This window comes from Kogia breviceps, chromosome 3 (assembly GCF_026419965.1).
Source record: "Kogia breviceps isolate mKogBre1 chromosome 3, mKogBre1 haplotype 1, whole genome shotgun sequence".
NCBI classification, from domain to species: domain Eukaryota; kingdom Metazoa; phylum Chordata; class Mammalia; order Artiodactyla; family Physeteridae; genus Kogia; species Kogia breviceps.
This window is the reverse complement of record NC_081312.1, coordinates 77,227,415-78,380,847: the sequence shown is the minus strand read 5'-3', so window position 1 is coordinate 78,380,847 and position 1,153,433 is coordinate 77,227,415. Positions and strand designations below refer to the sequence as shown.

General features: G+C 41.1%; 8 protein-coding genes, 1 long non-coding RNA gene and 1 pseudogene across 26 annotated transcripts in view; 4 read left to right on the top strand and 6 right to left on the bottom strand.

Moving 5' to 3' along the window:
* The window catches only part of FMN1 (formin 1), a 447,127-nt gene extending 294,843 nt beyond the window's left edge, over nt 1-152,284 (bottom strand). For 2 of the 5 annotated variants that reach the window (XM_059056125.2, XM_067028908.1), the window contains exons 1-6: nt 152,184-152,284; nt 151,574-151,702; nt 136,628-136,692; nt 113,218-115,206; nt 33,683-33,861; nt 7,007-7,124 (exon numbers count right to left, since the gene is read on the bottom strand). In XM_059056125.2, coding sequence (XP_058912108.1) covers nt 7,007-7,124; nt 33,683-33,861; nt 113,218-115,075 — 2,155 coding nt within the window. In that variant the 5' untranslated portion in view covers nt 115,076-115,206; nt 136,628-136,692; nt 151,574-151,702; nt 152,184-152,284. Of the gene's footprint in view, nt 1-7,006; nt 7,125-8,500; nt 10,273-33,682; nt 33,862-113,217; nt 115,207-134,037; nt 134,061-136,627; nt 136,693-151,573; nt 151,703-152,183 lie in introns of those variants that run through there. The other 3 variants (XM_067028906.1, XM_067028907.1, XM_059056126.2) reach the window with 3 other exon arrangements.
* Nucleotides 152,285-184,599: 32,315 nt separating this feature from the next.
* Nucleotides 184,600-198,818, bottom strand: LOC131752845 (transmembrane and coiled-coil domain-containing protein 5B-like). Its single transcript, XM_067030693.1, has 11 exons — nt 198,784-198,818; nt 197,944-198,093; nt 197,510-197,627; nt 197,145-197,195; nt 196,511-196,579; nt 194,975-195,031; nt 194,212-194,271; nt 193,566-193,630; nt 185,826-185,901; nt 185,517-185,563; nt 184,600-184,996 (listed from the first exon to the last, which is right to left on the bottom strand). Exons 1-11 carry the CDS (start codon nt 198,816-198,818, stop codon nt 184,798-184,800), a joined length of 927 nt encoding a protein of 308 aa, XP_066886794.1. The 3' UTR covers nt 184,600-184,797.
* Nucleotides 198,819-266,828: 68,010 nt separating this feature from the next.
* RYR3 (ryanodine receptor 3) lies at nt 266,829-816,913 on the top strand. Of its 10 annotated transcripts, none has more exons than XM_067028901.1 (103): nt 266,829-266,967; nt 451,126-451,245; nt 487,047-487,154; nt 513,863-513,937; nt 516,491-516,569; nt 522,721-522,833; nt 523,751-523,850; nt 526,946-527,039; nt 532,344-532,418; nt 534,862-535,018; nt 552,240-552,413; nt 556,101-556,222; nt 563,738-563,906; nt 565,253-565,388; nt 567,742-567,837; nt 569,314-569,432; nt 574,000-574,133; nt 576,136-576,377; nt 583,577-583,769; nt 598,210-598,426; nt 602,947-603,051; nt 604,706-604,809; nt 606,164-606,247; nt 607,887-608,046; nt 609,779-609,926; nt 610,791-610,996; nt 611,583-611,757; nt 620,227-620,435; nt 622,111-622,286; nt 623,218-623,254; nt 625,154-625,314; nt 627,523-627,688; nt 633,679-633,765; nt 634,210-634,436; nt 635,910-636,705; nt 639,339-639,539; nt 654,203-654,305; nt 655,123-655,260; nt 674,191-674,464; nt 676,514-676,628; nt 678,119-678,248; nt 679,414-679,517; nt 683,381-683,516; nt 693,042-693,222; nt 694,665-694,773; nt 697,258-697,378; nt 703,439-703,608; nt 706,177-706,397; nt 709,766-709,856; nt 711,553-711,693; nt 713,039-713,202; nt 715,407-715,485; nt 718,994-719,083; nt 720,163-720,309; nt 720,519-720,581; nt 721,762-721,837; nt 721,953-722,076; nt 724,820-724,935; nt 725,487-725,554; nt 726,527-726,648; nt 730,067-730,116; nt 730,510-730,570; nt 732,484-732,722; nt 734,100-734,181; nt 742,205-742,335; nt 748,556-748,876; nt 751,135-751,375; nt 758,128-758,215; nt 758,312-758,404; nt 766,349-766,519; nt 767,224-767,283; nt 768,785-768,916; nt 769,372-769,484; nt 772,252-772,348; nt 773,951-774,057; nt 774,466-774,517; nt 775,622-775,678; nt 776,589-776,688; nt 776,841-776,920; nt 778,403-778,479; nt 781,068-781,141; nt 781,640-781,657; nt 782,068-782,148; nt 782,581-782,669; nt 783,654-783,782; nt 786,668-786,772; nt 788,525-788,606; nt 789,261-790,591; nt 792,805-792,863; nt 794,046-794,217; nt 795,291-795,377; nt 796,968-797,168; nt 800,508-800,638; nt 804,222-804,264; nt 804,746-804,873; nt 805,304-805,364; nt 805,634-805,780; nt 810,522-810,656; nt 812,003-812,159; nt 813,245-813,309; nt 813,747-813,847; nt 814,897-814,948; nt 815,926-816,913. In XM_067028901.1, exons 1-103 carry the CDS (start codon nt 266,917-266,919, stop codon nt 816,019-816,021), a joined length of 14,595 nt encoding a protein of 4,864 aa, XP_066885002.1. In that variant the 5' UTR covers nt 266,829-266,916; the 3' UTR covers nt 816,022-816,913. The 10 variants fall into 10 exon arrangements, with proteins under 10 accessions (XP_066885002.1, XP_058914588.1, XP_058914587.1 ...); XM_059058605.2 differs by having other exon boundaries at nt 694,662-694,773; XM_059058604.2 differs by having other exon boundaries at nt 625,151-625,314.
* Nucleotides 650,157-651,188, top strand: LOC131753393 (signal recognition particle receptor subunit beta). Its single transcript, XM_059058628.2, has 2 exons — nt 650,157-650,674; nt 650,881-651,188. Exons 1-2 carry the CDS (start codon nt 650,158-650,160, stop codon nt 651,186-651,188), a joined length of 825 nt encoding a protein of 274 aa, XP_058914611.1. The 5' UTR covers nt 650,157.
* On the bottom strand, nt 809,735-816,211 carry LOC136793811 (uncharacterized). 4 transcript variants are annotated; one of them, XR_010839637.1, is made up of 5 exons: nt 815,885-816,211; nt 814,960-815,017; nt 811,772-812,267; nt 810,688-811,154; nt 809,735-810,598 (listed from the first exon to the last, which is right to left on the bottom strand). It is a non-coding gene; the product is annotated as an uncharacterized lncRNA (long non-coding RNA). The 4 variants fall into 4 exon arrangements; XR_010839635.1 differs by lacking the exon at nt 814,960-815,017 and having other exon boundaries at nt 810,688-810,786; nt 810,904-811,154; XR_010839634.1 differs by lacking the exon at nt 814,960-815,017.
* A 130-nt stretch (nt 816,914-817,043) lies between the features above and the next one.
* On the bottom strand, nt 817,044-1,014,660 carry AVEN (apoptosis and caspase activation inhibitor). Its single transcript, XM_059058619.2, has 6 exons — nt 1,014,290-1,014,660; nt 972,087-972,264; nt 827,149-827,219; nt 821,739-821,834; nt 818,358-818,718; nt 817,044-817,549 (listed from the first exon to the last, which is right to left on the bottom strand). The coding sequence occupies exons 1-6, from the start codon at nt 1,014,533-1,014,535 to the stop codon at nt 817,434-817,436; spliced, it is 1,068 nt and encodes a 355-aa protein (XP_058914602.1). The 5' UTR covers nt 1,014,536-1,014,660; the 3' UTR covers nt 817,044-817,433.
* Nucleotides 961,270-962,090, top strand: LOC131753385 (lupus La protein homolog pseudogene; annotated as a pseudogene).
* A 14,952-nt stretch (nt 1,014,661-1,029,612) lies between the features above and the next one.
* CHRM5 (cholinergic receptor muscarinic 5) lies at nt 1,029,613-1,031,202 on the top strand. Its single transcript, XM_059058618.1, has one exon. The coding sequence runs from the start codon at nt 1,029,613-1,029,615 to the stop codon at nt 1,031,200-1,031,202; it is 1,590 nt and encodes a 529-aa protein (XP_058914601.1).
* Nucleotides 1,031,203-1,044,277: 13,075 nt separating this feature from the next.
* EMC7 (ER membrane protein complex subunit 7) lies at nt 1,044,278-1,059,122 on the bottom strand. 2 transcript variants are annotated; one of them, XM_059058625.2, is made up of 5 exons: nt 1,058,800-1,059,119; nt 1,055,139-1,055,258; nt 1,050,942-1,051,080; nt 1,049,563-1,049,643; nt 1,044,278-1,047,142 (listed from the first exon to the last, which is right to left on the bottom strand). In XM_059058625.2, exons 1-5 carry the CDS (start codon nt 1,059,030-1,059,032, stop codon nt 1,046,990-1,046,992), a joined length of 726 nt encoding a protein of 241 aa, XP_058914608.1. In that variant the 5' UTR covers nt 1,059,033-1,059,119; the 3' UTR covers nt 1,044,278-1,046,989. The 2 variants fall into 2 exon arrangements, with proteins under 2 accessions (XP_058914608.1, XP_066885006.1); XM_067028905.1 differs by lacking the exon at nt 1,055,139-1,055,258 and having other exon boundaries at nt 1,058,800-1,059,122.
* Nucleotides 1,059,123-1,089,056: 29,934 nt separating this feature from the next.
* On the bottom strand, nt 1,089,057-1,143,138 carry KATNBL1 (katanin regulatory subunit B1 like 1). Its single transcript, XM_059058620.2, has 10 exons — nt 1,142,944-1,143,138; nt 1,103,673-1,103,803; nt 1,102,689-1,102,729; nt 1,100,930-1,101,209; nt 1,096,895-1,097,013; nt 1,096,154-1,096,204; nt 1,095,970-1,096,059; nt 1,095,537-1,095,626; nt 1,094,630-1,094,723; nt 1,089,057-1,092,623 (listed from the first exon to the last, which is right to left on the bottom strand). The coding sequence occupies exons 2-10, from the start codon at nt 1,103,787-1,103,789 to the stop codon at nt 1,092,591-1,092,593; spliced, it is 915 nt and encodes a 304-aa protein (XP_058914603.1). The 5' UTR covers nt 1,103,790-1,103,803; nt 1,142,944-1,143,138; the 3' UTR covers nt 1,089,057-1,092,590.
* Nucleotides 1,143,139-1,153,433: the final 10,295 nt, after the last annotated feature.

Sequence of the window (1,153,433 nt, the reverse complement as noted above, 5' to 3'; positions counted from 1 at the left end):
TGTTAGCTATGAATGAATATATTTTTTAAAGGTACTGTAGGCCAATAAAATACGCCAAGATATTTATAGTTCTCCCTGGCTGGTGAGGCAAGAATGTCTGACTCACCAGGGAGGGTGGCACACAGCTCTATTACTTTATAACCAAGGGAACCTAAATTAGACACAAACCAGAAAGTAGGCGGATCTTTATTAAGTTGAGGGATGGGTTACCTAAAATACTCTAACTAGGGATGTCCCTGAGCTACTCCAAGTTTCTAGGCGGTGTGAGTTATCCCCAAGAGATGCCACACACAGTGACAGCTTGCCTGCTCACAGTAACCATGATGCCTGAATCTAGGTTCTCTTTACTACAAAAGCCGCAGTGCTCGCCCTGAGTAGGGTGGCCCATGTGCCAGCCCCCAGCCCAGCTCTGAGGTGCTGCCAGTGGTGAGTAGGGCTTTTCCAGATGCATGCTTAAAGTTCATTTTGTTTTGGAAAACATGAGAGCTTTCCTTCTTTGTCCTTTTTTTCTCCTTTTTATTTTTTCCCCCATGGGTAATTAAGTCACTGCCAGTTTCCCAAATGGTGCCATTTTAATCTCACAAACATTAGCTTCATCTCCTCTCAGGATGCTGAGGCACAAATCATGATGGTATATTTTTTAAATATCCTAATAAATAAGGAGATGTTTCAGGCCATTTGTCATAACACAAAGTAGGAGATGAAGAGGAAAGGAAGTCCAGCTCTAGGTTGAGCTTTTGCAGCAAAGGTTCTTCATCTACACCCCCTGGGGAGGTGGCAGGAGATGGGGGGATGTGTCCACAAAAGGTTATGGGGTGGGGGAAGGATCTGAAATACTGTAGATGCAAAATTAACTGCAGGGTCTTCTTCCACAGCTTTCTATCATCATTAGGTTTTTTAAGGAGCCCGAGAACACTAAGAATCACTAACCAGAGTAAAACTGAGAGACAGACCCCTGAGATCAGTTGGTCCAGATGTGCCCTTCACTCAGTCTAGCCCTGACCTCAGGAGGGAAATCTACAGAGCATCTAGCATGCATGAGTCACTAGATTCTAAGGAATGCATTTGACTTTTAGGAAAAATAAATCACAAGATACAATTTCATATCATGTATTTTTTTTAAAAAATATGCCTGGGAATATATTTAGAAACAAATACAAGATATATATCTATATCTACCCATCTATGTATCTCGTTTATTAAGTCAGAAAAGAAAACTTGAATAGTTTTATAAGATATATTCCTGTGTAGAAATACTAAGCATTTTAAAGATCTCAATTCTCATTTCCACCTTCACATTAATTTCTAAATTAATGCAATTCCAATAAAAGTCCCAAAGCAATCCTTCTGAAACTTGACCAAAGTAGGCTAAGGCTTTCTGGAAGAATAAATAAGAGGAAAGCTAAATATTTTTAAAAGTATGCTTGAGAACTTCAACAGATTCTGAGATGTATTATAATGCTGTAATAATTAAGATACTGGTACAAAATACAAAAAGAGAACAGAAAGCCCAAGACAGTCCTAAACTTATCATGGAGAGGAATAATTACTCCAGAAGCCTGCTGTACAATAAGCTACTTAGAAAAACAGAAGCTGTCTTAGCTCTCTACCTCGGGCTAGGCACCGAAGTAAGTTTTCAACATGAAATGGAAAACAAGACGACAAGGAAGGAAGAGGTAGAAAGAAATCACTTAAGAAATTTAAACATAGAGCTGTTCTTTAAGTAGGAGAGGTCCTCTTAAGCCAAAAGAAAAGTTATACAATAAAATGAGGGTAGATTTGACTATATAAATATTTAAAACTTCTATACCAGAAAATACAAGTAAAATAAAAAGCAAATGATAAAGGGAAAAGCATTTTCAGTGTTTTAAGAGTACTGATTTCATACTGAATAATTTTAGATAAAAAATTAAGTTTGGCAATTAATATGCACCAAAAACCTGAAAAAGGTATATACACTTATATATAGCAATTCCACAAGGAATGTGTTCTAATTAAAGGAAAACACCTATAAACAAAAATATTTATAGCACTGATATTTTCATTATTATACATAATAACTTGAAAAAGAAATCTCTATATTGTTCAAATGTAGTAAAAATCAAAGGCAGTCACATTTTCAAGTGTAAAAAGCAGTCTGTACAGTGTGATAAAAGTTTTAAGTATGGGACTTCCCTGGTGACAAACTGGTTAAGAATCTGCCTGCCAATGCAGGGGACACGGGTTCGAGTCCTGGTCCTGGAAGATCCCACATGCCACGGAGCAACTAAGCCTGTGTGCTACAACTACTGAGCCTGTGCTCTAGAGCCCATGAGCCACAACTACTGAAGCCCACAGGCCTAGAGCCTGTGCTCCGCAACGAGAGGAGTCACCGCCAATGAGAAGCCCACACACCCAATGAAGAGTAGCCCCCACTCTCTGCAACTAGAGAAAGCCCACGCCCAGCAACGAAGACCCAACGCAGCCCAAAATAAATTTTGGTTTTAATTTTAAGTATTAAATTCACATAGGCCTATCATAATTCAAAATGGTGGCAATGATGTTTCTATGAAACACATTATAGAGAGTTTGTTTTGCTCCGTGCTCTTTTTGGATACTTCCAAATTTATTTTATTTTGTAATATTGGGAAACGTTGAAAGCATATGGAAGATTTTCTGAGATCAGTAAACAAAGCCTTTACACTAAGGTGAAGTAGGAGTAGGTGTGCAAAGAGCAAGGCTCTCCATGATAGCCATTATATTTTCTATGAACTGACTGCAGTAGAAAACATAACCCTCTCATGGGATACAAAGCAGTTTTTTTTTGTGCCCTTGTATCAGACCCCTGTGTGGTCAGGTGCCAATTCTTCGCACAGACTGATGGGCTTTAGAACCTTCTTACACTACCAAGTGACTCCAGGTGAAACTGTGCTGAGTATCTTCTATTTGCCTCTTAGATCCACTCTCCCCCTTTCTGTGCCCTTTTCTGGGCTCTGTTGTCTGGCCTAAAGTGGATCCTGGTCCTCTGACTTCTCTTTGGATTTGGTGAAGGGCAGAGATGGCAGGAGACCAGAGAGCAGGAGAAGGAAGTCAGGGCATTTATGCCCACAATTCCCTCCGGCCACCAGGTCACCGTGGATTGGATGCACCCCTCCACTGAAGGCCATCGCTCCTGTCCAGTAGCCCTCTCCACACCACTCGGCCTTCCTCTGACATTCTGGGTTTTCCAGTAGCTTCTCCTGGCCCTGCCCCTTCAGGTCTAGGGCCGTAAACACCTCCCATGATTACTAGCCCCAGAGAGCTGCTTCATCTCTCATTGCTTTTCCCAAACTCTGTCCACACCTTTGTGGACAAACTCTCAATCAAATCATCACCTGATCCCTGACAGGACCCTGGCTGATATGGTAATAGTATAATTATCCAAAGAAAAAATAAATATGGCTAAGTGCATTTATTCTTCATAAAGCAAAAAGAAAAAAGTGACCTAATATGGTTTAGAAAATTCTTTTATTCAAGTTTGAGATAAAAGTTTAACCCCATGTTACCTCTATGATTATTCTATGATACCTAGATCTTTATAATTTCCAGTCCTTTTTTTTTTTTTTTTTTTTTTTAAAGACTTTGGGCATGTTACTAACCCTTATATAACCTCACCATGTATGTACAAGACAGCATATTGGAGGATGAACAGATCACTGGTTCTGTTTCTCATGAGACAAACTGCTTTTGCAGCATTAAATTTAAAGGTAGACATCTGCATTTGTCTTTTAGATTCCCTTGTATTGTTTCATAGCACACCTTTTCACTTGGCTGTGACTGGGTTTTACTAAGCCCCGGGCTTCACAAGGTAATCAAGTTTACTCCCTCCAGATGTTTCTGTTCTGCAGCACAAGAAAGTGGTAGGGACTCAGCTGAGTTGATTAACCATTTAAGGATGCAAGGAGCCCACTAAAAGATTCTTCCTAGAAAAGCAAGACTATCCCCCAAGCTTGTTTCGAGAGCAAGCTCCTGTACCTAGAGGAGGAAAGACAATTCTGAGATCAAGGAGTCTGTCACTCAGACTGTCCCCGGCCCAATTCCAAGGAATAGAGGGAAATGCTCTTTTCACTCCTAATAGCTGTGAGGCATCCCAAACACAAAGCAGAATTGCATTGATAATAATGCATGAAAGCACAGCACAGGACTTGGGAGAAAGTAATTCTTTCTCATTTGAGAGAGCAATTCAAGCACAGTGTGAATGAACACAGGGGACCCTCCCTGCCTGGTAGAAGTCAACTCCAGCACCTGTGCAAGTCCCTTGAGTGACAGCTCTAGTGAGCCCTAGTGCCTCTCAACCGGCACATCACCAAGGCTCCAAGAGCTCACAGAATGGCAGTGCAAGTGCCCTTAATGGTGGACACACTGTCATTAGAATGGCATCAGAGGCTCTAGTGGAAGCCGAAGGCTTTAGCCGCCAAGGGAGTTCGCTGCAGCCTCAGCAGCTATAGATGATGCTGATGACTTTGGCAGTGGCAGGAAGGTGCATCCTAGACAGTGGGCACCAGCACCAGTGGTCAGCTACCCCCTCACACGGCAAAGAGGACTCCAGAAGCCATAGTTTAAAGGGACAGCTTCCCTTAGGTCAGCTCTTTCTTTGTTATCCTGGAACAAAAGTGAGTTTACAGTATTAGGTGATCTCCTAGGCCCTCAGAAAAAGATCATCGAACGATAAACTCTGAACAGAGGGAAACACAAGCAGTGGCACATGCAAAGCAGCCGAGGGCAACACAGGACAGTGAGAGACTCATGATGAAAATCACCATCTCTTTGCCAGCCCTGCCAAGGACTGGGCTTCGATGTCAACAGCACAGAACTCCAATAGCACACTTGAAATATAAATAGTCATGCTCTCCCCTTTCACTAATTTAATGAATTATACATGCCAGGAAAAATTAAGAGCACTGACGATGTAAAAGCCTAAGACTTCAAACACCTTGAAATATTTTGGAACAAATTTTTCTGTCTCTGTGCGCCCTAGAGTGGCAATTTTAATCTACTTCCCTAAGGGCGGGGAAACCAATGGAAATACCACAAAATGTTAAGTTACAAACCAAATGCTTATAAGACTCCAGATTTCTCAACAACAGAGCTCAAGAAAATCACAAGGAAAATGTTAACTTCCTAAAGATTAGCAGTAAACAGCAAGACAAGCATATGTTGGCTGAGTAATGGGGTAAAAAGAAGTTTCCTACAGGCATGGAGTATCTTCTTTGATAACCTCCAGAGTGTATCAGCAGAGCAATTAGCGGTACAAGACTCTCAAGAAAATGAGCACCAGACCTGGCTGGGAGCACGGTAAGTAAGACACAGTACTGCCACCCATGGGAACTGGCTGGGGACCTAGGTGCCTTCTCCAGACAACAGCCAGCCTTCTCTCTGTTGCAAGCTGTCATTGTGCCATCAGAACGAACCCAAGAGAACTGTCATTATTCATCAATTCCTCCCTCCTTTTTCCCCCATCTCATCCGAGACCTTAGACAGCTTGGAGAACACGCATTTCATTACACAAAAAAAGAGAGATTGGGAGAGCAACTGACTTTGAGTGTAATTACACCGCAAGGTAATGATAGCACGCCTCTGAGCTTCTGGAAACGGAAGAGGACAGAAGCAAAGACTAAGGAATCTCTGTAGAGTATAAATGCCCCCAAATATGACTTGAAGTAGATTGAAAAGCTGTTTATGCCACTTTCTTCTCTACTCAGCAAATGCTCATCGTCACAAAGAAGACGGCCACCCCATTTACACTAGGAATAAGAACTTATAGGATTCTGGTTTTTCATTAAAGCGAACTTCAGGACTTTTCACTGTTCAAACTGTGCCAGATCATAGGAAAGACAACTTGGTAGGTGGTACAATATGCAGTCATAAACAATCCAATTTTGGAAAAATCAAATGTAGACAAGAAGAATGCAACAGCTACATACATTTTCACCAAGGCTATAATAGCTTTCTTTCTGTAATTCAAGCAGGTCAGAAAAAAATGTCATGAAGTAGCTGATGTCTTGGGGTAGTCAGAAGTTTGCAATCGTGTAAATGGAGGCTAAAGCAATCAGGCTGTAGAACTGAAATTCAACTGTGTTCTCAATCACTGATTGTGATTTTATCATCTTACAAAAAAACCTGTGTATTACTAAACCACCCAAACTTTGATCCACTTATGTCATCAACCAATAGGAACTGAAAGAAGTATTTCTGTATAACCATACAGACTGGTAATATACACACACACCTAAGACAACCAGCAAAATATAAGTCTGTGTTAAGTAATCTTCAAATATCAGGAAGAAGACAAAGAGGTTTCATCAGAGATACATACAGACACACATATATACAATTAAGGTATATCCTCCTCTCATTCTTTCTTTTTTTAAAAAAATTTCACATGAACCCTTCACTTAAAGAGTAAAAATATCTAGATTCGCATTCTACTTAAATATAGTCAAGCAAAGCTCCTGGGAAGGTTTCCAGGGAGTTAGATTGCTTTGAAATTGGCCATGCATTAAATAAAGCTTTGTCTAACGAAAGTGAATGAGTAACTGATATGGTATCTGTACGTTCACTCCGCACAAGGTTCCTGTGGCTCAAAAGCATTACTCAAAGACAAAGAACAAATCAGATTACAGCTCTGGAGTCTCGTACTCTACCTCTGCCAGCAACCCTGCCAGCTTACACGACATTCTGTGAGGGCCAACCACCTGCTTCCTGAGGAATCTGTAATCTACCTTCTCCATTAGTTCCCCCGAGGTTCTCCTCCTTTACACATGTGCCCCCCTTCACTCATTCCACGGCGTTCACCTTTCATCTCTAAGAGATTCATTAATGATAAGTGTGCAAGGGTTCACTTTAACAGCAAAACCAAAAAGAAAAGCCTTCAGCATTACATTTTATAATGAAACAAAAACTTAAATTCTGTGAGTCTCCTGAGCTGGAACTAAAAGCCCTTGAAGCAAGAGATTCATTTCTGGTACCTGGCTTCTTTTCCCATTACCTGCTTCAGTGTACTTCAATCCCACTTTCTCTTCTGTGTCTTTTGTCTTTGGGGGTGGCCAGACAGCTTGGAGTCTGCCAGGAGTCCTATCGTCCTGCTCAGTGGGGCTGTGGTCAGGCTGTTGGAAAAGTGGGCAAACAAAAGAGTAAGTTAAATGAAATGTGGCCAGAGCCAATTAATCCCTGAGAACATCTGTGGTAACTCTGAAATTAATTTTAATGGCACATTGCTCTCATTCACTGTAACTGAAACATCTCACCCCAACACGATCCTTTTCTAGAAATGTAAAGTGATCAGCTGGGGTGGAAAGAGAATTAACTCAAGGCCAAGTATTACACAACCTTCAATAGATGATTTTTAGCATATAACTTTTTTTTTTTTAAATCACAAGTACACGTTGATCTGAAGATACAAATATACTATAGGCAGGTACATTTATAGGGATGTTTAGAAATGTATCCCAAACTCCAGGGTTATTTATAATATAAAAACTAGTTTTGCATTTTCTATGAACTTTACCTGTAGGCCAAGATACACTTCTCTAAGATGTCCACATTGCTCATTTCTTTTTTTTCTTTCCCACAAACACAAAAAATGAATGAGTTGGCTTTCACATTCAAGCTATTTTTACAGGGGTTGATTTTTACAACTAGGAGAATGGTATGTTGTATTTAGTTTTTAACTGCAACCTAAGATAGTTTTTCCAAAGACCTTTAAATTTAATGTTTTAACTGATGTATGAGGGAATGATAATTGTATGCCAAATTGCTACTAGGCATGAAATTCTATTTGTTGTCCTTATGAATTTTAAGATCCACTGGACAAGTGCTTGCTAGTCCTTACAAATTACCTGAATAATTTTTTTAAATAATAGCAACAGCTTTCACTAATTACATGGTTACTATGTGCTAACTTCATTTAATCTTTGCAACAACCAAATAAAGATAAAGGTTATTTTCTTCATTTTGCTGATCAAGGTCACCCAGCCAGTAACTGGCAGTCAGAATGAAAACCCAAGTCTCACACTAACCCAGTGCTCAATCAAGATGCCTTGTAACCAACACAGAACGTTTCAATCACATCACAAACAGGTATTTCACCAAGTGGCAGACTTTCAAAGGAAAAATACAGTTTTCGCAGAGGTATAATTAAGTGGGGAGGAAATCTGGGCTATAGTTCTAGATTGCATTGATTCCTCATGCTGCTTGGTTTTCAGAAGCACATTTCCTATTAATGTTTAAGCTCAGAGTGAAAGTTTCGCTTTCTGACCTGCACATCTTTACTTATACCTCTCTTACAACAACCGAGAAAAATATAAGGAAGAAAGAAAACGCTTCTGTCCAACTCCGTACTCCTTACAAGGACAACTTGACTATAATCATCTTTCACCTAGAAGAGGGTCACTAAGATCGGTACATGAGATTCTCTTTGATAGGAAACCTGAAAAGAAATACAGCAGCATCACATTTTATGACAAAACCCAACGCTACATACGCTTTTGGAATCCGAGGGGCCATCTGCTGGCCTTGACCGCGACCGCTCAAACACAGCTCTTAGGGACTCCTTCTCATGCCTCATCTTGCGCTTGAGAGCTTCCAGCTCAGAGGTGTCAGCTGTGGTCCCCTTTTTGGGGGGACGGATGAATAAGGCTTTAAAGGCCTCCAAGGCAGTCTCTGGTGGCTTTGGCTTGACCTCTCCTCCCTGGGTCTGGGCTTCTCCGGGGCCACTCTGGCTCTCCTGAGAAGTACTGCCACTCATCTCTTCCCCCCTGGGCTGTTCAGGGTCTTCTGCCTTCGATTCGGCTTTGGGGACGTCAATGTTGAGCAGCTGAGAGAGCTGCTCCAGGAGAGTGGGAGAGGCCTTTGGATCATTTGTTTTCTCTCCCATCCTCACTGTCTGAGGCCCTGCCTGTGCTAGGGACCTCTGGACAGGCTGGGTCAACTTAAGCAAAGCCAGGTCCCCGTCCTTCGGTTTAATTTCAGTGATGGTCTCCCCGACCTCGGCTGGGGCTCCCTTCTTCAGCACACGAAGCCCACTAAAAAAAGCTGGAAGCTGGAAGGACTTCTCTCCAGGGACTTCTTTTTTAGAAGAGGTGTTCTCAGTGACACCAACACTTGAGTTCTGGTCTGTTACCACAGGTAGAACTTTGGAACCTTCTTCTCCAGCTTGTCGCTGGCCGGGGCTGTGCTCTGTCTGCAGGCCACCATCGTCGGGTTCCAATTTGCAGTTTATCTCCTGCAAAGGCCTTTGAGGACCTTCTCCACTGGGCTCTGCAACACCCCTATCTCCAGTGGCAGTATTTTCCCTCCCATCTCCTGGCTTTTCTTGGGGCTGCTCAGGTGGCTCAGATAAAACACGACGAGGGGACTTGGGGCCATTGGTGTTGCTTCCCTCTTCTGGCTCCCGGCCTGCATCATCAGAGTCAGAATCACTGGTGGTGTTCACCAGGGTCCCGCGAACCAGAATGACATTGTCTCTGCACACACTCAAAGCAGCCGGTGGAAGCAGCTCTTGACCAGGCAGAGAAATCCCTGCCTCTGCTTCTCCCCGGCTTCCCTCCAAGCCCGTCTCTGTCTCCACCCTCGTAGTCTTCCCATCATTTCCGAGGTCAGGTGGAACCTGAGCCTCTGCCTTCGGCGGCTCCAAGCCACTGCTGGGCTCCTCCAGTTGAGGCACGGGATCCACCACCAAACTGCGGAAGGCTTTCAGCACCGCATCTTCCTCTTCAGGCTGCACGGATTCCAATTTACTCGTAAACCCAAACAGGGATTTCATAGAGAACTTGGTCAGGAGCGCCTGGGCCACGTCAAGTCCGGCTTCGGGTTGTCCTGGTTCCGAGCCATCACTGCCATTCGGAGCGTTACCCACGTCCTCCATGTCCCAGCCGTACCCTGGGCGGCAGATTCTGACTTCTGGGACCTTCCCCTGCTCTCTCTCAGTTTCTCCACTCCACCGGCTCTTAACTTCCAGGACAGCGGGCAGCAGGGCCCGCCGGTGGGACTCAGCCGCGGGGCGAGCACACTTGGCCGGACTCTGGTCTCTCCCGAGCCCTCCTTCCGGTTTGCGCGGTGATGGGGCGTCCGGGGCAACTGTAAAAAGTCCGCAGAGCTTTATGCCCAGAGGCAGCCGAGGCCGCGCACCTTACTACACACGGACTGGGGAGGCTGCTCCTCTGGGACTTCCGTATTTATTCCCGGGGACAAAAGGCTTTTTGTCGTAGGGAAAGTCAGACTGCCCCCACTCATCCCAGCCCAGGACTTCGCCACGAGCTCCGCCCCAGTGCCGGCCGTTCTCCTGGTCGCTTTCAACTTCCTCATTGGTGAGCAAGTGAGGCTCCAGAAAGTGCTGAGCCGGCAAGCTGACCCAGACAACCTTCAACCCCACCCCGGAGCAGCCGAAGAAATTTAAAAGTGAATCAGCAGCAAATGACTGTAATTCTTCTAACGGGCTCTCTTTTGCAATCTAAATCACGGTCAGAAGCTTGTGCCATCCAGGCCAAAAGAAAAAAGCCAAAAAACAAAACACTAGCAGTGCCCACAGACCAACAGCCACTTACAAAGCCCAAAGCAAAGAAAGAAAAGTAAAGAAAGGAACAGATCATCTCAGGATGCCCAAGACTCTCAAAAGCAGTTAATTTACTGCCCTTGAAGCTTTCTTTTCTATTTTGTTTTTAAAGTGCTTTCTTCCGCTTCCCCGCAGGTTTCATCTGGAATGCAGATTTTAGCTGCCCCAGCCGGAGAAGGAAAACCAACTCGACTGGTTTCAGATTACTGCTGTTTTAGCTCTGCCCTGGTGTCTCAGTGTTCTACAAACAGGTACCTAGGCAAGCGCACCCAACACGCCCACTGTCCACCAGCCTTAGGGTGGCAGAGTAAACAGCCCCAGCCAGCCTGGCAGGAATGATTACCCTCCACACTCTGTGTGCCAAGCTTGGGCTTCTGTTCAGCAGCTCTGACTTCCTAGCTTCCTTATGAATCCTGCTGGCCAAAGCCTCTGTGCTTCAGCCATCCAACCAACAAATTGAAACCTGGCATGATACAAAGTAACACACAACCTGCCTTGTTAGGTAAAGCAATTCACTAAAGGTCCCCAAGGAGCCCCATTCCCCTAAAGGGAAAAACACCTGAAAGGTCCCTATCAGGTCTCTGTCACAGATCCAATTTGCCTAAAACAAAAACAGGAAAGACAAAACCACCACCAAACATCAGCTCAATGTAGTTTCCAACGGTGATGATATGCTGAGAACCTGGCAGTGAAGAACATGGAAAAATTGCAGCTCTGTTTCCCAGCAGCATACCTGCTGCCTCTTGGGGCAGCTTCCTGTCCTACCTGAAGGTCTCAGTGTTTTTCAAATCCCATCCAGTCAGCAGGCATTTAGTAAGCACCTGGGATGGATAAGGTACTGTGCTGGATCAGAAGAACCAAACTGGCTTAATAGTCATCATGGTTTAATAATAATCACCGGCTCTCTGAACAAAGCTGCGAGAAGATTGAGCCCAAGTGTTAAACGCAAACAAATTCTGCGAAACGTTAGCTGTAGCCACAAGCAAAACAACTGTCTTGCTTTATCTGCAGCAGGGAATGGTTGTGGCTTTCACACTGCTAACTTGAATTGTGTTCCCCACTAAGAATTAATACTAAGAAATTCTGATCACAATGATAAGTTTCTAGCATGATGTGTTCAAAAGAAACCCTCACACAAAAAGGATACATATGCTTATAACCCAGCAACTCCTATAGGAAAGTTAAGACAGTACTTCCTAATCCCTGATTTGACCTTGTATCCAAACGGATACTTTCTTGTTTTCTCCTGATCCCAGTATATTTGGGGATTATTGACTAGGGCACAGTTAATCAAAAGGCCACCACACACGCAGGAAAATTCATTGGTGACATGTATGTCTCAGAACAAGCTTCCTGTCTCAAGGAAGTGCCCGTTGATAAAATCATACTTCTGCTTCTTTAAGACAGAAGAAAAAGGAATCATCACATCAGATCATAAGATCAGTCTGCTGAAGAACTATGTAGACCAGCCAATATACAGGTGAGGGGAGGAGACATGGCACATATTTGGTGTTCTTCAACTGAGAAAGCTCCATTTTCTCAGACATAATTATTGATTTCCAGATTTCCAGAATAAGTTTCTAAGCACTTTCAGCAGATTTGGGCAAAATGGGACATAAACTGGAAGGGGCTGATGGCTCTTCTACAGTACAGCATGGAGCAGAACTACAAAGTTTTAGCACCCTCTCAATACCCACAGACACCAATACAATGTCATGGAAAGTGCGGGAAGTCTTGGGTCCCAGGGAGATTATTTGATCCCAGTCCCTTGAATCGAGGTAGGTAAGGTATTATTAGGTTTGTTTTAAAAGTGAAGCAACCATGGTCAAGAGAACACAACCAAGCCAAGGTGCACAGCTAGTAAGTGGAGGATACTAATAATACCTAACATTTATTGGGTGTTTATAAGCACTGTTCTAGGTGTTCCATGTGTATTAACTGATTGGTACATCTAGCTATGAGGCTGGCTTTTTCATGTTTAGAAACTGAGGAGCAGAAAGATTATGTAGCTTGCCTGTGTTCACAGGTGGAACCGGAACTTGAATCCAGGCAATCAGGCCCCAGTATCCACAATCACTCTTCCAACACCCTGAGCTCTGCATCCTGCTGTAACAGGACTCCACACATGCCTGCATCTTGAAATGTGCAAGAGTGTCAGCCCGGTTAGTTGGTGGTCTCTCACTAGGACATGTATTGTACTTTACCCTTTGAGATGATACAGAAGGTTGACTTCATAAAAAGAAAAAACAATATGAGAATGACCATTCTTTTCTCTCATTGTAATTTAGGGGGGAAATCTAGAGGGGGTGCTTAGAAAAATCAAGCAAAAATTCCTAGCTGGCTTGTCTACTGGTCACAGACAAGACACACAATCCTTGGGACTCAAACCTATCAAGAGGCTTTCCAGCTTACCCATACAATTCTCCTTCATTTAGGAAGCTTAACTATCACAAAGATGCATTCATCCAACAATCATTGTTAAGCACCGACTCTGTACGAGGCTCCGGGGATATAAAGATGAAGCAACTCCAGCCTTCCACCTTCATGAAACATGAAGTTTAATACAGGAAATCAGCCAAGGAGGAGGTGATTCCTGTTCATAGACTGTAACTGAGTACTTTATACCCCAGACTCGGTCTAAACAGCAATAGGTGGACATAAGATAATTTTGAATGAAAGAAGCAGTGACCATAAAAATATGAAGATGAGTAAGAAAGAGAAGCATGGTAGTTTACAGAGATCTTTGAATATTGACTCTTTCAGGCCACTGGTTCTTATGGCCATGAGAAATGTTACAACATCTGGTCATTTAAGGAATGGAAAAATGTTTCAGACCATAGTGTTCAAATAAGCAGCCTACAAATTTGATCTTAGTTGGGTGGTCTTGAAAAATGAATCTATTTAATGTTTTAACATTCTTGGGGGGGGGAGAGTAACTTCTCTTGCACGTTATTTCTCTCTGTCTTGTCCTGTGAGACAGACAGGATAAGTAGGTACTTATTAAGTACCTATTACACAAAACCAGTGACAGCCAAGACTTGCTCCTTTTCAACCTCACCTGACTCTCTTTTGTTCTAACCTCAAAACACTTAAGCTCTCTAACAGCTACACCTGTGCAAAAGGCAGATTAAAAATGATCTGCCTTGGACAACTAGTTGAAACAGGCATGATGAATATTAGGTAGGATTTAACCCATGTGTTACTTTTTGTAACTACTTGTTAAAAAAAATCACTACCCAGCTACTTGAAAACGCAACACTGTTAGTGTGCAGAATTTACTACCAATGAATTCTCTGTGTTCCTCCCATCTCATCATCTTCTCAGATTGAGGCTGGAGCTGATTTTACCTCATGGCAATGGGAACATCAGACCAACAAACAATACCTAGTGAGCTAAGCCTAAAAGGATGGTTGCAAAAACAACAACAAAAAAGGCATGTCATCTCCTGGAAGCAGTAGAACCTAGCTTCTTGATTCTAATAACAACTAGAGGAATGAGCATTAAAATTTTTTAAGTCAATTTGCAGAAATTGGACACTGCCTAAAAGAACAACTTCCTAGAGCCCCCCACCTCACACACTTACTCTTTGCAGCCCTCTGCCATGTCACTCAGCTTAGAGAATGCCTTCCCACATTCTCATAAAATCCCAGAAAGGCAAGGGAAAAGTAAAGCAAGTGAGATTAATTTCAAGGTGTTGGGCTAAATGATTCTCATGTTTCTCCTTATCCAGTATACTTCAAGTTCCTGGCCTGCATTTAATGACTGCTTCTAGCTTCTAGGGGTTCAACTAGGTCCATGTGACGATTGCTTGAGAAAAATAGAAAACAGTTAAAATTAATAAGAGTAAGAAAGATTGTAGAAACTATTTCTGTGGAAGGAAAGAGTTTAGAGCAATGGGCTGGGAAAAGTAAGTAAACTATGAAGATATAAGTGGGGTAATGGGCAGAGATGGGTTCTTTGGGTTCAGGAAGTGTGTTTTAACTAAGTGAAGTCTGATATAAATGGTGAGAACTGAGGACATGATGACCACACAAGTACTCAAAAAGACATTTGTTAAATGAATGAGGTGTCAGATGAAAGGAGTGTAAGATTATGGAAGAAGCTGGGTAGAATCAAATTGTTGGGAGGCTGAAGAGGTCTTTAGAAGGACTAGAACTCAACCAGCCCAACATTCTTCTTCTAAAGATGGAGACATTTGAAGTCAAGAGAAGCTAAGTAACTGGTACCAGCTCACGCAGCTCAAGTGCAGCCATTAAGGTGGGAAAAGAGGCGTCCCAACTCCTGTCCACCCTGTGTCACATCCCCCTACTGCCTTGGCACGTGATCTTACCTTCTTCCTGATCAGCATCTTCTTTAAGCTCATTTTCCACATCTTCAAAATGGAGTTATGAGGCCAAATGAAAGACAGGGCCGGAGACCTCCCTAGGCTTCTCCTTCCATTTCAGGCAGCGCTTTCCCTGCCTTCGCGGCGTGGATTTCCCCTGCCAACTACTGCAACCCTCAAAACAGCCCCTCTGGCTCAGCCTCGGAGAAGCCAGCAGCTGTTTTTACTGATTGATTCAAAAGAAAACAGGCTGCACCTGCCAATGGCAAGGACAGGGCTCAGTGATTAAGGCCTTTTTCCATCGAGCAGACTTAGTGCAAAATGTTTCTAAGACTGGTTTCGCTGAGCTGTATTCAAAACTTCTGTGGAAGTGGGCTGAATGTCGGTAACAAACTAGAAGACTCTGAAAGGGAAGAGGGGAGGCCGAGGCATACTCGTGAAGCTGAAGAAGAGAAGAGAGCAGTGGGTACGTCATCTTGCAATGATCAAGGAATGAGGGCAGGGCGCACAGTTAAGAACCTGGCCCTGGGTCCTGGGCTAACACCCTACTCTGCTCCTGCAAGAAACTTGACTTTGGACAAGTTATATAAGCAACCTGTGTCTCAGCTTCCTCATCTAGAAACTTGGAATAAGAAAAGTACCGGGCTTCCCTGGTGGTGCAGTGGTTGAGAATCTGCCTGCCGATGCAGGGGACATGGGTTCGTACCCCTGTCTGGGAAGATCCCACATGCTGCGGAGCGGCTGGGCCCGTGAGCCATGGCCACGGAGCCTGCGCGTCCGGAGCCTGTGCTCCGCAATGGGAGAGGCCACAACAGCGAGAGGCCCGTGTACCACAAAAAAAAAAAAAAAAAAAGAAAGAAAGAAAGAAAAGTACCTACTTCGTGGGTTATTAGAAGCATTAAATAAACTAATATATGTTTCACACTCTCATCAATGCCTGGCACGTAGTACGTACCATATGGATATGACATGTTTTCACAGCAAAGGAATAACTTTCTTAGGGACATCAACCAGCAACCAACAGAATTTTTTTTAACCTTGTCAATATGAAGCAAGTATTTACCGATGAAATGATGGCCCAAGCAGGAAGCTGCCCCTCCCAGTTCCCTCACATATGCTCTTGGACAGCAGAGCCATTTGGTCTGAACAGGATTGTTCCTTATAGATAGGCCTACTAAATACAAAGGCTCCCCATGCTACATCTGTGCCACGAGTGAATTGAGTTCGAAAGAAAATTCTTTCAAGGGGTCCCTTTGGGTGTTTCAGGGCCAGTGCTCTCTGGACTATTGTTTTCCATCTGTATCACCTGAAGAGAGCAATTAGCTTAAAGAGTTGGCTACTGTTGATGGTGACAGAGTTCACCTGTACTTTATTACTTTCCTGCGTTCCAAGATGATTTTTAAACCAACTCAATCATTTCAGAAAAAAAAAAAAAAATCCATGAATTTGGATTTTCTCCAGAAAATCCTTTTCTCAAGAGTCTCTTGACACATGCTGATGATGTGTGGTCCCTTAGCACTGAGACTTCCCCCCACTTTGGGGAAGGGTGTTCCCAGATAATGACTGGCCTGGGAGAGAGCCCAGGGTGTTAACAGCAGAGCAAGGACCATTTTTTGTTGTTGTTTTTAGGCCAACTCATTATACTTCAAAGGTGTATGCACTTCATTTAAAATGTCCTTACTCTTACAAATAGGAAAAAGAAGCTTGAAATAGTTATTACATTACTGCTTAGGGTCTTACTGTCAGATATTTCTAAGACTGATTCCACCAAGCAGTATCAAAGAGTCCTTGGAAATGGATTCAATGTCCGTGACAAAATAAAATATTGTAAGAGGAAAAAGGAAAGGTTTTGACTTACTTGTGAAGCTGAAGAGGAGGGAGAATAGGAGCATTCTTTAAGGTACAGAATTTCCTGGGACATGTTTTTGAAGAGTTTTGAGCTTTTCCCAAATGAGTAATAGTGATGTCCCAGAGAAATAACCACTACAGAAGGCACGGAGTCCATGGAGAAAGCATTTCATTGTGGCTAAAGCTGCTCATGATGAAAGTTGTAGATGAAGATCTGGAATCTAAGAAACTGTATATATCTCTTGCTGTCTATACTCTTGTTCTTCCTGAGTGGTGAAACTAGACAGCCACTGGCTCTGCTGTAACTGGATATCTTTTTTTGTCCTTCGTTAATTTTTTTTTAAGTAAAAGTTATCTTGAGAATATTAGTTCCAACACCAAAGATCTAGTTATCATTTTTAAATACTTTTAAATTTAAAGGAGGCAAAAGGGGCTTCCCTGGTGGCGCAGTGGTTGAGAGTCTGCCTGCCGATGCAGGGGACACGGGTTCGTGCCCCGGTGCGGGAGGATCCCACATGCCGCGGAGCGGCTGAGCCCGTGAGCCATGGCCGCCGAGCCTGCGCGTCCGGAGCCTGTGCTCCGCAATGGGAGAGGCCGCGTACCGCAAAAAAAAAAAAAAAAGGAGGCAAAAGAAAAATTAGGGAAGATGAGGATTTACCTAAAACAAAATGAACGTGGATGATAAGAACATGCATGAGAGGACAGAAGGGGGAGATCTAGCATTTTTTTAGGGTGTCATTGTTGTCCCAAGTAGGTACCACGCTAGGTTCTTTATGCAAGTTTTCCAATACCTTAATCCTCCTCATAACTCCATGAGAAAGGTGTCATTGACCCCGTTTTATTAGTGCTGTTCAGTGCAAGTTTCTGTAATGGTGGAAATGTATCTGTGTCATGCAATGCAGTACCACAGGTGGCCTCTGAGCACTTAAAATGTGTCTAATGTAACTGAGGAATTAAATTTTAAATTTTATTTAGTCTTAATTAATAGCCATAGGTGGCTAGCGACTACTGTTTGGCCACTGCTTTAGATGTTAATACTGAGGTTCAGAGAAATTAGGGCAATTCAAAGATTACACAACCAATGAGTGGCATAGCCAGGATCTGTACTGGATCAACCTGATTCTAAATGTACCTTCTTTTCATTATAATAAATCAAAGAGCTATAGAATTTTGTAACAGTTCTCTTTCACATTGAAACATCAGTATGGGGGCAAAATAGATGATCACCTGGATACCGGAACAAAATGGCCACTGCAGTTAGAAGGAATTGGCAGAGAGCAGAAAGGACACAAATTATGAGCCCTGATTTGATCAGTAATGATTCCTTGAAGTTAATACTCACATCATTTAGTCACGTTAAAAGAAAAATACGGAAACCAGTGTAAAGGCATTAAAATTACAAAGTAGAAAGTAAGCTAGGCATTGTCACAATTATGGTCCTATTCTTTTTTTTTTTTTTTTTTAAATATTTATTTATTTACTTATTTGGCTGCGCCAGGTCTTAGCTGAGGCACACTGGATCCTCGCTGCCGCATGCGGGATCTTCGTTGCGGCATGCGGGCTCTTAGTTCCCTGACCGGGGTCCAACCCGGGCCCCCTGCATTGGGGGTGTAGAGTCTCAACCACTGGACCACCAGGGAGGTCCCTATGATCCTATTCTTAAGCACAGTTAAAGAGAGGGCAAAGATAAAGAGGAGAGGCCAGAGCTATGGCTTTGAAGTGAGATGTATTTGGGTTCACTATGGGATATTACTTACTAGTTACATGCTAGATGTGTCACTTAGGCAAGTTCCTTAACTTCTATGAACCGGTATTTACATGTATAAAATAGGGAAAATAATAACTCATAGGATTGTTCTAAGAATTAAGTGTGCTAATATTCCTAACCCGGTGCTTGCTTGATTCTCAACAGACACCCAATAAATAGTAAGCATACTTTATGAAGCATGTATAGTTACAGGCATCAATGAAGTGGGAGAGAGGAATCACGTTTCCATAATTTTGAAATATATTCACTATTGCCTCCATTTTGTATATCATTTTACTTTGAGATTTAAACAAAACAAGTATATATAACGCTACTGTCATTTTCAACACTTTAAAAAGTATTATGAAATATTCTGTAGAAATGTTATAATAGTTCCTAGAATCACAGTCACTTATTTTCTATAGCTGGAAAGGGACATTTATAATGTTCATACACAGGACATTTATGTAGCAGCTGTAGTTCTTAATGCAATTCAGAAGGAATAATAATCATAAATCAAGATGGCTTAATTAAACCATGTAAAAATCAAAAGGCAAGAGAAAAATAACTGGGCAATAAAAACTGGAGCCTTATTTTATCATAGGTGTGCTCTCAAACATTCCCTAGGCAGGGGCTTCCCTGGTGGCACAGTGGTTGAGAGTCCGCCTGCCGATGCAGGGGACACGGGTTCGTGCCCCCGTGCGGGAAGATCCCACATGCCGCGGAGTGGCTGGGCCTGTGAGCCATGGCCGCTGGGCCTGCGCCTCCGGAGCCTGTGCTCCGCAACGGGAGAGGCCACGACAGTGAGAGGCCCGCATACCGCAAAAAAAAAAACATTCCCTAGGCAAAGGCTGCTTCATTTCAAATCTTAAATGGGTCATGTGGGATATGATTTTAACCACAAATTCCCATTTCTATCCTGGAGAGAAAAGAAAGAAAATACTTTTCTGAATATACACATGGAACATAAATGGTATATGTAGAAAGAGATCAGCATTTAAAGAACTAATGTGAAGCTCACAGTCTAAGCAATGGACACAGAACAGCAGTTTTTGAGACAGAAAAGGGAGGCTTAAAAAAATGAAACTCATTCAAAGGGAGCAAAAAAGCAAACAGTTGAATTTTAGAGAAGCCAAATAAAATATTTCAGTGCAATATTCTAATTCATTTAAATAAAATTCATAGACAAACCTATTTTATAAAAGTCAGTTCTAATCTGTGGTTTCTCAGACTCTGAAAGCATAATATAAAGTTTTCTCTATGTAGATGCTTCAAGAGCCAAATTTTACATGAACAGCTATTCTGTTTCATGTCAGAACAGACAGAGGAAATGAGGACAGTAAGTGTTATCAAGATCAAAGAAAAGTGAATTTCACAGTTCCATTAACCATTAAGGTGTTCAATGGTTAAGACAAGCTTATTCTTTTTGTTTTATAAAGAAATCTGGGATGTTACTAGATTTGTCATGATCTTGCAGTTTACAGAGAGGACAAGTACATGTCAAGGGAAGTGTGAGAAATGGCCTAAGAACTGAGCTTTATGACTGGCATAAATCTGGGTTTCTATTTACATGTGATAACAAGCTTCCACACCAACTGCAAAATTGGAACTAATTTGAGAGAGATAACTGGTTAAATTTCATGGGCTTTAGGAATAAAACCAGATTACTTTTTTTCAACTGCTTTATCATGACTTAAAATGGTGAGGAGTTTGTGAGGAAAAAAAAGGCGATTTTCCAGTTCCATCAATAATTCATCCCTCCCCACTGTCCTTTTTACCTGAATCATTTCTTGATCATTTATCATACAGCCAACAGACACACAATCTCTGTCTCTTTCTCTCTCTTTCACACGCTCACATATACGTACTCATATATACAGATAAACACATGCCTTCAGAAAACAAGCTAGCTTGATATTTCTAAATTCACTTCACTTGCAAATACAAGCCCCATTGTCATGAATATGCTAATGATGTGGGGAAGTCCACCTGCGGCCTTTAGCTTTAAGCTCTCATTGGCTTCCATGAAAACAAAACAAGGATGTGGCCCTTTCCATGTACTGCATAGGCACTGTATCAGAGAGCCCTGTGCATCCATTCTTTGCTGTCAAAGTCAGTTGATGCCACAGAGTTTGCCTTTTAGGAGTGAAGGAACGTGAGGGCCTGAAATCTGCTCCTGTTCCCATCAGTGTTTCCCCATCAACTGTAAAGACCCAAGGTCTGAGGCATCCAGTGTCCCAGGTGAGCAGTTGCAGAATCTTCACTGGATTGACTTCTGTGGGGTGATTTTGGTTGTGGTTCTAGCTTTCTAATTCTGAGTCTGGCTCTCAATCCTTCTCACTGATTATGAGAGCTAACTCATATCCATGAAATGAATTTGGTTCTTCAATTAAAAGCAAAACAAGGGGCTTCCCTGGTGGCGCAGTCGTTGAGAATCCGCCTGCCGATGCAGGAGACACGGGTTCGTGCCCTGGTCCGGGAAGATCCCACATGCCGCGGAGCAACTAAGCCCGTGAGCCTTGGCTGCTGGGCCTGCGCGTCCGGAGCCTGCGCGTCCGGAGCCTGTGCTCCACAACGGGAGAGGCCACAGCAGTGAGAGGCCCGCATACCACAAAAAATAAAAATAAAAATAAAAAGCAAAACAAAAGAAAACAAACAAATCAGAAAAGCATCCAAACTAGTGGAGAGGTAGAGGGGCTTAACATTTAAGCACCTAGGTCCAGACTCGGACAGACCTGGGTTCAGATCCTTGCACCTGACTTTACTGAACCTCACTCCTTATTTGTATCAATACAATAGGTATAATAATACTTCAAAGAATGGTGCCTGGCATTGAGGAAGTGATCAATTCATGGCAGTTTTGTTCCTGGTTTAGACACTTAAGGTTTGGTGTGGACTTGGTAATCATATCTTTCCGTTCATAAGATGCAATTACTTGGAACCCGATGCTGTGTCCTACGCAGCCAATTAAGCTAATTCAACAAGGAGCATCCCAGGACCCACGGGTGGGGTGATGGAGATGATCCTTGGAAACCAGCATCACCAAGAAGAGTTCAAGGCTTGTGTTTTCAAAGCTGCATGCAAAATCCTACTTTCAGAATTCATGCAACCAATATAGAATTCTGATGACTGCTTACCTTTTCTGCTTTGCATATCTTTTGTCCATTTCAGGCCACACCTCTTTTAGTGCCTTTTTTCTATCCTGCCCACATCCCTTATTTACAGACATTTTACAAACTATCCTCCATGGTGAATAGTCATCTCAAATGGAATCTTTAAGAAACTGCACTTGTTATAAGAAGTTAGGCCCCATTTGCTCTCTGGTCTGTCCAGATTCAGTTGCCTTGACATTTCTGGCTCAAAGTACACTGGTAATGGAGGCGCATGGCTAATGACAGTTTCTTATAGTGAAATATAAGAAACTGCCCTTTAAGGCTAACTGTGTAACGTTCATGCTCTAAATGGGCACTCTAGGGTGACTGAGGGTTTATCACATATAGACGCTACCCCAAGGCAATTCACACATTTGGTGCATTTGGATGTTGCCTCCAAACTGACACCTAGGATTGCTAGATTTATAAAATAGAATTCAGGACAACCAGTTAAATTAGAATTTCAGACAAACAACAAATTATTTTTCACTGAATATGTCCTATTTAGCAACCTCATGACCTAAAAGTGGAACTGACTGAGCATTGGGTTCTTTCAAGAACTTTCTAGGTCACCCAGAATGGTCTACGGGATTTGCTAGAGCAGGATGATCACCTCTCTACATAGCAGTCTGGCTGACATTCAGCCAAAGGGCACTAAGACAGCAGCACTGGCTGCTTAAACACTGAAATATATACTGGTTGGTAAACAGATGCTGCTCGGAGCCTCCCTGGTGTCTACCTTCCACCAGCTCCACCTCCTGCCATTCCTCCAAGGAACCCTTGGACCTTCTCACAGTTCAGTAACTAAAAGATGAATGTAACATGCAACAACATGGATGGACCGTAAGGGTATTATGCTAAGTAGAATAAGTCAGACAGAGAAAGATTAATACTGTTATGTTCTCACTTATAAGTGGAATCTAAAAAAACCAAATTCATAGAAACAGAAAAGAGACTGGTGGTTGCCAGATGCGGGGAGATGAAGACAGAGGAAAATGGGTGAAAGGTAGTCAGAAGGTACAGACTTCCAGCTGTAAGACTGATAAGTCCTGGGGATGTAATGTACAGGATGGTGGCTACAGTTAACAATGCTGTATTGCACATTTCAAAGTTGCTAAGAGAGTAGACCTTGAAAGTTCTCATGGCAAGAAAAAAAACCTTGTAACTATGTGAGGTGATGGATATGAAATGAATTTATTGTGGTAATCACTTCACAGTATATACATGTACCAAATCATTAAGTTGTACACTTGAAACTTAAACAATATTGTATGTTAATTATACCTCAATAAAACCAGGGAAGAAAAAAAGGATTGCACTGGAGAAACAGAAAGAAATGATATGAGCCTTCAAATAGAGTTAGGAGACGATAAATTTTGGTCTCACTATCAGAGTTATGACATTGTTCCTCGTATTAAAACAAAGATTCATGTTGAGAATATTAAGATGTATTTGTTTTTCTTTTAAATAATTTCCATCTCTTTCTTTGAATTTCTTGTATTTCTTTGTATTTCTTTTAAGTAATTTTCATTCCCCACACACCACACTGCTTGGGTTGACTTATGCTCCTTTAATAGAATCAGGAAATGTAATATTATAGCTAAAAGGAACACTGTTTCATCTGTTTGTATTCCTCCCATCCTGTCAGCACACACGTGTTAAAGAAACTGAGGCCCACCGAAGTTAACCAGTGCCTAGAGTTCCACAGCTAGCTAGTGGTTGAGCCAGCAGTGGAAGTGAAGTGAAGGAGACCTCCACCTCTTGTTCTAGACCAGAGTGGGCCAGATCTGACCCACTGCCTATTTTTGAATGACTCCTTTAAGAATGATCTTTACATTTCTTAATGGTGGGAAAAAAATCAAAGATGAATAATATTTTTGATAGGTGAAAATAATATGAAATTCAAATTTCAGTGTCTATAGACTTTTATGGGAACACAGGCACACTTATTCATGTATGTATTCTCTATAGCTGTTTTCGTTAACAGGGTTCAGTGGTTACAACAGAGACTGTATGGTCCCAAAGCCTAAAATATTTCCTCTCTGGCTCTTGTCAAAAATAAATAACTAAATAAAAATTAATGCACAGCTAAATAAGGGGCCTTAATAGCACCCTCAGCCCTAATGCCTGGGGCCATTCCAATTTGTGGATGCCAAATTCCCACCAATTATTAAATGTTTTAGCTATCACCCCTACATACTAATGAAATGCTGCATGTCCACAGAAAAAGACTTATTAAAGTAACTTCTTGGGAGGACCTTCAAGATGGTGGAGAAGTAAGATGTGGAGATCACCTTTCTCCCCACAAATACATCAAAAATACATCTACATGTGGAACAACTCCTACAGAACACCTACTAAACGTTGGCAGAAGACCTCAGACTTCCCGAAAGGCAAGAAACTCTCCCATGTACCTGGGGAGGGCAAAAGAAAAAGCAGAGGCAAAAGAATAGGGACGGGACCTGTACATCTGGGAGGGAGGTGTGAAGGAGGAAAGGTTTCCACACACTAGGAAGCCCCTTCACTGGCGGAGATGGGGGAAGATTGGGGGGAAGCTTAGGAGTCATGGGGGAGAAGACAGCAATAGGGGTGCAGAGAGCAAAGCAGAGAGATTTCCGTACAGAGGATTGGTGCAGACCTGCACTCACCAGCCCGAGAGGCTTGTCTGCTCACCCACTGGGGCAGGTGGGGGCTGGGAGCTGAGGCTCGGGCTTCAGAGGTCAGACCCCAGGGAGAGGACTGGGGTTGGCTGCGTGAACACAGCCTGAAGGGGGCTAGTGTGCCACAGCTAGCCGGGAGGGAGTCCGGGAAAAAGCCTGGAACTGCCTAAGAGGCAAGAGACCATTGTTTCGGGGTGCACAAGGAGAGGGGATTCAGAGCACCACCTAAACAAGCTTCAGAGACGGGTGTGAGCTGTGGCTATCAGCTCAGACACCAGAAACGGGCATGAAACGCTAATGCTGCTGCAGCTACCAAGAAAACTTTGTGCAACTGCAGGTCACTATCCACACACCCTCAGGAGCCTGTGCAGCCCGCCACTGCCAGGGTCCCGTGATCCAGCGACAACTCCCCCAGGACAACACTTGGCGCACCTCAGGCAGTCGCAAAGTCATGCTGGCCTCTGCCGCCGCAGGCTCGTCACACATTCCAATTATAACTACCGTACCCCTCCCTCCCCCAGGCCTGAGTAAGCCAGAGCCCCCTAACCACCTGCTGCTTTAAACCCGTCCTGTCTGGCTGGGAACAGAAGCCTGAGGGCAACCTACACGCAGAAGTGGGGCCACAACCAAAGCTGAACCCCAGGAGCTGTGCAAACAAAGAAGAAAAAGTGAAATTTCTCAGTGCAGCCTCAGAAGCAGCGGATTAAATCCCCACAATCAACTTGAGGTACCCAGCATCTGTGGAATACCTGAATAGACAATGAATCAACCCAAAATTGAGGTGGTGGACTTTGGGAGCAACTGTAGACTTGGGGTTTGCTGCCTGTGGCTGACTTGTTTCTGATTTTTATGTTTATCTTAGTATAGTTTTTAGTGATTGTTATCACTGGTGTATTTGTTTATTGGTTTGGTTGCTCTCTTTTGTTTACTTTTTTATTTTAATAATTTTTAAATTTTTAATTAATTAATTATTTATTTATTTTTATTATTTCCTTTCTTTTTTTCTCCCTCTTCTTCTGAGCCATGTGGCTGACAGGGTCTTGGTGCTCCGGGCTGGTGTCAGACCTGAGCCTCTGAGGTGGGACAGCCGAGTCCAGGACACTGGACCACCAGAGACCTCCCGGCCCCATATAACATCAATCAGCAAGAGCTCTCCCAGAAAACTCCATCTCAACACTAAGACCCAGCTCCACTCAATGGCCAGGAAGCTCCAGTGGTGGACACCCCATGCCAAACAATTAGCAAGACAGAAACACAACCCCACCCATTAGCAGAGAGGGTGCCTAAAATCATACAAGTTCACAGACAGCCCTAAACACACCATCAGACACAGCCCTGCCCACCAGAAAGACAAGATCCAGCCCCATGCACCAGAACACAGGCACCAGTCCCCTCTACCAGGAAGCCTACACAACCCACTGAACCCACCTTACCGACTGAGGGCAGACACCAGAAACAACAGAAACTACAAACCTGAAGCCTGCGAAAAGGAGATCCCAAACACAGTAAGTTAAGCAAAATAGGAAGACAGAGAAATATGCAGCAGATGAAGGAGCAAGGTAAAAACGCACCAGGCCAAACGTATGAAGAGGAAATAGGCAGTCTACGTGAAAAAGAATTCAGAGTAACGATAGTAAAGATGATCCAAAATCTTGGAAATAGAATGGAGAAAATACAAGAAATGTTTAACAAGGACACAGAAGAACTAAAGAGCAAACAAACAATGATGAACAACACAATAAATGAAATTAAAAATTATCTAGAAGGAATCAATAGCAAATTAACTGAGGCAGAAGAACGGATAAGTAACCGGGAAGATAAAATAGTGGAAATAGCTACCACAGAGCTAAATAAAGAAAAAAGAATGAAAAGAATTGGGGACAGTCTCAGAGACCTCTGGGACAACATTAAATGCACCAACATTCGAATTATAGGGGTCCCAGAAGAAGAAGAGAAAAAGAAAGGGTCTGAGAAAATATTTGAAGAGATTATAGTTGAAAATTTCCCTAACATGGGAAAAGAAATAATCAAGTCCAGGAAGGGCAGAGAGTCCCATAAAGGATAAATCCAAGGAGAAACACTCCAAGACACATATTAATCAAACTATCAAAAGTTAAATACAAAGAGAAAATATTAAAAGCAGCAAGGGAAAAGCAACAAATAACATACAAGGGAATCCCCTTAAGGTTAACACCTGATCTTTCAGCACAAACTGCAAGCCAGAAGGGAGTGGCAGGACATATTTAAAGTCATGAAAGGGAAAAAGGTACAACCAAGATTACTCTACCTAGCAAGGATCTCATTCAGATTCGATGGAGAAATTAAAACCTTTACAGACAAGCAAAAGTTAGGAGAATTCAGCACCACCAAACCAGCTTTACAACAAATGCTAAAGGAACTTCTCTAGGCAGGAAACACAAGAGAAAGAAAAGACCTACAAAAACAAACCCAAAACAATAAAGAAAATGGTAATAGGAACATACATATCAATAATTACCTTAAATGTAAATGGATTAAATGCTCCAACCAAAAGATATAGACTGGCTGAATGGATACAAAAACAAGACATGTATATATGCTGTCTACAAGAGACCCACTTCAGACCTAGGGACACATACAGACTGAAAGTGAGGGGATGGAAAAAGACATTCCATGCAAATGGAAATCAAAAGAAAGCTGGAGTAGCAATTCTCATATAAGATAAAATAGACTTTAAAATAAAGACTACTAAAAGAGACAAAGAAGGACACTACATAATGATCAAGGGATCAATGCAAGAAGAAGATATAACAATTGTAAATATTTATGCACCCAACAAGGAGCACCTCAATACATAAGGCAAATGCTAACAGCCATAAAAGGGGAAAGCGACAGTTACACAATCATAGTAGGAGACTTAAACACCCCACTTTCATCAATGGACAGAGCATCCAGAATGAAAATAAATAAGGAAACACATGCGTTAAATGACACATTAGACAAGATGGACTTAACTGTTATTTATAGGACATTCCATCCAAAACAACAGAATACACTTTCTTCTCAAGTGCTCACATGAGGAACATTCTCTAGGATAGATCATATCTTGGGTCACAAATCAAGCCTTGGTAAATTTAAGAAAATTGAAATCATATCAAGTATCTTTTCCGACCACAACACTATGAGACTAGATATCAATTACAGGAAAAAAACTGTAAAAAATACAAACAGGTGGAGGCTAAACAATACACTGCTTAATAACCAAGAGATCACTGAAGAAATCAAAGAGGAAATTAAAAAATACCTAGAAACAAATGACAATGAAAACACGATGACCCAAACCTATAGGATGCAGCAAAAGCAGCTCTAAGAGGGAAGTTTATAGCAATAAAATCCTACCTCAAGAAACAAGAAACATCTCAAATAAACAACCTAAATTTACACCTAAAGCAATTAGAGAAAGAACAACAACAAAAAACCCCCCAATGTTAGCAGAAGGAAAGACATCATAAAGATCAGATCAGAAATTTTAAAAAAAGAAATAAAGGAAATGATAGCAAAGAGCAATAAAACTAAAAGCTGGTTCTTTGAGAAGATAAACAAAATTGATAAACCATTAGCCAGACTCATCAGGAAAAAAAGTGATAAGACTCAAATCAAAAGAATTAGAAATGGAAAAGAAGTAACAACTGATACTGCAGAAATACAAAGGATCATGAGAGATTACTACAAGCAACCATATGCCAAAAAAAATGGACAACCTAGAAGAAATGGACAAATTCTTAGAAAAGCACAACCTTCTGAGACTGAACCAGGAATAAATAGAAAATATAAACAGATCAGTCACAAGCACCGAAATTGAAACTGTGATTAAAAATCTGCAACAAACAAAAGCCCAGGACCAGATGGCTTCACAGGCGAATTCTATGAAACATTTACAGAAGAGCTAACACCTATCCTTCTCAAACTCTTCCAAATTATAGGAGAGGGAGAACACTCCCAAACTCATTCTACAAGGCCACCATCACCCTGATACCAAAAGCAGACAAAGATGTCACACAAAAAGAAAACTACAGGTCAATATCACTGATGAACATAGATGCAAAAATTCTCAACAAAATACTAGCAAACAGAATCCAACAGCACATTAAATGGATCATACACCATAAAAAAGTGGGGTTTATCCTAGGAATGCAAGTATTCTTCAATATATGTAAATCAATCAGTGTGATACACCATATTAACAAACTGAAGGAGAAAAACCATATGATCATCTCAATAGATGCAGAAAAAGCTTTTGAAAAAACTCAACACCCATTTATGATAAAAACTCTCCAGAAAGTAGGCATACAGGGAATTTACCTCAAAATAATAAAGGCCATATATGACAAACCCACAGCCAACATCGTTCTCTATGGTGAAAAACTGAAGCCATTTCCACTAAGATCAGGAACAAGACAAGGTTGCCCACTCTCACCATTATTATTCAATATAGTTTTGGAAGTTTTAGCCACAGCAATCAGAGAAGAAAAAGAAATAAAAGGAATCTAATTGGAAAAGAAGAAGTAAAACTGTCACTGTTTGCAGATGACATGATATTATACGTAAAGAATCCTAAAGATGTTACCAGAAAACTATTAGAGCTAATCAATGAATTCGTAAAGCAGCTGGATACAAAATTAATGCACAGAAATCTCTTGCATTCCTATACACTAATGATGAAAAATCTGAAAGAGAAATTAAGGAAATACTCCCATTTACCATTGCAACAAAAATAATAAAATACCTAGGAAAAAACCTACCTAAGGAGTAAAAACACCTGTATGCAGAAAACTATAAGACACTGATGAAAGAAATTAAAGGTGATACCAACAGTCGGAGAGATATACCATGTTCTTGGATTGGAAGAATCAACATTGTGAAAATGACTATACTACCCAAAGCAATCTACAGATTCAATGCAATCCCTGTCAAACTACCAATGGCATTTTTCAGAGAACTAGAAGAAAAAATTTAACACTTGGTATGGAAACACAAAGGACCCTGAATAGCCAAAGCAACCTTGAGAAAGAAAAACAGAGCTGTAGGAATCAGGATCCCTGACTTCAGACTATACTACAAAGCTACAGCAATCAAGACAGCATGGTACTGGCACAAAAACACAAATATAGATCAATGGAACAGGATAGAAAGCCCAGATATAAACCTATGCACATATGGTCACCTTCTGTTTGATAAGGAGGCAAGAGTATACAATGGAGAAAAGACAGCCTCTTCAATAAGTGGTGCTGGGAAAACTGGGACAGCTAAATGTAAAGAATGAAATTAGAGAACTCCCTAACATCATACACAAAAATCAACTCAAAATGGATTAAAGACCTAAAAGTAAGACCAGACACTATAAAACTCTTAGAGTAAAGCATAGGCAGAACACTCTATGACACAAATCACAGCAAGATCCTTTTTGACCCATCTCCTAAGGAAATGGAAATCAAAACAAAAGTAAAGAAATGGGACCTAATGAAAATTGAAAGCTTTTGCACAGCAAAGAAAAACATAAATAAGATGAAAAGACAACCCTCAGAATGGGAGAAAATATTTACAAATGAAGCAACTGACAAAGGATAAATCTCCAAAATTTAGAAGGAGCTCATGCAGCTCAATATCAAAAAAACAGACAACCCAATACAAAAATGGGCAGAAGACCTAAACAGACATTCCTCCAAAAAAGACATACAGATGGCCAACAAATGCATGAAAAGATGCTCACCATCACTAATCATTGGAGAAGTGCAAATCAAAACTACAATGAGGTATCACCTCACACCAGTCAGAATGGCCATCATCAAAAAAATCTACAAACAATAAATGCTGGAGAGGGTGTGGAGAAAAGGGAATCCTCTTGCACTGTTGGTAGGAATGTAAATTGATACAGCCACTATGGAGAACAGTATGGAGGTTCCTTAAAAAACTAAAAATAGGGCTTCCCTGGTGGCGCAGTGGTTGAGAGTCCGCCTGCCGATGCAGGAGACACGGGTTCGTGCCCTGGTCCGGGAAGATCCCACATGCCGCGGAGCAATTAAGCCCGTGAGCCATGGCCGCTGAGCCTGCGCGTCCGGAGCCTGTGCTCCGCAATGGGAGAGGCCACAACAGTGAGAGGCCCGCATACCGCCAAAAAAAAAAAAAAACAAAAACAAAAAAAAACTAAAAATAGAACTACCATATGACCCAGCAATCCCACTACTGGGCATATACCATGAGAAAACCATAATTCAAAAAGAGTCATGTACCACAATGTTCATTGCAGATCTATTTACAACAGCCAGGACATGGAAGCAACCTAAGTGTCCACTGACAGATGAATCGATAAAGAAGATGTGGCACATATATACAGTGGAATATTACTCAGCCATAAAAAGAAACGAAACTGAGTTATTTGTAGTGAGGTGGATGGACCTAGAGTCTGTCACACAGAGTGAAGTAAGTCAGAAAGAGAAAAAGAAATACCATATGCTAACACATATATATGGAACCAAAAAAAAAAAAAAAAAAAAAGAAGTTCTGAGCAGGACAAGAATAAAGACGCAGATGTAGAGAATGGACTTGAGGACACGGGGAGGGGGAAGGGTAAGCTGGGACAAAGTGAGAGAGTGGCATGGACATATATACACTACCAAATGTAAAATAGATAGCTAGTGGGAAGCAGCCACATAGCACAGGGAGATCAGTTTGGTGCTTTGTGACCACCTAGAGGGGTGGGATAGGGAGGGTGGTAGGGAAACGCAAGAGGGAGGAGATATGGGGATATATGTTTATGTACAGCTGATTCACTTTGTTACACAGTAGAAACTAACACACCATTGTAAAGCAATTATACTCCAATAAAGATGTTAAAAAAGAAAAGTAACTTCTTAATGATGACCCTGCAAATCAGGTTCAAAACTGAAAATGAGCAGTCCTCTCCAACATTTAAGGCTGATCAATGTATCATACAGAAATACACGTCTCCCTGAGCTTAGCGTTCACAGCCCCCCAGAGGAAAGAAGTCCTTGCGAGCTGGTGTGGTGGTCAGTAACAGGATGCAAACTTTTACTAAATCAGTAGAACCCTCCCAAGCAGACATCTTAGAATAACAATATTCAGAACACAGGAGGCAAATTGTAGCTTCTGAAGAGGGGGTAGGGCTTGCAGGTGAGAAGTCTTAGGGACCAAGCTATAAAACCATTGATGTAGAAAATAATCTAAAGAAACTACCCCAGCTTTTAAAAATTATAATTAATGGAAAACTAAGAAACATGTAAATATTTATATATATTTTATTATATATTTATGTAAATTATATATAAACATATATTATTTATACATCATATATAATATATGTAATATATAAATATTATATTTGGTATACATATATTGTATATAATATATATAATTATATATACGTGTGTATAAACAAACACACACCATTAAAGCCTGGTTCAGGAAATAGACCTCGTTTATGTGGTATGTTTCAAAAGCCTAAAAATACTTATATTTATAGACAATAAACCAAAGTTTATCCTAAATGTTGGGGGGGAGGGGTATAAGAAAAATTATATATGTGGTAGTGCTTTGATTTCCAAATTGTAGTACTATCCCAAAACAAAAAACAACTTTAGGGAATTTCCTGGCAGTCCAGTGATTAGGATTCTGCACTTCCACTGCAGGGGGCACAGGTTCGATAGCTGGTCAGGGAACTAAGATCCTGCATGCCGTGCCCTTGGCCAAAAAAAAAAATTTTTTTAACATCCAATAACAGAGAAATGATTAAATAAATTTTGAGATACAGTGTAGAGGAACATTATTCATTCACTGAAAATATATCCAGGAGGAATTTGTAGCAACATGGACAAGCAATGTAAAAGTAATAGGTAAAGAAAAAAAAAAGAAAGTAATAAGGATATAAAATCTATGCTTATAATTAAAAAAAAAAAAAGTTCCTCACTGAAAATCCATCATACACAGTGAAAAATACAAAGAAAATTTATCAAAATTTTACAGTTCTTGTCTGTGGTTGCTGAGATTATGAGTTATTACTTTTCTTTCAATTTAACTACATATTTCAAATTTTGCAAAAGGATTATATATGATTTCTATAATTGAAATAAAGTAAAATTAGGAAATAATTTAATTCACCGAGGAAAAGGAAAACCAGAAATACACAGTTTAGCCAATGTGTTAAAAAACACATAAACCCAGCATTTTTTTAAAATACAGAAGAAAAAGAAAGTGGTCTTTCAAAATCCATTTCAGCACTGTGACACGCCAGGCCTCCTGCTGCGGCAAACTCAACTTAATCTGGCCAGTAGATGTCGCTGTTACACTTCTTACTTTGAGCACATCTCAAGATGCAGTTTGCTTTATCGGGAGAGGCATGTAAACAAAAACTACACATTTCCATTTCATCTCATGAAGGGCTGTAGGTTTTACATCTTACAGATTCACTCCAAACCTCCTTTTACAATAACTGAGATGTCGAATGTTTTTCTAAAATGACATAACAATGACTATGGTTTTTTGATTACGGAAAGTGCAATTGCTACCCATATGAACCTTAAAGGCCACACGCATCAAAAACATACTTCCAGGCTTGAAAATAACAAATTGGAAGTCATTCAAAGAAATCTGGGACACAAGACTATCAACAGGCATTAAAGTTAATAGAGAAAAAAAAAAAAAAAGAAGAAAAGTGCCTGTTAGATTCCTAATGCTCACGCCCATCTCTGATGGGAAATGGGGAGGTGAGGAAGGGCGGTGACAATTGTGACAGTCTGGTCAATCCTATCAGGCCACCTATGGTGTGGAAGTAGCTAAAACCCAGCCCACTGATTTGTACAGATCAGTCAAGGTCTCTGTGTCAATGAATCCATGAATGAATGGGAAAGAGAAGGCTGTTTTTCTAATGGGTCATCCTCTATTCCGCAGATTTCCTGCCAAATTGTTCACCTGTTATTTGAGCAGCTGCAGAGAAAGAAAGGTTTAGGAATGTGGAAGACAGGCTATTTGAATTTCACTGGAGGATCCAGATCCTATCAGTCAGCTAACACATGTTCTCGAATTTTTAGAAAAAATGATATTAAGAGCAGCAAATGGGTTCTCCCACAATAAGGTTTAGGCAGCAAACTGATGTAAGCAGAGTACTCTGTAAATGCTCAGATAAACTGTAAACACAGTCACTTTCTAGTGCACAAATTTCAGCTCACCGATATATAACTGTTTTCTGCAACTGATTGATTTTTAGACGACACTCACACAAAATGTAGCTTCAGCAGCTTTACAAACACACTTTACACTAAATGCATATTAAGTGAGCCTCTGTCAATTGCAAAGAATCACAGCACAAACACAAAGATTTCTACTTACATGGAGATCCAAGTACAATTTGCTTCTGTTGGGCTTCTCTTTTTCTTCATGGAGCAGAAATGGACAGGCTGGTCCTGCTCTGTAGGCCAGGACCCATGCACCTCCATCCCTGCTGGGAAGGTCTTTAGCTGCTGTCTGCTCACTGAAGCAGTCCCGGGGGAAGCCCTCAGAAGGGATGCCTAGACCAAACAGAGCAGACCATTAGTGACACAGTGGTGACCAATACATCAAGCCAGCCATATCTGGGACTCCTACGTGGGCCACTTCATAGCACCCATTACTTCCCTTTCTAGTTAATATTTCTAGAGTTTGCTTTTCTCCAAAAGTGTTTCTCTTCATTACTTTTTCTGGTTCACACTAACAATGAATTCAAATATATGCCCTCATATCCAATCAAAAAAATAAGTCTACTGGCTATACTCCATGCTTCCTCTTCTTGCTTACCAATCGGGCTCTACAGATCATTCCCTTTCAGAACAGAATCAGAGGATGAGCTGCAGGATGGAAGTCAGGAGTCCTGACTTGGACTTTACTACTGTAAGTTAGCTGTTGGCTTTACTACCAAAAGGCCTCACCTGAGCCAAGTCACTAGCGTGTGTTCTTCCAGGGCAGGAACTGCCCCAAGTTCATCTTCATTTCTGGGGATAGAATTGCCATGCTCGATGCATGCAAGTGCATATTGGCGCTTGGTCAGTGTGTCGAATGAGTGACACTGCATGAGTACACTACTACTTGGAACTCACTTTCTCATCTCCAGAATTGAGGGCATCAGGCTAGTCCTTATCTGAACTATGTTAGGAGGATAATAGTCAAGTATGTGCCAGGCACTGTTCTTAGCCCCGTTCTTCGGTTTTAAAAAGAACTCTATAGGTAGGTATCATTAGCGTCCCCATTTTAGTTGGGGAAACTGAAGTCCAAAGAAGTGAAGCAAATTGCTCAAGATCATAAGATCAGTAAATGGTAAAGCCAGGAATTGAACCCAGGCAGTTAAACACTAGAGGGCGTGCTCTTAATGACTAGATTCCATGGCCTCTGCCTGGCATTCTCGAGATGGCGGTACCTGTTCTACAATAAAAGGACTTCGTGGTCAAGTGAGTGTGAGAAAAGCTACATGTTGTATCCCCAGAGCCACGATTCATGTTAGCATATTAAAGACCTTGAGATGTCCTTTACTAAAGAAACTTAGCTCTGTATAAGAGTGTTTTCCAAACTTACATGACCACAGAATCTATTTAAAGGGACACCCGTTAAACACGTCGCAAGCCACCAGCGTTCCACTTGAATATAGTTTGGAAACAACGAGATGACCTCTAAAGTCCCATAGAGCTCTCAGGTTCCTAGACCTTTTCTAATTCCTGGTAAGCAACCTTGGCAAAATATTAAGCAACCAGGCAGAAGTTAAGGGTTAGGCTCAGTGCACTTCTGCAACAGAGATGACTGTTGGATATATGATAGGGTGTTTATTACACCTAATCCTTGTAATAGTGTCTCTTTGGCAGGGACCCAAAACCAGCCAATGACTTCCGCCACGTTGAACACCTGACTTACAAGTAACTTGAGCTGAGAGTAAGTCTGCTAACAAAAGGACTGTGGGATAACACGCTTCTCCTTGATATTAGAGTAGCATTTCAGAAGAAAGAAAATTTGAAAACAGCCAAGGTTTTGCTTTTTGTTTGCCTGTTCCGTGGGTTGCTTTCTAATCACACTTTAAAGTTGAAAGGTGATGCAGGTCACAGTGTCTCTACAGTTGCCCTCTGGCAGGCTGTCCACAAAACACTCTGCTGTGATCACCGAGAAAATGAAGGTCCAGGGCCTTGGGCATCAACTCTGCAGACATGGGCCTCCAGAAGGTTATAACCAGGCTCTTTCTTCACCTGAGCAAGATGTCTTAGAATGAGGGTCTTTTTAGGAACTTGGCCTCATTTTTTCCGTATGCCTCTTTCTAACTACTCTCTCCAGACAGACTTTCTTCTGGGCTTTTGTTTGGGGCCTCATGTGCTACAGAGTGCTCTCACTCCTGCTCAGAAGACATAGAAAAGGACTAATGCCTAAAGAACCTTGGAGAGGAGGGAGCCTGCTAAGCTCCTCTACTGTGACTTCATGGTGACCCCAAGAGGAGGGCAGTGCTGGCCATGCTTTAAGAGATGAAGAGATTAAAGCTCGGACCCCTCTTAACTTCCATTTATAAATCTTATTGCCCTCTTAGAATATTTCTGTTCAGATAACCTCCATTTATATAGCTCATCCCCTCTCCTAGACCATTTGTTTATCTTTGGCAAGAAAAGAGGAAATAAGCCTTTTAAAATTTATGGTGTACTCTCACCAGGCTACCTCATCTTCGGAAATGTATTAATTACTAATCACATCCCTCGTTTTAAATCCCTTTTCACTTTTATTTCGGAATAGCTGCTGGCTTTGGGTACAGTTTACACAGATTGATAAAACAACATAAAACATGCTACATACATCACATAGAACATGCTGTATAACACCTAAGGTAAGATATCTAGATCATCAAAGGCACATTGTCTGGTGAGTAGAAGTTCATCATTTAGGTATAAGAGAGCGGTGAAGCCCCACAATTAGATAAAATACAGACACACATGCAAACATACCCACACAACTGCCGTGGCTGTCCACCACTGCATGAACAGGTGTGGGATGCAATCCAGCTCACTTTATGCAGAGGAAAGACAATGTGAAGTTTAGGCAGAAATGATGAAAAGTAACTTCAGTTTAGAAGTAGTCTTAATTTTCAAGAATCAGTTTCTAATAATTAATTTTTTTTTTTTTTAATGTTTTTGCAGTACGTGGGCCTCTCACTGTTGTGGCCTCTTCCGTTGCGGAGCACAGGCTCCGGACCTGCAGGTTCAGCGGCCATGGCTCACGGGCCCAGCCGCTCCGCGGCATGTGGGATCTTCCCGGACCGGGGCACGAACCCGTGTCCCTTGCCTTGGCAGGCGGACTCTCAACCACTGCTCCACCAGGGAAGCCCTCTAATACCTAATTTGAACCAGACAATATCCCTATGAAGCAAACATGCAAGGTAAAGCCATGATGCGTAGTAATTTGGGGAAGGATCGTTAGGACAGGAAAGACCAAGGGCAGAAATAAGTAACAAAACTGTTCTCAAAAGTCTGACAAAGCAGGTGAAGACACTGGACAAATTCACCATTACAAAGGACATAAACTCATAAAGTAAGTCTTTTTTAAATAATTTTTTTATTGAAGTATAGTTGATTTACAATGTGTTAATTTCTGCTGTACAGCAAAGCGAACATGTATATATATGTACATATATACATTTTTTTAATATTCTTTTGCATTATGGTTTATCATAGGATATTGAATATAGTTCTCTGTGCTATACAGTAGGACCTTGTTGTATATCCATTCTATATATAAAGGAGTGGAAAGTTGGGGTTAGCAGATGTAAACTATAATGTATAGAATGGATATACAAGGTCCTACTGTATAGCACAGAGAACTATATTCATTCAATATCCTATGATAAGCCATAATACAAAAGAATATAAAAAAGAATATATATATTCTTTTGTATTCTTACTATATATATATATATATATATATAGTAATAGTAAGTCTTTGAATGGAGAGTTTTAATAATACCAACTCAAGTTTTTTGAACAGTCAAAAATAAAGCATATGTCTATGTCTATTAAAATAGGTAGTGGCCATACTGCTCTCTTCAACTGAATACATTTAATAAAGAGAGATAAAAATTACCTGAAGTTACGTAAGTATATTCTGTCAGAACAGTCAAATGTCATTTAATTTTCTGATGCAAATAGATTTTGAGGTGTTAGATTTTCATTGAACATTTTATGGAAAGCTTAAAACAGTCTTATCAACTTAATCATGTCTTCCCCTTTCATGTGCATATACTATAAATCTAATTTTTCTTGAATATTTATTAGTTATTTTATTTCTCAAAAACATTTCAACAGCTTGATGGACCACACATACACACACAGGTTAATTCCACAGCTGACCACCTGTTAATACAACATACAGCACAGTCACAGTACAGGAAGGGCAACTTACCTCAAGACCACTTTGAAAGTCTGTGCTTTTCCCAGATGAGCTGCACTTCCTGATGCTAACCTACAACATTAGACTAGGATTTTGCTGTCAATTATCAATACAAAGGAAGCAGACAGAAAGGAAAGGTGATGTGCCATTTAAAACTGGAGGCAGTCTCCATAGCTCATTTTCCCCCAATGGAATAAGTCTCCCTACCTGAGGCACATTGGTTTATCATTCCCATGTCTTCACTTCCTTCCTACATTGTGATTATGCACCAAAGGCCTTTTCCAGTTGCCTTTGTAGCTCCCCCCACTGGCACAGATGTTGTTTATTTCCCCGGATCCATGGACATTGGGTCCATGGATGTTGGATCTGGCCCTGTGACTGGCTTTGGCCAATTGAATGTGGACAGTGTGACAGTGTGACAGTTCTGAGCCAAGACCTTAAGAGGTATTGTGTGTCTTTACACCCTGCCTTGTGTTTCTACCATCACCACAAGACAAGCACGTCCTAGGGAGCTTGGACTTAAGACACATAGAGCAGACCCAAACCTAGTCCTGCGGCCTGGAGCCAGACACAGCTGAGCCCAGATCAGATCAAGTGAACCTTGCCAACTCTTAGACCAATGAATGAAAACAATAAATATTTGCTATGAGCCATCAAGATTTGGGTTTTATTTGTTGAAATAGCTGCCTTACACACTCCATCGTCTGCCCCCACCAGAAACACTATACCTATAAAAACTTTAAACCATTTCACCTGAAAGGACTTAAAGGCTACAATAGTTTTATTTTATAATTTTTACTAAAAACAGTTATTCACTATATTAGGTTTTGAAAAAAATCAGGTGAAAATTCACAGCATACCCATTTCCTCATTCATACCACAATCCACACACAAACTACATTTCATTAAAAATAATAACCTTATTTACCAGACACTGGCTTTAATTATCACACTCACACACACACACACACACACACACACACACACACACACACACACACACACACACACACACACAAACCCCAACTTCCAAAGAGAAGTTTGCAAACATACTATATAATCAGATTTGGACAAAAGTCCCTAAGGAACAAAATTACAGTGGCTTTCAGCCTTTCTCCTCTAATTTTCCCATCATACTGAGCCCTCACTTGACAGCAGTGATGGAGTGTTATGCCTCCAAAAGAAGAAGAGGGGAAAAAAAAAAACCCCTCAGCCTGAAACTCTCATGAGTTTTTGTTCCTATGCTGTAGCTCTCAAGGCCATCCATCATACTTGACTTAAATCCAAAGAGGTGAAGTTTTCTCAACTGTGAATATCAGAACTGATATGTAAAGGGAGACAGGTTGTCTTCCATTATGTTATTCAAACATGTACTTACAGGCAAGAGAGACAGCAATCTAGATGTGTAGCTAATGGAAAGTGACATTGTTAAGTACTTGTAAAGAGGGTGTGTGCTTGTGTGTAATTATTCATGTCGATATCTAGGAAGACAGAGCTTTGGCAAAAGTAAATTCTCATGGCTGCTATCTGTCAGTTAGAGATCAACCCTTAGCAATCCTACTGACCCCATTTTCATTCCTTGTGATGTTTAATGATATAATGTACCAAATCAGCTAGGTAGCTATAACTCTGAGAAAACATCTTATCTATCCATCCCAGCCTCTAACTCTCCTCCTGAGAAGTATGTAGACAGAGAAATTATGAGCAAGGACAGACAGGTGGAAGGTGTACAGAGGTATGGAGGGCTGTGGGTAGATCCAGAAATAGGACAGACAGGGGGGAGTAGTCATGTCAATTTCAGAGCCTATGAAGAAAGCATTCAATTCCATCAAACAAATGCAGTGTTATTTGGATTTCTAAAATTATGGGCAAATTCAAATAAAATACAATAGAATTTAGAGTTAGAAGGATCTTATGTATCTCCCCACCTCCTGCTCATTTCATAGTTGAGGGAACAGAAATCCAGGAAGGTTGAGATAGTTCCAACATACCCAGCTAGTGGCAAAGGCAGAACTAAAATCCAGGTTCCAGGGAAATCTTTCATGCTATTTAGAGAAGGACATTACTGCCAATTCCCAGATGGGAATATTGAGGTCTGAGGAAGTAGGAGATGTGAACCATCTGACAGGTGGGATCGATTCCCAACTGTGACCTTTACTAATTGTTTGACCTTAGTGGAATTACTAAACTTCCTTGAATCATTTCCTCATTAATAAAATGAACATAATAAGAATATGCCCGATATTTAGCTGTGCTCAAAACTGTTCTCCTCTAGAAAACTTTTCCTGGAGTGAGTGTGATGAATTGACGGGGGTATGTTAAAAAAAAGAGAAAGTTGTTTACAGTGAGGGCATATTACACACCACATAATCATGTTAAGGACTATTTTCTTGTCAAAGAAGATACAGAGAAGAAAAATTAAGCTCATAAGAATTCACAGCAGCACTCCAGTGCAGCAGATCCCAAATCTGTTCAAGTCCTAAAAATAGAATTCACATCATCAAATGCAATAGCTCCCAGTAAGTGGCTGATCATCTCCAAAAAGTACAGTTCCTCAGGGAACTTCATAGACACCCTATGACACATCTTCCCCAAAGGTCAAACACAGGAGCCTGGAGCATGAATGAAACTATTTATAGGCATAGCTGTAAATGAAATTGCCTTTTAAAGACGTACATCAATATCTATTTTTATGATTATTACATTAACCTCTTTCCATGATCTTTTCCTATAAAGAATACAAATGTTAGATGAGAGGCAAATAGTACTCAAGCCAGGAAACTGAACTGTGGCTATAGTTATACTAGATATTTTAACATCTGAAAACAGAGGCATGTACGTAAAGTAGCACAAATGCTGCTGAGTCACTCTGGCTTAGAAAGGATACAAGGTAGGAGCAGGTGCACCTAAGTAAGGTTTGATGCAGAAAAGATCAAGAAAGGATCAGATCTGGAAGGTTGTAATGTTCACTGAGACATTAAGAACCTCTGTCCATTCACAGATAGTAAATGCTGAAGAAATTGATATTGGTACTTCAAATGCCTAGGTTATCAACACATTTTGGTATGTTTGGTCATGAGGAATATACTTGCTTATTAACAAAAAATATTGAAGAACAAGAATGAAAACATTTCTTATAGTATTCATTATAAATAAATTTGAATAGCCTTTTTTTCTTTTTATGTCACATTGTTTCAGTTATTATGGGGATAGTTGCACCAATGGGGAACCCAACTCTTGAAGAGATGACATAATTACCAATTATATTAATAGCTAAGGCAGTACAAAATACTAAGCCTTGAATAATAAAATATATAATAAACAGTTTTATAAAAATCTCTTTCCAAAAAGAAATGATCTTAAGAAATTCACCAAAAAATGAATATACATAACAAGACTGATACAAAGAAAAAAAGAAGGCACATATACCAATGTTAAGGGTAAACATTTAAGAGATTAAGAACAAAATATGGTTTTGAGTGTCCTTATAAAGCAAGAATGAAAAAGCATTTAGTTATTTCACCCCTATTATCAGAAGGAAGAAACACTGATCCTACGGGCTGACAAAGGTTTTTCTAATATTAAATTCTGAGAGAAATTGCTATATTACAGAGTTAGTTCCTACCTGAGCCTTAGCCCCATCCCAGCTGTTTGACCAACAATTGACTTCACAGAGCCAATGGGGTTGGTCTAGTTGTCTATCGGTGACCTTTGTCCTTCTAACCAAAAAAGTTTGGAGATTATCTTGACCACTCAGTGATTTGGAACTGAAGTGATGAGTTCTTCAGCAGAGCAGCTAAGTAGTGGCATCCTAGAAACAGCAAGTTTTTTAAATGAACCCTTCTGCCAAGGTGTCTTAGGCAACAGAGTTTTTCTATCTCCCTTCTTCCCCCAGGCATTAGTACTGAAGAGGAGCCTGGAACTTTATCCCAACAACCTTAGCTGAGGCCTGATTATCACTTTCTCTCTCCACAAATTCATTTTCTTAAAGGTAAGTAACATCCTACAAATGGGACGTTTACTATGCATCATACACTTTATATATGTTACACATTACTAAGAATCTTCACAATAATCCTGCAAGTTAGGTGTAAAGTATTAAAGATGAGAAAACTAATGAAATAGAGACATTAACTTTGCCCAGGGTCAGACTGTAAGTAGGAGAATTAGGTTCTAAACCCAGAGCCTGGAATTAACCTCTTGCCATAAACAACTGAAAACTGAACAAAATATAGGAAACAACTATTTTTAGATATTTGATAGCAAACAACGCAGTATTATAATCCTGGAAAGAGGTACAACAAATGAAGTGAGCCTCATAAATTGCCTTGGTTTCCAGCTAAGAGGTGATTTCTGGACTGAAAATAATTAATAGGGCCCCAGTGGCCTATGGGGCATTGTCAAGCAGTCTAATATATGTAAAATTAGAAGCAGGGGTCTAAGAGAGACAGAAAAATATTTAAAGAAAAACTGGATGAAAATTTCCAAATTTGATAAAAATTACAAGCCCCTAGATCAAAGAAGCTCTATGAACCTAAAGGGAGATAAACACAAAAGAAAACCATAATAAGTAAAATTGCTAAAAACCAGTGATGAAAAATATTGTAAAAAAGAAAAAAATTATGTTTAGAAAACCAAAGAAAAAAATAATTACAGACTTCTTGTCAAAACATGCAAGCATTAAGAAAATGAAATGACAACTTTAAAGTGAAGAAAGGTAAAAAGTGCTGAATGATAAGATATTTTTAAAAAGTCAACCTAGAATTTTATATCCAATGAAAATATCTTCCAAGATGAAGGAAAAATAAAGTGTTTTTCAGACAATTAAAAGCTAGACAATTTATCTCTAGCTGACTTAGACCACAGGAAATGTTAACAAATTTTTTCAGGCAAAGGGAAAAAAAATCAGAAGAAAATTTGGAAAACACCAAAAATGATAAACATGTGAGTAAATACACAAGATGTTTTTCTCATTATTGAAGTTATTTAAAGATATAATTAACTGAAGCAAAATAATGTATTCTGGGGTTTCTAACATATGTAGATATAAAATGTTGACAATAGCACAATATCCAAGAGAGAGAAATGGAAATATTCTGTTTTAAGGGTTATACATTTTATGAAGTGGTATAATATTTAAAATAGACTGTGATAAATTAAAGTTACATATTATGAACTCTACAGCAACCAGTTTTTTAAAATGGTATCTCCAACAGTGGACATGGACACAAAGTGCAATCCTAGAAGTACTTGATCCAAAAGAAGACAGAAAGTTATGTAAAAGGGAACCAAAAAAATGGAAGGTAGACTAAAACTCAACCACACTGATAGTTACGTTAAATATAAATCACTTAAACTCTCCAATTTAATGCCAGAGTTTATCAAACTGGATAAAAAAAGCAAGACTCAACTATATGCTATCTGTAAGAAACTCATTTTAAATGTAAAATTATAAATAGGTTAACAATAGAAGGATGGGAAAAACTATATCATGCAAACATTAATCATAGAAAGCTTGAGTAGTTATATTAATATCAGACAAAAATAAACTTCAAAGTAAGATATATTACCAGAGATAAAGAGAAATTTTATAATGATAAAGGAGACAGTTCATCAAAAAGATATTAACAGTCCTAAATTTCTTTGTAGCTAGCCATAGAACTTCAAAATACATAAAGCAAAACTATCAGAACTGAACTGAGAAATATATATATATTCACAGTTAAATTTGGAGATTTCAACACTCCTCTCTTAGTAATTAACAGGACAGGTTGACAGGAAATTGACAGGAATATAGAAGAATTAAACAACATTGCCACTGATTTTACTTAACTGATATTTATAAGATACTCCATCCTATAACTACAGTATACATTTTCTTTTCAAGTGCATATGTAATTTACCAAAACAGTCCACATACTGGGCCATAAAATAAGGCAATACATTTAAAAGAATCAAAATATATATTCACTGATCACAGTGGAATTAAATTAGATTAGATACTAATAACAGAAAGCTATCTGGAAAATCCCAACTATTTGGAAATTAGACACCATACTTCAAAATAACTTCATAGGTCAAAGAAGAATCACAAAGGAAATTAGAAAATATTGGGGATGCAGCCAAAGCAGTGATCAGAAGGCAATTTATAGCCTTACTTACCAACAAGTGACTGCCCCTCTCCCACTTTGGTCAACATCTTAACATTTATTCTCTGGACTGGGGGATATCAGGCAGAATTGATGTATGGTTAACTCATAGAAAACAGAGAACTCCGTAACCATCTGCTTCTTAAATGCTAAATGCTAAGGTTTTAGCTTTTTTCATCCCACTAGGCTTGAAGAAAACTGTTAGTTTCTAGGGCTAGGCAGATACTGGAATATTATTCTAGGAGAAACATGACTAGCTTAAGAGAAAGAACATGGAGATAGTAATATTGGAGGATCCTTGATAAACAGCTATCCCATATCATCCTAGAGTGAAGCTCAAATCCAATATCCTTTCATGGGCACTCAGAGCTCTAAAAAGCTTTTTGATCTCCAGACCTTAAGCATGTACACAACCAATGACTATGAGACAGCTGAGAAGAACATCTCACATGAAAAGCAAGAAAGTGGACAGCAAAAGGAGAAAGAGGTTGTGTCACTTCAGACCTGCTGGATCAAGATTTTTAAAGGTGGTTTCTTTTTTAGCAACCATATCTTTGCCACCTGGCCCTGTTCCATACCTCCAGTTCTTGCCAGCTTCCTGTAATACTATCTCTGCCTTTTCCCCCTTCAGGCCTAGGGCTGGTAATGACTTTTTGCTGCTGCTAGTTTCTGGGAACCTCACAAACTCACACTGGTTTTCTTAATTGGTCTGGACATAATCTCTTCATTAAGTTATTTTCAGTTTAAACCCTTTTGAATATAACACCTGTTTTCTGCCAGGACTCTGACTGATAGAGTAATTGGAATCAGGAATGGGGTTTATTTCATACCTTTTAGCATGCTTTTGTATTATTAAGGCATTTGGGGTACTTGCTATCTGATGCTTCCCATACCCAGTTAGCATAATGTAACAGGCCAATATAATATTTTAAGAGCTATCAAAATGATCAAACTCCTTTCGATTTTATGATAGAGAAAAAGTAAACTGTCATACCTTAAAGTAAGCCAGTGACAAGTATACTGCCGTCCCTTCCAGGTGAAGATGAATTGATTGGTATGAAAATAAAGCATTTCTGTATCAATAAATGCATATCAGCTCTCAGGGGCTGTACTGATATACTCAGGAAGTATATGATATCTGAAACAGCACTTGCAAGTTGCATCCCCATGTAATTAAGCTTAGAATAATACAGACATTCTCTGACAGCCATCTGCTTTCTCACTAGCCAAAAGAGAATTTAAATGGGAGTATGGTATGAATCACCATCCCTGCATCTTTCAAATCTTTGATGGTGACACAAATCTCTGCAATTACCCCAAAGAAATAGTATATGCTTTCAACTAGAAGGAAAAATTTGGTGCTCATTCTCCCAGAATATACAGGTCTGGGGACCAAAAGTAGAAGTGAGAGAGGCACCCTCACACTATTACACCTAATTAATCACTTGCATAATTTTTACTTCCTATCCTTGCAACCTTCGGCTTGGTGGGTTCAGAGATTTTAGTGTCCAGAGGAGGGAGGCTTCCACTAGGGAACTTAGCCATGGTTCGTGAGACAGGAAGCTGAGAGTGCTTTCTGACCATTTTAAGTTCTCACACATTAGAAGTGGATTTATTTGATTTCAGTGCCTCACCAAATGAATGTCTTTAGTGGAATATTTTGAACTGGACCTAGAGTATTAAACTCCCACGATCGAAGAAACAGTAATAAATGTTAAAACTACACATTTTGAAAAATAATCTAGAATGAATGTCCTCATATAAATATTAAAACAATACAAGGAAACTACTGTGAAATAAATACTCTCAAAGATTACTGGTGAGAGACTAAGTTGGTATACATCCTTGAAAAGCTATTTGGCAATATATATCTGAAACACGGGTTGACAACTCTGGCCCAGCAGCCAGATACAGCACACAGCCTGTTTTTGTACAGTCTGTGAGCTAAGAATGGTTCTTGCACTTTTTCCATTTTTGAAGGAGGGGGAAAAAGGAGAAACAGGTGGCGGGGGGGTGGGGATCAGGAGGGGAATAGGGAAGGGCAGGCAGAGGGGGAGAAGGAAGAAGCCACAGAGACCCTATGGCCTACAAAGTCAAAAATATTTACTCTTTGGCTCTTCACAGAAAATGTTTGCTGACACCTATTCTAAAATGTTAAATATGTTCTTACCCTTTAACCAATAAAAATTGACTTGTGTGACTCTATCCTAGAAGAATAATCATTTTGTTATTCAAGATCTAGTATAAAGATATATTACAAGATGCCCATCAAAGTATAATTTATAGTTTAAAAAGTGGGAAACTAAATACTATAAACACTATATACACCCTTGCTGTTAGAGTTATTACTCTTTATTCGGTGCTGAATTAGATACTGTGGAAGGCAAAAAGAAACTTCATTTCTCCAAAGGGTTCACTTTCAAGTTCAAATTAACAGTTCAGTAATATGTTCTCATATTCTGTTTGATTCACTTTGAAATATTTCAGTTGTTTCTCATTCTCCCTTCAGCAAGTATATCTCCAAAGGAAAAAAAATTTTTTTAAAGAAAAAAGAAAACAAAACCTAAGCCACCAAAAACAATTTCATGCTTTCCTGCCGTAAAGTATTAGAGGATGCAGCGTCTTTTCAGAATGTTTTGTTCAGCTAAGTTATCATTGTTTCTTCTCCTTTATACTTTGAATCCATTTAGTCAAACATAAAATTAACCCTAATCATCTTCAATTTAATAACTTGTTTTTACATTTTATCACTATCTGAAAATTGCCTTTTTTTCTCCCCCATGAAGGGACTGCTATAATCTCAAATGTGATTTTACTGTCTTGGGGCTACTGTCTACCAGAAAACACAGCTCCAATTTAAAATGCATGTCAGTAGAAACATCAATTTACTAGAAGGAAATTAACTTCATAGGCAAATCTTTCAGGAAAGCAATCGATCCATAAAGTGAGCTAAATCTATACTAAGTATAGAATTGAGTTCATCAGATATTTTTAAGCCCAGAAGAACTTATAAATACACTCAAGTTCATGATAAATATTCCCTGGAATGATTCCACCAAACAAATAATAGAATTGCTGAGAAATTATAAATAAGCACAAGACTGTCAATAATGGCTTCACAAGAACGAAGAGGATTAGACTGACTTGTATTGTGCTGACAAGTATTTCAGGTGTAAGGTTTTTACTGTGGGCCTACATATGATTTACGTACATAGATGTGGACCTGCTTGACAAATGTTCACAATTTATCATTTAAAATATTAGCCTGAGGCACTGCAGTGACTCGTTGCTAAGAAGGGATGCACCAAATAATTTATTTTCTCTTCCTTTATTTGAAATGACAGCCATGTCTATCAATGACAGCAAGGCAGAAAATTCCTAAGGAGAGCCACGACTACCCTGGTATGAGGTTAGAGGAAATGATATATTAGAGAATGCAGCACAATTAAAACATGAGATGTACCCAAGATGGTTCTACTGAGAATGAGAGGAAATGAAAACACCATTACTTGGGAAGCTGGTAATATGCAGCAGCATATTACCATTACCATTACCACTCCTGCAGCAATGTCTTCCAGCTAATTGTATTCTAAAATAGTTCTAAAATTTGCCATGGAATCAAGGATAGTGTGAATTAACTGAAAGGAGGAAACAGTAAAGGAAAAGTTGGATAATCTGATGTAGATTAATAAAGGTGTTACTTTGCTGAAGGGATTTGAGGCCGTTTTCTTTGCAGAAATTTAAAAAATAATTTCTAGTTTTAAACCAATGCTATTTTGAATCTTAATATTTGCTCCACTAAAAGAAAAAACAACAAGAGTGTTGAACTCTCACTGTGATGGCTTCCGTGTTAAGCAGAGTTAGACTGACCCTCTCGGAGGATTCTCAGAGACAGTGGAAGTGCCCTGTGAGCCAGCACTTTGTAAGCTGGGGAGCTCTCCAAAACAGGAAGTCCACGTTCTATTCTGGTGATCAATAAATGATGCTATCTGTCTCACTGCCTGTACAGCGGACTAGAAACTGAGGGGTTAATAGTAAATGAGTCTAGGACCAGTGGTCTGGGTGCTCGGGATGTTTCATTGCCAAATGCACTGGGCAGGGGTCCGGGGCAGGAGTCATCTCTTAGAATTAGAGACAGATTTCCTCTCGGCTAGTTTGAGCTCCTCCCACCAGGAAAAGAACAGGCAAAAAAAGGGGGGGGGGGCTTCCCTGGTGGCGCAGTGGTTGAGAGTCCGCCTGCCGATGCAGGGGACACGGGTTTGTGCCCCGGTCCGGGAAGATCCCACATGCCGCAGAGCGGCTGGGCCCGTGAGCCATGGCCGCTGAGCCTGTGCGTCCGGAGCCTGTGCTCCCCAACGGGAGAGGCCACAGCAGTGAGAGGCCCGTGTACCACAAAAAAAAAAAAAAAAAAAAAAAAAAAAAAGGGGGGGGGGGCAGGGGTTTTGATTAATATCTAGCATGATTTATCCTATCAGAGGGAAATAAGATTGTTGGGGATTCTGTGGGTATGAGAGGAATCTGGAGGACAGGTTAGCAGGAGACTCTCATAATGTTATCTAGGCTGGATTGGTGAAGGCTGAGACACCCTCAGAAATAAAGGTTCAGACCCCAGAGGAATTCAGACCCACTGAAATGCTGGCTAAAGGCAAGAACAACTTGAAATGGGTAATGAATGGGGAAAGACTCAGTGTAGTTTATAACCTTGCGATTAGGTAAACAGGGAATCTTAACTAAACCTGTATTTTCTCACATACTCTTGGGATATCTAGAGATTGATGAATTCTTCCTCTTTATTCTTTCAATTAATACTATTAACTTTTTCTCTTTCTGCCCCCTCCTTGTTTGGGGGGGTCTCACTAACATATAGGGTATATTAATTGCAATAAAAATATTCATTTGATTTACAAGTTGCAAAATATTTAAATGGATCATGATGGGACAAGAGGAGAAATGAACACTATTCAGTGACTGTGAACTCAAAGACAGGGTCCCCATGATATCACTTCTGGATCCAGTAACTGTACAAGTGTGTTACCTCCTGTAAACTGTTCTCGCTTTTCTGGGAACTACTTCGAGAACCTAAGGCAGCAGGGCAGGTGGGGGGAGCTCTGAGCAGCAAATGTGATCTGGACTTTTCAAAAGGGATGGGTTGGGCTTCCTAGGCGGTGCAGTGGTAAAAAATCCGCCTGCCAATGCAAGAGACACAGGTTCGAGCCCTGGTCCAGGAAGATCCCACATGCCGCAGAGCAACTAAGCCCGTGCGCCACAGCTACTGAGCCTGTGCTTTAGAGCCTGTGAGCCACAACTACTGAGACCGTGCATCTAGAGCCCGTGCTCCGCAAAAAGAGAAGCCACCGCGATGAGAAGCCCGGACTGCAATGAAGAGTAGCCCCCGCTCGCCACAACTAGAGAAAAGCCTGCGCGCAGCAACGAAGACCCAATGCTGCCAAAAATAAATAAATTTTAATTAATTAATTAATTAAAAGGGTATCATAAAAAAAAAAGAAGGGACTGGTCATAAAATAGCTATCTGACCCACGTTAATGCTAATGTATTTTTTTGCATAAATAATAAATAAAACAGGAAAAAGAGAGTGAGAGTCAATTGTATCCAGGTCATGTAAATGATAGAAAAGGTCCATGAAATCTTGCTTATGAGCAGAGATTTATGGTTGCCACCCGGCCCAACACTCAATCAATTCTTCCTTAACTTCATAAAAATACCATAGTATTTTACAAATAAATTCCTGTTTTGATTAAGCTAACCAGAGTCAGTTAGTTGAAATCAGTACCTCACAAAGGCTAAACAATAAAAATATCAAAAATTTCATTTGGTATTGCCTCTGTGGCTGAAAAAAAAAAGTGGGGGTCAGCTTTCTTTAACAAGTACTTGATTTTAGGAAAATGTATAAATCTCATCATTTGACTGTATTAGCCTTCAAAGGAATCCTGAATCCTACGGATGCATCCCCAAATCCTCTATCTTACTGAATCCAGTGATCAATTCTCAGTCTTCATCTCATGCAACTTCTCAGTAGCATCAGGCAGAGGTGAACACACATTTTTTTCAGTTTTGAAATTCCTTTCTAGAAATCCCATCCTTAGCACTCTTCCAATTTTCATCCTGGTTCACTACTCACTCTTGCTGGCTCCTTGTCCTCCCTACTTCTACATCAGGGTTCTTAACCTTAGTACCATCGACATTTGAGGTCAGATCATTCTACATTATGTGATGATGATCTGTGCATTGTAGGATATTTAGTAGCATCTCTGGCCTCTAATCACTAGTTACCAGTAGCGCCCCGCCCTCCTCCCCCCATCAATTGTAACAACTAAGAATGTCTCCAGACATTGCTAGATGTTACCCAGTTGAAAGCCACAGCTTTCAACGTTTCAACACCCCAAAGGTCTGTACTGCACCCTCTTCTCCATCTTCATCTACTCCCTTGGTCATCTCATTCAGCCCCCAGATTTTAAATACCACCTAAATTCTAATGGCTCCCAAATTAATGTATCCAGCCAGACCTCTCCCTCTCCTGTCTCACACAGGCACTGACAATTCACTACATGACTAATACGGATCCCAAACTCGTGATTCTCCTCCAAACCTTGCTCCTTCCTCAGTCTTTCCCACTTCACCAAATGGCATCAATATTCACTCAGTTTCTAAGATTAAGAACCTGCTTCATCCCTGGGACTTCCCTGGTGGTCCGGTGGTTAGGACTCGGTGCCTTCACTGCTGTGACCCTGGGTTCAATCCCTGGTCAGGGAACTAAGATCCTGCAAGCTGCACACCACCATCACCCCGCCCCCAAAAGAATCTGCTTCATCCTTGAGTCCTCTCTTTCTCTCACATTCCACACTAATGTTAAGAACAAGACCTATTTGATGAAACACCAAATGGTATCCTGCATCTGACCACTTCATATATCATTACCACCCAGTCTAAGCCACTATCTATTCTCATCTGGGCAAATGAAATAACCTCCCAGCTCATCTTACTTTTTCACTCCTGCCCCCCTAATATTATCCCAAAGCATCCAAGGGATCTTTTAAAATGTCACACAATTCCTCAAATCAAAATCCTCCAATAGCTTCCCATAAAAGTTAAAAAAAAAAAAAAAAAAGGCAAACTCCTGGCCTTAAAGGACCTCACCTGACCTGACCCATCTACCTCTTTCTCCCCATCTCCCTTACTCACTTCATTCATTCTGCCACCTCAACCTTCTTGTCGTTCTGTAAGCTAATCTCACTTGGTGAGATTTATACTTGGTGTTTTTTCTGCTGGAATTCTGTCCCCCAGATCATCATGTAACTGATTTCCTCACATCATTCAGGTTTCTGCTCAAATATCCTTCCAGCAGAGAAGCCTCTTGTCACTGCCCCTCTGCCAACATTTTCTCTCTGAAATATTTTATCCATAACACTTATCATTACCTGAAACATATAACTAAGTCTCAGACAAAGTTGGCTATAGCAATACCAGTTATCAAATCAGATTTTCTTCTCTACAGATGGCATTATGGTAGTCCCTCTTTTAAGAGAAAGAAAAGAAAAATGCTAGTATATTACAGATATTACTTCTCAATTATAGTTGACTCTTAAAGCCCCAGAGGTATGTTTGTATATATTACATTAAGAAAATAAAATAGGTTTCAGCTTGGATGCCCTGATACTGGAGGGAATGGCCATAATGCAACATTGGCAAGAATTCTGAGGCCATGTTCAGGCTCAGTAAGAGTCCTGTAATTGATTAGCACTGTTTTCCCTGACACAGGAGGGAAGAGTAGTGGTATGTGTGCCATGTTTTGGCCCATCCTTTGACTAAGCCCTCTGATTCTTCTTTTGTTGGCTCACTTTTTGGCAGTTTTTACTCACTGGCATCCTTGTCAACTTAACGAAACAGGAAACATACGAAACCCAACCTCTGGTAAAAGATTTGATGGCGGGGGGCGGGGGACACACAAGGCTAAAAGACATGCTGAAATTATCAGTAGGTGTGAATTATCTCTATATCTTTTAACTCCTGTTAAGTAGAGAAAGTAGATAATAACATACAAGAGAAAAGGAAATGAATTCAAAGATCTTTTCATAAGAGAATGGGATTATTTTACTTTCCTAGCTGTTCAAGAAAAGATAGATTCAAGGATGAAATTATGAGATACAATGCTGAATAATTAAGCAAGGACAGGCCTAAAGAAACTAAAGATAAGGAGAAAAGGGGAAAAAAGTGAAAGGATAAAAAATGTCACTCTACAACAAAAACTTCCCAATTATCCAAACTCCTCTCCCCATGCTTAAGAAAGGTCAACTGATAGCCCTTGGCTCATGACATGTAACTGTATCCCATTCCTCTTTTGATCTTCTCACCAAGAGGGATTTAACTGCCCTTTCCTTGATTCATTAGATGGTCACTTCAAAGAGACCCCAAAGAGGCATCATTTGCCCAAACAACTCCCCTGTCTTAGTAAATCCAGACAAAAACCCAAAAGCAATTTATCCTAAATTTCACACATTATTGTCTTTGGCCCCTGTCAGTGACCTCAGCCTACAATATTGATTACCACTCTGCCTTCCAATATGAATCCTTCAGATGATCAATCAGTTCCCAGAACAGGGAAAGAGTTATCCAGTCTAATACTGAAGATGTCCTAAGATCCACAATTAGTCCAAGAAGAAACCAAATAACCTAGTAAACTCACCATAACTTTAATGCCATTTACACCTCCAAAGTCAAGAAGGGGTCATTCAAGGAGTACTAATACTCTGTCTAAAGAGGACTTTAAGCCTCTGTTCAAGATGGGTACTCAGTTTAGCAGCAAAAGTACTAAAACATTTTATTGCACTAAGAAATGTCTCAGGCTTCCCTGGTGGCACAGTGGTTAAGAATCTGCCTGCCAATGCCGGAGACACGGGTTCAAGTCCTGGTCCGGGAAGATCCCACATGCCGCAGAGCAACTAAGCCCGTGCGCCACAATTACGGAGCCTGCGCTCTAGAGCTCGCGAGCCACAACTACTGATCCTGCGTGCCACAACTACTGAAGCCCACACACCTAGAGCCTGTGCTCCACAACAAGAGAAGCCACAGCAATGAGAAGCCCGCGCACCACAACAAAGAGTAGCTCCTGCTCACCGCAACTTGAGAAAGTCCACGTGCACCAACGAAGACCCAACACAGCCATAAATAAATAAATAAATAAACAAATAAATAAACGAATACAAAAAAACCCCACCAAATGTCTCTAATCACTCTAACATGTAAATAAGATTTGTGAGGTCCCTGTGAAAAGACAACATGCAAATCCATGAGTTTCCATGTACTTTTTTAAAGACTTTAATGGATAAATGGGCAAAGGGCAAATACGATAAATGACCACTGAATACGGAGAAATGTTCAACATCATTAGTAATGAAAGAAATGCAAGTTAAAAGAGCAATAAAATATAACATTCCCACATCAAGTCAGAAAGATAAAACTTTGAAAATATGCAATGCTGGTAACAGAGCAGTAAAACTGGCACTCCTCTCTTAAAAAAACAGCATAGCGCCTAACGTATTCAATAAGTCAGCCCCAGCAGTTCACATGGTGCCTGGACATAGCAAGTTTCCATTAAATATTTGTTGAATAAATAAATGAAATAAGTCCATAGTTACTCTGCTGGTGGGAGCATACTGAACAAAATTTGGAGGAATAATTTGATAATTAATATTAAAATGCAGATAACAGTCATCCTTTTGACACTGTAATTCTCATAGGAATCCACTATAAAGAAATTCTTTAAAAATGCAAACATCCTGGGCTTCCCTGGTGGCGCAGTGGTTGAGAATCCGCCTGCCAATGCAGGGAACACGGGTTTGTGCCCCGGTCCGGGAAGATCCCACATGCCGCGGAGCGGCTGGGCCCGTGAGCCATGGCCGCTGAGCCTGCGCGTCCTGAGCCTGTGCTCCGCAACGGGAGAGGCCACAACAGTGAAAGGCCCGCGTACCACAAAAAAAAAAAAAAAAAAAAGCAAACAACCTATGCAAAAATGTTTGTCACATTATTAAAACATTGAAAGATTATAAACAAGCCAAGCATCCAAAATTAGGTAAATGATAGTAAATGGATGGCCCAATTCTCTACACAGAATAGTTCACAGTAATTGAAACAATATTTATGAAATGTTAGAAAACATGGGAAAAGGTTCAAAACATGTTAAGCCAAAAAAATTATGTATCAAGTATAGGAATTTTATTTAAGTATAACAGAAAAATTGAACAGAAATGTAAATTTTAACAGTAATTTTTCTATGGGTTATGATGATGGAAGGTTTTCTTCTATCCTTATAAATCTTTCAATATTTTTCAATAATGATTATAGAATATTTTTATAATTTAAAAAAATGAAAATTCTGTATTAACAGAATAGGAAGATCACTGATCACTGTTTTCTGAGGAGGGTTATCCTGTCACACAGCTCACATGACATCTATAGGACAGGTACCCAAAGACCTTCACATTGCTTCTCTTGTCATCTCTTTTTCATTTTAATGTTTGACTATATTCAGAATAGATTTTTTTTTTTTTTTTTTTTTGTGGTACGCAGGCCTCTCACTGTTGTGGCCTCTCCCGTTGCGGACCACAGGCTCCGGACACACAGGCTCAGCGGCCATGGCTCACGGGCCTAGCCGCTCCATGGCATGTGGGATCTTCCCAGACCAGGGCACGAACCCATGTCCCCTGCATCAGCAGGCGGACTCTCAACCACTGCACCACCAGGGAAGCCCCAGGATAGATTTTTATAAGTGCACATCAATAAGGCATTTTGATGATTAACAAATCGTTTATTTTAAAATTTATTAAATCTCAATCAAAATCCTTCTGTTACTCATTTAGCCATTTTCTATTTGACATTAATGAATATAGTGACAACCTGTCAGTACTTTCAGTCAATTAAAATTGTCTACATTAAAATAATTATTGGGCTTCCCTGGTGGCGCAGTGGTTGAGAATCCGCCTGCCGATGCAGGAGACACGGGTTCGGGCCCTGGTCCGGGAAGATCCCACATGCCGCGGAGCAACTAGGCCCGTGAGCCATGGCCGCTAGGCCTGCGCGTCCGGAGCCTGTGCTCCGCAATGGGAGAGGACACAACAGTGAGAGGCCCGCATACCGCAAAAAAAAAAAAAAAAAATTATTAATGTCTTGGTATAAAGTATATTTTTATTAACCTTAATGAAGTTCTAGAAACAATTCCTTTATATTTTCTTAAAGTTGTCTTCGTATAGCACCTAAAATAATAGTTATTCAGAGTAGATGAGATAATATGTGTGAATAAGTGCTATCTAATTATAAACTATTAAAATGATAGTTTTAAATTTCTTATGGCATGACATTTCTTACCTTATATGTATATTTTTTTAGGGAAGATAGATGCTTTTTATTTTATTTTGTTTTTCATACATCTTTATCGGAGTGTAATTGCTTTACAATGTTGTGTTAGTTTCTGCTGTAGAACAAAGTGAATCAGCTATATGTATACATATATTCCCATATCCCCTCCCTCTAGGTGTTCACAAAGCACCGAGCTGATCTCCCTGTGCTATGCAGCCGCTTCCCACTAGCTATCTATTTTACATTTGGTAGTGTATATATGTCAGTGCCACTATCTCACTTTGTCCCAGCTTACCCTTCTCCCTCCCTGTGTCCTCAAGTCCATTCTCTACATCTGTGTCTTTATTCCTGCCCTGCCACTAGGTCCATCAGTACCATTTTTCTAGACTCCATATATATGTGTCGGCATATGGTATTTCTTTTTCTCTTTCTGACTTACTTCACTCTGTATGACAGACTCCAGGTCCATCCACCTCACTACAAATAACTCAATTTCCTTTCTTTTTATGGCTGAGTAATATTCCATTGTATATATGTGCCACATCTTCTTTATCCATTCCTCTGTTGATGGACACTTAGGTTTATTCCATGTCCTGGCTATTGTAAATAGTGTTGCAGTGAACATTGGGGTACATGTATCTGTTTGAATTATGGTTTTCTCAGGGTATATGCCCAGTAGTGGGATTGCTGGGTCATATGGTAGCTCTCTTTTTAGTTTTCTAAGGAATCTCCATACTGTTCTCCACAGTGGCTATATCAATTTACATTCCCACTTCCCTTTTCTCCATACCCTCTCCTGCATTTACTGTTTCTAGATTTTTTGATGATTGCCATTCTGACAGCTGTGAGGTGATACCTCATTGTGGTTTTGATTTGCATTTCTGTGATGATTAGTGATGGTGAGCATCTTTTCAAGTGTTTGTTGGCAATCTGTGTCTCTTTGTTGGAGAAATGTCTATCTAGGTCTTCTGCCCATTTTTGGATTAGGTTGTTTATTTTTTTGATATTGAGCTGCATGAGCTGCTTGTATATTTTGGAGATTAATCCCTTGTCAGTTGCTTTGTTTGCAAATATTTTCTCCCATTCTGGGGGATGTCTTTTCATCTTGTTTATGGTTTCCATTGCTGTGCAAAAGCTTTCAATTTTCATTAGGTCCCATTTGTTTATTTTTGTTTCCATTACGCTAGGAGGTGGGTCAGAAAGGATCTTGCTGTTATTCATGTTATAGGGTGTTCTGCCTATGTTTTCCTCTAAGAGTTTTATAGTGTCTCAGCTTACATTTGTCTTTAATCCATTTTGGGTTTATTTTTGTGTATGGTGTTAGGGAGTGTTCTAACTTCATTCTTTTACATGTAGCTGTCCAGTTTTCCCAGCACCACTATTGAAGAGGCTGTCTTTTCTCCATTTATATTATTGTCTCCTTTATCAAAAATAAGGTGACCATATGTGCATGGGTGTACCTCTGTGCTTTCTATCCTGTTCCACTGATCTATATTTGTTTTTGTGCCAGTACCATACTGTCTTGATTACTGTAGCTCTGTAATATAGTCTAAAGTCAGGGAGCCTGATTCCTCCAGCTCTGTTTTTCTTTCTCAAGATTGCTTTGGCTATTCCAGGTCTTTTGTGTTTCCATACAAAGTGTAAAATTTTTTGTTCTAGTTCTGTGAAAAATGCCATTGGTAATTTGATAGGGATTGCATTGAATTTGTAGATTGCTTTGGGTAGTAGAGTCATTTTCACAATGTTGATTCTTCCAATCCAAAAACATGGTATATCTCTCCATTTGTTTGTATCATCTTTAATTTCTTTCATCAGTGTCTTATCATTTTCTGCATACAGATCTTTTGTCTCCTTAGGTAGGTTTATTCCTAGGTATTTTATTATTTTTGTTGCAATGGTAAATGGGAGTGTTTCCTTAATTTCTCTTTCTGATTTTTTGTTGTTAGTGTATAGGAATGCAAGAGATTTTTGTGCATTAATTTTGTATCCTGCTACTTTACCAAATTCACTGATTAGCTCTAGTAGTTTTCTGGTGGTATCTTTAGGATTTTCTATGTATAGTATCATGTCATCTGCAAACAGTGACAGTTTTATTTCTTTTCCAGTTTGGCTTCCTTTTGTTTCTTTCTCTTCTGTGATTGCCATGGCTAAAACTTCCAAAACTATGTTGAATAATAGTGGTGAGAGTGGGCACCCTTGTCATTTTCCTGATCTTAGAGGAAATGCTTTCAGTTTTATGTATTTCTGATGGGATATTTCCCTCACAATCTATGAGCTGTTTCCTTTATGTAAGTTTTCCATGGTGTCTGCATGGTGTATGCCCTCTACAAATTATATTGATTTTTTTTTTTTTTTTTAGTATATGTTTTAAAATGCTTTAAACACTACACAGGTAATTTAAAATACCAAAAAATGTTAACGGGTCCTGTGAAATGCAAACCAAAACCACAGTGAAATTTCATTTTCACATCCACTTGAGTAGCTACAATAAGAAAGGCAGATAATAACAAGTGATGACAATGATGTGAAAAAATTGAGACTCATACATTGCTGGTGGGAATGTAAAATGGTGCATCAGCCTGATATTTCCTCAAAAGGTGAAATAAAGAATTACAATATGACCCAGCAATTCCACTCCTATATACCCAAGAGAAATAAAAACATATGACCACACAAAAACTTGTACAAAATGTACTAGTTATGTACAAAATGTTCATAACAGCATTATTAATAATAGCTAAAAGGTAGAAAACAACCCAAACGTCCCCTACTTATGAATAGATAAACAAAACGTGTTACATTTATACAATGACTATTATTTGGCAATCAAAAGGGTAAATCTTGGAAACATTATGCTAAGTGAAAGAGGCCAGCTACAAAGACCACATGTTGAATGATCTCATTTATATAAAATTTCCAGGCAGGAAAATCTACACAGGCAGAAAGTAAATTAGTGGTAACCTAGGGCTGAAGGGAATTGTGGGGAGACTGACTGGTAATGAGTATTGGGTTTTGGGGGAATGATGAAATGCTCTGAAATTGATTGTGGTGATAGTTGCACATCTCTGTGAATATACTAAAAACTGTTGAATTGTAAACTTTAAATAGGGGCATCGTATGGCATGTTATTACCTCTCAATAAAGCTGTTTTTTAAAAAAAGACCCTGTGAGTTACCATTTTCTATGAATTGGTAGCATATGTTAGTGTAATTCTGGGAAAAGAACTGTGGCAGTAACAAGATATTCATATATTTTTACTAATACTTCCATGAATTTACATTAAAGAAAGCATTTAATGGAAGTGAAAAGCTATGTGAAGAAAGATGTTAACCACAATATTTTCTATTTGTTTCAACTTGGAAACAATTTAAATATCTAACAAGGGATTTGGTATTATGGTTTATCTACATGATAAAATATTATCATCCATTAAAATTATAAAGCTATAATTAATAATACTATATATAAATATTAAAAGTTCAAAATAATTTTAGGGAGATATGGAAGTATACAAAATATTAAATAAATAAACTTGGTCATTTAAAAAGACCTATCTCTATGGAAAGAGTTGAGGTGGTTGGATTATGGAAGATTTTTATCAGTTTCTTTGTTTACTGTAGTAGTTTATTTATTTATTTATTTATTTTATACAGCAGGTTCTTATTAGTTATCTATTTTATACATATTAGTGTATATATGTCAATCCCAATCTCCCAGTTCATCCCACCACCACCACCCCCCTGTAGTAGTTTTCTTATATAATCCTTTTAATTTAAAAATAATCAAAATTGTCATTGCTCCATTAAACCAGTGGTAAGCATAGCAACCCAATAAAATTAAAAGGTTCCCTGGAGATGCCTAATGAAAGACCACTGGGTATGTGTGGGGGAGAATTTCAGGCACCAGTGTTTAATTTAAACTCTGTCAGAAAAAGCAATCCAGTGATATTAGAGGCAACCAGGTGATTACAAAAACTCCAGTTCATTAAGTGACTGGCACATATTGTAGCTGTACACCTGCTATCTTTTTTCCAGTATTTATCTGGACTGTTTCCAGTACATGGTAACAGTCATCACTCCTTAATCACTAGAAGCTTAAGATGTCATCCTTGGGCTTCCCTGGTGGCGCAGTGGTTGGGAGTCCGCCTGCCGATGCAGGAGACACGGGTTCGTGCCCTGGTCCGGGAAGATCCCACATGCCGCGGAGCAACTAAGCCCGTGAGCCATGGCCGCTGGGCCTGCGTGTCCGGAGCCTGTGCTCCGCAACGGGAGAGGCCACAGCAGTGAGAGGCCCGCATACCGCAAAAAAAAAAAAAAAAAAAAAAAACAAAAACAAAGATGTCATCCTTGTTCTCCTAGAGCGCACACCTGAAAGTTAAGTAATAGCATAAAACTTAATAAGTAATACAAGTGTGCACACAGGTGCCATGAATGTGGTTTGCCAGGAAGTGGTAGGAAATGAAGGGCACTCAGAGCAGAGGTACACCAACCTCAAAGGCTACTGCGACTGTGTTTACCCTGTCAGAAAGGTTTAGCTTCCTCATCACAGCTGCCCTCAGCAGGTGTATGGCAGGGTGTACAAGGAATCAGCTGAAGGCAGAGCTACACTAATGGAACCTTTGCTTTTTCGGCACGTTGACAACAGAGATATAAGTATTCACAGTGCCTCAGAGCGTGCAAGGCATAAGGGAACAAAATTCTTTTGGGTAAAGTACAATCAAAATGTTTAGCACCCCCAAGGCACATGTACCTCTAAATATGCTATGTTTCTAATGCCTACATTCACTAGTGTACGTGCCTCAGTCCCAAAGCTTGTCCTGTATCCTGTGCAATCATTTGTTAATGGATTATTTACTTTCTGACATAATCTGCCCCAAAGGACAGGTGGCTCCTTGACAGGGATTCAATCAACTTCCTCATATGAATTGAACAAAACGAGTATTCCCATGGTTTGTGACTTAGGTCCACTACAAACTTTGAATCGTCTATTGTTTTGAACTACCCAAGCGTCTTATCCTTTCAATTAGTAGTTAATAAAAATGAAGCAAAACTGTGAAGCCAGTCAAATTTAAGATCCCTCCCAACTACCCTTTTCAAAATGTACTGTTTTATTCTTCATTATCAAGGTAGAATTTCCTTATATTGAAGATTTAGAAAATATCTATGAGTAGAAGGAAAAACAGGTGGTCACAAGTCACCCTATTCAGAGATGACTATCACACTATCTCAGTGGATTTTCTTCCAGTCTTTCTTTCTATGCATAATTTCTGTTGGTATCCTGTTTCTCTAGGCAACTTGGCTAGGAACATAGGGATACACACTTATGAAGCCTAGGAACATAGGGATACACACTTATGAAGCCTCCTGTCTCCAACAACACCCCTCATTGAAAACTGCTTCTACTGTCTGCTTATTTATTCTCATTACGCTTTGACCAACAAGTGTGAGAAATCAGATAAATAGCCACCCTCCTGCTCCTGAGCTCAGGAATTGCTCCAGGTTTGGCCCTGTGAGGACCAAGTCCAGCTCCTCCCTGAATGCTCCGCGTGAATGGTCTCCTCAACTGGTTTCCAACTTTCCTTGTCTTCTTGCAGTTCTGTTTTAGAATGTCAACCTGGTTTCACTCTGTACCTGGAGGTCCTGCGGGACCTCACTGCTGGTGCCTGCCCTTCGGCTCGATGCTCTGCCAGTGTGGACAGGAGGCTCCACACCCCCTGCCCAGGGCAGGCCTGTGGAGTATTACTTCTCTGAGTCCCTGCTTGTCCGAGGAGGAGGAATCAAGCAGCCCAGGATGTTAAGTAAAGCACCGTAAGAGCCTGACATCAGGGCAATGACATAAGAAGGAATAACTGCTCTCTTGCTTCCTGAACATTTGAACCTCAACATAAATATACAGAAATCACAAAAATCTGAATATTTTCCAAGAACTGTTCAGAAAAGAGTTGAACACGTGATGTGTGGTCCTTGATCCCCAGACACCTGTCTCTGTCACATCTGTGCCTTTTCTGGAACAAGTCATTGTTGGTTGAACCTTTCGAATCATCCGACTGCTTGTTTGTGTGCACCCCAAGGACACCACGCAAACGTTGAGTCCCTCCTTGTCTCATGATGAAAGCACTTAGGGTTCCCTTCCCTGACACATGACCAACAATGCTCCCTTTCTTGGACGCAGCTAGTAAATTAAGAGTAATGGCTGCTGCAGTGTCTCACCTACACTACCAAGTCTATGTTTCTCATCACCTGACTTGAACGCACATCCCAAATACCTGTTAAGCACCACAATTAAAAGAATGAAAATGATCCTACTTTAGCTGATAAAGGGAAGATCTTTCACTTCTGCAAATTATCCTTTTTGTCTCTCCCTTAATTTGCTATCCGTGTTTGATTAAAAAGATGCAAATCTCTACAGCTACCATTCAACCAGCCACTGAAGTTTAGAGATCTGGTGGCTGAACATACCTTGGAAGGTAAGTGACTCACACTCATCTTTAATTCAATGTAGGATCAGTGTATCGATTTCACAAGTAATGTGTATACCGTCATCGAAACAATAACCCATTCAGTCAAAATACTGATTAAATACCTATGGAATCTTGTGATACAAAGATAACTAAGACAAGTCCTTGCCTTCAAGGAGTCCAATATCCCATAGGAAAAATGAAGAAGTAAATAAATCCTTGGAATGTGTAAGCGTTAAAAGGAGGGTACTAAGGGAATTAAGGTGGTCCTAAAGGGCTGTGGAGGGCGGGGGCAGTCCTCAGGGATGGGCTACTTTTCAGGAGAAATAATATTTGATACTTGAGGAATGAATAAGATTTAACCTAACAAACCAGAAGGCACAGCATACATAAAATAACATACGTGCTCAGTAGATGGCACGTTTCAATGGGACTAGAAGATGTGCCGCTTGTGGAAGAGACAGGCAAGGACCAGGTGGAAAAGGCCCTTGTGCAGAGCCTTGCTCAGGAGATTGACTTTCATTCGCAAGTCATGAAAATAAGTTGATCAGGGAGAAACTTGTCTGGCCAGCCCTCCTCACCACCTCACCTCTGCCTTTTATTTGCAAAATGGTTCTCCCACAAGCCACAATGCACTGAGCACCTGACATCCAGCTATGGACAGTACCTGCATCAGGTAATTGTCTGGAACTGCTTACCTGTTTCCTCCAGACCTGTTGTTCTTCCTCACCCTTCCTTGCCTGTTAGATCCCCAAAATATTCTCAGCTCCCACTTTGCTTCTTCTGGCCATGCTTTTTTAGGTACCAATTAGGAGCTCCCTTTCTGCATGACCACTTTACTCTTTTCTTAACTGAACTATGGTTGATTTACAACATTCTGTCAGTTCAGGTGTACAACATAGTGATTCAGTATTTTTGCAGAATATATTCTATTATAGATTATTACACGGTAGTGGGTATAATTCCCTGTACTATATAATATATCATTATTGCTTATCTATTTTATAAATAGTAGTTTGTATCTGTTAATCCCATACCCCTTATTTGTCCCTCCCTCCTTCCTTCACCCCTTTGGTAACCACATGTGTGTATGGAGGCTCCTTAAAAAACTAAATATAGAACCACCAGATGATACAGCAATACCACTTCTGAGTATATATCCAGAAAAAATGAAAACACTAATTCTAAAAGATACATGCACCCCAATGTTTATAGGCAGCACTATTTTTTTTGAATTAATTTATTTTATTTACTCTTTTTTATTTTTGGCTGTGTTGGGTCTTTGTTGCTGCGCACAGGCTTTCTCTAGTTGCAGTGAGCAGGGGCTACTCTTCGTTGCGGTGTGCGGGCTTCTCACTGTGGTGGCTTTTCTTGTTGTGGAGCTCGGGCTCTAGGAGCATGGGCTTCAGTAGTTGTGGCACTCGGGCTCAGTAGTTGTAGTTCACAGGCTCTAGAGTGCAGACTCAGTAGTTGTGGCACACGGGCTTAGTTGCTCCGCAGCATGTAGGATCTTCCCAGACCAGGGCTTGAACCCATATCCACTGCATTAGCAGGCGGGTTCTTAACCACTGCACCACCAGGGAAGCCTAGCAGCACTGTTTATAATAGCCAAGATGTGGAAGCAACCCAAGTGCCCATTAACAGACAATTAGACTAAGAAGATGTATTATACACACAAGAGAATATTGCTCAGCCATAAAAAATAATGAAATATTGCCATCTGCAGCAATGTGGATGGACTTAGAGAATACTATGCTTAGTGAAACAAGTCAGGCAGAAAAAGACAAATATTATATGGTATCACTTATGCATGGAATCTAAAAAATAATACAAATGAATGTACATACAAAACAGAAACAGACTCACAGATATAGAAAACAAACTTGTGGTTGCTCTTAGCTCATTGTGTGCAGGTGATTTTATCCACCCTAGCTTCAGGGTACAGGCATCCCCACCACCTTAACCTGGGGCCCTCAACCAGCAGATCCATCTTCATTGTTATTCATTTCAACTGAATTTTCTCACACACTGCTTGCAATGATAATATCAATAAGCTTCTTAGGTGGCTTTGGGGTGTGTTAAAGAGCTTTCTTGGGGTGAATGGGGATTACAGTCTCATGTTAAAGGTATATTCAGGAAGACTAGAGATCTAACCATAAAAATAGGGATCCCAAATTTTAGCTATGTCCCTGGTGTCTAGTTAGCGCTATGATCTCCCTTAGCCGTATTAGTAGTCATTTCAATCCCCATTTTATAGAGGAAAAAAATGGAGAGCTAGAACAACTTTCTCACTGGAGTTCAACCTATAGACTAGGAAGCCTAATTTTCTACTTTTCTTTACATCTGGTTGGGAAAACCCTCTAGCTATACTAAAGTATCCTTGGCTCACACCAATTCTTGCTTCACCCACGGACACATCTTGGAAAAACCTAGATATGCATTCAGTCTCCCAGGATTAAATTATTTCTGCTCATTATTTGGCACTGCATTCCAACCTCTCCCAGCAAAACTGCCTGTGATAAAGCAGTTATAGATGGAGAATTCATACTGAAGACTAAACAGGATTATAAGCTGCAAAGACAAATAATACCAGGTATGATTTTTTTCTTACATAGAATAAGGAGAAAAGTACAGACCTTGGACTCAGAAAGGTTACTATCCATCCATTTGGGTAAGTCCTTCATCTGCAAAATGGAGATAACAGAGATTCCCCAAGAGTTTTGTGAGGATTAAACAAGATGAAATATTTAACGTATTTTATAGAGCCCTCAATAAATGGTTGTTAATACTTTTATTACCATCAATACTACTACTATTACTTTTACTACCACAACAAAATATGGCACTAAAGTCAATGACCCAACTATAAGATGAGCTAATGGATGGTACCACAGGGACTGAGAAATAATCTATTTGAAATTAAAGATGGTCTCAGATCCAGGTATATCACTTATACCTGGAGGAGTAAGTACAGTCTAAGGAGAAAATAAAAGATCTAATTTGGGGACCATTCCAGCACTCAAAGGGGACAGGTCTTAGTAGAGTTTCTGGATGGCTAATACATGAAAAATGTTTTAACTATTGAATGCTGGCAAAGAACTTACTACCCTCCACCAGCTCTCACCAGCCCCCACCCCACATTCCCAAAGAGAGACAAAGAAAACAAACCCAGGTGCCACTGCTGGAAGCTATAGGCCCTCAGATTCTGGCAGTAACAACAAAAGCTTTTGTAATTTCCTGCCATAAAGGAGACAATGCAGAATCCTCCATCTACTTTAGAGAAGTTTAAAATCTGGAGGTTATAGAAATCACAGCTGCATTTTGATTACTGGCATTCTGAGAAATACAGGGGCTGTGAGAATTACAAGGTGCATTCAATTCTTGGAGTACTCTTATTTAACTAGGATATGCTATTGAACATCTTTTCTCCAAACAAAGTATTTAACCTTGACAATTGCTGTTGGAAAATCTCAACTACAGATTTAGCTGAGTGTTTGCTCCTTGTACCTCGGGAAATTTATGAAGTCCCCTTCAGAGACTGAAATTTATAGATACATAGAAAAAGAAATTAATCAATGTTTTGCAAGTGATTCCAATAAGTAAACAACCTTAATTTCTGATGTGTGTTTCATCTACATCTACTAGAGATAGTCATCACACTGTAAACAGCATTCTTGCATCATTTTGATGAGATAGGACACACTTTATGTCCTTAAAGAAGAACCACTAAAGCAAACAATGGTTATAAAGCATACTCAGGGCCATATAGCAAATTACTGTTTGAATTAGAAATAAAATTTGGATTTACCCTGCATTCCAATGTCTATCCTTCTTCTATTCTAGATTATTGGTGCTGAGATGGTTGTAGGCAAGGGGAATGAACAATAATACTCTCCTTCCTGTTCCTAAAACGAAAATCTTTGTTGTCTTAAATCAAAATAATGATATAACACGTTGTGAATTTGGACAGACTTTTTCTAAAACTGATTCTGATTTTGTCGTAAGATGAAATCATACGAATTCTGAGTAAATGGGAATACATGTGTATGTATCTCTTTAAGAAACGCTTAGCTCACAAAACATAGCTTGCAAATTTAAATTATTTGACTCATTTATCCTGTATGGGAAACTTTAGCTTTTTCTGTTGTAATTATCAGTCCGCACTAAGCAATGACTAAAGAATTTTCTCATTTGCTTTATTAACAACTTTCCTCATAGTTTAGTACCAACTCCATTTGGAATGACTGGTGATCCCCAATCTAAACACAGAGATTCTCAAGGGCAAACTAAGGAGTCCATCTAAAAGATTAGAACAAACCAGAAAAACTGGGATTATGACATCAACTAAGCACCAGCAGATAGAAAGAAACAGAAGAGCAAAAAAATGTCAGTATCTCCCTTAAGGCTGAAATTATTTTACATAATTTATCTTTCTTAGGTAATTTCTCTAATTTGAATATAAAATTAGGAAGTATTTACCTCATTACCACAAAACTTGTTTGACAGGAAACAGGGCCAGTTCTTGTAAGAATGAAGAAATCCAAAACCTCTCACATCTTAATGTCCATATTCGATATTAAATGCAAAGGGTATTATTTAAACAATGTCCACATTAAGGATTAGATACAAAGTGTTTTCACCTACCTTGGCTAAATAATACAGATTAAATTTTTCTTGATATTGATACAGCAGTTTATTACAGCAACCTATCTTTAAAGAACTGTATAAAATCTTCATATTTCCAAAATACAAATTGTCACATTTATACTCCAAAGTGCTTATGATAAAAATAACCTATCTAGAGGAAGACTTTTTTTTTTTTTTTTTTTTGCGGTACGAGGACCTCTCACTGTTGTGGCCTCTCGCGCTGCGGAGCACAGGCTCCGGACGAGCAGGCTCAGCGGCCATGGCTCACGGGCCCAGCCGCTCCGCGGCATGTGGGATCTTCCCGGAAAGGGGCACAAACCGATGTCCCCTGAATCGGCAGGCGGACTCTCAACCACTGCACCACCAGGGAAGCCCCAAGAGGAAGACTATTTTTAAACCTTCCTTTACTAAATAAATTTTAAAATAAACAAAAAGAGGTTCTAGTCCTTAGTTTTGTTCAACATAATTAAATCAAGATATTCAGATTTTATATATATATATAAAATTCAGATGGTATGATTTAAAAAATTTGAGATCAGCTGCTCTGTAGGTTAGCAAGGTTGGAAGATACCTGAACCAACTTGTCATGTGCCAAACCATGACCTTTCATCAAAAATTCTTCTTTCTGGGGCTTCCCTGGTGGCGCAGTGGTTGAGAGTCCGCCTGCCAATGCAGGGGACACGGGTTCGTGCCCCGGTCCGGGAAGATCCCACATGCCGTGGAGTGGCTGGGCCTGTGAGCCATGGCCGCTGGACCTGCGCGTCCGGAGCCTGTGCTCCGCAACGGGAGAGGCCACAACAGTGCGAGGCCCACGTACCACCAAAAAAATTCTTCTTTCATAGTTCAGCCCGTAAAAAAATGAGCAAATTAAAAGCACCTATTAAGTAAAGAGAAATTTCAATTCTGATCATCTAAATAGATTTCTCTCTTTCCCCACCTGCAACCAAACACGTGGACTCTTGCTTTCAAGCTTACCTTCCTCTGGGATTACTGACTTCCAGTGTCGGCACTTCCAAATCTTGGGGACTGAAATTGACTGCCCATGTCTTGGGCTATAGTGGTAGAAGGCAACCATGGTGCCAAAGGGTGGAGAACCTTCGGCAAACATGATGGGTTCTCAGGAGAGCTAAAGAAGAAGGACCAGGTAGGTAGAGGGTGTACTTCCCCTGCTCCATCGTAGGAGCAACTGGTACAGAGCCGCGGGAAGAAACTCTGCCCAGCATAAATAAGTCAACCTTCCCTGCACACAGTGGGCCAGACAGGTGTCACCACTTTACAGTCCTATGAATGATACAACTGTTTTACAAAACCAGCAATATTCTTGAAGAGTTTCCTTTTATTTTCTTCTTTCAGGGGATAGGAGAAGTGATCCTTTTGCTTTTCAAAAGATGGTTCCAGTTAAACATAGAAACAACAATTTTATTTTATTTTTTTTACTTTCAAGTTTTTGATTCAAAAGAAAGCCCTCCTCTTCTAAGAACTAGTGATTCTACTGTATCTGTCTTCAGCATGTGTTAGGGATTTTGTTTTCAGATTTTGAAAGCTAATCTCCTTCCCGGCCCCCATAAAATGACCTTCATCACTACATTTAGCCTTGGATGTAAACCTGAACTATGAAAAAATTGCTGTATAATTATCTTAATGAGACTTTGTGTTTATATTGCTTCTTTTATCTAAAGAGCTCAAAGCATTTTGCTAACATGATCTTACTAAGCTTCACAACACCCTACTCAAGAATGTGACAGTAAAGATTAATACTATCAAATTTAACAGGTGGGGAAACTGAGAGATTACCAATTAAATGACACAATTTGAGGTCACAATGCTAGCTGAAGGCAGAGTTTGATTCAAGACTCTGACTTCGCTTTCCAAGGACATATCGGACTAACAGAGAGCTTCATGGTGAAATGAAAATTCAATTTCACTTCTCAGAAAGAATCTGTTCTTTTGTTCTAAGGCTTTACAGAACATAAAAATAAGGCAAGTAAATTTTATTTTATCTTTGCCAATTTTGTGACAGGTGTGAAAAACAGCAGATGTGCTAACTCCAGTCACTTTATTCCCCTCCTTACCCTTTCCAAGGGCCACTACCATCTTCCCCATCAATGGACTAGGCCACACACTGGTGCTCATATAGAATGTTTATTTAGCCAGTGCACTTTTTTCCATGCACTGGGGGAAAGAAGTTTTCAACGTTGGCCATCCTATGCATGTTCACCGTGACATAGTCAAACAGTATGGAATTGTACAATGTGAAAGTAAAAAAATCTCATATTGGTACTCCCAGAGGTTACCATTGTTGTATGTGGGGATATATGAATATACACATGTAGTGATAACCAGACATAATTGTTCTATAGCTTGTCTGTCGTTTTTTTTTTCTATTTCCTTTTACTATTTTTTAACATCTTTATTGGTGTATAATTGCTTTAGAATGGTGTGTTAGTTTCTGCGTTATAACAAAGTGAATCAGCTATACATATACATATATCCCCATATCTCCTCCCTCTTGCGTCTCCCTCCCACCCTCCTTATCCGCCCCTCTAGGTGGTCAATTTCCCAATATTCCTCGGTCATCGCTCTTTGTCAGTTTGTGTATATTTACACCATTCTTTTAAGTGGCTACATATCCATTTTTATGGATATATGTACAAGAATACACAACAATTCATTTTACTCAATCCCCTTTTACTGGACATTTGGGTATTTCCTTTGCTTTTCCTTTGCTTTTGTTGTTTTATAAACTGCAATAAATATCCCTGTGTGTTTAACTTCATGTGTTTGTTAAATATTTCTTTTGGATCTACTACCTACTTTTCACCTGATCCAGAACTCTTGCTTATGAAAATATACCTGTCACTCTATACGCTGAGCTGCTGATTGAATTGTGAGCCTGCAGCCTTGAATGGAAAACTCAGTTCCCCTCTTTCTTCCCATCACTGCTTGGCAGAGGTTTTGGCTTTATCTGCAGGATACTGCCCTGCCTTTACCCATATGACCCAGAAAAGTGAACTGGAAAACATTCCACATGGGACAGATGGAAGGAGAGCCATTACAATGACCCATCTCTGATTTCTGCAAGGCCTTACTTAGTTCAACAGAAATTTAAATCCTGGCTTTTGACCAACAGACAAGAGTGTTAGGTCCTATGTTTTGGAACAAAAAGTATGTATTTTATGAATAAGACTTAGATCATATGCCTAAGTCTGAGTTTGAGTGGTCACATGACTGAATACATCGTGCCTCTGTTCCCTCAGACCACATGGGAAACTCAATGTCACATTCAATTCAATACTGATATCATTTCAATGTTTTGGACTGTCTGTAAAGTAAGAGCCCAAAGGGAGTGCTTTATTCCTTCATTTCTAGTGGAGTTTACACTAGTATCACATATATTTTCCACATGGATATCCTGTGTCTATTATCTTACTTCCCAATAAAGCACACAGTTGACAAGCATTAATTTTCTATTTTAAAAACAGAAAAAGGAAAAGAAACCAATGGACTTAGAGCCACAGAGCCACAATAAGACAAATCTAGAATATAACTAGATCACCATCATTGTTTTTCCTATGAATTCATTTATATGTTCACTTACTGACTATGTATTGCAAACAAACAATGTGAATAAGACACAATCCCTGCTTTCGAGGAGTTGACAGTATAGTCAGGGCCACAGACTAAAGAAAATAGGCAAAAAAAAGAGTAATATTCTGGAAGTTCAGGAAAGGATTCCTGGAAACTTTTATAGCTAACTACACAAAGAAACAAACAACAAAAACAAAAAAAAAAACTGCCTTCCCAACAGAATGAAATGCAATGTTCTTGGTCATATGAATCCTAAAAGATTCTGAAAGCCCTTAGCTCTCCTCCCCAAAAAAGTGGATAAGCTGAGAAGTCTTATTTATTCTTGTCATATTCCAATTCTATTTGTTTCCATCCCTTCTTAAAATATTGTTGTGTTCTCTACGTTCAAGTAACCAAGTAACTGTGCTCTTCAAGAAGAAAAAAAATAATTTTAATTCAGTTATTTATTAACAATTTTCTTCCCCAAAGGCACATACAATAGTAGGAAGGTAAGGTAGTTCAGAATAGGTTTTATAAAATTAATACGGGCTTTAGACTATGCACACACATTACGCTCACTCTTTAAATGCTTATTCCACAGTAAATTTCATGCATGCCTTCTGGGCACCCTGAGTTTATAAAACACAACAGGATAAAAAAACAGGCCAAAGTCCTGATACCACCTAAATAGTTCCACTTGATAATCCAGCAATATTCGAATCGAAGGGCTACTAGCAACATAAACAATGTGTGAGAGAGAAACCTTAACGTCTGTGTGAAATCCATGAATGCTGAATTGACCCCTGCTGTCCTGGCCTGCAAGTATGCTCCTCCAAAGGGCTGAGAATCAGGGTCTTGGTTTCAATTGCTGCCATGATTTTGCTACATAATCTAAAAGAAGAGGGAACCACTTATATTTCTTACATGTAGGGGTGGTAAAAGATTGGTATAGTACAAGCTCTCCAATCTTAATAAAGGAAACTAACATTTATTTAGCATGTACTACGTACCAGACACTGAGCTAAATGCTTTACAGATGTTGCTCAAAACTCAAGATCCAGGAGATCAGCCTCATCCTTACCACATAAAGTGAGAAAGTAAGAGGTGGGTCTGCAAAGGAAAAGTGGGTACTATTACCAGACACAGGGGAAACGGATGCCATGTGGGAAAACACACTGAAGCCCTCTGTAAAAGTTCTCATGCACAGATATGAGACAGAGGTACTCAGCTTCTTGCTTTGCTATTACAGCTTCTCTGTGCCACTCATGGCTTTTGACCAATGAGGGGGCCCCTCGGCACATTTCACCCACCCCTGTCAGTTTGCTTCTTCATCAGCAATGCTTTCTTTCCATGGCCCTACCACTGGGCAGGAGGAGGCAGCTGTGGTGGCCTTTTGACACATCACCTGAGACTGGGCATTGAGATCTCTTTAAAGCTTCCAAGGGATCCTAATGTGTAGCCAGGGTTGAGAATCACTGGAGTAGAAAAGCCCGTGGTCTTCACCATGGACACATACAAATATTACTTAACTCTTATAGTATCTGTTTTGTCTAGTCTGATAATCTGTGTTCTGGAAGACAGATCTGAGACGCTTGCTTTCATTTTTAGAAACTGACCCACAAAGTTTGGAGGGAGAGGGAGTAATATCCATAAATCAGACACTAGACTCAACAGCACTCTTTCACCTCCCTCATTATGTTCTTTGCACAAGATCAGTTCAGTACTAGATGGGGAGAGAAGGGCAAAAGTGGGCTTAATTTTTATTTCTCAGATTTTGGGGGGTGGGGGGGTGGGGAGGAGAAACAAATAATGGAGACTTGCTTGCCAAGAGGGAAAATGTTAAAGTTCCTACATGCCACTCCCATCTGCCGAGGCTCTGCCTTCCTTGAAATCTGAAGTGATGCAATGAGGTTAAATCTCTGGAATATACCAAATGCCTTCTCAAGCCCACTTCTACCCTGTCATGGAATTCTGAGATAATTTAAAGGGACCATCGAGTTTCTCTGTATCACCCATCTTTCTAAAATAGCATGACAGCATGATGTCATACAATAAGATTACATCCAGGGAGGCCACATGATATGGTGGAATGCAGAGTCTGAATCCCTGATCCAATGCTTACTAGCTGTGGGTACCCAGCTTAAGAAAGTTAACCTAAATCCAATTTTTATCATGCATAAAACAGAGGCAATAAATAACCTTTCTCAAAGACTCCTGAAGGGGTTAGAAATAATCCATAGAAAGCATCTGACACATAATAAGCTGTCAATAATTGTTAGCTATTATCATTTGGGAAAGAAATTTTGTTTTACAATCCAATCTTGAAGATTAGTTCTAAATGAAGTCAAATTCTTCCTGGATTACAAAGACAAAGACACTAGGACAATACATGTAAATGATTACTCAAAGGAAATATTAAATGAGGTTTACAAATTAGTAATGTTTGCTAGTCAAAAAAAATACTTCTCGAATTTAAATATCTAAATTAGAGTTAATTGAGTATAAGATAGGCTCAAGGATGTATTATAACAGTACAACGTGGGGAATACAGCCAATATTTTGTATAACTGTAAATGGAAAGTAACCTTTAAAAATTATATAAAAATAAAATTTTTTTAAAAATTAAAGCTGTTAACTGTTAGAGGCAAATTGACAATCATAAAAAGCACAGAGGATTCTTAGGGCAGAGAAATTATTCTGTATGATACTATAATGGTGGATATGATGGTGTCATTATACATGTGTCCAAACACACAACATGTACACCACCAAGGATGAACTAATGTAATCTGTGGATTCTGGGTGATCATGATGTGTCAGTGTAGGTTCGTCAATTGTAGCAAATGTCCCCCTCCAGCGGGGGATGCTGACAGGTGGGGAGGAGGCTGTACATGTGGGAGGGCAGGGGGTTAAAGAGAAATCTCTGTATATTCCCCTTGATTTTAATGTGAACCTAAAACTGCTCTTAAAAAGTCTGGAAAAAAAATTCAGTACTAAAAGCTGTTACATGTTAGAGGCAAATATGCAATAAATAAATAAATAAATAAGAGTTTAAAAAAATACGAACAGGGTTCATATTAAATGGCCAACTTTGTAGGTGAAATTTTCATAAAAGCTCCCACAGTTTTAGTGACTGAAGCTTTCTTATCTTCACGTGAGTTTATCAAGAAAGTGTTTCATTATGATTAAATGTCTATATGTTTAACTACTTAAGTGTGATTGATTGGTTATTTATAACCCATTGAAAAATGCAAAATTTCTTGCTAAAAAACATCTTTTTTATTTTTAATATTTTAAGTGTTGATTTTCACTTCTTTTTTTTTTTTTTGGCTGCACCATGCAGCATGCAGGATCTTAGTTCCCCAACCAGGGATCAAACCCGTGCCCCCTACAGTGGAAGCATGGATTCTTAACCACTGGACCACCACCAAACCATCTCATTTTAATAAGTCATGGTTAAAGGCTCTCCTTCGTAATAAATCACTAAGCTGGGACAGTGGCTTCTAAAGATCTTCATACAAGATAATAATAATCATCATAATAATACCAACATCACAGTGCAATTCTGAAAACCAGAGGACATAACATAGATGAGAGGGCTTTACAAATGCTAAAGCACTGTGTAAATGTTATGTTTTTGCAGCTGCGGCTGCCACAGCTGCTGACTAAACGGAGTTCATCCCTGGTCATAAGGAGATCCGTCCTCATTGGAGACACTGGGTGTGATTAAGCCCAAGAAGAAATACAAAGAGTTCTAGATTCAGAGGAGGACGAGAAGGCAGAGTGATCAAGGAGGTAACACCTTGAAGGAGACAGGATGGGGGTTCCACCTCACCAATGGGCAAGAGTTGGATGGAGAAGAAGCAGACACATACCATGGGCAGGAGGTCTGACAAGCAGCACGGAGTATTCAGAAACAGATCGCCTTGAGGCACAGAGTCTGTGCAGGGGAGCCGAGTGTGAGATAAAGCTAGAAAGGATGGTGGGTGCAGATGGTGAAGAGTCGATGCCTAAAATGTCCAGAAGTTTTTCAAGACAAACCAACCCTACATCTACTCTTATTATTCGCTGAGTATGTATATTACTTATATTTAATGTTATTATAGATCAACCTCCAAAACTCATTAAAAAGGCCCATGGAGGGCTTCCCTGGTGGCGCAGTGGTTGAGAGTCCGCCTGCCGATTCAGGGGATGCGGGTTCGTGCCCCGGTCCGGGAAGATCCCACATGCCGCTGGGCCCGTGAGCCATGGCCGGGGAGCCTGCGCGTCTGGAGCCTGTGCTCCACAACGGGAGAGGCCACAACAGTGAGAGGCCCGTGTACCACAAAAAAAAAAAAAAAGCATTCTGCGGCAGGCCAAAGAGAGAAAGGGAAGAGAGCCGCAGACCCTGGCAGCACGCCGGAGTGGAGACGGTTCAGCAGACAGGAAAGAGAGGAGCCACGTAGGCTGCAAGCAGGTTGGAGCAGAAACCAGGGAAAGGAAGGAAGACAAATGTGGCATAAACACCAATTTGCAGGGCCATGAAACCTGAACTCTCCTGGATCCGCCTTCCTGGAGAGTCCTCTGGCTCCGGAACTTTGGGAAGGAAAACTGATACCCATAAATAACTGGCTGTGTAACTGCAGAGTGGGATAGATGCTTCATCTTGATTAAAGGCAAAGTGGTTTTTCTGACAAAGAAAAACTGTGGCTGGTTGATTCTGCACAGAGGTAACCTGCACGGTTACATGTGGTAGTTTGAGACAATCGCAAGATGCATGTTGCCAAAAGATACATGCAGCGTTAGGAGCTGGGTGGGGAGAGGTAAACAAGATGGAGTGCTGTCAGCAAGGAGCAAGGAGGAGATTTCACATCTTATGGTCCCTCAAACAGACAGGAGGTCAGGCTGGACCTGCTTTCCTTTGGGACTACCGTCTCAAAATAAATCAGATTGTTGGCTGGATCATCATTACCCAACCACAGATATCCACTGTTTTCAGTAATGCCATGGTTAATGCTCATCTGGGTCCAAGCCGGACCCTAAGACCTTCTAACAACTCGATTCTGTCCTCACATGGACCAACCACTTAACCACAGTCTCAAAGGATAGAACAGAACAACTAAAAAGTTGAATTAATAAGTGAATCCAGATCTGTCAACAAAACAATAAAAATAAATCAGATTGCTTACTAAATGAAATCCAGTGTAACTGTCTCTATAAATGGAATAGAGACTTTTTAAGTACTCGTGAACATTTTAAAACAGAAGTCAAAGCTGCAAGCGTCCTAAAGCTACTCGACCAGGATAAAAGTTGAAGTAAAAATGTTTTCAAATCAAACCCAGCTCCATTCCAACCAAAGCTCCCTTCTCATTCATTTGATCAAGCTTCTTATTGGGGCTATGAAGCTTCCTCCTCAGGTCTAGGCTCTGCCGAGCCCAGGAGATGATTTCAGGAAGGTTTTATTGTAGTGATGCTTACAAGGCTGCTGCTGCTATGTCCACTAGCAGTCTCTGTGGAGAAGGAGGTGCCACAAATCCAAGACCCTCTCCCAGGTCTCCCTGAAGGCTAATAAGAATGTGCCGCTGAGGGATCTCACACCTCTGCTCATTCTAGAGGAGGATTTGGAGGGAGAAGGGGAAGAGGTATCAATAGGACAGGAGAGAGAGAGAAAAAAAGAGAGGGAGAGAGAGAGAGAATGACAGAGAAGAGATCATGGCAGAATGTCCAGACACGGGGGCAGGTCAGGAGACAGAAGAAAGGAAATAGAAGGAAAAGAGTGATGAAGATCCCAGCTCGAAAAAAAAAAAAGACCCAAGATGGAGGCCGCAGGCTTCTTGAACAGAATCCAGGAATGAGGCAGGAGGAAGAAGGAAAAGGAGGACACGGTGATGGGACCAGGAGGGGAGCATAACTGAAGTAGGATGGAGCAACAAAGAAAGCAAACAACTTGCCCTGGAAAAAGAGAGTAAAGGGCAGATTAATGAACAACCAAAGACCATCGTTTCTAACATCCTCAGGGACCGGCGATGAGATGCAGATCAAGTGAAAATTTACTTCATGACTGTTGCTCAGACAAGACCAGCAATGAGGGCTCTGACTCCAGGCCACAGGTTCTTGAAGGGTCCTAAAGATTCACCAGCCTCTGTCCGTGCTCTCATAGTCTGCCCTTTGTGCATCAGTGAAAATGCTCTTTCTGCCTCCTAAACGGAGAATTCATATTCCTACGACATTTCAAGGTCCATTTATAAAACATCTCACTGAAGTTATCGTGGTCATTACATGGAGGCATCATGATATTTTATGTAAGGACATATTTTAAAGCTCGAGTAACACAACTCTCACTGCAAACAGCAATTAGGCAACACCACAGTGCGATCAGCTACTAGAATTTTGGAGCAAGAATTGAAATTACTTAGTGAAACCTGGAAGCTGTTGGTTATAAATAATTGCTTTACACATAAATAATGTCATTTCTTTTTCAAATGAAAAAATATTAGTAAACCACTCATCTTAACTGAGCTGAAATAAATCTGAGGCTGGAGTAGCAGTGTGTATGAATAACCATGGTGAGATCACCGAAACCCTGTTTAAAACTCAGTAACTTCCAGAGTTTTGTCAGTATCTGTGCCCTCCCTCACACCTAAACTGAAATATTTCTTATTTCTAACATACCTTTCAACTGACAGGTCGAACCAGCATTTTCCGATGTCTACTTCATGGCATGTATTATTCGAGACACAACCACATGTATGATCTCATCTAGTCTCACAACTGTCTACTGCAGTAGGTGTTATTATCCCAATTTTCCAGATGAGGAGACTGACGCTGGGGGTGGTTAAGGTCACACAGCTGAGAACTGCCAGAGCCAGGATGTGGACCTGGGGCTCTGACCCCAAGTCTGGCACCTCCTGTAATATACAAGACTGCCTCCGTTCCTATCTCTGGCCAGAAAGGAGTTGACTAGCACCCAGAAGGTAGGATGCCAGAATATAAATGTTATCTTCTTATTCATCTACAAACATGTCAAGTATTTCACAATAAAACATATGTATGGAGTAATGTAATGGACTGAATTCATATGTTGAAGCCCTAACCCCCGCCCCCAGTACCCTCAGAATGGGATTGTATTTAGAGATGCGACCTTTAGGGACTTCCCCGGCGGCCCAGTGGTTAAGACTCCACGCTTCCACTGCAGGGGGTGCGGGTTGGGTCCCTGGTTGGGGAACTAAGATCCCACATGCTGCGTGGTGCAGCCAAAAAGTAAAAAAAAAAAAAAAAAAAAAAAAAAAGAGAGAGATGGGACCTTTAAGAGGTGATTAAGTTTAAATGAGGACATTAGGGTGGGCCCTAATGCAATCTGATTAGTGTTCTTATAAGAAGAGATTAGGACACACCAGGGGCACACAGGAGCACAGAGGGATGACCATGTAAAGATGGAAGTCACCTGTAAACCGAGGAGAGAGCCCTGAATACCCTCCCTGCCAGTCCCTTGATCTTGGCTTCCAGCCTCCAGAACTGTGAGAAAATAAATGTCTGTTGTTTAAGCCACACAGCCCGTGGCATTTTGTTACGGCAGCTGAAGCAGACTATTACAAGTTCCTATGATTGCCACACACTGCGCTGAGTGTAAGAATGTTACAGTAAGTAAGACAGGGTCCCCACTCTCAAGAGCTTGCAGCCTTGTAGGGGCTTCTCAGAAGCAAGCAGGCAATTAGAATGAACACGCACGGTAAGTGCTACAAATGGGCAGGTGCTGAGTGCTGGGGAGCACGTGAGAAGCTCATGTAATCTGATATATGGTATGTATATGGGAGAGGATGTCTGGCAAAACTTTAAAGAGGGTGATGTCTCTGCTGAGATCTAAAAAGATTTCTCCCTTACACCTGGAAGAGCCTCCAATTTCCACTGACCAAATATCTCTCTATTCTTACTCCAATTCCCCCAAATTCAGAAAACATTCCTCTTATGCCAGTCAGCTACTGCTCTGCTAGCATTTTGTTTCTACTTCAAAAACTAAACATATATACGCTTTTTTAAGTGCTTAGGTCTAGGAACTGGTTTCATGAAAGCATTTAGAAATGTAAACAAAATTTTAGATGAAAAGTTGTGTGCTGCGCTAGCCTCTGATAACAAAGGTTGACATAACCTAAGAATGTAAGAATAGAATAGTTTAAAAAATTATGGTGAATTTATTCGGTGGAATATATGTGAATATTAAAATTTATTTTAAGAATATTTAATGGCATGGGAAAATGCTGTCATATAATGTAAAGCCATTATAATTTTTGTTAATATAGATATGCAGTTTTAAAAGTTCAAAATATTAAGTGGCTATTTCAGGCTTACAGAATTGGACAGTTTCTATGTATTAGTTTTTAAAATAATTTCTATGTTTCCAAAGTATTCTAGAATTATAAATATAATTACTATAATTATATATATATATATATAAATACACACACATACTTTTACTGAGAGAAAAGAAATGTTTTTTTTCTAGAAGGCTTGGGAAATTATCTGATTCTTTCAACCATACTGTAGTTCTTCTAGTTTTTAGAACCAAACTACCTGCATTAGCTTTATCATATATCAATAAGCTGTTATGAATTTAAAAAATTATACTTGTACTAAGAAAACCTACACCTGAGTTTTAGTTCCACCTCTTTTTTTTTTTTTTTTTTTTGTGTGTGGTATGCAGGCCTCTCACTGTTGTGGCCTCTCCCGTTGCGGAGCATAGGCTCAGCGGCCATGGCTCACGGGCCCAGCCGCTCCACGGCATGTGGGATCCTCCCGGACCGGGGCACGAACTCACGTCCCTTGCATCGGCAGGCGGACTCTCAACCACTGTGCCACCAGGTAAGCCCTGGTTCCACCTCTTACTAGCTGTATTTCTCAAGTGGAAGTTAAATTCTGGGCCTGAATTTCTTCTTCTTTAAAGCAAACAATAATTGCAATGACCATCATAGGGCAGGTGAGAGGGTCAAATCAGATGTCTGGGAGAGTGCACTCTGCAAACTATAAAGAGCTATAGTAAAATGAGGATGAGGATGGTTATTATTTTTACTGACTTATATGGTGCTCTTTTGAACAAGTCAATGTCAGTTGAAGATGAAAATAGGTTTTGAAAAACCTCTAATCATAACCGGTTATCAATATAAATATTTGTTCGTTCTGTGTCAGTGTGGCCCAGACCATGTTAGGTAGGCTCCTATGGGGCAGGGATCACATATATTCGAGATGATTTCTCATAGATTGTGAATGGAATGCCCAATGCCAAGTGCTTAACCTCAGAAAATATCCTTCATAGACACGACCAACGTGAGCTTTATACAGGCAGCTGATAAGTCATTGTAGGCCACCTCCTCAAAGCAACTGCCTGAGTGGCCAGGAGGCCAGGCTATCAGGAAATCCATGAGGGTGGCAGGTCAGAACATGGAAAAGTGGGGAAAATGCAGTCAACACTTACTAGGTAAAAGCCCCCTGGCAGTGATCCAGACTCAAGTGACAGAAACACCTCTACCTTGACACTAAGTGTTATTTAAATAGATGTGAGAAAAGTTCTTTCAGATCCTGGGAGAAAGATACTGATCCAATCACATGCAGCATGTTATCCAGATTTTCCCATGCCTGCCTAGATCCTCTCCACAAGAAACAAAGGATGAAGGTAAGGACACTCGCAGGTCCTCGGAAGTACCTGAGATGACTTCTGCCCCCCAGGGCAATCGTTCAGACCAGGTAGGCAGGGACCTGAAATCGTATTTTCCACAGCTGGGTCAGAAGAAAGAGGTCTAGAATTTTCTTTTTCTTCTTTTCTCCCCACCGACCCCACTACCTCTCTAACTCCCAAACTTGTCCCTCCTTCCTTTTCTTCCCCTCCCCATCTCCTTCTTTCCTGGCTGAAAATGTTTGTCTCAATTCTGATAGTCCAAAATATGGAGCAGCTGAGTATTTTCAATAAAACAGCATTTCTCCAAAATTGTTCTACACCTTCAGCTTCTTGAGCTCAGAGTATAACATCTTTTTCTTCCTGCTCTTCCATACTTTGTTTAGGAGAGGTGGGTATTTCATTTTTTTCTTGAGACTCTACCTTAATCCACAGCAGTCTACCATCTCAAGTAAAGAGGAAAGAATCAGCGGGTCTTTCTATCTCTTCCTAAGGCGGCCGCATTGTGTCATTTGTAAAAGGAACCATACACACCAGGACTGGCATGATATGCACACATTACACCCAGGGTACTCACCACACTTAAGAGCAGGGGATAACATGGCAACAGGACCACCCAAACTTGCAGCTTTTCGGTCTATCATTCTTCTTGGTGTGGCCTTAACCTAAAAAGAATTTCTGGGGCCCTGGCAATCTATTTTCGAGGGCAAGCTTTAATTTCCTTAGCTAATTCCAAGCAGCACAGCCACCTGAACTCCTCCACCACTGTCTTCCGCTCCTCCCACGTGGTGCCTTGCCCAGATCTGCATCTCTTTCACGACACCCTAGAGGTGTCTTCACAATAACTCAACCTGGAGGAGCCCAGGGGGCTGTTTGGTCTGTGAGCACACACTCCCCTCTACTGGACAAAACACAAAGACATGTACACAGCTGGGAAGGGACCACAGAATTCCCCAACAGGAACATCTAATTCACTGTCCTCACTTTGTACAAGAGAAAGACACGCCATAAATCAACAGATTCACAGAAGGAATTGGAGGCAGAAGTTCTAGCTCTGCCCTTCATGGTAAGCGCCATCATTACTCTGCGTAATAGCTTGACTCACAAGAAGAGAGGACTATATGACTGAGTTCATGGGGGGGTGGGTCTCTAGGTTCTGAGTTAAAACACTCTCCAAGGTGCAGCCATCGATGAGGAAGCAAGGTGTTGGTTGAAAGAGCCCTGGCCTGGGAGTCAGAGGACATGGTCTCTAGTCCCAGTTCTAGCACCGACGACCTCTGCGGTTCTGGGCAAGACACATAAAAATCTCTGGGCCTCCCTGTCCTCATGTGTGAAGTGAAAGAGTTAGAGGAGATGAGCCTCTAAGGGAGCTTCTCACAATATGAACCCATGAGGTCTATGACTGTACATGAGCAGATGAAAGAGAGCAAAAAGGAAAAGGAAAAGAAAGCACATTAACTGGAATGCTGGAGACCCCAGCCTAATCCTGGCTCTGGAAGCAACTAGCTACTTGACCTTAGGAAAGTCACTTCATCTCTCTGGAACTCTGTCTTCTGCAAAGGGATGAATGAAGCTAGATGATCTTGGGAAGAAGATTATAGCTTCTCAACCCCTAAGTTTCTACAATTATGAGTCATAACTGTGGGCACTGATGCTGTCTTCAAAGGATCCTGAAGCCACAGGGGCATGTTTATACATCTTTGGGCAAAGTAGGGAGCCATTAACCTTCCTACTTGTTTTATAATAAGTATAACTAAGAATAAATACATCAGACTACTTGCTTAAGAGTTCATAAGAGCTCAAGCAGATGTGCTTCCTTCCAACCTGTGTGACGGACAAGACATTAGTCCAAAGCACTACCATCAAACCACAAAGCTGATGTAAGCCATGCTACAAAATAGCCAGGAAGCCACTGCTTTCTGTGAATTAATAAGTAGACCTAATAAATTACTAAACTAGATCACTAATTCTACTCATTTTAAATGGGGTTGTAGGAATTGACACGAAGTTTAAAAGAAGAGTTGAAACCAAACAATGGCAATGTTTGTTGCCAACGTTGGGTGGCCTACGTATGGCTCTGGAAGCAGTGGGAAAGGGTGGCGCTGAGCTAACAGTTCCAGCCCACCTCACCCCAAACTAGATTTTTTATTTAGATTATGCAATCAATAATCTAAATAAAAAGAGTGCGCCTGCCATGCAAAGGCAGTTTCAAAACAAGTTTTCTAGCTGCACCAGCATCCCACTTTATACCTGGCTCCTCTTATCCAGGCTTTCGGGATCCACTGCAGACATTAGGGGAAACAGCAGTGGGTGGGGAGAGCTTTGTGACCAATGGCTGGACTGTCAGCCACAAGGTCAAGTGAAAGGGCACTGAAAGGAAAAAAGAAAACTGTGACCCTGAAAGAATTGCTTAACCCCTCCGACTTTAAGCTATCCTGCCTTTCCTTAAAAAAACTTAGCAAGTAAATACATTGGAGTCACAATGTTTTGCACTAAAATAAAGACAGCCTATGCATTTGAAATACCCTGTTTACTGAGTTTCTCCCTTCAAATTATCTTCTGATGCACCTCCCCTCCTCTATTTGATCCTCTGAGGAATTTTAAATATTAAAATCCAAAGGATGTGCTGGTTGACCTGCACACACCAAGCCCAATAAGCACTTTAGATGTGAAAGAGACAACTGTTTGAGGACCTTATCCCAGAACTTTCTCAACATAATTTTTACTTTAAAAGGCCAGTGTCACGTTTTGAGAATCTTCAGAACTGCACCCCTACCCTTAAGTCCTCTCTTATAGGGCTGTGTCCTTGAAAATCAGAATATTGATTTTAAATCGTGGTACAAACCGAACACCAATGGAAAGATCTCACGAGAAGATAAGCAGAGCACAGAATAACCCAGTTAGAGAGGAGAATGTGTGCTCTGTCCGTCGGCCTTCCCTGGTGCTGCTTCTCGCTGGCATCAAGTAGGAAAGATTCCTTTCTCACCTGACACAAGTATGCACTGTCCTTCTGAAATATGAGAAAGCAATCCCCTGAGGAACAAGGAGGCCTCTTGGCAGTGGTGGGTGAAGCTGAGAAACCGAAAAGCTTAGCTGGTAAGGCCGGCCGTAAGAAGTGAGTCTCTGTGGAATGCTATTGCAATCGGCTAGTTTACCTTCCCAGGGTGATGCAATATTCCAAAATATATTACTTAAAACCGGATAGAATTATCATTGTGCATTACGTACCAATACTAAGTTCCTCTTCTATGGGCCATAAAACCACAGAACAGACTTAGGCACTACCTGTTCCTGAACTGCCTTGTTTTTGTCCTTCACACATATGCCCTGCAAACATAGTATAGAACCTACTGATGACTTTATATTTTGGTCCTCATCTCTCTAGGATGGATGTGAGTTCTATGAGGACAGGGAGTAGCCTTTAGTTTTGGTCTGTTTTGTCTATCGCTGTGTCCACTCTACCTAGAATGGTGATGAATCCATCACAGGTATTCAATCAACATTGTTAAATGAAGAAATGATTTTTGTGTGCCTCACAGATATAAATACAAATAATCACAGTGACAGAGCTGTGTTCACTGTTAACAGTTCAGAGAAGATGGGTCCATGGCCACAGGTGATTCAACATCAGTCTTGCACAATTTCAAACAGGAATGGAAAGTTAAGTGCCCACTTCTCAGTCTCTGGGAATAGTTCTTAAACTGCTGCTTCCTAATTGCATACCGTGATAGTTCAGGAAGGACACGTCTAAGCAAGTGATTTCCTTGACAAACAATGTTATAGTTATTTCCTTCTGAAAACAGAGCAAGGGTCATGTTAAGGGCTCCACAGTGTTTTGCATCCCAAATTGGGGAAGGTCAATACAACCCTATCAAAAGAATATGCTTTCTCTCTAATTCTCAGCACCTATGTTAAATGCACTTTATCCGCTAAACTGAATGCAAGTCCCTTATATCCTTCCTGGAGGAAGCTAGGAAACAGACAATTAAATAAATAAGTGATATAAAAAAAACAGGTAGAAATATACCCACCCATCTCATGGGGGCTTTTACGAGGCTCTGATGATAACGCATGCAGATATTCTGTGTAAGCAATCACATGTACCCACAGACGTGACTTCAGTTGGTGATTCCTGTCCATGGTTTTCTTTAGCTGACGCCACCGTCGCCTTGCCCGCACCCTGCTGCAGGGAGACCCTTCACTGTCGCCACCACCCTGCACCTAAGCCGCTCCCGCACGTTTGCCTCTCCTGGTTGAGAGGCAGAGACAGGCAGGGTAGGAGTTTCAGGAGCATTCTGGAATTCTACCTTCTTTCTCTCTGCCCATTTTGAATGAGAGGGGTAGCTCTATATTTCAAAGACGAAAAAAGAAACCTACGTGATTCTGAACTGATGTCGTTCCCAAGGCGTATGACGCTGATCAGAAAAGTCCTCCATTCATGAGCCAGTGTTTACTGATATTACCAAGGACGTGTCCTGGCATCCACATTTCTTCCCAGGGAGGCTTCTGGTGTTTGGTCATAGTTCACTCAATAAATTAATGTTCCTACCAAAAGCGGACAATGTATTTCCTTCCCAGGTACCATGTGAGATGCTCGCACATTTCTTTATACTGAGGAATGGCTTCTCTATGTGATCACGGGTCTTAGGGAAACTAGGGGAGCCCCAGGTCCTGCAGCCTCTTAAAGGGCCCCCACCACGGGGCCCACTCAACAGGTTACCCTACTGCTCTGATTCCAGTTTTCCAGTCCCTTCCCTGCCACCAATGACAGAAGGGCCAGGGATGAGGGAGGGTGATCAGGGACAACATTTGCAGCTGGTCAGACCTGGGTTTGAGTCTGGGCTCTGCCACTGGCTTCCCTTCCCTGACTTTCTGTCCCTCATCTGTAAAATGCGGATAACAGCTATTGCAGAGACTGTGGTTTTAATTAAATGTAATATTTATCAAGTATCCAATTCAGTGGCTGATGCATAAGAGTTCAACAAACAGCCGTTGTTGCAGTTACTATTGTTTTTAGCCAGTGTCCACGCTCTCTTTGCTACGGCCCAGGAAGGGCCAAGATCACTAGAGGAAAATGAAAGGAATGAAGGAACATGAGAAGAGAAAATAAGCAAGTGCCAACACTCAGAAAAGGCCTCCAGGAATGGCTCAGGCGGTGGGAACACTATCATTGATCAACCGCACTGCGGAATTGGGTTTCTATCAGGCAGTCAATCTAAAAAGGAGGAGATAGAGGATGCATCACCGCTTGCTGGCGGCTGGACTCTGCAGCTGTTGCTTCTTCTCCTCACGAGCTGCCTCCTGTTTCATTCTTCTTCCCTCTTGCCAATGCAACGTGCAGCCTATGCACACATTATGCTCCTATATCCCCATCACTTCCTCCTTTGCCATCCTCTCCTCAAGACGAACACGTGTGCCCCACCCCACCCCAAAGCCTTGACCAGGGCCATACTGCCTTCCTCTTGTCTCACCCCTCCATGTGGACACACAGAGCTTGAATTAGCCTGGAAATTCTGCATTTTCATGGTTTACTAGCATGACTCCTCCTAGCAGTGAGGATACCATTGCTGTCTGTCAAACTGGATACATGGTTTTGATGATTCTAATCAACAAGAGTTCTTGAAGTATGAGAGCTATGAATTAGGGCTCCCGAACCCACTCAGAATTTACCCCACTATGGCTAGGTCCCTCCCTGTATGAGGAGGTCATGGGCATAGCAGTGAGGGAGACAAGAGAAAGGCCTCAGGAGCAACGCCAGGAGCACAGGTCCCAAACTCTGCTGGGGGCGTTCGCCATCTCTCACCTAACTTTAAAGGCACCTGTCATCGCAAGTCCCCAGACATCTTCTTCAGGAAATGTCACACCCTACTCTACTCTGTTGGAGGGTAAGGTGCTTGGGCTTCAGTCATCCCGGAGAATGTCGCTGTCCTCTGAGGTGGCAAATGGATGGAAGCTGGAGAGAAAGGGCCAGAGGGGGGCGCGGGGGGCAGGAAGAGAGAGCTTACCGCGAGAGCACGCTCCAGACTCGAGAAATGCTGCTGAGAGCCTGACCACTCACCTGAATGCTCAGAGCATCAAGAACAGCAGGCCTGAGAGCCTTTAGAGCAGACCACATACTGAACCTCCTCATCTAACAGACAAGAGCGATGAGGTTCCTGGGAAACTGACTTATCGAGACCACCCAGCAAAGTGGTCAGTGGCCAGGTCAACACTAAAACCCAGTTTGCTCTGGGCAAACTGGAAGCGTCTATAAAATTCAAAATCAAGTTTTTGGGGCTTCCCTGGTGGCACAGTGGTTGAGAGTCCGCCTGCCGATGCAGGGGACCCGGGTTCGTGCCCCGGTCCGGGAGGATCCCACATGCCGCAAAGCGGCTGGGCCCGTGAGCCATGGCCGCTGAGCCTGCGCGTCCGGAGCCTGTGCTCCGCAACGGGAGAGGCCACAACAGTGAGAGGCCCGCGTATCACACACACACACACAAAATCAAGTTTTTGTTCGTTTGTTTTCTCTGAGACAGAGTCCTCCTTTTGTGTGTGTGTGTGGGGGGAGGTAAGGTCTTCAAATGTTTTTCTAATGAATATCTCCAGATATACACAAAAATAGAGAGGACTGTATAATATAGCCACACAAACAAAACCTTCATCAGGATTTTGCCACACCTGCTTCATAAAATCCTTATCTTATTTTAACTTAAGCATTGTAAAACCATTCCCAGAATCATTTCACCCAGCACACCCCAGTATGTATCTCTTTAAAAATATGGATATTTTCTTACATCAGTGATTCTCATAGTTTTGCTGGTCCCCACCCCCCAGAGTTTCTTATTTAGTCGGTTGTGGGTGGGGCTGAGGATTTTCATTTCTAAGGTATTCCTGGGTGATGCTGGTGACACTAGTCCAAAGCCACGCCATGAGAACCACTGTCTTATACACTCACAATGCCATTATCATACCCAACAGGTTTAACAGTACACCTCAGTATTATCAAATATCTATCTATATTCAATTTTCCTGCCTGCCTCAGAAAGATCATTTTACAGATGGCTTATTTTAATCATTTTTCGAAGTCCATACATTACATTTGGTTGCTATGTCTCTTAAGTTTCTTATATATATTTGCAGACCAATCAGTCTGCCCTCCCCTTCTTAACCTGTCTCTTTTGTTTACTGCCTTATAAACTTATCCAAGTTGCTAAGAGACTAGATCTTAATTGTTCTCACCACAAAAAAGAAACAATAATTATATGATGTGATAGAGGTGTTAGCTAATACAGTGCTGGTAATCATACTGCAGTATATAAATGTATCAAATCAACATGCTGTACACCTTAAACGTACACAGTTTTCTATGTCAATTATATTTTAATTAAAAAAAAAAGAACCCAGTACAGTCCCACCTTCATACGGACTTAGCTGTTTGCTCGCTCATGGTGTTGCTTCATTTATCCCTCTAGTTTCGATATGTCCTGTGAACTGGAAAGTAGCCCTGAATGTCTGATTACCTATAGATTCAGCTCTTTGGCAAGAACACTCCATAGCTCCACAGACAGGGCTGTGTGTGGTAAAATCAAGGTTTAAATCTTAAACTCAGATTTGAAACATACATTTCTATGTTTGGAAGATACATTTTAAAATCCCACTTTAACTATTTTTAAACCACTTTAAAATAATTCATGCTCTTTATACTAAAGCAGATCTTCCTCCCTTGAAACTTTATGGATCCCTCTTTTTTCCAAAAGAAAGAAAGAATTTCTCAGATTCCTCAGTAAGCCACACACCTGGGACCCAGTTCTTGATCACACTGGTTTAAACATTCAGTCCAAGTATAATAAAACCCTACCTAAGTTAACATTTATTCCATGAAATGCCTGCAATCTGACGAGGAAAATCATTTCGTTTCTAAACAACCAAGGCTGCTATTTGTAGCTACTACTGTCTTGAAACCCACCTCTAAGCTATTCAGATGCCACCAGAAGTGTCCTCTGGCACACACCAAACGCAAGGAGCCTGCCTCTCAAACCAACAGGCGGCATTCTGGTGAGCAGAGGAAAAAACAAAACAGGCTGTTTGGGGATGAAATGGGATCCGATGGATAAAACTGACAAGAATGAGCCAGCAAGTAGAATTCTTCTTGAGAATAAATGCCAATTCCTAACATCTAACAAGCATGGATGGCATTCTAAGGCATTTAGGCAGATTAGACTTTTATCAAAATGGTTTATATTGACAAAATGACCTTCTCGGTCATGAAAGAACACTTACCTAATTGAGCAATTTTTTAAAAATTCAAAGGATAAATACGCAGAAGACATACTGTACTGTCCTGGAGCTGTATCTTCACCTATTCCCATTTCTTTTCACACATAGGTGTGAAACGGTGGGAAAAGCACAGACTCCTAAGGGTTAAATGAAATTCCATGTAATGAGCCTAGCACAGCTGGGGATGCTGTAATTAATGTTAACTCCTCATGTCTCATTCACTCTATTTTATGAACCTCATTGTTGGATTTTCTAGAATTCTATGCCTAGGGAAGCGAGTAAAGAAGAACTGGGTTCTGGCAGTCAATTGATTATTGAAGAATAGATTCTTCTCATCTCTTCTCCTGTTGAAATGGAGGAATAAGAAAGGTGAGAGGACGCATCAGTCAATGTAAATAGAGATACAATAAACAGTGTGCACTGGAGAAAGTTTTGCAGTCATTTAAAAAAATAACTTTAAGTTATAATAATCAACTCTGAGCAGTAGTGGGGCATTGATCAAAAACTTCATTTTAAATAAGAATTTTCATGGGCAGGAATGAAATGCTTCAGTAAGGCAAGGTTGTATTTGTTGAACCAGTAAACAGTACTGCTGGAGAAAAAAATATTTTGTTATCAGCATTTTTTTAACATTCTTATATTCATTAAAAAATACTTTGGTACTGATGATGTATGCACAACACACTTGGCTGGAAATAATCCTTATTAAAGCAGCATTCTGTAAGAACTACTGCTTATTCTGGTTTCACTTGTCCTAGGCATCAAAATATTATTTACAATAATTAGGTAAGGTCTCAATCTGTTATAACATTGCCCAGGGCAGGGACTATTCTTTAAGCTATGACTTCATAGTGATAATAAAATAATTAATTGAAAATGAAGAACTATATACAATTCAGTTGCATAAATATATGCAACACATTATAAATGATAAATGATACAGTGGGTTTTGATGGAAAGTTCTAAATCCTCTTTATAAAAAACCAATTGAAAACCCATTGCCAGGGCTTCCCTGGTGGCACAGTGGTTGAGGGTCCGCCTGCCGATGCAGGGGACGTGGGTTCGTGCCCCGGTCTGGGAGGATCCCACGTGCCGCGGAGCGGCTGGGCCCATGAGCCATGGCCGCTGAGCCTGCGCGTCCGGAGCCTGTGCTCCGCAACGGGAAAGGTCACGACAGTGAGAGGTCTGCGTACCGCCAAAAAGAAAAAAAAAAAAAAAAGAAAACCCATTGCCAGTGTGTCTATGAGAACAGTCTCAGTTAAGGTCAAAGCTAGTGGAGAATCTACGTTATCCATTGCTCAGGTACTGTGACCATCCCTTGCTGTGGTCCCATGCCAGCCTTTACTGGTTTTAGTTGCTCCTTTGTACAAGAAACGTTATAAATATGGGCAGAAAATGATCAGTTTCTGCTTTTGAAATTGATTAAAGTTCCTGTTAAGTACCAGATCTTTACCAGAATTTGGAAGGAGGTTTGCTCCTTTCCATATGTTCTATAAAATGCTCACTCACTACCAAATTTATTCACTACTGGATTTATTCATGCTGGTTGGGTACTGGGAATGCAAACATGAAAAAGACAGAGCCTGTACTAAAGAAATTCACAGTCTACTGATTCCAGCTTCTAGAGAATCTGCCCATTTTGCTATGCTGTTTCTATAAAGAAAAGTACTGGGTAAAAAAAGGCAGAAGAATTTGTTGTGGAAATGAGAAACATACTCTCCTATCTTCACTGGCACATCAAATTATGACCAATTGTTTTGAATATACAATCAAAAAGTAAGTTTTTTAAAGCACATACTGCAGGACAGTAACAGCAAGGTACTTAAAGCTTCAATTAGATCAATAGGACACATAGGTGTCAGCACCAAAAAGAAAAATTTTATTAGCTGTCACAGTTTCTTTTTGTATACCCCAGTGACATGATGGCTTACAGTGTGCCTGACTGTGCCTGGCATCTTATTTATTCTTCATAAGAACCCTATGAGGTACATTTTGTTATTATTCACAATGCAGAGCAGAGAAAACTGAGACTAAGAGAGGTTGTATAACTTGCATTAGATCAATAGCAGCAGAGTTCAGGCTCAAGCATAGATGTGACTACCCATGTTCTTCCACGATGTCTCCTTCAAACTGTGCATCCATTCAATCAATTAGCACATGGTTTGAACAACTATAATTTATTTAGTTTCTATAAATCATAGTCTTACCAAGTACGTGAAGGAGAGAGAACACATATGCAGATTAATGAATGAGATTCCTAGGAACCTTTCAGAAAGACAAGACAGCATTTTAGTCACAGATCACTTTTCAAAAAAAAAAAAAAATGAAGAAAACCTTCTTTGTTAAGCAATACTTCAAGCATCAGTTAACTTTGCAAGACAAGCAAAGTCTGGGTGAATTCTCAGAGAATCAAAATATTTAGAGGTAAAAGATCCTCAAAGATTTATTGTCCTCAGAGATTTATTCTAAGTTATTCATTTTTACCAATGAGCAAATGGAACTCCTGGGATACTACTAATTATAATTCAATTATCATATAAGATTATTACATGTAACAAATTCTTTATTATAAGTTACTTAATTAGCAAGTAAAGTTTTAATTTATTTTTCAAACTTTTACCTCTTACTCCATATTGACCATAAGCCTAAATAATTATAGTGCTCTGGAATTGAGTTGCTTTATACCTTTGAGTCTAGGTGCTAATGAAAGTTAATTATTGATGGAACAAAGGCCACCAGGCAATTGCTTATTGGGGAAATTTCAAGGGCTCCAAAGTAAATATCTAAATAGCGATTGTAACAGAAATTCCCTGAAAATCCAAATAAGTTTCTTGTTACCTTCAAACTGGCGGTGGGGACAATATAGGGAGAGAAGGAAAGAACCAAAATCGAAGTTAGAAGATCTGGACTATTCTATCACTAAACAGTTACAACTCTTCAGATGGAACCTCACTTTCCTTACCTGTACTGTGAAGGCACTAGGCCAAAGGATCCTTCCCAACTTTAATATTTTATAATCACTGTTTAGAGGCGACAAATACCAACTAAGTCATATACTCCCTTGTGGAGTTTGTAGAACTGCTCCTGGTTTTTAAAAAAGAAATAAATTTTTCAAATGCCTTGAGGACATATGATTCCAAAGACTTAAATTTCCTAAGGGAGATATTTTACTTTTTAAAATATGTCAACATATTTTATCTTTCTAGGCAAAGTATACTTCTTTCATTTTTTCAGGATTAAAAATAAATCCTGGGGCTTCCCTGGTGGCGCAGTGGTCAAGAATCCACCTGCTAATACAGGAGACACAGGTTTGAGCCCTGGTCCGGAAGATCCCACATGCTGCGGAGCAACTAAGCCCGTGTGCCACAACTACTGAGCCTGCACTCTAGAGCCCACGAGCCACAACTATGGAGCCTGCATGCCACAACTACTGAAGCCTGTGTGCCCTAGAGCCCATGCTCTGCAACAAGAGAAGCCACCACAATGAGAGGCCTATGCACTGCAACAAAGAGTAGCCCCCACTCTCCACAGCTAGAGAAAGCCCGCGCACAGCAACAAAGACCTGACACAGCCAAAAATAAATAAATTAATTAATTTTTAAAATAAATAAATAAATCCTGATAATACCACTAAAGCAGCAATATGCTGGGAAGAAAAGCAATAAGAAACAAAGGAAAATAACACTTAGTTCGTCCCTATGCAACTTTCTACCTATGGTAAAAAGAACCAGCTTATCTGCTATCCTCTTTCATTAAATTGAGGGTGAGGACCACATTTAACCATATGCTCCACTGCAGGTAAGGAGAAATGAAAAACTCTTTTCAAAAGTAGAGTTTATCTGGAATGCATTTTAGTGGACACATCAAAAAGAAAGCAAAGCAACTATTGCAGAGCATTTGACTTTTCAGCCCTCATTTTGAGGGGGTCTGATCTTCAGAAAAAGCCACTGGAGAAAGGAACTTGTTCAATTGTCTATCTAATACATATTTACTAGTCAAGTGCCGGACACTACAATAAATGCCAGAGGCACGCAGGGAAACATTCTATGACTCCTGCCATCCAGGGGCTCATAATCTAGTTAGTGCCAGAGACTCACATGCAAATAAATAATTATGACAATGCTAAGTGCTTTGAAATGAAAGAAGCACAGAGTACTATATGGAATATAAAAGAGGAAATGCTTAACTCTAATTAGAAAGGTTAGGAGAGCTTCTTGGAAAACATGGCATTTGTGCTAGGTCTTAATGGGTAGGTAGGTAGTTTCTCACGGAAACAGCACGTGCAAAGGCATAGAAGCAAAGAAAGGAAGGGAGGAAGGAAAAGTATCATAAAATAAATTTAAAATAGTTTTTTCCAATCGGACGTGTCTGAAATAGGATCTTACTTTCATTGTCATTTTCCTAATCGCTTGTGAGGCTAAGCATATCTTCACTCATTCATAAACTCACTCATCATTCAGATTTTCTCTTAAGTGAATTGACTATTTTCTTCTCCTGGGTAGTTTGCCTTTTATTTACTAATTTATATGAATTCTTTATATAGTCTCTTTGTTAGCCATAAGTGCTACAAATATCTTCTCCCAGCTTTCCTTATTACTCTTTAAAAATGGTATCATTTGTCATAGTCAAATGATTTTAAATTTCAGATTACTTTAATACAGACAAATTGACCAATAATCTTCCTTATGGTTTGTGCTCTTAAGCAACCCTTTCCTAATCCTTGCATATTTTCTACTAAAAGCTGTCAAGTTTTGCTTTTCACATCTCAGTTCTAAATCCACCTGAAATAGATTTGGTGCATGGAGGTTTATTTTTTTCTTTCCATATGGCTAACCAATTGGCCCAGCATCGTTTATTGAATAATTTCTCCTTTCGCAGCCTTTGTAACGTCAGCTGTTGCAGGCAGGAATCCCGGGGAAATGAACTGAGAGGAGATTTCCACGCAGAAGGTTTGGCGGAGGGTGCTCTTGGGCACACACCTATTAGAGAGTGAGGGATGGAAGGCTGGGTAGGAGGAGATGCAGCCACAACAGAGGCCTCAGCTGATCACACAGGGAGCACTGAAGCTGAGATGGCTCTTCAGAGATGTTTCCTGCCCAAGTTAAGGACTGGGCTTTGGTACCCTCACACATAGACTGGTCATTGGATAGGGCTGCCCCTGAGAAGTGGGTGGAATCTCTGGTGAGGCAGCTCCCTAAGGCAGAGGGCATGGCCTGGGGAGGGACTCAGCTGTCAGCCACCAGCCAGCAAGACAGCTAGGTAGCTGAGGGAACTAGGGCTTCGATCTTGACAGGGGGATCTGGGTGTCACACACAGCATTCACTACACTGCCTTTGTCAGGTACCCCCTTTCCAATTTTACTGTCTCACTATCTTTTTTTTTTTTTTTTGTGGTACGCTGGCCTCTCACTGTTGTGGCCTCTCCCGTTGCGGAGCACAGGCTCCGGACGCGCAGGCTCAGCGGCCATGGCTCACGGGCCCAACCGCTCCGCGGCACGCGGGATCCTCCCGGACCGGGGCACGAACCCGCGTCCCCTGCATCGGCAGGCAGACTCTCAACCACTGCACCACCAGGGAAGCCCCCTGTCTCACTATTCTTTTGGATTCTTTTTCCTATGAAAAAATTTCCAGATAGGTCTCCATCCCGGTCGCCTGCATGTAATCCAATGTGTCAACAGCCCCCTTCAAATGCGTACCTCTAATTACACCAAAACCTCCAGGTTTGTCAGACTATATAGAGTACAGTAGCACATTTTCTCCCTTGATATGAATATCTATCACTAATGTAGCCTGGCTTTTTATTTTAAACAGCCCCCTTACCCAACTGGCTCAAAATCAATATGTTGTGACAGCTAAGGCTGAAACCAAATTCTCCTATGTCCTTTACTTGTAAGTGGATATTTTAAACTAAATGCAGGATGTTTCCAGTATCCTCTTGACTTGAATCTTGTTCCATTGAGCTTAGGAAGAATTTAGCATGCCTTGTTCTGTCACCGAACACCTCTCTCGACCTCAGTTTTTCTCCAAAGTTGATTAAGAATGCCAGCAAGACATTGAAGAGAAAAGATCTGGACAGGACAGGGGGCGGTGATGAGTCTGTGACATGCCAGTGCCAGTGATTCTCTTCTACATTTTGACACAGGTCCATTCATCAGCACTCTGTGACTGGCCGCAGACCCAGCATGTTTCAACAGAGAGTTGTCTTCCAAGTCACTTGGGGCAGGAACCTGCCAGTGACCCTTGACTCTGTTTTCTCCTTCAACTGCACATCCAATCAAATTTGTCTAGTTTTGAGTCCACAGTATTTTGGAATATACCCCTTGTTGCCATGGGCACCAAGACCATCACAGAGCTGTTTGACTCTTAGCTCTGTTTTCAGCTGATCACGTTCTCACTACTGCCAAACCTATTTGCCTTGAAATACAAAGCTCAGAAAGTTATGATCTTTTACTGGTTCCCCACCTGGAAGAGATGACAGTAAACAGTGTCCCTGGGGGATGAGAAAATAAATGCAGCTTCTCAGGATGTCGTCTGCAGAGAACGTCCATTCTTTGGGTAACTTTGGGCCTCTTTGGCATAGAGACTATTAGGCTCGGTAAGAATAACTGAAAAGTGATTTCTCTTTTCAAGGCTGCTATCTGTAATCATAAAAGGAATTCCTTATATTTGTAAAGCACTCTGATGTATGCTTTCTCATTTAATTCTCACAGCAACACTGAAGGAGTGATGTTATTAATCCATCGTTAAGTATGAGATTTGATGAGGTGGTATCTTACAGTCACATTGCTAGTAATTGACAGAGGCAGGATTTGAACTTGGGTTTCCTGATTTCAAGGCAGGGTCTCCTTCCCCCACCCAGCTCAAATGAACAGTTGTGTGAATGATGGTCTATTTAGCCTGAGAAGGAAAAAAGGTATCTAAAGGCAGGTGAGTTCTGAAAGGGCAGCCTCCAAATCTCTAAAAGAAAACTACTGCCCAAAGGACAGAAGGAAGTGATTTTCCTCCAGTAACACAGAGGCTAAGATTTAACAGCTTCTGCAGCAAAGAGGCAAATGATTTCCTGATTCAGGCTCTTTGTGAGATTAGGCATACATTATCATATGATTTTCTAAGATATTTGCTCTTAAAGGAATTAGAAAGATGGCAACAAAATAGTAGCACTGCTCTTTAGAATAAAGCTGCAGATGTGTGACTGTAATATCTTAATTACTTAGTAGATGAAATCCTATAACTCCACCAATATTTGCTGATAACATAAAACTGGTAACAAAAGCTATATACTGAAAGCCTAATGGATGCTTAAATACAATTTGGAGAAGTGACATCTTAGACCACATGACAGCAGCTGGCACTTGGCAGGCATCAATAGTTATTTGAAGACATCTGTATCGAGGCAAGAATGGTTAATATTATGATTAACAGAAAAAAAGTTGTAATCACAGCAACAAATGTCAGACAGGGAAATATTCAAGAATAGCATTCTACCTTCCTATATGAAATCAATGTGCAAGTATTGGTTGGAAGAACGCTAATAAAAAAAAATTAAGAAACTTTTCCATGTTTATAGATCCCTATATCTGGTAAATTCTATAATAATTATTCAAAATCATCATAGAGGGCTTCCCTGGTGGCGCAGTGGTTTAGAATCCGCCTGCCGATGCAGGGGACACGGGTTTGTGCCCCAGTCCGGGAAGATCCCATATGCCGTGGAGCGGCTGGGCCCGTGAGCCATGGCCGCTGAGCCTGTGCGTCCGGAGCCTGTGCTCCGCAACGGGAGAGGCCACAACAGTGAGAGGCCCGCCTAGCGCGCACACACACACACACACACACACACACACACACACACGCACACACACAAAATCATCATAGAAATGGCTAAGTGGGAATTCAATTATTTCTCAAGGATAACTCATCTATATCATTTCCCTCTAATAAGTATTTACACCTAAAAGTTTCTGAATTCATCTAATGTAGCTAAACATCAGTATAACAATTTATGTTTTTAATCTTGGTCTTCACTAAAGTGGTTAAGCACAGATAGCTTGGCCTCCAACCTAGGAATTTCTGATTCAGTAGGTCTGGGGGATGGGGCCCAAGAAACAGCATTTTAACAAGTTTCCAGTTGTGGCTAATAATGCTGCTTGCTCAGGTACCACACTTTGATAACCACTGTTTCTACACCACACTGACTCTCCCGTAAGCTACTATCATCACACCTAATTTTGCCATTGAATTTCTTGTGTACAATAAACAAAAATTCATTCAAGAATTAGTTGTTGAGCCAGCATTTATGTAGTATGTACTGTAAGTGATACCAGATGTGATGCCATATATTAGAGATACAAAGATGAAGAAAGCTGAATCTTTGCGTCCATGGAGTTTATATTCTAGAAAGACACATAAACAAATAATATGATAAAATGTGATAAACATCATGTGTAAAGTTCTATGAGAGTAGAATGAAAGTATTCATTCTACAATGAGAGGATTCAGAAGGCTTTATAATGGAGATAACATTTAGGACTTTAAAAAAACTTTTTAGTTTCCAATAATTTTAGACTTACAGAAAAATTAAAAAATAGAGTTCCCTATACTATTCATTTAGTTTCCTAGCATTATGCAAACTTTGACATTTTGCATAACCAAGGTTAGGATGAATTTTGAAGGATGCATGGGAACTTATCAGGGTATCCCATGTATAGAAATAATATATGAATAAAACCACTGAGACAGGATATACTAAAAATTATATCTAAACATTTTTGGAGAATTATATGCTAGACACTCTGCCAAGCCCTTTAAATGTTTTATTTCACTTAATTCTTAACAACCCATATCTACTATGTGGATACCATTATCACTCCCTCTATAAATGACGTAACTGACGCCATTGCCAACCTTCTAGTAGGTAACAAAACTGGGATTTAACACTAAAATGTTGAACTTTAGCACACACACTCTTAAGCAATATACTATGATTATTATGATCTGGAAATGAGAACAGTCTATTATGGATTAGGTTCCATTAGGGAAAGTTGTAGGGACAGGGTTCTGATAGTGGAAGCAGAAGACAAGATCAGAAAGTGAATGGAAACTCCTAGATAACGGAAGGATACTGTGGTAGGCAGAATTCTACAATAGTCTCCTTGATTTCCATCTCCTGGAGGAACGCGCCCAGAATAATCCCCTCTCCTTGAATGAGGGCAGAACCTATGAATATGATGGTGTATCATCATATCCATGACTCAGTTAAGTTATATAGCAAAGGCAAAGGAATTTGCTGATGTAATTAAGGTCTCTGGTGTTCTCACACTGCCCACTGGTTCAGGGCCTCAAAGTCTCATGCCATAACCTAGACTTGCCCAGTCCTTTCCTGGCCTTGAATTCTGTGTCCACTCTTGGAACCCTGTTCCATAACTCATTCTTTAAGGGTCCTGCTCTGCTACATAATAACAAGAGCTTTATGGGTAAATTAATATGACTTGAGATTTGTGCACAGATTTTGGAAATCAATCACCTGGCCTCAATTTATATGTGTATTATACACAACTATTCCAACAACAATGCTTTCACTATTTGAGGCTTGAAGGCAAACTTCAATGGTGGGCATCAGGCACCGAGCAGGTGAGCCTTTTAGGACCCCCTGAATCACAGCCTAGAAGAGTTAAATGTTACCTGCCCAGCCTTCTAGTTCACCAGTGTGTTGGGTCATAAAGTGTATCTTGGTGCAAATGTGCTGGTCTTTGATCATGCACCACGAAACATGGTTAATCTGTGACCAGCAAAACACACCAAACAGTAAGCTGCCTCCGGCTTCCATTTCAAGTTTGATCACTTGACCACCCCTCAATGACTGGCTTTGACAAAAGTTAAGCCTCATTTAAGATTAAAAAAAAAAAAAAGGTCTGTTCTGGTAAAATTGATAATGTTGTAAAGTTATTTCAATGAAAAGAACAGTCTATTTGTTCACAAAAACACTTGGCTTTGAGGACCCAGGTTTCACTTAATATCATTCCCATTCTCTGGGTACATTCAGATTCCTAAACCTATGCAGAGATTAATAGTTTTAAGGTTACTTTTTAAAAAAATAAAGTAACCTTAAATAAATAAAAATTTTCTACCCAAAACATGACAGTAAACACAAAATAGGGCATGAAACCAGTTTTATTCTGTTTAACTTGGGAAAAAATTGCCCCTGTTACCAGTTTGCAGACCAAGTTTTCTCATCTTTCATCCATCCATTTATTCACTCATTCAATAAAAACATTCACTGAATACACGCCATATGTCATTTACTAAACCTGATTCCAGGGAAATAATGATGAATGTGACACCATTCCTGAATCTGAGAGGCCTTTTTAAAAAATAAAAATAAGGAAATGTCTATTTTAATTCTGACATGTTCTATCATCAGCAGAAACAGGTTCCAAATGCAGATGAGACACCAAGAGAATGGCAGGGACAAACCCACTCCACTCTGCTGTATGATATGGCACACGAGCTTAAGGAATTTCCCACCATTCTAACTCGTCTTAGGGCAATTTGTCACTAATAGTCACCGCCTTGTCACTTGTACATTGAAGGCTGTTTTTTTGGTTTGTTTTGTGTTGTTTTTTTTTTTTTTGTGGTACACGGGCCTCTCACTGTTGTGGCCTCTCCCGTTGCGGAGCACAGGCTCCGGACGCGCAGGCTCAGCAGCCATGGCTCACGGGCCCAGCCGCTCTGCGGCATGTGGGATCTTCCCGGACCGGGGCACGAACCCGTGTGCCCTGCATCGGCAGGCGGACTCTCAACCACTGCGCCACCAGGGAAGCCCTGAGGGCTGTTTTTAATTAAAGTCAACAACCATAAAAATCTACCTAAACCAATACATATTGACTACCTGGTGGCATGCTATTTAAGGAACTGCAAATCTTCCAACCAGAATGTAAGACAGGAAAAATCTTGAAGGGAACTCAAGATCAACAGGCAGAACAATGAAAGAATATTATGGAAAATATGTACTAACATAATAAGATGCAAATAATTGAGGTTCAAGACCCATCGTCTTGACAAAAATACGATATAGAAATCAGGAGAGAAATTGACAAAGCTTTGTAGAGAGAAGCTATGACTTCAGGTGGTTCAGAAATAATTTGTAGAAAGAAAGGGGACCTTTATTTTTCTTTTATTTTGCTATATCATTCTGTTATTTTAATTCACCAATTCTGACAACTCTTTTTTTTTTTAAGATTTTTGTTTTATTTATTTATTTTTTGGCTGTGTTGGGTCTTTGTTGTGATGCGCGGGCCTTCTCTAGTTGAGGTGAGCGGGGGCTACTCTTCACTGCGGTGCATGGGTTTCTCATTGCAGTGGCTTCTCTTGTTGTGGAACATGGGCTCTAGGCAAGTGGGCTTCAGTAGCTGTGGCACACAGGTTCAGTAGTTGTGGCCCACGGGATCTAGAGTGCAGGCTCAGTAGTTGTCACGCATGGGCTTAGCTGCTCTGCGGCATGTGGGATCTTCCTGGACCAGGGCTTCAACGCATGTCCCCTGCACTGGCAGGAGGACTCTTCACCACTGTGCCACCAGGGAAGCCTGCTATATCATTCTTTAATTTACAGTTTCATATTGGAATGACATTAGTACTGGAAATGCAATTCCAATTTCTTTTTAATTACTTTAATTAAAAAAAAAAACTCCCCTGATTCAAAAGCTACTGAGTGGACTAGTTTTAAGCTATATTCTGGAGAGTGCATCAGAGGTATCATATATGATCACCACCTTCAACTTTTTTACAAATTAGGTGGAAAATCCAAAATTAACCTACATAAAAAAAAAAGAGACTGGAGAAGTGGTCAAGATGGCAGAGTTGGAAAACCCTGAGCTCACCTCCTCCCATGGGCACACCAAACTTATAACTATTTATTTACAGAGCAACTGTTGATGAGAAAGGCCAGAATCCTACCACTAAAGATAAAAAGAAGGAACCACGATGAGATGGGCAGGAGGCGTGAAGATTTGGTATAGTCAAGACCTGTACCCCCAGGTGGGTGACACACAAATGGGAGGATAATTACAACTGCAGAGATTCTCTCCAAGGAATGAGGAGTCTAAGCCCCACATTGGGCTCCCCATCCTGAGAGTCCTGCACCAGGAAGATGAATCCCTAGAATATTTGGTTTGAAGGCCAGTGGGGCTTGCTTTTGGGAGATAGAGGGCTGTAAGAAATAGAGACTTTACTCTTTTTTTTTTTTTTTTTTTTTGCTATATGCGGGCCTCTCACTGCTGTGGCCTCTCCCGTTGCGGAGCACAGGCTCCGGACGCGCAGGCCCAGCGGCCATGGCTCACAGGCTTAGTTGCTCCGCGGCATGTGGGATCTTCCCGGACCAGGGCACGAACCCGTGACCCCTGCATCGGCAGGCGGATTCTCAACCACTGCGCCACCAGGGAAGCCCGAGACTTTACTCTTAAAGGGCACACACAAAATCCACATGCTCTGAGACCCAGGGAAGAAGCAGTAATTTGAAAGGAGCCTGGGTCAGACCCACCTGCTGATCTTTGAGTCTCCTGGAGAGGCAGAAGGCACCTGGAGCTTACCCTGAGGACACAGACACTGGTGGCAGCCATTTGGGGGAGCTTGTTCTACCATGTGGACACTGGTGCTGACAAGTGCCATTGTGGAGTCCTCCCTCTAGCTTGTTAGCTCTGAGACCTGACCCTGCCCACCAGCCTGTTGGCACCAACACTGGGACATCTCAGGCCAAGCAACTAGCCAGGGAGAGACAGAGCCCCACCTACCAGCAGGCCTGTTATCTTAAGACTCTCTGAGCCCACAGAAACCCCTGGATCCAGCCCTGTCCACCAGAGGACCCAGGATCTGACCCCACACACCAGTGTGCTGGCACCAGCCCTGGGCTCCTCTGGACTCTGGCCCCACCCACCAGCAGGCCAATGCAAGCCTTGGGACCCTCAGAGTCCCTGTTGCAGAGACCAGAGAACCCAGTTCCACCCATCAGTGAGCAGGCACTAACCCTGGAACCTCCCCCAGCTCCACACACACACACACACACACACACACACACACACACACACACACACACACACACACACACACACACCCTGGCCCCATACATCAGCAGCTGACAGTAGATCCAGGAACACCAGCCCCACAACCACCTACCCCAGAACCTGATTCTGCCCACCAGTGGGCCAGCACTAGTCCTGGGATCCCCCCAGGGCTCAGCAGTTAGCTGCCTCATGACCCAGCCCTGCCACCACCAGCAGCCTCCATACAAGGCAGGGCCTGGCAACCAACCAAACCAGGGGTCCAGAGAGGCCTACCAGATGACCCACAGTAGTCAGTCCACCACATCAGAAGGACCCACATAGGGGGCACCCCTGGATCATACAGCTCTGGAGACCAGAGGGGAGTGTGCTGCTGGGCCCCATAGGACATCTACAAAAGATCACTTCTCCAAGGTCAGGAAACATAATCAACCTACCAAATACACAGAAATAAAAATAGCAAATCAGGCAAAATTAGGCGAGAGGAATATGTTCCAAATAAAGGAGCAAGATAAAACCTCAAAAGAACTAAGTGACGTGGAGGTAGGCAATCTACCTGATAAAGAGTTGAAGACAATGATTGTAAAGATGTTCAAAGAACTCTCAGGAGAAGACTGAATGAACAGAGCCAGAAGTTTTCAACAAAGAATTAGGAAATACAAAGAAGAACCAAACAGAGACAAAGAATACAGTCAATGGGGCTTCCCTGGTGGCGCAGTGGTTGAGAGTCCGCCTGCCGATGCAGGGGACATGGGTTCATGCCCCGGTCCAGGAAGATCCCACATGCCACGGAGCGGCTGGGCCCGTGAGCCATGGCTGCTGGGCCTGTGCGTCCGGAGCCTGTGCTCTGCAATGGGAGAGGCCACAACAGTGAGAGGCCTGCATACCGCAAAAAAGAAAAAAAAAAAAAAGAATACAATCAATGAAATGAAAAATACACTAGAAGGAATCAACAGTAAATTAGATGATACAAAGGAATGGATCAGTGAGCTGGAAGACAGAGTAGTGGAAATCACTGAAGCTAAACAGAAAAAAGAATAAAAAGAAATGAGGACAGCTTAAGAGACCTCTGGGATAACATCAAGTGTACTAACGCCACATTATAGGATTCCCAGAGGGAGAAGACAGAGAGAAAGGGGTAGAGAACATATCTGAAGACATAGTAACTGAAAATTTCCCTAACCTGGGAAAGAAAGCAGACATCCAAGCACAGGAAGCACAGAGAGTCCCAAGCAGGATCAACCCAAAAAGGACCACAAGACATATTCTAATTAAAATGGCAAAAATCAAAGATAAAGAGAGAATATTAAAAGCAGCAAGGGAAAAGCAACAAGTTACATACAAGGGAACTCCCATAAGACTATCAGCTGACTTTTCAGCAGAAACTGCAGGCCAGAAGGGAGTGGCAAAATATATTTAAAGTGATGAAAATGGAAAACCTACAACCAAGAATAATCTACCTGGCAAGGCTTTCATTCAGATTTGATGAAGAAAGCAAAAGCTTTACAGATAAGCAAAAGCTAAAAGAGTTCAGCATCACCAAACCAGCTTTACAAAAAATGTTAAAAGAATTACTCTAAGTGAAAAAGAAAAGGCCACAACTAGAAATATGAAAAAAAATCAAAGGAAAAATCTTACCGGTAAAGGCAAATATACAGTAAATGTAGTAAATCAACCAACTACAAAGCTAGTAGGAAGGTCAAAAGACAAATGTAATAAAATCGTGTATATTCACAATAAGTAGTTAAGGGATACACAAAACAATTAGATGTAAAATATATTGTCAGAAACAGTAAACGTGCTGTGAGGGAAGTAAAAATGCAGGAAGTAAAAATTCATCATATAGGTAGATAGATAATGTAGATCAACAGATAGCTATATATAAACCTCATGATAACCGCACACCAAAAATCTGTAATAGACACACAAAAAAGAGAAAGGAATCCAACAAACAAAACAAAATAGAAACAGAGTTATAGATACAGAGAACAAACAAGTGGTTATCAAGGGGAGGGGGATGTGGGAGGAAATAAATAGGTGAGGGAGATTACAGATACAAAATAATGAGTCCAGCAGTATGAAGTGCACAGTGTGGGGAATGTAGTTAATAACTATGTAACATCTTTGCATGGTGATAGACTGCAACTCATGCTGAGCAGTTTGAAGTGTATAGATATATTGAACTGCTATGCTGTGTAACAGGAAACAACATAGTGTTGTAGGTCAATTATACTTCAAAAATAAACAAACAAACTCAGAGTAAGGGGCATGGAGGAATTGGATAAAGGCAGTCAAAAAGTCAAAACTTCCAGTTATAAGATAAATAAGTACTAGGGATATTATGTACAACACGATAAATATAATTAACACTGCTGTATGTTATATATGAAAATTGTTACGAGAATAAATCCTGAGCTCTTGTCACAGGAAAAAAATTATTTTTTCTATTTCTTTAACATTGCATAGGTGTTCACTAAATTCACTGTGATAATTTCATGATTTATGTAAATCAAATCATTATGCTGCACACCTTAAACTTATACAGTGCTGTATGTCAATTATATCTCAGTGAACCTGGAAGGAAAAAAAAACCAATAAGAGACCAATGTCACTTCAAAAATAGCAAGTGACTTAACGGAAGCAAATGCAGAAGCTTTGAGAGGAAATCAAGAAATTCACAATAACCAGTTGTGGCCTATTATTTGTAGCATCATTTAATCACTGGAAAACACAAAAGGAGTAGATTATTAAAATCCTTTCTGGGGGGCTTCCCTGGTGGTGCAGTGGTTGAGAGTCCGCCTGCTGATGCGGGGGACACGGGTTTGTGCCCCGGTCCGGGAGGATCCCACATGCCGCGGAGCAGCTGGGCCTGTGGGCCATGGCCGCTGAGCCTGCGCGTCTGGAGCCTGTGCTCCACAGCAGGAGAGGCCACAACAGTGAGAGGCCCACATACCGCAAAAAATAAAAATAAAGATAAATAAATAAAATAAAATCCTTTCTGGGGACTTCCCTGGTGGTCCAGTGGTTAAGAATCCGTCTGCCAATGCAGGGGAGGGAGGTTCGATCCCTGGTCGGGGAACTAGGATCCCACAGGCCACGGGGCGACTAAGCCCGCGCGCTGCAACTAAGACCTGATGCAGCCAAAAATAAATAAATAAATATAAAAAAAGAATCCTTTCTGACCCAGTGAGCCAATAATGATCTGTAATTATAATAAAGCTAACACTTTCTAATGTGTTAGGAAGCATTTTCGTTGACATTATTTCATCTGATACTCAAAACAACCCTGTGAATTTGATCCTCCTAGCAAATGCAGTCAGGGAAGTAATAACATGGTGCAAAATCAGAATTTCTCTGGCTCTACCAATTTGGGGGCTTCCCTCCCCCTACACCCCAATTTCTCCAGATCATTCCAGGAAGCATGTGAATGCATGGATCCAGTCCTCCTCATCCCTCATCAACACTGCTGTCCTCACTTACCTGGCTGCTGAAGGTGTCTCTGGATGCTGCTAGAATTGTCACCGGGTTGCTGCAGCTAAGGTACCAGGTGCGTTGCTTAGGCACTACTGCCTACCTTCCCCACCTCCCCTCTCCTCTCTGGGATGAGGTCAAATCCGGTTCCCTCCACCGTGTGCCCTGTCGAATCTTGCCCCAGCAGCACCTGGAGCAGGACCCCTTCACCCACAAGTTTGTTACACTCTACTATGCAGACCCCGCCTTCACTATCTTCAGGACATTTTAGTCAAATTACTCTTTAAATTTTCACACTGCTTTCCTACTGCTCTCCTCTCTTCCTACCATCCAGACACGAGTCAGCAGAAAATCAGGAGGACACAACTTATGCTATTTTCAGTGTCCTCCCTCCCACCCCGACCCCAAAGGTCTGGTATCTCCTGTGCCACCAAATCCTTCTTTCCTCTGGAGGGGCTCTGCCCGGTGACCATTTTCTGGGCACTCGAGCAAAAGACTCATGATAGGTCTAACCATCTAATTAATCGGATATGCCCAGACCTGTCTGAATCCTGGCGAGACCGTGCTGAGGCTCAAGCCTTAAGTAGTGTTTATTCTCTACGCAATTTATATGGGCTAAACAGGAAACCAACAGCTTTCATCAGCCACAGAATTATTTGGGGGTTCTCCCTCCAAATGCAGAACTAAACCTTAAAACTTTAACCTAGGTTTCAAACAAACAAAAAACCCATATCAGAATATTTTAGGAAAAATACGTGAGAGCTTCCCTGGTGGCGCAGTGGTTGAGAGTCCGCCTGCCGATGCAGGGGACGCGGGTTCGTGCCCCGGTCCGGGAGGATCCCACATGCCGCGGAGCGGCTGGGCCCGTGAGCCATGGCCGCTGAGCCTGCGCGTCCGGAGCCTGTGCTCCGCAACGGGAGAGGCCACTGCAGCGAGAGGCCCACGTACCACAAAAAAAAAAAAAAAAAAAAAAAGAAAGAAAAATACGTGAAACCTGGATGATCCAACTTACTGCCTCAGAGTGAGTAAAACTGTGTCCCACGCTGCACGAAAATCTGTACCTCAATGTCTGAAGCCCACCCTCACTTGCTTGGCATGAAGTCCAGTCTTTTCCCAGGCTCTTCCTCCCCAGTTATGCCTCCAGGGGTCCCTCAAGGTTTCTGCGCTCGGGGGCCTGCTTATTTCTGTTACCCTTGAACAGAAGCTCTTCCACACTGCAAAACTGTTGGGCTTCTGATGACAAAGTTCTTCCTTCCCTTCATGCTAAAGCCCCTTCTCCTTAGACGGTAAGGGCCCTCTTAGGAGGACGAGAAAATGTCTGTGCACAGACTTTTGGCCCAGGCTTGCTCTCTCGTGATACTTCTCCTTCCATTGTCCACTATGCCTCCCTAAGGTTCAATAGCCTTCAAGGTCCCCACAGGTCCCTCTGCCTCCTATACATATCTGAATCCCAATTCTAGTTCAAGTTCTGTCCTGTAAGGCTCTGGGCCAGATAGAAAGCATCTGGTTCAATGTAGTAGGACAATCCATGACTGGGAAAACCTGCTAGGTCCTTCTGTGAGAGGGAAGGAACTCCAGAACTTGCTATGGCAGGAGGCTGAGATGCCAGGGCACACAGAGGAACTCTAGGGGGATGGTATGGTCTAATATCACAGCCCAGAGGCCAAAAAAATGTACTAAATATGGCTTTTTGCCCATTTAAGAACTATCTAACAGAAGCTACTTTCTGGTAAGTGATCGGAAAGAGGATGAAGTAAGATAAGCAGTAACAGTCATTTACCTGATACTGTAAAAGCCAGCAAGAGGGAAGGAGGGGCCCCAGGGTGGAGTTTACTGTTTTCAAAATGCACCCTCTTCCAGGAGAACCCAGGAGGAATGAAATAAAACACACAATCTCAATATTCAGTACTTTGCTCTATCAATTTGATAAAATGCTTCTAATCCAATTACAACTAAAAGTTTGAGTCTTTTTTTTAATACCCCAACTAATGATGCTATGAGCCAGAATGGTTGAGTTACGTAAGTAAATAAAGTATGAGATAAATTTTTCTTCAAAATTTAATACCTGTTTATAAAATGTTTTTCTCTTTTAAGATTTTTCAGTAGCTATAACTTTTTACGTGGGCCTCTCACTGTTGTGGCCTCTCCCGTTGCAGAGCACAGGCTCCGGACGCGCAGGCTCAGCGGCCATGGCTCACGGGCCCAGCCGCTCCACGGCATGTGGGATCTTCCCGGACCGGGGCACGAACCCGTGTCTCCTGCATCAGCAGGCAGACTCTCAACCACTGCGCCACCAGGGAAGCCCAGTAGCTATAACTTTTAATCGCAGTGTTAATTCTGCCGTTTCTATGTCTTTGGAATTACTTTAGATTGATGGATATGGCCTAGGGCCATAGACTGCCACCCGTGCTTTAAATCTTGTGCTCTGACTCCAAGAATAGAAAAGAAACAAGGAAAAACCATTTCCAAGAAGGTGCTATCCTCAAAGCACAATTGGACATTAATTTGGGAAAAAATTCACATATGTAGAACTGACTTGGAGTTTTAAAACATCAGATCGTGGTCATGGTCCTGGCCTTTGAAACATATTCCCTTTTAAAAAACAAAATGTGAATGAGAGAAACACTCACCACACTCACCATTTATTTTATATGGAAACTGACCTCAAAATACAAATTGTTCATTAGTAGAAAATCTATTTCATATGCTAATTAGTTATTCTTAATTTGAGATAATTGTGGAAGATATTTTAAAATTCTTTTTGTGCTTTTCACAAAAAGCAATCGAGTACAATGTGCTATCAATCACTGTTAAATATAAGAGCTTTGTTCTTACAAACTAGATAATTTTTTCTGAATCCACAGGCTGAAAACTGTATCACAAGATCTCCCAATTATTTCTTTTACTTCCTCAAGTTTGTACTTTTAGAAATAAAAGAGACAGTCAACCAAATTAAATTTAGAGGTAGAACGGTCATACGACAAAGAAATGAAACACTGCAATAATCATTTATCATCAAGATAACCACGTTCAGTATCAACACACACTGCACATACACATTCTTTTTTACCCTGTAGCTCTTTTAAAATTCCACTCTTTCTACATTTCTTGTTCTTCATGGCTCAGCCTATCTGCATCATCTTATACCTCCAAATCTACTCTAACCCTTCTCCATCCTTCCCTGGGCCCTGGAAGGCTGAGCTTGCAGACATCTACCCACTCCCTTTTACTCTGCTTTTTGGCTGGTTCAGTTCGAGAAAGTTTTGAGGCAGAAGACCAAAAGAGAGTGAAGCCAGGGTATTTATTCCCACAGCTTCCTCTCTGATAAGGGCCTCTACCACTGGCCACCGTTCCTGCCCTGTGGTCCTCTCCTTTAAGTTCCCCTGTTTGGGTTCCACTGACCCCTGCTTCCCTTGCTCCTTCAGGCCTGGGTGTTTGTTCCCTGTCTGGACACTGTCTAACTCAGGAGCCTTTCTTTTCTTTTAATTTCTTTTATCTATTTTAACAACATTGTGTTAATTTCTGCTGTACAGCCAAGTGATTCAGTTATACATATGTATACATTCTTTTTCATATACATATATATATGTTCTTTTCCATTATGGTTTATTACAAGATATTGAACATAGTCCCCTGTGCTATACAGTAGGACCTTGTTGTTTATCCATTCTCTATATAATAGTTTGCATCGGCTAATTCCAAACTCTCAGTCCCTCCCTCTCTCACCCCACCTCCCCCTTGGCAACCACAAGTCTGTTGTCTACATCTCTGAGTCTGTTTCTGTTTTGCAGATAAGTTCATTTGTGTCATATTTTAGATTTCAAATGTAAGTGATAACATATGGTATTTGTCTTTCTCTTTCTGGTTTACTTCACTTAATATGATAATCTCTAGGTCCATCTATGCTGCTGCAAATGGCATTATTTCATTCTTTTTTATGGCTGAGTAATATTCCATTGTATATATATACCACATCTTCTTTATCCATTCATCTGTCGATGGACATTTAGGTTGCTAGCCATGTCTTGACTATTCTAAATAGTGCTGCTATGAACATAGGGGTGCATGTATCTTTTCAAATTATAGTTTTATCTGGATATATGCCCAGGAGTGGGATTGCTGGATCATATGGCAACTCTAGTTTATTTTTTTGAGGAATCTCCATACTGTTTTCCATAGTGGCTATACCAATTTACATTCGTGCCAACAGTGCAGGAGGGTCAGAAGCCTTTCTTAACTGCCTTCTTCTCTTGGTCTCTGGATACTGCTCCCTGCTTATATAATCCTGCTTCCCTGACTTGTCCTTCTTGGGTGCTGCGTTTATAGCTCTCTAGCAACCTACATATCCCTTTGTAATAATGCTCTAGTCCCAATACTGAGCTTCTTGCTTCATTAAAGGACATGGGGAAGACACAGAAAATTGTGGTTCAGCTATAATCCTACACCCCCCAACACACATACACACACACAACCCCTCTAGGTGGGGTATTTATTTTTTTCTTTAAAATGTAGTTCAGTAACTCTTTAAAAATCATAAAAGTGATACATTTACCACAACCAGTGAAACTATGTAAAAATGTGTAAAGAAAAGAAGTTAATGCTCTTCCCCAGTGCTTTTGTTTTTTTGTTTGTTTGTTTTGGTTTTTTTTGTTGTTGTTGTTTTTTGGATCCTTCCCCTTCACCTTATTCCCCACCTTCACCCTGTCTCGCCCTAGATAAAGCATGTGAACAGCCTGGCCTGTCTTTCTTTACACCTGTCTCCATGATATTCAAACTTTCAAACCCATACCAAACATATATACTCATATATAGAGAGGGGTGAAACTTGTCTTTACAAAACCAGAGCATATTCTACATTATTTTGCAAACTTCTAGATAGAGATCTAGTTCCATACTTTAAATAGCCTCATAATATTACAGAGACTAAATATACTCTAATTTAGGTAGCCATTTCTCTACTGATTGACACTCCATTTTTTTTTCCAGCTGCTTTGACCACTATATACAATGCTGCAGTAAACAACCTTATGCATATATTCTTACTAGTGCATCTATTTATGCGACCTAAACTCCTAAAATAGGGTTGCTAGGTCAAAGTTACATATAGTTTCAATGACAATCCCCTTACTTTCTCAAAAGTGTGTAGCAATGTATTTCCTGTCAATTTAAGTCCTATATATGTTTTATATGGATATACTATGGTACATGCAATTTTAAATCTTTCTTTCTTAACATGAATTACAGATAATTGTCTACGCACTATATACTTTCTGTAGTAATCTTAAATGGCTGGGCATAGCCATTAAACTTGTGGAGCTCCTTTAAAATTTGGGGGGGATTGTATCAAACCTCAGTATTAATATAGGGAGAATTTATATCTACTCCCCATAATACATGCCCAAAGACAAATCAAAGCTTTGACAGCAGCATTCCATAATAATAAAATCTGTTACAAATATGCCTTTCAACCCTTAATCAGTTGACATTAACTACATCTTCTGATGGGCAAGAGCACTGATAACATGATTCACAATATCAAGAGGAACTATGCCTGGGGCATACGCCTCCATCACCACCTCAGTGACTTCAAAGGGGAAAGATCATGGGATTGCTGAGGAGCACAGTGAAGCACTGGGGATCTTCCTGCGTATGGTGAGCCCAGTTACATGTGATTCTTCTGGCATTAAAAGGGTCTACTTCAGGGCTTCCCTGGTGGCGCAGTGGTTGAGAGTCCGCCTGCCGATGCGGGGGACGCGGGTTCGTGCCCCGGTCCGGGAAGATCCCACGTGCCGCGGAGCGGCTGGGCCCGTGAGCCATGGCCGCTGAGCCTGCGCATCCGGAGCCTGTGCTCCGCAACGGGAGAGGCCACAGCAGTGAGAGGCCCGCGTACCGCCAAAAAAAAAAAAAAAAAAGGGTCTACTTCAGATCAAAGGTAAAAGAAGGCCAGAAAAACAGAAGGGAATCCCAGACCCAAGGACACTGCTATTCAGGTTAGCACAACTAGAGTCCTTCAGGCTTGAGAAAATACCACATTCCACAAAGGCTTGGGAACATTCTAAAGCTGTTTCCATAAAACCAAGGTGGTAGTCAGGGTGGGGATGGGGAAGGGGGGAGAGGAGGACCATGAGAAGACAAATCTGGCCACCATTCATTGTTAGCATATTCTCTGTTTGATCACATCACCACCAGACAAGACATTCCTGGGCATAGACCTTGGAATGAAGAGTTAGGAAAGTTACAAAGCCAACAGGAGGTAGACCAATAGCCTTCATGCTGTTTCCTGTGTGGATGGCAATGTTGGCTTTCACTGCTTGGTCCTGTGAGAAGGAAAAGCGGGTTTTACTCTTTCCTGGGAATAACTACTTGCCCATGACACTAAAGAGCCTTCCAACTGGAAATGGATCTGATTACTTTTGCCAGACTTAATCTCTTACTTGAGCAGTTAATGAGTGCTTTCAATAATCTTAATCACATCACTTCAGTAAAATACCTAGACGTTATTTCCACAGGAAATAAATGTCCATAGACCATAAACTCAACCTGGTTAATGGCTAACGTGGGAGAAAGGTGGGAATTGGACTCAGATAAAGGGCTACTGTTGGGTGATGGTAAATGAATGATCCACCCTTCGTCTGGGACTGTCTGCGGCCAGTGGATGCGGGATGTGGAGGGAGGAGAAATGAAGTGAAAGACAAAGGCAGCTGGAAGTAGCAAAATTCTCCCTGTGTGGACCCACCAGCTGCAGGAAGTCACTGAAGGATCCAGAATATGATGAGGACTCCTGGCCGCAGAGAGGGAGATTAAAGGAAAACCAGGAGACAGGAACACAAGATACAGATCAAAGATACTATCTGGAGAACTCCCTCCCTTCATGCTTTTCAAAGAGGGATGATGATAAGAGATAACGTTTGGACGTTCCTGGAGGAAGGTCCCAGCAAAAGAGAACTTATCCATGACAGAAAAAAAGGCTTCTCCTGCTCCTATTTTCCCCCTTTCCAATGCATTCTTTTGTAACGTTAGAAGCACAGGCAGTCTCCCTACCAAGGAATCCATGTGATTCTAATGACTGGCTCCTAAAGTGCTACGAAGATCCCAATGGAAGGCCGGGACCAAAGTAAAGGGAATGGTTCTGCGCAACAGTATGGAGAGGTCACAGGCAAAAGGGTGACCATCTGTTGAACGTGCCCCTCAGTGAGCTTGAGGTCAGTCATCAGAGAAACTGAATGTCCTCTGTGTGCCTACCTTGAGCCAGATACAATGGAGCTTTTATAATATTGTTTTTGGGGTTTTTTTTAAATACAAAAAGGACAATAAAATAAAAAGATAATTCTAAATCGGGGCGGTGGGGGGAGAAAAGATTTACTGAAGCTCAATGTATTATTTAATGCACAGTTTCTGGAGGAGTGGCACACCAAGTCGTAGGATTTAGTGTGACTTCTAAAAAGAGCTTTCGGAATTGAGGCAGCTCGTGCATGCCCATCTCTCCAGAAGTCTCTATCTGATCGTTGCAGAGAGCTTCCTTTCGAAGTATTTTGAAGGCTCCAGCATTCACAGGGAGAAAGGATTTTCATCACTAGGATTCTATGATACATGATATAAAATCTACAATTCTATGACTTTCCTGATGAAGCAGTTTGGTTATATTAGGAAGTAGCAAGTCTCATCAAACTAAGAGCAATACATTACAAACACAAAATGAAGAGCATTTACCACATTTTAAAAGAAACACACCCTGGATCAATGATATAGAGAAATTTATAAAATGGCAAGAGTTCAAAATGAACAGAAGCTTTTGAAATTCCTCTTTCCTAGACAGATATTTTTATCTTAAAAATGGCACATGATGTTTCCTCTAAACTTTAAGAGACTATAGATCATATTACGAGCCTAGACAAAGCATTGACCATATGCTGTGAAAGGACCACTGAAAAAGAACCTATTATCTACACAATGGCATACACAACCCTAAACATCTGGCCGCGCTGGCCTGGAAAATGTAGTGAATACAGGAGTAGCAGTTTTATACACTGTCTTTTTTAGTCTTATTGATCCTACTTATAGAACCACAAAAATTATTTTCATATAAAATTTTAAATCACATGAAACATACGAGCCAAACTGGCTCTTTAGTACCTTTTGCATAAGACATGATGTTATACCAGTAACAGTAGAAACCCATTCATAAAACATAACTTCAGAATAAACATTACTTCGTGTTTGTTTGGGAAATAAAAAACTGTTAAAAAAAAAAAGAAAATCTGAACCAAGTTTCTTCAAGTTAGAAGGAATTCATCCCTCTTCTAGTATTAAAAAAAAAGTTTTTGTCATAAAATAAGGGTGCTTATAAAAGTGATTAATAAAAAAAAAGAAAAAAAACCCCACAAAAACCCCAAACCTCTGACAACAGACAGATGAGCAAAGACACAGCATACGCTTCTGCTCTTCTGCTTACAGAATCCCAACAAATCCAAGCCACCCCTGCAGCATGAACAGCAGAATTTAGGTCAAGGGGCCAATTAGCATCAAAGGCAGCGACAAGTTTCTACTTCTCTCTGCCCAGTCCTGTTTCCTTTGAGAGTCCTGTATTAAGCAACCATGGAGGCAGCTTTAGAGCATTCCAAAACAAAAAATTTAAAAAGACATTTACAAAGTATTGCTTCTGGAAGCAACTACAGCCCTGACCCCATAAGTCAACACCATCCTCACCATCTCCACACTCTTGTATACGACTCCCAGCTGTCCTGTTACAAGGTGAATTAACTAACAGGCCGAGGAATTTTGATTCATCATTAATTAGCCGGTGTCTGAATAGCACCAGCAGACTGACAGTTTGGGGTCGCCCAGGTACACATGTAAAGCATTTTAAACCGGGACTAACCTGGAGGTGACCGGTGCTGGGGCTGAGCTGCGGTCCTCCCAGGCCCCAAGCTCTTTTCCAAAGGTTCCCCAGGCACCAACCGAGGTTGGCCCGCTCTGAGGGAGGTCGCGTTGGCTCCTTTGGTCTCCGTGACCTTTGCAGAGAGTGGTGGCTCCAAGGTGTCAGCAGAGGGTGACCCAGAGAAAGCACAGCTCTTTCTACCAAGAGAGTCATCAAGAGCGGCTTCCCTCTCAGCAGGCAGTGAAGGGGGCCGGAGGATCCTGTGATGCTGCTGAGGGCTGGGAAGCCTTGGAGAGAGAGGCAAGCGAACAGGTGACATCCATTTGTGTGTGCTGGATGGAAAGGATGAATTATTAAATACCGTGCTGAGAGCTGCCAGTGCTGGGGGTGGTGGCCTCTTCTCATCACCTCCAGGGTCCACACCGCGGGGCAGATCCAGAAACAAGGTTTTGTGGCCACTCAGAAGCAACCCAGCTCCCCTCTTGCTCCCGGTTCCTGGGAGGGTATGGGTGGCGGTCGTCCCAAAGGAGAATCCCAGCCGTTTCCCCTCGGTGGCTTCATCTAATTTCTCGCTCTCTATCACCTTCAGGAGGACCTTGTTCACTGCTCCCCCAGTGCTGGCTAGGGGACACTCCTCAGCTGATGGCTGCCATGACCTGTCCCCTCTCTGCTCCTTGCCCCAGCAGCTGGCACCCCAAGCCCCAGCCTCAGCTTCCGGGAGGGTGAGCAAGTCTGCACTGGGTATGAACTCAGCTTGGGCTGCTGGGCAAACGGCAACCCTTTCCTCACCCTCAGGATGCGTTTTAACTACTCGTTGCACCTGAGAAGACAGATCCTGGACTTTGGCCACCACTTTGGAAATAGGCGTCTTCCTGCAAGTCCATTCAGCAGCCTTCTCTGTCCGGCCCCCCTCTGCCTCTGGATGTTTCTCGGGCTCCTTGTGACTTTCGGTCGAACCTGTCTGCAGATGCGCCGGCCTGCTAGGGCCCCTCCTTGGTCCCCCGGCACCATCATCTCCTGGCTCTGTGGAGCTGCATTCAGGGGGCAGCCTGCCTCCTCCATGCCCCACAACCTCAGAAGCCTTCTTGAAGCTCCCCAAGGCAGAGTCAGCATCCAGTGTCCTGGGGATCTCTGGGGTGCAGCTCCCTCTCCTCTGTAGGGAAGACGTAAGTGCTCCATTCGGGAGCAAGTTGCCTCTCTCCTCTAGGAGCCAAAGATGAGGCCCTGTTTGAGAAAGAGGAAGGGCGTTGCTGGAACAGATCTGGTCCTTCCCCACCAGAGGAGGCAATTTCTGGCCCCCATGCCCCTTTCGTCTTGTCCTCTTCTGCAGGGAGTTTTGAGAGAGCCCCTCAAAGCTCTCTCTCCTTCCACCAAATCTCCGGGCCTTTTTGTTCCCGTGGGAGCTCCTCTTATTGAGACAGCCTACGGTGGGCTCCCCTAGCCAGTGGCCAGCACTTTGGAAACGGTCATCCTCGGAGGCCAGGCTCACAGAGAGCTCCGGCAGCTTCCCCTCCTGGTTCCCCATCGTAATGCCCAGGATGTGGTCTGAGCTCAGCAGATTGGCTAGCAGTCTCTCCCTCTCGGCCGTGAGTTTGTACAGCTCAGTCAGAATGTCTTTCGTGGGAGTTGGCTTGAAAAATATGTCGCCTGGATGTTCGTTCGGCTGCCGGCTGAGGCTGTTGATGTCGGACCCCTCCCTGACTTGGTAGCAGTTATGAAACCCTTTACTGGATCTGTCTAGAGTTATGGTGCCCTTGTATGAAAATCCTCTGACTTCCCCCCTCGGAAGATAGAAGCTGATGTAGCAGAGTTCGGTAATGGGCTTACGCAATTGGAGGGTGCAGTGAGTGCCTTCCATTATGCCTACCTAATTATTCATGCCTCAGAGATGCTGGTCTGTGGTCAGGCTTCCCAGGCTCCGGTGGTGGGCCATGTGATGGTGGCTATGCAGGGAAAGCATCTGACAGTCATCACCAGCAACGAGACGGCCTGTTAGAGGAACAGGGGAAGAAAGCAGCTAGTCTGACGGAGTGCATGAATCACACAGTGACATAAATCAAAGAATAACCTGGACTTATCCTTCCTCTCTGGCTGACCTCAAGCAACTCAAGGCAACAGCCAGGAGGCTGATTGCAACCTCCTCCCCACTCCCAGCTCACCCTTGACTAGCAAAGCTTTGATACAGCTGAGAATGGGAGAGTGCTCTAATTTTAGCCCCAAGACAAAAGTCCCTTCTCCCCACATGGGAACTTGATGTATACCCTAAGCAGGGTCTCTTGACTTCTCAAGGCTTCAGTTTAGGTTCTTCCATAAAACAGAGCTGACATACCTCCCAGAAATCCTGAGGAAAGGGGACTTTGAGATCCTTAGAAAACATTACTCTCCAAGAAGTACCTTCCTATAGTTGAGATTAATTATCTATTTAACTTAAAGCAATGGGGGAGGGGGAAAGATATTAGGTCACAAATTTTGAGTCTCTTCTGGACACAATTCATATACTTTGCCAAAAGAGTGAAAAGTGAAAATTTTAAATTTTGAAATTTAAAGAAGTAACCCAGAAGGCTTAATTAAGTTTTTTTGTTTGTTTTCCTACTTCTTGCCTATCTGAAGCCAAATGCAATGGCAGAGAAAAAGGAAAAATCTGTAAGCCACTGCTGGTCCTGTATAGATTTCCAATGTCTTCACCATCAAAGTGGCTGAAGTGTCACATGGGCAGTGAAGGTGTCTGTTCCCTTGTATGATGTGAGGTATCCCAGGGGTGTCTCTGTGGCTAACATCCCTCCACACAATCATGAGCTTAGAATGCTATATTATGATACTTCATTTCTTAAATGAAGGCACTGCTCAGTCTTTAATATTTCCAAGCTTAAAAGAAATTCCCTGGGAAGGGTAACACAATAACAATTTATTAACCATTGATTTGTTTAGTGATATCTCAGGTCTTTCCTAAATGGGTCTAAATAGTAAAAAGCTAATAAAAGAACATTTTGAGTGAAGGAAGAGAGAAAGGAGGAAGCTTTTTAATAGCAACTTCTTAACGAAGACAGATGAAGATAAAAGTAATAGAAGGTAAAAAGAAAAACATGCAAAAATCTGGTCTATCCAGAAGTTCCAGGAGGACTCAGGGTACTCACAGAAAGGGTTAGAAGGGCATGAAGAGAGGAAGCACACACGAGATGGGAGGCCAGCAGAGGACTTGCCTCTTTCACAACTGTCTGTGGGATTGTTCTCATTCAACTAGCCTATCTCTAAAACTTTTCTAAAATGCTCATTCCTTGCCTTTCCTAAAGACACACGTGTATATAGATACCTAATACTTATTGGTACCAACTCTCTGAATATATCCAAGAACTCACTTTGGAGGTGGTTTTTTATTGGGGGTGGTTTTATAACAACCAGTTATAAAAGCAATTGCACAGCTGCCAGTATCCACTGTTCATGACGCCAAGAATCACCAGTTCAATTTAGGGATTGTCAAAAAAGCTGAAGTGAAGCTGCAGAAGTGCTATTTTAAGTTGCAGAAAAATGGGAGAGGCCACAAAATAGTTTTGCCTTCAAGCATCATTCTCCTCTAGTTTTTCTTATCTTCTCAATTTCCCTGGATTAGGAGAAGTGCGTGATGTGGGAGAAGGGGAAGAGTTAAAGTTTTTTATAATCTGTCCAAAGTAGCAGCACGAAGTTGATGCCATGATTTCAGCTGAAAATCTGATTGCTTATTCTAAAAGCTTATTCCCTAAGAGAGGGAATTTTTAATGTATTGAACATATACATGTGCACATTAATTTTGTTATCGCATTTAATAAACACATCTCCCTTTTACAGATGAAGAGATCTAAATTCAGAGACATCAAGGATCTGGTCTAAGGTCATATGGCTCAGAAGAAGCAAGGATAAAAACCCAGGTCTGTCTCATTTCATGGCTTTGCAGGTAAAGTGGCTCCTCATCTACTGCCTTCTACTGATGAACTAGTTTTCCAAGAAATCTGAATAGAAGAGCTCTTTTATTTTGCTAGCTTGGTGTTACTCACATTGTTTCTTCAAATATGTCTCATATCTTGCTACTTTTACCTCTCATTGGTTAGTTTCGGCACCTCTGATCAGACAAAATTCTGTTCTCTAAGGCTGTCCCTTAAACAACATAATCTAGGGTCAGGGCACCAGAAATTCATTACATCTGTACCTGTCAAGCAGAACTCAATGAAAATTCTAATACAGAAAATAAAGAGAAGGAGACTCATGAAGGCTATATCTTTTGTGAAGATTATAGACATATAGTGCTCTACTATAGGGTTAACTACATTTTTCTCCTTGTCTTTATAAATCTTGATTATATACATGGAGAAAATGCCATGGTTAATATTAGGTATGTTAGTCATGGTTGGGAAACTAAAGCCAAAGTTTAGAAAATTATGAGATTGGATTTTACAGCAATAAAGCCACAATTCAAGGCATGAAACTACTAGTAAGAAAAAACCACTTCACTTTATTATGTCTTCCACACAAAAACTTTCATACAAAATGCTCTTTCTGGTGCCATGTTAGGGATCAGGGAGGGGCAGAAGTGAGAGAGAGAGAAAAAAAGGAACAGGGGTTTGCCCCATGCTGTTAGGACTAAATTTTCTCTGATCAGGGAACCAGGGACCAGAAGTTTGGTAACAGACTATACTGAACACAGGCTAAGGAGCTTGAACATCCCAGGAGCCATGGGGAATCACTGAAGAATCCCAGGCAAGGCATGCTGTTTATTTCGATTTGTATTATAGAAAGATCACTCCAGAAGCAATGTAGAGACTAGACCAATAGGGGATAAGACTAGGTTATAGGTAACTAAAAGATCCTTTCAGTATTTCAGAAAGAATTTTTGATAGTCAGAACCAGGGCAGTGGTAATGTGGATGGAGAAGAGAAAATCAATTAAAGAAGATAGAATTGATAGGACCTAGTGATTAATTGGATATATGTAGTAGAAAAGAGTTTATTTCCATGATTTTAGATAGGTGATTGGGTAGAAATATGGTGCCATTCACAAAAATGAGAAATGCAAGAAGGCTTTGGGGGAAGATGATTAATTCAGTTTTGGAAATTTTGAATTTTAACATTCAAGCACACGTGCACGAAACTGCTAGATGCAACATGGTGGGGCTTAGGAAGGAGATATAGACTAGAGTTACACAGTTAGGAGTAACCATGTAATATATAAAGAGTTCCAGTTCTAAGTAAGATAAAGTAAACACACTCCATCCTGTCTCAGTCACTGAATACAGCTTAAAAACCTGTACAGAATGCATGGAGAAGTTATTTGAGTACTCTGAAAAGTAAATAGTAGCAAGCCAATTGGAAAAGAGGACCAAACTTGTAAGTGTCACCTAACAGTAAAGCAGTTAAATTTGCCCATTTTCTCTCCAGTAGTCCCCTAGCCTGGACTCAAATCATCCTGAAAGACGGAAGTGAGTATCAGCACAAACAGAGAAAGTTCTAGGGGAAACCTTCTAGTTCAGAATCAGAAGTGGAAAAGACATCTCCTGCCAGTGACAGCAGCAGAAGCAGGAGCCTGTTGGCAACTAAAACTCTAAGAGATAAGAATGTTCCTCTTTGATTAGAGGAACTGTAGTCCCAATACAGTGGGGCAAACCCTGTTCTTTTTTTTCTCTCTTTGTTCTGCCCCTCCTTGGCCCCAGATGTCAGCACAGTTGCAGGAAGTTTGAAGCAGAGGTGGATAAATAAAGTCTCAGATTTATGGCTAGAGGACTGAAGAGCCCCAGAGAGCCCCCAAATATGCGAAGCTTAGTAAGTGATCCAATCAGTTGTTTATAAACTCCTGAATTCACCCACAAGCTGTGTATGTGTGGACCTGATCCTAAGCAGCATTCAAAAGACTTTGAAAAAAAACTAACAGATGGACCTTAGGACTAAGAGATAGACCTCCTACAGTGGCAAATGGGTGGCACATGAATGCGACAGCTCCAAAGAACCCAGCAAAAGCTTTGAAAATGGAACTGATATTAAAACCACAACAAACAGAAGGCTCATCGGAACTTTCAGCCTGAACTAAACCAAGTTGGCTGCCTGAAAAAAGGGAAAACGAGACTCAGTTTATAATACTAAAAATGTTCAGAATACAACCCAAAACTACTCAGCAACACAAAGAACCAGGAAAATCTCAACTCCCATGGGAAAATTAATCAACAGATGCCACTCTGAGATGACACAGATGTTGAATTATCTGACAAAGACTTAGAGCAGCTGTAACAGAAGTGCTCCAGCAAGTAAGAGTTAACACTCTTGAAATGAGTGGAAAGAGAGAAATTCTCAGCAAAGAAACTGAAGATATAAAAGAGAATCAAATGGAAATTTTAGAACTTAAATATACAGTAATGAAATGAAAAAACTTATTAGATAGGCTCAATAGCAGAATAGAGATGTAGAGGAAAGAGTCAGTGAACCTGAATATAAATCAATAGAAATTACCCAATCTGAACAACAGGGAGAGAGAAGACTGAAAAAGTGAATAATCAGAGCCTCAAGGACCCATGCTATAAAAAAAATGACTACCATTTATCTCACCAGAGTCCTAGAAGGAGAAGAGAAAGAGCCTAGTACAGAAAATATATTTGAAAAAATAATCATTGAAAACTTCCCAAATTTGATGAAACACATAAACCTACAGATTTAAGAAGCTCAGTGAGCCCCAAGCAGAATATACCCAAATCAGTTTATACCCAGACCCAACATTCAAACTGCTGGAACCTAAAGACAAAGAAAAAAAAATCTTGAAACAGCCAGAGAAAAATGATGCATTGCTTATAGAGAAATGACTTAAGTGACTGCAGATTTCTCATCAGAAACCATCAGGGCCAAAAGGAAGTGGAACGTTTTTAAAGTGCTGAGGAAAAAGAGACCTCTCAACCCAGAATTTTATACCCAGTGAAAATATTCTTCAAGAATGAAGATGAAATAAAGATGAAGGAGAAGTAAGATAATTAGCTGGCGACAGACCTGCTCTAAAAGAATTGCTAAAGGAAGCTCTTCAGACAGAAGAAAAATGTTACCAGAAAGAAATCTGTAACATCAAGAATGAAGAAAGAGTAATAGAAATGGTAAACATCTGTGTAAATATAATATTGTTCTTCTCTTGAGTTCTTTAAAAGATGTTTGACAGTTGAAAGCAAAAATATATGATATCGTTCAGTGGGGTTGCAATGTATGTACATATAATATACAAGACAACTACAACATAAAAGAGTGGGTGACAGGACCTCCATGGTATGAAGTAAAATAGTATTTTAATTCTAAGTACACTGTAAAGAGTTCAGCATGTATATTGTAATCCCTAGAGAAAACATTTTTAAAAATATACAAAGATATATAAAAAATACAACAGGTATATTAAAACAGAATAATATTAAATGTTCAAATAACTAAAAATAAAATGAGAAAAAGGAAATGAAAGAGAGGAACAAAAAAAGGCAACAAACAAAAGTAAAAACAAATGGAAAAAATTGGTAAACCTAAATCTAAACATTTCAACAATTACCTTAAATGTAGATGGTCTAAACACAACATTAAAAGACAAAGATTATCAGAATGCAAACAATATGGAGTTAAAGTCACTGAGTTGGATGAAGTTACTCAAGAAGAGTATGCAGCCTGAGGAAAGCAAAGGTTACAGAGTACAGTACTGGACATTCAAGGATACAGTATAGATATTCAAGGAATAAATGGAGGAAAGAGAGACTTCAAAAGAAGCTGAGAAAGAAAAAGGTAGTAAGATAATTCCCCATATTTTGTATCTAAAGAAATTAAGGTTAAATAGTTTAATTTCTTATGTTTTTATTATAAGTCTGTAAACCCTAGATCTAAAATCTTTCAGTGTAGTCAAACTGAGGCCATGGTTCAGCAGTTCATGTTAGATTAAACCATAGGTCTTCCATAATACTAGCAAGCCTTTCTTCCTCCCTCCCCTGAGAGTAACAGGAGTCACATACCCAGTTATATCCTTAAAGTCTTAGCTTCAGCCTTATCCATCAACCCTTCTTAAAGACCTGTTACATTTTCCTTCTATAATTTTCTTTGCTACATTTTCTTTGGCAGAGAAATACTGAAAAAATAGTGAAAGTCACAACCATGGTATCATACCATGATGAAGACCATGTCAACTAGGGATCAAACCATAGGGTATAAAAGATGAAAAGTGTGACTTTGGGGTCATAGATTTCAACATCGGCCATGTGGTTTGTGGCAGGATACTTGGCAAAAATAAGTCTCCATGAATTGTAAAAGAAAAGTGTTCCATTCTTAGAATCCTGAAAAAAAATTTTAAATGTCACAGAGGTTTCTCTGCTTCCAAGATTAAATACTATTCTACCAGATTCTGGGGGTCCAAATCCAGATGCAAATGTTCATGCCATGTGTTCATAATTTCTGAGTTTCCAATGATCATATAAAAAAATAAAGAAGGTACTCCTAGTACCTCTTTCACTGGGCCTTACCATTTAACAAAAAATTTCAAGCAAAAACATTATCTGCAGTCGAAGGTAGGAATTGAGAATTGTAGTTTAATTATAAGGTAGTGTCAGTTGAAAAGAACAAGTTTCTCCTTTGAATGCACAAGAATACAGGTTTTGATACACGAGTGACCCAAAGACAATCCAACTGGCTCAAATTTGGCAACCACAGTGCATCTTAGAGGAAACTTATGGAAAAGATAATTTCATGTTTTCTGGTCCTAGGATGAGTCTTAGAATCATTTGACCAACAAATTTAAGACAGATTACTGCAAAGAAATACAAACATTTTCAAACTTATTTCCCCATTCTCTTCCACAGTTTGAAATTATTTTTATCAGAGTAACTCATTGTGTACATCCTCCACTATCATCAATGAATAATTATAGCACTGACTCTGGAGCATGGAATAACTATCCATGGTTCTTCCCAAATCTCCCTCTCTCAACAAAAGACAGATTGTACGAATTCAGCCATCCATCTAGCATCCCGGCCAGTGTCTGTATCTGGATAAACATACCTCATGTACTTTCGGCCTTCAAATTTCAGCTCCTTTATGACATGAGAAATTTAATCTCTACGTTTCCAATCCACTAACTCAAAATACTACTTGTTGATACGTACTAGATGACCAAGAAACTATAAAACTCCTCCTCTTTGAAGAAGTCTGCCCTGAGCAAATGAACTTCAACCTCAGCATTCCAGTGTGCTCCACATCAAAAGAAGGCTTCAGAGAAGGGCAAACACTTCTCCGTGACAATCCACTAACAAATCAGAGTGTGGTACAGTGCTGAATCATTGCACATATTTTCCATCTAAGAAACCAGAGGAAAAAGAACTGTAAGTCTTAGGAGGAAAAAAAAAAAAGCAAAATAACAAGGAAAGCACTATGGAGTGGGGTTAAATATAATTATATGCTGAGTTCACAGGACTATTTCAAGCAACACTGCCTCACTCTGCTTTGACTAAAATGCAGCAGCTCTGCAGGTGCCACATACTAAATTATACATCTTAATTTGGTCTACCAAGTGACCTTCTCTGGTTGTGCTCAGTGTCAAAGCACTTTGCTTCCTGGGAAGTCTTCAGGTCTTTCATTTCCTCTTGCAAACTCCAGACAGACATTCTCTCCAAGACAACACTTCTGGGGTGATTTCTTCTCTGACTCTTTTTCCAATAAGCAAGCACATGATTTTACTCTATCCGAAATAGAAAGATCTGTTGTGTCTCAACATAATAGGAAATTATTGCCTTTAGCAGATGCTATTCAATGCTCATAACATATTTCACCAATGCCTAAAATAAGATCCAAGAATTAGCTGCAGTCATTCTATCTGCTTACTATAGATTTCCTAATTGATTCTGGACCTAAAAGGCCAATGCAAAGCTTTTTTTACTCAGCCATTGGCATGGCCATGCCTTGTGACTCCATCTGAGCCCCAATACTGCTAAGATAGATTATCTATAACTTCCATTATTTAACAGGAAATTGTCCATCTGTCCATTCAGATTCACACTCTACCCTTCTGCACATCACTAAGCACTAGGAGACTGACTTTTTTGGACTCAGTCAAGATCAACAAGCTCCCCTGCACTCTGGCTTCTACTGGGTTTAGCCACTGGAAAACAGTAGCAGCAGATCAGAAGGTAGAATAGGAAAAGGGTCAGGATATTTACTCCCTGGCTCCCTCCCTCCTAGGCTATGGTTTTGCAATAGGTGTGTCCTCTACTAATGAAGACCACAGCTCCTCTTGGGGAGCCCTCCTCCAGCTACAGTTACTTCTTCTGGGTACCAGTTACTGCTCCCTCCCATTGCTCATTCAGGCCTAGGTAGCTTTGAATTCTGCCTCTTACGTGTGATTTTGGACACATTAGTGCCAGCCTGTCTTCCTCCCACCCACCCTAGGATAGAGTGCAGTGTTACTGTTCTTCAGATAGAAGATATAAACACAAACATAGGTCTGCAATAGCTTTCTAGCTCTTCTCCCTCTGAAGAATTTTTTCCCCAAAGAATCTAAACACTGAAGGAGTAGGAGTACAGGAGTAATAACTAAATTACTACAATACAAAGCAGAAAGAGACCCATTCAGTAGACATAAACAAAAAATCAGAGAAGGTCAAAGAAAGGAGAGAGTACATCATATTTGTAGGATCAGGAAATCCTTCAGGAAAAGCATTTGAAATTGCCCCTCACTAAAGGGTAAGATTTCAACAGGTAGCAATTAAGAAAAGGGAATTCCAAGAGGAGCATTATACAAGACTGGGAAATTTGCTAAGGGAAATTTGCTAAATTTATACAAAGGAAAAAATTATGCTTCATCTGTTTTTTAGACACGTGTCAGAAGAAATAAGATAAAGTGATGTCACGTTGTAAAAAAAATTTGAATCCAGGTTGGTGGGAAATTCATGCTTACTTCATAGAAAAATGGGAAACCATTGATGGGTTTTGATCAGGAAAGTAATATGTTCACAACTAAACTTAAGGAAGATGAATTTAGCAGTAATATCAGAACAGAATGGAGTAGAAAGAGATCAGAAAGAGCATCAATAAGGAACTCAGGAAAACAGCAAATTCTGCAAAGAGATTGAAAAAGAAACAAATTAGAAGGGGAGATTAGAGGAACAGTTTTAGATAGGAATTTTAGCAAAGTAATAGAACACCAAAATATATTGCAAAGAGCAGGAGAAAAGGCAGACAGTTAAGAGAAGGTAATGAGTAATAACTTATACTGGTATCAAGACTTTGACTTTGCTATTAATTTTGTCTTGTTTTTCAAGACAAAGGAAACTTAAGCATGTTTTTATGCTGAGAAGAAGTAGTGAAGAGGGAGATATTGATGATACAAGTGAAAGATGGGATAAAATATGGGACAACAGATAAAGGAAGGCCCCAAACAATGAAGATATGGGCTCAAGATCAAATATGGAGGGTCAGCCTTGACAAGGAGAGTTGTTGCATGGTCAAAGACTAGGGTTAGATAAAGAGAAGACAATTATAAGCAGAAAGTAGTGAAACTGAGACAGTTTACATATTACCACAATGATTTTTGTTTTCTTCATAAAGACTATTATTTTATGATTTTCTTTGTATTCCTACAATGTCACAAGAAGGAAGCAAAATACTGCAGAAGCAAAATTTCTGCCTTTAAAACTCTGATTTGGGGGGCTTCCCTGGTGGCGCAGTGGTTGAGAGTCCGCCTGCCGATGCGGGGGACGCGGGTTCGTGCCCTGGTCCGGGAAGATCCCACATGCCGCGGAGCGACTAAGCCCGTGAGCCATGGCCGCTGGGCCTGCGCGTCCGGAGCCTGTGCTCCGCAACGGGAGAGGCCACAACAGTGAGAGGCCCGCATACCGCAAAAAAAAAAAAAAAACTCTGATTTGACTATGAGTCAAAAGCACTCCAAGCTGGGCCTTATTATAACATACTGGCGAATCGCTAAAATAATTAAATAGAAGCCAAAGTTTGGTCAAGAGAATTATTTTGGTCAATAAATTTCTAGCCAAAGTCACAGCTGGTTATCAAAGAATAAGAAAAATGGCTCCTTTTTGCATTTGTTTTTTTTTTTTTTTACCCCTAAACCAACCCACTCATATACCCAGATATGCTACAAGGTATGAGCATTGAAGATTCCCCCAAAGACTTCAGAGAATCCTTTCTTCACCTCTCCCTTACCTCTTCCAAACTTCACTACATAAAGATAAACAAATATTAGCTTACCACATGATGTCCATGACAATATAAGATGTTGAGATCCTCAATGCATCTCTGGGCTCATGTCACTATCTGGTTTACATCATAATCTATGGGAGATATAGGAGTATACAGAGGGAATAAACCCCTTCCTCATGATTATAAAAAAGAATCTGTACATATGAGATTGTTACTCATTGAATGCTTAAGGTTCAAAGGTCAGTGTTTGATTGCACAGCATCCCTCAAAGGTGGGCTTGGTACATTCTTGGTAAGACAGATAGCTTCCTTTTCAAAAATTAGGAGTGTCTTTTTAAATATGTGAACCCAATTTGTGGAGTTTCCTTTTATGAGAACTTTAAATCAGGAACAATCATTGCATATGTTAAGTTGAATCTGCATTTCCAAATTAAGGACTCTGCTCTTGAACAATGACTTTCCAATTATACAGAATAAAGGATTTAAATAGGCTTTTACATTTTATAGAGGAGTAAGGACCCAGGCAGGGTGCTTTGAGGGCACTCTCTTGTTTAAAGATCCATCACAGAGCACAGCCCTCATGAAAGAAGGGAGAGAAGCATGGTGACTCTCAGAGATGAAGCTACTCTGCTGTCTCTCCCTTTCCCCTATAGTCCCTCTGTTGGGAAAAACAAAACAAAACACGTAACTGTCTCACATTATGTGTTCTAATTTTATAAAATGCCCCAAATACTTTCATACATCACCATAATACGAGATTTGTATAAAACTTCCGCAAGAGAAGTTGTGTGGTTCCAACTTCCTTTTGAGACATACAAACACTCTCTAAGGCCAGTATGACAGACGTTGTCATTGTCACTTACATACAGAGAGGCTAAAGGAGACCAGAAAGTTCCAAGTGGCTTGTCCCTGGTCACACAGCTAGTGGTCAACAGCAGTGGGACTCAAATCCAGGTTTCTGGATTCCCAGTTTGGTGCTCTTTCTACTACCCTACTACAGTGGAAAACCATTAAAAAAAAAAAAAAGACTAAAGAAACAAAATGCCATAAAAAATTTATTGTTGGATAGAATTTTAAATGCACTGTAGTACTACATAGAATGAAGCAAGTGGGCTCAAAGACACTCTTTGGTAAGGGTTTCTCATGTAAATATGATCTTTAGAAGAATTCTATGTCTGATTAAATATTTAGGATCCTACAGAGGAGTGTAATTTATAGGCAATGGTTTTATAAGATGCATCTGCTTCCTTTCTGTGTTGTTGCTTTTGTTGAGGAAGACATATTGGTATCAAAGTTTCACAAATCCTAACGCTTACCATGGGAATCAAGAAGGCCCTTATTCATCTTAATCTAGTGTCATTTCATAAAATCTGCTATATGAGTTAGTTATTTTGAGATGACTTTTGCATCATACCAGTAATTCTCTATGCAGCAATGTTTAAACAAAAGGCTCTCCCAAGAAAGGGACAGGGTAACCCAGCACTGCATTCCAACCCAGTGTTTATGTCTGTTTCAGCAAAGACAGCTGGCATCATCACTGCTGTCTGACAAGCTCTTTTCCTTAGTTGTCTAATGAAGAGGCAGGAAGATAACACTTTGTGGACAAGCAGTAAGAATCCACAAAAATTAAAAATAGAGGTGTGGTAATAAGATAGGTAGATTCATCCTCAGTTGAGAAGGAGGAAGAAAAGTAAGGGGAGGAGGAGGAAGATGAGATAAGCCAACATTTCATGAGTTCTTACCCAGTGCTAGGTCCTAGTTAAGTGCTTCTATGCCTCATTCATTTAATTCTCACAGATCTATGAGATCTACAGATCTATGAGAGTACTAATAATACTCCCTGTATACCCATGAGAACCACGTAAGCTTAAGTAACTTACCCAAAGTCTCAAGAATTGAAAATCGAATCCAAGCCTGAATGTCGTAAAGGTTTGCATGTAGAAGTTACAAAATATTGCATTTTCCAAAACTTCATGGAGAGATGATGAATCTGTTATGGGACACTCGCAGAAGACCTCTAACACCTCTACATAAGGATTATTTCTCTTCTCTTTGTTAAAAGATGGTTAAGAGATTATGGCGATCATGCAAGTTAACGCCATGCCCCTCAGTCAGAATGTTAATTATCCATCTGGCAGAAAGGAAAAAGAGCGTGTAAAGTTTGCAAAATTCCTACTGAGAATTCTTCTTTGTCCTAAACGTATGCTAGTGTTCATGGTCTAAAGTTTCTATTAGGGCCTAGAGAAAGACTTATCCCACAATGCCCCAGAGAAGGTGAGGAAGGTTAAAATTGGACATCACCATTAAATTTGCCTCAGGTGAAGTTAAGAGAATTATGATTGAATGTCAGTAAGTTCTGACTGCAGGAGGTGTAATAAAAATGTCAGAGCACCCCCAGATTTTGAAGCAGTCCTCCTCGTGATTAGGAGCTTAGCTGTGGGTATAGACACTTGGAACTATGTCTGCTCGAACATTTAAACCAATCCCACCTTTGGCAGAAGGCTTGAAACTTCTAATGGGAATATTTAAACAATATCTAACTAGTCCCTATCTTCTGACTCCTGAATTTAAAAGCATTAAAGTGCCATCCCTAATTTCAACAGGTCCTAAGACAGAGATTTTCCACATCACAGCAGCTACAGTTGGACCCAAAGGTTTGGCAACGGGAAAAGTACCATCTTGGGCTCAAAACATATCTTCCTTTAATAAACTGTGTCGCTCTGAGAATTCCCCATTTGCTTGCCACTCTGAATTTCACTACTTTATGCAAAAACCTCATGGCCACAGTTCCTACAGCTGGATGTCACACAGGGGTCTAACAGTTTTCACACCATTTGCATATAATTGTAAAAGCATTTCAGGATGATTCCACAAGTTCATTCTCAACAATCTGTCAACTGACCTCAACTGAAAGGCAGAAACATAAAAAGCATATTACTGTATCAGTAGTCAAAGACTGCACCTATCCAAATGGCAGGCTTAGAGAGAATAAAGGTGAAGATCAGTATATACTTATGAAACTGATGGAAAGCTAAAGTTTTTAGGTATAGATGGTTGCCCCAAATAACTTGTTACAGCAATCTCATGCTGCTTCTAGAAATCTCCTGTGTTCCTGGAATTCAAATAACATCCAAAAAAAAAATCCTTTGAAAAACATAAAACAACTTAATAAGACCATTTCTGAATTTGAGATGGCTAAAACGTCAAGGCTGAACAAATAAATGTATGCCATAAAAAAATAGAAATTGAATGTTGGGACAAATGGCTAGTGTTCTGATGGGAGTGTTTATGGTTTCATAGTCAAATAAGAGTTTTAAAGGCAGAAATTTTGCTTCTGCAGTGTAGACTAGCTTAGTGCCTTCCTTCCAACATTGTGACATTGTAGGAATACATAGAAAATCATAAAATTATAGTCTTCATGAAGAAAACAAGAGATCTCTCAATTTCACTACTTTCTATCTAACAGAAAGAGTGATAGATCCCTCCGCCTTACCAGCACACAAGGGAACCCCTGGGAACTGAAGGACTCTGAACACAGTTCTGATGTCAGGAAGAGTTTACGTTGTCTGTGACAAGTTTCAAAAACAATTTGAAATAAAAGCAAATATATAATAAGCACAGCAAGTAGGTCTGTGATGGTAATAAGAATGTAGAATCAGAAGGACACAAAGGCCTGGAGTTCCATAATTTTTTTTGTGTAGCCTTTTATAAAAAGTTGCAATTAGCCCAAATTTCTATCTCACAAATTGCAGAGTAAATCTGTGAATCAGATGAGGCCACCAGGGAGCACACTATTAAATACTCTTTTGTCATCAGATTAAGTAAAAATGTTCTCTAAAGTGGGCATGTACTTGCATGATAAATCAATTTCCCAGTTGGGGGAATTCTGTATGGATAAGAATATCAGCATTTACCAAGAAAATCCTTCTTGGGTTTGACATCATCATGAGAAATATCCGCTGGCTGCACTGGGGGCCTATTTGAGACAAATGGATTTACAGCATTAGAGTTATTCTTCTAAAAAGCATGTTTTGGAACATGAAATCCCAACATTTTACAATATAAATAACTTCTGGGCATGTAAATTTAATTCCACCAATGGGTCTTGGAATCTAATTATTAATGAAGGGAAAATGAACTACAGGATTTTCTTAAATCTTGATGTTGGGAGACAGGACGCAACATTTCCCCATTCCTTTTCTTCAGTTGCAACTGCATTCCAAAGACCCAAAATGTCACTCTTATAACCATAACTACAGTTAGTTCTTCTTCAATTCTAAGGTGTTTCAGTAAAATCTGTACAAGGAACACATTCACAAATGCGGTTAGAAAGGTGGTCATTTATACAACTGTGTGTGCATGGATATGTATAGTGTGCAAAACACAATGATTCAAATGGGAGACACGTATGATGTATCTAAGGTGCTCACAGATTTTACAGTATCAGTGAAAATCTGACACCACTACTAAGGTACAAAGAGGTGGAACATATGGATTTATGACTAAATGATCAGCGCACGTACTAACTCGAGGTTCCATGGCGAACTTGATGCAGAGGCTACTTAGTAGCCTGGAAGCAGGATGGCAAGATGAGGAAAGCACACCACATATCGCAGGAGTGTTATGAGGATTAGCATGTAGTGATGGACCACAGCCAGTGTACAACAAAATGCAACTGGTCACCGAGCGATGGGAAGGAAAAGGGAAGGAGAGGAGACTGACTGACACTGGTTATGTGGTTTGACACTGAGTTAGAAAGTCTGCCTTTGTTACCTCATTTAACTCTGGCAATTATCTTCTGCCTCATAAGGTTGTTATTTTCATTTTATACATCAGAATAAATGAAGTTCATAGAAGGAGGTGGTAGAATTGGGCTTCAACACAAGGTCAGTGTAACCCCAAAGTCCACAGTCCTTTCAGTACAGAAAATTCGAGTAGGAGGGGCTTGAAGACCGGCTCTCAATACTCTAGCTTATTAGAAAGGATTTTAAACGTTGGGAAATGGAAAAGAGAAAGCAAATCATTTCAATAAAGCTGGAGGAAAACATAAAGGATGGAGAATGAAAGAATGTGACTTCGAGGGGGAAGAGAATAGGGTGGGTGCGGGGAGCCATATCACTGAAATAATGCAGTTAGTACAAGGATGACCTTCCCAGAGATCTTCCAATAAAAGAGCAACACCACACATCCCACAGGAAAATGATGGAGCAGCTGAAGAACATCAGTCTAAAGCTGTCGTGTAGCAGCGTGACCAACCTGCAGCTGGCCTGGGACATCCAGTCCACCTTTTAATGAAATGACGGACCAGGAATCTCTCATGAGTTTATTATATGAGTGGATATACAGAAGAAGTTTGGGGGCTCAGAGGGACAAGAGGAATGAAGGGGACATATTTAGTTATAGGAATCTGGAGAGAGAGGGGAAATTGTAGGTAAGGGACAGGAGGAGAGGGAGAGAAAGATGAGGACAACAGACAGAAAGGGACAATATCTGACCCACAGAGGAAAGGAGGTAGGAAAATCCTTTGTGTTCATAAAAGACTTTGTAAGACTATGAAACCAAGCAGTGCTGCTTCAGGGCCCAGGTGAGAGAGCATGGCCAGGGCTGGAAAAGGAGCCATTCTTTCCCATGCACCATCTCCTTCGGTGCCCTGAGAACTCCAGAAGGCCATCACAGAAGCCTGTTTTGCTCAGCAGGGTGTCGTTTTAACAGAGGGGACCAGCAGAAGAGGCCAGGACAAGGTGCAGCAAGGACAAGGCTGTGGGACAGTATGACTAGTCTGATGGCTGAGCACATACGAGGCTCCAGGAAATAACTGGGGATGTTTTAAGAGCTGGAAGAAGTCCTATGTAAACAGGAAAAACTACGATTCATCATATTAAGGTGTTATTATTGTGGCCTCACTTCAACCCATAAACAAGTGATTGCTGGGTTATTAAGTCCACATAGGCGAAGAAGAAGCAAATGATACAGAAAAGGATAAGGAAGAGAAGAAACTCAATGATAAATATGGCTCCGATCCAAAAGAAGGGAAAATCAAAGTCATCCAAATGGAGTGGGTTTCTTTGGAAGGCTTGCTATAATTGGACGTTTTTAAGTGCATGTTGATGCCGATTTGCTAGAGATTCTGAGGAAGTTAAACCATTATAAATCCAGTACCACAGACCTATTAGTCTTCCTTAATTATGAACCCTTCTCAGAGTTCAATCCATTACCTGGTCTTCTTGGTTTTACCTCCATGACGACTGGGTACTTGGATGAGTTGGACTTCAGAATACTCCCATCCTGAGCTAGTAATATTTTTTTGTGTATGTACCATAAGAATATTATGGTACATATTCTTCTTGGAAAGGCAAAGAGTTTTTGCTCTTTTAAGCTATATTCCATAATATTCCACATCATAAAATTTTCATTTCCAACAGAAATAGTAGATCCCAATAATCATTAAAATGTTCTTGGTTCAGTTAATTAGACCACTGAATTCCATAAAACCCAGAATTTGATCTACTGGTATTTGAGGGATCAATCTAGTATATCTAGATTCCTGTGAGGCATGAGATCAAATGAGCAAATATCATGTAGTTTTGCATGTTCCCAACTCTCATACTATATGAACGTTACCAATGGCAACATCCCTGTGTATGGCTAACTGACCCATATTTGGACTTACAGAATGGTTGGGCAATCAGAAACATTTCCACATTCCACACAGCAGTGCTTCAAAAAGCAAACTGTGGGCTTCCCTGGTGGCGCAGTGGTTGAGGGTCCGCCTGCCAATGCAGGGGATGCAGGTTCGTGCCCCGGTCCGGGAAGATCCCACATGCCGCGGAGCTGCTGGGCCTGTGAGCCATGGCCGCTGAGCCTGCGCGTCCGGAGCCTGTGCTCCGCAACGGGAGAGGCCACAACAGTGAGAGGCCCGCGTACCACACACACACAAAAAAAACCAAAAAGCAAACTGTAACAGTTCTATTGTGTCATGATTTCTGTTTCAAAATCTGGGAATGAACCCATGGGGCTAGATCAGGAGCCTGTGAAACTGAGCAGATCTTTCAGATGGAGAGAAGTTTTCCTACCACATACTTGCTTTAACTAATAAAACTAGATTCCTTTCAGAGGAAAGAACTATTTTTTAAGAACTAGAGTCTCAATCATAGAGATTGTCTAGGTTATTTCTAGGGAGGGAATTGACATTATAGAAGAAAATTCCTCAATCTTCTAAGTGCTTTATATTTCCTTCTTTTATTACTTCTTTTCATAAGAAATTCAAGAAGGCAGGTAGCCCTTATTTTTCCACATCTTCTCCTCTTTCCTTTGTTTTTAAATGAAGAAATGAGTCCTCAAAAGCTACGCTTAGAACACTTCACATAGTGCTTGCTATATATCTGCTGGCCTGGGAACTAGAAACCAAAAGATAAGTATGGCCCCAGTGAGGTCAAAATTTAGTTCACATCAAAGCAGAGAGGCCCTGGAAATACCTACCTGCCTACCCCCCACACACACACATACTTAGCCATATTCTCCCATAGATGGCAAAAGCATCAAGAAATTCTTACCCATATAGCATCCCCCTCAAATGAGAGGTCCTGCCCCAGTTGGAATGTTTATTTATTACTGTCAGAATTGAGCTGAGGCTACAGTGCCTTAAAATCCCACAGCGCCTTATACTTTTTCAAAGAATCTCACATGTATAATCTTATTTAAATAAGCAATTTATCTGATCAGATGTGAGAGATAAGTGGACTTCACTGAGGGAGGTTTGAAAGAACTACCTGGCTGGAGGGTCCCCAAAACAAATGGCACATTTTCCATTTAAAAAATCATTCCTTGGAGGCCGGCTATATGTCAGACATTTTCCTCTACACTATTCTGGATAGAGAATTTGTCTTTGGCACCTCTAACCAGCCTACTTCTGCTTCCTTTCCCCTCATTCATAATATATTTTCTTTTCTGTCCCTAAGAAAAGTCACTTTCAAAATATGACCAGATAGAAATCATTCAGCTTTTGACTACATGAGTTAGCCAACACAGTATTTTTATTTGCAGGCTTGCCCTGTCAAAGGTAATGACAGGCTGTAGAGCCAATTTAGGGAATTCAGCTTCACTTAAATAGAAGCAGTATTGATTCGGTCAGAGGTCTTCCCAGCACTGACAAAATCCTAATGCTTCTGCCTGCAGCTAAGACACAACTTAGGAGTACCAAGAGTGTTTGTAAGCTTTGGTTCTCAAGCAAAAGCTTTAGGTACCTAAGGTAAATAGCTTTAGCTCTTTCAATAGCTAATTACTATTAAATAGCTAATTAAATAGGTAATTACTTGTTTAGTGATCACTCACCATGTGCTGGGCACTCTTCTTAGGGCTTTATCTGTTTTAACACATTTATTTTCACACAGGTGAAAAACTCTATGAGGTAGGTACTATTATTTATCCCTGTTCTTGTAATGAAGAAACTGAGGCACAGAGAGGGTAGGTAATTTGCTTAAGGTCTCACAGCTGGTAAGTGGCTGAGCTGCGATTTGAACCCAGATGGTTTGCCCCAGAGCCCCAGCTCTGAAAATCCCTTACAGGACTGACCAGGGACACCAAGCCTCATTCAGAAGACCACTCATTCACTAATTCCTCTTTCTTTCAGTCATAGAATATGGAGCACTCACCCCATGGTACAACTGGTCCAGGACTGATCAATCGTCATGTGAGAGAGTTTCCACCCGGGCAGCGCAGACCGAAGAAAAAACAATGAATTCACAGTCAGAAGGCTTGGGCTCAAATCCAGCTTTGCCAGTTGCTAACAGAATGATCTTCTGTAAGTCACTTAAACCTCTCTTCACCTCAGGGTCTTCATCTGTAAAATAGCGTTTTATTCTCCCTATTTTCAATGCAATTTCATAATACCCCTGCAGAGAAATGGAGCCCACTCTCCAAATTACTTTCCTAGGTAGAATAAATTCAGGGCACATGTGGAATCAGAACCTAGACTTCTGGAGACAAAAGATACCACAGGACGGTAAGGCGTGGAAGTAGGCAAAGGAAATAGCATAAGAAATTTACAAGTAGGGGGAAAAAACCAAACTCCCCTCAGTCATGCAAGAACCAGAAGGAAAGCAAGGGAAGTGTGGGAAACAAGCAGGACTGGATGTACAATTAACATGGGTGAAAAATAGAGGAATTAATCAAGGCTTATTATTTCCACCTCTAATATAAAAGAAAATTCATTATTAGCTTGAGTGAGACCAAGGACACAGTGATATCTCCACCCAGCACTTATAAAGCCTTTTCTCCTTTGATCCAAACCCTTTATTCGGCATTTAACATGTACCAGCTCAAGAGGTCCCCGCCCATGCACAAAGGCAAAAATCTTCAACTTGAGGCCCTTCTCGGGCTCTTACAAGACTAGGACGTATCCATGTCCTGCATTGGGGCTCAAATCTGTTTGGCGTTCTCTGTTAGAATGTTTGGCTTAATCACAATGGTGCCCATGAACTCAGACTTCAGACGTCCTTAGGTTCCTTGCCTCATAGCTCTAAGTTTCAAGGCATCCCTCCCTTAGCACAGCTTTAGAACTGATACTGCCTTGGTTCAAATCTCAGCTCTTCCACTCAGCATGGTAACCTTAACTATGTAATCTCTACGTGCTTCAATTTCTCATCCTTAAAGTACAGGTAATAATGACACCTGGTAGACCTACTGGCATTGAGAACCTAATGTCTGATACTTGGTAGACACTATATAAGTAATTGTTATTATTATTTTGTGATTCAGACCCACGTTATCCAGGAATAGACTCCCAACTCACCCTGCCTCTAATGGCCAATTAACCTTCTGTGACTTATTTTTCCTGTTTGATCAAAAGCTCTCTAAGGGAAGGGACTGTCATCATCACCATCTTTGTATTCCCTACAACACATGCCTTAAAGATGGCAGATATTCAGTAAATAGTGGAATAAAGTATCATTATCTGAAGACATAGGTCCAACCTGTGTCTCTGCCTGGAAATTCAAGCACATTTTTATTTGTAGCCAGATAATGATCAATGATGGCTTGAGCTTTGCTTTCCAAAAACACAATTAAAGTGGACAAAAAAATCATTATCAGGAACAAACCTGGCTTTCCATCATTAAAATGTGTATCAAGGAGAGAAAAATATGAAAAATACAAAAAGTCAGATTACAGAGTAAAAGACTAGATTAATACCAAAATTAAAGATCAAAGTGACAGTTGGAAATATAAAAAGTGAAGAAAAGAGATTTTGTTTTTGATGCTCCAAGATTTTAAACAAAGGGGGAAATGAATTTATGAAACCTTGACTAGTGCCTGAGAGAAGAATGAAAGGTATGATTTCAGGATTCCACCATAAACTCTGTGTGTGTGTGTGTGTGTGTGTGTGTGTATTTATATATATATATATATATATATATATATATATATATATATATATATATATATAGTTGTTCCTTTTGCCTGAAATTTTCCAGAATCTTTATGACTCAGTCTCTGGCTGCCTTCGGGTGTCTGCTCAAATGACAACTCATGAAAAGGCTTCCTAGGTGACTCGACACAAAAAAGTGCCCACGGCCAATGTCACTCTCCAGCCCTCACCCAGATGCGTCTCTCCCATGGAACTTACCATCTGCCACATTACACATCCATCAATTACTCAGTCTCTCCCCACATACTGTAGAACATAACCACCATGAAAGAGGAGTTTGTTCCCGGCTTTGTCCTATCCTTGAGCGATTAACTACAAAATCATGGGTATTCAGTAAAGGTCTGTCCAATGAGTGATCCATTTATTAATACAAATATTAATAACTACATATATAAAGTGTTTAAAAACAGTGCCTGGCACATAGTGGGCCCAGTTAGCTATTTATAGTGGGAGTAGGAGTAGCAACATCCCTCCCTCAATTCTTTTGGATGGTTTAGTAACAAACACCTTCTGCCTCCAGGGGCTAGAAGAAAGTGGGAAGGGTGAGATAAGGGGGTGGGAGGAGCAGCTCTGAAATCTAAGCATGGAGCTCTTTGCTTTCTTTAGGGGGCAACTGGGGACCACAAAAGTGCTCTGCAGTACAGCATGGTCAGAGAGCAAGCTTTAGTGGGGTTGGGGGGCTAACAGCGTGCATGGGAAAGCGAGGCTACAACCAGGAAGCTGGGGGTGAAGAGACGGTGTAGAAGCCCAGGGCAAGGGCACAGCTTGACAGTAAGCAGAGGTTCAGGGTGCGGCAATGACTGAGCTCCACTTCTTACCTAGACTGACCTTCTCTTGGGCAGGCTCCAGGCTTTGAGATGTCAAAAACGTGATGCCACTCAGCCTGTATAGGAGAAATAATCGAGGCTTACCTAAAGCAATTTGCACATTAGGGGTGTGTGTGTGTGTGTGTGTGTGTGTGTGTGTGTGTGTGTGTGTGTATTGCTGTGTTGCCTGTATATTTGGGGAGGCCAATTCTAAGGGGCTTTCAGAAATAGGGATTCATGGTGCTGACCTTTTCTCTTCTGATGTGAGTCTAGGGAAGAGATGATCCTGCATCTTTCATGAGACACCCGTTATCCCTCACCTGAACAACTAACTGCCCAGCACTGGGTGACCAGCCGGGTGGGCTTGCCCATGAATGGGGGAGTTTCTTGGATACAAGCCTTTCAGTGCTAAACCCAGCCAGGTACCCAGGAAAACCAGCACCAGTTGGCCACCCTCCCACTGCAGTGCCTCACAAATAGTCTACGCTCACACTGCAACCAGAGCAATCTTTTGAAAACAAAATCTGACCTTGTCTCCTCCTCAACTAGGCACACGGTCAAAACCCTTCAGTGGCAATCTTGCTCTTAAGACAGACTGCAGCCCTTAACATGGCTGGACAGGCCCAGTGTGAAGAGGACCCCACCTGTTTCTGCAGCATCATTTCCTATCCTGCTGCAGCCACAGTTCCCTTCCAGTGGCTCACGTGCCGCCCACTCCCTCCCGTGGCCTCTGCACATGCTGTTCCCTCTGTTCAGACCATGAATGCCATCCCTCTTTCACCCAGTTAATGCATAATCATCTCTCATATCGTGGTTCCATCACTGTCACTTGTTCAGAGAAGTCTTTCCTGACTTTGATGAGCACACAAATCCCCTTCTCTGTGCCCTCCAGCGTGGTAGCCACTGCTGTTCCTGCTCGCCCATATCCTCACGCACACCCTCTCAGCGGTCATCCCCACACCCTGAGAGCTCCTTGCTGCAAAACCCCGTGACCTTCTGCCTGTTGGCTTCTGTCTGTCCGTGAGCATCCTCCCCCACACTCGGAGACTGGAGTGCGAGGCTGGAACAGATCAGGTAGACTTTGGGGGCCGTGATATAGAGTCCATATTTTATTCTTAGTCCAATGGGAAGGTATGTGAGAATTTTAAGCAGAGGACAGACGTGATCTGATTACATTTTTAAAAGGTCACCCGAGCTGCTATATGGAAAATTGACTGTGAAAGGGCACGCGAGGAAGTAGAGAGAGAGACACGTTGGGAAGCTGGTGCCATAGGGATCGCTGCGGAAGTACAACTGAAAGCATAATGAAAAATACAGCAGTTAGAGCCTTCAAGTTCAGGGTCAGCTCCAGACCAGCAGCTTACCTGAGAAGGCCCTCTGAAGTCTGTTTCACACAAGTGGGTTCTTGGGGAGAGGGTCAAAACTCTCACTCTTTTTATGTATGAAGTAGGGATGAACACATACTAATATATAACCAGATATGCAGTTATCTGTGCTATTAACATGTCATGGCAGGGGTGGAGAGAGCAATTAGAGAAAAGTCTAAAGGAGAAGGACAATGAAAACAAGGCGGAGAAACACTGTTCTGGAATATCAGACAGGTGGCAGGCTTCTTCTGAGGACCAACAGGTGCTCTTAAGTTGGCCTGGAATGGCCCCTGGCCTCCTGGACCAATAGCCCTAAAACTTCCCTGTCACCTCACATTTCCTCAGAGCTGTACAGACACTGACTAATTCACCTTCTCAATGGGAAGATGGTCCAGTAAGATACAATGGACTATTTGTAAGTCAGCCTTTCTAAACACAGATACTCCTATTTGGACACTCCTGAGATGTACAAGTGAAGGGAGGAAGTTTCAGGAATTGAATAAGGTAATGCAAATACTCGGCAGGATCTCCAGTCCTATGTTTAATGTTTCTCTTTCTTCCAAGACTCCGTCTACCCCCAATGAATTCCTATGCTGCCAGCACACCCAAGCACAAGTGTCGCCTCCCCTGAAAATCCAGGGGAAAAAAAAAATGATTCATTCCTTTGAGCTTCCAGAGCACTTTGTAAACATAATATGAAAGGCTACTCTTTCTCAAGCACTTGTAGCAAGTATTACACTATACATTTTACCTGAATCATTTTATTTAATATTCCCACTCTTAATCCCATTTTACAGATAGGAAACAGAGGCTTAGAGAAGGGAAGGAGCTTGCTCAATGTCATATAGCAAACAGATGGTAGAGTGGAGATTCACCACCAAGCAGCCTCTTAACCTCTGGACTGTATATACACTATTATATTACTCATCCCACTGTATTATAATCAGTAGTTCATATGCCTCTTTCCTCTATGATTTCCAACATAAATGACCAGGTGTCATGAAAAAAGAATGAGTTTTACAATTAAATCCTGTTGTATAACTTTGGGGTATTACTGACTGTGACTCAGCTTCCTCATCTATAAAATGGAGACAATAAATTCCTACCTACTAGATTTGTTGTCAAGACAATATTAGATATAACTTTTAACTCACCACAGTTTCTGGCACATAAAGGCCCATTTAACTGAACAAGTATCAACTGCGGGCCTATGGAATACCAGGCCATAGGATGGGCTCTGAGGTTAAAGAAGTAATAGAAGCACTTTCAAGGAGCCAACACACTAGGACTTTAAAATACTTTGGTTGCTCTCAATTCTTGAGGGCAGGGAATATGGGCTCTTGAACCCTGAATTTTCAGCATTCAGCAATGCCTACCACAAATGATACTCAACAACTTTTTGGTGATGAGTGATAATGGTTTACACAGCTTTGGAGACCCTAAGTACTGGGGATAATGAATGATTGTGTCCAGTTAGTGGGTGTCGTTTATCAGACAGTAGATAAAATAACTAAAAGTAAAGCACAAAGATATCACTCCCAGGACTTCCCTGGTGGCACAGTGGTTAAGAATCCGCCTGCCAATGCAGGGGACACGGGTTTGATCCGTGGTCCAGGAAGATCCCACATGCCGCGGAGCAACTAAGCCCGTGTGCCACAACTACTAGAGCTCATGCTCTGCTACAAGAGAAGCCACCGCAATGAGAAGCCCATGTACCACAATGAGGAGTAGCCCCCGCTCGCCACAACTAGAGAAGGCCTGCATGCAGCAATGAAGACCCAAAGCAACCAAAAAATAAATAAATAAATTTTAAAAAGAAAAAAAGAAAGATATCACTCTCAGAGGCTGTATGCATTCAATCATTTAAGCACAAAACAACTCTCAAAATACATTCCCATAGCAAAATGGAATATATAACCTGAACAATATAGATATAATAATAACATCTAATAACACTCTGGAGGTGAGGAAGGGAGGAACTTTCAGAAGTGTTAACCTTTCAAAAAAGGAAGTCAATTGATACTGTCTGAGGAAGAAAGCACATATAAACAGTAATATAATTAATAACAAGGACTCCAATTTCTGAATAGTTTTCATGATACTTTAGCCATAGAGAAATTTTTTTAAAGAAATAATGTATTTTGAAAAGGGGTAAACTTATTTGAAGCTTGACCATTCTTTAGTTTCAACTGTTTCTTTTAATTGCTTGAAAAAATTTTTAAATTAATCATTTTGCTATAAATAGCATCTCTATTCATCTTTATAAAAGTATTTTACCTAAATAGATAGATAGGTCAATAGATAGATAGATGTCTGAAATGATATTCACTAAGGTTAATGATGGGAATTATAATATTGGAGATGAGTTTTTAAAACTGTCATCTTTGTAACTTTCTGCCTTATTTGAAATCTTAATAATCAACATATATATTTTTTAGTGTGTTTCCTAAAACAGGGGGAGAGAATATACTGAGTGTAGTTAATTCTTCCTGGTGGGAATATGGATCATTGTTATCTTCTTCTTGGTACCTTTTGTATTTTTTACATTTCCAAAAATGAGTTTTAAAAGATTTGTACATCAGAGTCTGTGTTCATGATTATGTTTCTTTCCTTTTAAGTTAGACTCTAAAATAGGTAGAAAGCATGTTCTTCACTTATTTTGGAAATGGTGTCTTTAAAATGACTTGAGAATCCAATTTGCAAAGCGAAAAGACTGGATTCTTTTGAATGCTCTTTATAAATGTAATCCACTTAAATAAACAGAGTAGAGAGCTAATGAATGGTTATATATGTGTTTACATCTTCAAAGGTTTTTACATGAAGAGTAAGAGATTATGAAAGAGATTATGAAAAGCTTCATGATGTCAGACTATGTCTGATGGAGTCTTTAAGACCAGGATTTCAAACTAAGTAGCTTTCCTTGTCCCTTCTTGTTTAAGACATGATTACTGAATGTCAACATCTGCTGGCTATGGTAAATGATAAACTAGAATAACCCAGTTCTTACCCTCTAGTTAAGAATAATAATCTAAAATACACAAAGGGTCACAGAGTTGTGAAAGGGACTAGATTATATGAGTGTTGTGGAGCGTGGTGGATAAAATATCTGAGCTGTTTAGGTTTAACAGAATGTGCTATGGTAACATTTTTTTCATTTCTAAAGGCTTGCGGGGGAAGAGTTGGGATTCTGGTTTATTCCCTAAAATAACTCAAGGAATCTACTCAGTTTCTTATAGCTTAGAAATTTAGAGACAGTGCAATTCAGTATTCCCTGGGTTTTGTATGATTATGTTAATATCAAAGAGCATTTTTTCAATTCAGTGAAGCACCTGGTTGTGAAACCGTTAATCACTGTCAATTCCAATTTAGAGAAAAGAAAATACATTTTTGTTTCGCTTACTTTTTGGAAATGTCTTCCTTAAATGACAGCTTGTAGCCTATAGGGTTTTTTCTTTAATAAAGGAAGGAAGAAATTTTTCATAAAAACTATATTTGCAAAGTGCTTTAAATCCTATTGCATTCTGTCAAAATGTGGGTTGGCATTTTTCAAGCCGAGGAGTTATGGAAAAATGATGGAATCTTGGATTTAAAGGAAATTTAGAAGTTATCCGTTCCATCCCAATTCTGGTTTCTCTCTTTCATCGTAACCTTTGTGAATAGCCATCCAATCTCAACTTGAACTCTTCTATGGCAAATTGTTCTCTACCCTACAAGGAAATCTCATAGCATGCCAGACAGCTCCAAATGTTAAAAAAAAAAAAAAAAAAATCCCCTTACTCTGAGTTAAAATCCATTTCCATTAATATCCTTCTGTGGATACTTGTTCTTACTTCCAGAGCTGAAATGAGTAAATTCAACTTCTATTCCAATAGTCCTTTAAGCACTTGAAAGCCAGTTCTGTTTCCTGAGACATCTCACCCTGAGTAAACCACCCTAGTCTTTTCAAGAAGCCCTCAAATGGAAACACTTTCATCCTTGAAAACCTTGCATACCATCTGACTGTTCTTTAGTGTGCCAAAGGTTCCACTACAAAGCCGTGCACGCAGTTAAAAACGGCTCCTCAAAAAATGCCGCAAGTTGTTCTGGGATTACAAATGTAACTCTTGCAACGGTCACTTTAAATCATTAGATGAACACATCTTAAATACCTAGATTCTATCTTACTATCTCTTTGTCTATCTTGAGTTTCAGTTTCCCCTTCACCATGTTTCTCTGCCTCTGCAATTTTGAAGAGCACTCTTAAATTACTCCTGGTTGCAAGCAACTGAAACTGATTTTGGCTACCTTAACAAGAAGAGAAGCATATCCAATTTCATGAAATTCATGGGCAATTTCGTGAAATCAGAGAAAGAGGAGAAAAGCCAAGGGCAGGAAGAACAGGAAGCAGAGCCTTCCAACATCCACTGGGACAGCGCTCTGAGGGCCATCCTTGGAGCACTTCTCTGTGACTTAAATCCACTCACTCCTAGTCAGTGCCACCCTTCAATCCTAAACTCTAATTCTTGGGGAAGAGACTCCAACTGGGCCAGCTTGGATCAGATTTCTATCCCTGATTTAAGCAGTCCTGACCAGGGACATGGTCTTGTGTATATGGAGCCCATGCTTGTATATTCATTGGGGTCATTTTCAGAGAAAGGAAAATGAATGAGAACAAGACAGATACCCCAAATTACAGTCCTTCTAAAGGAAAGTAATATTCAGAGATATTAATCTATGTTCCTTTTTCTTTTCTCCTTATATTTTCCCCTTTTGCTTGACCTCCCCCAGTAAGGCAGGTATCAGAATTGGTGTTCATTGCATCAGGAGAGACACATGGCAAGGAGAACAAGAGAAACAGCCTTAGAATACTTCTGGATTTTGTTTTCCACAATCCCAAACACTTAGAAGAACATAGGGAATTGCTTGAAGGAGGTAAAAAGGAATGAGGTTTATGGACATGGAGATTCTGGGAGAAACATGGAGGATTAGCCCTGATGGCTGTTGGCAAAGGAGAGAGGTAGGCTTATGCATCCTGAAGGAGGAGGGATCCAGGCCCTGCTTCCTGGCAGTGTCCCCAGGGAGGGCACAAGCCCCTGAGCTGTGTGTGGTACACCAAGGCAGAAGGAACCATAGGATTGTCACCAAAATAATTCTGCGGACTAAAGATGACCTGGGCAACAGCAACTGAGAGAACCCCGTGAGCAGAAACACTGGGTGCTACAGTGTAACCTGTGTGGTCAGATGTCTCAGCGACCAGAGGGTCCCCTCTCCCCATGCTGCCCCACTGTGTCAGCTCCCGGGAGCCTTGACACAACTCTGGGAATATGTGTCTAGGACCCTAAGAAGGACTGAGAATAAGTCTTTCACCTTCCCAGAAGGAAGAGGCTTGAAACAGACAGGAATATGGTTTGTAAAAAAAAATAAAGAGATGAGATATTTTTTATACCTGTTCTTTGTAGATGGAGATTCTCATCCGCTACACTTGAATGGAAAAGACAGGAGCAACATGAGAATTGAGTAGCTCTGTTTCCTCCTTCTCTGTGAAATCTGACCTCATCTTATTCAAGCAGCAGGATCTACACATCATACACTGATTGCAGTGTTAAAAACCTTCTCTCCTAAAAACTGCCTTGGCAATTTTTTTCAATCCTTGTGTTCATGACCTTGGTTTTCCTGATGCTGTTCTCCTGGGTTCATGCCATACCTCTATAAGTGTTGTCTTAGACAGCATATCCCTTCTCCCCTCTTCTGTATATTTCTTCCTTCTCAGATGTTGTTTGAGCACAAGCTCCCTAGCAACCACTTTGGAATCTTCAGCTACCTCCCCTTTTGCTTTGTCACTTGCCCAATTTGTGACTATGATACCAGAACTTTATCTTTTTACAATATTATCTTTATTTTGATAAGAACACAACATGAGATCTACCCTCTTAAATTGTTAAGTGTACAATACAGTTCTATTGACCACAGATACAGAATTTTGTTTTTCTTAACTAATTCTGCCTTAGTTAAGATCCTAAATCTTGCTAACGGTGCTGCAATTTAGCAGTTATTGATGTATGTTTTAACCCAAAATAATATTTTAAAAAAGACCGAGCCCCCAAAACTGAGTCCTAGAGTTGACTATCCTTTCATTTTTGAGGTGGGCAGGGCTATTTCTTCCTGAAGAGAGGTTGACTGATGTAATGAACAAAGCCCAGGGAGTCAGGTGACCTGGATCTGTTCTTGGCTGTGTGACTGACCATAAGTGACCTTGGCCAAGTCACTTTTTATCTCCCTGTCTCAGCTTTCTCCACTGTACAACTAGAAAAATATCTTGTCACCTACCTAGAGAACAACTTGGGTACAAGATTTGTAGAGTAAGAAAGAAGAGAATGCTTCTTGAGGAAACAGTAAGTTTATTTTTTTAATCTGTCAATTTCCTTAACGACACTAGGGTATCATGGAGTTTTGGTTCTTCAAATCATCGTGAAAATTAAAATTAACCTATGTTTTCAGAGCTTAAAAGAAATCAGGACCAGCTTAAGACAAATCAGAAAGTGACCTTAACACAAGGACAATGCCCCTTATTACATGTGATGTACTCTATTCATATTTATTTGGGGGTTGGGTGGGTAGGAAAGGGTGGATTCATAAGCCTGGTTGATCTCCTGTAGTAGAAGTAGAAGATGCTACCTCAGAAACAGAGATAAAAGGAGATGAGGACATTGGCAAATGGGGACAGCATGGATGCCAATTCTGCAGATGAATTCTGTTTTCTGCAGACCTGTGGGCTTTTAAAAATGTATGTGCAAAGCTTTCCAAATATGAACTAGGCTTAGAAAATTTTCTAAAGTGGCTGCCTTTAACTAAAAAGAGAAAGGATAATCATTTTAATGCCTAAAAACAGTAACGCTCGCTTTTTACTAAATCCATACCCAGAATACTGCACTATACTTATGGTTTATTCTGCTTTGAAAGTTTGAAAAATTCTAAAGCCAGGAATGTTCTTTGTGGCTTATGAGGGCACAGACAGAAGGTGGAATGCAAGTCCAGCAGGTAGAGTAAATAGTACCCAGGTTCCATTTATAGCCTTACCCTTAAGCAAGCATGGTAACCTCTCCTAGCCCTGATTCACTCATCTAGCGAAGAGGCATAGTACCACTTACCTACTGCACAGAGGTAACCAAGGGAAGGAGCTTAAATCCCCTGTATTAAGCACAGGATGGACACAGAGGAGCACATTCGTATCCACTGCCTGCTCTTTGAACAGAGTTTAAGAACAGTTTTCTCAGAATAGAGCATCAACCAGTTATATGGCTCCATGGGGTAATGGTGAGACATTGACTTCATTAGTACTCACGGGGCTCAGACCATAGGGATGAGCTTTCAGTCAGTCAGCAGATCAGAGCTGCAATGTACCCGTTGAAAACACTGACAAATCAAGATTTTAGTTACCGCATCCCAGGGACTGAATACATTCAACATAACTACATTTGCCCTGCTGTAATTCTCACAGAAGCAAAAGATCATTCAACGTCAAGACAGCAACTGCCATTCCAAAATACTTTCCCCAACCTAGCTCAGCAATCTTTACAATGCTGAAGAGCAAAAAAGCAGCTCTGTAATACTCAGAGAAACCGGAACACCAGAAAGAGCTCTCAGAAAGCATGAGACGGCACCGTGATCATCTATGTGCTGCTCAGAAGGGTTTTCTCTTGTCCACAGGTGATGTCGTTCTTTCAGAGAATTTCACTGGAACTTCTTTTGTGCAAATGTCAAAGCTTGGGGAACTTGATGGTTGACCAAAATTACCATGCTGAGTGGATCACTGGGGTGAGCTTCTACCCATAAATAGACAGTTTCTCCCTCTCTCTGAAACATCCACCTTTTTCCTTCTGTGTTTCTCATAGGAAGTCACTGAAGAAAGCATCTGAGCCTGGATGAGTGTGGACAGACACTCCTGTGGGCAAAAACAAGGCGACTGCAGCAAAAGAAGAGCAGCCACGCCCTGCTCTGTTGTTTGGATTGCTAAATACTGCTCTGCAGGTGTTCTCTGTGCTTCTTTCACAAAAACACGCACTACAGCGCTCCTACTGGGATGTTGGTATTAATACCTTGACAGTAGCAACATAATGGTGTCTCCTGCCCTACATTTACAGACTTATCTACACCCCTGCCCCTCAGTCAGCCTTCTGACTGCATCTGCTACTTATCCTTTAATGCCTACACTCTGAGGACCCACATGAATATTAAAAAGCCCTGCCTACGCAACTTTCATTCCAGTTGCTGGATAGGGTACTCAGAATGTTCATTGGAAACCCCAATGCCATCACCAGAGACACTGAAACTGTAAACTAGGAAATTCATCAAATTGCCACTACCTGTCCTCAGTCCACCATCAAGGAGGCTTTGAGCGCAGCATCTAGAAATCTTCTTGACCAACTGCCCGCTGGACTCAAAAACGGGGTCTGTAGTTTGTTCTCACCATTAAGCTTTTGTTTTCTTTCTGTTCCCAGTGAAAGCCCATTACGAAGTGCCTCATTTCTCACACCACAGGGAGGCCTAACTTAGGGGGGCACCTTATTCCCATCTATACCACCAACCCCTGAAATGAGACACAGCTGCTTAACTGGACTGACCTGTTTCAAGACTGAGAGGCTGATTCAATGAGCTAGGGCAATGGCTGAAATCTGTCCTTTGTTGCTTTCTCGTAGATTGTCCCAATCTATGGTGTTGTTTGTGCTTTCTCTCTCCCTTTGTAGATGTCTTATCCTACAAACCCTAACCAGAATCTCTCTACAGCTATCAGCTCGACGTTGAGATATAAAACTTCCTGGAAAAAGGGAAGTTTCACAGGAGAGGCCACGGTAGTGAGAGGCCCGTGCACCACGATGAAGAGTGGCCCCACTTGCCGCAACTAGAGAAAGCCCTCGCACAGAAACGAAGGCCCAACACAGCCAAAAATAAATAAATAAATAGATTTTTTTAAAAGGACAGAAAACCAATTTTTTTTATTTATTTATTTATTTTAACATCTTTATTGGAGTCTAACTGTTTTACAATAGTGTGTTAGTTTTTCCTTTACAACAAAGTGAATCAGTTATACATATACATATGTTCCCATATCTCTTCCCTCTTGCGTCACCCTCCCTCCCACCCTCCCTATCCCACCCCTCTAGGTGGTCACAAAGCACCGAGCTGATCTCCCTGTGCCATGCGGCTGCTTCCCACTAGCTATCCACCCTACGTTTGGTAGTGTATATATGTCCATGCCACTCTCTTACTTCGTCACAGCTTACCCTTCCCCCTCCCCATATCCTCAAGTCCATGCTCTAGTAGGTCTGTGTTTTATTCCCATCCTACCACTAATCTCTTCATGACATTTTATTTTCTTAGCGTCCATATATATGTGTTAGCATATGGTATTTGTTTTTCTCCTGACTTACTTCACTCTGTATGACAGACTCCAGGTCTATCCATCTCATTACAAATAACTCAGTTTCATTTCTTTTTATGGCTGAGTAATATTCCATTGGTTTTTTTTTTTTTTTAAAGGGAAGTTTCAACGGGCAGAATGAGGGATACCAGAATATGCTACTGCAAAATATGCCTCTTTGGCGTATGGATTATTTTGAGTTAAATACCACTGAGTAGCAGCAGATGCAGGAAGAGCTCTAAAAACAGAAGCAGCCGCATAGCACAGGGAGATCAGCTTAGTGCTCTGTGACCACCTAGAGGGGTGGGATAGGGAGCGGGGAGGGAGACGCAAGAGGGAGGAGATATGGGAACATATGTATAACTGATTCACTTTGTTATACAGCAGAAACTAACACACCATTGTAAAGCAATTATACTCCAAGAAAGATGTTAAATAAATAAATAAATAAATAAAATAAGTCTCATGAAACAAATCAATATCCAATAAATAAATAAATAAAAACAGTGCACAAGTTTTCCTTTTGTAAAGGGAATTTACATTTATAAAAGAGATTTCTATTTGTAAAAGCCATCTCCTTCTCCCATGCCCTGAAGAGAACTCTTAACTCTTATCAATGGAGAAGTCACAGACTGAAATCCACATAACAAACCTTACTAAACAACCGTTGTTTACCATACCTTTCCAGATCACTTTCCCATAACTTGCCTCCCGCACCCAGAAGCCCCAAACTCCTCTTCCTTTAGCCTAAAACGATTTTAAGCCCAGTTTCTAACCACCACTTGGAGCTACTCATGTCTGGGGTGCTCCCACATGTAAGCTCCACGCACATGCTAATAAACTTCTGTTTGTTTTTCTCTTGTTAAAAAAAAAAAGTTCTGTCTACCTCCAAAATATTTCCCCCAATAGCCTGTGACTCAGGTAAAAAGTGCTTAATTTGAAAGATGTTGGTCTTTAACAATGATCTATGACACTTGAGAAAGGAGAAATAGATACAGCCCTAACAAGATGGAATACAATACAGGTCAGTTTTAATTAAGGTAAGGGAATAGATGAATTGGTTTAAAAAAAAAAAAAAAAAAGCAACAACAGAAAACCTAGCCAGTTGCCCCCTTCTTGCAGCAGTGAATTACAGAGGGCATTTCAGGAAAGTGGTGAGTTGAAGCAGCCTAAAGAGAGACCAACCCTTGCCCCTCCCCAACCCCCACAGGTAACTATGGTATTAGATATTCAAAGCCTAAAGAAATACAGAAATTCAGATTATTCAGGGACTCATTATACATCTAGCCAGACATCTTGAGAAACCTAAGTGGGAGGGAATGGTCCATTTCCCAGAGGCTTGATTTCATATGTTGACAAGGTAAGGTGGTTCATAGCCTCCTTCCCATCTTCCCACTTTAGTAATTATATTACAGGGCATACAAATGACTGCTTTGTCAGCGCTTCTGTGCAGACACTAAACACAGGGATGTTTCAATTCCCTCCCAAGGCCAGCCTGTTGGTGCAAGCTCATATTTGCTCCATATGAGGATACAATTCCCATGGTTTAGCATCTCTACAAGATCAAGCAAATCAGATTAGTGCCTATAACTTTAAGAACCCACAGGCTGGAACCTGCTGAGAATAAAGCTGATTTTTAACACAGTGACTCTAAAAATAATAGCTCCTGTTAAACAAAGTCCCAATGAGAGGTTATGAGTAATCCCCAAACACGATTTAACAACAGTGGAATCACTGCATATTATTAAATATCCCTGATAAATTTTCACAATCATACATGTAAGGTTTGAATAGGAAAACCATTAAAGCAAGATCATCTAAAATACCACTGCCTGGGATGACATGTATGAGTCCAAAGCTTTAACATAAAATGACTGAAGCACCGTATGTGAGGTAGGAGAGGAGTGTTTCTGAATCTTCTGTCAAGGATGTTTACCATGATCACATCAAGTTTCAGTCTGCTCTCATTCCACCCATATCCCTCCTTTGGAGACAGCTCTACCAATTTTATGTCTAAAGAGGAAGGAAGGCTAGGATAGGAGGTCCACCCTCAGACAACCATAGGACCCAAGGGACCCCATCCCCTTAGCCAAAACCTTCATTCTAAACAGAGTTAATCAAGTCTATGACCGAGGACTGATGGATCACAGTTCTTCCCTGGGATTCACTTTGGAACTAGAGGAGAAGGGGGTTATCCTTAGGTTACAGAGCTAGATGGATGAGAATCTAGAGCTTATGAAGGCACTGAGAGGACAAGGTCTGTGATGGGAAGGAATAAGGCTAAGACAGTGAAAGAAGAGCAGAAATAAAAGAATCGAAAGAGATAGAGACAAAGAGACAGAAAACAAGCTAGCAACCAGAAAAGCATCTGAATCTCAGGAGCTGAGGCAGACCAGCTTCCTCACTAAGACTTTAGAGTCTGGTTGTGGCTCCGTTATACTACCCAAAAATGCTCATTTTTGCTTAGAATTCTTTCTGCTGGGTTTCCATCCTGCACAACAAAAAATACCATGGCTAATATAATTGAGAATACACTAAATTTCAAAGTATCCCCAAAGAGCAGATAAGACTGTTAACCTCTCCTTCTATATAAGAAAATTGAACCACACTGATGTTCAGTGACTGCTTGCTGTTTTCTACATGGGCAAAGAAAAACATATTATTCTTAGAGAATAAAAATATTGTAAAACACAAATTCTTCCATGCTGGCAAGCTAGAGTTTCTTCAATTACCAGGGGCATTTTTGATGTAGTTTCGCTTCTTCTGGGCAGAAGCCAATGCATTCACTAGTGATTCTGTAAAAAGCACAATTTACCAAGTCAGTGCACTGAACACCCACGGAGAAAGGAGCAGCCTAGGACAGGCCCGGAAGTCCAGAAACCTTCTCTAAAGCTACATCTTTAACGTATTTTAATAGAGCTTGCTAAGCATTTGCTCAAGCTGGTGAGAGAAATATCTGTCCAAACACATGCCACCTCTCTAAGATAGAGTCTTAGGAGGGCCCCCAAGACTACCATCACCCACTGGGATCATCTTTGAGACTTAAAAAAGGAGGGAGAAAGACAATGGGGTAAAAATGTACATTTTAAGGACAGAACACTGGCCTTTATTACCCTTGTTGGCAAGTGTTACTAATAAGAGTTACCATTCATTCTCCACTTACTATGTGCCAGGAACTACTAAGCATTTCAGCAACAATTTCCTCTATAAGGCACATAATATTATCCCCAATTTATAAACAAGAAGTTAAAATTCAAAAGGGTAAGTGATTTGCCAAAACCCACTCAACTAGTAAGTGGCTGATCCAGGACTTGAACCCATGTGACAGGTTTATGAGTTTAACCATTATGATACATTGCCCTCTGACTCTTATCCATTGTTTCCCTCCAGTGAAGCCACTGCTCCTTTGTTCCTGCAGATATCAAAAGGCATTTAATTCATGGGTCCTACTGCACTATAAACACAACTGAGAAAAAGGAGACTAATGGTTAGATATCATTGACCAAGAAGACCTGGGACTTTTATATACTTTTAAGGTACTTCCTTCCATAATGACAGTTAATCTGATATGCAACTCTCAGCCTTACTGTTTTCCCTCCTGAATAAGGGTTAATAAGCCTGTGATCCAAATGATCTTGTAGTAAGCCCTAAGAACAGCTGAGCAACGGCTGTTGAATACCAATGGTGTGCCCATAAGATGCTACTTGCTGTAGACAACACAACCTAACTCTCTCTCCAGGAACTTAGATTCCCTCAAGAAGGCACACAGCACATGATGGCACATACCCCATATGCAAACATGGATCACGCTTTAGTACAACTAGAGCCACTGTGGAATAAAGTCAGATATTAAACTACTTGACCTGGTCCTCTTAAAGGCTTGGGTCTGGACATTCACCTCTCCATAACTGAAGCACCCATACTGCACAGGGCTGTACCACTGGTCCTGGACTCTGCATTCTGCCCTTCCGGAGTGTATGAATGCCAGTGTCAAACTCTTCAGGAGTCAGCTAGCAGCAGTGTGAATGATTAAAACAAAGGGTTTTCTGTGGCAATCTCAACAGCAAAGGGGGATAAGGAAACTCCTCCCATTCACACCCTGCTCCCAGCTACCTGTGCTTGAGTTAAAGGAGGACTTGGCTCTGACCTCAGGGGGGCAAGGTCATTGCTTATTATTTGGGGGTCAGCACTTACATGCCTGAACAGAGACTGCTTTTGCAGAACTTGGAGAGCTCTGATGGAGGAAGAGAAATGTTGATGGTGATGGTCGTGGTGTTGTTGATGATGATGGTGAAAGAAGAAAACAGTGATGGTGAATGCCACCTATAAATTATAAGCACAAAGCAGCAATAGATATCCTTTTGGTCACTGCCAGTCATAACCATGAAGCAGCTTCCGTTCCCAAACCAAGCCCACTGAAGTATTCCCCCTCAGAACTAAACACATCCAGCTTCAAAATAAAGCGCTGCATCCCTCCCTCCCCCACTCGCCCTTCCACCCGCCCTGTGCCAAGCTGCGACTGAGACTGCCCTGGCGGGTCAAGAGGGCTGGGAGTTAACAGTTCTGCAGTGAGGAGCGTTAGGAAGACCCGGCTGGAGGGACCAACAACGCACTTCAGAACCTCTTAGTTGTGGAGCTGGAGAAACGGACGCGGAAGGGGAGGAAGATAAGGTAGCCGGGCAAAACAGATTCGACGCCTCTTTCCGAGAGCCCTGAAGCCCCAGGAGGCGAAGCAGGCAACCTTTGGTCGGGAAGGAGAAGAGGAGGGGCACACCGCCAGCAGGACAGACAAGGTTCTCTTTACCTGACCAAGTGCAGCAGTGGTAGTGGGTGCAGCGAGGATGCTGCGCTCGAGTCCAGAGCCAGAGCCTGAAGCCGCCGCCGCGCCGGCCTTCCTCGAGGCCCCGCCCCAACCCCACCCACAAGCACGAGGCCCCGCCTCCCTAGCACTCGCCGGCCAGACCGGCTGTTTAGGGGAGGCAAGCTGTGGACTGATCGGCAGGGCTGACGACCAATGGGAACGCACAGCGGCTCCTGGGCGGGCGGATGGCAAAGTGGGGTGGGAGGTGACCGCGCTCTATCAGCAGAGCGGCTGAGCCTGGCTAGGGCGGGGTGAGGTTATCGGGCAACGCAAATCCAGGCGGCCGGCTAGGAGGTGGTGGTCGCAAGGCTACGTCTAAGGTAGACAGCCAAGGCAACAACCAATCCGCGGCCCCAGGCCCCGAGCTTGCCTGCTCCTGGGAGCCTCTCAGAGCACATGCCCTGGACTGCTTCGAAGCGATGGGGGGAAAAGGAGCAGGTCCGTGGTTCCCACCGCTCCTGAGATTCCCACGCCTCGTAGACCCCGCAAGGTTGTTCCACTCCCGTGGTCAGGTCAGCGGCGTCTACCCTTGCACCCCCAGCCTAGCTATTTTCGATCGTAAGTGCTAAAAGGAGCCAAGGAGGAAAACTCAGGAAACAGAATCCACACGTAAACACAAACTCTTATGTTAGTCTCCCTCACACTCCCAATTCCTCCCCACATAGCTCTTTAGCCAGAACCTGTGGCACGTAAATTACTTTGACTACTTGCAGTTAGAGCTAAACAGATTTGAGCGAAAGTGTGAGCTAGGGCCTTGGTGAACCAAGAAAAGAGGTTTGAGTCCAGATGTCAAGAGGCCTGGGCCTCACAATGGAAGCTACCTGCTTGCTGGAAAACCTTAGCGTTCAAGATCTGGTTGCCACCGTTTCTGTGCAGTTAACCGGTGTACAGTTTGATGCCAAGGTGAACTGTTTTTCCTCTAAGTAAGTGTGTAATCGTTACTGGAATGAACCACCTTCAAACGTTTTATAAGAGGATTTGAGGCCTTAATGATACAGTGACTTGGTCTGTGATTTGGGTAGCATTTCTGTCTGTTCCAAGTAGGTAGGCAAGAAAGGGCATTGTCTTCAATCTACTTCCTGATAAATGCAAAATTTCTGGCATGTAGAAGAGAAATCTATCCTGAACAGATTCTATACAAGTAATATTCTGTTCAAATCATAAATAAATGTGAAAAAAAATAGGTAGATATTTTAAAGTGAGCTTTTTCCTCAATTTTTTTTTCTAGACAATAGTTTATGGACACTTTGATATATTCTCACTCATATTAGCCAAACACTAATAGGCAGTTTATATATAGTTGTCTCCTTTAATCCACACATCTATCTCATGTAAATTCCACCTTTTAGATGAGAACACTGAGGCTCAGAGAGGGCAAATAATTGTTCCAGGTTCATATAATTAGTTAGGAATAGAGTCAATACTAGATCAATATTTCTGTTTAAAACCCGTTATTATCAATTAGAAGAAGAACAAAGAGCATTAAGACAACTCATTACTTTGAAGCTTTTGTTTTGTTTTGTTTTTTTCACCTGAAAAACTATACTTGAGGGACCCAATTCTCACACTTCTTGAAACTGCGATTTCAGAAGAACTTCCAAGAGTGAAGCATCGCCTCTGAAATGTGTTAGGAGCAATTGCAAGTCAGCTTTGCTCATAGAAAAGAGATGTGATTTGATATTGATGGGAGGAAGTAAATTTTTCCAGGGCTTGAGTCTAACTAGATTTTAACAGAAGTGGGAATCTTTTAAAATAAACCAATAAAATAACATCATGGCCATAAGAGCTTAGTCCTAGAAAGAAAAATGAGGATATAACTCAAAGTCTTATTTTAGCATTGTTTCTAAAGCTTTCTGAAGAGATCCATAATCTTCTTCTAACCTTCTAATCAAACCTGGAAATATGTAATCGCTGTAAGTTTCGGAGGGAGGTGTGTGTAGGAAGTGGCTTAAAGAGAAAGAGAAGAAAAATATTTTTCCAAAAAGGTTATTTATAAAGACAAAATATAAGTAAGTTAAAGGTCATAGGTAATAGATAGGTATATACTAATTAACAGGTTAGTGGTATAGACATTTAGAGTTGTACATGCTCACCTGGTTTAATAAACAATTACTAAGTGCGTTAGTGGCTGTACTAGACTCTGGGGATATCCATTTCAATAAAACCCATTTCATGACCTCGATGAAACACAGCTTAGTTGAGGACACACAATTTGGATCAGGCTTGAAGAGATCACTTTGTAAGTATCATCACTAGTCTTCACAGCCACCCAGCAGGGTAGGTATTATCCTCATTCCAAAGATGAGAAACTGAGATTAGAGAGAATGATAACTCACTTGAGGTTACATAATTGAGAAAGACTTAATCGCAAATTCTTCTGACTCAGAGGCCCACATTTTTACAGTACACCATTCTGCCTTCCTAAGGGAAGAAACTATCTCTATTAATCCCCATAGAATGCACCCCTCTCTGAAAAATATGGTATGAATTTTTAAATACTGAATTTGGTCAATTTGTTTATCAAAGCACTCTACTTTCTAAATGGAACCAAGAAAATATAAAAGACGATTCCTGCCTACTTGGGCTTCATGTAATGTTTACCTATCCTCTTTTTAAGCCCTTAGTGGTACGTAGAAGATTTTCATGTAACTCCCCATCTATTCCCCAACTCTCTTCATTACCTCTTAGTTCACTTCTAGTGAAATGAGATAGTGACATTCACTCCAATATGTGGTCAGTAGACCAACAGGATCAACCTCACCTCAAAGCTTATTGAAAATACAGACTCTCAGGATCACCCCAGACTTACTGAATTAAAATCTGCACTGTAATAAAATATCCCAGGTGATTCCTGGGCACTCAAGTATTGTTTAGCTTGTGTGAAATGCATTTAATAACTCCATCAGCTTACTACTTGAAGAAGACTGCTCCTGACCTTGGACTGGGGAGGGGAACATCTGCAATGCACACGTTCACTTATGCTTCTACCATGACCTCTAACAGCAAGAAACATTACTAGTACTCACAGATCATTAACTCTCAACTCCTCTCAAAAGTTTAAACCATCCCTTTCCTACAAGAAAGGGAGAAAGAGAAACTTAAGCCAGGCTCTAGACTTAGATGGATCCTCCATATACCTGCAGCTTCTCAGTCCTACTGCTGTGACCTTCTACAGCCAATGAAAATCACAAATATGGGTTCAACCACTAAGTGCTTCCTTTCAAAGAATGAAATAAACAGGTCCTTCCTCCATTAAGCTCCAGCTCACAAGCCACTTCCTCCCTGAAGCCTTCCCTCCTCCCCTGTCAGAGTTCATTTCCAGCTTTGCGCTTCTGTAGCATGTTGTTTGTACTTCTTTTATCCCCTTGTCCCTCGTAAAGGGCTGCAGACATATTTGTTGCCTCCTTTGGATTCAAAGCGACTTGAGGGAGAGGATTGGCTGTGGTTTGCCACTTTATGCCCATAATACCTTGTATAAAATAAGTGATCTGCTGTGTTTAATTGCATCTCTGCCCTTCTCTGAAGTAGGTGATTTCAATGTCAAAGAAAAAGCAGAAGAGGTGTTTCAAAAAGAAGCAAAGAAGCCAGACACAGAGAAAAGGACACAGACATTTTGGTGGTTCCCTTTGGAAGGACTCCAATCCAGGCAGGGAACAAAGAGATGAGATGTAGTAGGTGGCATCATCTGTGGCCTCAAGAGTCCCACCTTCCCATTATGTGACCAGAGAGGAGCAAGGAGTTTCTTCTACCCAAGAGCTGATGTCAGGGAACGGACATCTGTAGAACCCATGTATGGATATGCCAAGGGGAGACCAGCTGGAGCGAACATGGGAACTAGACACTACAAGTGAATTCTGGGAGCTGTGATGGGAACATGGATAGGAAGAGCCCCCCAGTGAGCACTCCCAGGGGGTGGACTTGCCCTCCCACAGAGAAGGACCATGCTCTGGCAAGATACGACAGCATAACAGATAATTCTAGTAAGGTTCCAATATTTCCTTACACTGTGTGGCCCAAATCACCTTAACCAATCTGGACCTCATTGTCACGGACAGGGGATGACAGAGTGCCTGCCATAGGACCACTAATTTTAATGTTGTTCTTTGTCCTGACTGAGCTAAATTTCTACATGCAACGTTCTCCAGGATAGATTTTGTGTTTATTTCAACCCCGGGAAAAGCTGTCCACAGGAAATGTTAAACCAATGATCGCATCCCTCTGAAATGTAGGACACAGAGAGCAAACCTAATCTCCAAGATGTTTCCACCTCATTTGCCCTGGGCTGTGTAATCAGCTTTTCATCTCAACACCGGATAAATGCATTTTGCCCGCTGCCACATTCATCCTAATATAGATGCTATTTTGTCAATCAGTAACTACTCATCACCCCCAAATTTCCTGAAAATACTTAGTGCTGCTAAGATGCCAGTCTCCCTAGCATATCCAGGGATCTAAGACACAGAAAAACAAGGCTTTGTGCTGCAACTTTGTTACTTATATGGATTCACAGTCTGAGAAAAGATTAATCAGACCATGGGAAAGCCCAGAACTCAAATAACAATTGAATGTTACTTAGACGCAGGTTCCGACCACCAGAATAATAGCTATTTAGATTGAGTGGGCTCTATCCCTTCTGATGCATCACCCATATTTATTTATTCTCCAACTCATTCCGAAAAGGATTTGAAATGACAAATTATCCTTGGAATGTTGCAATGTGTAGGTGAGCATTGTGGAGGCTGGTAAAATGTTTGCAAACTGGCAAGATTTTTTTAACTTGCCTATAGAAATATTAAAAATATCTCAAATGCCACCTGAAGTGCCATATGGAGAAATTACTCTCACTAAGATACAACCATTATTGCATTTATGCTGTCAGCTGGTAGGAAGAAAGTAAGAACTTGAGTCTCAAGCTGAAACCATTAAATCTCTTGTATTAATTCCATGGAAAAGCTCAGGCTTGACTCAACAGGAAAAGTCATAATGACTATAGTTCTTCTGAATAAAGGGGAGTGGATGGAGTAATGTGTGATTGTTTCATGCCAAGAGATACAGCCTCAGACACTATAGCAGAATTTGCACTCAGTAAAATCCCACTGTCTCATCGTTACGTGGCAAAACAGGCTTACTACACTGCTTTGTCCAAGAGTCATCTGCTGAGTCATGGAAGCCACCAAGCTGTACTTCTGAGGGCAGGAGAGAGATAACAGCAGGAATCCAAATCCACTGCTTTGTGCCCAGTAACCCAAAGGTGATGGGCTGGGAAGACTGTCCCGAGCTGGGGCAGAATTTCCGACACTGTAGCATAATCCTGTTCCATTGCTCAGGCTAGCCTAGAACAGGAGCAGTCAGAGGAATCAATGCCAAAGGCAGCAGGCTCTGCAGAGAACAGCTGTAGCCTCAAAGCAAAGGAAAATCTTTTTAAAAGTGACTTTCTTTTTATTATAAAAGTGTCACATGATTGTTGAAATTTGAAAAATACAAGAAAGCACAAAGGAGAAAAGTTAAATGGATTATAATCTCATCATTCATTTATTTAATTCAGCGAGTATTTATTCATGTATTTAATCCACAAGTATTTCTTGAGCCCCTTCTAAATACCAGGTCCTTTTCTAGGCACTGGGAATGGAAAGGTGAACACAAACCTGCTCTCTTTTGAGTGTATAGTTCATCAAGGGAGACAGATGAATAATATAACCACACAAAGGAAACTATCAGGAGTTACTAGGCTAAGTAGCACAAGGAAAGGAATATAGTCCTTAAAAGCAGATTATAAGAGAGTCTGTCTAGACTTTGGGGGATTGGGGGAGAGGAGTGGTGGTCTGAGAAGGCTTCCTGGGGAGGTGACTCTTAAACTGAGGTGCGCAGGATGGCAGGAAATGATTAGTGAAAAGAAGGATGAAGAACCACGCAGGCAGAAAGAATAACAAGTGGGAAGGAACATGAGGTGTGTTGCAGAACTGAGAGAAGCCAGTGTGGATAGACTCAGAGCTGGAAGGAGAGGGGGGCATGAGACTGGAGAGGCAGGCAGGGTCAGACCCCACAGGGCACTGTTGACCTTCAACTAAGTTCTTCAAATAGTTTATTTATGCTTATATATGTATATATGTGTACACATATACATGTGTATGCATGTATGTGTATGTATATACACATATGTGTGTACGTATAGATACATATACACAACATCTGTGTATATGTGTGTGCACATGCGTGTGTGTGTGGTTTAATCATCACCATCAAACTGCCAAACTTCCTGCCAGAACGTATGTACCAGTTTATTCTCTTGCACTGGATATGAGTGTCAATTTCACTTCATCTTCAGCAATATTCACTATCTTTTTTTTAATCTTCCAACATTTGATAAGCAAAAAGTATATCATTGAAGTTTTCCCTTTAACAGTGAACAAATATTTATTGCCTGCTGTTTTTTTCACTTGCTTCACAGAGAGCAAGACTTTCAGTGAAATAAGTATGCTATTGTCAATGTCAGTCAAAGACAGCAGGAATAGCCCCTCTGTTGGAGACATCTCTTGCAAAGGTTCAGCCTGGGTACCTAATGGACCCTCATCAGTCATCCTTGAGCTAAGGAATTAAAATGTGAAAGCAATCCATCAAATTAGTGTTTCCCATTAGTCTTAGAGCAGATGAAGGCATGAGGTTAATTTCCTCCTGGCCAATCACATAGGACAGCCCTGAGGGAAAAAGGGAAGTCAGTTAAGACCTGTTGAGAGGAGAGAAGAGTCAGGTCTGGGCTTGATGGGGAATGAGCCAATCTGAAGGAGGGAAAGGAATAGTGGGAATAAAGGGCCCCGTGAGGAGGCTGCGTGCCAAGGAGAAAAGGATGGCCAGTAGGAGAGTGGGGCAGCAGAGAGAAGCGATTTGAACACAAGTCTGACAGCTTTGCCGTTCTGCCTAGGGATCGTTGCATTCATTAGCATGCATCACATGCAAAGACCCACTGGCCTCCCTTCTATCCCTAAGTCCCTTCTGCACAAACAGGTCTTGATCTGGGAAGATCAAGACTGTGATTGAGGGTGTGTGAGGGCTGCAGGGGCTTATACATAAATCAGATGTAACATATGTGGCATCTTCTGGAACTGAACTCACACAGTATGGCTGGCAAAAACCATAGCTGTGGGAGAGGACCAGGGAGGTATAGGGGGGAGGCAGAGAAGTTTACTTATTTTCACCCCCTGGGACACCAGAATCTTGATAGCCATTGGTCAGGAGGGACTCAATCCAGAGGACCCACTACAGCAACACTGGAATAGTTGTTTAACTTAAGAACTTTATGAAACAATAGAAGAGAAATTGAATTTTTTTGTAAGTGAAGTTGCCTTTATTTATTTATTTATTTGCGGTACGCGGGCCTCTCACTGTCGTGGCCTCTCCCGTTGCGGAGCACAGGCGCCAGACGCGCAGGCTCAGCAGCCATGGCTCACGGGCCCAGCCGCTCTGCGGCATGTGGGATCTTCCCGGACCAGGTCACGAACTTGTGTCCCCTGCATCGGCAGGCGGACTCTCAACCACTGCGCCACCAGGGAAGCCCTATTTTAGTTTTTAATATTTTTGGCTGCGCCGCCTGGCTTGCTGAACAGGTGAGCTCTTGGTGGGCTCGGATTCTGTCTGATGCCATGTCAGAGGGGTTTTACTTGTTTTTGAGTGTGTGTCTGCGGTGGTAGAGAGGTAAATAATCCTGCCTCTCTCCTTCTGAGCTCCGAACTGATAGAGGAAATAAGCAAAGGTGCCAGCCAGGCTCCTGGGGGGCACCAGTGGGGCTGGGGATGAGGCAGTGTAAGAGTGGGAGCCCTGGCACATCTGGTCCTTCCTGGCAGGTCCCCTCCTCTCACCTTCTCACTCTGGCCTGTTGCTCCAGGTGCAACAAGCATCTGAATGTCATGCTTCCCCCCAAGATTGGCTTGTGCCACAGCAGCGCAGCGGCATTACTGGTTAAGTATTTCATACCCCAAATGTGTAAGCTCAGACACAGAAGCTTTATTTAAAACACACACATGGGCATGTGCATACTCACACACACCTACACATACAAACACACATACAGAGAATTAAATAAAACTAGATCAAAATAGGGACCAAAAATGAGCAACCAGAAGTGTTTCAGTGGGAGAGTACCAAAATGTATAAAAATTAAGATGGATGGATGGATGGGTAGACATGCCATAAAGCAAAAAAGCCAAAAGTTTCCTGTAGAAACTGGGTGATGAGTGTATGAGTATTCACTGCATAATTCTTTCTTCTTTTCTGTACATTAAAAAATTAAAATAGGGGCTTCCCTGGTGGCGCAGTGGTTGAGAATCCGCCTGCCGATGCAGGGGATACGGGTTCGTGCCCCGGTCCGGGAAGATCCCACATGCCGCGGAGCGGCTGGGCCCGTGAGCCATGGCCGCTGAGCCTGTGCGTCCGGAGCCTGCGCTCCGCAACGGGAGAGGCCACAACAGTGAGAGGCCCGCGTACCACAAAAAAAAAAAAAAAAATTAAAATAAAATGTTGTCAAGGGGAGTGTAACTTGTCATATTTTGTTTGCATGCATAGTCTGTTGAAAATCAGGGGATGTAGTAAAATCCAGATTTTTATCTTTCTGTAAAAAAAATCTAAATTCTGGTAATACTGAACCTACTTGCCAAGTGGTGGGCTGAGGATCATCTGTCTTTTCCAGGGGTGTGAGCTCACCAGGTCTCCACATCCTTAGCATTTCCATTGCCTTATGTCCTCCGTGAGTCACTCAGTTAGGTTTTCTGCCCGACCTTCAGAGGTAGCTGAGTAGCAATCCCTGTCACAAATATACACATCAGGGGATTGATTATGTAAGGACTATTCACTTCATAAAAGTGTTCTTCCCACAATTCCTCGAGATTTTTGACATGAAGACTTTAAGGGTCTCCTAGAAGTACCTATAAATTTCCTGAACTTATATGTGTCTGAAAAATAGTGTGCCTATATCCTTGTATTCATTTTTCTGGAGAGATTGTTCATAGCTTTTTATTAGGTCCCCAAAGAGATTCATGACTCAAACATAATTAAGAATTTACAAAGGCGTTCTACTAGTATATTTTAAATGATTCAAATTAAAAAATGCCTTCTACACAGAACCAATCAGATACACTGTTTCCTTGGGACCCCTGTTATCCTGGATAATAAAGTACCTGTGTACGCCTTCCTGAACCAGAATGGGTCAGGGATCTGTGTGTATGGGTGTGAGTGGGTGAGTGAGTGAGGAGTGTCTAGAGGTAAGGTGAGATTTATTGAAGAGGAAGGACAGCATATAAAGAGTCCCCAAATACTGTGATCCCAGCATTTGAAGTCTACTTCATGTGCATTCTTAAGGGCTGGTGATCTCCAGGAAGTTCTGCATCTTATGTGTACATAGTTCCAGTAGAACAAATTAATCTGGTGAATCGTTTCTTGGATATTAACAATTTTAAAACTCTCTCCTTCTCTTCTTCAAGTCCTTTCTCTTAAGAACAGCCAACAGTACCTTGCTTCCCCTCCAAAACTTGACACCAGGATTTCTTGGATGTGTATAGACAGTGATAGTTTATTATTCTAAGTCATTGCTCGCTCACTCATCTCTCCTTCCCCGCAAGAATGTGAGAAGAGACAGTTGCAAAAAAAGTTCCTTTTTACACTCAATGATTCTTCCATCAACTTGCCTGATCTTTCCATAATTCTGATAGAACACAAACCACAAACACAAGTTAGAAATGGATTTCATCCAAAAAAACATGTGTTGTGGGCCTACCATATTTCTTGTAATGTGTTAGTCTCTAGCACTAAGAGCAAATACGACTCAGTCCCTACATTCAAGGAACATTTGCTATGAACACTATTGCCTTGTTTTTTGTATAAGTTACAAGACATAAAAGTCCTTAAGACTATATATCTATTTGATATATAGCTTCTTGCTGAGAGTTCTTATATGGATTATCAAAATTTGGTTTTACTATACTGAGGTTTTGCCTTTCATAACTCTCCCTAGTCCCTTTTTCTTCAGGATTGGTCACTCTGAACTTGATCTCACGAACATCCTTCCCAGCCAAGGGGGGATGTTCAGGCAGCTGTGACTGTCTCCTGGATCCTAGGCTTGGTGACTGTGGGTACCGGGGAAGGCAAGGCACAAGTGATACGGCCAGGGCAAAGAAAACATTGGAGCCAAGTAGAGGTCTAGTAGGGGCATCAGTCAATGGTCCTGAGTGGAGAAGTAGAAAGGGGTTAGGAATCAATAGCAGGATGTAAAGTAGAGGTACCTGGATGGGGACCATAAATGGAAATCTAGAGAAATTCTTATAGGTATTGTACTTGAGAAGCTTCTCATAGGGAAAGGGATTGGTGACACATTTACACTTAGATCTCTTATATAAACAATTCTCTAGGCCTTTGGGTACCCCTCAATCAATCATTAATATTTGTCTTCTCTCCATTTCTACTTTTTTTGTATATTAAGCTCCTCAATTCTGTCACTGACAATCTTCTGAATAATTCCATCTCATGGATTCAAACCTCATTGCATCTGAGCACATCTATAAGAGTCAGAGAGAGTCTGGAATCACATGTAGATGAGTTCCCAAAAAAGGATATTGACTTTTCCAAAATGTTTCCAGTGACAGAACCAAGATAAGAACTTACATCATAAATTTAAACATAACTTTTTAACTTTTTATTTTATATTGGAGTATAGTTGATTATCAATGTCGTGATGGTTTCAGGTGTACAGCAAAGTGATTCAGTTATACATATACATGTATCTATTCTTTTTCAAAATCTTTTCCCATTTAGGTTGTTACATAATATTAAGCAGAGTTCCCACTGCTATACAGTAGGTCCTTGTTGGGACTGACATGCACACACTGCTATATTTTAAATGGAGAACCAACATAACTTCTTTTTTTTTTTTTTTTTTTTTTTTTTTGCGGTACGCGGGCCTCTCACTGTTGTGGCCTCTCCCGTTGTGGAGCACAGGCTCCGGACGCGCAGGCTCAGTGGCCATGGCTCACGGGCCCAGCTGCACCGCGGCATGTGGGATCTTCCCAGACCGGGTCACGAACCCGTGTCTCCTGCATCTGCAGGCAGACTCTCAACCACTGCGCCACCAGGGAAGCCCTGCTTCTGCTTTTAAGAAAGTTGTAAATCCCCAAATTTAACTTAGTGGTAAATCCTGCAACTTAACCCATTGTGTGTGCGAGCGTCTATCATAGGCCTTGAGTTGCCCCGATGGGACTTGGGGGACATAGAGAACCAGTCCAGATGAGCAGGAAGCTCTGGCTACTATGAGTAATAAAGTTCTTTGTTTTTGAGTTAGGAGTTTTGTGTCTTCTGCCAGCATCCTGCAGCACGCTGACTTGGTAGCTTATAAGTAGGGTAAAATTATAGACCCTGCCTGCACAGTTGCCGACAAAGTTTTGTATGTTATCAAATTTAACTCTCATGAAGCCCCTATGAGACTCTTTTCTCCCACTTTCCTGAAGTTATTCTTGACAAAAAAATTAATCAATAGTCAATCTAAGAAAGAAATGGAAAATTTTATTTGCGCCAACCTGAGGATTATAACCCGGGAGACAGTCTTTCAGAAAGCTCTGAGGACCATTCTGAAGAAGTAAGGTGAGGAGGGCAGTATAGATGAGATTTTGGTGAAGGGGTGCTTGCAATCAAGCTCACATCTTGGTAGAAGGTTACTGCTATTTGTGAGGAACAGATATGTTAGTTAATGGTTTTACTGCTTTTCTGTGTATGGGAAGATGCAAGAAACTGGGCTCATAAAATGTTCTCCCGAAAATAGCTAACCATCTGAGGGCTGGTTCTACCAGTTTTCCCAGAGCACAAAGTGCCTCATCCTGAACTTTGCCCTGCATTCCTTTCAGGGTTTACTTATTATAGGTCAGCGACTTCAATGACTTGATAGAACTGGATGGTGAGCAACATTCTTTATTTCACGATCCCCTCCTTTTTGTTCTTAATTTCAACCAAGGTTTGGGAGGCATGTAGGGGCCAATTTGTCCCATGGCACTAAAGTATTTAAGCTAAGAACTTTCATTAGGTGCAGCCCAGTATCTCCCCAGATGGTCTGACCCAATAGGTTCCATACCAATTGCTATCTTTAAGGGAATTTGTATATCGGCATTGTACATAAAAAGTTCACAAAGACATTTGCACATACAAGGTGAGTGGTTGGGCATCATGACCTCTTACAGGATTGAGAAAGGAGTATCATCTTCTAAGCCATTACACTGCTGGCGCCAGAAGAAGAAAAATTGATCTTTAAGGTTGAACAGGTATGTCTGTCATTGGGGTGGTCTGGTTAACATATAATGCAGATGCACAATGCATGCTAGAGGGAAGGGAAGAGGCCCAAATGAGCAGAGAAAAAATTCTGTTTGGATTTTTCTTATCTGGCCTTGAAATATGCATTTTATTTCATCACTATCAACACTACTGATCACATTTTCCTTCATCACTAAGTCTAGAGTCCATTGTCATTTTCTTGTCAGCACCCTCAACTCCATATACTTCACCTGCAACCACAAGGTAAAACCCACAGAGCTGTTCAATCCCAGGTAAACTTCTCTACACCTGTGCTGTTAAGAGCAGTCCTTTCATCTGCAGACAGGGAGATTCACCACATCCAGTCTCAGCTGAGTCATCTCTGACTTCTCTTTGCTTGTCTAAGGAGTGTTTCTGCCTTGCATTCTCCTCAGATGCTAAAACTTCACTCTTTCCTGAAATCTCTTCCTCTAATCCCTTAACTTCAGTGTCGTATTTCACAGAAGGCATAGATATTCCTGGGAAATAATTTCATCAACGCCCATACACAAAGACCATTAAAGGTGTGTTTGTGAACATGGTCCCCACTGCTTCCGTTCTTAAAAACTCAAGCTTTTCAAGTCAAATGCTTCCCTCTAGCCCATGCCTTTGATCTAGTCTCTGCTCACCCATTGAAACAGCACATGAAACATTGACAAGCTTAAACTGGTTTTGCCTCCTTAAATAGGTTGTTGATTAATCAAACCATGAGTTATTTTACAGAGACAGTACTGCACATGTGCAAGATGGGAATCCTTGTCTCCAGGATGACCCAGAACCAAGAATCTTCAGTCTATGGAACTCAAAGAATAGAAATGTTAGCACCAAAGCCTTTTGCAAAACAAATCTGTTGATGGGCATTTAGGTTGCTTCCATGACCTGGCTATTGTGAATAGTGCTGCAATGAATATTGGGGTACATGTGTCTTTTTGAATTATGGTTTTCTCTGGGTATATGCCCAGGAGTGGGATTGACGGGTCATATGGTAATTCTATTTTTAGTTTTTTAAGCAACCTCCATACTGTTCTCCATAGTGGCTGTATCAATTTACATTCCCACCAACAGTGCAAGAGGGTTTCCTTTTCTCCACACCCTCTCCAGCACTTGTTTGTAGATTTTCTGATCATGCCCATTCTAGCACCACTTAAATTTCTAATGTGGGTTCAAACCATGTGACTGCAATGTTATTCTTAAATAACCATAAGATGCCAAGTGTTAACTATGGTAAGAGTTGACATTTGAAGAGGCTGGTGAACTAATAGGTAATGTATAACAAATGACCTGCAAATAGGTTATGTCAGATCACTTGCTACATAGAGAAGAGCAAAATATTTTTTTCAATTTGAGGTTAACTTATTTGCATCATTTTTGACTATTTTCATTGTGTGCTCGTCGTGTATCCTGGGGGAGTATGTATCATAGCCACCACTGCTGTTTAATTTCTTTAGAAACTTAGATATTTAGCTTAAATTGCAAGAGTCAGATGTTCCTTGGCCCCATGACATCCCTTGGCTGTACTCTGTATTTAATCATTTGGCAACACCTTCCCCTGTGATGTCTGCCAAGCACAGACGTCAAATGTATGAGTGGAAAGGACCTTGAAGATTACTGAGTTCGACACCAAAATTTTACCATTGAAACTAAGATCCAGGGATGCCACAGGAATTACCCAAGGCCAAGCAGCAGTTATTAGGAGAGATTAAACTGGAATTCAGTTTCTTTAAAGACTTAACAATAAGTCTGCTCTTATTCCTACTACCCTGGCTTTGCATGGGGCCACTCAAAATGTGGAGCAAATCTTCTCTTAACTGCTGTTCCATTGCCTAGTGCCTCCTTCAGCTGGAAGCAGCGTGGACAGGTGCCCACTGCATAGTGCTGAGCATTTGGGCACTGTTGTCAGAACCTGACTTTGACCTAACAGCATATGTGCCCTTGGGAAAAACCCTTCCCTATTGGGCCAAATTTCTCCTTCAGAAAAAAAAGGAAGTAGGGGAGTTAGAACAAAAGACTCCTAAGAGCTCATTCAAATCTCGCTCTGTACAAACGCATAAAGTAAAACTTGAGTTACGGCTGTGAAAATTTGTTTTTTGAAAATAGAGATGTGGGTGTACTATATTCTCAAGGCATTTAAAATCTCTCTACAGATATTCAAGGAGATTTCTAAGAATTACAATTTATCATTTAAGTGGATTATATTCTTATTTCTAAAAACAGGACACTCATTGAACTTTAATAACATCAGATTAGAATCACCAAAATTACTATATATCCACTTCCGAAATGCATTTTCACCCAAGATTTTAGTGACCCCTGAGGACTAAGGACTAAGAGAGAAGGAACTGGCTCTGACTTAATTAGGACTATTTCCATCATTTGAAATATTTGAAGAAAAAAATGGTAGAAAGGATTGTGTGTCCAGGTCCTCCAAGCAGCAAACACTATCATGTGATTAAACAGGCAAAGGTGTTATTAGGTGACATGCCTATGAGAGAAAATGGGGAGGGAGCCAGAAAAGGGTGGGAGAACAATCAGACTATGACACCAGTTTGACCACAACTAAAGGAAAGGAGGGAGGAAGTTTGGGTGGAAGCATCCTGGACTCTTAGACAGTCCCAGGAAGGTTCTGCAAGGCCATCAGGGGTCCTTGAACCAACGCTGGCCATCAGTAGAGTTCTATTTTTAGGAACAGACTTGCCTCAGTGTCCCTCCTGTGTTCAGGGAAGGGGGATAGAGTATGGGAATCCATTCAGAGTTGGGGTCCTTGGTTGATTAAGTTCCCTTAATTAAGGTCTTTGAAGCCCATGCTCAAGGCTTCCACAGATTTATATTCCTTTGACTTTTTAATATCTTAGAAAGCTTTGTTCCAGGTACCAGTTATCATTTTACTGGCTTCCTCCTATAGGTAATCCATAAAAAGAATATGAATTCTAATTCCATAATTTCCACTTAATCCCTCTGTAATTCTTTTTCCATACATAATGTTGGCTTTCCTTATCGATCTATCTTTTAAAAAATTACTCTGAAACATGATTGAAAGCAACTTGCAGAAATTTGTAAGAATGCTTTGGGCTACAGAAATTGTCACAAATATATTCTCACTTATTTAGTAGGTTAGAAGGGAGTGGAGTATTAAGATAATATTTTCCTTCAGGTCTTAAGAGCTGGACCTGGCCTGATCTTTGCTCACAGTCCCAAATTCTAGGAAGCACAGAAGATGGAGAAGATTCATGAGAAGGATCAAAAAGGATGCATCTTTACATACCCACACTTAGCCCTCCCACATGTCGATCCTACTTGTATGGGAAACCTTACCTAAAGGGTGTTAGAGCCTCTTACTTAGATATGTACTGTTCTTTTGCCACACCACTCCTGTTCTGGGATAGAGTTTCCCTTATATTGGAGAATTTATTGCTAATTGCAGGAAATGTGTATGCTCTCAGGCCATCAGTCATGGGTCAGATTTTAAACCTAGAATTCTCACCTGTATTGAGAGTACATTGCTTTCCTCCAATTGCTCTCTTTTAAATGCCTGCTGCCAGTTTTTTGTCAAATGGGAATGTGTTGCAAATGGATGTAAGCCAAATTGGTCGTGCAAGCTCTCTTAGGTTCTTTTTTAACAAAACAACAACAACACAAACCGAAAACGTAATCACTGAAAAGTGTGAGGTGGCTGAGCTTAAGCAATCCTCAGTGGCTGGAAACAACCAATTTGGAATCAAGCTTGTGGTTCCATACACAAGGTATAGGCTACATGCCACACTGGATTCTTATAGTCTCTGTTCATGCATGAATAGGGAGTGATTTAAAATATTTCGGCCAGATTTTCTTTCATTAAAAATAAGGGGGTGGGGACCAGACGGCAGGCAGCAGAAGCAAGAACTACAATCCTGCAGCCTGTGGAACAAAAACCACATTCACAGAAAGATAGACAAGACGAAAAGGCAGGAGGCTATGTACCAGATGAAGGAACAAGATAAAACCCCAGAAAAACAATTAAATGAAGTGGAGATAGGCAACCTTCCAGAAAAAGAATTCAAAATAATAATAGTGAAGATGATCCATTCTCAGAAAAAGAATGGAGGCAAAGATCAAGAAGATGCAACAATGTTTAACAAAGACCTAGAAGAATTAAACAACAAACAAACAGAGATGAACAATACAATAACTGAAATGAAAACTACACTAGAAGGAATCAATAGCAGAATAACTGAGGCAGAAGAATGGATAAATGACCCAGAAGACAGAATGGTGGAATTCACTGCTGCAGAACAGAATAAAGAAAAAAGAATGAAAAGAAATGAAGACAGCCTAAGAGACCTCTGGGACAACATTAAATACAACAACATTCACATTATAGGGGTCCCAGAAGGAGAAGAGAGAGAAAGGACTAGAGAAAATACTTCAAGAGATTATAGTCGAAAACTCCCCTAACGTGGGAAAGGAAAGAGCCACCGAAGTCCAGGAAGTGCAGCGAGTCCCATACAGGATAAACCCAAGGAGAAACACGCCAAGACACATAGTAATCAAACTGGCAAAAATTAAAGACAAAGAAAAATTATTGAAAGCAGCAAGGGAAAAATGACACATAACATACAAGGGAACGCCCATAAGGTTAACAGCTGATTTCTCAACAGAAACTCTACAAGTCAGAAGGGACTGGCAGGACATATTTAAACTGATGAAAGGGAAGAACCTACAAGCAAGATTACTCTACCTGGTAAGGATCTCATTCAGATTCAGTGGAGAAATCAAAAGCCTTACAGACAAGCAAAAGCTAAAAGAATTCAGCACCACCAAACCAGCTCTACAACAAATGCTAAAGGAACTTCTTTAAGTGGGAAACACAAGAGAAGAAAAGGACCTACAAAAACAAACCCATAATGATTAAGAAAATGGTAACAGGAACATACATATCAATACTTACCTTAAACGTGAATGGATTAAATGCTCCAACCGAAAGACATACACTGGCTGAATGGATACAAAAACAAGACATGTATATATGCTGTCTACAAGAGACCCACTTCAGACCTAGGGACACATACAGACTGAAAGTGAGGGGATGGAAAAAGATATTCCATGCAAATGGAAATCAAAAGAAAGCTGGAGTAGCAATACTCATATTAGATAAAATAGACTTTAAAATAAAGAATGTTACAAGAGACAAGGAAGGACACTACATAATGATCAAGGGATCAATCCAAGAAGAGGATAAGCAATTATAAATATATATGCACCCAACATAGGAGCACCTCAATACATAAGGCAACTGCTAACAGCTATAAAAGAGGAAATCAACAGTAACACAATAATAGTGGGGGACTTTAACACCTCACATACACCAATGGACAGATCATCCAAACAGAAAATTAATAAGGAAACACAAGCTTTAAATAACACAACAGACCAGATAGATTTAACTGATATTTATAGGACATTCCATCCAAAAACAGCAGATTACACTTTCTTCTCAAGTGTGCATGGAACATTCTCCAGGATAGATCACATCCTGGGTCACAAATCAAGCCTCAGTAAATTTAAGAAAATTGAGGGGCTTCCCTGGTGGCGCAGTGGTTGAGAGTCCGCCTGCCGATGCAGGGGACACGGGTTTGTGCCCCGGTCTGGGAAGATCCCACATGCCGCAGAGCGGCTGGGCCTGTGAGCCATGGCCGCTGAGCCTGCGCATCCAGAGCCTGTGCTCCGCAATGAGAGAGGCCACAGCAGTGAGAGGCCTGCGTACTGCAAAAAAAAAAAGAAAGAAAATTGAAATCATATCAAGCATCTTTTCTGACCACAATGCTATGAGATTAGAAATCAATTTTTTGCAATTACCATTGCAACAAAAAGAATAAAATACCTAGGAATAAACCTACCTAGAGAGACAAAAGACCTGTATGCAGAAAGCTATAAGATACTGATGAAAGAAATTAAAGATGATACAAACAGATGGAGAGATACACCATGTTCTCAGATTGGAAGAATCAACATTGTGAAAATGACTATACTACCCAGAGCAATGCAATCCCTATCAAACTACCAATGGCATTTTTCACAGAACTAGAACAAAAAATTTCACAGTTTGTATGGAAACACAAAAGACCCTGAGTAGCCAAAGCAATATTGAGAAAGAAAAATGGAGCTGGAGGAATCAGGCTCCCTGACTTCAGACTATACTACAAAGCTACAGTAATCAAGACAATATGGTACTGGCACAAAAACAAAAATATAGATCAATGGAACAAGATAGAAAGCCCAGAGATAAACCCACACACCTATGGTCAACTAATCTATGATAAAGGAGGCAAGGATATACACTGGAGAAAAGACAGTCTCTTCAATAAATGGTGCTGGGAAAACTGGACAACTACATGTAAAAGAATGAAATTAGAACACTCCCTAACACCATACACAAAATTAAACATGAAATGGATTAGTGACCTAAATGTAAGACTGGAGACTATAAAACTCTTAGAGGAAAACATAGGAAGAACACTCTTATTTTTTATTTATTTATTTTTTTTGCAGTATGCGGGCATCTCACTGTTGTGGCCTCTCTCCCGTTGCGGAGCACAGGCTCCAGACACGCAGGCTCAGAGGCCATGGCTCACAGGCCCAGCTGCTCCGTGGCATTTGGGATCTTTCCAGACCAGGGCACGAACCCGTGTCCCCTGCATTGGCAGGTGGATTCTCAACCACTGCGCCACCAGGGAAGCCTGGAAGAATACTCTATGACATAAATCACAGCAAGATATTTTTTGATCCACCTCCTAGAGTAATGGAAATAAAAACAAAAATAAGCAAATGGGACTTAATGAAACTTAAAAGCTTTTGCACAGCAAAGGAAACCATAAACAAGATGAAAAGACAATACTCAGAATGGGAAAAAATATTTGTAAACAAATCAATGGACAAAGGATTAATCTCCAAAATATATAAACAGCTCATGCAGCTCAATATTTAAAAGATAAACAACCCAATCAAAAAATGGGCAGAAGACCTAAATAGACATTTCTCCAAAGAAGATATACAGATGGTCAGGAAGCACATGAAAACCTGCTCAACATCACTAATCATTAGAGAAATGCAAATCAAAACTACAATGAGGTATCACCTCACACCAGTTAGAATGGGCATCATCAGAAAATCTCCACCAACAAGTGCTGGAGAGGGTGTGGAGAAAAGGGAACACTCTTGCACTGTTGGTGGGAAGGTAAATTGTTCCAGCCAGTATGGAGAACAGTATGGAGGTTCCTGAGAAAACTAAAAATGGAATTACCATATTATCCACCAATCCCACTACTGGGCATATACCCAGAGAAAGACATAATTCAAAAAGACACATGCACCCCAGTGTTCATTGCAGCACTATTTACAATAGCCAGGTCATGGAAGCAACCTAAATGCCCATCAAGAGACGAATGGATAAAGAAGATGTGGTACATATATACAATGGAATATTACTCAGCCATAAAAAGGAATGAAATTGAGTCATTTGTTGAGACGTGGATGGATCTAAAGACTGTCATACAGAGTGAAGTAAGTCAGAAAGAGAAAAACAAATATCGTATATTAACGCATATATGTGGAACCTAGAAAGATGGTACAGATGAACTGGTTTGCAGGGCAGAAATAGAGACACAGATGTAGAGAACAAACGTATGGACACCAAGGGTGGAAAGCAGAGGGGGGTGGTAGGGGTGGTGTGATGAATTGGGCATTTGGGATTGACATGTATACACTGATGTGTATAAAATTGAAGACTAATAAGAACCTGCTGTATAAAAAAATAAATAAAATTTAAAAATTTTTTTAAAAATAGTGTTTATTGATACTTTAAAAAGGGGGGTGATAATGAAGGGGTGAAATTGAGAAAATACAGTTTTATTTTATAATTTTTAATATTTCCAGATGATATTTCATCTTGCTTTGCATGTCCCACTTTTATAAATGCATTGTACAGAATAGATATGGTTTCAGTCACCTTTGTAAAAATATTATTATGCATTATATTGCCCTTTGGACTTCAGAAATCATTTGGAAATCTAAAAAAAAAAAATTTGGCCAGTCACAAAACTGCATACCCTTAATTTCAACAGTAAAAGCCAAATTTCTAATATTTAAACTATTAACTAGTCATTAATTTTATAGATAGACTCATTTTTGAAATTTATTTCATTACCCAAGCTTCTGGTGTTGATTGGGTAATGGATAAGAGAAGCGCATGGAGTTGTTGCCTTTAGAATGTAGGCCTTCTCATTAGATGCTTGCTGACCCTCAAGGCCAGCTGCATTCATGACTGGAACAGCAGCTAAAGCTGGGCTGTAGCTTAATCTAATCTGATACAGACACATCACACCATCCATGCTGAAGTAATCAGATGATTTCTTTCTCTTTATGGAACCCTAAGGCTCTTCTTTCTATTATACTTCTGTCTGCTGCAGGGATATGAGCTGGCCTTAGTGTATTCCCACTGTTGATAAGAAATGCTTTCCCTTCCTTCCCACCTCATCTCCCTCCCATCTCTTCTTTTTTTTTTTTTTTTTTTTTTTTTTTTTTTTTTTTTTTTTGCGGTATGCGGGCCTCTCACTGTTGTGGCCTCTCCCGTTGCGGAGCACAGGCTCCGGACGCGCAGGCCTGGCGGCCATGGCTCACGGGCTTAGTTGCTCCGCGGCATGTGGGATCTTCCCGGACCAGGGCACGAACCCGTGTCTCCTGCATCGGCAGGCGGATTCTCAACCACTGCGCCACCAGGGAAGCCCTCCCTCCCATCTCTTCTTTCCTCCAAGCTCCACTCTGAGTAAAGCCAGTTGTTTCCTGCCTCAAGGCCTTTGCCCTTGCTCTTCTTTCTTCTTAGAGTGCTTTTCCCTTGGCTTTCAATTGCCTAGCTCTTGCTCTTCCTTTAATTCTGAATTTGAATGTCAGAGAATTAAAGGTAGAGGACCTTTCCCGTGTACTCCATCCAATTCAGCTGGCCCTTTTCCCCAGTTACTTTTTATAACATCAGCCACAGTGTTTTCTGCATATATCATCTTTCTCATCTGTTTCAATTTGCTTGTTATTTATAGTCTTGTTAATAGTCTGTTGTTTTAATTGTTTCTTATTCATTGTCTTATTTTAAGGGCCAAGAGGTTGGGTACCATGTCTACCTTGTTTACCACTGTCTCCTTGGTAACTAGAGGAATAATTTCCCCAAGTAGGTGTTCATTAAATATTTGCTGAAAGAACATATATGGTCTCACCCACTGGGCAGGAGAGACGGACCACTAAACACTTTTGCTCATAGCAGCCAGGGTTTTCCTGTTAATTCATTTCAGGTTACCAAGGGCATTTTGGGGTCTTCAAAAAACAAATATTCTTTTACATATCACTAGAGCTTTCTTCCTTCACGCACGCCCAACAAACTCCCTTCACTCTCTGTCTGTGAGACTAGGATTGCTCAGTTTATCACTCTATGGCTTGTATAGGTGTTTTCCCACCACTCATCTAAGTTTTTGTGCCAGTTAAAGATTATTGACTCTGAGCTCCAAATTCATCCTTTTTGCTTGCTCTGTGAAAATAGATCTTGGCTTCTCCAACACTGTTCCTTTATCAACTGACCAAGTGTCAACTTGTCAAGAGAGGACACCAGAGAAACATTGCAGGAGGAAAAGGTTTTGCTTCCTGGTTCCTGGTTTGCTAGGCACAGATTCAGCAGAGCCTAGTAACCCTGTAGAATGTCTGTTTCCCAAGGTTATAGACAGGAGGCACTGAATAAATATAGTAGAATAATACTGGGTTCCTCATCTTAAGTTCTAGCATGAGAATTCAGCATCTCAACAGATCTGTCTTTCTGCATGGCCTGGTGCCAAATCATTTGTTAACAAAGTTTCTTCTAACTTAATGAAATCTATTGACAGTGCGGCAGAGAATATGTACTCCTGGTTCCTCCAAAAAGTGCCAATTTGTAAAGAGCTCTGAAAAGCGCAAATCATTAAAACCAATCTATTAAGAGGTGCTATGCCATAAGGTGTCCAATAGACACTACAAAAGAATATGAGATAAATCACAGCTAAAGCCCTTCATCAGGGCTTCCCTGGTGGCGCAGTGGTTGAGAGCCCGCCTGCCGATGCAGGGGACGCTGGTTCGTGCCCCGGTCCGGGAAGATCCCACGTGCCGTGGAGCGGCTGGGCCCGTGAGCCATGGCCACTGGGCCTGCGTGACCGGAGCCTGTGCTCCACAATGGGAGAGGCCACAACAGTGAGAGGTCTACGTACTGGAAAAAAAAAAAAAAAAAAAAAAAAAGCCCTTCATCAAAAGTGGAACAACTATAAGTAATACAGCAAGTGCAAAGTGACATACTGCATCCATGAACAGATGAATGGATAAACAAAATGTGGCATATACACAAATGGAACCTTGAGGACATTATACTAAGTGAAATAAGCCAGATACAAGAGGACATAATAGTATAATTCTAATTATATGAGATATAAAATCAAATTCATAAAGACAAAAAGTAGAATGATGGTTGCCAGAGGCTGGGAGGAGAGAAAATGGGGAGTTATTGTTTAATGGGTATAGAGTTTCAGTTCAGGAGGATAAAAAAGTTCTGTAGATGGATAGTGTTGATGGTTGCACAATATTGTGAATATACTTAGTGCCACTGAATTGTACACTTACAGATGGTTAAAATAGTAAATTTTATGTTGCATACATCTTCATGAAATAAAAAAAATTTTAAGTGAATTCCAAAATGAAAACCTAAAAGGGCATCTTGACCTGATACCTTCTACTTCCAACAACACACACACACACTCACTTCACCCTGATTTTGTGAATATCATACTTTTTCCTCTGGAAAAAGGCACAAAATAGCTCCATAACATCAGTATTGCGCTGTTTTACCCAATAGGTGAATTACTCACGTGCTTTAAGGCAGTGCTATCTAACAGCAATAGAATGCAAGGCACATGTGAAAAATTTAATACTTTAGAGGCCACATTAAAAGGTAAAAACAGGGGCTTCGCTTCCCTTCCCTTCCCTGGTGGCACAGTGGTTGAGAGTCTGCCTGCCGATGCAGGGGACACGGGTTCGTGCCCCGGTCCGGGAGGATCCCACATGCCGCGGAGCGGCTGGGCCCGTGAGCCATGGCCGTTGAGCCTGCGCGTCCGGAGCCTGTGCTCCGCAACGGGAGAGGCCACAGCAGAGAGAGGCCCGCGTAATGAAAAAAAAAAAAAAAAAAAAAAGGTGAAAACAAACAGGTAAAATTAATTTCAGTGTTATATATTATCTAATCCAATAAATCCAAAATATTATATCACTGCCGTGTGTAATCAATACAGAAAATTACTACTGAGATATTTAATTTTTTTTTCTTTTTTAACCATTCTAAGCCCTTGAAATCTGATTTATTTTACACCTCCCTCACATCTCATTTTGGACTAGGCATATGTGGCTAGTGGCTACCATGCTGAACAGTGCAGATGTAAGGGCTCCAAAAAGAAACTTTTAAAAGTAAAGCACGTTTTAAAGAATTTGATATTTGATTTTTCTACAATGCAATGTAAAAGTTACCACATGGAAAAATCGTATCTCATATTTTGTGATTTTTGAATTAGAACTGAAAATGATGTGTGTTGATGATGTCATAGTTTAATTAGCCGTATCTTTTTTTTTTTTCCTAGTGGCACATGATATAATGGTGCTTCTTCTAATTCGTGACATTTCAGATTTTAAGAAATACAAATCTCAACCCTCACAGTCTCTGGCTTTTCCTCCATAAAACAGGGCAACAAGAGGACCTATGGAATAGGGTTGTTATGAGGGTTAAATAAGATAATGTGTGTAAAATATTTAGCAGCTTCTAGGTGCTGCCTCTGTTTCTTGGCTCATGGCCCCTCCCATATTCAAAGCCTTTGCTCTGACCTCTGCTTCTGTCATCATATCTCCTCCAACTATGACTCTCCTTTCCTCTTTCACTTGAAACAATCCTTGTGATTACATCAGGCCCACTTGGAAAATAGAGGATAATCTCCCCATCTCAAGATCCTCAGATATGATCCATTATTCATATCTGCAAAGTCTCATGTGAATCACACATTTATAGGTTCCAGTGAACAGGATGTGGATATCTTGGGGGACATCATTCTGGCTCCCACATTTGGAAAGGGGTAAGGTTTTGCTTTACCCTGATCTCTATGCTGTCTCTATGCAGTAGAAAAAAACTCACTATGCTAAAGAAACTATTCTTATCAATTCAAGGTAGGTGGCAGCAAATGTAGACCCAGCTAGAAGATGCCAAAGCAGCTGTAAATATGAAGAGAGAATGATCAGATGGGTGGCTGTATATTGAGGAGAACCCTGTCTTCCCACATAGAGATGTCCCTGTTTCTTCTCATTTACTTTCGCAATTTGGAAATAGCTGTCCCCACCTTTCTCTTTGCATAAAGAGCCTGGAGGTTACTCTAAATGCTTTTAGAGCAGTGGTTCTCAGCCTTGGCTGTATATTGGAATCACCTGGGATGAGGCTGTAGGGCTTTTCAAAACTACCAATGACCTTAAGTGAAATCAAGATATCTGAGGTTGGGGCCCAGGCCCTACTATTTTTAAAATATCCCCAGATGATTCTAATATATTACTCTCTAATGGTCTCCAATGGGAGTCTCTGGTGTAAAGGAAGTAACTGAATTGCTCTTCCACAGAATCACAGAATGTTCTTTCCCTTTTTCCTCTCTTTACTAAATAATGTTTCACTTTGGTCTGAGTATCTCTAGAATCACTGGCCTTGAAGGTTTAAGAATTTAAGTGTTGGATGAGATCATTGAAACCAGGTGACTACTGATTGACCCATGAGCTGGACCTGGGGAATCAGAGGCTCCTCACCCCTCCCCTGTCCTTGGAATGTATATTTCATCTGCTCCCCCGCCTCCCACTCCAAAACTAGAAGATGCCTCAAGGACATAATCTTGAAAATGCAAGGTGCTGTTGAGACCATCTGGATGGTATACACGACTGAACCCCCGCTAAAGCCGCTACATAAACTTTAAGATTCTGGAGGGCAGGTGCGGAGATCTACTCACCTCGTGACCACCTAAGACAAGCCTCATATGTAAATTTCTTGCTTATTAAACTGCCATTTACCAATCCGGAGTGATTCGCCTCTTCGGTCTCTCCTTGACCTTCGCGTACGGGGACGCGCAGGATTATCAGAGAAATTCTCCCTCCAATCTTGTCAATATCTAATCCATTGAAGACAAATGTTTATTGAATCCGCTTTGGAACTCTTCCCTGCAAACCAAATGTAAGTGAATAATTAATAACATTTCTTAAACAATTAGTAATCAAGTAAGCTGCTGTTAAGATTTTCTCTCCTGGGAGAATTTTCTTGCCATGTTCAAAGGATTAGTGGCGCTCTACCCTCTCCCTGGGCAGTTTAGATCCGTTTATTTAAAAGCCTGGGGAGTATTGGAATCACCATTTCTCATCTTCCCTCAGAAAGCCCTTCCTCCTCTATCTCTGAGGGTAGAAATCCTATCTCTCTGTCAAAGCTTATATCAAATGACACCTCCCCATCCTTCCTTCCTGCTCTGGATGTAACTATCTCCTTTGAGCCTCCTTGACACTCTGTATCCTCTTAATGGTACTCGCCTCACTTTGCTTTGCCTTACAATTACTAAGTACTTTTTATTAGTTGCTAGTAGATTATAAACTCTTTCAAGGTAGAAATTATATAATCAAATACACAATTCTGCCGTGCCTGTTTTTCCTAGCACAGTAGTGTAGCTAGGAAGGACATGAAAATTTGTTGACTTGACATTTTTTCTTGTATGATTGGTCAGTGATCATCTTCCCAACAGGGCAAAACGCTGGGGAGAGGGTAGGTTTCTCATTACATAGGAAGTCTCGGGTACACTGGGCTCCCGGCTTTTGTTGACTTGTCCATTTCCTAGACCAGAGACGCTCAGACCATGCCTGGAGAAGCAGGTGGATCTTTTAGCACATTATCTCAAGTTTACCTCTTATTTCCAGACTGAAGCACTGACTGTGAACTGTACAGAGTTTAAAGTGTCATGTGGTTTTGTTTAAAGTTGACTGCAAATGTAGTTCCAGGTTAAACTGGCCTGGAAGGTAGAGAATCTCCCAACCACCTACATTTGCAGCAGGAAAATTCTAGCAAAATGACGGGATCAATAGACGGGAAATCCATTCCCCTTTTCATTAGACCCTCTTGGACGTTTCTCTCTGCCAAGCTGCCCCAGCCTTCACCTCCATCCCAGCTCACCGCCCCCTGAATTGTAACTCTTTTAGTAGCTGCTGAGAGTCACTGCCTTTGCTCATTTCACTCCTCTGCGAATTAGTGCAGTGGGGCTGAGAAAAGCCTCGGGCTAGATCCAGGCTTCACCGACCTGCCAACAAATGTCCCAGAAGAAAAGTAAATTCTGAGCTCCAAGCCGGGGTCAGTCTCCCACAGACTGATGGCAAACAGTAGACAACTGCACGTTAGGGCAGCTTTCCTAGCTGAGCCTTTAGGACAGCAGCAGGGAAGTCTTCTACCTGCCCGAGCAAGTGGAGGGAGCAGGACCCGACCGTTCGTGGTTCCTGCAACAGAGCTGGTGGCTCGTGAGCTCAGGGACTGTAGAGCCCTCAGTTTCAAACTCACTGAACTCCCAGAGGAAGCCACTAACGTTGTGCTTTCAAGTTGGCACCCCCACACGGGGGGCAAGTGACAATGGTGTAAAGGCAAAGATTTCAAAATATCTGATGCAGTTCTAACTGGTGAGTATATATGGAGGGTGGGAGAAAGACCCACCAGGAACAATTCAACTGGGCTTTGCAAGAGAGCAATCTGCAGGGGACAATGGCACCCCTGGACAGGGCTGGGTTCCCTCCAGGTCCAATTATTTTATACTAAAATGTGTAACCTGAGAGTGGTGTGGCTATGTGTGAGAACTAAAGCTTTCACTTGGGCTCCCCAAGGGGTATTTCAGGCAAAGCTGCTCTTGGTAGAGTCATTATCCTAATGATTACTTAGAATAATGACTAATAATGACTAAGGAACAGCTTCCCTGTTCCTCCCTCATACAACACCCTCACCCACCTTCAGGTGACAACAGCCTTAATATTTCTTTCAGCTCCTCCCCTCCCCCTGTAAAACTCAGTTCTTCCACTTTATATTTATGCTAAGGTATGAATGGCCCTCAATGCCTTGATAAAGCATTTTTCCAAGGCATTTTTTTATTTTAATGGGAATCATTAAACTAGAGGGATAATTCAGCTTCAAAGGAAAATTTAAGACCATGAAAGGAATGATAGTGGATCTCTATAGTAACTTTAAACAGACTATAGAGGAGAGAGGAAAATAAGTAATGGAAAAGTAACTGATTACACTTACTGATTCAACAGTTCTAGTACTTGGCAGATTAATATTATATTTGAAGATGACTTCAAGGATCTTGATCACTCTTTCTTTCTTGCCTTTCGTGTTTCCTGGGGGAATCCAGAGGTGGCCTGTGAGCCCTGGCTCTACCATTTACTATCTGGATAATCTCAGGCAGTTCACCAAACTGTGAAATGGAGACCATAGGAAATATCTAATGCAGTATCTGCAGTACAGTTGATGATTAATAACTGTGGTTATTGATAGTTCTGAGCCCCCATTAAGTCAGCATTTATAGTTCAGAAAACTTCAGAGTTACATCCAAACTTGATGTTGATCGGCCACACAGTTGAATCTTTGCGAGCATGATTTATTGCTTATTTCTTCAACTGTTCCCACTTCCTTCTCCACATCCCAGCACACTGATTGTGCAGTGCCTGGCACATAGTAGGAACTCAGTAAATGTTTGTTGAACTAGAACTTTAAACCAAAGTTCTTTTTTTAAATTAATTTTTACTGGAGTATACTTGCTTTACAATGTTGTGTTAGTTTCTGCTGTACAGCAAAGTGAATCAGCTATACATGTATCCCCTCATTTTTGGATTTCCTTCCCATTTAGGCCACCACGGAGCACTGATTAGAGTTCCCTGTGCTATACAGTAGCTTCTCATTAGTTACCTATTTTATACATAGCAGTGTATACATATATATGTATATATATATATCAATCCCAATCTAAACCGAACTTCTTAACTCATTCTTAGAGTTAATAGAAACACTGTTTATTCTCAAGAAGAATTATAGAAGCACCACCCTCTGAAAACTCCTGATGATGAAAGGTGATGGAAGCAATTTGAGGCTTCCAGAGGGATTCCCTGGGGAAGAAGAAAGGCCAGGAAAGGGTTAAGATCACTGGGAGAGCTGAAGCCTGACAGGCTTGCAGAAGGTTAGGAAGAGGGTTGTTTCTCACTCATGCAAAGCCCTGAATGGACTAGTTCCTAAAACCAAAGAATATCAGCACAGTGGTCGCGGAAGGCACTCAGAAATCAGGTCCAGAGAGGATATGGTGACTTGTAGAAAATCAGCTACATAACAAAAAGGCTGCAACTAGGTTCCAAGGCTTGCTTCCTTATTCAGTGCTTCTTTCAAGACAACACTGGGGTTTGCAAAAAGATATTATAAAGTGCGTTTTTTTTTTAAAAAAAAGACATTTTAAATGTTATGTTTGGAACAGGAGAGACAAAAGGGGTAGGCTACTCCTTAGGGCATGGGGTGTAATGTTAGAAAGTAAGAATCCTATTCCACATCAGCCTTCTCTAGCAAGGAAATTGATATTTAGCATGCTAAAAAAAGATAGTCCAAAATAGTTAACAGGTAATCAGATTTTAAGATAGGTGAGAAGATATAAGGAAAGTGCTTAAAGCCTTCAGACCCAAAGACATTCCATTGTCTTTGGAATGGAAAAAAAAAAAAAACTTGGCAGCTGCTGTAACAGTTTCCTGGGGGAGAGTATAATTAGCCACTTTAAAGCAAGGGTTAACTAGCTGCCTGGGGTCAACAATTACTACAAAGCCAAAGGAGATTTCACACTCAAGCCTCTCTCCATCCAAAGTTTAGCAGTTTCTCTTCTACCAGGTGTCTCTGGTCATTAAATGGGCCAGTTAATTCCTCCATAAAATCAGGGTTTTGAATGATTGCAACAGACTGAAAGGAAGCATCCAAACCAACAAATGAAAATTTAATAGGGCAAGTGGTTAAGTCCTACGTGGTTTTTAATATGGTTTTATCAGTATTTTTTTTAATCTGTACAAATACAAAACAGAGAAGATATAGGATAAAAATAATTCATGTCCCCAAAGGTTAAGAATCTCAGTTGACTCCAAGCTCATATCTTTGTGTGATACAGTTGCCAAAATGGCTAATGAAATCTTAGGCAGCATTAATAAAGTCATACTGTTTAAACTAAAAGAATAGGGCTGCTGTACTGTGCCAGTTAGACCTCGTCTGTAGTATTCTGTTCAGCTCGGTAGGTGCCAGGGAAGGGTAAATAAGAATACAAGATCTAGAAGCCGTGTCATGTGACAGCTTAGAGGACTTGGGGATGTTCATTTGGAGAACAGAAGGCTGTTCGTTTCAGTGACTAAAATAGAAAGGAGGCGGTCAATTTGCTGTGTTGCTATATAAGATTAACTGCTAGATGAAGGCAAACTTTAATATAAGAAAGGAAACTCGCGCTGTTGAATGCTCTTGCATGTGCCCTTTGTTGTGCTAGGTGAGTTAATTATTTTGTTAAAATCTTTCAGAAACTGATGGACATGTGGGGTTTGGGTGTGATAAGCTCCCAGTTGATATAAGTGGTATGTCTGGCTTAGCGCGGCTCATTTAAAGCAGCAGTAACCTCTCTTCTGCTCCCCAGACTTTTGAGTGCCATCCGGGCCCTTCTGGAGCCAGCTTCCTATTTGGAGGCAGGCTCTCCGGGTGGCAGAAAAGGCCACTGTGCTTCTGTAACATGGATTTCCAATACAACTTTAAGGTTTCAAATCCCCAGTGAAACGCTGACTGCAAGTGAGGGGCTACCTGGTCGCAATTTTCCTAAGCCGGTATTTCCTAGCCAGTCGTGAATGTTGGGAAGGGCCCACATCTGTCTAGAACATGTTGGTGGGAAGGGCTGGGTAGTGGAGGAGAGCCTAGACCTTCCATTTGCCTCTGAGGGACTGTGACCAGAGATGGGAATGACCCGGGAAGTAATACTCTGTGGCTACATCTCTTGGCCAGGTGCAGGCGTTTTCTTCACATACACCTTTAGTTTAGAAACACCCAAATGCTGAAATCCTCCAGCCTAAGGCATGCCTCTGACAGTGAACAGTGGATCAGCCAGGGTCTTGGCAGGAACCAGGACTCAGCTCGGAGGATTCCAATGAAGAGAGTTGAATGAAGGGACCATTACAGAGGCGAGAGCAGGGAATCAGCAAAGGAACCTCAAACGCACCAAGGGGCACACTCCACGTTCAAGGCCACATACTTGCTGTCTCCCTATTGGCCGTACTACGCCCCTGGTATCCATATGCGCCTTCATCGCCTTCAGGTCTTGGTTATAACACTACCTTCTCAAGGGAGCATTGTAACTGCCGTTCATCATCAGTCCCGTCCTCCTCCCCCATCTAATTTTTTACTATATCCTAATATCATCTGGTATATATATATATAATTTTTTTTTTTTTTTTTTTTTTTTTTTTTTTTTTTTTTTTTTTTTTTTTTTGCGGTACGCGGGCCTCTCACTGTTGTGGCCTCTCCCGTTGCGGAGCACAGGCTCCAGACGCGCAGGCTCAGCGGCCATGAATCACGGGCCCAGCCGCTCCGCGGCATGTGGGATCTTCCCAGACCGGGGCACGAACCCGCGTCCCCTGCATCGGCAGGCGGACTCTCAACCACTGCGCCACCAGGGAAGCCCTGATATTTCTATATTTTAATTATTTATTATCTGTATCTACCCACTACAATGTGAGCAGAGATTTTTGTCTGTTCCATTCATTGCTATAATCCCAGCGCCTGGAATACTGCCTGGCCCAAGGAAGAGGTTCAATGAATCTTTGTGGAATGAATGAATGAATACTAATTGTACTTATTAGAGCTCAGAGAATTGTCCAAGATCCATCTTTCTGCTTCAAATTGCTGACCACACTCCTGCCCTTTGGAGGGAAGCCTCTGAAACGCAATAGAGCTTGTGTTTGGCCACGAGAGGGCGGTGTTGATCAGCTTTTCATTTTTTTAGGCGCCTTCTGAGAACATTCATCCTCTCCTCCTTAGACCCCCCAAAAGAAAACGTGGGATAGTGTTATGTCGGCAGCCAAAGCAAACATACAGTATGTCCCTTCCACCCTGACATTGCTGTGCAAGTGAAATTCAGTTAAAACCTTTGTCAGGAATGGTCTTGGAAGGAGAAAAGTCAGCAGAAAGCGAGAACCTCAGGAATGCACAGGAGGAAAGGAGCTGCCAAACGAAGGTATCTCCACCACTGAGCTCCGGTACCCAGTAGACACCACCAGCTGGTCACACAACCTCGTGTTTTGTGTCACATCCTTCTACCTCCCTTCCCTTTCTTTTTTTCCCCTTCCCTTTCTACTGCCAATGCCCGGTTGGCTGTACCAGCAAAAGAAAGAGCTCTCATGATACAGGTCTAGGACCATGGTTCCGGTTGTTACCCTCCAGATGCCACAGAAGGGAATTACAAATTCTTAAGGAATCTTTGTAAAGACACTGTTCTTGGGGCCATGAGGGATGATACAGAATCAAGGGGTCAGAAGCCCTGCCGTCAAGACACACAGTAACAATACTACAAGGCACAAGTGGGCAGGGCAGTAAGGGAAGCCCAGAGAATGCCAGCAGCATTCAGAAGGTGGTAAGTGGGGCTGTGTTGGGTTGGGAGGGGTCAGAGGAGGCATTAGGGGAGGGATGGCATTTGAATTACGATTGGAATTTATTACAGCCCTTGAATTTTCGGGTACTTTCTTCTCAATTGAGAATGAGTAACCATCCGAGGACATGTAAAAGGTCAGCTTTTCAGGCTATCTCACTCCTAGAAGGCATAGCATAATATAAAATAAAAGAGCTTTATGGAAGATAATGTGTTGTTATCTTCCCTAAAGGACTCACAGACCAAATTCACAGACCAACACAGTGAATTCTGATCAAACATATTTATTATTTGAAAGAGAGATACTCGAGCAAAAGCGAGGGAAGAGAATGAAATGAAGAGGTCAGATGTCAAAGCAGCAGCTCTGAGTCAAAGCTCCACTTCCTTCCTGGCCCATGCCCCAGTTGGGGGCCACAGCCATGCCCCCCTCTCCACTTGGGTGCAGTGTGAAGCCCCCAGGTCACTCCAGACTAATGTGGTAGAACTTCTTCTACCTCTAGAGTGAGGAAGGGAAATAAGATGTCCCTCAGCCTCTTCAAAGTGTCTCTGCTCATTACCATGGGCAGAACATCCACAAGAAGGTCTGGGTTTATGTATTGCAGGTAGAAAATCACATTACCCAGCAGCGTCATGAAGATCATGACCATGAAGACAAGATACCTGAAATGCCTGCAAGGAGATATTCATCGTTAGCATGGGGGAAAAAGGTAGCCCAGGATCCAGCTGCAGGAAGTGAACTTCACACTTATAAATGACTGATGAATTGCTTTCTTCAGGCCAACCTGATGGGGAAGTGGGGAATGGAGACACAAAGGGTGAGGGTAGGGGATAGGTGATAACAGAAAAAGATTGGTGGTAAGGAATTGCATACAGCCCTCCTGACATTGAAGCCCTCCAACAGAATAGATGTCCACATAGATGAGTTGAAGGTGCAGAAGAATAAGACCTTCCAGGTACTGTATATGCAGGCCTTTGTGGAGGTTGTCAGAAAAGGTGCAGGACTGTCACACTTGTGAGTCTCATGATCAGTGGCCCTCTTCAGGCCCACTATAGAAAGCAGTTCTAGAACTTGAAATAAGTCTGGGCCACCTCACTCCATATGCTCTTACCAAGTTACTTACTTCTACGGAGTGAAGATGACCTAGACCAGGAAAAAAAAAAAAGAAACCAACAAGATTCTGCCACTTACCTGCTGTACCAAAAGATTCTCTTCTGTTTCTTAATGATGGTCTTCTCCTGTGAGAAGAAATAAAAGCCACAGATGTGCCTGTTCATGTGCTCACAGAGAGGCAGTATAACAGGGTGGCTAGAGAGCTTGACCCAGAAGTCACTGGCTCTGCCACGTCCTAGCTGCCATGGTGTGAAGCAAGGTACTGAGCCTCATTATTTCCTAACTCTATGGTTATTGAAAAGAAGGGGAGGGGGCAGGGGGCAGGAAGAGCGAAGCCAGCAGAGGAAGAGATAGAGGAAACTCCAGTTTGGGACAAGGAAGACTTACTATGTTGCTTTGGATGGTCTCCACCAGAATTGACCCTGGTTTCACTATTTGGGAGGAGTTGTTCTGGGCTTTGAACCTGGGTGAGAAGGATCAGATCCAAGAATTAAGTAACATAATCTGTGGGACTGATGAAAGGTGATTTTCTAAGTCATGCAACATCTCTTATTTATTTCCTAGATTCTTAATAACATTCACAATGTACAATGTTCAAAATTTATAATTGGTCAATGTACAAAGAAAAAAGAACTTGTGGTCCATTCTCAAGAGAAAAGACAATCAATGAAAAGTAACATGACACAACCCTGATGTTGGATTCACACTGCAAAATGTCTGTCTTCTGGTGGCCGTTCAAACCTCAGTTCGAGTCTGATATCCTCAGCTGGGCTGGTCACAGAATGCCCTGGGCATGCGTGGTTTTGGAGGTCAGCCTGTGATTTGGGCCGAGTTTAGACAAAATTTGAGGCTCTCCATCTCTGGCTTTCTGTTTTTTATCCATCAGTTTGACTACCCCAAACTCTGTCCTCTATTTTCTAGCCCAGAAAGACTAAGTTTTCTCAAGGTATTTTAGTTGACCCTCACACACCAAGTTTAGCTTGCCCTCAGGCTAAAAGTGATAAAATGGGAAAATCACCTCCTGCCTTTCCCTTCTTCCAAGTGTCAACCACCCTCCAGAATCTGCTTGGTTTTATTTACTCTTCAGTGCCTTCCAATTGTCCATTCATTTCTCTTGCTTTGTTGTTCAGAGTTTGGAGCTGTTTCCTGCCGGAGGGTCAGATCCAGTAAAGACTTACTAGGCTTTACAGGGGAATCTTTTTGTAATCATCAAATAGAGAAGAAAGGGGAGAAGTGACACAGACTCCACGTTCTGGCCATGATGGAATAGCTTGTATCAGGCTAGTCTAACTCTACAAGCAACTATTAAAAACTGGACAAAATACATTAAAAAAGCCATTTGAATGCATTGAAGAATGCAGTCAGAAGACGAGGGAATACAAACCTTGAGCAAAGTAAAGCTTACTGAGGTAAGCTCCTTATGCGTTCAAGGCTTTTCCCCAAGGGCACTTGCCAATTTGTGGTACAGGGAATAGAGTCCAAGGAGCAAGTGGCAGCATCAATTGGCTGAGGAGACAGGGATTGGAGTTTAAGACCATAAGGGGAAAAAATCCAAGGAAGGGTTGGAGTCCTGAGTCTATCTGTTCAAACTGTTTCAGCTTCCTGCCCTTGGGTGAGTCATTCATCAATTCCTTTGTTTTTGAGGGATAGTAGTACATGAATTTGCAACTGTGCAAAGGATTTGTGCCTCTAGCCCCCATGTTGTTCAAGGGTCAACTGAATCTATAAACCAATTGTATTTCTATATACTATCAGTAAAACGTTAGAAAATCAAATTAACAAATATCTTATTTACAATAAAATCAAAAATATCAAATACCTAAGAATAAATCTGATGAAAGATGATAAAAGATGCAGAAGCACACTACAGAAAACTATAAAACATATTTATGAAAAATTAACAAAGATCTAAATACATAGAGGGATAATAATGTTCATGGCTTGGAAAACTCCATGTTGTTTAGATATTAATTAGCCTCCAAATAAATCTGTAGATTCCATGTAATTTCAATCAAGATCTCAGCAAGTTTTTTTTTTGGAAGAAATCGAAAAACTAATTTTAAAATTTATATGGAAATTCAAAGGGCCAAAAAATAGGAACTTCCTTGGTGGCGCAGTGGTTAAGAATCTGCCGCCAATTCAAGGGACAGAGGTTGGATCCCTGGTCCAGGAAGATTCCACATACCATGGAGCAACTAAGCCTGTGCGCCACAACTACTGACCCTGTGCTCTAGAGCTTGCAAGCCACAATTGCTGAGCCCACATGCTACAACTACTGAAGCCCAAGTGCCCACGTGCCCTAGAGCTTGTGCTCTGCAACAAGAGATGCCACCACAATGAGAAGCCCACGCGCTGCAATGAAGAATAGCCCCTGCTTGCCAAAACTAGAGAAAGCCCGCATGCAGCAACAAAGACCCAACACAGCCTAAATAAATAAATAAATAAAGTAAACATTTAAAAAAAAACAACAAAGGGCCAAAAATAGCCAAGATAAGCATTCTGTCTGTCCGGGTTTTTTTTTTTGTATAGTTTTTAGGGCTTGTCATCATTCGTGGATTTGTTTTTTTGGTTTGGTTGCTCTTTCTTTCTTTCTCTTTTTATTACTTAAACAATTTTTTAATTTTTAATAATTATTATTTATTTTAATAACTTTATTTTATTTTACATTTTTTTCTTTTCCTTTCTTTCTTTTTTTCTCCCTTTTCTTCTGAGTCATGTGGTGGACAGGGTCTTGCTGCTCCAGCCAGATATCAGGCCTGTGCCTCTGAGGTGGGATAGCTGAATTCAGGACATTGGTCCACCAGAGACATCCCAGCTCCATGTAATATTAAACCACGAGAGCTCTCCCAGAGATCTCCATCTCAATGCAAAGACAGAGCTCCACTCAATGACCAGCAAGCTACAGTGCTGGACACCCCATGGCAAACAACTAGTAAGACAGGAACACAACCCCGTCCATTAGCAAAGATTTTAGGCAGTAGAGACTGCCAAAAATCATAATAAGGTAACAGACACCCCAAAACACACCACCAGACATGGTCCGGCCCACCAGAAAGACAAGATACAGCCTCATCCTCCAGAACACAGGCACCACTCCCCTCCACCAGGAAGCCACCACAACCCACTGAACCAACCTTACCCACTGGGGGCAGACACCAAAAACAACAGGAACGACGAACGTGCAGCCTGTGAAAAGGAGACCCCAAACACAGTAAGTTAAGCAAAATGAGAGGACAGAGAAATCCACAGCAGATGAAGGAGCAAAGTAAAAACCCACCAGACCAAACAAATGAAGAGGAAATAGGCAGTCTACCTGAAAAAGAATTCAGAGTAATGATAGTAAAGATGATCCAAAATCTTGGAAATAGAATGGAGAAAAGACAAGAAACATTTAACAAGGACCTAGAAGAACTAAAGAGCAAACAAACAGTGATGCACAACACAATAAATGAAATTAAAATTCTCTAGAAGGAATCAATAGCAGAATAACTGAGGGAGAACAACAGATAAGTGACCTGGAAGATAAAATAGTGAAAATAACTACTGCAGAGCAGAATAAAGAAAAAAGAATGAAAAGAATTGAGGACAGTCTCAGAGAACTCTGGGACAACATTAAATGCACCAACATTCAAATTATAGGGGTCCAGAAGAAGAAGAGAAAAAGAAAGGGACTGAGAAAATATTTGAAGAGATTATAGTTGAAAACTTCCCTAATATGGGAAAGGAAATAATCAAGTCCAAGAAGGGCAGAGAGTCCCATACAGGATAAATCCAAGGAGAAACATGCCAAGACACATATTAATCAAACTATCAAAAATTAAATACAAAGAAAAAATATTAAAAGCAGCAAGGGAAAAGCAACAAATAACATACAATGGAATCCCCATGAGGTTAACAGCTGATCTTTCAGCACAAACTCTGCAAGCCAGAAGGGAGTGGCAGGACATATATAAAGTGATGAAAGGGAAAACCTAAAACTAAGATTACTCTACCCAGCAAGGATCTCATTCAGATTCAACAGAGAAATTAAAACCTTTACAGACAAGCAAAAGCTAAGAGATTTCAGCACCACCAAAACAGCTTTACAACAAATGCTAAAGGAACTTCTCTAGGCAAGAAACACAAGAGAAGGAAAAGACCTACAATAACAAACCAAAAACAATGAAGAAAATGATAATAGGAACATACATATCGATAAGTACCTTAAATGTAAATGGATTAAATGCTCCAACCAAAAGGCATACACTGGCTGAATGGATACAAAAACAAGACCCATATATATGCTGTCTACAAGAGACCCACTTCAGACCTAGGGACACATACAGACTGAAAGTGAGGGGATGGAAAAAGATATTCCATGCAAATGGAAATCAAAAGAAAGCTGGAGTAGCAATACTCATATCTGATAAAATAGACTTTAAAATAAAGAATGTTACAAGAGATAAGGAAGGACACTCCATGACTTCAGACTATACTATAAAGCTACATTAATCAAGACACTATGGTACTGGTACAAAAACAGAAATATAGATCAATGGAACAGGATAGATAGCCCAGAGATAAACCCATGCACATATGGTCACCTTATTTTTGATAAAGGAGGCAAGAATACACAATGGAGAAAAGATAGTCTCCTCAATAAGTGGTGCTGGGAAAACTGGACAGCTACATGTAAAAGAATGAAATTAGAATACTCCCTAACACCATACACAAAAATAAACTCAAAATGGACTAAAGACCTAAATGTAAGGCCAGACACTATAAAACTCTTAGAGGAAAACATAGGCAGAACACTCTATGACAGAAATCACAGCAAGATCCTTTTTGACCCACCTCCTAGAGAAATGGAAATAAAAACTAAACAAATGGGACCTAATGAAACTTAAAAGCTTTTGCATAATGAAGGAAACCATAAACAAGATGAAAAGACAACCCTCAGAATTGGAGAAAATATTTTCCAATGAAGCAACTGACAAAGGATTAATCTTCAAAACTTACAAGCAACTCATGCAGTTCAATAAAAAAAAAAAAAAAAAAACTCAATCCAAAAATGGGCAGAAGACCTAAATAGACATTTCTCCAAAGAAGATATACAGATTGCCAACAAACACATGAAAGAATTCTCAACATCACTAATCATTAGAAAAATGCAAATCAAAACTACAATGAGGTATCACCTCACACCAGTCAGAATGGCCATCATCAAAAAATCTACACACAATAAATGCTGGAGAGGGTGTGGAGAAAAGGGAACCCTCTTGCACTGTTGGTGGGAATGTAAATTGATACAGCCACTATGGAGAACAGTATGGAGGTTCCTTAAAAAACTATGAAGAGAACTACCATATGACCCAGAATCCCACTGCTGGTCATATACCCTGAGAAAACCATAATTCAAAAAGAGTCATGTACCACAATGTTCATTGCAGCACTATTTACAATAGTCAGGACATGGAAGCAACCTAAGTGTCCACGGACAGATTAATGGATAAAGAAGATGTGGTACATATATACAATGGAATATTACTCAGCCATAAAAAGAAACAAAATTGAGTTACTTGTAGTGAGGTAGATGGACCTAGAGTCTCATACAGAATGAAGTAAGTCGGAAAGAGAAAAACAAATACTGTATGCTAACACATATGTATGAAATCTAAAAAAAAGAAAAAAAAAAGGGTTCTGAAGAACCTAGGGGCAGGATAGGAATAAAGACACAGATGTAGAGAATGGACTTGGGGACATGGGGAGGGGGAAGGGTAAGCTTGGATGAAGTGAGAGAGTGGCATGGACTAATATATACTACCAAATATAAAATAGACAGCTAGTGGGAAGCAGCCGCATAGCACAGGGAGATCAGCTCAGTGCTTTGTGACCACCTAGAGGGGTGGGATAGGGAGGGTGGGAGGAGACACAAGAGGGAGGAGATATGGGGATATAGGTATATGTATAGCTGATTCACTTTGTTATACAGCAGAAACTAACACACCATTGTAAAGCAATTATATTCCAATAAAGATGTTAAAAAAAAGAAAAATAAATAAAATAAATATTAAAAAGAATAGCCAAGATAGTGTTGAAGAACAACAAACCATTGTAGGACTTAAGCTATGATAAATCAAGACTAATTATAAAGCTATAGGAATTAAAACAGTGTAGTACTGGCACAAGAATAGAGGCTTAGACTAACGGTACAGAATAAAGTATCCAGAAAGAGACTCACACATATATGTCACCTAACATAAAACAAGGCACCACTGAAAATGCATGCTCTTTTAAATAAATAGTGCTGGGCCAACTGGCTATGCACACACACAAAAGAATGAATCTTGATCTCTATCTCACACCATAGGAAAAAACAAATTCCAGATGAATGTAAACCTAAGAGTCAAAGGTAAAACAAACAAAAATATTCTAGGGGAAAGCATAAGAGAATAGTTTTAAAACCTAAATAAAGCACTGCACAAAAAAAGAAAAAAATTGATGGATTAGATTTCCTTAAAATTAAGAAAGTGTGGGCTTCCCTGGTGATGCAGTGGTTGAGAATCTGCCTGCTGTTGCAGGGGACACGGGTTCGAGCCCTGGTCTGGGAAGATCACACATGCCACAGAGCAACTAGGCCCGTGAGTCACAACTACTGAGCCTGCACGTCTGGAGCCTGTGCTCCTCAACAAGAGAGGCCACGACAGTGAGAGGCCTGCACACTGCGATGAAGAGTGGCCCCCGCTTGCCACAACTGGAGAGAGACCTCGCACAGAAACAAAGACCCAACACAGCCAAAAACAAATAAATAAACAAACCAATGAACCGACATTTTAAAAAAAATTAAGAAAGTGTTTGTCAAAAAATTAAGAGAGTAAAACAGAAACACCATAGAAATGACTGCAATAGCTATATCTGACAAAGGACCATATTAAAAAAAAATAAGGAACTCCTACAAAGCAATAAGAGAAAGACTGACCATCTCTCAAATATAGGCAAAAGATGTGTTATAAAAGAGGATATACAAACTTCCAGTAAGCATTTGAAAAGATATACAACACCATTAATAATCAGTAATGAAATGCATCATTAAAATCAAAATTAGATATCACTACACTACTGCCAGAGTGGCTAAAATTAAAAAGACTGTAAATACCAAGTGTACATGAGGAAGTAGAATAACTAGAACTAGTATAGATTCTTGTGGAAGGAGATGTTGGTACATCCACTTTGGAAAACTGCTAGGTTTTGTCTAGTAATGCTGAAGATATGTATACTCTATGACCCAGCAATTCCACTCCTTGGTATAAAACCAAAAGATATGAGTGCATGTGTCGACCAAAAGACATGCACAAGAATGTTTATAGCAGCTTTAGTTGAATAGCCCCAAACTGGAAATAACCAAAATGTTAATAAATGGCAAAATAGATAAACTGGGCCATATTCCTACAATGCAATACTATACAGCTATGAAAAGGGAAAACCACAGGGGCATGTAGCAATGTGGATGAATCTCAGTGAAAGCCAGAGATGAGAACATATTGAATTTACATAATTTTCAAGATCATATAAAACCTATAAAAATGATAGAAATCAGAATTGTGGTTGCCTTTGCAAGGAATATTGACTGAGAAAGAGGGCACAAGGGAGACTTCTGGGATACTTGAAATGTTCTGTATCTTGATCTGAGTGATATTTACCACACCACTTAAGATTTGTGCACTCTATGTATATTACATTATATAATACATAACACGATTAAAAAGTATAAGCAAACAAAGGAAAGTGTGGCCAGTCCTAAACCATACAAGTCTATGGATACAGATTGTACGTAAATGAGTATCACTGGGGCCCCCAGTCAGTGTGGTGGGTTCACCATGTACTGGGAAAGGGGTCAACACAATCAATGTTCAAGAATAACACTCAACTGTGGACACATGAAAAGAACATAAAAAAAGAGATCAGTTGCTGAGAAAGGCAAGTGAGAAGGCTGAATGCTGATGATTTTTCAGTACAGAACATGGAGCAGAAGTTGACAAGGGTAACTTGGTGGTGGCTATTGATAGTGACACAAACTGGTTTGAGAAGTACTCTGCCCTTCAAAGACCGCCCAGGGACTGTAACTTCAGCCCATTTTCCCAAACTTACACTTCTTTTTCAAGAAGCAGCACCTCCTTTTCCTTTTCCATCTGCCTCAGAATTTCCTGGTATTTCTTCCCATGGAAATAAAAAAAAATATATTGATCATAATCAAGAATTTCTGTATATTTCATTTCAATGTCACTGATAAAAAGTTTCTCCCAAGACTAACTTCTAATATTCCAAATGGTCCATGCATGAATGTGCACACATAACTAGGAAGATGTTCTAATAAAAATTAGGAGATATTAGTCACTGGATGGATACACATGGAAAAAAAGAAGAACGAATTCTCTCTTTGGAGCCTGCTTGGATTCAAATCTCAGATCTCACACTTACTAGCTATGTTTTCAGAGCACATTATTAAACTCCTCTGAACCTGTGTCCTCTTGATCATAACGATTATCATCCCCAAAGAATTACTAGAAAAACGGATTGAAAAAGTATACTGTATGTTGATTGCTTAAAAATACTGTATGTGCCAGTGCCCAGCACAAGATGAATCCTTAACATGCGTCTGTTTTGTTGTTGTTGCTACTGCTGTATAAATGGCATTTTCACTAGTGGCAGATTTTAGCCTTAATGAGAAACCGAGGTATCCACGGCATTGGAAAAGTTCTGCCTCTACTCTGACTTTTCCTCAGAGGCAGTGTACCTTTATGTAGTGGGCCTGGTCCTCACAGAGCTGATACACAGATTGGTAGTCACTCTCTATCTAGAAAGAAAAGAGAATTAAAAAATTGCATGGATTAAATCGCAACCAAGCCTTGGCTACTCCCAACTAGAGCACTGGATATTTGGCTGGTTATCTAGCAACTTCTTACTAGGGAAAGCAACCACATCACAAAGTGATGATCTCATCGTTCATGGGCAGGGTCTAATTTTGAGCAAAGGAAGTTGTTTGCCTAGGTTCTCATATGCCTCTCAGGTGAGACATCAGGAGATGTTTCAGGGCACTTTGGGCTTCAACAATAGTATTTAGTATTTGAGGCAGAGGGGTGTTTAAGAAATGGTAAGACCAGTATTTTTTTTTTTTTTTTTTTTGCGGTATGCGGACCTCTCACTGTTGCGGCCCCTCCCGTTGCGGAGCACAGGCTCCGGACGCGCAGGCCTAGCAGCCAAGGCTCACGGGCTCAGTTGCTCCGCGGCATGTGGGATCTTCCCGGACCAGGGCACGAACCCGTGTCTCCTGCATCGGCAGGCGGATTCTCAACCACTGCGCCACCAGGGAAGCCCAGACCAGTATTTTTAATATAAACTTTCTTTCCCTTCACCTGCAGGTGAATCAGAAATTCATCTGCCAGATGCTCTTGCTCCCTCCCCTCCTGTGCCTCAAGCTGTTCTGTTTCTGAGACCTTTAGGGTTCTCTCCCATTTGTATCCTGAACAGATCCTCAATGGAGGAGACTCTGCCTCTACCTTGACCAGTTCCTTCTCTTGATTTGCACAGGATTCTGTTGACTTTTGTAGTCTCACCTATGGAAGACAGAGGGTGACAGCAAAAAGTTGATAGAATTCTTAATGGAAGGCAAATGGGTAATATTCATCCTCCCTCCAGTCTGGCAACGAGCATGATAATAATGACTATTATATAGTGAGGACAGACTATGACAATCTAGAGTGGGCACTATTATTGGCCCCATTTTACAGGTGAGAAGACAATGGCAAGGAGAAGTTAACTACATAACTTGTTTAAAAGTCACACAGTGGGGGCTTCCCCGGTGGTGCAGTGGTTAAGAATCCGCCTGCCAATGCAAGGGACACAGGTTTGAGCCCTGGTCTGGGAAGATCCCACATGCTGCGGAGCAACTAAGCCCGTGCACCACAACTACTGAGCCTGCGCTCTAGAGCCTGTGAGCCACAACTACTGAAGCCCACGTGCCACAAGTACTGAAGCCCACACGCCTAGAGCCCGTGCTCCGCAACAACAGAAGACACCGCAGTGAGAAGCCTGTGCACCGCAATGAAGAGTAGGCCCCGCTCACTGCAACTAGAGAAACCCTGCGTGCAGCAACGAAGACCCAATGCAGCCAAAAATAAAATAAATAAATTTATTTTTTTAAAAATTCACAGTGGCAGATGTTTAAGCCTTGGTCATCTGACTGACCAGTCTGTGGACCTAATCACCCTCCTTCCTCCAGTCTTACTGACCAAAGTACCAGCCCTTTTCTCCATCTTGTACTCCACAGGGTGCACTAACATGTCACCTGAATCACAAAGCAAAAGAGAAAACTGCCTCTTTTTCAGAGAAAAAGAGGACAGTAGGGCTCTGGCATGGTGGGCTCAGCCAAATTGCCATATTTGCCACATAAAGCTGCAGAGAGCTTTTCAGTAGGATTTCTGCCCTCTTTGGGGCATCCAATTCATTCATTCATCCAACAAATATTTACTGGGCTACTACCATGTTCCAGACACTATTCTAGGCACTGGGGAAATAGGAGTGAACAACACAGACAAAAATTCATGCCTTCATTGTGTTTACATTCTGGTAGAAGAAAAAGATCAAATAAATTTTTAAAAATTCCTTGGCCTATAAGCCATGGGTTGGAAAATCAGGTACACTACTTGACCTATCCCTGTGTAATTGTGGAAGTTAGTATTCTCTTCTTATTTGACTATCTGTATTTGTGTGTCATTTAGATCACAAATTTCTTGAGGGCAGGTCCTGATGGACATTCAGAGTGCGTGTTCTACTGACTAATAGATGATGAGGTCTCTGGAGCGATTCCCTTCTCTTTGGTGCCGTTGCAGTCATCTCTGCCACGAGTGTGACTGATAAAGTTATGAATGTCGCCCAGGTCAGGGGGTAAAGCAGAGGGAACAAAGGACATTGGCCCACCTCTGTGAGCGCACAGACAGACTTAGCCGGGGGGAGTCCTTGGAAGCCATTCCTCCCCAAACTTAGAACTGACACAACATCTCCCAGAAAATCTGTAGCTTTGCTTTTCTACTCACCTTCGATTCTGCCAGCATCTGCTTTAGGGCTTCTTTATCAAGGCCAACTTTCTTAAATCTCTTTGAAATCTGAAATACCAACCCACAAATTGTAAACTGAGTAAGGCATCCAGACATGAAAATGTGGGATAGAGTCAGATTTGAAGGTCGCAGAACTGCAGAATTGTGATTAATTATTTCAGATCCCAGATGGAAGCTCGATAGAAAAGTAACTCCTTCTCCCTCTGGAAGCTGCCTGACTCCATGCCAGCTGGACAGACCTTTCTGTTCCCATAGCCCATGAAAAGTACAGCACAAAGGATGTGAGGCAGGTGGGGAGAGAGGGAAGAGAAACTGGGGTAGGGTAGTTGGGGGAGGGAGGGACAGTTCTCTCCCTCCACAGTCCTTTAGCCTTCCCACCCCAGATCTGTAATTCCCAGAGGACAAAGGGTGGTATCAATTAACCAGAGTTTGTTCTAAGAGATTTGGAAGGCGGAGTCGGGAGCAAGCATACACTTTTGGGTGGTTGCCCCTCCTCCTGTCTTTCTGACTGGAGAGTTCAAGAAGATGATGACTCTTGGGATTCCTAAGAAATGAGCCTCCTTTCAAGGGTGGACTTATCCTGGGACCCCCCAAAACCCAGGGCCCACCTTACCTTCTTCTGCAGCTCTACCACGTTCCTGCTTAGAACCTCCTTATTTTTTTCCTGGGGAAAGAAAGAGGTAAAGGGAACAAACCCCACTCTGCTTTCATACCCTCCCACTCACCGGTCACTGAAATCCCATCTGGGCGATGAGGGTACCAAGTGGGAAAATTGCACTCTGGCGCCATACAGGGAATCTGGGAACAGAGCCCAGGCCTCACCCCTGTGCCGAGTGCATCATTCCCAAAGTACTCTGTTAAACAGCTGTGATATCCACAGACACAGCAGGGATGGGCGATGATGGTGCCCTGGGAAAGAGAGAGCAGCGGACTGCCAGCAAAGAACATCTGACAGTCCTTTTCTAGACGCCTCCTTACCAGCTTTGCTGTTTCTAATTCCAGATCCCGCAGGGCTTCCTCCTTTTCAGATATGATGTGGTTCAGCTCCTCCCTCTCTCTGGTTTGTCCTCCTGACAGGGTAATCTCTCTTTCCAGACTGAAAAACAGTGTCACCCAGGTGGGGCTCAGTCCTAAGGAGGCTGCCAGGACCCCAGCTTGGGAAGCTACAGCCAAAGTCTCGGGGAGCCAAAGGGATTACCCAATGCGGTAGCAGTAAAATGTCAACTTGATGTGGAAATTTAGTGCAAAAATCTGTATATAAAACCTTTTGAGGGCACCACTGTTTAGTTTCAGAATTTGCATAACATGCCAAGATCCATGGACAAAGAAGTAAACCTTCCTCCCACCCCCTCTTGATCCCAAAGGGCATTCAGATGAGGAGAAGCCCTTCCCCCACCAACTGCAAAGCCTGCCTTTGAATGGTTTCTTCTTTCTCTTGAATTTTTGTGAGAAGAACCTGATTTGCCTCATCCAGTCTCTGCAGGTCCTTTTCAAGGCCTGAGTTCAGGTAGTTGAGGTTCTGTTTTACGACTTCTAGTTTCCGTATTTCCATCATCTCCTGCCTGCAGGAGAATCATCTTCATTACCAAACTCAGGACAGGAAAACATATGAGCTGTCGTCTCATTTACTCCCCCCGCTTCTGTTGTTACTGTGCCTCACCAGCCCTACATTATCATTTCCCATGATAAATTGATTTCCGAGGTGTTTTGCATAAAGTAAATTCCTGGAGTCAAATCACATTTTAATTTTAGACATTATAAATGGAACCTATTAAAACACAAACCTTTTGTGAAGCAAAAGAAATATTTTTTCATTTGAATAATTATATTCTAACTTATTTGTTTTCCAAAAAATGTATACAGAGTATAGGGAATCCAAGCCACACCTATAAAGCATTTAAATATCTGCAAGGGAGAGGAATGTTTTCAGCCTCCTTTTGTTAGAGTCTCCTAAGGAGTTTGTTACATTGAATACCTTCTACCTTAGTCAGGTAGGCACATGGGCTGGGTAGGGGGCAGGGAACAAGGGTGGATCTTTTCCCCAAATAAGACTGATTTGCTTTTGGAGACATTAGCTCTCTCTGAAAACACCACTTCTAGTATGGTGAAGTCCAAAGAACTGAAACCGAAGTCTTTCCTCCCTAGGAAGGCTTCCAGGCTTGAGGAGGTAATGTCCTGCGCAGTTGAGGTTTCCTGCCTTATTGGATTGTGGTAGACGCTTTCCATACTAGCTCTTCATTCTCATTACTTACACATCATCCAATGGGTCCTGTCCAGCTTCTTCCATTGTAGGTCTCCTAAATTGTTAATACAAACATGTGTTATGGAAACAAAGCCCCTAGTGTCCACCATAGTCATTGGCCCAGGAAGGTTCAGGCAAAAGGTTTGACCAGGCAAGACAGAGCCAAGAAGAAACCCATGCCTCCTAGACCCTCTCGTATTTCGAAATCAGTTAGTAATACTTTGCTAAATTACAGTAAGCCAGCTCATATCTCTTAAATGAATATCATAAATGAATCCCACTGGAGTACAGAAATCTTTCTGTTGTCACAATTTTCACACTTTGCCTACCTTTCCCCTCTCTTGCCTGCATTGGCTCAGTCACAGGTAAAGTGCTAGGAGAACTCAAGCTGGTGTCTATTGGCAAACACACTGAGAGTTTATTTCTAACCCTGACCTTCAGGGAGACTTAGTCAAAAGGAATAATAGAAGAGTCAGAGGGTACCAAAAATTTGGCTGGCTGATTTCTGTTGGTCTATAGCCATCCTACTTTTTAACGAACTCTAGATATTATGACTGGGTTGATCCTGAAATGGGAGCTGAAACAGTACCATGGACAACAGGATATAACTACTGAAAGGAAACAAACAAATGTTGGGCTCTCGGGGATGGTATCTGCTCCACTGCACCAAAATTAAAGTTCAGGGCTGAACCCAATCTAAGAGAAGTAGAACACCAAATCTCCTTTCACATTCCATCTTCTCTTCCTTTCTCTTTTCTTTGAAGCTTTTTTGTTTTAATTCCTTCTTCTACCTTCTCCTTTTATAGCCCTCCCTGCATTTTCCTTTTCCATCTACTCTCTTGTGTGTACGCAAGGCAACCCAGCCTACGATGATGCCCTCTGAGCTCACCCTTCTCTTCCCAACAAAGATTTCTTCTGCTTCCCACCGAGATTTCCAACTGAATGTCAGAACTTTCAGAAAAGCTATCTCCTTAATGACTGAATTCTCCACATACAGCTGGTCATGACATCTGTAGTCGGGTGGGGCAGCATGTCATAGTGGGTAGCAGTGGGTGGGGTGGCAGTGGCCTCTTGTCATCCCTGTAGGCAGAGTTCAAAACTTTAGGACACTTTAATTCTCTGACTGAAGTGCAATAAGATCTATGCAACAAATTTCTGGACACAGTTTAAACTTCTTCTGAAACGGCAATCAGCTCTATGGGACACATTTCTTCATTTCCTCAAATCCATAGACCTAGTCGACGTTGATATCATGCTCATTTCCTTCACAATCTCTGTGTGGTATATGTGCAGATTGCTGCACTCAAATCCAAACCATGCAAGAGGTGGGGGTAGGAACATCTGAGAGCAGGCTAGGAAGAACCTGAGAGATGTCTTATCTATGAGCCAAGCAAGCCCTCATTCTCCTCAAGTTGGATTCTTGGAGCTGCAAAACAAATTCCTTTATTTTCCCTGAAGAGGCACTGCCAAGTCATTGGGAAGGAAAGTCTGATGTTTCAAAGGTGGAGAGTATGTGGATGTTGAGCAGGAAGGAGGAAAAGAGGAGTGTTAGGTCCACAGACCCAACTCTACTTACTGCCCACTCCCTCAGAATTCTCTCCTCATTTTTTTTTTTTTTTTTTTTTTTCGGTACGCGGGTCTCTCACTGCCGTGGCCTCTCCCGTTGTGGAGCACAGGCTCCGGACGCGCAGGCTCAGCGGCCATGGCTCACGGGCCCAGCCGCTCCGCGGCATGTGGGATCTTCCCGGACCGGGGCATGAACCCGTGTCCCCTGCATCGGCAGCCGGACTCTCAACCACTGCGGCACCAGGGACGCCCTCTCCTCATTTTTTGAGGTCTTAAATTATTGGAACAGTAAATGGGATTTTACATATCAGTGTCACTCTACTAACCAGTTCTGGATTCCTCTCTGTGTTGATGGAGAAGATGAGGCGGGATACAGAATTGGTGAGATGTCAATACAGGTGTGTGCTTGGACTTCACATCTTCCATTTCTGTCCCTTACACTCGGTTCACTTCTCCATGATATAAGTCTAACCTTTCCCAGCTGAATTATACTAATCTCGAGTCCCTGGAAAGGCCTTACAGAACATACCACTGTCTCTCCAGGAAACTGTCTCTCCTACATAATTATCTGTGATAATCTTATCCATCCTTCTCAGTTCAGCTTAAACACTGCTTCTTCTACACTTTCCCAGATACCACACCCCAAATCCTGGCAGAATTAATCCCTCAAACCTCTGTTCTCCTCTTTTGTTATTTTACGTTGTTTTTAGGAATGTGCACACACTGGTCTCCATTCCACAATTAGCCTATAAACCTCTTGAAAGAGTGTGCTTTAATCAAAGCCATTTTGATTTCCCTCCCCAGTTGTGCTCTGGGCACTACTTGCAGAATTCAATGGGAATGGTGGCCCTGGAGTTGTTCAAGAAGGGGACGACCCTGAAAACGGAGAGTGGAAGTGGGCTGGGGTTAGATACAGAAAGCACCTGAGTTTCATTCTATCCTGGCACTTTGTAGTTGTGGTACCTTGGGCAAGCTACTTAATCTCTCTGAGCTCAAGTCTCCTGATCTGTGAGAGGGACATTACTCCTGCTTCACAAAGTTATGGTAGAGATTAAATGAACTAATACATGTAAAGCTCCTAACACAATGTGTGGCAGGCATAAGTACTCAATTCTCATCCATTCTCCAACACAGTACATGTTTCATTTTCCTATCTCATATTACCTTTGCACATGCTACATGCTGAACGTTTTTAGAATAAATGAATGCATGAATGACTCATCCCATTCCCTTTATTTAGAACAGGAAAAAAAAAAAAGAAAAAGAACAGGAGTTATCCTCCCTTTCCTTTCAACCCACCTGGGAGATGCTCACCCGGACACTCCCATTAGTACACTCTCGCGGGCAGCACAGTGCCCCATGGCAGAACTCTCAACAGAGGGCCACATCCACAGGAGGCTGATCACGGGGGGATGCAGTTTGAAAGCCTCTGTTAAACATCCCAGAGCAGTAGCCACCTCGGATTGAGAATCAGTGACAAAGACCATATTCTCTCCACAAAACTGCATCCCTCCTTTCTTTAATGACACCGCACAAATTCACCTGCTCCATGAAACCTTCCAAAAATGAACCCTTCTTAGCTTATTGCCCCAAGTAGAAACTTTGAAAGTAACCATGTTTCCCTTTTCACTTTGGTACTAAGAAGCAAAAATGCCACATTTGAAACCCGCATTTTTTGTGATTGCACTGGACGTGGTGGTCTGTGTATCTTTCCATTGGCCTTGTTCTCCTATTCATATTTCACATGGTAGTGACTTTTAACTTATTTTCCACTCTTCTGGATTAAATATAGATATAGTAGTTCCAGGTGATGAAGATATAGGTAAACATAGACATGGACATAGTTATAGATTTAAATACTATCAAATACATAGAGATCTGAGAGGGGTAGTGGGTTTAAGTGTAGTGGATAAGAACATTAGTTTTGGAATCAGAACAAAGTGACTTTGAACACCTGCTCCACTTTCCAGATATGAGGTCTTGGATAAGTTATTCAACCCCTTGGGCTTCAGTTTCCTAATTTAAAAATGGAGATAATGCATACCTATTTCATAAAATTATTGTGAGCTTAAAAAATGGACTTACAATGCCTGAAACAAAATAAATGTTCAGTAAATGGTAACTGTGATTATTTAATCATTATTACAAGCATCTCAGCCGGCTTGGCACCATTGCCAGCTTCTTTCCATCCATGGCCTCAGGGAGGCTCCATCTCCAACAACCATACTGAGTCTTTGCTCTGCTTGGATGGTTCCCCATTCCTTGCTTTGCCACATCTTTCTTTGGTTTCTACTTCTCTGTCCAGCCCTCTTAGCATTACATTTTTGCTGCCGAAGTGACCTTTGATATTCTGGCTTCCCCCGGACACTGTCCTTGGCTCTTCCTTAGTTGAGCTTTCTGTCACCCGTAAACCACCTTCCCCCGACTCTGTACCTAGTTCATCCCCTGGAACAGTAAGTTCCCATCTGTTTATACAGGCCATGAGGGCCACCAAATGCTTCAGATCTTCTGTGGTGAATAAAGGAAATGTGATGGCCACAAAAGTACTTAATAAATTTACTTGCCAGAGAATGAGACCTAGACCAGTAAAAAAATGGCATTTGTTTCAGTAAGAATTGGCTGGAGGAGAAAAACTCAGGGTGGGGGGTTGCTAGAAACCTAAGTTTGAGTGGGTTATACTAATTAACAATTGAAAGTTTGCACACTGGAGAGGGAGAAATGAATTCCTATATTTGCATCAGGTGGGTTAAAACAAATGTCATGTCCATTGGTCAGGAAAGAGTTTCAATTATGCTAGCAAGGAGCTAGCATACTAGGATTTCTTGAAGTTCTCAGTTATTTGTCACCTTCATCTGGTGAGTTGCTCCAAGAAGATAGTCCTTTTCCTTAACTCCCTATTTTTAAGCAATTATAGAAAGTTGCAAAAATAGTACTGATAGGTTCCATGTACCCTTCACATAGTTTTCCCCAAACACCATAAATGACTATAGTACAATATTAAAACCAGGAAATTGACATTAGTACAATGTGTGGAAATTTCTATGACATTTTACTGAAAGTGTATATTTGTATAACCAGTACCACAATGAGGATTCAGAACTATTCCATCTCCACAAACAACTCCCTCATACTATCCCATTATAGGTGTACCCACTTCCATTCCCTCCACCATCCTTAACTCCTGGAAACCACTAATCTGTTTTTATCTCATTTTACCACTTTGACAATGTTATGTAAATGGAATCACACAGTATGTGATCTTTTTGAGAGGTACTTTTTTTTCTTCACTTTTTAAAAATCCTTGAGATCCACCCAAGTAACTTCATGTATAATAGTTCATTCATGGTATGGTTGTACCAGTTGGTTTAAACCATTCGCCTATTGACATTTTGGTCGTTACCAGGTTTGGCTGTTACATATAAAGCTGCTGGGAACATTTGTAGGCAAGTTTTTGTGTGGATGTCAGTTTTCATTTCTCTGGGATAAATGCCCAGGAGTGCAATTACTGAATTGTAAATATTATAAATATGTGTTTACTTTTTAAAGAAATTATCAAGCTACCTACCAGACTAGCTGTACCATCTTACATTCCCACCAGCAATGTATAACAGATTCAGTTTCTCTTCATCTTTTCTAAGATTTGGTATTGTTATTATTTTATTTTTAGTTTTAGTTTTTTAAGTTCTTTTCTTGCCCTTCCAGTTTTATTGAGATATAATTGACATAACAACACTGAAAAGTTTAAGGTGCACAGCATAATTATTTAACCTACATACATCATGACGTGATTACCACAGTAAATTTAATGAACAGCCATCATCTCACATAGATACATTTTTAAAATAGAAAAAAATTTTTTTCCTTGTGATGAGAACACTCAGGATTTACTCTCTTAACAATTTTCATATATAACATATAGCAGTGTTAATTATACTGATCATGTAGTACATTACATCACTAGTAATTATTTAACTTATAACTGGAAGTTTATACATTTGACTACCTTCATCCAGTTCCCCCTCTTTCCATACCCTGCTTCTGGGAACCACAGATCTGATCTCTTTTTCTTTGTTTGTTTGTTCCTTTATTTTCAAAGTATAATTGACCTACAACACTACGTTAGTTCTTGTTACACAAAATAGTGATGTGATATTTCTATACATTTCAAAATGATCATCACAAGTCTAGTTACCATCTGTCACCATAAAAGATATTACATAATTATTGGCTATATTCCCCACACTGCATTTCATAACTGTAACTCATTTATTTTGTGATTGGAAGTTTGTACCTTTTCATCTTCCTCACCTTTTTCTCTTGTCTCCTCACCAACCTCCCCTCTGGCAACCATCTGTTTGTTCTTTATATCTATGACTCTGTTTCCATTTGGTTATGTTTGTTTATTTGTTCTGTTTCTTAGGTTCTGTGTATAAGTGAAATCATACAGTTTCTCTGTCTGTCTTATTTCACTTAGCATAATACCCTCCAGGTCCATTCATGTTGTTGCAAATGGCAAGATTTCATTTTTTATGGCTGAATAATATTCCATTTTATGTATCATCTTTTTTATCCATTCATCAATCAGTGAGCAATTAGGTTGTTTCCATACCTTGGATGTTGTAAATAATGCTGTAGTGAACACAGAGCTGCATATATCTTTTCAAATTAGTGTTTTTGTGCTCTTTGGAAAAATACCCAGGAGTGGAACTACTGAATTGTAAGGTAGTCCTATTTTTAATTTTTTGAGGAATCTTCATAATGTTTTCCATACTGGCTGCACCTATTTACATTCCCACCAATAGTACACGAGGGTTCCTTTTTTTCTACATCCTTGCCAACACTTGTTATTTGTTGTCTTTTTGATAATAGTCTTTATGACAGGTATGAGGTGATATATCATTGTGGCTTTAATTTGCATTTCTCTGATGATTAGTGATGTTGAACATCTTTTCCTCTGCCTGGTGGCCATCTGTATGTCTTCTTTGTAAAAGAAGTTTCTCTGCCCATTTTTTAATCAGGATGGGCAATTTTTCTGCCCATTTTCTGATCAGTAAGTTTGGTTTTTTGATATTGAGTTGCATGAGTTCTTTGTATATTTTGAACATTAACCCTTTGTTGACTATATCGCTTGCAAATATCTTCTCTCATTCAGTAGATGGCCTTTACATTTTGTTGATAGTTTCCTTCACTGTGCAAAAGCTTTTTCGTTTGATGTGGTCCCATATGTTTATTTTTGCTTCTGTTCCCCTTTGCCTGAGGAGACACATCCCAACAAAATTGCTAAGACTGATGTCGAAGAGTTTACTACCTATGTTTTCTTCTAGAAGTTTTAAGTTTCAGGTCTTACATTTAAATCTTTAATTCATATTGAGTTTATCCTTATATATTGTGTGAGAAGGTAGTCCAGTTTGGTGCTTTTGCATGTATCTGTCTAGTTTTCCCAACACCATTTATTGAAGAAGCTGTCTTTTCCCCATTGTATATTCTTGCCTCCTTTGTTGTAAATTAATTGCCCATATAAGTGTGGATTCATTTCTGGGCACTCTATTCTATTCCACTGATCTATGGGTCTGTTCTTGTGCCAGTACCATACTGCTTTGGTGACTGTAGCTTTGTAGTGTAGTTGGAAATCAGGAAGTGTGATACCTCCAGATTTGTTTTTCTTTTTCAAGATTATTTTGCCTATTTGGTGTTTTTTTTGTTTCTACACAAATTTTAGAATTATTTGTTCTGGTTCTGGGAAAAATGCCTTTGATATTTTTATAGAAACTGCATTGAATCTTAGATTGCCTTAAATAGTATGGTTATTTTAACAATACTGATTCTGCCAATCCATGAGCACAGTGTATCTTTCCATCTGTTTGTGTTGTCCTTTTTCCTTGATGAGTCTGGCTAATGGTTTATCAATTTTGTTTATCTTCTCATGGAACCAGCTTTTAGTTTTGTTGATATTTGCTATTGTTCCTTCATTTCCTTTTCATTTATTTCTGATCTGATCTTTATGATTTCTTTCCTTCTGCTAACTTTTGGCAGTTTTGTTATTCTTTCTCTCATTGCTTTAGGTGTAAGGTTAGGTTGTTTATTTGAGATGTTTCTTGTTTCTTGTGGTAGGATTATATTGCTATAAATTTCCCTCTTAGAACTGCTTTTGCTGCATCCCATAGGTTTTGGGTTGTCGTGTTTTCATTTTCATTTGTTTCTAGGTATTTTTAAATTTCCTCTTTGATTTCTTCAGTGATTTCTTGGTTATTAAGTAGTGTATTGTTTAGCCTCCATGTGTTTGTAGTTTTTACAGATTTTTTCCTGTAATTGATATCTAGTCTCATAGCGTTGTGGTCAGAAAGATACTTGATACGATTTCAAATTTCTTAAATTTACCAAGGCTTGATTTGTGACCCAAGATATGATTTATCTTGGAATATGTTCCATGAGCACTTGAGAAGAAAGTATATTCTGTTGTTTGGGGATGGAATGTCCTATAAATATCAATTAAGTCCACCTTATTTAATGTGTTATTTAAAGCTTGTGTTTCCTTATTTATTTTCATTTTGGATGATTTTTCCATTGATGAAAGTGGGGTATTAAAATCCCCTACTCTGATTGTGTTACTGTTGATTTCCCCTTTTATGGCTGTTAGCATTTGCCTTATGTATTGAGGTGCTCCTATGTTGGGTGCATATATATTTATAATTGTTATATCTTCTTCTTGGATTGATCCCTTGATCATTATGTAGTGTCCTTCTATATCTCTCATAATAGTCTTTATTTTAAAGCCTATTTTGTCTGATAGAAAAATTGCCACTCCAGCTTTCTTTTGATTTCTATTTGCATGGAATATCTTTTTCCATACCCTCACTTTCAGTCTGTATGTTTCCCTAGGTCTGAAGTGGGTCTCTTGTAGACAGCATATATACATGTCTTGTTTTTGTATCCATTCAGCCAGTCTATGTCTTTTGGTTGGAGCATTTAATCCATTTACATTTAGGGTAATTATCAATATATATGTTACTATTACCATTTTCTTAATTGTTTTGGTTTTGTTTTTGTAGGCGTTTTCCTTCTCTTGTGTTTCCTGCCAAGAGAAGTTCCTTTGGCATTTGTTGTAAAGCTGGTTTGGTGGTGCTGAATTCTGTTAGCTTTTGCTTGTCTCTAATGATTTTAATTTCTCCATCAAATCTGAATGAGACCCTTGCTGGGTAGCATAATCTTGGTTGTAGGTTTTTCCCTTTCATCACTTTAAATATGTCCTTCCACACCCTCTGGCTTGCAGAGTCTCTGCTGAAAAATCAGCTGTTAACCTTATGGGGATTCCCTTATATGGTATTTGTTGCTTTTCCCTAGCTGCTTTTAATAATTTTTCTTGTATTTAATTTTTGCTAGTTTGCTTAATATATGTTTGGTGTGTTTCTCTTTGGGTTTTCCTGTATGGTACTCTCTGTACTTCCTGGAATTGGCTGACTATTTCCTTTCCTATGTTAGGTTAGTTTTTGACTATAATCTCTGCAAATATTTTCTCAGACCCTTTCTTTTGCTCTTCCTCTTCTGGAATCCTTATAATTTGAATGTTGGTGCTTTTAATGTTGTCCTAGAGGTCTCTGAGACTGTCCTCAATTCTTTTCATTCTTTTTTCTTTATTCTGCTCCCTGCCAGTTTTAGCCACCATTTTATCTTCCAGCTGACTTATCCATTCTTCTGCCTCAGTTACTCTGTTATCGATTCCTTCTAGAGTATTTTTAATTTCAGGAATTGTGCTGTTCATCACTGTTTGTTTGCTCTTTAGTTCTTCTAGATCTTGTTAAATGTTGTATTTTCTCCATTCTGTTTCCAAAATTTTGGATCATACTTTACTATCAGTACTCCAAATTCTCTTTCAGGTAGGTTGCCTATTTTTTCTTCATTTATTTGGTCTGGTACATTTTTACCTTGCTCCTTTGTCTGTAACATATTTTGTTGTCCTTTCTTTTTTTTTTTGATGGGTGGTGCCGTATTCCCGTCTTACTTGTTGTCTGTCCTGATACGTCCAGCACAGGAGTTTGCAGGTAGTTGGATAGAGCTGGGTCTTGGTCCTGAGATGAGGACCTCCAGGAGACCTCATTCCGATTGATATTCCCTGGGGTCTGAGGTTCTCTGTTAGTCCAGCAGCTTGGACTCGGAGCTCCCACCACAGGAGCTCAGGCCTGACCTGCGGCCTGGGAACCAAATCCCACAAGCCGGTCTAGTGGTGATCCTCCCATCCCGTTAGGTGTCCATGATCCCCCAGTGGTGCCTGGTAGGTGCCCTAGTTGTGAGGAGATGCGAATTCAGCATACCCTTAGTATGCCATCTTGACTCCACCTCCCATTTTCAGTTAATTTTTGAGTGAGGTGTATGTTGAGGTTCATTTTTTTTTTCTATGAATGTCCAATTCCTCCAGCACAATTTGTTGAAAAGACTAAACTTTCTTCATTGAATTGTTTTTGCACCTTTGTCAAAAACCTATTGACCAGACCATGGTCTTTCAATAGGTTCTGCTGGTTAGATCCAGTTGTGGTGATACAACATTTAGCTCCTAGGCAAATGCTGTTGTAATTGAATATTTTCTCTTTTTCAGTGGCAGGGTAGAAATATACAGTTAAATCTATTTTTTTCTGGGCTTTTCAAGTAACTCTATTAGCCCTTAGTGAGCACATATGTATGACTAATTAGTAAAGTGTATTTGGATCTTTCTATTGCATATGACATAGCTTGAAGTTGTGGGTCCCCATAGATATAAACTTTTACAAGTATGGCCCATACTTTTTCCTGGCACAGTGTATAATCCATGAATGTGAACCATTTGCTGTTGAATAAATACTCAAATTCATGCCTTCTTGATATAATTCCATTCATGTGATCCTAGCAAATAGAAAGAATGATATATGTATCAAGATGACAAAGACCTTTTTAACACTTCAATTTTTAAAAAATGAAACTAAAAATGATCAGCCCTTTGACTTCCTATGGCCCTCCCTACACCTAGCAATACATTTGTAATGATGTGGTGCATCAGCTCCCTAGTGGGAGCTCTAAGCTTCAGCGGCTTAGGGAAACAAAGAATTGATGGCTCCTATTTAGTGTTTTGACTTCTGACTTTTTATTCTCAACAGCTTAGTTTTACTGAGAACTGCTCCTGTTTTGTTCCAGTACCTGAGGCTATAGAGGAGTTCTATGTTAATTTGCATGGCTGCAGAATGCAGTTTTAACCTTTTTCTTAGAAATGCCACAAGTCAGTAGGATTTGTGTTGTCATGCTATTTTAGTTCTGTACAACTACCACAACATGGCAAGACAAATTGTTGCAGTGTCAGGAATTAACTTTGTTTTCTGATTAAGGAATATTCATTTTCAGTCATTGGATTGTATGCCTGGAAGATCAGATATGTAGATTTAATACATTTTAAAGATCTTGCATTCTTCACTTTATATGCAGATATGTGAAAATGAAATCTTTTGAGATTTAGAACAGATCCACTTAATTTGCATTTTGTATAACTTTTCATAACACTAAGATTAAGTTGTCAGTCAAAACTAATAGAATAAAATAAAAATTTCCTGCATCATTAATATAGTTGTTCACAAGGTAATGGCGGATTTGCACAATTTGTAATCAAAATTTATGATACCAGGATGAAAATATAATAAATGACTTGGTCACCAAAAAAAAAGTGTGTGTGTGTGAGTGTGTGTGTGTGTGTGTGTGTGTGTGTGTGTGTGTATCCCTTCCAGTCCATCATGATAAAAACCTTTTTTCATGATATTCTTAATATTTGGGAGTGATCTATTCTCTAAGAATCCCTGGGGGATTTTTAGGACAGTGGGATCATTTTAGATCAAAATAATGACAATAACGGATTCTCGAAAACTCCAAGATCTGTTTTCCCCTAAGGCGAACCTATAATAAAGTGTGTTGTTGAAAACTTTGCTGGTGTCTTGCCTTTAATATTAGCTGGATTCACAGAAAAAATGAAGATCTCAGTTAGACAATGTTACTTACGGCCTAATAATTTATGTGCAGCAACAAGAATCTTATACACTGCCAGTGGGATGTAAATTGGCACAAAACCATGGAAAACAATTTGGAGAAAACCACCTCTTCAGCAAAACCACTTTTGGAAAACCGCAAATGGCAAAACAGAACATTCACTCATCCTACAAGCCAGTAATCTCACTATATAACATATCCCCCAAATTTCTTGTGCATATACTCTAGGAGAGAATGTACAATAATTTTTACACAGCATTGCTAATAATAGCAAAACACTGGAAGCAACCCAATGTCCATCAACAGTATAATGGAGAAATAAAGTTGTGATATACAGCAGAAGAAATAATTTATGATTATACTCAATAACATGGATGAATCCCCTAAATATGTTGACAAGAAGAGACAGATCGCAGAAGAATGTATGCATTCTAATTTGAGATAGACAAAGTTCAAAGTTGATTAAACTAGACAATATATTTTAGAGTACATATGTAGGTAATAAATATATTAAAAGAAACAAGGGGATAGTTATCACTAAAACTAAATAACCTAACTATATAACCACTAAAATTCATAATAGTGGTTAATATTCTGGAGGAGAGAGGGGCTGAGATCAGGATAAGGTAGAGGAAAGTTCTGGAGTATATTTTGTTGTCTGGCCTGGGTACATGAGTGTTGACTCCTAACCATTCCTTAGACATTACACATGTGTTTGTACACTACATTTATTCTCTACTTCAATAAAACATGTAGAGGAAAGGTACTTTAGTTTCATGTTTTTAGTGTCTGAGTTCCCTATATGCCCAGGAGGTGTAGGGGTTGGAGGATGGAGAGTTCACAGGTAACAGCTGAAGGGAACAGAAATGGCCCTTTCACAAAAGGCAACCCCCAAACAGACTTTCCTTTCATCCAAGTCTAGTCTAGGCCTGTTTGAAACAGTCACTCTGGATCTGCCGAGATGGGAAAGTAATGGCAGGCATGGATTTAAACAAAAGTAGGAAACACCTCTTTCCAAAATGGTGGACTTGGTTCTGGGGCTCAGAGTTTGCAAACTGCCAGTGGTGGAGAGGGGCTCATATGGGCCATGGACATGTGTTTATGATTTTTAAGCTAGTTGGTAGCAACTTCAAAACAGGAGATTTCACATGAAAATCTTAAATTTCAGTTCCTCTTGAAAGATCAAACCTGATAGCATTGGGTGCCCATTTAGATGGAATATTCACTCTTCAGTTCAGCACGGTCCTCATCAGTCCCTATTGGCTGACACCGAACTTGCTCATTTACGTGAGTGGGCTGACCTCTGAAGGTATGACCAGAACCTGGTTTGTGGGTTCTTTGACCACAAAAATGTGGCCCTTTTGCTTCTAGTACTCCAGAAACAAGCCTGGGTATGACAGAGGCCATAGGAATGCCCATGGAGGCTGGATGCTATGTGATGTGGTCTCTGAAGCAGCAGTGATGAGGGCCCCTGCATGGATCTGGCATGGAAGGATGGGGTTCAGCGGATATGGCTCCGGCCTCACAGCAGCTGGATGGGCAGAATGCCAGCAGGGATCATGATGGATGGCTAACTCTTCTCTCCCATTTTCCTGGATGATGAAAGCAGAGGATCCTGGTATAACACAAGGAAGGGTGGGTGGCGAGGGGAGGAAGCAAAAGAAACATATTGATATTGGCCAGATCGTTGATCTTGAAAAGGTAGGCTGAGAAACGGATTTGACTTGAAGAAAAAAAAGAAATGTGACCCTTTTTGCACCTTGATTACTGTGGGAACATTCATTCATGCCTTTTATGGGGTGTTTTTTATTTTGTTTTTGTTTTTGTGGTACGCGGGCCTCTCACTGTTGTGGCCTCTCCCGTTGCGGAGCACAGGCTCCGGACGCGCAGGCTCAGCGGCCATGGCTCACGGGCCCAGCCGCTCGGCGGCATGTGGGATCTTCCCGGACCGGGGCACGAACCCGTGTCCCCTGCATCGGCAGGCGGACTCTCAACCACTGCGCCACCAGGGAAGCCCCTTTTATGTGGTGTTTTGCGATGACCTATTTTGATGGGAGTTAAAAACAATATTAACGTCTAAATGTTTCCAGTCCCTCTCTCTCCTCCCATTTAGAAAAGATAATGTTGTGTTTGCTAGTTTATCTTCTCTCTCTTCCTCGCCCTCTGTTTATCAGTCCCAGGACAGTTCCTATACTTGCAAACGCCAGAGCAGAATCAGAAATGGGTGAGGAAAAAGCCCAGAGGACAGGAGGAGAGGGGAAATGAAGGAAAGAAGCCAAATTGAGTTCATAATAAAGCGCGGGAGAGAGGGGAGGGGGTGAAAAGTGGACTGGGTGGAAAGAGGCTGGGAGGCGGCTTGACAGCTGAATCAGCCTGAGGACCAGGTGGAGGACAGGAAGGTAAAGACCAGCATGCTTCCATCGTGAAATAAGTAAGACCCCCTCCTTAACGTTAAAATTTATTTGATATTTATGACAGACACAATTTAAAGATTGGAATCGCTATTTGGCAGTAGGTGGGGACTGGGAGACTGAATTCTTATTTGAACCTGATGCCGTTACTTACAGGAACAGGGCAGTGAGGATCCAGGACTCGTAAGGGTTACCCCATAGCATGGAATCCCACAGACCCAGACTCCGTAGAGGGACGGTAGGGACTTTGAATTAAGAGGAGGGACCTGTCCAATTTTAGAACTGGGAGGGCAAATGAGCAGATCCCAGCAGAACAGGCAAGATGTGGGCAAAGTCCTGAATCCAAAGGGAGTCAGTAAGGCTGGCGCAAACAGGGATGCGATCAATCAGAGCTACAGCAGAAGCTGAGCGCTCTCTCCATTTCTCTACTGCCTGTAGGGGCAGGAGGCTCTCGTGGTTGGGAAGAAGGTCAGATGAATCAGGGAAATGCTGAGCTGAGCTGCTGCTGGGTCACTAAAAGGTCCTAAAAGGGAGAATATTTGGTTAAACGTTTTCCACTTATTTGCCTCACCTGACCATGCCTCACTGTTGATTGATGGGTGTTTATTTATTTGGAATATAAACAAGTGTTGATTTTTATGATAGCTATCATGTCAGTCATGCCACTGTAAGTATTGGAATTCAAATATATTCCAATTAAACTCATTTAAATTCTATGCATATTTGCATAATGCCTATTGTTTATATAGTATTTGAATTTTGCCAATTGTGCCAATAGTGTTCTTTACAGCATTTTTCCTATATCCAGGATTGCATCCAGGATCACACATTGCATTTAGTTGTCACGTCTCTTTAGTCCCCCTTTTTATGGAACAGCTCTGCCTTCTTTTGTCTTTCATGACCCTGCTATTTTGAAGGGTATAAGACAGTTGTTGCAGAGAACGTTCCTCATAGTACATAATAATCTTCTTAATACTAAGAAAGATACAGAGAGAGAGAATCTTAGTGCTGAAGGAAACTGTGAAATTATTCCACATTGCTTAATTTTACAGATGAGAAATCTAGTGTATAAGCTAATTTAAAATTAATTTTAAAAGAATAATCCAGACATCATAATCTCATTAGGCAGCCGGCACATAAAAAAGGTTTGATGAGGGCTGTAGTATATTCAGGAGACTCCGTGAAGGAATCAGGAGCCTGAAGGCTGGTGGGACTTGGATAGAGAGAACACAGAGCATCAGGTGCCTCATGAACAGGACTGCTCTCAGTGAAAGGGACCACTTTGTTACATTTTCCAAAGACGGCCATAATAATAGGTCTTTCTAGGACTTGGCCACTTCCTTATCAAGTGAGGAGTCCAAGTCCCTTCCTCCTCAAATTTGGCCAATCTTGTGATTGTTTTCATAAATAGAATGCAGTGGAAGCTAGGTTAGAAAAGCCCATGCAACTTTTGCCTGATTCCCCTGGAATTCAGCCACCATGCTTTGAGGAAGCCCAAGCAGCTCACAGAAAGGCTCAAAGTATTAGGCTCACAGACCTGGTTGAGCTGCTTGGCAACAGCCAGTGCCAACTTTCTAGCCATGTGAGTGAGAAATCTTGAAGGCAGTTCCTCCAGACCCCAGTCAAACAGCCCCACCTAACACCACAGAGAAGAGAATAGCTGTTCCCATGGGCACTTGCCCAAGTTGTAGATTTGTAAGGACAAAGGAAAATATTGTTGACATGTACTCACTGCTGTATTTAAAATGGATAACCAACAAGGACCTACTGTATAGCACAGGGAACTCTGCTCAATATTATGTAACAACCTAAATGGGAAAAGAATTTGAAAAAGAATAGATATATGTATATGTATAACTGAATCACTTTGCTGTACATCTGAAACTAATGCAACATTGTTAAGTAACTTTATTCCAATATAAAATAAAAAGTTTCAAAAAATAAATAAATAAGAACAATTTTAAAAAGGAAAATATTGTAACTGTTTTAAGCATCTAAGCTGTGTTTGTGGTTTTTTGCTACACAGCTGTAGATAAACAAAATGCTGGCTAACCTTCGGGTGTCCCATGAGGAGGAGGCAAGAAACCAGGAGTGAGGTGTTTAGAATCCTTCAGACATGCGGGCTTCCCTGGTGGTGCAGTGGTTAAGAATCTGCCTGCCAATTCAGGGGACACGGATTCGAGCCCTGGTCTGGGAAGATCCCACATGCCATGGAGCAACTAAGCCCATGTGCCACAGCTGCTGAGCCTGTACTCTAGAGCCCGCAAGCCACAACTACTGAGCCCGTGTGCCACAACTACTGAAGCCCAAGCACCTAGAGCCCGTGCTCCTCAACAAGAGAAGCCACCACAATGAGAAGCCGCGCACCGCGACAAAGAGTAGCCCGTGCTCGCCGCAACTAAAGAAAGGCTGCACACAGCAACGAAAACCAAACACAGCCAAAAAATAAACAAATAAATAAAAATTTTTAAAAAAAGAATCCTTCAGACACAAAACCAAATATAGGGTTCCAGTTCAAGCATACTGCAACTGCAGGGACCCGACCAAAAGAATTTAAAGAAAGGGCTCTTTGCATCTCCTGGACCTCATAAGCAAGACACAGAAGCCACCCCTGAAAGGCTGCAGCTGAGAAACTCTGAGTGTCATCCCAGGCTCCCTGCATGGCCCCAAGGAGCTTTGCGGGATTAACCGTTCAGCCTCCTGCACTCCATCCTCATCCTTCACACTGAACACCACATCTCATCTTTGTCCTGCTTCTCCAGTTTATAGTGATTCTCTTTCATCCACTCTCTGCCTCACCCTGAGTGGTTAACTCCAGGTTTTTGAAATTGGGACACTTGAAAATGTGAATGGTGACCAGGCCCAGAGTCTGCAAAGGCAGTCAGAGCCATTGTGCCTAAGACCAACCCACTGCCACAAGAGCCATTGCACCAAGAACCCAAGTCCTAAGGCTATCTCAGGAAAATAAGAGCTACTCTACAGTAAAGACTTCCCAAATGCAGGGTGGGATTTTTCTCTCACAGGTCAATAGTGGGCCCCTTGACAGCCATAGAAAGAGCTTTCAATCTTTTCTAAAATTTATTAGCGACTCATTTTCCTTTTCTCTACGTCTAGGGAGTAGTTGAAAGACTTCATTGCAACTGATAAGCTGTAATTAGGGACTTATGGTTTCCCTAGAGTTTAGGACCAATAGCTACATAATCTTATTAGAAAATGTAATTAATGTATTCCCATTACATTTTCACTTACTAGTAGGGAAACCAGAATAGTGATGGGAGGCTTTTCACAAAAATGAAAAAAGTTAGGTAAATTACCATTTTTTAAGCTTCATTACAAAAGAAAAACACTCTTTTAATGCAATCTTGTTCAGCTAAATGAGTAAAATGCTTCTCTGTATTAAAATAAATGCCATCTCTCTTCCTTGTTTTCAAACAAATTAAGTCTGAACAAGATACTACAGCTTCCAGTGAAATCAGTTCCTCCTGGATTGGGAAAAATATAATATGGGTTATAAAGGGCAAATGAAACAAAGATTACCATGGCTAAGAGACAACGTTAACATCTGATTATTGAAGGGAGGGATAATACTTCACAGAGTTCTGTCCATGCTGTGAGAGTAGACATTAAAGTTACTGTACTAAGACGTATCCCAACCAATCTACCAAAATGACAAAAATTCCACAAATGAAGATTCACTAATTTTCAGTAAACCTTTTTGCATTTAGAATCAAAAAACTTGTTAAAATACTATTGTTCCTGGAAAGAGTACTATATCGGTTATGACCACTTATTGAAGTTTTATCTTGAACCTTTTGAAATAAAGAATTGCTGCCTTAAAAAGCTAAAGCAAATGTCCTGAGTGAATGAGCGCGCAGGACAGATACTTTGGATGTGAAAAGGAGTTTAACAGCTTTTCAGGAGAGCTGGTCTGTGTGCAATGCATAAAGTTGAAGTTGAAGAGCAAGTCTTCTCATCTTCCAGGGTTGGCCCTCATCTTTAATAGTAGAACTGTAGTAAACTAGATTCTAATTACTTAAAAATAATGACGAAATTAAAGGTAATGAAAGTTTACCCCTCTATGTCTTTTCTCTTTAGCTGAAAGTCTTCTGCACTTGTTTCCCTGGCAAATGCCTAGTGTTTTCTCAAGGTTTAGCTCCTGAAGCCTTCCGGAAACCCCCAACCCCTAGAGCAATTAATTACCCCATCTTATTTAATCTCACAGAATTCTGTGTATACCTACATTATAAATGTATAACCCCTGTTAGAACATGAGCTCCTAGAACTTTGATGGTGCCTAAACAGAAGGGTGTCTAAAGGTTAAGATATGTAATAAGCACTGTGACACCTGTAATTTCTGTGCAGTAGGAGAATTCTTTTCCAATTCAAATGCAGCCCATATGTTATTATTCCTACAGAGGCTTCAGGAACATTCAGAATAGAGACAGAAAGCATCAGCGATATGCAAATCGAGAAACTCTTCCCAGTTAATGAGTATATATTGGCAAGCATTTTGCCAAGCTTACTTAACAAAGCAAATCTCCTAAGAAATAAAATTGATGAGACCCTGTTTTATAACATCTGAACCTGTACATCTGCAAATCAAAAAACAGAACTCTGAAATTGGCAACAAGTGCCTTGATACAAGGAAGCAGCTGTTTAAGGCCAGAGCAGCATGGAGCAGGAATAGCTCCCAGTAGAATCTGAACAAGCAGAAAAGGGTGCAGAGCCAAAGAGGAACAATTCACTAATTTGCAGTAAGGATAGATTGAAGTTAATCCCAAAACACCACAATATAGCATTTTTACTTATTCTGTCTGTCGATCTATCATTTAGCTATTGAGTTAAAGGAATGGTAAGTTATTGTTTATCAGTGTGAGTTCAGGCATTCTCAATCCTTTGATTAACTTTACGAAAATTAGAAATAATTTCTCAAATATTATAGACAGCTACCTCAATCGATTCCACGTATCTAAAAATTGCCAAGGTAATCAATATCCTGGTGCTCAGAATGAGCCCACCAGATAAGCATTTTTCCTTATAGAATTTTCCCTTAACAGGTTCATTTCTGTCTGAGTGGGCTACACACACTGCAAGCACACATTCTCCCTTATTTTGTATTCCCAGGTACTAGTACAATGGCTGACATAGGTTAGGCATTCAATAAGTATTCTGTCCTGTGAGTGAGTCAAAAGGGTGCCATATCTCCTTTCAGCTAAACCCTAAAAGTGAAGTAGTTGAGTGTTTTAATGGTGGGTACATACTCTATCTTGCTGTTGATGATAAATGTCATACAATAAAATTATTGATACAACACATTTAAAAAATGTGTTCTTGCAGAGCAGATGTATCTAAGTGGAGTCAAAGAGAACTCTGAGATATTACTTTCTCACTTCTGGTTTAGCTTGGAATCCAGAAAATAGTGGTAATGAAGAGAAAAGGTGTGGGGTTTCAGTTCATGCAAAAGAGCATTCTTTTCCAAAGGCACATCGGGTCAAGTTTGCACACCTTATTTATGAAACTTCCCATGCTGTATCTCTAGGCCAAAGTGAGCCAAAAAAAAAACAATTTTCCCAATCACATTCGGATCGATTTGGGTCGATATCTCAAAACTAGCATTTGAATGAGGGCTCTTTGTGTCAGATTTTAGTTAGGCTATTTAAGCCATAAAGTACTTACTATCTTTCCTCATGTATTCCCCCCAAAACAGAAAAGTAGATATTTCCTTTTCTGATAAAGACATATGCCAAAGTCATAATGGCTGCTTCAAATGGGGAAGAAGGCAGAAAAAAATTATTTTAATTAACACTTGGCAGATATGCATCGTTACACATATTTTTGCTTAAACTATTTGGAGGCTTCCCTGGTGGTGCAGTGGCTAAGAATCCGTCTGCCAATGCAGGAGACATGCGTTCGAGCTCTGGTCCGGGAAGATCCCACATGCCACGGAGCAACTAAGCCCGTGAGCCACAACTACTGAGCCTGTGCTCCAGAGCCCGCAAGCCACAACTATTGAGCCCCGTGCGCCTAGAGCCGGTGCTCCACAACAAGAGAAGCCATCACAATGAGAAGCCTGCGCACTGCAACGAAGAGTAGCCCCCGCTCTCCGCAACTAGAGAAAGCCCGCGCGCAGCAACGAAGACCCAAGGCAGCCAAAAATAAAAATAAGTTAAAAAAAAAAAGTATTTGGAACTAGACTGAATGTCCACACAATCAGTAGTTGTCACCATTTGTATTGACACAGCAAGGTAAAATTGTTACTATGGGATCAAGGAAAAGTAATGAATAGTGACACTAAATTCTTTTATTATTTGGTAAGTTGAATTATACAGAGAAAACTCTTCTCAAATTAGAGTCAGAGAGGTGGTGCATGCAAACATGATCAACTTGAAGGACTGAAATGATAAATATTCGAACTCTCTTTAATTTGATTAAAATACCCTCTTTTAGTCCTTAGGAAAGATCTGGACTTTGAGAGACCATATTTATCATTCTCAGGCAATGCTTTTGTGCAGTGACTGTAAGTGATAGAACAGTTCTTAAGCTAGAATCAGAAGTATGCTAGCTTGTGGGAAGCCTAACTGAATTCAAACCAAGAGGCAGGAGGGCTCAGAGACGACCTGATAGTTGTAAATAGAACCCCTGCCTGGTGTCATACGGTCTGACTGGCAGACAGAAAGGGCTGGGTCAATTTTCATATTTTATAATACTGTGCTAATTAGACCCTTTTTATTATATGGGATGGAGCCTCAGTCACTGAGTTTTAAAAAAAAAAAGGCAAATCCTACATATACACAAGAACCAAGCCCTGAAAGTCGTCAGGATCTGAGACAGGTCTTTTAACCACATATGCCTTGCTTTTACTCTTGGCTAGTGGAGGCCGCCTCTCACGAGGTCTTGCTTTACTGGTGGGTATCTGTTTTATCATCCTGCTTCCTTATTTTTAGATGAGGAGACTAGTTCCTCTGCATAACGCTACTGTAATGATTAATGAATGTTACTAAAAAGCACTTAGAGCAAGCATGCATTTCTTTAATCCATTCATTCTTCCTCTCTCCTCAGAGTGCTTCTCTTTCTTTAAACCTCCCACGCTTCCTGCCCCAACCTCATTCTCAGCTGATGACTTACTTGCTTTATATTTCACTGCGAATCCAAACGCAATGAGGAGACAATGTCCATAAACTCCACCACGACCTCAACTTGCTAACAAGTGTCTGTGCCTGGGTACTCTGCCTGCCATCCTGGTACCACGGAGGAGGTCTGTCTGTGCACCTCTCCACTCATACATTAGGCCCCCTCCCTCTCTTCTACACAAGGACACCATCCCAGTGATGCTCCTCTCTCTTCCCTGTATCATCACTTCCCCCTCTCTAGTAGATCATGCCCCCCAGCATACAAACAAAGTGTAATTGATCCTGCCATGAAAAAATCAAAATCAAAAGCCCTCTCTGGACCCTCACATCCTCCTCCGGCTACCACCCCATTTATCTCTTTCCCTTTAGAGCAGAACTTGCAGAAAGAATTTTCTATTCTGTTTCCAACTCCTCTTCTCACATACTGTCTTGAAACCACTCCCACTGAGCTTTCATTCCCCCACGCCTCCACCAAAACTACTGCTGTTGAGCCTCTTAACAATTCCCACACCTCCAAACCCAGCTGGTCTCCCCTGGCTATCTGCAGTATCTGTCACGGTCGACCATCCCCTACTCCTTCACTTTGCCTTCCCACTCCTAGTTTCCCCCCATCTCACTGGGTTCTCAACCTCAGTTTCATATCCTGGTGTTTCTTCACCTCCCAGATCTCTAAATAGTGGTGTTGAGACAGGAAAGGGGCAGAGCACAACCATTGAGGACACGACATAAACTGGTTAGAACCAAGTCCAAGACGGCAGTCGAGTCGACTTCCAGTAGACCTTGAGCCTCAGTATACGCTCATTGTAACAACAGCACAAGCTAAATGACACACCCACAGGTGACAGTTCCAAGGCCAACCATAAAAGGTCAAAAGGTGGGTGGTGGCCCAATTCCTGGAAATCCCCATCCTTCCCCAAAATAGCTGGAATCCTCTTCCCACCCATTAGCCTATGAAATTACCCACCCCTATGGAAACTGACAACCCCTTACCTCGGGGCCTCTAACCTTCCGAGATGGCCCACACTCTGTTTGTGGAGTGTGTATCTCCCTGAATAAACCTTCTTTCACTTAACTATGGCTCACTCTTGAATTCTTTCCTGTGCAAATCCAAGAACCCACACTTGATGGCCGTCCCAGGGACTCATTTGAGACCTGAGATGTGACCATCCTTTCTGTCCTGCAACAGCGTGACCCAGGGATAGTCGTTAGACCTTTTTTTCTCTGCCTACTTGTCCCTAGTTGGTCTCTTTGTATGTCACATGCTGGCATTCTCAAATATATGCCTGTGGGACGGTTCTCTCCACATTTATGCCTAATAGGCACCTCAAACTTATATCCAACTGAACACCTGATCTTCCCCCCTACAACCTGTTTCCCTTGTCACAGGAAATGGCAACTCTGTCCTTCTGGTTTCTCTGTCAGCCTTGGTTCCCCTCCTTCTCTGAACCCTAGTTCTAATTGGTCAGCAAATCCTGACAGATCCATCTTTAAAACATGTCCAAAACTTGCCACCCGTCAATGGAAATTCTAACAATTTCCATTGCTACTGCCTCTGTCCCAGCTTCCATTGCCTGCCCCCTGGGGTGTTACAGTAGTTGTCCGGCTACGCTGGGCCCCAACACTCTGCTCTCAGCACAGCAACCAGAGGGAGCTTCTGAAAAGGAAATCAGAGTATGTCACTCTTCTACTTCCCACACCCAAGGACTCAAGTCACTACATTTGACTTGAGAGGAAAGGCTGAAGTCACTACGGTGTCCTCTAAACAAAACCCAACACAAACTAGCCCTTGCCTCTACCCATTAGCCTCTGACCTCATCTCCTCTATTCTCCTTATTCCCACACTCCAACCCAGCCACTTTGGCTGCCAGCACCTTGGCACTGGCTGTTCCCTCAGCCTAGAATGCTTTTTCACGTGGCTCACTGCCTGACCTCTCTCTGGTGCTTATTCAAATATCACGTTCTCGGGCTTCCCTGGTGGCGCAGTAGTTGAGAATCCGCCTGCCAATGCAGGGGTCACGGGTTCATGCCCCGGTCCGGGAAGATCCCACATGCCGCGGAGCGGCTGGCCACTGAGCCTGCGCGTCTGGAGCCTGTGCTCCTCAACGGGAGAGGCCACGACAGTGAGAGGCCCGAGTATCACAAAAAAAAAAAAAAAAAAAAAAAAAAAAAAAAAAAATCACGTTCTCCAAGAGGTCTTCCTGACCATTTAAAATCCTACTCTCCTCCAGCCCACTCCCCTTTCCTGACTTATTATCCTCCATAGCATTTATCACTATTTAATATTCTACTTATCTCACTTGTTTGACAAATTGCCTCCACGTGAGAATGGAAGGTTCGCGAGAGCAGGGTTTTGTTTTGTTTTGTTTCTACGTTTTCAGTGTGTGGGAAAGCACTTGGAACAAAGTAGCTCCTCAAGAAATATTCAAATAGTGATTGGCACAAGAGAAATGGTCCATGAATGTCATTGGTAATTATCACCTGCTCTCAACTGACCAGTTTTGCTTCCCTGAGCAGGGAGAAATTCAAGGGGAAATTTCAGTTACAAGAGAACGTAGGCTAAGCAAACACCCAGGGTGTCTGTGTTTTGTGGCGCACACCGCTGTCTGCTCAAACTGCTGCCGTGGCATTCAGCACATCTGAGTTCCACCCTGAGAAGCTGGTGAACTGTGTGCTCTGCCTACCCCTCTGCCCTGGCCCCTGTTCCTCACCCAGAGCTAGGACCCACCCCTGTGTGGAGAAGGGAGGGGTCAGGGGGCTACCATGCTCAGAAAAGATCAGAACAACAATGGATGGAAACCGAAGAGTCTGGAAGAATCATCAGGCTGTTAATGGCAGTTTTCTCTGGGAGGGTATATTTTATGTTGTGTATTTTGCTTGTCTGAGTTTTTTGTAACAAACAAATAGAAGAAAAAGGTTTGAAAACTTTGTTTTATGAAAATGAGAAAGAAAAGTTACATTTGGAGATTCTTCTGTCAGCAGTGTGTCTCTAAAGTGTCCAGAATGACAAGTGCCCCAGGATTGGAAGCTACTGCCCTGGGGGCAAGTGTGCCCCTAGAGAGGGCCTGAAATGCATCCATTCCAACCTCAATGGGAAGGAGGCTTGCCTGACTAGTTCTGTTTCCTGTGATACCACAATCACCAAGCAGCATTCTGATAATTTAGTATCCCAGGTAAATTGCCTTCCGGGAGAGGCACACAGCATTCGTCTCCCTGTGAGTTACATTTTCTTCAGTAAAAATTAATGTATTAGCTTTCTGGATTTTTGTTTTTAAGATGATGAAATTTTTTTGCTGAGAACAACCTGAAAACCATCTTATTCAGAAATCTTGTTTCAGTCTGGTTAACACGTTTGCCCTCGTATGTCCTTGGCTGGAGGCGAGCCCTGTGTACTGAAAAGTGGATCTGAATTTCAGGTAACAGCTGAAACCAATGATGGGTGCCTGGTGAAAGATCAAATATTTTGCTGAAACTATGGTGAGCAAGAGAAGGGAGACTCCACTGACAGAAGCAAATGTGCCTTTTACGATAACGGGGAAGTAACTAAACCTCACTTCGGTGGATGGCTAACATTTATTTCATGCCTGCGGCTGCACATTTTAATCTTCTTCTTGGAGAGTGAACATTATTTATGCCTGGCAACGGAAGATGTCTCTTCAACTTTATTTGCATAAAGATCTCCTGGGGATGTTATTTCCCTTGGACTCCCAGGCCTCACTCTCAGACTCTGCTTTTGGCCAGCACAATGGGGAGTGGCCCTAACTCAGGGCAACTCAGTTACGCACTTCAAATCCAGCAAGGCTCAGCCTCCTCTCCTTGTTCTGCTTTCCTCAGTCTGTTTCTGCTTTTCTTACCTCCTGATCTCTGGTCTATTTGTCCTGTAGCTTCTCCCCCCGCCCCTCAGGACTGATGCCTGTTAAGCCTTCTTTAGCACTGAGCTTAGCTTCTATCTTTAGTCCATCCTTCCTCCTAGGAACCCATGGTTTGAGATCACCCCAACTCTCATCCTAGGCCCATGATGGAATGAGAATAGAGGCTGGGAGCCATTGCCACAGGCAAATGTATTCATGTTCAGAGTCCAGGAAAGGAATAAAGGAATCTGCATTTTAAAATAAGAACCCCAGGAGATTCTGTTATAGTGTGCATTTTGGGGGATGTCTTTGGATCACATTTTGAGAAACATTTTATAAGGCAATATGCATTTTTCAAACTACAGGTCATAATCCACTAGTGGGCCATGACATCAATTTAGTGGGTCACTACCAGCATTAAAAAATTATGAATAGGGGAGGAGCTTCAAGATGGCGGAAGAGTAAGACGCGGAGATCGCCTTCCTCCCCACAGATACATCAGAAATACATCTACACGTGGAACTGCTCCTATAGAACACCCACTGAACGCTGGCAGAAGACCTCAGACCTCCCAAAAGGCAAGAAACTCCCTACGTACCTGGGTAGGGCAAAAGAAAAAAGAAAAAACAGAGACAAAGAATAGGGATGGGACCTGCACCAGTGGGAGGGAGCCGTGAAGGAGGAAAGGTTTCCACACACTAGAAGCCCCTTTGCGGGCAGAGACTGCGGGTGGCGGAGGGGGAAGCTACGGAGCCGTGGAGGAGAGCGCAGCAACAGGGTGCGGAGGGCAAAGCGGAGAGATTCCCGCACAGAGGCTCGGTGCGAACTGGCACTCACCAGCCCGAGAGGCTTGTCTGCTCACCAGCCGGGGTGGGCGGGGCCCGGGAGCTGAGGCTCGGGCTTCAGTCGGATCCCAGGGAGAGGTCTGGGGTTGGCAGTGTGAACACAGCCTGAAGGGGTTAGTGCACCCACAGCTAGCCGGGAGGGAGTCCGGGAAAAGGTCTGGAGCTGCCGAAGAGGCAAGAGACTTTTTCTTCCGTCTTTGTTTCCTGAAGCGCGAGGAGAGGGGATTCAGAGCGCCACCTAATCGAGCTCCAGAGACGTGCGTGAAACTCTGAGGCTGCTGCTGCTGCCACCAAGAAGCCTGTGTGTGAGCACAGGTCACTCTCCACACCGCCCCTCCCGGGAGCCTGTGCAGCCCGCTACTGCCAGGGTCCCGGGATCCAGGGACAACTTACCCGGGAGAACGCACGGCGCACCTCAGGCTGGTGCAACGTCATAGCGGCCTCTGCCGCCGCAGGCTCGCCCCGCATTCTGTACCCCTCCCTCCCCCCTGGCCAGAGTGAGCCAGAGCCCCTGAAGCAGCTGCTCCTTTAACCCCGTCCTCTCTGAGCGAAGAACAGACACCCTCAGGAGACCTACACGCAGAGACAGGGACAAATCCAAAGCTGAGCCCCGGGAGCTGTGGGAACAAAGAAGACAAAGGGAAATCTCTCCCAGGAGCCTCAGGAGCAACGGATGAAATCTCCAACAGTCAACCTGATGTACCTTGCATCTGTGGAATACCTGAATAGACAACAAATCACCCCAAATTGAAGAGGTGGACTTTGGGAGCAATGATATATATATACATTTTTTTTCATTTTTCTCTTTTTGTGAGTGTGTATGTGTACGCTTCTGTGTGTGATTTTGTCTGTATGCGTTGCTTTTGCCATTTGTCCTAGGTTTCTGTCTGTCCATTTTCTTGGGTTTTTTTTTTTTTTTTTAGTAGTTTTTAGCACTTGTTATCATTGGTGGATTTGTTTTTCGGTTTGGTTGCTCTCTTCTTTCTTTCATTCTTTCTTTTTATTACTTTAAATTTTTTAATATTTCTTTATTATGTTAATAACTTAATTTTATTTTATTTTTCTTTCTTTCCTTCTTTTTTCCTCCCTTTTATTCTGAGCTGTGGGAATGACAGGGTCTTGGTGCACTGGCTGGGTGTCAGAGTTGTGCCTCTGAGGAGGGAGAACCAAGTTCGGGACATTGATCTACCAGAGACCTCCCAGCTCCTTATAATATCAAATGGCGAAAATCTCCCAGAGATCTCCATCTCAATGCCAAGACATAGCTCCACTCAACGACCAGTGAGCTACAGTGCACAACACCCTATGCCAAACAACTAGTAAGACAGGAACACAACCCCATCCATTAACAGAGAGGCTGCCTAAAATCATAATAAGGTCACAGACACCCTGAAACACACCACCAGATGCAGACCGCCCACCAAAAAGAAAAGATCCAGCCTCATCCACCAGAACACAGGCACCCCTCCCCTCCACCAGGAAGCCTACACAACCCATTGAAATAAACTTACTCACTGGGAGCAGACACCAAAAACAACAGGAGCTACGAACCTGCAGCCTGCAAAAAGGAGACCCCCAAACACCATAAGTTAAGCAAAATGAGAAGACAGAGAAACACACAGCAGATGAAGGAGCAAGGTAAAAACCCACCAGACCAAACAAATGAAGAGGAAATAGGCAGTCTACCTGAAAAAGAATTCAGAATAATGATATGATCCAAAATCTTGGAAATAGAATGGAGAAAATCCAAGAAACGTTTAACAAGGACATAGAAGAACTAAAGAGCAAACAAACAATGATGAACAACACAATAAATGAAATTAAAACTTCTCTAGAAGGAATCAATAGCAGAATAACTGAGGCAGAAGAACGGATAAGTGACCTGGAAGATAAAATAGTGGAAATAACTACTGCAGAGCAGAAAAAAGAATGAAAAGAATTGAGGACAGTCTCAGAGACCTCTGGGACAAAATCAAACACACCAACATTCGAATTATAGGGGGTCCCAGAAGAAGAAGAGTAAAAGAAAGGGACTGAGAAAATATTTGAAGAGATTATAGTTGAAAACTTCCCTAATATGGGAAAGGAAATAGTTCATCAAGTCCAGGAAACACAGAGAGTCCCATACAGGATAAATCCAAGGAGAAATACCATAAGACACATTAACCAAACTATCAAAAATTAAATACAAAGAAAAAATATTAAAAGCAGCAAGGGAAAAGCAACAAATAACATACAAGGGAATCCCCTTAAGGTTAATAGCGGATATTTCAGCAGAAACTCTGCAAGCCGGAACAAACTGGCAGGACATATTTAAAGTCATGAAAGGGAAAAAACTACAACCAAGATTACTCTACCCAGCAAGGATCTCATTCAGATTCGACAGAGAAATTAAAACCTTTACAGACAAGCAAAAGCTAAGAGATTTCAGCACCACCAAACCAGCTTTACAACAAATGCTAAAGGAACTTCTCTAGGCAGGAAACACAAGAGAAGGAAAAGACCTACATTAACAAACCCAGAACAATTAAGAAAATGGTAATAGGAATATACATATTGATAAGTACCTTAAATATAAATGGACTTAATGCTCCAACCAAAAGACATAGAATGGCTGAATGGATACAAAAACAAGACATGTATATATGCTGTCTACAAGAGACCCACTTCAGACCTAGGGACACATACAGACTGAAAGTGAGGGGATGGAAAAAGATATTCCATGCAAATGGAAATCAAAAGAAAGCTGCAGTAGCAATTCTTCTATCAGACAAAATAGACTTTAAAACAAAGACTATTACAAGAGATAAAGAAGGACACTACATAATGATCAAGGGATCAATCCAACAAGAAGATATAACAATTGTAAATATTTATGCACCCAACATAGGAGCACCTCAATGCATAAGGCAAATGCTAACAGCCATAAAAGGGGAAATTGACGTAACAAAATCATAGTAGGGGACTTTAACACCTCACTTTCACCAATGGACAGATCATCCAAAATGAAAATAAATAAGGAAACACAAGCTTTAAATGATACATTAAACAAGATGGACTTAATTAATATTTATAGGACATTCCATCCAAAAACAACAGAATACACTTTCTTCTCAAGTGCTCATGGAACATTCTCCAGGATAGATCATATCTTGGGTCACAAATCAAGCCTTGGTAAATTTAAGAAAATTGAAATCGTATCAAGTATCCTTTCTGACCACAACACTATGAGACTAGATATCAATTACAGGAAAAAATCTGTAAAAACTACAAACACATGGAGGCTAAACAATACACTACTTAATAACCAAGAGATCACTGAAGAAATCAAAGAGGAAATTAAAAAATACCTAGAAACAAATGACAATGAAAATACGATGACCCAAAACTTATGGATGCAGCAAAAGTAGTTCCAAGAGGGAAGTATATAGTAATACAACCCTACCTTAAGAAACAAGAAACATCTCAAATAAACAACCTAACCTTACATCTAAAGCAATTAGAGAAAGAAGAGCAACAATAACCCCAAAGATAGCAGAAGGAAAGAAATCATAAAGATCAGATCAGAAATAAATGAAAAAGAAATGAAGGAAATGATAGCAAAGACCAATGAAACTAAAAGCTGGTTCTCTGAGAAGATAAACAAAATTGCTAAACCATTAGCCAGACTCATCAAGGAAAAAAGGGAGAAGACTCAATAGAATATAAATGAAAAAGGAGAAGTAACAACTGACACTGCAGAAATACAAAGTATCATGAGAGATTACTACAAGCAACTCTATGCCAATAAATTGGACAACCTGGAAGAAATGGACCAATTCTTAGAAAAGCACAACCTTGTAAGACTGAACCAGGAAGAAATAGAAAATATAAACAGACCAATCACAAGCACTGAAATTGGAACTGTGATTAAAAACCTTCCAACGAGCAAAAGCCCTGAACCAAATGGCTTCAAAGGTGAATTCTATCAAACGTTAAGAGAAGAGCCAACACCTGTCTTTCTCAAACTCTCCCAAAATATAGCAGAGGGAGGAACACTCCCAAACTCATTCTACGAGGCCACCATCACCCTGATACCAAAGCCAGACAAAGATGTCACCAAAAAAGAAAACCACAGGCCAATATCACTGATGAACATAGATGCAAGAATCCTCAACAAAATACTAGCAAACAGCATCCAACAGCACATTAAAATGATCATACACCATGATCAAGTGGGGTTTATCCCAGGAATGCAAAGATTCTTCAATATATGCAAGTCAATCAATGTGATACACCATATTAAAATATTGAAGGATCAAAACCATATGATCATTTCAATAGATGCAGAAAAAGCTTTCAAAAAACTTCAACACCCATTTATGATAAAAACCCTCCTGAAAGGAGTCATAGAGGGAACTTTCCTCGACATAATAAAGGTCATATATGACAAACCCACAGCCAACATCATCCTCAATGGTGAAAAACTGAGACCATTTCCACTAAGATCAGGAACAAGACAAGGTTGCCCACTCTCACCACTCTTATTCAACATTGTTTTGGAAGTTTTAGCCACAGCAATCAGAGAAGAAAAAGAAATAAAAGGAATCCAAATTGGAAAAGAAGAAGTAAAGCTGTCACTGTCTGCAGATAACATGATACTATGCATAGAGAATCCTAAAGATGCTACCAGAAAACTACTAGAGCTAATCAATGAATTTGGTAAAGTAGCAGGAAACAAATTTAATGCTCAGAAATTTCTTGCATTCCTATACACTAATGATGAAAAATCTGAAAGTGAAATTAAGGAAACATTCCCATTTACCATTGCAACAAAAAGAATAAAATGCCGAGGAATAAACCTACCTAAGGAGACAAAAGACCTGTATGCAGAAAACTATAAGACACTGATGAAAGAAATTAAAGATGCCACAAACAGATGGAGAGATATACCATATTCTTGGATTGGAAGAATCAGCATTGTGAAAATGACTATACTACCCAAAGCAATCTACAGATTCAGTGCAATCCCTTTAAAACCACCAATGGCATTTTTTACAGAACTAGAACAAAAATTTTCACAATTTTTTTGGAAACACTAATGACCCCAAATAGCCCAAGCAATCTTGAGAACAGAAAAAGGAGCTGGAGGAATCAGGCCTCCTGACTTCAGACTATACTACAAAGCTACAGTAATCAAGACAGTATGGTACTGGCACAAAAACAGAAATATAGATAAATGGAACAGGATAGAAAGCCCAGAGATAAACCCATGCGCATATGGTCACCTTACTTTTTGATAAAGGAGGCAAGAATATTCAATGAAGAAGAGTCAGCCTCTTCAATAAGTGGAGCTGGGAAAACTGGACAGCTACATGTAAAAGAATGAAATTAGAATACTCCCTAACATCATAAAAAAAATAAACTGAAAACAGATTAAAGACCTAAATGTAAGGCCAGACACTATAAAACTCTTAGAGGAAAACATGGGCAGAACACTCTGTGATATAAATCACAGCAAGATACTTTTTGACCCACCTACTAGAGAAATTGAAATAAAAACAAAAATAATCAAATTGGACCTAATGAAACTTAAAACCTTTTGCACAGCAAAGGAAACCATAAACAGGATGAAAAGACAAGGTTCAGAATGGGAGAAAATATTTTCCAATGAAGCAACTGACAAAAGATTAATCTCTAAAATTTACAAGCAGCTCATGCAGCTCAATATCAAAAAAACAAACAACCCAATTCAAAAATGGGCAGAAGACCTGAATAGACATTTCTCCAAAGAAGATATACAGATTGACAACAAACACATGAAAGAATGCTCAACATCATTAATCGTTAGAGAAATGCAAATCAAAAGTACAATAAGATATCACCTTACACCAGTCAGAGTGGCCATGATCAAAAAATCTACAAACAGTAAATGCTGGAGAGGGTGTGGAGAAAAGGGAACCCTCCTGCACTGTTGGTGGGAATGTAAATTGATACAGCCACTATGGAGAACAATATGGAGGTTCCTTAGAAAACTAAAAATAGAACTACCATACCACCCAGCTATCCCACTACTGGGCATATACCCTGAGAAAACCATAATTTAAAAAGAGTCATGTACCACAATGTTCATTGCAGCTCTATTTACAATAGCCTGGCCATGGAAGCAACCTAAGTGTCCATCGATAGATGAATGGATGAAGAAAAGGTGGCACATATATACAGTGGAATATTACTCAGCCATTAAAAAAACAAAATTGAGTTATTTGTAGTCAGGTAGATGGACCTAGAGTCTGTTATACAGAGTGAAGTAAGTCAGAAAGAGAAAAACAAACACCATATGCTAACATAGACATGGAGCCTAAAAAAAAAAAGGTGGTCATGAAGAACCTAGGGACAGGATGGGAATAAAGATGCAGACCTACTAGAGAATGGACTTGAGGACATGGGGAAGGGAAAGGGTAAGGTGGGACAAAGTGAGAGAGTGGCATGGACATATATACACTACCAAATGTAAAACAGATAGTTAGTGGGAAGCAGCCGCATAGCACAGGGAGATCAGCTCGGTGCTTTGTGACCACCTAGAGGGGTGGGATAGGGAGGGTGGGAGGGAGGGAGACGCAAGAGGGAAGGGATATGGGAACATATGTGTATGTATAACTGACTCACTTTGTTATAAAGCAGAAACTAACACACCACTGTAAAGCAATTATACTCCAATAAAATTGTTAAATAAATAATTAAATAAATAAAATAATGAATAGTGAATTCCCTGGCAGTCCAGTGGTTAGGACCCTGTGCTCTCACTGCCGAGGGCCTGGGTTCAATCCCTGGTTGGGGAACTAAGATACCACAGGCCATGCAGTGTGGCAAAAAATACATATAAATAAATAATAATAAGAAGAATAGACTAGGACAAAACAGAATAGATTAGATGTGTTACTGAGTCCAAGCTCATACTTCTCACTGCAAAACAGGACAATAAATTGAGAGATGAGTTGTAGGGGCAAGGCATAGCGACTTTATCTGGAAAACCAGCAGACCAAGACAATGCTGGACTAATTTCCCAAAGAATCATCTTCCTTGAGTTAGAATTTTAAATTCTTTTATAATAAAAGGGGAGAAGGCAAAGTCCTGGTTCTTCAGACTCTAGAGGGGATGTATTAATTTCTTTCTTCCTACAGCCATTCACAGCTGGGCCTGGTCAGGATATTTCCTGTGAGCTAAACAAAGGTGTTTTAGCTTAAGGCTCATTACCTGGGAGGCAGGGTTCCCAGAGACGGGCCATTATATATAATTTAAGCTTATAGGCAGCATCCCTTTAGTGATTAACTTGTAATAGAATAGAAAGTTCTTCCCTATTACAAGAACACATCACAGAAAATAAAATGTATTTCTTATTATGGGTTACAGTTAAAAAATAAAAAAGGGAAAACCTTGGTTTAAAGGATACTCAGGAATCATTAACATGAAAATTCCTCATCAAACACGGATTTTGCTTTCCATACTGGAAAAGTGAGTGATTTCTCTCTGTCTTTCTTATGATCATACACTCTCCTGGGCCAGTGGTATCTCAAGTTCTGACAGTGTGTGGGTTGCTATTGCTATGGTGATTTTGATATTGGTTCTATCCCATTGCAATTCCTTAACAAACATGGCCCTCCTTATTCTCTACACTTAATTTGAGATTTAATTAGACAGGGTTACAGACCCCTCTTCATTTAAGCAGTATTTATTCAAAGATTATCTTGTAGCATTTTCAATTTAATTCCTTAATGTAACAGTGGAGAGGAACAGAAATCTGTAAGACTGATTTTAACTGTTTATCAAATCATTCAGGAAGGATTCAAAGGTGATCAAAAAGCCCAGATAACTTGCATTTCTTATCTTGGCAATGGAGCTTCAGAGGAAGCATCGAATGGGCAGTGCACTCTGGGTAGCTGGTGGGACAAGCACCCCCCCCCCCGGCCCTGCCCCATGTCTCCATTTATTCCCTACTATCGAGTATGGCTAATTATATATATTATTTTTTTCTTTAAGTCCAATACTCTGTGGCCTTCTACCTCTAAGCAATCTTGAGGCTTATTACCACATGAGGAAAAAGTTAATACGGTGTAGAAAGAAAGGCCATTTGAATTTCAAATCTGAAGGGTTTTGCTTAAGCAATTTAGTAAGTTCAAAAGTCTTAAAAGCAAAGATTTATGGAGGTAGAGACAGGATGTCTGTGGCCCGAACCTTGCTTCCTTAACAGCTCCGTGCCAGGTGGTCTTGATCTCAGAGTCTTAGGTCAGGGGAAGCCAGTAGATAAGATGGAGAAGTGATGAGCCTGAACTTTTCAACACCTTCAGGTTTGTGAAAAGAAGAAAGGAGGCGTCGTCTCCTCTTCTGGAGCCCAAGCCTTGAGCAAGTGGGTGTGTGGGCATATTAAGGTGGGTATTGAGGCCTCCGTGATCCTGAGACTCAGTGCTGCTTCCTGGGAGAAGCCTGGAGGAGGCTAGGGCTTCTTGGGGAGCCCTGGTCCGCTGCATGGCTCCACGTCCCATGTGGTGAGAGAGTGATGGAATGGGGTGAGCTGATTGGGTCAGTGAGCATGGGGCCCTGCTCCTGGCTCCCCTCTGGCCTCATCTTGCCTGGGGAGATGTTAGTGCCCTGCCGAAGGGATGGAAAGTGCTGGGGGAGCCAGGACAGCAGCAAGATGAAGAGGTTCCTATGAGAGGGGTCTTCATGTAGGAGCAGGTGGCTGGGACTGCACACTCCAGGGATGGGTACCAGGAAGTGACCTGAGAGGGCCATATGGGACCAGCCACACTGCGGTGATTACCAGTTAAGGGTGCACATCAGACGAGCCATACTATAGTAAAGACCAGCAAGCCCCCAGAGGATGTCCACAGCAGGAACCCAGTAAAATGCCTTATAGATCTCTTAGGAAGGAGGACACGGATAGAGCAGCACTCTGGAACCTGAGAATTTACCCAGAGAGACCAAGTCATCCAAATTGTATGCTTTATACCAGACCCACTAGGAAACTGAACTTTGAATAATCTGATTCAGGAGACTGTTTAAACCTAAGAGACAGAAACTTTAATTAGGAAGTTGATTAGCAAGTTTTTCTGGTACCTAGTGAGGGTGGCGGCTTCTGGAAAATTAACGACATCTTCTTTGTACATATGAGTATAAAGTCTGAGTTATTTGTAACCCTGTTATGTTGGCTGAGAAAAACACACGTGAAAATCCCAAGAAAATTCTTTCCTTCAGTTTTGTTTTATTGCAAACTATACTTAGGGAGGCAAAGGGCTGGGTGGACCCAGTTTACCTAAGTCACCCAACTCCCCATCCATGAGCTCAGGTGTCACTGTCCACCCTTTAAAGTTATGCACTGTGGATATTTGTCTGACCCACAGCGAATCACTCCCTGGACCTCTTCTTCTTCCCTAACTCCTAGTGACTAAACAGTAAGGCATTTATGACCTTCCATGACTGGAAGTCCAGAAAGTTCAGGCTTGTTTGAGTCACAGTGGCCCAACCGTTCTACGAAGTCTCTGGTTTTGGGCCACTCTCTGGTCTATTATTATTGGTGTTGTCTTAACTCTCAGACTAGGAGAAGGTGACTGAGGCAACTCCAAGAGTCACATGCAGACATAACAGTGTCCTTAGGAAGCAAGACCATTTCTTCCTGTGCTTCCCAGAAGCCCTCAGCAGACTTCTCTGAAGTCTCATTAGCAGAATTTTGTCACCCACCTGTTCCTAGCCAAATGCTGGGAAGGAAGGGTGTTGGAATTACAAGATGAAATTAAACTATCTTCAATAAAATTGCTATTGTGGGATCAACAACAAATACCCACACCCTCTTCCCCGTTTTTCCAGCTTCAGCAATGGATGATTAATTTCTTCCCAGCCCTTGAAGTCTTGGGTATTCTTTTGGAGGGAGTGTCCCCTAATTTCTTCTGAAAACTTCAGGCTGTTAGCATCATACCATCCATTGTGTTGAAGCTTCTGATGCTTCTGACAGGAAGGAGCTTTAGGTCCTGAGGGTGGAGCAGGGTGGGAACTCCACTGAGGAGATCTGACTCCAGCCAAGAGCTCACCCTATTTATTTCTCTCTTTCTCTTGATACCATGATCATTTAAAAAGAAAGAAAAAGGAATCTCTCAGTGTGGGAGCTAAACTTCCACCTAATATTTGAAGTTTATTGTGCCAAGAGAGTGAGCCTCTGCTTCCTGGGCGCTGGCTTGCATCCCACAGCTGTCTCCACCTAATTTCCATTGCTTTGCCCATTTAGCTGCAGCTTGTGATATCTCCTTACCAGTTCGACTGAAGCTGCTTGGCGATAGCATCATACCATCACACCCATTGTTAAATATTTATTGGAGTAGAAAATGCAAAGCCTCAAAAAACAGGCAGGAATAAGCAGGGTCTGTAAGCAACTGGGGACCACAGAGATCAGCTCAGAAGGAGGGAGAGAGAGCACGATGCCATGTCTGAAGTCTGTGAGGCTCCTAAGCTCCGGACCACGCAGCTTGCCTCAGTTCTCTCTGGTACTTGAACTCTAATAATTTGGAGCCAAAAAAGGAAATGATTTGCACTTTATTTGCACAGGGTATAGCTCACTTTACAGCTACAAACTCCGCTGTAGTCATCAATGGTCAACTATCATTTTAATTCCAACTATATAGCTATAAAACATTAGCTCTATTAGAAGGTACCTATATTAACTTAATGATCAGAAGAAAACATTCACAAAAACTTATTTTTTCCAGTTAATAATGTAAAACCTGTACCTTACTGAAAAAGAATAAAATGCAAAGCACACTGAGAGAGAACTATAAACTGGCACAACTTTCTGGGGGGAGAAATCTGGTCTTATGCTTCAAAAACCTTTAAAATGTTCATTTTCTGGGATCCAATAATCTCTATCACTTCTATGAATTTATCTTAAGGAGATGATTTCCTCTCACAGACTCATACACAGACTAATGCACATGGATTCAATGTGTCTTTAGTACAAGTGAGAAACTGGTAGTAAACTGCATGTACAGTAATAAAGGATGGATTAAACAAAATAAAACCAAACAAACAAACAAACAAAAAAACACACCAAGAGTAAAACAGCAGTAATTCCAATGCCATCACTGGTAATAATCTGCTTTGTCTTAGTCTGATAGTTTTTCTATATGTGTGAAATTTTTCTATATACATACCCACACAGACACACACGCACACACACACACACACATATGTCCATTATATTCATTGGGAACATACTACATGCCATTTTATAAATTGCTTTTTTCACTTAAAAGTATATCATGAACACTTTCCCATTTCATTAAGTATTTCGCTAAAAAATGTATTTTGGTTTTGTTCTTAATAACTCTTAGTCATCATGATGAACATATTATGTTTGGGGAACTTGGGGGAGAGCTGGAGGGAACGTTGGAGACCACCTTGCTCATCTTCTTTCCTTATGAGTGAGGACTTTGTGACCCAGGCAGACGCTATGACTTAAGTACACAGAGAAATTGTGAAAAAAACGGACAAGAGCCCAGACCTGCAGACTTCTAGATTTCATTCTAGCAAACTGTTTTACCTGATGCCTTTCATCTTCTCAAATTTTCTGACCTTTTATATAAAATTGGGACCACTCACCTGCCATCAGGAATGGTTGTAAGCCATATTTTTAAAACTGCCAGCAGCACATCAGTCTAATAATCTTAAGGTTGTAAGCTACTTTGATTGCCCAGAAAAACATCATTTGATCATGGTCTGAGGAAGCATTCCTCTTCACAAGCCTTTCTTTGGGGGAGCATCTTGTCCCAACATGGTTTCCTATTCCCCTGAGGTCATTGTTAATTCTGCGTGCACGGCGGTCCCTTTCTGCCAGACTGAAGCACTTTCACCTCTCTTTCTTCCTGCCCAGCCCTGTCCTGCTGCCCCCAGCACTAGATGGGAAGTGCCACCATATATGCAAATAGTCCTACAGGGACCAGGGACAGGAATGGGAAAGATGCATTTAGAGAGTCCAAGGTGAAGCCTATGGCTATACATCCTGGAATTTGGTCTAAAATCTTGACCTCACCATCAAGAACTGCCAACCATTTGACATAGTGCAGCTCAGTGCCCTTCCTGTCCAAATAATACGTAATGAGTGTTTTCATTTTGTTATCATGGTTGTAATGCAGATTCCCTGCTGTTGGATAGCCACCTGTGTGGAGTGTTACTCATTTAAAGAATACATCCTGGGAGTTTGCTTGTTGCCAGTCACGACGGAAAGCGGTGCATCAGACAGACATGGAGCCTGCCTTCAAGGAGTTAGAGCCCGGTGAAGATGCCCGCGCCTAAACAGGTAAATACAACATGGTGTCATAAAGGCTATGCATGCACGCACAAGAGTGGGTAGAGAGGGCTGTGGCAGCACCAGGGGGACACTTAACCAAAACTGGGGAGGAGGAGGCAGCCGGGGAAAGCCTCCCAGAGGACAGTTTCTGGGTTGAGAATGGAAGGACAAGCAGGAGTTGGCCAGAGAAGAAAGCAAGGGTGGGAGGAGTGGGGGGAGATATGACAATAGGGGGATGAGGCATGGAAACTCACAAGTGGCGATAACAGCTCAGAGTTTCCTGTCCTTAATGAGACTGTGGAGGGCTGCTTTTGTGCTTACGTATGTTCATGGCACCCCATTCCTGCCCACACCCATCCAAACCCAGAAAGAAAACACGTAGTGCTTGTTACTTAGTAGGCATTCAACTGACCAGAATTTCATTTCTGGTATATTTTACTGATAGCATTCCTGACAAACTTAGCTGTACACTGACACTTAGACACCACTAACCTGAGAGTTTTTATTCCCCCCATGAAACAATTACATTCATATAGCTAAATGCTGGTTTAAAAGAAAATCCCAGTTGTACAACATCTATACTTCAATAAAAATAAATAATAAGAAAAAAGCAAATCACGGCAATTACTTTGATCTACTATACCACAGAGATGGCCCATGGTACGTAGGGACACTTGCCACTGGGCTTTTTGTTTTTATTAATGTCCCATTTTAATAGGTTTTTATCTCCTCTCTTCCCATGAGATTGTCAGCTGTCCCTCATCCCAGATGTTGGTGTCCCTGCCTACAGCCCTCCTCCCCTCCTCCAGTCAGACGTAGCCTTGAAAACCATATGACCATGTCTATTAAAAGTGCATGTGATATAAAAACATAGTTTTTGAGTGAGGAATTCTCCTCTGAATAATACATTTCTGCCCTTGGGAGAAATGAACTTTGGGGACATTTATGATTTTCACTATTCCCAATCATTTTTCACTCCTTTTCAGTTGTGTTCTAAAGAGGAAAGCTTTCTAAGTAACTGAATTTCCCATAGGCGAGGACCTTTGCATTCTGAATACTGCCCACCTCATGTCTATTTCCTGATCTGTGGGCCTGTAAACATCCAGTGGGGATGCATGTACCAGGGAGTTGCCATGATGGGTCAGAGTTGTAAGGGGAGTGGGGACAAGAAACCATATGATCCACGAATTAAGGGTGGTTTATAGGAGGAGGCCAGAGAGGCCGGAAAAGCCAAAGTTCAGTTCTAAAGAAGGCTTCTAAAACATCAAATCCAAGGGGTGAGTGAAAAGCTGCAAACCAAATATGCAAGAGAGTGGTATTTACTCATCACTTTTTGTTGTGATTATGCTGTGTGATAAACAACCCCCAAATTCAATGGTTGTAACAATAAACCTTCATTTCTTTGTCATATGTCTGTTAGGTCATTTGTGGCTTTGCTTGGCTTGGCTGGACTTGGCTGGGCTTGTCTAGACTTGGTTGCAAGTTTTTGAGTCCCACTGGAGCAGCCATTAGTCAGGGCATTTGGTCCTGGCAGAGGACAGGAGGACAAGAGGGGAAGCAGAAACAGATGATACTTCTGCTTAGAACTTGCACCTGTCATTTCCTCCAGATGGCCCAGTCCAGAGTCAACAAGTGGGGAAGTCCACGTGGTGAACAAAGAAGGGAAGGAAGAATTGTGAGCAAAGAATACATTTCACTACGATAGTTGATAAGAGAAGAAACTTTCGGGGAAAAGCTAAGAGGGTGGAGGCTTAATATTTCAGGATATCGAAGGGCAGGCAAGAAGCCATCAGCAAGCTCTGGTCGACAGGGACCTCTCTTATTGGGCCTGGTCACCTGAGTGGCCTGTTAACGACACAGAGATGGGTGGGATGCCAGGCTCTATGAGATGGCCGTGAGTTCGAGATGGATGGCCAGCCCAGCCTAGAACCTGTGCTCTTATGAAAGCTTATGTCACAACTAGGGGGTTTGCTTCTTTCACCTTTCAGCATTCAGTACTCTTTATCTTCTTGGGGATGGATGCAGTTCTTTTCTGGCTTGTTGCACAAATACAAATTTACCAGATGGGCCACAATTAAATTTAATTGGATACTTTAACAACAACAACAAAATGATCAGCTTACCTATTAAGTGTCCAGGAATTCTAGTCTCAGTCCAAGTTATGTATTCCTCCTCATGCCTCTTTCCTAAAACTATAGTTTTTATTTTGCAATCTCATTGGTAACTCTCTACCATGATCATCAAGTAAATGTTTCCAGCTGTGAAGGTGATACCATTCTCTCTGGCACCTTGACATGAAAATTCCAAGTCATCTGAGCTCCAGTATCCTATCTATTGAGTTGCCAATATGGTCACCTTTACCTGCAGGATGCTTCTTGCTTCTTTCTCCTTTCTATTCCTACCAACACCTGGCACTTATTACGTCTCATGTGGACAATTGCACTAGCCCCTTGGGAGCCTCCTAATCAGTCAATCCACTGTACTCTGTCATTACATTATGGATTTTATTTTTCCTTTAACTTTTATTTTGACATATTTTTGGTTCTACAGAAAAGTTTCAAGAAAAGTACAAAGAATTCAAGAATACCTTTCACCCAGGTCCTCCAAATGTTAGTATTTTATCACATTTTAAAATTCTTTCTCTCTCTCTCTCTAGATACATACATACATATAATACATACATACATACACATACACCCCACATATGTGTAGTTGATATATACATGTGCATGTGTGTATATATCTATATTTCTGAACCATTTGTCCGTTGCATTTGGCAAATATATGTCCTTTTACCCCTAAATGCTGAAGTGGACATATCCTAAAAACACAAATATTCTCATGTATAACCATAATACAGTTATCAAAATCAGGAACTATACTGACACAGTACTATTTTCTAATCTGTGAACCTTATTCAGATTTTGCCAATTATCCCAATAATGTCTTTATAGCTAAAAAAAAAAAAAAAAACCCAAGTCACCTGTTGCATTTAGTTGTCATGTTTAGTTTCCTTTATTCTGGAATAATAGTCTTTCTTCACCTTTCATGGTATTAATACTTTAAAGAGTACAGGCCAGTTATTGTACAGAGAACCCTTTATTTGGATTTTTCCTGGTGCTTTCTCACTATTCACATCATTCTTTTTAAAGTTTCACTGAGGCTCAGTAACCCTCAGTTACTATCTGTTACAACCCCAGCAAAGTTCGTATCCTCTGTCCCAAAGAATCTGACTCTCCTCCTTTCTCCAGTCTAGCTTTTTATAACCAGCCAGACTGGACTGTACAGTCTATAGTCATCTGTGTTCTTAAGCTGTTCCTTCTCTCTACTATATGACACTACATCATTCTCTCCACTCCCATTCCACCAAGTGGTACCTACTCTTCCTCTTTCAAGGATGAATATAAATACCACCTAAAACTACTCATATTTTCTCACCAGTCATGGAATCATCTTCTCCCTTTACTGAAATTCTCTAGGCTTTGAATAGAGTTTTATGTTGATCTCCAGCAAAATTAGGATGAATTATGAAACACAAGTCTATGCACACTTAAAGGAAGGAAACAGTATCGCTAGAAGCCAGCTCCCATCAGTGAGGGCAAGCTGCATCAGCGTAATCTCATTCCCTTTCGTGATAAGGTTGTGAGATGAAGGCTCAGGGGAGCAATAGAGAATCTCCAACTGGGCGATGCATGTGACCAAGTCTTGCAGTGTGAATCAAGGGAAGAAATCTGACCTGCTTATTATTATTGACATACAGATTCCTGGCCTCTGGAGCCCTCCTCTCCCTAAACCTGGTGCCACTGATTCCGCACCTGTAGGTTCAGCCTTAGGTGGTCTAGATCAAGTCACACTAGTGACCCGTCCAGCTCTGACTCTGTGTTGCATTTCAGGTTTGCTCTCTTGCTTCTAAAGCTAAGTCCTGACTTGTCCAAGTCCCAGTAACTAGATTCAGGTCTTACTGGCTTTCTATGCCCCAGTACTCATCTTTGCTACATTCTTGGGCCTCTTTTACCTCTGGGACCATGCTTTGATTTTCCTATATCTTCCCGTGGGAATTGGAGTACTGCCCCTGAGCTTGACTAGTAGCTTGGGTTCTAGTAGATCATAAACTGTATTCCTGATGTTAAATGTTCCCCTGGATTTCCAAATATCCTCCCTAACACTCTGTCCCACTCACCTTTTATATAAACCCATTATATTATGTAATTTTCATTCTCTGTCTCCCCTCCCTACTTGACTACTTGCTTGTTATCTGTTACCATGATTTCCAGATACTGCCTGTTGGACCGGGTTCCCTCCAGCATTGATGTGTGGATCTGTCTTCTGATTCCTGGTCTCCCCTTTGGTAGGTACACTTTTATATCTGGATCCTTTCCAAGTTATCCTAGCCTGACCTTCCTGGCAATAGGTAACCATACTATCTCTCATTACTACAGTGTTAGCTAATTAAACAACCATATGTGTAGGCTGTTGATTGCTGGATCAATGTCAGTTTGGCAGGAGATCTCTAGAGAATACTGAAGGGCTCTAGACTTGGTGCTGCACTGTTCAAAGTGTTTTATATTTATTTTTAAATCAAGGACTAGAGGAAACTAGAAAAGGAATACTCATCAAATTTTCAGATGATCTGTAGCCTGGGGAAATAGTAATTATAGACCTTTGATATTCTGAGAATATTCTAAGGCTACTATGAAAGGGCAAAACAAATAATATGAGTATGAAAATGAATAAATGTAACGACTTTTTCTTAGGTTCTAAACGTAACTTCTCAAGTACAGGAAAGGACAAATCTGACTTCCAGTGATCTACTCTTGACAATCCAGCAATACAGAACTACAAGTAGCTCCTCTTTACATCATGCTGTTTCTAATTCTCTGGGCCTTCACCTGACTTTTTTCTTCCATCGAGAAAGTCCTTCCCTATTCCTTTCATTTACCCAACTCCTTCTCATCCTATAAGACTCAGACAATCACCTCTTTCAGAAGTCTTGCTCCTCTTCTGTGGTTCTTGTGGTTGGTCCATCATTGTACTGATCACATTATGTAGCAGGTAGATGTCCTGTGACCATCTTCCAAAGGAGGCTGTGAGAACTCTGAGATTTGGGTGTAGACCTTCTTTATCATTTATACCTAGTGCTTAGCCCAGGCCATGGCAAACAGGAAATATGGATTAAGTAAAGATGCTGGAACAGTGTTGGTGTTTTTAATAGCTTTCTCTTTTTCTCTGAGCTCACTCCTGGAAGACCTAAAATTGCTTCGAGTTACCATTCTGGATTCCGCCTCTGAAACCTGCTTTGCAACCTTGCCTGTTCCTGCTTGAAGCCATTTCACTATGGATCTTGATTTTCATTTCAACTTGCTTCTTAGATGTTCGATTTCTATTTTTTGCCTTGTTTTCTGGCCTGCCCTCATTTAGGACTCCCTTTTCCATTTTCCCCTAAGCCTGGACCTCCAAACCCAGGACCAGGGCCAGCCTGATTTACTCCTCTGTCCACATGCTCAGGTTCTGTTCAAGAGACCCAGCAAATGCAAGATGCATTTCCTTAACTAACCCTCCCTCGCTCCCTCTCCCCTCCCACCACACACTATAATTCCCCTGGCCAGGATGGTGGCTGGAGCAGCAAGATCTGGGGCTTTAGTTGACTTTAGGTGCTACAAAACCACATACTTTTATATAGTTCATTAGTATCAAGAGAAGTGTAAATATATCATGAGATGAAGTGGCCCCATTACACTTCGAATAGGTCAGATCCAATATGGGCATCACATTTAAAGACAATACAAATTTAGTTCTTCCAAAAGAGGCAAATCAGAGTGCAGAAAGATTTTCAGGCTCTGTCCTGGAAAAGAAACAACCTATAAGGAGGTGTGTTTAATGTTAAAATATCTATCATGGAAAAAAATTTTTTAAGAAATAGTATAGCTTTCCAAGGAAAGATTAAATTAAGTGAAGATTTTTTTGCTTAATATCAGGAGGATTTTTTTCTCACTTAAAACTGTTCAGGGGCTTCCCTGGTGGCACAGTGGTTAAGAATCTGCCTGTCAATGCAGGGGACACGGGTTCGTGCCGTGATCCTGGAAGATCCCACATGCCGCGGAATAACTAAGCCTGTGCACCACGACTACTGAGCCTGCACTCCAGAGCCCGTGAGCCACAACTACTTAGCCTGGGTGCCACAAATACTGAAGCTCTCGCACCTAGAGCCTGTGCTCCACAACAAGGTAAGCCACCGCAATGAGAAGCCTATGCACCACAGCGAGAGTAACCCCCGCTCACTGCAACTAGAGAAAGCCCACGCGGAGCAAGGAAGACCCAAGGCAGCCAAAAATAATAAGTAAATAAATAAATACTAAAAAAAAAAAAAATTGTTTAAATGCAGGGCTTCCCTGGTGGCGCAGTGGTTAAGAATCTGGCTGCCAGTGCAGGGGACATGGGTTCCAGCCCTGGTCCAGGAAGATGCCACATGCCACAGAGCAACTAAGCCCATGTGCCACAACTACTAAGCCTGTGTTCTAGAGCCCTCGAGCCACAACTACTGAGCCCACGTGCTACAACTACTGAAGCTCACATGCCTAGAGCCGGTGCTCCGCAACAAGAGAAGCCACCTCAATGAGAAGCCAGCTCACTGCAACGAAGAGTAGCCCCCTCTTGCTGCAACTAGAGAAAGCCTGTGTGCAGCAATGAAGACCCAATGCAGCCAGAAATAAATAAATTTATTTTTTTTAAAAACTGATGGGCTTCCCTGGTGGCGCAGTGGTTGAGAGTCTGCCTGCCGATGCAGGGGACATGGGTTCATGCCCCGGTCTGGGAAGATCCCACATGCCGCTGAGTGGCTGGGCCCGTGAGCCATGGCCGCTGAGCCTGCGCGTCCGGAGCCTGTGCTCCACAACGGGAGAGGCCACAACAGTGAGAGGCCCGTACACCCAAAAAAAAAAACAAAAAAAACTGTTCAAATATAAAATGGTCTGTTCTTATAGGAGAGGTGTATATGTTTATATATATATATATGCACACACACATATATTCTCATGGGAAATATATATATATATGTATGTTTATATATATAAATATACACATATATATCTTCAGGGTTTTTCCTTTATATTCTTTATATATACATGTAACTAATATATATTAAGTATATACACATAATAGATAATATTATATATATATAATATATGTATATTAAGAGTGTCAAGAAATGATCCTGGTTACCAAATATTCTATAGAGTGTGCCCTATGAAAGAAGTTAGGCTGCATAATTTCTAAGGTCCCTTTAGCTTCTGAAATTCCAATTCTACGAACTTCTAAAGCACCCATTTCAGCCTGTTTTCTATATTTATACATGTAGTTGCCTGATTGGTCCTACTATGTTCCAGACTCCTTGTATACAGGGATATTTTATCTTATTCACTTTTCCTACACTTACAAGGGTACACACATAATAAACAGATTTGCTTAAGAGGTATCTGTTGAAAAATGAATGAATGAATTGATGGATAGATGAATGGATCAAACAAGAACCATGTGGAGTTCTCTAGGGCTTTTTCTGTGATCTTGAGAAGTCCCTCATTTTTTTCTCTAATTAATAAAATAGACATTAACTAACAATCCTCTGCCTTCAATGTTAGAGGAAATAGCTAAAGTATGAATTTAAAGACACTGGAAACATAAAAATGTTAGGCAAAAAACATAGTAAAAGAGTACTTCGTCAATGATCGTTGCTCTTGTCTCAAATCTTTCTATTAAAACTTGACTTTTGGGAGCTTCCCTGGTGGCACAGTGGTTAAGAATCTGTCTGCCAATGCAGGGGACACGGATTCGATCACTGGTCTGGGAAGATCCCACATGCCGCAGAGCGGCTAAGCCCGTGCGCCACAACTACTGCGCCTGTGCTCTAGAGCCCATGGGCCACAATTACTGAGCCCACATGCCACAACTACTGAAGCCACCGTGTCTGGAGCCCGTGCTCCGCAACAAGAGAAGCCACTGCAATGAGAAGCCCTTGCACCGCAACGAAGAGTAGCCCCTGCTCTCCGCGACTAGAGAAAGCCTGCGCACAGCAACAAAGACCCAACACAGCCAAAAATAAAAACAAATAAATTTATTTTTAAAATTTTTTTGACTTTTTTTTCAAATTATGGAATTTTATAGCAGACATTTAAGGCTCAGATGCATTTTTATCTAAGAGATTAATGTTTTTACTATGCCATATTCCTTGTAAGAAATCTTGAGACATAAAACCTTTTTGTAGCATGGATCAGAATACATTAACTGAATATTATGGCTTTAGTTCTACTACCTAAAGTCAATGAAATAAAAAGTATTCACTTCCTTGTTAATTATCAACAACAGTAGCCGCAGCATAAATATGTACATAGCAGGGGTCAAATTAAGAGATCATTCACTTATTTTAGTTGTAAGAGTTTGCCCTTGCAGTAGACATCTACTGAGTTATCTGCCCCAGCCCCCAAACCGATCCTGTTCACACTATTTGCAGCCACAGTTATGTAAACCTGGATGGGCCTCTGACCAAAGCTCATTTACAGATTCTTCCTTCAAAATCTGAGTTTGAGATGAAATGTTGGGCCCTCTCCTTATAGCTGTATCCATAATGTATCCACTTTGATGCTCACTTCTGCCGTATTTCCCACCGTTTTAAATAATCAGAGCAAGACTTCCTCATGTATTCATTGTTTTTAATTATCTTTATAATGTGTGTGCACATATTATTGGGTCAATGCTGATTGCAATCTTCTGGAGAGTATTAACATTGAGTTAACATTGCTTTGGTTAATATTTAGGTTGCAAGTAATATTGAAAATATTTTAAGGAAAAAAAGAGGAAATTTATCTTAAGACTGTCAGAGTATCTAATGAAATCCAAGAACACTGAACCACATAGCGACAGTATCAGGACGAGAAATTCAATTATTATTATTTTTCTTATCTCCTGGTTATTTTCAGTAATTGTTGGCCCTTGTATCTTTTCAGGTTCACTTCAAGTAGGTTTTGAAGTTTGTCCCAGCTGAGAACATCTCTTTCTAAACCAGAGTGTTTTAGTTGCCATCAACAGTGAAACCTTATTTATCAGACTCTGTATCAATCTCAGTAACAGAATCCCTATTAATGACACCTCTTTTTAGATAATAGTCCGATGATTATTACTTAGGTTCTTCCAGATCCCAAATTGCTTCTTGAATTCTTAACAAGAAATTAAACAGGAATCATAATCAGTTTGTATTTTATTATTTCTTTATTCTGTAAAAATTGTGAGTTTGTATTTGCTACATATGAAAACACTATTTGCCAGAACATTGAACTCAAATCAGAGGGATGACAGAGGATACACAAACTTTATCGGAAGCTGGATTAGCTCCTTGCCGCCAGAGGGAGACCTAACCTAATTATGTGGATGCCTGGTCTCGGGAAGGATCTGGAGTGAACCCCAGATTGTTGACAGGGAATATCACAAACAAGAACACACATCTGCAAAATTAAAATAAGCATACACATGCCCACAATCTTCCATTTTTCCCTATGCGTACTTCCTTGTTTCTAAATACTTGTTCATTCATTAAGGACACATCAATTGTTTGTTACTTGATACTTTTATGTCTTGCCTTGGTTATTTTTAAAACCTGCCCTTGCCTCATTGCTGTCTGAGGTAATAACAAAAGTGTTTCTTTAGGTCAAAGGATTATGTAGAAAATAACGCACTATAATATCTGCAACTCACTGCCTAAAATTGAAGGGTGGCCCTGGGGCCACTCCTAAGGCATGGGGACTACGCCTTCTTAAAGATGCACTGAGATGTTCGTTCCATTACCTCCCGTGTTCCTCCCGTGTTGTTACAGCAACAGAGTTCCCATGACTTAGCCCAAATTCCTAATTCTAATCCACATCCTCCTGCTCTGTCCAGTAGTGATGGAAACAGCTTGTTAAACAAACAGAAAGTTTTGTCACAGCCTTTCCTTGGTTTTTTGCTCTTCTACTTAAATAATATGCATTCTTTTTAGCTTCTTTTCAGGCATTACCTGGCATTGCCACTTTCCAGTTTTGCTCTCTTCTGAAACAAGCTAATTGGTTGATTTCAGGTTCAGCACTCTCTAGTCCCCACCCCCTGCATTAGTTTGCCTCTTAGGGTGCCAAGTGCATCATTGGTCAAGAGGTGGGTGTTTCCTTGTTTACTTTGGTTTTAGTTCAAAACCACACCAGAGCCAGCCATTTGGTGTGAAATCATGCTGCTTTCTACTCCTTCAGCAGAACAGGAGAGCAGTCCACAAGCCCGTCTCCAGACAAACAGCACATCGTTACCTGAAATCAGCCCTTGGATTCTCAAATGCAGCCACCAAGCAAGTCACAGTCCCCTTGCTGCTGAAAGGTCTTTTCTAGGCTCGCTGATGACAGGGCTCAGCCTGTGGCTGCCTGGAGGGGAGAAACCTTTGAAGTTAGGAGGCTGCCGTCCTATCCAAGGCACGCATGGCTCACAGCAATCATCCCTAATAATATCTCATGAAGACAATCTTTCCTGGGAAACAAATCAGTTGACCACTGCAATCTGTGTAACGGGCTTCCAAGAGGTGTGTCACCCTGCAAATATGTGGGCATTAAGGAGTATGTTTTCCTGGCTCCAGACATGAAAACCAGCTCTGTGCTGACAGTTAACCAGCAGTCCGAGGACCCGTGGCAAACAAACATACTGCCCAGTCAACACTGTGCCCTTTCCCTCCCGCAAGAGCAGCTCCTGCACAACAGTAAAACAATTATACTCCAAAAAAGAAGATGTTAAAAAATAAAATAAAATGTGTGAAGAGTGAAAAAAAAAAAGAGAGAGAAGCTCCTGTTCCAACACAAACAGGATCTTGTATTGAAGGGGATTGTTTCAGACTCACACACAGCAGAAGGTCAAATCGGAAGCACAGTTTCTTTAGTGAACCAGTGGCTGGCCTCCTTGTCCTCCTCCTTGTCCTCTGTCTTTGGGCTTTTGATAAGAATGAAAAAAGAAGCAAGACAAATCTGTGTTTTCCTTTCCTATCCACAGCAAGCACTGGGAAACAATGGGTCTCTTTCGTGCTTAGCATATTAAATATTATCAACAAAGAAGGAACAGAAATTCCGTTTTCTAGCCCCTCTACTCTGCCTAACACAAAGAAGTGTTAGATATATAAGAGCAGTAGTAGTTCCCATTTTTTCCATGTCTTTCATGGTGCCAGGCCGCTCTGCTCAGCACTTGGCATACATTATATCATTTAATTTTCACCACAACCTTTTCAACTCATATTACTAGTATTCTTATTTTACAGATAGGGAAACTGTAGAGTTTAAGAAATTTGCTCAAGATCTCACAATCAGGGCTTCCTTGGTGGCGCAGTGGTTGAGAATCCGCCTGCCGATGCAGGGGACAGGGGTTCGTGCCCCGGTCCGGGAAGATCCCACATGACGCGGAGCGGCTGGGCCCGTGAGCCATGGCTGCTGAGCCTGTGCGTCCGGAGCCTGTGCTCCGCAATGGGAGAGGCCACAACAGTGAAAGGCCCTCGTACCACACACACACACACACACACACACACACACACACAAAGATCTCACAATCAGTAGAATGAGCTTTGATTTAGTCTGGACTTAAAAACTGTGCAAGATAGGACATGTACACAGGCAATGCACCCTGGGTTCTACATCACCCATCTCTAATATATAGTTCATCTAAGATCCATGCTGTAAATATTGGTGTCCTGTCCTGCCAGTTTCTTGAACCAAAGGAAAACTTCATGTGACTCCGTGAAATGAGAAAAGGCTGCAGGCTCCAAGCTGGGGTGGGGAAGGGGGACACCGGGGGGAGGGGATGGAGCTCCCAAACTGCTCATGTTTTAGCTCTTGACGTTGACATTAAGCTTCTTGAGCTGTATGAGAGAGACCTCTTTACTCCAAATTAATACATTCTGTACAATTGAAGATCAGCAAAAATCAATCAATGCATTTTATAGAGTGTGTATTTTGTGTCCACGGTCCTGCTAGGCTCTGTAGAAGATAAAGAAGGAATATGAAACATGGCCTCTGATGGGGATTTGACCGTAAAGGAAAGGGACAGGCTTGAGGCTACATGTTACCCTAAATTGCTCCCTATTCCTGGGGATGGCCAGTTACCCACAGGGGCACACTGTGCTTCTTGGTCCAGCAGAAACATAATCAGTGATCTATAGCTGTGGTTTCTCAAGCATTTTGGTTTTAGAATTCTTTATTCTCTTAAAAATTATTGAGAACACAAAGAGCTTTTGTTTATGTGGGTTATATCTAATGATATTTCTCATATTAGAAATTAAAACAGATTAAATTTCTAAAAATAGGTACATATTAACTCATTTAAAATAACAATAATAAACTCATTGCATATAACATTTTATGCAAAATAACAGTTTTCCCAAAAAATTTAGTGAGAAAAATGCCATCATTATACATTTTTTCAAATCTCTTTAATGAATGACTTAATAAAAGAGAACATGATTATTATATATGCTTTTTCATTTATAACCTGTTGTAATATGTTGTTTCTTTTTTTTTTCAAGGAGTTGTTCTTTTTAATATGCAAAGGCTTTTTATATAATCATCATCATAATGTATAAATATATATCCATGATACACGTGTTACGTACTACTTGACTAATAATCTGGATGCTGGGACTACCCTGTTTAGGTTTCTGTTTGCTTTTCTCTATTTTTCTAATTTTCTTTCTTTTTTTTTTTTTTTTTTTGTGGTACGCGGGCCTCTCACTGCTGTGGCCTCTCCCGTTGCGGAGCACAGGCTCCGGACGCGCAGGCTCAGAGGCCATGGCTCACGGGCCCAGCCGCTCCGCGGCACGTGAGATCTTCCCGGACCGGGGCACGAACCTGTGTCCCCTGCATCGGCAGGCGGACTCTCAACCACTGCGCCACCAGGGAAGCCCTAATTTTCTTTATTGATATGTTATTTCCCACACGTAATGCAGTAAGTGTTCTTGAAGTTAAAAATAATATCTTAGGTAGTTTCCAAAAATGATTTTTCCATCAATTATGGATAGCGAAATGGATTGGATAAATACCAAATATAAAACAGCAAGGTTTGCATTTATTTGACTAACGTTACTATGTTAGGTATATCCCCAGGCCATGGAAGCCTGGGGTATGGTTTACTTACAAGATAGTAATAAACCCTTCACACTTGGGAGTGCTTAGGAAACATAACTTTTTCTCAAAGGTTCACACTCCTCTTAGTTTCCAGATGTTCCACATGCATCTATATTTATATAGTTGAGCAGTGCCAGAGTAGCTGCCCAGGGACGTGTATGCCACATAATACCCCACTCACCTGCATGTTAATGCCTGGACAATATGCCTACAAGAGCAGAATGTTGCATTCTTAACATCAAGAGCCATTCTCTCATTTTGATAATGACTTTAAATATATTAAATATGTGGCTTCCCTGGTGGCACAGTGGTTGAGAGTCCGCCTGCCGATGCAGGGGACGCGGGTTCGTGCCCCAGTCCGGGAGGATCCCATATGCCGTGGAGTGGCTGGGCCCGAGAGCCGTGGCTGCTGAGCCTGTGCGTCCGGAGCCTGTGCTCCGCAACGGGAGAGGCCACAACAGTGAGAGGCCCGCGTACCACACACACACACACACACACACACACGCACACACACACACACATATATATATATATATATATATATATATATATATATAATATGTTGTTTCAGTTGAAGTGTATGAAGAAAATACAGCATCTCACAGATATGTAGGTGGAAACAGAGGACCTAGTAGACTCCCTGAGAGTGTTTTGGGGACCTCTCAGGGTCCTCAGACCACACTTTGAGACCAGTGCTTTTTATGTGGAGTTTGGGCACAGGCAGTTTGCATGGTTTAATGTCAGTCTGTGACCACATATTGGAACAGGCACAGAAATGTAATATGAATATGGGTGGCAGATTAGGCAGCTGAGCAATAGGATTTGAGAAGCATGAAGAGGTGCTCCTGCCCCAAAGTATTTCCCTTGCAGTGCCCCTCACAGTGCTTGAACCTGACCATTTGTCTTATCTTTGGGTTAAGACACTGGATGCTCCTATTTAAATGTAAACTTACCAGTCAGGCTTTAAATAAACCTGTTTGCAATGGCATAAATTGCAAGACTCAGAGCTAGGAATGTAAATGTGAATAAAACAGAATCATAGAACAATGTATTAGCAACTAATTCCCTGAGAGAATGGAAAACATGACAAGCAAGTTTTGATGGGACAGGGAATAGTGGCTGAAAAAGTCTGAAGAGGGTGTTACCAAGGACTAATTCAGATCACAGGGAGGTGGCCAGCATACATAACTTGAGGGACATCCAGAATTCTCATCTGGAAAGAAAAGAAGTGTCGCCAAAACCTCATTTCTTTGAATTAATCAACGCTTCTTTTAAAATGAACATATGCTTTCCTCTCCCAACCATTATAGAGACCACTTTCAGAACTATTGGACATGCCCACTTGTGTCATTCAGTGTTCCACCAGAGAACTAGAATCAGTAAGTTCTGTATTTATCTATATATCTATACCCAGATATAGATACAGACGGTCCCCAACTTAGGATGGTTTGACTTAAGAGTTTTTGACTTTACAATGGTGCAAGAGTGATACACATTCAGCAGAAACCATACTTTGAATTTTGAATTTTGATCTTTCCCAGGCTAGTATGATACTCTCTTTTGATGCCGGGCAGTGGCAGCTCCCAGCGAGCCACGCAATCAGAAGGATAAAAAACTGTTACACTTACATCCATTCTGTACCCATACAACCATTCTATTCTCCATTTTCAGTACAGCATTCAATAAATTACATGAGATAGTCAACACTTTATTATGAAATAGGCTTTGTGTTAGATGATTTTGCCCAACTGGGGGCTAATGTAAGTGTTCTGAACATGTTTAAAGTAGGCTAGGTTAAGCTATGATGTTCAGTAGGTTATGTGTAGTAAATGCATTTTTGAGTTAAGATATTTTCAGCTTACAATGGGTTTATTGGGATATATGTGTGTGTGTGTGTGTGTGTGTGTATATACATATATATATATATATATATATATATATATATATATATATATATATATAAAGAAATTGACTAATGTGGTTGTGGGAACTAGGCAAGTCTATCAGGACAAGAAAACTGGAAACTCCTGGGCAGCAGTGATGTAGCAATCCACCGGCAAAATTTCTTCTTCCAGGAAACCTCAGTTTCAACAGATTAGATCAGTCCCACTCAGATTATACAGGATAATCTCCTTTACATAAAGTCAACGGACTGTGGATCATAATCACATTGACAAAATATCTGCACAACACCACCAGATTAGTACTTGATTAAATAACTGGGTACTGTAGTCTAGCCAAGTTGACATAGAACTGACCATTCTACCACATTATGATGAATTTGTTTGATCTCAACTTCCTTCCTAAAACCTTCTTATAAATTAAAATGTAAAAGCAACCTATTATCTCTTGTAAAAATAAAATACAGTGTGTGTGAAAAAAATATATATATATACATACACATTTTATGAACAAAATTTTCTTTAGAAATACATAGAAATATCTAAATGAAAATTAAAATTTATATTGCTTTTTCTGGTTGTAAATAAATAAATAAATAATTAAAGCAACCTAGAAGGACTTCCCTGGTGGTCCGGTGGTAAAGAACCCACCTTCCAATGCAGGGGACTCCGGTTCGATCCCTGGTGGGGGAACTAAGATCCCATATGCCCCATAGCGTAGCCAAAAAAATAAAAATAAAAACAACCTAAGGAATAAGAAGGACAAAGGATAAGAAGAACACAGTTCAAAAAGAAAATAAGAGAATAGGAAGAGCAAGCTGGTCAGGTGGGAGGGGAATGGAGAAGAGACACAGTATGGACAGAGAGAAATTGCCACAAAGAGACATACAAAATCAGGGCGGGAAGGACAAAGGACAGGAAGACAGAGAGAGGGAAGAATGACTGTTCCTGAGTTAAACTGCTCTCATCACGAATTTTAAAGAAGGAATTGGAGAAATAATTATTATTCCCAGCTTTCCATTTTCTTTACCCTTAGATCTGAATGGCAGAGTTTGCCAGGTAGGGACACATAACTCCCAAACCTGAAGTGATCTGAAAATTATTAACTTTAGATCCTTCCTGGAGCTGGTCCCTGGGCTAGAAATTTCCCATCTCTATGCTCTTCTGAATTTGACTATAAGGAAAATGTGTCCCTTTCCTCTCTTGATCAGTGCCTTGGGCTCCGCAGTCAGACTGTGTGGAAGGCATCCTTGAAGATGCCCCCACTGATTTTGCCCTCTGGATTATACACAACTTTTGTATTATACACTCCTTTTGAGAGTGGGTTGGACCTAGAAAATCATTTTTAATGAATAGAATGTGGCAGAGTGGTGGGATGTCACTGCCGAGATTAGGTTACAAAAGATTGTGACTTCCATCTTGCAAGCACTTTCTCTCTCCCTCTCTTTCCCTCTGAATCTTCTGGCTTGCTTGTTCTAATGAAGTGAGCTGCCGCGTTGTAAACTTCCTTATGGAGAGGCCCATGTGGCAAGGAACTATGGGCAGGCTTTGGCCAACATTCAGAGAGGAGCTGAGGCCCTCAGTCCAGTAGGCCACGAGGAGTTGAATTCTGTCCATAAACACATGATAGACGATGGAAGTCAATCCTCTCCCCAGTGATCCTTGATATGACCAGCCCTTGCTGACACCTTGAATGCAGCCTGTGAGGGACCCTGAGTCAGAAGACCCAGCTAAGCCCCACTCGGATTCCTGACCCACACAAAGTATGAGACAGTAAATGTTGTTTTAAGTCCCTAAGTTTTGGGGTAATTTGTAATACAGCAATAGATAACTCATACAATCTGCCTGTATTTAAATCCCACCACTGATTAGCTATGTGACCTTGGGCGAGTAATTCGAATTCTATGCCTCAACCAACTCAACTGTAAAATGTAGGCAATAATAATAATACTGACTGTATAAGACTACTGTAGGACTAAATGATTTAATTCATATAAAAGCCAAATAGTGCCTGGCACACAGTCAATGTGAGCTTACTACGGCTACTGTGATTACTACAATTATCATCATCATCATCATTAAACGTTTTGGGAAGGATCATTGTGTATATCCTTCTAGAGAAACACACAAGGTCACCACCAGGCAATTAAGACTAATTGCTGCTCCTTAGGGAGTTATTCTTACATTTTCAGCATTAACTTCCCAAGCTCCTGCTAGCTTCATGCAATTCTATATTTGGAATGGCATGTCCACATACACAGGTAGTCCCAGAGAGCCCAGTGCCTCAAGGAGCCCAGGATATCCTAAAATATTTCTAAAGTATTTGGGAAATGACCTCTTCAGCCATCTTTTTGTATCTGATCCCTTTCATCATGGTGTGATTTTACCCAAGGATATTTAGCACACAGTCATGGATTTATCTGATGAAAAAATGGAGAAGACCTCTGGTCTCAGGGATTGGCAAGCCATCACTTAACTGGAACTCTGAGAAGAGCCTACAACTGCCCTTCCTAAGATTTACTCTGGAATCTTGCAGAACTTTTTCTCTGGGGATGCTGACAGGGAGGTGGGGGAGGGGTGTCTACCAGAGGGAAACACCATATTAAAGGATCATTATTGGTCATTTCTCTTTCCTTACCTGTAAATGAAGAATAATATTTTACTCTCTCTACTTTTCTGAGCTGTCTTATTAGAAATGAATGAATGAATGAATGATGATATCTCTAACACATCTGTTACAGCGAAAGGAGGCTTCAGGTAATAAGTACCTTTGATTTAAAACAAACAAAAAAACCTCCAAAAGGTAACAGATGGAATGTTAAGTACTAGCTGAATGAGCTTTGCAATTTTTGCAGAAATGGGGCTGAACTCAGATCACAAGGAATTCTTCTTCTCCTAGATGTCCAAGAATGCCATAAATGCACCATCTGTTGACCGAGGCAAGGAAGTTGTCACTCAAATGGACATCAATCTACTCTTTTTTTGTCCCTTCCCAATTTGTTTTCTGTAAGCTTGCAGCAGCTGCTGGGAGAGAAGTAGCCTTAGAAGAGGTGCCCATAGCTCTGCTGACTCTGAGAGAGAAGAAAAAAAACTATCAATATAAGTGTTTTGGATCAATCTGCAGGATTTAATTTGACTATCCCACATTTCAATTAAAAGAGTTCTTTGTCTCCTCTTTGCTTGAACTGGAGGCATCAAGCATAAGTGATGTGGTCTGGCTTTGAAATAAGACCGACTAAGATGCAAATCCAAATTTAGCTTAAAAGGCATTCCTTAACCCCCAATCTTAATCTCTTCATCTACAAAATGGTGACAAAAATGCCTATCTCACAGAGTTGTTGATAGCTATTATTATGATATGAGAGATAATGTTTAAGATGGAAGATCGGTGCAGGGGTGGAGAGAGAGATTGAAAGCTGGACCTGCCTCTGCGAATGCTGGTTTAAGGAGAATGGCATCACTGCTAGCATAAAGCACTTTGCATATTCCAGGATAACTGAGGGATGGTGTGAAGCAGCAGTCCCAGCCCCCAGGTCTTCAATAGTGTATTGCTGCCTCCTGGAAGTTCTACTCTGCCCAGTTGTTCTAACTGAAAACTAATTATTGTATAGGGCTGAGCCTAATCCTATTTACTCAGTGGAGCCCATTCTGACTGCTCCAGCCCATGGCAATCTCACCCTTCCAAAAAGCTTCTGCCCCACTCACTGGACACTGAGCAAGTCCTAATTTCCACTGCTGCTTCCCTTACTGTACTATGTTTATAGTTTGTCTCAGAAACTAAGTTGCAGATCCTTGAGGATGGAAAGGGTCCCAGTAGCAGGCACTGTGAACTGTGCTCCACAAACTGCCCTGTAGATCTCTAAGATTCTGTAGAGGTGACCCAGGTCTATCAGCTGGGATGAGAGAACTGAGCTCCCAGTGCAAATCTTAGGCTCATCACCCTCACTGTCTCCTACCAGCTTTAGCCAGAAGACCCTGGCTTTCATCGTTTTGCTTTTGGACTTCAACGGTGATGACGATGATGGCGTATTTATTGAGCATGCAGGTAGACAATGTCCCCAAGTATCTCCTTAGGCCCTACCATTGTAGGGGATTTGCCAGCCCAGTTTCCAACTGCCTGAGAGCTTTCTCTGGCAGCCAGAGAATTCACTCCCCTGGGACAGCCTTCAACACTGACTGGAGATAGTATGTAAATACCTCAGGTTCCTTGACCTTCTGGGGGTGACTCTAAGGTGGGTGTTCCTTACTGACTCCCAGAGTTCCCCAATGTGATTAGGCTCCACTTTCTCACAGTGGAAACTGGTTTGATAACCTACCCCTTACTGGCTTTCTCCCCTTCCCCATCTCACTTCCTCACTTATAGGTATTTCCTGGGATCATCTCCCAAATCCTTGTCTCAGGGTCTGCTTCTGGGAAAGCAGACATTAACTCAGCATCCGTTCATTACCAATCACTATTCTAAAAGCTTTACAGATACTGATCACTTCAATTCTTCAACCATCCTATTAACAACGAAATTGAAGCAAGGAAAGTTCAGGTGTCTCACCTGAGTTCATAAAGCTAATATATGCTGATGCCAGGATTCAAAGCATAGGGTTCCATAATGAAGAGACTTTGAAATTTGCTGATCCATGTTGATATCCTGCCCATTCGAGAAGAATCACAGCTTCCTCCAGAAGTCCTTGGCAAAGCTCATTTTCTCCCATTAACTCCTGAATCTTGTCTTTGCTTTTAAATATTTTAAGTCTAGATGACCTTGGTCTGTGGTTTGAAGGTGACTCTATGGGAGGCATTGTTTTTTTTAATTGGAGTCGAGTTGATTATCAATGTTGTGTTAGTTTCAGGTGCACAGCACAGTGATTCTGATATACATACACATATACCTATTCTTTTTCAGATTCTTTTCCCAAATAGGTTATTACAGAATATTGAGTAAAGTTCCCTGTGCTATACAGCAGGTCCTGGTTGATTATCTATTATATATATAGCAGCGTGTATCTGCTAATCCTAAATTCCTAATTTATCCTTCCCCCCACCTTTTATTTTGTTTCTTACATACCAAACTCTGTTATGGAGGTCAGAGCAGAGGCGATGCAACAGGGAGAAGAAGTGTGTCCTGATATCTTGACTGAGTGGTGTTTATTATTTCTGCTGGTTCCCTTGCCCGTGTCACTGGAGGAATAAGCCCTTGGTTCTAGAAATCATCCCTCCAAGGATGGTAGTACCAATAACACAGATGTAGATGTTGGGAGGAAGGAGAAACTAGCTGGTGTGGAAAACGAGAGTCCGTGGGGAAGGCTCTTCCTCAGGAGATGAATTCTGTTTTAATCACGTTGTGTTTGAAGAAATGGTGATACACACAGTTGGAAACATTCAGCATGAGGTTAGAAAAAGTGAGCTTGGAACTTGGAAGAGGTTGTAATAAAGATCTGGGCCTAGAGGTGGTGGTGGATGAAGTCATAGGAGAGGATAAGACTTGCATTTATAGAGGATGAAGGAGGCTCAAGGATGGAATATTGGGGAACTCCCATTCCTGATGAGGAAGAGAAGTCATCAAAGGAGGCGGAGAGGTAAGAGAGCCAGGGTAGTTCTTCCCAAGGATGAGGAAGGGGAATAGTATTAGTTTCAAGAAACAGTAACTAATCAACAAGGCCAAATACTACAATGGTCAAGAAGGAGAACAAGGGCCAAAATTAAAATGTCATGCTTGGGATGTCTCTCTCGACCTTGGAGGTCAGATACTAGAATGTTGAGGTAGAAACTAATGAGAGGAAGGGTTTGGAAAATGTGAAAAGAGGTGTGTAAGTCATACAATTCAGTAAATCAATCCTTTGCTTTTGTGAAGGGTATTCTAGACCCACCCAATCCCCAAACCTCCTCAACACACTGTTTTAATGTATAAGTGTTTAAGTGAGGAATCTTTAAGATCGACCTCAATCTTAACTGTCTGGGTTTGTTTTGTTTATTTGTTTGTTTGTTTGGTTTTAAAGACTAGTAAATCATTCCTTAGGGAACAAATACTCTAGCTAGCTGCTAGAGAATTCCCACACAGGTATTACTGATTTTTAAAGAATTAGACTGTAGTCAATTTACTTAGCATCACAACTTAATAGAAGGCAAAATAATTTTATTTAATGATTAAGAAGATATTCCAGGATCTGGCTGTACCTCTGGGACATCACCCTGAATTCCATTACAAAGACAGCAGGGAAAACAAATGCTAGACAAGGAGCCAGGAGGTCTGGGCCTAGTCCCAGCTTTCATCAATTCAGTTCACCTCAGAGAGCCTCAGTTTTCTTATCTTAGAACGAGGAGGTTGACTTTAACAGAGAGTCCCAGACCAGTACTGGTCTCTGATGATGTTTGCAACTTCTTTTCAGCAAAGGAAGGAGGGAAGCGGGGGGTGGGGGAGAAAGAAAGAAAGAAAGAAAGAAAGAAAGAAAGAAAGAAAGAAAGAAAGAAAGAAAGAAAGAAAGAAAGAAAGAAAGAAAGAAAGAAAGAAAGAAAGGAAGAAAGGAAGAAAGGAAGAAAGGAAGAAAAATTATGTAGTGAGTGTTACATTGCAACATGAGTTGTTTATGAAGTCAAATTTATTTATTTTAATTCTAAAATTTGTCATTTCTACTGTATGCTAAAATGTTCTTTTATAAAACAATGTTCTAGGCACTAACAGATTTTTAAAATATGTTTACATAGCAACATAAAAAGCTAGCAACCTCATGGTACTGCTGAAAATTTTCTCTAGATTTTTACTGGTCTGTGGACCCATTGAGCTAGAATGCTTATTTCCTCTTCAATTCTAGGTTGAATGTGTCAGGTAGAGTTTAAAATCTCTGACTTTTATTTGTTTTGTTTTGTTTTTTTCACATCTTTATTGGAGTATAAATGCTTTACAATGTTGTGTTAGTTTCTGCTGTGCAACAAGGTAAATCAGCTATATGCATACATATATCCCCATATCCCCTTCCTCTTGAGCCTCCCTCCCACCCTCCCTATCCCATGCCTCTAGGTGGTCACAAAGCACCAAGCTGATCTCCCTGTGCTATGCAGCAGCTTCCCACTAGCTATCTATTTTACATTTGGTGTATATATACATCAATGTTACTCTCTGACTTCATCTCAGCTTCCCCTTTCCCCCCAAAACCATGCCCTCAAGTCCGTTCTCTACGCCTGCCTCTTTATTCCTCCCCTGCCACTAGGTTCATCAGTACCACTTTCTTAAATTCCATGTAATGTGTTAGCATATGGTATTTGTTTTTCTCTTTCTGACTAACTTCACTCTGTATTACAGTCTCTAGGTCCATCCACCTCACTACAGATAACTCAATTTTGTTCCTTTTTATGGCTGAGTAATATTCCACTGTATATATGTGCCACATCATCTTTTTTTTTTTCACATCTTCTTTATCCATTCATCTGTTGATGGACATTTAGGTTGCTTCCATGTCCTGGCTATTGTAAATAGAGCTGCAATGAACATTGTGGTACATGGCTCTTTTGGAATTATGGTTTTCTCAGGGTATTGCCCAGTAGTGGGATTGATGGGTCATATGGTAGTTCTATTTTTAGTTTTTTAAGGAATCTCCATACTGTTCTCCATAGTGGCTGTATCACTTTATATTCCCACCAACAGTTCAGGAGGGCTCTCTTTTCTCCACACCCTCTCCAGCATTTATTGTTTGTAGATTTTCTGATGATGGCCATTCTGAGGTGATACCTCATTGTGGTTTTGATTTTCACTTCTCTAATGATTAGTGATGTTGAGCATATTTTCATGTATTTGTTGGCCATCTGTATGTCTTCTTTGTAGAAATGTCTATTTAAGTCTTCTGCCCATTTTTGGATTGGGTTGTTTGTTTTTGTGATATTAAGCTGCATGAGCTGCTTGTATATTTTGGAGGTTAATGCCTTGTCAGTTGCTTCATTTGCAGATATTTTCTCCCATTCTGAGGGTTGTCTGATTTTTATTTGGATCTCAGATGAGAGCAACAGGGGGCACCCACCAGCACTGCCAGCGTCTGAACTCTTATCAGATTCTGGGAGCTATCTGCCATACTTGTCAGCAGCAGTGACATATTGAGAAGAAATTTCAAAAGCAGAGCTCTCATCCCAGGACACTGGAGCTCTGAATGCCAATGAAAAATTGTGCATCCTTGTAGAGTAGAGAGAAAGAAGATGTGTTTTGATAAATTCCTTAATCACTTAAAGGACATTTCACCAGCTCAAAGATACTGGAAATGAGATCCACTCAGCACAGGCTGGAGAGACAAATTAACCCAGAAGTTGACTATGGAAACATTACCTTAGAACCAGAATAAAAGTTATTTACGTCCATTTTTACCTCATGAAATGTGGGTCTTACCCTGGCACCTGAAATAAATGACACAAAACTCCATTCATCTCCTTCCCACTGTGTACCTGCCTATTTCTGCAGGAACTCTTAAAACTGTAGCAGGTCAGAGCAAATTGTCACTGGTAGCAGCTTTAATATATCTGTGCCACTAAACTGCAGGAAGGAAGAATTAAGATGCAGAAATTAGGAATCAAGGGCATTGAGTTTAGTGTAACTGAGACTTATCTAAGTGTAGTTTCATAGATCTCAATCTCATAAAGCCCTAGGCAAAAGCTGATGTGGGCACTGATGATTCCACCTACCGAGGAAGCCATGAATTTCAATACACCATAGCAAGAGAATACAATTTCTCATTAAACATGAGGACATAATACAGTTCAGAACAAAACTCCATAAGAAACAAACAACGAAAAGCAGTGTTGGTGTTCCCCATGAACTCGCAATGAGTGAGATCTGCCCAGAATGTTTTGCTTATTGGGGCAGGAAATTGTTTCCTGAAATCAGAGGCATTGTTTTTTTTTTTTTGGTGAGTAGAGGCCTCCTGAAAGTCAAATGAGAACGGAACTTTAAGAGAGGCAGGCAGGGCTTCCCTGGTGGTGCAGTGGTTGAGAATCTGCCTGCTAATGCAGGGAACACGGGTTCGAGCCCTAGTCTGGGAGGATCCCAAGTGCCGAGGAGCAACGAGGCCCGTGCGCCACAACTACTGAGCCTGCGCCTCTGGAGCCTGTGCTCGGCAACAAGAGAGGCCGCGATAGTGAGAGGCACCGCGATGAAGAGTGGCCCCCGTTTACCACAACTAGAGAAAGCCCTCACACAGAAACGAAGACCCAACACAGCAAAAATAAATAAATAAAATAATAAACTCCTACCCCCCAACATCTTCTTTTAAAAAAACAAACCAACCCCCCCCCCCCCCCCCCCCGCATATGCCCTTTAAAAAAAAGAGAGAGAGAGGCAAGCATACAAACAAACCTGAAGGGCAGGCATTGGAAACCAATACAAAGGAAAAGGAAGGAATGGATCTGCAAGAGAGATCTCAGGATTTTCTTTTCTTTTTCTTTTTTTTTTTCAGATGTGAGAATTTTTGTCCCCCGACCAGGGATCAAACTGTCACTTCTTGCCCTGGAAGCATGGAGCCTTAAGCACTGCACCACCAGGGAAGACCCTCATGATTTTCTACTGAGCACTTTTACAAGACACTTTGATAAACATTTGCTAATCACCAAGTCATTTAATCCTTAAAGTAAGCTTGAGAAGCAGGTCTTTTCATTCCCATTTTCCAGAAGATGAAATAGGTTCTGAGAGTTTAAATCACTTGCCCAGAGTCATACAATCCTTAAATTGTAGTCTTACCCAAGACTCAAACCCTCATCTGCCTGATGTAAACTTTGTGCTATACACTCAGGAGAGTGTAAATTTGAGGTTAAACAGTGGTTGACCTGGAGGCAAATGCAAATAAGCAATGATACTATTATGGCTTAATCTATTGCTTTAACAAAGGGTTCCCGCTGGAGATGCCCTGAGGATGAATCAGCTCAAAGGATGGCATAGGGTGGGGGGATCCGCCTCCCAGGCTTCTGCAGGTGTGCCCAGCTTGCCTCAGTCTCTGCTGAGATTCAGTCAAAACGCCCCCTGGAACAGAGCCCCCTCTTAATTTTAGGAGACTTTCACCAGAGTGGCATATTAACTCTGACCTTATTAGGTAATCTTCCAATCTTAAGGTGTCAGAAAAAGAATAAAATAAAGACATTTTCCATGTGTTAGCTGCAGGAGGTCTTCTTAACTGTGAATCCTTGCCTGTGTTAAGCAGTTGTGACGTTTGTGACTTTTATGAGAGAGATAGAATAGATATCATCAGAAAAAGACAAATATTTTCCTCCATCTGTCCCCTTGCTAATGAAGAAAGGAATTCAAGTCAAGCCTTTTTGGTATGGCTTCCAATTCTTTGATCAAAGGAATTCATCAACTTAGTAGCTTATCACAAATATCTTGGAAGCAAATGATAATCATTACTTAACATTAAAAAAAAAGACTAATGTAAGTGTGTACACCATTATTCCTATCAGTGCAGAATCAAAAGCAGGTGCCTTTTTTAGGAATATTTCTGTTCATGTGCTTAATTGATAACAATACCTTCTTGCCCTCCCACCAATAAAAGACCTTCACAGTTTAAATACTTGAAAAAAAAGCACAGAAAGGTGTTTTTTTTTTCTCTTTGCTAATGGAAAAATAAATAAATCTTCAGTCAATATATAGATAGCACTCATGTGTATGGTGTTGGATCAAAAAAGATCGCAGCTTAGCAGAGGCCGGCCCCCTCCTCACCTCTACAGTTATTCCATCATTGCCTTTATACTTTCCCCAGGTGGAACCGTGAGTCAATGAAGGCCAAAGTCATGAGCATAATTAACTGGAGAAATGTATTTTCAGCAGATGGATGACTCCTGTAGCTGGGGGGGGAGGCTGAAATGGATATTGAAGACAGATTCAATGTTGTGTAGAGTTTAATATATCTCCAATAATATGGGTGAAGGCTGTCTTTACCAAGTGTGGCCTCTTAGTTTCTGTGTCTCCAAGAATGGTAGGTCTTAGTTAGTCACCAGGCTTGGGCCTGGCTTCCCTATGGTTAAACCAGCAAAGGTTTATGAGGCTCTTGGACAGAGTAAAGGGGCCAGGGTCTTTGACCAGCAAATAGAGACTAACTGGCCCTCCTGGAATTGAATCCACAATCCTGGCCTCATTAACACCACTTGAGCAATTGACCACCATGAGTAATAAAGCATAGCCAACGAGTTACTGAATTATATGACTATAGTCATTTTTCATTATTTTAAAGCTGTATCAATCTTTCTGGTAAAACACATATAAGAGGCCCTGTTATGTGAGAAAATCCTCAGAACCAATACTTCATGTGAGAATTTGTCAGAGGGAAAAATAAAATACATGAATTTTATTTCAATAATCAGGCTTCAGATTTTGTCAGGCCTTTAAAAAGTATCTATGTAAAAGGTACAGAAGTGCCGAAAGGATACAAATTAGACATTTCTTGTTTGGCCCTGCAGGCCTAGGGGCTGTTACTATGTGCTTTCCAGCTGCTGGTGATATTGGCTTCACGGTGCCCCACATTCAAATGCTGCTGGTTTCCAGGGCTGGCTCTGAACAACTCAAGCATCCCAATGGTATTTTATTGCTCTGGGGGCACCTCACTGGACTTTTAATAAATGGCAGAGAGCTTTCATGGGTTTAGAAACCTGGGAGGCTTGGCTTTTTCCAATGAGACTATAGTAGCTGCTATGTCCTCTAAGACCTAAAGTCCAAGTCCTCTAGCTCTCTACGAAGAGAAACTGGTTTTGGGAGATACCCAGTTTAAAATACAGTGTGTGGAGGAGCAAACCTGATATGTGGGAATGTAGGGTGGTGGGGAGGGGTTGTATGAAACTGATGGTTTCTATTTTGCTGTCCTAGAAGCAAGGCAGCACAGTATAAAAAGTTCCGAAAAGTATTAGGCTTGGAGTCAGACAATCCAAGTCTGAATGACAGCTCTGCCACTTACTAGGTGTATAAATTGACAAGTAACTTAATCTTAGTTTATGCTCTCCCAGACTTCATGGAAAGACTAACAAAGCCCAATATCTGAAGTCTATCTATCTATCTACCTATCTATCATCTATCTACTATCCATCTATCTTACCCATACTAGTTTTCTTTCTTTCCACTCTGTCTTTCAACTAACCCTGTGGACAAGGGCTTCAGCTGTCATATTCAGCGTTATATCTGCAGACCTGGATGAATTAAATCTTAAAGTGGTGAGATAATTTGATCACCTGACTACAGCATCATTACTGGTAAATTTTGGGGAAATCTTAGAGAATGGAAGAGGATTTTACACGGAGGGGAATGTTCTACTTTCCCCCAAATATAGGCTGAAACTATAGGCTGAGCCCCGGAATAAATCCTAGACTGGGTAATTAAACAGATCACTTTTGTGCAGTTTTTTTCAGGTTTCTAAACCCCTGAAAGCTCTCTGCCATTTATTAAAAGTCCAGTGAGGTGCCCCCAGAGCAATAAAATACCATTGGGATGCTTGAGTTGTTCAGAGCCAGCCCTTGAAACAAATGTAAGGACCACCCAGAATCCAGGTGGATGCACTCAGTGTCAGAGCAAGGAGTGTCGTTCCCACTTCCTTTTGTGGTGGGGTTATTTGACCGATAAAGCAGGTAGTGCCTGTCCTACCCCACGTATCTTGATTTCGGTAAAGTGTGTGGAAAAGGCATTTGTAGTCTCATGGACAAGAAAAAATTTGGGTTGCAAAATAATATATTTAGGTCTTTTTTTTTTTTTTTTTTTTTTTTTTTTTTTTTTTTTTTTTTTTTGCGGTACGCGGGCCTCTCACTGCTGTGGCCTCTCCCGTTGCAGAGCACAGGCTCCGGACGCGCAGGCTCAGCGGCCGTGGCTCACGGGCCCAGCCGCTCCGCGGCATGTGGGATCTTCCCGGACCGAGGCACAAACCCGTGTGCCCTGCATCGCCAGGCGGACTCTCAACCACTGCGCCACCAGGGAAGCCCTAGGTAGGTTCTTTACCTATCAAATAATCATAGACAAAAGTATGAAACTTGACCCAAGAAGGTGTCTAGTGGTATGGCAAAGTTATGCCATACCACAGTCTAATGATAATTAGCACTTTGGATGGCATAACCTACATTCAAAAATGTCTTAAAGGACCATATATAGACAGAAATAAATAAAATGAATTAGAAGAGAAAGAAATATTTTTTAAAGCTGGTACTTAAGTACTTAGACATGACTAAAGTGGGGAAGTCTTGACTTTAGTGGCTCATGTGGGAAAGAGAAAAAAAACTACAGAAATTCTAGTTAAATGCAGACATAAGGTGTCATTGGTGCTGCTCCAAAGCCAATCCAATATTAGGCTGCATGTACAGACTGTCCAAAACAAGGGAGGAGAGCACTACTAATTAGGAGGAAGAAGACAAACTGGAATGCTTATAACTAGGCCATCAGGGGTGATGGAGGCTCTGAAAACTGTGCTACAGGGGATGGCCAGGGGAGGAGGAATGTTTAGCCAGGAGGTGGGAAAAGTGGATGGTGGGTCACAGAGGTGAGCATGACAGGTGCCCTCCCAGAATGTGAAGGGCCACGATGTGCAGATGGTTTGCTTTACTCTAGGCAGGCTTCAGAAGAGGCACTAGGGCCAAGGTGCAGCCTCTGGAAGGAAGCAGTTTGGGTAAAATATAAGAAAAAAAACACTACTTTTCTTGGCATCTCTGATGTCCAGTAGAAAATGTGAGACTGCAGTCCAGGAAAGAGGTCTGAAAGTAGAGCCAAGAGGAAGGCCATCAACACAGAAGCTGCAAAATTGGTTGGGCTTTTCAGTGTCCTCTGCCACCAGTAGCCCAGAATTGTCACACATACATCTTCTGGGTTCCTCTTTATCCTAGGTGCACTGCTCTTCGTAGCACCCCTTCTCTTGAAAGCTCCTCTCACCCTGGAACTTCTTGGCCAGCAGACAGAAGGGGGCATCCTGTACCCTCAGCTTTAGAAAGGACCAGTCTGACAGCCTCCCACCTCCGGAAAGTGACCTAAGTCTGGGTGAGATGTCAGCAGTCCAAGGACCTGGGAGTGGTCTCACTGTATATACTATTCTCTATCTGTTTTAGAGTTCCCAGAGCTGGCACCCTAAAATCAGAGTACGTTTAGGAGATGAGGGGTAGTCAGAGAGAAGGAGTTTTCATGCTACCTGACCTCTGAACTGTGGATGGAATCCCTGGAAGCTCTCTGAGGTGTCGCGAGATGTTACTCTGTCCAGCAACAATGGATAATCAAGGGCTTGGGTAAAACAGACTGATTAGATTTTGAAGAGGCGATGGGGCTCTCTTAAGGTGCAGAAAGGGCTATTCATGGAGTTGCAAACTTTGTTATGAATGGACAGACACCCCCGCGGCACCGTTTTCTCCCTGCTGCTCAGAAGAGCACAGGCACACGCCTCTCAGCCTTCCGCGGCTGGGGCTCCGAAGGAGGCACTCGGGTCGGAGCAAAGCATTCGTGTCGCCCCTGGCCCCACCGCGCCACACACACACGAGGGGAAAGTGGGCAAAGAGAGGGGGTTGGCGCCCAATCTGGGCACGCTGGAGCTAAGCACCTGGCCTTTGTTTGCGAATCCGAGCGGGGTAGGGGCGCCCTCCCGTCGCCGCGGGGCGCGCGTCTCCGCGGAGCTGGCGGCGCTGCGCGGCGCGATGCGGGGGAGGCCCCAAGGCCCCCGCCCGGGTGCCTGCGCCGCCCCCCGCCCGCTCCGTGCGCCCGGCGCTGCGCTCTACGCGGGCCCCGCGGCCGCCGCACACTTGGCTGGGGCGCGAGGCGAGAGGGTAGGCGGGCTGCCTGGCTGGCGTTGGCGCTCTGCAGTGCAGTGTTAGCCCAGCTCCCTATATGGTCGGGGATTAGCTCGGCGCTGCTGAGGCTGAGCCAGGAACCGGAGGAGGAGGAGGAGGAAGAAGAGGAGGAGGAGGAGAAAGAGCGCAGCAGCCGCGGGCGCACGCCGAGCGGCTGCCGGCCGAAGCAGAGGCGCCGGAGGCTGGGGCACCGCCGACGCCTCGGGAACCATGGCCGAAGGGGGAGAAGGAGGCGAGGACGAGATCCAGTTCCTGCGGACTGTGAGTCTCCGCGGCGGGGGCGAGGCGGCGGGCAGGTGGGGAGGAGCGCGGAGCCGGGCGAGGAGGGGCTGCGCTGCGCCGCGGTGCCCGATGCCAGGAGCCCAGCGCGTTCTCCGCACCCGCGGGGCCGCGAGGGGGCTGCGCGGGAAGGGGCACCTTCTCCCGCCTGTCCCTTCTTCCCCTGACGCCACCCCCACCCCAGACCTCCACCTCCACCTCTACCGCTCTCCGGGCAACTTGCTACTTGATCCGAAACCTTTGATGCCCAAACTTCCAGCCAGGGTTTGCTCGCTGTTGTACTGACCCGGAGGATAAGAAGTGGAGGCTCTCGCCCCAGAGTCGACCCCGCTCTTTCACCCCAACACTCCACCCCAGCCCCCTGTTGCCTCCTCCACGCACTGGGGAACCGTCAGAAGGAACCAGCGGGGGCAGGGGCGAGCATGGGGCACCGAGAAGTGGGCGCAGGCGCTGGGTCCCGGTCCTGGGATCGCTCGGAAGGGAAATCGCCCGGCACTGCCCCTCGCTCGTTCAGCCCCAAGCCGGCAGCTGCTGCTGGAGCGTTGCTTGACTGCGCCGAGTGTAAGAGCCGTGGCTTCTGCTACCCGCTCTTCCAAGCCCCGCAGGACAGGGAAACCCCGGGCTCTGGCTCCGCGTCACTCAGGTCCCCTCCCTGGCACCGGAGGGCGCTGCTCCGCTCCAGATTTTAGGGGAAGTGGAGGGGTTGGGGGCTGGGGTGGAGTCTGTCGTAATCACATCCACCTTGCCCCTTAGGAGTTGATGTGAAGGTTTTCGGGGTGGACGACAACCAGTAGGGGTGAGGACATTGGGGTGCGTCCCAGCTCTGATTTTCGTCAAGTGACCTTGAGCGAGTCGCATAATCCGCCCTTCCCAGCCTCAGTTTCCTCATGGGTAAAATGAAAAAAATACAACCAGCATTTCAGGGTGATAAGGATTAAATGAGATAGTGATTGTCATACTGTTTTGTAAACGGTAAATTGCTGTATAAGTGTTAGATCATTTTATATGCGCTGCCTAGCCATCAGGGATTGGAATTCTTTCTCTCCTTCTCTTCAAGTGCCACCTTCAAACCTGGTCTCTGAAGATCACAACTTAGCTCTTGTCCATCTTTTGCACCATTCCCTCTCCTTCATGGAGTGCTTCCTTACAATTCCCTTTAGTTTCTCTTCTAAACATGGTTTCTCTTTTGGGGGCGGGACTTGGGTCTCGTTTGGGACCCAGTACCCTTCTGGTACTACTGCCTGATACTGCAGAATTATCCATCTCTTCATCCTGGCTCTGATCTGCAGACCCAGACCCCATCCTCATCTCTCACACTGCACACAAGACAACCACACATACCACTCCTTACAGCCCTTTTGCTGTAAACCTGCCTGTTCCCACCAAAGCCCTGTGAGAGCCTTAGGCTTTCCTTCCAACAGGTGTTCTTGGTATTGCATGGATGGCAGCTCAGGTGCTTCCTGCCTTGTGCCTTCCACAGTCAGTCATTTCTTCTGCTTATTATTAATGATCTTCTAGGTATTGTTGATTGAAGAAGTTCCATTCTGACAGACAGGCTCAGTGTTGGATAGAGGACCCAGAGGGTCAAGGCGAAGTCCTGGTGGTTTTCTTGAGATCTGATCCTATGTGTTTCTCTTGGCTTCTGTGGCCATCTTTCCTGACTTTTCCTCTCCATCAGGCAGTGCCACTGTTTTTTTGGTACACCTGTAACCAAGGCTCACTGAAGAGCAGTGCTTCTTAAACTGTTTGTGTCGTGGACATCCTGTCCCTAGAACAGAGCAGGTGGGCTCCTTTTAAAGCCCATTAATGGCCCCCTGTGTGGTTCAAGGATCCAGGTTAAGAACCTCTGTTGCAGAGGTACTGCATATCAGTTATGGCTTCTATTGAGACCTGCAAGTGACCATGGGGGCTAGTGACTCCAAATGTGGCATTGATCCTTTTCCTTCTAGTAATCACCTTAAGCATTTTTAGGTGTGTTCCTCAGTAACCCTATGAAGCAGCTTAACTTCTTCATCTTTGGCTTATTGGGGAGAGAATAGGTGATGAAACTGAGGCACAGGAAATCGAGTGACTTGGCCATGGTTGCCCGGTAAGTTATTGATCACTGTCATTCCATAATGTTAAATTAAATTCCCACTAGAGCCTGACATTGAGCATTACTCCAGAGGTTATAGTCTTAAGAATATACTGAGATGAGAACTGCCGCTTTCTGAACCCTGACACTCTCCCTCTGTATCCATGAATTAGACAAAATTATTTCTCCAAACCTCATTGATGTAAGTTTTTGATCTGCACAAGATTTTGGTTTTATCTTGCTGCTTTTAGAGGTGTCAGGAATCATGGGGCTCTGCTATCAGTGGAAAATTTTCACTTCTGACCAAGACTAGGTTTGAGAACATAATATTTCAGTTTAAACTCCCCCACCTACCTTTACCTTAGAGTTTCTTTCTTTTCCCAAAACAGTGTCTTGGAAAGCATTTTGGCCATATGTTAGTCATGTAATGCCTCTTCGCCTTAACATTGTCCTGGACCAGAAGGTGGCTGATTTTTGACAATGAAATAGAATTCTGTCTTTGCAACCGTGAACTTTAGAGGGTTGCTACTCCAAGAGCAGAGGCTTTTTAACCTACTTAAAAAAAAAAAATAGACCATAGACTAGTACTGTTTCAAGGACACTTGTCAAATTGTTGATGGTTACCGTGTCCTGTTTATCATGATAGTGACCAAAAGAAAGCAGCTAGAACTATCGATGACCTGAATTGGGCCAGAATTACTGCAGTAATCCCTGTAGGCATGTGTACTGGGGCTTCAGGCACTAGCTGGGTGGTAGTGTTCGTCTCGGTTGCCTCCTCTGATACATTTGAAGCCCACCCTCTCCTAAGTCGGGGGCAGGTCCTACACAAGGGGTTTGGAAGTGTAAGCACATCATGTTAACTAAAAGCTCCTATACCCCAAACTTGAAAATGGCTGTGTAAAACTACCGATTCTCTCCTGGCCTTCCGAAATCATTCGTCATGGCAGTCATCTAAGTCAATGAGAGCGAGTCAGCCAGACGGATAGACCTAAGAATTTTCTTGAAGGCTACAATTTTCTCTCCCACTGCTGCTGGCAGTGGCATCATCCTCCCTTCCGATTGCTCTTGCTGACGTAGCCCGTGTCACTGTCACTGTCAGTGGCTCCAAAGCTGCTCAGAAGCAGATAAACCTGCCAGCCGCTGATCTGAAAGCAAGAAGTTACGGTGAGAAGAGTGACAATTACCCTATCTCCAGACGGTTGGTGGAGCGGCTGGCACTGCATCATGCTTTGAGAGTGCCAGGAAGAAGATGGTCTCTCCCCCCCGATTTTTTTCCCCTTGGACTACAGCATCCGTGAAAAAAAGAGAGGAAGGAAAACCTCCAAGCCTCAGCTTGCTGTTTTAAAATGCCACAGCCTTCTCTTTGCCAACGCCCTCTCCACCCCAAAGTTAACTGAGACAGAACTCAAAATGAGATGGCATTCGTTTCTATTAGTTTCCATTAAAGATAGGTCATAGATGCCTCATTTAACCCTCCTCGTAGAAAGCTGTCCTCCTTCATCTAAATTTGCAGCTCTCAAGAGACCGGAGAAGGCACTTGGGCTGAGAACAACTGAGACTGCTCCTGTGGTCTTGGCTTCCTCCCTACAGGGTGCCTAGGACAAATCCCTGAATTTGAGCTGCGTGAGCTCACGTCGGTCCAGAGCACGTGCTCGTGCCAGGTTGGGATGACAGTGAACTTTCCCTTGGTGGTTTATAGATTCCTGCTTGCTTCTCCCCTCAGCTGAGTCCATTTACGTAACAGCGGCTTGTTGCCGATGTCGTGCTTTTGGTAGCTTTTCCTCAGGGAGGCGGGGCAAGGAGGTGGACCGCAGTGACTTCTTCCTTCAAGCACATCGGCTCTCTGGGCGACGAGATCATGGAGGGAGTGCCAGAATGCAGACCCAGTACCAGGTGTGTGTGGTTGGAGAGCAGGGCTGGGCTGTGCCGCCGAATCAGGTCTAATGGTTAAAATGGCAAAAACGCAGAATATTCCCACGCCCTGGGTCTCCCAATATGGCTTCGCACTTTCTCAGTCTCTTTTCCTTTGGCTTCGGAAAGCTGATCTTACTAAGGAGCTGTAGCAGGATAGCTGGACACCTGATATCCCCTCCTTTCCAGAGAAATGCCCTGGGTGGATGTAGAAGGAAGCCATTTCCTTCTCACAGAAATTAACTTGTGTCAGAAGGTGACATCAGCACCCGGGGGTGGAGCTTCTCCCCCGGAGGCACTGATTGACGTGACCAGGGTTGTCCTGGGGGATTGCGAGCTGCCGAGCTCCAGAGAGTGAGGTGATGGTGACTGTGAACCTGGAAATGTTTGGCATGTGTTGTAGCCCAGTGTAAGAGGAGTGGGACCAAGAACAGGTCTGCAGTTGAATAAGGTGTGTCTGACGTCGGAATATTTTTTCTGATGCGAATATGATTGTCAAGCGGGATGAGGACACCTCAGTGAAATACATGTTTTTCACAATTCTTTATTTCTTTTCCAATACTGAATTAGAGGAAAACAAATATATTTCCTGGGTTCCTTAGGGTTGATCTGAGGGGAAAAAAATGTTGAAAAAGAAAGGGTGGGAGGAATTTATCTGGAGAGCAAAATACCCTGGTAATTATTTTTGAAGGATTTGTATTTAAATAGATCTTATTATGAATATCTGTGTTCACTTGCCTCTGTTGTTTTTTTTGTGATCACCTGTTTTCACTACTTGCTGGGAAGGATTTTTTTATGTCATCATTTGACTCTTCCTTTACCTTACAACTTAAAGTGGGTTTAGTTTAGAAGCCACGGGCTTCATCATTTTCTAATTGACTTGCAGCCTCCTGCCTGATTCTTCCCAATCTCTTGTGTAGGCCCAGGAATGTCTTCAGAAACCACCACTCCAGCTCATTTCCCGCAATCCCGCATCCATATAAACTCTTCTTTATTAACTCGGTCTTTAAGCTACCCTTAATACAAGATTTATCCAATAGCAGTGGAATGATAGAATAAAAAAACTGAACTCGGAGGCAGGAATTCTTATTTCTAGCCCTAGCTCACTGTGACCTTGAATGAGGCCCTTAAGAAAATGGAGATCTTCCACGCTGTTATCGAGGTAGAACTTGCTTTAGTAGCTTCCAGAAGTGTCACGAGAGGCAACGGTCATTCCAACAGTACCTCAAAGGGGAGAAGAGGGTGTGTTTCGTCGGGTATCATCATTGTGTTTCTCCTGCACGAGGAAATCAACCCTGCTTGTGACTGGATCTTGTCGAAAAGCGCATTTCCCCTTCCTCTAAAATGCTCTCTGTCTCAGGGCCTCGCCTTCATCGCAGAGTCGTTAGACGGTCTCCAATGTTGGTCCAGCCCCAGCATATCTGGGAAATTACTTGACTAAAGAAAACGCCAGCATCCCTCAAGCTATTTGACTAAGAAACTTGATTGAGAAGACATGTCAGTTGGTGCAAGAGCCTTCAAAAGGCCAGGTAGGTCCCCAGGATTCCAGCCACCAAACAGAACCTTCGGAGTTATTTTTCGTCTTCTCAGATAATTACCAAAGCTACGATTTCCCATTGGACCACCTTTTCTTATTGAATCCCTTATCTCTTCCCTTCAAAGCTACCCCTCCCGTTTCCTTCCTCCCATTTCTTTTATGAGCCCCATTGTCCTTTCTTATAAAGGACACTTGGACCAGCTTTCTTATAAAGCCCACCCTGCTTTTCCTCCCAGGGATTTTGCTGCTTCAGTCGCGTCTGTTTGGAGAGTCAGGCCCTTTGAAAAGTTCCTTTCTGGCTGCACCTGGATGAAGCAGATGCTTTTGTGGTGGGATCCCAGCCAATGCTGAGGCTGCAGGGCACGACTTCTCCCCAGGGAGCCACGTCGGGTCCTCAGGCTTCAGGCTGGCATCCTCTCAGCCATCTTTCTGTTTGGAAGCTGGTGGGGTATTTTAGGGACAAAGACATTTCCAGCCACGGCAGCTTCCTTTGCTTCAGTGAGTTTTTGCCATCATAGCACCTCTTCAACTCAGAGAGAGGGAATGAAAAGTGCTGGCACCCTGGTCCTGACCCTGCTACAGGGATGGGCCTTATGGGGTGCCAAGATTGTTTTTTTCCTCCTTATGTCATTTCTGATCCCTGATTGTTAGAAAACAAAGTTCAGATCAGCTCTGAGACTGATGATGCTGTATTCAAAAAATAAAAGAGCTGTGTCTCCTCTCCTCAAATGCCCTTCTTCCCTTGTCTAGCTCAGAGCATATTGCTGACTCTACAGGAATGCTCAGGGCTATTGTCCTTTTAGTCCGGACATGGTCTTACCAGTAGGAGACACTGAGGCACGAGGCCCTGTTTTTCTCTTTGTTGGTTTTTTTCTTTTTCTTTTGCCTTCCACCTTCTTAGACAGTGAACTCCTCATTGATTACAGGTCTCCCAGCCCCCATTCAGGCTTGACTACTTGAAGAGGTCTTACTTTATTGGATCTGGTTGCCCAAGAAGAAGGACAGCAAACATTATATCCTAAAATCAGATCACAGAGAGATTCAGAAATTTTCACAGGAGCCATCCCCTCCGGGGTGACAGCTGCTTGTTGCTGCTTACTTTTCAGAGTGCAAAGGAGGCAGGAGACAGCTCTAGAGACAGAACCTTACAGGCCATCAACAGTTTTCTACTGAGTTTAGTTGACGTGTGGTTTTATGCCATAGGAACCAGCCCACGTGATGAGCAAGGCAGCACAACTTTCAGGAAAGTGTAAGAATGCGAATCCGAGTTGGCGTCAGTGTCAGTGTGACCCAGAAGGCTAACGTTCTCCTTGGTCTGCCTTTGGGATGAAGCATTGACTCCAGAAATTCCCTCTATCAAAATACAGAAATGCAAAATTGTTAGCTCAGCAGGTGCCGTCAATGATTAGCATCATTAGCAGAGCCAGTTTCTGAAGAAATAGGAATTAGATTGGTGACACCTGAGAGCACTTGGGAGCATTCCTGAGAGGGGCAAGTCTGGGTGAGCACGGCACTGGTTCTTGGGGAACCCTGAGTAGGCAGAAGAAGCACCAGGGCACGGAAGTCTGGGTTCTGGGGGTGGTGGCCCAGAGACTCCATCTTTATCTACTTATGACCTTGGATCACAGGAGAGGAATCCTTGAGCTACATGGGAGAAAGTGGCCAACCTCATTTCAGGCATTGGGAAGATCGCTGTTCGCAGCCAGGACTGGTGCTAATAAATACTTTGTTTTAGATAATTCAGAATCAGAGACAAACGTTAGAAAAAGAAAGCCTCAGATTGCTATAAGAGGAGGTGACTCTACTTCAAACAGAGTACTAAGGCAGCGCCTTCCTGAAGAAGAAGAGTGTTCAAGTGACAAAACTCCATTGTCAGTTATCATATCTGGTGATGTGTCGCTCATCGTTATTCCAAGCAAATGCTTCAGAGTCCCTGAAACCAGATCAGGGCCAATGAGAACAATTCCTACAGCAATAAAGGAGAATGCCAAGGAGAGCTGCCTATCCTCCAACAGAGCAAATAGAAAAGGCTCTTACTGGAAAGTACCTGCTTCTCAAACACACCAGTGACAGGGCCTGGCATTTACTCTCTGATCGTTTCCCAGTTGAGTTCTCTAATGGGCCTGAGCAGAGAGAGCTAGTCAGTGGGACTACAGGAAGAAATGGAAAGTTCTCCATCAATGGCACCTAAATGTTCCACAGTGTAAGAAGTATTGATTGACACTGCTGTACTGTATGCTGTGGACCAGATCCAGACTGTAAATAACACTGGGGCAGTAAGTGGGATTTAGTTGGCCACAACTTCACATTGAACCAAAAGCTGAATCCAAGCAGTCTCATCAAAATAGGGCAGGCAATCCAGGAAAAGTGTGAGCCCCTCAAGAGCCCCTTCATCTCTATCATCCAGGACACATAGATGTTGCTCTCAACTATAGCAGTGGTCCACCTCCAAGTCGGCCTCTCTTCTGTCCAGGCTGCCTAGAAAAGAGGAGTCCAAGAATAAACCATAGTGATGTCTTGAACAAATCTCATTTCTTTGCAAGAGGGATTTGAAGATGAAAAACAGAACAGAACATACCAATCAAATGGGTAAACTCAGAGCAAAAGCATTCGCTTTATTTGGTGGCATTTCCATCACCACATACCTGTAGGATTGTCTGCCCTTCCCTAGGTTTTAGTTCATCCATTTCTGAAGACATGGCAATAATGTATATCTCCGGGACGCCTTGAAAATAGCAGTGAAGAGATTCTGAGTCTCCTCCAGGAGAATTAGATATGTGTATATGGAAAGAGTAGCTTGAAATAAAAGAATGTTTCGTTGCCCCATTGCCTGAAAAGTTTCCTATCCACCTAAAGCGTTGGCCACAGATTATAAACTCCAGGAACACAGAGGTCTTAAATTCAGTCTACTCCAAGTCCCTAGGTAACAGTAGATTAGAGGGCTCACTTTTAAACACTTTTGGGGCCAGGCAGATAACTAAATGTGTGAATCAGGCTTTATTTGCAAAGAGAGATGGGCCTGATCTACACATTCAAATAAAAAAAGTTCTTAAACATGGCCAGCCAAGCACAACACATCTGCAGCAGGATCCTGAGCTGTCTGCCAGTTTGCAGCCGTGGATGAGCCCTCAGATTCTGAGTGAATGCGCTCCCGGGAATGCATGAATATTTTTATGAGTAGGATCGGGCTCACAATACACATCAAGGTCCTTGGATGAAAATGTCAACATAAAAGACAATGTATCATCTGTTACAGTGTATAAGGGAGAGATTGGCAGGCAGACAGATTAGTAGGGTTAATAAATGATAGATTTGATCATCAAAATGAATGCAGATTGTGCCAGCCTTTAAACACCCTTAAAAATTGTCATATAGATATAGATATCATGAAATATAAAGTAAGCAGGGTATCCATTCAACATTTATTGACCAGCCTGGACCTTGGCAAGTGACTGGGAATTACATAGATCAATAAGACATCTTAATGTTCCATGCCTCCAACAGCTGGAGGTCAAGAGGGAGCTCAGTCTCGTTTTGAGGTAGCAAGGATATCACTTCAGATGCATTTATAACAATTAATTTCACTTTTCCATACCTCTGTGGTACAAAAATTTTCTTCTTAAAGTCTACGACCTTGGGGACGTTTCTTAACTTCTGCGCCGGTTTTCTCATGGGTTAAATGAGAGTAGTAATTGTGCGTCTCTCCAAGCGTTGTTGTGAGGATTAAATGAATTAATCCATGTAAGGTGCTTGGAAGAGTGCCCAAAATACAGTTACGTCCTCGGTAAATATTAGCTATTAATATTGTCTCAACAACCAGTGTAAAACAGCGACATTAGTCATACTAGCTACTCCAAAGGTCATTGCACATCCATTTTAAAGTTGGAAAGTACAAAGGGACAATGCCCTGGGATTATTCCATGGTCTGCATTGCTGACATTCTGCTTAAGTATAATATGACCAGGCCTTGTGAATGGAAATGAGCCTCGGATGGACACGACCCCAAGTGCACAGACTGAAAGGTCAGTTCTCAGAGTGTCTTCTGTGCACAACCTCTTGATGCCAATGTTGATTGACTCTTCCTCTGGCAATTTTTGATTACCTGTATCAGTGGGTAGGCAGCGTGGCTTGCAGAATCCTAAACACAAGCAACACATTGTCCTTGGTTTGGGGAGATTTTTTTTCAACCGATGTCTTAAGTATGGAAATTTGCCTGTCAGGGAATTCACTGTATTTTTAGCAATTCAAGGTCATCCCTTGAATTGATTGGCTGTGCACCTTACCTGATCCCTTCTCATGTCTGTGGATGCAAAGCTTGAACCTAAAGTAAAGCTTGATTTTTGTTACGTACTTAAGTGCCCTCTCTGAAGGGTCCTGCTGCAGGCAGTGGCCCAAGCTTCTGATTTTTACCTCCTTCCTACTCTACCAAACATTATTTCCATTATTTCTCCTCTGCTTTCTGTGGAATTAAATTTGGATAATGTTGGTTATTTAATCTTTATCAAGAATTTTCCCTTCCCTGGATGAGGGTAGTTGTTTACCTAGTTAAAATTCTCTGGTCCTTGAGGAGTGACAGGTGTAATGGGAGTCTAGGCGTGTGGGCTGGCTGGTGGTTCCTTGTTTTTGATTAGGTTGTAGCCCCCAGCTGGCTCTTTATTTTCATTCATAAAGCTGGTCCCAACAACCAAAACAATTGGGCTAAGTAGATGGGAAGTTATATTTTAAAAAATTAAAGTGAGATTTCCCCCAGCCAATAGAGAATGGGGGGAGGCCTTTTGATTTCTTTAAAGAAAGGAGGAGATTTTTTTTTAGTACTTAATCTGGATGTTTCACTAGCCATAAATTTCACCTTTTTAGTGTTGAATAGAAAACTAAACTCTATGGATGAGCTATTTCATTGAATCTAGCCTCAGTTTCCTTCCTAATCTATAGAATGGTGACTGTCATAATTAATTCACAGGAAGGGGTCAGGATGAAATGACCACACCCTGAGTGTCTCCAGAGCCAGGCCCTATTTTGTTACTGTTGGCTGCCTCCTTCCCCCCAACATCTGATAATGTCTGCTGCTTGAGGATGTCCTCAGAAAGCATACTTTATAAAATATAAAATGCTATAAAGATGTCACACATGCACATTAGAACCTGGGCAACAGTGAAGTCTGATTACATATGTCTGGAGCTCACTATTCTAATCAAATACATTTTAGATCAAAGTTATTCTGACATATTTATTTTTGTACATAAATATTATTGTAGTGACTCATAATTAGGCATAATTGTGCATGATTCACATAAATGACTATAATTAGTATAAATTTTGCCTAGCCAGACCAATTTTTTAAAACTGCATATCTTAGTTCTCTCCCATTATCAGCCTTAAAGTTGATGGTTTCTCTGGTACCCCCGCCATTTTCAGATCACCATTATCATCATTGTCATCAGTGTCAACACCATCGTCACTTGTAGTCTTTGATAAAAGAGTGTTTAAGAGCTCAAGGTAAAACAGACCTGAGTGTGAATTCTCGATTGATCATTTGCAGGCTGTAAGACCCTGACTGTTTCCTCATCTCTAAAATGGGAATATTGATAACTTTTCATGTAGCTGTTGAGTTCATTAAATGTGGTAATGTTTGTACAGCTGTAATGAGCACAGTGTCTCATACTATGCATATTTTCTCCTCTGTGCTACAATATATGATGTGATATAATACATATTCTCATGGTAAGTCCTCCTCCCCAGTGGATGGGGATTCCCTTTGCCAGGTCCCCAGCACCCATGCTCAGCCTGTGCTTCTTACGAGCCACCTGGGATCCTGAAGCAGCTGCTCTTCAGTGATTCGGGAACTGTTTAGAGGGTAGGCAATGTACTTTAAAACTGTTTATTTACTACAATTTCTAACTCAGTTAATTGGAAAAAAAAAAATCTAAATAGGTCTCCCACCTGCTCCCTAGAAGTCTTTGCCAAATGAAATCCTGTGGGTGTGCACATGTTCCTGCTTGGGTTTCTGCGTGTATGAAGGTTGCAGTCCCAAATCATGTTTTTACGGACAACAGGAACCTGGGCCTGACTTCCAGCTGCTTTATAGGTGATGACAAATACATTTACTGATTCTTGGGCTTTGCTCTGGTCTCTGGCTGTGCTAAGTGCATGCTACTCATATTCATGTCCTGGTGAACCCTCCAGAATACACATAAGAAGGCAAATAACTCACAGAGCCCAAAGAGGCTCTGCATCTAGTTTAAACTCCCCAAATCAAATGAAAATTAAAAGTAGGTTTACTGGGGTTTTATTTATTTATTTTTTTTGGCGGTACGCGGGCCTCTCACTGTTGTGGCCTCTCCCGTTGCGGAGCACAGGCTCCGGACGCGCAGGCCCAGCGGCCATGGCTCACGGGCCCAGCCGCTCCACGGCATGCGGGATGCGGGATCCTCCCGGACCGGGGCACGAACCCTTGTCCCCTGCATCGGCAGGCGGACTCCCAACCACTGCGCCACCAGGGAAGCCCTTACTGGGGTTTTAGAATACAAGAGATTTAAGGTTAACCTCTGTCTCACCCATTGGTTAGGTATAATACGCTGTTGGGGGAGATATGCTCCTTTGCCCCAGACTTCTCTCTCACCATATGACAAGGTGCATGGAATTCCTGACATTCAAGATACTCCTTTATTTTATTTTATTTTTTAACATCTTTATTGGAGTATAACTGTTTTACAATAGTGTTAGTTTTTCCTTTACAACAAAGTGAATCAGTTATACATATACATATGTTCCCATATCTCCTCCCTCCTGCGTCACCCTCTTTCCCACTCTCCCTATCCCACCCCTCTAGGCGGCCACAAAGCACAGAGGTGATCTCCCTGTGCTATGCGGCAGCTTCCCACTAGCTATCTAATTTACATTTGGTAGTGTATATATGTCCCTGCCACTCTCTCACTTCGTCACAGCTTACCCTTCCCCCTCCCCATATCCTCAAGTCCATGCTCTAGTAGGTCTGTGTTTTATTCCCGTCCTACCACTAATCTCTTCATGACATTTTTTTTTTCTTAGAGTCCATATATATGTGTTAGCTTACGGTATTTGTTTTTCTCCTTCTGACTTACTTCACTCTGTATGACAGACTCCAGGTCTATCCACCTCATTACAAATAACTCAGTTTCATTTCTTTTTATGGCTGAGTAATATTCCATTGTATATATGTGCCACATCTTCTTTATCCAATCTGTTGATGGACACTTAGGTTGCTTCCATGTCCTGGCTACAAGATACTCCTTTAGATTAAGGCCTTATCTCCATGGTAAATGGAGTGGTCTGGGAGTGGATTTGGATGTTGCTGTGCCTCCTCTTGGATTATCAGATTATCTAGAAATAAAACCTTGATCTGGTATTATGGCGTGTGGGGTTGAAAGAAAAGGAATGGTCACCAGAGCACTGGCAGGTTCAATTCCACAGCTGGTTACACTGGATCTCCTAGGGAAATAGGGTAAAGAGAGGGTACGTTAACAAAAGGAAAAAAATATGACACCTAAAGGGTAAGGATAAGGAGGAAAGAGGCCAAGCATCACTAACTTCATAATTTTCACCCTGATATTATTGTGTAGACATTAATATCTTAGACAGAACTCAGTGTTTTCAATTAAGAGTGACTTTTACGTTAACTGTCTCTTTCGTACTGCTGATTTTTCTTCAACTTTCACACTTATCATCATCTAACATACTACATATTTTATTTTCTTATTCTGTTTGTGTCTGTCCTGCCACTCAAGGATCAGAATTTTGTCCTCTTTTTTTCTTTGTTATATTCTCAGTACGAAGGATGGTGCCTGGCACATAGTAGGTCTCTGAAAATAGTTGTTGAAGGAATGAATACATTCTCACATGCTGGTCTTCCAACCCATGTCCCTACCTCACTGTGTTCTCACTGCCTGAGTTCCCTTCTCTGTGCCCTTATAGTTGGTGACACTGATGTAAATGTATTACAGTGAAGATTAAAAGCCCCAAGCAGATCATGGAACCTTCCAATCCAGGCTTGGGAATATGGGGACTAATGTCTCAGTTTCTGACCTCCATGACTTACATGAAGTCAGTTTATAAAAAATGAGAAATGAGGATGGCTCTGACTTCACATATATGTTTGCCTGACTCTCAGGACTAAACACACATGGGACATTTCTAGGTCCTTATGGAAATAGAAAATGGGTATGAGACAATTCCATATATGTCTGCTGTATATATCATTGATACCAATTTGATGCCTATTGATATTTTTATACTTTTTGTGTTTCTCGGTATTTGCAAACTGATGCTTATTTGAGTAACTGAAGGCTATTTTGATGTCAGTCTACCTTGGAAAAGATTTCTATGTGCTTTAAAAGTCTCTAATCTATACCAGATAGAAACCAGTAACCACTCTGTGTAGCCCCCTTATTTCCACATTGAGTGCTAGCGACAGTGTGTACCACCATCCTCCACTGGCATATGGACATGCAGATTTGGAGTAAAACTCAGCCACCATTCATATTTACAGATGAAAGGAAGCCATTTTATTACTAGTTCAAATTATTGATAATTCAAGATTGATTTTTGTTTGGCTTTGAAATGGACTTTAATACTTTCATGTTGCTCAGCTTGTTTCTACTTATATACTATCTCTGTTTCCTCCAAGCTCTAGCTCTCCTTTAGAGCCTAGAGGTTCTTCTGGACCTTCTTCTGAGATTTCCTCCTGTAGCGTCCTGAATAAGACTAGGGTGAGGCTTCTCTTTCTTATGTTAGTCTACTGAGGTGTTTTTTTTCCCCCCCAGTGTCTACTGAGCTAAATCAGAGCTAATAGCTTTCTAAAAGAATCCTAAGACATTTATAGCTAGGTAATGACCCTTGGCAATCATCTGTTAATTTTTATGTTAGGAAACTGAGATACTATATGTTATCCGTCTATCCATCCATCCATCCAACAAATATTTGTTGAGTACATACTATGTGAAAGACATGTGCTAGGAACTGAAGAAGATTTAAAGGGGAGCAAAATACATAATCCTATTCTCAAGCATCTTAAAGTTTAGTGGGAGAGCTTAGACATCTAAAGAACTAACAGTAGATTAGGACAAAGATAGAAGTTACACAGCCTAGAAGGAATACTTAATTTTGACCAGGGAGTCAGGGAAAATTTGAAAAGAGAGAGAGTATTTGAACTGGGTGGGTTCAATAAGGTGTTGGTAGATGGAAAATGGGGTTAAAAGCACATTTCAGACAGAAGGGTCACCATCAAGTAAAACCCAGAGGTGTGAAAATATGTGACACATTCAGGGGACTATGAAGACTAGAGTATAAGGGGTACATGGAAGACTGTTGGGAGATAAGACTGGAAAACTATTCTGCAAGCAAATCAAGGTGAACTGGACTTAATTCTTTAGGTAATGGAGAACTAGCTAACATGAATATAATTGATCCTAAAGATTTCAAAATATAGGCACATGTTAATTCACTGCTGTATGGTTTTGGTAAAGTAGAATATATAGATATAGATTCCGTAAGGGTACTATTTTATACTGGTTTCTTCAGCCCACGACTGTATATCTGATACTTTGAGAATCCAGTTGGCCCTTTAAGGACAGATATAGATCACTTGAACAATGGCATCTGTATAGACGGGACTTAGAGGTCTGAGGCTATTACCAGAGAGAACCTCCACTGACAGGGACCTGACCTTGCCCCTGGAATGGAAATGAAAGAAGAGTATTATGCTGCACCTAAACTTTTCTTCATGGAGTGAGAACTACTGTATAGCTACAGAAGATGATTCACCTTGGCTTGGGCAAGGGGTTTAAAGTAACAGAAAAAGAAGTAGGCACTTCAAGAACATCTAGAAAATAGAAACTGATTAGCACTGACGGACTGTAGCTCTATTACAGGCCTTCTTGAGGGAGGACTCTGGGTGTTAAAAGTTCAGTATCAACAGTGTCCTTCATACCTCAAACTATTAAACTTCGGCTCCTGAACTCCTGCCAGAGGCCATTTCTAGGCCATGGGGCACCTGAGCCCTAAAGTCACAGAAGTAGTGGAATGCAACCCTTTCTTGAATAGACTTTATAGGCTTTAACTACCCTGGCTCTTTTTGCCTTTGGTGACCTACCATATGGTTACATATAATAGTGAGAAAAAAATAGGAGATCAAAATTCAAATCAACACATTCAGATGGTTTGTTTAAAATTTTGCTAAAAGTTTAGTGAGGAATATGACTGGAAAGTAATTGCTAATTATCGTTGTCTGAACTAAATAATCTGGTACTTGATCATATTGTGCAAACTTGGTTTCATGGGACCTAAATTTCCTTTTCTCCACAAGATTGAATATCTCCCCGAGGGCAAGGTCTTCTTTTATTAGTTTGATTTCTTACAGCTCTTTCAGTGCCCATATGTGTGTGTACAGTGGCTCAGTGATTTCTTGAACAATTTTTTTATTCAGTGTTTCTGCAAGACCTCATTGCTTAGAGCAAATGGCATGTTTTTATCTAGTTACTTATAAAAAGGGACTCCACCTTCGGAAATTACAGGTCCCATTCTGAATTAGACAATGTGAACTTCTAATAGGACTGACTCTTTTCCCATAAAGTTAAAAAGGGTGTGTGTGTGTGTGTGTGTTTGTATGTGTGTGGTGTGACTGTGACTAAGGCATTTTTGTAGTTGTTTCTGATGTATCCCCAGTGGCAAACAGAGCACAGCCTATAGCCTGAGCTGAGTAAACACTTACAGAACAACCAAATACAACAAAATGGAGAAAACAGGAGGAAACTTAAGTTTATTTGAAATCTGATACCTAAACTCAATCCAGGGAATGGAGCTAAGAGTTGGGAGTTAGGAAGACAACCATTGGTAAATCAAGATGGTGGTACAGATGGGCCAAAGGGAAGCGATCCTGGATCTAAACCCAAAGACCTGGAGGGTCCTTCAAGGCAACCTTCTTTTTTTGTGTTTTTTTTTTTTTTTTTTTTTTTTTTTGCGGTACGCAGGCCTCTCACTCCTGTGGGCTCTCCCGTTGCGGAGCACAGGCTCCGCACGCGCAGGCTCAGCGGCCATGGCTCACGGGCCCAGCCGCTCCACGGCACGAGGGATCCTCCCAGACCGGGGCACGAACCCGCGTCCCCTGCATCGGCAGGCGGACTCTCAACCACTGAGCCACCAGCGAAGCCCCAGGGCACCCTTCTTACACAGGCTTGAGGCATTCTGGGCCTAAGTCAGGCTGGTCAGTTTTTACTTGTGCTACATTCTATGGCAGCACCATTCTGACCAATTAATAGCAAGAGTAACTAATCTCAAGGTGGTGGTTCTTCAGTTTTGGGTAACATTTTCTTCATCCCCAAATTATTGGGGGTACACCATTTTATGGGTTCCCTTGTCTTCCATTCACCAACGAAACCTACTTGTACTCCTTCCTCATGCCCCCTATTTACTCCCAGAACTTATACTAAATAAAGCTAAAAGAAGAGTGTCATGGTTTTTGTTTTCTTTGTCCTGGTATCCCCCTTTCTGAAACAGTCTCATGGGAACAGTTGCCAGCATGTCATTTTTTGCTCCCTGGCTTTCCTCCCACCAACTGACTGAACCTTCCTACACACACACTCGGGGGTGCTGCTCATAAGCTAGCTCATCCAGCAGGCTAGCTATGCTGTGCTCGAGTTGTCCTATTTTTCCTCCCCTCCAAAGTTTGCCTTCCCAGTGTACCTTTACATCATGATTCTGTTTGGTATCTTGTTACTGTTTCTATGAATTAATTTGAGCTAGGATATTAAAGATTGACCAATGCTGTACCTAGATAGTTTTATATTAAAATCAGTCTTCAATGTTTTGATTCATATAAGTAAATAATAACTGGAATTGTAGGCATACTACTAGCAGGATGGCATAGATTGTAGCTACAATAAGAATAGCTACTCAGAGCTACCCTACTTCCACAGCTATGAATTCCCTTCATCAGTCTTATGGATATTGTTGCACAGAATTAAAATGAACTAAAGAGCAGTGAAATACTAGTTGTCACAGAATTGTCTCTTGAAAGTACCCACTCATTTAGCATTTGGGTTGTAGTCTTAGCTCTGCCACTAATTCTGTAAATTTGGACTATTGCTCATTCATTCTAAAATGAATGGGGCTAGATAATTTTTAAGTTCAGTTCCATGTTTAATATTCTCTGACAATAACAGTAACTGACATTTTATTATGAAGAACTATATGCCCTGGGGAAGGGGAAGCTGGGACGAAGTGAGAGAGTGGCATGGACACATATACATTACCAAATGTAAAATAGCTAGCTAGTGAGAAGCAGCTGCATAGCACAGGGAGATCAGCTCGGTGCTTTGTGACCACCTAGAGGGGTGGGATGGGGGGGTGGGATAGGGAGGGTGGGAGGGAGGCACAAGAGGGAGGAGATATGGGGACATATGTATTTGTATAGCTGATTCACTTTGTTATACAGCAGCAACTAATATACCATTGTAAAGCAATTATATTCCAATAAGGATGTTTAAAAAAAAATGAAAAAAGAACTATATGCCCTAGTAAACATTTCATTTATTCTAGTATTCAGTGAATATTTTTGAGTGCCTACTATGTACCAGGCACTGCAACAGGCACTAGGGATATGATAGTAAACATGACATATGGCACTCCTTCCCTCATGAAGCTTATGTTCCAGTGAGGGAGACAAAGAACATATAAACAAGGAGTAAATGTGATTTCATATAAGGCTGAAAGCTATGAGGAAAAGTAATACATGATCAAGGGATAGAGAGTGACAGTTTGCAGAGGTCTAGGTGGTTATTTAAGGTGAAATTATTATAAGGTTACGTTTGAGTTGAGCTCTGAATGGTATGAGAGAGAAGCCACAGAGAACATTCATTTCTCTCTCAAAGAAAAGAGAGAGGACAGGTCAGAGGCCCTAAGGCTGGAGAGGCTGGTGTGGAATGAACAAGGGGAAGATTGCAGGACATGGAGTTAGAGGTAGGCAGGGGTCGGATCTAACAGGGTCTTGTAAGCCTTGCTAATTGTATATGGGAATCACATCAACACTATATTGTAGGTAGGCATTATTATTATCTCCATTGTACTCATAAGAAAACTGAGGCTCAGAGAGGACAAGCAACTTCTTCAAGTTCACACACGATCTGTCCATGCCACAGCCAGGTGATCTGCCTCCAGGGAATCTACCCTTGACCACTGTGTTCTGTCTTTAAATAGGAAGTTGAGATGAGATTGAGTTGAGATAGTGTTCTGATGAGAAGCGGTTGGGAGGTTTTCAGAAGGGAGTGACATGGTTGAGAACCCTGGCTTCCATGTAGTAGGAGAGAAGTGGAAGCAGGGAGAACAGTTGGAAGGTGACTGCAATGGTCCAGGTGAGGGGGTAGTGGCTTAGATAGACCAAGGTTTGCTGGAACACTGAGCCATGTCACAGGCCAGTCCATGTGATTAGGTACTTGTGCATCTTTGTGCTTGCTTTTATTTTCAAATAAACATTTAAGCTAAAAAAAATCCAAAAAACAAAAACAGTTCACCCATTTCTTCTACCCCCACCCCTGCCTCTGGCAACCATTAATCTGTTCTCTGTATCTATAAACATATATCTATATATACATATATAGATATATAGATATACACATACCCACACACACACACACTATATATATATATGTATTTTTAAAAGTCCACATTTAAGAGAAAGCATATGTATTTTTCTTTCTCTGACTTATTTCGCTTAGCATAATGCCCTTGAGTTTGTCACAAAAAGATTTCATTCTTTTTTTATGGCTGAAATCTATCTATCTATCTATCTATCTATATCTGTCTCACAATTTCTGTATCCATTCATCCATCAATGGACACTTAAGTTGTTTCCATGTCTTGGCTATTGTGAATAATGCTGCAATGAACATGGGAATGCATATATCTTTTTGAGTTAGTGTTTTTGTCTTCTCTGAATAAAAACCCAGAAGTAGAATTGCTCGATCATATGATAGTTCTACTTTTAATTTTTTGAGGAACCTCCATGCTGTTTTCCATAGTGGCTTCATCAATTAACATTTCCACCAATAGTGCACACAATTTCCCTTTTCTCCATATCCTCACCAGTACTTGTTATTTCCAGTTTTTTTTTTTCTTGATAATAGCCATTCAACAGGGGTGATATCTCACTGTGGTTTTGATTTGTGGCATTTCCCTGATGACTAATGATGTAGAGCATTGTTTCATGTAATACCTGTCTATCTTCTTTGGAAAAATGTTTATTCAGATCTTTTGCCCATTTTTAAACTGAATTATTTCCTTTTTTGCTACTGAGTTGTATGAGTTCTTTAGGTATTTTGGATGTTAGCTCCTTATCAGATACAAGATTTATAAATATTTTCTCCTATTCAGTAGGTTTCCCTTTTCATTTTATTGATGGTTTCTTTTGCTGTGCAGAAGTTTTTTAGTTTGATGTAGTCCCACTTGTTAATTTTTGCTTTTGTTGTTTTTGCTTTTGGTGTCAGATTCAGAGAATCATTTCCATGACCTATGTCAAGGAGCCTCCCGCCTATGTTTTCTTCTAGGATTTTTTTGGTTTCAGGTCCTTGTTCAATTCTTTAATCCACTTTGAGTTAATTTTTGTGTATAGTGTTAAGATAGTGGTCCTGTTTCATTTTTTTGCACGTGACTGTCCAGTTTTCCCAACACCATTTATTGAAGAAGCTGTCCTTTCCTCACTGTATATTCTTAACTCTTTTGTTATAAATTATTTGACCATATGTGTGGGTTTATTTCTGGGCTCTCTATTCTGTCCCATTGATCTATGTGTTTTTATGCCAGTACCATACTATTTGAATTTCTATAGCTTGGTAATAGAGTTTGAAATCATGGAGCGTGATGCCTTCGGCTTTGTTCTTTCTCAAGATTGCTTTGACTTTTCAGAAATTTTTATAGCATCTTTGTGCTCTGTATGTCTGTTTTGGTTTGGCCTCTATTTTGGGTGGAGGAGGGTACATGTGATGGTTTAATGTATTCAGATTTATCAGCCCTCTATAAATACAGAGGACTTCATCTCATTTCCAGGTAGCTGCTCTCCCAAGAGCAGAGCACTCAAGTGACAGTGCCTTTTTTGCAATTTTATGAGCGGAGTTGAGAGAGCCTATTTTAAAGGTTGGTGTTCAAGCTTTTCAGCCTCTTCATCCTACTGTATAGTTTTTAATACGTTAGAGTTAACAACTTTTTTCTAGACAAATATCCTTTGGATCTTTTGAAAGAATAATCTTTTAAAATTGATTCATTCTTTTTCAAATATGTATTAACTTAATATTCTTGATGCCAAGCACCTTAGGGTACATTCACATTGTTAAGGCAAAATAACCTGTCCTTAAATTCATCCCATCCATTATCTTATAGCTGTTTAATTTGTTGACGTTCTTATAAAGCAGATCACTAGCTAATACCATATTTAGGAAGATATACTGAAGCATAGTCAGGTTTAATTAATTTTTGGTAGCAAATTAGAAAGAGACTTCAGTAGAAAATAAAATAGACTTTTAATAGTTTAACTAGAAACAGACTTCTAGTTTTTTTGATGCATCTGGTGATAATGCTTCTAGCTATTCTGTAGTGACAAAAAATATACACATACAATACATATTTATATAGTACATATAGTAATTATATAATTATTTTAATAAATATACAATTAAGTAATTCTGGAGTGACAAAATCATACACATAAATATATATTTATATATTAAGGTCTGAAAAATTAAGATATCCAGTGAAATGATCTTTCAAGTGTAAAGACTAAATAAAAACATTTATAGACAAAACTAATCCAAGGAAGTTTGCCACCAACAGGACTTACCTAAAGGACATATTTTATGTGGAATAAAAATGATCCCAGGAAGAGGGTCTGAGAAGAAAGAGGAAGCAGTAAGAAAAACAAAATAAAGCCAAAACAAATAAAAATGGTAAACAAGTTGATATGAAACAGTAACAATAAGATTGGGGTTTAAAAAATCAATGTATACCCACAATTCTGGACAATAATAGCCTATAAATCAGGAAGGAGGTTATTGATGACAAATAATTCTTTTTTATTGTTGTGGGAAGGTAAAGATATTAATTTGAGACTTAAATATGCAAGTTAAAATTTCTAAATTAGCCTTTAAAAAAAGAAAGAAAGAAAAATTATATAACTTTAAAGCAAGTAAAGAAGAAAAAAAATATAGTGGGGGAAATGTCAATCAATCTAAAGGAAGACAAAATGAGAGATAAGAAATCAGTTGATCAAAGTAATCCAGGTACATCAATAATTATGATCAACTAAATGGACTTACCATCCAATTAAAGTTAAAGATCCTCAGAGTGGATACATAAACAAAATTCAACTATTTACTGTTTATATAAGAAACACACTTAAGACATGTCATTAGAAATGAATAGGGACAATGCTTATCTTCGTAAGATAATCAGTTCACCTTGAAATTATAAAAGGTTTAATTGTTATATATCTGAAAAAATAAAGCAAAAATGGACAGTACTGTAAGTGAAACTGATAAATCCACCCTTTAGAGGGAAATTTTAACACTTTTCTCAATAATTCATTGGTTAAGCAGGCAATCTGTAAGGATACAAAAGATTTCAAAGATACGATTAATAAGACACTACATATACATATGTATAGAGAATACACATTATTTTCAAACATACATTAAGAAATTACAAAAGTGATCATATACTCGGCCAGGAATAAAATTTCTAAAATTTTTAGAAGATCAGTATCACACAAATCTACTCTCTCATCACAGAACAAATTAGTTAGAAGTGAATTACCAAAAGATAGCCTTGAAAAAAAAACATGTTTGGAAATTCAAGAAACACACTTTCTAAATGACCCTTGAGTCAAGTAAATCATACTAGATATGAGAAAACACTAAGTTAAGAAGAGTTATGAAAACACTATGTAGCAAAATTCGTGATGTAACTCAAGCAATACTTAGAGAAAAATCTAAATCCTTAAAGCAGAGGTTAGCAAACGTTTTCTGTAAAGGAATAGGTAGTAAAATATTACTAGCTACAGTCACAACACTGTCACAACTATTCTACTTTGCTATTGTAGCACAGAAGTAGCCAGGGACAATAGGATAATAAATGGGTGTACCTGTGTCCCAGTAAAACTTTATTTACAAAAACAAGATTCAGTGGGCTCTTGGTTTGCTGACCTCTGCCTTAAAGGTGAATGTTAGAAAAAGAGAATGGTTGGAATAAATGACTAATCATTTAACTTAAGAACTCTTAAAACAAAACTGAAAATAAACCCAGAGAAAGGAGGAGGAAGGAAATGATAAAGACACTAGCAGAAATAGATAAAAAGAAAGACTCCCTAAACCAAAGCCAAAATCTGGTTATTTTAAAAGACTGCTTTAGCCTGGGTGCTCCAGAAAGCAGAACCTTAGGTCAAGACTAAAGTTACTAGCACTTTTTTACTTGAGCGGTAGAAGCCCAGGGCTATGAGAGTGAGGTAAAAAAAGAGCAGAAAGCACAGGGAGCTAGCTATCAAAGGGCACAGTGTGTGGCCCATCAGCACATTCACTCAGCAGTGTGATCTTGCATCCAGGGGACAGTGGAGGGGTGATCCAGTGTGGGTGGGCTCCATACCAGAGAGAAAGAATGTGGTCAAGAGAATCCAAGAGTGCACATCGATTTGTGTTGCAGTATGAAGACTAATAATGCTTCTCAAAGTCTGACAAGACTAATGTAAAAAAGAAAGAAGACATGAGTAAACAGTATTAGGAATAATATTTTAAAATCTCTGGTGCAGCAGAGATTTAAATGATAAGAGAATATCATGAACCACTTTATGCCAATAATTTTGCAAACTTAGATGTTAGGTCAAATTCCTAGAAGAGTATAAATTAGTAAAACTGATTTAAGATGAGAAAGAAAGTTGGAATGCTCCTAAAGACTATTAAATGAAATGAATCACTGTATTAGAAAAAGTTTCCTTCAAAAACACAGGACTAGGTAATTTTATAGGCGAATTCTACAACAGCAAAAAAAAAAAAAAAAAAAAATCAAGCAACTGATAATTCAATCTTGCAAAACCTTTTAAAAGAGTGTAAAGAGAAGAGAGACTCCCAAATTAATGTATGAGGTCAATACAACCTTTACACCAAAATCAGTCAAATATTATTTAAGTAAGGAAACTTACCAAATTCACTTTTGAACATGGATGCAAAATCTTAAACAAAATATCATCGATTGAATTTATCAATAGATGAAAAGGTTATGGCTATCAATTGGTACAGCCACTTTAGAAAACAACCTGGCATTGCCAGATCGCATACACACACCCTGTGGTATGGTCTGGATACAGCCTCTAAACTCATACATATGTATATGAACATGTTTTTAAGCATATTCATAATATTGTACAAACAACTGCCACACCAATCAACAACAGAACGGCAAAGAGTATGCATAGCATACATATAAATAAACAGATTTATAGAGAACAGTGAAATGAATTCTCTCCCTACAACAATATGGGTAAATCTTATGAACATCATGGTAAAGAAGCAAGTCCTCGAAAACTACAAACATTTGTTTTCTCTTAAAAGCAAGCAAAACCAAACAATATTATTCATGGGTACTTATACACGTGATAAAACTACCAGGGAAATCAGGAGACTGAAAAGCCTGCAAATCAAGTAGAGCTGCTACCTCCGGCAGATGAAGGAGGGTAGGTGGGAGGAGGGGACTTCATAAGACGGGTAACAGGTAATATTCTGTGCCTTATACCGGTGATGGGAACACAAGGGTTGTTGTTATTGTATCGTAGATGACATTTCACACACACACACACACACACACACACACACACACACACACACACACAGGAAAAAAAATAGGTATTTTCTAAAAAGAGTTAAGGTACCTACTCAGACCCAGCAGAGGGGAGGCTCGTGCTGGGTTCAGGGACTGGAGAGCTGTGAGGTTGCTGTGCCTGCGGAGGTGATGGGCATGTTGCTGAAGGACAAACTGGAAGGGCAGGTAGGATCATGAAGAGCCTTGTCTGAGATCTGTGTTTTGGGAGGAAGACTTCCGACCATCTTTTGGGAGAGTATAAGAAGGGGTGAGGTCAGTGATCAGGGGACCAGTTACAAGACTTCGAGTTTAGCTCAGGCAAGAGATGATGAAGGTATCCTCAAAAGTAGTGGCAGCTGTCTCACCTAGAGTCTGTCATACAGAGTGAAGGACGTCAGAAAGAGAAAAATAAGTACTGTATACTAATGCATATACATGCAATCTAAAAAAAAAAAAAAGGTACTTATGGGGACTTCCCTGGTGGCGCAGTGGTTAAGAATCCACCTGCCAATGCAGGGGACACGGGTTTGAGCCCTGGTCCGGGAAGATCCTGCATGCCGTGGAGCAACTAAGCCTGTGCACCACAACTACTGATACTGCTCTCTAGAGCCTGCGAGCCACAACTACTGAGCCCACGTGTCCCAACTACTGAAGCCTGCGTGCCTAGAGCCCGTGCTCCGCAACAAGAGAAGCCACCGCAATGAGAAGCTCATGCACCACAACGAAGAGCAGTCCCTGCTCACCGCAACTAGAGAAGGCCCGCACGTAGCAATGAAGACCCAGTGCAGCCAAAAATAAATAAAATAAATAAATTTATTTAAAAAGTGGTATTGATGAACCTAGTGGCAGGGCAGGAATAAAGACACAGACATAGAGAATGGACTTGAGGACACGGGGAGGGGGAAGGGTAAGCTGGGACGAAGTGAGAGAGTGGCATGGACATATATACACTACCAAACGTAAAATAGATAGTTAGTGGGAAGCAGCTGCATAGCACAGGGAGATCAGCTCGGTGCTTTGTGACCACCTAGAGGGGTGGGATAGGGAGGGTGGGAGGGAGGCTCAAGAGGGAGGGGATATGGGGACATATGTATGCATATGGCTGATTCACTTTGTTGTACAGCAGAAAACACAGTATTGTGAAGCAATGATACTCCAATAAAGATCTGTTAAAAAAAAAAAAAAAGTAGTGGCAGCCAGGAGAGAGAGGAGAGGAAGGATTTGAAAGGTATCTCAGAGGTGGAATGAGCGGGATCAGGTGGTGCCTGGTGGATATGAAAGAGGAGGGAACCAAAAGGTCAAGGTGACCTCATGGATTCTAGCTGTAAACATCAAGGGGTAAAAATGCCATTACCTGAGCCATGGAAACAAGAGGAGGCATGTTTCTGTGACCCAACAGGGAAGGGAAGGGGAGAGAAAGATGACAGATTGAGCTTGAGGTGTATCCAGGATTGGCAGGTTTGGTCACTGCCCTTCTAGAACCTGTCCTACTACTACTGCCTGCTTCTTCTGGGAAGACAGGGACCTCATACCTTATGTTACTCAGTCTTCCTTAACTTTTCCCAATTTAGGGAAAAGTTTAAACTTTAAACCCTCTTATAAGGACCACAGCTCTCATATGACTGTGGCATAACAGTTACACAAGTTGCAGGTTTGGAGAACTTACCCTCTGAGCAGTTTCTTGCCTGTGTACATGGTCAGGGCTCCAGGAAGTCCTCTTCTTGCCATTTGTCAAGCTGACAGAACAGCTATCCTAGGGATTCATTTGTTTCTTTAGGTGTTGGAGACTTATTCCAGAATTCCAAAGTTACTTAATTGAAATAAAAGATGCATGTCCAGAGAATCAGAAGACCTGGTGTATTCATTTGCTAGGTAGCCGTAATAAAATACCACAGACTGGGTGGCTTAAACAACAGAAATTTATTTCTCACAGTTCTAGAAGCTAGAAGTCCAAGTTCAAGGTGTTGGCAGGTTTGGTTTCTCTTGCGGTCTCTCTCAGTGGCTTGCAGATAGCCGCCTTCTCTCTGAGTCCCCACATGGCCTTTTCTTTGGGTGTCTGGGTGTCTCTTCCAGAGACATTCTGGGAGTCTCTTCCTCTTGTTATAAGGATGACAGTGCTATTGTACAATACTAGGGCCCCACCCTTCTGACCTCATTGACCTTAATTACCTTTTTAAGGCCCTGTCTTCAAATTCAGCCACATTGGGGGTTAAGGCTTCAACATATGAATCTGGAGGGAGGACATAATTCTGTCCATAACACCTGATTCTAATCAAGGCCCAACCACACACTAGAGGGGCCAGCTTGGGCAAGTGACTTTTCCTGTACTCCTGCCCTCCTCATCTGAAAAGGAGGGTACAAGGACTAGAACAGTGGATCTCAAACATTGGCATGCATTAGAATCACCTGTATGGCTTGGTGAAACACAGATTGCCGGGTCCCATCCCCAGAGTTTCTGATTCAGTGGGCTGAGGTGAGTGAGACTTTGCATTTGAACAAGTTTTCAGGTGCTGCTGTTGGTTCAGGAACCACACTTTGAGAACCATTGGGATAGAATGATACATATGGTCCTTTTAGCTTTGCATTCTATGATGATTCTACGGGAAGGTAATATCTTGCAGCCTTTCTCAACTGGAGTTCCTCATCTGAATCACATAACCTGGAATTTAATCTGAGTGGCTGTTTTCTCAGTTCTCCCAAGGATGGTACATAACTAGTACCAATCTAAATGCATAGGGGGGAAGTTCTTTCATCACAGAGAGGGGACGTCTTTGGACATGAAAGCTTCATCCCCTTGTGGAAACTTTGTTGAAAAGGACTATTATTAGAGGTCCAAGCATGCTCAGAGGACTCCTGTGACGAACTTTACTTTTCCCAAGGTGGTGTCCACAGCCTGCAGGAGAGCAGAAACCCTATATTACCTGTCACTACCTTCTGGCCAAAAGGGATTTTTTAAAACTCAAAAGATGTTAGAACTCAAAGAGATTGTAAATTATTTCTAGACCAGAATTCTAATTTTTTTAGAAGAGGAAACTGAGGTTCGAGGATGACCTACCCAAAGCCACACGGCAAATTAGTGGCAGGGCTGGAACTAGATTTGAGATCTAATGATTCATCTGGCCAATCCAGGTCCTCCATACTTACTTAGCATGATAAACGAATGATTCAGCAGCACAAGTGAAAGAAACAATATCTGAGTGGACGGGCAGGATTTCTGCTTTCCAGTGGAGCAGCAGGTCCTGCCCCAACAGTTGTGGTGGGGTGGGTTACTTCAGCATTTAGGAAGGGCAGCATATGTTACATAAATGCTCCTGCTGGGAGCCTTCGCTGACTTCTGGCCCCTGCCATCTGCAAATTTCCATAGTGTGGAGTTTAGAAAGCTGATAATTTGTTGCATTGCCTCAAGCTCAATTTTCACAAATTAAGAATAAAATACAAGATAATGAAAGTTGCATGCCTAAAAGAAATTTGTACCTGAGGAAAGTTGAGAGATGTTCATTCTTCTCAGCTGAGTTGGGATGTAGTGTTCATTTCCTGTACTAAGATCACAGCCCTGATGCCAGTTTTCTGATTGATGCATTGATATCCATCGACTAAGGATTGAAAATGTATTAATAGGGGAGATTTCCTTAACCTGCAATAGTTTAAAAAGTCATTTCAAGGAAAGCAGGTCTTTCGTTGATGTACTTGATATTATCCAATGACCTTGTTTAGTGTAGTTATAGAGCCAGTTTGTTTCCTCTTGCAGATTCCTTTTTCTATCCCCCAAATTCAAAATCAGAAGCAAGATGCTTCCCTTCAGAATTGTAGGATTTTGTTAAAATTGTTTTTCTCCAGTTACCAGAATCTATGCCTCAAATTTTGACTCTTATTACAATTATAATCAAACTATGAATTTCTCAGCCATACTCTTGAGACTCAACCTCAAAACCATTTCCAAAGGAAAAAGACATTTCTTATTGACATTAGCTCACAGCTCAGAAGTTCTGTTCAAATTCTGGCCCCTAGGTCCCTCCCCATAGGTAATGTCAGAGGACAAGTTGTGATCTGTGATTAGGTATCTAGATATAATATCTCATCTCAGGGGATTCTAAAGGGGCAGAGTATCAGGTTTTGAACAAAACAGAGTTGGTTGTTCTAAATGTTCTGTCTTGTTCCAGTTAATTAAGACAGAAAGAACATCCACAGCAAAGCTCTTTTTGATAATGAAAAATTGGAGTCAGGGAGCATGATTTTCTTACTTTTCCATGTCCCCACTATATATATGTATAAAAGAGCAGCCATTAAGGTAATGCATGGAGCTGTCTTTACTAGGAGTGCAGTGTTTTATAGCATCATCATGGTGTAAGTAAAATCTGCTTCCACAGGTCCTCTGAAAGTTCTGAGTTCTTTAAAAGCAAGGGAATGGCTCTCTGCTTCCCCACAAGCTCCTAGTTTCCCTAACCTGCCCTTTGTTGTCAAATGAAAAATAAAAAATAGCCTTCATCTTTTATTCCCTTTCTCTTTTGAAGTCTAACAAACACCTCCTTTTGTGTTTTTTCTTTGTACTGCCTTCTTTGTGGTACTTCCTGCTGAATCACGCAAGAGAATTTATTTTGGGTTATTTTGTCACTGTTTTTTTGCTTTCCCCCACCCCCTACTTTGACTTCCCAGAAGCTCTCACTTCACTATCTTTTGAATTTTTCTGCCCTTTCCATCTTCACAGTGATTTGTGATCATCCTTGCCAATTTTTCACTGTTTCAGGAAAAGAGATTGTTCCTATAAGTGAAAAAACATTTTTTCCCTTTAATATTATTTCCTGTCCACACATTTTGATATTTTCAAAATAGTTGGACATTTATTATTATCTTCTGTCCCCATTGGTTTGATCTCATTTTTCAGATGAAGTAACCAGGAGGTGTCCCATCCCAGGAATAGAAGCAAGCTTTTGCCTTGGTTTCTAATTATCTGGCCCAGTTCCACACAGCTTGACTACTTAGTTATTCAGAAAGATGTCTTGGTCATTTTCATTTTTCCTGTGCAGTAGTAATTCATAGTATCTTCTGGCTATGGAGCATGATTAGTGAAATGGAGAAAGGTTAAGGGGATTTCCAAAGATGGCAGCTTCTAGCAATCTTATTTTAAGATTCAGAAAATTCTCTGCCAGAGGAAAAGTCCTGAAATGCTGTTGCAGGCTTGTATTTAAAAATGTTCATTCACTTGCTAGAATATTTGTTTTTTTGACGGAAAACTCTTTGCCTTTATTGAGGGTGAGGTTTCAATCCATCCTCATAAACGTCCACTGGGAAAGGAAACTCCGTTGACTTCATTAAACAATGTACCTAGTACCAAAATCTGCCAAATGGCTGAGCAGATGTGTCTTGGTAACATTGAGTTGAGCAATGAGAAGTCATTTCTTCCTGGAAAGTATTTCACAGTACTGACCACTTGCCAATTGAAGGTTAAAATTAGGAAAATTAAACCTCACTGTGGCCGTATCCCCACTGGCAAGTGTTTCCTGACAAAGCTCTCAGTTCTCCATTTGCTTGTTTTTAACATATTCATTCTTAGAGGACAATTTTTTTTTTTTTTTCTGAAAGAAGTTTTAGAATCAGCCAGTTCATATAGGAAAAAAAAAAAAAGAAGTTTATTTTCCCAGGCAAAGTGTTTTTTTCTGGGTGGTTCTTAAGACCACTGCCTTCAAAACATTTCTCAAATGTTTCAACTCAACTCTAAGTTTAAAGACTGGTTCTGGGTGAAAGACTCTTGATAAGTATGATAGTACAAGCATTTTGAAAATGGTTTCTTTAGACACCGAGATCTATTTTCAATTCATTCTACTTTCAGTTCAGTTATTAAATCTCCAGCCACTAGAAAGCTGAAGTGGGTGGGGAAGAGGGGTAGGAGATGTGACTTAATATATAAAATAAGAGACCAAGACATAAAGGTCATATTTAATAAGTATAATTGAAAAGTCCAGGGCTTAGGCATGACTAGTTATATAGGATGGCAAAAGTCTTGATGCTGTAGCTTATTTTCAGAGTTTTATTGTTGAAATCCACCTTCCCAACTCTCCCCATATTTTACAGATATGAAAAAAGTGTTCAAATGTGTGAAATGACTTCCCTAAATTTGCACAGTTGATAAATAGCACAACCAGAAACAGAACTCATGTTTCTTGGTTTCTAATTCATTGCTTTTTTTGCAATTATTGCTTTTTTCAATACTAAGTAACTGTGATGTAGTGGCTAAAATATATGATGCAAACTCAGGTAAAAGAAGACTAAAGCAGAGTGAAAGCCTATCTCTTCTCAGCAATCAACTTATGCATTCAATAAATATTTATTGAGTAGCTACCGTATGTCATGAATTATGCTAGACACAGGATTAAAAATGGCCATTCAGGATGTTACTGAACAGCTATTCTGTAATTTTGAGTCACATGTAGAATTTTTTGAAAATATCCCCAAACTCCTAAGAATAAAATGGCTGTCTCATGAGGTAGCATGGTCCCAGTGTCCAGCCAGGAGCTGGGTAACCACCTGGTGGAGATTCAGTAGAGCATTTCTGCAATGAATGACTTTACAGCTTAAAAGTCCTAAGGTTCCTGAAAAAGCTTCTATAAATGTTTTCATGACAGGGTTTTAGATATGGGTTGAGCAGAGGAGAAGGTAGTGTGTAACCTACATCAGTTATAGGACTAAAGAAGGTCTCAGACTTCATTCTTTGTCAAGTGTGGGCCCAACCTGGGTCCTGGCAGAACTCGAAGGGTTCACAGATCTCTCCAGAATTGCCAGCACCTCGTTGCATCAGGCCACATAATATTCAAGAGGAAATACATAGACATTTTTTAATATTGAAAACATTTCAAATTAAAAAATTAATATGCTCTGTTTATAAAAGTTCAAACATGACAGAAATCCCTACATAAAATCCTTTATCACATCGTCCTCCTATAGAGCAGTTTAGAATGCATTTCTCCAGATAGTTTCCTCTGAATATACTAACATATATTATTTATACATATTATAACTTATTAACATATTCCCTTTCTTAATAAAAATCAAATTATGTTATACTTAAAGAGTTTGCAACTTTAAAAACTTAATTATCTTAGATATTTTTCCATGTTAGTATATTTATTTTAAGAGGCTATGTAGCATTCCATTGAATGGGAGTATCAGAATCTAAAACTGTCTTTTAAATTTTTTTCTATTTCTAAAATAACAATACTATACCAACTTCTAGAGGATGTTGACCTTTCTGTTTTTAAGATAAAGGTGACAGATGATTGTTGCAATATGAGAGAGAGAACAAAACTTTCTTATTTTGGGGTGTGTGTGTGTGTGTGTGTGTGTGTGTGTGTGTGTGTGTGTTGGGGTGAGAGAGACATAGCTGATGGGGAATCAGTCATAAAAATATATTAAAAAAAGAAATTGTAATTTCTGGACAAACAATGACATTCTGTTGTTCCTACTTACTGACTTAAAGTGGTTTCAGTGCAGTGCTACTGAAATGAATGAAGTAAATCCTCTTCTCCTAATTATCTGCCCGCATCCTTAAATGAAATGTGTAGCAAAGTGTGGCAGTGCCCTAGGGAGCCACAAGACCAGGAACCCCAGAACCATTTGGGAGGGCAGTGATTTATTCATGTCTTTACCTTCTAATTTGAAAAACTGTGTCCAGGGGAATGTTTCAACTATCGATACCTAAATGTAAGAATTGACATGGGTTTAACTGCATGAGTTCAGAATTCTTCAAAATCCCCTATTTTGGTGTGTGTGGGGATCTTGTCATGATTAGAAATCCTACTGACATCAGAAAAACTGGTAGGCAAGGTTCTCCTGTGACTCCTAGAAAAGACCAGAAAGAGTGATTGGTAACCAGCATAATCATGTTGCTTTATTGGTAAAGGTCCTAAAAAATAGCATGCCAGGGGCTTCCCTGGTGGCGCAGTGGTTGAGAGTCTGCCTGCCAGTGCAGGGGACGTGGGTCCGTGCCCCGGTCCGGGAGGATGCCATGTGCCGTGCAGCGGCTGGGCTCAAAAAGAAAAAGCTATAAACAAAACAACACACAAAAAAATAGCACACTAGAAGACAAATTAGTGTTTGTGGATTTTTTTAATTGATAAACTTTGTTTTTTAGAACAGTTTCAGATTTACAGAAAAAAATGAGCAGAGAGTGCAGAGTTCCCCTATTACTCCCCCTCCTTATCATAGTTTCTCCTATTATTAGCATTTTACACTAGGATGGTCCATGTGTTACAATTAATGAACTGAGATTGATACATTATTATTAACTAACATCCATAGTTATTCAGGTATCCTTAGTTTTTACCTAATGTCCTGTTTCTGTTCCAGGATCCCATCCAGGTACCACATTACATTTAGTGTGTCACGTCTCCTTAGGTTTCTCATGACAGAGTTTCTCAGACTTTGTTGTTGATGACCTTGACAATTTTGAGATTTACTCGCCAGGTATGTTAATGTCCCTCTACTGGAATTTGTCTGATATTTTTCTCATGATTAGGCTGGGGTTCTGGAGAGGAGGATCACAGAGGTGAAGGGCCGAGTTCATCATATCATATCAAGGGTACACGTTATCAAGATGATTTATGACTCCATGTGCTGACCTTGATCACCTGGCTGATGTAGTGTTTGTCAGGTTTCTCCACAGTCAAGGTGCTTTTTACTCCTCTTGCCACACTGTTGTTCTTGGAGGGAAGTCACTTTGCACAGCCCACATTCAAAGAGTGGGGAGTTAGGCTCCACCTCCTTGAGGGCAGAGCATTTACATAAATTATTTGGAAGTCTTCTGCATAGGAGATTTGTCTCTTCTCCCCATTTGTTAATTTATTCAGTCATTTATTTATGTCTGTATGAAGTAATGGATATCTGTTTTATACTTTGAGTTATAATCCAATATCATTTTATTTTTTATTTATTTATTTTTTTTGCGGTACGCGGGCCTTTCACTGTTGTGGCCTCTCCCGTTGCGGAGCACAGGCTCCGGACGCGCAGGCTCAGCGGCCATGGCTCACGGGTCCAGCCGCTCCGCGGCATGTGGGATCTTCCCGGACCGGGGCACGAACCCACGTCCCTTGCATCGGCAGGCGGACTCTCAACCACTGCGCCACCAGGGAAGCCCCAATATCACTTTATTTTGATGCTCATATTATTCCAGCTCTTGGGAGCTCTTTCAGTTGGCTCCTGTGCCCCTTTGATATACTCCCATCATTTTTTTTTTAACACTTCCTTACTTTCTGACCCTGAAAGATGCTCCAGGTTCATCTTGCATAGCCCGTGCCCTAGTCCTAGAATCACTTGTTTCTCCTTTCATTGGAGAATGGTATTAGAAACCAAGTTCTAGGTGCTAAGTGTGCCGGTTGCTACTAGCGTTTTGCTTATTGTAGGTCCCTTTTACTGACAAAGGGATGTACACATAATAATAACCTTTGTATATACATATATCTATAAATATTCTGAGTGTAATCATCTATAAATAATCGATATCTATATTAAGTAAAACAGGAGTGCTTATCGATGTCTCCAAACCTAATACCTTACCACATGGATTGTATTAGGCTTCTCCTCTTTCTTATCTGTAAATTTCACTCCCACAGTGAGAAACCTGTCTCCTCCCATCCACCATCCATTTACTTAATGGTTCACCTCCAGTCTACTTGTATCAGAATTGTTGACTCATACCCCTGTGGGAAACAATGGAATCAACTAGAGTACAGGCTATGTACAGTTCATTTTGCCTTTAGTCTTATAGACTTCATTTATTTCCAAAGTTACATAGGTTAGCATCTTCTCCCTACTCCCCTCAGTGAGGTTGTTTCATACATTTGCAATACAATGAGATTTTCTTTGTCATCATCTTCATTCTTTCCTGATGTTTTCTGATCTCCTAAATGATTTTTCCAAATGTGTGTGCATTAAGATTCACTTTTTACGCCATAAAGTTCAATGGGTGTTGACAGATGCTTAGTATCCTATATCCACTATTATAGTATCATACAGGATAGTTTCATCACTCTAAAAAATCCTCTATGCTTTATCCTGCCCTTCTCCCCACCGAACGCCTGGGAATCACCGATCTTTTCACTGTGTCTATAGTTTTGGCTTTTCCAGGTCACATGTGTAGTTAGAATCATATAGTGGGTATCCTTTTCACACTGGTTTCTCTCGCTTAGCAATATGCATTTAAGATTCCTCCATGTCTTTCTGTGGCTTGATAGCTCTTTTACTTTTTTCAGTGAATAATATTCCATTGGATGGATGTATCCTGATTTGTTTATCCATTCACCTATTGAAGGACATCTTGATTGCTTCCAGTTTTGGCAATTGTGACTAAAGCTGCTATGAATAATATTCATGTGCAGGTTTTTGTGTGGACATAAAGTTTCAAATCAATTCAGTAAATACCTAAGAGTGTGAATGCTGGATTGGATGGTAAGACTATGTTTACTTTGTAAGAAGCTGCCCAACAGTCTTCCATAGTGGCTATACCATTTTGTATTCCCAGCAGCAATGAATGAGACTTCCTGTTGCTTGACAACCTTGCCAGCATTTGGTATGTCAGTTTTCTGGGTTTAGCCATTCTAATAGGCATGTGGTAGCATCTCATTGTTTTATTTATTTATTTATCTATAAAAATTTATTTATTTATTTTTGGCTGTGTTGGGTCTTCGCTGCTGTACCCGGGCTTTCTCTAGTTGCAGCGAGCAGGGGCTACACTTCATTGCGGTGAGCGGGCTTCTCATTGTGGTGGCTTCTCTTGTTGCCGAGCATGGGCTGTAGGCGCACAGGCTCAGTAGTTGTGGCTCACGGGCTCTAGAGGGCAGGCTCAGTAGTTGTGGCGCACAGGCTTAGTTGCTCTGCGGCATGTGGGATCTTCCTGGACCAGGGCTCGAACCCATGTCCCCTGCATTGGCAGGCGGATTCTTAACCACTGCGCCACCAGGGAATTCCCTCGTTGTTTTAATTTCAATTCCTAATGACAAATGATGTTAAGCATCTATTCCTTTTCTTTTTTCTTTTCTTTTTTTTGGGGTGGGGGGCTGCATCAGGTCTTAGTTGCAGTGCAGGCTCTTTGTTTCAGGGCTGGAACTTATCTCTAGTTGTGGTGTGTGGGTTTTCTCTCTGTAGTTGGTGGCACACAGGCGCTCTTGCTGAGGCGCACGAGCTCAGCAGTTCTGGTGCACGGGCTTAATTGCCCTGTGGCTTGTGGGATCTTAGTTCCCCTACCAGGGATCAAACCTGTGTCCCCTGCATTGGAAGGTGGATTCTTTACCACTGGACCACCCGGGAAATCCCAAGCATCTATTCATATGCTTTTGGCCATCTGCATATCTTCTTAGGTGACTATTCAGATTTTTTTAATCCATTTTCAATTGGATTGTTGGTTTTCTTATTGTTGAGTTTTAAAGTTCTTTGTATACATCTTTAGGTACAGGTCCTTTACCAGATATGTGCTTTGCAAATGTTTTCTCCCATTCTATGGCTTGTCTTTTCATCCTTTTAACAGTGTCTTTCATGTGGTGTTGATTTCATCACCATTTTCTTTAGTCTCAAAGAGTAGCTTTAGGATTGAAGCCTTCTGGTGCTACACAGATCAGTTGTTCTAATACAGCCAATGCTTCCTCCTATCTTGATAACCACTGTTCCAGATTCTCACTGCCAGACCAAGCCCACCACACTTTGGAGCCTCTCTCATTGACTTAACTAGATTGAAGCAGTGGGGAAGTAGTACATAAAAACCTGGGAGATTTAGTGCTTACTTCTGGCTCTGCTCATTACTAGCTGTGTGACTTTAAAAAGACAGTGGTTGGGCTTCCCTGGTGGCGCAGTGGTTGAGAGTCCACCTGCTGATGCAGGGGATACGGGTTCGTGCCCCTGTCTGGGAAGATCCCACATGCCGCAGAGCGGCTGGGCCCGTGAGCCATGGCCGCTGAGCCTGCGCGTCCGGAGCCTGTGCTCCGCAATGGGAGAGGCCACAACAGTGAGAGGCCCGCGTACCGCCAAAAAAAAAAAAAAAAAAAAAAGTGGTTATTTCTCTGCATCTCAGTTACTTTGGATCTGATACTCTTTTATGTGGTTCTTTTATTTATTTATTTGTGGTATGTGGGCCTCTCACTGTTGCGGCCCCTCCCGTTGCGGGGCACAGGCTCGGACGCGCAGGCTCAGCGGCCATGGCTCACGGGCCCAGCCGCTCCGCGGCATGTGGGATCTTCCTGGACCGGGGCACGAACCCGCGTCCCCTGCATCGGCAGGCGGACTCTCAACCACTGCGCCACCAGGGAAGCCCTGATACTCTTTTAGCTAGTAGTTTATGAGATATTATTCACAAGCAAAAGCTTTAGTGTCAAAGTACTTGATTACTCTCATTGAGTTTCAAAGTTGGATACTACAGGGCTTCCCTGGTGGCGCAGTGGTTGAGAATCCCCCTGCCGATGCGGGAGACACGGGTTCGTGCCCTGGTCCGGGAGGATCCCACATGCCGCGGAGCGGCTGGGCCCGTGAGCCATGGCCGCTGGGCCTGTGCGTCCGGAGCCTGTGCTCCGCAACGGGAGAGGCTACGGCAGTGAGAGGCCCGCATACCGAAAAAAAAAAAAAAAAAAAAAAAAAAAAAAGTTGGATACTACAATTAGCCTTTTTAAAAAATTGAAGTATAGTTGATTTACAATGTTTCAGGTGTACACCAAAGTGATTCAGTTATATATACATACATATATTCTTTTCCAGATTCTTCTCCATTATAGGGTATTACAAGATACTGAATATAGTTCCCTGTGCTATACAGTAGGTCCTTGTTGTTTATCTATTTTATATATATGTATCTGTTAATCCCCAATTCCTAATTTATCCCTCCCCCCTTTCCCCTTTGGTAATCCTAAATTTGTTTTCTAAGTCTGTGAGTCTGTTTCTGTTTTATAAATAAGTTCATTTGTATCATTTTTTAAGATTCCACATATTAGTGATATCATATGATGTCTTTCTCTGTCTGACTTACTTCACTTAGTATGATCATCTCTAGGTCCATTCATGTTGCTGCAAATGGCATGATTTCATTCTTCTTAATGGCTGAGTAGTATTCCACTGTATACCACATCTCCTTTATCCATTCCTTTGTCCATGGACACTTAGGTTGCTCCATGTCTTGACTACTACAATTAGCTTTGAAAGTAGGAGTCTGTTGCTACTTCTGTTCATGCATGGTGGTGATTTAGAGAGTCAATGTTAAAGCTGTAACAGGACCATTTCTAGAAAATATGTGTAAATTCCAAATGTCTCACTTAAATATCAGGACTTTGTGGGCCCATTTGCTTTTCTCTTAGTATATTATATTTAGTATGGGCTGTGACATCTCCCCTAGGCCTAACATGAGCTCTCCTTTGGAAAGTGCTTCCCAGAATGTAGAAACTACCAACAGGGTCTTCTTCAGGCATTGTTAGACCAAGCAGAAACGTTTAGAACAGTAAACTCAGTATTTTTTTTATCTTCTTCACTTCTCTAAGGTATATGACTGTGTTTTTTATTTAACTTGAATTTCAATAAGAACAGCCTAAGTTGGCTGTTCAGAAGGTAGTAATGTACAGCCAAGTCTGATTTTTGCCTTGATAAGATATTTCTATATTTTTCCATTTGCCAAAGGAAGCAACCGAAAGATTTTAAGGAGGATATTGAGGTGATTGGATCTCTTTTTAAAAGACATCACTCTTGATGGTGTGTGCAAAAGATATTTTATGGGGACAAGAGTGGAAACAGGGAGACACATTAGGGAGTGATTATGATAGGCAAAGCTAGAAAATGGCTTGGACCAGTGGAGTTGGAGAGACGGCATCAGAGCTGAAGACTGTTTGGGAGGTCAGGCTAAGTAGACTTGCTGAGAGATTGAACCTGATTGGGGGATAAGACCACCAACCACACTGGTTCGCTCAAGACTGTCCCAGTTTTAGCATGGGTCATGCTAGTAGGGGATTATCCACTCTTTAAAATCAGAGATTGGATTCACATATCACGAAGGTTCTTCTTGGCTCTAAAGTTCTATGTTGCTATGATCCTGTGAAATACTCCTGTAGAGCAGTTTTCCCCCAGGGCCAGGCAGGCACTTCAGAAGAAGGCATCCTCTATAAGAATAACATACCCCCCCAAAAAAAACAGAAACAAAACAAAAACAAACAAACAAAAAAGAATACCATACCCCATCCTTATAACATCTATGTGAAAGAGAGTTCCTTCCCAGTAAGGGAGCGGTAACGTCTATAAAAGAGATAATTTTCCAACTGGATAGTCCTGGGAAATGGGAAGCTGTGACTCCTCCCTTCTGAGAGATCTTTGAAGAGCAGTTTGGACATCCATTCATCTGAAGGCTGCTCAGAATCAAAAGAAAGGTTGACATGACCTTCTGAAGTCACTTTGGGATTCTGGCAAACGGTTTGAGTTCTATAGCAGAAGAAGTTGGCAAATGGCAAAAGTTAATGAGTATTTATTGTCATTACCCAAGATAAATGTATAACATCCCACTTCCTCAGATACAGGTAACATCCATGAGAGTCCTTAGAGATGCATTTGATCTTGCAGCTGTTCAATTCATCCTCTCTGCAGCACCTGCCAAGAAATCACTTGTGAAAGAACCATGTAGTAAGATGTCCATTTGTTAGTGTTTCATCCACTCAGTTCTAATTCTCTCTTTGGAATCTGGTCTGCCCCCGCCTCTTCTGATATAGCATTGCTTTCTATTTGCATTCTTTCTTCAAACTGCACACATGAAGTGCAAACATTTTGACTAATGCCACTTTTGAAGCCCTGAACCTACCCATGGGGAAATATCAAGAGTCTTTTCAAATCCTGTAAATGAGAGCATCTTTACAAAAAGAAAAACTGCTAAGTGTCAAGTATCACTTCATAATGCAGCTCTTGACTTCTTATTATTCAAGAATGCTAGGGCTTTCATCTATTTCACAAACCTGCTCTGGAATTGATTTAATCAACTTTGTGAGCATGGCGGGAAAGTCGTGGTATAGGAATGTGGGTAGGGAGTAATTTCTCACTAACTCTCACATATACTCTTTATAAAATAAGGAGATCTTTCAGGGAAGAGTTTCTCAAGGCTGATCTGGAAGTGTACCCCTTTCCTGTGATCCTCGATTTCCTTAGCAAATCACAAGTAAAATAGTTGGACTTCATTGGCTAGTCTGTGACAGAACCGCCTTTCAGCACATTCACCACGTACCCTGACAGCCAAGAGCATGTCATTAGCTACTTAGGGCAGGCTTGCCATCCTTATTTATGGGATTATAGAAAACTGTGTTTTCAATATTTAATCATGAAGGTTTCTAACTTGCAGTCATTTAATGGCAAGGAGAATAAGACCCATGCTTATAATAACAGCCAATATTTATTTTGCATCAGACAATACCTCATTTAGCAGCCTTCTACCAGCACTATGAGAGGTATTATTAACCCCATTGAACAGATGAGGAAACTGAGGTTTGGAAACTTTAAGATGTTTGTGCAGGCTCACATTGCTGGTAAGCATTAGAGATGGGTTTGCTGCTACTGTGGCTACCGTAAGACAATCAAAGCCATGATTATTTTTCTTCTGCCATATTTCCTCCTGGGATCTTATAGAACCAAACTTTAATCCAGTCATGAGACATCTGGAGTGTCTGGGCCTCCCAGGCTGGTGTTGCTTCCATTGCAGCTGGCTCCGTGGAGGCTCTTTGTCACCTGAGCTGCCAGAAGGAAATGGCTGCTTCTCGCCCCTGGTCTTCTGGGCTGGGCAGCACTGATGCCATGGTACTCAGTGGCACTGAGTGCAGAGGAAGAGAGCTTGGTATCTCCTGGTTCCTACGCTGGCCAGGTCCTCACCACCTCACTTAGCTCAGCTGTGGGGCTTTCTTTTTTCCTTTGAAGTCCTTCATTTATTATTCAATAATTGTTATTAAGTGCCCACTTCATGCAGGACCCTGCTGCAGATACTGTGAGGGAAACAAGAATAAGACCTACAGCTAGGACACTTGGATGGAGATGACCAGCAGATGGATAGTAGAGTTGTACTTGAATTTGGGAGATAGATAAGGACTATAGCATAGATCTGTGAATCATATATGTAATGAGGTCTGATGAATCTAAGTGAAGCAGCACAGCTTATTGGAAAGAGCCCAGAATTTGATGCAAGAACCTCTATGTTAGAGTGTCATTTTTGTCTCTTCCTAGATGGTTGACCTCTGGCAATCTGTATAATCTCAACTAAACTCAAGATTCCTTACCTCTTAAAACAGAATAATTATCATTCCTACTTCACAGCATTGTCACAAGGATAGCAATGAAGTATTCTGGCATGCTTTTAATGTCCTATCAAATTTAAGTTGTTTTTTTAAAATTATTGTTATTGTTATTAACAAGCAAGAAAGACAAAAATAGGTGGGGGTGAATCTACATGGAACCAACCTCCTGATTACTGGCTGCCATTTGGGAGGTAGGCTTAGAAGTCTGAATATGAATTTGTAGACCCTTCTCTATGGACAGATGCCATAGCACAGATAGAAGAAACAACGGTAGTTAACATATCAAAAAAAATAAAATTATGTATAGAAAAAGATCGTCACATATTCTCTCTGAATCTTGGTTTCTTCCTCAGTAAAATGGAAATGATTATATACATATCATATGTTTACTTTGAAGATTAAATGAGATTAAAAATATACTTTCAAAGCCCCTTAACATAGTCCCTGCCCATAATAACAATGCAAGAAGTTGGCCCAATGACTACGTAGAACAGTCTGGTGTTATGATGGTTGGTTAGCCCTGGCAGTTGCTTTGACCAGTTTGTCGAGTGTTCGATCCTCTGCTCCATCATCTGTATATAGATGATTTATCGTGACAGTGGCTGCCACATAGTAAGCATCCAATAAATGGTAGGTACTATTAACAGTAAGTTTATGTAATGAGCTAGTAGGAGAGTTGAAACCCATGGAAGCTAAACGTTGAGACAGATGGGACCAAATGGGAATTTCCCATCTGTTTTTTTCATTAGTCAGGATCAGTTGTCTAGATGGGTAGGATGTTAGGGCCTGCTTCCAACCATTCTAATATTCAACAGAGCCAGAGACAAACGACCTAGAAAAGATAGGTGGACCTGGAATTGTCACAGGTGAGCTATTTATAGGTAAGGGTGGGAAGCAGAAGTAAAAGCAGAATTTGTTGCCCAAAATTGTGTAGGAAACAGGAAAGATCAGCTCATTTCACTCACTTGCAAGACTATAACCAAACACAATTTTAAATCTATGGGCTTATGGATTCATTAACTTCAGTAAGCATCATACTTAGGCTGTCAAACAAAAGATGTTAACTCCAAAACAATAATTAGAGTGATGGATTGTTATGGTAAGTCACAGTTTGTCAAAAGTAATTTATAGAAGCTACTGTTATAAGTTTATGTTAACAGTCTTTAGTTGTATTCATTATATCAGAAGCACTAGGATCTTCCTGGGGGGGACTTACTATTAGTGAATCTGAGAATGTTTTTGATCTGGTGATTTGGTGATTGCTGAAATTGAAGTATATACAATAGACCACTAGAATTGAACTGCATGAATGATCAAAATATCAGCACTCTGTACATCTAGTCAGTTTTTTTTTGAGGTCTACCTTGTAGAGTCCATTTTATTTCTATGCAACATCCTTAATACTCCATGTCATAAAGCACTTAACATAAAACAAACAATAAGAGAATCAGTTACAGACTGGAAAAGACATAAAAATAATTTAACACTTTTTTCACATTGCATTTTCATACCAATTAATTTCAAAATGAGTTGCTGGGGTTTTTTAAAATGTTTTTTTTATTGTGGTAAAAGTCACATAATATAAAACATACTATTTTAACCATGTTTAACTGTAGAGTTCAGTGGCACTAAGTACATTCACATTGTTGTGCAACTCTCGCCATCATCCATCTCCTGAATTTTTCACTTGGCTAAACTGAAACTCTGCCCCCTTTAAACACTAACTCTCCATTCCCCCCACCCCCACCCCCAGCCCCTGGCATCTACCAATGCACATTTTTTTAAAACATATTTATTGGAGTATAGTTGCTTTACAATGGTGTGTTAGTTTCTGCTTTATAATAAAGTGAATCAGTTATACATATACATATGTCCCTATATCTCTTCCCTCTTGCGTCTCCCTCCCTTCGACCCTCCCTATCTCACCTGTCTAGGTGGTCACAAAGCATCGAGCTCATATCCCTGTGCTATGCAGCTGCTTCCCACTAGCTATCTGTTTTAAGTTTGGTAGTGTATATATGTCCATACCACTCTCTCGCTTAGTCCCAGCTTTCCCTTCCCCCTCCCCACTTCCTCAAGTCCATGCTCTAGTAGGTCTGCGTCTTTATTCCCGTCCTGCCCCTAGGTTCTTCATGACCATTTTTTTTCATTTTTTAGATTCCATGTATATGTGTTAGCATACGGTATTTGTTTTTCTCTTTCTGACTTACTTCACTCTATATGACTAGGTCCATCCACCTCACCACAAATAACTCAATTTCATTTCTTTTTACGGCTGAGTAATATTCCATTGTATATATGTGCCACATCTTCTTTATCCATTCATCTGTTGATGGACGCTTAGGTTGTTTCCATGTCCTGGCTATTGTAAATAGAGCTGCAATGACTCTTTTTGAATTATGATTTTCTCAGGGTATATGCCCAGTAGTGGGATTGCTGGGTCATATGGTAGTTCTATTTTTTAGTTTTTTAAGGAACCTCCATACTGTTCTCCATAGTGACTGTGTCAATTTACATTCCCACCAACAGTGCAAGAGGGTTCCCTTTTCTCCACACCCTCTCCAACATTTATTGTTTGTAGATTTTTTGATGATGGCCATTCTGGCTGGTGTGAGATGATATCGCATTGTAATTTTGATTTGCATTTCTCTAATGATTAGTGACGTTGAGCATCTTTTCATGTGTTTGTTGGCAATCTGTATATCTTCTTTGTAGAAATGTCTATTTAGGTCTTCTGCCCATTTTTGGATTGGGTTGTTTGTTTTTTTTGATTCTGACCTGCATCAGCTGCTTGTAAATTTTGGAGATTAATCCTTTGTCAGTTGCTTCATTTGTAAATATTTTCTCCCATTATGAGGGTTGTCTTTTCGTCTAATTTATAGTTTCCTTTGCTGTGCAAAAGCTTTTAAATGTCATTAGGTCCCATTTGTTTATTTTTGTTTTTATTTCTATTTCTCTAAGACCTGGGTCAAAAAGGATCTTGCTGTGATTTATGTCATAGAGTGTTCTGCCTATGTTTTCCTCTAAGAGTTTCATAGTGTCTGGCCTTACATTTAGGTTTTTTATCCATTTTGAGTTTATTTTTGTGTATGGTGTTAAGGAGTGTTCTAATTTCATTCTTTTACATGTAGCTGTCCAGTTTTCCCAGCACCACTTATTGAAGAGGCTGTCTTTTCTCCACTGTATATTCTTGTCTCCTTTATCAAAGATAAGGTGACCATATGTGTGTGGGTTTGTCGCTGGGCTTTCTATGCTGTTCCATTGATCTATATTTCTGTTTTTGTGCCAGTACCATACTGTCTTGATTACTGTAGCTTTGTAGTATAGTCCGAAGTCAGGGAGCCCAGTTCCTCCAGCTCCGTTTTTCTTTCTCAAGATTGCTTTGGCTAGGGCTTCCCTGGTGGCGCAGTGGTTGAGAGTCCGCCTGCCGATGCAGGGGACGCGGGTTCGTGCCCCGGTCCAGGAGGATCCCACATACTGCGGAGTGGCTGGGCCCGTGAGCCATGGCCACTGGGCCTGCGCATCCAGTGCCTGTGCTGTGCAACGGGAGAGGCCACAACAGTGAGAAGTCCGCGTACAGCCAAAAAAAAAAAAAAAAAAAAGATTGCTTTGGCTATTCGGCGTCTTTGTGTTTCCATACGAATTGTGCATGTTTTTTTTTCTAGTTCTGTGAAAAATGCCAGTGGTAGTTTGATAGGGATTGCATTGAATCTGTAGATTGCTTTGGGTAGTAGAGTCATTTTCACAATGTTGATTCCTCCAATCAAAGAACATGGTATATCTCTCCATCTATTTGTATCATCTTAAATTTCTTTCATCGGTGTCTTACAATTTTCTGCATACAGGTCTTTTGTCTCCTTAGGTAAGTTTATTCCTAGATATTTTATTCTTTTTGTTGCAATGGTAAGTGGGAGTGTTTTCTTAATTTCACTTTCAGATTTTTCATCATTCGTGTATAGGAATGCAAGAGATTTCTGTGCATTAATTTTGTATGCTTCTACTCCACCAAATTCATTGATTAGCTCTAGTAGTTTTCTGGTAGTGTCTTTAGGATTCTCTATGTATAGTATCATGTCATCTGCAAACAGTGATGGCTTTACTTCTTTTCTGATTCGGATTCCTTTTATTTCTTTCTCTTCTCTGATTGCTGTGGCTAAAACTTTCAAAACAATGTTGAATAACAGTGGTGAAAGTGGGTAACCTTGTCTTGTTCCTGATCTTAGTGGAAATGGTTTCATTTTTTCACCATTGAAGACGATGTTGGCTGTGGGTTTGTCATATATGGCCTTTATTATGTTGAGGTAAGTTCCCTCTATGCCTACCTTCTGGCGGGTTTTTAATCATAAATTGGTGAATTTTGTCGAAAGCTTTTTCTGAATCTATTGAGATGATCATATGGTTTTTATCCTTCAATTTGTTAATATGGTGTATCACATTGAATGATTTGCGTATATTGAAGAATCCTTGCATTCCTGGGATAAACCCCACTTGATCATCGTGTATGATCCTTTTGTGCTGTTGGATTCTGTTTCCCTGTATTTTGTTGAGGATTTTTGCATCTATGTTCATCAGTGATATTGGCCTGTAGTTTTCTTTCTTTGTGACGTCTTTGTCTGGTTTTGGTATCATGGTGATGGTGGCCTCATAGAATGAGTTTGGGAGTGTTCCTCCCTCTGCTATATTTTGGGAGAGTTTGAGAAGGATAGGTGTTAGCTCTTCTCTAAATTTTTGATGGAATTTGCCTGTGAAGCCATCTGGTCCTGGGCTTTTGTTTGTTGGAAGATTTTTAATCACAGTTCCAATTTCAGTGCTTGTGATTGGTCCGTTCGTATTTTCTCCTTCTTCCTGGTTCAGTCTCGGAAGGTTGTGCATTTCTAAGAATTTGTCCATTTCTTCTAGGTTGTCCATTTTATTGGCATATAGTTGCTTGTAGTAATCTCTCATGATCCTTTGTATGTCTGCAGTGTCAGTTGTTACTTCTCTTTTTTCATTTCTAATTCTATTGATTTGAGTCTTCTCCCTTTTTTTCTTGATGAGTTTGGCTAATGGTTTAGCAATTTTGTTTATTTTCTCAAAGAAGCAGCTTTTAGTTTTATTGATCTTTGCTATCATTTCCTTCATTTCTTTTTCATTTATTTCTGATCTGATCTTTATGATTTCTTTCTGTCTGCTAACTTTGGGTTGCTTTTGTTGTTCTTTCTCTAATTGCTTTATGTATAAGTTTAGGTTGTTTAATTGAGATGCTTCTTGTTTGTTAAGGTAGGATTGTATTGCTATAAACTTCCCTCTTACAACTGCTTTTGCTGCATCCCATAGGTTTTGGGTTGTCATTTTTTCATTGTCATTTGTTTCTAGGTATTTTTTGATTTCCTCTGATTTCTTCAGTGATCTCTTGATTATTAAGTAGTATATTGTTTAGCCTCCATGTGTTTGTAGTTTTTACAATTTTTTTTCTGTAATTGATATCTAGTCTCATAGCATTGTGGTTGGAAAAGATACTTGATATGATTTCAATTTTTTAATTTTACCAAGGCTTGATTTGTGACCCAAGGTATGATCTATCCTGGAGAATGTTCCATGAGCACTTGAGAAGAATGTGTATTATGTTGGTTTTGGATAGAATGTCCTATAAAGATCAATTAAGTCCATCTTGTTTAGTGTATCATTTAAAGCTTGTGTTTCCTTATTTCTTTTCATTGTGGATGATCTGTCCATTGGTGAAAGTGGGGTGTTAAAGTCCCCTCCTATGACTGTTACTGTCGATTTCTCCTTTTATGGCTGTTAGAATTTGCCTTATGTATTGAGGTGCACCTATGTTGGGTGCATAAATATTTACAATTGTTATATCTTCTTCATGGATCAATCTCTTGATCATTATGCAGTGTCCTTTGTCTCTTGTAATAGCCTTTTTTAAAAGTCTATTTTGTCTGATATGAGAATTGCTACTCCAGCTTTCTTCTGTTTTCCATTTGCATGGAGTATCTTTTTCCATCCCCTCACTTTCAGTCTGTATGTGTCCCTAGGTCTGAAGTGGGTCTCTTGCAGACAGCATCAACACAGGTCTTGTTTTTGTATCCATTCAGTCAGTCTATGTCTTTTGGTTGGAGCATTTAATCCATTTATATTTAAGGTACTTATCAATATGTATATTCCTATTACCATTTTCTTAATTGTTCTGGGTTTGTTAATGTAGGTCTTTTCCTTCTCTTGTGTTTCTGCCTAGAGAAGTTCCTATAGCATTTGTTGTAAAGCTGTTTTGGTGGTGCTGAATTCTCTTAGCTTTTGCTTGTCTGTAAAGGTTTTAATTTCTCTGTCAAATCTGAATGAGATCCTTGTTGGATAAAGTAATCTTGGTTGTAGGTTCTTCCCCTTCATCACCTTAAATATGTCCTGCCACTCCCTTCTGGCTTGCAGAGTTTCTTCTGAAAAATCAGCTGTTAACCTTCTGGGGATTCCCTTGTGTGTTATTTGTTGTTTTTCCCTTGCTGCATTTAATATTTTTTCTTTGTATTTAATTTTTGATAGTTTGATTAATGTGTGTCTTGGAGTGTTTCTCCTTGCATTTATCCTGTATGGGACTCTCTGCGCTTCCTGGACTTGATGAACTATTTCCTTTCCCATATTAGGGAAGTTTTCAACTATAATCTTCAAATATTTTCTCAGTCCCTTTCTTTTTCTCTTCTTCTTCTGGGACCCCCTATAATTCGAATGTTGGTGTGTTTGATGTTGTCCCAGAGGTCTCTGAGACTGTCCTCAGTTCTTTTCATTCTTTTTTCTTTTTGCTGCTCTGTAGTAGTTATTTCCACTATTTTATCTTCCAGGTCACTTATCCGTTCTTCTGCCTCAGTTATTCCGCTATTGATTCCTTCTAGAGAAGTTTTAATTTCATTTATTTTGTTGTTCCTTATTGTTTGTTTGCTCTTTGGTTCTTCTATGTCCTTGTTAAACGTTTCTTGTATTTTTCTCCATTTTCTCCATTCTATTTCCAAGTTTTTGGATCATCTTTACTATCATTATTCTGAATTCTTTTTCAGGTAGACTGTGTATTTCCTCTTCGTTTGTTAGGTCTGGTGGGTTTTTACCTTGTTCCTTTTCTGCTGTGTGTTTCTCTATTATCTCATTTTTCTTAACTTACTGTGTTTGGGGTCTCCTTTCCACAGGCTGCAGGTTCATAGTCCCCGTTGTTTCTGGTGTTTGCCCCCAATGGGTAAGGTTTGTTCAGTGGGTTGTGTAGGCTTCCTGATGGAGGGGACTAGTGCCTGTGTCTCATGGATGAGGCTTGATCTTGTCTTTCTGGTGGGCAGGTCCACGTCTGGTGGTGTGTTTTGGAGTTTTTGTGGCCTTCTTATGATTTTAGGCAGCCTCTCTGCTAATGGGTGGGGTTGTGTTCCTGTCTTGCTAGTTGTTTGGCATAGGGTGTCCTGCACTATAGCTTGCTGGTTGTTGAGTGGAGCTGGGTGTTGGCGTTGAGATGGACATCTCTGGGAGATTTTCGCCGTTTGATATTACGTGGAGCTGGGAGGTGTCTTGTGCTCCACTGTCCTTAACTTGGCTCTCCCACCTCAGGGGCACAGCCATGACACCTGGCGGGAGCACCAAGAGCCTGTCATCCACACGGCTCAGAATAAAAGGGAGAAAAAGAAAGAAAGAAAGAAGAAGATAGAATAAAAGAAAAGAAACTAAGGTTATTTTAAAAATTTAAAAAAAAAAAAGAAAGAAGGGAGCAACCAAACCAAAAAACAATCCACCAATGATAACACGCGCTAAAAACTTTACTAAAAAAACAAAGAAACACACACACAAAATGCACAGACAGAACCGTAGGACAAATGGTAAAAGCAAAGCTATACAGACAAAATCACACACAGAAGAAAGCATACACGTACACACACACAAAAAGTGAAAAATGGGAAAAAAAAAAATCTTTGTTCCCAAAGTCTACCTCCTCAGTTTGGGATGATTCATTGTCTATTCAGGTATTCCACAGATGCAGGGTACATTAAGTTGACTGTGGAGACTTAATTCACTGCTCCTGAGGCTGCTGGGAGAGATTTCCCTTTCTCTTCTTTGTTCCCACAGCTCCCGGGGCTCAGCTTTGGATTTGGCCCCATCTCTGCGTGTATGTCACCTGAGGGCATCTGTTCTTCGCTCAGACAGGACTGGGTTAAAGAAGCAGCTGATTCGGGGACTCTGGCTCACTCAGCCCAGGGGGAGGGAGAGGTACGGAGTGCAGAGCGAGCCTGCAGCAGCAGAGGCCAGCATGATGTTGCACCAGCCTGAGGTGCACCGTGTGTTCTCCCGGGGAAGTTGTCCATGGATCCTGGGACCCTGGCAGTGGTGGGCTGCACAGGCTCCCGGGAGGGGAGGTGTGGATAGTGACCTGTGCTTGCTCACAGGCTTCTTGGTGGTTGTAGCAGCAGCCTTAGCATCTCATGCTTGTCTCTGGGGTCTGCGCTGATAGCCACGGCTCGTGTCCGTCTCTGGAGCTCCTTTAAGTGGCGCTCTTAATCCCCTCTTTTTGCGCACCAGGAAACAAAGTGGCAAGAAGAAGTCTCTTGCCTCTTTGGCAGGTCTAGACTTTTTCTTGGACTCCCAGCCAGCTGTGGCACATTAGCCCCCTTCAGTCTGTGTTCACACAGCCAACCCCAGTCCTCTCCCTGGGATGCGACTGAAGCCCGAGCCTCAGCTCCCAGCCCCCATCCGCCCTGACGGGTGAGCAGACAAGCCTCTCGGGCTGGTGAGTGCTGGTCGGCAGTGATCCTCTGTGCGGGAATCTCTCCGCTTTGCCCTACGCACCCCAACGGCTGCGCTCTCCTCCGTGGCTCCGAAGCTTCCCCACCCCACCACCCGCAGTCTCCACCTGCGAAGGGGCTTCCTAGTGTGTTGAAACCTTTCCTCCTTCACAGCTCCCTCCCACTGGTGCAGTTCCTGTCCCTATTCTTTTGTCTCTCTTTTATCTTTTTTCTTTTGCCCTACCCAGATACGTCTGGAGTTTCATGCCTTTTAGGAGGTCTGAGGTGTTCTGCCAGCGTTCAGTAGGTATTCTGTAGGAGTTGTTCTGCATGTAGATGTATTTCTGATGTATTTGTGGGGAGGAAGGTGATCTCCATTTCTTACGCTTTGGCCATCTTGAAGCTCCTCCTACCAATGTACTTTTGACTCTATTAATTTGACTATTCTAGGTGCCTCGTATAAGTGGAATCAAACAGTATTTGTCTGCACCTAATGTATACTGTAATGCATTTTTAAGGTTAACTTAATACATGTCCAGCAAACAGATTGTACCTTCTTTTTTTTCCTATGCTATACAGTAGGTCCTCACCAGCTATGTACTTCATACATAGTAATGACATATGTCAATCACAGTCTCTCAATTCATCCCACCCTCCTCCCCTGTTGGTGTCCATATGTTTGTTTTCTGCATCTATGTCTCTGTTTCTGCTTTGCAGATAGGCTCATCTGTACCATTTTTCTAAATTCCACATAAACGTTAATGTACAATATTTGTTTTTCTCTTTCTGACTTACTTCACTCAGTATGACAGTCTCTAGGTCTATCCACGTCTCTGCAAATGGCACAATTTTGATTATGGCTGAGTAATATTCCATTGTATATATGTACCACATCTTCTTTATTCATTCCTCTGTTGCCAGACATTTAGGTTGCTTCCATGTCTTGGCTATTGTAAACAGTACTACAGTGAACATTGGGGTGCATGTATCTTTTGGAATTATGGTTTTCTCCCGGTATATGCCCAGTAGTGGGATTCCTGGGTCATATGGTAGTTCTATTTTTAGTTTTTTAAGGAACCTCCATACTATTCTCCAAAGTGGTTGTATCAATTTACATTCCAACGAACAGTGCAAGAGGGTTCCCTTTCTTCACACACTCTCCACCATTTATTGTTCAGAGATTTTTTGATGATGGCCATCCTGACTAATGTGAGGTCATACCTCATTGTAGTTTTGATTTACATTTCTCTAGTAATTAATGATGTTGAGCATATTTTCATGTGCCTATTGGCCACCTGTATGTCTTCTTTGGAGAAAAGTCTATTTAGGTCTTCTGTGCATTTTTTGATTGGGTTGTTTGGGTTTTTTTTGATATTGAGCTGTATGAGCTGTTTGTATATTTTGCATATTAATCCCTTGTCAGTTGCTTCGTTTGCAAATATTTTCTCCCATTCTGAGGGTTGTCTTTTCATCTTGTTTATGGTTTCCTTTGCTGTGCAAAAGCTTTGAAGTTTAATTAGGTCTCATTTATTTTTGTTTTTATTTTCTTACTCTAGGAGGTGGGTCAAAAAATGTCTTGCTGTGATTTATGTCAAAGGGTGTTCTTCCTATGTTTTCTTCTAAGAGTTTTGTAGTGTCCAGCATTACATTTAGGTCTTTAATACATTTTTAGTTTATTTTTGTGTATGGTGTTAGGGAGTGTTCTAATTTCATTCTTTTATATGTAGCTGTCCAGTTTTCCCAGCACCACTTATTGAAGAGACTGTCTTTTCTCCATTGTATATTCTTGTCTCCTTTGTCATGGATTAGGTGACCATAATTGCATGAGTTTATCTCTGGGCTTTCTATTCTGTTCCAATGATGTATATTTCTGTTTTTGTGCCTGTACCATACTGTCTTGATTACTGTAGCTTTGTAGTATAGTCTGAAGTCAGGAAGTCCGATTCCTCCAGCTCTGTTTTTTGTTCTCAAGATTGCTTTGGCTATTCAGGGTCTTTTGTGTTTCCATACAAATCGTAAAATATTTTGTTCTAATTCTGTGAAAAATGCCATTGGTAATTTGATAGGATTGCATTGAATCTGTAGATTGCTTTGGGTAGTGTAGTGATTTTCACACTATTGGTTCTTCCAATCCAAGAACATGGTATATCTCTGCATCTGTTTGTGTCATCTTTGATTTCTTTCATCAGTATCTTATAGTTTTCTGAGTATAGGTCCTTTGCCTCCTTAGGTGGATTTATTCCTAGGTATTTTATTCTTTTAGTTGCAATGGTAAATGGGAGTGTTTCCTTGATTTCTCTTTCTGTTCTTTCATTGCTAGTGTTTAGGAATGCAAGAGATTTCTGTGCATTAATTTTGTATCCTGCTACTTTACCAAATTTATTGATTAGCACCAGAAGCCTTTTGGTGTCATCCTTATGATTTTCTATGTATAGTATCATGTCATCTGCAAACAGTGATAGTTTCACTTCTTCTCTTCCAATTTTGATTCCTTTTATTTCTTTTTCTTCTCTGATTGCCATGGCTGGGACTTCCAAAACTATGTTGAATAGTAGTGGCAAGAGTGGACATCCTTGTCTTGTTCCTGATCTTAGAGGAAATAGTTTCAGTTTTTCACCATTGAGAATGATTGCTATGAGTTTGTCATATATGGCCTTTATTATGTTGAGGTAGTTTCCCTCTATGCCTACATTTGGGGGAGTTTTTATCATACATGGGTGTTCAATTTTTTTGAAAGCTTTTTCTGCACCTTTTGAGATGATTATATAGTTTTTATTCTTCAGTTTGTTAATGTTGTGTATAACATTGAATGATTTGCGTATATTGAAGAAACCTAGTTTGTTTTTAAAAGGTGTCTTCTTAGACTAGATTATCAGCTCTTAGCCTTGACTGAAGGAAGATTTTCTTTAGAAATGAATTTAATAATATCAGCTTATGCTTCCTTGGTAATGCCACTGACATGTGTGATTGTGTTTCTTGACACTGGCAGAGCTCCCCTCCTGGACAAGCAGTGTCAGGGGACTCTGGGCCCAGCCTTAGCTCCTGAGGTTCTGGCTGAGGGTGGGGGTCAGGCAGGGCTGATCACCATACATCAATCAAGGTGATCTGAGAAGACCCTGGGAGGGAGTTGGAAATCAAAAGTCAGGCAGCCCCTCTGAAGGGGCTCCTGAGACGGGACCAAGACACAGGATGGAGGCAGGGACACAAGCTCAGATCAAGAGAGTGTGTGAACCTGGATAAGGAATGAAGTGGGGAGAGTCCCCTGTGTCACTGGGGTGGAGACAACGGCATATCTTATGATACTTGCAAGCCTCTACAAGCTCTGATGTCTGGAAAGAAAAATTTTCTTTCAAGTCCTAAGGAAATTGAGGTTTCCTCTCCAGGCACCAATGCAACATTTAACGTCCCTCTAACTTGGCATAAGATAAGCATCTAATAAATGGTAGATAGGAATAGTTATAACATGGGAAGAAGGGACTTTAGGGGCCATATAGTTCAGCAAAGTCATTGATTATCAGGTAATCTAGTCCAGATGCTTCTTTGGAAAGGAGTGAGTCCTATGTCTCATGACATTGTCTGACTCTCTTGGACGTGTCTTTAGGAAGTAGAAGGTGTGTGTCCCATCCTTCCCTTCTGTCCTGCCTGCCTCCACCTGTCTGTTTGCTGCCTCTGTCTTTGATTTCTCATCATGTCGCCTGGTCCTATACATATATGGTGTTTGCAGCAAACAGAAGTCTTAACAATGTTGAAAGAGGGTCTAGCCCTCTTTTTCTGACACTTATCAGGCCTAGAATATTTAGGGACTACTGGACTTCTTGAAGATGACATCATCTCTTTTCTTGAATGATTTGAGAAGGAACAAACAACAACCACCAAACAAAAAAAATCCTCTGTCCTTGTAGGGATTTCCTTGTTTGGGAAAACTTGCTTGCCACATTACTCTTACTTACTTGACAAGAGAAAAGGCAAGGCTGTGTAGATCAGAGAGTGATTTGGGTATCACTCTCATCCTCAAGTGACCTACATGTCACTCCATATCACCCTAATCTGTCATGCAGTCTCCTAGATTTCAGAACTTCTCTACTATTCAAACACCTTCAGGTTTTAAAATTTGAATCTAGTTCTCCAGACTAACCCATCCAGATTTCCCAACTTGCTGCCTTTTAGGTTATTTTATAATACCTATTTAAAATGAGCAATGATCTTCATAAGTATGCTGGAAACTTTAGAATTAATTTATGAATATTTTAATGCATAACTTCTCCTCTCACTAATTTTTAATTACCATTTGAAAACAAACATACAGGGTATTTTCCCCCTCCTGCCATTGCCTTTGAGCCTGATCGTGTTTGGGATCTTTTAGATGAGAAGTATTTTACATGAATGGCAAACTTGTATTCGACTAGATGGGAAACTTCACTAGTTTGTGGGGCTTGGGCTGTGTCCAAGCTCTTTTTAGACCAATATAGCATCACTGCCTTTCTTTTTTTTTTTTTTTTTTTTTTTTTTGCGGTATGCGGGCCTCTCACTGTTGTGGCCTCTCCCATTGCGGAGCACAGGCTCCGGATGCGCAGGCCTAGCGGCCATGGCTCACGGGCTTAGTTGCTCCGCGGCATGTGGGATCTTCCCGGACCAGGGCACGAACCCGTGTCTCCTGCATCGGCAGGCGGATTCTCAACCACTGCGCCACCAGGGAAGCCCAACATCACTGCCTTTCACCTCGGCAACAGCATGGTGGAGACTGTCTTCATCTCTCGTTACTTCCTTCTATGCTGGCAGATTAATCAGAAGAGTATGGAGTCAGGTTGGCTCAAATTCTGGCTGAGTGACCATTGGCAGTTCACATATTTGCACCACACCTTGCTTTTTTTCTTTGGTGAAATGAGGATAATTATGCTAAGTTCATGGACTTGTCCAGAGCAACCACAGTGGATCAAGCAGGCTGCGGAGCAGGGGTAGCTCTGTGCTGGGCACTCCTGCTCGTCAGTGAGGTCAGACTCAAGCAACAATCAGGGAAACGTACCCAGGGTTTCTCCACTGGAAAATTCTCTTGTCCTCTATTTGTCTTACTCAGAATTTGTTTGACAGTGTCTCTAGCTGACCCATAGAGAGAGGGATTCAGACCTGTCTCCACAAATAAAACTCTCTGTTGTGTTCATGTGAAAAGGGGCTGCAGAAACATGGTGACCTGACATGGTTCAGCTCAGGACCTAGGTGGAGCTCAGGTCCTTAATTCCTGTGCCAGAGTCTAATATTCACAAGAGTTTTGACTTAGTCTTCTTACAGTGACTACTGAAACAGGGTGACAGTCATGTGGAAAAAGCAGGAATAATTTTACCTTAATTTTAACACTTTATTAAATTTTGCCTCTCTCACAGTCCCTTGCACCTTAGTAGTAGTTAAACCAGTGAAGATGAGGCCCTCTCACAGCCCTTCGGCCAAAAACACAAAGCGCTGCCTTCCCTACAGGGATGGTGACAGTTCTTTTACCACAAAGGAGTGATAATCCTAGCTTACAGGGCTGAGTCCTAACTACATGCCAGGTGCTATTGTTAGCACTTTTCAGGGGCTTAGCGTATTCTAAGCACATTTCTATTCTATTTTCCTTAGAATATTCTAAGTACTATTCTAAGCAGCATTTCAAGTGCTTAGAGTATTCTGAGTACTTTTTAGGTACTTAGGTACATTGAGTATATGAAGTTCTTTTCAGGTTTTCCTCAGAGCCACCCCCAAGAGGTAGGTACTGTTTACTCCTCAGATTTACCCTGACCACCTTCTGCCCCCTCCACCTACCCTTACGCCCTAGTCCCTTCACTGTCACCTCATGCCTAGGTACTACACTAGTCTCCTCATAACTACTGCTTCCATCTTTCCTCCCTTCCACCTCTTCTACGCAAAGCAACCAGCATGGTGCTTTAAAAATATAGATCAGATCAGATCAAATCATTTCTTATTTAAAAAGACACCATAATAACAACAATAATAACAATCAGACAAAAGCTTCCACTTACTTTCCAACATACCTTATTCCAAATTCCCTACACAGCTTTCCTGCAGGACTATGTCTTTAGTCTCTCACCCTCAACTTTGATCCATTGGCTTCAGTCGTAGTCATTTCCCAGCCACCCCAGACAAAGTTCTGCCTCAGGGCCTTTGCACTTCCTCTTCCCAGTACTTGGAATGCTCTTCCCCCAAATGATCTCCTTCTCCTCCTTCTTCTCTTGCTCTCTCTCCCTCTCTCTCTCTCACTTCATTGAAGCCTCTGCTTGAAATGGAGTCTCTGCAGAGAGGCCTATCTCTGACCCTCTATCTAAAATAGCATCTCTGTCCCTCTGTATCCCCTTACCTGTCTTTATTTTGATGATGGAACTCATCACAACAAGTTGAATCCATTTTTATGCATTGGTTATCTGTCTCCCCGCTTTAGAAAATAAGCTTCATGAGGGCAGACACTGTATTTTGTTCATGACTGTATTCTAGCACCTAGAACAGTACCCGGCATATAGTAGTGCCATATATAAATAAATTTTATTATTGAGATGCTATTTAGATACAATAAAATGCACCCACTTAAATGAACAGTGTGATGAATTTTTTTTAGTTTATTCATTTCTCTATTTTTTGGCTACATTGGGTCTTTGTTGCTGTGCGTGGGCTTTCTCTAGTTGCCCTGAGCAGGGGCTACTCTTCGTCGTGGTGCGTGGGCTTCTCATTGTGGTGGCTTCTCTTGTTGTGGAGCACAGGCTCTAGGCATTCAGGCTTCAGTAGTTGTGGCTCGTGGGCTCTAGAGCGCAGGCTCAGTAGTTGTGGCGCACGGGCTTAGTTGCTCCTCAGCATGTGGGATCTTCCCAGACCAGGGCTCGAACCTGTGTCCCCTGTGTTGGCAGGTGGATTCTTAATCACTGCACCACCAGGGAAGCCTCAGTGTGATGAGTTTTGACAAATGTTTAAACTGCTACTACAGTCATTGATGGAGCAGTCTCCCAAAAGAGTTCCTCCTGACCCTTTATAGTCAGTACAGTCAGTCCCTGCCCACTGCCTACCCCCTAGTCCCAGGCAAACACTGATCTACTTTCTATCCCTATAGATTAGATCTGTCTTTTCTAGAATTTCATGTCAATGGAATCCTGTAGTGTGTACTCTTTTGTGTCTGGCTTCTTTTGCTCACATAATGTTATAGATAAAGATATATATCTATCTCTAGATCTATCTATCCACCTATATTATTTCATGTACCAGCAGTTCATTTCTTTTTTTTTGCTGAGTAGTGTTGCATTATACATATGTATCACAGTTTATCAGTTCACCTGCTGACAGTTGTTTACATTCTTTGGCTCTGATGAATAAAGTTGTTATGAACATTTATGTAGAAGTCATCTTGAGGATACATGTTTTCATTTCTTTCTACTAAACACCTAGGATTGGCTTAATATATATTTGAATGAATTTTACAAATGGAGAATTGGAGCCTTAGAGAGGGTAAATGACTTCCCAAGAACACACAGTCGGTGAGTGCGGGAGCTGGGGTTTGCCCCTGAGTGGTTTAACTCCAAAGTGCCTTAGTTTTTAATCTTTCCTTGAAGATTTCTATAGCCCCAGGCAGCTAAGGAATCTGGTCCATGCCTCAGAGTGGCCAGCTCTCTACTCTTGGAGACAGAACGGTAGACTGGGGTCTGACTGGGCCCTTTCCCTTCCCTGTCTTTTCCCCTTCCTGCCTCTCTTTCCCAGCCTAGAGCGGTAGTGGCTCTATTAAGGGAAAGATGCTGTGCACAGCAGCTCCTAGTCTAATTGGAGCACATGGCATGTTCCCTGCTAGCTGGAGGCTTCTCAGCCTGCACGCAGCTGGAGCCCACATGGTTAGTGGGCCTGGATGCAGGTCATCAGCTGGGCTGGTGTAGCTTCGCTACTGCACCTTCATGTGTACGGTGAGAAATAGACACTAGATCTCACCTTTCCTATTGGTAAAGAAGCTCTTTTCTTCCCACCTGGGACTCTTCACTGAGTGCCTGCTAAACATGTGACAGAATTATTACAAAGGATAGGACCCCTTGGCAATCTATAGCCTCATTAGAAGGATGGTGAGCAACTATGTAGCATTACAGGAATAAAACTACCTGCCCATGCATGGCTATCTGCATTCTATCAGCAGGGGAAATCACATGGTGGTATCAATAGGATAGACTTCACAGGAGAGGATGAGGAAGAATGATGTTCAGGGATGTTTAGCATCACACCTTTTGAAGAGTTGCCAGAGCAGAGAAAAGTAAAAGAAACTGCAAAGAACCTCCATACTGTTCTCCACAGTGGCTGTATCAATTTACATCCCCGCCAACATTGCAAGAGTGTTCCCTTTTCTCCACACCCTCTCCAGCATTTATTGTTTCTAGATTTTTTGATGATGGCCATTCTGACCGGTGTGAGATGATATCTCATTGTAGTTTTGATTTGCATTTCTCTAATGATTAATGATGTTGAGCATTCTTTCATGTGCTTGTTGGCAATCTGTATATCTTCTTTGGAGAAATGTCTATTAAGGTCCTCTGCCCATTTTTGGATTGGGTTGTTTGTTTTTTTGATATTGAGCTGCATGAGTTGCTTATAAATTTTGGAGATTAATCCTTTGTCAGTTGCTTCATTTGCAACTATTTTCTCCCATTCTGAGGGTTGTCTTTTGGTCTTGTTTATGATATCCTTTGCTGTGCAAAAACTTTGAAGTTTCATTAGGTCCCGTTTGTTTATTTTTGTTTTTATTTCCATTTCTCTAGGAGGTGGGTCAAAAAGGATCTTGCTGTGATTTATGTCATAGAGTGTTCTGCCTGTGTTTTCCTCTAAGAGTTTGATAGTGTCTGGCCTTACATTTAGGTCTTTAACTCATTTTGAGTTTATTTTTGTGTATGGTGTCAGGGAGTGTTCTAATTTCATACTCTTACATGTACCTGTCCAGTTTTCCGCCGCATGGCACAGAGAAATCAGCTAGGTGGTTTGTGACCACCTAGAGGGGTGGGAGGGAGACGCAAGAGGGAAGAGATATGGGAACATATGTATATGTATAACTGATTCACTTTGTTGTAAAGCAGAAACTAACACACCATTGTAAAGCAATTATACTCCAATAAAGATGTTAAAAAAAAAAAAAAAAAGAAACTGCAAGAATTGCAGGTGCCTAAGCCTCAGGCAGCATCATGAATGCAAAATACAGGCTAAATTAGCCGCAGAAAGGGCTTGCTTCACCGTGAAGTTAACAGCTCCCAGCCTTGAGGAGCCCCTTTATTTTGTGTTTTTCCCTTCCTGATTGGCAGTGGCTTAGCTGATACACAAGCCAGCGTTCCCCGGTTCCCAGTGTGTGAAAAACCTGGTGCTGTGTTAAAAACACAGATTTCCAGAGCCTACTCTCAGTGACTGGAAGATTATCAGTCTGGGACGGGGCCCAGGAATCTGTATTTTAGCAATTCCCAGATGATGGGAATCGGATGCTTGTTGTCCGGGAACCATACTTAGAGAAAGAGTCTTCTAAGCCCAGCATCTTCTTCTGTGAGCAGAGTTCAGTGGGAGCCCTGCAAACGTAACTGCAAGCCAGCTGATGAGGCATCTGATTCCCAGGAACTGAGACGCTTGGCCACTGGCCAGGTATCCATAGCCAGGCAGGACCCTCTTCCAACTGTCTTCACAGGGTCCCATGGGAGGTGAATCCAACAGGTAAGAGTTGAGTTATTTATAGCATATTGCTTTCGCCTCCTGCAGTGTGGTACTTCTTATTTTTTGTACCAGAGGCTCTGCAGCTCTTGTAAATAAGAACTCCCTGTTGGCTTATGTTACTGCATTTATTGTTTGATATTTTTGTCTTCTGTTCTGTTTTGCCTCGCTGTGTTCCAAAATGAACAGCCTGATGTATCCCCCTCTCCTCTACATCATAGGGTTGTTGGGAGAATTAAGTGCATGTAAAGCATTGAGAGGAGGGCCTGACACTCATAAGCACTCAATAAATGTTAGCTGTCATCATCATATCATCATTATGATCGTCATTTCACAGGTATGAGCCTGCACATTTGTATAAATATATACATATGTTTAAACCCTCTGTTCAGATGCTAGAACAGAGACCCCAGGGCCCAACTCCTAGCCTGGCAGCCATGGCCGACTGCAGCCTTCCTTGTCAATCGTAGCTCTCTCTTTCACCCAGTGTTTTAAGAGAGTTGAATTGCTCAGCATCCCCCCTGCCCCCATGCTTTTCCACGTGTCTTCTCACACTTGACTCCAGGCTTGGAAAGTCCTTCCCTGAAACATCGTATTCCATGACCATCCTTTAGGCCCAAGACAAGACACAAAGTCATCCCCTCCCCCAGCGTTTCCCCAGCCTTCCTGGACAGTATTAATGTTTTCCTCCTGTGAAATCTGTATGATTTATTTCCCTTCCCTTATGCCACCTACACTTTCTACATTATGATAGTATCAGCTGAGCGTGGGTCTTCTCTCCCCTATTAGAGGATAGGGGCAGTGGCTTTAGGACAAGGCTGTGAATTATATACTTCTTTGTATCTTCACCCTGTCCTAACTTCTTCCCCAACATAGTGATCCACACATGATGGCGGTTCCATGCACATTGATCGAATAAGAAATAAACACAGAATGAACATCACAAGAGTGCCATGTGTATCCATCAGCAACAGAGAGAAAGCAGGCAGCTTTTTTGCAGTGCCTGCCCTCCTTGTTCACCTCTCTCCATCCTTTGCAGAGAGGCTCACTTAGCCAGTGTGACCACTGTTTGGAATTTTCCCTCTTACCTTCCTCCCTCATTCCAGTTAAAATGTCTTGGTTCTGTGTTGATTGTTGGCTTGCTAACATTCGATAATTAATTTTTGTGAGTATGCTAAAGGTTGAAAATAGCTGCAGAGCTTTCTCTTCCATTTTAACCAGTACAGATCTCTAATGTTCAGTTTTGGGGTGCAGGGGAATCCTTTGGCTGGTGGATTCTAGCTTGCAGCATGAGGATTCAGAGGTTACAATAGCAGTTACTACAGTGGGTTTTCAAATCCACATGTGTACTAAAGAAGTGTGTGCTGGCTAAAAAAATCCACTCTTTTGAGATTTTTATATTAGCATTTTCTAAAATTTAATTTTTATCTTGTATTGGAGTATAGTTTTTCAAGCATATGTAGGTATAACTGATTATGAAAATGAATTTTTCAAGCATATGTAGGTATAACTGTGATTATGAAAAGGAAATTATTTAAAGGAATTACTAGATACATCTTTTTTGCCAGTTTGCATTTTCTCAATCATGGGATGTTAACTTAAAAATCACTATTATGGGGCTTCCCTGGTGGCGCAGTGGTTGAGAATCCGCCTGCCGATGCAGGGGATATTCGTGCCCCGGTACGGGAAGATCCCATATGCCGCGGAGCGGCTGGGCCCGTGAGCCATGGCCGCTGAGCCTGCGCGTCCGGAGCCTGTGCCCCGCAGCGGGAGAGGCCACAACAGTGAGAGGCCCGCGTACCACAAAAAAAAAAAAAAAAAAAAAAAAAAAAAAAAAAAAAAAAAAAAAAAAAAAAATCACTATTATGTGTTGAGCTCAAGAAATTTTTGTTAAAGGAGAGGTTATCACATTCAAAACTTGCAGTGTCTCTACACTGTACTGTACAGTGTCGTAGCCACCAGTCCCCTGTGGCTATTAAGCCCTTGAAATGTGGTGATGCAACTGAGGACTGGAATTTTAAATTTTATTTAAAATTTGAAGTTTAAATTTAAAAAACTGATACTGGATCCAGCTATTGGAAATGTTTTAAATGTGGTTAGAACAAGGTGGATATAAGAATCTACTTTTTCAACTAAAAATTTTATAAAATATAAATACAGATCAGGTATTTCTGATGAAAATTTAGCATCTGAATTGAGGTGTGTAGTAAGTTGGAATTATACACCAGATTTCAAAGACTTAGTATAAAAATATATAATATGTCATAGTGACTTTTTATATTGAGTCTATGCTGAGGTGACAATATTTTGGATCTATTGGGTTAAATAAAATGTTATTAGTAGTTATTTCACCTTTTTCTACATGTTTAAAATGTGGCTCCTAGAAAGTTTACATTACACGTGTGGCTCCCTTTATACATTTGTTGGACAGTGCAGCACTAAACCGTGTCTCTCAGTGGTTAACTGTTCACAGCACAAACCTGTTCTTTCTCTTATTCTCTGTGTTTCATAGGGAGCAAAGGGGTTCTGTGATTACCTTAAAACAAGTGATTATGCAAAATTGCTGCCTTCCATGCATACCTCATGAGCACCCCTTTGTAGGTTCCCTCTGTTCCCCATCTGTACCTTTCCTCTAAATTCTCCTTTCAACAAGATCATGATTTTTGTTAGCAGCTTGTAAAACCATGGGCACAATACTGGGAGAAATGCAAGGTAGAGTAACTAACAGTGGGAGACTTCAAATATTTGAATCTAGGTAGGCAGCCACATTCAGCTGAAAGGCAGAGGGCCAGGTAATGCACAATGCATCAACATGCTTTGCAATAAAAGTCCTTTCCTAAGATATTGAAGAAGTGACAAGGTGGACAGAATTCTGTCCAACAGGGAAGCCCCAGATTGATGAGCTGCAGAAGAATACACTCTAGAAGAAAAGTGATTCTCTCCTTAGAGGTCATCAGAAAAAAAATTTAAGGAAGACTAGACAGAGGAACCCTAGACTCGAGCAAGGCAGGCTTCAGAAATGTCAGAAAAAGCAGGAGACATGATTCCATGGTATCTAATTCTAACAGGAAAGAGGGATCAGTACTGTTGGGGCATTCTCAACTACTTGCAAATGATCTCAGCAAGGAAGAAAAGAAGATATTTAAGAACTATAGGGCTTCCCTGGTGGCGCAGTGGTTGAGAGTCCGCCTGCTGATGCAGGAGACACGGGTTCGTGCCCCGGTCCGGGAGGATCCCACATGCCGTGGAGCGGCTGGGCCCGTGAGCCATGGCCGCTGAGCCTGCGCGTCCGGAGCCTGTGCTCTGCAACGGGAGAGGCCACAACAGTGAGAGGCCCACATACCACAAAACTTAAAAAAAAAAAAAAAAAAAAAAAAAAAGAACATATATATAAGAACTGACCTTCTTTCCTTCATTCCTGAGATCATTTGCAGTTACAGTTACATTATGAATGCTTAGGGAGCTTCTTCAAGAGCTCAGAGGCAGAGAGGACACATACCAAAGATGGACAGAACAACATGTAACCAAGAGGAGTATGACAAAGTAGCAGCGACATGTAAGAGCAATACCCAGGAAGCTGAGGGTTCAGATTAGCAGATGCTGGTGAACAATAATGGCAATTCTAAGACATTTTAGTTCAGTTGGTGCAGAAAGAATAACAAGAAGGGACAGTCCGGATAGACTTCCTCCTTGGGGCCACAGTGCTTATCCTTGTCTTAAGATTGGGAGAATGAACATTAATTAATAACGGGGAATTGAGAGCTCATAGCTTCTAGCCTGGATGAATTACATCCAAGGGAACAGAGAAGCAGTCAGTAAGACCACTGAGTTTTCTACAGAATCTTTAAGAGATTGAAAGGGGGAAAGAGGGATATAGAGTTTCTAGATTTAACAAAAAAGGAAGTAGATTGTAAAGACCAGTAGAGTGTAAAGTAGATTGTAAAGAGTGAGTTCTACATCAGTTCCATCCGATACTCTGGAATAAGTTATGAAAAGGGTAGTTTGTGAAAATTAGTAAAAGCTGTCAGTGATCAGTAGAAGCCAATTTAGGTTCACCTAGTGTACATCATCTCAGAGAAGTTGATTTTCCTTACTTTGTTAAGATTGAGATAGTATTTTACATATATATCTACAGTTTACACAGCACTTGATAAGGTCTCCTATGAAAGTGTTGTAAACAAAAAAGAGAGATGTAAACTGACTGATGCCAGAATTGTGCTTGGTAACTAATGCTCATGCTTAAAGGACACTTAACTAGAATGCAGACAATTTTTTCAATGAATAAGTAAAGTCTAGTATATGTGCTGCCGAAGCGAGCACAAGGTAAAGTCTAAAAAGACATGCTTTTCAATTTGTAGATATCATGAAGATTTCAGGAGTAGTTAATATATTGGATGGCAGAATTAAAAAAAAAAATCTTAATAGCTAGGAAGGATGGGCCCCATCCAAGAAGAATTTTTTAGGAATTAATGTTGGCCTCTGCACTTAGTTTCAAAAAACTAAGAGAACCAGCAGTAGTGGTACATGTGAACAAGACTTAGGGGTTTTAAATTGATTGTAAATTCAGTATGACTTTTCAGAGTGGTGTGCTTGATGAAGAACTAATGTGAACTTGGACTACACTGAGATAGACAAAGATAAATTGGAGGAGGGGTTTGCTAAGAGAATGACTGGATGTTGAATAGCTTAAGCACTGTGAACTAGAAGGAACTATCAGATCCATGGAATCATGGAGCCTGGAGACACACAGTTAATAGCTTTACTCAAAATATGAGAGAGTTTTGCTCTATGTGAAAGACTTGCTATACATAGCCCAAATGCAGAACAATAGGACCAATTGGTAGAAAATGAGGGAGATGGATTTGATCCCAACAAAAGGAAGCATTTTCTAATAGTGAAGATGGAATGGAATATCATAGGAGGAAACATGCCACCCCATCTCTAGAGGGATTCAAGGATGCCTGGATGACACTGGGTATGTCTCATATCAGAAAGATTATTCTAGCACTGAGAGTAAACATTTTATTCATTCATTTAAATGCTTCTTAGGACATTGCAGATGATTTAAGAGCTGTGAAAAATAAATAACAAAACATTTTTTTTGTAAGTACATTATTTTCAGCAGCCAGGGGCTGTGATACCACCAGTGGTTATGTCATAAATCAGAAAGCATGCAGTTTACTACCAGATGTTTAGTTCTGTCACACTGCATTTCTGAAAAGAAGTTCAGAAAGTATAAAGAAAATAAATAACCAAGGAATAACTACAGAGACCTTATATTTATCTCCTCTGAATTCTTACTCTCTTTTTTCATCTCTATCTCCCTATTTCTGCCCTTTTTCCTGACTCTGTTGTAGTCTTCAGAGCTTTTAGGTAGAGTTGATTTAATTTATTTTAAAATTTATTTATTTTGACCTCAAAGATTTAAAACATTTTTTTCCACTTCTGGTTATATATCCAAAAAAAATCAAAAATACTAATCCAAAAAGATATATGCACTCAATGTTCATAGCAGCATTATTTACAATAGCTAAGATATGGAAGCAACCTATATGTCCATCAACAGATGAATGGATAAAGAAGATATGTTATGCAAATACGATGCAAATACTACTCAGCCACAAAAAATAATGAAACTTTACCAGCAACAACTTGGATGTTCTTTAAGGGTATTATGCTAAATGAAATAAGTCAGACAGAGAAAGACAAATACTGTATGATATCACTTATATGTGGAATCAAAAAAATACAACAAATTAGTAAATATAAGAAAACAAAGACAGACTCACAGATTTAGAGAACAAACTAGTGGTTACCAGTGAAGAGAGGGAAGGAGGGAGGGACAAGATAGGGGTAGGGGATTGAGGTACAAACTGTTATGTATAAAATAAGGTATAAGGATATATTTCAAGCACAGGGAGTATAGCCAATATTTTATAATAGCTATAAATGGAATATAACCTTTAAAAATTGTGAATCACTATGTTAAAAATGTGTAACTTACATAATATTCTACATCAACTACACTTCAATAAAAATAAATAAGATAAATGAATCACACAACAAAAAAAAATTTAAAAACTTTTTTTTTGTTTAAAGTGTACAGCATGATGATTTGATGCACCTGTGTATTGCAAATTGATGACCACATTTAGGTTAGTTAATACCTCCATTTCCTCACATAATTATCATTTGTGTGTGTCTGGCATTAACATTTAAGATCTACTCTCTTCACAACTTTTAACTATATAATACAATATTGTTAACTATAATCATCATGCTATAGGTACATTATATCTCCAGAACTTATTCGTCTCATAGCTGGAAGCTTGTACCCTTTGACCAACATCTCCCCATTATTCCCACTCCCTAGTTCTACCCTGGTAACCATGATTCTACTTTCTATTTCTGTGAGTTTGGCTTTTTTGGATTCTATAAGTGAGAACATACAGTATTTGTCTTTCTCTGTCTGACTTATTTCACTTAGCATAATGTCCTCAAGGTCCATCAAAAGGCAGAATTTTCTTCTTTCATGTGGCTGAATAATAATTTATTATTTTTTAATCCATTCATCCATTGATGGACACTTAGGTTGTTTCCATATCTTGGCTATAGTGAATAGTGCTACAATGAACTTGGGGGTGCTGTTATCTCTTTGAAATAGTGATTTCACTTCTTTTGGATATGTACTCAGACATGGGATTGCTGGATCATACAGTAATTCTAATTTTAATTTTTTGAGGAATTTCCATACTGTTTTCCATAGTGGCTGCACCAGTTTACACTCCTACCATCAGTGCACAAGGGTTCCCTTTTCTCTACATCCTCACCAACACTTGTTATTTCTAGTCTTTTTGATACTAGTTATTCTAACAGGGGTGAGATGATATTTCATTGTGGTTTTGATCTGTATTTCCCTAATGATTAGTGATATTGAGCACCTTTTTATGTACCTGTTGGACATTTCTGTGTCTTCTTTGGAAAAATGTCTATTCAGATCCTCTGCCCATTTTAAAAGCAGATTAATTTTGTTGTTGTTTTGTTTTGTTATTGAATTGTATGAATTCCTTATATATTTTTGCTATTAACCCCTTATCAGACATGGTTTGCAAGTATTTTCTCCTATCCCATAGGTTGCCTTTCACTTTGTTGATTGCTTCTTTTGCTATGCAGAAGCTTTTCAGTTTGATGTAGTCCCACTTCTTGATTTTTGCTTTTGTTGCTTATGCTTTTGGTGTCATATGCAAAACGTTGTCTCCAAGATCAATGTTGAGAAGCTTTTCTCTTACCTTTTCTTCTAGTAGTTTTATAGTTTCAGGCCTTACATTTAAGTCTTCAGTCCATTTCAAGTTAATTTTTGTGAGTGGTGTAATACAGCGGTCAAATTTCATCCTTTTGCATGTGAATATCCAGTTTTCTCAACACCATTTATTGAAGAGACTGTCATTTCCCCACTGAGTGATCTTAGCTACCTTGTCAAATACTAGTTGATCATATATGCATGGGATTTTTCCTTGGCTCCCATTTCTGTTTCATTGGCCTATGTATTTGTTTTTATACCAGTACCACACTGTTTTGATTACTATACCTTTATAGTAAAGTTTGAAATCAGGAATTGTGATGCTCTAGTTTTGTTCTTCTTTCTCAGCATTGCTTTGGCTATTTGGGTCTTTTGTGGTTCCATATGAATTTTAAGATTGTTTTTCTATTTCCATGAAAAATGCCATTGGAATTTTTACAAGGATTGCATTGACTCTATAGATGGTTTTTAGCTATGGACATTTTAACAGTATTAATTCTTCTGATCTATGAACACAGATATCTTTTCATTTATTTGTGTCTTCTTCATTTTCTTTCATCAATATCTTATAATTTTCAGTGTACAGATTGTTTACCTCCTTGGTTAAATTTATTCCTAAGTATTTTATTATTTTTGAGGCTATTCTAAATGGGGTTGTTTTCTTTATTTCTTTTTCAGATAGTTTGTTGTTAGCATATAGTAATGCAGTTTAGGTTTGTGTATTGATTTTGAATGCTGCAGATTTACTGAAATTCTTGATTAATTCTAACAGTTTTTTGGTGGAGCTTTTAAGATTTTCTATATATAAGATAATATCATCTGCAAACAGAAACAGTTTTACTTCTTCCTTTCCCATATGGATGGCTTATGTTTCTTTTTCTTGCCTAGTTACTCTGGGTAGGACCTCCAGTACTATGTTGAATAGGAATGTGAGAGTAGGCACCCTTGACTTGCTCCTAATCTTAGTAGGAAAGCTTACAAACTTTCACTGTTGAGGATTATGTTAGCTGTGGGTTTGTGATATATGGGCTTTATTATGTTGAGGTATATTCCTTTTATACCCAATTTTTTGAGTTTTTTATTATGAAAGGATGTTGAATTTTGTCAAATGCTTTTCCTGCATCTATTGAGATGATCATATTTTATATTTCATTCTGTGAATGTGAAAATATATCACATTTATTGATTTGTGGGTTGAACCATCCTTGCATCTCAGGGATAAATTCATCATGATGGTGTGTGATCTTTCTAATGTGCTATTGAATTTGGTTTGATAGTATTTTGTTGAGAATTTTTGCATCTATGTTCATTGGGGATATTGGCCTGTGATTTCCTTTTCTTGTGTCTTTATCTGGTTTTGGTACCAGGGTAATGCTAGCCTTGTAAAATGAGTTTGGGAGTGTTGTGCTGGAGTCCTTGAGTAGGCAGGTATTGTGTCTGGGCTAGAGAGTGGGAAGGCTTGATGCTTGGGTACATGGGGGCAAGCCTGGAGCCTGCTGTCACTGAGGTGGGCCTGAGAACTGGGTCTGCATGGGCAGGCTTGCATCCTGGGTCAAACCAGTGCCAGGGTCCACAGGCTTGGGCCTAGCACGTGGGGCCCTGTGAAGTAGTCTGGTACTGGGACAGGCCAGGAGCCTGGTTTCCCAGGAGCTGGCCTGGAGGTTGGGTCTGCTGGGCTGGTTGGTGGTGGGGCAGATCAGAAGCCTGGGTCCATGGGGGCTGGCCTGTCTGGGGCCTAGGGCTTCAGTGGTCAGCGTGGCTCAGGGCCTATCTGGAAGCTTAGGTTTGTGGGTACCCACCTGGAGCCTGGGTTTGCAGGAACTGATTGGGAGCCTGGGGCCACAGGAGCTGCCAGGGCCATGAGCTCTGGCCAGTGCTGGGATGTGCTGGGGGCCTGGGTTCGAGGGAACACACCAGGAGCCTCTTTGGGTTACAGGCGTCAGCCTGGTGCTGGGTTGGGCTGTGCTGGGGTCTTCAGTGAAATGGACACCTACTTCACTCTCCTTTCCTAGAGGAAGGGTATCTATCTTTGAGCTGGACTGCCTGGCTTGGGGAAGGGTGATGGGAGTAATTTGAATCTATCTTTTCTACGCTCATCAATGCATCTTTTCTTATTTCTGTGCTTCATCCAAGTGCTATAATTCCTCACCTGGAATCCTTAGATCTTGTGAAGGTATTTTCGCCTGTGGATAGCTGTTCAAATTGATGTTTCTGGGAGGGGACAGGTGTTAGAAACTCTTATACTGCCATTTTGTTGATGTTCCCTCGGTTGATTTAATTTAAATGGTGATGGAGTCCAATTGCATTAATGAAAAAAATCTGAATAAGAAAAGGAAACTACAGGCCAGTATCCCTGATGAATATAATATAGCTTTTCCACTTATAAGAACATGTACACAGAATAACCACATGGCAAGGAGAAAGAGAAAATGAGACCCCAGAATCCTGCCCAGGCTTAGGCTGGATGAGGACCATTTCTAATGAGCACAATTATTGGTTTGGTACTAAGGTTGCCAGTAAAGATGTTTGTTCTTAACAAGTTAAACAATGCCTGTGTACACAATGAATTTAAAACAATGCAAAATTCAGCCTCCTTTTCATGCAGAAGTACAGTATTATCAATTTCTGAGCTGCTTCTGTATCCCTGAAGCTATACCCAGGAGAGGTGCTGGCTGATCTGATGACAACACATTCCTCTAAGTGCCCAGACTCTGTATGTTGCAAAGAGCTCAGGAGATCTCCCAGTTCAGCCTCACCATTTTGCAGATGTGAAAATTGAAGCCCACAGAGGTAACTGACTCATGTAAAGTTGTGTGGCTTCTCTGCAGCCATTGATCTCTTACACCAGAAGTTTCTCTTTGCTTTGTTTATATGACGCATACTCTCCATTATGAATGTATATAGGTACTGTTACCAGTATAGGCGGGAAGGAGGAATAGAGGCTTAAACTGAACTTTAGTTTTACTGAAATTTCGTTGTTCTGCCAGTAAATTGAAGAAACCCTTTAACTTTGCTCAGGCTGCCTAGTGAATCCCCTTTGGAAAAGCCAGCCTAACTACAAAGACATAAGGACTCAGCATAAGGAACAAACAGACCCCTACAGAGCTTGAATTGCATCAGCTCATCTGAATATATCCTTTGGACTAGATTCTGGGTCATAGCCTGGTTTTGCAGCTTGAGAAGGGGAATCTCTCCCTCTGTTGTAACATTCTTTCTCTCTTTCCTATACTGGTTCCTTATCGGGAGGCTTGGTGAACCACTTTGCATCTCCCCTTTCAGCATCAGCAGGGCTTCTAAGCTTGGTGGGCGGGGTGGGGGGTGGAAGGGGTGTGTGGGTGCAGGGTTCAGCTTCAGCAGCCCCCATGCTGGTCTGTGTGGCTCACATCTGTTGTTGGCTTTGCCTTTGGGACCTTTCTGAGGCCGTTTAAGCTGTGACTACAGGACGTGGTGAGATGGATGGATGTGCCTCTCCTGGTCCCACGTTAGAGGAGGTCAATTCAGTGACCTGTTCAGTATAAAATTGCTCCCAAGAAAAATGCGGTGAGTTGCCTCCTTCTGGTCCACCCAATTGGAACGCAGTCTCTTCACCTGCGGTGTCCACAGCACACCACCCTCAGCAGTGGATTAGCTCCCTCAGCAGGGAGAGCAGTGGGAGAAAGCCTCCATCTGATGGTGGGTCCTAGTGCCTTAAGACCCGAGAAACAAGCCTGAAGGGCCAAACTCACAGCAAGGTCCAGAAGAGAACATTTCAATAGGAGAGAAGGCAGTGTCCTGAAAGCTTTACCTTCCTCAATGCACCTCAAAATAATGGGTCAGGGCTTCCCTGGTGGTGCAGTGGTTGAGAGCCCACCTGCCGATGCAGGGGACGCGGGTTTGTGCCCCGGTCCGGGAAGATCCCACATGCTGCGGAGCGGCTGGGCCCGTGAGCCGTGGCCGCTGAGCCTGCGCATCTGGAGCCTGTGCTCCGCAGCGGGAGAGGCCACAGCAGTGAAAGGCCCGCGTACCGCAAAAAAAAAGGGTCATTACCAGGGACATTTAGTCATCATCATGGATGTTTCCCAAGTTTGGGGAGGGCCTGAGTGAGCCCTTGCTTTGCACTAGCACTGTTAGACAAGGCCTTTACTACTCTCTCCTCGGTCGTAACACGCACCGTTAAATGCCAGATGCTACTTACATGTTTGAATGATATAAAATTATTTAATGCCTGAAACAACAGTGTAGAGACTGCTGTTCCCCAGTCTGCAAAGACTGAATCCCCAAAAAGTATAGGTCACACACCTAGGAAGTGGCCAAACCAGGCAAGCTGGTTCCAGGACAGAGTCCTAGCTGCTGTGCTCTGCTGTCCTGGCATGGACCTTGTTCGCTTCCTGCGTCCCGCTTCAGGCATTCTCCTTACATTCTAGCCATTCCACTGTCACAAGGACCGCTGGCACTCTTCCACCTCTGTGTCTTTGTTCAGTTTCTTGTCCTTCAATGCTCTTGGTCCTCTCCCTGTTTGGTAAACCTCCTCCTCATCCATGGCTAGGCTCACATGCTGTCTCCTCCCTGAAACCTCCCTTCTCCTTCCAGCTGTAATAATTTCACCATCCCTGTGCTCAGGAGCACTTTTATTATAGGATCCTGTCTGTTACCTTCATGGCAACCACCAGTTTGTAATCTCTCATCTGTCTGCCTATCTGTCTATCTGTCTATCTATCTATGTATCATCCATCTGTACATCCTTCCATCATCCATCTATTTATTCATCGATCATCTGTCCATTATCTATCTATCATCATTCGTCTCTAATTTATCATCTATTGCTCAGGTCTCTCCCTGCCCTAGTTGATAAAGGAAGACATCCTGCTTCTTTTGCTTTTTTTTTTTTTTTTTTTTTTTTTTTTTTTTTTTTGCGGTATGCGGGCCTCTCACTGTTGTGGCCTCTCCCGTTGCGGAGCACAGGCTCCGGACGCGCAGGCCTAGCGGCCATGGCTCACGGGCTTAGTTGCTCCGCAGCATGTGGGATCTTCCCGGACCAGGGCACGAACCCGTGTCTCCTGCATCGGCAGGCGGATTCTCAACCACTGCGCCACCAGGGAAGCCCTTCTTTTGCTTTTTTAAAAAAATCATTTCCCTTATAGTTTATTACAGGATATTAAATATAGTTCCCTGTGCGATACAATAGGACCTTGTTGTTTATCCAGTCTCTATATACTGCTTATTTTTCTTATCACTGGATACCCAACATCTATGGGAGAGCTTGGACTCAAATATTTGTTTAATGAGTAAATAAGTGAATAGGTATTTGTACCTTTCCTTTAGTAGCTGTCACACTCTGCCTTATGTTTTAGTTCTCTTTGTGAAGTATTTATCTGCCAAACTTGATCATGAACCCCTTGGGTAGAGCATGGAGAGCATCTTATTCATTCCAGCCTCCATCCTACACCTAATACAATGTGCCTAGCACATAGTAAGTACCCCTCAGTGGACGTTTGTTCACTTGAATTGCAGGGGCCTCCTGACACTTTCAGCCATCACACTGCCATTTATTTGAATATTTCAAACAAGTATTTGAAAATACATCTTTTTCCCCCCTTGTAGGAGCCTTGGTACCATGGCAACCAAATTGGTTTGACTTGGAAGTATGTCTTAGGAGCTGAAGGCTTTTCCTTGTACCTGCTACTATAAAACCCATGCAGTGAGACACTTTCCCCAAAAGACTTTTTTTTCTACCTAAGCAGATTTGAATAGGTAGAGCCCTTCACTCCATGCCCTCTGACATGGTTTCCACCTGGCCTGCCCCACCTACACCTCTCATCCCATTACTGATGAGTTATCTTGGGACCTGTAATCATGATGTCAGAAAATCAACAGTGATCATTCCCTTGGTGCTTCTACTGGCTCAGAACACCGAAGGCCAGAACTCCCAGGCCAGATGTGCTGAGAAAGGCAGCTGGCAAGCTGTGCTGCTTGCAGACTGGACACAGCTGGCTGTAAAGAGTGCTGACTCTCATTTCTTGGCTAGGCTTCTCATCTTTCCTGTAGGTAATCACTATTGTGGCCCTGATGCAAAATAAACTTTTTGGAGTGGCGATATGTACCCAGTTTTCCATTTTCCAGCTGGGCATTTTATGGGAATTGTCATGCCAGGATGTTGGCAGCTTTGGTGCAAGACAAGCAAGGCTGGGATCCAGGGTGGAGAAAATCAAGTAAAGCAAGTCAAGTAAAGCATCCAGAGACAAAAAAACTCACCCTCGGGTGTCTCTCCTTATAAGGCCACTAATCCCATCATGAAAGCCCCACCCCCTCGTGACCTCATCTAACCCTACTTACCTCCCCAAAGCCCCATCTCCTAATACCAGGGTTTCAACATGAATTTGACATCATTGCCAGTAGCAGACACTATCTCATACTTCTCAGGTATGTCTCTGCCGTTGCTCCCATCAGTGAGTTTACTGACCCATTCGTTTTCACCTAATTTTCCAGGAATGGTGGATATATGCTGATTGAGTCCTTGCCTTCCTAGTCTCTCTTGGATTCATCAATAAGCATCGGCAAATGGCTGAACAGGAGAGTCCTAGTTCATCACCTTCTGTCTTAAGAATACGTCTCTGTTTTAAAGTCCCTACTTGTTTTTACCTTCTTTTTCTATCATCTCTATGTAAATACCAGAGAAGATCCAGATCATGTGAGGTTTTATTCCTAGTTCACCTACCAGATGAGAGACTTTCAAGTTAAATTTAACTTCTTTGAACTTTATTTCTGTGTCTGTAAAATGGACTGAGTAATACCTATTTCCTAAGCTTGCCACAAGGTCTAACCAAAATAATGAGGCAAAGGGTCTGGTATAGTAAATGATCCACCTATTTTGAGGAAAAATTATAGTGTTGGTGATACACCACCGAGTGGAATCTCAACATATATTTCTGGGCAGGTGTCAGATATTGATGCAATAGCTGCTCTGTGTTTTTGTTTTGTTTTGTTGTCCAGGATAAGTTTCCAAGAGGTGACTTGCTTTTTATATTCTGATGTGTTTTAAATTGCATATAATCTTAGGAAAAGGCATCGTAATGCTTAGTTCTGCTGTAGACCCACAACAATGAAATTGGATTCCCCTGAATAGGTTCAAGATGATTAAACTGAGGGCTGTCGGAAGTGACCAACGCAGATAAGGAGAGTCAGTACACGATCTAATTTGTCTCTCAGTCATCCTGGCTACGTGAAGATGCAGTTGGTCCCCGGGGTTTGCATGGAGAGGGGGAGAGGGAACTGGGTTCTGCAGGGTAGTGCAACCAGCCCCATCCCCACTACCTCCCGTGTGCTGTGGACGCTACATCATCTCAGAGCACAACACTTCCTGAAGGGCCCTAATGGCTTAATTTATAAGCGGCTTACATGGTATGTGGGGCTGAAAACATAGAGTTTCCTTTAAAAATAGCTAAGAGTTCTGACCTTGCAACCTTTAAAATACAATACACATCTCAAGGGGATTGGGCAAACAGATATTCCATGGCAAGGGATTTGGTCCCTAAATGGTATCTATTTCTGACTCTCGACAGAAAGTGTCTAAGGCTTTCCCTCAACAGCTGCCAATATTTATGATATTTTGTAAAAGTGCAAGACAGATGAAATGGAAGTTAAAACCATTTTTAAATATGTTGCAGTACAAGTAGAGAGTAAGAAACTGGATAATTGAAATTTATAGATGATTAAAGAAAATAAATCGAATTTTATGTGATGGTTTAAACCACCTTTCTTATAATGCCTTGAATCAGGGATTCTGTCAGAAAACAAAATTGGCTGGTTTCATTTGGTATCTTTTTATTGTGTCTGTCAAATCTCCAATGGAGCAGCTAATCAGTAGTGAAATGTTGAAAAGATAGGTAACTAGAGGGAGGAAGATGAGTAACAAAAAAAAATTTAAAAAAGAACAAAGGTTAATTTCGGACCCTGGATCCTCAGCATCTGAATAACTGAGTGTTAACTGTGGCTGCCTCCCCAGCTGATATGTGACTAGTTCTAAGCTCACCCCTCGTTTAGTCAGTGGCTAAATCCCTCTCCCGCTCCCGCTCCCGCTCCCTCTCCCTCTCCCTCTCCCTCTCCCTCTCCCTCTCCCTCTCCCTCTCCCTCTCCCTCTCCCTCTCCCTCACACAGCGCCAAATGCCGTCCTTTGTCAGTCATCCTCAGTGCCATCTCTACCTTCTTTTCTTTGAGCAGCCCTGACAGAGGGCAGTGAAAAATATCCACAGTCAGTGGCATCAAGAAAGATTTCTCAGCACACCAGATCACACATGCTTCTTTGGGACAGTTTGAAGTTGTATCTGGTGGCCTGAAAAGAATCTCACTGGGGTTTAAAAAGAACCAAAAGCAAATCTGTGCTCTGAATGTTAGTGAAATGGTAATGTTATAATTGAGAGCAGGTGAAGTATATTGCACTAAACATTCAATGAGCAGAAATGTAATTGTGGTAGTGTGTGTTTGGGGCATTTTGGGTGTCTCCCAGAGCCTGCCGGGCCTTGGCTCTCTGTAGGCTTCATCCAGCCTAAATCAGAGCTTCAACTTGATACCCCTTGTTTCTAAACCAAAAAAAGTGGTGTTATTTATTTTTAAAAGCTATCTTGAATTCTTGTTATAACCATTACATTATTAAAAGCATAGCTATCTTTTTTTATTTGAGTAAGATATTTTATTAAATATGTGAAAAGCAAATAGTGTCTAGTGGAAAGGATCCAGCCTTTGGAGTCAGAGTTGAATACTGGGTTTTTTATTTATTGGCTCTATGAATATGTATAAGTTGCAAAATTTGTCTAAGTCTCTGTTTTCTTTTTTTTTTTTTGCGGTACACGGTCCTCTCACTGTTGTGGCCTCTCCCGTTGCGGAGCACAGGTTCCAGACGCGCAGGCTCAGTGGCCATGGCTCACGGGTCCAGCCGCTCCGCGGCATGTGGGATCTTCCCAGACCGGGGCACGAACCCGTGTCCGTTGCATCGGCAGGCGGACTCTCAACCACTGTGCCACCAGGGAAGCCCTAAGTCTCTGTTTTCTTATCTGTAAAATGGGGATAATAATACCTGCTTTAAGGGGCTGACCTGCTTTTAAGTGAGATAATGTATAGACTGAATGTTTTTCTTCCCCCAAAATTCATAGGTTGAAACCTAACCCCTAAGGTGATAGCATTAGGAGATGGGGCCTTTGGGAGGTGATTAGGTCATGAAGGTGGGGCCATCATGAATGGGGTTAGTGCTCTTATAAAGGACATCCCAGATCACTTCCTTGCCCCTTCCACCATGTGAGGTTCTGTCTCAGAATCAGGAACTGAGCTCTCACCAAATGCTGAATCTGCTAGCGTCTTGATCTTGGACTTCCCAGCCCCCAGAACTGTGAGAAGTAAATTTCTGTTGTTTATAAGCCACCCAGTCAGTGGTATTCTGTAGCTCAAATGGACTAAGACAGTAAACGAACCATTTAGAACACTGCTTGACCCATGATAAGTACTCAAGAAAGGGCAGTTACTATTATTGCTGTTGTTATTGTTATTAAGTCCTCCCTGGTCTGGGGATGGAAGAGAGGTTGATTCTTTAGCTGGCAAAACAGTGAGTCTGGCCATCTGGACTCAGAGATGGAGAGTACATGAGGAAAGAAGTTGTCATAGTCCTCGAAGAACCTTAAAACTCCTAAAAGGAGGGAAATCCAGTTCCGTTAAATTCAGGAGGGAATGAAAGGAGAAGGGCAGAGGTCTGAATGAAGCCAGATAGGGAAGTTTCAAGGCTTCGGACTCGAGCATGGGAGTCACCTTATGAACCACTCTTTAAATCCACTGCAGTGGGATCGGCAGTGACATAGAACTGTGCCCACAGCTGGGGGTAAGAAAGGAAGCCCAGATGCGAGGCAAGCATTTTTTATTGAAATAAAATCTTCATACAGTGAAATGCATGGAGCTTTGGGGTACACTTTGATGAGTTTTGACAATTGCATCCACCTGTGTAACCACCATTCTGATTAGGATATAGAACCTTTCTATCAACACAGAAGGTTCATTTTTGCCATTTTTCAGGGAACTTCCCTCTCCTCACTCCAGAAAAGTACTTTCTAATCTCTAGTACTGTAGTTTTACCTGATCTGGTGTTTCATATGAATGGAATCATACCGTATGTACTTTTTTGTCTGGCTCCTTTGGCTCAATCTAATGTTTTTAAGATCCCCTGTGACGTTGGATATATCAGTAGTTTGTTGCTTTTAATTGCTGAGTAATATGCATTTGTATGACTATCCCACGATTTGCTCATCTCTTTTGATGGACATTTGGGTTTCCATTTGGGCGCCATTGTGAATAAGGCTACGGCACACATTCATGAATAAGTCTTCTGTGAGTACATGTTTCATTTCTCATGGGATAACCCTTTAAAGTTGTCCCAAATTGAAACACAGGGGCAGATCTTTTTTGTCCCCAGTCATTGGACAAAAGCTGTCTCTCAGGGGGTAGAATGTTACTCTGGGTGAGGTAGATCCCTTTTGCAAAAGGAAACATCTGGGGAGAGATTCAGCTGTGAACCACAAGAGCCAAAACACTTGCAGCTGGGGGAATGAGGGTCTTGGTCTGACGGAGGGAACCTGGGTAGCTCACCACAGCATCTGCTACACCAGTCTGAGAAATTTTCTCCAACTGCAATGTCATGCTTTCTCTTACGTTTTCCTCTAGAACTTTTATGGTTCTACATTTCTGTCTGTGATTCATCTCAAATTTATTTTTATGCATGGAGCGAGTTAGGAATTGAAGTTCGTTTTTTTACGTACAGATATCCAGTTGTTCCAGCACCATTTGTTGAAAAGACTTCCCTTTCCCTATTGAATTTCTTGGTGTCTTTGTTGAAAATCAATTGACCACATATGTGTGGGTCTATTTTTGGGCTTTCTATTCTGTTTCATTGATCTATTTATCTTTACATGAGGCAGTGTTTTGAAAGTACTCTGGCAGAAACAGTGTAACCCTTTTTGATCAGGAAGGTAATTTAGTAGCTTAGGGAAGCAAGGAAAACAGTATGGTTCATGCAGACTCACTTAGACAGATGTAGACAATAATGGGCCCCAATAATTAAAGCCTGAAGTAAATCGCATGGAATGTGCTCAGAATTGGCAAGGCTATGCCATAGTTACAAACCAATTTTAAAATCTTAATGGCTTACTCTTATAGAAGTTTCTCTCTTCCTCACATCACTACTTGGTGTGAGCTGAGTGAGTGGCTCTCCTGGGTAGCTCTTCTCCAAGTAATGACTGGGATACCCTGGCTGCCTCCATCTTATAACTATGCTGTCTGGAACTTATGCCTTCCAAGGCTTCATGGACAGGGAAGAGGGAGATGAAGGTCCTCACGGGACATTTTTAATTGTCTGCCCTAGGTGTGCTCACATCATGTCTACTCACCTCTGACTGTCCAGTACCCAGTCACATGATGCAACCTAACTGCAGGGAAAGCTGGGAAATGTAGTCTTTAGTAAACATGAGCATTGTCTCGGCCACAGGTGAGCCTGCGCAGTGAAGATGCAGGACTTTCCTTGTGGAAGGCTTTGTAGCAGAGCTGTTAAATGCCTGAGCTCTAGAGCTATTATAGATTCCTCCAGGTTCAATCCTTTCTCTTTCCCTTACTATGTGGGTGATCTTGAGCATGTCACATACATTTCCCGATACCCCAGATCCTTTATCTGTAAAAAGTGATGGATAATAATACTTAAGGGGTTGTGGTGACAATTTAAAGAATTAATATACATATAGCCCTTAGCATAGGCTTGGCAATGAATACGTATTTAATAAATTGTAGTTATTATTATGCGTGTTCATAGAGGCCTGTAGGCATTATGTGAAAGGGTTCAGATCCAGAGGAGCCAGTCAGCCTAGCTTCCTGCCCCTTTATTCACTGCTTTGTTCCACAAATCCTTGGAACTCTTGGAGGGACCACAACATTAGAACTGAAACAGCTGTGTGCCCCACTGCCTGTTTCTGAGCCTCACACTGCTTGTTTTCAATAAAAGACATTTTTTTTTAACTGAAATATAGCTGGTTTACAATATTGTGTTAGTTTCAGATGTACAGCAGAGTGATTCGGATGTGTGTGTGTGTGTGTATTCTTTTTTTTTCGATTCTTTTCCATTACATGTTATTACAAAATATTGACTATAGTTCCCTGTGCTATACAGTAAATCCTTGTCATTTATCTGTTTTGTATATGGTAAGCCTCACACTGCTTCAAACTTACAGGTGTTTCCTGGGAGAAATGTTGTCAAGGGGTCAGAGGCCATACATAGCAGAATTTTAAAAGAATTTTTAGTCCCAAGCATCTTGGACTGTAAGTATTTTGAGGCTGTCTCTTCATCTTTGACAGAGGCTGATGTGGTTGGTTGATATGCTGGTTTGCAGCGACAGCCAATGAAACCCAAGTTGTTTAAATGAGAAGCAGGTGAGGAGAGGGGGCTTAGTGTTTCCTTATGGAGTAAAGTTAGCTTTATTCAGGGTATTTGTTTGGCTTGTCAGAAATTAGTTTTAGGACAGAAAGTAGATTGAAAATATGTTTTAATACTATGCTTAATCCGAGTGAAAATCGTGTCTGTGTTACTACAGAGGTTCCCTTTTCTTCCTTCTCAACGACTGTGGATAAACTACTTCACCCTTCTGGGTGTCAATCTCTCCACATCAGTCTTTCCACATATGGAAAAAAAATGGAGATGGTAAAAGACAACAGATTCTGATAATCTTCTGGTCAGGAAAGAAATGAGTGCAAGCAGTCTGGCTACTGCTGGGCAATCACATAAAACTGGAGAAATGTTTGTCCGTGATGTTGGGAAACACTATGGTTTTCAAGAGTCTGAAAGGTTGCTGATGTAATATTCTGAAATGAAGATGGAAATGACACTTGGTTATCGATGACTAGCCATGTGGCTGTTCCTTATTATAGTCTAAAAGGAATGGAATTGAAGGGTTGTGCTGGTGGGGGCAGTGCTGGGGCAGATTGGACACTAAGGTCTGGTTTGACTTTTTTAAAGAGGCTTTTTGTCATTCTGTTAGCAAAGTCCACTTGACTTTGACTTGGACTGTCCTGCCACCTAGATTTCATCATTCTTCAGTTTGCTTGTTTGTTTTTCACCTAATTGGAAGCAAACAATGGAACTGATAAGTCAAGGAGAACAGAGTTGAGAGTAAGCCCTTGACTTTGCTCCAGTTTCTAAACTGGTGACTTCTCTCCCTGCCAACCTTATATAAAGGGGCTCCTGGTGCCCCAGCATCAGCAGAGGGACTGACCAGAGTCTGCTCTTGGAGGAAGGAGGTAGGACTCGGCGTGGGAGTACTTAAGCAAGTGCCTATTACCTGCCCCAGGGAAATCCTTCCAACATTCTATGTTAAGGCATTTTCTGGCAGGGAACATTTATCTTTGAGTGACTTCTAAAGTTCTTTTAGCCATGGGAAGGTGGAACTAGAGATGGCTGAGCGATTAACTACCAGGGTGATAAGCACTCTAGAATTTTCTAGAGAGAGGGCTAAAGATAGCAAATGCCACATGCTGCGCTTATTATCAGAATGCCAGGGAGACAACTCACATTACTTGGGCTTCATTCATCTTACACGGTCTAGCCAGCCGTTTATTTACACGGTGTCAAGCCAAACCCCTTATAGAGTTTTCCAGCTGGTATGGGGTGTATGGTATTCCTCTGGCATGCGGGACATTCCTTTGGAGTCCATGGAGCAACACAGGTACACTTAAGCCCCGTCTTACGTGGAGATCCAAAGTTGTCTTTAGCCTGAAAAGCTCTCTCTGGTTCTGCTGATCTTGGTCAGCATCATGGCAATGAAGCCTTGATAGCCAGCTATTTAATGGAGGTGGTGTTTTTAGGAAGCAATGGCTTATTCATGACTTATCAAAGCTGTGCTATTCACCCATGATTTTGAATCTAAGGATGTATGTCTGAGTCTTCATCACCTGGTAAGGATCAGTTATCTCCTAAATTGTTTCCAGCCTCCGATTTGCTCTTTTCTGCCTTCAGATTATCAGACCAATCTTGCTAAATCTCCTAAACCTTGAAGGTGTTCCCCATACACAAAAAAACGAGGGCTTTCTGCCACCCAAATGAAGGAGTCCCGTTTCCTTAGCTCACTGTCATCTGGCTCCACCCAGTCTCCAATCTCCGCCTATTAATCTTAGAATGTTGAAGAGAAGAGCGATCTTAGAAATGCCCAAGGCCCATGTGTTGCATGTAAGGAGACAGATAAGACAGGAGGGAAGCTTTGCTCAAGGTTACACTGGGATTTCTCCTCAGCACCCCTGGAATGCATGCTCTGTAAGGTCAGGGATTTTTATTTTGTTTACTGCTGACATCAGTGCCCAGAACAGCCAGAGATTCAGGAAATATTTGTTGAATTAATTCATGAAGGAGCCAGCCCTACACCACCAGTCATCAAAACCTGAGCTCAGCCTTCTTCCCTGTCTCCTTCTCTCCTCTGCAGACCTCAGCTGCCCCAGCCTAATCGTCCTCCAGGTGTTTGCTCAGGGCATTCTCCCTACCGCAAAGGTTCCGCTCAGTCTCATTCTTCCTTCAAGATTCAGTTCAATCCTGCCACCCCTCGAAATCATTCTTGATGGCTCCAGATCTCACTTTCTCTCGTTCAGTTGGCCTCCTGTGCTATCTGCGATATTCATGGCTGACTTAACCCAGGCTGCCCTGTGTTGTGTGTTGATATTGGTCCCCCAGGGGCACCTTCTTCTGCTCACCCACTTCAGCACCCTCTGTCCTGCAGGGGCTCTTTTCATTGGGTGGTGAGCATGCCAGTGTCACAGACTGTGATGATTTTCATTCAGGCTCTTATATGCCTCATCCTGTCTTCTTTTCAAGTATCTACTATTTCACCTACTATATGCCTGCCTTCATCCATCTCATGTCTCGGGTGTGCTGGGACAATTGTAGGTGTAACGATTATTTCCAGAATGCATGGAGCATAGTGTAGCACAAGAATCAAAGGAATTTACAAGGGGAAGGAGGGACATCAAAATTAGAATAAAATTGGAGTACTTTTAGAAGATGAGTAAAAGTTGGCCAGACAAAGAAGGGTCGAGAGAACGTTACAGGCAGATGGAACCTAGCAGCACAGGGTATGGGGGAACTACATGTGACCAGAGGAAGACTGTGTATGAGGAAGTGGAGGAAATGAAGTAAAGGGTGTAGGCAGCAGCCACATCCTAAAGAACTTGTCTGCAGAAGGATTTGAACTTGACTCTGCATTCACTGCAATTCTGTTTCTGAGAGTACAGGACTGAAAAAAACCCCATAAATGTCAACAGATAGGGGCTAATTAAATAAATTATGGTTTATACTTGTAATTAAATACTATGCAGAAGAATCAAGTATGTCTGTATGTGTTCATATGAGAGAATCTGCAACATAAAGTGGATAAAAATCATTTATATAAAATTACAAATATATGTGTGTATATCACAGAAAAGTTCTGTGATACCTGAGAAACTATTAATAGTAGGAGCTTTCCAGGTCAGATGAGTGAAAAATCGACATTTCATGGTCTATCCTTTGGTAATATTTAAAAATTTAAACCTGTATCTGTATCACCTTGACTAAAAGAAAATTCTTAGCTAAAACATGAGCAGTTCTTTACACCTAGAGCCACTTGGCACCCTGAGAGATTTTATTTATTTATTATTATTATTATTATTTTTTACCCTGAGAGATTTAAAATAGGAAGTGATGTGATCATATTTCCAAAAGATGATAGGACAGCAGTGGGGAAGTAGATGGAGCGTACCTGATGTAGGTAGGGGACCAGGCAGTGGTGAGAGACTCTTGCAGGAAACCCAGGGGTCAGTGATGGGGGACAGCAGTTGGACTCAAGATCAAGTGTGATGAAGAATGAAAGATGAGCATGTCAGAGCTCCAGGGCACTCATATAAGGAACAAGGACGAGGGCACCATAACTGCCAGGTTTGAACTGTTGCAATAACTGGCTACCTAGTGTTGCTGCCACTGGAGAGGGAACATAGGAAAAAGATGTTGTTTTTTTTTAATGGATGCAGTTTTTAGACATGTCACATCAGAAGGGCCTCTGTTAGGCAATTAGTGTTCTTTGACTTAGAGGACTGGTGGTCCTTGTTGGTGTCTTCCAACTATTGCCTTCTGGATTTCACGCTAAGAGCATAGATTGACATCTGGCATTTTCATGGAGTCCATAGTATCTAAGTCTTCCCTTTCAAACCACAAGAGTCCAGTTAGTTTCTAGTTAGTAGGAACACAGGAGCAGAAAACCAAAGCAACCTTTGCCCTGTGCCCTCTGCCCCTATTTGATAGGAAGGTAAGTTCTGTCTCCTAGATCTTGAATCTAAGACTTGCTCTGGGAATCTTGCCATTGTGATATAATGTGATACTGTTTTTGGACCCAGACTAAAGAAAGATGGTTTGACTGCTTATGTTCTTTTTTTAAAAAACATTTTTATTGGAGTATAATTGCTTTACAATGGTGCATTAGTTTCTGCTTTATAACAAAGTGAAGCAGTTATACATATACATATATCCCCATATCTCCTCCCCCTTTCGTCTCCCTCCCACCCTCCCTATCCCACCCTTCTAGGTGGTCAAAAAGCACCGAGCTGATCTCCCTGTGCTATGCTATTGCTTCCAACTAGCTATCTATTTTACATTTGGTAGTGTATATATGTCCATGCCACTCTCTCACTTTGTCCCAGCTTACCCTTCCCCCTCCCCATGTCCTCAAGTCCATTCTCTAGTAGGTCTGCATCTTTATTCCCATCTTGCCCCTAGGTTCTTCATGACCTTTTTTTTTTTTAAGATACCATATCTATGTGTTAGCATACAGTATTTATTTTTCTCTTTCTAACTTACTTCACTCTGTATGACAGACTCTAGGTCCATCCACCTCACTACAAATAACTCAGTTTTGTTCCTTTTTATGGCTGAGTAATATTCCATTGTATATATGTGCCACATCTTCTTTATCCATTCATCTGTCGATGGACACTTAGGTTGCTTCCATGTCCTGGCTATTGTAAATAGAGCTGCAATGAACATTGTGGTACATGACTCTTTTTGAATTATGGTTTTCTCAGGGTACATGGCCAGTAGTGGGGTTGCTGGGTCGTATGGTAGTTTTATTTTTAGTTTTTTAAGGAACCTCCATACTGTTCTCCATAGTGGCTGTATCAATTTACATTCCCACCAACAGTGCAAGATGCTTCCCTTTTCCCCACAACTTCTCCAGCATTTATTGTTTGTAGATTTTTTGATGATGCCAATTCTGACAGGTGTGAGATGATATCGCATTGTAGTTTTGATTTGCATTTCTCTAATGATTAATGATGTTGAGCATCCTTTCATGTGTTTGTTGTCAATGTGTATATCTTCTTTGGAGAAATGTCTGTTTAGTTCTGCCCATTTTTGGATTGGGTTGTTTGTTTTTTTGATATTGAGCTGCATCAGCTGCCTATAAATTCTGGAGATTAATGCTTTGTCAGTGCTTCAGTTGCAAATATTTTCTCTCATTATGAGGGTTGTATTTTTATCTTGTTTATGGTTTCCTTTGCTGTGCAAAAGCTTTTAAGTTTCATTAGGTCCAATTTGTTTATTTTTGTTTTTATTTCCATTCCTCTAGGACCTGGGTCAAAATGGATCTTGTTGTGATTTATGTCATAGAGTGTTTTGCCTATATTTTCCTCTAAGAGTTTGATAGTGTCTGGCCTTACATTTAGGTCTTTAATCCATTTTGAGTTTGTTTTTGTATATGGTGTTAGGGAGTGTTCTAATTTCATTCTTTTACATGTACCTGTCCAGTTTTCCCAGCACCACTTATTGAACAGGCTGTCTTCTCTCCATTGTATATTCTTGCCTCCTTTATCAAAGATAAGGTGACCATATGTGTGTGGGTTTGTCTCTGGCCTTTGTATCCTGTTCCATTGATCTATATTTCTGTTTTTGTGCCAGTACCATACGGTCTTGATTACTGTAGCTTTGTAGTATAGTCTGAAGTCAGGGAGCCTGATTCCTCCAGCTCCATTTTTCTTTCTCAAAATGGCTTTGGCTATTCATGGTCTTTTTTGTTTCCATACAAATTGTGAAATTTTTTGTTCTACTTCTGTGAAAAATGCCCATGGTATTGATAGGGATTGCACTGAATCTGTAGATTGCTTTGGGTAGTATAGTCATTTTCACAATGTTGATTCTTCCAATCCAAGAACATGCTATATCTCTCCATCTATTTGTATCATCCTTAATTTGTTTCATCAGTGTCTTATAATTTTCTGCATACGGGTCTTTTGTCTCCTTAGTTAGGTTTATCCTAGGTATTTTATTCTTTTTGTTGCAGTGGTAAATGGGAGTGTTTTCTTACTTTCACTTTCAGATTTTTCATCATTAATGTATAGGAATGCAAGAGATTTCTGTGTATTAATTTTGTATCCTGCTACTCCACCAAATTCATTGATTAGCTCTAGTAGTTTTCTGGTAGCATCCGTAGGATTCTCTATGTATAGTATCATGTCTTCTGCAAACAGTGTCAGCTTTACTTCTTCTTTTCTGATTTGGATTCCTTTATTTCTATTTCTTCTCTGATTGCTGTGGCTAAACCTTCCAAAACAATGTGGAATAACAGTGGTGAGAGTGGGCAACCTTGTCTTGTTCCTGATCTTAGTGGAAATGGTTTCAGCTTTTCACCATTGAGGATGATGTTGGCTGTGGGTTTGTCATATATGGCCTTTATTATATTGAGGTTAGTTACCTCTATGCCTACTTTCTGGAGGGTTTTTTATCATAAATCGGTATTGAATTTTGTCAAAAGCTTTTTCTGCATCTATTGAGATGATCATATGGTTTTTATCCTTCAGGATTTTAATAAGGTGTATCACATTAATTGATTTGCGTATATTGAAGAATCCTTGCATTCCTGGGATAAACCCCACTTGATCATTGTGTATGATCCTTTTAATGTACTGTTGGATTCTGTTTGCTTGTATTTTGTTGAGGACTTTTGCATTTAATTTCGTCAGTGATATTGGTCTGTAGTTTTCTGTTTTTTGTGACATCTTTGTCTGGTTTTGGTATCAGGGTGATTGTGGCCTCATAGAATGAGTTTGGGAATGTTCCTCCTTCTGTTATATTTTGGAAGAGCTTGAGAAGGATAGATGTTAGCTCTTCTCTAAATTTTTGGTGGAATTCGCCTGTGAAGCCATCTGGTCCTGGACTTTTGTTTGTTGGAAGATTTTTAATCACAGTTTCAATTTCAGTGTTTGTGATTGGTCTGTTCATATTTTCTATTTCTTCCTGGTTCAGTCTCAGAAGGTTGTGCTTTTCTAAGAATTTGTCCATTTCTTCCAGGTTTCCCAGTTTATTGGCATAGAGTTGCTTGTAGTAATCTCTCATGATCCTTTGTATTTCTGCAGTGTCAGTTATTCTTTTCATTTCTAATGCTATTGATTTGAGCCTTCTCACTTTTTTTCTTGATGAGTCTGGCTAATGGTGTATCAGTTTTGTTTATCTTCTCAAAGAAGCAGCTTTTAGTTTTATTGATCTTTGCTATCATTTCCTTCGTTTCCTTTTCATTTATTTCTGATCTGATCTTTATGATTTCTTTGCTTCTGCGAACTTTGGGGTTTTTTTGTTTTTTTTTTTCTCTAATTGCTTTAGCTGTAAGTTTAGGTTGTTTATTTCAGATGTTTCTTAAGGTAGGATTGTATTGCTATAAACTTCCCTCTTAAAACTGCATTTGCTTCGGGTCGTCGTGTTTTCATGGTCATTTGTTACTAGGTATTTTTTGATTTCCTCTTTGATTTCTTCAGTGGTCTCTGGGTTATTAAGTAGCATATTGTTTTGCCTCCATGTGTTTGTATTTTTTACAGATTTTTTCCTGTAATTGATATTTAGTCTCACAGAGTTGTGGTCAGAAAAGATACATGATAAGATTTCGATGTTCTTAAATTTACCAAGGCTTGATTTGTGACCCAAGGTATGATCTCTCCTGGAGAATGTTCCATGAGCACTTGAGAAGAAAGTTTATTCTGTTGTTTTTGTATGGAATGTCCTATAAATATCAATTATGTCCATCTTGTCTAATGTATCATTTAAAACTTGTGTTTCCTTATTTATTTTCATTTTGGATGATCAGTCCATTGGTGAAAGTGGGGTGTTTAAGTCCCCTACTATGATTGTGTTACTGTCGATTTCCCCTTTTATGGCTGTTAGAAGTTCCCTTATGTATTTAGGTGCTCCTATGTTGGGTGCATAAATGTTTACAGTTATATCTTCTTCTTGGATTGATCCCTAGATCATTATGTAATGTCCTTCTTTGTCTCTTGTAAGAATCTTTGTTTTAAAGTCTATTTTTTCTGATATGAGAATTGCTACTCCAGCTTTCTTTTGATTTCCATTTGCATGGAATGCCTTTTTCCATCCCCTCACTTTCAGTCTGTATGTGTCCCTAGGTCTGAAGTGGGTCTCTTGTACACAGCATAAACACAGGTCTTGTTTTTGTGTCCATTCTGCCCGTCTATGTCTTTTGGTTGGAGCATTTAATCCATTTACGTTTAAGGTAATTATTGATATGTATGTTCCTATTACCATTTTCTTAATTGTTTTGGGTTTGTTACTGTAGGTCTATTCCTTGTTTTGTGTTTCCTGCCTAGAGAAGTTCCTTTGGAATTTGTTGTAAAGCTGGTTTGGTGGTGCTGAATTCTCTTAGCTTTTGCTTGTCTCTAAAGGTTTTATTTCTCTGTCGAATCTGAATGAGACCCTTTCTGGGTAGAGTAATCTTGCTTGTAGTTTTTTCCCTTTCATCACTTTAAATATGTCCTGCCAGACCCTTCTAGTCTGCAGAGTTTCTGCTGAATATTAGCTGTTAATTTTGTGGGGATTCCCTTGTATGTTATTTGTTGCTTTTCCCTTGCTGCTTTTAATATTTTTTATTTGTGTTTAATTTTTGAAAGTTTGATTAGTACATGTCTTGGTGTGTTTCTCCTTGGATTTATCCTGTATGGGACTCTCTGTGCTTCCTGGAGTTGATTGACTATTTCCTTTCCCATATTAGGGAAGTTTTTAAGTATGGTCTTTTTCTCTTCTTATTCTGAGACCCCTATAATTCAAATGTTGGTGCGCTTAATGTTGTCCCAGAGGTCTCTGAGACTCTCCACAATTCTTTTCATTCTTTTTTCTTTTTTTCTGCTCTGAGGTAGTTATTTCCACTATTTTATCTACCAGGTCAATTATCCATTCCTCTGCCTCAGTTATTCTGCTATTGATTCCTTCTAGAGAATTTTTAATTTCATTTGTTGTGTTGTTCATCATTGTTTTTTTGCTCTTTAGGTCTTCTGGGTCCTTGTTAAACCTTTCTTGTATTTTCTCCATTGTATCTCCAAGATTTTGGATCATCTTTACTGTCATTACTCTGAATTCTTTTTCAGGTAGACTGCCTATTTCCCCTTCATGTGTTTGGTCTGGTGGGTTTTTACCTTGCTCCTTCTGCTATGTATTTCTCTGTCTTCTCATTTTGCTCAACTTACTGTGTTTAGGGTTTCCTTTTCGCAGGCTACAGGTTCGTAGTTCCCGTTGTTTTTGGTGTTTGCCCCCAATGGGTAAGGTTTGTTCAGTGGGTTTTGTAGGCTTCCTGGTGGAGGGGACTGGTGCCTGTGCTCTGGTGGATGAGGCTGGATCTTGTCTTTCTGGTGGGCAGGACCACATCCAGTGGTGTGTTTGGGGGTGTCCGTTTGCTTATTATGGTTTTAGACAGCCTCTCTGCTAATTGGTGGGGTTGTGTTCCTGTCTTGGTAGTTGTTTGGCATTGGGTGTCCCACACTGGAGCCTGCTGGTCATTGAGTGGAACTAGGTCTTAGTGTTGAGAGGGAGATCTCTGAGAGAGCTGTTTCTGACTGATATTTTGTGGGGCCGTGAGTTCTCTGGTGGTCCAGTGTCCTGAGGTCAGCTCTCCCACCTCAAAAGCTCAGGCCTGACAGCCAGACAGAGCAGCAAGACCCGTCAGCCACATGGTCAGAAGAAAAGGGAGAAAAAGAAGAAGGAAAAAAAATTAATAAAATAATTAAATTTAAAAAATTTTAAATATTATTAAAATATAAAAGTAATATAAAAAGAGAGCAACCAAACCAACAAACAAATCCACCAATGGTAACAAGTGCTAAAAACTATAGTAAGATGAACATAAAAATCAGAAACTAGTCAGTCGCATACAGCACACCACAAGTCTACAGTTTCTCCCAAAGTCTACTGCCTCAATTTTGGGATGATTCTTTGTGTATTCAGATATTCCACAGATTCAGGGTACATCAAGTTGACTGTGGAGATTTAATCCACTGCACCTGAGGCTCCTGGGAGAAATTTTCCTTCCTCTTCTTTGTTCACATAGCTTCTGCGGTTCAGCTTTGAATTTGGCTCCACCTCTGCATGTAGGTCGCCCTCTGGTTTCTGTTTTACTCCCCGACAGGAGGGGGTTAAAGGAGAGGCTGATTAGGGGGATCTGGTTCACTCAGGCTGGAGGGAGGGATGGGTACTCAACGCGGGGCGAGCCTGTGGCAACAGAGGCCAGCATGACGTTGCAACTGCCTGAGGCATGCTGTGTGTTCTCCCGGGGAAGTTGTCCCTGGATCCCGGGAACCTGGCAGTGGCGGGCTGCACAGGTACCCGAGAGGGGAGGTGTGGATAGTGACCTGTGCTTGCACACAGGCTTCTACATGGCTGCAGCAACAGTCTTAGCAGTTCACGCCTGTCCCTGGTGTCCTGCTGATAGGTCCAGCTTGCGCCCGTCTCTGGAGCTCGTTTAGGCGGTGCTCTGAATCCTCTCTCCTCGCGCACCCCAAAACAATGGTCTCTTGCCTCTTAGGCAGGTCCAGACATTTTCCAGGACTCCCTCCGGGCTAGCTGTGGTGCACTAGCCCCTTCAGGCTGTGTTTTGGCAGCCAACCCCAGTCTTCTCCCTGGGATTTGACCTCTGAAGCCCGACCTTAGCTCCCAGCCCCCACCCACCCTGGCGGCTGAGCAGACAAGCTTCTCAGGCTGGTGAGTGCTGATCAGCACCGATCCTCTGTGTGGAAATCTCTCTGCTTTGCCCTCTGCAGCCCTGTTGCTGCGCTCTCCTCTGTGGCTCCAAAGCTTCCCTCCCCGTCCATCCACCATCTCTGCCAGTGAAGGGGCTTCCTAGTGTGTGGAAACTTTTCCTCCTTCACAGCTCCCTCTCAGAGGAGCAGGTCCCGATCCTATTCTTTTGTCTCTGTTTTTTCTTTTTTCTTTTGCCCTACCCAGGTACGTGGGGGAGTTTCTTGCCTTTTGGGAAGTCTGAGGTCTTCTGCCAGTGTTCAGTAGGTGTTCTGTAGGAGTTGTTCCACACGTAGATATATTTTTGATGTATTTTGGGGGAGAAAGGTGATCTCCACATCTCAACTCCTCTGCCATCTTGAAGGCCCCCCGGCTAATGATTTTCTACAGGTTTATTGGGGGTGGTGTGGGATATCCAAGGCTATCTCATAAGCATTTAAAGCTAAACATGTGGAAGGAATAGGAATATAAGACTGTGACAGAGTAGTCTTGATGTTTTCCCCTCCACACCTAGGTGGTCCCCACAAGTTATAGAAAGAAGAAAGCTAAACTGCTTCTTAGGAAATTTGATATAAACCAGTTCCTGAGCTTTTTCCTTATTCTCCTACTTTTTCATCTATATTAAGGCTTGTTTAATTTCAGCATGTGTACAACACTTGCCATTTTACTCATGGAAGCAAGATGCTGTATTAATTAATAAGTGTTTATTGATTACTTCCGGGCGTCTCGGCAGAATTGAATTAGAGCCAGTTGCTACCCCTTTGTACTCAATGGTAATTTTTTTGGGGGGGGTTCCTTATAGAAGATGAAGAAATATATTCTCTTTGCTAACAACAGTGACAATGGAAATTTTGTTTTTTACCCCTGTAAATGCCAGGGTACTTAAGTGTGACTTCTTATTTTTAGCCAAATTATGAGTAATATGATTCAAGTCATTTTTTTCTGTCACTGTCTCCAGTACTGTTTTTATATATAAACTGAAGAGACCTGAGGTTAAAAAGTGACTTCTTGTTTCTGCATTAAAAAAAAAAACGAAACTTCAGAGTTTAAAATCTAAATGACAAAGCCAAATATTCATCCTCTATGTTATCGCTGATTTGGGGCAGGAATGATTTGCCTCTACATCAGGAATTTTCATGAAATGTGCTGATATCAGTACCCTCGTTTCTTTTCTCTAAAAGTGTCTTTACTTTTGTAAAACAGAAATAGTACTTTTTCAAGAAAAGAATATTCATGGATTCAAAAGACTGAAATCTTTATTAACTTATTTTTTACCTTCTATGTCAATTTTTATAAGTTGGTAGCCTTTCATTTTATTCATAAAGCCTGAAATTCTTTGCCTTCAAGCACCACCCCCTTGTTTGCTTTATATCTTCTTAGAAGGTATGAATTAAGTATAAGAACTGCTAAGTTCTTCACCTCACTGGCCTTTCATTCCTTGAGGCCTATTTTATCATAATTAGGTCTTATTTCCAAATACAGAGCAAATTTTTAGGTGTCAGATAGCCCATTCTTTTGGAGAAAAATGTTTATATGAGTGTACAATACTAATATTGATCATTACCATGTCCCAGATTGATAAAATTGTCATGAACTGGTACACTCAAATCTGTCTGGAATCATTCCAGCATGGGCTGAAATGGTAATTACTGAGAAATAACAGGCAGGATCCCAATGTGTCTGCTACAGCTTCCTGTAAATTGTTGTTGTTTTTAACCATCTTAACCACTTTTAAATGCATGGTTCAGTATTAAGTATATTCACATGATTGTGCAACCATCTCCTGAACTTTTTCATTGTGGAAACTGAAGTTTTACACCCTTTAAACAACAGTTTCCATTTCCCCCTCCCCTAGCCTCTAGCAGCCATGATTCTTTAAAGTTTGATTGCTCTAGATATCTTATATAAGTGGAATCATGCAGTATTTGTTTTTTTGTGACTGGCTTATTTCACTCAAGATTCATTCATGTTGTAGCATATGTCAGACTATCCTTCCTTTTTTAAGGTTACATAATAGTCCACTGTATGTATATACCACATTTTGTTTATCCATTCATCCATTGATGGACACTTGAGTTGCTTTTACCTCTGGCTATTGTGAATAATGCTGCTGTGAACATGAATGTACAGATAACTTTTCAAGACTCTGCTTTTGTTTCTTTTGGGTATAATCACAGATATGGGATTGCTGGATCATATGGCAGTTCTGTTGAAATATTTTTTGAGGAACCACATACTGTTTTCCATCGCAAATGCATCATTCTATATTCCCACCAACAGTGCACAAGGATTCCAATTTCACCACCTCCTCACCAACACTTATTTTCTGGCGTTGTTTTGGTAGTAGCCATCCTGATAGGTATGAAGTACCTGTCAGTTTTTTATTGCTTGATTCTTAATTATGAATAACTAAGGATCACCAGATGTTTGCAAAGTGAAAAAAAGAAACTGAATAGAAAATAAATGACCTCACAGAAAACAGAAATAAGTTAAACAGTAAGAGAGCTCATTTTATTATTTTCAGGAAAATGTGAGTAGATGCTCTATCCATGAAATAAGATGCCCTAAAAAATGAGCAAATGACAAAACATTTAAAATGTGACTACTGATAAACAACAAGGTCCTACTGTATAGCACAGGGAACTACATTCAATATCCTGTAATAACTTATAATGGAAAAAATCTGAAAAAGAAATATATACACACACACATATACATACACACACACACACACACACACACACACACATAATATATATATATATATAAAGTGAATCACTGCTGTATACCAGAAACTAACACAACATTGTAAACCAACTATACTTCAATTAAAAAAAATGTGACTATTGAAATTTTAAAAATACTGAAAGCATGGAAGATAATGTTGAGGCAATCTCTTACAAAGGAGAACAAAGAGATACAGTAATGGAAAATATGAGAGAAAAAATAAGTCATAGAGATTAAATCTATGAGAGAGAACAAGTAAAGGAGAAAGAAGAAACTTATGAAAGAAATATTGTAAGGTAATTTTCTAAAACTGAAGGACCAGAATGAAAGGAGTCACTGAATGTCCAGTACAAATGAATAAAGTATGATCTACAGAGAAAACATGCAGTTTCAGAAAGTTCTGAAACATGCAGTTTCAGAAAGTTCAGAAAGTTCTGAATAAATGGAAGCTTTTATAAGTTTCTTGAGGAAGAAAATAACAAAATAAACATAAAAACAGGCAACCCACAAAGGAACAAGAATCATAGCAACAAAGGATGCAGTTCGTTCATGGGGTAAAACTTTTGGTTTTTGAGTGAAATTTTTCAATTTAGATTTCTCTGTCTAGCAAAATTCTCAGGCGAGTATGAGGGTACAGTACAGATATTTTCGGATATGTCCTAAGAGGAAGAAAAAACAAAACGGGAAGGTGAAATTCTGAAAATAATTCCAGCCCAGTAGTATAATTCAGTCTGAGGGTGACAACTAGGTTGTACTAACTAATTGGTAGCAATTAACCATGATTAGAGCAGGAGAAAAGATTGATTTAGGAAGAAGTTATCAGAATAGGTGTAGGTGAGGGAAAGGGATTCCACAAATATATTACTCCCTTTGATTCTTTAGAAAATATAAGGAGATGAGACAGATAAACATTGCAAGAGGGAAAACAAAGGCAACTAGAAACTCAAGGAAAAATAAAGAGCTGTACAGAAAGGAAATATAACCATTTTATATACCATTTAGCTCTAAGAGTGAACAATATTTATGGAGTCATCATTATATAGATACTGTTTATTGATTTCAACTTTTAGAATTAAACTATAGACAAAGCATGGAAGACAGTCATGGCTACAAAACAGATGTAAAAGATATCAATCTCACACTATAAAAGTGTTAGTGTGAGGAACAGAAGTTCAGAATTGGAAGTTAGAGAAGAGAAATGAAGGGTATTCATAACTCTTCATTCTCACAGAGTGGGAAATTAAGAAAAATTCTTCTACCTGTAGCAGATGGAAGAAGAAATGAGATAAGTATAGTATCTAAATACAAAGAAAACCAACAAGGAAACTAAAAGTAACAACTAATATCTAAAATCAATAACTTGAGAAATGATAAGTATGCTATTTCATGAAATAAAGATAATCAGAAAAAAGTTGAACATTTATATTAAAATGGTTGCTACAGGGGAATGGCAGCAGCTGGGATGGGGTAAGGCAGGGGACTGTGACATTATAACTCACTTCTTGACCATTTGATTTTAAATAATATGTATAGATTACATTGATTAAGTGAGAATTTTTAATAAAAGCATGTATTAAAATTAAATCTATAGCAATAGTGGAATGGAACAATAACACATGGCATCTATAGAGAAATAATGGAAAATATTTGCTGTATGTTGAACAATCTGTGAAAGTACAGGTACAATATGATCATAACTTCATCAAATATCTGTGCATTTGGACAGAAATTAAAAGGTAATATGCCAGGTATTGTGTAAAATTGTGAATGATTCTCTTTGCAAAATTTAATATTTTTACATTTCTTTTTCTTTTTTTTTTTTTTTTTTGCGGTATGCGGGCCTCTCACTGTTGTGGCCTCTCCCGTTGCGGAGCACAGGCTCCGGACGAACAGGCTCAGCGGCCATGGCTCACGGGCTTAGTTGCTCCGCGGCATGTGGGATCTTCCCGGACCAGGGCACGAACCCGTGTCTCCTGCATCGGCAGGCGGATTCTCAACCACTGCGCCACCAGGGAAGCCCTACATTGCTTTTTCAAGGATACAGTTTAGTATTTATGGTTATTATTATATTCAGCTGTTTAACCTTTCAGGAATATTTATGAAAATGTAATGTGACAGTGAATTACATGAGATAATAGCATCCTATAAACATGCTGCCTTGGCACTAAGAAAGGTCATTTTGGCTATAAAAGTTACAGTGAAGAGGACCATTTATTTAGGCTATGCTGATCAGGTTCCAATTTCTCTCATTTCAGATATGTAAATTATTGCTGAAAACATGGTTTATGTTTATCATAAATGGATTTTATGTCATTGGATGAGTTGGCTTCATTGCTGGAAATCTGCGCTTTTATTCCAAGCAGAGTCTTGCTGTTGGGAGACAGGAGAAGAGATGGTCTTAGTTTTTAACATGCTTTGCAAATGATTGCTTTCATTAAGTGATTTGTGTTTTCTATTGGAGACTTACAAAAGAAGTGTTTTGGTTGGTCTGTTCTTTTGGTTGGGCTGGGCCAAGACTGGCTTCAATACCTGTATACCTTGAGGCACCTAAACCACACCTGAGCTAGTTAATACTTAGGCTTCCAAACCACTCAGGACAAAGCTGCTGCAGAATAGAATTCCTATAAAACTTCCTATTAAATTATTTATCTTTCTCTATTGATCTTATGATGCTGAAATTGGAGGAAAATGTGTTCTATTTGTTTTCACAATTTCTTATTTACAGGGGTGGTAGATGTGCAGAAAAGAGTTAACATAACAGGCCTGAGGGCTTCTTTAGTAGGATCTGCTTGCAAGGCTGGCCTTTGGCTGGCACTTGAGAATTTCACACTTGACTCATTCCCTTAAGAGATAAGGGTGTTCCACTGGTCCTAGACTGTCTGCACAATGTGATTATGCCAAACACCTGCTTGCTTCTGGGAATCTAGGATAGTGGTATGTTCTAGGCAGAGGGTGCCTGTGTGACCATAGCCCATTAAAAGCCTAGTGTGCTAAATCTCCAATGGGATCCCCAAGAAAAACATTATACACTATTGCATTTTTAGTTGCTAGAGAAAGGAATATTCTCAAGTGTACAGTTTCTCAGGAGGGACAGGTCAGAAGGAAGCCTGGCATTGATTTTTCTGCCTGTGTCTTTTCCTATTAGGATCCAGATGTATATCCTTACTACCTGGCTGTGATAAATCCTAGCCAGGGGTACAACTATATGCTGAGTTCCACAAATCCTAGTGAATCTCTGAAAGTGGAGGTGATATTTGGGATCCATGAAACAGTAGGAAATAGATTAATCATGCCCCTTTTCTCTCATTTCTCCAAACCACCCCCTACCACCACCAGGTCAAAGATTTAAGAGTAATTCTCAAACACATTTACTTTTTTCTAAGAAAGGACTAGTAGTCCAACTAGTCTGAACCAGTGTGCCTCCACTGAGGTTATACTTTCAGCTTAACTTTTGAACAACTTCAAGATTTCATGTTTTTATTTTATTTTACTTTATTTTTAAATTTTTTTTATTTTTTTGGTGGTACATGGGCCTCTCACTGCTGTGGCCTCTCCCGTTGCGGAGCACAGGCTCTGGACGCACAGGCCCAGCGGCCATGGCTCACGGGCCCAGCCGCTCCGCGGCATGTGGGATCTTCCCGGACCGGGGCACGAACCCGTGTCCCCCGCATCGGCAGGTGGACTCTCAACCACTGCGCCACCAGGGAAGCCCTCATGTTTTTAAATGGGGTTTTAAAGTAATCAAGTTTTGTTTTGTTTTGTTAAACACATCCTCTATGATACAGTGAGCTACCAAGAATTTTTTCTGCTCCCCTGTTTGGAAAAGTACATAGAACTTTTTAGACTAGCACCTCGGCAAGTAATAACATCTTCTCTGACCAATGGTACTACAAATACATTTAAAATACGGAACTGCTCATGTCCTCTAAGAATAAAAGGCAGAAGTCACATGGATATTGAAATGAAGAGAACAAAACTATCCTCAAGCAGGCTGCTCAGTTGTGGCCAAGGAGATAGAAACCTAAAGAAACACCCAAAGGACTAAACATGTCAGTCTTGGTTAAAGATATCTGCCAGGTGGAATTATCAAAGATTTATAGGCTCTAATGAGCTGCTGACTAGAGCAGTGAGCAGCCTTGTTGAGTGTCAGAAGAGTGACCTACTAGAGCCAATCTGCAAGGACTGGAAAGGAAGGGCCAGATACAGTAACTTATTCATGGCTACAAAAGGGAGAGCTTGACATGCCCACACCACTGGACCTCTAGAAACTTACCTGAGTGAATTACAACAGGAGAAAATCAGACTTCTATGCAGTGGATGCTTGATGCATTTTTAGAAGCCTAAGCCATAGAGGTGAGGACCTTCAAGATGGTGGAGGAGTAAGACATGAAGATCACCTCCCTCCCCACAAATACATCAGAAGTACATCTACATATGGAACAACTCCTACAGAACACCTACTGAACGCTGAGAGAAGACCCCAGACTTCCCAAAATGCAAGACACTCCCCACATGCCTGGGTAGGGCAAAAGAAAAAGAAGAAACAGAGACAAAAGAATGGGGATAGGACCTGTACCTCTGGGAGGGAGCTGTGAAGGAGGAAAAGTTTCTACACACTACGAAGACCCTTCACTGGTGGAGACATAAGGTGGGCAGGGGGGAAGCTTTGGAGCCATGGAGAAGAACACAGCAACAGAGGTCCAGAGGGCAAAGCAGAGAGATTCCCGCATGGAGGATTGGAGGCAACCAGCACTCACCAACCTGAGAGGCTTGTCTGCTCAGCCGCCAGGGTGGGCAGGGGCTGGGAGCTGAGGCTCAGGCTTCAGAGGTCAGATCCCAGGGAGAGGACTGGGGTTGGCTGCATGAACACAGCTTGAAGGGACTATTGCTCCGCAGCTAGCTGGGAGGGAGTCCAGGAAAATGTCTGGACCTGCCTAAGAGGCAAGAGACCATCGTTCCAGGGTGCGTGAGGAGAGGGGATTCAGAGCACTGCCTAAATGAGCTTCAGAGGCAAATGTGAGCTGCAGCTATCAGTGTGGACACCAGAGATGCGTATGAATTGCTAAGACTGTTGCTGCAGCCATGGAGAAGCCTGTGTGCAAGCACAGGTCACTATCCACACTTCTCACAGGAGTCTGTGCTGCCCGCCACTGCCAGTGTCCTGTGATCCAGGGACAACTTCCCTGGGAGAACACACGGCATGCCTCAGCCAGTTGCAACGTCATGCTGGCCTCTGTTGCCACAGGCTCGCCCTGCGTATACCCCTCACTCCCTCCAGTCTGAGTGAACCAGATCCCCCTAATCAGCCGCTCCTTTAACCCCCTCCTCTCTGGGTGAAAAACAGACACCAGAGGGCGACCTACATGCAGAGGCAGGACCAAATCCAAAGCTGAACCCCAGGAGCTGTGCGAACAAAGAAGAGAAAGGGAAATCTCTCCCAGCAGCCTCAGGAGCAGTGGATTAAATCTCCACAGTCAACTTGATGTACCCTGCATCTATGGAATACCTGAATAGACAATGAATCATCCCAAAATTGAGGCAGTGGAATTTGGGAGTAACTGTAGACTTGGGGTTTGCTGTATGTGACTGAATAGTTTCTGATTTTTATTTTTATCTTAATATAGTTTTTAGAGCTTGTTATCACGGGTGGACTTGTTTATTGGTTTGGCTGCTCTCTTTTTTTAAATTACATTTTAAATTTTAACAATATTTTTAAATTTTTTATTTTAATAACTTTATTTTACTATTTTTTTTTTTTTTTTACTTTCTTTTTTTTCTTCCCTTTTCTTCTGAGCCATGTGGCAGACATGGTCTTGGTTCTCCAGCTAGGTGTCAGGCCTGAGCCTCTGAGGTGGGAGAGCCAAGTTCAGGACATTGGACCACCAGAGACCTACCAGCCCCACGTATAATATCAGTCAGTGAGAGCTCTCCCAGAGATCTCTGTCTCAACGCTAAGACCTGGCTCCACTCAATGACCAGCAAGCTCCAGTGCTGGACACCCAATGCCAAACAACTAACAAGACAGGAAAACAACCCTATGCATTAGAAGAGAGGCTGCGTAAAATCATAATAAACTCACAGACACTACAAAACACACCATCAGACATGGTCCTAGAAAAAGGACCAGAAAGACAAGATCCAGCCTCATCCACCAGAACACAGGCACCAGTCCCCTCCATCAGGAAGCCTACGAAACCCATTGAACCAACCTTACCCACTGGGGGAGACACCAAAAACAACAGGAACTACGAACCTGCAGCCTGCAAAAAGGAGACCCCAAACACAATAAGTTAAGCAAAATGAGAAGACAGAGAAATACACAGAAGATGAAGGAGTAAAGCAAAAACCCACCAAACCAAACCAATGAAGGGGAAATACGCAGTCTACTTGAAAAAGAATTCAGAGTAATGATAGTAAATATGATCCAAATTCTTGGAGATACAATGGAGAAAATGCAAGAAACATTTAACAAGGACCTAGAGGAAATAAAGAGCAAACAAACAATCATGAACAACAAATTAAATGAAATTAAAATTCTCTAGGGAATCAATAGCAGAATAATTTAGGCAGAAGAACAGATAAGTGACCTGGAAGATAAAATAGTGGAAATAACTACCACAGACCAGAATAAGGAAAAAAGAATGAAAAGAATTGTGGAGAGTCTCAGAGACTTCTGGGACAACATTAAGTGCACCAACATTTGAATTATAGGGGTCCCAGAATAAGACGAGAAAAAGACCATACTTAAAAACTTCCCTAATATGGGAAAGGAAATAGTCAATCAAGTCCAGGAGACGCAGAGAGTCCCATACAGGATAAATAAATCCAAGGAGAAACACACCAAGACATATACTAAACAAACTTTCAAAAGTTAAATACAAATAAAAAATATTAAAAGCAGCAAGGGAAAAGCAACAAATAACATACAAGGTAATCCCCGCAAAGTTAACAGCTAATCTTCAGCAGAAACTCTGCAGACTAGTAGGGAGTGGCAGGACGTATTTAAAGTGATGAAAGAGAGAAACCTACAAGCAGGATTACTCTACCCAGAAAGGGTCTCATTCAGATTCAACAGAGAAATTAAAACCTTTAGAGACAAGCAAAAGCTAAGAGAATTCAGCACCACCAAACCAGCTTTACAACAAATGCTAAGGGAACTTCTCTAGGCAGGAAACACAAGACAAGGAAAAGACCTACAAAAACAAACCCCAAACAATTGAGAAACTGGTAATAGGAACATACATATGGATAATTACCTTAAATGTAAATGGATTAAATGTTGCAGCCAAAAGATATAGACTGACTGAATGCATACAAATACAAGACCCATGTATATGCTATGGACAAGAGACCCACTTCAGACCTAGGGACACATACAGACTGAAAGTGAGGGGATGGAAAAAGATACTCCATGCAAATGGAAATTAAAAGAAAGCTGGAGTAGCAATTCTCCTATCAGACAAAATAAACTTTAATACAAAGACTATTACAAGAGACAAAGAAGGACAGTACATAATGATCAAGGGATCAATCCAAGAAGAAGATAATAGCAATTGTAAATATTTATGCACCCAACATAGGAGCACCTCAATACATAAGGCAAATGCTAACAGCGGTAAAGAGGAAATTGACAGAAACACAATCATAGTAGGGGACTTAAACACCCCACTTTCACCAATGGACTGATCATCCAAAATGAAAATAAGGAAACACAGCTTTAAATGACACATTAGACAAGACGGACTTAATTGATACTTATAGGACATTCCATCCCAAAACAACAGAATACACTTTCTTCTCAAGTGCTCATGGAACATATTCCAAGATAAATCATATCTTGGGTCACAAATCAAGCCTTGGTAAATTTAAGAAATTTGAAATCGTATCAAGTATCTTTTCTGACCACAAGGCTATGAGATTAGATATCAATTACAAGGAAGAAATCTGTAGGGACATAGGGAATGGGCTTGGGGACACGGGGATGGGGAAAGGTAAGCTGGGACGAAGTTAGAGAGTGGCATGGACATATACACTACCAAATGTCAAATAGATAGCTAGTGGGAAGCAGCTGCATAGCACAGGGAGATCAGCTCCGTCCTTTGTGACCACCTAGAGGGGTGGGATAGGGAGGGTGGGAGGGAGACGCAAGAGGGAGGAGATATGGGGATATATGTATACGTTTAGCTGAATCACTTTGTTATAAAGCAGAAACTAAAACAACATTGTAAAGAAATTATACTCTGATAAAAATGTTTTTTAAAAAGTAATCAAATTTTTGAGGGCTGGACCGAATAGGCAGAACTGATAAATCATTAGATGAGTGAATTAATAGTGTGTTGACTTTTGAACTGTCAAGTGAAATTAAATAGTCCTTTGTTTCTTTAGGGTCCTTTGCCCAATGTGATAATTCACAAGGGATTAGAAGAGGGTGTAGGCTGTTCTAGGTGCTCAAGCCACATTTGCCTTCACTCTGCAACACTGTCTCTTTAAGCCTCAAGGCTTTTATACATGCTGTTTCCTCTGCCTGGGACACTATTCCACCTAGTCTTCATGCTGCTCACTTCCACCCATGGCTTAGCCTGTGGCTAAAAGCTTCTTCCTAAGGGAACTCTTTTCCCAAGACATAGGGAGGTCTCCTTAAATACACTGCTTGTGTTCTGTACTTCATCTTTATGCATGTGTCAATTAAATCCTTGTTTGAGATCTGTCTCCAATGCTAGACTATAAATTTAATGAGAAAAGGATGGTGTCTGTCTTGGTAACTATTGCAGCTCTAGAACCCAGGATAGGACCAGCTACATAGGAAACCCTCAAAATAATTTATGTTGAATAAAGGCATGAAGAAACTGTTTGGTTGTAATGGTAAACCATTTTGGTGTCACTGCATGTGTCTGTGTCTCAGGCTGGACTGAGCCACAAGCATACTTCCCCCCCACCAGGACTTATTAATCTCTTCTTTTTTAAAATTTTATTTTATTTATTTTTTTATATAGCAGGTTCTTATTAGTCATCAGTTTTATACACATCAGTGTATACATGTCAATCCCAATCACCTAATTTATCACACCCCCACCCCCCTGCCTCTTTCCCCCCTTGGTGTCTATACGTTTGTTCTCTACATTTGTGTCTCAATTTCTGCCGTGCAAGCCGGTTCATCTGTACCATTTCTCTAGGTTCCACATACATGCATTAATATACAATATTTGTTTTTCTCTTTCTGACTTACTTCACTCTGTATGACAGTCTCTAGATCCATCCACGCCTCAACAAATGACCCAATTTCATTCCTTTTTAAGGCTGAGTAATATTCCATTGCATATATGTACCAAACCTTCTTTATCCTTCATCTGTTGATGGGCATTTAGGTTGCTTCCATGACCTGGCTATTGCAAATAGTGCAGCAATGAACATTGGGTTCATATGTCTTTTTGAATTATGGTTTTCTCTGGGTATATGCCCAGTAGTGGGATTGCTGGGTCATATGGTAATTCTATTTTTAGTTTTTTAAGGAACCTCCATACTGTTCTCCAGAGTGGCTGTATCAATTTACATTCACAACAACAGTGCAAGATGGTTCCCTTTTCTCCACACCCTTTCCAGCATTTGTTGTTTGTAGATTTTCTGATGATGCCCATTCTAACTGTGTGAGGTGATACCTCATTGTAGTTTTGATTTGCATTTCTCTAATAATTAGTGATGTTGAGCAGCTTTTCATGTGCTTCTTGGCCATCTGTATGTCGTCTTTGGAGGAATGTCTATTTAGGTCTTCTGCCCATTTTTAGATTGGGTTGTTTGTTGTTTTAATATTGATCTGCATGAGCTATTTTTGTATTTTGGATATTAATCCTTTTCCTGTTGATTCATTTGCAAATATTTTCTCCCATTCTGAGGGTTCTCTTTTCATCTTGTTTATGGTTTCCTTTGCTGTGCAAAAGCTTTTAAGTTTCATTAGGTCCCATTTGTTTATTTTTGTTTTTATTTCCATTACTCTAGGAGGTGGATCAAAAAAGGTCTTGCTGTGATTTATGTCCAAGAATGTTCTTCCTATGTTTTCCTCTAAGAGTTTTATAGTGTCCAGTCTTACATTTAGGTCTCTAATCCATTTTGAGCTTATTTTTGTGTATGATGTTTGGGAGTGTTATAATTTCATTCTTTTACATGTAGCTGTCCAGGTTTCCCAGCACCACTTATTAAAGAGGCTATCTTTTCTCCATTGTACATCCTTGCCTCCTTTGTCATAGATTAGTTGACCATGGGTGCATTGGTGTATCTCTGGGCTTTCTATCATGTTCCATTGATCTATGTTTCTGTTTTTGTTCCAGTACCATATTGTCTTGATTACTGTAGCTTTATAGTATTGTCTGTAGTCAGGGAGTCTGACTCCTCCAGCTCTGTTTTTTTCCCTCAAGACTGCTTTGACTATTCAGGGTCTTTTGTGTCTCCATACAAATTTTAAGATTTTTTGTTCTAGTTCAGTAAAAAATGCCCTTGGTAATTTGATAGGGATTGCATTGCATCTGTAGATTGCTTTGGTTAGTATAGTCATTTTCACAATATTGATGCTTCCAATCCAAGAACATGGTATATCTCTCCATCTGTTGGTATCATCTTTAATTCCTTTCATCAATGTCTTATAGTTTTCTGCATACAGGTCTTTTGTCTCCCTAGGTAGGTTTATTCCTAGGTATTTTATTCTTTTTGTTGCAATGGTAAATGGGAGGGTTTCCTTAATTTCTCTTTCAGATTTTTCATCATTAGTGTATAGGAATGCAAGAGATTTCTGTGCATTAATTTTGTGTCCTGCAACTTTACCAAATTCAGTGATTAGCTCTAGTAGTTTTCTGGTGGCATCTTTAGGATTCCCTATGTATAGTATCATGTCATCAGCAAACAGTGGCAGTTTTACTTCTTATTTTCCAATTTGTATTCCTTTTATTTCCTTTTCCTTCTCTGATGGCTGTGGCTAGGGTTTCCAAAACTATGTTGAATAATAGTGGTGAGAGTAGACATCCTTGTCTCATTCCTGACCTTGGAGGAAATGCTTTCAGTTTTTCACCATTGAGAATGATGTTTGCTGTGGGTTTGTCATATATTGCCTTTATTATGTTGAGGTAGGTTCCCTCTATGCCCACTTTCTGGAGAGTTTTTATCATAAATGGGTGTTGAATTTTGTCAAAAGCTCTTTCTGCATCTATTGAGATGATCATATGGTTTTTTTCCTTGAGTTTGTTAATATGGTATATCACATTGATTGATTTGCGTATATTGAAGAATCCTTGCATCCCTGGGATAAATCCCACTTGATCATGGTGTATGATCCTTTTAATGTGTTGTTGGATTCTGTTTGCTAGTATTTTGTTGAGGATTTTTGTATCTATATTCATCAGTGATATTGGTCTGTAATTTTTTTTTTTGTAGTATCTTTCTCTGGTTTTGGTGTCAGGGTGATAGTGACCTCATAGAATGAGTTTGGGAGTGTTCCTTCCTCTGCAATTTTTTGGAAGAGTTTGAGAAGGGTGGGTGTTAGCTCTTCTCTAAATGTTTGATAGAATTCACCTGTGAAGCCATCTGGTCCTGGACTTTTGTTTGTTGGAAGATTTTTAATCACAGTTTCAATTTCATTACTTGTGATTTGTCCGTTTCTATTTTCTGTTTCTTCCTGGTTCAGTCTTAGAAGGTTATACCTTTCTAAGAATTTGTCCATTTCTTCCAGGTTGTCCATTTTATTGGCCTAGAGTTGCTTGTAGTAGTCTCTTAGGATACTTTGTATTTCTGCAGTGTCTGTTGTAACTTCTTCTTTTTCATTTCTAATTTTATTGATTTGAGGCCTCTCCCTCTTTTTCCTGATGAGTCTGGCTAATGGTTTATCAATTTTGTTTATCTTCTCAAAGAAGCAGCTTTTAGTTTTATTGATCTTTGCTGTTGTTTTCTTTGTTTCTATTTCATTTATTTCTTCTCTGATCTTTATGATTTCTTTCCTTCTGCTAACTTTGGGTTTTGTTTGTTCTTATTTCTCTAGTTCCTTTAGGTGTAAGGTTAGATTGTTTACTTGAGAATTTTGTTGTTTCTTGAGGTAGGCTTGTATAGCTATAAACTTCCCTCTTAGAACTGCTTTTGCTGCATCTCATAGGTTTTGAATTGTCGTGTTTTCAGTGATCTCTTAGTTATTTAGTAACGTATTGTTTAGCCTCCATGTGTTTGTGTTTTTTACTTTTTTTTCCTGTAATTCATTTCTAATCACATAGCGTTGTGGTCAGAAAAGATGCTTGATATGATTTCAGTTTTCTTAAATTTACTGAGGCTTGATTTGTGACCCAAGATGTGATCCATCCTGAAGAATGTTCCGTATGCACTTGAGAAGAAAGTGTGATGTGCCGTTTTTGTATGGAATGTCCTATAAATATCAATTAAATGTATCTGGTCTATTGTGTCATTTTAAGCTTGTGTTTCCTTATTTATTTTCATTTTGGATGATCTGTCCATTGGTGTAAGTGAGGTGTTAAAGTCCCCCACTATTATTGTCTTACTGTTGAATTCCTCTTTTATGGCTGTTTGCAGTTGCCTTATGTATTGAGGTGCTCCTATGTTGGGTGCATATATATTTATAATTGTTATATCTTCTTCTTGGATTGATCCCTTGATCATTATGTAGTGTCCTTCCTTGTCTCTTGTAACATTCTTTATTTTAAAGTCTATTTTATCTGATATGAGTATAGCTACTCCAGCTTTCTTTTGATTTCCATTCGCATGGAATATCTTTTTCCATCCCCTCACTTTCAGTCTGAACGTGTCCCTAGGTCTGAAGTGGGTCTCTTGTAGACAGCATATATATGGGTCTTGTTTTTGTATCCATTCAGCAAGCCTGTGTCTTTTGGTTGTAGCATTTAATCCATTCATGTTTAGGGTAATTATCGATACGTGTGTTCCTATTACCATTTTCTTAATTGTTATGGGTTTGTTTTTGTAGGTCCTTTTCTTCTCTTGTGTTTCCCACTTAAAGAAGTTCCTTTAGCATTTGTTGTAGAGCTTGTTTGGTGGTGCTGAATTCTCTTAGCTTTTGCTTGTCTGTAAATCTTTTGATTTCTCCATCGAATCTGAATGAGATCCTTGCCGGGTAGAGTAATCTTGGTTAGGTTCTTCCCTTTCATCAGTTTAAGTGTATCATGCCACTCCTTTCTGGCTTTTAGAGTTTCTGCTGAGAAATCAGCTGTTAACCTTATGGGAGTTCACTTGTATGTTTGTTGTCTTTTTCCTCTTTCTGCTTTCAGTAATTTTTCTTTGTCTTTAATTTTTGCCAATTTGATTACTATGTGTCTCTGCATGTTTCTCCTTGGGTTTATCTTATATGGGACTGTCTGCGCTTCCTGGACTTGGGTGACTATTTTCTTTCCCATGTTAGGGCAGTTTTGGACTATAATCTTTTCAAATATTTGTAGGGTCCTTTCTCTCTCTCTTCTCCTTCTGGGACCTCTATAATGCGAATGTTGTTGCGTTTAATGTTGTCCCGGAGGTCTCTTAGGCTGTCTTCATTTCTTTTCATTCTTTTTTCTTTATTCTGTTCTGCAGCAGTGAATTCCACCATTCTGTCTTCCAGGTCACTTATCTGTTCTTCTGCCTCAGTTATTCTGCTATTGATTCCTTCTAGTGTAGTTTTCATTTCAGTTATTGTATTGTTCATCTGTGTTTGTTTGTTCTTTAATTCTGTTAGGTCTTTGTTAAACATTTCTTGCATCTTCTCGATCTTTGCCTCCATTCTTCTTCCGAGGTCCTGGATCATCTTCACTATCATTATTCTGAATTCTTTTTCTGGAAGGTTGTCTGTCTCCACTTCATTTCATTGTTTTTGTGGGATTTTATCTTGTTCCTTCATCTGGTACATAGCCCTCTGCCTTTTCATCTTGTCTATCTTTCTGTGGATCACAAGCATATCTTGAGATAAGGTTGGAGTACAAGTAGTTTATTTAGAAGGTGATTTCAAGAAGCGTTGGTAGGTGTGGGGAAGTGAAGCAGGGAAGGGGAGCCAACCCAGGGTGAATAGCAGGTCACCCCAACGGGCAGCTGCCACTCAGTCCTGTTGGGGCCTCAGAGATGGTGTAGAACTTGCCTCAGAACTGTTCTGAGCAGTGAGGAATTGGATATTTAGTCACTAATTTCCTTCTATCTTGTTTGAAGGCTACCCCCTGGATCGTTAACTCCCTAATACTTCTTGGCTCTTCCATTTGAGGGCCTTGCAGGCTCCTCTGGCTAGGGATGCCCCTTAAGCAAAGAGGAGAAAATGCTTGTAATTGCAAGACCTCAGCCTTAGTGGAATGCTGTTGAGGTCATACAATGATGAGTCACCAACAGCTTATGGGATAGTCAGAAATTCAGCTGGATGAAACTGAAGCAAGGAGCATCTATAATTGTGTCCTATGGTGAAAATGAAAGGAAAAAGATAAAACTTTATACATACAATTGTTATTATTGCTCACATATATTTGAGAAGTATGTGGGGGCAGTGAATTGCATGAGAAGCTAGTACACGATGTTTGTATAGCTGTGGCCATAGGAACATCATATTGGCTATAAAGTTGGAGATGCTGAAGAAAGTTCTTTCAAAGTCCCTGAATGAGTGGCTGGGACCATCTCACCTCTGTCTCATGGAGCCATATCTCTCAAGAGGGACATTGTCTGCAGTGTTTAAGTGTGTTTTGTAACTGCTTAAAGATTTTTAGGAAACAATCCTCCTAGGTTGACGTTAACAGGTAGCATCTAATAACTGACCTGACTTTAACAAGGAACTGAAACATCCCAGGACTGAGTATCCGGCCATAATCATTACTTGTTTTCAGAACATCAGCATAAATATCAAGTGGACTTTCTCCATACCTACTGACTTACTTTCCCCTCAGTGGAGCCGTTTTATTTCTACAGCAAGGTTGTTATAAAGACCAGAGGAACCATGCTGAGAAATTATGTAACATGTGTGAAAATGCAATACTTTTTAATGCCATTTCTGGGAATTGGAGAAGGAACCACATATTAAAAAATAAGGGGTGGAAGTAGGAAAAGTTTATTATTTATAGGAAAGGAAGCAATTATATGTTCTAGATTGAAATTGATAATGAGCCCACTCAAACCCATTATAGTTGTGGAGCAAGATGAGAAAAATTCAACAACATGAGGGTATTGTTGGGCAGGACTCTGGAGTAGGAACTCTCTGTCCCATATTTAGGCCTGGCATGTTGCCAGTTTGGTAGCTCTCAGAACCTCTGTTGGATGCTGGTGTGGGATGATCAGCTTGAATTCCAAACCAGGCAAAATCACAGTCTTGGATCCTCAGACCACCACATGGCATCACCTGTTGGCTTTCCTGATGTATCCCAGGGAAAGAAAACAAGCATCACTAAGCAAGGACCACATGCCTGACCCAACGTTAGATATGTCAATGTTATCTCATTTAACACTTCTAGCTGCCCCTTGACCTAGACATTGCAGTCCCAGTTTCAGATAAAGAACCTGAAATACAAAGAAATTAAGCGTTGTTTCCCAAGGTCACCCAACTAGTAAGTGGCGGGGCCAGACTCATATTTGTCTGGTTCCAAAGTTTGTGCCTTTGTACCACCCTGTGTGGCACAGGTGACCTCTCCATTTTCCCATGACTTTGGGAAATCAGTTGAAGTGTTATTATCCTTGTTTCCTATGTTGGGGAATGTAAGGCTATACATTGAACCCTGCCTGGCAGTGTCGCCTTCACAGAGCAAAATAGCCCTTTGTATTAGCATGGTGGCAACCCTATGATGGGCTGAGACAGTGGGCAAGGAAGCAAGACATTACAGAATACAGAAAGCTCTCACTAGAACTCAACATTGTTTAAAATATTTTCTGCAGAACCCAAAAGAGAGATGGGAGAATCAGAATATCAGAGCTCCTGGTACTCTGAATCCAGTGGTCAGAGAGAAAGAAAGAATTTACATTTCACAGTCAACTTTCCATGTGGTTTTGGTTGGCCCAGATTTCAGATCTTTTGTTTTTTAGGCTTGGGGGCAGGGAGGGAGGTGCCTATGAGACACCTTGTTTTTTTCCATCACATTGAGTCACAAGTTGTCACTTTGGCTGCTGAGCTGATTTTATTTCCTCAGTATCTCTTTGGGATGTTACCCTGTGAAGAGAACTGTAATTTCAGTGGAAGAATTCTTTCCTTCATTGCATGAGATTCTTGGCTGAGGCCACAAACTAATATGATTCTGAAGTGATGCTGTATAGAAAACTCATCTTTGAAACTCTGGGGCTTCCACCAACCAAAATGTGCCAACTCTGTTTTTCACAAGTCAAGCTAATTTCCAAATAATGTAGCAACAGTTCGGGCAATAAGAAGAGGGAGGGAAATTGATTTTGAAAGCCAATTTTGAGAGATGAATGGAAGAAAATTTGGAATTTGAAAGGTAGGGAGAACCAGACTGGTATATGGTACAACACGAGACGGGAGGGATTTTTTTTTTTTTTTTTTTTTTTTTTGCGGTATGCAGGCCTCTCACTGCTGTGGCCTCTCCCGTCGCAGAGCACAGGCTCCAGACGCGCAGTCTCAACGGCCATGGCTCACGGGCCCAGCCGCTCCGCGGCATGTGGGATCTTCCCGGAGCAGGGCACGAACCCGTGTCCCCTGCATCGGCAGGCGGACTCTCAACCACTGCGCCACCAGGGAAGCTCTGCTGAGGGATTTTTAAAAAATACTGGGTCCCAGAGGCTCTGGTTTCATTGGTATGGTATGGACTGCAGCCTTGACATTGGGATTTTCTGAAGCCAAAATTTGAGAACCACCAGATTAGAAAGTCATGTGTGTTCTTCCCAGGATTGTGATGTCCAGGTAATCTTTAGAGGAAAAACAAAATTTGCTCAGATATACCAAGAAGGCAGTTATAAAGTCTGATGTGAGAAACTAGTGCTCACCCTCATAGCTGTGTACACATCAAGGTGTCACTTTCTGTATTACTCAGAAACATGGGGGTCTAGCTGGAGCAGGTACCTCAAGCAGTGGACTGATTGGAAGGCACTTCTCATTCAGAGATGATGTTTTTATGTTTTGTATTTTATTACCCGTAGTTCCTGGAGCACTGCTCTGTTTGTGATAGTTTGAAATTTAAAATTGGAACCCATCCAGGGGCCTTTTGTCTCTAAAGTTGGCTGCATAACGCAAGGCGCAGAAGCAGTTTGACACTGGGTATTTCTAAATGTCAGGCTAGGCTGTTGGATGACTGACAGGCAAACCAGAGAGACAGGCAGAGCATAAAATTTGAGCTAGTGATAGAATCTGTGCCAGACCCAGTAACTTATAGGCTGCTAGTGACCCAGGCAGGAGATCTGCTAAGTCCTTCCTCTGGAGCTGGAGCCCTACGTTTGTCAGACATCCTAGAAATCATATCTGGCTGTTCCAGGCAGTGACAAACGTGGACGTGCTTCACTCTGATGGGCTCACTTGTTAGGTCTTCTCTGGTTAGCAGAGTGATTTATCTTGGGGGCTGTTCACCTTGGAATTGAGTTCTTATCTGTCCCACTGTGCCTGTCCCATGGAGATGTCTGGCCTGAGTGAGAAACTCCATCCACCTGTGTTGTCATTCAGGGACACAGATGTTCTAGATTCATCACTTTTCCTCGGTGCCTGAAGAGATGTGGGTGTTGTCTGAAGTGGTCCTGTATTCAGTTGTTGGCCCACTTGGGTAATTCTGAAAGCTGAATGTATTCTAACCCAAAATGGCACACCTCACTAAAAGAGCCATGCACAGGCTTTGTTGGGACTGCCCTCATTCAGATTAAAAGCTGGAAAATATATCCAGTCTTTGTGGGTGGGAGTGGAGTGCCCCATCCCCCAACCCTTGTCACTGACACATTGGGTGGCACATCTGACTCATGCCCAATGGGGACAGTCATGGCTTTCACCTCAGTGGTCTTCTTCTGGCCTCTGCCCACCTGAGAGCCACATCACCTGCTTTTTGGTGAAGTAATGGGACTTTATCCCAAGCTCCAACTCCTCCCCATCTCTTCTCTCTCTAGATCAGAGATCTCAAGCCCGTATGATCACATGGCCAGACAGATGAGACGGGGGAGACAGGCCAGAGTAAGAGACACTAGGGGTGCTAGGCACTGTGGCAAACTGGAGAAGAGGTGACCCATCTACAGGGAACACCTGCTACTCAGCTTCAGCCAGTTGTTGCCAAGAAAGAACTCGAGACCCAAGAGTTTGAAGAGAATCTGTAACTACAGAATAATATAAAATCTTTGGATTTTGTATGTTGACAGCAAATTAATATTTTAAGGAGAATGAGACAGACAAAAACTGCTATGTGTTAGATAGGATCTGGGGTTGCACCTTCCGGTCACTCTAAGAAGCAACCTCTTTCCATGCCTTTGGATCTCTCTAGACCTCCCACCCCACCCCTGCCTCTCCCTGCCCCTCAATACTATACATGAGCATGTAAGAGGGATCCAGCCCTGATATCAGGGCTCACTGTTACCAGTGAGATAACAGATGACCTGGGTATGGAGTCCTGGGGAGAAGTTTGCCTTTCACCTATAGAAACCTCATCCCACAGGAAAGAAGACTTAGAGAGGTGCCTTCCTCCTTCAACCCTCTTTATAGCCTTTGAAACCCAACCAGCCTCTTTATTTCCTTGGTCAAGAAACTAAGCCAGTTGTATTTTGTTAATATGGCTAAAATAAGGTAAGGAATAATGTCTGGAGAAGAATTGGAGCTTATATATTCCCTGAGAAGGAAACAAAATACATTTGATTTTTGTGATCTATCAAAAGCCTAGTATATCTAATATAATATCTATATAATAATATAATCTATTTAAACTTTCTCTCGTGTTCCATTATGATAAAATATTCAACTCAGGACTCCTTAAAGAATGATCCTTCATAAATTTACAGTACCTTTAAATAAAATGTGTGACAAACATAATGTTTACAGAAACTACTGAGGAACTACCTTTTTTTAAGGTTTTTTTTTTTTTTTTTTACAGTGTATAGATCATGAAATGTCAGTGGTCAAAGTTGATAGGTTTTGTTATTAGAAACTATCAGGAATAAAGACGTAGACATAGAGAATGGACTTGAGGACACAGGCGGGGAGGGGGAAGCTGGGGCAAAGTGAGAGTAGCATCGACACATATACACTACCGAATGTAAAATAGTTAGCTAGTGGGAAGCAGCAGCATAGCATAGGGAGATCAGCTCAGTGCTTTGTGACCACCTAGAGTGGTGGGATAGGGAGGGTGGGAGGGAGACGCAAGAGGAAGGGGATATAGGGATATATGTATACATATAGCTGATTCACTTTGTTATACAACAGAAACTAACAGCACTGTGAAGCAATTATACTCCAATAAAGATGTATTAAAAAAAAGATATGGGGATATATGTATAGCTGATTCACTTTGTTATAAAGCAGAAACTAACACACCATTGTAAAGCAATTATAGTCCAATAAAGACATTTAGAAAAAAAACAAATTGTCAAGGCGGCCATTCATCCACAGCGTTTGTGGTTATCAGGTGTACTAGACGTTAGTGTAGCAGCAGTGAGAGGAACTTGTGACTTTGTAATATCTTAACTGTCAAGAACATAAGTAGTGGACTCAGGGAATGGTGTCGGGCAACCTCACAGTCAGAAAATTGGGGATCTGAGTCAGAATTAGGTCACAAAAAATTTGGTTGTGCTGGGGCTTTCCTGGAGGCGCGGTGGTTAGGAGTCTGCCTGCCATTGCAGGGGACAGGAGTTCGAGCCCTTGTCCAGGAAGATCCCACATGCCGCGGAGCAACTAAGCCCACGCACCACAACTACTGAGCCTGCGCTCTAGAGTCCGCGAGCCGCAACTACTGAGCCCACGTGCTACAACTACTGAAGCCTGCATACCTATAGCCCGTGCTCTGCAACAAGAGAAGCCACCGGAATGAGAAGCCCGTGCACCACAACAAAGAGTAGCCCCCACTCGCCGCAACTAGAGAAAGCCCGCGTGTAGCAAGGAAGACCCAACGCAGCCAAAAATAAATAAATTAAATAAATTAGAAAAATTTTTGGTTGTGCTAAAATATACTATCTTGACAGAATGTCTTTGAATGGCAGAGATCTGTACTAGTTTCACTTTGTGTAAGACAAGAGATTTCTCTCTACATGGGATTTCAGGGAGATGGGTTGTCCTGTGCTCTTCTTACCTAGGCAGGGGAGGCTTTGGTTGCCTCCCGTGGGAGTGAGGTGGTGTTGTGAGCACCGTGAAGCACAGAGGTGAGCAGGGACCTTGAGCTGAGGGGTGATGGGTTGTGCAGACCCCCCGGGGCAGAGTTGAGCCACGTGCCTGGCCCTAAAGAGAATGAGGCCCCAACCTGGAGGGCTTCCCTCACCCCGGAGAAAGTGGGCATCTCCAGTAGTCAGGGTACCTGGGTGCTGAAGGGCACTATAAGCTGTCACCTGCCCACGGCATGCTAAGAATGGACCTTCCAGACTGTGCTGACATTTCTTGGGTCTCTATGTTGACTGTTTAATTTTTCCAAACTGTAGCGTTAGATTTAAATCCAGAATCCTACACAAGGGTTGGGGTTTAGATGAGTAGACACCAAGAGTCCTAAGAACACAGAGACCTCGTAGTAAAGAGCACAGGCGTTAGAACCCATTACACCTGGGGCCAGATCCTGGAATCACCTTTGATAGGTGACCTCCTCTTTCTAAGTCTCTATTTCTTCACCTGTGAAATAGACCTATTTTGTGGTGAGACTTTGATGACATAATTTTTATTTGCTCATTATCAATTTAAGCACAGCATTTATAGTACTATTAAGGTCCGAATTGTCACAATTTAATAAATCAATTGATCGAGAATGTTCTCTTTTGTGACTCCTTTTCCTTTAAAATCCCCTCTCCGTGATGAAGATTATTGATTGAACCTGCTGCTCTTTTAAAAAAAATTTATTTATTTTATTTATTTATTTTTGGCCGCCTTGGGTCTTCATTTTTGCACGCGGGCTTTCTCTAGTTGCAATGAGCGGGGGGCTGTTCTTTGCTGGGGTGCACGGGCTTCTCATTGCGGTGCTTCTCTTGCTGCAGAGCATCTGCTTTAGGCGCACAGGCGTCAGTAATTGTGGCACGGGGGCGCTAGAGCGCAGGCTCAGTAGCTGTGGCGCACGGGCTTAGTTGCTCGGCAGCATGTGAGATCTTCCCAGACCGGGGCTACGAGCCCTTGTCCCTTGCGTTGGCAGGCGGATTCCTGACCACTGCACCACCAGGGAGGTCCCAAACCTGTTGCTCTTTGTGTTCATGAGCTGGGAGAGAGCAGATGAGGCCCTGAGCCATTTCCCTGCTTAGAGGTCGGTGAAAGCTGTAGAGGGCTGAGTTCTATCATAATTTGAACTTCCTTCACAGAGACCTTCTTCCTTCATGGGAGCTGCAAGAACAAGGTAAGAGAAATGGGCAATTTCCTGCAGTAAGTGAGGAAGTAAAGAGTAAGGGTGCTTGAATTTTTTAGCGTCTGAAAGGAAAAAAATAGCTTCCATGGCAAGGTGCCTGAGTTGGCCTCCACCTGGGAGTGGTGTTGCTAAAGTTATCATTACTGATCCTTTCTTCCTCCAGCTCACACTTCAACATACTAAAGCTATGACCTGAACGAGAAACGATATTCTGTGAACCTTCTTTTGTACATGTTTTGTTCCCTTTTCTTGCCTCTGATCTCTGAGTGACTGTCTGGGCCAGTCATACTCACCTAGAGTCAAGGCAGCCTGGGCAGCTCCGTCTTAGAGGAAAGACTTGCTGGGCCAGCAGGATGCCTTACCACCCACTGTGACCTGGTCACCCAGAGACAACTTTTGGTTGTGTAAGACATACTTTCTGGTTACCAGGACATGTTAAAGGCATTAGCAGCCCTGGGCCAGATATGAACTAGTGTTCTTCTTATCTGCACCCTGTGAGGTGTGTCCCTCAGGAGTCTCATTTAGTGCTATCTTCTGCTCAGCTGTTATATGAGGTCTTAAAAATAACACTGCTTTGTTGGGTGAAACATCCTGAAGGAGAATAGAGTCAAGCCCCTGGATGCCTTCCTTCAGATGATGGAAGTACTGCATTACATTTAGAGAGCACGTTTAACTTCTCAAAGCTCATTCAAAAACTTAATAATTTTATCCTTGCAGTAATAGCCTTGGTCAGGATTGGTGTAACTTTCTTGTTGATTTCACAAGCACTCTATATATTGCATGAATTTAAGCCACCTGGTAAAATCCTGTAACAGGCCATCCAAAGATTATATTCAGCTGTCCCCCTCCCCAGCTGAATACTGTATATCCATTAAAATGATGCTGTAGAAATTCTGGAATTTCTGACATGTAGAATACTTTTTACATGGACAAATGTTCACAATATTTTACTGGAAAAATCGGGCTATAAACAATATGTTCAGTGTGATGCTGTGTGGAAGAAATGTCATATTTCTTTAAGACTGAGACAAATTGTTTTCTGTTAACATTTTTAAAATAATGATACATTTTACAATGTATTTGCCCCACTCTTACATGATTCTTATTATAAGAATGGTAAATCTTATATTTGATAGCATTTGGGGATCAATTAGGATCTCTCTCCCTCTCTCAAATCCCTATCTATGTAAATAATTGAACAAGGATATCTACCAAAATCTTAACAGTGATTATCTCTGGTGGAGGACTGTGGGTGATTTAATTTTCTTTTTTCTTTCCTTTGTGTTTTCCAAATTTTCTGAGCGAATATATTAATTTCAACAGTGACTTTTAAATACTTGATTTACATTGTGTGTTAGTTTCAGGTGTACAGCTCAGTGATTCAGTTATACATATGTAATATATACTCTTTTTCAGATTCTTTTCCCTTACAGGTTATTATAAAATATTGAGTATGGTTCCCTGTGCTATATACAGTAGGTTCTTTTTGGTTATGTATTTTATATATAGTAGAGTGTGTATGTTAATCCCAAACTCCTAATTTATCTCTCCCTAGCCCCTTTCCCCTTTGGTAAGCATAAGTTTGTTTTTAAAAAGATAGTATACAGATACTTAAGGCCCCAAGACCCCTTAATCAGGGCATTACACTTTAACAGAGAAAGATGAGGTTCTTTTCCCATGATTATTATAAAGTAGCAGATAGAGAATCAAAACAGCTACAAATATCTCCTGCAGAAATGGTTAAATGTATTTAGAGAGAGGTTGCTTTGGGGAAAAGGGAATATAAATAAGTGTAAATATTGTGTTTTAAGAGCTTTTTCTTGGTCGTAGATATTTCTGTACAGTGTAAGAATATCAGATAGGAAAGACATTATAAGACACTAATAAATTCATACTTGCTTTTGTGGTTGATTCGTTCACAAGTGCTTTCCTCATAGAACAGAGAGACTATAGCTGTTTCCATTTTATAGATGAGGAAGGGCAATGCATAGCACTGCCGAAGTGGTGTGATTAGTAAATGACAGTGGAATTCAGATTTCCTAATTTGATTTTCACTCCCCAAATACTGAAGGTGCAGAGGAGGCTTGCATACACCTTTTGCATCATATATGTGAAAAAGCATTCACCAGGTACTCGGTGTTACTGTCATACTTGTGTAGATTCACAATCTGCCTTGGATAAATGTCCTTTATTCATCATCTTAACCCAGACCTCTACTTGAGAGCCTGATTTATGGTGGAAACATAGGCTAGTGTCGTTTTTGTTAATACTAAGCTGAACTTAACATATTAAACAGCTTTGCTAGACTTGGGCCGCTAGCTTTGGGGATGATCCATCCATTTGGCATAAATCCTGCACAGACTGAGAGCGTGTCTGTCAGAACTGGCCCTAGGTAGGGGGGAACCCAAGGACTACTACTCAAGGACTCAGAAGACTGCTGCTGTGGGATATCAGGTTTGTGTTTTTAGACGTGGTGCTGTTTGTTGTTATGAAATCCTATGACCAGTAGGGCCGAGACTAATGAGGTTGACCATGGTGCCAGCTGCAGAGATGCCAGTGATCAGTGAACTTCCCACAGAGGGATAGCGGTAGGCAGTGCCAGCCTCTTGGTCTCAGCATGACCCTACTGTGAGTGACCACGTCTACCATCACATGACTAGAGACAGAGTTATTTAAATGGGCATTTCACTCTGGTACTTTATTTTCATTTGCATCTTTATTATGAGGGAGCATAGAAATGAATGAGTGGCTGGGACAGGTGATTTGGACATGAGGAATCATAAAGACTCCGTTTCTGAACGACTCTGTAAAGAGGTTTGAAACCCAGTAACTGATGAAAGATCCCTTTAGCTACCTAACTATGTTGCTATTTACTTTCTAACCAGGTATAAGTAGCAAATTAAACCTGTTTGTGACAGTGCTTTTTCTTTTTGTTCAAACTCTGAGCCAATATCTTTATCTTTATAAAATATCTGGGTTTGTGAAGATAAGCAAATTTAAACGCTAAATAAGATATATGCTTAAAGCCATGAAGCTAATTCTGAAGACTATACTGAGAAATGCCAAGATTTGTTTTGTTTTGTTTTTTCTGTTAGTGGGTATTAGATGCATTTAGTAATCAGAGATGAATTGAAATACTTTATATGTCAAAGGTACACTTTACCCAGTAATGTATATGCCTGATACATATTAAATATAAACATCCTTAGTATATAAATATATATACACATACACAAGAAATGAAGATGTGAGCCTTTCAGTGTTAATAGGTTCGATGAAATCTCTGAAGATTCTTCTAGGTCAAATTGTAAATTTCACTGTAGAATAATAATTCTGTAACAACTTTCAGTAAACATGAATGATGCGTTGATGTAAATGTAATTTTAGGAAACATAAAATGAATGATTTTTCTTTTTTCATTGAAGTAAATAAATAACCACAGTTTCGTCTCCCATCAGCTTCTTGGCTGATAATTATATTCAGGTATTTCTGTGTATCCTTGACATTCAACGCCGAATTTAAATGGTTAAGAGGAATCTGTTCATAGTCAAGTCCATTGTTTTCTCCAATTTCTTCAAAATATCGTTACTCTTAGATTTGGCTGAGTTTGTTCTTTAAATAAATCTTGGATGGTTTCCAAATTAAAGCCAGAAGAGAGATTCTTAGCCAGCCATAATTTTAGATGAGCTGTAAAACATAAATGCCATTGCCAAAAAGCATATGGAATATCTTGTCAACCCAGAGATAAAGAGTTGTTTTGTATGGATATTTCTCACTTACAATAGCAGGCCACATGTTCCTGTTCTGTCAGAAGTGTTTTGCCTCTCCCTTTCAGGGGTGATGTGGCAGTAAAGTAATGGTTAGCTTTCATCTGGAGTGGTGCCTTTTATTAGTAGAAATGATGACAGGATATAAAATCAAAATATTGCTTGCACTGTTGGTTTTTAGCTTATACTGTTGACTATAAATGATGGAACATATTGGTGATCTTTAAAGGGAAGGAACTCACTTTTATTGAACTTTTACATGTTCATGTGCTCATTTAATCATCACAACAATTCTAAATGGTAAATGTTCATCCCTTTTTAACCAATTTAAAAAACAAGCTTCAGAGCTGCTAAGTAACTTGGCCAAGGTCACATAGGTGGGGTGGCTGTGATCTGAACTGATGTTTATCTGATCTCAAAGCTCAAGTTCATTGGGCTAGACCATTCTCTTAAGGCATCAGGTTTGTGCATGCACAGTGACTGTCATTTAAATACCTAATTCAATTAGCACAATAAACATATCACAAAATAGGGATCTATTTATGATTTTAAATGAAGAATGTCTGCTTACTACTGTTATTACTTTTAACTGTCAAAATTGGAAAGTATTAAGCTTGAGTTACTGTTAAAAGCATATAAACCAAGCAAATTATTAAAAAACTGGAAGGCATTATCACTATAACAGTCTTAATGTAAATGGAAAATAGTTGAGTTCATAATACATTCATAATAAAAGTATAAATAGGACTGACATGAATTAGATTTTTGGAAGCTCTAGACTAATTTTTTTTCTTTTTGGATAGAATGTGTACTTTTAATCTATACATATAATCTTTGTTTAAAGTCTTTTTTTTTTTTTTTTTTGGTATCGGATGTCAAGTGTCTGACGGGCTATCTCTTGGGGAAACTTGGAAGCAGAATGAAAAGAGCATGAACCCTTAAGTCAGATGGCCTGAGTCTAAGTCCTGGTTCTGCCACTGACTGGCTCGGTGACCTTGTGCACATGGTAAACTTGGAAAGCCTTGGTTGTCTCATTTGGAAAGTAGGAACCATAACATTTCCTAGGGTGCCGCAAAAGCCCCAGTAAGATAATATTTATAGAAATATTGTAAATACACAGAGTTCTCTGAGTCAAAAGTGATGGTATTTTCTATCAAACATACAAAAGAAAACTTTGGTCTTCTTGGGTGAGTATTTTTAGTGTGAGACGTGGCTTAGTGATCTGAGTGAGCAGCCATGGCTAGTTTTCAGGCTGTAAGGCCACAGTCCTGGTACTGGAGACCGAGGCTCTAAACCACACTCCTGACATACTGCATCAAGTATGTGGCTTAGAGTTTAACTGGGTGATATGTGACCTTATAAACTTCCTTGTGTCGACTCTCTAAGGATGTTCCCAGGAGCTTTTCACTGAGTTATTTGGCTAAGATTCTAGGTCAGAGATAAGATTCTGGGACCGTAGGAAGTTTATCTTGCCTTCCATAGTAAAAAAAAATACTGTTGACCAAGTCTGGAGAACCATGAAATCTCTCTGGTGTGCTGATATATTCTTTTAGCCTGGATGTATTATGTGTTCAATAAATAGTTTCTCCAGTAGAAAACAGTGATCAACTCACTGGGTAGATGCTTCTCTGATACTTACAAGCAGGTAAGGCCTGTATGTATTAATGATGCTTCAAGTGTGAAAAACCCAACTCAAACGAGCTTGCAAAATGGGAAAATTATTTGCTAGTGTAATTGGATAGTCCAGGTGATGATGTTGGCTTCAGACACAGTTTAACTGAGGATTTAGATGATGTCATCAGAATTCTCCTCTGTGTCTCCTGGTTGGCTTACTTTATTTTCAGGCAGGTTCTCTCTATGGGGCCAAAGAGACCCACAGTGGCTCCAGGCCCTTAGCGGCCTCACTGCTATAGATCTTGGAGAAAAGAATGTGTTTCTAAACTCTTCTCTACCATCCCTATTAATTCTGAAAATACTTTTAATGACCTTGCTTAGGTCATGTGCCTACCGTTGAACTCTTTTTCTCTCAAGAGTCAAATCTAGTAGTGTTCTCCTGTACAGTGTTGCTTGGGAGTAGGGTTCCCAGATTTAGAAAAGAAAAAAAAAAAATACAGGGACACCCAGCAAAACTTGAATTTCAGATAAACAGCAAATAACTTTTCAGTATGTCACAAATGCCGCATGCCATATGGTATTTTATCTGGTACTCTGTCCTGTGCACACTAGCTGTCTTGATCTCTCCAGATTCTCAGCTCTGTCTCCTTTACTCAGGCTCCCCCTGGGGGTCCCCTCCATATGCCACAGCCTGGAACCCCCATAGGCAGAAAGCAAGGCCAGCTGTTGGGCTTACCACCCTTCTTTGCCTGATGGCCAGTGTTTTGAAAACCATTGTTTCATACACACTGTCTTGTCCTAGTTTTATTTATTTATTTTTCTCTATTGTCATTTCAGGAGGGAGGGTAAATCTGGTCCTTCTGTCTCATCTTGGCCAGAGGTGGGTGCACAAGAGACAGTATCATAGGAGTTTCTCACTCCTGGAGTTTGCAAAACTCCAGGAGTGAGAAAGTATGCTTGCAAAACAGCTGAATTAAAACCCATCTCTTGGAGGGAATCAATCTATTTTGTAGAGTAAAAAGATACGAGGGAATCAGGCAATGCCAGTTCCCATTCCCTTTTTCCTTCAGACCTGGATTGGAGGAGGATTGCAACCCAAGAGATACCTGAAAGTACTGGGGTCTAGTGGTCCTGGGGTTCAAATTATGTCCATAGCTTAGAGCAGTCCAAAGAGGTATAAACCCCAAAGAATATAGAAGTCAAATTCAAATAGATTCTGTTCTATTTCCTTTCTTTCATTGTTTGGTTTTGAACTTGGAAAAATTGTACATCTCACTGCATAAACACGACCTGGGGCTCTGTGTACAGTGATAAATGGGAGCGAGAGGAACTGTGTAACTGGCACATATAATGCAGCTGCCTGGGGAAATCGCATCACAGCACTGATGAAGCAGAGATTTGGGCTCAATCTTCTAGGTCATCAGACTTGGGAGCATTATTGCTCCTCATGTATTTTTAAATAACTGAACACGATGCTTAGCTTCCTCAGAGACAGGCCCAAGGCTCCCCAATTTGGAATCATCTGAGAAGAATTGAACAGGCAGTGGAAATTAATTGAACTCTACAGTGGAAATTAATTATTCACTACATGTCAAGATGTTGAGAATGATTTGTTACAAGTTTAGACAAACTTTTTGTCGCTCAAGTTCATCCTCATTATTCAAGTGCAGGACCAGCCATCCATAATGGATTCAAGAAGAAAAGCTTGTCAGGCGAAAAAAAGCTGACTGGTCAGAAAGCAATGAGCAGTCTGTGTGTGCTTGGCTGCATTATTTTCATCTAATTGGCAGAGTTGGAATTGAGTTGTAAACATCTCTCAGAGAAGTTTGCTTTTCGCTGTAGATTCTTTCAGCTCCCGAGTGATAGGACGGTATAGGCCCTCAGACCACACAGCAGTGGGATAGGACGGTGTAGGCCCTCAGACCACACGGCTTCCTTGGCTTAGAAGCTGGCTTCCTGCTGGTACTCAGCTTCTCAGCCCCCTCCACCTGGATTTTTCTTGCTCTGGCTGTTTGTAAGTTGTTTCCCTAGGGCAGAAAGTGTCTTGCTGAGTCCCTGAGGAACGTTATGAGATATCCAGACTAAATGTAAATAATAGGTTGTTGTTGTCTTTACACAACACTCAGCTATGACATTGACATCTTTGAGGTGTTAAGTGATGCAGGCAAATGTGCTTCCTGCCTTAAGAAGTAGGGGCAGACATTTGTAATCAAAGCAAACAAATCTACCTGCTACGTTCTATTCAAACGTACATTGTGAGAGGAGTTTATGTGGCCACATATAGACATGAGAGGGAATAAGGTGTAAGGCTTGTTTAGATAGGATACTTGTGGGGTGATTAGGCAATATCACCTGTTCCCTGGGCTTGCTCTGTCTTCCAAATTACTACTTTTTTAAAAATTAGTTGAGCAAAGCTGCCAAAATCTGAATCATAGAACTTCCCACAACATCAAATTTACCTTGAGTTAATTTCCCTGACTGCCCACATGCAAAAAAGATCATGAGGGCTGCAGAGGTTTCACACTTTCTGAGAGGCTATGTCTTCGTTAGAAAATCCTGTTTCCGTGCAGGTCTCTGCTCTTTGGCTGTACAGCTATGGCTTCTCATGGACCTTGCTGGTGGCCATCTCCTCACCAATGAGCCCCAAGATGTAGGGAGAAAACTCTCTGACCCTTTGCAAATGTCTGGTCTGTCTTTCCTATCTTTGGGAGGTTTTCTGTAGTCATCAGCTCCATGAAGACATTTTAGGGCCAAATTAACCCCCAAGAAAGAATTTGCCACAGTTGTCCGCCAAGAAATCTCATGTTACTTGAATGTAATATCAACTGTATGTTTCTTGGGTGTCAGTTACACCTGTTGGTGCTACTCATTATGCTCCTTAGTGAAGAGTTTCTAAGTTACTTAGGACAGTTACTTAGGCAAACAGATATAAATATGACCATTGAAATGAAATAGACTCATTTCCCTTTCAGAAGCAGTTATGGGCTCACAGAGGCAGTAGTTTCTGGCAAAAGAATGCAGCTTTTCCATCTAATGACCCCATTGGCCTGCGGCCAGGAAGGGTGGGATGTACTGGGCACTGACTTGCAGGTGACCTCTTCCAAGTGCCAGAGGGATATTCCTGAGCTCGATCTGGGCTTTGATGCTGCTTCTCCCCAGGGGGCAAGCTGACAGCAGAAACTCCGGCTCTCTTTAAGCCCTTGGGAGAGGCAGCAGGTGGTGGTGTGTGGGTTTCCATCAAATAACTCAGTTGTCACCAGAAGGATCACTTTGCAGCCATCCCAACCAACAGACCCGAGTTTGTTGGCAGAGGTCTCCCTGCCCACTGGGGAAAGGAGAGGAAAACCCCATGGTTTCCCTTCAGGGCCTAGCCTTTGTCACCAGGGCTCAGGAGGATGGGACTCAGGCCTTTTCCTGTATCCCTGGGGATGGACAGGTTTGCTTGTAACTCTGACGCTGAGCAGTGTGGCTAAATCGAGCTCCACTGGTGCATTTTCAGAACGGTCCTCCGGTTTGCCTGTTTCACACCCTCCCACTTCGGCAGCTTCCTGTTTGCAAACAGATTTCCTTGTTAAATGGAGAAAACCAAGTCTGTGTGCATTTGTGTCAGGGAAAGGAGGAGGAAAGCCAGTCTTCCTGGAGGAAGGCAGCTGGGGTTGAGTCTTGATCAAGAGAAAAAGATTCTGTTTGAGAAAATAAGATTCCATAGGATGGTTTTCCCATCTTTTTATTGTGTTCTTTTTGAGGCTAGGAATGGTCTGTCCATCTCTAAACCTGAAAGGCAAGTGTACCGTCTTGAGAATCGTGATTTTTTTTAATACCAAGGTTTTTTCATGTATAAAGTAACTCTCCTCTTTTGAAGAAAAAAAAAGGAGGCATTCTTGCAACCTCTTGAATTCTGGCATTTGTGTTTCTAGGAGAGGCCTCACTATGCTTTTTTAGAAAAACAAGGTAACTTGCATTTCCCAGGAAACATGGTAAAAGCACATTTGTATTGTCCAAATGCTTTTCTTGCCGATTTAGAGGATTCTCAAAAGATTTATGTCTTCGGCAAGAGTTCATACTATTTTAGCAAACTTTTTAAAGATGATCATTAGGAAGAGATGCTTAGCAAGCATGATTTCCAAAAGGTCTGAAAAAACTCTGAAACCAAAATAAAGAGCTGTTAATTCCCAGTAGAAGAGTCATGCTATTTGATAGACAAGATAGTCTTCTTTTAAAAGTAGTCATTACGGGCTTCCCTGGTGGCGCAGTGGTTGTGAGTCCGCCTGCCGATGCAGGGGACATGAGTTCATGCCCCGGTCTGGGAAGATCCCACATGCCGCGGAGCGGCTGGGCCTGTGAGCCATGGCCGCTGAGCCTGCACGTCCGGAGCCTGTGCTCCGCTAAGGGAGAGGCCACAACAGTGAGAGGCCCGTGTCAGTGATGTGCAGTTGAAGGGTTTTGAACAGGAGATGACTTCAGGTTTGTATTTTAAGACAACTAACTCTGGAAGCAGTATAACTGAGTACCTGGGAAAGGCAAAGTTAGAAGCCCCACTAAGACCAGGCATAAAGTCATTGTCCAGAGACATGAAGGCCTTGACTTCAGACACTGGGAATAGGGATGAAGACAAGGTGACATAATCAGAAAATATTTACATGGTGTAGAAAACAGGATTTGGAAGTTGACTTGTTTTGGGGAATCAGGGCAGTCTGCTAGCGTGTTGAAGGCAGAAGCTAAAATACAGTTCTGAGTTCTAAGGGAATGAATGGAGGTAAAGAAGAGGCAGCTGTGGGGATAGCGGAGTCTTTATTTCCAGAAGCTTGAATGTTCAGGAAAAGCAGAAAGGTGAGTAGCCTTTGGTGGGAGGACATGGGGGTGGTGCATGGCCATCCTGCTGTGTGTCTCATAATGAGGGAAACTTAAGCTTTTGGTGGCAGTAGTTGGTGGGGGGGTGGGTAGGACCAAGTAGGAAGAGAACAAATAGAGATATAAGAGCAAGGGGATAGTTAGTGGGCAGAGGTTCCTGAAGAGACATGAGCAGGGTCTGGGAATCAAGAATTAGGTAAAGGAGAGAAGTCAAATTCAAAAAAGCCACCGTGGCAAATTGAAGTTGCTGAAACCCTCAGTTCTACCTTTTTGGTAACAGTGGCACCACAGACTTGAAATTCTTCAACTTGCAGCAAGCATCTTAGAGGTCTGTCCTGTTTCTGCTTGCTGCTGACCTCCTTAGGAGGGACAGGGAATCCATTTCAAGTTGGTTCTGGCTCTTGGAAGTGGGCTGTGCCAGGAAGCAATCAGTATGATGTTAGACTGTCCTGTCTCCGATCATAACATCGAGCTCCAGCGCTCCCCACCTTTTTTAAAAAAAAATTTATGCGCTTTCCTTTGGGCTTTAGTTTGAAAACATGTGAGGAAATAGTGTCTTGTAAAGGGTTCTCTGACACTTAATGGAAATAGTACCTTTACCTGATAATGTAACGACATAAAATACACTTTCTTTTTTTTTGGCCTTTATTATGTTGAGGTAGGTTCCCTCTATGCCCACTTTCTGCAGAGTTTTTATCATAAATGGGTGTTGAATTTTGTCAAAAGCTCTTTCTGCATCTATTGAGATGATCATATGGTATTTATTCTTCAATTTGTTAATATGGTGTATCACATTGATTGATTTGCGTATATTGAAGAATCCTTGCATCCCTGGGATAAATCCCACTTGATCATGGTGTATGATCCTTTTAATATGCTGTTGGATTCTGTTTGCTAGTATTTTGTTGAGGATTTTTGCATCTATATTCATCAGTGATATTGGTCTGAAATTGTCTTTTTTTGTAGTATCTTTGGTTTTGGTGTCAGGGTGATAGTGGCCTCATAGAATGAGTTTGGGAATGTTCCTTCCTCTGCAATTTTTTGGAAGAGTTTGAGAAGAATGGGTGTTAGCTCTTCTCTAAATGTTTGATAGAATTCACCTGTGAAGCCATCTGGTCCTGGACTTTTGTTTGTTGGAAGATTTTTAATCACAGTTTCAATTTCATTACTTGTGATTTGTCTGTTTGTATTTTCTGTTTCTTCCTGGTTCAGTCTTGGGAGGTTATACCTTTCTAAGAATTTGTCCATTTCTTCCAGGTTGTCCATTTTATTGGCCCAGAGTTGCTTGTAGTAGTCTCTTATGCTTTGTATTTCTGCAGTGTCTGTTGTAACTTCTCCTTTATCATGTCTAATTTTATTGATTTGAGACCTCTCCCTCTTTTTCCTGATGAGTCTGGCTAATGGTTTATCAATTATCTTCTCAAAGAAGCAGCTTTTAGTTTTATTGATCTTTGCTGTTGTTTTCTTTGTTTCTATTTCATTTATTTCTTCTCTGATCTTTATGATTTCTTTCCTTCTGCTAACTTTGGGTTTTGTTTGTTCTTCTTTCTCTAGTTTCTTTAGGTGTAAGGTTAGATTGTTTATTTGAGATTTTTCTTGTTTCTTGAGGTATGCTTGTATTGCTATAAACTTCCCTCTTAGAACAGCTTTTGCTGTATCCCATAGGTTTTGGATTGTCGTGTTTTCATTGTCATTTGTTTCTAGGTATTTTTTGATTTCCTCTTTGATTTCTTCAGTGATCTCTTGGTCATTTAGTAGCATATTGTTTAGCCTCCATGTGTTTGTGTGTTTTACATTTTTTCCCCTGTAAGTGATTTCTAATCTCATAGTGTTGAGGTCAGAAAAGATGCTTGAAATGATTTCAATTTTCTTAAATTTACTGAGGCTTGATTTGTGACCCAAGGTGTGATCTATCCTGGAGAACGTTCCATGTACACTTGAGAAGAAAGTGTAATCTGCTGTTTTTGTATGGAATGTCCTATAAATATCAATTAAATGTATCTGGTCTATTGTGTCATTTAAAGCTTGTGTTTCCTTATTAACTTTCTATTTGGATGATCTGTGCATTGCTGTAAGAGAGGTGTTAAAGTCCCCAACTATTATTGTGTTACTGTCTATTTCCTCTTTTATAGCTGTTAGCATGTGCCTTATGTATTGAGGTTCTCCTATGTTGGCTGCATATATATTTATAATTGTTATATCTTCTTGGATTGATCCCTTGATCATTTTGTAATGTCCTTTCTTGTCTCTTGTAACATTCTTTATTTTAAAGTCTATTTTATCTGATATGAGTATAGCTACTCCAGCTTTCTTTTGATTTCCATTTGCATGGAATATCTGTTTCCATCCCCTCACTTCCAGTCTATTTGTGTCCCTAGGTCTGAAGTGGGTCCCTTGTAGATAGCATATATATGGGTCTTGTTTTTGTATCTATTCAGCAAGCCTGTGTCTTTTGGTTGGAGCATTTAATCCATTCATGTTTAAGGTAAGTATCGATACGTGTGTTCCTATTACCATTTTCTTAATTGCTATGGGTTTGTTTTTGTAGGTCCTTTTATTCTCTTGTGTTTCCCACTTAGAGAAGTTCCTTTAGCATTTGTTGTAGAGCTGGTTTGGTGGTGCTGAATTCTCTTAGCTTTTGCTTGTCTGTAAAGCTTTTGATTTCTTCATGGAATCTGAATGAGGTCCTTGCCAGGTAGAGAAATCTTGGTTGTAGGTTCTTCCCTTTCATCACTTTAAATATGTCATGCCACTCCCTTTTGCCTTGTAGAATTTCTGCTGAGAAATCAGCTGTTAACCTTATGGAAGTTACCTTGTATGTTATTTGTCGTTTTTCCCTTGCTGATTTTAATAATTTTTCTTTGTCTTTAACTTTTGCCAGTTTGATTACTATGTGTCTCTGTGTGTTTCTGCTTGGGTTTATCCTGTATGGGACTCTCTGTGCTTCCTGGACTTGGGTGGCTATTTCTTTTCCCATGTTAGGGAAGTTTTCAATTATAATCTCTTCAAATATTTTCTTGGGTCCTTTCTCTCTCTCTTCTCCTTCTGGGACCCCTATAATATGAATGTTGTTGCATTTAATGTTGTCCCAGAGGTCTCTTTAGTCTGTCTTCTTTTCATTCTGTTTTCTTTATTCTGTTCCGCAGCAGTGAATTCCACCATTCTGTCTTCCAGGTCACTTATCCGTTCCTCTGCCTCAGTTATTCTGCTATTGATTCCTTCTAGTGTATATTTCATTTCAGTTATTGTATTGTTCATCTGTTTGTTTGTTCTTTAATTCTTCTCAGTCTCTGTTAAACATTTCTTGCATCTTCTCAATCTTTGCCTCCATTCTTTTTCGAGGTCCTGGATCATCTTCACTATCATTATTCTGAATTCTTTACCTGGGAGGTTGCCTATCTCCACTTCATTTAGTTGTTTTTCTGGGGTTTTATCTTGTTCTTTCATCTGGTACATAGCCCTCTGCCTTTTCATCTTGTCTCTTCCTGTGAATGTGGTTTTTGTTTCACAGGCTGCAGGATTGTAGTTCTTCTTGCTTCTGCTCTAAAATACACTTTCTGTGCTTTGTTTTCTTTTATCTCTATAACTTAGGCATTGGGTTTGATTACCACTAAGAATCCTCCTTTTAGTTCCAAAATTCTGTGGTTGTGTGGCTGTAACTTGAATTGGTGCCCATTTATAAGACATGAATCAGAAAGAAAAAGTGATATAGTGTGTGCTCATCACTGTGGGAGCCAGTGTTGATGGGCCACATATGTTTAAAGTCTCCATGTCGCCTTACCAGGCATCTGCAGTACCAGGGCATTTTGCCTGTATAAGCAGCGTGTGCTTCAGCTCAGAATATATGCCAAGCACACTTGAGAACTTTCATATTTTGCAGCTGAAATACAACACAGCTGGCCTCCTAAATGATGTAAAGTCTTCCTCTCCACCAGCAGAATTAAAACTAAGAGACTGTTATGGTGCCTCTAAGAGAGTGGAGATGCAACCTACAATTATGAATTTATCAGACAATAGGTGACTTTCCACAAGCAATTCTTAACATGTTACCCTAATCACACTTTCTCCTTTGGAGAATCCAGCCTTGTTTTCACAAATTTGAGTTGCATGGAGGATGGAATAGGGGAAACAGATGTGTTGCTCATCCTTCAAGGCTGAAAAAAGAAAATTTGATGGGTTTTCTCCTTACCTGAAGCTGAGCAACCAAAAGAGAGAGGAATCAGAGTGTCAGGGAGATGAGTGTTCAGTAGGTGGCCTGGGTGTCTCAAGCCCAGGGTCCTGTGTATATCTCTCCACAGAGCTTAATTCATGCCTTTGTGTCATGTTACTTGTGTTGGTATTTAAGAGTAGCTAATATTTTTCTAAAGGCATAGAAGAGCAAGGTGAAATCTGTTGCATTTCTTGTAGGCTCTTCCTTTCAGAGTTGAGGTCCCTTCACATCTCTTATTTGTTCTTGCAACACCCTGGTAAGTAGTGTTTACCATCCTCATTTTGTAGGAGGAAGTTAAAGCACAAAGGAGTCAGATTCAGCCTGGCAGGTGAGGGACAGGTGAAGCACTAGGGTCAGGTCCAGCACGTTATTGTCCTTCCCTTTAGACGGAAATTAAATTTTAAAAAAGCAACTGATGTTTGAGTTGTTTGCCTCGTTCTTTGCGTACCTTATAATAAAGGAATCTATTTGCTTCTGATCAGGGCCTACCATGAAATATGCCCAAATAGGAGAAATAAAAGAGCAAAAATATTCTGGGTCAGTACCCGCCATTGGTAAAGTGGAATCCCACTATGCCCGTTGCCTATATGTTGCAAATGATAAGCTGTCATTCTAGGAGTGTTTTTGAGCACTTGTGTTGTGTCAGGCAGTGTGCCAGGCACTGAGGATACATGGTGAGCCCTCACAGTGCTCACAGTCTAGTGGGAAGAAGAGGCAAGTAACCAGATTATTCATATTATATGAAAAATGCTGTGATTGCAGTAATACAGGGTATCACAAAGAGGAGCACACGAGAGAGGAGCCTCTAATCTTTTCTTAGGGATGCTACATAGTTGGGGAGGATTGCCTTTGACTAAAAGACATCTGAATAGGTTAGCCAGGTCAAAGAGAGATTCACTTGCTATTCATTCTATCCGGAACACAGGCCTGGAGGTAAAAAAGATCCCTGTGAATTAGAAGAGAAACTTAATGAAAGCTGAGTTGGTGCCTGATGAGACTGGAGAAAGAGGCAGAGGCCAGATATGGCAAGACTTTCAAAGCTGTGTCAGGTATTAGAAGGGCCTTCAGCAGGGAGTGCATCTAATCAGAGCTGTTTCCAATCAGTCATTCTGGGTCTAATGATAGGCTGGAGACAAGACTAAAGGCAGAGAGCCCAGCTGGAGTTTGTTCGCCATTCAGATTGAAAATCCAGGCCTGGACTAGGAGAATGGTATTGAGGATAGAAGCAATCTACATAGGGTGGGAAAGATTTAGTGGAACTTGATGATCATTGTATGAGGAAAAAGGCAAAGGAGTGAAGCTTCAAGGATGAGGCCTGGGTTTCCGGTTCTGAAACCCAGGGAAATGGTGAGGTAAGGAGCACTGGAGAAGGCAGTGGCTCTGAGGGATGGTAGGAGACAATGAGCTTGCTTTTAGACACCTTTAACTTTATCTGTGAGAAATTCGAGGAGAGATACCCAGGAGGCAGTGGAGGAGGTGTGGACCAAAAGCCCAGTTGAGAGATCTAGGCTGGAGATAAAGATCTGAGTCTGAGTCTTTAGCAAAGGAATCAAAGCTTTTGGGGCTTCGGGGACCGGGTTGGGGGTGAGATGACCCAGACACACAGCAGAGAGGAGAGCGGAATGAGGGGAGGACCTATTAGAGAACCAGAAGGCATGCGCCATATAAGGGAAGGAGAGAGGGAGAAGGGTGATCAGAGGAAATTGAAAAGGAGCATCAAAAGCAGCCACAAAAAGATGAATATTAAAAAAAAAAAAAAAAAAAGACGAATATTGTGTGATGCCTGCCACTTACGTTAAATGGCCAGGACAGGCAAATCCATAGAGATAGGAAGCAGACAAGTAGTTGCCAGGGGCTGGGGAGAAGGTAAAATGGGGAGAGACTGCCAATGGGTATGGCGTTTCTTTTTGAGGTAATGGAAACGTTTTAAAATTAGGTGCTAGTGAAAGCTGCACAATTCTGTGAATGTACTGAGAACCACTTAACTGTACACTTTGGAAGTATGATGTGTAAATTATATCTTAATCAAGGTGTGCTGTATAAAAGGAGCTTCATTAAACCAAACGCCTTAATTATGGGAGAAGTAGAGTTAATGCAAGGTTGCGGGGCATAGGGCTTTTGTAAATTGGTGTCAACTTTCACCTGCTTCTCTCTAGATCCTTCAGTAATCAGGCTGAGCCCATCCACCTTCGAGAATCACATGTGCCTAGAAGTTTATGCTTACAATTCTATAAATTAAAAACAAGAGACCAATATGAGAAGGACATCTCATTTCAGAACCACAAGACTGAAAAGTGTTTTTTCTTGTTACAATAAGCACAAAGCAGCCACAATGTAAAAGGACTCGGAAGGCATCCAAGGCTTTGAATTACCATCATTTTTCACATCACTCCTGAGTGAACAGTTATTTAAAAAAAATTTTTTAAATTTAACCCAAGAATAAACAGAACCTATTCTTGCAGAAATGGCAATTTAAAATCTTTTGACTTAAGTCAAAAGTGTATTTTCCATTACTGCTTCTGTGAGCTTAGCCTCAGCCTTCAATCTTCCTGGGACCCCACTGAGCTGCTGTCTCCCTGTTGCTTTAATCCTCCAGGGCTACCCGGGGAGTTAAAATGGATAAATAAAAATGGAAGCGATGCAAGGAAAATCCAGCCCAGCCACTAGTGAGAGCCGGTACATGGGCAGCAGATTTGGGAGAGCCAGGTTCATGAATCAATCTTAGGAATTAGACAAGTTCAAGTTTCTGGCCCTTATGTTTGTAATGATCAGCTCTTAGTAGAACTGTTTTGGGGGACCAACTTTTCAAATATAAAGGATGTCTATGCATGTATTAAAACTGGGAATGCGGGGGCTCAGAGGAGTGACTGACAATCCCAGCTTCACATGTGGGATTAAGTCAGGGAGCCAGAGTTGAAACCTAGGGCTTCCCCCGTCCTGTGGAGCTCATCATCTTTTCTTGCGACATCAGCTGTGACATGGGTCCAGCCTTGGATGTGGGAGATGGGGCACATCTGAGTGAGGACTTATGAATTGGACTTGCTAAAGGGCATAGGTGAACCTTCTCTGGGCCTGGACACTCAAGACTGGGCCAAGCCACATCCTTCTGAAATGAGCATGTTAAAAGCCTCTTTGAGGTTCTGATGAAATGCGGCATGACCTTTAGGTAAACTTCTCAGCTAGGCGCTTGGGGACTTGATCACAGAAGAGTCCAGCTTGTTTCTTTTTTGGAATGCCTCCGAAGACCAGCACAGTACCTGAGGTCGTGTCAGATGGTGGCTCCAGGAGAGAAGACTCAGAACACAGGTCATTTCCAAGTGCTGGGTGGGGGCCTGGCTGCCATAATGGAGCAATGGCTCAGGCTTACTGATACTAAGCAGTTCCAAAGATGCAGAAGAGCAAGACTTTGATATTTGGATCGAATTCTTTGTTCTCTAGTGGATCCAGCATGCTGGTAAAAGTAGGAACTTGTTAGCATGACCAGAGTAGCACAGGGGAGGGAGAAATTCAGTGGTGATTCCTGTCCATTCAGGCCAGGGGTACTAAGTAAACTCCAACTGAAAAGTAGTCAAAAGTTTACTTTAAAGCTGGATGTGAAGGATGTGGAATAAGTTTTCCAAATGAAATAATAGTATAAATGGGGGTTGTAGGTAGTAAAAAATAGAGCAGAGCTGGAATTAGCTAGCTGATGAAAGGGGAAATCCAGGGAGCATCGCAACAGTCAGTCTCTCGGAGGGGAAGAAGAAAGGAGGTGACTGGGGAAAGATCTTCCTTGATATGGCCTCCATTTCAGCCATAAAGAAGTGCTGTAAGCCCAGGATGACATCATTCCTAATGTTGGAATTCTCAGTCCTAAAGAACTAAATGGTCATTTTAAATTATGGTCATGTAGGGCCGATTAGGCCCTAATCATGCTGACTAAACTCATGGGAGTTTATCAGAGTATCAGTTTGTTAATTTTTATTTAGAAACATTTCTAATGACTGGAAAACCCCCTACGTGTATCAATTCCAGCTGCTAGATAGTGCCGCAGAGTAACCCAATTATCAGATGTGTTTAGAAGCAGAACAATAACAAAATGGTTGGATTTTAAAGAAGGTTTATTTAGTCACATAAAACGTGGAAGCTCTCCTGCTGAGAAACAAACATATTTAGTGACAAAAATAATCAGATTACCCATGTGAGGTTGGTGGTATTGGATGATTACTAACATTTTTATTTTTCACCTTCAGATTTGGTTTCCCTTCGTTGCAATGCAACTCGGTGCATCTTTATAATTGAACAATCCTATTGCACAGGGAGCCCATTTTCAAAAAACCGCTTCTCATTTGCCTTCTCAGGAAACTTCCTCAAGTTCCAAAGTGTATGGATTTCTTATAGTCCCACAGGTGTGCACCCACACCCACACACCTGTCCTTTGCAGCTTTTCTGACTTTGACTGTTCGATGTTTTACTTCATACCTTGTATTCAAACCGAAATTTGATGTCCATTGAAGTACATTGAGGAAGTATCGATACCAACGCGTGACCACTCCTTAGAATTTGGGGGATCTGAGTTTTCATTCCCCAGCTGAGTGCTGGACTTACTGTCTTGCCCATTTGTTAGAGAAACACTTACGGAATACTAGTCCCTGTTGAGAGAAGTGAAATGGCATATTACTACTTTCAACAGAATAACGGTCTAGTAGAATACAGACATGCAAGTAAGCAATTAGAATATTATAATTGCTATTATAGAGGGATCAATAAATAAAGGCAGTGGAGCATGGGTAAGGAGGCTTGGAAGTCCAGGGAAGTCTTCATGGAACAGAAACTTGATGATAGATTGTTTAGGTATTTGCTAGATGATAAAAGTTGAGGAGGGGAGCAGTGAGTGAGCCCTTCCTAAGCACATGGAACAGCATGGATAAACAGAGGTATGAGAGAGCCCAGCATGTCCTGAGGCCTGTCAGTATCCCTGAAGCATAGTTATAGAGAAAGCAGAGGTGATGTGGGACGAGCCTGGACTTGGATGGGTAAGTAGGAACCAAATTAGGAAAGGTGTTACTTCTCCTGTAAAACAGTTTAAATATTAGCCTGTTGGTTGTAGGAAGCCAGTGAGTGCTTTTGAATAACATTTTTTTTTTTTTTTTTGCGGTACGCGGGCCTCTCACTGTTGTGGCCTCTCCCTTTGCGGAGCTCAGGCTCCGGACGCGCAGGCTCAGCGGCCACGGCTCACGGGCCCAGCCGCTCCGGCATGTGGGATCTTCCCGGACCGGGGCACGAACCCGTGTCCCCTGCATCGGCAGGCGGACCCTCAACCACTGCGCCACCAGGGAAGCCCAGAATAACATATTTTGAAGGTTCTCAGTTCATTTGCATGTATTGTCATTCTTATCCAGCAGGGAGGCCAAGTTCCACAGTTCTATACACAAGAAAGGTTGAATTTATTCCCTCTGGCAATGGTTCAGGCAATTCTGCACATTAGTTTTTTGTTTTTCTATGAGGGAAAATGTTTCTTATCATGTAACATATGTATAACATAGAATTTGCCATTTAAAAAAAAATTAATTAATTAATTAATTTTTAGCCGTGTTGGGTCTTCATTGCTGCGTGCAGGCTTTCTTTACTTGCATCCTGCAGGGGCTACTCTTCGTTGCAGTGCACAGGCTTCTCATTGCGACGGCTTCTCTTGTTGCAGAGCACAGGCTCTAGACATGTGGGCTTCAGTAGTTGTGGCACGCAGGCTCAGTAGTTGTGGTGCATGGGCTTATTTGCTCTGCGGCATGTGGGATCTTCCTGGACCAGGGCTCGAACCCGTGTCCCCTGCACTGGCAGACAGATTCTTAACCACTGTGCCACCAGGAAAGCCCCATTTTAATCATTTTTAAGTACAATTTTTAAAGTACATTTTAAGTAAAATCCAGTATCATTAAATACTTTCAAAATGTTTGTAGCTATCGCTGCTATCTATTTCTAAAACTTTTCCATCACCCCAAATAGAGGCTCTAACCAATAAGCAAAGAATCCCCATCCCCACCCCCACAATCCCCTGGTAACCTCTAATCTTTCTGTGTCTGTGAATTTGCCTATTTGAGGTATTTCACGTAAGTGGAATAATCATGCAGTATTTTTCCTTTTGTGTCTAGCTTATTTCACTTAGCAGAATTTTTCCAAGGTTCATCTGCATTGTAGCAGGTATCAGAAAATCATTCCTTTTTATAACTGAATAATATTCCATGGTATATGTATACCACATTACGTTTATTCATTCATCTGTTGCTAGACACTTGATTTGTTTCTACCTTTTGGCTATTGTGAGTAAAGCTGCAATGAACATTGGCCTACCTGTATCTGTTTGAATCTCTGCTTTCAGTTCTTTCGGGTATAAACCTAGAATTGGAATTGCTGAGTCATATGATAATCCTATGTTTAACTTTTTAAGAACCGCCAAAATGTTTTCCGCAACAGCTGCACCATTTCCCATTCCCACTGCTACTGTAGGAGGGTTCTATTTCCTTACATCCTTGCCAACACTTATTTTCCAGTTTTTGGTATTGTTTTATTTTGTTACTATGGCCATCCTAGTGGGTGGGAAGTACAACCTCATGGTGGGTTTGGGCTCAGTAGTTTTGAGATATGCAAAGACCTTTTCTAGTAAGTAATACCAAGCTTTGAAGACATTTTTGTTCCTGAGGCTTCTTAAGATGTGTTCCTATTTTTGCCGTGAAAAATGATGTTTGATTGTAGATTTGTATTTCCAAGTGAATGGTTGTCATTGGAGCATTCTTTCAGATTTTTTAAAGTAAGACAGTTCTTTGCTCTGTAATACCCACTATTGCATTTGGGATCAATTTGCTAAAACTGCAGCTCCTGTCTATCACAGTATGCTAGTGATACAAGTCGTACTTTCTTTGCCCTGGTTCAGATCCTCCTTGTCTCTGGGCTGGACTAGGGCACTGGCCTGCCTGCTGCCCTTCCTGCCTGTGATCTTTCCTTCTAGTTCTAAGAGCATAAGCGTTGGAATCAGACCCTGATCGGAGACACTGGTCTATCTCAGAAGTGTCACTACCTGTGACACCTTGGGCAAGTCATTTAATCTCACTAAACGCTGTGTCCTTACCTATAGAAAGGGGAAGCAATAGCATCTGCTTGATTGGCCTGCTGTGAGGACAGTGCATGCTGAGCCCTTGGTACTTGGCTTAGTACATACAGCAGGCTCAGTAGTTGTTAAGTTGGGGCTCGTTGTGCAGCCTGCAGACTTAACTTTTCTAAAAATCTGATTATAGAACTCCTCTGCTTGAACTAACTTGGATTTCTGTTTTTCTCAAAACAAACGTCAGACTATTTGGCAGTGCATACAAGGCCCTTCGCAGCTTAAGTTGCTAGACTTGTCTGCTGCCTCACCCCTTTTCCTCAGCCTTGTGAGCAACTGGCCGGTGTAGACCAGACACATTCATGTGACCAGAGAGAAGAGCATGCTCTTCTCTCTGCCTGACTGAACCTCCTATAAGGAATTTGTCCTTGATTCTCAAGCCCATAGAAAGACATCTTCTCTTTGAAGCCCCAGCTGACATGCTGGGCTGGGTCATGGCTCACTTATCTATGTTACAGTGATTATCTATTGTCACATGGGTGTTGTGCATTAGACTCCTCTGTCTTATTCATCTCATTTATATTATGCATACTGTGGGGTTTGATCAAGATGTGAATATGGGAAATACTTTACGTGCACAAGTCATTTATGGAAACCAGCCCTACTCCCTTGTTCTCTAGCTTGACATGGTTGGTCAGAATTAGAGGTAGAGTTTCTGTATCTTAAATTACCTGTCTTTCCTGGTGGCCATATAGGCATCAGAACAGACTCCTTAAAAGTGAATCCTATTTGCTGCTGATGATCTTGACTGTGTTTTATTTATTCAACAACTTTATTGAACACCCAGTTTGTATAAGTCAAGGGACACAAAGAATTGCATTAAGACACAAGAGAAATCCTGCTGTTTGCAAAGAAGTTGAGAGGGAGATCACAGTAGGTAGCAATTCAGAAGTAAACACTCAACGAAATAATCCTGTGTCATCTACAGTCTACACTGAGTTTTCTGATGCCGGCTGTTTAGTCTGAAGTTCTACTAGGTTAAGACTCACAGTTTTGATCTTTTAAAAACAATGTGGTTGATATGTTCCTTCATTGTTTATAACCCGCCTTCCTGACTCTCTAATCTTAAAAGCTACAAATTCAGTAGCATTCGTTTGAAAAGACGTTAATGAAAGGGGGAGGAGGTGTGAGTCAGGAGAAAAGTTCTAGCAGAAAGCACAGGCTAAGCATTCTTTTTAAAACGTAAAACTTAGTTTTGAGCTTCTTGACAGTTAATGCAAAAAAGAATAATAAAGTAAATATCAGGAACTGAATTAACACTTTGAAATATTATGATTGTAAAACTTTGAAATCGCTTAGTTAAAAGCTTTTCTTTGTTTTTAAGAAAATGTAGTGATTGTAGGCATCAATGTAGGCATTGTGGTCCTTCATGTGCTTCAGCCTTGCTTCCAGATTTGAGATGATGTTGGATCCAGACTTGGAAGTGAGGATGGGCCTTTGTTCCTAAGTTTGAAAGATAGTGGTCTATAGGCACTCGCTATTATTCCATGTTGTTTAGTTAGTCATTAAAAATGTTGCCCCTGGAAGTGGCACCTTGCCATCCTTTTAGTGGTAAAGGTGTAATATTTTTGTACTAACAGCAGCTTAGTAGGTACAAAAAAGACACAAGAGTTACATGGTTTATTAAATGCTTTTACATGCATCTAATTGGATTCAGCCTTCCCAATAACTCTCTAATGTTTTGAATTCATCCACATTTAACATGGATAAAACTGAGACTCATAGAGGTTAAGTAAATCAACAGCTGATTTGTGGCAGAATCAGGATTGGAAATCAGGTCCAGGGATTCTCTGGCCCCGTTTTCTCCATTCCACCATGCTCAACAAGTATTTGTTAGGTTCCATAGCCAACTGGCTAAATAGTGCCTCTGATGGATGCAAGGATCCAGAGGAGAATATGCAGCAAAGCGTTGAACTTGAATGTGTATGGATATGTGAGTCAGTGGGTGTTCGTTAAAAAAAAGTGCAGTAGTATCAAAATTTAATGTTCTCTTTCTTGAATTAAGCTCCGATCTCATTTTAGAGAGCTGGTGTCAGAAGATATTTCTGCCTAAGGATCAAAAAAGATTCAAACTGTGATGATTGGTAATCAGTAATAGAGAACTCTGCTCATAGCTACAATTTTGTGTGTTTATGAGTGTGCTTTTCAGTAAATATTTATAACTAGCATTCTTCCTTGAAAAATACATTTTGGGATGATGACTTAAAAAAAAACAAATTTGATTTTCATTTTCTGAAACTGGCTATTGTATGGCAGCCCATCACTGGAAGGTTTATTCATGACTGTCTCTGAAATGAACTTTTATGCATCTGTGCAAAGCTTGCCTCATGTCTCCAAGTGGGACCAGTCACCAATCAATGGTATCACAGTGAAAGCCAGAGGTGGAAAGGGAGCAAGCAGGTCCAGACCCACTAACATAACACATGAAACTAGAGACTGACATTAAAGAGGTGTCATGACTACGTATCCCTTCCCCTATTCCTGCTGAGAAGTCTTATTCTAGATCAGAGCTCTGATTCAAAGAAAATAACAAAGGGCAGGTCTTGAGTAGACTAGAAATGTTGATGCAGGAAATGCCATCTTGGTGAATCCTTTCTCTTTTCTCTCCTTCCAGCCAAAGACATCTCTTTGACCTCACCTCTTCCTCCTTGTCTATCCCAACCATGAGGTATAATAATATGCCATGTATGTCCATTACGTTTGCATAGTAAGCTCCTTGAGGGAAAGGTTCATGTCTTTGTCTTGTAGTAAAAGGGCCACCTGATATTCTTGAACAATCTGGAATTCCTAGATAAGCCTCATGTTCGTCATACTTCTAGAGCTATGGTGCATTTCCTTATTTCCCTACATCTTTCTCCATCTCTTGTGTTGCATGAGAGTGAATAAGCTACTTCTGTATCAAATGACTCTGTGACACTTGACATACGAGCACTTGGTAATTAATAATGATATGGGCACTATCTCAGGTTTAACAAGCTCTGATGCAAGAAGGATTTCACTTTCTCTCCCTTAATTTCCTTTATGAAAATTATCTTTGTGTGTGCAGATATTAAGATCTGTACTTTGAAGATTTTAATTATCCTTACCCAAATATCTTGGATAAACAAAATCCTCTATATTGTTGAACAAACAACAAAAACTATCTCAGACCCTTGTTTCTGGGTCTTCTCACATCCATTTAAGGCAAGATAAAATGCCCATGTGGAAGTACAACCTTAATCTAATTTTATTCAGGGTTTTTTTTCTCTCCTCTCTTTGAAGAGGAAAATGTGTGGGAAAAATTCTCAGATTCATTCCAATTCTAAGGTTACTTGATTCCTGATTCTTTTCTAGCATTCACATAGACCCAATTTGGTCACACGTTTCTGACTTGATGTTTTAAAGTGAATAATATAATGAGTTGTAGTTTAGAGGAAATATTTCAATGAAAAAAATAGAGTTGTTAACATGATTCTCTAGGGTACTACATTAGGCTTTTCACTAAAGTGCGGTTTTTTTTAAAGAGATAATTGATGTATTATATTAGTTTCAGGCATACAACATAATGATTATATATGCATATATTGTGAAATGATCCCACGATAAGTCTAGTTAACATGTATCACCACACATAGTTACAAATTTTTTCTCTTTTTTGATAAGAACTTTTAAGATCTACTTCCTTAGCAACTTTCAAATATAGAATACGATATTATTAACTGTAGTCACCATGCTTTCATTACATCCCCATGACTTATTCACTTTATAACTAGAAATTTATACCCTTTGACCATCTTTACCCATTTCACCCACCCCCTACTTCCCACCTCTGACAACCACCAATCTGTTCTCTATATCTGAGTTCAGCTTATTTTTAGACTCCATATATAAGTAAGATCATACAGTTTTTGTCTTTCTCTGACTCATTTCATTTAGCATAATGCCCTCAAGGTCCATCCATGTTGTCACAAATGGCAAGATTTTATTCTTTTTTTATGGCTGAATAATGTTCCATTGTGCATATATATATCATAGTTTCTTTATCCATTCATCCATTGATTAACACTTAGATTGTTTCTATGTCTTGGCTATTGTAAATAATGCTGCAATGAATATAGGGGTGCAGATATCTTTTCAAGTTAGTGTTTGCATTTCCTCTGGATAAATAACCAGAAGTGGAATTGCTGGCTCATATTTTTATTTATAGTTCTAATTTTAATTTTTTGAGGAACCTCCATGCTGTTTTCCATGGTGGTGGAACCAATTTATACTCCCACCAATAGTGCACAAGGGTTCCCTTTTCTCCACATCCTTGCCAGCACTTTTTATCCCCTTTTATTCTTTTTAATAATAACAATTCCAACAGGTGTGAGGTGATATCTCATTGTGATTTTGATTTGCATTTCCCTGTGATTAGTGAGGTTGGGCATCTTTTCATCTATCTGTTGGCCATCTGTATGTGTTCATTGGTAATATGTCTATTCAGATCCTCTGCTCATTTTTAAATCAAACTGTTTGGGGATTTTTTGCTATTGAATTATATGAGTTCTTTACATATTTTAGATATTAATCCCTTATCAGATATACGATTTACAAATATTTTCTCACATTATGTATGTTGCCATTTCACTTTGTTGATGGTTTCCTTTGCTGTGTACAAACTTTTTAGTTTGATGTAGTTCCCACCTGATTATTTTTGCTTTTGCTGCCTTTACTTTTGGTGTCAAGTCCAAAAAATTGCCAAGAGACATGTCAAAGAGTTTATTGCCTATGTTTTCTTCTAGGAATTTTATAGTTTCAATTTGAGTTATTTTAATCCAGTTAGGGTTGCTTTTTATGTATGGTATAACATAGTGATCCAGTTTTTTCCTTTATTCTGCGGCTGTCCACTTTTCTCAGCACCATTTATTGAAGAGACTGCCCCTTTATTATTGTATATGCTTGATTTCTTTGTCATAAATTAATTGACCATATATGCACAGGCTTTTTCTGGGCTTTCTATTCTGTTCCATTGATCAGTGTGTCTGTTTTTATGACAATATCATACTGTTTTGATTATTATAGCTTTGTAATAGAGTTTGAAATCAGGGAGTGTGATTCCTCCAGCTTTATTCTTCTTTCTCAAGATTGCTTTGGTTATTCAGGGTCTTTGTGGTTCCATACAAATTTTAGGATCGTTTGTTTTATCTCTGCAAAAAATACCATTGGGATTTTGGGATTGCATTGACTCTGTAAATGGGTTTGGGTAGTACAGACATTTTAACAATATTAATTCTTCTAATCCATGAGCGCAGAATATCTCTCTATTGTGTCATCTTCAATTTCTTTCATCAATATGTAGTTATCAATGTACAGGTTTTTCACCTCCTTGGTGAAGTTTATGTCTATGTATTTTATTATTCTTGATGTAATTGCAAATGGGATTATTTTATAATTTCTCTTTCTGATAGTTCATTATCAATGTATAGAAATACAAAACATTTTGGTATATTGATTTTGTATCCTGCAACTTTCTGAATTCATTTATTAGTTCTAATAGTTTTTTGGTCGTGTCTTTGGATTTTCTATATGTAAGATGACATCATCTGCAAACAAAGCAGTTTTACTTCTTCCTTTCTGATTTGTATGCCTTTTATTTCTTTTTATTGCCTCATTCCTCTCTCTAGGACTCCTAATACTATGTTGAAAAGAAGTGGTGAGAGTGGGCATTCTTGTCTTGATACTGATCTTAGAGGAAAATTTTTCAGATTTTCACCATTGATCATGACGTTAGCGGTGGGTTTGTCATATATAACCTTCATTATGTGAGGTACATTCCCTTTATACCCATTTTATTGAGAGCTTTTATCATAAATGAATGCTGAATTTTGTCAAATGCCCTTTCTGCCTCTATTGAGATAACCATATGATTTTTATCCTTCATTTTGGTTAATGTGGTATATCACAATGATTGAAATGCAGATATTGAACCATCCTTGCATCCTTGGAATAAATCCCACTTGATCATGGTGTATGATCCTTTGAATGTGTTGTAGAATTCAGTTTTCTAATATTTTGTTGAAGATTTTTGCATTGATGTTCATCAGGGCTATTGGCCCATAATTCTTTTCTTGTAGTGTCCTTGTCTGGTTTTGATACCAGGGTAATGCTGACCTCACAAAATGAGTTTGAAAGTGTTCCCTCTGTTCTGTTTTTTGGAAGAGTTTGAGAAAGATTGGTATTAATTCTCTTTAAATGTTTGGTAGAATCCACTAGTGAAGCCATCTGGTGCTGGGCTAAAGTTTTACGAATACCCAAGGTAATGAGACCTCATACCAGAGTGTGATTTGAATATCTGGTGACTTCTGTTCCTTTAAGCTGTTGAAATTCTTTACTATTGAAACCTGAGAATTTTAAGAGGAGCAGCTACACAAGAATCTTGTCCTCAGCCATCAAAATGGCCAGTGGCTCCAACATCTTGGGAAAGAAACGATACATTATGTTTAGGGATGGGACACTGCATGAGTTTATTCCTCCTTTTCTCCCACTCTGATCCTTTGTGTTTTGTATTACTCCCTTAAAATGATTGTTGAAAGAGATGTTGCAGGCGGCCTATGAGGCTAATTTTTCAATGTGTCTAAGTGTTTGTAAGAGTTACACCACCAGGGACCTCAGAGAAGTTATAATTTTATTTCCTCTCAGTTTTTATGGGTTGATGTGGAAATCTATGAGAAAGCAAGGAAACATTTTTTAGCTCAGTGAGTACCCTACGTTTGTGAAGTGTAGGAGTCATTAAGGATTGTCATGCTGCTCAAAGAGATTTAATTTTTTTCTTATAAACTACCTTCCTTGCAACAGTAAAGGCAGCCTCTTCTGAGAAAGGTTTAAAAAATCTGAGATAATAAATTATACGTATGTCGTGATGCAGGATTCCTCTCTTTCTTCCTCTTAGCTTCTGGGAGGCTAAGCTTTTAATGGTGATTATGGTATCAGATGTGAGCTTATAATAGTCCTCCAATTTACTGGTTAATGTTTTCATTGTGCGTTTAATAAAGCTCTTTGAGTATAAGAAACACTCCTCAGAATTCTGAATGCTTCCCCAACAATCCTCTACATCCCCTCTCAAAACACTGTTTTGAGGGACTTCTTCCTTTGTACATTTTGCTTAATTAGATTTATTGAGAACTTTTTGAACATGTATAGGAAAATCACAAAAATCCAATGAATAATTTAGGAAGCTTCTTAAAATGACTGGGTACCGCTGACAGTTGGCTTTTGGAAAGGCAGAGCTCTGTTAAATATTATATGACATAAATAATATTTCTTTGCAGAAGATGGGTTATTATTAGTGTTTCTTTAGGAAATGGAAATAGCAGCAATGGGATAAAGACATTTCTAAGATTTTCTACAATTCCTTCAGCCAGAAGCTCTTTAGAGCACATAGAGCCTTCTGGCTGGGTATGCCTGGGGTTGGTCTAATAGGAGAGGGGCATTCATTTTACCAAAGGAATGAGTGAGATTTCTAGTCAACATCAGAAGAAACTAGGGAAGAGGAGGTGTAGATTGTTTGAGATACATGACATGACTGCTCGTAAGCTCATCAAATACTGGCAGCCTTAGAAGAGAGTCTAAAATGCTTTCTTACCACTCCATTTTTTTTGGACCCACCTTCTGTATCCCTGCTCAGAAAAATGACTGAATTCAGGGGTCCAAAAGAGAATGGGTCAAAGTGAACTGCCCTAAATAAAAATGTTGACAGTATCAAAACTAGCTGAGAATGTGGGGTAATGGGGACCCTCACTCATTGCTGATGGCACTATAAGTTGGTACCACTACTTTAGAAGGTGAGTTGGAAGTTCTAACTCAGCATTTCTGTTTCAGTATATCTAGCAGGAGGTAAGCATAAGAGTGTCCACTACCAAATAATAGAGTATTTCTATACCATGAGATAGTGACTATGAAGGATTTAAAGGGAATAAGCTAGATCTGTTCCAGCTCAACACAGAGGAATCTCCAAGATGCACTGAGTGGGTGGAATAAAAGTTGAGATATATACATATATATACACACATGCACATGTATATATTTATATATACACATATTATATTTATATTAATGCCTTTTATGAGATAGTATATAGTTTCTATTGCTACATTTACATACAACCACACATAGATATGAGTATGTATATGAGTGTGTAGGTGTGTCTGGAAGGAGATTAACCTAGTTTTACCTCTGGGAAGAAAGAGGAAACAGGGATGGAGAATGATCACAGAGGATGTAGCCTTTTCTGAAATGCCAAAAAGTCTTAAATACGTGCTCATGTATTACCGATGTAATTTAAAGCTTAAAACAGAAAGAAGAGCATTGCCTTTTTCGTAGGGGGTGGGACTGGGAAGTTTGTGGGGCTAGGGGAGGTTTTTGCATCAAAGTGATCTGCAACATATTTTAGAGAACAAGCAACTTGACTGATTGGAGATAGTTGCTTCTTCTGCTAAGTCAATGGGTTACCCTCACGTACAGTGCTTTCCCTTGCCTTACTTCCGATTTGGCTACTCGTAAAATGTGAATGTAACAGCTAGCTCTCGTTTATCTCAAAGGTGCCTCACAAATATTAATTATTCAATTTCAGATGAGAATATGTTCTCTTCATGGCTGACTGAGTTTTTTAGAGAAAGCCAAGATGAGTGTCACAGTAGGAGCTTATGAAGATCATAAAAAATCATAGGTGCCGATGTACAAAGATGACTAGGACAGCAGGAAAAGAGCCGCGTTTGCTTTGTGCTCTAGGGAGCACAAAGGATATTATTGAACTGCACAGATGTAGTTTTCAAAACAATACACCTACGTTTAACCTGCCAGCCCTCATCCTGTGGCTGCATCATCTATTTGATAAAAATCACTGTTCTAAGATTTTTCCTTCCCTCTGGGTTGTGCAACTTGCCGTCGCTTTAAGAATCCCCCTCCTGAGCTTTGCAACGAGGCTGCACTTAAGTCGGGTTTTGAGACTACTATGGAACTAGGCTTGAAATAGAGTCAACCATCTTATCCATCAGTTTTAAAAAAAAATTATTATTAAATTTTGGTGAAATTCTTTCATTTATTTACAGAGAAACAAAATATTCTGTAGGAAGTATTAAGCAGGATGCAACAAAAAGGATACATTACATTCCTGTTTGTCTCTTAAGAGAAAAGAAGAGGAGAATTTTTTCTAAAATTTTATCTACATTGTTTTAAATATTTTCTGGCAATTTGAAACAGAAAGTTGAAAACAGTAATCTTTGTGTTAAATCTAGAATGTCTCTTTTTTTATGATTATGTCAGTAGTCATTAAAATTCTATTTTACTTGTTTTTATTCTCTACCTCAAATAACCCTTGTTTATTGCACTTAATACCTCTATAAACTAGTTGGCTGAAAAGTGGCCTTATTGGGAAGCAGGTACGGAAGGTCTGTTGTAAACAGTAAGTAAAATTATCCATCAGTTTTTGACCATGGGAAGCACTTATATTCCACTAGATGCAAAGCTGTTTCTAGTTCCACTAATTCCACACTGAATTAGTTTTTCAGTGTGTGGCTTATACGAAGTGAGGATAGAAAAATCAATAGAATCCAACTCTTTGGGTTAATTTAATCTAATCTTACAACCTTGGAAATAATGCCCATCATATTGGCTGCATTAAATCGGTTTATTGATTAACTGTTTCACTTGGTTTGTCTATTGCTTGAAACCTATATTAACCTTTACCTTTATCAGGCTTTGACTCAGGCTAACATTCTGGAGGAAAATGAAATGGGATCTTCCAGTTCATTGCTCTCTGCTGTATAGAGATGCATTTTAAATTGTATATAATCAGGTATGTGTTTTCTGTTAGTGTTTACGGAGTATAAAACTGCCGCCCAGAGTTGGACCCAGGGGTCACCACACTGCTCAGTTTGCTGTCTCCCACAGGAAATCCACTGTTACAGAAGAGCATCCTGGTGTGATTTCTGTTTTACAACGTTAGTATCAAAGGTTAGGCCCCCAAACCCTTTATTCCATTATTAGACTCTGAGTATACCTTCCGATTTATCTAAAGCTATTTTGGTCATTCATCATTTCATTTAATATATATATATATATATATAATATATATATATATATATATAAGTACATATTAAGTGCTCAAAACTTGTCAGGTTCTGTGTGTTGGACATAAAAGATGAAAAAGAAGTAAGTAGATACTCTCAAAGAGTTTAAAGGACATTTGGGAAGATTAATGTGTAAGTAAATCAATGCAGTATTAGGAGTATGAATAAGGGTAAGAAAAGGTAAAAATGAGAAGTAGCCCATGTATATCTTGATTCTGTAGCATCTTTTGCAGTAATGAGTTTCACATGATTACTCTATATAAGAAGTACTTTTAGTGTTTTAAAAATAAAATGAATACGTGTGAGAAAGCACCTAACTTAGTAGCTAGTACATTTCACATTTTCAGTATGTGTTAGTTTCTCGTTCTCTGGAGCTTTGAGTTGCCTGGTCTATACCTTTGGATGATAAATTGATCCATTCCAGTTACATTCCTTTTCTAATCTCATCTTTTAGATTGGCTAACTCTTGTATTTTAGTGTGACTTCATTTGGTACAACTTCCTCCCCTTGATCATTATACTTAATCTTTTTGAATCTTTTCCAGATCCATTACATTTTTCTTTAAGAACAACAATTTGAACTGCACACAATGTACCAAATACATAAGCACCCTTGTTCTCCAAAATTATAGGATAATATTTTGTACCTTTTCTAATGATCATTCACATTCTGTTGGCCATTTTTCCAGGCAATAACACACTGGGTCAATGTCATTAAAAATAGTTTGTGATGTCATCAAGTCTTCTTTTCTAAGTTGTGCTAGAGAGAAAGCTCATTAGGCAGCTGCGAAAATACGGGTTAATTTTTTTTTTTTTAGTAAAAAAAACTGTCTTGTGCTCACCCATGGTGACATCCACTAGTTGTTTGTTTGTTTTGTTGATTGTTTGCCACTCATAGCTTCAGAAGTTTGCTCTGCGAATCACCTCTAATGCCATGGTGGTTGTGGTACTTACAGTTCATATTGCTGCAGAAGCTCTGTGTCATCTGCACATTTAAAGATCTCAAAGTATATTTGCTCCAAAAGGTGTTAGAACTCAGTTGAATCCATTCATTCCCTCCCATATTTCCAGTGTGCCTAAAACTATCTGCTTTCTATAATACAGAACAGCATTGACCAATTTCATGGCAACGTTTCTGAAAATAGAGTCTGCTGTGGAACTTTGGCAATTTTATGAAATATTTCATACGTATAAAAATACATAGTGCCTATATGTGAGCTACAAAGAATAAAGGTAAAATGAGCCCATGTACTTACTATTCAGCTAAACCAACATTATTGATAACCGTACTCCTTACCTAACTGTATTTCTTTACCTCCTCCCCAGAGGTAACCTCAGACCAAAATTTTGTATTTGTCATTCTCTCGCTTCTCTTTAGGGTTTGCTACATTTCTCTAAACACTAATAAACAATATTTGTTTTTTTCTTTTGAAAATGTTTATGTAAATGGTATATTCTTCTGGAACTTGTATTATTACTTAATATTGAGAGTTTCATTTATGTTGATATTATAGTTCTCATCAGTTAACTTTCAGTTGTTCTCTGGTATTCCAGTGCATGCATTTGTCACAATGTATTCTGTCAGTGGAGAGTTTGGGATTTTTTTTTTATGTGTGTGTTTGTCTGTGTGCTGCCCTATTATGAACATTCTTGTACTTGTGTGAGAACTTCTGTAGAATTTATACTTAGAAGTGAAATTGATGAGCTGTGTGCATCTTCATTCATATTGTCTAAAGCCAAATTGAATTCCAGAGTGGTGCTTTATACTAGTTTACGTTCCCACCATCATTTTCTGAACCCACCTGGTTCTATGTCCTTGCTGTACTGGTTTTTGTTGGACTTGTATATTTTTTGCAAATCTGATAGAGTGAAATGGTGTCATATTGTGTTTAATTTTTATTACTATTGAGGTTGGGCATCTTTTTCATGTACTTACCAGATATCATCTGTGTTTCTTTTCTTTTTTTTTTTGAAACGCCTGCTCGTAGCTTTTTCCCATTTTTATACTGAGTTACTTTCTTTTCTAAATAGTTTGTAAGAGTTCTTACATCTTATAATGTACATTATAGCTGTTAAGCTGTGGGTTATATGTTATAAAGATCCTCCAGTTTTTGGCCTGTACTTTTACTTTGTCTGTCTTTTAATGAAACTGTATTTTTAGTTTTAATGCGGTCAGATGTATTAGATTTGTAAGATATGTGATATTGTTTGTTTCTTAAGTGATCCTTATTTATCACAATGCCCAAAGTATACTTATCTTCTTCTAAAATTTTGAAAGTTTTTCTTTTTACACTGAAATATTTAATCCACTGGAATTGATGTTATATTTGTTGTGAAGTGAGGATTTAGTTTTATTATTCAGGTAGCTAGCTAACCAGTTGCTAAGTGTCACTTACTATAATGATTTATACTTGCATCTCTGTCAATATCAAGATTGTATGTGTGTCTGTACATGAGTTAAAATTCTATTTGATTATAAGCAATAGAAAATATTAGTAAAGTAGCCTGTTAAATTAACATGGGACTTATTTATCTCATGCAGTAAGTAGTCTGATGAAAGGCAGTTCAGGCTGGCATAGCAGTTCAAAAGCATCATCAAGAGCCTGAACTTACTTTACATTACGACTCTGCCATCCTTCACATCCTTAACATTTTCCTCATGGTTACAAGATGGCTGCTGCACCTCCAGGCATCATATCTGTGTTCAAGTCAGGAAAAAGAGGGGGAATTGTAAAGGACAAAGACCCAATCTTTGTTATGCTTTACCTTGTATTTTCCAGGAAGAGAAATTTTCCCTGAGGAAATCTTATTGTATACAACTGTTAACAAATGCTAGCCTTAGCTTAAAGGAGGCTAGGAATTTAAATAGAGTGTTTAACTGGGTAGCATCCACTGCAGAGGAAAGCAAGATGGAATGTGGTTGAAATAAGTATTGAGTGAGCCAACTTACAGTATCTGCCACAATGGCCTGTTTCTGAGCTATACTTTTCCATTGGTCTTATATGCTTATGTTGGGCCCATTACCACATTATCTTACTATAACTTTAAGAGTGCTGTTGTGTGGTAGGGAAAGTCCTCCTTCCTTATTCCCTATTGTTCTTCTTTCAAGCATCTTAGCTATTCATTTTTCTTCCATGTAATTTTTAGAATTATCAAGTTAAACACACACACTGGTTATTATTGTTGCATTGTACTGAATCGATAGATTAATTTGAGGATAATTGACATTTTTACAGTATCTTTTTTCTCTTTGATCATGGTCCATTTATTCAGGTCTTCTTTAATGTCTTTCAGTAATGGTTATATGAGTTTCTCCTGAAATTGATAGACTTGAAAACATAATGATAACTAAAAGAAAGCATGCAATCAATGACACATTACCTTGTATGTCAGATAAATATACAGGCACATAAAACAGTAATCTGCACTTTATAAGGACTCATACAAACAAGGATACAAATCAAACACATTAGGATGTTTTCTATGGGTACTCTGGAATCGAAGAAGAAATGAAAGTGAATGGGCCAATGTTGATTTATGGGCCAAGATGTGAGGAGTATTATTAGCTCAAAGTTCAAAAAGTTAAAAAACTAAAAGTCCCATAATCTTTTGTTAATGTATTTTCCTGGTTTATTTGTTATTTAAATGTTGTCATTTTTTTAAACTTCATTTTGTAAATTTTTATTGCTGGGACATAGAAATGCCTTTGTTTTTTTGGATGTTTATCTTAGAACCAGCCACCTTGTAAATTTCTTAATATTTCTATTTGTCTTTGAATTCACTTGGGCTTTCTATACACAAAAGTATATAGACTGCAAACAATGACAGGGTTTTTCTTTTGCGATATTGCATACTACAATGTTGAATAGTACTAGTGATAGTGGATATACTTGTTTTAATTTTTAAAGGGACTGCTTCTAGTGTTTTATCACTGACGATGACTTAAGCAACTTCCCTTCACTTCCTAGTTTGCTAGGGAGTTTTTTGGTTTGTTTTTTTATTTTTTGTAAATGACTGTTCCAGTGCTGCTTCTGCATCTATTAAGATCATCATATCATTTTTCTGCCTTATTCCATTAATGTGATTGGTGCAACATCAGAAAGTATATTTATGTGCTCAACCTTAGAATCCCTGGAATGTGCTCAATTAGATTATGATATAATATCTTCTTCTTACTCTATTGGATTCAGTTTGCCATTATTTTGTTATTGCTGTTGTTTTTGAAATTTATACTCATGAATGAAGCCGTCTCTGTCTTTTCCCCTATTCCTCTTAAGTGGTTTTAATCTCATAAAATAAAGTAGGGAATATTTCCTATTTCTTATCTCTATTCAAAATGTTTTAAGACTAAATTAACTACAACCATAAAATGGTTGTGTGACTGTGGATGAGTTACTCAGTCTCATTAAGCTTTCACTTTCCTTATCCATAAAACGGGGACGATAAGAGTACCAATGCCAGGAGATTATTGAGAGGATTCATTGACATAACCTTATGAAGCATTTAGCTTGTTGACTGACATACAGGAAGCAAGAGTACAAAAATGATAGATATGGTTGTATTATCCTTCATCAGTCCCTTTTCATCCATAAACATATGGACTTGCTCTTTTCTTATGGAAAACATGTTGCCGTTCATGTGCTGTAATTACACAAGCATGGATATTTGAAACCACTGAATGCACTAGGATTAATTCCCTTCAAGCACAGGTAGAATAACCAAGCATCAGAGGGCAGGTCTGTGGGAGCAGGAGCTTGTTCCTTGGCTGATAACTCTTGTTCTGGTTTGATGTCAGAGCAACTAGCAACGTGTAGGTCAAAACAAATTCCCCGGGCTTCCCTGGTGGCGCAGTGGTTGAGAGTACGCCTGCCGATGCAGGGGACACGGGTTCGTGCCCCGGTCCGGGAAGATCCCACATGCCGCGGAGCGGCTGGGCCCGTGAGCCATGGCCGCTGAGCCTGCGCGTCTGGAGACTCTGCTCCGCAACGGGAAAGGCCACAGCAGTGAGAGGCCCACGTACTGCAAAAAAAACCAAAAAACAAATTATCTTTAACTGTTTTTAAAAAATAAATTTATTTATGGCTGTGTTGGGTCTTCGTTTCTGTGCGAGGGCTTTCTCTAGTTGCGGCGAGTGGGGGCCACTCTTCATCGCGGTATGCGGGCCTCTCACTGTTGTGGCCTCTCCCGTTGCGGAGCACAGGCTCCGGACACGCAGGCTCAGTGGCAATGGCTCACGGGCCCAGCTGCTCCACGGCATGTGGGATCTTCCCGGACTAGGGCTTGAACCCGTGTCCCCTGCATCGGCAGGCAGATTCTCAACTACTGCGCCACCAGGGAAGCCCCCCCTTTAACTTCTTGAACTGTATAACTCATCTTTTAACAAATTGAGTTCAACCTCGTGCAAGGTTTTACGGGAAATATGAATAAAATTGCGACTTGGATGCGGAACACCACCTTGAACCCATGTAAACAGGAAGCCTGTAGGTGCACACATACATGAGCCTCACAGCTTCACTGAGGCAGTCATCTGAGCCTTGATCCCGCGCGAGTTTAAAGATAGACTGACTCAGTAGTTTTCAACCAGGGGCGATTTTGTCCCCCAGGGGATATTTGGCGATGTCTAGAGATGTTTTTGGTTGTTACAACTGGGGTGTTGGTGGCGCTCCTGGCATTTGGTGGATAGAAGCAAGGGATGCAGCCAGAACATCATACAATGCACAGGGCCTCCCTGATAACAGAGGTCCAAAATGGCAGTAGTGCTAACTTTAAAACCTGTATGTATTGAAGTGACTCTGCAGCATAGCATGTCTAGGTATCTTTTGGGTTTCTTGTTCAAAATTCTAGAAATTCTAGGCTCCATCCCTAGAGATTCTGTTTCAGCTTACTAGAACCCTAAAACCTGGATCTTTAAACATGCTGATGAATCTGATGGGGGTGATCCAGGAAGTTCTTAGGAAATACTGAAATAAGTACAGTGTGAACATTTCAGCAAATGCATTGACCAAGTACCTGGAAGGCAAAGGGGAAAGAACAGTAGAGCAGCACCAAGAATAACAGTGCTTAGAGCTCAGGATTCAGGAGCAGCCAGGCTCTCATTGGCTTGTTCTCCTGCTGGTAACAATGTTTTCTCAAGTCATTCGCCTTTGTGCGGCAGTGGCTTCTTACCCCAGTTACATGCACAGCACAGCTGAACGATTTGCCTTATTGAGCACTCAGTGCTCAGCCAGCCACATCTTCAGGGTCACTTCAGTGTCAAGGATCTGCCATCATTTCTAGGCAGGTTGCAAACAAGGCTGAGTGCTATGGATTAAAGTTACAGTACTCTTCACAGAAATGTATTTTTTGCAATCCTGGTTGCAGTTAGGGACAAGAGTACCCAGAGGAAACTGCACATCAGATTTTATTCTCTGTTTGCCAAATTGTTCATTCTGGCTTTTGGGACATCCATTTCAGCAACAGTGTTAACTAATGTCACTTTGACCAAAAGCCCCTTTGTAGGGATCGTTTTTGTATAATAGGTGCTTTTTTAACTAATACTTACATAGCAGTTACAATTTTCCAGGAACTCTTCTGAGTACTTGACATTGATGATTTAATTTTTGAAATAACCTTGGTGAATAGGTGCTATTATTATTCTCATTTTTAAGGTGAGGAAATTGAGGCAGAAGTAATTTCCCCATGATCACACAGATAGTGCAAACGGAGACTGAAATCCAGACACTTGGTTCCAGAGCCCATGCTCTCAGCCACTTACTTGATCAAACCAACTCTCTCAAACGTTGTCTGTGATCGGAGAATTAAATTTACAAAATGCTCATGCCCCAAAAGTTCATTGTTTAAAGACCTGTGCTTTTAAGTGAATGCTCTGCTTTATACAGTTGACTTTTAAATTCCATTTTATTTCTCAAAATGTACTAAATACCTTACTGCTGTTGACTATGAAATACCTGTTGCAGGTCCTTACATGGTCACCACATTGGATTCCATGGTGAACATCTTGCTGGAGACTGAATTATTTCCTTGAGCATAGGAAAGAGAAGAGAAAAGATATTAATTGTACAAAAAGGAAGTGTTTTTCAGACATTTCACTGAAATATCATTCAGCAAATTCTCAGTTACCACTTTGGGGATTATCCATAGGTATTTCCAAATTTCATTTTCTCTACTGCTCAGCCAGGCCATAGGCTGTTGCCTGTAGGATGGAACCAGAGAGAAGGCAAAGCTAGAAACTGATGTGTCAGTGAGTGGCTTTTGAGTGAACCAAAACAATTTTTTTGATTTCTCAACTTGGTATTGTCTGTCCCCTGCATTTGGAAGTTGACTGTAATGATAAAGTAATCAGTGTAATAAATTACCTTTTTTTTTCCCCATCCAAGAGTGGAAATGTAGCTAAAAGATGGTTGTGAAAACAATATTCAGCCAAGCAGTTGGATTTCCATAATGAATTAATTCTGTAGTTTCATGCCATTTCATTTTTATATTCTCCCGGAACCCAGTTAGCCGTTTTCATACAACTTACCTTTGAGCATTTGTGTTCAATGTTTTTGTTTGTTTATTTTGCTTAATATTAGGTAGTTTAAAAACTTAAATGTATTTAATGCCCTCATATTTTGCTTCTAAAATTCTTTTCAAAGTTTCAAAGAAGAATTAGATTTGAGGATTTCAGTGTGAAATGGTTTTCTGTGATGCTTCCGGCCAAACTAAATAGGAGAGGATATTGCAAAGAAGTAACATTCAAAAATGGCAATGCTGATAACAAAGACAATTAGCACTACAGGTTATAACCACCTGACTATATCAGCAGATTGCACATGGCTTGGAAATGTCACCTTTTATTTGCTTTCCTCAAGCCAAAAAAATTTTAGACAGAAATTTCCACCAAGGCAGTACTTCCTTTATCTGGAGGTCACTTATCCAGTATGCATGAGCATTTAAAATATAATTGGCGGGCTTCCCTGGTGGGGCAGTGGTTGAGAATCCGCCTGCCGATGCAGGGGACACGGGTTCGTGCCCTGGTCCGGGAAGATCCCACATGCCGCGGAGCGCCTGGGCCCGTGAGCCATGGCCGCTGAGCCTGCGCGTCCGGAGCCTGTGCTCCGCAATGTGAGAGGCCTGCGTACCACACACACACTATATATATAAAATTGGCAACCTAATAATAAGCAGAGGCCTCTGAACAGCCAAAATGGATGTCACAAAGCCAAAACACTAATTGCATGTATTCACTCACCAAAAAGGGCCATAACCAAAAGACATTTGTTCCTAAAATAAGTAGTTCTAATTGTTTTGCTAATTAGGATTTCCAGACCACAGCACAGTAAAAGGTGGGAGAAAGGAGGGAATTACAAACTGCATAAACAAAAGCACAACATTTCTTGTGGATAACTAAAAAAATGAACCAAACCCTGGAACAAGTCAGAAACAAGCAAAGGGTGATGCCCTGGGCTCTTCAGATAGGCCACCTGACACAGTAAGGCCACAGCATCATTATGTAACTTGATTACATGAGCCTAAGTGATTAACCGTAGGCTAAATTATGTTCAATAGGGGCCATTTAATAAAGCAGAAGTTTATAATCCATTTGAAAAGAGATTAACCCATTTTTCCCCCTGAGAAATTAGTGAACAGCCCCTAATAACATGACAATATCATATCAAAAGTGCTGCTTACTTAAGATGGTAAAGAAGGTTGTGATGTTGTTCAGAATAGTCATTGTCAGGTTGTCAAGCCCTTTTTTGTTTTAGGTGACACGGGGACCCCAGAGTCTGGAAATGATGGAGCAGGCACAGTTAACATGCCCATCTTGCTCATGCATTTGGGAATTCATGGGCTATGTCGCAGTCACCTGCACACAGCAGCCGGGTGCTCTGTCATGTTTCCCCTATAATTCCCTCTTGTTTTCTGCCTTCATCTAGCTCCTACTATCTTTGGGGACTTCAGCCTACGTGTTGACGGTTCATCTGGGGTTCCTGAAAATCTGTTACCCTCCCCCCACTCCAGCACGGCACAGTTCTTGGGGGGAGGCAGCCATGGCCTGAAGCCGAGCTCTCTCACACCCTGTAGGTTATATTGGGGTGATCATTGCAAGGTGCCCCGTGGGCCTGAAATGAACTTGAGGGCTTTGTGGTTATCAGTTTTTTGAAATAAAAATTTCTGTCTGGAAAACCAAGTTGGGACCCACAATAATACACTTTGGGGGGCGTTTTGCTCTTTGTCACGGCCTGCGAACGGGGTCCGTGCTCAAAGCTGGGAGGCTATCACAGACTTGGTCTAGACAGGTAGGTGACACTAATTATTCAGCTCCCTGAGAGGGAAGGTTGTTGTTAGAGCCAGGAGTTTTCTTAGCAGCAGCTCCTCCAATTAAGCCAATTTGCATTTTAACTTGCTTTCTGAAAAAGAGAAGGTTTAAAAGTATTTCTTATTTCGCTAATTTCAACTGCAGAGTAATAAGGAAAAAGTGAGAGAGCCACAGTCCCTACTTGGAGGTCTCTTTTGTTTGGTGGCTGTTTACCATCACTGGCCTTGGTCATGGCACAGTGGTCAGGGCAGGACCTCCCTGCCCTCGGGGCACTTACATTCTGGTGGGGAAGAAAGACAACAGAGAAAGCATGTGAATAAATAGAGATCAAGCATGGGAATAAATACAGATTGTGGTAGCTCTCTGGTATATTAGCAGTGGTGTGAGAGAGGGCAAAGGTGGGGGTCGGGGGTGGATAGCTCAGCATCACGTTTCAGGTGTGAGTGAACTGCCACATATTAAAACTATCAGAAGAGCATGGCAGGCAGAGAGAATGGCCAGGGTCAGAAGCCCTGAAAGGGAAGGGGCTTGACATGTTCAAGGCTGAAATAAGGCCAGGGTGAGTGGGTCTTGGTGACCTGGAGGGACAGTGCTGGCAGTTAAGGTGGAGGTGAAAGCAGTGGGCAGCTCATGATGGGCCTTGGAGGACACGATAAGGCATTTGGATTAATCCTGAGGAAACCTGGACACTACTGAAGGTTTGTAGCAGAGGAGTGTTTTGATCTCTTAAGTTCTATAAAGATTGCATTTGACTGCTAAGATGACCGAGGAGAATGAAGCAGGAAGTTTGAGTTAAGAAGCTTCAGTGGTGGCCAGAGCAGAGATGATGAGAACTTGGGCTGAAGAGTCAGCAGTGAGGATGCTGTGAAGTGGAAACACGGGTATGGTTTGTGGGTAAGGGTGATGGGAGCTGCTGAGGGGCTAGATATTGGAGGGAGATAAGAGAGAGGGTGGGATTGAAAATGAAGATGTGAGCTTTGGACAGCTGGATGAATGGTGGTATTTGCAGTATTGAGGAAGACACAAGAGGAAATTAAAAGATCTGTTTGGGGCATAGTCACATTGAAATGACTATTAGCCATCTAAGTGTAGAAATAGATCTTACTTTTCCTGATTGAGATCCCCTTTGGAGAATATGGCAGATGCATGGTAGGCCTTAGGTTTGCTAAATATCATTAAATTGCAGAGAAGCTGCCTCTGTTTTTCAGTTTCAGGTGTGAATGTCAATTCCCGTCTCTCCTTATCTCATTTTGCCACAAGAATAAGCACACACACACATATACATACATGAAAACCCTTTTGAGACTCAGAGAAGAAATTCAAGGGAAGAATTCCATTTTGATTTTGATTGAAAAGCTAAAAACTCATTGTGATGAAATGATTTTTTATTTTGATGAAAGTTAAAATATCAACATAATTGATCCTTATTTTGTACTGGGATAGTGGATTATACATTTTATAGCCAAAGAGGAAGATTGATATAATTTTTTGTACCATCAAAAATAACAGTAGAAGTGCTTTAAGTTAGATAATGAAGATGAGCCTTAAGATTCTGAAGGTTCTGGGACCCTGAGGCACCTTAGTAGACTTGCTTCCCTTAAGCCTGTACATGAACTCTCAGGAATGGCTTCAGTGTCCAAAGTCCTGAGGATAGTGGATGCAGTTTCTTAAGAATATTCCCACCCCTCATATTTATTTTCTGCATGAGACAGTTTTATAAAGGGAACTAAAAACCTGTTCTTTTCTGTGATCTGGAGAAAATGCCTTTTATTACTATTGGCCTAACTTCTGTTTTCCTCTTGTCTTGCTCAAATTAGTGTTCTCATGAGAACCAGGCAAAAGAGATTAGGGTCAAAGATTTTCTTTTCTTTTTTTTTTTTTTTTTTGTGGTACGCAGGCCTCTCAATGTTGTGGCCTCTCCCGTTGCAGAGCGCAGGCTCAGCGGCCAAGGCCCACGGGTCCAGCCACTCCGCGGCATGTGGGATCCTCCCAGACCAGGGCACGAACCCACGTCCCCCGCATCGGTAGGCAGACTCTCAACCACTGCGCCACCAGGGAAGCCCAAAAGATTTTCTTTTTAACTTGAAGACATAGGAAAAACTGAGCTTTTCCCTCCCAGGTATGGAAGTTTTAGAATAAACACCAACATCTCTTTTTATGGGTAGAAATTGTTATAAAAACAGACCCAGTACGTTTGTATTAGTTTGCTAGGACTGCTATAACAAAATACCATAGACCAAGTGGCTTAAAGAAAGAAATGTATTTTCTCACAATTCTGGAGTGGAAGTCTGAGATCAAGGTGTCAGCAGGGTTGGTTTCTCCTGAGGCCTCTCTCTTTCGCTCACTGATGGCTGTATCTATCCAGTGTCTCCATGGCCTTCCTTCTGTGCCTGTGTCTGAATCTCCTCTTCTGGTGAGGAGACCAATCATAGTGGATTGGGGACCAGCCTAATGACCATATTTAACCTTCATCAGTCTTTAACCTTAAAGAAGTAATCAAGGTTAAACATAACATGGTCATTAGACTGGTTATCTGTAAATGCAGTCGAATTCTGAGGTACTGAGGTTAGGACTTCAACATATGGATTTTGAGGAACACAATTAAGCCCATAACAGTATTTCAATCTTACAAGACTCCTCCCCCCATAAAACTCACTCTGGTGTGGAAACTTCCATCCTTTCTATTAAAAAAAAAGCCAACAGCCGTTAGCCATTGTGGATTCCCTGTCTCTGCTCCTTCCCTCCACACACACCATCCCCGTCTCCTGCTCCAGTGCAGGTGTCCTCTAACTGATGCCTGTACCCTCCCTCCAGTCGGTCTCCCACACGATGTTCAGAGTGACCTAACACACAAATCCTGTTACCATCCTGTTTGATATCCTTCAGTGGTTTCCCATTTTCTAAGAGAAAATCTGAACTCCGTAGGCTAGCCTCTTACATCCTAACCCCACTTACTTTTCTAGATCCCTCCCAGATTTGCCCCCTGAGTGTCAGCCATGGACTGTGGGTGCTTCTCTAAGGTGCCGGGCTCTGCACGTGCTTCTTCTCTGCCAAGAGCACCCTCCCTTCCCTTACACACTTTGAGGCGACCAAGGTCTATAGCGCCTTCACAGCCCTGCTCAATGGCCTCCTGCTCAGAGAAAGCTTTTCTGCTCTGTTTCCAACATCTGCAGTTGATTAGGGACTCTTTATGAGGCCGTATTGTCCTTCTCATCCTACACCACAATTCTTTACTTGCTTCCCGAACTTGGACTAGAGAGAAATGAGGTAAAGAACTGTGTTCAATTTTGCTTTCTAGTGTTTAGCCTGACATATAAGTGCTTAATCAATACGAAGGTGAAATATGTATAGGTGTTAGTATTAGCTTGAAGGAAGCTTACATTTCACATATGGTTCATTGCTTAGGACTTGGTATTAATTACTTTAAGTTCTCATGCTCTCATTAGCCTCACACAGAGAACCCCCTGACTTCAGCCAGCCAGTAGCCATTAAGGTGACTAGACCATGATGATGTAACTGGGTACAAAGTGACAAGTATTCTTCAGAACAAGTGGAACTGAATATCCTGTTGATAGCAGGTCAGAAGCACTCTCTGTCTGAAAGGGCTTCCTTCTCCATCCCGTACCCATTCACAAAGTGCTTTCCTCTGAGCAGTATTGCACTCTTGGACTCTTTAAGGGGTCAGGATGATATTTTGCAGTGCTCTCTGGTCATGCAGGCAGTCTGCTGTGCTCCCTGTGGGAAGGACATGAGAATGGCAGGCTGCTTCAGAAATAAGATATTCCTCTAAAGCTGAATTAAATATGGTAGCCACTGGCCATATGGACCTATTTAAATTTGAATAAAGTAAAATAAAATTAAGAATTTAGTTCCTTAGTTATACTAACCATATTTCAAGTATTCAATAGCCACATGTGGCTGGTGGTTACCATATTGAATAGCACAGACTGTAGAACATTTCCATCATCACAGAAAGTTCTATTGCTCATCCTGGCTCTAAAGATTAGATCCAATTTTTTGTTGGTCATTTACTTCAGTAGATGATAATCACAATATGTACCATTTAGTGTGTACTCACCATGTGATAGACTCTAGAAAATCGCAAGTTGATCATGTGGAAATGGAAGCTCAGTGAATTAAGTAAATGACTCAAGATCCCCAAATTAGAAAGTAGCAGAGCTAAAATAGTAATAAAAATATAGTATTTTTAAAAATTACCAATTTAATAGATACAAAATGGTCCTTCATTATAGCTTCAACTCGCATTCTTCAACAGTGAAATTAAATAGCACAAAGCTGGTCCTAGAGAGATTGTGTCTTGTGCTAAGCTGGTCTCAATTTCCCCCTGCCCAACTTGTCTTGGTCCCCAGTGCCTTGAGGTGGCCGAGTCTTCCTCTGAGGTGTTCCCAAACTTGAGCAGCCCCTCTCGGGGAAGCAGAAGTCTGTCCAGCTGCCAAACACGAGAAAATGTGGAGGCAGTTGCCCATCCTGACATATCTCATTTACAAGGAGAGGTTTGAGCTCCATATTGCTTTTTGCTCCTCCTCCTCTTCTGGATCCAAATCATGTTTAATTGGGACTAAGAGTAGGTAAGACTCTGAGGCAGCCCAGTCTACCAATGAAAAGATGCTCTGGTTGAACAAGAAAAGAACCTTGAAAGTCTTAAGGATATGAATCCTTTATTCATGTTTCTGTGTGACTTACAAAACACCTTGATCAGGGGAGACTATTGTAGACTTCCTAAAGAAATGGACAAATATTTCTAAAGAAGGGAACAAAGAAAAAGCCTTGACGGTAAGATTTGAAGGTGACTGACACTAATGAAATAAGGAAATGTACATAAAATACCAATCATAGAGAGCAGTTTCCACAGACTGTGACAAAAGTAATGATGGGCCTTTAGCTGATAGAGCAAAGGAAAGATTTATCTGGAAATCAATTCTTTTTGTTTCAGTGTAGTTGGACTCCTAAAGAAAATTAAAGACAGAGTGAGGGAACTGAGGCCATGGGAAGGGGATTCTGGGCCAGAGAATGACAGGTGATGGCACTCTTCTCATATAGTCAGCTCCTGAAGACAAATGGCTTTGTCTTGGTGGTCCATTCTGATTGATTGGAAGGGGCCGCCCCCTGGAGTGTGGCATGATTAATTCTCTGTACCTTCCACAGGGAAGTGTAGTACAAATGTCAGGTATTTGTGATACAAGTTGTCGGAGAAGAATGTCCCGGGGAGAGTATCAGTGCTCAGAACATCTGATATACAGAGTAATTAGTTATCTGCTGCTGCATAACAAGTTACCCCCAAACTTAGTGGCTTCAAACAACACTTATGACCTCTCAGTTTCTGTGGGTCAGGAATCTGGATGTGGCTTAGCTGGGTCCTCTGGTTCAAGGTGTCTTACAGGCTGCAGTCATCTCAGAGTTCTATCGGGGGAGGAGGTACTTCCAAGCTGACTAACCTGGCTGTTAGCAGCTTCTTCTGATCCTTGCCGGCTGTTAGCCAGAGATAGCAGTTCATGACCACATGGACCTCCCCACGGGGCAGCGGACGTCCACCAGACACAGCAAGAGAGGACAAGAAACAGGGAAGCCAGGGTCTCTTTGGAACCTAATCTTGGAATGACATCACACCATTTTGCCGCATTCTTTTCATCTGAAGGAAGTCCCCAGGTCTAGCAACACTCAAGTGGCGGGGATTCCACAGAGTGTCAACCCCAGGAGGGCGGGGATCCCTGAAGGCCATCTGGGAGCCTGTCTGCACCATATTGTAGTGGGAGGGCAGGATATTGAGCATGTTACAGAAATACATTCGTGTTCCTGGTAATAAATTTTAAAATGTAACAGTGCCACGTGTAGTCCCGTACTGCCTATTAAAAATAACACAAATGCCATAATGAAACCTGGAAAAACCCTGACAGTTCCCTAAAGTGATAACATCATGAGCCTGGAAGTTTTGACAAAGTGTGTAGGAGGTCAGTAACGCTCCAAAGACCGGGAGCCTGTGCTGGTGTGAAACGAAGGTATTCAGCCAGAGGGAAGTGTTGAAGACGCTGACATTTTGGAAGGAGAGAGACCGAGGGGAGTCAGGGAAGTGGAATGCAGTCTGAATGAGGTGGAAGAATACCCCAGAGGAAATGTAAACCTATTCTGATTTTTGCTTAGGGGCAGTCCTATCATTCCCTATTAGAGAGCAAAGTATCCAGGGTTTCTCTCTCCCATCTCAATCCCCTGTCCCCTGCCTTCCTGTGACTGAAGGATTGAGCCCTAAAGAGGACAGAGCAAGAGATAAGGCAGCAGCATGGAGCTAGTTCCATTGCCACCTTAGCAGGAACCCCCCCCCTTCAATGGAAGAATGCTGGGGCCATCACTCACCTGCATGGCCTCACCCAAAAGGTCTGACCAAGGGTCTGATGTTCTCCAATGCCCTCCTACACACAGAAAACCCCATCCTGCCAACTAATTAGCTCTTGAGTCTATTGGCTGCACTCGATTTGGGAAAACAAGAGCCTGATCGTGAGTTTCTAACACATAATTGATTCCTCAGGCCAGGAGGAGAGAGGGGAGGGACCGGGTGCCGCCCAGCCCCAAGCCATGCGCTGCAGCTTTGCGCACAGCAAAGGCACGTTTCCTGCCTTCATCTCAGACCGCCTCAAGTCCGAGGTTTCTGTACTGCAGTTTACAGAGCCGGGGGTGCTGAGGCGAAACCTACGTATGATATACGTAGCCTTTGTTTAGACTGCAGAGTCTGCAGGATCTTTATCTTTGCAGAAGCATCAGCCCGGGCTCCTGATCTTCTCAGCAAGTAAACAGATTTTGGTCATGCCCAGTTCCAGTGCACCTGTAGGTGCCAGGAAAGAAAAGACTTGCAGAACACGTGCTCTGGACCACAGGAAACAGAGCAATACTGGGTGTCTTCTATCTGGGGTGCCTCCTCACTGCCCTGCTCCAAAGTGGGAGTCGTGCTTACTGACTTTCCAGCTCACAAGTTCCAGTGCCTGTTCCCAGCCCTTCTGAGCTTTGCAGTGATCTCTGGAAGAAGCAGAGATGGGATGTGCATTGGCTCTTACTGGAGGCTCGTTGAGGTGGCTGAAGTAACCCAGCTCTTGCAGAGGCAACGTAAAGATGAGGTGACTTTTCCCCTATCCCTTCCAGCAGACCTGGATTCTTTTCTTTTCTTTTCTTTTTTTTTTTTTAACTCCCTACATTGTACATTTCATACCCATGACTCATTTATTGTGCAGCTGGAAGTTTGTACCTCTTAATCTCCCTCACCTGTTTCTCTCCTTCCCCAGCCCCCCAGCAGACCTGTATTCTCATTTCATCTCTTCCACTGTGTGGCTTTGGGTAAATGACGTGTACCTGGAGCCTTATTAGTTTTCTCCTTTGTGAAATGCATACGAGCTTATCATCAGTATTGATGAAGTACTGTTTACAAATTGCCTGGCATGGAACGGGTTCATAGTGGGTACTCAGTAAATAGTGGCTTTCTTCTTCTTTTCCCCAGCAGAGAGCAAGGGCTGTCAGTCATTACATCTATTCAATCCTGTACCCTAATCTCCTCTCTCTCTCTTTTTCACCCTCATGCACCTTTCGGGATACTAACAGTTCCCATTTGCCTGGTAGAGCCTCCCACATATAACTGGGTGAAAAAGAGTGCCCACGGGCTGCGAAGCTCTGTTAGAAGTTGTCAGGATTGTCAGGAAAGAGGAGCCCAAATTAAAAAAACAAACAAACAACAGCAACAAAAAAACCTGCAAAGAATGTATAATCGTATTAGTGAGGCAGACAAGCAGGTTCTGTTAGCTTCAGGATTATTAATGTGTCTGTGGCACCTGCAGCTGGCCTGCCAGACTTTGGCTGAATGGAAGAGAACGCAGAAGATCTAGAGGCCAGAGGTCAAGTCCCGAGAGGAGCTTGGGGCTTACATAGCAAGGATGATAGGGCCCCAGGCAAATCAGCAGACTGAAAAATAAAATTGAAGGCTAAGAATTTGGGTCACTGATATTCGTTATGATCTTACTGTTTCCCCGCATGCATGACTATGTTACTTCTCACAATCGTCTCTGACTTGGGCATTATTAACTTCATTTTGTAAATAAGGCTCATGGAAGTGAGGACTTACCCAGAGCCACAGAGCTCTGGGTAATCTAATCAGCACTCAAACCAGGGACTTGGGAATTGCATTTTGGTGCTTTGTCTGTTACATCTGCTGTCACAGATTTAACCAAGGGCACAGGAAGTCTGGTTAAAGGACAGGAAAATGCCTCTGTACTCCAGCAACCAACTAGAACTTGAGAGTGGGGCAGAACTTTGTAGGCCAGGGCATGTGTATCTGTCTCTTTCTCAGAAATAGAACTGGTTTCAAAGAATGGGAAAGATCCCAGCGTATTGGGAGTGGACTGGCAAGCTTGGTTATGGGGTCCAGAGCGGGCTGTTATTTGCTGTTTGGTCAGTGCTGGTGATCCCCCAGAGGGCTGACAGTTCATTGCAGGACAGAAACAGGACCCTCCTCATTTAACTTAGAGCTTCCAAGAGCAGGACTGATATTTCAGGTTTGGGTCAGTAATCTGTTGGGGGATTTTACATTGTTTAGGTTTAAAGTAGCATCTCAGTTGTCAAAAAAGCAACCAAAAAAGCAAAAATCAGCCCAATTTCTCCTTCTAAACCATGGTTGTAACTTTGGAGACATCAGTGATATGTCTGTGAAGATCAATCTATTCTATTGTTATAAGGGGCCATAGGCCTTTAAATATTGATTATTCTTAAAGGGTTTCTCAAATAAAATATGGTAGTAATATTAACAAAATACCATTATCTATGGAATGCTTGTTATGTGCAAGTACAGTTTCAGGGGTTTTACATTTACTCATTTCATCTCAAATGATGCCTGAAGAAATTATTTATTATTCCCATTTCACAGCCAAAAAAAGTGAGGCCAGAAGGTAATAAACTTTGTCAAAGCCTACATGGCTAGATTCAGAGATAAGATGCCAACCCAGCCAGTCTGATTTTCAGAGCCTGGTACTCTTCACTACTCTGCTGTAATGGGTTTTATATGAAAATGGAAGTAGCAAAATCAATCAACTCGTAAGACAGACCTGAAAAACATCTTAATGCCTTAACTGTAATTGCATAAAAACCTGCAGAATATGATACTGCCAGTGGAGGTTATCTGTCTTTGAATGTGTGACTTGTCAGATAAAATCTCCAGAGCAGCAAGGCCCACAGCACTCCGGCTCTTTTTCCCTCTCTTCGAAGACTCCAGTGAGGTTTGCTGCTATTGAAACTAGGATTTTCTTCTTAGGGGCAGCAATTGGAATTGCAGCTTATAGCTTCAGAAAGGAATCTAGTGAAGCAACGAGTTGTATCTCTGTAGTCTCTAAATAAACTAAGACCTTTATTAAAACATCTATCTGGGGCTTCCCTGGTGGCGCAGTGGTTAAGTATCCACCCTGCTCGCCACAACTAAAGAAAAGCCAGCGCGCAGCAACGAAGACCTAATGCAGCCATAAATAAATAGATTAGTTAATTAAAAAATACATTAAAAAAAACATCTATTTGTCAACTGAAATGGAAGAAAGTTGAGAAGGCTAAGTGCCACCTTAGAGCAAGATTCGTGGACAAATAAATCTTAACTACTACTATTCAGAAGGGCATTTGGCATTTTGTATCCATTTAGCTCTCATCCTGGCCCAGATGCAGTGGATTCCACAAGCTTATTCCAGCTTTGCTGGTGGTTACCTTTAGCTGTTTGGGAATTTTTATGTATTCTTCCTCTAGAGTCATCTCCCCATAAAAGTCTGGCATTACACGTGGTAGAAAGAGAGAACATCCATTTGCATGATTGCCTTGGTGAGAAAATCCTATATACCGATTACTTGTCCATAAAAAAAGCAGAAATCTGAAGAGGAACATATGACAATTCTGTAGATTTAATGCAAAAGACCAACTGGTATAGTATAAAGAGTAACAGTTTAGCTTCCCTAAAAGTGTATCTCTGTATGCAAATGTTGACGATGCTGTTATACCACAAACTCGTTACCCTTGGAAAATAAGCAGGTGGTATTGCATTGTCTTTATGTTTCTGCAATAGTCAACACACAGGTTTTAGTTCATGACTTTTTTATTGTTGCAAAAGCAGCAAGGATGTCGTTTCTAAAGGAAGTGTTAGCTTCAGAGGGGCAAACATAGGGTTAACTCACACACAAACAAAGGAACCGAGATGCACAACAGTGAGTAATTCTTTGACTCAGTTGGAGAGGCACAGTGAGTTAGACATAGGCTTTCCATTCCATTCCATTCCATCCTCTTTCTGAGGATCTACAGGTAAATGCTGTTCTCATGTTGAGCTAGGAGTTGCCGGGTTCTTGGCAGGCTGAGGCTCGCGGGATGGAATTGCCCCTGAAAATTGACAGTCACACAAAACCTGAACAACACGCATAGTGGGATTTCAACTAAGGCTAGAGGACATCCCGTTGGTCTGTTCCTTTAGTTCTTTCTGAGGTGGAGGTTCCCTTGATAAAGTCCTGTGATGATACTGGAGAACTGGAAACCATGGCTCCTGACCTCAGGGAGCTGCCAGTAAAGAGAAGACTTGAAGGCTAAGAAACAAGGAGCCACACTGCTGCTGAACACACTTAAACCAGAGCAACTGGCCAGAGAGGGCAGTCGAGGTGCTTGCCCCTGACACTGTTTAACACAGCCAGCTACTCCATTGCATGTGACATTGGCCCTTTCTTTCTGCCTGCTTCCCCTTCCAGTGGCCTGGCTTAACAAATAACATCTAGAAGTTAAACAGTGACTATATTGGTGCAACAGGCTGAGGTTAAGACCCTGGGCCAGCTAAGCTCATCATTCATTCCTGAGGCATTTACTGGACACTTCCTCTGTGCAAGGCCTTGTTTGAGGCACACAGATGAATCAGACAAAGTCCCCATCTTCAGGGATCTTACAGCCAGTAGACGGAGGCAGACAAACCTGCAGTTAGGGTACAAGGTAATAAACAGAAGGCCAGAGGTGTGCAGGGAGTCCTCTGGAAGCACAGTGGTGGGCCTTTCCAGATCATGTCTCAGAAAATAGGGAGTGTGATGGGGACAGGTGTTCCAGGCCAAAAAACCAGCCTGTGCAAAGGCTCAGAGGTAAGAGGAAAGCATGGCACTTCAGTAGTAGCTCCAGAGGGCTGAAGTTTAGCATTTGGGGGAGAGGTAGTGAGGGGGTGGGGTGGGAAATGAGGCTGTGGACAAGAGGGCAGGAGCCAGATGAGGAGGAGGAAACTGAAAGTTACGGGGAAACCACTGGAGAGATTTAAGCAATGGAGCGAGCTGCTCAGATATGCCTTCTGGGGCTATCCCTGTCAGGAGCATGGAGGGTTGGTGGTGGGGAGTGAAACAGAAGGCCCCGCTCGGTAAGGAATCTATTTTGATCCTAGGGGCCTAAACCAAGGCAGGAGCAGTGGGAATGGAGAGGAGAGGAGGAGGAAAGGAAATTCTAACTGGGTATGTGAGAGAGGAGCTGTGGGTGCCTTCCAGCCTCCTGCCATGGGTGTGTGCGTGAATGCCGGTACCTGTCCGCCCATACAGGGGGTTCAGAAGGAGAAAGTCTGGGAAAGGAAGGATAATGAGATGCTTTGCATGAATTGACTTGTGTGTCAGGGACATCTAAATGGAGATGACCATTTCATTCATTCTAACACGGGGGTCTGGGAGATTGAGGAGTTGTAAGGGAAGGAGGTGTGAGTTGAAACCAGTGACTTGGATGGAGTTACTCGGTAAATAGTGTGAGCAGACAGAAGCCTGAGGAACTCCCAACTCTCAAGGTGTGAGAGAGGCTGAATGAGAGGGGAGATGATGGGAATGCACTGGAGAGTCGTGCATTACCTTAGAAGCCAAAAGAGAAAACGTTTCCAGAAAAATGAAGAGATTTGCAGTGCCCGTGGCCACATAGACAGGTCAAGAAAGACAATGTCAGAAAAGATCCCCCAGATATGACAAAATGGAGGTTACTGGTGACCTAAAGTGAAAGCAGCTGGCTGCAGGAGCAGAGAGAATATCACACATTATTGAATAAATGGATGAGGCTTTGTCACATTGTCACAAGGGACAGACCCCAGGAATCTGGGTCTCCGGATGTTGGTTCTAGACAAAAGTATTAGGCACAACTGTCTACCTTGTTAAACAAAGAGCAACAAAAATACTTTATTGCCTATTTATTTGCACATAATGCCATGCTAAACAGAGGAGAGGGAGAATTAAACACAGTTTATGCATTTTTTGTGGAGCTCACATCAAGTGCATGAGTATCAAGTTGCTAAAATTGGGTAAATTGATCAAAAATAATCTTATTTTAATGGCTATTTCCACAGAGTTGTGTTCTTACAGAATTCCAATCACAAGATACTTTAAACACTCCCAGAGGAGATGTTTCTGTATTCTGTTTGTAAATAACTGTAATCCAATCTTGATAATTTATGGTCCTGTTTAACCCTCACTTTTTCAGTAAGACCTTCCTCATATCTCATTTTCGTCTTGTCTGCTATATCTTTAGGGCTCTCCTGTCTCATTCTGACCTCAGTGGATAACAGATGGTTACCGTCTTCCATATATCAATCCTGCCTATACTTGCAGGTGAATAATACATTTTCTTCCTACTTGGAATTCCCCAGGCCAAATAACTCTAATAAAGCCTAAAGAATTGATCTCACAGAATACGAAGAGGATTAACTAGTTAACAAGTACTGGCTGTGGGTAGGCAGAGCAGGGTAGCACATGACCGAGGAGGTTTCTAATTTGGAAAGAGAAGTGTGCAAAATAGTATTCAAAATTACATCTTTCAGTGGGTTTTTATCATATCTTTTGGAGCTTCGCATGTGAATTTTCCCCTTCATTTGTGTGAATGAACTCCCAAGAAGTTTGGATTCAATGACTGCTGAGGTGCTTCTCTAAACATGCTATGATCTCATGTAGACCACTTTTCCTCCCCTTAACTTGGTCTGAAGGGATATTTGCACAGGAGAACTTGATCATGGCAATGCAGGGAGGAGTGAGGGCATGTGCACTTTCTTAGCATTTTGCTGGTAGAGATGGATACTGCTTTGGGCTGTTCCTGGTGTGGTCTGCTCTGTACAGTTTTAGTCAGTCAAGGCTGAATCAAAAATCATCAGAACTACAATTAGTTGCAACTGTAGGATAAAATAGGGGCCTTTCTGTATCGTTGATCTGCTTCATAAAAAAGAAAACTAATATAATAATGACTATATATACATGATATTGTAAATCATCTATACTTCAGTTATTTTCTTCAGAAATGTACTTAATCCCTTCTAATATCTTTTATTTATTTATTTATTTAGTACTTTTTAATTGAAGTATAGTTGATTCAATGTCATGTTAGTTTCAGGTGGATATCACATGATTCTGTTATATATACGTATGTTCCTGATCCTTTCCCATATAGGTTATTATAAAATACTGAGTAGAGTTCCCTGTGCTATACAGTAGGTCCTTGTTGGTTATCTATTTTATATATAGCAGTGTGTATATAGTAATCCCAACCTCCTAATTTCCCAACCACCTATACTTCAATTTTTAAAAAGCCAAAATAATAAAAGCAATGGATAGTGATGCTTAACTCTAAGTCAACTCAGGGTTTTACAAGCTAAAATTATTAAAGGAAGGGTTCTTGGTCCCTGGGACCATAAATACTGCAGTGACTAGACTTCTGCTTGTGTTCAACACATCCATAGCCACCTATAGATGAGCTGTGATTTCAAAAGTTTGTTTGAAATGCATTTACTTCTAAGTCACACAAATTATTTAGCATTGTGTGATCCCAACCATAAATATTCCTCACCTTTAGGAAAGGAGACTAACATTGCTCTCCCTATTTCCAGGTAGAAAAAAAAATATGTGCCAAAGAAAAAGATGGATACCTGTTAGGTTCAGAACATCGTTTAGATATGCGGACTCCTGCCACTGAGAAGGAACTGTGTTACTGAGGAGGGACAGAGAGAACTTGCTTCTCTTCCAAAATCAGCCACTGGGCAACTCTGAACAGTTCCCTTATACGTTATGAGGCTCAGTTGTCCCTAGCTGCAAAGCACTTCCGTTTCTTTAGGGAATGTAAAGAGTGTTATTCATTCAAAATGGTTTTACTTGCTCTTCGTTGAAGTTATCAGAAAGTCATTCACACCTGTCAAGGAGGGGTTTGGGAGTGGATTGGGGAAGGGAGAGGAAAGAGCCACAAGTGTCATGGCATAGATAGTGTCAGGTACATTGAGAACATTCAATAAGTACTTGCTGGTTTGTTGGCTAGCTTTCTGTTTCAGACTTCTCATCCATTGTTAATTTTGGAGGAGTTTTGGAGTTTTGGAGGAGTCTGTGAGATATTAGTTTCTCCTGGTGATTCGCTTATAGCTGACAGATCATCTTCCTAGTCCCCTGTACTCAGGGAGAAGGAGTCTCATGAGGCAACATTTATAAAGGCCTAGCAAAGAAGAGAAAAAAGAATCAGGCTATGTTCTAGAGGAGCACACCTGACGAGGGGCCCGCAGATGACAGCCTTTGGTGATTGGAGAGTCTTGGGTCAGCCGTGGCCTAGCTTTTAGATCCTTGATGAAAAGGAAATGAGAGGGGCTTCCCTGGGCTTCCCTGGTGGCGCAGTGGTTGAGAGTCTACCTGCTGATGCAGGGGACACGGGTTCGTGCCCCGGTCCGGGAAGATCCCACGTGCCGCGGAGCGGCTGGGCCCATGAGCCGTGGCCGCTGAGCCTGCGCGTCCGGAGCCTGTGCTCCGCAATGGGAGAGGCCACAACAGCGAGAGGCCCGTGTACCGCAAAAAAAAAAAAAAAAAAAAAAAAAAAAAAAAAAAAAAAAAAGGAAATGAGGATACCTGATCTTTCCCCCAGGATTTTCCTTTTATCACATCCAGAACTCATTTATTTTTTCCCCTGTGATTCCATACCTGTATCAGGGTATCTGCTGGCCGCCTCTGACTTCCCTAGTTGTCACCTCTGACCTGAGTCTGGAGAGGAGTTCTCCACCCTCACTGCATCGGTCACCTGATGAGACCTGCACCCAGCACCCTTCCCTAGAGATTCCCATCATTTGGATCAGGGTAGGGCCCCGGTATCAGCATATTTTAAAAGCGTTCCAGGTGATTCTCATGTTCACGTGTGGTTGAGCGCCACTGCTTTGCAGCAGAGGCAGGTTTGTTTTTTTCCTGTTGACTCACCAAAGTGAGAAAAATTCGGGAAAAAATAATGCAAAATAAAAATGAGTTATTTATTTATTTATTTATTTATTTATCTATTTTTGTCTCATCAAAAAGGCTAGGCTTTGTGTCCTGGAGATCTGGGTCTTCCTTTTGCTCTGAGAACTTTTATTTCCCAAAGTCTCTTGGAGGTGAAAATTTGTGTGGTCCTAGTAGGGGATGGGTCCCGAGACTTGCACAGGGTGAGGCTAAGTTGCCAAGCCTGGCGAAGCCTTGCTTTGGAGGCTGGAGAGAAGGGCATGGCAGGGGCTTCATAGTTACCAGAGACCTTCAGCCCTGCCCATATACTACCCAGGAGATGGTAGGGTGACGGAGATTAAGATGCTGATCCTGAAACACCAAGACCTTGGGGACCACAGTCTCTGTGCCTAAGAAGGGTAAAGAACTACTGTATCCCTGCCAGCAAATGGACCACACAGACTTAGAAAATGAGCATCTTGGCAGCAGTCTTGATGGACTTAGGACCAGCTGCTTCGCTCCAAATTTTATGGACTATATAAATCTCCTGGGATTGTTACACAGCCCTGGGGAGGGGAAAGCCTCCCTGAACATGACTGGGATTGAAATTATTGCAAGTCAGGATTCAGAGCCAGACGTTACTATATTTAGAAAAAAAAGGCAATATGGCATTTTTTTAATATGAGGGATGTGCAATAAATACTAGTCTGTGTAACAAAAGGAATCAAGCAATCCAATTAAATAACCCCATCTCATATGCTTTTAATTTTCTTGGGTTTTCATTCGATTTTGGTTTGGCCAAGAGCTCTGAGGACTTTTGCTGCAGAAGGGCACTTGCATTTTCTAAGGCTGTTCAAAGAATGTAGTGCTCTCTGGAATTAAAAACAAAAGTCTCGGAAGGATTTAAGGGCACAGTGTGATAGTGAATGGTGAAGGTGGAGTGTGGACAAAAAGGGTGACCCTGGGGCTTGACGTTCTATTTGCACTTGACTAAGATCAAGAAACAATTGGGTGTTTATACTTTATTTAAGAAAGAGGAAGCTACCCCTCCAATGAAATTCTTCCATCTGCAACCACCCACCTGCCACCAGCCCCAGTAAGGTGAGAAATTGAAAAAACAGCATTGCTAAGTGGGAGTGGTGTCAATTATTAAATTACTGAAATGCTTTCTTCACCGAGGAGCCTCCGTATAGTGGGAAGAATGTGGGTTTTGGAGTCACACAGAACAAGATTGAAATCCCCACTTGCTAGCTCTGATGCGTTTTTGTCTTCTCAGGACCTAGCAGTGCATGGCATATAATAGGCATTAATAAATACTTCATAAATTAATGAATAATGGATGAACCAAAGCAATAGCCATCTGACTCTAGGCCATTACTTGCCACATCTGAAACTATGCCCAAGTGGCTTTACCTGTAGTACAGGCATACTGATGACTAATGTGATGAGGTTTTTGAAATTTTATAAAATATGAAGTTTTTAAACCTGTGCCTTGTAGGTCCTCCTTATATTTAATTTGCCTGCTAGCACACACCTTCCCTCAGCACTGTGTATTCGCTGATTTGTGATAGGAAGAGCCTCACTGAATTGAAACCATCAAGTATGGGAAATTGTTGCACACAGTAGCCAACTTTTAACCCCAGGCTAGACCCTGAGAACTAAACACTGAGTCCTGCCTCAAGAGGATGTGTCAGAGTGAATCCCTGTTAGTAGAAACAGGCTTGGCTCAGCTTGGCTTGGCTTGGCTTTCATGGGGCCTCTGTCTCTTCATGAGGTGTGTCTTATGATCCCCGACAGTGTCTGGTTTTGATTCATGAGTTCTAGGTACTCGTGGTCTACAGCTTTTTACTCCTCTTTGACCAACCGTTCTGATCCACTATTTCTCCTCACCTTCATGATTTTCATTCAACAAGCATCTGTGGCATGTTGGCCACGTGGTAGGTGTTACGGATACCACACAAACAAGGTGGAGATGAGCGGGATGTAATCCTTGCCTTCCAAGCAGGAAAAAAAGTCTGGTAAGAGGGGATTTCAATAAGAAATCCAAGAGTTACAATATGGAGGGGTAAGTTCTCTGAGAGAAGCACATACACAGGAGCTCAGCCTGGACAGAAAAGGTGTCAGGGAAGAGGGAGAAGTATCTTAAATATTCCTGGGTTCTTTTGTCTTACTCAGATTCCTCTGGTCCTGAATTATATCATCGTCTCTGCAAACCACTACCACAGAAAGCCCATTTGAGCCAATGTATATGACGATATAGTCACCCACTTAGATTGGGGGCTCCACGAGGGCAGATGCCTTGCCTTTGTTCACCACTTCACTCCAGACCATGAAACAATCTGGTACATCAGTAGGCACACAAATATTTCTTGAATGATTGTATGTAAGCTGGAAGAGATGGATAACTTTTTAAAGAAACTCGTCCTGGACAGTTCATAGGGCTTTACGCACCATTAGACTATGAAAACACTTCTTTTGCCTTTAAGTGATCTATTTTCAAAGACTTAGCCATCTAAATGTCAGTGCATAAATTCCATTATAACCTACTGATTTCATCAAGCATCCTTTTCAAAAAAGGAAGTGTTCCCTAGCTATTAGATTGTGTATGGAAATTGCTGGATGCTTTGTTCTTGCTTTCAGATACAACATCTGTCAGTAAGTTGGAGTGATTATGTACACACAGAGTATTCAAGTGTATCTTACATGTATGATACTTGAGTTTTGTTTGCTTTTTCGACAAATCTTAAAGGGGAAGATTTCAGACAGCTCCCTGAGGCACTGCCTTATGCTAGTAGAGAGAAACTCAAAAGTTAGTTTGTGTCTCAGAAACAGAAACAGATGGTACTGTGACCCACTCCCCTGAGCGTAGGGGATTGTTAGAAGATTTGACTTAAAATGGGTTGACTGTCAAGGGTGAATTGCATGGCCTAGGGAAGGCATTATGCCTCAAGTCAGAAGCCACAGATCCCAGAACCAATGACAAAAGCAAAGGAAATTGACTTAAAATAAAGGATAGATCTGATAACATAAACGCACAGGTATCATTGCACAATTCATCAAGGTCTCTCAGTAGTGCTGTTGGTAGACAGAATTGGATGCTCTGTATCTTTCTGGGGTTACGGTGCTCAGGGTGTACCAAGATGGAGAAGGTGTGCAAAATCATCAGCTGTTATAATACAAACATGGGAAGTGGAAGTGTGCTGGTCAAACCCCTTTCTTCTTTTCTAAATTAAAAAAAATTTTAATTTTATATTGGAGTATAGTTGACTTACAATATTGTGTTAGTTTCAGGTGTACAGCAAAGTGATTCATTTATACCTATACATGTATCTATTCTTTTTCAGATTCTTTTCTCATATAGGTTATTAAAGAATATTGCATAGAGTTCCCTGTGCTATACAGTAGGTCCTTATTGTTTATCTATTTTATATATAGTAGTGTGTATATGTTAATCCCAAACTTCTAATTTATCCCTCCCCACTCCCTTTTCACTTTGGTAACCATAAGTTTGTTTCCTAAGTCTGTGAGTCTGTTTCTGTTTTGTAAATAAGTTCATTTGTATCATTTTTTTAGACTCCACATATAAGTGATATCGTATGATATTTGTCTTTGTCTGACTTACTTCACTTAGTGTGAAAGTCTGTAAGTCCATCCTGTTGCTTCCAATGGCATTATTTCATTCTTTTTATGGCCGAGTAATATTCCACTGTATATATGTATGTATCACATCTTCTTTATCCACTCCTCTGTTGATGGACACTTAGGTTGGCTTCCATGTCTTAGCAATAGTGCTGCTATGAACATTGGGGTGCATGTCTCTTTTTGAATTATGGTTTTCTCTGGATATATGCCCAGCAGTAGGATTGAAGGATCATACAGTAGCTCTATTTTTAGTTTTTTAAGGAACCTCCATACTGTTCTCCATAGTGGCTGCATCAATTTATATTCCCACCTTTTTAAAATTAGGTTCAGAGCAATGTTAGATCCAGAGACTTCCCTGCCACAACTATTATCGACCCTTGCACCCTCTTAGGTTAGACATCTAACGTCATGATTTGTTTTAGTGTTCTAGCTTTTTCCCACTCGCTCTTCATCCCGGCTGATGTGCCTGAAGAAGAAAGAAAGCAAAGGGGTGTGGGTATGCTCCCAGGTGTGGTCACTGGTGTAGGGGAGTAGGAGTCAAAATATCAAGTTACAAATAATTTTATTAAAACAAAACAAAGCAAAAACCTTCCTCTGGGGCCTGAAATTCCCTTGGTACCAACTAGATCATTATTTTTCTATCCTGTGAAAATCGAAAATTTAAATAAATTGACCATTATTTCTAGGAGAAGATGTCATAGGTCACTGCATTCTTCCATGTCACATAGCAGCATGTTCTATCTGAGAGGGACTTAATTGCCTATGGGAACCCTAGTGCCTGCGGATCTCCCTAATAAATTCAGGGAAGGCTTTCCTCTTTGCCTTCTTCTCTGCAAGTTCCAAAGGGACCAAGCCGTTTGGGGAGGCTGAGTCGATTGTATCATCAGACTTCAAATTCAGCCTTCTCGGCAATGGGAAAAGTTATAAAGAGGAAACAGGACACTTCTTTGGGTTGCTGGAGCAGAGGTTGGGGGGAGGTGATACAAATTGGTGAGTCATTAATATTAATGACTACATATGGTTTTTAAAGCCATGAAACCAAATGAGATGACCAGAGGGTTGTAGGCTGGTTGCTTCTTTTGTTTGTCAGCCCTTAACATAAGCAATTCCAGCTGAAACTGAGGAATGTTTGGACGATTCCTGTAAAGGAATAAAAGGGTGTAATGAATTCATCAGTTTTGGAGGGGCACTATATTTAATAGGAAATAAAACCACTAGTCGTTTATTTGGTGGCTGAGTGCCTACCTGTACCAGGCACTGTTTTGGCCATTGGAGATACAGTGGTGAGCAAAAGAGTGTTCATGGAGGTTACATTCTAATGAAGGAGGAAAGAGATAAGAAACAAGCAAGCACATGTTCTTAGGCGGTAAGTGCTAGTGCAGAAAGAAGGCAGATTAAGCAAAGTGGGGAGTGCACAGTGGGAATGGGGTTGTAATTTTATATGGGGTAACCTGGGAAGGCCTCTCTGATAAACTGACACTGAGCGGACACCTAAAAGAAGTGAGGAAAGGAGGCCTGCAGGGATCTGGAGAAGAACATTCTGGGCAAAGAGAACAGCCAGTGCAAAGGGTTGTGGGGAGGAGCATGCTTCAAACATTTGAGCTCCTAGAAGGAGGCCAGCACAGCTGAAGCTAAGCAAGCAAAAGAGTGATAGAAGAGGGATCACAGGCAAGTGGGCACATTTTTAGGACCTCGTAGGCCACAGTGAGAATTCTGCCTTTTTCCTGAGTAAGACAGAAAGCCACTGATGAGTTTTGAGTAGTGGAGAGGCATGACCTCAGTTAAAAGCCTTCCTCTGCCTACTGTGTCGAAAGAGATATGAGTGGGGAATAAGTTCAGAGGTGATTGCAGTAATGGTGACAAGAGGCGATGGCATGACCATGTGGTGGTGGTGAAGAGGATGCAAGATGATCCAGTCAGATGTATTTTGAAGGTAGAATGGGTGGGATTTGTTGCTGGTGTGAAAGTGAGGTGAGAAAAAAGAGGAATCAGTATGACTGCAAGATTTTTCTTTTGCCTGAGCATCTAAAGAATGGAGTTGCCATGTCCTGAGATAGATCACAGGAGGAACGTACAGGGGAGATGATTAGGAGTTGGGCATATTAAGCAATTGGAGATACAAGTCTGGAGCTCAGAGGAGAAGTTTAAGCTGGTGATACAAATTGGAGAGTCATTAATATTAATGACTACATATGGTTTTTAAAGCCATGAAACCAAATGAGATGACCAGGGAGAGGAGTGCAGATAAAGAAAAGAGCTCTGAGGAAGAGTCTGGGAGCACTACTCCAGCATTACACAGGCTAGGCCAGCCAAGGAGCCTGAGAAGGAGCTGCTAGTGAATAGGGAGCAAAAAGCAAGGGAAAGTCTATCCTATGAGCCAAATGATGAAAGTATTTTAAAAAGGGAGGAATGGGGCTTCCCTGGTGGTGCAGTAGTTGCGGGTCCGCCTGCCGATGCAGGGGACACGGGTTCATGCCCTGGTCCGGGAAGATCCCACATGCCGCGGAGCGGCTGGGCCCGTGAGCCATGGCCGCTGAGCCTGCGCGTCCGGAGCCTGTGCTCCGCAACGGAGAGGCCACAGCAGTGAGAGGCCCGCGTACCGCAAAAAAATAAAAATAAAATTAAAAGGGAGGAATGATGAACTATATCATCTTTGTCTCTTGGGATCCTATCATTTCCATTTTATTGCATTTCGCAGCAACCAATGAGTAGTAAGTAACCAGAGATAGGAGCCATTCCTAATTTTTGACAGATTGGAAAAACAACGAGTTCCAAAGGTGTAATCATACTAAAACCAAAATAGACAATAGCAACAGCAAACCCCTAGAAATGTTATCCTTAGAGACACAACATGATGTCAGCCTCTAGAGCTGGACATCAGGCTAGTTAATCTCCTCCCTCAGTCATCACCTTTAGCTTCATAATTGTTTAAATGGGATTAAGAATATTTGTAGGTCTCATAGGACCATTGTGGAAGTGAACAGGGTATCATAGAGCCTTTTATATATCCCAACTATTTCCATGTTGGCATTCTAGACTCTGCAAGTAAGAAAATACAGAAGTCTCTTTATGATGCAATTTTTATACATAAATATTTTGTTAGTATTATTAGTTGTTTTCAAAATATATGATTCTTTCATTAAATTCACAAATATTTGTGCTTTTCTACTCAGTGCCAGGCACTGAGGATTCACAGGGAAATGAGAGGCTCCTGTTCCTAAGGAGCTTCGAAGCTAAGGAAGCAAATAGTTAAAATGATTGATACTTAGAATGTACAGTAGACTGCCAGTGCCATTAATCCTTGTGAAATAATCTGTGGATGGTCTCGTCATTCCGATAGCCCACTTATTTTTCATTTAAGAGATGCTTTGGGGTACAGCCTTAGAATGAGCTCTGTTACCCATGTCTGTATATATTTAGCAGGTAGCTCTAACTGTATCAGTTCCCAAAATAGTGCCTGATGTTCAAGATGAGTGGCTAGGCCACATATTCCTTTTTAAAGCAATAAATGGTTATGGATTGTCCTCTGCAGTCATATCTGCACTTAAACGTGGACCATGAAATCTGCTGGACTGCACTCTGTCCCACGTGCTCCCATGCTTCTCTGTACCAGTGGTATGCACAGCTAACTATAGGACTGTCATCAGCTGCCTAATGATCGACCTTAAATAGGGCTGTCAGCCATTCTGTTTTGTCCCAAAGAGTCCTTTGCGAATGACCCAGAGAGAAGAGGGAGAGCCAAGGTGTCTCTGGCCATCAACTCTGAGATGGGGAAAATGGACGCTCCAGTCCTTGGGCCGGGATCCAGGGGGTAAGAAAGGATCAGTAGGGATAGAATAGGCAAACTCCAGTCATTTTCAAGTTCAAAGTTCTTTAGCTAGCAGAGTACAGAAAGAACTTTACTTTGTCAGAGGCGACCTGTGATAATATGAAATCTCAGCAAAGAGAGCTGAAGACTGTATATTCTTGTTCAGGGACAATCACTCAACACCACCACAGGCTCAAGCTATGACAGGAATAGCTGATGCTCGTGAATCACATAGCTTGGAGGGATGCTGATATATGATATACCTTGGATTTTAATCTTTTTCTCCCCTCTGCTACAAGTTTGGGGATGATGTTCACTTCTTCCATTGTTATAGTCATGGGACAAAGGGAGATTTGGTTTTATTTGTTCTTTAGTTCTCCGGCTGTTCTCTCTGGCATTGTGCTCTGTGATGTGGTTACTTTTTAAAGTTGTATGGCCACATGAGAGGGCTGGGATATATCTATTTTTATCGACACCATCAGCATGGGCCTTAGAGTCTGCAAGACAAGTTTCAGACCCATTGCTAAGGTCAGTCTTTCGGAATCGAGAGCCAATTTGGCACCATGGTCAAGAGGACAGGCTCCTGATTCATGAAATGCTAGGTTCAAGGTCAGAATCTGCCACTACCATGCTATGCAACATTATTAATTAACCTCTCTCTGCCTCAACCACTTTATACACAAATAGAGAGAATATTAGTACCTATCCAAGGGTGGTTGTAAGGATTAAACTGAGATTTTGGAACATGGTGGCACACAATGGCTGTTCATTAAATGGTCATTCATTAAAATTGGCTAATTCCTTAGAGCTTTGGTTTCCTCATTCTTAGAATGGTTGTGTTGATGTGAGTGTTAAATAATCTGGGGGGAAATTTCAGCAGAGTGTCTGGTATAGAGTGAATGGTTATTATTATCAGTATTAGTAATAACTAAGCAACAGAAACTAAAAAATTTTGAAATGGACTCCAAAGCCTCATCATTGCTTATTCCCTATTACTTCGTTATGTCAACGTCTGTTGTCTTTTGATGAGATTACTCAGTTCTGACTCACCAGTGAAGCAGTGACCCTTTCTACAATAACTATTGTTACATGAGAGTAGAGAAATCTCTTCTTTTAATCGGATTCCATATCCCAATCAGTCAACATGATTTTACCAAACACATTATATTCCCAACTTGGATGGGGAAGCAGTTTTCTGCTCTAGCAGAGTTTGTAAATAACTGGGGTTACAAGGTGAAAACACGCCCATTCAATAAATGATAACTGGGTGTATAATGTGTATAAAGTGCCATGCTTGTGAGTATCCTGATAGGTGTAAACTTGAACCAGATGGGGATCCTGCCTTCAGGGGGTACAAAGTCAACTGAGAGGAGCTGAGAGAGACCGTGGATATAGAGCCTGGACTGGATACCAGGCTCTACCCCTTGCCACCATGAGACCTTAGGCAAGTTACTTAACTGCTCTGCACAGGGTCTTCTCATTTGTCAGATAGAGATTACAATAGTACCTACATCCTAATGTTGATGTGAAGCTTAAATGGGTTATTGTGCATAAAGCACAGTGCCTGTTACACAATCAGAGATTAGCAAACGTGAGCCATTTCCAAATATAAAATGTAGCTGGGGATAAGACATGCATATGAATAATCACAATGCAAGAGTAGGGTGATAATTGCTATGGAAGTTCGGCAGGAGAGGTGAGATGACCTGGACTTCATAAAGAATGTGGTATTTGAGCCAAGCTTGGGAGGCTAGGGAATCTGTGACCTTGGAAAAGTAGGGCAAATCATGGCAGCTTTAGAATTAGAGACAGCATGAGTAAGGGCATGGAGGTAAAGAAGGCCAAGGACGTCTGTAGGGAAGAACTTGGGAAGATAAGTTGGAAGGTGAAGGTGCTCATATGCTAGTTCAAGAAATTTATATTTGTTTTATGGATAGTGTAGACAGTCATAGTGGATTTTCAGCAGGAAAATTATAAGGTCGGAGCTATGCCTCCAGGAACAGACAAGAGGAAGAATGTTCTGGGTGTTGTTATAGCCTTGTCCTGGGCTCTAGAGCTCCAGTCTCTCCTTCCTCTGGTCCATTTGCTGTAGGACAGGAGGGAGAGGAGGCTCATAGATAGACAGGGGGTGATGATGCTGAGCCTGGGTTGCAGAGGGGTTGGATGTGTCATGAACAAACACAGGAAACATAAAATAAGAGTAGATGGAAAAGGAAGCCTTTTGATGCATTGGGACATATTGCTTTGAGGTGTTGATAAGTCCGTGGATCAACCTAGGAATAGATGGAGGTTTGGGACCTTGGGATGCCTTCAGGTTGGAGGTACAGGTGGCATAATGACTTCTTAGAATAAAACTGGAAACCTGAAGAATGGATGGGATTGCTAAGGGAAAATGACAAAGACCTATCCTTGGGTGATCCCTATATTTAGGAGTGGCTGGAGAAAGGGAACATGGGAAGGATCCATTGGAAAAGTAGGAGAACTAGGAGAATACACAGTCAAATGAAGGAATGGAGGATTTCAAGAAGGAGCATTTCATGGAGGCTGAGCAAGACTTATTTGGGAGACAGTAGGCTATAGGAATGGAGGAGAGATAAGGTTAGAGGTGGAGGGGAGAACTCAACAGTGGTGGGGAGAGATGCTTTAAAAGCCAGACCGAGGGCTTCCCTGGTGGCGCAGTGGTTAAGAATCTGCCTGCCAATGCAGGGGACACGGGTTCGAGCCCTGGTCCGGGAAGACCCCACATGCCGTGGAGCAACTAAGCCCATATGCCACAACTACTGAGCCTGCGCTCCAGAGCCTATGAGCCACAACTACTGAAGCCCACGTGCCTAGAGACCGTGCTCTGCAACAAGAGAAGCCACCGCAACGAGAAGCCCACGCACCGCAACGAAGAGTAGCCCCTGCTCACTGCAACTAGAGAAAGCCTGCGTGCAGCAACAAAGACCCAAGGCAGCCAAAACTAAATAAATAAAATAAATAATTTTTTTAAAAAAGCCAGGCAGAGACCTTTTGACTTATTTGGTAGAAAGCCAGAGACCTTTATGTGATCTTACAGAGATTATTTCCTGGGGGCCTAGGGGATTCATACCCCTCACCCTTAACGACAGAGGCTGGGTCTGAAAGGTCTTACCATTAGTGATTATTGTGCCCTCTTACAGATGGAAGGTATTATTATTTGATATTGACTGTGTTGGATCTGCTGTTAAGTCCTACAAAAGACAAATTTTATGGTCTTGTTCCAGTGAATAAAGATTCAAACAAGCTGAGAGTGCATTACCCCAAAAAAATCCCATAAATTTATAGTAGAACAAAACTTCAAAGTTGTGTTGTTTTCTCTATTAAAAAATCAATCATTTTCCTTGCTGGGGTGGTGGAAATAATGGAGATGGCAGTGCCCTCTTGGAACTGGATGTCTTGATGAAGGGGAAAGCAAGAATAGTGAAAGAGAATGAGAACGCAAGCAAGCGAGAAGATTGCGTCTATAGAGTGAGATAGTCTAGTTTGGGATTTTAGAATTGGAATCATTCTGGGTTATGAGAGGGAATGTTCCTTAGAGTGTGTTACTAAAACAGAGCGGCAGTCATTAGGTCTAGGTGTTCTTCTTGAATAGATTGTCCACATGAATCTTGAAGTTACTTGAGATGATGGCTGAAGCGGAGTGGAGAAAGGCTGTGGGCTGGGCTTTCAGCTGTCAGCTCCATCATGACAGTATTAACAGCTCTCCTCTTACAAAACCTGGTGTACTCCATGGTACCCTGGAAGAATTCTTTGCCCTTGGAAGGCAGTCAGTACATGTGTGTTGAAATCACACAAAAATGTTTATCAAATTTCTGATTGTCATTAAGAGTCAGGTAAATGGTGGGAGAAGTAACTAGTCTGTTGATAGATTGCCAGAGAAGATGTGGAGATTGGCTATCATGTGTCTCAAACTAGAAGAGTGTTTGCACCTGAGTAGAAGAGGAATGATCTGAGTTGGCATTGGGGGATGTGAGGAGGGTGTGAGCTTCTGGGGAGAGGAGATAACAAATGTGGAAGAATTTTCAGCCTTCAATTAAAGGGGCTTCCTTGGAAATGGAATTATCTGGAAATTCCCAGGTTTGCTTTAAAGCAAAGGGAGAAAGGAAGTGAGATAACAAGAGAGGAGAAAGTATACATCAGTATAGGGATCAGTAAACTAGATAGGGCTGGTAACTGGTGGTGGGGGGGCTTGTGTTCTGTGTTTCACTAGGGAGTGAGAGAATTTATTAGATAGGTTAAATTAACTCATCTTATGATTCCAAATGGTGCAAAGATTTCTGGGTCAAGCACTCCAAGGATCCAGATGTCTGTCTATTGAAGGTGTGTGGAGATAATAGCTGCTGTCTGGAGCGAAGGCAGGTACGGGCTGCCACGCCAGGTGGTGTCTGTAGCCAGGTCAGCATGGAGCATATGGTTCCAGACAGCATGTGGAAAAAAGCGAAAGTGTTTGGAGAAGGGTGAGTTTGACCCAGAGTCCCACACCACCTGTGTCCCTCAGAGTGCTGACTTGGACAGCACCTGTACATGGGTACTCTTTAGGAAGTGGTTGCTGAGCCAGGGCAATTAGTTTTTTTTATTTTTCAATAAATTTATTTATTTATTTTTGGGCTGCTTTGGGTCTTTGTTGCTGTGTGCGGGCTTTCTCTAGTCGCGGCAAGCGGGGGCTACTCTTCGACGCGGTGGCTTCTCTCTGTGGTGGAGCACAGGCTCTAGGCACGCAGGCTGCAGTAATTGTGGTTCGTGGACTCAGTAGTTGTGGCTTGCGGGCTTAGTTGCTCTGCGGCATGTGGGATCTTCCCAGACCAGGGCTCGAACCCGTGTCCCCTGCATTGGCAGTCGGATTCTTAACCACTGCGCCACCAGGGAAGTCCCCAGGGCAGTTCTTTTACTTCATCAGTTGATTGGCAGCCTAGGTTGTGAGGATGTGAATTATAGCACAGGTCAATTTCAGAAGACAAAGATCCCAAGACAGCTACTGCAAGGTGGATTGGGCACTTTGGGGTGGAAAGAGCATGGGAAAGGAGATCATGGAAAGAGATTCTCTAAGACACATATTGAAAAGAAAACCCTGTCGATTTTCACTAGTTCGTGAAAAGTCTGGTCCATAGAACCACTCCTGTGATTTCCAGATTTTCCTGTTTTCACTGGGGAGTGGTGCTGTAGGTGGGAGATATTTAGATATTTCTCAACAGGGGTCCTCTTGACATTTTGGACAGGTAAATTATGTGTTATGAGGACTGCCTCTGGCAGTACAGACCATTTAACGCCCACGGCCACTGTTTCCTAGCACTCTTCCATCAACTTGGAGTACTCCCCCACGGCCTATACCCCTTAGGGAGGATGGTATCACCACTGGTTGCTGTGGGATCTGGGGGAGACTCCCCCCGGGGAAAAACTTCATCCTTGTCAGAGATTTCCCTGAGCCCACATTTTGAGAATAATGGCATTCTGGCGTTTTCTTCTGTATCAATTCAAACGACTGAATTCTGACTTCATTAGATGCAGAGGCTTGAATTTATTACTGACTCAATTTAGTGATGAACAGTGACATTTCAGTGCTAGTGAAAGTGTGGAGCTTTTTTTTTTTTATTCCCTCAGTCTTCACCTCATATGTCTGTGGTTTGTGGCTTCTCGAATTTCCCTGCTGCCCCTAGCCAATCCCTGGGCACCTATAGCCATCTTTCTGGGGGTTGGTTCTACTGACTCTCTTCATGTTCCCACCAAGTAGAGGATTTCATTTTTCCACATGACCACATATGCTGTAGACACAGGTGAAGAAAAACCTTGCCTATTTAGTATGCCTTTGCAATACTCCAGGACAGACACTAACGCCGGGGACATGGGAGTGAGATGGGGAACAGGAGAGCCATTGCTAAGGACAAAGCTCCACCTGGTGCTCCTCTGGTTACTCCTTTAACTTCACCACGGCTGGAAATCTTTTTGATGTTTGTAACCCAAAGTCAGGCGGTAGTGGAGAGAGAGAGTGTGGACTGGACAGGTGGGAGGAGTAAGGAGGGAGGGGCTGGTAAGGAGAAGGTTTTCCTCTCTGCCTTAGGCAGGGTTGAGCACAGGCAGAGCCTATGAGTGTAAATGGAGGTCAGCCTCATTTCTGGACCATCAACCAGAGGAATGCCATCCAAACAAGGTGTCTGCAATTGGAGGAGGGCTGCTTTTGAGACTGATGCCTAGGAGGAAGGTCTCCTCCTTGGGAATCCAGAGTGGCTCCCCCACTCGGCCTTCAGCGTCTCCTTCCAGTCTGGCTCCTCCAGGTTTCTTTCTGTCTTCCTTTCCCATATGTCTGACACCCATCTGCTGCCTCTGTCCACAGCCTCCTTTGTCACCTTCTGGCAGATGCGTTATCACTGCATGCACCCCCTCCCCCCGACAAAACATGTCTCTTCTCTCCCTGACATCAAATGGACCTTCCCTCCACGAATCTCACCTCCCTCAGATCTCTGCTGTTGTCTCTGTCTCCCTCAATCTCACCTCATTGTTTTACTGTTTATTTGGAGAGATTGCCTAGGTGTACTTTCACATTCACTCCAGTGTTGAAAACCAACTGCTCGCTTGGATGGGGGGGCAGTCTGTACATTTCACAAGCGAGGTCTACGCTGTGTATTTAAGTAGTACCTCTGTTCCATGTACTTGCTCTCTTTAACCCCGCCCCGGATTTGAGGAGAGTCCTAACTCAAGGGAGGAGCTCGGTTGTGCCATGTGAAGAACGAAGTCTCCTTTATCTAATATTCAAAGGCATGTGCCCCTCAGCGTACCTGATAAAGGCACAGCGAGGTGCCTTGGGGGCTTGGCTCTGTGTGGGGATGTAGCCCCCTCACTGTTCACATGGGTCTCTGTTCCCCTGGCAGGAAGATGAAGTGGTCCTCCAGTGCATTGCCAACGTTCACAAGGAGCAGAGGAAGTTCTGCCTGGCAGCTGAGGGACTTGGGAATCGCCTGTGCTTCTTGGAACCCACTTCAGAAGCCAAGGTGAGGTTGACTGTCTGTCCTGCACCTTCCCATTTGGCACCCCAAAGTCGTCTAGGGGATGGGACTGCTGGGATATGGTGGTGAGGGTGATAAGGATGGTAAGGAAGAAATCTGAAAGGACACATTTATTTTTTAAATGGGAAGCAGATCAGAACACTGTCTTTCAGTGTTCAGCAGGACACGGGGGATACCTTGAGGTCATTGTCGGTCTTCATGGAGGAGGTTCTTTTACTACCTCCAGAGCACCTTCTTTGTTGTTAATTCCTAGAAATCTGAGTGCGTGTTCTGTACCCCCAGCTCTCGGTTTTATTGCTACAGGGACTCATAGGTCCTTGGACCTGTGTTTCATGGCAAGCTCATCACTTTCAGCTGTGACTGTGCTGAGATTGTTGTAATTGCCTGCTGTGACCTGGAGGCAGAGAGGAATGTTTGCTCTGATCTCCACCTGCAGGGTGGCATGTAACATCATCTCTCCTCAGCCAAACTTTGCTTCCTGCATTTTCAGTTGCTTTCTGCTTTTCATGAACTCTATGTCAGGTGGATCTGTGTGCCCAGTTTTCTCACAGTACTTTGTAGTCCTGGAAAGACCTTTATATCAGTCAGCGTTTTCCAGAGAAACAGAACCAATAGGATCTCTCCCTTTTTCTAGATAGGTGGGTGGATGGATGGATGGATGGATGGGTGGGTGGATGGATGGGTGGGTGGATGGATGGATGGGTGGATATGGATTTATTTTAAGGAACTGGATCATGCAATTAGGGAGGCTGGCAAGTCTGAAATCACTAGGTTCAGATCAACTGGAAACTCAGGAGTTAATGCTGTCTTAAGGCAGATTTTTTTTCTCCTCCAAGAAACCTCAGTTTTTATTCTTAAGGCTTTCAACTGATTGGGGGAGGCCCACCCACATTATCAAGGGTAATCCCCTTTAAAGTCAACTAATTGCAGATGTTAATTAGATCTACAAAATGCCTTCCCATCAAAACCTAGATTGGTGTTTGATTAAATAACTAAGTACTGTAGTCTAGCCAAGTTGGCGCACAATTAACCATCACCCCTCCACGCTCAGTTTTTCTTACAGAATCTTTTTAAATTTTAAATCAGAAGATGGGTTACATTTTCCAGTGAGGCCACCTGATTGATATGTCATTTCTCTATGTGAACATATACAACACAGGCACACATGCAGAGTCTGGGCAAATCCTAGCACAGCAGATATGCACCGTGATGGCTGCGTCTCCCAGAAACCCTCTCTTCTCCCTCACCCTGCTCCCTCCCGTGTAGGTCACTGATCCAAAAGCACAGACTTACGTCAGTGGCATGTAGGACAGGGTTACATTCAAATAAATGCCAGAGCAAAGAGGCAAGGAAGATTTTTATCTTTTTAAAGGTCTTAGGCTTGATTTCCCTAAGGCCTTTTCTCATTTACTTTTGTTCTTAGCTAGGTTTTTTTCTTTTCATTCCCAGCAGTCTGGGATAATAGGAAGATCATTAGATTATAAGCCAAGAAGTTAATTCTCAACCATTAGCTCATCATGTGACCATGAACAAGTCACTCAGTCTTGTTTTTAGCTTTCTCACCTACCAGATAAGATGCAGCCTGGTGCAGTAGAAAGAGCATTGGCCCAAATTAGAAACCCATGGTACCATTTTCTAGTTATCCGTTGAGTGGGTCACAGGACACTGGTTTAGGGCACAGCTCTGGAGCCAGACCGGCAAGAGTTTGAATCCTGTCTCCACCACTCACCAGCTAAGCCAGGGCCTTGAGCAAGGTACCTCATCTTTCTGAACTTAGTTTTCTCCTCTGCCTAGTGGGAATTTAATAGGAACTACCTAATAAGGTCGTTATTAGGATTAAATGAATTAATACATGTGAACCACCTAGCACATTGTAAACTCTATTTAACCACTGGCTATTGTGATTTACCTAAACAAATTAAAGAGAACTGTGTATCATAATCTAAGAATTCTTTGTATCTCACAGGTGTAAAAATAATAACCTACACCACTCATGAACACATTAGGGTTAACACGAATCCTTCCTAACCCCCGCTTGACTAAGGGATTGTTCTTATTTTAATTTTTCATTTTAAATGTAAAACAAGATAACAGGACTGAAGAATTTTTAAACAAAATAAAATGTATCTATAACTGTATTCCCTTGTCACAACTGTTTTCATTTTTGTTTTGCTCTCTGGCCTTTATCCACATGTACCCATATATTTTCAAAGTCATACTCATAGTGGATATTCAGACATTCTGCTTTTTTTCTTTCATGTTTCAGCCAGTTCCATATTGCTATGTAGCCTTCATGGTTATTAAAAAAAAAAAATCGTGTATGTGGTTTTGTTGGTTTACTTTTGCTTCCTGGAGTAATGTCCAGGAGAAGAATTAATGATATCAGAAGGATAAACAATATTAAACTACTTTCCTAAAAGGATATACCAGTTGTTACAGTTAGCACACCCACTATCATTATGTGAGTGTCTCTCTTTTATATACAGTATGAAGAAAACGTACCATGAGGGCTTCTTACAGAAAAACAAGGTAAAGTTCCTGGAAAGGATAGAGTAGGTCTTCAGAATTTCCTGTCACCGGTCCTGAGAGCAGCCTGCTAGATGAGCCCATTTTCTGTGGCTTCAGGCTTTCCTACAACCAGCTCCGACTATGCATACACCTCTTCTGGCCTGTCCCCTCCCTTTTCAGTAGATATTTCTTCCAATTCTCTACCATCAGATTTCACAACCAGCTGTGCCATTCTTAGGCTTTTGGAAACTAATATAAGCCATGCGATGAAGTGAGAAGGCATGTGTATTCCCAAGCCTGGCACTGGGTATGAGGCACAGACCTCAAATGTCACTCTTATCAGCTGGCTACAGAGCCAAATGGTGACCTTGGGCATTCCCAGTCAAGGGTCTTTCAAGCTAGTTGAGGCTCAGAGAGATAAAACTGAGATGAACTCTAGGGAGAAGAAAGACTTCAGAGAAAGAACAGTTGAGATAAGGTACTTGAAAGAGATTCTCAGTATATGAGCCCTGAGAGAAAGAGGTCATATTGAAGCAAGGAGTGAGAGGGTAGAAGAATAAGAAGCAAAAGTATAAGAATGTGAACACTTGCTATAGACCTGGAGACTGTTGAGCACTTGGGAGAGTTCTTGTGACTTTGATTCCTGTTTGTCATGGCCCACCCTTCTCTGAAAGCCCCTGAAACTGCAGATATTAATTCATGAAAGCACCCTTATTCAGCTTTCCATTCTAATGAGCACAGCTTGGGGAGTTAAAAGGTATTTTGTTTTGTAGGGAAGACTCAGGGTTAAAACCAGAGACCAGGAAACATTGAGGGGAAATGTTGTGTCTCTATTTTATCAATAGCAGCAAATGTTTATTGACTGTCATTTTTAAGTGGAAAATGTGTTCCCAGGAATCAGGAATTTACTACTTTTCCTCTGGTTCTTATTATATCTCATCTATGATGTATCTGCAGTGTCCACAAGGGGGTCATCTTTGGTTCAACTTCACATCCAGACTCATAAGATGCTGATAGACCCCAGTCTGCTCAGTAGGGCAGGAACCACAGCTTGCCTGCTGGGAAGTGTCAGGCACTCCTGCGGGAATCCTTGCAGCCATCCAGGGGCTGCCTTCTGAATCCCCACCCCAAATGACAGCTTAAGTTCAAAGAGACAAGGTGCACATCAGGCAGGTGTGGAGTCACCATGGCTTAAAAGCCTCATGTACCACAGGAGCCAGTGTATCTTGTAACAACTCCATAGACATAGCTTTTGAGATGCCCACGAAGGACCACCACCACTACAAGGGTCATTACACTTGGGGAAATCACAAATATAGGACTTTCTATGAGGTACTGGTGGTCTCTCCAGTCCAGAGACAGGCTATCAATCAGGGATCATTTTCACACTAAGTAATGTTCCCTAGTAACATAATTAACATATCAGTTTTATCAGATTGTCCCAAGAACAAAACTGGACAATTAACTGAAGGTCAAATCGTCATGCAGAAAGAGAAAATTTCATAAGCCTTATCCCATAGGAATCTTCACTGATGACCATTACTTAACTACTGCAGCCCAACACCTTTCCAAATCCTGACTTCCACCTACCTTAATTGTATTGTAGATCATCAAAAAGGAGGAAAAATATGGGAACTCTTTGTTTAAAATCAGTTGCAGCAGACTGAGGTTTGTTTGTTTCACTGATTTTAATGATAATGAAACTGCAATTGATGAAGTGAAACAACTTACCCTAGTACCCTTCAAAAGCCAGCGTCACATCTAAAGCCTTTGGGCTCTAGTATCTCAGAAAAAAGTTCTACCTCTGTCAGGGAACATTGTGTCTTACTGATCATGGTTTATTCAAAATGAAAAATCCAGTTTCATATCTGATTTTCAAACTGAACATTTTCAGGGAAAATTTTATTCCTATTGTTTTCACCTCCTCTTTTGAAAACTGAAAAATAGTCTGCTATGGTTTCTGAAAACCTGTATAGGTTCTCAAGACCCAGAATTAAACATTTGTGATTGTGCAAAAATCATTATGTCAATGACATAAATTAGGATAGAATTCTTGGCTAAAAAATCCTTATTTTCTGTTGCTTTTATTATCTTCAGCTCAGAAAGATTTACTGTTTACTCCTAAAAAACTCAGCCTATGCAAATTTACAGAGGCCCAGCCTGAAATTGTATACCCTTTTTTGAACTTCTGATTGTTACTTTAGTGTGTAGTATTCTCTATGGACTTGAGATCGTATGAAAGGCCAAACTATTATAAAACTTCAAAAAATTCCCTTGTCTTATAAAGAGACTTACACATTAATATAAAGAGACTTAACACATCTTTTTGGTTTTTTAACAGTTATCAAGCATCATATGCTGTATGCCATGGTGCTTACATACTTTCTTTCATTTAATCTTTACAACCCTATGGAGCAAATATTATTCTCATTTACAGAAAAGGAAAGATATAACAATTGAGACAAAGTTAAATGACTTCCTGAAGATGATTCATTGCAAACTCGAATCACTGACTAATTTCTATAATGCTCATCAATAAAGAGTATTATGACTCTAACTTATTTAATTATAAAGAAGCCACATTTCTTCAAGTGGTTAGATTTTAAGAATACCTGGGCAGATCTCCACACCCCTCCCACAACCTTCCTTCACGTGTCCTCTGAATGCCTGACATTCCAAAGTTAGAAATATGTATTTTGCCTAAATCAAACAGAATCTATTAAAATGCAAATGCTCTCAACACATGAAGCAATATTAAAATTTTTATAGCTAATTTTTTACAGTATAAATATTATCATATTTTTTCCTAGAAAGTAAGTTTATTAAGGGGTGATAAGGCAGATTACTAAGTGCCTCAGTATTGAGATATAAGGCACAGAAACACTGTAAATGGGGGAGCGGGGGGGAGGTGATCAAAACATCCATTGCATTGCAGTAGGATGGTTTACTTGTCTTTTCTCCTGCTCTCTGCCATTCCGTGATCACTAAAGTCAAAGACTATACAGGCATACCTTAGAGATATTGAAGGTTTGGGTCCAGACCACTTCAGTAAAGCAAATATAGCAATAAAGTGAGTCACACGAATTTTTTTGGTTTCCCAGTGCATTTAAAAGTTATGTTTACACTATAATGTAGTGTGTTAAGGCTGTAATAGCATTATGTCCAAAAATAACAATGTAGATACCTTAATTTTAAAATACTTTATTGCTAAAAAAAAAAAGCTAACCATTATCTAAGCCTTCAGCCAGTCATAGTAGTAACTCAAAGATCGCTGATCACAGCTCACCATTACAAGTATAATAATGAAAAAGTTTGAAATATTGTGAGAATTACCAAAATGTGACACAGAGATGCAGAGTGAGCAAATGTTGTTGGAAAAATGGTGCCAACAGATTTGCTCAACGTAGGGTGGCCACTGACCTTCAATTTGCAAATAAAGCAATATCTGCAAAGCACAATAAAGTGAAAAAGAAAAACAAAAAGTATGCCTGTATAGTACAGCAGTTAAGAAACACAGCCATGGAGCTAGAATTTCTGGGCTGGTAATTTTGGCTTCACTGCCTAATAGCTTTATGACCATGGTTCAAATGACTTCTCTCTCTTTGCCCCAGTTTCTTCATCTTTAAAACTGTTCCCATCTCATAGGATTATCTTGAATATTTAATAACAAGTGTTTATAATTGTAAAGTACTTACATAGGGCCTGACACATCCAAAGTGCTGTTTAAGCAATAGCATTTATTATCCCCAGCAGAGGGTCAGACACACATTAGGTCCTCAGGAACTGTTGCTTTATTCAGTTAAGTTACCCATGTACTGAATTAATTAAGTAAAAGGCCTGGATTTGAGGATCAGCAGGACATTTGTGACCTTAAAAGTGACATATAAAGAAGAATCAGAGAGAATAAGTTAGATAAAAAGGATTAAACAATAAGCGCATGGTTTTAAAAAGTAAGATTAATTAGTGGGATGTAGATTTTTATGTTACTGACTTCTAATTTAATTTTAATATGGTCAGAGAACATACTCTGTATGATTTCAATCCTTTGCAATTTACTGGGACTTATTTTTCAGCCCAGCATATGGTGTATCTTGAAGTGTTCCATATGTACTTAAAAAAACTGCATTCTGTAGTTGTTGAATGTAGTGTTTTATGAATGTCAAGATGAATATTCTTACTAAATTGTATCTACTTATTCTGTCAATTACTGAGAGATGTTAAAAACTGAAGATTTGCCTGTGTCTTTCGTTAGTTCTGTCCGTTTTGTTATATGTATTTTAAAACTCTGTTATTAGGTATGCACATGTTTAGAATTTTTGTTTGTTTTCTGATGAATCGGTCCTTTTCTCGTTATCAAATGTAACTATTTATCCTTGGTCTTATAATATACATTGACTGATACTAATCTAGCCGTAAGCTTTCTAATGCTTACTGTTTGTGTGGTATATCTTTTTCCAGCTTTTTGTTTTCAACTTGTTTATATCTTTATTTTTAAAATATGTCCCTTATAAACAGCATAGAGTTAAGTGTTGATTCCCCTTCATTCTATAATCTCTGCTATTTTATTGGAGTGTTCAGTCCATTTACATTTATTATAATAGTTGATACTATTGGGTTTTAGTCTACTATCTTGCTATTTGTTCTGTGTGTGTATGTATACCCCTAGTTTTTGTCCCAGTTTCTCCTTATCTGCCTTCTTTAGAATAAATCAAATATTTTTTTAAATGTCCCATTTTATCTCCTCTATTGGCTTTATAGCTCTACTTCTTGGTATTGTTTTTCACTAGCTCCTTTGGGGATTACAGTATGAATCCTTAACTTATCACAATCTTCCGTGAGTTACCATTACATTACTATCCTTATCCTTTGTGCATTATTGGCATGTGTTTTATTACTACAAGTTATATAATGTGCAGGACTTTATTATTTTTGTTGCAAATAGTCGATTGTCTTTTAAAGAAATTAAGAAAAGAAAAAAAATTGTTTTTATAAAAATAATATCCAGGTATGTAACATTTTTAGTGCTCTTCAGGTTTTCCTTTAGATCCAGATTTCCATCTGGTAGATTTTCCTCCAGCCTGAAGAATATCCTTTAGCATTTTTTGTAGTGAAGATCTGCCAGCGACAAACTCACCCAGCATTTTTTTTTTTTTTTTACACTGAGAATGTCTTTATTTTGTCTCTGTTTTTAAAGGATATTTTCTCTGGTTATAAAATCCTGGTTTGACTTTTTTCTTTCAGCACTTTAAAGATGATGTTGTGTTGTCTTTGACCTGCTTTTATTTTTTTTTAATGAAAAATGAGCTATCATTTTATCATTTCTCTGTATGAAATGTCTTTTTCTTTAGAAGGTTTTAAGAATTTTTCTTTATCTTTGATTGTCAGCAGTTCGAATGATGTATTTGAGGGTAGTTTTCTTTCTATTTATCCTGCCTAGATGTTGCTGAGCTTTATGGATCTCTTGGTTGGGTTTATCTTTTTTTAACAAGTTTGGAAATTTGACAGTTGTTACCTTTTTTTTTTTTCCTTTGGGCTGCATTGGGTCTTCATTGCTTTGTGTGGGCTTTCTCTAGTTGCAGTGAACAGGGGCTACTCTTCCTTGCTTCTAATTGTGGTGGCTTCTCTTGTTGCAGAGCATGGGCTCTAGGCACACGGGCCAGTAGTTGTGGCTCATGGGCTCTAGAGTGCAGGCTCAGTAGTTGTGGGGCATGGGCATAGTTTCTCCGCGGCATGTGGGATCTTCCTGGACCAGGGCTCGAACCTGTGCCCCCTGTGTTGGCAGGCAGATTCATAACCACTGCACCACCAGGGAAGTCCCCGTTACTTCTTTTTTCTTTTTATTTAACATCTTTATTGGAGTATAATTGCTTTACAATGTTGTGTTAGTTTCTGCTGTATAACAAAGTGGATCAGCTATATGTATACATATATCCTCATATCCCCTCCCTCTTGCATTTCTCTCCAACCATCCCTATCCCACCCCTCTAGGTGGTCACAAAGCACCGAGCTGATCTCCTTGTGCTATGCGGCTGCTTCCCACTAGCTATCTATTTTACATTTGGTAGTGTATATATGTCCATGCCACTCTCTCACTTCGTCCCAGCTTACGCTTCCCCCTCCCCATGTCCTCAAGTCCATTCTCTACGTCTGCATCTTCTTTATTCCTGTCCTGCCCCTAGGTTCATCAAAACTTTTTTTTCTTTTTTTTAGATTCCATATATGTGTGTTAGCATACGGTATTTGTTTCTCTCTTTCTGACTTACTTCACTCTGTATGACAGACTCTAGATCCATCCATCTGACTACAGATAACTCAATTTCATTTCTTTTTATGGCTGAGTAATATTCCATTGTATATATGTGCCACATCTTCTTTATCCATTTATCTGTCAATGGACACTTAGGTTGCTTCCATGTCCTGGCTATTGTAAATGAAGCTGCAATGAACATTGTGGTACATGACTCTTTTTTTTTTTTAACATCTTTATTGGAGTATAATTGGTTTACAATGGTGTGTTAGTTTCTGCTTTACAACAAAGTGAATCAGCTATACAAATACATATGTTCCCCTATCTCTTCCCACTTGCGTCTCCATCCCTCCCACCCTCCCTATCCCACCCCTCTAGGTGGTCACAAACCTAGCTGATCTCCCTGTGCCATGCGGCTGCTTCCCACTAACTATCCACCCTACATTTGGTAGTGTGTATATGTCCATGCCCCTCTCTCACTTCGTCACAGCTTACCCTTCCCCCTCCCCATATCCTCAAGTCCATGCTCTAGTAGGTCTGTGTTTTTTTCTTGTCCTACCCCTAGTCTCTTCGTGACATTTTTTTCTTAGATTCCATATATATGTGTTACCATACAATATTTGTTTTTCTCTTTCTGACTTCACTCTGTACGACAGAGTCTAGGTCCATCCATCTCACTACAGATAACTCAATTTCATTTCTTTTATGGCTGAGTAATACTCCATTGTATATATGTGCCACATCTTCTTTATCCATTCATCTGTTGATGGACACTTAGGTTGCTTCCATGTCCTGGCTATTGTAAATAGAGCTGCAATGAACATTGTGGTACATGACTCTTTTTGAATTATGGTTTTCTCAAGGTATATGCCCAGCAGTGGGATTGCTGGGTCATATGGTAGTTCTATTTTTAGTTTTTTAAGGAACCTCCATACTGTTCTCCATAGTGGCTGTATCAATTTACATTCCTACCAACAGTGCAAGAGGGTTAACTTTCCTCTACACCCTCACCAACCTTTATTGTTTGTAGATTTTTTGATGATGCCATTCTGACTGGTGTGAGGGGATACCTCATTGTAGTTTTGATTTGCATTTATCTAATGATTAGTGATGTTGAGCATCCTTTCATGTGTTTATTGGCCATATGTATATCTTCTCTGGAGAAATGTCTATTGAGGTCTTCTGCCCATTTTTGCATTGGGTTGTTTGTTTTTTTGATATTGAGGTGCATGAGCTGCTTGTATATTTTGGAGATTAATCCTTTGTCAGTTGCTTCATTTACAAATATTTTCTCCCAGTCTGAGGGTTGTCTTTTAGACTTGTTTATAGTTTCCTTTGCTGTGCAAAAGCTTTGAAGTCTCATTAGGTCCCGTTTTTCATTTCTCTAGGAGGTGGGTCAAAAAGAGTCTTGCTGTGATTTATGTCAAAGTGTTCTGCCTATGTTTTCCTCTAAGAGTTTTATAGTGTTTGGCCTTACGTTTAGGTCTTTAATCCATTTTGAGTTTATTTTTGTATGTGGTGTTAGGAAGTGTTTTAATATTATTCTTTTGCATGTAGCTGTCCAGTTTTTCCAGCACCACTTGTTGAAGAGGCTGTCTTTTCTCCATTATGTATTCTTGCCTCCCTTATCAAAGACAAGGTGATCATATGTGTGTGGCTTTATCTCTGGGCTTTCTATGCTGTTCCATTGATCTATATTTCTGTTTTTGTGCCAGTACCATACTGTCTATACTACTGTAGTTTTGTAGTATAATCTGAAGTCAGGGAGCCTGATTCCTCCAGCTCTGTTTTTCTTTCTCAATACTGCTTTGGCTATTCTGGATCTTTTGTGTTTCCATACAAATTGTGAAATTTTTTGTTCTAGTTTGTGAAAAATGTCATGGGTAGCTTGATAGGGATTGCATTGAATCTGTAGATTGCTTTGGGTAGTATAGTCATTTTCACAATGTTGATTCTTCCGATCCAAGAACATGCTATATCTCTCCATCTGTTTGTATTATCTTTAATTTCTTTTATCCGTGTCTTATAGTTTTCTGTATACAGGTCTTTTATCTCCTTAGGTAGGTTTATTCCTAGGTATTTTACTCCTTTTGTTGCAGTGGTACATGGGAGTGTTTCCTTCGTTTCTCTTTCAGACTTTTCATCATTAGTGTATAGGAATGCAAGAGATTTCTGTGCATTAATTTTGTATCCTGCTACTTTACAAAATTCATTGATTAGCTCTGGTAGTTTTCTGGTAGCATCTTTAGGATTCTCTATGTATAGTATCATATCATCTGCAAACAGTGACAGTTTTACTTCTTCTTTTCTGATTTGGATTCCTTTTATTTCTTTTCTTCTCTAATTGCTGTTTCTAAAACTTCCAAAACTATGTTGAATAATAGTGGTGAGGGGGCTTCCCTGGTGGTGCAGTGATTAAGAATCCACCTGCCAATGCAGAGAACATGGGTTCGAGCCCTGGTCTGTGATGATCCCACATGCCATGGAGCAACTAAGCCGGTGCACCACAACTACTAAGCCTGTGCTCTAGAGACAGTAAGCCACAACTACTGAGCCCGTGTGCCACAACTGCCGAAGCCTGTGTGCCTAGATCCCATACTCCACAATAAGAGAAGCCACCACAGTGAGACGCCCATGTACCACAATGAGAGTAGCTCCTGCTCACCGCAACTAAAAGAAAGCCCATGCGCAGCAACGAGGAACCAAGGCAGCCAAAAATAAAATAAATAAATTTATTTTAAAAAATAGTGCTTAGAATGGGCAGTCTTTTCTTGTTCCTGATCTTAGAGGAAATCATTTCAGTTTTTTATCATTGAGAATAATGTTGGCTGTGGTTTTGTAATAAATGGCCTTTATTATGTTGAGGTAAGTTCCCTCTATGCCTACTTTCTGGACAGGTTTTATTATAAGTGGGTGTTGAATTTTGTTGAAAGCTTTTACTGCATCTATTGAATTATCCTATGGTTTTATCTTTCAATTTGTTATTATAGTGTGTCACATTGATTCATTTGCATATGGTGAAGAATCCTTGCATTCCTGGGCTAAACCCTACTTGATCATGGTGTATGATCCTATTACTGTGCTGTTGGATTCTGTTTGCTAGTATTTTATTGAGGATTTTTGCATCTATGTTCATCAGTGATATTGGCCTGTAGTTTTCTTTCTTTGTGACATCTTTGTCTGGTTTTGGTATCAGGGTGATGGTGGTCTCATAGAATGAGTTTGGGAGTGTTCCTCCCTCTGCTATATTTTGGAGGAGTTTGAGAAGGGTAGGTGTTAGCTCTTCTCTAAATGTTTGATAGAATTCGCCTGTGAAGCCATCTGGTCCTGGGCTTTTCTTTGCTGGAAGATTTTTAATCACAGTTTCAATTTCAGTGCTTGTGTTTGGTCTGTTTATATTTTCTCTTTCTTCCTGGTTCAGTCTTGGAAGGTTATGCTTTTTTAAGAATTTGTCCATTTCTTCCAGGTTGTCCATTTTATTGGCATATAGTTGCTTGTAGTAATCTCTCATGATCGTTTGTATTTCTCCAGTGTCAGTTGCTACTTCTCCGTTTTCATTTCTAATTCTAATGATTTGAGTCTTCTCTCTTATTTTCTTGATGATTCTGGCTACTGTTTAATCGATTTTGTTTATCTTCTCAAAGAACAAGCTTTTAGTTTTATTAATCTTTGCTATCATTTCCTTCATTTCTTTTTCATTTATTTCTGATCTGATCTTTATCATTCCTTTCCTTCTGCTCTCTTTGGGTTTTTGTTGTTGTTCTTCTTCTCCATTCTCTAGTTGCTTTAGGTGTAAGGTTAGGTTGTTTATTTGAGATGTTTCTTGTTTCTTGAGGTAGGATTGTATTGCTATAAACTTCCCTCTTAGAACTGTGTTTGCTGCATCTCATAGGTTTTGGATCATCGTGTTTTCATTGTCATTGTTTCTAGGTTTTTTTTTGTGTGTGTGTGTGGTATGCGGGCCTCTCACTGTTGTGGCCTCTCCCGTTGTGGAGCACAGGCTCCGGACGTACAGGCCTAGCAGCCATGGCTCACGGGCTTAGTTGCTCCGCGGCATGTGGGATCCTCCCGGACCGGGGCACGAACCCGTGTCTCCTGCATCGGCAGGCGGACTCTCAACCACTGCGCCACCAGGGAAGCCCTAGGTATTTTTTAGTTTCCTCTTTGATTTACTCAGTGATCTCTTGGTTATTTAGTAGTGTATTGTGTAACCTCCATATGTTTTTGTGGGTTTTTTTTACAGTTTTTTTTCCCTGTAATTGACATCTGGTCTCATAGCATTGTGGACAGATAAGATACTTCATACGGTTTCAATTTCTTAAATTTACCGAGGCTTGACTTGTGACCCAAGATATGATCTTTCATGGAGAATGTTCCATGAGCACTTGAGAAGAAAGTGTATTCTAATGTTTTTGGATGGAATGTCCTATAAATATCAATTAAGTCCAACTGTTCTAATATGTCATTTAAAGCTGTGTTTTCTTATTTATTTTCATTTTGGATGACCTGTCCATTGGTGAAAGTAAGGTGTTAAATTCCCCCACTATGATTGTGTTACTGTCGATTTCCTCTTCTATGGCTGTTTCTATGGCTGTTAGCATTTGCCTTATGTATTGAGGTGCTTCTATGTTTGCTGCATATATATTTACAATCGTTATATCTTCTTTTTGGATTGATCCCTTGATCATTGTGTAGTGGCCTTGTTTGTCTCTTGTAATAGTCTTTATTTTAAAGTTTATTTTGTCTGATAGGAGAATTACTACTCCAGCTTTCTTTTGTTTTCCACTTGCATGGAATATCATTTTCCATCCCTTCAGTTTCAGGCTGTATGTGTCCCTAGGTCTGAATTGGGTCTCTTGTAGACAGCATATACACAGGTCTTGTTTTTGTATCCATTCAGCCAGTCTGTGTCTTTTGGTTGGAGCATTTAATCCATTTACATTTAAGGTACTTATTGATATGTATGTTCCTGTTACCATTTTCTTAATTGTTTTGTATTTGTTATTGTAGGTCTTTTCCTTCTCTTGTGCTTCCTGCCTAGAGAAGTTCCTTTAGCATTTGTTGTAAAGCTGGTTTGGTGGTGCTGAATTCTCTTAGATTTTGCTTGCCTGTAAAGGTTTTAATTTCTCCATCGAATCTGAATGAGATCCTTGCTGCGTAGAGTAATCTTGGTTGTAGGTTTTTCCCTTTGCTTACTTTAAATATGTCCTGCTACACCCTTCTGGCTTACAGAGTTTCTTCTGAAAGGTCGGCTGTTAACTTTATGGGGATTCCCTTGTATGTTATTTGTTGCTTTTCCCTTGCTGCTTTTAATATTTTTCTTTGTATTTAATTTTTGATAGTTTGATTAATATGTGTCTTGGCACATTTCTCCTTGGATTTATTCTGTATTCGACTCTATGCTTCCTGGACTTGATTGACTATTTCCTTTCCCTTTTTAGGGAAGTTTTGAACTAAAATTTCTTCAAATATTTTCTCAGATCCTTTGTTTTTCTCTTCTTCTTCTGGGACACCTATAATTTGAATGTTGTTGTGTTTAATATTGTCCTACATATCTCTGAGACTATCAATTCTTTTCATTCTTTTTTTTTTATTCTGCTCTGCAGTAGTTATTTCCACTATTTTGTCTTCCAGGTCACTTATCTGTTCTTCTGCTTCAGTTATTCTGCTATTGATTCCTTCTAGAGAATTTTTTTTTCTTCTGTGGTATGTGGGCCTCTAACTGTGGTGCCCTCTCCCCATTGCGGAGCACAGGCTCTGGACGTGCAGGCTCAGCATCTATGGCTCATGGGCCCAGCCACTCTGCGGCATGTGGGATCTTCCCAGACAGGGGCACGAACCCATGTCCCCTACATTGGCTGGCGGACTCTCAACCACTGCGCCACCAGGGAAGCCCTAGAGAATTTTAAATTTCATTTACTGTGTTGTTCATCATTGTTTGTTTGCTCTTTAGTTCTTCTAGGTCCTTGTTAAATGTTTCTGGTTTTTTCTCCATTCTTTCTCCAAGATTTTGGATCATATTTACTATCATTAGTCTGAATTCTTTTTCAGGTACACTGCCTATTTCCTCTTCATTTGTTTGTTCTGGTGGGTTTTTACCTTGCTTCTTCATCTGCTTCACATTTCTCTGTCCTCTCATTTTGCTTAACGTACTGTGTTTGGGGTCTCCTTTTCTCAGGCTGCAGGTTCATAGTTCCCGTTGTTTTTGGTGTCTGCCCCCCGTGGGTAAGGTTGGTTCAGTGGGTTGTGTATGCTTCCTGGTGGAGGGGACTGGTGGATGTGTGTGGTGAGTGGGGCTGGATCTTGTCTTTCTGGTCGCAGGGCCACATCTGATGGTGTGTTTTGGGGTGCCTCTAAACTTATTATTATTTTAGGCAGCCTCTCTGCTAATGGGTGGGTTTGTGTTCCTGTCTTGCTAGTTGTTTGGCATGGGACATCCAGCACTGGAGCTTTCTGGCCATTGGGTGGAGCTGGGTCTTAGTGTTGAGGCGGAGATGTCTGGGAGAGCTCTCGCTGATTGATATTATGTGGGGCCGGGAGGTCTCTGGTGGTCCAATGTCCTGAGCTCAGCTCTCTCACCTCAGAGGCTCAAGGCTGACACCTGGCCAGGGCACCAAGACCTTGTTAGACAGATGGCTAGAAGAAAACGGAGAAAAAAAGAAAGAAAAAATAAATAAAATAAGTAAATAGTAAAAGTATTAGAATAAAAAATAAAAAAGTAATAATAACTTTAAAAAGAGAGAAGAAAGCAATGAAACCAATAAACAAATCCACCGATGATAACAAGCACTAAAAAGTATACTAAGATAAACATAAAAATCAGAAAAAAGTTAGTCTCAGACAGCAAATCCTAAGTCTGCAGTTGCTCCCCATGTCCACCGCCTCAGTTTTGGGACAATTCATTGTCTATTCAGGTATTACACAGATGCAGGGTAAATCAAGTTGATTGTGGGGATTTAAACCACTGCTTCTGAGGTTGCATGCAGAAATTTCCCTTTCTCTTTTTTTGCACAGCTCCTGGGGTTCAGCTTTGGTTTTGGTCCCATCTCTACATGTAGGTTGCCCTCAGGCATCTGTTCCCTGCCCAGACAGGAGTGGGTTAAAGCAGCAGCTGATTAGGGGGCTCGGGCTCATTCTGGCTCGGGGGACAGAGGGGTACGGTAGTCATAATTGGAATGTGAGGTGAGCCTGCCGCGACAGTAGAGGCCAACGTGAGGTTGCAACACCCTGAGGCGTGCCGTGTGTTCTCCCTGGGAAGTTGTCCCTGCATCACAGGACCCTGGTGGTGGTGGGCTGCACAGGCTCCTGGGAGGGGAGGTGTGGATAGTGACCTGAGCTTGTACACAGGATTCTTGGTGGCTGCAGCAGCAGCCTTAGCATTTCTTGCCCATCTCTGGTGTCCTCGCTGATAGCCACAGCTCTCACCTGTCTCTGGAGCTCGTTTAGTCAGTGCTCTGCCTTCTGTGTGCAGACAGGGAAGGAATCCCCTTTCCTCGTGCACCCGATGCAATGGTCTCTTGCCTCTTAGGTAGGTCCAGACTTTTTCCCAGACTCCCTCCCAGCTAGCTGTGGCGCACTAGCCCCTTCAGGCTGTGTTCACGCAGCCAACCACAGTCCTCTCCCTGGGATCTGACCTCTGAAGTCTGAGCCTCAGCTCTCAGCACCCACCTGCCCTTGCCGGTGAGCAGACAAGCCTCTCAGGCTGGTGAGTGCTGGTCAGCACTGATTATCTGTGTGGGAATCTCTCCACTTTGCCCTCTGCACCCGTATTGCTGTGCTCTCCTCCATGGCTCTGAACTTCTGCCCTGCCCAACCCCTGTCTCCACCAGTGAAGGGACTTCCTAGTGTTTGGAAACTTTTCCTGCTTCACAGCTCCCTCCCAGAGGTGCAGGTCCTGTCCCTATTCTTTTGTCTCTATTTTTTCCTTTTTCTTTTGCCCTACCCAGGTACGTGGGGATTTTCTTGCCTTTTGGGAAGTCTGAGGTCTTCTGCCAGCGTTCAGTAGGTGTTCTGTAGGAGTTGTTCCATATGTAGATGTATTTTTGATTTATTTGTGGGTATAAGGTGATCTCCATGTCTTACTCCTCCACCATCTTGAAGATCCCCCATTACTTCTTAAAATATTTATTTTGCCACATTTATTCCTCCTCTGGGACTCCAATTACATATACATTAAACCATTTTATGTTGTTCCATAGGCCACTAAAACTCAGTTCATTTTTTTCAACTATATTTCTCTCAGTTCTTCAGTTTGAATAATTCCTATTGACTTATTTTTGTTTCTTGATTCTTTCATTTAAAAGTGTCATTAACTCTCTCCAGTGAATTTATTTCAGATATTGTACTTTTTTAATTACAAAATTTTCAGTAGTTTATTTCTAAGGTTTACATATTCTCATTCTCATCTCCCATTGTTCTTATTTTTTTTCTGATAAATTCATTAACATTTATAATAGTTATTTTAAATCCTGCCTACTAATGCCGGTAAATGGGTTTTCTGTGGATCTGCTCCTTATGACTGGTTTTTCTTTTGATTATGAGTCACATTTTCCTATTTCTTTGCATGTCTAGTAATTTTTATTGTATACTGAAGATTATAGGTGATATTTTGTAGTTATTTTGTTTTCACTTTTCTTTCCCTAAAGAGTATTGTATTTTGTTGTAGCAGGCAATTAAATTACTGGTGGAACTCCTTGATGTTCTGGAACCTTGGTCTATTTTAGTTTTGCGTTTAGTTTTAGGGTACAGTCATTAGTCTTGGGATGTAGCCCATCTGGGTTTTAAGGAAAATCCTGAAGTATTTCCTAACCCTGTCTAGATAGTAAGGCTTGAACACCAAATTCTGACACTCCAAAACCAGGTAGCTACTAAACCTTCCTTCCTTTTAAGCATTCCAGCTGTTCATTTCCATTGGATATTTGGAGTGCTGCCCTGTACAGTTGATGAGTGGGCCAGAATTTGAGGGTCATTTTTATGCCGATTTGGGGTTTTCATATATGGTGGTTCCCTCCTCTTCCCACATTCTCCTCTTCAATTTCCTGACATTCCAACAACCCCAAACTCAGGCCTCTGACTCCACAGCAGCTTTTTTTCTTGCCGTCAATCCTCTGTAAGATCCATAAACAAGGGAGTGCCCTTGGGGGAAATTTTAATTAAATGTGCATATCACCTACTTGGCTTCCATTCTTTCAAGAGTCATATTTTTCCCTCCGGCTTTAGGTTGCTCTCCAGTACCTTCAAACAGTTATCTTTTTAATGTTTTTTCCAAAATTTATAATTGTTATTGTCAGGAAGATTTTTCTGCTGTAAGCTTCTCCACTGTTACCTGAACCAGAACCTCTTCAGTGAGTGTTCACTGCTCTGTGAAGCAGCTGAAAGTTAAAAGGAAGAAGAGAAAATGGTGTTGAAGCAAAGTCTGGGTTATAAAGAAGGAGTTTCCATGATGAGAGAGACAGGCATGTTTTAGGCAGAGAAAAAGGAGGCTGTAGAGAAGGAGAGACTGAAGCCATAAAAAACAAGGCGGGGAGCGGGGGGACTAACATATGGCACTGTTAGTGAGGAAATTAACTGAGAGCAGCTTTGGCATATGCAAAAGAGAAGAAGCAAGGGCACAGGTTTTAAAGTAGCAAAGATGGGAGTTAAACACAAACAGGCTGATTGTCAGGGGAAAACATGAACTTGTGGAAACTGTATAGGTCCTTCATATGTAAAAAGGACATGAATAGACAGGGATTAAATTGACTTCAGGTGTGGGTAATGGGACATATAGGGTGGTGAAGGGATCAAAGTGGGAGGAGTCAAGTATAACTCTAGAGTTACAGGCTTTAGCTGCCTATGGATGACATGTTGTTTAGTGAAATAGGGTATATGGGAGAAGGAAAGTGTTAGGACAGATAGTGCTTATGAACTGAATTTGGGGCATATTGAATTCAAAAGGCCTGGAAAAGCATCCAAGAGGAAATTTTTATAGGCATCTGGATGTATGGATCAGAGAGGTTGGAATGGAGATAATATTTAGGAGATATTGGCTTAAGGATAACAAATCAAGCTTTGAGAGTGGAAAAAATATGGATTAAGAAAGGAAGAGAAGAGGGCTTGGAAAATGTAGATATTTAAAGATGAGTAGAGGAAGAGAGACACAGCACAGAGAAGGAGAAGGAGAAACCTAAGAGATCAGAGGCAAAATAGGCATTGACCATGTCATAGAAGCCACAGAAATCACGGGAAGAGTGTCAAGAAAGGAGTATGGTCAGTAGGGTAGGATGTCACTTGGAGGCAAAGTAATGTGAGTTTGGAATGTGTCCATTAGATGTAGGCCATTGCCAGTCTTGGTGAGAGCTTGCTCAGTGGGGTGACGAGGGCAGAGCCAGTTTAACCGAGGTGGAATGCAAGCAGAAAATAAAGACAAAATAAAGACAGCCAGTGCAGAAATCTCTGAAGGAGAGAGTGATGGCTGGAGAGGGTCAGAGGATGGAAGGATTTTTGTAATAGAAAAGACTTAAGTGTGTTTAAGACTTAAGCATGTTCCCATGCTGATGGAAAGGTACAAGTGGAGAAAGAGAAGAAAGAGATGCAGAAGAGGGAAGGGATGGTTTAGTGTGCAAATTGCTGATACAGTGGAAAGGGCTGGGATTAAGAACAGAGATGAGGAATTGGCCTTCAAGCAAGGAAGACCTCCTATTCCACTGAAGAGGAGGAAGGCAAGGCTGGGAGGAGACCTGTAGGTTTTGTGCAGAGAGTTTTGGTGAGCAAGCCGCCTAGAGGAGACTAGTGCGATTGCTGAGCAGTGTGAGGGCACAGCAGGCAGGGCCAGCTGAGGTTTGTAACCAAGACTTTTCAACGCTACCAATTTCCTGAATGGTGTCATCTTGTGCAGCAGCCCTCCGCAGGCCCAGTGCAGGCATGGAGAAGGTGGATAGTTCAATTCTGCCAGGGTCAAAGTGTTGCCGGGTGAGTGGGGTAAATGTCAAAAGGGCAAGAGAGTTTAGGAGACTGGGCCATGGAATCTTGGAATTTAAGCTGAATGAGGAAAGAACTAAAGATAGGAGTAGACTGTGTGAGTGAAAAGGATTAAGGGGTGTAAACATTGATGAGAGTAATTGAGTAAGCAAGCCCGCTGAAAGGTGACTGCATGGTTATATAGTGGGGTGCGTCCATCAGAGGTTTCCAAGTAGAGCAGTTTGGCTGAAACTAGGCCCCAGGTGTATGACCATGAAAGAGGGTAGCTGAACTACAGTATAGAAGATCACTGATGAAGAAGAAGCAAAATAACTGAGAAGCTGTCAATGTGATAGATTATTCATATAGCCCATTAGTTTCCTAGGGCTACTGTAACAAATTAGCATAAACTAGGTGGCTTCAGACAACAGAAGTTTGTTCTCTTACAGTTCTGGAGGCTAGAAGTCTGAAATCAAGGTGTGAACAGAGCTATGCTCCCTCCGAAGCCTCTGTGGGAGGCTTGCCCATTCTAGTTTCTGGCAGCCCCAGGTGTTCCTTGGTTTGTGGCAGCACACCCCCAATCTCTGCCTCCATCTTTATATGGCCCTTTTCTGTGTGTCTGTCTTCCCATGGCGTTTTCCCCTTCTTGTAAGGACATCAGTCATATTGGATTAAGCCTCACCCTAATGACTTCATCTTAACTTGATTACATCTGTAAAGACCTATTTCCAAATCAGGTCATATTAACAGCTGCTGGGGGTCAGGACTTCAGCATATATTTGGGGGAGCACACAATTCAAGAAATAACAATGTGAGTGTTCTAATCACCAGGAGTGGGAACGAAAAAGGGCCAGAGATTTCAGTGAAGATGGGAAGGTCACAGAAATAAACAAATAGCAAAAAGGGAGGCAGCAAAAGGTGATGTCTCCAGGCACAGGAAGCTTAAAGGAGAAGGAGTTAACTTGTAGAAGAGCAGTGATTTAGAAACAGTCCCGAGAAGGAGAAGGACACAGACCCTACCCCCTAAGCCCAAGTTATCTGAAGAATGAAAGAATGACCATCTGGAATCGAGAGAGCCCCAAGGGGAGATTGTTCACACTGGGTGAGGGACTATTGTTGTTTTGTGTAGGCAGGATAAAGGGCTCATTTCCTACTGGTCCATATGTGAATTCACCAAGTTGAAGTGCTGGAGTCTAATCCTAGGGATGCTCAGGTTCTGAAAATCATGGCTCCACCGTCCAGTTCTTCCCATTCGGCAGCTAAATGGTTTTCTTTCCAGAAGTTTTCTTTCCATTTCTGCATCCACATTGAGCCTCATGCTCTGCTGTTTCTAACAGTTAAGAGATGAGAAGGGAAACAGATATCCAAAGGAATAGCATAGAAATCGAGAGCAACGCACGTCAAGTTTATTAATGCATTTGTCGGTTGCCGGATCCGAGGACCTAGTTAAAGAGAAGGAAAGAAGTGTTAACCCTGAGGTCTCCTCTCGTCTATATTGTCCTTCTTACTATTTGAGTTATTAATACTGTCTTGATAACTTATCTGCTTGAGGCAATACTATCCCCTCTTTTTATTTAAAGACAGTCTGTACCTTTAGTGGTGGGAATCTTCACAGAGAATTTATTCAGTGTGTAAAGTGGCACCACTGCTCTGCTGCTCATTTGTCATTTACTTGTTCACAGCAGGCAAATGGCCCCAGGTGATTTATGAGTAGGTGTTATTCATACCCGGGCTCCTCTGCAGCGCTTAGTACGTTGCTCTTCAGACCTAATACCTGCTATTTTGGTCTTGATTAGCAGTATTTTTTCTTCCTCCACCAACTCTTGAACTTACTAATTCGACCACAAAGACTTGCCTTTTCTTCCTGTGATTAGAGGAATATCTCTCTTCCAGTTGTTACTTTTACATGGAATTAAAATGCTGCATTGCGTTTGTGTTAGAATTTGAGTCAAAAACCCAAGGCATGTTACCTCCATCATTTTTATTCCTTGTGGGTATTGTAAAACCTGGGGATAAAACCTAAGCCATGCTGATGACCTCTTATGTGATCGTTTGAAATGATGTGCATATTCGTAATTCACAGATGAAATTATTGTTTACAAAGAACGGAATAGTGATTCAAGAGATCTGGTTTTGCTCTCCCTCCAACGTGCTTTAAAATGTTACACAAGATAACCTCTAGGATCTGATTTGCCAGCCACTACATGAGGAGAGTTTTGTAAAGGAAATGTTTAAAATTGTTTTAGAAGTTAAGATTTACAGACAGTTAAGTTGACAACTTTATTTCTCTACTTTTCAGTAGTTCATTGAGTAGTTTTTAAATAGTGACCTGAACAAACTATGTGAACTGAAACATTTTATGAGTCATTTGGAAGCAATATCTTGTATGCTCTTAAATTCCTGTTGTGTAGCAAATAGTTGATTTTAAATAATTCAGAATGCTATGGAGAGTTAATTTGTGTTTCTTCATCCAAGTTATTTCAGGGAATGATTACAAATTGTTTTTAAAACAGTCATTCCAGGATTTAGCTGCTTTCTCTGTCAGTGTGTTTTCCAGTCATTTTTCTTCCATTCCAGTTAAACTGAGCTGAGCTTTATGCAAAGCCTTTAGATGAGAACAACTAGTACAGGAAAGCTGTTTGTAAGCCTCTGTCAGACAGTTCTTTTTGAGCTATTGAGTGGTTGACAGGATTTACAAACCCTTGACCCTAATGATCCATTTCTCATTAGAGAACTTTCATCAAAGACTTTTGCCTTAAGCGCTACTTTAGCACTTCGCTATACATCCCAACATATTTCTACTTCAAAATAGAATAGATTATCGTCTCTTTGGGGTGATTCAGGTACAGTACTGCCTCAGAGTACTGAGGGTGGAATAATTGATTTCCACCCCACCTCCTCCATCCCAAGGGCAGTCACTTGAGACTTGAAATCTGAATCATTACCCTGGTAAACTGTAGTATCTAGGTTCAAACAATTCTACTTCTTTTACCTAAAGATGAGGAGAGTTTTTAGAATTTAATGCCAGCTCTGAGACTGAGTGAACACAAGAAGGCTTACTATTGCATTCAGCAAAACCTCTTAGTAAACAGCTAAAGGGAATTACTTGTTTTGTGAAAAATACAGCCAAGAAAGAGGAGAACTTTTTGATGTTCATGAGGAAGTTTCCAGAACCTCCTCTGGTCACCTTTCAGTTTGAAAAATGAGCACTGTGGCTTTGGTCACTCCCTGATTTCCCAGGTAAATTGTGTCATGAATGCTTTATCCTTGAAGATGATGATCCTAGCCAGCACCTGTGAGCTTTGGCACTGAGCTCACCCAGAAAGGCTGAGGTTCTCAAACTGGAATGAGCATACCCTTCAATCCCCAGCCTTGTCTTGCGTAGGGCCAGAAATCTGCTTTTATTTTTTTTCAAACAAACTCCTGTCTGATTCTTATGCAGGTGGTCCACAGACCTCACCTTCAGAAATTGTGGAAGGTCTGAATTTGCAGTCATCGGCCTTATACATCTGTTTCCTTGTTTGACTAAGTAATGACAAAGTAGCTAGATGTCATCACAAAACAAGGGAAAGCTACCACCGACCTTGGCTTCATTAGTATCACGTTCACGTTCACTCTTACCCTACAGCCTGCCATGAAAAGTTTTGAATTGCCTTAGTAATGAATGAACTTGCTTCTTTCCCAAAATGTACACATTTACTAGAAAGCCAGACATGGCGCTCATCTTCATCTTGTTCACTAGAACATAAGGACAAATGCCGCTGGAGAGCAACTGACTAATTTGAGACACTTTTTAAAATTAATTAGTTAACTTATTTATTTATTTCTGGCTGCATTGGGTCTTTGTTGCTACGTGCGGGGTTTCTCTAGTTGCGGAGAGCCAGGGCTACTCTTTGTTGTGGCATGTGGGCTTCTCATTGCAGTGCCTTCTCTTGTTGTGGAGCACGGGCTCTAGGTGCACAGGCTTCGGTAGTTCTGGCGTGTGGGCTCAGTAGTTGTGGCTTGTGGGCTCTAGAGCATGGGCTCAGTAGTTGTGGTGCATGGGCTTAGTTGCTCCACAGCATATGGGATCTTCCCAGACCAGGGACCGAACCTGTGTCCCCTGCACTGGCAGACAGATTCTTAACCACTGTCCCACCAGGGAAGTCCTAATTTGAGACATTTATCTTCATAAGGTCTGACAAACTTATCTTGGGTCAACATGAACAAGGACTTTCCTTTCTGAGGTGTGGCATTGCTCTTTCAGCTTCTGTCAGTGTGTTCATTCTCTCTCATGGCACCAAGTTGACACAACCATTGTGTATTGGAGGTAACTCCTGATGAGGTTTTTCCTTTCCCCTTCCCTCCTGAGTAATCTGCCCTGCAGCACCTATTCTCAACCTCATTGTTGATGGGAAACCTCACTAATCTGGGTTAGTTGTCTAGCGCAGATAAGGAAGGGAACTGAAGTGAAGGCTCTGTCACGTGAACTTGGATGGTTGGGCAGAGGCAGTATTTGACATGGTATTTCCTGGTCACCTTCACCAGATGCTGAGTGATGGGTTGGGTTCAGATAGGAAGAGACTGAGTCTCCTACTGGTTTCCTTGTGTTTATCAAAGCTGGCTCACTACCTGAGTGAAAGGTATCAGTGACTTCAATGGGAGACGGTTTGGAGAGAATGGAACCCAACACGTCTCCACAGTTGAATGAGCATTTTGATGTTTGTGCATCCTTCATACTTGGAATGCTTCCTGGTAAGGATAGCATTACTGAAGTAGATATAGCCCACTCCACTGAAGCAGTGCTTATTATTAAGTGAACATTTTAAACTCATGCAGCTACTTCTGACTGGCAGTGCTAAATGCCTCTCCAGTATACATGTTTTAAAATATCTGTGTTGAATATTACATGCCCCCTTGTAAATGGGGGCATGTGATACTAATCCTTGCACATGTAGATATCTAGTGGTAGTAGTTTAGCTCAGACACTACGAGGCAGTTGAAGGGGGTAGGATATAGGAGGACTTTTTCCATATTGGAGAAAAGTATTTATAACTGTTATTTATTTCCACAAAACCTTTTTAAAACTGAAACTTTTATGAACGTCTATCCATATACTCCTGCCAAAAGAAAAAATTTGAATCCAGAACTTAGTTTATAGTGACATGTTTATTTTTTCCAAAACAAAAATTCCATGGAGGGGACAAAAAGTAAAAACTGCATTTGCACATTGGAATTTGGATTCAATCTGAGAGTGGGAAGGAGGCAGTGGAAAAAAATTCAAACCATTTGGAAGCCAAGCTGTTGTCTTTGCCCTTTGGTGCCCCGAGCTTTAGCCACTTCAGATCCAGAGCCTCATGGAGCTGATACTGTAATCAAGCAGGACTCAGTACACAGGAGGTTCTTCCTGATAATAATAGTGGTGATCATTGCACCTAAGGGGACAGAACTGCCATTGTGTACACAGTGTCTCTGTTCCATCAGCCTTTAGTTGAGCTTGGCATTTTCTCTTCTCTTGTGGGCGCCTCAGAAGGCTTTCCTCAATCTTCGCCTTCCTGTATGCGATGAGAGGCCAAGAGACACACATTGTCCCCTCCTGAAGCTGCTGGATACCACTGCTGGAGAAAATGGAGAAGTGCCTTGCCATGGAGAAAAGCTTTGCCATGGTTTCTAAATTCTCTGACAACCACGTCATTTCTCAAAAGGGAGGAGAGGGCAAGTGAAATTGCCAAGGAATATGAGGGTGGTAAACTGCTGGTCAGTGTTCCTCCCACCCAAACTAAAGGAAACCAAGCTCGAGGCTAATACACAAACATTAGGTTGAGACTAGGTTTCCTGCCTGTCTGCCCCCCTCAGCTTTGATCTCATCTCTTGATATTTCTGCCTATCACACCTCATTCTGACTCCACCATCCTGTACCCTGTGCTGTTCCTCTTGCTGAGGCTGGTACCCCTAATTTATTCATGGCACATGGAACACACATGCTGGTTTCATCTCCTTACTGACATGCTGCCTTTCCTCTTTCCTGAGCTCTGCTTTTTTTCCAATATGTAAGCTCTTTGGAATAACGACTTCAGTTTCTCACAGTAGATCCCATTGAAAACTAGCAAATTAGGGTCCCATTCCTTACCACAGAGCTTTTTGTATTACCTGTACTACCCATTAAGCTAGAGTTTAATTTATGACCGAATTTTTTTTAGGGCCATACAAAGAGTCATTGTTTCCACTATCTTCGTCTATAAACAGTAGGTGGTGTTTGCTGCTCTTCGGCACAGCTTGTTTTTTCCAGGTGCAAGTGTTCCACATTTCTACCTTTGGGCACCTTTGTTATTTTACATGCCAACCATGCCAGGCAGGGAGGTAAAACTTGGCTCAATTAAGACCCAAATCAACCATCCAGCCTGTGAGTTATGCATTTTCCCAGCAGGCAGCTTTACAAGCCAGCTGCCCAGCGTTTTGACTCTGATTCTTTGGCTGCCCCTTCTTCCTTATTTTAAAGAACACAAGCTTCACAGCACTGATTTTTGCCAGGCTCTTGGTGACATTCTTCCTATGTACCAGAAACAACTGATGCTTGCAGAATAGAGGCGTCCAGGGTACCTCAGCATTACTTCTGGTTGGGGCCATAGCAGGCAAGATCATAAAAACAACAATTATGTGGATTTCAAATTATTGGGTTATTCATTTGAAAGAAATTCTTATATTTTGATGCATTGAACTCTTTTAATGAAAGATCTAGAGTAAGAATCAGTTACTGTCCAGGGACCTGACTTTACTTGTTTGGTCCAATTACTCTACAGTATCTTTCAAATTGGGGTCAGAGACATCCTGCTTCAGAATCACCTGGGAGATTCTTTTAAAGTACCACCTGGAGAAGGGTGCCAGGAATCTGAAATGTTAGCAGCCTTGCCCAGGAGATTCTTGGGCCAACTGTGCTTCTGTATTCACGCTTCCAAAACAAGCTTATTTGTGTTACCTCTTGTGAGAAATCTCTGAGCATCATCAAAAGGATAGTTGATGTTGCAAGTGTGGCTCTTGATTGAATTAATAAACATTCTCCCTATGAGAGGCTAGACTGTAATGGATCCATGGATCATTGTGAATTAAACAGCCAGTATCTGGGCATTTGAGGGATGAGGCAAAGAAACAGTGATTGTGGGTGTTTTTAGTTCTTTACACTTTGCACTGGTATTTCTTGGCAGGACTTTTATCAAAGGATATTTGTCCTGCAATTTGGACTTCCTGCTTCTAGGTGGCAGTGGCTCCTCGCTCACGTAAGAAGTGTTTCAGCAAGTGTTCTCCTCAAGTAAATATTTAGCTCCCTAGTAGAAGCTTTTTATTTTATTTTTTAAAAATATCAACAGCTTTCTGTAACTTGGTAATCTTCCTCTCCCTTATGCATAATCAACTTATTCCATCCCTTTCCTTCTGAATACTCCCTCTTTCTTGGAGTAAACCTCAGGCCAGAATGGCATCAGATGCTGCAGTTGTTCTGCTAATGACCGTGAGTGATTTTGCTTAGTAAGTCTCCTTGTGCTGTGGTAGTGATTTTCCATAGCTGTCAGTCCTCCCAGGGATGCTCACCGTTGCCTAGAATGAAGAACCGCCAAGAGGCTGGGGGATACTGAGAGCATTGCCTTCCTTTGGTTGATTCCTCGGGCATCAGAGGGCACCTTCTTCACTTCATTCCTTTAAAAGATAATAGAATCTTACTCCTCTGCTCCCCAAAGGAATGTTTTCCAGCTGTAAGTTTAAATTGTGTGCCTTACTGTTTATGTATAATGGTTTTTGTTAGCGAAGTTCAGGCAAAAATTGGAACTCAAATGTTTTGAATAGTTTCTGTATATATTTTCCGAAAGACCTTTCTGAAAGATCCCTTTCCATAGCAAAATATATTTTTAAAAAACTTAAGCTAGGTTTTATACATTTTAAACTTGTTTCATGATAGCTTTTAACACAGATAGGCAAAGTCTCTTCCCTCGACATGTTTAAAATCTGGATGTACACATGTTTAAAATCTCCACATGTATGTCCTTGGTGGAAACTTGTTCCCATCATGCCCAGAGTTGAATTGCTTTTTGGAAGAGAGAGCTTACATGGTAAGTTGATTTCAGATTTCAGAACTGCATAAAGATGGAAATGAGCTTGCTTGCCAGGAATCTCAATTTTAGAAAGCTTGAGCCCCGATAGTCCCACAAACTGCAGCCCATAATCTGCAGTAGCCATTTCCAGAGTAGAGAACTCTTCCTGAGATAGTCAAGAACCTAATATGAAGCCCTTAAATTATTAAAGTATAAAAATTGGCAGGAGACTTCCCTGGTGGTCCACTGGTTAAGACTCTGTGCTTCCACTGCATGGGGCATGGGTTCGATTCCTGGTTGGGAAACTAAGATCCCCACATGCTGCTCGGTGTGGCAAAAAAAAGAATTGGGAGGAGGTAGCCTAGTAGAATTAGAGTTCCACAACCCAGTGTTGGTATAAGGATGAGAACCTTCTCTTCAAGAATATTGACACAGGGGCTTCCCTGGTGGCGCAGCGGTTGAGAGTCTGCCTGCCGATGCAGGGGACACGGGTTCGTGCCCCGGTCCGGGAAGATCCCACATGCCGCGGAGTGGCTGGGCCCGTGAGCCATGGCCGCTGAGCCTGCGCGTCCGGAGCCTGTGCTCCGCGGCGGGAGAGGCCACAGCAGTGAGAGGCCCGCGTAAAAAAAACAACAAAAACCCCCCCCAAAAAACAACAAAAAAACCACAAAAAAACCAAACAAACAAAAAAACAAACAAAAAAAGAATATTGACACAGTATCAGAAAGCGTTGAGTTTGGAATTCCCGATTTAAATGCTGTTATCAGCATGTGGTTGTGGGGAGGTGTTTCAACCTTTATGAGTCACAGTTTTCTCATTTATAAACTGTCTATCTATAATCTTTTTGCTAAAAGAGTTGATGTAATAGTTAACTGAGGTAATATTTATAAAGGATTTAGTACAGTACGTGCTACAATTATATAGATAGGTAAATGGATACATTTTAAATGTATATATGAATTCTATTCTTATTTCTCCACTTGCCCATATAAGTTTTACCTAATTCCTTGGTATCTCAGTTGACCCACCTCTAAAATAGATGTAAAGCCACCAACTATTTTTGTAGAAATACAGAGACTGGGCAACAGCTTCAGGTTTAAATATTCACTATATAACTTTCTTCATTATAATCTATCAAAAACTTAGCAGAGGTGACAAAGGTAGATTTAAAAGGCGCTTAACTGCATAAATACTTAAAACTTGCTTGGGATGAGATGTAGGTGTTAGTTTGGTTAACGATCAGCTCTGCCTTTGAAGTATAAACACATTACAGATAATTAGGTATTATCAATAACAAAGAGGCAGTCCACAAATGAGCTCATGTCTGCTGTAGGTGGATGAGATCATGTCTGTGAAGTGCTTAAAGCTCCTGAAATACAAGCTACATGTCCTATCTCTAGCCATCCTGATGCTCACCCATAGAAAGTTGGTCTTACCCAATGCCACAGCGTACTGGGTGGGGCCAGATTGACCTGGAACATTTTCTGGAGGAGAGAATAATTTTCTGCCCCCGAGGGCTTGGGAAGTCTTCTCATCCATAGTCTTTGAGTAGGACTGCATTGGGCCATCACAGGGAGATGGTTATCAGTCCTGTGTGAGGCACTGTGGTGAAATGGAACAAACAAGGCATGCAGAAGCCAGACCACTGGGGACAGAGTCCAGCTCTGCCTCTTGCCAGCAGACACGGTGCCCATGGAGGTGAGTTGGGGGGATGGTGAATTAGGTGAGAAAGCAAAGGGAAGTTAGGACAGAGGTTCTGGAAAGCCTATAACTTAAAAATGCTGCTTCAACGAATGGAATTTTAAACAGAAGGGAAGAATCCACACAAGGAAATGGAAGGATAACTCTCCCGTCTTGTTCATTCATTAAGCAAAAGTTCGAGTTCTGGCTCTGTGCCAGGAGCTACTTGCCCACATAAACCCTCTTTAGGCCATGCTCCAGCCTGGGCTGGCCTTTCCCCATCCCAACATGGCTGAGAGGCCTCTCGGTCCTGCAAGACATATAACTCATACTCTCCAATTTAGCATTAAATGTAAACTTTTTTATTGTTTCATAAAGTCTCATCTATAGTAGATCTGTCTCTTCAAATAGCTTAAGAATTCCTTAAAGGATAGAAACCATGTCTTTTCTCTTTTGTTCCCCACAGCAGCTAGTACAATACTGAATGCATACTGTTAGGTTCTCTAAATATTGGCTGACTGCCTGATGGGGTTGGAAGTAAGGTTACTTGGGCTGACTTTCGTTGCTGCGTCTCCAGGAATTCTCCTTTTGTGGAGAACATGTGTCATTCTCTCAGATTCCTTCTCTTCTCCCAGGTGAGCCTCCCTCCTCTGACACCTGCAGGGATACCACTACATCATCTCAGAGACTTTGCTCTCCCATCATCATTCTGTTGCCCAAATGGAGATCCAGGGACAATTTGCCGAGTGCAATTACTGTCTTCGTGGTACTTTTGACCCTTGGTGTGGCTTGTTCTTCCTGAATTCTTTTTTGCACTCTTTTCCCATCTGATAGAAACACTGGTTATCTTCCACTCCTCTCCTACGTCCAATTAGTCACCAGATCTTCTCTCTCTTAACTTCTGAAGATTTTTCAAATTCACTGCTTTATCTCCATTTCAACTACCATTACTTTAATTCATGCCATTGTCCCCTTGTAACCAGTTTATTGCAACAACTTCCTATCTAGTTTCTCTGCCTTGGTCTAGCCCGCTTCACACTGGACCTGCAGTGATCTTTCAAAGATGCACATTTGATTTGGTCACTTTCTTGAATGTAGGCTATTGCACTGAAGACAGAGTCCGAAATCCTTGGCAGGGTGACTCAAGACCCTCACTCTAGCACCTACTTCTTTCTCAGTCTCACTTCTCACCTCCCTTTGCTTGTTCCCCTCCCCCTCCCCCTCTCTCCACTCTAGCCCTGTTCAACTCTGTGCCGCCAGCTGCTGTGGGTCCTCAAAGTCCAGCAACAATCGACGAGAGGGGGTAGGGAATGGAAAGCACCAAGGTATGGGATCAGAAGGGCACAGACAACTGATGGTTGCAAGGCAAATTTAATAACAAAGCATAGCCATATATATACCCCTAAAGCAGGGACTTTGCATAGTCATTGTAAAGCAGGGACTTTGCATAGTCATTGTAAAGCAGGGACTTTGCATAAACATTTTTCTATAGAACTGGGCTTTCATCTCGGCTAGTCACCACCATAGCTGCATCAGCGGGTTTATTGCTTGTTCCACAAAGGCACCAACTTCCCCTCCAGGGTTGCTTTTCCTAGCTTTAGGGAACAACCAGGGACTCTCAGTATCTGAGCAGGTCTCTGGAGCGATCTGGCCAAAGGCCATCTCCTTTTTTACGTTCAAACCATAAAGTCCAGGATGCATACCAAGGAGATTACAATCGGGCCCTGAGGCTTATGAGGGTCTTAATGGCGCATTCCTCAGAGGGCAATGCTGGCCACAACTCTGGGTGCTTCCTCACGCTTCCTTACCCACCTATTGGCCTTTTGAATCATACTTTGGAAATTTTCCGTTTGGTTCCCCAATACTGCACGAGACCGCACAATCTTGAGGAGCAGGGATTTTGCCTTATCCTTACACAAAATAAGAACATTAAAAATAGTAGATATATACATAAACATTTAAGTGAGTTATTGATATGTGGATTTCACTGCCCTGTGTGGACAACATTTGACATTTATTGAGTACTTACTGTGTGCCAGACCGTATAATAAGTTCTTTAAATATAAAAAATTAGTTTATTCTGAGAGGTGGGTACTCTGAGATCTCTACTTTACAGGTAAGGAAACTGAGGCAAAGAGACTAAGTTATCTGCCTAATGCCATTCAGCTAATAAGCGGTTGAACAGAGATAGGACCTCAGGCAATCCTGTGCTAGAGGGTTTGCTCTTAACCAATATAACCTATATTGCTTCTCATTCAAAGCCATTGCTGCACTTACAGGGCATATTTTTGAGGCATGGCCGTATGAGAGCCAGATGGGCTAACAGAGAAGTGGGAGGAGACCCATGACAATGAGAGAAGAAGGGTCCCTTGAATCTTAAGCAGGAGGCTTGGGGAAGGGGCTCAACAGGCAAGTGCATGCTCAGTGCTGCAACCACAGCTATACCACCAGTCACATACTCTCGGATAGTCTAGGACACAGAAAGTCAGCTCAAGAAGGCTTGAGTTGAGCACTTGCTGTACTGTCTACTAAGGATAGAAAAAGTAGAGTCAGACACAGATTTTGCAAGATACCCACAATCTAGGGAAACAGACTGCATTGCGTGAAGAACTGTATAAGCCGCAGCGACTGTGGTTAACAGCATAATAGAGGGAGAGCAGCCCTCTTTCTGTTAACTACGTCTTCTCTTCATTTCCCTGAAGGATTGCCTCGTACAAGCTAGTACCCTGGTGAGTGTACATTGTGGCGTGCTAGGTAGAAAAATGCTAGATGAATCCAATAACAGGAGGGTTAAATTCCCACCTTCTGGGACTTAGTAAGTCCCAGAAAAATACTTTGAGTGCAGCGAGGTATATGTTACATAGATTTATGGAACATGGAGGGTCCATAGGCCTTCCCTTTCACTGTTTTCTACATAGTGGGGTGAAATGAATACCTAGTTCCTGGCTTATGCAGAGCCCTGGCATCTCAAGGTTTTCTGTAGGACATTTGGAAACATGGTGCCTCTCTAGGCTGAGGACAGGGCTGGGGAGAGTGATGAGGAGCTATTTCAGAACAGATGTCAACAGAACCCTTCTCTCCATGCTGAGAATCATCAAACACATGTCCCACGCCTGCCAGGCAGTGACCGAGGCACAGGCTCCAGAGCACAGAGACAATGAGCCAGCCTCCTGGGGAAACTCTCATGCTGCAGACAAATTAGCTTTGATGGACCAGTGGCCTTGGCTCATTCTTGGGAAATGTGGAGGTGAGAGCTCAGGCCAGTGTGGAGTTTAATTAAGGATGGCAGCTGGTGGAGTAGGTCAGATGGCTCTGTGCTCTGCGCTCCATGCCACAAGCTGCTAGCTGCATCTTGTTTTCCTCCAGATATTCCTGTTGCCCTGTTCCCCACCCCACAGGTTGTTCTGCCTGGTCTTGGAGTGGTGTGACCTTATCCCCGAGCACGGAGAGTCCAGGCAAGACCACACTCTCGAGGAAGAAAAACGAAACTGTAAGGAAACTGTGTAAACCAGTGGCAGATACAGTGTTCCCATATGAGATGCTTCCTCCCCATATGCTCACTCTCCCTCTGTAAATGTACCCATTTGTACCAGTAATTAAATCACGACCACCTTGGGACTTTTAATATCTGCAGGGAAAAGAAAAATGTAATTGGAGCATGCCTCGTGTCTGGTATCCGTGGTCCTCTATCTGGATGGGGGATGGCATCGCCGGGGGAGAACTCCTATCCCTGTCCAAGCAAACCAGAACAGGAGGAAAGAGAGCTGACAGAATCACACAATCTCGTATAAGGACAGGATCTCTAGCACTTGGAGCTGTGAAGGTTTCTGTCTTAAAGAGACTGGACTAAATAGGGTTCTTGTAAAAGTGAGCATGAATGTTGGGGTCATTCAGCTGATTAGCCAAAACGCACCCATACCTGTAGACATTCCTGAATAGAGAAATCTCCAAATCGCATGCTCTATTGAAGTGAAGGAGGAAGAGGAGACACTCAAACCCTAGCTCTTTTTGCTTCCTCTTCTGGTGACATGAGATCCAGATAGACCAAGATATGGTAGGAAAAAAACCTCTGTAAAATCTTCTGAGGTGGCATCCTCTTTTGGGAGACTGAGTTGGACTATATATATTTACGGCATATGGTCTTTAGGGAAATGCTTTATCATATTATTGTCTGGTACTTGTAATGATGCAATATGTACTCTAAAACACTTCCTGATATGAAGCCTTGCCCTGCATCACCAGCCGTCTGCTTGCTCGAGTCTCATACAAATGAGTTAATTACCTACAGCAGGAACAAACGTTGAAAACGAAGCAAGAAACGTAAAATAAAGGCTGTTGTCTCCTCGTGTTACATACAGTTTCTCCTTGGTTACATCATGTTCGTAAAGAGAACTGGGCAATTTTCTGTAACACCAGAATTCTAGGGAGTCTGGGTTTTTAGGATTTGTGACTGTAGAGATCCTAAGTAGAAAAGATTTAAGTGGCAAAATGTATGTCACCCATGGGCCAGTGGCCTTCAGGATAGGATGAGCCACTCTTGGCTTAAGGGGGTCTTAAAACTTTACTAAAGGGAAAGAGTGGGCAGGTCCAACAAGTGGGACATCATTTTAGTTTTGAGGGCATTGAGGTTGGGGAGGAGGAGGAAGAAGGTACAAACACTTGGAAATTAAAGGGAAAGTAAAGATCGCCAATTCCATAATCTTTATTTTAAAAATGAAAATGTTGAAAATCAGAGGGGTTATCTGTGCTTTAATAGCAGGCTTGCTTTTAGCTTTTAAGTTGGAGCTCCATAGAAACAGTGTTACCTGTCTCCTAGCGTTAGACAAAGCTGTTGGTGACTTCTGGCCCTCATTCCTTATTCCTGTTACTCTGATGGTGTCAATGTTCAGTCAATATCACAGAGGAAACAAAGGCTTGGTGTGCAAGGTGAATATAAGCTGTATTCCCAAGGAAAATGATGTATCGTGGAACCGGATTGTAAACTCCTGAGGAGCATTGATTTTGTTTTGCATGTCTTTATATCTTTCTCAATACCAAGCACTGTGTTTTGCATACATATAAAACTTAAATATTTGCTGATTGAAAATAGTCTAGGGCTTCCCTGGTGGCGCAGTGGTTGAGAATCTGCCTGCCAATACAGGGGTCACGGGTTCAAGCCCTGGTCTGGGAAGATCCCGCGTGTCGCGGAGCACCTAAGCTCATGTGCCACAACTACTGAGCCCACGTGCCACAACTACTGAAGCCCGTGCACCTAGAGCCCGTGCTCCACAACAAGAGAAGTCACCGCAATGAGAAGCCCATGCACAGCAACAAAGAGTAGCCCCCACTCGCCACAACTAGAGAAGACCTGCACACAGTAACAAAGACCCAATGCAGCCAAAAATGAATAAATAAATAAATAAATAAATAAATTTATTTTAAAAAGAAAATAGTCTCGTTGTGAAAAAAATCTGTAATATTTTCATCAGCACCAGGAACAGAGCTAAGTGTATGGATTTGGAGACAGAGTGCCTAGATTTGAATCCAACTCACCCAAGTGTAAGCCATGACCTTGGGCAGGTGACCTAACTTCTCTGTGCCTTAGTTTCCTTGGCTGTAAACTGAGAGATAAACAGTATGTATACATGGAGTGATTGTGAAAATTAAATGAGCCAATATAAGCAAAGCACTTAAAACAGTACCTGGCACAGAAAAGTACTCAATGAGCATTAGCTATTACTAGTCAATCTGCAGAGAAGGCTGTCTGTTTTTGAGAAATGTTTGAAAATATCATGGTATTACCTGAGCATATAATAAATTAGAATGATTGTTGTAGGGTTCATCAATTTCTTTGTTCAGAATTAAATTTATATAGCTCTTAATCCTCTCTTTTTACACTGTGGTATCCAGATTTTCTTAACAAGTAAATGGGCTCCCTATTTTGGTCACTATTTCCGAGTGTTTGGTCACTATTCTGGTCTTGTCCTCTTACAAATTATTGTGGATGAGATCCCAGTGACTTTCTTCCTTTGGTCCCACCCAGACATCAGTGTCGATAAGCCTTCTCTCCTTCAGCAAGGCTGGATGTGTATTCTTCTCCCATGTGTGCCCCCAGCCATTACTCAAGCTGATCCTGACATTTTGGTCGCTGTTCCCTTGAGACTTGGGGCTTTTCTTCTCCTCATCCTTTAGAATCCAGCTTGAAACCCATTGTAACGTGAATTTTTTAAAAAAGCTACCTTTTGTACTCATTCATCCATCCATCGATCCAAGTGTTACTTTGATTCATAGGCTCTTTGCCCTTGAGATGTTATTGCGTGACTGATCCCCAACTGATATGAGTAGGTATCCTCATTCTGGTTTTATTTCCACAGTATGTTCCTCCAGATCTCTGCGTCTGCAATTTTGTACTGGAACAGTCCCTCTCTGTCAGAGCCCTACAGGAAATGCTTGCCAAGACAGGTGAAAATGGCGGCGAAGGGGTGAGTACCTGAATTATGTCCTTGGTGGGGATTGGGACACTCCATAGCCCAAAAGTATACAACTCAATTCATTCCTCCAGTTTTGAACTAGAAAACCTTAGTTTTCCAGTTTCCTTGAGTCAATCCTCTTATTCCTCTTACTTAGCAGCCCTAACTCTGCTTCCTTTGGGTTAACGAACTTCCACCAGAAAATAGAATAGATCACCATTAATGCTGCCTGAGCAGGGCATAGGACATTGAACCCATAATCCACTAGGAAATATGGAGAGGCTGAAACGGCCTTGGGATGTGGGGATGGGTACCTGTTAGGCTGTTTGTTTTTTCTTGGGAAAGTCTCATCAGAGATTTATGACTGCCTCAGTGCAGCACAACCAGGTTACAGCATTTTGAAGAGGATTTCCTGTAGAATGCAGAATCTTTGACATGTACCCAGATTTCCACAGTTTCACTCATGATGAGCAAGTACAAAGCTGTCTTGAGTTTCTATTGTTGGTAAAATTGTCTCTAAGTCTTTAACTGAGGGATGATGGTCTCCCAAAGGTCTCCTAGGCAAGGCTTTGGCCAGAGACTTCAGAGTAATGTTTGACCCTTTCACTGATGACCCACATCTATTTCTATTCATTTATCATCAAGTATTTTAATCCTATGGCCTGAATATCTGAAGTCCAAACACCCCTCTCCACCCCCCTTAGATACTTTATTAGATGACTATCCTTTATCTTCTGCGTTACTACCTCAGACTAACTGCTTTGGTTCCCTCTGTGCCTACCTCCCCTATCATTTTTTTTTTCACTCAACTGTCATAATGTTCTTTCCAAAATGCAAATCTAATCACTGCACTTTACTGTTTTAAAATTCTCTGTCTGCCCATTACCTTAAGAGAAATCCCAAATTCCTTAACTAGGCATAAAGGCCTTCAGGATTTGGTGAGCCCTGCTTACCTTTCCTGCCCCGTCTCTCTCCCCTCAACCCCAAGCACTCAGTGATCCAACCACATTGAATTCCCTTCACTTCCTCAAACATGACAACTCTCTTTACCCCCAATCACATGTGTCAGCTGTTTCCTCCATGTAAAACAGCTTTCTCCTCCTCTCTCTCTTCCTTTATGTAATCTTTACTTCTCCTTCAAGGAACGAGTCTAGATATTAGGTCGACTGAGAAGCCTTTGTTGACACCGTAAGTCTAGGATGGGTGCCCTAGCTTGAGCAACAGTCAGTAAATAGTTCTTATCATTGTGTACCATAATTACAAATCTAATTTTTTGCATCCTATACTGCACATAGGTAGGAATATTTGCAGGACCTAGCACAGTTTATTACTTGACTTGAAAGAACTCACAGATCATAAAGAAGTGTCTCATTGGTGGTAGAAGAGACAATGACCGTAGACTCAAGACAACCAATGTTTACATTTGGGGCATCTTCCAGCTCTTAATGTGATCTTACATAAGTCTTCCAATCTCTTGGCGCCATAGTGTTCTCATCTATAAAATTAAGATGTTTAATTAGTTTTCTAGGGTCCTTAACACCAATACTTGCGATTCTTTACTCTTTCGGCTTAGCATAGTATGCTTTCATTAGCCATCTGAAAATAGCTTTTCCTTAGAGCATTAACACAGATGAGTTTTTATTCTTTTCATGTTCACTGAAATCTGTGTTCACCTCCTCCTGACAGTTACCTCAGTACCCCCATGCTTTCCTCAGGTACATACCCTCAAACGTTTCCAGTTCTGTGGAACGAATTACTTTTTAATTGCTCACTTTTCTTTCCAGTATAATTAACTCATGATTTACAGACACCTTTGGTGAGAGCAACCTGGTTGATGTGGAATATCACCACTTTCAGTGTCAATCAAGATCAGCTAGACCCTGCCAATATATGACCCAGGGTAGAAATTGGGAAGATAGAGAGAAGCTATGTTAACTGGAGAATTATCTTGTGTGCATTCTCTTATCTTGTTTGTTCACAAAGTGCATTTCAAAGGACTTCTTTTTCTTTACCATTTAGTTTGAGTAGTTCAGGGAATCCTATAGATGGCAAAGTAAATTGAAAAGTTCTTTTTATAACCCTTGCTCTTCTTTGTTGCCAAGAACTTAAACAATAGTCTTAACTTGATTTGTCTTTTAAAAAAGAATAAATAACAATTTATTTTCCAAATAGAATACTAATACCAACTTAATAAGATTGAATTCTTAGTTTGGGAACATATGAATAAGACACACCTTAATTACCAGCCATGTTATAGCAGAAGTTTATTCCATATAGTTATATATTTCAGGGGCCATCTTTAATTTATAATATTTAAAAACCAATATGTTAAATCTTATTGGAGGAGCCATTCTCTTTGAAAAATCAAGTCCAAAATAAATTATCCGTGACATTTTTATTATTAAAAAGTCATTGGATAACAGTCAGCATGTTGAGTCAGACTCTGAATTTTCCCAATGTGTCATATTGCTGTTTTGTGCCATCTTACCAAAGAAAAGAGCGATCCAACAGTTATTTCCCATCTTGATACATTATTGCTATTATTATTAATAATTAGAGATCTTAGAGCTAGAGGAAGGGATTTGAAAAGAGAGCTGGAGTACAGATAGGAGAGGGTACTCTTTTTAAATGATTTAGATTTTATTATTTGTTGGTGGCTCCACTAGTTACCTGACCAGCAGCTTCAGTTGCTATAACTGAAGTTATAGCAACTGAAGACTTGCTATAACTGAGAGTTCTTGGAACTCTCACAGTTCCATCTGGGCTCTCAATCTTTATTGTGAGAAATAATATTTTTATATAACCTCTTGAGTCTGAATGTTTTGCTTTTCTGAAGTGATTGCTGTGCGCACTTACTATTAGTACTTAATTTGATTTGAGGTGATAATATTCAGCAGGGAAGAAAAAGAAAAAGTGGAAAAATCAAGAAGGAAGTGAGTTAACACGACAGAGCATAATGATTCTCCGGGGAGCCTGGGGATGTTTGACTGGGTTCACATCTCCTCTGCATGCCAGTCCATTCTGTTTGGAAACAGGCATTTACTGCTTTTTAACAGATATTACTTTCCCTAATGATCATGACTGCCACCAAACGGGTTGCTTTGAAGACGGTCATTTTTCCTTCTAGGCATAAACTGGTCCTTTTGTGTCTGTTCACTGCTGCACAGCAACTGAACTTTTTTAAAAAAATGACATGGGTTATTTGTTTATTTGTTTGATGAGCATATAGGAGCCTTTTTTTGCAAGGATTGACAGTTCTGCAGCAATTCCTTTTGCCAGCAAAGAAAACAGAGGTGTACAGCTTGGTTTAACGACTGAGTTTATTATGGAAATGTCCTTAGCTACAGCCATTAGCCTGTGGGACCCAGCTTTATGTTGGAAAGGAGAATGAATGATGAGGAGGCCTTGGGGGCAGAGAACGTCAGTGGCCCTCAGAGTCCACCCTCGCTAAACTCATCCTTGGGTCACTTTACTGCTGATTAAGTGCTATCGGATGTTATTCTGGGAATATTACCAAGAGATGGATGCTTGGCACTGTGGCCAATTAAATAGCTGGAGTTTGATGTAAGATCCTTGCATACAAATATGAAGGTATTTTCACATTTTGGATTGATAGAACCTACGGTATGTGAGGTCCCCAACCACCTTCAGCAGGACCTGGGGCTAAAAAGGATGTCACCATCTCCCTCTGAGTCCTCAATCCTCATCATCCTATGGCAATGACTTTGAATACAGAGCTAGCAGCATTTGTAGTGAGAGAAGCTCCGTTTTTGGAGTCAGGCAGATGTGTTTTCAGTCCAGGCTAAACTGGAGCAAGTGACCTCTGGGACAAATTGTTTCCCCTTTCTGTACCTGACTTTCCACACCTTCAAAATGCAACCTCCCTCATAGGGTCGGGTGAGAATTAAATAAGTGCTGAAAGGTGTCTGTGGGTGTGGAAATGAATATTGGTTCCTCTTGTCATCTCTGGTCTACTTCCTCCTGTCACAGATCCTCAGGCATATTCAAATGCCTCAAAGGAAGGAGAGACCCACACTGTATGACCAGGTGCATGTTAAATTGAGGGTCGAATAACTACAAATGGGTTTTGACGTGAATGAACATAATGCTTTTAAAAGTGAAAGGCCCTGATTTACACAATTACCAGCTGCACTCCCGGTAAGGGCTCTGGTTTTCTCTGAAAGTTGACTTAATCACTGTCAGACTTTTACTACTTAAAAAACAAGAAAGAGATGAAATATACGTGTAAGAAGAATTAATGTTACGGTTGTATAAGATCACTCTTGACTTTAGATTCTAAAATATCTAGAATGCAAATACACACTCAGCCTTTTAAACTTGATTGGGAAATGTGACCTGGAAAGATACTCTTTCTGCAAGAACCTGTCTCATGGATAAGCTCACTGAGAGGTGGTCCTTTAATTCCCCATGTTACTTATGAGATGGTCCCATTAACACTAGGAGGACCTTCAGGCTCCTTTCACATGCCCCTGTCTTTAGAATAGAGAATACTACACGCAGCACAGTTGCTAAAGAAATGCATACGTGTGGTGGCACATTTGTCAGGCTCAGGCATGACGTGCCCATGCTTTCTGAGAAGCTAGGGGTTGCCTCCTGGCATTGTGTGACCTTGTAAATGGCCAAGGAGGCATAATCTTACATTTTGCTGTATTCATGTAAATGTTATTTAAAGTACATGTCATGAGATACTTACCTTGTAGCCAAGATCAAGACATTCATCCATCTTATAAGGTCACGGAAAATTTAGTCACAGAAAGGTGACAACATCATTAAAAAAGAACCTACTAACGATGCATCTCTGGGCTTCCCTGGTGGCGCAGTGGTTGAGAGTCTGCCTGCCGATGCAGGGGACACGGGTTCGTGCCCCGGTCCGGGAGGATCCCACATGCTGCGGAGCGACTGGGCCCGTGAGCCATGGCTGCTGAGCCTGTGCTCCGCAATGAGAGAGGCCACGATGGTGAGAGGCCCGCGTACCGCAAAAAAAAAAAAAAAAAAAAAAAAAGATGCATCTCCCCTGACATGGTTAGGTAATGAACAAATCAAAACAGTTGCTGATGAGGGGAATTAGAAGCCCATTGTCTAAAGCTTGAATTCTGGCTGTGCCCAGATTTAGAGATCTTGTGCGAACTCATCCAGAATGAAGAAGGCAAATAGGAGCCTTACCTTTTTATTCCTGGGACCCTGAGTTCCCACCATCATTTCTGTATTATAAAAGAGAAGGGACAACCCCCATCATCCAGATGTAGCCTCTCAATTTTCTGAGGTTTTTGTCTTCCCTTCATCATTGTCAGAAGAGCCAGAATGAGAATTTATTTTGGTATGTATGTGGGGAGGGAACAAGATTGATGAAGGAACTTTGTACACAATTCTAAATAAACCTGGTCCCCACTGATGTTTTTTAAAAGAAAGAAATTATTTAATGAGTCAAATCTAACAGTGGGCATTAATTACACCTTTAAAATAGGACATAAGATTTCCTCTGGAGAAAAAGTACAGGGCTTCCCTGGTGGCGCAGTGGTTGAGAGTCTGCCTGCGGATGCAGGGGACACGGGTTCGTGTCCCGGTCCGGGAGGATCCCACATGCCGCGGAGCGGCTGGGCCCGTGAGCCATGGCCGCTGAGCCTGCGCGTCCGGAGCCTGTGCTCCGCAACGGCAGAGGCCACAACAGTGAGAGGCCCGCGTACCGCAAAAAAAAAAAAAAAAAGTACAAAGTCACTTCTGCATGTGTCGGTAAGTCAGTCCCAGGACCCGCCCATATATGCCCTAAAGCTAGGGTAGACAGGATGCACCAAAAATCACTTTATTAGGTGTTCAAGTCTGAACTTCCTTTGCACTAGTTGGTAAAAAGCCACTGCGTCAAGCTCTCCAAGTACCTCCTCGGTACTCCCACTCAGGACCTCCCCTCTCCAGTGCCACCGCCTGTCGGGTTGTTCATCCTGTGGGTGTTACCTGCGCCTACTGCCTAATGGACAAGAGCCAGATACCACAGTATTAAATTCTTAACTTGTTTGACTTGATCCTACTTTTTCTTTTGAAAGGGAGAAAAATAACATTCTGATTTGGGATGCTTCCATTTCTTTCTTTAACCTTTGGCTGCTCATCCACACCTGCTACAAAAAAATAATATTTTTGTATTAACAAAATAACCAAACCCATTTGGTGAAATTGCTCTTACATGCGAAAGTTTGAGGGGTTTAGATACCCAAAACTACTCTTTAAAACCTGCCCCATGTTAGAGCTCATGGCAGCCTGTTTGGTGACAAAGCTGTCAGGTGGTTTAGTCCTAGTACTGCCACCTACTGGAAGTTTAACTGTAGGCAAATCTCTCACTGCCCTGGGCTTTGGTTTCACCATCTATGTAGGACAGACATCAAGATGAAGAAGAGCTTCCTCCTGTCTGTGATGGTTGCAATGCACCAAGTTAAAATAGAAAAGTGTCACCATCTCACTTCCTCTGGTGTGTCCCATTGACAATAACCCATCACCAATTAGCTGTGGAAATTTTAGCCTGTTGGCATTAGCTGTTATTCTGGAGATCCCGGCTCCCATAATTTTAAGTAGATGGATAAATGCATTTATTCTCTTTCTGCCTTGGTGTGGACAAAGAGAATTTTTTCACACTCCCTCCAAAATATCAACCCTAAAGCACTAAGTGATGACAGTATAGTTTTAATTTTTTTTTTTTTTAGACGTGAATCTCCTATAAATTTTCTTTTGGAAGAATATGGGATATATTCTGCAGTTTTGACAGAACTTCTTTCTTCAAAGAGCCAGATATTATTTTCAGAAATTAAACAATAATGAAAGGGCTCCAAACTAAGGTTTTTAATGTATTTTTCCACAGACCAAATTGTCATTAAACTTAAGTCTCTTCTCACTTTCTTTCCCCTTCCTTACTGTTTCACTCATTTTAGGCTATGATTTTAGAATTTTATGCTGATATAATGGATTTTAATGTTTCTCTGATAAGCTAATACTAATGGAAACGTGTGCAAGTAACTCATGTTATACTGTTGAACCGGTCTTTCAATAACATGATATCTCATTAAAATTTGCCATCTGGAAGACCTTACTTAATGGTAAGAAAACTCCTCTTTGGTAAAAGAAGAAAACTCCTCTTTGGTAAAAGAAAAACTCTAATGGATTGTTTGCAGTATTTCTAAGAAAAGGAAATTCCAAATTTTCTGATGTGGGTACTGACCATTTTCCTTGGGTGGATTTTCTTGCATAAATGTAATTTAAAAAATATGCTGCAGACAAATTTCAGCTACAGCATGTTGCTTGCTTGCTAATTTCTTGATGACGTCAACACAGTAGTACTGGAAAAGTAAAAACAAACTTTAACGTCTAATGCCACTGCTTACTTCTAGCCAAAATCACAAAATATTCACCAGATAGGAACTTCATACCCTCTATTCCCATTGGGGTCTTTCTCTATTGTAAGTATCAGCAGATTCCTCAAATGACTTGAAAGCTTTCAGCAAGACTGGCACACACTAAAATATCCATTTACTGTTTTGCTTTGGATTTTGCTAGCTCAGTGACCTCTTGGAATGGATATGTTATTCACTCCTTTACTGTACATGTACTTTGCATGACAACTGACTCCAGCTGTATTTGTAATGAACTGGGCTTTTCACTTGTGAGTGTTCAGGGCAGTTTCCATCCTTTGTGCCTCTGCAATTTAAAAAAACACCACCGCACCACACACTTCAATCTGGTGGAATTAGAGGTGGCTGCACACTTAGGAATTTGTTGCCAAGAAGCTTGTTAAACTGCTGCTCTGAAATTACAAGGATGGCTTGCCTGTGGACTCATTTTTTTTCCTTCGAGATATTGAAAATTGTTTTAAAATTCTTTTTCCCTCTGACTATGGTCTAGATGGCCTGTGGCCATAGGGTTCAAGTTGGTGAGATGACAGAAGTGTGTGCAGCCTTGCCTTACTCCAAGCTTCTCAGTGCTTCAGACTTGCCTAGTCTATTATGCAACTCCAGCTCTGCTCTTCCGGAAGGCTGGAATTCATAATAAAAATGGAAGAAGCTACTTGGATATTTTCCCTTTCTCATGCAACTTCCCCAAAGTCAACCAGCAGAAAAATCAAATGTTAATTTCAACAGTTAAGAATAACCATTAAAGTTAACTGGCTTTTTACATTTATCCATATCCTGAGTAGAAGCATTTTCAAGTAAAGAACCCACAGAATTAATTTTTAAAGCTCCAGACTCTATCATCCCCCCCCTCCCCACTTCTGAATATAGTGTTTCAGCTTGAGTGGAATTGCCTTTTCTTTGCTGGAATTTTTTTTCATTCTGAAGTCAGTACCTCCTGCTTAAAATCAGTATGCCTGTGTGATCGTGGGGTTATTTTGCAAATGTGATAACGTGTAGCTTGGATGATGTTACACAAACCCTGGAATTCTTCTCATTGTTGCTATGGACGTTCAAATGCTCTGTGAATATAGTCCTGTCACAATGACCTCAGTTGTCTTAGGAAGCTTGAGAGTCTTCCCCAAGGCTGGACTAAATATAGTTTTCAGTGGTTGTATATGTTTGTGTTTGTGTGTGTGTGTGTGTGTGTGTGTGTGTGTGTGTGTTCTTTACATTTTAAATGTAAAAAAATTTAAACATCTTCATTAAAGTTTCTTAGAGGAGTGAGGTCGGATTGGGGTACTTAAAATTTCTCCAGTGCGTACTAAGTATGTAAACACTTGTATTCTTATGTGAGATGTTTTGAAGAGAAATTTTGCTGAATTTTCTTTTAATAACTAGTTTGTGGGGCACGGGGGCAGAGATGAATTTCAACTGCATTTTTAGCAATTTTTAAAATCTCGAATTGTGGGATATTTGAATTAGGGGAAACCTTTCATTTTAAGAGCCTTGCTTACCTTTTTAAAAATGAAGCACATTTGGAATTCAAGAAATCCTGAGAGAATAGAAACCTTTCAAGTTATTTATTAGCCTTTTCCTTTGATCGTGTAATTTACTTTTAATAGCTACCAGAGTTTAAATTATGTATTTGTAGGGAAAACTCAGTGAACTAGAAAAAACTCCAGCTTATTTTCATTTCATGAAAGTTTAATGAAATCCTATTCTATTTGGAAATTCTGGTAAAGAAAAATTAACTTGGTTCCAGAGAAACCGTTACCTCAACTGGCGCTTTAATCCTCACTGGAGTAAAAACCCTGTAGCCAGTGTCCCAATCCTATGATTACTAATATCTGGTTTTACAATGGAAGAATCTGGAATGACCAAATGGCATCAAATGGAAAGAACACAAGAATAAGAACAAGATGTAGGGACTTCATGGGGTAAAAGGGCCTCCAGCTCTGTAGAGGAAGAGGAGGTAAGCTAAAGGCAGAACGCTTGTTTTTACCTAACGTCTCCTATAACTGAGACTTAGGTTGGTACCGAGTGGGGAGGGGGGATCTGATGGGAGGGAGGAAAGTTCAGGATGAGCAGGGGCTGGGCATTCTGGCTCTGACCTTGCTGCTCTCTGGGCCTTGTTCTACCCCTCTGCAACATGGGGCCTCTGAACTACATTAGTGGCTCCTGAACGTCTAAGGATGCTCTTCCAGGACCGGTGTCTGTCCATGAGGAAGAATCTGCAGGTCATCAGGAAAAGTAGGAAAATAAAGACAATGTATGAATTGTTTCATTAGGCAAACTTTATAAATGGAAAGTTCTGCCTTTCTTATTTTCTGTGATTATGTCCTTTTAAAAAAATATTTATTTTTTATACTATTTTTAAAGGTTATACGCCATTTACAGTTATTACAAAATATTGGCTATGTTCCCCATGTTGTACAACAGATCCTTGTAGTCTATCCTACACCCAATAGTTTGTACCTCCCACTTTCCCCACCTTGTATTACCCCTCCTCACGCCAGCTGGTAACCACTAGTTTGTTCTCAATATCTGTGAGTCTGCTTCTTTTTTGTTAGTTAGTTGTGTTTTTTAGATTCCACATATAAGTGTTATCATACAGTAGCATTTGTCTTTCTCTATCTGGCTTATTTCATTTAGCATAATGATTATGTCCTTTTTAGTATTTTATAACTGTAATAAAGTTGGTGTGTTTTCTTTTTGAAAATTATAGTGATAGTGTAAGTGACAGCTTCCTTCCTTCCTTCCTTCCTTCCTTCCTTCCTTCCTTCCTTCCTTCCTTCCTTCCTTCCTTCCTTCCTTCCTTCCTTCCTTCCTTCTTTTCTTTCTTTCTTTCTTTCATTAATGCCTTTATTGGGCAAAAGTAAGATTGGCAACCATGGATGATCCGTTTTGGTCCTGTTGCTGACATTGCACCAGTTCTTGAGCTTGTGAACCCCTAAGGCATATTCTCATGTACAGCTCGTGGACTCCACGTTCTAAGTCGTTTCAGCCAAACACCAGACATGTGCTTTTGGCTTATTTACAAAAAATTTCTGATGAAACCCAGATAGTTGGTGCCCTTGTTGGTGGTAGTTATTCACATCTTCCTTGGTTGGTAACTCCAGGTCTTAGCTCCGTGATGGAAGGAAGAGGCCTCTGAGTTCATAGGCACCAGTTGTGCCTCTTTTGTTTTTGTCATGGAAAGGAGTGGAGTCAGCACGTTATTAAGAATCACCCGCTTCCATCTCATTAGCGATGTGTGGCTAGAGGCTGGGTTCCCTGCCCCATTTCTCTGCTGCTCATCTGCTTTTATAAGGTAGAGGGCGGTGGGCAGGAGAGCCAGGATGTTGTTCTTAAGCATGAATTCGGAGCTGTGCCTGTGTCAGTGTGGCCAGCACCGTGCAGGCTTCTGCTGAAGAACAGCTTTTGGGGATTTGCTTGAGGAAGTGTTTCCTCTTCCTGACTCCCCTGAGTCCTGCCCTCTGGTTGGTGCTGGGGCCAGTGATGGAAACTCATGGCATGACCACTCCTGAAAACACCTGTCTGCATGTCTTTTGTGAGGTATTAGAAAGGTAAGTTGAATTCATCCCTTTTTAAAAAAAAAACTATGTGTATATCTTTAAATAGTTGTCCCTTTTCTGAAGTTTATGACTTGGTTAGAAATTTTCAGAATTACTGCTGAAGTACAAAAATCTCTAGATTTTATCTTATTAGTGGATACCACTAACTGAATTGTAATTCTTGAGACATTTTTTTAGTCAGGCAACCAGAGAGAGCTATCCATGGTGCTGATTCTCTAAGTTAACGCAGTACGTTGTGTGTTGAGTTCAGGACACAGCTCCAGGGGCCAGAGGACCTGGCATTTTGCCCCAGTAGTTTGTAGGACTGTTTCCCCATGTTACAACCGCAGCAACCTTACCTTATCTCCTGCCCTTATGGGGATTTTCCCACGTCAGCTTGCTAAAGGGACTGTTGGCAAACTCTGATCCAATTTTAGGATTTACACAAATTTTGGAAAAAATGACCTGATGTAATACAATATCTCAAATTCACATTCTTTCTCTCAGCCTTTAACAGGGTCCAATAACATGTTTCTATACCAATTTCATCCAGAGATTTCCAGTAATAGGGAAAATGGAGGGTGTATATTTAGCAAGATGCTAGCATTTCAGAACCTCTTGCTCCGCTCAGGGTTGTAAACTTTGTGGTGGATTCACCTCCCTTTTCTACTCCCGTATTGCACCCAAGCAGGCCTCAGCCCCGGGTGATGCTAAGGGCCTGGGAGAGGTCTGAACAGCAGGAGCCACACTTCTCTGACCCCAGGCGATTGACCTGGGTTGCCAAGAGAATGAGCCACTGATGTTTCCCAGTTCATTGTTCCCTCTGGGCAGCCACTGTGGTGTGTAGGGCAACAGGGATATACAAATCCATGATTTATTAGCTACGCTGATTTCAGTCCATGTCAGTGGGAGAAACAACAGGACTGCAGTAGTCCCGGGCTCTCTCAAGAATGCAGTCTCGGCTACTGTAAACAGCTATAGATGCATATTAATTACTAGACAGTGATAAGTTACCAGGAATTTTTTAGCTGCTCTGGTTCAAGACAATCTGTCTGTTCCTCTGACTTTCCCTCTCCCTGCAGACTCTTTAGATAATATATTTACTTCTTCAGGTTTCTGAGGATCATTCACAGTCAGCAGTGATCTCTCCGAGTATAAAGAGCAGAAATCAATTACAGTATTCTTTTCATTGTTGTTTAATTGCGATATAATTGGTATACAACACTGGTCTACAGCATGACAACTTGGCATACACATATTGTAAAGTGATTGCCGTGATAAGTTTAGGTGATATTCATCACCTCATATACATAATTACAAAAACATTGTTTTTCCTTGTGAATTTACTCTCTTAGCAACTTTCAAACATACCATACGGTAGTGTTACCTGAGGTCATCATGTTGTACATTATATCCCCAGGGCTTATTTATCTTATAAGTGAAGTTTGTACCTTTTAACCACCTTCACCCGATTCCGCTATTGCCCATTCTTTGCCTTGGTAACCACAAATCTGATATCATTTTCTATGAGTTTGGGTTTTTTAGAGTCCACATATAAGTAGATTATACAGTATTTGTCTGACTTATTTCACTTAGCATAATGCCCTCAAGGTCCATTGATGTTGTTGCAACTGGCAGGATTTCCTTCTTTTTATGACTGAATAGTCTTCCATTGTACCACATTTTCTTTACCCATTCATCTGTTGATGGACACTTAGGTTGCTTCCATATCTTCGCTATTGTAAATGATGCTGCACTGAACATGGAGGGTGTAGATATCTCTTTGACATAGTCATTTCATTTCCTTCAGATAAATACCCAGTAGTGGAATTGTTGGATCATATGGTAGTTCTACTTTAAATTTTTTGAGGAACCTCCATGCAGTTTTCCATATTGACTACACTAATTTACCTTCCCACCAGCTGTGCACGAGGGTTCTCTTTTCTCTGCATCCTTGCCAACACTTGCTATCTCTTGTCTTTTTGATAATAATCATTCTAACAAGCACAAGGTGATATATCATTTCCCTAATGAGTACTGATGTTGAGCTCCTTGTCATATACTTGGCCTTTGTGTGTCTTCGGAAAAATGTCACTTCAAATCCTTTGCCAATTTTCTAATTGAATTATTTGGAGTTTTTTGCTATTGAGTTGTCTGAGTTCTTCATGTATTTTGGATATTAACCTCTTATCAGATATATGACTTTCAAATATTTTCTTCCATTTCCATTTTGTTGATTGTTTGCTTTGCTGTGCAGAAGTTTTTATGTTTGATGTAGTCCCACTTGTTTATTTTTAATTTTGTTGCATTTGCTTTGGGTGTCATATCCAAAAAAAGCATTGCCAAGACCTATGTCAAGGAGTTTTTTCCACTACATTTCCTACCAGGAGTTTTATGGTTTCAGGTTATACATTCAAGTTTTTAATCCATTTTGAGTTAATTTTCGAGTGGTGTAAGATCATTCTTTTACATGTGAATATCCAATTTTCCCAGAACCAGTTATTGAGAAGACTATCTTTTCTCCACAGAGTATTCTTGGCTCCCTTGTCAAGTATTAGTTGATGATATATGCAGGAGTTTACTTTTGGGCTCTTAATTCTGTTCCATTGGCCTATATTTCTGTTTTTTTATGCCAGTACCATAAAGGTATGATTATTATATCTTTGTAATACAGTTTGGTTCCGTACAGATTTCAATATTGTTTTTCCTATGTCTATGAAAAATGCCATTTGAATCTTGATTGAGAATATATTGAATCTATGGATGGCTTCAGGTAGTATGGACATTTTAACAATATTAATTCTTCTAATCCATGAACACAGGACATCTTTCCATTTATTTGTGTCTTTTTCACTTTCATCAATGTCGTGTATTTTTCAGTGTAAAAATCGTTTACCTCCTTGGCTAAATTTATTCCTAAGGATTTTATTTTTTTGATGTTATTGTAAATGGGATCATTTTCTTTATTTCTTTTTCAGCTAATTCATTGTTTGCAGTGTTCTTTTCTGTACCAAATCATCACATTGTATTATATCAACCATCACATCACAACCCCACTGGGAAATGGTTGATGGATTTTTCTTCAACCATTGAAGGAGGCAAACATCAGCACAACTGAGATTTAGTTTTGCTTACTTTGGCATAATTTTTTTCAAATTGTAACCCATACTTGGTGTTTCTGAGCCAGCCACTCTCCTCCTCCTCTCATAGATAGCAGGGGCCATTTTAATGCACCTTTCTTCCCTTGCCCACAAAGATTTGCTGTGGTTTCTTGCAGCTATAGTTGGTTTTACTGTCAGTCCCAGTTGGTTATCCTCTCAATGTCAGTGTGATGAATTTACTCCCTGCACAATGGCGAGAAAATAGATCAGATAGTGCTTCCTCTATCCAAGTCCTGGCTTCCATTCACAGATCAGCAGAGGAGACATTTCTTTCAAAAAAAACCCCAAAGTTTTTCTCTTTGACAGAAGAACTAGTTGGTAGAAAGAACACTTAGATTTAAGCTAGGCTTTTGAAAGCAGCCATGTGAATAGCACTGCCCAAGTGTTAGATGATTCAACACAACTCTAAGAGACCTTACAGATGCAGGGAAAAAAGTAGAATGTTATAAGTGAGAATGCAGAAGGGCACTCTTAATGGCTGGGGACACAGCAACCAGAGTGAGAACAGAAGACTGGAAATGACTGATTGGGGAGGGAGTGACCAAGTAATGAGAGATGAAAAGTAAAAGTCCTTCCCCCCTAATCCGTTCTGCTTTTTGCCCTCAACTTCATCTCTTCCCAGGCCTTATGAAGTCCAGGTTGGTGGGAGAGGGAAGGCCAGATTGTGGGTGACACAGCACAGGAAGGGTCTAGCTGGTCTTGGACGCCGAGAAGATGGGTGTAGAGACCTAGAGGTCATTGTGGTGGGCCTGGAACTCTTTTCCTACCAAGTCTGAATTGTCTAGAGCCCTCACCACACAGGTTTTACAGTAGAAATTTGTGTCTTTCCACCTGTCACATACATGGCAGTAGAGCTAAGAGACAGAGGGTTATAGTTGAATACTAGTCCTAGAGCTATCAAGGGCAAGGGGGAACAACCATGTTTATTCTTTGCTTTGGTAGGATTCTGGAGAAATGCTAAAAGGAAAATCAGCCACTGATCCAGAATGATGCTTCTGAGAACGGGGAAGTATCGGGTTGGCCAAAAAGTTCGTTTGGGTTCTTCATACCATCTTACGGAAAAACCTGAAGGACGTTTTTGGCCAACCCAATACTTGCTGACTGTAAGCATCATACCAGTTACTTAGATGAAGGGTCGTGGCTCTCAAGCTAGGCTGTTCGTTAGAATTACCTAGGATCCCGGGACCCACCAGAGACTTACCAAATAAGAGTCTTAGGCAAATGGCCCTGCCTTTGGGGCTGTAGTTTTTTTTTTTCCTCGCTTTGTTTTCATTTTGAAAGCTCTACCAATGATTCTGAGGGATAGCTGGGATTGAGGAGCACTTCTGTATAATCAACCCATGAGAGGTTCAGGAGAACCATTTCCACTGCCCTCCAAGCAGTGTATGGTCCACGGACACATAGGAAGTATTAAGAGCACCTGTTCTATCCATCCACAGGCCCACACATACACAGAACTCTTTGAGAATCAGCTTCTCCACCTAAGGCCACTTCATATACTTCAAGGGAAGGTCAGGCTTTTGTTTGTTTGTTTTGCTTGGAAATGTAAACTTGACCCTAGGCTTATTTTGTGGATGTAGAGAAAACAGGATGAATTTATCTCTATCCAGCAAGATCATAATTGAGAACAGTGCAAGGCGGTTAGAGGGAGGAAGGAAACAGAAGTTGTGTTGATAAAGGACGTCCAAGAGAGAAAAATAATTGGTTAAAGAGTGCAGGAGAGAGAGAGGAGGATCAAACAACAAAATATATTTGAGTTCATTTTCTTCCTCATAGCCCTCGAGTTAGAGGTGTTTGCACACAGTAGGACTCAATAGTGGTTTTATGATAAAAAATTATGCCTATTTTGTTAATTCCCAGGATGAATGACGATGTTTTTCTTTTTTTTCCTAGAGACATAGTAGATAAAGACAGTATTTGATTTTTCATGTCCAGGTAATCTGACCTTTTAGATGTTAAACTCTTTGTAGGAAATATTTGTTTTATGATGCCTTGGGTGAAAGGAAATGGTTGAGCAGAGTTCTTAGTCTTGACCCTATGTGGCCACTGGTCCACCATTCCATCAGAGGCCTGATGAATGATGAGGATGTATGGTTCAAATAAAAACTAGAGCAGTGCCTGGAAAACAAATCTGGCTGACAGGGTCCTTTTATTTAGAGAATGAACTTGGCAATGTCAGATTCGTAGAAATCTGTTAGTCAGCTATAGGAGAAAGGGGGAAAATTAATGCAGAGAAGAAAATAATTGCTTCACCTCTTTCAAAGGTCATCAATCTAAATGTCTTTAATACCCTGACAAATATCCCCTGTCAATTTGCTCCTTTAAAAGATACCATAATAGGAAATATGTTCGAGCTGCCATCCTGGCTGTCTGGTTTCCCGGTGGTGTCTACCTGCAAAGAGAAGCACAGGTGCATCTAGAATGACCCTGTGCTCAATTTGGAGGCGTCCCAATGGCCACCATTTTTCCCCTCAATGGAGAATACTTATCCTCCTGTTTCAGAAACAGCATTTGTAAAATCCCAGCCTGAGTGGGGACCTCCAAAAGTCATTTAATTTGTTCCCCAAACATCGTGGGTTGGGATGGGAACATGATTACATGTGTCCACCATTCTCAAAGAGCCGAAACCTTTATTTTTAAAGAGTTGAAAGGAGATTCCTCAGTTGCCTTTAGTCGTGCATTCACGGCTCAAATCTGCACCATCCACAGGCTCTTCCTTCTCATGACTTGAAGTGCTCACAGGAAATAATGAATTCGGGGTCATAACAACAGCTCCTCTGCGATCCCTAAGTCATCTGAGCCATCTCTCTGATTTTTCTCACCCCTTCGGCCACATCTGTGCAAAAGAGAAGCCGTGTAGGCACTTTCCTGGAAGAAAATACCTCCTTGCTGTGCAGGTTCTTGTTACAGTTAAGGCTCGTGACCCAGAGCTTACATTTTCTCACATAAGGCTCTGGCCTTTCATCCTTTTGTCCTGAACTACTTCCATGTGGCTGTGAAATTAACGACTTGAACAAAAATGAGGTTGCCAAAATCTTCTCACCCATGAAGAAGAATTCTAGGTGCTTCCAGGAGGTTGGGTTGGCTGAATTCAATGAATGATAAACTATGGAAATGGTAAATTTGGCATTCAGTGCTAGATGGTTGGGGGATGGATTGTTTGGGTTTTGCCTGTGTTTTCTCTATTTAAGAAGTGAAAGAAAGAAGAGACTAGCCTGCCTTTGTGCACAGCTTTTTGAGCATTCTGTTCTCGGGCCCTGGGATATGCAGTGATGGTGAGCGAGCAGTACTGAGGGCATGGGATGTCGGGCTCCTTGGTCACGGTCAGCCTGCTGACCTTGCTGGGAGGTCAAGTTCTGCCATAGGCCCTCTGCAGACCAGCTTTAGCCTTTTCTCTGTAGGGTTGTACTGTGCCTGCAGCTTGTGAATCGTGGGTCTGTCTTGTCAGTAGGGCAACTGGGCAGACTGTAGTGATCACTGAACGTGGGGAAATGGGCTATCAGACACTGCACTTCCTCCTCTTTTCTGAACTTCATTAAAATTCTCTTTCATGATTTCAGTGTTTAACAGTATCCCAAGAGGCCCAAGAAGGATGCCAAGAATGTGGCCTCCTTTCGTGTGTGTTTACCTTAAGGGCCTGCACTGTTGTGGTCGAGTTGGCCCAGACTCACTTGAAGTGTTTCTTATAGGGGAAACCTCATTAGGAGACTCTATCCTGACACTGTTGCTTTCTGTATAGCCAATGGCTCAGAAATCTTTGACTAAGAGTTTTAGATCCATAGTAATCATCCTTTTGTAAGTGAAAAATCAAGGTGTCAAATTGTAAGAATGACACTTAGACTTCTTATAGTGTCTTTATATCCCAAAGTGGGGAACCAAAAGCTGGACTTGGCAATTACCTAGCCGAAGAATAGGGTATCTGATCCAGAAAAGGTGGTGAAGAAAAGAGTTTAGTTTCCTGTATTGGGTTTTTCAGGATTTCACACATAGTGAGGGAGTTAGGATGGCTAGAAAGTGCTTATGGAATTGCTATTGTCATATTCCCTGACTCTGACTCCAAATAACTAGTCATACTACTCTGTACATGTGCCTTCCCACCCCTGGACTTTGTAAATTCCAGTATACTATTTTAACTGTCATTAAAGAGGGAAAATTGTCTCTATTCCCAGGAATTTCCAATCCAAGACCTGTTGGAAAGTGCCCCAACAGTTCTTCCGGTGCCATTTGAGCTGGGGAGTCCCATCTGTTCCACTGATTATGCAGTTCTGTCAACCCCTCCTAGAACAGTGGGGTGCTTGAGTGGGGTCTTGGGAATTTGGCCAGAAGGGTGTGATGGCTTGTAGCAGTTGGGGAAGGTAGACCTGGAATCTGATGGCTGGTGGGGGCAGCCTTGGGAAGCATGGAGTAGTGTAGAAACCATGTCTCTAGGGACAAGGGTGGGATCCAAGGTGAAGGATCCACTAAGGGCTGTCAGAAGAGCCAGGATGTTTGAGATCCAAGTGAGAGTGACTCCCTGGGCAAGAGATTTTCCCTGTGGAGTCTGGGGTAAGCCTGAGGGAACTCAGGGGAGGACAGAGGTGTCTTGGATAAGCCTCTCTGGGCTTTCTATCCAACACCAAGGTAGGGCTAGACTCTGGAGCCAGTACCTAACTGCAAGCATGCTAGGTATGCCTTGCCAGCCACCTTTCAGACAGGTGAAGTCATTTACAGAGGTCTGGCAAATAAATCACACCTCGAGCAACTGAAGTGTTACCGAAGAGACAGAACACTTTTGTAGCCCTCCATTTTTTAAACACATGCAGCATGGTGTTGTGTCCCATGCACATGGACGTTTTACTGAAATGATCACGTGGTAGTAGTGCTAAAGAAAAATTTGGAAAAGGAAAGTCCAGTGGTTCTGCAACCACCCAAATGGCTATTTCACTTTTATAGGTTTCCTTATCATTCTTGCACATATATATATATATATATATATATATATATATATATATATATATATATAATAGTAGAAGGCATTTTGCGTATTGCCTTTTTTACAATGGTCTATCATAACCATTTTCTGTGTTTCCAGTAGCCTCTGTAAATTGTCTCCTTTGATGGTTGCAGGGTAGAACATCCTGAAGAAGCCCCATGTTTTACTAGACAATATTTTTCTTTTGGATAGTCAAGTCCTTTCTGGGTGTTTTGTTTGCCCCACTATGATGCTCTTTTCACAACAGTGTGCAAACCGTTTTGCTTTTTTTGAATTACTCCCAGAAGTAGGATTACTACAGCGAGGGTTATTGACTTCTTTATGGCTCTTTGTATATACTACCATCTTGCTTTTCAAAAGAGTTGTATTCAGTGCCACCTTACAGGGTAACTCCAGCTAAATTGCAACTCTGATGGCATTAAGGCTTTTTCCCCATTTTTGAAAATTTAGTTGATGAAAAATGATACATCAAAGTTGCTTTGTCATTCCTTTCATTACTAGAAGAGATAAAATCTCTGCCATATGTTTTAATTTTATTCCTGATATGAATCATTTATTCATATCCTTTGCCCATTTCTTTATTTGATGATTTTTTCTTACATTGCAATGAGATGTTAATCCTTTTGTCAAAGTGATACAAAGAATTTCTGTAGTCTATTAAATGTTGACATTTCCATTGTTCTGAAGTTTAGTAATCTTGGTAAAATCCTGTCTTTTTATTTCCTTTGAATTTATCTGTTGCTTCAGAGCATAGATAAGTATTAGCTCTGTAAAAGAATGTGGACTGTTTATTACATGCTAGTTGTCTTAGAGTTTAATTTTAAGATAAATTATTTAACTCTGTTACCCATCCATAATCTATCTTTTATATTTCCTGTGGATCTTACGGAATACTTTTCTGTTTTGCTTTCCACGTATCAAAGAGACATTTGCTTAATAATCCTGCCTTCCCTGCATTGTACTAAAAATCTGCTTTATCATATGCTGCATTTCAGATTTGTTTATGGACTGTCTGTACTGTGCTACATTCTTCTTTTGAACCATTACTAGAATGAATGAATGAATTTTATTTATTTCGTAACATTTTCTAAAACTTAGTTTCTTTTCAGAATAAATTTCTTAATGTTTATGTTTGCAGATTGACTTTATAGTGATTTTGTTGAATCCCTAAATACCCTACTGGAATTTTCATTAAAAGTACATTAAATCTTTAAGTTAAATTTAGGAGAATAAGCATTAACAAATACTAGTATTTTCATTCCGTAACAAAGTACACATTTCCATTTCACCAAATCAAATTTTGTTTTATAGAGCAAAAGTTTGTGGTTTCATTTTGAAGGTTTAGCTCAACATTTAGGTAAATTCCTAAAATTTTTAATATCTTGTAGCAATTATGAATAGAAACTTTAAATATGTTTTCTAACTGAAAATACTGGGTTACTTGCTTTTGCTTCTGCTATTAGGTATTACTGGTTTTTTTACTTGTATGGTATCATTGTTATTTAGTTGTCGCTTGTGTCAAAGGAAACCTCCTGGGCCATGTAAAGGGTCTCCAGTGTGTTGGAGGAAACATTGCTCTGTGACCTTCTAGCAAGGCTCCTTTCTTTCTTTGATAGCCTGAAAGAGTGGAAGGGAGGGGAGTGTGGGAGGAAAAGAAAATGAAAGTACACACATCCACACCCAGGAAGTGATGTCGTACCCTGCAAGCCCTCCAGGAAGGTAGCCCCCTAAGCTTTCACAGCTTATGTTAGATCCACAAGGAGTCTTTCCAGATCCTGGGACCCCCAAAGTGGAATCTGGGGTTCCAGATTATAAAAGAAGGTGGCTTAGAGATCTGACAGTCTTGAAACATTTATGTATGCCTGGAGAGGAGAGAAGCAGAGTTCCCCTCTCCTTTGTTGCCGTATCGGGATTATCTTACTGGGTGACAGTATCCTCTGGGAACCTCCTAAAGAAATGTCAGTGACAGAATTACTTTTGAAATTACAGACGAGATGATTGAATTAATGATCTAGTGGAACATTTTTCCTCAGGACATGGCATCAGGGTGCTTTTGCTGGCTTCACCCCCAGCTGCACTCCCATCCCACAAGGTGGTACCATATATTCTCATTCTGCCAATGATGATAGCCAAGGTCACTCCCAGCAGGGGCAGGACTGCCATCCCAATAAAGTCTCACAGTCTTGAGGTCTGGATCCCGCTTGGGAACAGACCCGTGAACTCTTCTATGTAGCATATCATCTCCTAGAATGTTGTCTAGAATTAGTGTCAAATAGTGAAAAAAGTTCGTAGAATTTGTCGTTAGACCCAAGTTGAAATCCAAGCTCACTGCTTAAAAGCTGATAGGGAAGCTTCTCTTTTTCCATTTGTATAAGGCAGACAAAAGGACTATCTCATCCAATTTTTATTCATTTGTTCAGGAAATATGAAGATGAAATATGAAAATGAGTGCCTCCTGTTTGCCAGGCACTGATAAAAGTGATGTTGATATGGCAGAGAACACACCAAAGACCAATGGAACTTATGTCCTAGGGGGAGGGAGGGAGGGGAGATACATGTCAAAACCAATATATCAGCTAATAAATGCCACGAGAAATAATAAAGCAGAAAAAATGTGATCAAGTAAGGGGGATTGTTCTTTTAGAAGAGATGATCAGAGGAGACTTCTCTAATAAGATATCTGAGCACAGAGATGAATAAGGATGGAAATGAGCCATGAGAATATTGCAGGAAGAGCATTCCAGACAGAGGGAAGCATATGTGCAAAGGCCCTGCAGTAGGAGCTTGCTTGTCTGAAAAATAGAGGCAGGGCCATGGGGCTGGAGCAGACAGAGTGGTGGAGACCCTCCTGCTGGCAGGTGATGAGGTCAGCTAGGTGGAGGGAACCAGATCAAGTGGGGCAGGGATTGCAACAGCAGGCCAAATCCAGCCTATGCTTGTGTATGTACAGCCCTCTAGGTAAAAATGGCTTTTAATTTTTGAGAAAGTTGTTTAAAAAAAGAAGACTACATGACATATGTGTCCTGCAAAGCCCCAGTTATTTACTGTCTGGTCTTTTATTGGGAAAATTTGCCAATTCCTGATGTAGGGCCTTAGAAGCCATGGTGAGGACGTCATATTTCTAAGTGTGAAAGGAAGCCATTGGGAGGGTTTTGAGCAAGAAAATTAACGTGAGGTGCTTGACAGTCTTAAACAGATGGCTCTGACTGCTATGTTAGCTCAGACTGTAAAAGGGGCAGGTGCAGCAGGGAGCACAGTTAGGAGGTGTTATAGTCAGGGTGAGACAGGGCAATAGGTTGGACCAGACTGAAAGCAGTGGGGCACCTAGTAGTTGGATAGAGAATACATTTTGAAGGTGGCACCAAAGGTGCTTTGGATGGACTGTGGAGTGTGAGAGGGAGGGTGGAGTAAAGCATGACTCCAAGATTTTGGGTCTACATCCTCTCCTTGGGTTGTCCTGGAAACTGAATGAGAGAATGATCTTTTCTGTCTTTAGGGTTTGATGCCTTCAGTTCTTTCACCAGGTTGCAGTCAGGGTTACCTTCCTAAGGGACAGGGGTTTTGTTTGGTTTTGTTTTGTTTTTTTACCTTTTAAACATGTTTATTGAGAGATCATTCACATGCCGTCAGATTCACCCGTTTAAAGTGTACAATTCAATGGTCTTAAGCAACCATCACCACCAGGTTTAGAACATTTTCATCACCTCAAGAAGAAACCCTGTGCCCATTAGCAATCACTTCCTGCTTCCTTTCATCCAGTACCAGCCCCACTCATATGATTTCTTTCTGGACATTTCATATAAGTAGAATCATACAGTATGTGCCCTTTTGTCACTGGCTTCTTTCACTTAGCTTAATATTTTCAAGATTCATCCATGTTGTATCAACTGATGATTGGATAAATGAAATGTACAATAGAATATTATTTAGAAATAAAATGAAGTACTGATATAAGGGATAGTTTTGGTTGTGACATTCTCCACATAGCACAGGGAGATCATCTTGGTGCTTTGTGACCACCTAGAGGGGTGGGATAGGGAGGGTGGGAGGGAGGGAGACGCAAGAGGGAGGAGATACGGGAACATGTGTATGTGTATAGCTGATTCACTTCGTTGTAGAGCAGAAACTAACACACCATTGTAAAGCAATTATACTCCAATAAAGATGTAAAAAAAAAAAAAAAAAAAAGAAAACAAAACATTTACATGATTTAAAAAAAACAAAAACCCTCTACCAGTGTGTCATTAGCTATGGAACGGTCAGGTGTGGCCCTCCATAATCTGACAGGCCTGTACCTGCGTCCTAACTCATTTCCAGCTGTTCCTTTTCATCAAACCCAACACTAACCAGTGAATCGTCCTCCTGCTCTATTCCAATGCTGTTTGTCTTCACCTCTTTGAACAGGGACATCATTTCTATCTGTAACATGGTTTTTTAATACACAAGCCTTGTCTCCTGCCAGAAAACAGAGAGGGAGACAATAGAGGATATGGTTAAATCCCTCATCTTTGTTAAATCCCAGCTTTGCCCTTGGAACCTGGATGACTTTGAGCAACTTACTTTACTTCTTTTTTTTTTTTTAACATCTTTATTGGAGTATAATTGCTTTACAACGGTGTGTTAGTTTCTGCTTTACAACAAAGTGAATCAGTGATATATATATATATATATATATATATATATATATATATATATATATATATATATGTTCCCATATCTCTTCCCTCTTGCATCTCCCTCCCTCTTGCAGCCTCAGTTGGTGCTTCCGTAAAATGGAGGTAATTCCATGGTTACTTGACAGCACTAATTAAGAGGTAGAATGAGATGATTCCCATACAGCACTTAGTGTCGTTATGTGCCTGCCATGTGGTTAGAGCTCATTTAATTCCAACTGTATCAATTCATCTTCATTAAGGAGCTGAGGAAGTTATCTTTCTATCCTATCCTTCCTGGTGCTGTGTACCCTGGTTTTGTACACAGTAGGCAAATGAATATATTGTAAAAAGTACAGTGAAATGAGTCAGGTTTTGGAATTAACTCTGAGTTCAGTTCCCACCACCACATCCAGCTGTGTGACTTGTGGCAAGCTCCTTTCCTCTCTGAGTTGCAAATTCCTCACGTTCCAAGTGGATGAAATGATTCCTACCTTGAAAAGTTAGGAGCATGAACTATGATGGATGTAAAGCACCTGAGGCGTGGTGTGTGCCGATGATAGCTCTCACCAGGATGACGATTATCAAAGCTTCTGCAGAAAAAGCTCCTTTACCTTTCTGGCACGGAAGCTTGATCATTCCTTACAGCATTGGTCCTCAAAAGGTGGTTTCTGGACCAGCAGCATAATCAATGTCATTTTCCCTGGAACTTACTAGAAATGCAAGATCTCAGGTTCCACCCCGAACCTAGTAAAGCAGACACTGTGGAGTGGGGTCCAGCAGCCTGTGTATTAACAAGCTGATGTGCACAAGCATCTGAGATCTTAGTGGAGGGAAGAGTTGGCATGTGTCGTACCTTTCAATCCCAGTGGGGTAGTTAAGTCACTCTGCGTTTCTGTTGGCATCATAAGTGAGGACATGAGAGCCAGGAGATGTTTCCAGCATTGCCAGAGAAGGATAGCACAGGCTCCTTAGTGCCACTTTGGGGGTCAGCAACTCCTGACTCTTTTTTTTTTTTTCCTTTTGCTGTACGCGGGCCTCTCACTGTTGTGGCCTCTCCGTTGTGGAGCACAGGCTCCGGATGCGCGGGCTCAGCGGCCATGGCTCACGGGCCCAGCTGCTCCGCGGCATGTGGGATCTTCCCGGACCGGGGCACGAAGCCGTGTCCCCTGCATCGGCAGGCGGACTCTCAACCACTGCGCCACCAGGGAAGCCCAACTCCTGACTCTTTACCTACGATTACTCACAGAGTTGACAGGAAAAAAGAAGAATTGGAGGAAGGTGTGACCCATGGTTAACAATGGGAAGTATAGTTTAGTGAGTAGTTCAGTTTGAGGCACAGGACTAGTCTGGGAGCATAAACCCACAACATAAGCCATCATGAGCTATTAATTAACTTGTAATATTATAACTGTCAGTGAGCCTGACAAGATAATGAATATTCTTTAGTGTGACTGATTTTAATGTAAGCTGTTGACGCATTCGTAAATACAGCAACTAAAGTTAGTTCAGATGGTTTCAAGAAATTCAGAAATATTGTGAAGAACATTAATCCTTCCATAGTATTAAGGTCTAGAGAGCATTTAAATATCTCTATAGCTGTGGGAAAAAAAGCACAGCCACATTTATATATAGTTACCAGCTTTTTTTTTTAACATGATACCACATTTATCTTTTTCCTTTTCTTTAGGCTCCTTGTATGACATGAAAACTCATCTCTTTGACAGGGTGATTCTGTTAATCCAAATAGAGTTGAAATAGAATTACTTCAGGCCTTAGCATCTAGACCTCTGCCTTCTCTCCACCACCAGCTTCGCCTTCATCACCTGTGGCCCTGATGAGGGGTTGACACAAGAGAGGGGCAGACCCTCGAACCAGCCCTTGGGCTTGCTGCTATGTAGCTCTAATACATGATGCATAAGAGGTGCCCTTGGCATATGGAAGGAAAATGTTAGAATTTCTGTTTATGATTCATTTTAATCTCAGGCTTTGAACTCTCTTTTTGTCCATATTTGGGGATGGTGGTCTGTGCGCAAATATTTCTTCCTAAAAGGGGTGTGTGATCAAAAAAATGTGACTTGTCTCTGAAGGCAGGTTAACATGATAGGGAGAGATTTGGGTAAAAGGTGGAAAGTGTTGATGCCAAAACATTCTAGAATTTTCTGTAGATTTCAGTTTTCCATGTTAACTTTTCACCTGTAACTGGATACATAATAGCCTTGTCTCCTGTCATGTGCTATTCAGTTCAGATCATGGGGTGCCAATCAGATAAGGGGAAAAGTAAGAAGCAGACACTGGTGGCTTTATGTTGGGCTGTCTCTTCCTCTTGGGCCTCTCCCGCTGCTTGGGCTGCCACTGAGTGAACAGCCAGAGTGGAGCTGCCTGGTGGGGCACAGAAAGGGCACCTAGATGGACCCTTAACTAGACAATCTATTCTCGCATCACTGGTTGCCCTTTTAAAGCCCTGGATTTCAGAACCGTCTCTCGTTGGTGCAGTGTGGGTAAATAGGACCCATTGAAGTGAGTGGGGAGGAGGCAAAAGTACCTTGAAGAGAAAAGACCACAAGGCACAGACTGTGACCATATGCCTGCCCCCAAGCTGCCTTTTTGTCGCTAGGCTGTAGTTACATCACATTTGTTTCTCTCTCTCACTCTGAACGCTTCTGAGAAGTTTCAAAGGAAGGTAAGCAGTACCTATCTCATTTACGTGCTTCTCTGGTAGAACGGCTCTGGGTTCCCGCTGATCCCGGGCAGGGGCCGTTTTCAAGAAGAGGCCCCACCCACGCTCTCCCAGGGATGTTGCATGGCTGTGGTCACCAGTCTCTCCCCACCGCCTGTAGGCTGGCCACTCGCTTCTAGAATGAATTCCTTGGGAGCTTCGCGATGGGTCTTTTCTTTGTAGTCTGTCTTCCAAGAATTCTTGTGCTGCTTTGCCGTCAGAGAGGCCGTGCCTGGCCGGTGCTGACATTTCTCGACCTCCTTCCCCACAGGCTGCACAAGGGGGTGGCCACAGGACCCTGCTGTATGGCCACGCGATTCTCCTGCGGCACTCCTTCAGCAGAATGGTAAGCATCTCTGGATCCGCTTTCACCATTCAAGGAAGAGGGGAAAGATGAGGAGGGGAGAAAGGGCAGGAAACCAGCAAGTGTCTAGATCAGGTTAAGTAATCAGCGGGAATCATTTGAAATGGAAATAACTATAGCACATTACTGTCTTAGCGTTTCCTTCCTGGAACTTACCTCACTTAGCACTTATATATTTGTGTTTGTTTAATGTCTGACCACCTTCCTCCCCACTCCAGAGAAGGACCGTGTCTTGTTTTAAATTTATTTAACTAAACCTAACTCGACCAAGTGCAGTGCCTGGATATACTAGATGCTCAGTAAATATCTGTTGAATGGATAATCAAATAAACCATGGAATAACTGATGACTTGCACATACGACATATACGAGCATAACCAGAGTAGGAGAAAAAGAAATCACATGGATTTTTTGTGAAATGTCTCCTCTTTTACTAGCTATAGGAAATAGGATGGTATCTGGTGCCTTCAGTCCTGGAAGAATTTGAAGGTATTATGTTAATCCAGAGGTGGGAGGCAGACAAGGAGCCAAGCAGTCATGGGAAGCAGGTCAGGCTTTGATCTATTCAGGGATCTAGAACCAGAATTAACCGAAATGGCGATTACTCACTATAACTTGAAAATTTTTTCAAGTTTTAAATAAATATAATTTGTTAAGCACAGATACTGCAGTTCTTTTGCAGGGAGTGTTAAGAGGAATATCATGATCTCAATCAAGTATAATATGTGCCAACTCCAATAACCTTTACCCCCAGTTCCTACATGTATCATTCTCCCTTGCTATCGGTATAAGGAAGATTTCTTTCTCTAGCCCTAGTGGAAAACTGTTACATTAATTCAAGACTTTATTTTCACACATTTTACACCTGCAGCAGCTGCAAAGTTTGTCTCAAAGCTTCAACTATCAAATTGGCAGCGAGAGCAGCAGCTGCCTCTTAAATAATTTATTTATTGCAGCATTTTTTTTTTTTTTTTTTCCCGAGCACTGGTAAGAAGTTGACTTTTTCAGCCTGAACATTCGTCTGTGATAATCCCTCGTGGCGCAAAGGACAAAGAACAAAAATGACCAAATCGAAGGTTATCTGAGCAGGAGATGGGGACAGAGAGTGGGGAAACTTTTGCACCCTGGCACTCTCTAGAATGGAGAGGTGATCATTTATCTTTAAGAATCTGGTGCTTATCCATAGGGTAAATAAAACCCTAATACCTCTCTTTTTCTACCTAAATAGAATAAACAAAAGCTCAAAAAGCACACTTCTGGCTTTGAAAACTCAGGCTAGCATTGTGCTAGAGCGAGGAAGGTTTACATTATTCGTCCTTAGGTTGGTTGCCCCTCACTCCCAAGAAATTCCACTCACAGTTAACATGAATTCTATCCTGGCCAGTTCCTTTTAGGAATGAAAGATGACCTTATAATACAACGATTCTCCATTTTCCTGTTGCAGTGAACTAGAAGTATAACTCAGCAAGTTTGTGCCAAGTGCATATCCGCCTCCCAGTCTAATTCTAAGACCACCCACTGTGCCTGTCAATAAAAGGAGGCAGGGAACAGGCTGTGTACTTTTTTCTTTTATTAAGTTTTTTTTTTTTTTTTTTTTTTTGCCGTACGCGGGCCTCTCACTGTTGTGGCCTCTAGCGTTGCGGAGCACAGGCTCCGGACGCGCAGGCTCAGTGGCCACGGCTCACGGGCCCAGCCGCTCCGTGGCATGTGGGATCTTCCCGGACCGGGGCACGAACCCGTGTCCCTTGCATCGGCAGGCGGACTCTCAACCACTGCGCCACGAGGGAAGCCCTAAGTTATTTTTAAAAATAATTTTTCACTTTTACATGCACATGTATTTTTTTTTTTTTTTTTTTTGCGGAAGGACACATGTATTTTTATCATCAGAAAAAAAAAAAAAACCATGGGCATTATTTGAGAAGTTCTAAAGCTCATAGAAAATTTGAGAAACAGCAAATAAATAGAAATGGGGGCATCACTGCAGTCACTCCCACTGTCCAAAGACAACTTGTTATCAATTTGGTGTAATTCCCTTTAGCCTGGGTGCTAGACATTTAAATTTTGCATACGTGGCAACTATATAAGTACACTATTTTGTGTATATTCCATATTGTTACACACTCTTGAAAAATATGCTTAATGGTAACATAATATTCCATAAAATAAAGTACCAGAGTCTGTCAACTTTTCCATTATTGTTGGCCATTTATGTTCTGTTTCTATTGTTCCCAGTTTAAAAGTTTCTCAGAGTACCTTTGAACAAAAGTATATTTAATATTTCAAACTTTTTCTATTTCAAACTTATTCCTTATAGTCCTATGAGTTAAATCACTGGGTCATCAGATAAGAACATCTTTGAGGTTTTAAATATTTTACAAAAATATATCCCAGAAGCACTGCAGCAATGAACAAGATAAACAAGCCCTTTTCATGGTAGCTCAATGTTGAAATTGACAACTGGAAGCCAACTAGTGGTGAGATGCCAAGGTTTGACAGAAGAGTATAACTTCACTAGCATCTGCTCTTGTTCCACAGTATCTAACATGTTTGACTACATCAAGATCCCAGACAGATAAACTTGCCTTTGATGTAGGTCTACGGGAACATGCCACAGGTAAGTCAACATGCCTACGTCTGCTGCTCAGTGGGGTCTTGGGCTAAGGGCTTTTGAGAAGGGTACTGAATGCTACTCATTTGGGATTCCAAACCAAACTGGTCAGTATCAACCTGGTTTGATAAAACTTTGGAGAATTTTTAAAAAAGAACGTGTAATGAAAACATAGGAACCAAGAATGAGGGCAGACATAATGTTTTAACCACAGTCTGCCAGAGTCTCAAAGAAAAACAATTTTTAGGGTTAGGAACCGAAAGTAAGTAGAGAAGTTATTCCTGAAAGAAACCAATGGTAATGAATAATCGCTAAAAAACAAAGATAGCATAACAAGGGTTTACATAATGAAGTATAGTGTTGAGATCAGAAGAGCAGTTCTGGGACTTCCCTGGCAGTCCAGTTGTTAAGACCTCGACTTCCAGTGCAGGGGGTACAGTTCGATCCCTGGTTGGGGAGCTAAGATCCCACGTGCCTCGCGGCCAAAAAACCAAAACATAAAACAGAAGCAATATGGTAACAAATTCGATAAAGACTTTAAAAATGGTCCACATTAAAAAAAAAAATCTTTAAATAGTAGTCCCATTTTATTCTGCAGTGAACCAGCTATTTTTAAAGCAGTGTTTCCTAAATGTTAGTCAATGACATCCACCATCGCGATGTTTGCCATTCCTGTACATCACTTTTATTATTATTTAATTTATATTTTTCTTTACATTTACTTACTTTTGTACTTCTAATTTTATAATAAGACTAAACTGAAATCATTGGTATAAATAGAAAACTGGTATTGCTTGCCTTAAAAATAAATATAGTGAAAAGAAAACCATGTCACTAAATAATTGAAGAGGTGTTGGCAAATATTAGAAAAGTGTTCATGATATACAAGCTCCAAAGTGAAAACTTTCTCATAGAATCAGAAGGCTTAAAAGTAATAAATTTCTCACTATATGATTCAATGTTGTTTAATTGCCCTCCACCACCAGTGCTATACATCATATACCATCACATAGTTTGGGGAACACTGGCTGTTTTTTTATTTTTACTTCAGTCAAAAATAATGACAGTCAAGTGATGGATCCTTAGAAAGGTGGTGACCAGGAAGATGCAGGTTCTCCCTGGACACCAGAAATGAAGAACAGAGGACTAAGACAGTTATAGTATCAAAGAAGGGGCTGACTTGCTGTGGGTTATTCCAGAGACCAGTGGAGCAATGGATAGAAGTTGAAAAGAGGCCCATTTCATCTCAATGAAGGAAACCATTTTGTAATATCTGCAAGTATCCAGTAGAGGAACAGCTGGCCTCTGGAAAGAGGATGTTTCCTATGGCTGGAAATATTCATGGTCAATCTATCTGCCAAGGGCATTACATACGTAATTTCTGCTCTATTTAGAGGTTGGGCTTATGGACCAATCAGGATTCTTGGTTGCAAACAGCAGAAACTAATTCCATTAACTCAAGCAGAATGAGAGTTTACTGGAAGAATACTGTGTAGACCTGCTCTGAAGCTGAGCCCCAGCCTTAGAAAATGAGCAGAAACAAAGGCAAGGGAAGAGCAAACAGCCTAGGTCACACTGTAGGAAGAGTCTCACTTAAAGTTTCAGTCTTTAATATCATGACATTTTCCCCCAAATAGGAGGGGAGTTGCATTGTTGGGTAGTCAAACAAGGACAAAGTCCATGTGGTTTTGCTAAAACTACGTCAGTTCATAACGGGATGATCCAGATTGTCTGATTTTACAGATATTTAGAAAAAAAATCTAGAGTTTAACCCATGTGCATTTGCAGTTTCTGCATCATGCGCAGTCACATCCAGAACGCCTGACGAGAGCCCCTCCCTCTCCTCCTTTTTGTACAGAGCAGAAGAGTGAGACTGCCTCTTTAGGGTTTTTTTTCTTCTTTCTGAAATCAGATTATATTTGAATTTGATTTGAGGTTGCTTTGTTTTCAGCTAAAGTGTTATTCTTTTTTTTTTTTTTTTTGCCGTACGCGGGCCTCTCACTGTTGTGGCCTCTCCCGTTGCGGAGCACAGGCTCCGGACGCGCAGGCTCAGCGGCCACGGCTCACGGGCCCAGCCGCTCCGCGGCATGTGGGATCTTCCCGGACCGGGGCTCGAACCCGTGTCCCCTGCATCGGCAGGCGGATTCTCAACCACTGCTCCACCAGGGAAGCCCTGAAGTGTTATTCTTAAAATATAATTTCCTCTAAGGTGTTGTCAACCTTTGCTGAAAATTACAAAATGAGTGAAGGGCCACACATTCTGAGTGTAAGTTGACCTCTAAATGTAAACCAGCTGTCAGTCTTAGAGCACATAGTCAGAAAAGTCATATATGGTCATTCTATTTATACCAGTAAAATGACTTCAGACTTTTTGAGAATTGGGAAGAAATTTGAGAAATAACCACTTTCTAGTCATGTGTTCAGGAAACCTATTTTTTTAAAAATTATTAGAGCCTCCAATAAAAATAGAGGGAAATAGCAGCAGAGAATATTACTCATTCGAGCACTTTTTTTCCTAAATTCCTAAAATCAGACTTGGTGTGAATTCTTCTGACAGATTAAGGAAACACATGTACCAACCCAAGTTCAAGGTGGCTGATCAGAAGCTGACTTTGGCAGAAAGACAGAGGGGAAAGTGTTGACCAGGTGTTCATGAAAACCTAGAGCCTAAAATAATTTATTTACCTCCCTCACCCCCAACCCATTTCATATTCTCCTTGAAGAAAGCCAGCTTGCTCTTTGTTGGGGAGGAGGAGAGCGCTCATGCACCTCAGATTCGGTTCAGTATGGCCTGGAGTGGATCTTCTCTCTTCAGGAGGAGAGTCACTCAGGATCCAACAGAAAAGCATTGTTTTTTACCCAGATCATTCTGTGAATGCACTTTTGGCTCAGAAACCTCTTCTGAGTTGAAAACAAGTAGTTGAGTTGAATCTCTAGGAGAATGTGAGTAGAAGTTTGGAAGCAGTTTCTTGAACATTTTTGGAAACTTTTCCCCCTGCACAGTGGATAATAAATGATTTGACTGACCTAACAGAACTGGTGACCATTTTGTCCTTGATTTTGCTTATTGGGTTCTTTCTTTTCTCCTTTTAAAAGTTTTTTTGTTGTTGTTTTGGTTTTAGACATAGCTTTAGAATTAGTTTAGAATTGGAAAAAAATGAAAAAAAAAATCCCCACCAAATGTACTATTAGGTATTTTAGGACCTGCACCTGGCCCGAACACATGCTACTGATTTGGGGATTGGCCTTGTCCCTGGGCTCCAGACCACTACCCTGTTCCCAGGAGAGGGCGAGAGAACAAGGATGCTCTTCTCCCGTGTACCTCTTTAGGACCCCTTCATCCTGGTCCCCCTCAGTGGCCCAGAGCACATAATGGATATATACATGTCATTTCCCCCTTCAGATGTAGAGGCCAGCCTCTTCTGTTACGAAATTTTAAGTTTAATCAAAATGTAATCAAAATGATCATATTTATTTATCCAAAATAAATCAAAGTAATACCCATACATAGTTAAAAGAGAGACATAGTACTCCTATGCTTATTGGAAACATCCATCTCCTGCCCCACCCCTCCCCGTTCTGGATTCCTGCGTCTCTGGGGTGTCCACGTTCAGCTCCTCTAGTATGTTCCCCACTTATGTGCGAGTCATACAGTTTACTGCTATTTAGTTATTCTTTCCAATTAGGTATGATCTATTGATGTCCTATATGAATAATAAAAATTTAGCTTTTAGTCTCCACTCTTCCCTGTCTTCTTTCCACCCTCCCAATATATTTGCATCCATTTTTTAATATAACTACCAAAGTCAATATTAACTACTTACATTGGCATAACTGTAACTTTTATTTGCAAGTGAGACTCATGATATACTATGGTCAGTTCACTTTACTGTATTGCTTTTGAGTTTTGCAGTACTTAATAATTGCCTTGTTTGTTGCTTTACTTTCCGTGACCCAGTCATTCATTTCTAAACTGTCCCATAGAACAGAAACTCTCCCCTGATTACATTCAGTCACAAGAGCTGTTCATCTTCTTAGAAACATCCACTGTCATCCGGGAAATTCGTGTTCTCTCTCTCCAAGATTCTGTATTTCCTGGATCTCATGTTTTTCTCCCTTATTGGTTTATCACATCGTTTTGGGGGACTCCATTTCCAGCAGCTTTTATGGAAAAGATCCATGGGAGAAAAATTGTTGTCTGAAAGTTTCTTAATTCCAGCTTTACAAGTAATTCTTAAGAGTATTCTACATTGGAAATATTTTTTTCTCAGCATCCTGGAGGTTTTCTTCTAGCTTTTGGTCTGGCTGTGAGACATCTACATTCTGATTCCTGATCTTTTGTGTGTGACCTGTTTATATTTTCTGAGAGCTACTTGGATCTTCTCTTTTGCCCTGATGTCTGCAGTTCCACAGTGCTATGTCTTGTCCTGTATCCATCTTGTTCTTAGTGTCACAGGAGCGGACCCTGGTGTGTGTGTCCATTCTCCACTGTGCGCTAGGGATTCTGCAGGCCTCTTCAATCTGAAAATGTTTGTCTTTCAGCCTTGGGAAAATTTTGATATTATCTCTTTGTTAATTTCCTCCCTTTGTTTTCTCTGTTCTTGCTTTTTGGAACTCCCCTAGACTGGTTTTCTAATGTTCTTTTCAGTCTTGTTTCTAATCTGTTTTTCCTTCCTTCTTCATTTTGGGAGAATTTTTCAACTTTATCCTATAACCTTCCTGTTTCTTTCTCTCTTTTTCAGGATCAAAGAATTTTCTTTTTCTTTGAAGGGATCCTTCATGGATACTCTCACAGCTGCTTCATGAATGTTACTTTTTCTTATCTCTGAGATTATTAATTCTAAGATTTGCTTAAAATTATCTTTAGCTGTCTGTAATCTTCGTTTTTTCCCTTTACCCACTTTTTGGTTTGTTCCCGTCATTCATGTTAGAGACTTTCCTCACCTGTCAGGTCATCCTTGGTCCCCGCTGATGTTTAGATCAAGGCGGTAAAAAGCGACAGGAAGTCCTGACTGTGTGAGTGGCTTGCCATCTCTTAAGCCTCGCTTTGGCGTAATCTAGCAGGGACCTAGGCATTGTACCAGAGATGCCCAAACAGGTATCTTTTATGTTGGGTAGTTTGGCTTCCCTAAAGAGTAATCTTCATTTGGGTTGGGGGGAGGTTCAGCATCACAGCTGGCATTCTGGAAGCTGAGGAATGGAGGTAAAGGCAGAGGATCTGAGGTTTTACTAATTCTGGGCAATTCTAGAATTCTGGGCAAAGAATTCGAATTATTCTCCATTTTCAGCAATACTTTTTACTTCCTTGTCTGACAGTGCCTGATCCATGGAAGCCATTCCATGGATTTAACTTCTATTCTTCTGTACAGTGGAGGGGGAAGAGTCACCTGGCATGCAGGATTAAGAAAGGGATGCAAAAGGTTAAATGTTCACTTAAAACCTTCAGCCAGTCCTCCTGTTTTCAACCCTGTCTTCTATGGTTGCCTTCACAGGGAACTGTTATCTCCAATTCCAGAGAGTTTCTGGAGAATATGTAGCAGGAATGGCCTTATTTCTTGAGATCAACTTCTCATCCATTTTCTTACCCAAAGACTGGAGTTGTAGCTTTCTCTTGGCTAAAAACATCTATCTACATTCCTTTTTCCAAAATGTCAATTTTTCTTCTTTGCTATTAACTTCTCACCTGCTGTCTTAGTCCTTGTAGATTTAAGCCTTCTGAAAAACTTCTGATTTTTTTTTTTTAGTGGAATTACTGATGATTTAGTAGAATTTCATGGGAAGGGGTGGGGCAAAGATAAAAGTCTGTAAGTGGTCAGTAGACCAGTGAAGTCATTTCTTAAAGATTTGTAGGTGCTTGTGAAAAAAAAGCATTTTTCCATATGTATTAAAAATACTCAAAGGCTTCTATAGCTTCTGACCTCCAGTACTCTTTTCCAAATACTGTCCTTCCGTCTCTAGAGAAAACAAAAATGATAAACACACTCAAGAGCAGACTTGGGGGTAACTGGAATGCTTATAGATAGATAGAAATTGGAGTGTGCTTGAGCGCCTGCATGCGTGTTTCAGGGCTTCTCATCAGGAGGAAGGAGAATGAGGGACAGAATTAGGGACACTGGCTTCCAAGAAGCAGTCACTAACTCAAAGAGCCTTTGTGTAGGAGAAGCCTGTTGGTGGACCATACATCCCGCTTCCAAGCAGAGGTCTGAGGGAGAAAAGGTTCGAATTGGTGATGACCTCATCCTTGTCAGCGTATCCTCTGAAAGATACCTTGTAAGTACCTCCTAACACAAGCATCTTTCATTTCCAGAGTAGTTTCTTTTAGGAATAGATGGCCAGGGAGAACAGAACCGCATTAGATTGAGTAGGTAAGATACCTTTACACAGTATACTTGAGAGGTGATTAAATTCTCTCTCCTGCCAGATTATCATGGGGCCTGGAATGTAACTGTTAGTTATTTTTTTAGATTAAAGTACTGTTCCCAGCAAACTCTGCTTAAATGCCCCCAGCTCTTCCTTAGAAAGCCAACTATTAACACATTAGTTAACATTACTCTCAGTTTATCACATTGTTTAGCTCTTGTCCAATGAAGAACAAGCCAGAAAGTGTTGGATATAAAAACATAAACTTATGTTGGAGGGAGAAAGAGAATTGTACATGTGTCAGTGTGTGGGATGTCACAGTGGTTAGAAGAGGCAGGTGAGATTTTGCACCTGGGGGTGGTACTAGGCAAGCATGGTTGAAGTCAAGCCCTTAGCGGGTGGAGGTGGGGCAATACCTTGCAGAGCAGAGAAATGTCAGAGATAAGTTTTTAAGCTTAGCGCCAATCCTACCAGCAGATTTTACTTTGCCTAGACCAAAGGCTGGAGTAATGTTTCCCACTTGTGAGTTCCCTTCTCCTACCAAGAATAGATATTTTATAACTTCCTGTTGAATCAGGGATCCAGCTGAGGGGATGAAGTTAACTCTTTTCTGCCACCTCTGTAGCTGAATACTTCCCCTTCCCTGAATAAAGTGTCCCACTTTGAAGCTGCTTCTAGATTGGGTGGAACAATCTCCCACAGGCTACGTAGAAAAAGCCCCGTGCCAGTAAGGCTGTTTAATTCAATCCTTGAAATTCTAGGTGAGCTGCTTCTGTCAGGACTGGCCTGGTGATTTAAAGGATGTCTCATTTCTGTTTCTGCTGCAGCATCTCTCAATATCAAATGGTAACATACAAGTGGATGCCTCCTTTATGCAAACACTCTGGAATGTACATCCTACCTGCTCAGGAAGTAGCATCGAAGAAGGTGTGCTTCTTTGTGTGCATTCAGCCCTCAGCCTGCCTGTTTGTCTTGTGCTACGTATATTGACATTTTCTGCGACTTCACAGCTCCTGCCTGAATGTCTCAGTACACAGAGTGATTTTGGTTCACCTGAATTCCTTTCTCTGATCTTAGTGTGGATTATTTTCTGTCCTGATTTCTGATTACATGAGCACTCCTGACATGAGTTTTCAATCCTTTCGAGTTCACTGTTGTTTTGGCACTGCGTGTATTCAGGACCTTGGAGATGTACCTTCCCTCTCCCGCTGACTTTTCATTTTTATCTATGGTTATAAGTAGACAGACTTTAGCAGGTTCAGTTTTAAAGACATTATTTGCCAGGAAGGTGACTTTTTAAGATATTTCTCCCCAGTGCATCTCTCCATACAGGTGGGAGAAGGACTTTATAATAAAAGGATATTTGGCCATTTGTTTTTACTTGTATTTATGGAAGGCCATTTAAGAACAACAAATGGTATTTTCTCCATATTTTCTTGTTCTCTTAGAAGTAAGATCATCAAAGTTTGTTCAACATATCCTGTGTTTTGGAGCCAGGCAAAGTCAATACACCTTTCAAGATGTATAATAAATACACTGGCCTTACCTTACTCATGGGTAATATCACAGCTGAGCACAATAATCAAATGTCAATGACCATTTGATTCATGGTTATCACATCACATTCTAGCACTTTATAGCAAGATCAGGATTTTAAAAAATACTCATAGCACAGGCTTTAACCCTGTTTTAAATCTTGAGCCTAGTAGTTTCAAACTTGGAATGCCTCTCTGTTTCATGATGTTGGAAAATAGAGGGAAAACTGAGAGTTGTCAAGGTGATACCCCAGTTTCAGGAGGCATCATAGCTAAATTGAATAATCAGGAACCAACAAATTTGAACATCTTTTGGCAACTGATGGAAGACCTTTCAAAAGCAGGATATGTTTTTAGCTCTCTTCTTTCACACCAGAATTCACCCACTGCTCTAAATCTACTGTCAATCATTCCCTTTCTATCAGGAATTAAGGAACTGGGTTAAAACATCTTCCCCAAGGAAGTTTTGACTGAATCTTCTCCATGTTAATTTTTTTCATTTCCGCTATAGGAATAAAATTATTGCCCAGTCCCAAAAGAGGGCTTGTGGAGATTAATTAATTGCAAATCACTTCACAACAATGCTTTTAGAAGTATTGAGTGCCCTTGTGATAGAGCCTGGGTAGCTGATCACTTGAGTCATCTGACTGCAAAATGCTCTCTCAGCATCCACTGATGAGAAACCCACCTCAGCCCTTGAGAGAGTGAGTGATCTTCCTTATGACCCTTCTTTCCTGATTCTTGCCCTGGTATGTTTCAACTAAGAAATGCTGTGATGCTCCAGCATTTGGCAGTTTCTTCTGTGGAGTAGGATATTGATTGGAGGAGCCTGAGGACTGTAAATGGTGGGCTCCAAAGGGAGCATGGCCTCACCATCATGAGATGATGGAGAGTTTAAGCGAGTAGCACTGACATATATACACTACCAAATGTAAAATAAATAGCTAGTGGGAAGCAGCTGCATAGCACAGGGAGATCAGCTCGGTGCTTTGTGTCCACCTAGAGGGGTGGGATAGGGAGGGTGGGAGGGAGATGCAAGAGGGAGGGGATATGGGGACATATGTATACGTATAGCTGATTCACTTTGTTATACAGCAGAAACTAACACAACATTGTAAAGCAATTATACTCCAATAAAAATGTTTAACAAATATGTGATCATGGAAGGGGTTAATTTTCTAAACAAACTGGCTGTCAACAATTCCCCTACAGTATGTCATGAATTATTTTCATGCAAAAAAGTACGCAATTGCAAATATTAGTACAGTAAGAGAGAGGAAAATGATAAAATGACTTCTAAATATTTGAGGAACTTGCCTTGCCTGGATGAAGAAAAATGAACCAAGGAATATCAGACTGTCCCTGTATAAGATGCATTGATAACACCCTTTTCTACTCTGGCATGACTTTTCCTTCTTGCTGTTTTGCTCCAACACCCCAAATAGTTTGACAGCCCCTAAAATGATCTAATTATGTGATTTTCTCAAAATCCTGATACAGACATTGAACAATAATATTAAGTCCATTTGTCTCCTGAGAACTGACTAGCTGGGAGAATTTTTTTAATTCAAAGAGATTAACGGATTTCATTTCTTCATGCAAGGTAAAGCTCAGACAGGGGCCCCTCTCCTGCTACTGTGTTGTTCAAATGGAGGCTCACAGTTTATTTGAAGACTAACTGGTCATCGAGTCCTTGAAGTTCATTGTTTCCTATCCATCTCTGAACTCCATGGCTATTGAGATTCCTTTCCTTATTCTGAAAGCTAAGGGCTCCTTGATAGCTGTCTCTGTGCTTGTCCACTCAGAGATACTGGAATGTCATTCTGCCTTCTCCTTGGTGCTGTAGAAATAGTGTCCTGGTTTGATCTGTGTTTATTTAACGCGTTGGAAAAGTAGCTCCTCCTAAGAGAGCTCGGAATAACAGTTTGCTTCCCCCAGCACCTTCTTTCTCATGGCTGCAATTTGATTTGGAATTTGCCAAAGTATACACGTCCAGATCGTAACAGGTTATCCAGGAACTTGGTGTTGGATGTATTTATATCCTAAACAACTGGAAAATCCTTATCCTCCTAAGAGTCGCAGCTTAAATTTGCTTTTGGCCTTGTGTGTGTGTGTGTGTGTGTGTGTGTGTATTTTTAAATGTTGCATTATTTTTATTGAGGCATAATTGATATACAACATTATATTAGTTACAGGTGACCTTTTGGATTTTAATGATATGAATTGACACATTGTTTTCACCTTCTCTTTTGATATTGGACTTGCTCATCTCTGAAACCCTATTTAACTTTCAATGTTAGAATTGTTTTGACTTTCTTGTCTTTTCTACCTGAGACCTGAAGTCGTGGAATCTGTCATTTCCCAAATGCTTTTCTCTTGGTGTTTTCCATAACTGACTCAGATATGCATGAATTTACCCTTTTTAAATACAATGTTCTCATTATTCAACTTCCTGTAAGCTCATGGTAGGATATAATTCTCTTATAGGATACCTACTTGGTGGGCATGTAGTACGTCTTTTCCATGGTCACGATGAGTGTTTGACAATACCATCTACAGACCAGAATGATTCCCAGCACAGGTAAGCCAATAGCTTCATCCTTCTCTTGTCTCCTGTCTCTGGTGACTCAGACTAAAGAGTTTGCTTTTGGATGTGGAGATAGATGAATTCTATAAGTGTTAGTTAATTGACGAACTTCCCTCCAGTCATGGGTTGCAGCTATAAACCAGGAAAGGCAGTATGCTTGGGTGTGCTCACAGGAATAGCTATATACACATGCTGCTTCTTAGGCAAGCAACTCCATGGTGCTTTTCAATCCCTTTGCTTTCTGTGGTTGCTTCCAAATCTAAGGAGTTTCTGGTAGCATTAATTGTAGACTGAAGAACCCATTTTTGTGATGGAAATCAGGATAATCATTCTAGTGAGTCTGTGTACTTACATAAATTATTCACCAGGCTCTTCAAAGGCAGATTAACTCTATTACTCCCCCCTTTATGTACTATGAAGGTGAAGTTCAGTGATTTCATTCTGCTTATCATCAGAAAGGATTGGAGAAACCAAATGTCAGTATCCAACCAGAGCTGGATTAGCAGGGGATGGTGCCAGGGGCAGCATGTAGAGCGTACTGCCGAGGATGATGCTTTCTTTGCTTCTCTAGTTATCTACTCAAAGGATGCTTTTCCAAAATTCAAAATCAGGAGATGGAAGATATTAATCTAGGTCTAAAATTCACACTGAAGCATCCTTTAGTATTCTGTTTATATATAGAGGAACAGAGTATAAAAAGCTTGGCCTCTGTAACTATGGAACTCTTTTATATTTTAAAAAATCAAATCTCAGATGTAAATTAGACTGAACTTAGGACAGCAACAAGTCTGATCTCCCAGATCACTCGTAATACAGTCTTTGTTTTTGCATGATGCCTAACAGGAACCTCATTAACTGCATTTCTTTTACTTCATTAGAAACACATGATCCCATTCACACATCTTAGAAATCATCTAAGTCAGGCTCCTGCCAAAGGTCACACACTGGATGATTTCAGATGGGAGCCTGAAACCCAGAGATGCTGAGTGTCCAGCCAGGGCTCCTTCCTTATTTTATGTTCTAAAGGACCCCCAGGAGCAATGTGCTTGAGTTTGTTACTGTGCATCTTAGAAACTATCCATCGGCAATGTATGTCCTTTATTGTTCTGAACCTCTTTCTACTTGCTCTGTCCTCTGTGTATCCCTTCATGGGAACCAGATGTGACCCAGAATGGTGTCTAGCCTTCCTGGCACTGGTCCAGTGGCCGGCAGTTATCTCTGAGTAGAAAAGTTAGGCTGACCTGATTTCCCTTGGAATTAAGGATTCCCTACACTAAATAATGTCATGTGATCCTACTCAGTTGCAATTTTCTTTTCCTTTTTAAAATTTTTTATTAACTTATTTTTAAAAATATTTATTTATTTATTTACTTTTGGCTGTGTTGGGTCTTTGTTGCTGTGCACGGGCTTTCTCTAGTTGCAGTGAGTGGGGGCTACTCTGTTGCTGCGCACAGGCTTCTCATTATGGTGGCTTCTCTTGTTGCAGTGCGCGGGCTCTAGGTGCACGGGCTTCAGTAGTTGTGACACGCAGGCTCAGTAGGTGTGGCGCACGGGCTTAGTTGCTCCGTGGCATGTGGGATCTTCCTGGACCAGGGATCGAACCCATGTCCCCTTCATTGGCAGGTGGATTCTTAACTATTGTGCCACCAGGGAAGCCCTCCTTTTTTTAAAAAACAGTGATATTATGCAGTTGCTCACGTACTGCCTCTTTTTTTTTTTTTTTTTTTTTTTTTTTTTTGCAGTATGAGGGCCTCTCACTGCTGTGGCCTCTCCTGTTCTGGAGCACAGGCTCCGGACGCACAGGCTCAGTGGCCATGGCTCACGGGCCCAGCCGCTCTGCGGCATGTGGGATCCTCCCGAACCGGGGCACGAACCCATGTCCCCTGCATTGGCAGGCGGACTCTCAACCACTGCGCCACCAGGGAAGCCCTGTACTGTCTCTTTAATATCTTATCCTGCTACAGTAAGGCAAAAGCTTGCAGATGGATACAGAGCTGAAGTTTTGTTAGTGAGTTTGGCAGAATTGGCTACATCTAAGATGGAACACGTCAAAACTCACTAGTTCTCTCTTCCCATTCCTATTCTTTTTTTAAGGAAAGGAATTTGGAAACAATTAAAATGATAACATTTGCATGGTCCTTTACCCCCCTCCCCCACATGCACCTGTCATTAAATTTAGAAACAAATTAGAAGCATCTCGGCAGAAACAATGCTACTTGGAGAAGCTTGTCATTTGGTGGGCACTCCTGTTGAGTGGTTCAACAAGATCCTGACTCAAAAGAAAGGCTGGACAAGTATTTGAAAGAAGGTGCTGGGGAGAGTGAAACAGAGAGGAATTCCCAGAATGGGCCCCCTGAGGCAGGCGTGCATGCCATCATTGAGTTAAGAGCAAAGGTGGCCTTCCTTTGGCTGAGGATTTCACGTGATCTAATTTGTATTTGGGGGAAAAAAAGAAATCGACAGATAAAAATAAAAAGGCTATTCCTTTCCTTTGTAAGGAAAAACAAAAAGACTATTCTTATGAAGGAGTTGAGACTGGGGTGAGCCAGCAGTGGCTCCTTATACTGGAACTCGGATTTTTGTAGCAACTGGTCTCTCATTCAACACAGGATGCTTTGGCATTATTTGCTGTCTAGGTGAGGTGAGTGATAAGCCTGCCTCATCATTGTCATGTGTCATCAGGTAAATCCTCAGAACTGGCCAGGGTAGCCAGGAATACCGAAATTTGGGAGAGCACAAAGGAATAGGAAATCAAGAATACACAAAAAGGTGCCCAGAGTCAGGAAGGCATGCAAGTGATTGCACTTGACAAGGAAATCGTTCCTTGTAAAGCCTGAGAGCAGCCAGGCTGGGTAGAGAGGCTGACCGTCCCAGGGTACAAAGCCAAAAGAATAATCTAACATTCTGAGCTCTGATCCTTGGCTCTGCCTCAGGCTTGTCAAGCATCCTGGAATAAGTCACTTAACTTACTGAAGCTAAGGCTAAGCTGTCAGCCAAGCTTTCAGAGCACCTCAGTTCCCCACCCACTCACCTCCTCTCCTTGGGTAATTGTTTTAGAGAACGGGGGCAGGTTGTTTCAACCTCTGTAACCTTGCGAGATTCAGTGGAGCACACCACCCGCATTTCCTAGGTGGGAAGGACTAACCTTCTAGAATTCTTTAAATGTCAGAGGGAGAAAGTTCTCAAATCATGTGACCTAGGGTGATCCGCTTCACCGTTTCCACGTGAGAGACCCTTTTTGCTCTCATTGAGGATGGAGAAGCATCAGTGAAAATCTCAACAAATTTTCCTGCAGGGCTAGGTCAGCACAGCATCATTACTATTCTGAGCCTGGCACAGAGACACCTGGGGTGTTGGAGCTCTGCAGTGGCATAGGATTTCTTTCTTAATATTTACTACATATTTCCTGATAGTACATATATTTGAAAAAGGTTTAGAATGTCTTCTATAGTCCCACCACCAAAAGGTAACCACTGTTAATGTAGTGTTTTATTGGATTTCTGTGCCAGGTAATGTAGCTTTTGATGCACATTTATAAACATCTATATTTAAACAAAATTTGGAAAAATCAACAATACATAGCATTTTGTACACACACGAACATCTTTGTGTACATTCATTATTTAAAAAAAAAACCCAGGGCTTCCCTGGTGGCGCAGTGGTTGCGGGTCCGCCTGCCCATGCGGGGGACACGGGTTCGTGCCCCGGTCCGGGAGGATCCCACATGCCGTGGGGCGGCTGGGCCCGTGAGCCATGGCCACTGAGCCTGCGCGTCCGGAGCCTGTGCTCCGCAACAGGAGAGGCCACAACAGTGAGAGGCCCGCGTACCACAAAAAAAAAAAAAAAAAAACCCATTAAATGCTCACAACCATTCTGTGACCTATGTACCCTTATTAGGCTCATTTTACAGATGCACAGAGATTTGAAGGGACTTGACAAGGTCACGCAGCTAATAGATTCAAATTCAGGTCTGCCTGACTCCCAAGCCCATATTTTTAACCAACTCATAATTATAATACTTCTTGGGAGAAGGAAATAATTACCACACATTTCCTTTTCTCCTCTATTGATTACCTGTTGTCTTAAAATTTAGATCAAGATTCTTCTAGAGTTTGAGTAATTCGATTGTGATATATACAAACCCTCTATAGTAGAGGTAGCATTTTAAATTAGTGAAATTAAATGCAATTAAATGATCAGTGTTGATCCAAGGTCACAAGATTCTCAGAAAGTATCTGGATTCAGTATACTGGGCAATCCAGGGACCACTATCATGAGACATACCTTTAAACTAAGATAGTTCATTTAATTCCTTATAATCTGTGATATAGATGGGTGGGTCCCAATTGTATGGATTAAAATTCAGACTTTGATAATCATCAGATAAACATCAGACAAACCCAATTCATGGGACATGCTACAGGATACCTGACCCGTACCCCTCGAAACTAGCAGTCCTGAAAAACAAGGAAAGACTAAGAAACTCTAACAGGCCAAAGGAAACAGAGAAAACATAACAACTAAATGCAATGCGACCTCCAGGATGGGATCCTGGAACAGGAAAAGAATTAATAGAAAAACTGATGAAATCCAAATAAAGTCTTGAGTTTAGTTAGTAATAATGTGCCAATGTTGGTTTCTTAGTTCTGACAACTGTACCATAGTAATGTAAGATGATAACCGTAGGGGAAACTGAGTGAGACTATATGGAAGCTCTCTGGACTATCTTTGCAACTTTTTAAAAAAATAAATCTAGAGTTATTCCAAAATAAATATTTTAGTTGAAAACACATTCAAAGATTATTGTTAATGCAGGAAAGGAGACAACAGCAACTGAGAATAGAGCTTTGTGCCCCGCTTCCTAGAACAATGGAAATGAATTCACACTGTACTATGTATATGTTTTACAAGTACAAATACATTTTCTAAAGATGTGAAACTGCATCAGCGAGCTGAACGTGAAAGAATCGGAGCATTTGGTATCTCATCTGTTGATGTGACTGGGCTGTTTTGACTCCTGATGTGGAAATAGAGACAGTCCTTTTTCATTGTATACCTGACGGTCCATGAGTGTCCATGATGAGTATGTGGCTAGCAGTTCCCTCCCCTTTAGCACCCTTTTTCCCTTATAAGAGAGACTGGGAAGTAGTGCCTTCCTTTGACTCGTGCTTCTCATTTTGCTGACTGTGAGGGCTTCGAAGTACAGCGCGTTCTGAGCAGCCTCTGCAGGGAGCTGTTCCCTGCCCAGTGCTGATCAGCATCCCTCACAGAGGAGCTAATCTCCAACTCTGCTCACAGGAGGATATACTACGAAGCTGGGGGAGCTGGCACGAGAGCCAGATCTCTGTGGAGAGTGGAACCCCTTCGGATAAGGTAATGGAGTGTCGGGTGGCATTCTTTTCAAGGATTTTCTTTTCCAAAACAGTCCATTGTCTTAAATGTTTCATTTGTTCCATCTCACCTGGCAAACTCTCAGAAGTTCCTTGGCCAAGAGCTAAATTCTGAAATGTCTGTGACTTTGTTTTTTGTTTTTAAAGTGCACGCACACGCGCACGCACACAGTCTCTCTCTCTCTCTCTCTCTCACACACACACACACACACACACACACACACACACACACACACGATTTCCAAGACCTCTGTTTTGACTCTGAAGCCAGCAAGCTCTGCTGCCTTGAACCAAACCCCCAGCTCCTGATGCCCTTGTAGTGGCTGTGTTATAAAAGGCAAGCGCAGACATGTTCACCAAAAGCCATCAAAGCTGTTCGCCCATTTATTTTCTTAAGTAGATTCTCTGGAACCCAGGTAAGTTTTCCTCCTCCCGGTAGCCTTGTTGGCTCCAGTGCAAAGTTAGCTTTAAATGACAGAGTGCTGTAATTGCATGAGGTAGGGAAGACTAAAACATCACTGGAAGTGTAGCTGTGAAGGAAACTATTTATCAGAATTTGTCAGAAACAATTGTACCTGGATGAAGGAATGGGAGGCTGAGACTTTGGATACAGGTACTTGAGTAAAAACATGGCCTCTCTAAACATCAAACTACTGAAGGGGGGGTCCAGTTAAGCTCTGGACCTTTATTTTGCCAAGAGAGGTCACAAGTTAGGTTAGAGCTAAACTGCTCGGGGTGAGAGGAGGGTCAGTGTTGCCATTTTTGGTTTTCCCTCTCTGCCTTTTCCTCTAGCTCTCTGCTCGGTCTCTCCCTGAACACTTGCTCAAAATAAAATCTCTCTAATGGGGGAGATGCTATATGCCCCCCAGGGGATCCTCAAGATAATCCACTGGAGATCAGGAGAAAACATTAGAACTTCTCTCACACATACACATGTAGGTGCATTCAAATTTTTTACTGAGAAACTCTGGAGGTGGCTGGTTGAAAGAATCCTGGTTCTAAGGAACACCTACTTGTTAGCTGGCTTATGGTATTTATATTGTCTTTCAAGCCTGTTGAAATTCTTATAGTATCATACTCTCTTGGTTCTTGTTTAATGGACTTTTTTTTTTTTTTTTTTTTTTTTGTGGTACGCGGGCCTCTCACTGTTGTGGCCTCTCCCGTTGCGGAGCACAGGCTCTGGACGCGCAGGCCCAGCGGCCATGGCTCACGGGCCCAGCTGCTCCGCGGTATGTGGGATCTTCCCGGACCGGGGCACGAACCCGTGTCCCCTGCATCGGCAGGCGGATTCTCAACCACTGCGCCACCAGGGAAGCCCTAATGGACTTTTAAAAAAAATCAAAATAAGTATATATATATAGTTCCAGTTATGGTTCTTTGTTTATTTCCCCAGAGTCTTAAATATGAAGAATTTAAGCCTTTTATCAATGTTATTTGGATTTTGGGGGGCTCCAAAGAATTACATCAAGAGGAGGGTCATTTTAAAAGCTGATACGTGTATCAAACAAAATATACAAACAAAATATACATTTTGTTCTAACTGAAAAGATAAATTAGATACAGATTATTTGGTAAATAATTCCTACTCTAACACTTAACATGACTTTTGTTGAATGCCAGCCTTTTGATGCAGGACCATGGAACTTTGTACCTCTTGATCCCCTTTACTCACTTCTCCCACCTCCCCAACCTGCCTCCTCTCACAACTGCCAGTCTATGCTATGAAATTTATGTTGTTTTCTTTGTTTGCTCATTTGTTTTGTTTTTCAGATTCCACATATGGGTGAAATCATATGGTATTTGTCTTAACTCAGTCTGATTTATTTCACTTAGGATAATACCCTCAAGGTCCATCCATGTTGTCTCAAATGGCACAATTTCATTCTTTTTTATGGCTGAATAGTATTCCATTGTATATGTGTATACGGCACATTTTCTTCATTGATGGACAGTTAGGTTACTTCCATATCTTGGCTATTGTAAATAATGCTGCAGTGAACATAGGGGTGTGTATCTCTTTTCAAACTAGTGGTGGTAGTAAAATGCTTGAATTGAGATGGCACATTTGGAAATGCTTCACTTTCCCAGAAATAAGTTTCTCTAAAAAGACAAGCTTCCCCCCTTTTTTTGTGTGTGTGTGGTTTTGGCATCAAGACACTTCAGTGGAGTAAAGAAAAAATTGCAAGCTTAGGACTTCCAGTTACATTAAACCACTGACCTGTCCTCAGGACCATGTTCCTTGTTGGTGATCTTAAGAGAGTTCATTAGAGAACAGCATGCTGAGTTGTAGGCAGGCGTGCAATCCTAGGGCAAGCCAGGAGTCAGGGGATGAACCCCAGAAGGCATGTGTGAAAAAGCACAGGATAAATATTGAAAAAGACTTATTTTTGTGTAAATGCAATTTCTTGTCTGTTTCATCTGCCCAGCTGGAGTGGGAGTAACATCAGATGGGGCCAGGCTTTCCGACTTCGGCATCTCACCACAGGCCACTACCTGGCCTTGACAGAGGACCAAGGCCTTATACTGCAAGACCGGGGAAAATCAGACACCAAGTCCACAGCCTTCTCTTTCCGAGCATCAAAGGTGAGGTGGACTTTGACCTTGTTCTCAAAGTGAAAGCTCTGAAACCTCCAGGTAGAACGGTGACTGAAAAAAAAAGTAGGCTGGAACAAAATGGAATTGGAAATTAGACCTATGATAAACACTTTGTTCTCTGTTTTTTGGGTGTGTGGGACGCAGGCCTCTCACTGTTGTGGCCTCTCCCGTTGCGGAGCGCAGGCTCCGGACGCGCACGCTTAGCGGCCATGGCTCACGGGCCCAGGCGCTCTGCGGCATGTGGGATCTTCCCAGAACCCCGGACCAGGGTACGAACCCGTGTCCCCTGCATCGGCAAGCGGACTCTCAAGCACTGCGCCACCAGGGAAGCCCTTATCTTTTGAACTGAGTTCATAGAGTGATGATTACCTTGGTTGAAGGTTGAAGTCTTAAGAGGGAAAAACTTTAAAGGAGAGTAGAAAGCCCTAGAAAACAAAAATGTTCACAGGAAGGGACAGTGTTGCTCAGAGGCTAATGGAAAATTTTGTTGTTAAATATGTTCTGAATTGTTTTTAATACTTTTAAGTCATATGCTTCACTCCCATAAAGCAAGGGTAACATGGAGGCATAAGTTTCAGTGCTACATTTATTTAAATCAAGGAAGTGATTTCTTTCAGAAAGATGCAGAGAAGGTGTAATTATGGACATGACATCGTTTTGCAGTTATTTATATTATACAGAGTTAGTAGTTCCTTTTCCTAGGTCGTCTGTTCTCTCCAGATCTCTTAGCTCTGGCCTGTCTATCCCCAGCCTTCTTTAAGAGTGGATTCTGTGGTCACCATGTTAACCCCAAACATGTAGCTTTGCCACTTGGTGTGTAGAGAGACAAATAGTTTTTTAAGCCTCTATCTTTAATGGTCAGCCAGGTTTTGACTGCATAACTCAGAGGCGGATCTAGTTGGATGGTTGGAATTGCACACTGAGCTAACTTCTGACAGACAGTTTGGTGCTCTGTTACTTTATGATTGTTCTGGAAAGATCAGCCAAGCATGAGAAGGGCTCTGTGCAACATACACATAGTTATCAGGGAGCCTGAACCTCCTAAGAGGACAGCTCAGCATCTCCGTTGGGAGCTTCATCTCTAGCTTCATTCTTCTTTGCTCTTTTATGGAAATAGATCTTGATTTGTATTCTCAACACAGTTTCAGTAAAGGGTTATTGATGAGTCCATTCAGGTAGGACTCGGTGTCAAGCTGACAGCTGCATTCCTGCGAGACTTCTCTGCTTCATAATGAATCAGGCCAGTCTTCCAGCACTGTCTTCCTTGAAGCAGGGAGTCACAACTCCTTTTCTTCCCTCCTTTTGTGGTCCTGAAGTATTTTTAGGCAGAGAATCTCTGGCACAGAGATTTTTCTCCTCTAGTTGCCCTGTATCAGAGTTAGGCTTTTCCTACACCCTTGGTTCAAACCTTAAGAAATGAGGGCTTCCTGCCATAAATTCCCTGCAATCATCTCCTTCTGTCTGCTTCTCTTCCAATGGCATGTTAGCTCCTTGACTTCATTCTGGTTTTCGGAGCTCATCTCCTTCATGTTACCCTCACTTTTGTTTTTTTTAAGATTCTCAACACAAGAAGGATTTTAAATTCAAGTTTATGACCATGGAGTAAAACATTCTGGCCTCCAGGAAGTGTGTTAGGACATTGCAACGGTCTAAAAGGAGCAGTGAAACAAAGCAACAGAAAAGTCCTAAGAGCAGAGATGAGCAGATCCCATTCTTCCCTACGAGACAACTTGGACATGAAGTGTCGGGGGAGAGCAGGTGTGGGAGGGTTGGGAGGGGTGGAAAATAAGAAGTGACTCATCATAGCTGGTGACCATGTGAATACCTTTCTAAGATGCCAGTTTGGCTTGTCCCTTATCTGAGCATTCTACCCCAGTTTCCTCAGCCCTGGGACAAACCCTGACACTGAGGTCTTTACCACTGCAGAAAGAGCCTTCTCTTGTGACAGCAGAAGAATCAGGTGGCCTTCCAGGCAGCTGGCAGGATCCTGTTCCAAGGGGACTCTTCCATTCCATTCCTTTCTTGGCTTAGCGTCGTGGAACATGGCTCAGCCCTATGCTCTGGCCTCTGCGGGAAGCCAAAAAAGCTCAGAGTACCATGGAGAGTCCTCATAACATTCCTTCTACTTGGCACCACTTCCAGCTTGTGAGCACATTTTACCCTCCAAAAGCTCATTCCTTATCTCTGCAAGTCCCCCCATTTCTATGCACAGGGAGGCCATCAGCTGATGGCTGAAAGGCATCATGGTACCAGGGGGCTGCCAGCATAGCAGAAGTGGATGAAGAGTCACCCGTGAGTCACATTTTCCTGTGCACTTGGCAACGTGGTTGCATTTCATTGGCGTCACAATGTTGGAGGTTTAAATAACTCTCAGTGCAGCAGTGTTCAGTCCAGCTACCCTCATTTTAACTTGAAAGGACCTGAAATTAAAGTGACCTAGTCTCCGTGTCAGGCGAAGAGAAGGCTGCGTCCCCCAGGAGATTGGAGCTTCCTTGGGACATTGTGTGGACAGGGCATTGGGCATCTTAACTGTGAAGCTGCACAGGGAGGAAGAACATGTGGGAACATGTAGCTCTGCCATCCACGATCCAAAGAGCTCCTGGGGAAGAACTCTAGAGATGCCTTGATTTCTCTGGGCCTCCAGACTCCTCCTTAGTAAATGTACTTTTACCTTACTTGGTGCAGGCTCTCTTCCTTAAATACACTCTCCACTGTGCTTCCCCTCACTGGGGAATGGTGTTCCCCAGCAGAGAGATTTGTGGCTCTGTTTTTCAACAGTGGGAAGGCTCTGAGTTATCTTGCCAGCTCTCACCTGTATCAGGTGTTAGGTGATGGAGCAGATGGCAGACAGGGGTCTGAAATAGCGTGTCAGGATCTGGGTGGTGGCACAGGGTTTGGGGGGACTCCGTGGGAAGGTTGAGAGGGGGAGATAGTGTGTCCTTTGTGCCTCAGTGAATGGGGTTGAGTGGGGCTATTCATCTGATCTTGTCTGTATGCTGGAGAATCTGGAGAACAGGGGAAGAGATTCCCGGAGGGAGCGCTATTTAGGCTCCTGTGTTCTGGGAGGATGCTGGGCTCTGAGTCACCAGCAGTGATGGGCTTCCCGCCCCACGTTTCCTGTCAGGCTGCATGAGCCCGTGACAGCTATGACTGCATGACCCGGGGCCCTAGGACAGACGCAGGTGTTCATATCCTCAGCAAACTGTCCTTACAAGGAAGATGGCAGGTGCCCCTGTGAATCTTGTACCCGCACGACAGGACAGGGGCATGACCTGAGCCTTACTGGGTTGGGGGTCAAGTCTGAGCATCGGCTGCAGTCATTGACCTGCCCTGGCTCAGATGGAAACAAACTGTGGTCTCTGAGCAAACTAAGTGAATGAGCAGAATGGGATCTCTGTCAGAGAGCTTGCATTCCTCTCCTTTAGCAGGGGATCCAAATCAAACTGGAGGCCTGGGAGGTATTGAGGGCTCTGAATCACAGCATCGCACCTATTCCCTTAATCTGGAAAGGGTAGCGTGTAAGATAGAACATGGCTTCCAAGTCACCTAGATCTGGCCTTGACTCCCATCTACCCTCTGTGGAACCTTGAACACAATTCTTAATCTAGTTGCAGCTCATTTGAAGTCTGTCATAAAAGATGCTTTAAGGGCCGACCGCTGCCTGCCCGTCCATGGTATCTCTGGCCACCAGCTCACGCTTGCCTTGAGCTCTAGCACATGAAATACGTATCGTCTTTGAACATGTTATCTTTTCTCATTGCTAAACCTGTACCCTTTTAATTCTCCATGTACCGTCATCAGCGAACCCCTCCTCATCCTTCAGACAAATGTCAAGTGCCCCTCACAGGAAGAAGGCCCTTCCACTTCCCTCCGGCAGGGCCCTGTTCACGATTCCGTTACAGTCACCACTCACTCGACAGGGAGCTCCTGGATGACAAGGAGCACACATGCCCCCAGCCTTTTCTGTACCTCTGCACCCCACACAGTGTGTAGCATGTAGTAAGTTTGAACATTGCTTGCTGAAGGGATACGTAAATGTAGTCATAGGCTAATACAGAGTGAAATCCATTCCATTTTAACCTCCATCCTCTTCACAGATTTTCTCATCATTGTGTAATCATTTTCGATCATAACACAACCCCTATAAACACTTAAGGAGAGAGATTCATTAATTTGAACATCGAAGTTAAATTTCTGTGAACTTGATTTCACATCATTTTCCCATGGTCTTGACATTGCAAGGCCGTTCCCCAAGGATTGTCGGGTTATGCGGTTTAATATTTACTCTGGCACAGCAAGACTGTCTATTTAGATGTCATGTCTCCACGTCAGTTTATAACACTCAGTTCCTTTCAGGGAAGGGTGAATTAGTAATGTTAAAGCAAGCTTTATTATATGAAGCCATTTATTTTATGGCTACTTTTAATGACTCTACCATAAGTTTTGAATGATTGAGATAGTCTCAAATTTTGCCTCCTTTGTTACATGAAGGCAGAGAGCTATCACTGTTCTCAGTTGGAGGAAATTTTTCCTCAGTGTATAATAAAAGCATTCAGTTCAATTCAGTCAACATTTATCAAATACCTACTATAGGTTAAGATCTGTGTTCTTGGCCAAACGTGACTTCCCCTTTAAAAACCACCCACTGCTGTCTCTGCTATGAGTGGAAAGCATCCCTGTAGACCGGATCCTCTTGAGTTTTTTAACCTCAGCGGCCCCGCCCGAAACAAGAGGGCAGCGGGGCTCACAGCATCCCTCTGTGGAATCACGAGCACTGAAGTAATGCTGTTTGTGCCTGTCCCCTTGCTTGCTCTGTCCATTTCCTCACCAAGTTCTCAGTTGGGGAAAGAGAGGGTATGGAGGAAAGGAGGGAAGGGAAAGAAGAAAACATGGACCTTGAGATTCAATCATCCCAAGACAACACCACCTCCTGCAGTTTCATTTTAGATGGAATCTACAAAGCATTTTTAAAATTTAACTCGACAATTTCCCAAGACTTGATTGTTCAAAGTGGACCAGATAGAGAGGCAGTCAAGGAGCGCCCTGGGCTTTGAGGTGGAGGAGACCTGGGTTTGAATCCTGGCTCTGCCATATGCTGTTCAGTCTTCCTGTCTCTTTTTATAAAACACAAGAGTGAAGAAGTATGTCCTGAAGGATTGTTAGGAGGATTAAGTGAGACCAGGAAGATGACCTAAGAGAGTGTTTCCTTATCCATAAAATGGTAGGAGTGCTGCCTACCTGAAGGTGATCGTATAGGGAGAGATTGATGAGAAAGATGGAGGAAAGAGCCCAGCACAGTGACTCCTGCTCATGAAATGCACCTTCCCCTAACAAGCCAGACAGGCCTGCTCCCCTAGCGTGCTGGAAAGGGCAGAGGATCTGTCATTGGCTTCCCACCCAGCAGAGGCTCTACAGCCAGCCCTGGGGCCAGCCAGGCTCCTTGCAGTATCCCGCAGCATGCAATTATTTTAAGGCCATTCTAAGACCTCCCATTCGAGATCAGAAATTCAGAAGGGGACTATATTGGTGGAGAAGTGAACCTGAAGGTGATTTCTCAAGGTTTCTCCTGAGACTTTTTGGAAGGAATGGTCTCAGCAGCACTTTGTTGATGGCTGACCCCAGCATCCATGAATGGGGGCCATCTTCCCATATCTCCTTTTCCTCTGAATCTTTTTTGATTTTTTCCTGTCTGTTGGAAAGGTACTTTTTTGTCCTCTGTGAATGTAGGTGTCTTCAATATGTCAAATGCAGCAAATTTCACTCTAATAATAAACACGAATTAGGACCTACTCTGTGCCGGGTATCATGCTAGATTTCTAATACCATAGCTAAAACTCATCCATCTCTATGCCTTTGTTTCTTTTCAATCAGTCATTCACATTGCTGCTGGAACAATTGTTCTAAGATGCAACCCTTGTGTTATCCCTCACTTAAAATTCTCAGTGGATTCCCATTACCTATGCTAGCTTTTTCCAAGAGGTGTTCCAAACAATAATTCTATGAAAAAAAATTTTTTTAAGTAAAATGCTACATTAAACAGAGTTGAATAGGTTGTTTTGTTTCTTTTTGCTATTCTCATAAGAGTCCATTTTATACTATCCTTATGTTCCCTTTGACTCCTGGAAGAAGGTACAGTACTGTCCAAAGTCCTCTTTTCCCACAGAAAGTCTGTGAACAGTGTAAGTTTGAGAAACATGCACCTATAGGATAAAGTCAGAGTCCTTGTTGTTCAGGTCCCTTTCTGGACTTCACCACCCCCTTGCCACACTATACCCATCTTACTAGAATGTCGACCCCTTCTGTATTCCCCGTCTCGCCTCTTTCTCCTAGCCAAGCTCACATAAAGTGGCCATTGGTATAAAATCATCCTGAACTCCCCAGGCAGAATGAATTGTTCTCTCTTCCAAATTCCAGTTGCACCTTGAATGTAAACCATATCACCTTATTGTCATTAGTGGTTTGTATGTATGACTCCTGAAGTTTATACTTTAGAACCCAGAGCCATTTTTTTATCCCAAAATGTTAACATATATTTTCCACTTCTTCTTTATAACAGCATTCAAACACATAAACATTAATACAATCAATACTTAACTGTACTGATAGTTACCATTCAAGAAATTATGTTCAAATGACAAATGGGCTTTGGAATTACACTTGTCTTTGGATTCTCTTCCATTGCTTACTAGCTACAGGGCTTTGAGCAAATTACTCCAACTCTGCAAGCCTCAGTTTTATCATCTATAAAGTAGGAGAAATAAAAACAGCAGGGCCATTGAAAGGTTTAGATTAAATGTTTTTAAAGTGTCATGTCTAATACACATCACTGTGTAGGTCTTTGGTAAATTCACATGTTGGTGTTGTCATTGTAAAGCACTTGGCAAAATACTTCACTCAAAGTAGGCACTAAACGGATACTAGTCCTTCTAGAAATTTTAAGTCAATCTGGAGAGTAGCAGCTTATCATCTAAACTAAATACATATTTATGTGACAATTATGATGTGGTCACAACCATTTCCTTATAAACTCTCAGTGGAGACAAGGGGTAATGATTATTACCCTTCAACACATTATTAGGCCAAGTACCCTGTTCCTTCTTGGAATCCACTCATGATCTAACATAGGGGAGGTTGATGCAGATAAACAGGTAAATTGATGCCCACAGACCAATAAAACAAAAACAAATTATTTGCAACCTAGGCAGAGCATTGTGCGAAATGTAAAGACAAACACATCTCAGTCTAGCCCTTGGAGACAGGGGACAGGAAGTGTACCAGCAAAGTATTCATATTGCAGAAGATGGTAAAGAGCCTTGAGAGAGGGGAAGGGAGGTGCCATGAGATCATAGAAAATGCACAGGTGGATCTGCAAAAGCCTTGATGGATAAGATGAAAAGATACAGAGATGAAGTAGGGGCATTCCAAGCAGGAAGTGTAAAGTCAGTAGAGGCCCTGAGGGAGGGAACACTTGATATGGCACAGAAACGTAGTCCAGTTTGGTTAAAGCATGTGATATACAAGAACTTTAGAAGTGAGAATTGTGTTCTGTGGGAATTGGGGAGTTATTGGAAGGGAGTTACTGAAATAGCCCTGTCGTATAAGAAGGTTCCATTTCTAGCAGTAGAGTAAATACATCTGGGGCCATGTCCAAGTGAAGACAGAGGGGGGAGCATTAGTTCATGGCTTAAGTCAGAACAAGCTCACCCACCAATGGTCAGCCAAATCCAGCTTCTCTATCTCAGGATGCTCTCACTTCTTCTTCTTTTTTTTTTTTTTTTTTTTTAAGATTTTTAGAAATTTCATGTAATGTCTGAAACATTTATATTAACATATTTCCATACAAATAACCCAAAGAAAGTTTAGTATTAGTTGTTTGTTTGTTTGTTTATAATGCAGGTTCTTATTAGTCATCAGTTTTATACACATCAGTGTATACATGTCAATCCCAATCGCCCAATTTAGCACACCACTATCCCCACCCCACCACGGCTTTCCCCGCTTGGTGTCCATACGTTTGTTCTCTACATCTGTGTCTCAACTTCTGCCCTGCAGACCGGTTCATCTGTACATTTTTCTAGGTTCCACATACATGCGTTAATATACGATATTTGTTTTTCTCTTTCTGCCTTACTTCACTCTGTATGACATTCTCTAGGTCCATCCATGTCTCAACAAATGACTCAATTTCGTTCCTTTTTATGGCTGAGTAATATTCCATTGCATATATGTACCACAACTTCTTTATCCATTCGTCTGTCAATGGGCATTTAGGTTGCTTCCATGACTTGGCTACTGTAAATAGTGCTGCAATGACCATTAGAGAGCATGTGTCTTTTTGAATTATGGTTTTCTCTGGGTATATGCCCAGTAGTGGGATTGCTGGATCATATGGTAACTCTACTTTTAGTTTTTTAAAGAACCTCCATACTGTTCTCCATAGTGGCTGTATCAATTTACATTCCCACCAACAGTGCAAGAGGGTTCCCTTTTCTCCACACCCTCTCCAGCATTTGTTGTTTGTAGATTTTCTGATGATGCCCATTCTAACTGGTGTGAGATGATACCTCATTGTAGTTTTGATTTGCATTTCTCTAATAATTAGTGATGTTGAGCAGCTTTTCATGTGCTTCTTGGCCATCTGTACATTCTCTTTGGAGAAATGTCTATTTAGGTCTTCTGCCCATTTTTGTATTGGGTTATTTGTTTCTTTAATATTGAGCTGCATGAATGCTCTCACTTCTTTAAGCTGTGTCGTCATTGTTTAGTAGAGTTGGCTTTGTGTTGGTTTGTCTGTTTTAGTTTTTGTTGTCATTGCTTCTGTCTTTCTTTTGATTTACAAGCAGCCCCTGTATTGCCAGCCATAGAACTTTGGGAGTTGATGCCATTTTTTGAAAGCAAAGACACCATCGTCTGTAAACAATAATGATCCATTTATTTCAGAGACTCTAAAAAAACAAATCCTAGTATTTATTTTATTTTGGCAAAGTCATATTTAAATCAATGAAAAGTGATAAAAGAAGTGAAATGACCATAGTCACTGATCATTGGGGAATATGAGCTCTTGGTAATCAGTGTAATTATTCATATTTAACAGCTGTAGTCTGTAATATTTTTATTTTGCTGCATTGCCTATGGTTAGAGAGCAGGCTAGAGATGAAAACTTTGTGTATTTTAAATCCATCTACTGGCTTGAGTGTCTATAGAACTCCGGATATTTTTGAAATGAAAATCAAATATCCATTGTTTTATAGAATAAATGCATTTTTGACCACTTGCCTATTAAGAATCCTAAAATATCAAATTCTATTTTCCCACTGACTTTAGTTATAAAATCAGAAGTATGTTCCTTTGGAAATGTTCATTTTGAGAAATAAGTCATATTTAGCAATCCAGCCAGTGTTTCAACATACATTTAAAATAAGAATGTTCTTGCAATATATTAACATTGCTCAAAATGATCCTTAAATGTGTGCAAAATAATTTTGCTTTTATGAAGATTTGAAGGAAAGAAATAGGAGCTGAAAGGAAATATATATATATATTTGAAGGAAAAAAATTACTCAGCTATATATATTTGTTCCTTCAATATATGTTTGTTAAGTAATTGATAATTCTCTGTATTAGGAATCCAAAATTAATTGTCACCTGGCCCATGCCCTTCATTCTCTTATAACCTAGCAAAAGGAAAGTATCATTTAAACAAGCACGTTTACATTGTGATGTGCTAAGTACTCAATAGAGGGATGAGACTGTGCTGGGGAAATACATCAGGAGGGACTAACTCTGCCTTCACAGAGAAGGTGGCAGCTGAGCAGGGTATTAAAGGGTGAGTAGGAGTTTGGGGCCATGGGAAGAGCACAGTCTCTGGAGTTGGACTTCCTGGTTTAAATCTTGGCTCTTTCACTACTTCTTAAATGACATTGGACAAATTACTTGTTTCTCTGTACCTTCATTTTCTCCTCTGTAAAACTGGGATAATATTTGTAGCTACATCAGAGGCCGTTATGAAGAGTTAGTGTATGTAAAGAACTTAGAGCACTGCCTTACACATGGGAAGAGCTTAGTGCATGTGCTCCTGTTGTTCCATCATTAAGAATGAGAGTAAAGTTGGCACAACTGAGGGAACAGTGTGCTACATTTTTATTCTATAAAAATGCAAAATGCCACCTAGCTAATGGCTTTTACAAATGAGCAATTTAACACAAGATGTAGAGAAGAAATGGAAATAAGGTAGAACCATACAGAGGCCCTGATTGCTGAGGAGGGGACAGAGTTACCAGTCCACTTCCTGAGTCACTCTGTGACAGGCACCTCAGGTTATCACCAAGTGGACACCTGGTGCACAAGCAACTCCTTTTTCCATACTAGATGGTAAGTTTTGTGAAACAGTGGCAATTGAAGAATGAAATCCATTGACTGTAACACACAACTGAGGAGGCCATAAAAAACTAATACAACAATTACTGCATGGGACTAGCTCCAGACCTGCTCCAAGAGTCTGTTTCCTCTGCTGATTTCTGTGAAAGATACTTATATGATTTTTTTTAGTTATTTCTGAGATATACATTTTAAAGTAATAACTATAATTATGACTTATAACATTATACCAGAACATATAAGATTTTTAGAAATTTCATGTAATGTCTGAAACATTTATATTAACATATTTCCATACAAATAACCCAAAGAAAGTTTAGTATTAGTTTTGTTTGTTTGTTTGTTTTTTTATACTGCAGGTTCTTATTAGTCATCAATTTTATACACATCAGTGTATACATGTCAATCCCAATTGCCCAATTCAGCACACCACCATCCCCACCCCACCACGGCTTTCCCCCCTTGGTGTCCATACGTTTGTTCTCTACATCTGTGTCTCAACTTCTGCCCTGCAGACGGGTTCAACTGTACATTTTTCTAGGTTCCACATACATGCGTTAATATACGATATTTGTTTTTCTCTTTCTGCCTTACTTCACTCTGTATGACAGTCTCTAGGTCCATCCATGTCTCAACAAATGACTCAATTTCGTTCCTTTTTATGGCTGAGTAATATTCCATTGCATATATGTACCACAACTTCTTTATCCATTCATCTGTCAATGGGCATTTAGGTTGCTTCCATGACTTGGCTATTGTGAATTGTACTGCAATGACCATTAGGGTGCATGTGTCTTTTTGAATTATGGTTTTCTCTGGGTATATGCCCAGTAGTGGGATTGCTGGATCATATGGTAACTCTACTTTTAGTTTTTTAAGGAACCTCCATACTGTTCTCCATAGTGGCTGTATCAATTTACATTCCCACCAACAGTGCAAGAGGGTTCCCTTTTCTCCACACCCTCTCCAGCATTTGTTGTTTGTAGATTTTCTGATGATGCCCGTTCTAACTGGTGTGAGATGATACCTCATTGTAGTTTTGATTTGCATTTCTCTAATAGTGATGTTGAGCAGCTTTTCATGTGCTTCTTGGCCATCTGTATGTCGTCTTTGGAGAAATGTCTATTTAGGTCTTCTGCCCATTTTTGTATTGGGTTATTTGTTTCTTTAATATTGAGCTGCATGAGTTATTTATATATTTTGGAGATTAATACTTTGTCTGTTGATTCGTTTGAAAATATGGTCTCCCATTCCAAGGGTTGTCTTTTCATCTTGTTTATGGTTTCCTTTGCTGTGCAAAAGCTTTGAAGTTTCACTTCAAAATGCCATTTGTTTATTTTTGTTTTTATTTCTATTACTCTAGGAGGTGGATCAAAAAACATCTTGCTGTGATTTATGTCAGAGAGTGTTCTCCCTATATTTTCCTCTAAGAGTTTTATAGTGTCCGGTCTTATATTTACGTCTCTGATCCATTTTGACTTTACTTTTGTGGATGGTGTTAGGGAGTGTTCTAATTTCATTCTTTTATATGTACCTGTCCAGTTTTCCCAGCACCACTTATTGAAGAGACTGTCTTTTCTCCATTGTATATCTTTGCTTCCTTTCTCATAGATTAGTGGACCATAGGTGTGTGGGTTTATCTCTGGGCTCTCTATCTTGTTCCATTGATCTATGTTTCTGTTTTTGTGCCAGTACCATATTGTCTTGATTACTGTAGCTTTGTAGTATAATCTGAAGTCAGGGAGTCTAATTCCTCCAGTTCCATTTTTTTCCCCTCAAGATTGCTTTGGCTACTCAGGGTCTTTTGTGTCTCCATACAAATTTTAAGATGATTTGTTCTAGTTCTGTAAAAAATGACATTGGTAATTTGATATGGATTACATTGAGTCTGTAGATTGTTTTGGATAGTATAGTCATTTTCACAATATTGATTCTTCCAATCAAAGAACATGGTATATCTCTCCATCTGTTGGTATCATATTTAATTTCTCACATCAGTGTCTCATACTTTTCTGCATACAGGTCTTTTGTCTCCTTTGGTAGGTTTATTCCTAGGTATTTTATTCTTTTTGTTGCAGTGGTAAATGGGAGTGTTTCCATAATTTCTCTTTCAGATTTTTCATCGTTAGTTTATAGGAATGCAAGAGATTTCTTTGCGTTAATTTTGTATCATGCAACTTTACCAAATTCATTGATTAGCTCTAGTACTTTTCTGGTGGCATTTTTAGGATTCTCTATGTATAGTATCATGTCATCTGCAAACAATGATAGTTTTGCTGCTTCTTTTCCAATTTGTATTCCTTTTATTTCTTTTTCTAGCTGTGGCTAGGACTTTCAGAACTATGTTGAATAATAGTGGTGAGAGTGGACATCCTTGTCTCATTCCTGATCTTAGAGGAAATGCTTTCAGGTTTTCATCATTGAAAATAATGTTTGCTCTGGTTTTGTCATATATGGCCTTTACTATGTTGAGGTAGGTTCCCTGTATGCCCACTTTCTGCAGAGTTTTTATCATAAATGGGTATTGAATTTTGTCAAAAGCTTTTTCTGCATCTATTGAGATGATCGTATGGTTTTTTTTTTTATGGTTTTTTTTTTTTTTTTTTTTTTTTGCCATACACGGGCCTCTCACTGTTGTGGCCTCTCCCGTTGCAGAACACAGGCTCCAGACGCGCAGGCTTAGCAGCTGTGGGTCATGGGCCTAGCCGCTCTGCAGCTTGTGGGATCTTCCCAGACTGGGGCACGAACCCATGTCCCCTGCATTGGCAGGCAAACTCTCAACCACTGCACCACCAGGGAAGCCCGATTGTATGGTTTTTGTTCTTCAATTTGTTAATATGGTGTATCACATTGATTGATTTGAATATACTGAAGAATCCTTGCATCCCTGGGATAAATCACACTTGATCGTGGTGTATGATCCTTTTAATGTGTTGTTAGATTCTGTTTGCTAGTATTTTTTTGAGGAATTTTGCATCTATATTCATCAGTGATATTGGTCTGGAATTTTCTTTTTTTGTAGTATCTTTGTCTAGTTTTGGTTTCAGTGTGATGTTGGCCCCATAGAATGAGTTTGGGAGTGTTCCTTCCTCTGCAATTTTTTGGAAGAGTTTGAGAAGATTGGGTGTTAGCTCTTCTCTAAATGTTTGGTGGAGTTCACCTGTGAAGCCTTCTGGTCCTGGACTTTTGGAAGGTTTTTAATCACAGTTTCAATTTCATTACTTGTGATTGGTCTGTTCATATTTTCTTTTTCTTCCTGGTTCAGTCTTGGAAGGTTATAACTTCCTAAGAATTTGTCCATTTCTTCCAGGTTGTCCATTTTATTGGCCCAGAGTTGCTTGTAGTAGTCTCTTATGCTTTGTATTTCTGCAGTGTCTGTTGTAACTTCTCCTTTTTCATTTCTAATTTTATTGATTTGAGTGCTCTCCCTCTTTTTCTTGATGAGTCTGGCTAAAAGCTACCAGATTTTAGTTTTATTGATCTTCGCTGTTGTTTTCTTTGTTTCTATTTCATTTGTTTCTGCTCTGATCTTTATGATTTCTTTCCTTCTGCTAACTTTGGGTTTTGTTTGTTCTTCTTTATCTAGTTCCTTTAGGTGTAACGTTAGATTGTTTACTTGAGATTTTTCTTGTTTCTTGAGGTAGGCTTGTATAGCTATAAACTTCCCTCTTAGGACTGCTTTTGCTGCATCCCATTGGTTTTGGATCGTCGTGTTTTCATTGTCATTTGTCTCTAGGTATTTTTTGATTTCCTCTTTGCTTTCTTCAGTGATCTCTTCGTTGTTTAGTAATGTATTGTTTAGCCTCCATGTGTTTGTGTTTTTTATGTTTTTTCCCTGTAATTCATTTCTAATCTCATAGCATTGTGGTCAGAAAAGATGCTTGATATGATTTCAGTTTTCTTAAATTAACTGAGGCTTGATTTGTGACCCAAGATGTGATTTATCCTGGAGAATGTTCCATGTGCACTTGAGAAGAAAGTGTATGGAATGTCCTATAAATATCAATCAAATCTATCTGGTCTATTGTGTCATTTAACGCTTGTGTTTCCTTATTAATTTTCTGTTTGGATGATCTGTCCATTGGTGTAAGTGAGGTGTTAACGTCCCCCACTATTATTGTGTTACTGTTGATTTCCTCTTTTATAGCTGTTAGCAGTTGCCTTATGTATTGAGGTGCTCCTATGTTGGGTGCATATATATTTATAATTGTTATATCTTCTTCTTGGATTGATCCCTTGATCATTATGTAGTGTCCTTCCTGGTCTCTTGTAACATTGTTTATTTTTAAGTCTATTTTATCTGATAAGAGTATAGCTACACCAGCTTTCTTTTGATTTCCATTTGCATGGAATATCTGTTTCCATCCCCTCACTTTCAGTCTGTATGTGTCCCTAGGTCTGAAGTGGGTCTCTTGTAGACAGCATATATATTGGTCTTGTTTTGTATCCATTCAGCCAGCCTGTGTCTTTTGGTTGGAGCATTTAATCCGTTCATGTTTAAGGTAATTATCGATATGTATGTTCCTGTGACCATTTTCTTAATTGTTTTGGGTTTGTTTTTGTGGATCCTTTTCTTGTCTTGTGTTTCTCACTTAGCGAAGTTCTTTTAGCATTTGTTGTAGAGCTCGTTTGGTGGTGCTAAATTCTCTTAGCTTTTGCTTGTCTGTAAAGCTTTTGACTTCTCCATTGAATCTGAATGAGATCCTTGCCGGGTAGAGTAATCTCGGTTATAGGTTCTTCCATTTTATCACTTTAAGTATATCATGCCACTCCCTTCTGGCTTGTAGAGTTTCTGCTGAGAAATCAGCTGTTAACCTTATGGAAGTTCCCTTTTATGTTATTTGTCATTTTTCCCTTTCTGCTTTCAATAATTTTTCTTTGTCTTTAATTTTTGCCAATTTGATTACTTTGTGTCTTGGCTTGTTTCTCCTTGGGTTTATCCTGTATGGGACTTGCTGCACTTCCTGGACTTGGGTGGCTATTTCCTTTCCCATGTTAGGGAAGTTTTCAACTATAATCTCTTCAAATATTTTCTTGGGTACTTTCTCTCTCTCTTCTCCTTTTGGCACCCCTATAATGTGAATGTTGTTGCATTTAATGTTGTCCCAGAGGTCTCTTAGGCTGTCTTCATTTCTTTTCATTCATTTTGCTTTATTCTGTTCTGCAGCAGTGAATTCCACCATTCTGTCTTCCAGGTCACTTATCTGTTCTTCTGCCTCAGTTTTTCTGCTATTGATTCCTTCTAGTGTAGTTTTTCATTTCAGTTATTGTTTCATCTCTGTTTGTTTGTTCTTTAATTCTTCTAGGTCTTTGTCAGACATTTCTTGCATCTTCTTGATCTTTGCCTCAATTCTTTTTCTGAGGTCCTGGATCATCTTCACTATCATTATTCTGAATTCTTTTTCTGGAAGGTTGCCTATCTCCACTTCATTTAGTTGTTTTTGTGGGGTTTTATCTTGTTCCTTCACCTGGTACATAGCCTTCTGCCTTTTGATCTTGTCCTTCTTTCTATGAATGTGGTTTTTGTTCCACAGGCTGCAGGATTGTAGTTCTTCCTGCTTCTGCTGTCTGCTCTCTGGTGGATGAGACTATCTAAGAGGTTTGTGTAAGTTTCCTGATGGGTGGGATTGGTGGTAGGTAGAGCTGACTGTTGCTCTGGTTGGCAGAGCTCAGTAAAAGTTTAATCTGCTTGACTGTTGATGGATGGGGCTGGGTTCCCTTGCTGTTGGTTGTTTTGCCTGAGGCAACCCAACACTGGAGCCTACCTGGGCTCTTTGGTGGGTCTAATGACAGACTCTGGGAGCTCACACCAAGGAGTACTTCCCAGAACTTCTGCTGCCAGTGTCCTTGTCCTCACGGTGAGCCACAGCCACACAGCCACCCCCTGCCTCTGCAGGAGACACTCCAACGCTAGCAGGTAGGTCTGGTTCAGTCTCCCCTGGGGTTACTGCTCCTTCCCCTGGGTCCTAATGCACACACTACTTTGTGTGTGCCCTCCAAGGGTGGGGTCTCTGTTTCCCCTTGTCTGTTCAAAGTCCTGCAATCAATTCCCACTAGACTTGAGAGTCTGCTTCTCTAGGAATTCCTCCTCCCGTTGCCAGACCCCAGGTTGGGAATCTTGATGTGGATCTCACAACCTTCACTCCAGTGGGTAGACTTCTGTGGTATAAGTGTTCTCCAGTCTGTGATCACCCACCCAGCAGTTATGGGATTTGATTTTACTGTGATTGCATCCCTCCTACCGTCTCATTGTGGCTTCTCCTTTGTCTTTGGATGTGGGATATTTTTTTGGTGAGTTCCAGTGTCTTCCTGTCGATGATTGTCCAGCAGCTAGTTGTGATTCTGGTGTTCTCGCAAGAGGGAGTGAGAGCACATCTTTCTACTCTGCCATCTTGGTTCTGTCTCCATACTTAAATGATTTTAACAGATATATTTAAAGCTCTGAGTCAGGGCATTTATATAACATAAGCATTAAAATCATGGAAGATACAATTTGCTGAAAATAAGTTATTTGGCCAGTAAAGGGTTAGTTATTAAGGTATCTAAGTTGGGATGAAGAAAGTAGAAAATATAATGGAGAATTATGTAAAACCAGAACCAAAGAGTGATTAAATAATCACTAAAGTAGCCAATACTTGAAATCCATTGATTTTACAATTAGCAGCAGATAAAGGAAGCAAGCCTTTCTGCAGTCCTGGCTTGGACAGGCACATGATGATTATCCTGGTAATCGATTCCCTTGCTTACAAATTCTGCACAGGTGACTTGCTTTATACATTGCATTTCTATTTAATCAGACATGCCTACCTTTGTTTCATTTTCTGTGAAATAGGAAATCAAGGAGAAACTGGATTCCAGTCACAAGCGAGATATAGAGGGCATGGGAGTCCCAGAAATCAAGTACGGAGACTCTGTCTGCTTTGTCCAACATATAGCCAGTGGTCTCTGGGTGACCTACAAAGCACAAGATGCCAAGACATCCCGGCTGGGACCTCTGAAAAGAAAGGTGAGGGATTAGAAAGGCTGGAAGCAACTAGGCAAGAGAAGTGATTGTGAGAATCAGGTGAACGTGATGTATGTTTACTTCTTAACAATTCTTCCTCTTCTGAAGAATTATTTCTGTGACAGATTGTGTAGCCTAATGTGGTTACTCTGACCTCATATTCAGTGGGGAATAAATAGAGCTACCTAGATGACAAATCTGTGAGGAGAGGGTAGGATATGTTCCATGTGCTCTAAAACCTGAACTAAATGACTTTTGGTGGTATGCTGTTTTGGGAGTATCCACATCATTGCGCCTTTCATTTAAGTGGATAATTGAGTTATTATGCAGTTTTCATAATATACAGACTAAATAGAATCTCTACAAAGAAAAATGCAGATTGCATGATAACAAGCACACAGGAACCAACGTGCAGAAAGATGAGATACCGTGGAATGATACTGTATTCACAGAGAATGAATGCAGGTATGAGTGGTCTGTCACAGCCTGCTACAGTGGGAAATCTGGATTGGATACATAAAACATCTTTTTTCCAGAAAGTCAATTGCCATAATAGGGTTTCTTTTGATAGGAACCAGAAAATAGATGCTCTAGGCATGATCCTTTTTTTGTTTTTGAAAACCCTTAACAAAACGTGGGTTTGGGTAGTCAAGGAGTCCCATAGTAAGGTTCTAGGAAGCACTGTACACTATGTTTTGTATATGTCAGCCTAATGGGAGGTGATGAAAAGTTTTCCAGAATGCTGGTTATTGTAAGAAAGGAGGTTGGGAGGAAACCATAAGGTAATAAATAGCTTATTTTGTATAAAGTAAAGCATACCAGGAAAATATCCAGAAAGGGAAAATAAAATTACAAAGAGGAGATAGAAAACAGCATAAGTAAGAGGCCACAAAGACTAGCTTGTATGAGCCCAGCCCTTCCTCTGCCAACAATTATAAAGGCTGGATTAAACACAGAAAGAAACCATTTGAAGGCTTCCACAAGCAAGGCACCCAGGACATGGGTGCTAAAGATCCCAAATAGAATGTAAGTGCACTAAGGTGAGTTCCTCCTTTATCACCACTTTCCCCTCAGCATTTTGCGGAGTTGCAGCACAAGGAGTGGGGTCTTCTGTTAGTTTCACTGGGCTGGAGAGACATATTTGTGATAAGGTCAGCTGAGTTTTCTGGGACTGGAGGGGCCACATTTCCCAGTGGAGGAAACTATAGAAACATGAACCTGAAATTCTATTTGCAGTTTCCCTTAGCACCTTAAGCTGACTGTGGATAGAGTATGAAGCTAAGATAGCAAACAGAAAGCGCCAGCTATGGTGGAGAAGAGCAAAGCAGAGATGTGGACAGTATGACAGTACTAGGAGACAGAGGTGGGGAATCTCCCTCAAGCTGGAATGGCCCCTGAAAATACAGTAGGTTTTCAACTGAATCCCCAAAAGGGCTCTAACCCAGGAGTAAGGGCTACACCCTGGAAATAAGGGCAAATTGAAAATCGATGCCAAAGGCCCATCATCTACCCTAACAGCCAATGAGAAGAAAATTAAATCCTCTAAAGAGTACGATAATATCATCTAGAGTTTCCACAATTTTTCATACCTACTAAGATAAGAATGACATTTAAGAAAGTAGAATTTGTGGATCTTGGCTGTAATTCTCTGTGGGTGGGGACACAGTTGAAGGACCCTGTCAACTAGGAGAGATCCCAGTTTACGGTGTTGATTTATTGTGCCTACCCCTGACTGTTTCTTCTGGCCATAGTCCAGAGGTCCATTTAATTGCTGAATGTGCATGTGAATTTGGGAGATGCTTCCAGAAACTCTCTCTAAATGGTGCCATAATGCTCAGCCCTTGATAGGGCTGCCCAGCTCCATTTCACAAGGAGCCAGTTAAGTTCCCCTCTATAAATACAAAGAATGTCCAATCTGTGTTAAGCATTTTATGAAACAAAATGGGAATTTAGAAAAACCAATGGGAAACAGACACAGTGAGAACCCTGACGAATGATACTTCACCTTACAGGAAGTATCTTCTTTCCATCTTGGGCTTCTGCTCTCTGCTCTTGGGTTATGGAATTCCTCCGAGAGAAAAAGGACCTTAGGACCTGAGCTGCAGCGATCAATAGGATACATAATAACAACATTCTAACAGCTGCATTTCCCCCATTTCTCATTACTTTCTTGTTTGGTTGGCTGGTTTGAATGTGTTATCTGAACAAGCAAAACCTAAGGTCTTTAGGGACTGACCCAAAAGCTGGGACTGAGGCCAGAGTAAACCTAGTGAAATGTATTGGCAAATCTAAATGCAACATTGGTAAGCAGTTGCTGGGAAGTTTGGACAAAGTAATGTTTTGAAAGAGTTGGTGACTCCAGTAGTAAGGGCATCCTTTGCTAATGCTTAAGCTACAGTATATAGATGGCATGCAAGGTCTTTTTTCGAAAATGAACATAAATTTGTACAAGCCAGCATTCTACTTCCTGTGTGAATTCATTAAATCAGGATATGTTTTCAGAAGAATATAAAATAAGGAAGAGATTTTCACATGGAAAGGAAAATAAGTTGTTTCTTTGTGCTAAAAATGAGATACCAAAAATCCTTATTCTAAGGATATTTTTTGGAGCCACATATTTAATTGTCACAGAGACTGACTGACCCCCCATGCCCCTTCCCCAGGACCTACAAATGGCCTCCTCTCACTTACTCACCATCCAGAGGAAACCATGCCAGGAACTTGAATCAGGATTTGACCCTGGCTTGAACCAGAGTCAAACCATCCCAGTTAATAACAGTATATATTTGGCCCTTCTAGAGAAAAAAACAGCTGACCTCCATACCAAAAAATGCCAGCCCCACCCAAAAATTCTATCATGATGTCACTGGCGAGCAATAAGTATACTAGCTTCCAGACAACTGATCTGGGATCAGTAATATATTTCCCCTTATAACAAATATGCATCGAGTACCTTTTATATTCTAGGAAACATGCTAAATGACTTACATGTAAATCATCTAATCCTCTAAATAACCCTCTAAGTCCACCTGCAGATGGTGAAGTCAAAGCAGAGATTTGCCCAAGGTCACACAGCTGGGTTGTGGCCTAGAAGGATTAGAACTCAGGTTAGCTGATACCCAAGCCCAGGCTTTCAAACCCCCTCTCTAGCCTCCATGAGAAGCAAACTACCATCTCGAGCTGCTTCCCCAGTTCTACAGTCAGCTAACTCAGTGTAGCTGTCATTCAGGAGAGAAAGCCATGCCTGATCCCAGTAGAGGGTTTTAGAGGGTTTTATTTTAACATGTCTTTCTTCTTCCTTGGTTTATCTCTGGAGGAAAAGGCTCTGAACAAAGTGATTTTTCTCATCTCCAAGGATAAGGTTTTGTGTTCATTTTAAGAGAAAAATCTATCATAAAATATGTTTTCATCCTTTCAAATTGGCCATCTAGGCCCAAGGAATTTATTGTAACTCACATCACAGTGGCACATAAAGTTTCATTTTCATCAAAGCACCGTGTCTCAGGAATGAGTCATACGTCAGCAATAGGGAGGATGGGGAAAATAACTTTGTTAATGTCCCACTTTCAAAATGGGCCCCTGGGGGAACTTGGCTGGGGAGAAGGAGTACAAGGGATGAGGGAAATACTGCCAGAAACGTTGACTCTCCAGCTGTGTAACCTGGAACTGGTGTCCTTGGCTCTGGGGTAGGTCATACTCCATCAGGAAGGCCACATGGATGACGGGTTAACACTGCAGAGATGCCAGCATGAGGAGTCCCAGGCTGCCCGGATCATCCGGAACACGACCGCTTTATTCAGCCAGTTTGTAAGGTAGGTGAGCTCCTTCCCTTTCTCTGCTCGTCAGTTTCTATTTTGTGGCCATCCAATCCCACCAACCACCCCCTTTTAATACTATGAATTTTCAGGAAATAGGTATGCACCAGCAAAGAGTTTTGCCAGAAAGAGCTTGGGATTGAAACTTATTTCCCAGTAGGTAAGCTCCTCCTAGGTTCACTCTTGGCCCAACAGAGATGCCCAAGCCACTTTAGTTATTCAGGTTGGTGTCACAAACACCCAAGGTCTTCTCATGAAAATTAAGTGGAGAGAGCTGGTGTGCTTTAAGTCCCATTTGTATTAGTGCGTGAAGAGGGGAGGAGAGAGGAGTAATGGATCCACACCCTCTGTGCTATTTAGAAAGGCTTTCTACGTCATTCAGAATTGTTGCTGTGGTTTGGTTCCAAGGAGATTTGCATGGAAGGCTTGGGTGACCCACCTATGGCTGGGACTTAAATGGGGGAAAGTAACTTAGCCTGCTTGAATCATAATTCCTCCAGCCTCAAGAGTGCTGCCCAAACAGAACTCTGTGGAATTGTGTTCACCAATCACCACGAGGAATGGATTCTGTTGTAAACAGTGCAGTGTTGCAAGCCATCCTTCTCTCATAAGAAAATCTCTAAAGCCTAGAGGGTTTCAATTGCGTGTGTGAATTTGCATGAAATGAGAAAAAAAATTTATACCTTTATTTTCCTTCCTGTTGAATCACTGTGATCCAAGGGATGTGTGTTAGTTAGGATACAGGCTAAGCTGCCATTGTGGTTCAGAATAAACTTTTATTTCTTTTTCAAGTAATAGTATAGGGGAGGCAAGTGGTTTGGGGAAAACAGACCATGCCGCTACTGGGGCTCAGTTTTCTTCTGTCTTGCTGCATTGAGATCTCCTACAGATTCTTAAAGTATGTCCCTGGACCAGCCCAGCAGCATCACTTGGGAGTTTGTTAAAAATACAAATTCTTGGGTTTTACCCCCGACAGACCTACTGAATCAGACACCTAAGAGTGGTACCTCAGAAAAACTGAGTTTTAATGGGCCCTCCAGTTGATGCTGATGCTTGCTAAAGTTTACAAGCCACTGCCCTGGAGTAAAGGTCTTAACCTTGGCCAGATGTTAGATTCATCTGGGAAGCTTTTAATACCCTGATGCCCAGGTGGCATCTCCAAACAATTGCATCACAGTGTTTGGGGTGGGATCCAAACACCAGCTTTTTATTAGCACTTCCCAGAAAATTCTTATATTCAGCCACAGTCGAGAACCAACTGTGCTGGTATGTATTCTTCGTCCATGTGATTAAAAATAGCTTACTAGGGCTTTCCTGGTGGCGCAGTGGTTGAGAATCTGCCTGCAAATGCAGTGGACACGGGTTCGAACCCTGGTCTGGGAAGATCCCACATGCCGTGGAGCAACTGGGCCCGTGAGCCACAATTACTGGGCCTGCATGTCTGGAGCCTGTGCTCCACAACAAGAGAGGCCACAATAGTGAGAGCCCCGCGCACCGCGATGAAGATTGGCCCCCGCTTGCCGCAGCGAGAGAAAGCCCTTGCACAGAAACGAAGACCCAACACAGCCATAAATAAGTAAATAAATAAATTTTTAAAAAATAGCTTACTAGTACCATGTCTAAGGTCCATCCTGAAAAGATGGGAAGAGAGAGGAAGTAGAGTGCAAGCCAATTCTTTTTTTAAAAAATATAACCCAGAATTAGATCACCTTTTCTTGCATTCTGTTGGCTAACAGTAGTAACATGGCCACCTCTAGCTGAAGGAAGGCTGAGAAATATCACCTCTGGTTGGTTGGCTGTGTACAACTCAGGGGTCCTGATACTAAATTGAAGGAAGGCAAGTAGACAATAGGGGTATTCCTGCTACAGGATGGGACTGAGACCTGCAAGTCAATGATCTTTTGTCTGCTTTTGGCTCTGCCACTGGTTTTCTGTGAACCTTGAGCAAAATATTTCCTCCTTTTTATTCTGCATTACATCTAGACTGTTCTCCTTCAAAGAAAGAGCCTAAGAACAAATGGCTTGGTATGGGCAGAAAAAATTAGCTACATGTACACATGAAGTTTTCATACACTCTGGGCTATGACCATCACCATAGGGAGTGGATGGTTTTATTAATCTGGCCCTCAGTTCTCTCAACCTCTGCCCTTATATCTTTCTTGAGTCAGGGTTCCCTACCTCACACATATACAAAAATTAATTCAAAATGCATTAAAGACCTAATTGTAAGACCTTAAACTATAAAACCTGGAGAAGAAAACATAGGCTCAAATAAGCATGACCTTGAATTAGGCAATGGTTTCTTCAATATGGTACCAAAAACAAAACCTAAAGAAGAAAACGTAGATAGATTGGACTTTATCAGAATTAAAAGCTGTTTTGCTGTGAAGGGCACCATTAAGAAAGTGAAAAAACAACCCATGATATGGCAGAGAATATTTGCGAATCATAGATCTGATAATGGATTTGTATCTAGAATAAAGAACACTCACAACTTAGCATTAAGAAGACAAATGGGGCTTCCCTGGTTGCGCAGTGGTTGAGAGTCCACCTGCCGATGCAGGGGACACGGGTTCGTGCCCCGGTCCGGGAAGGTCCCACATGCCGCGGAGCAGCTGGGTCCGTGAGCCATGGCCGCTGAGCCTGCGCGTCCGGAGCCTGTGCTCCGCAACGGGAGAGGCCACGACAGTGAGAGACCCACGTACCACAAAAAATAAATAAATAAATAAAAGAAGACAAATGGAACCAATTTAAAAATGGGTGAAGGATCTAAATAGACATTTCTCCAAAGAAGATATATAAATGGCCAATAAGCACATGAAAAGATGTTCAATACCATCAGCTATCAGAAAAATGCAAATCAGAACCACAGTGATATAACACTTTATTCTCACTAGGATGGCTATAATCAAAAAGACTGTCAATTAGAAGTGTGGGATAGGATGTGGAGAAATTGGAACCTTCATACACTGCTGGTGGGAATGTAAAATGTTACAGCCACTTTGGAATACAGTCTGGGAATTCACCAAAATGTTAAACATAGAGTTACTGTATGACTCAACAATTTCATTCCTAGGTAAATGCCCAAGAGATATGAAACATACACACACACAAAAACTTGTATACAAATGTTCAAAGCAGCATTACTCATAATAGCCCCAAAGTGGAAACAACCTAAACATCTATCAGGTGATGAATGCATAAATAAAAGGTGCTATATCCATACAATGGAATATTATATGTCCATAAAAAGGAATAAAGTACTGATATACACTACAACATAAATGAACCTTAAAAACATTATGCTTAGTGAAAGAAGCCAGTCACAAAAGAACACATATTGTATTATTGCATTTATATGAAATATCCAGAAGAGGCAAATCTGTAGAGACAAAATAGATTTGTGGTTGCCTAGGGCTGGGGTGGCAGCAGGTGAAAAGAGGAGTGACTACTAATGGGTGTGGGATTTGGGGGAAAGCTGAGGAAAAATTCTAAAGTCGATTTAGGTGATTGTTGCATGACTCTATAAATATACTAAAAACCATTAAACCATTAAATTGTACCCTTTAAATAGATGGCTGTATGATATGTGAATTATATTTCAATAAAGCTATTATTTTTAAAAATTCAGTGCAAGTTACATGCCAATCGGAAAATTATTTTTAAACAGCTTTGTTGGGTTATAATTTACATATCATAAAATTCATCCTTTTAAGTGTACAACTCAGTGAATTTTAATAAATTTACGGAGCGGTACAGCCATTGCCACAATTCAATTTTAGAACATTTTCGTCACCCCAAAAGGATTCTTATGCCCGTTGCAATTTATACTAGTTGCCACCCCCTGCCTTAGGCAACCAATCATCTATTTCTATCACATTTTAATGCATTAAATTGATAAATCACACAATATATGATCTTTTGAATCTGGCCTTTTCATTTGGCATTACATTTTTTTTGTTGTTTTTTTGTGGTACGCGGGCCTCTCACTGTTGTGGCCTCTCCCGTTGCGGAGCACAGGCTCCGGACGCGCAGGCTCAGCGGCCATGGCTCACGGGCCCAGCCGCTCCGCGGCATGTGGGATCTTCCCGGACCGGGACACGAACCCATGTCCCCTGCATTGGCAGGCGGACTCTCAACCACTGTGCCACCAGGGAAGCCCTGGCATTACATTTTTGAGGTTCATCCCTGTTGCAGTACATAATGGTGTTCTGTTCCTTTCTATTGCTGTAGAGTATTTCTATGTATGTGTTTTATATATATATATATACATATATATATAAATCGTACACACATACGTACACATAAAGGTATATATGTATGTATATACATGAACGTGTGTGTGTACATATATATATATACAGAGAGAGAGATACATACAGGTATACTCATGTCACATGCTAAAACATGTATATGATAATACAACACTGTCTTCCTTAATGTAGCTTTATAGTAAGTATTAAAATCAGGTAGAGTGAGTCCTCCTACAATTTTGTACTTTTTCTCAAAATTATTTTGTCTCTTCTAGGTCCTTTGCATTCCCATATAAGTTTTAGGGTGAATTTGTCAATTTCTGTAAGAAAGTCTGCTAGGATTTTGATAGATATGATCTATAGATCAGTTTCAGGAAATTTTTCTCTTAATAATGAATCTTTCAGTCCATAAACATAGAATGTCTGTCCATTTATTTATTCTTCTTGGATTCCTTTCAGCAAGATATTACAGTTTTCAGTGTATAAATCTTTCACTTCTTTTGTAAAATTTATTCCTAAGTATTTATTTTTGACGCAACTACAAATAGAAATGTTTTCTTAATTTCATTTCAGATTATCCACTGCTGGTGTCTGTAAATACTGGTATAGAGATCAATCATGTATCCTATGACTTAGATGAAATTTTTTATTCTACCGGGGATAATTTTTGGTGTGGATTCTCTAGAATTTTCTACATACAGGATCATATTATCTAGGAATAAAAAGGTTTTTTTTTCCTTTCCAATAAGAATGCCCTTTATTTCTATTTCTATTTTATTTTATTTTCCATGATTGCACTGGATGGAACATCCACTGCAATGTGGAATAAAGCAGAGAACAGACATCCTTGTCTTGTTCCTGAACTAGTGGGAAAACATTTGGCCTTTGACCATTAAGTACGATGTTAACTACAGGGTTTTTGTAGATGCCCTTTATCAGGTTGAGGAAGTTCTCTTCTATTCCTAGTTTGCTAAGAGCTTTTTATCTTGAATGAGTGTTAGATTTTGTCGAATTCTTTTTGTCTATTGAGATAATGATGTGGTTTCATCCTCTATTTATATAGCTTATTATATTACCTGCTTGAAAATGTAATTGAAGTCTATTATTATTGAATTATCTATTTCTCTCTCAGTTCTGTCAATTTTTGCTTCACATATTTTGGTCTCTGTTGTTGGGTGCTTTATGTTTATGATAGGTATATCTTCCCCCCAAATTGATTTTTTTTTCAGTTTTCCCCAAGTGTTTCTTTTCTTTGAAATTGAAGTATAGTTGGTTTACAGTATTATATTAGTTTCAGGTGTACAGTATAGTGATTCAGTTTTTTTATAGGTTACACTTCATTATAAGTTATCACAAGATAATGGCTATATTTCCCTGTGCTATACAATATATCCTTCTTGCTTAGGTATTTTATACATAATAGTTTGTCTGTTAATCCCATACCCCTATTTTGTTCCTCCCCACTTCCCCCTCCCCTTGGTTAACCACAAGTTTGTTTTCTTTATCTGTGAGTCTGTTTTATATATACATTCATTTGTATTATCCTTTAGATTTCATATATAAGTGATATCATACAATATTTGTCTTTCTCTCTCTGACTTGTTTCACTCAGCATAATATTCTCAAGGTCCATCCACATTGGTGTAAATGGCAGAAGTTCATTCTTTTTAGGCCTGAGTCCCTGGGCTTTCCAACCCTCTGTGTAGCAATGTGCTGCCCCATCAAGCTACACAAATGCCTACAAACCTCTTCTTTCATCCTCACTTCTTATCACATGAAGAAACAAACACTTTTCTCTTAACTGACATGAGTATCTCTAGTAAATGCAAAATATGTAAAAAGAAAAAAAAATAAAGAGAGGGAGAGAGAAAAACAAACTCTGCAACTAGACCAGAAATATTGAGGAAAATGAATTCATCCTTCACTGAATCTAGAATTGGGGAGTCACTTCTGATTGGGTTTTTGTTCCCAAACCTTCACCTCATATCCACATGGGATTATCTTCCTCACTGTCTCTGTGTCCAATAATGTCCCAGAGAGTCATTAATAACCACTTCCTGAGCACCTGCCATGGGCCAGAGGACACACTGCAGAGAAATACCTCCTGCCTGTAATTCACTCTTCTCTCATCATGTGCACTTGGCATTTTTATACAAAAATGGAATCATCGTTACCTCGTAACCTGAGTGTTTTCAGGGCTTGTTTGTAAGCCTTTGCTTTAGGCCTAGATCACAATCTTTTCTTAGCATGTGTCCAGACTGATATATAAGCATATCTGCTGTAAATGAGAGGACAGCTCATTAGAAATCGACCACCAAGGAAAAACCCTGATGTTATTTACACATGGAATCAGTTCCCATTCTGCTGGGGCCACAGATGCAGTTCCACGGGGTCTGGGTCCATTTCCCCCTTCCTGTTCTTAGCCTTGGCCTCTGAAAGGCTCACTGGTGTCCCCCCTCTCAAGGAGATGGGAAAATGAAGGGTCATTTTGTCATCTGTGGAGGTTTGTGGTCTCTCTGTGTTGAAAGGATTTAATTATAAGATTTGTTTGGAAAATTATGACAGAGGGAGTCAGACAGACACACATACGAGATGGGAGGAACACAGCAGAGAAAGTGAGGGAGATGGTGGGGATCCTGAGACAGAGAGGAAGGATGTTGAGAGATGGGACACTAGGGGAGAGGCAGATAAACAGAGGCAGGGCACACAGAGGAAGGAGAGAGAGACAGATACAGAGAGCAAGGGAGACATCAGCAAGTGGGGTGGGGAAGCACACACCCAGAACACATGGGGTGCCTGGAAACACACAAACATGAAGAGAAAAACACATGCAGAGGTATCACAAAGATGCATGGAGAGAGACAGAAGACAAAGATGTAGATGGGGGAAGAGACCTACTGATGAAACCCCTTCCAGCCAATGCTTAACCTATTCCAAGAACGTGTGATAGTCTAAAAGAGCTATGGGTTAATAAGTTTATTATTTATAAACGTGTTTCCACTTAAAGAGGAAAAATGATGGCAGACAGCCAAGGGCCATTTCCCTTGATTTATGAAATGGCTTTAAAATTGAATCAGAAATTCTCTCCCTTTGCTCTGTTTGTCGGCAACTACAATTTGTGGTCATCTGTACAGCGACTAGCCCAGGCAGCAGTCCGTGTGCCCAGTGTGGGGCAGGGAGGAGCCAGGACCTAGTGGACACTTGTCAGAGCCCTGCTGGGGACCCACTGCCTGAGCCGTGTCCATATTTGTGGTTTTAGTGGAAACAGCCGCCCAGCAGCCCCTGTCACCCTGCCGATAGAAGAGGTCCTGCAGACCTTACACGACTTGATCGCCTACTTCCAGCCCCCGGAGGAGGGGTTGCAGCATGAGGACAAGCAGAACAAGCTCCGCTCACTCAAAAACAGACAGAATCTTTTCAAGGAAGAGGTAAGTCCAAAACGTTAGAAATTGAGATTCTCTTTGTGTCCAGAGCTAAAGTACCCCCAATGACTACAATTTAGCTTTGTCTCCATGCATGCACATGTTTAAGAAAGAGACAGAGAACAAGAGAGAGAGGAAGCTGGAAAGAAAAGGATTCACTGGAAGCCGCCCCTCCCTGTAGGCACCCCTGATCACATAAGCAGCGAACACTGTCGTGCTTGTACGTGGGCACATTCAAACCAGATTAATTTAAAGCCTCAGTGTCACCTATGTATCCAAAATTCATCTTCCATGAATCTCAGCTATGAGAGTATGGCATTGGCTGTGATCACCACATTTTGGAAGATGTCAGAATTACCTTGGAAACTTGTTGGAAAAATACAGATGCCAAGGTTCCACCACATCAGAAATGCCTGAGGAGCTGGTTTGAGAGATACAGATGCTGCTATGTCTCAAGTCGAACTAGAGCATCTAAGTCACTTGGGATGGGGCCCGGATATAGGGGAAATACTAACTTGGGGCTCTAGGGATGCTGGCCCTAGTTCTGGCTCCATCCCTGGCTGTGTGTGTCCTTAGACAAGTCACATGCCTTTTCTGAACTTGGACGTGATGATTTGGCACTAATTTGAAGGCCTTGGTCATATTACCGCAGCCCCCCATTCCTGGGGACAGGGCTCATCCCTTGGGTGTTTCCAAAGTTGATGGCATGGGAAGTAGACCCGTCCCTACCCAGCTTTCTGATGTGCGCAGACTTTGGCTGGGGGAACATTCTGTTTGCCTTATAAGTCTGCTGAAACTACATTTAACACCTCCCTCCTGCTCTTTAAGAACAGCTGGGCACCGATATTTTTACTAGGTGGCATAGTATTGTAAATTAGCTGAAAAGTAGTTTAAAATCCTCTTTTAGTCTTATTGTCTCTAAATTCCACCTCTTTTCAAGGGGATGGGGAGGTGTCTTGTTCATCTAAGAGAAAAATAGGTCCTATATCCAGGGCTGTTTCTGGGTGAGTCAGAATCATTTCACACCTGACACAGGGCAGGCTTCTGTGAGACTCATTCATGCTCCCCCTTCCTCAGTATGTCCTTGGGTTGAGTTAAACACGTGGGGAGCAAACTCGTCAGAGGAGACTGCTAAGACTCCCCAAATGGATGCTATTTAGGTCTCTGAAGCATAAAAATGCATGTTTTGTTTTGGGGAGGAAAAAACAGCATCCAAACTGGCACCATGAAGGTCTTTTTGCATATTAGCATTATCAGCTTTAAAAGGTGAATGATATTGGAGAGGAAAGAACAAAAGGGATCCCATGATCTTAATCAAGTATTTTTACTTTTTGCCCAACTCACCTTCACAGGGAATGTTGGCCCTTGTGTTAAACTGCATTGATCGCTTAAATATCTACAATAGCATAGCACACTTCACAGGGATTGCCAGGGAGGAGAGTGGGATGGCCTGGAAAGAAATTCTGAACCTCCTCTACAAATTGCTGGGTAAGTACATACACAGAGCCCTCTCCCTGGGAAGGTGGCCAAGGGTGGTCTATAGGTATTTCCATGGGACAAGCTAAGACTGTCATCCAGCCTCATTCTTCAGAAGCTTTTGTTAAATCATTTGATTCTAAGCCAGCCATTCATTCTGTTAACTGGTAAGCTTATCATACTTTCCAAACTGACAGCAAGATGTCAGCAAGTAGAAGCAAATAGTGATCAGTTTTGCCAAAACTACCTGTGAAACCCTTAACAGTCACACTCCCCGAAACTCAATTCTTTTTTTTTTTTTGTGGTATGCGGGCCTCTCACTGTTGTGGCCTCTCCCGTTGGGGAGCACAGGCTCCGGACGCACAGGCTCAGAGGCCATGGCTCACAGGCCCAGCCGCTCCGCGGCATGTGGGATCCTCCCGGACCGGGGCACGAACCTGTGTCCCCTGCATCGGCAGGCAGATTCTCAATCACTGTGCCACCAGGGAAGCCCCGAACCTCAATTCTTGATCTTTAAAATGAGGGAGCAAGACAAAAATACGTTTCAGGTACCCTCCAGTTCTAGACCTTTGACACCTGCAGTTTGAGGATGTTTACCCTCTTCAACTGTGTGCCCTTTCACTGTCCACCTGTTGAGCAGTCATGATTACTGCTGCTTTGGCCTGTTTCTTATTTCATTTTGGTGGAAAGAAAAAGGCAAAGAGTAGGGATGTTCTGGCATCCAGCCTTTCTTTTCACAACTGTGAGTGTATGGTGACCTTCCAGTGCCTGCTATAACTGATGCTATCACATGGGCCCAGGCTGCCAGGCTGCAGAAGGAAGACAGCATCAGCCTCTGCAAGAAGGTGGCCACCAGTAATGGCTCAGCCATGGTAACATGGCAGCATTTTAGTACTTTGCTGTGATGTAAATGTCCCACTGAGAGGAAGTCCATGGAAAGCTGAGAAGGCCAGAGGGGAGGCCAGAGAAGTCAGTTTAGACTCATTCTTCATGTCAAGGGTCAGGCTGATTACATTGCCACTTTATTTAGGGACCTCATAAAGTCTCTTCCAACTCTAACATTTTGTAGTGATGTGGCTCGAACGCAGTAGTAATTATTACAATAATAGCTAACATTTGTTGAGTTTTGTATGCCAGGCAGTAGAATATCTCTTTTTGATCCACAGAGCAACACTGTGAGGTGCAGGTACCATTACCAATTTATTGATGAAGAAACAGATGCTCAGAAATGCTCATAACTTATCCAAGGTCACACATGTTGTAAGTGATGGAACTGTTTTGAGCCCAGACAGCCTGACCCCAGAGCCTCGAGGTTAATCCCTTGCTGGGGCCAACCCGAAAAGTGGGGTAGGAGCTCAGACTGAAATCTGCCCTCCAGTGACCGTGGAGGTACAAAGCAGAGGTCCTGAGGAAGACATTTCCTTATCCAAATACCTTACAAGCATCTGTCAAACCCACAGTCTTTGAAAGCCAACAGCATGAAGAACAGGCTACTTGGGGGCCAACCAACTTACATGGACTTATTCCAGAGTTGCATCTACAGTACAGGCCTATGGAGGGAAGGTTACTTGGTCTAGATAGGTGGAAATCTAATGACAGCATATTCTCTCTCTCTCCCTTTACAGTATCACCTACCAGTGGTCCTCAGATAATGAACAAGCATCAGAATAATCTGGAGCACTGGTTAAAACACAGATGTTGGGCCCCATCCCCAGAGTTTCTGGTTCAGTAGATCTGGGATAAGGCCAGAGAAATTGTGTTTTTAACAAGTTCTCAGGTGATACTGACATTCCTCTCGAGGGATACACTTTGGGAACCACTGTCATGTCCTAAAGTGTTTTAGATATTTTAGAGTTTCATGTTTTGTTATTACTTGCCTATTAGTTTAACCAGCCTTTTCAGTTGTGTTCATTTGGATGCCTTCCTTTAGCACTGAAGAATAGCAGGTCTCTAGCTAGATTTAAGAAAACGTTAGAGGAAATTGAATTCTTAAGCCAGTAACCAAGCAGATATTATTTTCTTGCTTATCACTATCTGAAGTAATTTTATTAATTTGTGTGTATATTGTCCCTCTCTCCTGTTTCACGAAGGCAGGGAATCTGTTGTCGCATTCCCACTGCTTTATTCCCAGCAAGTAGACAGATGCCTGGTACACAGTAGAATCTCTGGAAATATTTGAGTGAATGGTAGATTTTTTACTCTCCAAAATGTAGAAACAGGATTGTATCAAAGGGCTTGGGAGGGGAAGAGTGTTACTCTATTCTTTTTAGTTGCTAAGCAAGTGGAGTATTGAAAAGCACCCCAAGTTCTCAGGCCCATCACTGTGCCCTTTAACCTACATGATCAAATGTGTTCTTGTTCACAGCTGCTCTCATTCGTGGAAACAGAAACAACTGCGCTCAATTCTCCAATAACCTTGATTGGCTAATCAGCAAATTGGACAGACTAGAATCTTCCTCAGGTAAGATTTGACAGGAAACATAACTGGAGAAGGTGGGGTTTTTAAATTTCTGTTAAAAAAAAGAAAACAAAGTTGAATCTCTGCACAATTCTTTTTGGCACTGGATTGCAAGCAATCCTCAATCATTACTTCAATGAAAAGAAATATAAAGTCCTAAATTTTCCCGGCACTCTTATAACTTTATTGAACAACTTTAACCCATGCTTCAAATATCTTTCCTTTTCTGCTTCATTTTTCACTTTGTGCCTTCATCTCCACCCTCTGGGTTCTTGACTCGCCCTCTCCCCACCCCAGGGTGCTGGTCCCCTTCTAACTGCTACTGGCCTGTTATTCTCTGGGTTTCTAAACCCTGTCTGGACATAGTGCTCTCAACTCTGGTTAGAAGCAGGTCTGAAGGATGACCAAGAACTTAGAGGAGATGATAATCCTCATACCCCACTGAATCACCCTTAACATCCTATCTAGAGCCCTTCTTGGTGACCCCCAGAGAATTTGAGCCAAGACGAGTGGTCATCGTTGGTAAGTGACCATGCCCTGAGGCTCTGAAGTTTGCTTCCTCAACGATGAGAGAACATGAAAGGTGTGGGCCCCCATCTGGGAAACTAAAAGGTTTTTAATGCTCTTCTCATTGTCTAGAGATGGCAGTAGCTTGGACAGGCCAAGGCAAGGCTCCTCCAGGACCATCCACCTACATATGTCTTCTTTCAAAGTCTCTGTTTTCTTCAGCGCCTCCACCCATGGGCCAGACTACATTTTAGAGTAATTTATGAAAACCGTGAAAGAAACAGAATCAAGAGGAATCTTCTCAATAGAACCAATAAAGATATTGGCCAACTACTTCCCATGCATTTCCACCCCGGTGTTAAAGATGCTAGGCTGCAAGGGCACCTGTTAGTTTTTCTTCAACCTTCACTTAATACAGAAAACCATCCAGTGTGCCCAGGAAAGGGGACAAAGCCAAATAGTCTTTATTTGTGAGATTATAGTTTACTGACATACCAGTGCATCTAAAATAAAAATTCTGGGATGATTCCTAGAAAAATTCTCATTCAAGGAACACTCAGACTATTTTCTGAATTACTGGAATGACCTTTAGAATTTATAGTAAACTAAGTATCCCATTTTCTATCTGTTTTTAAATTAAGTATTGCTTGGTTTGATCAAATTAAGAATTCTATTTTAAAGCTGCTTCTCTATATTTTGACACAGAAGTATCCTGTCTTTGTCCAGGAAGAGGGAGATGGGGTTAGTGATGAATAAACTCACTTCTGAATTACAGACTGATTGACCCCAGAGGCTCCTAAAGTGAGCCATCCAAGGTGGCTGCATTTTTCTTCTGGCTGGAAGTATTTAATAGATTCAAAGAAATGATAATACTCTGTTCACTCAGGATGGTCCTTTCACCCTCAGGTTTCTAACTATAGTCAGTTCTGCAGGTTATTTAATGTCCAAATGGTTTTTGTGGTATTCGTGTAGGTATCTTGGAAGTTTTGCACTGCATCCTGATTGAAAGCCCAGAAGCCTTAAACCTGATAGCAGAAGGCCACATCAAGTCAATCATCTCCCTGTTGGATAAGCACGGGCGAAATCACAAGGTGGGTATAGAAAGAACCCCAAACAGTGATTGACTTTACCTGGCTTTTCCCTTTCTGCCATTTAATAAGTGTTCTGTGTTACTGAGAGGATGTTGACTACTCTCTTTCTTGGCTTTGATTTAAAATAATAATAATAATACTACCTTTGGAAACTCAGGTCCTGAAAGACCCTTCTTCCCTAGGAGCACACTCTGAGCCAGTCGTGCTGGATCTTGGGTGGTCCCCTCAGTTTCCACCAGCTTCTGAAGCCTGGCTCATCATTACCCCTTAACCCACAGCTGGCTGTGGGTGTGATGCTCAGCTCCATACAAGGCCAGCTGCAGGATTCGCGCCCACCCTTGGGTCTAAGAGCTTTAGTAGTGAAACAGCTAATACCAAGCTTTATAAAGAAGCTGTACAGAAATCAGATTTAGAATAATGTAGAAAGTCTTGGCAACGTGGCATGTTCTTAAATGAAATCAGACTTGCCATGAGTCAAACCAGATGAAGTAAATGGATCTTCATGAACAAGCCGGAGGGGGCAAGCTGTGGGGCTCTCCCTCTGATACAAAACAGGTGTGTGACCTTGCGCCCCAATCATTTCAGCTGTAAAATGGAGCCATCGCCAGCTCACTTAGGAAGGTGGAATGCTATATCAAGTTTTTCTGAGGTCTCTTAAAGTTCTAACATCTCCATTTTTATGGTATTATATCTCTAAGACACAGTGATCTCGGGAAAGTCTATTAAAATATGTCTTATCCTGACCCTTCAACATCTGCCCCATATATGGGGGTTGCTGTGATGACTTGTTAGCGAGCAGGCAGGTACTCCAAGGCTGAGGGGGTGCATTTCAAGAGCAGATGGCATAATTGGATGTGAGGGACGGCCGCTGGGCTCATGTGGAGTGGAGAGAACCCAGCTTGGTCACCGGCCGTCTCTGCTCGCCATCAGTTGGGGGCACTGCACATCGGAGACACGTCTCAGGCGGTCCAGGAGAACAAGCCTCCGTAGCGCTGCTTGGATGATATGTATCATCCTTAGGAAGCAACAAAAAAAAGCTGTGGTCCTTAGCATCTGTGAAATTGCCTGGCAAAGAACAAAAAGAAATATATGGGGTCTGTAATTGCTTTCCCAAATGTGGTAAATCAAAAGCAGGCATGAGGCTCCCGCTTCAGCCCAGCTTCGCTATGTTCCGACATGTTCCTTCCCATCTGCAAAGTGTAATGAGGGTAATTGATAAGCACCGGAGTAACCTGTGGCCTGAGCCATGAGCTATGGGCACATGTCAAGAGGAGCCCTTAGACAGGAAAGCTGCCCTTGTTTCGTTGCTCCCAGGGCTGCTTTACGATCACACCACAGAACACACTTAGTAGATAACCAGCTTTACGATGGCTTCTTTCAGCCAAAAGCCACATATCCTTTAATGGATTGTCGTTCGGCGGAAAGTTGATTACTGTTCTGCCCATTCCACTGTTGAGAAAACTGGGAGGGCTCTGTGCTGTGTGGTCATTCAGAAACACAGGCTCCTTCTGCGTAGCAGCCCCACTGTCCCCCAGGACAGGACTTCACAGACTGTCATGTGCTTATGAATCTCTTGGGAATCGAGTTAAAATGAAGGCTCTGATCTGGTAAGTCCTGGGGTAGGTCTGAGCATCTGTACTTCTGGCAAGCTCCTAGGTGATGCCAGCGCTGCTGGATCCCAGTTGGAATAAGGAGACCCTTGGGACTTGTAATCCTTCCTTGGATCTCCATATCCAGCTGGAAAGAGAGAGGGAGTATAGGGGCTAGGCCTGAAAGCAGTGTACATCACATCCACCCCTTTCCATTGGGTCAGAACTCAGTCACATGACCCCACAGAACTGCAAGGGATGCTGGGAAATGTAGCCTCTCTGTGCTCAGGATGAGAAGGAGGCAGAGTCTGGTGACCACTGGGCGGTACCTGCCACAGCCAGCCACTCATCTCAGAGGTCGCTGGGATGCTCCCTCTCTGTCAGAAAATACAGATGACCCCTAGCACTGTGTGCATGTCCCCCATGTGTACTGGCCCATCTATACTCCCTTCACTTTAAAAAAAATTTTTTTGTGTGTGTGTGTGGTATGCGGGCCTCTCACTGTTGTGGCCTCTTGCATTGCGGAGCACAGGCTCCGGACGCGCAGGCTCAGCGGCCATGGCTCACGGGCCCAGCCGCTCCGCGGCATGTGGAATCTTCCCGGACCGGGTTACGAACCCGTGTCCCCTGCATCAGCAGGCGGATTCTCAACCACTGCGCCACCAGGGAAGCCCCTTTAAATTTTTTTGGAATATAGTTGATTAACAATGTTGTGTTAGTTTCAGGTGTACAGAAAGTGATTCAGTTATACATAGACGCATATTCATTCTTTTTCAGATTCTTTTCCCATATAGGTTATCACAGAATATTGGGTAGAGTTCCCTGTGCTGTGCAGTAGGTCCTGTTGGTTATCTATTTTTTATATAGTAGTGTGTGGGTGTTAATGCCAAGCTCCTAATTTATCCCCTTCTCCATGTTTCCCCTTCGGTAACCATAAGTTGGTGTTTGAAATCCGTGAGTCTGTTTCTGTTTTGTAAATAAGTTCATTTATATCATTTTTTAAAAATTTGTTTCCACATATGAGTGATATCATATGATATTTCTCTTTCTCTGTCTGACTTACTTCACTTAGAATGTCATCTCTAGGTCCATCCATGTTGCTGTGAATGGCATTATTTCATTCTTTTTTATAGCTGAGTAATATTCCATTGTATATATGTGTCACATCTTCTTATCCATTCCTCTGTCATGGACATTTAGGTTGCTTCCATTTCCTGGCTATTGTAAACAACACTGCAGTGAACACTGGGGTGCATGTATCTTTTTGAATTATGGTTTTCTCCAGGTTTATGCCCAGGAGTGGGATTGCTGGCATCCTTCACTTTTAAAAGAACCCATTTAAACTTTTTCGGAAAAGGGAGTTTGCCCCTATTTCCCATTTTACCCAAAGAAATGCCTTCTAAAACAAAGCCTGAACAATGTCAGCACATTCTTTATGGCATCATTTATTTGTAGGCGACATACTAGTCCCTTAGTCTGTGTGCTTTTCACAGAGCCTTTTTTCTTCTCACTGTTCCTGTTGTATGTGGATTAAGCTCTGCTTTTCTTCTGGCTGTGACAGCAAGGCTCCTACAGCTGTCACTCCAAGGCAAAACAGATGAAAATGTGCGATAGGCTGGATGATAAGTATTTAATTTCCGGGCCATCTATGACTCTTTTCTTAGAGTGGGAAATTGTCCTCTGGATTTCCAGTGCCACAGTCAATATGTTTCACGGAGTGGTCATGGTGAGAGTCCTCCATAAAACTGCCTTTGGGGTTCTTTTCTGTTTGTCCCATAATTGTGCTTTGTATTTATCTGGAATGAAATTGACATGCAGGGAGTCAGGTAGAAAATTAGTTTGTGAGAATTATGGATACAAATTCCATCAACAACCTGAAGCCGTCCAGCCCCACCAAGCATTGAGTCTTCAGTGGTCACTTTGTGAGACTGAACTGCGGCTGCCCCCTCCCTGTCAGTGCAGCCTGCCACAGCCCTGGCCATTATTTAGCCGCTGCTGTTTGCACAGTCCTCCCCGTAGGGGAGAGAGGGAGGAGAGTGCCTGGCCCAGCAGTTTGCTCTGCCACAATAGGAGCACAAAATCTGAATGAATGAGGGTGCAGCACAAGGAGGCAGGGCAGACAGGCCAGCACGTGGCAGAAGCGGCCAGAGGCTGTTCCCATCTCCCAGGTGGCTGGAGAACGATGTGGGTTAGGAACAGCTCACGATGGGTCCGGTAGATTCAGGGGCTGCCTGGTTTGCTTGCTCTTGTGGTTTGCTTTCACTCTAAGGGGGAGAAACGGTAGGTGAAATGTTTTTGAATCGGGATTTCTAGGAATATAAGGGTATCTTAGTGAACTTTGATAATATCACAGCAAGAGACCCAAGACTCGGAATCTGCCCTGCTCTCCTCTCTACTCCACCCACGTGAGTCCCAAGCCTGCTACGAGCAAGGGACCTTAGCCAAATGGGAATCGCAGTGTGTTTCAGCAAGCACTGTATGAATGCCTACTGATCTTCTGCAGAGGGCCTCCAGGGCCTGGCAGGAGCACAAGTGTCAGTTTGAGGCCCACGGAGGGCCCTCTAGCACCTACCCTGAGAGGAAGTTGTGCCTTAGATAACTCACCTCCCCCTAGTCCTGGCCCTGGCTGGGATATTAACCTAGACAGGCTGTCTTCAGAGCTCAGACCCTTACCCACTTTAACAAAACAGTGACCACAGGTGACATGCCTAGTTTGGAGGGATGGGGCACAAGACTAGGGCAGAGCAGTTAGAAAGAAGCCCAGCCTCATTTTCCCGAGGGGTAGCAGGCTCCCGGGCATCACTCACTCATGCCTGGTGAGACAGGTGCAGCTTTCTTGACTCTAAACAGGTCTTCGCACCTGTCACCTGGCCCCCACCTTCACGAGACCTGCTTCCTTCATGTGCTGTGGCCATCAGGTCCTGCCTGCTGTGCCCTCCCAGTGGTCCTAAGGTCTGGCGGCATGTGTCCTGCTGCAGGTTCTGGATGTGCTGTGTTCCCTCTGTCTCTGCAATGGGGTTGCAGTGAGAGCCAACCAGAATCTGATCTGTGACAACTTGCTGCCCCGGAGAAACCTGCTCCTGCAGACGCGGCTGATTAACGATGTGACAAGGTAAGGCCACCACCGTCATTCCAAATGCCCATCTTGTCCCCAGAAAGGAAAGGAAGAGGGCCGATCTCAACTCCAAAGCCACCTGTGCATCATTTCTGTGCTGATGCAGCCGCATAAAGACGAGACCAGGCAAATGTGTACTTTTTTAGGGCCTTGTACTCCAATCGCTTCAGCTGAGTTTCTCAAACTTCTCCCGTAAAGCAGCCAAAGGTAGAGTAAATATACCATCTGAGGGCTAAAGAATTTGGCCTTGAGAGAGGGGTCTACCATGTTTTATATTAAACATTATTGCACATCTTATACCTTCTTCCTAATGTATTTATTTTTATTTTGCTGTACCAACTTTTTTTTCTAAAAATCTTTTAATCGAGTGGATGTCCCATGGTGAGACCATGATTTCGTGGGCCTCTCACTGCCGTGGCCTCTCCCGTTGCGGAGCACAGGCTCCGGACGCGCAGCCTCAGCGGCCATGGCTCACGGGCCCAGCCGCTCCGCGGCATGTGGGATCTTCCCGGACCGGGGCACGAACCCGTGTCCCTGCATCAGCAGGCGGATTCTCAACCACTGCGCCACCAGGGAAGCCCGAGACCATGATTTCTTGTATCCTCTGGCACATGGCCATTTACCCTAGGGCCATCTGTGAAGGCCAGGATGAAGATCACGAGCCCATGCAGAACCCTGGCCTACTGGTCCATATATGCGGCCACATGGGAATCATGAACTCACTGGGCCTGGACCAGGGAGCAACTTCAGCAACTTTCCACCTAGGCCCGCTCTCTACCCTGCAATGTGAGAAAAGAACCTCCCCTCAGAAGTGTAGAGCAGGCTCTGGTCTGTAGGCATCACACAGACTTTCTTCTGAGTACCAGTCTGTTTTTTCCCTTGTGGACCCAAAACTGACATAGCCCCAGCCCAGGCCAGTGGACCTCTAAGAGTAGGATTCCAACCAGGACAACTCCAAGTGGTTTGTGCCAAGCTTTTTCACCATTTTTGCTGGATACATTAAGACCTCTATCCCTTAACAAAGTTGCCTAATAGTGATGTCTCCACATACCCCCTCCACCTTTTTTGTCATCAAGCTTGAATTTTTTTTAGCTTTATTGAGGTATAATTGACAAAAGTGTAAGATATTTAAAATATACGATGTGATGGTTTGATACACATATACATTGTGAAAGAATTCTCCCCATCGAGTTAATCAACACATCCAGCACCTCACACATTTACCTTTTTTTTTTAAAATGAGAACATGTGAGTTCTGCTCTCTTAGTGAATTTCAATTACACAATACAGTGTTATCAACTATAGTCAACATGTTAAATCCTCAGACTTTATTTACCTTATAAGTGAACGTTTGTGCCCTTTTACCAATCTCTCCCTATCCCCCCAATCCTACCCCTACTCTCTGGAAACCACTTTTCTGCTCTTTCTATGAGTTGGACTTTTTCTTTTTCTTTTTTTTAGAATCCACAGGTAAGTGATACCATGCAGTATTTCTCTTTCTCTGTCTGAATTATTTCTAATAGTGACTTCTTAATGCTTTCAAGAGGCCATTGTTATTAATAAAGCCTAGGGGGAAAAGCTGGTGCTATGAAAATGGTTTGGGGGTGCTTAAACCTATTTACCAGAAGATGGAACTTGAGTAAGTCAGTTCTTTCACTTAGAGAAGGAAACAAGGGTTTGTAATCATACAACTCTGTATGATGTTTTCAGCATCTTTACCCATGGATGGCACTCAGTAAATGTTGGTTGCCTTGAATAGAATATTTGAAGAGATATCCTTTATATTTTATAAGGGAATTAATGTTGTCCCGACACCTCCCACTAAGAACTTGATCCAGTGTTGGAGGCTCGAAGCTTTTTCTACTTTAGAACAAGACAAAAATCACAAAATTGCTCTTGCCCTTGGTTTAGTTGGGCTGATGCCTCCTATGGTCTGGTTCAATTTGCTTTTCACTTCTTAAGAGTCTGTAGATGTCACCTGTCCCATGTTTAATTTCAGTATTCGGCCAAACATCTTCCTGGGAGTCGCTGAGGGCTCAGCACAGTACAAGAAGTGGTACTTCGAGCTAATCATCGACCAGGTGGACCCCTTCCTCACAGCAGAGCCCACGCACCTGCGGGTGGGCTGGGCCTCTTCCTCAGGCTATGCCCCATACCCCGGAGGCGGAGAAGGATGGGGGGGCAATGGTGTTGGCGATGACCTATACTCCTATGGCTTTGATGGACTTCACCTTTGGTCAGGTGAGCACCTTGCCAAAGCTTTGGCCCCTTATCTCTTCCTGAGGATGATTGATGCTCAAATTGTTCAAACTGAAATGGTCACTTGTTGAAATGATATAGACTCAAGTCTCTACTAATTAGATGGTTAAGCAGGAAATGAGAAATTTCACATCTGAAATGAGACTGTCCTACATTTAAACCATGAGTCTGGCACTTCAGCTGAATTGTCTAGTACAGATTACTTAACTTTTCTCAAGCTCAGTGTCTGCTTCTGTACAATCCTAATTGCATAGACTTGTCAAGATTATATGGGTAAACAAGGAAGGAGAAAAAGACTGAGCATTTACTTACTGGGCAGTAGGCTACATATCTTTTGTACATTTTTTCTCTCATTTTATTCTTACAGTGACTCTGTAAGGTGGATAATATTGATCTCATGTTACAGACATGGAAACTGAACACAAGGATGTTTAACTTATTCCCAATCACACTGGGACGGAGCCACATCTGATACAAGTCCGTCATTTTGTCGATGCAACATATTGCTTCATGATACACTTTGTAAGGTGTCTGGGTCTGTGCCTGACACACAGTAGATGCTAATCTCTTAAAGGAATTCTATGCTTCCTTTTTTTATATAGACATTGATGCTTTCCCCAAAGCATGTCCATGGCCTGTGTCTGTGGGGAGACATTGTGTCCCTTACAGAAATTCCTTAGGTAAGCATTGTGCTGCGTGACTCTTACATAAGGAACCAGGACACACATTCCTCCTTAAATCCAGTACCAGGGAAAAGTTTGGCTCCACAGGACAAAAGTATGTATTTTCTTTTGTATCTGAGAACTACATTATCCATCATGTTTTCCTTCTTCCCTTAGCTTCCAGCTAAAACCAGTAGCTCAGGTCCTGGTGACATGTTTCTTACAGTTGGTCTTTACTTTCAATTGATCAGTATGTTTTTTTAAAAAAAAATTTTGTGCTGTTTTATATTCAGTATAAACATTTTTTAACTTTTAGGAATGGTGTAAACATTTATTTATGTACTTCTTTATCTGGGATCATGTATGGGAAGAAATCGTCTGCGTCTGTTTTTGTGTGTCCCAGGCGACAGTGTGGTACAGACAAAAGTGTGTACAAAAGGGCAGGATGATGGCTTAGAGTGAAGTGGCAGTCTTGTTCTCATATCCTCCCAGCTTAACCTTCCCTGGTTCCATTTTCATGGGGGCTGGGGATGGATCTTCTCCTCTTGGTTCTCAGAGCCCCATCGTAGAGCCACTGTTTCCGTAGTGATATGGTCGTAGTAGCCTTTAGCTTAGATTATCATCAGATGGCATAAGGCTCTCAGGAAGTTGTCTCTGGGGAAGTGATTTGAAAAGAAGGAGTCATTATACTCACACACATCTACAGCTCCTGAGTTTGATAAAATTGAATCTGTGGGGGAATGAGTGGGACAGAGGTGAGAAAATCATTACCTCCTGCCTGCTGGTTGCCATTCAGCTCCTGCCCTGTCCTCACCATATGAGTCAAGCGTATTCTCTGGATCCCAGGCTGCACCTAACGAGAACTCTAGATTGGTTAAGGAAATACGAAGTCACCAAGACCCTTGGATGAAGCAAAATGGCCCCTAGTTTCAGAGAGAAACTAACCATTCTCAAAGGAAAACATTTACTCCATCTTTTCTAGATTTCACTGCCCTCCATGCCCCTCCATGGGGCACTTGGCATATCCCTTTTTAAAGTCTGCAGAATAAATACATCAGTGAGTCAGGAGGCAGACAGCCCACTCGTTGTGCATCCAGAAAGGGCTGCTGTCAGTGCATTTCAGGACGTGGACATCCATCCAGTTGTGTATTGTTCCAGGAGTGTGCAGTGCCCAGGAGTGTACAGTGTTCCCTTCTTTCCTCTTGTCTGCTCAAGACCAGGAAGCCAGATGTGCTGAGCCCACACGGTCATTACTAGCAAGGGCTCATCTGATTGGAAATACAGGGGAAGGGGGCTTGGGATTCAGTTTTTCAAAAGCTGACTGTGGCTCTCTGAACATTATTCAGATAGTAATATAACTCCATATAGGTGCATTTGGGGGACTTCACCCCTCAGCCTTCAGCCTGTGGTGAGATGTAGAGAAACCAGCGTCTACAAAATTGGCACCTTTCATGCTCACTAAAACACAAAACTTCCTTGGGTTTGGGCATCATTCTGAATTCTCCAACCAGCACACAGGGAACATATATCTTGCAGAAGGCACTACAGATGAATATGTCATCGTGTGCTCCAGCAGAAGAAATAAGGTTTCTGTTAATGGCTTCTACCAGGACAGCAGTGAATTCTGGACTATCTGATGAAAGGGTAATTGTCTGATGTAGAAATGAAGTGAAGTGACTCTCTAACTTACTACAGGAGGGAATGGAGGGTGGCTAGGGAGAGAGAGTAGAAACTGGTCTGACAGTTTTTCTTCTTTTCCTTGAGATGTAAATGCCCAAGTCCATTACCTTTATTTTTTTTTTAATTGGAGTAGAGTTGATTTACAGTGTTGTGTTAGTTTCAGGTGTACTGCAAAGTGAATCAATTATACATATACATATATCCATTCTTTTTTTTAAGATTCTTTTTCCATATAGACCATTACAGAGTATTGAGTAGAGTTCCCTGTGCTATACAGAAGGTCCTTATTAGTTATGTATTTTATGTATAGTAGTGTGTATATGTCAATCCCAATCTCCCAATTTATTCCTCCTCCCCTTATCCCCTGGTAACCATAAATTTGTTTTCTACATCTGTGACTCTACTTCTGTTTTGTAAATAAGTTCATTTGTACCCTTTTTTTTAGATTCCACATATAAGTGATATCATATGATATTTGTCTCTCTCTGTCTGACTTACTTCACTCAGTATGAAAGTCTCTAGGAATGAAAGAAAATATTTGCAAACAAAGAAAATGACAAGGGGTTAATCTCCAAAATATACAAAAAGTTCATGCAGCTCAATATCAAAACAAACAAACAACCCAATCAAAATATGGGTGGAAGATCTAAATAGACATTTCTCCAAAGAAGGCATACAGGTGGCCCAAAAGCACATGAAAAGATGCTCAACATCACTAATTATTAGAGAAATGCAAGTCAAAACTACAGTGAGGTATCACCTCACATGGATCAGAATGGCTATCATGGAAAAAATCTACAAACAATAAATGCTGGAGAGGGTGTGGAGAGAAGGGAACCCACCTGCACTGTTGGTGGGAATGTAAACTGGTACAGCCACTATGGAGAACAGTATGGAGGTTCCTTAAAAAACTAAAAATAGAACTACCATATGACCCAGCAATCCCACTCCTGGGCATATATTCAGAGAAAAGCATAATTTGAATAGATACATGCACCCCAGTGCTCATTACAGCACTATTTACAATAGCCAGGACATGGAAGCAACCTAAATGTCCATCAACAGAGGAATGGATAAAGGAGATGTGGTACATATATACAATGGAATATTACTCAGCCATTAAAAAGAACAAAATAATGCCATTTGCAGAACATGGATGGCCCATTACCTTTAAACTTATCTATGTGCACAAATTAAGCCACTGCCTTGAACTGGTCATTAACTACTTATTAAAGCACAGAGGATGTTGCCGAAGTTGGAGAGAATGGCAGAGCCCTTAACACTTTGTCAGTAGAGAAATTCAAGAAGAAACAGCATGGCTTTGGAGGTATGCCTGGGTTTGAATCCCAGCTCTTCACTTATTTGGTTTTTATAACCAGGCAAAAAGACTTGGTTTCAGAGACTTGGTTTCCTCAGATAAAATGAAGATGATACAAGGCTCTTAGGAAATTTAAATGAAATGAGGGATGTGGATTTTTTGACACACACTAGATGCAAAGTAAATATGATTTCTCTCCTTCAGTGCCTATGAAGTCAACCGTCATCATAAAGACCAAGTCCAGAGTTCCACGTATCTCACTCAAGATCATGAGATTAGCCCCATCCTGAGGGGGAAAAGAACCCAGTTTCATGCCGAATGGGAAAGGAAGTTTTAAAGTGACATCCTGGGAATATGAATGAGCTTTTTCTCTGTGTAAGGGGAGGCCAACCTTAATTGGTCTTTTTAGCCACCAAAGCCTATGAAGTCACTTTCAAGAAACAGCTGTACAAATATCCCCCATCTCAGCCCTGCCCAACTCTCCCTACAGACTCCTGAGTCAACCCAGCCACTGTGATTCTCCTTTCAGACGAATGGCTCTTTTCTTGTCATCATTTTCTCTCTCCTGATGTAGCCTTTACATACGTAGCCTTTCAGAGCTGCAGTCAGGGGTGAATTTGGCTCAGAGCAGCCTATATAGTACATCACTGGTTAGGGAGCAATTTCACAGGAGGAAATCACACCTACCCTTCCCTTTTGCAACTTTTTCCCCTGCAAAATTGGAATAAGCAAAGGAATTCACCTTCCCAAGAGAGAAGTGATACAGAAAGTAAATGAATGGAATAAAATTGTGTTTCCTGATTTCTTAGGACTTCTGACTCATGAGGACAAATTAGCTGTACAGTCAAACTTGGATGAGAGGGTCTTTACGTGTCTCCCTACTAAGATGAGCTCCAGGGTATTGGTTCATCTATCAAAACACACCCCACTGTGACTTGGACTTTTCCAACCCTAGCGCTGTGTGGAGAGGGGTCAAGGAGTAGTTGTAGAACACCAGCATTTTTATGTATTTGGATCTTCTCGCTTTCCAATTGCCTGAATATTTGTGTTTACGTTTTAACGCCTAACTCTGCGGTGCGCGGGGCGATGGAAATGCTGAGCATCAGTGTTTCCAGTTGTCTACATTACTCATCAGAAGAGACGAAATCCCTCAGTATTACATCCTTAGGTTCATTAGAAGATGTACGGCATATGATAAAGTGGCTTTTCCCTTTATCTTAAAAATGCTAGGCTTGGAACAGCCTTTCCAAGCTTCCTGGGACCTTCAGGTGGTCCTGAGCCTCTAAGGCAGGGGAGGTTTCTTCAGACTAACAGAGGCCACAAGACTTCCCAGACTGTCCCAGTAGGTGGTCCGAGGATTACTCAGAATTCCTAATATCTGGAAAAGCAGTTGAGGCAATTTAAAAAAACTGTCTGAGGAAAAAAAAAAAAAAAACTGTCTGACATATTTGCTTTTCCTTTCTACAGCATCACATTTCTATTGGTTGTGCTAAAAGCGTCAAATACATCGTAAATGTATGTGAAAGTGACCGTTTTTGAGCACAGTCTTTCAATAAAGGGATTTATTGGTTTCAGTAACTCAATTTTCAAATCACTTTACTAGACTCAGCCCTCAATGCTATGATTCTCCATATTGTTATTTTTACCTAATATTATAAAGGGCATAATATCCATACAATGTTCTGGTAAGCTGTTCTGTTAGCCTAGTAATGAACATGTCTGGAGTTATAAAAGCAATAGTAATAGCATTTATTGTGGTTTGCAATGTGTCAGCCTCTTCCAGTTACTCTCTATGGAATAGTTCATTCAAAATATGCATTGAATATATTAGGTGCTTTCGCCCTGTTGCAGTGCCAGTGGTCCAAGTTCTACATCCTTTATTCCCCTATCACCCCTCATCAGGCCCCCATAAGCCCCACATTCCAGCCTCACCAAACTCTAGCCATTCTGCAAATGTCACATACTCATACACTCCTCTTGCATAAGCTGTTCCTTCTGTCTGGAATGCTCTTTTCTTTCTCATTTATCTAGTGAACCTTTCATTCTTCAAGTTTTAACTTGTTCCATACTCCCAGGCTGACTTTGCACCTTCTTCTACCTCTAAAGGCATCTCATCATGTATACCTTCATTCCAATAGTTATATGTAGTTCTTTATTTGAATGTTTATTTTCCACAAGACTATGGATTTCTTAGGAACGGAAACGGGATCCTCAGTCTTTGATTCCCAGCCCCAAGTACAGTATCTGGCACAGTGTGGAGCCTCATTCCTGTTTGTGGAAGGGTGGGAGGGAATACAATATGAGTTTGTCAGTCAACCAAAACAACCACATGGGGGTACCTAAATTTTTTTATTAAGGAGAATGTAGTAGTTTCACTATTTTAAAATCCACCTCTTAGTTTGGAATCTATTACTAGAATAGCAGTAACCACTGAAAAAGAGTTCTAAACTAAGATTAGAAATATTACATACCATAGATATATGTACAGAATTTATGAACTCACATAGTCATCATAAGGGGATTTTTTTAAAATTGCCTTTTCATGGCATATTATGAAGCTATTAAAAATCTAGTTTCTAATGAATATTCCATTATACAATCAAATATTTGCAATGTGATAAATAGAAAAAACAATTTATAAAATCTACAATATCCCAGTTTGGGTGAATATTTAAATATATGTGAAAAAGTCAAAAAAATTTATTGTAACATTTTTTTCCTTGTTTATACTTTTCTGTATACACAATTAACATCTATAATGAATGTGTATTGCTTCCATGATCAAGAAACAAGATATACCTTTATAAATGTTTTGCTTGAAACCCCATTTAATACCTGACTTTTGCCCCTTTGTTGCTCCCTTTCCAATAGAACTGAAAACTTGGTAGGGGGATGGGAGGAGCGGTTACGATAATTTACTTCTAGAACTTCCAGAATGGGATGGTGTGACATAGAAAACCTAAGAGATGATTTTCTCACTACTTTAAGTTAGGTCAGGAAATGACAAATCATCTTATGAAAGATAGGCAACAACCACAAAAATCAACCAATACAGCGTATAACTGACAATGTGTTATCCTGCCTCACTGAAGTAATAAAATTCTTTAAAACAAGCAAGTAAACTATGCTGCACCATTTTGTGGCTGGATGGCCTTGCTCTTAGTCACTCGGATGGCTCCTGCATCCAGTGCCGAGGTGGCCATGTCTTTTAGAGGAAATAGAAGAGAGCAAGGTCTTCCACCATCTGTGAATAAACACACAGACATACACACTCTAGGAGCCACACCCAGCAAAGCGGTTTGCCCGTTACTTCATACACCAGGCCAGAATCTGAGCACGTGTTGAACGGGTTGAATTCTTGTTTGTTCTTATTCCTGGCAGCTTGAGACTTTCCTCTGGGACTCATCTCATCTTGGGCTGCCTGTTCACAAAGCTTAGGAAACCGTTTCTCATTGCTCACCTCACCTGTGAGCATCTCCCCCAGAGTCCTACACACCTTCTTCCTGTTCTTTGCTCACCAGGCCGCATACCCAGAGCCGTGGCCTCCATCAACCAGCACCTCCTGAAGTCAGACGACGTGGTGAGCTGTTGCCTGGACCTCGGAGCACCCAGCATCTCTTTCCGCATCAATGGGCAGCCTGTGCAGGGGATGTTTGAGAACTTCAACACAGATGGGCTCTTATTCCCTGTGGTGAGCTTTTCAGCAGGTGTCAAGTAAGTTATGGCTGTGATTTCATGGAGAGTAGCTGTTCCCCCAGCTCCCACCACTCTTATGAGCTGGCGAGTGTGGTAACCTCCTTCAGGGCTTCAGCACCATAAGTCAAACTCCCTGAAGAAAGTGATGGTGAAAGGGGAGGAACAATTTAGAGTCACGTGTATATATTTGTGGGACACGTACCTCCTGCCAGTGTTTATGTAATGGCCCCCGATAAATAGTAAGATGAATAAGATAAATCCTATGTAGAAAACTACCTTAATAATTGTAAAAATTATTTCATGCTTATTACAAAAAATTTGAAAGATATAGATAAGACAATAAATATCACCCATAATCCCAATGTTTAGTTCTAATCTTTATTAGTATTTTGGTGTATTTTCTTCAAGTCTCTTATATTACAGATATATGTATTTTTTAATTGACATCACACTAAAAATGAAGTTTTGTCTTGATTTTTTTCATTCAGCAGTAAGTATGGAGCCTTTTCCTGAGTTATTAAGTATCCTTCTCAGCCAATAATATACTTTTATTTGTCTGTCCCACAATATAACCATTACTTTATGTTTGTCTTCCATGCTGATTTCTTTTTTATTGTTACAAATGAAATTATCATGAACATCCTTGAGGATAATTCTTTTGTCTGCATTTCTGTTTAGTTCCTCCCAGAAGTAGGTCAAAAGGTATAATCTTTTTAAAGTCTAAATTTACAATCGTGTGGCCAAAGAGATTTTCAGGAAGATTGTATGAACAGTTCAGAATTCATTATCAACAATTCTGAAATCTAAAAAACTCTGAAAATCATACATTTTTTTTCTTAACTCATTTCACCGCAAACTCTGACCTGAGCTTATTTTGTGGAAGAAACTGTCATCAACAGAAATGAGGCTGTTTCCAGTCCTTCAAGTATTCAATTTCTTGTGAATATTTACATGCTTAACAGCAAAAATGTATGTGCTTGATTATGGGGTACAGCCTCTCACCTAGCTGGAGGTTCTATTTAATGTATACTACATGTCTTATTTTCTGTCTTCTTTAAAATCTAAAGAATTCTGAAGTCTGAAACACAGCTCCAAAAATTTCAGACAAAGAATTTGGGCCTGTAGTATCATTTAAAGTAACATATGGGAATACCCAACTAATAGGTTCCTCATTAACTTTTACTGTTATGGGTTATTTTTAATCTTTGACAATTTGAGAAAATTCAGTCTTAAAGTTTTAACTTCCTATTTGATTACTGATGTGGTTAAACAGTTTTTATGCTTATTGTTCTTACATGTTATTTCAACCCACTTAAAAATTCTGTGTTCGCTGCCTTTCTGGTATTAATTTTGGGGGCAATTTTTTATATGTTAAGATTATTATACTATTACTGCTTTCAAATATTTTTCCCAGTTTGTGATTTACCTTTTTAAACTTAGCTTTTTTCTATTTTTTAAAAAATATTTTCCCGTTTACAAAAATAATACAAGTCAAAAACCCAAAAAAAACCAAGAGCCCATAATTGTACCACCCAGAGATAACCATATTACCTTTTTATTTATACATCTCAATATTTTAAATTAAATTGGGCTTGTACTATGCATGCTGTTTTTCTTCATACTGTTGACAACTGTTGTGTTCATTGTTCTACCCCTTTCCTTTTTTTAAAAAAAAAATCTATTAGAGTATAATTGCTTTACAATGGTGTGTTAGTTTCTACTTTATAACAAAGTGAATCAGCTATACATATACATATATCCATCCCCATATCTCCTCCCTCTTGCACCTCCCTCCCACCCTCCCTATCCCACCCCTCTAGGTGGTCACAAAGCACTGAGCTGATCTCCCTGTGCTATGCGGCTGCTTCCCACTAGCTATCTGTTTTATATTTGGTAGTATATATTAGTCCATGCCACTCTCTCACTTAGTCCCAGCTTACCCTTCCCCCTCCCCATGTCCTCAAGTCCATTCTCTGCATCTGTGTCATTATTCCTGTCCTGCTCCTAGGTTCTTCATAACCTTTTTTTCTTAGATTCCATATATATGTGTTAGCATACAGTATTTGTTTTTCTCTTTCTGACTTACTTCAATCTGTATGACAGACTCTAGGTCCATCCACCTCACTACAAATAACTCAATTTCGTTTTTTATGGCTGAGTAATATTCCATTGTATATTTGTGCCACATCTTCTTTATCCATTCATCTGTTGATGGACACTTAGGTTGTTTCCATGTCCTGGCTATTGTAAATAGAGCTGCAATGACTCTTTTTGAATTATGATTTTCTCAGGGTATATGCCCAGTAGTGGGATTGCTGGGTCATATGGTAGTTCTATTTTTAGTTTTTGAAGGAACTTCCATACTGCTCTCCGTAGTGGCTGTATCAATTTACATTCCCACCAACAGTGCAAGAGGGTTCCCTTTTCTCCACTCCCTCTCCAGCATTTATTGTTTGTAGATTTCTTGATGATGGCCATTCTGACTGGTGTGAGGTGATACCTCATTGTAGTTTTGATTTGCATTTCTCTAATGATTAGTGATGCTGAGCATCCTTTCACGTGTTTGTCGGCTATCTGTATATCTTCTTTGGAGAAATGTCTGTTTAGGTCTTCTGCCCGTTTTTCGATTGGGTTGTTTGTTTTTTTGATATTGAGCTGCTTGTAAGTTTTGGAGATTAATCCTTTGTCAGTTGCTTCATTTGCATATATTTTCTCCAATTCTGAGGGTTGTCTTTTCATCTTGTTTATGGTTTCATTTGCTGTGCAAAAGCTTTTAAGTTTTGTTAGGTCCCATTTGTTTATTTTTGTTTTTATTTCCATTTCTCTAGGAGGTGGGTCAAAAAGGATCTTGCTGTGATTTATGTCATAGAGTGTTCTGCCTATGTTTTCCTCTAAGAGTTTGATAGTGTCTGGCCTTACATTTGGGTCTTTAATCCATTTTGAGTTTATTTCTGTGTATGGTGTTAGGGAGTGTTCTAATTTCATTCTTTTACATGTAGCTGTCCAGTCTTCCCAGTACTACTTATTGAAGAGGCTATCTTTTCTCCATTGTATATTCTTGCCTCCTTTATTAAAAATAAGGCGACCAGGGCTTCCTTGGTGGCGCAGTGGTTGAGAGTCCGCCTGCCTATGCAGGGGACGCGGGTTCGTGGCCCGGTACGGGAAGATCCCATGTGCTGCGGAGCAGCTGGGCCCATGAGCCATGGCCACTGAGCCTGCGCGTCCGGAGCCTGTGCTCCGCAATGGGAGAGGCCACAACAGTGAGAGGCCTGCATACCGCAAAAAATAATAATAATAATAAGGCGACCATATGCGCATGGATTTATCTCTGGGCTTTCTATCCTGTTCCATTGTTCTATATTTCTGTTTTTGTGCCAGTACCACACTGTCTTGATTACTGTAGCTTTGCAGTATAGTCTGAAGTCCAGGAACCTGATACCTCCAGCTCTGTTTGTCTTTCTCAAGATTGCTTTGGCTATTCGGGGTCTTTAGTGTTTCCATACAAATTGTGAAATTTTTTGTTCTAGTTCTTTGAAAAATGCCATTGGTAGTTTGATAGGGATTGCATTGAATCTGTAGATTGCTTTGGGTAGTATAGTCATTTTCACAATGTTGATGCTTCCAATCCAAGAACATGGTATATCTCTCCATCTGTTTGTATCATCTTTAATTTCTTTCGTCAGTGTCTTATAGTTTTGTGCATACAGGTCTTTTGTCTCCTTTGGTAGGTTTATTCCTAGGTATTTTATTCTTTTTGTTACAGTGGTAAATGGGAGTGTTTCCTTAATTTCTCTTTCAGATTTTTCATCATTGATGTATAGGAATGCAAGAGATTGCTGTGCATTAATTTTGTATCCTTCTGTTTTACCAAATTCATTGATTAGCTCTAGTAGTTTTCTGGTAGCATCTTTAGGATTCTCTATGTATGGTATCATGTCATCTGCAAACAGTGACAGCTTTACTTCTTCTTTTCCAATTTGTATTCCTTTTATTTCTTTTTCTTCTCTTATTGCTGTGGCTAAAACTTCCAAAACTATGTTGAATAATATTGGTGAGAGTGGACAACCTTGTCCTGTTCCTGATCTTAGTGGAAATGGTTCCAGTTTTTCACCATTGAGAACAATGTTGGCTGCGTGTTTGTCATATATTGCTTTCATTATGTTGAGGTACATTCCCTCTGTGCCTACTTTCTGGAGGGTTTTTATCATAAGTGGGCATTGAATTTTGTTGAAAGCTTTTTCTGCATCTGTTGAGATGATCATTTGGTTTTTCTCCTTCAATTTGTTAATATGGTGTATCACATTGATTGATTTGCATATATTGAAGAATGTGTGCATTCCTGGGCTAAACCCCACTTGATCATGGTGTATGATCCTTTTAATGTGCTGTTGGATTCTGTTTGCTAGTATTTTGTTGAGGATTTTTGCATCTGTGTTCATCAGTCATACTAGCCTGTAGTTTTCTTTCTTTGTGACATCTTTGTCTAGTTTTGGTATCAGGGTGATGGTGGCCTCATAGAATGAGTTTGGGAGTGTTCCTCCCTCTGCTATCTTTTGGAAGAGTTTGAGAAGGATAGATGTTAGCTCTTCTCTAAATGATAGAATTCGCCTGTGAAGCCATCTGGTCCTGGGCTTTTGTTTGTTGGAAGATTTTTAATCACTGTCTCAATGTCAGTGCTTGTGATTGGTCTGTTTATATTTTCTATTTCTTCCTGGTTCAGTCTCAGAAGGTTGTGCTTTTCTAAGAATGTGTTCATTTCTTCCCAGTTGTCTATTTAATTGGCATATAGTTGGTTGCAGTAATCTCTCATGATCCTTTGTATGTCTGCAGTGTCCATTGTTACTTCTCCTTTTTCATTTCTAATTCTAATGATTTGAGTCTTCTCCCTTTTTTTCTTGATAAGTCTGGCTAATGATTTATAGTTTTGTTTACCTTCTCAAAGAACCAGCTTTTAGTGTTATTGATCTTTGCTATTGTTTCCTTCATTTCTTTTTCATTTATTTCTGATATGATGTTTATGATTTCTTTCCTTCTGCTAACTTTGGGGTTTTTATGTTCTTCTTTCTCAAATTGCTTTAGGTGTAAGGTTAGGTTGTTTATTTGAGATGTTTCTTGAGGTAGGATTGTATTGCTATAAACTTCCCTCTTAGAACTGCTTTTGCTGCATCCCATAGGTTTTGGGTCATCGTGTTTTCACTGTCATTTTTTTCTAGGTATTTTTTGATTTCCTCTTTGACTTCTTCAGTGATCTCTTGGTTATTAAGTAGTGTATTATTTAGCCTCCATGTATTTGTTGCCCCTTTCTTGTACCAGTTGGATGCTGTATTAATTATTTTAGTCTGACAGTACATTTTAACATTTGTAAGGCAAGACCTCATTATAACTATTTTGTCGCAAAATTTTCTTAGCCATTCTTGATACCTGCTTGTTAAAGAGATCATAAGTGATTGAATGGGAGACTAGAGTCAATACAGTTAGAATCACGCTGGTTTCCATTGCAAAGGGCCATGAAAAGAGGAGAGTTGTGGAGAGCAGACACTTAAAGCTGGGACCACAAAAATCCATCTGAGAGCTTCTAGTATGCAAGTGATGGGACTTCCAGAGTGATACCACTGTGATAGGTCTCAGTACCTCCGGAAGATGGATAAATCAAGGCATATTCATATATTTTCTAAAAAAGGATGAAACTCATTCTGTCTCAATTAAATAGACTATTTAGGAATAAAGAATTATCCTTTGGATATGATATTCTACTTTTGGAATTTGACACAGATATGCAAACATACATACTATACAGCAGATGTCCCCAACCCCCTGTTAGGAACCGGGCCGCACAGCAGGAGGCAGGCGGTGGGCAGCAGAGCTTCGTCTGCTGCTCCCCACTGCTCACATTACCACCTGAACTATCCCTCCCCAACCCCTGTCCGTGGAAAAATTGCCTTCCACGAAACCAGTCCCTGGTGCCAAAAAAGTTGGGGACTGCTGGTATACAGTACAGGTGTACCTCGTTTTACTGCGCTTTGCCTTATTGCAATTTTTACAAATTGTACCTTTGTGGCAAGCCTGCATTGAGCAAGTCTATTGATGCCATTTTTCTAACAGCATTATTTTTTAATTAATGTATGTACATTTTTTTAGACAAAATGCTATTGTGCACTTAACAGACGATGGTATAGTGTAAATATAGATTTTATATGCACTGGGAAGCCAAAATATTCATGTGACTCACTTTATTGTGATACTTGCTTTATGTGGTGTCTGGAACCAAAGTCACAATATCTCCAAGGTACGCCTGTAATGTATGTTTGCAAACGTACATAGCAACACAGTATACACATCCCTACACATGTACACACACATATATAGACATATTTATAAACATACCCATGTAGATGGATATAATATCTTGAAATTAAGCATTTTCATCGTTTGAGGTTCTTGTAGCAAATGGAGAACCACCATAGTAAAACCTTACTAAGGTTGTAAACATGCCCATCACAAGTTAAGCCAGAGACTCTAACATCAGCCTTAGGAACTATATTCTAAGGAGTTGAGAGTTCTTTACCTGTGTTTCTCTGTGCTGAGAATATTTCCATGAGAATTTCACCCCAATTCTCTCTTTTGAAGTGTGACAGAATGTATCATTCCTATTGCTATCCATAGGGAGCATGTAGAAAACAAGAAGTGTTATTGAAAGACAGAGGCACTGTAAACACAAAGAAAACTGATTGGAACAAAGACCCTCTGGCGATCGGGGGAAAAATAGCAGAAGCCCCATTGTACATCTTTCCCACCTCATTCCCCGGGAGTAAAGAGAATGAGCAAAAATCTAAATCCACCATAACAGCGTTTGGATCATCCACCTGTTGGCTCAGTGCCTTCTCTGGAGAAGCAAGGTCACTGAGCAGTCAGTTCTCAAGACTGCATTTGCCTGGGTAGTTAATGGCCTTGGTCACCCAGCATCAGTGCCCTTCCCTTGTTTCTTTGTTTTGACTATATCCTACTTGCTGGGTTTCACTAATTTTCAGAGAAAGCTCACCTACTTCCCAAGCATCTCATCTGAGAGAAGTGCTTGGCTAGAAGTCAAATCTCTGGAGAAGAGGTCTTTGCCAGTCTGCTGGCTAGTGGACTTTTCTAGCAAACAGTATATCCGCTCTCAGACGTTGCATGACTTTTAATCATTAACTCATCCACCCGCTCTCCCTCAGGTCAAAGAGATAGGAATTTTTGAGTGTGATATGATTTTTGTTGTTGTGGATTTTTTTGAAATCTTCCCTTTGCAAAGACTGTGGCTAGCAGGGGAAGAGATAGGGGGCTGAAAGGTGTTCCTATGTAGAAGATGTTTCTAGTATCTTGTGTCTAGGTCAGCAGATCATGCGTCCTTCCAGTGCACAGGAGAAAAGAATCGGTGTTCCAAAATAAGAACAATGAGACATCTAACCCATTTAGAAGGCACAGTTGCTGAGAGAATTTAAGAACCAGGGGTCCAGATGCGTTGACTTGAAAAGTTAACAGCTTAGACGTAAGAACCTCTTGCTCATAGCAATTGAATGAGGGTAAGCTGAAAAGTTATATCAGGGGACTTGATGTCTCTTAAGCCTCCTTTCTATCAGGAAAATATCACCTGTGTCATATTCCTATCTTTGGTTCTCAGAACATGATATGGTCTGAGGAGTTGGTTGCATACTTGGGAAATACATTTTACTGAAATACATCCAGCCCGTCACACGATGTCTTTGCTCAAGGTCAATGCTGGTCCTGTGTTGGAGTAGCCAATTCTTTCATTTTCACTTATGAGCAAGTGAGATCAATATACCAGTACTTACTCTTACGTCAATTGGTATAATATGATTTGGTGCTGAAACCCAGCACTTCCTCTCTGTACTACTTTAGTTCAGTTGTACAAAAAGCTAGAAAGAGAAAACAAGATATTAATCCAAGTTAAAGTACCTTATTGAAAATAAATGTGTTTAATAACAAAATTGAAAAGAAAGTATTGTTTCCACCCAATATAGTAGAGTACTTGCCTAGTTTCATAGTGTCCCTCCCAGCAAGGTACAAGGTTATTCCTATCTAGAAAGAGATTCTTCTCCCATCATACAAACATTGAGAATTGTTTCTCATATTTACTTTCAACTTCTGTGAGGCCTCTAAATTAGATTTCTCTCCTATAGCGCCATTTTCCTCCTTGGTCTTTACCAAGGTCATTGTCTTGAATTTGTGACCCCACAATTATTTTTATAATTACAAACTATGTTGTTAATAATACCTGATGAGGCTGTCCTTGCTAGCAGTCATTGGAGAGCAAAATCTTTTTCAATTAGATTTACCCACAGTGAAGTCAAAAGCAGCCTGAGTAATTACTAATAAAACCCACAAATCAATATGTGCTCTCTTTTCTAACTATTATGAATGTGCCTCCTTAGATTCCTTCTCAATGTTGTTTGTTTGTGGAGGGTATTATTAGTGTAACAGGCCCTCAGTGTAACAACCCTGTTCATTCTGGGACAGAATTTGGGATGAGGTATGTGTACCTTGGAGCCCACCCAAAAGGTTGAATTACTTAAATACCAGGAAGCTCTTATTAAAAGGTAATCTCACCCTGCCAAGCAGTATGATGGCATGGGCCACACGGAGAACATTACACAGAAGCCACAGTGTATAGTGAAATTTGGGAGCTACTTTTAGTTTTGCAGAAAATTGATGAGTTAGTCACTGTAGTAGAATATATTTTATAGCTATGGTTAAATTCCCTGTAGATCTACTTAATCGTCTTATGTAATTCTTTTACCAGCCCGTTCTCATTTATAAAAGCAACACTATCCAAAGACGGTTGGTATTTGCAGTTGCTGTTTGTTTTCTGTTGGTATCCACCAGGCTTGGCTAAAATTCAGGTAACCAGTAGCTTAGCTATTTCCAGCTTGCTGTGGTCAATGCTGTGGAAATTATTACTGAGATAAATATACTTTTGCAGAGAACATGATGAGCACTGGCTGGATTGCCCTGGGCTTTCATCAAACACTGGCCAGAAAGAAATATGAATGTGAGAACATACATAACTCAAATTGTTCTCTCGTCTTAGCGATATGAACTAAAGATGCAATTATGAATCATGACTTATGAGTTGAATTTAGGTCAGCAGAAGCTCGCTAATTCTTTCTCCTCCTAACCACAGCCTTTATCTTTGTCTTCTTTGGAACACTATCCCAACTCCTGGGAGGGATTCAATAAGAATAATGGGACACCTAGTAAGACTAAAATGATTTCACAGTTTGCTAGTACGCTATGAGTAAAGAAACCTAGTCATCCTTTTTGAGCATAGCAAAGGTTTGTCTTGATTTTTACTCTATTTTTTTCATGGATCAGTCTTTCAAACTTGGGGATTTGCGATAGGTATTCTCATCTCTTCTGCAAACTGACAACCAAAAGTGCACAAATCTTAAAAGATGAAATTGGAAATGCTAGTGGGGATTTTTCAATGCAATTTTCTCTGTTTTTTTAAAATTAGTCTAGTCAATAAAAAATTCCTCTACACATCCTCAAACTTCACTACTCCCAGGCGGCTATTACTGAAGCTATTACTCATCTCTAAAGTGGAGAAATCTAAGTACACAGTCACTGACTGTAATCACTTTAGGAAGAAAAAAAAAAAACCTTGGAGAGCTGATGGCATGTCTGAGTTATAGGAAGAACCCCAGAAGATGATACATGTGCTTTAGTGGAAGAGATTAAATTGATTAATGAAATTGATTTTTTAAATCTATTAATGTAGAGAAAAATTGGAGGGTAAAGAAGAACTAATTTTAATGAGCTCCATTCTTAAATTATCTTTTTATTTTCAATTTAACATTTTTTGCAATGCTGAAAGATTCAGTAGAACACAGGGAGCAGGGAAGAATATACTTAGAGAAGAGAGGTTTATATTCTAATTGGAAATTTAAATCTTTTAAATTTCAAAGGATTTAAAAGATAAAAAGTAAGTGCCAGATAACAGATTTTTTGGAAGAAGTAGACTAGATAGGTGTAACTTTTGTTGGTTCTCTTTCCACCCCTTCAAATCCATGCTCTGGACTCCTGGATAAGTTCTCGGGCCAGTTCTATAGCCTTCATTACTTCTTTTAAGACCAGGAACCATCTTGCCAATACTTAAAAAAAAAAAAAATTCCATCATCTGAGTAGTATAAAAACTCCAGATTTGTATCCAATTAAGATTTGAGCCCGACCCCACTCCCCTTGCAGTTTGAGGTCGGGCTCCTCTTCAGTTAGCTAGCTCCTTTCTCATGCCCCTCTTGGATCTAGTGTCCAGCCCAGACCCAAGATGACTGGGGGATGAGCACATCTGATGGAGTTGGTGCAGCTGCCTTGTGGCATCAGGACTTTTGTAGAGGTTGCACAATTGCTGCTTCTTTCTCTTCTGAGGCTCTTTTGTAGCTTTTTTGGAGAGCACCAGGCTGGAAGCATCCAACTTCAGTTCCCTTGACTTGGCTTTACCACCTGTGCTCCCTTCTGGCTGGTCCCAGACCTCCCCCCTCCCATCCCCCTCCAACTGCATGGGCCTCCTCCCTCCCCCAGCTCTCCTGGGTTTCTGATCTCTGGTCAAGTCATTTGCCTTTCCGGCCAGAATTCCTTTCTGTCTTTCTTTCTTTTCTTTTCTTTTTTTTTTTTTTTTTTTGTGGTACGCGGGCCTCTCACTGTTGTGGCCTCTCCCATTGTGGAGCGCAGGCTCAGAGGCCATGGCTCACGGGCCCAGCCGCTCCACGGCATGTGGGATCTTCCCAGACCGGGGCACGAACCCGTGTCCCCTTCATCGGCAGGCGGACTCTCAACCACTGCGCCACCAGGGAAGCCCCAGAATTCCTTTCTGATGGCTGGCAGCTGATTCATTCCTCCCTGTGTTCTTCACTATCTCTAGGCAAATATGCCCCTCACTACATCCAGGGGGTACTCACAAACTTCTGAGTAGTTCCTTACAGCCCTCATTTGACTCCTGATGGCAAAGAACTCCCATCCCTTTCTCCCTGATGGTTTTCTCCAAATGAATTCTTTACCTTTCTTATCAGTGTGGAGGTATGGGGTGGGCTAAAGCTGAAAAGGTTTCACAGTTTTTTGATGGGTCCTCATAATTGGTCCAGCACTTCACTTCAGGGTGAGAAAATATTGGCATCCTCTGAATTAGTTGCCTTTGGGACCTCTGCTAAAATGCAGACAGAGGGGATCCCATTTTAATATCCTCAAATGATTAAAGAGGGCTTCAGGTATTTTCTTTCTTTCTTTTGATTGTTTCCTTTAAGCCTGTATTTTATCCCCATTATTTCCTTTGACCTGGACGATCTGGGTGTCCCAGAGAGAGTTCATGGGGACCACCAGTATTGGTGGTGGTTTGCTGGAGCCCTTCCCACAGACTCTGGGCAGCGACGGAAGGAGTCACAGATGGCGGGTGTGCCCACACCGGCTCCCGTTCAGTCCCGCCTGCTGGGGAGCAGGGCTCTTGTCTGGCAGGACTTGGGAAGCTACCCAGAACCATACCTTCTACCCACTGAAGCACAGCATGATGGCGTTGGAAGACGAATGCTTCAGTAAGCAGTAAACGCTGATTACTGGCTACGTTAATTTTTCATTTTACAGTCTTTGTGGCCGTTCGAGGTGATAAGATTAAGCTGTAAAACCAGGTTATCATTCTCCTTTTAATAACTGAATATCAAAGCAGCATTGTTCTCCCTAAGTGCTACACTGGCTTTCCACCTTTCTTGATTTGTTATCTATCCAGAAGACAACAGCAGATTTTAAAGCGTAAGAGAAGTGTTAAAACTAAACAGAACTGGCGAGAGAGCTTATGAATAATTAAATCCATCTAGACGTCCTCATAAGAGATCATTTGCTTAGCCTTGGAATCCTTACGGCAGTGAGTAACAAAGAATACAGTTGCTGTACGAGCTCCCAGGAAACTTCAGCTTTTCACAGGAAGGATGCTCAGTGAGAAGGGAAAAGCAGAAAACTTCCCACACAAATTCTTTGTTCAAAACAATTTCGTTTTATCCCATAGTTTCAGCATGTCAGTAACACAATCTGTTATGTTGCAATTGAATTTTGGAATGTTCTCAATAAATTTTAAATCTTAGTCATTATTTCCTGAAGTTTTACTAAATTAGTAACATTGCAGGCTAATGACTCAATTTTGTTCTTATATCATTGTTCATAGTCTTAATACACATAGATCGTGCCCTGTTATATAACATTTAACGTAGGAACATTCACAAGGGACATTTGTGGTTCTAATTCTATATCATTGTTGCTTACTACTTTAAAATGGGAAAGTGGGAGGCTTCATATGATTTCTGCAATTAATTTTAAAACAGCATTTTATAAAATGCTGTTTGGATAAAGATTTTGTTTATATTGGGAAGGGGGGAAAATCCTAAATGTCTTTTACTCAGAGAGGTTTTCATTTTCCAGTTTTATCATTAGGCTACACACAATCACAGTTACTCAGCCAATACTGAGACTCTCTTGCAAGGTTGCCCCACCAGAATATTCCAGTTAAAGGACGTGAGATATAGTGGAGAGTGTTGTTGTTAGAGCTTTGCTAGATCATAACCTTTCCCACATACATATACCTCACCCCCCTCCACACACACAGGCTTACTCCATCACCAATTCCTAACAAAACTGGGATCTAACTGCTGCTTTCCGGTTTGGCCTTCATCACCTTGGTCCAACCCCCCCTCATGTCTCACTGGGAGTAGATTGGTGTCAGGTGCCTCCTACATAGAGCAGCTAGAAGAATCCTGTTTTTCTTCCTCCTTAAAATCCCTCAGAAGCTGCTCACCGGGAAGAAGATCCCAGCTCAGAGACCTTGCCTGATCTAGCCCTGCCCCCTGCCACCTCATCTCTTAGCCCCTTGGCCTCTCCGTGTTCTCACTCACGCTGCCCTCCACCCAAGCTCTTCCCTACCTCAGGGCCTTTGCACGTGTTGTTCCTCAGCCTGGAATGCTCTTCCTCCAGATTTTGAACTCATTGGCTCCTCCTCTTCCCTCAGGGTTAATAAAAATGTCTCCCCCTCCGAGAAGCCTTTCTAGCCTCCAGTCTAGGACCCTCCTCCTTCCCCGCGTTGTTTCAGTCTCCCTCTTTATGCCCTCATCAGATGTCTCCCAATCAGTAATTATCCTATTTGTCTCATTGGATGCCTGCTCTGTGACACCAGGAACAGGGTATTCTTTGTTCATTGCTTAATCCTCAGTATGGAGAACAGTGCAAGTCGTATGGGCTCAGTAAATAGTTGTTACGCAGAGGGAAAGAGGCAGGGAGTGAATACGTGTAGCTGCTATGTGTATGGATGGATTTTTCCTATGTAAAATTGTTGTTGATCCTGCAAGGCTGTGTATCTTGCCATGTCTTAATTATTTAAAATTGCAGTCATATTTTCTCATCAATTTAATATGGTTGCAGTTGATCTGCAAAAGCTATATTTCTAGTCCCAAACCTAAGAGCCTATGACCCTCACTTTCACCCTCTTCTTACAGAGGATCTCTGAGCTCTAACCCTAACCCTAACTTAATAATATATATGGGGCTGAAATCCAACCAGAATGCTGAATTAAAATATTGAAAGACTTCAGTTTATTGGTAATTAGTGCCTGCCATGACTGTGGCCCCCTAAGGATCCTTCCCTCTTCCTTGGGAGGCGCCTGTGGGCACTGCTGGAGTGGGCCAGAGCATCAGGCCTGGATGGCAGCAAGGCAGTGGTGCCCCTGAGAAGGCACTGGGACCCTAGTGAGCAAACACTTGACGCCTATTTGGCACCCCCATGGCTGTAACCACCTGCTGATGCTTCCTCACAGTCGTCCTCATATGGCTACTTTGGGGAACTGCAGCCTCTTCAGTGTTATCATTTCTATTAATGCCTCTTGGAGTGTATACCATTTCTGTTTAATACTCTCGTGTTACTCAATCTTTTACTTGCACCTTAAAATGGGAATGTCCTATTTTCCCCAAATATTTATATCATGTTTTCTTTCATCATTGTGTGAGTAAACTCTCTCAAGTAAAAATACTTGTAGTTCTCATGCTGTAGTTTGAATGTGATCTTTTCAGAAAATAATGTCATCATCATTATCACTGTTACGCCTTTCAAACTGTAGTAATAATATCTACAGTAATGATTCTCCTACTAGAGTAAGGATGAACTTGATTTTTAAAATCTAGTGGTTTTAAAGTATAAGTTCATTTTTAAGAATTTAGCTGACATGGTCAACTGTGAGTCACGGGCACTATGAATTGACAGTCAGCTTTCTCTCCACTGCTTTGTTGCGTACTTTAGAGTGTTTTCTGTGATGAATCTGAAATCATTCGCTTCCCCAAAAAATAATTTGGGTGGGGAGAGCTGATCTTTAACTTTCACTTATTTGGGCTGGCATATATTTTTTTAACCTCTCTCTTCCTGGTCTCTCCAAATAACACAGAGTACGTTTCCTGATGGGGGGACGTCACGGAGAATTTAAGTTCCTGCCTCCCTCTGGCTATGCCCCTTGCTACGAAGCCTTACTTCCAAAAGAAAAGATGAGATTGGAGCCTGTCAAAGAGTATAAACGTGATGCTGAAGGTGTTCGAGATCTGTTGGGTACCACCCAGTTCCTCTCCCAAGCTTCTTTCATTCCGTGCCCCATAGATACCAGTCAGGTAGGTTTGAGCTGCCAACAGAAGGCGGCCCATGGAGATGATGTAATAGGGTTAAATCCTCCTTGCTGCATTGTCTTTGAAACATTCTTATCATACATTCTATAGAATTGTTGTGATGTGTGAGCAACCATTATTCTTCGCGTTTCCACCATATGTGGCAATTGAGCTCTTGAAGGATTTTGCAACCAATGAACCCGGTTAAGCACTTGCTACATGCAAGGCACTGTACTAGGTTCTGTGAGGCATAGGCAGAAGTGTGACCGTATTCTCTGGGAATGCACAACCAAGTTGAAGAGATAAGAAGCAAATGTGTTATTTTTTTTCGAGTCCAAATGTAATATGCAGAATGATCGATCGTGTACACAAATAAATGCTAGAGACATCCTTTGCGCTAGAATGTTTCTAAAAGTCTGTGTAGTTAGAATGGCATTCAGTCGGGACCTTTAGTAAACCTAAATGGGGAGGGACATCCAAGGGTGAAGTTACAGGAATGGGATGAATAAGAGCCTGGAAGTAGAAACACAAAATAGGGACAGGTGGCAAAGAATATTCTCCTGTGGCTGGATGCTTGGAGGAGGAGGAGCAGGTAGCAGAAGAGTGGGAAGTAAACCTGAAAGCAACAGGGGAGAGCGTGGAGGTCTCAGAAGGTGCTGGTAAATGGACATTTTCTTTTTTTTTTAAAGTCTTTATTGGAGTATAATTGCTTTACAATGGTGTGTTAGTTTCTGCTTTATAACAAAGTGGATCAGCTATACGTATACATATATCCCCATATCTCCTCCCTCTTGCGTCTCCCTCCCACCCTCCCTATCCCACCCCTCTAGGTGGTCACAAAGCACTGAGCTGATCTCCCTGTGCTATGCAGCTGCTTCCCACTAGCTATCTGTTTTACGTTTTGGTAGTGTATATAAGTCCATGCCACTCTCTCACTTCGAAATGGACATTTTCTTTCCCTTCTCAAGGTCTCTGTTTTGAGAGACACACGTTCACACAGTTATGATGAGGAGCATACAATGTATGATGAGGAGCGTATGATGAGGCGTTCCAGTGCCTCTGCCACGCCAGTGCTATTCACATCACTATTCTAGATGTTAGAGAAAATAAATGTAAAGGCACCTTGTCTCTGAGGCACTTGGGGTAATAGTTTGTAGGAGTATGGCTCTTTTAACCTGTAGATGGTCTCTAGAGTATATTTTCCCATAATATCTATATGACCCTATTACATTCAGCTCTGTGTGCGTGGTCACATGTCTGATTCTCACCTCCTGTAGCTAATGATTGTGAATTCTCATTGTCTAGAAATCACAGTATCTCTCTGCCTGCTTCACAGAGCCTAGTACAACACCAGGAATGTAGCTGGAGTCGAGAATGTTGATAGGAAACGAAGTAGGAGTTTGTGAGCCAGAGGTAATCCTAGGAATCGGATCATCTGCTTGCCGTGTATTTTAGATAAGAAGTTTGAGGGCCAAAGAACTAAACTAGCTTTTCTGTGGACACAAGGTGGTTAGTGCCCAAGCAGAGAGAGGTTGTACTCATGGACATGATTCCTACTTCTCTGTGCTGCCCTCCTTACCAAGTTATCAGAGATGTATGTATTACTCAAAAAAGGCTTCCTGGAGGAAGCAAGCCTCAAAGAGAGTTCAAAAGAATGAGAGGAAGTTTTGATGAGGGAGGAAAGGAGGGCTGGACCAGAGTGAGAAGAGTTTCTAAACATACAGAATAGAAGATTTGAAAATCAAAGAGTGGAGATAAATTAACAAGCCAGATGAACTTTGATGTCTGGACCCAAAGCTGAATTTGTATAGACCCTGGAATGAGGGAAGTGTTGCTGGGATTCAAATAATAAGGAAGTTCTCATTGGAAAGGTGCAATTTATTATTTTGAATGAGACTTTGTAATTTTTTAGACTCTATCAGTCTATGAAATTATTGTCAAAAGAGAAGTTAAATACAAGATACACAGTCAACTCCATCCTGCTTGGGGCACATCAACCAGTTTACAGATAAAGTGTTGTTGACTAGATCCCTGTCCTTCAGTGCTACCTGTGTCCAGTGCTTGAAGCACCCCCAGGCCCTTGCTGAGTGCTTCAGGGGAGGAGCCCAGCTCCTAGCAGCCTTCCCTGGGGACATCAGTCTCAGGCCCCAGACACCCAGGAGGCAGTTACCAAGCCAATATTACTCTATTCCAGCTAGTCACCAATTGAGGTTACTGAAATTATGATGTAGGATTGTTTGTGGAGGCTTCTTTCCACATTTCCCCCTTTTGCTGAAGCAAGTGGTTCCTTCACATGGAAATCCCCCTTCAAGCTGTGATTAATTTAAACAGATTATATTAGTTAACCAATAAAACTCAAATACAGTTGTCATTTGTTTACTAATAATTTTCCCCACTTTGCTCGTTATCAAAACATTATGCCACTTAACTTTGACTTTTCAATAATAAGTTGGTGTTTTTTAAAAGTGTCTTTAGTTGAAAGGCCAATAGTGGTTATGACACATAGTCAAAATATTTTATTGCTACTTTTCTCTGTGATCTCCTTACACATCACTGACTTAATATACTTTTTCTACAAAAAAATATACATTTTTTCCATGAGCTCCCTTCCTTGAAAATAATTGGGATTTTTGCAAGTAGTGGAAACACTAATAATCATTATAATAGAGCTAGAATTGTAGGAGCCAGGGAGGTGATACAGAAGGGAAACAGGTCAAGTGTGCAGGCCCTCCTAAAGCAGGGGGCCATTTCTTAGCCCCAGCTGACTAGTTGCCAGGCAAAAGTGTGGGGCCAGTGTTAGCAATCTTTCAACTGGTCAAGGGAAATTAGAAATCTGGATTTTTTTATGAAATCTCCTATGTCTTAGGAGCTATCAACTAATAAATGAAAATGGTAATAATTAATTGTTTATTGTTTTAATTGTAGTAATAGTAAATTAAAGAAAGATGGGGGAAAAAAAGAGAAATTTGAGACCCCAGTTTGTGACCTTTGTGGAGAGACATGAGCAAGTTACCAGGAAAACACAGAGAAACTTTCCCTGAAGGTACCTGGGGAAGACCTCCAAAAGGTAGTGAGGCATTTGAGCTAACTCCAGAAGGATAAATATTGAGGGGAGTTTGTATTAAGACCAGAGCTGGACAGCAGTTAAAGGGGTAAAGACAGATTTTTGCTTAGAAGTTATTGCAGTAGGGGAAAAGGAACTCCACTATAGAGCTGGGGTCAGTTCTGAATACAACACAAACAACTGGGGATTTACAGCCAAGGAGCAGGTTTGGGGTGGGGGTAGGGTGGGCATGTCAGTGATGGAAAATTACTAAGAGGAACATCAGGGGTTGGGATGGATTCTTACTAAACTGATCTAACAGGATTCTTACTGAGGGCAGGTCAGATAGATCTGATATCACCTGGGGGAGGATGGGGGATGAATAAGTTTGATCAGACATGGAGGGTGATCACATATCAAGGGTGTAGATTGTCACTAAACTAATTTAGCAAGATTCTATCTAAAACTGGGATCTTGAGGACAAGGCCCAAGGATCGAGCCTAGTCAGAAATGGCTCAGAAGCACCCATCTAGAGCTTAGGTCAAGGAGAAAGTCTTTGTCATTTGCCATGTGGCATGGGGGTGGGGGGTATGCATATTATGTGTATCATGGGGAGTACTAATAAGAATTAAGGTTGTATGTGCAAGGGCACAGAACTGAGCTACAGTGTGACCTTTGGGGAGAATTTCAGGAGCTTTGAAAGGATATATTTGGGAGGACCGTGACAAGAGGACTGAAGAATGGCACTATATGCTTGGTTAATACATCTAGTCTGTGTCTTGAGAGTGTCAAGGGGCACTTGGAGGTACTCAGGAGGAGAGTGTTTTGATGTGGTTGTGTTGTTGTGGGCTCATCACTCTGGCCACAGTGTGAAGAATAGATTGGTGGGGAGTTGGGGACACCAATTGTAAAGCTCTTGCAATGGTCCAGGTAGAAAATAACGAGGTTGAGTGACGTAGAAGAAGAAGAACCTTCAGAAAGATGATTAGGAAATAAACTTGTTGGATTTTGTGACTGATTAGGTGGTGTTGGTGGGGGATGTAATGCCAAGAGAAAAGACACTAAGATGACTTTATGGTGGGGTCATTCAATGAAAAGAGAAAATACAAATAAGACAAGAAAAAGGTTTTGAAGGAAAAATAGTGAATTCAGCTTTGAATAACATGCTGAGTTCACTTTGGTGGGAAAACCCTGCAGGTAGTTGGAATAGTAGGTCTGAACTTCAGGACAGACCATGGCTGGAGGCTGGATGGTCAGGAGTGACCATTTACAGGTGTATGAGATCTCCCAAGGAGAGAGTATAGAGGAAGGGGAGATATGGTCCAGGGGAAGCCAAGAGAGGAAGGAATCTCTAGAAGTAGCCCCTCCTGGGTGATGTGTAGAGAATACAACTGGGGCACATGATCTGTCTAGATTTTATGACAGATTTCAATACGGTTGATTCTTGCAGTTCTCACTTCTCAGTTATTCCTTTTCCTTTTAGGTTGTTTTACCACCTCACCTAGAGAAGATCCGAGACAGGCTGGCTGAAAACATCCATGAGCTTTGGGGAATGAATAAAATAGAGCTTGGCTGGACTTTTGGCAAGGTATGTGTTTGAGTGGCCGGGCCAGGATGGAGGGTCGGGTTGCCTTGTTACCTGGAAGCGTTCTTCAAAGACTCAAATGAGAAACAAATCTCACAAGCCCAAACCCACTGGTTCTTACTGACTCCCATCCAGCTCTCACTGAGTACAGCAGCCTTGCTTGGGAGTTTGTTAACTGCAGTCAGGAGTGCTGGGGAGACCAGCTCGGCACAGACAGACCCAGGAGCCTGTCTCCTTCTTACTCCCAGATGCTGGTCTTTTTCTTCAAGGAATATCAAATGTGGTCAACCCTTAGCTCCTCCTTCAGAGCCTCACATCTCCCGTTCTCTTCAGAAATAGCTGTTCTCTCTGCATGGCTAGTGAAAAGAGGCTGATTCATTGTTGTGAATCCGAATTTGTTTAGTGTGGTTTTCAGATGCATCACTAAGATTAATGGACATGCAGAGGAGGTTAAGGAATCTCTTTCACTAGGAAGCATTTTTCAAAGAGGATGTAAATTGACTTTGTTCTGTGACTTGCGTAAGGTCATGTCTGAAGGCAGAAGAATCTGTGATTCTGAAGCTCCCTACGACCCTGACACTGACACGCTCAGATTATGCACATTCCAGCTTAGTTACTGAAAGTGTCCCTGTACTCTAGCACTTATATATTGATGTAGCTCCCATAAATATTCTCCTTATATATGACCACCTCTTTGCTGTATGCTCTTTTAACACCACAAACCTCTCCTTTGAGAACGAATTACAATTGCAATTGTAAATTTATTTCATCAGACTGTATCCTTCATGGGGCTGGGGCTACCCCAGCTCACCATTGAATTCCTAAGGTCTAGCTCACTGCCTACCACATAGTAGACATTCAACAAATGTTTGTGGAATGAATGAATGAATTAGTTAATGTCTGGATCTACACTGTCCAATACAATAGCTATGGGCCACATGTGGCTACTGAGCACTTAAAATGTGACTAGTCTGAGTTGAGATGTGCTGTAAATGTAAAATACACATTGGATTTTCAAGACTTTCTATGAAAAACTAATATAAAGTAGCTCAGAAATAGTTTCCTATATTAATTACTTGCTAAAATGGTAAGTTTCCAGGTGTATTGGGTTAAGTAAAATACATTATTAAAATTCATTTCACCTGGTTTTTTTCATTTGTTTTTTTTTTTGTTTGTTTGTTTTGTTTTTGTTTTTTGTTTTCTTGCTTTTCTCATATGGCTACTAGGAAATTTGAAATTACAAATGTGGTTCATATTGGTGGCTGACTTTGTGCTTCTGTTGGACAGTGCTGGCCCAGATTCTGTAGTCATTTATGTTCTGAAGAATGCTACCCTGCAGTGGCACTATGGTTCCATGAGTTTTAGACAGGCAAGAGCATGGCTACCACACATAAAATAGCTTCTCTGGGAAAGTATGTTCTGAATGCAGACACTTGACTAGAAGCAATCCACAGAACACAAGCCACTGGCAGGCTGGGGATGGCGTGTATCATTTATTAGATAGAAGATCGTCTATTTGCCTATCAGCAAATAGCTGTCTTTGTCTTGCCTGATATGAATTACCTGGGCCATGTTTCAAAGTGTGTCCCTTTCTGTTTCCCAAGGCAGTGTCAGTTGTCAAAACTTAAATTATATTCTTTCTTATGTTGTCACCTAGATACGGGATGACAATAAAAGACAACACCCCTGCCTTGTTGAGTTTTCAAAGCTGCCTGAAACTGAGAAGAATTATAACCTACAAATGTCAACTGAAACCTTAAAGTGAGTGTTTAATTGAATTGAATTTGGACTAAACAGTGAGTGGATGATTTAATGCCTTATAACTAAACTACAAACATGTTGTGTCTCAAAAACATGATGCATTCTGACAAATTAGCCAGGATGGAGATTATTCATGCCACGAAAGGATTCAGCATAGTGAATAACACATCTACTATTGTTATTTAACATACATAGTTCTTTAGAGACCATTTGCTATTTGCCAGGGACAGGGAAAAGGTAGGCAGGGAAAAAAAGAAGAGAAACTTAGAATCAAAGGACCAAGTGCCTCTTTTAGTTCATGTATAATCAAGGAAAGAAGATAAGATATATAGTAGGTTCTACGTCATACTGAAATTGGACAACTTAACCTCTCTACGTCTCCATTTTCTCATCTACAAAATGAGGATAGTAATAGTTCTTACCTCTATATAATTGTTGTAATGGTTAAATGAGATGATAAATATTTTTTAAAAAAGATAAGGCATTTCTAAAACTGAATGGGAAACATGGTTTAATTCACAAAAATTCAATTTAAAAGTAACTTTTAGCTTCTCCGTGATCCTACCTGTGGTTTAAACCCTGATTCAGATCTTCATTTTTTTAGCCCCATTTTGTATCTCCCTTTTCAAATTCTCTTTGTGCTTGTTACCTGTGCTTCTCTGCATCGTATTTCTCTGTCTGATAGTTGGTGCAGAACTTTTTAACACTGTGGTTTTGCTGGCACAGTGATGCTCTGTCAGGTTGCCTTGTCCCATAGGCTCCCTGTATGTGATGTCTTCCATCACACCAACCCTTCTTGAGGATGTGGCGTTGGTACCTCATGGTGTCCAACACAGCTCAATACACTTTGTACAGGGAGCACGTGGGACATACTTGCTGACCTCTGGGTTTGCTATTAGGATCCTATCTTTCCTCTGGAATCAGAGAAGCAGGATACAATCTTAATGCAAATTTATAAACTAGAAAATGTCTCCCAAAGGGGCTATTAACTAACTTTTTGTTGCATTCTTGCTACCGTCTAAATCCCGAGTTGGCAAACTAAGGTCCACAGGCCAATCTAACCAGCCGCCTATGTTGGTAAAAAAGTTTATTGTAACAAAGCCAAGCTCATCAGTTTGTGTATTTTCTATGGCTGTTTTCGCTCTGTAATGGCAGAGGTGAGTAGTTATAGCAGAGACATAAGGACCACAACGCCTGAAACGTTTCCTATCTCGCCCTTTACAGAAAACGTTTGGCAACCTCTGGTCTAAGTGAATGAATATTGTCTGTTTTTATCACTTCAGACACAGGTTAGGGTTATCTCTGTCCTTCACCTTGCAGTTGACCCTTGTTTTCTCTCTCCGTTACGTCACAGAACCCTCCTGGCCCTGGGGTGCCACATTGCTCATGTTAACCCGGCTGCTGAGGAGGATCTCAAGAAGGTCAAGTTGCCCAAAAAGTAGGTGATCATTCAATGGTCAGAGCCTTTAATGCTTCAGTCTGAATTTTTAAACTGGGAGGACAGGAGGACCACATGCACAGAGGCAGGTGACGGCCCCAGATACTTCTAGCGCCAGCTCAGGATGTCTCCACCAGGTACCTAGACTGCCCTGAAACCCCCAGACGGAAGCCGGCTAAAGTAGAGTATTTCCAGTGCTTCTGCCTGGACCTACACTAGTATCTACTATCGTTAGTTTTGAGCCAGGAGATGTGGCACTCAGATGGATATGCTATGTTGGTCTGTAAGAATAGCAGTTGGCACGGGAGCTTGAAGATCATCGGTAGCCACAGCAAAGATTCAGTCCTCTGTCACTGGGCCAGCCTTTTAAGTTCCTTGTGGAAATGTGTGTCACTGCCAAGATTTAATTTGGCCCCTAAATCTGCATGTGTCCTCTCCCTCTCGTCCGTGCATTCGCCGAGCCATGTGTTCTCACACATTCAGATGTGAGCCCACGGGCGCCTCCCCTGGCGCACTTGCTCACCCGCACATGTGCCAGCCTCGGGTGCGCACGCATTCACACCCAGCTGTCGTAGTGACTTATGAGCCAAGGCAGTGCCAGCTCTTAATCAAATGCTTATCTTCCCCTTCCTCCCTGTGAAACTCCCAAGCTGCCAAGCTCCACTCTCAGGGGCAGCTCCTGGTGCCAAGAGCAGCTCATCTGAGAGGCAGCAGCTGAGGGGTGGCTGGGGGCAGTGCTCAGCGAACAACATGTGTTGACTCTGCCCAAAGTCAGGCATTCCTAGAAGGTGGATGAGGGGCAATATCATGCCTACAGTCCACCTTGTATCTCGCGCTGCTCACAGGTTCTTGGGTCGAGTAGCGCTGGTCTGCAAATCATCTCATTTAGGCTCTGGCCCTGATCTGGGCAGTCCGTGGCCTTGGGGCCCTGGATGCTTCTGGACTCACATTCCCACATGACTGTGGTCACTTACTGTCCTGTGAGTCACTCCACTCAGGGCCCTTCTCCTCTCCTCTCACACGATGCATCTACCTGGACTCACACTGAGCTTTTCCTGTCTTCACGTTATCTATCAAATTACCTACCGAATTACAGACATTTGTGACTCCTGGACTGGACAGCAAACCATGAAGATCACTTCAAGCTCACAAACTCTCTAATGTTATGATTTTTTTAAATTCTCAAAATGAAGGTTTAATTTTCTAAGACTGAGTGATCATTCGTGGCTGATTTGTAGGAAACCGTTTGGCTCAAGGGCCTGTCCTTGCCAATGTGGTCATAACCTTTTGTGCTTTTGAAGCGAGACAAAGCAGCTTCGGGTGATGTTACATTATGCTGAATGTGCCCATCATTTGTAGGGCAGAGCAGTTTTCTTAGGAATAAGGATGGATTTGCACAGACCATCCACTTTCTCCAACAGTCGCCTTAATCTGTGACATGCATTGGCAAAAAGGATGGTGGATGAGGGTCTTCTTCCAAAGACATGAGATAGAGCTGAGCTGTCCATTCTGTCAAAGATAGAATCTGTGACTGTAGCCTTATTTTCCTAGTGTTCTGACACTGTGCTGTTGGTCTAAAATCAGGAATGGGGGAGTCGTACAGTTCTGTTCAAAATATATATTTTCCATTTACTTGTAGCTACATGATGTCCAATGGCTATAAGCCAGCCCCTTTGGATTTGTCTGATGTGAAGCTGTTACCTCCTCAAGAAATTTTAGTGGATAAGCTTGCAGAAAATGCACACAATGTTTGGGCAAAAGACAGAATAAGACAAGGATGGACCTATGGCATTCAACAGGTGAGAAGTGCTGGCTCAGGCCTGCTGGAGAAGCCAGGAGATGTGATCATGCATTAAAATGCCATTTTGCTTTGGTGGGTATTAGACTGGAAGGTGGAGGTTGCCCTTGCACTCTGTTCCTTATGCCTCAGCACATTCATTATTTATAGAATCATGGGACTGGGTGGAATTTCTAATGGTCACATTGATATGAACTCCAGGCATAATTCCAGTTTTTCAGCAATGGATAGGCTTACCTTTCCTTTGTTAGTCTGGTTCACTTGTGATCATGTTGCCCTGTGTCTATGGCTGCTGGCTGCATCTTCTCTCATTCCCCATCTTGTTGCTTGCCTCACAGAGTGCTGAGCTTTCATGCACTCTCCAAGACCAAGGTAAGGCTCACATAAATCAATGTCACAGCTCAGCAGTATTTCTGGGATGGTCCCAAGTATCTACCACTGAAGGGGAAAAGGAGGGGAAGCTAGCCCAGGAGAGAGGCAGACTAGCCCACCAAGAAGCCTGTGTCCCCTTAACTTCAGTCCACAGGGCCAAGATTCTTGGGCAGGGTTCTTTATCCAGAGGCAGCCTGAGAGCCCAGCAAGGAATTAAGTGGAGTTTAGAACCAGGGTTCGGCCCAAACCACCTGGTACACCTCTCACTCTGAAATGCCCCCCTCATCTCAGTAAGTACCGGGCTAAGTATCAGGGAAGTTCAAGGATTGCTGTGTGCACACGTGTTCATTCATTCCTGAGCCTCCAAACCTGCAAGCGTCTGGAACCAAGAAGACCACAACTATGGAAACTGTGGCAGGGAAGGGAGTTGGGGGTTCAAAACAGCATGTTAGGTTATGATGACTTGTCACTGCTGTTGTCATTACTGTCTTCTTAGTCCCCATTAAGGAACCGAGGAGGACTGTAATAGAAATATGTGCCTACTACAATGAAATGGCCCCACTGTGTCTCTGCCACCTTTTCAGATGTTTCTCTGTGAGCAGAGATGTCTATTAAGAACTGTTGGGACTTCCCTGGTGGCGCAGTGGTTAAGAATCCGCCTGCCGATGCAGGGGAAACAGGTTTGAGCCCTGGTCCGGGAAGATCCCACATGCCGCGGAGCATCTAAGCCCGTGCGCCACAACTACCGAGCCTGCGCTCTAGAGCCCGCGTGCCACAACTACTGAGCCCGCGTGCCACAACTACTGAAGCGCACATGCCTAGAGCCTGTGCTCCACAACAAGAGGAGCCACCGCAATGAGAAGCCCACACACCACAACGAAGAGAACCCCCCGCTCACCGCAACTAGAGAAAGCCTGCGTGCAGCAAAGAAAACCCAATGCAGCCAAAAATAAATTTAAAAAAAAGAAAAAGAAAAAGAATCTGTTGTGAGGCGGCCATAACTGTTTGAATCATGGCATGATCTTTCATAAGGGAATAGTTACACAAACCCCCATCCGCCTTGCCTTGGGAATGGAGGTTTCTAACCAATTTCATGACACTTCATTTTATTCACAGGCTGGCATTATTGAAATGGTTTTTTTACTGCTAGTTTTGAACGTTAGTACAAATTTTCCATTTATACTCATTTAATCTTGAAGCAGCAACTATATACATTGGTAAATAATCAAGGCACTGGGAGAAGAGCTAGCAGACTCACCCAAGGAAACCAGGAAAGTTGCTGGGAATATGTGAGTGGGACAAGCACTTTGTAAAGATGATAATGCATTTTCTCAGCATCTCTTTTCTCTGGCTTCACATAGGATTTAAAGAACAAAAGAAATCCCCGTCTGGTGCCATATGCATTATTGGATGAGCGTACCAAGAAGTCAAATAGGGACAGCCTTCGTGAAGCTGTTCGGACTTTTGTTGGTTACGGCTATAACATTGAGCCATCAGACCAAGAACTAGGTAATCAGTGGAGATTGTTCACTCTGGCCCCAGTTTACTAAACAGGTCTTCTTCTGGTGGGATGCTAACTTTCAACAGGTCTAACTTGCACTATTAGAAATGCTGGTGGTGCTAAAGAGAGCTAAACTCAATGGTGTATTTTAGAAGTGGGGGGAGGGAGGAGGGGCCATGTTGATAATAAAGCAGTGTCCCATTGACAGATGTGTCTGTAATGAGCACGTCTGTGACATAATCCCACAGGGAATAAGCTATCCTCCACCATAGCTGAGCTTTTCAGGATATTTGGTCACAAAACCAAGTTACCTTTATTTCTCTTGTTTTCCAAACATGTGAATATCAGCTTACTTTGGGGCCAGGTAATGTCATCTCTAAATTGAATTCTAGCACTGATTTAAATCACCAGCTTATGATTATTTAACATGTCACTGCCATCTCATACCCCAGGGGATACCATAGGCTAGTGGGGCAGTAAAACATGGTTTAAGGGGATGGATTTGGAGGAAGACAGACCTGGGTTCAAATCTTTGCTCTCCTTGGTTTATGGGCTCTAGGACCTTGAACAGGCGAACCTCTCTGAGCCTCAATTTCTTCATCGGTAAAAGGACGACAATAATACTGATTTCATAGGATTATTGTGAGGAAAAGCTGAGACTTAGTTTCTACTGCAAAGCAATCACTCACTGAATGGTAGCTTGTATTGTTATTATGATATGATGATGATAGTGATGATGATATTATGAACAGAATGCTGTACCAGCTAGTAGGAGATCTGTCATCAGCCTTTGTTGTTGAAAGTCTTTTGAGGAGTGCTCCCTAAATATTAAACCTATGTTCTCTCTCTCTATTCCCTTTTCTTCTCGATAGCTGACCCAGCTGTGGAGAAAGTCAGCATAGACAAGATCCGCTTTTTCCGGGTAGAGCGCTCTTATGCGGTGAGATCTGGGAAGTGGTATTTTGAGTTTGAGGTGGTGACCGGAGGAGACATGCGTGTCGGCTGGGCCAGGCCAGGCTGTCGGCCTGACATTGAGCTGGGGGCCGATGACCAGGCCTTTGTGTTTGAAGGCAGCAGGGTGAGTCTGGCTGGTGTCCGCATGTCCTCAGTCCTGCTTCAAATATTTCCCCAGAAGTGAAAAGTGCTGAGTATCTGGATCTCTGGCTTCAAAAGGGAGGAGCCACCACACTGGCTAACTGAGACCATAGAATGATCGTCACTTAGTGTGTGTCCCTTCACTCTTTCCTCTGGAGAAGGGGAGGGCTGCCCACTCTAGTCCTTTCCATAGTCAGCTCCGTATCTGCCTTGCCTCTGAGCCCGTGTTCCCCTCTGCAGGGGAGGCTCACAGAACACTGCGCAGCCAGTATGAGGGAAAATCTTACCACTTTGTCTTAGAGGGAGTTCGGCTTGTTTTCATAGCTGATTAGGTACTGGGAGACTCAGGCCACCTTTTCTGATGAGCCTTGTATATCTTGGTTTCATTCATCTGTAGATATAGACCACTTCTCCCTGTGAGTTGTCCTTGGTAGAAAGGGAAGTGCCTTGTAGAAACCAGGTACCCACTGCCCGTTAGGAGAAGTTATTGATGGGGTCATTTCTCCAGCAGTACAGGGCCCTCTAGGCTAGGACTTCCGTTTCTCTAACCCCTTGCTCTTGTTTTCTAGGGCCAGCGTTGGCATCAAGGGAGTGGGTATTTTGGACGGACCTGGCAGCCAGGAGATGTGGTTGGATGTATGATTAACCTAGATGATGCTTCAATGATCTTCACGCTGAATGGGGAGTTGCTGATCACCAACAAAGGCTCTGAGCTTGCCTTCGCTGACTATGAGATTGACAATGGTAAATCCACCAGCTTTCCCCCCTTCCACCTCCACGAGATGAAGGGAAATCCAGGGAGAAGGGTGAGGTCTTCTACCTCCTCACTTAGGACACACTGACCTTTACAGATTTGAAACCCTGGTGGTGAAGATGAGATCTTATACTATCATTTTTGAAGGATCAAGACAAATAATAGTGATAGTTGATGTGTGCAGTGTAAATGTAAGTCTGAACTTGCCGAGACACTGACCAAGGGGCTCTCCTCTAATCCCCCGCCCTGTGCCTTGACATGTTAAGGTACCTCACATTTCCCGGTATCACAGAGGAAATGCTAATTGCATGTGGACTAATATCCCTGGCGGGAGAGAAAAATTGGTGAGTTAAAGAATTATCCTCATATTCTGAATTGAATTGTCAGTCTGAATGTCTGTGTGATTGAACTTGATGCTTTGATGAGAATCACTGAAACACAGACGTTTGACTTAGCTGTTCCGTTGAATGAGATGGAATGTATTTTGAAAGTCAAGCATGCTATGAAACCCAAGCACAGCTGCACTTGTTAATAGCCATGAATAGACTGCAGTCAGGGCTGTGCTTCCAGCTACACAAAGGAGCGATGGGCGCTTCTTATTTCCCATCTACAGAGCTATGTTATGTACCAACCAAGGCTGTTGGCACCAGGAGAAGGGCCACTGGACTGTGAGTTTGCTGACTCACTCCTAACAAACTGTGTGGCTCCCAGACAGGCTTGGCTTTACTTCTCTGGGCTTTGCCTCTTTCATCTGTACCAGAAAACAGGAGGATAGACTGCATGAGTGCCAACATCCTTCTCAGTTGTAAAATTCTATGGCAGTGACTTAATACCAGCTGTGATCACACCCCTGTGCTTGGTGCTTTGCCACTCTCTGCTGCTTCAGTAAAGATGAGAAGGAGGCAAGGAGGTCGAGAGGAAAAGAGGCTGCTCTGGATCAGGAGGCCTGGTTTCCTGTCCTGCCTCTGCCCTTCCCACCTGTGACATCTCGGGTTGACTTTATTTAAATGTCTTTTTACCTCATTTCCCCCTCTGTAAATGATTAGGGTTCCTGGTAGCTTTAAATTTCTGAGACTTTACAAAAAGAAACAGTCCTCCCTCCCCACCCTGAAAGTTAAAAAAGATAAAACTACACAGGCAAGAGCAACAGAAATACATGAATATGTTTTGGGTTTTTGGTTTTTTTTGTTTTTTTTGTTTTTTTGCGGTACCCGGGCCTCTCACTGTTGTGGCCTCTCCCGTTGCGGAGCACAGGCTCCGGATGCACAGGCTCAGCGGCCATGGCTCACGGGCCCAGCCACTCCGCGGCACATGGGATCTTCCCGGACCGGGGCACGAACCCGTGTCCCCTGCATCAGCAGGCAGACTCTCAACCACTGAGCCACCATGGAAGCCCATGAGTATGTATTTTTAATACATATAAAATATTATGTATTTACAATGTGCTTTACAAATCACTTTCACACTTTTTGCAGACATCTATTATCTGCAATGTGCATATCCAACTGTACCTTAAAACAGCTTTAAAGATTTTTCTAAGAGCCACATATTTGGGATAATAGAAAAGTTGCAAATCCATGTATTTTCCTAGAAAGACAGGATGACTGAAGCCAGATGGGGTCATATTTTAATGCCTTCTAAAAAGGTTTAAAATCAAAGTTTTGAAAAATATGTTTTTGGAAACAACTGGGAAAGATGTTGCCAGCAGAAAGAATGGCTTATGCACTGGTTCAGAGGCAAAGAGGGGGAAATCATGTCAGTGGGCATGAGGGCCTTGGAGAAGAGCATCCTCTGGCACTGCTCTTTGGAAACAGGTATTTACCAAGTACCCATCACAGGCAGTGCTCTCTTCATGAGGCGGGAGGAGAATGAAGAATTAGAAGATTCAGATTCATCCCCAAGGAGAGTAGCTCCCTGGAGTAGGAAGAGTCCAAAGACCAGAGACCTTGTCATGGCTCCCCTGAGTGTGGATTCGGGCAGGTTGCTTGTCTATGAGACTTTGGCTTAGCATAAGGAGGAGACAAGACTCTTGTCTATGTGCAGAGTTCTAAGAATTCTGTAAAGTCTAAAGCCTTGCTACTCAAAATGTGGTCCAGTTGTTATAAATGCAGAGTCTCAGACCCCATGCCTGTCCTACTGATTCAGAAACTGCATTCAGACAAGATACTCCAGTGGTTCCTACGCACTTTAAAGTATGACAAGCAGTGGTCTAAAGTATACACAAATGTAAATAGTAGCAAAATTAAGGAGTTCGTTTTCTAGTTGGAAAAATAAATAAGATGAAAATTTGGAAAGGTAACTACCAATGGGAAGCAGTGGGTTATGACCAATGCAAATGACCAATGCGGGATGAAGATTCTATAAGAATGGGATTGGAACTGAAGGTTAAATAAAAAATATGAGCTGTCTACCTCTGAGGAGAAGGGTCTTCTTCTAAGGGGATGTGAGTCGAGTAATAGTGTGGAATCAGGAAACTGCAGGAAAGAGTGATGATACATTTTGGAAGATTTGTGTATGGAATTTACAGAAGATGAGGGTGGAAAGAACAAGAAGGTGCAGATTATAGCCTCAAACATCAAGACTTGGTCTTTTTATTCAAAAAACTTTATTGATTGTCTAATCTGGGCCCAGCATCCTTGGACTCCACTCTCTATGACGTGGGGAGCTGTCCTAGGGTTTGTGCAGAAGAACACTGTAAAGAAGAGGGGTGTTTTAGGAGAACTCCGTTTTTAGAGATCATCTGTGCTGTAATGAAAGAAATGCCTCATAGACCTTTTGTGTACAGAGACATGACCTAACCTTCAGAATAACTGAGTCTGTTATTAGCACTCTGTTTTATAATAGAATTGTACTGTACTGTGTTAACACACTGTACTGTAGTATTGTATCGCACTTTAATCGCAGCTCACGGTGTTATCACCGAAAGGCATCTGGAAGCTCAGAAGCTTCCACGGTGAAACCTTTGCTATTAGTGTTCTCTTTTATCCCATTTAAAGGAAAGGAAGAGAAAGTTCTGCCCATGGTGCCAGATCTCAGAACATGCTGTCTGGAAGAGGCTTCAGAGCTGGTGTCCTGCTCTGCCTGTACCAGGCACTCCCCTGGAGCACCTCCTGCCTCGCTCCAGCTTCAGCATCTGCAGGAGCAGCCTCCCAGGCTCTTCCTGCCACTGGCCTGTCAGTGTTTAACAGACCCCCAGCTCTGCTGGCAGCTCTTCTGTAGGCAGCAGATGAAACTTCCTTGCGGGCAGTGTTGCCGCCATCTGCGCACAGACACGCTGGTACCCAAGCTTCCCCTGTCATTCTCTCCCCAGATGGGTGCTATGGCAGGGGAACGTGGCCTCTTGTTTCCTGTGTTTTCTACAAGGCTTGTGACCATCTCAGTGCTGTCCCCAAACACCATCTTTTTGAGGCTTAGAAAATTAATGGGTAAAACATGAGCTGCTGGATTGAGACTCTCAGAAACAGCCCAGGGATGGTCTGGGCAGTCATTGAACCACCTCTCCCCAAGATCTGAGTCTTTCCATTACTGGGAGTGATTTGCTCTCATGTCTTTCTTCAACTTGAAATGGACTAAAAATGGATCCATGGTTGGAATTGTGTAAATAATTGGTTTCTTTCCATGCTCCTGAATTATAAAAAGATGACCTCCTGGCTGACTCTCCTACTAATCACAAAGCCATATGAGGCCTTGTGATTCAAAGTTTATCAGAACCTGGGGTCCTCTGCAGGATTTAAATGTGTGTGTTCTTGACATACCTTTCCTAGAACAGGAATTCTATGCACATCTAGGTTCCAAGTAAGGCCGTTTGCAGATTTTCTCCTCAAACCTCTTCAATGATGTCAGCATAATTTCTTCTACTAGGCCGCATGTAGGAACGGAATACTGCTTTTCCCCTTTATTTTTCCGTTTTCTTACTTGTCCAGTCTCATTTGAAGCTAGGGATTAATTGAGTTGTGTGCAAAGTGCAAATCCTTGTGTGTGCACGGCATTGTTCACAGTAATGCCAGGTGGCCTTACCAAGTGGATCTGTCCATCCAGATCAACTCCAGGGAGCCATGTGGCCACTTGAAGAAGGCAGCCCTTCTCCAAGGGGCCTGGAGTGCTTTGTGGTTGTAGGTCTCCAGCTGCCTGATCTAGAGGCAAACTAATCAACTACACTTAGGAAAATCATCTGAAAAGTGAAGGAAGAGTTCATCACAAAGCCAGTCACTGGAGATAAGAATTAGAAAGCAGTCATCTGGGCCTCAGTCCCCATTGCTTGCTCTGGACTGCTCTCGGGCAGCCTCGTTCACATGCTTGCTCCACATACTTACCAAGAGACAGAACTTGAGCAAGTTATCAACTTGCTAGGCTTCAGTTTCCTTATATGTAAAATGGGCACAATAATGAGCTAAATCTGTAGAGCGCTGAGCCCACGGCCTGACACCTAGAAAGTACTTGATAAATATTAGCTGGTAGGGTTTATCATCATTGTTCCCCCTTATCTGTGTATCAAGCAGAGTTATCAAGTTACATGAAGTTGTAACTCCTCAAGTAAAGAAGTTATGGAAATGGAGCAGAGTCTCTCCACCAGGTGGAGGGAGCTGACTAAATGTATCCAGTTTTCAAGTATTCTTCCCCAGGAGAAAGAGCTGGTGCCTTATGAGGGTGTAGCTTTGCTCTTGGTCCTTTCTGGAGTTTCTCTTTTCTGGCTCAAGCCTGGGATTTAGCTTCTCATCTGCTGCTGTACAGAGCTGTCCCCACTGTGCCCACTTAGTCCTGAGGAGGTCCCTGACACTCCCTCCTGTTGCTTTGACATCCCTGACTTTTGTTTCAGAGTCTGTTTTCAATCAGTGTTCAGCTCTCCCCCATAGAAATGGCTTCTGCCTCAGAGGGACAGTGCTCTGCTCTGTGATGCGTACAGCCCTCTGCCCTAGGACATAACTGCTGTTTAAATCTGGGGCATTCACTCCCTGTAACCTTCACCCCCTCTCTTGCACACTGACTGTCAGCTGGTCTGTGAGTCAGAGGGTGTGGGATCTTTTCCCATTTTGTCACTTGCCCTTACAACCTTGGTCAAGTCTGTTAGCTCCTCAAACCTTCTGATTTATCTTCAGCAAAGTACTGTCCCCTCTGCTGATGGCTTAGGAACAATGAAGAGCCCAAGTTCCTTAGAAAAAAGACCTCATGCAGATATGACCTTTCTTCCTTTCTGCATGCATCTTGCATTGTCAGAGGGGTCTATAACTAGGAAGTCATTGATATGATCTGGGTTATTCAGAAGTCCTCATTGTTTTTGAATCTGCTGCTTACTTATCCCATCATTCAAGTTATTGAAGAAGAAAGGGGAAGAGAGACTTTCTTATTTTTTATTGATTTTATTGAAGTATAGTTGATTTACAATGTTGTGTTAATTTCTGCTGTACAGCAAAGTGATATATACATTCTTTTTCATATTCTTTTCCATTATGCTTTATCACAAGATATCAAATATTGTTCCCTGAATGTTTATCCATTCTATATATAATGGTTTGCATCTGCTAATCCCAAACACCCAAATATCCCTCCCCCACCCCTACCCCTTGGAAACAAGAAGTCTGTTCTCTATGTCTGTGGGTCTGTTTCTGTTTCCTAAATAAGTTCATTTATGTCATATTTTAGATTCCACATATAAGTGATATCATATGATATTTGTCTTTCTCTGTCTGACTTCACTCCCTATGATAATCTCTAGGTCCATCCGTTTTGCTGCAAATGGCATTATTTCATTCTTTTTTATGGCTGAGTAATATTCCATTGTATATATGTATCACATCTTCTTTATCCATTCATATGTCGATGGACATTTAGGTTGCTTCCGTGTGTTGGCTATTGTAAATAATGCTGCTTTGAACATTGGGGTGCATGTATCCTTTTGAATTATAGTTTTGACTGGATATATGCCCAGGCATGGAATTGCTGGATCATATGGTAGCTCTATTTTTAGTGTTTTGAGGAGCCTCCATACTGTTCTCCATAGTGGCTGCACCAACTTACATTCCCACCAACAGTGGAGGAGGGTTGCCTTTTCTCCACATCCAAGAGAGACTTTCTTAAGACATCCTATCTCTGCTCACATCACGGATGGAACACTTCAACATCATGTCTCCAACGTAAAACTACTATAGTGGTACTTTTCCAGGCTGAAAACCAAAGTACTGTCTTGCAGCTGGGGATGTCTTACCATACAACATTCACTCTTGTGTGTTCCATTTGTCGTCCCCACTTCTGTAAGCTCCTGGTGATCAGGATGGTTTCTTTTCCTTCCTTCACATCTTCTCATAGCACAGAGCAGAGCCCGCTTGCTCAGTAGGGACCCAAAAGTTTTGCCAACAATCAGTCCTTATTCCATACTGGAATCAGATCTCCAAAGATTCCTCATTTATAAAAATCTCTGTCTCTAGAATGGGATAGTTTCATCTATCCCAGTCTCGAATGCCATGCCAGAAACATAGCAATGCTCAGGACGGTGCATGAATATGTGCTTGTCTGATGGAACAGACCGTCTGCCTTACCCAGTGGTGGGACCACCAGTCCCCGGTGGTTCTGGGAGGAGGCTCTTTGTACAGACATCACCGTCATTGCTAGGATTTCACTGGAGCTCTCTTACTCGGAAATAGTATTAAAGTTTCCTAAATGAGTTCATAGTTTCTGAAAGCAGCCAGCTCAGCTTGGGAGGGATTTATCTTTCACTTATGAGACTTAATTACGAAGAAACTTTGTGGCTTAGATAAAAGTATATAAGCACTGGTTTTAGGAGTGCATTTTGCCTTTGGTCTCTATGAGCGACTTACTGTTGAACATAAATTCTCCCAAAATAGACCTTTAAATGTCCCCTTAAATAAGCACCGCCGTCCTAGGAGTGACACGGTTTTCCTTGTAGGGACTCCAAGCCCTGCTTTAGCCACCAGCCTCCGAGCCCTTCCTCCTTTTCTGAGCTCTCCTGGCAGCCTCAGCTGCCCTCCGGCTGCCTGCTGCACATCTTCCCAGATCTGGGATAATTAGTGCTTTCCCAGTTCTGCTGATTTGTTGGTCCACAATTATGATTCATAAATAGCCTACAAACAAGAACACCAAATAATCTGAACTTCTGCCTTGGGTCTGTTCTGCCTGGCAGTGTTATAATATGATGAGGATATGGAAGAGAGCTTGGAGAGGCAGTCACTGTAAGAGTGAACAGAGTTTTCTATGTCTCCTGCTTGAAAATCTTGCTTTCCTGCTTAGGAGGGCACTACAGCAGAAGGCTGGGAGGATGGGGTTTGTAAACTGTATTTTGTAAACAAGCATAGTCATTATGTTAGCATCCGAAACTTCTTAGGAGCATACTCTCAAAATGACATGAACCATTAGACCTCTCATTTCACTGGAGAAGATTCTGAGACCTAGAAAAGTTGGGTGGTTTATACCAAGTCATTCTTTAGGCATTGTTTTGTTTGGGGGCAGTATTTAAAATTACCCAGGGCCTAAGATATGGAAGCAAGCTAAGTGCCCATCAACAGATGGATGGATAAAGATGATGTGGTATGTGTCTACACACACACACACACACACACACACACACACACACTCTCACACACACATACATATACATACAATGGAATATTTTTTAGCCATAAAAAAAGAATGAAAATCTGCCATTTGCAACACCATGGGTGGATCCAGAGAGTATTATGCTTAGTGGAATAAGTCAGACAGAGAAAGACAAATACTCTATGTTATCACTTATATGTGAAATCTAAAAAATAAAACAATTGAAGGTATATAACAAAACAGAAACAGACTCACAGATATTGAGAACAAACTAGTGATAACCAATAGGGAAAAGGAAGTGGGGAGGGGCAAGTTAGGGGTATGGGATTAAGAGACACAAACTACTATGTATCAAAGAGATAAGCAACGAGGATATATTATTGTACAGCACAGGGAAATACAGCCATTGTTTTGTAATAACTTTAAATGGAGTACAATCTATTAAAATATTGAATCACTGTGCTGAACACCTGAAACTAATATATCGTAAATCAACTGTACCTCATAAAATACATATATCTCCAGAGATAAATAAAATAAAATTACCCAGGGCCTAAAATCAATTTTAGCTAAGGCATAGATGAAGAATTTCACTTTTTCTCTTATTGGTTTTACTTTTCCAGCTGATATTTATTTATGTCTTAAGAAGAATCTTACCTAGATGATTGTTTTTTCCAACAAATCATTTTGAACCAGCCTCACTTTTCTTTCCCATATACCAAGGGCAGCCGTAAACTCCATGTGACCTCCTGTTGTTGAGTTTATGTGCCAGGAGGAAAGAAAAGGACGCCGTCCCGTCTTTCCGTTTTTCCTGCTGAGTCTCAAAGCTGTTGAGGAAGCAAAGGTTCTGCTTCCTCCCAGCTTCCCAGGACAGTCCTGCGGGCTGACCGGGCTCTCTCACCATTCTGCAGGCTTTGTGCCCATATGCTCTCTGGGGCTGTCTCAGATCGGCCGCATGAATCTCGGGATGGACGCCAGCACTTTCAAGTTTTATACCATGTGCGGCCTCCAAGAGGGCTTTGAGCCTTTTGCTGTCAACATGAACCGTGACGTGGCCATGTGGTTCAGCAAGCGCCTCCCAACATTTGTCAATGTGCCCAAGGATCATCCACAGATAGAGGTAATGCTGCACGTTGCGGGGACCCTGGCAGGCCAGGGGGACCAAGGCCCTGAACCTCCTGCTGATGCTCCTGTCACCATGTGGTGCTTGCCTAAGTCCACACCCTGGCTGCCCCTACCCCGCTCACCTCCTCGCTGGCCCTCAGAGCTGTTGTTGCAGGTTACGCGGGCCTCTCATTTCTGTGGCCTCTCCCGTTGCGGAGCACAGGCTCCGGACGCGCAGGCTCAGCGGCCATGGCTCACGGGCCCAGCCACTCCGCCGCATGTGGGATCTTCCCGGACCGGGGCACGAACCCGTGTCCCCTGCATCGGCAGGCGGACTCTCAACCGCTGCGCCACCAGGGAAGCCCTTAAATGTTGTTTTCCTAAAAAAGTTCAGTACCTGCGCTCAGGATGATGTGTTCCAAACATGGTTCTCCTCTGCTCGTAACTCGATGTCTTTTAGGCTTTGTTTAATTCCTGCAGAACCATCTCCAGGTTTTTAAGTGGAGGTATAGTAGTTGATTATGATGCTCCCACCTTGTCGGGGGAGCAGAGAGGCAGAGCAGGCCAAATATTGTGAGGAGCCTGATTCGGATTCTGGTTCTACATCTGCTTGCCTCTGTATCACCCAGCCCCACCACGGTTTTTTCGTGGCGTAGGGGTGGGATGGGGGCTGATGGGATGTCAGACAAGTCAGTTCCACTGAAGCGTTAGATTCCATGGCTTGATTCGCCCAGACTGGAAGTCCCCTTCACTCACCCCCCAGTTTGAATTCAGCCAGTATCAATTCTTCATCCTCCGCTTTTCCCCACAGTCTTAAATAGCAGAGACTTTTAATTTCTCTGATTCCTACCTGGCCATGACTTTAGAAAGCTGGCTCATAACCTTTTTGGAGTTCATGAACCCCTTTGACAAACTGATAGAATCTAGAGACCCTCCACTTAGAAAAATATAGAAACCACACAAATATATGTAAGCATGCTCATGGACCGCAGGATGGGAACTGTTCTCTAGAGTGCAGGGAGAAATGCTCAGATCATAACAAAATTATTATTGTAAGTCTGTTTACTTCCTCTGCTCCCGCCCCCCCCCCCCACACACACTTCCGAAATCCAGTTTTGATCTCTCATCCTCCAGTGCATCCCCTGCAGTGCTTGTGTCCTGGAGCTAGGAATTTCCTCAGTATGTAGAGGAGTCTCCAGGAGCTTCTGCACTCAGACTGTAACTGTGGTAAGGGTGGGAAAGGCACTGGGTGGGAGACAGTGCCCCCCAAGGAAACTCTGATGTCTCTTCTTGAGCTTCGGGCTTTCTGGTGCCTTCTCCCTTAGATGTTCTCATGCCCACTGACAGGGGAGACCGCTGGAAAGATTTTCTCCTTTAGCCACTTGTCACCTTCCTAAAAGGTCAGCATGAGGAAGTACAACGCTGCATCACCCCCCTGCCTGGCATCCTTGACCTTGCAGAAAGCCCAGTGAGCATTTTTAGATCCCTAATTTAGATCCCTCATTTCCCCAGCCAGAGGCAGATCTGCGATATTTTATAGGGCACGGTCCACATAAGGATGAGTGTAGTGGTTTGTTTTCACTCATGACAACTTTTGTAGTTCTCATAAAGCCTTGACGTAAGTAGTCGGTGAGGGGAGGAGGGGTGGGTCAGAGTCAGGCTGTGTCAGGTGAGGACCGTGGCATTTCCAGGTCGTGAGGATCGATGGCACCCTGGACAGCCCTCCGTGCCTCAAGGTGATCCACAAGACGTTCGGCACACAGAACAGCAGTGCCACCATGATCTACTGCCGCCTGAGCGTGCCGGTGGAGTGCTACTCCTCCTTCAGTCACAGCCCGTGTCTGGACAGTGACGCTTTCCAGAAAAGGTGAGGGAGGAGCCTCCAGCTCTCAGAGGTGCTCAGCGTGTCTGCTGCAAAGTCGGCTTTCTGTCTGTCTCCTTCTCACTCTACCTCGGCACAACTAGAGCCTGTGGGTAGGGTTCCCTCTGCTTTCAGTCAGGAAGACATGAGGACGGGTATGCACATGAGTGTGTGCCCGTGCACGTGTGTGTGTGTGTGTGCAGTGTATAATTAGGGGACCAATCAAGCTTCACTGGGTCACGTCCAGTGAACAAGTTTCTGTTCTTCCCAAGCTGTCTGAGTCCCTAGCCTCCTTGCAACCTATAATTCGTATGTTTTTGGAGGAAAAAGAATGTAAGTGCATGAGAGGGTGCAATCCTTGTTGCCTTTGTGTGAAATTAGAAGCTTCTGTAAAAAAAAAAAAAAAAAAAAAAAAAAGCTTCTGTAGGCAAATACTGCCTTCTTTGCATAACTATGGCCAGTGTCCAACCCAGCAGCTGTGTGACTCATGAGTAATGTGACTTCCTCCTTCCTGGTAAGGAATATATTCCTTGCTATCTTTCTTCCCTTTAATGTCTATTTTTTATTGTTGATGTATATCTGGTCTGGGTTTCCTCTAGAGTTTTACTATCTACCAAGCTTTAAACAAGCAAATATGCTTAAGAGAACAGGATAATGTATTCCAAGGTATCCCTGCCTACATTATTAGTGTCTCCCAACCTTCCCCTAGCTCTAACTTACACCTGGGCTGAGAGACAAGAGTTGGAAGTCACAGCCCTGCCTGGTGGTATCAGGTTGCAAATGAACAAGTCCCAAGACCAGTCAGGATCACTCATGTATAGGAAAGAGCCAGCTTCTTAAACTTGCCTTCATCATTAAAGGTAGATCAGTTGCCTGTCAGACTTGTGGGCTTCTCTATAGACCAGACGAACTAAAACATGGATTTTTTTCCCCCCAGGAAACAGATGCAAGAAATGCTCTCTCATACAACAACAGTAAGTAAATGTGCTCAGTTATGGTTTTAATTATTTGATTCTTTGCTGTGCCTGGTAATATGCCCCCTACAGCAAAGAACTCTCTAGAGATCCTCTTTAATTGCCAATTACTCTGTCTTTTAATATCCTTCTTGATGCTTCCAGAACATATCTATGGCATTTCTCAAGTGGGGGAAAGAGAAACAGTTATTCAGTGCAAAACAGAACTCTACCTGGAGCTTCTAATTGGGCATCATTGTGTAATTGGTGCCTATTTGCCACCAGGGACCCAGCACTGCCTTTCTGATTGAAATGAACATCAGCTGGGGCAGAAAGGGGGGACTCTTAATGTAATCCTTTTGTTTGCTCTTTTATGTAAACTTCTATGAATCAATTCTCCCATCTCTCTGAGCAGTGCCAGGAATAATGTTGAAAACAGTCAAATGAGAAAAAGAAGCAGGGAGCCAGCCCAGAAGATGGAGGCTGCTTTTGGTTCTTTTTCTTCAAGCTAGACAGTGGTCAGAAAGCAATGCTTCTTAATTTCTTTCTTTCTCTCATCCTTCTTTAGCACCTGACCAAAACACACACACACACACACACACACACACACACACACACACACACACACACACACACAGATTCCTTTGGAAGAAATGCATGTCACCCCTTCTATAAAGTTATCCTGCAACCCCAAGTTCGTAGGTTAACTATCAAGAGTATGATTCTTGCAGCGGCATGTCACACACTTACTACACGCAGGGCACTACACGGAGCACACTGTATCACCTTCCTTCTTAAGTTCCACTGCAACCCCAGGAGATGAACAATATCATGCGCTCTGAGGCACAGAGAAGGCAAATGACTTGTCCAAGGTCACATGATTAATAGCTGTCCGTGCCAAGATGCCAGCACAGGTGTGTCTGGCTGACCCTTTTCCAATCAAAAAGTAGGACAGACTACACATAAAAGGACTTCATTTGCACTACTGACACTATGTATAAAGTAGATAACTAATGAGAACATACTGTATAGCTCAGGGAACTCTACTCAGGGAACTCAGTGCTCTGTGGTGACCTAAATGGGAAGGAAATCCAAAAAAGAGGGGATATATGTATATGTATGGCTGATTCACTTTGCTGTACAGTAGAAACTAACACAACATTGTAAAGCAACTGTATTCCAATAAAAAGTTTTAAAAAAATAAAATAAAACAGAAGCAAAATAGAAAAAAAGAATAAATGTGCTCAGTTTCATAAAGAAAATGATGAAGCAGTCACTTACCTCAATGCTTTAGCTGTTATGATAACACAGTGATACAATTCACAAATTGTTACAGTGCCCACCAAGAATGGCTGTAATTTTCATCCCTGCCTGTCACTGAGTCTGATGACCACACAAGGCACATTTGGCCACATTGTGGGCTTTTTCTTTTGTAGCATCTCTTTCAAGACTTAAAAATACTTAGAATTCCTGCAGAATTGGAAAGTGTAGCCTGAGTTCTGAGTTCTCTAACCCCCGGCCCTCAGGGCAATTTCTTCTCTCTGAGGGCGAAGATGTGCCTGGCTCTCCCTAGCAGCCCTGGTACCCAGAAGAGGGTTAGGGTTCTGTGCTGACCATTCTGAGTGGCTGCCCCTGATCTCAGCAGCAGCATCTTCTGGGCAGAGGGTGGTATATTAGATGCCTGATTTTTTAGGCTAAAGCACAACAGAAAAGGAAAAAAATAAGGAAGCTACATTCTCTCGTCAACTCTTCACCCAGTCCAGAGTGTAGTGCAGTACACCCCCAGAACAGTGTTGTGCTTTTTAAGAAAAGGGAGTCAAGGGGGCTGCTGCATAATTTCTGCCTCTTGAGCCCGCTCGCAGCAACAGGGGCTGGGGGCGGGGGAGTCACTCACGCCCCGCTGTGGTCTCTCCCCAGCAGTGCTACTACGCAATTCGCATCTTTGCTGGACAGGACCCCTCCTGCGTCTGGGTCGGATGGGTGACTCCCGACTATCATTTGTACAGTGAAAAGTTTGACTTGAATAAAAACTGTACCGTGACTGTTACTCTGGGGGACGAAAGAGGCCGGGTCCACGAAAGGTAAGAGGACTCCTGAGGGGCAGGGTTGGCCCTCCCCCAGCAGTCTTTTTCCCTTCCCCTCACACCCCAAAGAAGGAAACATCAGACTCTATTATAAAGGGAAAATAAGCACAGGCTTAAAATCCTTAAGTAAATGGTGGGGGTGGGGGAGAAGTGTCATTAGCCAAAATAAAGGTCAGTTTCATCACGTGTATAAAACATGACCCAGGGATGGGAGATACAGATGGACAGCTGGGAAGCCTGGGCTCCCTCTCAGACTCCGTGATTTCTAGGCAAGCCCCAATTTCTACAACATCAGAACAAGACAGAGAAAAATCCCTGGGTTCTTGAGGGAAGTCAGTTGCAGAAAATAAGAAGATGTACCACATCACACAGCAACTGATAACTCAGAACTTCTCATTCCAAAAGTTTGTAATGGCTGAAAGCATAAAGAACATTAAAAGAGACATGGCAAATTTATAAATAATAACCACTGAATAGAAATTAGGGATCTTCAAGGAAAATGTTTTAGGCACACCCATACCCTCCCACTGGTCCATTGGTACTCCCACCAAGGAAGGATCTTTAGCCAGTGATGCCCCAGAAATGAACCAGCAGACCATGCCTTATTTCCACCTAAGTGAGATTTACTAGAGTCCTTGCCCATGTGGCAGGCTTGTATAGAAATGTAATAAGTTGTTTCTCATGACAACTTTATCCCTACAAAGTCAGCAATGTTTTGCTCTTCAGATGCTGCTGGCTCATCAAAGGCCAATGGCCAGAGGTCAGGCGCATTGCTCTTTTCTGGGGGACCATTGTTGGTGGGTGGTTAAGAGTACAGACTTTGGAAGCAAACTGCCTGCGTTTTAAACTGGGTTCCGGTACTTACTAGAGGTGTGACTTTGGACCTGTTACTTAACCTCCCTGGGTCTAAATTTCCTTATTTATAAAATGAGAATAATCTAATCTCACAGAGTGTTATGAGGATTAACTGAGATGATACACAGATAAGAGCCTACAACAGTGCCTCAACTCAAGTACTCAATAAACAGCACTCTTATTACCATTACTGAATGTTCATCATGTTATGAGACCCAGAGTAGATGCTATAACCAGATGCAACATCTGGTTTGGTTAAAAGGAAAGTATGTGGGGCATCCCTGGTGGTGCAGTGGTTGAGAGTCCGCCTGCCGATGCAGGGGACGCGAGTTCGTGCCCCGGTCCGGGAAGATCCCACATGCCGCGGAGCGGCTGGGCCTGTGAGCCACGGCCGCTGAGCCTGCGCGTCCTGAGCCTGTGCTCCGCAATGGGAGAGGTCACAACAGTGAGAGGCCCGCGTACCGCAAAAAAAAAAAAAAAAAAAAAAAAAAGGAAAGTACGTGAAAGCAGTTGACCACTCCAGACTTTGCTCTTCAGCCAAAAGAACAAAAAGCACAGCCTCATCCCAGTTGGGTCTGTTGCTCCAGTTTGCTCACTCTGCCATGCCAGACTGATTATTTTATTTATCCGAGCCTCAGTGACCATTCATTGTGAAAATTAACTGACACATCGGCACCTAGCGTAAGACCCAGTGGATAGTAGGTGCTCAGTTAACTCTTGGTTCTTTGCCTTGTGTAATAAGCAAACACATGATCGATTTTCGGATGTTTTCAGGCATTTCAAACTTGGACCCTTTGAAATGTGACAAAAGTGTGGCACTTCACACTCCTGTGGCTTCTGTACCTTCTTGATTGAATTCTGTAGTCATTAGTGTACTTCGTACTTTAATCACTGAAAAGAAGTAATGACATCGCCACAGTTTAACCTTAGTGGAAATCTAGCAATGGCGATAGCTCTTTGGAGTGAGCAATTTGCACTGGCCCTGCCTGAGGGCATTCACTTTGAGAAACTAGCCTGACTGACCACAGAGGAGAGTCAAGGGGAGGAGGTGAAGGAGTGCTTACAAACGGGATTTCTAGTTGTCTGGGAAAGTAATGGACTTCTAGAACTGGAAAAAGCCTGGGAGAATTCTAATCAATGAGCCAGGAAACAAGTTGCCTGAACACTTTGCTCTTTGAAGCAGATAGAGTGCCACATTCCTAAACTGAGTGAATTCATTTAAGAAAAAAAAAATTATTCGGGGCTGATTGGAAAGCTTCATTGGACGCTTTGGGGGCATTTCAATCCTGAGTCTTGATTCCAAACTGGCCCAGTCCAGATTCTGTGCCTTTTCCTCTCTCTGGCTCCTAGTGTGAAGCGCAGCAACTGCTACATGGTCTGGGGTGGGGACATCGTGGCCACGTCCCAAAGAGCAAGTCGCAGCAACGTGGACCTAGAGATCGGCTGCCTCGTGGATCTGGCAATGGGCATGTTGTCCTTCTCGGCCAACGGGAGGGAACTCGGCACCTGCTACCAGGTAGGGGTGGCTCCTGGGGCCGTGACAGCAGCATTCCCGGCCTGGTGCTCGGGGCACAGCTCCTCGGTCTTCTCCATTGGTGGCATCCCCACCACAGCACGTGGAGTTGATGTACCCACGTGGTCCAGTGCCATCTAGGAAGACAAACAAGAGTAAAGTGACTTCCTTTTGTTCAGAGAGGGAAAGATCTCATTTATTGGTTGATCAGAAATGCTGGTCATCCTTCTAGAAGATAAGGCTTTTCCTTGGTGATGGGCTCTAAAAGGTTATTTGTTGGTTCCATCAATATTTCTTGTACAACTTTCATGTTACCTAGACACTAGATAAGATGCAAAGTTTAAAAGGTCAACAGAGATACTCCTCACTTTAAGAAACTTCTGTGCTCAAAGTATAGACGTATGAAAACTGACTGATTTGCCAGGGAGTATTCCCTTTGCAGTAAAAGGTTATTCTCATTCACTGTGGCTTCTTTACAGGGTGCTTTAAAATGCATTTACATAAATAAATTATTTTCCTCTTTCATTGACTATGAACTCCGACAGAACTACTTGGGGAAGCCATTAATTATACCCACGTAGGTTTACCCGTCATTAACCACAAGAAGCCTAATCTCCTTTAAGCTTCATCTTTGATGGCCAAGTAAGCTAGGGAAATGCCACAAATTATATCCTCCTTTGGAAGTTTCACAGTGAGTGTTAGTACAAGAAAACTTTAAGAAATGCTTCAGAAAGAAACCTAGCCAAGCATTTCTCATATTATTTAACCAAGAAGAGCTTTTTTTTTTTTTTTTTAACAATTAGTAATATTCTATAAGCCTAGAGTTCTACAGAGCATACTATGAGACAGGCTAAGTTAGGAAGTCAAATTTCTGTATTAAACCTTCTTGACACTCCAAGGGTAGAATGAAGAGCCTCATGTACGTGTGGATAGAGTGTTATCCGAGTTCAGAGAAGGAAGAGCCTGCTTCCATTGAGAGTGATCAAGAAAAGGTTTATTACAGAGAAATCTTGATTTTGAAACAGAGAATTCTTCCAGGTGGAGAGAGAGGAGTGTACTAGATTGAAAGAATGGCCCAAGAAGCGTAATGGAGACGGGGGCACGGTGTGTGTTTGAGGAACGATGGATAGAATAGAATGGGTTACGGTTCATAGTAACACATTTGGAAAGGTAGGGGAGGTATTAGGAAGAAATGTGGAGCTCCTGAAGAGTTCTGACCAGGACACTGGCAGGCAGTGTCCAGGGAAGCTTACCCAACTACAGCAGATTAAAAGCATCCAGCTCCTATGTAAATGGCTAAAACCCCAGATTCCAGAATCAGCCCCAGGTTACAGCCTCCGGGCTGAAAAGCCCCTTGGCAGCAAGTGTCTGAAATGTTAGGTGACCAAAATCAGGTGGGCAGAGCCCTCCCTGGGGGCCAGGGACAGCCTGCTGGTGTGGCGGTCCTCTCCAGGATCTCCTGCAGTGGGTAGCCCCCTGCACACCTCCTCTTCCTCCTGGGAAGAAGTGGAATCATCACTACCACCCAGCAACTGGGACCCCACCAGCCGCTCCCAGAAAGAGGCCTCTGCAAAACCAGGCTTTGAAGCAGAAAGTAAGGTATGCTTCCGGTACTTTCTCATGATTCCACGTTCCCCTCCCCACCAGTACTGAGAGGAGGCTTATATACATTACTGACGTCCTTCAGAATCCATTAGCTTTTTCCCATTAACTTTTGAAATGAGTTTGACTGAAGGGTCCTCCCCGACCTAAAGAGAGCTCCAAAGCATCTAATCACTTTTAAGGTCCCTAGATACATAAATAAATAGCCCATGGCATTTGCAGCAGCAGTGACTTGTCTGCTTCAGGAAAGAGCCCATGATGGTGAGAAGACGTTACAACAGAGAGCAGAACACATTTGTATCCCATCTTTCACAGTAGTTCCTGGATGACATGGGGCTGGTCAGCTGTCTGAGCTGCATGTTGACACCTGCATCCCAGGATGCCTGGCGTGACTCCATGCGTATAAATCCTGACAACTCTGCTCAGGGGTCCAAACCCACTCCCACCCTGAGGTGGGGATGGGGAGGAGGTCGGGAGGTTCATACCCACCCAGCCCCCTTCTCATTCCCGTGAGACAGTGACGTGTCCAGCCATGCGTCTGGGCTCCCAGCAGTGGGATAATTGTTATTCTGCAGCTGTAGCCATTTTCATTTTTCAATTATCTCAAGAGGAGCAGGGCAGCAACATTTATATACTGGCTTTCCATTCAGAAAGGACCAGTAACCAAAATAATAAGAGGAGGATTCTCTCAAACAGTGTTTCTAGACCTCCCCATTAAATGCTGCTATGCAATTTGAAAAGCTTTTTCTGTCTCGCTTAATGTAATCATGGGAGAAATGAGAAATAAGATGTATGTTCAAGAGATATCCCTCAAAAAAAAAAAAAAAAAAAAAAGAGATATCCCTCAGTCACTGCCACTCCAGCCATACTGCTCTGAGAGCAGAGCCAGCCGTGGGATTCAGATTTACGAGAGGGGTTACCTTTCAGTTCAGGCTAGTTCCTATGCCCTGACCTTCACACGTGATTAGAAATAGAATGTCTGTCATTGCAAAGACAAAACATAGCAGCCAATGATAAAAGATACCTTAAACACAAAGGGAAGGAAGTCCATGGCACTTCGTGGCAGCCTCAAATCTGGGCTCACTACTTATTCCATTAGAATGCAGCCTCCCCTTCCAGAATGTAAGCTCCTTGAGGGGAGAGGCCATCTCTCAGGTTCACTGCTGCATCCCCTAACACGTGAGACGGTACCTGGTACCTAGTGAGTGCTTGCTAAGTATTTATTATCAAACTGACCAACTCGGCTGGGAAGCCACTGGTTTTTTAATTTCTGCCTAGCAAGTTACCACAAAATTAGCAGCTTAAAATCCATTTATCATTTCATAGTTCTGTAGATTTGACTGGGTTCTCTGCCCAGGTTCTCACAAGGCCCAAAATCAAGGTGTCGGCTGGAATGAGCCGTCTCTGTCCCGAGGCTCTGGGTAGAATCCCCTGCAAGCTCATTCACGCTGTCGGCAGGATCCAGTTGTGGTTGTAGGCTGAGGTTCCAAAGTCCCCATTTTCTTGCTGGCCAGTCCTTCTCTGCTTCCAGAGGTGCCCACATTCCCTCTCACGTGGCCCCTTCCATCTTCAAAGCCAACAAGGGCGCATCTGGTTCTTCTCGGGCTTCAAGACTCTCTCTGATTTTCCCTTCTGCCCCCAGCAGGAGAAAACACCTGCTTTTTTTAAGGGCTTGTGCAATTGGATTAGGCCCACAAGGATATTCTGTCTTTCTTAAGGTCAGCTGGTCGGTAGCCTTACTAACATCTGCAGAAACCCTTCTGCCCTGTGACATACACGATCAGGAGACTAACCCCAGGGGTCAGGAGGGCCATCTAGTATTCCACTTACCACACCACCAGTTGCAGTTTCTCTCCTTATGTACACCCATCAGGAGCTCACCCTTGTGTGTTCTTGTTATTTTAGTGATTGAAGAGACGTTTCTGTTGTTCATCGTGGTGGGAGTGTACTCTGCACGGTAGAAATAAACCCATCCCAGGGCACCCATCCTAGATGCTTTCAAGGACCTCCTCTCTGCAAGGAGGTTTGAGGAGGGCCCTGGCATTTGACTGGGTAGTTTATGAAGTTTGCAGAGACCATTCCTGAGGGACCTAAAAACGTACCACCCTCTTCAGCCTGTCGCTCCCTATACTGGTACAATTTAGCTCAGCAAAGAAAACCTCTGGCTGAATGCATTTCTCTCTCTCTTCACCTGGCTGGTCCAGGTGAAGTTTTCTCAGCTGCCAGACCTCTGCTTGCTTCAAGTTGCCATGGCTTGAGGGACACACATTGTTCTAGATGTTACCTGTTGGGTATTTGAGAAATCTGGGGCCAGACCAGAGATGACTCTTGCCTTGTGGCCAAAGTCACACAGCATCAAATCAGAACTTCCCATATGTGTCTCTCACCCATAAACCCAGATCCTGGCACAAAGAAGGTATGTGATAGGCACTAAATAATTGTTGAATGTCCTTACCAAAGCTTATTTCAGACATAGCCTAGGCAGTTCTAGCAGCCCCCTCCCTACCTGTTGGTTTTACTGGCATCATCCCTTCATATCATCCATGGGTACCTGAAGCATCAGGTAAAAGCAAATGTTTTATCTGAAACGTTAAGCCCACTACAGTGTGCTCAGATGACATGTGCTGGGTGCGTGCCTGGGGTCTAACCAGTCTGGCCTCTTCATCGTGAGCAGATGATAGCACTGGACCAGACAATCTTTTAAGTCACTTCCAGCCATTAAAATGTGGGTTTATAATTCTTATATCTAAATGCATTGAGGAAGTTCATTATTTACAAAAGCCCGTAACAAATATCCTAGCAGAAAGGAAAACTGCTCTATTCATTTTCTATTGCCTGACAACAAATTAGCACAAACTCAGTGACTTAAAGGCATTCATTTATTGTCCCACAGTGTCCATGGGCCCAGAGTCAGGGCACAGCTTAGCTGGGTCCTGTGCTCATCATTACACAAGGCTGCAGTCAAGGTGTCAGCCAGGCTGCATTCTTTTCTGGAGCTCGGGATCCTTTTCTGAGCTCACATGGTTGTTGGCAGAATTGATTTGCTTACATTTGTAGAACTAGGGCTCTATTTCTTGCTGGCTGAAGCCAGGGGCCAACCTCTCTGAGCCCCGTGAGACCCCCTGGAACTCCTGTCACATGGCCCTCTGACAACATGGCAGTTTACTTCTCCAAGGCTATCTGGACCATCTTCCTCTCCCATCTGCTGATATGGAGTCTTCTACAATGTAACACAATCAAGGGCATGACAGTCGCTTTTGCCATATTCTGTTTGCTGGAAACAAGGCACAGTTTCTAGGAGAGAGGATTGTAGAAGGGGGTGACTCATTGGGGGGCACTTTTAGGGTATGTTCCCAATACCCAGCAGCCCCTCATGTGATGGGTTGGGAGAGTTGCAAGAATGTCCTAATGTCTGAATTTGCTTAAAGGCTAAGGACTTTAGTTGGTGGAATTAAAGTTCCATTTCTTCTTCCGTGGTCCTCCGAGTCTGATCAAAAGCCCGACATCAAAGTGAGCAAGGGATAAGTGGAGCCCCTGATGTCATAAATAAATAAATCCACATGCCTCATCTCAGTGGCAGCTAAAAGGCATTGGGTGAATCCTGCACCATTTAACGTAAGAACTAAACTCATGGAGAGTGAGGAAGGGGTGGAGAGAAGTCCAGGGGAACCAAGTGAGAGGGGAGCGGTTTTAAGGGAGGAGAGAGGCTCCAGGTGCAGCCTCTTCATGTAATCCCAGGGAAGCGCCGCGTGGTCCCTGCCTGCAAAGCGGGCTCTCGAGTGGGGGCACTTTTCCCTTCAGGGACATTTGGCAACTCTGGAGACATTTATCAGTAGGGCTGATGTTGCGACGCTCTGCTGTAGGTTCCCCGGCTTTGCCTGACCGACGCCCGTGTGCCTTGAGAAAGAATACTGAAGCCACCGCAGCACCCTCCCTTGTCACCTTCCAGGGCGGGAGTGATGGATGGTGGCGCTTGCCGTGGGCCTGGCGGGGGGGTCTCCATGCTCTGTGAAGAGCCAGTGCCTCAGCTTGTTCTGTGACCAGAGCAGGTACTGCCTTCGGTGGCCGGTGGGTTGCTCCTACCTGTGACTGTCCTCGTGAGTACTGCAGAAAGCTGCTGGCTTTGGTTACCCGAGAGAGGAAATGAAAGGACATGAGATTGTTCGGCCCCGAGTGGAGAGAGGGAGGGAGTGTTGAAGGTAGAAGACGTGACAATAGCTACGGTTAGGCACCGGGTCTCTGGGAATTTCTGAGCAGTGGACGATCAGCCGCCAGATAACTGCCCTCTTTCAGCTCAAGTTGGAGTGAGGGTGTTGATTGAAACACCCTTGACTTAGCCCCCTATTATTTGATAATTCTGGGTAAACATCTGGATTTGTTTTGGTTTCCAGGTGGAGCCCAATACCAAAGTGTTTCCAGCGGTCTTCCTGCAGCCCACAAGCACCTCGTTGTTTCAGTTTGAACTTGGGAAGCTGAAGGTATTTATCTGTCCTCTCGTCTAATGTCTGTGACATGAGAGGGCACGCTGACCATTAGCAGGAGAAGCTCAGGCCTGAGAAAACCGGGAATCTGTCGCCTCTTGCTTCTCATATGCCTCCCAAACTTCTACACTTCCATGTGAAATTCATGCAACAGTAAATAGGTTTCCATTTTCCCCTTCTCCCACTTCTGTTGAGTACTGAAAGAATTAATGAATGTTCACATAACCCATCATGTCAGGTCTTCATTGATGCTGGTAAAGCATCGTTGGTCCATCATTGGGACCAATGATTGGGACCATCATTGGTCCCTGGATGCATTTGTCTCTTTTTAATGTATGCTGATCCTTTTGGTTATTATGGGCCAGGTGCCTTGTCCAGCCACTGAGCATCTCTGTGTTGCACGTGTGTTCTCCTCCCTGATGCCTTTCTGCCTTGCCCCAGAACGCCATGCCCCTGTCGGCAGCCATATTCAAGAGTGAAGAGAAAAACCCCATCCCGCAGTGCCCACCACGGCTGGACGTCCAAACCATCCAGCCCGTCCTCTGGAGCCGCATGCCCAGCAGCTTCCTGAAGGTGGAGACGGAGCGGGTGAGCGACCGCCATGGCTGGGTGGTGCAGTGCCTGGAGGCCCTACAGATGATGGCGCTCTACATCCCCGAGGAGAACAGGTAGTGGAGGGGCACCAAAGAGGAAGGGCCGGGCCCGGGAGGCAGGGAAGCAGTACCCAGCAAGCCCAGAAGGGAAGGAGGAGCGTCCTCATTGGCAAAGGGCCCAAGATGACTGCTGATTTTGCCCCAAAGCCTCGGTTTCTCTTCTTTCCCTTCCCCACTTTGAGTATTCACTCAGAAACAGTATGATATTCACAATGGTGGGCCTGCCACGGGGCTTTCACTGTAGCTCCCAGTACCTGCCCTCAGGGCTATTTCCACGCGTTTACTTCAAAACCCCAGCGTGGCTCAGAAATACATGTTATTGATGGCAAGAAGGGAGAGAATGAGGCGTGCCTAGCTTGCTTGGAGAACCAAGAAGCAGGCTCCTGGTCCCTATTCTTTAAGAGGTGCTCCTGGATTATGGCCTAGATTCAACTCTAGCGCTATCGCTTTCTGGCTGCGTGGCCTTGAGTGAGTTACTCATGCACTCCAGGCCTCAGTCTTATCATCAGTACAGTGAGATCAATGCCCACCCAAAGGGATTGCTGAGAGAGAAAAAAAATGAAGTTGTGTAGGGAAAACCTAGTTCCGTTTCTGTACATAGAAAAAATTAAGTAAGTTTTATTTGTAGGGATGTTATTACCCCTTGATCTCTTGGACTGAAAAAATAAAGCAATAGAGGATAGAGGTATTTGACACCTGCATAGCTCACATTTAGGTACCCCACTGGGTCATGGTCAGAAGGACAGGCTAGGGTAGGGAGACCAGCAGACCAGCCAAGTAAGGCAATTGCGAAGTGTCCTCAGCTTCTCAGTGGGGAGCAAGACAAGATGGAAAAATCTAAGCAGAGGTCAGAGCCCCGGGTCCCCGCACACAAGGGAATAATGCACAGCAAATAGATCTCTACAGTCAGGATGGAGAAAGGGAACTGGCCACCTGACTACGCCAACTCATCACAGGTTGGAAGGCGTTCCCTCGCTGGACAAGAGCGCGGGTGTGTGTTTGTCTTCAGGAAAAGGATAGCCCCATGGCTGATGGTAAACTGGAGATTACATAGATGAGGCAGATGGTAAATTGATGGGAGGGCTTTAGCTACGTCTTCGGAGGGGCTCTTACATCAGGAAACAGAGGATCCCCCTGAGCCTACAAATAAGAGGACCAAGTCACCTGTCATGTACCTGAATGTTGTCAGTTCTGAGTTGGGTTTTGCCCTAATAATGGGGGCTTTGATATTTGGTAAGCTAGTGTCTTTTAAGTCTCAACAGACTTTTGAGACCCTCATAGTTAGAAATGGTGGATTATCAGGAGCTGGGATACGGACCCAGAACTGGGAGACGAATGATAACCTGTTAAGAGACTCCTCCAGGCTTCTACCTGCTCTGCCTTCCTCGGCTCCGGTGAGATCCGTGGGGATTCCGAGGGTAAGCGCTCCGCTGAATTCTGGCACAGTTTTCTCCCCATGGAGCGGTTGATTGCTTGTCTCCTCCTCAGGTGTGTGGACATCCTGGAGCTCTGCGAGCAGGAGGACCTCATGTGGTTCCATTACCACACACTGAGACTCTACAGTGCCTTGTGCGCCCTGGGAAACAGCCGGGTGGCTTATGCCCTGTGCAGCCACGTGGACCTCTCCCAGCTCTTCTACGCCATTGACAACAAGTACCTCCCTGGCTTCCTGCGCTCCGGCTTCTATGACCTGCTCATCAGCATCCACCTGGCCAGCGCTAAGGAGAGGAAGCTGATGATGAAGAATGAGTACATCATCCCCATCACCAGCAGCACCAGGAAAATCCGCCTGTACCCGGACGAGTCCAAGAGGCATGGGCTCCCTGGGGTGGGCCCGAGAACCTGCCTCAAACCAGGGTTCAGGTTCTCCCCTGCCTGCTTCGTCATGACCAGCGAGGAACACCAGAAGCAGAGCCCCGAGATCCCCTTGGAGCTTCTCAAGACGAAGGCGCTGAGCATGCTGACGGAGGCAGTGAGGTGCAGTGGGGCTCACATCCGGGACCCCGTCGGGGGGTCCGTGGAGTTCCAGTTTGTGCCTGTGCTGAAACTCATCGGAACCCTGCTTGTCATGGGGGTGTTTGACGATGACGATGTCCGGCAGATCCTCCTCCTCATCGACCCCTCCGTGTTTGGGGAGCACGGTGGGGACACACAGGGCGGAGCAGAGAAGGAGGAGGTGACCCAGGTGGAGGAGAAGGCTGTGGAGGCCGGGGAAAAGGCCAGCAAGGAGGATCCCGTCAAAGGCTTGTTGCAGACCCGATTACCGGAGTCCGTCAAGCTGCAGGTAACTCGGGGCAGCCAGCATCCTGCCCTTGGAAAGAGCCGGGGAGGGAGACAGTGCAGCCTGGTGGTGATGCCAGGACTGTGGGCATTGGCTTGAATGTGGAGTGTAGCAGAGATGCTCAGGGAGAGCGCCCACTGGTCCTGCTTGTTTCTGAGCTGGACAGTACTCCCTAACTCTCCCCAAACCAAAACAAAAATACCAGCCCTCGTCAATAAAGCGTGTGCTTTAGAACTGTTTCTCTGGTCCCAGTGATGGATTTTCCCTGATCTTTTCTCCTACCCTTTGGGACTAAAGCACTCATTTGTGACATCTTGTCTGGAGACGGGGAGGATCCTTTGGCCGTGGAGTTGACCAAAGGAACTAGCTTGTAGAATGACCACACTTATCACCTGCTCTCATTTGTTGCCATGCTCCGATCACAAGCCTGACGTGAACCCGTTACACTGGCACTCAAAGAAAGTGCCACCTGAGCTAGGAGTCCTGCCCACTTAGAGCTGCCCCCTCGCTCAGCTTAGTCTTACCAGATGTAAGCTAGCATCAGTGATGCACTGAAGAGGATGATGACTTTTGTCTTCTCAGCACTGAGAAGAGAGAAATGAAAACAAATAGAGGAGAAATTAACACAACACTGTAAATCAACTATACTTCAATAAATGTTCTAAAAAGTAAAAAAAGAGAAGAGAAAAGAAATAGGGGAGAGCAGTTTATCTTAGTGGAGTGACCCTGGTTCAGGCATCCCTGGATTTCAATTCCTGCTCCTCAGCCACTTACTAGCTAAATAAATTTGCCAAGTCAGTAGTCCATCAGCCTTGGCTTTATGATTTGTAAAATGTGGATGATGATATAGTAAAACATAATATTAAAATGTGTTTTTAAAAAATATAATTTAAAACGTTTTAGCATAAAATATATTATAAAAAATAATCTGCAGTTGAAGCTCTCTTATCCAATATGATGGGATTGGTAGGTAGTCATTTCATCAAAACATTGAATATAGAGGAGAAGCATAACAAATTTTACATATGTACCTTAAATATTTTATTAAAACATAGAAACGTGCTCTTCTGATGGAGGGCCAAGACCTCTTCTTTCTTTTTTTAAAAAAAATTAATTAATTAATTTTTAAAAAGATGTTACCTCAAGACAAATGAAAATGAAAACAAAAATTACCAAAACCTATGGGATACAGCAAAAATAGAAGAGGGAAGTACATTGCAATAAATGTTTACATTAAAAAAGGGAGAAAGATCTCAAATAATCTAACTTTATACCTCAAGGAGCTAGAAAAAGAACAAACCAAGCCCAAATTTAGCAGGAGGGAAATAAATATTAGAGCAGAAATAAATGAGATAGAAAGCAGAAAAACAATAGGAAAATGTCAAAACTAAGAGTTGGCTTATTTTATTGTAACTTTTCTTAACTCTAAAATTAAGAAAATAAGTGTGCCTGCAGTAGCCAGTTTAATTGAAGCAGGTATCTATATCCACATGATTTGGGGCAAGACCTCTTCTTTAATGTGAGTCCCTGACTGGCACATAGAGTCCACTCTTTTCCATGGATGACACCTGTCATGCACCATCTATGTTTACCACTTTGGGGTCATTAAGGTAGGCTGCAGATTTAGAGGTAATGGAAAGCAACCTGAGTGCAAAATGCTTCTAGATTTTTATGATTTTCCCCCAACTTTTTATAGTTGTCTAACTCACACTCAATTTTAGCGTTTTTTTTTTTTTAAAAAAACTCGCCTTTCACAGATGTTCCCTAGTCATTCAACTTAGTTTTCCTATTTCATTCACCCACATGACTTTAAATGTTGTAATTATAATCACAAGTAGGACGAGCATAAGCTCTGGGTCCCAGTCTACCTGGCTGGAGCAGAGGTGTGCAGATGTGCAGAGACTGTCCTGCTAGGTGACAGCATCCCACCACCAGGGGCCTTGTCTGTGCCCAGACACACTGGAGAGTGTTCTTCAGTCACATGTGATGGGTTAAGTGGAGGTGGGTAAATAGAACTTCTGCTTTAGTAAAAATATGAGGAACACACATAAAGTATGGCAAGTGCCTGGCACAGTGTCTGGCAAATAGCTAGTGTTTGATAAGGTATGGCTATTTTTTTCTTATTAGTATAAATTCTAATGGTGATAAGATTAGTTATAACAACTGATCATAGAAAAACAGTGCCAATAAACAAAAACAATGAAAGATGGGGAGGGAAGCAGAAGTCTCGCTTTCCCATCATCCAGAACCAGAAGATGTCAGGAAGGAGACCCAGTGCTCATATGTACCATTCAGTGGTGGTTTCTGTACTGAGCTTAGAGCCCTGGGAAAATGCTCTCCTACATGATGTTCTCTGTCTCCACAGGCAGACATGCTCTGTGTTTAATGAGCTCATTTTCCTGTTGTTCTCCTGGTGCAGCGGTAAAGAGCTGGGCTCTGGGTTCGAGTACCAATCCAGAGTCATCCAGTAATGGCCAATTTGGATTCCAGTAATAGCTCTATGATTACTGTGTGACACTGGGCAAGTCCTTAAATTGCCTAAGTCTCAGTGTTACCATCTGTAGAATGGGGATGATAGCCGCTTCACCAATGTACATGAAGTATTATTATATTCACGTGTGTGTACACTTTTGCAGATGTGTGAGCTCCTCAGCTATCTCTGTGACTGTGAACTGCAGCACCGGGTGGAGGCCATCGTGGCCTTTGGCGACATTTATGTCTCCAAGCTCCAGGCAAATCAGAAGTTCCGTTACAACGAACTCATGCAGGCCCTGAACATGTCTGCGGCCCTGACTGCTCGGAAGACCAGGGAGTTCCGCTCACCCCCGCAGGAGCAGGTGAGAAGCCCCTCCTGAGCCTCCATCCCATTCCTAGGGAAGAGCTTGAACCCCGACGCAGCAGGGTACACAAAGCCTTCATGGGAGGTTGAAAGACCCCAGCCAGCACCAGGAGACAGGCTAGTCCTGTGCTGAGACAACTGGGAAGCCTTGGCCAGCTGTCTTGGGTGGAAAGATAACCTTCCAAAACCACACACAGAGCCAGGCTTCATCCTTTCCGTCTCTCGCTCATGCCACCACTCCTGTCTCTGTTAGGATCCAGCTTCTACCCCTTAGAAGCATTTCTGTCCAGTCCTTCCAGAAGTCACTACTCTCCATCAGAGATAACAGTATGTGGTCCGCATTTCCTGCCTCGTGAGGGCGGGTGCACAGTGTTCCTTGACCGAGACCCTCTGGAATGCCCCCACCCCAGCCCCAGGAAGCCTGGAGGGCACGATATGGATGAGGGAGTCCTCTCCTGGGATGTGTTGTCTCCATTCTTTGCAGTACCCCACCTCGTAGTCAGCCTCATCCAGGTTGAAAGGCTGCTTTGAAAAGAATGAAAATCCTGGTGAGAAACTTGCAGATGAGGGAGGGACAGCTTGTAAAATAATAGTCTCCATTCGTCACCGCTGCTCAGCTGCTCACATATATCCTGCAGGCCATTTGTCACAGCTCCCTCGGTTTCAAAAGAGAAGATAGATCTTCCAGTGCAGAAATTCATTTTTTGTCGTCGAAACCAAATCTTTGGATCTTATATATATTTAATAAGCAGCCTATCCATAAATTGTTGTCGATATAATTACCACCATTTTGTAACAATGGTGAGGCCACCACAGCATGGTCCAAAAACCTATTTTATAGGCTATAGATACTTATATTGGCTTAAAAAGGAACCACCTATCTTGCCTTTTTAAGATTCCTTTGAATGATACTGACCTTGATAAAGAGCAGACAGGGCTTCACATCTCTTTGCTAGAGGCAAAGTGCGAAGGCCCTGTGGATTGGTGGGAGCAGGTGCTTTGCACTGTGCTGAGGAAAATGCAGTGAGTGTGAATTATTCTTGATGGCTTTACAGATGTTGTCAGGCTGCTTTTAGACTGGCAAAAGGTGCGAACATTCCCTGTTTCACTGGGCAGATGCTGACTTGTATTTGTGAAAAATGGGAAGGTGGATGACGTAGTGATTAAAACACTGCTGTTGGCTTCAGAGCCTGGCTTCCCATTCCAGCTCCACCATCACTCACCGGGAAGTCTTGGGCTCATTACTTCTCTTTGTCTCTCAGTTTCTTCAGGCTGCAAAACGTGGATCATGTTTGTGAGAATCCTATGAGATCATTCATTTAGAGTGCTTAGCAGGAAATCTGTCAGGTAGTAAACATTCTGTAAGTACCACAGGCTATCATTGGTTTTAGTGTCAGAGGTATTTGCATCTGCCTCATGCCATGTTCTATGACCGTCTGTCAGTGAGCCAGTGACTAGAGCTTACGCATGTTTTCTGGCATCTCCTTAAGCCAGCCGGGACTGGGTTGTCCATCTGACACTGTCATCCCCATAGACACAGCTCATAGTCCTGGATCCTAGAAGGGCCCTGCTGGCTCCACCGTCTTCCTCCTCATCTTCTCTTCTGTCATCTTTGGGACCTACCATCACTCCTTCTTTAGCCTTCTAGACAATCCTCTGAATGATCATTTCAGACCCATTCATTTCAGAAGTCTGTATCTCAAGAACTTGAACAGACCTCAGAATCCCTGGAAGGCTGAATAAAACAGATTGCTGGTCCCACCTCTAGGGTTTCTCATTCAGTAGGTCTAAGGTAAGGCCTGAGAATTTGCATGTTTAGCAAGTTTCCAGCCTATGCTGATGCTGCTGGTCTAGAAATGAAATAAAAGCAGGGACCCTGTGACCAAATTCAGCTGTCCCATCTGCCACCCCTCCCAGAGTATTCATTTCTAGAAGGAACCTACCCATAGAACTTTCTAAGTAAGAATTTAATATTGATAAAGGATATGGAGGATTTCAATTTCAGGGCAGAGGAATGCAAAATCACTTGGAAAATAGGATACATAGGAATTAGAATTTTAAAACAGTGATAGGATTACCTCATTTTTCTGCAACCTGTGAGGATGAAATAGAGGTTTTCAGCCATGTATCCATACACTATTCAGAGAGATGAAAAAAACATACTTGGGGGATGTAACTAAGTACAAAAGTAGGTAAAGTGAAGATTAGTCCAGTGATTGTTGGCAAATTAGCCAAGCACAGTTCGCAAGGCTTTCACTTTGAAAAGGACTTTCATTAAAGGTATGACCTAACAGAAAATTCAGTTCACTCCCCTTTTGGTTACGCCCTGAGGGCTAAAGGGCCACTTGCTTCCTAAGTGTTCCAACAAAAGAAAGATCATTCAGTAAGAAATTAACTTTCAGATTCTTGAAATCAGACCTTCACATCTGATTTTTACTTCATAAACAACCCATCTATATATGTTGCTGATATAATTACCATAATTTAACATTGTGGAACAACCACAAAAATTACTTTTCAAGCCTGTTTTATCAATATTATTTTATTACAAACAATACCTCTACCTTCTGCCAAAAACTTGTTTGCAGTAGAAGCTTTGAAAAAGGATCTTCCTAACAATATTAAATAAGGTTCATGGTTTAATAAATGAGACTGTAAATATTTTTCACCTAGATATCCTAAACAAAAGTAGAAAATACCCCTTTGCCTGGTGTTTGGATTACTCTGCCTGACACGGCAAAATGGACAAGATTACCTCTAGCTATTACTTCAGTGCCTCCAGATATTCACTAACCTGGGGTCATGGGTCTGTGGAAGAATTTAGACATCCAGAAATCTGAGTGACAGCTTTATTTTCACCAACTTTTCATTAATTTCTAAGAGCATTTCTTTCAATTATTGATATAGGCAGCAAAGCAAGTACCTAACCTTGTCACCTACAGAAATCAGATATATTCTCATATCATATTACAGAGTTCTAATACCTTGAAATATCATTTACATTCATCACTACTTCAAGATCACAGTGCATGTGAGACCTGCTGCTAGATCTTTTTGTACATATGTTACTGTATCACAAATTTGTTTTTTATCATCTTGATAACTAGATTGCAGTATAATTGTTTCTCTTTGTAATCCTCTATATTTTGTTTTAGATATTTAAAATATTAATCTGAGAAAAAAATCTATGGGTTTCACTAGACTGTCAGAGTGGTCCATGGCACAGAAACAGTTAAGCATCTCTGACACAAAACTATAGAGGAAAAGATGACAGGCTGGCTGCAAAACACAAAATCTACATGTCAAAAAAAATTCTGTAAACAAAATTAAAAGCTCACTAAAAATTGGGAAGTGTATTTGGAATATATATTACCAAGAGTTAATAAACTGCAGATGTGCAAAGCACTCACCGATTAATTTTTAAAAAGATAATCATACAACAGAAAAATGGAGGAAGAACATGGATGGAAAATATATAAACTGTGAGATAAAAACAGTCCTTCTGTGTGGAAAAACAAAGTTCAACCTCACCAATTAAATACAAATTAAAGCAACAGAGGGCTCCCCTGGTGATGCAGTGGTTAAGAATCCTCCTGCAAATGCAGGGGACATGGATTCGAGCCCTGGTCAAGGAAGATCCCACATGCCGCGGAGCAACAAAGACTGTGCACCACAATGACTGAGCTCGCACTCTAGAGCCCACAAGCCACAACTACTGATCCCACGCTCCACAACTACTGAACGCCGCGCACCCGAGAGCCCATGCTCCACAACAAGAGAAGCCACTGCAATGAGAGGCCCGCACACCACAACGAAGAGTGGCCTCAGCTCGCCGCAGCTAGAGAAACCCTGCGTGCAGCAATGAAGACCCAATGCAGCCAAAACTAAAATAAATAAAATAAATTAATTTTTAAAAAAAAGATTAGGGCTGTTTTTAAAAAATGAAAAGTAAATTAAAGCAACAGAGATATGACATTTTTCACCCATTAAATTGGAAACTATTTGAAAATATGTTAACTCTCACTACCATAATGGAGATGGCAAAGTAATACACACTCTTGTATAAATTTGGTATTTTGTCGTGAGCTTTCTGGAGGGCAGTCTGGCAATTAGTATCAAAAGCCATTAAAATGGCAATTCCAGTTGGAATTACTGGGTGGTGCATGCCAACGTGACTGTGCTGGTAGTGAGAGGTGCATGGGTCATGCAGAGGCCTGTGGACTTTGCAACGGTCCCACAGAGACTTTGACGTAAGAAGTGACCATGCAGCTGGGAGGGTCTTGGTGCTCCAGCTGGGTGTCAGGCCTGAGCTGCCGAGGTAGGAGAGCTGAGTCCAGGATGTTGGACAACCAGAGACCTCCTGGCCCCATGTAATATTAATCAGCGAGAGCTCTCCCAAAGATCTCCGTCTCAACGCTAAGACCGAGCTCCACCCAATGGGCAGCAAGCTTCAGTGCTGAATGCTCCATGCCGAACAACTAGCAAGACAGGAACACAACCCCACCCATGAGCAGAGAGGCTGCCTAAAGTTATACTAAGATCAAAGACACCCCAAAACACACCACCAGACGTGACCCTGCCTACCAGAGGGACAAGATCCAGCCCCACCCACCAGAACACAGGCACCAGTCCCCACCTGCCAGGAAGCCTACACAAACCACTAAACCAACCTCACCAATTGGGGCAGACACCAGAAATAAGAGGAGCTATGAAACTGCAGGCTGGGAAAAGGAGAACCCAAACACAGTAGGTTAAACAAAATGAGAAAACAGAGGAATGTGCAGCAGGTGAAGGAGGAAGGTTTTTCCCCACCAGACCAAACAAATGAAGAGGAAATAGGCAGTCTACCTGAAAAAGAATTCAGAGTAATGATAGTAAAGATGATACAAAATCTCAGAAGTAGAATGAAGAAAATACAAGAAACGTTTAACAAGGACCTAGAAGAACTAAAGAGCAAACAAACGATGAATAACACAATAAATGAAATTAAAAATACTCTAGAAGGAATCAATAGCAGAATAACTGAGGCAGAAGAACAGATAAGTGACCTGGAAGATAGAATAATGGAAATAACTGCTGCAGAGCAGAATAAAGAAAAAAGAATGGGGCTTCCCTGGTGGTGCAGTGGTTGAGAGTCCACCTGCTGATGCAGGGGACACAGGTTCGTGCCCCAGTCTGGGAAGATCCCACATGCCGCTGAGCAGCTAGGCCTGTGAGCCATGGCTGCTGAGCCTGCGCATCCGGAGCCTGTGCTCCACGGCAGGAGGGGCCACAACAGTGAGAGGCCCAGGTACCACAAAAAAAAAAAAAAGAATGAAAAGAATTGAGGACAGTCTCAGAGACGTCTGGAATAACATTAAATGTACCAACATTCAAATTCTAGGGGTCCCAGAAGAAGAAGAGAAAAACAAAGGGTCTGAGAAAATATTTGAAGAGATCCTAGCGTGGGAAAGGAAATAGTCAATCAAGTCCAGGAAGCGCAGAGAGTCCCAAACAGTATAAATCCAAGGAGAAACATGCCAGGACACATATTAATCAAACTATCAAAAACTAAATACAGGGCTTCCCTGGTGGCGCAGTGGTTGGGAGTCCGCCTGCTGATGCAGGGGACACAGGTTTGTGCCCCAGTCTGGGAGGATCCCACGTGCCGCAGAGCAGCTGGGCCCGTGAGCCATGGCCGCTGGGCCTGTGTGTCTGGAGCCTGTGCTCTGCAACGGGAGAAGCCACGACAGTGAGAGGCCTGTGTACCACACACACACACACACACACACACACACACCAAAAAAAAAAAGAAGAAAGAAACAAAGAAAAAATACTAAAAGCAGCCAGGGAAAGCAACAAATAACAGACATGAGAATCCCCATAAGGTTAACAGCTGACCTTTCAGCAGAAACTCTGCAAGCCAGTAGGGAGTGGTAGGACATATTTAAAGTGATGAAAGGAAAAAAACCTACAACCAAGATTACTCTAACCAGCAAGGATCTCATTCAGATTTAATGGAGAAATTAAAACCTTTACAGACAAGCAAAATTTAAGAGAATTCCGGACCACCAAACCAGCTTTAAAACAAATGCTAAAGGAACTTCTCTAGGCAGGAAACACAAGAGAAGGAAAAGACCTACAAAAACAAATACAAAACAATTATGAAAATGGTAATAGGAACATACATATTGATAATTACCTTAAATGTGAATGGATTAAATACTCCAGCCAAAAGACACAGACTGGCTGAATGGATGCAAAAATAAGACCCGTATATATGCTGTCTACAAGAGACCCACTTCAGACCTAGGGACACATACAGCCTGAAAGTGAAGGGATGGAAAATGATATTCCATGCAAGTGGAAAACAAAAAGCTGGAATAGCAATACTCGTATCAGATAAAATAGACTTGAAAATAAAGACTGTTACAAGAGATAAGGAAGGACCGTACATAATGATCAAGGGATCAATCCAAGAAGAAGATATAACAATTATAAATGCTTATGCACCCAACATAGGAGCACCTCAATATGTAAGGCAAATGCTAACAACCATGAAAAGGGAGATCAACAGTAATACAATAATACAAGGGAACTTTAACACCTCACTTACACCACTGGACAGATCATCCAAACAGGAAATAAATAAAGAAACGCAAGTTTTAAATGATACAACAGACCAGATAGATTTAATTGATATTTATAGAACATTCTACCCGAAAGTGACAGAACACACTTTCTTCTCAAGTGCACATGGAACATTCTCCAGGATAGATCATATATTGGGTCACAGATCAAGCCTAGGTAAATTTAAGAAATTGACATCATATCAAGTATCTTATCTGACCACAACGCTATGAGATTAGATGTCAATTACAGGAAAAAAAAAACTGTAAAAAATACAAACACATGGAGGCTAAATAATATGCTACTAAATAACCAAGAGATCACTGAAGAAATAAAAAAACACCCAGCAACAATGACAATGAAAACACAATGATCCAAAACCTATGGGGTGCAGCAAAAGCAGTTCTAAGAGGGAAGTTTATAGCAATACGATCCTACCTCAAGAAAGAAGAAAAATCTCAAATAAGCAACCTAAACTTACACCTAAAGCAATTAGAGAAAGAAGAAGAAGAAGAACAACAACAACAACAAAAACCCCAAAGATAGCCAAAGGAAAGAAATCATAAAGATCAGATCAAAAATAAATGAAAAAGGGCTTCCCTGGTGGCGCAGTGGTTGAGAATCCGCCTGCCGATGCAGGGGACACGGGTTCGTGCCCTGGTCCGGGAAGATCCCACATGCCGCGGAGCAACTAAGTCCGTGAGCCATGGCCGCCAGGCCTGCGCGTCCGGAGCCTGTGCTCCGCAACGGGAGAGGCCACAACAGTGAGAGGCCCGCATACCGCCAAAGAAAAAAAAAAAAAAAATGAAAAAGAAATGAAGGAAACAATAGCAAATATCAACAAAACTAAAAGCTGGTTCTTTGAGAAGATAAGCAAAATTGATAAACTATTAGCCAGACTCATCAAGAAAAAAAGGGGGAAGACTCAAATCAACAGAATTAGAAATGAAAAAGGAGAAGTAACAAGTGACACTGCAGAAATACAAAGGATCATGAGACATTACTACAAGCAACTGTATGCCAATAAAATGGACAACTGGGAAGAAATAGACAAATTCTTCAAAAAGTACAATATTCCAAGATGGAACCAGGAAGAAATAGAAAATATGAACAGACCAATCACAAGCACTGAAATTGAAACTGTGATTAAAAATCTTCCAACTAACAAAAGCTGAGGTCCAGGAGGCTTCCCAAGTGAATTCTATCAAACATTTAGAGAAGAGCTAACACCTATCCATCTCAAACTCTTCCAAAATATAGCAGAGGGAAGAACACTCCCAAACTCATTCTACGAGGTCACCATCACCCTGATACCAAAACTAAACAAAGATGTCACAAAAAAAGAAAACTACAGGCCAATACACTGATGAACATAGATGCAAAAAATCCTCAACAAAATACTAGCAAACAGAATCCAACAGCACATTAAAAGGATCATACACCATGATCAAATGGGGTTTACCCCAGGAATGCAAGGATTCTTCAGTATATGCAAATCAATCAATGTGATACACCATATTAACAAATTGAAGGATAAAAACCATATGATATTCTCAGTAGATGCAGAAAAAGCTTTTGACAAAATTCAAAATGGATTTATGATAAAAACCCTCCAGAAAGTGGGCATAGAGGGAACCTACCTCAACATAATAAAAGCTATATATAACAAACACAGCCAACAACATTCTCAATAGTGACAAACTGAAAGCATTTCCCCTAAGATCAGGAACAAGACAAGGGTGCCCACTCTCACCACTGTTATTCAACATAGTTTTGAAAGTTTTAGCCACGGCAGTCAGAGAAGAAAAAGAAATGAAAGGAATCCAAATTGGAAAAGAAGTAAAACTGTCACCGTTTGCAGATGACATGATACTATACATAACGAATCCTAAAAATGCTACCAGAAAACTACTAGAGCTAATCAATGAATTTGGTAAAGTAGCAGGGTACAAAATTAATGCACAGAAATCTCTTGCATTCCTATACACTAGCAATGAAAGAAATTAAGGAAACACTCCCATTTACCATTGCAACAAAAAGAATAAAATACCTACAAATAAACCTACCTGAGGAGACAAAAGACCTGTATTCAGAAAACTATAAGACACTGATGAAACAAATCAAAGATGATACAAACAGATGGAGACATATACCATGATCTTGGATTGGAAGAATCAACATTGGGAAAATCACTGTAGTACCCAAAGCAATCTACAGATTCAGTGCAATCCCTATCAAACTACCTATGGCATTTTTCACAGAACTGGAACAAAAAATATTACAATTTGTATAGAAACACAAAAGAGCCCAAATAGCCAAAGCAATCCTGAGAAAGAAAAACGGAGCTGGAGGAATCAGGCTCCCTGACTTCAGACTATACTACAAAGTTAAAGTAATCAAGACAGTATGGTACTGGCACAGAAATAGAAATATAGATCAATGGAACAATATGGAAAGCCCAGAGACAAAACCACACACATATGGTCACATTATATTTGACAAAGGAGGCAAGAATATACAATGGAGAAAAGACAGCCTCTTTAATCAGTGGTGCTTGGAAAACTGGACAGCTACATGTAAAAGAATGAAATTAGAACAATTCCTAACACCATACACATAAATAAGCTCCAGATGGATTAAAGACCTAAATGTAAGGCCAGACACTATCAAACTCTTAGATGAAAACATAGGCAGAACACTCTTTGACATAAATCACAGCAAGATCCTTTTTGACCCACCTCCTAGAGTAATGGAAATAAAATCAAAAATAAATGAATGGGACCAAATGAAACTTAAAAGCTTTTGCACAGTGAAGGAAACCATAAGCAAGACAAAAAGACAACCCTCAGAATGGGAGAAAGTATTTGCAAAAGAAGCAACTGACAAAGGATTGATCTCCAAACTATACAAGCAGCTCATGCAGATCAATATCAAAAAAACAACCCAGTCCAAAAATAGGTGGAAGACCTAAACAGACATTTCTCCAAAGAAGATATACAGATGGCCAACAAACACATGAAAGGATGCTCAACGTCTCTAATCATTAGAGAAATGCAAATCAAAACTACAGTGAGATATCACCTCCCACCAGCCAGAATGGCCATCATCAAAAAATCTACAAACGATAAATGCTGGAGAGGGTGTGGAGAAAAGGGAACACTCTTGCACTGCTGGTGGGAATGTAAATTGATACAGCCACTATGGAGAACAGTACGGAGGTTCCTTAAAAAACTAAAAATAGAACTACAATATGACCTAGCAATCTCACTCCTGGGCATATATCATGAGAAAACCATAATTCTAAAAGAGACATGTACCACAGTGTTCATTGCAGCACTATTTACAATAGCCAAGACATGGAAGCAACCTAAGTGTCCATCGACAGATGAATGGGTAAAGAAGATGTGGCACATATATACAATGGAATATTACTCAGCTATAAAAAGAAACGAAATTGAGTTATTTGTAGTGAGGTAGATGGACCTAGAGTCTGTCATACAGAGTGAAGTAAGTCAGAAAGAGAAAAACAAATACCTTATGCTAACACATATGTATGGAATGTAAAAAAGAAAAATGGTTCTGATGAACGTAGGGGCAGGACAGGAATAAAGATGCAGACGTAGAGAACGGACTTGAGGACACAGGGAGGGGGAAGGGTAAGCTGGGACGAAGTGAGAGAGTGGCATGGACATATATATATACACTACCATATGTAAAATAGATAGCTAGTGGGAAGCAGCCGCATAGCACCGGGAGATCAGCTCGGTGGTTTGTGACCCCCTAGAGGGGTGGAATAGGGAGAGTTGGAGGGAGGAGACTCAAGAGTGAGGGGATATGGGGATATATGTATACATATACCTGATTTAGTTTGTTATTGAGCAGAAAGTAACACAACATTGTAATTACACTCCAATAAAGATGTAAAAAAAAAAAATCATAAGGGGAAAAAAAAGCCATTAAAATGTTCAAACCTGGCTTTTGCGGTGCCGGGTAGCAAGATCTCAGCCATGGCTTCCGCGGACTCCCGGTGGATGGGGAATGGCGGCAGTGTCGGGGGCGCCTTCCAGCTCTACCTGGACTCCTTGCGGCAGGAACTACGGCAGAGGGACCCGACGCTGCTGTCAGTCGTGGTGGCGCTTGTCGCCGTGCTGCTGACGCTGGTGTTCTGGAAGTTCATCCGGAGTAGGAGCAGTCAAAGAGTTGTTCTTCTTGTTGGCCTTTGTGACTCCGGGAAAACATTGCTTTTTGTCAGATTGTTAACAGGCCTTTACAGAGATTCCATCATTGACAGCTCTGCTGTCTACAGAGTCAACAATAACAGGGGCACTAGCCTGACCTTGACTGACCTCCCTGGCTATGAGAGCTTGAGACTTCAGTTCTTAGAGCGGTTTAAGACTTCAGCCAGGGCTATTGTGTTTGTTGTGGATAGTGCAGCCTTCCAGCGAGAGGTGAAAGATGTGGCAGAGTTTCTGTATCAAGTCCTCCTTGACAGTATTGGTCTGAAGAACACACCATCATTCTTTTGTTTGTTTGTTTGTTTTGTGGTACGCGGGCTTCTCCCTGTTGTGGTCTCTCCCGTTGCGGAGCACAGGCTCCGGACGCGCAGGCTCAGCGGCCATGGCTCACGGGCCCAGCCGCTCCGCGGCATATGGGATCCTCCCGGACCGGGGCATGAACCCGCGTCCCCTGCATCGGCAGGCGGACTCTCAACCACTGCGCCACCAGGGAAGCCCACACACCATCATTCTTAATTGTGTGCGATAAGCAAGACATTACAATGGCAAAATCAGCAAAGTTAATTCAGCAGCAGCTTGAAGAAGAAATCAGTACTTTACGAGTCACCCATTCTGCTACCCCCAGCATACTGGACAGTTCTAGCACTGCCAGTGCTCAGCTGGGAAAGAAAGGCAAAGAATTTGAATTCTCACAGTTGCCCCTCAAAGTGGACTTCCTGGAGTGCAGTGCCAAGGGCGGAAGAGGGGACGCTGGCTCTGCTGACATCCAGGACTTGGAGAAGTGGCTGGCTAAAATCGCCTGAAGGCCAGATCCAAACACAAGACGCGAATGTGTGTGTGTGTGACTGACAGTTTTGGAAAAGGATGTGGTAGTATGGAGTTGATAAAGAAGGGGTGCAAATATAGTTAGGAACTTTTCCTTGTTCTGGAAACAAATTATTGTTGAAACCAGTGTGGAAGTTTTTAAGTTCAGTTCTCCCTTATTGCTTTCAAGCTAGTTAGTTTTGTTTGATTCGTGTCTTCCCTTTTCAAAGTGTATGTAAGGTCCCTTTAGCATATGCTTGATGTAAGGTCAAGGTCTAACAAGCCGACCTCACATAGAGAGGATATTATCGTGAGAATATAATATCATCTAAAATGTTTTCTTGTCCTCTGCTTCTGTGCTTTGGTCTCTTTTTCCTGGAAACAAACCTGTCTGTGTATGGAACTAGGTGATTTCCAGTTGCCTTTGACATTCATGGGTAGTACATCATCTAGTCCTCTGAATTTTCAGATTTGTAGGTGCAATTGTAATATGGTCTCCAACATGTGAAAGAAAGTTGAAAACAGCAGGGCTGTGTTGACAGTGGTCTGTTCTTCATCAGCTCAGTGACTTGTCCACACTCCAGCCTCATAGCACTTAGGTTTCAAAAACATGTTGTGAACCCTAGGAGTCGTCCCCAGGTGATAGAACTATAAGTGCTAAATCCCCAAATGCCACTAAAATGTACACTAGAAATGTACATTCTACTGGTTTCCCTTAACTGGGGAATATATGGAGATTTAGAAGCTATTCTGTTTTTCTGGATGCATGAATGCTCCTGGTCTATCTTCATGTGCTGTTTGATGAGCTCCTATTTTGTACTGTCAGCTTGAATGCTCTGGAACAAACACAAAACGAAAAAAGTTCTCTGTAGATTTTTAAAGTGCATATTCACTGATGGTTTTTTAAAAATGGCGTTTTCAAAGTGTTGTTCTTTGCTTTCTTCTTAAATGTATGGCTTTTTAAATGGCTTTTATAAATGATTAATACATTTCTTAGTAAACAAAACAGCCTGTCTAGCTTAAAGCATTTAAATAGAGTGGTAGAGTAGGTACAAATAGGAGCATGTTTTAGGATTCAAGCCCAACTCCAAGTTTCCAGGGCCTAATGATTGCAGTGTACGTAAGAACAAACTCTTCAATCCCTACCTCACACACTCAGGGACAATCCAACTAAAGCCTCAAAGGAGACTGTGGATAAGTGAGACACTAATCGCAGAGAAGTGCGGGAAGTGCAGTAACAGGAGAGGCACAGGGCGCTCCAGGAGTGTGCAGTGGGGCACCTAACCCAGTCTTGAGGGATGGGGAGAGGCAAAGGAGAAAAGCATGGAGCTGATGACGTCCCAGTGAGTGTGACCCCCACGTACATACACTACGGCCCAGGCCTCTGCCTGCTGTCTCTCCTTCCTGTGTGTCACTCTGGCTCCGAGTGAGGGGACGCCAGGGCCCCTCCTCCGCTGCCCGCACACCCTGCATCACACACCTTGCTGCTGGAGTATGAAATAAACCCAAGCTCACGCGGAGAAGACGTTAAGAGTATGACCGTGGCAGGGTTCTTACTGGGAAGCCTCACTGCTGCTAATGTTATTACTGTCTTTTGGACTCTTTCTTGCCCTTTCCTTATTAGCCAAGTAGTAATTTAAGGAAGTGGGTAAGATCAATGAACCGGAAGCCCAAAAGGAATGTGATGAATGTGGCATGTTCACATAATCATAGGTAATGCTCACCTGAATAAACATCAATGGCTTGATGCTTCCATTAAGAGGAAAAAAAAAAAAGTTCAAACCTTTTGGTCCAGGCATTTCGCTTCTCTGAGTTTATCCTAAGAAAATTATCAGAGAAATTCAAACCAACTTTATTTTACAAGGATAAGAAAAATGAAAACAACTTAAATATTTCATAGCAGATCATTAATGTTACATGTATTTTATATAAACTGCTGTTCATTCTTATGATGAAATGTAATGCAACTGTTAAAGATCAGGTTAAGAAAATTTTAAAATGCTTGAGATAAATTAAGTGGAAAATTTGAGTTTCAAAAAAGTTTATTTAGAGTGTGATCTCAATCTGCATACATAATATATTAACCAAAATATTAACAGTGGCTGCCTTTGAGTGGGGAGATCATAGTAAATTTTCTTCTTTAGGTAATCTCCAAGTTTTGTGTAATTAATAAATTACCTTTATAATCAGAAAAAAGTATAAGCTACTTTTATTTTTTTTTTAGCATCTCATAGTTTATGGCTTTATTTCATTAGTGTATTTTTTATATCTTTGTATTCTCATGACTCATCTCTCCAAAGATCATTTTAAATGCCCTGGATGCATGATTTTTTTCTCAGAATCATGCATTCTTTCTTAAAGACAGGAATTAGAGCCATAGTCACCAAAATAATTATTCTAAAGAAGGAGAGCAGAGACAGTATCTTGGTGACACAAAGCAATATTGCTGGAATTTTTTTTTCTTTTTTTATTTGTAGTGGGATTTTTTCCCCAGTTATTGAGATCTGGTTAACTTCTAACACTGTATAGTTTAAGGTATACAACATAATCATTTGATATATGTATATATTGTGAAATGATCACCACAGTAAGCCTAGTTAACATCTATCACCTCATATAGTTATGAATTTCTTTTACTTATGATGAGAACTTTTAAGATCTACTCTCTTAGCAATTTTCAAGTACAGTATTGTTAACTACTGTCACTATGCTATACATTACATCCCCAGGACTTATTCATCTTATAACTGGAAGTTTGTACCCTTTAAAAAAATTTTTATGTTTTATTTTTTATTGAAGTATAGTTGATTTACAGTGTTTCAGATGTGCAGCAAAGTGATTCAGTTATAGAAAGCTACTTTTAAATGTTGGCCATCTTTACCAAAAAAAATAATAATAATAATCGAGTTAAATAAAATTTGCAAAGAAATATTAGGTGTCTGACTAAGGTTGGATCTGAGTTCTTTGGACAGACATTGAGAACCAACTAGCCATTCTTCTTTGTCCCTCAAAGATCAATATGCTTCTTAACTTTCAACTGGGGGAGAACTGCCCGTGCCCAGAAGAGATCCGGGAGGAGCTGTATGACTTCCACGAGGACCTTCTCATTCACTGCGGTGAGCTTCCGAGATAAAAGCTTTATGAAAGACAAGTCTGTTCATGATTCCTTCATTAGAAGCTCAGGGCGGGGGTTGCGAAGTTAGTTTTCTATTTTAAATTACAATACTAATTGTCCAAGAAATGATTCTCTCCAAAACTATTTGGGTCAGAGAAGACGCAGGACATCATCCTGGCATAATACATAACTGAAACTACTAGCTAGAAGAAATTTTGCTGAGATCTGAGAGAGAACTGGGTCTCTAAAGAAGGAAAGAAAAGAACTGATCTTTATATAAAACTCACCCAGTTTACCTCAAGTTAGATAGTTGGGACACTGCTCCCAGCTGAGCCAAGATTCTGATCCCCTTTGCTTTTTCGTTTCTGCAATGATATAAGTATGGCCCTGTCTGCCCTTAAGGCTTCTAAACCAGCTCTCCCTGCTTAGATACATATCTGCTCGTTTTAAAGTGGCTCTCAGCAATTGTGCTGCTCGTACATGGGTGGATTGAGTACTATGTGGATAAGAGATGACTTTTTCACTTGAAGTAACTCATGGTTTACTCTTTCTTTTTGGACACTCTAGAGCCCATTTTGGGTATGGGTTAGAAAAAGTTAAGTCTTGGGATTGAAATGACTTAATGTTCTTGTATACAAGAAATCATCTTTTTAAAACACTTGCCAAAAGACATGATGTAGATAAATACTTATGGGAGGCTGTCTATAGTATCCTTAGAAAGTTCCAAAGGGTGGAAAGCAGTGTTTCTATGTTCTTTCCATCATCTAGTGGCTTCACGTACTGTTTGAGGTTACCACTCTGTTATGTGACTTGCCTAGGGGTTCCCCTGGAGGAAGAGGAAGAGGAGGAGGAGGACACCTCCTGGACTGGAAAATTCCGTGCCTTGGTGTATAAAATCAAAGGCTTTTCCAAGCCAGAGAAGAAACAGACGACAGAGGAGGAGGAGAGATGCCCTAGTAAGTTCCAATGCCTTTCAGTCACACAGCCCCCAACCTGGAGCTTTTCTAAGACTTAATTAAGATCACGGACTTTCTAAGCAAATACTGTGGGATAGAGAAGGGCTGCTTCTTAGCTAGCTTCAAGGAAGCGTTCTGTTATAGTTTGTAGAACTTATTGCTATATGTTTGGGTCTATGCTTTTCTTCTGACTTAAGGAACTTACTCTGAGTCATCTTTTAGGGATGGATTGCTTGGTGGGTCTGCTCTTGTCTGTCTACTTTTAAATGCCTGTAAACACATTTCTGTTCTTTCTTTTATGTTTTCATAATCTTCCTCTTCTAACCACTGTTGTTTCTGTCACTCTTGTTTGTGGTTCCTTAGCATTGAAAATTGCCCCAGCAAGGAAATAACATAATAATAATAAGGCAGAAGTAAAGGGAATAAGATGTGGGGTTTGGAGGGGGGGGTTGGTTTTTGGCTATGATTTTCCTAATATAACATCCCAGAGGAATTGGACCTTCTGTTTTTCAACATTCACAAACCTTGTTCAAATCATTTCTCTAATCCTTATAGTACAGATGACTCCTACCATTTCGACCCATGTTGAAACAAGATCATAATTTGTTCTGCAAGGCAGTTGACTGTCCATTACCATTAACATTTCAAGAGGAAGATTGCATATTATAATCAGTCTGCTCCATAGTACCAAATTCTGCAAATATTTCACTGTCTAAAGGAGAAGGAATTTCCCAGGTTTAATATAGTTGCCTTTTATCTTATTCCCTGTTCCTATCCATCTTAGAACATGCTTTCAAATTATAGACTAGAGGGCTTCCCTGGTGGCGCAGTGGTTGAGAGTCCACCTGCCGATGCAGGGGACACGGGTTCGTGCCCCGGTCCGGGAAGATCCCACATGCCGCCGAGCGGCTGGGCCCGTGAGCCATGGCCACTGAGCCTGCGCATCCAGAGCCTGTGCTCCTCAACGGGAGGGGCCACAACAGTGAGAGGGCTGCATACCGCAAAAAAAAAAAAAAAAATTATAGACTAGAGCAATAGACTGTCAAGACGTGATCAGTTTGTTTGAAAACACTGCTTTGGGGTTCATACATCTTATTGCCCTTTCTATTGACCTTCCATCTTTGTCAGACTATCTCTGAAGGGAAGGAATCCTCTGCACTTATCAGCAGAAGTGTAGAAGCCTCTGGAAGAGTGTCTGGGGTACTTGGCAGTAGTTGTATTGGCAACCCTTGGTCGGTCCTATTTGTCACCATGGCGGGGGGGGGGTCTTTGGTGAGGATAAGCCAGCATGATTCAAAGGTCCAAAAAAGTGAGTTTAGACTCCCTTTGTGGTACTGCCAAAGCAGAACTAAAAATAGGCTGAGCTGACCCATATTCCCTGTGGAGAGTCAGTTTTGAAAGTGGTTGCTTCTTTCTAACACAATATGTCACAACCAGGGGTTCCTCCAAGGTGACCGCTTCATGTTAGGTAAATGGAGTCACTTAGATTAAGTCACCCAGCTCTGTGAAGTCTCCCTAACTCTAAGAATGGTGTCCAGGCTCTAAGGACTGCAATCTAAGGACTGCATTGCTACCCAGGGCCTCAGGCAGAAAGATTATGTTCTGTCTGTTCTGGCAGGATGTGCAAACCTGAAAGGCTCCCCCAGCATGAGACTCCATGGTGCGCCCCATGCTGCTTCCATTTCACAAGCAGAATTCTGAGAGGTTCAAGCTTTGTGTCATAAGTCTTCTTTCCTGCAATCCCAGAAGTAGAAATAGAAGGTGGCCAGCATGTCTGGTTGTCAGCATATGGGTTCCCTGACAGATGTTCCAGGGACATAAAGCTCCTCACTCAGGGCTGACATTTTAAGAGAAAATCTTGGGGATGGTTTAACTGCCATACCCCACAAAATTGTTTTTCACTTGATTGAATGGAAATGATGTTTCTGAATGCATAGCCAGTTGCCATAAAGGTTTCTAATCCTTTAAAATATTGGTAACTGTGCCCATGTTATTGCTTATGATTTCTCTTACCCTTGCATTTGATCAAATATTAAAAGTTTAGATAATGAGAATTGCATGCTGTAGTGAACTGACAGTTCACTACACATATACTTCACATATATTAGTTTACTGCTGTTATTTTTTTTTCACTACTCCATTGTGTAGGTGATGAACATAGGACTTGAAAGAGTTAAGGGATACTTGTTCATTCACTAATTCTTTCCACCCTTACCTGGTTCCAGAAGAATTTCCAGATCTAGAATGTTCACAAGATGAGTAAAGCTGTGACTTGATTGAGGTCTTCTGACTCTGATTCCACGCTGTTTCCATTGTCCCATGACACAACATTTGCCAAAGAATTTTTCAGCATATGTATCCGTGAGCCCTCAACCCACATATTATACATAGTATCAATACATAAAGAATGGCTTCTTAAAACCTTCATCTTTTTATCTTGCTTACAGCATCTGTGAGGTAACTCACTCCTGTGACTCATTGTTATGTGTAGGAATCTGAACCCAACAGAAGTCAAAATTTTAACATCAAAAAGTTAACCCAGCCAAAGATCTGGACTCAGGGTTTTCAGGGCAGGTGGTGCAACTTCTCCTCTAAGAGCAGTTGGTGTTGGCCAGATAAACTGCAGAGGACCTCAGCTTTTAGGAAAGAGGAAGCAAGTGTCCTGAAACCCATAAGAGTCCTGCTAACTGGTTCAGTGTTACAGGGATTTACCCAAACTAATTCCAAGTCATATTGTGATGGAAGTTGTTACAATCTGATCAAAAGATTATATGATAGTGAAGAGGTTAAAAAAAAAAAAAACCCTCTAACAGTAGCAGCCCACCATACTAAGTCACATTTCTTTTTTAATATCCCAATCCATCACACTCCCTAGAAAATCTTTTGCCTGTTCGTTGGAGGCCAGTGCTTCTCGCACACTACAATTTAAGTAGGGTTTCCTTGAATATAAATCTGTAACCCCTGAGTTATCCCTCCAGAAGAGGCCAACCAGCTCTTTCTGCAAAATTCTAAATTTAACAAAATAAAAATCACCTGTCACTTCACAGCTCAAAGTTGGTGCCTTCCTGACCTCTGTCATTCTCTGAGTGCTTTCTCCATGGCAGGTTTTTTCATAATCTCTCTGCAAAGAAAGCTGCTACCTGTATCAGCTCTCACCCAGTCACTCAATAACCTGAGCCCTAGACCAAAATTCTCCCCCCACCTAAATGCTGTAGCCTTTTCTCATGCTGAGGAGGGGAAAAAAGTCTACTGTTCGCCACCAAAATAAGTCTTGGGCCCCAACACAAATACTCACACACAAAGTAAGATAACTTAGCAGTAAGTATATCTGTGGCACTCAGGCAGTATTTCTAAGCCTCTTTAGATCCTCTCCAAACAGCTTCTCCCTGAGACATACACACACAGATACCTCCTTCATGTTGTCTTTTTTTCAATCTCATCCTCCATCACCCTGACCCTGCCACATTGTGGAATTTCTAACAGGGCATGTGTGACTTTCCACCTCAGGTGGAGTATCTGTATACCTGTTTATTTTCTTACTGGGACTTAGTACTGGGACCACACCTTATTTGTTTCCACATTCAGCTCATCGGCACAAATCTTTTTGACCTCCAATGCATGTTAGTCATTTGAGGCTCACAAAGATGAAGAAAACAAGGACCTCACAGACAAAGGAGTGAATATGTGTGGACAGGCACCTCGATATAACATGAGGTCAGATGTGCTATAGTAAAAGTACAGATAAAGGACCGTAGGTGACCAGAGGAGGGGGATTGGAAAAATGTCCATAAAGAACATAGATGGGTAGATATATAAGGGAGGGGTATTTTTGGTGAAAGGAGCTACTTCAACAAAGCCCAGAGGCAAAAAAAATTCATATTCCAAGAGTGGCAATGAGTTGAGATTGGCTGAATTATAAGAGGAGTAGAATAAGAAAGATTGGAAAGGTAGGGTGGTTGTTAGAGCAGAGTGTCTTGAAAAATCCAGCAGTTAAACTGTTTTCAGTCTTGGAGTGTGACATGTTACTGTTCCTGTGTATTTTATACTACGTGGCCTCACAGCTGCTGGGGGGAGGCGTTGACATCTACATGGTACCCACTGTGTCCTGAGCATTGTCTTAAGCACTTCTGTAAGTATTACCTCATTTAATTCTCACAACGAAAATATGCAGTTGACTGTATTATTCCTGTTTTTACAGTTGAAGAAACTGAAGTAAAGACAGATTAAATAACTTTCCAGAGTCACACAGGGGTGGCATAAAAATTCAAACCTTTGTCTACCTGAGTCTAATTCCCATCCATATTATTTATATAATAACATTATAGCAATGACTATGAAAGGTTCTTGAGGACTAAATTATTCTTTTATTCAGTAATAGTGAGGTAGGGACTTCCCTGGTGGTCCAGTGGTTAGGACTCCACGCTTCCACTGCCAGGGGCCTGGGTTCGATCCCTGGTCGGGAAACTAAGATGCCGCAAGCTGTGCAGCGTGGCATACACATACACATACACACACACACACACACACACACACACACACACACATACATATAAATACAATTTTTCCTCTTTTTTTTTTTTTTTTGTTTTTGTTTTTTTTTTGTTTGTTTTTTGGTGGTACGTGGGCCTCTCACTGCTGTGGCCTCTCCCGTTGCGGAGCACAGGCTCCGGACGCGCAGGCTCAGCGGCCATGGTTCACGGGCCCAGCCGCTCCACAGCATGTGGGATCCTCCCGGACCGGGGCACGAACCCGTGTCCCCTGCATCCGCAGGCGGATTCTCAACCACTGCGCCACCAGGGAAGCCCCACACACATACATATAAATAAAATTTTTTAAAAATAGTGAGGTAGTTACGAGCACAGGACTCTGGAGTTAGGCTGCCTGGTCTTAAATTCTTGCTCTGCCACTCTCACTGTGAGAGTGAAATGTGACCATGTCTCTGTGCCTCAGTTTTCTCATCATTACAATGGACATAGCGTTAATGCTTCCCTCGTTTGGTTGATGCGATGATTAAATTAGTTAATATATGCAAAGTGCTTTAAAGTGTGCCTGGCACAGAGTGAGCCCTAATTTCAAGCATTTTTTGGCTATTAAAATGTTTGTTGATCACCTGCCATATCTCAGACACTGTATTTAGCACCAGTCAATCTATTTTTGCAAGATAACCATCCAAAAGACTGCAGCGGGGATACATTGGAGGTATGGGGGCCCATTGGGACATCACTGCAGTGCCCTAGATGAGAAGTTGTGAGGACTTAAATAAGGGTGGTGTGGTAGGCAGGATAGTGATCCAACAGATGTCCATATCCCAGGAACCTATATATATGTTAAATGACAAAGGGAAATTTAATTGCAAAAGGAATTAAGGCTGCTTATCAGCTGGCCTTAAAGTAGGGAGATCTCCTGGATTTCTGGAGTGGACCCAAAGTAATCACAAGGGTCCTTAAAAGTGAAAGAAGGTGGCAGACGAGAGTTAGAGGGCTGGGGACATGAGAAGGGCCTGGCTCAAGTCTCCTGGTGGAAGAGCCCATGAGCCAAGGAATGCCAGAAGCCTCTAGAAGCTAGAAAAAGCAAGGAAATGGATTCTCCCTTAGGGCCTTCAGAAAGAAATGCACCCTGCCACACCATGATTTTAGCCCAGTCTGGGTTTACCCATATCTGGGTCAGACTTCTCATCTCTAAAACTGTAAGATAGTAAATTGGTATTGTTTTGCCACCAAGTGTGTGCTGATTTGTCACAGCAGAAAAAAAAAAATACAGCAAGAAGTGAGCTCAAGGGGTCAGACACATTCTAAAAGTAGGGTTGATATATCTTGGCAACCAATTGGAAATATGAGGAAGAGGAAGGGGTTACAGATGGTCTTTGCATTGCTGATGGGACAGGATGGGTGACTGTGTTAACAGACATGGGGGTAGGAGGAGGCAGAGCTTAACTTTTATTTAGCTCCATAGGAGACACAAGAAGATTTTCCACACCTGGTCTCAATCTACTGGCTAGCCCTGCATGGCAGATGAAACAGGCATTGTGAGTCCTAGCTTAGAGACGAGGAAGTGGAGAATCCGAGGTATTCGGGTGACTTGCCCACCAATAGATGGGAGAGCAGGGTCAGAACTCATTGTGATCATGCACTGGCTCCCAGTCCAGAGCGCCCCAGAAATCCGTGCATAACAGGTGTTCTGCATCTGTTTGATCAGTCGATGTGAGGCCCACCCTCGGAGTAGCTTGCATTCTTGTGATGGAGAAGAGAGTCTGTCAGGAGAGGGAAAAACTACCATCGACTGAGCACCAGCTTTGTGCCAGGTTCCGTGCTGGAACCTGAGTTTTACCTCATCTGAGTTTATCCCACAACAAACAGCCAGATATAGTGGCAGCCAGATTCCCATTTTGTACACTAGGCAGCTAAGCCTGAGAGAAGCAAAATAATTTGGACAAGGTTCTTGCAACATGTGAAAAAGAGGCCAAGGTGGGAATCAAGCTCCATATCCAGAGCAGGGACCCTACTCTTTCAGAACTGTGCAGGGGTGCTGGGTGAGGGCAGGAGGGAGTGAAGGGAAGCACAGACATCAAGGATGCATGGCTGGGAGTTTACCTCACCGTCAGTGTATTCTCCACAGTGAATGAGACATCGAAACAAAAACAAAAGCAATCTGAGTGCTTTCCCAACAGAGTAAAGACAGAGACCTCAGGTCCCTGAGTCCTTTGCTGTCCCATCTGCTTCATCTTCATTTCAGAGATTTCCCTCCCTAACACATCAGCAAACATCGTCTGTTCTCTCTGTGCTCTTTACCCTGTCGTCATCATCGGTCATTTAATCGCCTGAGTGTTTTTGAGAAAGTGATTATGAGGCTGGTTGATGATTTTAGCAACAACAGGCTAATTATCTCCATATGATGGATGAGACCCCAGGAGTCTGCAGAGATGGGCTGGCAGGACCGGCACCTTGAGTCTCACTGGTGCTTTGCGGGGCTGCCTCTAACGGGAGAGGGTGGCCAGCCAGCTGGGGCAACGGTCCTGGGGGTGAAGCAGTCTGCTTCACAAGTGGGGATGCTCTGGCCAAGGTAGAAAACCGCGTGAGAGAGGGAAACAGATTTAGCAGAAATGGCCAGCCGCCACGAGACTGTCCCCATATGGCATGCCCTGAGAGCCAAGGTCCAGGGCAGCCAGGCCAGCGAGACTGGGCAGTTTGTAGGGTCCAGCTGTGCAGAGAGGTGAGAGGCTCCGTCTCCTGTACAGCACTCACTCCCCCACTGCCTCAGCAGACCCCCTATTTACAAGATCCTTGGTTCATTTATTAAATTGAAGTGCTTCTTTGCCGACATAAAAAATAAAGTGAGGATTAGTCTAACAACGGCCATCCGTGTTGGAGAAACTCAGTTCCTGCCGCATCTGTCTTTTCTATTCTTACATGGTGGTCGTGAGGGTTAAGTGATAATTCAGATACAGCATTTAGCACAGAGTCTGACACACAGGAAGCTCTTAGTAAATATTGGCTACTACTGTTGTGAGAAGTAGAATGTTCTAGCAAGCAGCCTGAACTTTTATCCTTATTCCTCAGCCAAGGAAGCCCGTAGAGAAGGAAACAAGTAGACATGTCCCAAAATTAAATGGAGAGCTGAGATGAACGAGAGCTGGCTGCTTTCTTAGATGTTCAGCTGCTTGCTGCAGAGCCAGGCGGTGGGGCGCTTGCCCATCACATGCCTCTGGGGGTCTGACAGCCAGTGCCCGTTCACTGGGCCCCGTCGTAAACAGAGCGGTTCTTTCTTAGAACAACAATGTCCAGTTGTCTTTGCAGGCTTTGCCTTTCAGGTTTTCAGGGCCTTTTAACCTTGTTCTCAGTGATCTCAATAGCATCCTTGTTCTACTGAAATGAGGCAAAAGTGGCACCAAGTGCACAGCCAGAGCCAGAGAGGCACCAGGCAAGTTCAGGGAAATTAGCATGATGACTTTTCCAAATCTCCTTGGAGTGGATGGATTTAACTTTCTCCCTGACCCTCTTTGCTCAGAAGTCTAGGTATTTGCATACTTTGTAACACAGACCAGACTTTCAGCCCGGAGGAAGCTCTGGAGCTCAGACCACAGAGGGCATGAGACTTTCCCCAGTAAATCTTCCCAACTAAATCTGAAGAGTGTTATTGTGCCCTCTGACCCCTGACATAGGAAGGGCTCTTTCTCCTCCAGCAATCAGGACAGTCATCAGAAAGGCCATCAAGTTTCCATGGCTCATCTCCTCGATGTAAGTGATTAGCGGTGTGCAGTGATGCTTTGATAATGACTACTTCCTCACCATGGTCGGTAACTGCTGGCATTTTAAGATTTTACTTCCTCAATCTCAGGTTTTACTATTAGTAAGAGCAAGCTGGGTAACATCATGGGTAAGAGCAAGCTGAGTAGCATTAAAAAGCAGTGGTAAAATTCTTGATGCTCATCCGTTTTACCCGATGAAGCCATAGGCATTCATTCACCATTTTAATAAATTAGAACAACCCTTTCAAGAGCTCAGTGGGTTGGATAGACACAGAATCATAGAATATAAAGCCACAAGTGACTTGACTTCATAGAAGTGAACAGAGGCACAGAGAGGTAAAGCATCTTGACCAAAGTCACACAGGCAGAGCGGGAACAAAGTACCCCGCACTCTTGTCACTAGACCACACTCCCATTCATTTTCTTCAACATGGATTGTATATTGTTCACTTCATTTTATTGGTAAAGAATCCAAGGCTCTGAGAGAGTAACTAATGTGCCCAGCTCAGAGTCAGTTAGAAAAAGAGCTAAAGCTTTATGATTTTCAGGATTTATTTCTGAATCCATTTTGGAATTTATTAAGAGAACATCTAAGCAGTATAAATTTAAAGCATTAATAAAGATAACTATTTTTCTGAATTTTATGAAACTATTGTGGGTAAGCAGCACTAAGATGGTAAAGTAGATGGGTTTTGATTCTAGCAGGCAAGGTTTGAATCCCTGCTCGCTCATTTACTACTTATGATGTTAGGCAAATTTCTGTAACTTCTGTATGTTTCAGTTTTCTTCTCTGTAAAAAAGAGAATAATAATTCCTACTTCACGGGTAAGGGAAGGGAATATAAGAATTCACTAAAGCAGTGCTCAGTTTAATGTTCTGATACTTAGAAGTTGGTATCCCTCTCAGCTTCTGAAGTGAAAATACAAAGCACAGGTCATATGTAAGAACTTTACCTCCACAATTATCATTTCAGATGCTTTCATCAAAAAAGAACAGAAAACCCAATTCAGGTAGAGTAGCTGACAAGGGACTTTTTTGACTGGCGTATCTGGAGGTTTAAAGATGGAGCCAGGCCCTGGTTGAGTTAATCCCTTGGCTCTGCTCACGTCCCCAGACAGCATGATGGCTGTAGTTCTGGGTCTTACATCCATGCATTACAGTGTCCAAGGGAAAAGCAAGAAAGTTTCTTCTGCCCTGATATCCGAGGCAAGGATCCTGAGATCACCTTTGATTTGGAGAACTCGATCATGGGTCAACTTATGAACCGATGAGTGTGACCTAGAAAATAACATGTGCTGGTGACTCAGTCAACAGAGCCACCTTTGTAGTGGTGTTGGGTCCTTTCACAGAGGAACATGGGCCATAAGGTAGAGAGGCAGATATCGGTACAGAAGGAGAGTTCTGTTAAGAAGGAAGGATGGTCAAATGGATGCTGGCTCAGTGTCAGGAATATTCATTATGCCATGATGGTCATCACCTTCAGCATCTTTCATAGACTCAGCAGGTAGTGTTGAGATGTAGGCAGTTCTACCCTTGATGTTCAGAGGGGGAGTAGAGGCCAAAAAGCTGTGTTATGGGAACTAGAGAATGTGCTGTCTGTGATGCGTGTACATTATCTAATGGGCCATAGCGGTTCTACGGTGGGTACTTGCTGCGTTTGATGTTGTTCTCGTTTGACACAAGCTCTGGGCCAGATCCAGAGAGACTTTGCTTTTGTCAGCAACCCTGTCATTTATTTACTCCAGTTGCCTCATAAAAAATTTAGAAAACCAGCTCTCTCTCAGGTCCCAGTGTCTGTAGTACTTGCTCACTGAGATGCTCCAGTCTGATTTGGAGCTTCAGGAAAACAGTCAAATATCCTCAACCCAGGACTTCCTATCCATGGAACTATATTAGTTTCCTACTGCTGGTGTAACAAATTACCACAAACTTGGTGGTTTAAAACAACACAAATTTGTTATCACCTAGCTCTGGAGGTCACAAGTCTAAAACGGGTTAGTAGCATTGCAGTCCTTCTGGAGAGAATCCGCTTCTTGCCTTTCCCAACTTCAAAAGGCCTCCTGCATTTTTTGACTGGTGGCCCCTCCAGCAGAGGTACCGGTCCAACCTCTGCTTCTGTCATCACAAGTCCTTCTCTGACTCTAACCCTCCTGCCTCCCTCTTAAAAGGACACTTGTGATTACATTGAGCCCACCCAGATAACCCGGGATAATCTTCCCATCTCAAGATCCTTAACTTAAACACATCTGCAAAGTATCTTTGCCATGTAAGGTAACATATTCACACGTTCTGAGAATTTAGAGCTGAACATCTTGGCGGGGGTGTAGAGGGGCATTATTCAGCCTACCCCAGGGAGGAAGAAAGCAGAGGTCAAAATACACTTGTTCTTTCTAGTCGGAATTGATCTACCAACTGTTACGCCTCCACAGCATTTGCAGCATGCCGCAAGCTGACTTTTTAATCACCTAGAATTTAAAAATAAGTGTACATAATTTAGAGACACATAATTATTTTTCTTTTCCCATTGTAAGTGTGAGCATTATAAATTGCTTTCTAAGTTTAAACTAAGTGCAGTGCAGTTTTGTTTGCTCCCTCTCCACAATGTAATCGGGAACACTTTTTCTTCCAAACTGACCCAGATTTAAGAGCACACTCAAAGAAATGTAACACCAGCATAGGTTTGGAATCTGTAAGCTGCAGGGATTTGCTTTGCCAGTGGCCAACATCTGCTCTCTGATAATAAGCATGCACTTCCTTGTTTGATGGCCACTTGGACTGTGGTCTAAATTTAGAGATGAAAAGATTCTTTTCAGACCTCTGAAGCCTAAAAATTTAAACCTGTACCATGAGAATAAATGGCTTTTCTCTTATTGTAGTTGGCATGGCAAAGCTGGTAATTTGACCATTTAGAAAAGCGTTACACCAAGTATGATGGGTGACTCCCTAGAGAATTTGCTTGCTAGGTTCACAGAATGGTAGGCTTGAGGTTCTGAGGCCCAATAAGAGGTTACAAAGTGACAAGAGGAAGGAAAAAAACAACTAACCAACAAAAGACTACCTGGGCTCCCAAACCAGTGTACTAAGGCTAGCTCTAATTTGAAGACACTCTGATCCTTTCTTCTTATGTGGAATGTCTGACTAGTTGAGAAATTAAGTAGTGAAGTAGCTATTTTTCTTTTAGGCTACCTTTCAGTCACCAAGTCTCCCTAAACAATACGGTGCCTTAGAAATATTTCCACTCTGAGTTAGCCTGAGCAATCATTTAAAATGCGGTTTCTAGGGCTTCCCTGGTGGCGCAGTGGTTGAGAGTCCGCCTGCCGATGCAGGGGACACGGGTTCGTGCCCCGGTCCAGGAAGATCCCACATGCCGCGGAGCATCTGGGCCCGTGAGCCATGGCCGCTGAGCCTGCGCGTCCGGCGCCTGTGCTCCACAACGGGAGAGGCCACAACAGTGAGAGGCCCGCGTACCGCATTAAAAAAAAAAATGCGGTTTCTAGATCATATACTTGATATAATTGCCTAGATTTGACTATCCCTAATTAGACTAATTACAAAAGTAAGGTGTGAGTCAGAATGTTAATAATTTCATAAGTGAAGCTGTTTATAATCATCAAGGAAACCACACGTACATGTCTAGCTTCCCAAAGGCGTTCTGTTTCATAGGATTTTTTATCTCTCAACAGAAAAACAAGGGCTTGGTTACTTATCTTTCTTTCTTTTCCATTTTTGAAAAGAGCACGCTAGCTTTTTTAAAATCCCATGAGCTAAACCATCCAGTTTACTTGACAAGGCCTTCCTGGAACAGGTAAATTGGTGGATAAAAATCCTAGCATTGCAACCAAGACTGGGGAAGCAATTTTATCACATGGGGTGAAGGTTCTGAGTGGAGCAATTAGGCGTGTGTGCACATTATGAGAAAGTAACAGGGGCCAGAACATGATGGCAAACCGTAGATTGACCTCTCCACCTCACCTTTACCTTATTCCCAGGGCCTCGCCCCCTTCAGGAGATGTATTTCTTTTCTTTTCTTCTCTTTTGTTGTTGTTGTTTTTTTTTTTTTTTGTAGTTTTAGCAATTTTTTTCCCATTGATTAACAATGTTGTGTTAGTTTCAGGTGTACAACAAAGTGATTCAGTTATACATATACAAGTATCTATTCTTTTTCAGATTCTTTTCCCATATAGGTTATTACAGAATATTGAGTAGAGTTCCCTGTGCTATACAGTAGGACCTTGTTGGTTATATATTTTAAATATAGCAATGTGTACGTGTCAATCTCAAACTCCCAATCTATCCCTCCCCCCAACCCCGTTCCCGTAACCATAAATTCGTTCTCTAAGTACAGAAACAGACTCACAGACATAGAGATGTGTTTCTTATGAACACCAGTGTCTTTAGTCATTAAAGGGCAGCATTTCCAAAGATGAATTTAGAAAAAACAGCAGAAATGAAATCAATATTTAGTTGCATCTGTCTCTGCTTAAGAAAGAGATTCAAATATATCTCGAGAATCGCCTCCGTTTGCTTTGTTGAAAATCCTTCCAAAATTGTCAGCACTCTCCCATTGATACCAGAAAAAAACAAAAAATAAGTATTTACTACGTGAACTACTTGTGTGAATCCTATTTTGAAGGCAAATGGCATTCCAAACCATTGGAATGTCTTTTCTCTCAGATCGTTTTGTATCTCCCTTGGAGGGACCCTCTCAACTTCATGATAGAACTTTTTCCTCCCTTCTTCTTTAGTCTCCATGTAATGTGGACCTATTCTAGAAACATAAAGAACTTTAGATAAAGGACTCGTTAGGGAAAAAAGTAAGAAGGGGAGATCTGATCATTTCTCTTCTCTGATTTCTTTTGGGTATATGTATTACAATGGAAGTTGTACCTTCTTATAAGTTGTCTTATTTCTAAATGTTTCAGGCAACACAGTTTCACCTCTTATTTTACACTTTATTTCTTCTTCACATGTATGTATTTAGTTTTCCCAGCTCGGCTGCTGTGGGTAATTACTGTGTCTTGTAATAGTTTCATATATAGAGTTCTTTACTCAAAATTGGGCACATAACAGAAATTATTGTTCTATTAATAAGCTTATTTAGGAGGGACACAACTGGAGGTAATTCAGCTACTAAGTTGAGAAGAGGCAGAAACAGGTGAGTGACGTCTGTCCTGAGGTCTAGATATACATGGCCTTCAGAGCAAAGCCTTCTGGAATTGACAGCCCTGGTTTCCAGCGTTAATGAGAGTGAAGTCTTTGCTGAAAGGTAAGCTAATGTCGGGGGCAGAAGTTTAATGCCGCCCTCTGCAGCCTGAAGCCCACCTTTTCTCTGTGCACCCCGTTGTACTGGCCGCAGAGCAGGCTGCAGAAGGCCCAGCAACCTCGGTATCAAAGATACCCGGCCCCCCGCTTGCTCCCAAGGTGACTGATATTCAACCCAAATGGAAGAAGGAAGCATTTAGGGCTCTTCAAGCTGGCAGGAAGCCCTTTGGTGATGAATGAGTAACGGCTGGGCCCCTTGCCGACTGCCAGGATTCAATTTTCGAGATAATGATTCTTTAATCTTCACTTTAATTCTCAATGTGAGCTGTCTTACTCTTTTTATACTCTCATTTAGTCTACCTCCTATCCAGAAACAAACAGAGAAAACTTCCTAAGCTGCATTTTTCAAGGTTCAGGTCTCAGCCACTTGATTAGAATCACATAGCCTAATGGAACAGGGTTTCATCTCAGCTGTAGGGAAAGCATTGCTTTCCAATCACAGCCATCATCTAACATAGGCCTTTTATAGAGACCACTGATTCTCTAAATTTTGGTCTTGAGACCCCTTTATGCTCATAAAATTTACCAAGGATCCCCAAATGCTTTAGTTTATGAGGATTATATCTATCACGTTACACATTTAAAACTGAATTAGAATTGTTTTAGATTCTAATTTATTATCAGTTTTATGAGAAAATGATTGTTAATTCCTTTAAAAATAATAAACCGAATTATGCTTAGTGAAATAAGTCAGAGAAAGACAAATACAGTGTATTATCACTTATATGTGGAATCTAAAAACTAAAACAAACAAATGAATATAGCAAAACAGAAACAAACTCACAGATACAGAGAACAAACTAGTGGTTACCAGTCAGGAGAGGGAAGAGAGGAGGGGCAAGATAGGGTAGGGTATTAAGAGGTACAAACTACTATGATAAAATACATAAGCTGCAAGGATATATTGTACAGCACAGGGAATATAGCCAATATATTTTTTTTCAATGATGGGTTTATTTTGTTATTTATTTATTTATTTTTGGCTGCATTGGGTCTTCGCTGCTGTGCACGGGCTTTCTCTAGTTGCGGCGAGCAGAGGCTACTCTCCGTTGCAGTGTGCAGGCTTCTCATTGTGGTGGCTTATCTTGTAGCAGAGCACGGGCTGTAGGCGCACGGGCTTCAGTAGTTGTGGCTCGTGGGCTCTAGAGCGCAGGTTCAGTAGTTGTGGAGCATGGGCTTAGCTGCTCCATGGCATGTGGGATCTTCCCAGACCAGGGCTCAAACCCGTGTCCCCTGCAGCAGGCAGATTCTTAACCACTGTGCCACAAGGGAAGCCCACCAATATCTTATAATAACTTTAAATGGAGTATAATCTATAAAGATATTGAATCACTGTGTTGTACACCTGAAACTAATATATTATAAATCAACTGTACTTCAATAAATAAATTAAATAATAATAAATAGTAAACCCATTACATGTTATATAAATAACATACTTCTATGAAAAACAACTGAATTTTTAAAAATTAAAAAAATGATGAGTGACATTGTTTTGCATTTTTATAAATCTGTGTCTGGATTCTGGTTGTTTTTTTTTTAAATTCTTATATCTGGTTAAAGAATTGGCCTCAAACGGATATATAGTTGGAAAGGGAAGGAGTATTTTTAGTAGCCTTTTCAGTTAATTGTGGATATTCTTCTCTGATACTACGTCAAAACTCAGCAAGTAATAGTTCCTCAAAAGTTAATTTGCTATGTGGGATCCGAAATCATTTTAAAGAAATTTTTGTATTTGGTTACATAACAATCCATTGGTCTATCTTGCATGTTAAATGGATTCTTTTACCCACGATGCTTTTGTAACATCATGCATTGATCTTTGGGAAATTATTGGTTCACTGAGTTATGCAGAGCTTTCAAATGTTGGCACATTTTATTATAAAATATTTTTAAATCATTCATTAATGTCAACAACTTAATCAGAAAAGTCTTTAAGTGCTGGGAAGCTGTCAAATTCACAGTGGCAGATAAGCATTTTGCAAAATTCTAGTTTTCACTTGAAAAGCTCAAATGATAAACTTGGCAATAGGTACTATCAGTTGTTTTCCTTCAAGTGACAGTCTTCTTTCATTTTTAAGAAAATATCTGTTACTCAAATGTAATTAACCATAGTTTGTCTGTCGTTCTTTTAATTAAGATGTCATTCCATGAAATAAGCACCTAGTTTAGCTCATAACAATCACTACAATTGCACAGGTGTTTTTCCTCAGGAAAACCACTGACCTTTGTACAACAGAAGTGCTTTAGGCATGCTTCCCATTTTGTCAGATGGGATATTAAAAGGATGTATACTCAAGAGTTTATTGTTAATAAAATTAATAATCTTTATATTTCACTCAGAGCATTCTTATGAGACACTAGGCGTTGTTCTAGGGATGTGGCAGTAAAGCATAGAGTTTGGTGCTGCTGCCTTGATTTGTGCTAGGTCCCCAGCAGTTTTACTCACTGTTGCTTTTGCACCATCAGTGTTGCTATCCACACAATTAAAAAGGTAAACGACATCTTAGAATTATTATGAAAATTCAGTAGGCCTTGCAAACTGCCTGAAGGGTCTTGGAGACCCCAGTGGTCTGTGGATCACATTTTTATATCTAATGGCATAGATAGCATAGTTACCCTTTATTAAGCCCATGGTATATGCCAGACATGGTTATGTGCATTAATTATTTTAATCCCCAGATGTACAGATACATGGAGAGCCTACCACATTCTAGAAAATGTATTGGGCTTCCCTGGTGGTGCAGTGGTTGAGAATCCTCCTGCCAATGCAGGGGACACAGGTTCGAGCCCTGGTCCGGGAAGATCCCACATGCCGCAGAGCGGCTGGGCCCGTGAGCCATGGCCGCTGAGCCTGCGCATCCGGAGCCTGTGCTCCGCAACGGGAGAGGCCACAACAGTGAGAGGCCCACATACCGCAAAAAAACCCCACAAAAAAAGCAAAAAAGAAAATGTATTCTTTTTAACCTTTCTACCCTCTTCTCTGATCCTGGCTTGTGGGAGCTAATTAAAATCTGAGGAATTGTCAACAGCATTGCTGCCAGGGGTATAATGCTCCATTTTCTCAATCTCAGAAGTGTTTATACCTTTAGAAGTTCATGATTCAGTCTACGTTTGCTTGGTGGGTGCCAGGTCTCTATCATACGTCAGGCCACAAAGTATGCTGTGCTTCTCAGGGTTCTTAAGAATGTTTCCTCCCACCCCCCAATTTGCTTTCTTCTCATAGTTATTCTTTCTCTCACTTTCTGGACCTTGGTCTCACCATTTGAACCCCTGTCCAACAAGAATGGCCTTAAATGTCATGCCTTTGGCTGAATTACATCTGCCCATCAATACACAATGATGAGTTGCTTTTTCTGTCAGGATCTTGGGGCCACATTTTTTTTTTTTTTTTTTTTTTTGCGGTACGCGGGCCTCTCACCGCTGTGGCCTCTCCCGTTGCAGAGCACAGGCTCCGGACGCGCAGGCTCAGCAGCCATGGCTCACGGGCCCGGCCGCTCCGCGGCATGTGGGATCCTCCCGGACCGGGGCACGAACCCGTGTCCCCTGCATCGGCAGGCGGACTCTCAACCACTGCTGCCACCTGGGAAGCCCGGGGCCACATTTTTTTAACTGAGCATTAGCTTGGTCACACACAGATAATTGTTTATCCTGTTGTCTCATATGTACCTTGAAGGATGGCCTGGATGAAGAACCTGTGGGGCATTTCCCACTCCACCCTTTCAGGTTAAAGAGCTGTTTCCCAGAAACGGACTCACAGACATAGAGAACAGACCAGTGGTTGTCAAGGAGGATTGGTGGGGGGAGGGTGTGATGGATTGGGGGTTTGGGATTAGCAGATACAAACTATTACGTAGAGAATGGATAACAGCAAGATCCTACTGTATAGCACAGGGAACTATAGTCAGTGTCCTGTGATAAACCATAATGGAAAATAAAAGTTAAAAAGAAGACTGTGTATACATATATATATGTGTGTGTGTGTATACATGTATATATATGTATAACTGAATCACTTTGCTATGTAGCAGAAATTAACACAACATTGTAAATCAACTATATTAAAATAAAATAAAATAAAATTTGCCCTTTCCAAAAAAAAAAAAAATAGTTAGCTGTTTCCTTTCCCATTTGCCCTCTCATAAGACGTTTTGCTGGCAATGTTTTGTTCTCTAGGCTACAAATGTTGATTTGGATTGATAAGTCATTGGGTGGCTAAGAGCAAGCCCAAATCTGGAATTAATCTGAAAACCAGGTTAAGGGAAAGCTAATATTTGCTTGGTTTCATTATGACTCTGTAAAATTCCCTGTTGGAATGGCCCTTGAGCTGATAAGCAGCTCTGATGGTTGCTTTTCATGTGTGGCGGGGACTGTGGTGATGTGTGTTATCTCTGCAAAGAATTTGGTTGTAAATATTGGGAACTGTAATTCTTTCAGGCCAAATTCAGGCTTAAGAGGGAACTGTACATACAGGACTAGGACTAGATAAAATTACGTTGCGACCAAGAGTGTCGATGGTTTTGTCCTGCTTTTATTCCTTAGTGTGACTATTAGGTAGGAGAAACGGGACCTTTTACATTTGGCTACTGAGGAAACAAGTTCCTGAGAGGAGCCCAGGCTTAGACCATAAACAACTTTTCTCTGTCAGAGAGTACAGATATTATCTAACCTAACAGATATTAGTCAGCAATCCCTGCCTAGTGAGATCTCTTGGGAACATGTTTTAACTGTGCTTCTCTCTGCCTTGGGTATCCTTTTGTAAGTGTTTCAGCTTATGTCTCGTATCTGAACCTAAAACACCCAAGGGTTAATAGACACAGCGGTAAATTAAATTAATCCATTACATCTAGATCTCTTCTGCAGCTTTGGTAATGAAGTTCTATTTTTATATCCTTATGATGAGCCATTACTGTATGTAGAGCAGATATCTGCCATATTTGGTGATATGGAGTAGAAAACTAGACTGTTAAAGATGGGGCACAGGCTACCGAGAGCGCCCATCTGAGTTTATTCCCAGTCATTTCACTGATAGACTACAGCTTGTGAGCACCCTGAAGGCAAGAAGGCGTCTTATTTCGTCTTCTACATCCAGCATCATTCAAACGTCATTTAGTGTCATTTAATCCAAATAGAATATTTAGGTTTCTCAATTCAAAGTGGAGATATTCTTATAGTACGGCTCACGGTCCTGCCTTTTGGTAATAGGTGCTACTTCTCTACCTGCCATACCCCACCCTTAAAAAAAGAATTGTTTAACCCTGCCCAGCTGATGATGTGTGTTATCGCTGAACGACGTGGCGGAAGTACGCAGCTCTCCTGAGCCTTGACAGCCTCAGTACTGGTCCTTCCTCTTGTCCTTCTAGCGACGCTGAAGGAGCTCATCTCACAGACCATGATCTGCTGGGCCCAGGAGGACCAGATCCAGGATTCAGAGCTGGTTCGGATGATGTTCAGCCTCCTGCAGAGGCAGTACGACAGCATCGGGGAGCTGCTGCAGGCGCTGCGGAAGACCTACACCATCAGCCAGGCCTCCGTGAGCGACACCATCAGCCTGCTGGCTGCCCTGGGCCAGATTCGCTGCCTGCTCAGTGTCCGGATGGGCAAGGAGGAGGAGCTGCTCATGATCAACGGGCTGGGGTAGGTCATTCCCATCAAGGGCAAGTTCTCAAAGAAGCTTCCGGTGGGAAAACTGGTCCAACTTGCTACACGGCAGTTCTGGAATCAAATCACGTCAAACCTCCGTGTGCCCCCATCCTGACTTCACTCCTCATGGGATGATGTGCTCGTTAAATCAGTCACCTTCCATAACCTGAGAGACCAGACAGTGGGCTACTTGGGATGAGGGGGCATGGCCAGAAGAAGTGGGGAGGAGTCTTGGAGAAAAGCAGATATTTAGTCTGAGTCTGATAAAAAGAGCCCCAGGGAGGCAATGAAAAAAATCCAGAGGAAGGGACAGTGTGTTCAACCCAACGAGAGAGAAACGTTTTGAGCACTTGAGTTTTGGGAGATCTTCTGAAACTTCCCTCTTACAGCCCAATTCCTCCCTTTTTTCAGGACTAATGTGGAGTCATTTTCTTCAGTTCTTTGAGCCACCTTTCCCCCATGACAGTAGCTCGTGGCTCTTCCTTAGAAGCCACGTCACCAGAAAGATTGCATTTTATTTATTTGTTTATTTTTATTTTCATCATTAAAATTTTTTTTTAATTTTTATACAATTTTTAAAGGTTACTTTTCATTTACAGTTATTACAAAATATTGGCTAAATTCCCCATGTTGTACAATACAGCCCTGAGCCTGTCTCACACCCAGCAGTTTGTACCTCTCACTGCCCCACCCCTATGTTTCCCCTCACCCCCTCCCCACTAGTAACCACTAATTTGGTCTCTATATCTGTGGGTCTGCTTCTTTTTTGTTGTATTCACTAGTTTGTTGTATTTCTTAGATTCTACATATAAGTGATGTCATACACTATTTGTCTTTCTTTGTCTGATTTATTTCACTTAGCATAATGCCCCCCAAGTCCATCCATGTTCCTGCAAATAGCAAATTTTCATTCTTTTTTATGGCTGAGTAGTGTTCCATTGTATATATACACCACAAGAAAGATCACATTTTAGACATCAAAAAGATTTCCTTTAAGTAGGTAGCAGAGTTCCCTTTTGCAGATGAGAAAACTGAAGCCCCAAAAGGTTCACTGACCAGCCCACAGTTTCATTTGATTAAAATCAAGCACTAGGGCTACAGCCTTCCTGCTTCTGGATGTTCCATCCTACCACCCTCGAGCCAGCAGAGTAAAGGAGCATCACTGAGGCCCAGAACAGGAACTCTGAATATACCTGCTGGGAGTCGGGGGAAGATGCATGCATTTTTAAAACTCATTTCCAAAGAGGAATCTTACAACAGAGATGAAGAGACTTTTATGGAAAGAGAAAAAAGCCACAGAATTAGCCTCTCCCCCAGCCCTTGCAGTAGACACAGCTGCGCTAAAAACTGATTGTGTCTCCTCTTAACAGCAGCAACCTTGGGGGAATGGGTATAGATAGGCAAGAGTAACCACCTGCAAGGGATTCCACAGCCGGGTTACAGGCTGCTTCTGTGTTTTGATTTGCCTGCAGCTTTATTATGTGAATTTATGTTGAATGACTTTAAAATATAATTCTTTTTATGTTTCATTGTTGATCATTTCATTGATTTTTTTTTTTTTTTTTTTTTTTTTAGCACTGCTGTCCAAAAATGTCATTGGTACCTAATACACAATCGCCTTAAGGAAAGGGTACAGCCCTACCATTTGGATAACTGAAGTACATAGAGACATAGATATCAGGACAAGAGAACAGAAAATAGAAGACCCTTAGCACACAGAGGAAGAGAAATCAGTGATCTGAGCTGTCTCAAAACTATTACAAGCAAAAAAATCAAGGGACAACTGTTTAATGTCTTTAGAAGGAAATATTTCAAAGAAAGAGAGCACTTAGTAGAAATAAAGGAGCACAGAATATTCCTTTCAGCTAAAGAAAGGCCCTCCATGTATATTCTCACCAACCTAGTGCCTCCTTAGCATCTTTCCAGCACGTCACATGTACATTACTTCACCCCGAGCATGTTTGTGCATTTGTGTGTTCTCGCCCCTGAATTGTGGTAGCATTGAAATAAGCAAGGGCTGACCTCTCTCTCTGATTACCCTAGAGACATAATGAACAACAAGGTGTTTTACCAGCACCCCAACCTCATGCGAGTCCTTGGAATGCACGAGACAGTCATGGAGGTGATGGTGAACGTGCTGGGTGCAGAGAAATCTCAGGTAATGCTCCGAGGAGAATTTAACCAGAACTTGACCCCTGGGCAGGGACACGTGAGGTGACCTCTTTACAGCCACGTGGCTGGTGCCTACTGCCTAGTGACTCTTCCCAAGGAGGGGGCGGGGATGAGCACACAGCCAGGAAGGAGCCAAGAGATGGGGTCCAGCCAGTGTAGGAGTTCTCGCTCATTCCACCGGGCTGCGTAGTCTCCTTCCCATCCTCTGCAGCCCTGCTCCTTCTGAGATGGAATGCCTCTGGTTCTACTTAGGAGCCTGGTGTGTTCGGTGCTGTGTCAGGAGAAGGCTGTTCTAAAGGAGAACACGATTTTAATAACGATCCTGGCAGTGTTCCCACAAGAGTATGCGTGTTTCCTCTCTGAGCCGAGCTCCTGACGATGTTGGATTTCCTGGCCAGCTCCTCCATAAGGAGCCTGTTGTCAGGGGGAGCTCCTGTTGCCAAGGGTCAGGGAGTGCTGATAGTGCCCACCTGGGCATGTATCACAATTTTTCTGGGTCCTCATCAGAGTTAGAGAGCTTCTGAAGGCGGAAGATGGGGTATGTTTTCAAATATTGGGAATTCCGAAGTGCCTGATCCCAGGAAAGCAGTTCCACCAGTATTGACAGGTGAGGGTTGTGAGTTAAGAAGAGGAGCCAAGCTTACCTACCTCCTCACTTCCTTCCTTCTGGTCTCTTTTGAAAGTGGACTCTCTCCAGAAGATCCCTGAGCAAATGTCTGGATGCCTCAGCAGGCAGGCAGACTGGAGCTTTCAGAACCTCCATGATTCTAAAGGCAGAAATTAAGGGCTTTCTAGGGTCCTGAGCCAACACTGATACCATTTATTGAGCATGATTGATCAGACAGAAGATGTGGCCAAGCCCTGGAGATGCTAATTACTTTGTTAAGCAGAGGAGCCAAGCACTGTAGATGGTAATAGAAGTTGGCATCTCAGTGCTAAATTGTAAGAATCATATTACGAGTATTACCATGGGAGAGTAGTTATCAAGGACAGAAGTAATTGGGGAAGGCTCACAGTCTGGGACGGTGATGCTTTTGGGACTTCTACAACTGTAGGAGCCAATCTTTACCCAGAAGACTCAGGTTTGATAGTAGTTTTGGGTCTTGTTTGTCTGTGATCACCCATCTCCCTTTCTGTCTACTCCCTTCCTAGTTAGAATGGTCTGATGTGGGGTTGTACAGTTTCTCATGACATGTAAGGATGACTGGGATTCTGGTTTGACATCTATTTTCTTTGAAAGAAAGATACTTCAGGAATTAAAATTAGCTCTCACTATTTTTAGAAGCCTCTTTTAGGTGTGTATTCTCTGTCCCTCCTGTGAATCAGTCTTGGAACCATCTGGAAGTAACGAGAAAATTCATTTTCCAAACTGTTGGCAGCTTGCAAGACTTCACCCTAAAACTCTTTGAAGTCAGCCGTTTCAGAAAGGCCTCGTGATAGAGTCTTCTCCCTGACACTTTCTACTTCTCTCTACAGATTGCCTTTCCAAAGATGGTTGCTAGCTGTTGCCGCTTCCTGTGCTATTTCTGTCGAATTAGCCGACAAAATCAGAAGGCCATGTTTGAGCATCTCAGTTACCTGCTGGAGAATAGCAGTGTTGGCCTAGGTAGGTCACATTATAACGTCTGCTGTTGGCTCAGAGGTTACCCTCCCCCTGCTGACCACTTAGGCAATAAAGGGAAAGAAGTCACATGCATGCTATGGTATTTTTAAATATAAGAAGGAACCCTGCCTCATCTAAAATCAGGTGAGATGATAATAATACCATGTCTCTGCTCTCCCACCTAAGTAGAGAAGTCGCTGCCAGCCAGCGCTGGTGACAGATTTGTGTCAGCATAGTCACAGTTTGCCTCCTCTCTCTGGGGACCAGTGGCTCATGGTATATGAAATGCTGCCCGAGTCTGTGGGTGTAGTCTGCAGATACAGCGCCTCCCAGCCCATTCAGCTGACCAGGGAGCAGTGCTAACGAGACCAAGGTTATGGATCCAGTCCCCTCTTGGGCTGCATGCCTGTCCCATCAGCCAACCAGCCAGTGCTTTCGTAGCTGCAAGGCAGACGGGCCAGGAGCAACTATGGACCAAGAGTGTAAATCCATCACCACTGCTAGAAAACCAACGCATATACATGCCTCACTCACTGTTGTGGATGTAAACCAAATGAATTTGTGGAAGACTCAAATACACACATGATGTGCACGTGAAATCTGAAATCTCAGTTTTCCTATTTATCAAATGCAACCATACACTGACCAACCTTTTTATAAAATGCCACCTGAAGTTTTTCTCAGTTCTAGCCTAAGAACCAAACAAAGGAAATGAGACAATGTTGGTGACCTGATTTAACTGTAAGAGCTAATGCTGTTTGAGTCTATTTTTAAACTCTAGGTGGTGACCCCAGAAATGGCCAAGTTATGTGAGCTTAGTTGATCAAGTGACATCTGAGACTTTTGAATGATCACCAAATGGGGGCCCAAGAACTTCCATGTTAGAAAAGCACTTGAAAATACGTGGTCCCAGCTGATCCTATGAACTGATTTTCTAACTTAAGCTATATTCACAATCAGTCATGAGTGTGGGGAGGAAAGATAGCAAATAGAGCTGTTCTTAAATTGGGTGGGCAGCACCCCCCCCCCCCCCCCGCGGAGGACAGCGATGTGACCCAGGTTTTAGTGTTTGCTGCCCTCTCCTGGCCATTACTGTGCACTGCAACCTCAGCTCAGTGCTCGATGGCCTCTTTCTCCCTTTCTTTCTCCTTCTCTCCTCCTTCCTCAGCCTCCCCGTCTATGAGAGGATCCACCCCGCTGGATGTGGCTGCTTCCTCTGTGATGGACAACAACGAGTTAGCGCTGGGCTTAGAGGAACCAGACCTCGAGAAGGTAACTGGCCCTGGGGAGGCACTGTGCTTGCTGCCCACTGCCTACAGCACAGCCAGGCCAAGGAAAAGCAGACGGAAGTCTGGGTCTCCGTCAGAACCTCTTTAGCGTGAGACACAAATATGGGGGGATGTGAGTCACTGGCAGCTGTATGATAATGAAGACCAAGCGTCTCCTGTGGTCTGGGCTCGCCAACTCCACAGACATGGACATGTGGACACGTGTGTTCTTTGTGCGTGAAGGCCCAGCTTCACTAGTCTGCATGGGCCCACTCTGGACCTGTGGTTCCTAATAAAGTTCTGTGTCGGGCTTCCCTGGTGGCGCAGTGGTTGGGAGTCCGCCTGCCGATGCGGGGGGCGCGGGTTCGTGCCCTGGTCCGGGGGGATCCCGCATGCCGCGGGGCGGCTGGGCCCGTGGGCCGTGGCCGCTGGGCCTGCGCGTCCGGGGCCTGTGCTCCGCGGCGGGAGGGGCCACAGCAGTGGGGGGCCCGCATGCCGCAAAAAAAAAAAAAAAAAAAAAAAAAGTTCTGTGTCATCGAATTTACATGTTTATACACTAAAGAAAGCGACATGACAGAAAACGGTATAATTACTATAAAGATAAAGAGCGCCCACACATGTCCTCTCCGTGGACAGGGGAGACGAAACTGAGCTACCCCACGTCGTCGGGACTGTGAAGTGCGCTCCTGGTGGGGGTCAGGCCGCCTCGCCTCCATCATTTCCCTGTCCCGTCTTGGGACTGTTTCCTTGACTAGACAGCTGACAAGATTGGCAGTGAACTTCCTGAGTGCGGAGAGGAGCAATCTAGTAGGGGGACAAGGAGAAGGTCGTCCACTGCGTGGTGGGTTTGGGAGCACCTAGGAGTGGGCCCCTGACCCTGACAAGGGGATCAGGAAGGACCCTCAGCAAAGAGAGGACCCACAGCGTGGGCAGAAGCTACTCAGTCACATCGCGGGGAAGCGAGCCAGGAATGTTTGAAGTTCAGAGAGGAGAGCATGGTGTGCTGGAACTTCAGAAAGCTGGGTGTGACCAGCGCGCAGAGTGCTTGGGGAGAGTGGGGGGCGGGGTGCAGAAAGCAATGGGCCTTACTCTGCCATTGCTGCTTGTAACAGAAGTCCACGCTCCTCCGGAATCACTGTGTGCCGTGCCCCGCTCGGAATTAACTCACGTGACCCTCAGGACAAGCCTTTTTATTGTTGCCCTAGTTATAGGAGAGGAAACTGAGGCAAAGATTAGGGAACATCCGCAGTGTCGTGGGGTTTGTAAGTGTCAGAGCCAGGGGTCAAAAGCACTGGGCTCCAGAGGCCGTGCTCTTACCTATTATATTATGGGACATCCCTGTAGAGCCTGGAGCCACGGAAACCACTGGAGGGCTTCAAGCAGAGGAGAAACACAGCGCCGTTTATATGTTAGAAAACACTTCCTGGTTGCAATAAGAAGAACTGACTGGAACAGAAACAAGACAACGCCCCCCCCGCCCCCATACACACAGGAACTCAGGAGCTATGCACCAGCAGCATGATATATGATAGCTGTTCCATAAATACCCTGGGTATTCCTAGTCTCTGCCTCTGGTGGGACAGACTTCAGTCAGGCTCAGCTCTTCATACATTTAGACAGCAATAAATATCACGGTTTTTATTTGGGTGATGTGATGACAACTGACACCTGTATTTAAAAGCAGTTAATGGTTCTCTTTTGACAAGACAGTGCCACAAGGCTCAGTGCCCAGCACCCCACCGTCAGCCTCGTTCACCTGTTCAGTTGATACTGCTCAACAAGGACCACAAGCCTCCCTCAGAAGATGCAAGATATATTGAGTGGAGGCCAGGAGGCGGGGAGAGGGGAGAAAGGGGACCCAGAGAAATCTGTAGAGGAGGATGATGGGGCTGCTGCCTCCTTTTCAGGTGGTCCTTGTGGCTCAGCACAGCTCACAGACTTTACTCAGACCAGTGTCGGGAAATGCCCCAAGTGTGTTCCCTGGGGGAGAAGGCGAAGGACCAGTAAATGCTGCCATTCCATTCCACCCTTCTATGTATCACAGCAGGAATCAGGCCTGAGATTGAACAGCAACCACACACACACACACACACACACACACACACACACACGTGCACACACACATATGCACGCACACACACGAGCACTTATTTTTGTGGCCGGTGAAATGCCCTGCACCTGTAACCCTGAAAACTCTAATTCCTGCTTTTATTAATGCTTTTCTGGACTTTATTTATTTATTTATTTATAGCTGCATCGGGGCCTCGTTGCTGTGCACGGGCTTTCTCTAGTTGCGGCGAGCGGGGGCTACTCTTCATAGCAGTGCACGGACTTCTCATTGTGGTAGCTTCTCTTGTTGCAGAGCACGGGCTCTAGGTGCTCGGGCTTCAGTCGTTGTGGCACGTGGGCTCAGTAGTTGTGGCTTGTGGGCCCTAGAGTGCGGGCTTCAGTAGTTGTGGTGCACGGGCTCAGTAGTTGTAGCTCACGGGCTCTACAGCGCAGGCTCGGTAGTGTGGTGCATGGGCTTAGTTGCTCCGCGGCACGTGGGATCTTCCGGACCAGGGCTCAAACCCATGTCCCCTAAATTGGCAGGCAGATTCTTAACCACTGTGCCACCAGGGAAGCCCTTTTCTAGACATTTTTAAGACCAAACAAAATCTAAGCTCCAAGCATAATAATATCCTTGCTACTTTAAGTAGGAAAAAGTGTGATGATAGTTTCTTACTGAATTTTGACTTAGAGCCATCATTCTTTCAAAATGACTTAGAGTATTTGCTGTCAGCAAATACGTGAGTCATTTGACGAATGTTTATTGAGCCCCTACTCTGTGCTAGGCCCTGGGGACTAAAAAATGAAAACACCATTCCTGACTTGGAGGATTAGCAGCACAATGGATTCCCCTCTTCTCCCAGCGTACGTAAAATATCAGAGGCTAAATTAGAATGACAGCTGCATTTCAAGCACAGGAGGTCTATTGGCTAAGCTTTAGCCTGGCACCTTCTGAAAAGTAGGGAGATTCTAAAATATTCTACCAGATCGCAGAGCTGAGATCTTCCGCTAAGTGTCTGGTAACCTGGAAGTGAAGAGAACACACTACCCATCCTAGACCTTAACTGGCCATGACCTCTTTGCTAGCCATCCCACATTGAACGTCTCAGCTCCTGACTTGGGACAGCTGTTGTTGAGCCAGAACTTACCTAGGGACCCCTGATTAGTTGAAGGCCCACCCAGTCAACCAGTGACTGAACATTTTGGTCTTGAAATAGCATGGCCAAGTGAACATGGCCAGCCTGCATCCACTGTTGCCTCCCCAGAGACACCCTACTTAGACCTACTTTTAAATGGCAGATCCCTCTTGCCAGAACTGGAAAATCCATGGAACTATATAGCACATGGAGTGTTCCTACATAGCAGTGATCATCAGTCTCGTCAATTGCTTGGAAACAAAAATGAATAAAAGGTTCCAATTTCAAATCTACTCAATTATTTACCTGGAAAGTCCTGGGCTCTCTCTAGCTTCTAGTGAGATGAAAGCCCTTCAGTTCCCAGACTTTTGCCTGCCTTATAGCTATGTAAAAAACTTACATTAAAAAAAACAAACAAGGGCTTCCCTGGTGGCGCAGTGGTTGAGAGTCCGCCTGCCGATGCAGGGGACGAGAGTTCGTTCCCCGGTCTGGGAGGATCCCACGTGCCGCGGAGCGGCTGGGCCCGTGAGCCATGGCTGGTGAGCCTGCGCGTCCGGAGCCTGTGCCCCGCAACGGGAGAGGCCACAACAGTGAGAGGCCCGCGTACCGCCAAAAAAAAAAACAAACAAACAAACAAACAAAAAAAACCCCTGGGCACTTACTATTGTATTGTTCTTGGCAGGTGGTGACCTACTTGGCAGGCTGTGGCCTACAGAGCTGCCCCATGCTTCTGGCCAAAGGATACCCTGATGTCGGCTGGAACCCCATTGAAGGGGAGCGCTACCTGTCCTTCCTGAGGTTTGCCGTCTTCGTGAACAGTGAGTCTCAGTTTTCCATGTTTTTCAGACCTAGGAGGGCATAATTGTGGCGGATAGTAGGAAAAGGAAATCCTTTGCACTGCTTCCTCTCCATAAATAGGATAGATTCTATAGGTAGGTGGCAGCTGGAAGAAAAATCAGGCTAGACAAGGATCAAGAGTAGAATCCAATGGGCAGTCCTGAGCTCTAGTGCCAGAGCCTGCAAGGAACTCACTGCATGGGCTTGGGCTTGTCATCTCTCTGTACCTCTTCTCCTAAAAGAGGGGGCTGATTAATATCTTGATCTCACTTGTTTCACAGAATTAAATGCAAGTGTGCCTCCAGATCCTTAGACTATTAGTTGGTTGGATGGATAGATGGATGGATGGATGGATGGATGGATAGATAGATGGGTGAATAAAAATCAGGAATAACTGATCACTGTTAAAGGTAACTAAACTCCCAGGAGAAAAAAAATTGATATAGAAACCCTAAATATTATTCTTCTTAATATTGATACAAGTCACCTCTCTTTTATAGTGAATTCCAAGTTGACCCAAATTCTGTATTTTCACTAGTTTAATGTGCTGAATATTGTGTAAAATAAGTAAACTACTTTCTTAAAACTGTACCTTGTCTCCCTAGATTCTGCTAAAATACAAATTCACTTATATTTACATTATAGTTATAATAGTTCTCCCTTTTCCCAGTTTGGAGTTTCAGGCTAACAAATCCAGCTGGGCTGGTTAAGTGATCACAAAGAGGGACTGCACCTAATAAACAATCATGCCGATTTTTCTAACTATGAGAATTCACCTAAAAATATATTGGCGTGATGCGATCATTACATTTCCATGAGCTCTTCTTGTCTTCCTTCCCCTTGCCACCCCCCCCCCCGATTATCTTCCTACACCATAATGCACTCTATTCTTAATATTTGAATGGTTTCCATTGTCCCAGGTTTTCCCCTTTCCTGACTTGGTGACAGACCTTGGATGTCTACCTTTTGTTCCCCTGGGACTCATCCAGCCAAGTTTTTAGGAACTTGGATCTTCTGCTTCTCTCTGCGTGTTCTTCACTGTCCCTCCTGTCTGTTCAGCATCAGCATTGCTAAACTCCATTTTCTTCCTCTGAGGCCAGTTTCAGAGCATCCTCTAATAGTCTGTCTTACTTCTAATCCAGATGATTGCATGTCCAGAATTAATGCAGTTACTGTGGTAATAAAGGGAAATTTTTTGTTAAATAGATTTTTAAGGATTCATAAATGTCACCAAATTATGTAAATAGACTGTATGACACAAACCAGATACAGGCAGGACCCATTTTTTCATGTTGGCCACCTTCACAGTCAAGATCAAGTGCTTTATGAGTCAATTAGTGGGACTATCCACATGGGTGATGAAGGTAGAGGAGCCCACTGGCTATGGTCTTACCTGGATGGCCAAATTCCAAAACTTCCTTATGCTTATTGGGTACTACCATATTCAACTCTAAACCAAAAACATTTGGTCCTCCCTCTTTGCTTTCAGATTGTTTTATGTCTTTTTAATATATTCTCTTTCATAATGCAATACATTCTAGCAAATCTATTAGACCATCAGTAGGAAGATATGTGCACTTTAATGTTTATTGTGTCTCTATTATATAAAGGCCACATTTGGTCTTGGCAAAGGATGTTGGCTTTTGCATTGAAAGAATTAACAGTCTAGTAAGTGGAACAGGCATGGATAGAGATCACTATAATAAGGAGTGGAGTAAGGTAGGGACAGAGTGAGAGGATTTCATGAGGGGAAGCTCACATTGATCAGGAAAAGTCTCCTGGGGGAGGTGATATTAGAGGTGAGCTTTGAAGGGTCAGATTTCCAGATGCAGAGATGCAGAAGAGGTGATCCAGGTAGGGAAAAGCTTGAACAGTGGCCTGAGAGCTAAAGCACACATGCTCAGGAAACACAGTGATTGGCTCTAGAGGATAGATACATGGTTGACAGTGGTAAGAGACGAGGTTTAAAAGGTAGGTAGGCAGCTATACTAGGGAGGATCTAAATGCCAAGCTGAAGAGTTTTGTCTTGATTCAGGGTGCAGAGAACTGGGAAAGAAGATAGATTCATGGCAACCACTGGGAACTTCTGTGCCCAGGTTAGGATAATGAGTTTCTGAATTATAATGGTGATGATGGGAATGGGATAGAGGAGATCAGCTGGAAAGAAATTACAGAGACAGAATTTATAGGACTCGCTGGTGGTGATGACTCTGGTGGCTGGGCCCTGGGTATGTTGAGAGAAAAGGAACAGAAGTCACTTTGAAGCTTAGAGATTTTTTTTTTTTTTTTGCTGTGTTGGGTCTTCATTGCTGCACATGGGCTTTCTCTAGCTGTGGCGAGTGGGGGCTACTCCTCGTTGCGGTGCACGGGCTTCAGTAGTTGTGGCACACAGGCTCAGTAGTTGTGGCTCACAGGCTCTAGAGCACAAGCTCAGTAGTTGTGGCGCACAGGCTTAGTTGCTCCATGGCATGTGGGATCTTCCCGGACCAGGGATTGAACCCGTGTCCCTTGTCCCCTGCATTGGCAGGTGGATTCTTAACCACTGCACCACCAGGGAAGCCCTGAAGCTTAGAGATTTAAGGGTAGGGAGAAAAGAAATAAGGATGGTCAAAAGGAGGAAATGGTTCGAGATGGAGGGTGATGAGCTTGTGTGATTCAGGTAATGATTTGTGAACCCCAAATGGAGATGCCTCTAATTGGGGTAAGAGGATAGAGATCAATCAGGCAACAGATTGGGACAAAGTAGACTTGCGGGTCACCTGCTGTTGAAATGGTAGGAATGGACTGTCACAGGGGAGAGCATGAAAGAGAGAGGGATGGCAAGTATGGAGAAAGAAAAAATTAGAATCTTCTTGAGCACCTAGAGGAGATAGAGTGGCTCAGTCACAGCAGAATGACATGGAAGAGTTTGGGCTGGAGGATGGAGTATCTTGGGTTCAGATATGGCTCCATCAGTAGCTCTGTGAATTTAGGCAAGTTACTAAAACTTTCCTAGCCTCGGGGGTTTTTTGTATATAAAACAGAGATAATAATTGCATATATCTCACAGAGTTGTTGTGAGGCTTAAATGAAGTAATCCATGGAGAACTGCCAGAAATGTAGTAAGCCTGCAGTCGTGTTAGTTGACATTGTTATTGTGATCCTTACAAGAGTATTAGGGCATTTGAAATGGGAAGACTCTCATAAACAGATTCCTTGGGATCTCAAAGCTCTTTGTCTTAACATCTCTATTTCAAAGTCTTTATATCTAAGAGGTGATTACAAAGGACTTCCTGGCCACTTTTGTGGCCTCTGCTCTGCAGCGAAAGATGAAGGTGTTATGGGTGATCATGATAGATAATGGGGGTGGTTATGGTGGGTGATGGTGATGGTAGGGGTGGGTTGGTGGTAGGTGGTGATGGTGGATGAGTCATAGTGAGGGTAGTAATAGTGGGTAGTGGTTGGTGATGACAGTGATGAAGGGATATGATGGTTGAGTGGTAGCCATCGTGGGTTTTGCAAGGTGATCAAGGTGAGTGGTGGTTAGTGATGGTAAGTATGGTGATAATGTTTCAAGGGTAGTGGTGAGTGATGGTAGGGGTGGTGATAGTTGGTGATGGTATATGATGGCTGGGTGGCAGACGGTCATAGTGGGTTGTAGGGGTGACTGTGGTAGGTGGTAGTGCATGGTGAGGATGGTGGCGGTGGTAATAACAGCTAGCACTTAGCATTTTCATGTGCCAGGCATGGTTCAAAGCAATTTTATATGTATTAACTTATTCATTTGATGCAACAATCCAGTGAGTTAGATAAAGTTATCTTTATCATTTTATGGATAAACACCCCTATGCTGAGAGAGATTAAGTACCTTTCCCAGAATCACACAGCTAGTAAGACTTTTCCTAAGATTTGAACCAGAGCAGTTTGGCTCCAGAGGCCAGACTGTACTCAAACCATTATGTAGTATTGCCTTGATAACACTTTCTCCCTAATGAACAAGGAGAAATAACATTTCCTCCTTTGAGCTGATCAATAATTGTGGAATTATTTAATTTCTGTTTGGTGCTAATGTTTAAAAAAAATTTTTTTTGAAGGCAGATCAAAAGCTCTTGCTAAGAGGGAGGGGATATGGGGATATATGTATATATATAGTTGATTCACTTTGTTGTACAGCAGAAACTAACACAACATTGTAAAGCAATTTTACTCCAATAAAGATGTTTTTAAAAAGTAAAAAATTTTAGGGCCTCCCTGGTGGCGCAGCAGTTGAGAGTCCGCCTGCTGATGCAGGGGACATGGGTTCGTGTCCCAGTCCAGGAAGACCCCACATGCCGCGGAGCGGCTGGGCCCGTGAGCCATGGCCGCTGAGCCTGCGCGTCCAGAGCCTGTGCTCCGCAACGGGAGAGGCCACAACAGTGAGAGGCCTGCATACCACAAAAAAAAAAAAAAAAAGTAAAAAATTTTAAAAAGCTCTTGCTATATCAAAATAATAGAATTAGAAAATTCTTTCTAACATTATTTTACTAGTTTCTATTAAAGTTAGTGTTAAATCTTCTTAAAGAAGATTTGTCTTCAAAAGCACTTCTTAAAGCATATCATTTCCTCCACTTTATTTTTATTAGCTTGCTGGGAAGCCTTGGGTTGTGTTTAACGCTAGGAGTACTGAAGCTGACAAATTTCTATTAACCCAGGAGTTGCAAACTTTATAGCCAGTGTACACACAGATGTGTCTGGGTGTCTGATTAATCCCTTCCTAATGTGGTACCAAGTAGGAAAAGATTCCTTACAAATCTGCAAAAAGAAAGAAAAAGTAATTCTGTGCCTCCTTAGGGTCCTTGGAGTATTTCAGTGATATCTTCCTCAGGCTACAAGCTTATCTGTGAGGAACACAGTATGTCCTAGCTTTGCTGAATCTGTTTCCCTAGGCAGCTTGATCATCAGTGGTCATAAGCTGGGCATCCATCATATGACATGTGAAGAGTACATGAGGAGTTATGAGAAGTGACAGGAGACATGCTCTAGAAGTTGTGCCCTGAAGTCACTTACAAATCAAAGCAGCAAACCCAAGTAAAATGATCAGCAACGTACATACATACTAAAAACTCAACTACACCTACCTACACAGTGAGACATGTGACTGTTGACAGGCCAAAAATGATGGTGCTTATTGGAATCTGGTGAAGTGAATACAGGAATGCCTGGGGAAGAAGGCAAACGTTGAATAACATCTTGAAGAAAGAAATGGACATAGTTTAACAGAGTAGTTGGGGGAGAGCTTACTAGGGGGCGTTGAGCTGGGAGCCATAAAACTTTTAGGATGTGTCATTTATGTCTCAATAACAATGGAAGAAAAGTCTTTTAGGATCAAGAGTACAAAGTAGCATGTTAGCTTTGAAGGGCATAGTAGGAACGAATGCTTAAAAGAATCAGCTGGTTCGTATATTCATGTTTTTAGAGTTAGAAAAAGATGTAATAACCATTCTTCAGTGTGATTGGTACTGATGACCGGGGATGGTTAGGATTAAAATGTCTAAGATGTCTCAAATTTATAATCCTAGGAAATGGACAGCCTTGGTTCCTGCAAACAAAGGCTGATAATGCAGTGATGGAGAGTCACCCTCAGCGTTCCATCTGATCATTTCAAGCCTCTACATGATGTTAACAGAGGCTTGAGCATCCAGGGTTAGATAATTCAGACATGAGCCCTGTTCTTATTAAATACAGTCTAGTGAGAAAAGTAGAAACAGATACAAACAATTCATTAATTATACTTGTGTGCAATGCTTTAAGGAAGAGGATAGGATATTTGAGAGGACTAGATCCTCTGGGGCTTCCAAGTTTAAGCTGGTCCTGAAGGATGAAGTGGAGTTACCTAGATCAAGGTTTTATGTCAAAGGAATGAGAAAGGCAAAGTCCCAGGCAAAGGAACTTAAAACGGGGATTGTGTTTAGAATAGAGAGAGTAAGAAAAGCAATGGGCGGAAGGTGAAATCATTTCATCCTTACTAATCATCCCTGTGGTGAGAATGACCTCTTCTGTTCAAATGGGGAGAATCATTCCATTTGCATCCAACTTCTTAGGAACATTGAAAAGAAGGTCATAATGCGAAGGCAATGTTGAGAGCCTTTGAAGAAAGGCTCTGTGAACATACACACTGCTATTAAGCTAATTATTCGTTTGGAACTCCAGCAAAAACATTGCTGTAAGCCCCTGGGCAAAACTAGCTTACCTCAGATCTCTCTCTCCCTTGAAAAATGCCCGCAAGGTCCGTATTCAGCTTCCCCACTGTGGATTTGGTTGGCAGTCCAACTTCCTGAACTACAGGTAATTAGGAAGAGAATGTTCTCTCTCTTCTAATCAGGCCATCCTCTCTACCTTGTAAAGCCTTGAGAAATTATTTTCCTTGGTCCCCTCTCCAATTAGCATCAATGGTTGCACTTCAGTTCCTTCCTATTGTAGGGTGCCCTCTGCATCCCCCACGGATGACCACAGTTCAGTGATCAAGTGATGGCTTTCTGAGTCCATTGTAGCTCCAACCTAATTAGCTTAGATTTGAAGACCTGAGATTCAGATAAAATAAGGCTAATTTGGCAAATGAATTTCAATAGCAAACTCAATATAGAACTCATAGCCTTATTTTTCAAATTCTTTCGGAAATTGTGGTCCACGTTCCGTCAAATTCCATGATGCTGATCACTTTGGAAAGAGCTAAGTTAATTTCAGTGTGCTGGTAAAGACAAGGGCTGACCCACAAGTGTTTCCATTCTGAGAACTGAAAGAATCAGAGCACAGTCTTTAAATAAGCTTGACTAACCGGGTTGGGTTTTTTCTGCATTTTTTTGACACTTACAATTTCAGAGTTTTAGCTTCATTATTCTTGTAATAGAAAATGACAACTAAGAGTGTGCTACTTGATAAGTTTTGGGGGCGAACAACATTTGAAAGTAGCCAACTGTGAGTTATGTCTGTAACTAAGAATATTTGCTTTCAAATATGTGGATTATCACGGTGCTTTTCTTTAAGTATCCCTCTGTGATTAAACTCTATCATGTATAAATGCTAGGTTCACCTCATAGGAAAATATGTCCTTAAGACTTAGCATCACCTCTTTATCTGAGCTCTTCTATAAACTGTACAATATCACACTCAACCTTGTCCTTGGGTTCTTTTCCTTCCCTGATTCATTCCACCATACCATTATTGTGATTATTTTACCTTTTTAGCATCTCCTGAGAATTTTCTTCACATGGATTCTGGTTTAATTAAAAACAATTCTTTTTTTATGTTATATTAGATGAAACCCAAAGAAAAGCTTCTTTGTAAAAATTTCAGTCTCTTCTCGAAGGATTGAGCTATAAAATAGTGAACGCGTGCTGATGGGCTATATAAATTCAGTTTAATGAAATATTCTGAATCTAGGTACACAGTTCTAAAACTTACAGAGGTATATACTTACAATCCTGAATTATACCTGTGGTGTAGAAGGTCAAGTGATAGAATAGGATGTCAGCAGGCCAAGCTCTTGACCCGGACTATGGGTAGACTCTCCAGGGCTGTCAGACACAGCAGTGTGTTCACTTGTGAGTTTGTGTGGGCACAAGTTAGTTTCAAATATTTGAACAGCAAGCTCAGCCCTTCTGATGCTGTGGACATGGTGGAAGAAATCTCTGCATATAGGTTAAACTAATAGACTCACTCGAAAACTAGAAGAGGCACAAGCATCTCAAGAGGGCACATGAGACCCAGTGGGACTGTGCAGTGTACATATTCACACAGGGATTTGCTAAAAATCTGGAAGAGAAGCCAGATTTTATGGGTTCCCATTCGAATGCTCTACTCTAAGTTGATTCATAAAATTTTTCTTCAAACAGAACTTAAACTCCTGTGATCGTTTTAAAATATATCTATAAATTCTTCCATGCTCCTTCTTCCAAAAGATGGAGCCTGCTTCTTCTCCCTTTGAGTGTGAGCTGGACTCAGTGAATCACTTCTCATGAATAGAATATGGCAGAAGTGACAGTATGTGACAAAGTTGTAAAAGGTATTGCAGCTTCTGCCTTACTCTCTCTCTTGGATCCTTTGCTCTGTGGGAAGCCAGCTGGCATGTCATGAGAACACTCAAGGAGCCCTATGGAGAGGTCACATGATGAGGAACTGAGGCCTCCTGCCAACAGCCATGTGAGTGAGCGTGGAAGCTGATACTCCATGTTCAGGCAAGCCTTCAGAAGACTGCAGCACTGGCTGACATTTTTACTGCAACCTCATGGGACATCCCAAGCCAGGACCACCTCACTTAGTCACTCCCGAGTTCCTGACTACAGAAACTGTGAAATGATAGTTACTGCCTTAACCTGCTAAGATTCCAGGAAATTTTTAATGCAAGAATAAATAATTAATATTACAACAGCATATCAAGATGCTATCTATTATAGAGCTCAATCCTCTAATAATATCTAATGATTTTATTTAAAAGTTTTTCTTTAGGCTTCATCCAATATACAGCATCAAAAAGTCTTGTCTTTGAGGCTCCTCATTAGCACAGGGATAAGTTCTTAGACACAAATTAAGTTGTCATCTGAGACACTGAGACAGAAAGTGTGTTTCATGAAATTGTTTGAACAAGCTGTAAAACTACTTTTGATTATAAATATTGGCTCTGAGAAGCATTGGCTATCCCTCTCTACATGTGATAGTTCACTGCTTAATTACTTCTTTGGGAAATGATACCCTGTCTTAGTTGTCTACGGTTCTTCCAAAGAAAAATACCAGCAAAATACAATTGTCCAACCTTTAGCTCCCCACAGAGCCAGTCTAAGAGTAACCAAGATAACTTTACCAAGTTGATTCTCACCTGGATAAATGATTTCAGAAATGCCCTGAGGTTCATTCCCACAGACCTGGTTGTTCTAGGGTATGTATTAGACTCTGAGAGAAGACAGCTCAGGAGCTAGCATGTCACTTCTCCAGATGTTAATTGAGGCACACACGCTTGAGTTACCATCTTACCTCCTCTAAAGGAAGGAAGGAAATACCTATTAAGCACCCCTCAGAGAGTTAATAAAGAGGTAAAGTCACTTGTGAATTAATCAGTAATCCATGGCAGACTCAGTAGTGTATTTCTTGCCCTCTGAGGACCTAAATATAGCGAAATAATGTGAATAGCGCAAAATCCTGAACTGAGAAGTAAGACTGTTCAATATTACTTAATCGTAATACTTCAAATAAATAGAGTCTGATGTAATTTATCCAAGCTCCCCTTTCTCTGCATCTGTATTACCTCCTAATTTTAAGAGTATGTGACAAGATCAATCAAATACTGTTTTCCCAGCCTCATCAATTAGAAATCAAATCTGGGGGAATTCCCTTGTGGTCCAGTGGTTAGGACTCTGCACTGTCACTGCTGAGGACATGGGTTCAATCCCTGGTCCGGGAACCAAGATCCCACAAGCCACCTGGCGTGGCCAAAAAGAAATCAATTCCGGGGTTGTTCTCTCCAATGAGTTGGTAATAATGCTTCTTTCCCTTAGGTGAAAGTGTGGAAGAAAACGCTAGCGTCGTGGTCAAGCTGCTCATCAGACGCCCCGAGTGCTTCGGCCCAGCCCTGCGGGGTGAAGGAGGAAATGGTCTATTGGCAGCCATGCAAGGCGCCATTAAGATCTCTGAGAACCCAGCCCTCGACCTCCCCTCTCATGGGTACAAGAGAGAAGTGTAAGTGAATGAATTGCCTCCTCACCCCAATATGGTTGGTAAGCTCTGAAATATTCTCAGTACACGCATGATAAATCAAACGTCCATAACCTCCCCCTGGTAGAGAAAGCACAGGCTCTTTGCAGTTGCGGCTCAAACATTTTAGATCACTTTGTCAAGCTTGTTGTTATCTTGACTCCCAGTAAGCCTAGTGATAAGTATCATCTTCACCCCTTTCCATTTCTCCTACTCCACTCAGGCCAACTGGCAAATGGAGGAGTCAGCAAGCTCTTTCAGCCCTCACTGCGCTTCCCTATGGCATCCCCATGGGAGGAAGCTGTATCCAGGCTAAGAGGCCTAGGCCAACAGTGTTCTAGTCACTGTCTAACCCCAGCCCATTCCCTTCAGTATTTTGAACCTTGGTGTCCCATCTCATACCTCAATTTTTTTTTTTTTTTTTTTTTTTTTTTTTTTTGTGGTACGCGGGCCTCTCACTGTTGTGGCCTCTCCCGTTGCGGAGCACAGGCTCCGGACGCGCAGGCTCAGCGGCCATGGCTCACAGGCCCAGCCGCTCCGCGGCATGTGGGATCTTCCCAGACCGGGGCATGAACCCGTGTCCCCTGCATCGGCAGGAGGACTCTCAACCACTGCGTCACCAGGAAGCCCTACCTCACTTTTAAGAAGAGGGAGTACCCTCCACTCCCTCTTCTGAAAGTGTTTGATATTCCTTAGGTAAAAAGAAAGCTGCAGAGTGTGAAAAATCACAGCACTAAAAATCTTGGTATTTAATGGTTAAAGACATAGTACATTATCAGATTGCCTTGTGGCCTTCCTTTCATTATGTCTTGTGGACATTTCCCTTTTATCACAGCCTCTAGATTAGACCCCAGAATCTAGAGATGGGATATAACTCAGCAGAGGTAACTTTGAAGCCAGTGGCTCCTTTTTTTTGGTGGGGGGAGGGTATTAGTTCTGGTAGGTGATCTGGTAGAGTTAGATAGAATCCCGAACACAAACTAACTGTCCTAAATTTCTCATGTGAAATGAGAAAAACTGAGGCCCAGAGTCAAATAGCTTGTTAGCAACAGGGCCAGGACCTGGACTTGACCCTTCTGACTTCTTGTCCAATGTGCTTTCCATGTCTATTAAGGAAGGAAAAGGGAGGGAATGGTTGGTAGGAGCTTTGGGGGTCACAGTGCAGCTCCATGAGTATGTGTGGTCTGCATGATCCATTCATGTCAGTAAAGTTCATGGGACCCTAGAAATGTCATGAACAAATATTTGGGTCCCTTGAGCTTGGTGAGTTAAACCATCTCATTGACAACCAGAGGGAGAGAAGGAGCCCAATGGAAAGGATGCGTGATGGCCAGGGTGAGCAGAGAAAGTGTTTCTGTATCGTGTCTAAAACATGGCCCCACCTGCCAGGCTGCCTACATTTCCTTGTGTTGGTTCTGTCTCAGCAGCACGGAGGACCATGAAGATGAAGAAGAGATTGTGCACATGGGCAATGCAATTATGTCATTTTATTCGGCTCTTATAGATCTGCTGGGCCGCTGTGCTCCTGAAATGCACGTAAGTGATGAGTTCCCAGAGAGCAGATTTGAGGGTCTTGAACCAGGAACACTGTAGATTTCATGAATGTCGTTTCTTCTTCTGACTCTGGCATTTGTGAACATGCCTTTCTCTCTGTTCCTTTTAGCCAATATCAAAAGTAGTTTCCATCTCTCGTACCTGATTCTACAGTTTTCTAAGGAATGACTCCTGGGAAGATCTCTGCGTTGTGTGATTTCTCTGTGACACTAATAGGGCATATCTGATACATATTCTGTTTCAAAAGCCTCCCAAAACTATGTTTTCCTATGCCTCAACTTGGTCAAAATATGACCAACTTGATTTCTTGTGTCTATCAGGACACTCCACATGGAAAATCCTTTCTTGACAACAGTGGTGTCAGGCATCAGGAAGGTAGTCATGGTTCAAGTTTGCTTATTTCCCAGAAATAAGCTTTACAGACATACTAAAAAAAAGTTTCTATTTTTATGGGATGTCTTCTCAGACGTCCAGTTTTGAACTAAAAAGTTATGTTTTCACCTTCCTTTTTTCATCTCTGCTGGGGGTGGAGAAAGAGATTGGCCTTATTTCTCATAAAGACTCACATCATAAGTGAGAGAGGAAATACTTACTTCTTGCAGGAAAGCAGAAAAGATAGCTTTTTATATTTAAAAAAATACTTGGTTAACTCTTTAAAAGAACTGTTTGATTTGCTCATTCAGGGCTCACGTGCCTGCCTCTCTCTCCGCAGTGCTCACTGCCTTTGGATTATGTCAGAGCGTCTCCTGAAAGCACTTGCAATGCAGATTGGGATGACATAAACAGTGGTTTCTGGTATTGATGAGGTTATATATTTGGTCACTGTCAAGATAACAGTGGATGTGTTGTATTTGTTTAATGCTAATGAAAGGCAGAATCAATTAAAGTAGTGGCTTTCAAACTTTCTTTCTGACCAAAAAAAAAAAAATTTGTTTTGATCATAGTAAGAAATACAATTTACATTGCAACCTAGTATACATATATTCCAGAAACAAAGTTTATCCTTACTTTGGATAATGCACTCTAATATTTTCTATTCTATACTAATTTATTTCATACTTTTTAATGCTGGTGACAATCCACTAAATGATTTTACAGCCCACTAATTGGTCATGACTACAGTTTGAAAGACATTGCATTAAAGCATTCACTCTTATCTTTCTTCCAGTATGTCATGGTCTTATCTAATAAATGAGGTAGCCTGTTTGCAAATCCATCTACAGGTGTTTAGGGAAACTATTCCAGTATGGAAGAATCTAGGATAAAAGTGGAGAGGAGAAAGTCTAAATCTTCAAAGTGAAGCTGATCAGAATTCTTAACTTAGTATTCTAGTTCCTACTGTGGAACCTGTACCTTAAACACATAGTCCCATCTTGCCATTTCTGTGCCCTTAAACAAATAAAGGAAACCTGAAATCGGGCTAGGGAAATACTAGGGTGTCCTACAATCTTGGGGCAGGGTGTCTTTTCCCCAGATCACCTGTAATCACTTCAAAAAGCAGGTTACACTGTTTGCCTAGTCTCAGGAAAACAGGCAGCATGGGATAGCTAAGTCATCAGAGCCCCTCTGGGAAGGCATTTCCTCCTTGCTTACTGCCCCTCAGATTCAATACCTTATAAACACACAGACACACACACACACAGACACTTTTCCCCTGGCCCGTCCTCTGTTAGTGAGGGGTACGGGTGATGCCATCATCAGTGACAGCCTCCCCTATGCCCACAGGAATGAGAGGTGGCAGCTAGGGTCACACACAGGTGTTCTCCTGTCTCCAGTGCTTCAAGCATTATGTCTCAGCATGTCATCCAGCTCTCTCCTGGGTAGAGTCTATCCTGAGCTCATGACAGTTCCATTGCTGACTAAGAGCCTGTGCCCAGAAGTGCACCTGCTACCCCCAGATCCAAGAGAATGTGCACCTGTACATCCCACCCGTGGCCATAAGGATCAGGTTATCCGTCCCCGGATAATTCCATTGAGATGTTCACGTTCTCTCTGACATCCTCTACACCCTTTTATTGCCCTAGTCCCAGCATTAATCAAACATTTAGGAAATAGAAATTCCTAAGTTGTTTCTCCACTTAGCAGAATTCCAGGGTCTGGAATCGTGGCCACATTGTCACCACTCCTGTCATAGCCACCAAGAGCTCCTGGTATTGCAGTCACACTGAGGACAGGCTGCACCTTCACTGCTGAGACTTGATGCCAAAATGGCATGACCATTGCTGTCACAGCAAAGGAACACACTAGCCCTCCTTGGCCAGAGTCATTCCCTCAGTAGCACCTCTTCTAGAAAATCAAGAGAAAGCTCCTCTTTTTCCTATGGTCACACATGTCTAGAACAATTAGGGAAACATAGAAGTGTACCCACCCCATCCCCCTGACAAGGAGAACCATTTTACTGCCCCAGGTTTGTGGAGCAGGCATGTGGGAACCTCATTTATCTTACTCTCCAAACCTACCTTGCAGCTTATCCAGACAGGAAAAGGGGAAGCCATCCGGATCAGGTCCATCCTGCGCTCCCTGGTCCCCACCGAGGACTTGGTTGGAATCATCAGCATCCCCTTGAAACTGCCCTCCCTGAACAAAGGTAAGGGAAGCTGCTGGAGGCTGAGTCCTGCCAGTCTCCCCAGGGCCACCTGCTCACAGCAGGACTCCATCCACAGTGCAGGGCTCCTCCCAGCCTCCTACCGCAGGGCAGGCTGCACAGGCGAAGTATCTTGCTCTTTTTCTGGTGTTGAGGAGTCCTCTCCTCCCAGCTCCAGCTGGCTGCTGTCTCCCCTGCTCCCCTGCGTTGAGATTTCCTATAAGTACGGCTAGTCCAGACCTCACTGTCTTCTGAACTCCAACCCTCTGGAAGGAGGCTGATGGACTGGAACCAATGAGATCTCTCACCAAACCTTCCTTCCCCTTTGCCTCTGTGCCCCCAGCTTATGCAGCCAGCCAGAGCAACAAAAGGAAAGGGTCTGACCCAGGCTCCCCTGCACCACAGTACTCTGTCCCTCACAGCCATGGATCATAAAGAGTTTTCCCCCTGTGCTACACGTGACATTGGGCATCAGTCCTTATTAACTTTACAAACTTATACTCTCCCAAAAGCACACAGGTTCTCCATGTCACTCCACCTGCCATCCAGGCAGTTTCCTCATAGCAGACGGAAGAATTGAAAAGATAGCATGATTTTGTTATAGGGTTTCCCGAAACTAGTGTTCCAAGGAACATTTTTATAGAAGATATTAATTGGTGTACATGTCAACAAGGGGTTTGCAGTCAATCACTTTGGGGAATCTATGGAATATATCACATTTTTTCCATCCTTATTGAGATATAACTGACATATAATGTTATATAAATTAAAGGTGTACAATGTTATGATTTGATATTACAAAATGTTTACCAAAATAAGGTTAGTTCATGCATACTTCACCTCACATAATTACCATATGTTGTTGTTGTTACGGTGAGAACATTTAAGTTCTGCTCTCATAGTAACTTTCACAATACAGTATTGTTAACTATGGTCACCATGCTGTACATTAGATCCCCAAAACTTATTCATCTTATAACTGAAAGTTTGTACCCTTTGGCCAACATCTTCCATTTCTCTCACTTCCCCCAGCACCTTGTAACCATCAATCTAATCTCTGTCTCTATGAGTTCAGTTTTAGATTTGACATATCAGTGAGATTATACAATACTTGTCTTTATCTGTCTTATTTCACTTAGCATTATACCTTCAAGATCCATACATGTTGTTGCAAATGGCAGGATTTCCTTCTTTTTATGGCTAAATAATATTTCTTTGTGTATGTGTGTGTGTCTGTATATATGTGTATACATACCACATTTTCTTTGTCTATGGACACTTAGACTATTTTATTTCTATATCTTGGCTATTGTGAGTAATGTTGCAGTGAACATAAGAATGCAGATATCTCTTTGAGATAGTGATTCCATTTCCTTTGGCTATATATCCAGAAATGGGATTGCTGGATCATTTGGTTGTTCTATTTATAATTTTTTTGAGGAACCTCAACAGTGTTTTCCATATTAGCTGCACCAATTTATATTCCCACCAACAATGCACAAAGATTCCCTTTTCTCCATATCCTCACCAGCATTTGTTATCCCTTGTTTTTTTGTTTTTGTTTTTGTTTTTTATAATAACCATTAGACAGGAGTGAGGTGATATCTCATTGTGGTTTTGATTTGCATTTCCCTGATGGTTAGTGATGTTGAGCATCTTTTCACATACTTGTTGGCCATTTGCATGTCTTGGAAAAATGTCTATTTGCATCCTTTGCCCATTTTAAATCAGATTTTTTGTTTTTGTTTTTGCTGTTGAGTTTTTTTAGTTCCTTATATATTTTGTATATTAACTCCTTGTTAGAAATATGGTTTGCAAATATGTTCTCATATTCTGTAGGTTGTCTTCTCATTTTGTTGATAGTTTCTTTTGTTATACAGAAGTTTTTTAGTTTAATGTAGTCCCACTTGTCAATATTTGCTTTTGGTGTCATATCCAGAAAAATCATTGCCACGACCCTGTCAAGGAGCTTACCCACTATGTTTTCTTCTATGTTTCCGGAATTTTTCAGTTTCTTCTGGGTTGTCCAATTTGTTGGCATATAACTGTTCATAGTAGTCTCTTCTGATCCTTTCTATTTGTGTGTTATCAGTTGTAATGTCTCTTCTTTCATTTATAATTTTATTTGAGTTCTTTTTCTTGGTAAGTCTAGTTAAAGACTTGTCAATTTTGTTTATCTTTTCAAAAAGTCAACTATTAGTTTTGTTGATAATTTTTATTGTTTTCTATTCTCAATTCATTTATTTCTGCTCTGATCTTTCTTATTTCCTTCCTTACAGTATTAGAGTATTCTGGACCTGACTATATACTTAGCTTTAACAATGTGTGATATATTTTCATATTTTTTCATGTTATTAATTCATTTCAGTTTGAATAACTCCTTTCAGCATTTCTTATAAGTGAGGACTAGTGGTGATGAATTCCCCCCACTTTTATTTGGTTGGGAAAGCATTTATCTCACCTTCATTCCTGAAATACAATTTGCTGGGTACAGTATTCTTGGTTGGCAGTTTTCTTCTTTCAGCATTTCAAATATATCATTCCATTCTTTCCTGGTCTGCAAGGTTTGGGCTGAGAAATCCACTGATAGTCTAATGAGGGTTCCCTTGCATGAAAGAAATTTTTTTCTCTTGTTAATTTTAAAGTTTTCTCTTTGTCTCTGACTTTAGACAGCTTTATTATACTGTGTCTTAGAGAAGATGGTTTGGGATTGAAATTTGGGGGTGACATATCAGCTTTATAAACTTGGATGTCCAAATATCTACCCAGGTTTGGGAAGTTCTCAGCCATTATTTCTTTAAATAAGCTTTCTGCCTCTTTCTTCCTCTCTTCTCCTGGGACTCCAGTGATACGTGAATTGTTTCTCTTAATGATGTCCCTTAAGCCCTGTGAGACCTTCTTCATACCTATACATTCTTTTTTCTTTTTGTTCTGCTTACCGGGTAATTTCAAATTATCTGCCTCTGAGTTTACTGATTCTTCTGCTTGGTCCATTGTGCTATTGAAGCTCTCTATTGAATTCTTCCATTCAGTCATTGTATTCTTCAGCCCCAGTATCTCTTTTCTGTTCTTTTTTATGTTTTTAATGTTCTGTTCTATCTCTTTGTTGAACTTATCATTGTGTTCTTGTATTGTTTTGTCTATATTAAGTTGTTTATCTGGATTCTCTTGTAGCACTCTAAGCATCTTTAGAATAATTATTTTGAATTCTTTGACAGGCAATTCATGTGTGTCCATTTCTTTGAGTTCAGTTACTAGAAGTTTACTGTGTTCTTTTTGTGCTATCATGTTACCCTTATTCTTTATGATTCCTATAGCTTTGCATAGGTATCTGTGCCTTTGAAGAAGCAGTCACCTCTTCCAGACTTTATGGACTGACTTTGGTAAAGAAAGAGCTTCACCTTCAGGTGGGGTTCATTAAAGTGTACTGTGACCCAAGGTCTAATGGTACAGGGCACCAAGTACGGAGGTGTGCGGCAGCTTCAGGTCCAGAGGGGGCATGAAGTCTTATTGACTCAGGCCACTGGGGTCAACAACACTGACAACTGCATGGACCTTGGCAAGTGCTGCCTGGGGTCCTCAGTGGCTTCAAGGGCTGTTGGGGTCCTAAGCAGTGCTTCTAGGTTCTAGTAACTAGGGACCAGGGTAGGCAGTGGTGGCCAGAGCCAGTGGTACACATACACTTGGCTGCAGGGACCAGCTGCAGGTGACTGTGTAGTGGCAGAGGCCAACTGCAGACACACACGTAGTGGCAATGGCAGGGACCGACAGCAAAGACCAGAGCCAACTGTGGGTACACTAGCACCTGCGGAGACCCTGGCTATCAGCGTGTACTCCCGTGCCTGCAGGGTCTCACGTGGGTGCATGCACAGCAGTGGAGGCCAGTGATGAGAGCTGGGCTGGCAGCGTGCAGGTGCACAGCTGGAGTGACTAACCCTTCAGCTGAAGAGGTCTAGGTGGCATCATGTATTTGCACAACCACAGAGGCTGGGGCAGGCTGCCAGTGCGGATTTTGGGTTCTGGCTGTTGCAGGAGGGGCACTGGGGAGAGAGTCAGGTGACTGGGCATCTGTGAACACAAAAACCTGTGGGACCAAAACTGGTGAAATCTGGATTTTGTGGTGGCTGTGCTGGCTTTTGGTTTCTTCAGTGGCAGAAGCTGCTGGGTCCTCAGCAAGCAGGTCACTGGGAACCACAGTGGCTCCTACTGTGTGGAGGGTACTGGTAGCCCCTGCCCTTCTTCCTTGTTCCTAGACATATCAGCTTTGCCAGTCTCTGGGTGGGGTGAAACCAAAGCTAGTCCTTCATGCAGTGCCCCAGAAGGCTGGGGAAGCCGATCACCCACCACACTCTCGCTTTCTGGCAAAAGGAACTCTTTCCAGCTGAGGAGTTTCACTCTTGCCACTGCGATGCAGGCAAAATGAAGCTACCCTTCCTTCCCTTTTTGTGCACTTACTCTCAGAGTTTTTGTTCCATTCTGTTGAAGTTTCTTAAGTGGATCCCTGAGCTCTCCCAGACTGGTTTGGTTCATGGATAGGTGTTTAATTGTTGATCTTTGAGGGGGCGGGGGGGGGGGGCAAAGCTGGGGTCTCCTACCACCCCCATCTTGGTGACATCATTCTTGAATATATAGCATTTTATAGCTTCATGAAGCACATTAAGATTATAAAGTCTCTGAGAAAACATATGATAAAGAAAATAAATGTTGAACTCAGTGTTTCCCAAACTTTTCGAACACAGAGCACTCAGTATCCCGTAAAAATACTGTTCTTTAGAGCACCACATGTCTGAGAGATTAAATCAGCCTCCGATGTTCGGAAACAGCTCCCCCTGGTGCTCAGGGGAGGAGAAGCAGGCAGCCTCCTGTCTGGAAAGTGTCTTCTCTCCTTGCTCTCCCAGAGCTCTGCACAGGTGCCTGGGCTGCGTTAGGTTCTGGGCTGGGTAGCGCTAAATGTTTGTGGCTCTCAGGATGCCTTACGAAGTACAGTATTTATATACGCTATGAATTTAGCTTGATCATTTAGGTGCTCTCTTTCCTAGTTTTTGGTGTTAACAAAACAGTAGGAGGAAGACTCTTTTTTATCCTCTTTGAAGATCCTTTTTGTTCTCCAAGTCAAGAAAGTTTTATTTTCTTCATGATATTTCCCCACTTTATCTTTGAACTACGCTATTAAAATAAGGTTAGAATTCTTGAATGATCTGATCTAAATTTCACCCAAATCAAATAATAGTTTCTAAATTGTTTCTAAATAGTTTGTAACTGAAAGAGTATTTCCTCAGTCTTGTGCTGTTTATGTTGCAATGGCTGTAAGCATGACACACTTTTCAATTTAATCTGCCTTACATTTTTCTCCCTCACTTTTTTCATCATTCAACAAAGCAATAAATCAAGCCCTGATTCCTGGCATTTACCCACCAATTTCAAGCTCCCAATGTGATACCACTGAGCATGGAGTTGGACAGAGAATGCACATAGCACCCTGTTGTACTGTGCTTCCAACATACAAATACAACAGATGTAAATAACCTCAAATATAGTTTATAGTACAATAATTAGGAAGTGGTGATCTTTGAGTACTTGTTACCTTTTAAAATATAATATACTTAATTGCAAATCATAATTTTTTTTTTTTTTTTTTTTTTTTGCGGTATGCGGGCCTCTCACTGTTGTGGCCTCTCCCGTTGCGGAGCACAGGCTCCGGACGCACAGGCCCAGCGGCCATGGCTCACGGGCTTAGTTGCTCCGCGGCATGTGGGATCTTCCCGGACCAGGGCACGAACCCGTGTCTCCTGCATCGGCAGGCGGATTCTCAACCACTGCGCCACCAGGGAAGCCCCATAATTTTTAATAATGGGCATATCTAATAACTGGCTCACAAAATTCCTGAAGTTTTAACATCCAGTTCTTCCACGCCAGTATAAGCTGACTCTAGCACAACATTGTATTATTTCTAAAATTCCTGTTTCTTGTCAGGAGAACAAGCCATAGCCAGACAAGCTCTGTGTTCCATTTGAGACTGTGGAGCTAGAAAAGGGGAAATTACATTCTCTGTGTGTCTTTCAGATGGATCAATCAGCGAACCAGATATGGCGGCCAACTTCTGCCCTGACCACAAGGCACCCATGGTGCTGTTCTTGGACCGTGTTTATGGTATAAAGGATCAAACTTTCCTGCTTCACTTGTTGGAGGTTGGATTTTTACCTGACTTAAGAGCCTCTGCCTCTTTAGATACAGTAAGTGGTTAAAATAAGAAAAATTATTTTTCCATCATTTTAAATGATTAACATTGGAATTAGAAGTGAATAGTTTCTATCTACTCACTGATTACATACTAACAGTTTGCTTTAAAGGGTGAGAAAATAGAGGAACCAAGAAATGGCAGATGTGAATTTATTAGTCCAGAGACTTATATGTAGGTGAACTGGACCTCAGATATTCAATCTAGCTCCCTCTAGGGCAAGGCCTCCCAAGCTCAGCACTCTTTAAGGTGGGGGTGGGGAGCATCCTGTGCATCGCAGAATGTTTAGCAGCATCCCGGGCCTCTACTGGTACTACATACCGTAGCACACCCCCCCAAAGCAATTCACCAGGGGTACCCTGGGAGGCAAAATCTCCCTCACATGAGAACTATGGCTCTGTCACTAATGAAAAAGTTATGTGCACTGACCATCAGGAAGGATAGTCCGAAGCTCACGGCATGACAAGGTCAATGTAAGAGGCCAAGTGCAAATCCAAGTTTGGAAGTCAAGTGTGAGGTAGGGTAATCCAACATCAAGAGACATCAAGACAGGAGGCCCCAGGAGTTAGAACACATAGATGCCAGATGCCCCAAGTCAGGATGAAGCAGAGAGATAGTGTACCAGGAGTCCTGGGTCCAAGGAGGAAAGACCAATTAGATCAGAGTAAGTTTTCAAACAAATCTTGGCCAGTTAAGGGTTGTTTTTAAAGAGCCAGTGGCATATCTTCTTGATCAGTCATAAAGTTTCTCAAAGGCTCCACCTGGTGTCCAACAGCAATAGAGTTCTGAGCTCTGGTGATGGGTGGTCAGCTAACCAATATCTTAACTGGGGTGGATTCCGTTTGAACCAGTTACACAGAAATGGATGGGGTCACCCAGAAATGGAAAGCAGTATGAGCCCCAGTCTGAATGGGAGCTCTGTCCCTATCTGTGGCATGGAGATAAGAAATGGTATATCCATGAAGACATTAGAGGCATATGGCTGTTTTGCAAAATTAAAACAATGCTTCCACAGCAAATTTTTTTAGGTTTCCTATAAATTCCTTGATTTAAAATATTAAAATATTTTTAACTTGTGGGACATTCCCAAGTTTCCTGATCAAAGCATTCAACTTGTTTATAGATCAAATGAACAGCAAATACTATTCTAGAATTTGGTGTTCAAATCACATGCTTGTCTACACACCACCTACCACAAAAGAAGTTTGGTATTCAGTTCTTCAGCACACATATTTTCATGCATTCTCTTTTGAAAACTTTTAAGCCACCAGAATCAAAGCTCTTCCTTCCTCATTTTAACAACTCTGTCTTTTTTTGTTTTTTTTTTTTTGCGTTACGCGGGCCTCTCACTGATGTGGCCTCTCCCGCTGCGGAGCACAGGCTCGGGACGCGCAGGCTCAGTGGCCATGGCTCACGGGCCCAGCCGCTCTGCGGCATGTGGGATCCTCCCGGACCGGGGCACGAACCCGTGTCCCCTGCATCAGCAGGCGGACTCTCAACCACTGTGCCACCAGGGAAGCCCCAACTCTGTCTTTTAAAGTGATGAATGTGGAAGATTAGCTATTTCTTTCCATCATATGATTACTGCAGCTCCTAGAAGGCAAACTTTTGATAATTAATAGAAACACCCAGAAATATGTACCATTCAAAGAAAACAGTTTATCAGATCATAAGTTAAAGGAAATGTGTTACTGATACAATGGCTGTGATCATGACAGGAAATAAGGATAATATTTCATCTCTGTGGACCTCAGGGTTTCTTTGGCAGTTCTGCACTTTTCAAAGATGATAGTTAAGCATGCTTTGGCTATATTTAGTGTCACTAAATGGGCCTTCCTTAAATCTAACCTGTATAAATGAGCAAGAGATAACATTGTGAATGAGGATTACAGCAGAGTTTAAGAGAAGGCCCTTGATTTCTATTCCTTGTACACTTTTTCCCCATGCAGAGTTAGGTTCCCTTCAGTGCTGTCTTACCCTCATGCCAATTATCAGATTGCAAGTTGCTCACAATGCTCAAAAATTAGGTGATGGGGGTCAGAGCTCCACTTCCTCTCTGTAAAATTGTCACACAACCAGTGAGTGTGAGAGCTTGCTCAGCTTGTAACCGTTTACTAATCTCAAAATCGCAAGAGGACAGCTTGTGAGTCTCCATACGGTGAAAACAGAGAGTGAAAACCAGAATAATAATACAGTAGCCTGGCAGCTGGTCTTCGCAAATATCAAGGGTGTTGGGTTCAACTGGTCATCAGCTGATTTTCATAAGCGTTTAGGCTTCTTCTTTAAAGGGAACAGATGTTTGTGGACCATTTGGAATGAGTTAGCACCAGCTAGCCTTTGCTTTTCTTCTGTTTATTGTTTCTTTTAACCTGATTCTCTTTCATTTAAGATGCAAAAGAGCAATAGGTCTCTTTAGACAAGGTAGAAAGTTGTTCAGCCTGTCACTGTGAAACACGCATATGTGTACACCTCCCCACCCTGCTAGATGAGAGCTCAGTACAGGGGGAGGCCTGGCTCTGTCTTTCCCAGGAGACGAATCAGCGTCTCAATCTTCTTTCTTTAGGTTTCCCTAAGCACCACCGAGGCCGTGCTGGCACTGAACAGGTACATATGTTCTGCCGTGCTCCCGCTCCTCACAAGATGCGCCCCTCTCTTTGCTGGAACAGAGCACTACTCCTCTTTGATCGACTCTACACTGCAGACAATATACAGGCTTTCCAAGGGCCGTTCCCTCACCAAAGCTCAGAGGGACACCATAGAGGAGTGTTTGCTGGCCATTTGCAAGTAAGTACCCGGTCTTATGTTCTTCACTTCCGTGTATGCATCCACACCAGCTGCATTGAATTGTGTAACCCAAAACCTGGTGAATCTAGTCTGAGGATTTGCTCAGACTCGAAGGATGTGCTGGGTCCCCTACTTGCTGCAGGCTCTTTTTTCTGTTGAAAAAAAAATTTTTGAAGTATAGCTGATTTACAATGTTGTGTTAGTTTTGTGTACAGCAAAGTGATTCAGTTATACGTATATATACATATTCCTTTTTAGATTCTTTTCCATTATATGTTATTATAAGATATTGAGTATAGTTCCCTGTGCTGTACAGTAAGTCCTTGTTGGTTATCTATTTTATTTATATATATATATATATATATATATATATATATATATATGTATATTTTAATCCAAAACTTCTAATTTATCCCACAGGTTCTTTCTGATCACCTCTCCCTTGAGGCTTATCTCTCGCTCTGGGGAAGTGAGGCCAGCAGCTTGGGCTCTAGCCTTGAGGGCTGGTGAACCAGGAGATGAGACTGATTTTCAGGCCTGAAGTATTCAGAACTAATAAGAACTGAAAGGACTGACCAGTTGTTTATTTCTAGGCAGCCCTAGCCCCCTACCGCCTTATTATTATAAGAAATAGTGCTTTAGTTCCTAAAATAGAGCCAGAAGCAGATTTTCCTATTCTGAATGAGTGGACCTTTACACAGAGGCCAGACTGTAAAAGTGTCAATCAAAGCAACCTACCTCTAGGCCCCACAAGGCCTGAAACGAAACAAAGAAGGCATCTCCAGTGCCTGTGGGGAATGAAAGGCAGTAGTTTTCACTGCTACAGATGAGCTTCAGAGCCAAACAAGGGAAGAGGGTAAAGTCAGCCCCAAGAGGGGAGCTTGTCAGGAAACTCCATCAGGACTTGTAGGGTCAAAGGAAGAAGGACTCTTCCCGTGGCAGGTCTCAGCAGCATAGTTCAGGACCAGGCTCTGCTGTTTAAGCCAGTGGCTTTCCACCTCAGCTATGTATTAGAATCACCTGGGAGCTACTAAATAGATACCCCAATGCCAGGCCACAACTCGGGCCCCCAAAATCAAAACCTTTAGGGATGAGACCCAGAGCTCTAGCTTGTGAAGCTCCCCAGATGATGCCATGATGTAGCCAAGACTGAGAATCACTGCTGTAGGTTGTCCTGGAGTCAGGACCAGCAGGTTCCCCCTTTAGCGGCCAGCTGGGTCTGGTCCTGATTCTTGTTGAATGGGTTGTTTCCTAGTCACACAAGAGATGACTAAGCAGTGAGGGGCTAGGCCTGCCTAGAAAAAAGGAATTGGTCAGTCCTTTTAGGACATCAAGTTAAAAGGCAATCTCACATTTATATTTCAAATGTAACAATGGTCCTTCCATTTTAAATGCTTTATTAAAATTAACCTCTATCTGCTACCTTTCTATCATCTAAGGCCTACAGGCTTCAACTACTTTAGGGACCAAACTGTGTCATGCACAGTATTGTTTGCCTAGGGTATGGAGTGGAAGATGGGAGACATCCACCCAGGCCCCATAGAAGGGGTTTCTCTCTGAGATCCTCTGCCAAAATCAGGCCCTATACTCTGACACCACTTCATTCGTTCCAATATTATTAGAACTGGCAGAGAATTAAGCTCACTTGAATACTGTTGGTCTTAGAGACAAAGCTTGGTAAACACACTATAGGCCTCTAGGAATTAGCAGGGTGACTAGGGTTTCCATGCTGCCACTTCAAAAGGAGGGATAAGAGCCCCGTTACTGGTGTACATGGGCTCCTACTTTTCTTCTGAGTAGCGGCCAAGGGAATAAACAGTGAGTCTGCACAGAAAGAAAGTCTTCCATCAGCATCGATTCTGTAATTGTCTGGTAGCCACGTCAATCACAGCTATAGATATTGTTCTACCTTTTGCTAGATTTGAACTCAGCAGGTATCTTAGAAACCAAACCAACAGTCCTGTCTCCCAGCATAAGCTGTTTCCTAGTTAAAAAAAAAAAAAGTCATGGCGAGACTGATGTTAGAGCAAATGTTTTTAAAGAATCAGATCAGACCTTGGGGAAATTAGAATTTTACATCAGACCAAAAATAGAGCTCACAGCCCTATTCCTGTACTCTTAGGAGCTTCCCCACTCCTCCTCTCAACCGTCTGAGCTCTAGAAACACAGACAAACTGACACGTAGATTTTTAATTTATTTTTAGTAAGTCAGGAATTAATCAAGTTAGAGATTTATTTTATTCCTTGATTTTATTCGTCACTCAATCTAAGGTGATATTGCTAATTGGGTAAACGATGTAAAAAAAATGAGGAACTTTATACCCTTATAATTACTACATTTAGAGACAAGCTTTTTTTTTTTTTTTTTTTTTTTTTTTTTTTTTTTGCTGTGTATTATGCCTGACTTCTTCACTCCAGGGCTTTTTATTGCAAGGCCAGTTCTACCAAAAGTTGTGAAACAGACGAACTTTGTTGTCCATCTCCATTGATATCCATCCTTCTTGTTGTAGATGCCTTCAAGGCTTTCTTTCCTGGCATTTTAACATTCAACATCAGTTATTAACTTTGCCTCCATGGCTCTTAGGCATCTCTGAAAGGGGCTCATGGGTTGAACTTACGTGCCAAATTGTGTGTAAGTGTGTATTTTCACTGGGAAGAATCCAGAGGTTCCACTGGGTTTTGAAAGGTTTGGCAATCTGAAAATATAGGCTAAATCAGCGTTGCTTATCTCTCCTTTCTCTATCTCAGAATTTACTTGCACCAAATACCAAGGCCATGAACGCTTTGATAATTTGATACATTGTTCTCTCATTACTCAATTTGCCTTTTAAAGGAGTTTTTTGAGGACAGACCCTTAACCCAAAGAAATGATTTCAATAATGAGAATATCAGGGACCAGGTAGTAACTCAGAGCACCCTTCAGATCACACCAGAAGGTGGCCTCAGATTCCACCCGTGCAGCTAATCATCTCTAACTTCTTCCTTTGCAGAGTTCAGAAAGATGGTCAGTTCGTAGCAATGGCGCTAATATCACGTGCACTTTCTTTCTGTTATAGACTTGTTTGCACATAATCAGTGGCTGTATTTTGAGTGTGCATAGACCCTGGGACATCTTGTCACATGGTGATTGGAATTTAACCTTAGGGATCCCAAGCCATGAGTCCCACTCCTTCTCTCTACATTGTAACTATACTCAGTTTTTAAAGTGTTTTATCATAGACTGTGGTTTATCCACGATCTTTTGATTTAGGAGCTAAATGTTTTGAAGCTTAGCTCTAATATATGGTTATCGCTGAGTATTCCTTTCATTCCCTCTTCCTTATTTTTTTTTCATTCTATCCTTTTGTTTTTCTTATTTCATACTGCAGCCACTTGAGGCCTTCCATGTTACAGCAACTCCTGCGACGTCTAGTTTTTGATGTGCCACAACTCAGTGAATACTGCAAAATGCCTCTTAAGGTAAAGCCTCTCTGTTGTTACAGAAAAAACAGTCTATGGCACAGGAAACTTGCCTTGTAAAACATGATCTTCACAACTGGGGGAGCAAAACACATCTTAAATGGGTTTTACTCCTTTAAGTTGATAGCTAACCAAATACAATCTCCAAAATCAAATCCCTTCTTGAGTGTCAAGGTTGGAAAGAGTAGTTCTGCTAGATTCATTAACTGCTCCAATTTTCCTTAATTGATTTCTACCAATTACTTGATATTTATCAGAGGTTAGTGAGGGCACTTGGATTTTGTACTTTCCTGCCCTAATTAGGTTTTCAGAATGTTTTTAATCTCAAAAAGCTTTGAAGGCCCTGTGAGTCTTCATTTAGGTACAGAAAATAAAATGTCCCTTTTCTATTCCATACTGTGTTGTGCTTTTTTTTCTTTTCCTTCTGTAACAGGTCCTTTTTTTCACTTTTTTTTTTTTTTACTTCTTTTCTCTTGTTTTATTAATGAAAAGTAAGGCCACAGAGCCCTCTCTTTGCCACCTGATTCCTGATTTTCTCACAAATTACCAACATTTCGTTGCCGGTATAGGGAACATCCGGGCCTGGGTAGAAGGACACCAGAATCAGCCACCCACACAGAGGGCAGTGTTTTTCATCTTTTACCTCTGAGGCACCTGCCATATTAGCATATTCAAAAGGGTCAGCAGTGGCCAGCCACACCTGAAACTTCTGCCCAGTGATTTCAACAGAACTTTTCCCTCTTTTCAGAAATATCACTAGTTCAAGCAAGGATTTCAAGAAGCATTTTACTGGGATAAACAGAATTCCCAGAAGCCTTTAGTTCATCCTCTTTCTCCACGCCAGGCAGAAGACAGCTTGTACGCTGTCAGAGATTCCACAGTCCTCCACGGGCTCATTCTTCTGTCTAACCCTAGCACTCCCAGTTTTCATCCCCCCAAAATCCTTTAGCTAAAAACCACAGTTTTTACAGTTCAACCTGGCATTGCTTCCTTGGCAGACCTGTGCCGTCAGCTAGATTCTGGCTCCTAAAGAAACATCATCTATAGCAGTCAATAAGCTCACCTTTACCCCTTACACCAGCGGGATTTTTCTCGGAGGATGTGGATCCCGCCGGCTGAGATGGGACCATTGGCAGTGTACGTGTGCCCTCTATTGGCCACGTGGGGAACTGCTGCAACATGGCTGGACCATCAGAAGGCCCAAGTGAAAGGCAGGGAAGCCAGGGACAGTAATCAACGCTGAGAAAATCTGCAGACCCACAGCCTACTCCCCACCCTCCCCTCCCCATGTCAGCATTACAAGGATCTCCCAGATTTATTATAAGCAAAGATCTCAGAAGAAATTTCCCCATCCCTGAGTGGCTGGAACAGCACACGGTGACGACGTCCAGAGGGTAGCATTTTCTCCGTAGGAATAGAAACAGTTCCTCTCCATTTTCCAGGAAATGCGAGGGATGAGTTAGGAGGCACAAGAATTCATCAGGTAGATTCCGTTCAGGCTGGAGCTCGTTAGGCACAAGAGCAGACCGTTCCCTGTGGCGTTTGGGGGCCTCTCTGTAGATAACCGAACTGTTTCCATTGTTGGTTTCACTCTCCTGATGGGTGTGTGCTGTTTTCTTCTCCCCTGTGTGCTGTTGATACCTGTGGATCATCTCTGCCCCACCCCACTGGTGCACATCTGTTCTCAACCGCCCAGCTTCTGACAAATCACTACGAACAGTGCTGGAAGTATTACTGTCTGCCTTCAGGCTGGGGGAGCTACGGTCTGGCTGTGGAGGATGAGCTGCATCTGACAGAGAAGCTCTTCTGGGGGATTCTTGACTCCCTTTCCCATAAGGTAATGGCAGTGCTTCCTGAAGAAAGAAGGGGGGTTGCCCAACCTCGGTGATCCAACCACCTGCACGTAAGAATAGCTGATACCTAGTCAGCCTCTATCTACCATGTGCCCAGAACCGTGCCAGGCACTTCACAAGCGGATCACATTCATTACCCCAACTCTCTCAAGTAGGAACTACCCTGATCCTCATTTGACAGGTGAGAGAAAGGGCAGTTGATGACTTGCCAGACTCAGAAAGCTAATATCTGGAAGGGCAACTTCCAGAGTGAATCACAGAAATATTTCCTGGTTCCAGTATTAATGACTTACCCTGCCCCCATTCCTTCCCTGCTATGTTGTGTGGCCCCGGTTAGCTGGCCTTCACCAAGTTCAAGCCTAGAGAAGTCCTAGCGTCTGCCCTGATGCAGGGACATGGGATTCGCAGGAGACCTTATGCCATTCGGGCGAGGTGCTTCTCGGCCACTGAGGAGAAGGAGCTTGAGGGAGGATGCGGGCCTCTGAATCCCAAGCCTTCCTGTGCAGTCTGATTGGATTACAGCCCCGACCTGTATGTAGGCAGCCTCACACCTGCCTCCCCTTCCCTTACCCCAGATTTAGATTTGTGACATCACCAGCTTTAGACAGGATCAGGAACATTCAGGGTGGTATGGCCATAGACAGGTCACCAGCTTTAAAGGTAGAAAATGAGAAGTTTTTCAGGTTTTCGTACAGAAGTCTGGAGCTTCAGGTGTACAGCTGCAGTCTGGTGTTTACCTACATTGACATGATATTCCCTCCTATCTTCCTTTGGTCTGGTACAAGCAGATCAAAGGTTGTCCCTCACCTGACATATTTTAACTGAGATTCCTTCCTGTCTGGGTTCAGGAGAGAATGTCTGTGATACAGAGCAGTCCGCTGATGGTGTCAGCATATGACCCGCGTCAGCTACCGAGGGAGCCAGCAAAGCTGCTGTGCCCTCTCTAGGCACAGGGTGGGTCACTTTCTATAACCATCTATAGCCGACAAGTTTTTAGACTCTGTTGACCTACTGAGAACCACTTTAACCTTTAGATATTCCTGCAATTAACTAGTTAGGAGATATTGATTTAAACCTTGATTTAAGGTTTCTCAACCTACAGCAAACGGTGACTTGAAGGCTTTACAGATTGTCGCTTTTCTGTGACAAGGATACCTCAGTTTCCACCAGAATGTATTACAGGCCTTACATGTTCCCCATTTTGGTTAACTTGGGCAAATGCATGTGTTTTGTTTTTTTTTCTTCTTCCCAGCTAATCGGTGAGTGGTTCTGCCTGGCGGGCTATGGTTTTGGTGTGTGTGCTAATGTGGTCTTTGTCTTTCCTCACAGAGCTATGACCCAGATCTTTTCCGAATGGCCCTGCCCTGTCTCAGTGCTATAGCTGGGGCCTTGCCACCAGACTATTTAGATACCAGAATCTCAGCCACATTGGAGAAACAGATCTCAGTGGACGCAGATGGCAACTTTGACCCCAAGCCTATCAACACCATGAAGTGAGTCCAGAATCATCTCTAAGCTGGTCCTAGATTTTGCCCCATGGCCAGTGTTTCTCTTTCAGAAGGTAGCCAGAAATTTAAGCTTCTCTTCCTTCCCTCCTGCCAACATGGTTCGTCATGTCCCTTGACACTACAAGTCACATTAGGTGCTAGATTTTGTCCTCAACTCCTGAAAGATTAATCCATCCATATCTGATTATATGCTGTATTATTATATTCTGGGCTTTTTTTTTGGAGAGTGGGGTTGGTTTATTTATTATAAGAGGTGGATGCTCTCCACATGTGTCACCTGAGGCACTGCAAGAACCCTGACAAATGATGCAATTAATTTATTAATGAGTTTTTTGACAAAATCTTTGCTCTTTGTGAATTAGGCCTGTACAGTACTAATAACATCATACATCAAAACATCTCCATAAATAACACTCAGCTGAGCTCCAGCAGGACTTCAGGGTGTGAGGGCAGAACAACATGGGGTCCTTATTTGAGCGATTGGACCTGCTCTTTGCCAGCGGATGCTGGGTCTTTGGAAAAACTCTACAATAGCGCTTTTTCATTTCTCCCCCTGATTCTCCAGCATTCCTTGCTGGTGATGATTAGGCCACGGACAAAGTATTAGACAAGATCTGCTCAATTTTGCCTTTGGCGGTACGACCCCAATTATGATTATGGGTTGTGGGGCATACAGGCTTCATCTCCAGCTGCAGTTTCAACAAAAAGCTCCAAAACTGCTGTAGAATGAGAAGGGAAAAGAAGGCATCCTCTGTGAGCCCCTTGGACTTATGTTTTATGGCACTAGTTCTCAGATGAGAGCCACAGCCTGAGCCCTTCCCCAGAGCTGTCAGCTTGTGATAACATATAAAATTCATCTTTGGGAAAATTAAATACATATTCCATCAGCAGAGCCTTGAGCTGAGCGGATGATGGGAAACCGAATTGAACCTGCTGTAAGGAAGAGGTAAGGGGTGTGGTGAGCCTTCAAGCTAAGGCCAAAGGGAAGGCAGGTATTGATCTGGAGAACTTGGCCCTATGAAAACGTAAGTGTGCTGAAGGAGGACAAAAGGTGTGATCACTTGGATGGTTTTGTAAACACTATGAGACAATGCGGTACTCAAGCAATGGTATGCTAATGGTGACTCATTCGTTGTTTTTTTGAGATTTCTTCTAGTAGACCTCTGACATCAGTATGGCTCTTTGAGTAATATGTATAATGGGGACTGTGACCAAAACTTAAACAGAAAAGGGCCTTATTGCAAGGATGTGGGGTCATTATTAAAACCTAGTGAAAGGCTGACTAAGCAGGCCTCAGCAAGGGCAGGAACTAAGGCAGAGTGACCAGATGGACATTCTCCAGGTGTCCACATTGGATGAATCACCCTGAAGAGTTTGCTGTCCTGGTCTCACTCAACTGAGGATTCATATCCCAGTTCCCTGGTGGCCTAGTGGTTAGGATTCAGTGCTTTCACTGCTGTGGCCCAGGTTCAATCCCTGGTTGGGGAACTGAGATCCTACAAGCCGTGCAGTGCAGCCAATTTAAAAAAAAAAAGATTCAAATTCCAGGAAGAGTGAGTCTGACTGGACTCGTCAGAGACAGTCCTCAGAGACAGTTCACATAAGACTGCACACAAGTCAGGAAGCCTTATTCCTTAAAGCGAAGTGGAGGCGTATTGCCAACAGAAGGGGCAAAAGCTGCAGGGCTAACAGAACTGACAGGGGTGTCTACTGGGTTGCCATGATTTTAGTATTTGAACATGAATCACCAAACCGCAAAAGGTAGACAAGCACTATTTTGTATCATTTGGTCCTGTAGCTACCCACTTCTGCCATCCGCAGATCGGTGTTGTGAGATGGCAGGACAGTGTCTTTGGATGAAGGGATTCATCCGGACAGGTCTGGCCCAGGAGCCAAAGTGGTTCTTAGGAGCCAAGGGAACCCAGAGCAGCTGGAGGGAGGCCACCTGTGAAGCAGAGGCTGCTGCAGAGATGCCCTCTGATTAGCCATGGGTGTGTCTGTGACCTAGTCCTGGATATGCTTTGAGCTCAGGAAGGTCACTGCGTCTGGGGTCCAACTTCACATCTGGGGTTAGCTGGTTGATCACATGCAACTTCTGATGGCTGATTGTTAGCTCTGGCCATCTTTTCGGCACATGTGACTGAAGTGCTTGGGGAGGTTGTAATTTTATTTTTCCCCTCATTTCACAGTTTCTCCTTGCCTGAAAAATTGGAATACATCGTCACCAAGTATGCTGAGCACTCGCATGATAAATGGGCCTGTGATAAGGTAGGGATCATCATCCAACCGACAATTGTCATGGGAAAAAAAACAAAACAAAACAACAGCCCAAGAACACGAAAGGGTCCAATCCTGGAAGTCTGCCTGACTTGTCTAAGTGACAGAGTCGCCATGCTAATGGCATTCATTATTTCTGAGCGGCAATTTCCCAGGGTTGGTGGAGATCAGAGAAATGGGCGGGGGCAGTTGCTGATTGCGGCTTTTTGTGTCTCAAGAAAATGATCGCTTCTGGGAGTGTTAATGTGTGTCGTCACGTTGCATTTCCTGGAGTCGGCGCCCAAGCACGTGCTTGCGTGTGTTTGACGTAAAGGCTTAACGTGGGGCCGGTGGCTTTTATTAAATGTTTCCTTTGAATGTAGTGTCGGAAAAAGGGAAAATTGAATGGAAAGCTTTACCCTTGCATTTTGCCAGCAAGCTGAATTTTATTCTAGGGAGGACACACGGCTTCCTGTGGCAGGCAGTGCTGGAACTTCCAGTCTCTCCCTTATTAGTAAGCCTGTCCAGCTGGTGTTTAAAATTCTTCACCACATGAGGTCAGGCTGCTAATAAGTTTAATTGCTCTGTCAGCCCTTTAATGCTGGCAGGCACATGGGGAGGAATGCCAAAGACATCTTGGAGTCCTGTGGGCAGCCAGTTAAACACTGGACCTTTGCCCAGCTGCAGCTTACAGCCCGTAACGGTGGACCTGTCTCCACAGCAAGGCCGCAGAAACCACCTGCCTGGATGCACCCTGGATGAGGGACAGCTTGAAGCCCTGGCTCAGCCTCTGCTCTGATTCTTTCCTGAACCCCTGTTTAGAGCTCATGATGATACCAATCGTTGTATCTGTAGAATGGGCTAATACTCATGATTCTAGAGCAGAGGTTGGCATGCTTTTTCTATAAAGGGCCAGAGAGTAAACATTTTAGGCTTTGTGGGCTGGACAGTCTCCGCTGCAACCACTCATCTCTGCTGGTGTAGGACAAAAGCAGCCAATGACAACACAGGAATCCATCGCAATATCCAGTCCATCCCTAAGCCATGTGCATTTTACCTCCTTAGTCGCTTTTGAATTTGAATGGTTCTCTCTGTGCCCATGCCGTGGTTTTAGTCCAAGCTGCTCTCACCTTTCACCCAGACGATGTGATAACCTTCTAACTAGTCTGCCCAAGTGCACTTTCTCCAGTCTGTTCTTCACGCTACAGGAAAGTGATGGTTTCAGTATGCAAATTTGGTCAGATTCTCCCAAATGGGTCATGTTCTCCAACCCAGCCCCTTCTCCTTGTTAAAATCCCTTAATAACTTCCGACTCTTTTCATGTAAACGTCAAAATCTGTAATATGGCCTGTTAGGTACTGCTTAATCTGGTCTCTGCTACCATCTCTAGCCTCATCTCTCCCTTCACCCTCTGCCCTCCAACCATATCCCCTTCATTTAGGCTCGTTCCCTCTCTCTCTCTCTCTCTCTCTCTCTCTCACACACACACACACACACACACTCTCTCTCTCTCTCTCTCTCTCTCTCTCTCTCTCTCTCTCTCTCTCTCTCTCTCTGCATATGCCTGAATCTGTCCCCTGTCTGAGCCAGGTACCCATCTGCACTCGCACATGTGAAAACACCATTCACCAATTCCTCCTTCAAAATCTGTCCAAGTGTGAATTCCTAGGACGCCTCTTTCCCAGATTTCTCAGATATAGGCCCTCTTAGCACCTTGCTCTTTTCCTTCCCAGTATTTTTACAGCAGTCTTATATAGTTGGATTTGCAACAGTTATACATTTATATATACCAGTTACCAACTATGCATTTACTCGTGTGGTATTTGATGAATCTCTCTCATCCACTAGCCTGGAAGCTTCAGTTTGCTCACCCTTGCCAGGTGGGCATTGATAATATGACAGGAAAAGGGTATTTTCCCCTGCCCTCAAGGACCCCACAATCGGTGGGAGAAACCAAGTAAAGCAGCCAGTATACAGGTGGTGCCGTGCCATGGTGGACATGAGCACGGGGGGAGAGCACACAGGAAGAGACCCCAACCCAACAGGGAGGGTCCGGGAATGCTTCCTCGAGCTGCTGACACCTACAGGGTGTGATGAATGAGGGGCCATTGTTCAGGCACAGGGGAGCAAGTGCACTGCAGGCCATGGAAGCAGTGGGTGCAGACCCCGAGAAGCAAGAGAGTGTGGTGGCTTTAGGGGAGCTTGGCTCAATACATTGGGGTCACGGAGTAGGGCGGGGGAAGAAGGCAGGACGTGAGCCTAGAGGGCCAACAAGATCTTCGCTGCAGCAGTAGAAGCCAGAAAGAATTTGGATTTTTACCATGATGGCAGCTGGGAATCAGAAATGTTTAAAGCAGCAGAGTGCCCCGAGCAGGGTATTTTATAAAAATCACTTGACAGTGGTGTAGAAAATGGAAGCCGCGAGAGACAGCAAGACCAGAGACAGGGAGACCGCATAGGAAGCCGTTGCAGTGTTCCAGGTGACAGCTGACGGTGGCCTGAGCTAAAGCACTGGCAAGTGAAGGAGGGGCAGACCAATAGGTCTGGGAGGTTGAACACACATGAGAGGGTGCAGAGAAGGAAGGTTCCCGCATTTCCGGCTTGAAAAGCGAATGTAAGCTGCTGTTCACGGAGACACAGGGAACTTGAGAGGAAGAGCCATTTGGAGAAGTGAAATTCCAGGTGCTGTTTCAGACCTGTTGAGAGGTACCTATGGCCATCCAAGCAGAGCTTAAATAGGTATGGAAGTTAGGAGAGAGATCTGGGCTGGAAATGTTGATTTGGGCTATAGTCCACTTAGGGACCATGGGCCTAGATTATATCCCCCAGGGACAGTGTTCCTTGAGAAGGGCCAGAAACTTGAGAAACAGCCACATTAACAAGGGGACATTGGCAGAGGCTGAGAAAGAGCAACCAGAAGTCTTTGGGGGCTGTGAGGTTATGGAAAACAGAGCCTTATTTATCTCTGTATCCACCATGCCTGGGACAGAGTTTGGCACCTACTGTCATAGGCATTCAACCAGTGTTTGTTGCATGACTTTTGAAATTCTTAAACCTCTATGATTCTAGAAACATGCCTTGCTAGAGCTTTGCTCTGGGGTTGGCGGGCAAGGGGTGCAAACCAAATCAGCCTCCTCCATGCCGTGGCCAGTAGGTCCAATACTCATGAGCCTTCAGCCTTGACATCTGTCCTTGTCTCTGATTGTGACACATTGTTCTGAATAGCATAGTTCTCAGGTCTTTTGAAGCATACTTCTGTCTGTAGTGGGCCTGAAACACAAGCGAGTAAGTGGAGGGGACCGCAACTAAAACGAGAAGAAATAAAGGAGCAGGCTTCAAAATTCAGGGGGCAGAGAGCCTGACAGCCCTAAAGGATCAATTAGACATTTTGGAGGGAAATTTCCAAGCTCTGTCACATTCCATTATTCTATTTGTTCAGTGAAAATTGAAGCTGGGATGTGGGTCACATAGCGGGGCTCTCTGGGTGCCAAGGTTACTTGAACTGAGAACATTTCTGCAGAGTCAGAATGGATGGAAATATGGAATTTCCCTGGATGAAAATGTGAAGACCCATCCATTGATCAGGCCTTTCAAGACATTAACAGAGAAGGTAAGGACCAGGCCGTGCTAATTTCCCTTCACTGGGAATTATATCAGATGGCAGAGGAGTTGAGGGCAAATTCACCATCCAGTTCCTTAGAGACTTTCCAGGACTTGGCAGACTCCTCAGGAGCTGGCCCATGGGCCACAGCCTCAAGACTGGTTTCTGAGAACCCAGCCTCCCATTCTGCTATTTGGTCCTGAAAGCCCATTGGAGAGAGAAGCACCAGTCAGCACTTAGAGGCTGGGCCAAAATGCATTTGTGTTTCACTTGTAACTGAACTAGGAAGGGCTTCTGTTAGATTTTTGCAGGGGGCGGGGGGACTTGCATTGTTGGAGAAAATTCAGATAAAAAGGACTGCCAATCATGACGGATAAAAAGAATAGAGAAGAGAGTCCCCAGGGAAACGTGGACAGGTGTCTTGGTTTCTTTGTGTTTTTTTTTAAATTATGAAATTTGGTTCAATTCAACTCTGAATTCCTATCTTGCGATCAGTAAGAGTTCCTTGTAGGCTTTAGACCTAGTGTCACAAGTAAAGGATGACATGTGTATCTTTATGTGCATATTGACCAGTTATAAAATTGTGCATGGCTCAAAAGAGAATTCTAAATCTAAGAAAGTCTATTTCCCATGCTCCGAGGAGAGCTTCGTGCAAATGCATTTTGACATGTCCCATCTTAAGTACCTACCAGAGAACAGAAGTCACTCTGGAGAGAAAGGAGTGGGTCCAGGGCAGGCAACGCTTGTGCAGTGGGTGGGGCACAGAGGAGGCAGAGGTGGCAGCGCTGGGGGGTGGGGGGAGGGAAGAAGTCATTCTCCTGTTGTTGCTCTGCTTTCTCCACAAACTGCGGATGTGTCTGGCACATTCCCTCTAAAAGCAGGAGACTGTGGGGTCCTATACTTTAAAACCTCAGAAAGACGGATGACATGTTTCAGATGGGATGCTGCAGAGGGTATTCTGACCCACTGAGAGGAAGTTGGAACCACTTAGCCCCCTCCTCGGTGGGAGAACCTCTCTTCCGGGAGACAAGGCAGCCACAGTGCCGGGGCGTGCCCTGCACAACTCTTCCGCTCCAATGTTCTTCCAGGAGAAGGAAATTTATCGCTGGCCTGCCAGAGAGTCCCTGAAAACCATGCTGGCTGTGGGCTGGACGGTAGACAGGACCAAAGAGGGAGAAGCCCTATTTCAACAGCGGGAAAATGAGAAGCTTCGAAGCGTGTCCCAGGCCAGCCAGGTATGACCATCACGCCCAGAGGCCAACACTAGGCCAGTAGAACCCATGGAGAATCTAGGAAAGCTATCCCCAGGGTATCAGAGATGAGGCCCGCCACCAAAGAGCCCTGGGAATCTCGCGGGACATATCTTTGGCCACTGAAGTCAGGGATGCTGATAAGAATAAGGCAAGTAACGGGAAACCCAGTGATTCTGCCTTTGCTTTCCTAGGGCAACAGCTACAGCCCTGCTCCCCTGGATCTCTCCAACGTTGTGCTCTCCAGAGAGCTCCAGGTCAGTGTTGATACTTTCAGAACAGCGTAACGGACTTTCTAAAACCCCTCAAGTGCAGGACATATTACCCTCCAAAGAGTTTTTTAGAAAGGGGCGAGGGGGAAGAATGCCTAAAACGTATCACCACTGAAATATCAAAATTAGAGAGGGCCCCAACGAGCAGAGGCCACTCATCTGACACAGTCGCAATAGAATTAACCAACAGTCTGAGAAGGTGAGGCTTTGCGCTTCTTCTAGAGACGTCATAGCAGGTCATGACTCAATAGAAGGAAGATCGAATGGCAAATTAACTGTACGAAAACCCAAAACAGAACTTATAACAGCCAGGAGAAATAACTAGTAACAAGGCTATTTACAACTAGGAGAAAGTGTACGAGGTGACCCCTGGGTTGGGGTGCTGGACTGCTCACACCGAGCCCCCCAACCTTGAGGACAATCGCATATCCCGTGGTGGATTCACTTGAGTTGCCCTTGGTGGTACAGACAAGTCATCATTGTAGGATTTAGGGACTTATACCCAAGAGGATGAAATTAAAGGCTTAAGCTTCCTCACCCTCATTCCTCCCCTGTGCACATGTCAGTGACCGTGACCGGCCCCAGCCTGAGGTCATTACTCCTCAGAGAGTCCATCAGACCAACGCTTTGGACCTTAAAGAAAGTTTCTTTCCAAAGTACACCCTTCATTCCGGGTCACTATTTTATGAACCTTATAAAGATGCATTCTATTTGAGAAATCTTAATGTGCAGCCGTTTTCTCCAACATGTGATTTTTAGTTTGCTAAGCTAAAGGCTTTCGGGGATCCTAGAGTTTTGCTTGACCCCCACTCCCAGCTCCCTATCTCAGGTCAGGAGTAAAATACTTAACTCCTGTGACAAATGAAGTGCCACCAGAATGCAGTTTCCAACGGAAATGTATGTTTCCCAGAAATGCATCAAACTGCCAAGATAATAAGTTACCAGAAAAGGACAGAATTAGAAATTTTTTTCTGTGTGTATGGGAAGATATAAAACTAATCAGGTGCATAAGCACAGACTACTTAATGATGGGAGACACTCAGCAGTGTGCCATTAGCATTTGGTGGTGCTCTGTCCCCGAGGCTGCCTGAAATAGCGGGGCAGATATGAACCCATTTTTCTTGCTTGCTTTCTCTCTGACTGTCGTCTCCTTGGTGGGACACAGGGGATGGTGGAGGTGATAGCTGAGAACTATCACAATATCTGGGCCAAGAAGAAGAAGCTGGAGCTGGAGAGCAAAGGTGAGCTAGGTTCACAGCATCTCCCGCAGAAGGTGAGCTGGGGGGCAGGTGTGTCTTCCCAGAAGTGCAAAAGAAGAGCCACCTATTGTGTCATCTCTCACTTTACTGACCCCAGGTGGCGGCAGTCACCCTCTTTTGGTACCATATGACACCTTGACCGCCAAGGAAAAGTTCAGGGACCGGGAGAAGGCACAGGACCTGTTTAAGTTCCTCCAAGTGAACGGCATTGTGGTTTCTAGGTAAGTCGTCTTCCAGGTGACGTTAGCGGGGCAGGGGCAGGCTTGTGTGGTCTCTCGTGCTCTAGATATTTGATCACCTGCCTGCAAAGCAGATCAGTGTAAGGATAGCGGTTGAGTCTTTTGAAATGAATAGATGTTTATTCTGGAGCATGAAGCCCTCTCTTCCGACATAAATAAGACTGGTCGATATCAATTTCTAAAAATCAGTTACAGCAAGGAATCGTGACAAATTATACATCTATACCTTAAACATTTAATTTTAATTAAAACAAACACACATGCATTCATTCACAAATCTTGTACCATAGGCACCCAGATCTCATCTTTGTTGGTTGTTTTATTGATTGGAATTATAAACCACATCCATAATGCATCCTCAAAGCTCTTGAAATTGGGCTAAAGAGCAGTTAAGGTACAGTTAAGAGAATTAAGGTACATACAAAACAATGTGAATGCAATTTCCTCCCTATCTTTTACGGTTGTCTCACTCATGCCTAATTCAGAAACCCTGTATTTGGAAACTTACAATCGCAGGTCTTTGCAAAATATGCAGCTTAGTTCTCACAGAATCACCAGTTCTCTTCACACTTGTATTTTTTTGTCTTATGTGATATTTAATGAAATGCCATAATAACAATAGGGAAGGTGAGTGACATCAACAACCTTTGAACAAAGATGGCAACTCCACTGGAGAGACTGAATGAATCATGATTTCCTAAGACTTTATCTCAAACTTATGTTTGTCAGAATCATCTAGACAAATGTTTTAGGTGAGGATGGTCTGGGCTGCTTAAGTCTTAAAGGTAGAACCTGTTTTCCCCGCTGGTCGGGTGTCGGTGATGGGCTGTGCTTGCTGTGTCCTTTGTAGAAAGAGAAACATGGCAGTGTCCCCACCTCGATAAGCCATTCCTCCTGAAAGAAATGTCTGCTGAGCCAGCTGCTGTTTCTTCTTTTAGCTTCCTACAGAATTTTTGCCACTGAATGACAGAAAGCTAAATAAAAATCTATACAAATATTTCTGTTGTAGCTCATAGGAAAAAATAACAAAACCTATTTGCTGTATTGTTGAGTGGGAAAGGTCAGGCAGCAGGAGACAGCCTCTGGGGAAGCATTTGAGAAAGACTCCCATCGTCATTTTAATCCTGTTCTTAACACCAAGATGCATGCAGACTATGATTTGCCAATAAATAACTTGCTCACAGAAGTGAAAAATTCCTCTTTACTATAAGAAGGGAATCAAGGAAATGGGGGGGGGGAAGATCACTGAAGTCAGCAAACGCACCCTTGTAGTGGTTTACCCTGAGCCAGAGCCTGTGGCGGGCACTTGGATGTACCGATAAGGCGGTAGCATCCTTGTCACCAAGGAGAAACCCTAGGTTCCCGCTATCCATGCCTTAAACCTGCTCCATCCTCAACTTCCCCATCACTTGATGACAGCCTGTTCTTCCCGATGCTTAAGCCAAAAACCTTGACTCCTCTCTTTTTCCCTCAACCCACATCCAATCCTTTAGGAAATCCTGATGGTTCTCCCCTTAAGATACCCAGAATCTGACCACTTCTCACCCTTCGTGCTGTCACTGCCATTGCTGAAAGGGCTTCCTTCCTGGGCCCCCTGTTTCAAACCTTGCCCTCAGTCAATTTTAATCCTATCAACTAGAGTAATTCTGTTACAGTGTGAGTCATATCATGTCGTTTCCTCTATTCAAAACTTTCAATAGCTTCCCATCTCAAAGCAAAAGCAAAATGCTAAGGACGGCCCACGGCACCCTGACGGTTGTCCCCACTGCCTACCCCACGCCCCTCGGACTGCCTGCTCACTTCTATCCCTCCATGCTGGCCTCAGCTCAGCATGCATGCTCCCACTCAGGACCTCTGCACCCCTGCTCCCCATGCCTGGAAAGCTCTCTCCCCTGATGTCTCTATGGCCCACCTCCTTCAAGCCTATACCCCAGTGTCATCCTTCCAACAAGCCCAGCACTGATTTAACACGACAGTCCGCTCAACGCCACTTCAGGCACTCTTGGGCCCTTTCGTCTTGCTTTAGTTTTTCTTTTTTTCACACAACTTATTAACTTACAGCATTCCAGATAATTTTTTAAAATTTATTTATTTTATTTTTGTCTGCATTGGGTCTTCGTTGCTGCACGCAGGCTTTCTCTAGTTGTGGCGAGCGGGGGCTACTCTTCATTGCGGTGCGCGAGCTTCTCATTGCGGTGGCTTCTCTTGTCGCGGAGCACGGGCTCTAGGCACACGGGCTTCAGTAGTTGTGGCTCTTGGGCTTCATTGCTCAGCGGCATGTGGGATCTTCCCGGACCAGGGCTTGAACCTGTTTCCCCTGCATTGGCAGGCGGATTCTTAACCACTGCACCACCAAGGAAGTCCCCAGATAATTTATATTTCGTTGTATGTAGCGTTTGTACCTGTTTATAGCAAGCACGTAAGTTCCATGAGTGCAGGGATTCTTGTTTGCATCTCTGATTTATCCCCAGCTCAGTGTTTGTTGAATGAACGACAAAGATCTTTCTGAAAAATCTTTTCAGAAATTATTGTAGCTCAGGTGTTGCATGCTCACAGAGGCAGCTTTCAAGGGCAAGGGGAAATGAGTCAAATGATGAGTCAGGTCACTAAACCAGAATAGCCATTAACATTTGGAAAGCAGAGTTGACATGGAGAAAATTGCTTGTGCACCAAAGTCACATTGTTATCTCTGTTACTCCCTGGGGTTTACCCATTTCCAATCTAGAGGTATCAAGGATATGGAGCTGGATGCCTCCTCCATGGAAAAGAGGTTTGCCTATAAGTTTTTGAAGAAGATCCTGAAATATGTTGATTCTGCTCAAGAGTTTATTGCCCATTTGGGTAAGTATCATTGTGAAATATTAGAAAAATGTGTGCTTCTCATAATACCAAAAGGAATTAGATATTCCTTTTATGAAGAGCAATGCTTTCATACTGTAGCTGTTCATGATTCTTTTAAACATATGGTTTAGGGAAGGACACAGTGGCTGAGATTTCCCACACACACACACTTTTAAAAAATCAGTTTTGTCTTTGGTTTCCCTTCTGGGTTTGATTGAATCATTTGTCATTTTTCACATAACTCATCCACTTCTAAGTTTTCCATCGTTTTGCTTTATGGCTGTGAGCATATGACTCAACCTCTCTGAAGCTGCCTTCTTATCAGTAAAGAGTAGTAAACCCTAGAGAATTGACACAAGAAGTAAGCAACCCTCACAATTATAAAGTACTTTGTAAAATATTAGATATTTTAAATGTAAATTTAAATTTCCATGGTAAAATCAAATGGCCTTTTCATGATGAACAGCTGCTCTGTTTCTTTAATGCTGTGACTCTTTTAGTTTTTGTTTTCTTTATCTCTGGCCAACTTTGTGTCACGTTTGTCTTTGTAGAAGCCATTGTCAGCAGTGGGAAAACTGAAAAGTCTCCCCATGACCAGGAGATCAAATTCTTTGCCAAAGTAAGTGACTCTCTGCATTTGACTGGATTACCTTCTTCTTGGGATCTGTACAATTTAGGGTACAAGTTAAGCAGATCCAACAAAGATATCCAAAACTCCAGTAATGACTTTGATGAGATGGACATGTGTTTCTCTGTTTGTGGAAAGGTCCTGAGGCAGGTAGGTGGTCCGAGCCTGCTCTGCTCCACGCATCACCCAGGGACTCGGGTTCTTCCTCTCTTGATGCTCTCTCATCTCCTAAGATGTGGTCCCTGACAGTGGTCCAGACTGACCTGTACCCCATCTGTGAGAAAGGGGGAAGGGATAGGGGAGGGCAAGCAGTTGTTTTATTAAAGTTCTAAAGTTTAATAAAAGTTGTTTTATTAAGTGGCTAGAACTTAATCATTTCAGCCTCAGCTAGCTGCAAGGGAGGTGTATAATGCATGCTTTAACTGGGTGACCCCATGCCCAGCTAAAACACGGTGATTTCTACTGCTAAGAGAAAGAAGGGAAGAACGACTTTGGGTGCCAGTGAGCTGTCTCAGCCACATAACCCTACTCAGAGGACTAAATACAAGTGACACTTTGGGGTAGCCATGCTCTGAGAAGCAGAGACAGGATGGTCAAGTCCAGTAGTGCTGGGCCATGCCTCAAATATTCTGTTGGACGCCATGCCCAAGAAGCCACATCTGAGTGCAGATGTCCTACAGGACGCCCCTGAAAATGTTGATTCAGGATGTGCATTTCTTTGGGCCCTCAGTCAGTGTCCTGCGCTATCCCTTCACGTATTTCTAAGGCCTCTGGTTACAGGCATAGAAGAAAAAAAATGTTTTGGAAACTGGGATTCACAGAGTAGAGTTTCCTAGAAATTCCAGGACCAGAGTCTTTTTGTGTTCAGAGTCTTTTTGCTCATTAAGAATGCACTTTTTCAAAGGAACCAGAGGAAGGGCTTTGGCCAGCCTCCTAGAAGTTCATCTCTGGTGGTTCTTTCAGGTTCTCCTCCCACTGGTTGACCAGTACTTTACCAATCACCGCCTCTACTTCCTCTCGTCCCCTCTGAAGCCCCTTAGCAGCAGCGGGTATGCCTCTCATAAAGAGAAAGAAATGGTGGCCAGGTGAGTCTACAGAAGAGAAGGTCACAGTACTGATGTGATTTATGTAAAACCCCAGACTCCTGGGGCTTCCATGGTGAATCTTTTGGAGAAATGAACTGTCGCCCGATGATTGGTAGCTCAGAGGTTTTGGTTATCATCTTGGTTCTGAAAGTGACTTTATTCACACTTATCTGTATATTATTTTGGCAACCAAGAGAGGTGCACTGTTTGGGGGTATCAGTAGGGCTTGGGGAAACTTACATACTCAGGTCAGCTTCTATCCTGAAATAACATTTAGAAAAAGGAGAAGGTAGTTCTGAAGCTTGGGAAAAGCAAACACACAACGTTGAGAAAAAACGGATTAATAGTGTTTTCAATCTCATTCTTCTCAGGCTTTTTAAGCTTAATTTTTTTTTTTAAGGAATCAGATCTTACAAGTCCTGGTGTGGATGACCTGAGATTTGAAATCTAGAGTGACATAATTCAATTTAAATTCCTAACAGGAAGCAAATTTTCATCAAAAGCACCAGCTCCCCTTCTTATTCCACTAAGCGTGACGCGTGGATGCCTCAGCAGAGCTGAGAACAAAGCAGGTGCTTCATGATCAGGCTACAAGTGGATACCACTATGCCTCAGGTTCTCTGTATTTGATTTACGAATGACAAGGGATGGATTAGACTTCTAAATGGCAAAGAGTTAAGGACTGCAATAAAGGCAGTCTATCAGTCCTTTCCCTGGCATCCACTGATGGTGAACAATGTACTTTATATTTTATAAGGGCCCAGCCATTGAATATCACCGTCTTTGGGACGATATTCAACCTTAGGATTTAGCTGACATTTATCAAGCACAGCATGGCTCAGCAGTGAGCTCGATTTTTCATATGCACAAGTTATTGCCCACTTGTGGAAATATCATTGTGAAACACCACAATGCTTTAAATTCCAAGACCACCTGTGTGTTATGATCTCCATTTTGCAGATGAGGAAACTGAGGTTTGGGCAGGTTCACTCCAGTGCCTAAAGTGACCCAGGTAGTAAGTTAGGGCAAGAATGAAAGCATAGCCCTCTCTATCCAGATCGAGTGCCATTTTCTCTACACAGTAATTACTTCTTATATTAATATTTGTTAAGCAGGGAGGAGCGCATGATGTCAAAATGAGATACACTTAGAATCAGTTACTGACCCAAGATTTCCTAGATGTTTTCATGACACACCAGTGTTTTTTTGTAAGAAGTTAAGGAAATGAAGAGCCAAGTGAGATACTCAGATAAGCCAACAGAGGGCAGGTGTGTCTGTTCTCTTCATCTATTTTTCTTAGGGTATTAATTCATGGAAATGTAACATTTGTTCAGCCAGGCACCATTTGTCACAGCTGGAATACAAGCTGGAGCTCGCTGATCGGCCTTGAAAACAGCTTTCAGATCCACCAATGTGCCCGCCGCCCTCCCATGGAAGTGGCCATATCGGCACTGAACGTGCTCACATTTCCAGACCCCTTTTGTTCCCAGCCTTCACCCATACCCCACCTCTTCTGCATCTGATGCAATTTACCTGTGCTTTCCGGAATCTCTCCCCTGGGATCTCTTTAATTTATCACCTTCAAATTCTGAGATGAGAGAGAGGCGCCTGGGGAACCTGGCCCCTCATAACTCTGGGTGAGGGACAGCGCTTCTGCTTGAATTGTGGGTCCCACAGGCAACAAAAAAGGGCCTTTGGAAATTTCAGGCCCCGGCCTTGACATACCTGAGAAAGCACTTCTGACAGCAAGGGGAGCCAGGTTTATATTAGGATCAAACAACCCAAGGATCTGCTTTAGTTAGAGAAATGTTATTTTGTCTTTATACAGAGTGGGTTCATTTTGAAGCATTTTGCCAGAAATAACTGAGTTTATCAGCCTCTAATTCTCCAGACTAAAAGGGTCATGTGATTAGTCGCTGACTACAGATGAGAAAGCTAAAACACAGAACGGGATGAGGTCGCTTCACCACGACAGCCCAGCTAGTCCTGGCAGAGCCACAGAAACTCATATTCTTCTAGGATCTCCGCCAACTCCATGAGTTTTCATCAGATACATAACTCTGAAAAAAAAAAACAAACATCCGGGGAAGAGAAAAGAAGCAGCAGTTCATATTTAATTTCACACTCGCTGGCTGCCAAATTTCTGTTAACTTATTCTGAGCGCTCTTAAGCTCTAGGCCAGTGTTTCCAACTTACTTCCACTGCAAAAACAAATGACTAACCAGCCGAAACTTTGGCTGTGGTGTCCAGTAGACAGCCCAGAAAGGCTCAGGGTATTCACTGAAAACCATTTAGAGGTGAACAAATTTTCATCCCCACCAACACTTGGATGGATTTCTTCTCTATTTGAGCTGTCCCTTAAAGACTTTTGCCCTGTGTGGGGCAAGACGCCCATGACTTCTAAGAAGATCTTGGGAAGGACTTCAGCTAGGTCTCACCTTGGCATCCCATGGCCTGTACCAGGTGATTTTATTTTACTTCCCCTCTTTCTGTTCCACCAGGAAGGTCTGCTTTCTGAAGGGATTGCTAAGTTCTTACCTAGCTGTGCCAATATCAAGTAATGTCGGCGTTCTGAGCAATCTCCTCCCAAGAACTTTAGCAACACAGGTCAAATGATGGCCATAGTACCCCTAGACAGGGGCTATCAGGAGCGAGTTCAGAAACATCTACAGGGTCTTTGCTAACTGCACAAAGCCCTCTATTAGGCACTGTGGAAAGTAAAACAGTAAGACACAGCTGGACTCCAAGGGGTTCCATGGTAGACAATACGGGTGAAAGCATGGAATAGGGTCAAAAAACACAAAAGCATAGCAGATGGGATTTCCGAGCTTCAAAGACACAGATAGGACAGCAACCCAGTCAGGCCTATAGGCTAATGGAGATGTCAGAGAAAAGCCATTTCTTGAACTGTTTCTGGTTCAGCACAGTATTGCCCATACCTGAACCTTTAACTTTCTTCCAATCCCACCATCTGCGCACCTCCAACTAAGGCCTCACACCCTGTTCCCCCTAGTGAAGCCTACAAAAAGGGCCTGCAATCCACTGCAATAATGGAAAAATCATGCTTCCTTCCAGAATCCTCGTTTATCCATGAATGTTATACAAATGAACCTTTCAACATGTAGTACGCTATAGCAAGAGGTGGTTTGCAACAGATGGCTCATTGCAAAACATGGTACTTGTTGCAGAAGGATTGTTTTCTGCCTGCAAGGTACCTCTCGTGATTCTCCAGCAAGACAGTGGGAACCACATGTTGTCCTAGTGTGGTCCAGAGGATTCTTTGAGGGGAACACAGTGCATCTTTCCGGGGTGCTGTACTAGGCACTTTGTTTAACTGCACAGGGGCCAAGGGGTGGGGTACAAATGAGTCTTCCTTGAATCTCTGTCCCTTTCTGACTTTCGTTCTTTTCTGCTTCAGCCTGTTCTGCAAACTCGCTGCTCTTGTTCGACATAGGATTTCCCTCTTCGGTAAGAGAAGTATTGATAAAGGCCTCACCCTCTGTAATTATCCTGAACTTGTGTTTTGCCTTCATCTGTGGCTCCTGCAGACAAGCTGAGCCTTAGGGCTAAGGTGGCACCTAAATTTGCCATAGCAAGTCGGTCTGAAGTATGATAAACCCCTCTCTCCCCCTTGAACAGCTCAGATTTTCCACGCCAATGAATGCTTTAAGCTCTGCCTCTAACTTCCATCATAAAGCGATGTGTCAGGCCAGAGATAAATGCTTTGGCCCCGATCGGAGGCCTGGCACTTTGTGTATGGGTGGTTAATAAAGCTGGGCTGTTTTATGCTTATTGAGAAGATTGTGTTTAAATGACAGGCTGAATGCTTTGGGGAGTCACAGGTGATGTTTTTGATTTTAGGGAACGATTCTACTACAATGGTGAGCTGTCTTCACATCTTAGCTCAGACACTTGACACAAGGTAAGTGTGCCCAGAATTTTCCAGTAGTTTCTCAGGACTCCCTCTCTGACCCTCTCTCCTTGCTTATTATTGTACTGAAGAGGAGATGTGTCACCGTTATGCAGGAGCTGGGGAGAAAAGGGAAGATGGGGGAAAGATGGATCCCACCATGACATTAGCACACTCTGTCTCTCAGCTCACATGATGGAGAGCCACCATCATGGCAGACACCGAAAGCTGAGCATTTGATCAATTCTTGTCTTCTCTTACTGAGAAGTTCATCTTTCAGAAGATAAAACATGTAACGTGGCAAAGTACCACTTCGTATCTAATTCTCCACAAAAAAAGAAAAAGGAAGAGCTGCCTGATGGGTGGCAATGCCATAAGAATCCTGGGACAGGGGACCCATAGCACTCTGAATTCAAAATGGCCAAGGAGGGGATGTGATTACCAGAACATCAAAGACAAAGATAGATTCGAGCCCATGACCTGAGGGTCTGATAGGAAAGATGGCTGAACAAGAAAGGAAGTCTTCCTTTCCTTTCACATACATACATATATGTGTGTGTGTGTGTGTGTGTGTGTGTGTGTGTGTGTGTGTGTGTGTATTCTGTTAGAATAAACATAAATTATTTGATGAGGTAAAAAAGAGAAGCAGTGCAAATAACTGACAGGGAGTTTTCTTTAACACACTCATTAAGCAGGGCCCTTGTCAAAGTTGAGAGGAGAACACACATCCCAAAACCCAACGCAGAAGAGAAGCACCAACCTAAAAATGTAGCCAGATGATGAAAATCCTCTAGAAACTAAGAATTTTTTTTTTTTTTTTTTTAAAGTTAAGGGTAGTTAAAGGGGATTTTCAAGTGTCGGAGAGAAACAAACATGTTGTGGAGATATTAAGACAGCACAACATTTTCAGGCCCAGATCAAAGCATCCCAGGGATGCAATTGGGACCAGGAATCTTTATTCCCAAAAGCATGCAAAATGCCTTAAGAGAGAGTCCTCTTTCTTAAACGTACCGACCTGCATTTCTTTTTCTTTTCATAGTCATTCCTGAGAAAACCTGAGGAGGATGGTTCATAAATACTTACAGCAAGCCTCACTGACTTTATTTCCTTGTTTTTATTTTTCTGATTGGCTGGATGATTATCATGAAAATGCTGTAGATAAAAAGCATCTGTCCTAATAGCAAGCCTGTCATAATCTTGTGAATAAGATGTAGAAATATGGAAAATAATAGATGACTTGTAGGCTTTGTTCCAGTTCTAAGTTTTATAAAATAGCTTTAAGGGAAAGCCCCAGGTACCCATAGCTAATCTCCATTTCCACATGTTTTTTTCGGTGGTCTGATTCATCTGTCTGTTTTAAAAGGGGCTGGCTCTTCTCCACTCCCCTTCTCCAAGCTAGGACATCCCTGAAAACTGATAGAAATCAAAGCTTCAGTTGATTTAATTCTCTGTTCTCTCTCTCTAAGAGGTCCTACATCACAGGAGAGCTAATATTTCTAACTGGTCCTTATGAAAGTTGCTGAGCCCATGTGGAGCTGCAAGAAAAGCTCCCCTCTCCCTCCTTTTAATTAGATATTTCCAGAAGAATGTAGCCAGCTGCAGTAATATATAGATAGCAGGTGACCAATATCAGTTTCTTTCTAAGTCATCCTGCCATTTCCTAAGAGTTGAGCAGTCAATTCCCTCAAATCAAGCACGCCTTCCAGTTTCTGCCCCCCACCCCCACCCCACCCTTTGGGCGTGTGGATCCCAGTTTCTTTTTGGATGCTAATAACCACTCTCTCCATTTCTCCTGACTCGGTGTCTTCCAGGTGAGTGGGCTGTCAAATGTCTGCCCAGGTTGCGCTGCAAGTCACCAGTCTCAAGAAGGGGGTTGACCAAAGCGTCAGATTATGCTTCTGGTTTTGAATGTTGTTTGCTTACAGGACCGTCATGAAGTCAGGCTCAGAGCTGGTGAAGGCCGGGTTACGAGCATTCTTTGAAAATGCAGCCGAAGACTTAGAGAAGACTTCAGAAAACCTGAAGCTCGGCAAGTTTACCCATTCCAGAACACAGATGAAGGGCGTTTCTCAGAATATTAACTACACCACGGTGGCTCTGCTCCCCATCCTGACGTCCGTCTTTGAGCATGTAGCTCAGCATCAGTTCGGGGTGGATCTACTCTGTGAGTCAGCCTGCTTGTCTGTCATGGTTTCATGTGCATCTGACCACAGAGCAATAGCAAGTGTGAGGCTCATTCCCTTAGGCTGACCTTGAGGACAGAGCAGAGATAACTCTTCCAGGCTTTTTCCTTCTTAGATGTAAAAATGAAGTTATAGACGCTTGGAGGGGAAGAAATCCCCAAATTTGCGTATATAATTTTTCATCTTTTCCCACTGTTTTTTCTGGACCAGAATTTTCCACCCACCGGTTTAAGCTCTCAGCCATTGTGTTCTCACTTAGTTTGAAAAGGTTATCTGAGAAATCCAGCAAGAGATATAGGTTGCTCCCAGACACCAATTTTCCTGTAAAGAAGCTTTAATTTATTCATTGGATACCAGGAGCAAAGAGAAGCTGCTAACATTTCATTGTCTAAGCCTCCAGAAGAAGACTGTAGTTGGTTGGTTTTCTTTTAGTTTGCATTTAGTACCATGTCCAGCCCTCTTACAGTGCCACCAAGCTTCAGTTTCACACTTTAAATGGTGGCACATGATTTAATTGGTTTAATTAATCAGTTGTCAGTAGCCAAGGCTGTGTCTTCCATAGCCTTCAACGATGAAAATCAGTTATTTCCATGGGGTTAGAGGGAGAGATAGGGGAACATTCAAACTCACCATTCTGTGTCATAGACACAATGCACTTCCTTGTTGAAAAATAAAAAATTAAATTAGTTCTCTTTATGTTAAATTGGTCCCAGCCTTATTGTGAGTTCCATACATTAATAGAGGCACGTAGCCTGCCCATTAAGTTCCTAAGCGAAACATGCCCTTCCCTTGGGAAACATGGCAAAATTATGGTACAATTGAATTACCTTTTGAAAAACATCCATCAGAGAACTTGGAACAGGTGGACATGAGGAATTTTGCTCTGTCTCTGCAGAGGTAGGGACATTGTACATATCTCCCTAAGAAAGGAACAAAAAGCTCATTCAAACTTCTTTGATTTCTTGCATTCTTCCTTTCAAAAGAAGGAAATAGTGCTCTGGATAAAATTTGATGACAGTGTCTCCCTCTATTGGAGGGGAAAAAAAATACCCCTGTGGAAGGACTCATTGGTCAAATGATTCCTTTCCCTGAGAAGCAATGTGACCTGTATCAGGAGTCCTACAAAGGAATTGGGATAGTTCAGTGGAGGGTGTTTTTCTGTTGGTGTTTCCTCTCCCAGTTCAGCAACTGGCATTTGAGTAGAGAGGGGCTATATTTGTTAAAGAGAGAGAAAGAGAGCTCTTTGGCTCTTAGGTGATGCCAACACGTGTTTTCTGTTTGCAGACCCTTTCTGTGTGCAGGAGGTGGGCCACTGGGATTGATGAACAGCAATGACAGCTCTTGTTTGGTCTTTTCAGTGGGTGACGTGCAGATTTCATGCTACCATATACTGTGCAGCCTCTACTCCCTTGGGACTGGAAAGAACATCTATGTTGAAAGGTAATTAGAGAACAAAAGAGGCTAACACATTCAGGCTGAATGTGTTAGTTAAGTCTTTAAATATTTAACAATAGCATCTTTTCAATCCAGCAAAAGCAAAATGCTCACTGAAATGGCTTGGTGATTTTGAGCCTAGGGTATGAAATGTTTACAGCAGTATAAAATGTGTTAATGAGGCTTCTGAGATGTATGACTTCCCTGGAGATAGCTGGAGAATGTATGTGACTGAAGGAGCAATATAGCCAAGCTAAATCATGTGCTGATGGCCAAAAAAATGTCGAAGAAATGTCTCTTTTTTCATAATCACAGTTTCCAAATAGCCTCCAGGGTTCCTGTGGTTAAAGCTTGCTGAGAAGCTCGAGGGACGTGAGGCAGTTGCTTTAGTGTTTAATGAGTTTCTGTGTGATACAGCCCGGGACCTTTACCGTTCTCAGCTGTCACATTAGCTATAGTTTTAGACAAGTCCACACTTTGGAAGCAGAAATGCTATTCAATGGTCTTGAGTCTGAACAGCCTGATTTGCTGAGGTGCTTAGGTTCCTGCTCTACTCACTACTCTGCCTGGAGTGATGGAGGCCTTCAGTGACTGCCTGCTTTTCACCATCAAATGCTGTGCGTTGTGTGGTTCTGTTTAAATCCACGGGGAAGATCAGGAACGTAAACACAGTATTAGCCAAACCCTAGACTTAGTCTTATCCTTGGAAGACTTTTTTTCCCTTTTTTGCCTTTTCAATTCAACGATACTGAAGGAATTCGATCTGTGCTTAAAATTATTTAATCTAAACATCCCCTTGGTATCCATGCTCCATGGGCCTCCTCAGTTTATGATACCTTTACAAACAAACCAACGGTAAATCTCTATTTCACATCGAAACTTAAATAAATTCTAATTGCACTTTCTCAATAAAGCAAAGACAAGACTTGGGCTCCTTCAAGAACTCAAGAACTGATGACTTGAAATCATGTGCTAATAACCAAAAAATGTTGAAGAAATGTCTATGTCTTCATAATTACTGCTTTTAAGTAGCTTCTAGAGTTCAAGAAATCAACTGGAGAACTAATGACTAATTTATTTTGATTATGATTTTAAGTCCTTAGAGTTATGTAGCTTTCCTTATTGTTTTATATGAAATATAGATAAATAGTTCTATCCTTTAATAGGAACTGGACAGACAAAAGTCATAACCATATTTTATACCAAATCAACAAGAAAATTAATAAAATTTTTTCTGTTTAATACAGAATTTCACTTAGGGAAGGTGTCTACTTTCATTAAGCATTTGTGAATATTTTCTCAATATCTTTTCTTTTTCTATCAGTTTCTATGTGTATATATACATACATCTATATGTGTATGTGTTTCTTTACACAATTTTTTGAAAAGCTTATGCATTATTCTCTTTTTAAAAAAGAAAAAAATTCAAAGAAAGGTCAACTCTGAAATGTCAGACCAGAAAAAGACTCTTCTTCATATGACTTTTTATATTTTATTCATATACTCACAGCACTGTGAATATTGGTGTCTGTGTTTTATACTCCATACAGGTAGAAAGCCAGGCTTGAAGAAGCCCCTAGATCAAATATGCCCCTATTGTCTGTCCATTAGTTAATGAAGCAACTAAGGAAATAAAGATTTAAAATCCTCGAGTTGTGATGCTGCCACCATTAATGACTTTTACTTGTTTATTTTCTCTTGTATTGTGAAAGTAAGACATACTTATTCAAAAAAATCAAACAGTACAGACATATGTAAAGTTAAAAGTCTGCTGTTTTCTTCACCCCAGAACACCCCACCTCGTAACAGTTTGGTGTATACCATTCCAGGTGTTTTCTACATGTGTAAGTTTTTACACATGTTGGATCATAATATTGCTTTACAACGTTATCTTGTTGGGTGAAGCTAAAAACTGAATTTCTTTATCATACAACTCATATTTTTTAATTTATCATTTAGATAAAATCATCATTAATTCTCTACTTTAAAAAAGATTAGCAAGTTTAGTACATTTACATTTCTAGCTACATCCTATCCTTTCTACCTTTCATTTTTTGCTATGTAATTCCTTATAACACGTACAATTTATTTTGGAATATTCTAGAACTAATGTTCCTTGAGTTGTTTACCTTGGTTTGTATTTAAATGATTCAGTGTGTAGCCAATCCTTTTGAACTGTGACTTTCCCATTCCAAAACTCTTATTTTGATTTATCTCTTGGTTGGCCAGATTCATCATATGTAGTTGCTTCTGTAAGAGCCCCACTCTTTTTTTTTTTTTTTTTTGCGGTATGTGGGCCTCTCACTGTTGTGGCCTCTCCCGTTGCGGAGCACAGGCTCCGGACGCACAGGCTCAGCGGCCATGGCTCACGGGCTTAGTTGCTCCGCGGCATGTGGGATCTTCCCAGACCAGGGCACGAACCCGTGTCTCCTGCATCGGCAGGCGGATTCTCAACCACTGCGCCACCAGGGAAGCCCAAGAGCCCCACTCTTGAGTCTTTGCATATTTTGGACTATCATCCTTTGACTTTATATGTGAACAGTCCATGGTATAAAATCCTTGGGTCATAATTCTCCTTCCTCGCAAGTGTATAGCCTTTGCTTCTTTGTGTTCTGACAGTGTGTGTTCCTTGGATCCAGTGATTTGTTCCCCATACACATGACTTTGCCGTGGGAGGGGAGAAGCTGCTACTCACTGGGTTCTTTCTTTGGTCTTGAAGCTCATTCACTTCACTACTACCGTGTCCCAGGATTGTCCTTTCTGTATCAGCCCCTGCACTTCTTCTCAGAACTTAATATGCCCCCTCCGTCTTCAGAATTAGGTCCTTATTTATTTAACGAGTCTTTCATTTTATTACATTGTTGTTGGATTTTTTGTCTTAGCTGTTGTTCAAGGAGCGAAACTATGTGTATTTATTGGCTTTTTCCTTAACCTCCCACATGTCTCATTTTCTCTTCAGTAACTTTTAGCTAATTGTTCTTTTCTGAAACTATCTCTGTGTTAATATCTCTTCTTATATTCTGTGAGGGTAGAGAGAAGTTTTCTGTTTTTTTCCTGGATAATTCTTCCTCTGAACTCTATTTCTCATCTATTTCTTGGTCATTAGGTACATTTCTAGTTCTCAAGAAGGGAAAGGAGTACATGTGCATGTATGATGCATGTATGCATGTGCATGTATGTGTGTTCAGTGGAGGAGAGTGGACAGGGCTGAAACATCAGGCAGCTTCAAAACGTAGAAGCTGACTGGGAACTAACTCTTTCTTACTATAGCAGCAGGGCCTTTAGCCCTAGGAGTCATCCACCCTTATCCTTTGGTGTCCTTCCTCAACCAAAGTAAACAGCTGGTTGCAGATAAGAGGTTCGTAAAATTCTTGGTGCATCCTATAGAATAGGCCTTTTGCTTAGTGATTTAATGTATGTTTCTTCTCTACTTTAGAGGAGTTGAGGCAGCAGCTACAAAACAGGTTACTTCTTACTCTTTCACTCTACCTCACCTCCACTGGTTCTCCAGGCCAGGCATCCAGGTCATAGTTATAGCAGATGACATGCACACTCCTTCCTACTCTGGTCCTGCCTGCCACTCTGCTGGATGGAACCTGGGTCCCACACACATCCAACCGGTCTCCCAGGGCCTGCTCACACCCTTAAATCTCATTGTTTCAAGCAAAACTCCTTTCCTGGGCTCCTCAAAATCCCCATATTTACTCCCAATAATCTCTACACTCTGCTCTAGGTCTTAAAAGAATGTTTCAGCATCTTCATTTGATTTGGTCCGTACTTTGCAGTGTGAAGTTGTCACACATTTTCTAATTTCAGCATCAATCTAAATTACTTCCCAAATTTTCCCCCAGCTCTTGTGGGTTTTAGGGAGGAAAGTATTGGCTTGGCCAAAAAGTTCGTTCCGGCTTTTCTGTAAGATGTTACAGAAAAACCCAAATGAACTTTTTGGCCAACTCAATATAACGAAACCCACCACTTCTCTACCACCTTTTACTGAAGTTTCTTTGGCTAATGAATGTCTGTAGGGTTGCAAAGGAAGGACTCAATATAGCTTGAGTGCATTGTGGATAGAAAAGATCCAGACACCTCAGTGATAGGGTTGAGTGTGAGAAGGAAAAAGTCATTGAAACAGAGTAGAGACCTCTTTGGGGATATTTTCTAATTGAGGCAATACTGAGATGGTCACTGACAAGTAAAGTTTTCAGATACAAAATTTCAGGGTAGGGTAAAGGCTTTAGTGTGTTTAAACATGGAGAATACTTAACATTCTTTAAGCTGGATATACTTTGATTAATTGATAGAGCATTTGATGGGGGTGCATCAAGAAAACTAAGGTTTGTAATTAACTGCATTAAGCATTGACTCTCCATTTTATTTCAAATTAAAACTTTGTTTTTGCCTTCACACTTTAGAAATGTTTATATCTTCCTTCCTGCTTTGCCCCCTTTGACCAGTTTTGTTCTGATCAAACATTGCTTTCCCTAAACCACTGAAATTACTAGTATTTCTATCTAGAACCTTTGCTCTGCCTCCACTATCTGCCCCTGTGCTATGTGTTGCTTCCTCTCCTTAGCATCCTCTGGAATTTACATGAAGGAACTTTCAAAATTGCAAAGCACCAGATATGTGCAGGCATAATTATTATTACCATGATGACTTTGTCTCTGCCTGTGTCCCGGATGATAGACAGTTGAGAAGCAAGGTCCCAGTCCATGGAAATAAAATTGAGAGATCAACTTAGGAAGTAACAAGAGCTGGAATACAAACTAAACCAAAGTGAAAAGCAGGAAGGGAGGGATAAATAAGGAATCTGGGATTAACAGATACACACTACTATACATAACATAGATAAACAACAAAGACCTACTGTAGAGCACAGGGAAGTATATTCAATATCTTGTAATAACCTATAGTGGGAACAAATCTGAAAAAGAATATATACAGACACACACACACACACACCAAATCACTTTGCTTCACACCTGATACATTGTAAATCAACTATACTTCAACTAAAATAAAATAAATTGAACTGTCTTCACTCTGTCAGCATTGACCAAGTACTATTATATGAAAAATACTGTTCTAGGCTATAAGAACTAAGGCAGGGGGTGGGTGGGTAGGGGGAGAGTGAGTTTCTCTATCCACCGATAAACTCTTCCAGTAGGTCCTTTAGTTGCCATGGAACTGTTTCTGTAGCCCTTGCTCTGCTTGGTCTATACCCACACTGCCCCCTGGGGGGGCACTAATGATCAGAGAAGCATTTTTAACAGTAGGCCTTTGCCAGTCTCAGTCCCCCTTGGACCTGGAGACCAAGGTCATTCACTCTGGTATTTCACAGCCAGGAACATTAATTGACAGACTTCTGGGCTTTACTTTTACAGAACTTCTAACAGCGAGGCCAGGAGAACTGTTGTTTCTCCCTCACAACTAATTAGCATCACTGCGTGCTCCAGACTAGAAAATGCCAGTGTGGTGGGCTTGTAGAGACTCAGTTTGTCAGTAATTAATATTATACTTGTCCCTCTCCCTTGAGTCAGGGAATCAGCAGAGCACTAGAGAACTGTCTTTTGCTCCAAGGATTGCCTTTTATCAGATGAACTTCCTATAAGTCCACTTTCAGGAGATCACAACTTTTAATTTTGGTGAGAGAAAGAGAAAGGAAGGAATAATGGATTTAGTGCCAAGACAACCCAGGACCAGCTGTTTCCAAGGTTCCCCTCCCTGGGCCAAGTAAAATTCGCTCTCAGATTTGATATTACCCCTGGTCATCCCTGATTTTCACCCAGATTTTTTTTCTTACTCAAAGCTCTCTCTATGGTATTTCTTTCCTTTCGTAATTTAACTCTTTATTTCCTTTTCCTCCTCAAAAGGCAAGACTAATGAGAGGAAATGGGGTATCTCTCCTCACTGGCTGGCCCCTGGGGTTGGTTAAAATGGAGAGACTGTTGACTGAGAAAACAGCCCCTTTGTGTGTCCTCATGTTTGATGCGTACAGGCCCTAACTCTTCTCAGTTGTCCCTGAGGGTGTTGGCCTCTTCTCATGCCTCCCCACCACCACCAGTGAGCATAGCAAAGAAGGGAGGGGACGGGGGGAGAAGAGGTAGAGAGAAGGGGAGGTGAGAGAACAGGCCTGGCCGGGGCCTGCTCAAAGATGAAGCAGCTTTGCAAAGCTTTCAGAGACGAGGCCTGGTCTCTGCAGTCTCCACAGCCCCGCCGCCTCCCCTGCTCCCTCCCTCCAGCACTGCTGCAGCCTCCAAATGGAGCCGGGCAGCACACACACGGGACCCAGGGGGGCTGCTGCTCTGTCTCCAGAGCAGACCTGGATGGGGCGAGTCAACAGTCAGACGTTCCACAGAAGGACAAGGCTGGGCTGTTACCTAAGAGCTGCTTGTTCGGTTGAGGGCATTCTAGCTTGCTAGAGGCTAATTTGAAAGTTACAAATACTTCATGGCCAAATAAGCTGTCAGCTGGTCCCCTAAAAGCCGAGCCCAAGAAGAAGATACAAGATAAGGAATAAAACCATGTATATTAATTGTCTTTGAAAATAATGAAAAGATCTCATTTTTCATAAGTTTGCTAACTTGGCTAAGATTGTGTGGGAATTCCAAGGGATACACAGCTTTCTACCGATTTACTCGCCCACCCTCTCCCTCCTTCCTCTCTCTGGTCCAGCAGATTCCTCTGGCATCTCAAACAGAACAGTTCTGTGTACCCCCAGGCTAGCCCCCTGCAGATTCTGATTCTACCCCAGATAGTCCTGTCAAGTCAGTTTTTCAGGACCAGTTAAGATCACATTTTTTTTTTTTTTTTGCGGTACGCGGGTCTCTCACTGTTGTGGCCTCTCCCGTTGCGGAGCACAGGCTCCGGACGCACAGGCTCAGCGGCCATGGCTCACGGGCCCAGCCGCTCCGCGGCATGTGGGATCTTCCCAGACTGGGACACGAACCCGCGTCCCCTGCATCGGCAGGCAGACTCGCAACCACTGCGCCACCAGGGAAGCCCAAGATCACATTTTTAATCCAGCTCAAATGGATATCTTCCTGTGTGCTATAATGAAGTTGCAGGTTGATTTTAATCTTTATAATTAGACCATAAAGATGTGTTATTTTGTCATACTGCATCAGGGTTCTATGTTTCCTTCCTGCATTCATTTCACCACCTGGAAGCCAAAGGCTGAGGTTAAGACTACCTCACTCACCCCTCACAACTCCAAGGCTAAGCCCAGGTCTGAAAGGCGTAAGCACTATTTCAGTACTAGCTCTGCTTTGACCAGCTGGTGGCTGGTTCCCATCACTTATTCTTGCAGCCTTGGTTATCCTGCAAGCAGCATAACTCCTCTCAGCCAGAAAACTATTGGGTTGGCTGAAAAGTTCATTAAGGTTTTTGGCTGATCCAATACAAATCTGAACTAGGAATCCCAAGCATTTTGGTTTTTGACTGATTGCTTGTTTCACAGGACTTAAAACCCAGAGCTTAATACATGGTGGACACACAAATGTTTGTGGGGAAAAAAGAGAAGTAATAGGTGTTAGAGCTCTTTCGTCTAAATCAAGCAATGAGTTTTAGGACCTGTTGTCTCTCTTGCAAAGCAGGCTTTTAGTTTTGTGTCTTATTGGTGCTTTTGGCCCATTATCTACTGTTCCCACTGGTGGACACAAGCTCCATTCACAGGGAACAGACACAGAGAAATTACGCAGAAGATTTCAAAACATTTTGAGAACCAGGAAGATCCGATTCAATTTGGATGCCAGCAAAACTTGCTCTCAGAGATGCTGGGAGAGAAGAACAAAGCTACATAGTGTATTATATCACCTTAGTTGCTTAAGAACTAGGTACCAGGGAGTGAGACCATTGTAAACCATTGGTTAGTGTCCAGAGAAAGGTGAGGAAGGGGGAAGAGCATGCAACCTTGCTGAGCCTGCGGCCCAAGATGTCCAGGGGGAGTCATCTATGGGGAAGTGGCCCACCAATGCATGGGGCCAGCATGGGGGTGTCACCACTTCTAAATGGACTTCTTTGTTTCCAGGCAACGTCCTGCCCTTGGAGAATGCCTGGCCTCACTGGCAGCTGCCATACCAGTGGCATTCCTGGAGCCCACCCTTGACTGCTACAACCCACTCTCAGTCTTCAACGCCAAAACCCCCAGGGAGAGGTCTAGTAAGTATCATCAGCGGAAGGGAAGGCCATGCAGGCAGGGACGGCAGCCTGCAGCACTGTTACTGCTTCATGTGGTCTGGGACCGTGTGGCATGTCTCTATCTTGCTGGAAAAGTGGGCACAGGCAAGTACTTTGTTACCGCCCAACTTTGGTTTCCTCTTCTGTAAAATGAGGAGACAGTGTAGTTGATTGCTAAATCCCTTGCCTCGTAAAAAATTCAGGTTCTCCTGTCTGCCCTGGTCTCCGTTCTCTTTCTGCACCTGGGGATATGACTGCCCTTTACAATTCCTCTCCAGAGTGTCAGGGAGGGGCACCGCTGCACTAAAAACCTCGTTACACTCCAAGTCCACAGACAGGCCGTGTTTCCAAGGATGATGACCGCGTGTTCTCCATCTTCGGGGAAAATAAAGCAGAGAAAATCACAAGAAGGAACTGAAATTCTACAAGAAAGAGAATTTGACAGGAGTGTTGATGCACTGAGTTCTAGAACAGTGGTTGGCTAACTCTGGCCACAGGCCTAATCTGGCCCGCTGCTGGTTTTTGTAAATGGTGTTTTCTTAGAACATGGTCACACCCACTCATTTACATGTTGGCTGCAGCTGCTTTAACAGTGTGTAGGGGAGGAAAAATAATTTTCCCTCTATCCTTCATTGTTCTTGGCTGAGAACCCCCCCACTAGAAAAAGACAGAACGACAGGAGAAAAACAAACTTTTACTTATGTACATACATGTACATAAGGGAGCCCTACAAAGATATGAGACTCAAAAGCCAGCCCAACAATTGAGGCTTATACACCATCCTGATCTAAGGAAAGGCTTAGGAGTCTGAGGCTGCAAAGGGGGTAGCAATTCATGGGAAAGTGAGAAGAGGAGGGGATTGGTATACAGTTTGCCCTGCCATGCACCTGAGTCTTTCAGATGAAAAAGTAACCTCAGGCAAGAGCTCTCTTCTGGTACAGGCACTAGTATCTAAGGTAAACTTTCTTTATAAATGCAGATTTTCCTTACAAAAGAGTAACTCTGTTTTCAGACACTGTCCTGGGTCTGCTGTTTCTTAAAAATAATCAGCTCAGGGCTTCCCTGGTGGCAGGGGACACGGGTTCGTGCCCCAGTCCAGGAAGATCCCACATGCCGTGGAGCGGCTGGGCCCATGAGCCATGGCCGCTGAGCCTGCGCGTCCGGAGCCTGTGCTCCACAACGGGAGAGGCCACAACAGTGAGAGGCCCGCGTACCGCAAAAAATAATGATAATCAGCTCAAAGTAATCCCTCTACCAAAGGGGCATATTTGGGGGTGGCCCATGCTTCTCTCCTTCAACTGCAGTGACACATTTGAGTAGCGGCAGCAAAGACTGTCGGGCCTGCAATGGCTAACGTATTTACTGCCTGACCCCTTTATAGGAAACGTTTTCCCACCCCTCTCTTCTAGGATAACCTAGAACTGGAATCCAAGGCAGGTAGTCAACCTGCTTCTGGAGGGTAGAAGAGAGGGTCCCCATGTATGGATGAATTGTGATCCTGCTGAATGGTAATGGATTAGAACAGAGGAGCTTCCAGCAGGAACCTTGAATGAAGCTTGGACTCCAACTGGAAAGAACTACAATGCTTTGATGCGACATGAAGCAAAAATTACCACACCATGGGTCTGATAAATATTAAGAAAAACAGACCCCCAAAAATCATAGTAAACCATTTCTAACCAGAACCTATCCTATTCAGAACCAATATTTTCTTAAAATATTGACGCACAGCACCAGCAGATGACTAGACTGTGCATCAAGTCCATTTGGTTCAAGCCCCCTTTTCAAGCTATCATGGGTCCTAAGGGTTCTAGGAGAGGAAAGGTTCCTGTCACACTTTTCTTTGTCACCACTCTTCTTTCCATGTAAGAATCCAGAGTACTAATAAGCCTTGGTAGGTTTAGTCTCACTTGCTTTCATTACTTCAGATAAAAGAAGCACATGACCCCCAGAAAGAACGACCAGGACAATTTAGACAAGACTGTTTAAGGTTCTCTTCCTGAGCTAGAATACAGTGGAGACTAGTGTTCTCAGAGCTCATCAGAGAGAAGCATTGCCAAGATGCCTCCGCATTCCAAAGTCTCACGTGAAGTCTCTCAGTTAATTCCCCAACATTTTCAGCCTCATCTCACCCTTCCTCCCCTTTCATGGACTAGGAAAAATATAGTTCCAACCTTGTTTTTCTCTGCCATCTCATGATTCCAAATGAGTCACATCTTGCAGCCAAAGTAGGAGCTGAACAACTGAGCAGGCTTTGGCAAAGTTGAGGAAGGGCTGTGACATCTGTAGGCAAAAGCCAGCTAAAATGTTGCTCCCCAACTCCAGAGGGACATGGGTCCAGTCGTGACAGTGCTGGATACTTATACGTTTATTCTGCTCCAACTGTGATTCAAGAAAAAGTGTGTCTCTGTCTGTGTATCACCAACGTGTAGAGCTTGCACCTCGGGAAAGAGAGAGACCTACCCTGCTCTTGAGCTCCTAGAGGTAAGCCCATGCGCCACAACTACTGAGCCCACACGCCACAATACTGAAGCCCACCCACCTAAAGCCCGTGCTCCGCAGCCCGCATACCGCAAGGAAGAGTAGACCCCCCTCACCGCAACTAGAGGAAGCCCGTGTGCAGCAACAAAGACCCAAGGCAGCCAAAAATAAATAAAATCAAATCTTAAAAAAAAAAATGAATCAACAAAGACTGAATGCTGACCATGTGTAGGGCTGTTGAAAAGTAGAGTGTACACAAATATTTATTCTGGGATAACCAGGTTTGCCTGGAGCCAGAGAATGACTGATGGCTTGATGGACTCTGAGAAGGTAGACTTCACTCATTATAAAAAGTAGGTGGCCTGAGGGACCAAGGAGGGAAAGGAATGTGACAGATGATGTGACATGACAAATGATGTGAGTCTTTGGTTGAGAAATACAATATGAACTGATTTATCAAGGCTTCAGTCAGTTGGGCATCTCAACTTAATTAACAGTTGGTGTTTTGCCAGCAGAGTTACTCATATTAGGGACTCTTCTATCTTGTAATGTCCTGGAGCATTTTCTGACTCATCCAAAAACTGGAAAAAGTTTAATACTGTTATGTGCTAGATAAAACTAGAGAAAATCTTTGGTTTTGTGTGGCAGTGGTCTGTTAATCAGAATATTAGATTAACGAAAACATCCTACTCACTAGCCAGTTTACTTTCCAAATCCTTATTGGAAAAATCAACCAGAGAGAAAGGAGGTCCAGTTTCCATGTAAGCTGTCTGCCTATACTACAGAGACGGTGCTCTCTGATGCTGTCTTCTTTTTTTTTTTTTTTTTTTTTGTGGTACGCGGGCCTCTCACTGCTGTGGCCTCTCCCGTTGCAGAGCACAGGCTCTGGACGCGCAGGCTCAGCGGCCACGGCTCACGGGCCCAGCCGCTCCGCGGCACGTGAGATCCTCCCGGACCGGGGCGCGAACCCGTGTCCCCTGCATCGGCAGGCGGATTCTCAACCACTGTGCCATCAGGGAAGCCCGATGCTGTCTTCTTGAGGGAAGAGCTGCTTGCTTACTAGTTTGGAATCTAACTCAGTGGTTCCCAGTGGTTCTCAGACACTAGCATGTATTAGAATCATTCGAAAGGCTTGTTAAAGAATGCCAAGTCCTACCCCTAGAGTTTCTAATTCAGTAAGTCTGGATTCTGAAGGTCCTAACAAGTTTCCAGCTGATGCTGCCACTGTGGGAGGATTTCACTTTGAGAACCACTGATCTAGCAGATGAAAGGCCAGTGTGTTCTAATGGTCCCCTCTTACATTCTTGTGTCTGATTCTAATAGGACCCAGATGAGCTGTTTTTCAGGTAGATAACTCAGTAGCATTCATTCTGCCGGTTTATTATGTGGCATTTGAAGAACAAAACACCACGTAAATCACAAATATTTCTTCCCCTTGAGGACCAATTGCATATAAATAACTTGTTAAGATCATTGTAATGACTCCAGTGAAGCAACCTCAAGCAACTCTGTGTTTCTCTTAGGTAGGAAAAAAAAAAAGTGTCCATGATGATGTATTGTCTATGTGACATTTAAACACACACACACGCCCTGAGCCTATATAATTTTATATTTAAATTTAAATTAAATTTAAGTTAAATTAAATTAATTTAAATGTAATTTAAATTATATATATAATTTTATAGAAACAGTTGTAAACTTCAGTTGCATCTGTGGCAGTTGGCATTGTTCTGTGTGCAGAGCTTGAAGGTAGAATGTTTGACTGTACTGTTCGTACCTATTGATTCTGACACTGTATGTGTCAAATGATTTTGTTTGTGAGAGTCTCCCCAGACCCCCATGTTGATGTCACCCCTGATTCTTGTTGCTCTGCAGCAAGGTACAGGCTGGACTTGTTCTCTGCAAATGACCAGCATTGGCAGTGGAGCGTGTCTAACCTGTGTAATTCCTTTATGCTGTAAATCATAGGAGTTCGATGTTCTTTGGCTTTCATGCTACCAGTCCTCTTGAATTGTCTGGATTTAAAGGACATCGGTTCACTCCTAACTTCCAAGGAAGAGAGCTATCTGTAGCCTTCTACCTGCCAAAAGGCCATACCGATAGCAACAGAAAATCACAGTTAGGGAAAGGGTATTAGCACCTCTCAGGGCCTGCTCCATAGCAGGGGGGCTCTTCCGAGTCCATCACTGTACAGCTGCACACCATCTCCTAGAACCACTTGTAACAGCTACAGATTCATTGTCTCCAAGGCAGCCAGGATTATTCTGGATCTCTGCTCCAGGCAGGACAATTATGACGGAAATCGAGACAGTCCCTTCAAAATTGGCCAATATTCCTAAAGGCCAAAGAATTTGCTGTGGCCTCTTATTCATTAACCCTTCCATTCCTATGGACTTAAAATCTAGAAAAGAGAGAGACTTCACACCAGCAGTAACCCCATGGCAAAGGGCCTGCAGGCACAACCCAATTCACTAAACGTCACATTTTATTTAAAGTTTCTGCTTTGTCCTTTGAAATTCATGAGAACTTTACACTTTACTTCTAATATCAAAAAGAATTTCCTCAAATCTTCTAGTGGATCTAATAGGCTCCACTAGTGGATCTAAAATGCACCACATTTTCCTGTTGCTTCTCTGACTCCCTAGACCCCTGGTGTCTGATGCTTGGGCCCCACTGTGAGAAGTTTGGCCTGTGGGTGGAGTCTGCAATGAGCTGCCTCCCAGGCCCAGGTGGACCCTGGGGGCTGTGACATAAATGGACGCTCTGCAGAGCTTTCAGCTTGTGCTTCTTTTCAACCATGCCCCGCCCTGCCACTCAGAGCCCTTGTTTTCGTCTCACCCATCAGGAACCTCAGGATGTTTCTGGCCTCTCCTCCTGTCTTGGAGGGAAAGAGTGTCCTTTGCCTTAAGAAGAACAAGACAGATATCCCCTTGGCTTCTTCTGTTTGCTATTCTTGTATCTGACAACGTTTAATGTTGAACTCTGTCATCATCTCATCCTGTCTGTCCTCGTTCAGTGAAGTGACCTCAGTCACTCAGTGTGAGGAAGAGATAGGGCTGACTTACTATTCCTTGCACATAAACCTTCAGAAACAAAAAGGTTTAAGTGAATGACAAGAGGTCTTGGCAAAGGTTACTTCAGGTCATCAGTAACTTCTTTTGTAAATGCAGAAATCAATGTATGTGCAAAGTTTTCTTCCCCGAAATTTCAACTGGGTGGAAAGTGTTGTCTCTGGTCCAGCTGAAAGAATCTTTGATGCAAGATGTTTCTTTTTCCTTTTTGAAACAGTACAGATATGATCCAGGTGACCCAACCACAAATTGGCAACTCAGCACCGATGGGTTGCTTTTCTCCTAGTCCTGCCTTTCCTGCAGTGCATGCACTGAGGCCAGGATGGAGAAGCCAGAGACTGACTGTATCACAGAGAAGTCTTATGAAATGTCCCTCGGCCATGTCTCTGTTATGCTCCTTTAAGATTCACTTTAAGTGTTTTAACCTGAATATGACATCTAGAAGATAACCCAGCCTCTGGAAGCTTCAGTCTTTACAAAGGCAGCAGGAGAGCAAAGGCGCCTCTGTATCCGGAGCTTACTTGTTTGAGGCTCTGGGGTGGAAAGTTATGTCTAAAGACCAAAGGAGGGGTGGACAGAGAGAGAGAAGGTTGCACTATTTGTGCTTTTGAATTACTGTCCCTTTATTCTTCCTGTACCCTCTCGGTCAGTTCTGGGGATGCCAGACACGGTGGAGGAGATGTGCCCTGACATCCCCCAGCTGGAAGGCCTGATGAAGGAAATCAACGACCTGGCCGAGTCAGGGGCCCGGTACACGGAGATGCCCCACATCATCGAGGTGATCTTACCCATGCTCTGCAACTACCTGTCCTACTGGTGGGAGCGGGGGCCTGAGCACCTGCCCCCCAGCACAGGGCCCTGGTGCACCAAGGTCACCTCTGAACACCTCAGTGTCATCCTGGGCAACATTCTGAAAATCATCAACAACAACCTGGCCATCGATGAGGCCTCCTGGATGAAGCGCATTGCAGGTACCACACATGCCTTTCCTCCCCGGCCCCAGCACCAAGACGCCTGGACTCTCTTTTCTTCTCTTAGTCTATCTTTAAGCTATTCCCCCTCCCCGCACTTAGTTACTTAAAAGTGAAAAGAACTGACTTATTCCCCTGTAGAGCTTCCTGGAGCAAATGCTCCTGCCTAACTCCCCAACTAATCCAGGTCCCTCGAATCTCCAGGTAGCCCTTCTTGATAAACTCTACCCGACTCCCATGATCATTGCTTATTTGTTTTTGGTACTTAAGAGTTCCATTTGCTCTTACAGTAATAATTGTCCGTATTTTCTCGGTAAGTGATCCTGCGTGTTTTCCACACATACAAAACTCACTCCCATCTGGGCTGTACTGTAAGTTTCTAGCATTTGTATTTCACTTTATGCTTCCTAAGACACTCTCTAACTTAGGTTCACAGTAGCCTCACTTGGATTTCTGTCTTGTTTTCTATTGCTCCTTGCATGCAGTAGGCTCTTAATGAATGTTGTTAGCTGTTTTTCTGCTCCTGAAACAACTCCAAAAGAGGAGAGGCTTGGAAAATTAATAACCACGCTTTCCACAGTCAGGAAACCATGAATATTTTAGTGTCCTCTGTCAGAGTAGAGTTGAGAAGACAGAAGCTAAAGCAAAGTCATTGCCTTTGATGGATCTGTAGTTCTGATGGACCATAGCTGTTTCACCCCTACAATCTCCTAACCATAAAACACAGCGGTGGGATCAGTGGTAGCTATTAGCTTCCTGGACAAATGAGTAGATATTCCAAGGAAGAAAACTTCTACCACCTTCCTGTCTCTGAAATGAACTTCAAATTATAAATACTTTGGGTACTGATGACTCCTAGACAGTATAGGCCTCTGGGAACATATGAGTAGATAAAGTTGGCGTTCCTTTCTTACCTATTAGCCCAAGAATATTGTTAACCCTAAGGCAATTTGTTGAGGAGCTCTAATTTCTAAATCTGGACTAAGGAAAGGAAGGTAATCGAAGGATGGACTCCCTTAGCTTCCCCAGAGGTGCAGTGGAAACATGTCACAGCACACTGATGGGAACTGAACTTGACCTGTTATTTCACAGGTGAACCCAGATCTCATTCAGTTAGGCCACTTCATTCCCGGTGCCTAAACAAAGTCCATTTTAAATAGCAACCTCAAATCACCCATATCTGGAACAGCCATTCCGATTCCACATCCAAAGCAGAAATGCAGCCCAGTGAAGGCTGGAGTGTGAAATGGGGGCCATCACAGTGTTGTTTTGACCTGTTGGCTAATGCTTCTCAGCAGAGAGCTGCTTTCGCTTTCTCTTTCTAAAACAGCCTTGTTTATGAAAGCAAAAAATAAGGTGAAGTGAGATTAAAAAGAAAAAGTGCTGGATTATAGGCTGTTTCCAATTGAAACGCCCTACATTAAAGAACCTTTGAGATACACAAAATACGCAATGCACTTTGTGAATGGTTCATGACTCTTGAGAATGTTATTTCACTTATCTTAGGATAATTCCTCTGATTCTCATCTTTATTATGAATTAGACCAATAGGATATTCCATTTAAGAAACTCGATGAGACATGTAAGTTTTATCTTTCTCTTCAAAAGGCTGGAATCATAGTCCCAGGTCCAACTGACTGTTCGTTTCTGCTCATCGACGGCTAGTGGCCACCCCAGTCTGCCTCTCAGTTTATTATAGATGATAGTCGTTTCTCTGCTTTTCTCAGGGCCCAGAGGGGTCCCCAGGCAGTAGGTTGGCAGTTCTCAAGTCCTGGGGGCTGAGAACTGTGGTTGGGTCCATATATTTTTAACAAGAGATTTTTCTATAAACCAGAAAATGTAGTATTGAAGTGCCTACTCTTGACTTGGCACAGTGTTGGTTATTATGAATAAAAGGTTTATAATCTAGCTAGTGAGCCAACACCATCATGAATGTACTCTAAAATGAAACAAGATAGTCTGTTATGAAGAGCTCAGAGGTATAGCAAACGCCATACGTGAAGAGTTAAAGGGTGGCAAGGTTTCCCCGTGGCCTAGAGAAGCAGAACAGGAATAGAGACCTTCTCCTGTAGTGCCACCCCCGCCCCCAGCAACTGAGGCTTCATCAGATGGAAGTGCCAAGCAGAGGATGAAGGCAGGGCAAGTGCCATCCTGAGCTGATGGCTTTTCACAGCCTCGCCTTTGAGTATCACTTCTTTCCTTTCGTCGATTGTCATAACATGCAAAATGAGGGGGAGGCCCTTTGTTTGCAAATGCAGTGTATGCCCAGCCAATCATCAGCAAAGCCAGGGCAGACCTGCTGAGAAGCCACTTCATCCCAACTCTGGAGAAGCTGAAGAAGAAGGCTGTCCAGACTGTGCAGGAGGAGGAGCAGCTGAAAGCCGACAGCAAAGGGGACACCCAGGAGGCAGAGCTCCTCATCCTGGATGAGTTTGCCATCCTCTGCAGAGACCTCTATGCCTTCTACCCCATGCTGATCCGCTACGTGGACAACAACAGGTACGGAGGAGGCCTAGGCAAGTCCCCAAGATAGAGAGACGGTATTGGGTTTTGTTACAGGTGAGAGAGGGAGGGCACAGCTGCCACCACCAGTGCCCCCTACACACAGAACCCCCGGTGTGGGACCTCTGGGCAATGCTCTCCTTGGCCAGTGATTCTACATGCTCAGTGGCATGGCCACCCCCTCCATCTTCACAGGCCACCACAGGGAATAGGGAGTTAGTCGAATAAGGGCAGCAGTGACCCACTTCTGCCCCTCTGCTGCTCTGTCACACATTCATTCAACTGACTGTGTGTCAGGCACTGTTTTAGGCATTAGGGGACAAGAGAGAACAAAACAGAGATGTTGGCCCAGCAAGCTTTCATTCCGGCAGGAGAGTGGGGCAAGCAGACAATAAGCAAAACAAATACTTGCATATTTACAATATACTTACTTACATATTTACTTATACACTTTGCTTATAATTTACTTATCTAAGTAAATTATACAAGCAAAGTAAAGGGAATTAGGAGTGCCAGGGTGGCAGTTTTAAAAGAATGTTAACTGAGAAAGCGACATTTGAACACTGACCCGAAGGAGGTGAGGTCGGGAACCATGCAGGTCTGGGGAAGGGTTATGTTCCCAGGAAAAGGAAACATCTGGTGCAAGTCCCGAGGAAGGGGTGTGTGTTGGGATGTTCAGGGGATCACGAGGAGGCCAGTACAGCCAGAGAAGAGTGAGAGGCGAGGAGGGTAGCAGGAGACGTCAGAGAAGCCATCTTCTCTCCACGGGGCCAGGGCTTCTCCTCTGAGCAAGGTGAGCAGCTGGTGCAGGTTTGAAGATAAGCTGTGATGTGATCTGACTCAGTCTTTGAACGCTGTGGTCAGGGATCAGGGCAAATAAGGAAGTGAAGAGACCGCCCGAGAGGCTCAAAGTGACCCAGTCAAGAGCTGAGGGTGCAGAGCGGACTAGTGGTGCCAGGGCTGGGGCAGAGGATGGGGAGCCTCTGCATCATGGGGCTGGGGTTTCCTTTCAGAGTCCTGAAAATATTCTGAAACTAGATAGAGATGGTTGTACTAAATGTTGCTAATGGGTAATTTTATGTTACATATATTTTACCACAATTAAAAAGAAAAAAAAAAAAAAAAGAGTTGGTGGTGGCTGAGACCAGGCTGGTAGCAATGAAGGTTGACAGAAGATGTCAGATTCTGGGCCTGTTTTAAAGGTAGAGCCCTTGGGACATACAGATTGGGAATAAGAGAACAGAGGGAAGTCAAAGATGATTCTGGGCCAATGGAAGGATGGAGTTCCCAGCAGTTGAGTTGGGGAGGATTGTGGATACAGAAGTTTTTTTAGGGCAAGATCAGGATGTCACATTCAGTCGTGTTAAATTTGAGTTTCCTCTTCAATACAAAAATGAAAATGTTGAGTGGGCAGTTGAATATATGAGTCCAGAGTTCAGAAGGGAGGTCTGGTGTAGACATGAGAATTTGAGAGTCAAGTACACGTTGATATGTGGTCTTTGAGCGACATGAGACTGGATGAGATAAATAAAGGCTTGAGAGGGAGAGAGAAGAGTTCTAAGGACTGAGCCCATGTGATCAGGTCAGGCAGAAGAGAAGGAACCCGTGAGTGAGACTGAGAGGGAACCACCAGAATGTTGTGTCCTGGATGCCAACTTCACAAGGGATTTCCAGGAGGAAAGAATGAAGAATGAAGGTTATTGGTGACCTTGACAAGAGCAGCTTCAATGGAGCGATGGAGATAAGGACCTCTTTGGAGTAGGTTGGAAAAGAATGGGAGAAAAGGACTTGGAGATAGCAGTACAGACAACTTGTTCAAGGAGTTTTACTATAAAGGGGAACAGAGAAACGGGCTGCTAGCTGGGGGAAGAAGTAGGCTCAAGAGGAGAGTTTTTAAGATAGAGAAGGTGCTTGGAGGTTTGAGGAGGAAGGAGGCAGGGCCCAGGGAGAGTGGGAGAACAGGTGGACCAGGGAAGTGGGTGGGATTGCCAGGCAGCATCCAGGGCCCCACCTGAGATCTGCGGTCGTGAATTTAAAGTGGGACCCATTGGCAAGTCGTGTTTTTCTCCAGCCAGTTTGGCTGCCAGGTACAGGCCCAGACTGGGAAGAGAGTTGGATTTAAGCAGGGTTGGGGCTTTGCAAAATGAGTGTGACAAAGAAAAATGGGTTAAGGAGTTGAGGGTGTATATTATAGGGTAATTCTAAAGATTGGCCATGGAATTTAAGCTGCATGAAGGGGAAATGAAGGCATAGGAGCCTAATGTTCATGAACAGGCAAAGGAACAAAGGACTGTTGGTCCCAGTGGAAGGCAAAGGCCAAATAGATGTTTTTATTATACCACACCCTCTTAAAGCTTAGAGGCCTAAAATGTAAGTTTGGGAAGGTTTAATTTTAAAATTCTCCATTGTAGATACTGAAAAGACCTAGGGATATTGGGGGGAACGTTGCTGACTTTTTGAGTGGTATGCCATTCTGTCATGGGCAAGGAATAGGTCTGGATATGCCCATTTTAGCATTTATTTCATAAGGTAAATTGTACTTATTTATAGTTTAAAATATTTACTTAAGATTACTTATATTTAGCTTTGCAAAATAAACATCTTACACACACTGTGTGTGTGTGTGTGTGTGTGTGTGTGTGTGTGTACACGTATGAAATTCCTTATCTGTGGGGAATTTTACTGTCTCAAAAGATATCCTGCTTTCAGGGTCATCATTTTAGTCACTTCTGATAACATAATTATGTTAGCAGGTTAGCGAAGGAATTTGTCAGAGTTTGAGGTGAAAACAGAAATGAAAGTAGAGTAAGGTTGCCCTTACTCTTTTAACTGCATTTGTCACTATTGACAATCAAGGTGCAAGATAGAGTGTGTTCCACTTACACGTTGTTTGACAGTTGCTAAAAATGGCAATGTCAGAGAGTCTTTGAGATCATCATTAATTCATTCATCCCCACTTTTCAAGCCTTTCTTCCCTGAACACCAGGGAGCATTATGGCCATCTGAGCCTCGCTTAGAAATACTTCCTTCCTGTGTGTGTGCCTTTACATCCTTCAAGTTCTTTCTTCACCCAAAAGAATTGGCTGGCTTGGAAGCACGGGATTGTGGAGTTGGCAGGGATAATAGAGGTCAGCTCATCTTACCTATGTCTGGATGAATCAATACCCTCTTCCCTTTTCCTAGCGGTGCATTTCCTGCCCGATTATCCACCACGGTCATGGACGACAGGTACAGCCATACTGTGCGTGCCTTCCCACTCTAGTTTCAGACAGTTAAAGCCGTTTTTGTTCAACTCTTTCTCATTCATTTTTTTCTTCCAGTTTTATTGAGATATAATTGACACACAGCCCTCTGTAAGTGTAAGGTATACAGCAGAACGATTCGACTTATATACATCATGAAATGCTTACAATAAGTTTAGTGAACATCCATCACCTCACACAGATACAAAATAAAAGACACGGAAAAGTATTTTTTCCTTGTGATGAGAGGACTCTTGGGATTTATGCTCTTAACGTTCATATATAACACACAGTGTTAATTAGATTAATCGTGTTGCACCTTACACCCTCTAGGACTTATTTATCTTATAACTGGAAGTTTATACCTTTAACCACCTTCATCCAATTCCCCTTCCCCCCACTCTGAACAGTTTTTGAGTTCAGATCTGTATCTCCTATCAACTCTGATTTTGCTCTCTAGAGCCACACAAAACTACTCCAGGCTCTCTTGCGGCAGCTCTTTAAACATTGAAGAGAGCCATCTTGTCCTGTCCTCCCGTTTTTCTCTCGTCATAGTAAACCTTTGGACTTTCTTCAGCCCTGTCACAGCAGTGTCCCAAGTCTCTTCGACAGCTAAAACAGTCTTCTGAAGAGAAGCTTCTGTGGGTCAGTGTTGAACCTGAAGCTGACCCAGAATGAGCAAGGGCTCCAAGCGTGCTGTGGTCCGGGCAGGGCGAATCAGGGCTCCATCTCCTCATGCCAGGGAATTATACATCAACATAGGTTCAACAAACCTCTCTACAAAAGGCAGCAGCATCTCAGCCTCCTTTCTGGAAATCAGACACACTCTGAACAGAAACGACCAACTTTCAATAGTACGATTTTGGGTGAAAACCCATCTCGCAAACTGTTGAAGATAATCCAAGTAAATCCTGTGTAGTGACCACATCAGGCTGTATCCTCTACAAGAGGCTCAGGAACAAGGCAGAGATAAGCTCTTACCTCTTAGTCAGACAACCGGACCGTGAATATAGGAACATGGCTTTACTTTCTTTCAAAACCTGATAACTGGCTTTACTTTCTTCGAAAACCTGCTAAGTTGGCATTTTGACAATAGCAGTCTAACTCTCCTTTATTCTCCTGCTTTTTGTTTCTGTTTTACCTCTAAACCCAACTGTCTTCCCCACCTACAGCTTTGCATTTCCCAGCTGCCTTTTGGCAGCATGCAGAGCAGATGATAAAAGAAACCCACATGTCGGTTAAGTACCTCCAAAAGGATCAAATGTCTGAATGTTGAGAAAGGGCTGAGTTCTGTGGAAGGCTGGGAGCAGGGAGGAGAGAGTCTGGTTACATCATTTGGGGATAGGAAGTATACGGGCAAGCTGGAGAGGCACGGTCAGGATCTTCTGTCCTCCTGCAAATACTGACTTAATCTGGTTTGAGAGGTGCAGAGAGTTTACGTGCCTGGGGGAAAACGTTTAATGGTGGGTTCATGTGTACCCACCATTCTGACCCTGAAGAAAGAACCTCACTAAAGACAAAGAGTAAAAATCAGCCTCTTGGAAGAAGGGTGCTGAAAACACAATTCATTCAGCTGAAACTGCATTCCCATATGAAGGCAAAGGTATGCAAAGCCTCTTCTTTCTCCTGTGAGCAAATGTTTACCTGAGATTTTGTTTTCAGTGTTTCTGACTCACACTCCCTGTGGCTGTGCTTTTCCTCGGTGGGATAGGATGTGACCCTTTGCCCCTTCCCACTCAAGGCCTAGTGCAAGCCTATAAAGCACATTTAAACCAAAACGCTACAGAAGGAACAGCTGGCGGTTCTGATAAAACCTGACACTTGACCCTGAAAAAGCGCTCCTGAAAAATCAATATGAAAGAAATCAGAAAGCATTACCAATCTCAAGCCTCGAGTCTGGATTGCATTTGGCTCCTAGTGATGGATACCTTATAGAGTGGCTTAAATTAGAAGTTAAATCTCACACATGAAGGAAGTCCAGAGATAGCCAATCCATGGCCAGTATGGTTGCTCCTCATTAGAAACCCTCACTCCTCTGTCTTTCTGTCCTTAACATTGGCTTCCATGTTCAAAGTTACTTCAGGTGCAACATACCAATTAGAGTTTGAGCTGTCATATTTTCATTCCAGAGAGGAAGTAAAAAGGCAAAAGGGCACCTTCAGCTCTCTGATCCTTTTTAGAGAGCTTTTCCAGAAGGCTCATCCAACAACTTCCTCTTCCATCTCATTGATCAGAACTTAGTCCCATGGCTGTCCCTCGAGGGGGGCTGGGTAGTGTGACCTTCAGCAGGGCACAATGCCACCCAGAGTAAAATGGGGGTTTGTGCCTAAGGAAGAAGAGGAGAATGAGTGTTGGACAGACCACCTGTAGTGTCCGCCTATAAAGGAGAGGCTAGTTGAGGTAGAAAACAAGGAAGGTTAGACGAGAATGTCCATGAGGCTGGAACTCAGGGCAGGAAGGAACTGAGGAGATGAGAAAGGAATCCAGAGGTGGTCTTGGCCTCATGAGTCTTCACCTTTCTTCCTTAGCCTGGTGCCTTCCGTGAATGGGCAGAAGGTACAGGCTGCTCAGAGCAATTCAGTCTGATGTCCCAGGGCCTAGGGAACTGGCTTTTTGATAGCTTTTACCATGCATACACCAAGGGACATTAGGTTTTTAGACCATTCACGACAGCCCCTAAGTTTTCTTTAAGAAAGACGATAGACAATTTCATTTCTAATGTGTTACTTTATGCAGATATTTACTCACCCAGCCGTTTCAAAATATAATTCAAATGCACAAGATAGGGGCAAGACAACTTTTAGGAAATGACTGAATTCTACTGCAATTTAGCCTTCTTGCCGCCACTGTGAAATTTCTTAACCTAGCCTAGTATTTTTTTTTTTTTAATGAGTAATACCTATTTATAGGGAATTTGCGAACCATTTCAAAGGGCATAGGAGATGTTTGGTCTCTGCCTATACACTTTATGTAACAGTTAAAAAAATTATTGTCTTACAGATTTCAATCATAAACGTGGCTTTGAAAGGAAAACGTGCAAGGCCTGAACTGTTTATAGAGTGCTCACAGTTTCAGAGGCTTGACAAGATTAGATGTCATAGTGACCAAGACTTTCCTAGTCTTGCTAGACTTGAGGATTAAAGGAGGCCCGTCCCAAAACTTAGAATGTAACCTTAATCACCTCTTCAGTTTAAAGGACAAAAAAAACCTTACCTTTGACCATTTTGAAATGTTGATTTCTGACATCTATTTGCCAAGAGAATCCTGGAATCCTTTGGTAAAATGGAAATGATTATTGTAGGTCTTCAAAAATACCTACAACAATTACATGCCTATATCTAAGCATGTGAGGAATATATTGATATTTAGTCTCTGAAGATTTCCTTCTATGGGAATGCAATTTTATCTGGGTAAATGTGTGCATCTGATGTCGGAATAATTTTTAGAGTGTGACTCTTTCAATCATTGCTGAATTCTACATGCATATTAATTTATCTTTCACCTCAGATCTAACTGGCTCAAAAGCCCCGATGCTGACTCTGACCAGCTCTTCCGCATGGTGGCAGAGGTCTTCATCCTGTGGTGTAAATCTCACGTAAGCGCACATGGGGGTCCTGGGTTTAGAGTTGGTGGTGAAAGGTACACCTCAACTTTCTTGTAATGTTTGCTTTTTTCTTTCCCCCCCACTTAGAACTTCAAGAGGGAAGAGCAAAATTTTGTGATTCAGAATGAAATTAATAATTTGGCATTTTTAACTGGAGACAGCAAAAGCAAGATGTCAAAAGTAAGTCCATACCAATCAATTCCAAAGACTCTGCAACCTTGACCTAAGCTACATATCTTGGGTGTATGAAGGGATTAGCTCCTACTGTGTTTAGGTCAAACAACAGAAACCAACAGGTCCACTGTTCTTTCTTTGAGAATGAGCCAGAAGAAACTGCTCTCAAATAAGCATGGTCATTACATTTTATGAATAAGCTGCTTTGTGCCTCAAAAAGTTTGTTTCAAGACTTGCCTAAGGCATTCGAGAGGCCTCCAAAACAAAAGCTGCTTTACTTGTTTTAAAGTAGAACTACTTGCTGTGTAGAAAAGCTACAAAAATACATGTGCCTAGAGCCACCTTTTAATTAGCTGTGAGGACATTGCCTTGCTTTGAAGATTTCCTAGACACATATTCTTACAGTGCACTTATTTTCTTCCTATCTTGAACATCTAGTAGCTGCTTTATTTCAGCTGTGCTGACCTCTTAATGCCTTCTGTTTATTTTCCACGTGAGTTGCACTCAGAAACCCAAACATTTGTCCATCCCCCTGCAGGGAAATGTTTGAAAGAGGGCGTTCCAAACATCTGTCTGAAAACAGAGTCACCTACAGGGAGGGTGTCGCGGTATTGAATACAGGAGGGGCAGCCGGCCTCTGGGTTCCCCCTGAGTCAGCTCTGCACAGTGAGGTTTTGCTGTTTTTATTGGAGAGAATTCTCAGACACACTCCTTTAGGTGTACACACAAAAACAAGGCTTACTTAAATGTGCTGTTTCATTCCCGGCTGTCATGGCTTACCTGAACTCTCTTCCCCTGAGAAGCGTGCCTGGGTGAGGGCTGACTGTACTGTCACGTGTAAGAGATGTGTGATACCTGAGATGTGCATCTCTCTCACTGCTGGTACAGTGCTGCCTCTGAGGACCAGGAAGGTGGAGTGTGCACGGGAAACCCTCAGAAGTGAGAACCAGTTCTGGAAAGATGACAGTCGCGGGTTTGTAGCAAAGCTCTTGGGGCAACCTTCCAAATAACCATTTGGGATAGAAGACCTTTGTATGCAGAGCTGCAGACCAGGGGCCACCAAAAGTGAAAACTTCAACACCCAAAACTTCACCAAGCGTGCCTAGCTCTGGTCAGCTGCAATCACTCTGAACTTTCCATCCCTTCTATCTTTAAGCTATGTTGACATTAACACTTCTTCCAGCATCCAAAATTTGATGCTCAGAGTTTAGAATCTGGTATGTGCTGTTTAGTAAAGTTTGATAAATAGAACTGTGCACATACAATGTAGAGAGATTAGGTATATATATTCACATTCAAGAGGAATCTTTGCTGCAAAGGAACCTGACTTAAGGTGCATCCTTTTGTGCTTTGGATAATTTTTTTTTTTTTTTTTTTTTTTTTTTTTTTTTGTGGTACGTGGGCCTCTCACTGTTGTGGCCTCTCCCGTTGCGGAGCACAGGCTCCGGACGCGCAGGCTCAGCGGCCGTTGCTCACGGGCCCAGCCGCTCCGCGGCATGTGGGATCCTCCCGGACCGGGGCACGAACCCGTGTCCCCTGCATCGGCAGGCGGACTCCCAACCACTGCGCCACCAGGGAAGCCCGCTTTGGATAATTTTTATTTGATTTTCCGAAGTTTATTTTGCATTTGACTTTTGGCAGACACATCTGCTCATGTGAGGTACAGGAGGAAGGATATTTTCAGACTCCTGATCCCTGGATATCTATCCCTAAGTTCCCTCTGAAGGGTCTTCTTGAAACCATTACAGTGTCTCGCTTGACCCTGTCCACTTACCGAAAGTCACTGAATCCCAGACAGATTCCTTCCTACCTTCAACTTGGGGTAGATCTTTTGGCCTTTGATTGAACCAGCTAGCATCCATTGTTATTGTCAGCGGATGGCAAAAAAGCAAAGAAAATGATTTTGATACAAGGATTTGGATCCCAGATCAGCAGAAATGGCAAAGATAATCTCAGCCCTCTGGTTATGAATGGATACTCAGGGTCCTTGGATTTATACTTGTTAAGAGAAGAGGTGACAAAGAATGATGTTTCAAAACTAACCTACTAACAAACTAACCTGAAATTGTTCATTCACATCACTGAATGAGGAAAAGGGTATGTTAGTCTTGTCAGAGGATGAGCATATTCAGAATCTGTGCATCTTTCCTGCTGGTAAGGTTAGTCCATAGGAGCAGATGCTTTCATTTCATTTCCATTGACATTGTATGCCAGTTTTTTCTGAGATGTGTTGGAGAGGGTCAAAGTTACAGTGTAATGGATGTAAGGACACTCCCTAGATGTTAAATAATATTTGCTGTGCTTCTCAGGGTAACAAATATTCATATTGGTTCTGTGGCCTCAGTTGAGACACAAAGTGTAGTAGCAGACGGGACTAGAGCCTGAAAGGAAGCGAAGTCCCACTCTTGGCCCAGCTGCTCGGTATAGGTATGGCCTTGCATCCTTCACTTAACTTCTCGGGGCCCCAGTTTACCAATCTGGAGAATGGGCTTGAGCTTACTTGCCTGACTTCTCCCAGCTCTACTAGTAGGCCCTGTTGAAAAGTCAGTTTTAAATGCATCTCTAGAATTGAATAATGTTACATAAATGCAGCACATTATTTCAGACAGAGAGATATCATACCTCCAATAAACAGCAACTCATAGCCATTTCTGGTATTTTTTGAAGGTAGAACTACGTATTGCGAGGATGGGGAGGGGGTATTCTCTTTATTATCAGCTGAATCCCCATTGCCTTTGCCTCCCTGAAATTACATGTTCTCTCTACTACCTGATCTGAATGGTCACCTGTGCTTGCTTTTATCTGCACTCATAATTGAATTCTGGTGTTGTATAACTGAAGTTGGCCTCAGTGCATATGGCAGAGATATGTGTGCTGGAATGCTGCATGCCCCCACACACTGCACATGCCATCACAGATGGAAAGGAACTGAAAAAAAATATACAGTGGGCCACACTGTTCTTACTTGATTGATTAAAGGTCAGATGTGTCCTTTTTTCCAGCAGCTAAAGCACATTTTGGGGAGAGCTCATTGTATTGTATTTTGTTTATATAACACCAGTGTGCAAATATATGTTAAGCAATACATAACTAAGCTGAGCACGTGTTTTTTTGTTTTGTTTTTAAACTCGTTTTGTTTTCTGGAAAAATGGCAGCAGCTTCCCCAGAGGGGAATGGTAAGTTAGAATGTGTTTAGCCCAAGAAATGCCAGTTCCTTGACCAAGGTTATAAACAATAAAAGAGTTGTGAGGCAGCACATATTAGAGTGCCTCGTGTAAAGCCACTCCACCCCATGAGCGTGATTTCAGTGTACTGAAAAAGGGCAGGGGGCTTCCCTGGTGGCGCAGTGGTTGAGAGTCCACCTGCCGAGGCAGGGGACGCAGGTTCGTGCCCCGGTCCGGGAAGATCCCATATGCCGTGGAGCGGCTGGGCCTGTGAGCCATGGCCGCTGAGGCTGTGCGTCCAGAGCCTGTGCTCCGCAACGGGAGGGGCCCCAGCAGTGAGAGGCCCGCGTACCGCTAAAATAAATAAATAAATAAATAAAAAGGGCAGGGAAGAGTTGAGAAGACGTCTTTATGTTTGTCAGGGGTATTCAGAGTGACATGTGTGACTTTGCTTCTTTTTCCCATCTGCCTAGCTGCTCACTCGGCTCTCCCTCATTCCCTCCACCCCCCCCCCAACATTTTTCACTTTCATTTGTATTTCCTTTGCTCTTGCACTTGTGTAGTTCGAGTCCTCTCTCCCTCCGCCCCCCTTCCCCGTCTCTTCTCTCTCCCCCTTCTTGTTCACTCTTTCCCTTCTTCTCCCTGTCGTTCCCCCTCCCCCTCCCCCATTCACTTCATCTCTCTGTCTCCCATCCCCTCCCCCTCTTCTCTCTACCATTTCCCTCCTCTACCCTTCCCTGTTCTCTTACTGCCCTCCCTCCTCCTTTGGTGCCTCTCTCTCTCTCTCTCTCTCTCTCTCTCTTTCTCTCTGTCTCACTCTCCTTCTCCCTCTTGCTCTCTCATTCTCAGACTGGCTTCTGGACATTCAACTTTCCCTCTACCGTCTGATGTTGGGTTGACTGGTCTCTACTTCCCTTACCCCCAGAGTGGGGATAAGCACTTCAGATGGCATAGCTCTGCCCCTTGTTCCGAAGCCTCCCCCCCAACCCCCGTGCTGTCTCAACACAGCACACCACCTATACCGTGTGCTGAGTCCTCCTCCAAGTCCTTTTCCCTTAAGAGTCTCTGTTTTTTTAAAGTTCACACAAAAATTGTCTATTTGGTCATAAACTATTGGTGGTAAAGTGTGGGGAAATGAAATGATTTTGAAGGTATAGGAATGTCTAGATTTCTGTTTCAGAAATAAAAAGTTTCAGCTAACATTTAAAAGATGCATAAATAGATCGATAGATAAATACATACGTACATAAATAAAAGCATTTCCAGCATTAGGGAAATGCGTTGAGTTAACTAATCCTAGCAATATGTGAAGAAAAGAATAAAATTAGAACCTATAGCGTGTAGGAGCCTTTGACCTAAGGTATATTTAAAGGTCACAGCACAGAAGAGAGATTCCCCATCCTTTGGGCTGTGGGGTGATCCTGAGCCACCTTGGATATTCCTAGAGTACATTTTTTAGAAACTTTTTTTTTAGGGGAAGCACATACACGGCCCCTTAGTTCAGTTCTCCCTACTCTTTTTGTAACCCCAGATCTTCTGGAGGTGATAATGTGGTGGGTGGAAGGAAAAAGGAAAATTGGGGTCTTTGGTTACATGACAGATTGTCTGCATCCCACCCAGGTGCCAGGAGGGAGGTGGGAGGTGGGGGAAGGCATGAGATCTAAGAGTTCACTTGGGTGGCCAGATCTGAAGACCACCAGGGTCTGAGGGTCACACACTCTGGAAGGCTGGTCTCTGATGACCTTGACCCACGGATGCACTGCTTGGTCTGGGTGTGTAAGTCCTTTTGAGCCAATTAACCTCCATCCTAACCTCCCCCCCGCTCTTCATGCTGTGCTCAACCGGCTTCCAGAGCCGTTGGTTTTCTATTGTGCTGGCAGAGGAATGGGGGTGAGAGAGCTCTGACTAACACGTGGTGCCTTGTGTCTTGGACCCCTGCTTTCACTGACTGGCTTCTCTTTGTTTCTTTTCTCTTGTCTCTCCACACAGGCCATGCAAGTAAAGGTACAGGTCAAATGCATGACGTGTCTTTTCTGTCCTAGTATTAGAGGTGCCAGGCTCTGGCCACCCTCTGCACTGTGATTGATCACCATGGGGGTGGTACAGAATGGATTTTCCCACCTGGAGGTCCCCCGGGCCTGCTTCAGGGAAGACAGCTGCCTGTCAAAGAGTGAATGTAGGCCCTACCCACCCTTGGAATGGGGAAGCCAGGGAAGCCAGCCAAGCCTCGCCCTATCTGAGGTCTCCGTGCTGTCTCCGCTCCCTTCCCCAGCTGCCCACTCTGCAGCCAGCACACTGACAGATAGGGATGCTGACTGGGCCTGAGAGCTCGGGAGACTCACCCCTCTTATCTGCTGTTAGTGATCCCAGCCCTTCCACACTATACACGTCTGCCTCTTGTGCAAGGCTCCTATGAGTCAAAGAGAGTTTTCCAAGGACTAAAGTCAAGGATTTGGAATCAGCAGCAAGGATTGGAAATAACCAGGAGTTTTTGCATAAAATGTGCACACAGTGGAATAAACCCTGGGACAGTTTTCTAGTAACCTATACAGGTTATTGGTTGGAAATATTTCTCTATGCCTCCATTGATGTGTGTCTGCTGCCACTTGTCCCAAGCCCTCTGCACTCAGGTCTGTAGCAGAGACAGGGAGATGTGCAGGAACCAGGTCATGTGCAGCTCTTAGTTAGAAAGGGAAAATGGAGCCATGGCCAGGTAGATGTCAGTCTGGATGTTGGCCCAGACTCTTAACTGCTGTGTGACCTTGGAAAAATCACTTAACTGCTCTGAACATCATGTTCCCCTTTATAAAACTGACTGGGTATCTCAGCCTTATTGGGAGGATTAGAAATGCTTTATTTAAGTAGCAGGCACTTTGGAGCCACATCATATATTTAGCATTTGTAATTAGAACAACATGAGATTGGCCAAATAAAACAGTGAGCAAGAAATTATTTAAATTGTGTGTCAAATCCACACAGTTCTATTTTGCATATTTCCTTGATTGTATACTGCATGTTACTATTGACCTCTTACACTTATATGTAATGTATATGTAACAATACCTCATAATTTATATTCACAAAACTAGGTTCTATCCTCTATGGACAATCTGAGGATAGAACCTCACAAATTACCCTTAAAATTTTCAAGGGTAATTTAGACTTTAAATGAGTTCTGCATTAGGCACAACCTTTAGAATTCTCTGCCTGATAGAACACCTAAGGAACCCAGCAAGCACTCGGTAAATGCTACAGCTCTTGAGGTCTCTGTGTGAATCAGCCGTCCACTGTGTGTCTAGAACATAAGACACTTTGTATCTTGCCTGTCTGCCTCAAATCCCCCTCCCTCCCCATGTTTCTTACTGCCACCTCCCACTGCTGTCCTGGATCTGATCTGTTGTTTTGGACCACCAGGCACAAGTAGAATTGTCAGGCAGTATTCGGTCAGACTGGGTCCTGCTAGCCAGGGATTTCACTGTGGTTTCTGTGGTGTAACCACCTGAAGGTTTAGCCACCACAAGCCGGGTTAAAGAAGTCGCCACTATTTTAAGAGTGTCCATTAATAATTATGAACTTCCTTCACACTTTGGGAAGTAATTTAAAGAGATCAGCCCCAAGACGGTGTTAATTCTGACCCTACTTAATCTTCTCTCAGAAAGCCAATCCTTCATAAAACAAATTCTGTTCCAGCCCAGGGCCCCAGGTCTTACAAGCCAGTTCCAGAGGAGGCATCTGGCCTCTTCCCTGCTCCCAGTGCCTTATGTGTTTGTTGTGATCCACAGCATGACCATTTGGATGCTGCAAACACTCGAAGGCACCTCATAAAGCAAAAGCTTTAATGAGCCCCGATTCTCCCGTCATGGTCCCTGACTTCATTCTCTGCCTCTGGCCACCCAGCCCTTCCTCACTTCCAGCAAGAGTCCACTCAGCTGAGGCAGAGTCCAGCAAATGGTGTACCACGTGGGCAGCTTTGCTCTCTTGGAACCTGACTCAGGAAAATCGGGTCACCACAGAGCCTTGTTTTGTTGAGCCCACCCATACCCACCTCGTGTTGTGGGTGCAGAGGGTCCTCAGTTGGTTGCCTGGGGCTGCCATAGCCTAGTGCATTGGCCTCTTCTCTCAAACCTCCCACTTCATTGGATGAACGCTCCCAGAAAGGGGTGAGAAAGTGTAACCAAAAGAGGGCAGACTCCCCCAGACTTGGGGCGTTCCCTCCTCCCTTGTCTGCACTGTTTCTCCTAACTCTGCCCCAGCCAGATCCCAAAGCAGCCCTACCTACTTGGGGGTTCCCCTTTTCCTGCAGGAACGTGTGCTGCCTTGAGCAGAGGCTGAGTGGGGTGCAGGTGCTCCAAAAGGCTCGCTTCAGCCCTGGCCACAAGCAGTTGTTCTAGGGTAGATGCTCTTTCACTTGTTTACTGCCGCCCAGCATCAGGATTCTCAGTTCTTTTCTGCAGTCATTTTGTCAGTTATCGAATCATTCTTTTCGTAGAAACACCGGTTTGTTCATCCGGCCCAGATGTCAGCGAACAGAGGCCGTGGGTGTCCGTGGTGTGTGTCTGGTCACGTCGTTCCGTGAGCATGCGCACAAAGAGAGGGCTCAGGGTCAGGGCCGGTCTTGAAGCGCCACCTGGTTGTCTTTGCTTCATGTGCTCCTTTACTGCCCTCTGAAATGTTTAATAGCAAGGCCCACCCTGTACTGATGGGGCCACAGGAGGCACGCTGCCTCCAAGGTGAGGCGGTGCCTTTCAGAGTCACTGAGCCCGTTTGTTTCAACCTCATCTCCTAGTCTGGAGGACAGGACCAGGAACGGAAGAAGACGAAGCGGAGGGGAGACTTGTATTCCATCCAGACGTCCCTCATCGTGGCTGCACTCAAGAAAATGCTGCCCATTGGTTTAAATATGTGCACCCCAGGCGATCAGGAGCTGATCTCCCTCGCAAAATCACGGTACAGCTATGTAAGTCGCCCATCTGCTTTGGCGGAGCATGTAATACAGGTGGTGGTGATCAGTGCTCAGCCCCTAAAGGGTTTGTCCTCCTTCCCCGGAGACCAATGGACACAGAGGTGCCAAGGTGCACAGAGGTAACACGCCATCATCTTTTTTTTTTTTAATTTACCATTTATATATATCTCTTTTAAAATTTATTTTATTGTATTTTATTTTTGGCTGCGTTGGGTCTTCGTTGCTGCGCACGGGCTGTCTCTAGTTGTGGCAAGTGGGGGCTACTCTTCGTTTCGGTGCGTGGGCTTCTCATTGCAGTGGCTTCTCTTGTTGTGGAGCATGGGATCTAGGTGCACGGGCTTCAGTAGTTGTGGCTCATGGGCTCTAGAGAACAGGCTCAGTAGTTGTGGCGCATGGGCTTAGTTGCTTTGCAGCATGTGGGATTTTCCTGGACCAGGGCACGAACCCGTGTCCCCTGCACTGGCAGGCGGATTCTTAACCACTGCGCCACCAGGGAAGTCCCAACACCCCATCGTCTTTGCAGCTGACTTGGGAGTCAGCGCATGCCCTTTGGGCCGAATCTCTTGTCATTTCTATTCTTTTGTCCTTGTAATAAAGATCGCAGCAAAACTGTCCATTGGCCCTCGGTACATCCCTGCGCCCTGCTTTATATTTCCATATTGACCTGTAGGAATAAAATTCAACATCTCTTTCCACAGAAGGACACAGACGAAGAGGTGAAGGAACATCTGTGGAATAACTTGCACTTGCAGGAAAAGGTGATGCAGCAGGAAGACAATGAGAACTCACACAGGCTTCCTTCTGGCTGCAGGGTGCCACACACCCACTTAGTTTACTCATGTTTTTTTAAATGTGTTCTAAAAACAGTCTCAGAATACTTGTGCTTAATTGGTAGAACTAACTCTCTGCCCTTAATTTTTAATTTTTTGGCCCTTAATTTCTGTTCTTTCCTTTGCTGTTGCAGAGAGGCCCAGTAAAACATGTCTTCCCACCTCCCACTGTGTGAGCATCAAGCCATAGCAGGGGGGTTAGATTAGGTCTCATAATTTACTGACTGTGAGGTTTATTAAAGAGGGGAACAGACATCTGGAGGAAGTTTTAGCACTTCCAGCTCTAGAAATTTGTAAACAAAGTAACTTTGTACCTGAGTTGATATAACCCAAAAAAACAAACAAAATCAAGACCAGTTTTGATTTTAAGGCTATTTAAGATTTTTCCAAGCCTGCACATCTGAACAACTCTTTCCTCAGATACATTATATTATGCTCTAAAATGGACGATTAAAGTGACACAGATAGCCTCTCCTTTCCATCCCAAATATGTAGGAATGGTGGGTAAAATATACTACAAAAAAGGCAATAAAAAGAAATTCCAAGTGCCAGAAAAAAGAAGGTGCTCTAAATCATAGTAATGAAGAGAAGATGATGCAGTTGGGAAAACTCGTAGAGCTCTCCTGACCAGATATATATATTATAGGGGCTGGGGTTTTTAGTAACCTGGAACGCGAGTGTGTGGCCTAACTTCCCATGCTGTGCATGAATGTAGAGCAAGAAACGTACATAAAACTGGCCTTGAACCAGTGAAACCCATGAATCTTCTGTAAAAACAGCCATGAAACCACTTAGTGAGTGTCTACCTGCTAGAATATGGTCTGAGATGCCAGTCAACAAAACTCCTCCTGAATACAAGCTCATAAAAATACAGTGTGAAAGGAAATCCACCACCATTAGAGAGTCAGAAAATGCAATGAAATGAAGAATTCAAGCCTAAGGAACTACAGAAAGGAATTTTTAAAGTATGGTTGAAATATTTAAAGGCAGCAATGTAAACTATAAAGCAAGACTTGGATATTATTTTTTAAAAAGGAGAGGGGAGGTGGCACTGAAAAAGACCTCACAGTGATTTTTTAAAATTAAAAATAATCATTGAAATTAAAAATTCAAGTTATAGGTTAAAAAATATAGTAGATATAGCTGAAAAGAGAATTTATGAATTGGAAGATTGATTTAAGGAAATCTTAAGGCCACGCAGAGAGAAAGGGGTGGAAAATATGACGGAAGCGTTAAGAGACATATAGGCTAGAATGAAAAGTTCCTACAAAGCATCTACATTGTTCCAGAGAAAGATAATAGAGAAAATGAGAGAGGAATTAATAGAAAAGACTCTTGAACACTATGGAACCATGCTAGGAGTAAAAGGCCTTTTCAGTTCAAGAGGTATAAGAGATTGCTCATTTCATGTACGTGCTTCAATTTGCAGTCCGATGACCCAGCTGTAAAGTGGCAACTGAACCTATACAAGGATGTTTTGAAGAGTGAAGAACCTTCCAACCCAGAAAAGACAGTGGAGCGTGTGCAGAGAATTTCAGCAGCTGTCTTCCACCTAGAGCAGGTAAGTAGCATCTACCCTGAGGATTGAGGAAGGAAGACTACCCCGCACAATATAAAACTCCACACTCAGCTCTTAGTTAAGAGCACCCTTGTAAGACAGAAAGCAAGGAGCAAGGATCATCCTGGTCTACCCCCAAAGTGTCATCTTGGTGCCTCCTTGTAGCAAGACTCCTCAATGCTTAACATTCCCAGTGTTCTACAAATTTTTCCCATTAGTTCAAATGACCCATCCAAGCTCCCTACTCATTTGTAAAGCAATAAGCCACCGAAAGCGGTTGGGAAAAGAAAGAAAACGTAAGACTCCCACAGACTGAATCATTTAGTGCTGGGTACCTTTTGCTGACTACAGTTGAGAAATCAAAATTCTTCTAGGGTTGAGAAGTCTGGGCTGCTGGTAACTACCTTCTGCCACCCAAATCAGCCTGGTGTGCACCTACCCATGTGATTTCTTCTTAGGTGGAACAGCCTTTGAGGTCCAAGAAGGCGGTCTGGCACAAACTGCTATCAAAGCAGCGGAAACGGGCAGTGGTGGCCTGTTTCAGGATGGCCCCTCTCTACAACCTGCCCAGGCAAGTATTCTGTCATTTTCTCCTGGCATGTGAGTCAGAGATGAGAATTAAGGTATCTTCCCAGAGCTGTGTTCTCTTCTGGCCCTGACCCTCATGATCCCAGAGGTAGAGATTGGAGTCCTTCACCCACAGAGCCATTGCAGTCTGCATGTAGTATAATGGCCTGCTAAGGTAAGCATAAAAACGGAAAATAGATGAGATTCCTTCGTGCCCCCAAGCCTGCCTCAGCTCACCATTTTGCACTGTAAAGTCAGCCACGTAAGCAGATGGAAGCTCTCTAGTTTTACCTTGGTGGGATTCTTTGTGCAGCTGTAAAGGCACCCTGGAAAAAGGGAACTGTTTTCTAAAATACTTTACCCCAAATTCCATCCACAGATCAAACATTATTTCCACGTTCAAGTACTTGATGACACCAAAATTATTTTTCCTCAGCAAGTACAGCAATGTAACCTGAGACTTCTTCAGCATGATGTACTTGCCTTCAAGATGAAGAAAGGGCACTGGTTAGAGATGGCCCAAGAGGCCAGTCATGGGCATGAGGCCTTTACCTGGATGTTTAGTCTATAATCTGAAGTCAAATATATGTGAAGGCTTTTCTGGATTGTGTGTGAACACATGCTGTGTCAACATAGGGCAGAGTATCGGTATAGACTGGGCCAGAGTCGACCATTGAGGCTGACTCAGTGTCATTGGTGATATGGCAACATTCCCATCCTCAAACTAATTGCACAGTCAGTAAGGTTGAGTCTATGATCATAAACAAAGCTGGTAGTTGAATAGCCACTGCTTCATCAATAGGAATATCCTCACCTGGTCAGGAAAAATAAACGGACTTGGCCAAGTAAATTCTGAATCCCATGTAAATAAACGTGTTTCTTTGGAATATCAGATGAAAGAGTATTCCTATGCTTGACATTTTGCTTTCATCAAATTGTGCATCTTGGCCATCATTTGCCGAGAGTGTCCTATATCCCTGTCCTGAGCCAGCTGGCCAACTGAGCTCTCCTAGTTAGGGTCTTTGAAGATGGTGGAGAATCATGGCCTCTGAGACACACACCTGCTCCTACAGGTCTCCAGAGAAAATAAACTAGTGTCTCTGGAAAGGTTGAGGCATCACAAATCAAGTAGAATTCATTAAGAAAAAGCTGAAAAATTAAGTCAGGCAGTCATGGCCGTGAAGCCTGCTGAAGTACTGGCAGACAAATGAAATTTATAGTCCAGTAGAAAATGCAAAAATGCCTAGGATTTTTGTCTATTTTCAAGAAGTGGTAAAACATCAGAGGGCATTCGCTTTCCCCTCTTGTAGAGAGCCATACCTGATGTGCTAATGTGACCTCCAGAAGGGCTCAGCTTTAAGCATATGTCTCCAGGGCCAGCTAGGCGGCAATTACATCTCTCAAAAACAAGCAGTTTTTTCTAAATCCACTGAAAATGTTAGTACCATCCTTTAATATTTTGGTTGCTCCTTCAACAACTCTGTCCCTGTATGGATAATAGTAAGTCTAGGAATTCACTGTGTCCTTGATGAAACGTGGCCGCCCCAGCCCCTAACCCAGCTGTTTTAGAGGGTTGCCCTGCATTTCTCCCTAGCATGGAGGATTATACATAGATTTCATAACAACAATAAACACTAACTACCTAAGAAGCTAGTGGTGGAGACCACTCCTTTTCTCCATCTTATGAGGATCTAAACTACATGGAGTCTTCCAAACTAAAGGGCTAAAGGGATTTATTTTATCATATGGAAACTGTTTCTCTGATGTGAGTTTTAAAAAGAAAACCTGTATGCTTTTCCCCAGACACAAAATTAACAATTTCTTCCTGAGCACCTTTCAACGGGTTTGGCTGGAAAAGGTTAATGAAAAAACTCAGTATGACAGGCTTATACTCATTTTAATGGTAATGTAACCTGTGGAGAGACCCGCTCATTCTCTGCACACTCCTCCTTTCTTGATCATGATTTAACATGTCCATAAAAACACAAATTTGTACAATTTTTTTAAAAAAAACTCTGATTGGTCAGATTTTGAAGAAAGATAGTAAGGGCTGTGTTCTACTGGAAACCATGACCAGGTCTTGATGACTCTGGTCTTGACCTTCCTTTTCTCTCCTTTCCTCCTCACATTTGGGTAACCACTTACTGGCTCTTCAGTGGCTAATATTCCCAGACGTCAATCTTGTCCTATAGGGAGTGAGTGGCTTGTGCCAGTTTATTCAGTGTTCCCACATACCAGGGCCACAGCTAGAACCTGTGAAGCACGCAGAAGTTGTGCAGCATGCCCAAGCTTTGCTTCCTGAGTAGAAGCTGGAACTCTTCAGCTGTAGTTCCTCAGAGGCCCTGTAAAGAAGCCACGCTTTGCTGCTTTCAGCGTATCTGAGACTAACCCCCTCACCATCAGCATGATTTAGATTGGATCACCTGGACAGGTGATCGGCCAAAATGAATAACCAAATTGCCATATTTAGCAGATGGTTCAGGACTGTTCCTTGGCCTAATGAATTCTCATTATAGGGAAACCATGATAAAGACCCAAGGAGACCAGAGTAGGGTTATGGTGACCTCCAGGTCTTGAACCAGATATTCAGGATCCGCCACGTTAGAGGGTTCTGGTTTCTTTGAAATAAATGCTTACGGTGTGCTCTTGGCTACCCTGACCAATCAGAAGATAAGAATTGTACAAAACTGCTTACTAACCGTTAACCGCCCAAACTAAAACAAGGTGTCCTGTGGACCCCTCTTGACCTCACTCTCACCCCTTCCGCTCAGGCACCGCTCTATTAACCTCTTCCTCCATGGCTATCAGAGATTTTGGATAGAAACAGAGGAGTATTCCTTTGAAGAGAAACTAGTACAGGATTTGGCTGTAAGTACTGACTCAACTGGGAGCAGATATGGGTGCGAATGAATTGGATTTTTGTATTCATGTGTGTGCGTTATAACCGTTAAAGATGCGCAAAGAATTGGGTGCATAGATCTGAAAGGGGCTAACTGTATAAATTATCAGAGGAAACCCTGCTAATAATGGTCGTAAGAGCCAGAGGATGAATTTCACATGGAGGGGCTGGTCCTGTGATCATCCTCCTCCTCATTAACAGCTAATGTTGCTTGGGATGTGCAGCCGTGCCTTGGAAAGTTCACGCTAAGTTAAGTTTTGAGCACCCTTGGTTGCAGGAGGCCAGCCACCCCAGCCAAAGCCCTGCGTGTCTGGTCAGTAGCTCCACTTTGGGGAGGGCATATCTAAATGCCCTTCCTGCATCTCACAGTTCTCTATTTGGCCCTTCTGAAGATTTGCCACACCTCGTCTCTTAACAGGCTTCATGCTCTAAAACTACTTGAAACAACACGCAAGGGGAAAAGCTTATTGCAGCAGCAACACTGAGCTGCATCCTGGTTCAGAAAGAAAATACACGCTTCTCTCCTTTGGCCAAGCCCTGGTTCTTTTCCTCTTTCTCCTTATTTCTCCCATCTATCTTTTTCTCTCATCCCTACTTCTCTCCATTAATCTTGCCCTGTGGAAGACATTCTCTTCCTCTTTCCCCGTCTCCCTCTGTTTCTTATCCTCTTCTTGGCTTTTTTCCTTTAATCCTTCCTCCCGCATTTTCTTTCCATTTCTCTTTATGCCCTTCAGTCTTTTCATATATTCCTGTCGGTGAGAAAGACAGTCACTTGGTTTTCCCAGTTTCTTGATTAGTGTGAAGTTGACAATGAGCATCATTTCAACCCTCTCCCTTCTTCTGAACCATTCACACAACCTGCGTAGTTCTCACCAATTTACTGAATATGGTCCACCCTGCTGGTTCTGCCACTGCTGGAAAATCCACTTATACATCTGGCATCAGCTGCTATTTCCCTTTCTGTAAAAGGAGGTAGAGAAAAGGCTTACTCAGAGGAGAAACTGCAAGGCTCACAGCTCCAGGATGGCATCTCTCAGGAACAGCAAGATTTTCAGGGTCAGGGGTGAGGGCAGGAAAGAGAACTGTTTCAGTGGGTTGAGTCTAGACTAGTAATAGACCCCCAAAACAGCCCCAGTGCTTTATAACTCTTGCCCCACACCTGTTCCCAACCCAGCTCTCCAAGAGAAATGTCAGGTGTTGACGGAGAGATGCGGCCTCCTGGGGACTCTCCAGGGCTTCCCTCCTGACCGCGGGTGCCCAGAGCTTGCATGAGAGTTCTGCTGACTGGGGTCTGTAGTGTCTCCCCTGCGGTCAGGCTTTTGCTTTTCCTTTCATTTCGTTTTAACCCCCAAATTGCAATGTTTCTTTAATTGGCTGAAAAATACATATATTTCATTCCCAAACCTTGCATCCTTAGGGCTTCTGTCCTGAAATAAACGTATGACGTCGTGGTTTCTCTTTGTGCTTGGAGTTGATGCGCTCTGTGCCCGGTGCTTTACCTTTGTTCGCATGCGGTGGTGTGCTATGTGCTGAAATCCACGCCTAAAACCTGTCTGCCTTGGTTTGTGTAGAAATCTCCCAAGGTGGAAGAGGAGGAGGAGGAGGAGACAGAAAAGCAGCCAGACCCACTTCATCAGATCATCCTTCACTTTAGCTGCAATGCTCTCACAGAGAGGAGGTCAGCACTGCCGAAGCGCCCTGCTCGTCCCAGGCACAGGCACAGCTGTGTCGTCCCCAAACCGTCCTCCCGCAGGTTGCAGTGTGCACAGGGGGGATGCCAGGTTTGAGCAGCCCTCCTTGCTGCTCCATTCTTGGCCATCAAGAAACCTCTAGGGGAACTACCTACGCCCTTTCATCGTAACGCCTGACACTGAGTCTGAAGATGAAGCAGCCTGAAATTGTAACTTCATCCCTGAATTCCGTGTCAAGCCAATGCTGATTCAGATTTTCACAGTGGTTTCTAAGAATCGGGGTGAGGGAGGGAGTTTCTAATTAATTCACTAGTACATTGAAGATTTATATGGCACTCGGTCTTTTCTGCTGGGTCCAAAGGTAGCCTGCTAAATATTTCCTCCATTCTTTCCAGCAAACTGGAAGACGACCCTTTGTACACCTCCTATGCCAGCATGATGGCCAAGGTACACGTGGGTTTTCTGCCCGTTGTCTCAGTCTTTCTATTTCCCTTAGACCTCTTCAGGCACATGAAAACTGTCACAGAGAGCGGCAGGCCTGGGACTGGGTCATGGCCTGGGCTCCAGGCCTTGCACAATTCACGTGCTATACGGGCAGCATTAATAAACCACTCTCCCATCATCCTACGGAAACCTTGAAGCTTTGCAGAAACAGTGGGTCTGGTGGCTGGGTTCTCATGACACTTCTAAGCCAGCTAATCAGGCCTTAGGCATCCAGATCATCCTTGCATTTTTACTCAGTGCTCAGAACAGGTCCAGCAGTTCAGACACATCTGCAGGTGAAGGAAGTTCAGTACATTTGGAAACAGGCTTAGAGACTGAGGAAGTTCCTAGTGTTCTGGAAGAGATGGAGTGACCAGAGATGATGTTTCTATGTCACATAGAGGAACGGTGGCCTCTGGAATGCCAAGTGGTTAAGCAAACTGCTGCTTCTCAAATGGGAGAACTTTAGGTCGGGCAGCAAAGGGGTAGGTTGGGGTACAGGAGCGCCCATTCCTCTACCAGCTGTACCACGGGGTTGCTTTGGGACTCACAGCCTGGGTTTCCCCTAATCTTTTGTCCAAGCCCCTGGTTCTTGTTGAGAAAGGCCAGCGCCCTGTGCTCTTCTCTCTCGATTTACACCAGAACTTTACTAAGTAGAAGAGTTCAGGCCTGTGGTTAAACCAGATGGGTCCCCATTGACTATGTGATCTCGGCGTTCCCACTTCTCATTTCTGAACCCCTTGGTAACTGCAAATGTGGCCTTTATAGTTGAATGTTGCCTGCAGTGGTCCAAATGTTCTTGGTTTTACAGAGTGCTGAGGTCCTGAGGTACCTGTGAATTACATCCTGTCCCCTGCCCTCACACAGTAGAGTCTTGTTCACAAGGCTCACCTTTTTGTTTTGTTTTGTTTTGTTTTGTTTTGTTAACACTCTATTGGAGTATAATTGCTCTACAATGGTGTGTTAGCTTCTGCTGTATAACAAGGTGAATCAGCCATACATATACACACAAGGCTTACCTTTAATTTGATTGTCTGTCTCCTCCTCTCCCTGCTGCATGGAATTCAGAGTTGTCAGAGCGGGGAAGACGAAGAAGAGGAGGAAGACAAGGAGAAAACATTTGAAGTAAGTTCTCACTAAGATTGAAGCCAGCAGGAGGGCCTTCAGGGGCGGGTGCTGACATTAGCCATATGGCTCACCTACCACATGTGTCTCGTGGCAAATACGTTAGTTATGGTTGCCCTCTGTCTCTTGGCTTAATGAGAGGTAGCAGGCATCCAGTCAGTCAGCAAACGGCCCCACAGGTTTGCTCTTCTGGGAAATCTCCTACATCTACCCAAATGTGGTCGTGACAGGGGCCGTAGAAGGGCACATTCAAACATTCAAAAGTGAAAATTCACAGCAGTAGAGACACTGGATGGTTTTATGCACCGTTATTCTGTAAACGTACTTAATAATAATCTTAATTTTGAGGCAGTGCAGGACCCTGAATCTCTCAAGATAGAACGACATGAGTTTACTTGTACTGTTTTATAGACAAAGTATACAACCGTAAAAGTAAATGAAGACAATTACAGTTCTGGAAAGCCTTGACATTCTAGCATCTCGTATCTGGTAGAGTCTCAGTTAAGCGTGGTCTGAGCATTCTGGATAAGTGGGTGTTTCCTACACTCCGACAGATAAACCCCAGCTGAGCCCTCAGCAGGTTTTCCTGTATGACTGAACATTGAAAACAAGCACATCTTAATCTGGGGTCACTTCCTATAATTATAGTATCACAGGGGAACAGACTGTGTTACCTCTCAGTACAAAAAGTAGAAAATTCAGTATCAAAAGGTGAGTAGATTATGGGTGGACAGTTTTGGAAAGCTGGACAACATCTAAAAATAAACTTCCAAGGTCTGTTTTGTTCAAAATTATGTTTGTTGCCTTCTTAGGCAGGTAAAGATTCTCTCAACTCACCTGACCATGGTGAATTCTCTGGGGGTAAACACATCTTTTCCTGCTTTTTTTTTTTTTTTTTTTTTTTTTCTAGGAGAAAGAAATGGAAAAGCAGAAAACCCTCTATCAGCAAGCTCGGCTGCATGAGCGTGGAGCCGCAGAGATGGTCCTTCAGATGATAGGCGCCAGCAAAGGTGATTTCTGAGATTTCTACATGGGCCCCTTAACTACCACAGAGATGTCACACCATGATGTGACGTCATTATTAACAGGTCCTGGTAAAGCCCAGTAGATGTGATTTACCCTCTGTTTCCTTGGTGATTCAATGGAATCTTTACCACGGCAGGTGAGATGAGCCCCATGGTGGTGGAGACTCTGAAGCTGGGGATCGCCATTCTGAATGGGGGCAACGCTGGCGTGCAGCAGGTAATGGGGGCTTGCAGGAGGTGGTGCAGACTTCCTGGGGTATTTCCATTGGACAGCTGTCACACTTCAGGGAAGAGATGTTGACTCTGTTACGGAGGTGGCCACCCAGCATCACCTTTGCTGGTGTTTTGTCCTTAGTGACCAGTTATGTCAGAGTAACTGGGAACACAGATAAAACCAGGACTAGGAGTCTTTAGACAAACGCATGCTTAGTAAAGGGGGCTCACCTAGGGTTCAAAAAGAAAAACATTACATTTTTTTCATCATTAGATGATTTTCTACAAAAATATGCTCTAGAGGAAGTTTTCTAAGCCTTAGGTTTTTATTTCGACTCTTTCGCTTATTAGCTGCCTTACTGTGAGCAAGGGGCCTGATCAGTTAAGTGAGGTTCATAACCCCACACACCTATTGTTTGTTCACTCATTCATTTATTCATTTATTTAACAGCTGTTTAGTGATTGCTGACTATGCACTAGGGCCAGGCTCTCTTCTGTGGGTAGAGGGTGTAGCAGTGAATAATGCAAATAAAAACCCCTGCCATCATGCATTAAATGAGAGAACACACAGAGACATACAAAGTGGAGTGTCTGGCACATGGAATTCATTCAGCAATCTGAATTGGAACTGGCTACAGAAGATAGAAATGCACCAGTGTCTCCTGAGTGCTCCAGGCTCTGGCTAAAAATAAAAGCATCTGTGTGCACAGGAAAATGAAATGTCAAAGACTTTTGTTATTCATAAGGGTTATATCCCAGGGCCTTTGAGAATTTCCAAATCCATGGCTACCATTATTGTGTATAATTTTTCCCAGGCTTTAACTCATCACAAACAAATTTCTCATTAAGAACTACCATTTTCAAAGGCACCTCTCACTTTCTGTTCTCTTCCACCACCACCCCGTCAGTTGACTTTCTTACAGAGCCCTTTAAAAAAAAAAAGAAGAAGAAAGAAACAAAATTCTTATTATGTCAGACAAAGTTCCTAGCTTTCCAGTAACAGAGAACAGAGGAAACTAAGTCTTATTGTGAGACAGATACTGAGCTCTCAACTAGGCCCATTAGTAGGTAAGCTCCTTGCTCCAGTGAGTTAAAATCATTGCATGAGCTGTTCAAATTATACCTCAGCAACTGTAAACATTACTACAGCCCAGTCCTGGCACCTGTTCCCAAATAGAAGAGGCTTCAAACAGTAAATCTATGAATGTCAAAGATCCACTATACTGTCAATACCAGTGGACCTTTAGAAAATAAAACATCTGCCCTAAAATATTCTGGTTCCATAAGTGGAGGGTGGCACTCAGGCACACGGAAGGTTTAAGTCCACAGGTGGAGTATCTCAGTGCTTACCCGGGGTTACAAACCACCATCCTGGATCTGACTCGGTGTACCTGCATGGCTGCCATCTGTCCATCACAATTAGGAGGGTTAGTACGTGTGCCATAGTTTTCATTGTTTTTCCTTTTTAAATGTGTCTCCCTTGCAGAAAATGCTAGATTACCTAAAGGAGAAAAAGGATGCTGGGTTCTTTCAAAGCCTTTCTGGTCTTATGCAGTCTTGCAGGTAAATATGGGAAAACCACCCATAGCATTTTTTTAAAGTTCTTCACTATTCAGGGAAAGGGGAATGGTGTGGGGGAGGGCCACAGAATAAACTGGCTTATCATGGAATTATTGAGAAAGGAGTACCTACTTCCAAAGGCTAAGAGGATGGGTATTGTTCCTCCAGCCCTCAGGATTGCCTTCAAGTAGCATTCAGAGGGGAAAATGTAATCTGTACACACACACACACACACACACACACACACACACACACACACACACACACACACACACACACACACACACACACACACCCCTACCAACACCTGTTTGGTGTTTGAATCGCCCTTACCTCCTTTTTTCTTATGTTGTTTTATTTGGAGCTGAGTGTGAGTTTCTCTTAAACATGTATGCTCATAAAAGTCAAACTAGAAAAGAATGGAAAAGAAGAGGAATCCCTCAGTATGACTCAAGGCTATGTGTTCATTAGACCCATTAGGCACTGTGTTAATCCTTAACAATTCTTTGAGCCTGAATAGATATTTTGTGGGTACATATTTTGACACATCCATTTTGACAGAGGCACGTCCTGACGTGGGAACATTTTGACACTGTCTGAAAAACAAAGCATTAAACTTTCCATTTATATTATCCAGTTGTGTAAGCCTCCCCTCATGGCTGAACCCTCTGACAGATGAACAATAGGTAACCAAAAGTTGTAAGGTTACCATACTTGCTCATTTCAGAAACAAGCCAGCAATCTTTCTAAGAAAAGTGTCAGCTCATTCTCCAAGATTCATATGTATTTTGAATCGTCTGCAAGTCATTCTGAAAGAAGTCAAAGTTATAATTATCTAGCTCGTTTGCCTCCAATTAATAATTCTTAAAGTTGGAACGTTAGTGCAATTGAAAATTTGGAGGATGGATGTTCTTTTTTTGGTGGATTTCATAATATTGCTAGTCATACTGGATTGGGTAAATATTGTACCCTGGGGTTGTACGGAGCATATTTGAGCTGCAGTACAATCCCTTGTCCTCAGCTCCATTTTTCCCCCACCGACAGCCAATTTGTTTATTACCTCCCTCAGGAAAAGAAAATGTAATATTTCCAGACCTGACTCACTGAGGGTGAAATAGTACATGTGGACTCAAAGATGGCAAAAATCAAGTCAGTTCAGTCCCATATTGCTCATGATGTTCTCAATTAAATTTCTAAGGGTTCTCTTGGTAGTCTGTAGTACTTAATATTGCTAAGCTAATTTATAATGATGGCTTAGAGGCACAGGTGAGATACCCTTAGAGACCAACTGAGTTCTAACAGAAGTTTTAAGGTATTTTAATGTTTTTTTGCTGATTATAAAAATAATATGTATTTGTAAAATAGTTAAGCATTGAAGAAATTAGAACATTTGAAATGGGTATTTCAGGATGGAGTAAGGGTCAGAAATGTCCACTGCACAGATTGTCTCCTGAATCAGCAGTGATGCTTCAAAGCAGCTATGTCCAAATGTCCTGTTTCCGTATTCTCCTCCCAAAATCAAAGGATAATTTTGTTTTATCAAGCAGACCCTTTTTATAGCAGGGTCTGGGGAAAACCAACATAATGGTGGTAGGAATTTTCACTTTCTCTTTAAAATTCCTCTAAATTACAGAACATATGTGACTCCCTAAAAGGGGAAAAGAGGTGCTGGATTTTTCCCCAAAGTCTTTCCAATCCAACAGTCATTTCCTTTGCCCAGTGGTAAAAGGAAGAGGAGGTTTTGCAGAATCTTACTGGACTCAGCCATAAGCTTCTCTAAGGTCTATATTCTCGTGAGACTTTGTGGTCTTATGTTCTATAAAATCTTTCATATTGGCGAAGGAGTTAGACCCTATTAGAGAAATAGAGGGAGCCCCAGTTGGAAATCACATGATCATTATTCTCATTATAGCTTTGCTGTTGTCCTAGAGGTTCCTGGCTAAGCAGGCTTTGTTGGTGGCTGTGTCTGGGAAGGTTGTGGAAGGTGAGGACAGAAAAGAAAGCCAACTTGTCACAGGTTCAGGAACGCTTAGGGACACCATTGCCTCTAGAAAGTGTGACCTTGGCTACTTTTGACTCCTGAATGGTAGAATAAAAGGGTGTGGCCCTTCAAAATCTGAAACTTTGTAGCTCTCTCCATCAGTATTCATCCTAAGCATTAAAAGCCACAATTCCTTGTGATTCTCACAGTAAGTAGGTAAATGTGGAAGGTGAACATGAATTAGTGCAGTTTAAAGTAAACTTTCCCTTAAGAAATCTTAGAAACAGTTTATTCCTTCTTGATTTGGAATATTTTCTAAATCTTCATCCATAAGAAGGGACTCAAACTGGACAAACAGTGACAATCCCCATACATGTTTCTGACCCCTGTCCTTGCACATGGCAAGGGCTGTGAGCTCCAGGCATCTTTGGACAACACTGCTTAGCACAAACCCAGGGAATCATTAGACTCTCAAGCACAACGCAATATGCTGGTGCATTTATGATAATGCAAGGACAGGGTATTCTTAGTTGACAGGTTCATTGATGTTAAAAACCCATTTTCCCAGTGTGCCTAGCCCTGAACCTTGTTTTCTTTCGTCTGTTACAAGTGTCCTTGATTTGAATGCATTTGAGAGGCAGAATAAAGCTGAAGGCCTGGGGATGGTTACTGAGGAAGGAACACGTAAGTAACTGATAAAGGTGAAGGCTGTTCTGTTTCCAATTAAAATCCTAGTTAACTATTTCTGGTTAGAGCCCCTGTTCACTGCTGCTTAATCTCGGAGAACTTGCTCCATTTCAGCAAGATGTTTCCATCCGTAGTTTTTTTTTTTGTTTTTTTTTTTTTTTTTTTTTTTTTTTTTTGCGGTACCTGGGCCTCTCACTGTTGTGGCCTCTCCCGTTGTGGAGCACAGGCTCTGGACGCGCAGGCTCAGCGGCCATGGCTCACGGGCCCAGCCGCTCTGCGGCATGTGGGATCTTCCCGGACCGGGGCACGAACCTGTGTCCCCTGCATCGGCAGGCGGACTCTCAACCACTGCGCCACCAGGGAAGCCCCATCCGTAGATTTGATAAAGCATATCCAGGCTGATGTGTTCACAGAACCAGTATTAGCTAAAGAGAGACTGTCTTGATATTTGTGGTTTTCTTACTCTGTATTCTTCTGTTTTTCTCTTATGGCTAGTCATTGTTCGTGAGCGTGGTAAGTTTGAGTCTCCGGCCTGAGTTCCTACCGTGTGTGTGAGTCCTAAGGGATCTTATTTAATTGGCTCAGCACAGACACATTTTCGGCTTGGTGGTTGCATGTTGAGTTTAACTCAGCAATTTGTTGTTTAATTAAAGAAGTGTCTTCCATCTTCCAAAGCATGTGTTATGGACTGTGAATCATTACTGCCTAGTTGTTTTCCTTCCAAATGCATCCCGAGGCTAACAATTCTAGCTTTGGGTGTTGCCTCAGTTCCAGTTTTAATTGGGTCTGTCAGCATTCATCCACAGTTCCCTTTGCACACTGTTCTGACACAGCTCCTTTAGCATTTTTGCAGTCATGTGTGGTGGAAGGTATTCAATGTTGAAAAGCCAAACAGATGCTCACCAGTATTCTGTGTTTTCAAGGTGAAAAAGTACTCCAGAATGATGAGTTTACACGAGATCTCTTTAGATTCCTACAGTTACTTTGTGAAGGACATAACAGTGGTAAGTGGAACAAATTTTATTTGTCAAGGTACAAAATTTTTATTCATTTCAAGTTGCCACATTTAATACAGCCAGTTGCTAATTTAAGGACAACAGTTAATCCATTCCTTAATAAGAAACCCTATGTAACATGGCCTTTAACTTCATGGCTAATGTTATTTAGTGCCACCCAGGCTAAGTTGCTTCCAGAATCTTCAGATGTTGAAGCTAAACACCCACCCCTTGCTGTCAAGTCCCTCAGGGCTCATTAAGTCCAGTTTCTGGTGCTGCTGGGACGGGAGGGCTCAGGGCAGTGCTCTGTCCTTCAGGACCTAAACGGTGTGCCCTTGTAAGGCTTTTCACACGGTGAGTCTCTTCTGAGCTCAGCCGAAAAGAAGCTGAGAGCCACCTGCTCTGCAGGGATGGACTCTGACCCAACCCTGGTGTTCTCAGATTTCCAGAACTTCCTGCGGACTCAGATGGGCAACACCACCACCGTGAATGTCATCATCAGTACCGTGGACTACCTTCTGCATCTGCAGGTGAGTGGGCGTTGGATGGTAGCACACCTCACATATAATTGTGGAAGCTAAAGACAGTTACACAGCCTCGGGGACGGCCCAGGATACAGTCCAGCCCCAGTAAGGAAGGTCTTGTAATCTTGTGTCCACACACTTATGGGAAGTCAAATACCTAAATGTGAGTTTGAAGACTGAAGTCGGGGGAGTGGTTAACTACCAAATCTTCCATTGTAAACTGCTGATTCGCTTTAGTTTTGCCAGGGTAAGCTCAGCCAGTGCTCCAGGCAACCTGTGCATGGGAACAGACTTTGACTAGGAAAAAGAGGTACAGAAAGCGGGAATAAGATGGGTTCACAGGGTCTTAGTGTTGACACGTCATCTGGTTGCATTGTTTGAAGGAAAATCCAAATAATGTCAAGAAAATCTGCACAAACACAAAAAAGGATGCCCTCTTCTCTTTGCTGGTTCCTCAGCCTGGCTCTGCCACTCACCAGTTCATGACCTGGAGCGGTCTATTTAACCTCCTTGTGTTCCAATTTCCTCATCTATAAAACAAGTAGTCCCATCTCATTGAAAATGAGTAGTCCTGTCCCATTGGGTGGTGGTAAAGACGGAGAGGTTTAATACGTGTAACGTGCTCAGAACAACGCCTGGCACTTACGGTGTCAGCAATTATGTTGCTGCTGCCATCATGATTATTTGCATGATCAATATTATCTTTAACGTACATTTTTCATTGTGAATAAATTGTCCTATAACATGGTCACCCAGCTCCAGCTGAACGCTGCCCTCTCTTCTATCTGTTCTTTCCTGCGGAGGGGGAATATCTGTACTTAAAAGATGCTCGGGATCAGATACCTCCGTGCTTCTTCACAGAGTCCCAGGCTCCTGTCATAACAAAGTGGTCACAGAAATGTAGGATGCTCTCGTACTCTTCCTGAACATTGGGTTTAGCTTCACGGACTGATACGTGAGAAATACTAAACTCTCCTCTTTTGTTCTTAGGAATCAATCAGTGACTTCTACTGGTATTATTCAGGGAAGGACGTCATTGATGAATCTGGACAGCACAATTTTTCCAAAGCCCTGGCGGTCACCAAGCAGATTTTCAATTCTCTTACGGAATACATCCAGGTATGTGCTATAGAGTGCATGCCTGAAAACAAAGAGAACACTTTTAACATTCCCATATTCTAATTCCCTACAGAATACTTGGCTGCATATGTGGACTGTGCATCCAGCTATAGCACTGACAATATTCCTTACCTATAAATAGAAATCAGTAGTACCTACACTCTATGAGAAGCTGTAGTTTATGAACCCCACTGTGACCTGTAAATTGCAGTGTCACACTTTATTTGCATTAATCTAGTTAACATTTTGCTTTCCCTCCTAGACTGAAATCTTTTTGCCAACAGAAAATTTCTTACTTGTTTTAAAATTCTTCATTTTTAGCATGTGTGACACATCAGAGGTGTTCAGTAAGCATGGAGAGTGGAGTGGAGAAATGATTGATAGAATGAAGGAATAAAGGGACAAGTGGTATTATCGTGAGCCTTGAGATTAAAAACAATTCATGAGAGCCTACTAATTTGTCAGAAATTCACTCTATGGAAAAGGTAACTTCAGAAGCACATAAACTAAGTGCAATGGCAGTCAAATCAACAGGTAAATTTCAGGTTGAACATCTCACAGCAATCTTTCTCTGTTCACAAGATTCTCTATTCATTGCCTACAGTGGTCTAGCTACTGTGAAAAGGAGTAGAGGACGTCCTCAGGCAGAATTTGCTGTGAAATCAGTAGCCATATCATGGTGCTCTGTGATATAATGTAAGATTTTTTAAGATCTATATGTTGAGCCAACTGGCACACTCAGATCATGTTTGCTTACTAAAATAAACACAAGACTAAGACCAAGACTTGAAAAGAAGGATTTTAAGGAAGGTATTGATCCATGCTTTACTCAAGGATTGTAAGAACATAGGGAGATAAACCTAGGAACAAGTGACTGATCTGAAGTTTCACAGCATGTGAAATACGTATGAAGATCATTGAACTGATCTGACAAGCCTCTGATTTGCTCTCTGCAGAGCCCATCCTAATCTCCAGAACTTCCTATGGAGCACTTAACCCAAATGTAAAAGAAAAGCATATTTGGGGTGAATGTGAGTTTCTTTCAACAATCAGTTTTGTTTCAAAAAAATCTAGAAGCTTCTAGGGATCAGACACCAAATGTACATGAACAGTGATTTTTAAACAAGCTTACTTGATTTAGGGACACAGGCAAAATTTCTCCTGCTCACCTCTTCCCTGGGGATTCTGCCAACCAAGCCTTTTCTAGAATTTGATACTAGAACACTAGTGCCAGTGTTACTTTTGAAAGTTTATTGAAGAGTGATTTGGAGAGTGATTAAAGTGTAGAAAAATATAGGAAAAAAGCTATAAGGAAGAGTTAAAGATAAGGAACATAGGAAGAATGTGACAGAAGACTCTAAATGTATAAAATATATATATATAAAACAGCCTCACTGAAGAGGTAGGGAATAAAGTGCTGGCCTAAGAAACTTTGGAAATGAGTACAGTCTGAAAGACCAAAGGCAAAAGGAACTATACATAACCACTTTAGTTGATGAAGTTTTTCCCATGTGGATATGTGTTAATAATTCTGCAACCATTATACCTATATAATGGAAGTGAACCAGGTTTCTCACCGTTGGAGTGGGAGGTTACAGATGAGCAAGCAGAGGAGAAAGAAGATCCCTGTGGGAATGAATGAGAATCAGAGACATTTGTATGCTCAACTCATGTTCAGCTTAACATAGATACAAATGGTTACATGTGGAAATATTTATGGATATGTGTATACACATGGATTAGGACAACACACATATTTCTGCTGCTCTGTCAGCCAGGAGGACCTAAAGAATGACACCCCAGTAGCAATAAGCACAACTAGAGCCCAGATCTTGGTTTCTAATACCATTCTCCATTTAAAGGAAATAGGGCTCCTTAGAGAAATGGCTGATTCTAGAACTAGGGCTGGAAACATATAGGATGAGCCTGGAGAATGCTATAGTGCAAGAAAATGCTAAAAAAAAAATGATGGGGGTATGTCAAAGGGATACAGGAGCCAACTAAAAGAGCTCCCAATGGCCAAAACTGGAAAAATTAGAGCTACAAAAGAAAGTAAATAAAGTAGTATTGAATTATAACCCAAAGCATAAAATGAATGTGTGGAGTCCATACTGATATAAAGAAATGATTAAATAAATAAGAAAGAATAGACAACTCTCCATTCAGAAGAATTTCAAATAACTTATTTTTAAAAAGAAGAGAAAAGAAACAGTGGTTCAATAATGATCTTCCAAAATAGGAAAGGTTATTAACATGGAAAATGCAGACTGGTCATCAAGTCATCCGTCTATGTCTGGCTTTCAGAAAAGATAGAGATGAGGTACCTGACATTTAGGTTAATGATAAGAAAATCCTAAAAGTAGTTGAACATTAGGAATACAATTCAGATTTTTTCACTTAAGTAGATAGCAACGTGGTCATCACATTTAATGTGCAGCTTTGCCTGCAAACAATGTGTGCACAAGGGCCTGGTTTCCAAATTGTGCTCCTTGGAACCCTGGAGTTCCTCAGAGCCCCTCTTAGGCCACGGTGTGGGCCAGAGTCAGCAGGAGTACCCTTCAGTCCTGTTTCAACAAGAGCATTTACCTCTTAAATTATGTTTTTTAGCATAAGGATGGAAGCTAAAAGAAAATCTGAAGCTAAAAGAAAATCACCGCACTGTGACATTCCTAGTGATTTTTCCTAGAAATAGGATCTTAGGATTGGGGGGGACACGATGGAGTGGGGAGAAAAGTAATATCCTGGGAAAATATTGAGCTGCAAAATATGTGACTTTTGGAAAGAGCTCTCTACATATATGAGCTGATGTCAAATGCCCTTACTAGGGCAAGTTTCAGAGCAGCTTGTGATGCTCCAGTGAAATAAGAATGTCCTCCTCTCCGTAGGGCCCCTGCATTGGGAACCAGCAGAGCCTCGCTCACAGTAGGCTATGGGATGCAGTGGTCGGCTTCCTCCATGTATTTGCTAACATGCAGATGAAACTCTCTCAGGTACTGTGACCCGTTCCCCGTTCCTGATGTGTTGTTGGTGTGAAACGCTAAGTCAATCCCCACCCCCTGGTCTTCCCATTGCGGATGTGGCTGCTTGACGAAATGATTGGAAAAGCCATGCAGATCAGGTCTCATTTTTTAAATGAGGGCCTAAATGGGAGATAGGAATGAACACCTCCTGGGGGGGGGGCGGGGGCGGGCGGGGGTGTCCCAGACAGGCTTTTGCATGAATGCAGCTTTCTCCCTTGTGTCCTTTTCATAATAGCCTACCCTTTTCATAATAGCCTCAACACTTGCTTTCTATGGGGCTAATCCCTTTTGCTTCCTTGTCACTGTTTTGCAATTTATGCACATGATCTACCCCCCTGTCTGTTCTGTCAAATGTCTGCATGTCTCTGTAATTCACATCTCCCTTCTCTGTCACCTCTGCTTCCCCTCTTCCCCATCTCTGCCTTTCCTTCTCACTCCCCATCTCTCTGGCAAGATGAATCGGAATCGCTCAGAGCATTTATTATGAACAAATAAATGTAGCGTCTGTAGAAGTCCATGGCCTCTCTCCATGGAAACACATGAGGGAGAACTTCAGGATATGTTTCAGGCTGATCAGAGTAACATTGGCAGCATTAATTTAAATAATGTGTATCTAAAATTGTCAAGGCTGTCACATCTGCCTCTCTCTTCTGGAATGTGCTATTTACCCCTTTCATTTTTTCCCCTTTTGACTCTGGCCTTATGGGAGGAGAGAGTTCTTGGGAGGGCTGCCAATTTATCAGCCCAGTGGGGCAGTGCGGTGTAGAGGCTCCAGAGACAGGATCCTGACCCTGCCACCTCCTCACTGGTGTCTTCTGGGAAGTCACTTCCCCTTTCTGGTTTTTGCTTTCATCATCTATAAAATATTGGGAGCTAAAATAGACGACCTTTGAGGGCTCTTCTAGCTCTGACAATCTACACTTGTATGATGTTTTGTGGATAGCTATGACACACTCCAAAGGTGCTAGAAAATCCCTCTGAAGTCTGAAGGGCCAAAGAACTATGTCTTTGTGAGACAGAGTCTGTAAAAGAAGTGTGGCCCAGAATGCATTTTTTAACCTCACCCTCAGATTCCCCACCTCAGATCTTCCAAGGATTGTTTTCCTTCTGTGACATAGGTATCAAGTCCAGAGCTCACTTGGCAATGCCCCGTCTGCAATGCTGAAATTAAAACCAAACAGACTGGTATCAAAACCATCCGGAGGAATAGCCTCGATGATATATTAATAACATTTTAAGGGACCACTGGCACCCAGATCACCACCAATTAGAATCAGGAGAACCTAAATTAAGAAAGAAAGGAGAACCCAGTTGGTGATTAGAACCTTGATACTTTAATTGGATTGCAGTAGTATTCCCCAAAAGCTCACTGGTAATTCTTCAGTATGAAAAATGGCAACCTAAGCTACTAGAGATACCTAACAGCTCTTTGGTGGATTGGGTTGTTCAGTAGTCTTGGACAACAATTGGTATATCTGCCACGTTGCGTTAATAAAAGGAAAACTGTAAAGGAACTCTTTTGTATGAACCCTGCTACGGCGAGCCTCCCGATGCTGCAAAGAGAGGATGCTAAGACATCCGCATTCACCATGAGAAGGGAGCTCATTCTGGAGATGGATGCAGCCTTCACCTGACCTTCCCAGAGCAGGCTCTCCTTGCTCACTGCCCTGTACTTTGCTGAGGGATCAGATAGCTCAGGGGTATCTCCTGTTTCTGTTCTAGGATTCCAGTCAGATCGAGCTGCTGAAGGAACTCTTGGATCTCCTTCAGGACATGGTGGTGATGCTTCTGTCCCTCCTGGAAGGTTGGGCTGTTTGGTATAACTAGGCAATCTCACGACTGTAATTGGTCCGAGCACTAACCGTACTAACCACGCAGATTATCCTTCTGGCAGGTCATTGATGCCATATGACATTGGTTAGAAAACCAAATTTTCAGAAACAAAAAAATGAGTGAGGGGCACATGGTCTGATGGACAAAGCCTGAAACCAACTCATTGTATCTCAGTAGGAAAGCCAGAATGAACTGGGGAAAACCTCCAAGCTTTGCTCTTCCCTATCCTCTCCCTCTCCCCATTGCTTTCCGATACATCTGGCTGCCAGTGTGTATGCCAGCCATCTAGTTGGGCACCCTCCTAGGTCTAAGGGGATTACAGGGGCACCACTTATGCCTATGTGTCCCTGATAATCTGATAATGAAACCACTCTCCAGGCCCCAGGCCAGACAAAAGGCACTGGTGTGGCCATCTCCTCCTTCCCTGTGTTTCTCTCCCCCTTGGCTCCTGGTGGTGTAGTCTTTATGGCTTGCTGCTCCCTCCTACCCATTTCCAAATCATCCCGGTCAGAAAAGAGCTGACCGATTTGGCATATAAGTCTTCTAAAAAATATCTGCCTGACCAGTTACATGATGACATGGGTTTATTTATGTATCTGTATGTCTTTTTGAACCTGCCTCACAGGGAATGTGGTAAATGGAACGATTGGCAAGCAGATGGTCGACACACTGGTAGAGTCCTCTACCAATGTAGAAATGATCTTGAAATTCTTTGACATGTTCTTGAAACTTAAAGACTTAACCAGCTCAGACACCTTCAAAGAATATGACCCCGATGGGAAGGGGATCATCTCCAAAAAGGAATTCCAGAAGGCCATGGAAGGGCAAAAACAGTACACGCAGTCGGAGATTGACTTTCTCCTTTCGTGCACAGAAGCGGATGAGAATGACATGTTTAATTACGTTGACTTTGTAGACCGGTTCCACGAGCCGGCCAAGGACATAGGGTTTAACGTGGCGGTGTTATTGACAAACCTCTCCGAACATATGCCAAATGATTCTCGCCTTAAGTGTCTGTTGGACCCAGCCGAAAGCGTACTCACTTACTTTGAACCGTACCTAGGACGCATTGAGATCATGGGTGAGGCCAAGAAAATTGAGCGTGTTTATTTTGAGATCAGTGAGTCCAGTCGAACTCAGTGGGAGAAGCCCCAGGTGAAGGAGTCTAAGCAGCAGTTCATCTTTGATGTCGTCAACGAAGGCGGAGAGCAAGAAAAGATGGAGCTGTTCGTGAACTTCTGTGAAGACACCATCTTTGAGATGCAGTTAGCATCACAGATCTCAGAATCGGACTCAGCCGACAGGCCAGAAGAGGAGGAGGAAGAAAATGAAGACTCTTCCTATACGTTAGAAGTTGAGGGTGAAGAGGAGGACGACAAGTCTTTTGAGTGTGCCTCTGCGTTTGCCGTGGCCTGTGCCTCAGTGAAGAGAAATGTAGCCAACTTTCTGAAGAGGGCCACCCTGAAGAACCTCAAGAAGCAGTGTAGGAAGGTAAAGAAGATGACTCTGAAGGAGCTGGTGAAGGTGTTCTTCTCTTTCTTCTGGACGTTGTTCATGGGGCTTTTCCACTTGCTCTTCGCCATATTGGGAGGAATCTTTCAGATTCTCTGGAGCACCGTGTTTGGAGGGGGCCTCATAGAAGGCGCAAAGAACATCAGAGTCATAAAGATCCTGGGTGACATGCCTGACCCAACCCAATTTGGTATCCACGATGATGCGATGGAGGCTGAGAGGGCAGAAGTGCCCGAGCCAGGTATCGCCACGGAACTCGTGCACTTCGGAAAGGGGGAGAGGGGAGATGCGGATATTATGTCAGATCTCTTTGGACTCCAGTCAAAGAAAGAAGGTGGCTTAAAGCATGGGCCTGAAGTGGGTTTGGGTGACCTCTCTGAGATTATTGGCGAGGATGAACCCCCCACGTTAGAGAGTACTGTACGGGAGAAAAGGAAAGCACAGGTAAGCATGATTTGTTTCTATCATCTTTCTCTATCCCCAGAAAAAGACTTGCCACTCTACCTTGCCATCAGTACTGACCAGTTCCTAGGAGGCAATGTTGTGTTAGACACCAGCTCATCTGTGATTACCCTGATCTGATCATTCCAGCTCTGCCATGTCTGGGGAGATGGGACTTAGATGGTTGTCTCAATATCTAATTGCTGAATGGTCTTCCAGTTTACATTGTAGAGTTCAAACAGGATGGTCCTTGACCCTCAACTTGCTTCCACACCTTTATTAGGTGCACAGGTTCAAAGCGCACAGGTTCATTCAGTAACTGAAAGCATAGAAAACCAGGTATAGCATACGAGGAGACCTTTCTGGTGAGATAAACTTCTGCAGTATCCTAAAAGGTCCACATGTTATCATATGATTTAGCACAGCGCCCAGTGAGTTTTATCATGCTTGGGACATTTTCATCCTTGTGATGCAACCACTATCCAGTTTGGACTTTGAGTCAGTCAACTAGATTAAGATAGCAATAATTCAGAGCCCTTTGGCCATGGAAAGTTCTGGGTGTTGCAGCATCCAAGTCACAGCATCATTCTAGCGATAAGGAGAGTATGGAGAGAAATGTAAAGAGATCAGAGCCCAAAGTCAACCTTTATTCATTTTAAAAATAATTAATTAATTAATTAACTTATTTATTTATTTATGGCTGAGTTGGGTCTTTGTTGCTGCACGTGGGCTTTCTCTAGTTGCGGCGAGAGGGGGCTACTCTTCTTTGTGGTGCGCAGGCTTCTCATCGCAGTGGCTTCTCTTGTTGTGGAGCACGGCCTCTAGGCGCGCGGGCTTCAGTAGTTGTGGCTCATGGGCTCTGGAGCGCAGGCTCAGTAGTTGTGGCACACAGGCTTAGTTGCTCCGCGGCATGTGGGATCTTCCCGGACCAGGGCTCAAACCCGTGTCCCCTGCATTGGCAGGTGGATTCTTAACCACTGCGCCACCGGGGAAGCCCCTTTATTCATTTTTTACATGAATGTTTGTTGAATAGTTAATATGCACTTGTCACTGTTTTAGGCTCTGGGAATACACTGGTGAATGAGAATGCATCGTTCCTATAATTTAGTGGAAAAGATAGACATTGGACAGGTCAGTACAAGCATGAAGAACATTAGGAAGGAAGTCTATCGGGTGCTATGGAAATGTATAGGAGAGATGTCTCACCTGGGTTAGAGAGTCAGGGAGAGAAGTATCAGAATCATAAGCATTCTGATAGTATTAATTTATTTATTGTTTTGTTCCCTGTTGTACCCCAGGGCCTAGAACAGTGTTTGATACATAATAGAGACTCATTCAAGGCCTGCTACATGCCAGGCTGTGTTCCTAGGATATGAGAATACATTGATTAACAAAAGAGACAATGCTTTTGTTTTAAAGGAGCTTAATTTCTAGTGGAAGAAGACAACAAATATTTATCATTTTTGACATATGCTAAAATAAATGAACAAGGTCGTGTGTTACAGAATGAATGTGGGCCCTACTATAAGTAGGATACTCAAGGAGCATCTGCAAAAGTATCATCTGAACCAAGTCCCGAAGAATGGCAGGCACATCAAAAGCCAGGGCAGTCATATTCCAGGCAAATGGTATGGCATGTGCCAAGGTCCTGGTGCAGGGAAGGATTTGGAATGTCCCAGGAAAGGAATGAAGGTCTGAATGTTTGTGCTGGACATGAGTCAAGTGATGCAAGGTGAAAACGGAGAGAAAGGCCATGATCATGTAGGCCTTATCGACTTTGGTGTAGGGAGCTTGAATTTTATTCTAAGCGCAATGGTCATCAATCAGAGGGATTGGGGTGATGGAAGAGAATTGAAGATACTGTCTGATGGAAGCAGCTTCTGGATTGGACCTGTGTTCCATCTCTCCCTGACCCCGTGAAGTAGTAGGACCACTGCCACGGGGCTCTGACAATGTCCTAGCAAAAGTTTTTTCTTTGGGTTGAATAATAACAGGGCAGTTATGTTTTCAAGCTTGAAATCTTTGTCTTATCACTCTAGAGCAGCTTAATATATAGCAGGACACCTGTGTTCTGTGATCCTGAGAAAAGCAGAAGCATAAAGAGAGAAAGCCATTGGGACTTGTGACCATGGAGAGTAAAATGGCCAGTGATATGGCTCATCACCATGAACTCGTTTATTTTGAGGAAAGTTTGACTGATTGTTATTTTTGTCTAGGCAGCAGAGACAAAAGCAGCTCATGAAGCAGAAGGAAAAGTGGAGTCTGAGAAGGCAGAGTAAGTTCTTGGTAGCATGGATGGCTCTAATTGCTGTGCTTAATAGTTCTTGATGCTAACTACTCTTTTGTTGTTATGGTAATTAGAAAGCTTGATTTCTATTAATGTAAGAAACAGATATTGTGCAAGCCCTGGATACATTTCTTTTTTTTTCGTTTTTATGGCTGAGTAATATTATATTGTAAATATGCGTGCGTGCGTGTGTGTGTGTGTGTGTGTGTGTGTGTATCTCTTCTTTATCCGTGCAGCTATTGATGGACACTTCAGCTGCTTCCATATCTTGGCTATTGTAAATAATGCTGCTGTGAACACTGGGGTGCATGTATCTTTTGGAATTACTGTTTTCATTTTCTTTGGATATATACCCAGGAGTGAAATTGCTGGATCATATAGTAGATCTATTTTTAGTTTTTTGAGGATTCTCCATACTGTTTTCCATAGTGGCTGCACCAATTTACATTCCCACCAACAGTGCACAAGGGTTTCTTTTTCTCCAGATCCTGGCCGGGACTTGTTATTTGTTGTCTTTTTGGTGATAGCCATTCTGGCAGGCGTGAGGTTTTGTGGTTTTGATTTGCATTTCCCTGATTATTAGTGATGGTGAGCATCTTTTCATGTGTGGATACATTTCTTTTTACCCCAGCTATACAATAAACACAATCTAATAATTTTGTTCACTTTAGACTCCAAATAGGAGATCAGAGTTTCACCATCTGACCGAGCAAATTATCAAACACTCACACTTAGCAACTTCATATGATGTTGATGATGGTGATATGTAGTAATTACTGAATAACTATTACATACCAGGCCTTTTGCTAAGTTCTTTTATACAATATCTCATTTAATTCCTACAACAAACTTAGAAGAATAGGTACTATTGGTAATGCCCATGAAAGCCTAGAAAATAAAGGACGACATTTCTGAAGGGGAAAAAGGTTGGTAAGGCAAAGTTCGGAAGAACTTGTGTATAACTGATGTGTGACTGTGACTCATCAAAGCAGGCACCGCTCCTAAGTACAAAGTTGACATCCAAGCACTATGGGTAATAAAGACCTGAGGTTCCCACCCTCAAGGAATAATACATCTCCCACCCGTCTCAGCCAAGATTTCTCTTTAGCTTCCCTGCCAGGGCCAGGCATCCCTCTCCCCTCCATGATGAGTGGCTTCTCATTCCTGCAGCATGGAAGATGGGGAGAAAGAGGACACAGCCAAACAAGAAGAGCAGGCCGAGGCCGGGTGGGCAGAGGCGACCAAAAGGAAGAAGCGATGGTGTGGCCAGAAAATTGAGAAGCCTGAAGCCTTCATGGCCAGTTTCTTTAAAGGGCTGGAAATCTATCAGACCAAGTTGCTGGTGAGTGCTCCGGCCCTGGACCCGCTCGGGTGCAGGCGCTGGCCCGGGCAGACCTCAGAGAAGTGGCCACTGACTTTGTTTCACATTTGGTTAGTTGTTCTTCCTCGTCTTTCTCATTCTTCTTCCTTCCCTCTTCTCGATGACCTGTCTGTCCCTTCTGTGTTGGAGGGAAAGGAAAAGGGAAAAGGCAAATGCTCCAGCTCCTCTGCCCCGCCCTCTCTCTAGGATAGCTGCTCCTTTCCGTGTGCTAGGTGGGGACTTGGCCCACCCCTGGTCCAAAACTTCAGAAGTAGTGCGATTATGCAGATGCAGAAAGAACATTCCTGTGTTGTGTTAGGTTCTCACACTGGCCCTCAAAAGCTTTGTTACTGCACACACCCTCAGCCCTCAGCCCAACTTGTCATATCCTTTCTCTGGCAAATTGCCCACTGAGGCACAGTTGCTGAAGGCCAGGACTACACCTCCCAGCACCATGGGTGGTGTCTCACCCTCTCCACGGAGAGGGTGAGAGCTTCCCCAGGCAGCTGCCATTCCAGCCCGCAAGTGTCGATTTTTCCAGGGAAGATGGCAGAGGGTATGGGAATGGTTCCCCCTAAAAAGGGAGAAGCAGAAGCGCCAGGTCTGTGACTTACAGAGAGACAGAGACTCTCAGCCTCAGTCTGGCTGCAGCCAGAGTGGGAGCTTCAGGGGTCTTTGGTGGGCCTAGATCACTCATAATTTCCAAATTGACTGCTTACTTGGTGTGTGGAGGGTACACACACGCGCGCGCGCATGTACCTTCATAACAGCACGAGTCCTGCGCTGGCGGCGTGTTTAGGCATTTGCTTCCCTGAGGTTTAAACCAGAGCAGGGTTCCCTTGAGCATCATTCTAAGCAATTTTTTTAAAAAATCATCATTTTTGGTCCCCCCAAAGAAGTCATAAGAAGGCCAGGATAGTCCTAGATGAGTGGTTACCAAAGGGTAGGACTAGTCCTGTGTAAACGTCTAACCAGAGAAGATCATCTGTGTGAAAGAGGGAAGGCCCTTCTCCCTGCCAAAGCTCTTCTACTTCTGTCTGTCCTTTTCTTTTCAGCACTACCTGGCCAGGAATTTCTACAACCTGAGGCTCCTTGCTCTGTTTTTAGCCTTCGCTATCAACTTCATCCTGCTCTTTTACAAGGTGATGCTTCATTCAGGGGTTATTTGGTGAATAGATTATATACTTTTTAAAAAGTAATAGAGGCTATGCTCTTAATTCAAGCAAAAACTCTAATATCTAAGGAAATTTCTAAGACACTGCCTTCTCAAAAAAGGACACTGTCTTTAGCAATGGGGAGAATAGAGAAACTGGTTGTAAGGGAAGCCAGTTAGGGCACCATTTCAATCATTCAGGCTTGTTTTAGTTATTACTTAATTCTTCAGACATTTGTTGGGTGTCTACCATAGGCTAGACCCTATATTAGGAGCTGTAAGTTTATTTCAAACTGAATAATAAATACAGTTCTTTCCTGAGGAATAAGGTAACAAAGAACCATGATAGTTGGCCCGTATGTTAGAACTATTATGAAGGAAGAATAGGAGTTGGTTTCTGGATGTGGAAGACAGGGACTCATCAAGATAAATGAAGATTTTGAATGTTGGTAAGTGGGTCTTGTACACTGTAGATACATAATAAATGTTAGTAGAATGAATTAATGAATGCTGTAGGTCCTGGATTCTTTTTTCACATCGTCTTTAACTGGCTATTCTGTCTCTTGCCTCTCTCCCTTCCTATCGAAAACCACAAATCTAATTTTTATAAAACATGCTCTTACCCACATCAATATTGTACTTGATAAACTAATGGCTTGCTGTTGCCCATAGCAGAAAAATGGAAGTCTGTAGAGGGGTATGGCGAAGGATAGCTTTAAACACATGGAGAGGTTGAGGTGACTTAGCCATGCATGTGGAGACAGCCAGCAAGCAGCTGGACATGCACGGTAACAGCCTCAAAGGTGCCGATTTGGGAGTCACTGTGTAAGGATGGCAGAGAAGCCACGGGTGTTAATGGCATCTAAGAAAGAAGGGAAATGACTGCACTTGTGCATATGCGAGTTTGTCCTAGCCTCCTCCCAGGCTGTAGCATTTTTTTAAAAACAATTTATTTGTTTTATTTGTTTATTTTTGGCCGCATTGGGTCTTCGTTGCTGCACGCGGGCTTTCCTTAGTTGCGGTGAGAGGGGGCTACTCTTTGTTGCAGTGCGTGGGCTTCTCATTGCGGTGGCTTCTCTTGTTGCGGAGCAGGGGCTCTAGGTGCACGGGCTTCAGTAGTTGTGGCTCATGGGCTCTAGAGCGCAGGCTCAGTAGTTGTGGCCCACGGGCTTAGTTGCTCCGCGGCGTGTGGGATGTTCCCAGACCAGGGCTCAAACCCACGTCCCCTGCCTTGGCAGGCGGGTTCTCAACCACTGCGCCACTGGGGAAGCCCCAGGCCATAGCATTTTAAAGATGACCTCCTGCAGCTGAAGGATTGTAGAACATGTAGTAAAACTTTCCTAACTTTAAAATTTTTGGTTTTCAAGAGAGAGGTTTTGTCTCTCAAAACTTTTGTTTGCAATTATTAGAGATCCTGGAGATTCCCAGGAACAAGATACCTAAAGACCTCATTCCCTCATCGAGTAATATAGAATCACTACTGTTTGCACAGCAAATGCCAGCAGTATAAAATATGTGGGGAGAGCCCAGTGGCGGAGGTCTTGCTGGTGTTTCTAAGAGAGTGTGTGTTTTGGGCCAGGTCACTGAGGAACCTTTAGAAGAAGAGACAGAAGACATTGCAAACCTGTGGAATTCCTTTAACGATGAGGAAGAGGAAGAAGCAGTGGTGTTCTTTGTCCTGCAGGAGAGCACTGGATATATGGCGCCAACATTGCGAACCCTGGCCATTATCCACACCATCATTTCTTTAGTCTGCGTGGTGGGCTATTACTGCCTGAAGGTAAGTTGCCAGCCACTCTGAATCTAACCTGACTCCTTGGGGAAGAAGCATCATTTTTGAACCCAGCCAGCCCTTTGTTCTCTAAGACTTTACTAATAGCCTAAGGTTGGTGAGGCCGCAGCCTGGGCGCCACCCAGGAGCGGGTTAAAACTGCAGACTTTTGCCCCCTACCCAAGCCTTTTAAATCAGAATCTGCAGTGAACATGATCCGCAGGTGATCTGTATTCACACTCTGGTTTGAGAAGCCTTGGTCCAGGAGTCTCACTTCAGCCACCCTTGTGACATTGCATAGAATCAAAATCATCAGGCTAAGTCACACATGGAGCTGGTAATGAGGGGCTCTTCTCACCTTTGAATTTATGTTGAAGTTTTTATAAAAATGCTTTTCACCTTTCAGAAGTTATTAGGTTTTAGCTATTTGAGATGAGTTACTGTTTCCGTTGTCCTATTGCTGTATAACAAATCACCCCCCAGAATTCAGTGGCTTAAACTGATAACCATTTTCTCTCTGATTCTGTGTTTGCCTGGGCACATTAGAGCGGTTCCTCTGCACCCTGTGGAAGTGGTCACATCAGCAACCAGCTGGGAGCTCAGATGAGCTACACTGTCCAAGATGGCCCATGCACGTTGGCAAGGGAACAGCTGGAAGGCTGGGCTCAGTTGGGGTAGCTGGGCCTCTCTCCCCCTCCTTGTAGACTCAGGGCATCTCCCTTTCCATGTGGTCTCTGCACATGCTCTCTCCAGCTGGGTAGCCGGACTTCTTGCATATGATGGCCTGGGTGTCCAAAAAGAACACAAATGGAAGCTGCTAGTCCTTCTTAAGTCTTAGGCCCACAACTGGCAAGGTGCCATTTCTACCACATTCTGTTGATTCAGGCAAGTCACAGGGCCAGCCAAGATTCACTGTTGCACAGAGGGTGAAGGGGGCTACACAAGGGCGTGAATAACAGGAGATGTGGTTCTCTGGGACCATCTTCAGACACTGCTATAGTTATGTCAATCTTCAGTCATTCTGTTTTAGGTGTTCCAAGTCCAGTTCTGTTGCTACTACACCACCATTGTTTTTTCTCATTACATTTTTTCTTACTTCTCTTAAGTAGGAAGTTTCCTTGGCCCTATACCAAGCCACCTTTTCCCTGAGAAGAGTCCAGGAAATCTTTTCCTGTCCTTGTGGCTCTCACTTCCCCCAGTGGGCTGCAGTATCACTTAGGAAGAAGTCCAGCTGCCCTGCTGGAGAGACCATGTGTCCTAAACTGCTCTGAGGCCTCCACTGTAACAATGAAAGAATGGATTCTGGAGCCTGGCCTCCGGGGTTGGACCCACAGCTCTGCCACTTAACCTCGCCATTCCTGTGTTTCCTCATCTGCAAAAAAAAAAAATGACTGTGATAATAATACCACCAACCGCTAAAGTTGCTAAAGGGAGGATTAAATGAATTAACATGTGTAAAATACTCAGAGCCAGACGTAGTAAACATTAGAGCATGTTCGCTACTATTCCTTAGTTCACCATCTAGAGCTCAGCTTGTCGGCTAGGGTACAGGTAACCTAGAGAAAACAAAAATAAACACTATCTAGGGAATAAAAATGTGGAAGTTGTACTTACAAGGGAATACAACTTCATAAAAGACTGATGGAGAATGCTTCAAATCCCACTGATCAGTACTGACCTAAAACTTGATATTATTATTGTAATTCAGAGTCACCTCGACACACAGCAGACACTAGTCAGGGTGGCTTTCCCTGCTTCCCCTCCCACATGATCCATGAACCAACACCAGGCACTGATTCTGCAGTGTGCAATGTCCGTTAGTAGCCTTTGCCACCTTCCTGTCATGATTCTTTTATTTCCTGTTGTTGCCTTGTTTAAAAAAAAGGGTAAGCAGGAACTATATTCAATATCCTGTGATAAACCATAATGGAAAAGAGTATGAAAAAGAAGGTATATGTATGTATAACTGAGTCACTTTGCTATATACCAGAAACTAACACAACATTGTAAATCAACTATACTTCAATGAAATAAATTTTAAAAATAAAAAATAAGGGAGGAAGAGAAAGGGTAAGCAGTAACTCTTTATGAACCATTATCTAAATTTTGCCTTTTTGTCTTGGAAATAAAGGAGCAGCGTGGGTTGTACGGATATCATGAGATTTGAGAAGGAGTTATTAGAAGAAACAGTTTGGAGACCAAGGTCTCCGGGATGTTGCCAAGTAACCAGTAGCTTCCCAGGTGGATGAGAAGCCCTAGCTCTGTCTGAGTTAAACTTCTCTGGCTAGTGGAGCTCTGGCTTTTCTGCCTTCTCATCTCCTGGGATTCCAGTCGGTATCCTCTGACCTTGCTAATCCTGTCCCTTATCTGAAGTGTGTGTGTGTGTGTCTGGCGATGGTTACAGCAAGTGGATATTTTCCCAGCATTTTCTGTGTATGTACTGCTTTTGTGATAGGTCTTTATAACCATGCCACCACGTGTAGGCTAGAAGCAGTCATAACTATAAGAGAATGGGAAGCGATGGTAGGGAATAAACGTGCCTGGCAGGAGCTCTTCTCGGCAGGAATGTCAGGAAGAAAACTTCAATAGCAAAAGACTATGCACAGAGCCCAGTGAATCCTCTCACTGTAACCATTAAGCCATATTTCATTAATCAGAATTCAAAGACATGAGATGACTATGACCCTAGCCATTGAAGGGGGTTGGAACTCTTCATCGTATTTCTGCAGCTGTCCAATATATTCTAGAATAGTTTATTATGCTTTCTAAGTCTTGGTTTACCTCCAGCCTAAGTGTTTTAGGAGACCCAAGTCATTCGTCCCTGTGATTCATCTAAGTATGGTCTTCTCACCAGGACGGGTCAAGAAGTCCAGTGTGTAAGACTGTCAGCTGTTTAAAGGATGACCCAAATCATATGAGCTTTGGAGAGGGAGGTGTGTGAGCCAGAGGATTGAGAAGTGATTTCTTTGGCTTTGGACCCACAACTAGGCACCCTAAGAATCCCACTACAAAGAGGTTGCTGCCCTGAAGTTGGAAGGCCAATCTGTGAGATACGCATGGGAGAGGAGGCTTTCATTAGAAAGCCTTCTCAGGGGCTTCCCTGGTGGCACAGTGGTTGAGAATCCGCCTGCCGATGCAGGGGTCATGGGTTCGTGCCCCAGTCCGGGAAGATCCCACATGCCGCAGAGCGGCTGGGCCCGTGAGCCATGGCCGCTGAGCCTGCGCGTCCGGAGCCTGTGCTCCACAACGGGAGAGGCCACGACAGTGAGAGGCCCGCGTACCACAAAAAAAAAAAAAAAAAAAAAAAAGAAAGCCTTCTCTGAGTGACCAGTGTCCTCCCACTCCTAGGTTCCTTTGGTGGTATTCAAAAGAGAAAAAGAAATTGCCAGGAAGCTGGAGTTTGCTGGCCTGTATATCACCGAACAGCCTTCTGAAGATGACGTCAAGGAGCAATGGGACCGCTTGGTAATCAACACACCGTAAGTCCCCCCCGCCCCCAAAAAGAAAACGGAGTTTCTATCGTAAATCGGATACTACCTTCTTCAGCAGCCCTGGAGCCTGATTGATATAAGCCCTCCTTTGGTTTCGGGGACTTGTTTTCTCCCCTGCCTTTTCACAAAGGAGCCTATTGTGCCTCCAACCGTTTTACGTATCCTTATGCATTTAATGGGGGACAGAGGATATTATCAGCAAGTGCTGAGCATATTTAATTAAGACCAGATGGTCCAGCACAATACTACTTAATCTAGTTTTCCATGTTCGAGTCATACAGTGTTTCCCTGGCTCGGGGTTTCAGCGATCAAGCTGATCCGCTTCTCCAGAGTCCCCAGATGGCACAGCAGCCCTGTGACAGCACCATCTCTGAAGTCTTCTCCCTAAACAAATAGACTGGTTGGTACTAGAACTCCTCCCAATATAATTTGATAGGCAGTTCCATGGGCAGTTAAAATAGGCCCATCTGGGTGGGGATGTTAGGACCCGTGGGGTGAAGCCTGCCTTCTTGGTAGGCACGTGTACAATTGCTAACGTGATGGAGACAAGCATTGAGTCTAGAGGCAAAGGGGTAGAATACTGAGTCAGCTTTATCACTTAGACACCCGTGACCTAGGGCAAGGGAATCAGGTTTTATAAACCTCAGTTGCCTCTTCATTAATAGAAGGATGAGAATACCACCGCCTACGGTCCTGGGAGGACTCACGGATGGATTGTCACGTGCTTGGTACAGTGCCTGGCACATGGCTGTTCATTATTCCCTTTCCCTGTTAAAGAAAAATGGCCATCACCAATAAGTCAGACAGAGAAAGACAAATACCATATGACATCACTTATATGTGGAATCTAAAAAGTACAACATAGAGGATATAACAAAAAAGAAGCAGACTCACTGATACAGAGAACAAACCAGTGGTTACCAGCGGGGAGAGGGAAGGGAGGAGGGGCGATATAGGCACGGGTAGTAAGAGGTATAAACGATTAGGTATAAAATAAGCTACAAGGATATATTGTACAACACAGGGATTATAGCCAAATGGTTAAGATTGTAAATGTTAAGTTATGTATATTTTACAGTAAAAATTTAGAAAAAAAAATGACCATCACCATTAGCAAAGGTGATGCTCTAACGCAGGTGTATTCACAATAGGGAAATGAGAGTTGCAAGATAAATTAATGTGATGAAAGAAAAGTCAAGAAAGAGGGCTGAATATGTAAACAAAGATGACTGCTGAAGCTCTTGGCTGTGCCAGTAAAATATGCACATCTAGAAACAACAACCCTGACCCCTGCAGGAAGAAGATGCTACTTAGAGGCAAATTGAAAGAGGCAGCTCTACACGGGCACCGCCGAGCTTTTTTTAATAGTCCCTAGAAAGGGAAGACTCCTCTCTTAGGGAAAAAAAGGTGTGAGCAGGCAAATCAAAAGCTTGTTTCGGCCTGCAGGTCACTGCCAATCTCCTCACTTAAGGAAAAATAAGGGAAACTACTAAGACTTATTTCTGATCCTTTGTTATTATAGTACAGAAATTTTGAATATTAAATAATCTCATTCCTTGGTAAGCTTTCTGTAATTATCAGTAACGCTTGTGTCTGTGGCACAAGATGATACAGCCTAAAAGTCCCAGTAAAAACGCAGTTCAGTTTCTAGAAATTTATCCTGAGGAGATAATGAGACAAGAACACTAAACTGTTTTAACAAGGACAGTCGCTGACATTTATTTGAAATGGCTGAAATGCCCATGAATAGGGAAACGCATGTATACGTAAAACAGCTGTTCTAAAACATTTAGATCAATGAACTTCTATTATTTCTTCACGATAATGGCATCATTGTACATGTAGTGCTTTGTAACCTGCTTTTTTTTTTTTTATTTAACTATATGTCATGGAGAGCTTTCTGCCACCTTGAAGGAGCTTACATACCTAGTCAGGAGACAAGAATATTCAGATCAAAGTAAGATCACATCTGTGAAAGGGTCTTGACCAGAGCTTTTAGTCACTGGCCCTTCAGGATCACTTGTGGAATTTTCCACTTATGCCAAAATGTGGCCAACCCTGAGTTGTATCTTACAGAGCATTTTTTCTAAAAGATTTAAGAGAAAGGTGATACCAATGTGGACAGAGGAAGACTGGCTTGTTTTTATTTGTTTTATCTTGGATTCTAAATACCATACATGAAAAAAATCAAGTAGCAGAAAAATGGACAAAGAAGGAAGTCAAAATAATTATTTCCATCCCCCGTAGATAAAATCTATTAGCAGTTTGCTCTGTTTTTAAGTGGCATTTGGATGTTTAAGACCAAGACTGCTGGGGACTTCCCTGGCAGTCCAGTGGTTATGACTTCCCTTTCCAGTACAGGGGGTGTGTGTTCGATCCCTGGTCGGGGGAACTAAGATCCCACATGCCTCGCGGCCAAAAAAGCAAAACAGGAGCGATGTTGTAACAAATTCAATAAAGCTTTAAAAACGGTCCACATCCCCAAAAAATCTTTAAAAAAAAAAGACCAAGACTGCTTTAAATATCCAAAAATTTTTTTTTTGTTTCGTTTAAAGATTGCCGCTCTGTTGTAAGAGAGGTGCCAATTGCTCAGGGTTTTTCTTCTGAGAGGTCTACAAACAGAGGGAGGCCCCCACCCCCATCCTCATCACCAACTTGAGTGGCCTCTATAGCATAGGGGGCTGTTGTGTTCCAGAGCTAACAAACAAGAACGATTTACACATGAAGGAAAACAGAAGTAAGAATGTTTGCACCAAGGGCCAGAGGTTCCTTGGCTGCAAACTAGACTCCCAGGGAACCTCTCAGGAAGGACTGATCATTCTGGAGGGGAGCAAAATATTTTCAATGGTTTCTGCCAACATACCTGAAAGTAACAGTTATTTCTCGACTTTAACAAGAAGAAGGTATTTGCAGTGGAGCTGGTACTAGCTACCTGCCAGAAGAAAGCTGTTCCCTCTGTGGGGTTAAGGTTGGGATGGCATAGGAACTACCTCCAAAGGAGAGAGGGATCTCATTCCCCGGGGGGGAAAAGCACATCCCACAGGAGTTATGCAGGAATGGAGAACAGAGCAGAAGAGCGCACTCCATTCAGAAAAGCCCCATGTAAATTAACTAACGGTGATTTCCAGACTGGAAACTTCATAGTTAGGGACCTCGTCTACAACCTCCCACCACCATGTCCCCAACACCTACCTCAGTTACTGCCATGAAGTGGGCACTCAGTGAAGGAAGGTTGAATGCACGTGTTTCCTGCAGGGTTTGGTTTCTAGTTACACTGAGCTCAAGACACATATCCCTGCCTCTAGCTAGTCTGTCATCACAATTCCTGGCTCTTAACCATAATGTTGAAGTAGAAAATGCAAAGGAGCCTTCCAAGTGTTTCAGAACTCACCACAAAGCAGTGAAACCAGAAATCAGGCCTGCGGTGACTCTGAACTTCAATCAAGTCTTGAATTCTTCAATGAGCAGGACAAAACCCAAAAAGATCACAGGTCCAGACACTCAAACTGCAAAGTTTCTTGATGTGCTTGCCTTGATGTTAAGAATCTCCCTGTTTCATTTTCTTCTTCAGATCTTTTCCTAATAACTACTGGGACAAGTTTGTAAAGAGAAAGGTATGCCTTGTTGGGGGGCGGGGCAGGAGGAGTAAATTCCATGACCTGCAAAGAAATGTAGATTGTTTTTTTTAAATTCTCCATATACGAACATGAATAAATGTAATGGTGCTTTTATGATGGTATCTCGAGAAGAGTAAGTCACAGAAGGGGCTTTATATGAACGCATGTAGGTTGGGGGATTATACTCATCTGCCTTAATCAGCTTAACAAAAATCACTGTATTCTACATACTAGGTTTTTTTCTCTCCTCCTAAATAATAGCTAAAAAAGCAGTTTTCACTTAATTGTCTTTATCACTTCTGTTTTCTCTGGAGGTTATTTTTTTTTCTCTTTATTTTCCTTTTGCATTTTGACTCATGTCTTTATCAACCCCTTGGAAGAGCCCAGAGCGTAACACAGCTCTGACGGCACTGGGGCTGGAGAAAACATTGGTGGTGATGCACGGCCTGAGCTCACCCTGTCCTTCTCTCTGCTTCAGGTGATCAACAAGTATGGAGATCTCTACGGAGCAGAACGCATTGCTGAACTCCTGGGGTTGGACAAAAATGCCCTTGACTTTAGCCCAGTGGAAGAGACCAAAGCAGAGGCAGCCTCCCTGGTGTCATGGTACAGAGCTTAGGAGTTCAATCCCAAAGTCTGGCTGACTAGACCCTTTATCTTTCCAGCCCTCTTCCCTGTGCTACAGGGAAAACTCACAATCACGTCTTCACCGTCTTAGGCTCTGGTCTCGCCTAAGTGTTTCTTCTAGGTTCTAAAATATGGGTGTTGGGGGGGAAGCACTGCTTTAAAAAAAAAAAATCTAAAAACGTATCAGCCTTTATGCCTGATGGAGCTGAAAGAGAAAGACTAATTAAAATTTCAGGGTGTGTGATTCAGCCATTCTCATTCTCATGGTGAACACATACAACTTGATAAAGCTCAGAGCTGTATTTAGGTTATTAAACCGGAGAGAGAAAAAAATTCATTTTTTCCCCTTATTAAACACTTAACTAAATCTTGACATTTTAAAGTTTTGAAATGATTTGTTCCTCTTTAGGCTGAGTTCCATCGACATGAAGTACCATATCTGGAAGCTGGGAGTTGTTTTTACTGACAATGTAAGTATGGCATCTGGGAAAGGAAAATTCTGTGCCCCAAGTCCAGGGATGTCATTAGATGCCACAAAGGAACAAGCTATGGAGGCGGCTCAGGAAGATGCAGGGAGTGCTGGGCAAAGACAGAGGGCCGTAGCGTACTGGGGGGACACTTCTCTCTTGTGCAGTAGTATGAGGCAGATGGGGCTTGACTTGGCAATTCTTGGGCCAGCTCAAAGCACCTCAGTCCCCTGAATGCCTGAAAAGCTGCTCAATTTCTTCCATTTCCCCAGTCCTTCCTCTACCTCGCCTGGTACACAACCATGTCAGTCCTGGGCCACTACAACAACTTCTTCTTCGCTGCTCATCTGCTGGATATCGCGATGGGCTTCAAGACGCTGAGGACTATTCTGTCATCTGTCACTCACAATGGCAAACAGGTATGGGGTTTATACTGCTGCAGAACGGGAGGGACCTAGATATGGTTAGGAAAAAACATAACCAGTGGGCTTCCCTGGTGGCATAGTCGTTGAGAACCCTCCTGCCAATGCAGGGGACACAGGTTCGAGCCCTGGCCAGGGAGGACCCCACACACCGCAGAGCAACTAAGCCCGTGTGCCACAACCCCTGAGGCCCATGCACCTAGAGCCCATGCTCTGCAACAAGAGAAGCCACCGCAATGAGAAGCCTGTGCATCGCAACGAAGAGTAGCCCCCACTTGCATCAGCTAGAGAAAGCCCGCACGCAGCCAAGAGGACCCAATGCAGCCAAAAAAAAAAGAAAAGAACCAATGACTTTGATATATATAGATCTATACATATACATACATATATACAGCTATATGTGTATATAGGTAGACATATATAGCCATGTTATATACATGCATGTGTGCATTTCTATATATACCTATACAGTCATTGCTTATATATCTATATAGTCATTGCTCTACATCCAGTCTCATCAATATCCAGTCTGTCTTCTACAGAATTGTCAGGGTCAGTCCCTTGATTAAAGTCCTCTAATGGCTCCTCCTGTGAACAAATTCAAACTCCCTAGCATTTTATTCCTCATTAAGTGCAAATCCATGAATGAGACATGTTCCTTCACATCTCTAAATCTTTACTGGAGAAGGGTGAAAAGAATACCCAGCTTGGTTCAGCCATTATGGGAGACAGTATGGCAGTTCCTCAAAGAATTAAGTATAGAACTGCCATATGATCCAGCAGTTGCTCTTCTGGGTATATACATCTGAAGGAGATGAAATCAGTATCTCAAAGAGCTATCTGTATTCCCATGTTCATAAAGCATTATTCCCAAGAGCCAAGATATGGAAACAACCTGTGTCCATCAGTGGATGAATGGATAAAATTTGTTATGAACATACAGTAGAATAACATTCAGCCATTAAAAAAAAAAGGAAATTCTGCCTTTTGCAACAACATAGATGAGGCTAGAGGGCATTCTGCTAAGAGAAATAAGCCAGACACAAAAAGACAAATACTGGGTGGTGTCACTTATATGTGGAATCAAAAAAAAGGGCAAACTTTTAGAACCAGAGAGTAGAGCAGTAGTTACCAGGGGCTGGGTGTGTTGGGGGAAATGGGGAGCATTGGTCAAAGAGTACAAACTTCCAGTTATTAAATAAATTAGTTCTAGGGATCTAATGTAAAACATGGTGGTTATAGTTAAAAATGCTGTATTGTATGCTTGAAATTTGCTGAGAGTAGATCTTAAGTGTTCTCAGCACACACACACACACACACACACACACACACACACACACACACGGTAACTCTGTGAGGTGATGGATATGTTAATTAACTTGATTACGGTGATCATTTTATAATGTATGCATATATTAAATCATCACATTGTACACCTTAAAAAATAAAAATTCCAACCAGAAAAAAAGTCAGATTAACCTTTAATTGTTCTAAAATGAAAGGGTGCTAGATCATCAGGTATTACGATGGTTTATTTCTTCTAGGCTTCTTGTAGCGGCACTGGTTTCTTGGTTGACACTGAAAAGAATGGAGGAAAGCTAGAGATAGAAATTTGCTGCCAGATACAAGAAGCTAAAGTTTGGGGAGGTAATAACAGAACCTGTGATATAGATGTTTGCTTAGAGAGTGGTAAATACTTCCTTATAGGTTCCTGGGAGAAAGGGCATTGTGTATTATTTTTCCATGTGTGTCTTGGGAAGTTTTATCCTATAAAGGTGGAGTTTCCCAAAATGGGATTTATGGAATGCCAGTTCTACAATTTGTTCTTTTAGAATTCTTTTCTTCCCCTTTACTCAGATATAGAAAGTTCAAATTTTATTGATTTGGTTTAATGGCGTTATACAAAACTGTACCTTAAATGAAAAGTTTAAACAATGAATTTCTTTTAATCAAAAAACAATTTTTATTGGAGTATAGTTGATTTACAATGTTGTGTTAGTTTCAGGTGTACAGCAGAGTGAATCAGTTATACATATATCCACTCTTTTTTTAGATTCCTTTCCCATATAGGCCATTAGAGAGTACTGAGTAGAGTTTCCTGCACCATACAGTAGGTTCTTATTAGTTATCTGTTTTATATGTAGGAGTGTATATATGTCAATCCCAATCTCCCAATTTATCCCTCACCCCCTTATCCCCTGGTAAGCATAAGTTTGTTTTCTACATCTGTGACTCTACTTCTGTTTTGTAAATAACTTCATTTGTACCCATTTTTTAAGATTCCACATATAAGCAATATCATACAATATTCATCTTTCTGTGTCTGACTTACTTCACTTAGTATGAGAGTCTCTAGGTCCATCCGTGTTGCTGCAAATGGCATTATTTTGTTTTTTATGGCTGAGTAATATTCCATTATAGATGTACCACATCTTCTTTATCTATTCCTCTGTTGATGGACATTTAGGTTGCTTCCATGTCCTTGCTATTGTAAATAGTGCTGCATATTGGGGTGCATGTATCTTTTCGAATTATGGTTTTCTCAGGGTATATGCCTAGGAGTGGGATTGCTGGGTCATATGGTAGTTCTATTTTTAGTGTTTTTTTTGTTTGTTTGTTTTTTTCTTTTTTGATACGCGGGCCTCCCACTGCTGTGGCCTCTCCCGTTGCAGAGCACAGGCTCCGGACGCTCAGGCTCAGCGGCCATGGCTCAGGGGCCCAGCCGCTCCGCGGCATGTGGGATCTTCCCGGACCAGGGCACGAACCCGTGTCCGTGTCCCCTGCATCGGCAGGCGGACTCTCAACCACTGTGCCACCAGGGAAGCCCTATTTTTAGTTTTTTAAGGAACCTCCATACTGTTCTCCATAGTGGCTCTGTCAATTTACATTCCCACCAACAGTGTAGGAGGGTTCCCTTTTCTCCATGCCCTCTCCAGCATTTATTAAGCAATAAATGTCTTACATGGCCTTGCCGACTAAACTCTGGCAACACTGTTAAACAAAAAATGTGCCCAGTTTGTGCCATGTGCTGGGTATTGCAATAGGCTCACAACCACCCTATAAGGTAAATGTTATACTCACTTGAGAGAGAAGAGCACTGAGGCTCAGAGAGGCTAGGTATTTCACCCAAGAGCACACAGCTGCTAAGTGGTAGAACTTAGATTCAAGCCCATTTGTTCCTTGGTGCAAAGCCCACATTCTTTCTCTTTTTCTAAACCGGCTGCTTTCCGTGAGGTCTGCTATCCAAGGTTCAAATCACTAAATTCATTGTTCGAGAAGCTGCTGAATATGTCTGTCCTGATACTTATCATGCCCACTCCCTTTTGTGTAGCAGCTTGAGGGCAAAGAAAGATTTTATGTTGTTGATCTTCACAACTCCAGCCCAGCACCTAGTCCCTGGTATAGGCCCCATGAGCAGGTCCTGTGTAGTCCTCATTTATTGTGCCTCTGAAAGCCGAGAAACCAACAGGCCCTGTGACCCTGGCAAAGGTCCAAGGCAGGTTTCTTCATTATGAAAAATGTCACTTTGCTCAACCATCATAATTCTTATAGTAACTTCAAAGCTGTGACAATTATCCAGTGCATGGTTAGTTATGAAATATTGTGATATAGGGATACTCATGAGCCCAAGGAATCTGTAGGGTTTTTTTTTTACTTTTTAAAAAATTCTGTTGAAGTATAGCTGATTTACAGTGTTAGATTAATTTCTTGTAGTTTCTTTAGAAGCAGCATTAGAACTTATGGTTACCAAAGGGGGGTAGGGAGGGATAAATTAGGAGTTTGGGATTAACATATACACACTACTATATATAAAATAGGTAAATGACAAGGACCTACTGTATATAGCACAGGGAATTATACTCAATATTTTGTAACAACCTAAATAGGAAAAGAATTTGAAAAATAGATACATGTATATGTATAACTGAATCACTATGCTGTACACCTGAAACTAACACAACATTATAAATCAACTCTACTTCAATTAAATAAATAAGCAAATAAATAAAAGCAGCTGTTAGTGTGAAAGCGACATCTTGAAGCCTTGGGTCACTGCTATCTCTGTGAAAAAAACAAAGTAACCATCCTCAGAGCACCATCACTATTCTCATCCTTAAATCCCTGTGTAGTTTATATGCGCCCCATGCAGTACCCCAGCTGTTAGTCTGCCTGGGCTGCCATAACAAAATACTGAACACTGGGGGCTTAGACAACAGACATTGACTTCCTCCCAGTTCTGGAGGCTGGAAGTCCAAGATCAAGGTGTGGGTAGCTTGGCGTGCAGCTGGCTGCCTCTTGCTGCTTTTTCACTTGATTATCCTTCCATGCATACGGCTACCTGGTATCTCTCCTTCTCAGTCCTAACCTCCTCCTCTTGTAAGAACACCAGTCAGATTGAAGCAGGGCCCACCCTCACGGCCTCATTTTAATTCAATCACCTCTTTAAAGGCCCTATCTCCAAATGCAGCCACCTTCAGAGGTACTGGGGGTTGGGCTTCAACATATGAATTCCAGAGGAACACAGTTTGTTCTGTAACAGTCCATCATTACTCTTTTCTCCCAATAAGGCTGTTTCTCTCTGTTATCTTGCTTTCCTTCGGCACCTGCGGTATGACAGCCTTCGCTCCAGACCCCTCATCTTTCCCCTTTCCTCTGTTTTCTTGGAGTCTCCCACCAACCTTTCAAGGTGGAGAAGACCCACCTCCTCTTCCCTCTCTCTCTCTCTTTCCGCTCCCAGTTGGTCCTGACTGTCGGTCTCCTGGCCGTGGTGGTCTACCTCTATACCGTGGTGGCGTTCAACTTCTTCCGCAAGTTCTACAACAAAAGTGAAGACGACGATGAGCCCGACATGAAGTGTGATGACATGATGACGGTGAGAATTCCCTGTAGGGCCACCTGGTCACCTGGCGTGGCTGGGCCAGAGGGCTGTGGGCAGAGTGGAGACAGGGCAGGACAGAGATGAGAGTAGAACACTGATGTCTCATCCGAAGGGGAGGTGGGTCCTGGAAAGACAGAAGTGATGGAATAGACCACTTGTCGGGGCCCAGGTGGAAAGAGAAGCACACAGCTAAGCGGATCACCACCCATCCACATCTGTGTGTGGCGAAGACGTGAGTTACCTGTGTCTGTATCTCATGGAAGTCAAACTCCGATTCTTTGCCTCTGAGAGCTAGGAGCAAAGTCCCATGAATCTGGTGCTCAGTTTATTTCCGCAAAGCCAGTGGGGTTTGTTTCGGAACAGCCATGTCGTCTGAAAAATGTCACGGCAGCAGGATTGGGTCAGGGCGGGGCTGGGGCTCCTGCCAGGCCAGCCCCTGCGGGCATAGAAGGGCACAGCGCGGGGTGAGCCAGCACAGCTGCAGTAGCATCTCTAGACGTTTATCATGACCAGATTTCAGGAAAAGAATGTGTGTATCAGAGACAGGTGACAGTACACTGCCCCTCTGCCCCCATCTACGATCGTTTCTCCAGAAAATAGATACGCTCTTTGGCTAAAAACTCTCCGCGTGCTTTCCTGGGGCAAGCAGCCCATGAGACAGCAACGCTACAGGCACAAGAGCAACTGTATGACCAGCGTGGGCTCCGTGCTGCCGGCGGCTTTTGATTTACCAGCCGTAAGACTGCCTCCACACTCCCAACCTGAAGCCATCACAGCCAGTCAGGAGGAGAGACAGATGGCAGCCTGCCCTGTGAGCCCTGGCCCAGGAGCCTACCTGGAGCACACGGGCACTTGGGAGGAGATTCTGCGGGGAGCCCTGCCCTCCCGGGTGCGTGGAGGATGCCAAGTAGGGGAGGCCTTTTCCCGGAGGCTGTAGCCCAGCCCCAGGTCCAGGCTGCACTTTAAAATTATGTGAGAGAAAACTCATATCTGGCATATGCCATCCTCATCAGGGCAGAAAGTTCTTTTAACTTACACACACCTAGAGTGAATTCTCATGTGTGTGTCAAAGAGTTCAAAACTGTTTTTAAGAAGAGAGCAAAAAATACCTTTTAAAGGCTACATGGAACAGCAATCTTTCCATCTTTATAGACACCAACCTAACCAGAGGGTGTAGAGGACAGAGTTAGCAGCATGAACGTGTTATTGTGAAGAGTACCCTTCTCCTGCCTCAGGGCTCTCACGTTTTGATCTTACGACATGAATGATCTGACCATCTCTGTCAAAACCAACACAACTCTGCACCTTTTACCTGAATCGCCATCATTTCTCTTCTCTAGTGTTACCTGTTCCACATGTACGTGGGAGTGAGAGCTGGAGGTGGCATTGGCGATGAAATTGAAGACCCCGCTGGGGACCCGTACGAAATGTACCGCATCGTCTTTGACATTACATTCTTCTTCTTCGTCATTGTCATCCTGCTGGCTATCATCCAAGGTATGCTTGCCAGTTTCGTCGTCTGCACGGGGCTCAGTCAATCTGAGTCTCTTTGCCTTTCTGCACCTGACTTAATTGTTTCATGCAGAGGTTTATGCATTCGCTTACCTGTTAATTCAACAGACATCTCTTGAACGTCTACTGTATATAAAGGCAAACACACACCCGGGCACTGAGACAGGAAACTTGAGCATCCTTACAGAGGACTCCCCGCGTCCACTCCTTCATCACCCGCTCTGGAGTGATCATTTCTGTCTCATTCTGCTTCCTAAATGTCTCCTCTGGCTAGTGTTGCCCCGCATCATGATTCCCGCCCTAATCATTTTCCTCCCAGGCGATGGGGTGGGAAGGAGTAGAAAGAGGGGCTGTGAGAGTGTGACATGTTTTTTCCTCCCTTGCGGGGAGAGGTACTGGTATTTTGGTCAGTAGCTTGTCAGGAATTAGAGAAAGAGGGTGATGAATTTAGCTTGAGTCATGCCGAGTTGAGGTACCTATGAGACATCGTACAGGCGTTGAGGGCTAACGAGCAGTTAACTGTAATCGGTCTTTCAAGAGACAAGTCAGGAATGGAATAGGATAGAAATATTACATTCAATAAGGACACACAAGACAAATATACAAACATAAAAGAAATGGGATCCATTGGTGGTGGTGGTCAAAGATGTAGGCGTAGAGATTTCCCAGAAGGGAAAGCAAAGAAACTGAGGAGGAGCCCTGACTGATACATATCAATGCCTCAGGGACTAGAAGAGGAAGAGCCCATAAGGAAGACAGAAAGGGAACAGCCAAGCAAAAGAGTAGGACAAGGAAGGAAGGACAAGAAGAGAGAGTCCAGGAGGAGTGAATGGTTAGCGTCAAATACTGCCGCAAGGTAGAGTAAGAGGAACCATGAGAAATCGTTAGCCAGGACTCAACATTTGAATACACAAGAGTTTTTTCTAATATTGATTTAATTGTATCATTCAGCTTTATAATTCCCTTTTTTTTAAAAACAAAACATAATGGCCTCTGCCATTCCATCTATCATTCCTCTGCCCTGACTAAACAGATTATTTGAAGTGTTTTGTTTGTATTTAAAATTCTAGGTCTTATCATTGATGCTTTTGGGGAGCTGAGAGACCAGCAGGAACAAGTACGAGAGGATATGGAGGTACCGTTCTACTAATGCCAACTTGATTTCCGTTATCTCACAGCACATGGATTTTTTAAACAGTAGGTTCTACTCTTATTTAGGGCCAGCCCTAGGCAAAATTACCAACCATGATTGTTTTGCAAGCCTGGCCTCTTCTCTGGGCCCATCTACCAGCTCTGGGCATTTCTTCTGCTTAACCCTCTGTGCTCTGTACCCTACCACCCCCACCCCCACCCGCTGCCTCCGCCATGCCCCAGGCTTAGGAAGGAGCAAGTACCCTCCACTAGGTAGAAGCTATAGGCATGTGACACTCTGGAGAAGACGACAAACAGCCTAAAGCATGAAAGAGAGAAATATTTTACAGTGTCTCGATTCAAGCAGAGATCCTCACCCTTTTGCTACCTGCCTGTAATGTCACGCCTACTCATGCCTTTCCTCCCTGTTATTCTTCTTAGACTAAATGTTTCATCTGTGGGATCGGCAATGACTACTTTGACACGACCCCTCATGGTTTTGAAACACACACCTTACAAGAGCACAACTTAGCCAACTACTTGTGAGTATCCTTGGTCAGCAAAGGTGACGGGGCAGGGGCAGGGGCAGTGAGTAAAATACAGTTACGTCATGTAGTTCACGCTCTGCCAATGCCTTTTCCTCTTTGGTCTCCAGAAAGCAGAGGCAATTAGGAAAGAACTTAAAGGAGTCCCCATGAGCCCGTGTCTTTGTCCATATGCCCTGCCCCTTCCCTGTTCTGAGTGATAGACGTGCGCTGCAGACTGTTTCTGCTCCAAGCAAATATCAGCCCCTCAACCTGGAATTAGATCCCATCCCTTCTCAATCAAGGTCATATTAACTCCAGCAAGTTTCCTCTCTGCCGAATTCTTCCTATCACCATTTAATATTTTTTAATCCTAAACAAAGGAACAAGGCTGTGACCCCACTTTTCCTTCCAGCTGTTGCCCTGCTTCTTCCTTCCCTTCCAGCAAAACTGGAAAAGTGTGCATGTTCAGGGTCTCCGATCTCTCTCGTCCCACTCTCCTTTGAACCCCCCTCCAGTCAGGCCTTCCTCCCCACCAGTTCATATTTGCTCTTGTCAAGGCGGCCAGTCACCTGCATGCTGCTGAATTCCAGGGCGACTGAGTGAGAGTAAATATTTTTACTTTTCCCTAACATATCTTTGAGACACACAAAATTTCAATTCTATATTCTTAGAAGATGATAAATTGGCCTACTAAGATTATATGGTAAGAGTTTGGGTTACCATTTTATTGTTTACCTTGGGATTTTTTAAAAAAACAATAAAATGGTAGCCAAAATTCTTCCTCACAGGTGATCTCAGCTCAAGGTTTGATGACAGTAAAAAGGACCTCTCCTCACGAAAAGGCTAATTTTGAGATAAATGTGTATTATTATTAGAAGATGATGGTGTATATTGTCATGCCACGTTTCCCCTATTCTGAAAGGTACAGGAGTCAGCATGATGCTGAACAACGTATTTAATCCTCTCTCCAGCTCACTTGACTGAGTAAATGAACTTTGTTTTCCTAACCAAAGTATCTAATATTGTCTTTTTCTCAGTTGTTAAACCTTTTTTCCTCGTTCCAGGTTCTTCCTGATGTATTTGATTAATAAAGATGAAACAGAGCACACAGGTCAGGTGAGAAATGCCTTAATTAAGACAGAGCTTCCCCTTGTCTACGTCAAGCCTCAGTAGAGCACAGGATATCTGAAAGAGAGGTGACCCCATTTGTCTCTTCTGTGCGTTTTCCCACTGCTTCCTGCATTGTTCCACCATCTCTTTGTGACTTAAGAAGCCAAAATTCTAAGGCAACTCCCATCTATTCCAAAAGGCCCCGTGGTTATCCTTCCCAGCAAACACTGACATTTTCTAAACCCTTATAGTTGCTGCTTCAGGGCAGAATAGCCGGAGGTGGGGAGAACGTTACAGAGAAAAAGACAATGCAAAGCTGAGTGGGCGGCTCCAACAAAAAGCAGGAGCGTCAGAGTAAAATGGTGCGAGAGACAGCCTAAGAAAGAGAACGACCTCCTGTGTGGGTGACACAGGGATGCGGAGGTGTGGGTGTGACAGTGTGCGTGAAAGTATGTGTCAGAGGGATTCTGTGACTAAGTATGAAAAAGAAGCGTAAAGACAGACAATAGGGGAGGAAAAGGTAGGTCAACAAATATTCAAACATCATTGGATTAGTAGGAAAATTCCACGGCTCAGACCCCCTTAGAGGCAGTTGGTACCCAGATCTGGCCTTGGCTCTCTGGGTACCTGCCTAAGCGGGCACTCAGTGCTCCCTCATCATATATTCTGCCTTCTACCAGTTACAAATGGCATGGAGTCAACCCATTGCTAAATCTTTAAGTATTTTTAGTGGCGATCACAGAGTTGGTTTCACTGTGGGGTTTTTGTTTGTTTTGGTGGGGGGGTGGTCAGAAGAAGGGAGAAATGACTTCTTGCTCCCAAAACAGCCTGAGCTGGGAACAGTGCAAGAAAGAATGTACCAGTTGGGCCTCATACTTATCCACTTCAGTATTCCCAAAGGGGGAGACATACAGAGGGAATATAAATTGGGTGCCAGCTTACTGTGGTTTATAAAGAAGTCTCCTGCGTTCCCATTATTTCAGGAATCTTATGTCTGGAAGATGTACCAAGAAAGGTGTTGGGATTTCTTCCCCGCTGGTGACTGCTTCCGGAAACAGTATGAAGATCAGCTTGGATAAATGGGAATGAAAGAAGCCTCCACCATTCTGGACGGTCAATAAAATCCTTCTCTTAACAGTTCTGCAACACATTTGAAAAGTGACATTTCCTAAATGCCTCCCTCACAAGGAAGTGTTTGTTACACATCTGTGATATTTTGGAATTGATTTGGCTTTTTGTATCTAATGGATGTACAGTGTGCGAGATAACCTGTCAAAATGTTAAAAGAAAAAAAGTACGGCACAGCTTCAAGGAAGCTCTAGCTGAAAGCCTTCAAGTTTCTCAGTTCTAACTAGTTCGTTGGGATGGCACCACTGAGGGAAGGGCTAGAGAATTAGGAAGTTTGCGATGCATAATACCTGGAATTTTAAACACTTGAATTCCACATAATGGTACCCCACTAGTGACTCATGGTCTGAGCTACAAAAAAATCATTTTAAAACTGCAGTCTAATTTTTCCCATGGTACTTGCTAGTGAATGTATCCAGAATCAGCTTGAAAAGCTTTAAGCAGTTAAAGAAATAGAAACAAACAGAAAAACAAACCGCCACTTTGTCGACACTGAAATATCGAGTAAGTGCCTTAAAAAACCTCTTTAGATATAGCTATGCAAGTTTTTTACGTTTATGTTCGAGATGGACAGTTCCATTAATTAGTTGTGTTGATCTTCTTACTTTATGAAACTGCACTCAAAGGTTATTCATATGATTCTTTTTTTTTCAGTAACAGCTTGTCAACTGCTGTTATTAGAGAAAAAAAGTACTGTACTGAAAATTCAGAAAAAAATCTCAATCTTATGCCAAATTGAGTTAACGCTTTATGGTCTCCCTTGTAAGTAGTGGAGCTGCTCTGTTTAGGTGAATCTCCTTAAATAAAATGAAGTGCCCACTGCAATAAAGTCATAATCACCAATTCATGGTTTGGCCTCTTATAACGCACCCTTTCTGGATGACTTACAACCACCCTGTGATGCTGGGAAAAGGGACAGGAGACTAACAAACAGCCCATGGCTCCCCGCACAAGAACGAAAGGAAGAAAAAAATCCACAGACCAGCGTTTGTTTATTTTGGCCAAATGCATGCCTGGTTGCTTAGCTCTCTTCATCAGCAGCACCTGCTATGCTGTAAAAATTGAGAGGAAGAAAGTGGACACAACGGCTGTAACATCTCCTGCCCTTAAGAAATCTATTCAATTACTAAGCAAGAGAACAAATGCAGCGAGCCTCTTACTGTCTCATTTCGAATTTGTTGAACATGGGGGAGGTAGGCGTCTACTGCTAAACGTGACGGCCACACGGGCTCGGGCTGTGCTTGTAAACCAGCTGTTCTGGAAGGACAGCCTCGGGCCCGCCTTCCCTTACAAGGCAACCAAAATTGGCTTCAGGCACTTTTCATTTTCTTTCTCTCTCTTTTTTTTTTTTCTTTCATCGTGTTTAGGAAATCATGCTGTCCAACCAATCTTCAAGCTCTTCCTCAGTAACATTTCTGGATATACTTGGTTGCTCAGATGCCACGTTCTTTTCTTCCAACGCAGACGGTTTTGCAGGATCTAAAAAAATAAAAGCAACGTTAACAACTTCACGTTAGTGCCAGAATCGAGGGTTAACGCTTCCCTGGGGTTTGATCCATGCTGGAAATCAGCTAAATTATTACTTTGCTCACAATAAGGGGAAACGTTCTATTATTTTCCTACTCCCTAAGAAGATCCAATAATACCTAAACAAATTCATAAATGGAGTAGAGATTTGCTCTTCTATTTGGATGCTGAATTTCACAGTTCACTAGTTTTTTTTTTTTTTTTTTTTTTTTTAAAGACTAACAGCTTAGTTTCCTGGAAACTAAAGCTATTAAAGGGTCCTGAATGCATGTATGGACGGGGCAGTCACTAGGCCTCTCCCTGTCAGATGGCCCACCATCTAACAGAACATGCACAAATGAGAAAGTCTTCTTTTGTAAAACAAAACAAAAACAAGATCGAAATAGCAAGCAAGAAGCACAAAGAACTGGTCAACAGGCCTCTTCAGACAGTCGATTAAAAGGTCTGCTGCTGCACAGCTGAGGCCACAAGCATCGAAATGCCTTTTACAGCACGAGTTCAATTTGCAGCCCTGGGTTTAAGATTGCAATCAGGCAGGTAGCAGCTTTGGAAGCCCAGTATATCCAGTGAGAGCAATGTTGACAGAAAGGTCAGCTCAGGGGGGAAGCAGAGATGTGAGCACAGAAATAGATGTCAGTGGACAAGTCTAGATCGATGTCAGACACTGATGAAGATGTGTAGGGATGTGACAGGGGTGAAGCTATTCTCAGAAAAACACCAGAATCGAGAAGACGGATGGGGAATAAAATGAAAACCATACCTGTTTCTTCTTGGGCCACCTCCTCATCTTTCTCAGATTCCAGGTCCTGAGCTGTCTGGTCTGCTAAGATGTCACCTCTCTCTTTTACAGACGTATCTAAATTAAGCAGCAGATCTAGTTCTTCTTCCAAATCGTCTGCTGCCGACTGCAGTGGGGAAGTGGGGTTCTGAGAACCCTTGGAAGGGCCTGGTCCTAGGCTGTCTTTACCCAGGTACATGGGGCAGCCAGTGGCAGCAGATTTCAGCTCAGAGATGGACCCCTTTCCTCCAGGCCCCAAGGGCCCCTTTAACTGCATCCCTAGTCCCTTGCCATCATTATTTGTCTTTGGTTTCACCTGAGGAAGTTCTAAAGGAAGGGCAGTCTGAAAGAGAAGCACAATATCTGAGTCAGTGTGAGTCCCGCTGTATTTGCTTAAGCAGAAATTAAAGCAAAGGAAGCCATCAGACTTTGTGGAGTAGGAAACTCAATTCAGATAGGAAGGTCACAAAGTGTCTCCATCCAGGTCCCGCCAGCGCCCCTCTTACGGCTGCAGGGGTAAGTGTGGGAGACCTCCCTACTGTGCCCACCTCAGCCATGTGCCAACCTGCTCAGAGCTGAAATCAAAAGGGCTTTGCATTCCTGTCACCAGCCTGAGAATGGACAGTCCTGTAGGTCTATGTGAATGTATACTTTAGCCTGTGACAAGGCAAACGTTTGTAAAAGTCACCGAGAAGTAATTAGCAAGTCGGATCTGTTCACTGTACTAAAATGCACAAATATAGGAGATGAAGGAACAAATTCACCAAGAAGAAAAGAATGACCGTCAGTAACATTATTTGAGTAAAAATTGCCAGACAGGAAAGAAAACATTCCATTTGATTACATTTGTAAAAACTCCCCAAACAGGCAAAACGAAACTAACCTTGAGTGTGAGAAGTCAGGATAGTGGTTTTAGGGAAGTATTGCCTCGGGGTGTGTGGGGAGGTTCTGGGTGGTGGCAGCATTCTGATTCTTGATCTGGATGCTGATTCCATGGTTGTAAAGACTTACGCACGCACTTCTCTATATGTTATAATTTAATAAAGTTAAACCCTCCCCCCAGATGACTGTAATGCAGAGGAAGGCTGAGAACCACAGTTCTGGAGGGAGGCCTGTGGTGACCAGCCTGGCATCAGTGGGTAGGGTCAGCTGCTATTGGAGGTGTTGTCCCCTTATTTGTACATTTAAGCATCCTGAGCAGATCCAGTTTGCTAATAACTCCTTAGGGCTTTTAAGACCGCATGGCTTTACACGTGAACTTAAATATTCATCCAGCATTGTCAGTGTGCAGGGCGAAGATGGGATGTGGTCCCCTATTCTAATCCTGGAATCATTCAGTTGGTCTGCACTGGCTGTCTGGCATTGTCTTTGTTTGTTTGTTAACTCCCCAGGTGAGTCTAACATGCAAACACAGTTGAGAATAACTGCTCTGCCTCATGGGAGGAGTGGGCATTTGAAAACCTGGCTAGATAGTTAAAAGTTACTATTTATAAAAGTACAATTATTTTATATCTTTCCTCTCAGGCCTGCCTCTGACATCATCATCCTTCACATTCAAATGCTCACAAACCAAATCTGTCAGGACTTTGACCATCTCTGGACAGCCAGAGGAAGAGGAGCACTCACCCAATCGCTAAGACAAGCCCCAATACCCCCCAACACTCCTAATTAGAAGTCCAGGGTGATTCCCCACCAGAGGCAAATGCTATCCTCTCTACTTCTCTGCCCCTAAGTGTCCTCCAGCCCTGAATTCTACTTGCTGCCCTAAATTTTGTTGTTGTTGTTGTTGTTTTGTTTTTTTGTTTGTTTTGTTTTGTTTTTTGTGGTACGCGGGTCTCTCACTGCTGTGGCCTCTCCCGTCGCGGAGCACAGGCTCCGGACGCGCAGGCCCAGCGGCCATGGCTCACGGGTCCAGCCGCTCCACAGCATGTGGGATCTTCCCAGACTGGGGCACGAACCCGTGTCCCCGGCATTGGCAGGCGGACTGTCAACCACTGCGCCACCAGGGAAGCCCTTCTGCCCTAAATATGACGTAAGTGCCAGAGACAACTGGGTGGATACCCACTGATGCCCACCTATGCTCAGGCTTAGAATCACATTCAACTGCAGAACAAAACTGATCATTTTAGTTGCTAGGATTCTATTTACAACTTAGTACTGCCCAGGGTTTCACTTTTTAACAAAATCCAACCTAGCCACAATTAAATTTCAAAGTTCCTTCTGGTATAGCCCTTGGGTCCCTCCTCTCTTAGCCGATTCAATGGCTCCTCTCTCAGCTACCTTACACTGATATCTCCCAAATTTATATTTCCAATCCTTGATTCTGAACTGTAAATTTCTAAATCCAATTGACTAATATTTTCCCTTTGACATCTCAGAAACAGAAACCCATAATGTCCAAGCCTCACCCTTCCCGATACTAGCTACCACTGAGTTGCACAGGCTGGAAAACCTAGAAAATTCTTTCCCTGCTCCCTCTCCATTTCCAGTATTTCACCAAGTCCTGTTAATTTTACTTTTGTAGTACACCTCTTGGTAAAGTCCAGTTCCCTGCCATCTCTACCATCATTAGCCTGGTCCAAGCTACAGTATTACTCACCTGAACCGTGCAGTGGCCTCCTAATTTGCTTCCCCTCTTCCACTCTTGCATGGGTGTGCATGTGCAGATTTACCCTAAACACAGACACCCCAATACAGTCCTCTCTCCATTCTGCAGCCAGAATGTTGTTACTGTTATTATTATTAGCACAGTTATTAATGCAGATCTGATTGGGCCACTCTTCTTTAAATCTCAACTCAAATGTTCTTATACTTTGGATCTCAGCTTATCTCTCACTTCTTCAGGAAAGCCATTCCTAATCACACCAAAGTCGATCAGGTTCACTATTACATATTCTCACAGCATACTGTACTTCCCCTTCACAGGACTTATAATTTGATAACTTGATTAATACCCGTCTTTCCCAATAGATTAAGCTCCATGAGGGCAGGAACCATGCCTGTCTGTTCACCACTGTAACCTTAGTGCTTAACACAAAGCCTGGCACATAAACATTTTGAGTACGATACAAGGCAGACTCTATACTTCTACATTTCATTCAATTCTATTACATTTGATCCTTTAAAATGTTTCAAATATAAAATATAAATGAAATTTAAAAATATATATAAAAATATAAAATGAAAAAAAAACCTTTAGAAAGTATTTCATTCTCCCTCAAAACTTTATGAAATTCTACCTGATACAAAGCGCTCAGCTTGATTAAAGGAAAAGATGAGTCTGAAACATCCTGCAGGGGGATATTTTTCATTCTTCTCCTGCCCTGATTCATACCAGCCTCAGGATGCTGTCAGGGTTTTTACCTGGACCAATTCAGCAGCAACATTGAGTCGGAGAGAGAGAGGCAGTTCTTGAAGGGCTCGAACCAATGACTCACAGTCCACATAAAATGCTGAATTCTGTATAAACAAAAAAAAAGATTATTTATCAAGATGATTACATATGACCTTTCAGAAATAAAAGAGCACAAGACGATAGATAGTAACTGTAAATAAATCATCTATTACTTTTAGCTGGAGTAATCAGATCACAAATCACACTTGATATGGTTCTAATTTCTACCGTCTCTGCATTAAGATAAGCAAAACCAAAACCACCTTCTTGAGCCACGGCTCAGGCTGCCAGAGCAGCAGTAGGGTGGTGATTACCTCACATCAAGACTGCATGGAAACCTGGAACCTGTGGATGCTCTCGGAATTACTGAAAAAAATTCAAAGCACTTAATGAAATCTAACTGGACATCTCCCCCAGATTCAGATGGCTGGCCTTCAGGAGAGCAGGGAAGAGCTGTCTCAGCAGTCAGATGGGGATGACAGTCACAGCCAAAGAAGCCCATGAGGTATACGCTTTTCTCTCTTCCAACCAGAAAGCAGAGGATGGAAACTTACCCTCCAGCTGGCAGCACTTTGTGTGAGGCCAACACTAAAAGTCCCTTGAACTCCCTTCCCATGCATAGACGCAAAATCCTGTCCAGGCGATGCCCTCACAAATTGACCATATCTGAGAAAACGTTCCAGCTTATCGCATGACCCCTAACAGGTGTTTCTAGGTGCCCTGGCCACCCAAGAGAAGGAAAAACTAAAAGGTGGCTGCCACATTAGAGGCAGACACCACGGACCACCTTGTCTACCAAGGACTATCACAGACCCAGGCAGAACCATGACTTATGCTGCAATCACTGATTTCAAGTTAGAGAAGCACACCCAGGGGTCATGGAGTCTAATCTCTAGTCCACTGTAAGGATGTCTTGGGTAGATGGGTTTATAATGACTGGAGGGGGGGAGTCACTCCTGGTGCTCTCAAGTAGAGTGCCAACACTAAATCCAGACCCACTCAAACCCCTGAGCCTCACAACAGCAGTACACAGGGATCAAAAGAAGCAATATAGCTTTTCAACTGCCCTTCTGAAAGTTTCCGGAGATGGCTAGCTCTAAGGTAAGCAAGGTTGGCAGCAGCAGATGTGGCCCCTCACCCTGGAAAACAAAAAAGGAACTTACATCTAAAAACATAGAGTATTTAGGGAGCAGGATGGAGGCTAACAAAGCAGGAGACATCAAGTGCTTGATCAAGACCAGCATGGCCAGTCTTTGTTTCGAAGTTTGGAGAAGACCTCTCAAACCACTAGAAAAGTGTGATCCTGAATGCTTAACCCACGAGTAAGTCACCACATTACAAATTGGAAATCTCACCCTTCCCACTGCCAAGAGGTCTGCAAAGTCACCCGGGTAGACCCCCTGCTTTCAGCCTATAAAAGAGCGAGAACTTCCCGTCCACGATGCCTCTGCCAACCATTCACCTGCTGCTGTCTCAGCTCTCTAGAGAAGGCCCGCTGAGACGTGCTGCGGTCCAGCTAGAAGTGCCCAAACTTCCTCCCCCCTTTTGCATCATGTGTGACACAGCTACAAGGTATATCGTTAACAATGAAAAGTCTGTGAGATCCAGGGAATGGCCAGGCTGCGCTTATGTGCCGAGTCCCAAGTGATGGACCTTCAGCTGCTGGAGTGTCGCCGTTCCCCACGTCTCCAATTCCCACCCACCAGCCAAGGCCCAGGTGACAGGGCACCGCCTCCATAACGACCTCAAGACACTTCAGCCCAGCACAGTGATTTCTCCTCGTCTCCCTGCAGCAGTCCTAGAGCCTAGAAGCTACCATCAAACACCACCGTGTAAGAAGACTTCCCCTTTTTTGTCACCAGTTTGTCCCCTAAAGGGCTAAAGCTGAAGGCCTTAGACATAAAGGGAGCTGAAGTGAATTGCTTGTAATGGCAAAGTGTGAATTTGAAAATATATTTAATTGGAATAACCACCATGAATTAGCTTTTTTGCTCCATGTTGTAAATAACTGGTGGGTCATCTCTACATCCACCTGGCCAACCGTGACAGTCACTCACAGTTGGAGCATGCAGCCCGGCTACCCCAGTGCCTCCTCTCCTGCAGACTCGGAGGCTGGGAGCAGGAGGTCAGCCTTGACTGTTAGAACAAAGTCCCTCCACCCCACTTCTCCGCCATCAGTGTGTGCACAGACTCAGTGGTGAGAATCTATTCCGGAAGGTTCCTCCCTGTCCAGGAACCCAATCGGACTCCAAGTCTCAGTGTCTGTGTAAAGGTACGCCATTTGGTGAGGAACAAACCTACTAGAAACTCCACTTACAGCCTCTGCACCTTCCTCAAGAGCTACAGCACTCACTGTCCACATTCATTTGGGGACTCAGGGACCACAGGGACACTTTACAGTGGAAGTGCCCAGATCAAGCGACACTTTAGAGAAAGCTGGGGCGTTTTCCATGTACAGAGCGTCAGGCCTCATTCAGAACTGCACTCTCAGGGGTGGGCCTGAGTGTCTGTTCCCTTAAGAGCCACGCACTCAGGAACCACGGCATGCCACCCAGTGCTCAGTGGTTGCTTGAGGAAGCTCTACTGACTAAATAAGTCACTAGTCAACACAACTGAAAAATGGAATGATAAAAAAGCTTCAGATGATTTTCAAAAAATAATGGACCTATTTTTTTCACCCTCAGTTCTCCTCCCACCCATTCCCTCCTCGCATGTCCCCACACTGTCCAAAGGACAGGGCTGAAAGCCCCACTCATGGATCGAAGGGACCAACTCCCCTGCAGTAATGGGGCCAACACGGCTGAAGCAGGGACCCTGACCACCAGGCCACGTTCCCCTCACCCTGCATGTGAGCCACAGAGACATGAAGGCAAGTCACAGGGACAGCACTGGGCCCTCTCCCATCAGGGTGCCCTTCGGGGCCTCCGCCAGGACCCACTGGCAAACTCTTGACTGCCTCATGTCACTGGCTGTGCTGCGGACAGGGGAGCACATGAGGAACAGATGATAGATAGATAGACAGACAGGTAGACAGACAGATAGATTCTTCTCTTTTCTCTCTCAAGTAAGCAAAAATAAAGAGAACCGAGTGAGGAGAGATGTGGGACACAAAACAGTACCTATGGCGAAGTGATGAATTCAGTTTGGGATGTGTCCTACTAATACCTCAACTCAAGATGCTCACAATTAAGCCTGCCTTCTCTTGCTCCATCAGTCACCACTGCTCACCTCATCAGCGTGCTGGGAAGCTTAGCGCCCCTGCGAATCTTTCTTGTCCTCATGTCTCACGTCTGGCCCGTGACGCAATCTACCACGTCCTCCGCTGCAGGCCCATCTGCCAGTGAACCGTCTTCCCTCTCATGGCCCACACTGTCGGCCCACGTCCCCTCCTGTTCACCCAACATAATATCCTCCTGCCTGCTCTCCCAGCCTCCAGCCTCTGACCTGTTCAGTCCCTCCTTCCCAATATTGCAGAGGTCCAGTCTAGCCATTTCCATTTTCTTGCTAAACAAAACTTTTGTTAACAAGTAACAATAGTAGTGAGAGCTAATTTTGAGTGTTTCCTCTGTGTCAGGAACTGAACAGAAGGACTTTTATTTATAATCTAATGTAATCCTCATGACAACTGTGAGTTACATTTTATTATTAGTTCCATTTTATAGATGAGAACTAGGATTTACACTCAGGTTTGCATTTCTGACGTCTATGCTCTGACCCACAGGCTAAACTGCCCCTAGATAAAAATGAAGACCAAACCACTGGTACTAAGTGGCCCAGCCCCACCCTGGAAGCCGCCTCTTCTGAGAATCCACACTCCAGCTATGCTCCCGACTCTGAGCACAGCCTGGTCTTTCAGATCTCCTCATCATTCTCCTGTTGTCCCCCAGACAGAACCTACCAGAACCATACTCATCTACCAAGGCCCATTCAAATGATCTTTATCCCATGCTCCGACTCTCAATCACTTCCAGCCCAAAGCAGCTTTCTCCTACAGTATTATGTTCATTCATTTATTATACCACTTATTTTATGTTGCATTCTTTTTCATTTATCATGTAAATATTTACCAACCATCTACTATGTGTCAGCCGCTGTGCTAAGGTAAGGGGACTAGGGCGATGAACAAGCATGGTCTCTGTCTCATTCATCTTCCAATAAGCTACATCTAATAAAATATCTAATAAAGAACATGTGTTTTGATAAATGAAGAACCTTAGAATTATTTGAAACTCTCAGGATAACAAAATGTTCTCTGATAGCCAACACGGTTCAAGTGAGTTGAAATGTGAGTTGTTTGGCTTTCACTGAATTCCTCCATGATCTGCGTTCGTCTGTTTACAACTTGCCCCAGAATTCTAAACCATACTCAGGTACATGCCCAAACGGACCCAAGCAAAAACAAATATTTTTAATTCCCCAATTCTCCTATATTATAAAACATACTCTTTGTACAGTGACAGGAAGTCATTTTACAAGTCACTTCCCTCCCCTCTGTCTTTAAGTCAATGTCCATCCCAAACAACATGACGCCAGCCCACCTGGGGGTGTGAGCCACCTACTGTGTGTGTACTGAGCTGACAGTGAATGGGGAGGAAGGCCCCGCCCTTTACCTGTCAGGTCTGCTGCTCAGTCTCCTGTCTGAAGCTGTGGGCAGGCTGTCTGATCACTGTATCAGATAGTATGCTCCAGCCCCGGAGTCGGAAGCATATGCCACGCCAGCACTTACTCATTCTCTGCACATTTTAAAAAGGGTAAGAATACCTGTCATCTCTCGTACGGATTCAGTGAAATCCTGCCTGGAGAATCATCAAAACTCCATGGGAAGAAAATAAGGCAGGAATAAAGCAAATAAAGTGTATGGGTGTTACGGATTCACTGAAAGACTTCTATGATACTTGTTCTTATTTTAGAGCTTTATTCTCCTAATTATAGAAGAAGAGTTATTTAAAACTATAAAGTTTAGGATTTTCTTACCTAACACCAAAAACAGTGTGGGAGAAAAAAATTAATTCTCAAGCCTAAGATGAATTTTCACAGAAAGGGAAAAGAAGGAAGGCCAAATGGCAAAGTAGTCCACTTAAAATCGTGACTATAAACTTTCAGCCCTGCAACCCAGTCTATATGAACTATAGTCATATATGAGCTATATAAGTAGTTCACATAGATGGCCATGTATAAAGGTCAACTCCAGCTCCAAGAGCCTGTATAAGGTAAGCTCCCTGAAAACTTTCTGAGCAATTTAGGTAACTGAGGCTGAATTGTACATGAATTACTAGACTCTTCTCTATGTGAAGTCTCCATCTCAACAGCAATGTGAAAGGTGCTGGTCTTCAGCCTTGAGAAGAGCCAATCCACATTCCAGACACAGCTTCACCTCACCTGTTTGGGGCATGAAGCTTCACTATCCCACTCTTTCTCCTCGGCAAACCGGAACTGTGAGAAGGAGTCCCCTGGGAATAGAAAAAACATACAATTTTAGGTCAAAGCTAAAGGAAAACACTCAGTTTTCTCAATTTCCCTTTGGGAGTAAAAGTGCTGTTTCTGAAGAGCTGACCATCCCAAACTCAGTGATATCATTCAATAGAAGGTCCTGGCTTCTGCATCTTTCCACATCATCTGTGCCTAGTGGGTACTTGAAAATAACTATTGGCAACTGTATTCATTGCTTCATTCAACTCTCAATAAGCCACCATCCTACATGCTTCTTGAGAGACAATTGAACAGTCCAGGCCTGCAGACATGGCCATCTCCCCATATTTAGCATATTTTCATCTCATCTGCTTAATGTATGCAAGGAAACTTATATTTATGATTTTGGGGGTGGGCATAGCAGAAAAGGAAGGAGAAAAACAGAACTGAAGGAAAGCAGTTCTCAACTGATCCACAATATGACAGACTTAAAATATCTCTTTGAGGCGAGGTTACCAATCTCAACCAACACTCTAAAAATCACCTGGTTAGAATGTGAGATACAAAATAAAACTCAAAGAATGTGCATTAGATTAGTTAATGTGGATTATGGTGCACTGCTCTGAGCTCTTGCAATAAAGGAAAATGAATCAAAATAAACAGGCTTGACAGATGATTCCGTACAGCGAGCTTTGACACAAAGCTTATTTTGTAAATACGTACTTATCTGGTTATTTGCATTAAGAATAGCCGATTTATACATAATTATTTTCCACCTAGCTTTCAGGATCTTCCAAAATGTGATCCTACCTCATTAACCCACATTTGCTTCCTATTTCTTGACTTCCTGCTCCCAAGAGGCTCTTTTCACATTCTGAATGTACTTCATTTTCTACCCTATCCTCATTTCTTTTTTAATCCTTCTCCCTTGTCTAGAAGGCCCACATACTTCTACCCATTCATATCCTATTTATACTTTAAGACTCAGGTATAGGCCCACTTTCTCCTCCTATGATATCTCTCAGGTTATTTAACCACAGAATCCATTCTTTACTTCTAACTTAAAAGAGGGGGAAAAGAAGTGAAGAATTCTGAATTAAAGAGACAAAGATAAAATCACAATCTACACCATACCCCCAGCATTTCCAAAACACATGGATCATAACATTTTAACACTTGACAAGATCAAATTCTAGGTAAAAAAGACCAAGAACGTCACTCTTTATCATGAGAAAGGGTAAAATCACTACCATTAGTCATTGGCAAATCAACTTGATCCCTCAAAAATTATGATATAAAGAACCTGAATAATATAATTAATAATGTCTTGTCTGTGCATGTGGATGTATAAGTGTATTGTGATTATATGTGGGTAGTTTATAAATATTTGTGCAATATTAACATTTTAAAAGGACAATAGAAAGGTTACAAAAAAACCTTTAAAAAATATCCTAAAATGTAGCAGTCATACAAACCATATTTGCTGGTGATAAACATTTGTAGCACATATAGGCAAAGAGCCTGTCTTTTACATTCAAAGAGAGCTTTTGCAAATCAACCAGAACAAAACCATGTAGTAGGAAAACAGGAAAAGGGGTGAGAATAAGAAATGCCAGCAGCTAACATATATATGAAATAGATCATGACTAAATTAAAAATAAATCCCGTAGATTTTTAAAACTTGGTCGAACAGCTGAATGCCTTACTCAATAGTGTTATTTTTGGCATTCCTGAGCTTCTATATTAAGAATGATCCTATGATTACATAGATCCTATAATATGTAACCAGTACAAGATAACAGTAATACAAACAAGGCATGCTCTATGTATTTATTTTTAATATCTGAATATTCCACTTCAAATAAAGGTAAAATTCCAACAGTGGTTATAATAGTTTGTTGCAAACCTATTCTCTTGCACTGAACAACTAGGAACACTGCCTCCCCCTCACTCCCTGCAAAAAAAAGAAAAAAAAAAATCTATCTGAAGACATTAGAGAGCTACCAAGACAGTCAGGGTGTGAGGGACAACAGTCCCAGATTGAAGAGAAGCACAAGGAGGTAAGTCTAGCATTTAGAACTACTTTTCCCTTTGAGGCATTTGTTAGTTTCCAAGGTGGTGCTGAGAGACTGAAAAACTGAGCATAAAGTAACAACCAGGAGGTTGTGAAGCTGCAGAGAGCTTCTGCTAGTCTTATGGTACTAGGTGGACAAAAATGGAGTTCATGGCCCATGGGTGAGGAAGAGTCCTAGAAAATCAAGACTTTTGGGTGAGACCCCTGAGGACTACATCTTAGAAGTAAGGATCAAGGAGGAATAGGACAGTTTTACAAAGTCTGAGGCAAAGCAGTGAATCAGTTCAATCTCTGATTCTGACTAAAAGAAGCAAAAGTTAATCCTTTTTGGAGGAAAATGACATTATCAATAACCTAGAATTATCTCTACTATATTTTATACACAGTATCCAAAATTCAGGTGTATCAGGAAATGAGACCAAGATGACAGAAAACTAAGAGAGGGGGAAAACAAACAAACAAACAAAACCCAATCAAAAAATGGGCAGAAGACCTAAACAGACATTTCTCCAAAGAAGACATACAGATGGCCAAAAAGCACATGAAAAGACGCTCAACATTGCTAATTATTAGAGAAATGCAAATCAAAACTACAATGAGATATCACCTCACACCAGTCAGAATGGCCATCATCAAAATGTCTATAAACAATAAATGCTGGAGAGGGTGTGGAGAAAAGGAAACCCTCCTACCCTGTTGGTGGGAATGTAACTTGGTGCAGCCACTACAGAGAACAGTATGGAGTTTCCTTAAAAAACTAAGACTAGAATTACCATATAACCCAGCAATCCCACTACTGGGCATATACCCAGAGAAAACCGTAATTCAAAAAAACACATGGTGCCCCAATGTTCATTGCAGCACTATTTACAATAGCCAGGAAATGGAAGTAACATAAATGTCCATCGACAGAGGAATGGATAGAGAAGATGTGGCACATATATACAATGGAATATTAGCCATAAAAAGGAACAAAACTGAGTCATTTGTAGAGACGTGGATGCACCTAGAGACTGTCATATAGAGCAAAGTCAGAAAGAAAAACAAATATCGTATATTAACGCATGTATGTGGAATCTAGAAAAATGGTATAGATGATCTTATTTGCAAAGCAGAAATAGAGACACAGACTTAGAGAACAAACATGGATATCAAGGGTGGGGGTGGGATGAACTGGGAGATTGGGATTGACATATATACACTATTGATACTGTGTATAAAATAGATAACTAATGAGAATCTACTGTATAGATCAGGGAACTCTACTTAATGCTCTGTGGTGATCTAAATGGGAAGGAAATCCAAAAAAGAGGGGATATATGTATATGTATAGCTGATTCACTTTTCCTTACAGTAGAAACTAACACAACATTGTAAAGCAACTATACTCCAATAAAAATTAATTTTTTAAAAAAACTAAAAATAGAGTTGCCATATGATCCAGCAATCCCACTCCTGGGCATATATCCACAGAAAACCATAATTCAAAAAGATACATGCACCCCAATGTTCACTGAAGCGCTGTTTACAATAGCCAAGACATGGAGGCCCCTAAGGTCCAGTGACAGATGAATGGACAAAGATGTAGTACATATATATACAATGGAATATTACTCAGCCATTAAAAAGAATGAAATATGCCATTTGCAGTAACATGGATGGACCTAGAGATTATCATACTAAGTGAAGTCAAATAGAGAAAGACAAATATTATATGATATTGCTTATATGCAGAATCTAAAAAAAATGATACAAATGAACTTATTTACAAAACAGAAACAGACTCACAGACTTAGAAAACAAACTTATGGTTACCAAAGGGTCGAGGGTTGGGGGGAGGGATAAACTGGGAGTTTGGGATTGACAAATAAACACTACTATATTAAAAATAGATAACTAACAAGGACCTACTATATAGCACAGGGAACTCTGCTCAATATTATGTAATAACCTAAATGGGAAAAGAATTTTAAAAAGAATATATATATATATGTATATGTATAAATGAATCACTTTGCTGTACATTTGAAAATAACACAACATTGTAAATCAACTATAGTCCAATATAAAATAAAAATAATTTTTTAAAAAAGAGACAATAGAAAAAAAATCCAGTTATCAGACCTGGATCTTATGATTTGCAATGTAAAGTTTTCAAAAATAGGAAAAACTATAAAATCACAATGACATCCATGAAGTCATTTTTTTTTCCTTTTCCATTATGGTTTATTACAGGATATTGAATATAGTTCCCTGTGCTATACAGTAGGACCTTGTTGTTTATTTATTTTGTATATATAATTGTTTGTATCTGCTAATCCCAAACTCCTAATTTATCCCTCCCCCACCCTTTTTCCCTTTGGTAAACATAAGTTTGTTTGTTTGCTTTTATAAATTTATTTATTTATTTGTTTATTTTTGGCTGTGCTGGGTCTTCATTGCTGTGCGTGGGCTTTCTCTAGTAGTGGCGAGTGGGAGCTACTCTTTGTTGTGGTGCACAGGCTTCTCATTGCGGTGGCTTTTCTTGTTGCGGAACACGGGCTCTAGGCACGCGGGCTTCAGTAGCTGTGGCATGTGGGCTCAGTAGTTGTGGCTCACGGGCTCTAGAGCACAGGCTCAGTATTTGTGGCGCATGGGCTTAGTTGATCCACAGCATGTGGGATCTTCCCAGACCAGGGATCAAACCCATGTCCCCTGCATTGGCAGGCAGATTCTTATTCACTACGCCACCAGGGAAGTCCCCATAAGTTTGTTTTCTATGTCTGTGAATGTTTCTGTTTATAAATGAATTCATCTGTATCATAGTTTAGATTCCACGTAAGTGACATCATATGGTAATTGTCTTTCTCTTTCTGACCATGAAGTTATTCTTGATTGATACAAAATAAAGTATTCACATAAAAAATACAAAGAAAAGAAGAAAATGTGTGAGAAAAATAAGGTACTTTAAGCATATTTTGTTTATAATAGTTAAACTCCAAAACAACACAATTTAAAAATCCTAATAAAGTACATAGAGGCTAATTTTGAAAAATAAGATGGTTAAATGACTATTAAAGAAAGCCAACCTCTCTAATCCTCTCATTGAAGATGAAAGTGTGTCCAGACTTGTCAAAATTATGACTCCTGGAGTCAAGAGTACTTCTGGAAAACATGTTACCAAAATTCTCTTCTTATACCGAGACATGTACAGAACAATGGTGGTATTAGTAAACATGCTACTCCTATATCTTGTACGTCAGACATTTGGACGTGCACAAACACTTGGAGACTTCCATTAAATAAGACAATGTGGTGCATTCACAATGCATTCAATTCTGCTCCTGCTTTATTCTCTGGCTGAGAGAATTCCTGTCTCTCACACTAACAGAATGAATCAGAATGAAGAAGTATAGAATGGAACCCAGTGAAGAACAGGGAAAGCCAACTATTGTTGACAATGGAACAAACATGGTGAAATGTGTCTTACAAGTCATAAGCATTCAAAGTTTTGGTCACACGCACGAGCTGTGTGTTCAGAAAGTAATTATAGCACAGTTTAATGAACAGAACCAGAAAGCATACAAGGAGTATAACACTTTCCTCCTCCTCCTTCAGCCAAAGACTAATTTCATGATGTATAAGAGGCTGTGGAACTGCCTTGCTGTGTACTTATACCATATCCTCAAACAAGACAGAGAAGAGCTAGTGCCTATTACATAGGCTGCTGGAACAACAGCAACAAAATCCCATAATATTCTACTTTGCAGATAAGAATACAAAAATAGCAGGCCTGCTAAATCCAATGATTATTTATTAAGAAGTAATTTATTCATTGAATCTGCTAAAAAAAGGGGGGGCATTTGAACAACACTGATGTACCTTGAGAGTTCACATTTTTCCTACATAATAAAAAAGTCCCATGTTATTCTATTCCAACAAAGCTGAAGTTGGTGGACATGCAATGAAAGCTGAGATACAGGCGATATTGAAACAATTCTGTGTATCTTGAAAGTCAACAACATTGCTCTACTGCCACATTTCTGGAGCCAAAATTAATGATGGATTTTTTTCAATCAACTCATTGTATAAAGCAGCAAAAATATTAGAAAGTTAGATACACGTGATCTTAAGTATGCTTCTGAAAATAATCAGAAAGAATGTTTAAAGCAGTGCACAATGGACATGAAAAGATGTTCAACATCACTAATTATTAGAGAAATGCAAATCAAAACTACAGTGAGATATCACCTGACACCAGTCAGATTGGCCATGATTAAAAAGTCTACAAATAATAAATACTGGAGAGGGTGTGGAGAAAAGGGAACCCTCCTACACTGTTGGTAGGAATGTAACTTGGTACAGCCACTATGGAGAACAGCATGGAGGTTCCTTAAAAAACTAAAAGTAGAACTACCATATGAGCCTGCAGTCCCACTCCTGGGCATACATCTGGAGAAAACTCTAATTCAAAAAGATACATACACCTCAATGTTCACAGCAGCACTGTGTACAATAGCTAAGACATGGAAGCAACCTAAATGTCCACTGACAGATAAATGGATAAAGAAGATGTGGTGTGTGTGTGTGTGTGTGTGTGTGCGCACACACACACACACACACACACACATATATACACAATGGAATATTACTCAGCCATAAAAAAAGAATGAAATAATGTCATTTGCAGCAACATGGATGGACCTAGAGATGATCGTACTAAGTAAGTCAGACAGAGAAAGACAAATACCATACGATATCACTTATATGTGGACTCTTAAAAAATCGATACAAATAAACTTATTTACAAAACAGAAACAGACGCAGACGTAGCAAACAGACTTGTGGTTACCAAAGATGAAAGGCTGGGGGAGGATAAATTAGGAGTTTGGGATTAGCAGATACAAACTATTATATATAAAATAAACAACAAGGTCCTATTGCATAGCACAGGGAACTATATTCAACACCTTGTAATAAACCATAATGGAAAAGAATATGGGGAAAAAAAGCAGTGTACAATGCTTCAATTTGGGGGATTCCTTCAATGAAACTCATGATCATCTAACAAATCTCCAAGTCTAGCAGTTAATGAGGAGATAAGTCTTCACCTAGCCTATTACCCAGTCTTTAACTAGTTACTTAGAGAAGAGAAATTTAATTGCGAGGGGAACCATTACCCTCGACTATTCTGGCAGAACTAGCCAAAGAGTATTGTGCTCCTCTACCTACCTCAGCCAGCTACCACCTATTTAGTATCATGAATGTGTAGGATGGTACAGTGACTGCAGGAACAAGCTAACAGCAGACAGTGGTGAGAAATGAGAATGCCTGTATATTGTCAAAAGTAAATCTGGCCACTAATAACTTTTATAATAACATTTCAATAGTTTTGTTGAAATTTCAGTTTTCATGTATTCCAGCACATCCATTCTATGACAGTGATATTTAGCTTTCGCTTCAGCTGAATATGATTCAACACTTGACCTTCTGGCCAAAATGTATATTTAATCTGCCTCCAATAGTGAATTACTAACATTCTATGAGGTCATTTTAAAAGTACAATAGGGCTTCCCTGGTGGCGCAGTGGTTGAGAATCCGCCTGCCGATGCAGGAGACACGGGTTCGTGCCCTGGTCCAGGAAGATCCCACATGCCGCGGAGCAACTAAGCCCGTGAGCCATGGCCGCTAGGCCTGCGCGTCCGGAGCCTGTGCTCCGCAACGGGAGAGGCCACAACAGTGAGAGGCCCGCATACCGCAAAAAAATAAATAAATAAATAAATAAATAAAAGTACAATAGTTTATGTAATGTACAGTATGGTGACTATAGTTAATAATACTGTACTGCATAACTGAAACTTGCTAAGAGAGTAGATCTTAAAAGTTCTTGGGCTACCCTGGTGGCACAGAGGTTAAGAATCCGCCTGCCAATCCAGGGGACACAGGTTTGATCCCTGGCCCAGGAAGATCCCACATGCCGTGGAGCAACTAAGCCTGTGCTCCACAACTACTGAGCCCACGCGCCACAACTACTGAAGCCCGCACACCTAGAACCCGTGCTCCGCAACAAGAGAAGCCACTGCAATGAGAAGCCCACGTAGCTCAACAAAGAGTAGCCCTGTAGCACAACAAAGAGTAGCCCCCGCTCACCCCAACTAGAGAAAGCCCGTGCACAGCAACAAAGACCCAACACTGCCAAAAATAAAAACAAATAAGCAAATTTTTTTAAAAAGATGTGTGCTTTATTCAAAAAAAAGTTCTCATCACAAGAAAAATAAAATTGTAACTATGTATGGTGATGGACGTTAACTAGACTTATCGTGGTGATCATTTTGCAATATATACAAATGTTGAATCATGATATTGTACACCTGAAAATAATGTTATATATCAACTATACCTAAATTTTAAAAAATAATGTAGTTTTTGTTTGTTTGTTTGTTTGTTTTGCGGTACATGGGCCTCTCACTGTTGTGGCCTCTCCCGTTGCGGAGCACAGGCTCCAGACGCGCAGGCCCAGTGGCCATGGCTCACAGGCCCAGCCGCTCCACGGCATGTGGGATCCTCCTGGACCGGGGCAAGAACCCGTGTCCCCTGCATCGGCAGGCGGACTCCCAACCACTGCACCACCAGGGAAGCCCCAAAAATAATGTAGTTTTATATGTACTGACAAATGGAAAGATGTCCATTATCTCAACTGTTACATGAAAAAAAATCAAGTTTTAGTACAGTATGAATAAGATATATATACACACACAATATATACAGACACACCTATGAACATACTATATATACACATATGTGTGTATCACAAAAACATTAATATATGCATAGAAATAAATGGAGATCATTAGATACCTATTTTAAGAATGATTCTCTTTCAGAGGGTGGGATTGAAGAAGACTTCCTTTCTGCATAATATATTTTCCAGTTGAATTTTCCTTTGTAAACAACAAACACATGTTATTTTTGGAACTGAGCCAAACAGAAGTAAGGAAATCTAGAAACAAAGCTGAAACTTCTTAAGGGCAAAGACCATCTCAGAATGCCTTTAAGACAAAACATCCATAGATCTCAAAAGCTGGAACACCAGATGTCATTCATGCTAACCCTCACTTTATACTTTATATATATATATCAAAAAACTTACACTTTAGTCATAAATAAGACAGCTTTGAATTTTAGGCTTACTCCTTCAGCCACATCAACAAAAAAGAGCTTTCAGCCAAATAAAAGAACTTAACCATAAAGCTCTTCAGTGGAAGTTCAGGTGGGATGACAAGGAACAGTCTTTATCTGGGCAAAGGAACCTGCAAAGACTTTTGGTTTCAACAATACAGATCAGATGTATACAAAGAGTGAGTGTGAAAGATGGAAAATGTGCCCAAGCCTAAAAATACCCAGTTCCAATTATTTGGGAGTGGCAATTCCCATAACTGACATCTGTCCTAGGTATTGGGATCTCTTCCTTATAAAATTGGCCCAGACCGTTGTGGTACGTCCTTTCGGAAACCAGCTCTAGAAAGCAAGAGGAATGTAGCACTATTTCTGGATGAGTACTTCATTTTAAGCTCCATTTTCCTGGCTCTTCTTTATCATGATCACCTTCCTTTAAATCCTCCACAGCCCTTAGAATATGCCCTTAACCAGGAGACCATGTCTACGGGAAATCACAACTTTATAGGTTGACAGGTTCACAATCTTCATAGAAAGACACTATGTCTCAATGGTCAACACCATGGCTGCTATAGAAAATGAAACATACCCTTTCTTCTCTCTCATTTCTCTAGCTCATCTATGGGACATGGCGTATTTGGAAGGTCCAGGTACATCCTAAGTCCACAGGCTGACACAGATCAATCCAGAGACAATCTACAGTTCAGCCTACAGGATATAAAAAGTCCTTACTACCCCCCACTTTCTAGCTTCCACGGATGAGCCTTTCTAGATGCAGATGTCAAGCACTTCAATATTTATCCTAAAACAAAGCAACAGGTAACATTTTGGTCTTTGTGAGGAAGATCATACAAGCCACGTGGGTGATGAATTTAAAAAGTTAGGTTGAGCCAAAAGAACATGAGAGGTAAGAAAATTCTCTCCTGCTCAACAGTGACCTATAATTAGCTTTCTCACCAGGTGTGCGGCCCCAAAGGTCCCTGAGCATCAAATGTCCACATTGAGCATAATAGGATATGCCTATCTTCCCAATACCCCTAATAAGTGCTTCCCCATCTGCATGGATTATGTTGAAGGAATAGCCAAATATACTCAGGTACCATAGAAGGGTTCTAGGCTTTATGAGTGAAGGATGATGCTGACATTCTGGAATTTAGAATCTAACTTGTTTTCCCCAAAATAGTTGGCAAATATTCTGTGTTAACCCTGTACTACAGTAGACAATCTAGTAAAATTTCTCAGATCAATGGCTTTCAGAAACAAGGCCAACATCAAACCCTGGCACAGAACTCCAAGATGAGAGCAAATTTTTAGACAAGCCTGAATAAATAAAAGAATATAAAGATGAATCCTCAACACTCATGGTGTATATTTCCTCAAAAAATATTTAGTCCACCTAACAGCTTGTTTTTTATTTATAGCCTATCTGACACCCAAAACATTGACTTTGTTGGTTATTGCAGCTGATGGAAACATCATATATATAATCTAAGGTTCCAGGTCTAATACCTTAAGGAGTAGACTGCCCTTTAATCCCATCAGCAATCTTGCAAGGGCACACGATTCACTTCCAGAGGGAGTAGGTGAGAAAGAAAAGTCTGATCGATGCCAAATCGTCATTATCTGGAAAACAGTCTGTATCAGTAGGATGCCATGCAGATTCAAACACACACTCACACACACTTCAGTGCAGGACAGAAAAAGCACAGCCCCACTAGGACAAAAACACTCTCCAAAGGTCACTGCAAAACTCTCAGTAACTTGGGTCCCATAGTGGAGTCAAGCTTTTCCTGAACTTCTTTGGCCCACCATCCATTCCTCCTTAAAATTTCATTTTGTTTCCTATACTGAGGACTTTTTTGAAAGTCAATTTATCCCTATTACCACTTACATCTCTCAAACATGGTATTTTCTACCTTAATCTGCCCAAGTTTTCTTCTTGCAATTAAAAATATTCCATCAAGGTGAATGTTAATAATTAAAATCCCCAAACACTAATCCCATGATGAAGCAGACGGCTCAAAGCATGCCTTCAGAGAATACTGTGGGGTTTGTGAGAGAAAATGTCTGAAGTCCTTTCTATCAGGACTATGAGGTTGCTTTCAATTTGTTGTTTACTGGCTAAATGTATACCAGAGACTCATATATTAAAGGATTAAGAAGTCTTACCTATTATGTTTGATTTGTCTTATTATTTTCTTACTATATGTTAGCTCAGTTCATTGAAATTATCTTTCTGATACTAATTCACATCTTCTTAGTATAAAATTCAAATTCATATCCATACCTTTAGCTACTGACTGGCCTTTTCTCTCTCCTACTTCTAGCTTCTACTCTCATTCATAAGATTCTATAAACGCTTTTTTTAAAATCATGTAAGAATTTACTGCTCACAAGCACAATATTCTTTATAAAATCTCCAACTGGGCAGCTCCAGCAAGCACGAGTAATACCCAAACTGAAGACAGGAGACCATTAGTCAATATACTTTTTTTGAGGTCAACTCATGTAGGCAACATAAAACCTACTAAAGTTAGTTTTGATTAACTTCTTCATGTCCCAGATCCTTGCTTTTCTTTTTTAAAACTCTTAATTCCAGCTTTCGAGTATGCCTGCAATGAGTTTGGTAAGGCAACATCTCCCCAGAGGAAACTCATGAGCAGAGGCCTCACGACAGAAGGAAGTTTGGCCATTGGAGGAGCAGAGGGCAGGCCAGTATGACTCGAGCACAGTGAAGGATGAAGAGGCAAGAAGAAAGTGAAGGGCTTCCCTGGTGGCGCAGTGGTTGAGAGTCCACCTGCCGATGCAGGGGACACGGGTTCGTGCCCTGGTCTGAGAAGATCCCACATGCCGCGGAGCGGCTGGGCCCGTGAGCCATGGCCGCTGAGCCTGTGCATCCTGAGCCCGTGCTCCACAATGGGAGAGGCCACAACGGTGAGAGGCCCGCGTACCGCAAAAAAAAAAAAAAAAAAAAAAAATTATAGACAAGAGCAATAGACTGTCAAAATGTGATCAGTTTGTTTGAAAACACTGGCCGCAGCAGTGAGAGGCCCGCGTACTGTTTAAAAAAAAAAAAAAAAAAAAAAAAAGAGTGAAGAGAAGGCTGGGTCATATTCTTTATGTGACTCAGCATTCTCCAACCAGAGGTCAAGTTTCACTGCTTAACACTATATTCCACAATAATAACCAAGGTTAGTGAAACTCAACTAGTCCTAGTTCTCATCTGTTAAAAACATTTGACATGAGTACCCAAACACATACTAATTCTCAAGTGACAATTACCCTTAACATTTACAGATTAAACAACAAAATAGTAAAAAAAATAAAATGGCAGTGTCTGTCAAATTGTCACCTTCAAAACAGAGGGTGGCTACTTTATTGGGTCCCAAAGAACCTACTCCGCAGATAATTTTCTTCTAGTAAGAGATCTAACTGTGGACTGTGTACATTTAATAGGTATGAGAAGAACTGTTCTCATAGTTAGTTGACCCATATGGTAGAGATGACTTTTAATGAGTCGATATGTAAACTGTTTTTTTTAGATACCCAGAAACTTGTTCTGGGAGGAGCTAGGGCACGTCAGAGTAGGCCTGATGGGTAACTCAGGTAAAGATGCTTTCCTTTTATCTGAACCACTAAATGATTGCTTTACTTTCAGTTTTTAAAATCTGGAACTCCAATAAAGGAAAGGACTGTAACCTTGGAAACAAAACCAAAAACAAAAAAACAGAGGGTGGAAGATACAAAAGTTCTCTTTGCATAGGGTAATGATTGTTCTAATTAACCTTACCATGGTTATACGCCATCTCCCCCAGCCATTCCTGAGAAGCAGACATGCAAATATGACGTTAAGGACTTTGGGAAGCTACCCTAACTAGTAGGTTGCTCAGGAGAAAATTTGGTGGGGCCTCTACAAAGTTTGGGCACAGGAAAATCTCCATGCCTAAGAACATGCCACTTTTCTAATTAATATCCAGAGGCACTAATCTGGAAAGCTGATCTTCACATTGTCAGTGACAGAAGGGAGAGGAAATGCAGTGAGAGAGAGAAAGCAACTGGGGAGTTTACACCTCAGCTAATAACATGATAAATCCCTGTCGCCTGTTCCAGACTGGCAGAGAGGTAATGTTCAGCATTCTGGTTCTTTGTTCCTGCTCAGAGGTACCCACAGATTCTAACCCCAGTGTCTGGTGTTGCCTACAGAACCCAGTCTCCCAGACTTTTGCTATTTAAGACAGTTGTTTTGATCAGCACCTTTCCTGATCCAACTCCTAAATATGAACCTCAGCCTATGTTTTGACCACATTTAACTTCCAGCCTTACCAGATCTGCCATTTTACTCTGGTAGCCATTTCATGGCTATTTTTTTCCTTCACACAGATGGACAGTACGTATTTTAATGATAGTTTATGAGTGTTCAATGTGTAAGCGCAGCACTAGGAAGCAAAAATGCAAATGGCATATTCAGAAGCCTTAGTATTTGGTTTTACTGAACAAATTTTGATGGGCACTTTTTGGGTCCTCGCATTATTTATGTGAATTATATGTGCTGCCTTTATTGGACAGTCACAAGTTGCCTTGTACTGGGTGGATCTGTTTGAGAACGTCAGTAGTACCGATGTTGATTCTCATTATTTACAGCTTGCCTTAGAGTGTACTTGGTTTGCTTTTATCTAAAGTTTCCATTCCACACCTAAAAGACAAAGTGCTGAGTTTTAAGAAAATCTGATATAAAAAAAGTCAAAATTATAAGGCAGTAACTTGGTAAGTCGAACTGTAATTTATTGATTTTACTGATGGATTCATGAACAGATTCACTTAGCATTGAGATTCCTTGACATACTTAAAATGGGACTGAATTTCCAAAAGCTTTACTTAAAACTTTTCATTGTTCAATGGTAGCAACATCAGTGAATTATCTACAAAGAAACATTTGTTGTCTGGATGCTAACTCTACAGTGTTCTCAGTTTGATGATCATATTTGTATTTTATTATATATCATAATAAATAGTTTGCTTTTCATGGGTATTGTCAAAAGTAGCAACATCTTTTCAAGGCTTCAAAGCCCAAAGTAGAATTTCTGCAAGTGAACTATCAGAGTAGTCTCTCTAAATCATTGGTATATCTCTCATGTTTTAAGAGTAGGATGAGCGTAGTAAATGTTGGGTTTGTGTTTTTGCTATTTTAAAGCAAGAATTATCTTATAAATCTTTTTACCACCACTATACGAGAAACTTTAGCTAGGCAAGGTGCCAGTGGAATGAATCTGTTTACCAAATTCCATTTGACAAGTTTTAGCAATTATTTTTGACATAATTAAACGAGCTTTGCTCCATTTCATGTTTACTGTGTTTCCAGGAGATGCCATTGGGCAGAATTCAGCAAGTTAAAGGCCTATTTGCTTTAAGCACTCATATCTGCAAATTTAGCCCCATCTGGGGCTTTCCAGGTATTAACCAAATAGCAAGCTTTTTAAAAAACTTTGGGGCTTCCCTGGTGGCACAGTGGTTGAGAGTCCGCCTGCTGATGCAGGGGACGCGGGTTCGTGTCCCGGTCCAGGAGGATCCCACATGCTGCGGAGCGGCTGGGCCCGTGAGCCATGGCTGCTGAGCCTGCGCGTCCGGAGCGCAACGGGAGAGGCCACAACAGTGAGAGGCCCGCGTACAGCAAAAAAAAAAAAAAAAAAAAAAAAAAAAACTTTGGTATATGCCTCTAAAGTATAAGGTCTCTTTTTAATAATATAACAATATTATCATATGTAAAACAGCAGTAGTTAAAGAATAATATTATCAGCTACACAGATAATATTTAAATATCCCCATAAAAGGTTTTGTGTTTCTCTTGGGAGCGGAAGAGGTGGAAGACTGGGGCTTTTTTTTTGACATCTTTACTGGAGTATAATTGCTTTACAATGGCGTGTTAGTTGCTGCTGCATAACAAAGTGAATCACCTACATGTATACATATATCCTCCATATCCTCTCCCTCTTGCGTCTCCCTCCCTCCCACCCTCCCTATCCCACCGCTCTAGGTGGACACAAACCACCGAGCTGATCTCCCTGTGCTATGTGGCTGCTTCCCACTAGCTATCTATTTTACATTTGGTAGTATATATATGTCCATGCCACTCTCTCACTTTGTCGCAGCTTACCCTTCCCCCTCCCCGTGTCCTCAAGTCCCCTCAAGTCCATTCTCTATGTCTGTGTTTTTATTCCTGTCCTGCCCCTAGGTTCTTCAGAACCTTTTTTTTTTTTTCCGATTCCATATATATGAGTTAGCATATGGCATTTGTTTTTCTCTTTCTGACTTATTTCACTCTCTATGACAGTCTCTAGGTCCATCCACCTCACTACAAATAACTCAATTTCATTTCTTTTTATGGCTGAGTACTATTCCATTGTATATATGTGCCACATCTTCTTTATCTATTCAACTGCCGATGGACACTTAGGTTGCTTCCATGTCCTGGCTACTGTAAATAGAGCTTCAGCGAACACTGTGGTACATGACTCTTTTCGAATGATGGTTTTCTCAGGGTATACAACCAGTAGTGGGATTGCTGGGTTGTATGGTAGTTCTACTTTTAGTTTTTGAAGGAACCTCCGTACTGTTCTCCATAGTGGCTGTATCAATTTACATTCCCACCAACAGTGCAAGAGGGTTCCCTTTTCTCCACACCCTCTCCAGTATTTACTGTTTGTAGATTTTTTGATGATGGCCATTCTGACTGGTGTGAGGTGATACCTCATTGTAGTTTTGATTTGCATTTCTCTAATGATTAGTGATGTTGAGCATCCTTTCATGTGTTTGTTGGCAATCTGTATATCTTCTTTGGAGAAATGTCTAGTTAGGTCTTCTGCCCATTTTAGAATTGGGTTTTTTGGTTTTTAGATATTGAGCTGCATGAGCTGTTTACAAATTTTGGAGATTAATCCTTTGTCAGCTGCTTCATTTGCAAATATTTTCTCCCATTCTGAGGGTTATCTTTTTGTCCTGTTTATGGTTTCCTTTGCTGTGCAAAAGCTTTTAAGTTTCATTAGGTCCCGTTTGTTTACTTTTGTTTTTATTTCCATTTCTGTAGGAGGTGGGTCAAAAAGAATCTTGCTGTTATTTATGTCATGGAGTGTTCTATGTTTTCCTCTAAGAGGTTTATAGTATCTGGCCTTACATTTAGGTCTTTAATCCATTTTGAGTTTATTTTTGTGTATGGTGTTAGGGAGTGTTCTAATTTCATTCTTTTACATGTAGCTGTCCAGTTTTCCCAGCACCACTTATTGAAGAGGCGTCTTTTCTCCATTGTATATTCTTGCTTCCCTTATCAAAAATAAGGTGACCATATGTGTGTGAGTTTATCTCTGGGCTTTCGATCCTGTTGCACTGATCTATATTTGTGTTTTTGTGCCAGTACCATACTGTCTTGATTACTGTAGCTTTGTAGTATAGTCTGCAGTCCAGTAGCCTGATTCCTCCAGCTCCGGTTTTCTTTCTCAAGATTGCTCTCAAGATTGCTCTCAAGATTGCTTTGGCTATTCGGTGTCTTTTGTGTTTCCATACAAATTGTGAAATTTTTTGTTCTAGTTCTGTGAAAAATGCTATTGGTAGTTTGATAGGGATTGCATTGAATCTGTAGATTGCTTTGGGTAGTATAGTCATTTTCACAATGTTGATCTTCCAATCCAAGAACATGGTACATCTCTCCATCTGTTTGTATCATCTTTAATTTCTTTCATCAGTGTCTTAAGGAAAACTGGTTTTATAGTTAATGTATTCAAACCATAATCCAAATAAATTCCCCACAATGCATTTAGTTGATGTGTCTCTTAAATTCTTTAGTATTCATAGCTTTTTTGTTGAGGAAACCAGAACGTTTAACCTGTTGGTTTTTTCATTTCCTGGATTTTGCCAATTTGTACTCTCTTCTTGTTGTCTAATCTATTCTTTTATTCCTTCTATTTCCTACAAACTGGTAGCTAGATCTAGAGCCTTAATCAGGTTGAAATTCGATTTTTTGGAAGGATGCTTTTTAACTTAGAAAAAATTAATTGAAATGTATAAGGACAGAATCCAATTTTAGATAAAGGTGTGATGTTGTGTTTTTAGAGCTGTCTGGGTACAGAAGTACCCCTACCATTTGCATGAAATTTTTAGGAAAAGATAGACCTTAAAGTTGCTCATCAGTAATATCATTTAGTAGTGAAATTAAGATAAACTTCGATTATAATAAAGTTTTTTTTAAAAACTGAAGTGATTGATAATAATGCACCACCTGTATGGTCATCAATAATGACATCATATTAAATCCAGGATGTTACTGACAATAAACTTTTCTTCAGATGAGAACAGATTAGATCACGATCAGCCAGGGAAATGGACAGAGTCCCCAACTTATGATGGTTCAACTTATGATTTTTTGACTTTCTGATGGTGCTAAAGCAATACACATTAAGTAGGAACCATATTTTGAATTTTGATCTTTCCCCCATGCTAGTGATATGCTGATACTCTTTGGTGATTCTGGGCAGTGGCAGCAAGCCACAGCTCCCCATCAGCCACACAATCATGAGAGTAAACGGCCAATAACCTTACATCCATTCTGTACCCATACAACCATTCTGTTTTCCACTTTCAGTACAGCATTCAATAAATTACATGAGACATTCAACACTTTATTACAAAATAGGTTTTGTGTTAGATGATTTTGCCCAACTGTGGGCTAATGTAAGTGTTCTGAGCACATTTAATGATGTTCAGTGGGTTAGTATATTAAATGCATTTTCGACTTAATGATACTTTCAACCAACGTGGGGTTTATCATATGTAACCCCATTGTAAGTCAAGGAAGGTCTGTATTTGTATCCAGTTTTGAACCCATCCTGTTTTCCAAGGAAAAGAGGTAGCAAAAGTGGAAGAGATGAGTGCCACTTACCATGCCACTTTCCCACCTTGGTCATTTAGAGATGGAATACAAAGAGAAGCAGATACATACCCAGGGCAAATCCAGAAGAATTTTGTTCAAGGAAATTTCAAAAACTGGTGCATGAGGGAGATCAGCTCGGTGCTTTGTGACTACCTAGAAGGGTGGGATAGGGAGGGTGTGAGGGAGATGCAAGAGGGAGGAGATATGGGGACATATGTATATGTATAGCTGATTCACTTTGTTATACAGCAGCAACTAACACACCATTGTAAAGCAATTATACTCCAATAAAGATGTTAAAAAAAAAACAGGAAAAAAAAAAGACTGGTGCATAATTAAACTGAGGTTTCTAAAAGGGGAATTAGAAGCTGTCTGAGGTTCTTCAGCCCATGCTCTGGGCTGGCTGCTTTGTGAGGCTCGTGGAATGGCATGACCCTTGCCCCTGCAGAGCTCACACACTGAAGGAAAAGAAAGGGTGCACACAACCACCACACACGGGGTCCCCACCCCAATACACACACAACTCCAAGGCCTACAAGTTTGATGCTTTCATTTCCTCACCTGAATATGATGTAAGGACAGTCTTCTCCCACTAACCCAGGGCTTGCAACACTGAGGGGAACCTATACTCCTTCCTACTCCACGTGCCTGTTTCCAATGAATTGTACAAAGCATTCTTTTGTGTTCTCAAGTTACATTTTGGTGAATGATACATATTAAGCGCATTTATTTACAACTGTCATTGTGAAGATGTAATCTCACGAAAATGGTCTTTATGTCAGAATTGAAATTGAATTGTAAAGTAGTATTTTGCTACAAAACAAAATTTCAATTTTTATCACTTCTCTCCAGGAGAAGATGTTAAGGTTTTTCTTTTCTGGTGGAGAATAAGGAAAAAATAGCTATTTGAAATGTCAGTGTTTCTAAACCCAGTTTGTATTTTAAACTGTTTAAATGTAATCAATTCTGGCATTGCTTTCCTTTGGTTTCTTTTCTGGAGAGGTCCATCCTCCTACCAAATAAGAAGTAGTTTTGTTTTTTGGGTTTTTTTGTGGTTTTTGTGGGGTTTTTTTGGTTTTTTTTACAGTTGTATACGACATTCAAAAGCTAATAATTCTTTTTATAGATGTAAAGCCCTTCAAGGTAACTTACTGTCTCTAGAGAAAGACTAGGTTATGTCGTTTACTTTTTATTATTTTTAACTTTAAAATTTTTTGTGAACTTGTATAGTTAACATGGTTAATTTTTTGCTTTTCTTGGGTTGGTTGCAGGGCCAAATGCCTGAAGACCATAGTAGGCCAGCTTCACAGTGGTGTACTTAAGCAATGAATATTCATAAACTACATCAAAATATACACTAGCCATCGATGTGAAGGAAAACATAACCATGACACAGATCCCAAAATAAAATGGCAGAGATCAGCATTATGCAGAGGGCCATCAACATAAAGGGAGGGCTCTCCTATGTAGACTTCCCAAAGTTCTCGAAGCAGGTCTACTCATCAAGGACTATGAATCATGACGTGTGTGTGGCACCCAAGGCCGCGTGATCTCGGACGAGCAAGACCCAAGATGTTGTGTTTGCTCTGACCCAAGACTATGAACCAGACCTCGGAGCTCACCCTCAACTGCTGCTGCCACTCAGTCCCCGGGCAAGAACCCACAGGGATCAGAGTGAAATGTCAGCTGGAGAGAGGTCCATCCTCGACACTGCCAGCACCAGGTAACTGATTACATGTAAGAGTCTTATCTGACTCCAGAGCGTCAGATCCAGTGATCATATAATACCAACACTGCTGACAGGGGATATGGTAACCAGACATGATGGATAGAAAATGAAATTCACAGAGTATACATCTGAGAGTTTAAGATCGACTTTTGATTTCATAATGTTTTAAAGAAACAACAAAGGTTTGCATGACAGATTCAATGACACTATAGAATGTTGCTGAATAGTCAGTGACACTTTTAAAGGTGAAGAACTGGGTGCCAAGGGGAAGATGAGATCAAACTGAAGGATACCAAATCAAGTCCTCAGACCTAATTTTCATGGAAGAGGAAAAAGAGAAAGAGAGATAAAAGAAGTAAAGTGAACCACTAGAGCAAAATTGGGGGTGTTCATTTAGAGGTAATCATTTTGGTAAATCAAAGTACAAGTAACACATTTATGCTTTTATGGTGGTTAAGTGATTAGGCTCTGAAGTCAGACTGTCTGAGTGTGAATCCTGGCCCCACTGTTTAGTGGCTGTATGTCTTTAGGAAAGTTGCCGGTACTTTCTGTGCTTCCATTTCCTTTCTGTCACATGGGGATAATGATAGTTCTCAGCTTCGCACGATTATGAGGATTAAATGATCTATGCACATAAACTGTTTTAACACAGTCATTGGCAGACAGCAAGTGCTTAGTAATTTTAGTCGATGTCAACATAATCACCAAGCAAACAGTAAGTAGAAATTATGACGCTGCTCCATCCTGAGATATTTTGTGTCCCCCAAAGCCAAGTGATGCCAGGGCTCTCCCAAAAATGCCACTCAGGTTGATTTCCCTGTGCCAATTTTGGAAAGATAAATAACAAAGAAAAATATCTTTTGCCATGGGACCACAGGAGTTAAATAAAATTGAAAGAGCAATAGCCAAGTATAGTGATTATTTGAAAGCTCACAGTTGCTTTCTACTGTATTAAATTTCTACTGTAATCTTGAATTAGAGTGAATAAAAAGGTTAAGGTTAGAAATTCCACCTGATTAAGTAATTGCTTTCAAACCAATCATTTACCATCAAACATCAAGTGTTGAGCCTAAATTATGAGAACTATAGAAAGAACTGTCACTGTTCCAAGACATTCAAAGTAGTTTTTAATATATTGATGTTAAAACAAAAACATTATAAACTGTTCCTGTATCACGATAAAAAGAAAATCATATAAATCCTAAATATTAAATTTCTTTCATTTCTTTACCTAGAAATAACTCTACATCAAGTATCAGTACATAATTTATCATTATCACAAAAAGTGATTCTGGATAAGAGGGAAAGACAATCTCAAAATTCACCCATCAATTATCAGGATGTTCCAATGACCAAATCAACCTCATGTTCACCTTGTTCATCTGCGTAACTCAATATTAATATAACAAAATTTGCCTCACAACTATATATATTTTTAATGGTACTTAATCATTTGGCTAAGATTTGCTGGGAAGGAAAAATACCCATATAATATAAGGTAACCAAATATAAACTTAGTTTACTTCTTACTCAGATTATAGTTAATTGACTTAATATAAAGAAAAACTAAAATATCTTCTGAAATAATATATCTAACCTCCCTTTAATAGGAAAGCATTTTTTAAAGCATAGAATACTTTTTTAATACTTATCTCTGTCACTTCCAGCCAACTCTCCCCAAGCTATAATAGTAAGAATTTAACACCAGCCAAAGGAATCTACCTGAAGAACAGAGAAATTCAGTAGAAGGATGATTACAAGATAAATGAAAAAAAAAAAATCAACAACTTTTCCGCATACTATCAATAAACAATTAGACAATGGGATGGAGGAAAAAAGAACCCCTTCATGACAGCAACAAAAACTAAACAATATATGTTGAGGCCTATATGAAGAAAATTATAAAACTATAAAGAAGGATTCTTGTTTATTCATTTAACAAATTTACTAAGAACCAGGCTGTATTAAGTGCTGAAAGTATCACTGTATAGGACACTGCTGCCCTTGATGAGTTCATGGTTACATGAATAAGCAATCACAGAACACACAGTGAAAGACGCAACATCTTACGGGAGCACTGTGTGTCTTGTGTGTGGGGAGTGGGGGGATAATTAATTCAGGTTAGGGCAGCATCAGGATTCCTAGAAGAGGTGATGCCTGACCTGAAGGATGACAAAGTTTGGCCAAAATCAGAAAGTGAGAAAATGCAGGCATTGTGGGTACCCTCATGCAGTTTGGTGTTACTAGAGCATAAAATTTGAGGAAGGAGTAATTAAAAATAAGGAAAAGGTATAAATGGAAAAATACAACATTCCTAGATGAAACCTTACCATTGTAAAAACATCAATTTCTCCCCAAATAAATATTTCTATTCAACACAATTCCAATAAAAATCCCAATTTGGGGTAGAGGGAGAATTTGTCAACTATTCTGTTTCATCTGCAAGAGTAAATGGATAACAAACAAGACTTTTCTGAATTCTTTTAAATAAAAAGGAAGAATGAGCCCTACCTACCAAATCAAAATAGCAAGACTATAAAGTTATAGTCATTAAACATTATAGTCCTGGCAGAGGAATAGGAAAATAAGATACACACTTCAGAAAGAAACCCAGGCACACAACTTTGTATGTGATAAAGATGGCATTTCAAATCAGTGGGGGAAAACATAATAGCCAATGAGTGGGACAATTTTCTTACCCACATGGAAGAAAATTTACATTAGGTTTTCACATTTCTTGCGACAGACACACAAAACTTCAGATAAATTTAAAATATAAATGTAAAAAAATGAAACTACAAAAATATTAAGACAAGCCAGAAAGGAACAGTTTTATTATATTAGAATGGGGTAGGACTTTTCAAATCAAGACTTGATATTTAGAAAATCCATAAAGGAAAAGATAAACAGATTTTACTACTTAAAATTGAAAACTTCTGTTAAGCAAAAGACAAACATTAAAGAAAAACTGACTTGAATTTTTGAATTAGCAAGATAAAAAAGACAAAGAGCTAATATCCTTAATATACTGAGAACACTAACAAATCAACTCAGAAAACACACTCAGTAGACTAGAACTGAGGACAAAAGAATAGACAAATGAAGCTAACATAGGAAAAGATGCCCAAACTTGCTAGTTGTCAGAAAAGTCAAATTTAAAACTCGTAAGAGACTGTTCCATTTTTTGACCATGAGGCACAAAAATTTAAAAGACTGATACATCCAGGATTAGTAAGAATGTGGAGAGATGGGGCATTATACATTGCTAGTGGAAATACACCTTGGAGCAAGTTTTTGAAAGATAATTGGGTAGTACCTATCAAAACTGACCAAAGCAAATCTTTTAGAACTCAGTGTATATGTGCAAGCGTTGTTTATAAAATTGAAAAACTCGAAGCATCCTCATTATTCATTAATAGGAGAATGGTTAAATAACTCACAGCATATTCCTAATATAGACTACTACTCAGCCACTAAAAAGAATGAGATCAGTCTGTATACCTAACACAGTAGGACGTTTGTAATGCACTGATGAGCCAAAACAGCAAGTTAAGGAACATCATTATGTCAGAGGTCCCTGGGAACATCCTCAGGTTGAATGATTTGCTAGAAGGACTCACAGGACTCGACAAACAGTTGTACCCATAGCTATGATTTATTACAGCAAAAAAAACCACAAAGCAAAATCAGGGAAAGGGGGCACAGGTGAAGTCCAGAGGCCCAAGCTCCCAACACTCCTCTCCCAGCAGACTCACCTGGATCCAATTCCTCCAACAACAAAATATGAACGTTCATGTAAAATAGGCTACCAGGGAAACTCATTAGAGATTTGGTGCCCAGGGTACGTATTGGGGGCTGATCACATAGGCACTTGCTGCCTGCCCTGTTCCAAAATTCCAGACACCCAGAGGAAAGCAGGTGTCTACCATAAACTATATTGTTTACACAAACAATTTAGATACAGTGAGCCACTCTAATCAGCTCTGGGGATGGTGAGAATCCTCCCAGATTCCAAGTTCCCCCACACCAGCCAAGGGCCAACCTGGCAAGCAGGCCCTTCTATACATAAGCTGTCTCAGGCCTACTCTGTTAACGCTTTTTTGTACAACCATGAAGAGTAAAAACAGACCACATAAAGGGAAGAAGATGTATTTAGAGTTGGCATGACCAGGTTCTAGTTCCATCTTTGCTAACTCCATTTTCTCATCTGTTAACTTCATTCGTCCTTACGTACATTGGTTCAACGGTTATTGAGCACCTATTATAGACTGTCCCACATTGGGGAGGCGGGTGATACAGGGGTGAATAAAACAAAGGTCCTGCCTCTTGTAGCTTACATTCTATCTACACAAGATAACTATGTATTGTGTTCAGTGGTTGTAAATGCTGTGCAGAAAAACAAAGCAGGGTAAGAACAGCTGGGACTGAGGAGGGAGGGAGGGGGGACTGCTAATGCATTATGGAAAGGTCAGGGAAGGCCTCTCTGATGGGTAACACTGAGGCCATCTCAAGGAAGCAAGGACTGGAGCATGCAGATTTCTGGAGGAAGAGCATCCCGAGAGGAGGGGAAACATGTAAAGCCTTGGGATGATGCTTCACACATGTAAGGAGCAGCAGGGCCCAGAGTAGCTAAAGCTATGGGTCATTACCTTTCTTCACAGGATTGTGTGTGAGGACCCAAAACAATGTGTAAATGTACTTTATAAGCCAAACTGACTATTTTTACTAAATAGCTTTAATTTTGGGGAACTTAACATGTTATTTATAGGAAATACTTTTAGAATTCTGCTTTTTTCCTATTTTGGTACTCAAGTAAGATGTACTCTGGGACTTCCCTGGTGGCACAGTGGTTAAGAATCTGCCTGCCATTGCAGGGTCCAGGAAGATCCCATGTCCCGTGGAGCAACTAAGCCCGTGCACCATGACTACTGAGCCTACACTCTAGACCCCGTGAGCCACAGCTACTGAGCCCTCGTGCCACAACTACTGAAGCCCATGCACCTAGAGCCCGTGCTCCGCAACAAGAGAAACCACCACAATGAGAAGCCCGTGCACTGCAGCGAAGAGTAGCGCCCACTCGCCGCAACTAGAGAAAGCCTGCGTGCAGCAACGAAGATACAATGCAGCCAAAAATAATCAATAAATAAAAATTTTTTAAAAGATGTACTCTTACTTACAGATATTCAAAAGAGATTATTCTTTTAACTTACATGTACAAGAAAATATACCTTTCAGAAAATATTTAATTACCATATTTTACATTTTGAACATTTGCCATTTTATTAAAAAAATCAAGAATCTATTCTATTAATAAAGCTATAAAAATGGGCATCTTTCATTGTTGCACAAAGACTTCAAATGTCAAATATATTAAATTCTGCAGTTTTAAGACCCCATTATCCAATAATGATGGCCTTTTAATCTAAATCAGTGTAAGGAAACATTTTCAATCAATACTAAGATCATTTCTGTTAGTATCCGGCAGACTTCTGGCTTTTATTGTCCTCTCCATTGCTGGCTAATGAAGTTTGTTTTGTTGTTTGTTTTTGCATATACTATGAGCTCAGCTGAAAACTCTAGAATAATATTAGGCTCATTAAAAAGTTCATGCTGTCCCCTGGATCCGCCCCCTCACATGCCAAATGTAAATCTTAAATGTCTCTTCCTTTGCCTCATCCTCATCCTATTCAACCCAATGGATATGAAATGTTTCTACATGGGAAAAGATCATCAACCTTCTCATCCCATTAGACTTTCTTTCCTTTTATTTTTATTTTTGAAAAAAACTAAAGTATTATTCTACTGAGCTATGATTTAATGGGCAAATATATGCAGACTAATTTGAATCTTAAAAGTTTTTTGTTTTGCTTCCTGTCAAGAAATAAAGCAAATAATGTAAGAGCCATGGTTTTCTGTGGGTCATGGCTTTAGAAACTTACAAAGCAGCTATGGTTCCTTTTCCTCACCTACAGGGAAATCTGGTGCACAGTTTACAGTTTGACCTCAGGTGGGGGTTGAGAGGCAGTGGTCACAAAGCCTGGCTGTGAAAATTACGTGCAAATGAATGTGCTTTCCACCAGTGGGGCAGGGGCACAGCAAGGTGGCTGCAAGCCCAGCGTCCTGCAATACTAAGCTTCACCCAAATCCAATTTACCACAAGGTATCAACCCAAATTCCCTTCACCGAGTGTCACACTGATCTCACTGGTGGTGTTGATGCATCACTAACGGTGCCTAGGTTTTTGTTCCTTGATACTCTTTGGTTTTTTTCCCTATTCCTTGAGAGAAAATGGGTGATCCACTCCACCTTCCTCCACACAAAGCCAAGGTCATTTCTGCATCTTACACACACCTTCGCTAAAGCAATCATCTCAAGTACAGTAACCGTCAGAGCCCGTTGGTTCCATTATCACATACTCCTGGGACTAGTGCAGTTTCTGGCACAGCAGCAGGCAGTTAGTACATGTGTGTTTACTGTATGAATAATGCGTAAATCTATGCAAATGAGTAAATGTACAGATCAAAGAACAAATCAGCAAATGATATAAGTGGTCCATGTGACTAGAAAGGGGTAGGCGATAAAGAAATAAGACAGAGTAAACATTCTATTTTCATGAAACTTGCCAAAATATCAGGCAGAAACATAACATACACAATTATATTTGCACTATCATCATTGTGTCTTTCCCCCTTTTCAAAGAAGCTCTCCAGGGCTTCTCTGGTGGTGCAGTGGTTGAGAGTCCACCTGCCGATGCAGGGGACACGGGTTCGTGCCCTGGTCCGAGAAGATCCCACATGCTGCGGAGCGGCTGGGCTCGTGAGCCGTAGCCGCTGAGCCTGCGCGTCCGGAGCCTGTGCTCCGCGACGGGAGAGGCCACGACAGTGAGAGGCCTGCGTACCACAAAAAAAAAAAAAAAAAAAAAAAAAAAGCAGCTCTCCAGTGACATTTGTATTTTACTCATTTTGGCTAGGGTTAGCTTGTGGGCTTACCAAAACTGACTGAGACAAGTGTGCAGTGCGGGAGAGAGGCACAGATGGAAGTGGTAAATAAAATTATGGGTGGGCCTCACGCAGACTAAAATAAGTGTCAGATTCTGACTTAAAGCCTGCCACCAGATACAGCTGTACAACTGAAGTACGTCAACTCACTTGCCACTATTAAGCCTGCCACCAGATGCAGCTTAATTGTCACTTGCCACTCACTGATAGGGTTTTTTTTTTTTTTTTTTTTTTTTTTTTTTTTTTTTTTTTTTTTTTTTTTGCTGTATGTGGGCCTCTCACTGTTGTGGCCTCTCCCGTTGCGGAGCACAGGCTCCGGACGCGCAGGCCCAGCGGCCATGGCTCACGGGCTTAGTTGCTCCGCGGCATGTGGGATCTTCCCGGACCAGGGCACGAACCCGTGTCTCCTGCATCGGCAGGCGGATTCTCAACCACTGCGCCACCAGGGAAGCCCACTGATAGGGTTTTGAGATGAGTCTGCAAGCAACTGATTTATTATGGTCTCTGTGCAGTCAAACCTCTCTCTGCTAATGATAATCTGTATTTGCAGCCGCTCAACAGCGCTAGCATCACTGCCTCAGCTCCACCTCAGATCATCAGGCATTCGATTCTCATAAGGAGCGTGCAACCTAGATACCTTGCATGCACAGTTCACAGTAGGGTTCATGCTCCTATGAGAATCTAAGGAGCTGCTGATCTGACAGGAAGCCGAACTCAGGTGGTAACACGAGCGATGGGGAGCGGCTGTAAATACAGATAAAGCTTCACTGGCTGGCCCGCCACTCACCTCCTGCTGTGCCACCCAGTTCCTAACAGGCCACAGACCGGTACCAGTCTGTGGCCCAGGGTTTCAGGACCCCTGCCATAATCTATTTCACTCACCCACTGAAATAGTTACCTCTTGAAAATGCAACATTAATTCAAAAGTGTTTATACTTATTTGCTTCAGTAAAAGCCTTTTCTAGTGTTAGCTTGCAAGCTAGCACACAAAATTTAGTAAGATTTCTAACTCACAGGGGAACAATTCTTGTAGGTAATTCCTCTCTCCAAAAGAGTATTCCTGGAGTGTAAACCAACTCATTCTTTTAGGTTACAAAGCTGAGGAACCTCAAATCATACCTACATTATTTTTTACATACAAGGAGAAAGTATGTGCAAATAAGTACATAGAATAGAAGATCTAGTTGACGGCAAGTCTGCTGAAATTCACAAGGAGAATGCCAAGGTCTCAATTATTGCTTGTACTCTTGTCTAGCATCCTACATCTGTATTTAAGAACCTTCTTCCCCCCCCCCCCCTTTTTCTTCTAAGCCCTCTTCTAGGACTATGTAATTATAACTGCTCTATGAAAAGGAGGCCTTGAAACCATTCCAATTTAGGTCACCTCTCCCACAAAGCTATATTGTGTCTAAATGTTCTCAACTGTCTGAGATCACAGCAACTCTAGCACGGAAAAGTAGATGGAAAAACATTTTTTCTTATTTTAAATACAAAAAGTCTGATTGCATAGCCAGATAATTACAACATGTCAACTACATAATGTCAAATTACAACATCATTTTGGTGTCATACTTCTCTTCTACTACAATATAATTTCATTAAGGACTAAAGCTTGACATTCAGCTATAAATCATATAAGATCTTTTAGAAAAAATATGATAAAAGATATTAACTTTTAAATAAGCAACAGTCACCTATTGGAGCCATGTATCATTCTTTTGGCCACGAGATCTGAGTCCCCTTCTTTATGAAACAGTCCTCTTCCTACTATCAAACCAGAAAATGCCAGATACTCCCTTTTCACTTCTGTAAAACATGGGCACATAAACAAGGCCACGCTGATCATTAATACTCATCCCAATTTTTGAATCAAAAGCTTAATGGCAAGGATAAGGGACCATTATTCAGAACCCATTATTAGTATTGGGTGGCCCCAACTATAACCAGCCTCTAAAAGGACAGAGCAGTGCCCAGTGTCAGTGACACTGGTGTGGGTGGTACAAGCTGCAGTGTCCCTCTCTGCACGGCAGCAGCAGCAAGCCCTCACTCCATCAGTTCTGCAGTGTAATTTGAAGCCCTGCTCCTGGCCCTCTAGCCCTCAGCCTGGTCATCAGGCCCTTCCAGAGAGGCTGTGAGCTGCCCAATACATTTCTAATAAATTCCTTTTCTGCTTAAACTAGCCTAAGTCAGCTACTGTTGCTTACAACTAAGACCCTGATTGATACAGTATCTTGGTCTACTTAATTTTACATATTTTTGGCATTATATAATCTCATTAACTATAAGTCTCCTCAAAGCACAGATGGGATCCTATGTAAGGACATAGGTTCAGGGGGAAAGAAAAAAAAAATATATATATATATAATGTTAACTCTTTGCAATGAATAGATCTTCACTGATTCTAAAAGAATGAAAAACAGTATGGCTGTAAAGGAAAAACTCAGCTTTTTCCTTTCTATGTAGGGAAAAATCCAGTTCTTTCCTACTGCATCTTTCTTTACCTTCAGAAAGAACACTTCACTGCTAATCACCAAATGTGTTGAGGTTTTTCCCCACACCAAACAATTCTCTGCAACACCAGCTAGGTGTCCTACAACTGAAAACAATTCTGACACTATCTACCCATAGATAGCATCAGATTCCACAGGTTAATGGCTCAGTCCCACAAGACTATCCCCCCAACCACACACACACACACACACACACACACACACACACACACACATTCAGACACCAGTCCAGCTGCAAGCCCAGGTTGTCACCTGTGCTTCTGACCAAACCACTATAGATTGGAGATTACAATGATCCCCACGCTGGGTTCAACTAATTTGCTACTACAGCTCCCAGAACTCAGGGAAACATTACTTTCATTTATCAGTTTATTATAAAAGGATATGATAAAGGATACAAATCAACAACCAGATGGAAGAGATACACAGGGCAAAGTACAGAGAAAGGGCTTGGAGCTTCCATGCTTCAAGAGCACCACCTTCCCTGCACCTCCAAGTGTTCACAAACCTGGAAGCTCCCTGAACCCTGTTTGGGGGGACCTTATGGAGGCTTCATTACATAGGCATGGTTGATTAAATCACTGACCATTGGCAACTGACTCAACCTTCACTCCCCCTCTGCTTCCCAGAGGTCAGGAGGGTGGGACTGAAAATTCCAATGCTCTAATAACAGGGTTGGTTCTACTGGCAACCAGCCTGCATCCTTAGGTGGGGTCCAAGAGTCATCTTGTTGACATTAACAAAAGAAAACCTTTGGCTCTCAGTTGCTTAGGAAATCCCAGGAGTTTAGGAGCTCTGTGCCAGAAACAGGGAGGAAGATCAAATACATATTTCTTACTATAAACACAATATCACAATAGTATATATATAAAAGAACATGAACTTTGAGTCAGAAAGAGCTACTTTTCATTGCTTACTTGCTGTGAAATCTTGGGGAAGTTCTTTAAACTCTCTGGGCCTCAGTTTTCTCATTGGAAAAAATGAGGATGATAACACTCATTCTGTAGGGTTACTTCCAGGATAACAGATAATACATCTAAAACACCAATTCCAGAATCTGACATGTATTTGATGCTAAACAAAATTTTATACTCCTACCCTCTCTGCCCATCCTCTCAATGTCAAATGCAAACTCATCTCCAGGAATTCTTTGTTCCCAACTAGGGAAAAGGAAAGTAAAATTCACTCCTGGACCCAATCTGACCAAAGCACTGGTGTTTGGTGTACTAGTTAACATACTGTCTTCCCTACATTTCTAATATACTGTCTTTCTCCTATTTCTAGATTTTCTGATTACCTCCTACACATGAATTACTGTCTTTACATCTATGAACACATATATTTATATTAGGTTGTCAGATTCAATTTTATTAATGCAACTGTCCTAACAAAACGAAAACAATTAAGGTCAACTCAAAGCCACTCAACTATCTAAGAGTAGGTGCTAATTTCCCTTTACTTCTTGATCAGAGCTGGAGTCAAACGCACGTGTGTTTGTTCTCCTGCATATGTAAGATGTGTGGGATTGGCAAGGGGCAGCAAAGGCAAACACTGAAAAGGAAATGGAACTCTCACCCACAGGAGGTAGAAGCCCTCCATGCCAATGCATTCCAGAGAATATTAGAGACACCTGAGGGGCTTTAGTAATCCTCTGATTCAACTGCTTCACTTCACAGACATAAAAAATGAGGCCCAGGAAGACTGGTTGAAGATGGTGGAGAAGAATTCTTGTGAGAGCACTGCAATCACAACTAATTGCTGAATGATCATTGGCAGGAAGACACTGGAACTCACCAAAAAAGATACCCCACATCCAAAGACAAAGGGGAAGCTGCAATGAGACGGTAGGAGGGGCACAATCATGATAAAATCAAATCATAACTGCTGGGTGGGTGACTCACAAACTGGAGAATAATTATACCACAGAAGTCCACCCACTGGAGTGAAGCTTCTGAGCCCCACATCAGGCTTCCCAACCTGGGGGTCCGGCAACAGGAGGGGGAATTCCCAAAGAATCAGACTTTGAAGGCTAGCGGGATTTCATTGCAGGACTTTGACAGGACTGGGGAAAACAGAGACTCCACTCTTGGAGGGCACAGACAAAGTAGTATGTACATCAGGACCCACAGGGAAGGAGCAGTGACCAGACCTTCCTGCTAGTGTTGAAGGGTCTCCTGCAGAGGTTGGGGGTGGCTCTGGCTCACCATGGGGACAAGGACACGGGCAGCAGAAGTTCTGGGAAGCACTCCTTGACATGAGCCCTCCCAGAATCTGGAGTCTGCCAATGGCCCCACCAAAGAGCCTGTAGCCTACAGGGCTGGGTGGCCTCAGGCCAAACAACCAACAGGGAGGGAACTCAGCTCCACCCATCAATAGACAAGTGGATTAAAGTTTTACTGAGCTCTGCCCACTAGAGCAACACCCAGCTATACACACCACCAGTCCTTCCCATCAGGAAGCTTCTACAAGCCTCTTAGAGAGCCTCATCCACAAGAGGGCAGACAGCAGAAGCAAGAGAAACTATAAGCTTGCAGCCTGTGGAACAAAAACCATATTCACAGAAAGACAGACAAAATGAAAAGGCAGAGGACTATGTACCAGATGAAGGAACAAGATAAGACCCCAGAAAAACAACTAAATGAAGTGGAGATAGGCAACCTTCCTGAAAAAGAATTCAGAATAATGATAGTGAAGATGATACAGGACCTCAAACAAAGAATGAAGCAAAGATCGAGAAGATGCAAAGACCCAGAAGAATTAAAGAATACACACTTAGAATAATTTAAAAAACAAACAAACAGAGATGAACAATACAATAACTGAAATGAAAAATACACTAGAAGGAATCAATAGCAGAACGACTGAGGGAGAAGAACGGATAAGTAACCTAGAAGACAGAATGGTGGAATTCACTGCCACAAAACAGAATAAAGAAAAAAGAATGATAAGAAATGAAGACGGCCTAAGAGACCTCTGGAACAACATTAAACACACCAACATACGCATTATAGAGGTCCCAGAAGGAGAAGAGACAGAGAAAGAAAGAAGCAGGGATTATAGTCAAGAACTTCCTAACATGAGAAAGGAAATAGCCACCCAAGTCCAGGAAGCACAGAGAGTCCCAGGCAGGATAAACCCAAGGAGAAAAACACTGAGACACACAGTAATCAAACTGACAAAAATTAAAGACAAAGAAAAATTATTAAAAGCAACAAGGGAAAAAGGACAAATAACATACAAGGGAACTCCCATAAGGTTAACAGCTGATTTCTCAGCAGAAACTCTACAAGCCAGAAGGGACTGCAACGATACATTTAAAGTGATGAAAGCGAAGAACCTACAACCAAGATTACTCTACCCGGCAAGGATCTCATTCAGGTTCAAAGGAGAAATCAAAAGCTTTACAGACAAGCAAAAGCTAAGGGAATTCAGCACCACCAAACCAGATCTACAACAAATCCTAAAGGAGTTTCTCTAAGTGGGAAACACAAGAGAAGGAACTACAAAAACAAACCAAAAACAATTAAGAAAATGGTAACAGGAACATACATATTGATAATTACCTTAAATGTGAATGGATTAAATGCTCCAACCAAAAGACACAGGCTTGATGAATGGATACAAAAACAAGACCCATATATATGCTGTCTACAAGAGACCCATGTCAGATCTAGGGACACATACAGACTGAAAATGAGGGGATGGAGAAAGATATTCCATGTAAATGGAAATCAAAAGAAAGCTGGATTAGCAACAGTCAGATCAGATAAAATAGACCTTAAAATAAAGAATGTTATAAGAGACAAGGCATGATACTACATAATGATCAAGGGATCAGTCCAAGAAAAAGATATAACAATTACAAATATATATGCACCCAATAGAAGCACCTCAATACATAAGGCCAATGCTAACAGCTATAAAAAAGGAAATCGACAGTAACAAAATAATAGTGGAGGACTTTAACACCTCACTTACACCAATGGACAGATCACCTAGACAGAAAATTAATGAGGAAACACAAGCTTTAAATGACACAACAGACCAGATAGATTTAATTCATATTTATAGGACATCCCATCTGAAAACAGCAGATTTCACTTTCTTCTGAAGTGCATATGGAACATTCTCCAGGATAGATCACATCTTGGGTCACAAATCAAGCCTTGGTAAATTTAAGAAAACTGAAATCATATCAAGCATATTTTCTGACCACAATGCTGTGAGAATAGAAATAAATTACAGGGAAAAAAAAGGGTACAAAACACAAACACATGGAGGGTACACAATACATTACTAAATAAACAAGAGATCACCGAAGAAATCAAAGAGGAGATCAACATATACCTAGAGACAAATGATAATGAAAACACAATTATCCAAAACCTATGGGATGCAGAAAAGCAGTCCTGAGAGGAAGTTTACAGCAATACAATCCTACCTCAAGAAACAAGAAAAACCTCAAACAATCTAACCTTACACCTAAAGGAACTACAGAAAGAAAAACAAACAAAACCCAAAGTTAGTAGAAAGAAATCATAAAGATCAGAGCAGAAATAAATGAAATGGAAATGAAAAAAACAATAGCAAAGGTCAATAAAACTAAAAGCTGGTTCTTTGAGAAGATAAACAAAATTGATAAGCCTTTAGTCAGACTCATCAAGAAAAAGAGGGAGAGGCCTCAAATAAATAAAATTAGAAATAAAAAAGGAGACGTTACAACGGATACCCCAGAAATACAAAGCATCCTAAGAGACTACTACAAGCAACTCTATGCCAATAAAATGGACAACCTGGAAGAAATGGAGAAATTCTTAGAAAGGTATAACCTTCCAAAACTGAACCAGGAAGAAACAGAAGATATGAACAGACCAATCACAAGTAATGAAATTAAAACTATCCGTAAAAAACTTCCCCAAAAAAGTCCAGGACCAGATGGCTTCACAGGTGAATTCTATCAAACATACAAGGAAGAGCTAACATCCATCCTTCTCAAACTCTTACAAAAACTTGCAGAGGAAGGAACACTCCCAAACTCATTCTATGAGGCCACCATCATCCTGACACCAAAACCAGACAAAGATACTACAAAAAAAGAAAATTACAGACCAATATCACCGATGAATATAGATGCAAAAGTCCTCAACAAAATACGAGCAAACAGAATCCAACAACACATTAGAAGGATCATACACCACGATCAATTGGGATTTATCCCAGGGATGCAAGGATTCTTCAATATATGCAAATCAATCGATGTGATACATCATATTAACAAATTGAAGAATAAAAACCATATGATCATCAATAGATTCAGAAAAAGCTTCTGACAAAATTCAACACTGACTTATGATAAAAATTCTCCAGAAAGTGGGCACAGAGGGAACCTACCTTAACATAATAAAGGCCGTACATGACAAACCCACAGCAAACATCATTCTCAGTGGTGAAAACCTGAAAGCATTTCCCCTAAGACCAGGAAGAAGACAAGAATGTCCACTCTCACCACTCTTATTCAACATAGATTTGGAAGTCCTGGCTATGGCAATCAGAAAAGAAAAAGAAATAAAAGGAATGCAAATTGGAAAACAAGAAGTAAAACCATCACTGTTTGCAGATGACATGATACTATACATAAAGAATCCTAAAGATGCTACCAGAAAACTACTAGAGCTAATCAACGAATTTGGTAAAGTTGCAGGATACAAAATTAATGCACAGCAATCTCTTGTATTCCTATACACCAATGATGAAAAATTTGAAAGAGAAATTAAGGAAACAATCCCATTCACCAATGCAACAAAAAGAATAAACCACCTAGTAATAAACCTAACTAAGGAGGTAAAAGAACTGTGTGCAGAAAACTGTAAGACACTGAAGAAAGAAATAAAAGATCACACAAACAGATGGAGAGATATACCATGTTCTTGGATTGGAAGAATCAACATTGTGAAAATGACTATACTACCAAAAGCAATCTACAGACTCAATGTAATCCTTATCAAACTACCAATGGCATTTTTCACAGAACTAGAACAAAAAATTTCACAATTTGTATGGAAACACAACAAGCCAAAAAGCCAAATCAATCTTGAGAAAGAAAAACGGAGCTGGAGGAATCAGGCTCCCTGACTTCAGACTATATTACAAAGCTACAGTAATCAAGACAATATGGTACTGGCACAAAAACAGAAATATAGATCAATGGAACAGAATAGAAAGCCCAGAGATAAACCCACAAACCTATGGTAAACTTGTCTATGACAAAGGAGGCAAGGATATATAGTAGAGAAAAGACAGTCTGTTCAATAAGTGATGCTGGTAAAACTGGACAGTTCCACATAAAAGAATGAAATTAGAACACTTCCTAACACCATACACAAAAATAAACTCAAAATGGATTAAAGGAGAGACCTTCAAAATGGTGGAAGAGTAAGACGTTGAGATCACCTTCCTTCCCACAAATACATCAGAAATACATCTACATGTGGAACAACTCCTACAGAACACCTACTGAACACTGGCAGAAGACCTCAGACTTCCCAAAAGGCAAGAAATTCCCCACGTACCTGGGTAGGGCAAAAGAAAAAAAGAAAAAACAGAGACAAAAGAATAGGGATGGGACCTGCACCTCGGGGAGGGAGCTGTGAAGGAGGAAAAGTTTCCACACACTAGGAAGTCCCTTCACTGGTGTAGATGGGGTGTTGGTCGGGGGGACACTTCAGAGCCACAGAGAAGAGTGAAGCAATAGGGGTGCAGAGGGCAAAGCAGAGAGATTCCTGCACAGAGGATCAGTGCCAACCAGCACTCACCAGCCCAAGAGTCTTGTCTGCTCACCCGCCAGGATGGGTGGGAGTTGGGAGCTGAGGCTTGGGTTTCAGAGGTCAGATCCCACGGAGAGGACTGGGGTTGGCTGCGTGAACACAGCCTGAAGGGGGCTAGTGCCCCACAGCTAGCTGGGAGGGAGTCCAGGAAAAAGTCTGGACTTGCCTAAGAGGCAAGAAACCATTGTTTCAGGGTGCACGAGGAGAGGGGATTCAGAGCACCAACTAAATGAGCTCCAGAGATGGGTGTGAGCCACGGCTATCAGTGCAGACACCAGAGAAGGGAATGAGATGCTAAGGCTGCTGTAGCAGCCAACAAGAAGCCTGTGTGCAAGCACAGGTCACTGTCCACACCTTCCCTCCCAGGAGCCTGTGTAGCCTGACACTGCCAGAGTTCCGTGATCCAGGGACAACTTCCCCGGGAGAACGCATGGCACGCCTCAGGCTGTTGCAACATCATATTGGTCTCTGATGCCGCAGGCTCGGCCCACATTCCGTACCCCTCCCTACACCTCCCCAGCCTGAATGAGCCAGAGCCCCCTAATCAGCTGCTACTTTAACCACGTCCTGTCTGTGAGGGAACAGATGCCCTCAGGTGACCTACACACAGAGGCAGGGCCAAATCCAAAGCTGAAACCCAGGAGCTGTGTGAACAAAGAAGAGAAAGGGAAATATCTCCCAGCATCCTCGGGACCAGTCGATTAAATCCTCACGATCAATGTGATGTACCCTGAATCTCTGGAATACCTGAATAGACAACGAATCATCCCAAAATTGAGGCTGTGGACTTTGGGAGCAAAGATATATATTTTTTTTTCCTTTTTCTCTTTTTGTGAGTACGTATGTGTATGCTTCTGCATCTGATTTTGTCTGTATAACTTTGCTTTTACCATGTGTCCTGGGTTCTGTGGGTCAGTATTTTGCTTTTTGGTTTATTTTTAGTATAGTTTTTAGCACTTGTTATCATTGGTGGGTTTGTTTTCTGCTTTGGTTTCTCTCTTCTTTCTTTCTTTCTTTCTTTTTTTTTCTTTTTTTAATTCCTTTTTTTAAATTTTTAATAATTATTTTAAATTTTATTTTAATAACTTTCTTTTACTTTATTCTTTTTTCTTTCTTTTTTTCTCCCTTTTCTTCTGAGCCATGTGGTTGACAGGGTCTTGGTGCTCTGGCCAGGTGTCAGGCCTGTGCCTCTGAGGTGGGAGAGCCAAGTTCAGGACATGAGTCCACCAGAAACCTCCCGGCTCCACGTAATATCAAATGGCAAAAGCTCTCCCAGAGATCTCCATCTCAATGCCAAGACCCAGCTCCACTCAACGACCAGCAAGCTACAGTGCTGGACACCCGGTGCCAAACAACCAGCAAGAAAGGAACACAGCCCCACCCATTAGCAGAGAGGCTGCCTAAAATCATAATATGGTCAAGGACACACCAAAACACACCACTGGACACAGTCCTGCCCACCAGAAAGACAAGATCCAGCCTCATCCACCAGAAAACAGGAACCAATCCCCTCCACCAAGAAGCCTATGCAACCCATTGAACCAACCTTACCCAGTGTGGGCAGACACCAAAAACAAAGGGAACTAAGAAGCTGCAGCCTGCAAAAAGGAGACCCCAGGGCTTCCCTGGTGGCGCAGTGGTTGAGAATCCACCTGCCGATGCAGGGGACACGGGTTCGTGCCCCGGTCTGGGAAGATCCCACATGCCGCGGAGCGGCTGGGCCCGTAAGCCATGGCCGCTGAGCCTGCGCGTCCGGAGCCTGTGCTCCGCAACGGGAGAGGCCACAACAGTGAAGCCCGAATACCACAAAAAAAAAAAAAAAAAAAAAAAGGAGACCCCAAACACAGTAAGTTATGCAAAATGAGAAGACAGAGAAACACCCAGCAGATGAAGGAGCAATATAAAAACCCACCAGATCAAACAAATGAAGAGGAAATAGGCAGTCTACCTGAAAAAGAATTCAGTGTAATGATAGTAAGGATGATCCAAAATCTTGAAAAAAAATGGAGAAAATACAAGACACATTTAACAAGGATCTAGAAGAACTAAAGAGCAAGAAAACAATGATGAACAACACAATAAATGAAATATAAAATTCTCTAGAAAGACTCAATAGCAGAATGACTGAGGCAGAAGAACCAATAAGTGACCTGGAAGATAAAATAATAGAAATAACTACTGCAGAGCAGAATAAAGAAAAAAGAATGAAAATAATTGAGGACAGTCTCAGAGACCTCTGGGACAATATTAAACACACCAACATTCGAATTACAGGGTTCCCAGAAAAAGAAGAGAAAAAGAAAGGGACTGAGAAAATATTTGAAGAGATTATAATTGAAAACTTCCCTAATATGGGAAAGGAAATAGTTAATCAAGTCCAGGAAGCACAGAGAGCCCTATACAGGATAAATCCAAGGAGAAACACGCCAAGACACATATTAATCAAACTATCAAAAATTAAATGCACAGAAAAAACATTAAAAGCAGCAACGGAAAAACAACAAATAACATACAAGGGAATCTCCATAAGGTTAACAGCTGATCTTTCAGCAGAAACTCTGCAAGCCAGAAGGGAGTGGCAGGACATACCTAAAGTGATGAAAGGGAAAAACCTACAACCAAGATTACTCCACCCGGCAAGGATCTCATTCAGATTTGACAGAGAAAGTAAAACCTTTACAGACAAGCAAAAGCTAAGAGAATTCAGTACCACCAAACCAGCTTCACAACAAATGCTAAAGGAACTTCTCTAGGCAGGAAACACAAGAGAAATAAAAGACCTACAATAACAAACACAAAACAATTAAGAAAATGGGAGTAGGAACATATATATCGATAATTACTTAAATGTGAATGGATTAAATGCTCCAACTAAAAGATACAGACTGGCTGAACAGATACAAAAACAGGACTCATATATATGCTTGTCAACAAGAGACCCACTTCAGACCTAGGGACACATACAGACTGAAAGTGAGGGGATGGAAAAACATATTCCATGCAAATGGAAGTCAAAAGAGAGCTGGAGTAGCAATTCTCATACCAGAGAAAATAGATTTTAAAATAAAGACTATTATAAAAGACAAAGAAGGACACTACACAATGATCAAGGGATCAATCCACGAAGAAGATATTGTAAATTGTATATACAATTGTAAATATATATGCACCCAACATAGGAGCACCTCATTACATAAGGGAAATGCTAACACCATAAAAGGGGAAATCGACAGTAATATAATCATAGTTGGGGACTTTAACACCCCACTTTCACCAATGGACAGATCATCCAAAATGAAAATAAATAAGGAAACACAAGCCTCAAATGAAACATCAAACAAGATAGACTTAATTGATATTTATAGGACATTCCATCCAAAAACAACAGAATACACTTTCTTCTCAAGTGCTCATGGAACATTCTCCAGGATAGATAATATCTTGGGACACAAATCAAGGCTTGGTAAATTTAACAAAATTGAAATCGTATCAAGTATCTTTTCCGAACATAATGCTATGAGACTAGATATCAATTACTGGAAAAGATCTGTAAAAAATACAAATATATGGAGGCTAAACAATACACTACTCAATAACGAAGTGATCACTGAAGAAATCAAAGAGAAAATTTTAAAAATACCTAGAAACAAATGACAATGAAAACACGATGACTCAAAACCTATGGGATGCAGCAAAAGCAGTTCTAAGAGGGAAGCTTATAGCAATACAATCCTACCTCAAGAAATATCTCAAATAAACAACCTAACCTTACACCTAAAGCAATTAGAGAAAGAACATAAAACCCCAAAGTTAGCAGAAGGAGAAAAATCAGAAAGATCAGAGCAGAAATAAATGAAAAAGAAATGAAGGAAACAATAGCAAAGATCAATAAAACTAAAAGCTGGTTCTTTGAGAAGATCAACAAAATTGATAAACCATTAGCCAGACTCATCAAAACAAAAAGAGAGAAGACTCAAATCAATAGAATTAGAAATGAAAATGGAGAAGTAACAACTGACACTGCAAAAATACAAAAGATAATGAGAGATTACTACAAGCAACTCTATGCCAATAAAAAGGACAACCTGGAAGAAATGGACAAATTCTTAGAAATGCACAACCTTCTGAGCCTGAACCAGGAAGAAATAGAAAATATAAACAGACCAATCACAAGCACTCAAGTTGAGACTGTGATTAAAAATCTTCCAACAAACAAAAGCCCAGGACCAGATGACTTCAAAGGTGAATTCTACCAAACATTTAGAGAAGAGTTAACACCTATCCTTCTCAAACTCTTCCAAAATATAGCACAGGGAGGAACACTTAAACTCATTCTACGAGGCCACCATCACTCTGATACCAAAACCAGACAAAGAAGTCACAAAGAAAGAAAACTACAGGCCAATATCACTGATGAACATAGATGCAAAAATCCTCAACAAAATACTAGCAAATAACCCAACAGCACATTAAAAGGATCATACATCATGATCAAGTGGGGTTATCACAGGAATGCAAGGATTTTTCAATATACGCAAATCAATCAATGTGATACACCATATTAACAAATTGAAGGAGAAAACCCATATGATCATCTCAATAGATGCAGAATAGCTTTTGACAAAATTCAATACCCATGTATGATAAAAACCCTGCAGAAAGTAGGCATAGAGGGAACTTTCCTCAACATAATAAAGGCCATATATGACAAACCCACAGCCAACATCATTCTCAATGGAGATAAACTGAAACCATTTCCACTAAGATCAGGAATAGGACAAGGTTGCCCACTCTCACCACTATTATTTAACATAGTTTGGGAAGTTTTAGCCACAACAATCAGAGAAGAAAAGGAAATAAAAGGAATCCAAATCAGAAAAGAGGAAGTAAAGCTGTCACTGTTTGCAGTGACATCTACTAGTGTTACTATACCTAGAGAATCCTAAAGATGCTACCAGAAAACTACTAGAGCTAATCAATGAATCTGGTAAAGTAGCAGGATACAAAATTAATGCACAGAAATCTCTTGCATTCCTATACACCAATGATGAAAAATCTGAAAGAGAATTTAAGGAAACACTCACATATACCATTGCAACAAAAAGTATAAAATACCTAGGAGTAAACCTACCTAAGGAGACAAAAGATCTGTATGCAGAAAATTATAAGACACTGATGAAAGAAATTAAAGATGATACAAATAGATGGAGAGACAGACCATGTTCTTGTACTGGAAGAATCAACATTGTCAAAATGACTATACTTCCCAAAGCAATCTACAGATTCAGTGCAGTCCCTACAAAACTACCAATGGCATTTTTCACAGAACTAGAACAAAAACTTTCACAATTTGTATGGAAACACAAAAGACCCCAAATAGCCAAAGTAATCTTGTGAAAGAAAAACGGAGCTGGAGGAATCAGGCTTCCTGACTTCAGATTATAATACAAAGCTACAGGAATCAAGACAATATGGCACTGGTACAGAAACAGAAATATAGAAAAATGGAACAGGATAGAAAGCCCAGAGATAAAACCACACACGTATGGTCACCTTAATTTTGACAAAGGAGGCAAGAATATGCAATGGAGGAAAAACAGCCTCTTCAATAAGTGGTGCTGGGAAAACTGGACAGCTACATGTAAAAGAATGAAATCAGAACACTCCCTAACACCATACACAAAAATAAACTCAAAATGGATTAAAGACCTAAATGTAAGGCCAGACACTGTAAAACTCTTAGAAGAAAACATAGGTAGGACACTCCATGACATAAATAACAGCAAGATCCTCTTTGACCCACCTCCTAGAGAAATGTTAATAAAAACAAAAACAAACAAATGGGACTGAATGAAACTTAAAATCTTTTGCACAGCAACAGAAACCATAAACAAGACGAAAAGAAAACCCTCAGAATGGGAGAAAATATTTGCAAATGAAGCAACTGACAAAGGATTAATCTCCAAAATTTACAAGAGCTCAATATGAAAAAAACAAACAACTCTATCCAAAAATGGGCAGAAGACCTAAATAGACATTTTTCCAAAGATGATAGATTGCCAACAAACACATGAAAGAATGCTCAACATCATTAATCATTAGAGAAATGCAAATCAAAACTACAATGAGGTATCACCTCACACCAGTCAGAATGGCCATCCATCAAAAAATTTACAAACAATAAATACTGGAGAGGGTGTGGAGAAAAGGAACCCTCATGCTTTGTTGGTGGGAATGTAAATTGATACAGGCACTATGGAGAACAGTATGGAGGTTTCTTCAAAAGCTAAAAATAGAACTACCATACAACCCAGCAATCCCACTACTGGGCATATACCCTAAGAAAACCATAATTCAAAAAGAGTCATGTACCAAAATGTTCATTGCAGCTCTATTTACAGTAGCCAGGACATGGAAGCAACCTAAGTGTCCATCGACAGATGAATGGATAAAGAAGATGTGGCACATATATACAATGGAATATTACTCAGCCATAAAAAGAAACGAAATTGAGTTATTTGTAGTGAGGTGGATGGACCTAGAGTCTGTCATACAGAGTGAAGTAAGTCAGAAAGAGAAAAACAAATACTGCATGCTAACTCATATATATGGAATCTAAAAGTAAATAAGTAAATAAAATGGTTATGAAGAACCTAGGGGTAGGACAGGAATAAAGACACAGATGTAGAGAATGGACTTGAGGCCACAGGGAGGGGGAAGGGTAAGCTGGGACGAAGTGAGAGTGGCATGGACTTATATATACTACCAAATGTAAAGTAGATAGCTAGTGGGAAGCAGCCGCATAGCACAGGGAGATCAGCTGGGTGCTTTGTGACCACCTAGAGGGGTGGGATAGGGAGGGTGCGAAGGAGGCACAAGAGGGAGGAGATATGGTGATAAATGTATATGTGTAGCTGATTCACTATGTTATAAAGCAGAAACTAACACCACTGTAAAGCAATTATACTCCAATAAAGATGTTAAGGGCCTCCCTGGTGGCGCAGTGGTTGAGAATCCGTCTGCCGATGCAGGGGACACGGGTTCGTGCCCCGGTCCGGGAAGATCCCACATGCTGCGGAGAGGCTGGGCCCGTGAGCCATGGCCCCGGAGCCTGTGCTCCACAACAGGAGAGGCCACAACAGTGAGAGGCCCGCGTACCGCAAAAATAAATAAATAAATAAATAAAGTTTAAAAAAAAAAAGATGTTAAAAACAAACAAACAAACAACCCAATCAAATAATGGGCAATAGACCTAAATAGACATTTCTCCAAAGAAGACATACAGATGGCCAAGAAGCACATGAAAACCAGCTCAACATCACTAATTATTAAGAAATGCCAATCAAAATTACAATGAGATATCACTTCACACCGGTCAGAATGGGCATCATCAGAAAATCTACAAACAACAAATGCTGGAGAGGATGTGGAGAAAAGGGAACCCTCTTGCACTGTTGGTGGGAATGTAAATTGATACAGGCACTATGGAAACAGTATGGAGGATCCTTAGAAAACTAAAAAGAGAACTACCATACCACTCAGCAATTCCACTACTGGGCATATACCCTGAGAAAAACATAATTCAAAAAGACACATGCACCCCAATGTTCATTGCAGCACTATTTACAATAGCCAGGTCACGGAAGCAACCTAAATGCCCACTGACAGAAAAATGGAAAAAGAAGATGTGGCACATATATACAATGGAATATTATTCAGCCATTAAAGGAAGGAAATTGGGTCATTTGTAGAGACGTGGATGGACCTAGAGACTGTGATACAGAGTAAAGTAATGCAGAAAGAGTAAAACAAATATTGTATATTAACGCATATATGTGTCATCTAGAAAAATGGCACAGATGAACCAGTTTGCAAGGCAGAAACAGGGACACAGATGTAGAGGACAAACATATGGACACCAAGGGGGGAAAGCGGATGGAGTTGGGGGCTGGGGGGGGGTAGGTGTGATGAATTGGGAGATTGGGATTGACAATATATACACTAATATGTATAAAATAGATAACTAATAAGAACCTGCTATATTTAAAAAGTTTTAAAATTTTTTAAAAAATGAGGCCCACATTGACTTTCCAAAGCAACCAGTTAATAACAGAACAGGGATTAGCACCAAGTTCTTCTAGTTGATGGTCCACAGCTTTTCCCACCAAACCATGAACGAAAGAAAAATGATGATGGGTTTGGAATGTCTTCCCCATCAGCATCTGGACCACCTCTGGCCTAGTATTACAGTATTTTAAGTATCACCAGGTTGTGCCCCTGCTTACCCAACTCCAGTTCCCTGCTGACACCTACGAGGCACTAGATTAGCCGGTCTCTACTTACAACTGAGTCTTCAAATGCTGGAACTGTAGGCCATCCACTTTCCTACTCACTCAGACACTGCATTGTCTCAAGGGCAGCCATCTGAGGCCGGCTATTAAAACAGGCTCTGGGAATGTTAAGGGGTATCTCGTAGGAAAGAAAGCCTGAGGTATGAAGGTTATTTTGCTTCCAAACTGGTTTATGCTTTTTGAATGAGACATTGGTTCTTAAGGGACATTGCCAACACTCTGCTCCATGTTTTTCACACATTAAAAAAAAATTTTCTTTTTGCTAAGTCAGTCCATCCAGAACGAATGAAATGTAACCTTGCTTTAGGCCCGCATGTTCTAAATGTCCTCAGAACGTATAAATGTCCTCATAAGTAGTCACCCTGGAAGCACAGATTTCGTGTTGCCATGTGGTTTTCATTCCCCTCACCTCTCCATTCCAACAACCATATACAAGCCAAAATTCAGCAGTGTGTAAGAATCAAAAAGAGAGCAAAGGCTGTTTCCCTCAAGTCCTAATAATCCTTCAAAATAATAAAGCACTAGAAATATCCTTGCTGTACTGTCCTAAACCACTAAATTCCCAACACCAAAATAAACTCTACAGAGCAAAGATTTTTTTTAAGGTGAAAATGCTATAAAAAAAGTGGGTAAAATTTATTATATTTTTATAACCACAGGGGTAAAGATGACCTTTATAAACACAATACAAAATGTCTATGACTCCATCAAATGTAAAGCATCTGTACAGCCAAAAGCCATCAAGCCAGAAGACAAATCACAACATAAGAGAAATATTTGCAACACAACAGATAAAAGACTATTCATCTACTACAACATATACTTTACAAATCAATGTTTAAGAAATTTTTGTGGTAAAACAGATACAGCATAAAAAACAATGAAAATGGGAGTCAGGAGGAAGATGGCGGAAGAGTAAGACGCAGAGATCACCTTCCAACTCACAGATACATCAGAAATACATCTACATGTGGAACAGCTCCTACAGAACACCTACTGAATGCTGGCAGAAGACCTCAGACCTCCCAAAGGCTGAGTGGATGAAAGGCTCTTGGCGCTCCAGCCAGGAGTCAGTGCTGTGCCTCTGAGGAGGGAGAGCCAAGTTCAGGACACTGATCCACAAGAGACCTCCCAGCTCCACATGATATCAAACGGTGAAAATCTCCCAGAGATCTCCATCTCAACGCCAAGACCCAGCTTCACTCAACGACCAGCAAGCTACAGTGCTGGACATCCTATGCCAAACAACTAGCAAGACAGGAACACAACCCCACCCATTAGCAGAGAGGCTGCCTAAAATCATAATAAGGCCACAGACACCCCAAAACACACCACCAGATGTGGACCTGCCCACCAGAAAGACAAGACCCAGCCTCATCCACCAGAACACAGGCACTAGTCCCCCTCCACCACGAAGCCTAAACAACCAACTGAACCAACCTTAACCACTGGGGACAGACACCAAAAACAACGGGAACTATGAACCTGCAGCCTGCAAAACGGAGACCCCAAACACAGTAGGATAAGCAAAATGAGAAGACAGAAAAACACACAGCAGATGGAGCAAAGTAAAAACCCAAGAGACCTAACAAATGAAGAGGAAATAGGCAGTCTACCTGAAAAAGAATTCAGAATAATGATACTAAAGATGATCCAAAATCTTGGAAATAGAGAAAATGCAAGAAACATTTAACAAGTACCTAGAAAAACTAAAGAGGAAACAAGCAATGATGAACAACACAATAAATGAAATTAAAAATACTCTAGAAGGGATCAATAGCAGAATAACTGAGGCAGAAGAAAGGATAAGTGACTTGGAAGACAAAATAGTGGAAATAAGTACTGCAGAGCAGAATAAAGAAAAAAGAATGAAAAGAACTGAGGACAGTCTCAGAGACCTCTGGGACAACATTAAATGCACCAATATTCGAATTATAGGGGTCCCAGAAGAAGAGAAAACGAAAGGGACTGAGAAAATATCAGAAGAGATTACAGTTGAAAACTTCCATAATATGGGAAATGAAAGTTACTCAAGTCCAGAAAGCACAGAGAGTCCCACACAGGAAAAATCCAAGGAGAAACACACCAAGACACGTATTAATCAAAAATTAAATACAAAGAAAACATATTAAAAGCAGCAAGGGAAAAACAACAAAATAACACACAAGGGAATCCCCATAAGGTTAACAGCTGATCTTTCAGCAGAAACTCTGCAAGCCAGAAGGGAGTGGCAGGACATACCTAAAGTGATGAAGGAGAAACACCTACAACAAAGATTACTCTACCCAGCAAGGATCTCATTCAGATTTGATGGAAAAAGTAAAACCTTTACAGACAAGCAAAAGCTGAGAGAGTTCAGCACCACCAAACCAGCTTCACAACAAATGCTAAAGGAACTTCTCTAGGCAGGAAACACAAGAGAAGGAAAAGACCAACAATAAAAAACCCAAAACAATTAAGAAAATGGTCATAGGAACATACATATCGATAATTACCTTAAATGTAAATGGATTAAATGCTCCCACCAAAAGACACAGACTGGCTGAATGGATACAAAAACAAGACCCATATATATGCTGTCTACAAGAGCCCCACTTCAGACCTAGGGACACATACAGACTGAAAGTGAGGGGATGGAAAAAGACATTCCATGCAAATGGAAATCAAAAGAAAACTGGAGTAGCAATTCTCATATCAGACAAAATAGACTTTAAAATAAAGACTATTACAAGAGACAAAGAAGGACACTACATAATGATCAAGGGATCGATCCAAGAAGAAGATATAACAATTGAAAACATTTACGCACCAAACATAGGAGCACCTCAATACATAAGGCAAATACTAACAGCCATAAAAGGGGAAATCAACAGTAACACATTCATAGTAGGGGACTTTAACACCCCACTTTCACCAATGGACAGATCATCCAAAATGAAAATAAATAAGGAAACACAAGCTTTAAATGATACATTACACAAGATGGACTTAATTGGTATTTATAGGACATTCCATCCAAAAACAACAGAATACACATTTTTCTCAAGTGCTCATGGAACATTCTCCAAGACAGGTCATATCTTGGGTCATAAATCAAGCCTTGGTAAATTTAAGAAAATTGAAATCGCATCAAGTATCTTTTCCGACCACAACGCTATGAGACTAGATATCAATTACAGGAAAAGATCTGTAAAAAATACAAACATAAGGAGGCTAAACAATACACTACTTAATAACCAAGAGATCACTGAAGAAATCAAAGAGGAAATCAAAAAATACCTAGAAACAAATGACAATGGAGACACGACAACCCAAAACCTATGGGATGCAGCAAAAGCAGTTCTAAGAGGGAAGTTCATAGCAATACAATCCTACCTTAAGAAACAGGAAACATCTCGAATAAACAACCTAACCTTGCACCTAAAGCAATTAGAGAAAGAAGAACAAAAAAACCCCTAAGTTAGCAGAAGGAAAGAAATCATAAAGATCAGATCAGGGCTTCCCTGGTGATGCGGTGGTTGAGAGTCCACCTGCCGATGCAGGGGACACGGGTTCGTGCCCCAGTCCGGGAAGATCCCACATGCCGTGGAGCGGCTGGGCCCATGAGCCATGGCTGCTGAGCCTGCACGTCCGGAGCCTGTGCTCTGCGACGGGAGAGGCCACAACAGTGAGAGGCCCGCGTACCACAAAAACAAACAAACAAACAAAAAGATCAGACCAGAAATAAATGAAAAAGAAATGAAGGAAACGACAGCAAAGATCAATAAAAGTAAAAGCTGGTTCTCTGAGAAGATAAACAAAAGTGATAAACCATTAGCCAGACTCATCAAAACAAAAAGGGAGAAGACTCAAATCAATAGAATTAGAAATGAAAATGGAGAAGTAACAACTGACACTGCAAAAATACAAAAGATAATGAGAGATTACTACAAGCAACTCTATGCCAATAAAATGCACAACCTGGAAGAAATGGACAAATTCTTAGAAATGCACAACCTGCCAAGACTGAATCAGGAAGAAATATAAAACATGAACAGACCGATCACAAGCACTGAAATTGAAACTGTGATTTAAAATCCTCCAACAAACAAAAGCCCAGGACCAGATGGCTTCACAGGAAAATTATATGAAACACTTAGAGAAGAGTTAACACCTATCCTTCTCAAACTCTTCCAAAATACAGCAGAGGGAGGAATACTCCCAAACTCATACTACGAGGCCACCATCACCCTGATACCAAAATCAGACAAAGATGTCACAAAGAAAGAAAACTACAGGCCAATATCACTGTTAAACATAGATACAAAAATCCTCAACAAAATACTAGCAAACAGAACCCAACAGCACATTAAAAGGATCATACACCATGATCAAGTGGGGTTATAACAGGAATGCAAGGATTCTTCAATATACGCAAATCAATCAACGTGATACACCATATTAACAAATTGAAGGAGAAAAACCATATGATCATCTCAGTAGATGCAGAGAAAGCTCGACAAAATTCAATACCCATGTATGATAAAAACCCTGCAGAAAGTAGGCATAGAGGGAACTTTCCTCAACATAATAAAGGCCATATATGACAAACCCACAGCCAACATCGTTCTCAATGGAGATAAACTGAAACCATTTCCACTAAGATCAGGAATAGGACAAGGTTGCCCACTCTCACCACTCTTATTCAACATTGCTGTGGCTAAAACTTCCACAACTATCAGAGAAGAAAGAGAAATAAAAGGAATCCAAATCGGAAAAGAAGAAGTAAAGCTGTCACTGTTTGCAGATGAAATGATACTATACATAAAGAATCCTAAAGATGCTACCAGAAAACTACTAGAGCTAATCAATGAATTTGTAAAGTAGCAGGATACAAAATTAATGCACAGAAATCTCTGGCATTCCTATATACTAATGATGAAAAACCTGAAAGTGAAATTAAGAAAACACTCCCATTTACCACTGAAACAAAAAGAATAAAATACCTAGGAATAAACCTACCTAAGGAGACAAAAGACTTGTATGAGGAAAATTATAAGACACTGATGAAAGAAATTAAAGATGATACAAATAGGTGGAGAGATTACCAAGTTCTTGGATTGGAAGAATCAACATTGTCAAAATGACTATACTACCCAAAGCAATCTACAGATTCAATGCAATCCCTATTAAACTACCACTGGCATTTTTCACAAAACTAGAACAGAAACTTTCACAATTTGTATGGAAACACAAAAGACCCCGAATAACCAAAGCAAACTTGAGAACGAAAAATGGAGCTGGAAGAAGCAGGCTCCCTGACTTCAGCTTATACTACAAAGCTACAATAATCAAGACAGTATGGTACTGGCACAAAAACAGAAATATAGATCAATGGAACAGGATAGAAAGCCCAGAGATAAACCCACACACATATGGCCACCTTAGCTTTGATAAAGGAGGCAAGAATATACAGTGGGGAAAAGACAGCCTCTTCAATAAGTGGTGCTGGGAAAACTGGACAGCTACATGTAAAAGTATGAAATTAGAACAATCCATAACACCATACACAAAAATAAGCTCAAAATGGATTAAAGCCCTAAATGTAAGGCCAGAAACTATCAAACTCTTAGAGGAAAACATAGGCAGAACACTCTATGACATAAATAACAGCAAGATCCTTTTTGACCCACCTCTTAGAGAAATGGAAATAAAAACAAAAATAAACAAATGGGACCTAATGAAACTTAAAAGCTTTTGCACAGCAACAGAAACCATAAACAAGACAAAAAGAAAACCCTCAGCATAGGAGAAAATATTTGCAAATGAAGCCACTGACAAAGGATGAATCTCCAAAATTTACAAGCAGCTCATGCAGCTCAATAACAAAAAAACAAACAACCCAATCCAAATCTGGGCACAAGACTTAAATAGACATTTATCCAAAGAAGATATATAGATTACCAACAAACACATGAAAGAATGCTCAACATCATTAATCATTAGAGAAATGCAAATCAAAACTACAATGAGATATCATCTCACACCGGTCAGAATGGCCATCATCAAAAAATCTAGAAACAATAAATGCTGGAGAGGGTGTGGAGAAAAGGGAACACTCTTGCACTGCTGGCAGGCATGTAAATTGATACAGCCACTATGGAGAACAGTATGGAGTTTCCTTAAAAAACTAAAAATAGAACTACCATATGACCCAGCAATCTCACTACTGGGCATATACCCTAAGAAAACCATAATTCAAAAAGAGTCATGTACCAAAATGTTCATTGCAGCTCTATTTACAATAGCCAGGACACGGAAGCAACCTAAGTGTCCATCGACAGATGAATGGATAAAGATGTGGCACATATATACAATGGAATATTACTCAGCCATAAAAAGAAACGAAATTGAGTTATTTGTAGTGAGGTGGATGGACCCGGAGTCTGTCATACAGAGTGAAGTAAGTCAGAAAGAGAAAAACAAATACCGTATGCTAACACATATATGTGGAATCTAAAATTTTTAAAAATGGTTCTGAAGAACCTAGGGGCAGGACAGGAAAAAAGACACAAACATAGAGCATGGACTTGAGGATATGGGGAGGAGGAAGGGTAAGCTGGGACGAAGTAAGAGAGTGGCATGGGCATATACACACTACCAAATGTAGAATAGATAGCTAGTGGGAAGCAGCCGCATAGCTCAGGGAGATCAGCTCGGTGCTTTGTCACCACCTAGAGGGGTGGGATAGGGAGGGTGGGAGGGAGGGTGACACAAGAGGGAAGAGATATGGGAACATATATATATGTATAACTGATTCACTTCGTTATAAAGCAGAAACTAACACACGATTGTAAAGCTATGATACTCCAATAAAGATGTTAAAAAAATAAAAAATAAAAACAATGAAAATGGGAAATTTTAAGTGTACAGTTCAATGGTATTAAGTACATTCACATTGTTACACAACTATGGCCACCATCCATGTCCAGAACTTTTTTCTCCTCCCACACGAAACTCTGTGCCCATTAAACAATAAGCCCCATTCCCACCTCCCCCAGCCCCTGGCAACCACCATTCTACTTTCTATCTCTATGAATCTGACTACTCTGAGTACCTCATGTACATGGACTCACATATGTCCTTCTTGTGACTGGCTTATTTCACTCAGCATGTCCTCAAGGTTCCTCCATGTTATAGTATGTGTCAGAATTTCCTTCCTTTCCAAGGCCAAATAATATTCCATTGTATGTATATAGCACATGTTTTATCCATTCATCCAACAAAGGTCATTTAGGCTGTTTCCATATATTGGCTATTGTGTACAAATCCATTTTTTTGAAAGAAAGAATCCAGTTAATGGACAAAACTCCAGGAGGCCCGAGTCCTAGCTCATGCAGAGAACTGCTGCTGGGGAAGAGAAGCCAGCTGAGATGGGAGCAGTCACGTAGGTCTAGAGCGACAAAGCTGGAGATCTGAAGCGTGACCAAAGTCCCTTGCACGATGCTTGCTGAGTTCTGAAGATGCTGCAGAAACTAACGTGTTTTCGTACATTCTTAATATCCCCTGCAGCAGCCTCCCACCACTATGAGTTGCCTGCCTGGGGTGTCCCTCACATGATCTCCCTAAGCACTAGTTATTTTTTCCGTGCTTGAGTCAGTCAGTTATCTGGTCACAAACTTGCATAAGTTCTGAGTGGCCAGCTTCTACCCTTATTTGTCCCTTAATCCCTATTATTTTAGTGTGTGATTTTGCAAAATCCCAGGTTTCTCAGGAAGGCATACAGCAGAAACATCTTTACTTCCACACCCAGGCACAAAGAAGACATTTTTGTGCCTTCTACTTTAGAGAGAGGAAGAAAGCTAGGTAACAGGCTGGCAATTCAGAGAAAAAGACAAAGGTAAAATGTGCAGGGTGAGGGGGTAATAAGAGCTCTCATGTAAATAAACTATTTGCCCATTTGTGATTATAAAATGACTTTACACTAAATCAATGCACTAACAGTAATGTGAACGAATAATGATATGTTACTAGTTCAAGGTCTGAACAAGAAAGCAGGAATCTTTTCTTCCCATTAACAACAGCACTTGCTGGAAGACACAAAATTGTCATCTACAAAGGTGAGATCTTCTTAATTGCAGGCACTGTCGGCACACTGTTCCTTGGAATTAGCAATTTCGCTTTTTATAAGTGAAAGAATTTTGGTTAGATGCTAGAAAGTGTCAGTTATATTCCTACCTCCATCAAGCTACCAGTTAAAAATCATCTAAGTATTTTTTTTCAAATGTTTAAAATCAAAACAGTTTTAGAATGACTGAATTATTATAACAGGTATATAAAATTATAAACACCATAACTTTGCATTTATTTAGGACTTCTTTTTTTTTTAAGCATTAAAAGCATGTGCTTAGTAGGCAAGGTACTGCTTGTTAAAATGAGTCTCTTTCAGGGGTCCCCTTGGCCTCTGTGGGAGATACACCCTCCTTCTCTTTCTCTGAGATCTGTCAGTGGGGAACTCCAGGGAGCGTTAAAAACAAACAAGGTGGGAAGTTGTGAGCTGGCTAGGAACTTTGCTGGATGACTACTGAGTTGTCTGTTTAGAAATCCCCCACAGGAAAGATCAGAAGAAAACAAAAATAATACAAAGCAAAAATATGTACCACAAACATACCCAGTATCTGCAAGGCTTTGTGCCTGGTGCTCTAAGAACCAGGCAAAAAGTGGATGGAAGTTACTGGGGCCTGAAGATCGTACCACCCATACTGGTGCCTATTTACTTGTCCCGTGGCTAAAGTGACGCTGGACAGAGGCTTCCTCTCTCACAGACACTAGCAGAATTTCTGCTCTAGGATTATAAAGTGACCGAATGCACCTCATAAATGCTCGACTCACCAAAGGGAGACTTACTCATTCTTCTAGGAGGAGATCTGTCTAGTAGACACAATGGTGAGGTTCGAATAACAGGAACATTCTACAGGTGGACCAACGCATTTACTCCTATAAGGACAGACCTAAAAAGAAATCAGTTTTGCGAAGTCTAGCCAAGAGAAGAAGGCAGCTCTAGTGAAGAGGCAGGGGACACACCAGTACTACAGCGAGTGCTGACTAGTTATCACTTCAACTCTCCATTTGCCCACTTGTGGGCAGATAGCAAGATCGTAAATATTCTTTATTAAAGTGCCTTAAGCTCTTCGGAAGAAAAGCAACCTTACACAAATGAATCACTGTGACTCAACGCTGAATGAGGGGAGAGAAGCTAAAGCAGTGAGAACAGTTTCAAAACATACCCTGCACTAAACTGCACTGAATCCAATTCATTAAAATCCTCTCTCAAGGGGCTTCCCTGGTGGCGCAGTGGTTGAGAATCCGCCTGCCGATGTAGGGGACGCGGGTTCGTGCCCCGGTCCGGGAAGATCCCACATGCCGCGGAGCAACTAAGCCCGTGAGCCATGGCCGCTGAGCCTGCGCGTCCGGAGCCTGTGCTCCGCAACGGGAGAGGCCACAGCAGTGAGAGGCCCGCGTACCACAAAAAAAAAAATTAAAAAAAAAAAATCCTCTCTCAAAAATATTTATAGATGTTAAATAAATGTTCCTTATTCCTCTGGGGACAAACTCCAGCACCCTCACTTTTCCTCACCACTCTCAGCATCAAAACCACTTCTGTGCCAATGCCATATTAGGGGTCAAGCAAAATACATGGTGAAAGTTTGCTCCACCGACCAGATATCACCATAAAGGCAGCAGATAAGAGCCAGTGCTGGACACCTCGTGAAGAACAGGAGAGGGACACAGGAACGACATGCCCAACAAAATCAACAGTGTCACTAGCTGTCATTTTCATCTGTGCTTTGTGTTTCCTTTTCTCTTTGAGGAAGTACATTTAAATGATCAAATACTTCACATGGCCTTTCACAGAGCACTACACACCTTTCATTCAAAGCGACTGTTAGAAATAACGAACGCAATGCCTGGAAAAAGAGTACACGTTTTATCCAGTGTAACAAGACCAAATGGGAGAATAACTCTTTGTTAAAAGCATATGTTGCATTTGAAATCTAAGGCACTCCCAGGGCCAAGGTTTTAAAATAATCTCTGAGGGCTTTCCTGGTGGCGCAGTGGTTGAGAATCCGCCTGCCGATGCAGGAGACACGGGTTCGTGCCCTGGTCCGGGAAGATCCCACATGCCGCGGAGCAACTAAGCCCGTGAGCCATGGCCGCTGAGCCTGTGCGTCCGGAGCCTGTGCTCCGCAACGGGAGAGGCCACAACAGTGAGAGGCCCGCATACCGCAAAAAAAATAAAAATAAAAAATAAAAAAAATAAAAATAAAAAAAATAAAATAAAATAATCTCTGAGCCATAAACCGAGACAGTTAAAGAGCTATACACAATAGATAATAACACAGAACTCGGAAAATAAAAGCATACATTATTTAAACATTGAAAACCATTGTGTATTCATCTAATTGGCAATATGAAAAGATGGAACTCTAGTTTGTTCTAAATTACACAGAAAAATGAAATAGCAATTCAGAATCATCTTAGTAAACTTCCCATTCCTTAGAGGCTGACACCTAGCTAGTGACTTACACAGTTCCCTTGCAAATTTTTCTCAGTTATATACTGGGGAGGGGGAGGGGAGGAGAGAGGGAGAGAGGGGTGGGGGGAGAGAGAGAGAGAGAGAGAGAGGTGAAATGCAAGTCAGTTAGCTATTTTTATATTGGATCTTCCAATAACTATATTTGAAGACAGGAAAAGGAAGGAACTCCAGGCTTCAAGAAGGATTTGTGTCACCTATATATTCCCTGCATGATGTAAATTATCTGTGGATCTTTGGAAGCAGCACAAAGTAATGGAAATCAAAGAGACATGTGCCTAAAACACATCTCCACAACTCATCAGCTCTGTGATCTCAGTAAGGTTAAATAATCTCTCTTAACCTTCTCAACTGTAAAATAAGATTTAATCCTATCAACTTCATAGAGCTACTGTCAAGTTGAAGTGAAAGAACACAGAATGTCTTCCAGAAGAGGCACAATCAACATTAGTGCTCCCTACGTGCTCTCTGTGTTCACCACTTACCATGCTAACAGACCACAGTTGGAAGGTATCCTACATAATATGGTAGTTTTTGCTTAATATTTTTAAATTATCAATTATGGAACAGTAGCCATTAAAATTCGGTTTACAAAAAAAATTTTTTAATACAAGAAATGTAAAATATTCATAGGAAAGGTTATTTAATATGGGCATCCAAATTAGATTCCTCACGAAATTATCATCTGTAATGTTAGGGACAATTCTTGGTAAAGGGACAAAACTACAGTATAAAACATTTCCCGGTATGGATTTCCATTAACATGTAAACTAACTCCCCTCAAAGAGGGCACCTTAGTTGATGTTCTGCCCAATTGAAATACTTTGCTGTTCTGATCTTAGCTCCCCTGTGTTCTCTTTTTAAGGGAGAAGCTTGTCTTTCACTGCTAATTGATCAAATCAATCATCACACCCAGACTGGTGACACAAGACACTCATGTGTACTACATCAATGCATTGATGGCAAAGGGAAAAAACTGAGTCCCTAGAGGCCAGTGACTAGAACCCGTATTTGGCAAGAACTTTCTAAAATTCATTAGTAAAAATTAATATAACACTCATATAGCCTGCATATATTATTTAGAGATTATTGTGTAAAAGACATAAGAGAAAAAATAATATAATGAGGCTTTAACTTAAACACAGCCGCTAGGCCTACTTTTCAACGAAGGCTGAAACCAAACGTTCAGCTTGTAAACTGACTGGTTTTAAAGAGAATAGAAATATACACACAGGTGCCAAATAATACTGATTCCCAAACAGTCAACACTACAATTGTTCAATTAATGAAGAAGGTAGAAGAGACAACCAAAACATCATTAATTTGGGACTGTACAGCACATTACAGAACATAAGGGACTGACTTGGAGCAGATTTACATTCATAATTATGTTTTGCTTAATCTAATATTAAGATTGCCTTGCAGTATTTCTTAAGCCTCGTGGTGGGATGCCTAGCGATACACTAAGTGGTAAGTGCAATGGGCCTGGGATGAGATCTAACGCAGTACCCTCTCATGTACAAATCGCCCTAAGTCATTAAAGTTTATACGTTTCCCGTAAAACTGAAAAGCAGCCCACTGAGTCATAACAGAATGACCAAGAATATAATTAGTCGTAGCATCCTGAGTGCTTTTCCCATAAAATCAGAAACAAGACGAGAATGTCCTCTCCCACTACTCTGAGAACAAAAAGGAGACTTGAACGCATGAAAAGCTATCCCCTGCTCTTGCTAAGGACATCTCAGCGTCATCAAAGAGCACTGGAAATGCTAAGCATGTGAGGAGATATAAAAGACCATGTTTCTTCTTCTCTCTTAATTTCTTGAAAAAACAACAGATGCTGAAAGCAAAATAACATTTTATAAGGTAGGGGTCATTACCCTATGTAGCAGTCAACAACAGCACAAAGAGTGAGGGGGAGGTGAATGGAATTATACTTACCTTTGAGGAGTGGGAAGAGTGAAATGTCAGTTCTCCTTGAGTTAATGTATCAATATAATGAAATCCCCCCAGGAGAGCAAGGAGCTCTTTCACAGCAGTTTTATAGTCATTCTTTATAAAGCTCGAATGTAAAAATAAACATACAAGAATAGCTAGGAACACACTGAAATGGAAGAGCCATGAAAAATATTAAAACACATTAAAAAGCCTCTTTCATTAAAACAGTATCTAGCACACTGCACACAGAGACGCCAATGGAACAGAAAGTCCAGAAATAGAACCATTTCTACCATATGAGGAAGATGTATCTCAAACCACAGAGGCAAAGACAGCCCTTTTAATAAACAGGACTGGTAAAAATGGACAGTTATTGGAAAAAGATAAAATTAGATCCATGCCTCAAACCATACAGAAGAATAAACTCCACATGCATCAGAAATCTAAATGTAAAATATAAAACTCAGCAAGTACTAGGAGACTATAGGTGAATTCCTCTTTAATGTGAGTAAAGAGAAAGGCTTTCCTGCTATGATTTAAAATCCAGATGCAAAAAAAAAATAGATTGATAATTTGACTACGTAAAAACTTTTGCATAAGCAAAACTGAAAGACAAACTGGGAGAAAACATTTGCAACATACTACAGGGATAAAGAGTTAATACCTCTAATACACAAAGAGCTTTTACTTTTTTTAATTTTATTGAAGCATATAGTTGATTTACAACAAAGAGCTTTTTAAAATGAAGAACATGAATAAAAATCCTACAGAAAAACAGGAAAAGACAATTCATAAAAAGATATAAAAATGGCCCTTAAAATATGAAAAGACATTCAGCTTGACCCACGATAAAAGAAGTGCAAATGTGAACCATAATAAGATCCTATTTTCCAGCCATCGTACTGACAAAGTTGGAAATAAACTTTGTTGGCAAATTATGGGGAGAGAGACACATTTTGCATTGTGGGAATGCAGAATGGAGGAGAACTGGTATTATCTTATAACTGCATATGCATTTTCCCTTTGATCCTGTAATCCCACTTCGAGGAATGTACCTTGAAGATAACCCTCAACAGTGAGGATGTATTTACACATGATTATTCATTGCAGGACCATTTATAACTGAAAAAGATTAAAAACAACCTAAATGTCCAAGAACAGGAGAATAGCTGAATAAACTATTTTATATACACACAACAGAGTACTAAGCAGCTAGTTAAAAAAGCAAAGCAAAGATCTCTATGAACTGACGGACGTGAAGTAATTTCCAGGAAATACAGTTGAATATAAAATAAGCAAAGTGCAAAAAGAATCCATATGCCTTGTTACTTTGAAAAAAAAATAACATCTTTATTGAGATATAACTCACATTGCCATACAACTCACCCATTTAAAGTGCACAATGGCTATTATACCTTTAGAGTTGTGCAACCACTACCATGATTTTAGAACATTTTCGTCATCCCAGGAAGAACCACTGTTGGTTCCTCACTGCTGGAAGAACCAGCAGTCACTCCTTATTTACCCCCAGACTCTCTAGCCCTAGGCAAACACGTATCTACTTTCGGTCTCTTCAATGTGCCTATTATGGACACAGTGTGTGAGAAGGAAGGGGAAATGAAGAAAGCATATATATGCCCATCCATATAAAATGAAACATAAGAAGGATAAACTGAAAAACTATGATGGAAGTTATCCACAAGGGGTGGGGGAAGCAGGGTGGAAGAGATATAGAAGGGAGTGATACTTCTCTGGATGTACCTTGTAAAGTCTTAACCTTTGGAAGCTTAGCAATGTTATACGTACAACTGAACCAGTATGGTCGGGTACGAGAAGAAACACCTAAAACAGGAAATAAAAAAATACTCCTTTGTATTTCAAATGAATATCATAACCATGCTGAAGGAGAAGGGAAGGGAGAAATAACTAGCTCAAGATATTTATTTTTAAAAAAAAGAAAGAAAGAAATTTGGGACTTCCCTGGTGGTCCAGTGCTTAAGATTCCATGCTCCCAATGCAGAGGGCATGGGTTGGATCCCTTGCCAGGGAACTAAGATCCCTCATGCCACACGACTTGGTCAAAAAAAAAAAAAAAATCAAACAAGAAATTTATAAACATCATACTTGACTGTATACTTTTTTTTTTTAACATCTTTGTTGGAGTATAAATGCTTTACAATGGTGTGTTAGTTTCTGCTTTATAACAAAGTGAATAGCTATACGTATACAGATATGCCCACATCCCCTCCCTCTTGCATCTCCCTCCCACCCTCCCTATCCCACCCCTCTAGGTGGTCACAAAGCACCGAGCTGATCTCCCTCTGCTATGAGGCTGCTTCCCACTAGCTATCTATCTTATATTTGGTAGTATATATAGACTGTATACTCTTAATTGTGGGGTAAAACAGCAAATAAATCCCCATCTCTTTCTAGAGGTTTGGGGTTTTGCAGTGAAAATGAGAGAAGCGGTTTGGAAATTATACTGGTATGCTAGATGAATTGTAAGATTGAGCAAATAAGTAAATGGGTTGATACTGCTGAGTGCCAGAGTTCTCACTGTGAAAGAAGGAACATACAAATATGAAGGGAAAGGCAAGAAGGAATCTTGTGGGGATAGATTAGAATTGGAAGTACTGGTATGAATTCATGACTACAAAAGAAAATAAAAAAGTGTATGTAAGAGAATGGACTTGAGTATACGGGGAGGGGGAAGGGTAAGCTGGGACGAAGTGAGAGACTGGCGTGGACATATACACACTACCCAACTTAAAATAGATAGCTAGTGGGAAGCAGCTGCATAGCACAGGGAGATTAGCTCCGTGCTTTGTGACCACCTAGAGGGGTGGAATAGGGCGGGAGGGAGGGAGACGCAAGAGGGAGGAGATATGGGGACATATATGTATAACTGATTCACTTTGTTATAAAGCAGAAACTAACACACCATTGTAAAGCAGTTATACTCTAATAAAGATGTTTAAAAAAAGTATATGTAGAGATATATTCATTCATATGTGTGTGTGTATTCCTGTGCATATGCATATATATATTCGTATTCTCCCTACCTCTGATCACCTAGCAAAGGCACCCCAGGAGCAATGTACACATGTAGCACCGTATCTTGGTCTTTAGAACCATCAGCACTGAAAGGAACCAGGGCCCCTGAGATAAGTGGCCGATTCCAGGATTGGGACTGGGCAGGTACAAGATGAGTTTGAAACATCTTGAATGACAGAAAAGAAGTACCCCCCAAAATGATGGGGCATGTCACAAGCATACAGCAGCCAGCTAAAAGGGGCTTCCAAATGGCAAAATCCAAGATAATCTGAGGTGTGCTTTAAGTATAAAACACACATCAGATTCCAAACGTTTAGTACTCTCCCATCAAAATATATATGTGTGGTGTGTGTGTGTGTAATATCTCAGTAATTTTTACATTGATTAAATGTTGAAATGATAATATTTTGGATATATCTAACTTTAAAAAATATATTAACCTTAATTGCATTTGTTTCTTTCTACTTTTTATAATGTGGCTACTAAAAATTTTTAAATTGCATACGAGGCTCCCATTACTGAACAGCGCTGCTATCCATTAAGAGATTTTTTTTTAAGCAGATCAATTTTTTTTTTAATGAGCTAAAATAAACTGTAGTGTCTAGAGCTACATTGGGTAATAAAACTTTTTGAAAACACAGGAAGTCATTGCTACAAACCAGGATGGTGGTTACAAACAGAGGGAAGGACTGGGCTATGATGGGGCTGTGGTGTAAGGAGGACCCCTGGGGTACGAAGTTTTATTGGGTTGGCCAAAAAGTTCGAACGATATTTCTTGACCCAGGTGGTGATCACAAAGGTATTTGTCTTGTGCTTAAGCTATAAATTTATTTTGTGCAGTCTTCTGTACCTGTTTTATTCTATAATAAAATTATGCAACAAAACCAGAAATAAGATATTTCACTTTAGGCTTTCTTATGTAAAAGCAGATTCTTATATGTATCTAAGAAAAGCAAAGCAGAAACGATTGGCAGGTCTGGAAACGATTAATCAACTTTTAAAAACTTCTTGAAGCTTCCTTTAAATGACCATAAAATTTAAGCTAATTTAGCTCCCACTATGTACTTTCAAAATCAAACTGATGTTATAAATCTAGCAACCTTCTCCTAAATCTTGCTTATTAAATAATTTAGACAACACAAATTCAAAGAAAATTCAAAGAAAAACTGAGCACTTTATAAAATCTAATGAAGCATGTTATCACTTCCCAGTCTTTTAAATTAAAGCATGCTGGGCTTCCCTGGTGGCGCAGTGGTTGAGAGTCCGCCTGCCGATGCAGGGGACACGGGTTCGTGCCCCGGTCCAGGAAGATTCCCACATGCCACGGAGCGGCTGGGCCCGTGAGCCATGGCCACTGAGCCTGCGCGTCTGGAACCTGTGCTCCGCAACGGGAGAGGCCACAACAGTGAGAGGCCCGCGTACCGAAAAAAAAAAAATTAAAGCATGCTTTTTTTATAATTAAACTTTTTCTTATAAATTATATGGTTTCAAATGACTAAATAGAATTTCCTCAATGTGGAGAAAACTGACCTACCTTTTTTTAATGGAGGTTAATGCTGTTGACTTCTCATCAAACATGAATAGCACATGCCTCTGCTTTTGTTTGTGTTTTTAAGAAAAAGATCCGTATTAGTATCTAGCTGACAAATTTTCTGAGAAAGAAGAAAATAAATTCCAGATTCTACTCCAAACTTCAATAATGTCTGAAAACATTGGGTAATGGTCATATTATATACCAAAGGCAAATACAGTAACGTAATTCTAACATTAGAAAGACAAAATTGGTGTTTCTCAAAAAGTAGGTGTGTAACTTTCGTGTATTTCAGAATCATCCAAGGAGCTTGTTTAAGGTAGAAATGCTCAGGTCCTACCCAAAAGCAACTAAATCTTAATCTACAGGGTGGTGTTAACATCCATAAAATTGTTCCCAAATGTCAGTGGACTATCAAGTGCCCTTAGGCAGAAAACAAAAAGGGTATGGGAATGGACCATATGAATGCTGAGCCCTACTTGGCGAACACCTCAGCGATCTGTGGCTCAGAATAAGACCACAGAAGGAAAAGATAGGCAAGCAAAAGGCATGTTCTATGTGTGGGATGCTCCTTCCAAATATGGGAGACTCAATATATACACATTCTTCAACCGATCATTTTACTGAGCACATTTACATATTTTGTCTCATTCCCTCAACTATTACAAAGCACAAATAAGAACAATTCCAAGCAACCTCTAAGGAGCTTCCCATCTAACAGGAGAACTGGATTTATAATGAATGTAAGTATCCTTCCACAGAATACATTTAAACTTCCAATTCCTATTCTCGGATTACAATCTCCTGTCTCTTTGGCATCTTCTCAATATGCATGCTCTTTAAGAGCCCTTCTTAACCTCTTACTTCTTCCCTGTCCATCCCCTACCCCAGAATTAATTGACCACGTGTGTTTGCTCTCATCAGCACTCCTTATTCCCTTCTACGCTGGTCCAGCAAAACCCTAACCTTGGATTCATGACTTACCTGCTTCTCTAGGCAACAGTGCACTAGAGATTAACTATGACATGAGGATTTGTCCTACATTTTTTTTAAATTGTGGTAAAATACACATAAAATTTACCGTCTTAACCATTTTTAAATTTACAGCTCAGTAGTGTTAATTATGTTCCTATAGTTCTGCAACCAATCTCCAGAACTTTCTCGTCTTGCAAAACTAAAACTCTACACCCATTAAACAACTCCTCACTTCCGCCTCACCCCACTCCCACAACCATTTCTACTTACTCCCTCTATCGGGTTTGATTGCTCATATAGGTGGTCATGTGGGTATGTGTCTCTTTGTGACTGGCTTATTTCACTTGGTCCTATTATTTTCTTGTCAGTACTTAGGGTATTCCTTTTACAGCAGTCTCATCCCTAAATCTGATGGGTATCATAATCCAGTCTTTAATCTTTCTCCTACGACTTTTAAAAGGACATGCCTATATATGTCCATGCCACTCTCTCACCTTTTCGTAAAATAGATAGCTAGTGGGAAGCAGCCGCATAGCACAGGGAGATCAGCTTGGTGCTTTGTGACCACCTAGAGGGGTGGGAGGGAGACCCGAGAGGGAAGAGATATGGGAACATGTGTATATGTATAACTGATTCACTTTGTTATAAAGCAGAAACTAACACACCACTGTAAAGCAATTATACTCCAATAAAGACGTTAAAAAATTTTTTTTTAAATAAAAGGACATGCCTTTTTTCTTTTCTGATTACAAAAGTAATCCATGTTCAAAGCAAAATACTTGAGGGAAAAAAAAATGAAAAAAGGCATTGGCTCCTGAATTCCTAGTACCTAAAAAGAGTCACTATTAACATGAATGATATTACAGTCTTTATAAGGTCCTTACAGTTATCTTCTGTGTGTCTTGTTTCTGTATACCTATGGATGCAGAAACAAATTTTAACAAACTGGTATTATAACATACATACTAGATTTTTCTTTCCTGTTTCATCAATTGTCCTATTGGTTTTTGCCCTTCTCCCGGTCCTGTTCCCCTCATGTTCTAGGTCCACTCCTGCAAAGACCATTAACTGGGTGCTCTTCCTGCCTTTAGTCTTGTACCTCTAAACCATGCCATATATGCCACCAGAGAGTCTTCCTAATTTTCAAATCTCATTGTGACTCCGCTTAAAACCCCTGAATAACTACTACGCAGAAGACAAATCTAAGACCTTCAGGACTCCAAAGAGGGTACTGGTACCTGCCCCCTGCCTTCCTCATCAGCCTGACCCCTAACCACGACCTACTGCCTCCTTATATGCCAGTAGGGGGGTACACACACCCCTCCACTCTGCAATATACTGGGATGTGCATTGCCTCCATGCCCTGGCTTTTGCTTTTTGCTGTTCCTTCTCTCTGGAATGACCGCCCCCTTTTCTCTTTCATCCAGCTCACTCCTATGCATTTTAAGAGCAACCATCGTCAACCTTCATCATCGCCTTCCAGAAAGAGTTCCTTTTGTCCGCTCCAGCCTGCATGAGCACCCCTCTACTGCTCGCTGTAACAGCCTGGACTTTCTGCTACTGGACGTACCACATGGTTTCCTAACGACTCATTGTGTGTATGTCTACCTCACCAGTAGACTGTGAGCTTGAGGGCAAGGGCCACATCTGATTCCTCTTTGGATCTCTAGCACAGGGGCAAGTACATAAAAGACAGTCAATAAGTGTTTGATGATTAATTTTCTAAATATACTTCCTCATTTTTTCAATTTTCAATAGCTAACTTTTTATTTGCCTTGATAATTTTTCTTCTTTTTTTTTTGCGGTACGCGGGCCTCTCACTGTTGTGGCCTCTCCCGTTGCGGAGCACAGGCTCAGCAGCCATGGCTCACGGGCCCAGCCACTCTGCGGCATGTGGGATCATCCCGGACCAGGGCACAAACCCGTGTCCCCTGCATCAGCAGGCGGACTCTCAACCACTGCACCACCAGGAAAGCCCTGCCCTTGATAATTTTTAATGCTTTTCTACAAAGTCTAGCTTCAACCACTTGTTGTGACCAAATTCCTTCCACTGAATTTCAGTTTTTAAAAAAAGTGACACTGTCTACAATTAAGATTCTCACTCCTTTAGGCTGCCAACAGGCAGAGGCAAAGTAATCAGGTCCAACCTACCTAGAGATTAATTTCAAATCAAGAAACATTTATAGGGCACCTGTTTTGTGCCAGGGTATACTTATTGCTGGTGAAACAGTGCGTTTATTAGCTTACACTGACATGTGCCATTAGAGAGCCCTATGATGGGGGTGCTCAGGCCACAGTAGAGTACAACCATTCATTTTTTAATAACATTTTTTCTAATAATAAAAGTAAAAACAAGCGTTCTTTAATTTCAATAAAGTATATACAGAAAACTAAAATTACCTGTTATTCCACCATACTGAGATAACCCTTCACTGTATTTTCATCCAGTTATGCTCCATGTTTATAATTTTATATAAACTGTACACATTCTAAGTACACCATTTAAAATCAATATTAAATCACAAATGTGTTCAAAGTTACCACATATTCTTCTACAGCTCAAATTTAGTGGCTGTATAATGTTCCCTTTTATAGTTATCAAACAATTTAACCATTGCAATATTGGTAGAAATTTAGATGGTTTCCCATTTTTTCATCATAAATGATGATTCAATTAACTTTCTTATGCATAAATCTCTATCTGATACTCTATTTCTTAATGATAGAGTCAGAATAGTAAAGTTATTAAAAGGGAGAACTTCTTATACCTAGAAACACATTAATATAATACTTTAACTAACAGTTCTATCAATTACATTGCCAATAACTACGTAACCAGAATGCCTCTCACACTATACCTTCATCAATAGTGAACATTATCGTCTCATTTATATTCAATGATTTGATAGGAAATGGTATTTTACTTTTAATCATTTAAATCTGTATTCAGTTGATAAGTATATCAAAGTAACATTCCACCTCACTATTTAATAGCCACCCCTGTTCTTAACAGTCATAGTCTTAAAATCTGGCTCTTGAAAGACTAATCAGAAGAATCTCACTGAGTTAGCTGATCTGAGAGCCCCTATCTTCTTCTGTCACCCTCCTTACCACGTTCTGCCCTTATAAAGTTATTACTGAATACCTAAAAGCTTAGAGAACGACAACTACGTTTTATAAGCTCTGAGACAGCCCCCACTCCTTACCAGTTTTCCTTGTCTTAGTGAATATGGATTCCACTTCCACATGTCGATTTCCTTCTCCTATTTATCACTCTCTACACCAGCTCTTTTTTCAAATTAAAAAAAAAAAAACCCTACAGCATCTTACTTTGTACATATACTTCTTTTGAAGCTGTTAGTTATCATTTCAAGAAATAGGCTAGCATCAGCACTCTCCTTTTTGCCACCTCATTAAGCCTCCGGGGCTCTCACAGCTTAATGAAGGGTAAACTTGTCCAGTCAGACAGGATCTCCATTACAGAAAATGTGGCTTTGGATATCAGTGTGCCCTGAGAAGTTTCTTATGTTTAAGTAGCACGAATTCCTCTGGCATCAGAATTCATCTTCAAGTGTGGTCAGAATCTCTTGAAGGCATAACCAGTTTCTGCAAGTAACTTGACGACCTCTTAACCACCAATGAACAATTGACTTATTTTAGGACATTTAAAGAAAACTGTTGGCTCTTACATTTCGTATCTCAACAATGACAAAAAAAACCAAAAAGCAGCAGCAGCTCCCCTGCATGCCAGACACTGTTCTACACTCTCCGCACATTACTCAGGTAACTTTCACAGCTACCACATGCGGTAAGTACGATTATCGCCCCATTTTACAGATGGGGAAACTCAGGAAGAGAAGATTATATGACTCGCTCAAGGTCAGACACAAGCAATCCTGGTGGCCCTGGGATTTGTAATGGCTACAGAGTCCTCCACTCCTACCACCCTGCTGCCTCTGTAGTGCAGTCCTCATGCAGGACTGACAGGTCTGATTTTCAAAAACAAACACAAAACATGGAAAAACAAAGAAAACAAGTATCTCACCAACTTGAAAAATATGGCCCTGCCCACAAGTTATTACTATTATTATTCAAATACTCTCAGCCCATGGAGCAACTCCTAATAGACACAGACTAACCTCTGAAGCACAGCACCTATATACCTAATGCACATAAAACAGTGCCCATCCTTCAGGAGCTTGCAAACTAATTAGGGAGGAAAACAGTCACGTTCCAGGCGACAGACACAAAGAGTGACAATTAGTATTTCAGAAGAGAGCCTGCTGTAAACTGAGAGTCAGAAACAGTTTGGCAGGACAGGTGAGATGTCATCTGGAATTGAGAGGAATGGAACTCAGACAGGCTGCAGTGAGAAGGGGCATTCGTGGCAGAAGGAACTTACCAGAAGTCACAGGCGTGAGGGAACCATGTTGGTGGTAGAAGTGGTTCCCTCTCGTTGGCCAGGAGGGTTCTTTAGGAAAATGGAAACCAACAGAGTTGGAAAGGTAAGTTGGGACCAGATTGCATCTCCTAAAAATGGTGGGAGAAGATACTGAAACTACAGCCCGCAGAGTGGCAGCAGAAATGGTGAGAAAGCAATGACATAGTGAGGACTGAGAGAAAGATTCATTTGTCTTCCTATCCTGAAAATACAGGTACAAGAATCATACTCAAGATGTAAGCACATCCACAAATTTCCATAAGTGTTAAGAAAAAAGAACAAAAGACCTCAGGGCACACGCTGCCTGACATCGCTTTATCATCCGGCCTCCTCTTTCAGGTCTGTTATCAGCTTCCACAGCACAAGTGTTTGTATGTGAGCAGGGGCGGCAGGGAGGGAGGAGGGAAAGGCTAGGGAGAGAGACTGGGAAGAAATGGCTAGCAGCAAGCCTATAAGTCATCTTCTCCCTTTGAGGGCTGGGAGGGACTGGGGTGTGGAAATGCCCTAGCAAAGAAAGAGGGCAGTTAACCTGGTCAGGTCTTCTTGTAAGCAACTACTGTCAGAGCTCTTAACAAAAAAAAAAATCTAATGATGTTTATTAGCAACAGAGTCCTTATGTATGGAATCATTTTAGCAGGATATACCTAATCTGTCTAGGATCACTTATGGTTAACAAATCTGGAATCTTTGAATTTATGGAGTATACTCCCTTGGAAAATATGTCACATAAGTTTTGTCACCATCAGAGTACAAAACAGAAATGCTTGCTTCCCAATGGAAACAGTGTACTAACACACCACAGGCGTTGCTTAGAGATGTGGTACCTTAAATGCAGATCAGGGGATCCTCATACAGCCAGAGAGGACCTGGGGAGTCGCTGGCCGGGGTGGGGGGGGGTTGGGGGGTGGGGGGGTGGGGGGGCAGTCCTGGTCCTCATCATGCTTTGCTGTGCCTCAGGACCACCTGTACCCTTAAAACATTATTAGTAAAGCCTAATGGGAGGTAAGATCTGATTCTTGTGAATCTGATTTGACAATCGAATCCTCTGTGTTATCCCAGAGGCCTTCTCTTCTGAACAGCTTATTTCACGAAATGTTGTTTTCTGCTTTACTTTCAATACTTAAATGTTCCTCCTCTTTTCTTGTCCTGTGACCATAACCCAATGTCCCATTGGACATTCCCAATTCCCTGTACAAAGTTCAAAGTTTTGTTAGGAATCAATGAGTGAATGAATGAATGTTAAATTTACATCTGCTTTATGGGTATTCTCATCAGTATCATATATATGTTTAATAAATATCAATTTAAAATAAATCTTACACTTTCTGAGTTAACCTAAGAACACATATTTTACGGATACAAATTTTATACAATAATTAGCAAGTTTTTTACAAGATTAAGGCAAACTCCATTAAAAAGGGATATGCTGAAAAGAAGGGGATATAAGCTTCGTAATTACCATGCTTTTGTTCCAGTTCAATGAAACATCCTTGTTAGGCAGAAAAAAAGAATTAGTAATGTAAGATTTAGTCAAACATTGTTTTACCAGTTGAAGAAATGAGTACTTGGGAATTCATTCTATCCCTGAAATATGTGTTTAACTCCCATAATGTTAATGATCATTATATGTAACCTTACAATAACAGTCAAGCAGATGCATTAATGAAGAGTAACCACAGTTACTTCACCTAGGCATACAAAGTGATATTCTGTGACTACTACCAACCACACTGTAAGAGCCTGTGATGTTACAAACGCACAAATGTGGAGCGAAGATCAGCAAACTTTTTTGGCAAAGGGACAAATAGTAAATATTTTAGGCTTTATGGGTTACCTAATCTCTGCTGCAACTACTACCTCACTGTTACAGTGCAAAAGCACTCTTAGGCAATAAGCAAATAAATGAGCGTGGCTGTGTTCCAATAAAACTTTATTTACAAAAGCCGGCAATGGGCCAGATTTGGGCCTCAGGTGGTACTCTGTGTACCTGTTATGCAGAGTATCTTCATCTCCACCAACCACTTACTGAACGCAGAGGACTGGGGGTACAGTCTGGCCCCTGTCCTCTCAAAAGTAACAAAGCTGCAGCACATACGGAGCCTAAAAAAAGTTGAAATAAGGTAGGATTTAGACAAATGGAAAGAGGTGAAGCAAAGGGTGCTTCTACTTGGGGGAAAACAGCTGAGTGAATATGCAGAAAAGTTTAAAAATGATCATGGAAGTATGACACAAATTTTGAGAGGAGCGCAGAACAGGTAAAAGAGTTCGGATCAGAGGGCCAGCTCTACATAAAGTAAAAGATGAGGTCATTTTCAAACCCCTAGAGACCTGTACGTGGTTATTAGGTAGTCAGTGAGAGGCTGTTAGATTTAACACAACTCTCAAGAGCAGCGCTGTCCAGAAGAACTTTCTGCAATGATGGAAACGTTTTACATCTGCACTGTCCAGGATCCAGTCAGCAGAGTCTGATAGATCTCCTGGGAATCTGCCACTACATTAAATCATACCTCATACTATGTTTTTCACAGCACATCATTTTAAATATTTTACTTTGATTGTCTTCTATTATTTTAATGAACATGCTCCTGGAATTTTTCAAAGCATTTTGAAACATTAAAGTTATACAGGTGTAAGCATTCAGAACACACGCCTGCTTCTCTTGTTGAACATTCCACTGTTATCATGGATCCAGAATTATTGGCATTGTTCGAAGAAGGAGGTAGGCAAGAAATAATTGAAACAATTTGTTTCTGCTCTGAATTAAATACAGAAAATATGTAATTCTATATTTTAAAAGCTGTAAGTTATGTTTGCAACATAAATTATATAACTGTGATTAAATGTCTTCTTTAAACTCCTTATCACAAACACCCCTATGGTATAAAAACCTTGTTTTAAAAAACATATTTAATTGTTCATGTCAAAATTAGAATTGAAAACTCATCCTTCATTAAACTCGAAGTCAACTGTGTTAACTTTTACATATCTTCTGGTTTATAAAGCAACTCAGTGATGACTTCACACAAGCCCCTTGGACCTTCCCCCTGATGATTCCCTACAACAATTACCAAAAAAAGTACCACTCCATCCCACCTAACAATATAATTTTTACAAAGTCCCAGAAGGATAAACGATCAGTGCTGAGAGTGGATGGAGAGAAAGCTGCCTTCATATCTCCCTTCTGATACCTTCCTTTAAGGCAAAACCAGGGCTGCTCACGTGATCCCAACGGGACTAAGGTATAATAAAACTGACAAAGGAGGAAGTCTTTGATGTCTATCTATGACACTTGGGTTGAAGGGATGGGTAAAAGAAGAGTGGGAGGATTCTACCGCCATTAATTTCTCTTATGCTACAGTCACTACAGTGGCAGCACTGCAGAGGTACTGCTGGCCATCGGAACCATAAGGCAGGGCTTCTAAGATAGGGTTGTAGGTTAGCGGTTGTTAAATGTATGAGATACTTAAAAGTGATTCCTGCACATAAGCACAGGTGAGAGCCAAATACTATAAAGTAGTAAGACTGCAGTGAATGAGGTATACAATAAAAGAGATTGTTATCTAAAAAGGTGCCATAGCAAAGTTAGTTTATGTGCTAAATCTCTCTTAAGTGACAGGAAAGTTTTCCAAACCATAGCTAGAATTCAACCCTTAGCATACTGGAAATGGAAAGCTCTTAGTCATATTTATATACCTTGAGAAACTGACATTCTATACCTCTTTTTGGTGCAGTGTCTAATATCATCATTAAGAAAGTGTTTCTTAGGTTTCATCAGACTCCTTCTACATTACTTAACCTATTTCCTTTTAATTATTCCTTTTCAGCAAATGAAGATATTGGACAATAGTTTTTATAGCAACCCTGTATGTGCTGTTTTTGCAAGACACCATTTTCATTTGTATCATCAGTTTAAAAACAGCTTTTAAGATGGGGGGGTGGGAGAAATATGTCACCTATATGTATCTATAAAGCACATATTGACTATAAACATAAAAATGTGAAAAGAAGAACTTCTTCAGAAAACACAGTAAAATTAAGTAGCTTTTGAATAACTGCCCTCTCCCCGGCTAAACAGTCTGAACTCTTATTTTCTTAGGAATGCTATTTATCACTTCTTTTATTGTAGCCTCTCTTCTATGAATCTTTCTCTTTATGAATCTTTCTCTCAGCCTTCTTACAATAGGAAAAACAGAACACATCCATCTAAGTACACTGGAAGGTTTCCTTTGTTCCACTGCAACAAAGACAAGAAGAAACTGACCTTCTACTTTAGGTCAGGATTATGGCAGCTCTACCAGGATTGAGACGCAGTGCAGTAGGTGAAGGACTCGGACTGGACAGCCTGAGCTTTAATCCCAGCTCTACTACTGATTGGTGGTGGTGGCAGGTTATTTAAAGTCTCCGTGCCTCAGATTTCTCCTCTTTAAATTGAGAATTATAATGGCACCTAACTCGTAGTGTTGTCCTAAGGATTAAATGAGATAATATGTTAAGGGCTCCTGACAGAGCCTAGCAGGTGGCAAGTGCTAACTAAATGCCCACCATTATTACCAATAATGCTGTGTATACCGGCAGCTAATTCACTTCAATGAGTTCTCTAGCGCCAACTATATATATATATATATATATAAAAAACACTCTAAAAGGCAGTGCTCCAACCATAATCAGATAGGACACTCAGACCTTTCTCTACCATAGGAGATGAAGAATGGCCAGAGGCAGTTTACAAGAAACCTAATGAAGGTTATACTTTGGGGCTTCTCACTCGCACAGGCTCCTTCCAAGGCCCTGGGAAGCCTAGGAACATATTCATGCAGTCGGATGTTTTCGTAGAATTTGCGAGATTTATCCGCAATCTGTTAAGAGCACTCTTTCTTTCTGCTCTGATTTCATACTTTCCCTTGCGTGGGGCAGCTTTGGTGTGGCCCTGGGCCTTTGAGGGATTTGGATAAAGGGAATGTGAATTGGAGACACAGTTGGGATTTAGTGGGATGGGTGCATGTGGTTTGCAGTCACTTCCGTCGTGCTGAGCGTCTTGGTACAGGGATAGCTTTCAGCAATCCCTATACACACAAACGTCCCTGCGTGTCCTTCCAGACCTGGTGATGAAGTCTGTGGGTAGTGGAGTGGAATCAAGGTCTGAAATTGTATCAAGGCAGGAGCTAATCCATGCCAAAGTCTCCCAACCATCAAACGAGTCAAGTTGAAAGCTAAAGATGTGGTTGTCTTCAATACTTAGTCAAAATGGAAGTCCTCTCCATTCGATAATGCGCTGGTGCTACTTTAAAAAAAAAAAAACATTCCATGAAACTCATGATAAACCACTGCAACAAAGACAAGAACAAACTGTTTACCAAGCACTGTCAATTCAAAGGTGAGTCTCTGCGTGAGAAAACTGGAAAGCTCTGTAGTCTTACAACTCATGTAATGAAAGAAACCTAAGAGAGGTGTTCCCAAATTTGACAGAAGTGAGGCCAGCAAGGTGAAAGCAGGAGACCAACCGAGGCGGGCAGGGCTGTAAGGGTGGCAGCAAAGGTGGCCATGAGAGAATCCGAGGTAGGGAGTGACGCGGCCGGCAAGCCTAGACTGAAGAATGCATTTTGAGGACTAATAGACAGTACAGGAGTTTGAAGCTGAATGATGAGGAACAGTAAAACGGGTAGAGCACTCTCCAAGAAGCAGCTGATTGCGGGGAGAGAGAAAACACGCTCTTGGTGGAGCTTTAGGACCATGGATGTGCAGAATGGGATGCCCGACCCAGAATAATCAATTATGCCCAGCATATAAAGCATACATGTTTTATCAGTCTTAGCACCCGAGTCTTACCTGCTCTTTGATGCATTCTGCCCTCCCACACTCATTTCATTACCTCCCAGGTCTTTATGTTGACTGTTAGTCACTGAGGCACTGAAATGCTAAACTTAGTCACCCAGGAAAGTTAAAGTCATACTGCCAATGTCCTGACTTCCTATCTTGAGCGATGATTTCAAGCAAGCTGTCCCCACCACATAGCTGTAGACACTCTTTCAACAGACAGGACTAGGGCCAACCTCTGGGTCAAGGGAAAAAACGCTGCAGGACGGGTGCTGGTGCCAGCCTTGTGGGCAAGCAAAAAAAAAAAAAAAAAAAGGAGGCTAGTTTTCAAGGCTGCTGAATTTACACATGCTTCAAGGATTCATCAGATTTTTAATTGTTTAAACAAACCATGAAACTAAAGCAAGAATTCTCTACCACCATTACAAAATTAGAATCCGTTTCAGCAAGCAACCTAAAATTGCACACAAAATGGGGAGGGGGGAGCCATTACTGTGACTAATTACTCTTTTCTACCCTTTTCAAAGATAGATCAAAACACCCTTTAACAAATGTCAATTTAATTCTACTGCTGAAGGTTAGCAGCAGGTGATAAATGGGAAACACGGTGTCCCTAAATACACAGTGAAGCAGATCAGTCTAATCTTCACATATCTGAGAAGGGAAATTTACTCAGAACAAATAGGAACATAAGGCATTAAACTACTAGCGAAATGAATAAAAAGTATATGAGGGCTTCCCTGGTGGCGCAGTGGTTGAGAGTCCGCCTGCCGATGCAGGGGACACGGGTTCGTGCCCCGGTCCGGGAAGATCCCACGTGCCGCAGAGCGGCTGGGCCTGTGAGCCATGGCCGCTGAGCCTGTGCGTCCGGAGCCTGCGCTCCGCAATGGGAGAGGCCACAACAGTGAGAGGCCCGCGTACCACAAAAAAAAAAAAAAGTATATGATAACAGACCGATGACTAAAGTATGCTCGGTTACAACTGGCACAACTGCTGCTAACAACAACAACAACCCATCCAGTCCATTCTTCAAAAGTGCTGCAAATCAAGCATCTGCTTGAAACATACCAAGGGGGTCCTGTAAATGCACCAGCATCTTGATGAGCAGATGAAGTAATTGTCCCAATATGACATGGTAAGTCCCCAGGACAACTGAAAAAATTAACAAATACATTCCATCATTTTACAAATAACCTTCTGTTATCTTTCTCTGTCCCTCTGTCTGTGACTTCCTAATCTTTTAGGAGTAAGCAGAACCATGTTCCAAAGTTGAGAAGATTCTATTGAGGGAATAAAGATCTGATTCAGGATAGCATCTTGACACTTCGCCACTAGAGACAAGACGTAAACCATGACACGAGGACTATTTTGAGTCCATCTGTGACAAAGAACCACTTTAGTAATCCTTAATGACAGTTTATTAACCAAATACTAATTTCAAGTCCAGTTTAAGCCAAGAAAAAGTAAGGTCCCAGACGTAAAGAGACTTTCTACAAAAGAATGTTAGCATGAATAAAATATGCGTAAATTATAGTCCATAACTCTTTAAGCAAAATATTCCCCCTTTCACATGAAACAGCTTATAAATACTTTTTTGTTAAATGTAAAATGCTGTAGAAATAGTCACTTAGACCCCAAATTAAGATTATCACATTGAATATGAAATTCTGAATGAAAAGCAATCTGTTATAACTTAAGAAATACTAAGGGCAGATTGCATGATAATCATAATAACCATGATTTCATGATTATAAACATCCCCTTTTCTTCCCTGGGCAGATCCTACATTTTACATGCATATACCACCCACTCCTTAGAAAAAATAGGAGTTACAAATAGGTGCTTTTCTTTCAGAATGACTACAATGACAGGTATGGTATAAACAATGAGTAAATTATCTACAGCCTGAATCATAAACCATTATCACTCTTCACTTAAAGAAAGGCAGCTTTCAAATACTGAAATTTAAATACTGCATTCCATTTATAGGATCATTTGTATGGATTTATTTTGAAGTTATTTCAGTCAGCATATGAGCATCAAATTAAGAAAGACACCTTTTTAAACCTGTTGATTTGCCAAAAAGAAACTACACTGAATATTTTCATTAAATTCATTAAAATAAACAGTATTACGGCAAAATTAAATATTTAATTTTAAATATTTCATTTCATCTCTTTTTTTCTTAATGAAGAGACTGGTCATTAGAATTCATGTAGTAAGCAGAATACAAGATCTAACTGGTTAGAAAGATGCCTTTCTCACATCCAGAAGCATAGCTAATTTGCAACAGAGAAAATAGCTCATCATAGTCAAAATAATCCCTCTAACAGAAGAGAGGGATCGGAGAAACAACAAAACATCCAGTTCACACTTACGTGAATAAGCTTGATTCTGAGATGACATTGATCTCCCAGGAAATAAATCATAATGAGAAGTAAATACTATCTAGCATCCTATAAGGTTAGTTTGAACAGACTCCCAGCATGTAAAAATTTGAAAATCACTAAGTCACTAAGTATCTTACCAGGTCAAGATGCAAGCCACTAGGGACTTCCCTGGTTGTCCACTGGCTAAGACTGTGTGCTCCCAATGCACAGGCCCAGGTTTGATCCCTGGTCAGGGAACTAGATCCCACATGCTCCAACTAAGAGTTCGCATGCCACAACTAAATTTCCTGCACGCCGCAACTAAAGATCCTGCGTGCTGCAGCTAAGACCCAGCACAGCCAAATAAATAAATAAATATTTTTTAAAAAAAGGATGCAAGCCACTAAGAGCAGCGTTAGATGGTATAAGCAAGCTACATCTACTGACATGAATGAGGAAAAATCTGAAGAATAGAAACAAGTTCTGAGAACCTCTGGTCCTCTTTGTAATATACACTATTCAAGAACATATATTCAATCTGGCAAGTTCATAACTACTACCTCTAAATCAACAAAATAGTTTGGAGTCTCCATTTCCACCAAAGGACACGCATGTTGAAAAGGCATACAGTTGAAAAGGCATCTTGTCAGTTACATATGCACACACAGAAGACAAAGAGTTTGACAACAACATGTGTTATGTCCACTACATCACAAGGTACACAGATTTGGAAGATTATTTCCATGAGGAAGTTAAACTGTAACAGGAATAATAAGCAATTAGAAAGGAAAATGATAAATGGTCTCCTTAAGTCAGTATTGTTTTTAAATTGCAAGTCTTGGCATATTAGTGTTTTGTTAAATCAATATAGAAGGCATTTTCAAATTAAATAAATAGTAGGATATATCAAAGACATTGCATGTAGTAAATATAAGATTTCATGAGTCTTATTTCTGGTGTGTGGGGAGAAGGGGTGGCAATATAAACTGTATTTCTTACTTGGATCCTATTCAAAACAGTTTGAAAGCCACTGCCTCAGGCACCGCCTTTACAAGACAGAACATGATTAACCAGAGCTTGAGATGAAGGGAACTCTGAAAGAATCACGTTCCTTCTCAGAGCCTGCAGCTCCAGAACCACAAAGGTTATTCTAAGCAGCTTACAATCACTCTGCATCACTGGAGAGGAGTAGGACATATTCCAAAGACAGCTCTTGTCAACACACTGCTGGAGTAGAATGGTGTTTCGGAAGCAGGAACAAGGCTGTGAAGCTCTGAGAGAACAAGGTTAGATCAGAGTTATCTGTCTGATTCCATGTGGAGATGAAGAGAAACTCTAGGCCAGGATATATGGCAACTATATAGTGGCCAATAACAAAAGCTCCAGTATTTCAGTAGTCATTACAGGATGAGGAGCTACAAGAGAGGAAGCTGGGCTATCGTCACCATGACACAAAAGAACATCCTGTCCATATCTTTATCAAATGGCTGTGAACCTGACAAGTCTAGAATACAGACTAGAAAATTAATTTTTTCAACTGTAAAGTTCAATCTGTTAAAATGACCATTGTTTTCCCATAGACTCACCCCACTCCCCAGTTAACTTTACAATACTGATGAGATGTGGCCTATGATTCAGTCACTTTCTAGCATGACTAGTCACATATTAACACTGGCTGTGATAAAGGTCTCAGTGAGAAGCTATCTGTCCCTTTTTAAAAGCCAAAAGTGAGAAATCAAAAGAAAGTTCATGACAATTAAATTGTAGAGTCAAGACATTACCATCTTGTAGAATTAAGGCATCTAAGAATGGGGAAATCTTTGTTCTAGAGGAATCAAATGGTCCTGTCTCCAAAATAACCTCAAAGACCCAAACTTGCTAAAGGTATTATGAGAGATGATTTCTCTCTTCTAAAAAAAAAAAAAAATCAATAAAAAAGCAGACTAAATAAAATAATAAGTGTGCAAATCTGTTAAATGTGTACGGCCAACATACTTTTTATGGCTACACATAATCTTAAATATGTACCTTCACAGTGTCAGAAAAGGTTCTAAAATTATTTGAAAGAGAAAGTAGTGAAGGCTCATTCAAAATGTTATTTGAATTAAAAAAAAAATCACCAAGTCAGTTAATAAGTGATTTTCCTCTTGCAATGAAGATTTGGATCACAAGTTATTAAGACAGATCAACCAACCTAGATTCTACTTATCAAACATGTTTAGAATAAAAAATAAGCAACAGCAAAAAGAAGGACCCATAATGGTAAAAGACTAGTTTAAGAAAAGGAATTTTCCTTGCTAAAGAAATCCCTCTTTGTTCATTGCTGAGGCTCAATCTATTACTTAACAGAAGTACCTAATAAAATTAAGATAACGTGATTAAGATCTGCAGGAACTAGATTTCAAGCAATTCTTCTAGGAATCCAAAGAATAGAAAAGAATTTGCGGGGGTGAGGGAGGGACAAAAATCTCACAAAGTGTCATCTATGCCCAGGTTGACTCTATTTTGTTTTTTTATATTGATCTACCTCAGAATAGCTCTGGACAGCCATTCTGAGCAATACAAATGTCAGCTGGCCCCCTTCCTGGCGGTCTCTCTGTTAAGTTGGCTCTCCCAGCAGCATACTAACATCCTCACCAAAGACGACAAATAACTGGTGAACAGTGAATATACTTAACGCTTGGCACCGTGGAATCAATACACTGTAGACACAACCTGAATATAATGTATTTACCAAGTATCCTGGTTACACGGTCTCTCAGAAAGGAAGTAACGTAAAGAATACGGGCTCTATTATCAGAAAGATGTGGTTTCAAACTCTGTTTCTACCACTTTCTGATTGTGTAACTCAGGAAGTTACCCACCTAAATCCTAAACCTCAGTTTCCTCAACTGTAAAGGGTAAATGAGAATACCGATGTCATACGGTTGAGTAAAAATCAATGAAATCATGTATGTAAAGCAGATAGCACACTGCCTGGCAAAGTATAGGTCTGAAATATTATTTACTTTGAAAGTAATCATACCCATGCCAAATCCAAGAAATAATTTCTGATTTTCAGGTTGTTCATCTATAAAATAGGAAACTGAAACAGATGTCACTTAAGCCCTTTTCAGAAGTGGTGTGATCCACCAAAGTGCTATGATTCCATGGTAATAAATAATGTGCAGACATGATTCATGTATTCTGATGGCTGTATTTTCTCCCGTTTTGAACCACAAATGCACAAACTGAAAATTTTGAGACATTTACAATGAACTATTTTTTACTTCCTTAAATGTGTTTAAGTATTTTCCAAATTTTCTATAATGTACCATAAATGTTTAAGATTGTTTGAGAGATTATTATTCTTTTTAAAAAAGTTATTCTCACTGAGTCAACATATGGTCACACATTTAGTTTTGTAATACCACTGGCAAGAAATGTGTCTAAGAGTAACCATTTAATTTCCTGAAAACACAATCATAAAATGAACCACTGTCAAGATTTTTTTAAAAATCAAAAACAAAATTAGGAATAGAAGGGAACTTTCTTAAACTGATAAAAGTTATCAAAAATCTTCAACAAACATACATAATGGTGAAACTTTAGAATCATTTCTAATCAAGTAAAAAACAAAAAGGATGGCCTCCAACACTGCCTCCATTTAACCTGTGAAAAAACTAGTGTGATAAGAAAAAGAAATAAAAGATGTAAGAAGTGGAAAGGAAGAAACAAAACTCATCTTGTACTCAGACAACCCGGCTACCTACATGGAAAATGCAAAAGCATTTGCAGACAACTCTCAAGAATTAATGAGAGTTCTCTAAGATTACTGAATCATATCTGTTCCATTGATAACTAGAAAATATAATTGATAAAAAAATCCTATGTACCGTAACAACAAAACTACCAGTTATCTAAGAATAAATACATTAAAATATGTCAAAGACTCTTGTGGTAAAATGTAATATGTTATTCAAGAATAGAAAAGAGCCAAATAAATGGAGTCTGTGCCATGAGCAAGGATGGGAAAACTCAATATCATAAAGAAGTCAGTTGACCCCAAATCATCTATAAATTCAGTGCAAATCCAAACAAAATCCTTAAGTTTGGGGTTATTTTTTAGTTTGTGTATGATGTAACTAACTACTCCTAAATTTCACATACAAGGGCCAAGAATGGCCAAGGCAATTTTAAAGCATAACAAAGTGGAGTCTTGTCTTCTCAGATATTGAGACTTACTATATAACTATAATAATTAAAACAGTGTGAAACATAGCACAGGGAGATCATCTCGGTGCTTTGTGACCACCTAGAGGGGTGGGATAGGGAGGTTGGGAGGGATATGCAAGAGGAAAGAGATATGGGGACATATATATATATATATATATATATATATATATATATATAAATGATTCACCTTGTTATAAAGCAGAAACTAACACACGACTGTAAAGCAATTATATTCCAATAAAGATGTTAAAAACAAAAGACAGTGTGCGAGTAGTACAATTAAAGATAAAGCAGTGATTAAAAATTAAGCCTCCAAAAATAGACCTTTATAGCAATTATAAATCAGTGGGGAAAGAAAGACTGATGCAATTAATGAAGCTGGGACAACTGGTTAGCCATATGGAAAAAAATAAAACAACATCCTGCTATGAATTGTGTCTCCCTAAAATTCATATGTTGAAATCCTAACCCCCAATGTGATGGTACTGGATATGGACTTTGGAGGGTAAACAGGTTTACATGAGATCATGAGAATGGGGTCCACCTGATGGGATTAGTGCCCTTATAAGAAGGGACACAAGAGAGCTTGTACACTTTCTACCCATCCCACCCTACCACTACCACATGAGGACACAGAAAAGGTGGCTGTCTGCAACCCAAGGAAAGACGTCTCACCAGGAACCTACTATGCTGGCACCTTGATCTTACATAATACTTCTAGTCTCCAGAACTGTGAGAAAGTAAATTTCTGCTGTTTAAGCTGCCCAGTCTATGGTATTTTGTTACGGCAGCCTAGATGACTAATACAAATGCTTCACACACACACACACACACACACACACACACACACACACACACACACACACATAACCACCTGAGAATTAAGGTACTAACTTTGAAAATTAAGGAATTTAAAAGAAAGTAAATATATTCACATAAGATTTTAAGAGAAAGGAAGGATTTCTTGAAGTAATAGACCTGAAAGAATACAGGGAAATGCTGGTAAATTTGGTTATTATAAAATTTTAAAGTTACATTTAACAAAAGACACCATAAACCAAAGTAAAAAAAACAGGCCTTTCTCTTCCCATCATGTGAGAACAACAATGAAAAGTTGGCAGTCTGCAACCTAAAAGACAGCTCTCATCAGAACCAACCATACAAGCACCTTGATCTTGGACTTCCCAGCTTCCACATCTGTAAGAAGTTTCTGTCGTTAAAAGCCACCTACTTCATAGTGGTGCTTTGTTACAGCAGCCCAACCAGACTAAGGCAGATGAACACAAATTTATTAATTTTTCTCTTTTATAATTTGTTCATTTGGAGTCCTTTCTAAAACACACTCACCCAACTTAGGATCTCAAAGATTTTCTTCTGTTTTGCCCAGAATTTTTAAAATTATAGCTCTTACTTTCAGGTCTATGATCCATTTTGCTTTCATTTATTAAATTGTGCAAGGTAAAAAAAAAAAAATTTTGTTTAGCAGGCCATTCCCTGGGAGAAAATATCTTAACACATGCAGCTAATCAAAAATTAACATCTAGTTCTAGAGTATACAAAGAACTCCTACAAGTCTAAATTACTTGCTGAACGTTTATATGGAACCTCTTAGCAGCATCTTATTAATCAAATTGAGAATACACTAATTATATAATCAGAATAAATGATAAAGTTGCTTTTTAAATGAACTCCAGATGTCTTACCACCAGCATCAAGTGTCCTACCAAACCCCCAGTGTCAGACATGCCTGTTTCCTTTAACAGCACCATCACTGTCCTGGCCACTAAAGCCTTGAAAACTCCCAGCGGTCTTTCACTCCTCCCTCTGAATTATCACTAAATCTCCAATGTGATCACCAGAATTTGGTTCGATTTTAATAATCAGTTATAATTCATGAATTGCCAGAGTATAAAATGGCACCATTTTAGGAGATATGATAAGCTAGAAAGCAATATCAATTGTTTTTTTTTTTTTTAATGGAGTAACATATACAACTGAATAAAATATGCTAAAGACAGAGTCCTCTACAGCAGTAAACTCTAAAGGAACAGGGAGGGATGGAGGGATGGAGGGAGGTGGGGAGAGATCACAGCCACCCTAAGAAGTTGCAAAATGCATTGGAAAGAATTTTAAACTAGGAATCAGGAGACCCAAATTCTAGTCTAAACCCCACCATAAATTAGCTGTGAATGAAGTGAGCAGCATAAAACCCCTAGTCTTCAGCTTTCTCATTCTTAAAATAGGGTGAAATGATTGTTAAAAGTTCTAAAAGCTCTAAAATTCTACGATTCTATAAACTCTTCTCCACAGATGGGGGAAATGTGGCACAGTGAGCTGAGGACTGAACAGGTAATATAAATCAGCATCTCAGTTTCCTTTTAACAATCTTGAAAAACTATTAAGGTATTTATTCTCTCTTTTAATATGTAAAATTCAAAAGAGTATAAAATCAAGTAATACCAAATATTTCAAGAAAACAAACTTCCTTTTATTTTTCCTTTCATCCATCATTCTCTCATTTTCTTCCTGTGTTCTGAAGCACAAATACAATATTAGGAGTTACTGATTGGCAGGATATCTTGTCTCCATTGCTCTCTCTCCCCACAGTAGACTTCAGTCATACCTATGAAACTGGGGAGGAGGATGCACACGTAAAATCTAGTTGAAATGTCTGTGTGATCTGTCAGATTCAATTTCATTTGGACCATACGTCCTTCTTGTAACCTACAACAAACTGGCTCTAGCAATTCCTAGTCCATCTTTCTACAGTTTGTTCTACAGGATATTAGTCCTGCAAGATGCCCTAAGAAAAAAGAATGCCACAAAAGTTTCAGAAACGCTGCATGCTATACCTCATTCTTGAGCAATTAAAAAAGAATGTGCAAGTATTAAAGGCTCTAAGCCGTAGAGTAAAGATTGATATCAATCTGATTTATACTGTCTAATCCAGGTTCCTCAACCCAACTACAAAAGTCTTTCTTCACAGAATATCTATTAACACCCTATAAAATCAGTGCTCCAAGGAAGCCACCTTAGAAGGTGCTTGCTTAAACATAATTTGCTCAAAATATGATGATATTTAATTCACACATTGCTAAACTGAAACATTTGTTTCTGCTGCTAGCATTTTATATCGAAGAGTCATTTACTAATTCTAAATATGAAATTAGTTCTGCAACATCCAACTGTTCGAGTTTAAGCAAACAGTAAGACTTTCCCCCTGATACAGGCACCTGAAATGTACCAACCAAAGAATATGGCTAAGTGTGATAGGAATCATCACCAGCTCTCTGGTCCAAGTACTCAAATTACTATTACCCCATCAGAATGTAACATATCCATTCTAGTCTGATAGTTTTAGTATTAGCTTTGGTAACTGCACAGTTTACATTTAAAAAACAAAACAGAGCTTCAAGCAAAAGGTAATTAAAATACAGCCAAAGTAAGAATAATTTAAATCACCAGCAGAAAAAGGGAGATTTAACAACTGTAAATGGACAACTTTTAAGATACACTGATATACTATACAAAAGAAGAAAAACCTATGTGTAAAAAACATAAGACTTATGGATCAACAGTCTTATAGTCAGCATTCATACTGAAAACATAAGTCATCACTTGAATTAAGACTGACTTAGATACACACAAGATGAGGCAATACTTGCAAAAAGTAGAACACTTTGTTAGCTACCTATACACTTAAGTTTTTCAGCATTTGCTTTCTTGACAGTAAGTGTTCTTTCTTCCTTCAAGCCATGTCAAAGAAAAAGAAAATAAAGGCACAGCCTACCCTAAATCACAATCATCAAAAATACTTGGTCCTAGGGGATTAGCTAACAAAATGGTGTCTATCAAGTAGTCCTCAAAATCCACTCTACAAATTTAGTGACACAAATCATAATGGCATTTGAAGCCTTACTGTCAGATCTTAAAGAAAAAGAAAAATAAAAATACTCAACCTGTCCTCATTAAATAAACTCACACTAACTACATCCAATTACAACTACTGCTAAATACAAAAGAAAAAGCACTGCGTATTAGCTATCAATGTCAACTTCCATGATTGTGTCATTACGGGATCACTTTTTTTTGTTTTTTACATTGATGCATATTCTTCTTGCTGTCAATTCACATTTACCATCCTCCTTCAAGCTCCTATTCAAAAAGATCACTTTCAGGAAATCTTGCGTTACTAGCATAATTAGATTTCACTCTCCTACTAAATGCCTGTGGCACTAAGTGTTGAAAGATTAAGTTGTTCTTTGTGACATGCTGCTTTGGGAAAATGTTCTTTATCTTCATGTATGTGCATGAATTCTTCTCAACTAGATTATTCTGAGGAATTCTTTTACAATTCAGGGCTTCTCAAATGTTTCTACCAAAGTACTCCTTTTGTCAGAGGATCTACTAGAGAATCAAAATTTACTTGAAGTCTTCTGTTTTACCTTTAAAAGTCATTCAAAATGTAAGATTCAATACCACAGTACATTTGTTTTAACATAAAAATAAAAATGTGTTAATGTTGGTGAAGATCTGGAGAAACTGAAACACTTGTACACTACTGGAAGTTTGTAAAATGTTGTGACTGCTATGGAAAACTGTACAGAGGTTCCTTCAAAAAATATAAAATAGAACTACCACATGATCGGGACACTACATAATGATCAAGGAATCAATCCAAGAAGAAGATATAACAATTGTAAATATTTATGCACCCAACATAGGAGCACCTCAATAAGGCAAATGCTAACAGCCATAGAAGAGGAAATCAACAGTAACACAATAATACTGGGAGACTTTAACACTCCACTTACACCAATGGACAGATCATCCAGACAGAAAATTAATAATGAAACACAAGCCTTAAATGACATATTAGACCAGATAGACTTAATTGATATTTATAGGAAATTGCACCAGAAAGTAGCTGAATACACTTTCTTCTCAAGTGCACATGGAACATTCTCCAGGATAGATTACACCTTGAGTCACAAATCAAGTAAATTTAAGAAAATTGAAATCATATCAAGCATATTTTCCTACCACAACTCTATGAGATTAGAAATCAATTACAGAAAAAACACTGTAAAAAACACAAACACATGGAGGCTAAACAATATGCTACTAAATAACCAAGAGATCACTGAAGAAATCAAAGAGGAAATCAACAAATACCTAGAAACAAATGACAATGAAAACAGGACAACCCAAAACCTATGGGATGCAGCAAAAGCAGGTCTAAGAGGGAAGTTTACAGCAATACAAGCTTGCCTCAAGAAACAAGAAAAATCTCAAATAAACAACCTAACCTTACACCTAAAGGAACTAGAGAAAGAAGCACAAACAAAACCCAAAGTTAGTAGAAGGAAAGAAGTCATAAAGATCAGATCAGAAATAAATGAAATAGAAATGAAAAAAACAATAGCAAAGGTCAATAAAACTAAAAGTTGGTTCTCTGAGAAGATAAAATCGATAAACCTTTAGCCAGACTCATCAAGAAAAAAAGGGAGAAGACTCAAATCAACAGAATTAGAAATGAAAAAGAAGTTACAACTGATACCACAGAAATACAAAGGATCATAAGAGACTACTACAAACAACTATATGCCAATAAAATTGGACAATCTGGAAGGTATAACCTTCCAAGACTGAACCAGGAAGAAACAGAAAATATGAACAGACCAATCACAAGTAATGAAATTGAAACTGATTAAAAATCTTTCACCAAACAAAAGTCAAGGACCAGATGGCTTCACAGTTGAATTCTATCAAACGTTTAGAGAAGAGCTAACACCCATCCTTCTCAAACTCTTCCCAAAAATTACAGAGGGAGGAATGCTCCCAAACTCATTCTGTGAGGCCACCATAACCCTGATACCGAAACCAGACAAAGGTATCACAAAAAAAGAAAATTACAGGCCAACACTGATGAACATAGACACTAAAACCCTCAACAAAATACTAGCAAACCAAATCAAACAACGCTTTAAAAAGATCATACACCATGATCAAGTGGGATTTAACCCAGGGATGCAAGGATTCTTCAATATATACAAATCAATCAACGTGATACACCATATTAACAAATTGAAGAATAAAAACTATATGATCACCTCAATTGATGCAGAAAAAGCTTTCAACAAAATTCAACACCCATTTATGATAAAAACTCTCCAGAAAGTGGGCATAAAGAGAACCCACCTTGGGCTTCCCTGGTGGTGCGGTGGTTGAGAGTCCACCTGCCGATGCAGGGGACACGGGTTCGTGCCCTGGTCCGGGAAGATCCCACATGCCGCAGAGCGGCTGGGCCTGTGAGCCATGGCCGCTGAGCCTGCGCTCCGCAACGGGAGAGGCCACAACAGTGAGAGGCCCGCATACCAAAAAAAAAAAAAAAAAAAAAAGAGAACCCACCTCAACATAATAAAGGCCATATATGACAAACCCACAGCAAACATTATTCTCAGTGGTGAAAAACTGAAAGCATTTCCTCTGAAATCAGGAACAAGACAAGTGTGCCCATTCTCACCTCTATTATTTAACACAGTTTTGGAAGTCCTAGCTATGATAATCAGAGAAGAAAAAGACATAAAAGGAATCCAAATTGGCAAAGAAGAAGTAAGACTGTCACTGTTTGCAGATGACATACTATACATAGAAAATCCTCAAGATGCCGCCAGAAAACTACTCGAGCTAATCAATGAATTTAGTAAAGTCACAGGATACAAAATTAATACACAGAAATCTCTTGCATTCCTATACACTAACAGCAAAAGATCAGAAAGAGAAATTAAGGACACAATCCCATTTACCACTTCAAAGAAAAGAATAGAATACAGGAGGCAAAAGACCTGTACACAGAAAACTAGAAGATACCGGTGAAAGAAATCAAAGATGACACAAACAGATGGAGAGATATACCATGCTCTTGGACTGGAAGAATCAATACTGTGAAAATGACTATTATACTACCCAAAGCAATCTACAGATTCAATGCAATCCCTATCAAATTACCAATGGTGTTTTTCACAGAACTAGAAAAAAAATTTTACAATCTGTATGGAAACACAAAGACCCCAAATAGCCAAAGCAATCTTGAGAAAGAAAAACAGCTGGAGGAATCAGGCTCCCTGACTTCAGACTATACTACAAAGCTACAGTAATCCAGACAGTATGGTACTGGCACAAAAACAGAAATATACATCAGTGGAACAGGATAGAAAACCCAGAGATAAACCCATAGATTATGGTCACCTAATCTATGACAAAGGAGGCCAGAATATACAATGGAGCAAAGATAGGCTCTTCAATAAGCGCTGCTGGGAAAACTATACAGCTACATGTAAAAGAATGAAATTAGAACACTCCCTAACACCATACACAAAAATAAACTCAAAATGGATTAAAGACCTAAATGTAAGGCCAGAAACTATAAAACTCTTAGAGGAAAACACAGGCAGAACATTCTCTGACATAAATCACAGCAAGATCTTTTTTTCACCCACCTCTTAGAGTAATGAAAATAAAAACAGAGATAAACAAATGGGACCTAAGGAAACTTAAAAGCTTTTGCACAGCAAAGGAAACCATGAACAAGACGAAAAGACAACCCTCAGAATGGTAGAAAATATTTGCAAATGAAGCAAACGACAAAGGATTCATCTCCAAAATATACAAACAGCTCATGCAGCTCAATAACAAAACAACAAAAAACCCAATCAAAAAATGGGTGGAAGACCTAAACAGACATTTCTCCAAAGAAGACATACAGATGACCAACAAACACATGAAAAGCTGCTCAGCATCACTAATTATTAAAGAAATGCAAATCAAAACCACAATGAAGTATTACCTCACACCAGTCAGAATGTCCATCCATCAAAAAAATTTAAAAACAATAAATACTGGAGAGGGTGTGGAGAAAAGGGAACCTTCATGCATTGTTGGTAGGAAAGTAAATTGATACAGCCACTATGGAGAACAGTATGGAGGGTCCTTAAAAAAATAAAAATAGAACTACCATATGACCCAGCAATCCCAACTACTGGGCATATACCCAGAGAAAACCATAATTCAAAAAGACACATGGGGGCTTCCCTGGTGGCGCAGTGGTTGAGAGCCCGCCTGCCGATGCAGGGGACACGGGTTCGTTCCCCGGTCTGGGAAGATCCCACATGCCGCGGAGCAGCTGGGCCCATGAGCCATGGCCGCTGAGCCTGCGCGTCCGGAGCCTGTGCTCCGTGACGGGAGAGGCCACAACAGTGAGAGGCCTGCGTACTGCAAAAAAAAAAAAAAAAAAAAGACACATGGGGCTTCCCTGGTGGCACAGTGGTTGAGAGTCCGCCTGCCGATGCAGGGGAAGCGGGTTCGTGCCCCGGTCTGGGAAGATCCCACATGCCACGGAGCGGCTGGGCCCGTGAGCCATGGCCACTGGGCCTGCAAGTCTGGAGCCTGTGCTCCACAGCGGGAGAGGCCACAACGGTGAGAGGCCCACGTACCACAAAAAAAAAAAAAAAAAGACAGATGCACCCCAATGTTCATTGCAGCACTATTTACAATAGTCAGGACATGGAAGCAACCTAAATGTCCATCAAAAGAGGAACAGATAAAGAAGATGTGGTATATATATACAATGGAATATTACTCAGCCATAAAAAGGAACAAAATTGGGTCATTTGTAGAGACATGGCTGAACCTAGAGACTGTCATATAGAACGAATTCAGTCAGAAAGAGAAAAACAAATATCATATATTAATGCATATACATGGGATCTAGAAAAAATTGGTATAGACGATCTTATTTACAAAGCAGAAAGAGAGACACAGACATAGAGAACATAGAAAACATATGGATACCAAGGGGGAGTAGGATGAACTGGAAGATTGGGATTGACATACATAGACTATTGATACTATGTATAAAATATACACCCAATGAGAACCTGTTGTATAGCACAGGGAACTCTACTCAGTGCTCTGTGGTGACCTAAATAAGAAAGAAATCCAAAAAACAGGGGATATATGTATACGTATCGCTGATTCGCTTTGCTGTACAGTATAAACTAATACAATATTGTAAAGCAACTATACTCCAGTTAAAAAAAAAAACTATCACATGATCCAGCAGTTCCACTTCTGGGTATATACCCAGAAGAATTGAAAGCAGAGTCTAAAAGAAATATTTGCACACCTATGTTCACAGCAGCACTATTCACAATAGCCAAGAAGAAGCAACCCTGGTGTCTATTGACAGAAAAGTAGATACATGAATTGTGATGCATACATACAATGGAACATTATTCAGCCTTAAGAAAGGAAGGAAATTCTGTCACATGATAAACATGGATGAACCTGGAAAACATTATGCTAAATGAAATAAGCCTGTTGCAAAAAGACAAATACTGTGTGATTCCACATATATGAGGTATCTAAAATAGTCCAATTCATAGAAACAAAAAGTAGAATGGTGGTTACCAGGGGCTGGAAGAAAGGGGGAAAGGTGAGTTGTTATTTAATGGGTATAAAGTTGTAGATTTGCAAGATTAAAAAGTTCTGGAGATCTGTTTCACAGCCATATGAATATATTTATCACTACTGAGCTATATACACTTAAAGATGATTAAGGTGGTAAATTTTACATTATGTGTTCTTCACCACAATTTTAAAAATTTTTTATCACTTTATTTGTCCCAAATCTTCAAGTAAAATTGATGTTACCATATTTGCTCAATATACACAGGCACCTACTGAATAAAGCAGCCTCAGCTGCCATGCAGCTCTGAAAGTGGCTCACAGAACAAAACCTACTTCTCTCAGATCCCCTCCTCAATTCACCAGATATCAAGCAAGCACTGAGACTGTGGTAACTGAAAGAGAATATAAAGATTAAGTAGGCCATGATCCCTGCCCCTGAGCAGATCAGAGAAACCAGTTGCACCGAGCTCAGTACTGGGAACCTATTATCCGTGCAACGAATCAACCAGTTCTACAGTTCTCCTCAATTAGCTGCTAAATTACAGGAGAAAAGTGGGATTTCTCAGGACTGAAGTTTCTCTGGGCAAAGTTCCCCTATAGTATAGCACAAAGAACAATACCCACATGTGGGACAGAAGTCAGTATAATTTTAAAACATTCAACTAACCAAAAGTTCTTTTGTTGAAAGAAAAACTTGAAGTAAAAATGATAGAAATGCCCTTCCACTAAAGCAGATATGTATAAAGAATACTTAAGGCACTTAATAGCCTAGGAGAGCAGGGACGGACTCTCCATAGCAACAAGAGCAAACAAACGCTGTCCAACAGAACAAAAATATGCAACCCAATAAAATAAAAAATTTATGGCTGTGATAACTATAAAGAAATGTGTTAGTACAAATTCCAACATTTTATCCATCAGACCAGTTGAATTCAGTACTGGGCAATGTCTCATTATGACAGCACCCGGAGTTTTCCCGTGAACAGTAATAATCCATGTTACTTTCTGGTGGGTCTTTTTTTGTAAGGCAGTATCAATTTTGTCATAAATCTTAGTATTTCATCTCTGGGTACAACCACAAGAGACACTTAGTCTCTAAGACCAAGCTTCCTTTCCTTAATAATGGTATACAGGCAGGTTGCATTACCACAGAAACAGCTTTACTTCCAATGGAATCTGATAACATGAGCATTAAGGGAAAAGCAGCTTTGCTCCATCCTCAGGGTCTCATCTTAGGCCTTCATCATTTCTGGATTATTGCAAAAGCCTCCTACTTGCTCTCCCTTCCTCCAGTCTTGCATGCCTCAAACCCATCCTAGTTTACACTCAGAGTTAATCTTTCTAAATCCAAAACTTATCATGGCACTCCCCTGCTTAAGACCGTCCATGGTTTGCAAAGCCTTCAGGATCTCTGACATGGCATAGGAGAGGCTCTTGATGATTTAGTCCCTGTGTGACACATTAAAAAAAACCAAACTTTATTTTTTAAAAATTTCCAATTTACAGAAATATTGCAAGAACAGTTAAAAGAACTTATTCTTGCGGAATCTAAAATATGACACAAATGAACTTATCTACGAAACAGACTCAGACATAGAGAACAGACTTGTGGTTGCCAAGGGGGAAGGAGGTGGGGGAGGGAAGGACTGGGAGTCTGGGGTTAGCAGATGCAAACTATTATAAATAGAATGAATCAACAAGGTCCTACTGTATAGCACAGGGAACTATGTTCAGTATCCTGTGATAAACCATAACGGAAAAGAATATATATATTTATGTATAACTGAATCATTTTGCTGTACAGTAGAAATTAGTACAACATTGTAAATCAACTATACTGATTCTTTCATCCAAATTCACCACTCATGAACCCTAGGACACAACCTCAGTGAGAGCAGGAACTGCATATTTTATTCATAGCGTCATAGCGTCTGGCACAGTGAAGGAGAAACTGATGAGGGGCCCAACTTCTAGTTTAAAAGAGTGGACCGAACACAAACGTTACTCTACTCACTCCTGAACTCTCATTTAAATAACTCTTAAAGTCATTTTCTAAAGAAGCATAAATCCACAAGGACAAAGAGATGATGGCAGCCAAATGGAGGAAGACAACTGACCCAGCAGCCCGAGTCATGTGAATCTCAGAAGGGCAGCCCAGAAGAAAGGCTTAGGAATGGAGACACGGGTGTCTCTGATGCATGGGTGCAGGGAGGGCTGCAAAGGGAAAGGCAGGTTGAAAAAAATCTTAGAAAGAGCCATCAGGCTCCCCAGAGCTCCCGCCCAACCCTACACAAGCATGTAACCAACTCTCCCTCCAAGGCCAGCCGGGAAACTTCTCTAGAGAAATTGTTCAGCTGATGGACAGCGAGCAACTACTCTGTGCCAGGCTCAGTCCTACATACCCAGAGATCTCCATGGGAACACAGCCAAGGCCTGCCCCCATGGAGCTTCCACTCTAGTGGGGAGAAACGAGCAAGTGGACCTGCCGTAACTGCTCTGGAGCAAGGTACAGCAGCAGGGCAAGGGACGGGGGTGTGCTGCTCTTGCTAAAGAGCAGGAACCTGACAGAAAGGAGAAGTGAGCCACGCAGATACCCAGGGAAGGGTCACCCCAGACAGACACAGCAGGCTGGCTGCACAGACCTCGATGCGGGAGCATGCTCAGCGGGCGAACCACGCGGAAGCTGATGTGGTGGGGTAGGTGATGGGGTCGGGGCCAGATCACAGAAGGACCCGCTGGAGCAATGATTCCCTTAACCTGGCCGCACTTTGGAAGCACCTGGAGAACTTTAAAAAAATGTGAGTGAGTCCCACCCCAGAGTTTCTGATCTGAATTTTGATAGGTATGAGGTGTGGCTGGTTATCAGTAGTTTCAAAATCTCCGTGGGTGGTTCGAAAGCGCAGATGAGATTAGAACCACGGAATCAGAGGAGCTCTGGGCTCAAGGATGCCAGGCGTAGCTGTGGGAGGAAGTGGGGGGCTCCACTAAAAACGGGGAGACTAAGTAAAAGGTGACAAACTCCCAGCCCTTCCCGCCTCCTTTCCCATCTAACTCCAAGAAACCACTGACAGAAAACCCCGGCAGCCAGACTCCTACACGTCTGTTGGAGACTGACATGGGCAAATAGCCAGATTGAATGCTTCCAGCTGTGAGGTAGGGAAAGCCAAACAGCTGGGGTGCTCCTTGTGCTTTAATTTCTTAAAAACTGAGAGGTATACATACCCCAACGAGCAGAACAGGAAAAGCAAAAAACCATCATAAGAGACTGAGACAAAAAGATGAAGAAAATAGAAATATATGTAATATGTAGATGTATTGGGGGACTATGTAATTAAATAAGTGTTTTAACCATGAAGTATAATCACTTAGACTCCCTTGGACACAATCATTTGGAACAAAAATGATAGCTAGGCTGTATCTGTGATGGATGGGAAAAACTGTGAAAATAAGTTTCAACTATTTCTAAGGTAGAAAATATATGAATAATTCCAACAGTTTTAAAGGTTTTTCCTTTCCAAGAATGACATAAAAATTTTTTAAACTATATGTGATTACATGTTCAAATATATATACAATGAGATAAACATGAGACCACATGCTATTTCTAAAAATATCTAATACACTTATGAGAATATCAAATAATGTCTCTTAATTGCCTATGTCAGCTGTATCAGTTGCTATACTAACTGATGTAAAGAATCAAGCACCTTGGGCTTCCCTGGTGGCACAGTGGTTAAGAATCCACCTGCCAATGCAGGGGACACAGGTTCGAGCCCTGGTCCAGGAAGATCCCACATGCCGCGGAGCAACTAAGCCCGTGTGCCACAACTACTGAGCCTGCGCTCTAGAGCCCGTGAGCCATTACTGAAGCCCACGCACCTATAGCCTGTGCTCCACTGCAAGAGAAGCCGTCACAATGAGAAGCCCGCACACTGCAATGAAGAGTAGCCCCCACTCGCCACAACTAGAGAAAGCCCACACGCAGCAACGAAGACCCAATGCAGCCAAAAATAAAATTAAATTTATATTTTAAAAAATCAAGCACCACTGATTTATTTTGTATTGATATATTTTAAAAGTAAATTTTAAATACATAAATGTCTAAGGAACATCAATATTTTAAAGATGCCATTAAGGCAGAAGGCATAACAATAAAGAAAGTAATAATACTTTATTTTTTTTAGTAACAATACTTTTAAGGAATACTTTTAGTATCTTTTAATAAATATCTAAAAATATTATACTAAAAAGGTAAGGAAGAAAGCCATCTCTGTATTCACGGATACTATGGCAGGAGTTTGAGACCCCAAGAATGCATCTAAAATAAAGTCTTGTTTTTGAAGGTTGTTTAAGTATGACAACTCAATTCATTTCAACAAACATTTATAGATGTCCTACTATATGCCAAGTAACCCTCCAGGTGCTGGCACCTCAAAAATGAAAGGCACTGCGCATCTGCCCTGAAGGAACTTAAAAGTCATGAGGGAGACAGAGCCCAAACATTACAAGTTGTCATTACAGGTCATTACCACGGTTGTGAGAACACAGGTCCAAGGGACAGAGATAACATAGAGAAAGGATTGACTGATTGTAATGGGCCATCTGGGAAAGACCCAGGAAGGAAATGAGGATGAGTGAGGGTCTAAGAAAAAGGGAAACGTTGGTTAGGGCGTAATCAGATAAAACAACCGGTAAAAGGGTAGAGAGACTGGTATGTTCAGGAAACTGTAAGTACCTGCTATCGTTAAAAGAAGGGTGAACTTGAGAGAGGAGACAGGAACTTGGCCAAGGCCAGATCTTGGAAAGTCTCGTGTGGTGCTCCTGTCTACACCTCCAGCACCAAAACCTTTACGAAGGCCTGCCTGGGGGAGGGAGGCCAACACTGTTTAGCCTCCTGGGATCTGCGTGCTTCACAGTATTCCTGAGACAATTTCTTAACCATTAATACCTTGACCATGTCAACGTAATACTTACAGCCATTATTCCCTGAACCAAAAATTAAACAAGCCTTCAAATCCCTTCATTCATTTCCCTTTTCCTCCTTGTAGCATCTCTCATCTCGTTATCCTTGAGCCCGTATGCTCTTCCATTCTCATCAAACCTGTCTCCTTGAAGGCAGGAGACATTTTGCCCAAATGACTCCACATACACGAGAAACAAATTTCCTTCCCAGTCTATGGGAATAGACACAAACTCTCAAATTGAAGCTCTGCATTCACGTCCTTTAGCACATTTTCCCTACAACCTCGTAATTCTATAACCTCTATGCTCAGTTTCTAACTCACTCCCTTTCTGAATTCACCTAGCATATACTAAACATAACACTGGACCCTTGTCAAGAATTATGCTACTGATTTTATATCTACCGTATTTCCAGTTTGCCTGAGAGTAACATTGCTCTTTAGGGTTCCAGGAGAATAAAGAGTGTAGGTACAAACAAAACAAAATGGCCTATGGCATGAATTGTTTATATTATACATCCTCTCCTACTTCCTCTGACTCTGAGCTAAAGATTATCACTCCTTTTTCTTTCATTTCAATGTCCCCCTTTACAGCTTCTTCTTCTCAGCCCACTTATAAGCTCAAGTTTCCTACACTTGAAGATGTTTTAAATATTCTACAATCCATGCACACCCTTCCCTTGGCCTTGTCTCTTCCTTAACCTTTGCCTCTTCTCCAACAAACGTCTTAACATGAGCTACACCTACTTTCCCTCCGTTTTCTTCCCACTCATCCTTCAGACCCCAACACCCTGGCTTCTGTACTCACTGCCCCATTGAACTGCCCTCGCCAAGGTGACTGCCAAGCCACAACTACTGGCACTTTAAAATCCTCATCCTGGGACTTCCCTGGTGGTCAAGCAGTTAAGGCTCCATGCTCCCAATGCAGGGGTCCTGGGTTCAATCCCTGGTCAGGGAACTAGATCCCACATGCCGCAACTAAAGATCCTGCATGCCACAACTAAAAAAAAAAAAAAAAAAAAAATCCCACTTGCCACAACAAAGATACCACATGCAGCAGCTAAGACCTGGCACAGTTAAATAAATTAATTAAATTAATAAATATTTTTTTTTAAATCCTCATCCTGCTTTACAGCTCTATGGCATTTAACATCTTTGATCACTTCCTTTGCCTTCTTCTTTTCCACCAGAAACTCTTTCTTATCTCTAGCCCTCTCTCAAGTCCAAACCCCTCTTCTGTACATCACTCAAATGTTGACATTCCCCAGGAGTACCTCTCGGTACAGGTTTCCAAGGAGAATACTCCCTTCCTCTTTTGTGTTCATACCCTTTCTATGTACCTCTGTCAGGTGCTCGTCACATATTTGCATATCCATCCACTCCACTAGCTTGAAAGCTCCTCAAAGGCAGGAACCAAGTCTTGTTCCCCTTTGTACCCCTATCAACCTCCCCAGGGTCCTAGCACAGTACCCAAACACACGGTGTTGTATAACAGATGTTTCTGGAATGCACATCAAATCAGTAATCAAAAGTTAATACAGATTATTTGTATTTTTTAAATATATACACATGTAATATTAAGATTATTCTTAATATTCTATTCTATTCTTAATATTCTTATATTTACAGTTCCTACAAATGACATTTATTTTAAATATTTAACCAAATAATAAAAGTTCGAGTATTTATAGTTTATCATTTTAGTTACCTCTACAGCATCTAGTTCATCCAGTCTCAAAGACTACAAAAAGTTACAAGGTACCTTCAGCCAAGATGAGCCAGCGTGGCCTCAAAAGCTAATTCACTTCATGCCAAATGGCAAGTATCTCTAGTGTCCATTATAGGACAAGGGAGAAGGGGCGGCAGGTGCCATGCTGGGCCATGAAGGTAGCAAGAAGAAGCCCCTAAAGCAACCCAAGAAAGAGGCCAAGGAGATGGACGAGGAAGATAAGGCATTCAAACAAACAGAAGAAGCAGAAGAAACTTGAGGAGCTAAAAGCAAAGGCCGGGACTTCCCTGGCGGTCCAGCGGTTAGGACTCAGCGCTTTCACTGCCGTGGCCCAGGTTCGATCCCTGATCGGGGAACTAAGATCCCACAAGCTGCACGGCACAGCCTAAAATAAAATAAAACCAAAGGCCATGGTGGAAAAGCTCCCTGGCCACAGGTAGAATACAAATCTGGCAAAAAGTAAGCTGTTCCTTGTGCCTGAGGCAATGATGATCCTTAAATCCACTCCTGTTTAAACATCTGGATTCGCGGCTGTAACATCTGTTGTCACCTATAGCTAGAATGGAATATTGTCTTGGACCCTATTGTACATTTAAGAAAACACTTTTGTAAAAAACAAACAACAACAACAACAAAAAAACCTACGAGAAATCTTATTATTTGTCCACTCCCAACTATAAGGGAGAAGATACTTACGTACTCAATTACGGTCACCCTAGAATAAGCCAAGCAAGCCAATAAGGCAGAAGAAAATGGAGGTGAGGGCTACTTCCCAAGTTCAAGGACCATGTCCACTACTAAAGTATCACACACACAATGAATATAAAAAAATTTTAAGAGGAAGTTATTTGGGATAGACCATGGTAGCACAGGAGGAAAAGTTTGATAGACTTCAAATTTAAATTGCATCTTAACTGAGAAGGATGCTTCTATCCTTCAGGGAAATCACTCTCACCTCTATCTATAAGGTCACATAAAACCACTGCCAAACATTAATTTCCTAAATACCTACCACACACAATTCACTCTTCTCCATTCAAGTAAACACAGCTCTAGAGCTCAAAAATCCATTCAATTACAATAGCAAGATGTGTAGATCACCCAGGGTTTATGTGGCCATAGTAACAAACGATCTATTTTAGAACCAAATTCTCTTCATCTGGCCTAGTTTGAATCAGAGTCGGTACCAAGGTGGCTATATAGATAACAGCAGCGCACAAGCAGGATTGGGGTGGGAGCGGGGGTGATTATCTTCAATTAGAAAAATGCCAGTTGTTTTCCACATCAAAAAAGAATAAAATCCATTCTAATTTTCAAGGGTACAGGTGGAGGAAGTTGGAAGAAGCAAAGCACTGAGAAGACAGCAAAACACCTTGCAACCTATTCCCTGAGCTATTAAAAGATGACTCCTAAATTTATCCTAGTTTGTCTTTCAATACAGAGGCTCACCCATAATTGGTAGCACCTGTAGTATTTGTTGGTTAGAGGGAAGTGTGAAATTAAGTCTCATTTACTGCAATTTCAGTATTTCTCCTCTTTCTGAGTCAGTCATCAACACGCTCAAGGGCAAAAATTACGATAAATCTCTAAGATATGAAATTGCATAAATAATGAAACAGAATTAACTCTCTTTTAAAATGGCTCCCAAACAGCATAAACAGAAAAATAGAGATTAATCATGCATTAGGTTTTTGTATAACAACTCAACTCAAATTTGTCTAATTTTCTCAGATAGTTGAACTGGATATGGGATGAAACTGTCTAACTGAGGAAAACAATATAGACAAAAATGTCAATCAACCAAAAACTACATTTGAGTAGCTAATATGGCACTACAGGAAGACAGCCACATACACACAAGAATACCAAGTCTGACATGACCTTTGTCCACAGGATCTAAAAAAAGGAAATAAACAAAACATTTCAAGGACACACACAGATTTCCAGGTATCCCAGTATTAGTAAACAAGATTTTTCTATCTACTTCTAGTCTCACAAGCTCAACTCTTCTTAATTGAGATGAATAACACCTGAGTTATCAGTGTCAACATTTCTTAATCATCAGATCCTCTACCTAGACAAGTCCCTGAAAGGACCACTGACAAGTATCAGATGGTTATCTTTCTACAACTTTGCACTGAAAAGGGTACAAAACATCTTGGTTAGTGACTACCTGTCCAAGAATTCAATAGAAAATGATATGCTTACCTTTCAGATACCATAGAGGATACTAATCATGTAACATCACTGCCCTTTTTTTTTCTTTTTTAAATAGCACATACATCCTTGCCTATCAGAAAACCCTATAGGATCTACACTCATCAGCATTCAAAGTATTCTCTTAAGGTTTATTTTTTTGCTAAAGCTTTTGCCTTAGTGACTCAAAGAGACTACTGAAATATACTTGGGCAAAGGATTAAATTTTTTTTTAATCTAGATAGCAACCAAATTGTGAGAAAGAAGGAAGATGTAAATTAAGTTAACTTTTTGGGTTGAGCATATAATTACATTCTTTGTTCAGAATGTATGCAGACAAGAATCTCACTAAATATTTGGTGCCCTATTTGCCCCTAATACTTATAAAATCTGAAGGCATAATCCACAATGTACAATGCTTAAACCATGGAGACTGCAGAGAATAACATCCTAGACCAGAAGGTATCTCAAGCAGCTATCTCATCTCACCTTCTGCCCTCCAATACTAAACTAGTCATGAAAAAGTGACAATAACCTCATTTTAAAGAGCATCATGAAAACAAAACAAAACAAAACAAAACTGGGCTTCCCTGGTGGCGCAGTGGTTGAGAGTCTGCCTGCCGATACAGGGGACATGGGTTCGTGCCCCGGTCCGGGAAGATCCCACATGCCGCGGAGCGGCTGGGCCCGTGAGCCATGGCCGCTGAGCCTGCGCGTCCGGAGCCTGTGCTCCGCAACGGGAGAGGCCACAACAGTGAGAGGCCCGCATACGGGGGGGGGGGGGAGAAAAAAAAAAAAGAGCATCATGAATTTTAGAATTCTGAGAATAAAGTGAGCAATGGAGTATAAGTAATAAACGAAGGATAAGAAATGTGAGGGTAAGAGAGGGAATGAGAATTAAAAATAAAAGCACCATTCTGTTAAATTCCACATTTTTAAAATCAAGCAGTAGTAGCTCATCTCTCTCCCATAATCAGTAAATTATGTCACCTATTCCCTGGCAACCAGAGAGAGACAGAGGGGTGACTACTAGCCTAAACATTCAGTGATGTAACGTAACTCACTGTAAGAGAAGCTAAGAGTGTTAATAAGCAACTAAAACAGTAAGAAATGCATTTCGTTTACTCAGCATCTTCAGAGTATCCTCTATAAATTAAAGATAGCTGAGAAAAACCTATCCTTGAATTATCATTTGAGTGTGCTCAATTTAATTTAAAACTCTACCCTAAAGCTTTCTTAAATAAAAAATTGGGGGCATAATGCAACCTTCTGTGGTGACCCTGATCAGTCATTATAAAGTGACACTCTTAGGATACTGGTACCTGCCGGCCTGTTTGCCTTCACTGTAATGAACGTTTTGAGCTATGGCTTTCGATGTCTGGCTTCCCCTCCTTCTCCCCGACACGAGTTTGCTGCTGTCACTCCTGGCTATTGCCAGCACGCCTGCCCCCATTTTCCCTGCCCTGCTCCAACTTGCTGACCCTACTTTTCAGCCTCCGTGTCTCTGCTCCTGCTGTCCCCTCAACCCCAAGGCCCTTCTCCAACGTGGTCTCTCACCAAACTTTCTGACGTCTGTCCATCTGAAAGCTGAAAAATATGGATTTCAGTTCAATTTTCATTTTCATTTCTCTTATCATGAGTGGGTTGAGCATCTTTTCACATGTTTAAGAGCCATTTGCATTTCATTTCCTGTGAACAGTCTGCTGATAGCCTTTGCCCATTTTTAATAAGGTTGTTAAAACTCGTTATATACATTCTGGAAATAAGTCCTCTGTAACATGAGTTATGATCCTCCAACTGCCACCACCAGGCACATCATCACATGTATTTTGGCTCTGCTTATGGTCTCCGCCATGCAGAAATTCTTAATTTTTACGATTAAATTTAAGTCTTTTACGGTTTCTGGATTTTGTGTGATATTTAGAAAGACCTTCCCCATTCTGACATTAGAAAAGAATCTGTCAGTGATTTGTTCTCTAATACTTTTGTGGGTTTTTTTTTTTTTTTTTTTTTTTTTTTAACACTTAAAACTTTGACCGGGACTTCCCTGGTGGCACAGTGGTTAAGAATCCGCCTGCCAATGCAGGGGACACGGGTTCGAGCCCTGGTCCGGGAAGATCCCACATGCCGCGGAGCAACTAAGCCCGTGTGCCACAACTACTGAGCCTGCGCTCTAGAGCCCACGCGCCCCAGCTACTGAGCCCGTGAGCCTAGAGCCCGTGTTCCATAATAGAAGCCACTGCGATGAGAAGCCCGTGCACGCAACAAAAGAGTAGCCCCAGCTCGCCACAACTAGAGAAAGGCCGTGTGCAGCAACTAAGACCCAACACAGCCAAAAATAAATAAATAAATTTAGTAAAACAAACAAAAAAAAATTTGACCCACGTAGACTTTATTCGCTTATACAGTCTGAGGTTTGCATCCCACTTTTTTCCCAGATGGTGACTCCACTTGGACCAACATCGATTGACAAATCTGTCTTTTTCCCAGTGATATGAAATTTGGGGTGTTTGGGGTATTTGTTTATGTCATGATTCTTTGATGCTTACGATTTCTAGGATAATGGCATTCAGGTAAGCTAGAATTAAGAGCAATTTAGACTTTAAAGCATTGCCTTATACCTTCTTAAAGAATTTACCTGTGAGCTCCTTGGGACAGACATCTTGACCCATGTACCTTTCTGTGACTAGCACACAGTAACTGCTTATTAAAGGTCCTTTGAATGAATAGTGAGATCCACATTTTTTAAGACCCAGTATAGATATAGATTCTCTTAGGACTTGGAGGAGAGTTGCATCACTGTTGTTTAATTATGTGTATGTCCCAAAGGGTAGTTTTGCCAAACTTCCCTGTCCACTCTAGCCCTTTCTCCTTTGACAGAAGTCCTTCAGTCTAGTCAAAATCTAGTATCCTCACTAGAGTCAATTAACATTTTTTAACTTATTTATTTTATTTATTTTTGGCTGTGTTGGGTCTTTGTTGCTATGTGTGGGCCTTCTTTAGTTGCGGCGAGAGGGGGCTACTCTTTGTTGCAGTGCGCGGGCTTCTCATTGCGGTGGCTTCTCTTGTTACAGAGCACAAGCTCTAGGTGCGCAGACTTCAGTAGTTGTGGCCCACGAGCTCTAGAGCATAGGCTCAGTAGTTGTGGCACATGAGCTTAGTTGCTCCGCGGCATGTGGGATCTTCCCGGACCAGGGCTCGAACCCATGTTCCCTGCATTGGCAGGCAGATTCTTAGACCCTGGACCAGGAGGGAAGCCCTTAGAGTCAATTAACATTTAATCACAATTCAACCAGTTACATTACAACCACTACGGAAAACAACTTGACAGTTTCTTAGAAAACTGAACATATATCTACCCTCTGATCCAGCATACTCCTAGGTATTTACCTGAGAAAAATGAAAACATGTGACCACAAAAAGACTTGTATGTAAATGTTCATAGAAATTTTATTCATAATAGCCCACAATTGAAACTAAAACAAATGTCTGAACAGAATCAATCAACAATTGTGCTATATTCATATGACAGGACACTAGTTAGCAAACAAAAAGGAATAAACTACATGCAGCAACATAGGGGAATCTCAAATCATTACACTGTATGAAAAGAAGCCAAACATAAAGAGTATATACTGTGTAATTACATTTGTATCATGATGATAGCAATCAAACCATGGTTCCCTGGGGAGCAGGGGGGGGGGGGCGAGGAAACGGCCTTTCTGGAGTGATGGTAATGTATTCTATCAGCGATTTTCAATATGCTGGCTCTGAACCAGCAGCACCTGGGGACTGGTGGAAATGTAAGTTCAAGTTCCCACCCCAGACCTACTGAATCTGAAATTCTGGGGGTGGGTACAGCAATCTATGCTTTAACAAGCCATCCAGGTGTTTCTAATGCTCCCTGAAGGTTGAGAGCCACTCTTCTATATCTTGTTTGTGAGGGTGATTACACAGGTGTATACAATTGTCAAAGCTCATCTATATGTTCGCTTAGGATACGAGCATTTTGTAAGCAAGTGACAGCTCGATTTTTAGAATTTGGATATATTTCTTTAAATATTATCTTTAACCCAAATCTATCTCCTCCTCCTCTGTTCTCTGCATCTTGATACATGGCAAAAGAATCCATCTGGAAGCTTGAATGAGAAACCTCCCTTTTCCACTGCTTCCCCTCCTTTGCGCTATGCACCTCTGAAATGCCCCTCCCTCTTCAATTCTTACCCTCCATTTCTAGTATTTCTAATCCCACACCCTAGTTCAACAGACACTCTCTTTTTTTTTTAACCTGGTCTAGCAGAACAGCCTACCTCTGTCCTTGTCTGATTCAGGCTCTAAATTGCCAGAACTATTTCTCTATGTCACTTCAGTGTTTTCCTGCTGCTTTTCTAAAGACCATGGCTCCAATCTATCTAAAGCACAAAGTCTACACCAAAAACCTTTGACAACCTGGTCACAGCCCAACATATCCAGTCTCACCCCGAGCCATTGGCCCCCTTGGATCTTACACTGCACCAACATTGGCAGTCAAGATTCTCCTAATATGCCAACCATGTTCTTGCCTCCAAATCCTTCATTCAAGGTGCTTCTCATCTCTAAAATGCCATCTCTCCCACTTCCCTGCCTGGTGGAATCCTAGCTGCCCATTAAAATCCAGCTAAAATATCACTACTTTCAAAGTTCCCTATCATCATACCCCAGGCAGAATTAATTGCTTCCTTTTCTGTGCTTAGATTTTCCTACTTCAGAAAATGTGTATCTATCTATGCCTCACTCTTTTTTACATGCACATTTCAGTCTTCAAGTCAGTAGGTCTAGGTAATCTCTATCACTCCACCACTTAACGACCTTTCAATGGATCTCCATTACCTACTAGACAAATTGTAAATTCCTTAGCAGAAAGTCCAGTACAAGTCTATCTTCAGGCCCCTTAATATCTCTCTGACCCACGTCTCACACTGTTAGCGAAGTGACAGCCCTCAAAGCACCATGCTCTCCTGAGTTTCCAGATGTTTCCCTGGGCTTCTGCCTCTGCCACGAACATCCTCCCTCCCCCTCATCACTTCCTCTTTCCAGATCTCCTCCTCTCATGCTCTCTAGTGAGAGGAGAGTGCTAGGAGTCAAACTACAACAAACCAGTAACAGGTCATCAGGTCTAAGAACTAGGAATAGGCAACAAGGAAGATCAGAAGCCAAGGAAACTTGAGTCAAGGCAAGAAGGAAGAAGAGGCTGAGCTGACCTCTCCCAGCAAATGCTAGAGACATGCGTAAAGCCTGGTGTCCACCTTCGAGAAGCTCTTTTAGTGCAGATTGAACAGACATATAAACAAATGTCTGCAATGCAGTGTATGACAAACGAATGCTGTTATACGAAAAAGGACACACATCAAATATAGAGAGACACATAGTTAGATAAATAAAAGGCATGTCACTGTGAGATTTAACCAAAGATCAAGGAGATCACTAAGCACAAACACTGTTGAACTCCAACACCATCACTGCTGTAATGTATTAACTAGTAAATCCCTGTTGAATTATTTGCCCTCAGGCAAGTCATTTAACCCTTCAGAGCCTCAATTTCCTCATTGTAAGATAAGAGAACTTGATCAGATATGGAGGTTTCTTTGAGCAGTAAAATATTCACAAACAAAAGCAGAATCCTAGACACTGAATATATGGACTTTGTCAACATGAGGGGAGAGGAGAATGACTTTTGGGTATGCAACTAGATAAGAAAATAAAACCAATGGATGGAATTTTATATTCACGTCGGTGACTATGACATTGAATTTTAAAATCCTGAAAACTGCAGCTTATAATGCATCTGCTGACACAACCTCAACCATACCAGCAAATGCACTCCCATAATCAGGTTGTTATGGCAACTAGAATACTTCGGTTAAAAAGAGGAAGAGAGTATATGTGTATGTGGCTCAGATCGTTGCCACTCCTATTATTTTAAATGTTTTATACATCTCAAACCAATTATCCACTTAGCACACAACAAGCCTCTTGTTAATGTTTCACGATAAACAAGAAGAATAAAATGAGCTTCTTAAAACTGATTCTTCCGGAGGGGTTAAAGAGCACGGAGCCAATGTCTACCCCCGACACACCTCCTCTAGAAAACCTCCCTAATCTCTCCAGGTAACACTGTTTCCTCTTGCGTGTAAGCCCCATGTTATTGACTATTCTACAGCCACTTTAGTAACTGTCACACTAAGGACAACATTGTTCGTTTGTATGCTTGTCTCCCTCACTCCATGTCAGCTGCCTGGGAACAGTTTATCCTTAGTCACCCTTGCACAATGATCCAGATATTTTAAGCGCTAAACTGTTCAACTGAGGACTGAGGTATCAATCCTATCAAATAATAAATATGAAATCTCTACAGAACAACATATTTTACTTTATCAAACATAGTTCTTATAAAACATATTTCATTTCTCTTATTATTCATGAGAATTTCTCCTACGAGAGAAAATTGAGAAGTAAATGGTATGTCTCATGGAAAGAATTATAGGCCGGGATTCTGATTCTTGAGGTTCTACTGTTCTAATATATCTACTGTTAACCAACTGCAAGATCTGCATCCTTGGGTAAATGCCAACCTCTCAGATGCTGAGCATTCTTATCTAGAAAATGAGGTGTCTGGACCATCTGAGGAGAGCCCTTTCTGCCTATGAGCCAGTGCGACCAAGAAACAAAAAAAACGTTAAAGAAATCTGGACATGTCAAAAACCATTCACAGACGAATTTTTTTTTTTAATTATTCTCAACCAGGTAGGGGTGGGAATGGAAATATGCGTGGGCACATTTTCTCCTAGAGTGACTTTTTCAAACCATACCCCATACAGAGAGATTAATTTATCCACACCTTTCCTACCTCCCTGGAATACCCGCATGGAGAGAATTTATGATGAGTATGTGTTACATGTAAATAATGGAGACAAGAGAAAACAAAGTGAAGCTGAAACCATCATTTAAAACAGAGAAAAAGGCCTATTACAAAGATTACATATAAGAGTATGTTGACCCCTGCCTATAAAGATTGTATTCTTTCACATGCCCCAAGTAACTAAGAAGGTAAGCCTTACCAGATCCACAGCCCAGCTTGTTCAGTATTTTCTCTAGGGACCTTCCCCCTCCCAAAGCTCCTCCTCAGGGAGCTTCCCCAGTTTCAGCAAATGGCATCTCCATCCACAGTTACTCAAGCCAGACTATTGAGTCATTCCTCAACATTCACATCTCCATCACTCCCCAATTCATCAGCAACTTCTATCTTTCATATTTGCAAAATATTCCTTTAATCTGTCCACTTCTTTCCTTTTCCACTGTTATTACCTTAGTCTAAGGAACTGTTATGGACTGTCTGTGTGGCCCCCAAATCCATATGTTGAACCCCTAATCCCCAATGTGATGATACGAGGAGGTGGGGTCTTTGGGGGGTCATTATGTTCAGATGAGGTCACAAGAGTAGAGCTCCCATGATGGGATTAGCGCCCTCATAAGAAGACGAAGGGACAACAGAGCTTCCCTTCTTGGCTATGTGAGGATACCGAAAGAAGGGAGCCATCTGCGAGGCAGGAAGAAGGCCCTCACCAGAACCTGACCATGCTGGCGCTCTGAACTTGGACTTTCCAGCCTCTGGGACAGCGAGAAACAAATGCCAGTTGATTAAGACACCAGTCTATGCACGGAAACAACCAAAATGTCCACTGAATGGATCTGAATGGATCAAGAAGATGTGATTGCATATATACAATGGAATACTACTCAGCCATAAAAGAGAATGAAATAATGCCACTTGCAGCAACATGGATGGATTTATCATACTAAGTGAAGTCAGACAGAGAAAGACAAATACCATATGCTATCACTTATATGTGGAATGTAAAATATGGCACAAATGAACCTATCTACAAAACAGAAACAAACTCACAGACATAGAGAACAGACTTGTGGTTGCCAAGAGGGACAGAGGGTGGGGGAGGGGTGGATCAAAAGTTTGGGATTAGCAGATGCAAACTACAATATATAGAATGGATAAGCAGCAAGGTCCTACTGTATAGCACAGGGAACTATATTCAATATCCTGTGATACACCATAATGGAAAAGAACTTTTAAAACAATGTATAACTGAATCACTTTGCTATACAGCAGAAATCAACACAACATTGTGAATCAACTATACTTCAATTTTAAAAAATACATACTAGTGAATTACAGAAGATTTATTAAACTTGGATTAAGCATTTCTAATAAATTCTTTACTTAATTTTTAAAAAGACACCAGTCTACGGTATTTTGTTACAGCAGCCTAAGCTAAGATAGGAACCATCATATTTTGCCTAGATCATCACAATTATCTCTTTACTAGTCTACCAATCTCTTAATTTCTTACAATGCCACGCAGGACTCAGATCTTTTAAAAACATGGCAAGGGGACTTCCCTGGTGGCACAGGAGTCTGTGGACTCCTGTGGATAGGAGTCTGCACTCCCAATGCAGGGGGCCCGGGTCCAATCCCTGGTCAGGGAATTAGATCCCACATGCATCCCGCAACTAAAAGTTCGCAGGCCGCAAGTAAGGAGCTAGTGAGCTGCAACTAAGGAGCCCACCTGTCTCAACTAAGTAGCCAGTGAGCCACAACCAAGGAACCTGCCTGCCACAACTAAGACCTGGTGCAACCAAATAAATAAAGAAGAATAAAATAAAAACATGGCAAATCATGGAATGACTGAAACCTTCCTATAACTCCCCCCTTACCTTACGGCCTCTCATTACACAGTTGTCATCGATGTTATTTTTACTTACTCATGCCCACACTAAAATGCATCTACCACTTCCCACTCATAGAGCTCTAGTCTAGAATTTATCCCTAACAGATTTATATACTACTACCTAATCTTGGGGCTTTCCTCCTATCCTCTGTCTTTCAAATAATCTATAAAAATGTTAAATGAAAACTGTCTCAACTCCTAGATGATCCCCAAAGCTCCTCCGTTCCAAGAACTGACGTCTATTCCTACAGTTCTCTTGCTGGCTCAGACAACTGGGCTATCCACCTAAAGGTCCCCAAGGTTACTTAAGTGTTTAGCTATTTACTAAGCTTTTTAAAATAGATTTTAAGGTTTGTCAAAATATATTTTTAAATCTAAAATATAACCCCCGTTTCTATTCATTCATATAGTTATTTATTTCTGAAACCAAGCTACTTTTGCTCAATAATTGCTCACCTAAGTATTCAAGGAGTCTACATTTATTTTTTTTTTTTTTTTTTTTTTTTTTTTTTTTTTTTTTTTCTGGTATACAGGCCTCTCACTGTTGTGGCCCCTCCCGTTGCGGAGCACAGGCTCCGGACGCGCAGGCCCAGCGGCCATGGCTCACGGGCCCAGCCGCTCCGCGGCATGTGGGATCTTCCCGGACCGGGGCACGAACCCGTGTCCCCTGCATCGGCAGGCGGATTCTCAACCACTGCGCCACCAGGGAAGCCCGAGTCTACATTTTAAAAAAATAGATCTACCTGGCTTCCCTGGTGGCACAGTGGTTAAGAAATCCGCATGCCAATGCAGGGGACACGGGTTCGAGCCCTGGTCCGGGAAGATCCCACGAGCCGCGGAGCAACTAAGCCCGTGCGCCACAACTACTGAGCCCACATACCACAACTACTGAAGCCCGCGTGCCTAGAGCCCAGGTTCTGCAACAAGAGAAGCCACCACAATGAGAAGCCCGCACACCGCAACAAAGAGTAGCCCCCGCTTGCTGCAACTAAAGAAAGCCTGAGTGCAGCAACGAAGACCCAATGCAGCCAAAAATAAATAAATGAATAAAAATAAAGTGGCTGCACAATTCTATATTGAAAAAAACCAAACAGATCTACCAAAACAAACTTATGGTTATCAAGAGGGAAAGGTGGGGGGAGGAATAATTTGAGAGATTGGGACTGACATATACACACTACTGTATATGAAATAGGTGACTAATAAGAACCTACTGTATAGCACAGGGAACTCTACTCAATACTCCGTAATGACCTATATGGGAAAAGAATCTAGAAAAAGAGTGGATATATGTATAACTGATTCACTTTGCTGTACAGCAGAAAGTAACACAACATTGTAAATCAACTATACTCCAATAAAAATTCATTTTAAATAAATAAATATCTACCCTCCAGAAAGTTACTAATCTATAATTTTCAGAGTTCTCTCTGGAACTTTTATTACAGATAGAAGACTAACAAATTGTTAGGTTTTTCTATACCATCATTGTTTATGTAGAAATGTCTAGTGCTTTCCCAATTTCACCCTTAACTTCTTTTAAAACACACAATTGCCATTTACTTCAAAATATTTATCCACACAAAAACTCCAATGAAATAGTGTAATCATTAAGCTGACAATGACCAAATCAAAATTTTGGCCTTCCTACTCTGGAATGGATAGCACTAAAGATAACAATTCCAGTTAAACGGCCCGTCTGAAAAAGAACATTAAAACTTACTGTGTAAAATGGGTGGTTAGAATAAATTATCTCTGAAGTTCTTCCAGCACTAAAATTAAACTAAATTCCGTAATCGTAACTGCTGACATTTACTGAGCATTTGCCATCTATGTGGGGCACTGTGCTGGGTACTCTTCATGGATCACTCAGAATAAGTCTATAAGCATGTTACTAGGAGACCACTCCTAACACAGAGAAATGCAAACGGGACACAGACGCTTTCTTTTTTTTTTTTTTTTTTTTTTGTGGTACACGGGCCTCTCACTGTTGTAGCCTCTCCCTTTGCGGAGCGCAGGCTCCGGATGCACAGGCTCAGCGGCCATGGCTCACGGGCCCAGCCGCTCCACAGCATGTGGGATCTTCCCAGACCGGGGCACGAACCCGTGTCCCCTGCATCGGCAGGCGGATTCTCAACCACTGCGCCACCAGGGAAGCCCCAGACGCTTTCTTAAAAAATGTCTCTAGTATAAAGCAAAATGGAAATGGAAGATCCCAAATTGTGGGGATTACCTTGTTCCCTGGGATTGGAGAGGCTGACTCTTGTATGAAGTGATTCCCTAAAGACTAGAGGCCTAGAGCCACGGAGAAGGGCATCAAAGACAAAAAACCAGAGCCTATCCAAATAATCCAGTTTGCTCCAGAGAATGTCTCCTTGCCAGACTGATGAAGATGCAGTATCAGAGCTCATTGAGAAAGCAGAAGTGATCTCACAACAGATGAAGAGCTACAGAGAAGTTCAAGAGTATTAGAAGAGCTCTAATAAACCTGGAAATCTGAAGGGCCGCAGTAACCGGGATCTAAAAGTATATGATGTGGCCATAGCTAACTAACATTCGGTCTTCGGACCACGTGTTCACTTTAGTGTCCCCACGAGGCTGCAGGGTTCTCAAGGTGCTCACCTTTTTTTTTTTTTTTTTTTTTTAAATCTACCCCCAGAACATAGCCTAGTCTAGGACCTGGAACGTTAGAAGCACTTAATAAATATTTAATGAGAAATATTAGTAAACAATGTCCCCAGGAACATATCTATCCCACTCACTGGGGTGTGCCTGTAAAATCAGCCTTCTAAATTGTGGTCTGGAGACCTCTAGGGGTTGTCTGCAGGTCACTAGGAGAAGTCAAAATCTGAAGGAGGACAGATTGGATAGAAAGGACCAAACACCAGGACACAGGTTAAAGCCCAAGATAAGAGAAACAAGTAAGTGCTATGGTAGAGTAATGAACTAAAGAAATTTAAAAGTGAAACATAAAACAAATCCAAACGGGCTTCCCTGGTGGCGCAGTGGTTGAGAGTCTGCCTGCCGATGCGGGCGACACGGGTTCGTGCCCCGGTCCGGGAAGATCCCACGTGCCGCGGAGCGGCTGGGCCCGTGAGCCATGGCCGCTGAGCCTGCACGTCCGGAGCCGGTGCCCCGCAACAGGAGAGGCCACAGCAGTGAGAGGCCCGCGTATAGCAAAAAAAAAAAAAAAAATCCAAAGAAGATAACATTGCAATCAGTTTATCTGAATGTGTCACATATGAAGACTTGTTTCCTATCAATTTTATTATAAAGTACAAGTCTAGTTCATATCCCCTCATAGCACCACACTCAGTTTAAAAATTTTTAATTAAACGTGAGTGGTATTCTAAAACATACTACTACTTGAGAGCCTATAAAAGAATAAAATGAATAATTTTAGAAGGAAAAAAATCACCCCTTTATAAATGTTAAGCAGGGAAGCTAGAAAGGCAACATTCATTCTATATTAAATTCACTGGCCTTTTCTCAAGGACAGTCAATTCTTAGGGTCATCTGCCAGTCATCTGGGATCTCAGAGAAACTGCAGACCTCATTTTGGTAAAGTGTTGATTATGCTGGAGAAACACCACTGTCAAAATTATACTGGGAGTCTCACATGTAAAGGAAAAGGTTCCATTATCTTTTTCCTTAGTAGGGCATCCTACTGGATTCATACCACAGTTCAACATCTTTAACTAGTTGGGTCAAATTGAGCAAGTTACTTAGCCCCTCTGTATCTCAATTTCCTCCTTTATGAAATATGATTGATAACAGTCTCTGCCCCAAAGCTACAAAAAGTAGATTATTACACACTCAGAGAATCTAGAGTTGTGTCGTGTACCTAGGAAGGAATCCAATATTTGTTAATTATTACAATTAATGGGCTAAAGTGATCTAGAATGACCCATGAAAGCCAACAAAGATTTGATGTCTTTAAGAAGAGCAACCAAAAAAAGCATATTTTAGAAAGAATTTGCATGATTCTACAACTCTTAAAATGTAACTTTTTTCTTTCTTTATTAACTGAAAAATAATGACACTCGATTGAGATTATGCATATTTAAAATGCCCTAAAAATAAGTAGTGGCAACAGAAGCAGTCCTGAAACACAAATCCTACTCATCTAAGAACTGGAGAACACAAAGAAGGGGCTATTTTTTAACTCTTCCTTTATAAAAGCAGTTACGATTTTGCAAAGACTCGGAAACAGCTGTGAGCATACTTCTTGATATGGACAAAACATTCTTGCAAGAAAGAACTTTGTGGGGAAAAGTCGTTTATCTTATTATACATGAAGCTCTTTAAAAGTCTATAAAGACTATGAAACTTCTGAAGTTCTTTGGTCAGTTTCACAGTGGAAATGGGCGAGTTCAGATTAACTTAAATTTAGAGAATAAAGGGAGTTGCAAAATGGATGATGGGAGTTGAAACATCTGAACAAAAGAAAATTGTGCTTTATCACATGCATCAAAGAGAACATAAAATCCATCTCCCTGAGACTTTCCCTCCTCTTCCTATGGAGGTGGAGGTGAGGAGAACAAGCCATTCACCCAACTAGCCGCTCAACCCATTAGATCTCTGAACAATATTATTCACAGCGACAACGCCTTGCTTCAAAGCAGAAAGTCCATCCTACAGAAAGGAGAAGCATTTTGGCTCATCTTTTTCTATTCCATTTACGTGTACAAAATGGTCACAGTCACTAACTATTTACCAGGCTTTCACATATGTAGATAATAAACACATATAAACCTCGTTAGGCATAATTAGACAGCATAAAGAAGTGTTACACAAACAATCATGCCATAACATGACATGGGACAGGAGATACAGCCAGGGGTGTACCATCCATGGACAACACGGGACAGCAGAATTCTACAGCCTCCAGAGAAATGGGAGCATGGTCCTCATCACGGGTTCTGAACCTGGGTATAATTTCCATCCATGCCCTTTTAGTGACCCCCCGCCATATTTCATCTTCCCCATTCTCATCTATCTAGCCAACCTGGCAGATGGAGAGGGAGAAAGAGAATCGGGTTGAGAATGAAGAATGAATTTCAACAGGGGAGAAGGAAGCACACAAGTTATTCAAAGACCTCATGTTACTGCACTCCTGAGAAAGTTAAGTAGGCAGCCAATGCCCTGCTTTTTCAGAAAGGACCTGGGAGTTCAAATATCACAGGAAAATAAAAATTCATAGGAAATAAACTGCTATTATTGGAAATAATTTCACAGTTTATAAAATTATACAGTATGGATATTATGTAATTATATAGTATTACAGTCATTGGTCCTCATGAACACAATGACCCCATCTGATTCTTATGTCTCTCTTTTTAGATCTTCATGGAACTCTTAGGTCACATTCAAATGTTGAAAGTGGCTTAATAGTCAATGGCTTTAAACTTGGAGTGTTTATTATCGCAATGTCCTGCTGTGTTTGGTAAGGTAAACAAGATGGTCTTTTTCGGCAATAAAGCAGAACTGATTGGACAGAATTTGCCCAGCCCAAATGGTAGGCTCAACAGCTTGGGCAGAATCCTGAATTATCAATACATACTCCAGAACAAGTCAAAACCAAAACTTATAGAAAGCAATGAACCTAACAAATGGCCAATCATTACTGTATAAAATTACATTCCTTTTTTGGTATCATGCATAATGTTAAGTGGAAAAGTATTCAAGAAAATATTCTAGAGTTATGTTCTCTGTAGATATTCATATAATGAATGTGTGTAGAATACCACAATAAAATTAAATTTTACCTCTTCCTATGTGATCATCTTAGTCAGAGTTTAAAATTCTAATGCCTAGCAACTAAACATAATGTGTGGACTTTGTCTAGATCCTAATTCAAAAAAAAAAAACCTATGTAAAGAGACAGTTTAGGACACATGAGAAATTTTAAACAGTCTGGATATTATATGACCCCAAATGATTATTACAATTAACCCCTTTGTTAATTATTAATTATAATTATTGTTATTGTTAAGTCTGATAATGGCACAGTAGTCATGTGAGAAAGTGTTAATGCTTTAAACGGATACATACTAAAGCATGCAGGGGTGAAATGAGATTTGCTTTAAAATATTTCAGCTATGGAAAAAACAGAGCTAAATGAAGCTAATATGGCAAAAATCTTGGTAATTATTGAATCTGGGTAATAGGTTTATGGAAGTTCATATATTATTTTTTGTAGTTTTGTATAAATTTGAAAGTTCTCATAATATTTTTTTAAAAAACATTTAAAAGCTTTCTATTGCCCAGAAACCCTCCTTAAAGGACTCTATGAACGGGTAGGGGAAAAAATCATCTTGTGATATTTCAAAAATGAAGTAAAAAATTATGAAATTGACATTTTTAGATGTATTCATTTATACAACTGCTCAAAATTCCCTCTAATTTAAGAACTTCTTAAAAGGAAGACCCTGCTAAATTTTTATGTCAAGTGATGCTTTATTCCAAAGCAACAAAATGCATGTGCCTAAAACATATATAAAAACATAAAAATATATTTTCTAAAAAGCAGCCTTTTCTCTGCTTACCCTCAGATTTATGTCAGAACACAGCTTACAATTTTTTTTTTACACATCTTTCACAAAAAAGTAGCCTTTCCCCTGCTACGAATTTTTTAAACTCACAATATACTTTTCTATCTCAAAGACTTTTTAAAACTTATTTTCCTTCTTTAGGGAAAGCTATATCATGAGAAAACAGCTCAGCAAAATCCCTGCAAATAATGCAGAGGTAAAATACAGATTACTTTCTTCCAGCCAAAAGGACTAACAGGGAAAAATGAACATTTTCAAAAGCATTTTGGAACCTTACTCCAGCTACCTCTGTGCTCAGCTCTTTATTTCCTCCCAAAATACGTCACTTAACTGCCTGTCAAAACAACTCTTGCCCCCTCTACCTGATCACATTCCAAAGCTGCAGCTTTTCCTGGATTCACTTCTCAATGACAAGCTGCTCCGAGAGCACCTATTAAACCGAACGTGATCATCTGCTCCTTCCTTTTTTCCTTTCAGGGCATACCGCTGTCCATCAGGAGAAGTAATTAATGGGTTTATTATGTGTGAAAGCGTCATCCCATCAGTTTGCTGCCTGGTTTGAATAGCTCATATCAGCTCTTCATTCATGCTAAGGGTGCTCACTGTCCGGAGATTACGATAAAGCCGTGCCTCCTTTTGGATTTTTCGCTCACTATTCACAGAACAGTGGAACAGAACTACGTGTTCCGGAAACACAAGGACAGAAGAAATCCCTTCAACCTCTACAGGAGGGAAGCTCATGGACTGAAAAGTTGGTAAAGGGAAAAACAAGGAAAGCAAGAGAATGCAAGAGGACATCCACGCTTCTAGTCCAGACAATTTTTTAAGGCAACTTGATTCAGGAGCATGTGTAATTCTGAAATATGGACAGAACTTTTGCATAAGGTAAAACGTCTATAGAAAGACCCAGGATTTCTCAATTGCTGAAACAGTCAATGAATTTTTAATAAGTTCTGAACACTCAAGTTGTCTGCGGTCAGATCGACGGCTGTCATCAGATAGAGAAAGGCAAAATTCACCCTTCTAGTTCTATAGTCTTATCCAAAAGGAAGCTTCATCTATTATTGCATGCTGTCCTAACTAATGCTCCAAGATTACCAGGAATACAGGTAGAGACTGCAGGAAAGAAAAACACAGTGGTAAAAGAGAACACGAAAGGAAGTAGAGACAGCATTTCAGGTATCGAAGCTTACTATTTCCAGCCGGAGTTCAAATGACTGAGCTTCAAACAAACCACTGCCAGGTAAGATTTAATTTTATAACATTAATTTATGTCTCGACCACTGAAACTAAACCTGCTGATGCTGTGAATGAGCTAGTACATTTGAATTTCATGTGATCCTCCCTTGAGCTCTGTGCAGATTTAAGCCTGGTAAGGTAAACACTTGTTTTTACTTATGCTCATAAACTAATCATCCATAACTAGATAAGAAAACATTCCAAAAATTCCATTCAGTTTTCAATAGATTTGTCCCATCTTTGTCTTCATCTTAAAACTCCCAGTTTTATTTTATTTAATAGCTTGGGGAAAAAATGCACAAAGAGAGCCCTGAATGGGGCAAAAGAGCCATTCAGATGCTATTTACCAAACACATTCAAATGTAATTTGTTTCCCAGGGCACTTGGTAAAACAAAGAAAAATTATTGTTTTTAATATTATTTCTATTGATGCAAAAGAACAAAACTCAATGACTGGTTTTTATCATTAGCCAAACAAACAAACAAACAAACCCTGTGATGTCATTCTCATTCACACTCAAGAAAAACAATCTCTAGTAAACTAAGGTATAGCAAGCACTTCAATAGAATGGAAATACCCTAAGGTTCTGGGCATATTTTCATAACATTTATAAATGAGGACATTTTTCGGATTTAACAACAGAACAACAAAAAAATGGTGTCTTAATGCCTCAAAAGCTTTAACTCAGATCAAATGGCCCAAACCATAAAATGCAAAGAACTACTGAAACCATCAAAGAATTTTAAAGGGTACAGTGGCTTTTAGAAATTTCCTAGAAATCACTGCTTAAGGAGACTTTTAGAGAGACTATCTTATGTTTAAAAAAAAGAAAAGGATTTGTCAGAATCTGAATTCCCTACATAGATTTTTAGCAAAAATTCAACCATATTAGTTAACTTCAATAGGAAAAGTTCAAAGCTTAATCTTTTCATAAAGAAGCCCTACAAATAATATGCTTCTATTATCTTAGAAGACAGGAGATAAGTGAAACAATAAAAGCAAATCACACCTAACTGTAGAGATCTTCTGATAATATAAGGAAATTTATCTAAAGTAATTATTCAATACTTGCCTAATAAATCAAATTTGAAATTCTTCCATTTCACTGAATTCTCTCCTTTCAAAAATTAATTAAAGAGTAAATTACATGATACCATCACTCTTTTCAAGACAGTCTATAAATAACCTTAAATGTCAGAAATCTTTTGCATCAGAATTCATTACAGAAATTCACCCATCATTTTCCAGTAAAGGAAAGCAGTAATTCAAATACAAGCAGTAATACTGTAGTGTATCAATTTGTTGCAGAGAAAAATGTTTATTTAAAAATTTGAAAATACTTTGTATACCAGCCCTAACTAAAAGTATTCTTTAACTATACTGACATGTACCTGAACCCTTAAGAATTCATCTTTTTCCTCATTATATTTTGTAAACTGACATGCTTTGAAAATATGCATATATTTTTTAAGTTAAAAAACTATTTCAACTCAAAGAATTGTTTAACTTAGGCAAAAATAAGAGATTAACAATATTATACTCAAACAATTTGCTTCCAATAAATAGAATTGAAGGGGGTATAAAATTACATTCCTCAAGTCTTCTGGATTTTATTTACTCATTGTAATGTACAAAGAGACCCATGTCCCACCAGTTTAGGGACTTTGCTTCTATGATTTATCTTCTAAAGACAATGGATGAGCAAACCCACCTCCCCTTTAGCCCTGGTTAGCATCAGTCCCAGTGAATGTTTTTTTCTTTCCTATCTAAATCAAGCTATTTCTCTATTATAACCCATTCTGAATAATGATTATTGAGATTTAACTAACAGCTTTCAAAAAAAAAACTCTATAGCAATGTATTCCAAATTAGCCCAATCTACAGTTTCTTCTTCATTTTAAGTGAAAAAGTAAAGAAAAAAACATTAGCTAATTTTTAACACATCATTTATCAATGATTCAAGTTGAAAACTGCTTCAACTTTAGCATCTCATGGGTACAACTGGATAAGGAATTTTAGGCTAGAAGATTTGGTTTGATACCTGAAGACTTGATTTATTTATGAGAGTTTTTGTGTTGTGTGTTGATAGATTTAACAATTAAAGAGATTTTGAACATCTTGGGAAGTATTCAATGACTGTCTAATTGTATCTGTAATTTAGAATGCTTTCCATGCACACATGATATAGAAAGTATTATAAAAGTAATATAATTTTGTATTAATGGATTCTTTCATAGAAATGGAGCAAATATTTTGGCTACCAAATCCTTGCAATGATATTTAGTACTGTATTTTTAGCTTCTGCTCTTTTTAAATCATCCAAAAGCTGTACTTTTTATTTAAACCATGAGAATATAAAAGTAGGTGTATAGGTCAAAATAAAGTACATCCATTTTGTGTCTTTGCTGACTCTTTTCAGATTGATATGTCATCTTTGTCTGAAATAGCAAGCCACATAATTTTGCATAGAAAATAAGAAACATACCTATAAGTTATTTTTAAGTGTTAACATTTAAAGGGACCAGCACTACATAATATTTTTAATTCCATAAATATTTACTGATATCTGCATTATTATAACTCTCAAATTTTTCCTTAGAATTTTGAAAGAATTTCCTTCATTCCAGTATCATGGAAAAGTTTTTCAAGCTTAATTCAACAGGGTATTTCAACTAGCTGGTAGCTTTGATCTTTATTATGGTTAATTTTTCTTCATGAAGTGACCAAATTTGAATAAGGCTGATAGTTCATCATGGAGATTCATCTCTCCAGCTTCTTCCTGCTGAGAGAGAATCATCTTTGGTTTGTGACACCACAGTCTGAGCTGGGGAAGTGTCTGTGATAGCAAACCGATGATCATATCCTTTCAGTGTGAATGAGCTGCAAGAGATGTGAGCGCTATCATTTCAAGTCCTGTCACAGAGATACTACTGAGATGCATGACAGGAGCCAAGTTAGGGAAGGATGCTTGCATTGCATTTGTCACTTTTACAGCATCAGCCATTAAAGATAAAAGTACCATTTCACAGTTTACTTCATTATTAATTTAAAAGAGGGAGTAAACGTCATGTTAATAAAACTCACAGATAATGATAAAATGGGAGGGAGGAAAGTACCAGCGAGCAGCCAGACAATAAAGGAAGAGGGACACGGAGAGTGAGGGACGGGTGCACAACTCCACCCTGGTTCAAACAAACACTGACACTGCTCAGGAAACTGAGAAAATTATCAATACACTCAAAACGGGAAAGAATCTCTGAATGAGAAAGAGACCCCTAAATATGGGTTATAAAGTGATCCCACGACATAATTAGTGTGAGGCACATACACAGTACTGTAACATGGGGTGGGGGGTGAGGAGAAAGCTGGTGAACATCCTTGTAAGAAAACATGAATTCATAAAAGAGGAATCTCTTTAATAAGCAAACCTAGTGTGTTCTATAAAAGTCTTCAACAAAAATTTGCAAAATCTAATAGAAATAATTTGGAAGTTAGAGTTCAACAAAGGAGACAAAATGAGACCCCTCTTACAAACACATAAGCATACATAGACCATCTCTCCTCTTTTTATCTTTTATGCTGCTCTCGCTGCAAAGGACAGAGCAGAACCACCAATCCTTCCACAGTGAACACTTGCAGTTTATCCTTTGATTAGTTGCAGTAGCCCCAATTCAACATCAGTCATTTGTGTCTTAGTCTCCTGAACTCAGAGTCTGTGTGACGATTACGTTACTCACAAAAAAATAACAACTCCATGAATTACTGGAAGCCGACCTGAGGACTTGTCATCTATAGTTACTCAGTTTGCTTGAAACAATGCTGTGTTAGAGAATTCCTAAAGCATTCTTCCAGTCCCACACACTGGTTAATTACTACCACTTTATTATTCAACAGCTGTTTGCAGATCCTGTCATTCTCCACTTTTCATATGGTATTGAAGGTATTAGTGAAATAGCTCAATAATCCAGACCAAATTTTATAGACCACTTTTACAGACTCATAGTGCGATATCACATGTTGTCATCACCAGAACACATGGGTTTCCAATTTACTGATTCTCATTGTAGGAATGTAGCATTGAATAATGTTCTTCAAGTAGCAAGTCAAAGACAGCTTCCAGTTCAGTTATCCCAATAAAAATCTTTAGCTGTTTATAGAATTTTCTTGGTGCAATCAACTAAATATGCTGGTTGATGCACAATCTAAATCTATCGGGCTTAGTACTTAACATGTTACCACTCTAATATTTAATCCTTCATTGATTGCGTGTTTTCCTTCATGTGTGTTACAAGGACACAGTCCTCTGCATGCAGTGATTTTTGGGTAGTTTGTGGTAACACCTACAGAAGAGTTTTCATGCCTAGAAACTTCCATAGCGTTTTGGTAACACCTCTTTCATAACATCTTGTAGATTGCACTGAACACCTATTTATATACTTATCTTGCCTATTAAACTCTGCACCCTCCTGGGTGAGGGCCTCATCTCATTAATGTGTCTATTCCCAAGATAAGCACAGGACTAGTTAATCAATAGTTAAGTCAATGTACAAATGTATCCTAATACATTCTCAAGTACAATCTCAAACAGGCAGAAGAAGAGTGATCCTGAAATATACCTTAGCTTCAACTCACTAGTAAGGAGCAACTAAGACAAATACAGAAGTGTCTCAATGTGAGGAATTTTTTGGAGCAGTCATACAGAAATAATGGCTACAAAGAGATCAGATCTTAAGTATATTATGTGATATTATAAGGTATGCAAACACAGGATAGCAAATTTCTCCCTTACACTTTTGCTGTATTTGACATATGAAAATCACACTTGCCATACAATACTGTGGTCTAGAACTTCATCAACAGTCCAAAGGGACCAAAATTGATCTTGCTATTAAAAGGTGATTACAGGAGAACTGGGATAAGCATTTTGCAAAAGAAATTGAAGCAATACTACAATCAGCTTTCAACTCAAAGATGAGAATGGGGAAGTGGCATACTTATAGTCTTACATTTATTCTATGCTCTCTCTGTGTGAGGAATGAAACTATGTGGGTACCTAAGTTTAGTCTCCTTTCTGAGTTTGAGAGCCACATTATCAGATTTATCTGTTAAATCTGTGCCAACAATGGTGATCTCTTTCAAAGTAGGGACAAAGGCTAGAGTCTATGCTGTACCTGACCCTCTCTGATAGAAAGTAAGGTAAGAAGAGTGTGGAAGCAGGCCAGTATCACTCGAATTCATCAGCATACGTGTTGGGGTGGAGTCAGCTACAATCTCTAGAGATGCTCAGGGTATGTGGACGCATGCATTCATTAGTCTTCATAAAAATCTGTGGTTTGATGTTGGTGGGCACAGCTTAAGCGTTTTTGGTTTTTTTTTTTTTTTTTTTTACCTATATACCATTATTTTTTTTTTTTTTTAGCAGTGTTGCATTCTTTCAAACAAGATCTCAGATAGACCATCAAGATAAAGCATATAAAAGCAGACCTCCCCTGGTTGGGCTGAGATAGAAAGCCTGGAACCATGCTAGCTAGAAGGTCCCCTTGGCACCCCATCTCTCCTTGCTCTCCCCTCCCCATACTTCTTGGAAAGGCTCCTGAGGTATATTCGTTGTAACTGTTCTGCCATCTAGAGGATCCACAAAAGCATTCCTCTCTATTTTAATACACACATTTAAAACCGTATAGACACTGATGAATACTCTTATCTAAAATTCCTGGAATGAGTCATGTCAAGTCCTAGCTCTTGCTAGCCCAAGTGGGCACACGTTGCAAAACAGTGCTGGCTAGACATGCAGACTGCTACTCATTTATTCTGTTGTCTCAACAGTGATCAAGCAACCAAGACCAAGGAGTCAAATAAATTACAAGTTGATAAACATGGACTAAACATCTGTAATTTGGGTTAGGATATCGCAGAAGTAACTAAAATTAACAAAATCACAGAAAATTATATCATTTGCAATCAAGAAGTAAGGCATGGAAATCAGAGTGAGAATATGTCATAGAAGGAGTCAAAATGCAGTGTGAGAAATCAACAGAATTTAACTGTTGGAAATCCAAGAAGCTTCCTCTAGAATATTCTCTCACTGATAACACTGAGCCAACCATTGCAGTTACTGTCAGTTTATTCCATGTTTCTGGGCTCTGTAATTTACTTTGAGAATGAGATAGGGCTCAAGTATTTAAACTACAAACCATACACAACTAAATTTTATATCTAGCAGGATATAGTGGATAAAAGCAACCTTTGTTTTTTTTCCAAGAGGAAATAACATTTTCCATCCCCAAAAAAACATATTTCAATCACAGGGACACACTGGTTATGTAATAATTTATTCATTTCCATTCACTGATCACCTCCAGCACTATTTCCTATTTACTAAGGAATTCTCACAACTATTATTCCAAAATCTCAAATGATTCCTATCTTGAAGCCAATCTCTCAAGTGAGCAACGTCTTTTTCCCCCTAAAATGGTTTAAAATACTTTGAAATATATCTTGATATTCTATTTACTTTTAATATTTTACTTTGAATTACTTCAAACAGACAGCCAGTACCCATGTAATTACCACCCAGCTTTAGCAAGTATCAATTTTTGCCATCTTTGCATCAGATTTTATGTCCCCTCCATAAATAGATCTTTGAAGAAAAGCTCCAATAGGCAATACAACTGTTTTCTCTAAGATAAGCATATTAGGAGCTAGTTATAATTCTACATCTATATTAAGGTTTTTAAGTATCAGAAGGATACTTAATTATTCTTTATAGAACTATCTTCATTACAAATATCTTAAATAAATGTAAATACCAAGGCAGAGATAAAGACTTTTTAAAAATTTATTGTACCCTTCCTGTCTCAGATGCCCAGCTGAACTTTTGAAATAAATGTCCTTCATAACAGAATCATAGGCTAGTTTCTTTCACCTGCCCACTGTGTCAGCTTCCTGTGGTGTAGTAACATCCTGGGTAGAAGTAAAATAATCAATACTACAGGGCCCCTTGGGAAGGAAACCAACCCTCAACAGTGATTTCTTAGTAGAAAAGAAATACCTCAACTTGTGGTCACAAAGGCATGAACTAGGTATGGTAAGGTTAATACTGTGTTTTTTAAAAATGCATTTTTGGCTAAAGTCAGTACCAAAGAGCTAGGAAGACTGAAAATGTGCATCTCCTTGCTAGAAGGACAGTCGGAAAATCCAGCCACTCCCCTTTTTAGAAACAAAAACCAGAATAACCGCCTTTAAAGGGAATGTAAGGCTGGACTTCTTACAGGGAGACAAGGAAGTCTTCCTTCAGGATAACAATTGGGAGTGAGCTCCAATACTCTCACCCCTTAAAAGATACTGTTTCTCAAGGGGAAAGGTGGAGGGTGGGATAAATTAGGAGTTTGGGATTAACATATACATACAGTACTATATATAAAATAGATAAGCAACAAGGACCTACTGTATAACACAGGGAACTCTACTCAATATTCTATAATAACCTATATGGGAAAAAGAATCTGAAAAAGAATGGATATATGTATATGTATAACTGATTCACTTTGCTGTATACCTGAAACTAACACAACATTGTAAATCAACTATACTCCAATATAAAATAAAGATTAAATTTTTTTTAAAAAAGGATATTGTTTCTGGTATACTGTTACCATAGAAAGATCATCTGATTTAACATGTCAACAAATGCTGAAAATAAGACAGATTCAGACAAACCCTCCCCTCCTCACCACCTCCTGCTACTCTCCCCTTGCCTTTATCCACCACACATCAAATACTGCACATCACAATAAGTTCCAATTTTACACATTCACTTTCTCTCTCGTTACGAGGCTCTGACAGCATACTTAAGAGTCAGGCTGTTGTATCCCAGCCCAGTGGCTTCACTGAGCACAATTCATACGTTCTCTCTCCTCAAGGACACTCTGAAAGAAAGGATGGCCCATGCATATTTTCCTTTTCGTTACATCCCTACAACTCTGTGCAATTTTGAACCCTGAAACTCTATTTCTACGAATGGAGAATCACAGGTGCTCTATTACTCTATGTTTCCAATAATAAGATCTTCAGGTAAGTGAGTCCTATCTGTTAAAGCAGGCAGGCTTCAATCAGAAAGATTGGTTCAAAATTCACTGTTTCTATTTAAAACTACAAATGAACTGGTCCAGAAATACTGAGGGATCAGAGTAGATGATGAGAGAAGAAAATCTCTCTGTAGGCAGAGATCCAATATAGACTGGCCATTCTGACCAAAGTGGCACTTATGTATTATTATTTCCCAGACAGCCTCTGAACATGTTGGGGAACTAGGCTGTGGTAAATCCATTGTAAACAGAAGTCTCTACGAGATTTAAAAAAAAAAAAAAAAAGGAAAAGAAGTACATTTTAAAAACTGGGAAAAGTACCAAATGAAAAGTAAGTTGTACAAATTGGTCCTTAAAGGGTCTGAGAAAAACAGAAATCAGCCTCTGTTTTTTCCTTTCCCATGGTTCCTACACCCAAGAAACATTAGAAGGATATAAATCACACACATGGAAACTAATCAGTAATATTTGCTTCCATACTGAAGTCCCAGGTCTAACGAAAGCAAACATGGAAAATGGACAGAGGAAAAAGATATATACCCATGTCAGGCAAGAGTCGAGAGTAAGGGTAGCAAAACAAGACAGCCAAAAATCAGACAATAGATGGAACTTTGGGCTTGTACGGTACTCCAGGTTTCTTCTTCATCCTATATGAATATATTTGGGAAAGTTTATATACTTGAGAATATTCACAATTTTTAACTCTGAAAAAAATGATCTCTGTTTTCTCTTTGCACACCAATCTGATTATTGTTTACCCCAAAGACACGACCCCCAAGGAATCAACTCAAATTCCTTTCCAAATAAAAACTGGAATTCAATGGGATGTCTACTGCTATGATTTGGAAACCACTCTATCGTATGAGCTTTCAGAAAAGATACTTATCTGAGCAACTCATCTCCAACAAATACCTATATGGCCTTAGGTTAAACCCCAACTTATGAGTCTCAGTTTCCCAATTTGAAAAGTGAAAGATTTGGACCAAACGATATCTAAGATTGTTTCAGGGTATACATTCTACGATGCCCCTTGAAGAATGAGGAAAAATACATCAAAAGTTCAAAACAGGGCTTCCCTGGTGGCGCAGTGGTTGAGAATCCGCCTGCCGATGCAGGAGACACGGGTTCGTGCCCTGGTCCGGGAAGATCCCACATGCCGCGGAGCAACTAAGCCCGTGAGCCATGGCCGCTAGGCCTGCGCGTCCGGAGCCTGTGCTCCGCAACGGGAGAGGCCACAACAGTGAGAGGCCCGCATACCGCAAAAAAAAAAAAAAAAAAAAAAAAGTTCAAAACAAACTAACTTCACTCAACTAAGAGTAGTTGGTTTGGGGAATTCCCTGGCGGTCCAGTGGTTAGGACTCAGTGCTTTCACTGCTGGGGCCTGGGTTCAATCCCTGGTCAGGGAACTAAGATCCTGCAAGCCATGCAGCATGGCCAAAAAAAATTTTTAATAAAAAATTAAAATAAATTTAAAAAATAAAAAATTCATTTTAAAAAAGAGTTGTTAGTTTGTCGCCCTTGGGGATCTTAAAGGGTACATGTAAAAAAGCAATAGGGACTTGAAGTGGTCAGGAAAAAAGCGACTTATGCGTGGCTGTATATGTTTATGTCAGCTGCTGATTACTGGAATAGCAGAAGCAACCCAAGAGATTTAAGACTGGTTATTAGAAGAAACCATTCAGGTGAGTCCTTACTTGTTTTTAGCTATGAATTCATTATGTAATGATAGTTCTTAATTCTCTATTCTCTGGGTTTCAAAAGAAGAAACAACTCACTTTTTCACTATGATTTTGAGTGTTAAAGGAAAAAAAAAGCATAAGAATAACAGGGGCAAAGACTTAAGATATTCTGGTTGAATAAGTACTATCTTTTTTTTTAATGATCCCACAGTAAACTAGTACAGCTCATAGCAACCAGGCACAGTAGAGATGAGGCACAAGAAAATCAAACACACAGAGCTGAAGACACATTGTTTTAAAGTTACATCAGGAACAGCAAATTCTTCTTTAGGAATTATACTGTATAGCTGACACATGCACACTCCTACACAGACCAGATTTAATAATATCTTTTTGTTTGCAGCTTACCTTTTAAGTACCAGTGCACCGGGAATGTCTTAACTTGACAAGACCTCACCCAGCAGCCTGCTCGAAAATGATTTCACTCTACCTGTTGCTTTACTTATATAAGGGTGTCCTGGTATAGTCCCTCACATGAACACTCCAATGGACTGCCCCTCAAGCAACTGCCCCTCTGATTTCTCCAACTGTGGCCTGATGGTCATATATGATATGAGCACGACGTACGAATATCAAACATACACAAATGGGCTTCCTAGGCGAGGTACCCTGAGAGCAAAGCATAAATGAGTACCTAAAAGCCTTGAGCATTACAATAGGTGGTCAAGTACCTAAATGGGAAAGAAAAGGGAACATCACAGAGAAAAAAAAAAAAGGAGCTGAGGTCTAATGATAAAACTGTTCCCACAACTTGGCCCATTTATCATTAGCTATACACAGAGCCCCAAATTACTTCCTGCTATGAACAGAGGTATAGGCAACTCCCTTAGCTGTTCCCAAATTCCATTTACACCGTAAGCAAATTAAAGCATCAAGAACAGTATGAAAACTACTAATGTGCAAAACCATTCTGACTTCAAAATATAAGGGAGGGACTTCCCTGGTGGTCCAGTGGTTAAGATCCCTGAGGCTTTTAAAGTATACTCATTCTGGAGCATTTAAAGAGGCATTTAGGGACTTCCCTGGCGATGAAGACACTGCACTTCCAATACAGGGGATGAGGGTTCGATCCCTGGTTGGGGAACTAAGATCCCACATGCTGCAGGGCAACTAAGCCCATGAGCTGCAACTACTGAGCCTGCGTGCTCTAGAGCCTGCACACCACAACTACTAAGCCCACATGCCGCAACTACTGAGCCCGCGCGCCCCAACTAGAGAGAAGCCTGTGCGCCACAATGAAGAGCCCGCACACCGCAACAAAGACCCAACGCAGCCAAATAAATAAATAATATAAGGGAAATGATACAGTTCTCATATAGGTAACTCTAGCCTACCCTAAAAATGACATCACGACATCCTCCAATCAAAATTCATAAAAGACTAACCTGGGATTCAGAAACGCTTTGCAAATAAGGACTCTCTCACTTTAAAATGGGGATCATCAAGTTGTAAAAATGCCCAACAGCCTACTGAGGTTACAGTGAGTTTATGTGTAAATATTACAATCAACTTTTTCCAAGACTCCTCCAAGCCCTGGCAACAATCCCTTTGGATTTTCTCTCAAAATTATAAGAAGACATCCAAATAAAAAATCCAAGAGGGTAATTGTGAAAAATATTAACAATAGTGATGCCTTGTCAATTTTCCTAATATGAAGCAGATGAATTTCATTTACACATACACTGCATAAATAGGTTAACACATATTTATCCTCTTGCTCGAGTTGCTAATTATCAGCAGTCAAGAGAAACTCATTTCCGTGTTACAGCTCCTGAGTACCTCTGTCATAAGTCAGATAGTTGAAGTAAATCCCTGTTTTTCCATACTTTTCAGTATAAATGAAACAGTAGCAGGTAATAAGAGTAATGTTTCCATTCTCATGAGCAGATCAAAAGGCAACAAACTATACAACAAAGATAACTTTTTTTAAGTAGCTAAAAGTTTTGTTTGTTTGTTTTTACTACAAGGGAGGCAGGGGGTGGGACATAACTATTCCCAGACCATGAAATGACTCATTTTCTATAGAATATACCAAAAGGGACTACTGCCACACAGCCAACTGCATGCATAGTCAGAAGGTAAGAGTTCAGTAAAGAATAGTGATGGGTTTTGGAATCAGGCTGATAGAAAATTACACTGCAGTTTCACCATGTACCAGTGATGTGACATTAGGCAAATTATCTAACTTCCTTGAGCTTAATTTGCCTCATTTGTAAAGTGGTCCAATACCGGCCTTGCAGGTTATCTTGAAGTTAAATAGAATGTTGTACATAAAGTACCAACTACCTGGCCAAGTGCTCTACAAATAAGAACTATTTTAACACATTTTGTTTGAAATTTGAATTTGTTTATGTCTATACCTCATCTACCCCCTCCACCCCAAATTAAGGCAGATATTGTTATTCAACCTAAATTAATATGAAATCGCCCCAATACATATCACAACAATGTTGCCTGCTCCATTGCAGATTCCTGCAAGAATACCCCCTCCTCTCATCTAAACCCTACTCTGATGACCCCAAGAATTAGAAATGCTGTGCTTTGCAAAATAAAAATGAAAAAAAAAAAAGAAAGTATTCCTGACAATAGCTCATCACTAAAATCTGTTCTGGAGCAATAACACATGGTTAAGAGACCAAATTTCAGTCCAATGGTCAAATTCAATTTGATTTGATCACTGCCAAATCGTGATATATTTTTTTAAGATGTTACAAATTTTTTTTTAAATGCTGTAAGTCCTTACCCATATCTAGCACTGTAGCACTGTACCAAATACTATTTCAGATTCTCTCTTACTCAACTCAAATATCTAAGCAAGAATGCATTCAGATTATGGGGCTGCTGAGAATAGCAGTAAGGATAAATGGTTATGTCATACATCAAAATGTCAGGATGTTTTTCCCCTTATCAATCTAAAGACACATTAAACATTCTCTCTCTGGACCAGCCCCTGTTTGGACAGCACCCGGGGAAACAAAGGCTACCCTAGAATTACCCCAACTTCCATGGAAGATTAGCCACATAGGTGGTACGTGCTGGGATGACTGCTGGATGACTGCTCACTGAAGCATGCCTCCCTCTCATCTATCAACTGCTAGAGTAACTTCTGGAAGACTGCACCTCCTGATTGCATGGGACATCAAGACAGTCTCTTGCACAAGAAGCACAACATTAAAAAAAAGTTTCTTTTTTAATTGACGTGCAGTTGATTTACAATGTTGTGTTAGTTTCAGGAGTACAGCAGTGATTCAGTTATACATATATATCTATCTATTCTTTAAATGAAGTTTTTCTGATCAATGGACTTTAGACATGTATACAAGTCATTTGGAATGAAGCTATTCATATATATATATACACACACACACACAAACACACATATACACACATGCATAAATACACATACATACAAACACATATATACACACATACGTACCTTCTTAATTGGTAGCCAACACATCCTCAGAGATAAATAAGCATTTTGTAACTGATTAATGAAGAAATTAAAATCAATTATTGATGTTTTACCTTGTTTAACAAATGTATCCTCATTCACCTGATTCAATTAATATAAATGCTTTGTCCCAGGCAACTCTTGGCCTCATTCTGAGAGAAGTGGTTCCCCTGAGCCTTTAAGGAGAAATAGGACATTTGCATAACCCAAAAATTTCCCCCAAGATAGTTATTATTTACTGTCACTATTTTAGCATATGCCCACCAATTCCTTGACACTCCTCCCCCGCATAGGTGAAGCTTAATTCCCATCCCCTTGAATGTGAGGAGGACTTACTGAACAGGGGAGGAAGTAACTTGACAGTGGAGAAAACTGACAGATACCCTCTTCATCAAGGGATCAAAGTCAACACAATCAGTAATGTCACATTGATAGCATGTGTGCTAACAAGAAAGGCACACCATCTCTGTGGTATTCCCCCCAAAAAATCCATAACCTCAGTTCAATCACCAGAAAATATCAGAAAAACCCAAACTGAGGGATCCTATGAAATACCTAACCACTATTCTTCAAAAGTGTCCATAAAAGACTGAAAAACTGTTACAAATTAGAGGAGACTAAGGAGATAAATAAATGCAATGTGGTATCCTGAGTTAGAACAAAGAAAGCACATCAGTGGGGAGAAAATGGGGAAATTCAAATAAAGTCAGTAGTATACCAACATTAATTTCTTAGTTTTGATAAAGGTACCATGTTTATTTAAGATGTTATTTAACATTAGGGGAAGCTAGGTGAAGGGTATAAGGGAACTATTGTTGCAACTCTTCTGAAAAATCTAAGTAGTATTACAAAATTAAAAAGTCAAAAAACAAATAATTGGGCCTTAATATTACTTAGTATTAAATGAATTCACATGCAAGATATCCTGCAACTTGACCACCTTCCTCATTTGTTGGAATAGATTTATGCTAGGCGTCAAAGTGAGTTGCTTTTCATTGAAGACTACCTTCCCAGGACTACAGTTCTTAAAAAGGAGACAAACCGTAGTAGCAAATACATGGACCACTGATGCAGTAAATCACAACCAGCAGCTACAAATAAGTTTATTCATCCATTCTGCAAGCTTATGGTCATGAACCATGTGCTGTGTACTGTGCCAAATACTGTGGATAAAAAGATCTACCCTCAGTAGACAGACAATCCAGTATGATCAGGTCAAGAGCAATGCAGTCAGAAAAGCCTCTCTGACCTTCCCAGGATGAACAACCAATCCCTTGGTTGTTCCACAGCTCTGTGCTGCCCACACTGAACTGTAATTGATGGTTTTCTCACTTGTATTTTCCCACAATTGATACCTGCCAAGTACTATTCAGGGTCTGAGATTTTATCCTATTTGTAAGATAATAAGTTAGCCTATTATTGTTCCATGGATGCTGGCAGAAGACATGAGACTCCTGGATCAGAGACCAAGGACATGATTACTCATGGCCAAAGTTTCATGTTCATTTGCATTGGTTTCTCAGGCCCCCTCTGCCTCAGAGCAGTAATTCAAAGAGCCCATCATGGAATCCTCTACATGCTATTGGTCATGTTACAGGAAAGGAACACTAAGCTTAGGAGACTCACTGCTCTTACAGTAAGTGGAAGCAAGCCTGACCTTTGCCTGGGGGAGATGTTACCTCATCCATCACGGTTGCTTGTTGACTCACACAGAGAGTGGTCAGGGTCCCACATTCTTGGCTTGTCCAGAAGGAACATGCAGGAATGCTCAGGACCCCTGTTGCCTCTCCCAACAATCATCTTTTTTTAAAAATTAAGTTTTATTGGAATATAGTTGCTTTACAATGTTGTGTTAGTGTCTGATGTACAGCAAAGTGAATCAGTTACACATATATCCTCTCTTTTTTAGATTTCCTTCCCATTTAGGTCACCACAGAGCACTGAGTAGAGTTCCCTGTGCTATACAGTCAGTTCTCATTAGTTGTCTATTTTATATAGTAGTGTATATATGTCAATCCCAATCTCCCAATTCATGCCACCCCCCTTCCCCCCTTGGTGTCCATAAGTTTGTTCTCTATATCTGTGTCTGTTTCTGCTTTGCAGATAAGTTCATCTGTACCATTTTTCTAGATTCCACATATGAGCAATACTGTCCAATATTTGTTTTTCTCTTTCTGACTTACTTCACTCTGTATGACAGTCTCTAGGTCTGTCATTTCTGCAAATGGTACTATTTCGTTCCTTTTTATGGCTGAGTAATATTCCATTTCATATATGTACCACATCTTTATCCATTCCTCTGCTGATGGACATTTAGGTTGCTTCCATGTCTTGGCTATTGTAAATAGTGCTACAATGAACACTGGGGAGCATGTATCTTTTTGAATTATGGTTTTCTCCAGGTATATGCCCAGGAGTGGGATTGCTGGGTCATATGGTAGTTCTATTTTTAGTTTTTTGAGGAACCTTCATACTGTTCTCCATAGTGGCTGTATCAATTTACATTCCCACCAACAGTATAGGAGGTTCCAACAATCATCTTAATCACAGGGAATATTTTAGACATTTCTGCACACTTAACACCTGGCATGACATGGGACACAGTGTAGACACTTGTTAAGTGTTTGCTAAATGAATGACTACAAGTTAGAAATCCTGAGTTTGAAGCCAAAGACAGCTGCTCAATATCAAGACCATGGACACAGTCACTTAATCTCCTTAAGCTTCATTCTCTTAATTTCTAGAAAATGTTCAAAAATAGAAACTCAAGAAAGGAAATGAAAAGATAATGAAAAAATTACCTCCAAGGATTCTTCTATCTCTGAAACTGAAAGTTTCTATAATTTTCTAAACGGGAGATGCCAGAAAGCCTGGGTGCCTGATTGTCTCTCTGACAGATGTGATTCCCGTTGCATTCCCACCATGGAGGTAGAAATTCGTGACAACAAACTTAGCATTCTACTAATTTTGGTTATCCAAAGTTATTCATGGTAACCTCAAATTTCACTATAAAATTTCATAAAGACTAAACTCTATAAAAACAAGGCAGAGGGGCTTCCCTGGTGGCGCAGTGGTTGGGAATCCGCCTGCCGATGCAGGGGAAACGGGTTCGTGCCCGGTCCGGGAAGATCCCACATGCCGCGGAGTGGCTGGGCTCGTGAGCCACGGCCGCTGAGCCTGCGTGTCCGGAGCCTGTGCTCCGCAATGGGAGAGGCCACAACAGTGAGAGGCCCACGTACAGCAAAAAAAAAAAAAAAAAAAAGGCAGAAAACTCTACTGTCACAGAATTCTCAAGGTAAATATTAAAACCACATAAATTATCTACTTAGCTAGTAAATGATAGATGAAGAAAACAAACTTTCTCAAACTTCATGATTTCAAGAGACTAGCAGTGTCATTAACACTGAAACATCTCCCTCTATGTACAATACACAGGATGCAATATTTAAGCGATAATAGATAATGACCACGTGACTATATTAAGTCCCTTCTACAAGTGTCAGCGAAACATGTTAAGATACAGATTTAATTTCCAAGAGGAATTCCCACCACAGATCATGAAAAGCTATGTGGGGAATGTACACCACACTCAGTCACGAAATTAAGCAGTATATATTGATATTTCTTTCATTAGCATCAGTTCCATTCTTAGGTGAACTGAAAATGCTGAGACAGATGCAGTATTCTCGTAACAAATCATGCGAAGGTATTCCTTCCACTCCCTTCAAGTATGACGGTACACTAAGAATATATAATGCAGTATCCTGTATGGGTTTTAATTTTTTGAGTTATGTTTGGGTTGGTGGCCTGTAAGGTCCAAGAAGAAACACTTCCTGGAAGACGAGGTGAAATTCATCAGGAAGGACAACCACCTGAGCAACCTCGAGGCAGGGCTGGGAGAGGCCCCTTTGAAACGCTCAGCCCTAAGCAAGACTAGAAGCCTCCAGGGGCGGCACCTTCTAAGGCCCTGATGCAGCTCCCTGGCCTCTGGACTTCTGCCTCCAGCCCCATGGCAGCTTCTTAAGCAATCACAAACCCTGTCCCAAGATGCAGACCAAGTGTCAACAATAAAGCTTCCTTTTGCAGAGACAGATATACAGGAGAACATGTATCTTAGAAAATGATGTACATGTAGACTTTACTGGATAGTGTCAAATGGGAAAGATGCCAACTCTGAAGCCAGGCATACTTAAGTTTGAATCCTTATTCTGCTGCATATTAGATGTGTGAGTGTTGCATATATTATTTAACATTGTTTTTAAGGCTTAATTTCAACACATGTAGAGATAATGAAATCTACCCTGTAGTTACCGTTCTGAATCAATGATATAGAAAAAAGCCTACATCCTGCACCTGGTAGGTATTCAGGAAATGGCAGTACTTATTGCCATCAGCATGTTAGCTTAAGGTCATTTGCTGTCACAGGGTCACTAACGGCCACAGGGATCCATTTACACACACGCTCCTTATTTATTTGAAGCCTAACCCTTCTGAGGACACTGGAAGTGTTAACTTAATGCACTTGAGTAAAATGCTATAGAATCATTGCAAAATTTAAAGAAGCCAGGAGAACAGAATTATAGGATTTTAAAAAATGTTCCCTGGAAGTTCCCTTGTGGCCTAGTGGTTAGGATTCGGCGCTTTCACTGCTGTGGCCCAGTTCAATCCCTGGTAGGGGAACTGAGATCCTGCAAGCCGTGAGGCACAGCCAAATAAATAAATAATAAAATTAAATTCCTTGATAAATCACCTTGCCTGTCCCTGTGCCGCAAGAATGACAATTGCTGGATCCATTCCAGTCAAATGAGACCATATCTATTCTGAAAGGTTTCCAATTAGGATGATTCTCCAACTCTCCAAATGTACATGAATATCCAATCTATTTGCCTTACATTTTAGTTGAGCCCATTTGGTTTTTTCCATTGTCTTTAGGGCCTGGAACACATATGACATAATTATTAAATCACTTCTCAGACTTCTTTTCCTTAGCATCATAAACCTTTCATCACAGATCCAATTTTTCCCATTTTTAATCATCTTTCAAGTTCCCTGTGTCACCTCTGTAGTTGTAGAGGTTGAAAGAGGTCAACAAATCCCATAAGAGAGAAACGAGCTAATGGCCATTGTGTTTTATATTCTAATTATATGTGTCAGTATTATGCTGTTATTTTAATGATGGCCCCATGTTAATGACATGATTTTAAATACAACTAGATTTTCTCAATCGTCACACTTACACTGTATATCTACCCCAACAGTTTGCTTGTCTTTGCCTATAAAATAATTCTTAACTTTTTACAGCACTTTATCATTTATTTAATAGTTCTACATAATCCCTACAACCATCCTGGATTAAAGCAAGGCAGGTATTATTTTCTACAGTTTAAAAAAATAAAAAAGGAAGTTCCTAGAGCTTTACTCCCTCAAGGGCATGTAGTTAGTAAGTGACAACCAGAACCAAGACAGTTCAGCTGACATCCATCAATCCAACGCGCCTCCCATTCTACAACCAAAATACACATGCAACACTTTGGGTACACTTACTGAAATAGATGACTTCCTTATCACAATCCTATGGTTATGTCTGCCCTTTTCATAGCCTTTAAATTCATGTTCCATGCTTTTTATATGAGAAGAGGTTCTACCCGGACCTTCATTAAAGGTTTTACCAAAATAACTCTTTTATTCTCTCTTTCTAGAGCAAGTAAAGAGAACTTATCAACTTCCACTTAAATATGACATTGATCATGAGCATTTATTTGCTCTGCTTCCCAAAACCCTCTTTTAAATGAGGGTAATTTTTTAAAGGGAAGTATGAGTCCACAAGAATAAAGAGACTGAGAGGGTAGATAGCAGAGTTGAGAGGAATATGCTAGATGCTGTTAGAATGTAACATGCAGATTTGATGATGTAGCCAGTTAGACATTTATCGACCAGAACAGTATCCGGAATACAAGTCAAATCCAAAAAGATTCAATAATGTTCTCTCAGTAAAATTTCTAGTAAGAATAATCTAAATTATCTAATAGTCTAAATAAACATTCAGTTCATAAAATGAACTTGAGACATTTCAGTCACTGTGGCTCAGCTCTGAAGGACCGGGCTCAGGAAGATGGCAACAACAGCCAAAAATGGTGGCGGTGAAAAAATGGCTGCTCTGGGACCAAAATCAGTCATTGAACCAAGGGTTATTTGACTATAATTTGCCATAAGACAAATTTTTTAAGGAACAGATCAAACTGGATGAAAGCTGGGTACCTCTGGAGATAATATAATTCAACAGGTTAAAATCCCTCAGACTTTAATAGAAGTAGTAAGAAAATCAAAGTCAAAACCCATGAAAATAAAGATAAAGCTAAAATCAGAAGCTCTCCATGCAAAACTCTCTCTGATGAGTATAAAATGTCTGATGACTGATGATCATAGAAAATGATGTAAAAACAGATCCATTTATATAAAAGGCTTCTCAACTGGTACAACCCTTGGTGACAAAAGAAAGATTAGAAGATAAAGGTCAAGCACAAAATATTCAAATGAGAAACAGAGACCCCTGACCAAAAGCATAAAGACAGACTCTAACACTTTTCGAGAAAGATTAATTTGCAAAAATATAAGAGAGAGAGAGAAGGCAAAATGAAGTATAAGCTAAATTGAGAGCTAAACAAGAAGAAAAACAGCAGTGCTATAAATGCTGAAATGAAATCTCTAGAAGAAAAGATTAGATGTTTGCTGAGTTTTTTGGATGACTTAGATGATCCTACCTGTAGAGAAGATTTACACTTCCTTTCCTCAAACTGTGGGGAAATAAAGTGGATAGACTTTATCAAAGGTGCAAAAGAGAGAAATAATTCTATTTCATGAGAAAGCTAAAGAAGCACTAGATATAGCCGAAGAAGCCAATAATGGTAACCTCCAATTAAAGAACAAAGAAGAGAGGTGGGGAGTACCAGGAGAGATAAAACACAGCCCTGAAAAAAATCGTGGTGTATCAACCAGAATCCCTCAACAAATGGAAATCAAAAGGTCACAGATTTAAAAGAAAAGGAAAATGAATAGGAATTAAAGCTGCCGAGGCTGGGTCTGTTTAAGGAAAACTACAGTTTCAGAGCAAGAGAATGAAAATTGACAATAATGATAAACATGATAAAAATGAAGCAGCTGTACCAGTAAAAGTAGACAAAGAGTCTTCATCAAAACAACAGAAAACACAATAGTGCAGGAGACCAGTAGGGTAGCAAACAATTTCTAGGTATTCAGCTGCTTCTATCTTTGGAGGTTTGAAAAAAAGAAAATCAAATTAGACCCACTTCAATGTCCAGCTGTAAGAAAGGAAAGATGTGTGTGTGTCTGTGTGTGTCTGTGTGTGTCTGTGTGTGTGTGTTTTAACCTGTGTGTGTGGCTTAACCTGTCTTTTTGTCGTTGTTGTTCAAATAAAGATTTTTTAATGTATAGTTCTGCTTGTGTTATTTCAAATGATTCCAATATCAAAGGGAATGTTTTTCCACTAAATTGCCTTTGTAATATAAGAATATGTTAGCAAAAACTAATAAAATACATATCAAATAAAAAGAAAAAAAAAGAACTGAATCAAGGAGGGCAAATACAACTCAACTGTCCCACTGCTTTGTGGGAAAAAAGTTTCAAAGTTTAATGAAAAAAATACAGGCTGCTGGAGTGACAGCCTTCTTTTCCCTTTTGGTCTAATTGCTGGCAAAAGGATGCAGAGGCAAGAAAATTTATTATTAAAATTAAAATCTCCCCCCAAAATCAACTTTTCTTAATATTACAGTAAGGAAGATATATAGTAGCTTTTTTTTTTGAAGGTCTAATTGGCTTTATTCAATGATTCATGAATCAGGCAGCATCCCATCTATAGGATAGATGGGCTTTTCCTATAACAGCTTTAAATGAAAATATGCCTAGAGAACTATGCTGACCAAACTGTAGTCTAATCATTTTTATTTGTTCTACTTAAAATAAACAGCTTATAGATTTGCACATAAAAGATTGTTTTCCTCATGTTTATCTTCAACGTTGCTCCAGTGCATCCTGCTCACACTGTAAACATTTGTCTAACTCTGGTTATCTGTGACATCTGAAAAGAAAAAAATAAAGCATATGGCATGGTTTCAATAACTCACCATTTGAAAAAAAGTAGGAGGCAGAAAAAACGCTTAAAGATCTAAGTTTTTATGCCTGAATGTGAGAGTATGGTACCATTTTCTAAGGTTTTGAAACATAACCTAGAACTGCAAGAATACTGTTCAAAAAGAAAAGCTGACGGCATGATTAGCTATAAGCTGAAGGCTTCCAGAAAGAGTACTAAACAGATGTCTCAAGACTCCCAATCCCACCAGAAAAAGGACTTCAAGCAAACTAGTCCCCTTCCCATATCCTCCATTTATAAATATGAGATGCCACTGCCCCTGGCCAGAAACTCAAACAAAGCAGAAAGCACCTGCATGTTGAAGACACAGGTTGAAGGTGCTGAAAAGGGCTGCTTCTCCCAAAATGTTTCCCATGGTCTATGGTAGTAACTGAAATTCTACCATGAGAAGTCCATTTTTAGACATTTTTTTCCCTTGTATAGAGAGATACATAAAGAATAGGTAATAGGGGCTTCCCTGGTGGCGCAGTGGTTGAGAATCCGCCTGCCGATGCAGGGGACACGGGTTCGTGCCCCGGTCCGGGAAGATCCCACATGCCGCGGAGCGGCTGGGCCCTTGAGCCATGGCCGCTGAGCCTGCGCGTCCGGACCCTGTGCTCCGCAACAGGAGAGGCCACAACAGTGAGAGGCGCGCGCGCACACACACACACACACACACACACACACACACACACACACAAAGAATAGGTAATAGATATAGACAACTTAAAGGATTATTAAACAAACACAAGGAACCATTATCCAGATCAAGAAATAGAATACCACCGACGCCACAGAAGCCTCCCTACCACCCCCAACGCACACCTACTATGCGCCCTCCCCCATCATTTCCCCTCACCTCTCCACTGGAGGTGACTGCAGCCCTATTTTTGTAATAATCATGTCCTTGATTTTCATTTTACCATTTAAACATGCATCCCTAAATAACACAGTTTACTTTTTGTTGTGTTTGAACTTTCTATGGATAGAAGCATACTGAGGTATTTTGGAGGTATTCACATAAGGTTTCAGAGATTCATCCACTTACAATATTTATGTACTCATCCCACTGTTAATGGGCATTTGAGTTGCTTCCATTTGTGGCTCTTCTGAACAAATACAGCTATGCACATTCATGCATATGTCTCCTGATACACACGTGCTAGAATTTCTCTAGAGTATCTTCCAAGGTCGGAAGTACTGAAGCGTCAACTTTACTGGAAAATGACAAACTGTCTTCCAAAGTTAATATACCAACATACATATACACCAACTGTGTGCACAATAGAAATTCACTGTTTGAATTCATTCATGGTCTTCAAAAATTCACCACTGTAATGGAAATCCTACTAGGAGAAGAACACCCCATTAAGCTAGATATACTCTTAGCAAAAGGTCTGCCTTCAAAATGGCAGTTGAGAATTGGACCAGAGGTGTATGCAAAGCACAGCTAATTCTGGAATAGGAAATAATGTCTAAAGAACAGTCCAAAGCATAGAGCCCCTGACTGAGAAACCAAGTCTGGATGACACATTGCAATGGCAAAGGTGATCCTTCATGACACGTGGCGGACACCGAGATGGGGGAGAAAAGCAGATTAATAACTATAGGGAACAAAGCGCTGGAAAGGGGAAAAGACTGTTTTATGATTTAAGGCCACCAACTTTTAAATGTTTAGTAACTCAGACCACCACCACTGATTATTCAAGAAATAGACTCAATAAGTCAGTTATATTATACCCAAGGATAACTTTTAATTTCTCAGGAAAACAAAGTTATATATAAATTCTGTTGGCAACCATTGCTATTATGTCTAACATTCAAGGAAAAAAAGAAATTGGACTTTATTTTACTGAACACAGTTAACTAAGCTTCTATCAACAAAAAATTTCAGATAAATACTAAATCTAGGTTACCTTGGTTACACATTAAGCAGAACTAATATCAGTGGTAAATTTGGGATAAGATGCTGACATCATCAGATCAAACACTGTTACTTCCTATTATTCCTGAATTTCCTGAGAGAAATAGCGTTGGCTAAGATTAGACAGAAACATGACAGAATAGGATTTAAATCCAGATCTGTTTTACTTAGAGGCCTGTGACCTTCTATGAAGCCACACTGACAAAAGAAACACTACAACATCATATGCTGAACTTCAATGTCCAATACTAAAAATCTAAATTTTCAGTCTTGATAAGTTATTTCTAATTTTGGTTAGGAAAGAGATTATACACTAAAAGAAAAGTAGAAGAGAGAATCAAAAGTTATATACTCTTTGGGGTTTCCCTGGTGGCACAGTGGTTGAGAGTCTGCCTGCGGCTGCAGCGGACATGGGTTCGTGCCCTGGTCCGGGAAGATCCCACATGCCGCGGAGCGGCTGGGCCCGTGAGCCATGGCCGCTGGGCCTGCTTGTCCGGAGCCTGTGCTCCGCAATGGGAGAAGCCACAACAGTGAGACGCCCGCATACAGCAAAAAAAAAAAAAAAAAAAGTTATATATTCTTTAGAAGACTGAAATGCAAGGTGGAATAATTATGCCACCTCACTCCACTAATCTAAAAATGGTCGTAAAAGTTTCAGTTATACAAGATAGGTAAGCCGTAGAGATCTACTACACAGCAGAGTACCTGTAGCTAACAATACTGTATTGTATACCTAAAATTTGCTAAGAGGGTAGATCTTAAGTGTTCTTACCACCAAAAATAATAAGATAAAGCGGATGGGAGGAAATTTGGGGGGTTGAGAGACATTCTATGGTCACGACTATTTCACAGGTACAAACTTAATCCCCGAACTCATCAAGTTGTATATGTTAAATATGAACAGCTTTTTATATGTTAACAATACCTCAATAAGGTTTTTTTTTTAAAGGTTGTGAAAGAATGTAGCAACTGATAAAATTTAACACGCTTCAGAAAACAAAGCAAATACAAGAGAACATATCTTTGTGATCTGGAGGGAAAGATGAATTTCCCAAACAAGGCACAAAACAACACAAACTGTAAGACAGAAAGTTGATAAATTCAACTACATTAAAATATAAAACCATGCACCAAAAGATACCATTACAAAAGTAAGAGAAAACCCCATAATAGAAGATATCTGTAAAAATAATTAAAAGATAAGTATCAAGAATATGTTAAAAATATATGTCAATAAGAAACAAACAAGCCAAATGGTCAAAGAATGTGTGCAGGCAGTTCATAGAAGCAAGCTAGCACAGCAAAACAAGATGCTCAGCCTCAACAGTTAGCTAAGGAACTGCAACAACCCAGCCCTCCACGCCAGCTCAGACACTCACGATTTTATACCAGAGTACATCATTATCATCATTTACAACCTCTGCCCCACTAAACCCAAACTTGAAATGCTCCACTCTATGGCCACCACTACCCCCCTTTCCAACTCATACCCCTTCAAGGAGGTCAACAATCCTTCTGCACAGAGAAATCAACAGTCCACTGACCCCACTATCTTTCCTCTGCTCCTCACCTCTCTCATGCCTGCACGTCTCCCTTTACCCAGCTTGAACATGCAACTGGCAATCATTCTAATCACCCCTTTCCTGTTTCTCACTTCATTGCATTTGCTTGGCTGAACAACAATATAATCATGATTAAATCCTACTCTCCATCCCTCCATACCTGCACCCATACAGCAGAATGTGAATGGGGAAAAAAAAAAACCTTTTCTCACCTTAAATTCATGACCATCAGCCTCCTGTGGGCATCCATTAGCACCCAGCAACCATACCACATTTTCCTATTTCATTCAATTTCCCACTCTCTAGGCAGCTGTTTCTTTTTTTTTTTTTTTTTTTTTTTTTTTTTTTTTTTGTGATACGCGGGTCTCTCACTGTTGTGGCCTCTCCCGTTGCGGGGCACAGGCTCCGGACGCGCAGGCTCAGCGGCCATGGCCCACGGGCCCAGCCGCTCCGCGGCATGTGGGATCTTCCCGGACCGGGGCACAAACCCGTGTCCCCTGCATCGGTAGGCGGATTCTCAACCACTGCGCCACCAGGGAAGCCCAGCTGTTTCTTTTATTTTAGTATTTTTTAATTATTGAAATGTAGTTGATTTACAATATTATCTTAGTTTCAGGTATGCAGCAAAGTGGTTCAGTTATATATTTTTTCAGACTATTTTTCATTATAGGTTATTGTAAGATACTGAATCTAGTTCCCTGTGCTATACAGTAAATCCTTTTGGCTTATCTATCTTATGTACAGAAGTCTGTACTTGTTAATCCCATACTCCCTATTTATCCCCCCTCCCTTCCCCTTTGGCAACCATGAGTTTGTTTTCTATCGATAACTATTTCTTAACTTCTACTCTCACCTCACATTTCTAACACCTCCTCCCTGACTCTCACTGACAGCTTTCTCATTTCACTAAGAAAACAGAAGCAATCAGAAGAGAACTTCCTCAAGCCCCCATCACATCTACCCACCTACCTATACCTATGCCCAAATATTCTGGGTTTCCTCCAATTACAGTTGAAAAACTGCCCCAGCCCCTGGTAGTGGGCAATCGCTCCATCTGTGCAAATGATTCCATCACCTCATGTGGACCAAAGAACACAGATACAGCAATTCTCACCTCTTATCGCATTATTTTTGACCTCTTTTCTGGATCTTTCTATCAACAGATAAACATGCAATTACTTCTCCCATGTTTAAAAAATATGTTTGACCCGCTTCCTCCACCAGCCCATTCTTCTTCCCTTTATAAACAAAATTCCTCAATATTAATAGTTGTTTATACTTTGTCTCAAATGTCTCTCCTTCCATATTCTTTTTGAATCCAAGAAAGAATTTATCCCACCACTCCAACAAAACTGCTGTAGCTAAGATCACCAGTAACCTTATGTTGTTAAATTCAACTGTCAATTCTTGGTTGTCATCAGCTGTGTTTGACACAAATCCCTCTCTCTTCCTGGAAACACTCCTTCATTCCTTCTTCATTCTCCTTTGCTGGTTTTTTTCTCATTTCCCTAACCTCTAGACACTGTGGTACCCAGGGCTCAGTAGTTTTCTACTCAATAACTCCCTTGGTCATCTCATGCATTCTCATGACTTTAAATACCATCTGGCATCACCCAAATGCATATCTCCTGTCCAAACTCGGGTCCTGAACCCCAGATACATTTATCCAACAACCTACTTGATATTTCCAATATTTCCTGTTGGGTGTTGTGCTGGGTCTCTTGCAGTTACCACTCCAGATTCACTCTCCACCCATCCCCTCTCTGTTCTGTCCTAGAGGTTGATCTATATGGATCACAGCTTCAGACTTCCCTTGTCTTCTGACTTCCAGTAGGTTAGGCTTATGGGGAGCCTTGGCAGGAGAATGGAGGAAAAAAGGAGTCTAAGACCAGAGCACTTATTCCCCTGTCCCTCTCCCTGTAGAGTCACCTTTGCTGGCTACATCTTTAGACCAAAGGTGATTCATCCTCTCAAGGCAAACTTCTCACATGAAGCTATCTTTGTGCTTTCCCTACATGCTACCTGTAACTTTGTAAATGACTCCTTCATTAAAACTCCTTTATAATTATATCGAGTGTACCATCTATTTTCTACAGGATTTTGACTAATACAGATGTCTAACTGGCATCTCAATTTTAACACGTGCAAACTGAGCACCTCCTATAGTTTGATCCATTTCACTTAATGTCAAACCCCTTCTTCTAGCTCTGCAGGCCACAATCTTGGCATCATCCTTGTGCATCTTTTAATCTCATACCCCACATTTGCAAGTCTGATCTTATACCCTACATTTGCAGTTCTTTCAAAATAGAGCCGAAACTCAACCATATTTCACCACCTCCACCGCTACCACCCCTAGCCCCAGCCACCATCAGTGCTTGTCTGCATTGCAGTCAGTCCTTCATATCTGCAGGTTCCACATCAGCGGATTCAACCACAGATAGAAATCTACAGATACAGAACCCACGGAAACAGAGGGCTAGCTGTACTACACCATTTTATGCAAGGGACTTAAGCATCCACAGAGGTTGTTATCCACTGGGGGCCCTGGAACCAAACCCCCATGGATACTGAGGAACAACTGTATTTCAATAGCCTCACTGATCTACCTGCTCCATCCCTCACCAGTCTTCAGGTTATTCCAACTCATCAGCCAGAGTGATCCTGCTAAAACAAGAGTTAGCTATATCACTCTTCTCTTCAAAACACTCCAGTGGCTGCACATGTCACTCTGAGTAATAGCCAACATCTTTATAATGGTCTACAAGCCTCCAGGTGATCTGGCCACGTGACCCATCTCTGACCTCACCACCTACCTGCTCACTTTGCTCCAGTCACGCTGTCCTCTCTGCTATTTCCTTTACTCCTATCTCAAAGCCTATGAACTTTCTCCTGCCTCTGCCCGGAACATTCTTCCCACAGATATCCTCAACGCCTGCTCCCTCACCTTCCTCTGGTCTTTTATTCAAATGTCTTTCTCTGGCCACCTTTCTAAAATTGTAACGGCCCCTCCTCACTTCATTGCTACCCTAAGCAATTATAGCCATTTGACATCTTATATAGTGTCCTTTTCTTTATTCTGTGTCTCCACCCTCTAGAATGTCAACTCCACGAGGCAGGTGTTTGTGTCTGTTCTGTTTCACTTCTGAATGCTCAGCCTCTGAAACGGTACCTGGAAATGGTGGGTGCTCCAATAATCGAAGGAACCTCAACGAGATACCACTCAATCAATTGGCCGCAATAAAAAAAAATTTTTTTAAGTCTAACAGTGCTACGTATTGGCAAAGACGGTGGATGTTAGGAAGTTCAGCTCATCTCCTCGTTGGAGAGCATTTTGGCAGTATCTAGGAAAGTTTACGAAGTGCACGTCTATGATGTTTTTTCTGGGCTGTATATTTATTTATACAAACAAGGATGGTATACTAAAAAAATCAATCATTCCAAGGAGTATGATCAGTGATATTTTTTCTGGGTTGTATATTTATTTATACAAATAAGGACAGTATACTAAAAATCACTATCATTCCAAGGAATATGGTCAGCCTATCTAGAGGACAGTCTTAATATTTTATGATCACAGAATGAACTCCACTTCTCAAAAGTAATCCAATATAGCCTACTCCACCATAGAGGAAGAAAGCATGGCAGCTCTTCTCAGGCTTATGCTGTAGTGAAAAGAAAATGATAGATCAGCAGCAGAGTGGGAAAGAAATGTAAGCACATATCAAGATGCGACAGTTGTGATCTCCCAAGAAACTAATCACTGATAAACAAACCACTTAAGAAATCAGTAAGCAAAGACAGACTACAAGAAAAATATACATGTAAGACCCAAACCATGCCAGGCTTTAAGTTATAAATAAAACGCTACAATAAATAACCAAAATCATAAGCCAATGTACATAACTGTTGGATTAGACTAGCATTCCGAATTGCTTTCAAACATTTATGCAGTCTCTTTTATTGCCAGATACAGTCCTAGTAACTTGACTACACAATCGATTCAGTTAAATCCACTGGTAGGTAGTCCACATGTTAATTTTATGCACTACTTCAATTTGCCCCCTAAATCTTTTAGTGGAACAGCTGGTAAAAATTGAAACTGACGAGCCCACATTTTACCCTTCTCCTATCTTGAAAAAAAGTGCTTATAAATCCCTAACTGGCAAAAATGCAGGTAATAAGAGGGAAACACTCATCTCAGTGGCAAAAAGATGAGCTACCAGTCCCTGAACAATGAGTTGGATGCTATCATCCAAACAAGGGGGTTACGCTACATAGCATAAACATAACGACCCTAGGCTGAATCTGCTCTCCTACTCATATCTAATACTCTCTCCACTTACCTCTTCGTTTCCTACTCAAAGGGTTTATTCTATTAACTTGGAAGACAATTCATCACTTTATGATACTTAGTTTGGTGCAGGCATTCAAAAATACAGGCAGATGAGGAAAAATAAAGGTACAACTCAACAGCAACATAAAAGCTGGGGAAAAGAAGAAATTCAAAGCCAACTATCTGAAAATGTTACTTTCACTTTATTTCTCTCTTTCTCATAGCTTCATCCTTTAAATTATTTTTAACCTGGCAACTTTTTTGAGGTAATTGTAAATTCAGATAGTTATAAGAAATAATACAGCAAGATCTCCTACACGGTTGGCCCCAATGATAACATTTTGCACAACTATTGTATAATATCCCAACCAGGAATTGACATTTGACATAGACAGAATCCACTAATCTTATTCAGATTACCCTTGTTTTATTTGCACTCACTTTTATGTGTGTGTATATATGAGTTTGTGTGTCCACCACCACAATCAAGATATTGATCGGTACCAGCACTGCAAGGATCCTTCGTGTTGCCCTTTTATAAGCACATCCACCTCCCACCCACTCCCCATCCATAACTCCTGAAAATCAAAAGTCTATCCACCATTTATCCTTTGAATTCTTGTGCCACACGCTGGTAGGGAATAGCCTTCTATACAACCAGCTCTGGTCCATTTCCTGTTACTATTCTCAGGCTTCACACTGCTGTGCATTGCTCAACAGAGTCAATCTTAAACAGCTGGTCAAAGAAGGGATGAGTGTCTCACCTTGCTGACAGAGAAGACTGTCCAAAACCAACAAAGTATCAGTGTTCAGACACATATGGCTCCAATATGTGCCTACCCACTAATATGTACGTTCTTGGGTATAAAAGGAAAAAAGAACATATATTCTAGAAACTTTGTAAAGCTTTGTATAAACTTCAGTACTAATTCCTCTGAAATCAAAGAAAACACTTCTGTTTCTCAGCCTACCCAATTTAGAGGGGCATAGTTTACCATTTTTCATTCCTATAAAGCCTTTTATCCATTTCAACCAGGACTAAAGTCTTTCTACATCAGTACATGGAAACCCAGATTTCCATTTAAAGAAATGTCACTTTTTCCTTGCCAACCATTAGACACACTGTCCTTTACCTGGATTTAAAATCCAAAAAACAAACAATGAATTTCTAGTTATTAAAATGCTATTTAAAAAGGAACATAAATGCCTATGCAACTTTCATAGCACTAAGCAGTACGCATGCAACAGGAATTCATACCTGCAGAGCTGAGGAGAACACTGAAATCTGTCCCCCTCTGTGATTCTCCACTTTCATTATCGACCTCTTTTTCAGTATCTTGATATCGATCCCAGTTAGAAACTATCTTCCTTTTAGAATAATTTCCCTGTTCTTCATTCTCTTCTCCATGGGTCTCTGCATCACTGTCATCTTCGACCTGCAATCATTAGAGACAAATCGATAAGCAGGAAGTAGAAATCTAAACTTTAGTAGCCTTAGCAGTAAAAATTTTTAAAAACAAATCAAAACAAAAAAATAGTACATAGGTATCACGATAAAGAGCACATCTTATAAACCAAGCTCTATGCAAGTATTAAATAATATTTCAAGGGAACCCCATTATATCAGAGTGTACTTTCAGTGTAAACTCTTCATTTAGCTGTGAAAAGGAAATCTGATGAGATCCTACCTAAAATCTGTGTAACTGAAAGACTAAAGTCCACCCCCAGTGTAATCCTATTTCAAGAGTTGTTTCTTCTTACTGAAATAGTTAAGGCTATAAGAGTATTAAATTCAAAAGACTTTAGGATGGAAATTAGTTCTTCCAATTTACAGATTTTACAAACACATTCCGTAAGTATATTTTATAAGCTTTAAATGGGAACCTACTCAGATGCATTCTAGAGAACAGTTTCTAGACTTGGGCATTAAAATGTTAAGAGAGCATGCAGAAAAATGCAGAATGTGAGAAACTACAAAAGATAAAGGGTCTAGTTTCTTCAACATATAAATTGCAATGAAAAAAAATGATGGGGGAGGAGGGAGAAACCTATAGATTAAAAGAGCTTAATAAGAAACTAACACACCACTGTAAAGCAATTATACTCCAATAAAGATGTTTAAAAAAAAAAAAAGCTTAATGGACATGTAACCACTGTAATGTTGGGAAATTATTTGTACTCTGATTCAACACTATAACTAGAAAAAATCACTTATAAGACTATTGAAGAAATGTGAACAAGATATTTTCTTATATTAAGGAAATATTGTTATTTTATTTACTTATTGTTTGGTGTGATACCTTTTTTTAAATGTTTTATCTTTTAGAAATAAATATTGAACTATTTATGGATGCAAAGATATGACATGTGGGTTTGCTTCAAAATAATAGGTGGAGAGGAATGGTGGGTAGAGATGAAATAAACTGGGCATAATTGATCATTTCTGAAGCTGGATGATGAGTACATGGAAATTCATTATATTATTCTATCTATTTTAATATGTGTTTGAAATTTTCCATAATAAAAGATTAAATTTTTAAAAAGTTGTATATAGAATCTAAAGATACAATTCAAAGGAGTATCCCAAAGATTATAAAATCCTTACCAAGAAAAGAATTTCTGAAATATATTAAAATAATCCATCTGTACAGAATGAGTTAGACTTCTTTAAAGTAATTTTTTTATTAACACAGAAACAGGCATGTACATTGCAGAAAATTAGGAGGGAAAGACAAGTAAAAATATTAAAACCCCACATTCCCATCACCTGGGAGTACCACTACTAACACCTTAGTGTATATACTTCCAGATCTTTTACTATGTAAATATTTATATATACTTTTTTTTGGTCACCAGAGTTATTCTCCACTTCTGCATTTCAGTAAATTTCATTTCATATAACATCCAGACTATTTCCAAATTTCCCTAACTAACCAAAAAACTTTCCTTTACAGTTGGTTTGTCTAAGCCAGTATCCAATTCAAGATCATGCACTGTATCTCAGTGCTTGTCCCTTAAGTCTCTTTGAATCTAGTACAACCTCTATTTTTATGACATTGATTTACTGAAGGGACCAGTACAGGTAGAATGCATAGAAGACCCATCTTCTGTCTGGTTGCTTCCTTGTGGTATTAGTATATTAGTTTACAGGAAATAGTGGATAAAAAAATTTTTTTAATCTAAACACCCAAAAGAGTCAGGTATTTTTTGGCTAAAATACATCATAGATGGTGCTCTGAACCTTAAGTTACATCACATCAAATGACAGATGATAAATGGCTAAGCCAACATAAGTAAAGCTAAGATTAACCAATGAATTTGGATGATGAAGCCTGATCCACCCAATGTATGGATATGTTTTCCCTGTTACATCTGGGAAATTGTCTGTGTAGTGTTATTTTGGTCCCCTACAAATTTCTAGTTCCCCGTCAACCATTCACGTAACAAATTTAACAGTAGTCACAGTTCTCACCTGAATCAAATTTCATACGTTTTCATGAAACAATGGAGTAACTGACCTTTCAAGATCACTTTCAGCACTCAAATATCATCATAAACCTCCTTGACAGCACACAAAAAAATGGCAATCCACATTATATTCTAGAAATTGCAGAGATTGCCTGAAACCTAGAGGTTTCCTACCATTCCTGCAAGTTTCTCAGAACCATAAGATGCTGGCAGATTAAAGGTATGTGACTGAATGAGTTCTGCTATATAAATAACAAATACCAGGAACATTCTAAAGAAAATAGCTTTCCAACTGATGAGAATTTGGGGAATAGAACTACAGCTGAAAAATATTTGCAGGGTTTAATTTCAGAAAATCCAATATTCTTTTGCTGACCCACTGGGTAAACAGAGTTCAGAGAGTCTTCTCCAGTTAGTAAAAAACTTTGAACACAGATATAGCCATGGCAAAAATGTAACCCTGAGCAAAATAACTAGCTCGATGTGAAAGGATTATGATCTGAAACACCCTAGTATTAACACAGAAATAACCACTGAAATGGAAGACTGGAGACCTAGATAGAATTAATGACCCTGCCATCACCTCATTTAATATTTACAGAGTGTTTATAATAGGCTGAGCCTCACACAGCTGAATGACTCACTAATCCCCAACTTAGAAGAATCACTGAACAAGAATCTCATTTCCTCCACCCAACAGTGGAGACAAGAAAAGTCGTCATTAGCCTCCATCACAAAAGGGCAGTAGAAGTAATAAAGTTTAGAATACATTTGATGTAACTTAGAGAAAGGCGTATCTTAAAAACTCCTAGAGATTTTATGTTTGGTTCATCTGGCAAAAAGCTGGGACAAAAAATAAAATATGCATAGTCCCATGATGGAGAGAAAGAACAGAACAAATAAGAAAATACTGATGAAAGCAATGTGAAAACTAAATAGAAAGGCATCATTATTATGTTAACCTCATCATTATGAAATTAGTCTGGTGTATACTGTGAACTATAAGATACTGATGAAAGAAATCCACAGTACAAATAAATGGAAAGCTAGTTCATGTTTACAGATTAGAAGAATTAATAGTTAAAATGTCCATACTACCCAAAGCAATCTATACAGATTCAGTGCAATCCCTATCAAAATTCCAATGGCATTTTTCACAGAAATAGGACAAACAATCCTAAAATTCGTATGGGAACACAAAAGACCCCAAATAACCAAAGCAATCTTGAAAAAGAACAAAGCTAGAGGCATAACACTTCCTGATTTCAAACTATATTACAAAGCTATACCAATTAAAACAGTATGGTATTGGCATAAAAACAGACACAGCTCAATGGAACAGAATAGAGAGCCCAGAAATAATCCCATGCATATATGGTCAATTAATTTATGACAAAGGAGCTAAGAATATACAATGGGGGAAAAAACCAATCTCTTCTTTAAATGGTGATGGGAAAACTGGAGAGCCACATTCAAAAGAATGAAATTGGGCCCCTATTTTACCCCATACACAAAAACTAACTCAAAATGGATTAAAGACTTGAATGTAACATCTGAAACCATAAAACTGCTGGAAGAAACACATGTGGTAAATTCCTTGACATAGGTCTTGGGAATGTGGTTTTGGATTTGACAACAAAAGCAAAAATAAACAAATGGGACTACATCAAACTAAAAAGCTTCTGCGCAGTAAGGGAAACTACCAACAAAATGAAAAGGCAACCTACAGAATGGGAAAAATATTTGCAAATCATATCTGATACAGCCTCTCTTCCAATAACTGATTTTAAAAGCAACTGTACAAAACAATATGTGCACAATTATATTTCTATACGTTACAGACCCAACAATACATTTGCCAATAACAGCAAAAGGGAGGTGAATGGGAGCAAAACTGTATTAGTCTAAGGAAGTAACTCTATATGGGGAATACACAAAAACAAATGAAAAAGACTAGAAATAGGAAATAAGAAGGCTCTTGTAACAAAAGCCATAAATATATGCTTACTCTTCTTTCTTCTCTCATATTCTTTAAAAGATATAAAATTATATAAGGTAATAATTATAACAATGTGTTACTGGTTTTGTAACATATGGATGTAACATGTATAACAACAATGCCACAAGAAGGGAAAATGGGGACTAGAGTGTATTGGAGTAATGTTTCTATATCTCATTGGAATTAACTTATCTGATGCAGATTCTAATAAATTAAAAGGTATGTGGTAAGCCCTAGAGCAACCATTAAGGAAATAACTACAAAAAAGTGAAAAATATCATTAAAGGAATTAAAATGTTACATTAGAAGTATTCACTTGGTGCAAAAGAAAGCAGTAAAGGAGGAACAGAGGAATGATATACATGAGACATGTGGAAAACAGAAAGTAAAATGCAGATACAAATATCCAAATGTATCAATAATAACATTAAATATGAATAGATTAGGGCTTCCATAGTGGCTCAGTGGTTGATAGTCCGCCTGCCGATGCAGGGGACATGGGTTCGTGCCCTGGTCCAGGAGGATCCCACGTGCCGCGGAGCGGCTGGGCCCGTGAGCCATGGCCGCTGAGCCTGCGCGTCCGGAGCCTGTGCTCCGCAATGGGAGAGGCCACAACAGTGAGAGGCCCGCGTACCGCTAAATAAATAAATAAATAAATAAATAAATAAATAAATAAATAAATAAATAAATAAATAAATAAATAAGAATAGATTAAACAAAACAATTCAATCAAAAAGGCAGAGACTAGCAGAACAGATTTTTTAAAATCCAACTATATGCTGTCTACACTAGACATGTTAAGATTCAAAGATAAAAATATCATTAAAATGAAGTAAGAGGATGGAAAAAGATATTCTATGCAAAACAGCTCGCCAAAGAGAGCTAGAGTGGCTATACAAATATCAGACAAAATAGACTTCAAGGCAAAACTGTCATAAGAGACAAAAAAGGACATTATACAAGGATAAAAGGGTCAATCTATCAGAAAGATAACAACTGTAAACATTTAAACATATGCTCCTAAAGACAGAACCCCATAATATATGAAGCAAAAACTGACAGAATTGAAGGGAAAAATAGTTCAACAATATTTGGAAACTTCAACACCTCATTTTCAATAATGGCTAGAACTAGACAAAAGGTACCAATACACACAGCAGAATAAAAAGATTTACTCACTGAAGCTGTAGTCCTGTTTAACTTACAACAATAATTTACATTAACTTGCAATCAGCTTAATTTAACTGGCCAGCCTATGAACATTATGTTTGGGCAACATTTTTTAAATATCCTCTTACCTTTTCTTTCAAAAAAGCAACAGTCTTTAAAGATTATGTTTATCATTAAGAGCTTGTAGATAAGCCAGTAAAATCTGGGAAGTTACTAATACATAACAGCTAGACAACAGATCCTATTTAAAGCCTTTTATACTCAGGAACCTAGCTTTTGAAGGTCCCTGTTCTACTTTCTTCTGGAGTAAATGGGTGTAGAAAAAGCTTTCCTGCTTTGAACCTAATAAGGAGGTTGAAAATAGTCAATCACACATTTTTCAACAAACTTGTATGTTTCTCACAAAATGTAATTATACCACAGAAGGGAACAGGTGGGATAGAAAAATATGAAAAAGAACACTTCTAAGGAAACCCTCCTACAGAAAGTAACTGGAAACTGATTTCAGTAATTAAGTAATAACGTCAAATATATCCAACCAAAAATGTTACACGGTGTATAATTTGAAAGTTATATTAATTCATCCTACTATAAAATTTTTAAATGTTATCAAGCTTTAAAATATATCATTAGTTAATAATCTAGTTGCCAGCTTTTATATTTTTAACCCTATTAAGGTTAATCTCACATAATCATTTGGACCATAAGCAGCAACTGATACGTCACTATTTTTTATTGACGTATAGCTGATTTACAATGTTGTGTTAGTTTCAGATGTACAGCAAAGTGTTTCAGTTATACCTACATATTTATCTATGTTTTTCAGATTCTTTTCCCTGATATGTTATTACAAAATACTGAGTATAGTTCCCCTGTGCTATAGAGTAGGTCCTTGTTGGGCATCGCTATTTTTTAAAATTATGCTTTTAATAAAAAATAATTCACACGCCATCATGGTTAAAGAGTTCAATGACAGCTTTCGGTATTAGAAAAGTGTGCTAGCAAAAATAATTTTTATATATCATTTCAAGAAGCTAAATTTTAATAACTGATTGAATAAAAAATATAGTATACACCTAGTATACAGGTATACTAAGAAGGACATTTCCATTTGTCATTGTGTATTAAATAAAATATACATTACAGCATGATCATACTGGAAAAAATTAGTAAATGCCAATACATGGCATATATATATATATAAATTATCTACTGAGCCCAGAACAACATATAGTATTTGAGCTCCAAAATACTGTGGCCATTAAGAATGGGAAAAAAAGTGATCCAGACTGTATTCAAATTCAACTGTTTCTCTAGCAAGAGAATTATATACAGCCTCTTTTCTTGTCCCTCCTTGTGATCAGTATATGGGAAAGAAGAGAGGGTGGAGGCATCTGAGAACAGAGAAAATGGTAACCCAACCCTCAAAGCAGCTGTTCAGTGACACTTCTCCACAGGCCTCCTCACTCACCCCAGTCCTTATATCTTTCTTCCTCACCTGTGTTATTGTTGCAGAGCATTGCCTAAAAATAGGAGGCATAGAAAGCCAATTACCATTTGCTGGCAGCCCACCTAAGACCTTGAAAGTTTATTGCTTCCATGATTTAAGGGCAGTCTGGGAAATTAGACTGCAGTAACTTTCATTGGGCCAACTGGTGATTTTATTTTATTTTTTTTTCAAATTTTAAAATAATAGCTTTATTGATGTATAATTCACATACCATGCAATTCACCCACTTAGAGTATGTAATTCAATAGTCTTTAGTATATTCACAACATTGTGTAACAATCACCACAATCAATTTTAGGACATTTTCATCACCCCAGTGAGCCTGTACCCATTAACAGTCACTCTCCATTTTCTGGAAAGCCCTAGAAAACCACTAATATACTTTCTGTCACTATAGATGTACTTATTCTGGACATTTCCTATAAATGAAATCACATTTATGACTGAATTCTTTCACTTAGCATAACGTTCTCAAGGCTCGTCCATGCTGTAGCGTGTGTCAGTACTTCATTCCTTTTATTGTTGAGTAATGTTCCATTGTATGTGTATATACCACATTTTATTTATCCATTCGTCCCAGCTGGTGATTTTAAACTCTACTCTGTGTATGTCCTTTTATGGAGTCCTTATGGAAAGGAGGGTGGCAGTGGCAATAGAATGAATCAGTTTCACTTGATCTGCTTTACAACTTGAGCTCCATGTAAGAATTCAGGCTTAAAAAGGTTTAAAAACTACCCAATTGGGCTTCCCTGGTGGCGCAGTGGTTGAGAATCCGCCTGCCAATGCAGGGGACACGGGTTCGTGCCCCGGTCCAGGAAGATCCCACATGCCGCGGAGCGGCTGGGCCCGTGAGCTGTGGCCACTGAGCCTGTGCGTCCGGAGCCTATGCTCCGCAACGGGAGAGGCCACAGCAGTGAGAGGCCCGCGTACCACAAAAAAAAAAAAAAAAAACTACCCAATTAATCCACCTTGTAAGTCCCAACTCCCAGGTAAAATTCTACGAATTCATATCAGCAATTTTTCCAGTAGAGAAGGCACTAAATGCAACTATAAGGAAGACAATTTGCTTCTTGCTGTGGTTATGCTCTAAGTCACACAAATTAACTAGAAAAGCAACTAAGAGGCCTGCAAGTAAGAACCTTGCTTTCTGAAAACATTCGACTAAAAGGTTTTACATACACAAAAAGAATCAACCTTCATATAAAGAGTGCATGGGTAGAGCTCAGTGTACAAAACATATTCCCCTCCACCACAGCCATTGACAGTTTACTCTTCCTAAGAAGGCAAATGGTACTTCAGGTGCACCTGCCTCTGTCCCATCTTCCCAGGGATTACATTGCATGGGCTTAACACTGGAAATCAGATTTTCTTTTTCTTAGATCGAAGTAGAGTGATGTACAATATTATAAAATTTAAGGTGCACACATAGTGATTCACAATTTTTAAAGGCTATATCCATTTATAGTTATTATAAAATATTGACTATATTCCCTGCGCTGTATAACATATCCTTGTTTGTAGCTTATTTATTTTATACACAGTGGTTTGTACCTCTTAAACCCCTACCTCTATCTTGCCCCTCTCCTCTTCCCCCTCCCCACTAGTTTGTTCTCTATAGGCCAGATTTTCTTTCAACTCTGTCTCAGTTAAGTTTTCACCTCACTTCTCCACCAGCACAGGGTTGCTTTCCTTAGTTACTGAAGTTTTAATGTCATCACCTTCCACTTTCAAGAAAAATCACAGACCACTAAATAGCTGTTGTTTATCTGGCCAACTTTAAGACACTCCCCAAGCCCTCAAATCACCAGAGAGAACTTAATTAAGTTAGTAAAGAATTATCAAGCTAAAGGGAACCTGGGTAGCCCTGGTCCACCCTCTGCCCTCAAGCGAGATCATGTAGAAATCACATTGGGCCAGTCTACCTGGGTCTATGATTATGTTCTCTACCTAAATTAATCATATTTTTTCCTTCATAATGACAAAGTTCTGATTCCTTAATCATTATCACTGACTGTCCTACATCTCTTAAATTCCCCATGACCATTTTTAGTGGTTATAATCAAAATGGACTTGGTAGATGTGGCTTGACCAGTGTCACCCTCTCCCCACCAGAAATTTTGAAAATAAAAATTAAAATAGTCATCTTCATAGTTCCATATGAAGACCCATTTTTTCTTTAAATACAAGCTTAAGTGGCACTTTTCTTTCCCTCTGTCTATCTTACAATATATCTGAAGGGGACTGCTTTTGCTCCTTGCACTGCTTGTTTGCGAGTGTTCCTTCAACGGCATTTCTTGAGTAGTTGCTGAGTGCCAAGCACCAGCTCAGGCACTGGGAATATAAAAAACAAAACAAGGTCCCTAGCCTTAAGAACCGCTGTCCTGTGGGGAAATCAGAGAAGCAAACATACACTTAAAGCAGTGTGATATGTGCTCTGAAAAAAACATAAGACACTATGGGAGCAAGAGAGCATCAGAAATGGAGGAAGGAGAGGGATGGGGGAGGTTTGCAGGACCAGTCTTGCACTTCAGGGGAGGCAAGAAGGTTGAGGGAATAGTATACCTCAGCTCCTAGCTGTGAACACATGGCCTGAGATTAGTCTAGTGAAGGAAACAGCTGCTATCTCCTGCTGGAAGGCGGTCCCCAAGTTCAAGGAGAATTAGCAAAGAACATGCTTCTAACTAAGGGATGAGAGCTGTTCAAAGCACAGCCCAGGGAGGTCAACCGTGGGAAAGGGTAAAAAAGAAAAACATGTTTGAGGATTCTAGGAAGATGGTAGCAGTAGTAGCAGTTTTTTAGTCTTCCCAAATCCCCCCATAAAGTCCACACAGAACCACGAGGACAGAAAAATACACGGAAAACATCCACAAAAACCTAGGTGGCAAGGTACAGCCACAGAGTGACAGAGGCGAACAGGTAGAAACCGGCAGTCACAAGCCCCACATGTACCAGCACCTGTGAGAGGAAGCAAAAGAGCAATGGAGCACCTAGGAGACCTGAGCATCCCAAGATAAACAACAGGTGCTCACCAGAAGAGGTCTGCGGAGAACAGCGGCTAAGAATCTTGGGTCGTTTGTATTCCAGTAATGGGTGTGTACAAGGCGATCACAGGAAAGCCTGAAGGGGCTGAGTAAGCCAGGGCCTTATGAACTCTCAAAAGTAACAGGGCAAAGCTCCAGAGGGAGGGAGGGAGGGAAAAGAAGGTCCACGTTTGGGGGTAGGGGTAGTGAGGAGGCAGGATATACCAGATGTGAGATGTCCATATTTTTACACTTCAAAATAACAGAAGACGGGGCTCCAGAGCCATGAAATCTGAAAAGCCAACCTTAAGTGTGCCTCCCTTTTAAAAGTCCCAGAAACTGCTTTCACATGAAAATCAGGAACAACCGAGGATCATGATCAAATGTCATACAGAGTTGTTACTGTAAGGACAAAGATACTAAGGATAAGCGCATTTTTACAATAAATCCCACACAGCATCCAGAAGTGTTTTATCATAAAACAATTTCACTGTTTTAAGTATGTAACTAGAAATTCTACCCTCAGTCTTTTGGCGCAAAGGATAAAAAAGAGCAGCTGTCCAGTCTCGGCGTTTCTCAGAGATGTCAATACATGAAAAGAAAAAAACAAAAATACGTGAAAAGAAAAAAACAAAAATACATGAAAAAAAAGAAAAAAACAAAACACGAAAAGAAAAAAACAACAAAAAAAGAAAAAAACAAGTGAGGCAGACAGAATCTGAGAACAGAGAAAAAAGGTAAAACAACCCATGAAGCGGTTGTTCAATGACTCGGCTCCTGGGGCCCTTCATGCCATCCCTTTCCTTCTCCAGCTTCTAATCTCTTTCTCACCAGCGTTATTTTGGTTCAGAGTCTGATAAAAATCAGGTATGAATAACTGATTACCATTTGTTAGCAGAATCAAGAACCTGGGGCCATACAGCTCATCTCCATTCCTAGCTCCTCAGAGGCTCTGCACCTTTCCTTCAAACGGTACGCCCCGAATCTGAACAGGAACCAGTATGTGGACACAAAACGGGGCAAAATTTTCTACTTCCTAGGTTCCTGATCAGAATGAAGTCCACAGCACTATCAGATCAGCACAACAGATTGTTCCAAAATTACCTAATAAACATTATATTAAAGATAGCTTCTGGGCTTCCCTGGTGGCGCAGTGATTGAGAGTCCGCCTGCTGATGCAGGGGATGCGGGTTCGTGCCCCATTCCGGGAAGATCCCACACGCCGCGGAGCGGCTGGGCCCGTGAGCCATGGCCGCTGAGCCTGCGCGTCCGGAGCACAGGCTCCGCAACGGGAGAGGCCACAACAGTGAGAGGCCCGCGTACCGCAAAACAAACAAACAAACAGACAAAAAAGATAGCTTCTGAGATGGACTCTGATGGGTATCTGTCTCACACGGTCACTTACTTCCTTGTTACTTCCTTCTTTGCATGGGGCAGTCTCTTCGTTCACAAGCTTCCCCCTTTCTTTCATGTTACACTTTAGTCAAAAGTTATCTCAAGCACTATTTATCTCCAGAGCTGCAGAATGAACCTGAATCTTTTCTAAAATATTTCTACCCGTTTTTGGTCCAGCTAACAAACTTTTCTGCATCAAATTTGTGAACCCACTGTGAGCTAAACCCAAGTGTCTCTGGGTGCTTTTGCGCTACAGTGTCCGGGAGAATGAAGAAACAGTTTAAATACTTAGTGAATACCCTCCCCTCTGGTGAGCACAGGTATTGAGACAAAAGCAAGGTTTTTTTCTTCTTTACGTTCAGAGTTCTGAACCACTGTCTTGTAAATAATCTCTTGGGCTTATCAAAATATTGTGTATGATTTGCCAAGTGTCTCTTCACCAACTACGCACACACCCACCCATCCCAAATTCACCCACAGTCCACCTGTTAACAATTCATCACAGAGCCTAGAATGGAGTGTTACACTCTCCCTATGAAATGAGACAAAGTAACTGCCTCCACCAGCCTTTTAAACAGCATGGAGATCTCATCCTTGTTTCAGTAATGTTAAGCAGCTTCCTCAAAGAAGTTAGCTATTTTGAAACATTTATCACTTAATTTTTCATACAATGTCCCTGTTACCACGTAGCTATTAATTCTAATAAGATGCCAATTACCAAGGTAAGTGATTTCAGTAAGCCTTATTCAGAGATTCTGAAAGGATTGAAAACTGTTACCTGGCAACCATTTATTCCAGCAGCACTTAGAAGAATCACAAAGTCATATACAGTTCTTTTGTATGCTGCTGTACTTTATCCTATGCACACAACAGAGTCAATAAATTTTTTTTAATGAAGTCATCTACTCTTTTCCATGCCTCAAAACACGTTTTGCTACTAGATAATGTCATTTTCAACCTTTAGAACAGAATTTCTTACCGATACCTTTACAAACTTGTTCCACAATAATCACCCCAAGGAGACAAATTGAAAATTTGGTTGAAATAACAGTATTTCTCTTAAAGCATCTTTGTAGGTCATCTGGTTTAGGCCCCGAGGCTTTGGAGATGAGATGAGATGAGGTTCAGAAAAGAAATTGCCCAGGTCTTACTGGCAGAGGCAGAATGACAATCTACCTGAGATGCAATTTAGTGCTTCTGCAAATATGTCTCTTCACTGAGCAAATTCTTAGTAAAACAAATCATTCTCATGTTTTTAGCCTTTTCGTTTCTAAAGCTTTTATGAAAGTCCTGCTCAAAATGCCTAACTACAAACAGAGAAAAATAATGAGACTGTTTAACGGGCAGAAAAGATGTAACCAGCCAGAGACTGATAATTCAAGAATCATCTTCTGATGTGTGTTTGAAACTACCTTCCCTACGTCAATGACATGAAGAAAAATATGCAATTAAACAAGGGAGCTGATGAGCTTTTGGGAAAACTGTTGAAACTAAAATAGAAGATGATGTCAATGGGTGACAAACTGATAAAATGTGAAAAAAGGAAACTATAAGCAAATAGGTGTGATTTACATCTTATACAATCTATTTTTATTAATTAAAGGATGAATGCTGCCATCTGGTAGAACACGCTTCTCACACTGCCTCACAACTCAGTCAAGTGGACTGCAATTTTCACTGCACTTTCCTTAGTGACTGATCTAAGTTACAGCTGTGCAGCTAGAGACTTGTGGGCCTTCACACGAGCTCTGCCCATCACCTCATTTAGATCCCTTGGCTGAATCACAGTCTTGCTCTCCTTGTGGCAAAAACCTATAAGCTTAACCTATAAATTTAACCTATAGGTCAAATTTCTGAAGACAAAAGATACAATCTCTACCCCTTTTAGCTGTTCTCTCTTTAAAGACAAGGGCTAAACCCAGGCCCTACCCAGTGAAAGCTGTTGAATTTGCCATTTCACATCAAAGAACAAACGGACCTAAGAGAATTCTCTTCCTGTTAAGTCCCTACCTTACGTGATGTGGGGCAGCCTATGCACACACTGACCGAATGAGGAGGAATGAATCACTCTACCAATCATTGGAAGAGTGTTTCTTTGTGCATGTATTTTATACACGTAATTTTTTTTTTTTTTTTTTTTTTTTTTTTTGCGATACGCGGGCCTCTCACTGTTGTGGCCTCTCCCGTTGCGGAGCACAGGCTCCGGACGCGCAGGCTCAGCGGCCACGGCTCACGGGCCCAGCCGCTCCGCGGCATGTGGGATCTTCCCGGACTGGGGCACGAACCCGTGTCCCCTGCATCGGCAGGCGGACTCTCAACCACTGAGCCACCAGGGAAGCCCCTGACACGTAATTTAATGTATGCTTCCACGGTCTCTCGCTTTCTACCATTTGAAGCGCCTCTTTTGAATTTATCCCCCTCTTCAGTTCTTCCCTGATGAATAGAATCTGTACAAAATGCATAACATTTCTCTTTTGTGGGCTGGCTGATTTTTTTTTTTTTTTTTACACTAAAATCTTTTCTATATCTTCAAGAGCACTTACACATGATAACATTAGCCTGAAGAGAAAAGGACTCGGAGCACTCTTGTCAGTCGACTCCCTTAGCGTCCATAGAAATCGGATGACAACTTCTACAAACATCGTATTTAGAGATTTCAAGGGCAAATATTTTGTAGATGGCATAAGATGACATTGTTTGCAATGAAGACAAACGCCTGCGTTAAACGCGAGACCTACGTTTGCCCCATAATGCGTGACATTTGCAAGGAGCTCGAGCCGGCATGCTCTTCTTTTCGGGCTGAACTGCCTTCTCTGTCCCTCTGCCATCAACAGAATGACATCATGGCTACATGTCAGCACAAACTCTTTCCTTCCCATCTGTACCACTTTAACCAAAATTGAGAAATGAGAAAAAGAAAATGCACTTTCCGGAGGCAGAGAGGTTCGCAAGACAATTTCCCCTGTGAAAGGACAGAATACTATAATCAGCATTTCCCTTCTGCAGCTCTTTTCAAGTGTGACCTTTAGGAAGCTCTTCCAACATTAGGGAGGAAAAAACTTTAATTAAAAGAAAGGGCAGCAGAGACACATAAGGAAGGGAGGGAGCTTTTCACCTTGCATTAGAGAAAGGTGGCTTTTCTCAAAGCCCTCAATCCACAAGAACAAAACGCAAATCTCAGGACCAGGATTATCGAGTGCACACAAGCCAAGGGCCTTGAAGCTGGGCCATGGAACAGCGAGCCTGAATAATCGCATGTCAGTAAAATTCCCTTGGAGTTAGCAATACTGACATGATGTGTGCCTCATCTTTTGTGTAAGCGTGAGACTATCTCCGCTTCATAGAAATGTAAAGCAACACTTAATTCCACCTTCTCTAGATCCCCACCAGCAGTGTCCAAATTCTCTTTTGTGGAGGAAGCACAAATTAAACTCGTAGTATTGCTTTCCTCTAACAAGGCAGGCTGAGAGTTTAAAATCGTAATCGAAACTCTCAAGAGGAATAAATATGAAAAAGCTACTACCGGGCTTCCCTGGTGGTGCAGTGGTTTAGAGTCATTAGAACTATTCACTTGGTGCAAAAGAAAGCAGTAAAGGAGGAACAGAGGAATGATATACATGAGACATGTGGAAAACAAAAAGTAAAATGCAGATACAAATATCCAAATGTATCAATAATAACATTAAATATGAATAGATTAGGGCTTCCCTAGTGGTGCAGTGGTTGAGAGTACGCCTGCCGATGCAGGGGACACGGGTTCGTGCCCCGGTCCGGGAAGATCCCACATGCCACGGAGCGGCTGGGCCCGTGAGCCATGGCCGCTGGGCCTGCACGTCCGGAGCCTGTGCTCCGCAATGGGAGAGGCCACAACAGTGAGAGGCCCACGTACCGCAAAAAAAAAAAAAAAAAAAAAAAAGCTACTACCTATTAGAACATGAGCTCTAGGCTTGGCAGAAGGAAAATGCTGTATCTTTCCATAATATGCTCAGCACAAAAAGGCTCACCTGCCCCCAAATAGTGTCCCCACTGGGATGTCTAAAAAGGCAACACACTGACTAGATTAAAGAAACTTGAAATTCAAAGCCTTTACCTGAGAGTAACACACTGTCATTATCACAATTTTGACAAGAGGAGAAGAAAAGAAAATGTCTGGAGTGTGACTTATCATTAAGATAGCACCAGGAGAGATCAGCTCCGTGCTTTGTGACGACCAAGAGGGGTGGGAGGGAGACACAAGAGGGAAGAGATATGGGAACATATGTATATGTATAACTGATCCACTTTGTTGTAAAGCAGAAACTAACACACCATTGTAAAGCAATTATACTCCAAGAAAGATGTTAAAAAAAAAAAATAGTTCTGAACAGGCTACCTCAGAGACAACCCTAGAGGACTTAAGGAACAGGAAGAAGGCCCTGAGTCTGTCCCAAAGAAAATGTCACAATCACCAGCAAGATAAACCTTGCTTCCTTCTGTACACAATCCCAAGACCAGCCTTCAGCCATTATTCACAGCAATTCAGTGCACCAAATGTTAAAAAGAAAAAGGGAAATTCCTCTCATTATTTCTAATGGTCCTGAAGCCACTCAAAAAGAAGTAAGATCCAGAGTGGTAGATTTCCTTAGCTGAGGCACACAGTTCACTTAAAAAGACATCACAGGTTTACAAGTCTACTAAACAGACACGCTCTTCTCTCACCACTGAAGAGGGCTGAACTTACCTCAAAGCCAAAGTATATCATGTGAAAAATAATAGCCCTCTCAGTCTGGAATACTTACCTTTTTAGGATCTGCTAAAAATTGCAACTAGATAGTCCCCAATAATTATTTTCTTTTATCAATTTCCATGTAGTAAAATACAAAGTACTATGAGCTTAGACAAATGGAATCAATATAACCACCACCATGATCAAGATACAGAACCACCCCATCATCCCAAAGTTTCCCTTCATACCACCCTCCAAGCTTCTTTCACTTAACCTAGTGCATTAGTAGCAGATCCATCCATATTGTTTTGAGTAACAGTGGTTCATTCCTTTTTACTGCCAAGTTGTAGACCACTGCATGGATAGTTTGTGTCTCCATTCACCACTTAAAGAATCTTTGGGTTGCTTCTGGCTTTTGACAATTATGGAAAAAAATGCTGCTATAAACATTCATGTACAGAAAGTGTTCATTTCCTTGGGGTAAGTAAATACATACCTAAGAGTGGGACTGCAGGGTCATGTGAAAAGCGTACGTTTAATTTAAAGTGCTAGGATTTTGGTACTGCCAGGGTTTTTTTTAAGCCATTCTAATAGACATAAAGTGGTTTCTCATTGTGGTTTTACTTTGGATTTCCCTAATAACAAATGACGTTGACCACCTTGTGCTATTTGCCAACAATATATCTTCTTGGGTAAACCATCTGTTAAAAAATGGGGAAAAGATTTTAACAAATTGTTTACTTTCATACTGAGTTTTGAGAGCTCTATGTATTTTCTGGATACCGGTCCTTTGTTGGATATGTGATTTGAAAATATTTTCTCCCAAGTCTGTGGCTTGTCGTTTTTTAATAGAATTTATTCTTTATAGCAATTTTAGGTTCACAGCAAAATTGCATGGAAGGTACAGCAATTTCCCATATATTCCTGTGTCGCTTATTTTTTTTTCCCCTCAACAGTGTCCTTCCCAAAGCATAAATTTTTAATTTTCAGGAAGTCCAACTTAGCAATTGTTTTCTTTGCGGATTATCCTTTTGGTGTTATACCTAAGAAATGTTTGCCTAACCCAAGGTCACAAACATTTCCTCCTATGGTTTCTTCTAAAAGAAGAATAGCTATCCTTCCATTCGTGTCAAGATACTTTAACTCATGGAGGGAGCAGACTTAATAATAACTGCTGTAAAGCCTCTGGCTCAGAATTCCATTATCTGGGCTATCTTGGGGTTGGCATTTATTGTCTTTTCCCTCGAGAACTGGTCACATTTTGCTGGTATATTGTGAAATTTTAGATGTAGAATAACATTGTGAATATGAAGTTTAGACTCTGGATCCCATTAAAAATCCTCTGGAGAATGTTATGGTTTTGTTTGTTCCATTTTATCAGGCAACCAATCTGGTTAGATCCAGACAGTTAAGTTCTGTCTCATCTCCTGTGGGTGACAGTTCCAATGTCACATCAGTTCTCAAGGCTTTTGCTACTTCCAGTCTGTCTTCCCGATGTGCAGCTCAGGGTGAGCCCCTGCCTTTGGACATTTCACACACAGAGAGGATCCCTTTCCAGCCCTTTCCTCTCTAGGATTCTCCAAATCCTCTGGCCCAAAGGTCGGGTTTCTCTTAGAGTTCTAGCTGCCCACATTGCCCCTCAGAGGGCAAAGCAGAAACGGGAAAAAAAAAAAAAAACGGGCATTTTCCCATACTTTTTGGACTGCAGGAACCCATTTTCCTGGTCCTCTGGCCAGAAAAACAGATTTCTACACGTTTTAGCTGCTGCCACCACCAGCCAGCCTGACTCTCCAAAGGGTCTGGTGCTCCCCGACCCCGGCACCCCTCCCATGATTCAAAAGAAGGAGGGGACCCCCCTCCACCCCATACTCTCCAACTTGCATTTTCCTAGTCTTCTGGTCAGAAAGATGGACTTTCTCTTGGCTTTTAGCTACCTCCGTGCCATCGCTGCAGCTCTGCTGAGAGCGTGCCTTTGGTTCAAGGCCAGAGAGAAAAGGAAAACGATGAGAAACTTGCCTCCCTGGTCCCCATACAGGTCGCTTACCCGGGTTTTCACTCTCTTCACCATCTGCTTTTCTGAGTCCTTGGGCAGTATGTCCATGGTGTTGAGCTACACTCAGCAGAAGAAACAGGTCGTAGTGGGCCAACTCCACCTTGGTCATGTCTGCCCAGTAACTCTACCGTGGTTTGCTGAGGCAGCATCTCTCTCAACCTCTTGGATTATGAGAGCTTCCACACACCTGAGCTGAGGGCCAACCCATTTCTCACCTTCCATTTGATGGTATCGCCATTTTATTGACTCTTATAAAACCGTGATATTCATGCACATTTCTTATTCTCCTCTTACGTGTCACAATTTATCTAATACCCTCAAAAAAAAAAAAAAAAAAAAAGAAAGAGAGAAAACCAAAACTTCCTGACTTCTGGAACACTCTCCTCTTCTAGTCCCGGCTCTGTAAGCCTCACCTCTTACCTTCCCTGCCACTCAGGCTGGGTTTAAGAGGCCAGTTGGTTGGGTAACTATTCATTGTAAACAGCTGTTCATCAGGTATGTTGCTGGAGACTAAGGAAAAGTAATCTACACACATTCCGGCTGTTAAGGGCATTGAAAGACAGAAAGCACCTGTTGGAAATTGACAGACGCTTATTTCTTTGGCAGAGGCATTTAAACTCCTTCTGGCTCTTTTCAGGATGGCAAAATAGAGGACTGTATGCAGACAGGAGCCCAGAGAGTGGATTTGGTTTCAGAGTTACTACAGCTACACCCAGCCTCCCTTCACTACTTTTAGTTGTGATAGGAAAAGCATAAAGCTGCTAACAAAAAATAAATGTGAATATTTCCAAAATATTCTAATGCCATGCTTAAACACAAAATCCACTATTTGGTCACATAACAAATATCTATTGAGAGCCTATACTATGCCAGGCACTGTTTGATGTGCATGGAACATTCCCTGCCCTCCTGGAGCTGACACTCTACTGTAGGAGTCAAACAACCGACAAATAAATAGATAGACAATGTTTGAATAAATATATGCATAAAACACTGTGCTTTCAGGTAGTGACAAATAAAACCCTACAAATATAAAGCAGGGTAATGGTTTGGAGAATGATGAGGGCACTATTTTATATAGAATCATCAGTGAAACATCTTCAGAGAGAATATTTAAGCAGAGAACCAGATAAATGAGGGAGTAGGCCATGCTGGGATCTGGGGAAGAAAGGCAGAACATCCTAGGCCCTCAGAAGAGAACAATCCTGCCACATTCAAAAATCAGAAGTAAAGCCAGTATCCTGGCTACACTGCATTGAACTTGGAGGAAAGAGTAAAGGAATGAGGTCTAAGAGGCTCACAGGAGTCAGATTATGAAGAGCATTATAGGGCAAGGTAAGGAATTCAGATTTTATTCTAAATGAGATGGGAAGGCAGATCCATAAAGACATAAAAAGTGCAAGGTTTAATCTGACCCTCTCTCGGTCCTAACCAGAAAAATTACTTTCAAACTCAGAGCTAAATCTAACATTCAAATACACTTCATGGTCAGTCTTCACAGATCAAGAAGCCAATACAAAGTCAAATCACAAAGTTCAAGATGAATAAAGCATAATTAACTCACCCCCCCAAAACACATTATTTATATTTCATAAGTAATATTCCCAAATGCCAAATTATTCCTTTTCTACTAAAAAACAAAATTTACATCATGGCTTTTAGTTAATAACAATATATCAATATTGGTTCGTTAATTGTAACAAATGTCCCATGCTAATGTGAGATGTTAATAACGGGGAAAAACTGGGTTATGGGATCTATGGGAACTCTCTATACTAGTTTCTCAATTTCTCTGTAAATCTAAACTCTTCTAAAAACTCTATAAAGTCTTTTTTAAAACTATATATATATAGTTATATATAGTTATCTAGAGGTAATACATAGTTACAGAGATATATAAAATCTCTATATATTGATATATATATAAAATCTCAGAGCAGGATAAATGCTCTGAAACCACATACCAACAAAAGCAATTACCTTATCCTACTGCTATGAGTTATCTCGGTTGATACAACAATGAAACTGAAAATTAGCTTCAAATCAACTAAGCAATTAAGATTGCAGATCTTTCACCTTTTTTGAACAAGCACTATCCATACTCTACCTACCTCTTAAGTACATGGACATGTTTAGAAAATGTTAGGCGTGCTTACCTCTTTAAATAAGTTCACGACAGCAATAGCAAATAATTACTATTATAGGGGAAATGGAGCCGGTAATAAGAATAAAGCAAACATTGGGCAGATTTTTAAGTCGAACAAAAGGGCAAATGTTATATCCCAGAGCCTAAAATACTCCAGAAGTCTGAAACAATGGCCCAGATGTAGGCTCAGTACAGGTGTGACAGACCTTATTTAGCTCAAACACTTGGGGGATGCGGGGGTTGTGTGAATATTTTAGAGGGGAAAAAACAAATATGTTTATTATCGACCGCAGAACAGACGAGGTTTGTTTCTCAAACGAGGACATAGGTTTAAACAGTTGAGAAATACAGACCATGACTCTTCCAAGACAGGCTGAAACACAAGAACGCCAATAATTTTCCAAGCAAAGTTTTCTTATACTTTATTAAATATATCATTTCTGCCTGTGATAGGCAGAATAATGGTTCCCCAAAGATGCCCACGTCCGAATCCCCTGAATCTGTGAATATGTTAGGGTACACTGCAAAAGGGAATTAAGGTTGCTAATTAGCTGACTTTAAAGCAGGGAGACTGCCCTGGATTATACAGATGGGCCCAATGTAATCACAAGAATCCTTACAAGTAGAAGAGGGAGGCAGAAAAAAGGAGAGAAAGGAAAAGAGATGTGACCGCAGAAGTAAAGTGAGACAGACCCTATGTTGCTACCTTCAAAAACAGAGGAAGAAGCCAAGAGCCAACGAACGTTGGCAGCCTCTAGAAACTGGAAACATTCTCCCTGGAGCCTCCAGAAAGGAATGCAGCCCTGCAGACACACTGATTTTAGCCCAGTGAAACCCATGTTGGGATTCCAGAACCATAAGATAATCATTTGGTATTGTCTTAAACCACTAAGTTTTTGGCAAGTTGTTACAGCAACAATAAAAAACAAATACGCTTGCTTCTTCTAAAAAGAACTCTCCCGCTTGGAGGAGAGAGCCCTTTTTAACCCAGTATCAGAGGGCGGAGAGAGCCCTTTTTAACCCAGTATCAGGGGGCGTCTTTACCACAGACGAGTAAAAGGGGGGGGAAATGTGTCATTTGCATGTGAAGTAAACAATCACTACCACAGACGAGTGAAAGGGGGAAAAAATATGTCATTCGCATGTGAAGTAAACAATCCCAAATAAGAGAATCCAAAGATCAGTAACTAAAAGAATTGATATATGTAAGCTACAACAAAAAGCAGACTGGGCTATTCATTTCAGTAACAGTCAAGTGGCCTTAGTTTGCATTAAATTTCCCATCAGTTTCTTAATCTATTTCATCTGAAGTCTTCACATTACCCACTATAAGAGATACCTATTTATTTATGGTTAGAAAGTTAGCCATCTATATTAGCCATACAGACTGCCCAAACAAATTACCACAGACTGTGTGGCTTAAACAACAGAGATTTATTTCTCACAGTTCTGAAGGCTAGAAAGTCCAAGATCAAGGTGCCAGCAGACGATGTCTAGTGAGGACCAGATATCTAACTTGTAGACGGCTGCCTTCTCACTGTATCCTCTCACATGCCAAGGAGGGAGGGCTCTGGTATCTCTGCCTTTCCTGACAAGAGCACCAGCTCTATCAGATTAAGGCCCCGCCCTTATGACCTCATTTGACATTTATCACCTCCTTACAAGCCCTATCTCCAAATACAGTCACCTGGGAATTAAGGCCTCAATATATGAATTTGGGGGGGAAACAGAAACATTCACTTCATAACATCATCAGTAATCATTATTTAGGTCAGAAAACAAAAAAGGAAGATATTTTGCCCAGAGATTATTCATTAGGGAAAAACTATTAAGTTGTTTAAATTACCATAAACAAAAAGGAAAAAACTGGGAGTATAAAGCACTTCCAAATAGCATATTAATATACAACTTACATGAGTATGTTAATGAATATATATGTGTAGATACAGAGAGGGGCACATGCCAGTTGTAGGTGTTGATAGAACATAAACGGTCAGCTCCTGCACTAAAAAAGAAAGGTGCCCCTTTAATTTGTTCTTTTAAAATAAATGTGTATTTAAAGATATACCAGCCTTGGTAGTGGAGAAGTACAATGCTGTGGCACCAAAAGTCACTATATATATAAACTGCAAATATCAACTCAGTTTCTACAATCCAGAAAATGAAGGAAGTAGCATAAACAAAAGTCCATATATCAGAAGAGACTCAACGCAAAATAAAAGAACTCCCTAAGTTTGCTGTTTATTCCACAAAATTTATTCTGTAAGTTCTACCTTAACTCTAAGCCATTAATGCTGAAAAATCAATGAAACTATATTGAAATTTCACAAATATGAAAATACATACCAGATCTGGAGTTTATACTGCAAAAGTCCATTTCAGGCAACATTTTCACCTAGAAATACCTACGTTAAGGATAAAATATTAAGCAGCCTATTAAGCTTACACATTTGCTAATTATCCTTGCCTGAATTACCCTTGGCCATGACATACACACCAACAATCAGAGATAAAGCCCATACACTCAAGAGTTAAGAAACCCCCTCATTAAAGAAGATTTTGTCCTACAACTTGTCTCTGAGTCCCACCCTTTTTTCCTCTATGGGTAAGATGGGTATGATTCTAACAAAACAAGGGGAGGAGGAATACAAAAGAGAATCATGAGTGTACATCATTTCTCAGATTTCCAGTCTGGTTTGAAATAATATCAACAATCTGGGTAATAGTCAAAATTGAGGAGTAAAGATTTATAATCACAGTGAAGAATTTGTTGCTGTTGCTGTTGTTTTAATCTACTCAGCTAAGGTTTGAACCCACTCGGGTATGCACGCGTTCCATGGTTGTTCAGTGACTAAGTATGAAATGAATGTTACTCCCATTTGGAAAAATGTTTGACTGCTTACTCCACCTGCTGTTCAAGGCTAAAACTGTACTTTGGCTGCTGGTTTCACGTCAGCTGCGAGCAGACACACGTTCTGTGCAGCAGATGATGCCTGGGAATGGCCTGGAATTTTCTTTTCACTCCTGTTTTGGAGCCAGACAAGGGCACTGGAGTTCATATATCTAGTTCAACCTGCATTTGACAGATGGCTCAACTGTCCTTTATTTGATTAGGCTGAAGAGCACTTACACATCTGCTTCTCTCTCTACTATTCACTTCTTATTTAAAAAAATAAAAAAAAATCCTTTAACTTTTGTAAAGAGAAATGAAGCATCACCATTTCACAGTCACTTTTAAGCAGTTTGCACTTCCAGAATGTGGACTTACAGAGCAAATCTGACTCTAACACGATTTTTTTTAAGCTACAGGATGATTTAATTGATTATAAACTATAATGATGACATTATAAAACTGAGTGGTCTCTTAAAGGCTTTTCACACTTAAATGTTTTATAAGTGAGAGAGAATGAGAATGAATAAATACTTGTTTGCTATAGAGGTCCCAATTCTAGAAAAAGAAACTGAGAAGGGAAGGTAAGTGTGATGGTAAAAGTTTCCCAGTCTTTTTAATATCACAGCAGCCCATTTAGAACCCCTTATGTTTAAGGAACTAGAAACTGAGGGATGGCTTCTTACAGCCTAGGGAGTAAAGTGTGATGAAGCCACACATGTAGACCTAGGATAGTGGGCGGAAACCTCCATTTCTGTGTCATTTGGTAAAAATCTTAAATTCCCATCTCCACATTTTACTACCCCCACATTTGCTATCTCTAAGAGCAATGAGATACATATTGAATAAACTAAAAAAAACCTTAAGTCAACAGATCTAAGGGATAAACTACAATTCAATATAGCCTAACCATTTGCTATATTAGAAAAAAAATATATATATATGCTTGATAGGAAAGCATGAAAAGTACATAACCCCCCTTCTATGAGGGTGAAAAGAAAACAATTCACAATTCATTGCTTTGTTCGTTCATAAACAAAAAACTTGTCTCATCCTAGAAGTTAGAAACCTCAGGTATTCATTCCACCACCAACTACCTCACTATATCCTTTAAAAGGCCTAAATCCACCCAACTACTAATTTCTTCATCTATAAAACTACACTTAGGGCTTCCCTGGTGGCACAGTGGTTGAGAATCCGCCTGTCAATGCAGGGGACATGGGTTCGATCCCTGGTCAGGGAAGATCCCACATGCTGCAGAGCAACTAAGCCCGTGAACCACAACTACTGAGCCTGAGCTCCAGACCCCGTGTGCTGCAACTACTGAGCCTGCATGCTGCAACTACTGAAGCCTGCACACCTAGAGCCTGTGCTCTGCAACAAGAGAAGCCACCACAATGAGAAGCCCACACACTGTAACGAAGAGTAGCCCCTGCTCGCCACTAGAGAAAGCCTGCATGCAGCAACGAAGACTCAGTGTAGCCAAAAATAAAATAAATTAATTTTTTTTAAAAAAAACTACACTGAACACTGCCAGCCTCCTTCGCAGGAAGGTTCTGATCAGTTAAATGTAAGGATGGCTTTCAGGGCCTATGAAGAAGCAGTTCTAGGTAATTTAACTTAATGTTTAATTCATGCATGTTCATGGCAACAAAATGAAAATTCAATAGTACAGAAAGATATAAAGGAAAATCTTCCTTTTCTCCTATTCTTATTCCACAAAGGTAACCACTACATATGTTTCTTATACAGCCTTCCATTGTATGCCTATGTATGAATATCTTCTTTTTATACAAATGTAATACCATACTTCGTTTTCTGAAGTAACTTTTTCCCTTGATATTAGACATTTTCCATATCTACCCCATTCTTTTTTTTTTTTTTTTTTTTTTTTTTTTTGTGGTATGCGGGCCTCTCACTGCTGTGGCCTCTCCCGTTGCGGAGCACAGGCTCCGGACGCGCAGGCCTAGCGGCCATGGCTCACGGGCTTAGTTGCTCCGCGGCATGTGGGATCTTCCCGGACCAGGGCACGAACCCGTGACCCCTGCATCGGCAGGCGGATTCTCAACCACTGCACCACCAGGGAAGCCCTACCCCATTCTTTAATAGCTACATGGTATCCCTGTGCATAGACATACCATGATTTACTTAACCAGTCCTTCTTAACAGACATTTAGGAAGTTGTTTCTAGATTTTCCTTATTTTAAAGTGTTGCAAAGAACAATCATCTACTTACATTTGCTAACTATTCAGACATATTTGTAAGATAAATTGCTAACATGGAATTGCTGGGTTACGGACTAAAACCTTATGTCAAATGGTTTCATTAATGAATTGTATCAACTCCCACCAAGAGAAGAGTATCTAAGTGTTGAATATGATCAACACTTTTTTTTAAAATATAAAACATAGTTTTAAAGGTTCTTTCTGTATATGCTTTCATGAGGAAGTATATCTGCAAGGAAATTAACATAGTTTTTTTTTTTTTTTTTTGGCTGCGTTGTCTTCGTTGCTGCGCACAGGCTTTCTCTAGGTGCGGTGAGCAGGGGCTACTCTTCGTTGCGGTGCGTGGGCTTCTCATTGCGGTGGCTTCTCTTGTTGTGGAGCACAGGCTCTAGGTGAGCGGGCTTCAGTAGTTGTGGCATGTGGGCTCAGTAGTTGTGGCTCACAGGCTCTAGAGCGCAGGCTCAGTAGTTGTGGCGGACGGGGTTAGTTGCTCCACAGCATGTGGGATCTTACTGGACCAGGGATCGAACCCATGTCCCCTGCAATGGCAGGCAAATTCTTAACCACTGCACCACCAGGGAAGTTCCTAACGTAGAATTTTTCAATATTTGTAAGCAACCTAATTTATGTTCTCACCATCTTTTTGAAGCAAATAAAGAACCTACAATTTCTACTTGGCAAAAGAAACAAAAGTAACAATAATAATAAAATTAGGGCACAAGAAATGCTCTGTCCTAGGTTAGTCCTGACCTAATTTTACAGCATAGAGAAACACTACTGCAGAAACTAGGCATAGAGGGAACTTTCCTCAACATAATAAAGGCCATATATGACAAACCCACAGCCAACATCGTCCTCAATGGTGAAAAACTGAAACCATTTCCACTCTTATTCAATATAGTTTTGGAAGTTCTAGCCACAGCAATCAGAGAAAATAAAGAAATAAAAGGAATCCAAATAGGAAAAGAAGAAGTAAAGCTGTCACTGTTTGCAGATGACATGATACTATACATAGAGAATACTAAGGATGCTACCAGAAAACTACTAGAACTAATCAATGAATTTGGTAAAGTAGCAGGATACAAAATTAATGCACAGAAATCTTTGGCATTCTTATACAATAATGATGAAAAATCTGAGAGGGAAATTAAGAAAACACTCCCATTTACCACTGAAACAAAAAGAATAAAATATCTAGGAATAAACCTACCTAAGGAGACAAAAGACCTGTATGAGGAAAATTATAAGACACTGATGAAAGAAATTAAAGATGATACAAATAGATGGAGAGATTACCAAGTTCTTGGATTGGAAGAATCAACATGGTGAAAATGACTCTACTACCCAAAGCAATCTACAGATTCAATGCAATCCCTATCAAACTACCACTGGCATTTTTCACAAAACTAGAACCAAAAAATTTCACAATTTGTATGGAAACACAAAAGACCCCGAATAGCCAAAGCAATCTTGAGAACGAAAAATGGAGCTGGAGGAATCAGGCTCCCTGACTTCAGACTATACTACAAGGCTACAGTCATCAAGACAGTATGGTACTGGCACAAAAACAGAAATATAGATCAATGGAACAGGATAGAAAGCCCAGAGATAAACCCACACACATATGGTCACCTTATCTTTGATAAAGGAGGGAAGGATACACAGTGGAGAAAAGACAGCCTCTTCAATAAGTGGTGCTGGGAAAACTGGACAGGTACATGTAAAAGTATGAAATTAGAACACTCCCTAACACCACACACAAAAACAAACTCAAAATGGGTTAAAGGCCTAAATGTAAGGTCAGACACTATCAAACTCTTAGAGGAAAACATAGGCAGAACACTCTGACATAAATCACAGCAAGATCCTTTTTGACCCATCTCCTAGAGAAATGGAAATAAAAACAAAAATAAACAAATGGTACATAATGAAACTTAAAAGCTTTTGCACAGCAAAGGATACCATAAACAAGACCAAAAGACAACCCTCAGAATGGGAGAAAATAGTTGCAAATGAAGCAACTGACATAGGATTAATCTCCAAAATTTATAAGCAACTCATGCAGCTCAATAACAAAAAAACAAACAACCCAATCCAAAAATGGGCAGAAGACCTAAATAGACATTTCTCCAAAGAAGATATACAGATTGCCAACAAACACATGAAAGAATGCTCAACATCATTAATTAGAGAAATGCAAATCAAAACTACAATGAGATATCATCTCACACCAGTCAGAATGGCCATCAACAAAAAATCTAGAAACAATAAATGCTGGAGAGGGTGTGGGGAAAAAGGAACCCTCTTGCACTGCTGGTGGGAATGTAAATTGATACAGCCACTATGGAGAACAGTATGGAGTTTCCTTAAAAAACTAAAAATAGAACTACCATACGACCCATCAATCCCACTACTGGGCATATACCCTGAGAAAACCATAATTCAAAAAGAGTCATGTATCAAAATGTTCACTGCAGCTCTATTTACAATAGCCAGGACATGGAAGCAACCTAAGAGTCCATCAACAGATGAATTGATAAAGAAGATGTGGCACATATATACAATGGAATATTACTCAGCCATAAAAAGAAACCAAACTGAATTATTTGTAGTGAGGTGGATGGACCTGGAGTCTGTCATACAGAGTGAAGCAAGTCAGAAGGAGAAAAACAAATATTGTATGCTAACACATATATATGGAATCTAAGAAAAAAAAATGTCATGAAGAGCCTAGGGGTAGGACGGGAATAAAACACAGACCTACTAGAGCATGGCCTTGAGGATATGGGGAGGGGGAAGGGTAAGCTGTGACGAAGTGAGAGAGTGACATGGACATATATACACTACCAAACGTAAAACAGATAGCTAGTGGGAAGCAGCTGCATAGCACAGGGAGATCAGCTCCGTGCTTTGTGAGCACCTAGAGGGGTGGGAGGGAGAGAGACGCAAGGAGGGAGACGCAAGAGGGAAGAGATATGGGAACATATGTATATGTATAACTGACTCACTTTGTTGTAAAGCAGAAACTAACACACCATTGTAAAGCAGTTATACTCCAAGAAAGATGTTAAAAAAAAAGAAAAACTACTAAAAAGCTAGTTACTTTCATTATTCCCTGCTAGGTATAAAAAAATTTTTTTTCTCCAATCCCATTATTCTATACATAGAACTAACACAGCACATTTTTATAAATAAATTCTAGTTTAAATTTAACAAACATGTACTCTTGTCAATTCATTAGTAACAGATTAGGAAATAGTTAAGAAAAAAACAGAAAAATAAACACTAAAATTTCTAATGGACTCTAACATTTCAAATATAATTTAAAATATACAGAGCCATATAAATCAGACAGCTGTAAAAAAAAAAAAAAAAAAAAAAAAAAAAAAAAAAAAAAAAACTTTTCTATTTAGTAACTGACCAAAAAAATGGCAAAGATAAAAGTGGCAAGGACTCCAAAGTATAGACGAAATAAGAATCAAGTTTGAATAATACATACAACAAATGAGTTTAAAACATAAATAGAAAACAAAATAGTGAAAAGGGGCACTATACATATAAGACCTCTGGATACTATAATTTCCGTTTTATTCTCACAGTCTAAAAAATCTGTGGTTTGCATTACATGGGAAAGTTTTAGAACAAGGAAAATATAAAATCCAATGTGATTTAAAGCTCTAGTGTAGATCTGGCCCTTGGGAGAGCAATAACTTTTTAGTTACTGAGCTCTCAACCACCCAAGGAAGGGTACTTCAAATAGCGTAACAAAGGCAAATGAAACATAAAGGGTTCCCCTGACCTGAACTCCCAAAATGGCACTGTCTAAAAACACACACTCTCGGGCTTCCCTGGTGGCACAGTGGTTGAGAGTCCGCCTGCCGATGCAGGGGACACGGGTTCGTGCCCCGGTCCGGGATGATCCCACATGCCGTGGAGCGGCTGGGCCCGTGAGCCATGGCCGCTGAGCCTGTGCCTCCGGAGCCTGTGCTCCGCAGGGCCGCAACAGTGAGAGGCCCGCGTACCGCGAAAAAAAAAAAAAAAAAAAAAAGAAAAACACACACTCTCTAGCTTGCTCCATTTACCTTCTAAGTTACCTTCTATTGATAAATCCTATCACTCATCTGAACACCACAGTGCTATATCATGTACAGGCCATCAAGTAGCTTACAATTAATGAAGGAAACATACAAGTAAATAACTGACTACAATAAAATGAAGACTGAAAATAAGTGCTCTATTTACAAAGTACCACATTGCTAACTGAGGAAAACTGGAAGCTTCACTAAAGGTGGCATTCGAACTAGCATGTGAAGATGAATAAGATTTTGAAAACCAGAGAGTGTGAGAAATGTAATCTATCTGTCAAAGTTTGGGTTGCAAACTATAGAAATCAATTCTGGCAAACATGGGCAGCAAATGAATTTACTAAAAGAATTTCGAGTAGCTTATAAAATAGATGAGAAGTCTAGAGGCTGAGGAAAAAACACCCAAAAAACCCAAGCAGGAAACAAGCAACTGAGAACTCAGTGACCTAACAGAAATAGTGAGGATGCCATGATAATTGCTATAGCGAAAAATCTCTAATTATCCTACATCTATACGTCATTGCCTCAAGATTCAAAGCCTAATAAAGGACATTATTGGGTCAACTGGAAAAATCTCAATAAAGTTAGATGATAGTATTGTATCAATTTAGTTTCCTGATTTTAATCATTGTTCTATAGTTACGTACGAGATTTCCTTGCTTTTAGAAAATACAGGGCTTCCCTGGTGGCGCAGTGGTTAAGAATCCTCCTGCCGGGGATTTCCCTGGTGGCACAGTGGTTGAGAGTCCGACGCAGGTTCGTGCCCCGGTCCGGGAGGATCCCACATGCCGCGGAGCAGCTGGGCCCGTGAGCCATGGCCGCTGAGCCTGCGCGTCCGGAGCCTGTGCTCCGCAACGGGAGAGGCCACAACAGTGAGAGGCCCGCGTACCGCAAAAAAAAAAAAAAAATCCTCCTGCCAATTCAGGGGACATGGGTTCGATCCCTGTTCCGGGAAGATCCCACATGCCGCGGGGCAACTAAGCCTGTGCGCCACAACAACTGAGCCTGCTCTCTAGAGCCCACGAGCCACAACAACAACTGAAGCCCTCATGTCTAGAGCCTGAGCTCAGCAACAAGATAAGCCACCGCAATGAGAAGCCCGCGCACCACAACCAAGAGTAGCCCCCGCTCGCCGCAACTAGAGAAAGCCTGCGAGCAGCAACAAAAACCCCACGCAGCCAAAAGTAAATAAATTAAATTTTTTTAAAAAAGAAAATACATACTGCAGTGTTTAGGGGTAAAAGGACATCATGTGTACCATTTACTCTTAAAGATTCAAAATAAAATCTTTAAGAAAAAACAAAATAGTCAGTGCTTTGTGTCCACCTAGAGGGGTGAAATAGAGAGGGTGGGAGGGAGATGCAAGAGGGAGGAGATATGGGGATGTATGTATATGTATAGCTGATTCACTGTTATACAGCAGAAACTAACACACCACTGTAAAGCAATTATACTCCAGGAAAGATGTTAAAAAAAAACAATAGTGTGTGTGTGTGTGTGTGTGTGTGTGTGTGTGTGTGGAGAGAAATAGGAGAGGGACAGGAACATAACCTGTCCAAACTAAAGTGATCGTCTTTCCACACAAAGTCCTTTGTACAGTGCAAGACACCACACAGTCCCTTCACCCAGAGATAATCCCTATTATTTGTATATGCATTATCTTGCCTGCCCATCTTGGCTTATTTTCTAATCAAAGTTTATTTGTAGAATCCTCTTTTCAAATGCAATGTATTTATGTTGCTAATAATATACAACTATAAAAAATTTGAATAAAGGGAAAGAAAGTTCTAGTCCCTATATTTTCCCCACTCCAAACACAGATTAATAGCTTGATACATATTCACACCCTTTCAGGATTTTAAATGAATGTACATATCTTATAATTTTCAAACAAATACATATTATCTTTTTTCCTTAAAGTCTTATCATGACGTCTTTCCAGTTTTATATCGAAAGACCATACAGTAAAATGTTGACAGTGGTTATTTCTGGGTAATGATATTACACGTAATTTTTATTTTCTTCTTGGTATTTTTGTTATTTAACAGAATAGGTAGAACTTCTGATCTTAGGAGATACCTGTATCTCTGATACAAAAGGGAAGGAAAAGAAACAGATTAATTTTGACAACATAGGGAGGAATATTGGAAGAAGTCAAATTTGAAAAGTTTAGAATTGAAGAAATCACACGATAGAGACCATGGTGTGGTGTCTATCAATCACATAAAAGTGAGTGTCACCCAGGATGTACTAAAAAATATAAACTATAAATCAGATACCAAAATCTTCAGAGGAATCAATAATGAAAATAATCTCATAAAATGGTAAAATATCATATTTGACTAAATAATTAAAAATCATTCATTTTTGCCTACTTACCATACTCTGACTATATGTGATCAATCCCATGTTGACAGTTTCAGGGAAAAAAAAAAAAGTCTCTCAAATTAAACATTGAAAAGTCCCCCAGGGTATTTTTTAGTCTTAAGGGAATTCTTCCTATGTTTTGGCTCAGTCAAAAACTCTTGTTCCAGAGACCAGAACTCCGTCCTACACATACAGCGTTAAGGGGAGACATGTTTTGTCACAAAAAGCAAAAGAAGTTTCCAACAATTAGAAAGAGTAGCAACGGCTGGTTCAAAGAACAGTAGGATAGAAGCACTTCCAGAATGGCAGAGTAAGGACTTCTAAATATCCACTCTGCCACAAAAGCAACAAGAACACTGACAAAAAATTGTTAAAACCAACACTTTCAGAACTATGGAAATTAACCAAAACTTTGCAACAACCCAAGGAGTGTTTATTCAAGAAAAACAGCTAAATTTCTGTAAGAACAGCAACTTGCTTATTCCAATCCCACTCTACCCAGCTCTACAATAGGCCTGAAAACCAAAAGCCTCACTACAATGGTGACTGTGAAAACCAGCAGCCTTGCAGCCACTGGAGAGGGTAGAAGAGCTTGCCAAAGTCCCATCCCCAGAGAGTTGTCACTAGTTGACTTTTCTGGAAGCTCTGTGAAAAGCTCCATTCTCAGATCTTGCTCTTTTTTTAAAAATAAATGTATCTATTTATTTATTTATTTATTTTTGGCTGCGTTGGGTCTTCATTGCTGCATGCGGGCTTTCTCTAGTTGCAGTGAGCAGGGGCTTCTCTTGTTGCAGAGCAAGGGCTCTAGGCATATGGGCTCAGTAGTTGTGGTTCGCAGGCTCAGTAGTTGTGGCACACATGCTTAGTTGCTCCACAGCATGCAGGATCTTCCCAGACCAGGGCTCAAACCCATGTCCCCTGCATTTTTTTTATTTTTTATTTTTTTTTTGCGGTACGCGGGCCTCTCACTGTGGTGGCCTCTCCCGTTGCGGAGCACAGGCTCTGGACGGGCAGGCTCAACGGCCATGTCTCACGGGCCCAGCCGCTCCGCAGCATGTGGGATCTTCCCAGACCTGGGCACGAACCCATGTGCCCTGCATTGGCAGGTGGATTCTTAACCACTACATCACCAGGGAAGCCCTCAGATCTTGTTTTTATTTGAGCAGACTTAGAACGCACCCTGGGTATACAGTCATATAACCAGGAAGTTTGTAAAAAAGAAATCAGCAGCAAAAGTTTAAAATCACAGCCACTTGAGGGAGTGATAACAGGTGGGCTCAAAAGAGGCTGAAACTTATAAGGTAAAACTGGAGAATGAGATGCCCAAGAGGGCAATGTAAAGCTTTGACATATTCCTGAGAATCTAGGAGGCCATGCACATGTGCAAAGCTGTGGGCATGCCCAGGAAAGCTCTGAGAAGGCCCTAATCTTTTCCCTCAGGCCGACCTTGAGGCTCTACACAAGCAGAAGTGAACGTTAAGGCAGAGCTGTAAATTTCCTGATAGAGTGTTGAAAACATACCCCAAAACACAGGCACAGAGCCTCTCAGTAAAGGCTGGGAGACTTACTGCTTCAAAGCTTTTAAGGAAATTCTAAATGAAAAAAGATAATACCTTATTCAATAAGTAATACAAATTCTAAATATTCTATACATCTGTAAGTTCTTGTGTGTGACTAAATGTAGTTTTGCATTTGACCTGCATACTCTAAGAAGATTAAGACTCTGCATGAGGGAGGACAGCAGCATGACTGTAGATAAAAGAACCACCTTTGACTGTGTTCATCTAATTTCAATCTTTACAACTTTGTAAGGTAGATACTCTTAGTCACCCTTTACAGGTAAGGGAACTGAGTTTCAGAAAGCATATGCAACTTTCCTGAGGTTTTACAACTAGTAAGTAGGGGTTTGGAAGGTAGGTTTCTAACCAGTCGGCTACACTGCAAAACACACATCACTGACTGCCATGTGATATAGCCCCTGAAAGAAAAATGAAAAAACAGAAAACAAAAAACATGGGCAGGGGCTAGGGGGAGGAGAGAAAGGAAGGAAGAGAGACAGGCAAAAAGCAGAACTTAGGTAGGTTTTGAGAAGTTATACCCTAACTATTCATTTGTCTATAAAGTCCTGTTATCTACCACCTTGAAACAATAATTCCTATTTGTCCATAATTCTTCAACTCTAATACTTACATTTTCAGAGACCCCATCCCACATGGGATCACCGTGATGCCCCCACCAGCATGGACACCCATCCTCAGGCTTCAACAGCACTTTCCCCTCTCCTCCCTGCCCCCCACGAAGCCACTCAGGAAACAGATGAGGTGCAAACCTGAAGCTCCCCTCCCTGCCAATTCTGTCTAAAAACCCTCCATTTTAAGTCTACTTCCACACTGTAAAAATGAAAAATCAACTTATCTGCTTAATTTTCCCCTCTAATATACGTAAAATAATTGCTCTTAAAATAACATTTTCTATTAACCTCTTAATTCAATGATTCTCTTGACTGTGAAAAAAAAGAAAAATACTTTTTAAAACTTAATAGGTAAACAAGGACCTACTGTATAGCACAGGGAACTCCACTCAGTATTCTGTAACAGTCTATATGGGGAAAGAATCTGAAAAAGGATATATGTATATGTATAACTGATCATTTTTGCTGTACACCTGAAACTAAGACAACATTGTAAATCAAATATACTCCAATATAAAATAAAAATTAAGAAAAACTTAATAGGAATTGTTCTACAAAGTCATAATACTACTGACATAAAAAAAAAAGCAGCAAACCAAAATACAACCTGGGAGTGGGGTGAAGGCCAGTAAGGGAAAATAGGAAGCCAAGCTTTGCCTTTAGAAAAATACTCATTTCTTAATCAGGCTTTGCTCCCAGAGAACTCACAAGTTCTTCAGAAGGACCTGAAGTTTGTGTATCTGCAACAGGGATTAAGCCTTCTTCAGTAGTATAAAATAAGACTAGGCTTTAGTTAGTCCAAGAATTAAACAAAGACATGTTATTTTTATCATCAGCATTGTAGTAAAAGAAAAATAATGAGAGCAAAATATCCTAGTCCTCAATACCATGAATCCAGCTACTGGGATGTGAACTTTAGATTCATAATAGAACCACAGATCCAAATCCATGATTTAAATGAAATTCACACTGCATTAGACTTTGAGAGAGAAGGCTAAGTATTTTACATTTTCCCAAAATGCAGCTGTTAATGGTCCTTTCAAGCCAGAGACTACAGACATCTAAATTTGGTGACTAATTATTTCACAAAATACACATCCATTGACAAAATCTCCCTGCGCTAGTAACTTCCCACAGCTAAATACAGAAATGGAGGGATCACAGCACTGATAATCCAAGAATATATATGAATTTTGGGCAACAGTCCTGTCATCCCAATACTTTGCTTAGGTTAATATTAAAATGTGTTTGCTACCCCTCAATATAAGTTTGACTTGGTACTAAAGAAATATGGATCAGACGTATTTGTATCAGTCCTTAATAGCAAGAAGAAAAAAGGCGAATTAAATATGTACAATGGGGAATTCATTCTATCAGTCTCTTACAAAATTTTTAATTGTCATGCTATTTGTACATACTAATGATGTGTCATGGATGGTAGAAATGGCATCCTTGGGAGTACTGTTATTTACAGAAATTGTCTCTTAAGTAATTTAAGGCTGACAGACATCAGGTTAGTCAAATTGTAAAAACAGCATCTTAGCAACATCAGGATAAAACTAAGCATATCAATTTGTATTTCTCAACACCCTTTGACAAAATCCACTCAAAAGTCTGATATTATCTATAACAATTAGCAATGCACTGCCCCATGAAAACGCTGTAGAAAATATTCAGACCAACAAAGCTGTTGATTATTTCCATCCAGAAGGAAAAAGAAAAAGTATTAAAGAATTTATTCTTAGTACCTCAACACACACGCACAAACAGCTCTAAAAAAAAAATAAAAAGAAATTTTAAAGAGAATGAATGTAGTGCCCTAATAAGGTAATCGGGAGCTTCTATAAAATAGAAATAATTGTGTCAGTATGGTCTTTATTTCTCCCTTTGGTATTTCAAAGTGCATCAGGAAATAGCGACATCTGAAGAGAAAACACCTTTACAACCACTTAAATTAATTTCTTAAAAAAGGCTTGTCAGTCAGGCTGTGGTGTGGCTAAGACCAAACGACTTCTTACACAGCGTCTCTAGAGGTCACTTGCTCAGTCCTGTGAAACGTTATCACTACTTTTTCTGAAGAAAAAAGGAAAAAGCAGAAATGGCTTACTACGTAATTCCCCAGGAAATGTAGCCGTGTTGAATTATGAGCTTGCCATTTTCCATCCTAGCAGTAGTTTAAATCACAGACAGTAACACTACTAAGAATGACAAAAAAAATTGGAAAGTTGGAAACCATACTCTGCACATAGTGTGAAACCGCCCCCCCCCAAAAAAAAACCAGAAAAACAAAAACACTCCAACCTTCCGGGTGAATACATGCAATAAACTATCTTACTAAGGAAAGAAAAAAAAAAAAAGTAAGTAATGTGTTTTTTGGTTTTTTTGTTTTTCAATTTAACAGTGAACAAGACAAGCTCCTGTCCTCTAGGACAAAGCAGAAAGTCAAGGGCTAAGGCAGCTCAAATACGGGGCACCGAAATCAGTGAGAGATAGGGTTCAGGTCACGAGGAGATGAGGGGAAATCATCCCTAAGAAGGAGACCCTGAACAGGGCCTTCTAACAGTCGTGCAATTAGCAGAGCCTTCACGTATTGATTTCCTCTTTTCCCTGGTACTACCCTTTTTCACAAGGCTCTACACAGGCTCCTGATAGGAAGGAGAGCTTGTACGTAATGTGATCTCAGCAGGCCTCTGATGGAGTATGCATAGGCCTCGGGGTGCGGGGGGGGGGCGTCATATAGATTTTCCTAACGGTTTTTGAACAAGCACATTTTTAAAAGAATCAAGTTCCAGTTCCAGATATTCAATGTCCATACTCTTTCCTAAGAGCAGTCTGTCTTAGAAATACAGGACACTTAGCACTTGAGGACAAGGCAACCCCTTCTCGGCCATTCTCAGTCTGACTGTGGTGCATTCCCTGAAGCCCAAGCAAAGGGGAATTTGAAATATAGGTGTAGATATTGAGAAAGTATTGAGACCTTTCCCAAATCAGTAGTTTCCAATTCCTCATTTACAACAAAATTGAAGGAGGACCTAATCTAGTTGTCAGCTGACAGATCATTCAAATGTTTTACAGTAATGATTTCAGCATATAATCAGAAAGGTATTCAAAGAATTGAGTGACACTTATATGACAAAACTCCAACCAGTCCCATCTACCAATTTATGAGAACTATGTTTCTCAGTACTGACCATGTATAAAAAGAAAAATTAGTAAGAAAATTGACAGTGAATCCTGTCTCATTCAGGCAGTAAGTAATATTCATTCATGGATACCCAACTAAACTCATTAGGGAAAAAGATCATTTATAATAAAATTTTACATGTTTAACAACTGCTAATTAAAATAGATTGTATATAAATCAATGTGATTTTAATTTAATCTAAAAGAAAAATTTATACCCAAACCTTAAGGTTACAGAACATTTTTTTAAATTACAAGTTGTTACAAGGAAGCAGAAAGGGTAATCACCAAAAGACTTTCAAGTTCAAAAATATATTACACTGGGTCAAGCTCTAAGGGAGATGTGAAATTAAAAAACAAGTTAAAAAGAACAAGGAATAACGTAAGTCTTCTCACTGCTAATATTAATGTGATTCTTAAATGGATGGTGGTGTACAAACTTCCAGTTATAAGATAAATAAGTACTAGGGATGTAATGTAAACATGAGCAATATAATTAACACAGCTGTATGTTATATATGAAAGTTAGAGTAAATCCTAAGAGTTCCCATCATAAGAAAATTTTTTCTATTTTTTTCTAATTTTTTCTATTTTTTTTAAAATTTTGCATCTATGAGATGACAGTTGCTCACTAAACTTATTGTGATAATCATTTCATGATGTATGTACACCAAATCATTATGCTGTACACCTTAAACTCATATAGTGCTATACATCATTTATAACTCAAACTGGAAGAAAAAAATAACATCGAGGGACTTCCCTGGTGGCAGTGGCCAGACAATATGGAACAGGAAACAGGAAATTTTATATTCTGAAGCAATCGGAACCACTGATTTAAATGTTCATTATAAACGTTAAAGTACAACTTCATGTATAATTTATCAAAAAATTTTTAGGCAGACTATAAGCAGGAAGTTTCGAGGATCAGTTACCTGTGTTGATAGTGAAAATATGTTAAGTGAAACAATGGTCAGTGAGAAAAGCAGACCTCAAACAGTATACGTTAGCAAGGATAAGGATGCCAAAGTAGTTACAGGGTTGGCGCGGCAGTCCGCAGCTGCAGGAGAGAGGGCCAATTCTGTGGATTACCAAAAGCTAATCTCAAAGCAATTTTCTTTTGGGTCACTTAAGCACCTTCAGTTTCTAACCAAATTTGTTTCAGGCTTTCTGAAAATAGGAGCAATGCAGTTTAGAGGCTGTCATTTGAGTTTGAGCTTTAATAGGCTCTCAATCTCTAGTTGGCCTACATGATGCAGGTGACTCCTTTCAGGGACAACGAAAGAGCAGGTGCCTTTGACTGTCAGCAACTTTGATTTGCCATTGTTTCTTCTTCCCGGTTCACACTAAGCTTGAACATCAGAGATTTCCCTTTTACTAAGTAAAGTAGTAGCAATGAAAATGTCAAAGGCATCTCGTATTAATGACTACTCAGGCAAAGGCTTTACATTATTGTATGCAAAGCAAAAGTTTCCTCAAAAAAATAAAAACCTCCAAGTCTACTCTCCTTAATGCAGCCATAAACAACTATCTTATCTTTTAATGAACATAAGTAAGAGGGCTTCCCTTCCCTGGTGGCGCAGTGGCCAAGAATCCGCCTGCCAATGCAGGGGACACGGGTGTTCGAGCCCTGGTCCGGGAAGATCCCACATGCCTCAGAGCAACTAAGCCCATGCGCCACAACCACTGAGCCTGCACTCTAGAGCTCGTGTGCCACCACAACTACTGAGCCCGTGTGCCACAACTAGTGAAGCCCGCACGCCTAGAGCCAGTGCTCTGCAACAAGAGAGGCCACCGCAATGAGAAGCCCGCACACTGCAACGAAGAGTAGCCCCCACTCGCCGCAACCAGAGAAAGCCTGCAACAAAGACCCAACACAGCCAAAAATTTAAAATAAATTTATTTTTTTTTAAATGAATAAGAGGGCTTCCCCGGTGGCGCAGTGGTTGAGAGTCCGCCTGCCGATGCAGGGGACGCAGGTTCGTGCCCTGGTCCGGGAAGATCCCACATGCCGCGAAGCGGCTGGGCCCATGAGCCATGGCCGCTGAGCCTGCGCGTCCGGAGCCTGTGCTCCGCAAAGGGAGAGGCCACAGCAGTGAGAGGCCCGCATACCGAAAAAAAAAAAAAAAAAAAAGAATAAGAGCAGCTGACACATTAACATGGAGCAAGAAAGCAAAGATCTAACACCCACAATAATTGAATATGGTATCTGTATTACCTTAAAACCTTATAATCATATCAAAACATCAGGAAAACAGGTATGTGAAAAGGACCACTCAAGTCCTCCATACATCCGCTCTTCAAATCTCAGAATCACTCCAGATGCAGTTTGGGGTAGTAGTTAAAAGATTCAGCTGTGGAGCCGAAATGCCTGGGTTGAATTCTGACTTCTTAATTTGGTGGTTGAGTGATATTGGGTAAATCACCTAAGCTCTCCTAACTGTGAGTAATCTAACTGTGTCTCAGTTTTCTCATCTCATACTAAGTGCTCAATAAATGTAAGTTACTATTAATATTACAGGGAAGAAAAAAATTTCCAAGGACTGTCAATAGGCCTTGACTTCCTCTCTGTTAACAGTTCATCAAAAATATTAATGTAATACTAAGCAAATCCTAGTATTGGGGGGTTTAAGTTAATGATTGCATTAAGTACAATATTACACCTAGTGGGTATTCAATGAAGATAATTAGCCTTATGACATGCTTACCCAAACTCCATAGGCTTGGGGTTCATACCATCTATAGAGGAAATGATTTAAGAGCAAGAGACTAGCAGATGCAATGTACTCAACTAAGTTACCTTGGAGTATTACATATCAAGAAGTTGTTTTGTTTAGTTTTATTTTGTCCTGTTTTCCACTTATAAGCCATGTATCCGTAGTAGTCTACAACAGTAGCAAGGGGGAATAGGCAGTATTCACTTCTGGAGTTAGGTACCTGGTCCTTACACAGCTAAAACTCTACTGTGAACTTTTTTTCTTTCTAATCATTTCAATTAATCTCCATTTGGGGCACAAATGCACCACAGGATATGAGAGCAAGGAGGCCTCGGGCACCTTAATCAACCTTGTCCCATTTAGTCTTTAGGCACCAAGAATGGTATTCTTAGCAAGCCTAAACAGGAAGAGCACTTCAGAATCTGAGACGTGGAAGTGACCTTACAGGCCACCAACCCAAACGAAAATGAAGGAATAATCTTTCCAACCTCTCTTCATCCACCTCTGCCTGAAAATATGATGGTGGTGGTAATAGTGGCTGCAGCTATGCCTCAGGCACTGTGTGAAGCACCTACATTCACTGACACACTGAATCATTAGTATGAAGTGAGAAAATGCTAAAAGAAAACACAAGATGGAATTTTCCAAACCATTCTAAAAAAGGATAAAAGCCTAAAGTTTTAATACAATGGTTACAATATTAGCATAAATAAAAAAATACATTATTCTTCTCTAAATGATACACCATCAGTTCATTCAATTTAGTTCAACAGAGACCAACCAAATACCAAAGGTACCAGTACGACAATTACTGTTAAAACATGATCCCTGCAACCAGGGAGTGTCCCCTTTAATCTCAGTAAAGCAGTGATTGGTTCACAAAAATATAAGAGATAAAACACAGTCAAGTCAAGGGCAGCTGGGTATAAATCCCAGCTCTGCCACTGGCTACAACAGCTTAAGCAAGTCAGTTAACCTATAAAAATGAAGATTTTATACATATAAAGTATACATATAACAAATTTGTTATCAAGTTGTTTAAACAACTTCCAAGTTGCTAAAAAAATTAAGTTGTAATAAAGTTATATAGGTAAATAATGTTATAAAAACAAGATGTGATACATAATGTGCATTAGACTGGTCAGTTTCCTTCATTTCTTGGTGAGCTGACTCTAAGAATTTCTTCATACCTCTCTCAAATTTTACTTATTACCTGCCTTAATGCTAACAAGGTTAAATACGGCACACTTAAGTTTCGTATTTTTTTCCAACTCTATTTCTGTACACAACTCCTATCTTTAGGGACATCCTACCTACTATGCCCTTAAGATATGACAAATATCAATACTTCAGTAATAAAAAATTTAACTCAACCCAAAACTATAATTTTTTAATCTATGCACATGGGAATTCAAAATATAAAGACAGTTTTGTACTACAAATGTTAAAATAACAGAACAGCTCATAAAAACAGTTTTAGCTAGGGTATCAGCAGAGTAAAAGTTTGCCCCCAAACCATTCCCTGCTCCAAGCTGTAAGACACTTCCAATTATGAATGTGTGAATATGGCCGATTATATTGCTAGTAAAATTGAGACCTGACTGCTGAAACATTGACAGATTGAAAATTCAAATAGACGAAGGCCACCGACCCCTGATTCCTACACATGTACAACGAAAGACAACTATGCTATTTAAAAAAGAGAGAGAACTATGCATCCGATCCCGCCCCCAAATACTACAGAGTCCAGCTCGTTGGGGTCATTCTTTCACTGAGTAAACATTTATTATATGCCTACTGTGTGCCACGCATTGCACAGGCAGTGAACAAAACTGACCCCCAAATCCCTTCCTTCTTAATAATAGGAATGTCTCCCTGTGAGGTTAGGCGCTGGGAGACCAATCCCTGGTTGTCCCCACCCCAAAAGGGTTAATCACACTGACACCCGCACCCGAACCCAACCGGCCCCCCAGACTTGCGGACACATAGCCGCGGCCGCTGGGTTCTTTAATAATTGGGCCAAGACCTCTTGGGCAGGCTGAGGAAGCCCATGGCCTTGACCCTCCAGAGCAGCCCAGCTGAGAGAGAGCAAGGGACGCACACCCACCCCCCACGCCACGTACCCACCACCCACGCCACGTGCACACCCCGGCGCACGCCCCCGCCACCCTCCGCCCGTCCTGCGCAGGCGCTGTTGCTGTCTGGCTCGCAAGTGCCCTGCACGCCGCTCGCGGTGTGACTTTGGGCCCGGACCCCCAGTGGGTCCGGACCCCCGCCAGCCCCGGTCCCACGAGGCCGCGACCCCGACCAGGACCCCACCGGCCGTCGCCTCTTACCGGCGCACTGGGCCCGGCGCCCCAGCCTCCTGGCTCTCGGCGGCCGCCTCGCGGACCTCCTCCTCCTCGGCCTCCGCGGCTGCCTCGGAAGCCCCTGCCGCGGCCCCGGCGGCCGCCTCCATCCCCGCCGCCGCCTCTCGCCACCGCCGCCGGGGCTCCCGCCCGGTCGCGGTCGCGATCCCCGCTAGGCCGGCCGCGGCCGGGTCGGCGTCCTCGGCCGCCCCGAGCTCCTCGCTCCGCCTGCATCTGGCCACCGCCGGCGGTGCTGAGCGCGCGGGAGCTGGGCCGCCACGGAGACGCCCTTGCCCCACCGGAAACGGGCCGCACGGAGGAGCCGCGAGCGACGGGCCCCCGGTGACAGCAAGCGCGGGGTGCGGGGCCGGGTTGGAAGCTGGCCGCGGCGGGGGCGGGGCGGCCCCGGGGCTTGGCAGGTGGGGCCGGAACCTGGCCTCCGGCAGGGCCGGAGATTCAGAGGAAAGGCCTGACCAGGAGAAGCTGCAAGTGGGAGACAGGGGTGTTTCTGGGAGAAGGGTTGTAGTACGTAAAAGGATGGGTTATAAAATAAAGTTTATATAATATGAACTCGTTTTTTAATTTAAAAAAGACATACTGATACGGTGTGTTTGCCTAAGAAAAGGTCTTAAAAAGTATATACCAAAACATTAGTGTTACCGAGTCCAAGCTCCTGCTGCAGGACAGGCCAGTGAATCCGAGAGATGACTTGTTGGGGCAAGGAGTAACGGCTTATTTGGAGAGACAGCAAACCGAGAAGATGGTGGACTCCTGCCCCCAAGGAACCAGCTGCCTGCGTTGGAATTCAGGCTTCTTTTATACTAAAACGGGAGAGAGCAAAGTCAAACATGTCCTGGTTCTGGTCAGCTTCCTCTTCCTCCCTGCAGCCAGTCACAGGTGGGCCTGGTCAGGATGTTTCTTGTAAGCTAAAAAAGAGGCATTTTAGCTTAATGCTCACAACCTGGGAGGCAGGTTCCCAGAGATGGGCCATTATGTATAATTGAAGCTTACAGGCAACAGCCCTTTAGTGACTAACTTGTAATAGAATACAAAGGTTCTTCCCTATTACATTCGTGGCTAACTGTGGGGTGAGACTTCCAGTGAGTTTATTTTTCCATTTTTTTTCCTATTTAGTCTTCTGATCTTCAAGAATGAATAGGTGTAATTATTAAAGTTCCTTCATACCTCTGGGTTCAGGAGGAGGTATGAAGGAAGGGGGGGGTGGTCCTCAGGTGAGAAGTGTGGCCTGCAACAAGCCACTGGGAGTAGAGAGAACAGTGCAGCCTGTCATGGACAGAAGGGGCTCCCAGGACGTCAAAAGAATTTTTATAGAAATGGCTGCTTTAGCTCACACTTAGCACATGAGCATTTAATTCTCCTGTCAGCCCTGTGAGGTAGGTACTACTGTCATCCTTATTTTACAGATAAGGAAATAGCCCTAGAGAAGTTAAACCACTTGTCTGATGTGACACAGCTACAGTAGTGGTGGAAATGACATTCTAACTCAGGCAAGCTCAGTCTATTCATGTTTGTGTGTCAGTGTCCCTTACTTAGTAGACAGTTTGGGGGACTCACCCATATTTTATGATTTAATATTTTGTTCCTTTTTATTGCTAAGCAGTAGTTCATTTTATGGATCCAGTCTATTTTAACCAAGGGGGGAAAGGGCAGTTTGTTATATGGACACATGGGAGCCATTTTTAACTTTGTATTACCAGGACTTCCCTGGTGGTGCAGTGGTTAAGAATCCGCCTGCCAATGCAGGAGACACAGGTTTGATCCCTGGTCCGGGAAGATCCCACATGCCGTGGAGCAACTAAGCCCGTGTGACACAACTACTACTGAGCCTGCGCTCTAGAGCCCACGAGCCACAACTACTGAAGCCTGCACACCCTAGAGCCCGTGCTCCACAACAGGAGAAGCCGCAGCAATGAGAAGCCCACACTCGCCACAACTAGAGAAAGCCCATACGCTGCAACGAAGACCCAATGCAGCCAAAAATAATAAATAAAATTATTTTTTTTAAAAAACTTTGTATTACAGAAACCACATGAAAATAATACAGAAAAGGGTTAAAACATCCATCATCCAATCAGTGTGGTGAAACAGGTGTTTTTTTTCCCAATCCTTTCTGTCCCTTTCTTACATTCATACATAGTTAACACTGTTCATTGCTTTTAATTATCTACTCTGTGTTAGGCACAGTGCTTGGTCTTGAAGATTTAGAAAAAAAGAAAAGAAAAAAAAAAGCCACAGTCCTTGCTCTCAAGTATCAATAGCTCACTTCCCAGAAGGAAGATAATAACTGTAAGCAGGTGATTGCACTATTGTGCTGAGTGCAGTGAGAGATTCAAGGTGAAGTCTGGAAGGAAGAAAAACTGCCTAAATGAGTCTCCCAGGGCTTCATGAGAAACAGACCCAGGAGCCAAGTCCTGATGGTTGATCAGGAGTTTGCCTGGTTGATAAGTGGGACTAGAGAACTGCTGAAGGGTTGTAAACTGCAATCTTGAACAAAGTAATGCAGAGCACAGTTCTAAGTACTTCCCATATAGCACTTCCTTTAGACCTCACAGCAGCCTTATGACGTACTACTAGTGTCATCCCTGTTTCACAGATGAGGGAGCTAAGACAGAGACATAAAGTAACTTCCAAATCACACAGCTAGTGAGTAATGGAATGATTGGAACCCAGGGCAGTCTGGCTTCAGATTCTATGCTGTTAACCACTGTACTCAGCAAACCATTCTGTAGAGGAGAAACAGAATTCCAGGCAGCCATCAGGAAACTACTGGAAGAGTCCAAGCTGCAAATAATTAGGGCCTAAATTAACAAGTTGAGAGCTAAGAAGGAAGATAATGGGACAGATAGGAGATGGGAGAACTGATAGGACTTCGTGTCCAATTCTAAGTGGGGAGGTCAGGGTGAGAAGTTAGGGGTGATGCCCAGGTTTCTTGCTTGAGTGACCAGGTAGCCAATGATGCTATTAGTCAAGAGAGGAAAGACAGGGTTGGGAGAGGAGATGTGTCAGGATAATAGTATTTTTTTAACACTGTATTCTATTATTTATTTTTCTCTATTCATTGTCTTAATAGTTAACATTTTTGTCAATAGACACTTCTCACACAGTACATCAATTTTTCTTTCTTTTCCCTCTCTACTCTTCTCCAGCCTTTCCCATTTTTTATTCCTCCACATCCTATTTTTCTCTTTTTTTTACCTTATCTTTTTTTGTGAAATTAACACTGTCAATGGCACTCAGAATCAAGTTATTCATCCCCATGCTCAAATTCATAATCCCACCCCTAGAGAACCAGTAAACAAGCAGATGGGAGTAGTAACAAGAATGTTATCCTTTTCTCTGCACCCCATAAAGGAACCAACAGGAGAACCCCTTGGACAACTTGGGCCCCCATCCCCTACGTGGCCAGGAACTGTAATGGTTTGGTACATTATCTCTTCCTAATTCTATGTGCAGTGGCATAAAGTTGGTTGCTTGAAACGGGTTACAGTGGGAATTTTTACACCACTGAAATTGGCAAAATTCTGCAAATCAGAACTTTGTTTCCACCCCCATCAGTGGGGGTGGAAACAGGTTGTTAAATATTTATCAACACACCACAGATTCAGGCTGTCACCAAGATGAAGATCCACATATTAATCTCACACCAGACAGCACAAATCAGGGCTTCTCAACTCTGGCACATTTAGGACTTGGTAATTTTTTGTGGTGGTGGTGGCTTGTCCTAAGCATTGTAGAATTTAACAGCATCCCCAGCCTCCAGCCACTAGGTGCTACCCACTGGCGACCTCCCTCCCCCCAGTTATGACAACCAAAAATGTCTCCAGACATTTATCCCAAGGGGCGAAATCACCCTGCATGAGAACCACTAGCAAAAATGGATTTAACTGTATAACTATCCCTCAAGAAGCCTCCAAAATTATGACATTGAAAAGATCATTGGGGGTGGGGGTGAGCAGGAATTCCCTGGCAGTCCAGTGATTAGGGGTCCACACTTTCACTGCCGAGGGCATGAGTTCAATCCCTGGTCGGGGAAATAAGATCAGTGGAATTCAGATTAAGCCAACTTCCTTCGAGCACAGAGAGACTTGTTTGTGGGTAGTAAAAGGTAACACTTATTTAACATTTACTTTGTGCCTGGCACAATTCCAAGCACTTTACACACGCTAACTCATTTAATCTTCATTAATATTTCTATGAAGTAAATACTATTATTCCCATTTTACAGATAAGAAAACTGAGTCACAGAGGAGTTCAGTCATTTGCTCAAGCTAATGAGTGACAAAACTGAGATTCATACCCAGTCAGTCTGGTTTCAGAATCTGTGCCCTTATGTCTATGCTGCGGATGCCATCAGAAGTCCAGGGACTACATTACTCTGCCGTCCCCATCTATGAGTTCAAGGTTTTTTCAATTCAACCAGGAGTGTTTAGGATATGGAGAATTTGAAGGTCTCCTGCTAACACTTCCTAATTGGAGGACATCACTGACAGAAATTCTTTTAACCAGTATGTTGAGAATGCTTTCCTCATTTGATTCTGATCCACATGGGAAAAGTGTCATCAAGGATGAAAATGGCACAGAAGTACCTACTGCATTGCAAAAAAAACCCCACAAAAAACAACAGAGAGCTTTTAGTTTTATAAATAACAAAGGGAAGGAGGATTTTCTGCAACTGCTTTGACATGATAGTCCTGATTTTAAATATATGCCACTGCATGAATAAAAAATTCAGTTTCCCCTTAGGTAGTATTCATGAGATATCTAAAATAAAGTCCTGAATTACATAGGTAACTCCTAAGAAAATAAACCGCACTTGTTGCATATTTTAAAATATATATGACCTAATTTTTTATTTTTTTTTGCAGTACGCGGGCCTCTCACTGTCGTGGCCTCTCCCGTTGTGGAGCACAGGCTCCAGACGCGCAGGCTCAGCGGCCATGGGGCATGAACCCATGTCCCCTGCATTGGCAGGCGGACTCTCAACCACTGCGCCACCAGGGAAGCCCTGACCTAATTTTTTAAAATGAAGCCAATTCCTTAAGGTAATAGTTCTCAAAATGTAGACCAGCAGCATAGCATCACCTGGGAACTTATTAGAAATGCAAATTCTCAGGCCTCACCCCAGAATCAGAAACTCTGGGGATGAGGCCCAGCAATCAGGAGTTTCACAAACCCATCAGGTGATCGTGATGCGTGCCCAAGTTTGAGAATCACCATCTCAAGGTAGTATTGGTCATTTAAACACCACAAGAATACCTCCTAGAAAAACCATATGATCATCTCAATAGATGCAGAGAAAGCTTTTGACAAAATTCAACACCCATTTATGATAAAAACCCTGCAGAAAGTAGGCATAGAGGGAACTTTCCTCAATATAATAAAGGCCATATATGACAAACCCACAGCCAGCATTGTTCTCAATGGTGAAAAACTGAAACCATTTCCACTAAGATTAGGAACAAGACAAGGTTGCCCACTCTCACCACTCTTATTCAACCTTGTTTTGGAAGTTCTAGCCACAGCAATCAGAGAAAATAAAGAAATAAAAGGAATCCAAATAGGAAAAGAAGAAGTAAAGCTGTCACTGTTTGCAGATGACATGATACTATACATAGAGAATCCTAAGGATGCTACCAGAAAACTACTAGAACTAATCAATGAATTTGGTAAAGTAGCAGGATACAAAATTAATGCACAGAAATCTCTGGCATTCTTATACACTAATGATGAAAAATCTGAGAGGGAAATTAAGAAAACACTCCCATTTACCATTGCAACAAAAAGAATAAAATATCTAGGAATAAACCTAACTAAGGAGACAAAAGACTTGTATGCTGAAAACTATAAGACACTGATGAAAGAAATTAAAGATGATAAAAATAGGTGGAGAAATATACCATGTTCCTGGATTGGAAGAATCAACATTGTGAAAATGACTCTATTACTGAAAGCAATCTACAGATTCAATGCAATCCCTATCAAATTACCACTGGCATTTTTTACAGAACTAGAACAAAGAATTTCACAATTTGTATGGAAACACAAAAGACCCCGAATAGCCAAAGCAATCTTGAGAACGAAAAATGGAGCTGGAGGAATCAGGCTCCCTGACTTCAGACTATACTCCAAGGCCACAGTAATCAAGACAGTATGGTACTGGCACAAAAACAGAAATATAGATCAATGGAACAGGATAGAAAGCCCAGAGATAAACCCACACACATATGGTCACCTTATCTTTGATAAAGGAGGGAAGGATACACAGTGGAGAAAAGACAGTCTCTTCAATAAGTGGTGCTGGGAAAACTGGACAGCTACCTGTAGAAGTATGAAATTAGAATACTCCCTAACACCACACACAAAAATAAACTCAAAATGGGTTAAAGACCTAAATGTAAGGCCAGACACTATCAAACTCTTAGAGGAAAACATAGGCAGAACACTCTATGACATAAATCACAGCAAGATCCTTTTTGACCCATCTCCTAGAGAAATGGAAATAAAAACAAAAATAAACAAATGGTACATAATGAAACTTAAAAGCTTTTGCACAGCCAAGGATACCATAAACAAGACCAAAAGACAACCCTCAGAATGGGAGAAAATAGTTGCAAATGAAGCAACTGACATAGGATTAATCTCCAAAATTTATAAGCAACTCATGCAGCTCAATAACAAAAATCAAACAACCCAATCCAAAAATGGGCAGAAGACCTAAATAGACATTTCTCCAAAGAAGATATACAGATTACCAACAAACACATGAAAGAATGCTCAACATCATTAATCATTAGAGAAATGCAAATCAAAACTACAATGAGATTTCATCTCACACCGGTCAGAATGGCCATCAACAAAAAATCTAGAAACAATAAATGCTGGAGAGGGTGTGGGGAAAAAGGAACACTCTTGCACTGCTGGTGGGAATGTAAATTGATACAGCCACTATGGAGAACAGTATGGAGGTTCCTTAAAAAACTACAAATAGAACTACCATATGACCCATCAATCCCACTACTGGGCATATACCCTGAGAAAACCATAATTCAAAAAGAGTCATGTATCAAAATGTTCACTGCAGCTCTATTTACATTAGCCAGGACATGGAAGCAACCTAAGAGTCTATCAACAGATGAATGGATAAAGAAGATGTGGCACATATATACAATGGAATATTACTCAGTAATAAAAAGAAACCAAACTGAATTATTTGTAGTGAGGTGGATGGACCTGGAGTCTGTCATACAGAGTGAAGCAAGTCAGAAGGAGAAAAACAAATATCGTATGCTAACACATATATGGAATCTAAGAAAAAAAAATGTCATGAAGAGCCTAGGGGTAGGACGGGAATAAAACACAGACCTACTAGAGCATGGACTTGAGAATATGGGGAGGGGGAAGGGTAAGCTGTGACGATGTGAGAGAGTGGCAGGGACATATACACACTACCAAATGTAAATTAGATAGCTAGTGGGAAGCTGCCTCATAGCACAGGGAGTTCACCTCTGTGCTTTGTGACCACCTAGAGGGATGGGATAGGGAGTGTGGGAGGGAGGGTGACACAAGAGGGAAGAGTTATGGGAACATATGTATATGTATAACTGATTCACTTTGTTGTAAAGGAGAAACTAACACACTATTGTAAAACAGTTATACTCAAATAAAGATGTTTAAAAAAAAAAGAATACCTCCTAATTCCTAGTCCAAGATTTTATAAACTCTCACTGTTTGATGAAAGTAGATGTTATTTTTCTTCTTTTTTTCAATTTATTTTTTTATTGAAGTACAGTTGATTTACCATGTTGTGCCCATCTCTGCTCTACAGAAAAGGGACTCAGTTATGCACATATAGACATTCTTTTTTATATTCTTTTCCATTATGGTTTATCCCAGAATACTGAATAGAGTTCCCTGTGCTATAGAGTAGGACCTTGTTGTTTATCCATTCTAAATGTAATAGTTTGCATCTACCAACCCCAAACTCCCAGTCCAACTCTCTCCCTCCCCCCCTCTCCCTTGGCAACCACAAGTCTGTTCTCTGTGTCTACGAGTCTGTTTCTGTTTTGTAGATAGGTTCGCTTGTGCCATATTTTAGATGCCACATATAAGTGATATCATGTGGTATTTGTCAGAAAGTAGCTGTTATGATAGGATTTTTTTTAAAAGGCACTGTGCCCTTGCAAATATAATTCTTAGGGGGAAAAAAGCATCTTCCTGATTCTTCTCTTTATAGGCAGGCAGATTTTCTACTGTTTAGTTGATTTCTGATGCTTAGTCTATGAACAATGCAAATTGGAAAACACTGATAGGTCTCTTATGTCTGTTTATTTACTTTGTGTTTTGAACAGCAGCATCCACCATTGCGGGGTGCTCTCTGGCTGAAGGGGAAGGGAGTCTGACAGGAGTCATTCTTTGAGGCCAGGTTCCCCAGCCTGTAACCTGGGGAAGATGAGGGCAAGTGAAGCGCCTGTCAGCTCACAATGGTGCTTTGGCTTCCAGAGCTGGTGTCAGGGGTAGAGAACTTCTGAAAATGAACAGAACAAACTCCAAACATACAGAATTCATGACGTGATCCCTTCTCCTCTCTCCCTCCATCCTCACTCCCACTCTGCTTTCTGTTTCACAGAGAAATGGGAGCAATCAGAAAAGACTCTCCACCACTGCCATTACTACAACTCCCAGCCTACCTGTGCCTGCACACATATACCTTTCCTCCTCTCCTGTTCCTGAGAGGGGCCTCTGCTCCAGTGCGAGGTCAGTGCCTTTAGTACGGCACTGGGTCCTATCCTTGCTCACCTATCAGAGGACATCTCTTTAGCAACGACCCCTCCTCTCTCCTACACATCAGTTCTTCTCTTCTAATGACTGGATCGCTCCCATCAGGCTACAAACATGCTATAATTTACACCTTTCTTAGAAACAAAAACACTCGGTCCCACATTCTAATCCAGCTTCTGCCCCATTTCTCTACTCCTTTCTACAGCAAAGATCTTCAGAAGAGTCATCTATGGCACTGTCTCATTTCTCCTCCCATTCAGCCTTGAATTCACCCCACAGGGCTCTCATGCCCACTACTTTACCAACGTGCCTTACGTTCTCCATGTAACTACATCCGTTAGTCAGGTCTCAGTCTTAATCTTTCTTGTTTTATCAGCTTCATTTGATACAGTTGATTGATCACTCCCCCCTCCTAGAAACATTCCCTTGTTGCTTGCAGAATGACACACTATCCTTGGGATTCAAAGATGAATACATGATCCACGCCAACAAGTCTGTTAGGAAGACTTGGACAACACCGTCAAGAGCTTCTGGACTTCCAGAGTCTCACATAAATCCGTTTGTGGCGGTACCGGCCAGACTTTTTCATGTCCAGGCACACATAAAAAGATGATAACACCTGCCCCGTACTTCGGGATAAGGAGACAAGACCGACCCCAACAGAAGACAAGCCACCTAGGCAACTCCAAGGCCTGAGGGTCACAATACGTGCTTTGAATGGCTCCAATTTATGCCTTCATGTAAAGCAACCCACCTCTGTTTTCTTGGGCTACAATGAAAATACAGTCATTTGATGGCCTTGGTCATAGACTTCTCTGTAGCATAAATGTGGTGCAAAGGCTCAGTAGTTCTTATATACTCTTTTTCTCAGAATTGTAGAAGTTTAACTCCTTCAGTTCAAGGCCTGTTGTATATCCCTCTTACATGCCCCGCAGCACCTAGCACAGTGGTGAACACAGAACATATTTTCAAAAATATGTCAGATTAAAATTCTGTGCCAGATACTATTGCCTCAGCAACATCGTCTTTTTTTTTTCTTTTATGTGAAAGCAGGTTTATTTAGAGAGATACACATCCCACAGGCAGAATGCAGTCTGTCTCAGGAGGCGAGAGTGGCCGAGAAGTCCTTTCTTAATCACCATACGTTTTGGCACGACAGCATTCCGCTCTATCAATCAAAGGTTAGATAGACCTTACTTGAAAGTAGAAACCAAAAAAGACAAGTCCAGAACCTCCGTTACTCACACATTGTGTCATTGGAAGTTCTTCCTGATATCTAACCTGATGGTACCATGTGTCTAAGCTTACTTTCTATGATTTAGCCTTGAAAAGGAAGGAGAGGAGAAGCGGCACATGAATAGTCTGCATAACAACACAAGCTGGTGATGATGGTGTCCTGATATCACTGGATTGTAGATGCTGTTAAAGTTTTCCACTGTGGTTGCTATGGAAACAGTGAAGAGTGGTTTGGGCATAAAGCTTCTCAGAGAAAAGGTGTTTCAGAAAAGCAAAGCCCCAGAAGTCATCAAGGCCACTCCACAAGGAAAGGAATTCATTTTGTACACAGTGTTACCTTTTTCGGTTTTTATGTTGTTTTGCTCCATTTGTAATTTATTGACAACAAAAAAGCAAGAAGCAATCTACCAAGGTTGGGAACAAGGACACTTTTATTACTCTGAGATTCTTGTTTTCTGTTCAGTAGTGGAAAATAAAACAGGGATGATTATCTGTTCTCTGCTGATGCAGGCACCCTAGAAATAAACATATTCTCCACACTATGGTGAAAAATGGAAACTTTTAAAGTTTGAGTACCCAAATAAGAACTCAGAAGAATTCTCACTCCTCCCCATAACCACTTCTATTTCATTTGCCTCCATAACACACACAAAAACATTGAGTTTCCCCTCCATAAATATAATCTTTCAGTCAAAAACATTTTAATGATTCAAAAAGTTTATTATGGAACACTAAGATGCCTGAAACTCAGTTTTCACCCTCAACTATCATCCAGCTATCAGAACAAAAAGAAATCAATCCTCAGTCATGGAACCTACCTCATGTCCCAGATGCCTTTGTCTGTGGAAAGTCTGTCCATTCCCAGCAGTTTAGGAATCAGGAAAATCACTCTCAAAAATGAAGCAGGGGAAAAAAAGGAAAGAATGGAGGGAAGCAAAGCTGGAAAGGAAATATGTATTAATTTCAAATAAGAAGAACTCAACTGTCCTTGTGATTAAGAAATTTTTTTTTTTTTTTTTTTTTTTGGCCACGTGGCATGTGGGATGTTAGTTTCCTCGATCAGGGATCAGACCCTCACCCCCTGCATTGGAAGTACGGAGTCTTAACCACTGGACCACCAGGGAAGTCCCTCAACTGTCCTTGGAAGATGGAGGGGGAATCTGAATTGTTACTGGACATTTCATTTGGAAAATTCCATTTTCAACAGCACATTGTAAGCTATGGTTCCCCTTTTCTAAGAAGTTCAGAAATTACCCTCAGCCTTGCTTTTTAAAGTATGGCTCATGGATCAGCAGCACTGAGAGGTTTTGAGAAATGTGGAATTGCAAGCCCTGCCCTTCTGCAATTTAACAAGATCCTCCAGGTAATTCATGAGCATTTTGAGAAGCACCGATCCTGGTCATCCTTCAGTTCTAACCTGCTCTGAGGTGATGCCAACACTGACCCTCTACTATAGGAAAAGCCTGAACTCATTTTAAAGGATAAATCACCAATGCCAATCTCTTAATTTTATATGTGAGGAAACTGAGGCCCAGAGATTTGTCTCAAACCACAAATTTTAGCTGAAATGAGAACTCAGATCTCCACACTCCTAGTTCAGTATGTTTCCCACTAAACTGCATTTGCCAAGCGTGATCAGTCTTGTGGGATTCCACAAGATACTAACAGATGTTCCACTGAAAAAGGTTAGATATGCTAAGCCACATGTGGGTTAAAACAAATTCAATAGTGTCCTTGACCTCAGGACTTCTCGGCCTTCACTGGGCTCAGGTGTGCTCCAAGTCTCTGAGAGCAAGCACTTACCCAGATAATCTTGTTTAATCTTTAAAACAATCCTATGAGGTAAGGACTCTTAGTATCCCTACTTTAAAGTTTAAAAATCTGAGACTTAAAAGAGGTTAAGTAGCATGTCCAAAGTCATACAGTAAGTAATGGAACTAGGTTTTGAACCTGAAGCTGCCCAATGCCAGATTCAGTTATGTGATTATGACATGATGTTGCCACTATAAATGATCTTCTTTTCTATTTATCAGAGTGTATTCCATTTATCAGAAAGAGACAGAGACAGAGAGATAGAGACAGAGGGAGAGCTTTTTGAGAAATTTTTAAGGACTGTGAGGGCTAACAAGTCTGCAAAGTGCAGTGCAGGCCAGCAGGCTGGAAATCCCAGCAGGAGTTAATGCTGTAGTCTTGAGTCTGAAGGCAATCTGGAGGCAGATTCCTTCTTCTGGGGACCTCAGTCCTTCCCCTTAAGGATTTCAACCGATTGGATGAGTCCCACCCATGTTATGGAGGATAATCTGCTTTACCCAAAGTCTACTGATTCAAATGTTAGTCACATCTACAAAATGCCTTCACAGCAACACCTAGACTCAGGTGTTAGACCAACAGGTGGGTACTGTAGCCTGGCCAAGTTGACACTTAAAATTAACCATCACACTATGTAATAAAATTTTTAAAAAGTAAGTATCCTAGATTGCATAGTCCAATTTCCTTATCTTTCAAATGAGAAAACGGATCAGAAAGGATAAGCCCCAAGTGATACACGTGTGTTCACAGGAGAACGTGCACGCCCACATTCACAGAACTTTTCATAAGAACCTTTCATAAGTTGCTCACTACCTTCTAATACAATTAAGTAGAAAAATTAAATCCCTCCAAAACACCATTTATTTTTATTTTGAAGACTTGATTAGAAAAATTCAGCAAACAGTCCATTTTATTACTTCTCTCCAAGCTAATGCTCCCACACGCTGGATGCGGGGACTACTTTCAGAGCAGATGGGGAGTCTGGAAATAGCTGACACTTTTCTCCCCCAAAGCGGAATTACTCTCAAGTTCCTGTCCCTCCTACCCACCCCCTCAACCTCTCCAGTCTCACCTGTCACTTCTCAGGCTTCCTCCAACTTGATGCCTCCTTTTGCCTCTGGGCTTGCAAACAAGCTCTCCCGTCTGCAGCACTCCTTCCTCAACCCCCTACCCCTCCACACACAACCCCCTTTTGCCTGGCTAAAGCCCAGTCATGCTTACGTCTCAGCTGAAACATCTTTTCCTCAGGTAATGCCCCTGCCCCTACCAGACTGGGTTAGATGTCCTTCCCATGCGCCCCTATGGCACACAGTACCAACCCCTGCTATTTACTGTTTATTTATCTATATCCTCACTAATGGTATCCCCAGCATGATATCCCCAGTGTTAGAGTGTATCACATAAAAGACATTCAATAAATATTTATTGGGAGAAGGAATAAAAGCAGGAATGAAGGAAAAAGGAAGGAATTTCTGTAGGGCCTATCTCGCACTGCATGACTGAGATCTGACTACTAGAAACAGCCTGTGATGAAATTGGCCCAGGGAACAGCAGGGTGTAGAGCAAATTTGGTCGTTTCAGGTGCTAGGGAGTCTCTGTCAAGTGACCTGGCATCCTGGGGTTTTGTTTTGCCATCATTTGGACATTGATATCACCAGGGAGTTATCGGTGTAAGGTAACAGGAAGCTGAACCAGGGTGGTAGCAGCAGGAATGGAAAGGGACCCATAAAGGGATGTTTCATGGCTAATTTGGACTGCATTCATTGGGATATGAAGGAGAAGGGTGCAAGATCAGGAAGCTGGGAGAATCTGATTTCTGGTACAAGACAATATCATCAATTCAATTCCATACTGAATTGGAGGTATTAGGAAAGCATCTAAAAATACAGCTGAAAATATAAAACAAAGCCAAGAAGATCTATAGTCCTTCACAAATTATTTATATCAATTACTGTTATCAAAGAAGTGTCAAAACTGGCCAGTAGGCAGAACCGGTATTGCCTATATGATGTGCTTTGAGGGTCATCAAAAAGACTCTTCTCCTTCACAATCTATCATCATGTCAAGGTACCTGAAATGTAATTAAAATGGTACTTTTTGTATATCATCACATATAATTTGTATGCACATATCATATCTCTGGAAGGAAAGATAAGTCATGGTAACAGTGGTTACCTCTGGAAAAGGGGGATTAGGAGATTGGAGGTCAGAGGTGGGAGGGAAACCTATCTTTTACCATTTACACTTTTGTACCCACTGAAGCTTTTTACCATGTACATAGATCTTTAATGTAGAAAAGAAAAATTTTTATTTTATTTTTAAAAGTTGGAATTTGTCAATGGGCAGTTGGTTAAATAAATTATAGTACATCCATTAAGTGGGATAATGTAGTCATTAAAATGAAAAAAAGATAGCTTTGATCCAAAAGATGTACTGATCCAAAGATGTCCATGATGATTAGTTAAGTAAAAAACAAAATTTAGAGAGTAAACATTAAAAATCCACCCATTAGAAAAAAATGTGTTTCAATATTTGTTAGCATGTTATATGCATAGGGAAAAGCTGTCAAAATACACCTGTTAGCATTGATTACCCTGGCAAGATGGAATTAGAAGAAACTTTCGCTTTCTAAGTTATATATTTTGACATTGCTTGAACTTTTACAAGGAGCATATTACTTTAAAATCAGAAAAAAAGATAATTTAAAACATTTGTGACAATGCAAATAGCCCAAAAATGGAGGGAGGGTCATCATCTTCAGCAGCTGGGGCAACTTTTAAACCCTCTAGCTGAAAACTAGGTACTCATGAGGAGTGTGTGTATTAAGTCAGGGAGAAGTGCTGTAATACAGCCTTGGCTCACAACAGTGCCTCAATAATGTTTAATAACTGAATTTATAATTAAACTCAACAAAGTTGGACTATAAAGTAGATACAACTTGTCTTTTTCCCAAGTGAATGACAAAATAGGTACTTATCACCAGGAGCTTAAAAAACAGAGGGTCTGACCTCAAGGCCATAGTCTAAGATAACTTGACATCACCTGTTTTTTCCCCTCTTCCCTGCTTTCCAACAATCTGATTCTTTTCTTTTTGTTTGCCCTTGTCATCCTCTCAACCCTTTTTTAAAAATTGCCCATTAGAACCACAAGAGGGCAGCAGCCTCATGTACAAGCAAGGCTCCCAGGCATTGGTAATCATAAAAAGCAAAGGGAGGAGAAGCTTTCTAAAAAGTGTTATTAAACCTTTAGAGATTTCAGCATCTTGCTCTGAATAGGTGTGGGACCACATTTAATGTTCTGTTAGAAATTGTAAACAATGAGTGGAAAAGAAATTCATGCTGGTGAGTGGAGCTAATGTATTTCCCTCTTCCCTCTCTTCCAGAAACTGGCCAGAAGAAGTGAGATAGAAAAGAGAACAGCCTAGATAGAACCTAAGACTTACTCCTAATGTAAACTCTTGCACCAGGATGGAAGGGGAATCTTACCACAATGCTACTACCATCAATGGCACCCCGGTGAATCACCAGCCTTTGGAACGCCACAGGTTGTGGGAGGTCATCACCATCGCAGCTGTGACAGCTGTGGTGAGCCTGATCACCATCGTGGGTAACGTCTTAGTCATGATCTCGTTCAAAGTCAACAGCCAGCTGAAGACAGTTAACAACTATTACCTGCTCAGCTTAGCCTGTGCAGATCTCATCATTGGGATCTTCTCCATGAACCTCTACACTACCTACATCCTCATGGGACACTGGGCCCTCGGGAGTCTGGCTTGTGACCTGTGGCTTGCACTGGACTACGTGGCCAGCAATGCTTCTGTCATGAACCTTCTGGTGATCAGTTTTGACCGATACTTTTCTATCACAAGACCCCTGACGTATCGGGCCAAGCGTACCCCAAAGAGGGCTGGCATCATGATTGGCTTGGCCTGGCTGATCTCCTTCATCCTCTGGGCCCCGGCGATCCTCTGCTGGCAGTACTTGGTTGGGGAGCGGACGGTCCCACCAGATGAGTGCCAGATCCAGTTCCTCTCGGAGCCCACCATCACTTTTGGCACTGCCATCGCTGCATTCTACATCCCTGTTTCCGTGATGACAATCCTCTACTGCCGAATCTACCGGGAAACAGAGAAGCGAACCAAGGACCTGGCCGACCTGCAGGGCTCTGACTGCGTGGCTGAGACTGAGAAGAGAAAGCCAGCTCACGAGGCTCTGCTCACGTCCTGTTTTAGCTGCCCCCAGCCCACACTGGCCCAGAGGGAAAGGAACCAAGCCTCCTGGTCATCCTCCTGCAGGAGCACCTCCGTCACAGGCAAGCCGTCCCGAGCCACTGGCCCGAGCACGGAGTGGGGCAAAGCTGAGCAGCTAACCACCTGTAGCAGCTACCCCTCCTCAGAAGATGAGGACAAGCCCACCACTGACCCTGTCTTTCAAGTGGTCTACAAGAGTCAGGCCAAGGAGAGCCCAGGGGAAGAATTCAGTGCTGAAGAGACCAAGCAGACTTTTGTGAACGCTCAAACTGAAAAAAATGACTATGACACCCAAAAATACTTCCTGTCTCCAGCCACTGCTCGTCGACCCAAGAGTCAGAAGTGCGTGGCCTATAAGTTCCGACTGGTGGTGAAAGCTGATGGGACCCAGGATACCAACAGCGGCTGTCGCAAGGTGAAAATCATGCCCTGCTCCTTCCCGGTGTCCAAGGACCCTTCGACCCCTCCCAACGTCAGCCATCAGATGACCAAACGAAAGAGGATGGTCCTCGTCAAAGAGAGGAAAGCAGCCCAGACCCTGAGTGCAATCCTCCTGGCTTTCATCATCACGTGGACTCCTTACAACATCATGGTCCTGGTTTCCACCTTCTGCGACAAGTGTGTCCCAGTCACCCTTTGGCACTTGGGCTACTGGCTGTGCTACGTCAATAGCACTGTCAACCCCATTTGCTATGCCCTCTGCAACAGAACCTTCAGGAAGACCTTTAAGATGCTGCTTCTCTGCCGATGGAAAAAGAAAAAAGTGGAAGAGAAATTGTACTGGCAGGGGAACAGCAAGCTCCCCTGAAAAGTAACGACCCCCCTCAAAAGAATGACCATGGTCAAGGTCCTCTGAGGATGGGTGAGCTGATTCTGGCTTACTTTCCAAAAAGACCTTTTGAGTCCCTGAGGACATGGAAAGCCTCGAGGTCTGTCGCCAAAAGGAAAGAGTCACAGCTGCCACAGTTGCTGCCATATTGAATGATTCTTATCCATGACCAGGGTCGCCTGATGCTGCTGGAGTGTTTGCCACCAAAGTAAAGAGACAGACTCATGACCCTTCACAGGAGGAGGAGCACTTGGTCACAGTGAACAACAACTGAGGCAGCTCCTGTCCAGCCTTCTGTGGGCAACAGCAGGACCAGTGGAAACCTGTCACAGAGTTTTGTGCAGTGTGTATGTGTCTGTGAAGTTGTCTCATTGAGAACCAGGAGAATGTAAGTCAGTGTCACCTGTTAACAAGAGTGATATTCAACTGGCTTCTAAGATTCTATTTCTTTATAAACTCATCAGTATTTATTATACAGCTATTATGTGTTCTGTACTGTGGTATGTTTTCCTGTCCCTACATCTGAGCAAAGCTCTTGCTCTTCCTTTTCACAACTGATGCCAATTCCTGGTACCCACTGAGGTCAGGCGGGTCCCCACAGAACCACCCTTCCTCTCAGAGTCCTGGGTCTGAACGGACACTGGAACCTGATCACACCCAGTCCTACAGAGAAGCCTCTATTCTGCTAATAAAGGTGATCAGCTCTCCACAGTCAGTTATTGTGTTTTTACCACTGGGGATGTTTTTCCTTTTATGTAAACCAATATTATGTATTGTAGTTTGTGCCCTTTGAACCCATTTATTTATGCTCTGTCCTTAGGAAGACTAATTGTATGACAGCTCTTCACTGGGTAAAGACCTTCTCCAGTCTGTTTAATCATGGTTCTCTTAAATCATTTCCAGAGGTCTTACTTTCTAATCTCTTCACAAGGCAAACCTGAGGCAAAATGTGCAAAACAAATTTGGTTTCACTCCATGCTTCTGAACTTCTTCCAGGCCCCCCCCCCTTTTTTTTTTTTTTTTTTTTTGTGCGGTACGTGAGCCTCTCACTGCTGCGGCCTCTCCCACTGCGGGGCACAGGGTCCAGACGCACAGGCTCAGAGGCCATGGCTCACGGGCCCAGCCGCCCCCGCGGCATGCGGGATCCTCCCAGACCGGGGCACGAACCTATGTCCCCTGCATCAGCAGGCGGACTCCCAACCACTGCGCCACCAGGGAAGCCTTTCCAGGCCCTTTTGCAGGCTCTCATCCAGACCCCCAATTCACACCCAGGCACAAGCAGGTCACTGTGCTGTCTCCAGCCAGAAATGCTATTTAGAGGGACAGCAGGGGAAAGGCTCTTTTAAAAAAAAATAGGTCCTCCAAATCATGGCTCAGAAATGACTTACTGGACTTCCCTGGTGGAGCAGTGGTTAAGAATCCGCCGACCAATGAAGGGGACACGGGTTCGAGTCCTGGTCTGGGAAGATCCCACATGCCGCAGAGCAACTAATCCCATGTGCCACAACTACTGAGCCTGTGCTCTAGAGTCCGCAAGCCACAACTACTGAGCCCGTGTGCCACAACTACTGAGCCCATGTGCCTAGAGCCCGTGCTCTGCAACAAGAGATACCACCATAATGAGAAGCCCGCGCACCACAACAAAGAGTAGCACCAGCCCACTGCAACTGGAGAAAGCCTGTGCGCAGCAACGAAGACCCAACACAGCCATAAATAAATAAATAAATAAATAAATTTATTTTTTTAAAAAAAGAAATGACTTACTTAGTCATTCCTCTCCAAATTCACAAAAATGAGAAGCCAAGAAAAATACAGTTGAGGTCCAGTAATGCTGGCTATGGTCATTAAAAATGACCATGTTTTCTTTAAAAACAAAATGTAGGCCATAATAATATTTAAAAATAAAACTTATCAACATATATTTAAACATCAGGATTATCCAAAAATCAAATTTTAATTGAAATCTCTGTGTATATAAACAAACCAAATCTAAGAGGTTTCTTTGATAATTCTGAAAATAAACCAATGTGCAAGAAATCAAAACAATACAATAACACATAAAATTAATGAACAGTCCACAAAGAAAGCAGCAGTATAGCATACAACAAGGATTTTAAAGATGAAACACTCCTGTCAGACAGAAACATTATTTAACCTGTTAATTACATCTGCAGTTGTATATAAAAATCTCTGGACTTCTTTTCACCTAATGTGGGCCAGTTCTTTTTCAGCCTCATTTGCTAAGGGGATGTAAAAATAGCTGGTTTAGTTGTCCTGGGAATTCGGTGTGTACTTGAGTATAGGAGAGTTTCAAGCTTTCCACTGAAGAGTGAATTGGCCTCTTCTAAAGAGTACCAAGGATGCTTCAGGGAAGTGGAAACCCAGGCCTCTCCAGCCCTGTAGGGACTTGATGTTGAGATAGAACAAATTTGAAGCAATGTAGCTGCTGAGGCTTTATGAAGGGCAGGTTGACACCCACCAAGAATTTGGTAGAGAATATTAACTGGCTCAATTCTCCAAGACAGAGACTCCCAGGTCTACAAGATGCCAACAGGATGTGGCTTCATAAGCTCTGGATAAACAGTTGATTCTTTTAGTTTAAGGCTTTGACAAAAGTGAAAATCCCTCCAAGAGAATAGCACTTTGAGCTCACTCACTGTTCACAGTAGAGAGAGATACAACCTAATTCAAACAAAAGAACACAGAACTGAGGGGATGGGCTGGTGGAGGCACACTTTTCTCACTCCACAACTACCTAGAGCTAAGCCTTTTTTGTCTTTTGTGAAATTAATTGAGAGGCCTATGCCTCCTACATCACAGGCTTTGGGAGGCAACCAGTTATGCAGACTACCTAGGCCCCTTGACAAAGACAAAAAGAATGCCCCAAACTACTAGGGGAAACTAGACTTCTTTAGAATAGGGCCCCTGGTGGGGTTCTCAGAATGAACAGATCCAACTGTAAACTACAGGGACCTGATGGGTGGATGGGTAGGGTGTGGACTGACTTTGGATCTTAGGCCTTCTTATGCCCCATCTCCAAAGCTCTGTTTGTGGTACACTATGTGCAGCTTTGATTAGTTGCCTGTTGGATACTGCTATGTTGCTAATACTGTGGTTTGTTTCTCCTTGCTGTGAATTTGATGGCTTGTCGAGGAATCTGTTTTCAGTACAATTTTTGGTTAAAGCATTTTGTCATTATTCCTGGTCTCTGCTTTGCTCCTTTGGTGAATGTCTTTTGAGGGTGATGCTGATGTTTGGCTCTTTGTCATTGTGAAATCTGTACCTAATCTCTGGAGAGAAAAATCCCATTGTCTACTGTAAATACTGGAATCACAGCAAAGGATGTGGGGACTGAACTGCTTTTCTGTATCATACTAACATTGTTCTAGATATTAAAGAAATTTAACCACATAGTAGTCCAACGCAAAGTGTCTAAATAATAAAATGGTCTGGGGCTTCCCTGGTGGCACAGTGGTTAAGCATCTGCCTGCCAGTGCAGGGGACATGGGTTCGAGCCCTGGTCCAGGAAGATCCCACATGCCATGGAGCAACAAAGCCTGTGCACCACAACTACTGAGCCTGTGCTCTAGAGCCTGCAAGCCACAACTACTAAGCCCATGTGCCACAACTACTGAAGCCCGTGAGCCTAGAGCCTGTGCTCTTGCAACAAGAGAAGCCACCGCAATGAGAAGCCCGCGCACCGCAACCAAGAGTAGCCCCCGCTCACTGCAACTAGAGAAAGGCTCCATGCGGCAACGAGGACCCAATGCAGCCAAAAATGAATAAATTAAATAAATAAATTTGAAAAAAAAAAGAAAGAAAATGGTCTCAGTGAGCTTGACAGATCCATCTATGTTAGAGATTCCACACACATTTGCATCACCTGGCCTTTTAAGGGGGTAGGGGTTGATATACCATGTAGATACATGTCCCTCTTGCCACTTTTGTGATTTTCCCCTTTCCTCTCAGTTACTAAATGACCAAATTAAGATGAAATAATGATGACAAGATTCCTGTGGCTAAAATGATCCCATCACCCTCCAGGACGAGGGAGGTGAGGCAGACCTCAAACCAGGGCACATTAGCCAATACAGACCCTGCAACAAACCAGAACAGCAGCATTTCTTCTCCAGCTGCTCAAAGAGCTGGTGCCCCAGTCATTTCATTACCATTCTAAGTGATACTAATTCCCATCTCCCCCCACTCATATCACCAGTAAAGTTTGAGATTATATAATTCTTTCCAATAAGAGCCCCAGATTGAGAGTGAGAGGAGGAAGGGAAATACATTTTTTAAGCATCCGGAAGAAAAATTATTTAAAACATACAACTTTTTGGGGGAGGGGGGATAATTTTAAACTTAGAAAAAAAGCTGCAATAATAGTACCGAGAACTCTGATATCCTTCACCCACATTCCCCAGTTGTTAACATTTTGCCACATTTGTGCTGTGTGTGTCTGTGTGTACACATTTTTTTTTCTCAACCATTTGGAGTAAGTTGCAGACATCACATCCACTGACCTCTAAATACTCCAGTGGGTATTTCTTAAGAAAAAGGAAATTATCTTACATTGCCACAATGCAAATACAAAATCAGGAAATTCAACATTTCAGTAATATTATTATGTGAAACATAATTATGTAATACAGTCCATACTCAACTTTTACCAGTTGTTCAAACAATCTTCATTATAAGAATTTCTTTTCCAGTTAGGATCTAATCCAGGACCACACACTGTATTTAGTTGTCATGTCTCTTGGACTCTTTTAATTTGGAAGAGGTCTTCAGCTTTCTTTCGTTTTTTATGATATGGTCATTTCTTTAGAGTACATTCAATCCAATTTTTAAAAAAAGAATTTCCGGGGACTTCCCTGGTGCTCCAGTGGTAAAGAATCTGCCTTCCAATGCAGGGGACGCAGGTTCGATCCCTGGTCGGGGAGCTAGGTTCCCACATGCCGTGGGGCAGCTAAGCCCTCGCACCACAACTACTGAGCTCCCGTGCCGCAAACTACAGAGACCACGCGCTCTGGAGCCCACACAACACAACTACAGAGCTCAAGCGCCCTTGAGCATGCACGCCACAAGTAAAGAAGAGGAAAAACCCGCACACCACAACTAGAGAGAAGCCCATGAGCCACAACAAAGATCCCGTGTGCCGCAACTAAGACCCGATACAGCCAAAATAATAAATTAATTAATTAAATAAAGGGTTAGATTAAAAACAAACAAAAAAAGAATTTCCATCAGTTTGCGGTTGTCTGATGTTTCACATCAGATTCAGTTTAATTTGTTTGTTTTAATTTGGGCAGGAATGTCACAAATGTGATACTGTGTCCTCAGTGCATCACATTACCAAGACATGATGTTTGGGCTTCCCTGGTGGTGCAGTGGTTGAGAGTCCGCCTGCTGATGCAGGGGACACAGGTTCATGCCCCAATCCGGGAAGATCCCATATGCCGCGGAACTGCTGGGCCCGTGAGCCATGGCCGCTGCGCCTGCGGGTCTGGAGCCTGTGCTCCGCAATGGGAGAGGCCACAACAGTGAGAGGCCCGCGTACCGTAAAAAAAAAAAAAAGGAAGACATGATGTTTTATCCCAGTACTGGTGATGCTAACATGGTTAAAGTGTACCTCCCATCCACCCCACCACATTTCTCCACTATAAATTTACTATTTTTCCCTCTGCAACTAATAATTTTGAGAAAGAGATTTTAAGCATCTATAAATGTCCTATGGGTCATCCGGTTTTCACTCAATAATTGTAGCATCTCTTTATTATTCTCATCAAGTTATTCCTATGATGATTGCCAAGTGGTTGGCATTCCACTGTAAGGAAGACTTGTTCCCTCTTTATTATCGTTTTATTTACTTATTTATTACTATTATAGACTAACAAACTCACAATAATTGGTTAAAACCCATTACTGTCATTATTTCAATGTTAAAATTGTCACAAATTTAAGCAGTAAGAGCCCCTTCAAGATGATTCCTGTGACCCTTTGACATAGTTCAAACATTTTTTGAGCACTCCCTTACTTTCTGGTACAAGAAGATATTCCAGGCTCATCTTCACTCTCCCCACCCCAACCCAAGAATCAGCCATTTCTTCAAGGAGCCCTGGTTTCATTAGGTAGAGAATGGTACCTGACTCAGTTCTAGAATCAGGATGTATTCATTGCTATTAGGCCCTTTCAGTGGATGGAACTAAGAAATATGTATATGTGTATACTTACTAAAAACAATGAGTTCATATTGACATCTGCAATTCAAATCCTATACAACGGGGCCTTCCCTGGTGGCACAGTGGTTAAGAATCCGCCTGCCAATGCTGGGGACACAGGTTCAAGCCCTGGTCCATGAAGATCCCACATGCCGTGAAGCAACTAAGCCTGTGTGCCACAACTACTGAGCCTGTGCTCTAGAGCTCATGACCCACAACTGCTGAGCCCATGTGCCACAACTACTGAAGCCCGTGCACGTAGAGCCTGTGCTCCGCAACAAGATAAGCCACCACAATGAGAAGCCTGCGTACCACAAGGAAGAGTAACCCCTGCTCGCCACAACTAGAGAAAGACCACGCACAGCAACGAAGACCCAACACAGCCCTAAATAAATAAATTTATTTTTTTAATGTTAAAAAAATCAGTAACCCTTGTTTCATTTTTACTCACAATCATTTTGTTTTTGTTTTTCTTTCCTCTACTTTTCACTGGTGCCACCTTCTCCAAATGCCCCAAATCTTTGTACCCTCTTTCCTTCACCAACTTCTTAGATCCAAGAACCACCATCCAGGCAACCTGATTACTCTTTTGTTTGGTTACTCATTTGTTCAGCAGATAATTATTTATCTCTGTGGGAACCATGTGACTGCAGAGGGGAATAAGACACTGTCCCAGCCTCCAAGAACACAGACTAACAGAAAGAGGGACAGGACAACAATACAAAGAGAATCATTCCAGTGACGGCTGGAGGCCTCCAGCTCTCCTCCTCTCCAAGCACAAACATTTCCCTTCTCTAGGCCTCTTTTTTTCCCTGCTCTTTGGCAGAAGGGGAAACTAGCACCAAAATCTGAACTGCAGAGGGTAGAACCCTTATATGATTGAAAAGAGAAAGTGAGTGAAGAGTAACAAGATGAATGTGGATTATATCCAACATTCCACTTAGAAGCTCTCACAAGCAATCCTCTGGTCTTTTTTATCCAATTTGGTACCCAGGCCTTTCAGAAAGGAGTCTTGCCCTGTCTGGATACAGCCTAACCTTCCTATTCCATAATCCAATCCCTTCTCAAGGTAGAGGTCAGGTAGGAATGCAGAAATTGGAGAAGTTGTCAGTAGTATTCTGCAAGGACACTTTCAAAATCAAATACATACAATCACATACATATTTACATACATAAAACTTGAAGCAGTGAGGATGGAAAAGAGCCTCAAGTTCAAGGTAGCAGCAGTTGGTTCAGAGTGGGAGGGCTGAGAGCCTACCAGGAGCTCAGAGTCCTTTGAGATGCCTTGAAGAAGAGCAGGAACTTCCTTCCCAACCAATCCCCACCAGCCCCAAAGAAGATGAAGGGAAAGAGAAGCTGCTTTATGTCCCAGACATCTTCTGAGCCACATCATTTAAAGACGTGAGGTTGGGCCAGAGAGCAAGTCAGGAGGGAAGGCAAAGCTTGTTTTTCTTCCATTAACATATTATCTCAAAGGTTTTGGGTACCTGAGGTTTCTACTAAAGACTCTTGGCTTTGGGGCAGTGATTTTCATATACCACAGTTAGTTTAGAGACTGGTTATCAGTAATCAGTCATGCCAGGTGACCACAGAACGCCATACACAGGATTTTCCCTTACCGTTTGTCCTGAGAGGAGCGAGGTGCGTCCTCGAGAAGATAAGGCGAATTCAGGCCTGCAAGGCCTCCAGGCGGCCTCTGCCTACCTGTCCAGACCTTCTCCTCTCCCCTCTTCCAGAAGTGGTCCAGCTATATGGTTCTCTCAGTCCCTTCAGGGGCCGACCTCCCTCCCACCCCAGCTCACACTGGGAAGCTCTTCACTGTCATCCCTTCTTCTCAGCCTCCGCCTAGTTTATTCCTATGTAGTCTTTCGTCTTACCTCACAGGTCACTCTCTCAGCAAAGTGGTCCTACATTGGCCCTCTACCTTCTCATCCAGATTCCCATGTTATGAGCATTTATAGCACCCAGGACTTTTCCGTGGAGCACCTATCAAGGTTTTCATTACATGTATTTATGTGTTTGTTTATTCATGTCTATTTCTCCCACTAAACTCTAAGCACTGAAGCCAGAGTTCATGCTATTTTGCTCATCATTGTGTCCCCTCACCTAATAGCCTTTGGCACATTCAAGAGTATAGGTGCTTCACAGTGTGGTCTATACTAAATAGGTAAGTGCATACCTGAGATAGGCGATGGTTGCAAGGCAAGTTTCCTGGGTTTTGTGGGCTTTTTTCTAGCATGGTTAGTATCTTTGTGCTTCCTTGAGAAGTAGAAGCTTAATTCACCACGAGTCTCTGATCTCCATTTTTGTCTAATGATTTGAGTTGGGATCCCTAAAAATGATGAAGCTGTATGTGGCAGCCACCCCAGAACTGTTTTAGTGGAGAAATTAAGATTCTTCCCACCCTTCCTTGAGAACAGGACTGTTGTATTACTAGTGCTTTACAGTCCAGGTAGCTTAGAGTCCAGAGAGGAAAGTCAGAGAAGTAAACAGGTAATCCGATAAAATGAAATTCTATAATGGTGTAAGCACAGGCATGAATGGGGACAAAAAAGAGGCTCTTATCCAAGCCTTGGGGGCATCTGGAAGATTTTTGTCAAAGGTGATTTCTACACTAAGTTCTGAAGAAAATGTAAGAGGTAGACAAGGGAAAGGAATGGGGGTGGGGTAGAGAGTTGAGAGGAAGAAATAATCAAAAAGGTCCAGAGGTGAGCAAACATATAGAACTTAGAGTGGGGAAATGAGGAAAATTCAAGATGTACGTGGGAACAAAGTGGCAAGAAGTGAATCTGGAGGGACCATGGTCAGGGTCCCATATTTTGAAGTCTATGTAGAGTCTACAAAGGGTTTTTAATAAGGGAACGACCCCATCGGATTTGCCTTTTAGAAAAATCTTTAGGTTTACAGTGTCTGAAACTCTAGGCACCAGACACTAGGACTAGAACTGCTTTGCCTTGGAAGTCAGTTCCTCTTGACTACACCACCCCTTCTGAGGAGTGTTTGGAAGGAGAGAGGCAAGTCCCCAGATCATGCCAACAGCCGTAGGCAGAGGGTGGGCAAGTGAATAGACGTATGGCTATGTGTTGATCATAGGTATGTGAATGTTTAGTTTTTTTTATTTAGCTTGTGAGAGAAGCACTGTAGGAAGTAGTTAACAGGACTTGCTCTAGGTTACCAGCAGGTGAGCTTGGGAAAATTTTAACCTGTTTCCTCATCTGAAAAGTAAGAATATTAATAATTATGAACTGTCACTGAGCACTTATATGAATAGGGTTAGTATTAATATTAAGTGGGATAATACATGTAAAGTGTTCTAAACAGTTCTACTTATGAAGTAGATATTTCCCGCATTTTACAGATGAACCTTTGATCCATTTTACTCATGATGAAACTGAGGCTCAGAAAGGTTTCTTTCCCAAAATCATACAATTAGTAAGTGACGGAGCCAGGACATGTATTCACCCAATTTCTCCCTTAACTTAGAAAGTTCCTTCTGACCCATTCATTCAAGATGGATATGGAGGCAACACAGCCAATTTTGCATTGACTGAGGGAAAAAGAGAAGGCTTTCAGCAGGTTGGAGATCATTTTGGTCAGTTCTGGATAAGTGCATAAGTTAGGACACTGGGTTCAAGTGATAGACACCTACTGGAACTAGCTTAAGTAAAACACATAAACACTATACTAGAGGATATACCAGTGCTCCGTGGAATGCAAGGGCAAGAACACAGGGACCTCAGGAAAGGATTTGAACGAAGGTTCAGTTCTCAGATTTCATCTTCCACTTCAGCTTGGAACCTGTTTTCTCCTTTTCTGTAGTGTACATGGTAGAATAAAGAGCCATGAACATCTTGCAAGTTTATATGTTGCAATCTACTCGTTTAGTCCCTGAGTTTTCATTTTAAATTCCCCAGGAACAGCCTTTGGCCTAACCTGGATGAGATGCCCATAAAAGCAGAGCCACACAGCACAAATATGGTTTTGCTGGGACAACATCTTTGCACCCCCTTCTCATGGGAGAATCAGTTACAGGGGTAAGCTGGGTGACAGCTCAACAGATGTACATTAAAGGAAGGAAGGCTCTCATTGTCACAGTTTAGATTTTCCTCTGCCCTTCCCCACTTTCCAATTTTGTTAATATATCTCATTTTCTCCTCCATAAAGTATCAATCTTACCATTCCTCACATTCTGGGAATAAAATAATTTACTTTTGGGGATAGAAAGAAATTTGAGAGACCATCAGGTAGGTGCACATATAAACCTCCTAAGAGGTGACTTTTGCCCAATTTTTTAACAACGTCAAGAAAAGTAAATCTCACGGTCACTGGCACCTCACAATTTTGTTTACTAGGCCAAGAAATTCCTCTTCACAAGAAACTAATTCCTTCTGCTGTATGTAAGTCCATTTCCTTTCTCAGACTTCACAGAGTGGTACACAGCTCATCAGAATTTGCTTTAAAGGGATTATCAAGCCTTTGAAAAATCCCCTCATCATTCTCTTTACCAAACTAAAAATTACAGCCACTTTAATCCTTCTTAAAGTATATCTAGTTAATATAGTCATGAGGTCAGTAGATTCATTTGTATAGAAAGCATGAATATTAATCGTTGGCAGCTTTTCTCTAGACCTGCTCTGTATATCTTATTATAGAGGCTAACACTGAACACAGTACTCTCCAAATCAGGATAAATGATAAGTAAGGGGCTAGGCTGGAGATAGTGGGGGAAGGGATTCAAGAGGCTTTCACTGAATCCCTGCACGAATTGCAGCTGAACCTCCATGGACTTGAAAGTTTGTCCAGCAGCTACTTGCTCCACCAATCTCTGCCATACTCTCTTTGTGGGCCAGATTCCTTAGACTGTTGGTTCTGCTTACCTGTGGTTCAGGATCAACATACCACCTTCTCTGATACAGTACCGCCCAACTGACTGGCTCAAGTCCCACCCTCGGTCCAACCAGCTGTGGATGGGAAGGCAGGTCCATCCAGGCCTGTGAAGAGACAAGTGCAAAATGAAATTTTTCTTTCTTGTGTATAATGCACAAGATACCATGACAGCAATGATTGCAAGGAAGCTTTTCTTACATATCTACTCATGGTCCCTTATGAATCACCTCCTAATACTTTTAGAATGATTCCATTTCTTAACCTTCATGCCAAATTTTCATGATCACTTAATTCTGAAGATTTTCTAATTTTTTTTTACTACAGTTATTTAGAAATATGCTTTAATATATACAAATATATGTGGTAGGAGTGGGATTCCTTCGAGTGGGATTACTTTATATATACATATATACATATTTTCCATATGTATATGGAAAATTGTTTCAAAATTACCTAAGGAGGTACAGATACAAATCTGCAGTCATTACTAGTTCATTAAATTTTAGTGGAATTAAATGCCTTGTCAAAGTTTTCTATTGGAAATGCTGTGCCCAGAAAGTTTTTACGGCTCTACCCATTCCTCCTGTTTACCACTTGACATTATTAATTTACTCCTCCCTCTTCTCAGGTTTGCCCAGGCTGGCTCAATGCTATCAGACTGAAGCAGTTGTGAAAGACTTCAATTCCCTATGCTCCCATGATAAAGCTGTGTTACTGTGGGAAAGGAGATAAGCTAATACATGGTGCTATTTGGGGGAGGGGGGATTTTTATGTAAAATAGTTATTTTAGTATTTCATCATCTTTTTTTCAGGAATATTAAAACTATGTTCATAATTTATAGGCAACATCTGAATTTTGCAAAACCTACCCTCAAGTTCTCCTAAATAATTATGAACACTTGTACCATTTGGATATTCTCATATACTTTTCAAATTAAAAAATAATTGCCTCTGATGACAATAATCACACCTAAAATGCTAAAAGGAGAGCACAACTAGGTCCTGCCTCAACATACTCTTTGAACAACACTAAAGGACTGTATCACTAGCTTCTATTGTGTTCCCTAAGGTTAGTGCTTAGCAGAATTTTTGTTGGGTTAAAATACAAAATGCACATGTAAACCACCCTAAAAGGTGAACTTTTTGTCCAACTTTTAAAGAACTGATTGTAACCATGCAAAAATATGACTATATGTGACCTGGGAGGCAATTCTAAAAAATGAAAATAGTTGTTTTAGTTTTTTCTTTAGGATATTTAATAAAAATATTTTCAATAGATTTTTTTAGTTGAACACTAAAAAAAAACCCCAAACTTTCTGAAAGTTTGAGTAACTACTTAAGTGAAAAAGGTCTTCTTTATCATTGACCTCATCAGGACCTCGAAACTCTTCCAGCTACTGAAAAGTATGCTGAATGGTTGCTTCTTCTCTCTTGTCTGAGGAAACATAAGAAAAAAAATAACAGACTTTACTATTCTGGGCATGTTAGGTAAAATGCCCATTTTTTTCAAAATGTTAACCAGACTCAAGATGAGTCTTGAGGTTTTGACTCCTAAAAAAATGCTTGGAAACTTGGGAGCTATGGATCCATCCCAGGCACTCAGGGCTTCCTGGCAAGAATGGGTCACAAAGATCTGTTTTGTACAAAGTTACTACTCAGGTTTAATTTAGCAGAATTGAAAAAATTTTAACCACAAAGCTTACATTTAAAAGGAGATACATGTAAACTCAATCTAAGAAACACCCTAAGGAAGAGCAAAACACTGTCTCCGAGAGAGGAATAGCAGAGAGAACCCAAGGAAGTTGAAAAAGTTGGCACCAATCATACGGTTCTCAAGGGTAGGAAATAATAGTATTGGGTTAAAATTATACTGGAATTTTGGATCTGAAAAGGAGTTTACAGGTCTAATCCAAATCCCTCAATTTATAGATGGTGAAACTTGAGGCCCATTTATTCATTCAACAAACATTTATTATGTGCCTACATGCTCAATGCTGGAAATACAACAATGAACAAGACATGGTCCAAAGAGGGAATGTAACTTGCCCAAATTCACAAAGCAAGTTAGCAACTAAACAGGGTCTTTGCACTCAACTCCAAATTGTCTAATAATATACAATCTTTTCTGCACCTGAAAATACACTAAGCATTTGATGAAGGAGCTGTGCAAAGATAAGATTTTCATATACAATTGATGTAATAACATTCTGTAATAAGGTATGTTTATATTACATTCAGTGTTAAAATCTACGTAAAATAACAAGTTTTTTAATTAGCAAATGAAATGGTAATTTCCTTGGAAGTGCTTTCTAATTTCTAGCTTATTAGGTATTCCATGTGTGAATTTTGACAACCCAAATTTTGAAATTTTTGAATATGATTTCTGGTTGTACAACTATGACTCTTACTATATTCTGGCTCCTTTGAATTCCAACTTTCATGCAATCTGTGTTCTAACATTTTAGTTATTTTCAGTAAATAACTATTTTAAAAGATTCTAACCATTAACCAGTTTACCCACCTTATACATTCATAGCTTAACCAGAGTGGTAACTTTAGTGTATATAATATAATGAGAGATACAGCTTTTAAAATGTCCTGCATCAGAACTTTTTTTTTTCTTTTTTGGCAGTGCCACGCAGCATGCAGGATTGTAGACTGTAGTTCCCCCACCAGGGATCGAACCTGTGCCCCCTGAAGTGGAAGCTCATAGTCCTAACCACTGGACCGCAAGTGAATTCCCTTTTTAAAAAAAATATTTATTTATTTATTTTTGGCTGCATTCAGTCTTCGTTGCTGTGGGAGGGCTTTCTCTAGTTGTGGCAAGAGGGGGCTACTCTTTGTTGCGGTGTGCAGTTTTCTCATTGCGGAGGCTTCTCTTGTTGCAGAGCATGGGCTCTAGGCGCACAGGCTTCAGTAGTTGTGGCGTGTGGGCTCTAGAGCACAGGTTCAGTAGTTGTGGCACATGGGCTTAGCAGCTCCGTGGCATGTGGGATCTTCGCGGACCAGGGATCGAACCGGTGTCCCCTGCGTTGGCAGGCAGATTCTTAACCACTGTGCCACCAGGGAAGTCCCAAATTCCCTTTCTTTGATTTTTTTTTTTTGAACTCTTTTCTTTAAAAGAAAACTCATGTACCTCATTTCAAAATGAAAAATGGCACCTATAATAGGATAATAAAAGGGAAAATAAGAGTTTGGAACCAATCTTTTGTTGTGTTTTTTTTTGCTGATTTAATAACCCTAAGAAAGCAACAGGGGAGTTCTCTAACATAGGAGAGGATAGGAGCCCTGTTAGAAGCAATACTGCAGCCTCAGAGTTCTTTAATTTTAAAACAATCCAGGGCTTCCCTGGTTCAAGCCCTGGTCCGGGAAGATCCCACATGCTGCAGAGCAACTAAGCCCGTACGTCACAACTACTGAGCTTGCGCTCTAGAGCCCGCGAGCCACAACTACTGAAGCCTGCACGCCTAGAGCCCGTGCTCCGCAACAAGCCACCGCAATGAGAAGCCCGCGCACCGCAACAAAGAGTAGCCCCCGCTCACGGCAACTAGAGAAAGCCTGTGTGCAGCAACGAAGACACAACGCAGCCAATCAATCAATCAGTATTTAAAAGATTGCTAAAAAAAACACCCCAAAATCCAAAAGAAAAGGTGTTGTAACTTACTGAAATAAAAAGGTTTTGAGCCACTCCTGATATTTGAGATATCCTGATTGGATATTCCAACACCTCTGAGAATCAATAGTGGGGAAGATGAGGGGATTTATAAGCTACCTCTGCTATACTACCAACATTACAATATGGAGCTCTAAGGTTGATTTTCCATCCTCAGACTCTACAAGGCTCTCCTACTGCTGCACTTCTTTCCCCTGGCCATTCATTCACTCCCTGTTATTATTTGTGCTTCCTCCCTACATAATAAGCTCTACAGAGGACAGGCACTGGATACTATCCATCTCTGTATCTTACCTTGAATCACAGCATATAGCTGATATTCAATAATTGTAAAACGAAACCATACATGGTAACCAGAATTTAAAAATTGGTAACACCTATACTAATTCATATATCCACACTCTGAAACTAACTGTAGTAATAAAAATTAAAACTACATCAGGAACATGTGGTTCTACTTCAAATATCAGGGAATGTTAAATGGCAGGGCAGGACTAAGAATTTTGAAAGGTCTAGTTACACAAAAACCAACGGTGCATGCTGCTCTAAAAATATCAGCCACTTCTTTTTAAACAGGAAAAATCAATTTCAAGCCTCAGATAATGAAAGATAGAAGAAAATTGTCAGAAATAAAGGAAACATTAAGTGAAAAAAAATGACAAGATAATTTTATCTCTGGATTAAGACTTATTTTAATATACATAATGTATAGTACTTCATATAATTTATTAATGTCATTTTCTATAGGACACTGTAATTAATTCAGTGACATCAATATTGACCTCATACAGACAAAGGATGAAAGCTGGGTTTTCTTGTGTATCAAATACAAAACATGTGCTGAAGAGTTATCACATACAACAGTTATAAGAGATCAACTTTAAGGATGACTCAAGTTTACAGTAGTTGCTTCACACGTTCTCCCTCAAGACTTGGATGTCACCCAGTGTTGCCATGTTTGTGCAAATGCCATCTCTGGCTTGCCTGACTACCTCCTTTTGCCAGCCCCACTTTTGCCTGTTTTACTGCTGCCACTGCTAGATTTGCCAGATGATTTTGAAGAGAAGAGTCTTGTCATGAACTCAGAAACATCAGGCAATTCATGATTGGAATTCAGCATATTCATTGACTGCTCCATCTCCTGTGGGAAGACAAAGCACAATGATATGAAAGGCACACGTCATTTAACAACTAACACTTCCCTTAAGGAAGGAGGAGAGAAATAGAACAGGTAAAAGGTACTGGTTCTGAGCAATGATGTAATGTCATACCCAATAGCATTTCAGAAACCATGTTTCATGCCTCCTTTATATCACTAAGCATTTCAATCCTTAGTAAATGTCCGATAAGTGCTGCCTGGGGTTTGATTCGGCTTATTTTTTTATAAAGGGCATTTTCTCAGATAATGGACATATGTGATCATATTCCTGCCACCTTATTTTGTTTTCTGATCAGAATGCTTTCTTATTGTTTTAACAAGTGTTTTCTTAAACTCATGCTTTTTCTAGATGCATATAACCAGAATATTAATCTTTAACCATGTATCAAGGTATCAGAAAAGTCTGGAAGGTAACTGTAGTATTTCCAAGACTTGATTCCTAAGGGCCTTAGTAGTAAATCTATGAATACTGTATGACTTGGGCGACCTCAGTTACAGCATCTAAAGCAAGCAACACCAATGTTAAAATGTTACAAACAGTCATTGGCAGGACCTAAGGATATGGCACTTTTATTTTGAGGCTCTTGTCCTCTCCCTTACTGAGCCAACAATCTATAAAGTACTGTTCCATTTTTGACAATATTAATGTAATGTCTGCTTCATTTGAATTATATGTGACATTCCAAAAGTGAACTTAAAATTGTATTAGTTCAGACATGAAAAAAAATAGCAAATACTCTATTATTTAAAATTGAATTTTTTTGTTCAATTATTAGCTTGGGCTTTCTCCCCAAATGTAGAATATATACATGAGTTTACAGGGAGAAAGCACCTTTACAAATACGGCCAAGAAAAGAAACATTATGTTAACATGCCCTAGTAATCAAGAATTAAATGTTTATTTTAAATATAACAGGTCTTGAGTCCCCGCAAAAATATATTAACTCTATTTTTGAACCTGTTCAATTCAGAAGCTCTTGAATGAACAACTTTTTACACTGCTTACTATATGCAAAGCATTTTACAAGAAATGAATTTTTTTTTTTTTTTTTTTTTTTTTTTCGGTACGCAGGCCTCTCACTGTTGTGGTCTCTCCTGTTGCGGAGCACAGGCTCCGGACACACAGGCTCAGCGGCCATGGCTCACGGGCCCAGCCGCTCCGTGGCATGTGGGATCTTCCCGGACCGGGGCACGAACCCATGTCCCCTGCATCAGCAGGCGGACTCTCAACCACTGTGCCACCAGGGAAGCCCAAGAAATGAATTGTTAATCCAATGTGTCTTCTAATGTTTCCTTCTATTGATACCACAGAGACTTAACTGCCTTAACAGACATAAGGATATAGGATGTACACTTTCTGACCAACACTGAGGCAAAGATGCCAAAATTTAGCGATAAAACATTTTGAAACATCATAAAGCTTTCTTTTTTCATGAAGCTTTTTCTGCCACTCCAGCTTGGGATAAGTGTCTTACCTTCTACAGAACTTAATCACCTAGTACCTCAGCAAACATTTTTATTTATGTATATCTTATTTTTCCATTTAAACCCACACATGCACACATACACACACACACAATCCTCTGACGGCAAGAAGAGTGCTTTTTAAATCCATCCTACTTCCTACATTTAACTGGACTATGAGCTTGTTGACAACAGGGATGACATATAATCCATTTTTGTATCCCCTGTATCCAGAATCTAAAATTGATTAATAAATGTTTATTCAGTGATGAATAAAGTGTAAATACATATATATTAAATACAATAGAAAAACCTGGAATTCAGGAGATATTTGCTGATGGTTTTGGGGCGGAAGAATAGATAATTTTTTTTTTAATTCTGAAGATTTTATATGGAAGCAAGTATTTAAAAGAGACAAAGTGGTGGCACTAAAAATTTGAAGCATCTTACTTGGCAACTCCTCTCCCCTTTGCCAAACAGTATGATCTTGTGGTAGAGAGTTTGAAAACCACTATTCTATTTTTCTCCCTTGGTCTATCCGAATTTCTTCTGTGTGTCTGAACACATAAACTAAATGTGTACTCTGAAGAGTTTTGTAAAGTAAAGGTAGATTATAAGAAGCTACCATTTTGCGAAATATTTGGATTAGGTATACCAGAATTATTATGCTTTTCAACTATTTAACAAGCGAGGTGCAAAGAGGCAAGTACTAAGCAGAATATTTTAACTATATGAAGAGACCCAGGCTTTTATCAGGCAGAACCAACTGAATTTATCTGGTCTAGTGGAAACAATTAATTAAATGCCAGGAACATAATACTGTATCAACACAACCTGTAGATGTATTTGGTTTGGTAATTAAGATAAAGCTGAACAAACCCAAGCCATTCAGCCACAACGCACAGACCAGGCATCAAAACATGGATCAGTCATCTTACCCGCCTCATGTCAGGATCACTTGTGTTGACCACTTTGGGCAGAAGCACAAATATCAATAATGGAAGAACCATCATCATAACCTGTGAAAGAAAAAAATTCAGAAAATATTTTTCCTACTTAACTGTAGAACAAAATCTGCACTTAACAACCAATGATGGAATTAAATATTGTAAACAGAATAAAACTAGCAGCCACCACTTCAATTCTACTGAACGAGCCCTGGTGACAGCAAGGTGCTCCTCAGTATCTGACTGTTGTAATATAAGAGTCTTACCTATAAGTGTGTGGACTTTATATAGACACCTTGCTTCACATCTGTGCTACCTATCATTTTGCAGAGTTTAGAGTTTTATCTAACACAAATAGTTTGCAAACTGAACTATTCATTCACTTTCTTCAGTCTGCAGTCTGGCATTGAGATTGGTGATCCTGATGGCCAGTTGGATCCACAAGTCTTTCCAGATGACTTGTGGTTCTTGGAGAAAACATCACATCCCCCCTCTAATGTACAATATACCACTAGGCAACTACTATAGCAGACAAGTTTTTAAAAATGACCTAGGAGCTTCTACCACTGCATATGTTCCCATGGAATTTCATAAATGAGAACACGGAAGATATTTCTCAATTAGCTTTGGAGTCTCATCGCTAACTTCACCCATCCACTCTACCCTCCTGCCTCTTTATGCCTAACTGCAGATTCCAGGTCTAATTTATTCCTCTCAAAGGATATACAGCCTGAAACATCCCTATTTGTGTTCTAAATAGCTATCAGCAAGAAATATGATCAACATTTAGATAATTCTAAGGTAATAATTCAACTTTCAAAAATAGCAAAGAAAAAACAGTCAAGCTGTTTCTAAACATGCTATTAGTATTTTATATTAGTGGATACCATAAAATCGTTTCATGAAAATACCAAGTACTTAAATTACTACAGAGTAACTTCTCTGTTCATAACACATTAAAAAAAAAAAAAGACTTTCTAAAAACCTTACTTGTGCCATCAAGAGGGGAAATTTATTAAATGATGGCACATTCATCAATGGACTAACATTCAGGTAGTATGAAGGATGAGATAGCTAGCTCCATGTGTGACTTACCACATACTTTTACTCTATTTGAATTTTAAACATAAGTACTTATCTAATCTCTGCTGCACATTTCAATGTCAAATCTACTGTGCCATTCTCACTACTATCTTTTTCATTATGTATTCCCAAAGCTACTATTTTCATGAAATTCATGAACTGTTCACAGTAATCCTTTGATCCAACAATCTGACTCTAGCTTTCCTTTCACAGGGGTTAGAATTTTTCAACTGCCTGGAAGCAAATAACAGATTAGTAAAGATACTTTATTGTAGCCTGATACATACCATTGGGTTCATCAGAAAGTCTGTCCAGCCCCAAGATTCCCTTTTAATAAAGTAAGAAGGTGGGCCTGAAGATTTCATTTGGAGAGGATAGGGCAGTCTGACCACTTCTGATGTTTTGATGTAATTCACGTATCTCGCTCTGATATAGCAACATGAAAAAAGCATCAGTAATCCTATTAAAAGCATTACTAGTTAAAAGAAATGCTTATAATATATTAGCAATGCCTTATAATTACCTTTAGCTTTTTCCAAAATGCTTTGGCATCTAAACTTTTGATCTTGAAAATTTGATCAAAGTAGCTTTATCTATATGTCTAAAATACTTAGCAAAATGTAGAGGGAGAACATAGATTTGGAATCAAGAGACCTAGTTTCTAGCTATAGCTCTATTATCTAGGCCTGTGGTCTTAAGTTCTTAACTTTTCTGGTTATATCAGAAGTTCTCCTGGAATTCTTCTAGCTCTAAAGCTCTTTGATTCTATTTAATAATAAATTTATTTTGTTATAAATATACAAAAATGCTGGAATTTTTTTGATTGTCTGAAACATGCATTGTTGAGCACACCTAATTGTAAAGGGTATTTTCCAAGAAAAACTTAATGATTTAAGAAAGTCCTGCAACAGTGCCATAGGTAACATTACATTTTTACCAGACATGCCAGTAATTTTAATCACCCATGTTCAGACATATTCCATTTACTTTTTGGAAACTGCCTCCCCTATTTTTTCTATCATTTCCTTCTGGAACTTCTATTAGACACATGTTAGACCTTTTCATTCTTTACTCCACATCTTGTTAAATTCTCACTTTCACAGTGTCCTTTCCTTTATCTGTATTGCTTTCTGGGTAATTTTTCTGATCTGTCTTCCAGCTCATCAAACTTCTGTTCAGTTGCTTAGCACATCCACTGAGTTTTGTATTCCAAAGCATATACTGATTGTAAAAGTTCAATTTTATTTTTTTTTCAAATATCTATGGTTTATTTTGGTATTACGGTAAAAGCATTTATTTGTCATTTTAAATATACTTTAAACAATTTTATAGTCTATATCCAATAAGCCTACTATCTAGAGTTCTCAGAGGCCTAATTCATCTGCTGACTCCATGTACATTGTTTTCTTGGGTATTTTATAAGTTAAGTAGACTTTACTTTTGCATGGGCCTGGACAGAGAGTTATGCATTTGTCTCTGCCAGGAGTGGGGGATTATGACCAGGGGCCATTTTATTAATTGTTCAGATTGGAAGTTTCTGGATCATGCAAGAAGTAATAAATTCATACCCAAATTTCAATGAGGGTGCGACTATCAATTTTGAGGACAGATTTTTCCCTCCAAAAGCCAGGGCCAGGTTGGGAATCTGATCTTTTGGATTTCAGGCCAAGGGTCAAAGGGGGAACCAAGTCTTAGATCTAATTCTGACTCCAAGCATGCCCAAGGCTTGCCTCCCACCTACACACTGCTAATAAAATCTAAGGCTTTTGGTGAGAGAATAACAAAATGCCCAGGTAGGAAAGTAGTTTAGTTTATCCTCTGAGGATTTCCCTTACTTTTGGGGGAGCTATACATTTAAAAGGAAATGTTTATCATGCTTTACCCAGCATTTCTAAAATTCTTCATTCTGACAAAATGTCAGAAATGTAAGTCTCACATATATTTGAAACTAACTTATGCATGCTTACAAAATATTGGTCAAGAATAGTAGTATCTTATATGGATCCCTCTTTGTTCTCTACTCTGTCCTCCCCAATTATTAAAATGATAAGGGCCTTGTTTTTTTTTTGTTTTTTTTTGTTTTTTTTGTTTTTGCGGTACGCGGGCCTCTCACTGTTGTGGCCTCTCCCGTTGCAGAGCACAGGCTCCGGACACGCAGGCTCAGCGGCCATGGCTCACGGGACCAGCCGCTCCGCAGCATGTGGGATCTTCCCGGACCGGGGCACAAACCCGTGTCCCCTGCATCGGCAGGCGGATTCTCAACAACTGCGCCACCAGGGAAGCCCAGGGCCTTGTTTTTTTACCTATGCTTCAGGCATCCAATCATCAGGAATGGGTCTGAGAATATGAATCCAACTGCTGCAACCAGTCCTTAAATACTAAAGCAGGAAGTACTCTTTACCCAAAGTGAAAAAGCAAATAAAACTTTATATTTAGAAAAATATTTCTAATTGCTTAGACTACTTTATTCAAAATTCAAAGAAAAAAGAATAAATAAAAATAAATTTATAGTTTTTAATCGACAAGTATCCCCCTTTAACAACTTTCATTCCCTCCAGTATTCACTTTTGTTTTGTTTTTTTGTTTTTTGGGGGGCCAGGTCACATGGCTTGTGGGATCTTAGTTCCCCAAACAGGGATTGAACCCGGGCCCACAGCAATGAAAGTGCAGAGTCCTAACCACTGTACCCCAGGGAACTCCCAGTATTTTCAGTATTTTTAAAAAACTTTTAAACCTATGTAACATTCATATGGTAAATCTACAAACCACCCCCATCTCCAAGCTTGCAATTCTAAAATACATAAAAAGTCATGATAAGTCCTTTACAGTTTAGACTTTAACATAGTAGAGTCATATATTTTAAAAAACTTTTATGAGTCTAAAAAGACATGAGAAAGTCAATAGCTAATGTGGTTCAGTTACTTTGAAACAATCCATTTATTACATCAAAAATATTTATAAACATATTTGCAAGGTATTACCTTTAATTCATGCTCCACCTTGCTCTCAATAGCCAATAGCAAGAAATACTAGCATTTGGACAAAGTAGAATATTCTAAGACAATTTAATTTCAAAAATAGAGGGGAAAGTAGTTTGTTTCTAAAGAACATGTTTTTAGTAGTATCACAGTATTGGTTTTGTAATAATACCAAGAATTTAAATTACCACAGAATAACCATCTCTGTTCACTACACATCCTAAAAGAGGAAAAAGAAAACTCTATCAACAAGAGCTGACTTCACTGGACTAATATGCAGCTGATATTAAAGGATGACGCAGCTCAATATATGACTCGCTATTTTAATTATAGCATATTTACACATCACACGTTAAAAACTTTCAATGACCAAAAAAAAACAAAGGAAGAGGGAAAGCATTTTAGGAGTAAACACTAACTCAAATATAAATATTACAGTACTAACCGAACATCTCTCTTATTTCAGCTCAATTTGGGGTCTCTACAAATCAATCTAAATATGCTAGGCATATAAGGAAAAGGTCAGTAGTAAAATACGGCTCTCTAACCCCCAAATTATTTTTGCCTTTGCATGACCTCTTCTTTATTACTGCAACATGAAGTAATTCTGTGATAGCTCAAACAAAGAAGAGAAATTACCATTTAAAATTGTTTGGTATTTGTCAATTACACCTCAATAAAGCAAGCAAGCAAGCAAGAAAACTGCTTCCTATACTTCCTGGTCAGATTAGCCTAAAGAGAGCACTATTGGCATGAGACTAATAACAAATAAATAAATTGGGGTTATAAGAGCATAAGGCTGAATCTGAACACTATGGACATATATACAACTGATTCTAACTTCAAATGGGTTTGTGGTATTCCAGGATCAGAGCCTGAATTAGTCCAAAATTCTTTTCACCTCGACTTCAAAGCATGTGTTCATCTACTTAGAACTTCTGAAACTTTTTCCTAGTCTTCCAGCCTCTAATACTGTACTTTTTTTTTATTATGATCCTCACTTTGAAGTAAATTCCATGATGTAATCTACCATTTTCCTAAGAAATACTAAATTCCCATTGCACACTAAATGTTCCAGACAGGAAGAACTATAGAAATTTCTAGATCAACATACTATCAAATAGATACTAAGAGGTATCATCAAAATATCCCAATGACGAGTATTTTCAACTTAGAAAAGTTAAATTATTTCCAACTTTAATAATCACATTTTAATTAAAACTTTCACAATGCTTTTGCTCCTATAGTAAGTAACCTTACCTCTTCTCTATATAATCATATTAGGAGCTTTAAAATAAATATTAAGCCACAGCAGGAGAAGGTTCAACTGTACAATATTATCAATGCTCAGATTTGAACAATATAAGGATGTTTTAAATATTTTAAGGAATACATGTAGTTTAAATAAGAAACTTTCCAACCTTAACTATAAATTCTAAAAGGAATATATATAATGAGGTATTCAGTAGCCTAGCCTTTGATAGAAATTAAATCAGTTGTCCTCACCTCATTTTGCCTTTTGAAGTGATATCTACTCGGACAGGATCAAACCTGTAAGCTGGAGAAATAACTTCCACTACATAAGATCCAGAAGGTATATCATGAACCACAAAACTCCCATCTGTCCTGGAACAATGAAATTATCATATTTAGTCACTTCTGATCAATAGCTTATTCTTTTCTTATGTTTTAAACCATCTGTTAACTCCCAAACCAACACCTCCCAAAATGACAGAGTAATTAGCAAAAAAAAACCCCAAACTGCCAAGAGTTGTCCACATTTCAGCTTCCATAATTAACACTGCATGAGTTCTGAAAATGCCCCAGACCGTTTCACAGAGACATAGAAAGTACTTCTATTCCTTCTGTGGAATAGAGATGACAGGTGACATGAGCACAGGTCCAATTCTAAAGTCATGTCTTCATTCAAGGGAATGAATAATATGTCATTCCTACAAGATTAGGGGTCCAATTTTGCAGATCCCCTCCAACAATTTAATTTAAAATGGCCTTTTTTTCCTAGTTTTAATTTGCATTTTGTTTTCTTTCCTTTGTTTCCTTTTTAGGAAAAGGTAATTAAGTACTGTTTGTTCCACCTGTTACAAATAGTTCCCATCTACCTTCCTTACTTCTTTTCAGGTATGTAGAAGTTTAAAATGTTTATGTAGTTAAAACCACCCACCTTTTCCTACTGCTTTCTTCTAAACTTCGAAAACCACCCCATCAAGAACTGATAATTTCATGTTCACAGACCAGAATTAATTTGGTCTGGTTTTGCTAATGAGAAACTGCCATTCTGAGGAAAAAGAAGTTTCTGTTTCAGGAGAACAAATGGTTCTAAAGGGATTGACTTTATCAGAGAATTGCCAGTCTCACAATAATGTTAAAATAATGCTCCTTAAATCATTAGGCTCTTTCACAGTTAAAGGAATAGTTGACTGTCACATCCACAATGTTTACTAAAATGTAAGAGGAAAAAGTTCCTTACTACTTCAAAGTACACACTAAACTGAAACAGAATTGAAGTGCAAACATCAAGTTAACTTATTCCTGAGCTGGATGTCTTCTATTTGCCCTTCAGATCATTCTCCACCCTTCTCTCTCCACAGCAGGAAGGGAAGAAAATGAGCTTAGTATACTTTCCCCCCCCACAGCTCTCTGCCTGAGAGGCCCCTAACTGGCTTTGTCAAGGGACACAGCTCCTTTCAAGGCAGTTCTTTCCTCTTTTCTAGGTTCCAGTAACCTTTACTTCCCCGCCTCCCTTCAGGCTTAGAGGTGACAATAGCCTTGAGCTTGTAAACTCTAGAGTACTGCATAATCTGGTTGTTTCCCTACACCACGACTACCCTGGTTAATCCTTTCATTAAACTTTCCTTGAATTATTCTAATTATTCAGTTTCTTGATGGGACCCTAACTTAATGAATTTCAAAACATTTTCCTAGGTCCAGAAAAAAGAGAATTGAGTTAATTCCAGCACAACACAAATAATAGCAAAACTAATGGCGTAAAGAAAAAGCAAATATATTTTTCCTCCTAAGGTAAATATTTTGCTTTAAAAGATAACATAGACATAGTATAACGAAATTTTAAAACTTGGCTTTTAAAATGTACTCTACAATACAATGACCTTGTTGGACCCTGATCTGAAAGAACAATCACATAAAACTATTCCTGAGATAAGTGGGAAAACATAAAAATGGACTGGGTATTAGATGGTATTATGGCATTATCATTTATTTTGTCAAATCGATAATGGTACTGTGTGTTTTTAAGTCCTTATCTTTCAGAGATACATAGTAGTGTTTTTACAAGTGAAATTATATTATGTTTAAGATCATCATATTTAAATATTCCAGAAAGAAATTAATGAGGTGCAGGAGATATAAAATCAAACAGTAAATTGTGATGGGTTCCTAAGCTATTCTGTTTATTTTAGTGTATGTCTGTAATTTTCCATAAGAAAAAGTTCAAAAAATTATAGTACATAATCTTACGTATAGTACATAATGCATAGCTCATAATTTCAAAAAGCTGAAAACTACCTAAATGCCCCCAAACAGAGGACTAGATAAATAAATTATGGTTTACATACACAGTGATGAGAGCAAGAAGTGGCATGGGAGTACTCAGTTGAAACTCCCCTGATCTCCATTTAGCCAAGTCCCAAGCCACCTCCAATAAGCATAGTCAAAATTGCATGTTACTTATGCATAACAGGTACAAGACAAATTACCTATCCCTCTTCCAAAAAGCTTGCCACTATAAGCTCTTCATATTAATTCTCAATTAACCTTTCTACATACAAATGAAAGAACATGAAATGGTATCAGAAGCTGCTCACAAAATAGTAAATGAAAAAAAGCAGGTTACAAAGCACTATATATTGTATATTACTATTAAAAACTTAGGTCATATGATTTCAAAGAGATACAATAAAATGTTAAGGCTTGTTATCTCTACTTTGTTTATATTTTCTTCAATAAACATATCACATACATATTATTTTCAAATAAAAATGTTTATTTTTAAAAACTGTATACTGCAGGAGAAAAAAGAGAGGTCAAATGGTTAATTATGGCTAATTTTCTAAAGCTTAATGACAGCTTTATTATTAAAAGTTCATTAATTAGGGTAAAACTTAAAGAATGCCCTAATGCCAGATTTGTAATAATACACAGCACTCTAAAAATGATTGTAAGCTTGTCACTATTTATTAATCTGAGGTTGAAATTCTCATTCAAAGGCACCTGGATACTCTGAATATTTCCAAAACAGATTTAGAATTAAATGTCCACACTTAAATTGTCTGGTTTTCAGATACCACTTGCTGGTATACAAACCTACCAGAGAAACGCTTCCTTTACCAAATGAATTTTCAGTTCAAAGTTTCACTTTCCAAGCAGCAACTGAAAGATTTAAAACATTATACTTGTGCCTAGATATCTGAAAAGCAGGCTGCTGCAGAACTGGACTGCTAATAAATCTACCACGTCTTTTAATATAGGCTCAAATCCTATTTCTACTAACAGCTAGAAAGGACAGAAGGGAGTAAGCAAGCATTGTAGTCTCACATAAATGACAACAGTGATGTCGCAAATCCCTCGATGAATTCAAGTGTAAAAAAGAACAACAATCCCACCTCCAGGCAAAAAAAGTGCTTTGATTAGGGACTTCAGGGCCCATTAATTTTAGAAGCAGCAACATTAGCCTCCCAGTCTGTGTCATCACTAGAAGCCCTGTGGGCTTTGAGAATTTCCACTTGCTTAGTATCTTTCTACACAACATGAAGCTACCAAAAGACTGAAATGAATGCAAAAAGGGCCCAGATTCCAGGGAAACCAAATGAGATGAAAAAAAAAAAAAAAAAAAAAGAATTGAGCAAAAGACAAATAAGGGGTCCATCTGTGCCCAGGGCCCAGGAGTGGTCGTCCCCATCCAGGGCCAAAATGGAGTTGAAGATAACCGACTCCACTGCTCTGGGCCTGGGACGGGCGCCAGCCAACCTCATTTCTGAGGTACGGGACCGGGAAGGGGAAAGCGTCGACTGCCTCGCAAGCTTCACCCTCGGACAGCGACGTCGTCAGGTCTTGACACTTGGCTCCCCTATGGGGAATTCCCTTCCTGCTCCCAACCCAACCGCTTTCGCGCTGCCCTCAGGATGCTCACTTAAGAAAGCCAACGTGCTCTTCTCCGTCTACCAGCACTCGGGCCGCCGAGATCCAGTCCTGGGGCTTCACACCAGGAACAACCGCACGCCCCTCAATCTTGAAGCGATCTCCGATACTGACCCCACTCCCTCCTGAGCCCTCAGAAGTAGCCCCAGACACCTCCGAGCTCTGGGCATCCCTTGAAAGCATCAGCAGAAGGAAGGAAATGAAGCCCCACACAGCGGCCGCCATGACTGCAGCTCTCGGTGGTTAGGCCGGGAGCCCCGGAAGCCCTCCCCGTCTCCCGCCGTTGCCGTCTCCGCAGGCTGATGTCGTCATCCCTGCGCGCCGGGTTCGGGCGCCAGCTGTGGGCTCAAACCCGAGCGCAGGAGTCTTAGCTAATCAACTTGCGAGGCGGAACTGTTGCGGCGAGCTCCGCGCGCTCCGGGTTGGAGTGCGGTGTGAAGAGCGCCACTTAAGGGGGCCGCCCACAAAGTGAACGTGAGGTGTGTGTTGCTGTGGCCGCCGGGGGGGCTGAGGACCTCACGCGAGTGAAAGATGATTAAAACCGAGAGGAACGAGGATCTTAAGTAGCGTTTGCAAATGAGGCCCCGACTTAGGTAGAAACAAGTCCACAAGAGAGCGTTTAAAAAGCTTCTAGATTCCCCAAGACGTATAAAATGAAAAGGCTCCCGCTTGTGTGTTTGAAGGAGATACCATCTCTGCATAGAAAAATAGCTGGAAAAATACGTAAACTGTTTACTAAGGGCTCCGTCTGGTGAAAAGGGAAAGAGTTGGAGGACATTTATCTGCATTTATTTATCTATAATCCACCATTCGTCCAGTTTTGAATGCTTTACCGTGATAACAGATGAGTGGGGGGAACCTGCCAATGTTGATCATGAGGGCTAAGCCAAGATTTCAGAGATCTGCTCCAATGGCTTGCCCAGGGTTTCTGTTGGCCTTAGACATTGCCACTCTTAAGAGTTAGCCTCCCAGAGAGGAGTAACCAAAAATTGAAAAAAGATACAAGAGCCGAGGACTCTGAACCCCTGGCGTGGGGTAGTGACGCAGCCCCCGGGGACCACCCCATACTCTCTTCTGAACTTTGGCATCTGCTGCTTAGGGGTATTTGCCCCGAGTCTTCTGAAGATGGCCATTTCTTCACATTTAATCTTTGGAAGGAGCAGGGATGCTCTAAAAAGATCATGTGCTACAACCCTCCCCATCAACACCAATCGTCAAAACTAGGCTAAATTATAAAGTTAAATTTCACTTTTCTAAAATGATACAAATATACAGAAATAGAAATAGCTTCATTCCAAATTTTTCTCATTTTCTTTCACATACTTTTGGTGACACTGCTTTGCTGGTGTCTAAGGCACATGTTCAGTTTGACTAACAGGTCATCAGCGTTAGTCTTAATACTCCAGGTAGAAGCTGGGAAGTTTACTTTTTCTGTGGGGCAAATGGTGGGAGAGGACCAGCAGCAGCACACAGCAACTGAACCCTCTGTATCCCCATTTCTGCCTTTCTCTTTCTGCCCCTACCTTATAGTCATTCTAATGCAAAAGTATCCACTGATTTGACCCCTCAATTGCCAGGCTTATACCTCCCCAGAGGCATTAGATGGAGGAGAGAAGCCTAAGTAATGTTTTCAGGTGGTGTGAAATTCTGTTATCTCTCGTGTCTTCCAGGTAAACCACAGGAATTGCATAGATATTCAACTCCAAATTATACAGTTATTCCATAAAATAGCCCTTGGACTCGTGCCTTATGAAAGAAACTATAATTATAATGAAATATTTTAGAAAACTTTGGTACTGGACTTGCTCTGTTTGCCCAGTCAAATCCACTTTCTACCCTTCACTCTGCTTTGTGCCCTGGAAGGCTGGACCTTGAAGGATTGCAAAAGCTTGGTTCCTTTGCCCTCTGAGTGCTTCCAGTTGGGTTCAGCCAATAGGAAGTATGAGTAGGACATCCCTTTTAGTTTCCCTTACCAGTGCCCATACTTCCAAGAAAGTTTAATGAAGGGATAATTTACAATCACCATTTAAGTCTCCCATCTATTTTCTCAAAGGTCCTGACTTATGTGGATTTCAGGCAGACCTAGTTATCTTAATTATGGAAAATATTGTTAAAGTGAGAGGAGATCAGTTTATCATTCAGGATTTTGGCTTTCTCTCTCTTCCTTTTTTGCTCCCTGGTTCTTGGCTTCTTCATATCATGGCCACAAGGGGGTGAGCAAGGATAGGGACAGAGACAACACTCAAAAAAAAACCACACAAGGAATTTTTATAAATGTTGGATTATACCAAGAGAGGTTGACTCTGGGTTTTACAGGTAATCTTTCTTTTCTTGTTCAAAGAGTTATGTGTCTGATTTTTTGAAATGTTTTTATATATTATAAATATATATATAAATTATAAATTATTAAATTTTATAAACATATTATAAATATATAAATTATTAAAATATAAAGCTATTTTTTAAAATAAAAGAAGCTAAAACTGCTAAATTATATATATATAATAGAATTTACTTTGAACTCTTAAAATTTGAATCAGCCAAAAAACAGTTGCCATTCTTTTTTTATTTAATTTTTTTTTTTTAAACCCACATTTGTTTATTTATTTATTTTTGGCTGTGTTGGGTCTTCATTTCTGTGCGAGGGCTTCCTCTAGTTGTGGCAAACGGGGCTCACTCTTCATTGCGGTGCGCAGGCCTCTCACTATCACGGCCTCTCTTGTTGCTGGAGCACAGGCTCCAGACACGCAGGCTCGGTAGTTGTGGCTCACGGGCCTAGTTGCTCCGCGGCATGTGGGATCCTCCCAGACCAGGGCTCGAACCTGTGTCCCTCGCACCAGCAGGCAGACTCTCAACCGCTGCGCCACCAGGGAAGCCCCAGTTGCCATTCTTATCTAGAGTTTTGATGATCACTTAAAGTGGCATCTTTGGTGATGATTTTGATCTTTTTTCCCCATCTCAGTATTCTGCTTGTCAGCATCTCTCAGTGTCATGGTGCTTTTCAAACTATTCTTCACACTTTGGCTGTCATAATAGGTTATAAGGTGTGACTACAAAGTAATGGGGATGATACCCTTAGCAGCTTTGCTTATATTTAAGTCAGTGGGTTTATTTTTAAAAATAGAGTAATACTACCTGAATGTTTGGGAAACTTTAGCTGTGCTAATCCCCAAATACCCTGCTACTTACTTTAAGTGATTTTTGCCCTTTGAGTTTTCAAACCTCATTTACTTCAAGTAGATTAGCTAATCTTTTTCACTCAAGTAAACTGGAGCCAATTCTCTTGATATTTAAAAATGCCTATCATCCACTAAGACCCGAGGTTTGGCTTTCTCAAGTTCCCTATGGAGACCTTCTGAAATGGACTTAGATGGAGTTCAAGAGGCATCTAACTTCCCTTAATGTCCTACAAAAGTAAATTACAATGGAAAGATTTCACTTTTCTTGTTTTACCGTAAATTCTCATCCCTTCCACCAAATTCTATGAAAAAATAAGTAAAATAAAGTAGGGAAGTGTGAAGATATGCTAAACAACTTATAAACATGAGGAGAAAACAATCATCTTTGATATTAAGCAAAGGCAAAGAGGCAAAAATTTAAACATCCCATGGATGTTCTAGCAAAAGTGTTTTGTCAATGCTAAAATATACATACTGCTAGTTAGTGTATTTGAACAATAGTGAAAAAGAAGCCAAAGTGATGCTAAACAACTTATAAACATGAGGAGAAAACAATCATATTTGATATTAAGCAAAGGCAAAGAGGCAAAAATTTAAACATCCCATGGATGTTCTAGCAAAAGTGTTTTGTCAATGCTAAAATATACATACTGCTAGTTAGTGTATTTGAACAATAGTGAAAAAGAAGCCAAAGTGTTAGAATAAAGGTGTTATGTAACACTTACTGCCCTTACAGAAAGTGCCCAAAAGCACTTACTGTGCTTTTGGGTTCTTCAGGCCCGGTGGACCCACTTCCCACTGGCTTGTGGCTGCAGTGTAGGAATGTTCAATGCACCACAGGAACCAAGGCTAAGGGATTGGCTCCAAGACCAGTCACAGTACCTGAGAAGTAACGGTAATTGAACTCTAGGCTCAAACAAGTCATCCCAAATTCCTCCTCGTGCCTTCTCTGTGTTGTCTGCCTCACATGCCAGCCCTTACAAAACAGTTAGCCCTCTACTCTTACATCTGTGCATAATAAGCCTGAAAGTTGGATAGTCTTCATGCCTTAATTTGAGTCTAACTGCCTTTTAAAAAATAATTGTGGTAAAATACAAATAATATAAAAGTTACCAACTTAACCATTTTTTTAAAATTAATTAATTTATTTATTTTTGGCTGCATTGGGTCTTCGTTGCGGTACGCGGGCTTCTCATTGCAGTGGCTTCTCTTGTTGCGGAGCATGGGCTCTAGGCACGCAGGCTTCAGTAGTTGTGGCACATGGGCTCAGTAGTTGTGGCTCGCAGGCTCTAAAGCACAGGCTCAGTAGTTGTGGTGCACGGGCTTAGTTGCTCCGCGGCATGTGGGATCTTCCTGGACCAGGGCTCAAACCCATGTCCCCTGCATTGGCAGGTGGATTCTTAACCACTTCACCACTGCGGAAGTCCATCGTAACCATTTTTAAGTGTACAGTTCAGTAGTGTTGTGTATTATTTACATTGTTGTGCAACCAATCTCCAGAACTTTTTGAACATGCAAATCAAACTCTATACCCATCAAATAATTCCCCACTTTCTCCAGGCCCAAGCCTCTGGAACCACCATTTTACCTTCAGTTTCTATGAATTTGACTACTCTAGATAGCTCACGTAAGTGAAATCATACAGTATGTGTATTTTGTGACTGGTTTATTTTACATAGTATAATGTCTTCAAGGTTCATCCTATTGTAGTATGTCATAGTTTTCTTCCTTTTTAAGACTGAATAATATTCCATTGTATTTATATACTACATTTCTTTTTAATCCAACTGTTGATGGACTTTTGGATTGCTTCCACCTTTTGGCTATTGTGAATAGTGGTGTTATGAACATGGTTGTACAAATATGTATTCAAGTCCCTGCTTTCACTTCTTCTGAGTACATACCCAGAAGTAGGATTGCTGGATTATACGGTAATTATACGTTTAATTTTTTGAGTAAGCACAATACTGTTTTTCCTAGCAGCTGCATCATTTTACATTCCCATTAGCAATGCACAAAAGTTCCAGTTTCTCTGCATCCTTCACAACACTTACTTTCTGTTTTGTTGTTGTTGTTTTAATCCTAGTGGATGAAAAGCAGTATCTCACTGTGGTTTTGAGTTGACTAGTGCTATGGTCTGAATGTTAATGTCACCTCAAAATTCATATGTTGAAATCCTAACTCCCAAAGGTGATGGTATTAGGAGGTGGGGCCTTTGGGAGGTGATCTGGCCATGAGGATAGAGCCATCATGAATGGGATTAGTGTACTTATAACAGACACCCCACAGAGATCTCTAACCCTTCCCCTCATGTGAAGACTCAGTGAGAAGATGGCCAATCTATGAACCAGGAAGCAGGACTGCCTCAGAGCAAGACCATGCTGGTGCCTTGATCTTGGACTAACCAATCTCCAGAACTGTGAGAAATAAATTTCTGTTGTTTATAAGCTACCCAGTCTGTGCAACTTTGTTATAGCAGGACTAAGACAACTAGTGATGTTGAGTATCTTTTCAAGTGCTTATTAGCCATCTGCATATCTTCTCTGGAGAAAAGTTTTTTCAAATCCCTTGCCCATTTTTCAAGAGACTTGTTCTTTTGTTGTTGAGTTGTAGGAGTTCTTCATATAACTGGATATTAACTCCTTATCAGATATATGACTTACAAATATTTTCTCCCATTCCATGAGTTGCCTTTTCATTCTGTTGATAGTGTCCTTTGATGTATTACAAAAGATTTTAATTTAGATGTGGTCCAATTTGTTTATTTTTACTTTCGTCTTGGTGTTATCTCTAAGAAACCGTTGCCTAATCCAATGTCATGAAGCTTTTTCCTTGTGTTTTCTTCTAAGAGTTTTATAGTTTTATTACTGTCTTTTTGACCATCTTCCACATTTTTTGGATGATTTCTTTGCTTCTTGTAAAATCTAAACTACTCATTTTTGATGGGTAGAGCTGTTGATTAAGAATTTTTTTTTAACTCAATTGTATTACTTTTGGAGAAGTCCTCCCTATTAGAATGCAGAATATTTCCTAGGTACAGAGTCTTCTAAAACTGACAGTGCTTCTCAATTTTCCCATGCATACATATCACCTGAGGATTTGTAAAATGCACATTCTGATTAGCAAGTCCTGGGTAGGGCCTAAGTTGCTGTCCTATGGACTACACTTTGAGTAGGAAGGTGTGAGGGAGAGCTGTGATCATCAAAGTATGGCCCTCTGTTCTTGGGTTGTCTATGACAATCTTCCAATTCAGATGCTGAAGTACAAGTTCTTTCTTTAATTCTTATCATGTGACAAGCAGCTCCGTAGAATTTCATATAGCATTAATTGCTATATTTTGTGAGTTATTAAGATCCATTAAAATGTGGATCCATGAGCAACATTAGCAGAGTATTAGACTTTACAACAGAGCCTTATCATGAGTTTAGGGGACCCTAGGCACTCTTGCCTTTGTAGACCCCCTTCCTCCATAAAAAAATTTTAAATTCTATTTTATGACTGCATTGGTATAAAGACAGATATAATCCAGGAAGTGTCATTATTGTGGATTCATTATTGTTTTATTTATTTTCTTCTATTTTAAAAGATATTAAGGGCTTCCCTGGTGGCGCAGTGGTTGAGAGTCCGCCTGCCGATGCAGAGGACGCGGGTTCGTGCCCCGGTCCGGGAGGATCCCACATGCCGCGGAGCGGCAGGGCCCGTGAGCCATGGCCGCTGAGCCTGTGCATCCGGAGCCTGTGCTCCGCAACGGGAGAGGCCACAACAGTGAGAGGCCCGCGTACAGGAAAAAAAAAAAAAAAGATATTAAGACCTTTGTGGGCTCTTAAGAGTATCCTGGGCCCTAGGCACTGTGTCTACTGTGTCTAATACATGAGTTGGCCTTGGTTTACCATAGATTCTAAATTAGAATTCCATGAGGAAGACTGGCAGACATACAATACTTGGCAGATTGTTGAGCTCCCACAATTAATGAGCAGAGGCAGAGAGTTGGAATTCCTACGATTTTCAGACGGGATGCTGTCTGAAACACATTAGCAGTGCTGTGCGTTCGTCATAATTTTCAATTGTTGCTCATCCTTTTTGCTTATAATAAATTACTATTAGTATAGTTTATCTGTTAGTGTGGGAATTAACCCTAGAAAGTTTAATGATACAAATCGATATATTTTTGCCTATAATTTTCCAAAAATCAGACTTTAAGATAAGATACATGTTATTATAGTTCAAATGTCGTTCAGTCCCTTTTGGCTAAACAGGTGTATAGTTTCCCACGATATAATTTTCGGTTGTCAGAGCTTGTCCATAAGTTCATATTCTTCTCTTATAAAATAAATACAAGTGACAAAATGGTTTTTCTTGTACTTTGTTTTACATCTGAAGAATCAACTTGAATGTTGAAAATGTCACCAATGATGGTAGGAGTCTAGAGAGAACCAGATGCTAAAAAGGTGGTGGCAAAATATCTTGAATAGGTTGGTTAAAAGTGATGAAAAGAGATCACAATAATTTCAGGAAAGAAGATCCATGATAGAAGCACAAAAGTCTGGACGCATCAGGGGAGATAGAGGAGAATGCTGGCCTCTCACTCTGGCCCCAGGAAAAGGATATTGGAGAAGGGACTGTCTCTTGGACACAGTTAACCTTTACCATAAATTGTAATTGAACTGCAGATTTTCTATGCTAGTATATGCTAATATAGAGTGTTGTTTCCATCTGTGATTAGTGTATTAAAGTTTCTTTCACCCTGGCCAGCCCATCTGAATGGTCATATTAGTAACTAACATTTGTCTTGCTTATCTCCTAAAATTTGGACCTTATATCCAAGAGTACCTACAGCAAGGAAGTCCTAGGAAAATGTCTTTTCCCAACACTGACCTAACTTACTATCTTAGCTTCTACCTGTATTTGACTCTCATTGAGTCCAGACCATTAAAAGTTAACGTTGGTGGCAACTGCACCACTGGTTAGTGACACATTCGCTGTTTTTCTCTTGGGCTCCAGATCAAGTTCTGGTCTGTGGGAAAAGATGGTGAAAAGGAAACATATATCTCAAAGAAGGAATGTTAGAACCAGAAGTTCTTGGTCAGTGAGGACACAAATGTTCTTCTTTTGAGCTTCAAAGGAACAAATAAATCATAGGAACTTGATTTACAGTATATTTCTCATTTAGAAGAGACATGTTAACAACTCCCAGGTTTTTCGAAGGTTCTGAACAACTCACAGAGAAAGTAAACAACGTGTTAAACTTTAAATCTGGCTACTACATCTAATATATCATGCTAATAACATTAACATAAAATGGAACACTTAGAATGCTTTAACAAAATGTAAGATCACATTCCTTTTCCTGTCATATGGGCCTCTATATTTAAATACCCCCAATACAAACTACTATATATAAAATAGATAACCAACAAGGACCTACTGTATAGCACAGAGAACTATACTCATTATTTTGTAATAACCTATATGGGAAAAGAATCTGAAAAATATATATATATGTGTGTATATATATATGTATATATTTAACTGAATCACTTTGCTGTATACCTAAAACTAATACAACATTGTAAATCAACTATACTTCAATAAATAAATACCCATATATAGAATTACTAAAATTTATTTTTTAAAAAACCAATATGAATCAATGAATGTAATGAGTCCTATAATTCTAAGTGTAACTCTACAGAAAATAGTGTGACAGATGATGACCTGACCATGGAACAAACACAGTCTCAGAGAGGCATCCTGTGAACTTACAGAAAATAGCAATCAGGGAGTGACTTTCTTGACCAAAGGTTTTGTTTTGGCTGATTTGGTTTGATTAAGAAGTTCTGATAAGGGGGTTAGAACTAGGACCAATGTAGGAAGCTCTAGAGAAATCGATTTCACTTCATTATAGGGAAAAATTGTCTAAGTCAGACAGAACAGGCTGTTCCCAGGAAGAACCAGCTACCTAGCAGAAATAAGCCACTTAGCCACTTGGTGGAGATGCTATAAAGGAGAATCCAAGTAACATATGGCTGTACACGATGGCTTTAATCTTGGGATTTTGTGATTCTTTATTTGGAGTCTGAACAGTTGTTGTTTTAAACTGCTTGAGATTTTATTAATAGTGGTTACAGGAAATATCTTTCACATACCAAGTGAAAAAGACTCAACACATACAAAACAGAGTGCTAGTTATTATCACTAATAAACAATCAGGAAAAAAGAAAACAGGAAAAAAGAAGAATGAGATGACAATCAGTTCCATTATGATAGGTCATAACATAGACATTGCCAATTAACAATTATTATCTGAATTTAGACAGGATGATGGTTTGGAATTCATGAGTTATAATTTAGCCATTCCCAAACTACTGTGAGGCCCTAAGTAAATTTACAAACTTGAGAATTATCATTCCTAAAAAAATCTTCCCACTGTTCACAAACATCAGTGATTTTCAAACTTCTATGTGTGTCAGAATCACTTGGGAAGCTTATTAAACAACAGATGCCTAGTCCCTACCCACAGAGATTCTGACTCAGTGGGTCTGGGATGGGACCCTGGGTATTTTCATGTTTGCAATCTCCCCAGGTGGTTCTGATGCACCTCAAGTTTGAGAGCTGCTGACCTATCTCAGGAGAAAGCATTTGCATTAAGTAAGTAGTCTAGTAAAGCTCTTAGACAACAAAGTATAATATAAATGCTGAGCTTTATTCTTTTAAGCAGAATGCTTCCTATGCAGCTACTAATTATTAGCAAATTTTCAGAAGCAGAAATTATTATGTCCATATATCAGGATACTAATTTCTCTCCAGCTCCAACTCAACACTTACAACACCATAGGGGTGCTTCCCTGGTGGCGCAGTGGTTAAGAATCCACCTGCCAATGCAGGGGATACGGGTTCGAGCCCTGGTCCGGGAAGATCCCACATGCCGCGAAGCAACTAAGCCCACACACCACAACTACTGAGCCTGCGGTCTAGAGCCCGTGAACCACAACTACTGAGCCCATGTGCCACAACTACTGAAGCCCGCACGCCTAGAGCCCGTGCTCTGCAACAACAGAAGCCACCGCAATGAGAAGCCCGCGCACCACAACGAAGAGTAGCCCCCGCTCGCCACAACTAGAGAAAGCCTGCGCGCAGCAAAGACGACCCAATGCAGCCAAAAATAATAATAAGTTAAAAACAAACAAACACTTTAGGGGTTAAAAATGCACACACAAGCTTTACAGTCAAAGTAGGGACTGGGTATTGGCTGTCAATTACGAACAGTGAGACCTTGGTAGAGTGGCTTCACTTTGCTGAGTCTCAATTTCTTCATGTGGAAAAAACAGGGATTAGAGTACTTGTCTCACAGTGTTGTTACGAAGATTAAAATGAGATAATGGAAGTGAGGTGTTTATCACAGCTACTCAATAAATGGAAGTACTGTTATTATTATGATGACAAATCCTAGATGATTTCAGTGTGACCTTGCTGTGATTAATGCAGGATAAGAAATAGAATCAATTTAATGAGCTTTCTGTGACCATATATTTGTTCCAGGGAAGGGTGAAACATACATGTGTTTCCATTATACACAGTACAATCAAATGTTTTATCTATATTAAAGTAATTTTATCAGATCCCTTCCATTCTTCACTTGTTTATATCAATTAGAAATAAACTCCCCTATAGTAACATAAGGAGATCACTTTACAGAAAGAAATTAATATCCTAAAATGGCCACCTGTGTGATATTCTAGACCACACAGCAGACACAAGCTATGGAAATCCAAGATTTGGAAGACTAATTTTATTTCCCAGACCAAAGTTCTCCCTCAAAACCAGAATGTTTTTTTAAAAATTAAGCATTTAATTTCTTTTTAAAATTGAAGTATAGTTGACTTACAATATTATATTACTTTCAAGTGTACAACATAGTGATTCAATATTTTTATAGATTCAGAATGCTTTTCTAAAACAAAAAATAAACTAATCTTACAGTGGTGAGAGGCTTATGTCCTAATTCTAGACAGAAAACTGATAACAGTAATCAGCAAACAGCATTAATCATTGTTCTTTCAGCTGGAGTACTTTGACCCATAACATTAAAATGAATATGAACAATTTTCAGACAGTCTTCAGCAACTAGATTTCCAATAGAGCAGTTCACTTCCCCTATCCCAGACTTACCCAACTCTGGTTCTCAAAGGTCCCCAATCTTTTTCTAAAAGAACACCTTTTCATTTCCAGACACTATGATTTTGCATGGGTAGGAGTGGGCGTGAGGTGAGGCCAGAAAAGGCCCAGGAGCTAACAGTGAAGTCCCTGAACATAGGTAGATAGTGCTGACAATAAAATTACTGAGCTCCCTGCTCCCATCCCTGTGTGGAAACCAGTCAGAGGAGAAATAGATAGGGTGGGACCAACAACATTCGTGCCTGATCTACTAGTAGAAATACGGATGAGCTGCTGGAGGTCCCCTGGGTTTTATCGTAATTATCAGCACACAGCTATCAAACAATGAAACTGTAAAGGGTACTGTGCTGGGTACCTTATTGAGCAAGCACTTTACATTAATTCTGCAACAAAATATACAGTCTTACAATTAACGATCCATGTGTTAGGCAGCAAATCCCAACGGCAGTAACAGAGGAGGGTTTGCAGATGTGTTCATGACAACATGGCAGGGTCCTGTTACAGGAATTCTATTACTGAATGAATTGTCCCCGATAGGAAAACAGGTGCAAGTTGGCGGCTAGGCGGCTACAGCCAAGAAGAATGGATGACTGATAAGTACAGATACCTGGATCTTATCTGAATATTCTGGTTCAGTAAAAACACCCAGTAGCCCTTTGTTCCTTTGTGTACTCATTTAGTCAACAGATTTTTATTGAACACTTCTTATTTAGGATGCATGGAGCTGGTTGCTGAGGATGCAATGGTGAGTTAAACAGACTGATACTACCTAAGAGCTACTGACAAGAAAGTAAATAAAATGCAGTATTGCCAATCATATCAATATTTATGTACCATGGTAGGAGCAGGGCAGAATACCCTCCGAGCAAACAGAGGATCACCTGACATAAACAAAAATTGGGGGAATTCCCTAGTGGTCCAGTGGTTAGGACTCTGTGCTTTCACTGCTGAGGGCCTGGGTTCAATCCCTGGTCAGGGAACTAAGATCCCCCAAGCCACAAGGCGCAAACAAACAAACAAAAAAATGTGAAGAGTAAGCTAAGAAGCAGAGATTCAAGGAAGGGTTATTTTTAGAGGAGGTGGAGAGGGTGGTTGGAGGGAAAAAAACAGAGAGGGAGGGAGGAGTGTTCTTGGCTGAAGGAACAGCAAGTTTGAAAGCTTGGAATTGAATTTGCAGGGTGTGTCAGATGAACTAGCTGAAGAAAACACTGGCCCCCAGTGGGCGTATGATGTCAAGATGAGATGAGGCTGGAGATGAAAGCAAAGCCAAGAACATGAGGGACATAGTAAGCCAAAGTATTTTATCCTGAGGCAATGGACAACTATGAAGTATTTCAAATCTTGATATTCTTGCATGTTAGAAAGATCCCTCCAGCTATTTGCTCAAAAGATAAGGGAGAAGATTTAGTACTTTCCTTTATCTCCTCCCTCAAAGACAACTTGCCAAATAGGTTCATAAAGTTTTACCTTAGTATTTTCAAATTTAGTAAAACCATGTGAAGGTGCCAGGAAGGTCCAGTGAGGTCAGTTGCAGCGTTGAGTTGAAGTGATTAAATCTGAGCAGATTCTCAGCCAGACTGAAGGGGGTTAGGCATTTTTGTTTCCACTGTAGCTGCTGATGCTTTCACTCCTTACCTTTCTCAAGCCCATCTATCCCAATCAACTGTAAAATATGAAGAACACAGCGGTTTGGTTGACATCAGTAACAAAACTATTCCAATTAGCACATAAAGAATTTCTATCCATAGTAAGTTGATAAAGGTTTCATCTGAACAAATTTTGTATTTGGTATGTACTGCTTGAAATTGCCAATTTGAGTACAGAGACCATGTTTCCCAGATTCCTTCAAACTAAAGTAATCGAACCCTATGGGGCCTTCCCGGGAAAGATGCTTCCATGTCCTCTGCCTGCCTCTTGTTAGTAGAAAAACTTTAGACTCCTAGGCCTTCCCTGAGTTCCAAAGAGCAAATTTAATCAGAGAATTGAGAAAATGCAGAAACAAAGGAAAACAGTCAAATAAGGCAAAATAATATTTAAGCCATTAAACAAAGTCAAGGACCTTTAGTTCCTCCTCAAGGGCTATGGATAATATTCTGAGCCATATCCTTAAGCTAATATTTTGCGAATACTGAAAACCCCACGAGGTGGAAAAAGTTAACTGCATGCTGACCACAAGAACGTAGACCCCAGACCGGTTGGAACTAGAAGGTTGATAATGTTGACTCCCATCTACCTCACCACCAACCAATCAGAAGAATGTCCACAAGCTGGTCACACATCCTGCAACCTTCTCCCTCACCCTGTCTCTAAAAACCTTTCCCTGAAAGCCATCAGGGAGTTTGGGCCTTTGGAGCACAAGCTGCCTGTACTCCTTGCTTGGCCTTGCAATAAAATGCTGCACTTTCCTTCACCACAATCTGGTGTCAGTAAATTGGCTGTACTGCACATGCGTGAGCAGACCCAAGTTTGACTCAGTAACAAAATGATAATTGCTGTCCTTGAAGTGTAAATGATAGATTCCTGGGCTTTTCATGGTGCTCTGTGGTACTCCCGACTTAGGCTACTATCCTTTACTTTTCTGAAAGAGCAGGTCACATGGAAAACCTAAGACAGAGGTTGGCAGAAGGCTGCCTACTGCAACATGAGAATGTTCTAGGCTTAATTTTCATTCTGCCATCTTAGGGAGAGATACACATTAACAACTTATTTCTTATGTTAAAATCTTAGGTAGAAACAAACAAACAAAAACAACAAAGCACAAAATGATTGCAAGCTTCTTTTAGAGAGGCTTCTGGTATCATTCCATTTCTTCTTTGTACTTAGCTCTAATACTCAAATTAAGAAATCCTAATTTGTAGTATTTTCTAATTTTTGTGGTATAAATACTCTCACCATGACCAATGACAATTATTATGTCATGCCACTGAAGGGCAGGTGGAGTTGGGATGTGCACAACTGGCTATTCCAGAAGTTGGTACAAGCTGGTTGCAGCATACCATTGCATGTGATCACAGTTGAGCCATACCAACCAACTCAAGACTCCCACTTATGATCCAGTCATGGTTAGAGTACATATGATCTGTTCCTGCTGTGCCCTGCCCAGATTCCTGACTCCCGAAATTGTGAGCATAATAAAATAGTTTTGTTTTAAGCCACTAAGTGTGTTTTTTTTAAACAGCTTTATTTGAGATCTAATTCACATACTATATAAATTCACCCATTTAAATTGTACAATTCAGTGGCTTTTAACATATTCATAGAGTTGTGTCCATCAGCATAATCAATTTTAGAACATTTTCATTACCACTCCCCCCCAATCCTTCCTCTTTAGCTATCATTTCCCAATCCTTCCCCAAACCCCTTCCCTAGGAAACCAATAATCTATTTTCTGTCTCTATTGATTTGCCTGTTCTGGACATTTCATACAAATGGGATAATACAATGTGGCCTTTTGTGACTGGCTTAATTTACTTAGCATAATATTTTCAAGGTTCATCGATGTTGTAGCAAATATCAGTGTGCCATTTTTTTATTATCAAATAATATTCCATTATATGGATATACCACATTTTATTTATTCATTTATTAGTTGATGAGCATTTGGATTGTTTACACTTTATCTTAGTCCATCCAGGCTGTTATAACTCGTAAATTAGGAGCCTTATTTTCGTTTTGTGACCCTTACTATACAGTGTCCTAGTTAGAGACAGAATGAATGATAAAACGACTTTCCATATTACTCTTTACAGATTTTCTGCTTTATGGCTATTGAATAATGAATATGTTTCACATACACAATGAATGTACAATGAGACAAATTATCTAAATTAAACTGGTAAAAACAAAGTACTTTAGATATAATAGCAACATAATTGTTCCTTTTCTCTGCCTTAATGCACAGGCTTATTAGAGTTATTTTAGCATCAATTTTCTTAAATAGTTTTGCTTATATTTATTAGGGTATTGGTAGATTATAATTTAGCCACAGATTAGACCTGATCTTGCCAATTTTGATGCAAAGGAGGTTTTGATATCTACTAAAACCTCCATAGTTAAGGAAAAATATAAGCAGGAACACCTTTGATTTCTTGCTATATTTAGCACAATAAATTTTAAATGGAAATTTTCTTGCTCCACTCATAACTGAAAAGGCATAGCACCATGCGAAAATGATGTTGTGTAGTGCTGCAGTAGCAGAGAGACATGGTTAAAAGTATACATAACAGGTATGAACACCCAGATATATTTTAGATATTAGAGAGAAATGACTGCTATTAAGAACAACTGAAACAGCAGAAACTGATCAAAACATCTGTAATTAATATGTATCATAAAAATATTAGATACATATTTTGGGAGAATAAAACATTCTTTGAAGAATCACAAAATTCACATATGTCAAGGATGACAGTAATACCTAATTAAATGCCATATTCAAATGTCAAATTTTGCTTAGACTGCCCCACCTCCACTTCTTTTCCCCACCTCTTTTCTCTTACTATTTTAGGAGAGGAAAATAGCTCTATGGTTAAGAGCAAAGACGCTAGAGTGTAGTTGCCTGCTTTGCTACTTATAAGCTGTGTAGTTTTGGGCAAGTCAGTTAAATTCTCTGTACCTCCATTTCCTGATAAGGACAATTATAGAACCTACCATATGGTGGCTGTGAGGACAAAATGAGTTAATATCAATACATGTTAAGTGCTCAGATCACTGCTTGGCACACAGTTAGTATTCAGTAAGCATCAGATATCATGATGTCCAGAAACTTTTTCTTCTGAGGGCCTTCAATTAAAACAAGGGCTTCTAAAAAGGGTGAAATATTTGTGTTCCTTAGCATTATCACTTCTGATCTTCAATAAGACATACATATGCACAATATCAACAAGAAGTCAAATGATTAGAAAAATGTTTATTAAGGTAAAGCTGCAAGGGACTTCTCTGGTGGCACAGTGGTTAAGAATCTGCCTGCTAATGCAGGGGCCACAGGTTCGAGCCCTGGTCCGGGAAGATCCCACATGCCACGGAGCAACTAATCCCTTGCACCACAACTACTGAGCCTGTGCTCTAGAGCCCGCGAGCCACAACTACTGAGCCCGCGTGCCACAGCTACAGAAGCCCGTGCGCCTAGAGCCCATGCTCCTCAAGAAGAGAAGCCACTGCAATGAGAAGCCCACGCACCACAACAAAGAGTAGCCCCCTCTCACCCCAACTAGAGAAAGCCCACACACAGCAACGGAAACACAACACAGTCCCTAAAAGGGCTGAGGGGATCACAAACTGAATCAAGTGACTCAGCAAATCCTGTTAGAAGGCAATGCATTTATTGAGTACTCTTCCAAATAAAGTGTTGTAATATATCTATAAATACAGAAACTTAAAACTTAAAAATAATCAGCTAGCTGTTGTGTATTTATTGAGATCTTTAATATCTTAATATACAAAAAATGGGAAGATCAGGCTACAGTGAAGGAGCTAAGCTTATTAAGGATTAAGGATTTAGCTCATTTTCTGGCACAGCATTCAGAAATTTTTTTTTTAAAGTCTCAGTTGATATAAAACGGTGTGTAAATCTGCCTTTCCAAACCAAATCTGACATAGCTCTATCAAGATACTCTTTCTCTGTGGAGCCAAAGCAGAAGTTGTACAGCATGCTGAGGACTAATTGTCATGGACCGGAGTTAATTATTATTTTGGGTATTGAGCTAAAGTCAGACCCATTTCTCCTAATCCACATAAATGAAAACGACTTCACCTGATAACCTCTCTGAGCCTGTTTTCAAGTGTTTAAAACTCAGGGTCCCCTGATCCTAATCCAGTACTCTTTCCCCTCTGTCACACCACTTGTGACTCTGCATGTGCTAAGAAACAGCTTCCTTCTGAATCCTTAAAAGGAAAAACTCAAATTCCCCAGAACATAAGCAACTTTGGAATGAAAAGTTCACCAATTTCGTTTGAGATAGTTCAGGGAATGTATATATTTCAGGCTAACCACACCCCTACAGAGGGAGTGCTTTTGGCATATGGCTTCATCTTGTGCATTAGGAATGCAATCTGCAGTCAATGCATAACCACTGTACAATGCCAGTTTCACGAGGCAATGGTATTTTAGCTAAAATAGTTATCTCAGGGAGGAGGTGAGTTGTTGGTGTACTTAAAGGCAATGATTTTACCTAATTTATACATCATTTTCTATAAAAGATAATGGCATGACAAACCCAAAGGAGAGCTACAGTTTTGCTTTTACAAACCATTTATAATTAAAATGGGACTATTCTCTGAAGAGCCAAAAGTAGCCATTTAGAAAGAATGTTGATACAACAATTCAGGAAAGAAAAAGTGAAAAAGAGATACTTAGAATTTACCAAGCAGCCATTTACTCAGATGATACAGGACACAAGCACTGAGGGCACATGGAGCCTAGCAATTTACAATCTAAATGAATATGAACAAGGATGTCCATGACATGTGGGAAAAAAAATTAAAAAGCAAAATATCAAAAAGGAAGGTGAAAATAATCTTTATTTTTAGCAAAAATTTGAATTAGTTTAAGGGCGCATTCTCCTCAGCTTCAAAAGGTATTAATGGTTAAATGAGACGATTATTGTTAACTATAGGCACTATGTTGTACAGACCTCTAGAACTTATTAATCTTGTATAACTGTAACTTTACACTCTTTGAACAACTATTCTCTATTTCCCCCCTCCCCCCATGCCCTGGTAACCATCATTATTTTCTTCTTAAGTTTGGTTATTTTAAATACCTCATAGAAGTGGCATCATGTAGTATTTGTCTTTCTGAGAATGAGTTATTTCACCTAGCATGTCTTCAGGTCCAACCATGTTGTTGCAAATGGTAGGATTTTCTTTTTTAAGGCTGAGTAATAATTTTATTGTATGTATACAGCAAATTCATCTGTCAGTGCACATTTGGGTTGTTTCCTTATCTTGGCTATTGTGAATAATGCTGTACTGTGCACTTCAAATTTTTAAAATTAATTAATTAATTAAATTTTGGTTGTGTTGGGTCTTCATTGCTGCACACGGGCTTTCTCTAGTTGTGCCAAGTGGGGGCTACACTTTGTTGCGGTGCACTGGCTTCTCATTGTGGTGGCTTCTCTGGTTGCGGAGCACGGGCTCTAGGCACACTGGCTTCAGTAGTTGCAGCACGCTGGCTCAGTAGTTGTGGCTCATGGGCTCTAGAGCTCAGGTTCAGCAGTTGTGGCGCACGGGCTTAGATGCTCCACAGCATGTGGGATCTTCCCAGAACAGGGCTCGAACCTGTGTCCCCTGCATTAGCAGGCGGATTCTTAACCACTGCGCCACCAGGGAAGTCCTGTGCACTTAAAATTTTGATAAGAGGATAGTCCTCATGGTAAGTTTTCTTGCCACACACACACAAAGGACACAAGGAAATTTTTGGAGGTGATGGATGCATTTTTTTTTAAGATTTTGGGGTTTTGATGTGGATGATTTTTAAAGTCTTTATTGAGTTTGTTACAATATTGCTTCTGTTTTGTTTTTTGTTTTTTTGGCCCCAAGGCATGTGGGATCTTAGTTCCCTGAACAGTGATCAAACCTGCACCCCCTGCATTGGAAGGCGAAGTCTTAACCACTGGACTGCCAGGGAAATCCCATGGATGCTTATTTTTTGTTTGTGGTATGATAAACATCAAATTGTATGCATTAAATATATGCAGTTTTGGTATATCAATTATACCTCAATAAAGATGTAAAATATTAAAGTAAGTTTAAAAATGATCTGGAAATGTAATCAAGAGTTCTTCTGGGTCAAATTCTTGTAAGGAAAACGTCCCAGCATCTACTCATTAAACAAGTCATAATATGCAGGGAATGGTGAAAAAAGCCCAAGACAAAATGTCCTTTAAAGTTGTACCTTAGTCCACTGGATACCAGTACTTCACCTGTACTCAAAGCCAGTACTCAAGACATCAATATGGACAATGAATTAATACATAGGCATATTTTAATTGAAGTATACTTGCTGAATAATATTGTATGTCACAGGTGTACAATACAGCAATTCACAATTTTTAAAGGTTATACTCCTTTAGTTATTATAAAATATTAGCTATATTCTCCATGTTATACAATATATGCTTGTAGCTAATTTATTTTATGGACAATAGTTTGTACCTCTTACTCCCCTACTCCTACTTTACCCTTCCCTCCTTCCCTCTACCCTCTGGTAACGAATAATTTGTTCTCTATATCTGAGTCTGCTTCTTTTTTGTTATATTCACTAGTTGGTTTTATTTTTTAGATTCCACATAAGTGATATCATACAGTATTTGTCTTTCTCTGTATGACTTACATCACTTAGCATAATACCCTCCAAGTTCATCAATGTCGCTGCAAATGGCAAAATTTAGTTCTTTTTTGTAGCTGAGTAGTATTCCATTGTGTGTGTATGTATGTGTGTATATATACATGCCACATCTTCTTTATCCTTTTATCTGTTGATAGACACTTAGGTTACTTCCATATCTTGGCAATTGTAAATAATGCTGCTAGAAACATTGGGTTGCATGAATTGTTTCAAATTAGTGTTTTTGTTTTTTTCAGATATGCAATATTATCCAGGAGTGGAAGTGCTGGGTCATATGGTAGTTCCATTTTTAGTGTTTTGAGAAACCTCCATAGTTTTCCATAGTGGCTGCACTAATTTACATTCGCACCAGAAGTGTGTGAGGGTTTCCTTTTCTCACATCCTCTCCAACATTTGTCATTTGTGTTCTTTTCGATGACAGCCATTCTGACAGGTGTGTGGTGATATCTAATTATGGTCTTGATTTGCATTTGTTATGATCAACAATGCTGAGCATTGTTTCCTGTGCTTGTTGGCCATCTGCATTTCCTCTTTGGAAAGATGTCTATTCAGTTCTGCCCATTTTTTAATTGGATTTTTTTTTTTGATGTTAAGTTGTATGAGTTACTTATATATGTTGGATATTAATCCCTTTATAGGTCACATTATTTGCAAATATTTTCTCCCAGTCAGTAGACTGTCTTTTCATTTTGTCAATGGTTTCCTTTGCTGTGCAAAATATTTTTAAAATTAGGTCCGTTTGTTTATTTTGCTTTTATTTTCTTTGCTTTAGGAGATGGATCCAAAAGGTTTCACTGTGATTTATGTCAAAGAGTGATCTGCCCATGCTTTCCTATAGGAATTTTATACTATCTGGTTTTACATTGCTGTGATTTATGTGAGATTGTTCTGCCTATGTTTTCTCAAGGAGTTTTATAGTATCCATTTTGACTTTATTTTTGTATATGGTGTTAGAGAATGTTTTAATTTCATTCTTTTACATGTAGCTGTCCAGTTTTCCCAGAACTTATTGAAGAGACTGTCTTTTCTCCATTGTATGTTCTTGCTTCCTTTGCTGTAGATTAATTGATCATATAAAGGTGGGTTCACTTCTGGGCTATTCTGTTCCATTGATCTATGTGTCTGCTTCTGTGCCAATACCATACTGTTTTGATTACTGTAGCTTTGTAGTACAGTCTAAAGGCAAGGCATGTGATTCCTCCAGCTCTATTTTTCGTTGTCAAGATTGTTTTGGCTGTTTGGGGTCTTTTGTGTTTCCATACACATCTTTAAATTATTTGTTCTAGTTCTATTAAAAAATGGCATTGGTATTATGATAGGGATTACATTGAATCTGTAGGTTGTCTTGGATAGTATGGTCATTTTTTTAATATAAAAATTTAAAATTTATTTATTTATGGCTGCGTTGGGTCTTCGTTGCTGCACACAGGCTTTCTCTAGTTGTGGTGAGCGGGGACAACTCTTCATTGAGGTATGCAGTCTTCTCATTGCAGTGGCTTCTCTTGTTGTGGAGCACCGGCTCTAGGCGCACAGGCTTCAGTAGTTGTGGCACACAGGCTTAGTTGCTCTGCGACATGTGGGATCTTCCCAGACCAGGGCTTGAACCCGTGTTCCCTGCACTGGCAGGCGGATTCCTAACTGCTTGCATCACCAGGGAAGTCCCAGTATGGTCATTTTAAAATTCAAGAACATGTTACATCTTTCCATTTGTTTGTATTGCCCTCAGTTTCTTTCATCAGTGTCTGATAGTTTTCTGAGTGCAGGTTTTTTCCTCCTTAGGTAGATTTGTTCCTAGGTATTTTATCCTTTTTGATGTGATGGTAAATAGGATTATTTCCTTAATTTCTCTTTCTGGTATCTCATGGTTAGTATACAGAAATGCAACAGATTTCTGTACATTATTTTTGTACCTTGTAACTTTATTGAATTCACTGATTAGATCTAGTGGTTTTCTGGGTGGTGTCTTTAGGATTTTCTATGTATGGTATTGTATCATCTGCAAACAGTTTTACTTCTTCCCTTCCAATTTGGATTCTTTTTATATCTTTTTCTTCTCTGATTGCTGTGGCTAGGACTTCCAAAACTATGTTGAATAAAAGTGAGAGTGGGTATCCTTCTCTTGTTCCTATCTTAGAGAAAATGTTTTCAGCTTTTCATCATTGAGTATGATGTTAGCTGTGGGTCTGTCATATATGGCCTTTATTAAGTTGAGGTATGTTCCCTGTATGCCTATTTTCTGAAGAGGTTTGTTTTTTTAAAATAAAAAATGAATGTTGAATTTTAGCAAAAGCTTTTTCTGCATCTGTTGAGATGTTCATATGGTTTTTATTCTTTTTGTTAATGTGGTGTATCACACTGGTTAATTTGTGGATATTGAAAAATCCTTGCATCTCTGGAATAAATCCCACTCGATCACGGTGTATGATCCTTTTAATATACTGTTGGAGTCAGTTTGCTAGTATTTTGTTGAGGATTTTTGCATCTATGTTCATCAGTGACATTGGTCTGTAATTTTCTTTTCAGTGATATATTTGTCAGGTTTTGGTATCAGGGTGATGCTGGCCTCATAGAATGAATTCAGAAGTGTTCCTTCCTCTGCAACTTTTTGGGATAGTTTCAAAAGGACAGGTGTTAACTCTTCTCTAAATGTTTGGTAGAATTCACCTGTGAAGCCATTTGACCCTGGACTTTTGTTTGATGGAAGTTTTAAAGTTACTGATTCAATTTCAGTACTTGTGATTGGTCTGTTCATATTTTCTATTTCTTCTTGGCTCAGTATTGGGAGATTGTGCCTTTCTAAGAATTTGTCCATTTCTTCTAGGTTGCCCATTTTATTGGCATACAGTTGCTCATAGTAGTCTCTTATGATCCTTTGTATTTCCATTATATCAGTTGTAACTTCATTTCTCATTTTATTCATTTGGGCCCTCTCCCTTTTTTTTTTTTTTGCGGTACGCGGGCCTCTCACTGTTGTGGCCTCTCCCATTGTGGAGCACAGGCTCTGGACGCACAGGCTCAGCAGCCATGGCTCATGGGCCCAGCCGCTCTGCAGCATGTGGGATCTTCCTGGACCAGGGCATGAACCCGTGTTCCCTGCATCAGCAGGCAGACTCTCAACCACTGTGCCACCAGGGAAGCCCTCCCTTTTTTTCTTGATGAGTCTGGCTAAAGGTTTATCAATTTTATCTTTTCAAAGAACCAGATTTTATTTTCATTGATCTTTTCTATTGTTTAGTCTCTTTCATTTATTCCTGATTTTTATGATTTCTTTCCTTCTACTAACTTTGGGTTTTGTTCTTCTTTCTCTAGATGCTTTAGGTGTAAGGTTAGGTGGTTTAAAATTTTTGTTTCCTGAGGTAAGCTTGTACTGCTATAAAATTCCCTCATAGAACTGTTTCTGCTGCATCCCATAGGTTTTGGATTGTCGTGTTTTCATTTTCATTTGTCTCTAGGTTTTTTGATTTCCTCTTTGATTTCTTCAGTGATCCATTGGTTTTTTAGTAGCATATTGTTCAGCCAACACATATTTGTTTTGGGGGGATTTTTTTGCAGTTTTTCGCTGTAGCTGATTTCTAGTTTCACATCATAGTGGTCAGAAAAGATGCTTGATATGATTTCATTTTCTTAAATTTACTGAGGCTTGCTTTGTGGCCTAGAATGTGATCTATCCTAGAGGACATTCCATGTATATTCTGCTGCTTTTGGAAAGGATGCTCTCTATATATCAATTATAACACTAAACATAGTCATCAAGTCACAAAAGAAGAAAAAAGGGGGGAAAAAGACCTACAGAAACAAATCCAAAAGAATTAACAAATGGCGATAAGAACATACATATTGATAATTGCCTTAAATGTAAATGGACTAAATGCTCCAGTTAAAAGACAGAGTGGCTGAATGTATTCAAAAACAAGACCCATATATATGCTGCCTACAAGAGACTCACCTCAAATCAAAAGAAACACACAGACGGAAAGGGGATGGAAAAAGGTATTCCACGCAAATGGAAATTAAAAGAAAGCCAGAGTAGCAATACTTATATCAGACAAAATAGACTTTAGAATAAAGACTGTTACAAGAGACAAAGAAGGACACTACAAAATGAGCAAGGGATCAATCCAAGAAGATATAACAATTTTAAATATATATGCACCCAACATAGAAGCACTTAAATATGTAAGGCAAATATTAACTGACATAAAAGGAGAAATCAATAGTAACACAATAACAGTGGAGGATTCTAACACCCAACTTACATCAATGGACAGATCATCCAGACAGAAAATCAATAAGGAAACACTGGCCTTAAATTATACATTAGACCAAATGTATTTAATTGATATATAGAGAGCATTCATCTGAAAGCAGCAGAATAATACATAAGTATAAATATCATACATCTAACTTAGAAATAAACAGGAATGGCCATGGTATACAAAACTCTTTTAAGCTTAATCATTACTTGAGTTTTGATTATAAAGGTCTGAGTCATCTATTGACACCAGGGCAAACAGCTTCCCTCTTCTGCAGCTAGTCATCTAGTAAAAAGTAACATGCACTACATAAAGAAAAAAACATTAAAATGTTCAATATACTACCTTATGCATTTGAGTATGAAATTGCTTACATGTCGGTCACCATAAAACGTACAGATAATAACTAAATCTTTCAAAGTCTTTCCCAATACTATGGTTTTAGAATCAAGGTACATTTATATAGTATTTTAAAACAACTCTTTGAGGACAGGGACTGTACCTAACCTTTCTGCTTAATATCAACAAGTATATAGCAAGTAACCTGTTGATTATGGATGGCCTCACTACCTCAATCAGCTGACATCTTATTACCCACTGGGTATCTGACAGCTTAAAGCCTCTGTTTAGCATCTGGAAACAATGACATATAGTAAACAGAGAACAAACAGAGAACTTTAGACATAGCCTCAATCATACCTGTTAGCATCCATTGGGACATAAAATCAACTTTTTAATTTTCCAATAAAAGTTTTAGGAAACTTACTTGAAATATGACTTTTAGGGAGCTGTATAATCAGAATGAGTAACAGGAGAAAAAAATTGTCTATTAGTCTTTCTTGAGAAAAAAAATATTCCACAGATTCTACTTTATAAAAATTTAAACACTTGTTAACAACTTAATTGTTGAATGTTGAACCAAATATTTCTTTGGTATTTGTAAACATTTTGTTTATAGTGGTCGTATACATATATTTCTAAACTATCAGTGCTAAAATTTACTTAGGTCACTACTGATAAATATTACTAGTATGTATTTGAGGAAGCTATTCCTTCCATATAGTCAGCTGTTGCTTTTTACTTAAAAGAAGAGTTGGAAAAGAATGATCAAGAGGTAAAAGTAGCAGACATGAAACTCACACATGTGAGTTGACAAATGGGGGTAGGCCAGCTGCTACAAGCAGCTCATGGAAGCTGTGTATATTTTATAAATATCTTTTAATTAAAGTATTTGATTTCAAAGATATAATGCAGTTCCTCAAATATACTAGTCAACAGCTGAATTAACATTTTTAAAAAAAGCACTAAGCTGTGTCATTTAAACACAAATCTTATAACTGAGTCCTCCCATATCAACTTATATTTGCAAGGAATTAATAGGTCCTACTACCTCATAAAAGCAGAAGAAAGTCGTTAGTTTCATTTAGTTCAAATTATAAAAGTGTATAATTTGTCCAAGAAAATCTTAAGTATTCATACTTAAGTATGAAGTATTTCATACTTTCCTAAAACAGCTACTCTCTTGAAGACTACACAAACACATGTTGATTATTATTATAGTTTTCTTTATTTAAATCCAAACTTATATCAATACTTAAATAATAAAATTTACAGAAAATTACTTTAAATAATTTGACCAATCTATAATTTCTAGTTATCATGAAAAACTTTTAAAGCAAACTTTTGCTATTTCATATTTTGAAGATTTGTAGAATGAAGTCATTATACACATTAATCTAACTACATTCTGACTAAGCAGAAATTACTGATTCTTAGACTGAGGCAACAATAACATGGCCCTGAACCAATATTATCAGACATTCTTGAAAACCTAACATGTTAGGTTTGTTTCAATTGCTATCCAGTCACCTTTAAAAATTGTCTTTATTTTAAAAAGCTCATAAATGACAGAAGTTATATTTGAATGTTTAAAAATTATTAGAAGGGTACTAAATAATTTTCTATTGATCTGTTTTGCTGTTAATTGGCTTTAAAAGTGCCAAGTCAAAGAAAACAAAACTATACTAGGTTAAATCACCAATAACTTTTCAAATAATGTGGAGAATAAAATTTTATTGCTGTTCTTTAAAACAAACGTTTAAATGGCTCTTTGTGAAAGCAAGCCAATATAAAGTGTGATCTTAGAGTTGATGAAGACTAAGGAATTTCACCTAGTTAGCAGTGTAAACACACTAAACCATTACTGCAGAATGTTCATTCAGTAAAAGTCATTGATGTGTCCATTTGTAAGAAAACCCCCCTCCCTTTACTCTGCATAAAGATATAATAATCTTTATGGTTGATCACAGCATAGGATAATAGGTTGATCCTAGGAATAGGATAATATTCACATTATATATATGAGTATGTATGTGTATGTATAATTAACTAGCTTTACCTACCTCTGTTCCTATTCACCATTAATTAATTTTTTCTCCATTTCCAGCATTAAGTGATTTTCTTCCTGGAAAGAATGCAATGATTACTTTTTATTTAAGAATACAGAATCTAACGAACAATTATTTAGGCAGAAGAGAAAATTATTCACTTAGAAGCACCTCATTAGATGGACTCTTTGTTGAAAATGTTTTAAGAGAGTCAGGTTATTTGGAATTGATTTGGATAGGGCTGAATCTTAAAAATCAAGTCTTAGTTCTATACTGACTCAACATTTATAGTACTGCTTAATATTATGTCAGTTTCATAAATAAGGACTGAACTACTATTTATTCAGAAAATTAAGTTTGATGGCTAGGGGAAATACACTACAGTAGAAGTTGAAATTTTGTTCCAAAATACTTAGAATCATTTAAACAAACCTATGTTTCTTTTTAAAATGCAGAAAATTATATATTTTTTCTTAAAAGCTCTCTTCCTAAAATAAAATTTTTTAAAAAGTATGTAATGGTCAAACAAAACAATCCTACACTAAAAATTCTTCAAAAGTAATTATCAAATATTTTTTCCCCTCTTCCAATTTCCCCAAAGAAATTAATAGCTTTTAACACATAGCTTTAATAGGCAAAAAAGTTCTTCAGTTACCTTCAAGCTTTTCCAGGATATGGAAAGTAGGAAACAATATACCAAACATCAGTATGTAGAGTATGAATCCATTTGCATTAAAAATATGCATACATATGGAATAAAATCTGGAAGGACAGACACAGTGTTTCCTCTCTAGGTGGATGAGATTATGGGTATTTAATTTTCTTTTGTTTTCTTATTCTATTTTCAAAAATAAGTATGAACTACTATTGTCATTTTAAAAAGGAACTAATAGAAAAAAAACCTCACGATTCTCAGTTATTTTAAGATAAAAGCAGAAGAGAAACACAAAACATCAATTCCAAGAAAATTTATGTATTTTACACATTACATGAAAATATCTTAATTTTGAACTTTATAGATGGTCCTCACTTGCATGGGTCTTGTGTGGAGTGTAAAACCATACCATAGAGAAATAAATGTAACATCTTTTAAGAATCAAACATGGGGCTTCCCTGGTGGTGCAGTGGTTGAGAGTCTGCCTGCCAATGCAGGGGATACGGGTTCGAACCCTGGTCTGGGAGGATTCCACATGCCGTGGAGCAACTGGGCCCGTGAGCCACAACTACTGAGCCTGCGCGTCTGGAGCCCGTGTTCCACAACAAGAGAGGCCGCGACAGTGAGAGGCCCGTGCACCGCAATGAAGAGTGGCCCCCGCTCGCTGCAACTAGAGAAAGCCCTCACATAGAAATGAAGACCCAACACAGGCAAAAATAAATAAATAAATTTTAAAAAAGAATCAAACACATTTTAGCTAAGGTTGTATTTTGTTGCAGCATGAACATTTATAAGCCAATTTCATAAAACAGAGAAGAAAATTGGATATTTTGATTCTATACTCATTTTTAGCTGCTATGCTATCACACAACAGCTTTGTACTACTAAATTACTTCCTCACACAGTGTATGCCCAAAGATGCCACACCCTTGCATTTTTATTCCTAAGAATTAAATGCCTACTACTGGTAGGCTAGGTAAATGCTAGGTACTGGGGATGTGACAGAGAACACAGACCCTGGCCTCATAAAGCTATCAGTCTACCTGGGAAGACAGATAATAAGCAATTACAATACACCACACAGAGTTAAAAACAGGGTTGAGGTGAAAGACTTGTGGCAGAGACCTCTAATAGCTGAAGAGGCTTCAGAGAAGTCTCCGAGAAATACTGTGTTTAAGCTGAGATCTGAAGGCTAACAACATGATAAATGGGTGAACTTTGGGAGAAGAGTGTTCAGGAAAACAACCCTTGCAGAAGAAGTGTAATGTTTTTCAGAAACTGAAACAAGTTCATTCTAGCTGGAGCATCGGGAGGGGAAGGGAGAAAGGTGGCACTGTCGAGATTGTAAACCATACTGTTTAGACTCTCTCCTAAGTGGCGTTAAGGAGTGACACGGTAAAATTTGTGCTCTATAGACTATTCTGGGGGAGTATGCGTGGAGAATAGGTTGTAGGGATGCAGGACGAATGCCAGAGAGGGCAGTCAGGAGGCTGCTGGAATAATGTAGACTAAGTAATGGCAGAAGTGGAGGGATGCAGCAGATGAGAGAAATTTAGGGGGTTGTACCAACAGGATGTGATGAGCGATTTGGAGATGATTCAAAGATGACTCATGGGGTTGTGGCTTGATAATTGTTGATATTAGGAATACTCAATGAGAATGGAAATCCAAGACCCAGACACAACACTTTTATCTCCCTGGGTGGTGGCAGGAGAGGGGGTTGGGGGGCAGGTTCGGTGCAAGGGAGTGGAGGTGGAGAGTGAGGTCAAATCTGGGTACACTTTATTTAGGATGTCTACAAGATAATCCCAGTGGATGTTCCCAGTAGGCAACTGGATATATAGTGTATGTGCTGAGTTGGGTTTAGAGCAAGATATACATTTGAAAATGATAAACATACAATTCAGTTTTCTCAACCTTAAGAAAAAAAATAAAGATCCATGCCTATTTGATCAGTCAAAAAATGACCTCCCTTCTGTTCCCCAAATGAGAACAATTACTGTGTATGATGAAGGATGCCACGGGAATAAACAATGTTTTTTTCAGGGAAATGGTAGAGGGAGAAGAGAAAAGAACCTAAGACAGAACCTTGAAGAATACCTATATCTAGGGGAGAGGCAGGGGGGGCCTTCAAGAGATTGAAAAGTGAACTGGTTTCTCCCCTTCACTGATTTCTTATCATCTATATTCTAAGTAAGGGGAAAGGAATCTGGATGGCAAAGGGGGGGAAGATAAGCATCTTCTAAACCTTTTGTAAGCTTTGGAACCTACCTAAAAGGGAGGTGTTAACTTGCATTTCTCTTGCTGCCGTTGGGCCTAAGCTACAGCTGTACAGTGAGGAACCAGCGGGTTACTGCAGGGCAAATGAGAGGTGATGCAGGTCCTCATTCACTAGTTCAACTAATTCATGCAGAGGTCTAATGAAGTTTTTACATTTCTGTCTCTTTCTCCTCCTCCCCCTCACTTTCTTTTTCAAATGAAAGTAGAAAAGTAAATGGATGCAAATTCTGCTCCTGATTTCTGGGAAGTGAAGTCTAATTCCAATCCAGGCCCCATGTTGCAAGTTTGGTTAATAAATGCAATACAATAATTCTAGAAGCTAGTAATTGTAGCAATTCAGTGTATCCCAGGACTCTCACTCTAGCTGGATCAACTCTTCTGAGCTTTTGCATAAATCCATAGTGTCACAACCGTCTTGGCCACGTCCAGGACCTTTAAAAAAAAAAAAATCCTGGTTTAAATCTGAATGAAAATACAGAATACTGTAAAGCACAGAACTTGAACACAAAGTACATTTGGGGGCAGACTCCTTATCTAGACTCATGGCATCTACCAACAGAAAACTTCTTCGTAGTTCAGAGAATAGTAATTCTGTATATCAAAGAATATATAATAAGCATTGCTATAAAAAATACTGGCAGCTGTGGGGCTGCCCTTTCATAGAACTACTGGTACACAGTAACTATGTCTTTTCATGTTTTATGATGAATTATAGTCTATAAGAGAAAATACTGTGGTATATATTTGTATTTGTACTTAATTTGTACTCAAGTTTGATTTTAGCATTTACTGTTAAGTCAATGATCTGACCCAGAGAAAATTATGATGACTACCATATTCTATATATTAAGCACAGCACTGGAAAATGTACTCAGTATATTGGGTTTATGATATGCAGTATTTATTTTTATTGTTATACTTGGTGCTGTTATTGAATCAATCAAGCTATATTACAAATTAGAACCATACAGTGTTTAAGGATAAACTTTTTATTCTATGTGCCTGTTACAGAATGAAAAAGGAGGGGGAATAGTGTGTCCACAAAGTTCTATGACAATTTCCATAGCTAGAAGAATTAAAAATTAAGGGAGAAAGAATAACATAGGAGTAAATACCTACCAACAAATGTCCAGCAATACTATTTTCATCTGAAAATAATCTAGAAAATAAAAGTCTGTGTTGAAAGATAAGTAGTGCATCCAAATAGATCACTCCAGTTGAGTCAGCTGCTTGTGATTCTATTTTTTTTTCTTTAAATCAACAAAGGCAATTGACATTACCATTTTGTTCTTAAATAGGAAGAAAAATAACTGGGAATGACCTACCAAAATATTCTTTTGTTTTTTCAAACCCCTTGACTAACTTAAGTAACTAAACATTTAGATATAATTTCTATTATCAGCATTTAATAGCTAATAATCATTACTCAAATTAGTTTTCCATTGATAGTAATTATATCAACAACTTGCCAAATATAGAAATGTTCTAAGTTTGAGAAAACTATTTCAAAGTCCAGATATATAGCGTTGAACCCACACAAGGATTTTTAAGGTTAGGACATGACATGTACCAAGTATGTTTAGGGGCATTAGGATTTACTTCCTCAGTAGCCCTTAGAGTTCAGTGCGGATGTTAATGATCCCTCAAAGTAGATATAGATATTTATATCCAAATTCTCACACCTCAGAATTCATGTAAATAATGTATGTCAATTACTTTTGAAATTACTGCCAAAAGATTAGTTTTAAAAACTATCTGACAAGGCTTGCTTCCTACCTTTTAACTTTTATTCTGAACACTCATTATAAAACCATTTACTTTATCTCTAGAAGAAGCAAATTACTTGATTATAACCCTCTACCATCTCAAAAAACTACCTGTCCCTGGACTTGCAAAGTTAGAAAGTCATGAACAGAAAACTGAAGAAGGTAGAAGAGGTAGAAAGGCACAGAGACCTTGGGTAATCCTTCAATTATACTGCTTAGCAACACAGCAACAAAAGAGCGATGACAGACAGCAATTGTCCTAATCTAGGTCAATACAACAGCCAAAATACTTTGTAAACACTTTCTTTGGCTCTTTCTGGAGATCAACACGGTTCTAATTAAACAGCATGAGTAGGGCTTGATAACAACATAAGAGTTCATCAATATTTAGTTATCCAACACCTTTTATCCAAGAATCTTAAAATCACCTAATATTAATCATAACTCAGTAACTGAGAGAGGTAGGTACTAAGGTAAACTGCAAAGGCCAAGAACAGAAATTGGGAGTGTGTGCCACTGAACAATATTTGTGAGCTAAAGACTGCTGCCTTATATGGCTCTGAGTATGTAAAAATGAAGTATTATTTACTCTCCTTTAACAAACCCAAACTGAGCATTAACAGGATAATACCTTTTTTTTAAAAAACTATGTTTCATTTGTATTTGTACCTAATTTTTACTGAAGTTTGATTAAGTTTGATTTTCAGAGGACAATGTTTAGTCATTGATCTTACCCAGAGAAAACTATATTGACACAGAATTTTAGATATTACATTATTTTTAATATTTTTAATATTAAAGTCTATAGTATCCCATATGCCAATTATTTGAGTCATCTTTCCATTTGAGATGAAGGGTTTGTGTTATGCTATACACACCATCTTCCTTGTGACCAAGAGTGAATTTGTGAGATGGATACCTAAGAGAAGGTGCAATCTGTAGCCATGAATAGTTCTGTGTATGTGTGTACAGTTAACAAACACCTAAAAGGATTGAACTCTTGTCCTTAGCCTCATTAGCACCACGCACCAACTGCGTTGACTGGCTGAAACTGTTAGATAAGAGAGTGCAAACTAAAAGGAACAGGAACAAAAGAGGGTTGTATTTCATCATCTTAAGGTTTCACAGAGATGACGCAGGTTTACAATTCAAATTCCCATCTCCTGAAAAATAACTTCTTAAATAACTCAACTCTCAAAACTCAGAAGTGCAGTAATCTGAAATTATTCTAATCTAAAAACTTTAGAGAATAACCAGTTATTACAATTGATGTTCACTGTAAGGAATACATAGCTATACAAAATATAGCTACACAAAAATAGAACTCAGTGAAAAAATAACATTTTTTAAAGCAAGAAAGATGCTTCTTTTGGATTCATATCAGTAGTGGCTAATTGGATAAATGCTAAAGATTTACATTCAAGTGCTTGAAGGATTACTGCACAGAAATTCAATTACTCAAAATCTTTGCTCAGACGCCTCTCAGGCTTATTAAAGATGAGATGATGTATGAACCACCAAGAGTGGCATTTAACCCCAGCCACTTTCAAGATAATGCATACAGCTGTTAAGACATTCCAGAATGTTAAGACATTCACTGATACTAAGAGTGGTATTAAAAAAAAAAAGACCTCATACAGTCTGCTGGCATTTCATACCAACCTTTGGAGGAGGTAGTAAAGTGTTGGAATTTAAAATACAAGGTCAGCACTAATTGTAAACAATTCTAAAGCATTGTATGCAATTCTTTAAACATACGTAGTGAAAAAAATCAGAATTCATATAAAATCAGAATTTAAAAAAGCAAAAAATAGAAATATTTAGTGAATTTACTCAAATGAAGAAAACTTAAATGATACAGAACTGAAAATATTAGAAATCTATATACAATAAAAAGTGAATATAAATTAGCCAACTCCATGGACATTTCCAGTTAAGCATTCATACAAATACATATTCACCTTTTTCTTATGTATGGGAATAACACATACACACATGATATGATGATTCTGGCAAAAAAAAAAATCAGAGATACTAAAAATATTCTCAAGTTTTAAGAATGGTGCAGAATAAGTTTTAACAACAACATTCTACATGAATGGAAACCCCTGATTTAATTCCATGATTTTATCATGCCAGAAGCTTGGTTGGTTTTAATTTTCTTAAACAGATATTGGTATCATACACATTGGCTTATTAATAATTAAGGCATTCTGCATACACAGTATCTCAGTGTGAACAAAAAACTTTTAGTATTGATTATCTGCTATGATGGTTTAAACTTTCAAAGTCTTTTCAACATAAGAAAATAGTAGCTGCACACATTTAAATGTTTTCTTATAAAACACAATCTTAAAAAAGTAATGATGATTGGTCTTTGTAATTCCTAGTAATAAGTCCTGTCTTATTTTTCACATAGTATAAATTATATTCTTATGCAGGATTGCATTAAGACCCAGTAGTTCTTAAACTAAATCCCAAATTGCAGCAAAGGTGAACAATCTTCATAGTGCACTTTCACCTCATTGAAGTTGAAGCTGCTCCTTTTGGATATTTTTCCACTTCAATGTGAAGTAGATCCTTAGCGTTTCATTAGTGGTTTCATTATGTGGCTTTTTAAAGGAAAAAATGGTTTTGATTTCTTCCACAGTTCACAGTTCTCAGTTGAGACTTTTTTTTGGGAAATCATATAGTCCAGGGATGTTTTGAATAACCAAATGCTATTTAGTAGACGAAGTCTCTCAATGCAACTGTAATAAATAAGCATCTACATCCTTAGAGAATAAAACAAAAACATTTCATTAGCCAGTACTGTAAATACAACACATACACACACCCCATTTTCTTCTCCCTTTTGGTCACTAGCTTTGCCTGTTTCCCTTTGTGACCTTTTGAGGGCAAAAGATTTGTCTTACTCAACATTTTATCTGCACTTTTGTAGCACACAGCATGTGCTCAATAAGTGTTTGCAAAGTGCTTAGTGAATGTTTTAGTCTCTGTGATCAAACAACTCTGCTTTTATAGCTAAGCAAGATCATTACATCATTCACAGCAACTCCTTCAGTGCTATATAAACTCTAGACCAGCTTCAGGATAGCCGTTCTCATTTCTACCCTCAAAAAATTGCATTGAGGGTTTAATATTGTAAAAGAGGTTTTATCATAGCTTAAGGAACTTCATAGATCTTTTAATCACTCAATATTGTTTGCAATAATAAATACAGTATCTTGGGCTTCCCTGGTGGCGCAGTGGTTGAGGGTCCGCCTGCCGATGCAGGGGACACGGGTTCGTGCCCCGGTCTGGGAGGATCCCACATGCCGCGGAGCGGCTGGGCTCGTGAGCCGTGGCCAATGAGCCTGTGCGTCCGGAGCCTGTGCTCCGCAACGGGAGAGGCCACAGCAGTGAGAGGCCCGCGTACCGCAAAATAAATAAATAAATAAATAAATACAGTATCTTAAGGTTATGTTCACAATAAAGCTTCTCCCTTTATAAAAAATTACAATTGAAAGCAAATTTCTAAGGAAACAATTTTTCAGTTCTACTACTAAAAAGACAAGGCACTTCCAGAAAAAGGTGATATATCACGGCGTATTCTATTTTCTATCAACTTTTACTTCATTTTCCCTCCTATTATCAAAAGAACAATTAAAATTATAACAATTAAAAATATTCATGAAATTGATTTCCGTTCATAACATTTTCATCATTAAGAATTCTACACAGTAAAATTATACACAGTGGTAACACACTTGCTTGATACATCATTATGCTTCCTCTCATGAAGTTATTTCAAGAAGAATTTTATAAGTCCAAGACATAAATCCTCTTACTGACATCATTATGCTTCCTTTCATGAAGGTATTCTAAGAAGAATTTTATAAATAAGCCTAAGACATAAATATAAATATTGTAGTTTTTTAAACCAAAGAAAGTTTTTATATTTCTGGCTAATACCCATTTATATGATAGCAGTATGCTGAATACAAGGGTGGAAATATATATATATATATATTTTTTTATTGTACGCGGGCCTCTCACTGTTGTGGCCTCTCTCGCTATGGAGCACAGGCTCCGGACGCACAGGCCCAGCGGCCATGGCTCACGGGTCTATCCGCTCCGCGGCATGTGGGATCCTCCCGGACCGGGGCACGACCCAGCGTCCCCTGCATCGGCAGGCGGACTCTCAACCACTACGCCACCAGGGAAGCCCTGGAAATATTTATTAACAGTGATTTTTTTCCTGCAGTTATATTTTAACTACCAAAACTATTTTGGAGTTTAAATATTAAAATCCAAAATAACATGTACTTTTTCCTTTGAGACAAGCAAATCAATAAAGAACGATGTCAAATTCATACTGTGATTTGAGCAATTTAACTTTCCCCAAAAAGCATGACATTAGCAAAAGCCAAGTAAAAATACCCCCAAACTGATTATGTTCCTCACCCCTTGCTTCCTGAGTAGCACTGTCTTTTCAGTTGCCTTTTTAACCTGGGTTCTTGACCTTTTTTCAAATATTTTCCTCTAATTGGAGACAGGTCATTAAATACCTACTACCACATTATTTCTGTGGCTGTATCTAAAACACATTCAATGAGTAATTCCTATATTCCTTGCCAGTCATATTCATATCCAGAGGACCTTAAGCATTTATAAATATGAAATTGACTTTAGACGTTATTAGAGTAGTACTGAATTGGACATTTGAAAGAGTTCGTTTATGAATGTATAATACTATTACAGTATGTCTAATTTTTAATTAAGCTTAAATATAGATTACCTTGGCTATATTACCAGTATATCCTGGAACCAAAGTAAGATGGTTTTCCTGTTCCCACAATCCACTTAATTGTTGTTTTAAAATCTGAATATTTCTAGGAGAAAAAAAAGAAGAAAAAATGCAAATATAGTAAGATATGGACTTTGGTAGTAAATACACTTAATGAAAACAGCTTTAAAATTTTCAAGTATTTTTCAGGATACAATTACACCATTTGAAGTCAAGCAACTCTTTAAACTAGTACATGTCAATCATGGAAATTAAAGGTTACTTAGTTGTTAAAGAAAGTAAGAAAACAACAGGCATTTGGAACATTCAGACAATCGAGTATGAAGTGGGAAAGTGGGAAAATTCTGAGAGCCTAGAAAGCAAATTATGGATTTAAAGGAAACTGTTGGGAGATTTTTTTTTTTTTTGTAGCTTCATGATAATCTGGCTTATCTGGTAGAACACCCACACATTTTCACATCAAGGCAATACTCAAATTATGATTATAATACAGTTTTTAGAAGTGTAATCATCCACACTGGACTCTCATGTTAATGTCTGGGAGCCAAAGGACCCCGCAGGATGACTCCATTCCTGTGCCTCAATATTATTCCACTAAAAGCCATCTCTTTTTCTCTCTCTCACTCCCTTCTAATGGATATAAGGGTTAAACCACTGCTGTGCTTTTGCCTCCCAAAATGAAGGGTAGGATTCTGCCAGAACAATATATACAGGGGGTTACTGGGCTCTGGAATTCAACTTTTCACATATGAACAGTATCCCAATTTAATATTTCTCTGAAAATGAAGAGAATAAGTATTATATACTGATAATCATGAAATAAAATTCTCACCTAGCTTAATCAAGCTGCTTTTCCTGCAAAGAAACTTTATTAGTATGAGTTTAAAGGTATACTCACCCATCATTTATAATTTCTGTTTTGGATGATAGTTCTGACCACCACCTTTTTATGACTGCTTGAAGCCAGTTTAAACCAACTATTATATATCTGAAATGACATTTCATTACAAAATTCAAGTGTTTTCATCCAAGAAGCCTTTAGAAAAGATGACACTCTAACCCCCTCAAAAAACACATACACACTTATCTTTCCCTTTTAAAAAATTTATTTCACTACTTTCACAAAACTATATTTTATGTAACATGTTTATAGACAGTTTTATAATTGTTCTTTAGTCATTCCATATTCTTTTCCTAATTGGACTATAAGCTCCTGGAAAACAGAAACCATGTATGTCTCATGGAGCTCAGTTTACCACTATGCACTTATAAGGCACAAAATCAAGGATGTTGAAAGAGAAAAATGAATTGAGATTCAGATTAGCACTTACTCTTCAAATTTGCTTTTAAGTAGTGACTTTACTAGAGGCAACAAGTCTACACAGCAGCCAAGTGAGATGTATTGTTTTTCCTCCTGTAAACTAAAGTAAATAAATACTAAGTTATAAAATTATGAACAGGTCCTAATTTGTCCTTCTTTAAATGTACTTTTTTTCTGAAAAATATTCTTTATACCTATTGGTGAGCACAGGAAGGCAATCCACCACAACTCCAAGGTCTTCTATCCTGTGGGAACAAAATTACTTAGATAGCTGATTTCCTTATTTTCATATTATAACCTTCACACTGCTTTTGAGAAATGTACTCATTCAACAAATAATCTGAGTGTCTATGATGAGTCAGTTGTTAGGGATACAGCAGTGAACAAAGAAATGGGGCTTTTATTTCAATTTGTGTGTGAGTGTGGGAAGAGGTGGAGGGGGCAGGGACAGACAATAAACAAGTGAAATATATAAAGTATGTTGATGGTGGTAAGGGCTATGGAGAAAAATAAAATGGGAAAGAAGTATAGGGAGTGAAGAAATACATATTTTTAAATAGGTAGTCAAGGAAGGCCTCACCAAGGTAACATCTGAGGAGACTTAAATACAGTAAGGAAGGTAATGGTTAAAATTTTCACTCAAAGGGGATTTTTAAAAGGTTGGTTTTCCCATAATGGTATCTCTCAGTTTTATAGATAAGAATCTTAATCAGAGAAGGTAACAGCTTTGTTCAATCTGATAAAACAGATGGTTTTCTGTATTTTGGTTACTCTTAGACTGAAGATAAATGTAATTTAAACCATACTGCTACTACTGAAGCTAAACATAGGAAGTTCAAAATTTTAGCCAGTATAACATAAAATAGAAGAGGCACTTCTACATAATACATTGGAAATTACTTTTACTGAACAAAACCATAAAGGGTCACACTTACCTCACCAAATAAGCTACAAGTTCACTTATACTTCTCTTTCTCCAGAAAGTTAAAGCTACATTCAATCTCAAATTCCTGCTGAACAAAACCTGTGCCATTGTTTCATGGTCCTGAGAAACCTGAAAGGCAGGAATCTAATTTGTTAAAAAGCACATTGAGATATGATATGAAACCATTTTTCTCAATTAAATTATTCTGGTAGACATATTTTAAAATTAGGCAAAGATGATTCCTTTTACTGGCCCACAAAAAGGAATACTGCAGTGAACACAGTAAACAAATGATTTGAATAAATTTAGGACCTGTTTATTTTTTATCAATACTTTTTCTTATTTGCTACCATTTTTCCTTTTAAATCTCAATAGTTCATAGAATAAATTATTTTTATTCACCTACAAACCTAGGATTTAATATATAATGTGTATTAAATAAAAAGGTAAACATATAGGCTAATCATTACCAACTGAATAGAATGAGTAGGGAACCACAGAAATTGAGTTTTGTCACAAGTATTTAAATTCATTCATTTTTTTCTGTATAATTAAGGTAATATATTCCTGTTGTAAAAAGTTCGAGTAGCATAAAACTTTATAAAATAAAAAGTGAATATTCTCTACTTGCCCACAAAAACAACTAACATTCCTCAGGAGTAATCACAGTTAACAGACTGGTAAGTATCTTTCAAACCACTTTCTAAACAAAGACAAATTAGGTACATATAAAATTAAAATATTTGAATATCTACATTTTTGAAAACCTTGTTTTTTCACACACATTATGAAGATTTTTCAATGTCAAAATATAGATCAGTCTCATTTTTAAAAAACAATTACATATTCTCCAGTCTTTATGTACCATAATTTTAGATTGATTCTGGTTTTCCCCATTAAAACTGTGCATCAATAAACATCCTTATGTATATAAATACGTGCACTTGTACAAAACCTTCTGTAGGAATTTTAGAACTGGAACAGCTAGATCCAATTTTTTTCAATAACAGATTAAGATATAATTCACATACCCATTTTGAATGTACAATTCAGTAATTTTTAGTATATACATTCACAGAGTTGTGCAAGCACCACCATAATGAATTTTAGAACCTTTTCGTCACTCCCAAAAGAAACCCTGGACTCCATTCTCCCCTCTCTCCAGCTCCTCACAACGACTTATCTACTTTCTGTCCCTGTGACTTTACCTAATTTGGGCGGTTCACATAAATTGAATCATACAATATGTGGCCTTTTTTTGTGTGTGGCTTCTTTCACATAGCATGATGTGTGAAAGATCAAGATTTATATACAGCGTAGCATATATTGGTGTTTTACTCCTTTTTAATGATCAAATAATATTCTATTGTATGGAATATGACACTTTATTTACCCATAGTCCGTTGATGGACATTTGGATTGTTTCCACTTTTGGCTATTATAAAATGTTATAAGCATCTTTTCATAAATATCTGTGTGGACTTATGTTTTCAATTCTCTGGGTATATACCTAGGAGTGCAACTGTCGGGTGAAAAGGTTATGTATATTTGAACTTTGACAAAATAATATAGCATCACTTTTAAATTTAGGTGTTTAGAGCAGGCACTAGTCAATCAGGAAAAAAACATCTGAAACAACAAAAGAACAATCAATAAACCCATTAGTTAAGTGTGAGGTTAATGCAGGTTTGTGAAAAGTAGTGAAATGGGAGCAAGGTTAAAGGAAGCCCTTGAAAAAATGCCACACTGCGGCACAAATACAAATGTGAAACTGCAGCTTTAAGGCATTTTCACTGAGAATGTTTATTCCCTCAGTTCAACTGAAGAACCAACCTAGGTCCCAATCTAGGCCAGATTTCTGGACTACATAGTCACATGTTCTTTTCCTTCAGGGTATGTAGTTTCTTCGATTTTCTGATCTGTGTCGGCCTCATCACTTCTATAACTACATAAAAGTAGGAGTAGTGTCTGTTTTTCACCCACCAATCCATTTCTCAGAGCCTGCTGAATGTACTGTACAGCAGGGAGCCATCAATAAATATTTGTGAATGACTTAGTATGACAGTGATCCTCTTTAACACTAAGGTTTAGGTACCTGTAGGTATCCTATTCTCCAGGGTTCACAAAATTCACTATTAAATTCTCCTTGCTCCCTCTTTTCTCACAGATACCATACACACTTCCTTCATCTCTCCTAGCATTACTAACTTTCTATTACTCCAGGATCTTTCCTTTTGGCCTCCCTGAGCAGCTTTCGGGATCTTAGTTCCCTGACCAGCGATCGAACCTAGTCCCACGTCAGTAAAAGCGCCAAGTCCTAACCACTGGACCACCAGGGAACTCCCCCGGGATCTTATTTACACAGTAACACTTCCACTGGCAACTGGAATCTTTGCATCATTTTGTTATGGTTTTAGTTAATAACACTTTGTTTTCTACCTTTCTTTTGTATTATTTACTTGTAATTATTATCCTGCATATGATGCTCATTTTCATTCATCTACATACTTATGACCATTTAAATATAAAAATATTCTTTTTTTGCTTGTATGCCACAGAAAATGCTTTTCAAACTGTCATGCCAGATAGAAACAATACTAAGTTTACCAAGTCAGAGTTAAAGAAATTAAGGTAAATTTAAGCAATGTAATGTTATGTATCCATTAATTATATAATATCTTTGTATGGTGACAGATGGTAACTAGACTTATTATGGTGATCATTTTGAAATGTACAGAAATATCAAATCACTACACTGTGCACCAGAAACTAACATAGTGTTGTAGGTCTATTATACATCAAAACAAACAAATAAATAAACTCACAAAAAAAGAGATCAGATTTGTGGTTACCAGAGGCGGGGTGTGGCTGAGGGGAAACTGGAGGAAGACAGTCAAAAGGTACAAACTTCTAGCTATAAGATAAATAAGCACTAGGGATGTAATGTACAACTTGGTAAATGTAATTAACACTGCTGTATTTTATATATAAAAGCTGTTAAGAGAGTAAATCCTAAGAGTTCTTACCACAAGGAAAAAATTTTTTTCCATTTTTAAATTTTTGTATCTATATATGATGGATGTTCACTAAATTTAATGTGGTAATCATTTCATGATGTAGTTAAGTCAAATCATTATGTGTATACCTTAAACTTTTAAAATGCTGTATGTCAACTATATCTCAATAAAACTGGAAGGGAAAAAACTGTATAAGTGTTATTTAATTACATGAAAAAATATTCAAATTTATTAAACACAAAAATCAAATTATCAAACAATATAATATGGAGAAAAAAGACACATCAAAAATTTAATACTGTTATGTACAAATGTTGAAATTACCGATAATTTTTTCCTTTGGATTTATTTTCTATAACATATACAATAAACATGTAATAATTACTATTGTAAACTCATCGTGTTTATGAATTTTAACAAACCATTCTTTCAAATAACCATTAAAAAATGGTTTTCCTGAGATATAATTTACATACCATAAAACTCACACATATTTAAAATATGTAATTCAATGATTTTTTATAAACTTATGGAGTTGTGCAACCATCATCATAGTCCAGTTTTAGAACATTTCTATCACCCAAAACAATTCACGTGAACCTGTTCAAACAACTAACTTTGCCTGAGCCAGAAGGACAGCAAAACTAAGCAGGTTTGCCTTAAAAAACTTGCCAATGGCAATTTTGAGAGCCCAGAAAAATGTGCCTGGATAACTGGCTTTCATGGTCTAATTGTTAGGCAAGATTTCTTCTTTTCCTTTTCTTTAAGTCTCTACTGGCCAACTTTCCATTCTGGATATTTACAGCAGCTTGTTAATCATTTCATTCCAACTCAGATATCACTAACTTGGAAAAATGGAATAAACAACTGATTCAAATTTAGTTAATCTAGAAAATTGTCTCAGGGAGTTACAGTCTCTCAAATAGTCTGAATTCAATCAGCAGTGAACTATTTTGCTAGTAGACTATGGCAAAGGAAAAAGCCAGTATTAAAACAGGAATAAAGTTAAACTTATATAAATGACTTACCTCAGAAAAAAACCCACTATATTTTGATGATGGGCTTTCTGTCTGTGAAGAACCAGAATCACTGGGGCTAACTAGATATGGTCGACTACCCTGCCGCACTTGCTCAGGGAGGCGGCCTGCACAAGCCAGCTCATTCTCTTTATTTGCCATGTCACAGCCCCCGCTATTGGGGGACTGCTTTTTTCTGTAGCAAGGATTTTGAAAAGGATGATGAAGTTTCTTTCTGTGATAGATCACCTTACGTAGTTTATCTGGGCTTTTCACAGCTTGTCCAACTGTTCTGTAAAAAGAATTGATTTTCTTAAATGAAAAAGAATCATATGAAAACCTTTAAAAGTTTTTAAAGAGAAAGATTTAGTAGGCCACATTGTGTGATCACAATCCACTAAAATTAGAAGTAAGAAGAATAATTTTTAAAAATCTTAACTCTTAGATTGAAGAGGAAAATAAAAGGGAAATTACAAACCATCTGGAAAACAACGAAAAGGATGGTACTTTATACCAAAAGGGGAAAAAAAAAAAAGAAGAGGCATAATAACTAGATACTTTTTTTGGTTTTGTTTTCTTTAACTATATACTTTTAAAATGAAATATTACAGGGCATTCAGGAAGTATGAAAATTTCTAGTCACCTAATCTTTTTCTAACAAAGTGACACAATAAGTGAGCAATTGTGAATATTTTAATTTGAATCAGGCAAGTCTGAATATATATTTTAATATAAAATAAAAGAGAACACTTATTTCCATTAAGCTGAAGTACATTTAATTTGTTTGAATAAGATAAAATACTACTGAGCACATCTCATGGTTTAGTATAGTGGTTCTCAAATGTTTTGACCTCCAAATGGTTTGCAATCTTAAAAATTACTGAGATCTCAAAAGATTTTTTTTTTTTATGTGGGCAATATCTACTGATATTTGATGAATCAGAAACTAAAACAGAAAATTTGTTAATTAATTTTAAAGAGGATAAACTCGGGGGAATTCCCTGGTGGTCCAGTGGTTAGGACTCCACACTTCCACTGCTGAGGGCATGGGTTCAATCCCTGGTCGGGGATCTAAGATCCCACATGCCTCACAGCACAGCCAAAAAAAGAAAAAGATAAAGATAAAGTCATTACATACTACATAGAATATTTTTTTAAAAATCCTTTATTCTCCAAAACAAACGAACAAAAAATATAGTGAGAAGAATGGCACTGTTTTGCATTTGTGCAAAATCTCTAATATCTGGTTTAACAGAAGACAGCTGGATCCTCATATCTGCTTCTGCATTCCATATATTGTGATATCAAGTATCATGTAGCCGCTGGAAAACTCTACTGTACACTTGTAAGAGAGTGGAAATGAAGAAGGTAAATAATGTCTTAGTATTGTTATGAAGATAGTTTTGACCCCCCAAAGTCCTCGAAAGGCCTTTGGGACCTCCAGGGTCCATAGATCACACACTTTGAGAACCAGTGGTTTAGTAGAAAGCGCCTTTGGAGTTCAGCAGATCTGAGAGTAAATGTCGTTTCTACCACCTTCTGGATGTACAATCCTAAAGAAATCACAAGTCTTTAGTTTTACTCATCAACTGTTTGGGGTAATGATACCTATCTAATATTGATATGTTTAGCACAGTACCTGGCATAAAGGAGTTGTTCGACAATAAATTAATATTATTATACTAAAAGACAATACTTCCCCCCCCCCATTTTCACTCTTACCCAGCTTTCAATATTTGCTGTTTCCCACAAACTTTAAAGAAGCTCTTACCTAGTTATGTAAGCAGCCAACTGTTTTGGAGATTTCTTAACCTGAAAAATAAAAGTAGATAGTTGCAGCATACTTAAGTTCCTTAACAAAGCTATGTAAACTTTGTGATTAATGTCAACAAGTCTGAAATTGAACTATTAAATTTTTCAGATTAAAGCTTTTACTGTACTGATGCTGTACCCTCAATCATTAGTTACAACAACATTGTATATAGGTATTTTTAACAACGCAACATACCCATCTGGCTAGTTTCCACGCTACTAGTCATATATTATATATACAGAGTTCTAAATAAATGAGTTGAATTTTAATATGATTTTAAGAAATTATATCAGTGCTAATGAGCCCTGCAATGGTGAACAAAAAGCATCTCTGTGATTCCTCTAAAATTAAACTAAAATATTCAAATTATACTATATAAAAACAATATACTGCCAAAAAGTTTTCAGAGCTTTTGGAATACAAATTTCAATTATTTTATTAATTCTACTCAATTTTGGCAGATTGAGCAGAACTGTCACCCTCCCATTGTTTAAACACTTTAACCAGAAGTATCCATAGACTTAGCAGTTTAAATTGTGTCAAACTGAAAGACTGTGTCTCCCCAAAATTCCTCTGTGGAAATCCTAACCCCCAGAGTGACGGTATTAGGAAGTAAGGCTTTCAGGAGGTGATTAGGTCATAAAAGTAAAACCCCATGAATAAGATTAGTGTTTTTATAATAGAGAGCCCGAGAAATCTCTCTCTCCCCTTCTATCATGTGAGGAAGTAGAGAAAAGCTATCTATGAACCAGGAAGTGGGCCCTCACTGGATACCAACTCTGCTAGAGCCTTGATCTTGGACTTCTCAGCCTCCAAAACTGTGAGAAATAAATTTCTGTTGTTTATGAGCCACACAGTCTACGGTATTCTGTTTGTGTAGCAGCCCAAACAGACTGAGATACTGTCTTATCTATTCCTAGAAACCATGGACTTACTACTTACCTCCTTCATGTTCTTATTAGTGAAATTAGAGATCCTTTTTCTAGGAACATCAATGAAATGATCTTCAATATTATTACAAAAGTTGCGTTTTTTAACATTGTGAGTTTCAGATGCCATAATCTCTTAAATACCTAGACAAAAAATAAAAATAATAAATGGAAAATACAAAAAGCAAACAAGCCTGATCCTTTCCTTAACACACATAAAAATACAACAGCTCTGTGCTATGTAAAAGAGGCTTACAAGTAAAGCAAAGGACATGTGGGCATACCTCATTTTACTGCACTTCACAGATATTGTGTTTTTTTGTTTTTTTTTTAACAAATTGAAAGTTTGTGGCAACTCTGCATCAAGTAAGTCTATTGGCACCATTTTTCCAACAGCATTTGTTCACTTCATGTCTGTGTCACATTTTGGTCATTCTCACAATATTTCAAATTTCTCCATTATTATATTTGTTATAATGATTTGTGATCAGAGATCTTTGATGTTACTACTGTAGTTGGTTTTTGTTTGTTTGTTTTTGTTTTTGTGGTACGCGGGCCTCTCACTGTTGTGGCCTCTCCCGTTGCGGAGCGCAGGCTCCGGACGCACAGGCTCAGCGGCCATGGCTCACGGGCCCAGCCGTTCCGCGGCACGTGGGATCCTCCCGGGCCGGGGCACGAACCCGCGTCCCCTGCATCGGCAGGCGGATTCTCAACCACTGTGCCACCAGGGAAGCCCTGTAGTTGTTTTTGAGCACCATGAACCTTGTCCACATAAGATGGTGAACTTAATTGATAAATGTGTGTGTTCTGACTGCTCCACTGACTGGCTACTCCCCACTCACTCCCTCTCCTCGGATCTCGCTATTCCCTAAGACACAACAATATTGAAATTAGGTCAGTGAATAACTCTACCATGGCCTCTAAGTATTTAAGTGAAAGGAACAGTGGCAAGTCTCTCCTTTTAAGTCAAAAGCTAGAAATGATTAAGCGTAGTGAGGAAGGCATGTCAAAAGCAAGAAGGCTGAAAGCTAGGCCTCTTGCACCAGTTAGGCAAGTTGTGAATGCAAAGGAAAAGTTCTTGAAGGAAATTAATAGTGCCATTCCAATGAACACACGAATGGTAAAGTGAAAAAGCCTCACTGCCGACATGGTGAAAGTTTTAGTGATCTGGATAGAAGATCAAACTAGCCACAACATTCCCTTAAGCCAAAACCTATTCCAGAGCAAGGCCCTAACTCTCTTTAATAAAGGTTGAGAGAGGTAAGGAAGCTGCAGAAGAAAAGTTTGAAGCTGACAGAGGTTAACTCATGAGGTTTAAGAAGCCATCTCTGTAACATAAAAGTACAAAGTGAAACAGCATGTGCTGATGTAGAAGCTGTAGCAAGTTATCCAGAAGATCTAGCTAAGATAATGAATGAAGGTGGCTACACTGAACAACAGATTTTCAATGGAGATGAAATGGCCTTCTGTTGGAAGAAGATGCCACCTGGGACTTCCATAGCTAAGAGAGAAGTCAAAGCTTGGCTTCAAAGCTTCAAAGGACAGACAGTCTGACTCTCTTCTTAGGGGTTAATGTGGCTAATAACTTTAAGTTGAAGCCAGTGATCACTTACCATTCCCCAAATCCTAGGGCCCTTAAGAACTATGCTAAATCAACTCTACTTGAACTCTGTAAATGAAACAACAAAGCCTGATGAAAGCATATGTGTTTACAATATGGTTTACTGAAGATTTTAAGCCCACTGTTGAGACCTACTGCTCAGAAAAAAAGATTCCCTGCAAAATATTACTGCTCATTCACAGTGCACCTGGTCACCCAAGAGCTCCAATGAAGATGTACAATGAGATTCATGTTGTTTTTATGCCTGCTAACAGAGCATCCATTCTTCAGCCCATGGATCAAGGAGTAATTTTGACTTTCAAGTCTTATTACTTACGGAATATATTTTGTAAGGCTATAGCAGAGTAAATTGAAAAACTTCTGGAACAGATGCAACATTCTAGATGTTATTACAAACATTTGTGACTCATGGGAAAAGGTCAAAATATCAACTTTAACAGGATTTTGTTAGAGTTGATTCCAACCCTAATGGATGACTTTGAGGGGTTCAAGACTTCAGTGGAGGAAGTAACTACAGATGTGGTAGAAACAGCAAGAGGACTGGAATTAGAAGTGGAGCTGGAAGATGTAACTGAATTGCTGCAATTTCATGATAAAACTTTAACAGATGAGGAGCTGCTTTTTCTGGATAAGCAAAGAAGATGGATTCTTGAGATGGAATCTACTCCTGGTGAAGATGCTATGAAAACTGTTGAAATGACGGGTAAGAATTTATATAGAATATTGCCAAACTCAGTTGATAAAGCAGCGGCAGGGTTTAAGAGGATTGACTCCAATTTTGAAAGAAGTTCTGCAGTGGGTAAAGTGCTATCAAACAGCACTGCATGCTACAGAGAAATCATTTGTGAAAGGAAGACTCAATTGATGCAGCAAACTTCACTGCTGTCTTATTTTAAGAAACTGCCATAGCCACCCCAACTTCAGCAACCACCACCCTGATCAGTCAGCAGCCATCGACACTGAGGCAAGACCTTCCACCAGCAAAAAGATTACGACTTGTTGAAGGCTCAGATGATGGCTAGCAATTTTTAGCAATAAAGTATTTTTAAATTAAGGTATGTACATTTTTTAAACATAATGCTACTGCACACCTAATAAACTACATATACTAAACTACATATAGTATAAACATAACTTTTATGCAATGGGAAACCAAAAAATTTGTGTGACTTGCTTTATTACGGTGGTCTGAAACCAAACCTGCAATATCTCTGAGTGAATGTAGTTCTAAGTTATACATTTTTTAAAAGCCTTAAACATAGAGGAAGCACAAGGCAGAGGATTCCAGTAAAGTTCTTTCTGTTCTCATTCTTAAGTTGCAACCAGTTACAATAATATGGCATGTACTTTTTGCCAACACAACATGTCAATCTCCCCATTTTCCATATCACTAGCCATATATTATTAAAGTTTATGAAATCAAGTCTAATAGTAGTGGTATCTTGAGATTCAAATGCACGGAAGCCTAAATTTTTGGAAGCAAATCACTGGGTCATATACAACCATAAGCAGCCAGGGGAACCAAAATCAGACTATATATATCTGACTTGTTTTATGCCCAACCTTTAAATTTTTCTTTCATTGTGCAGCTAGCTCTCCAAAGCTTTCTTCCATTTTTGAAAAATATAAGCCACATTCTTTGGTTCCTCCAATTATATCACAAAGGGCAGAAAGCAAATGCTGTGACTTCATTTATGTAACAGAGGATATTAGTGACTTTCCCACTTGCACTCAGGTTTCACATAGCAAATTTATTTCAGGTCATGTCCTTAAACCCAAGTTTCTCCCTCATTCTTGTTTTAAACACTTACTGAGCATTCATTATATGCCAGGCCCTGAAGTTAATGTAGATGACAGACAGAGATCCTGTTCTAAAGAATCATTTAGGAAGCTTTTTGAAAATACATCTTTCTGGGCCCTAATTTCAGACTATAACTCAGCAGGTATCAGGAAAAAAGCCCAAAGCAATTATATTTTTTAAAAGCCCCACAGGTATTTATATCATTAAAAAAAATTTTAATTGAAGTACAGTTTATCATGTGGTGGCAATCTCTGCTGTGCAGCAAACTGACTCAGTTACACACATAGAGACATTCTTTATTAATATTCTTTTCCATTATGGTTTATCACAGGATATTGAGTATAGTTCCCTGTGCTACACATTAGGACCTTGTGGTTTATCCATTCTAACTGTAATAGTTTGTATCTACCAACCCCAAACTCCCAGTCTATCCCTCTCCCTCCCCGCCCCTGCCCACAGGCTTTTCTGATACACATTCTTGGTAAAAAAAAAAAAATCTGTCTTAGAGAATTTTCCAAAAATATACACAAACACAGGAAATTCTGCAATCAATTTCAGGGTATTTTACGATTTCTTGCGGCTAATTCAGGGGCAGCCCATCCACTTGTGCGCCCCGGTTATGAAACCTCTAGGATGAGACGTTTAAAAAAGTAAATAAATAATTGCAGTAATACAATAAGCACTCTGACAGAGGGGCACCCATGCAAGTCAGCAAATCTCCACTGAGGAGATTTGCCCTTCTAGGGCAAATAGCACATTGAGAAAATAGCATGTGTAGAACTGAAAGGCATGAAGCAACATGATTTGTTTGGCAATCTGTTAAGTAGATGCATGTGACTAGAGCTTAGGCTGGGGGTGTGCTGCAGCAGAGTGAGAAATGAGGCTGGAGAGATAGGCAGAAGCTAGATCATAAAGGGTCTTGTCCACAAGGTAAGCTCTTTTGTTTGTTTGTTTTGTTTTTGAAAGAAAGGGGGACTTTTAGTTAAAGATAATGGACTGAACACATGCAATTACTTTTACCTTTCCCTGAAACCCTATTACAATGACAGTAAAGATTTTAAAGGCATAAACCCCATAAGGGCAAAGAATAGAAGATGAGGCAATGGCAACAACATTTTGGAAACTGCAAAGCGTAAGTGATAAATGACTTAGCAGATGTGAGAAAGCAAAATCCTAAAGCATCAGTGAGGAAAGGTGAAAAGCAGAATCCCCCAAAGGTTCAGAAATTGGCAATACTGAGGACCTCAAAAAGTGGGATAAAGGTGGGCTTAAGAACAAGTACAATGAATGAATATCCATTTAAGACACAGTTAAGAGTCCTAGATCCCCTTCCCCGTTTCAGTAAAAAACTGTAGTTTTATTGTATGGAAAATCTAAAACAGAGTCCTTGGGATGGGAAACACCAGGCACAAATGTGGGCAGAGGAAAACACACACACACACACACTCCTAAAATTACTAACATCTGTGATGGTCAAAGTCCCCAAAGAACTTCTTATATCTTGATTATGGTAGTAGTTACCTGTCAAAACTCTAATAGTATAAATTTTTATTTTTTTTTCATGTAAACATCTCAATAAACCCAACTTTCAAAAAATCCTCTAGAGGTAAGAACAAATTGTATCCACGAAACACAAATGAGAAAAAACAAGCTGACAAAGACTCTTGGAAATTAAAAATAGGATGTAATAAGATAGCAGAAAAACTCAATAGAAGTTGGAAAAGAAAGTTGAGGTTATCTCCTAGAATTTAGGGTAAAAAGATTTTTTAAAAGAACCTGGGGCTTCCCTGGTGGCGCAGTGGTTGAGAATCCGCCTGCCGATGCAGGGGACACGGGTTCGTGCCTCGGTCCGGGAAGATCCCACATGCCGCGGAGCGGCTGGGCCCGTGAGCCATGGCTGCTGAGCCTGCGCATCCGGAGCCTGTGCCCCGCAATGGGAGAGGCCGCAACAGTGAGAGGCCCGCGTACCACCAAAAAAAAAAAAAAAAAAAAAAAAAAAGAACCTGGATTGGTTTATAGAGACCAACATTCAAATAAACAGAATTTCAGAAAAAGTACAGAAAAAAACAAAGAGGAAAGCAAAGAAATAATTGAAAATTTTTCACGGTTGAAGGACATTAATTCCCAAACTGAAAGGGCACATTGAGGGTCAGCATTGCAGATGAAAATAGACTGACAAGGCACATCGTCACATTCAGAGCACCAGAGAAGCCAGAGAAGGTGAAAACATACAATAAACAAATAAACAACCCCCCCCTAAAATCCAAACAAAGTCACATACAAATGATAAAGGCACAGAACAATGCCTTCAAAATTCTTAGGAAACCTGAAATTTTATATCCAGACTAGTCACCACCTGAGTGCAAGTGTAGGAAAAAAAATCTTCAGAAATTCGAAGTTCCAAAACAAATTCTTCCTGCAGCAATCTGAGAAATAATAAAAATAAGAAATACAAGAAATGGAGAGCCAACAGGAGAAATGAGAAGGGAATTCTCATGATGGTTATGAACAAAGATCCCAGGATGAAAGCTGTGCACCAGGAGTACACAACAACAACTGGAGTGGGTTAACAGACTGAAGGGAGAAGTCCTCACATAAATGAAATTGATTTATAATACCTGGGGCTCATTAGAGAGGAGATGGAAAGAACTGAGGGAGAGTCACAAGGCAGAGGCACATGTTTCAAGTGGCAAAAGAAAAGAATTGTCAGCCCAGAATCTCCTATGTGGAGGAAATATCCTTCAGGAATGAAGGAGAAACCAAGACATTCTCAAATAAAAGGAAATTAAAGAAGGAATCTTAGAACATCAAGGAGACAAAAAGAAAACTATAAGGTAAATTATGTCTGATGTTTGAAGCAAAAATTATAACACTATCTGATGTGGTCCAAAATATATGTAGAAGAATGTTTAAGACAACTATGCTGTAAGTGGGGACGAGCAAAGGGATATAAAGGGAGGTAAAGTTTCCACACTTTACTCAAACTTGTAAAATGATGCCATCAGTAGATTGTGATAAATTATAGATGTGAAACATAATACCTAGAACCATTGCTAGAAGTTACTGCTACTGTTTTATTAAGAAACATAGTAAAAACTACTATAGATAAATTGAGATGTAATGTTTAAAATGTGTTCAAATAACTCATAGGAAGGCAAGAAAAAAGAAAAGAGAGAAAGCAAAAAATGGAGAGAACAGAAACAAAAAATAAAATGGCAGAAACATATCAATAATTACATTATATGTGAATGGTCTAAACATATCAGTTAAAAACCAGAGATTGGCAGAGTACATTAAGAAACATAACCTAACAATATTCTGTCTATAAGAAATTCATTTCAAATATAATGATAAAGGAAAGTAGAACATAGAAGAAAGATCCTAACAAATCTTTAAAAGTTCTCATCACAGGGGAAAAAAGAAAGTAGTAAAAGGAAGAAAAAGATGTATCATGAAAATATTAATTTAAAAGAGCCAGGACTTCCCTGGTCGCACAGTGGTTAAGAATTCTCCTGCCAATGCAGGGGACACGGGTTTGAGCCCTCGTCTGGGAAGATCCCACATGCCGTGGAGCAACTAAGCCCCTGTGCCACAACTAAGCCTGCACTCTAGATCCCATGAGCCACAACTACTGAGCCCTCATGCCACAACTACTGAAGCCTGCACACCTAGGGCCCGTGCTCCACAACAAGAGAAGCTACTGCAATGAGAAGCCTGCGTGCCACAACAAAGAGTAGCCCCCGCTCACCGCAAGTAGAGAAAGCCCATGTGCAGTGACGAAGACCCAACGCAGCCAAAAATAAATACATAAAATTTATTTAGAAATAAAAAATAAAAATAAAAGGGCCAAACCATCAAGAAAACATAGCAATCTTAAATATGTACACGCCAAACAACACAGGTGAAAAATACATGCAGCAAAAACTAACAAGGCTGGAAGTTATAATTTGAAATTGGCAAGAAATAGCAAAACTCTTCTGTTAAAATGCACTATGCTTGCAAGTTTATAAGTCTGAAAAATAAAGAAAAGTAAATGAAAATACCAAGAATATTTAATTTTATGATTTCATATCAAAAGGCACATAGTTGTAATTTGTTATTAAATTAGCATAACTAATTTTTTTGTCACTTTGTTTTGCTACTATGTAAGTTAATCAGCTTATATAATCATAGAATCAGAGACATTTGAAATGGAAAACATAATTAGTAAAATAATTCATTAGTACCTTACATTCCAAGATCTCAAAACTGTTTACCAGTCCTCCTTAACCAGTATAGAATATTCTGGTCACCAACACAGGGGCTCCTAAAGTTAGGCAAATCTGTCTTCCGTTTGGACTCTGAAATAAGTTTATTTTGGCTAAATTACAGGTAAAAACATGGAGCCAGAGGATGGGATCAGCTTTAAAGTCAGCCTAGAAACATAGAAGTGATAAGCTGGAGCAGCAGTTCTCAAACTTCAGCATCGGAATCATTTGTGGACCTTCTTATGATAAAGATTGTTGGGCCCCATCCCCTGAAAGACTGAAGTGGGGCCTGAGACTCTGCATTTCTAACAGGCTCTTGGGTGATGCTCATGCTGCTGGTCTGAAGACCTCACCTGGGAACTACTGAATTAGAGTTCTCTCTGAAAGTTTCTCATTAAATACTGTAGTGCTCATTGTTTTAAAGTTGTCCAGATTTCCATTCATTAAAGCCAGTTCCATCCACAGCATTCTCTTGTTTACTTTATAGACATAATGTACTTACAAAGAAAGGACAGGACCTCACCTACAGTCAACTCTCAACTGTGTGTAGTTGATCAATCTTATAGATCTTCTGGGATAAAAATTTCATTGAGATCTAATTTTATTTCTCCCTCACCTTTCTCCTAGCCTTATTCCTAGACTAGAACATAAATTAATTTTATTTCAGGATAAAATCAACAATGCTGGTCAGATAATCTGTTTGAAGGAATACATATGAATGAAATACTGTTTTGGTTCATCTGAGATGTTGCTGCTTTCCCTTGGTGATCCAGTGGGGAATATTCTTAATCAGTTCTGTCTTTGGGTCCACTATTACTTCTCTGGAGTGGCACCCTCTTTAAATTTCCCTTTTGAAAATAAAGACATTTGGTACATGGAACTAAAGTCTATACACATGGCTAAAGAGTATTCTAAATCCAAATTCATACAATTTCATCATAACTTTTAAAATAATGGGGTAAAAATTATTGTAATGTAGCACTATGGTAGTAACTTAGAGTGGTTCCAAAGATAAGAAAAGCTTCCAAATTCTTTTAAGAAGCCAGTATACCAGTGTTATTAAAATATAATAAAGATTGCACAATAAAACCGTGGACCAATTTTACTGATGAATATCAATGCAAAAGCCCAGATAACATCATACTGTTGGTGAGAATGTAAAAGGATCCAGTCACCTTGGAAAACAGTTTGGCAACTCCTCAGAAGTTTAAAAATAGAGTTACCATATGACCATATACATTCAAAAGAAATAAAACTTGTCACAAAAACTTGTACACAAATGTTCATAGCAGCATTATTCATAAGGGCTAAAACATGGAAACTATCCAAACATCCATCAACTGATTAATGGATAAAATGTGGTAAATAAATAAAATCCATACAATGGAGTATCATCCAGCCATAAAAATGAATTTTTGTCCTGATATATGCTCAATCATAGATGAACCTCAAAACACTATGTTAAGTGAAAGAAAAGAAGCCAGAAATGAAAGATCACATACTGTATGATTCCATTTATATGAAATGTTCAGAATAAGCAAATCCTTAGAGACAGAAAGTCGATTAGTGGTTGTCCAGCACTGCTATAATGGGTATCGGGTTTCTTTTGGGAGGTGATGAAAATGCTCTAGAATTGATTATGATGACTGCACAACTCTGTGAATATACTAAAGGTCATTGAATTATATACTTTAAGTGGGTGAATTGTATGGTATGTGAATTAGAGCTCAATAAAGTTTAATTACTAAAAAAAAAAACTGACATGGCTGAAAGGAGAAATAGACAAATCCACAATAATCTTGGAGACTTCAATATCCCCTCTCAACAACTGATAGAACAAACAGACAGAAATTCAGCAAAGTTATAACATCATCAACCAATAGGATCAAATCAATACTTATAGAACACTCCACCAACAACAGCAGAATAATTATTTTCAAATGCCACTGAACATATACCAAGATAGGCTATATCTTAGACTAGAAAACAAACCACAACAATTTGAAATAATTACAATGATGCTCAGTATTGGTAATTATTAGAGAAATGCAAATCAAAACTACAATGAGGTATCACCTCACACCAGTCAGAATGGCCATCATCAAAAAGTCTACAAATAATAAATGCTGGAGAGGGTGTGGAGAAAAGGGAACCCTCTGATACTGCTGGTAGGAATAGAAATTGGTGCAGACACTATCCAGAACAGTATGGAGGTTCCTAAAACACTAAAAGTAGAGTTATCATATGATCCTGCAATCCCACTCCTGGGCATGTATCTAGAGAAAACTACAATTTGAAAACGTACGTGCATCCCAATGTTCATTGCAGCACTATTTACAATAACCAAGACATTGAAGCAACCTAAATGTTCATCGACAGAGGAATGGATAAAGAAGATGTAGGATATTTATTCAATGGAATATTATTCAGCCGTAAAAAAGAATGAAACAATGCCATTTGCAGCAACATGGATGGACCTAGAGATTATCATACTAAGTGACGTAAGCCAGACAAAGACAAATATCATATGGTATCACTTATATGTGGAATCTACAAAGAAAAAGATACTAATGAACTTATATACAAAAGAGAAATAGACCCATAGACATAAAAGACTTATGGTTACCAAAGGGGAAAGTGGGGGGAGGGATAAATTAGGAGTTTGAGATTAATATATACATATTACTATATATAAAATGGATAACCAACAAGGACCTACTGTACAGCACAGGGAACTATACTCAATATTTTGTAATAACCTGTAAGGGAAAACAATCTGAAAAAAAAAAGATATATATGTATGTATAATGGAAACACTTTGCTGTACACCTGAAACTAACACAATACTGTAAATCAACTATACTTCAATAAAAAATATACATAAATACATCAAACTCCAGGATGCCAAAAAAATTAAAATAAAAAAATAGAATAATCGAAATTATATAGAGCATGTTCTCCAACTACAATGAAATCAAACTAAAAATCAATAAAAGAAAAATAACAGGAAAATCTCCAAATGCCTAGAAACCAAACAGTGCACTTCTAAAACGTTCATGGGTTAAAGAGGAAGTCTCAAGGGAAATCAATAAAATACACTGTGCAAAATGAAAATGGAAATTTGACATATTAAAATTTGTGGGACACAGCTAAAACAGTGCTGAGGGAAATTTTTAGCACTAAAATGCATAAAAAGGAAAAGTCTCAAATCAATAACCTAAGCTTCCACATCAAGAACCTAGAAAAAGAAGAGCAAAATAAACCCAAAGCAAGCGGAGGAAGGAAATAATAAATAGAAATCAATAAAACCGAAAACAGAAAGACAACAGAAAAAATTAACAAGACAAAGAACTAGCTCATTGAAAGGTCAAAAAAATTTTCAAACCTCCAGGGAAACTGACAAAGAAAAAAGAGAAAACACAAATTACCAATATCAGGAATGAAAAGGAGATATCACTATAGATGTTACAGACATTGAAAGGATAAGAAAATATCACAACCAACTCTACAAACATAAATTTGACAAGTTAAAAGAAGTGGGCCAATTCCTCAAGAAACACCACAACTCACTCAATATGAAATAAGCAACTTGAAGAGCCCTGTAATTATTAAGGAAACAATTTATAATTTTAAAACTCCCCAACTGGGCTTCCCTGGTGGCGCAGTGGTTGAGAGTCCACCTGCCGATGCAGTGGACACGGGTTCATGCCCCGGTCCGGGAAGATCCCACGTGCCGCGGAGCAGCTGGGCCTGTGAGCCATGGCCGCTAGGCCTGCGCGTCCAGAGCCTGTGCTCGGCAACGGGAGAGGCCACAACAGTGAAAGGCCCGTGTACTGCAAAAACAAACAAACGAACAAACAAAAAACAAAACTCCCCAGCTAGAAATCTCCAAGCCTGGATGATTTTAATGGAAAATTCAACCAAATGTTTAAGACTGAACACCAATTCTACACAACCTTTTCAAGAAAACAGAAGAGCAAGGAAGACTTCCTGATTCATTTTATGAAGCTAATATATATTTTCCTGATGCAAAAATATGACAAAAAAGCACAAAAAAGGGAAAACTACAAACCAATATCTCTCAAGGCTATAAATAAAAACTCTTAACAAAATATCAGCTAATGCAATTCACAATACAAAAAAGAATTATACACCACAATCAAGGGGCATTTGTCCCAGGGACACGCTTGTTTAATATTTGAAAATCAATCCATGTGACCCATGATATTAACAAGCTAAAGAAGAAAAGTCATATGATCATATCAATTGATGCCATAAAAGTATTTGATAAAACTCAACACCCATTCATGATAAGTACTCTCATTAAAATAATAATAGAGGGAAACTTCCTCAACTTGATAAAGAGCACCTACAAAAAACCTACAGCTAACATCACTCTTAATGGTGAGAAACTCAAAGCTTTCCTGCTAAGATTAGGTACAAGGCAAGTGTGTCCCCTCTCATCACTGCTTTTCAACATCATACTGGAAGTTCTAGCTAATGCAATAAGAAAAAGGAAAGAAAAGATATCTAGATTGGAAAGGCGGAAAAAAAACTTTGTTCACAGATACTATGATCATCTATGTAGAAACTCTGAAAGAACAGAACAAAAAACAAACAAAATACCCCAAAACCTTTTGGAACTAGTAAGTGATCACACCAAGGATGCAGAATACAAGGTTAAAATACAAGTCAAGGGCTTCCTTGGTGGCGCAGTGGTTGAGAGTCTGCCTGCGATGTAGGGGACAAGGGTTCGTGCCCCAGTCCGGGAAGATCTCACATGTGGCAGAGCGGCTGGGCCCATGAGCCATGGCCCCTGAGCCTGCGCGTCCGGAGCCTGTGCTCTGCAACGGGAGAGGCCACAACAGTGAGAGGCCCGTGTACCGCCAAAAAAAAAAAACAAAAAAAAAAAACAAAAAACAAAAAAACTATATCATCGATGAGCAAGTGCAATTTGAAATTAAAAATACATTACCATTTACTTTAGCACGCCCTCCCCCACCAAAAAGTTCTAAATTCAAACTAGGTATCTAGGGAAATTGCAATGGTAGTAAAAACTTTTCTCTCTCAACAGAGTAAAAATGAGCAAGATACACAGTCAAAAAGATGAAGATAAATGTCGAACTGTTTTAAGTCTCTATGAAACTGGAGAGACTAGAAGAAAATACATGAGAGGAACTAGCTAATTCATTTTCTCTATTCTAAGAGATACGAATTAGGCATACATTTAAAAAAATACAGTATGCAAAGAACGGGGCACTGCTTTGAAGAGATTTCTAAAATCCACTTACTAAAAAAGAATTAATTTGTAATCTGATACAAATATATTAATAAAGGTATCTGGATTTATGGGAAAATAAAGTTCTGCTTACAAGTTTTGAACAGTCAATATAGTATTTAAAACAAATAATTGGGTCAATGAAGCAAAATGATGAAAGGAAAACAAAGATGATGTTCTTGCCCTTAAGAAACTTACTCTATTAGAGATACATGACATAATCACATAATAGTTATCTAATTCTACCAGGCTGTATACCTCACATAATATACAGACTAAACTTATAGAAAATTAAGTTCTTTATGAGTTCAAAGAGGGATATAGTGTATTTCTGAAAACCACCATGATTAGGAAAGGCTTGGGAAGAAGCAAGGCTTAAATTGGACTTTTGATTAACAGAATGGATTCAGGTAGGAGGAACTGAGAGCTTAAGGAAAAATACCAAATATCTCAATATTGTACAAGGTTACAAGGTGGGAATAACTTGCTTATTTACCAGTATAGGTATCCAAAGAATAAATTTAAATCCACTATATACAACAGGCATTTACTACAAGGTGCCTCCCTCCATCTTTTTCTTATATGAAGATGCTAAATTAAAGAAAGTATTTTTAGCATCCTGAGTTGGATTCAAGTTACATTTTCCCATAGAAATCCAATTAATAGTACTACTGGATCAGCTCTAAACAGGCTATTAAGGCTTAAGCTTGGAACTTAGAGTAAGCCTTTGTTTCTGTCAAAGATGTAATCTGATTACTAAACAGCCAATAAAAAGTCAACTTTTTGGAATCCAACTCATCAATAAAACTGGAGTTGTCTCTATCACAAACAAACCTTAAGAAATAAAAGTAAGGGGAGAAGAGAGGTCTCAATGTCATTCATATTTTTAAAATAAACAAATATAGTAGAATGATAATTGAAAGCATAATAGTTGTAAGCTGGGAGGAATACTGTTTCATTAAGACTATGACATTTCTAAAAGAGTAGTATCTGGTTTAAGATCCTAAAAATTTTTAAACAAAAAAATTTACTACAGAATAGTAGTTGGAAAACTAATTTTGAAAGCTTAAAATGGGTAGTGTGACAATAACAACAACTTCCAGGAAAATAACAGTTACCATCATTTTATCATAGAACTATGGCTGCTTTATATTGAGTTACCTCATTTAATCATCAGCACAATCTCTGATACAGAAATTACAATCCTCATTTTTTTTAAAAAAATAAAGTTGTGGGAAGCTAAGTAACTTGGTCTAATGTACCAAAGCTGTTTTATGTCTACTGAGGCCTAAATTTGCCTGATCAGCAGATGATGGATTACAAAATTTCTTATCTCAAGGAAGGCTGTGTGTTTGCTGTACTCTGTATCTGAGGAATGCTTTCCCCTCATATATTCTTTTTTTTTTTTTTTTTTTTTGTGATACGCGGGCCTCTCACTGTTGTGGCCTCTCCCGTTGCGAAGCACAGACTCCGGACGCGCAGGCCCAGTGGCCATGGCTCACGGGCCCAGCCGCTCCGCAGCATGTGGGATCTTCCCGGACCGGGGCACAAACCCGTGTCCCCTGCATCGGCAGGCGGATTCTCAACCACTGCACCACCAGGGAAGCCCTCCCCTCATATATTTTTATGGCTTCCTTCCTTAAAACATTTTTAGGTTCTTGCTCCAATATGCCCTCCTCAGAGTGCTTTCTCTGATCTCTCCTCTCAAATAGCACCTACTTTCACTTCTATCTTCTCACCCTATCTTATTTTTCTTCATAATATTTACACTACTAGACATATATTATTTGTCTGTTTATCATTCGTCTTCTCCACTAAAATGTAAGCTCCATGAGGAGTGGGATCTTGCCTGCTATATTCCCTGGGCCTAAAACACTGCCTGACACATAGAAAGTGCTCTATGTGTATATATTGAATGAATTAGTAAAATTTCCATTCTATACTATGTAAAAATGATAATTAAGTGAAACAACTTACACCTTTAGTCTTTAGCCTAACTTTTTCATAGCAGACTACCAGAATCCTTTATCCACAGATTTAATCCTGTTTATTACACACAAACGTGTGTGTATGTATATATGTATTAAGTCTGTAGATTTGAATACTTTTTCCTCTAGAAGATAGCATTTATTTATTGATAGTCTGTCCCCCTTTCATATGGGAAAAATATTCATCTCTTCATAGGCTAAAGCAGTTTTTTTTTGGTTGTGCTGCACAGCTTGTGGTATCTCACTTTCCCCAACCAGGGGCTGAATGCGGACCATGGCACTGAAAACCTAGAATCCTAACCACTAGACCACCAGGGAACTCCCTAAAATAGTTTTTTAAAGAACAAGGTTGCATTTTTTTAAGAGCAAAGGATTTAACATCATTAGAAAGATGCAAGTCAAAACGACAATGAGATATTACTTCACAACCACCAGTATGGCTACAACAAAAATGACAGACAGTGACAAGTGTGGAGAAGGATGTGGAGAAACTGACACCCCCACACGTTACCGTGGGGATGTAAAATGGTACAGCTGAACGGTTTCTTAAAATGTTAAATACAGACTTAACATATGACCCGGCAATTCCACTCCTACGTATTTACTCATGAGAAATGAGAGTTGTCTACACAAAGACGTGTATGCAAATGTTCATACATTATTCAGAAAAGCCAAAAAGCGGAAAGGATTCAAATGTTTATCAACTGGTGGATGAATTAAAAAAATGTAGTATATCTGTCTGGAACATTGCTCAGTAACAAAAAGGTATGAAGTACTAATATATGTTACAATATGCATGAACGTTGGGCTAAGTGAAAGAAGGCAAACACAAAAGACCACATATTATGTGATTCCATTTATATGAAATGCCCATAAAAGTAAAATCTATAGAGACAGAAAGTAGACTAGAGGTTGCCTAGGGCTGGGTTGGGAGTGGGAATAACTACAAATGGGCACAAGGCTCTATGGTGGGCGATGGAGATGTTCTAAAATTAGATTTGGGTTGATAACGGCACAATTCTGTATATACTTATAAACAGTGAATTGTACCTTTAAAAAAGATGAATTTTATGGTATGTAAATTATACTTGAGTAAAGCCTTAAAAAAGGGAAGGAAATTATCAAAGTTCTAATAGTTAAAGTCTCATTACAAAGGATTTTTTACACTACAAATTCCATTTTGCTTTATGTCTTATGCATTTGGTAGTACCTTTCTTGGGCAATAACATCCTTTTCCCCAAGAGCATAAGATAGTGCTATTCAAATAGTTTAAAGCAATTATTGAGGCTTCTAGGTGTTTTCTAAGTGCCATTTGATAATACACACAAAGGGAATAGTCTGCCGTGGGATTAACAGTGGTTGAAGGCAGTGATTACAGAAACTGGAAAGGACAAATCTTTTAATGAAAAAAGAATAAAAGAAAATAAGGCCTTAAGAGAATAAAAGCAAGGGCTAGGAGATATCGAGAAGAGAAAAAAGTACTAACTGATAACTATTCTGAATTTGGATACAGTGCATATTTTCTTAAATCAAGACATTAAAGTGATTGCTTATGGGTATTTTCTTGAGAAGGTAGAAGAATAGTGGCATGTAGAAGGAGTTGGAGGGATGAATTCCCTTTATATAATACTTATCTCCTACTAGAAAGATGAAAAGGGATCTATTCACATAATCTATTATAATGGCTACCAAATCAAAAGATTAAATAGTTCTAAGTGTTACTTAGATAGATACTCCCTATCTACTCAATGAGAAAAGCTCATCATACAGAAATGAAACATGTCTGGACTTTTGTCTCTAGTAAGTTACAGCTCAAGATCAAATTAACTTAAGCTTTCTTTTTACATCAATATACTACAGTACATCAATTATTTGCACTGTATTTAACTCTGCAACTTCACTAGGCAATTTCATTCCTTGCCTTGGAAAGCAAAGCATGATTATACAAAGAATTATAATATTAAATAATTAGTATTCCTGGTATCAGTGACTCTCTTCCAATCACCACCATAGAGTCAACTCTCACTATCACAAAGGGCGTGAACTGTATTCCCTAGGAGTCTTGAGGCTGAAAATTGACCACTATTGCATAGTAATAAAATACATAAGTAAAAAAAGAAGTTTTAGAATTTAAAGCTTCAGACTAATTTTTTCACCCTGAGAGATCAAGTAACTTGCCCAAAGACTCTATAATTAATTGAATCCAATTCATTCCCAACTACAATAAAGTGAACATTTTCAACCCTGAATAGCCAAAAAAGCCAAATAAGATGAGAGTGCTAATTTTTCTGAGGCGATGACAAGAGAGGGACAAATGAACGTAAACTATAAGGGAGCCCTACTTTCCATCCTTCCCTCATCCTATAAGGGTAACTTTTTCTTTTCTAGCACCCATCAGGGAATTTATAGGGCTTAAGGACAAATCATAAGTTTCCCCATGACACAGCTGCCCCACAAAAAATGAAAGGGAAGGATGAACATGGACTTTTTCTTTCAAGAATTTCAGTGCAGGGGAGAAAAACAGAAGGTAAAGATGAGATTTTCTGGGGCAATCTTTAGGGCCTGGGGATACTGATTCTTTCCTCCAAAATTTAGCTACCAGCCTCTCAATAAATGTTTTGCTATCTAGCACTTAAAATGAATAATGGAATTTTGATCAAGTTTAAAAACAGGGTGATAAAAAAAGAAATTGAGAATGCCAAAGCTGACTCAAATGGGATTAGTGTTTACAATGGAATATTAAAAACACTATTTTCAAAGAATGTCTTGTGAAGTGGAAGAAAGTTCAAAAAATAAGTGTATTATAAAAAGCAGGATAGAAAATTGAATGTACAGTATAATTCTGGTGTTTCAAAAGCTGTATGTATATATATAATCAATCCATTCAAAAGAGAGCTATCAAAACATTAACAGAAGTTATTTATTGCTGGTGGAATTATAGGTAGGTTTTTTCCTTCATTTACACATTTCTCTATTTTCTACAATGAACATGAAATATTTTCATAATCTGAATACTATTCTAACTTAATAAAGTCACCATCTTACAAAAAGCAGCTAAATTATACAACTACCTTATAGTAAAAAAGTGAGAAAGGTGTAAATGCCACCACACAGAGGTAACATTTCTAGGGAAGAATTTATTTTAACTTTTCCAAAATTAGGGCAACTCCATCTAACTTTCTCAATTCTCGCCTTCTCACCTCACTTGGGACTTAGCTCCCACACACACTTTTATATCTTCAATGTCTCCCTTTGAACTGATTCCTCTCCTTCTGCTTTCAAACTTGCTCAGGTTTCCCCTCTCAACTTCTATACTCTTTCTCTACTTCTCTTTCCTGCCAAATTTCTACAATGAGTGCTTTTTAGTTTCCATTTTCTCTTTAACCCTTTATAACCTTGTTTTTACTCTGCCCTCTCATCTGAAAAAATTGCATCTTCAAAGTTACTTGGATCTATAAGGGAGCCTTTTGGAGCATTGATGATGCCCACTTAGTTCAGCCAAGATAACTCTACAGACTTTGCTCATTCTTCATCACCATTTAGCTTTTTCATTCCTTCATCTTTCCCACCCTCAATCTTTCTGATCACAGGACACAGCACTATCTTGAATCTCCTTGTTCCCTTTCTCCTTTTTGGTTCCTTTTCCTTCAAAAACTCTCTTCTCTCTACACTAAAATTGGAAAAATATGCTTTCATAGCTTCAGTTATTTCTGTAGACGCAGACTCTCCTCTAACTTCTATGCATCTGACTTCCTGATCTGCCACTGTTAGGTCAAAGTCAACACATCTAGAACAAACCTCTTCAATCTCTTCCAACATCAGGACAACTAGCTGCCCCTCCTAGCTACCAAATTTTAAATTAATGGCATCAAATTTCTCTCAGACTAGAAACCTAGGAGTTATTTTGACTCCCCTCTCCTTCCTTCCAATCAATCACTAAGTCTTCTTGAATCTTTCTTCAAAATATTTCACGGATCCATTTGGACTTTTCCTTTCCCAGTGTCAAAATGCTAGCCCTATCACTTCAAGCCTAATTACTATATGAATTATTTGATTTTCCTGCCTCCAGTCTCTTCCTGGTTCCTATATATCAACCTTTGCAAGCTATGGTATTGATGGCAAAATCCCCAAATCTCTAAAACGTCCCTCCTGTTTACTACAGAATTTCTCAAATTATGTTTAGAGTATCCACATAGATTTTAATCGATGTTTTACTCTGTTCACATAAGTTTAGATATGCTAGATGTTAAACTGCTTCTTGTAAATTAAATACATTTAAAAGGCTCTGAGGGGCTTCCCTGGTGGCACAGTGGTTGAGAATCCGCCTGCGGATGCAGGGGACACGGGTTCGTGCCCTGGTCCGGGAAGATCCCACAAGCAGCGGAGCGGCTGGGCCCGTGAGCCATGGCTGCTGAGCCTGCGCATCCGGAGCCTGTGCTCCGCAAAGGGAGAGGCCACAGCAGTGAGAGGCCCGCGTACCACCAAAAAAACAAACAAACAAACAAAAAGGCTCTGAGAAGCCTGCATAATTTTATTTAACTCTGATTCCCAAACTTAGCCACCATCCTACTTTAAAAATTTTTTTTAAATTTTGACCAGTACATGTAAAATTTGAAAGATGCAGATGTACCAAGGAACAGAGTTTGTGGAATTGATTTACTACATCAAGACTAAACTATCAATAGTTATCTAAATATCGAAGACCTCCATAATCAGGTACCATGCTATCAGAGATTAATAATTTTTTTAAATTATAAAGGAAGTTGAGCAAAATATTCCATACTATTTTTTATATGGGGGAAAGTGAGGTTTTTTTGTTGAGGGAGGGAGGTTCTATTGCAATGGTGTTAATGAAAGAACGGTAATATCATTAAAAATAGCAGCCTTTATCAAAAGCTTACCATATGCTAGCCATAGGCATTGTAGTTATATCATATTATGCCCTTTCTATAGACGAGGAAACTAAGGCACAGAAAGATTACATAATTTGCCTAAAGTCAAAAAGCAAAAAAGCGGTAAGAGTCAGGACTGGAACCCAGGCATTCTGTCACCACCATTACCTCCACTCTTAACCAATACACTATACTGTCTCTCAAGTAATATACGATATTAAGGGTAAATGTGTAGATAGACAATGCAGGTTTTATCACTTTTAATCTCATGATTTTTGGCGAATCATTTATTCTATTCTGAATCAGTTTTCTCAAATGCAAAATGAGGCTGTTGTGAAGATCAAAATAAGATTACATGCAAGTTATTACTGCTGTTATCATTCAAAATATTTATATGAAATATAAATATATACAACTCTGGTATTTGAGAAGGCAAAATTGACAACACTATAGAGCAATGAACTATGACCATATCTTGTCACTCAGTTTACAACAGCCATATAATTTATCATCCAAACTAGGACATATTTGAGAGGAAAAGGAAATATATTAAAAATTACTCTGGGTCAATAGACATAAACCAGGTTTATCCCAAGCAAATAGGGATGCATTGTCACCCCCAACCTGCCCCAGTTAAAATGTTTACTTTCCTAGATTGATATTCTGTATCAACTACTCAGCAATAAAAAGGAACAAATTATTGAAAAACATGATAACACAAATAAGTTTCAAACACATTCTGCTAAATGAGAGAAGCCAGATTCAAAAGGTTACATACTATACCTCATTTTTATGATATTCTAGAAAAGGCAAAATTATAGGGAAACAAAAATATCAGTTTCTTGCCAGAGTCTGGGAGAAGATGTTGACTCTAAAGGAAAAAGGGTACTTTTTGTGATGAAGGACATGTTCTATATCCTGACTGTGGTAGTTACTATACAACTGTGCATATGTCGAAGCCCATGTAAATAATACCTCAATAACCTGACTTTAAAAAACTGGAGTGCAGAGCACATATCATAAATAGCTTTTCACTAGGCTCCCTGGAAACTCAGAACTCACTTGATGGAACTGAGAAATACGGCTCGGGACCCACATCCATTCTTTTTTCTCTAAGAAACTGAGGTCCACACTTCAGGCCTAGAGGTTCCAGAAACCTTCCTCAAGGCATTTGGAATATATATCTGTTTTGGAAGATGATTACTAAAGCCTCCCCTTCTGGCTTTCTCTTTATTCTACTAATCCATGTGGGCTGTCTCCAGCCCTGAGGACACAAGATGCCCTCGGTGCCCTCCCTGAGTGACAATGTGAGGTGAGTACTCTCACTTGGAGGCTAGTGGGAGTCAAAAGCTTACCCTGCAAAGGCCTCAAGGGTCCTCCTGTCTCACTCAGCTCTCTAGAAATCTTTCTGCTCACTATGCAGTAGGAATCACAACTCATTATTTGGGTGAGAAATTAGAGACTCATCCAATCTTGAAAGGCTAGTGTAGCTAAAAGATTAAGTCAAACAGACCCATGTTCAAATTCTCAGCTTTCCTACTTAACCAACTACATGAACATCAGAGCCTCATTTTACTGATCTGTAAAAGTGAACATGTTTTACTCCTGCCTTACTCCAAAAGAATAAGAAAACTTGCAGACATAGGAGCATGTAAACATATAAAGCAAGTATTAATAGACATAAAGGAAGAAATTGACAACAATATAATAATAGTAGGGGACCTTAACACCCTACTTACATCAATGGACAAATCATCCAGACAAAATCAATAAGGCAACAGTAAGCATATGAATATCATCACAATCAAAGTATACTAGTATTTTAGGGTTCATTTTTTTAGATGATTAAAGGAAAGAAAGCATATGTATTTAATTCAGAATGCATTTACTGAGCATCTGCTATGTGTCAAGAGATTAATAAGTGTATGCCTTATTTCTCAAGAAGCTCATAGGCTGGTGGGAGAGAAAGTCAATAAATATAAAACAATAAATGCTATACAAGAGAAACAGTACAGGTTGCCAAAAAAAGCATTAGCAGTACATCTAATTTGAGGGGTAGTGAAATACCCAGAAATATATCTCAGGTAACACTAGATCTGAGTCCTGAAGATAAACAGGAAATTGTGAAAATGAAATTAAGGAAAGCTCCTATTAAGCAGCCATAATAAAAAAAATAAAAACTCTTATGTACTCAAAATCAGAATCTAAAGCTTTCCTTGCTTCCATATTTTCAGTTCTTCTCCAGAAATGGTTGTTCAATCTGAGCATGAATAGAAAGCAAAAAAAGATACAGAAGCTGATGGGGAACTTTATAACGGATAGATCAGGTTGACAACATCCAAATCACTAACCAACTTTAGCAATACGAAGGAGACAACCAGACATTATGTGCCTCGTGATGATGTGATACATACAACAGGAAATACTATACAACACTATTATTAAGTATTCTTGTCAAAAAAATCTAACCTGAACATAATCAAGCCTCAACTACCTGTTACCAACTACCAGTTTAAAGGAAATACGCTAGACAGAGAGGAACCTGCTAAGCACTACCATGAGGAAGTAATTATAAAAAATCCAGAATACAGAAATTCTTTGGGACACAAAACTCAGTTTCCTCAACAAATATTTTGCAAGGAAAAAAAAAAGAAGAGGAGAAACCTACATATTAAAAAAAACTGTATCAACTGAATATAGCATGTGTCCTAGTGAAAAAAAAACCTGTTAAGATGTGTTAGAATCAGGGAAATTTGAATATCAACTGGATATGTGATATTAAGGATAATTTTTGTTTATAACTCTAAAGTATAACTAACATATAATAAAACTGCACACATGTGTATAGATACACATGTGTATGTATACATATACACCCATTAAACCATTAACACAATCAATAGTGACCCTACCCATCATCTCCAAAATTCCTGTGCTCCTTTTTAATTTCTCCTCAACCACTTCATCTGCTTTCTGTCACTATAGACTACTTTGCATTTTCTAGAATTTATATAAATGGAATCATACAGTATATACTCTCTTTTTTTGGAAGGAGATCGTTTCTTTCACTCAACATAATAATTTTGAGAATCATCCATGCTGTTACATGTATCAATAGTCCATGCCTTTTTATTGCAGAGCAATACAGTATTCTATTGTATGGATGTACCACAATTTGTTTATCTATTCACCTGCTGATGGATCCTTGGGTTGTTTCCAGTTTTGGTTATTACTAATAAAACTGCTATGAATAGTCATGTACAAGTTTTAGTATGAACAGATACTTTCATTTGTCTTGGGTAAATACCTAAAGAACGGAATGGCTAGGTCATAGGGAAGGTGTTATGTTTAACTTTTTAAGAAAGTTGCTAACCTTTTAAAAGCTGTACCATTTTACATTCCCAACAGCAGTGTATGAGAGTGAGAAATTATTATTAGTTATTGCTAGTTAAATGGTATTGTGGTTATGTCTTTTTTTTAAAGAGAGTCTTTCAGAGATACATACATCATACAGATGATGTACAAGAGATGATGTACAAGATTTGCAGATAAAGGGAAAATCAATAAAACAAGAAATGTTGGTAACTGTTGAAGCCGGGTAATTGGGATGTTCATGATACCATCCTCTCTATTTTTCTATATGATTAAAAGTTTACATGTTATAAGAACTAGATAAGAGGAACTTCCCTGGTGGTCCAGTGGTTAAGACCCTGTGCTTCCACTGCAGGGAACGTAAGTTCGATCCCTGGCTGGGGAATTAAGATTCCACGTGCTGCGAGGCATGGCCAAAATATAATTTTTAAAACATAAGAAGAAGAAAAAAAAAGAACTAGATAAGATACTAGACTACTTCAGTGAGCAAAGCTTATATGTGGGCTATATATATATATATATATATATATATATATATATATATATGCAATGTTATCAAAGATATAGTTAAAATGCCATATCCTTGTTCTTTGGGCTAGAGGTGGTATTCCCTCTAATGACTGTAGATGCAGTTAGCTTTGTCTCAACAACAGTACTGTGAAAGAGGCAGCGGAGGGGGAAAAGGGATAGAAACAACTGTGCACAGGAAGACTATGTCTTGTCCCTCCCTCCCTCACTCCACATCCTTGGATTTGGGAATAGAAGGAAGTGTGCTGTATAAAAGAAAAAAAATCAGAAATAAACATTGATAAAAATTATCTCTCTCACTTTAGAATATTCCAGCAAACACTGAATGTTTCCACAGAGGTGAACTGCAAAGCTGGGGACCAGCTGAGAAACTTTTTACTTTAAACCCCCTTTATACCAAATTTTGCATTTCATTACAAACGTTACTTAGTTTAAAATAAATTAAAATTAAAAATCACCAGTAATTCAACCACCAAGAATATTCTGGTGCTTATCCTCTCATGCTGTTAGTTTTATATGTTGCATTTTGTCATTAACATATACTTTCCTACATATGAAGAAGTTTTTTTGAAAATGATTTAAATTAATATATAAATATTTTATCACATGGATGCTGTTTGTTTTTATTTCTGCTATTACAGAAAATACTTGATGAATATCTGTACACACAAATATTTGTACCCATTTGATTACTTCCTTTGGATAAGCATATTACTGGGTTGAAAAATATGGTTTTAGAGCTCTTAAAATATATAGTAAGAGCCCTTTCATATAATGTGACTGGGAGTGGTGGTTGGTCATTCGAAATGATTAAAAAGGGACTTCCCTGGTGGTGCAGTGGTTAGGAATCCGCCTGCCAAGGCAAGGGACACGGGTTCGAGCCCTGGTCCAGGAAGATCCCACATGCCGCAGAGCAACTAAGCCCGTGAGCCACAACTACTGAGCCTGCGCTCTAGAGCCCATGAGCCACGACTACTGAGCCCACGTGCCACAACTACTGAAGCCCGCGCAGCTAGAGCCCGTGCTCCATGATAAGAGAAGGCACAGCAATGAGAAGTCCGTGCACCACAACAAACAATAGTCCCCGCTCACTGCAACTAGAGAAAGGCTGTGCGCAGCAGCAAAGACCCAATGCAGCCAAAATTAAATATAAATAAATAAATTTATTTTAAAAATGATTTTAAAAATCACTTAAAATGAGGGTTCATGAAAAAAAGTGACAGATGTACACATATACCTTAAACATTTTAATTTAAAATCTAAAAATAATGCATAAGCATCATCTATAATTTCTACTTCGGATTTCTTTTAAGTGGCTCAAGAACTTAATGATACTCACAAAGCATTATCAGGGCAAAATCCTAAACTGTTCATTTTTCTTCACTTACCTTTAGCTTTCTAACCTACACTGCATTTGATAGGAAGTTTTTGAGTCACCTGCCTTCATCCAGTCTATCCAAAGTATTCCAGTTAGTTTTCATAGAAACAATGTTTTTTAATTCCTATTTTAAATTTTTATATTTTCTACACTGGGTAACTACATAAGCTTGGCAAATGGGGCAGAAATGGACAGCTACCCTCTAGATCCTCTAGATCCAAACTCCTGCCAACAGAGGTAGAGAATGAAGACTATCAGCACTCCTGATAACAGAAGATTCTGTATTATCAATTTTTCCCTTTGAAAATTTGACAGACAATAAACAATACCATGTTTTAGTCTTTTTTTTAAACAGCAACATTTAATTATAATGATGATGTGTCACATTTTTACACATGTATTTAAGAGTATCATATTGTATGTTCATAGGACTTTACAATTTACAATATTCTGACGTTTCCTTCTGCTTACTGGGGAGTTAGAGCAGACACGTGCTATTTACATATCCCTGGGTAGCATGACACCTGCCCTCTTCCTTGTTCTCAGTAAGACTGAGGTTGAATTCCCTACTCTGTCACTATCTAGCTATGGGATCTTGGGTAATAATAACGGCTAACATTTCTTGAGTGCTTAATAAATGTCTGGAACTCTTAAGTCCTTCACACGTGTTTACTCATTTAATTCCAAATCAGTGAAGTAGGTATTATTATTTTCATACCACTTTATCACTTTACCACAGAGAGACTGTAAACTTTTCCAAATGCACCTGGTCTTTATTTGCTGAGCTGACTTTGAATTTTGGCATTTTGATTGTAAAACTGCCAATCATGAATTCTGTACTCTGCTTACCTTCCTTGTAAGTCACTACCTTTTTTTTTAATAGCTTTGTCAGATTTTTGTCATTACTTTCTGCTGATTTTATAAAATTAATTGGGAAGTGTTAACCTCTTTATTGTTTTTTGAATTTTATTTATTTTTTTATACAGCAGGTTCTTATTAGTCATCCATTTTACACACATCAGTGTATACAGGTCAATCTCAATCTCCCAAATCATCACATGACCACACACACACACACACACACCGCTGCTTTCCTCCCTTGGTGTCCATACGTTTGTTCTCTACATCTGTGTCTCAGTTTCTGCCCTGTAAACCAGTTCATCTGTACCATTTTTCTAGGTTCCACAAATATGCGTTAATATACAATATTTGTTTTTCTCTTTCTGACTTACTTCACTCTGTAGGACAGTCTCTAGATCCATCCACGTCTCAACAAATGACCCAATTTTGTTCCTTTTTATGGTTGAGTAATATTCCATCATATATATGTACCACATCTTCTTTTATTCATTTGTCTGTTGTTGGGCATTTAGGTTGCTTCCGTGACCTAGCTATCGTAAATAGTGCTGCAATGAACATTGGGGTGCATGTGTCTTTTTGAATTATGGTTTTCTTTGGGTATATGCCCAGTAGTGGGATTGCTGGATCATATGGTAATTCTATTTGTAGTTCTTTAAGGAACCTCCATACTGTTCTCCATAGTGGCTGTATCAATTTACATTCCCACCAAAAGTGCAAGAGGGTTCCCTTTTCTCCACACCCTCTCCAGCATTTGTTGTTTGTTGATTTTCTGATGATGCCCATTCTAACTGGTGTGAGGTGATACCTCATTGTAGTTTTGATTTGCACTTCTCTAATAATTAGTGATGGTGAGCAGCTTTTCATGTGCTTCTTGGCCATCTGTATGTCTTCTTTGGAGAAATGTCTATTTAGGTCTTCTGCCCATTTTTGGATTGGGTTGTTTGTTTCTTTAATATTGAGTTGCATGAGCTGTTTATATATTTTGGAGATTAATCCTTTGTCCGCTGATTCATTTGCAAATATTTTCTCCCATTCTGAGGGTTGTCTTTTCATCTTGTTTATGGTTTCCTTTGCTGTGTAAAAGCTTTGAAGTTTCATTAGGTCCCATTTGTTTATTTTTGTTTTTATTTCCATTACTCTAGGAGGTGGATCAAAAAAGATCCTGTTGTGATTTATGTCAAAGAGTGTTCTTCCTCTAAGAGTTTTATAGTGTCCGGTCTTACTTTTAGGTCTCTAATCCATTTTGAGTTTATTTTTGTGTATGATGTTAGGGAGTGTTCTAATTTCATTCTTTTACATGTAGCTGTCCAGTTTTTTTTTTCCCAGCACCACTTACTGAAGTGACTGTCTTTTCTCCATTGTATATCCTTGCCTCCTTTGTCATAGATTAGTTGACCATAGGTGCATGGGTTTATCTCTGGGCTTTCTATCTTGTTCCATTGATCGATGTTTCTATTTTTGTGCCAGTACCATATTGTCTTGATTACTGTAGCTTTGTAGTATAGTCTGAAGTCAGGGAGCCTGATTCCTTCAGCTCCTTTTTTCCCCCTCAAGACTGCTTTGGCTATTCGGGGTCTTTTGTGTCTCCATGTAAATTTTAAGATTTTTTTGCTTTAGTTCTGTAAAAAATGCCATTGGTAATTTGATAGGGATTACATTGACTCTGTAGATTGCTGTGGGTAGTATAGTCATTTTCACAATATTGATTCTTCCAGTCCAAGAACATGGTATATCTCTCTATCTGTTGGTGTCATCTTTAATTTCTTTCATAAGTGTCTTACAGTTTTCTGCATACAGGTCTTTTGTCTCCCTAGGTAGGTTTATTCCTAGGTATTTTGTTCTTTTTGTTGCAATCATAAATGCGAGCATTTCCTTAATTTCTCTTTCATATTTTTCATCATTAGTGTATAGGAATGCAAGAGATTTCTGTGCAATAATTTTGTATCCTGCAACTTAACCAAATTCATTGATTAGCTCTAGTAGTTTTCTGGTGGCATCTTTAGGATTCTGTATGTATTTTTAGTTTGCTTTTGAAATATTTAATATTAGTTGTATTTTTCTTATGTGATTAAACTGAAAGGACTAGGCGGTATGTGGTAAGGGGCAAACACAAGTCTTGGAGTCAGACTTCCTGGGTTTCAGTCCTGCTTTAACCATTTACTAGTTATGTGATATTAGGCAAGTTACTTAACCTCCTATTTTCAGAGTAGAGTTTTGAGGATTAAATAAAATAATCCACTTACCACAATGTCTAGCACATGGGTAATCATTGTAAACATTAGCTCTTATTAAGTTACACATAAACATCACTAGTAAAGAAAATTGCCTTTGGTGTGAGAAACATGTTTCATGGTGTCAGCAAATTTTAATACCAGTTCCTAAATTTATTACATGTTTCTGTATATGTGCACGCATAGCACAGGAAAACAAAAAAGACTGAAAGGATAAAAGTTCTTTCTAACGAGTGCTATTATAGCTGAATCCTTTTTTTTCCTATTTATTTTTGTACAGAATTAAGGTTGAACCATTTTCTTTGGCTTATTTTTCTGTATCAATTTTCTACAGTAAAAAAATTCACATTTTAAATAAAAGAATTAAGTTTCTTTTTTAAACATGAGAACAATACAGTAATAAGAAATAAAGTTTCTTAAGCCTTGAAATACATAAATTCCTAAGTTATGTAAAGCAACACAAAACTGTAAATTTCATGACTTGAATCACTTTAGGTAGAAGAATTCTTGGTATTACATACCACTGCATCATAGTAACTAGGAGTTTTCTGCTCCATGCTCCATTCCTGCTTATAACCTTAAACTTCCCAAACTGTCCTACTGTAAAATTCTTACCATCACCACAAGATTTACAGTGGGAGAAACACAAACAATTAAAATACATTATGTTAAGCATAGTTATATGATTTATCTAAGAGCTTACGGGGAAAAATTGCTCTTTGAGTTAAAATATGAAATAGAATGGTTTTAAGCAAAGCTATTTAGAGAGTCATTTTACAGAGTAACAATAGCTTTTAGGCCAGTAGGACTCACCCAGTGACTCTCAATGAGTGTTTAACTAAATTTTAATCAACACGTAAAATGTATTCTCATAACTATTCCAACAAGGGCATTCAACACAAATGGTGCGCTGAACAGACTATGTGACCCAGTGTAGAGCAGATACAACTTATCACATGTAAGAACTAAAAAAACATACTTTAATGTCAAGCCAGTTTTGAAAAAAGATTACATGATTCCCTAACTGTGACGCTGATTTATCTAGCATATTTGGGCGGGTGGGTGGGGTGTGGTTTACAAAGGCAGCAGACACTGTACTGCTCAAAGTGAATAGCATGTTAACTGTGCTTTTCATAAACTATATGAGAAACTAATACACTAGCAGAGTAATGATACATTGTGTTGACTTGTTTCATTTTGTTTGGAGCCTTTTAATCCCTTCTAGATTCTAATCTGATTGAACGTTAACATTTTGAAATAATATGTCAATTAGATGGGGTATGGATTGGGGACAGGGGGAGAGGAGGTAAAAATTATGGAGAAGAAAAAGAGAAGCACAGAACAAATACAGCCGGTGCTTATTCATGCACTGTTCAGGGAAAGAGTGCCCCATCAAGTTACCCAGATTTTCTAGTACATTTCTAGGTTTATTCCTATTGAGGAAATCAATTTACCAAGTTATCGGGGCCCGATATCTTTAAACAGTCAAATGATAAAACTTAAGTACCATCATTCTGATTCCCTGTTCTCTTTTTTTTTTTTTTTTTTTGCGGGCCTCTCACTGTTGCGGCCTCTCCCGCTGCGGAGCACAGGCTCCGGACGGACGCACAGGCTCAGCGGCCATGGCTCATGGGCCTAGCCGCTCCGCGGCATGTGGGATCTTCCCGGACCAGGGCACGAACCCGTGTCCCCTGCATTGGCAGGCGGATTCTCAACCACAGCGCCACCAGGGAAGCCCTGATTCCCTGTTCTTAACTCAAAACCCCTAGTACCTGGAGTAAACCCCAAGGGCTTTTTTATTTGCTGAATGATTCAACACACCACCTTCTCTTAATTCAGTTTCCCATGGAAGGCTGGTTTGAGAGATAATGTCAAATTCAGGAAGGTGGGTCAAGCGTGAAAATACAGATTTCTGGCAATTCAGTGGGTACAACATGATGATACGTCATTTCAGTCAATTAGACCAAACTGAATTCCAACTCTCTTATGACTAAGTCACCCTGAAATAAAAATTACAAAATTGATACTAAGTGGGAATTACAATTCCCACCACCTACTCCTCAGTTTGTTTTCTTTTAATAAATTTATTTATTTATATTTATTTTTGGCTGCATTAGGTCTTCGCTGCTGCGCACAGGCTATCTCTAGCTGCGGCGAGTGAGGGCGTGGTGCACGGGCTTCTCGTTGCAGTGGCTTCTGTTGTTGCGGACCACGGGCTCTGGGAGCGCAGGCTTCAGTAGTTGTGGCTCGTGGGCTCTAGAGCGCAGGCTCAGTAGTTGTGGCGCCCAGGCTTACTTGCTCTGCAGCATGTGAGATCTTCCTGGACCAGGGCTTGAACCCGTGTCTCCTGCACTGGCAGGCAGATTCTTAACCACGGCACCACCAGGCAAGTCCCTACTCCTCAGCTGTAATAATTAAGTCCACTGAGTATTCTAAATTTAGGAACTGAGATTAATAATGGGAAAACAAAGTTAGCTAAATTCTGATAACTAGGTGTTTGTTTATCATCACCTTTATCAATAATTTTGGACATACAGACTTAATTTTTTCAGTGACTTTATGCCTTTTACTAGAAAGTTGACGGGTGCGGGGGAGATAAGGTACAGAACAGTATGCTATTACTTAAGTGAAAAATAAAGTGTACGTGAGTGATTGCTTATATATTCACGGAGTATCTTTGGAAGGATACACAAGAAACTGGGGAGAGAAGTCATTTCTAGAGAGAGGATATGTGTGGCTGGGGGATGGAGTGAAAGGGAGACTTCCCTTTTGGACTTTTTGAATTTTGTATCAAATGCAAATATTATGTTTCATTTTTAACCATTTTTTAAAAACTGAAGTATAGTTATTTTACAATGTTGTGTTAGTTTCAGGTGTACAGCCAAGTGATTCAGTTATATTACATATATATTCTCTTCCATTATAGGTTATTACAAGATACTCAATATAGTTCCCTGTGCTATACAGTAGGTCCTTGCTGTTTACCTGTTTTATACATAGTAGTGTGTATATATATTAGGAGTTAATCCCAAACTTCTAATTATGTTTTAACTAAATTAAAATGTATTATATATTTCTTTTCTTATGACTATATAAACATCCGAATCTTTGGGAAGACTTAGGTTTCTTAAGCCACATAGATAATTATCTTAGCATGTTCTGATGAATATCCCTTACTCTCCCTGTTACTACATTCCATTATTTTTCTGGAAATATTCACAGGGAGGAAAAACCACTCTAATCCTTTCCAATTGTCTTCTTAAACTCAGAAATGTAAATATATATACATATATACATATATATAAAACAACATCATCTTAAGAATCCTTTTTGATCCCTTGTTTAGCTACTAAAGGTATTCCTGATGCTTTCAACATAGACAGACTCTATATATGTGAAAGGATATGCCAATAAGATACAGAACACTCAAAAAAGACAAGCTGATATAAACTAATTTTAACAACCTATCTTCATGATTTGGACTAGGATTACCAGTCTGTTGTAATACATGTTCCTAATTTTGAAATCAGTAGAGTGAAGTATACCCTAAAACCCTAAATATTAGGGTAGATTGTCCTTTGAGAATCAAATAAAGAAATCAACAGCAGATGATGCTATCATCCTTTTATAGCAATGGTTCTTAATGCTTCTTACACTAGAATGCTTGTGAGGATTATCGTACATCCCATTAGTTACAAGGTTTGTTACCACCATTATTATCCTGGGCTGAAATCAGAGCATACTGAAGTTTGAAAACACCCCCTTCCCTTAGGGAACACTCCCTTCTCCATTGCATACTGCTTTAAGGAGATATAATGACTTCCAGGTCTAAGACTTAACTGTAACCAAATTTAACATATTAGCTTCATTAACAAAAAAATCATTTGTCTCAATGTTTCCTCTAAACTCTGGAGTTGTATCTCCAACTTCTTACAAGTCAGTTCCACTTGGATGTCTAAGCGTCATCATTCTTGAACTTAATATACTGAAAATAGAACCCTTAATATCCACCCTCTCAAATCTGCTCCTCCTAACCGTTCCTAACTCAGTAAATAGAACCATCATCTTCCCAGATGCTCAAGTCCAAAACAGAGGATTCATCCTTGATTTCTCTTTTCCTAAACTCCCTATATCCAATACATTGATTATACCTTTATAATATATTCACAAACTAGAATATAGTTTGGGAATATATTACCACCATCCTAGAGCAAACTACCATCATCTCTCCCTTGGACTATAGTATCAGTTTCTCCTAAATGCTCCAGCCATACTGGTCTTCTGTCTTTAAACATGTTGAGCTCATTTCCATTTTGTAGCATTCATTCTGCTTAAAATATTTCTCCCATATACCCTCAGGGCTTCTGCTTCCCAGCTCAAATGTCACCCATCCCAGAAGATTTACCTGACCACTCAATCAAGGATAACCCTACCCTCACCACCAACCATTCTCTATAGCAGTACCTTATTTTTCCCCTCCATAGCACTTATCACTATCTGAAATTAACTTGCTTATTTGCTTATTGTCCATGTACTCCCACTAGACTGTGAACTCCATGAGACCAGGAACCACATTCATTGTATCTAGGATAGTACCTGACATATAGTGGGTACTTAATGAATAGCTGATAAATGAAGAAACATATCTAAAGAAAGATTATGTCAACCATGAAAGATAACGGTCAGACAGGAGAGAAGAGTAACAATATATTCAAAAGTGTCAAAGGGGAGTTGGTTTTTGGACATGAGTCCACCTTCTCTCCAGGCTGCCAGCCTCCTGAATAAAGCAACCTTTCCTCTCTAACTTAAAAAAAAAAAAAAGTCAATGGGTGCCCCAACTGTGGTAAACATTAAAACTGTGCCATGATATTCCAATTCTCCTTTCAGATACATGATATGTTTATACTTGCCCATCATCTTGAAGTTAGGCATGGTCATATGACTTGCTCAGTACTCCTGAGCAAGGACAACACACAGTAGAGCCCCCAGACAACTCACATGTAATATGAATTGAGAAAAAAATAATCCTTTGTTATTTTAAGCCACTGAGATATGGTGGTTATTTGTTACTGCAAAATAACCGAGCCCATGCAGACTGATAAACCATCCAAACAATGTTGTGGGCACAGAATTATACAGTCAGTCTCACTAAGTAGTCAACTAATACCACTAAATATATATACTATACATATACTTAATTTCCAGATATGTGTGCCAACAAGGAGAGAAAAAATTGTTTATGTAGAGTTTTAAGGATTCTTGTTCCTTGATGTTATTTTTCAGTAAATTAATAATTCATCCATGGGCTTCCCTGGTGGCGCAGTGGTTGAGAATCCGCCTGCCGATGCAGGAGACACGGGTTCGTGCCCTGGTCCGGGAAGATCCCACATGCCGCGGAGCAACTAAGCCCGTGAGCCATGGCCGCTGAGCCTGCGCGTCCGGAGCCTGTGCTCCGCAACGGGAGAGGCCACAACAGTGAGAGGCCCGCATACCGCAAAAAAAAAAAAAAAAAAAAAAAATAATAATAATAATAATAATAATTCATCCAAATAATCAATGCCACCCAATACAAGGCTTCTTGAGAAACAGTCTGTCAGCCTGTCCTTATCTGAAAACATACTTTCTAGATAAGAATAATTGTGTTTTTTGTTTCATTATTATTTACAACAACTATTCAATAATTAGAGTCCAGGGAATTCCCTGGTGGTCCAGTGGTTAGGACTCTGGGCTTTCACTGCCAAGGGCCCAGATTCCATCCTTGAGGAACTAAGATCCTGCAAGCTGCATGGCACGGCAAAAAAAAAAAAAAAAAAAAAAAGTTACAGTCCAGATCACTGCAGGGGAAAGACTAGGATAGACTAAAAAGGTAGATTGGCTAAAATGCAGAATCACTGAATGCCGGGTCTGGAATCTTAGACTTCAGGTTGTAGACAAAACAGGCTTACTTAGAAGCTTTGTATATCATATGATTAAAAATATTCCTGAAGATTATTTTATATGGCAGTTGTAGAATTAGGATGACTGGAATAGGAAGGCTAAGAGTACTAGTGTCTAACTGCTGTGCCATGAATCCTCCATAGATGAAAGACCAAATTTTAATCGATATATATGATTTATCTTTGCGATAACACTAAACATACTGTTAATGATAATATTAAGTGGTATAGGGAATAGGCAGAGCATAGATTTTTGAAAATAAGAGTAAAAGACACATTGAAAAATCAGGCTGGCACTAAAGTAAGATCTGGTGATGGACAGAACTGCACTTTGTGAGCATGAAGGGCAGTCAGGGCAGTCATTACTTAATAGTTCTGAAAGGCAGCCAAGTGAATAATGGATGCTTTACAACAACTAGGAGGTATTTTTATATTGTAGGAATGATTGGGTTGTAATCAGGTTGATTTGTATTCTGAGTTCTTTCAAGGTACTCAGAGGATCTGTACAGTACTCCAACAAGCTTGTCTTTCCTCAAAAACAACCCATTCCTTCACTCATTCAACAAATATTAACACATGTTATATACTAATTACCACTCTAGGCACTGGGAAAACAGAAGTAAACAAAACAAAGTTCCCTGCCTTCCTGGAGCTTGTATTCTAGTGCCATTTAAATTCCATGCTAAAATTCCTCCCCCAGTCTTATGATATGGGAGTAGCTTTTACAAATGCCTTTGGCAGAAATCATTTATGACCTATGATTAATTCATGCTGAAATGTAGAAGACTAATAGTCTCCCCATGGTAATTACAAAAGCAAATACTTCACAGATTCACAGACTCTTAAGATTTGGAAAGGACCTTGGAAATAATTTCAAGTTACAGATAAGATTAAGACATCTGCCCAAGAACACTCAGCCACTAATAGGAGAACCAGGCTTAGAACTGTAACTTCCAGAGTTACAGCCTTTCCCATATAACCAGGCTGCCTGTTTTAAGATTACACTAGTTAGAAGAGATGCTAGAACGGGTATTCATGATTCATACATAGGTGGTAGGTTCCTGAGTGACTTGTTCAGGAATTTTAGGCAGTGTGTAAAACTGAAGGAGAGACAGGTGATTATAGAGGAGGCAAACTGAGGGTAACTTTCAGAAGACCCTTTCCTCCCATCTCTACCCTCATCATGTCCCAAGAACAAAGAAATTACAAAACTTCTCCGAAGTTAATGGATACTAGCTATTAGTGAGAAGATACCGGGGGTGGGGGATGAACATGAAGTACTAAAACAGTCAGTAGTAAAAAAACAGTCAAATTACATCCGATCCAATTTGAAAAACATACAGTCCCAGTAAAAGTACCTTTTGTATTAGCTTTAAGGGTTTGTTTGTTTGTTTGCGGTATGCGGGCCTCTCACTGCTGTGGTCTCTCCCGTTGCGGAGCACAGGCTCCGGACGCACAGGCTCAGCGGCCATGGCTCACGGGCCCAGCCACTCCGCGGCACGCGGGATCCTCCCGGACCGGGGCATGAACCCGTGTCCCCTGCATCGGCAGGCGGACTCTCAACCACTGCGCCACCAGGGAAGCCCCTAAGGTTTTTTTTTTTAAATTTACTTTCCTAAATACGTTTTCCACAAAGCACCAAATTAACTGATAGAGATCAACAAGTATAATGATTGATAAAATAGCAATGTAATATAGACTGATGTGATGTAATGACGCATCCCATCAGTGGGCAAGCATTTTTAAAGATAATCCTCCTCCTCTGGAAGCGTTATACTCACTTTAAAGATAATTCCTCCTCCTCTGGAAGCGTTATACTCACCTCTTGCTTATAAACTTTAGTAATCTATACATTTTAAAAACTCGAACTAGTCATTTAATCTTTCAAAGTAAAGATTCATGACCAATAAACTTGATCCTTACTTAGTATCCTAATAGAAAACATATTTCAAAACACCTTTCCAAGAAGGGGAAGACTTGCAAAGAAAGAACTTAAAAATAAGCTTAGTACAAAAAACAAAAAGTTAAAAAAAAAAAAAAAAAGAAAAGGAAGATTATTAATTATAGGAGTTTTAGGGAAAATGTAAGCTGATAGGCATCAAGGATCCTCATTAAAATCTCATTATGTATCTCTGTAAATGGCAGTTTCCATACCTAAGATGAAAAGTATTATGAGAATCCCAATTTATTTCAATAGCTGAACCATTATTTTAGCTTCCTAGATTTAAAACCTTGGAGATACCATACACTTTTACCCCTATTGTTTCCTACAGTTAATCAGTCATCATGTTCTAATATTTCTTCCTTCAAAATGTCTATTTTGAATACAAAGCAAAATTCCCAACTTGAAAAGAACACACACAAAAAACAAAGAAGACTGACCATTAAAAAGAATATTTTTCAAACAATGGGAAATACTCATGATATGCTGAGTCAAAATAACAAAAATAACTAACCCACAAGGAGAAAAATGTATAATCCTAGTTTTATGAAGGAAAATAGCTATCAGCATAAAAAAAGATTTGAAAGGAAACACCACATGAAAGTGTTAACAGTTGTTCTTTCTGCTTGAGGGATTTTATAAGCGGCTTTTCCTCTTTTTACACTTTCTCTACATTTCCTAAATTTCCTACAATGAACATGCATTATTTTCAAACTTGGAAAAAATATTATTTAAATAGTTGTCTCATTTTCACCACTACTTGTTCACTCTCAGGGCTCCTATCCTAACTCCTTATGGCTTCTTTCCCCCAGGACTCCGACAATAGCTGCCTTCTTGAGGTCTCTGAGGCTGCTTCACCCTAACTTTAATATTGCTTGTACTCATGCTCTGGAAATTCATCATTCATATTTATCTATAGCACATGGAAACACAGGCTGGCCATATAAGCAAACAACTTAAAAGAGGATTTCTCAGCCTCATCACCACTGACATTTGGGGTAATTATTTCTCATGGAGGGGCTGACCCATTGCAGGATGTTTAGCAGCATTCCTGGCCTCTATCCACTAGATGCCAATAGCACCCCACCCCCCAAGGCGTGACACTGCCAAATGTCCCCTGAGGTGCAAAACTGCCAGCAGCTGAGAATTACCGATTTAAAAGTTTTTAAATTTCTAAAATCATATCTCTTTTTATATATATGTCAAACCTAAACTTCTTTGACATATGTCTTATATAACATGCCTCAGAGTCTGCCATAATCTTATTTTTCTCAATAGGAACTTTCCAAATAGACCAGACTTCCTGTTCCCTAGAAAAATCATTTTCATTCCCAATTTTAAGTCTTTGAACACACTGTTTCTTCACTAAAATTCCCCATTCACACTTCTATTCAATGCCCTACATCCATACTTCAGTTTGGATTCTTTTCAGAAGCATTACTGATCTACTCAATTCAGTTCATCATACACCCACTGCACTAATAAAGAATACCTCATATATCTTTCTTCTTTTTTTTTTTTTTGGTGGTGGTGGTGGTGATTGTTGTAAATTTTACATCCCAAACTAGACTAACTTCCCTCAGGTTGCTGCCCTGGCACATTTCTTTTGTATAACCAATTGGGCCTAACATTGCTTGATAACTGATGAATGAAATTAAAAATTTAAATGCTCGGCTGTAAATAAGTGTAAACTGATTTCTTAATTGCTTTTGAATCCTATTTCTTGTCATGGAGTTATTAGTTAAGTTAATCATTCCAAGTACAGAGTAACCACTCAGTAAGTTTTCAGAAAGAATCATTAATATATAATGGTATATTTTAAGGAATTACATAGGTTTCAAACTGTTCTCTACACTTTTAGGAAATGACACAAAGGGATTAAAACTATAACCTACAATACAAACATGAACTTTATAAATTCTATTTATCTTAAAATAGCCAATGGATTTTGCTGCTCGATGCACAAAAGTAACGTCCACAAGAGCAGAGAACTCGATTTAGTACTGTATGCATGTACACGAACGCACCTCACACGTATGTTATTTCCCCATTTGAGAGAAGTAAATAAAATGAAACTGGTTTGTAAACTAAAAAGAGCCACATATAAAGGAGGCAGTAGAGCAGCATAGCTAAAAGCATGGAGCCAGCCTGCTTGGGTCCCAATTATACTAGCTGTGTAATCTTGTACAAGTTACTTAACGTCTCTGTGCCTCAGTTTTCTCTTTGTCAAAATGGGGATAATAATAGTATCTGTACCAAAGCAAACCTCTCAAAACAGTGCTTGGCATATAGAAAGCACAAAATAAATATTAACCAATGTTATGATTACAACGCTAGTTATTAGCCAAGTAAAAGCCTCAACGTATAAAGTTCTGATTCAAGTCTGAAGCTGGTTTAAAAAACAACACAACCGGACAAACTACACAAATTTAAGCTATTAGGTGGACTAGTTTCTCATAATCTTTGCCAGTGCTAAACTGGTGATTATTACAGACCTAATTTCTGTTAGTCTTTTTTTTTTTTTAATCTCAAAGAAACTGACATAGAAACCTCTGTTTTCAAGGAATTTTACAAGCCACAAGAAAACAAATCAACTCTTTGTTTTCTCCATATTTAAGCCCATTTAAGACCTTGGTAAAAACCTAGGTACTGTTACAGAACAACTTTTCAGAAAGTACAACGAGGTTTTTAAAGTTGCAATCAGCAATTCTTATGCAGTTATGTTAAGTTTTTGTCCTGCTGAACAAAAGGTTATGTGTCAGGGAAGCAAGGACCCGACAGAAAATAAGGAAATACCACGGCCAGGCCTAGGCGGCTCTCGGGAAAACCTGTCCTCAAACAGAGCGCCTCAGACGCCGGCGTCCTTACCCCCGCCCTGGGATGCACAAGTCGGCTCCACCCGCAGATAAATAAGTGACAGCAGGTTCCGTCCACGCCTCTCCCGGCCCGGACCCCTCGCGCCCACCCGAGCGGGCTCCTGCGCCCGCCGCCCCAACCCTCCTCGCCGGGGCCGGGTAGGGGGCTCCACGGGAGACCGCGTCCCCGCCGCCCCCGACCCCCGACCCCTGCAGTCCCGCGCGGGCCGGACCAAGCAGAGGCCGCCCCGGGGCCTGCAGGTGGGCCCAGGGCGCGGTCAGGCCCGAGGAGAAGCCTGGCCCCCACAGGGAAACCGCCGGCGCGGGGATGGCACAGGCCCGGTCGTCACTTACCGGCGCCTCATGGTACCGCGGCGCCTCCGCCTGGCTCAGGCGCTGACCGACTGCGCCCCGGCAGCCCAGCCTATCCCTTGGGTCCCCGGCCGAGCCCACTCAGGGCCATTCAAACGCGGCCGCACGCGCGGCCCGCCGGGATAGCTCCCCCTAGGGCGTCTCGGAAGCTCCGCCCAACGCTGCCTCCACCCCTCTCAGGTTGCGCAGGGGTGCAGGGAGCGTGAGGAGGAGGTGCGGACACAGTGCCCTCTGGCGGACACAGGTATGTATGGTAGTCCTGCTACGATGGGGCAAGTAATACTGCTCGGGGAACTGAGGGTGGATAAGAGTCAAAGAATGACCCTGCGCTAGTCACAGTCTAGTGGGTGAAACCGTGCTTTAAGTGTTGTACCAGGAGGAACAAACAATCTGCTATAAAAATATGGTGCAGGGAGGGGACTTCCCTGGTGGCGCAGTGGTTAGGAATCCGCCTGCCAAGGCAGGGAACACGGGTTTGACCCCTGGTCCGGGAAGATCCCACATGCCGCGGAGCAACTAAGCCCCGTGCACCACAACTACTGAGCCTGCGCTCTAGAGGCCGTGAGCCACAACTACTGAGCCTGCGTGCCACAACTACTGAAGCCCACTCGCCTAGAGCCCGTGCTCCGTAACAAGAGAAGCCACAACAATGAGAAGCCCGGGCACTGCAACCAGAGAGAGCCCGTGTGCAGCAACGAAGACCCAATGCAGCCAAATAAATAAATAAATTTATTTTTTTTAAATGTGGTGCAGGGAGAGACTTATTCATTCGCTCCTATTTAAGTGCACTAAGGCAAAATATTTAAAAGGGTAGACTGGAGCTCTGCGACCTCGGGGAAGTCATATAAACTCCCGTGAGCTTTGGTTTCCCCATGTGTAAAATGGGGATGTTAATGGTATCTGCCTCATCGTTATGAGGATGACATGAGTTAACACATATAAAATTCTTAGAGGAATGTATCTGGCACATGGTAAGCACTATATAATTGTTAGCTCTTATTTGTTAGTTCCTGATATTTGCCAGACTCTGTTCTGGACTGTTAAGAACACAAGAAATATGCATGATGTGGACCCTGTCCCCAGGAAGCAGGCTCAGTTTCTTTGGAATGGTGAACACTAGAGGATGAGGTTAGGGTTGGATCTGTCCCTGACGTGCTTTTAATTACGGAGGGTAATTCTCTTCATCTTAGTGGAGACAGAGTCTACCCATCTTCACAGGTAAGCTACTGGTCAACATTAACCAAATTGTGACAGGAGCAAGTTTGTCTCTGGTGGGCCTCTCATCCCTTGCAGAAGCCTATCAAGTAGTGCATCTGGTGTAACAGTTGCTCACTGCAAGACTCCACATCCCTGGACTCACTGCTTTAGGCACTCTGTTCAGAACTCCCCAGGGCTACCTAAGCTGGGTTTAACAATATTTTTACGGGTCCATCATGTGCCAGGCTGACATCGTACCAGGAGATAGCCTGGGGAAGCTCACAGTGGCTTGGACAAACAGGGAAAGAGATCATTCCAATACATTGTGGTGAATGCAATGATAAAAGGTATATCCTAGAGGCTGTGGGAGTTCAGAGCAATGTGAGGCCTGGCAGATAAACTAATCAGAGCTAAAATATCATTAGGTGATAATAACAATGTATTTTTCCCCTCTAGTAACAAGGTCCTTACTTACTTAATACAAAAAAATTAAGTAATGGTGAAAATTTCAGGCACTACTTTAGGTTGATGGGAGAAATATTTTTAGGATATGTTTTGCATAAGCAATGCCTTTGCGAGCTTCTCAGATTGTACCAAGCACAAGCAGGCATGTACCGCTGTGCGGGGCCATACCTGTCAACAGAGGGGACTGTTGAGAGAGTCCAGCAGGGTGAGTGAGTGAAGGACGCAGGAGCCCTGGGTTCTAGTGGTGTGCAGCGTAGAACATTCCCAGAGTATGACTTCCACTAAGTGGGTGTGCTGTTTTAAAGAAAATAAAATTCAACACACATGGGTGAAGTCACTTCTCTCCAACTATTTCTTCATCACCATTTGTCACAAACAGGAATTTCTCGATGACCCACTATGCAAAAGGCACTGTGCTGGGCCCTCACCAGAAGAGGGTGAAGAGTGTAAGGCACAGTCCTTACCCTCAAGGAAGGCTGGGTGATGAGGTAAGACAAGAAGGATCTCAGCTCAAACAAGGTCCCAGGTTGTCTGAAGGCCAGAGGAGAACCTTGATGTTCTCATTTCTAGAGCTTCTTAGGGCAAGAGTCTCAGGCAGGTTCATCTTCAGACTCTAGTTCTGGGGTTTACAGATCTCTGGCCCATCGTTCTCATGAGGCTGCCAAATGTCAACATAACAAGTTGAAAATATAGAAATTTGCCTTCATATTGCTATTTTTGAAATATATACCATTTTAGTGATGAAATACAGGTCAGTTTTCTTCATTGATATTTTTCAGTCAATAAAGTTGAATTTTTTTTCCCCTTGGAGCGCAACCAAGTTTTTTGTTTTTGTTGTTAAGGGATTAAAAAAGTGCATTCCATACATATTTTTATTGTCCCCGCACCACCAGCCCTTGTACACAGAAAGGTGGTTCCCTGCCAGCCCTCACAGTGGATAGTCTCCGAGGGAGTGCACCCCTCTAGCCATTCCCTCAGTGCTTCCTTCTGACTGCCTTAAATATTCCTTTCATCTGAGTGAACAGGCAGCTGAATTAGCCTTTCTGCCCTACATTCCCCCTCTCACAGGGGTATGGACATCATTCAGAGACGGTGTGTAGAATAACCCTGACTATAAACACCCATGTGAGAAAAGAAGCTCCTGCAAAGTTGTATGTACGCTTCTGAGTGGAGAGTCAGGGAAGGGATCATGCAGGAAGGCAGCAGTCGGGCCTGACAAGCTGGACAGGATTTTGACAGGCAGGGTGTTCCAGACAGACATGGGAAGTACAAAATAAATTCCAGGACCGCCGTCTATCCCGATTTGAGTGGGGTGGAGAGAGCTCTGGAGAGTAGCAGGGGCAAAGACTGTCACCTGACAGGTTGTGAAGATCCGGAATAATCAAGCAAAGGTGTTTGGGAAGGAAAAAAACTATTAGAAACCATTAAAAGTCTATTACTCACGGACAAGCACTGTTTCCATTTGAATATATGTTTTTTTCAGATATTTTACTATGCAAATGTAACTACATTTAAGAAATGAGATCATATCCTTACAACTTTGTAAACTGCCTTTTTTTTTTAAGGTTTTTTTTTTTTTTTTTGGTGCTAGGTGGGCCTCTCACTGTTGTGGCCTCACCCATTGCGGAGCACAGGCTCCGGACGAGCAGGCTTAGTGGCCATGGCTCACGGGCCCAGCCGCTCCACGGCATGTGGGATCTTCCCGGACCGGGGCACGAACCCGTGTCCCCTGCATCGGCAGGCGGATTCTCAACCACTGCGCCACCAGGGAAGCCCTGTAAACTGCCTTTTTATGATAAATATCATATTACATAGATCAATCCATATAATATTAATTGAAATGCCAATCACTATAAATGCACATAATAATAAAAATGGCAGTTGAAACTTTAAATCACAAAACAACAAGGCATAGGCATTGGGCAGGGAAATGACAGAGTTAAATCAGTACTTTAGGAGGATTAATCTCTCACCAGGATGCAAGATGACTAGCAGGAGGGAGGGAGGTTGAGCCTTAGGTTTGACAATATTGTCCTTCAGGCCGGAGGTTCAGGGAGCCAGAGCATTTACTGTGGTGATGCCATTCTCATCCCCTCAGACTGATGCCAGGCCTGACAGAGGACCAAGCATGAAGACACGTAAAACACAATAGCGCGTCCATTCCATAGCTAACTACATCCACTGCTCAGCCTCAGAGCCCTTGGAAAATTCCAGCTGACTTTGGCAGTCAAAGTGAGAAGTCAATTCCTTTTATTCTGCTCCTCCCTTCCCCACCTTCCTGTGCAGACTGGAAGGAAAGAATGGCAGCAGGGAAAGTTTCAGATAAGGCAGTAGCAGTGGAAAGGAGCAAAGCTCACTCCCCGTTTGCAAGATCCACGTCATTTCAAATACCACCACGGTACAGATGCCTTGGTGGCAGAAGCAGCAGCAGCTTCCTGGGTTTTGTTTGGCAGGTGGAAGGTGGGGGGCTGGGGGGGGACTGTTGAATGGTAGGGGATCCTCCTGTTAAAAACAGTTTGTTTTGGATGCAGCTCTGTGGCATTTCAACAGCTGGAAAGCGGGTGATGGTATTTGTTATAGATTTTCAAATCTGAAGCCAAAGAGACCGTTTCCCTCCTTCCCCAAGTAGATTTCCTGCAATTACATACACTGTCACCTGGAAGATGGTAGGGGTCAGCATGTTAGAGCAGAAAGAACACTAGCTTTGGAGCAAGGCTCATCTCTATCAGAAGCTTAGATCACTGCCTTTGGGCCCTTCTACACCACCTTTACCTTAACTGCAGAGCCAGGATAATCTTCTCTCAGGGGATGTTGGGAAACAGGGTAACCTACGTAAAACACTCTAATAGTATACAGCACACTGACTGTGGCTCTCTCTCTGCAAAATATTCCCCACCCCTAACTTTACCTGTCCAGTGATTTTTCTAAGATAGAGAAGAACACAATTTGGTTGACTGCTGCCTTGGAAAAGCAGTCTTGGAACTAGACCAGTTCCAAGGAGGGGGGCCAATGCCACGGAGACAGACTCGCTGTGGTGCCGACAGCCTGATAATCAGTACAGGGTATCTGAAAGTTATGACCTTTCAAAAAACAAGTCCAGCCATGCAGTTGCTTGGGGGTTTGATACTCCAGGGCCCTCAAAACAAACAGGCATAGCGGAGAGGAGTTCAAGGGCAGGGTGCAGGCAGGAACAACAAGCATCACAAGCAGGATAATGTCCTTGGGAAGGGGGCTTGAAAGAGCAAAGGAGGTCTACAGCCTCAAGAGATTGGAGCTACAGGAAGATCACTAAGACTGAAGTCCATTTCTTGGAGCTGGACACACAGTCAAACCACTCTGGCAGTAACAAAATTGAGTCTGACCTTAAACTGGCTATCCAAAATTAGCTGTGTTCTTCAGAACACCCGTTCTGCAAGATGTTGATAGATTGAAAAGAGAGGGGAAAAGGAAGAAGGAAAAAAGGCTTCCTTGGCCAAAGAAGTTGGGTAACTGATGGATAAAACAAATATTTCTTTACTGTAGCATTTCCCAGTCTTTAAAGTATGAACATTAATTGTGAATCTCTAAAAGAAAGGGAATTCCCTGGTGGTACAGTGGTTAGGACTCCGCGCTTTCACTGCCGAGGGCTCGGGTTCAACCCCTGGTGGGGGGAACTAAGATCCCACAAGCTGCATGGCGAGGTAGGTAGGTAAGCAAATAAATAAATAAATAAAAATAGAAAGAGCAGTGCTGCCCAAACTTACCTAAACTCTGAATCCTTTAAAGGCGAGAGCACAAATATTGTACAGAAATAATCTGATCTACAAACGGTAGCAGGACTAGTTCCAGTCCTGGGAAATGGGGTGTGGCTCCAGTTGTAGGCTGGCTGGGGAGGACTGTAGAAGTTGGTGAGGAGCAACATGGTGGTGCCTCATGATTGTGGCCAGGGCTGGATGAAAGCAACAGAAACTGAACATCTGGCAGAGGTATTAGAGTTTTTTTGAAAACTGAAAGATTTAGCCGGACTTTTTCCTTTGCCTTTTACAAAAATAAAAATATGGCCCTTCATGGAAGAGCATGTTATAAAACATATGTTAAATAAGTCAAAATATAAATCAAAAAATCTGGGAGAGTCTAAATCAAAATGTCCATGAAAATTATTATTATCACTTTTCTGCATGGTAGGATTTGTTAATTATCTTTTTTACTTATTTGCATTTTTCATTTTACCTAATAAATGTCTTTCTTTGTGAATTAAAATAATTTTTAAAAATCACTTTACTGGGCTTCCCTGGTGGCACAGTGGTTAAGAATCCACCTGCCAATGCAGGGGCACGGGTTCCAGCCCTGGTCTGGGAAGATCCCACATGCCGCAGAGCAGCTAAGCCCGTGTGCCACAACTAAGCCTGCACTCTACAGCCCATGAGCCACAACTACTGAGCCCATGTGCCACAATTACCGAAGCCCGTGCACCTGAAGCCCGTGCACCTAAAACCCATGCTCTGCAACAAGCCACAGCAATAAGCCTGCGCACCACAACGAAGAGTAGCCACCGCTAGCTGCATCTAGAGAAAAGCCCGCATGCATCAACGAAGACCCAATGCAGCCAAAAATAAATGAAATAAATATTACTAATTTACAGCAATTAGGAAATTAAAATTGTGCAAATGTTTTAAAGTTTAGGATTTGATTTGGCAGCTTTGGCAATATTATTTTAGTATTTGCTATTATTTCCCACTTAAGCTAACCCTGGTTAGCCTAGTTCATTTGAATGATTTCCTCTTTCAGAAGGAAACTTGTATTAGTTTCCTAGGACCATAGTAACCAAGTACCAGAAACTGGGTGGCTTAAAACAACAGAAATACAACCTCTCACAGTTCTAGAGGCTGGAAAACCAAAACCAAGGTGTTGGCAGGGCCATGATCTTTCTGCAGGTTCTAGGCAAGAATGTTTCCTTGCCTCTTCCTAGCTTCTGGTGGCTCTGGCAATCGTCGTCTTGTAGCTGCAGTACTGCAATCTGCCTCCATCGTCACATGGACTTCTACCCCATGTATCTATCTGTGTGCCCTCTCCTCTGATAAGGATATCAGTTATTGGATTTAGAACCCACCCTAATCCAATATGACCTCATCTAAACTAATTACATCTGCAAAGTTCCTATTTCCAATTAAGGTCACATCCTGAGGTTCCAGGTGGATGTGAATTTGGGAGGGACAGTATATAACTCACTATAAGACTAAAAATAGGGCTTCCCTGGTGGCGCAGTAGTTGAGAATCTGCCTGCCAATGGAGGGACATGGGTTCGAGCCCTGGTCTGGGAAGATTCCACATGCCGCGGAGCAACTAGGCCCGTGAGCCACAACTACTGAGCCTGCGCGTCTGGAGCTTGTTCTCCGCAACAAGAGAGGCCGCGACAATGAGAGGCCCGCGCACCGTGATGAAGAGTGGCCCCTGCTTGCTGCAACTAGAGAAAGCCCTCGCACAGAAACGAAGACCCAACGCAGCCAAAAATAAAATAAGTAAATAAATAAAAATTTATTTTAAAAAAAAGACTAAAAATAATTTAGTCCACAAACTCTTAAAAGTGTAAATTAGCACATTTTGGAGGGCCTATTTGAATTTATTAATATTGTAACTGTATAACCTCTGTGGTAAGCAACCTTAATTGTATGACTCTCCTACAGAACTGTGCTGACAAACTACCCAGGGATGTTCATAGTAACATTTTTTTGTAACAGTGACAAATGGGAACAACCTAAATGCCCATCAATTAGGGACTGGTTAACTAAATTATCGTACATCCATGCCATGTATACTCTAGCCTTTAAAAAGAATGAGGTAGATCTGAGTGACAGACATGGAAGACATCCAAGATGGATTAAGTGAAAATACAAGTCAGTGCACAGTGTTTAATATGTTTCCATTTATGTAATAAACTTCTACAAATTAAACAATCCTATATTTATTTTATGTTTTAACGGATGACTATCTTTCTAAAGCACTTCAATAAACACAAAAGGTACTTATTGTTCTCCTTCAATTCTTCTGAATCCCACTTCATCCTTTTATTAGTCCGCTTGGGCTACCATAACAAAATACCACAGACTGGGTGACTTTAAGAACAGAAATTTATTTTTTCACAGTTCTGGAGACTGGGAGGTCCAAGATCAAGGTGCTGGCTGATTCAGCTCCTGGCGAGAGCTCTCTTTCCGGCTGTAGACAGCCACCTTCTCATTGTGTCCTCACCTGGCAGTGACACAGCAAGTTGTCTTGTGTCTCTTCTTATAAGGACACTAATCCCAGTATGAGAGCCCTACCTTCATGACCTCATCTAACCCTAATTACCCCCCAGAGGCCCCATCTCCAAATACATTGGAGGTTAGAGCTTCAACATATGAATTTTGGGAGGACAATCCTCCTTAAAAAAAACTCAGGCTATAAAACAATGCTTTATAACGGAACCAATCGAGGCTTTTTAAAATTAGCACATAAGAAAAAATGCCACAAAGGACCTGGATTAGTCATTCAGATCCTTGGTGTAGAGACAGTTTAGCCCACCTCCAAGATAGCTGAAATTAATCACCAGCATGAATCCAGAGTAACCAAGCTTGAAGAAACATGTTAGGCTATCAGTGATATATCATTATGACTTATGCTACGGTTGTCATTCTTAGCTTTTAATGGGATCTGTGGGAATGGCAATCCTCCCAGCTTCCTAAGCAAGTGCTGGAGGGAAATGCTATAATGGGAATCTGTGAATTGCAGGTAAAATGTAAATTGCACAACAGTCTTCCTGAAATTAGAAAAAGGTAATTGCTCATGAAGAATGGTATTACTAACCAACACCTTTTCCCAGCACCATATTAGTTCATGTCACTGCTGACAGGAACATTTCATGACACTGCAGAGTCATGAACCAGAAATGGAAAAATTTCTAATCTGCATAGAAATGATGCAGAAACCCAACAAGAACTAGCAATGTAGGATCTTACTAAAAAAAAAAAAAAAAAAAATTTTTTTTTTTTCACTAAAGAGGTTTGAAAATGCAAAAACACAAAACAGAGGAAAAAGTTTCCTCTTGTTAAAACCGACACGGAATAAACTGAATCATGAATGGTGCAACAGTAAGGTGTTCCTTCTCAGAAGGCAATAATGATAGCAGAGTTAAATAACACAAATAAATGGAGATTGCAGTAGAAGTCCATTTTATTTAAGCTGCCAAAAGGATTAGGAGCTTTTAGAGCACACTGGGGGAACTGGTTGGACTGCTGAGGATAGCCGAACAGATTTATTATAAGGACATTGTAAAATGGCAGAGACCAAAAACTTAAAACATAGCTGTAAAGCTTTTTTTCCTTTAAAGGGATCCATTCTCGCAAATCTGGTTGTGTGAAATAGAAATTTATTTGTTCAACTTTCAATCCAAATGCAACTGCTCTGAAGAGAATGGCATGAAGTATTAGAAAGAGTCAGCTTCTCAGACTCCTAAAGAGGTTGGGGGGTGGGGTGGCAGGGGCGGGGAAGATATTTACAAAAACAAGTACCAAAACTGCGCAGGTGGCACAAATTGTAAAAGTCAAACAAGGCAACTCATATGACCTGTGGAATCATGGTTTGCCTTCTCAGTTTCTTCAGTTAAAATCATACTTGCTCAAAGCCACAAAGTAAAGGAAGTTTAACATTTATTTTTACAATTTCAGTATTTCTATTATTTTCTAATTCAAGTTTATCCCAGTGGGAGGCATAAAAGGAGGCTCTCAAAAACTGATTGCTTAAATTACTTTGTGTAAATTCAAACCTTGTCATTTTAGAGCAACCAAACACTCTAGGTCAGTGGTTCTCAGTCCTTGCTGCAAAGGAGAATCACCTGGAGAGCCATACAAAAATACTGATGACCTTGCTCTACCCTAAGCAAATGAATTAGAATCTCTGCGGGTGTGGCCAAGGCATCAGTATGTTTTAAGGGCTCCCAAGATGAGTCTCCTTTGAATCTAGGACAGAACCATTCCACTTCTAGGTTTAGAATCATGTCATATTATAATTAATAACATTTATATTTCTCTAAATCCAAAAGTGGTACCTGCATAATGCAGAGAATTACTAAAAGTATGGGAAAGCACAATTTTAAAAAATGATATGAAATCCCATTATTCCTTTATGTATTTATGATTTGTCTTCTTTCTATGAATATACTATATGAAAGAATAATATGCAAAATATGTATTCCAAAAAAATACATTTTAGAACTAGAAGGTACCCTAAGAAGTTATCTGGTACAAGTCCCTTATTTTATAGATGAAGAAATGTAGGCCAAGAGAGGTCCTACCTCTCTTAGGAGTTCATTTGGAGTCAGGATTAAAATATATGTTTCCCTTTACTTTTCTTACAAAACACATTTTTGTGCAAAAACTTGGATCCTCAAAAGTTTAATTCCAATCTGAAACTCCATTTCCATAAAGGATATATTATTTCTAATGATATTCTAACAATCTTAAAAAAATATCAGTCAGGGCTTCCCTGGAGGCGCAGTGGTTGAGAGTCCGCCTGCCGATGCAGGGGACGCGGGTTCGTGCCCCGGCCCGGGAAGATCCCACATGCGGCGGAGCGGCTGGGCCCGTGAGCCATGGCCGCTGAGCCTGTGCTCCGCAACGGAAGAGGCCACAACAGTGAGAGGTCCGCGTACCGCAAAAAAAAAAAAAAAAAAAAAAAAAAAAAAAAAAAAAAAATCAGTCAGATCTTTAAAGAGTGCCTTCTTCTTTCTCTTTAATTCTAGCACGTATATAGCAAGTTGCCCTCTGTGTTCTATGGAACATTGATTCCACTGGACATTA

Excerpts from the sequence above, each read along its gene's own strand:
- LOC131752845 (XM_067030693.1), bottom strand. The coding sequence starts at position 198,818 with ATGGAAGAAGCTGGACAGGACCCATTGGATGATGT. Across the intron at positions 198,094-198,783 it reads CAGGACCCATTGGATGATGT|GCAGGAGATGATGGAAATAC; the intron begins GTAAGTAATGAG and ends ATTCTCCTGCAG. Across the intron at positions 194,272-194,974 it reads AAGAGAAGGAACTGGTCAAG|ATAGAGAGTGACTACCAATC; the intron begins GTAGAGGCAGAG and ends TTTTCTTTCTAG.
- RYR3 (XM_059058603.2), top strand. The coding sequence starts at position 266,917 with ATGGCCGAAGGGGGAGAAGGAGGCGAGGACGAGATCCAGTTCCTGCGG. Across the intron at positions 527,040-532,343 it reads CAGAATGATTCCCAGCACAG|GAGGATATACTACGAAGCTG; the intron begins GTAAGCCAATAG and ends CTCTGCTCACAG. Across the intron at positions 772,349-773,950 it reads AACTAGTACAGGATTTGGCT|AAATCTCCCAAGGTGGAAGA; the intron begins GTAAGTACTGAC and ends TGGTTTGTGTAG.
- LOC131753393 (XM_059058628.2), top strand. The coding sequence starts at position 650,158 with ATGGCTTCCGCGGACTCCCGGTGGATGGGGAATGGCGGCAGTGTCGGG. Across the intron at positions 650,675-650,880 it reads GAACACACCATCATTCTTTT|CCCACACACCATCATTCTTA; the intron begins GTTTGTTTGTTT and ends CCACCAGGGAAG.
- AVEN (XM_059058619.2), bottom strand. The coding sequence starts at position 1,014,535 with ATGCAGGCGGAGCGAGGAGCTCGGGGCGGCCGAGGACGCCGACCCGGC. Across the intron at positions 972,265-1,014,289 it reads GCGCCGGGCCCAGTGCGCCG|GTCGAAGATGACAGTGATGC; the intron begins GTAAGAGGCGAC and ends TAATGATTGCAG. Across the intron at positions 817,550-818,357 it reads GGTGGCCCAAGAAGAAACAG|ATCCTGCAAAACCGTCTGCG; the intron begins GTATGGTTTTCA and ends TTATTTTTTTAG.
- CHRM5 (XM_059058618.1), top strand. The coding sequence starts at position 1,029,613 with ATGGAAGGGGAATCTTACCACAATGCTACTACCATCAATGGCACCCCG.
- EMC7 (XM_059058625.2), bottom strand. The coding sequence starts at position 1,059,032 with ATGGCGGCCGCTGTGTGGGGCTTCATTTCCTTCCTTCTGCTGATGCTT. Across the intron at positions 1,051,081-1,055,138 it reads ACTTCAAAAGGCAAAATGAG|AGCGAGATACGTGAATTACA; the intron begins GTGAGGACAACT and ends TTGCTATATCAG. Across the intron at positions 1,049,644-1,050,941 it reads ACTTTCTGATGAACCCAATG|GTTATGATGATGGTTCTTCC; the intron begins GTATGTATCAGG and ends TTTCTTTCACAG.
- KATNBL1 (XM_059058620.2), bottom strand. The coding sequence starts at position 1,103,789 with ATGGCATCTGAAACTCACAATGTTAAAAAACGCAACTTTTGTAATAAT. Across the intron at positions 1,102,730-1,103,672 it reads CTAATAAGAACATGAAGGAG|GTTAAGAAATCTCCAAAACA; the intron begins GTAAGTAGTAAG and ends TTTATTTTTCAG. Across the intron at positions 1,092,624-1,094,629 it reads ATACTGGTAATATAGCCAAG|GATGTAGATGCTTATTTATT; the intron begins GTAATCTATATT and ends TTATTCTCTAAG.